Source organism: Narcine bancroftii, chromosome 7 (assembly GCF_036971445.1).
Source record: "Narcine bancroftii isolate sNarBan1 chromosome 7, sNarBan1.hap1, whole genome shotgun sequence".
Classification (NCBI taxonomy): domain Eukaryota; kingdom Metazoa; phylum Chordata; class Chondrichthyes; order Torpediniformes; family Narcinidae; genus Narcine; species Narcine bancroftii.
This window is the reverse complement of record NC_091475.1, coordinates 49616731-50663458: the sequence shown is the minus strand read 5'-3', so window position 1 is coordinate 50663458 and position 1046728 is coordinate 49616731. Positions and strand designations below refer to the sequence as shown.

At 40.5% G+C, this 1046728-nt stretch overlaps 4 protein-coding genes and 5 long non-coding RNA genes across 37 annotated transcripts in view; 3 read left to right on the top strand and 6 right to left on the bottom strand.

Moving 5' to 3' along the window:
- The first annotated feature begins 659 nt into the window (after positions 1-659).
- On the top strand, positions 660-274648 carry LOC138738906 (rho guanine nucleotide exchange factor TIAM1-like). Of its 17 annotated transcripts, none has more exons than XM_069890079.1 (31): positions 666-976; positions 33029-33106; positions 33685-33755; positions 70904-71011; positions 73311-73462; positions 75361-76386; positions 81955-82393; positions 85647-85819; positions 101211-101435; positions 105132-105317; positions 107117-107263; positions 118532-118606; positions 125451-125618; positions 135377-135478; positions 141141-141219; positions 154869-154958; positions 163256-163471; positions 169045-169106; positions 213939-214115; positions 215885-215953; positions 216046-216171; positions 220298-220406; positions 224778-224957; positions 235323-235441; positions 236690-236798; positions 237085-237143; positions 238446-238551; positions 249732-249819; positions 249921-250093; positions 253120-253170; positions 274080-274648. In XM_069890079.1, the coding sequence occupies exons 6-31, from the start codon at positions 75373-75375 to the stop codon at positions 274136-274138; spliced, it is 4401 nt and encodes a 1466-aa protein (XP_069746180.1). In that variant the 5' UTR covers positions 666-976; positions 33029-33106; positions 33685-33755; positions 70904-71011; positions 73311-73462; positions 75361-75372; the 3' UTR covers positions 274139-274648. The 17 variants fall into 17 exon arrangements, with proteins under 17 accessions (XP_069746173.1, XP_069746180.1, XP_069746177.1 ...); XM_069890076.1 differs by lacking the exons at positions 253120-253170; positions 274080-274648 and adding exons at positions 71559-71586; positions 251763-253013; XM_069890072.1 differs by lacking the exons at positions 253120-253170; positions 274080-274648 and adding an exon at positions 251763-253013 and having other exon boundaries at positions 660-726.
- Positions 46725-57042, bottom strand: LOC138738905 (uncharacterized). 3 transcript variants are annotated; one of them, XR_011341854.1, is made up of 2 exons: positions 55438-57042; positions 46725-49781 (listed from the first exon to the last, which is right to left on the bottom strand). It is a non-coding gene; the product is annotated as an uncharacterized lncRNA (long non-coding RNA). The 3 variants fall into 3 exon arrangements; XR_011341853.1 differs by lacking the exon at positions 55438-57042 and adding an exon at positions 52440-53254; XR_011341855.1 differs by lacking the exon at positions 55438-57042 and adding an exon at positions 52440-53254 and having other exon boundaries at positions 46725-49758.
- LOC138738908 (uncharacterized) lies at positions 167005-172230 on the bottom strand. Its single transcript, XR_011341859.1, has 2 exons — positions 172125-172230; positions 167005-167321 (listed from the first exon to the last, which is right to left on the bottom strand). It is a non-coding gene; the product is annotated as an uncharacterized lncRNA (long non-coding RNA).
- A 58146-nt stretch (positions 274649-332794) lies between the features above and the next one.
- Positions 332795-334335, top strand: LOC138739847 (claudin-8-like). The gene has a single exon (XM_069892387.1). It carries the CDS (start codon positions 332969-332971, stop codon positions 333638-333640), a length of 672 nt encoding a protein of 223 aa, XP_069748488.1. The 5' UTR covers positions 332795-332968; the 3' UTR covers positions 333641-334335.
- A 21026-nt stretch (positions 334336-355361) lies between these two features.
- LOC138738904 (uncharacterized) lies at positions 355362-415925 on the bottom strand. The gene is made up of 4 exons (XR_011341852.1): positions 415754-415925; positions 407181-407290; positions 397217-397298; positions 355362-356374 (listed from the first exon to the last, which is right to left on the bottom strand). It is a non-coding gene; the product is annotated as an uncharacterized lncRNA (long non-coding RNA).
- LOC138738900 (glutamate receptor ionotropic, kainate 1) lies at positions 356337-834266 on the top strand. Of its 5 annotated transcripts, XM_069890068.1 has the most exons (18): positions 456451-457499; positions 673221-673388; positions 674121-674378; positions 701662-701843; positions 705961-706014; positions 718967-719140; positions 736849-736992; positions 745665-745772; positions 750881-750994; positions 751355-751558; positions 756043-756266; positions 765814-765932; positions 770368-770585; positions 777509-777734; positions 810485-810735; positions 817977-818132; positions 824241-824273; positions 833736-833763. In XM_069890068.1, exons 1-16 carry the CDS (start codon positions 457391-457393, stop codon positions 818115-818117), a joined length of 2694 nt encoding a protein of 897 aa, XP_069746169.1. In that variant the 5' UTR covers positions 456451-457390; the 3' UTR covers positions 818118-818132; positions 824241-824273; positions 833736-833763. The 5 variants fall into 5 exon arrangements, with proteins under 5 accessions (XP_069746170.1, XP_069746169.1, XP_069746167.1 ...); XM_069890069.1 differs by lacking the exons at positions 456451-457499; positions 824241-824273 and adding an exon at positions 356337-356400 and having other exon boundaries at positions 833736-833822; XM_069890066.1 differs by lacking the exon at positions 824241-824273 and having other exon boundaries at positions 833736-833822.
- Positions 640572-642576, bottom strand: LOC138738902 (uncharacterized). The gene is made up of 2 exons (XR_011341849.1): positions 642252-642576; positions 640572-641275 (listed from the first exon to the last, which is right to left on the bottom strand). It is a non-coding gene; the product is annotated as an uncharacterized lncRNA (long non-coding RNA).
- LOC138738903 (uncharacterized) lies at positions 763872-980388 on the bottom strand. Its single transcript, XR_011341850.1, has 7 exons — positions 980174-980388; positions 973378-973501; positions 785710-785810; positions 777613-777728; positions 776927-777236; positions 766977-767045; positions 763872-766034 (listed from the first exon to the last, which is right to left on the bottom strand). It is a non-coding gene; the product is annotated as an uncharacterized lncRNA (long non-coding RNA).
- Positions 980389-1013963: 33575 nt separating this feature from the next.
- LOC138738899 (transcription regulator protein BACH1-like) overlaps positions 1013964-1046728 on the bottom strand; it is an 87093-nt gene continuing 54328 nt past the window's right edge. For 5 of the 7 annotated variants that reach the window (XM_069890062.1, XM_069890059.1, XM_069890060.1 and 2 more), the window contains 4 exons: positions 1032291-1032545; positions 1026091-1027527; positions 1020246-1020452; positions 1013964-1018586 (listed from right to left, as the gene is read on the bottom strand). In XM_069890062.1, the coding sequence (XP_069746163.1) occupies positions 1018161-1018586; positions 1020246-1020452; positions 1026091-1027527; positions 1032291-1032533 (2313 nt within the window). In that variant the 5' untranslated portion in view covers positions 1032534-1032545 and the 3' untranslated portion in view covers positions 1013964-1018160. Of the gene's footprint in view, positions 1018587-1018864; positions 1019432-1020245; positions 1020453-1026090; positions 1027528-1032290; positions 1032546-1046728 lie in introns of those variants that run through there. The other 2 variants (XM_069890065.1, XM_069890064.1) reach the window with 2 other exon arrangements.

Here is a 1046728-nt window from a genome sequence, read left to right as displayed (position 1 = left end):
TCATGGAAAAGCCCCTCTCAAACACGTCTTTATCTTTGTTTTTTTCCCCACCAAAATGGATGACCTCAAATTTTTCCTTCTTTAAAAAAAAATTTGCCATTGCCCATTACCTCTGAAGCCATTCTGCATCCTCCACAGCTGCACTTGCTGAGGATCAGGCAGCTGTCAAAAGGTGCCCTCGAACGTAGTGCCACTGGTGACAGCGCCTGTTGGACATTCCAAGGGTAACTAACTTCTACTCAGTCTGCAACACACGATCCAGGTGAGTGCGGCCTCTGAACCACACAAGAGAACCCTCAGCGAGACGGAACACTGCCAGATGTGACCTTGATGGATGGTCACGGAGGAGAGAGAGCGTCCAATCTCACTCGCGCAGAAGCAGTCTTAATGCAAAGGAGCCACTTTGGCAAAACCGGTTCTGTGGTGCAAGCGGCTTCCCCATCGCCACGAGGAGCCGCTCTCTCGCTGGCCATCGAGAAGCAGCCAACGCGACGACTCACCTCCAGCGACGAAGCAGCCACCGAGCGCGCGCGCGCCACCTGCTCTGCTCTAATTGCCAATTGGCCGGCACCCCTGCGGATTGACGGATCGGACAACCAATAGCCGCGGGCAAAAGCCTATCAGTTCCTCCCCCCCCCCTCTTCGCCATCGGCTTTGGAAGGAAATATGGCGGCAGTTTGCCCAAACGGTCTCTTTGCGCTGCCACACGTTGCGTTGTGCTTCCTGGTATTAAGCATCAATTCTGTAAATAGCGTGCATTAGAGTCACCGAACGGCAGCGTTGGTGAGAAGGAGGTGGCAGCGCCGAGTGCGCCTCCCCTCCCACACCATTCGCCGCCTGGGGCGTTTGGATGGGATTCCGCCGAGCTCCCGCCCGCTCCACAGGCTCCAGACACTCAGGCACATTTCACCCAAACCCATTTGACTCAGTCTGCGTTGCGAGGGACACGGGCTCACTCCGGAAGCTGGGAGAGGAGGTCTGTTTCATCTTCTCGTGTCCGTCTATTCTGTTAAACATCTTCCAAGCAGCACTGTCCTTTGTGTGTAGATGTATTCCTTTTGTTGATCGTTTTGGAAATAGACAAATAAATGATCACTCGAAAACCCCGTTGTTCTCGCAGTCAAATAACCACGATTTATCACCAAGGTGTCAAATCTCGGCCAGTGTTTCCTTTGTCAGAGTTTTGTTTCGATCAGAATTGAAGTGCTCTTTGTGTCCATGGAGATTCTCAAGAAAATCGAGCTGAATTGGTTGGTCGCGGGTCTTATTCTTTGTACTGATTAGCCCTCCTTTTCGGTGAAGGACCTGGGATTGTCCTCTGGGATTTTGAGTCTTGGGTTTCTAAAACCAACCCAGCTGCAATCGTAGTATTTCGATATGATGGTTAATGCACATTAGGGGTGGTTTTGGAACATGTACGGATCCACATGATTTTATATATTATTGCAGTGGTTCAGGTTGGTTCTTGCCGTGGTCCTTGCATTTGGTGAAAAAGTGCTATGTGTATTGTGAGCAAGTGACAAAAATATCGAAACGTGCTTGCATTTAGTGGAGAATGGCGGCGTCCTCCCCCTTTTTTCAGTATATTCGATCGGTATTAACGTTGAATATTAGGTTGCTTTGCATTATGTACTTTTGAGGTCTTAGTTTACGAACGAAGATGTTGGGGCACATTGAATGCGTGCGTGGTGGTTGTCGGTTTCTTCCACTGATTTAACATTCTGCATTGTTAATACTAGATAACGCAGCAATGTTAATTGAAAGAGTTCTTCAGATTATCGTGGGTTAAAATATTTTGAACACTTTGGGGTGCAGTAAGCTACATTTAAGTCGTTCAAAAGGTTTATATCCGGTTGAATGTATTTATTAATTATAAAATTCACGATCGAGCATCTTGCTGCTTAAAATGATTAGAATTGCTACTGAAATATCGCTTGCTTGTGTCTTAACGAGTTAAGATATTGACCATCTTTAAAGATTTTCTGTTGGCTTTCAGTATAAAAATTAATGGGGTAATAAGCAGCAAATATAGTGCGAATTCAGCTGGTTCTAAGTACAGTATATCAAATTATGGCCAAGAACTGTTTTGGCCGGATTTATTAGAATACCTTGATAGAGTGCAACGTTTTGTATTGACGTTTATGAAAGGGAAAACTGGTATTTGTTAACTCATCGGAGCACCTGGAATTTACCTTTTTCAAAAGAGGTATTTTAAATGTTTGAACCAGTCAGGCAGTGGTGATCTGTGAACCACCCCACAGGGGGGTTTTAAGTTGTACTTCACTTAAGAAACTAGTTTAATTTATAAAGAGGTGGAGATTAATATATGTTATTTAAATTTGAGTCGATTTTAATATCCGATTGTTGATTAGAAAATATATGGTGCTGGGGTTTTACATTGTGCAATGAAACTAAATGGAAAAAATAGTACAGAGATTGTACTGCTGTGAATCGTGTACTTCAGGACCTTCTTTCAACATTGCAAAATGGCAGAACATCTGGTTAAAAATAGGGTATATTTTTCTCCAGTTTAGGGCCAATAGCGATGTATTTAATTCTTTCATCTCTGGGATTTGAGTTTGGACGTTTCCTAGGCTGATAGGATAAATATATCCTGATTTGTTACTGTAATAATCCAATAAATTAGTAAAATAAATCTGCTTCTATCAAGATGGGTTAGGAGACATAGTACTTTTACATTGTAATCTTGTTTGTATCAAATGTTTTTTCGTCAACAAAACTGCATGTTGGGAGGGTGCCATTCAAAAGATGGGAAAATATTCAACATATCTTTGGAAATTAAATTGGGAGGTGGTGGAAGTGTCAGTGAGGGAATATTTTAGAAACAGGCCCTCATTCAGTCACTTTTAAGGTAGTTGTGGAAAGAGATAAGGTTGATTCTCAAATTAAGGTCTTGAATTGAAGGAAGGCTGATTGCAAACAATGATCTGGCAAAAATAAGGGAGCAGATGCCTGTAGGTAAATCAGCAGGTTGACAGGTGGGAGTCTTTTAAAAAGGTCTTTTAAAAAGAGTTCTTGGTCATCATGTTCAGGTAAGGATGAAAGGCAAAATGGCAAGATGGGGTAACCTTGAATGGCAAAAGACATTGCAAGTTTGTCGAGGCAAAGCAGAATCAGAGTTTGTTGTCGTGAACTTGTCACAAAATTTGTTGTTTTGCAGCAACGTTAGAGGTACATAATTAGTATAAATTACATTTTTTTTAAATTAGCGCAAAGGACAAGAAAAGTGAGGGAGTGTCTGTAGTTCATTGTCCATTCAGAAATCTGATGGCAAAGGAGAAGAAGCTGTTTTGTACTGATGGGTCTTCAGGCTTCTGTGCCTCCTTCCTCATTTTACCAATGAGAAGAAGGCATGGCCTGGGTGGTGAGGATCGTTGAGGATAGAGGCTCCTTTCTTGAGAGACAACCTTTTGTAGATGTCCTTTATGAAATGAAGACTGATGCCTACGGTGACACTGACCAAGTTCACAACTCTGTATAGTAGTCTTTTCCTGTGCAATGGCACCTGCATACCAGACAGGAATATAACCAGTCAAAATGCTCTCCAAGGTTCCCCTGTAAAAATTTGCAAGTCTTTGGTGACATAACAAATCTTCTCAACTTCCTCATGAAGTATAGCTGTTGGCGACCCTTCTTTATGATTACATCAACATGAAGGCCCCCCAAGATAGATGTACAGAGATGTTGACATTCTTGACCCTTTCCACTGCTGACCCCTTGATGAGGACGAGTTTATGTTCTCCTAATTTCCTTTTCCTGTCATCCACAATCAGTTACATTGGGTCCAGATCTTTACTTGGGTATGAGTTAATTCTGGCCATGACCAACCTCTGAAAGGACTTAATAGATGTGAGTGCTACTGGGTGATCGTTATTGAGGCAGCTCACTCTGCTTTGGCACCGGTATGATTGATGCCCTTTTGAAGCAGGTGGGAATTGCCGACTGCAGCAATAAAGGAATACAGATGACTGGTATAGGCAGTTTGGATTGAGAGAGTATTTTGTGTAACATGAAGTATACTGGAGAGAACTTAAGAAATTCAGAGGGTAAAAAGTGGCATGAAATATCCTTGGTCAGTTAAGGAGAGTGCATAGGCATTCAATAAGTATATCTGAAGCTCAAGGATAGCGTGGGTCCCCTTAGCCACCAAAGGGGTAATCTGTTGTGAGTAATGTTCTAATCAAATACTTATCTATTTTCAGCAGATAAATCGATGGTATTGAGTTTGGTGAAGAGTATTTAGATTATCTTGAACAACCTATGTTAAGAAGGAGGAGGTGAAGGATGTTATTGGACACATTGGGGTTGATAAATCCACAAGGCCTAGATGGAGATTGTTACATCTTCATGAGCCTTAGGTGAGGTGACAGAAGAGTGAATGACAACAAATGTTGTTGCTTTGTTTAAGAAAGCCACTAGGGATGAGCTCAATAACTCTAGGCCAGTGAACCTCTTGTTAATGATCAGGAAATTATGAGAGAAAATCCTAAAATATCATATTCGAATGCAATTCAAAAGTTGGGGACTGATGGGGATTGTCAGTGTGGCTTTGTGTAAGGAAAGTGGTGTTTCATTAATTTGGTGGAATATTTTGGAGAAGGTAAATCCAAAATTGATCAAGGCAGGGTTGTAGAATGGGTAATAGTAAGACATTGAACAAAGTCTGGCATGATGGCCTATTCCATTAGGCTAAGGCACATCGGATCCCAGGTGAGCTGGCAAATTGGATGTAAAATTGATTTGATGATAGGAGGCAGTGGCTGCGGTGGAAAAATACTTATTCATTTGAAAATCTGTGTACTTCAAGGGACAATGCTGGGACTCTGGTTGTAATTATATATCAACAACTTGGATGTGACTGTAGGAGGTATCATTACTACAGATGACATCAATGTTGATGTTTTGTGGATAACAAGGCCACAACAGGATAAATTGTTCAGAGTGTTGGCTGATGGAATTTAATCTTGGAAAATGTGAAGGGATACATATTTGGAAGTCAAATAGATTTAGGTCATGTACAGTACATTTGAAGGCATAAAGGAATGTTGATGGCCAGAGAGACTCGAGGGTTCAAGTCAAGTTTATTGTCACCTGATTGTACAAGTACAACCCAAGGAAACAGCGTTCTCTGGTCCTTGGTGCAAAAACATGCAGACACACAACCAGACAAAACATACATACAGACAAATAATACATATGCAGGACAAGTATTATATCTATAAAAATTGTTAAATATTGTACAAATGAGAGTCTTGGATGGTTAGTGTGAGCACTTCCTTTGGTCGTTCAGCATTCTCATTCTTAAGCCTCCTGTATCTCTTCTCCGATGGAAGCAGTTGAAAGTTGCTGTGTGCAGGGTAGAAGGGGTCCTTGATGATTTTGCATGCTCTCTTCAGACAATGATCACGTTGATTGTGGGGGAGGGAGACTCCAATGATCCTCTCTGCCACTCTTATGGTCCTGTAGATAGACCTCCAATTCATTTCTCTGCAGCAACTGTACCACACTGATGAGCTGGCCAGAACACTCTCGATCAAGTTCCTATAGAAGGTTGACATAATGGTGAGGGTAGAAATAGGAGGATGTGGAGGATGAATGCGTGGCTAAAGAGATGGTGCGGGGGGCAAGGGATAAGATTTCTGGATCATTGGGATCTCTTCTGGGGAAGGTCGGACCTGTACAAAAGGGACGGACTCCACTTGAACTGGAGGGGGACCAATGTGCTGGCAAGCAGATTTGCTAGAGCTGTGGGGGAAGGTTTAAACTAGTTTGGCAGGGGGGTGGGGAACAGAGTGTGAGTGCAGTGTCAAGGGAGCATGGCCACCTCGATAGGAATATTAACGATAACAAAGGTAGGATGAAGATTAGGGTAAAAGGTAGAAAAGAGAATTATAGGTGGTCATTCTCTGAAATGCATATATTTTAATGCAAGAAGCATAGTGAACAAGGTAGATGAGCTTAGAGCATGGACAGATACTTGGGGTCATGATATTGTGGCAATTAGTGAGACCTGGCTACAGGAGGGGCAGGACTGGCAACTTAATAATCCAGGATACATTTATTTTAGATGTGATAGAGCAGGGGGTAAAAAAGGGGGAGGAGTTGCTCTGCTTGTTAAAGAGGGCATTACTGCTGTGAGGTGGCAGGATTATCTGGAGGGATCGTCCAGTGAGGCTGTATGGGTGGAATTGAGGGGTGAAGGAGGCATGAGGGTGCTAATATGGGTGTATTACAGACCACCAAATGGGCCAAGAAAATTAGAGGAACAAATTTGTAGGGAGATAACGTATATGTGTGAGAATCATAAGGTAGTGATCATGGGAGATTTTAACTTCCCTCACATTGATTGGGATACCCATACAGTTAGAGGGCTGGATGGGCTAGAGTTTGTTAAATGTGTTCAAGATTGTTTTCTAAATCAATTAGTAGAAGAACCGACTCGGGATGGTGTAATACTAGATCTCCTGTTAGGGAATGAGCTAGGTCAGGTATCGGACATTAATGTTGGAGAACAAATTGGGTCTAGTGATATTAACTCTGTTAGTTTTCGGGTAGTTTTAGGGAAGAGCAAGGACGGGCCTAAAGTTGAGGTTCTAGACTGGAGAAGAGTAAATTTCGAAGGAATAAGAAGGGATTTGGGGAGTATTGAGTGGGACAGGATATTTTCAGGTAAGGATGTAAATGAAAAATGGAGGATATTCAAAAAATAAATTTTGTGGGTACAGAGTAGATATGTCCCAGTGAGGATCAAAGGAAAGGCTGGAAGTCATAGGGAGGCTTGGTTTTCGAGGAATATTGGAAATTTGGTTAGGAGAAAAAGGGAGGTGTACAAGAGGTATAAAGAGCAGGGAGCTGAGTGTTTGAAGGAGGACTACAAGGAGTGTAGAAGGAATCTTAAGAAAGAAATTAGAAAGGCCAAAAAAAGGCACGAAGAGGCTTTGGCAGACAGAGTAAAAATAAATCCAAAGGGTTTCTATAGGTACATTAAAAGTAAAAGATTAGTGAGGGATAAAATTGGACCCCTTGTAGATAGTGAGGGTGAATGAGAAGTCAGAGGAAATGGGGGAAATTTTGAATGATTTCTTTGCCTCGGTATTCACTAGGGAAAAAAATATTGAACCAGTTGAAGTAAAGAAAAATAGTGGGGAGGTCATGAAGCATACAAGGATAACCGAGGAGGTAGTGATGATGGCTGTGTTGAAAAAGATAAAGGTGGATAAATCTCCGGGACTGGACAAAATATTCCCAAGGACACTCGGGGAGGCTTGTGGACAGATAGTGGGGCCATTAACAGAGATATTTAGGATGTCACTGGTCACAGGGGTAGTGCCAAAGGATTGGAGGGTGGCGCATGTGGTTCTGCTGTTTAAGAAAGGGTCCAAATGTAAACCTGGTAATTATAGGCCCGTGAGTCTGACGCCCGTGGTGGGTAAGTTGATGGAAAGTGTTCTGAGTGATGGTATTTACAAATATTTGGAGGTACAGGGATTGATAGGGAGTAATCAGCATGGTTTTGTCAGGGGTAGATCATGCTTAACAAACCTGATTGAGTTTTTCGAGGGGGTTACAAAAAAGATTGATGAAGGGAAAGCTGTGGATGTTGTCTATTTAGGCTTTAGTAAAGCTTTTGATAAAGTTCCCCACAGGAGGTTAGGAAAAAAGGTGGAGGCATTAGGTATAAATAAGGAGGTAGTGCAATGGATTCAGCAATGGTTGGATGGGAGGTGTCAGAGAGTAGTGGTGGAAAATTGTTTGTCCAATTGGAGGTCGGTGACTAGTGGAGTTCCTCAGGGATCAGTCCTGGGTCCACTATTGTTTGTTATATATATTAATGATCTGGAAGTAGGGGTGGAGAATTGGATAAGCAAGTTTGCGGATGATACAAAGATTGCTGGTGTTGTGGATAGTGAGGAAGATTACCATAGATTAAAAGGTGATTTAGGAAGGCTGGAGGTGTGGGCTGAGAAATGGCTGATGGAATTTAATACAGATAAGTGTGAGGTGTTACATTTTGGAAAGGCAAATCTAAATAGGTCATATGCATTAAATGGTAGGCTATTGAGATGTGCAGAGCAACAAAGGGATTTAGGAGTGATGGTAAATAGTACCCTCAAGGCTGATACTCAGGTAGATGGTGTGGTGAAGAAGGCATTTGGAATGTTGGCCTTCATAAATTGGAGTATTGAATTCAAGAGTAGGGAGGTTATGATGAAATTGTACAAGGCATTGGGGAAGGCCAAATTTGGAGTACTGTGTACAGTTTTGATCACCAAATTATGGGAAAGATATAAACAAAATAGAGAGAGTACAGAGAAGATTCACAAAAATGTTGACAGGATTTCAAGGTTTGAGTTACAGAGAAAGGTTGTGCAGACTAGGGCTTTTTTCTCTGGAGCGTAGAAGATTGAGAGGGGACTTGATAGAGGTGTTTAAGATTTTAAAAGGGACAGACAGAGTAAATGTGGATAGGCTTTTTCAATTAAGAGTGGGGAAATTCAAACGAGAGGGCATGGTTTAAGATTGAAGGGGGAAAATTATGAAGGGAACATGAGGGGAAATTTCTTTACGCAAAGGGTGGTAGGGATGTGGAATGAGCTTCCGACAGACGTGGTCGAGGCGGGATCATTGGTTACATTTAAGGATAGACTGGATCGTTACATGGAGAGGAGAGGACTGGAGGGGTATGGACCGGGTGCTGGTCAGTGGGACTAGGAGGGTGGGAATTTGTTATGGCATGGACTAGTAGGGCCGAACTGGCCTGTTCTGTGCTGTAAGTGGTTATATGGTAGGCGGTAGCCTTTCCTGCTTCTGTCTTTTCAAGCAGTGCAGTTGCTGTTGCTCCTTCCTGACAAGTGAGAAGATGTTGAGTGTCCATGATAGGACAGTAGTTAAGTGAACTCCAAGGAACTTGGTTCTCAGATTTCAGATTTATTGTCAGAGTACATGCATGACACCGCATACATCCCTGAGATTCCTTTTTCCTGTCGGTATGGCAGAATTACCACTAATTGATTGTGCAAAAAACAAATTATATGCAGTGTAAAGCATGTAAACATACAAAGAACTGTAAACCAATAACAAATATAAACAAACTATACAATGGAGAAAGAACAAAAAGAAAATCAATATAGTGCACAAGTAAGAGTCCTTAAATGAGTCTCTGATTGATTTTGTCATTGAGGAATCTGATGGTGGAGGGGTAACAGGTGTTCCTGAACCTGCTGGTGCAAGTCTTGTGGCACCTCGACCTTTTTCTTGATGGTAGCAGTGAGAACAGAGCTTGTGCTGGGTGGTGAGGGTCTTTGATAATTGCTGCTGATCTCCGACGGCAGCATTCCCTGTAGGTCCCTGTGATAATTGGGAGGGTTTTGCCTGCGATATCCTGGGCTGTGTCCACTATCTTTTGGAGGGCTTTGCACTCAGGTATTAGTGTTTCTTCTCTGGCTGACCGTGATGCAGCTGGTTAGCACATTTTCCACACACTTCTGCAGAAATTTGTCAGGCTTTCTGATGTCATACCAAACCTCTCCAAAGTGTTGAGGAAGTTGAGGCACTGATGTGCTTTCTTCACTATGCTATTGGTGTGTTGAGTCCAGGAAAGATCCTCCGAGATAGTGTCTTAAATTTGCCCACTCTCTCCACCTCTGATCCCCCAACGATCACTGGATTGTATATCTCTGGCTTTCCTTTCCTGAAGTCCACAATCAGTTCCTTAATTTTGGTGAAATTGAGTGCAAGATTGTTGTTGATGCACCATTCAGCCAAGTTTTCAATCTCCATCCTGTATGCTGACTCATCCCCTTCCTTGATACAACCCACTGCCGTGGTATTGTCAGCAAATTTATTGATGGTGTTATTGTACTGAGCCACACAGTCATAGGTGTAAAGTGAGTAGAGCAGGGGGCTAAAAACCCAGCCCTGTGGTTCTCCAGAGTTGATGGAGATTGTGGAGAAGTTCTTACAAATCTTCACTGGTTGTGATCTGGAGCAAATCTATGATCCAATTACACAGTGGGATGTTAACTCCCAGGTCTTGGAGTTTGCACTCTACTCTCTAGTACAGAGATTTTGATGTGTGGTGGAGGGTGGTCGTTCCTGGTCCTCTTGAAATTCACCATCATCTCCTTCGTCTTGTCCACGTTGAGATTTTGGTTTTTCCTCTTGCACCATTTCATAAGGTTTTCCACCTCCTCTGCAGTGCGACTTATCATTGTTGCTGATGAGGCCAGCTACTGTTGTGTCATCTGCAATTTAAAAAAATAGTTTACTTAAAAATTTTGACCTTGCATGCAGTCAATTATAAAATTAAAAAATACAAGTACAAAAGTAAATCTGGTATTTACTCCATGATGGTTATACCCAACCCCCACCCACCCAAGAAAAGACCCCAAAGAAAAAGATAGATATGGAAAGAAAAGCAAGAAAAAAAAAGGAAAGAAGGAAAAGAAATCAGAATGGATTACTGAAAAGTGTTGCACACTCCAAAAATCATAAATTCATATTCTATTTAATTTTCTTTGGAGAAGATCAATGCAGGTCTCAAGTGGAAGAACCCAACTCAAGATTAACACCTAAAAATTCTAAATATGGATGCCAATGTCGTCTGGAATCTTGATGACACTGTTGGAGCTGGATCTGGCAATGCATTTGTGGGTCAGTAGTGTGAACACAGCCCTGAGGAGTGCCATTGCTCAGCACGATGGCGCTCGATATTCTGCTACTGAACTTGACAGACTGTTGCCTTTCTGTTACAAAATCCAGGATCCCATTACTGAGGTGGGTGTTGAGTCCCAGTGAGGACAGCTTCTCCCTCAGCCTCCGGGGAATGATTGTATTAAACGCCGAGCTGAAGTCAATGAACAGCAGCCTGGCGTATGAGGTGTCATTCTCCAGGTGGCCCAGGATGGAGTGAGGCGACAAGGCAATAGCATTATCTGCAACTGTTTCTTCTGTAAGCAAATTGAAATGGATCCAGCATCTCTGGGAGGTGTGGTTTGATGCGATCCATCACCAGATGCCTGAAGCATTTCATAATGGTGGAGGTCAGTGCTACAGGGAGGTAGATATTAAGGCCGGTTATTGTCGGCATGATGGGCATGGGAATGAAGGACTGCTGCAGTGAGGTGTTCAAGATGTCCGTGAAGATCTCCGTCAATTGGTTTGAGCAGTCTTCAGTACCTGACCAGATATGTTGTCTGGTCCTGCCACTTTGTGTGGGTTCACCTTGGATAAGTTTCTCCTCACCTTGCCGTGCTATGCAGGGGTAATGGAGCTTTCTTTGGCATCATCCTGTTCTTCTCATCAAACCATGTGTTCAGTCTGTCTGGAAAGGAGGGGGTCATTGTCCTTAACTCACAAGGTTGACTTGTGATTCAAGTCCATTATCCCTTGAACAGGTATATCGGTTTGTCAAGAAGTTATATTATATATTTACAGATTTATTCTGTGAAAATAGTATTTATCTTTTAGACTGGAACTTTGTGAAGATGAATGTGGTCTTTTTGAAGAAATTGAGATCATTATCTTGCTGACAAATAACCATTTGGGGAGTACATCACCAATTTTGCAGATACATGGTTGAAGTAACATTGGTGAAGCTCAGCAGGTCAAATAGTGTCCTTTTGTAGCAAAAATAAAAATACATAACAGACGTTTCAGGCTTGAGCCCTTCAGCAAGGTATGAGAGAATGTTGGCAAGCATCCAAACAAAAAGATAGAGGGGGAAGTGGGGGTGGGGGGTGGGTTGGCAAAGGTTGGAGATGATAGATGGAGAAACAATGGGGGAGGCAGAGGCAATCGGGGAGGAGGAATGGCTGTGCGGGTAGAGGGGAATGGAGGGGAGAACTGCAAAGACTAGAAAGGGGAGGGAAAAGAAAAATCAAGCAAGTTTAGCAGAAAGCAGAGAAGTAATTGTTAATGTCATCAGGCTGGAGAATACCCAGATACAAAGCAAGGTATTGATCCTCAAATCTGTGGATGGTCAGGGTGGGATAGTACATAAGGCCATGAACAGACGTGACTGTGGGAGTGTGACTCAGAATTGAAATTTTTGGCCACTGGGTCTCAGTTGTGGCGGATGGAATAAAGGTACTGAGTGAAGCGATTTCCAAATCTGCAACTGGTCCCTCTGACATAGAGAAGACCACAAAGGGAGCACTGGATGCAGAAGATCAGTGCTGTGGATATACAAGTGATAAGTGGGGAGGGATGAATGCATGACAAAATCACAGAGGAAGCGGTCCCTGCGGAAGGCCGAGAGGCGAGGAGAAGGAAAAATGTGTCTGGTGGTGGGATCCTGTCATAAGTGCTGGAAATTCCGGTGGGTGATGAGTTGGGTGCGGAGGCTGGTGGGGTGGTAGGTGAGGATGAGGGGTATTTTATGTTTGTTGCGTCTGGGGGCAGAGGGGGCCAGGGCAGTTGAGCGGGAAATGGAGGAGATGCGGGTGAGGGCTGAATTGATAGTGGTGGAGGGGAAGCCACGTTTGTGGAAGAAGGCAACGTTTGGGGAGAATTGTTGAATTAAAATAGATTAAATTGAAAGTTACCAGTACTTAAAATAAAAAAAACTAATCCAAGTTGTTTCAAGATCATGTGGAAACATGATATGAGGGAAACATAATATGATTCTGAACTAGGAGTATGTGTGTTTAGAGTAAAATGATGAACATCATGGAGTGGTACACATTCCCAGCAATGAAAATCTATTTGTGATGTTTTTACAGTGAATTGTTGAAAAAAATGACAACATCCTATAATTGAAGAATTTTGATGGAGAGTAAACGGAAGAAATAGAATTGGATGACAACTTAAGAGTGGAGACTTAATGGGAGAATTTTATGGCATTTCACAATGGATGATTGAGAGGTGATTGCATGAATAGCAGAATGAAGGGCATGATAAGCCTTTGCAGTAATGAATGTAACGATTATTTGCAAGTTAAATCAATATGGTTTTGAGAAACTTGAAATATTGTTCAAAGAATAAACACAGAAATTAGTTTAGCAGGAAATGAAATCTATCAAAAGCAACATAATCCATTCACTGATTATTCTTGCAGTTGAAGAAAGTATTTATTATCAGTCTTCGTCTTTCTCCTGCACTTTTTCAGCCTGTTTCTTCAGCAAATTATGATGAAGGACATAATAGAGAAGGAAACTTAATGATTTGTGACACAGAATTTCTTGTTTAATCCCACAATATTTAGCTGTAATAGGGAAAATAGCAATGTTTGTGAACAGATGCACCAACAAGGTTGCAATGGTGGATGTTTACTTTCAGGATGTGAACACCGGTGAATTGCCAAAAGAACATTCAAAATTTACCTGAATTATGCTTTTCACCTATAAGGATCTCGGGGATCTTTTTTAAATTTGAGTGACCAAAGCAAAATATTATTTTATTGATGAAATTTCCATAAATCTATAATGTAGGACATTTTTATGTCAACCTTCCACCCCAAACCATGATTAGCGCAATGCTATTACAGTGACCAGGACCGGGCTTCGAATCCCGCGGAGTCTGTAAGGAGTTTATACATTCTCCCCGTGTCTGAGTCGGTTTTCCCAAGGGGCTCCGGCTTCCTCCCATCCTTCAAAACGTACCAGGAATAGTTGGTCAATTGGATGTAATTGGGTGGCACGGGGTCATGGGCTGAAAAGGCCTGTTACCGTGCTGTATGTCTAAATTTAAAAAAAATTGAATAGTTATTATGTCAGTTTTTGTTTACTTAAATTCCTTGTCGAAAATGGACATAGCCTGTTGTTCTCAACCTTTCTCACCTGCTGACTACCTGAGATATTCCTTGACTTGATCTGGACCACCAATAACTCACAGACCAGCTGCAAGAGGTGGGGCTGTGGTTTGAGTTGGTGGCTGGTAAGGTTGAGCCCATTCCCAGATCGCAAATGAGATTTTTATTTTGGTGGGAATATATTTTTGAGGGTTTTTTTGGCTGTTAAATTTACAGCCTTGATTTACATTTTGTTTATTATATCAGTAATTTCCATCTTTGTTGTATTGCTGGGACCACCTTTAAGAAACTCACTGACCTCCAGTTGTCCACTGTCAAAAGGTCAATGAAATAATGGTCTCAGCAGTTTTGTGTGAGTTTCAACCCTTCACTGATAAAGAGGGCCTTAAATTGTGCTTCTCCACCCCCCCCCCCCCCCCCACCTCACCGGCACCCAACAGATTTTGTACAGCAGTTGCACAAAGCTTCAGCCAATCCCTTAGTGCATTATTCTGGATTTTGGATATCATAAAATGTTTCAATGATTGATGGTATGTAATAACCTTGACTAACTACCAAGATCAACAGGGATTCAACTAATCTTTTTCCATTAAGTACTTTCTAAATTCTCAAACACAAACTGAATAGTACACATTGCTAGATAATACATCTGCCACAAACGTAACTAGAATTTCTGTCTGTAGTTACGGTTGAATTTTGGAAATGATCACAAATACATACATATCTTAGCCGCTTTCAATGGCCACAATACCTGACTGTAAAGCCACACGTTATACTCCTGTATGACTGTCGGGAGGCCATCTGAAACTGGAAAAGCCAGCCAGGAGGTCTACTTACCTAACCCTCCTCCAGGAGGTATAATATCCTGCTCGGAGTCTTGTCAATTGCAGCTGAAAGCAGCCCGGGCTGCCAGGGGGCGGGATGATGACGTTGTGGTGATGTTGTCAGCCATTGACTCTTGGCGCGATGTTTTGAAAATACAGTTGTTTAGCAGACTCGTGGTGATCAGTACAGTCTAGTTTTTGCAGCATAATGGCTTCCAACTAGTCTAATGCGGAGGTCAGACTTCTGGATAATTTAACTTAGGAGGCACAGGAGAAGGAGCTGACGGGGACTGTGAGGGATGGTCCCATATATGAAAGAGTGGCCACTGCACTCTCAGCCAGTGGCCATGCCCGCACAAAGACTCAGGTAGTGACCAAATTGAAAAACCTAAGAAAAAAATTTCATGACGTGCTGGATCACAATCGCAGGAGTGGCAGGGGAAGAATGGACTGGAAGTACTTCCAGCAATGCCAAACTATCTGGGGGTCCAGCTGCTCAGCTGAACCAATAAGCATTGCCAGTGCCATGGAGAGTCCCTCTTCTCAAGATCTCTTCACAGAGGCATCTCAGGCTGCAGGCAGCATTGCAGAGGCACCGGAGATGCAGACCCAGGAGGTGCAGGACTCCGTGGAAGATGCAGCTGGCACAGCCGAGGATGGCACCCAGGACACCAATTCAACACTCACTGACCGTTCAAGTAGTGAGGCGGCACTCGCACTGGTGGACACAGGTATGGTAGCGTTAAAGAGGATTTGTTTATTGAGAACCACATTATTTAAGTACTGATGCACTTTTCATGATTTGACCCTCTGTACCCGGTCCAAGACACAAGAGGAGGAGGGCAACCAAGGTCCAGGTCATTGTGAAGGAGCTCTGGAGTATGTTGGCAGCAATGGACCAGGAGGAAGCGGAGAGGGACCACCAGCGAGCAGAGTTGGCTCTGGAGCAGCAGAGAGAGCTGCATTGAGGAGCCATGAAAATGCTGTTCAGCGGTCCAAGGATGACCGGCATCTGCAGGTGGCGACATGCCTGTCACCCGTGATTGAGCACCTCAGTGTATCATTAGATAGGCAGTCCTCCACTTTCCAGCATTTCTTTTCCCAAATGGCCACCTGTCAACCCCAGTACCCACACCCTATGGATCACAGTCCATGTACCTTCCCCCTCATGGTGGACCACAATATCGTTCCACACCATCACGTAATGGTCGTGGCCACCTGGAGAGCTTGGAGATGTGGGGGGTTTCCCCCCCCCACCTTCCTCCTCCTCCTCCCTCCCCCCCCCCCCCACCATTCATTCATTCATCTCATTTATGGAATGAGTTGTGTGTCTGCCTGTATTGATAATGCTGCCCCCAGTCACCAGCCACTTTTAATGGTAAATTGTGAAAAACTCTCAAGTGTAATGTGAATTAGTGGGTGCCGGGTAGTGAAGTTGTAGTTGTTTAAATTTTTTTTTTCTCCTTTAGTTGTTTACCTGCTGCATGGAGTGGATTTGAATTGTTTTTTTCCCCATTCCATGCAACAAAAGCAAGTCTTTTGGACTGTTTAATATTTACGGCATGTTATCTACCTCAGGTATATAAGAAAATTTACAAGTGTTGTTGTCAATTTTAAAAAAATACATGTTTCATCTACTTTGTAATTACGCTGATCGAATGATAAGTCTGTTATTTGGGGCCATGCAACGATCCCATCACAGCCTTTGGGGCAGGGTTGGGGTGGGAGGCGGAGAGTGGTGGTGGGAGTTGGGTTGGTGGGTGTGAGGGACATACTTGAGATCCACCCCCCTACAGGATGGACATAATAGCCGAACGTATGACCTGTACTCCAGTGGGTTGGGGATCGTTACAGTCCTGGGTGCTGGGTGATCTGCTGGAACCACTTGCCACTCGGCAAAAAATTCTTCTTGTTGAGTTCACATATATTGTGCAGTACGTAGCAGGCAAACACAACATCTGGGACGAAGGCAATCGCAACATCAAGACGCTTGGACAGGTATTGCCAGCGGCCTTTTAGGCAGCCAAAGGCATGCTCCACCACTATGCTAGTGGAATTTAGCACCTTGTTAAATTTTCACTGGTCTGCATCCAGTACTTAATGCTGTGTGAAGCCCTTCATCAGCTAGGTTCTAAGGGGGTATGCCGCATCTCCCACAAGATGAGCTGGGACCTCCACTCCATCAACATTTCTGAACACCTGTAGGGACAAAAGTGCAGAGATGCCATTGGTTCACTGACCTGCCTGCTTACCCACGAGGCATGAACAACGTCACTGCGATTAGCGTGTAAGGGTTATCACTCACGTCACGTGCAAAGAGGTATCCACCCTGCTCCTCTGCCTTTCTGTACAGAGGGGAGTTGGCAAGCACATGTGCGTCATGCGTGCGGCCAAGCTAACCTACAACCTCACCAGAAATTGTGGTCAACAACCGCCAGCAGAACCACAGAGTGCACCCTTTGCAATTGTCGGCCGTGGGATCCAAGCTGGGGATGATGATGGGAATATGCGACCCATCGATGGTGCCAGCATACATTGGCTAGCCCACTTTCCACAAAGCCGTCAATTGTCTCCAGGAGGCGTGTTCCACTTGGCAGGGAGATGAAACACTTACCGAGAATGCCCTTCAAGGCTCCTGTCACCATCTGCTTCCTGTATGACTCCCTTGTTCACTCCTCTTCCTCCCCACCATTTGGGGCTTCAAACATTCTCTCTGAGTGAAGCATCACTTCACTTCTGAGTCTGCAGGGGTCATCGACTGCACCTGATGCTTCCATTGTGGTCTCCACATCAGAAGAGACTGGAAACAGACTGGGAGATCACTTTGTTGATCTATTTGGCTCTGTCCTCTGCAATAGCAGGGATCTCCTAATGACAATTGTTTTCAATTCCCCACCCCATTCCCATACCAGCATGTCTGCCCATGCACTGCCAAACTGAGGCCACCTGTAAATTCAAATAACAGATTTCGTCTGGACACCTGACAACCGAATGGCATTAACATTGACCTCCCGTTTTCTTTAGCCCCCCACCTGCCCCCATCTATTCCCTATTTTTCCCTTTCCCCCCTCCCTCTCTCTTTTCCTTCCCTCCTTTCGACCAGCTCTGCATTCACAGAACTGTCACTCCCCCTGATCATTTCTCACCTTGCTTGTTCACGTCCAATTATCATCTTTTGTCCTTTAGTCTTTGCTTCTCCCCCTACTTTTTCATACTTTTAATTCTGGCGTTTGCCTATTTTTTACTTGTACCTCATAAATTGAAGAAGGGCTCAGGCCCAAAGTTTTGGTGAAATATCTTTACCTCCAGGACCTGCTGAGTTCATCCAGCATTTATGTGTTTTTACTTCAATTACAGTGTCTGCAGACTTCACAAGTACATATACAACTATTTCTAATTTTACTCTCAAGTCAACCAAATGATTAATTGTGATAATTACATTTGTATCCATTTCATGGACTAATCTGAGTTATTTCATTGTATCTCAGAATAGTAGGTCCCATTGGGTAAGGAGATGGCAGATGAAATACAGCATAGAAAAGTGTATGATCATGCACTTTGATGGAAGGAATAAAGGTGTAGACTATTTTCTAAGCAGGCAATGAGTTCAGAAATCAGGGGTGCAGGGGAACTTGGAACTCCTTGTACAAGATTCCCTGATGGTTAACTTGCATGTAGCGTTAATGGTAAGGAAGCTAAATACAATGCTAGCATTCATTTTGAGAGGGTTAGAATAAAAATCAGAGATGTGATGCTGAGACTTATATGGAATTGATCAAACCAAACTTGTAGTATTGTGATAAGTTTTGGGCATTTGATCTAAGAAAAGATATGTTGGCTTGAGAGAGGGTCCAGAGGAGGTCCCCTTGAGTGGTCCCTGGGATGAAAGGATGATCATATGAGGAGTGTTTAATGGGTCTGGGACTGTACTTGCTGGAGTTTTGAAGGATAATGGGCAGGGGGAAGTGGTGAGAACGGATCTCATGTTGTTGAAACATATTAAATACTGAAAGGCCTAGATAGAGTGGACATGGAAAGGACTTTTCCAATGATGGGAGGGTCTGGGAGCAGAGGACACAGCCTTAGAATACAGAAATGTCCCTTTTGACAGAGATGAAGGGTAATTTCTTTACTCAGAGGGTGACGACGCAATGGAATTTGTTGCTGCAGATGGCTGTGGAGACCAAGCCATTGGGTATGGTTAAAACCGAGGGAGGCAATTTCTTGATAAGGAAGGGAATCGAGGGTGACAGGGAGAAGGCAGGAGAATGGGGTTGAAAAGAATAATATTTTAATGATGATGGAATGGTGGGGCAGAAAAGATGGGCCAAATGGCTTATTTCACATCCTATGAATGCTAACTGGAAAAATACAGCCAACAGTTCATATTTCAAGAATATTCATGAGCAAAATAATGTGCCTGCTCGCTTTCATCAAACATTGCTGTCAGTATGATTTAAAAACGCAAAATCCTGGGAATATTCAGCAGTTCTAACCTGACAAATGGTCTTTGAGCTGAAATGTTAACCCTGTTTCTCATATATGACCTGTGAAGCATGAAATAACAGCATTTGTAGTTTTTATTGCAGATTTCCAGACGTGCACATTTTCTATCACTGTCAGTATAATGTTGATTATAGTTTCACAAATCTGTCGTGACAAAATAAACTTTATTGCGGCCCCTCCAATGAAAATTATATTTTAGGTTTTTGAGGACTGTGCTTAAGATAAAATCTGAATTGAAGAGGGAAGATAGAGGGCTGAATATGATCATGGATAGGGAAGGGTGAGGCTTCAAATGAATTAAAGACCAGGTCAGCATTAAATTTAAATAAGGAAGTGAACAAGAATGGTACAATATGGAGGAACTTAATTCTTTTGACTAGGTCACCATGAAAGTGACAAAAGGTTGACACAGCAAATTAGCTGAACCAGAATGAAATAGATTTTGTGGGGTACAGAGGAAATTAAGGGTTATGGGGTTAGGCAGGAAAATTGGGTTCATGCTCAGAATCAGATCATTCATAATCTTTCGGAGTGTGAGTGCTGGGATGGTGGTGTTTAGCCTATTTCATCTTTTTTGTACGAGGCAGGGTGGTGTGTGGTGAAGAGACAAAAATTGAAGCATAATTTCATGTCAAATGATTGTTCGGGTACACCTGATATCCGTCCGTGTTCCACTCTGGATGACAGGCCGTATCTTGGAATGGATACATGTTGGGGAATTGCCCTGCATGTGATACTGAAGAGTAAAACAATCGATTTCCTTCTGTTCTTTATCTCTGAATCCTTCTCACTCTCTCTGTTGCTGATGACCTTGAGCACCCTGCCAACTTTATTGGCCTCTAAAATCAGTCTGACCATCAGAATATTGAGTATCTGAATCAGAAGAAAACGGGAAACAAGGATTAAAATATGGTGAAATATCTCAACATGGCAACCACCAATCCACCAATGACCAGGTGTATTCGCAGAAAGAAAACTAGGACAATCATTTGGAATTTAAAAATGGATAAATGTAAGGTTGGGCTATGGGGGGAGAAAAGGAGTCAATGAAAGTTCTAAACCAAAATAATGAATTTCAGAATCTGGTTTATTGTCATGAACATGTCATGAAATTTGTTGTTTTGTGGTAAAAGTATTGTGCAGAACAAGGTACAAAAATTATTGCAGGATATAAATAACAATTTTGTAAATACAAGATATAAAAAATAAATAAGTAGTGTAAACAAAAAGTGAGGTAGTGTCCATAGGTTCATGATGGCAGAGGGGAAGAAGCTGTTTTTGTAACATTAAGTGTGTGTCTTCAGGCTTCTGTACCTCCTCCATGATGCTCGCAATGAGAAACGGGCATGGTCTGTGTGGTGATGGGCCTTGATGATAGAAGCTGCTTTCTTGAGGCACTACCTCTTAAAGATGTCATTAATGGAGGGAAGACTAATGCTCGTGATGGCACCAGCTGAGTTTACAATCCTCTGTAGCCTGTTCCTGTCCTATGTATTGGCATCTCCATGCCAGAGATCCATCCAGTCAGAATGCTTTTCATGATGCATGTAGAAATTTGCAAGGGTCTTTGGTGACATACCAAATCTCTTCAAACTCTGAACTAAAGATAGCCAGCCGTTGGTGTGCTTTCTTCATAATTGCATCGACATGATGGTCCCAGGATAGGTCTTCAGAGATGTTGGCACCAGAATCTGAAGATTCTTGTCCTCTCCTTGGGAACGACAGGGAAAAAGAGTCTAAATGAAATCATTAAACCAGGATAAAAATGTTTATACAGTATAAAACATTTAAATGAGAGGGACAAAGTTGACTTTTTGGCCCAAATAATTATTTACACTTTTTAACCTAATTTTTTATAAAGAAACTAAATCAATTGGGGCTAAATTCAACATGGAAACTATGACATTTTTCTTGATACTGAAACTTGCCTGCAAATTGGTCAGAAATGTGAATTAAATGTACCAAATTAAAGTATATAGGGAATAAAGAAGGCAGTGGTGGAGGGGAAGAGGTATCCTTGCTGTTAGTGGATGACATTATAGTAAAATCTCTATTATCCAGAATTCAAGCAAATGACAACCATAAGTAGCTCGTAAAAAATGTAAAAAGAATAAATAAATAAAATCATTAAAATTAATAAGTATTATTAACAATTTAGGTAAAAGTTTAAAATTGTTAATTTAAATGTTCTCCAAAGCAACACCCAATCCCTTGGTGAAGATGCGAGCAAATGTTCAGCCAGCAGAGCACCCTGGTTGTGCCCCGCCCACAACAGCTGTTTGAATAAAGTTGTGTTTGAATAAAATGACATCATCCAGGTTAAAGAACTGGCCTGTGCTGCTCACTGCTTAGGCAACTTCAAAAGTGTCAACCTATTCCTGACTTGCAAGAGACTTTATCTTTATTAGTCTTAAGTATATTAAAAGGGGTTTATCTGTAAACTTGAAGGGGGTAATTATGATGGGACAAGGTTAGTGTAGCAGTTACAGGGCTAGTGACCAGGGTTCGAATTTACATTTTGTAAGTTACGAGAATTACTTGATTGAAGTGAACTTTACATAATTGAGGATTACGATACTGATTTTTTTTTTCTAATTACATTTTGCACGTTCTTTTAGTTTTTAAACTGTTTATTCTTTATGAAGGTGAATTAGTTGGGCATTGTAGGAGTGAGTTTCAGATAAATGGCACGGTTGGCGTAGCGGTTAATGCAATGCTGTTACAGCGCCAGTGATTGGGACCGGGGTTCGAATCCCACATTATTTAAAAGAAGTTGGCACATTCTCCCCATGTCCGTGTGAGTTTTCTCTAGGTGCTCAGGTTTCCTCACACTATTTAAAATCATACCACGGGTCTAGATTAATTAGGTGTAATTGGGCAGCATGGGCTGTGGGCCAAAATGGCCTGTTACTGTGTTGTAGTCTAAATTTAAAATTTAGCTGGAAAATTTGCTTATCTGGCATCCAGAATCCCTGTATGTGCCAAATGCTGTGGGTTTTAATGTATTTCAAGACTAGATGTGGGGGGTGGGGGGCGGGGTTGTATATATTTTATACAGTTTTATACTGTATATATTTTTGAGACCTTAAATTCACCAAGAAAACCAGATTGATGTCTATTCGATGTACAAGTCAATGTAGGAAGCACCTCTCCACCACCGGTGCTGCTGCTTCCCGACACCTCTCCACCACTGGGCACCTCCATAACTGCTTCGACCTGGGACCCAGATGTCGCTGCACCTGTCTAGTAGGCTGAGGTTTCTGCTCCCTCCTGGAGCACGATGTCACTGCTCCAGCTCCATGGGTCGCCTGGAAGGCCGACATTTCTGCTTGCACTGGGAGAACACGATGTTGCCACTCCAGCTCTGTGGGCCATCACTGTTCTTGCTTGGTAGGCCAAGGTTTTTTTAAAAATTTACTTAATTTACAGCTTCGTTACTTGTGATTGGGGTGTTTTAAAAATTTTTGGGTTGTTCCTGGGAGGCCCGGACAGCCTAAAAATTGGGAGTCGACTTAAATGCTGGATATACCATTAAACCATTAAAATTAGGCAAAAAAAAGGGAGGGGTGGTGGGATTGACCTATCTGCTGGTCAACTTATTCGCAGAAATATACAGTAATTAAAGAGAAGCAAATCATGGAGACTTTATGGGTAGAAAAAGATTTTGGACTTTTATGGTGTTGCGTACAGGTCTTCAAATAGCATCTATGATAGAGTAGAATACATAATACAGTGGAACCCTGATTTAACTTGAATCCGGATTTAATTTGATAAGTCATTGGACTTTAGTGTCGGGCTGCTGCCAGGAGCGGGGACATTGGGCTGCCACCAGAAGTAAATACAGAGACCTCAGGTTGCCGCGGGGATCGTGGAATGGTTGGTTTACTAAAAATTAGTTTGTGTTTTAATTTCAACTGTAACTGCAATGATTTATTGAAAGCCCGATTTAGCGCGACCATACTTTTTTCATGATGCTGTTTTTTTTAACCCAAACTATCGGGTTATAACGAGATTCCATTGTACATTGATTAAACAAAACTGTGTTGAAGGCAGGGTAATTTTTATTAAATAGGAAATAGGAGAAAGCTTGTGATGTTGGCCCCCCTCAAGCCTGGATGTCATTAAACAAGACCATGGCTGATTTTTACTGTCTCTCTCTCTCTCTCTCTCTCTCTCTCTCTCTCTCTCTCTCTCTCTCTCTCTCTCTCTCCATATCCCTTGATTCCACTGATTTCCAAATATCAATGAATCTTTGCTTTGAATTAAAACAATGACATGGCCAGCATAGCCTTCCAGGGATAGAATTTGAGGAACAACTCATTCTTCAAAATTGTGAAGTTATGGGGCCACATTGACAGCCAAGACTTGTCTGGTAAATAGCAAATATATATTTTTGTTTAAAGGAAGGACATCAAAATTGAACACAATACAACAGGTGTGGTCTCACCAAGGAAGTAAATCATGTTTACTTTCAGAATCCAGCTTGAAGGCTAACATATAATTTCCTTTCCAAGATGCTTGTTTCTCTTTTATTATTGATTCCAGCATTGTACACACTGTCCACACCAGGCTAGAAGATCAGTAGCAACCCTCATTCTGAAGCAGTATCTTATTTCTACCCTCCAATTTCCAGATGAAAACTGGGCACTGCCTTTCTCTCTTGATTGCCCATTTAACATTCTGGGATGTGGGACATCAAGGCTTTCAGATTTATCTGTTGTCCCAGTTACTTGATGTTTTTTTTTTCCACTGTAACTAACTTCCCTCACTTTTTCATGACTGTGAACCCTTGCCTCTTCAGTATTTCCTGTTTTTTTTAGTGTAGTCTGTGAAGATACTGTTGATACAAAATATTTAATTATTTTGCTCGTCCTTTATTTTCCATTGTATGTTCCTCATCTTTGTCTTTTTTTTAAACTTTAAGATTTTATAACATGAACAACATATAGGATTACATTAAAAAAAATTAAGAATAAAATAATAAAATTACAATACAATATCAGTAATCTAAATAAACTATACCCTCCCCAATAATTATTACACATTAATAACCCAACTCAAATTAGTCCAACCCCCCCTTTCCCCCCAAAATAAAGTGAAGAATTAATAAAGTTAATAATATATGTGAGAAAAAAACCCACTTACAAAAAAAAAACATAACCGATTAAAATACTAACAAAAAGAAAAGTAATTAATACTAAGATATCAGACTTAAAAAACATATTTAAATCAAACTTAAATGCATATATTTAGCAAACGGAGTTAAGATGAAACATATATTTAACTCAAACTTAATATAAAAAATTAGTAAAGTTAGTAACATTATCTATCAAAAAATTCTTAAACAATAATCAATTCTTAAAAAAAAATTGTAGCATGAAAAAAAAGATGAAAAAAAACTTTCTCTATAGAAATAAACCTTCACCAAATATCAACTAACTTCACATCTATCATCATATTAGTCACATAAACCACCATCTTAAAACAACATTCAAACCTCATTAAGCATTGTACAATTCAATTTTAGTACTCTTCCACCATTTTTCCCTTTTACTCTTAAATAGTTATCCAATAAAAGCTCCAATACCACATTTAAATATCCCCAGTCATTACGTTAAAATTCAGATATCCAAATAATAAAAACACATCTACAACAAAATCTATATCTTCAACAAATGGAGCATAAACCACAAACAAAATTCAAGCCTCATTAAGAATTGTACAATTCAATTTATAACTTTCACCATTATTCCCTTCGTTCTATAACTAAAATAGCAAAATAATATACAGCAGAATTACCACTCCTTTCACCTTAAAGTTAAAGAAAAAATATAAAACAAAACTTATCCATCCCATTCACATTTAAATTTTAGATATTCCTTATCTACTGAATAAACTTTACAAAAAAAACCACATCAATTTTTAGTTTTTTAAACAATCAAATACTTTCTTATGCTTTTTTTAAATATTTAAACAAAAAAAACCCCTTCACTCTTTAATCTAATAATACAAAAAAAAAGAAAAAAACAGGTAGGAGGTTAAAAATACCCCCTCCCATCTAAACTGCGCAATGCGGTAACTCCCAAAAAAAATGGGTGTGAGATAACTCACACGTAGCAGATGACTTTCAGGAAATAGTGCCTATCCAGTTCTCTCCCCCAACTCTCACTTCATCTTAAACTAACGTCATCATTATTTAATATCCCCTTTTTTTTAAAAAAAAACATTAGAAAAAAAAAGACAACTCTTCTTTTAATCAGCTCCAACTGCCGAGTCACCATTACAACCATTCCTTCTTGGAGCACGGCTCTTTTCTTCCATCTCTTGTCTCCTTAGAGATCGCGGCGGACTATGTCTCTGTTGAAACTGAGTAATTGGCAGCTCTTGAGCAAATGCTATAGCTTCCTTTGGAGAATCAAAGAACTTTGGTTGGCAACCATCTTGAAAAACCTTCAAAACAGCTGGATATCTAAAGGTTGCCTTATAACCTTTCTTCCACAACAACTCTTTAGCAGGATTGAATTCCCGTTGTTGGAACATAGCTTCTTGACTCAAATCCGCATAGAAGAAAACTCGATTATTTGGAATCATCAAGGGTGATTTTCTCTGTTGTGCATTTCTAATTGCCACTCGTAAAATTATTTCTCTGTCGTAATAATTCCAAGCAACGAACCAAAACAGGTCTTGGACTTTGACCTGAAATAGGTCTTCTACGCAAAGCTCTGTGAGCATGTTCCAGTATTATACCTTCCGGGAAATGTTCTTGACCCTGCGGAATCCATTCAGTAAAAAAATTTCTTGGGTCTGGTCCCTCCATACCTTCCGGCAAACCAATAATCTTTATTTTGTTCCGTCTGGATTGGTTTTCCAAATAATCAATCTTTTTCACCAAATTTTTATTTTGAGTTTGTAAGTCTTCGGCCATTTTGGTCACATCAAAAACTTGATCCCGTATTTCGTCTATATCTTCTTCACACAAATTAAATTTATCTCTCACTTCAAGCTTAAAAGCTCCAAACTCAGCCATCTGTTGAGAATATATTTTCACCAAAGTATTAAACCTAGTACCAAGTTCATTCATAATCTTGAATAATACCTGCATAAATCTTCGTCTGCGAAGCCAAGCCAAAGAAAGATAAGAATTTAGATTCAAGATTCACAAAAATCTTTTCAATTGGAAGAGATTTTGGCTCAACAGATTCCTGCTTCTTCTCCAAAGGATCTTCTATTCCTTCCTTCATTCTGGTTGCCTTCCTTGTAGTATGACTGCGTGTGGAAACCCCAGCCACAGCCTCTCCAGCAATGACTGGAGGATGCTGGCCGGGGTTTCCCCAGCCCATAATGTATTAAATTCTCCCAGTACATCAAGTTGTATAGGTTCTTGTATCTCAAGAGATGCAGTTTGCAGCGCCACCTCTACAGCTGACAAATGCCTTTGAGAAACTCTTTGTTCTAAAGGCTGTTTGGCGCCCTCTTTAGGGGACTCTACCGATGTAACATAGAGCTCTACATCCGAACACTGTACCTCTCTCCTGGGATCCATTTCACGCTGAGTCCCGGTGTCTTTCCTGTAGGTAGGCTCCAAAACTTGAACTTTTGGAAAATGTAGTTTTTTGATGATCTGTTGTCGTTTTTTTTTTGCTCTTTTCCACCAATTGTACCATCATAAGTTAAATTAACAGCACTGAAATTATCTAAACTTTTAAAGAATTTTAACGGGCATTTCTAGACAAAACAATAAGATAGAGTCAGGAGAGGACTGGAAGGCACGTCTGATCCTTACGCCATCTTGCCACGCCTCATCTTTGTCTTTAAGGGATTCACATTTGATATGACAGATCTTTCCTTATTTTGAATCTATAGAAGATTTTGCAGCCTTCCCTTTCTTTATCAATTCTTTGTTGAATAAAAAAAAAGTGCTCCCTGTCCTTTGGCTTATTGATTTTTCTGGGACCATTATTCCATCTTTAACCTTTCTTGTATTTTACAGTTAAACCTCTTCTTATTGCACCTTTGTATCTTAAAGGAATGTGTATTCTGTCAGCTGTGTTTGTCCACTGTCATATTCTTTAATTCCTCAATCGATCTCAGCTAGTTTGCCCTTTGTATCTTAATTTAATTAGTTCAGATTTCAACACTTTCAAATTTGAATTAAAATTATAACTTATTGTACTCATTCTTTCCTAGGGGCCCTATTTGAACAGGCATATGAATGAATTCCTTCCTGTTGAATGTCCTCGATCTAAAATAGCCTGTTTCCTCATTGGTTCCTCAGCATGAAAATTTTAAAATCCATTTTATGTGTATTATATGAGTTAATCCTCTACATTGTTGGTATGAATTTGACTTGTTAATTCAAGTCTATTCAAGAGCCCTATGATTATGGTATTATTTTTATTATGTGCACCTCTAATTTCACTATTCTGAATTCAACTTCTCTATAACTATTTGGAGGCCTATAATCAACTCCCACCAGTGTTTTCTACTCCCTGCTGCTTCTTGAATCCCAAACTAATGACATACCATGATCTTGTTCAGCGAGATAATTCCTAACAACAATTATGTTTTGTTAATAGTTCATCCACATTTCTTTCACATCAAGAGAATTACCCATTTTCTAAAAAAAATAAAAATTATTATCGATGGAATACCAAGGGGGCCACGTAAAACTCAAAGAAGTATCATACAAAATGCCAAACCAGAATAGATCATGTTAATTGGAGCAGATACAAGTATTACGTACCATACAAATTAGCCCAGACAAATGTTATATTTAAAATAATATTTTAAATTATTAATTAACAATAATATAACACCTTCTTAATTTATCTAAACTTATCTAATTAACCCCCAATGAATATATTTGTGTGTATGTATGTGTGGAATGCCCAGCCACTACAGCTCAGGCACAATTTTCAAAAGGAAGTTCAAAGTTCAGTTTCAGAAATTCCAATCTTGATACATAGGCTTGAAATTGATGTGAAGAAGTTCACAAAGTAGGTGGGTGAGACCAGGGTGACAGATTAACTCACAAAATCCTTGTTGAGATGCTTCCAGACAAATGTCCTTTTCAGATGATTGACTCCCCTCTTCTTTGACATAAGGGACATGAAGCAAATGATCTTCACAAAGCTTCCAGAAACTCTTTCATGGGTCATCTATTCCAAGTGACCCACACAATGGTCACACTCCAAATGAACTATTTCTCTGCTTCTAGAAACCTTTCAGTGGGTCAGCTGATTAAAGTGACATTCATATTTTGGTCACATTCTCATTACCCTATAACAAAGAGAAATCAGACAAACTGTCTATCACCACATTGAGACCACATTCAGCACAGTATCCCTTCAAAGGATGCTTCTCCAAGTACTGACTTCTTAAAATGGCCACTACTCATTCCCCTATAACATGGGGAAATCAGATTGTCTGTAACCACACACGAGGCCACTTCAGTACTGTATTACTTTCTAAGAGCTCTGCTCTACAGCACTGCCTCTTCAAAATGGTCCTTGAGTGAAACAGTGCACTGTGTCTTCAACATGCTGGTTACTTAGTCTCTGCACCTGTGTTCTAGGGACACTGCCTTGCTTCTCTTTAGAAGTATTCAATTTGAGTATACACTGTCCTCAGCCTGCCAGCTCACAGTCACTCTCCCATATCTCGTAGAGCTGGCAGCTTGATTTGTTCTCTTAAAGTGACATTCCCACTTAAATAAAAATGAACTGAAAATAGGAACACATAATACAAATACCAGTCAAGACAACAAAGAGAGAATAAATTGGGCAAAAAATTTGCAAGTGATTTAAAGTTTTTATTATCTCAGAAAAAGAATTGGTCAGGAGCAATAGGTAAAGTAATAATGTAAATTAAAATTTGAAAATGACAGACTAATTGATTTTATGAAGATTTATAAGAAAAATGAAATAAAATATGTCATCTATTGTGCACACAATCCTCAGCTAAAAACCAATTTGAGTGTGAGTTGATGGTAGACTTGGGTTGACCAAAGAACAGTTTGAGACGATCCACCAGACTTAAAACTGGTGAAAGTATGGCAGTATTTTGAGCAGCTCCACCCAGAATTTGAAATTAACAAGCAATTTAATTAATTGTTGTAAATTTCTCTCATTTTGTATAACCTGAGGCCATAATTAATTTGACAGGAAGAAATACAGGGTCAAAGAAGTTTATCCGAAATATGAATTATTTAGTTTCTGTTGTTCTAAAAACTATTGTGAATTAAACCCATTAAGATTTGCTATTACATTTATAAGTCTGGACTCCAATGATAGTAAGATTTGGAAGGTGCTTTTGGCATAGCCACATGGACCATACACTGTAACCATGGGACATCAGTGGTGGAGCGAATGAATATTTAACAGTGACTAGGATACCAATGAAATGCGTTGTTCTATCCTAAATGATGCTAACTTCCTTGAGGGCAATTGGAGTTGCACTCGTGCAGGAGCATATTTCATATGCTCCTGACTTGTGCCTTGAAAATGGCTGAAAGGCAGAGCAAATGGAATAGCAGATACCAAACTTGTGATGTGTTCCTTTGACCCGATCCTTTGAATTTTTGAATTAATGTTTTTTGTTTCATATTTTGTTTTGTGATTGATGCCTTGATGATCATGCCATTGTACATCAAGGACTGAAGGGATAAGCTCTTTCTTGATGAAGATTGCATTTATTTGGCACTTTTGAAATGAAAATGTTACTTGACAGTTATCAGTCCAAGCCTGGGACTTGCTGCCTGAAGGTGCAGGCTGATTAATTTGCTTAGGAGTTCTGAATGGGAATGAAAATTGTGCAGTCATTGACAAGCATTCCCAGTTCTACATCCTTTGAAGGATCCTTCAGGTCCTATGAATCTAGTTTGAACTGCTGATGCTCCAGCTGTGTTTCACTCTCTCCTATAACAGCACCACTGCTGGCAGTGCAGACCCGAGAGTGGGGACACGGCTCTGCGCTGATGGGTTCAACCAGTGACGTAGCTAAGGTGGAGGTTGTGGGGGGGTGGGTCGCAACTGCTACCCCAAACACATTTTTTCAAAAGTGATGCCTTTTTGCCTTGTTATGTGTCTGTTCTGGGCCATGTGTGTTCTCAAAAAGCATCAAACAAACTCAACGCTGTACTTGTGTTTTTTTTTAAGCAGCTTTTCAGCACGAATCACAATAATAATGTAGTTTATCCAGACACACTGGTAGCACCAACTACAGCTTCAGGCAAGCCTGTCCTCATGACCCATTGAAGCAGTTTCAGCCATGCCTGATCACACTTCCCAAAAGCACATCTTCGACAAATGAAATCAAAGTAATCATGAGAATTCTTAAAATGCATTCCATTATTAACATTTGATACCAATTCCAGCCCAACATCTTATTGAAGTGCAAAGTCAACCATAAATGAACTGTTTGACAAAGGACCCCAGCAGAACTTTTGAAAACGTGTTGAAGAGCAGCCGCCAAAGGTGAGCTGCAAGACAGACACCAGCTTTCAATTGGAACAGCAGGGAATGGTCTGTGAGATTCAATTTGGAGATGAAGATATAGTCCTGCCGTCCCATACAGGAATGTGAGGGCATTTTTGGTGGACCTTTGACATCTCTGACCAATTCTTGTTGCACGCCTCAGCCCCTCCAAACCAGATCCTCAGCACCTTCAGGTAGTTGGATCTGACTGTGAAGGGGATGGTGGACGAGGAGGGAGAAATGGCAGCACGATGAGTGAGGGGAGAGATGGCAGCGCGGCTCGGTCGGGCGAGGGGAGAGAGACGGAAGTGCGGCTCGGTTGGGCGAGGGGGAGAGAGATGGCAGCGCGGTTCCAGTGGGCAAGAGATGGCAGCGTGGCTCGGGTGGATGAGGGGGAGAGAGACGGCAGCACGGCTCGGGTGGGCGAGGGGGGAAGAGAGATGGCAGTGTGTCTCAAGCAGGCGAGGAGGAGAGAGATGGCAGCACGGCTCGGGCGGGGGGGGAGAGACGGCAGCGCGGCTTGGGCGGGCGAGGGGGAGAGAGACGGTGGGTCAGGCAGGTAAGGGTGTAGAGAGACAGCAACGCGGCTTGGGTGGGCGATTGGGGGTAGAGAGACGGCTGTGTAACTCAAGCAGGCGAGGCGGAGAGATGGCAGCACGGCTCGGGTGGATGAGGGGGAGAGAGAGATGGCAGCGCTGCTCGGGTGGATGAAGGGGTTAGAGAGGTGTGGCAGCGTGGCTCAGGTGGGTGAAGGGGAGAGATGGCAGTGCGACTCGGGCAGGGTTAAAGGGACGGAAATCAAAATGAATGCGAAATCCAGAAAATTCCGAACAATGGCAGGTGTCCGGTCCTGACAATCTCAGATAAGAGGTTAGTCACCTGTACTTGTGAAACATGATTGGCCTTTCCAAACAAGCAGCACGAGGTTGGTCGCAGTGTGGGTAATGCTACAATGCATTGAGTTCAGTGCACACTGTGCAACAATGCCTTAATATCATAAGGGTGAGATGCACGATGTGCTACAATGCATTACTATCACATCCATAAGTATACAGTGTTCATTTGGAATTGTTGCTGCAAATTTGGAAATGAAGAAAAACTCTGAAGAAACCAGTGACGTTCTGTCCCAAGACACAACAAAGACAGGATTCCCCTTGTCCTCTCCTCGCATACCACCTTATCAACCTCTGCAACCAACGTATTATCTACTGCATCCTGTGTTCTCATTATGGCCTTCTCTATACACAGACTGGGAGATCACTTTGCTGAGTAGCTTTGCTCTGTCCGCATCAATTTCAGGGATATCCCAGTGGGTATCCATTTCAGTTCTATGTCCCACTCCCACGCTGACGTGTCTGTGCTTAGCTTGGTGCACTGCAAGGCCACTTGTAAACTGGAAGAGCAGTATGTAATATTCTGTCTGGGCATCCTCCAACCAAATGGCATTAATATTGATTTCTCTGGTTTCTACTAATGATTCTCTGCTCTCCCTCTCTTCCCTATTCCTCTGTCTCCTTTTCTCTAGCTCTCCACCCCCTCCCTCTCCATTCAAAGAGCCATCCCCCTTTCTCCTTTTGCTCTTGTGCCCTCTCTCCCTTATCTATGTATTACCTCTTGCCTGTGGGACTGTGCTCCTCCTCCTGCTCCTCCCCCCTCACCATTTTATTCAGATGCCTCTGCAGACTTTAGTGTTTTACTCTGGCATTCTGTGAGAGCAGGTTTTGAAGCTTGCTGTTTGGGGGTTCAAACTAGTTTACGCCTGAGCTGCTGGTGCAAGTCTGTCATTAAAACGAGAATGATCAAATGTTGCCATGATTAGCGGTAATCCACTCACCATCCCCCCACCCCCGCAGAGTCCATTATCAATTGGATTTGTTACATTCCCATCTCCATTTTTCAGCTTATTTTTCAGTCATTCCAGTTGTGAACTGGGACATTCAAAGCTGCCTGCAACAGGATATTGTACATTGAAGTGAAGTGATGGACTTTAGTAAGTTAAACGAGACAGGGCATACACAGTAAATCGGAGGGCTCTGGGGAGTGTTGTGGAATGGAGAGATCAAGAGGTATTGGTTTGTAGTTTCCTGAAATTGGCAAATCAAGTTCTCAGGTTGGTAAGAAGGCATTGAGCACACTTGACTTTTTAAGTTGGGGCATTGAGTACAAAAGCTGGCATATTCTTTTACAACTATGGATGACATCAACGCGATCACATTTTCACATGAGAAATGTTATGATTATAGTATGCTATAATGTTATGATTAACTGTGATTAAGCTAGAGAAGGTACAGAAAAGATTCTCAAGGATGTTGCTGAGACCAGAGGCCTATGAGGAATACTGGTTAAGCTGCAATTTTTTTTCCCTGGGACAAAGGACACTGAGGAGGGACCTGATTGAGGTTTAGAAAATCACAATGGAATAGATAATGTGGATGGTCTTTTTCTACATGTAGGTGTGCCTAAAACTAGAGTTACTAGGAAAAAGACAGAAGGGGCATAAATGGAATAAACTGTCAGAAGAAGTGGTGGAGGTGAGTACAATTTGAATATTAAAAAGTTATTTAGACAGGTACATTTTATAAGAAAAAATTAGAGGGAAAAAGGCCAACTGAATGCAAATTGCATTAACCAAGGTAGCCACCTTGGTCTGTGTGGACAAGTTGGACCGAAGGGTCTGTTTCTGTGCTCTGTGATTTAGTACATGTATCGTTCTTGTGAATTGCATGTAGTCACTTTGCATTACTGCATTTCAGGCCTTGAATTTACTATGTTTATGCTCAAATATCTTTTCACATTATTTCTTTATTCTCATAAAAATTGTTTCCCTCCACCCAAGAAATCATCATGAATCTAATGCACAGAGACAGCTTTGGATGTGTCTCCAAATACCCTACAATATCTGATTGACAGTCTTGCTCCTCGTTTAAGGCTGCAAAAATTATCATTTATTCTTCCTGGGTTGTTTGGAGCAAATTAGCTCAGACCAATTGTAGATCTAAGATCAATAGAGTAGTTGTCAGCTCTGTGAATGTTAATTACAACTAAAATTTCCAAGTTGTGTACAAAACAATCTCTGCTGGTGACATGTGGATCTTTCCATTAATTTCAGGTGGACTAACCTGATGGCCTATTTGTAATAAAGCACAGTGCCAGAAACACTCAACAAGTTAGATACCACATGTGAGTTAATATTTTAAGGCTTATGATAAATGGTCATTTACATCTCCATAAGTGCAGTCTGACCTATAATACTGTTATATTTGCTGCATTTTATGTTTTATTTAAAAATTACTGAATCTTACTTATTTTCCTGTGGAGCCCATTTATAAAGGAACTGTACAACCATTTTCCAACAAGGTGGAGTGACAAAAGTAGGTTATGAAAATCACAATTGTGACTGCATTAATTGTGCAACATTGGAATTTAAACTTGTATAGATACTAATATTGTAGTTCAATCTGCACAAGCAGTCTAAATGAGCAAGTGTCATAATTCTGACTCTTCGTTTCTTCTCCAAGTCTATTCCTGATTGATTTGTGAATGCGAAGGGTCAGGTAGAATCAGGAAAAAGGAGTGCAAGAGTTGGGAATTAGGGTAGAGGAGAGAAATGAGGAAAGTATAGAAGAACCAAGATGTTTATGAATGGAAAAAAATGCTGGCTTGCTGCTATAATGGGAGAGAAACAGTACTGCTCCAAAGAGTTCAACTGTCCAGTTAAAGGAGATAATGATGCAGCCACGGAGGACGATGCCCAAGATGACGGTACCTGTGCTTGGCAGCAGCCGCAAGGGGTTGCAGACTCTGGGGAAACAGCGTACCTGTGCAGGACATTAGAAAAAGGAAGAACACCACCTGTTGAGAAGGAGAACCAGAGGAACATCAAGGGGCTCAGCGGCTGAGGGACTCACACAGACTGCAGGTAACTTGCAGTTGAAGTACTTGCACAGGCTGCTGGACATTGGCCCATGGGAACCAGGTTTTAGAGCTAGGATTTGAGCGGCTGCTGAGGGCAAGAAGGGCTCCTGAAAGGTCTTGACCACGACATTGGTTTGGATTTGGAGCTAGGGTTGCCGATGAATCAAACAGGAGTTTGTATGGCGGCCAGAGACTGTGGGAGCGCTGGAGGGAAATCCACGGACATTCTGACTCTGAAGGGACTCTCTTTTACTTCTCTTCCTCTCTTATTGTAAGGGGTGCCAGGCAACCTTATTGTTGACGCGGCAGGCAGAAGGCAGTTTTATTACATGGTAATAAAGGAATCTTGAATTTTATTTTAATTATACTATGCTTGCAGCCATTATTTCTATAATGATATTGTGTAAATAAAACTTGCACCAACATTTTAACACAGAAAATATTATGATGTCCAGTAATACCAATGTTTGCACCACGAAACCTCATGTATTTTGTTTACTTTTTTTCCCACATTTTATAATTCTGGTCAGATTCCATTTTTCAATACATAGTCAAAATAAATTATTTCTAATATTTTTTTCCATTGTAAATAAAGCAAGCTGAATTGACCAGAGGCATGTGTTTTGTCTTTTTAAAGGATTTCAGCAACAATGTTTACAGATGAAAGATTTAAGTTCTTTAAAGTTTTCAACATTTTAATTGTTTGTTTCTTCCAGTGGTATTCACAAAGCTGACATTTCTAGTGGAAAAACTTGTTTCAGTGAAACCACTCGAGGTGTGCCTGGTTTCTCTCATCTTAGTCAACGAAAAGGGTGTGATCTCTTTCCCTGAATCAAGATATTGAAATTATTTATAAATTGATCAAACTTCTTGTATTTACTTAGTCTGTTTTTTTTTGGATAGTTGGGAGTAATCTTGGCTCAAAACTAATTTTGGTGCCATTATGGTTTGAGTAATGTTGAACTTGTAGCGTGTGCGCGCTACTGCGAAGTGTGGGAAGAATGACTCACACCCAAGAAGTTGAAGACTGGTTGAAAGCACTGGAAACCTGGCTTATATTCTCTCCCCACCACTGATGACAGGAGTCACACATTACCAGCCTTGGATTGGTCAGTGTTTCTGCTGTTGCTCGTTGCTTCCCGCCGTGCAGATTATCACCTGGGACAAAGGTCATTGGCTCCCGCGGAGTCTACTCGGTCACTGCGTTTGTTGGCCATCTTGTGTACTGGAGCAGGCCGCAACTGTTTTTCTTAGGGGTTTTATGTGTAATTGCGTGTAATTCTGCTCATTCGAGCTCTGCTTCTCCATGTAAAATATTCGTAAAGAATACATTTTCTAAATTTTTGCCAGTATTGCACCACCTATTCATAAATTTGAACAAAATTCTAAATTTTTTCAGTCCAATCTTTTCTTTTCGAGTCTCAACTATTTCCTTTCCCTTCTCTTCTGTACCTCCATATGCCGCATCTTCACCAAACACTTGGACCAGGCAGCAATAGATATACTCCCTGTTCAACAGATCAATGAAAAAAAAATGAAGGCAGGTGTGCTCTGAGTCTGGTCTATGACTTGCTACCAGCCTTCTTCATGGTACTTGTATGTGTAGGCCAGTAACATTTGGTGCTGAAGCTAAAGTAAATTTCAGCATAATTTAATTAAGGATACTTTGTTCAGTATCTTGCATTTTGCAGTATATACTATTGTAATGGGTAGCACAAACATCATAGCAGTAAATGCAACACTATTAGAGCCCCATTGACTCTGATTTAAACCCAGGACTGTCTGCAAGGAGTTTATATGTTCTCCGTGTCTGCATAGGATTCTTCTGAATGCTCCGGTTTCTTCCCATCCTTCAAAAACTTGAAGGATTCGTAGGTTAATGGGTGTATTGGGATGGCATGGGCCCGTGATAGTGCCGTGCTCTATCTTTAAAGTAAAATTTAAAACAAAAATTAGATTTAAAAAAATTAATATGGTGTCATGATATCAAATTTTATGTTTATAATTCAATTTCATGCATCGAATTTGCATGTCACTGGCAAGGTGAGCATTTATTGATTATTTTTAAGTGCCTTTCAGAAGGTGGTTGTGAGCCACTACCTTGAATAAATACGCAGTTAGGTACAAATGAATTGACAAATCGTTGGATTATTTCAGAGGCTATAAAGGAGCCTGCCACCTTTATGAGGATCTTGAGTTTCATATTTCACATTGGTTACATGAAACTGATTTTGTTCCTTAAAAGAGCATTAATAAATTTGATGAGTTGTCCAGTCAGAGACAAAATTGAATGTGTGTTTATTATTGAATTGAATTGTTTATTGTCACATATACTGAGACACAATTTAAAAAAAAACTTTGTGTGCTTTTGAGGCAAGTCAGCCCATACATAAGCACAAATAAATAAGAGAGACTCAGTTTAAATGTATTAAATTGTTTTCAGCTGCATTTGAATGTTTTAATTTTAAGGAAATACTTTTATTCTTAATAGATTGTAAATTCCAGTGTAGCTGGAAATTGCTTCTTCCATTATAGTTTCTATGTTTCCAACTCCCCTGCATCGCCAAAGTGGGCAACACATGGAATCCAGCATTGCAATGTGAACCCTCGCAATTGTTTTTGAAGGACTATGCTCGCCTGTCAAAGCTACTTTGCGAGTGGCCTCTGTTTCACTCTTTGCAGATGTACACCAATTCTTTGGAAACCAATGTTCTAACAGAAAAAAAAGACCTTGCAATCATTAGGCAGCGAAATTTTATCCCCTGTATTTAGTAGCGTCTGTCACATTCCCTGGGGCAGTTTTTGGTTTTCTTATAATTTTGATTCACTATTAAATTTTCTTTCAATTACAATGGTTGTAATTATTATTGTGTGTTTGCTTTCTTGCCTTTCAATAAGATGAATCACATGCACAGGGATCACCTGAATAGTGTTTGGGAGTATGCAACAATTATTTTGGTACATGCCTTTATAATCACAGTCATTGCCTCATCTTTGTTGTGCTGCCAAATTATTCATGAATGGTGTGGGAATTTTGCTTTTTTTACTTATTCCCATAGATCTGAGTAAAACTGTCAGAACTCTCCCTTTCATAAAGGACAAAACATAGGATTTTGTGGATCTAATTTAAGGCCATAATTTTCATTTTTTTTTCGAGAATTTGATTTTCCAATTACCGGTGGATCTTTGGAATACCTTGACAAGGGGCAAAGGGTTAAATCATAAGCCTGTATACTCTTGCCATGAGGTGATTGTAAACAGTTTTAAATGATTCATGAGGGTAGTTATAGAGGAAGTATTTCATGCAATGGGTACTTCCAGAACTCTCTTTAAAACTAGGCAATTTGTGAGTGAAATTACAAATCACTTTCACATAAATGGCAGTAGAAATTCAGTGTGTCCAATATAATGAGAATGGATGTTAGGGTATTTGAAATTGCTGTAACTAAGATTAAGATTTTTGTTTGGTTTGGCATCAAGGTGTGGATTAAATTTAATTAAATAGAGTTACTAAATCGTACACTTCAGTTCTAATTTGGTGAATGGTGAAAAAGGCTCAGGGTTCAATGGCCTACTTCATTTGGTATATTCCTGTATAATTTCTATGCTTTAGATTTGTCGCCTCCCATCTATTTCTACTTCAATGATTAAAACAGATAAGTTGAGAATGGTAATTTTTCTGAAAGTGAATTTTTTTCTCAAATATAATGATTGAGCATCAAAAACAACTTTGTATACATTATACAGATGCGTATTGTGCTTCTATTTTTTTAATACAGGAAAACAAAGACACATTTACACAAATGTTCATGTACACCCTCAGGTCCACACCCAAATGTTCCACTTCCTGACCACTTTGGCTGACAATATCATTAGTATATTACCGATTGTACTAGTACAGCCATCTCATAGTTTTAGTCTTTTACTTCGTAAACACTCGTAACTTGGAGAAAAAAATGCATGAACGGTTGCCATTTGTGAAAAAACTTTCTGGTGAACCCTCTTAATGTGTATTTGATTTTCTCCAGTTTAATAAAGAAACTGATAGCCTTAATATTCTGTCAATAAAAATAAGTTAGGATTTTTTTGGATATATAATACCAGTAATATGTTCTAATGGTTTGCCTACTTTTACCCAAAAAGGTCTCACTTTTGGGCACAACCATGTAGAACGCAAAAAAGTACCTTCATCCTCACCACATCTAAAACATTTTTTGATAAAGCAGATTTTTATTGTATGCAGTTTACACTAATGCATAAAATTATATTGTACTAGTCTGTATCTTGCATTAATTGTATTGGTTATACAATCTCTGCACAAATCTCATCTATTGTAATGTTTAAATCCTCTTCCCATTTTTGTTTATATTTATGAAGCCCAGGTTTAGAAATTGGCCTTTGTAACATAAGATGGGTTTCAGAAGTAAATCTTCATACAGTTCCTTGTCTAACAAAGGTTTCCACTTCACTGCAAGGAGTGAATCTCTCCAACCCTAATTTATCTTTTAGATATCTTTTTATTTCAAAATAGTAAAAAAGAATATTTCCAGTTATTCCATATTTATTTCTTAATTGTGAAAAAGACATTAATTGTCCTTGGTCAATGGTTTTAATTCCTTTATCTGACCATAGTTTCAAAGACATTAATTGTCCTTGATCAATGGTTTTAATTCCTTTATCTGACCATAGTTTCAAAAACTGATTATCTTTTGAAAGAAATATCAGATTGTTCTGGTACAGAGAGGTTTTAGATGATATACCTCCTTTTGTTTCAATTTCCCCATCTATCTTACCCCAGATATCCACTGTGTGTTAACAGAAATGTGTCTTTCGTCCCGATAATTAATTTTGGATTCCATTTATAAATAAAAGAAGCAGCTGTATTTTCTCCAATTTTTTTCTAATTCTATTTTAATTCACACTGGTATGCTTTCTCCTTCAAAAAAAAAGATGCAATAAATCTCATTTGGGCTGCCTTATGATAATTGACAAAATTTGGAAGTTGTAATCCCCCTATTTCATATTTCTATGTTAACTTCTGTATTGATACTCGTGACATTTTGTCTTTGCATAAAAATTTTCTATATGTCCTCTATTTCAGAATAAATGACTGACAATCTGAATTTTGAAAAGTAAACCCTGTGAAGCACCTTGAATTGAATGAGGCCCAGGCGAGTACAGGAGGTGGTAGAACAAATTCTCTTAATAGCCTCTTATCACAGTTGCTCCTCAATTTCCAATTCTTGCTCCCATTCTGCTTTTATTTTGGAGAGTGAATGACTTTTAATTTTGACAGAATGAAACTATAAATTTTTGATATTGTCTCTCTCACTCCTGAATTAGCTGATATTAGATCTTCCCTAGGTTGTTTGGCAGATAACTGAGGGAAGTTTTGGAAAGCCTTTGTAATAAAATGTTGAATCTGAAACTAATGAAATAAGTGTGATGCAAGTAAGTTGTATGACAGTGGTGCAGCTGCTAAGCACTCCGTCTGCATAAAGATATTGAAACCATTTGATACCTTTAGTTTGCTATGTATTAAAAAACACAATCAGTGACTGAAGATGAAAATAAGTGATATTTTAGAGACCCAGAACTGATGCCGCAGCCCACTTTTTAAAAAAACATTATTTATTCGTTCAAAAAACAAATAATATATGACATATACAGCAATTAAACATGAACATTTTTTTAAAAAGAAAATAAAAGATTCCCCCCCTTCAGCAAACTCTCCTCAGAAGAGCCATAAAAATAGAAAAAAAAGAATATTAAAAAAAAAGTTAAATATACATATTAAAATCTAATCAATATAAATTGAAATGTAAATATTCCGAGTATAACAACCACTTATTAATAAAATATTATAATTATCATGCAAAAGTATGTAATTTTTTCCATTATTAAACAATATTTCATCTTATTAAGCCATCTATTAATATCAATCATATTTGTATCTTTCTGCATACTGTTAGGTCTGCTTTGTTCATGAATGAGTGAGACAAACACCAGGCTGAGTCGAAATCAGGGTTCTTTGTTCTTTATTACCGGATTGCGACTAAACATGTTAGTCGGAGAATGCATTCTGCCGTTATCAGCAAAATGGTGATTTTTTATACCCTTGGATATGTGCTTAGAACATCATCATATCATTACTTGTCCAATGACTAAAACTGTTGCTATCCTTTCCCTGCTAGCTTCCTGCCTCTCAATCCATCAATGTCTCTCTTATCTTGTAAGTACAAGGATGCATTCACATCTTGTTACAGCCCTGTACATTCCCATCTCATGATGTTTTACCTTACAATACTAGCAATACATTTTTTCGCCACGGATAAAGCTAAATATACAAAAGCAAGCTGAAACTTATCTAATCCCAAGCCTTTCAGGGGTTGCAAACTACCCAATAAAAATACTGTTGGATCTAAAACTATTTTAATCTTATACAGATATTCTAAAAACAATTGAATTTTCTTCCAAATAGATTGTGTATGTATACATGACCAAACAGCATGAAAAAAAGTTCCAACCATATCACCACATCTAAAACACAAATCTGATTCATTAAAACCATATTTTAAAAATTTTTCAGGTGTCCAATATAATTGATGTAAAAAATTGTAATTAATCATTGCATAATGTGCATTTATCAATCTAGTTACACTATTATAACAAATGTCTAACCAATCCTCTTCAGAAAAAGTAAAACCAATATCTGCTTCCCATTTATTTTTATCCATACCATCCTGTAATATTTGATACATAGATGAAATATAACCCTTCTCTGGTACCTTCATAAGAGAAGTCTCAAATTTAGTCATTTTAGGTAAAATCATATCTCTACCAAACATACATTTTACCAAAGATTGAATTTGATAATAAAGAATTCTTATCAATACCAAAATCTTACCACATCTGATTAAAAGATAAAAACTTACCCTCTTTAAAACAATCTCCCAAATTTTTTACACCTTTAAATCTCCATTGCAATAAACTTTGATTATGTGTTGAAAAAGGAAAAAGTTGATTATTATACAATGGAGTCAAAGCCAATAATTTACCCCTAGAACCTATCATTTTATTTTTCTTTATCCATAACTTCATTAAATGTTTGTATAGGCACATTATATTGTTGTAACAAATTCATATTCCACCTAAACAAAAATTGATATATTTCAAATTCAGAAATACTTGCCATCTCAATTTTAGCCCAATTAAGAGGCAGTACCAAATCCATCAATGAACTAATAAATTTAAGTTGGGCTGCCTCATAGTAATTGTGAAAATGTGGTAAACGTAATTCCCCGAACTCACATTTCCAAGTTAATTTATTCAAAGCTACTCTTGAAAATTTACCCCTCCATAAAAACTCCCTAACCATTTTATTTAAATCTTGAAAAATTTTTTTTATCAAGTAAATACAGAATAGATTGAAACAAATATTGTATACATGGAAAAATATTCATCTTAATTGTATTTATCCTTCACATTAAATTAATAGGTAAATCTTTCCATTTAATCAAATCAGTTTTAATTTTTTTCATTAACGGAGCATAATTTAATTTATATAAAGATTGATAATTAACATTCAAAATTATACCCAAATATTTAATTCGATCAGTCTACTTCAAATTAATAATATTCTTATAAACTGAATAATCTCCTTCACTTACCGGTAATATTTCACTCGCAGCCCACTTAAAGTGATGTCTCGTCTGGTGCCAAATTTTTACCATCTTGAGCACCTCTGGGTTGTGGGTGTGGTTAGAGGGTTTTGTGGGCAATGACGAATATACCATGGGGGCTAAAGATAACAATTTATAAGACAACTCTTCCAGTTTACACCAGGGGAATGCACCCATGATCTTTTCCTTCATAAATCTTGATATTCTGTTAATTTCTTGCATGTATGTTTTGCTTGAACAAGAGACAGTTTCTGCTGCTATAAGCAAGGTAATTTTTTTCCAAGAGCAATGTCACTTGAATAGACATTGAAAAGTTAGACCAAAGAATAACTTTGTCCTTCACAAAACTATTTTCTTTGCGATGACCAGTTGAAAATCTTGCCACAGAGAGTTTCAAGCCAGTTCCAACAAAAGGCAAGGAGCTATTCATGTCATTTTGAGCAATTGCAGAGAGTTTAAGAGATTAGGTTTAGAGCAAAATTATTTTGAATTTTTTTTTATCATTTAACGTTTGAAGATGATCAAAAAATAAAATGTGCAGAACCTGGAAAGTCTGAAATTAGAATAGAAAATGAATCAGCGTCAGATTTATTGTCATGAGCAAATCACGAATTTGTTGTTTTGTATCAGCATCAAAGTACAAACATTTATATAAAAACCACCTTATAAAATAAAAAGTGCAAGAAAAAGTCAACGTAAGGCAGTGTCTGTAGTTTACTGTTCATGCAGGAATCTGATGGCAAAGGGAAAGAAGCTGTGCCGTTGAGTGCTCGTCTTCAGACTTCTGTACCTTTTTCTTGATGGTAGCAGAGTGAAGAGGGCATGGCCTGGGTGGTGGGGGTCCTTGACGATAGACCCTGCTTTCTTAAGACACTGCCTCTTTGTGGATGTCCTCGATGGAGTGAAGACTGGTGCCCGTGAAGTCGTAGGCTGACCTAACAAACCTCTGAAGTTTTTTCTTGTCCTGAACCTTGGCACTTCTGTATCAGGCAATGATGCAACCAGCTAGAATGTTCTCCATGGTACAGTTGTAGAAGTTTTCGAGAGTCTTCGGTGACATATCAAATCTCCTCACAAACTGTGGTCGCTGGCGAGCCTTCTCATGATTGCATCGACATGGAGGCTGTAGGACAGATCCTCAGAGATGTTGACAACCAAAAATTTGTTCTTGACCCTCTCCACTACTGAGCCCTTGCTGAAGACTGGATTGTGTACTCCTGACTTCCCCTTGAAGTCCACAATCATCTCCTTAGTTTTGCTAATGTTGAATGCAAGGTTGTTGGTGTGACACCACTCAACTAGCTGATCTTTCTCCCATCTGTAGGCTTCTTCATTGCCGTTGTGATTCTGCCAATAACGGTGGTGTCATGGGCAAATTTGTAGATACCATTGGAATTGTGCCTAGCCACACAATCATGGGTGTAGAGTAGAACAGTGGGCTAAGCCAATGTCCTTGAGGTTCATCAGTGAGGAGGAGACATTTTTTCCAATTCATGCTATGGTCTTCCATTGAGGAAGTCAAGGATCCAGTGTAGAAGCCCAGGGTTTGGAGTTAAAAACTCAATGCTGGAGAAACTCAGCTGGTCAAACACTGCCTGACCAGCTGAGTTTCTCCAGCATTTTGTGCTTTTACTTCAACCATGGTGTCCACAGATTTTCATGATTTACTTCTTGCCCAGGGTTTGGAGCTTATTGACCAGCACTGAGGGAATAAGGTTTTGAAGGCTGAGCTGTAGTCGATGAAGAACAGCCATCTCTATGAGTGATCCAGAGCTGAGCAGAATGCCAGTGATATTGTGTCTGCTGTGGAGCAATTGTGATGATAGGTGAATATCCGTGGGTCTGGTGAGTGCTAGTAGCACTCAGCAGTTAAGGCAGCATCTTTTGAGAGAAGCAGAGCAATGGTCCAAGTGAATGAATAATGACTTATCTTCCTTCTCCCCCCCCCCCCCCCCCCCCACCTCCCTGAGTAACTGGTAGATGAATAACTCAAAGCAGCTTGAAAATTATTGGAGAATATTCGTAGGGATAGAATTTGTTCGCATTTGAAAAACCAGGTCAGTAGGTATTCTGCTCCATTGTTCTATTGCCATTCCTTAAACTCGTATTTTATTTATTAATTTAGTTAGTTGAAAGACAGCTAGCTGAATGGCCATGCTATGGTCAAACCCACTTAGAACACCAGTATCTAACCCTTGTTGTTAGCAGTTCAAGCTTGCTGACAGCAATCTGGGTTGCATGGCAAAATTTGATGTGTAGTTGCAGTACTCAGATGTTGCCTTTCTTTGCAGAAACATGAAGTAGCTTTTTGCTGTGAAGTTGAACATGAGAAAAAAATGGATAGACATGAAATGGTTTCAGAAAATCAAATTGTACAAAATTATATTCTTGTTTGCATGAACTTTTTCAACTTGCTCCCCAGTTTAAAGTTGATTCGTACTTTAACAAATTAAAGAGTTAAGTTGTCAAAGGTAAAAGGAAGGAATAGCTAAGTTTATGATTAGCATGTTTGTTTCCTAAGTATTTTTAACCATGTGCTTGAATCTGCTTGGGCATTCTGCACTGGAGACGCATCGTAATGAAGAATTTACGCACTAAGGTTACGTGGCTATGAACAGAGAAGTGGTTTTGGCATATTTTCAACAACTGTCAACTTTATAATGCTTTGTTTTGCTTTGTATTTTGCACATTCATGCTGGTCTTTTATATTTTCCATCAAGACATGGCTGAACATGTCTGAATTCTGTGATTAATTGGAGTTTTTTTTCCCGAATTTAAATTTCTAGGTAATGTAACAATTGAATTATTTCACCTTTTGAAAAAAATCCAAGAGATCATGAAAATAGAATGTGATTTTTTTTTTAACCCAATTTTTTTAGGGATATCAATTGATTAGTTATATAATCAGAATCAAGTTATTGTGTTGATAATTTCTAATTCCATGTGATATAACAGAATTAATGGTTCTTGGTTTAATACAACAAATAGTATTCATCTTCAAGTTTTCTCTGTGCAATTAACTCCACTTCATATGATTGAAAACTTATGGTGTTCATTCCAATTAATTCAGGACCCATCTACTACCCATTACACTGGGTACTAATTTAGGAATGGCTCATGTTACTTAAACTGACAGCCTTTACAAGAGATGTACATGGCTGTAATGTTGGAAGTTACTATGAAAGTAATTGAAGCATGCCAGCGAATGGATATGACACAACATAGGAGAGAACTTTCGAGGTGCTGCATTAGAAGTGTGTTGGAAGTAATAGAAAGAAAATGTCCAGAATTAATCAGATTGTTTTGGGAATCTTGCTGAAAAGACAGTGCAAGGAACTGCTCATGAAGGTCCATGTCAGAAGACACACCTCAAAAGTTCAGTACTGTACAGTGTTGCAAGAAGTTGCATCATCTCAGTATTTCTGGGAACTTGACTTTCATGGTGGCTATTGGTTGTGCACAGTGGTGTCTGATACGTGAAAAGAAATTTGCAAAATTGTGGCCTTTGAGTGGAACTTCCCATTCACATTGAAGCAATAAGTGGAAAGATGATGCCACTTCTTTGTTAATTTGAGATGTCCACACAGAGCAGCTTTACTGGTATGGAAATTAAGGGGTTTATTTTCATACATGCATGGCCTCCTTGAGGTGCTCCCCATGGTATTTTCTCCCTCTCATCTCCAAACCTCACTATTTTGGAGCCCAATTAAATGAAGTTTACTGCTCTAACATTTCCCCAAATTGTTCATATGTCAATCACACTGGACCTCAGGTCTTCAATTCACACCCTCCCTCCAGAGTCCATGACCAAACTCCCTCTTCCCCCACACCCGCCCCCCCCCCCCCCCCAAATCTGATGACTCCAATATGCACATTGTGCCTGGGGCTTGCATGATAGCTACTGGTGGGCACGACATAAAATTGGCTCAGGTACCTGGCACAATACCATTTTAATGTACCTTTCTCAGTGCAGAAAAAAATGTTTATGAGCAAAACATTAAATACTTAACATTCTCACATTTTGTGCATTTTTCTCTTCAAGTACAAATTTTCTCTTGTACTCTTCAGTGGTGGTCTTTCTCTCACTCCTGTTATCTCAGTGGAGTGAGAAGGCTGACCAGAGCTCTGCTATGATTGCTGAGCTGCAGAGTGGGAAAATGATAGTCAATAATTGTGTGGTATTGATTTAATGCCAGTACTGCCCTTTTAAAGCACACACTTCATGTAATTCCCTCTCTCAACCTTATAAAGCTGAACATGTGTTAAACAGCTGAAAGGTGTCTTAGCAGAACTTTTGAAAGGGATCATTAATTTTGTACCTGTGGTTGGGAATGTACAAAGACTCCATATTTTTCAGAGTTTTGAAACTATAAAGTCTTTGGTTTGTGCTGTGACAAGTATTTAAGTATCTTGTCCTGATTTCTGCTGTCAGTTCTTCTCAAACATTGTTGTGTCATGAAAGAGAAAAGTTTGTCTGAGAGTGATTAGCTGGGAGAAGAGACAGGAAGAGCCATTCTCAGCAACAAACAACTTGAATTAATGCAGCACGTCGTAAAATATTTCCAACACTTCATTAAAGTTTCATCACACATAATTTGGCACCAAGCCAAATATGAAGATATTAGCAATAAAAATAGACGAACAGATTTAAAGTTTCCAGTTAATGGCCTTTTTTCAGAACTGGGAAAATTTACAAAGCTGGCATGTTGAAACTTGCAAGTTCAGCAACTACTGCATTTTCCATTCTCAGGTACTTTTTCTGTCCATCTCTTTGTTTTCTTACTTGCACTTGGCCAGTCATTTAGAAGTCCTCTCTTAATTTATACAAATTGAATGCAGACCAAGGGAAACTTGACATCAATCGCAAACGTTTGCTTTTTTTCTCTCCAATCCTCCATATACTGCATGTGTAAACATGTCTGTTTTCTACATTTTCCCATTCTGAAGAAGGGCTATCAACCTGAAACATTAATTCTTTTCTCTCAATCACTAACGATACTGCCTGAACTGCTAAATGTTTCCAGTATTTTCTTTTTCTATTTCAGATTTTCATATACATAGTCTTTTGCTTTTCACATTCTATTGAGATTTCAGGGCATGTAAAAAAAAAAATGTTTGGTTGTAGAAGCAGGTTTCATGGCATTTATTGACGGAGAAAATTGAGATACACAGAAGAAAACATTTCTGAAGGGCGGCACAGTTGATGTAGTGGTTAGCGCAATGCCGTTACTCCTGCCCTGTCTGTAAGGAGTTTTAAGTTCTCCCTGTGTCTGTGTGGGTTATTCCTGGTGGCTTTGGTTTCCTGCCACCATTCGAAACTTACTTACCAGGGATGTAGGCTAATTGGGTGCATGGGATCGTGGGCCAAAAGGGACTGTTACGGTGCTTTATGTTTAAGTTTAACATTTACATTTAAAATTTAGAATTTCAGAATTTAGGGCCTTGGCAGCTGCAACACAAGTGTCATTGGTGCTGCAGTTAAATTTTGGGATCCTCCAGAGGTCAGAGGTGCAGCAATAGTTAGATGTAGTGAGGTGTAGTGGTGAAGGAGATTGCAGGGATATGGAGAATTATCAATTAACAGCATGTTAAGGTGGTTAGTACATATAGAGGTAATGGGTGAGCAGAAATTAGTGAAAGTTAAAGCATTGGCAGCGGCGTTTAGATAACATCCATTTTGCAGCAGGATGTCAGCCTCGATCATATGGAATAATGAATTCCAGGAAGGATATAGATGAAGTTTCTACCTCAGATGAGGCAAGCACAGGCAGAGTTGAGACATGGTTTTAGAGGGTGGAAATAGGTAGTATTAGTGTTAGCAGTGACATTTTTCACAGCTTATCTGGAGATCAGATATGCCAGGAAGGATGAATTACCCTTAAATATGTGTCAAGAGAAGGACTGAGTTATTGATCAAGGAAACAAAGCCACAAGACAAACTTGTACATTTTGTTTGGAAAGAAAGAGGTTGTAAACAAGCAATAGCTGTCGTCAACATGTGCATGAAAACTGTTGTTTTTGCACGATGCAGTTTTGAGGAACTTTGTAGCTGAGAAATAGGAAAGGATCAAGGACAGATTAGAACAAGCAGAGAAGCCAATGCAGGTTATTTTCTAACAATGAAACGATAAATAAGAAGAGAACTAAGCAAATGCAGCCCTATCCAGTTAAAGAGGGATGGGAAGAGGATTGTGTAGTTGAATAGACACTGCACACACATCAAGAAAGATGAAAATGTTGTGATGATATTTTTGGAGGTATGCAAACAAGGTTTTTTGAGAGAGGAGAAGACTAATTTGAGAGATTGTGATACATTCAAACATTTTGGGGAGGTTAGAGAGTTCAGGGATATGGGAAATATAGTTTCAGTTTAATTGGTAAGGTCGTAACACAAGATTTATGTGCAAGGATGACAACATCCAAGAAGATCATTAGCAATATTAACATTGTGAAAGTTGAATGGGTGGAATTTCAATGGGAATAAACTAGAGCAAGAAGTAGATTTGATAGATAAAATGAGTGATAAATTAAAATAGAATAGGTGAGAAATTACAGAAAGATGATTTCCTGTGCAAGGAAAATGTGCAAGAGCTCATAGCACATGAAATTATAGATCATCAAGCATGAGACAATTTCATTGGATAAAAGCAGCAGAGTGATTTGACCAAATGTTCTCAATCATTGTGATGAACAAATGCATGTAGTGTATTGCCTACCTAATGTATTTGTTGGCTGCTCTCAAGCTCTACAGCCATGTGAATTAACTCCATATGGCAGTCATTATTTTTAGAGATGAGGATAGAGATGTTAACAGATAGCTGGTAGCCACAACTGCCTGCAGGGTATAGGATCAATTCTTCTCCCTGAATCTGTAAATATTTCGGATTAATTTGTTACTTTTTGCAGGCATTATTGCATTCATGGGGTAGAATAGGTATTTTCAGTGGCTCCATAGAGCCTTTAGGCATTGACCTCTTTCTAGTCGATTTTGCCGATTGTTGTTTTCCCTTTCATGAGGAATCTGTGTTAAATAGGATTCTCTGATATTGTGCCACCTATACTTCAGTCTACACCAAGCCATTGCCTGCATTACAACTGTGATTGCTTCAGAACTGCCTTCTGCCCGCTGTAAGGCAGATAGAGTTGCCATTAGTATTGCCTGGAGCCCTTTACAGGAAGGGAGAAAGAGAAGCAAAAGAAAGTCCCTTCAGAGTCACTATGTGTCTGTGAATTCATCTCCAGTGCTCCTGCAGGTACGCAGATTGCTGTACAATCCATCGGGAACCCAAGCCCAGATCCAAATCTCCAAAGTGATCAGGAAGCATTCAGCGCCCAAGGTCCTTCAGGGGCCCGTTTTGGCCTCAGCACTCTTTGAAACCTTGGCTCCAATATCTGGTTCCCATGAGCTAGTCTCCAGCAGCTGGCAACCCATGCAGGTCCTCCTGTAACCTGTGTGGGTCTCTCATCCACTGAGCCCCTCACTGGTCTACCATCATGGCCACTGTCCTGTAGGGTCATCTCCTTGGCTTTGTCTTTTCCACGGACTTATTCTCCCTTTTTCTGGAGTCTGGAGCCCCTCGTGGCTGCTGCAGAACATAAGCACCACCATCTTTTTAAAATTAAAAAAAAATTTTCACTCTATGAACCATATTAACCAAAATACACACAAACATTTCCCTCTTGAAAATACACAGTGTCATATTCTCCCCTTTTCCCCCCCCCCTTCTTCCTTCCTTTCCCCCCCCCCTCCCACTAAACATTCAACATATACAATACATTAAACAATGTCATCACACAATGAAAATAAACAAGAAAAATGAGTCATCTACTTTTACACAATGGGTCAGTTCATTTTGTCTTCTTCTCATTCTGTCATTTTAGGGGGTGGAGGTCCACGGTAGGCCCTCTCTTTTGTGTTCCATGAGCGGTTCCCAAATTTGTTCGAATGTTGTGACGTTATTTCTTAAATTATATGTTATTTTTTTCCAATGGAATACATTTATTCATTTCTATGTACCATTGCTGTACTTTCAGGCTCTTCTGATTTCCAGGTTGACATTATACATTGTTTTGCTACAGCTAAGGCTATCATAATAAATCTTTTTTGTGCTTCATCCAAATTGAGGCTTAGTTCTTTACTTCTTATATTACTTAGAAGAAAAATCTTTGGATTTTTTGGTATGTTGCTTTTTGTGAGTTTTATTTAATACCTGATTTAGATCTTCCCAAAACTTTTCCACTTTCTCACATGCCCAAATTGCATGTTCTGTTGTTCCTTTTTCCTTCTTACAGCGAAAACATCTATCTGATACTGTTGGGTCCCATTTATTTAACTTTTGGGGCGTGGTGTATAGCCTGTGTCACTAATTATATTGTATCATGAGTAACCTTGTGTTTATTATATTTCTCATAGTTCTGGAGCATAGCTTTTCCCATTTTTCATTTTTTTAAATCTTTGTTTAGATCTTGTTCCCACTTTTGTTTGGGCTAACAGCTTATTTCATCGTTCTCTTTCTCTTGCAAATTGATGTACATGTTTGTTATAAATCTTTTAAATCATTGTGTCTCACATATTCAAAGTTGCTCTCTTCTGGTAACCTCAGCCTGCTTCCCAATTTATCCTTCAAGTAGGTTTTCAGTTGGTGGTATGCAAACATTATACCATGAGTTGTATCATATTTGTACTTCATTTGTTCAAAATAAATTATTTCCCAAAAAAACAATTTTCTATTCTTTTGATCCCTTTTCTCTCCCATTCTCTAAAGGAAAGGTTATCTATTGTGAAAGGGACTAGTTAATTTTGCATCAATAATAATTTTGGTAGTTGGTAATTTGTTTTTCCCTTTCTAAGTGAATCTTCTTCCAAATGTTGAGCAGATGGTGCAGTACTGGTGAACTCCCATGTTGCACCATAAACTGAAATTCTGCAACCATGCATCTGTGGTCAAGATGGTGGTGCTTGCATACCCAACAAACTGAGCAAGCACCACCATCTTGAGTACAGATGCATGGGAGCACAGATACATGGTTGCAGAATTTCAGTTTAAAAACATTGTCGGCTTCTCTAGCAGGTCATTTAACAGCATTTTACTGGGCAATTGAACTCTTTGTCACAGCGTTGTGTCTCCAGTCTCCCGAGTCCACACCAGCGGCTGTGTTGCCATAACAGCAGCTCTGGCATTGACACAATTTTTCTTAAATAATATGAGCTGAAAATGAAGCCCCTGTAGCGGCTGCTAACGGCAGCGCTACTGAAATGAAGTACGTCTACACAACACAAGGATGAACTAGTAACTGACTTTATTTGACTCTCTCGTGCAGCTTTTAGGGGACGACCCCACTTCCTGTCTGGGGCACACTGGTCTAAGGGAGTGACGTCAACGCATTGTGGAGTCACTGGCTTCCCAGTGATGTGCAACCAAGAAGTGGCGACATCTCCCAGACAACACGTGTCGCCAAATGTAGGCTTCTCATGAGAAGGGAAGGGGGGCCCACGCCACTTTGTACCAACCTACTTGGGCTGACCACGCGGTCGCTCTGCCCACTACACTCTGCTCTTTATTAGAGGAAATTAAACAATCTTGAGGGAAAGAAAGCAAGCCTTTTCAGATTATTTTAAAAAATAACAAATTAATACAACAGAAATTTCTAATAATTTTTCAAAAAGGAAATATTCTAAAATAATAATTATGAAATCAATATGTTTATTCTTTTTCCGATGAAGCTTTATTTTCTGTTTGATGGTTAGGATTGAAATTGGGCACATGGAGAACTTTATGGTATCTCTGATGTTTTCCACGTTCTGGAAAAATGAATTTAAGTGCCAAATCTGAAAATTAACTCTTGATATGACACAGTACCATTTTAGCAATGGAATGAGTTAGGAGTATAAAATGTGAATTGAAATGATACTGTAAATGTCTGACTCGGGTTTGATTGTTTTGCAAATTATATCATTCTTACAAAGCAGGGTTTTTTCATAATGATCTTCTCCAAATGGACATTTCACGGAGCTGCATAAAATAATGAATGTGGAGATATGCTCAAGATAATTTAGATCTGAGCCAATTGTCCCCAAAGGGATGAATATTCCTGTATTTGTTTTTCATCTGTCTTTCCGTTAAGCACTGATTGCCTGCAACCTTTAATATTTTACTTTACTATTAAATAATTTCAGAAAATCTGAGCTCCAACTTGATTTCTTTCTCTGACAGGATATGCTTTCAGCTTGTCCATAACAATCAAATGCAGTTTGTGCGTTTCTCACCCATTTTTCCTCCATCCAGTAATGAAAATTTGGAGATGCAATTGTGAGAGGTGGACGTGTGGAAGGAACTCTGAGAGATGAAGAGCCGGCAAGCTGCCTATTCATTTCTGAGTCCTCCAAGATCATTTTCTGATCCAGAGTCTGCACAGTGGAGATGTGCTCATGCTTCTTCCAGAATGTTCACAGAGGGAGTTCTGTGATCCACAGATTAAGGAAGAGGACAGCTCAGTCACATCCTTGTCGACATGCATGCAGAGAATCAGCAGATCCTTTTTATGGTGAACTGTATGAGAATGGCCTCCCAAAATGTCCTATCATTGGAACAAGAGCAAGTGGGAGAGTCTAGACCAGCCAAATGTCCAGGTGGAGCTGATGGACGCCATCCATTCCTGTGGGTTGAGCAAGATTGCCGGAAGTGATGACTTGCCACTTAAGTTGTACATGGTTCTGTGGGACTGGGCAGCCTGGCAGGCAGCATGTCTGACTACATGAGAAAGGGCATCATTATCTTTATCATCAGACAGAAGGAGCAGAAAGAATTGGAGACCTGTGGCGGTGTGAGCAGTGAGAGAGACACAACCACCACGTTGAGGGTTGTTAATGACTGTTTTTATTCAAATTCAGCACGTCCCTATAAGGGCAGCACGAGCTCAGTCACCTGGTGCATTGTGACATCATAATCACTGCCCAGGGTGCACGCTGGAAGGGATGCTGGAGTCAGAGAGAAACCTCTGATGACGCCATTTCCCCATTGCTGCCCCGCCACGTGGCAATACAAGTGGGGCCGGTTCACCATGAGGATGCGCCACCACATAACTGTCTTTCTCCCCCCCCCCCCCCCCCCCCCCATCAGAACCGGCTACGTGTCCTGTCGCTTGGACTTGGCTGTCTGCATTGGCTGTGATAAGTCCAGATGGACTGCCTTCAGGCGGTCCACCGTAAAAAGTTCCTTACTCTTCCAATGTCTAGGGTGAAGGTACCTCCAGTCCGGTGCAAGACTTTGTACAGCCCCTCGTACGGTTGCTGCAGCGGTGCGCCCTGTGGCCCCTTTGCACGAAAATGAACTGAGCCGAATCAAGTTCTTTGGGAAGGTGGATTGGCCAGGTGCCATGGCGAGTTGGGGATGGGGGAGCTAGGGAGCCCAGTCTCCTGCGGAAGTCCACCAGCAGGTTTGCATCTGTGGCTGCGGTGTCGGGGTCTGAGCTGAAAAACTCACCCAGTAGGGAATGCGGTGCGCCGTAAGCCATCTCTGCCACCGAGGCTTGTAGGTTCTCCTTGGGTGCTGCCTAATCGTGAGGAGGACACAGGGTAGCTCATCCGCCCAATCTGGTCCGGAGAGCCTGGCCATGAGCGATGCCTTCAGGTGCCTGTGGAACCTCTCCACCAACCCGTTGGACAGTGGGTGGTATGCCGTGGTGTGGTGGAGCTTCACCCCCAGGAGTTTCGCCATCTGGGTCCACAGGGTGGATGTGAACTGCGCGACCCTGTCGCTGGTGATGTGCGCTGGGACTCTGAATCAGGCGATGCACTGGTCGACCAGAGTCTTGGCGCACGTCTCCGCAGAGGCTTCCTTAATCGGGGTAGTCTCTGGGGGCGTGGTCGACCACAGTGAGGAGGTAATGAACCTCCCTTGACACTGGTAGGGATCCAACGATATCGACGTTGATGTGTTGGAACCTGCGAGCCACCAAGTCAAAGTTCTGTCAGGGAACCTGCGTGTGTCGGTGGACTTTGGAGGTCTGGCACCTGGTGCAGTTCCTGGTGAGCTCTGCCACCTCTCTCTTGAGCCCATGCCACATGAACCGCTCTGCGACCATACGCACCGTCTTCACCGTTGGGTGAGCGAGGTCATGGACTAGACTAAAGACCCTCGCTCTCCAGTACGGTGGGACTACTGGATGCGGCGTACCTGTTGATACATCGCAGAGCAGTGTGTCTGGGCTGCTGGGCAACTGGACGTCTTCAAGTTTGAGGCCCAAGATGGCGGTCCGCAAAGCCTGCGTCTCTGCATCGTTCCTCTGGGCCTGGCCCAGTTGAGCATAATCTAGGCCGGGGGCAAGAGTGTTGATGGCGGATTGTGAGAGTGCATCTGCCACCATGTCATCCTTGCCAGCCCTGTGTCAGATGTTGGTCATGAACTCCGACACATATTAGAGGTGACGCTGTTGATCCTTGGCCATCGCCAGTGCCTGGGTGAGGGGCTTGTGGTCCATGAAGATTGTGCACAGCCTGCCCTCGAGGAAGTAGCGAAAGTGGCGGCTGGCCAAGTACAGCGGCAGGAGCTCCTGGTCAAAGGCTCTATATTTGAGTTCTGGTGGGCACAGCTGCTTGCTGAAAAAGGCCTACAGGTGCCAGTATCCATAGAGCCACTGTTCCAGGACCCCCCCATATTGCCGTAGCTGAGGCATCCATGTGTGCACCTTTGGCCGTAGGTGCACTAGTATTGTCACGTTGGCTAGGGCCTCCTTCGTCGTGAAGAAAGCAAGCCTTTTCAGATTATTTTACTCGCCTTTTCTGGCCAGGATAGAGTCTTTTCCTTGATGGCCATCAGCGTGAACAATGGGCACATGGTGGGAGCACCTCCGGGGATGAAATTATGGTAAAAGTTCACCATCTTCACAAACTCCTGGAGGCCTTTTAGGGTGGGGGGGGTTTGGGGAAATATTGGAAGGCTGCTACCTTCTCCGGTGCTGGTGCGGCCCCGGCCGCCGATTTGGTGTGCCTCAAGAACTGGAGGGTCTCCTTGGTGAACTGGCATTTGCCGTGTTGACCGTGAGGCCAAAATCCACCAGGCAAGCAAAGAGGGTGCGGAGGTGGGCCTTGTGTTCATTGTGGCTGTGACTGGCAATGAGTATATCGACCAGGTAAATGAACACAAAGTCCAAATCCTTCTCTACCACGTCCATGAGGCGCTGGAATGTTTGGGCTGCATTATTTAGGTCAAAGGGCATACACAGGAACTCGAAGATGCTGAAAGGGGTGATAATAGCCATCTTACCCACATCGTCTGGATGCACAGGGATTTGATGGTATCCCCGCACGTGGTCCACCTTGGAGAACATCCGTGCGCCGTGGAGGTTGGCGGAGAAATCCTGTATGTGGAGCACCGGGTACCTGTCGGGGGTGTTTGCATCGTTCAACCACTGGTGGTCCTCACATGGTCTCCAGCCCCCAGACAATTTTGGACCATGTGGAGAGGTGATGCCCAGGCACTGTCTGAGCGCCAGATGATTCTGAGTTCTTGGAGTCTGGAGAACTCCTCCTTTGCTTGCTGGAGCTTCTCAGGTGGCAGCCGTCTGGGCCTAGCATGCAGTAGCGGGCCTTGAGTGGCGATGTATTGGATGACCCCATGCTGGAGTACAGCGGTGTTGAAACGTGGTTCTAGGATGGCGGGGAACTCGAGGTGGATGTCGGCGAATTCATCTCTGGCGGTGGGTACGGCGGCAATTTCAGGCCTGCAGGCGTCTGCTGTGTCCAGTTGAATGCAGTGGAATGTTCAGGCGTTGACCAGCCTCTTGCCCTTCATGTTGACCAGAAGACCGTGAGCTCTCAGGAAGTTGGCCCCCAACAGCACAGTGCCCACGGAGGCTAGGATGAATCTCCAGTGGAACTTCTCCCTCCCTATCTGGATCTGTGCCCTGTGGGTGCCGTAGTTCCTGATGGTGGAGCCGTTGGCTGCTCACAGGGTTGGATTGCGAGATTGGGTGTGTCTCTAATGCGGTGGGGGTGAGGACACTCAGCTCGGCCTCTGTGTCCACCAGGAATCGGCGGCCGATGGAACTGTCTGTCACATGAAGGAGGCTGTTTTGGCGGCCAGCTGTCACAGCCATTAATGGCAGCTGGCCTGGTCATTTCTCTGAAACACGCAGGGTTGGCGGCACTTACGGGCTTGTGCACCCCAGCACTGGTGGTAGAAACAGCAGGACGACTGGTCCTCCTCTGGCTTGGTCTTGGCGGCAGGCGGTGGTCTGCTAGTTCCCGGACATGCCACCAAGTTGAGGGCTGCCTCGTTCTCCCTCTTCGTGAGCCAGGGGGTGTCCGCACAGGCTTCTGCCTTTCTCAGGTCTGAGAAGTCCTCGTCCCTAGGATGCAGCCAAATGTCCTCTGGCATTTGCTCCAGGAATATTTGGCGGAAGAGAAAAGGCTTGTGGTCTTCTACCAGGGTCAGCATCTCGTCCATCAGCGCCGAAGAACTACGGTCTCCAAGCCCATCCAGGTATAGGAACCTGGGAGCCCGTTGTTGAGGGGTGACCCCAAAAGTTCCCAGCAGCAGATTTTTAAGGGCAGTGTACTTGCCTGTAGCCGGGGCGGGGGGTGATGATGATGTCGTCATCCACCCTCGCCACTGTATCTTGGTCCAGAGCACTCATGATGTGGTAAAACATTGTGGTGTCTGTGGAGATGTTGCAGAGTTGAAACTGTGCTTCCACCTGCCCAAACCACTTTCTCAGTCGGTGGGTCCAAAAGGGGGAAACTTGATGGAAACAATGTTAAGCTCTGCCGAATCCATGACGTTCAGGAGTCCAGAAATTCATCTGGGCTCATTGGGGTCATCACTGTGGCGGTGTGAGCAGTGAGAGAGACACAACCACCACGTTGAGGGTCGTTAATGACTGTTTTTATTCAAATTCAGCACGTCCCTATAAGGGCAGCACGAGCTCAGTCACCTGCTGCATTGTGGCATCATAATCGCTGCCCCAGGGTGTGCATTGAAGGGATACTGAAGTCAGAGAGAAACCTCTGACAATGCCATTTCCCCATGGCTGCCCTGCCATGTGGCGATACAAGCGGGACTGGTTTGCCATGAGAATGTGCACCGCCACACACCCATATCATTGTTAAACGTTGACTACAAAATCCTGTCCAAAGTCATCGCCAATCGAGTCCAGTCTGCTCCGGGAATGTGAGGCACCCAGACCAAATCTGCACAGTTCCAGGCAGGAAAAGCTCTGACAACCTATGTGCAGCATGGTGGGGTGGGTGGGGGGAGGGTGGGTGAGGTGAAGTGTGGAAACCTGCCTGGTCAGCTTAGACCAGGAGAAGGCATTTGACTGGATATTGCACATGTACATGATCATTGTGCTTTCCAAAATGGGCTTTGGGGAGGGAATCTGATTTTGGATTAAATTGCCCTACATGGACATTCCCCATCAAGTCAATTTGTATGCTGCAGAGAGTCCTTTGCTAAATCTATCAGGAAGGATGAAAGCAAAAGAGGAGTGACATTGCTAGGCAGTGCAGACACTCAGGTCAAGGCCTCCTATCTTCTGTTCAGACACACGATCAGTCTGCAGACTGATTAATATCTGCAGCCATTTTGAGTCTGCATTGATGCCAGGGTTAACTGGATGAAGAGTGAAGTAGTGCTCTTCGGTAACTGGTCTGACTGGTCCACCACAGTCAGATATGACTACCTGAAGGTGTTGAGGATGTGGTTTGGAGGGGCAAACAAAAAATGGTCAAAGTGGATCGCAAAGGTCTATCAGAAATTAAGTGTGGGCTCAGCACTCCCTTTCAATAACAGGGAAGAACCTGGTGATCAGATGCAAGATGCTCTCTGTAGTGCTGTACATGGGGCAGATGTGGCACATTGCCCACATCTTTACCCTGGCTGTCACCAGAACAGTCCTCCAGTTCATGTGGCGATCCAAGATGGAAAAAGTCCACAGGGTTCCATGTACAGGTTGCCAGATAATGGAGGTAAGGTGTATCCAATGTTGCCCTCATTTTAATGACTACCTTCATGCGTGGCCACATCAGCCTGTATGTGGAACCAATTACGAGGGCAAAAAGTGCTGATAGGTGTCTCATGTGTTATGAAGGATGGGCCTGGGCTCATGACTGTACAACGTCCATGTCACCTGAACTTTGCTGATCTTTTGTGGGAAGGTTTTTCCAGAAAAAACTTTTGACGACAAAGTTAACAGGCAATGGTCACCACTAGGCTTCTTCAGGTGCATTCTCCGCTAAGAATGCGCTTAAAGAAGAGAAAGCGGCCCTTTGATTTGCCGTTCAGGTGGCAGCGCTAAAAGCGCAGCGCTGGCCTCCTGTAGGGACAGCTGCACTAGAATACGCATCTGAGTGTACTCTGGCTCCTGTCCCTTGAGCTGTCAAGTTAGGACAGCTGATTGTCAGCTGGGACAGCCAGCGTGGGGACATCCCACGTGGAATGTCGCCACACTGATCGCCCTGCCCCTCAGAGGGGGAGAGGGGGGCTGGGGTGGTTGGCGGGGGAGAGGGGGGCTCGGGCAGCCGGGAGGGGAGAGGGGGGCTGGGGCAGCCGGGAGGGGAGAGGGGGGCTGGGGCGGCTGGCGGGGGAGAGGGGGGCTGGGGAGGCCGGCGGGGGAGGACGGGGCTGGGGTGGCTGATGGAGGAGAAGGGGGCTGGGGCGACCGGTGGGGTAGTATGGCGCTTAAGTCAGGTACCGGCATTGTTTTGGCCAGCCCTCGTTCTCCCCCACCGGCTGCTCCAGCCCTGTTCTCCCCCGCCGGCTGCTCCAGCCCTGTTCTCCCCTGCCGGCTGCTCCAGCCCTGTTCTCCCCCGCCAGCCACTCCGGTTCTTGTTCTCCCCCGCCGACCACTCCAGTCCCTGTTTTCCCCTGCCGGCCGCTCTAGTCTCCATTCTACCCCACCGGCCGCTCTAGTCTCCGTTCTACCCCACCGGCCGCTCTAGCTGACAGCCCAGCCAGCTGCCCCTGCCCCGACATCCTGCGCTGGGGGAAGGGGCAGCTGGGAGAGGAGCTGTCAGGCGCTCGACAGCTGACTGTCATCCCGAATGCAGCCGCTTTTAGGCAGCTGCATTCAGATGGCTGGGGAGGCCACTGTGCTGTGGCGATTATCCCTCTCGGAGGAGGGTTACAAAGTTCCACCTTGCAAGCGCCTCCTGCACATTCACTTGGCCTCCCAAAAGCCGCATATTGCCAAAATAGGGGTGGTTCCCTGAGCAATCATCCAGGCCATCTGGCAGAATGCCTCATTGCTTGTGGTCACAAACAAGCAACAGGACTTGGCCTGGCTGGTGATGAGAGGAGCCCTCCTGATCAGATTCTTTCTGTACAACCGAAACATCATTCTCAACATATGCTTTCCTGATGTGGTGGGGTGGAGATTGTCGCCGATCCCTTCGCAAAATGGTGATTCGCAGAGAGTGGGTAGAGAAAGCAAGGGTCCTTGTCACGGTTCATCCCTTGCAGCAGTGTGACAGAGAACTCGCTGATTTATGGGCTGTTCCTGGGGATGCACATAGAGTCAGACATTCAGAACTGCTGGAAGACCATCAACTCGGTGAAAGACACACTTTGATCTGCCCGAAACCAGTTGGTCTTTCAGCATACTGGGATGTCAGTCTGGGAATGCTGCCGACTGGCACATTCCAGACTGCAGGAGTACGTGCTGAGGGACTCACTAAGGCTGTGCAGCCAATGCAAGGGCGATGTGGGGAATGAGCAGTCTCAAGCCACCATTCTCAATGGTGGCATATGCCCCTTCAGGGAGTCACAGCACATTTAAGGATGGGGGGGGGCATGAATTTAAATCCTTTTTTTTGCATTTTATGTAGTCAGTTGGAGAGGAATATGGAAGAAACCATCTAAACTTGACTGCTTCACAGAGTCCTAAATAGGCCAGAGGCAAAAAAATGGTTGAGAATGGCTAGTCTAGAGTCCTTCCGTTACTGGTCATTGAGGGGCCCCATTACGGTCAATGGGAAGCCCCTCAAACAACAGAGGGGAGTAACAAGTGCCACAGTGGAGGGAAACGAATGTAACAATTGTTCAGTGATGGAAATGTATGGACATGAAACTAAAGATAGGGAGAGATTTTGAACAGTTTTCTTTTTGTAAATAATTTATTGTGAATAAAGTCTATTTTTGGTTTAAAAATTGTAAATGCAACTAATGCAGTTCTGTGTGCATATTTCATGCATTTGGATTTGTAGCATGCTTTATAGTAAAGATACGTATATGGATTTGGTAGCTGGGAACACGTTATAATGAAAGCTATTCTTGATATTTATGGAACATTAATGTTGATTGTGAGATGCACAAAAATCAAGAGTTAGTTAATCTTACCTCAAGAAAAGCTAAAATTGTGGTGAAATATATTGAATTTACATCTCTTTTATTTAATTTGATCATTGGAGGGAATGTTACACATTAACTTTCAGAATGTAGTTTGAATTGTTTAGATATCCAAGATTTTATTTTAAAAAATAACACCACCATGGTTTAGTTGTGTCACATGCAGGCTTGTTTTTGGTGGCACTGTTACTTGTTCTTTAAATTAAATAACAGATAACTGGGTTTGTTCAGACAGTCATGAGGCATGGGATCCATGAAACCTTGGCTTGCCTACAGAAACAAAGGATAGTCGTGAATATTCTGCCTGGAGGAATTTCTACAGGCATCTGTTCTGGGACCCTTGTTCTTAATGATTTTTATAATGGATGAAGAAGTGGAGGGATGGATCAATAGGTTTACAGATGACACAAAGATTGAAGATGTTATGGAAAGTGTAGAAGGTCGTTGTAGATTACAACAGAATATAGACAGGATGCAAAGCTGGGCAGTGAAAAGACAGATGGAATTCAATCCCCTTAAGTGTGAAGTGATGCATTTTGGATTGTTGAACACAGAGAATGTGGTTAATGGCAGTTTTCTTAAGTGTGGAGGAACAAAGGGATCTTGGAGTCCAAGTCCCAAGGTCCCTCCACTTTGCAACACGTATTGATCGGATGGTTAAGCAGGCGTATGGTGCATTGCTCTTTGCTACACTCAGGATTGAGTTCAAGAGCCAAGTAGCAATGTTGCAGCTTCATAAAACTCTGATTAGACCACGCTTGGAATATTGCGTTCAGTTCTGGTTGCCTCATTACAGGAAGGATATAGCTGCTTTGGAGAGGATATTTACCAGAATGTTGCCTGGATTGGGGAACATGTTTTATGAAGCAAGGCTGACAGAGCTGGTCGTGCCTTTCTCTTTGGAGTGATGGATGAGAGATGACTTAATAAAAGTTTACAAGATGATGAAGGACGCAGGTTGGACACCCAGCACATTTTTCTTGAGGTGAAAATGGCAAATAACCGGAGGACGTTTGCTTGAGGTGAGTGAAGGAAAGTTTAGGTTAGATATCAGAGGTAAAATTTTTACACACAGAGTGGTTGGTGCCTGGTATACATTGCCGGTTGTCGTGATGGAGACTATTACAATGTAAAAGATTCTTAGAGAGTTATAGCTGTGAGTTGGGGAAGGATTAGATTGTTGTGGATTAGGTTTATATATCTGTGGGTTGGCACATCATTGTGGGCCAAAGGCCCTGTACTGAACTACGGTGTTTAATGATCAGGTTCAAATGTATATTTAGCAAAAGATATTATATTGTGGAGTTGAGCACAGAAAATTAGTAATTCTTATATTCACATGCAATCTCTGGAGGGCTGATAGATGGATCTTGTGCTTCTCTGAACTGTCATGTCCTGCTACTGCTTGAGATTAAGAAGAGTGGATATTAAACAAATGATTCCATTATTCTATCCTCGCACCTAGCTATATTTATATATTACTGCTTTCCCCTGCTTTCAAGAAAGTCTTATCAAACATGGCTGGTCTAATCTCACTATTCAAATGGATTTCAAATAAGAATCCAACTTAAACTCCATGAACTGACCCTAGCAGATTATTATCTTAAATCTGATTAACACCCAGCAAGATCACTGGCACTTAATGTGACTTTTATGGAATTAAAGTAAGAAAATCATTATGAAATTTGTATTTTTACATTTTGTTTGGATAATGGAGGAGTAATTCTGTTTTTTAAAAAAAAATAGCATAATTTAGACTGATTAGCTTTGTTGATATGCCAAGGCAGGAGAAATTTGTAGCAGTGCACAGGCAATATTAAAATCAGGTATGGATCTCTTCTGAAACTGCCCAGCTGGAGGTGATTGAATAATGGAAAAATGTGACACAGATTATAGGATCTGTTCTGATTAAATCAAGAATAGCCAGTGGGGAGATAACAAAATAATACTTTTAAACCCCATGTGAGACTGAAGGAACATGACGGATTCTATTAGAATCAGAATATTTAAAGCTTGCTCAGTATCATGTGTAAGATGACAAACTGAATCTCGACAGATGATATATATTTACTTTTTTTATATCATACTATTCTGCCACACAATTGTTTGATTTTTTTTTGATGAACATTTTATGAATTATGAAACCAAATTAGGGTCAGATTTGTGCTTGCAGATAAATGACAAGACCAAATCAATTCCCATATTTGTGTAAAGTTGAGCATATATAAAGCTAAGGCCTATGCCCATCAAAGGTATGCAGAGAAGTAATATCATGATGTCAATTAGTTTGCATCACCAGTTTGATGTTAATGTCACTGTCTGGAGTTGGAACACTCCAGCAAGTGCTCCCTCTCAACCTTGCAGAGATGAATAACAGCAAAGCAGCACAAAGTATGCACCACACAATATGATTTAAAAGGATCATCTTTGACCTACAGGTGAATTGCTGATTGAATTTTATGGGCAGTTGCTTCAAATCTGCAAACTTCCCGTGTGCTTTCTTGAATTCTTAAAAGTTGTCGAGGTGCAGATGGAGTGTAGTGGCAAGTGCTTTGTTATGACTTCAAAGATTTTGTATAAACCACTTCCTCCTGTGCAATTTGTAGGTTATACAATATAGGGTGTGCACCCCTCTTCAGATTTGTCTGTGTTATTGACACCAGTGATTCACTGTAGATTGATAAAACAGTTTGTGTTTGGAAATAGGCCATAGCAAGATTTTTCTTTGAAGTACACGTGCTGTTAGCTTGACTCACCAATTATTTTCCAGTATCTTAAAGAAAGACAGGGATTCTGAGCCAACTCCCAGTCTTGGATTCAGTCAAAGAATTCTCATGGTATGCAGCACGACTGGGAGAATAAGCAGACAGTGTGCAGAAGATAAGATGCTTTAAAATAGGGGGAAAAACAGGCTTTTAGGAGGATAATTCATATCTACCAGGGTACTTGGAGACTTTTTTTCTTCTGTCTGTAACATTTACTGTCTGCATAATCATTTAAGATGTTCTCGCAGAAATATGTCACCTATTGAAGCTGTAGTCTGCCAACAGAATAAAGACTCTGTTGCCAGTGAACATTGGCCATGAACTTTTATGCATTGGACTCCTAGCTGTTGTGTGCTTGCAGCATCTTGCAGTTTGCCATCCGTTGTTATGCAATTTATGGTCTTTTTACCTTAAAAAGCTGAGCACATTTCATTAAGTTTCCAAGAAAAGCAAGCATATGCTTTTTTGGGTGTTTCCCTGTACCACTGACAATATGTTGCAGACTGTTTCAACTCTACTCTGAAATATACTGCAGCTGTGAGTTATTCCAATTCTTCATTGACCAGCAGTAAAAGTGTATACATATTGAATGGCAAAACTTCTTCTGGCTGTACATAGCAGTCATGAAGATGAGCACAAAATGGCATCATGATGTTGTGTATACATTTTCAGGGGATGTTGAATTTTGCCTTTTATAAAATCTAAATTAATCCATAAAAAATCCTCATTATGAATATTTTATGGGATTTTATTTCTTCGTGAAACTGACTGGGTGTTGCATAAAACTGGAACCTAAAATGATTTGGTAGTGACACAGTATATTCAGAATAAAGTGAGTGAATCTTTAAGCAGTGAGCACCAATCTATTAGTTTATGTTTACATTCATACCTTTGATTGTTTTGATTAATTTACAGTTGTAATAGAAACGTTAATACTATTTAAATTCTTCTTTTTGGTTTTAACATACACAAATTACATAAGTACATATAATAATGATAAGTAAATCAATATAGAGTTACAAATACCACTTAGAATATATATGAACCTATGTTAATAAAATGGAAAAAAGGGAAAAAAAACTATATATTGCTAAACTAAGAATCTAGCCCCACCCTATGAGGATTGCTGACCAAAGTGTCCACTACTAATGATATTAATAACAATGGGATCAAAAAAACCACCAAAATATTTAATTATTAATTTTGAAAATAATTGAGAACAAACCCCAAAGAGAAAATCCATTGTAGTAGTAGAACACCTATTTTTTTTTCTAGAGAAAGACATGGCATCACATCTGACAACTATTGAGTATGAGTGGGAGGGACAGCATCTTTCCATCTCACCAAAATGTCCCTTCCAGCAAAGAGGGAAGCAAAAGCCACGACAAGGGATTGAGAAGAAGTCGATGTTAAATCCAGTGGCCCACTCACTCTAAAGATAGCGAAGAAAGGGCTAGGAATCAATTTAATATGAACTAATGATAAGGTATGAAATACCCCTTGCCAGAAATTAAAGAGAGAAGGGCATAACCAAAATATATGATACAAAGTACCTTCCTCAGTTATGCATTTATCACATTTAGTAGAACCTTGGTAAAATGTGCCCGATGGACTACTTTGAATTGTATTAATGAATGTCTAGCACAAAGAGAAGATGAGTGAACATGTTTCAAAATAGAATCCCATGTAGTTTCAGAAAATGGTTGTTGAAAGTCTTGTTCCCCTAATTTCAATGCCGCCCAGGGAACTAACCCTAGATCTTAAAATTAATTTGTAAAGGGCTGTAAGCAATTTTTTATGATTGGGTTTAAAATTATATACTTCCCAAATAAGATTGAGATCAAGACCTATGGAAGTTTCAATATTACCATTGGTTTTTATTGATTGGCCATATTTTATGAAATTTCTTTATTTTTACCTTTGTCCAAGATGCTGGTTATACTCAATGTTCAAGTTTGGGTATCCAATCTTTTCTAGATCTATGTATTGACCAATTGTTCTTTTGAACAATTATCTATTAAATTTAAAATACTTAAACATCACTTGTTTAGTTTTTACAGATTAGGAACTTCTTAAATTCTTTTACACCATTTAAATTAAAAAGCTGAAAATTAAATCAGTACTTTGGTTAAGAATATTTTGAACCCAAAAGTATTTGGGGTAATAATGCACAATTTTTGGGTATAAAATAAATGTTTAATTGAGAATGGAGAGACAGAAGATTATTGTGATATACCACAGGATATAATTTTTTTTAAAATTTGTCTGTTGTGATTTAGCTCATTGCATCTTTGGGTGGTAATGGTGAGTGATAGAATGCTGTAGGTTTGAAGGAAAATAACCCAGATTTCCTGCTTCAAATTGTATCTCAAGATATTTTATGGGAATTTGCAAGAGAGAATATTTTGAGATTCAACAGTGATTCTGCATCCATTCAATTATTTTAACTAGAAGGAACAGATCTTTGCAGGTGGTATTGAAATAGGTCCAGAATTTCTCGTGTTGTTTATTAACAGAATATTTCTCAGGATAGAACCAATTGTGATCAGGAAGAAAAGAACTTTAAAATGCAGTAAATAGTTTTTATAAAACCATGTTTTTGTTTCTTCTAAGGTGTTGAGTTGCATGCAAAATACACAGAACAGTTAATGCAAATTTCGTTGGTTTCCTTTGATTCCATCTCAGTTAAAATATCAGGTTTCTGTTTCTTGTTAGGTTTTGGAGTTGCATGCAAATTACACAGTACATCTTTTTTTTTAAATTTAGACATACAGACGGTAACAGGCTACTTCGGCCTATGTGTCCATGCCGCCCAATTTACACCCCATTAACCTACGCTCCCGGTACGTTTTGAGTGATGGGAAGAAACCATAACACCTCTGAGGGGAAAAAAAACCTCGTAGACACAGGGAGAAAGTAAAGACACCTTGCAGACAGCATGGATTTGAATCCCAGTGTGTTCCTGATTGCTGGCAACTGCTATGCCAACATGGAAATTTTGCTTTGTGTGTTTTTTTTTTCCTCAGTCAAAATTCAAATCTTGCAATTGTATCTGAATATCAGATATCAATTTTCTTTGAAGATTTAAAAAGACAACAGTAAATATTGAGTGGATTAAACAGGAGGAAAATTAATAAGCATGCAAACTTTTTCCTGCAATTTGGTCGAACTTGTCTACAACTCTTGTCTCTATTTTTTTGTTCATTCTGTAATTCATTAAGACCTTATCAATAAAGGGTTTGAAATTAGCTTTTGCTGCAGTGTCAAATGCCATTTCCAAATTCCTTCTGCTCTCTCCATATAGAAGAGTTTACAAACTTTCTGCCTGATACAATTTCTCTGTTTTTTGACCAAAACATCCAAGTCCAACTCCTGTGCTTCTCAAAGAGCAGAATTAGGCTTTCTCACTTTATCAATTACCCCAAATTTTTAAAAAAAATCCCAAACCATCCCTTGTTTTATGACTTTCAGAGTATGCAAATTTAGTTTTTCTTGAAATGTAATCCTTTGAGTCAGGCTATCATTCTAGTAGATACTCTTTTTTTTCTTTGGCTTGGCTTCGCGGACGAAGATTTATGGAGGGGGTAAAAAGTCCACGTCAGCTGCAGGCTCGTTTGTGGCTGACAAGTCCGATGCGGGACAGGCAGACACGATTGCAGCGGTTGCAAGGGAAAATTGGTTGGTTGGGGTTGGGTGTTGGGTTTTTCCTCCTTTGCCTTTTGTCAGTGAGGTGGGCTCTGCGGTCTTCTTCAAAGGAGGTTGCTGCCCGCCAAACTGTGGCGCCAAGATGCACGGTTTGAGGCGTTATCAGCCCACTGGCGGTGGTCAATGTGGCAGGCACCAAGAGATTTCTTTAGGCAGTCCTTGTACCTTTTCTTTGGTGCACCTCTGTCACGGTGGCCAGTGGAGAGCTCGCCATATAACAGGATCTTGGGAAGGCGATGGTCCTCCATTCTGGAGACGTGACCCATCCAGCGCAGCTGGATCTTCAGCAGCGTGGACTCGATGCTGTCGACCTCTGCCATCTCGAGTACTTCGACGTTAGGGGTGTAAGCGCTCCAATGGATGTTGAGGATGGAGCGGAGACAACGCTGGTGGAAGCGTTCTAGGAGCCGTAGGTGGTGCCGGTAGAGGACCCATGATTCGGAGCCGAACAGGAGTGTGGTTATGACAACGGCTCTGTATACGCTTATCTTTGTGAGGTTTTTCAGTTGGTTGTTTTTCCAGACTCTTTTGTGTAGTCTTCCAAAGGCGCTATTTGCCTTGGCGAGTCTGTTGTCTATCTCATTGTCGATCCTTGCATCTGATGAAATGGTGCAGCTGAGATAGGTAAACTGGTTGACCGTTTTGAGTTTTGTATGCCCGATGGAGATGTGGGGGGGCTGGTAGTCATGGTGGGGAGCTGGAATCACGTTGCTCTCCATTGCAGGCAAAATCTTCGCTAGGATTCTACTAAATAGAATAATACCTAGTGTCGCCGAGAATATTCTCCCAGAATCACAGTGCGGCTTTCGCGCAAACAGAGGAACCACTGACATGGTCTTTGCCCTCAGACAGCTCCAAGAAAAGTGCAGAGAACAAAACAAAGGACTCTACATCACCTTTGTTGACCTCACCAAAGCCTTCGACACCGTGAGCAGGAAAGGGCTTTGGCAAATACTAGAGCACATCGGATGTCCCCCAAAGTTCCTCAACATGATTATCCAACTGCACGAAAACCAACAAGGTCGGGTCAGATACAGCAATGAGCTCTCTGAACCCTTCTCCATTAACAATGGCGTGAAGCAAGGCTGTGTTCTCGCACCAACCCTCTTTTCAATCTTCTTCAGCATGATGCTGAACCAAGCCATGAAAGACCCCAACAATGAAGACGCTGTTTACATCCGGTACCGCACGGATGGCAGTCTCTTCAATCTGAGGCGCCTGCAAGCTCACACCAAGACACAAGAGAAACTTGTCCGTGAACTACTCTTTGCAGATGATGCCGCTTTAGTTGCCCATTCAGAGCCAGCTCTTCAGCGCTTGACGTCCTGCTTTGCGGAAACTGCCAAAATGTTTGGCCTGGAAGTCAGCCTGAAGAAAACTGAGGTCCTCCATCAGCCAGCTCCCCACCATGACTACCAGTCTAGTAGATACTGGGTTGCTATGAAATCCCTGAGAGCCGTATTTTCACAATTTGGCATGAATCTGACTCCAGACTCTCCAAGGGTTGACTCTTGAATACCCGCTGAAGTTGCCAAACAGCAACTTCATTGTTTAAGTACATTTTAACCAACAAAGGAAAAACTCCAGGAAGACTACCTGGCATCAACATACACACTGAATTCAGGTAAGGCAAAGCTGTTCCCAGGCCAGTTGACCTTGCTGAGTTCTTATAAACATCTGGCGACAAGGAGTAATTGATATTGGGAGAGCTGTCTGACAGATTATGCAAGCAACAAACTGATAAACATTTGTAAAACAGATCCACAAGAGGTGGCCACATTGTGCATTTGAATTGCTTATTTGTCATCTGATTGTACCAGTATAATACTACAAAACAGAATTCTCCGGTGCACAACAGTGTAAATATATGTTCAGAAATCACTCACACACACACACACACACACACACACACACACACACACACACACACTACATATGCACACATTAAAATAAATATTATTAATAAATTGTAGAGTCATGGAGAGTTTTAGCAGTCATTCCATGGGAAAAAAACTGTTCCGCAGCCTGGTGGTTTTAGCTCCAATATTTCTGTATCTTTTTCCCCACAAGAGAAGCTGGAAGCTGCTGCATGTGGAATGGATGGATCCTCATTGATTTTTGAGCCCTTATTAAACAACAATACTGGTAAATCACATCAATGGGGGAGAGGGAGAGGGAGACCCCAGTGATCCTGTCTGCCACTTTCATTGTCCTGTGGATTGACCTCCCATCTGATCTTTGGCTTGGCTTCGCGGACGAAGATTTATGGAGAGGGTAAAAGTCCACGTCAGCTGCAGGCTCGTTTGTGGCTGACAAGTCTGATGCGGGACAGGCAGACACGGTTGCAGCGGCTGCAGGGGAAAATTGGTTGGTTGGGGTTGGGTGTTGGGTTTTTCCTCCTTTGCCTTTTGTCAGTGAGGTGGGCTCTGCGGTCTTCTTCAAAGGAGGTTGCTGCCTGCCAAACTGTGAGGCGCCAAGATGCACAGTTTGAGGCGATATCAGCCCACTGGCGGTGGTCAATGTGGCAGGCACCAAGAGATTTCTTTATGCAGTCCTTGTACCCATCTGATACTCGAGAGCAAAAGTACAACACAGTGATTCAGCAAGCCAGGACAGTCTTGATAGAGTGCCTGTAGAAAGTGAACAGAATGGTAGCCGGCAGCCATGTTTCTAAGGAAGCGCAGTCACGGTTGTGCCTTCTTGACAAGTAAGGTGATGTGTGTTCAGAATAGGTCACTTCTGAAGTGGACTCCGAGGAACTTGACACTCTCCACTACAGAGCTATTAATGTGTGGTGGAAAGAGGTTATTCCCTGGTCCTCCTGATGTCCACAGTCATCATCTTTGTTATGTCCATGTTGAGATTTAGGTTGTTCTTAAAGCGTTCCACAAGATTTTCCACCTCTTCTCTGAAGTTGGACTCATTGTGCTGATTAAGCCAACCGCTGTTGCCCTCTTTGGTACTGGGATGATGGTGGCTGTCTTGAAATACACCGGGATAATGAACTGCTGCAATGAAGATCTCTGTAATTTGGTCTGCACAATCCTTCAGTATCTGACCAGGTATCTTGTCTGGTCCTGCTGCCTTGAGTGGGTTCACTCTGGATGGGATTCTTCTCAGCTTGACTGCAGCTATGCATGTCCATAAGATATATGAACAGAAATAGGCTATTCAGCCCATCAAGGTTGCCCCCTCATTTAATCTTGAGGTGATCCATTTTCTCATTCAGCCCCACAACTTGGCCTTCCCATAACTTTTGATGCCCAAGCTAATCAAGAACATATTAATTTCTGTCATAAAGTCACCCAATGATTTTGCCTCCACAACTGCCCATGGCAATAAATTGCACGGCTAAGAAATTCTTCCACATGCATCTCTATTCTAAGTGGGCTCTAAGTCAAACAAGGACAAGAAAATCCCTTCCTCATTTCCATATCTTGCCTCCCCATAGCTGATGAATCATCGCTCCTCCATGTTGAACATCACTTGGTCGAAGTACTGAAAGTAGCAAGGCCATGCAATGTATGGGAGTGGGAGACATCAGTATTTATCACCAAGAATGATTTGGTACAATCCATTCAGATTGACTTAGTTTGAACATCTGGTTCAATTTTTGCTTTATAAGCCAGGTCATATCAAATGGCAACTAAGAATAAAAAAGACTCCTGGAAAAAAGAACGGACTTCTCAAAAGGTTTTAGAAACCTAGATAATTCAGTAATTCACAGATAGGTAACAACTTTATTTAAACTGATTGGAAAGTGTTATAGCTCCTTGATTATCTGATCAGTTGTTTTTCCTGTTTATCCATTTTCCCTGAGAGCTTCTTCGCACCATATAGATCAGTTTGATTGTATACTTGCCCATAGCAAGTACTTTTCATCAACCGGACTCACATTATTGCCTTTTCCTTTACAGGGTTGAGTACTTGCCTTCTTGGTGAAAAGTGAAGAGAAATATGAGACTGCGAGAAAAATAAGCAGAAGAAAAGAATAAAGGAAACGTTGCTTACAAAAAAGGAAAGGGGTAAAAGAGAAAAAGATAAGAGAGATATAAAAATGAAAGGGAATATGAAAAATATACAATTAAGGTGGAGAGGGAAGGAATATGAATGAAAGGGAGGAGAAACCATAAAAGAGGGGCTAGAATGATGTTCCAAACTGGACCTTTTTTGATCTTGATTGCCTTTTACTGCTTTCAACTCCACTATCTCAGCAATGATAGATCCGTTTGATGTTTCCACAATTTGAGGCATTGAATTTCCTCCTACTCTGCCCTTTTAGTTCTCCGTAGCACAGTCCAGTGTCAAAGTTAATTACCTCAGAAACATTCTGCACCTGAGCTACCTTGACTACTCCAATTCCATCAAAAGTATCACATTATTGATTTCTGTGCCCTGAACTACAAACCCACCATTGCAGAATGAATCCATCCTTTCCAGTTCCCTGGATGTATCTATTGCTGAGGATGCATTATTTAATTTGACTATTAATTTGACTAGTTTCAATTCTTATCATTCATGGCAAACAAATATTTAATTTTAAAGATTATGCTGTGTTTTTGTATCATTTAGGAAGGCACAATCACCAAAGATATAATGGGTATGTTGATGTGTAAGAATATGAAACAATAAATTTACATTTATATAGCTGGAGACAAATGATTGAGCTTGTGAAGATAACTTCTGTATAAAGGTCTCTTTTGTATACATTTGCCATAGCAAACATTGGAAATGCATTGATGAACAAGTACAATACTGGGTGGGGGATGGGTGGGGTAGGAAATAGATATGAATCCCAAAAGAGAAATTGCATTGGACAACAAAGACTTTGCTTCCTGAATGTTTTTGGGTGTATTTTATGGATTTTAGACTGTTAATCATGAAAATCATCCTAACATTTTCCTATCTCATACCTTTTTTTGTAAATATAATCTATTTTTGTGATTTCCTGTTATATTTTAAGTCCACTAGTATATTCCCAACAAAGCAAGTTGCTGTGGTTAGTCCAAGCATTCCTGGGCATGCACTCAGTGTGGGTGCCCTGCAAATGTTGTCTTAGATCTGGGCATGCTTGGAAGCCATTTAAAGATGTTCTTGAGACTTTTCTTGTTATTTACAAATCACCAAACTGCATCCAGCTGATTGACAACGTGCTTCAAGCATCCAAAACTATGAAGTGCAACATGTCATTGAAAGTTCATTTTCTGCATTCACACTTGGACTTATTCCCTGCTGATTTTAGTGCAGTCAGTGACGAACATGGTGAAAGGTTTCACCAAGACACTGCAAATTTGTACATGTCATAGCATGATTGGAAGTTCAATCTCTGTCTTTTGAACTGTACAGTAATCTAAAAAAAATCTCATCAGAGTGGAAATAGCATGCATAACAAGCAAGATAGACAGTTAGAGGATGCTGTTTACTTGGATATTCAGAAGGCCTTTTACAAGGAGCTGCATATGAGTCTGCTAAACAAGATAAGAGCCCGTGGTATTGTAGGAAAGGTACTAACATGCATACAAGATTGGCTGACTGGCAGAAGATGATGTGTAAGAATAAAGGGAGCCTTTACAAAGTGGTGCCCATCTCCAGTGGTGTTCAGCTGGGGTTGGTGTTGAGTCCACTACCTTTCACGTTATGTATTAATGATTTGGATGATAGAATTGAAGGCTTTGTCCTAATTTGGATGAGACAAAGATAGTTGGAGGGGCAGGTAGTGTTGAGGAAGCAAGAAGCACTTGAAACTGGTCAGGAGAATGGGCAAAATGGCTGATGGAATGCAGGACAGGGAAGAATATGGCTGTGCACTTTGGTGAAAGGAATAAGGATGTTGACTATTTTCTAAATGGGGAGAGATTTCAGAAAATGGACTCCAAAGGGATTTGGGAGTCCTAGAACAGTATTTCCTAAAAGCCGCTAACGCCAGCCAGTGAGTCAAAGTGAATTTTTTTTTTTGCACTCCTTCATTTTACATTCTTCCTATAATAAGTTGACCAGAACTGCACACAGCATTGTAAATGTGGCCTTTCCAATGTCTTATACAGCTGTAAAATGACATTTCTACTCCTATACTCTGTGCCATGACCAATGCAGATAAACATGCCAAATATCTTCTTCACTGTCTACCTGTGTCATTACTTTCTGGGAGCTTTGTACCTGTGTCCCAAGGTCTCCTTATTGTTCAACAAGCATTCATCTGATTCTGAATAGAAATGCCGGTTTGATTGATGTTTAACAGCTTACACTGATTTATTGATGGAACTGGTCAACATGTTTATATTTGGTACCTCGTGACCGTTCATTTTCCTAATTATTCATTTGCAGGCCTTGTGTTGTCATTCCACTTTGAAGGCAATTTCTTAAGGATACCTGAAGAAATATGGGCTGCTGAATTTTTGCTACAATGGTAACATCTACTACACACTCCACCTGAAGTTTATAGGTGAAGTTGCTTAATTTTAACATCAATCTGCAAGGTGGGATTTTATAATATTGCTGTTTTTGCTTTCCCTATGTTTGCTACGCTTTGGGGAATGTACGTGTAATGCATGTTATTTTGAAAGAAAATAGGGAAGATCTGCACATTATGGTAAATTCAGAAACAAGATTTATTTTAAAAACAAGTCATAGAAATACCTTGCCTGTTTTAATCTGTAATTTGATATTTTGTTGTGAAACATGTAATCTTTGAAATCGCAAATTCACATTGGTTAATGATATGAGATTCACTAAAATCAAAATCAAATAGGCATGCTGAATTCTTCATTCATATTTCAAAACGAAGTTGAATTAACTGCAAAGGAAAATCGTGAATATAAAACAGAAATACTGGTTCATTTTCATTCATTTTTGATTAATGTTTTATGGGTTGTATTCAACAAACCTCGGTTTTTTTTTGGTTGGTACTTGTCATTTCAATAGATGAGTTTGTTTTGTCATTGGGCATCTGAAAAATTATTCTTTGTCTTTTTGCATTGTTATGAGAAAATTAAGGTAACAATTTGTTTGACAAAGTATTTAAGAGAAATGAGAACAAATTACATATATAAAAGTAATATGAAGTAAGAACAGAAAATGCGGGAAATACTCAGTAACTCAGGCTTAGTATCTGTGTGTTGAGGCAAGTTGACATTGAGAATATTCTTCAACATTGATGCTGGGGAGAAAAATACAAAGTTGTATTCCTCAAATTTGTTGTTGTAAACTAACTCCAAAATCTGCCACAATGCAAATATTGTGCTTAATAGTGGAAACTCCACTTAAATATATTCTTTTACCCACCATTTCGTTCATTAAAGTGATCAATTAGAGTCGTTCAGCACAGAATAGGTGTTTTGGCCCAACTTGTCCATGATGGTCAAGTTGGCTTTCTGGGATCGTCCAATTTGGCCTACATCCTTCCTATCCATGTGGCTGGACCTGCGATGGGAGCTCTGTCGGGTCTGCGGCTAGGACCAGTGTTCAGGTCAGCAGCCGGACCTTCCTATCCATATTGCCTTTTGAATGTTGTAATTGTACCCACTTCTATAGCTTCCTCTGACAGCTCATTCCAGATACAGAGCACACCCTGTATGAAAATGTTGCCCCAGAGGTTCTCCTTAAATCTTTCCCTTCTCAGTTTAAACCTACACCTTCTAGTTCTAGAATCATCTGGTAAATAACCAGTGAGCATTCACTTTATCTATGCCCTTGGTAATTTTATAAACATCTGTAGGATAACACCTCGGCAGAAGTGAATAAAGACCAAGCCTGTCCTGTTTTGACCCTCAACTCGAGTCCTCCAGTCCTGGCAACATCCCAGTTACACTTCTCCAATTTATTGATAGCTTTCCTGTAGCTGGGCAACCAGAATTCTGCATTGAATTTAGTTATAACAACAGAAGATTATATTAGAAGTTTGTTGACAATGCCACAGTAGCTGATAATCATGTTTATTTGCTATTGAGCTGGACTTAGGGTCATGTTTTAGAAAATTATGTTGATTGATATTTGTGAATGGCATAGTGCAATTGAGAAAGAGATGATGAATGGAATTTCAAAACAGCAGTTTTTAGTGACATGCGCAGCCTTTTAGCTAATTCCTTTTCAAAGTATTTATGGCACATGAGTGTGAATATGAAAATTTGAATCCAGTTGTGTTGTTCAAAATGCATTCACCATCTTGAATTCAGCCACAATAACCAACTTTACATTTTAGTGACCTTAAAAAATTTAGAAGTGACATTTGAAACCTTGAACCAAGATAATCATTTATTACTTTTTTTTGATCTAGAGCTGCTTGCATTCTATATTAATTACTTTTTAATTTTTTCTTATTATAGCTCCGCATTATATCGTTAACTTAAATTTTGAAGACCTGTTTGTATTTCCTTAGACGTACCAAATCATGGGAAATTCAGAGAGCCAGAATGATTATGAACGAACTTTCTCAGGAGATGAGCGTGCAAATCTGGCACGAAGACAGATGTCTCGACCACTCCGTGTTCCAGCTAAAACCTCACGCAGAGCCAGGCCTGCTTCTGCAGTTCGAATTGCACACAGAAATTCAGAAACTAGCACTAAATCTAGCAGTACTCCTAGCATCCCACAATCTCTAGCAAGAGATGACAGGGAAACAGATAATTCAGGCACACATAATACTTTGGTAGAAGACTTTATTCATCCTTCATGGATAGTTAGGATGGGTAAAAGTGTGAGGCCTGTGTCTTACCATACCAGTTCTTCAGTTTCCAGTGACAGGCGCAGGAGTACTGCAGATGAACTCAATATTTGTTTAGACAAGCATATTGTCCAGGGTGTACAAAACTTTGATGAAATAAGGTTGGATTCAAGTTCCAAAACAAAAGCTGGAGATTTACTTCCAATAAATCGGAATGGAACAATTGTTTTAGAAAGCACAAATATCAGAAAGAAGCGATCCAAGTCTGCTGATATGTGGCGACAAGACAGCATGGAGTTCTCCCTGTCTGACCTCAGTCAGGATCGGTTAAGCAGCACTGAAGATCTGTTGGATAATACAGATGAAAAAGAATATGAGGGAAATCAATTAGTTACCAGTAATTCCATGGATTTGGAACAATTAAGCGGAAGCCAACGTGCCAATTCTCTTAATGAACTGCATGGTCAGAAACCTGATGTGAGCACCAACAAGACACGGAGAAATAGATTTATGACTTATTGTCGGAATTTGAGGGCTCATTCACAAGGCGCAATGCATATGGAAAATACAAATACTGTAACTTGGTCTGCTGGAGGTGATGCAAATATCCCTTCAAATGCTGCCTCAACACTACCCTGCAGGAAATCCCATTGCCTTTCTGAAGGAGCTTCTAAAGGACGATTAAGTCATATACATGACCAGAATAGAACCACACATGTCAGAAGATCCAAAACAACACAGGTATTTAATCATTTTAAATGGAATAAAATTATTCTGTGAAAAGAAAATTAAGCCGGCACAAATTCATAATGAATACATTGTATAATAGATTTTAGCCACTTTGTGTACTCAAACCATACACAATGTTCTGAAAGTAAGGAATTTTAAAAAAATCTGCTTTTTAACAGAGGCTGGAACTTTTCTCAAACAGAATATTTTTAAGCAAAAAAATTCAATTTGCATTTACAGCTGTGATGGGCATGAAGGAACAAACATCAATGCTTTGATGTAAAAAAATCAATGCTTTCTTCACTTGTTGGCTGTAAAGATTGAGGCTACATGTTATTAAAAAGCCTACGAAGAAGTCTTTCAGTCATGAAGCAAATGCATTAACTATAGTTGCTTCCAATACTGTGTCAACTTCAGATCTTATTTACCATTTATCATTGATACCATGTTTATTTTACTTTCCTGACCAACTCGCCTTTTCCAGCTTTGTCAAAAGCTTTGTTAAAATCTGTGTAGACTATATCAAATGCACCATGGACATCCAATTGCTATATACCTCCATCCCCATATAAAGGTCTCAAAGCCCTTTGTTTTTTCTTTGACAATAGACATAATTAGTCCCCCTCTGCCTCCACTCTCTGGCTGGCAGAACTTGTCCTCACCCTCAATAACTTCTCCTTTAACACATCCCACTCTCCAAATCAAAGGGGTAGCTACGCGTACCCACATGGGCTCCAACAATGCCTGACTTTTTATTGGCTACACAGGTAAAGCTCCTCAATTCTTCTTTCACTTCATTGACAACTACTTTGGTACTGCTCATGCAGCCATGATGAGCTTGTCAATTATATCCATTTTGTTGCCAATTTTCACCCTGACCTAAAATTCACCTGGTCCAACTCCATCGACACTCGCCTTTCTTGATCTCTCTGTCTCTATCTTAGGAGACAAACTCTTGACAGATAATTTACACAAACCCCCAACTCCCACAGCAACCTCATCGACATCCCTCTATTCATGTCTCACGTAAAGACTCCATTCCTTTCTTGTAATTCCACCATCTCCATCGGATCTGCTTCCAGGATGAAGTCTGAGATGTCCTCCTTCAAAAAAAATGTGACTTCCCCTCTACCACCATCAACTCGGCATTTATCCGCATGTTCTCCATTTCCGGCATATCTGCCCCTTTGTTCACACCTGTGCGTACCACCTACCACCCCACCAGTTTGTGTCCAATATATCATTCTCTGTCATATCATGTCACCAACATCATGATCCCACCACCAAACACATCTTCCCCTCTCTGCTTTCTATGGGGACTGCTCCCTCCGTGACACCATTGTCCATTCCTCCCTTCCCACCAATCATCACTTTGGTACCTACCCTTGTGACTGTAAGAAATGCTGCACGCAGCCAAGCCTCCTCCCTTCACCATCATTCATGGCCTCAAACAGTCCTTCCGGGTAAAGCAAGACTTCATTTGTGAATCTGCAAAGGTCATCTACTGCATCTGGTTCTTCTGTTGTGGCCTCCTCTACATTGGAGAGACTGGATGCAAACTGATTGATTCCTTCATTGAACACCTTCACTCTGTCCACTGCAATAGCTGTGATCTACCAGTGGCCATCCATTTTAATGGATGACATGTCTGTCTGTACACTGCCAGATTGAGACGACCTGCAAATTAGAGAAGTAGCATTTCATATTCCATTTGGGCACCCACCAACCAGATGGCATTAACGTCGACTTCTCCAGTTTCTGTCAGGCAACCCCACCCCATCTCGCCCCTTCCCCTATCCCTCTTTCTCCTTCCCTCTTACTTTGTCTCTTTTTCCTTTTCCCTCTGTCTCCTTTCCTCCAGCTTTACGTTCACAAAACCATCCCTTCCCCCAATTAATTCTCAGCTTTTCTCTCCTGCCCTTCTATCCACGTTCATTTGCTGTTGGCCTATGCTCCTCTCCAGTCTCTTTATTCAGGTGCCTGCCTGCTTTTACTTTGAACCATGGAATCATCTAACATTACAGCACAGAAGATGGCCCTTCAGCTCTACTAGTCTGTGTTGAACTATTATTCTGTCTATTTCCTCTGACCTGCTCCCAGTCCATATCCGTCCATACCCTCCTATCCATGTACCTGTCCAAAATTTTCTTAAAACTGAGCCTGCATTTGTCACTTCAGCTGGCAGCTTGTTCCATACTCCCACTGCTCTCTTGTAAAAATGTCCCCCTTTTTACCCCCAACCCATGTCCTCTAGTTTGTATTACAGCTATCCTCAGTGAAGAAGGGCTTGGGCTTAAATCAATGGTTAAATTTAAATTTGGACATACAGCACAGTAACAGGCCTTTTCGGCTCATGAACCCATGCTGCCCAATTATACCCAATTGACCTACGACCCTGGTACATTTTGAAGGGTGGGAGGAAACCCACACAGACATGGGGAGAACATACAAACTCCTGACAGATAGTGCCAGATTCAAACCCTGGTTGCTGGCGCTGTACTAACCATGTCACCACATCTATGTAACATTGGCAGAAAATGGAGAAAACCTACAAGGTCATAGGAACAAAGTGCAAACTTCACACCAATGTTTAGGAATGAATGTGGATCACTGTTTGGCAACCTACCATGACAATGTGCCACCTACAACTTTTATGTCCTTCTAAATTTTCTTTTGACTTTTTTTTTTACTTCATAATTTTTTTTCATATCCTTCCTTTGGTTCTCCGGTTTCCTAATTAATTTTACCCTGAAAATTTCTTTATTTTTCTCAGCTTTCTAAAGTGTGAGGCTTTTAGTGTCTCGAATAAGGTTTCATTTTTTTTGGTCTGGATTCCATGTTGTTATTCAGGGGCCTTAAGATTTGACAATCCCATCCTTTTCCTTTTTTGGAACATTACTTCCTCTGAAACTCTTTCATCTTTTCCTTCAATGTCTTGCATTGCTTCAAGTTGTTTTCCTCGTCAAAATGCCATAGGTTAAATCAAATTGGCCTTGCATATGGAATCTTTGGTCCTATCTTTGTTCCTTTCCAATGTGAAATCTTACTGAATTATGATAATTTCCATAAAATGCTCTCTCACTCATATTAGTTTCACCTGCCCAGTTATATTTCTCAGACTTGTCCTGCTGCACCCAAATGCTGTTTGCCTGAGGAACTCGGCGAGCCCAAGCAGCATGAGTGAGAGAAAAAGAATGGTTGAAGTTTTGAGCCAAAACTCTTCCTCAGAACTGAGGAAAGTTTGACTAAATGTAGCTGCACTTTTTGCCAAAAAAAAAATATTTTGTTGGACTTGCAACATATTGGAAGAATTTTCTTGAATACAATTCCTAATTCTGTTCACTGTATACTGGCATAATATTCTTGGAGTTATGAGAACTCTGCCTGCAGATCTGGTCTCCTATCTTTCTCAGACTGCTCAGAGATCTGTTGTACATTCTCAGTGATGTTATTGCCATTTTATGTTTCTCACTTCATTCTGTGTTCAAATGATGGTTCGATCATATCCTGTCTCATATCTAAGCTTTGTTGCCTGAAGTTTTGGGATTTCCATGAATGCCAGTGAGTATAGCCAATCTCTTTCTTGTCTGTTTTCTGGCCTTTGTTTGCTATGGTTTCTGTTAAAAGTTCTCCTTTTGAATCTATACCAAGCCTCTCATTGTCCTATGCATTTGGTTGAAACCCCAAACCCAACAGTATTGTTAGCCTTACCTGAAAGGAAATTGGTCTTGGTATCCCAGCTATGTTAAGATGCAATTCATCTGACCTGTGTAGATACCAACTCCTGTAACTGGTCCCAATGCCCTCAAAACTTAAAGGTGTACCATCTCTCGAGCCATGCATTTCTTTGCATTCTCCTCACATTTGTACACTCACTGAGAAGAGGATTATGGTGACAAAGTGCATCATGAACTTTGGCTGTGTTCAACTTTTCTCTCTGGAATGTTCTGTAGCCACTCAGTTACAGCCGGGACCTTGTCACCAGAGAAGCAATGTGCCATCTTGGAATTGTGTCTATGACTGCTTCGCTAACCACAAAATAGTTATTGATTTTTGGCCTTTCTTCCTCCCTGTATAAGTGAATCATCCATGGTGTTGATTGTGGCTGTAATTCACAGGCAAATCCTCTTTATTAATATTCAGAACCAAAAGCTTCTAAGATTACATGATGGCCTTGTTATTTGTCACTTCTGAATTATTTGTCTTTGGTTTGTTTGTCTGGCAGACACCTAATTCCTTTCTGACTGCATAATCCAGAGCTGTGGTTGACCACTTCCTGAAAATGTGCCACCTATGAAGCTATGAAAACATCTGTGATCATGGTGTTTTCAATTATTAATGCTTCATGTCCCAAAACCCACATTGTTGGCTGTTCCAGGGCTGAGAAAACAGCCCATGCCTCTGGTTAACAAAATGTGGAAAATGTCCTGGGGTTTCACCTCGCATATTCTTTAGGTATGAACTGGCCTGCTTAGGTTCTATTTTCTAGAATAAATCACTTAGCAGAACTAAAGCATGAGGGCAGCAACTCTTCCCCCACTTTATCAAATTTAATTCCACAACATTCAGCTTCATGGCTACTCAATGTACAGTATAATTATTTTTCCCATAGAGCCTAGTTGTCAGGTTATGTTCCACTCACTTGCATCATCTGTGTGTACCATCAATTAATATTATTTGACTGACAAATGGGAATAAAATCACTTTACTTGCTATATATCCATCCATAATTGCATTTGTTATTTGAAAAAAAATAATCATTACCTTGTATTTAATTGTATTTATGCAGTGTTTAGTGCAAGGTTGTATAAAAATAATCAGAATCACTTAATTTGGTTATTTGTGTTGGAATGAAATACATTCAGAATAATCTCTTGTCTGAATGCACACAATAATTTTAATCATCAAAAGACAGTAAGAGGTGGAATATAAATATTGCAAAACTTTATCAACATTTAGATTAAAGTGGGCAACAACATTAATTTATTTATTGTATCCACTTAATAACATTATATAGTTACATCAGATGGTATTTGGAGAATTGAGTAGAATTGAACATGCTACTGTAACTGCAACTATAATGATCTGGTTTAACTGAAGTTTTTGTTTATGATTATGTCCCATAATAAATTTACAGGTGGTTGGCTTAAGGTGAATGACAATGCACTGATGGAAGGCCAAAGATTTGAGTGAGCCGCTTAAGAACTACACTTCAACAACTGTTGTTATATTTAGTACAGGGGACAAATTTGAAAAAATGCAGCAGATTTACAGCAGCTGGCACCTTGATGAATTTTTAATTGCAAATTAAATAGCTTTCTTTAGAAAATTGAATAACGTAAACATCAGAGGAGGAAGTGAAATGCAGGTTTTATTTACCCACACATGCATGCAGACACAAATTTCCAATTAGCAGTGTATTTTGTGAAGGAGTGGAGGATAAAATATATGTAATGGAACCTGTAATTGCTATGCTTTAGATTTGCATTTGTCTTATTATTTTGTTGGCACTTTTCCTTTTGTGAAGGTGTAATATCAACTGACCTACTCTGAATTATTTTTGCATTTGTTTTTCTGCAGGATGTTACCATAGGAGATGGAAGTGAATGCGCAGACAGTGGTATAGATGGTGCAATAACAGATAATGACCAACATTCCCGCTATTCCAATATTAGCAGTTCAACATACTATCCATCTTCATTCAGTCGTGGGTTAACTGGCAGTGAACTTGGCTCAGCAGGAGATGCACTTCGCCAGGGTGTGTATGAAAATTTTAGATGTACATTGGAGTCAACTGTCAACATAGAAAATGGTGAGGAAGCAGAGTCAGCCATGAGTGATGAACAAAGCAGTGGCACCCTGAGTTCCCCGGGACAGTCAGATATTCAGACTACAGACCAAGGCACTGTACGCAAAGCAGGCTCACTTGCTGTGAAGAATTTCTTAGTCCACAAGAAAAATAAAAAAGTAGAATTAGCGACACGAAGAAAATGGAAATGTTACTGGGTATCATTGAAAGGTACAATTTAATTTTAATTTTCCCATTTTTCAAAAATCCCATTGTTAATGAGGTGGAATTTAATTCCGCACATTAAAAATAAGGCTTTTCTGCTATTTTCTTTCTAAATATTTTTCTACGTTGTAACATGAATGTTTATTCTACATTCAGCTTGGCTTGATTCTAATATGCTGCATATGTAAAAAATTATCTGTTGGTAACATGCTAATTTCCAGATTGGAAGGTTGTCAGTTATTACCATTTTTGATTGAATTTTGACATATTGGGAACACGACGGAGAAGCTTGCAACCAATTGTTTGCTCTTCCTGAAAAGCTTTGGAATTTTCTTCCATCTTTGTTCTGTGCCCAGGTCCTTCTAAAATCCATCTTCAGCCTGAAAACAGATAGTAATCCAATACATTCTTCTCTCCCAGTGTTAGTTACCACTCTCACTGAATCAGTGTGTCAACAAAAGGTTTGGACTAATTCCGGGCAAAACTGAAGATAGCCACTTGGCAGTTTAATTTTGCTGAACAGAACCTAAAATTTTGAAAGTTTCTGAATGTGATACCATCTGAAGTTGACTTTAGGAAATAGTTGGATCGTTACTGAAGAAGCCGAAATTTAAATTTTTGTAATATCTTTGTGCTGCTGCCTTTGCTCCACCCCATCTGTTAGGAAGCAGGAGATTGATGAGGTTCAGCAAGAAGATTTAGAATATATGGCATTGATTAAAAACCACATGTATAGCATTCAACATTAACTCACAGGTGTGCACTGTGAGATGTCATACTATGGAGATCATAACAAAATTCAGCTAATTGCAGATATGATGTCAGATAGAGTAATTGACATTTTACAAGATCCCACAGGTCGCTGTCAGTTTTTAGTTGTGCTATATGTACTTCACAGAAACAGGTTATCCATCCCAACAGTTTATGAAGGAGTTTATGCCATATAAATTGAAGTCAAAGATCACTGTTGATTAAAGAAGGTAATGGATGCCCTTTCTCATGAAAAAAAAATGGTGGCACTGCTGGAGCTGCTATCGCGGCAGTGCTGCCGCTGGTGCAGAACCAAGAGAGTGGAGACACAGTGCTGCTCCGTAGGGTTCAATTTCCCAGTTCTAAATCCATACTGGCTTTAAATGGCCTGTTAAAGGTGTTTGTGAATGAAATCCTGCAACTGGAGAGGACTGTGCCGAAGATGCCGGCACATGTGCCTGTCAACTGCCATGAGGGGTTGCAGTTTCCGGGGATCAGCGGGAGGACCCCCTGTGGAGAAGAAGAAACAGAGGAGATGACCCTACAGGAAGGTGACTATGGTAGTGGGCTAGAGAGGGGCTCAATGGCTAAAGGATTCTTCAAGACGGTGACCATGGCAGCAGTCCAGCAAAGGGCTCAGCACCAAAGGGACCCATACATTCTGTGGGATGCTGGAGACCAGCTCATGGGAACCAGGTATCGGAGCTGGGATTCAAGAAGGTGCAGAAGAGCTCCTGAAGGGCCTTGGATGTTGAAGGATTCCTGATTGTGTTGGAGGTTTGGTTATGGAACTCAGTTCACCAGTGAATGAAATGGGAGTCTGCAAGGCTGCAGAGTCTATGGGAATACTGGAGGAGTAAATCCACGGACACAGAATGACTTTGAAATAACTCCCGTTTACTTCTTTCTCTCTTAAGATGCACTGGAAAGCACTAACGGCAACTCTTTGTCAGAAGGAAATTTTGTGTAATGTTCTATTAATTACTAAAAAGTGATTTTGAATCTTATCTCAATCCAAATATATGTGGCTCATTAACAGGAAAGGATGATGCAAGTGGATAGTTGAACAAGACAATTATACCTATTATATTTTGTCATGTCAATATAGATTTGTTTACCTCGTTCTTAAAATCCAGGTTTTCCTTTTACTTATTTTATTACTTGAAGTTTAAGTCTTGTTTAAATGAAATAGTCTCAGATATCTTCAGATAATAAAAGAGTATTTAAAATGGCTACTTTGTCATGCATTGCTGCTGGAATCGCTGAAATTCAAGGAAAGGGCTCATGGTCTGAATGCACTGTGGCCTCTTTGAGTGGCTCCTATCTGAAACAATTTGAAAGACAAGTGGAGTTTACTATGGTGAATAAATTAAAGAAGTAGGATGTTCTGCTACCTTCCAAATGCAAACTCTCCCAGCAAAAGAGACAGTAAATAGATCTTGTCAGTAGGTAATTATCCATTATTCTTCAGGGCCATTTTTTACAGTGGCTATTATTTGGTTAAAATAATGCTTGTGCCTTTTAGCAGCATTTGCGTTTCTTTCAGCATGAATTTGGGAAGATTCATTAAATTTAGTTATTCCATGATGCAATTTGATCATTGACAGATGCATCAATAAATCTTGGGGTTATATACCAATAAAGCAATAAGGGACAGGAAGGTGCTCAAAATGCTCTTTTTTAAAAAAAGTTTCTTCACCAAGCCAAAAGGAACATTCTACTTGAGGCTGCACAAAAAAAAAACATTGAGTTTCCCACCTCAGGTGCTCTCCTTCTGCAAGTACTTCACATCATTACTTTACGGCAAATGCTATTTCCCTGCAGGTCTTGCCACTTGTGCATGCCCCAAGGTGAAAATATACAATGAACGTAATAGTATTGAAGACTGGGCATCCAGACATGCAGGGCTTTTGCCAAGGCAATGCGGAAGGTCCCATAAAAGTACAACTCTAAGTAGATACTGGAAATGAGAAAAAAAAAACCCAAATGGGCTATAAATTCCCGTCAGGCACTCATCTTGAAGGAGTTAATTTTTTCAGTCATTACCTTTTATTAAAATAGTCAAGTGGCCTCATGTTTTTTTTTGAAATGGAGGGCACAATTGGTCATGAAGTTCCTGTGCCATCAAGAAACTTCTTGAAGAATGCTTCTTTTGATAAACTGAGAAGTCTGGGCCAGACTTATTTTTAATGTTTCATCGCCTCATGCATTTTTCCACTGATCAATATAGAGACCAATACATGAAAAATTTCCATTTGAATGATATGATGGAAGAATTCCAGGAAGAAATTTACCTCATGAGAAAAAGGGTGAAATTAAATTGGAAAACACACATGAAGCTCAATACAACACAGGAAGGTTTAATATTCTGTGAATTTACCTTGTTTTTTTCAGAATTTTTTATGGAAAAGTACAGATATGCAACACGTTGACTTTTATCATTCAATTTAAGTGAATTGATACACCAATTTAACTTTATTCCAAAATAATTTTCCTTTTTCAATTTTAGGCTGCACTTTATTTTTTTATGATGCAGAAGGGAGATCAGGAGTAGATCAGAATTGTGTACCAAAACACATGGTTTGGATTGAAAATAGCATCGTTCAGGCTGTGCCTGAACATCCAAAGAAAGATTTTGTCTTCTGTCTCAGTAATTCACTTGGAGATGCTTTCTTATTTCAGGTTTGTAGTTGATCATTTGTCTTTTCACATTTAAAATATTGATTACAGTTTTCTGATATTGTTTCATGAAAATGGTCAATATATCTTGTTCAACCATACATCACAGTGATTAATCTCTATTATGAATGTTACTATTGAATTTTTGTATTAAATTTATCCAGGTTGATTTCTTTATGATTTTTCAAATAATTTTACATTTTCAAACTGACACTGATCTGAAATATTATTTCTTGGCTCTGTCTATGAACCTCTTCAAATTAATTCTAAGGCCACTTGGAAAAAAAAATAATTTTTATGTGACATATTCAAAACTCTTCTTCTGTTCCAATATAAAACAAACATGTTAGAAATACTCAATAGGTCGGGCAGCATCTGTGGAGAGAGAAATTGGTTCCACTCCATCAAAGTTGCCTGACTTGCTGAATATTTCCACTACTTTGTAATTTATATTAGAATTTATAGTTTAGATCTTGTGACCCAAATAAGCATTCTTTCTGCAATCATCATTCAAGAAAATGAATAAATGAATTCCAGGCAGAAAGTCAACTTGAAACACATGCTATGATAATAATTTCAAAGACCGAGCTCCAATATGGTCAAGACTGGGAACTAGATCTTCCAGGTGACTGAAAAAGTTTGGGAAGGGGACAGAGAAGCATTAGTTATTATGGATGATATTAATGAGAGGGGATATAATGAGGGTGAAAGCAGAGAGTGGAGTCTTTATGAGAGGATTAAGCTTTAGAGAAGAATTTAACACTCAATTTCTATTAAAGCCATGAAGTTGCAGAACACAGAAATACAAAGATAGCAAACACTGTGTGTCTTTATTGGGTCAATTTGAACTTTCATATGAAGTATTGCTGGATAATAAATCTTTGGAGAGTGTGAACATTTTAAAAGCTATTGTAATATATTCAATACAGTGTATGAATGTGAGAGAAGTGAAACAATTAAGCAGATTGTAGATTTGGCTATGGCAGAATTCTGTACAATGACATGATGAAATGGACAAATCTGCTAATGACCATTACATTGTTGGGCAGCAGGAGGTGTTTCACAGACAATTTACTGTGGCATAGAATGAGATGATACTGCTGGACATGTGAAGTAAAACTAGAAAATACATGAAATATTCAATGGGTCAGGCAGCATTCGTGAAAAGAGAAACAGTTGATGTTTTGGTCAGTGGCTGTTTTTTTTTCAGAACTGGGAAGATGTAGAAAATAGTGATATTTAAACTTGCAAAGAAGGATGAGAGATGAGGGAACATAGTGAATGATTGTGATAGGTTAAATACCAAGGACAAGAGTGGAGGTGCGACACAGATTGGAGATGACTAGGAGACGGTGCATGTTGTCTGTGGAAGGACAGAAAGGAGGAAAAAATATCCTTCTGGATATGTGGTGTGCATAACACAGCCATTGCTGGAGAGAAAAAGAATACTGGGAATAGCTGATAGATGAGTATCATCCGCAGTGAAAGAAAGATCAAGTTACATCAGAATTTACTATGAATTAAAAAGCAAATAAAACTGAAAATCTGGATTCAAATTTTGAACAACTGCACAGTCATTGGTCAGTTGGGGGATTAAAAAAAACTTGGTGTTATAAATGCAAGAGTCCAGAAATTCCTTAAAATATGTTTTCAGCTCCATATGGGGTTAATCATTAACTTTTGCAGAATCCTGATCAAACCATATGGTAAGGCTTTTCCTGCAATCCCACTCCATGATGGAGGGTGAGATGGTTAGGAAGTGAGGACACCATTGAAAGAGATACATGATCAGAGTGCAGGGTGAAGATGAGGTTTTGTAGACAAGTTCTGGAAAGAAGTGAGAGGAAAGATGGTTTGGGGAGAGTGGCAGAAATCCAGGGAAATGGAGTTTGTTTACAGAAAGTGGAGTCTAATCATTGGAATGAAGGGCTGTTGCTCAGCAGGAAAGGAAAAGCAGAAATCTGGCTTGAGGAACAGCCATTCAATCTCGGCCTCTGAACAGTTCCACTGGTTAGAAGAGTTCTTTTTGGTAAAGCAGTAGCAAGTGTCAACTCTCTTGTTAAGATGTGTTACCTTTTTATTGTATTATAGCATCACTAATGATTTACTCCACTTTATTTGTCTGTTCATCATGCCCATGGAAAGCCATGCTTGAATTTATGCCAATGGACAACAAATACTGTAGTACACGATGAAAGGGCTTCCAATAATGTTTCATTATTTATCTCTTTGGAATATTGAATTATTTTATTGTGCAATTTATTTTTTCTGAATCTAGTCTTTCCCTTTGCATTCTAAAAACCAAAGATTTTAATTAAAACTTATTTTTCACTCTAAATTGCATCCAAGAAATTATTTCAATATATTTTTCTTCCTCTCTCTCAGTCTAATATTCAGTCAGCATTTAATTCTTAAAACTTGAGCCAGGAAAATATAGCAGACCAGTAAGTAGTAAAAGCAAAGCAAATTAATATTGCATGTTGGACAGTTATAAAGAAAAAAAACACTCTGCTAGAAATCTGAAATAAAAATAAACAGTAGAGGGTTACAGTAGGTGTGACTGTTTGAAAAAGGGAAAGGATAAAGTGAAGATGAAAGTGTATTCCAGGTGCAAATCTATTCTATGAAAAATTCAGTGCTGAAGCATCCACATGGTTGCTTTGCAGGAGTAGAAAATCGACTCTTTGATTCTTTCATATATACCACAGGGACAATATGGAATGATTTTGAACAAGTAGGTCACTCAGCTCAGTGTAACAGAGGGGAAATTGTAGGAGCCTAGTACTACAAACCTTTATATATGTGACAATTATTCCTGCAAAATTCCACCCAAATAATGCAGATAAAATGTAAAAATTATGAATGTGCAATTTCAAAGGTAATTTATAAATAGTTTCTGTTTAATTTAACAATCCAAACCACAATGGGGCACGTTCAGGAGGTTGTTACTGCAAACATGAATCACGCAATATCATTCAAATGTGTGGGGCTCATCATTACAGTCTATTTAAATTGTATAATTTAAAATGTGAATAACATTGAATATGCAATTCACATATTAAATAATGCAATTTAAACTATTGAACAAATATTTTGGGTATTAAGCTGCACATTCAGGAACAAAATGAGCAATTAGCTGAATTTTTGACAGATATAATTACTTCTTAAAATAGCAAAATTTATTCAATTAAATGGTTAATTCAGTAGCTAATCTATAAAACGTAGGAGCCATTCAGCCTATCGAGTCAACACCACCATTTAATCATGACCGGAACCATTTTCTCACTCAGCCCCACTGCTTGGTCTTCTCCCTATAACCTTCGATGTCCTGGCTAATCAAGAACCTATCAATCTCTGTCTTAAATATACCCAATGATCTGGTCTTCATAACTGCCAATAGCAAAAAAAATTCACAGATTTACCACCCTCAAGCATAAGAATTTCCTACACATTTCTGCTCTAAGTGTATGCCCTTCAATCCTGAAGATGTGCCCTCTTGTCCTCAACTCTCCCACCATGGGAAACAACCTTTCTAAATCTACCTGTCCACGCCTTTCAACATTCAAAATATTTCGATGAGATTCCCATCATTCTGGTGTTCTAATGAGTACAGGCAAAAAGCTGTCAAATGCTCCTCATTTGATGACCCTTTAATTCCTGAAGTCATCCTTGAGAACCTCCTCTGAACTTGTCAGCACATCCATTTTTAAATGAGCCCAAAGCTGCTCAATTCTCCAAATGAGGTCTAACCAGTGCCTCATAAAGCCTCAACATCTCATCCCTGCTCTTGAATTCTATTCCTCTTGATATGAATGCCAGCATTGCATTTGCCTTCTTCACCACCGACTCAACGTGCAAGTTTACCTTCATGTTATTCTGCTGGAGGACTCCCAGGTCCCTTTGCATTTTAGTTTTCTCCCCATTTAAAAATAGTTTGCCCATTTTTTTCTACCATACTGCTTGACCGTACACTTTCTGCATTATATTTAATTTGCCACTTCTCTGTCCATTCTCGCAATCTATTCAAGGCCTTATGCAGCCTTCCTGTTTCCACGGCACTACCTGCTGCTCCACCTTTCTTCATGTCATCTGCAACCTTGGCCAAAAAGCCATTCATTCCATAATCCAAATCATCAAATCACACACAAAAAGATGAGGGGAGTAAAACACAAAAGTCTGCAGACGCCATGATTGAAGTAAAAACACAATGCTGGAGAAACTCAGCAGGTCAGACTGTACTTTAATTAGCAAAGATATAACTAACATTTTGGGCCTGACCCCTTCATCGAGGATTGAATAAATGTCAGCCGACTCCTGAATAAAATGATGGGGGAAGGGGTAGAGGGAGGAGCGAAGAGCACCGGCCCACAGGTGAGGTAATATGTGGATAAGGGAGGGAGGGCACAACAGCAAAGGTGGGGGGGGGGGGAGAAATGGTTCTGTGAATGGGGTGCAGAGTGGGAGAAGAAACCAGAGAAGTCAATGTTAATGCCATCTAGTTGGAGAGTGCCCAGACACAATATTAGGTCTTGCTCCTCCAATTTAAGGGTACCTTGGTTTGGCAGAGCACGAGGCCATGGACAGACATATCTGCATGTGAATGGGATGCAGAATTGAAATGGTTGGCACTGGGGGATTCCTGTCATTCGTATGGACAGAGCAAAGGTGCTCAGTGAAGCGATTTCCCAGTCTGCATCTAATCTCTCTGAAGTTGAGAAGGCCTCAACGGGATACAGTGGATGATTCTGGCAGATTCACAAGTGAAGTGTTTGCTTCACTTGGATGAACTGCACGAAATAGTGGTTAGGGAGGAGATATGGGCTCTTCCTGTGGCCACAGGTAAAGGTTCCAAGGGGTAATCAGTGGAAGGCATGAGGAATGAGGGAGTCACGGATGAAGGAAGAGAAGGTGGCGTGATCATGTTGTGGTGATGGAATTTGCAGAGGATATGTGGGATGCGGAGGATGGTAGGTTGGTATATGAGGGTAAGGGCAATCCTGTTTTTGTTGCATCTAAGAACAAAGAAACAGTACCACCATCAACCACTAGCAACTGGCAGCCATCCAGAGAATGATCCCCATATTCCAACTCTCTGCTTCAGGCCAATCAACCAAATGCTCTACACTCGCTAGTCTGTCTTTTGTTATATTATGAGCTCTTGTTAAGAGTGGCACCTTGTCAAAGGCCTTCCGAAAATCGAAAGACACAGTATCCTCTGCATCCCCTTTATCCAGCTTGCTTGTCACTTTTTCAATGAATTCCAATAGGTTTGTGAAGAAAGATTTTCCCTGAAGGAAACCATGCTGGCTTTGGCCTATCTTGTCACGTACCTCTAAGTATTCTGAGTCCTAATCCTTGACAATTGACTCTCACATTTTCCTAACCACTGATGTCATGTTAACTGATCTATAATTTCCTTTCTGCTGCTTCCCTCTCTTCTTGAATAGTAGGGGACATTTGAGATTTTCCAGTCCTCTGGGACCATACCAGAATCTATTGATTCCTGAAATATAATTAGCAATATCTCCACAATCTCTACCACTACTTCTTTCAAAATTCGAGGGTACAATCAATCTGGTCTGGGAGACATCCACCCTTCAACCATTCAGCTTTCTGAGCACCTTCTGCCTTAAAATAGTAAGTTCACTCAATTCCTTTCCCTTATACCCTTCAAAATCTGGCATACTCCTAATGTCTTCCACAGACTGATTCAATACAGCATACTAATTTAGTTGCTTTGCTATCTCCTTGTCTCTCTCATTATTTCTGTAGTGTCATTTTCTAATGGTTCTTTATCTGCTCTCCTCTCTCTTTTACTCTTTATATACTTGAAGCTTTTTGTATCTTCTGATTATTTGCTCACCTCCTTTCTCACCATCTTTTCCCTCATGAGTTAGTTACCTACTGCGTTTTTAAAAACTTCCAATTCTCCATCTTACCACTAATTTTTGCTGCCTTGTATGCCCTCTCTTTTGCTTTTGCATTGGCTTTGACTTCCTTTTCAGCCACAATGGTATAATTTTTCCATTTGAATATTTCCTCAAACTCCAACCATTGCTACTCTGCCGTCTTTCCTACCAGTGCACCATTCCAATCTACTTTGGCCAGTTCCTCTCTCATCCCACTGTAATTCCCTTGACTTCACTGAAATACTGACTCATCTGTCTTTAGTTTTTTCTTGTTAAATCTTAATCATACTGTGTTCACTGCCCTCCATTGTTTCCTTTACTCTAAACTCTGTAATCACCTCTGGTGCCTGACACAGCACCCAATCCATAACAGCTGATTGCCTAATGGACTCACCAACAAGCTGCTCTAAAAAGGCATCTCATAGGCTTTCTACAAATTCTCTATCTTGAGATCCAGGCCTAACCTATTTTTCCCAATCTACTTGCATGTTAAAATCTCCCATGACGACCATAACATTGCCCTTCTGACAGGCCTTTTTTCTGTTGTAATTTGTTGTCCACATCCTTGGTACTGTTTGGAGATTTGTATATAACTGTCAACAGTGCCTTTTTACCCTTGCCATTTCCTATTTCAACCCATGATTCTATATCTTCTGATCCTATGTCACTTCTTTCTAATGATTTAATGTTTGTCAACAGAAGTCATGCCACCCCCTTTTCTTACCTACCTATCCTTTTGATACACTTGGACATTAACCTCCCAATGACATCCATCCTTTGGCCATAACTCCATGATGGCCACAACATCATACCTGTCTATGTTTAGCTGTACTTTCAGGTCATCCACTTTATTCCTTATACTGTGGGCATTTGATATAAAACCTTTAGCCCTATATTTGTTACTTTTGACTCAGTGTCTCTATTGCATTGCACCTTATCCCACTGGCTGCAATTTTGCCCTATCTGCCTTTCTCTCCTTCCAAACTCCCTACAGCTGTCTCTGTTTGTTCACCAACCACTTCAACTTTGGTTCCCACCTCCCTATGAATCTAGTTTAAACCCCACCCCCTCACCCATATCAGCATTTGCAAACCACCATGCCAGAACATTGGTTTCCTTCAAGTTCAGGTGCAACCCATTCCACTTCTTCACTTGTTCAGGTCATCCCTTCCCCAGAAAAGGTTCCAGTGACCTAAGAACTTGAAACCCTGCCCCCGCACCATCTCTTCATATTTGTCTCCACTATCTTCCTGTTTCCTAGCTTGTAGCACTGGGAGTAATCCAGAGATGACTACCTTGGAAGTCCTGCTCTTCCTTTTTCCTAACTCCGTAAACTTATTTGCAGGTCCTCTGCCTTCTCCTACTATGTCATTCATGTCAATATATAGTTCAACCTCTGGCTGCTCACCCTCCCCTTAAAAATATTCTGGCACCCTCTCCGAGACATCCTGAGCCTGAGCACCCGGGAGGCAATACACTATCCTGGGTTCTTTTTTGTGGCTGCAGAATCTCCTAACTGTTCCCCTGAGTATCGACTTCCCAATGACAATCACTCTACCTGACTTCACTCTTCCCTTCTGAGGCTCAGCCAACCACAGTGCTATTGGTCTGGCTTCTGCCTGGCCCAGATGGGTCATCCCCTTCAGGAGTTGCTAAGGGGAATGGGCAAAGGTCTACACTGTACTGCCTGCCTATTCCCTCTCCTAACTGTCACCTAGCTACCTTCCTCCTGCCTCTTCAGAGTGAGTGCATTCTGTCAATCACCTCCCTCAACCTCCTGAATGATCCGGAGTTCATCTAACTCCAGCTCCAATTCCCTAACGCAATCTAAGGAGCAGAAGTTGAATGCACCTGGCAGATGAAGTCTTCAGAGATCTCTGAAGACATACTGTTAGCTTCCCTGACTATCCATATTCTGCAAGAGGAGCATGTCTCTGCCCTGGATACCATTCCCGCTATTAAAGAGGAAAGAGTTTGAAAAACTTGGCCTTGCCTTGCCTTGCCTCATCTCTTAAACCTGAGCCTCTGCTCACTGTAGCCTCTCAAACTAAAGCCTTAAATTCCCAATCCTACAGTGAGGTACTCACGCTATGTCCACTCCAAAATGACCATTATGTATGTGGCTTGTGTCTGATTCACTTTTATTTGCTCTTAATATTGAATCATGATTTGATTGGTCTGCTAAAGTGCCCAGCCCCACGAACGCTCCTTTTTAATCTCTTCTCCATGACCTGAGGGAACAATCTCCTTGTGAATTGATTGGTCCACCTCTTACAAAAAGGTCAATTTTTAGCAATTGTCTCTTTCTTGCTTCTTAAATTTAGCTCACCATAAAGTTATTTATATTTTAACCTATGTAATAGTAGACCTCCCTGATCTTGACCCCAAAAAATCGTGTGTTTTCCATATGACCTATGTAAAAGTTGACTGCCCTTATTTTTGGCCCCCAACTGCCCACAAATCTGAGCTCCCGATGCCCCGACCATGGATCTTTGCCCTGTCCGCCTGCACACCAGATCTACCAATGCCCTGAATGCAGACCCTTGCCCCGGCTGCTCGAACACCAGAGCTTCTGACATCCCGGCCACAGGCCACCCATCTATCTGATCTCCTGATGCCCTGACCATGAACCCTTGCCTCAGTTGCCCTCCCATCCAAGCTCCCAATGCCCCGCTACCTGCCCATCTGTGAACCCAACATCCTGAACACAGATTTGCCTCCCGGGCCCGGCCAACAGAGCTCCGGGTGCTTTGAACAATGTAAGTCTTAACCATGGTCTGAAGTAGTACCCTTGTAAAAGTCAATTCCCCCCTCTCCCCAATTTGCCCCATCAAATTGATCCCCAAAACTCAACTATTACCCGAGTATATTGTTGTAACTATAAATCATAGTGGGACAACCAAAGACTGGTTGACAATCATTAGTGGTACCTCCTTTCCAGAAAAAGGAAGAGGAGGCTATTTATTATCCTTGTATCTCTTTGCCCGTTCAATAAGATCTTAGCAAATCTGTGCACCAATTTTTAAAATAATTTTTAAAATTTAGACATACAGCATAGTAACAGATCCTTCCTGCCCATGAGCCCATACCACTCAAATTCTCCAATTATCCTCCAAGACACATGTTTTGGTGGGAGGAAACCTGAGCACCCAGAGGAAACCCACACAGACAATGTACAAACTCATTGCAGACAGCGCTGGATTCGAAACCTTCTCGCTGGCATTGTAATAGCATTGTGCTAACTGCCACACTAAGCCTGCCATCCATTGCATAAACCCTTTTCCCTATATCCTTCATATATGGGCTTAACTAAAGTATTTCAATCTTAGATTTAAAATGAATGCATTTTATCATGTTATTTGCTGCTTACTGAAAAAGATTTCCACTCTGCCACAACCCTTGGTCCAATAAACAGAACTGTTCAGAGCACTCCAGCGTGCGCTCTAACTAAGCTTCTGTATTTCTGAAGCATAATTTATACCCCCTTGTATTTCCACCCCCTCGGTCTCAAGGCCAACATTTATTTGCTTTTTGACTATTTTGCCTCTCCTTTGAATATTTAATAATCTACATACATTAATCCTCAAGTTTCTGGGGATCTCAGGTCTTCCTAACCTTTCTGCATTTTGATAGTACTTTGTTCTCACTTTCTGAGGTCTAAAGTGAACTCTCATTTGTTGACATCGAACTATAATTAACATAGATCTGCACATTCACCCACTCAATTACTATTTCCTTCTATTCCAGCAACTTAATTCCATTTTGTTTCATTTGCAATATGGACTCATGACTTGTTTCTTCATCGTCTAATTTATTTATAAATGTAGTGATTAGTTGTGGTACTTATGCAGTCTGTGTGTGCTGCCACTTGACTACAAGCTCATTAGTCCTTCTCTAGCTCCTGTCTCTCATTCAATTTCTGAACCAGAATAATAAATTGCCATCATTTCCATAAACTTCAACTTTAACAAAGTTCAACCAGACGATGCAAATCCAGCCTGGCTCTACCTGATCACATACGAGGGGTGGCCATTAGCTTTTTGGGTGTGGGTCACAAAATGTAAGGAGTCACGGCAGTATTAAACTGCAAGAAAAGCAGTGTTTTTAGACCAGAAAACTCCCCTGCCATCTGTTATGCTTGTTCTTTCTTATCAGTTAACTGATAAACTCAGTTAAAGTTGTTCTTCTTGAAAGAGCAAGAAGTGTTTGAGTGGGTAAGAGAAGACAATAGTTCGTAGGCATGAATAAGTTGAGTTCTCCCTTACTGATGCAGTTTACTGGCAATCTAGCCAATAATTGGAAACACTTCAAACAGTAATTCAACATTTATTTAGAAGCTGCTGGGATGAGAGAGACTGATGGAAAACAGAAAGTGCCTATGTTTCTGTACATGATGGGTGAAGATGACTTGAACATCTATAACAGTTTTCAAATTGATCCACTGAAGGGAATGAATAAATCCCTGAAGCGCCAGATTCAAGATATGGAAGTCGGTTGAATCAGCTCAAGGAAAATAAAGTCAATTAAACGTTAAACCCACGTAAAGTCGTTCTTCAGAAAGAATAAGCATAATGCCATTGAAAATTCATTTTCTATCAAAATAATTATACGACACAACTGAACAATTTAACTGTTGACATTACTGTAGTTTATTGATATACTCACATCTTACAGAATGCATTTCTGCATCTGCTGCTCTTAAATTTAAATGAATAAAATAGAATTCTTTCAAACTCTCATTCAAAAAGCAGTGCAAAATAAAAAGCTGGGTGCAAAATAAGAACAGGAGAAAAAAATCAAGAAAGGGACAAGGCAGTCTCCAACATTTCTCCATAACTCAGCAAATACAGATCATGGCTCAAGTATCCACTTTAATGATTATGATTGCAATGTGTAAATCTGTAGATAAGCTATTAAACTTAACCCATTCTTGCAAATCAAACAAACCCACTTCCCCTTGTCTCTGGGGGCAAATGTATTCATTTTTCATTGCGACATAGACATAGAACATTACAGCACAGTACAGGCCCTTTGGCCACGATGTTGTGCTGACCTATATATACCAAAAAGAACTAACACCCCACCCTTCTATCTCATAACCCTCTATTTTTCCCACCATGTCTGATATTTTCGGCACTTGCTTGCAATTTTCCTCCTTTTCAGTTCTGCCATGCTTAATTAACTGAGGAAAACTTTTTTTTAACTGACTTAAATGTTTTCGTTGATGAGTAACACTTCAGCGGATGGTCTTGTTCAAAATGGCAGTGATATCTAGTGTTGAAACTAAGAAGTACAATGTACATGCAGTGCAATTTATTGTCAGAGACCATGTTCTAATGGACTACATTGCATATTACTTTTAAAATTCACCCTGGGCCACTTAAAAATGGTCAATGAGCTACAGTTGGTCCAGGGTTCGTAGCTTAGCCACACCTACTGTATACATTTCAAGGTGCTCAATTTATTGACTAGTAATTTCATGACACCATATGTTTAGCTAACTGCTTGACTATTCACTTCCTTGTCATCCTCAAATCGTGGAGTTTATGCAAAATGTCAAATCTTAAGATTCCTGAGACAAGATAACTTTGAAAATAATATACTTGCAATATTCTTTCTTTGGAAATCAATTGTTCCTGTAATTAAGGCACATTTTATTAATATTTTCCTTTTATAATGATTTTAATGAATTTAGACACAGCACGGTAAGAAGCCCTTTCGACCCATGAGCCTGTGATGCCCATTTGTGCCCAATTGTACCCAATTGACCTATAATTCGTGGTACATTTTGAACAGTGGAAAGAAATCAGGGCCCCCTGGGAAAAGCCACGCACACATGGGGAGAACATACAATCTTTTTACAGGCAGCGTGGGATTCGAACACCAGTCCCGATCACTGGTGCTGTGACAATGTTGTGCTAACCACTATGCAAACAGTGCCACTACTCTAACCGTCATCAGCTTTACTTTGGTTCTGTTAAGTTTGGGGAGAATATGTTCATAATTCAATATTTGCTCTCTTGGGGTGTTCTAATATTTTCATGGTGCAAAGTAATCAATCAACAAGCACATTGTTTCTAATTTACTTTTGTAGTATTGTATTACCATAATCCATTTTAAGGGACCAACTTCAGATAACTTCCTGATATAATTGTAAAAAAAAGTTGTGTGTTGATCTTTATATCTCTTGTGTTCTTTGCTGTCGTTTCTCTTTCTCCCAGTTGCCAGAATATTTTGTGGCTTGGTTTTCTTGTTTTTTTTCCTTTAAGTTTATGTTGTTCCTTAATTTTTTGATTGTCCATGGACTTTTTTTTGGCAATCAAAGCTTTTTTTTTCCCAAATAGGGAAATAAAATCCAAAAATACTGAAAATATTCAATAGAATGGAGAGGCTAAAACTTGGAGTGGGTTTTTTTTTCATGACTGTGGTTCATTGGTAAGTAATTGTATGTCACTCACTGCCTCTCTGACTCAGTGTTGCACTGTACCTGTGGACCAGAATTTTTTTCAGTCCGTTAAATGCCCATATTACTGTTTGTGCAAGAAGAGGTGTAAAAACAAATTATGACAAGGAATAAATAAATATGCAATGAGTTTCAAACTGGCATAACTTGTTGGACACATTGCTGTACTCTTATTTTGTGCAACAGGGATCAGAATTCTCATTGCAAGAAATTGGTAATTTCTCTCAACTTCCCCTCCCTGTGATTTCTGGAGAAGTCTCGGGCAAATTGTTAAAATTTGACAGCCTCATCAATGCAATAACGTTGATAATTTGCACATCTCAGTCAGTCAGTCAGTTAGCCTTTATTGTTGCTTTAACACCAAGTTGCCACAGAATTAAAATGACGACAGTGATTTTACAAAAGCTGCTTAACAGAAACAGTTCGACATACAATTAATTAATCAGGGATTATTCAATGGCACAAGTAAGGTCTGGTTGCAAACTCACTGTTTAAAAATGTCCATTAGTTCAGTGGAGAAGAACGTTCCCCAATCCTGAGGGGCCTCTGTGGGATGCAAGTTGCGCAGCTGTCAGCTTACCGTCCACTCTAGGACAAGTTGTTTAAAGTCCATCAGAGTTAGGGAAAACAAACAACCTCAGTCATAGTTTATGGAGCTCCCTATAGCTGTCTGCCAAGAGGCCCAGGACCATGCATCTTTTAGACCTACAAACTCACCATGATGAAGCCACGGTGAGGCCCAGGGCAATGCATCTCTAGACTTCCACACCTGGCACAACTCCACAGCTCTAGTCACAACCAGACGCCACCTCTGACTCTGCTACTCCATCCTCTCCTCTCGACCTCTGGCAGCAGACGTCCCCAACGTTGACTTGGAGAGCCCGAAAAACTGGTGGACTACATCAGCACAAAGTAGGTCAACCTCCTCCTCCAGGCTGCACCTGAAGCTCTGTTCTGCAACAGACGAGTTCTCTGTAACTTCACAGCATTAGCTTTGAACAGCTCTTGTTCAGTGCTTCCCACTTGCAACACACGACTCATTGGGATACACATTCCAACCTCATCAAATTAAAAGTTGTGCATGGTACCAGTTTGTGAGTTCCTGCAGCAAATGTGGTCCAGAGTAGTCGTTGTGGGCTATACCTGCACTGTCACATGTAAAGTCCACATTTTATAAAGAGTTATTGGATTATTTCAGAAATGTTCAGTCATATCTTTGCTTCACAGTGAGATGTAAAGTGTGCTAACCGGTTGCATCATGGTCTTGTATGGGAACACCAATACCCCTGAGCGTAAAGCCCTCCAAAACATAGTGGACATAGACCAGGACATCACAGGCAAACTCTCCCCACTATTGAGTGTGTCTATAGGGAATGCTGCTATCAGAGGGCATCAGCAATCATCAAAGACCCACAGCACTAGCACGCACTCTATTCTCGCTGCTGCCATCAGGAAAGAGGTATAGATGCCACAAGACTCACACCACCAGGTTCAGGAACAGCTGCTATCCCTCCACCATCAGACTCCTCAATGACAAATTCAATCAGAGACTCATTTAAGGACTCTTACTTGTGCATTTTATTGATTTTCTTTTGTTCTCTCTGTTTCGCACAATCAGTTTGTTTACATTTGTTATCTGTTTACATTTGTCTTAATTACATGGTTTACACTATGTGCATTTTATTTTTTTGCAGTTTATTAATAGTAATTTTGCCCCACCCGCAGGAAAAAGGAATCTCAGGGTTGTATGTGATGTCATGTATATACTCTGTCAATAAACTGAAATCTGAGATATTGATAAACATGCAGCTTTATGTTGCAATATATTTCAGAAAAATATTGCAAACATGCCATGGAATTGAAAGATTATAGGCAAATTTCCTATATACTGAGAATGAATTGGTTCATTTGCCAATACGTTGAGAACAAATAGGTTAGTCTGCTGTGGATTTACAGTAGATCATGCATGGATTTTGAAATAATCCAGTAGCCAGAGAAACATGAATTAGTTTTTCCCTCAAAGATATGTTAATATACAATGCAAAATATTAACATGGATAAAGAATAGTTTAAAACTCGAAGTGTAATATATTATAAAGTGATGCTTGTAATTAAAATTTTGCCTAATGGATTGAATTTCCTCATTTTTAAAAAAACCTATTCCAACGTCATGCTCTAAAATTATCCGAGGGTGTTAAATGGCAAGAAACAAATCACCAAAGAGTGTAGTTTGCAGATTTGAAAGGGATACACATCTCATTTATTTCATCCTGCGTGAATTCTTGCATGCATATTTTTTTAACTAGTTCTGAATAGGGTATGAACCATTGTGCTCAAGCCACAAGCACTGTGATAAATATTGGTATTATAATAGGTAAAAATGTGTTTATAGCTCCCTTGTTTCAGATGTGCAAGTGACAGCAATATAATGTTTGGTTCCTGCAGGTTTTAAAATGTTAAATCCTTTTATTTTGGATCTGCTGAGTTTACTTTTCTGATCTTGATGTTTTTTATCTTTTTTCAACACAGCATTTCAGTTTTTCAGTGGGAGAGAGCATCATTCCAATGAGCATTTTTAACACTGAAACATCAATTTGGGGGAAAGATTCTTGATTGAATTGCAATCCTTTCACAATCTTTCTTTGACCTATCAACAGTATTGCTGTGTATCTGTAAATAGGTCTTGAACACTTTCGTTCCTTCTGTTATCATGCTCTAGGATAATACTTTCACTGTTTAACTGTAGTTTTCCTTTAAAGCAATACCCTGAACTTTTTGCCTTTGTGTGACTCTTGTTGGAACACCATGTTTTTATTATTGCACCACATACTTTGCATTGACTTGACTGGTTCAAATGAAGAGGCAAGATTTTCATTGCACCTGAGTGCACAAGACTATACATAATTTAATTTATTTGATGATCCTGCATATACAATTTTTTCATTGACTACTATTTCAGTTTTAATCTTGTCATGATTTCATTTAATAGTAATTATTAATTTAAAAAAATATTCACAAGCAGACCTGCAGCCAGACAGAGCTGGAAAACTGGATTACTGCAATCCATTCTGCATGCGCGGGTGCAGTGGCAAAACAGCATCGCAGAGAAGATACCATCAAACTACTTCAGTCAGAGGTGAAAAAGCTTGAACAGAAAATTGATATGGATGAAAAAATGAAGAAAATGGGAGATATGCAGTTGTCTTCAGTTAATGATCTGAAAAAGCGGAAGACTATACTTGATCAGGTAATATCTTTGTATAATTTAATATTTTAATCAATTTTAATTTTTTTTATATACATCCGAGAGGACTGCTAATTTATGTAAATTGGAAAACCTAAAAAGGGAGTAACTTGAAAGTTTATTGGGCAGGGTTATGAAATCATCCTTTGCAGATCTATATTTAATTTAATAAAAGAGGTCATAGCTGGTTAAAAAAAATAGGAAAAGCTGTACGTTTATAGCGTGTGGTAAAACTATTTTGTTGAAATGCAAATTTTTCTTGATTCTTTAATTCCTCCAGCTTCTCTCAAATTTGTCATTGTTGAAGAGAATAATTTTCTGATTGCAGGCATACATTTAGAAATGGTCCATTATTTAGGGCAAGTTCAGACCTTTATAGGCTCTGCTTTGTAAAGAATATTCCCCAAAAAACTAAAAACATCTCATCTAAATCTAAAAATAGTTTTTCCGGTTTTTCAACACTGCATCTGTCTGTAGTATTCCAGTTGTAAAAATCGACGACTAAACACACCAGCTTCTCCTTCTGGAGTCTACGTATAATTCAACTCCATTTGCATCTTGTGCAACCCACTCCCCTTTTTTAAGTGGTGGTAAAGGTGTGGTCTGTGTTCACTGAAGTTCAAAGAATGATCGCTATTTGGAGCAGAAACTGAGCCTGAAATGTCGATCATTCTTTTTTCTCTGCTGATCCTGCTTGACCAACCCCTGAGTTCCTCCAGCAGATTGTTTTTGGCTTCAGATTCCAGCAACTGCAGTCTCCTTTGTCTTTCAAAATGTATTTTATGCGCACCCAATGGAAATGTTTAACTGAAGAAAACTAGTTTGGTTGATGCTCTGCTGCCTTAAAGCATTTGAATCATCTGAAGATGCAGCTGAATGTGCTTTAATGCATTTATTTCTTAAAATATGTTTTATTTGTTTAACTGGTTACTTCTCAGTTAGCAAGTCAATAAATAGTCTAATGGGCAGAGAATGATCTGTGCAGTTTTGTTTCTCATGTGACTGGTTCACCTCTTTAAAATATCTGGTGAATGAAATTGGTGTTACTTCTTGCAATATATCAGTGCTTTCATGTTCATTCATGTATTCACAGAAAAGAGTTTTCATTGGGAAACCAAATAATCTTAAAATGGATCTCCATAAAGTAACAACCTATTCATACCCCCTCATTATCCTTTTTATATTCTGAACTGTAACCTGTTGCTTGTCACTTGCACTACTTCACCTGCCTCTTGTTCATTTTGTTGCCTTTGGACCTCTCCAGGGCTCTGATATTTAGTTAATGAATCTGCTTGAGGCTTTATGTTAGTGCATCATAAGGGAGTGGATTAGATGAGCTCTTACTGTCTGGTAAGGAATGTATTTAGCTTAAAATTTTGATTTTAAACTGAGGAATAAGGTAATCGATCCAAAGAAATATCACCTTTCCTATTTGTTGATGCCATTTCCAATGAAATGGGAAGCCTGACCTTCATTTTAAATATGTTCATTAATGCCAGCAAGTGTATTATCTACATTTCCAAGCTCCTGCGCAAATTGAAAGTGCTCAGCTAAGACATTTGATTATCAGAAAAATGCTAAGGATTATTTTTATCTTAATAGTGCGATTTACATCTTTCTTACTTTGAAAATTTGTTCAAATTTGGTGAGTCATATCTGCTTTATAAAAAGCTGCCAGACAAGCGTAAAAGGGAGGTGAGAGTAGATGTAGGATCACTAGAAAATTACACTGGAGAAATAATAATGGGAGACAAACAGATAGAACTAAATGAGTATTTTGCATCACTCTTCACTGTGGAAGACATCAGCAGTGTGCCAGATGTCAAAGGGTATCAGGGAAAGGAAGTGAGTGCAGTTTTGAAGGGAGGAGGTGCTCAGAAAGCTGAATGGTCTCAGGGTGGATATGTTTCCCAGACGAGATGTATTGCATCCTTGAATTATGAAAGAAGTAGCAGTAAATGTCACTCACTATTCAAGAAGGGAGGGAGATAGCAGAATGGAAATTATGTTAGTGGTTGGGAAAATATTGGAATTAATGGTCAAGGAGGCACTTGACAAGATTGGCTAAAGCCAGCATGGTTGCCTTCAGGGAATATTTTTCTTGACAAACCTATTGGAATTCTTTGAAGAAGTGACAAGCAGGCGAGATAAAGGAGATGCAATGGATGTTGTGAATTTGGATTTTCAGAAGGCCTTTCACAAGGTGCCGCACATCAGGCGACTTATAGCAGGAAACGTACTAGTCTGGGGAGAGCATTGGCTGATTGGGAGGAAGCAGAGAGACAGGATACAGGGATCATATTCTGGTTTGCTGCCAGTTGCTCGTGGTATTTCACAGGGTTTGGTGTTGGAGCCGCTTCTTTTTATGTAGAATATTAATAATGAATGGCTTCGTGGCCATGTTCGTAGATGATAAGAAGGTTGGAGCAGGTCGTGTTGAGGAAACAGGAAGGCTGCAGAAGGATGGGCAGAGAGGTGGCAAATGAAATATGATGTTGGAAAGTGTACAGTCAAGCACTTTAGTAGAAAAAATAAATGGACAGGCTATTTTTTAAATGGGGAGAAAATTGAAAATAACCCAGATGCAAAGCGATCTGGGAGTACTCTGCAGGATAACCTGAAGGTAAACTTGCAGGTAGAGTTGGTGGTGACGAAGGCAAATGCAATGCTGGCATTCATTTCAAGAGGAATAGAATACAAGAGCAGAAATGAGAAGTTGAAGCTCCAAAAGGCACTGGTGAGACCTCACGGAGTATTGTGAGCACTTTTGGGCTCCTCATTTTAGAAAGGATGTGCTGATGTTAGAGAGGATTCAGAGGAGGTTCATAAGGATGATTTTGGGAAGGAAAGGATTATCATATGAGGGGCATTTCTCAGCTCTTGGTCTGTACTCGCTGGAATTTAGGAGAATGATGGGTGATCTCATTAAAACATTTTGAATGTTGAAAGGTGACAAAGTAGATGTAGAAGTGTTGTTTCCCATGTTGGGAGAGTCTAGGATTTGGGCAAAACTTCAGTATTGAAAGAAGTCTGCTTGGAACAGAGTTGCATAGGAATTTGTTCAGCCAGAGGGTGATAAAACAGAGGAATTTGTTGCCACAGGTGGTTGTGGAGGCCAGGACATTGACTGTGTTTAGGCCAGAGATTGATAAGCTAGGGGATCAAAGGTTATGTGGAAAAGACCAGGCAGTGGGACTGAATGGGGAAAATGGATCATTAAATGGTGGGGCACACTCGATAGGCTAAATAGCCTATTTCTGCTCCTATGTCTTACGGTCTTAAAAACTAATTCTGATCTTAATGAGAATGTAATGTTGTAATTAATGCTTGCTTGATATTTTAAACATTTAATAAACGACTGCACATGTATGCTTAATGCATATCAAACAATCATGAAGAATGGAGTTTTCAGCAAAACTTTGTGCTTTAATGCTTAATAGAATTACAACTGAATTTAAGAGATATAATCTGGATAAAAAAACATTTTAGTCAGCCATAATACCTAGCATGCTTCATCCACTCACTGGAAGATAGCAAGCCGATTTATGAATAGGTAAATCTTTAACTACAATACAATGTGTATCTGACAATGATAAAGTATTGTTGAGCATGTTGTCTTATATTGGGAGTACAAAGAGTGCATGTGTTATTCCATTAGATGGGAGAAATATATTCTTTTTTTTCTTCCACCTTTTAAAGATCTTTTTATGGGAACAAAATCTAGAACAATTTCAGATTGATCTTTTCCGATATCGCTGTTATACGGCAAGCCTTCAAGGTGGAGAATTACCAAATCCGAAAAGGCTTCTCGCATTTGCAAGCCGGCCAACTAAGCATGCCATGGGTCGTCTAAGCATTTTTTCAGTGTCTTCTTTCCATGCCTTGGTGAGTTTGTTGTATTTAGGATTTACTCCATACACTGGATAACGCTGCTTTAACATTTCCATGAACCAGATATAGTTCATTGAAAATAAGAATATGATGAGCCACTGAACCATTTTAAATTCCAGTATCTTTATTTTTTTCAATCCTTTTCTTTATAATTTATGTTGTAAAGCAGACAAAGCTATACAATATAATGAGCTTGGGTTTTAGAGAGAAATGTTGATTAATAGATTATGGTAATCATTTAATGAATATTAAAATTATGCATGTGAACAGGAAGTTTTATAATAATTCTCACTTTGTTTTTATTTTGTGAATATTAGTAGATGATACAAGAGGCAGGTTTGCCCTTGACTTCCTATGAATGCTGAGGTTTTCCAGCTTGTTTGTGTATTGCACTCGAACTCTACATTTTGAGATTTTCTTGTTTGACCCGAAATATGTTTTCACATACATTGACAATATTTCATATTTATTGTGTTGGTCAAATTTTAAAATTAAAATAAACAAAATAATTTCTGAAATAAACACCTTAAGTAATAGCTTTTTTTTTTTACTGACATGAAGTTCATCACCACTTGAGTAATACATATACTTCTTGTTTCCAAATTGTAGGAAAGATGCAGTTGCATTGGAGAGAAAGCTGGAAAGATTTATGATGATGTTACTAGGTTTGGAATTTGTTAATTGAGAAGAAAGATTATTGTTTTCTTTGGAACAGGGTTACGAAGGGAGATTTACCTGATATATGTCAAATTAAGAAAGCCTTGGGTAAAGTAAATAGAAAGGATTTTTTTTCTCGGATAAAAGCCAAGTGCAAAATTTTAAAGTAATTGATAAAAAGATAGCAAAGTTGAGAATTTGTTTCATCCAGAGGTAGTAGAGGTGCTGAAAGAGTGAAGGAGACAGAAACAGTAATCATTAAAAAAGTGCCTTAATGTGTTCTTGAAGAGCAGTATCCTGCAGGGCTACAGACTTCGGAAATAGCAGAGGCATAAGGGATAAGCGGTCTCCACTGTGTGATTTCTTTGATTATAAATGTATTGAAAAGAAAACCCCTGTTAAGAGGAACCACCAAAAGTAAGACCTTAGGAAGACAGAAAGATTGTATTACAGCTCACAAAGGATGCACAAAGCTGAGTAATAACAAATACATTGAGGGTTTTACTGCAATATAATATGTAACTGTCCTTACAAAACAGCACATCTTTTTTTTACTGATAGATAATCCACAGATTTTATCATTCCTGCCAAAGCACTTTCTCCAAAATTCTTGATTTTTCCAGGGAAGACTGAGAAAAAAATATTATCTGTATCTGAAGAATTATAATTTCAAATCCTTTCAAAATCCATATTCTAAAGGAGAATCTATTATAGCAACTCATCTGTGATCAATGGCACGAGTGATACCCCCAATTTAATAAAATTCTCAGGTGGTTCATACATCCATCACTGCTTTTTTTTAAAAATACTTGTGTGATTTTAAAAAAAATTAGTGAACATAATTAATACTCCAGAGCTTCTCTTAGTACTCACACAATAGATGTAATTCCTGATCAACTGTTGGGTCCCTCTCCCAAATCTATTAAGATGGGAATGTTTTTTACTGGTCTTTCCACAGACTTTTTAAAAAACATGTTATTTTACATGAATAAAGTTAAATGTTTTTACAAATGATACTGGAGAATTGTGAAATCTGTCTGAATTATGTTGCATAGCATATGATGCTCAGCTATGTATTTTATTTGCACTCCTGATATGCTATTTAATTTTGACTAAATGTCAAATTATTACTCTAGGTGGCAGCTCGAACTGAACCTAGTTTGAAAAAACGAACTCGGGCAGTTTCTAGATCAGTCAGCAAACGACGGAACAGATTTTCTTCCTTGTGGGGATTGGATACAACTTCAAGAAAGAAATTAAAAGAACGACCGAGTATTAATCAGGTCAGATGTTTCATCTTTACTAGTTGCAGAAAGAATTATTGAAGGTCCTTAGACCACAAGATTGATTACCATGTACTTTCATAATGTCTTTCTTTCCATACACTCAAATGAAGCTACATATGCTTTTTATTATTTGCACATTCAAGGATTTTTACCTAGTTTGAGGCCAAAGATGGTTGTGTGTGTGTGTGTGTGTGTGTGTGTGTGTGTGTGTGTGTGTGTGTGTGTGTGTGTGTGTGTGTGTGTGTGTGTGTGTGTGTGTGTGTGTGTGTGTGTGTGTGTGTGTGTGTGTGTGTGTGTGTACACTCACACACACCCCTGCGGGAGATATGTTCCACTGCACCCAGTGGATGCCTGAAATCGCAGGTAGTACCAAACCTGATACAGGGAATGCACCGCTTAACATCCAAGATACATTCTATGAAATTGGGCATTATGTCATGTGGACATAGTGCAAACACCATATTATATACTTAGCAAAGCTATTTGGGATACTGTAATGTACCTGTAAACTTTTTATTTGTAAGTATGGATCAGTGTGGGGACCAACATGAGAGTGTAGGCAGAGAGCAGAGCAGTGGAATCAATGTGGGGACCGACACAGGGCCGTGAGGAGAGAGCGGGGCAGTGGGATCGTGAAAAAACACCCAAATGCTGGAGAAACTCAGCAGGTCAAACAGTGCCTTTACGTTGCAAAGGTAAAGATACATCACCAATGTTTCGGGCCTGAGCCTTTCATAGAAACATAGAAACATAGAAGATAGGAGCAGGAGTAGGTCATTCGACCCTTCGAGCCTGCTCCGCCATTCAACGAGATCATGGCTGATCTTAAAGTTCAGTACCCCGTCCCCGCCTTCTCTCCGTAACCTTTAATACCCTTATACTGAAGAAATATATCTAATTCCCTCTTAAATATATTTAATGAACCTGCCTCTACTGCCCTCTGTGGCAATGAATTCCACAGATTCACCACCCTCTGGGTAAAGAAATTCCTCTTCATCTCGGTCCTAAATGGTTTGCCTATTATCCTCAAACCATGGCCCCGGGTTCTGGATTTTCCCATCATTGGAAACATCCTATCTGCATTCATTCTGTCCAGTCCTGCCAGAATTTTATAGGTCTCTATGAGATCCCCTCTCAATCTTCTAAACTCCAGAGAGTACAATCCCAATTTGCGCAGTCTTTCCTCATAAGTCATTCCTGCCATTTCAGGTATCAGCCTGGTGAATCGCCTCTGCACTCCCTCCATTGCAAGAACATCCTTCCTTAGATAAGGTGACCAAAACTGCACACAATACTCCAGGTGTGGTCTCACCAAGGCCCTGTACAGCTGCAGTAAGCTATCCTTGTTCCTATACTCAAACCCTCTTGATATGAAGGCCAACATACCATTTGCTTTTTTAACCGCCTGCTGTACCTGCATGCTCGCCTTCAGAGACTGATGTACAAGTACCCCTAGGTCTCTCTGCACTTCCCCATCTCTTAATCTATTGCCATTCAAATAGTAATCTGTCCTCCGGTTTGTATTATCAAAGTGGATAACCTCACATTTATCCACATTGTAATGCATTTGCCATGTATCTGCCCAATCCCTCAATTTATCCAAATCACACTGGAGCTTCCTGACCCCCTCTTCAGTGCACACAACCCTTCCTAACTTAGTGTCATCTGCAAATTTGGAGATATTACATCCAATCCCCTCATCCAGATCATTAATGTAAATTGTGAACAGCTGGGGTCCCATTACAGATCCCTGTGGCACCCCACTGGTCACCGCCTGCCACTCAGAAAACGAGCCATTTATCCCAACTCTCTGTCTTCTACCTGCCAGCCAGTTCTCAATCCACATCAATACTTTGCCCCCAATCCCATGAGCCTTGATTTTGGAAGCCAGTCGTTTATGCGGGACCTTATCGAAGGCCTTTTGGAAGTCCAGGTACACCACATCCAGTGGCTCCCCCCCATCTATTTTACCTGTCACCATCTCAAAGAATTCCAATAGATTTGTCAAGCACGATTTACCTTTTGTAAATCCATGTTGACTCTGTCCGATCCCTTCTCTGCTAGTCATATGCTCCGCTATGACATCCTTAATAATGGATTTCATCATTTTGCCCACTACTGATGTAAGGCTCACCGGCCTATAATTCCCCGCTTTTTCTCTACCCCCCTTTTTAAATAGTGGGGTAACATTAGCTACCCTCCAATCCATGGGTACTGATCCTGAGTCTATCGAGTTCTGGAAAATAATTCTTAAAACATCTGCTATCTGAATGGCCACTTCCTTAAGTACCCTAGGATGTAGATTATCAGGCCCTTGGGATTTATCTGCCTTCAATCCCATCAATTTCCCCAAGACCATGTCCTTAGAGATACTGATTTCTTTCAGTTCCTCCCTTGCATTAGTCTCTATGTTTCCCAACATCCTTGGGAGGTTATTTGTATCCTCTCTTGTGAAAACAGAACTAAAGTAAGAATTTAATTGGTCTGCCATTTCCTTATTCCCCATTATATATTCCCCTGATTCCGACTGCAAAGGACCTACTCTGGATTTCACCAATCTTTTCCTCTTGACATATTTATAAAAGCTTTTGCAGTCGGTTTTTATATTTGCCGCAACCTTACATTCGTAATTTATTTTTGCTCTCTTGATTAATCCCTTTGTCCTCCTTTGGTGTGAGGGATCATGAGAGATGTCCAAACAAAAGGTGGAGGGGGGGTTTTGGTGAGGGTGGGAGATGATAGGTGGGTGAGGGGGCTGGAGGACCGTAGTGTGAAAGGCCATTGACAGCTTGAGAGGGTGACTCAGAATTGAAATGGTTGGCTACGGGGAGGTTGCTTTTGTTGCGGGCGGAGAGGAGATGCTGGGCGAAGCAATCTCCTAATCTGCAACCAGTCTCTCAGATGTAGAGAAGGCCACAGAGGGTGCACCGATGCAGGAAATGAGTTCTTTGGAGATACAGGTGAAGTGTTGCTTTACCTGAAAGTTCTATTTAGGACCTTGGACCATGGTGAGGGAGGAGGTGTGGGTGCAGGAATTACATCTCCTATGGCCACAGTGGAAAGTGCCATGGGGGGCAATGGGAGTGGAGGGAAGAGTGCATAAGGGAGTCATGGAGGGAGCAGTCCTTATGGAAGGCTGAGAGGGGAGGAGATGAAAAAATGTGTCTGGTGGTGGGGTCCTGTAGTAAGTGCCAGAAATTCTGGAGGATAATGTGTTGGATGCAGAGGCTGGTGGGGTGTTAGGTGAAGATGAGGGGGATTCTGTATTTATTGTTTCTTGGGGCAATGGGGGTTATGGCAGATGAGCGGAGAATGGAGGAGATGTAGGTGAGGACCAAGTGGTGGAGGGGAAGCCACATTTGTGGAAGAAGGCAGACGTTTCAGAGGCTCTGGACTGGAAGACCTCATCTTTGGAGCAGATGTGGCGGAGACGGGGCAATTGAGAGAGGGGGATGGAGTCCTTGCAGGGGACAGGTTGTGAGAACAATTAGTCCAGGTAGTTGTGGGAGTTAGAAGGTTTGTAATAAATGTCAGTGAAGAGTCTGTCTCCTGAGATGGAGACAGAGAGATCCAGAAAAGTGAGAGTGTCATTAGAGCTGGACCAGGTGAGTTCGAGGTCTGGGTGGAAATTGGCTGTAAAATTGATGAAATTGACAAGCTCATCGTGGGTGCATGAGGCCACCCTGATGTAGTCGTCGACATACCGGAGGAAGAGTTGGGAGGGGGGAGGGTTTGCCTGTGTAGGTTTGTAGCAGGTTTTGCTCCATAAAACCCACAAATGAAAAGGCATAGCTGGGACCCATGTGGGTACCCATGGCTACTCCTTTAATCTGGAGGTAGTGGGATGAGTTAAAGGAAAAATTGTTAAGGGTGAGGGCAAGTTTTGCCAGGCAGAGAAAGGTGGTGGTGGAAGGTGACTGCTCAGGTCTGAGGCAGTGGAATCAGTGTGGGGACTGACTGGAGGCTGTGGAGAGAGTAGGACAGTGGGATCAGTGTTGGGACTGACACGGTGTTGTGGGGAGAGAGCAGGGCAGTATGATCAGCCTGGGTACTGACAAATGGTTGTGGGGAGACAGCAGGGCAGTGGGATTAGTTGGGACTGATACACATCTGTGGGGAGAAAGTGGGACAGTCAGATCAGTTTCAAACTATGGTTTTATATATAATACATAGTATGCAAAAATTTGGACACCCCAGTCAAAATTTCTGTTACAGTGAATAGCTAAGCAAGTAAAAGATTACCTGATTTTCAAAAGGCATAAAGTTAAAGATGACACATTTCTTTAATATTTTAAGCAAGATTACTTTTTTAATTCCCTCTTTTACAGTTTCAAAATAACAAAAAAGGAAAAGGGCCTGAAGCAAAAGTTTGGGCACCCTGTATGGTCAGTAACTTAGTAGCACCCCCTCTGGCAAGTCTCAGAGCTTGTAAATGTTTTCTGTAGCCAGCTAAGAGTCTTTCAGTTCTTGCTTGAGGATTTTTGCCCATTCTTCTTGCAAAAGGCTTCTAGTTCTGTGAGATTCTTGGGCTGTCTTGCATGCACTGCTCTTTTGAGGTCTATCCCCCGATTTTCAGCTTGCACCTCTTGAGGTAGTTCGTTGTGGGATTTTGAGCTGTGCTTAGGATCATTTTCTTGTAGAAGCCACCTTCTTTTCATCTTCAGATATTTGTCTGCTTCCAGAATTTGTTGGTATTTTATTGAATTTTTTTCTTCCCTCTACCAGTAAAATGTTCCCCAGGCCACTGGCTGCAATACAAGCCCAAAGCATGATCGATCGACCCCCATGCTTAATGGAGAGATATTCTTTTCATGAAATTCTGCACCCTTTTTTCTCCAAACATACTTTTCCTCATTGCAGCCAAAAAGTTGCATTTTAACTTCATCAGCCCACAGGATTCATTTCCAAAATGCATCAGGCCTGTTTAGATGTTCCTTTGCAAACTTCTGACACTGAATTTTATGATGAGGATGCAGGAAAGGATTTCTTCTGATGACTCATCCATGAAGGTCATATTTGTGCAGTAGGACAGTGCGCCACCTCTCCAGAGTCTGCTAAATCTTCCTGAAGGTCTTTTGCAGTCAAACGGGGGTTTTGATTTGCCTTTCAAGCAATCCTACAAGCAGTTCTCTTAGAAAGTTTTCTTGGTTTACTTGACCTCCACTGTTCGTGATAACTTCTGTTCTTAATTACATGACGAACAGAGGAAATTGCCATTTGAAAATGCTTTGCTATATTCTTATAGCCACCTTCTGCGTTGTGGGCATCGTTTATTTTAATTTTCAGAGTGCTTATGCAACTGCTTAGAGGAGCTCATGGTGGCTGATTGTTGGGACAAGGTTTTGAGGAGTCAGAATCTTTATAAAACTGAAATTTGCATCACCTTGGGCCTTTACTAATGATGACTGAATAAGCTAATTAAGGTCTGAGACCTCGATAAACGTTACCTGAGAGCTCAAGTCTCTTGGAGTGCCCAAACTTTTGCATGGTGCTCCTTTCTTTTTTTTTTACACTCTAAAACTGTACAAAACAAAAATAATAAACAAATCTTGCTTAAAATGTTGAAAAGATTATGACATCTTTAACTTTAGGATCTTTGGAGATCAGTTCACCATCTTCTCACGTCACTATTCACAGTAACAGAAATTTTGACCATGAGTACAGAATTCTTCATTTATCTGAAAAATTTTGAAGACGAAATAATGTCATGTAGCCTCCAAAAAATTTTGGATAAATGAGGATATCTAAAACAATCAGAAATCCTCAATTACCTGAAATTTTTTTCAGAGCTGACCTGATGTCAGAGGTCAAAAATGTTTTACAATTTTGGAAAAATCTCTGAGAAGAATTTTGAGTTTTTGATGTTGAATTTGTCTTATTTTGTTCAGATTGGGTTCTTTTCTTGTTGAGAATTAAATATCATTTCATGCTTTAAAAGCCTTCCCTTGTGTGTTGTTTAAACACGGTTACAAGTAATTTGATGTTGCTACTGGGCTGTTAAAAAAAAATTCAAAAAATATTGTTTATTCGAAATAAGACTGGTCCTGACCATTTTGGAAAATGTGTGTGTGTCTGTGTTCCAACCAAACTCTAATACATGCATGCCCCAACTGAACTCTGATTCCTGAACTCCCCACGCACGCACTAACCGAAGTCTAATGCATGCACACAGGAATCAAGATGGCCATGCAAAGCGCATGGACACCAGGATAACAAATACGCATATTTGTTATCTTGCTTGCCCAGTATCCCTGTTAAGGTTTACCAAATACAACAAAAATCTACAATGACAAAATGATTTGATTAAAAAATTCAAGACTTCAATACTCTACACGCGTGGGCAAAATTCCGATTTGCGTCCATTCCAAGATACGACCGTTCCTTCGGTCCCAATTACGGTTGTAAGATGGGGAGTATATATGTGATTGTGTGTATATAATATGTATGTGTGTGTGTGTATATATATAGATATGTATATGTGTGTATATATATATATACATACACATCTATATATATAGATGTATATATGTATATGTATATACATATGTATATATAGATGTATATATGTATATGTATATACACATGTATATATAGATGTATATATGTATCCATATATATATATATATATATATATATATTATGGATGTATATATGAGGTCCTCACCCGGGAAGAGACATATAAGGCAATTGAACAACTGAAAAGTGGCAAAGCAGCAGGTATGGATGGAATCCCACCAGAGGTCTGGAAGGCTGGCGGCAAAACTCTGCATGCCAAACTGCATGAGTTTTTCAAGCTCTGCTGGGACCAAGGAAAGCTGCCTCAGGACCTTCGTGATGCCATCATCATCACCCTGGACAAAAAGAAAGGCGAGAAATCAGACTGCACAAACTACAGGGGAATCACACTGCTCTCCATTGCAGGCAAAATCTTCCCTAGGATTCTCCTAAATAGAATAACACCTAGTGTCGCCGAAAATATTCTCCCAGAATCACAGTGCGGTTTTCGCGCAAACAAAGGAACTACTGACATGGTCTTTGCCCTCAGACAGCTCCAAGAAAAGTGCAGAGAACAAAACAAAAAACTCTACATCACCTTTGTTGGCCTCACCAAAGCCTTCGACACCATGAACAGGAAAGGGCTTTGGCAAATACTAGAGTACCTCGAAACCCCCCCAAAGTTCCTCAACATGGTTATCCAACTTCACGGAAACCAACAAGGTCGGGTCAGATACAGCAATGAGCTCTCTGAACCCTTCTCCATTAACAATGGCGTGAAGCAAGGCTGCGTTCTCGCACCAACCCTCTTTTCAATCTTCTTCAGCATGATGCTGAAACAAGCCATGAAAGACCTCAACAATGAAGACGCTGTTTACATCCGGTACTGCACGGATGGCAGTCTCTTCAAACTGAGGCTCCTGCAAGCTCACACCAAGACACAAGAGAAACTTGTCCGTGAACTACTCTTTGCAGACGATGCCGCTTTAGTTGCCCATTCAGAGCCAGCTCTTCAGCGCTTGACGTCCTGTTTTGCGGAAACTGCCAAAATGTTTGGCCTGGAAGTCAGCCTGAAGAAAACTGAGGTCCTCCATCAACCAGCTCCCCACTTTGACTACCAGCCCCCCCACATCTCCATCAGGCACACAAAACTCAAAACGGTCAACCAGTTTACCTATCTTGGCTACACCATTTCATCTGATGCAAGGATCGACAACGAGATAGACAACAGACTCGCCAAGGCAAATAGCGCCTTTGGAAGACTACACAAAAGAGTCTGGAAAAACAACCAACTGAAAAACCTCACATAGATTAGCGTATACAGAGCCGTTGTCATACCCACACTCCTGTTCGGCTCCGAATCATGGGTCCTCTACCGGCATCACCTACGGCTCCTAGAATGCTTCCATCAGCGCTGTCTCTGCTCCATCCTCAACATTCATTGGAATGACTTCATCACCAACACCGAAGTACTCGAGCTGGCAGAGTCTGCAAGCATCGAATCCATGCTGCTGAAGACCCAACTGCGCTGGGTGGGTCACGTCTCCAGAATGGAGCACCATCGCCTTCCCAAGATCGTGTTCTATGGTGAGCTCTCCACTGGCCACCGAGACAGAGGTGCACCAAAGAAGAGGTACAAGGACTGCCTAAAGAAATCTCTTGGTGCCTGCCACATTGACCACCGCCAGTGGGCTGATATCGCCTCCAACTGTGCATCTTGGTGCCTCACAGTTCGGCAGGCAGCAACCTCCTTTGAAGAAGACCGCAGAACCCACCTCACTGACAAAAGTCAAAGGATGAAAAACCCAACACCCAACCCCAACCAACCAATTTTCCCTTGCAACCGCTGCAACCGTGCCTGCCTGTCCCGCATCGGACTTGTCAGTCACCAACGAGCCTGCAGCAGACGTGGACATACCCCTCCATAACCCTCCATAAATCTTCGTCCACGAAGCCAAGCCAAAGATATACGTGTGTTTATAAATATGTGTGTGTATATTTCGTGTATGTCTGTGTGTTTGTATATATGTGTGTGTGTAAATGTGTGTGCATTTGTGTGACAATATGTGTGTATGTGTGTGTGAATGTGTGTGTAAGTGCGTATGTGTGTGTATGTATGTGTATATATGTGTGTGTATATGTGTCTGTAAATGTGTGTTTGTGTGTATATATATATATGTGTATGTATATATATATATGTTTGTTTATGTATATAGGTGTTTGTTTATGTGTGTGTATATGTGTATGAATATGTGTGTGTGCGTGTGTGTATGTGTATATATATGTGTGTATGTGTGTATATGTATGAATATGTGTGTGCGTATGTGTATATGTATGTGTATATGTCTTGATTTATGTGTGTGTATGTGTGTCTGTGTGTATATGTGTGTGTATGTATATGTGTGTGTATGTATGTGTATTTATGTGTGAGTGTATATATGTGTGAGTGTATATAATATATATATGTATGTATATCTGTGTGTGTATCTTGTGGGTGTTTATGTGTGTATATATGTTTGGCCTGGAAGTCAGCCTGAAGAAAACTGAGGTCCTCCATCAGCCAGCTCCCCACCATGACTACCAGCCCCCCCACATCTCCATCGGGCACACAAAACTCAAAACGGTCAACCAGTTTACCTATCTCGGCTGCACCATTTCATCAGATGCAAGGATCGATAATGAGATAGACAACAGACTCGCCAAGGCAAATAGCGCCTTTGGAAGACTACACAAAAGAGTCTGGAAAAACAACCAACTGAAAAACCTCACAAAGATAAGCGTATACAGAGCCGTTGTCATACCCACACTCCTGTTCGGCTCCGAATGATGGGTCCTCTACCGGCATCACCTACGGCTCCTAGAACGCTTCCACCAGCGTTGTCTCCGCTCCATCCTCAACATTCATTGGAGCGCTTTCAACCCTAACGTCGACGTACTCGAGATGGCAGAGGTCGACGGCATCGAGTCCACGCTGTTGAAGATCCAGCTGCGCTGGGTGGGTCACGTCTCCAGAATGGAGGACCATCGCCTTCCCAAGATCGTGTTATGTGGCGAGCTCTCCACTGGCCACCGTGACAGAGGTGCACCAAAGAAAAGGTACAAGGACTGCCTAAAGAAATCTCTTGGTGCCTGCCACATTGACCACCGCCAGTGGGCTGATATCGCCTCAAACCGTGCATCTTGGCGCCTCACAATTTGGCGGGCAGCAACCTCCTTTGAAGAAGACCGCAGAGCCCACCTCACTGACAAAAGGCAAAGGAGGAAAACCCAACACCCAACCCCAACCAACCAATTTTCCCCTGCAACAGCTGCAACCGTGTCTGCCTGTCCCGCATCGGGCTTGTCAACCACAAACGAGCCTGCAGCTGACGTGGACATTTACCCCCTCCATAAATCTTCGTCCGCGAAGCCAAGCCAAAGATATAAGAAAGAAGATATATGTGTGTGTATCGGGCACACAAAACTCAAAACAGTCAACCAGTTTACCTATCTCGGCTGCACCATTTCATCAGATGCAAGGATCGACAACGAGATAGACAACAGACTCGCCAAGGCAAATAGCACCTTTGGAAGACTACACAAAAGAGTCTGGAAAAACAACCAACTGAAAAACCTCACAAAGATTAGCGTATACAGAGCCGTTGTCATACCCACACTCCCGTTCGGCTCCGAATCATGGGTCCTCTATCGGCATCACCTACGGCTCCTAGAAAGCTTCCACCAGCGTTGTCTCCACTCCATCCTCAACATTCATTGGAACGACTTCATCATCAACATCGAAGTACTCGAGATGGCAGAGGCCGACAGCATCGAATCCATGCTGCTGAAGATCCAACTGCGCTGGGTAGGTCACGTCTCCATAATGGAGGACCATCACCTTCCCAAGATCGTGATCTATGGCGAGCCCTCCACTGGCCACCGAGACAGAGGTGCACCAAAGAAGAGGTACAAGGACTGCCTAAAAAAATCTCTTGGTGCCTGCCACATTGACCATTGCCAGTGGGCTTGCCAAAGAAAGAAGTATATGAGTGTGTATGTATATATGTTTGTATGTGTGTGTATGTTTGTTTGTATGTGTATATGTGTGTGCATTTGTGTGACTGTGTGTGCATGTGTGTGACTGTGTGTGTGAATGTGTGTGACTGTGTGTATGTCTGTGTAAATGTGTATATGTGTGTATGTATGTGCATGTCTGTTTGTCTGTATGTATGTGTATGTATGTGTATGTATGTGTGTTTAAATGTGTGTTTAAATGTGTGTGTAAATGTGTGTGTGTAAATGTGTGTGTGTTTATGTGTGTTTATATGTGTATGTGTGTGACACACACAGACACAGACCAGACACACACATAGACAGACAGACACACACAGACACACACAGACACACACAGACACACACAGACACACACACACACACACACAAAATTTTGACCTGCCACATTCATTTCTCCTATTCTTCCAGGTTCTGAGTCAATTCCAAAATGTGTGTCAATATTTCACATTTTAACACGCACATAGGTCCTTCCTGGCAAATGGCAGAGAAATTCACATTGGTGAATTGTCAAATTTTACCTCCTTTAAAAATGCTTATCATAAATGTTGAGCAAAGAGTGCAAACACAGAAGCTGAAGAAGTAAAAGAAGCAAGACAAGAGAAATTAAGTAACAATTACAACAGCTCTTGTGAAACAAATGGAAATAAAAAAAATGTGGGAAATTGCAAAGAAAATAATGAGCTATTATCAAGATAATTTACTGTAGTTTTCTTTTAGCTCTTTGGTGACAGTGAAACAACCGTGAAGAAATCTTTGGAAGGCATCTTTAATGAATGTTCGACAGATAGCAGTGTAAGTATGTATTACCTGTGTGAATCTGTTTGATTAAATCTCAACCAACATAGAATGAGATTGTATTGGGATTGAAGTTTACACAGTTACAAAGACCATTTGCCAATTAAAGCTCAAAAGTGATGGTTTAAATTACTATCAGATTTGGAAAATAAAGAAGTTTATTTACCCTTTTTCTATTTTAAAGGAGTTACTATATTGTTATCCATAATGTGAAGCTGTGTTATCTACTGAAGTTTCAAAAATACAAGGAGAGTTCAGGGAGTTAGGCACGAGATTGAAGGACAGGACCTCCAGGGTTGTGATCTCAGGATTGTCACCAGTCCCACGTGCTAATGAAGTTATAAATAGGGAGATAATTCAGCTTAGCACATAGTGAATGAGGGAGGGCTTCAGGTTTCTAGATCATGGGGGTTTTCTTCTGATGGGATCGTTTGCATCTGAACTGGAGGGGAACTAATATCCTTGTGGGAAAGTTTGCTTGTGCTGCTCCAGTGGGTTTAAACTATATTTGCAAGGGGTTAGGAACCAGAGTGCCATAACAGATAAAGGAGTGGAGGAGGGAAAAGATGATGTGAGAATTGCATGTAATGTTGGAAGTCAAGGGGTTGTATGTGATGGAAATTTTCTAAAGTGCATCTATTTCAATGAAATGAGTATTGCAGGAAAGGCAAGTGATCTTAGAGCATGGATTGGCACATGGAATTATAACATTGTGGCCATTGGGGCAGGACTGGGAGCTCAATGTTCAGGGCGTCCGTTGCTTTAGATGCAATAGAACGGGGGATGAAAGGGGAAGAGTGAAATTGCTCATCAGGGAAAATATTACAGCTGTGCTGTGGTAGGACAGACCAGAGGGCTTGTCCACTGGGGCTATATGGGTGGAGTGAAGAATGGGAAATGTATTGAGAATTGAAGGATCAAATCTGTTGAGAGATAGCAGATGGCTGCAAGAAACATAAGGTTGTGATAGTAGGGAATTTTAATATTCAACATACCAACTGGGACTCCCAAACTGTGAAAGGGCTGAATGGATTGGAGTTTGTCAAATGTGTTCAGGAAAGGTTTCTAAATCAACATATAGAAGTACCAACTAGAGAGAGTGCAATACTGGATCTCCTTTTAGGGAATGAGACAGGACAGGTGATAGAGGTATGTGTAGGGGAACATTTAAGGTCCAGTGATCATAATGCCATTAGTTTCAAGTTAATTATTGAGAAGGTTAGGTCTGGGCCTTGGGTTGAGATTCTAAATTGGAGAAAGACTAATGTTGAGGAAATGAGAAAGGATCTAGAATGAATGAACTGGGATGTTGTTTTTAGGCAAGGATGTGCAAGGTTAGTGAAGGAAATGTGAAATTTTGAGAGTACAGAATTTATATGTTCCTGTCAGGATCAAAGGCAAGGTTGGCGGTCATCGGGAACCTTGGTTTTCAAGGAGTATTGGACATCTGGTTCAGGAGATGAGAGAAGTGTATCGCAGGTATTGGCAACATGGAGCAAATGAGATACTTGAGGAATATAGAAAATACAAGAAAACCCTCAAGAAAGAAATCAAGAAGGAAAAAAAAAGACATGAAGTTTCTTTGTCAGACAATGTGAAGGAAGATCCTAAGGGTTTCTACAGGTATATTAAGAGCAAAAGGATAGCAAGGGACAAAATTGGTCCCCTTGAATATCAGAGTGGTCAGCTTTGTATGGAGCCAAAAGAGATGGGGGAGATCTTAAATGGTTTTTTATTCATCAGAATTCACTCAGGAAACAGCCACAAAGGTGTGGAAAGTAAGGAAAACAAGCAGTGAGGTCATGGAACCTCTACAGATTAAAGAGGAGGAAGTACTTGCTGTCTTGAAGCAAATAAGGGTGGATAAATCCCCAGGGCCTGAAAAGATATTCCCTCAGTCCTTGAGGGAGGCCAGTGTAGAAACTGCAGGGGCTCTGGCAGAAATATTTAAAATGTCCTTAGCCATGGGTGTAGTGCCAGAGGATTAGAGGGTAGCTCACATTGTTCTGTTTTTTTCAAAAAACCCTAGAGCCTGATGTCAGTCGTAGGTTAATTATTGGAAAGTGTTCTAAGAAATCAGAGATACAAATATTTGGATAGCCAGAAACTGATGAGGGATAGTCAATGTGATTTTATGCATGTTAGGTATTGTATTCGCAATCTTATAGTGTTTTTCAAGGAGGTTACCAGGAAAGTTGATGAAGGAATGGGTGTGAATGTTGTCTACAGGGATATTAGTAAGGCCTTTGACAAGATCCCATGTGAGAGGTCTGTCAGGAAGGTTTGGACACTAGATATTCATGGTGAAGTAATGAACTGGATAGTTGGACAGGGAAAGCCAGAAAGTAGTGGCGGAAGACTGCTTTTCAGACTGGAAGCCTATGACTAATGGTATGCCTCAGGGATCGGTGCTGGGACCATTGTTGCTTGTCATCTATATCAATAATCTGGATGATAATATGGTAAATTGGATCAGCAAATTTGCAGATGACACTAAGATTGGAGGCATTGTGGACAGTGAAAAAGGTTTTCAAAGCTTGCAGAGGGATCTGGACTATCTGGAAAAATGGGCTGAAAAATGGCAGATGGAATTTAATGGAGACAAGTGTGAGGTGTTCCATTTTGGAAGGACAAACCAAGAAAGGATGTACATGGTGAATGGTAGGGCACTGTGGAGTGCTGTAGAACAGAGGGGCCTTGGAATACAGATACATAATTCCCTGATAGATGGATAGGGTTGTAAAGAGAGCTTTTGGCATAATGGCCTTCATAAATCAAAGTATTGAGTTATTGAGTTATGGGATGTTATGGTAAAGTTGTACAAGATATTGATGAGGCCAGATTAGGAGTATTGTGTGCAATTTTGGTCACCTAATTACAGAAAATATATCAATAAGGTAGAAAGACTGCAGATAAGATTTACTAGAATTATGCCGGGACTTCAGGAACTGAGTTACAGGGAAAGGTTAAACAGGTTAGGATTTTTTTCCCGGAACGTACAAGAATGAAGGGAGATTGGATGGAGGTATTTCAAAGGTAGATAGACTTTTTCCACTGAGGGTTGGCGAGATATAAACCAAAGGACGTGGGTTAAGAGTGAAAGGGGAAAATTTTAGAGGAAATGTGAAGAGGAGCTTCTTCACACAGAAAGTGGTGAAATTGTGGAACAAGCTGCCATCTGAAGTGATGAATGCGGGCACAATTTTACATTTAATAAGGATTTGGACAGGTTCAAGGATGGGAGAGGTGTGGAGAGCTATGGCCTGGGTTCAGGTCAGTGGGACTAAGCAAAAATAAATGGTTTGGCACAGACTAGAAGGGCCAAAGGGGCCTGTTTCTGTGCTGCATTGTTCTATGGTTCTAATTTAATTGATTTCTTTCTCGACATAAATTCTGTGAGAGTGAAATGTGTTCCTTAATCCTCTGCACAAACCACTGTTCAGTTACTTTCCTAAACTGTTTGTTGCAAACAGGATAAATCTGATTGAACATGGTGTTTTGAGCCCATTTCTCTTCCCCAATTGCATCAGTTACAGTAGACCAGTCATAGGTGAGAATCTATCAAACCAGGAAAATTGTTTCAATCCCCAGCCTTACTGGCATCATCTGGAGCAGTAACAGGACTACTGTACTTCATTTGTTTTTCCTACACTGGGGAAGGCAGGGAGAGCGATTCATTTTTGATTGCTAGTGCTGGATCTATGGAAAACATGTTTGAGGGTTAGATGAGGGGCACATTAAGTTTGAGCATAATGTTCCTGTGGTAAATATGGATTCAAATTTGACTAATGAAGGATGATATTTTAATTACTCCTGGCTTTCCTGTTGAAGTGTGCCAAGGTCATTCGGCAAATTATGACATAAAAAATTGGTGAGAAGAATTTTGATTTAAGTTTGTAGTTTCAGAATACTTTTTCACATGTGCATTTATTCAAGTGCCTTGTCGTTCAGCGTGGGTGATTATGTCTCTCTATCAGTCATGATCTCTGACCTTCTGAATTGTAGTTCTTGCCTGCCCTATTCTCCTTTGGTGAAGGATCCATCTTTGAGCTGAGACCATTGGTAATGTTGAGTTCATGATTGTACAAGGGAAAAATACTGAAGTGGTTTCCTGTTGCCGCCTTCAGTTTCAGTGTCCATACTGGACGGGTAACCCTAGCCATTGATTAGCAGATTCTTCTACCCAGTGTTTTTCGTTTTTCAACCATAAATTCGAATTCATAGAATCTACTTGTATGCAGAGTAAATGCCTTCAAATTAATAAAGATAATTTTGTTTGATTGTTCCCCCAACTGGTGAGAGGCAGTTATGAACAAATCTTCATTGAATTTCTTTTGGATAGATATTTTAGGGCAGCTAATTATTGGTAGTAAGTTCTCCAATAATAAATGCAAATTAATCTCAATTTAAAACAGTAAATGAGACTCAAATGTTTTAAACATTTTTATAGCAATTATTCCAAGGCATTGCATAGGAACACTCAAGTAAAACTTGATGTTCAGTTACTGAAGGAAGTAGGAGGTTTGTGGTGCTAACATTTGACATCATATTTGTCCCTGATTTTATATTTCAATGTGGGTTTGGAGGTCCGAGAACAGCTAACTATTGGGAGAAAAGATAACCATCTGATACATTCAGTCCAATTGGACTTTCAAAAGATTGGTCAAAAGGGTAAACAATAACAGATATTCTGGAGAATAAAGGGTTTTGGAAGAGATTACAAAGGGTGGAAGTGATTCAACTGAAAGGATTTTGAAAATGGGAAGATAATCGATTTATTGCAGGCCAAAGGAGGTCAGCAGGCATCAGTAATAGTTAAATAGGTCATGGTGTAAATCATTAGAATTTTACTTAAAGTTAATGGACACTAAAAATAAAACAAGTTAAGCTGGACTGCTTCATGGTCAAACCCGGAAGTAAAAAAATAGTTTCACTATGACACCATTTTGATTACTAAAAGATTAAGAGTAATATAAACCAACAACCCAATTCAAAAGCGTACAGTAAAGAGTGATCTAAAAACTGGGAGCCAAAATGTGAACATTGTGAAGGCACTATTGACAGAAGCCCATCTTTTGGTCAGAAGTATGACAAAGGTGGCGAAGTAACTGATATAGTTTTAGGCAGGTATAAGAGGGAAGGAATGAGTCACTGGTCAGAGAATGAGTTTTCTGATGGGGAACCAAAGACAATGTTTAATTATGCTTAGGCTTCATTTGGAAACCAACTGTTCATCTCATGCTCGATATCAAACAAGACAATGAGGGACCAGGCCAAGATCAAGGGAATTGTGAATTAGAACTGGGTGTTGTCAGCACACATATGAAAACAGACCTAATGGGTTTAAATGAAATATTCGGCAGGATAGAGAAAAAAAATCTATCATGACATTATTAGATCAGGAAGAGAATTATTGCTTCTCGTTGTCATTTACAGAAAGGTATTAAATGACTCATTTCAGCATTACAGGTTGAACCTCTTTAATCCAGCGATGTCGGGACCTGGCCGTTGCCCCAGACCACAGAAAATGGCGGAAAACAGAAATTGACCCCTAAGGGATCCCCTATGTAAAGGTATCAAAGGTGGAACAAAGCTTAATACAGTTAGTGTAGTGATTAGTGCAATGCCTTTACAGTACCAGTGATTGGGACGTTTGTAAAAACTCCTTACAGACAGCTCAGGACTTGCATGCAGCCCGGTCTCAATTGCTAGCGCTGTGAAGGTTGAATCTGTTGCCATTAGTACAAACTCCTTACAGAGAGCTCGGAATTTGAATCCCGGTCCTGATGGCAGCAGATTCAACCTTTGCAGTGCCAGCGATTGGTCCCAGTTTAAGTTCCGCGCTGTCTGTCAGGAGTTTATACTAACAGTGGCAGATTCATAACGTGCCGGACCATGGGAGTTGCTGAACAACAGAGCACCAGATAATAGAGGTTCAACCTGTGCTGAATTTTGTTAATTTATTTCATGTAACTAGTTTGTGAGGTTTATATTTTTATTGCTTCAGAATATTTTGTTACAATTGATTTCTTCATTACCTTAACACAAAGATTGTGGCAAAGAAATTATAAGGAACTGGTGGCTGCCATCTAGTGGTGAGCAGGATAAAGGGCTTTAGAATCAGAATTTATTGTCATGAGGATGTCACAAAATTCATTGCTTTTTGGATTAAAGTGTCAAAGACGAAATATGAGAGATTGTATGCATAAACTTGAATGATAAAGGTGATGAGTATATTGTTATATAAATTGTGCAATTTACATATGCACCAAAATTCTTTGTGGCTGCAGCTGAATGGGTGTTTGTAACAAAAATGAGAATATTAGACTTAAGAATTTTTTAAAAGACACTAAATACACAAGTTAAATATATAATAAATATGGTAATCCAAGTGCAATTAAAAGTGACATTTACTGTTCATGTTTGGATGTGCTGCTTTAGTTGTGTATGATGCAATTTAATATTTTTGTTAATTTCCATTGGGCTTTTTACCACTTTGGAAAATTTTAATTGTGACAATAATTTCCAGATACTTGACTTAATATCTTTAAATGTTTGATAATATGAGGAAGTTGAGAAGAAATAATCATTGAAGCATGATGAAAGTTTGATCAGACTGCTGCCGTTTTTAATTCATTCTGTTTTAGCTTGGCCCAGCAAATTAACCAACTTAAACCTGCATATTCCCAACAGCACATGTTGCTGACACAAGAATTGTGTTTTTTTTTTAAAAAAAGGTCCATAAATTAGAAAAAAAGTCCCTTGGTAGTTGACATTTGTATTGACCCAATTGTTGTAAATAAAGAGTTTGAGTGTAGCCTATTGCTGCTCTCTCCTTCAGAGAGAAAAGAATCTGACCACAAGTATTCGGCAACAAACATCTGGGAGTGACAACTGGGTGACTGATAGCCTCGCACCTTCATGGGTCTGTTTACCAGATGATCAACCCATATTGGTTGTAGTGCATCCAGGGAACTCAGCACAGGAAATCCTCGAGGTAGCCTGCAAGGTATGTCCATTGTTAATTTGTCTTATCTTCTCAAAGTTGATTAATGAAACAAAATACAAATGTATTGGAGAAACTCAACAGGTTATTGTGATGTTTCTTTTATTGTAATAAAGAAACGTGTTCTTTTAAAACAACTATATTAGCCAAAGAACTCACTCAGGACCACGTGGAGGCATTCATTTTGAATCCAATTGATCTGCAAAACAAACTAGTCTCTGACTCCCTCTAGTGGTCAGGAGGATCACTAGCACTCTCGTTACATTCCATTTCCTTGAGATATTTAATAACATGACACACTAATACAATATTCATTTCGATTTAAAGCTGAATAAACATAAGCACAATATCAGCAGCACAAACATTCGAGTGTGCAGTTCCTTTTAGCAATTCAGTCTGTCAAGTGTTTTGATATCACATGCAGATTTTGTGAACACAGGTGCTTGTGTTGGCTCTGCTGGTTCACTACTGTCTAGCACTGGTAGTGTTTCCTCTGTTGTTGTGCAGGCTGGATTTTCTGCTTTTGTCTGCTTCTGCAGTATTTCTTGCATTTTCAGCAGGCTCTTTCGATTCCTTCTCAGTGTTTGACCATCTCTGTTCTGACAGTGTAGAATCTGGGATTTACTTCCTCCAGGACAGTGACCTTTTTGTCTTTAGGGTTGGAATCTTTGAGTTTCACTGTGTCATGTTGCTCCAGTGGCTCTAAGCTTCTTGCTGACTTGTCATAATTTTCTCTTTGTCTCCCTTGCAGATGCTTTTGTTTCCATTCGACATCTTCGACATCTGTATTCTTGTTTGGGCCTGCAGAGTAGGGAAGTGTGGTGCGCAGCCTATGTCCCATCAGAAGCTCAGTGGGTGACATGCCATGTTCAAGTGGCGAAGCTCTGTAACTCAGTAGAGCTAGATATGGATCTGAGTCAGTATCCAGTGCTTTCTTGAGCAACTGTTTAACTATGTGACTCCTTTCTCTGCATTACCGTTTAATTGTGGATGCCGAGACTTGACGTCATATGTTGAAAATCATACTCTTTTGCAAAGTTCTAGAATTCTCTCTAGCTGTAGCATGGTCTATTGTCACTGTAAACAATTTGAGGAATTCTATGTCTTGCAAAGATCGATTTCATATATTGGATCACATAAGCAGCAGACATACTAGGAAGCATCACAATCTCTGGGTAGTTCGATAGATGATCAATAACCAGCAAGTAATTCTTTCCATCCATGTGGAACAGATCAGTCTCAACTTTCTGCCATGGTTCTGCTGGTATGTCAGTGATTATCATGGGTTCCTTTATCTGCTTTGCATGATATTTCAAACAGGTCTCACAGCTTGAAACCATCCTGTCAAAGCCAGCATTTATCCCTGGCCAATAAGTAGCAGTAATGGCCCTCCTTGCATTTTGTCATTGCCAGGTTCCCTCATGCACACTTTTCAGCATCTCTAGAAGAATGATAATTCTGCTCTGTCTGAGTAGAATCGCATTGACAACACTCAGCTCAGCTCTGATGTTGTAGTATGGCTGACATTCACTTCTAGACCATCCTTCATTCAGATTCTTGATGACCTTTTATAGAACTGTGTCCTTTTCTGTTTCAACTGCGATCTGCTTGGGTTTCATGTCAGATACGGTAAGCGATTCAGTGATCAGGTTCATGTGAAGATACACATCTGTCTCTATGGAGCTCTCATTGTGTGCTTCAGTGTCACTGCCTTGGATAATGCATTGGCTAACACAATAAGTTTCCCTGGTGTCTACACCAATTCAAAGTCATAACGTTCTGGTTTCATCATTGGATTTGGATTTGTGGCGACATTTCACTGAGATTTTTCTTGATTATTACAGTTAATTGCTTGAGGTCTGTCTCTGCCATGAATGTTGATGGACCATACGCAGAACTGTGGAATTTCTCAAATCCATAGACCAGACATAGATACTCTTCCTCGATCTGTGCATATCAACATTCAGATGTTGTCATCTTCCTTGATGCGTATGCTACTGGCTTCCAGTCTTCTACCGCAGCCTATTCCATCTTTTGAAGTGTCAGTTGATATTTTTATCCTTCTGGATGCATCAAAATCACCGGTTCTGTAGTTAGAATAGTCTTCAGTTGTCCCTATTCTTCTTCGTGGTTGTCTATCCACTTGAATTCACATTTGTCCTGTAACAATTTCCTTAGGTACATTGTTTTGGAAGACAGGTTTGGTATGAATTTACAAATGAAATTGATCATTCCAAGCACACTCAATATGCCTTTTTTGTCAGTGGATCTGGACATCTCTAAAATTGCTTTCACCTTGCTCTTGTCTGGCTCCACACCTGCCCCTGACAGTTTATCTCCCAGAAAAGTGATTTCCTTGACACCAAACTGACATTTTTCTCCATTTAACTTTAATCCATACTTTTAAATACTTTTGGAGGCATTGTAGCACTTTGATGAGACTCACGTTGTGTTGTTTTTGTGTGGCTATCTATTGGATCATAACCTCTATGTACATATACGTACACCATTTATGCCATCTATGATGTGCTCCAATGTCCTGTGGAATAGTTCTGGAGCTGAGGAAATTCCAAAAGGCATTCTCGGCCAAATGGTGTATTAAATATACAGTATTTTGTGCTATCTTCTTGCAGTTTTATTTGTCAGAAGCCCTGGGTTGCATTCAATTTAGTGAAAAACTTTGCACCAGCCATATCACTTATAATTTCATCCCTGGTTGGAATTTGATAATATTCTGTCTTTATATTGGCATTGAAATCTTTTGGGTCCATGCATATGTGAAGGTTACCGTTCTTCTTTTTGACACACACCATTGAATTCACCCATTCTGTGGGCTCCTCCACTTTCTTTATGACCTCCAGTGCTGTCATTTAGTCGAGTTCCTGCTTGAACTTTTACTGGTGCTGGAACCTGCCTTGGGGCTGTGCGTCTGCTTGTAAGTGTATCTTATAGGTGAATGGTAGAACTCCAAACTCCTTGAAGATGTCTGGAAACTGATCCAATATTTCCTCTATGTTGTTCCATGCATTGTCGCTGTTAATGTGGTGCACTCTCTTGACTAGGCTTAGGTTTTCACATGTTTTGTCACCCAGCAATGATTATTATCCACCTGAACCTGTGAACTGAGGTGGTGCTTTTTATCTTTAACTTTCACCTTGAGTTTACATGTACCTTTTGTGTCGATGCTCTGTCCATTGTAGGCTTTGAACTGTACAAGATTTGCATGGAAGTATGGCTTTATCTTCATTGCCCTGATGTCATGCTCACAGACCTTTGCCTCTGTATCCAGCTTGATTGTAATATTTGTTCCTTTTGTATGTCATGACACGTTCTGCTCGACTCTGTTCTCGCTTAGCTGTTCAGTTTTTGTTGGTTTATAATCTTCCTGCACTGCCATGCTAATGAAAAATCTATCACTGAGGGCAGTTTCATTTCTCATGTGTACAGCATGCAAACTATCACTTCTGCTTTGTTTCCCTTTGGAAAAACATTGCCAATAGTGATTCTGCCCTATGTACTTATTACTGACGTTTTCATAGGCAGGGCATTGTTTTGGTGCATGTTGAATGTCATATTGTTTGCAATTGAATGTCTCTCCATCTTTGTTGTTTCCTATATCACATTTTTTGTTAATGTGTGTGGACACACACAGTGGCTATGGTTATACCTTCATTTTCACTGGCTTTTGCACTATCACCAAACTTTTTCGCATACTGTAGAGCATATCTTCACAGTTCCAGCTAAGGTAAGCTCTGTCTCTTGTAGCAACTTCTCTCTCACTTTCTTATCAATAATCCCAAACAAAATTTGATCACAGATCATTGAATCTTGCTGTGATCCAAATCTGCATGTTCTTGCTTTTAATTTCAAGTCCATATTTTTTTAAAAAAAGTGTCAAAGCTCTCTCCCTGCAGTCATGTGTGTGAGAGAAACATGTACCTCTCGAATATTTCATTTTTCTTTGGTGAGCGGTGTTCATCAAATATCTCAATAATCTTGTTGAAGTTTCCCTGGTTTTCTGCCTTGGCAAAAACAAATGTATTGAAAGCCTCTAGTGCTTGAGATCCCGTGATGGTAAGTAGAGGTGCAACGTTCCATGCATCAGGTTTGCTATCGAGTCCAATGACTTGCAGGTACAGCATGGATCATTGTTCGAACAACCTCCACACGTGGTAAACATTTCCAGTCTAATTTACAGCATCAGGAATCTTTACACTCTTTATATCTCTGCTGATAATGACTGATTCATGCTCTGCACACTCCTGGTGTTACTTCCATTCATGATTTTTTTTTATTGTGATAAAGAAACTGGTTCTTTTAAAACAACTATACTTTATTCGCTAAAGAACTCACTTGGGACCGTGTGGAGGAATCCATCTTGAATCCAACTGAGCTGCAAAACAAAATAGTCTTTGACTCCCTCTGGTGGTCAGGAGGATCTCTAGCATCCTATCATTATGGTTATGCAGCCTCTGCAGAAAGTAAAAGGTAACCACTGTTTTGGATCTGGGTCCTTTTCCATGAATAAGAAAAAAAACAGATAGATTCCTGAATAAAAAGGTAGAGGGAGATAGGAGGAGAGTAGGAAGGGGGAGGAGCTTGGGACGTATCTAGGGTATGGTACATGCCCTCAGCGCCACTTGAAGGGGGCACCACTGAGCATTTTCCACCTCTGGTGGTCCCCACACCTTCCCCGATGACTAGAAGTAGCGTATTGAAGGAGGTACAATTAGCGTAGATCGAGGCCTGATTCGTTTAGACCAAAACTGATTTTTTTAAAATCCCCCCGCTGACTTACAAAGAACACACACTTTTTTCTTCTCCACTTCGTCCTCCCATTTTCTCTCAACTTATTAAAAGGCCAAAGCCAAATACAACATGGCGGCCACAAAGACCAGCTCTCATGAGACCTCCTTGACCTGTGGTCATTTATTTTGATGCATGGAATGACAAAGGTTGGCCACCCCTGCTATAAGCACTATTTTTCATAGATATGCCCCTGGGAGGAGCACAAGCAAACAGGTAAGAATAGGTGGATAAAAGTGGGAGGGTAGAAGAGAAGAACAGTGAGAGATAATGGGGAGAGGGCAGATAGCTAAGAATAATAACTCTCTTGTCGGAGAAGGAGGGGGTGGGAGCTGGAGTAAAGGAGAATGAGGGATAGGGAAATAGAGAGAGAGAGAGAGAGAGAGAAGGGGTTTAATGAAAACAAGAAAAACCGATGTTAATGCCATCTGATTGGAAACTGCCAAGATAAATATAAGGTGTTCCTCTAATTTGCTGTGACCTCAGTTTGGCAATATATGAGGCTGTGGGTTGATGTATCAATGTATTAATAGTGTGTGGAATTAAAATGGTTGGCTACTAGGAGGTCCTTGTAATAGTTTTTTGTCTTTTCTGAAACTCCTTTCACAGATTTTTCAGCTCAAAGGCTGCTTTTAAATTTTCTTGAAATGGTTACTTATTTCAAGCAGGTTTGGGAAATTTGGCTTTATTTGTAAGATTCACTACTACCTTATAAATCTCAGGGCTCCTTAACATTGGTTTCTCTTGAATTAATCGCATTAAATGCAAGCTTGCCTACATTTTGTCGATGTAATGGATTCCAGTATTTTGACTTGGTAGCACTGAAAGAACAGTAGCTATACATGTAGTGTGGAAGTTTGAAGGAGACTTGGAGTTTGATAACATTCCCCTTCTGTTTCTATTAATATCTTCCTTGTTTGCTGCTGTTACAGAGCTTCACTGTGATACTTATTGACAACTTACTGCATAACCTGTTATTGTGAGCTGGTATTGGATAGGTCCTAAAACACAAAGAAAAATATTTTGGAATACCTCTTAACATATGTACATCAAATTTTTTGTGGGTACTCTTGGTCTCATTAATAAGGGTTACAAAATATTAGAATATGACTTGATATATTTTATTCACAGTACCTGAAGTTGTTGATGAAAAAGCAGGACATTTTCAACTTGTGGATTTTCAGATCTAGTTGCATTGCAGAGTGTCAAGTGAAATGTTTGATTAAAGTGGCGCCTTTTGGGAAGAAGAGAAGCAACACAGTGGCTCAGTTAGTGTAGCGGTTAGCCCAACCCTGTTATAGTGGCAGCAATCAGGACTGAGGTTCAAATCCCATGTAAGGAGTTTGTACGTTCTCCCCGTGTCTGCGTGGGTTTTCCTCAGATGCTCTGGTTTCCTTCAACCCTTTGAAATGTCCCAGGGTTGTTGGTCAATTGGGTGTAATTTGGCGGCATGGGCTTGTGAGCCAAAAGGGCCTGTTACCATGCTGTATGTCGAAATTTAAATTTAACAGATTGGACTAAGAGTAAAGTTGAGAGATATGCAGAGGAACTTTGAACAATAGTGATAGACACATTGGCATATGAACATTAAAAATATAGGGCAGTATAGATGAACTATAACTGACAAGTGCAGATTGATCTTGCACTGTCATAGATTAATTTATTTAATGGCTGGGACTCATGAGGCTAAGCTACAGAGCCCACCTCACTGACAAAAGACAAAGGAGGAAAAACCCAACACCCAACCCCAACCAACAAATTTTCCCTTGCAACCGCTGCAACCGTGTCTGCCTGTCCCGCATCGGACTTGTCAGCCACAAACGAGCCTGCAGCTGACGTGGACATTACCCCTCCATAAATCTTCGTCCGCGAAGCCAAGCCAAAGAAAGATGTTATTTAAAGTGTACTCCAACAAAATTTATCTTCCATAAGGCAATTTAGCTTCTTAATTGTGTCCCATTTCTTCCTCCAATTTTATTTTATTAGAGATGTTAGGATCATTTAAATAATGATTTAACTTTTATTCTTGAACATATTTAAATGTTGCTAGCAGAGTTTTAAAATAGTTTTGTGATATTTCATTTGAGAATTTTTGTGATGAATTCAAAGGTGAAAATGTAACTCCAATAATCTCTATTGTTCCAGCCTGTACTGATGTTGGATGAGATTATTGGACTATCAGATATAATTTGTATATAGTAATACTACAAGACTGTTAATTTGCTTTTTTTTTTAGATATTATACAATATGATAAATTGTTAGGTTTATCAGGTCAGTTGAAGGGGGTGCAGGAATTGGGGCATGTGAGTAGATAAGTAGTAGAAGGGTGTGTCAGAACTAAAAGCCCAGTGAGCGGGAAGGGTGTCTGAGAACTGAGCCTCCACTGAATTGAAAGGGAGCTTGGCAAACAATATCTGCTGAGCCAGATGCCGGACCATCATATTTTCAAAGAGACAAATAGGAGTTTACGGCATTCATTTTGTTGTGCACTTTAATGGAAAATGGAAACATGAGCATGAAAAGCATCTCACCACAAAATTCTCGGAGTGGCAGTGTTACCTAGAAATAACTTGTTAGTTATAATGCCAATAAAATATGAATAAATGTCAATGAGATTTTTAATATGTTATTTTTAAGTGTGGCTGGACAACATGATCTTCTGAGTGAAAACATTTTGCATTAAGTTTATGTATGCCTTGTTATTGTTCTAAATCACACTTACATTTGCATTTCCATGCTTCTCATTAATGGCCATTTTCATGAAATATACAAATGTAAATGGAGTTTGTTATAAATTGTTCTGATGCCTTCTATATTGTAACTTCTTGTTACCTGTGTTTTCTCTCCTATCTCCTGCATCAGCTCATACACATTTCCCTTTTTGTTTGATCTGCATCTGCTCACTTCAAATCATAATGTGAGTTTAAGAACCTGAAGTGTTCTAGCACAGTAGTATGATGAAGATATCAAGTAATCAAACATTTCATTGCAGGCTTTTAAGAGGCAGGCAATTTATTATAACTATTTATTATCAATTGGAATAATTCAATCACCAAGCAATTTTTTTCACAAAAAATGACAAAGGTACATTTGAGATCCAAATAATATTGGATATTAATTTTCCCACATTTTAAGACTTGCTTTAAGAGCCTGCATTGGAATTCAGAATGCTGCATAGTTAGCTCCAGTAGATGCTTTGAAATAATTTCGGCAATTGTTTTTCTTTTTTATAATGTGCTTCATTGTGTAAAACTTTATACATTAATGGCATTCTTTTTTATTCTTCTTTGAAAATAGATCTGCTATTAAATATAAAATACAAATTGTAATTTGTAATTTAATTACACGGAATGGTAAACTGTATCTTGATTATTTTTCTAACATTGTGTTGATTGTTATTTTTGTTCAATATTGTTATTCGATGCATTAACAAATGTGAACATGCCAAACAGGATGGGAGAAAATCTGTTTCAATGTAAAAAGAAGTTAGAAGGCAGTGAAACTTTCTGAATAGCCTCCTTGTTTTTGTTTGGAAGGACAAAGATTCCTAAAGTCATTGTGTTTTTGCACTTATTCCAAACTTACAAGTAATAGTTAAGGGAAATTCCAACAAAGTCTAAAGTGATTATCCGCAAACTAAGCGCTGTGCTATATTGAGATTATGAATGATATCATCTCACTTTGCCATTTTGGATTGCATTCTGTGAGCAATGGGACAAATGGTTATTGATGAACAGCTTGTGGGGTAAATTGTGGATTTAAAAAAATAATTAATTAAGAAGCATTATTTTAAGCAATAATTTAATTTCTGTTCAGTTAGTTTCTAGTTCATCAGATGAACCATACGTATAGAAACCTTAAGATGAATTGTTTGAACATCTTAAGTAAAAGATATTAAATGTTTCTCCACATATCAGTTATTTTGGTTATGTTGTCTATTTTGAGACAAGTCTATCCTTTTTGGAAATTAAATTAGGAAGGTGGATAGAAGAATGAACAATGTTATAGCAAGGGCTGATCAAAGCTAAAACTGGGTTTTGTAAAGTGAGGAAACTATTTCTAGATTTAGATATTTTCAAATAAAGAATCCTATTCTTTATCAACATCATCAACTGGCAGCTAAAAGCATTTCTATCTTTGATTTTAGGCCTGTTGATCATCATGGTTGAAGATGTTGGAAACTACATTTTATTTTCAAGTCTTAGAAATGATTTATTGTATACCAGTAACGAGAATGCAGACTACTCTGATTTTAATGAGTTTGTATAAATAATTTGTGTCCATCTTGGCGGCTCTTTTTAATGTTTTGAACTCCATTTATTTATGAATGTGTTGGGCTTGATGGTGTTCCATTGTCTGATCAGGACTAAATAATATTAAAAATTCAGCATAGATATAAAAGAATTCATAAAAGCAGCATTATATTTTGAAACCCCTTGAAAGTAAATCTTAAAAAGCATGCTCTATTTTCTTCAGAGATTGTCTTAACATTAGCTGATCAACAGTAGAAGACGTATTTTCATCTTTCACATGCTGGAGAATTTTAGGCTAGAAAACTTCCAAAGACAAATCCATGCTCCATAGCTGTCATTTGTTTGAGGGAATGACTATGGACTCCTAATAAATCACTTACTTACTTGGTGCTTCTGATGCAAAAGAGATACAGTTATGATTGAAAAGGGGTAGGTCAGGGATGCATTCAACCCCAGCCATTATGTTGTTTGTATATTTGACGACATCCTCACAATGTTATGCACACATAATAAACTCCAGAGAAAAAGAATCTGTGAGATGTGGCACTCTACAGTATTAACTCAAAATAATATTGAATTACAGATTTTCCCCAGGTATGTTACATCACGTTTGAAATAGAATGTTATGCACCATATTTGTATTAACCAGAGCAAGGTAGTGATCAATTTTTCTTTATGTCCATCCATCTATTCTATCATAGGCACGTGACTTGGAGCCAGGTGGTCACTATGTTCGTCTGAAGTTCACAATGAATAATCAAATTCAGTATTACATACCTAAACAAGAGGATATTCATGAACTGGTAAGAAACTTGAATTTAAATTTCCATAAGCAACAAATAGCTCTTAGCAGCCCATATGTATTTTTGCAAATGCACTGGTATTTTATTGATAGGGAAAAACAAATTCTGCATCATGGACATGAACAGAAGCTTTTGTGTAATTTGTCATTTGCATAAATATTCTGAAACCAAGTAAATTTTCTTCTTATTTATTCCTATTTAGCATTGTAATTTGTTTGAGGAGGTGGGGTTGCATTGCTTGTCAGGGAAAATATTACAGCGGTGCCTAGGAAGGATAGATTAGAGGGCACATCCACGGAGGCTATTTGGGTGGAACTGAGGAGTAGGAAAGGAGAGGTTACACTTGTAGGGGTGTATTATAGACCACCTGGAGGGGACCGAGACCTAGAGGAGCAAATCTGTAGGGAGATAGTAGATATTTGTGATAAGCACAGGGTTGTAATTATGGGAGATTTTAATTTTCCACATATAGATTGGGAAACACATTCTGTGAAAGGAATGGATGGGTTAGAGTTTGTGAAATGTGTGCAAGATAGTTTTTTACAACAATATGTAGAGGTGCCGACCAGAGAAGGAGCAGTGTTAGATCTACTGTTGGCAAATGGGATGGGTCAAGTGACGGAGGTTTGTGTTGGCGAGCACTTCGGGTCCAGTGATCATAATGCCATCAGCTTCAATGTCATTATGGAAAGAGAGAAATCAGGGCCAAGGATTGAGGTTTTTGATTGGGGAAAAGCTAGATTTGAGGAGATGCGAAAGGACTTGCAGGGTGTGCATTGGGACAATTTGTTTTATGGGCAGGATGTAGTAGAGAGATGGAAGTCTTTTAAAGATCAGATTTTGAGAGTGCAAAAGCTTTATGTTCCTGTTAGGTTAAAAGGAGGGGCAAAAGGTTTGAGAGAGCCGTGGTTTTCAAGGAATATTGGAAACTTGGTTCGAAGAAAAAGGGAGGCGTACATTAGATATAAGAAGCATGGAGTTAAGGAGATGTTTGAAAGATACATTGAATGTAAGAGGAATCTTAAGAGAGGAATTAGGAAAGCTAAAAGAAGGTACGAGAAAACTATGGCAAGCAGGGTGAAAACTAATCCAAAAGAGTTCTACAAATATGTTAATGGTAAGAGGAAAGCTAGAGACAAAATTGGTCCCTTAGAAAATCAGAGTGGAAAACTGTGTGTGGAACCTAGAGAAATGGGGGAAATATTGAACAGTTTCTTTTCTTCGGTATTCACTAAGGAGAAGGATATTGGGAGATGTGGGATAAAAAAAGCAAATTGGGTAAATATGGGGAATATAGAGATTACAAAAGGTGTAGTTTTAAGGCTTTTGAAGAATATAAAGGTGGATAAGTCTCCGGGACCAGACGGGATCTTCCCCAGGACATTGAGAGAAGTGAAGGAGGAAATAGCAGAGGCTCTGGCGGTAATTTTTCAAATGCCATTAGATATGGGGATAGTACCGGAGGATTGGCGCATTGCGCATGTGGTTCCGTTATTTAAAAAGGGTTCAAGGAGGAAGCCTGGCAACTATCGGCCTGTAAGTTTGACGTCTGTGGTAGGTAAATTAATGGAGAAAATTCTTAGAGATAGTACTTATAAACATCTGGATAGACAGGGTCTGATCAGGAGCACTCAACATGGATTTGTGGGAGGAAGGTCATGTTTGACCAATCTGATTGAATTTTTTGAAGAGGTGACTAGGAATGTGGATGAGGGTAGCGCAGTGGATGTTGTCTATATGGACTTCAGTAAGGCCTTCGATAAGGTACCACATGGAAGGTTAGTTAGGAAGGTGCAGTCTTTAGGTATAAATTTTGAGATAGTCAAATGGATTGAACATTGGCTGAAAGGGAGAGGCCAGAGAGTGGTAGTGGATAATTGTCTGTCAGGTTGGAGGCCGGTGACCAGTGGTGTGCCTCAAGGATCTGTATTGGGCCCATTGTTGTTCGTTATATACATTAATGATCTAGATGATGGGGTGGTGAATTGGATTAGTAAATATGCAGACGATACTAAGATAGGTGGAATAGTGGATAATGAAGAAGGTTTTCAAGGATTGCAGAGGGATTTGGGCTGCTTAGAAAAGTGGGCTGAAAAATGGCAGATGGAATTTAATGCTGATAAGTGTGAGGTGCTTCATTTTGGTAAGAAGAATCAGAATTGGACATATGTGGTAAATGGGAGAGTATTGAGGAATACAGAAGAGCAGAAAGATTTAGGAGTAACGGTACATCGTTCCCTGAAGGTAGAAACTCACGTGAATAGGGTGGTGAAGAAGGCTTTTAGTATGCTGGCCTTTATCAATCATTGCATGGAATATAGGAGTTGGGAGGTGATGTTGAGATTGTATAAGACGTTGGTGCGGCCTAATTTGGAGTTCTGTGTGCAGTTCTGGTCGCCGAATTATAGGAAGGATATAAACAGAGTGGAGAGAGTGCAGAGAAAGTTTACCAGAATGTTGCCTGGGTTTAAGCATCTGGAGTATGGGGAGAGATTGGACAGATTGGGTCTTTATTCTTTGGAGCGTAGAAGGTTGAGAGGGGATTTGATAGAAGTATTTAAGATTATGAAAGGGATAGACAAAATGGATGTGGATAGACTATTTCCGTTAAGAGGAGGAAAGTTTAAAACAAGAGGACATGAGTTAAGAATTAAGGGGCAGAGGTTTAGAGGTAACATGGGGGGGAACTTCTTTACTCAGAGAGTGGTAGCTGTGTGGAATGATCTTCCGGGAGAAATAGTGGCGGCGGAGTCAATTGTATTATTTAAGAAAAGGTTGGACAGGTATATGGATGAAAAGAAGATGGAGGGTTATGGGCATTGTGCAGGGAGGTGGGACTAGAAAGGGGTGTTTGGTTCGGTGCGGACTAGAAGGGCCTAATGGCCTGTTTCCGTGCTGTAATTGTTATGTTATGTTATATGTTATGTTATTACACAAAAAAAATCTCAAAAATGCAAAAGCAACATTGTTCTGTGCCACCTGGCTATAATTGCCATCTTGTCATCATAGACTTGTTTCTGGAGTTGTGAAAATCAAATGATAAAACAAGTGGAAGGAAGGCATGGTTGGAGAATGATCTCAGATCTTGTCAAAATGCATATTTACCATGCTAATACCTTGCTGTTTTTTACATTAATGTAAAATTGATATTACTTTTCATGGTTGGTTTTGTCCTTCAGATTTTTTTCATTTCTGTAATTTATAAAATCATAGATAGAATCATAGACCCATTGGGCTTTGCCCACTTACAGAAAGAAGAATTTACTCAGTCACGTTGTCCAGCTCTTTCTTCCATTTTGATCAATTTAATTTCGAAGTGACAATTGAGACTGCTTCTCGTCCATTTTCAGGCAATGAATTTCATAGAGGTAAAAATGTGCAGTTTCCACCGACTAATGCAGTGCACTAAAGTGCTGGAGAAACCGAGCAGATCAGGCAGCATCCATAGAAAGTAAAAGGCAGTCAACATTTTGGGCCTGAGCCCTTTTTCACAAGTCCCAAAAACCAGGCAGTTGCCTGAATAAAAAGGAGGGGAGGCGGGAAGGGGAAGAAATGAAGACTAACAGGCAATGGGTATTGGATGGATGCAGTGGGAGGATAGAAGCAATGGGGGAGAGGGCAGAGGGCTCAGCTCTCTGATAAGAGAAGGAAAGAAAGAGGAGGAGAGACTAGGGAAGGGTGAATGAAAATTGGCAAAGTCGATACTGATGTTGCCCTCATTTTACTCATGATTTGTCTCTCTGTCACTTTAAACATTTGTCCTCTTATTTGCAATCCTTTGCCAATGGCAACAATTTTACTTTCTCACTTCTTGAGGTCATGACTTTGAACAGCCCTTATCAAATCACCTCCTGCTTATCAGATTACTCCCCCTTAATCTTGGTTTGATGTTTAGTTTTTAGCATGGATCCTGAAGTAGATCACCTTGGCTTCCCAAGCAGATACTATGTTCAGAGCAGAGTGTCAAATGTGCCTCATGCCATGACTTTGCCATTGTTTCGAAGCACCCATTGCGTGGCGCCTATTCCACTGGATTTGTAAGAAGTGAGTTGTGGCATGTTTACCCAGCAGTTCCATGCAACTCCAATCTTAAACTGCCATAAAGTTCAAAAGTATTGTATTCACTTTCATAACATAACAAAACTGACTGTGAATTTCAAAGTAACCATTGAATAATGTACGAATTACAATGACAACAACTATTTATGACTTTTCTTATCTGAGAGTTGTCAAACAAATCCTGGCAATGAGCACTTAATCAGATGGAGAGCTGATTGAAAATACTGATGTAAAGAAACATGAAGACATGGAACTCCAGAGTTTAAAGCTGTGAAAGCTGAAGATGATGAAACAATTAAAATTGGGGATGTTCAGAATGCCAACACAGAAGAATCACAGATATCTCCTCCAGCTGTATTAATTTAGAGACTGCAGAGATAGGGTGGAGTGCGGTATGGAAGGGTTTGGAGAAGGGAAGAGAATCTTAAGATGGACCTGATAACGTACAAACACCTTGCAGGCAGTGCTGGATCCGAACCCAGGTCACTAACCGCTATACCAACCATCCTGCCATATTATGAAAACGGGACCTTCATCACCTCTGGATGGAGAAAAGAAATCATGATACGTTTTCTAAATTCTAAAATTTAAAATCGAAGCTTTTGGCTTTTGACCTGCTTGCTAAGGAAACTTTGTCTTTCCTATCCACCCTATCTGGGCTCCCTATATTTTGCACAATTAATATTTCTTTGGTCAGTTTGATCATAAAGAAGCAAAAATTCTCCATTGTCAACATTCTCTAATCCTGGCAACATACCCATAAATCTCAATTGCAAACATTCTATTCTGCTATAACTGTGCCATCAATTTATAAATCATCTTCAAACTTCTTACTCCTCTCCATCTATCTCATCATTGGTACATATCATTTAAAGAAAAAAAAAGCATAGAGCCCTAATACTGAGCCCTGTGGCATTTGTTCTCCATTCATTAAGAAAACCATCAATCGTTATAATTGGATTCCTGACCTGGAGTCAATTTTAGATCCAACTTGCCACTTTTCATTTGATCTCATGTACATGAAATTCACTGAATAAGTCTTGTAGAATTTCGTCAAAAATTCCCACAGTACTTGAGCTGAAGCACACATTGTCTGAGGCAAAAAATAATGAAAAAATAATACAGATAGGTATTTTTTAAAAACTAATATTTATAAATAACTGAAACAGGTCCAAAAATGTTTTCTCCTCTGCATGAGTTTTAATTGTTATTTTTTGTTAGTACGGAAGGATTCTCATGCCCATGAAGGAAAGAATGTATTTGTCCTCAACTTTCAAGCCTGGGTTACTTTTGCTGAGATGGGCATAAATAAATTATATTGCTATCCATTATGAATAATTTTCCAAGTAGCAATCTGGAAAAGGATGAATAAAAACTAAATGTAGAAATCATTGTCTTGACACTACTACCTTGGGGAGATGTTAATGCAATGTTGTGGCATGCTATCCTGCAACAAATTTGGCACTGATATATTATCACACGGAATCTATTTTTATAAATATATTAATAAATTGATAGTATTTCTCAATAATTTTGTATTACACTTTTCTGTGATTTTACTTCTATTTTGAAATTAATCAAAGTTACTGTTTTTTTTCCTCAGTGGTACGAAGAAATTGAAATTTGTCCTAAAATTACACATCATGTTCAATTTGACAAGTCTGATACTTCCATCAGTTATGGTAAGGATGTGGGCAAAATGTTGCAAATACTAAAAAATATTGATGCCATTTTTTTGTATTGGTTATTTATGATTTTATTATTTTTTTGGCTATTATGTTTCAAATTTTAAAAGTTTTTAAGAATTCCATTAAATTTCAGATCAGTCTTGAAACTGGTATGTGTCTTGATTTGACCTCAGAAAAAGATCAGTGTATAGCAAGTGGTCTGATTATATGGTTGTTGTTTTGAGTTATTCTGTAAAATAGAATTGTGGCAGACATGCCTCCTGTGCTGTTTTGTTTGACATGTATAATGTGAATTGCGAGCCTATTTGCTTTTTAAAAAAATTACTTTGAAAATAAGAGGAGACTGAAATCTGAATGATATTTCCATGAAATAGACTTTTCTGAAAGTTTCTTCCTATTGCTTTTCCATTTACTCAGTGTCTAAATTATAATGTAAACATAAAAAATTAGCATGCTTCCCAACTCCAGAGAATAATGAGTAACTTGCTTAGAGGGACTCAGCACAAAAGTGGGAATGACTTTACTGACTTTTCCTCCTTAACTGGAAAATTAAGTAGATGAGAATAGTGCAATTATAATATTAATCTCGGTCGGTAAAACATTTGCGCAGCAATTAAATGTATTTTTAAAAAATCTGTGGTAACTGGAACTGTGCCATAGAACCTGGAGTGAGAAAACACTTCACACCGTTCAATGAAAGGGGAAAAGGATTAATCCAGAATTTTGCCCAGTTAGATTTATTTCAGTTGTGGGTAATCATCTTTAGTTCAAAATGCAGACTAAATTAGAAAATCAGTGAACACATGAATAAATTAAGTATTGCAAGCAAGTGTATCTTTCTTGATGGCAAACAAGAGGGACTGCAGATGCTGAAAACTGGGGACACAGAGAAAATGCTGAAGGAATTCAACAGGTCAAGCAGCATCCATTAGAAGGCAAAGGATAGTTGATATTTCAGGCCAAAACCTTTCATTATTCTGTGAAAGCTGCCTGACCTCATGAGTTCCTCCAGAATTTTCAGTACTTCTTGATGGCAAGTTGTGTTTGTGAAGAAGTGACCAATGCAGGAAATATTTAAGACAAATCTTTTGATTGAATTGTCTAATAATGGTGGATATATTATATGGTGTAGTATAAGAGAAAGTTCATATCTATGGATAGAAATTTTGATTGACAGATGGGAAATCAAATTAAAATAAGTTAATATAACTTGTGATGGAGAAACTAGAGGTCAATGCTATACCTATATTTGTTTTCCAATATAGAGCAATTTGGATACTCAGTTTAAGGAGTAAAATCATATTTATTTACAAAAGTTTTAAAGTGAAAGACTTGAGGAAAACAATACCAGGTTAGTGTTACGGTCAGTCGGATGGCAAATATAATTTATGCACCTCAGATTGAAATAGTAGTAAATTTTAAGAGGAGAGGCTGTGAAGTATACATTTAATGGAAAGAGACAGAATGTTCAGATCAGTTGAGAAATACAGGAATAATATATATCTAATTCCCTAGTTATCAAAGTGCAAATAAATGTACATAAGAAGCACACACAACTTGAGTTTAAAAGCAGAGAAGCAAAATGTAAAGAAAGATGAATTTGTAATAATAATTAAATAGCAGACTGGATCATGCTGGAGTAGACCACCCACCTCAAATGGCTGTCTGAAGATACCATGTACCTGCTTTTACCTTGGCTGGATTGAGAGGACCAATCATACTGGACTTCTACAATTTCAGATTGGGCCTTGTGTTCCAATAGCAGCTATGCCCCAAATATTATTGGGTGAATATCCTTTGCTGATATATTCCACTTTGATAGAAGACAGAGCAGGGGGACAGGGGAAGAACTTTGTCCTCTGTCAAAGCAGTTATGGGTTTGGTTACAAAACAGAGAGTAAATTAATCAGCCCATCATTTCCATGCCAACTCTCTAGACCAACTCTCTGTCAGCCCCTTCTGTGTGGCCTTGCAGACTTTTCCTCATTATGTATTTATCCATCTCCCTCTTGAGGGACACATTGGAATCTGTCACCATCACATCTATAGGAAATGTATTCCAATTTCCAACCACAAACTGCAGAAGAAAGTTTTTCCTCATCTCAAGTACCTGACTTCTCCCTCACAATAATAGGAACAGCCTCTCACTGTCTACTTTGTCCAGACACTTGAACATCTTTTACACTTACCATGAAATCTTACTTCAGCATTTTCTTCTTCAAAGAAAACAATCCCAACTACAATTTATCTTTATCACTGTAATATCCTTGGATATTCTCTTCTCTCTCTCCCTCCCCCCCTCTCTCTTTCTTACCACCCTTCTCACCATTCATTGCCTGTTAATTCATAGACTAATATCCTGATTGAAATAAGACAATAACAAAAGAGTGTAATTAGTCATTCAGCCTATGATCCACCATTCAAATCATGGTGTGTGTGTATGTTTTTTATATCTATATCTCCCTCCCTCCCTCCCTCCCTCCCTCCCTCCCTCCCTCCCTCCCTCCCTCCCTCCCTCCCTCCCTCCCTCCCTCCCTCCCTCCCTCCCTCCCTCCCTCCCTCCCTCCCTCTCTATACATATATCTATTTCTCTCTATTATATATATATGTGTGTGTGTGTATATATATATATATATATATATATATATATATGGTGCAGCCATATATATGGCTGCACCATTTCATCAGATGCAAGGATCGACAATGAGATAGACAACAGACTCGCCAAGGCAAATAGCGCCTTTGGAAGACTACACAAAAGAGTCTGGAAAAACAACCAACTGAAAAACCTCACAAAGATAAGCGTATACAGAGCCGTTGTCATACCCACACTCCTGTTCGGCTCCGAATCATGGGTCCTCTACCGGCACCACCTACGGCTCCTAGAACGCTTCCACCAGCGTTGTCTCCGCTCCATCCTCAACATCCATTGGAGCGCTCACACCCCTAACGTCGAGGTACTCGAGATGGCAGAGGTCGACAGCATCGAGTCCACGCTGCTGAAGATCCAGCTGCGCTGGATGGGTCACGTCTCCAGAATGGAGGACCATCGCCTTCCCAAGATCGTATTATATGGCGAGCTCTCCACTGGCCACCGTGACAGAGGTGCACCAAAGAAAAGGTACAAGGACTGCCTAAAGAAATCTCTTGGTGCCTGCCACATTGACCACCGCCAGTGGGCTGATAACGCCTCAAACCGTGCATCTTGGCGCCTCACAGTTTGGCGGGCAGCAGCCTCCTTTGAAGAAGACCGCAGAGCCCACCTCACTGACAAAAGGCAAAGGAGGAAAAACCCAACACCCAACCCCAACCAACCAATTTTCCCTTGCAACCGCTGCAATCGTGTCTGCCTGTCCCGCATCGGACTGGTCAGCCACAAACGAGCCTGCAGCTGACGTGGACTTTTTACCCCCTCCATAAATCTTCGTCCGCGAAGCCAAGCCAAAGAAGAAGATATATATATATATATATATACACATATCAGATTCTCTCCACTAGTAGTTAATGTTGTGAACAATGAATTCCAGAAAGGACATTAAAACCATAGAGGATGCAGATTCAGCAATCAGAAGTTAAAAATTAAAGTTATGGATTAATATAAAATTGGAAAATTTACCATTGAAACAGAGAAAACTGGGTAAAATATTTTAAATTAATATTTTCAGAAATGAATGTTGAAAGAGTGCTCATTGAAGGAGTTGGTGACAAGGATTCATCAATGTAGTCATTATCTGAGAGAATTCATTGATAGGCTGGGAATATTTCATGTTATTGAGTTCTAGCAGCAGGCAATGATTAGCACAATGAATGGTTGCAGAAAATCTTAACAGAAAACTGAAAAAACTGAAGCAAAGGAAGGTAAAAAGTGAATAAGACAGGCATGTCCTGAATATCCTGATGCGGGGTCTCTACCCCAAATGTCAACTATCCCTCTGCCTTCACATATGCTGCCTGACCTGCTGAGTTCCACCAGCAGTTTTCTTTTGTTTTGCTTTAGGCTACAGCATGTGCAGTCTTTTGTATTCACCCTAAATCTTTTGGGGTTATTGGGTACAACAATGCCTACAACCTTCCAATAAACTAACTAGATGATGACTTTTTGTCTCACAAACCCATGCCCCTGTTGGAAGGGAATCATTTTGGGTTACCATTGAAATGAATCAACAATGTCTGAATTAACAAAGTGGACTGCTTCTGTGATGTAAATTTTCATGCTAGTTTGATCAAAACAAAGGAGTACTTTATCACAAGCTGCTTTGAAATAATTTATTTTGTGCACAGAGAGCTTTTGAGCAAAAAGGTTAATGATTTTGGTAAATGAGAGGAAATGAAAGTAATAGATTTACAACTGGTGTACTAGTCTTAACATCCTCTTGTTTTGATCTGTTTTTGAAGATCCCATGTGGCAGGAGAAAAATAAAATAACCACTATGTGGTGCTGCAGAACATGGTGCACTTAATTTATTTACAAACACCAAAAAAAAAGCAACAATGCAGAGAAATACTCGCCATTACAACTAACCTATGCATGAGTTAATCCAAAAACAATATACATACTATATCAATGCTTTTGTTGGTAATACTGGTATGAGTAACTGAATTATGCTGCTTTTTTTTACTTCATGGGATAGGGATGTCACTGTCAATGTCTCCATTTATCTATGCATAAGAACTGAAGGTCGTGAAGTCCATTTCAGACACCGTTTGTGTTTGGAGTCATATCCAGGCCAGTTTAGGAAGGACTACAGATTTTCTGTACAGCAAGGCTGTGTTCTCGCACCAACCCTCTTTTCAATCTTCTTCAGCATGATGCTGAACCAAGCCATGAAAGACCCCAACAATGAAGACGCTGTTTACATCCGGTACCGCACGGATGGCAGTCTCTTCAATCTGAGGCGCCTGCAAGCTCACACCAAGACACAAGAGAAACTTGTCCGTGAACTACTCTTTGCAGATGATGCCGCTTTAGTTGCCCATTCAGAGCCAGCTCTTCAGCGCTTGACGTCCTGCTTTGCGGAAACTGCCAAAATGTTTGGCCTGGAAGTCAGCCTGAAGAAAACTGAGGTCCTCCATCAGCCAGCTCCCCACCATGACTACCATCCCCCCCACATCTCCATCGGGCACACAAAACTCAAAACGGTCAACCAGTTTACCTATCTCGGCTGCACCATTTCATCAGATGCAAGGATCGACAATGAGATAGACAACAGACTCGCCAAGGCAAATAGCGCCTTTGGAAGACTACACAAAAGAGTCTGGAAAAACAACCAACTGAAAAACCTCACAAAGATAAGCGTATACAGAGCCGTTGTCATACCCACACTCCTGTTCGGCTCCGAATCATGGGTCCTCTACCGGCACCACCTACGGCTCCTAGAACGCTTCCACCAGCGTTGTCTCCGCTCCATCCTCAACATCCATTGGAGCGCTTACACCCCTAACGTCGAAGTACTCGAGATGGCAGAGGTCGACAGCATCGAGTCCACGCTGCTGAAGATCCAGCTGCGCTGGATGGGTCACGTCTCCAGAATGGAGGACCATCGCCTTCCCAAGGTCCTGTTATATGGCGAGCTCTCCACTGGCCACCGTGACAGAGGTGCACCAAAGAAAAGGTACAAGGACTGCCTAAAGAAATCTCTTGGTGCCTGCCACATTGACCACCGCCAGTGGGCTGATAACGCCTCAAACCGTGCATCTTGGCGCCTCACAGTTTGGCGGGCAGCAACCTCCTTTGAAGAAGACCGCAGAGCCCACCTCACTGACAAAAGGCAAAGGAGGAAAACCCAACACCCAACCCCAACCAACCAATTTTCCCCTGCAACCGCTGCAACCGTGTCTGCCTGTCCCGCATCGGGCTTGTCAACCACAAACGAGCCTGCAGCTGACGTGGATATTTACCCCCTCCATAAATCTTCGTCCGCGAAGCCAAGCCAAAGAAGAAGACAGATTTTCTTCCTTTGAGGGCCTTTGATAATCAATTTTAAATGACAATCCAGTTGTTTTGTGGTCACCATTACTGAGCAGCATAGTTAATGTAGCAGTCAGTGCATGATGAACAAATCTGGATTTGAATCTGGCACTGCCAGAGCGGCGCACTGAGTGAGTGGGGCACTGAAGAAGCCTTTGCTCAACAGGATAAGGCAAAAGCAGGCGAGGAGAAAGGTAAGTGGGATTATTTTAGCTCAGTCATACCTATGGCATTAGTGCTTTGAACTGGATGTCAGATGTGGGAACCATGGGTGAGTCCCACCCTCCCAAATAGCCACATCTGCGTCAGGTGCACCGATATGCAGTTCCTTAAGGACCGAGTTGGGGAACTGGAGCTGCAACTTGAGGACTTACGGCTGGTAAGGGAGAGTGAAGAGTTGATAGATTCAACTTTCAGGGACATAGTTACCCCAAGACCAGATGTGTCAGTAAGTGGGTAACTGTCAGGGGAGGGAAGAAAAATACCAAGAAAATGGAGAGCACACCTGTGAATATCCCTCTCAGTAAAAGGTATATTTTGTTGGATGCAGTTGAGGGAGATGACCTGACAGAAGCTGGCAGCAGTGACCAGGTCACTGGCACTGAGCCTGGCATGGTGGACCAAAAGGTAAAGAGGAATGCAGTGGTCATTGGGGACTCCATTGTCAGAAATACAGACAGGAGATTCTGTGAGCCAGATAGGTATGCCCACATGGTGTGCTGCCTCCCTGGTGCAAGGGTGCGGGATATCTCAAATCGGGTCCAGGGTATTCTAAAAGGGGAAGGCAAACAGCCTGATGTCTTGGTACATGTGAGTACCAATGACATAGATAAAAAGAAGGAAGTACTGAAAAAGGATTACAGAGAGCTAGGATAGAAACTAAGAAATAGGACAGCCAGAGTGGTGATCTCTGGTTTGCTACCTGTGCCAAGTGCAACTGAGGACAAAAATGGAAGGTTAAGAAAAATGAATGTGTGGCTGAGGGGCTGGTGTAAAAGACAGGGTTTTGGCTTCTTGGATCATTGGGATCTCTTTTGGGGAAGACATGACCTCTCCAAGAAGGATGGGTTACACCTAAACCCAAAAGGGGTCAATATATTGGCAGCTAGGTTTGGTACAGCTGACGGGTACGGTTTAGGGGGTGGGAACCTGTATGATAGGGCAAAGGACAGAAAAGATAAAACAGGAAAAGTTAGGTTAGGCAGTGAAAGTAAAAAATCAGAAAGAGCAAGGAGGGTGAAAAAAGCAAATCTGAAGGCTTTATATCTTAATGCAAGAAGCATTCGGAACAAGGTAGATGAATTAGCTGTGGAAATTGAGATAAACAAATATGATTTGATTGGGGTTACAGAAACATGGCTGCAGGGTGGGCAAGCCTGGGAACTTAACATCCCGGGGTATACGATATTTAGGAGGGATCGGCAAGCAAGAAAAGGGGGTGGGGTAGTATTGATGGTGAGAGAAGGGACCGACACGATTGACAGAAAGGATATCAACTCGGAAGATGCGGAATCTATATGGGTTGAACTGAGGAATAGCAAGGGGCGGAAAACGTTAGTGGGGATGGTATATAGGCCTCCAAATAGTAGTGTAGAGGTGAGGGAAGGCATTAAAAGAGAAATTAGAAAAGCGTGCAATAAGGGAACAGCTGTCATCATGGGAGACTTTAATTGGCATATAGATTGGACTAGCCAAATTAGTAAAAATACTGATGAGGAGGAATTCCTTGGAATGTTTACGGGACGGTTATCAAGACCAATATGTCGAGGAACCAACTCGAGAGCAGGCCATTTTGGATTGGGTATTATGCAATGATAAGGGGCTAATCAACAATCTTGTTGTACGAGGCCCTTTGGGTAGGAGCGATCACAATATGATCGAATTCTCACTCGACATGGAGAGTGATGAAATTAAAACCGAGACTAAGGTCCTGAATTTAAATAAAGGGAATTATGATGGTATGAAACGGGAGTTGAGTAAGATTGATTGGGTGGTGTTTATGGGGGAGTTGACTGTGGATAGACAATGGAAAGCATTCACAGATCTAATGGAGAAATTGCAAAAATCGTTTATACTGGTATGGCATAAAAATAAACGAGAAAAAGTGACTCAACCATGGACAACAAGGGAAATTAGAGACAGCATTAGGTCCAAAGAGAGAGCATATCAATTGGCCAAAAAAAGTACCACAACCGAAGACTGGGAGCAGTTCAAGATGCACCAAAGGAGGACAAAGGGATTAATCAAGAGAGCAAAAATAAATTACGAAAGTAAGCTTGCGGCAAATATAAAAACCGACTGCAAAAGCTTTTATAAATATGTCAAGAGGAAAAGATTGGTGAAATCCAGAGTAGGTCCTTTGCAGTCGGAATCAGGGGAATATATAACGGGGAATAAGGAAATGGCAGACCAATTAAATTCTTACTTTAGTTTTGTTTTCACAAGAGAGGATACAAATAACCTCCCAAGGATGTTGGGAAACATAGAGACTAATGCAAGGGAGGAACTGAAAGAAATCAGTATCTCTAAGGACATGGTCTTGGGGAAATTGATGGGATTGAAGGCAGATAAATCCCAAGGGCCTGATAATCTACATCCTAGGGTACTTAAGGAAGTGGCCATTCAGATAGCAGATGTTTTAAGAATTATTTTCCAGAACTCGATAGACTCAGGATCAGTACCCATGGATTGGAGGGTAGCTAATGTTACCCCACTATTTAAAAAGGGGGGTAGAGAAAAAGCGGGGAATTATAGGCCGGTGAGCCTTACATCAGTAGTGGGCAAAATGATGAAATCCATTATTAAGGATGTCATAGCGGAGCATATGACTAGCAGAGAAGGGATCGGACAGAGTCAACATGGATTTACAAAAGGTAAATCGTGCTTGACAAATCTATTGGAATTCTTTGAGATGGTGACAGGTAAAATAGATGGGGGGGAGCCACTGGATGTGGTGTACCTGGACTTCCAAAAGGCCTTCGATAAGGTCCCGCATAAATGACTGGCTTCCAAAATCAAGGCTCATGGGATTGGGGGCAAAGTATTGATGTGGATTGAGAACTGGCTGGCAGGTAGAAGACAGAGAGTTGGGATAAATGGCTCATTTTCTGAGTGGCAGGCGGTGACCAGTGGGGTGCCACAGGGATCTGTACTGGGATTCCAGCTGTTCACAATTTACATTAATGATCTGGATGAGGGGATTAGATGTAGGAGGGGTTGTGTGCACTGAAGAGGGGGTTAGGAAGCTCCAGTGTGACTTGGATAAATTGAGGGACTGGGCAGATACATGGCAAATGCACTTCTTCTTCTTTGGCTTGGCTTCGCAGACGAAGATTTATGGAGGGGGTAAAAAGTCCACGTCAGCTGCAGGCTCGTTTGTGGCTGACAAGTCCGATGCGGGACAGGCAGACACGATTGCAGCGGTTGCAAGGGAAAATTGGTTGGTTGGGGTTGGGTGTTGGGTTTTTCCTCCTTTGCCTTTTGTCAGTGAGGTGGGCTCTGCGGTCTTCTTCAAAGGAGGTTGCTGCCCACCAAACTGTGAGGCGCCAAGATGCACGGTTTGAGGCGTTATCAGCCCAATGGCGGTGGTCAATGTGGCAGGCACCAAGAGATTTCTTTAGGCAGTCCTTGTACCTTTTCTTTGGTGCACCTCTGTCACGGTGGCCAGTGGAGAGCTCGCCATATAACAGGATCTTGGGAAGGCGATGGTCCTCCATTCTGGAGACGTGACCCATCCAGCGCAGCTGGATCTTCAGCAGCGTGGACTCGATGCTGTCGACCTCTGCCATCTCGAGTACTTCGACGTTAGGGGTGTAAGCGCTCCAATGGATGTTGAGGATGGAGCGGAGACAACGCTGGTGGAAGCGTTCTAGGAGCCGTAGGTGGTGCCGGTAGAGGACCCATGATTCGGAGCCGAACAGGAGTGTGGGTATGACAACGGCTCTGTATACGCTTATCTTTGTGAGGTTTTTCAGTTGGTTGTTTTTCCAGACTCTTTTGTGTAGTCTTCCAAAGGCGCTATTTGCCTTGGCGAGTCTGTTGTCTATCTCATTGTCGATCCTTGCATCTGATGAAATGGTGCAGCCGAGATAGGTAAACTGGTTGACCGTTTTGAGTTTTGTGTGCCCGATGGAGATGTGGGGGGGCTGGTAGTCATGGTGGGGAGCTGGCTGATGGAGGACCTCAGTTTTCTTCAGGCTGACTTCCAGGCCAAACATTTTGGCAGTTTCCGCAAAGCAGGACGTCAAGCGCTGAAGAGCTGGCTCTGAATGGGCAACTAAAGCGGCATCATCTGCAAAGAGTAGTTCACGGACAAGTTTCTCTTGTGTCTTGGTGTGAGCTTGCAGGCGCCTCAGATTGAAGAGACTGCCATCCGTGCGGTACCGGATGTAAACAGCATCTTCATTGTTGAGGTCTTTCATGGCTTGGTTCAGCATCATGCTGAAGAAGATTGAAAAGAGGGTTGGTGCGAGAACACAGCCTTGCTTCACGCCATTGTTAATGGAGAAGGGTTCAGAGAGCTCATTGCTGTATCTGACCCGACCTTGTTGGTTTTCGTGCAGTTGGATAATCATGTTGAGGAACTTTGGGGGACATCCGATGCGCTCTAGTATTTGCCAAAGCCCTTTCCTGCTCGCGGTGTCGAAGGTGATGTAGAGTCCTTTGTTTTGTTCTCTGCACTTTTCTTGGAGCTGTCTGAGGGCAAAGACCATGTCAGTGGTTCCTCTGTTTGCGCGAAAGCCGCACTGTGATTCTGGGAGAATATTCTTGGCGACACTAGGTATTATTCTATTTAGTAGAATCCTAGCGAAGATTTTGCCTGCAATGGAGAGCAATGTGATTCCCCTGTAGTTTGAGCAGTCTGATTTCTCGCCTTTGTTTTTGTACAGGGTGATGATAGTGGCATCACGAAGATCCTGAGGCAGTTTACCTTGGTCCCAACAAAGCTTGAAAAACTCATGCAGTTTGGCATGCAGAGTTTTGCCACCAGCCTTCCAGACTTCTGGGGGGATTCCATCCATACCTGCTGCTTTGCCACTTTTCAGTTGTTCGATTGCCTTATATGTCTCATCCAGGGTGGGAACCTCATCCAGCTCTAGCCTTAGGGGCTGTTGAGGGAGCTGGAGCAGGGCGGAATCTTGGACTGAGCGGTTGGCACTGAAAAGAGATTGGAAGTGTTCTGACCATCGGTTGAGGATGGAGATCTTGTCGCTGAGGAGGACTTTGCCGTCTGAGCTGCGCAGCGGGCTTTGGACTTGGGGTGAGGGGCCGAACACAGCCTTTAGAGCCTCGTAGAAACCCCTGAAGTCGCCAATGTCCGCGCTGAGCTGGGTTCGTTTGGCGAGGCTAGTCCACCACTCATTTTGGATCTCCCGGAGTTCGCACTGAAGATGGCTGCATGCGCGACGGAAGGCTTGTTTCTTCTCTGGACAGGACGGCTTTGTAAGGTGAGCCTGGTGGGCAGCTCGCTTCTTTGCCAGCAGCTCCTGGATTTCCTGGCTGTTTTCGTCAAACCAGTCCTTATTTTTCCTGGAGGAGAAGCCCAGTACCTCTTCAGTGGATTGCAGTATGGTAGTCTTCAACTGATCCCAGAGGGTTTCAGGGGACGGGTCCGTGAGGCGGGTTGCAACGTCGAGCTTTGCTTTGAGGTTTGCCTGGAAGTTTCCTCTCGCTTCGTCTGACTGCAGGTTTCCAACATTGAACCTCTTTCTGGGGGCTTTATTGTTCCTGGGCTTTGGCTTGAAGTGAAGGTTGAGCTTGCAGCGAACCAGCCGGTGGTCAGTGTGGCATTCCGCGCTAGGCATTACCCTGGTGTGGAGCACATCTTGTTTGTCACTTTCTCGCACCAGGATGTAGTCCAGGAGGTGCCAGTGTTTGGATCGGGGATGCATCCAGGTGGTCTTAAGGCTGTCCCTCTGCTGAAAAAGGGTGTTTGTAATGACAAGTCGCTGTTCTGCGCAGAGCTCCAACAGGAGGCGCCCATTGTCGTTGCACTTGCCGACGCCATGCTTGCCCAGGATTCCTGGCCAGGTTTCTGAGTCAAATGCACTACAATGTGGATAAATGTGAGGTTATCCACTTTGGTAATACAAACCGTAGGGCAGATTACTATTTGAATGGCAATAGATTAAGAGATGGGGAAGTGCAGAGAGACCTAGGGGTACTTGTACACCAGTCTCTGAAGGCGAGCATGCAGGTATAGCAGGTGGTTAAAAAGGCAAATGGTCTGTTGGCCTTCATAGGGTTTGAGTATAGGAACAAGGATAGCTTACTGCAGCTGTACAGGGCCTTGGTGAGACCACACCTGGAGTATTGTGTGCAGTTTTGGTCACCTTATCTAAGGAAGGATGTTCTTGCAATGGAGGGAGTGCAGAGGCAATTCACCAGGCTGATACCTGGAATGGCAGGAATGACTTATGAGGAAAGATTGCGCAAATTGGGATTGTACTCTCTGGAGTTTAGAAGATTGAGAGGGGATCTCATAGAGACATATAAAATTCTGGTAGGACTGGACAGAATGGATGCGGAAGGGATGTTTCCAATGATGGGAAAATCCAGAACCCGTGGCCATGGTTTGAGGATAATAGGCAAACCATTTAGGACCGAGATGAGGAGGAATTTCTCGACCCAGAGGGTGGTGAATCTGTGGAATTCATTGCCACAGAGGGCAGTAGAGGCAGGTTCATTAAATCTATTTAAGAGGGAATTAGATCTATTTCTTCAGTATAAGGTTATTAAAGGTTACGGAGAGAAGGCGGGGACGGGGTACTGAACTTTAAGATCAGCCATGATCTCGTTGAATGGCGGAGCAGGCTCGAAGGGTCGAATGACCTACTCCTGCTCCTATCTTCTATGTTTCTATGTATGTTCTGTGTAGGTTTTCTCCAGTTTCTCTGGTTTTCTCCCACCCTCCAAAACATACAAGGTTGGTAGGTTAAAGGGGTGCATGGGTTTTATTGGCTGGAATGGGGCCTTCTAGCACGCTGTCTCGTAACTAAAAAATAGGTAGAATTATTGAGTTTGGGATTGTGTGAAACAGGCAGGAAAATGAAGCTGAGATCAGCCATGATCTTATTCAATAGCAGAAAATGGACAAGTCCTAAAGGACAATGTAAATTAGTCTTATTCCCATTTCTTCTGTTATGGTCATAATCTTAACTGCTCATGAGAAAAAAAACCTCAGGAATAAATATCCAACTTTGGATATGTGCAATATACCTTCAGAAACGAATTTATGGAGTAAATTAGATTTATTTCAGCTGCAACGAAACAGTAGAGATGGACATCATTTTAAGATTGCGAGAATATTCCTTTCATTCTGGTGATGAGACATTTCAGTTGATGTAATCAGTATTTGATCACCTTGGTGTGCAGTTCTCATGATCTGAATTGCTGTAATATGCAAAAGTACCGGTAATTATTTTCTATTGTTTGATTTGTCCATTCTGCACAATAGTAAATTGTGGGTCAAAATGTTGTAAGTATACTCCATCGTTTGCACACTTGGATTTCAGTTTCTGGTCAACTAACTATAATCATAATAACTATGATCAAAATTTTGCCTGTGTATTTTATTTTTATTCACTAAATGCCTAATGCCAAGTACAATCATAAAATGTATTCATTTATCTATGATAATTTTATTTAAATGATCAATGGTTCTTTCTACCTGCAGGATTTTGTGTATCTTTAGTTGAAGAGGAAGAATCACACCACAAAATTATTATTACAGATGTAAAGGAAGGAGGTCTAGCCTCATCTAAAGGTAGTTTTCTTTTCTTAACCAAAGTGTTTTTCATTTCCTTTTTCTCTGCCTTTTGCAAATATCATTTTGTATTTTCTTAACATTATGGAACATGAGCTGAATATTACTTTTTTTAAACTTTTTTTGAAAATGTATTATGGAAAATGCAGCTTACTAATAAATTCACATGTTTGATAATTGTGACAATTTTTACTACGCTGCAAATATTTTGTTATGTATGTTTCATTCTTGTGCTCTATTTTAATCCCTGTTTAAGAAGATAGATTTTAGTTTTCAATAATGATTGTGATCACCTCCTATCCTGACTTCAGACTTGGGTTTGAATATATGACTAAGCCATTACATAGAGGAGGAAATATTAAAAAAAGTCCTTTAATGAAGTCTTGCAGACAAAATTTATATTGGAAATAATAAAAAGAGATTATATAGCACTTCAGTATTTTCCACTTTTATAAATGCTGAGGTACTTTGCCAAAATCAGTTATAATAGATGATCCAATTATTGTAAATCTCAAGAAACTCGGTAATTTTTTGAGTTTTGGTTCATTATAATCTGAAAATTAATTACATGTTTGATGCTGAGTTTAAAGGATAGAAGTGTGATTTGAACCAGATGAGGCAGAAGGAGGGGTTGGTAAGAAACTTTCCAGATTCACAATGGAAATCATGTGTTGTGATTGTTTATTTGGGAGATTGGTGAATGGTGGCACCGAAATATGTACACAAGTTATAGAACCATAGAACACTACAGCTCAGAAACAGGCTTTTTGGCCCATCTAGTTTGTGCCAAACCATTTTTCCACCTTTAACCTGCACTCAGACCAAAGCTCTCCATACATTATACATCCAGCTACCTATCCAAAGTTCACTTAAATGTTATCAAACCCTCATCCACCACTTCTGCTGGCAGCTTATTCCACCACATTCTCACGACTCTCTGAGTGTAGAAGTTCTGCCGAATGTTTTCCTTAAACATTTCATCTCTGACCCCAAGTCCATGTCCTCCCATTCTTGTCTCACTCAACCTCAGGGGAAAAAGCCTGCTTTCATTTACCTTATCTATACCCCTCATAATTTTGTATTCCAATCAAATCTCCCCTCATTCTCCAAAATGTCAGGGGGGGGAAAACCCTAACTTATTCAACCTTTCCCTTGAGCTTAACTTCTCAAGGTCTGGCAATGTCTTTGTAATTTTCTCTGTACTCTCAATCCTTCTTGGCCTTCTCGATGTTTTATACAACTTCAACATAACATCCCAACTCCTGTCTTCAGTACTTTGATTTATGAAAGCCAATGTGCCACGAGCTCTCTTTATGACCTTATCTACCTGTGATGCTACTTTCAAGGAATGCTTATCTCAATTTCAAGATCTCTCTGTTTGCTACACTCTGCAGTTCCCCACTGTTTACTGAGCAAATCCTACCCTGGTTCGTTTGCCCAAAGTGCACACTTGTCCACGTTAAATTCCATCAGTCATTTTGCAGCCTGTTTTTCCAGCTAGCCCAGATCCTTCTGCAAGTTTTGAAGCTTTCCTTGTTGCCTACTATACTCCCAATCAATGTCATCTGCAAATTTGTGGATCTAATTTCCTATATTATCATCCAAAGCATTGATAGCGATGACAGACAGCAATGAATCCAGCATCGATTCCTAAGGTGCACCACTAGTCACAAACCTCAAGTCAGAGACTGTAGAGTTTTATAAGAAATTTAAAGATCTTTTGCTACCTCCATTTATGGAGGTGTTAAATCAAGCGCTGAAGATGCATTCTCTGCCGGATTCCTTTTCAACTGAAATGATTACAGTGATACCAAAGAAGGATAGAGATCCATTGAGACCAGCATCATATGGACCAATTTTATTATTAAATGTTGATTATAAGATAGCAAATAAATTGGCAAATTATTTTCCGAAGTTTATACAGATGGATCAAACGGGATTTGTTGAAGACTGGAAATCTGCAGACAATGTTGCAAGATTGATTAGTTTAATATATTTAGTTCAAAACAGGGGAGATTTGAGTGTTGCAGTGGCTTTAAATGCAGAAAAACCACGTGATAGATTAGAATGGAATTTGCTCTTTAAAGTTTTGGAGAAATGTGGGTTAGGATCAATATTTATAGATTGGGTTAAAATGTTATATAAAAATCCTAGTGCAAAGGCTGTGACTAATTGTCAAGTTTCAGCACTTTTAGATCAAGTAGACAAGGTTGTCCATTGTTGCCAGCTTTATTTATTTTAGCAATTGAACCTTTAACTGAACTAATAAGAAAAGATTCAAAGCATATTGGTATGAAGGTGAAACAAGAAGAATATAAAATAAATTTATTTGCAGATGATGTTTTGATTTACTTAACAGATCCTTTAAAATCTTTGCATTAGCTTAAAGTTAGATGAAAAGAATACAGAAATGTATCTATTTATAAAATTAATTGGGACAAAAGTGAAATTATGGCTTTAGTAAATGGAGATTATTCACAATGTAAGAAAGTAATTCAATTTAGATGGCCAGATGCTGGGGTGAAATATTTAGGTATTCATGTAGAATTTATTTAAAGAAAGTAAAAGATGATTCGGAAAGATGGAATACATTACCTTTAACTTTAATAGGTTGGGTAAATTGTGTTAAGATTAGTGTATTACCTAGAATACGATATCCTTTTCAATCGATTCCAATTTCAACTCCTCAAAAATTTTTAAAGGAATTAACTGCTTGTGTTAGGTAATTTTTATGGAAAGGGAAAATGGCAAGGGTTTCTTTGGAAAAATTAATGCAGGGATACAACTTAGAGGGCTTGGAGCTCCCCAATTTTCTGAATTATTATAAAGCAGCCCAGTTAAGATTTATTAATGTAATGTATGACTTTGACAAAGCTTGGGTAAATATAGAACTTGGTAAAATAGGGGCAACAAATCTACAAGACTTTATTTATAAATGAAGTTGAAGATTGTTAATTGCGAATAGAGAAACTTCTATATTGAAACATTTAATAGTGCTTTGGAATAAGGTGGAGAAAGAAATTGAAAGAGGAGGTTTAATGTCAAGAAGAACACCTTTATTTCAAAATAGATTTATTCCATTTTCAATGGGAAATCAATTTTTAAAGATTTGGCAATGTTGTGGTATTAAGAAGATTGAGGATTGTTTTGAAGTGAAGAAATTTATTACTTTTAGTAGAATGAAGGAGAAGTTTAAAGTATCTGAGAACTCTAGACTTTGCTATTATCAGATTATGATTTTTTTACATGAAAATCTTGCCAGTAGAGTCATTGTTATGTAATGGAGATACAAAGAAATTTATTTCAGTAATGTATAGGTTGTTACAAAAGAAAGCTTGGAAAATAGGGGTACATAAATCAAAGCAAAGATGGGAAGTAGATTTGAATAAGCAAATATATGAGCAATTGGATGAAGTTATGTAGAGAAAGTATGAAAAGTACATTAAATGTGAGGAATAGGTTTGTACAATATAATTTTGTTCATCAGTTATATTTGACACCACAAAAGTTTTTTAAAAATGGAATCATACCCTTTCAGATTTAAGTTTTAGATGTGAACAGGAAGTTGGTACATTTCTGCAATCTACTTGGCAGTGTCCTAATATTAAACTTTTTTGGTTGGAAATACGTAACTATTAGAATGAATAACGGGTTAAATTCCCACAGGATCCAATGTTATTTTAACTAGGTGATAATAAAGGGATTAAACCTAAATTAAAATTGAATAGGTACCAAGTGAAGTTTGTTCAAATCGCTTTAGCAATAGTAGTAAATGTATTGCTATAACTTGGAAAATCTGATATAGATTTGGGAATGAAGAGATGGCATGCGGATGTTCAAAGTTGCATACCACTTGAGAAAATTACTTATAATTTAAGAGATGAATATTATATATTTTTGAAAATATGGTGCCCATATTTACAAAGTGTTGGTATGAAAATTTAAATGAAATATATTCATTCATATGCCATTTTATTTTCTAATAGTGGTCTCTTTTCTGCCCCCATTAATATTTTTGTTCCTATTTAAAGGCTATTATTTGATTTTAAAAATACCACTCATTAAGTTGGATCTTTTGTTAGAGTTCATACATGTCATCACATACAACCCTGAGATTCCTTTTTCCTGGCGGCATAGCAGAATTACCACTAACTGGTAGTGCAAAAAATATTTACACAGCTTAAAACTTGTAAACAAAGAACAGTAAATAGATAACGAATGTAAACAAACTGCAATACAGAGAGAACAAAAAGAAAATCAAGTAAATCCACAAGTAAGAGTCCTAAAAAAAGTCTCCAGTCAGAGAGGCAATCATCTACAACCACTCTCTGGCTTCTATCCAAAGCCAATATCTAATCCAATTTACAATCTTATCCTGTATACTGAGCAACTGAACCATCTTGACGAAGATCCATGCTGGACCTTGTCAGTCTTATTAAAGTCCACAGAGGCAACATCCTCTGCCTTTCCTTCATCAATTTTCCTGGTAGCTTACTAAAAACAAAACTACAAGATTGGTTAGACATAAGCCATAATTCCAAATCAATTTCTGCCTATCCAAATGCATAAATATCCATTCTCTTGCAAAACTTTCCAGTAGGTTTCCCACTATTGACATCAGGCTCACTGGGCTATAATTTACTGATTTATTCTTAGAACCTTTCATAAACAATACAATAACATTAGGATTCCTCAAATCCTCGGGCATCTCACCCATGGCAAAGGATGTTTTAACACCTCTGCTCAAGCCCCTGCAATTACTGTACTTGCTTCCCTCAAAGTCCAAGTGAATATCTTGTCAGGCCGTGGAGAGTTATCCATCTTTATTAGCCTCAAGACAGCAAGCAGCCCCTTCTCTGAAATCTGTTTCAGGTCCATGCCCTCACTGTTTTTTTGCCTCACTTCTATAGTCTCCTATCTGTCTCCTGAGTAAATGCAAAAAAATCCATTAAGGATCTCCCCCTTCTCTTTTGGTTTCATTTATAGATGGCCACTCTAATCTTCAAGAGGACCAATTTTTGTCCTTCGTAATCCATTTGCTTTTAATATATCTGTAAAAGCCCTTAGGTTTCCTTCATCTTGTCTGCCAGAGCCATCTTGTGTTTATTTTAGTCTTGATTTTCCACCTTTCTTCTATTTCTTATGTTCTTCAAGTACCTCACTTGGTCCTTGCTGCCAATACCTGTTGTACATTCTTCCTTCAATTTAACAAGGGTATCAATATTTCTCAAAAATCAAAGTTCCTGATACCTGTTTTCTTTGCCTTCAATCCTGACAGAACATACAAATGCTGTACCTAGCACACCTTTGCCAGAAAACAACCTGTCCCAACCCACACTTACCAGATCCTTTCTGATACCATCAAAATTGGCGCTTTTGAGTAGACTGATCCTTCTCCATAATTATCTTGAAAGTAATGACATTATGAATACTAGATCCAAACTGTTCCCCTTGACTCACTTCTGTCACCAGCCCTGCCTCATTCCCCAATAGGAGTTCCAGTATTGTACTCTCTCTATTTGGGACCTCTATGCATTGATTAAGGAAACTTTCTTGAACACATTTGACAAACTCCAACCTATTCAGCCTTTTCACAGTTTGGGAGTCCCAGTCAATAGGGGTGGGGGGGGGGGGTGGGGGGAAGAGTCAAAAATCACCTACTATCATAACCTTATGTTTCTGGCTCCTATCTCTCTACAAATTTGCTGCTTCAATTCCCACTGAATATTAGGTGGTCTATAATACAATCCGATCAAAATGGTGATCCCATTCTTATTCTTCAGTTCCACCATGTTGGTTGAGTAGAAAAACCCTCCTTTCTGAGCATTGAAAGGGAAATTGTGTCTACTTTGGATAGTAGCAGAGAACTGACCTAAAACAAAATTAAGAAATTCTGTATCTAAAGGGTTGAACAATGAACCCACCTGTTGGAGATCAAGCCTGACTTGAGGATTGAGCACTAAAGATAATGTGATCATTGGTTGATGATGCTGCTCCTGTGGTTGAACCTTTGGTAGTTTCAATAAGAGGTATGTTACGGTCATTTACCAAATAGTCCTCATCTTCTGCAGGCTAATGAGCTTTTTGTCAATTTTGAATGTTTTATTACTTACCATTGTCCTTTTGGGTGCAGTTTTAAAGCTCAAATTAAAATGGAAAGCACCAATCTAACTGCAAGTTACTACAGTATTAGCTCCAACCTGCAGCTAAAATGATTTCATTCATAACTTTGAGTGGTTCAATTCTAAACTTTCCCAAGCAGATTTTTCTGAAGAACTGGGATCATATTGAGCAGAATAACTTGGAGTCAAGCAGAGAGAATAAAGCATGCCTCACTGCTTTTGCAAAAATTGCTTTGAGGTCACATGGTGAATGGAGCCTATTCGTTCTCACAGTCTAGTACTGTATCTGAAAGCTGTATCCCTTTGTGATAGCCTATTTAATAGGCATTGAAATTTTTCCTCAGCTTTGAATGCAAGGGAATTAAAGACTCAAAATTGTTTAATGGAGAGAACTACAAACATTTAATCTATTCATTCTGTTGAGGTTGGAGAACAACATTGTGAGCAGAGCTAGTTTTCAGCATTTGAATTACTAATGACTAATTCATATTCAATGGACAATTTCAGAACACTATTCAAAAATGGGGAGCATTTTGAAGGGGGTTTCCTGGGAAATTGATGATTCACAGATATCCAAAACAAAATACTGTATATAAACACTATTGAGTTCATGGGAACTTTATAGGAATTCAGTTGAGTTGTTCAGCTGTAGGAAAACAAAGGGGAGAATGTGGGGACATTTTTCAGCAGGTTATGCCAAAGGAAACAATTAACAATAAACTTTTTAAGCCGAATACCTTTCTTAAGAGCTGGGTGAGTCACACATTTTGGGCCTATAGGTCCATATTGGACCCAGCAAAAAAGGACATGCGTGGCACACATCCTCTGCCCATTATTTTCACAACAGGCATCATAGCAGCTTCATGCTACTTGCTAATTTGCATGATTTCTGTATGTAGCAGTCCACAACTCAGCAGGGATCTGTATTGTGAATAGCCAATAAACAGGAGGTGCTGGAGTAGGCCAATTGGCCCTTCAAGCCAGCACCGCCATTTATCAGATCATGGCTGATCTTTCCCTTTCAATAACCAACCCAGCCTTATCCCCTGCCCACAAGAGCCTTATCCAACTCTCTCTTAAATCTATTCAATGAATCCGCCCCCTCTACCCTCTGTGGCAATGCATTCCACAGACCCACAACTCTCTGGGTAAAAAAATTTCTCCTCATTTCTGTGTTGAATGGCCTTCCCTGTATTCTTAAACTATGTCCTCTAGTCCTAGTCTCTCCCATCATTGGAAACATGTGTTCTGATTTCACCCTGTCAAGCCCTTTGATAATCCTAAATATCTCATTCATGTCTCCTCTCATCCTTCTAAACTCCATTGCATATAGTCCAAGTCTTTGTAACCTATCTGCATATGACAATCCTGCCATGCCGGGAACTGCCATTGCTACTTGAAGCTAGACTGCACATCTTAAAGAATCTATGCATGATGGCAGAAGCGTTTGCTGAGGGTCTGGAGATCTTTCTGACAATTTCTTCCATAACTTTCCATAATATCCTATGATATTGTTGATCAGGATTTGGAATAATTTGCAAATTTTTCAGCTTATTTTGGTTGTGTATGGTTTATAAGTAATTACTTTGATGTCTTGCCTAGACATCTTTGTCTAGAGATGCTCTTCAATGATAGATTATTGTCTGCTGATGCTTCAGTTTCATGTAAACAATTTTCCTAGCCACTTTTTTTAAAGTTGTAATTCTGATGTTAATTCACCCAGCTCCAATTTAAAGTCAATTAATTGAACTTGCAAGTTTCTTTTGCAGTTTTGCAGATTACACCATTGAACTATCATGGCTGACACTTTGTAATTTGTCAGTTCAATCCAACAAACTTTGAGCCCGTTCACAAGCTTTATTCTATTCAATAGCAACAAGCATGCAAAGTAACAATATTTGTTGCGCATTGGAAAGAATTGAGACAAAGCAGGCTCATTTCCAAATAAGAAGAAACGGTTGCATGATCTGCCCCAATGTGCTGTCACCCGACCTATCTCTCAAATACCTTTTGAATGAACTATTTGCTCTTGAAGTAGCCAAAGATGAATTTTAAATAATATACTGGTAGTTTTTTTAAAAAATACATTAAAAGTAATATAAATTAATTGCTATTGACAATTATTAATTTGCAGTTCAAAATGTATTAACACTTTTTATTCATTTCTACATTTAGGTTTAAAAGTAGGTGATGAAATATTGGAGATTAATAAAATGAAAGCAAAGGATCTAGTTGTATCTGACCTGAAGAACATCTTGTCTGCACCTTCACTTTCCCTCATTGTACGGACCTATGGTCAGCCAGTAGATGGGCATTTATGCCTCTCACCTCTGCGAAAGATGGGAACAACAGATGAATTGGGTGATAGTGGATTTGATTCCAACCATCAAGGTAGGATGGTCAACTTCTATTTGAAATAAAAATGAGATTCATTATAGATTCTTTTCCTTTTTTTATCAATAACATGGATCATATGTTTCTTGTTTATTGTTGTTTACTATCTGTAATTTTAATTATTGTTAACTGAACATTATATCATGTATGTATGTGTCTGATATTACTTTTTAAAAAAAAAATTGGAAAGAAAGAAATAAAAATCAATATACATAACATTGAACACACTGATTCTTGGAGGAACTAACAGTAGTGGGGACTATTATAACCTAGTATGTTGATTAGAAAACTGTATTTTAACTGTCTCTTTTGCACCCCATCATCAAGATTATAATTATATCCTAATATTATTATTTACTTGCCTTCCAAGAATTGGTTTTGTTTCCATTCTGTCCTGATTTAAAAAAAAATCCTTCATGATATTCTTGCTGTGTTGCTATTTGTCAGAGTGATTGTGTTAGTGTCGAATGTTGACAGCCTCACACTTTGAAGGATATAAAAAGGAGATAGCAAAAAGAGTTTCCCTTTCTTCAGAAAATTGTTTGCATGCTTTTAAAAAGTATTTGATCCTCATTCTACAGACGATGCTATAGCTTTTCCCCTTCATTCTGTCCGGGCCCACCTGGAGAACGATGTCTTGTACGCCATGTTGCTGTTCATTGACTTCAGCACGGAGTTTAATATGATCTTTCCCCAAAAACTGGTGGAGAAGCTGTTCTTACTAGGACTCAATACCTCTCTCTGTCATTGGATTCTGGACTTCCTAACGGAAAGACCATCGTGTGTCCAGATTTGTAGAAGAATGATGAGCACTATCATGCTGAGGACTGGCTCAGCCCATTCCTGTTCACGCTACTGACCCATGACTACTTCGCCAGATCCACCTCCAACAGTGTCATCAAATTTTCAGTTGACACAACAGTAGTTGGTCTTATCAGCAACAATAATAAGTCGCACTACAGAGAAGAGGTGGAAAATCCTGTGAAATGGTGCAAGAGTAACAACCTGAGTCTCAATACTGTCAATATGAAGGAGATGATTGTGGACTTAAGGATGACAAGGAACGACCACCCTCCGCTACACATCAACAACTCTGTAGTAGAGAGAGTGGAGAGCACCAAGTTCCTTAGAGTTCACTTAACTAGTAATCTATCATGGACACTCAACATCTCCTCACTTGTCTGGAAGACAATAGAGACTGTAGTTCCTGAGAAGACTGAAGCGGGCAAGATTATTGGTCACCATTATGTCAGCCTTCTTCAGGAGCTCTTTCAAGAGCATCCTGGCCGGCTGCATCACAGTGTGGTATGGTTCCTGTAGAGAAATGGTTTGGAGGTCAATCGACACGATTTCTGGAGTGTCATTTACACCCCCCCCCCCCCACCATTGACGTGATCTACCAGGATCGTTAGATGAAGAATGTGCACAAAATCATTGACGATCCCTTCCATCCTGCACATAGCATCTTTCAACTGCTCCCATCAGAGAAGAGATGCAGGAGTATCAGAGCCAGCACCACCAGGCTAAGGAACAGTGAGAATTCAGAGTGACCAAAAGAACTGCTCACCCTAACCATCTGAGATGCTCATATTCATGAAACCGCATTTATTTATTTATTTATTTGTATCGTTGAAATACTTGCCCTGCATGTGTATTGTTTGTATGTGTGTTGTGCCTGGTTGTGTTTTGCACCAAGGATCAGAGAACGCTGTTTTGTCGGGTGCTACTTGTACAATCAGATGACGATGAACTTGATTTAACGGTAATTTTGATTATTTACAAATAAATTGAAAATATGGTGTAGATCGGGGTGGCCAAACTGTTCACCATAAGAGCCACACACAATATACTTCAGAAGTTTAAGAATCTTGCATGTACATTGTGTTACTAAAATTTTATATAAATATTAGGAAATACATGTATGTACAGGTTGAACTTCTTTAACCCAGCGACGTTGGTACCCAGCCATTGCCAGACCACAGAAAATGTTGTAAAATGGAAAATGCACAGAAAATAGCTGTCAAAGGTGCGGAAGATACATCAATCAGACCCATTTTCTGAGCTAAAAGGATCAAATATATTGTTAATCAAATCGCATTTAGTGCAATGCCTTTATAATACCAGCGATAGAGACCACTATTTGAATCCTGTGCAGTCTGAAAGGAATTTGTACCAAAAGTGGGTGCTGGACCACAGGAGTTGCCGGACTATAGCCCTGGATTTAAGAAGTTCAACCTGTAATAATATTTATTCACGTCAGTAGTTTTTAAACTGTTAATTTGTATTAGTACACAATATACCAAATATTCTGTTTATATTGGTACGTCTGCATTTGGGGCGAGGGGAGCTCAGATGGGCAGCTGGCCAGCCGGGGCTGGGTGATAAGTCCACGTTCGAGGTGTGAGGAGCTCAGATGGGTGGGCGAGCAGCCAGGGCCAGGTAGTAAGTCCATTGTCGGGACGTCAGGGGCTCCGGTGGGTAGATGGCTTGGGCCTAGGCGAGCTTCTGGAGCTTGGATGGGTGGGCAGTCAAGGACTAGACGAGAATCTGTGGTTGGGATACCAAGAGCCCCAGAGTGTGGGCAGCCTGGATCACACTTACACTCCACTAATTTCACTGCCTGTTACACAGCCACACACTCCACAATCATGCGATCGCAAGGCACACCAACTGAAACTACCATTGTGGCCATTGGCTTGTATGGTCCTATCTCAGCCAACATATTTCCATGAGCTGCACATTATATGAAAAAGAGCCGCATGTGGCTTGCAAGCCACCATTTGGCCACCCCTGGTGAAGATGTTTGATCTGAATCGAGGAGAAGGTTAGAAGTAAATCTGTCAAGATCATTGGGATTTGGACTTTTTTTGTTGCATATTCTTGAAGCAACTTTTGAATAAATACTTAGAATTGGTGTTGCTTCAAAGAGCATTATTGAACTGGCAATACGCAGCAAAGTGAGATTGCTTGCTGCATGCATTAAAACAGGCAGCTGGACTGTTTTTGAACTCCGACATAGATGTAAAGTGAGAGTGACTGATATTTGCATCAAAGTATCATTTGCACATGTGAGGCATCAAAAAGCCTGAATGAAATTCTGATCAAGACTGGCACAGAGGTTGTGATTGTCGCTGGCTATGATCTAATTCCAAAAATGATCTTCAATTGAGTAATCATAAGATCAGAGTAATTATGTTGTCTGATGATTACATAGTGCAAAACACGGTGTTCAGAAATATTCATGGTCATTCAAGTAATGCAGCTGTCCATGTTTGTATGTGCAACATTGCATGTGATACACAAGATCCAGGCAATAATAATCTATAAGTTGAGAGAATCTATCCCTCTCCCACAACTCTTATCAAAATCAAAACTTAATGGTGTAGGGGGATTGTAATTATCAATTGCTGTTGAATGTTTTGCCTCTCTTTACTCATCCATTTAATTTATCTTCACCATCATTCCTTTTTGGTTTATTCTTTTTGGAAGAATAATGCAGCACAAGAACTAATGACCTGTGAAATCAAAACTTTCTTGCATACCAGACTTTTAATTCAGATATGGGATCTATCACAGGTTCAAGAGGACCATCCAAATTGTGATAATAGCACCAGTCAAGTGTTTTCCTCCTTCCAGTGTGTGATGCACAGAAGTTCACCAATTAATGATGGAATGTTTTTTTTTAAAGTGAGCTTTTCAAGGGATTGACGATAGGATTGCTGGAGGCGAGTGTTTACTCCTCTCAATGTTCAGCTTTTGTACTGGAATCGATGATCAGCGTTGAATTACATGACTGATTCTTGGATCTGATGAGATTTGAGGTGGTGAAACTGCAAGATGAGCTGCACTAAACATAGAAACATGAATGAATTTTCTGGCTCATACAGAACAATGAATTTCAGCAGAGAAAAGAAGTGACAGCACCCTGTCTGTAATCTCCATTATCAAAAATTTGCACTGACATCAAAAATGTACTGCACTAAGATAACTAAATAGGCAAGCTAACTGCTGGAATAAGTAGAAAATAAACAGTTTTAAACAAAGAATAAATGTTATCAGTCCATTAATTATTTGAGCTTCATTTATACCTCTTCCTGGTGCTAAGATTGGTTTTCTTCTCATGAGTTCTTTGAAAAACACCATCAAACAACATTTTCGTCAAGGAGAGTAAGAAACGATAGTAGACGTGGAACTCGTCTCCAGGCGGAATACTTTCCATCCACTACTACTCTCTGCTTTCTACAGGCAAGCCAATTCTGAATCCACACAAATCTGAAGCCCTGCAACAATTGTTCAACCACACATCTGCCACAAATTCCTACCCTCACTGGTGCGTGGCACAGGCAGCAATCCCAAGATTACTACCTGCTTTTCAGCTTCATCCCTATATTCACTCTTCAGGACATCATCCTTTTTCCTATCTATGTCATTGATACCAACATTGACCACAACATCTGGCTGCTCACCCTCTTACTTGAGAATGCCATGGACTTCATTGGAGACGTCCCTGACCCGGGAACCTGGGAGGCAACATACCATCAGGGAGTCTCGATCTTGTTACGGCACCTCCAATCTATTTGTCTAACTATTGAATCCCTAATCACTATATCTCTTCTCTTCTCCCCCTTTTCCTTCTTAGCCGAAGGGCCAGACTCTGTGCCAGACACCTGACCTAACTTTTTTTCCCCGGTCGATCGTCCCCGACTGTATCCAAACCAGTATACTTATTGTTGAGGGGAATGACCACCTTTTTGTCTTCCCTCTCCTAACAGTCACCCAGTAACATGCCTTTTGCCCTTTGGGTGTGACTGTGTCCTTTTTGCTTTTGTCTTTCATCCCCTCTGTTTCCCAAATGATCTGAAATTCATCCAGCTCCCTAGTACGGCCTGTAAAGAGCAACAGCTGATGCACCTCTAATAGATTAACTGATAGACTAACTTTTAGAGGCAGGGAAAAATGCGTAAGATGAGTAAAATAAATTGAAAAATAGTATGCGTGGTGTGAGCAATTAACAAAATTGCAACATACCCCATGTTTCCTATCTGGATTAATAGTTATTACTTTTTAAAAATAATTAAAGAGGGTTTACTGCTATGATCTTTACCAGCTGTTTGCATTCTTTTTTTAAAAAAAATTACAGGAACTTGGACAAGTGATAACTATCAGCTGTTGCTAATGTCTTTTCAGACTCCTACAATTGTGAAATGTGAACAAAATAGTACATATAAAGTTTACAACATTAATAGATTTTGTAGCAGTAAAATCCTGTTACACTAAACCTGGCTTATTAAAGTTGACAAAAGCTATGTTTGAGCTGATCTCTGAACAAGGGGGCTAGATCAGTAGTATGAGACAAGTTACAGCAAATGGTATTAGGTGTTATGTGAAAATATTTCTGTTAATTTAAACTTTTAAAGTTCTCAATTTACTCCCAAAAGTTAACTAAACATTGCTTCATGAAATACAAGGATGATGGTAATTCTACTCTCTAAAACTTTAAATTTAAGTTTAAAATGTGTTACTGCGAGTTGTTGCGCTCATTAAGTGTTTTTTTTTTCTCTTTTGGACAGAAATATTGAACAATCTCACTGAATCTAGCTGTACTTTACATGAGGCAAGTGAAGCCTGTAAGGTAAGAATGTTACATTGCAAAATTTGATGATCACAGTTGTAATGTGTTCAGAACTGACTCTCCTTTAGCCATTGAATAAAGTCTGATGAATTTGATTTAAGAACCATTTGTTTGTAAAAATGTTAATCTATTTGATGTAATAAGCATTGACATTCCAAGATAAATCTTCATTCTCATACTCCTCAGAAAATGCTTTGTTTTCTGTATGTTGAATCCAGTCCTGGAAAAATAGATGGAGAGAGGGATTTAAATGGAAGTGATAATTTTTCTTGATCTGTATTCCAATAATGTAAACAAAATTCCACTACAATGGCATGACCTAGTTTAAATGAAACAGAATTGATTTGATTAACTGAATAAACAAAGTTAAGTCGTTTGAGTGACGTTGACTTCAATGAATTGCAAATAATTTTCAAAGCCTTCATATATATATATTTAGAACATATTGCTTCTGATGAATTTAAAATATTCCTTGGCAAAGAACTTTCATTTGTATATGCAATGAGATAAAAATTTGCATGATTAATTGTGTTTTTCATTTCACTAAAATTTCAGATTATTTCCATCTCATGTTGTTTTAATTTTGCAATAAATATCAGTATTCATTTGGACATTTTTAGCTGTATTATTGAAGTGGCTAATGTCCTAGTTTCATGAAGTCTGAGGAAGAGCATTCAAAATTATGTTATTATGTAATTTTTTAAAAATTCAGTATGACACATATTGAGTAGTGTGGAGAATTTGAAGTGTTTTGAAAAACATGAAAATACTATTGTATAGTCTAAAGCAGTGCTTCGTTTCAATTTTAAGTATCTGAGCTTAAATATCAGTTATTACACAGTATCAAGAATTGTCCTTGAATGACATTCTATTTCCTTGAAAGTGACCTAGATAAAGAGATAGAAGGATGTGTCAGTAAGTTTGCAGGTGATACGAAGGGTGGAAGAGTTGTGGATGGTGCTGAAGGTTGTTGAAGGTTAAAAAAGTATGTTTTCAGGATGCAGAATTGGACTGAAAAGTGGCAGATGGATATCAATCCATATAAATATGAGGTGATGTATTTTGAAAGGTCAAACCAAAACGCTGAGAACAAGGTTAATGGTTGTGTAGATGAACAAAGGGACCTAGGGATCCAAATCCATGCATCTCTCAACGTCACCTCGAAGGGTGATAGGATAGTTAAGGCCTACAAGATGTCAGGCTTAATTAATGGGGGATTGAGTTCAAGAGTTGAGAGGTCATGTTTCAACTCTACAAATCTCTGGTGAGACCACATTGTGTTCAGTTATAGGAAGGATGTGGAAGCTATAGAGAAGGTGCAGAGGAGATTTATCAGATGTTGCCTGGATTGGAAAATAAGTCTTATGAGGGAAGGTTAGCAGAGATGGGACATCCTGAAGTAATCCAGAGATTGTGGCCCTACTCTTTAACTTTCTACTAACTTCCTGTATGCACTCTATTGCACTTCATCCTTTTTTTTCCCTGTGCTTTGGTACTAATGTGTACAAGGACTTTTGGGTGCTCACCCTCTCCCTTGAGAATGCTAGGACCTGGGAGGCTGCACACCATCCTGGAGTTTCATTCATGGCCTAAGAATCTCCTGTCTGCACCATAATTATCATGTCTCCTCACCACAGGTGTCCTCCCGATGTTTACCCAATATGCATTGTAGCTAGTCATTGTACCAGAGACCTGATGGCTGCTGCTCTCTTCTGAAAAGCCATCCCTCCCCAACAGTATCCAAAACAATATAGTTGTTGGGAAGGGGAGTGGATTCAGAGGAATCTTGCACTGTCTGGCTACCTTTCTACTTTTCCTGATCATCACCCAAATACCTGCTGGCTAGAGCTTCACTATGACCACTTCTCTGAAGCTCCTGTGTGAGTCCAGCTGCAGTGACATCTTCTCAATAGGTTTGTTCAGCAGCTGCAACTAGACATTCATACCATGGGTGTAGCCACCAGGGACGTTGATATCCCTCATCTTGCAGGAGGAGCATATGACTGCCCTAACTGCCATCTCAAAGCCATCGAGACTACAGAAGAGAACAAAAGATCAAATATATCTTGCTTTACCAGTGCTCTGCTTCCTCACTGAAGTCTCTCTGGACAAAGCCACAGCCAGCAACCCTCAAATACAGCACTCGAACTTCACATATTCATAGTGGCCACTCCAAAATACCTAGTCCACACCTACTTCGCACCTTCTAAGATTTCTCACCAGGATCTGCCTGTCAAGAGATAGGCTTCCAAAGAGCACATGGGGAAGGAATGAGTTAAATTACATTTGTCTGTACTGTTAAAAATGTAAATATTCAGTGTCATATTTGGTGGAGTAATCCAGATGTTTATCAATCTTTGCATAAAGAACTCTCAGATCTGCTGTAAAATTTGTCTTTCATTGCTTTCAACATTTGTCCTCTGTTGCCTTATGAGATGTGTGTACTTTTTAATGATTCGGCACAGTGAGTTCTTCCTTTAATCTTCTTTCCAGACTGTGGAGCTTTAGCTTTTCTAATCATTTATAGTTGATTCCCTTTGGAGTTGGATCATTCTCATTGTGTTTCTTTGTTTTGTCACAATTATGTCTTTCCTTTGTAAGACACAAGTTATCTCCGCTGGTGTAATTAGGATATAAAATCTTGAATTCAGCTGTACACAGTGTGTATTAATCAGTATACTTTTCCCATACAGGTTTTTTTCATAGTTCACATACCACATCAAATAATTAATTCCGTACTGTTACAAGATCAAACCAGCAACCACAAGGAAGGCATTATCACACAGGGGTAAAGATGAATAATTACTTTATTTACAAAAATTCATCTTCAAACTTTAATTCAAAAATCCCCCCCTTTTATAACAATGCCCACTGGTTACTATGCAAATTTCTATAACAGTGTAAAACTAATAAATTCCCCAGCCTAAATATAACATATGTAATTAAAGTCTGTTATATTTCCAAGCAGCCCACAGGAAAACTTAGACACGAAACAAACACAAAACACAGAAGACTCACAAAACTTCAATCTCAACTGAACCAAAGATCATAAACAAAATTCAGTTTGTCTGGTAAACTGAAGCCGTGTGTGTGTGTGTGTGTGTGTGTGTGTGTGTCAACTGGCTTGGTCGGATCCTTCTGGCTGCCTTCAGAATGTTCATCCTTTTTGAAATCCCAACATTCTAAACTGTCCTCCAGACCATGACTCATGCTCTGGGCCTCCTTCCACTTCACGGCACCACCCAATGGTGGTTTATCGTCCATGTCCAGAAATATTTAGATAATTTTTTGCACATGCTCAGTCCGTCTCCCACTCTCTCAGCAGCCCACCTTCACCTTGGCTCTCTAAGGTAAACTGTCACTTTTTAACATAAAACCACACAACACATAGGCCAATACACAACACAGAACTCTGTAACAGTACTGAGATATTTAAACCTTTGGACTCTGTGTCTCTGTTTTCAGGGACTACCAACAAGCACATGTACTCTGTGTCTCTGGTTCCTGGGACTGGTTGTAAACCCAACCGCTGGTTCATACTTGTGTTTGTACTGTAGTTTACCCATACACCCAGTCCAGAGTATATTATGAATGGTTAAAAATGGCCAGACTCCAAAAGGTTAATGTTAACTCATGAACTTAATTTTCATCCCTTACAGCCATCTTCTTCCCCATGAATGGAACTGTCTGTTCTGAGGTAGCCCTAATTTGGATAGGTAGCGTCTTTGGTAGATTAATCAACATATATATTGGGGGAAGGCACACATCACCTTTGACATTAGAGCATTGTCACAAAAATGAACAGGTACCAGAATATTCAGGACTCCCATATTCCTCAGAGTTCCAAAGTTGCCACTTTAGTCAGGAAATTGTGGTAGTTACTCAGAATATGCAGCATTTCCCTTCAAAATATGTGCCCTTTTGTTTTAAAAGCAAGCAAGGTTCACGTGGGGTTTAAGTCCAAAAATTGATTTCATTTGGTGAGATTGAAAGCTGAGTTAAGAAGGATATAAGAAAAGATAGCTGAAGAATGAAATAAATTGCTTTCTAAAATCTTTAATCTTCCCATAATCCTGAAGTTCCAAATCTATGGTTCTGCAATAGAATACAGATACATTGAGTGACAGGGTCAAAACCTGGCAAATGGAGTTTTACAAATGGAGCATATTAAAGTGGATAAATCCCAGGTCCCAATGAATTGCATTCTTGGCCTTTGCAGGAAGCTGGGGAAGAAATTGTGGTGGCCTTTATGGAAATATTTACATCAGCTTTGGCCACTGATGGAGTGTCACAAGTGTTACGAACAGTGCGTAACGAGCAGAAATAAACAATGAACCAGACAGAGTTTAATTTTAAAACAAATTTTATTTCTTACTCTGAAACTATATTATTAACTCTTAAACTATCCTTAACACTAATCTCCGTGCGTGCGTGCGTGCGTGCGTGCGTGCGTGCGTGCGTGCGTGCGTGCGTGCGAGCGTGCGAGCGTGCGTGCGAGCGTGCGAGCGTGCGTGCGAGCGTGCGTGCGTGCGAGCGTGCGTGCGAGCGTGCGTGCGAGCGTGCGTGCGAGCGTGCGTGCGCGATATATGCACACTCTCAAATTCTCCTTGCGTTCCCTTCGAGGAAATGTCAATCTACATGACCTGTGGTCACAACACTCCTGGTCCTTTGGTAGGCAAGACTCAAGCTGGGCAGCCTCCACGAAGCTTCCAGGTCCAAGTAACTTCATTGCTAGTCACAATCAAAATGAAGCATTTTGCTTCCCAAAAGACCCTCTGGTACAGGTCAATCCACTGAAAAGGCCCAGTCATTCACAGAGCATGCTTTGGTCTGAATGCCACAGAAATGGCTGGCCACAAGAGCTGCTTCAAAAAGCTGCTTTCTCTCCAGCAGTCAGAATGGTTCTCCCTTTGCAAAATCACAATGTCTCAGAACAGGCTATGACAAACCTTCCCTCAGTTCTTCCAATGCATCGCATTATCGCTGGACTGTGATTTGTGTTGTGCTTTAGTGAAATGTTAACTGTGACCATTCAGTCCCTCCTCTCTACAGTGATCATCCCATTTTACTAAAAAAAATAGTTTGTAATACAAGTCTGAAGGATGAATAATGTTGTGCCATTATTTAAAAATGGCTGCAAGCACAAACCAGATAGCGACAAGGCAGTAAGATTGATGTTAGTGGTCTGAAAATTGCTGGATGGGATTCTGATGGACAGCATTTAGGCAAGGACTGAGTAGAGGTCATCACTATGGCTTTGTGCATTGCAGATTGTGTTTTAGGAATTTGATAGATTCTTTTGAAGAAGTGATTGAGGATTAATGAGGGCAGGGCACTGGATATTGAATCATGGACTTTAGCGAGGCCTTTGACAAGGTCCCACATTGACAAGTTAATATAGAAGTTTAGATACAGGGATCCAAGAGATTTTGTGCGCTGGATTCAAAACTGGCTTTGTGGAAGGAGTTGGAGGGTAGTAATGTTCTTCTGATTGGAGCCCTGTGTTCAGTGGTGTGCTCCAGGGGTCAGTGCTGGATCCACTCATTGGCCTGCCTACCAACTGATCTAGATCCAGTTGTAAACTTAGATATTCTTCCTCACATCCACTACACCACCAATTTTGGGCTCATCCGCAAATTTACTAATCAATCTAACTACATTATTTCCCATAGACGTTAAACAGCAGTGGATCCAGTACTAACCCCTGAAGCATATCTTTGGACACGGGGTCCAATCAGCAGAACACTACTACCCTCCAACTCCTTCACAAAGCCAGTTTTGAATCCAGTGTACAAAATCTCTTGGATCCCTTGTATGGGGATGGCAGGCTTCACCTGCTTCTGTTTTTCTGTGTTCAAATCTTCCCTTGAACTATTTGTCAATGTAATATGTCTTTGCGTGCTGAACTTGCCTTTCTGTGATGCGTAAATATATATGTTTTCTTTATTCTGTGCAGCAAGCCTGCTATGCCATTTAATAAGATCATGGCTAATCTGACTATAACCTCATTCCCATCTGTTCATCATAACCTTTCTCCCCTTGAATATCAACTATCTGCCTTAAAAAAATATTAAAAGAATCTGCTTTTGTGCTGTTGAGGAAGAAAGTTCCATACTACCCTATGAGAGAAAGGAAATTGTTTCCTTCGTGTCTAAAATGGACAAGCTCTTATTTTTTCAACAGTGATCCCATGTTGTAGAATCTCCCATAATATTTAAATAATACATTACAAAGTGAAACTGTCCCAAGAATATATTTTTTCAATAATATTCTTCTCTGAGGTATTCTAGAAACACCTGACATTTTAATATCACAATGCTTGAACTAAAATTGTTATACAGATGAAAATCTAGAATAGGCATTATTATTGATTTTGAAAGGAAATCTCTTAAATTTCTATCTGTAACACCATCAATTAGCAGAGATAAATTATGAAAAAATTACAGTACCCTAACATTGTCTTCTGTGATCATTATCATGGCTGATTTCATGAATGAAGATTTAGGAAGGATCATAGACATGGGCATGCCCTTCGAGCCTGCACAATGGATTTTTTAGGTGGAGTGCAGCATGTGGAGCAATGGCCCCACCCTTTACACCTGGGTTTATCTGCCATGGCCTAGTAAGCTGGGACAGTGACCGCCAGGTCCTCTGGTAGTAGGTGTTATGTCGGAGTGTCCTCCGAGATGGATGGATGGCATGACAAGGCTAACAAGCCCCATCAGCCTGGGTTTGAAATCAGAGCTTTCCTTCTCTTAGGCTGGCTACCAACCAAGGCTAATGAGCCCAGCCTTCCCATCCAGTTATACTGCCGGGTACTTGGTTGTAGCCCAATGGTGATAGAAGCAGTATTATCTAGTCCCTGCAAAATTCTAGAAATTGAGTTTAAAATTAGTAATAAGTTGTGCTTGATATTTGTTTGCTGATCGTCGAGGACTGGGTCTATGTTTTTTTTCAATATTGTTCACCTGCCATATTAAAATGGAAATGTATTCAATGTAGTATTGGCTAATGAAGACGAGAGAATGGAATTAAGTACGGTGGTAGCTGCCAATTTTATGACAATTTAGTACAAGCTTCCAGTATTCTTTATAAAACGGTTTTGATTTCTCTTGTACATGTGATGGGTAATGTATGCTTCCAATTGCACAATTCACCAAGAATGGGAAGGAAAAAAAGATAATAACATACCTTACAGTTGTTGGTTGATCTGCTTATATGTAAAGTTGACTGTAGTATATTTGTTTTGATTTGCTTTGTATTGCTATTGTTCTGCTATGCCATTTTGTATTAGATTTTAATGTGCTGAACAAACAACTGCATGCATGTTAGATCCTTTTAAAATGTCTCATATATCTATGTCACTTGCTCCAGTTTAATATCTGACAATGGGAGAGATTTTGACTTTTGTGATGAAGCCACTTGCAATATACTCTAACATCTAACAATGTTTTTTTAAGGCTTAAGGCTATGGATTTCATCAGACTGGCAGGAAACTGTCAGATAATCCACTGATGAATCATAAAATTATAGTTTGGGGGGTGGGTGGGGTTAAATGGTTGGCTGATCTGATACACACACACACACACACACACACACACACACACACACACACACACACTTCTATTTTCAAAGCTGTACACAATTTTCTCAAGAATGGGTAACTAATTTATTTTGTTCAGTTTGAATCAGTATGGTAGCTTGAGACCTCCTGTTGACAATTTCCCACTGAAATGCATTTCGCTTTATCCTCTTCTGATGGTGAATGCACAAATTCATGGATCAAATTACTCTTGTAGAAAAATTTTGTGGCTCAATGTCCAGAGAATGCCATGATAGATTTTGAAAATATGTTTGTAATCCTCAGAAAATAGGGTAATTGCTTGTTCAGAGCAGCTGAAATGGGTTTAACTGTCTGTAGTGCTTTGTTGATAAAGTAGTTATTCAAGGTAAAAAAAAAGTAGTTATTTAAGTGTTTAATTCTAAATACTCATATATGCTTTGACACAGATAATAGAAGCTGATGCCTTCCAGTCAGCCCATGCTCTTTGCTTTGGTAGAAAATTGAAATATCTTGAAACCCATGCTGCCATTTGGGGCTCTTGAGGTAATTGAGAATGAAGCTTTCTGGGACTTCCAGATCTATGCATTAGATTTATTTCATCAAAAATTGATAAAACTAGCATGAAGAAGCTAGGGCAGCCAAGAACAAAGATTGAAAAAGCTCCTATTCAACCGGGAACATTTAGTGAAAGTCCGAAAGGGAGCGGTGGAAAAATGGCGATGGGACCAGCAGAACCAGCTAAAACTGGTGAGTCAGATCAAGAATTGACCATCATTCTGGAAAAAAGGGAGAACTTGAATAACCGATTCATCAGTGTTGAACCGGTGATGAGAAATATGACAGAGAAAATGACCAAAATAAAAGAGATTGTTGAAGACCTGATGGAGAGAATGGGTCGTGCAGAGTTTAAATTGACGAAAACACATGAAAAATTCAAGGCTTTGGAAAAATGAGGCGATGAATGGGAGTCAGAAGGACTGCTTGACAAAATTGACTACATGGAAAACTTTAGTTGATGGAATAATGTCCAAATTATTGGATTGAGGGAAGAGATCCGGTGAACATTTTTTCAGAATAATGGCCCGCCCATCGTTGATCATGGAAAGGTACTATTTTTTTCAAGACTTTAGCCCAACCTTGATTAAACAAAGAAAAGAATTTGAATATGTGAAAAGACAGCTACGAGCAAAAAAACTTGAAATACTCAATGATACATCCTGTGACTTTGAGGGTTGAAGTAATGGAAGGGAACTGATTTTCAAGAATAAGAATGAGGTGGAAGACTTTCAGCAGTTTATATATTAAAAAAAAGATCAAGCTTGCCGAGGGAGAAAATTGTGAAAATATTTATAATGAAACGAAGTAAAAGTTGTAACAGTTGTATTTTTTTTATTTTTACGAAAATATCTTGTATTTATTAGATACTGGATTAGTTCCTGAGGATTGGAGGGTGGCCAACATAATCCCATTCTTTAAGAAGGGAGGGAGTGAGAAACTACCTGACATCGGTAGTCGGGAAGGCGCTAGAATCAGTTATTAAAGATGCATTTTGGAAAGTAGTGGTATTATCGGACAGTCAGCATGGTTTTGTGAAGGGAAAATCATGTCTGACTAAGAGAGTTTTTTGAGGATGTAACCAGTAGAATGGATGGGGGAAATCAGTGTATGTAGTATATTTGGACTTTAGTAAGGCATTTAATAAAGTTCTGCACAGAAGTCTAGCGTACAAACTCAACGCGTGGTATAGGAGGTATGGTACTAAGGTGGTCAGGAAGAAAAGAGTAGGGATGAATGGGTTATTTTTGGAATGTCAGCCAGAGACTAGTGGGATACAGTAGGGCTCCGTGCTGGGGCCACAATTGTTTACAATATATATCAATGACTTAGATGTGGGAATAGATAGCAATATCTCAAAATTTGCAGACAATGCAAAGTTGGGTAGTGGGGTTAGCTGTGTAGAGGATGCTAGGAGGGTGCAGAGTGATTTGGACAAGTTAGGTGAGTGGGCCAGGACATGGCAGATACAATATAATGTGGATAAATGCAAGGTTATCCACTTTGGAGGTAAGAACAGGAAAGAGGACTATTATCTAAATGGTATCTGTTTAGGAAAAGGGGAGATGCAGAGAGGCTTGGGTGTTGCTGTGCATCAGTCATTGAAAGTGTGCATGTAGGTGCAGCAGGCGGTGAGGAAAGTGAATGGTATATTGGTATTCATAGCAAGAGGATTTAGGTACAGGAGTACAGAGATCCTGTTGCAGCTGTACAGGGCCTTGGTGAGACCACACCTGGAATACTGTGTGGAGTTTTGTCTCCTTATCTGATGAAGGACATCCTCGCCATAGTGGAGGGGGTGCAGAGAAGATTCACTCGACTGATACCAGAGATGGAAGGACTTGCATATGAAGAAAGGTTGGATAGACTAAGCATGTGTTCTCTGGAATTTAGAAGATTGAGGGGGGATCTTACAGAAGCGTATAAAATTCTTAAAGGTTTAGACAGACTAGATGCAGCAAGGTTGTTTCCAATGCTGGGAAAAACTAGAAATGTGTCATCACAGTTTAAGGATAAGGGGGAAGCTTTTTAAGACTGAAATTAGGAAAAAAATTCTTCTCTCAGAGGGTGGTGGATCTGTGGAATTCTTTGCCACAGGAAGTAGATGAGGCCAGTTCCTTGTCAATATTTAAGAGTAGGATAGATTTGGCTCTTGTGGCTAAGGGGATCAGGGGATATGGGGAGAAGGCAGGAACCAGGTACTCATCAGCTGTGATCATATTGAATGGTGATGCAGGCTTGAAAGGCCAAATGGCCTACTCCTGCACCTATTTTCTGTTTTTATGTTTAAATGTAAAGTGTATAGAAATCCTCACAGAAACTTTGGAGAAAGGAAAGAAAACTGGAGAAAATGGTAGCAGAATGGAAACTCTGGTCTAAGGGGGAGAATAGCGTCTGGATTGGAGTAGCAAAAAAAGATAGTGCAAAAGGGAAGGGTTCTTCTTCCTCAAGAGATTATGTGGGCTTTTATCGTGGGCTTTTGGGGCTCTATGTGTACATCGCCATTGGGATGCAGGCATTGTGTGTTTTTCTTAAAGGGGAAAGATCACTTATTTAAAGAGTCAAAGAGATTTTACTGTTAAAATATTATTTGAAAGAAGAATATTGATAGAACATTAAAATTTATTAGTGTTAATGTTAATGGAATTAATGAAACGGTGAAGAGAAAACGGGTCTTGGCATACTTTAAAAAAATTAAAAACAGATGTAGTCTTTTTCCAAAAAACAGATCTTACCAAATTGGAACATGCAAAATTTAAAAGAGAATGATTGGGGCAAGTGATATCATCTTCATTTTGATCATTAACAAGAGGTGTAATTAATAAAAAATGCCAATGATAATAGAAGAGACTTTTAACCGATCAAACTGGAAAATTTGTAATGGGACATTGTAAAATTTATGCACCAAATTTTGATGCTAAAGTCTTTATGAAGGGTACCTTTTTAAAAACCGCAGAGTGAAGACAAAATATATTGATGGGAGGAGATTTCAATTTTTGTTTAGATCCAATATTGGACAAATCAGTGAGAACAGTAACAAGAGTGAAAGCTGTAAAAACGACCTTGTCATTTATGAAGGATTTAAATTTAATTTGTATTTGGAGGCGGATCAACCCCTTAGAAAAAGACTATTTGTTCTGTTCAAGGGTACATGTGGCCACATTGTCCGTATGGAGGACGGTCATTTGCCCAAATATGTGCTCTACGGTGGGCTACCAGATGCTCCCCACCCTGTTGGCTGCCGCTGTCTTTGTTACAAAGACATAATCAAGCGCGATCTCCAATCATTCCATGTCAACCATACTGATGGGGAGTGCGTTCTGCGATTTGCAGTGGCGCATCACGATGTGCCAACAACTACAAAAAGTTCTGTGAGGGCAGAAGAACTATAAGGCACCGTGTTCATCTTTGCTCGCAAAGGGACGGGCCACGATGATGATGATGATGATGATGATGATTCACATACAAGGATTGACTTACCTTTAAGGTCTGCCCAGTTACAAAGTAGAGTGGTAAAAACTGATTACTTGGCAAGTCTTTTATCAGACCACTTAACGTTAACTATTAAGATAATGGAAAAGAAAGAAAGTATGTATAGATGGTGTCTTAATGCTACATTATTAAAGAAGAAGGATTTTTGTGAATTTATTAAGAGGCAAATAGAAATATTTTGTGAAAACAATCTTCCTTCCACTGACAACAGTTTTCTAATAGGGGATACACTGAGTTTATCTGAGGGGACAAATTATTTTTATACAAAAATCTTAAGAGAGTATATGCAAGATGATGAGAAGGCCTAGAGAAGGATATAATTGGAAAAAGAATATCAGATATCAGGAACACAAGGAAAATATAGCATATTTGAGAACAAAAAGTTACAATATAACACTACAAAAATATAGAACAGAAAAAATGATATTAAAAATTAAACAAAAATACTATGAACTAGGAAAACAGGCACGTAAAGTGTTACCATGGCAGGTTAAAGCAGAAGAGTCATCCAGAATGATAAATGCAATAGAAACCAAAACAGATACTATAACATATAACCAAAAAGAAATAAATAGTTTGTTTGGACAATATGATATGAAGCTATATAAATCAGAATTAGTAGGAAAATGAGATGTCAGAATTTTTAACAAATATTGAACTTGCTAAACTAGAAGAAAGAAAAATAATGATCAAGATGCACCTTTTACAAGGGAAGAAATAAGGAAAGCTCTGGGTACTTTACAAGCTAATAAGTCCCTGGGAAAAGATGGGTTCTCTCCTGAGATCTATAGACAATTTAAAGATTTGTTGATGTCTCTGTTGATGGATGTGTTAGACCAGGTGGTGGAGACCCAGACCCTCCCAGAAACTTTTTCAACTGCTATAATTGCAGTGCTACCGAAGAAAGTAGACACCTATTGAAAACCTCATCATACTGACCAATGTCACTCATGAATGCAGATTATTAATAAAATACATATGGCAAAATCAAGGATGAATCCAAACATAACTATTTCTTTAGATGCAGAAAAGGCATTTGACTGACTGGAATGGTCTTTCTTATATAAAATGTTGGAAGAAATTGTTATAGGTAGAAAATTTATAAATTGGATGAAAACTCTTTATCATAAGCCACAAGCTAAAATTATAAAGAATAACCAAATATCATCTATTTTCCCCTTGAGCAGATCAAATAGTCAGGGGTGTCACCTATCTCTGGCATTATTTATAATAGTTATTGAACCTCTCGTGGAGATAATAAGAAGAGATCTGGATATAAAGGGCTTCAAAGTTGGATAGGAAGAACATAAAATCAATTTATTTGCTAATGATGTGGTATTATATATGTCTGACCAAGCTGAATCCTTGATAAGATTACAAACAATATTAGAACAATAATGAAGAATATCGGGATATAAAACAAATTTGGACAAAAGTGAGATAATGCCATTGCAAAACATTGATTATAAAAGTTACCAAAAAGGTAGTAGATTTAAGTGGAATAAGGATGGAATTAAATATTTAGGAATAATGACAGATAATAATTTACAGAATTTATGTCAGCTTAATTTTACCCCTTTATTAGAAAAAAGTAGAAAATGATTTTCGGGAATGGAAAGAGCTGCCAATTACATTAGTAGGAAGGGTAAATTGTAGAAAAATGAAGGTAACGCCAAGACTACAGTATCTCTTTCAATCACTACCTATTATACGAACTAAAAATTTCTTTAAATTATTACATAATTGTACAAGACAACTCCTATGGAATAATAAAGTACCAAGAATTGCACTGGAAAAGTTAACATGGGATTATGAATTTGGAGGACTTAAACTCCCCGATTTTAGAAGTACTATCAGCACAAGCAAGATTTTTATCATCTTTCTTTGAACAAAACAGTCCCCCTTCATGGATTCGAATGGGACTGAATTCAGTGAAGGATTTTATTTGTAAGTGGAATGTTAAGTCATTAACCAAAAAAGGACAATCCTATATTAATACACATGATTAGAATATGGCAAGCAATAAATTAATGTATCGGGAAAAAAAGCAGGTATATCACTGAGGACACCATTATGTAAAAATGTACTACTGCTTATGAATCTGGGTAACAAAATTGAATTCTTGTATGACAAAGGAATAAGATAGGTTGATGATTGTAATATGGATGGATCTCTTGTGTCTTGATGATTGTATTATGGATGGATCTTTTGTGTCTTTTAAACAACTAAGAAATAAGTATGGAGTACTAATGGGACATTCTTTTGCTTTCTCTAGTTAAGATCATTTTTAAGAGAAAGATGGGGACCAAACTTGGCTCCACCTGAAATTAGTGAGATGGAATGAACGATTTCACTGGGGAACACATCTAAATTTGTATCTAAGATTTACTTTGCTCTCCAAAATGAAAATACAAAACCAAGTTTACGGAGATCACGAGAGAGATGGGAGATGGATTTAAGAGGTGCAGTAATGGAAAGATGCTGGTTTGATTGATGTTTAGATAGCATGACGTCAATTATAAATGAAAGATACGGATTAGTACAATATAATTTCTTTCAGCAATTATACCTCACACCACAGAAATTAGACAGATCAAAGTCAGAAATATCGGAGATGTGTTTTAGATGTGGAATAGAAGTAGAATGTTTGTACACACTATGTGGTTGTGTGTGAAGGTGAGACCTTTTTGGGAAGATATTACTGAAATACTAACATGGATAATGGGTAGCCTTCATGGGTGACTTTGAGCTTTATCTTTTGGGTAATTTTATTGAAATAAATAACAACCTAACTAAATTCCAAATTTTATTTGTTATAATAGCTTTAACTGTGTCTAAGAAATGTAATGTGATTACTTGGAAATTTGACTCCTCTCTACAGTCAGCACGATGGAAGACAGATGAGCAGTTGTATACCTCTGGAAAAAAAAATCACGCACAATCTAAAGAGCAAATATAATGTATTTATCAAAATATGGCAACCATATTTGGATTACGGTATATAGGGGCTGAAATATTTAAAAAAAGGTGCTACTACTATAAAAATATAAGTGACCTTCCCAATGAAGACTTTCTTTTTTTAAACCTACTGTAAGCCCTGAAGGAGGCAGGGGGAAGGGTTGTTGTGTTTTGTAAGAAAAAGTTATATATTTTTATATATTTTGAAAATGAAAAATTTTGATAGGTATATTTATTGAAAAAAACAAAAACTTTAAAAAAAAAAGTCTCACGGTCAAGCCTTCGGTGCACTTTTCTCAAGCTGACAGTCTGAGTCACTTCTACGCAGGTCCTCAGTGCAACTTCCTCGTGCTGACAGACTGAATCAATTCCATCCAAGTGGCATCAGTGAAAAGACAAGGGTATTGCTAGTTCAGCAGGGAAAACCCATGCTTTTCCAGCGAAGTCTCAGCTCTCCCCCACGGGGTCCATCCACCCAGTCGTATTTGGTTGAAAGTCAATTTATTTATTTATCTATTTATTTATTTTTTATTAGATGTTTGAGTTTCCAGTTCATTGAATTCTGCATAATGGGGAATCTACTGTAGTTCTGTTTTTAATGTCATGAACTTGATGGTTACCATTTGTTTATTTCTATTGAACATTTTACCTTGTAGTTACAAATAATTAAAAAGCAAATGATTTTCTAAAATACCTTTCATACTTCTTGTCCTTTAAATTGTTTATGCTGAGGTTTCAAATGCATGTTTTAACTTGTGTACTCCACCCTTCAATTACATTATGCTTGGGCTCTTAGCATTGTAACAACTTAAATTCTGTGCAACAATGCAATGCTCGTCAGCTGAATAAGAAAGAAATGAAGTTCAAGATTTACTTGGCACTTAACACAGATTTTCATATTGTAGTCACAAACAGGTAGGGCAGGCAAAAATGAGGTTGGAAAACACAATTCACCATCATTCAAGCTTTTCTATTTATCAAGGTTCATTGACAATTCCTGTATCCAATATTCAAATATTTTCCTAGTTTCAATTATACCCAGAATTGGTTGATTCCATAAAATAAATGGAAGCTGATGTAAGCACTGATCCTTTTTCTTTGCAAAGTAATTGCTCTGTTGAAATTTGACATGTGATTTAATTTAGTTATGTAAGGTTACAAGGATCTGCAAAATTGCAAAAACTAGGAATCTTGAGAGCAATTTTATGTTAAACCTTCAGATTTACTAAGTTTTCTTTGTTCAGTCAATATCAATCAGTGTAGTTTTAATATTTTGATACATTGCACAATTTGATTATTTTATTCAAATTAAATGTTGTTCAATTCTGCCTGAATGGGAAGAAATGTGTAGTTGGATGATATTTAGGCTAGCCAGCTGTGCTATGGTTTTGTATTTTTGGAAAATGCCATCTGTTCAGAATTCTTTGCTCATTCATTCTGCAGAACTGTAGTTGAGTTCAAACAAATTAAAAAAGGAAAATTGATTTTGAATAATTATTCTTGCAGCCTTTTGTAGCAATTGTGAATTGAATAGTGTCATATCATTGGTTGAATTTGAATATTACTTGTGGAAGCGAGTGACAAAAGACATGTAAATAATATTCAGTTGTGATGATGTCCAGAGAGCTGAAACTCAGCTTCAAAGAGAGTCCTTTTCTATTGAAGTGCTGTGAACATTGGCATCCTTTTACTTAAGGCCCACTCAACCACAAAAAGCCAGAGATGACATTTCCGGTCATTTTAATTGGAAGTTTGGAAGTTTTGTTCAGTTTAGACATGCTTTCCACTTTTGAGAATTAATATTCTGGTGAGGAACTGAATCAGTCAGACGAACCAGCGCCTGAGGAAGCAGTGACATTCCGATGTAAGCTTCAGCAGGCTGTGTTTCGTGTTTCTGCAAATTCTTTTTGCTGCAGTTTGATGACAGCACTTCTTGTTGAAAGGAACTACTCCTCTTTGCTGGGCATGCTATAACAGATACAGGAATCCTACTTCAGATAAACATTGAGGATTTAGGGTGAAGTAGTTAGAAAAGGATTGCAGCATTTGTTTCATTCTGAACTGATTCTTGATATTGCAGCTCAATATAGCCTCAAAAGAAAAGCAAGCATAGTCTCGGAAACTTGAGTGATTTTAACGATGAATAGGAAGCAAGAACGGACACATTTGATCAACCTTTCGCTTCATTTTAAGATTCCAGCTGAGGGACATCGATGTTAAGTCTGCAGTGACAAACCAGATGATTCATTAGGTAAATGGTTTCTGTTCAAAATGTCAGTCTTCTGGAGAGTAAAGCACAAGGCCAAAGACCAGGACATCAAAGGATCTTGTGATTCGATATATGAGATGCTTTACTTGGTGAGAATCTGATTATTGTGTATATAGGTATGATTAAATTATCATACTATATAGGTACAAATTAGACATGTCTGCATTTTTAGAGAATTTCTCACTTTTGAATCATTCAGAGATTGTATTCTCGGCTTTTACATTATGCTTATAGTAGCTTTAGTTTACGTTAACAGTTCAAATTTCCTTTTAATTGTGTGGTTTTAAAATCAAATTAAAACATCCTAAAATCCTGTTGAGTTTTTGATGTATGGTCGTAATAATGCTGGCCAGACTATTTACAGAATACTATAGTACTTGTATTTTCTGTAAAAAAAAGGGTGATCATTGAAATTATCATTGAGTTCTTCAAGGTCAATGATTTTAAAGCAGTAACATTGTTTCCAATTTAGTTTGCATGGAATATTTGACCAATGTGGATCGAGGGTATGCAATTGATTTTGATATTTAACAATAGAAATTCATGTGTATGGTTAAAATTAAGTGAAATATCCCTATTTTTAAAGATAGTCATAGTTTAAAAACTTTACATTAGAAGAGATGACAAAGTAATGCAGTGCAGCTGTGTGCAGAGACTGCTGGTATATGGTTCCTCTTGTGGTGAATCTCTGATTCTGAATGCAGGGAATGAAAGCAAGGAGAAAATATAAAGTGTAATTCTCACAGCTGTGATGACCACCTAGTATAATTGAAACATGAAATATTAGCATAATCAATTAGTAATAGAGCAGCCAAGTATTCAGATACCATTTTAGTGATAGAAATTTAATTTAATTTGAAAACAAAGTGTGGAAAAAAAAATGTTGAAATCTACAAAAATGCTGTAAATCCTAAATGTGTTTACCAGGCAACGTGGTTACTTTTAGATGATTGCCTTTTAATGGCTTGGTGAAGTGGCCTACCAGGCAACTCATTTAGGTCACCAGCAGTATGTGTGCCCCGAAGCCATATGATATGCAAAAAAAAAATAGTGAAGAATAACACAAAATGGCTGTCCATTGATTCTTTAATAAAATTGTTCAATGGTGTGAAAATTTTAAGGAACAGATCAAAGACTGCCTATTACCTTCTGCACTTTAAGCTTGGATCTGACTAAAGTGCTGCTGGGGAGAAATGTTGCTAGGTTACAGTACCTGAAGGTGACAGTGAATCAATGCAACTTTCGAATGACTGTTGATGTTAAAAAGTGCCCATTTAACAAAACATGAAATCTGCTTCACCACAGTTATTTGAACAAATTTAATTATGTTAATTTTAAAAGAAAAAGGGGGAAATAAGGTTTTACTTAAATTGATTGTTGTTTTCTTTGTTTTTAATGTCAACTCCCATCATCCTTTGCTCTCTCTGCATTGATCGTTTATGAATACTGATTGTATTTTTTGTAACAGTAAAAGAGAAGTTTGTTTGCAGTGATATTTTCAGTTTAATCTGTCATGAATTATTTAAAAGAGTGATACTGGAATAATATTTTAACTTGCCCTAAATATGTCAATGTGCTGCATTATACACATTCTCAAATATTTGTTAAAGTTAAAATGTGTGTACTGACTGGTAAAGGGTAATTATTTTGTGTGTTAGGGTTGATGGACACCATGCAATCTTTATCTGTTCTCCTAAAATTGCAGCCATGTGGTCTTCTCCCAAATTTTGAGAGCCCTGATTTCCAAGAGAAAATGCATTATTGGTACTGATTTAAACTGGTATTTTTGCAGCTGAGGAAAGGGAGAGGTTGGTAAAACAATTGAACATTATTTGGAACATAAATCATAGATATAGATGTAGAAAAGCATGAACAGACTTTTTAATGCTCTAATCTGAATCATTTCTCACCAATGTCCTAATGTGTGTGCATTATTGATTGAAAAAAGGGGAAAATTTAATTTTATAAAACAATGAAATAAAGATGTTTAAAGTTTGTAATTTTCTTCTCTATTCCTCTATGATTTCACCTCTCATTATTTGTTACAGCCTGTTTTAAATGCCAGGGAAGGCACGAAGAGCTGAATCACCTACACTAGCTCTTATTATATATGATCTAGTAGATGTTGATTGCACCCATGAGAAATGGGTGTTAATATGCTCATACACTAATGACACTCAAAAATAAACTACCCCCCCCCCCCCCCCAGGTTCCCCTTCCCCTGATCGACGATCATTTGCAATCCTTTCCACCTCCTTGAATCCAGCTTTGTGCAGGAACAGCTGGATTTAAAAAAAAACTAATTGCCCTGATTTAGTAAGCTGTTTCAAATATGCTAGCATCATGTTCCTCCCAGTACAGTAGTGCTTTGGTCCTTGACCACCTTCATGGGGCGAGCCCACTCAGCTTGACTTGTATCTTAAGGAACCAAAATATATCTAACTTTTAAAATTAAAAACCAAATCAAATGAATTTCACAACTCTAATTTTCATTTATTTCTAATTTGAATATTTACATTTTCATGTCCTTATTTACTGAATCATGTACAGAAACTAATCACAGGACATCTTTATTGAACTCTCTTAGCAACTAACAAAAATCACATGCCCAACATGGCACCATTCCCAGTTTTCCTCCCCCAGGTTTTTAAACTTACCCAACTTTCTTGACAGGACAATTACTCCATCCATGGCTTAGTTATTGGCAAGGGACCACCAAAAAACCAAACCGAGAATTGCAACTCTTGTTTAATTAAATCTTGGATTTCTCCTCCAAAATGTCCTCACATTGAAGGTCCAAAAAAAATTGCTATTCCTTCTGTATAACCAGAAATTTTCAAATTTCTCCATTTCTCCAGTCCCCTATTCTGCACTGAATAATATTCTCAGAAAATGCTGGAAATATTCAGCATGTTGGGCAGAATCTATGGAAAGAGAAAGGTTCAATATTTCTGGTTGGAAATCTTTAATCAGAACTGAAAAGGAGTCAAAGGAAGCTTGTGTATGGACCAGGGAATCAAAAAAGGGAACAGTCCCTAAGAAATGCTGAAAGGAAAGGGAAAAGTATGTCCAGTGATGGAATTGCTGAAGATAGCAGAAATTGTAGAGAATGTTCTGGCTGCTAAGGTAGAAAGTGTGGACCAAGGAACTCTATCGTTATTCTGTCCTTGAGAAGAGGGTGTAGCGACTCACGAGCCGGATTACGACCCAGCTCACATAATGCTGGCAAACGTGGCTATTGTGAGGGCCTTGCAGGAACCTACGGCCGTTGTCCCACGTGATCTCCTGCACGGCAGGAAGCAGCGGGCAACCGCAGGAACGCCAGCCAGTTGGAGGCTGGCGCTGCAATGGCGTCACTCCTGTTGAGAGAGGCAGGGAATTAATATAACAGAGCTGGCAGTGCAATAAATCAGTCTTCAACCTCGACTTGCCTGCACGTGTGTCATTCTTACTCCACACTTTGCATAGCGTGCACGCTACATTGGTGACCCCAGCAGGTCCAACCGGCAGATGGACCCAAAGATGACAGACCAAATAGCTCTCCACGCAGTCTCACTAAAGCTGCTAATGTTCTGGACATCGCAGCCACACGTATGCTTCGAACAGGCCAAGGCCCAGTTCCATCTTTGACAGATCACTGCCGATGACACCTGCTACTACAATGTTGTCAGCTCGCTTGACCAGGACATGGCAGTGAGGGTTGTCAATTATACGGCAGCCTCCGGACCAAGGCAAATATGATGTCCTCAAAGAGCTATTAACCCACACTTTTGGGTTATCATGGTGTGAGTGTGCCGCCCATTTACTGCATGTAGATGGTTTGGGGGGGACAGGGTCCCATCCGCCCTCATGATCAAGATGCTTGCACTCGCTGAGGGGCACAGGCCTTGCCTGCTCTTTGAGCAGATTTTCCTGGAGCAGCTGCCCGAGAATATCTGACTCTGGCTCAACGACGAGGACTTCAGCGACCTAAGGAAAGTCACAGCATGGATAGACGCGCTCTGGAGAGCGAAGAAATAAAATGGAGCCTCAATGGAACAGATCACTGAGCCCCAACCCCAGCCAGCAACAAGGCCACAGCAGACGGAGAGGCAAGTGGACCCCGCCCCCCCTGTTGTGTTGGGTTCAAACATGCTTGTTATAAAAACTACCTTGAGCCTGGAGTTGCATTCATAACTTGCTTTATTTTAACATATCTACATGTGCAAGCATCGCCTGCTGCTCCCAAGCCCACCAGATGCATAACTCTCCTGGATGCGGAAGTCCCGCTCCATGATGTCATCAGCCTACTTGATGTCCCGCCAATAGTGTTACACCACATCCCCTTTACGTTCGAAGCATCCTTTTCTGTGGCTTTGCCTGCTACAGTTACCTTTACGCATTCAGGTACAAATGCACATAGAACATTTACAATACAAAGTCCTTCTTGACTCTGGGTGTTTTACAGTCTCTACAGATTCACTCTCTGCAGTCTCTTCTCGGTCTGACCTTGTTCTTATTATGCCAGGTGAATTCTATGTTTCGGCAGAGTCTCTGGACCTGCTTTTGCAGGAGTGTCCATTTCTAACCAGTGCTCAGGTCAGTCAATGGGCCAAGACCTCCCCAGACTTTTGAGCCAGTGTGGCTTAGATTCAGCCACATCCAGTTGACATCGTGGGGCCACTACCGGTTTCCAGTGGGGCGAGATACCTCCTCACTATGATTGACCACTCCAATAAGGTGGCTGGAAGTGGTTCTGATGGCCAACACCAGGGCATTAATCAACACCTGGGTGTCCAGGTTTGGAGTCCTGGAACATCTCACCTCCAACAGGGAAGTGCAGTTTACCTCAGAGCTCTGGACAGCGTTAGCCAAACTGTTGGGAACTCAACTCCACCATACCACGGTCAACAGGTTGGTGGACCGGTTCTACAGACACTTAAAAGCTGCGCTGATAGGGCAGATGAACTGCCTTGGGTCCTACTGGGGATGTGCTCCATGTCAAAGAAGGACTTTAATGCCTCTGCAGCAAAAATGGCACACCCTTAATCCCAGGGGAGTTCTTGGCCGCTGCCAAGGATCCAGAAATCCCCATGGTTGCACTGAAACAGCTGAGGGAAAGACTGGGTACCCTCGCCCCTACACCAGCCCCTGCTGCATGGTTAGCCAAGTCTTTCATCCCCAAGGATTTGCATACCTGTGAATATGTTTTTGTTTGACAGGGAACCCTTCAATGGCCATACGAAGGGCCATACAGAGTCATCAGACACAATGGGTCGACGTGTGTATTGGACATTACTGGCAAAGAGGAAACCACCTTTGACCGCCTGAAACTGGCCCATGTAGACATTACCCAGCCAGTCGAGATGCAGAGGTAGTCCGCCCAAAGTGGCGGTGGATACTCTGATCACTGGTTCGGGGGGTGGGGTGGGGGGGGGGCGGGTGATCATTTAGCGGCCTGCGAACTGAGTCGCAACCTGGCTCACAAAATGGCAGATGACCAATGGCTGTCATCCTCCCCCATGGTGAGAAACAGTGGGCAACGGCAGGAACGCCAGCCAGTAGGATGCCAGCGCTGCGACAATGTCACTTCTGTAATCAGAGGCAGGGTGTGAATATAAACAGCTGGCAGTGCAATAAATCAGTCTTTGACTGTGTGTGTGTTGTTCTTACTCTACACTTCATGTGGCATGCAGGCTACAAGGGGGTAATTATGGTGGAATATAATTTAGTGTCAGTTTCACAAAGCAAATTATTTCTGAACACGAGCCATTTGACTGAATAACTAAGGATTCCTTCCATCATTTTGCAGATGTTTATAAAGATGTTGAGGTTCTAATGGATTTGGCTATTGATTTTATCACCGTTTTGAGTCAAAGGTTGCAAATAGATTGCAGAAATTGACCAAATAGGGTGCCAAATGTCTATGGATAAATGGATTAAAAATGAAAACCCTACCCTGTGGCTGGATCTACAGCGACACATGTCATAGTTTTACAGGCTAATCTCTGCACTCTTTGAACATGGATACAGGAACACTTGAAGGCTTCCACATTCCCTAAATACAATCCATAATTTGCTATTCAATTCCCACAGTTTCTGGTGCAGTGGTACTCATTAACAATATGCTTCAGCTTCATGAAAGAGACTCTCAGTAATGAAGTGATTTGTGCCAAGCATCCACTGGACCAGGTCAACATCAAAACTTTGGCAAACAAAAAAACGATGGAGGAACTCTGGGTCAGGCAGCATCCATGAATATAAATAGACAGTCAATGTTTTAAGCTGGGACCCATTATTAAAACAAAAATAGGAAGGGGTTATATCAATTGTATCAAGATTAGGTTGGAGAGGGAGAAGAAAGGAAAGATTAAGAGGTGATAGGAACTTGAATATAAGGTGGGAGAGGTGAAGACCACTGGGGGAGAGTGAATGGTTAGGAGAGGGAAAAAAAATAATGATGGGAGTAGGTAAAGAAGAAATGTAAACACTGCAACCATGTGGGAGTAACCTGAAACTGGAAAAAGCAATGTTCATGCAGTTGGGTTTAAGGTAGTCCAGGAAGAATGATGTGTTGTTCCTTAAGTTTACATTTAGCTTGACCATGAAAATGGATGAGACTGAGAACAGGCATGTTTGTCTTGGAATGAATAGGTGAATTAAAATGATTAGCAACTGGGAGTTCGAGCTTGACCCTATGGACAGAGCATAGGTGCTCAATGAAATGGTTATCCAATCAGTGTTTGGTCTCACCCATGCAGAGGAGACGGGTCAAGTACATTGAACGCAATAGATTAGGTTGGATGATGTGCATTAAAACTGCGATGCCTGGAAAGTCATTTGTGGCCCTGGATGGAGGTAAGGGGGAGATGTAGGGACAAGAGGAAGTTTTGCATTTTTCTGTGCTAACAGCTGGAAGAACCTGAATGGGTGGAGAGGGAAGAGTTTACCCTCTTCCCCCCACACCCATCCAGCATCATCCCTTTTACTTTAGTCTCATTAAAGGGTCAGACCTGAAACTTTGACCATTTCTCTCTGTGGATGCTGCCTGAACGGCTGAGTACCTCCAGCTTCTCTTTGTCCACTCAAGATTCCAGCAAGTGCAGCTTTCATGTTTCTTTATCCAAACTTTGGCTGTGATTGGAATATTCACTACTTGCTCTCAGGCCAAATATCATCCAGGACAGTGCTTTGCTTGATGAAAACTTTTGCCATTGGAATCGAAATCCATTCCCTTTCACGACTGCAAAACAATGGCTGCAGTGTGTACTTTCTGCAGGAGGCATGCTGCGACTCACGCAATTTATCTCAACAGTATACTACCGCGAAACCAAGCCAAAGAAAGAAGATATACTAGCTGCAACTGAGTTGAGGAATATTAACATTCTAGAAACTGAATCACCGATCTTCTATGCTAGCTGACTGTGGCCCAATTTGGGATATATTCTTTCCCAAACTTCATTATTGAAGCATTCTCTCTTAAAAGGACAACTGAGTAACCAAACACCATCTAAAATATACATATAAATGTTCCCTTGCTCTGCAGCGCTTATCTTGTGAGAAATGACAAAAAATAAATAACTTACATTAACTTACATTAGATAAATGAAAATTTAGATTACTTATTCATGTTAATTACGTTTTCAGTAGCCTAAATGAGAAGGCGAACTTCTTTTATTTTCTTAAGTCTATGTAGTGAATGCACTTATGCAGTGTTGTTAGATAAAAAGATCAGTGACTTTAATCCAGCATCAATGAAGGAATAGATGTGAATATTCAAGGTAAATGAAATGTTATTGATGGAGGTGATGATAAACACTTGAGCTTAATCTCCTTGCCTTCTGTATGATAAAGATGATGGGTTTGATAGGTGCTGTTTACAAATTCTTGACTGGTAGCTTCAGCACACTGTAGAATGTTGAACGCCTTTAACTTTCTCGTTGTGTTATAATTGCACTGATCAAGAAAGTGGTCAGAATTCCATCATATGTGCTCGTCATGGGGGAAGGGCTTAAGGAAATCAAGACTTGAATCGTTTGTTGCATATTTCTAAGTCTCTGTCCCACGCTCATGATAGACACAGGTATATGTGTCCAGGCCACCTCAGGTTCTGATAAATGGTGGCTTCCAAAATTCTGATGGTGCAAAATTCAACAGTGAATGATTTTAAAAAGAATAGGGGATATCAAATTCTCATGGTGGGTGTGCTCATTGCCTGGCACAAATGTTATGGTCCATATCTGAATGCTGTCCTGATCTTACTGCACACTCATGGACTGTTCAACATTTATGGTTTTTAAAATTAAATTAGACACTGTAACAGGTCAGTTTAGCCCTACGAGTCCGTGCCACTCATTTTACACCCCATTAACCTACACCCTGGTACGTTTTTGAAGGATGGGAGGAAACCCATGCAGACACAGGGAGAGCGTACAAACTCCTTACAGACAGCGTGGGATTCAAACCCAAGTCTGGTCCTGATCACTGGCGCTGTAAAGGCTTTGGATTAACTGCTACTCCAATCGTGAGTAGAATTAAACAATTTGCACTCATCAGCAGCCATGCAAACAGACTGCAAAATGTTACCAAGGTATCAAAGGCTGTTACATTCTTGGGGACAAATTGAAACTTGAAAGTGCAAAATGGCAATGTAGCAAGTTAAGCACCATACAAATGATTTAGCATAAAGGAGGCAAAGAGAAGTTGCCAATAAATGTGAGAAGAGGAAGTATAACACAACCTCTTATTGAATAAAGCTGTACACATATGCTATTGTAACATGAAAGCAAGTAGAATTATTTCTATTCTTGTATCAAAGCTATTGAAAACTAAGAATTTTTAAGTTCAAGACCTACGAGAGTGTCATTTTTCAGCAGTCTGGAAAAAAAAATACGTAGTGAAGCAACAGATAAAAACTGTTGAACGCTGAAAGCTTAAATTCATTGTGGATTCTAAGTTGGTGATGTAATCTATTCAGTCAGAATTCCACGACTTGCTTGAAGTAAAAGTAGTTTTCAATAGCAATTAAATACAAAGGTCCTCTGCATGAACAAATGGCTCAAATGAATCATTTTGAGAACAGGATTTCTATTCATTGCACTTGCTTTAACATGCAGTTATGATGTGCTAAAATATGAGGACATTTTCTATTATGTTACATTTTTTTTTAAAAATTGGCAGCATGCCAGAACTGCTGTAATAGCTGTGCTACCACAGGTGAGGACCTGGGAGAGTGGAGACCACTCTGAAGGTTTCAAACACCTGATCCAAATGCTGATGGCTCAGTACAGGCTTTAAATGGCCTGCTAAAGGAGCTGATGGTGTTTTATTTTAAAATCCTGCAACCATGGAGGCCCATGCATAAGATGGCAATGCCTGTGCTTGGCAGCAGATAGGAGGGGTTGCAGACTCTTGGGGAGCAGAGAATTGGCGCAGGGCACCAGAAATAGGAGAACACCCCCATTGAGAAGGAGCGGCAGATGAGACAACCCGACAGGACGGTTACCACAGCAGCAAACCAGTAAGGGACTCAGCAGCTGGAGGACCCACACTGGCTGTGGGCAACTTGTGGTCAGGGGACCTTCACAGGATGCAGGCTGCTGGAGATGGGAACCAAGTAGCAGAGCCAGTATTCAAGAGGGTGCTGTAGGCAAGAAGGACTCCTGAAGAATCTCGGGTGCTGAATGCCTCCTGATCCCGTCGGAGATTTGGATCTGAAGTTAAATTGCCAATTCTGGAGGTGAATGCATGGGAACTCAGTGACTCTGAAGGGTCTCTTTTTTACTTCTCTTTCTCTTTTATTATAAGGGGTGCTGGGCAGCACTATTGGTGACTCTGCATTAGGGCAGGTTGCAGGCAATTTTGTGTAATGTTACAGGTTCTGTACTATTACATGACAAATAAAGAATTCATAATGGATATGCACAGGACTTTAAATATGCTAGTATTTGAATGCTAGTATTTGAAAGACTTTCACATTCATTTAACATTGTGTTACAAATGTGTATGTATTTTCACATATTTAAAAATGGCAACTTGTACAAGGTGGGTAGTATTTCTGCCACTTTGTTCCACTCCCCCAAACCTCATGTACATGCCCTGAGTGTAATTACGAGCTCCCATTTTAGTAAGGAATAGTTATAGACAGGAGGGACTGAATGGTCACAGTTAACATTTAACATTTCACTCATGTCGCATCCCAGCAACAATTCGATACATTGGAAGAACTGAGGGAAGGTTTGTCACAGTCTATTCCAGAATTTGATACATTTGCAAAAAACTTGGTGATTTTGCAAGGGAGAACCATTCTGACTGCTGGAGAGAAAACAGCTCTTTGAAGCAGCTCTTGCGGCCAGCCATTTTTTGTGCAAATTGGAGCAAAGTATGCCCTGTGAATGACTGTGCCTTTTAGGTGGATTGACCTGTGCCAGGATGGTCTTTTTGGGAAGCAAAGTGGTTCATTTTGATTGTGACTAGCAGTGAAGGTCACTTGGAAAGACTGCTTCATTTTATGTGTGATTAGCAGTGAAGTTTCTTGGATAGACTGGTGCCAGGGTCTTGAAAGCCATGGAGGCCGCCCAGTTCGAGTCTTGCCTACAAAACGACCAGGAGTGTTGTAACCACAGCTTGTGTGGATGGGCGTTTCTTCAAAGGCAACGTGAGTCTGTAGCAGCCACAACTCCAGTCTTCCCATCAGTTCAACATTAATTCTGGGCATCAAATTTCAAAGGCCTACACTTCAACACTGAATTTAAAAGACTGAACTTTGAAGTAACTTTCTGGATTTTGGCCTAGACTGTAATGGTTTGGGTATATCACACAAACACACTAGACATCTGCGCATAGCTGGGGATAGATTTAGTATTAAGGATAGTTTAAAAGTTAAGACTATAGTTTAAGAGTTGGAAATAAAACTAGATTTTTTAAATTAAACACTGTCTGGTTCATTGCCTATTGCTGCTCGTTACAAGCGGTTCGTAACAGTCTATGAGTTTCCATAGTCTGTCAATGTTTCAAAAATAAATTAGCTAAATTAGTAGATCAGAATGATGCATCATATAAATACAACTTAGCAAGTGATATATGTCTTTATCATTGAAGTATATCATTCAGTTATGTTTGTAGAATAATTTTCAGTGATATCAAATCAGGTTCAAATGGGTTAGTAATATTTCTTTTTCATGATTGGCCCATTTTCAGTTGCAGGAATAAACTACACCAGCTGCTCTGTTTAAGTACAGGATTTTTTTTAAATGAAGGGGGGAAAAAACACAATTCTGTTCATCGAGCTATCAGATTAAGGAATTATTGCCATACTAAACACCATTCATCCTTTTGAATATTTGCTTCCTTTATATGAAGCAATCTAGGTAAGGCTATTTCCTGCTTTGGCTTTGTAGTTCTGTGGATTTTTCACACAAGTGCTTTTCCAATTCCCTGAATAACTGTTTTCACCAACTTTACAAGCTATTCAGTTACAGAAGTAAACATTCTCTGCACTTAAAAATAAATGGTAATGCACCTTTCACTTGTGGAAATAGCTTTTCTGCACGCCATATTAGCATTATTATCTCATGCACTTTTATCAACTGTTCTATTCCAATGAGAACAACGTTTAGCTTTTATAGGCGAATCCTTGTCGTAATTCTATAATGCTGATACCTCATGTTCATGGGAGAATTAAGGGGTGTGATTGTAAACAGTAATTTAAAATGTCACCCATATCAATGCTTTGCAGTGTGCAGGTGACAGTGGATGAATTTCAGGAGAAATTAAATTACCCAAGGGATAACAGTGCAAACAAAAAGAAGATGATTAGATAAAGACATGAAAGGCCAATCTAGAGAAATTTTAAACAGGAGAACCATGATCAGTACCTGATATGCATTGCCTAGTACTGAGGTCTTGTAAATCTGAAACTGTAAATGAAAGAAAATCCTGGAAATGCTCATTATCTGAAATGGTTGAATCGATTGTTGAATCTGAAAACTGTAGTGTACATAATTGGAAGAACTGGTATGGCACTTATTTTCAGTTTTAATAAAAGTTGTGGCCACAAATGGACGCCCAAGTTGAACCTGATGTTCCCTTTTGTAGGCCATTTTGTGACTATTAAATGTTGTACAATAACTAGAAATAAATTCAAATAAATCACTTGAAAATCACTTTTAATCTAAAATGACCATTGCCAACCTTCTCAATGTTGTTTACAAATTGTCCCATGGCATTGGCCCTCTTGAGCTCTGAAATCTCCAACTTTGTAAATCTTCTCCAATTCCTGCTTCAAGTATCCTTGATTTTCATTGCTCCACTATTAGCAGACTGGCCTGCAGTTTCAAGATTCTGAATACCCTTTTGACCCTCTATTGCACAGTATTTTCAAATCTAACCTTAATCCTTAACTCTCTCATTTGCCTGACCATAGAACATTACAGCATAGAAAACAGACCCTTCAGCCCTTCTAGTCTGTGCTGAACTATTACTCGGCCTAGTTCCACTTACCTGCATCCAGCCCAATTCCCCCCATACCCCTCCCATCCATATATTTTCCAAATTTTTCTTAAATTTGAAAATTGAGCCTGCATTCACCACTTCAGCTGGTAGCTTGTTCCAATATCTATGTGAAGAATTTCCCCTAATTTTCCCTCTAAATTTCCCTTTCACCCTTAACCCATGACCTCTGGTTTGTATCTTACCTAAATGGAAACAGCCAATTTGCATTTTTAAAAATCTATATTCATCATAATTTTGCATACCTCTATCAAATCTCCCTTATTGTTCTATAACAATAAGGGAGATTTATTCCCAGAAGGAATAAATTCCTAACCAGTTTAACACTTCCCTGTGACTCAGTTCCTCAAGTTCAGGCAATATCCTAGTAAATCTTATCTGCACTTTCAATCTTATTGACATTTTTTTCTGTAGTTAGGTAACCAAAGCTGCATACAATACTTCAAGTATGGCCTCACAAATGTTTTGTACAACTTTACCATAACATCCTAATCCCCATACTCAATACTTCAATTTATGAAGGCCAAAGTGCCAAATGCTCTCTTTACAACCATATCTACCTCTGGCATCACTTTCAGGGAATTATGTAACTTTATTCCCAGGTCTCTCTGTCATACTGCACCACTTAATGCCCTACCATTCACCATATACGTCCTTTCTTGGTTTGTCCTTTGAAAATGCAACACCTCACACTTGTCTGCATTAAATTCCATCCACCATTTTTCAGCCCATTTTTCCAACTGGTTCAAATCCCGTGCAAGTTATAAAAGCCTTCCTCGCTGTCCACTATACCTCAAATCTTAGTGTCATCTGCAAACTTGTTAATCCAATTTACCACATTATCATCTATATCATTTATATAGATGACAAACAGCAATGGTAACTGCTTCGATCCTTGAGACACAACACGAGGCACAGGCCTTCAGTCAGAGAGGCAATCGTCCACTCTGACTTCTCTCAAAAAGCCAATGTCAAATCCAGTTTACTACCTCCCCATGAATACCAAGTGACTGAACTTTTTTGACTAACATTCCATGAGGAACCTTGTCAAAGGCCTTACTAAATTCCACGTAGTCAACATCCATAGCATTTCCTTCATCAATTTTCTTGGTAACCGCCTTGAAAAACTCTAGCAACACAGCTTTGTGACTATGTTGACTATCCTTAATCAATCCCTGTCTTTTCAAATACTTGAATATCCGATCTTTTCAGACACCTTCCAGTAACTTAGCTACCTCTGATGTCAAACTTACCAGTCTATAATTTCCAGGGTTATTTTTGGAGGCTTTTTCAAATAACAGAACAATATGAGTTACCCTCCAGTTTTCTGTCACTCCAAGTGACATTCTAAATATATCTCTCAGGACCCTTGCTATTTCTATACTAGCCTCCTTCAAGGTCCGAAGGAATACCTTTTCAGCCCTTGGGGATTTACCTACCTTTATTTGCTTTATGACACAAAGCACCTACTCCTCTTCAATCTCTATAGGTTCCATAACTTCACTATATGTTTGCCCCACTTTCCTGAACTCTGTGCCAGTTTACTGAGTAAATACGGATGAAAAAAGCAATTCAGGGTTTCCCCATCTCTTCTAGATCATACATAACCAACCACTCTGATCTTCAACTGGACCAATTTTCTCCTTTTCTATCCTTTTGCATTTAATATACCTGTAGAAACCCTTAGGATTTTCCTTCACCTTGTCTACTGTTGCAACTTTTTGTTTTCTTTTAGCTTTCCTGATTTTCCTCTTAGGTTTTTCCGTGCATTTTTTGTTTTGCTCAAGTACCTCATTCGCACCTCGTTCTTCATTATAACCAGGGCCTCATATCCCTAAATCCATGGTTGCTTATGTCTGCTAACTTTGCCTTCAATCTTTACAGGAACATGCCAACTCTTTACTCTTTAAATTTCTCCTTTGAAGGCCTTTCATTTACTGAGTGCATCCTTGGTGGAAAACAACTTAGCCAAATCCACACTTTCTAGATCCTTTCTCATTTCTTTTATATTGGCCTTAATCCAATATAGAATTTCAACCTGAGGACTGGTCCTATTTTTATCCATAATTATCTTTAAACTAATGGCATTATGAACACAGGACCCAAACTTCCCTAATTAAGAGATCCAGTATTGATTTCTCTCGTGGGTACCTTGATATATTAATCTAGAAAACTTTTCTGAACAAATTTGACAAACTCCAAGCCATCTAGCTGTGTTACAGTATGGGAGGCTGAGTTAATATCTGGAAAGTTAAAATCACCTACTATCATCTCCTATCCTTCTGCCATCTCCCTGCAGATTTGCTCCAATTCTCGCTGACTATTGGATGGTCTATAATGCAACCTCATTAATGTGGTCATACCTTTCCTTTTCTTCAGCTCCATCTTTTTGCCACTGTGGACAAGCCCTCTAGTCTATCCTGTCTGAGCGCAGCTGTGATATTTTCCCTGATGACCAATGCTATTCCTCCCATTTCACTCCTCCAGCTCTATCATGTCTGAAACAATGGAAGCCCAGAACATTGTGCTGTCAGTCCTGCCCCTCCTGCAGCTAAGTTTCACTCATGGCCACAATGTCACTATTCCAGGTGCTATTTCACGCTCTAAGCTTTTCTGCCTTTCTTGCAATACTCCATGCATTGAAATAGATGCACCTGATCTATTTCCACCATGCACAACACTTTGATTTCTGTCTTTATATGAGTCTTCACATTATGTTTTTCCTCCATTCCAATATCTGCTCTGGCACTGATTTTCATCCCCCTGCCAATCTAGTTTAAGCCCCCAGAAGCAGTACCATCCCTTTAGCCACATGTTAAGCTGCATTATCTCCTCTTTCTAACCTCACTAGCACATGGCATTGATTGCAATCCTGAGATCTCAACCTTGGAGGTCGTGAGCTTCAACTTCACATCTAACTCTCTGAACTTTCTTTACAGGACTTCATCACCCTTCCTTCCACATCATTGGTCCCTATGTGGACCAGGACATATGGCTGCTCATCTTCCCTCTTGAGAATGTCGTAAACTCGATGTGATATATTCCAAACCCTGGCACCTGGGAGGCAACATACCATCTAGTATTCTTGATTTCTTTCACTATTGAATCTCCTATAACTACAGCTTGCCTCTACTCCTCGCTTTCTTTCTTGCAATAGGGCCAGACTGTGCTAGACTGAAAAAGATAATGTTAAGACTGCATACAAAGCCATGGCTTGTAGCTGCTAGTTTGTCCCCCTCAACAGAATCCAAAATGGTAAGCATGCTATTGAGAAAAACAGCCACTAGAGTACCCTGCACTGACTGCCTGTTCCCTATCCCTCTCCTGACTGTCATACAGCTACCTTCCTTCTAGGTATGATTGCATCCCTGTAACTCCTGTCTGTCACCCCCCCCCCCCCCAGCTTCCCGAATGTTTCGTAGTGCATCCAACTCCAGCTCCCATTCTCTAATACATTTTCTAAGACCTGCAATTGGATGCACTTCTCACAGATGAAGTCATCAGCAAAGCTGTTGGTTTCTTTGACTATCCACATTCTCTAAGAGGACCATGTTCTTGTCTGTCATTCATTTCAACCCCAATGTCAAATTTTGTTTGATTTTTTTTTCCTTTTGTTAAAAACAATATTTAGGTGCAAGTTTAATATCTTTGACTTGCTCAAAAGTTTTTATTCCAAGTGATAAAGCATTCTGTGTACTTGAATCAGTCATTCATAATGGAGAATAATGAGAATTTAAAAAGGTTGATAGACAGAAGGATCTTTGTTTTTGTTCATTTTGTTTTCTTGTTTATGAGTTATATAATTTGAACATGTTGGCATAACAAGTCATTATGAATGCTACTGGTATTATAATAAATGAAAGAAAGTTGTGTTGGTTTTGTGCAAAGCTATAATGCTATACTTTGAATTCTATATGCAGTACCTGTCTTAGTGTCCATATCCAAGCGAGGAAGGATCTCACTGGGAATATCATGCTGGAGCTATGAATGGTGACTGAGGAAGATTGAACAATTCTTTAAGGTGTTTAGAAGAAAGCAAGTTGACCTTATTGAGATATGATTTTGTGAGGGATTGACATTGTGGCTGCCAAGAAGCAGTTTCCACTAGCGATGGAGTATTGGTTCAGGCATATTCATCAAATTATTTTTGCTGGTGTTCACCCAGTGGTATTGGACCATATCTGAATTTTGACATTATCTCTCTCTTTGCTTAATCTTTTCAAAATAAAATCACTCTTGTGATTTGAATGTGGAAATAAGTGAACATTCTAAATTTTTCTCGAGAAAACAGTTTTATTTTTTAACAAATAATGGAATTTACTTCAATAAGTTATATTGGTTGCAAACAAGCAGAAACAATTTCAGTGTTGTCTTTATCAATGTTCATAAACTAGAGGCAGTTGAAATGCTTCACAGTACAATTTTCTTGTAGCAAAACCAACTCTTCAGCTTATTGCTATGTTGAAGAAAAATAGGTCTGTGTGAAATTAATGTTTGACTGTTTTCTGGATTAGCCTATTTCTGCCAATGTCTCATTCTAAAATACAGATGGAGTGTTAAAGGAAGAAGAATCAGATTTTCAGCTTATGAATTTCACAAAAACAGTTCAGAGAGCACAAACTGGTTTCACTAAGTCAAACAAAACGTAATCTCCTGGAAGAACTCAGTGGGTCGAGCAGCAGCAGTGGGAAAAAAAATGCCAACCTTTTGCGCCAAACCGCTTCATCAAGACCCTCCAGCAGATTGTATTATCTCCTGATTCCTGCATCTGCAGTCACTCATCTGTCCCCTAATTTACCTGTGCTGTTGTTATGTGAGAATGAAATTACAACTTGCTTGCCCTCATTTCAATGCCTAAAATAACTCGCCTCTTGTGGTACTGTTCATAAATAACATGGTTTCAATTTAACTATTGAAATGCAACTGTCTTTAAGCTGATCCATAGCTTTAAGGCATTGCAAAGTGCTTCCTGCCAAAAAATGGCCCAAATAAGAACACTCTAAGATAAATTTGAAGCTGGTTATTAAAATGACTATTGACAGGTGCTTAAAATCCAAATGAATTAAAAATACTGAAAATACTAAGCAGGTGCTGCAGTATCCTTAGAAAAAGAGGAAGAAGTTCCTAATGTTTCATGTACATTAAGATTTGGGGAAAATAATCTGAAGTTTGGCCAAAGGTTATTGATTCAAAGATGGAATATAAAGGAAATGAAGGTGGGAATTTCAAAGTTCAGTTCCTTAGCAATTGAAGACATGGTTATCAGTAGTGGAGCACTTTAAATTTGGGATGATGAAGGGGCCAGAATTGATATGTGCATTTATCTGGAGAGTAAAAGTGAGTGAGAAAATCATAGAAAAAGTGAAAGGAAAGACAGTAGAGGATTTTGAGTCCCTGAAGTTATAAATATCATGGTATTGATGAACAAAGAGCCAATGAAGATTAGTAACAACATTGATGGGAGTAGTTATAGATTAGGACACAGATCGCAGAGCTTTAGATGATTTTAAGAGAACAGAACTGAATATAAGGCAAGTTAACCAGGAGTGAACATAAATAACTGAGTTTTGAATACACGTAGCCCTCAACTTACAACCCTAATTAGGACTGAAGGATTGGTCATAACTCGGATTGGTCAGAAGTCAGATTTGCATGTCTTAACGAGGTATTAAAATAATTTTTCAAAAAATATTTTTAACAAATGAACCTTTAACGAAGAATCTCAGCATATGTGCAGTAATTACAAAAAAAAATTGGTCACATATGCAGGTGGATATTCCAGAGGAGATGTTTAATGATTAGCATTGACAGTGAGCAGAAAGAAGGGCCTGGTTTCCATGCTACATCTTTGCAGCTAGATTGGCAAGTTCTATTTTAGGTAATTGCCAAAGAAAGTGATGTAATGGATGTCTGGGAAACAGAGTTTCATGGTTGGCTAAAGGCAGAGGTGTTGGTCTTCTCCTCAGCTATACATACAAGATCAAGTGAAGAAGAAGAAAACAACATGCTGAAAGGATGTAATGTTAAAATTGTTTGATCTATCAAGATTAATGTTATGGTAATTGAACTGGTCCTTGCATGACTAGCTTCTTCTTGAAATGTTGATAATTTAAACTACATAAGATTGTAACCAAATTGCACCTCAAAAGAGCTTCCACATTTTCAGGCATGTGTAGTATGGTGTTAATATAAGAGGACATACAGTCTTTGCTTATAGAATAAGTCATTTTATGGAGGTGGTCTCCTTTGTCTTGTAGAAGCAGTTTTCTCCAGATCAATTATTGAAAAACAAAGTTAGATTTGTATCAAAGTTATCGGAAAATGTCATGGGAACTAATTTACTTAAACAAAATTAATAGAAGTTTATAAAAACTTGAGAGGCAGAGATGGGGTAGACAGTCAGAATATTTATTTCAGCGTAAAAATATCACATACAGGAGGGTATACATTTCAAGTTGGGGTGGGGGTTTGGAGGTGATGTGTGGGGTGAAGGGTTTTTTTGATGCCTGGAATGGGCAGCCCAGGATTGTGGTGGACATAGATACAATTGTAACGTTGCAGATTGTAGCTTCTAGATAAACAAAAAATTGCAAGGAATAGAGGGATAAGTTTCATGTGCAAGTGGCAGAGTTTTACTTTAATTTGGGCATTATGTTTGTGCAGCTGTGCAACCTGTGCAACTGCATCACTGCCTGGTTTGGAACCTGTACCACCTCGGACCGCAAGACCCTGCAGAGGATAGTGATCAGCGGAAAAGATCATTGGGGGCTCTCTTCGTTCCACGAGGGATATCTACAACATTCACTGCAGGCGAAAGGCAATAAGCATTGTGAAGGGCTCCACACACCCCTCAAGTAAACTGTTCACCCTTCTGTCATCTGGAAGGAGGTACTGCAGCACTAGGGCCCATATGCCCGGATTGGGCAATAGTTTTTTTTTCCCCCAGGCCATCAGACTCCTGAATTCCCAGAACATATGTGCATAGAGTACCTTGGTACCAGTGAATCATACAGTATATGACTTTATATTTAATATTTTACGTGATTAACTTCTATCTCAACTTACGTTTATGTAAATATGCTCCATGGGCCTGGAGAAATGCATTCTCATGTTTACCGTGCAAGCATGGTATGAATGATAAATAAAATTGACTTGAAATTTGTGAGTTGAAGGGCCTGTTCCTGTGTTGTTCTATGTAAAATGAAAACATTTGTTTGGACTTCACTGAGACGACTAACTATTTTCAAGATTTCCTTTAGTTTTGCTTATGTTCTGTCAGTTCCTAAGTTTCAAGTACATTCAAGTTACTAAAGAAATAATTTAAAATTCCTTCATTTTAGGCAGGATATAGGAAACATTGGTCAGAGACTTTAAACCCGATGATTTGACTTAGCTGGAATAGTTGCCGTCCTATTATTTGATAATGTAATTACTGTAATTACTTCCTTTGCCTCCACCCTTTTAATGGGAAACCTGCAATTTCATAGTTGTCCTTCCACATTGATAATATGAGGCTTTAATCTTTCCTGTGGTAAATCCCATTTTATTGTCACTATTAATCTTTGTTGCTGCAAAATTTCCTAGGTGTGCCTCTGTTCTAAATCATATCTTCTCTCACACTAAACCCTTGATTCTTGCTTTGCCAATATTTTCCACATAACATATCAATAACTTGGTGGTAATCAGACTTTAATCAAGATGGGAATTGCAAAGCTTTGGCTTTCGGCTAACACATATTGGAAACTTGCCAGTGTAGATTTTATGATTGAATTCCATGCCGATGATTGTCACTCAGAATCCTATGTTTATATTTGCTGCTGCACGACCACACCCCGGCTCTCACTCCCTCTCTATCACCCGCCTTCCCAACTGATCCCACATTAGTTCAGACAATTTTTCAACTCATTCAGGTCACAACAGAAGTAAGTTGCATTCATTCGTCAAATTCAATGATACAGACTGGTGTTTTTAATTAACATTTAATTTTCCAGATGTGGAGATTGTTTCTGTTGATGGGGGTGGGGTGGGTGGGGGGTGGGAAGTAAATGAGCGAAACACAAGAACTGCACATGGTGGAATATTGAGCAAGCAAAGAGGAGCTGGAGGGAGTCAGGATGTTGGACAACATCCGTGGAGAGTAAGGGGCTGTCAACGTTTCTGGCTGGGACCCTTTATCGAGACTGGGATGGGAAGGGATGATATCAAGCATAAAATAGGGGAGAGGAAAATGGCTGGGAGGGGGCCAGATGAGAGAGATGGAATGGCGAGACAGGTGGGAGAAGAGAACGCTGGGTGAAGAGGTAGAACCAGGAAAGTCTGGGTTTTACCTGAAATTGGAAAATTCGTACCATTGCGTTTTAGGCTACTGAGGCCTATTTTGAAGTTTATACTTACCCTCTGTTTGACAGTGTCTTTGTGAGAATTGCAAGGGGAATTAAAACGGCTGGAAACTGGGAGTTCCAGCCAGACCCTGCTGTCAGAGTGCAAGTGTTTAAAAAAAGTGGTCTCTCAGTTTGTGCTTGGTCTCACCATTTCATCAGATGCAAGGATCAACAATGAGATAGACAACAGACTCGCCAAGGCAAATAGTGCCTTTGGAAGACTACACAAAAGAGTCTGGAAAAACAACCAACTGAAAAACCTCACAAAGATAAGCGTATACAGAACCGTTGTCATACCCACACTCCTGTTCGGCTCCGAATCATGGGTCCTCTACCGGCATCACCTACGGCTCCTAGAACGCTTCCACCAGCGTTGTCTCCGCTCCATCCTCAACATCCATTGGAGCGCTTTCATCCCTAACGTCGAAGTACTCGAGATGGCAGAGGTCGACAGCATCGAGTCCACGCTGCTGAAGATCCAGCTGCGCTGGATGGGTCACGTCTCCAGAATGGAGGACCATCGCCTTCCCAAGATCGTGTTATATGGCGAGCTCTCCACTGGCCACCGTGACAGAGGTGCACCAAAGAAAAGGTACAAGGACTGCCTAAAGAAATCTCTTGGTGCCTGCCACATTGACCACTGCCAGTGGGCTGATATCGCCTCAAACCGTGCATCTTGGCGCCTCACAGTTTGGCGGGCAGCAACCTCCTTTGAAGAAGACCGCAGAGCCCACCTCACTGACAAAAGGCAAAGGAGGAAAAACCCAACACCCAACCCCAACCAACCAATTTTCCCCTGCAGCCGCTGCAACCGTGTCTGCCTGTCCCGCATCGGACTTGTCAGCCACAACGAGCCTGCAGCTGACGTGGACTTTTACCCCCTCCATAAATCTTCGTCCGCGAAGCCAAGCCAAAGAAGAATTTTCCAGATGTGGAGATTGTTTCTGTTGATGGGGGTGGGGTGGGGGGGGGGGGTGGGAAGTAAACGAGCGAAACACAAGAACTGCACATGGTGGAATATTGAGCAAGCAAAGAGGAGCTGGAGGGAGTCAGGACGTTGGACAACATCCGTGGAGAGTAAGGGGCTGTCAACGTTTCTGGCTGGGACCCTTTATCGAGACTGGGATGGGAAGGGATGATATCAAGCATAAAATAGGGGAGAGGAAAATGGCTGGGAGGGGGCCAGATGAGAGAGATGGAATGGCGAGACAGGTGGGAGAAGAGAACGCTGGGTGAAGAGGTAGAACCAGGAAAGTCTGGGTTTTACCTGAAATTGGAAAATTCGTACCATTGCGTTTTAGGCTACTGAGGCCTATTTTGAAGTTTATACTTACCCTCTGTTTGACAGTGTCTTTGTGAGAATTGCAAGGGGAATTAAAACGGCTGGAAACTGGGAGTTCCAGCCAGACCCTGCTGTCAGAGTGCAAGTGTTTAACAAAGTGGTCTCTCAGTTTGTGCTTGTTCTCACCAATGTAGAGGAGGCCACACCCCATGCATGAAATGCAGAAACCTTGTTTGGATGGTGTATGTTAAATGGTGTCTCACCTGGAAGGGCTGTTTATGCCCCTGGGTGGATGTGAGGGAGGAGATGCAGGGATAAGTATGACATCAATTGAGGTGGCAGTGGGAGGTGTTGGAGAAGGTGGAAGAATAGGTGGGGAGAGAAGAGTGAATGGGGGAATGTGGTCTCTGAAAAGTGGGATGGAGGGAGGAGGGGAAGAATTGGGATCATGTTGAAGGTGGTTGTAATGTCAAAAAATGCAGTGTCAGATGTGGTGGGTGAAAAGTGAGAATCGTGGAAACTCTGTCCTTGTTCCAGTTTTGAGGAGGCAGTGAGAATGAAAGTAAATAAAATTGTGTTGCAAAAGAAACTAATTAAAGTTCCTTGAAAGGATCTGGAAGATCTTTAAAGAAGAGCAAATGTGTAATGTGGGTCCAGCAGTGCTAATGATCATATCGCTTCAAAGTTTATCAAAGCTTCCGATACTCCTTGGCAAGCCTTTGCTACACTAATACTGAAAGTTTTAAAGTGGTTCGATTACTACATTTCAGTGGAAAAAAGATAGAGCATTCCTGAAATTTCTCCCAGTTACCTTATGCATAAAACGAACCCATTTAAATGAAAAATATTAATGAATCGAAGGAAACAAACAGAAAAATGTGAATGAAATCATTTTAATGTCTTTATTCCTCAATATAATTTAAAGATACAGATGTTAGATACTTCAACTGTATCTTGTAAATCAGACCTGTGCAATTATTGACAGAAAACTAAGTAAAAGTATAAATGAACAGAGCATAAAACATATTAGGACATTTAAGTTATTTGCAGTGAATTTGGGCTTGATAATTATACAAAGAAAGAAAATAAGAAGAAAATTTTCAAAGTAAATTCCTTTCAAACACTTTCTTATCAAAAGATTTTGTCAGTCAAACTATGCAGACAACATCTTATTTTTTAAGAATTCGTGAATGTAAGTTTTGAAATTTGAATGTCCAAAAGTACTATTATTTAGATTAATGAATTGAACTTGTGTGGTGTGTACTAATAGTCTAAAAAGGCATGAAACAAAATAACTTAATAAAACAAAAAGTAAAATGAACCTTGCAAACTGCAATCTGAATTTCTTTAGGAAAAACACAGAGTATTTTCAAATGAAACAAATTTCTACATTATAATTTTCACTTTTAAATAAATACTTCATTGTATTTGAAGGTGTCTACAAGGATTCATAGTAAATGCACTTTAATGAATGGTTTATAAGAAAGGTTTATCATGGTTTCATAACTTGGAGAAAGTAGATTCTCCCCCCCCCCACCCCAACATGCAGATTTTGCAAATCTCTGATGCGTTGGTAAGAAGGAACTCTGAAGGAACTTTCAAATACTTTAAATTAATTGTGTAATGTGGTTATATGCAGCGTTAAGATGAGGGATGTTCTGCAAGGTATCTTTTGGCTTGGCTTCGCAGACAAAGATTTATGGAGGGGTATGTCCACGTCTGCTGCAGGCTCGTTGGTGACTGACAAGTCCGATGCGGGACAGGCAGGCACGGTTGCAGCGGTTGCAAGGGAAAATTGGTTGGTTGGGGTTGGGTGTTGGGTTTTCCTCCTTTGTCTTTTGTCAGTGAGGTGGGCTCTGTGGTTTTCTTCAAAGGAGGTTGCTGCCCGCCGAACTGTGAGGTGCCAAGATGCACGGTTGGAGGCGATATCAGCCCACTGGCGGTGGTCAATGTGGCAGGCACCAAGAGATTTCTTTAAGCAGTCCTTGTACCTCTTCTTTGGTGCACCTCTGTCTCAGTGGCCAGTGGAGAGCTTGCCATAGAACACGATCTTGGGAAGGCGATGGTCCTCCATTCTGGAGATGTGACCCACCCAGCGCAGTTGGGTCTTCAGCAGCATGGATTTGATGCTTGCGGACTCTGCCAGCTCGAGTACTTCGATATTGGTGATGAAGTCATTCCAATGAATGTTGAGGATGGCACGGAGACAGCGCTAATGGAAGCTTTCTAGGAGCCGTAGGTGATGCCGGTAGAGGACCCATGATTCGGAGCCGAACTGGAGCGTGGGTATGACAGCGGCTCTGTACACGCTGATCTTTGTGTGTTTCTTCAGGTGGATGTTTTTCCAGACTCTTTTGTGTAGTCTTCCAAAGGCGCTATTTGCCTTGGCGAGTCTGTTGTCTATCTCGTTGTCGATCCTTGCATCAGATGAAATGGTGCAGCCGAGGTAGGTAAACTGGTTGACCGTTTTGAGTTCTGCGTGCCCAATGGAGATGTGGGGGGGTGCTGGTGGTCATGGTGGGTAGCTGGCTGATGGAGGACCTCAGTTTTCTTCAGGCTGACTTCCAGGCCAAACATTTTGGCAGTTTCCGCAAAACAGGACGTCATGCGCTGGAGAGCTGGCTCTGAATGGGCAACTAAAGTGGCATCGTCTGCAAAGAGTAGTTCACGGACAAGTTGCTCTTGTGTCTTGGTGTGAGCTTGCATGCGCCTCAGATTGAAGAGACTGCCATCCGTGCGGTACCGGATATAAACAGCATCTTCATTGTTGAGGTCTTTCATGGCTTGTTTCAGCATCATGCTGAAGAAGATAGGCGAGAACGCAGCCTTGCTTCACGTCGTTGTCAATGGAGAAGGATTCGGAGAGCTCATTGCTGTATCTGACCTGACCTTGTTGGTTTTCGTGCAGTTGGATAACCATGTTGAGGAACTTGGGGGTGCATCCGAGGCGCTCTAGTATTTGCCAAAGCCCTTTCCTGCTCACGGTGTCAAAGGCTTTGGTGAGGTCAACAAAGGTGATGTAGAGTCCTTTGTTTTGTTCTCTGCACTTTTCTTGGAGCTGTCTGAGGGCAAAGACCATGTCAGTAGTTCCTCTGTTTGCGCGAAAGCCACACTGTGATTCTGTGAGGACATTTTTGGCGACACTAGGTATTAGTCTATTAAGGAGAATCCTAGGGAAGATTTTGCCTGCAATGGAGAGCAGCGTGATTCCCCTGTAGTTTGAGCAGTCTGATTTCTCGCCTTTGTTTTTGTACAGGGTGATGATGATGGCCTCATGAAGGTCCTGAGGCAGCTTTCCTTGGTCCCAGCAGAGCATGAAAAACTCATGCAGTTTGGTATGCAGAGCTTTACCGCCAGCCTTCCAGACCTCTGGGAGGGATTCCATCCATACCTGCTGCTTTGCCACTTTTCAGTTGTTCAATTGCCTTGTATGTCTCTTCCCGGGTAAGGACCTCATCCAGCTCTAGACTCAAGGGTTGTTGAGGGAGCTGGAGCAGGGCAGATTCTTGGACTGAGCAGTTGGCACTGAAAATGGATTGGAAGTGTTCTGACCATCTATTGAGGATGGAGATCTTGTCGCTGAGGAGGACTTCGCCGTCTGAGCTGCACAGAGGGCTTTGGACATGGGGTGAGGGGCCGTACACAGCCTTTAGTGTCTCATAAAAACCCCTGAAGTCGCCAATGTCGGTGCTAAGCTGGGTTCGTTTGGCGAAGCTAGTCCACCACTCATTTTGGATCTCCCGGAGTTTGCGCTGAAGATGGCTACATGCGAGACGGAAGGCTTGTTTTTTCTCTGGCCAGGAAGGCTTTGCAAGTGAGCCTGGTGGGCAGCTCGTTTCTTTGCCAGCAACTCCTGGATTTCCTGGTTGTTTTCGTCAAACCAGTCCTTGTTTTTCCTGGAGGAGAAGCCCAGTACCTCTTCAGTGGAGATTGTAGTATGGCCGTTTTCAGCTGATCCCAGAGGGTTTCAAGAGACGTGTCCGTGAGGCAGTTTGCATCCTCGAGCTTATCTTGGAGGTTTGCCTGGAAGTTTCCTCTCACTACGTCTGACTGCATGTTTCCAACATTGAACCTCTTTCTGGGGGCTCCACTGTTTTTTAACTTTGGCTTGAAGTGAAGGTTGAGCTTGCAGCGAACAAGCCGATGGTCAGTGTGGCATTCTGCGCTCGGCATGACCCTGGTGTGGAGCACATCTCATTTGTCTCTTCCTCGCACCAGAACATAGTCCAGGAGGTGCCAGTGTTTGGATCGGGGATGCATCCAGGTAGTCTTCAGGCTGTCTCTCTGCTGGAAAAGGGTGTTAGTAATGACAAGACGCCTTTCTGCGCGAGTTCCAACAGGAGGCGCCCGTTGTCATTGCACTTGCCGACGCCATGCTTGCCAAGGATTCCTGGCCAGGTTTCTGAGTCTTTGCCGACGCGAGCGTTGAAGTCGCCAATGATGACAACCTTGTCGGATGTAGGGGTGCGTTGGATGAGGTTGCGCAGATCAGTGTAGAACTTGTCCTTTTCTGCTGGTTCCGCCTGAAGGGTTGGAGCATAGACACTGATGAGAGTGATGCGTCGCTTGTTTTGAAGGGGGAGTCGCATGGACGTGATCCGGTCAGAGTGGCCTGTCGGGAGGTTTTCGAGTTTGGAGGCAATGGAGTTCTTGACCATGAAACCAACACCAGATAGGCGTCACTCAGCCTGAGGCTTGCCAGTCCAGTAGAGTGTGTAGCCCGCGCCGTGTTCTTGGAGGCTGACTACATCTGCAAGGCGGACTTCGCTGAGAGCGGCTATGTCGATATCGAGTCTGAGAAGTTCATGTGCGATGAAGGCAGACCGACGTTCGGGTCGGTGGCTGTCAGCCTTGTAAGCATGGTTGTGATGTTCCAGCATGCTAGCTTGAGTTTGTGTGCATCTTTTGGGGGGGAGGACGTGGACCTGTCCTCGGGCCTGCGCAAAGGAGCTTTTAGGTGGAGTGCAGTGTGTGCGGTACTGGCTCCACCCTTTACACCCATGGTTCGTATGCTGTGGACCCGAGGACCCGCTGCCTCCCGGGGGCCCGAGGTCCTGTTGCTGCCGCCGCCGGAGGGCCGAGGACCCGCTGCCGCCCGGGGGGGTGGGGAGCCCAAGGTCCTGCCTGAGTCCGCCTGAGGTAACGGCCGTATTGCGGGGAGAGACAGCCAGCCGAGACCGGGCCTGCATGCACCACTGCCCGAGCACCGAACGCAGGCCGCCGTCACCAGGCAAACCCCGGCAGCCCGCACAGCCTGACCGTTGGCAGCCGAGCCCCGGGCCGGGAGCGGTCAATGAGAACTCTTTAGTGTATTTCAGAGTTTAATACACAGCTCAAAAACCAATAGTCTAAATACTAACAACTGTGAACTCCATTGCAGAGTTCTCTCCAGTCTTAAAAAAAAATTTCTACTCGAACTTTTCTTTCGGATCCTCAACCAATGCTGCATCCCCTTTATTCGGCCGCGGCAGGAGTAAACGCACACAGGCCGATTCCAGGGCGCACCACTCCATAACTCTGGACAGCGGTCGCATATCTCCAGAAATGGTTCGACCTAAAAGGGGAGGCAGGCCTCTTCAACCCGGTTAAGCAACCTGCATAGGAGAAGGTCACTCTGATATAAAGCCTACGATCCAAGGACCTCGCTGCCATGTCCCAGCTTGTTTGGCCACGGCACACGAACCATGGGCAAGGTATAATCCCTGCATATTACCATATATTCCCAATTGTATAAAATGGTTTATAATATGATCCACTGAGTGTCTCAGCAGCTAATTGACTATGTTTAAATACAGCTTGGACATTTTAAAATTCAGCTTTTCTCCGTTATTTTCTTTTGTAGAGCACAGAGCAAGTGACAGCATTTTGTCGTGGTCTTCATGAATTAAGCCCGCTTAATATGTCATCACAACCTTTGGAATCTTTACCACTTCAACTAACTTCTCGACAACTGACTGATGCAGATAAACTGCGCAAGGTGATTTGTGAACTGGTGGAAACAGAACAAACATATGTAAAGGTGAGAGCACAGGAGAAAACTAGTAATTAGAATCCAGACTTTCATGACATTTGGCTCATTCTCAGGAAAATGTCATTGACAGAGACATTGGGCTTCTGAGTGAACTTGTTGCCTGGTTTGTTTGTTCCCCTTAATGTGCAAAATGGCAGATGTTGACATAATAATGAGGCTGTATAATTGGAATTAATGTCTGAGATTCAGGGAAACCAAAAATTAGAGAGGACTCTGCCACGAATTGTCATTCAACAACTCGAGTTATTTTATGTAAGGACAATCATATTCTCCTCTCATGCCTTCCAGTTTAAGACAGCCTTCTAATTATGTTTGGGCTATTACATGAAAAACAGCCGCCTGTATTGGATATTGGAATGTGAAAGCTATTCCTAGAACTATATCCCAGGATGCATAACTGCTTCAACAGTGGATATTTTGACATTTTTAATTTCTGTCGTGCTTAAAATCAACAACAGTGCATATTCATTGACTCAGAACAGCGAGAAAAATGCCATTAGTTTCAGGGTAGAGCACCAGAGTGAGTTTAAATGTAATCGACATGGAGTCCAAAGTACATGAACATTACATTTTCCCATTTTTGGTAACCCCCACCCTGATATGGTTCCACTGTTTCCATATCTTCTTTTCCTGTTCCCATTCTTACTTTATTCTCAAATCTTCACCTTCCATCCCAGTGGCCTCCTCCCCTATCTGCGGCTCCACCTCTCCAACCTGTTGTTCAATATCCTCTTGGCCCATTTCCAATCCCGCACCCCCATTGTTATGCTTAGTATCTCTCTTGCCCACTCTAGTCTTGATAAAGGTCCCTGACTCAAAACATGGGGTGACCATTTCACTCCTTGAATGTTGCCGGACCCACTGAGTCCCTCAGTTTCTCATTGTTTACATACAATAAAACCATCTTGCAGTAATTCAGCTTTTAGATGATAAATCAAAACAGAAGGTAGGAAAAGAGTTTTGTAAGGTCGATTTTTCTTGAGAAAAGAAAGCAGAGTGATGACATAACTAACAGGTCTTTCAAATTATGACTATTGTGACATTTCAGTGAATAGAAAAGATACTTGTCCATCAGTTGCTTAAATATATGAGGAAGCCAAGAATTTAGAGATACACTAAGATTTACGTGGAGAAACACAGAAGAATTTAATAGAGCATACTGTAAATGTTGGCGAGACAGAATAACCTATTTCTGTGCGATAATCCTTAGCCATTTATTTAAATAAAATGATTGTGAATGAATCATGGTCTGTACAATTCATCAACTGCATATTTATTCCACAAGCCTTTTTAAAAAATTTTGTACTAGTTTGTGATTTGTCTTAAAATCAACAAGTATTTTAATCATAAACATTTTATATGAGGTGTTTCTATTCACAGGGGCATGCTGAATTTCCAATTGTATTCTGTTTGAAATGAATGTATAAAACATATTTGAAAGAGCTATTTGAAAAAATGCAAAAGTGCGATTTATCTTTGAATAATGCATTAACCATATAACCATTTACGGAGCGGAAACAGGCCATGTTGGCCTTTCGAGTCCGCACCAGTTCACTTGATCTATTAATTACTACATTTACAACCTTAAAAAAATAAATTACAATCATTCTGGCTTCATTTTGTTTGAACCAAAGCCTGGATTTGTGAAGAAATCATATCAAGTACATGATCTGTAGAAATAGGCTTTTGTTTTCACTGTGAAAGGATGTAACACTATTTCTTGTACATTTGCCTAATGTCTTCTGTTTTGTTGACAGGATCTGAATTGCCTCTTGGAGAGATATTTAAAACCACTGCAGAAGGAAATTTTTCTCACTCAAGATGAGGTAACATTTTTCACGCAAGAATTCTGATAAAATATTCAATCATTGGTTATTTAATTTTTGAACAAAATTTTTGTTTGCTCATTATGTTTCAGCTTGATGTGCTTTTTGGAAACTTGAGGGAAATGGTTCAGTTCCAAGTAGAATTCTTGAAAACGCTAGAAGATGGTGTAAAACTTGTTTCTGATCTTGAAAAATTGGAAACAGTTAACCAGTTCAAGGTAAGGCCGTTTCAAAGTTGTAAGATCTGAATCCATTTCTCCTGCACACTTCAATTTTCTCTTGTCTTTTATTCCCATTGCACATTAAATTATTTTTTTGCTCTAAAATAAAGTGAAAATAATCTATAAGAAAGCAGATGTGAAAAACCCAAAGTCCAAGGAATGAGGCAGACTTCCTTTATTATTTTCATCTTTTAAAATTATTTCTTGCCATCACCTGCAGGGGAGACCAGAGCTATAACTACAACATCATCTGTATGGCTCTTACATTTTGTTTTGAAACATCTTCCATGTTATCAAACTCTTTCATACTTAAGAGTCCTATTATCTCTTATGGATAATAAAGGATCTGGCTATTCACCAGCATCTGATATCATTCCGAGAAACTTTTTACACCACCTCCAACATTTCAAATTATGGAGAATAAAATCATCACATTCAAGTGGGACTATGAAGACCTTGACCATTGATGTGTCCCAACACTGTATGTCAATATGCCAATAAATACGTCTCTGACACTGATCATTATTAAGCTCTGTCCAGCAGCACTAGAAATGAAACGTAGCAGTCCCAGCAATGTGAGGATGGCAAAATTGTGACAATTAGTACACAACTAGCCACCTCTTCTCCTGATTGCTCTGTCTGCCTTTGTTTAGGTGAAAGGGAACCATCATTGGCATAGCAGTGCAAACACCAAGACTCAGAGATTATTAGCTAAGAGAATGCCATAGTTAGAGCAGAGGAGTGCAGAAGTTTATGTAATTCAATAAGCCTATGTTCAAGGGTTATAGAAACAGAAAATATTGAAAATATCCAGCCTATTGTCAAAGGCTGTGACAAGAGAAACAATGTTTTAATAGCCTTTCATCAGGATCCAAAGGGTTAGAGATGTAACAGGCTGAGTAAAGATTTTTTTGCACTACCATTCTGCCTCACCCACAGGAAAAAGAATCTCAGGGTTGTATGTAATGTCATGTATTTACTCTTGACAATAAATCTGAAATCTTGAGATTATTGTGATTGTAGTAACTTCTCTTAGAAGGAAGAGAGAGAGAGAAAATATGAATTAAAGGAGTAACAAACTTGCACTTGTATGTAATTTAAAATGTGGAAATAATTCCCAGTGTGTTTCACAATGACAAGTAATAAAAACAAAGCTGAGCATGATGCAGCAAAGGTTACCAAAAGCATGGCTGAAAAGAACATTTTAGGCACAGAAATTTAGTGAAGATGTTTCAGGGAATAAGCAGGGCAGCTCAATGTGGGGAATGTGAGTCCTTACAGAAGGCTTTTTATGAATGATTTTGAGTGGGGGAATGAATGTCAATGTACAGGGAGAGTTACATTATGTAATTTATTTTAATATCTAACAATCTATTGATCTATTCCTTGAATATATTCAACAACTGACTGTTCAGACTTGTGGATAGAGAATTTCAAAGGTTAATTAATGACTAGGTGCAGAAAGTCCCCTTTCTCTTATCCCTGAAGGTCAAATATTGAGTGTGAGACTGTCCATCTGGCTCAGGATCCTCTCACCCAAAGCATCAACCATGTTAAAATATAGGAATTGGAAAATATTTAATTGAGATCACTTCTTGGCTGCTTAATATCTCCTCATATTATAATGCACTCATCAACATCCCTCCTCCCCATCCCAGGAAACAATCTAGAAAAACTTAATTGCAAACATTTCCTTTCTTGGTAGGGAGTCCCATCCTGTTCACAATTTTGCAGATGTTGTTACACCAGGACTTGTCCTATTGTAGTCTTTACAGTCCTCTTGTAATAAAGGCCACTGTATTTGACTCATAATAATTTTCAATGATGAGTATAAAAGGACAACCAGGTCCTTCCAAACACCAACACTTTTTAATTCAACAAATTTTAAAAAAATGTTATTTCTCTACCAGTGAATGACTTCACATTTTTCTGGATTATGTTTCAGTGTGCCATGGATTCACCCATCAGTTAGCTGTGGTTCTCAACCTTTTTCTTTCCACTCACATTCCACTTTAAGTATTCCCTATGCCATAGGTGCTCTGTGATTTGTAAGGGATTGCTTAAGGTGGTATGTGAGTGGAAAGAAAGTTTGTAAAGCACTGTTTTAATCGTACCTAATTGACTTGTTATGTGCGCCATTTCATAACTCCAAAGGAAATGGGCCAATGACAATTTTTCTCAAGCAAAATATTTCAGTAACAATTGGGACTAGAGCAGTGGTTCTCAGCCATTTTTCCCCACCCACATACTACCTTAAGCAATCCCTTACCCATCACAGAGCACCGATGACATAGGAATTACTTAAAGTGGTATGTGAGTGGAAAGGAAAAGGTTGAGAACCACTGAGTTAGCCTGTCCATATCACAAAAAATTTCTGTATCCTCTTCATAACCGCCACTCCCACCCACCTTTGTGTCATCTACAAAGTTGGCTATATTACGCACGTAGTGTTCATTGAAATCATTAATATCAATTGTGAATGGCTGGATCCACAGCTTTTTCCTTGAGTACCTCACTAGTTACAACATTCTAAACTGGAAACAGCCATGTTTAAGGGGAGTGAAACACTAAAGTTTGTAGATGCTGTGATTGTAATAAAAACACGCAGAAATGCTGGAGGGACTCAGCAAGTCTCATGGCATCCATAGGAGGTAAATATATATTACCAACATTTCAGATCTGAAGCCATCTTCAAGATCAAGCCCTGTTTAAACCTACTTTGTTTTCTGTCCATTGAGCAATCCCCAGTCCCATGGACTTTAATTTTGTTTAATCTCTTTTGTGGGGCCTTATTGAGAGCCATGACACAATTCAACTACAGAAGAATCTGTTTAATGCTAATTCTGCCAGTTACAGCCTCAAAGAACTCAAACAGAATGGTCAAACATGATTTTCCCTTTCATAAATTCATGATTATCCTCAATCCTGTGATTTTTCTTTTTTTCCGTTTGAGTTTTCCTTCTACTTTCTTAATCTTGTAATTTCTCTGCTCCTGTGGTCAGCCTTGCTGGTCTAGAGTTTCCCATTTTCTTTCTCCTTTTTTAAATAAGATCATGGCTGATCTGATGATAGGCTAATTTCCACCAACCTGCTTTTTTTCTCCCCCACATCCCTTAATTCCCCTGCAATCTAAACAATCTATCTAACCTAATCTTAAATATATTTACTGAGGTAGCCTCCACTGCTTTAATGATCAGAGAAATCCATAGATTCACCACTCTCTGGAAAATCAGTTCCTCCTCATCTCTGTCCTAAATCTACTACATTGAATCTTGAGGCTATGTCCCCTAGTTGTAGTCTCATCTACCAGTGAAAAGAACTTACCTACTTCTATCTTACCTATGCCTTTTGAAATTTTGTACATTTCTATAAGATTCCCTCTCATTCTTCTGAATTCTAGTGAGTACAGCTGTAGACAACTCGATGTCTCCTCATAGACTATCCCCTCATCTCTGGAATAAATATGATGACTCTACACTGCCTCCAAAGCCAGTACATCCTTCCTCAATTAAGGAGACCAGAACTCCATTCAGGTGTGGCCATACCAGTACCCTATACAGTTGAAGCATAACCTCCCTGCTCCTAAATTAATTCCCTCTAGCAATGAAGACCAACATTCCATTTGCCTTCTTGATAGCATGCTGCACCTGCAAACCAACCTCCTGTGATTCATGCACATGCACTCCCAAATCCTTCTGCAGGGCAGCATGCTGCATTCACTTTTCCATTTAAATAATATTCTGATCTTCCATTTTTCCTCCAAAGTGGATAACCTCACATTTGCCAACATTGTACATCTGCCAGACCCTTACCCAATAAACCTATCTATATATCTCAGCAGATTCTTCGTATTCTCTGCACAATTTGCTTTTCAAATCAATTTAGTGACTTCTTGTTTAATACTCTGTCAATTCTTATTTCCCAAGACAATTTTATTGTGTCAGGAAGATTTTCAGTCTTTTCTCATACTGAATTCTCTGCTGAATTCCAAATCTTTTCCAATAAGATTTTTTGAAGTTATAAGCCATTTCTTTTGATCTAATACTGTCTTTAACACTTGTAAACAATATTAATTCTTTCAATGTCAACTTACCATATTATTTATTTACTTTTCCTTTTACAGAAAGTACTTTTCTCATTGGGTGGCTCATTCCTGTACTATGCTGATCGCTTCAAGTTGTACAGTGCATTCTGTGCAAGCCATACAAAAGTGCCCAAAGTCCTTGTTAAAGGTAATCACCCTACAGCAGGAAGCGTTGGCGTGAAATTAAAAGAGAATATAGGAAAGTAAGGGGGGGGATATTTAAATCAGATTAAAGCAAATAAAATCAAAGAATATCTTTGCCAGTCCTGTACATACGTAATAAACAAGAGGACAATCAAGAATGTTGGTAATGAAGATAAAAGGATAAGCTGTGTGTGTATTGGTGGACCATATGTGTATTGAACATTTTGCACCAGTTTTCCCAAAACACTGAAGTTTGCAGATCCTGTGACTGTAGTAAAAACACAGAAATTCTGGAGGAACTCAGCAGGTCTTGAAGCATCCATAGGAGGTAAAGATGTATTACCAACATTTTGGGCCCAACCCCTTCCTCAAGGCATCTTTGAGGGAGAAGATGTCCATAATTGGGGGTGGATAATCTTGGTTGCAGAAGTGAATTCAGAGACATAGCTGATGGAAGAAGAGTTCAGCATCATGATGTGTGCAGAACTTGTTGAGTTGTGAGCAAATGGGATGAAGGTGAGGCCTCTGCTGAGGACAAAGTGTTCCATCTCCAAGAGAAGTTCAGAGGAGATCATGAAGACCAAACAGAAGTTGGAGGAGGGTCAATGGAAGGGATCAGGATGGAGGGTAGGAAGGATCCAAGGTAGTGAGGGGAAGGGTTGGGAAAGTCAGACCAGTGCGGGGGATGTTGCGGAGGAGGAAGGGTGAGAGGGTTCAGAGATAAAGAGTTCACAATGGAGGCGTGGTCCTGGAGGCTGCCAGACCAGGGTGAGGGTTCACATCAGAGGTGAAGTCTTTGGGCCACTCGGGTCAGGGTGAGAGTTTGGGTCAGAGACTTGGTCCTATAAGACACTAGGGCCAGGGTCGGAGTTGCAACAAAGACTCGGTCCTATAGGTCACCGGAGCCAAGGTGGGAGATAGCAATGGAGATTTGATCCCATAGGTCGCTGGGGCAAAGGTGGAGACCTTGAAGAAGGTCTCAGGCACGAAACATTGGTAATGTACATCTATATCTCCTACGGACGCTGTGAGACCTACAAAGTTCCTCCAGCATTTCTGCGATTATCCTAAAAGAGGGGCAGTGCTGATGATGCTCCAAAATAATGCAATACATCCACACAGTAAAAGTGCAAATATTTAAAAGTATGTATATTTAAAAATAGGTAAATAGCCAGGACTGGATGAAATATATTAAAACCACACAATCAGGAATTCAGCCAGTCTCGCAACGTCCATAGGAGGAAACTGGTGAAATAGATGTTAATACCATCCACTTGGAGGGTGCCCAGAAGGAAGATGAGGTGTTGTTCCTCCAGTTTGCGGGTGATGCTGCTGTGGTCTGACGTACTGATCTCGATCTGGCCGAAGCCAGACGTCAACTCTCAGACACTTCCTCTTACTTGCCCCTCCAACAGAACTCCACCAAAACTTATCAAACCACTGTATTATGCACTGTCTCTGAACTCATCACTGCCAATCATCGCTCTAGCACAGCCTCCAACCTTATTGTTTCCCAACCCCACATTGCCTGTTTCTACCTCCTATCTAAGATCCACAAACCCAGTTGTCCCAGCAGGCAGTCCCATCTTGCCTGCGTGCTCCTGCCCATTGCATTGGTATCTGCTTACCTTGACTCCATTTGTGTGCCCACTTACATCCAGATCACTTCACATGCCCTCCATCACTTCAACAACTTCCAATTTCCTGAACTCCAATCAATCACCTTATGTTTACCCTGGACATCCAATCACTATGCACCACCATTTCCCAAACAGGCCTCAAAGCCCTTAGTTTTTTTCTGGACAGTAGATCAAACCCATCCCCCTCCACTACCACCCTCCTCCGGCTGGCATAACTTGTCTTCACCCTCAATAACTTTTCCTTTGACTCATCCCACTTTTTCCAGGTCAAAGGGGTAGCCATGGTATCCCCATGGGTCCCAGCTATACCTGCCTTTGTGTTGGCTACGTGGAGAAATCCATGCTACAAATCTACACAGGCTCAGCCCCTCCATTCTTCCTCTACCACATCAACAACTATTTTGGTGTGGGCTCATGCACCCACGATGAGCTTGTTGATTTCATCTACTTTGCTGCCATCTTCTACCTTGACCTCAAATTCACTTGGTCCATCTCGAGCAACACCCTCCCTTTCCTCAATCTCTCTGTCTCCATTTCAGGAGACAAACTTGACAGACATCTATCTTACCTATGCCTTTTGAAATTTTGTACATTTCTATAAGATTTCCTCTCATTCTTCTGAATTCTAGTGAGTACAGCTGTAGACAACTCGATGTCTCCTCATAGACTATCCCCTCATCTCTGGAATAAACATGATGAACCTCCTCTACACTGCCTCCAAAGCCAGCACATCCTTCCTCAATTAAGGAAACCAGAACTCCATTCAGTACTTGGCCATACCAGTACCCTGTACAGTTGAAGCATAACCTCCCTGCTCTTAAATTCATTCCCTCTAGAAATGAAGACCAACATTCCATTTGCCTTCTTGATAGCACGCTACACCTGCAAACCCACAAACTCCCACAGCTCTCTCAACTACACCCTGTCCCCTGTAAGGATTCCATTCTCTCAATTCCTCTGTATCTGACACATCTGCACCCAGGACGAAGCCTTCCATGTCAGATTATCAGAGATGTTCTCCTTGTTCAAACAGTGTGGCATCCCCTCTACCACCACCAACTCAGCCCTCACCCCATTTCCTCCATTACTAGCATATCTGCCCTAGCCTCCTTCACATGCACCAAGGACAGAATTCCCTTTGTCCTCACCTACCACTCCACCATCCTCTGGACCAACATATTGTCCTCTGCCATTTTTGCCACCTACTCCGTGATCACACTGCCAGACACTATTCTCTTTTCCTCCCCTCTCTGCCTTCTGCAGGGACTGCTCCCTCCGTGACTCCCTTGTCTTTTCCTCCCTCCCCACCAATCGTCCCCTTGGCACCTACCCCTGTGACTGTAGGAAATGCTCCACTTGCACCCACATGTACTCCCTCACCACCATTTGGGGCACAAAACAGTCCTTTCAAGTCTCTCCATTGTCTCATGCACTGCCAGACAGAGACCACCACAAATTGGAGGAACAACACCTTATCTTCCTACTAAGCACCCTCCAACCAGATGGCATTAACTAACTTCAGTTTCTGTTATACCCCCTGACCCACCCCCCATTCTTCTTCCCCCTGTTGCCTTTCCCCCATCACTGCCTCTTGCCCCTTTTCCCTCTATCTCCTTTCAGAGAGCCCAAATCAATTCTCACCTTTCCTCCTATCATATCCAATTAACACCTTTGGTTGGTATGGATTCCTCCCCGTGCCATAGAGTTGGTGATTGCAGTGCATTTGCTTTTACTTCATTCACATTTACTTCAACCCCAGTGTCTGCAGACTTTTATGTTTTACTTGCAGTGCTTTTGAAGTTGTCTCTTTGGATTTTGACAGGCTTGTCAACAAAGGTAAAATTGCGTGGATTTTAAAGCTCCATAACAAACAATAGGTCAATAGGTTATGGTTGCTTTGTTTTTATTGGAGGTCTATTGCCAGTGGCTTTACAATGGGCACTGTGCTAAGTTCTTCACTTTTTATAATATGTTAGTAAGGAAATTTTATAAATTTAGACATAGAGCATAGTAACAGGCTATTTTGCCCCACGAATCCGTGCCTCCCAATTACACCCAATTAACTACATCCCCGGTACATTTTGAACAGTGGGAGGAAACGGGAGCCCCCAGGGAAAACCCATGCAGACACAAGGAAAATGTACAAACTCCTTACAGACAACGTGAGATTTGAACCCCGGTCCTCAATGCTGGTGCTGTAAAAGCATTGCACTAACTGCTACGCTAACCATGCCACCTTGAAGAAAGCCTTAAAGGGCAGGAAGATACAGATGATCAGAATGTTTGGGCAAAAATATGGCAAATGAAATTTAATCCAGAGATGTGTGAGGTATTGCATTTGGAGAAGAGCAACAGTAGTGAGAATGCAGATGAGATATATTAGTGTTGTCGGACTGGAAGATTATACCTGGGAGGAAAGATTGTCCAAGTTAGATTGTTTTCTGAGCAAAGAGAAGTCTGAGATTTATAAAATAATGAGAAACCTGGATAGAAAACATTAGAAGGACCTACTGTATGTAGCAGAGGAGTCAAAAACCAAGGAGCACTTTATAGAAGAGTTAGAAGGATTTCTATAATTTTGAGATTTTTAAAAAAATCTTAATCCTCTTTCAGAATATGGAACCTGTTTTTAACTGCACAATGTTCAGTAGTTTCTTGATATTCTTGGGTCTGTTTCAATACTTTTAAACTTACTATGTTATTTATCCATTATATATTATTTTATTTGTGTTTAGCCAAGATAAACCCAGCGTTCAAGGCCTTTCTTGATGCCCAAAATCCCAAACAGCAACATTCATCAACATTGGAGTCCTACCTGATCAAGCCAATTCAGCGTGTTTTGAAATATCCTCTCCTTTTAAAGGAGCTGATCTCTCTTACAGACTCGGAGAGTGAGGAACACTACCACCTAACGGGTAAGATATCTTATCTTGCATTTACTTATTTGCAGGGAGGAATAATCTTGAGGTATGTCCTGGATAGTTACTGTTTATTTGGAGTTAGATAAAGAAACACTGGCAGAGGGCAGGGTTTAGCAATGGAGATGTGATGGTGAGGAAGGAGAGGAGGGAACAGTGATTGAATACTGGTGGATGAAGGTTAAAAAAAAAACAACCCTCAGGGTGCAAACTTCTTGAATAGTTACAATTCTCTTTGTGCAATTAATTATTCTCACAATGCTGAATTCACACAATGCTGGAAGATACCAAATTTCATGACTTGTTCATGACAATAAATTTTGGTTCTGACAATGTTTTTGGATAGGGCTTTAGAAGTGACATACCCATGTGGCCCTTCCTTTGTACTCATTGGTGATAGAGATCATGGATTAGCAAGATGCACTTGGACCGGGCTTGATTAATAATTGCTATGCATTTCCTGCATGGTAAGCCTTCCATTTGTTGTAAATAGTGATGGATGTCAATGTTTAGGATGGTGGATGCCATACTAATTAAGTACATGGCTTGCTCTCAAAGTCGCTTGGAGGATACTGGAATTGTAATCATTGAAGCAAGAGGAGAGAATTTTATTCAGTTTAATTTGAGACTTGATGGTGAAACAAGTTGAGGTTCTGGAAGTGAATCACATGAAGTGAGTCACATGACACTGGATTCTGGCCTCTGATATCTTCCTGTAGCTACAGTATGTAGTAGCTGGACTAGTCAAGTTTATATTAAGTGACCCCTATTGGGAAATTCAGTAATGTTTAGTGCTGATCAATGTCCACATATCAGAGGACCTCTCTTGGAGTTTTCAACCATGAAGAAGGCACACCAACACCACTACTTTCTAAGAAGTCTGGGGAGATTTGGCATGTCATCAAATACTCTATCAAACTTCTACTGGTGCACCGTGAAAAGTACAGTGATCGATTGATTACTTCATGGCCTCGTTTGGAAATTTGAGTGCCCAGGAATGCAGAGGGCTGCAATAAATGGCAGACCTAGCCAAGTCCATCACAGTCACTGATCTCCTGTCCATTCAAAGCATCTAAGTGGGGAACTGAATCAAGAGGGTTACTAACATCATTAAAAAAAAACCTGGTCATAAGCTCTTCCCACTGCTCACTTCAGGCAGAAAGTGCAGAAGCCTGGTCCAGCTTCTCCACAATTAAGAACAGTTTTTATCCAATAGCTCTCAGGAGTTTGAACTTTCCCATACTACTTTAGTCCTATTCATAAACTACCCAGGACCACCCAAAGATCTGTCTTTTCTTACTGCACCTGTGAAAATTTACTTTTCTATCTTTTGATATTTATTATTTTCATTTTATGTCCTGCATTTGTGGTCATTTAAATTTTTGGTATTGTAGTTGTGTATCTTATGTACCTGTTGGCTGCAGCAAGTAAGAATTTTGATACTCCTGTACATTGTACTTGTATATGAAACAATAAACTCACATTGAAATAGTTAAACTTTCACTCTTGGAGAAGATAATCTGCCTTACACTTGGGTGGCAATAACATTACGTCAGTTCTTGCCTGGATATTGCTCAACTCCTGCTGCATTTTTTGAGGAACTGCAAATCTCTTCCCAAGATCTCTTTGGAGGAAGAGACATTTAAAGTATTCAAGATAGGGATTAAAAATATTCAAACAATGAGGAATTCAAGGAATTTAAAAAAATATTTAGACAACAGCACAGTAACAGGCCCTTTCATCCCATGAGCCTGTGTTTCCCAAATACACCCAATTGACCTATTTTTCAGACAAATTTTGAATGGTCTATTGTTAGTAGACATGAAATTTGGTATCTTCCAGCATTGTGTAAATTCAGCATTGTGAGAATAATTAATTGCACAAGGAGAATTGTAACTATTCAAGAAGTTTGCACCCTGAGGGTTGTTTTTTTTTTAACCTTCATCCACCAGTATTCAATCACTGTTGCCTCCTCTCCTTCCTCACTATCACATCTCCATTGCTAAACCCTGCCCTCTGCCAGTGTTTCTTTATCTAACTCCAAATAAACAGCAACTATCCAGGAAATCAGAGCCCCCCAGGGAAAACCCATGCAGACATGGGAAGAACTTACAAACTCCTTACAGACAGCGTGGGATTTGATCCACGGTCCTGATCACTGGCACTGTAACAGCGTTGCGCTAACCGTGTCTTAAAATGGTGATAAAACTGGAAGTTGTGTCAGATAGAATAGGATCAACCATGATCTTATTGAATAGAAGGGCAGGGTCCAGGGACCAATTTCTCTATTTCTGTTCCTTTTTCTTGTGTTCCAATGGAATTAATCATTTTATAAACATTAGCATTTATCACTACTTCTGACCTGGATTGACTTTTCAAAATCAGAGCAGTGCAGTTCTCTCCTCGATTCACTATGACTATAGCTTACTCATATACTGCCTTGGTGTCACGGAAGTTAATTATTTTTGCTCTGCAATTTAGTTCTTGGGTCCAAATTCAGACAAAGGTATTGGTAAGATCTGGAGCTAAGTGGTTCTGATTAAACCCATAATTAGTATTGAGAAGCAGTGATTTATTGGTAAGTTCATATTGCTTGCTCCCACTATTGATATCAATTTTCACTTTAAAAAGAGACAGAGGTCTCAATATTCTTTCTTCTTGATGCAAAGAATGTGCATGACACATTTTCAGTTGAACTTTTTTCTTTCTTAATATATAATTCCTTTACGTGGGAACTCAACAAATGTCAGTAGTGCTTGCTGTATCTATTTTCTTCTTCGGCAGTGGTACTAATTTTATGTGAACAATGTATTTAGATTTGGACTGGATATTTTGTCAATACTGTGCATGAGACAACTGGTGTTTATCATACAAGCAAAATTGTCTATCAATTTTGAGCAGTAAACATCTCTTTCAAGGCAATACTATTTTGAAGTAGGTACTTTATTTTCATCAAATAGGTGGACATTAAAGAGATGGTGGTAGACTGAAATGCAGGGGCATGAATGGTCATGATTTAATAGCTCTGTTGTGAGTCCAGAGGACCCCAAAACCCACCAGCAATAGAAATTCACCAAGACAAATGGTCACTTAAACAAAAGTTGCTTTTAATTTTCTTTAAACATAAAAACAGGATCAAACTTTAACTTATTACTATTAACTTAACTTAACCTAACTTAACCCCCTTCTAATTCTAAGTGTACATATATGTAATGTGTATATGTTCAGGAAAGTTCTTTGATTCATAGTCCAATCTCACTTCTCACTCTTCCAAGTTCACCGGTATCAGACAATTCTTATACTCTGCACAGAATTTAACATTTCTGAATTTTGACCAGGCCCTGGTAAAAAGGTAAATGGTTACCGCTCAGGAAGCTTCTTATTGGTTTCAGAGAGAGGTTTGTTGCTCATTGGACACACACAAACTGATTCCCTCCGATCAGCCACTTCAGTGTTTTGCCAAAGAAACTTGCCCCATCACGGGTTTTCCAAATGATAACCTCTTTCTCCAGGTCACCACAGAGTTCCTCTTGTTTCCCTTATTTCAGGAGAAACACTCTAGTCGGCCATTTCCTCTTGTAAGGACTACAAGGGTTTTTCAACAGGCTGAACTCAGAACTCACAACCCATCTTTAAAAGATGGGGTTTTACAAGCTTGCCAGCTTTCCATGTTACAGCCTCCAAAAACCACTGCAGAACTCTCCAACTGAATTCTTTCTCTCTCCCTCTCTCTCTCTCTCTCTCTCACACAAAGATAAATCCTGTTTGTTTTTTTTTCCTTCCCTCTCTGCTTGTAAAAACCAGAACTACTTGCAGTAATTGAAACCCAATCTTTGAAATATCTTATCAGCACTTTGATCCTGGACTGTTTATTGCATCTGCTTTTTAAAATTCCTTCCAAAGCAGTTTCATTGTCTTTGCAAATGCACTCGGAGCCTGGATGTCTGGCTTTCAGCAAAGCTCTTGGATTTTAAATGAGATATCTTTTGTGAAGTGTTACTCTCTATTTGTGAAGTGACCTTCACCCTGAACCCCCACAATCCATCTCTTTTAAAGACATATTAACATATAATGTACCCTGCAACAGCTCTGAAAATGTTTACATTTAAAATGAAGCTGAAAATTATGAACAACGTAAGCTGTAATTCCTTCTGTACAGTTTTTAAAGGTCCTTTCAATTGTTTGAAACAGATTTTTTTTCCAGGAATTGGTTGGGACACCCAGATTAAAAGTCCTTGTTTTGTGATAGTTATACTTATTGGTATTAAATGTACAAATGCACACAAAAGCAAAATTTATTTTAAAAATTGCATTCTAAAACAATTACCATCTTCATTGAGTCATGGGTGATTTTACCCTTGGTGATGTGCTCATGAGCTTGATGGGACATTAAGGGTGGCAACATTGCAGTATCCACGTTGCTGCCAAAGAGGAAACACCTACCATTAAATGTTTAACAAACATAAAGCAATATTTGAGAATTGTTTTGCTAGACAACTTATTTTGCTTTGGATAATTGAGGAAATAGCTGACTAAGTCACATAATCCCAGTTAATAATTCTTTTTAACATGTAATTGGTATTTGTGCGATATTTCTGGGTGGATTGTAAAATTAAATTTAAATAGCATTTAAGTTCCAGTGTAAGACATTATGAGAAACCCACCTTTAGAAGTCTTCACTTGCATTGTTTATAGTACCGTAGGTGAGACACTACTGGAGACGATGGTTAAATTCACAGTAACATTGCAGAGGAGGAAGAGAGAGATAGAGAGAGAGTGCTAATTCCACTTTCCCACCCTTATTTACCAACTGTTACTGCAATTGTCATCCCTTCTCCCAAACCTCCTTTTCCATCTTTTCATTTTGTTATTTTCTTCTGACTGCTTCTCCTTTCCTCACTCCTCTGTCTTTTCTACTTTCTCCCTCCTGCCTTCATTTCCCTCTCTTATCTTCTGCCTTGGTATAGTTAATCCCTTAACCTGTTTTCTAATACTTCTTGGCCAAGATCTTCTGTGCAGTGTCTCAGACAATGAATGTTGCTAATTAGAATGAGTTATATCCAACCAATTTATTTTGCTTCCAACACAAAAGCATGGCAATTGTAATTAAAATGCAACTTGCAAAAATTGTGTCAGAGCTCACATGGGTCTTCCCTTGGGGATTCCCACATGGGCATCTGATGATTAATAACAGACTGAATTTTCTTCTGTGAAGATCCACCTTGGAGTGAGCAATTGCAAGAACTGCATATAATTCGCATCTCCTCTCTCAAAGCTTAACTCCACATACTCAGTGGTCAGTTAGGTGATCAAAATTTATATCTTCTCATTACTCCCCTCTGTCATACAACGGATGTTTACGTGATCTCTTTCAGAGGCTGCAAATCTATTTGTCATTTCTTTGGAACACCAGGCCCTGAGTGCACAAGATGTAACTTGAACTGTGTTATCTCTCTCTACCTTTTGTCTCCTTCACATTTGCCTGAGTGCACTTTTAAAGGATCACAAATCAACAGTTAAATACTGCTTCATGTTGTAAAGTGCATCAAATGGCTGCATTTCTTTCTGCACACTACACCTGCTCTTGAATTGCACTATCTTTATTTGCATGTAAACCATCCCAAATATTCTTTTCTATGTGAGTTCTGGGCTTAACAGCATTTTGAAGAGCTCATGAATGGTTGAGCATGGCAACAATCTGAGTACTAACTTCTGTAAAGACTTTTGGCAATGAATCTAAATGGTGGAAGCAAGGTTACTACTTTTCAACTCCTTTAGCATTTTTTTCAGCACACAGCGTGTTTAAAGGTTCATTGTGGAGAGTTTTGGCTACTCTCATCAATTAATCATGGTCAATTTCTAAATATAACACACACAAATTTTTTTTTCTCAATCATAGCCACCAGACCCCATTAATAGTGGTTTAATTCAATATGATTTCAGATTCATATTCAGATTTATTGTCAGAATACATACATGACATCACATACAACCCTGAGATTCTTCTTTCCTGTGGATGAGGCAGAATTGCCACTAATTGGTGGTGCAGAAAATAAACTGTACACAGCATAAAACATGAAAATAAATGAAGAACTGTAAACAGATAACAAATGTAAACAATGTGCAATACAGAGAGAACAAAGAAAATCAATAAAGTGCACAAGTAAGAGTCCTTAAATGAGTCTCTGATTGAGTTTGTCATTGAGGAGTCTGATGATCGAGGGGTAGCAACTATTTCTGAATCTGGTAGTGTGAATCTTCTGGCACCTATACCTCTTTCCTGATGGCAGCAGCGAGAACAGAGCATTGCTGGGTGGTGTGGATCTTTGATGATTGCTGCTACTCTTTGACAGCAGTGTTCCCTGTAGATGTGCTCCATAGTTGGGAAGGTTTTGCCTGTGATGTCCTTGGCTGTGTCCACTACCTTTTGCAGGGCTTTATTGCTAGGTATTAGTGTTCCCCATACTAGACCATGATGCAGCCGGTCAGCACACTTTCCATCACACATCTGTAGAAATTTGCCAGGGTTTCTGATGTCATACCAAACCTCTGCCAACTCCTGAGGAAGTAGAGGCGCTGATGTGCTTTCTTCACAATCCCATTGGTGTGTTGGGTTCAAGAAAGATCCTTCAAGATATTGACTTCCAAGAACTTAAATTTGGTCACCTTCTCCACCTCTGATCTTCCCAGTGATTACTGGATTGTATGGCTCTGGCCAATTCAATCAGCTCCTTAGTTTTGTTACAGGTTTAGCTACAAGTGATCCACATTCCAAGTTGAAATGAGAAAATTGTAGAAAGCTACATTGTTCTTCCAGAGCAAAATGTTTACAACTATCTTTCGTACAGTTGGGTGACCAAATCTGACACAATATTCCAAGTGTAGTTTAACCAATGTCCTCCATGTGACAGCATAATTGCAACCTTGTAAGAAATATATGACCTCTGAGCAGTGCTCTGATTTTTGCATGTCTGTTATTACACTCTACTGCAGTTAGTTCAGGAGCATGTGTGGGAAGAGAAACAAAAGTTAATGTTTCAGGTCAAAGACCTATCGTCATAACTTGAAAGGAGACAAAAGAAGTTTGCTGAGCTGTGGGGGTGTAAGGGATGTCACTGGAGGGGAAAACTTCAGTATCCTTGGGAATAAGTTGTAAACAAGGTTTTCTGGTCAATGAGTGAATTGGATAAAGTTAGAGAATGAGAAATACATAAACAAATATTGGCCATTAGTTTGCAGGACAAGGGAGAGGGGTCAGGAGAAGCTACTACTGATAAGCATAGGCTTATCTCTTATAATATCCAAAATCCAAAAGGCATTTGTTAAAAGTTTTAAATTTAAATTTAAGAGGGCGGTACGGTGAGCATAGCGGGTAGTGGAGCACTATTACAGCACAAGTGACCGGGGTTCAAATCCCGCGCTGTCTGTAAGGAATTTGTATGTTCTCCCCATGATGGCATGAGTTTCCTCCAGGTACTCTAGTTTCCTCCCACCGTTCAAAAACATACCAGGGTTGTAGGTGAATTGGGAGTAATTTGGTGGTATGGGCTGATGGGCCAAAAGAGCCTGTGATGCTTTATGTCTAAATTTAAAAAAAAGTTTTGTGGAACAATATGACAAGGTCATGGGAGCAGTATTGGCAACTCAAGCCAAAAATAAGAGAGTGGGAGTTTCTTGTAATCTCAGAAATTATACAGTACTTGCAAATTCAGAAATTCTTTTGTCAAAATAGATGTGTAGCTGCCAACTGCATGACACTTTTGTGAAACAGATTTGTGAAACTCAGCTATAGCTCATCTCTATGAATGGAGAGGATGTTGTGAAAAGAACCACAAGCTGTTGAAAGGAAAGTAAGGTGCTGTTTTTATATATTGTTGGCAAAGAGATTCTGAATTCTGAATTATTTGGATGAAAATATAGGAAGTCTAATTTGTAAATTTGCAGATGAAGGAAATTAGAATTGTGGACAGTGAAATAGATGGTTAAAAAGAAACTGCAAAATATGGATCAGTTGGAAATTTGTATAGAGAAATGATAGATGGAGTTTAATTAGGCAAGTATGAGGTGTTGTATTTTAGAAGGTCTAATGAACATGGCAATGCATGTGGCAGATCTCTAAGGAATCCTGATGCAGAGAGATCTTGGGATGCATATCTATAACTCCCTGAGTATAGGATTGAAAAGAAGGCATCATTGTTGGGGCATTGAGTAGAAAAGTTTGGAAATCATGCTGAAGCTACTTCTGAAGAATTGTATGCAGTACTGGTTGCCACAATATTAGGAGAGGGTGCTGAAGAGATTCACCAGGATATTGCCTGGATTGGAGTGTATTAGCTGTGAAGAGAGGTTGACCAAATTTGGGATTGTTTTCTTTGGAGCATCAGAGGCTGAGAAGCAACCTGATCGAGGTTTATAAGATTAGGAGAGGCATAGATTGGAAAGATAGTCTAAGTCTTTTCCTGGGGCAAATGCCAAATACTGGAGGGTATGGAATTAAGGTGAGAGAGAGAGACAGTTTTTTTTGCCCAGGAACTCAGTAGAAGCAGATGCAGTCGCAATGTTAAAGAAGCATTTAGACAAAAGAATAGGCAGGCAACAGAGCAATACAGATCAAGAGCAGGCAAATTGGATCAGATTAATTTGACATCATGTTTGGCAACAAAGAGTATTTATTTATCCTTTTACATTTATTGTCCCTTTTTTGTCTTATTGTACATTGTGGTTGTTTAATTTATACTGTTATTATTGGTCTATTTTTTGTGCCTATGTGGCTACAATATGTAAGAATTTCAGTGCATGTGTGCATTGTACTTAGGTACAAGACAATAAACTCTGAAATCTTATCATATTCACAGTCATTTAGGGCCAATGGACTCCACCTTAGCTGTACTTTCTATGTTCCATGTACATCATGTTCCATGGACATTATGGATTTTTTCATATTATTACACAAAACACTGAAAGCCACAGAATAGATCTTCAATCATAGGGGCAAATTTGTTCCCATCTTCAAATGAAATGATTCTCACCAATCAATGGTGATCAGAATTTATTGATGTGAACAAGTCATGAAATTCATTGTTTTGCGCCAGCATTATGGGACAAATGTTAATATTATAACCATCTTACGGCATTAGTATTAAAAAAAGTGAAAGTAATAGTGCTTGAATAGTAAGGCAGTGTCTGTGGCTCATGATGACAGCAGGGAAGAAGTTGTCCTTGTGCCTTTGAGTGCTTGTCTTTAGGCTCCTGTACCTTTTTCCCGATGGTAACTGAGTGAAGAAGGCATAGCCTGGGTGGTGGGGGTCTTTGAGGATAGAGGCTGATTTTTTGAGATACCGCTCATGTAGATGTCCTCAGTGGAGTGAAGTCTGATGTCTGTGATGTCACAGGCCAAGTTAACAGCCCTCTAGAGTTTATTCTTGTCCTGAGAGTTGGTGCCTTCGTACCAGGCAATGACTCAACCAGCCAAAATGCTCTCCACAGTACACCTGTTGAAGTTTTCAAGAGTTTTTGTTGGCATACTGAATCTCATCAGACAGCTCACAAAGTATAGCCGCTGGCGAGCCTTCTTTGTGATTGCATCAATGTGGAGACTCCAGGACAGATTCTCGGAGATGTTGACACCCAGGAATTTGAAGTTATTGGCCTTCTCTACAACTGGGCCCTCGATGAAGACTGGGTTGTGTTTCCCTGACTTCCTCTGAAGTCCACAATCATCTCCTATACGCTGAATTGGTGTCAAATGACTTTTGAACTGAATTTAAGGTCTCAAAAATATATCTGGCATATAAGTCGATCCCCATTTTTTGAGTGATTTTTGAGGGTTTAACGACTTGACACATGCCAAAATATAGGGTATATCATGTGGATCTGCCACTGAGCCCTCACTACCTTAATTATCATCTGGTAATAATAGTCAGACCAGGAGCTTTACACAAATACATTTTGTGTTGAGTAGTACATTTACAAACAGTATGAATATAAGGCACTTTCAGGTGGCCAAAATACACCGATGTAAAGCCGCATATTTTACCCTTATGCGGCTTTAAGGAGGCCACCTGAAAGTGGAGAACCTGGCCAGGAGGAGCACTTACCTAACCCTCCTCCTGTAGTTATAATCTCTGGCTCCAAGAATCCCCCGTTGCACCTGAAAGCAGCAGCGGGACTACAGCCACAGTCCACAGGAGCTGGCATTCGCTCAGATGTGGCTCTCCTTCAGCTGACAGAAAGGCATCTTCTCTGTGGCCACCTGAACGTCCCAGCTACACTCCCCCAGCCATGTCTTCCGGCACATTATCTGCATCTGAGCACTTGAAAGTGGCTATAGATTGATTTTTTTTTGTTTTTTTAAACTTTCAGTGGCAATGAAAGCGATGAACAAAGTAGCGAGTCACATTAATGAAATGCAGAAGTTGCATGAAGAATATGGTGCTGTATTTGACCAGCTAATAGCTGAGCAAACTGGAGAGAAGAAAGAGGTGAGGAAATATATTCTTTAACTTGATTTAAAAAAATATCAAGTTGTATTGTACCTAATTTTGTTTACTGTCAATTCTTCAAGTAAGATAAGTCAAGCTTCCTTCCCACCTCTTTCCTCAGCTCGATGAAGCCATTTCTCCACAACTGAAGTTGTACTGCCATCTTGGCCTTTTGCAAAAATGTTTTCATCCCTTCTCCTTTCTTGGGTTCTCCTGCATTTTTGTGACATTGTCAGCTACGATTATCCTACTCCCAAATTCAAGATCTATTTAACTCTAGTTTTTTTTTTCTGGTAACCTCCTTTTATATATGAACAATGCTTTAATTCTCTTTGAATTGGAATAGTTAAAACAGCAGTTTCATTTGTCTTCTGCAAATGCATTTACTGGTTTAATTTATTTTAATTTACAACATCTTTCAGAATCCATTAAATAGCATAGTTTTTTAAATAAAATTGATTTTGCTTGTTGCAAGTTCCTGATTTATTTTCTTGATGTTGATACTATGGTGTTTTATGTGAATGTTGTTATGGATTTTGATTGTACGACTGAAAAACAACTGAGAATTATGGAGGGGTTGGGACAAGAACAGTATACCTTGTGGTAAAATCTATTCCTTTAGCCTACAGGATATACCATCTGAGAAATAAGCAACAGAAGAACTGAGAAGGAGCTCCATTAGAGCAATTTAATGGCATATAAAATATAGAGGGAAATGAAGGGTTCCAACCCAAAACATCGACCATTTCTCCCACCTTATGCTGAGTTCCTTCAGCAAATTATTTGCTTGTGGGGCATGGAGATTGGATTAGGAGAGGGAATAAATTGGGCAAAGGAAAATACTTTATAAATATAATATTCAACCTTTAAAATCTTGATTAACATTTCACTTTGAGATGAATTGAAGATTTGAATTATTATCTTTCTGGCAACAAGTTGTTTTGACAGTCTTTCACAATTACCATTTAAAATGGCTAAATTTACACTTCTTCAGAAAAAGTTTGTTTAATGACACCTTATCTTAAGTTATCAAGAAGTAAAAATGATTCTATTCAACAGCAGTCATGGATTTATTTACCCCACTTTTCAAATGTTTCATGAAATGCATTTTTAGTTAAAGTTTGAATGCAACAAATGAGGGGACAAAGATGTTCCAAAATAGTGAATCATAGCCCTTTGTAACATATATTTGAGCATATGTATATGCATTTGTGTGGGTCTTATTCAGAGTGTCTTTGTAATTTGCAGGTTGGGGACCTTTCAATGGGAGATCTTCTTCTCCATTCTACAGTTTGCTGGCTTAATCCTCCATCATCCTTTGGGAAATGTAAAAAAGACCCTGAATTGGTAGCGTTTGGTATGTTGCACTTGATTTTGTTCAGGGTTTTGAAATATAAATGTGTAATATCCATTTGGTAGTATATTTGTACTATATTTTGGGGGAAATTGAGAACAACATAGAACAGCATCCTGTAAAGGACCCGGTATGCCTAACAATTTGTTGACAATTATTTTTGCATTGATATATATTTAGAGCCATTTTCCATTCATAAGTGAATGATAATGGGTGCCAAGAAGATGTTAAATATATTGAAGCGCAGCATTTTTTAATTTAAATGCTATTTCATGTTCTTCATTTCTAGTGTTCAAAGCTGCAGTTGTTCTTATCTATAAAGATGGTTTTAAGCAGAAAAGGAAATTGGTGAGTTTTCTAGCCTGAATACAGTATGTGTTGTATGAGATACAACATTTCAGTTTGGATAGATTGTTTTCAACCATTAAACATTAAGCTAAAATTGAATTAAAATAGAAACATTTTCATGTTTTGATTTGAAAAGGTGGGTTTGAGATCTTTCACATTGGTGTTGCAATTCAATATTCTAGTGTTGCTGTATTAAGGAATAACATCAACCACATTTTAGTGGAATGTGAATCATTTTCTTTTGTTAAAAAATATGAGATTTTAGATCTGGATCATCCATGTGACTCATCACCAATTCCCTGAGAACCAAGAGCACGTCCGGAAGCCTCTTCGGTAATTGTGTGGCTCATCCGGTTGACAGACTAATCATCGTATCTTGTAGTCGGGTTCAATATAACCTGCAGAAAATGCTAGAAAAAATCTGTAGATCATGCAGCAGCAATGAAGCAAGAAACCACAAGAGATTTTAATTAGCCTGAATTAAACCTTTACTCTGTTTCTTTCTCCACAGATATAGCCTCAACTACAGAGTTTTTCCAGCATTTTATAGTTTTACCTCAATTCTCCAGTAGTATTTTGATTTTTCCCAAACAAGTCCTAAGTGGGACTTGGACCTGACTTTGGTAATGTATGTACAGTAAAATCTCCATTATCCAGAATTCAAGCAACCGGCAAAAAAAATCACAGAAAATAAATAGGTACAAAAGTTTAAAATTGCCATCCCTAGCAGTTAGTTCACTAATGACACAACACGCAATCTCAAACAAATGGAAAATTCACTTATCTAAGTACTAACATGAGTACTTAGCTCTCCCTTGGACCAACCATTTCTCCCCAACTACAGTAGCAACTATTACCAACCCCCAGGTTTCAACCAACATCACTTCACCCTCTAACCTGCCCATACACTACATCTCTGATTGTGGATCATCCGTTGAATGCCAAGCAGTGGGTTTTGAGGGAGAGTCATTAAATCATTAACTTAAGAATGTTTTCCCATTGGTAATTATATTGCTAAAGAAGTCTGAATTGATGCAACTCCATGAAAACATAGCTGCATCAGTGTGGCTTTGTGAGTATGGCATTAAAGTATGTGGAAATTGAGAGATTCTAGCAATAGAGCCACACTTGATTGCATTCTTACAAATTACACTTAAAACTAAGTTATGACCTGCGTCTCTTTAAGATTATTTTATTACATTATGGCTGGTCATTAACTCTATTTCAGCATCTGTTTTATAAATCTTCATTTGCTTCTTGTAAAGTTGTAACAAATGATGTAATCTATTCTACATATAACAGGGAAACATTTCCCAGAGGGTATCTATCCCAGATGACCGTGATCCCTTCAGATTTCGTCATATGATTCCCACACAAGCCTTGCAAATTCGAGCCATTGCCTCTACAGGTATGAACGTTTAATTTTGCCATAATGTATAGAACAGATGAAATGGGCTCCACTCTATGAATTGGACCTCCACAATACCACTTTAGCTTTTAATAGTGCTGGACAATTGTGCAAATATTGGTGTTGACATCAATTGAGATTACATCACTAAATTTCAGCTAAATGATATTTAATAAAGCTTATGAAAACCTTTGAAGAAAATGAACTTATATAGTATATCTAATTATAGAGGTGTGTTTCCCTCATCAATAAATTCAACATATGTGTTGATGTATTCATGAAATGCAAGAAAAATAATTAAATTTCTGAAGATTAATGTGTTACATTTTTTTGTTTACTTTGCTTGGTATTATAGAATTTCTATATATTTCTATATAGAAGTTCTGACAATGGAGTACATACCCTAAGCATCATTGCTTCGATTGGCAGGTCGTAAAGTAAAATAGACAACTCTTAAGAACTATTTTAGATATATATAGCCATTTTGGCCCACTAGTCCGTGCCACCCAATTTACACCCCATAAACCTATACCGCAGTATGTTTTGAAGGGTGGGAAGAAACTGGAGCCTCCAGAGAAAACCCATACAGACCCAGGGAGAACATACAAGCTCCTTACAGACAGCACAGGATTTGAACCCCAGTCTGGTCCCGATCGCTAATGCTGTAAAGGTGTTGTGCTAACCATTACACCAACCGTGCCACTATTGGTTGTCTTTCTTACCTTTAGATGTGATAAACTTCAACCATAGACTAAATTAAACTGAAACTGAGCAAGCAACTAAAAAAATGGCAGCTGTTATGACTAGAAGTAAGTTGCACATTTACAATGTAACAGCTAATAGAGCTGTTGCCTAGCACCTTTAGTGATCTTGGTTCAATCCTGCCCTCTGGAGTTTCTGTGTGGCATTTTGCTCACATTCCTCCTCGTCAGTTTCTCTGGTTACTATAGATGCCTTTCTTGTCCTAAAAACATGCAGATTGTTGGCTAATCTCTCACATCCCAAAGACATTCAGATTTTGGGTTAATTGGCCACTGAAAATTGCCTCATTAGTGGTATAATTTGGCAGAAGTCAATGAAAATGTGGGGAAATAAAATGGGATAAATGTGGGATTTCTTTTATTTGGTGGTTCGTGGACTTTGTGGGCCAAAGGACTGCTCCTGTATTGTAATGAGAGGTAATGTTTCCCACCCCGTCCCAACTTTTCAAGCCAATTCTGTTGGTATTCTTTTTTGACTTGATTCAGGTATATATTCTATTTAAAAGTTGAATTTCAAATGGGAATGAAAACATAAAGTTCAAATTATTAAATATCTTGGAAATGTAAACTGAGCCAAGCAAATGTTTAAGCAAGATATTTGGTGAATTAAAAAATATGTCCTTAAAACTTGTGTTGGTACAACTCACTCAGCAAATTCATATTTGAATGGAATGTTTTGGCTCCTCCCTCAAACAGATTGCTCGAGGCCAACAGAACAGTATGTTGTATCAATTTAAGGTGAGATGATTTCTGTGAGTGAAGCTGTGTTTGAAATCTCTCATCCATCATGAAAGAATTGGAAAAGCCAATGTCATGAGAAATCTGAAGGCAAATATATGTATATTTTGTCACATTCATGTTATATGCCAATTGCATAAACATGCAATGTTCATTAAACTTCACTTCTCAGTGTGTGTGCATAGAGAATCAAAGGCATATACTTTTCCCAGATAAAGAATTTAATATGATCTTGGATGCTTACACATATTCTCATCTTTCTGAGTTCATTTTAAAAAAAACTTGGCTCCCTGCATTTATGCCTTTTAAGTTTATACAAGCAATTCTGCATATACAAGAACATGCTTGAATAAATTCCACATCTGCTTAATGAAGTGTAAAAAGTTTGGCATGCAAAATTCTAATAGCCTTGTATTCACATTAATTGTATTTTTTTATAGTTATAAATATCAGTCTTAAAATTATACTTATCATAACATCTGGACGTGTCTCCAGATGTCTATGAAATAAGATTGTTTATGCTATTTTGGATCAATTAGACCTGATTGTGAAACCGTCCGAACTACCTTCCCCATGTTTCACAGGACAATTATCTCGGATGTATAGAGGAGAGAATAGTCAATATTTACCCAATGGATTGATAGCAATTTCCTTCATTTTTAGTAAAACTACTCTTTTATTTAGCAATGGTGAGGGAGTGTGAATGATTGCTGCCTGAAGTTGTCAATGGGTTGTTCCTCATCGTTCACTCATAGAAGAGGTAGACTTGGTGTATTATCACTTTGCTCTTGATGTTTGTGACCAGCCAAGTGTGCCATTAAGGCTGCTATTAGGTTTTGTGGTTCAGAATAGGGACAGCAGAATTTCATATGGGTAATTTTTAAAGGTCCCCTCTCTGTGTGTGTGCTTCATTGACTCAGCTCAGTGGTGGTTTTTAAGCTTCTTGGAGATAGATATATAACATTCTATAAAACCTTAACCCTTTTTCTGGCTCTGTAGAAACTGTCTGACCTGCTAAGTATGTCAGCGTTTTCTGTTCTTATTTTGGTAACTGCCGCGTTTGTGTGACATCCCCTGATCAAGTTGAACAAAGTACTCTTGTTTCTTGTTGGTTAGAACAGGGCATGTGAAGCAGTGTGTAGCATGCTGGTGTTGCTTCCCAGTGTGGTGCCTACCTGTTTCCCCATAACATTCACTGCATTCAGGATGTGAAATGTCACAAAGCAATCTACAGCAGGGAGAGAGATATTAACAAAATGTCTGTATCCTTGAAAACCAAAATTTACCTTTGTAATGGTTCAGTCTGTTCTTGCCACATGTAAATACAAGTGCCTAACCTTTTATCCGGGATTCAAAACACCGGCAACCTCCAAAAACCAGCACTTTTTTTGGTAGATGACATTACACATAAGTAATGTTAATTTTCCATAATAAATTCTCCATTTTCAGAGGGAAACACCAGCCCCAGTCTCCATCCCTACCACCCATGGGTACCCTCTCTTTCCTTTGGTGGAAAGTTGACTCTCGGCTCCCAGAGAGAAGCAGCCGGTGGCTGGCTCAATGTGAGAGCAATGGCCGTCTTCCTTACCCATGATTCCCCCATACAGCTCCTGCATTGAGCCTTCACTGCGACCCGGTGCAGCACTCCATAAATTCCGGGCTTAGGAGCACCGCACCCCTGGTTTCGCATTTGGAGTTAGATGGAGGGGAGCCACAGATGACACTGTGCAGCCAGGCTATGCCTGAGGGCTGGCCCGACAAGCTGGTGGAGTGCCTGAAAGCCATTGGTGCTCGGCTCCACTGACCTGATAGCCCGCTCCTCCTGCAGCTCTGCACCTTATGTCCAGCCTTCTGCCCCGCTTGGCCGCCAGGTCTGAGCAACTGATGCTGGCCGCCTTCTTAGCTGAGCTCCCAGGCCACCCCGTCGTCTCTGACCTCTACCTGATTGACCCACTGGTTGAGAGCCTCCTGTATGGCACACGTCAAACCACCACTCAGTTCAGTAAGAATCCCCACCTGGCTCAGCCTGGCCAAGGGCGGAAAATAGTCTGGCACCCCACTGACCCTTGGAGGGGGGGGTGTGCGCAGAGGTGACAGACGGCGGGGGCTAGGAGTGAGGCATTTGCTTAAAGGCACCAAAATCAAAATGATTCTGAAATCCAGAAGATTCTGAACAATGGCAGATGACCGCTCCAAACAGTCCTGGATAAAAGGTTAGGCACCTGTATTCATAAGAGGACCAATTACATTTATATCACAATTTTCTTGAGACTGTGACATCCCAATATACTTTAAGCTAATGAGGTATTTCACTGCAATTGTTAGTTGATGTAATTTGGGATCATAACGACTGATTTTTATACAATAAATGTTACAAATATTGATGTGACAGGTTTTCTACTTTTTTGCTGTCGACTGAAGAATAAGTAATTGGCCACAGCACCAGGAATAATTTTCCCATTGGTTTTCATTAGCATTAAAGTATTTTTTATGTCCAGTTGAGAGATACGTTTTATATCTCGTCAGAAATGTATCAATTCCTGTGGCAAGTATACTGAACTGGAGAAAGAAGAGGCAGAAATTCCAGTCACTAAATCTCAATCCAAATACCCTGTCATAAGCAGGTTGCAACATTAATGAATCTCTATCTGTAGTTAAGAACAGAAACTGTTCATATTAATGATTTTCAGGAAAGTGAAATGGATTTATGGGAATTCTTTTTATGGCTGGAAATAGAATAATTTCTGTGGAAAAATCTCTTTCAGATACTGACTTGCAATAACAGCAATTCATTATGATATACTTCGATGCTTGATTGTGTTCCTGTACATGTTGAGGAGAAGTTGAATTTGACCAGGAACACTTTGGTAAAAATGATTGTTAAGATGGTCACGATTGTCAGATTTTTACAGTCTGTCCCAGGCACAGCTTGTTCAGAAACTTGCCGTCACTTGACCGATGTGCACGGAGTATTGATTTTTATGCATTCCAGAAATTCTTGAATAAAATATGCCTTCATATCTAAATCAATTACGACCTTATCCTGAAGTTCAGTCATATGGCTTATGTGAGTTAAAATCAGAGAGTTGTACAGCATAGAAATAAGCTCTTTGGCAACCATCAAGCCATCCTACTTGTCTGCATTAATTCCATATCCTTCTCTACGCTGTTCATTCACCTATGTATCAAGACACCTTTTAGATGTTGTTACGGTATCTGCCTCCACCATCTCCACTTGCAGCTTATTCCAGATACCAACTATTCCTTGTGTGAAAAATTTATCCATTAGATCCCCTTTAATTCTCCTCTCTCTCACCTTAAACCTATATCCTGTAGTTTCAGACAAATGAAATAGACTTTAGATACGTACCCCATTTACGTCGATCATGCTGCCTCTCTGCCTCCTTTACACCAATCTCTCCTGATAACTCAAGCCCTCCAATCCATGTAACATCCTTAAATATCTTTTCTCACTTAAGCAAATCTAATGTGTGACTGGAATTCCACACAGCCCCCTAACATCTCATCGCATATCAATCTAGCTTTGCCTTTGCTACATAAAGGACACTGTTTGACCTGCTGAGCTTCTCAAGCATTTTATGCTTTTCACTTCAACCATGGTGTCCACAGAATTTTGTGATTTACTTCTTTTCGCATATCATACTCAATGTCTCAGCTGATGAAGACAAGCATACTTGCCATTCTGTCTGCCTCTGTTCCAATTTTTAGAGAACAGTGTGCTTGTCTCTCATGTCTCTCTGTTCACATTTCCCAGATTCTGCCATTGATTCTTTTGTCCAAATTAGCCTGGTTTATCTTACCAAAACACATCACTTTGCACTGTCGAAGTCAAATTCAAATTGTAATTTCTTTGCTCACTTTCCCCTTTGATCTATATCTGATTCAACCTTTTTCACTGTCCAAGACAGCCACCAACTTGGGTGTCATCTGCAAACTTGTTAATCACACCACCTACATTCTCATTCAAATGATGAATATATATATGATAAACAACAGATGACTCAGCCCTGATCCCTGCATCACAGGCCTCCAAACTGAAAAACAACTCTCCATAACAAAGCCGATTTTTATCAGGACTATATCCTCTATAACCTTTGGGAGAGGAAGAAGAATAGAGTTGAAGTGTTTGTTTTGGACAAATATGGCAATAATTGTATCAACTATGACCAATTAGATAGAGAGAACTGATTTTAAATTCTACTCCTTTTAAAGAGAATTTTGTGCACACCCTCTGCTCACAAAATGTAATGAAAAACAATTAAGTTGCTCAGACCTGACGGCCAATAAACAATCAATAAACATTGATTTATTTACCACAATCTTTACCCAAATAACAGACAATATATTTTTTTAAAGGCAGTAAATGATCATATCTGGACTAAAATTCTCTCTCATCCAAAACTGACCACTTTCCAAATGCATCCTGAGTGCTTCAACTCCATTGCTTTTACAGCAGATAAACCTCATAGTCCCTGAAACTTGTTTGCCCATTCAATTAATTTTTGTAATGCTTTTTTAAAATATTTTTTTATTTTTCACACTGTGAACCATATCAACCAAAATACATACAAACGTTTCCCTCTTAAATATACACAGTGGCATTTTCTCCACTTTTTTCCCCCTACCTTCCCTCCCTTCTTCCCACCCCCCTCCAAACCCATTAAACGTTCAACATATAAAATACAATAAACCCATTAAACAATGTCATCACACAATGAAAATAAACAAGAAAATTGTGTCATCTACTTTTACACACTGGATCAGGTCATTTTGTCTTCTTATCGTTTTAGGGAGTGGAGGTCCGAGGCAAGCCCTCTCTGTTATGTTCCATGTACGGTTCCCAAATTTGTTCAAATAATGTGACTTTATTTTTTAAATTATATGTTATTTTTTCCAATGGAATACATTTATTCATTTCTATGTACCATTGCTGTACTCTTAGGCTCTCTTCTGATTTCCAAGTTGACATTATACATTTTTTTGCTTCAGCTAAGGCTATCATAATAAATCTTTTTTGCGCTTCATCCAGTTTGAGGCCTAATTCTTTACTTCTTATATTACTTAGAAGAAAGATCTCTGGATTTTTTGGTATGTTGCTTTTTGTGATTTTATTTAATACCTGATTTAGATCTTCCCAAAACTTTTCCACTTTCTCACATGCCCAAATTGCATGTACTGTTGTTCCCATTTCCTTCTTACAGCGAAAACATCTATCTGATAATGTTTTATCCCATTTATTTAACTTTTGGAGCGTGATATATAACCTGTGTAACCAATTATACTGTATCATGCGTAACCTTGTGTTTATTGTATTCTTCATAGTTCCAGAACATAAATTTTCCCATGTTTCATTTTTTTATCTTTATGTTTAAATCTTTTTTCCACTTTTGTTTGGGTTTATAGCTTATTTCATCATTTTCCTTCTCTTGCAGCTTGATGTACATGTTCGTTATAAATCTTTTAATTATCATTGTGTCTAATCACATATTCAAAGCTGCTTCCTTTTGGTAATCTCAGCCTGTTTCCCAATTTATCCTTTAAGTAGGCTTTCAGTTGATGGTATGCAAACATTGTACCATGAGTTTATTCCATATTTGTACTTCATTTGTTCAAATTATTTCCCAAAAAAACAATTTTCTATTCTTTTAATTTCTTTTCTCTCCCATTTTCTAAAGGAAAGGTTATCTATTGTAAAAGGGATTAGCTGATTTTGCGTCAGTAATAATTTTGGTATTTGGTAATTTGTTTTTTTCCTTTCTAAGTGAATCTTTCTAAGTGAATCTTTCTAAGTGGAGTTCCTCAGGGTTCGGTCCTGGGTCCACTATTATTTGTTATATATATATTAACGATCTGGATGTAGGGGTAGAAAATTGGATAAGCAAGTTTGCGGATGACACAAAGATTGGTGGTGTTGTGGACAGTGAGGTAGATTACCGTAGATTAAAAGGTGATTTAGGAAGGCTGGAGGTGTGGACTGAGAAATGGCTGATGGAATTTAATACAGATAAATGTGAGGTGCTGTATTTTGGAAAGGCAAATTTAAATAGGTCATATACATTGAATGGTAGGCAATTGAGGAGTGCAGAGCAACAAAGGGATATAGGAGTTATGGTAAATAGTACCCTCAAGGCTGATACTCAGGTAGATGGTGTGGTGAAGAAGGCATTTGGAATGTTGGCCTTCATAAATCGGAGTATTGAATTCAAGAGTAGGGAGGTTATGATGAAATTGTACAAGGCATTGGTGAGGCCAAATTTGGAGTACTGTGTACAGTTTTGGTCACCAAATTATAGGAAAAATATAAACAAAATAGAGAGAGTGCAGAGAAGGTTCACGAGAATGTTGACAGGATTTCAGGGTCTGAGTTACAGGGAAAGGATGTGCAGACTGGGGCTTTTTTCTCTGGAGCGTAGAAGATTGAGAGGGGACTTGATAGAGGTGTTTAAGATTTTAAAAGGGACAGACAGAGTAAATGTGGATAGGCTTTTTCAATTAAGAAAGGGGGAGATTCAAACTGGAGGACATGGTTTAAGATTGAAGGGGGAAAATTATAAGGGGAACATGAGGGGAAATTTCTTTACGCAGAGGGTCGTGGGGATGTAGAATGAGCTTCCGGCAGACGTGGTCGAGACGGGATCATTGGTTACATTTAAGGAAAGATTGGATCGTTACATGGATAGGAGGGGACCAGAGGGGTGGGGATTTGCTATGGCATGGACTTGTAGGGCCGAACTGGCCTGTCCTGTGCTGTAAGTGGTTATATGGTTATATTGAGTAAATGATGCAATATTGATGAGCTTTATCATACCAGCTTTTCATCCCACTTATAAAGTATATGTTCCGGTACCTTCTCCCCTATTTTATCTAGCTCTATCTTAGTCCAATCTGGTTTTCCCTTGTCTGATAAAAATCTGATAAATACCTCAATTGTGCTGCTCTATAATAATTTTTAAAATTTGATAACTGCAAACCACCTTGGTAGTACCTCTCTGTTAATGTATCTAACGCTATCCCCGGTTTCCCCCCTTTCCATAAAAATTTCTTCTTTAGTTCATTAAAGAATTTCTCTGTTAAGGGAATTGGTAACGATTGAAATAGGTATTGTATCCTTGGGAAGACATTCATTTTAATGCAATTTACCCTCCCTATCAACATTAGTGGTAATTTTTTCCAAAGTTCTAAGTCTTCCTGCAATTTCTTTATTAGTGGCTGATAATTTAATTTGTGCAGGTGGCTTAAATTATTATCTAACCTAATACCAAGGTATTGGATTGCTTGTGTTTGCCATTTAAATGGTGATTCTTTTTTAAATTCTGGATAATCCGCATTACTCATTGCCATCACTTCACTTTTATTTGTGTTGATCTTGTACCCCGATATTTCTCCATATTCCTTCAATTTCTTATGTAGTTTTTTTATTGTTATTTCTGGTTCTGTTAAGTATACTATGATGTTATCTGCAAATAAACTGATTTTATACTCCTTCTCCTTTATTTTTATCCCTTTTATTTTATTTTCTGTTCTTATCAGTTCTGCCACTGGATCTATTGCTAAAGCGAACAGTGAGGGAGATAATGGACATCCCTGTCTTGTTGAGCTACTTAACTTAAATTGGTTTGATACATATCCATTTACTGTTACCTTCGCCAATGGTCCATTATATAATGCTTTAATCAAATTAATATATTTTTCTGGTAGATTGAACCTCTGTAATACTTTGAATAAATAATTCCATTCTACCCTGTCAAAGGCTTTTTCTGCATCTAAAGCAACAGCCACTGTTGGCTTCTTATTTCCTTGAACTGCATGAATTAGATTAATAAATTTACAGACATTATCTGCTGTTCGTCTTTTCTTAATAAATCCAGTTTGATCTTGTTTTACTATTTTTGGTACACAGTCGGCCAATCTGTTTGCTAATAATTTTGTTATTATCTTATAATCTGAATTAAGTAGAGATATTGGTCTATATGATGCTGGTGTTAGTGGATCCTTCCCCGTCTTTGGTATTACTGAAATTATTGCTGTCTTATATGAATCTGGCAAGTTTTGTGTTTCTTCTATCTGGTTCATTACTTCCAGGAGAGGAGGAATTAATAACTCTTTAAATGTTTTATAGAATTCTATTGGGAATCCATCCTCTCCAGGCGTTTTGTTGTTCAGCAGCTTTTTTAATATATCCTGTACTTTCTCTATTTCAAATGGTTTTATCAGTTTGTTTTGTTCCTCTACTTACAATTTCAGCAGTTCAATTTTAGCTAAAAACTCTTCTATTTTATCATTTTTCCCCTCGTTCTCAGTTTCGTATAATTGTTCATAAAATTCCTTAAAGTTTTCATTAATCTCTATTGGATTATAAGTAATTGGTCTGTCCTTTTTCCTTCATGCCAATACAGTTCTTTTAGCTTGTTCTGTTTTAAGTTGCCAGGCTAATATTTTGTTTGTTTTTTCTCCCAGTTCATAATACTTTTGCTTTATATTCATTATGTTCTTCTCCACCTTATATGTTTGTAATGTTTCATTTTTTTATTTTTTTGTCCGCCAATTCTCTTCTTTTTGTTATTTCATCCCTTGTTGCTAGTTCCTTTTCTGTACTTACTATCTCCCTGTCCAACTGTTCTGGAAACTTTGTTCTCAAATCATATTCTCTCCAGCAGGGAGATCACAAAAATAATCTCCTGCAGAAATTAAGACTAGTGGATTAAAGAAGCAGATAAATCACAAATTAAACAAAATTACAGCCAATGTGACACCATTAATACATTTAAATTTGCAAACATGGTGTGGCAAAAGGAAAGATTGAGAATAGGTGTGGTGCAAAGGGTTGGAAGGCACAGTTTAACTTCATTTTTCTAGTGCCATTATTCAATGGCAATTCATTGAATCAAATTTGTCTTTTTATTCCTATCACTCAAGGCTTCCAAGTCTGTTGTCTCTTTGGTTAGCAGCTGAGCTCTGCTTGCTGTCGCTCCTTACTCTTATGCTGCTCCATCACATATGGCAGATTCTTTCCAATGTGTTTGATTTACCGTCAGCATCTCCTTAACACTTGGCTCTCTCTTAAAGTGTCTCTTCAAAACTTTGACCCAAGTTCTTGGCCATCTCTCCTGGCACTGTAGCTGCACTTTTCATCCTTTTTTCTTCATGAAGTATCCTAGGAGGACTATCACATTGAAAGTTATACAAATGCAAATTGCTGTCATTGGGTAAGGCTGTACTCATAGCATTGATGGGAAAGGTTAACTCTAACTGGTCAACTGGAATTACTTTTACACCTTCCCACACCTCACAGAGTTGGATTATGAGTAATATCCTACTGAATGAGGATGTTGTACTTAAAAAATCCTCTGAGTCAGTTGATAACAAATTATATATTTTCATGAACCAATATTATGACATGTTTAGCACAATATGAACAAACTAGTTTAGAAATTCAGATAATTTCTGAAATTGCACAAACAGCATGTTTCTAAACTTCAACTAATTTGTAATTAAGTCTGCAAGGTTTAAAATTATTCACAAACACCATCGTCATTCTGATTTAAAATCGCTTTGATATGGTCATCCATATGATGTCTTTGTGAGTGTGAACAAAGCTGACTACCTCCTTCAATCGTCAGAATTCATGGTCCAGTGCCTTAATGTGTTTTTTTTTTGCAGATGCTGAAACTGACTGCGTCTTTGAAGTTGTTCACACTAAATCTGAGTCAGAAGGAAGACCAGAGACCACTTTTCAATTGTGTAGCAGGTAACTTCTTTTTAAACCTGAACATCAGATTTTTGTGCCAAGATTATGGACTTTATTTTTAATTATCTTCCTAAAATTTATACTGTTGTGGAAAATTTCAGTACTCCTGAGAACAAACGGAATTTTATCAAGGCGGTTCAGTCTCTACTGCGTGATAAACAGCGAAGGCAGCTTCTCAAAACTGAGAGCTTGCCTCAGTCCCAACAATACATGCCTTTTGGAGGAAAGCGGCTGTGTGCACTGAAGGGGGCAAGACCAGTTGTGAATCGAGCTGGTAAGAATTCTGGCTTTCCAGCAATGTAAAAAAAAAATTAATGCCACAATGTAGGACATCTGTTATTTTTTTGTGTAGATGTATAATTCCATATTTCTGAAATCACTTCCAATGCACTTTTATTCCTTATTCGGTACCTACTACAGTACATTTCCAATTATCCGAAACGCTTAGGATCAGACGTGTATCAGTTAACTGCATTTTCAGATATCTGAGAAATGCCTTTAAGCAGTCCAGTTTAAGTGGCAGAATTCTTGTATCAGCTGTCACCAATCCCAGCACCTCCCCACCGCCATCGCCAATCCTGCCCAGGTGCCCGAGGTCTCCACTTGGATCGACAACACTTCCCCACTGCCATCACAGAACCTGCCTGGGAGCCCAAGGTCCCCACTCCGATCTCCGACACCACTACTGTCGTGGAACCTGTCCCTCCTTGGATCCCCAACACCTCCCACTGCCGTCGCTGATCCTGCCCAGGCGCCCGAGGTCCCCAATCAGATCACCGACACCTCCCCACCTCTGTTGCGGAACCTGCCTGGGAACCCAAGGTCCCAACTCTGATCTTAGCCCAGTAGCTTCAGCATAAAACAACAACAAAGAACAAGGGAAGGTTTTTCAAGCATAAAATAAAGTTTAATTCTTACCTTGAGTATACGAGAGCTCCGCTAGATTCAAAATGGCACTAACAGAGACAGAGTCCCACTTGAGCACGGTGGGTTAAAAAGAATTCAACTTGTGACGTCATGTCGCCACTGAAAATTTTCATGGATAACTGACAATTTTGGTAAAGTGGCTTTCGGATAATCAGAAACATTCTGTATCACGAAAAGATACTTTTCTCCCAGCTGGTCTTCCTCAGAAATCTCATATTATAACATCTATATTCAAAGAGTTATCCAGCTCATTTTGACAGCAGGAGCAAGTGCCTAAACTCAGTTGGTGATTTGAAATAGTGCAGAAGAACAAGATGGAAATGTGGTTGGTGAAACTAAATCCAAAGGTAAAATGCCACAAACGCTGGAAATCTGAAGCAAAGTGCTGGCATGATCAGCAGGCCACACAGCATCTGTGCCTGCAGTTACTCAATCCAAGTGCACTCCACACCCGATTCGCTTTGAACTACTTTTTTTCTTAAAATATGAACATTTTAATGAATAATTAACAACTAAAATGCTGATGTTAACTACCATAATGTAACTCAAGCACTAACCTTTCTCCATAGGTTGGTGACCATATACAGTTGAATGGGTCACCACTATATTGGCAGTTCTTCATAGTATAAAACTGAGGCGCATCCTGCCTCTCACTTAAGCACATCCTCACTCTGCCACTGAGCTCGGTAGTGAGTCCAGTCGCAGAGCAGACCTCAGATAAACTTCTGATTTTTACTAAATACTCACAGTGGTTGAAGAAGCACTGAGATTTGAACCGTTGAAACATGGTAGATCCCGTCAGAATTTGATTCACACCAAATATCTGATTCTTGTGAAAAACACTATTTTACATGAGTTAACATAGATCTTGAATCACAGGTATAATAAAATGTGAATGCACTGTTATGGTCATTAGGAAACCTTTGCCTTGTACAATTCTAAGAACAACTGTCATTTTGATCTGTTCCTGATAATAAGATGCAGCGTCTAATTCTAAGTATTCGTACCATTCTAAGTTTCAGTACCCTGCAGAAGCCTTGGAAAAAAAAGATTATCCAGGAACAGATTCACAATTGATGCAGACGACCTGTTTGGGTGCAGTCAAAATAATGCAACTTTGCAGTCTTCGGTGACCTGCCATGACACTGATCGTTGGGTGGAGGAGCAGTTTGATCTTGCTAAATATGAAGAACAGGAGGATGTCAAAGAGACTGATATTCTCAGTGATGATGATGAGTATTGCCAGTCAGTGAAAAGTTCATCGTTGTCAAAAGATTTACAAGAGCAGCTAAAAGCAATCAGCTTCACAAAAGTTAGACTTAATGAGAATGACAAACTATCCATGCTAAAAACACCAGAAAACACACCATCGAACATGGGATTTGCAACAAAGCAAAAGCCATCAGCAGGAGCTAATGGTATGGTGGAAACCAATGCAGCAGAAGTAATCTGGGTGAAACGCGATGACTTCATTTCAATTAAAAAAGAAAATGATGAAAGCTAAGATGCAGATATGTTTCTACAGATACATTCAGTGCTTATAGCTCATGGCATGTTACATACTACTGGGATGATTCCACTGCATTCTTCTATGGATATACACATGAAGGTCATTGGAATGATTCAGAAGCCATATTTCCATTAACCTCAATTAAAAATTGATGTGATTGAACAGACAAAAGGATAAACAATTTTGTGGCTTCATTTTATACTCCTACAATTTACTGTCCAAAGGGCTTTAATGAATTATATTTATTATTGTGGCGGTGTAAAATATAATTTCATTTTTAGTTTATTTTGTGGATGATTCACTCAATAAAGCTATTATATCTGTTACAAAGGTACTTTTACAGAAGACTGTGGACTTCATCTATAACTGTTTGGGAAATATTATCTGTGTGGAATACAGCAAAAAAATGGTTACAGATCAGTAATCATGCAACCATCACACAATGTAAATCAGGTGTTTATATGTACAAAAGAAAGCAGCAAACCTCTAATAAAAAAAACTTTTTCAAAGTACTATAGAGAATCATTCTACTAACAATATGCCTAATGGTACTTATTATTGCCATATTCATATTTGTACATATTACCAGGCTTTAATGCGCACATCAAAAGTTGCCTAATATATTTCTTTTGTAAGCTGGAAGAAATTCTATTTTTATGTTTTTAGGTTCATTGACTTAAAGGATTGTAAATGTTCTTCAAACATAATAAAACATGTGAAATTAGGAATTCTGTATGTCATTTTGAATGTCACTTGACTTAATTTGCTGATAAATATGCTGGGAGTGTATTATGAAGAATTTTCTTTTTTATGTTGGTAAAGCATTCGATTGGAAATACATTAATTGTGGTTTTTTTTTAAAGACCTGACCATCATGCTACCAGTTCCCTTCATGGAGAATCCCAAGACATATTGTAAGTGTATCATGAGAAAGGGAAAAAAATGGTTTCTTCAGAATTGAAACAGATAATCTGTGTGTGGAGTCAGATGATGAAGGCAAGGTCCAAAGTGAACACTCCTCATCTATATTCACTAAGGAGAAAAATATGAAAGATGATGAGTTCAGAGAGGGGCTCGGCATTAATCTGGAACAGATCAATGTAAAAGAGGAGATGCTATGAAATGCATAAAAGTTGATAAATCCCTGAATGAGAATCCTAGGCTGCTCAAGGGAAGAAAGGAAGAGCTATCTGGGGTCCTGAAGGAAACATTTGCAACTTTGTTAGTCATAGTTGAAATGCCAGAAGAAAGGAGAATATTTCAGGAGGGCATTAGGGATAAGCCAAGTGCCAACAGGCTAATAAATCACAAAGCAGAGGAACTCAGCAGATCAAACAATGTATTTTATATTGCAAAGAAAGGATACATAACCGCTTCAGGTTTGAGCCCTTCAAGGTATGAACAAGTTATAGGTAGGTGCCTGAATAAAATGCTTCATACCTTGATGAAGAACTACATGCTAATGAGCTATATGGTAGGGCAATTATTGGAGAAAATCCTAAGGAATATGATTCATTTAAGTGTAGAAAGGCAGGGGTTGATCAAGGATGGACAGTATGGCTTTGTGCAGGGGAACTCCTGTTTCACTAATATATATTTTTTGAGGGGGGGGGGGGTCACTGAAAAGATAGATTTGAGGAAAAGAGATAGATATTGGGCTTCAGTCAGGTATTTGACAGGCCATGCATGGTGGAATGGTCCAGGAAATTAAGACATATGAGGGTCCACAGCAAGCTGGCGAATTTGATCCAAAATTGACTTGGAGGTGAAAAGCAGAGGATAGTAGTGATTGGAAATCTGTGACCTATAGTGTACCACAGTGATTTCCATTATTGTTTTTGATACATGTGAACAATGTGGATAAGAATCTACGAGTTATGATTCATAAATTTGCATATGACATAGACTTGATAGGAAGGTTATTTAATGCTGGAGCAGAATATTGATGAAATGGAAAGTTGGCAGATTATTGGTAGATAGAATTTAATCTCGAGAAGTGCAAGGTGATGCATTTGATAAGTCATATATGGGTGGAAATTTACAGTCAATGGTAGAGTGTTTAGGAAGAGGAGCCTTGGGGTTTAAGTCCATAGTTCCCAGAAAGTACTGAAGCAACAGACAGGGTGGTCATAGAACACTACAGCACAGTACAGGTTCTTCAGCCCTCGATGTTGTGCCAACCCACATATTCCTTAAAAAAATATTAAACCCTCCCTATAGAACATACAATAATCAAGAAGGCCTTCAAGATGCATCCCTTCATAGATCAGGGCATAGAATATGAACATTGGAGCTTTATATTGCAACTTCACAAACACAAATTAGGCTGTTCTTGGAGTAAAATATGCAGTTCAGATCATCACACCATGTGAAAGATGTGGTTATGTTGCGGAGAATGCAGAGTGAGTTCATAGGGATTTTGCCTGGACTGGAGTTTAATTATGGGGATAAATTGGATGGGCTGGGTTTATTTTGTCTGTAATGAAAGAGGCTGATGAATTGGAATAAGATATTCAGCTTTCAGATTTTGAATTTCAGATTTAGATATATTGTCAGAGTATGTACCCTATACTTTGGCATATAAGACGAACTTCGGATAAGATGGGACCCCATTTTCAGCCTGAATTTCATGGTTTTATCATATATCGGGCATATGAGATGACTTGCCAATTTTCTGCAAGAAACATGCCAGAGACTGGTGTCTGGGCCTCCCAAAAACAACCCAAACTTTATTACAACACCCCAATCGCCAAGGAGCAAATCTGTAAATTAAGCAAGCAAGTGATTACAGTAACAGTTAAAAAAAAACCTTTGCTTCTGGCTGGAATATGCCAAATGGTGCTGGATCCAAGTTTTCAGCAGCCAGAGTCGGCGATAACGACTCCATCCTCAACATAGGGTGCAGTGCCATCTGCATTGAAGAAGTCACCTGTGCTTGGTGCAGGAGCAACGGCTACGTGTCAGCTTGGGTGGGGGGACACTGGTTCTGGGCAGGAACGAGAACCTCAGGCTCTCAAGCAGGAGCAGGGACCTCTTGGTGGGGAGGTGTCAGGGAGCGGTGCCAGTGGTGGGGAGATGCCGAATATACATCGAGCGATTTTTTTTTTAATATATATATATATATATATATATATATATATATATAGTTAGGTCTTGTTTTTGTATCTGGTGTATAAGACAACCCCTGTATTTTGAGTGCTTTTTGGGTGTTTCAAGGGTCGTTTTATACGCTGAAATATACGGATCATAAAATCACATACAGCCCTGAGATTCCTTTTTCCTGCAAGCGAGGCAGAATTAGTACTTATTGGCAATGCAAAAAAAATCTCAACGTAAAGCATATAAACAAATAAAGAAATGTAAACAAACTGTGCAATACACAGAGAGCGAGAAAGAAAATCAATAAAATGCAAAAGTAAGAATTCTTAAATAAGTCCATGATTGAGTTTGTTGTTGAGCAGTCTGATGGTGGAGGGGTAGCAGCTGTTCCTGAGTGTGGTGGTGCAAGTCTTGTGGCACCTAGACCTCTTTCCTGATGGCAGCGAGTGTTGGGTGGTGTGGATCTTTGATGATTGCTGCCAATGGCAGAGTTCCATGTAGATGTTCTCGGTGGTTGGAGGGTTTTACCTGTTATGTCTGGGGTGTGACTACTATCTTTTGCAGGGCTTTATCCTCAGGGGTATTGGTGTTTCCATACCAGACCATGATGCAGCATGTCAGCATGCTTTCCATCACACATCTTTAGAAATTTGCCAGAGTTTCTGTTGTTATATGAAACCACCGCCAACTCCCGAGGAAGTAGAGGCACTGACGTGCTTTCTTCATGATGCCATTTGTGTGTTGGGCCAAGAAAGATCCTCCGAGATGGTGACTTCCAATAAGTTAAATTTGCTCACCCTCTCCGCCTTTGATCCCTCAATGATCACTTTGATACAAACCCAGTCTAAACTCAGGTTTGGTGCACTTTGGATGTTGAGGGAAATGTGGAAGAAAAACACAGGAGCACTGGTCACAATCTTGTGTTGTTCTTTGGATACAGGGTTGGTGCTAGAAGGTTGGAGAGTTGCAAATGCAAGGATAATTTTAGACAAGTCCATTTATCTTGAGTGGGACAGCTTTTGAAGTCCAGGATTAATTGTTTCCTGGAAGGAAATGCCAGCATGGATATGGTGGAGGAAGATTTAAAGATTTGACAGCATATGTAATGAGGTGATCAATAGAGTTGGTGAGGACAATATAGTTCATGCGGTGATAAAGATTTATCAGCAGAGTTAAAGCATTTGGCATAAAAGGGATAATGATATAGGAGTCATTGTTAGACCATTTTTTAAAATCTACACTAATGACTTAGATTTGGGGTTTCAAGCTGTAATTTTTAAATTTGTGGGAACACAAAACTTGGCAGATGGTGAATGGGTATAATGATAGATTGCATTATAATATAAACAGGCTGGTAGAATGGACATATGCTCGGCAGATGTACTTGTATGGGGAATTGTGAAGTGATGCATTTGACAGGAAGACTGAGGAGAGGCAAAATAGAATAAGGAATGCTGTTCTAAAATAAGTGCAGGAGAAGACGGACATGAAAAATTAGTGCCCAAATCATTGAAAGTGGCAGAGAAGGTTGAGAGACTGATGAGCAATTTTGGGGCTTCAGGGACATAAAGTTTATAAGCAGGAAAGTTGTGTGGAACTATGTAAAACAACTATCCAACTTCATTTTGCTTAATTATGATGTAGGGAACATGTGAAAACATTAGAGATCGTCCAGAAAAGAGTTATGAGAATAGTTCCTGAAATGGGGACTGCAGATATAAGAAAAGATAGAGGTTGGAGGTTAAAGACTGTGGCAAGATTTTATGGAAGTATATGAAATGATGAAGGGCCTGGATAGTTTGAATTGTGGGGGGTCTTTCCCTCTGACAGAGGAATGAATGATTAAATGTATGAGATTAAAGGGGAAGAGAAGTAAGAACAATGAGAGATGCTCTGACCAGCAGCAATTAGAAATTTACCAAGACAATGGTATCTTCCAAACAATAATGTTTATGATTATTAATAATATCATGCTTACTTAACCTCACTATGCACTATGTATGTATGTGGCAGGCCCCAAAACCATTGTAGTTTAGGCACAATTAAAAAAAGAATAATTTTAAAAAGTTCAGTCAGTTTCATGTTGAATCTCAGATTCTTTAAATTGTTGCTCAAAAGTAATTATGGAGTAGGTGTGAGGCCTCAGACTTCTCAAAATTCACAAAATTCTTGTAGAATTTTCAGCGAATTCTTTCTCAATACAAATGACTTACCAGTCTTGCATGAAGATTTCAGAACATGAGTTTTCTTCCATGATGATTTCACAAACTCAGGTATGAATGAGTCTGATGAAGAAAACATTACAATGGTTATGATCCAGAAACAAGAATGATCTTGCTTTCTTTTACCCGGAATTTGGTCGGTTACAAGTGGTTGTTTAAAATGCCAAGGCAGCACTGCTCTCTCTCTCTTAACTGAGAGAAGTAGCAAAGTGGCCATCCTTTTCCAAGCCACTGCAATTCTGTGTTCCTCCCTTGACAAAGAGAACAGTACTTCTCTGACTGGAGGCTACTGCATTTCAATCCTGTGTGACATACAGGATGGTCAATCACCTTCTTCTTGTTTCAAAATGTCTCTGTTACAGTAATATGTTCTCTGAAAATGTCTCATCACATGGCACGACCTCATTGGTATTTCTTTGAAGTTACTTTAAAGTTATTTCACATCTATATGCTAAAAGCATATGACCTCATCTCTGTATATGTAGGCCCAGAACCAAGTGGCTGTTTTGTTTGAAGTTTCAATTCTATAAACATGAGTAATCAAACAGGTGGTCACAGTCCTTTTTGTGTACACAAGTGACTTTAGTTTTCAATGAACCATTCTTTTGATTCCATGGCATATTTATACAGCTTTTACTGGACAATGAATTTGCAGACAGTCTCCGATATCTACCAGCTGCTATCTCAGAGGATTCTCTGAGAGTGTCATTGTGTGTGTTTGTCTTTCCCTGTTTCCAAAGCCACAAAATCCCTTACTAAGAAATATATATCTAAAGATTAGTATTAGCACAAATCCGTAACAAAAGAGAAACTTCATAACGCAGTATTTGATTCGAATTTAGAAAACAATGTGCCACATGTAGTGGAGGCATGTTCCATTGTGTCCTTCAAGATGAAACTGAATTATATCGGGGGAAAAAAAATTGCAAAGCTACAGTGATGGGGTTGGTGGGTGAAACCAGAGTTGCTCTCATGGAAGGATGGGTCAAAATGACCTCCAGTGCTGCACAAATTCAGCAAGATTCTGGAAGAATTCCACCTGCATCGGCAGATATATCACTGGTCTATGTTACAACCACCAGATGGAAAGTTTCTCTCATTACCTTTTAACGTTTAAACCGTAATGTAAATGTATTATCCTATTCTTTTCTGTGCATATAATTATATTTTTCTTATAACAAGTATGAGTGTCTTTATTAACTTGTTGCCATTAATGTTATTGTTAGTTCAATTCATATTTACTTGCAAGCTGTTCAAAAGACATTAAACAGCCTTCCTTAAGTAAATTTGCAAAAGAAACAATACTTTTGATTTTCCATTTTGAGAAAGATTGATCAATCAATTATTGATGGTGGAAAAAAGTAATAATGAGAGTTAGCATGATAAACCAAAGTTTTAAAATTTTTAAAAATCCTAAATTGGAACCAGATTCACAATATATGTTTGAGTATTGGATATTCCTATTTGATCTTGGAAAAGGTAAATGGAAAAGAGGTACCCAATAAAGAGGCTACTGAACACTGCTGTATAGATCTCAATTCTAAATATGTCCATAATGGATGATCCAATTTATCAGAATAAAAAATCCAAAAAGTTAGATGGTGAATATTAACAGCCCAATAATAAAATCTAAAATTAGATAAGGCCATACCTCCATCTTTTTTTCAATTTTTGTAAATGAAATTTACTAATCCAAATAAAGGAAGAAACTTGTGAGTCAATATTATTAAAAAAGATTTCGGAATGAAATCTGGAATTGCTGGAAATAAATATAAAACATATTAACTGATTAATACAACTTATTAAAGATAATGATAAAGGAGACCATAGAAAAGACAATATCAAGTACTTGAATAGAGGAGAAAAATCTAGTTTCTATAAATCTTTAAATTATCTCTTACAATCTTTAATGGAACTTGAGTGTAGATTGGGACCCGCACATTAATCGGAAAAAGTTAACTTTTATGAAGGTTTAATTTATATCCAGGGAAAGAACTGAAATGAGAAAACACAGATAACAACTGGAATAGATCTTTAGGGGCCTGAAATATAAAATAATAAGTAATCTGCATACAAAGAAACGGAGTTATTCTGTCTGACAGTCCCTTGAACCTCATGAGAGTCTCTATTGCTAGAGGTTCTAAAGCTAGATCAAATAGCAAGGGGGCAAAGGGGACACCTCTATCTTGTTCACAGCATCTTGTAGGATCTTTCTATTCTGCCTTCCATGTATGTGTTTGAGAGAAACAGGTAATTAGCTTGATTTCTTCCTTGAAAAATGCCAAATATTTAACACACCAAACTGTTTTATGACATTTGATATGCGAATGCTTGTCTAGCCAAACATGCAGTAAAAAGAAAACAAGATAATGTTGAGGATATGGTTGTTTGTAAATTTGCTTTAACACAACTCCTATTATCCGAACTCCTCAGTTCGGCTCCGAAATTTGGATAAAGAAGGATATCTGAAATCCTCCTTTATCCGATTTTTTCTTTCCGGAGCCGAACTCACCGCGGACCTCGGGCCCCCGGCGCCGGCAGCAGCGCGACGGACCTCGGGGTAGGGGGGTGGAGAGCGGGACGCTCGAGCTCCCGGCACGAGCTTCCCGGCGGGCAAGTGTCGGTGATCGGCGGTGGACAACGTTTTTTCGGTAAGAATTACACTTTATTTTAGTGCTTTAAAAAGCTTTCCCTTGTTCCTTGTTGTAGTAGAAACACAGTTATAAGTAAGTGATTTGGTGGTTGCTATTGACAGTTTCTCCAAATAGGGTTGTACTGTCATTGAAGTTGAATTTGTGAAGCAATTGAATTTGAGCTGCGTTTTGGTACAGGATGCAATGATATGTTCTGGGATATTAATGTCCAACGGTGACTGTGTGCTCAAACTCATCAAACAGGGAACTTTCCTTAAGAAGATAAATGATTATTGGCACCAATGCAAATAGAAACAAGGCAAACTTTAGCATTACTGAACTTTTCTTCGTTAAAAAAAAATGAGTCGAGTTGAGATTGCTTTTTCCTCATACCTTGATGAAGGCCTCAGGCCCGAAATGTTGGTCACCTTTCACTTTCTATAGCTGCTGCATGACCTACCTAGTTTTTCCAGCACCTTTGTGTGTTGCACTGCAATCTTAACATCTGCAGACTTTCCTGTTTAATTTCATGGGAATGTGTCCTTTATTCCCCCAGCTATATCCTTTTTTTTGGCATCATCTTCTATCATTCCCAATAATTAATTACATTTTTTATTCTTCGCTAGCAAAAAATGTTCTGCTTCGTCAATTAAATAACCACTGTTATTCCGACTTATTTTATAAACAAGTGGCACAGTTGGCGTAGCAGTTAGCGCAGTGCCATTTCAGGACCAGCGAATGGGACAGCAGCTTGAATCCCACGCTCTCTTTAAGGAGTTTGCACATTCTCCCCGTGTCTGTGTGGGTTTTCCCCAGGGGCTACGGTTTCCTCCCATCATGTTAATTGGGTGTTACTGACTCATGGGCCAAAAGGGCCTGTTACCATGAGTATTGCCTAAATTTATAATTTAAATATATATTTTTTAAAATTATATAAATTGATAATTTTATATCAACACTTCATAAAAATTAGAATTTGAAAAACTAAAGTTCAAATTTTAAAAAAAAAATTGGGTATCAATGTGACTCAATAATAGTTTTGAATGCATCCTTGAATCTTTATTTCTGTCGGCTTAATGATCTCTTCCCAAGGGAAACCTTGGAAAAGAGTGCCTGATTTTGGAATCTGATGTTCGGCGTGTGAATATCATGGGAAGTGCAGACCCTTGATGAGGTGCCTGATTGGGAGTGGGGTGGAACACCACCTGTTCGACCTATTATGGTACTCCCACACCTTTCCAACTACTGGAAACTAATTTGCTCTCCCTCTTTCCCAGTTCGGATGAAGGACAATAGAACCAAAATATCAACCATTTCTCTTTCCTCAGATAATGCCTGACTTGATGAGTGTTTTTAGCATTTTTTTTAAATTGTAGCACAAATTTTAGTCTGGTTTTCAGTGGTGGACGGATGGAGAGCTGTGAAACCCCTCTTTATCTCTTCAAGTTGGTATGCAAGCAGTATCATTCTCCTTGGCATCCTGACCGATATTTATCATTTCTCCAAATTATCTGGTGGTTATTTATATTTCCATGAATTGCTATGTGCAAATTCTACAATTCCTGCATGACAACATTTCCAAAAAGATGTGGACTATCCTGTCGTAATGAAAGCTTATACCTGTATTTAATTGCAAGTTTCACTTTCTTATTGAAAGTTTCACTGGTCACTGAAACCTCATTTGTACCATGAAAGCTAAAGAATCAATGCAAACATGAAATATTGTGGATGTTGAACCTTTGAAATACAAACAAAATGTGAGATTTACTCAGATATAATTAATGGAAGGAAGAACATAGTTAACCATTTCAAATTTCCTATCCTGCCATTTAATAATAACTCAGTTTTGTGTTACTCTCACTATTTTAAAGTCCCATGCAGATGTTAATCTTCAATTTACAAGTTCCTTGAACAGCACTTTTAATTTTCTTGTATGACAATGCACAATATTAGGATCTGACCAACTAATTCTATTGATTTATTGCCCAGATATTCCAACCTTAACATCAAGTCCTGAAGGTCAATTTGCAGGTTGAGTCAGTAGTAAGGAATGGAAATGCTATATTAACATTCATTTTGAAAGGACAAGAATATAAAAGCAAAGATGTGATACAGAAGTTTTACAAGGTGTTAGTCAAAACACATTTGGATTACTGTGAGCAATTTTGGGTCCCATTTCTATGGAAGGATGTGCTGGCATTGGAAAGAACCCAGAGGAGGTTGACAAGAACTTGATCCCAGGGATGAGAGGGTTAACATATGATGAGTGTTTGTTTGATGAATCTGAGGCTGTACTCATTGGAGTTTAGAATGATCTCATTTGTCCACAAGGGCTAGATGGAGAACATGCTTCCAATAGTGGGAGAGATCAGGACCAGAGGGTAGAACCTCAGAATAAAAGGACATCCATTTCGAAGAGAAATGAGAAATTTCTTCACCCACAGGATTGTGAATCTGGAATTTGTTGCCACAGATGAAGGAGGCCAAATCAATGAGTATATTAAAGTTGAAATTGATGGGCCCTTGATTAGGTTATAGGAAAAGGGGTGATCCCAGAAGACAGGAAATTGCAATGGTCACCTCACTATTGAAAAAGGGAGGGAAGGAGCAGAAAATAAAATATAGTCCTGGTAGCTGAATATCAGTGGTTGGGAAGTTGTAGGAGTCCATTGTCAAGGATGAGGTTATAGAGCACCTGGAGGTACATGACAAGATAGACCAAAGTCAGCATGGTTTCCATAAGGGAAAAACTTGCCTGACAAACCTACTGCAATTTATTGAGAAAACCACAAGCAGGCTGCGTCAAGGAAGTGCAGTGAATGTTGTATATTTGGATTTTTGAAAGGCCTTTGACAAGGTACTGCAAATGAGGCTGCTTAACAAGATGAGAGCCCATGGAATTACAGGAAAAATACTAGAATGGGTAGAACATTGGCTGATTGGCAAAAAACAGAGAGTGGGAATAAAAGGGTCCTATTCTGTTTGACGAAGGTAAATCTTCTGATCGGTCAGGAGTACTGCATTAATCTAAAAATTGGTAACTCTGACAGTGAACCACACTGATGTATCCTTGTACTCGTTCAAGTCCTTGAGCTTGGACTTTGACCATAAATGTGCAGATTCTATGTCATGCCATTCTGAGACTTCATCGTCAGCAATTGAATCTTTTGCAAGTCAGTTACCATTGAAGCCATTATTTGTTTATGTTTGGCATCCAATGTGGCTTATTCAACACATTCAAGCTCACTTAAATTTTAAAAGCATTTGGCCACAGAAATGCCAAACAAGCACAATAGCAATGGAGCAAGGAAAATAAAATAATAATAATAATAATAATAATGCAACAGTGCATTTCCTTAATGAACTTTATGTATTAAATAGTAAACTGCACAAGGATTGAGAAGGGAAATGTATTATTGTAGGTGAACTCAATGACAGTTTGGATCTGGAACAAGAAGTGGAAAGTGAAATATGTTTTTGAATTCTGTTTTTGAAATCATCTGAAATAATACAAGACCTCAAGGAATGGTATTTATTTTGTGGGCAAGAGGGTGATTGGCAATAATTAACAATTGCCCTATCATTAATCAAAAACAAGTTTATTGTCGTGAACGTGTCATGAAATTTGTTGTTTTGCAAAACAAGGTGCAAAATTACTATAAATTATAACTTCATAAATGCAAGATTTAAAAAAAAACTGTGCAAAAATAGAAAATAAAGTAAGATAATGTCTATAAGTTCATTTCCTGTTCAGAAATCTGATAGGAGAAGAGAAGAAACTGTTTTGGTAACATTGTGTGTGTTTCTTCAAGCTCCTGTACCTTTTTCTTGATGGAAGCAGTGAGAAAAGGGCATGGCCTGGGTAGTGAGGGTCCTTGATGATAGAAGCTGTCCACCACCTTTTAAAGATATCCTTAATGAAGTGAAGACTAATGCCACGATGGCACTGCGCAAGTTTACCACCCTTTGTAGCCTGTTCCTGCCCTGTGCGATGGCACCTCTATAGCAGACAATTTCCTCTTTTACATAGATCACACATGTCAAACTCAGGCCCGCGGGGCAAATTTGGCCCGTGATATAATTATATTTGGCCCGCAAGATCATATCAAATATGTATTAGAGCTGGCCGCCGTGCCAGTATAGTGCATGCACAGCTAATACTACAAATCCCAGAATGCTTTGCAAATGCGTTGCCGCTGGCCCGTCAGCCCGCTAATCGCCCCAACCTCCTCTCTTTACTTACATTAGCATCTGCGACCTGTCGCCCAACTCACATGTAATAAACCCCTTACGAAAAATGGCCAAACAAAAGACAGAAAACAGGACCTTTCAAGACAGGTGGGAGGAAAACTCTATGTTCATCATTTTAAAAGACAAACCTGTTTGTCATTGAAGCAAGTTGTTATTTTTTTGACTTGTTGGCTTGTGAAAAAAAAACATTTAAAAGGAGCTTAAGGTAACTAAGAAAGTCATAAGAGAGGGGAAAATGAAGTACGAGAGGAAATTAGCAAATAATATAATGGAGGATAGCAAAAGCTTTTTTAAATATGTGAAGAGGAAGAAATTGGTTCGGTCCAAAATTGGTCCATTAAGAATGGAAAAGGGTGGAATTATTACCGGAAACAAGGAGATGGCTGAGGAATTTAACAAATACTTTGCAACTGTCTTCACCAAGGAGGATATAGGTTATGGTCAGTTAGGGGGTAGTGATCATGCGGTATCAAGAGACTTGGGGAACTTTCCTGGGGAAGTAGGGGATCTAATGGATATCCAGATCCAGAAGCAGGAGGTTGTGAGTAAATTGTTGGGACTGAGAGCTGATAAATCCCCAGGGCCTGATGGGCTGCATCCCAGGGTGCTTAAAGAAGTTGCTATGGAAATTGTGGAGGCACTGGTCGACATTTTCCAAAGTTTTGTAGATTCGGGGGAGGTCCCTGAGGATTGGAGAGTGGCTGATGTGGTGCCGATTTTTAAGAAGGGAGGGAGGGAGAAAACGGGAAATTATAGACCGGTCAGCCTCACGTCAGTGGTGGGGAAGATATTGGAATCTATCATAAAAGGAGTAATAGCAGAACACTTAGGCAGAAATAATAGTATAAGGGCTAGTCAGCATGGATTCCTTAAGGGTAAGTCATGCTTGACTAACCTTCTGGAATTTTTCGAGGATGTGACAAAGAGGGTGGACTTGGGAGTGCCAGTGGATGTGGTGTATTTGGACTTCCAGAAGGCCTTTGATAAGGTACCGCACGGGAGGCTAGTGGGCAAGATCAGGGAGCATGGTATTGGAGGTAAGGTGCTGACATAGATAGGAAATTGGTTAAGAAATAGGAAACAAAGGGTTGGAGTAAGCGGGTCTTTTTCAGGATGGCAGGATGTGACGAGTGGAGTGCCACAGGGATCGGTATTGGGTCCTTAGTTGTTTGTAATTTATGTAAATGATTTGGATGAGGGGATTATTAATAACATGAGCAAATTTGCAGAAGACACTAAACTGGCTGGCGGTGTGGGGTGTGAGGAGGATGTCAGGAAAATGCAGAGGGACTTGGACAGGTTGGGGGCGTGGGCTGCTGAATGGAAGATGACGTTCAATGTGAGCAAATGTGAGGTTATCCATTTTGGGGGCAATAATAGGAAAGCTGAGTATTATTTAAATGGAGACAAGCTAGGGAGTGGGGAGGTGCAAATGGATCTGGGTGTACTTGTTCACCGGTCACTGAAGGCTAACATGCAGGTTCAGAAAGCTGTGAAGAAGGCAAATGGCATGTTGGCTTTCATAAAGAGGGGATTGGAGTATAGGAACAGAGAGGCCCTTCTGCAGTTGTACAGGTCCCTGGTGAGACCCCACCTGGAGTATTGCATCCAGTTTTGGTCTCCAATTTTGAGGAAGGACATACTAGCTATAGAGGGTGTGCAGCGCAGATTTACAAGGTTAGTTCCAGGGATGGCGGGGTTGACATATGCTGAAAGGCTAGAAAAACTGGACTTGTATCCGATGGAGTTTAGAAGGATGAGGGGGGACATGATTGAGGTATACAAAATTATCAGGGGGATAGACAGGGTGAAGTCGGATTACTTGTTCCCAATGATGGGGGAGACGAGGACTAGAGGGCATAGTTTAAGAATACAGGGTAGGCCCTTTAGGACGGAGATGAGAAAACATTTTTTTACCCAGAGAAGTGTGAATCTTGGGAATGCTCTGCCACAGAGGGTGGTGGAGGCAGATTCGCTGATTATGTTCAAAAGAGAGTTAGATAAGACTCTATTGGACAAAGGAGTTAAGGGTTATGGGGATAAGGCTGGAAAGGGGTACTGATGGTAGTGATCAGCCATGATCTGTAAAATGGCGGTGCTGGCTCGACAGGCCAAAGGGCCTACTCCAGCTCCTATTGTCTATTGTCTATTGTCTAAAGGCTATAGAGAAATATTATTTATTGAATATTTTATTTCTCATTTGTTAATGCTTCTGGAAAGAATTTAACCAAAACTATTATTAAACATTAATTTTAATAAGAAAAAGTTTAACATTACATATGTTGAAAGAAGAGAAAACATGCAGATGTTGTTGAAAATTTTCAATAAATATTTAGTTTGGCCCACGACTTAGTCCAAGTTTTTAATTTTGGCCCTCTGTGAATTTGAGTTTGACACCCCTGACATAGAGGATTCAAGTTGGATATTATCCACCTTTTGAATGCTTCACCCACCTGTGTGAATGCATCAAAGACAAATTGGACGGTCTCAATTTACCCGGCTTTTATCCATCAAGGTAGGTAGTGTCAGGGGCGAAGCGGGGCTGTACTACACATCCCACCTCTTTTGCTTTGGGAAGCCAGCTTGCTGTGTAAAAGGACTCTGGTCTTCTGTGTGAACAAACAAGCCGGATTACAGAGATGAGTCGTGTATATGGCAATAACGATGCTTTTCAGTGTAAAAAAAGATAAGTGATGCAGCCAGTCAGAATGCTCTTCATGGTACGCCTGCAGAATTTTGCAAGAGTCTTTGGTGACATACCAAATCTCCTCAAATTCATAACAAAATACAGCCACTGGTGTGCCTTCTTCATGATAGCATGGACATGATGCTCCCAGGATAGGTCTTCAGAGATGTTGACACTCAGGAATCTGAGTGTCTTACCCTGTCCACTGCTGACCCCTTGATCAGAACTGGTATGTGTTCTCGGCTTCCTCTTCTTGAAATCCACAATCACTTCCTTACTTTTACCAAGGTTGAGTGCAGGATTGTTATTATGACATCACTCAACTAGTTGATCTATCTTACTCCTGTACACTTCCTCATTGCCGTCTATGATTCTGCCCTCAGCCATGGCATGATTGGCAAATTTGTAGATGGTATTTGAATTGTGGATGTAGAGAGAACAGAGCAGCATGTTGAAGACAAATCCTAGATGTGTGCCTGTGTTGATTGTCAGTGAGGAGAAGTTGTTATGAATCCGCACTGACTGGTCTTCTGATGAGGAAGACAAGGATCCAATTGCAGAGGGAAGTACAGAGACCCGGCTTTGAACCTTGTTAACAAGGTTGATGCTGTTGAAAGCTGAGCTATAATTGATTGATTAAAAGCAACCTGATATCCTGCAGGTATTGCTGTAATCCATGTGATCCAGGGCTGAGTGGAGAGTCTGTGAGATTACATCTGCTGTGGAACAATTGTGTCAATAGGCAAATTGCAGTGGGCCCAGGTCTTTGCTTAGTTAGGAGTTAATTCTGGCATGACCATTTCATTACAGTAGATGTGAGGGTGACTGGCTGATGGTCAATAAGGCACCTCACCCTGCTGTTTTTGGGCACTGATTTGATTGATGCCTTTTTGAAGCAGGTGGGAACCTCCAACTGCAGCAGGGAGAGACTGAAAATATCTAATCAAAGATTATTCTTTTATAACACTTTTGATGGCATTTTTAATAAACAGTTAATGTTGCAGATACCAGACCTTTCTGAAATCTCTAGCAAATCAAACGTGAATTTGGCATGAAAGATAGACGGACAGCCTGTGACAATTCACAGTTAGCTAACTCTTCTTCACTGTGTCCCTGGCTGATTTCCACCCGGAGTACATTTGGTCTGGGTTTACCCTCATTTCCATATAATGCAGCTTGCACTTCACATGGTCAGTGAGACTAGATTTCTTGCACTTAAATTCAGAAGAATGAGAGGAAACCTTGCAGAAACATAAAATTATGAAAGGGGTAGATAAGATGGAGGCAGGAAAATTGTTTTCACTGGTAAGTGAGACCAGAACTAGGGGACAAGGCCTCAAGATTCAGGGTAGTAGATTTAAGATGGAGATGAGGAAAATCTATTTCTCCCCAGAGAGTAGTGAATCTGGAATTCTTTACCCAGGGAAGTAGTTGAGGCTATTTCATTAAACATATTTAAGGTTCAGTTAGATAGATTTTTACATAAAAAAGGAATTAAGGGATATGGGAAAAGGTAGGTAGGTGGAGTTGAGTCAATGATCAGATCAGCAATTGTATACCTTTAGAAAAAATTACATATAGTTGAAGGAATTTAACTGAAAACGTTTCTAAAATGTGGGAACCATATATGGATTTTATGAATAAAACTCCATCCACATCTTCAACCTTGCCCACCCCTTTCAGTTAGAAATTATAAAAAAGTCAATATTATATATGTTAATAATATATGTAGAAAAAGGTGTTCTTTTTTCTTTTCTTTTTTTTTCTTTTGGGGGTTGGGGAGTAAAATAACAAAAATGTATAATTTTGAATGACTTATTAAGTTACTGTATTATTGAATTTATACTTTTTATTGATACAAATGATGAATAAAATTTTCCGCTGTGATGTTATTGAATGGCGGAACAGGCTTAATGGGCTGTACGGCCAACTCCTGCTCCTAGTTCTTATGTTCTAAATGCAGAATACCAAAACCTATTGCAGGCAATTTTCTGAATTGTACTTCATGATAGATGTGCCATTCCTTCCAGCAGCAGAGTTTGAGTTTGCTTGGTTTCCCCCTGCATTTTTATTGATAAGTCTACTCTTGTAATGTGTTCTGTTACAACTAGCTCCATCAAAACATTCATAAGAATTGTAATTGCAGTGCTATGGAGAAGAAAAATTAAGGAAATTATTTTTTTCTAATTATTTGTGTAATTTCCTTGTCTTTTTAATCATTAGGTACATGTGTTTCACTTACAATGTTTCTGATAGGTTTGAGAATTTACAATGATGCGGTCAAACCCATGCCAGCTAGTATAGGCTTCCAGAAGCGCTGAGTGGGTGATTGTTATTCAGCTCCCTGCCCCCCCCCCCCACCTTTTCATGTTAATTCATCAAGGCTTCGTTGATCAGCTCTGTGACTGTCCTGTCTCAATCAACCTGTCCTTCTGAATGTGGAAAGATATGTAAAGGTAAAGGTTCCATTGTTGTCATGTTATACTACATTTTGAATGTAAATTTAAAATTCTCTAACTTTGTCAATTGTAAGGAAGACAGAGAGTCGCCACTTTGTCAAGCTCTCCTCACAGAAATGAGGCCCCAATGTGGAATGAACTGGCGACCTCTAATTTACAAGACCAGTGCTCTAAACACCGAGGTTAGACAAATTGGGAATAAGGGCTATCCTGGTTGGAGAAATGGGGAATAAGGGAAACATGTTTCACTCAGAAAAATCCAGGACAAAATGTTTTCGCTGACTTCAACTCTGTAAATAACTTTTGACATGATGCACAATGTAAACAGCCCTCAAGTAGTTCAGTTATTGCTTCGCTATAAGTTTATGTGGATCTGCCAGCAGGTGGCAACCTTTACAATGTAATGGGAATCAAATCTTATGATTATGCCTTTTTTCAAATAACAAAATAATATGCCTTGTTTGTTTGAAGCTAAGGAACCCAGATAATAACAGCAGGAGTACACTGGTTTGTTTGAATAAGAGACAGTGGGAGATTGGATATAAAGCTGGTACAGAGTGTTGGGTTAATGTTTGCTTTGGATGAAAATATTCACCAGGGATGAATGGTGTTTATCGAACTGGATTTAAATGTTCTTCCGACACAAAACTGCAAACAGGACATTAATCAGCATTAATACAGAAAGAATGATGAAATGGGCAAACTCATGACAGCTGCAATTTACATGCTAAAGTGAAAGAAAGGTGGTGGTTTCCACTACTCCATGACATACCAAAATGCCAAAGTGAAATAGATTTAGTCTAAATGTAGAAAATGTGGCTATTTTGTGCATCCCAGTTCTCACAGCAATCAAACAATGACCACATCTTGTTCTTGTGATATTAATTGAAGGATAAATATTAGTAAGGATAATGAGATTAACTACCTTGTTCATCTTCAAAAATAGCACCATGGAATTTCTTGCATCCACCTCAGAACTTTGTTCTTCACTACTCTCCCTCCACTTCCCAACAATTTTTCTCTGTACTTGATTAAAAAGCGATTAACTTCTGATATTTTCCAATGATTAAAGGACATTGACCTGAAACCAATTGTTTCTGTCATCAGACATATGGCTAGATTACTTTCTATGCTTCTCTATATCAAACATCCTCATGACTGTTGTTCAGCATCAAAATTGATTGCCAACCATTGATTTTCTGATTCTTCTACCACATGCTTACAATGGGTAAAATTACCTTTGCCTATCATTTCTAAAAAATGTTGTGTGCAAGATAGCTTCCAATTATGAGGGAGCAAAACCTATAAATTGGTTCAATGCTGACTGGCTGGATCATGACCTGGTATGAGGGTGCCAATTACTCTGTGCAGAAAGCCCTGGAAAAGGTAGTGGGCACAGCCCAGTACATCACAGGCAAAACCCTCCCCACCATTAAGAAAATCTATATGGAACTCTGCCATCGGAGAGCAGTAGTAATCATCAAGGATCCACATCACCCTGAACACACTCTGTTCTTGTTGCTGCCATCATCAAGAAAGAGGTCTAACTGCCGCAAGATTCGCACCAGCAGGTTCAGGAACAGCTGTTACCCCTCCACCATCAGACTCCTTAACCACAAACTCAATCAGGGACTCATTTAAGGACTCTTACTTTTGCACATTATTATTATTGAATATTTATTTTCAGTATTACACAGTTTGAACTTTCTTCTTGCTTATATTTATCTTTTTGTATACATATCTTTTCTTGAGAACAAATTTTTGCAATATTGTTAAGTAGAAATTTTGCCTTGCCTGCAGGGTTGCATGTGATGTCAATGAATCCGAACTTTGAACAATCCAAGTTTGCCATTCAGCCACGTAGCCTGGACAGCTTTTCTCAACATTTCTTTGGCTATGGGCTGCCTTTGCTGTGAAGCAATTGAGTTTTTTTTCTGTACATTTTTCCTATCGACTACATGAAACACATAAAATGTATGTATGTTACATGAGGTGAAAAGAAAACAAGGCTTTTACTTAAATGTGCTATGGCTCCAAGGGAGACTGTAGGGCCTCTGTTGAGAATGGCTGGTTTAAATAAACTCTTTCTCATTCAGTTGAGAATGACTGGTTTAAATAAACTCTTTCTCACTTAAAGTCCAATTGAAATGCCTGGTTTTCAACTGTGGCTGAATTGTGCATTAATTAAGTCCTTCTACCTGCTCTATGTTCCAACGGCATCTACAAAGACAATAGATCTTTGCATTGCATCACTCAGGTTTCAGAACCTTCCAAGAAGCTTCCTAAAAGTTTTGCAAGACTTGCTTGGTATGGAAAGAAAGTTCATATGTAAATGAGGTGTTATCGTCAACATTAGTCATGTAGTTACAGTATAAATTTGTGGGTTTTTTGTTTCAAGTATTGCCTCTATTATTACAAATTATTAACTTCCTGTGCTGAGTTTTTTTTTAATTTTGAAAGAAATTTTAATTAACCATGTAACTTTTTTCATAAGGTTTGCTTCCTGAAATAAAATGGGGGATATGATAAACAACTTCAAGCTGAACACAAAGATAATTTCAGATTTGCTATCCCATGTAGGAAGTTGGAGAAAAATTAAATGAACTTTTGTTGAATTTATCATGTTTAGTCGCATAATGATGCTGACACATTGAGATAGTTCAACTGACCTAAAAATGTTTTGCCACCGATTTTTGTTTGTTCTCAGCATCTGATGCCTCTCGTGTCAGGGTCCACCAATAGGCAGCCAGCATTGATGGATTTCAGTTGCTCTGATACCACTTTTCCAAAGTTACAATGCCCTGGTGAAACCTTTCACCATGTACATCACTGACTGCACCAAAATCAACAGGAAAGTCCAAGGGCGAATGAAGAAAATAAATTTTCAATGATGTGTAGCACTTCATGGTTTTATATGCTTGGTAGACTTAAAATATGACAAAAATAGGTAATTTTAAAAAAGATACATGATAAGAAAATTTTAAGGTGGTTTTCTTGATCAGCAGCACAAAATCCATAAAATACACCTGTGTTCAGGAAGAAAATTCTTTGTTGATCAGTGTAATTAAAACATTTTGTCCAACTATGGATGCTTTTTTTTAAGAAGAATGGTGAGCCTGTGGGGAAGGTACAGCGAAAATTATTAATATCATAAAGGATTATGCCAGGTATGAGAAGCTTTTTATTATTGATACTCTTTTTATTGGAAGATTAAGGCATCCAACAAGAGTTTTGAAAGATATTCGGGGAATAGTCCAAACACAGGCTGTCAGTTAACAAAAAATTCAGTCTAAAGACCTTCAGTCTCTGATTCATACTTGAGCACCAACCACGGGCATTTACTGAATGGGATGTCCTTAACGTGAAGGACAATGTAAAAATCCAAACTGTACAATGTATAGGCTCCAGAGTATTACAATAAAAGCTGCATATTTGGAGCTACATCTTTCAGATGAGATCGCAGATGGAGGTCCTGCAGAAGATCCCATTATATTATTTTGAGGAATAGAGGATCTCATCATGGCCCCTTGCATATTTTTCCCTGAACAGGTACCTCAAAGAAAATCATCTAATCACACATGGAATTTTCCCAAGGATTAAAACCGACCTTTGAAATACTTAAAACAGTGACTGCATATCAGATTGGCTGTTTGGTGCTCTGGGTTTATCTTCAAATTTAAGGGAAAGGGGGAGAAGTTTCAATGGAAAAGAATATTGTGGTCAGTAACGTGCAGAATTCACACGGCATTTTGAAAAGATTGCTGATTAATATTTAATAATATTTTTGAAAGGTGATTCTTTTGCTGAATATGATTCTGGATGGTGATCAATAAATTTCTAATGTAAATATTAAGTAGTTTTAAAGAAACATCAGGACTCCTTTTTGAGAGCATTTCAAAAAATTCCATTTTCAACGTGAATGCAGTCAAACCGGAGATAACATTTTAAGAAATTGAATTTGTTCAGTCCTCCAGCTTTTGTACACAACGGTGTTTTGTTCATGGAGCCTATTGACAATTACATACTTAAAATTCTTCAGATTTGATGGACACTGGACCAAGGGTGACATTAGAAAATGGATCATTTATTCTCAGTGCTATAATAAAACTTTGCTATGTAGTCCTTCACTTGTACAACTCGTAATTATTATGCTAATGAACTTAATTTTTCCCTCCTCATTGCCAGTGTTGTGACAGACTGTAGGTGTTTATTTTTTAAATCTTGATTACCTTTTATCAAGATTTTAAAAGTCCTTAATGTACTTTTCTATGCAAGCTATCAAGTTTTGGTTTGATAGCAATACTGATTTGGAACTTTGAGAATATGAAATGGGTTTTATATAAATCTGTTCCTTGATTTGATACCTTTTAAATTTTATTAAAAGGGCAAAGCAAAGTTTTCTTTTCCAGAAAATACCCAAAGAATGTATATAATTCAATAAAATGCCTTTCTTGTTTACAATTCACCCATCAGTACTGATCCCAGACTCGAATCGAGGACTGATAGTGCTGCCAGGTACAGGGATTGACTGACAAAGACTGTAAACCTAGCCGTTACCACCACAAAATATGTAAAATATCAAGTGGGAGCGATGTTCAGTGCTTCGCCAATCAGATGGAGGACTGCCGATCTTTGCACGTGGAAGATTTCACCTAGATTTTAAGGAAGGTTGGAATGCTGAATGTTGTTAGACCAGAATCCTTTCCACAAAGATTACCACTCCCACTTTTATCGTCCAAAGTGAACACAAAACCAACACATTCACACCCACTTCCATTAACTTTTGCTTGAGTATCAGTAGGCAAGAGGTAAAGTAACAAGTGAATTTCATCAGTTCTTAGCAGTGGATGTTTAAAAATAATGTAGGATCAGAGCTGTCCTTGACCCATTTTTGATTAACAGAGTTGATAAAATTCATGCCAATTACTGAGAAAAAAGTTAACTGTGTTTGTTCTTATCTCTTCTTCATGTACAGTTGGAGCAAGTAAATGTTCTTGGCACCACATTCAGCCCATTGGTTTTTGAGTTGCAGTCAATTTAACTTTGAATTGAGTCCAGATAATTATTGGTGAAAATGTTGAAAGCTACTGCTCCACGAGAATAAGTTGCCTTTGAAGTGAGCTTGTGCAACACAAGTTTCAAGTGGCAGTTTTGAGCTTTCTGCTTTCAAACAACAGGTTTATGAATTTGTCGCACATAAAGTTGATGGAAAATCTGCTCCTGGAGAAATTTTAGGGTTAATGAGTTAAATTTCTACTAGGTTCAGTAGTAACACGTTGACTGGATGCTTTCATTTATTGCTGGCTGTGAGTTAAAATGCAACATAATGGAATGTGAATGATCAGGCCAGTGAATATGGAGGAAAATAACTGCAGAATAACACTTCCAATGTTATTTTTAATCTAAGGAAATCAAAAAGCTGTTTGGGGAAATGTGATGCAGTCTTTTCATTTTGGGCAGTCAGTTGAAGTCTGTGGATTTTCACCATTAGGTTATTTCTATATCTCTTCACAACATAGAGGAGGCTATTTTTAACTTAAGAATCTGTGACAGTTCACAGAGCAACCCCATTACCCTATAACCAATCCTCTTCACATTCCCATTAACTCCCCTCAGATTCTGAAATTCCATCTTGTCTCCCTTTCCTCTATTGATGATGTGTAGCAGGAATTTTAAATAAGGCTCAAAGAATTATCGAGGATCCCTACCACTCATCACACTGTGCATTTAACCAACTACCATCTGGAAGGAAGTATGAGCATCAAAATCAGGGCTGCCAGACTGGGAAATAGGTTCTTCCTGCAGGCTGTGAGATTGATAAATGTATTCCTGGGACTTTGGGTCTCTTATAAATGAACTGTAAATTATTCTGAAATACTTATACAATACATTTATTTTGTATCATATTTTTATGTATACGTGTGATTATTGTGTTGGGTATTGTGTGTCCGCACTGTGGGCTAAAGAAACGCTGACTATCTGTAGTCAGACGATAATAAACTTGAACTTGATATTTTAAATATTTTAAAGAAAAAGTAGCTTTAATTCCTTTTGATCTATAAATTAAAAGCTGTGAATTTTATTTATCTTAATTTATAATGTTCATTTTTGTTTAATAAAATATTTTGGCTTCCATTAATAAGAATCGCTATTACTCTTTATCATAAAATATTGGCTGCTGAATTTCACTCGAAGTTTGATAAACTGTAACCTGAGAGCAGAATTCTGTTTTGCAGTTGGTTTGCTGCTTCTTACTGAGCAATGGCTCTGTGCCTTGGTTATTCGTGCATAGGATTTCTTTACTGTATAGGATTTAGATAGTTTGCCTCCAGGAGGAGTGAATTCTGATTTCATTTTGAGGAGGAGTTGAGAACTTTTTCAAATCTTTGAATCTCTTTTCCATTATAGCCAGACAATCAATTGCATCAAATAATTCTATTGCAATGACATAGAATAAATCAGGATGAGGAAGATGTTCAGAACCCTTGATTTCCATTTCCTGGCAAATTACTCGGCCATAGTTTACAAGATTAGGATATTTCTACAGCTTTGTGGCTATCACACAATTGGTCCCTATTTTTACCCTCAGCACCCTCACTCTCTTCTGCAACACAGTCCAACTGTCTCATTTATCTTTCAGCAAAGAACTATTTTAATCTTAAATCTGTGACTTCTCCTATTACACCAACAAAGGAACAGAATTAAACAATTTAGCCTCTCAAACTGGATGCATTAATGTTGTTTAGGTACCTACAAATATCCCATTTCCATTGCTTTACAAGAAAGGAATTTGGTCATTGGGATATGCTTTATCTGGATTGGATCGCTGTTGTTTTCCTTCAAGAGAAGACAATTGAAAGTCAGAGAGAAGCCCAAACAGATGGAATGGGACAACATAAATATAGTGACAGATGGTAATTTATCTGAGCTCATTGACTTCAGTAAAGCTCTATGATACTTGTGACATCTTATTGTTTCTTGTTTTATGGAGTTTGCCTTCACCATTGGATACAGATGCAGAGTCAATGTCAGAAGAAATCTAATTGGGGTGCATTAAGGTAACCGTGGGGGGGGGGGGCACAAACTCTCATTCAAGAACTCACTCAGCAGGGGGATGGGGAGCAGATGCCATACCTGCCATGGACTCCTCCGTCCGCTGTGCCGTCACACTTGCCCTGTCTAGGAGCCTGTCTCCTTCCTGTCCGCCCCTCCCTCCATCAGTCTGACTGCTGCTCTCACCCCCTCCATGTGGGGAAAGAGGGGCTGTAGATGGAGACACTTGCTGCTCTAGGTGATGACAGGAACACTTCTCCCTGATTGGCACCCTTGCACTCACCCCTACCTCCCCCTGCCCCTTTCCTGAATATTGCTGTGGTAATATTTACAAAGTTGACTGGTTGATAATTTAATGAGAGGGCGCTGGAGAGAGAAAACAAACCTAAAACCAGGTCAGAGCTGTTGTAGAAATTTGAAACTAAAATGATGGTGCCCAGCAGTTGATAGTAGTGTCTGTGGAAGTGGATTGATTTTATATTTGGATAATCTTATATTGGAACTGTTCAGTGCATTAAGTCCCCTATTTTTGTTGGAATTGATATTAAGTCCCAAGGCCAGATTAAACACAAGCTGGTGCTCCTGAAGTTCAAACTCAGCCTTATTAGAAAGTGCAGAAGCCAAAAACGTATGGGGCAAGGCTCAGGATTACCCTGTGAACTAAATAAAGCCACTCTGTAAAGCTATGATCCAACCTGCATTTGGTGCTCTGATGCAGAGGAATCCACATTACGAACACCAAATGCACTGCACTGGAATGAAAAAAGTGCAAGTGAATCATTTCCTTCATTTGAAGGATTGTTTGGGACTGTAGATGGTGGGATAAAACAAGTTAACAGAAAGGGTCTTTTACCTGAAATTATGACTCTTTTTCTCTTTATCACATGCTGCTTGGCATGCTTAGTATTTCTCATCTGTGCAGCTTTTTATTTTCAAGTTCATTGTTATTTTTCACAGGACAACCAAAAATATTCATCCCAACCCAAATGATAAGATTCTATTGAAGTGTTGTCATTAATGAAATCCCCTCCACCTCCTGTTCCCATCTGCCCACCATCCCTCCATGTGCTGCTCCAAAGAGTTCAACTGCTTGATCTTAATGTTGGTGGCTCCGTACATGCTTTTAGCGGCCTGAAGAAATTGGTTCGGTCTAAAATTGGTCCATTAAGAATGGAAAAGGGTGGAATTATTACCGGAAACAAGGAGATGGCTGAGGAATTTAACAAATACTTTGCAACTGTCTTCACCAAGGAGGATATAGGTTATGGTCAGTTAGGGGGTAGTGGTCATGCGGTATCAAGAGACTTGGGGAACTTTTCTGGGGAAGTAGGGGATCTAATGGTTATCCGGATCCAGAAGCAGGAGGTTGTGAGTAAATTGTTGGGACTGAGAGCTGATAAATCCCCAGGGCCTGATGGGCTGCATCCCAGGGTGCTTAAAGAAGTTGATATGGAAATTGTGGAGGCACTGGTCGACATTTTCCAAAGTTCCGTAGATTCGGGGGAGGACCCTGAGGATTGGAGAGTGGCTGATGTGGTGCCGATTTTTAAGAAGGGAGGGAGGGAGAAAACGGGAAATTATAGACCAGTCAGCCTGACGTCATTGGTGGAGAAGATATTGGAATCTATCATAAAAGGAGTAATAGCAGAACACTTAGTCAGTAATAATAGTATAAGGGCTAGTCAGCATGGATTCCTTAAGGGTAAGTCATGCTTGACTAACCTTCTGGAATTTTTCGAGTATGTGACAGAGAGGGTGGACTTGGGAGAGCCAGTGGATGTGGTGTATTTGGACTTCCAGAAGGCCTTTGATAAGGTACCGCACGGAAGACTAGTGGGCAAGATCAGGGAGCATGGTATTGGAGGTAAGGTGCTGACATGGATAGGAAATTGGTTAAGAAATAGGAAACAAAGGGTGGGAGTAAGCGTGTCTTTTTCAGGATGGCAGTATGTGACGAGTGGAGTGCCGCAGGGATCGGTATTGGGTCCTCAGTTGTTTGTAATTTATGTAAATGATTTGGATGAGGGGATTATTAATAACATGAGCAAATTTGCAGATGACACTAAACTGGGTGGCAGTGTGGGGTGTGAGGAGGATGTCAGGAAAATGCAGAGGGACTTGGACAGGTTGGGGGAGTGGGCTGCTGAATGGAAGATGACGTTCAATGTGAGCAAATGTGAGGTTATCCATTTTGGGGGCAATAATAGGAAAGCTGAGTATTATTTAAATGGAGACAAGCTAGGGAGTGGGGAGGTGCAAATGGATCTGGGTGTACTTGTTCACCGGTCACTGAAGGCTAACATGCAGGTTCAGAAAGCTGTGAAGAAGGCAAATGGCATGTTGGCTTTCATAAAGAGGGGATTGAGTATAGGAACAGAGACGCCCTTCTGCAGTTGTACCAGGTGAGACCCCACCTGGAGTATTGCGTCCAGTTCTGGTCTCCAATTTTGGGGAAGGACATACTAGCTATAGAAGGTGTACAGCGCAGATTTACAAGGTTAGTTCCAGGGATGGCGGGGTTGACATATGCAGAAAGGCTAGAAAAACTGGACTTGTATCCGATGGAGTTTAGAAGGATGAGGGGGGACATGATTGAGGTATACAAAATTATCAGGGGGATAGACAGGGTGAAGTCGGATTACTTGTTCCCGATGATGGGGGAGACGAGGACTAGAGGGCATAGTTTAAGAATACAGGGTAGGCCCTTTAGGACGGAGATGAGAAAACATTTTTTTATCCAGAGAAGTGTGAACCTGTGGAATGCTCTGCCACAGAGGGTGGTAGAGGCAGATTCGCTGATTATGATCAAAAGAGAGTTAGATAAGACTCTAGTGGGCAAAGGAGTTAAGGGTTGTGGGGATAAGGCTGGAAAGGGGTACTGATAGTAGTGATCAGCCATGATCTGTAAAATGGCGGTGCTGGCTCGACAGGCCAAAGGGCCTACTCCAGCTCCTATTGTCTATTGTCTATTGACTGTGTTTGTAAATAAAATCCTGCAACTATGAGGTCTGTGCCCACGATGTTCCAGTGTACAGTTGTCGCCACGAGGGGTTGCAGACTCAGGGGAACAGTGAGCCGGCACAGGGCACCAGAAATAGAGAGAACACCACACGTTGAGAAGGAAAAGCAGAGAAGACAATCATACAGAACAGTGACCATGGGAGCAGACCATCGAGGGACTCGGCAGGTAAAGGACCCTAACGGGAAGGTGACCACAGCAGCAGACTAGTAGTACATATTATCTCTTCAATATTTTGTGTTTTATTCTCAAGCTGATCACAAGTTTGTTTGAATTTGCTTCCATTGAAGGTTAAATCAGGATGAAAATATGAGCACTGGAGTCAGGTTTGGATTCACTGAGTTTAGGTCTGGTTTTAATTTTAGCCCAGAGTAGAACTCTGATTTCATTGAGGAGTTTGACAGTAGAACCCAGTCTCGGCAAGATTCTCCAGCATTTTGTACAGGAATTTGACTGTCTGGTTGTAGCATGAATAAAAACTCTCACAACTGGAGGGAGAACAAACACTTTTATTAGCTTATAACTAAGTGTAGGGTTTCCAGTTTTCTTCAGAAGGGTTCTGGGTTTAGGCGGGAAACTAGGGTTATATTGCAGAGCCAGGAGGTGGGGCCAGCCATCAGCACAACACCCTACCAGTGAATCCCAGTTCACTGCATTCACCCCTTCCTGTAGAATTTAGGGTCTGTGAATGAAGACAGAGAACATGGGTTCAGAAACAAATTGTTTAAAAAAAAAAATACAGTTATTTACAAATTTACAGATTTAAGCGGTCTGGTGGTCTGGAAATCCTGATGGAGCGCCTTAGCTCCAGTAGGCCTTAGACTCCTTGGGTCTCCTGGTGCCCTTGTAAGGGAGGAGAGGCCCTAACTTGGGGTGGTGAGAATGAGCTCCATGCCTCACAGGGCACCTGAGACAACAGACCCTCTGTTCCGGCAGGTGCCAGGTCTTCCCTGGCATCTGGGTACTCCACATAGGCGTACATGGGATTGGCAGGGAGTAATTTCACCCTTTCCACCAAGGGTCGGTCTTGCTTCTCCTCACATGCTTCCTGAGAAGGACCGGACCAGGAGTGGTGAGCCAGTCTGGGAGTGTAGTTCCCAGTGTCAACCTTCTTTTGAAAATGAATAGGAGCTCATGAGGAGTAGCATTGGTCACGGTACAAAATAGCGACCAGATGGAATGGAGCGCCTTGGGGAGGACTTCCTGGCAGCGTGACTCTAGAAGGCCTTTTGACTTCAGGGCCAGTTTGACACCCTTTCAGACTGTGGTGTTCTCCTTTTCAACCTGATTGTTCCCCCGGGAGTTGTAGCTAGTAGTCCTGCAGGACATGATGCCCCTCACCAGCAGGTACTGATGTAGCTCATCACTCATAAAGGGTGAGCCCCAGTTGTTATGAATATAGCTGGGATACCCTAACAGAGCAAAAATGGAGTCTTGGGCCTTCATGATTAACGAAGTGGACGTGTCTGGACATGGAATAACGAATGGGAAATGGGAGTACTCGTCAATGACAGAGAGGAAGAAGGTGTTCCTGTTTGTGGAGGGGAGAGGTCCCTTAAAATTGATGCTGAGCTATTCGAAGGGCCTGGATGACTTGATCGGGTCCGCCTTTGTGGGGTGGTAGAAGTGCATCTTGCACCCTGCGCAGACCTGGCAAGACCTGGTCATTTCCCTGACATCTTCCATGGAGTAGGGCAGATTGCACACTTTGACAAAATGAGCCATGCGGGTGAGCCCTGGATAGCAGAGTTCATTATGGCTGGTGTGTGTGCAGAGGCACAGCTTCCTCTGGATAAGGCATCTGGATGGTCATTAAAGGCTCCTGGCTAATAGACAATGTCATAATTGTAGGTGGAGAACTCCATCCTCCACCTAGCAATCTTGTCATTTTTGATTTTGCCCCTCTTGACATTACTAAACATGAATGCGACCGAGTGTTGGTCAGTGAGGAGTGTAAATATTTTACCAGCCAGGTAGCGTCTCTGTTGCCTTATGGTTTCTACAGTGGCTTAAGCCTCCTTTCCCACTGATGGGTTCTGGAGCTCGTGGCCTTGTAATGTCCACAGAAAAAATGCAACCAGCTTGCCTACCTGGTTGAGGGTAGCGGCCAGGGCTACATCCAAGAGTCGCTTTCCACTCCACCATGTGCATGGTGGCTTTTGCAATGTGGTTCCAGAGGTAGTTAAAAGCCGTTTGGGCTTCAGCCAAGAGAGGGAAATTAGTGGCTTTTAAGAGAGGGTGAATTTTATCAGCATATTGAGGAATCCACTCAGCGTAATATGAAAAAAAACCCCAAGCATCTCCTCAAAAACTTTGTGGTCCTGGCGATGGGGATCTCTAGCAGGGGCGCATCCTATCAGGATCAGGGCCAATGATGCCATTCTCCACCACATAGCTAAGGATAGCCAGATGTTTAGTCCTGAACACACACTTGTTAGAGTTACAAGTGAAGTTCAGGGATTTTGCCACATGGAGAAAACTCTGGAAGTTGGCGTCATAATCTTCCAAGGTGTGGCCACAGATGGTGACATTATCGAGGTTGGGGAAGTTAGCCTTAAACCCATACTTGTCCACCATTCCGTCCATCTGCCTTTGGAAGATAGAAACCCTGTTAGTAATATCGAAGGGGACCCTCAGAATTGATAGAGATGACTGTTAACCTCAAATGTTTGCGGGCTGATGGGCCTGTCCCCTAGCCTGTGCAAGTAGAGCAGCCATGCCCCTCTCTCATCCCGTGAGAGCCCAAAGTTCTCAATCAGCAAATCCTTGAAAGCAGTATACGCGCCTTCTGATGGGAGCTCCTGGATGAAGTTGGCCACCTGGCCTGCTATGTCCTGGTCCAGGGCATTCACCACATGGTAGTACTGAGTGGATTCTGCTGTGATCAACTGGATCTGGAGCTGTGCCTCAGCCTGGTCAAATCACACGCGTGGTCGATTCTTCCAGAAGGTCGGCAGCTTGAGAGCGACCCCATTGACTACTGCCTCTTCACTTATTGCTGGGTTTAGATTCCATCTAAACAAATGGTCACCAATTGTAGCTGCTCCCTACTCGAAAGTAGACACAAACATGTAGTGTAGTCAGGTTAAGCTCTGAGTTTTATTAGGACTCAGGCCCGACTTTTATACTTGCACTGTTCTTGCCATGGCCCCCCTTGAACAAGCATAACAAAAGCAGGTTTCCTGCGCGGGGATACTTTCCTGCATATCAATGCCCTTCTTTTCCTGTTTGTTGGCTGCACAGCAAGGCCAGCACAATTTTGGGGTCACTGGCCTTTAAGCTTCCCTTGCCATTCACCTGCTGGTTCACTGCACGGGCTGCTGGCCTTTGTTTGCACACACCACCCAGAGTACCGGCTCGATCACCGCCGTGGCGAGCCACCGCATGAATTTGAAAATGAATGAACACTTGACAAGTTTGTGATCTACTGTGATTTCAGGCTTGTCAAGAATTTAATGAGATCACCCTCATTATCACATATTTGAAGTTTCCCCTAATTTAGACATTCTCAAGAGAGGGAGTTTGGTAACAATGTGATACTGCAGAAAAAAAGGGAAGCATCAAAAAAATCAGGAAGGCATTATCATTATTTTTTCTTACCCCTCTGGCCATTTTTAACCTTTCATAATATATATTCTGGACTGGGTCCATAGTAAACTACAGTATGAACACCAGTATGAACCAGCTCTGATTGGGTATGAAACCATTCCCGGAAAACCAGGACACATAACATATGCGCTTGTTTGTTGTCCCAGAAAACCAGGACATGGAGTATGTGCTTGTTGGTCGTCCCAGAAAACCAGGACCGGAGTATATGCACTTGTTGGTAGTCCCTGAAAACTGGGATGGAGTCCAAAGGGTTAAGAAAACAAAATTCAGTTGTCAAGGTCCTGAACTCATCATTTTGGGCAGGGTGAAGTGAAATGTGTCATTATCAAAAGTGATTACAGCAATGTGCTGTATTGATACAATTCATTTGGCTCTGTATTTTTTTCAAAATAATTTTTCACTAAATAATTTTTCTGTAAAATATTTTTAACAACAAAAATCTCTTTTAACACATTTTATGTTGCCATTGTTGACACATTTTTTAAATGCAGTAACTTGTTATTGGTCCAGAACATGTATTTTTTTGGAATAAATATTACAGCTAGCAATGCATTTCAAGCAAGGAAAATATGTTGGTCTATGTCATAAATCATTCATGATTCAAAGCATCGAGAGCATATTTGTAGTGTTATAAATATGTTTTGGTCCATATAACAATTGATTAGTTTGTAACAACTAATGACAAATGTGGTTGCCTGGAACTTTGAAAAACTGCATTCAAAATGCGACAAATTGTTCAAATTGTATTCAGATAAATTTGAATTAATCAAGAGTTTTGTTTTTGCAGTAATACTGTTATCTCACGAGGGACTCAAAGGAATTGATGCTATGGTACTTCAGGCCAAGAGTTCTGCAGTTGGGAACAACAATTTTTGCATTATTTTGCATTTTTGGGTAGTGCCTAGTTAATAATCTTAGTGTGATTCTTAAAGGAATTGCAGCATATTTGTTGTGAAATGAAAACAAACTGTTTTTGAAAATTGTGGTGATATGCAATTACACCACTAGGTCACCAGGGGCCATCCCGGTGACCTTGTATATAAAGCAGTCCAGAGCTACAGTCTAGCCTTCCAGGTTTGAGTTGCAGAGAGACAAGACCTCTTAGTGTACATATTAGTTTATTAAAGCTGTCTTATACTCGCACTGCTGGTGTGGTTATTGTGAGAACAAAAATGTAATTTGATATTTTAATGTCCAGAGGATTGAAGTTGTGGTTCAACTGAATTTACAGTTGTTAGATACAGAGCCTGGTCAACTGAAGGTCGGTTTGTGCAGGAAAGAACCTGAAAAACATCAAGAAAAACAGAAAATTATCAAAATTCCATGTGAGGCAGGATCACCGAAGGAGAAATGAAACAACGTTTGTAAGGGCTTTGAAGGGGCACAGGCTGGAAACGTTGGTTCTATATCTTTGCCTTCTGTAGACTCTGTGGGGTCTGCTGCATTTCTCCATCACTTATGTGTTTATCACTAAAGGAGAGGCAGTCAAAAGTTCTGGTCAATTACCCTTCAGAAAGTGAGAAGAACCTGACATAAAGTATTTTGTCATGGACCGATTAAACATTTGAAGCCATATCAGAGTGTGAAGTGGTCAAATTTAAACTACAGCACATTAACAGGTACTCTGGCCCACAAGTTCATGCCACCTAAATACACCAATTAACCTACAATCCCCATAAGTATTTGAAGGGTGGGAGAAAACCCACACAGACATGGAGAGAACATCCAAACTTCTTACAGATTCGAACCTATATCGCTGGCCCTATAATTCTTTGGCTTGGCTTTGCGGACGAAGATTTATGGAGGGGTATGTCCACGTCTGCTGCAGGCTCGTTGGTGACTGACAAGTCCGATGCGGGACAGGCAGGCATGGTTGCAGCGGTTGCAAGGGAAAATTGGTTGGTTGGGGTTGGGTGTTGGGCTTTTCCTCCTTTGTCTTTTGTCAGTGAGGTGGGCTCTGCAGTCTTCTTCAAAGGAGGTTGCTGCCCGCCAAACTGTGAGGTGCCAAGATGCACGGTTTGAGGTGATATCAGCCCACTGTAATACTGTTGTGTTAACCACTATGATAAACATGCCACCCAAACATCCTTTGTTCTATCCCAGAATGGCTCTCCCATACTCTGACAAGCACATAGTAACTAAGAAATTAACTCTCATGTGGATTGCAATGTTTGAACTGAATGCATAATTCACTCAAAATGAATAAAATTTTTACAGTTGGTTTGTATTTTAATCAGATGAGATGCAAAATATATTTCTACTGCAGCAGAGGAAAGAGGGTTTAACAGGGATTTACTTTCTTGAATTCTGATGGAACCTGGTGTGGAATAAGGAAAGCTGCTCTAGTGGAGCAGTCAGAAACCATAAGGCATGATCTAGGAACAAAAAATAGTCTATTTAGCCCATCAAGTCTACCCCACCATTCAATCCTGAGCTGATCCATTTTCCTCACTCAGCCCCACTGCCTGCCCTTCTCCCCATCACCTTTGATGCCCTGGCAAATCAAGAACCATCAATTTCTGCCCTATATACACCCAATAACTTGGCCTCCACAATTGCCTGTGGCAGCAAATTCCACAGATTCACCACTCACTGGTGAAGGAAATACCTCTGCATCTCTGTCTTGAGTGAATGCCCTTCAATCCTGAAGTTGTCCCTGACTTGTCCCTGACTCTCCCACCATGGAAACAACTCATCAATATCTTTCCACATTCAAGATATTTCAATGCCCCACCCCCACACACCATTCTCCTAAATTCCAAGTACATGTCAAAAACTGTCAAACACTCCTGATATGATAACCCTTACATTCTAGGAATCATTCTTCTGAACCTTCTCTGAACCCTCTCTAATGCTAGTACACTGTTTCTTAAATGAAGAGCCAAACGGTTCACCTTACTCCAAGTGAAATCTCAACAGTGCCTTCTAAAGCTAGACATCACATCCCTGCTCTTATATTCTATTCCCCTTGAAATGAAAGCCAGCATTGCTTCTGCCTTCTTCACTACCAGCTCAACCTGCAAATTTACCTTTAGGCTATCCAGCACGAGAACTGCATAGTACCTATGCATCTGGGAACTTTCAATGTTCTCCCCACTTACAAAATAGACTGCCCATTTATTTTTTTTTACCATCTCTGTACAAAGTGAATGCCCTTCAATCCTGAAAGCCAAACATTTTTCCATACCGTACACTTTCCAACATTGTATTTAATTTTCCACTTCTCTGCCCATTCTCCTAATTTGTCTTAGTCCTTCTGCGACCTCTGTGTTTCCTCAACACTGTCTGCTTCTCCACCTACCTACGTATCAGCCATTCCCAATGTGTGGTTTTTCATGAACTTGTTACACAGGGTCGTATTATTTGACTTCAACTCTGTAGTCTGGATATGGAACTATTGACTGGAGATCCAAACTGTACATGCAGCAGTGAGTAGGAAATTCACAACTAACTAGTTTTTTTTCTACAACTAATGTTTCTACAGCTAATGTTTCATTTGCTTTCCTCAAAACTTGCTGTAGTTATTCACAAACTTTATGTTTCTTATACAAGAGCTCCAAATTCCTCTGAATATCATCTTTCTTCAGCAACCAATGAGCTACTGGGGAGGACCTTAGTTGGTCACACAGATAAAGGGTCCTGTCCCAAAACATTAACCAGTTATACCATTTGAAGTGTTATGTGACCTACTGAGTTGGATCAAAGTCCAGCACCTCCAGCTGTTGTGTTTCACCATCATTCTTTAGTCTTGAAGAATTTAAGTAATTGTCTGCTTTTCTATTGTGATGTGGAAAATCTCACATTTCCCCACATTTTGCTCCATCTGCCAATGCATCTTGCATAATCCACTTGCAGATTGATTATGCCTCTTCAAAATTTACTTTATGACCTCTTGTTATTATAGCAACAATAACTTTTTATCCTTGGTAGGTAAAGAAGCTTCTCCTGTATTCCCTATTTGATTTATTAGGGATTCATATTTACAGGGTCATGTCTTCTATAAGAAACATTAGAAGAGAATGTAGAGATCAGTCAGCAGTAAAAAAAAGAGCCAATAATGTAAACAGTACATGGAAATGGAAGATCATATTACAAGACATTTGTCACACTGGCTTACAAAGCATGCCAAAATCAATGATACTCTGTGATGTGATAACTTTATCAAGAAAACAATACACAACTCCACTTAATAAAATGTTATCCATAAATTGATTGCAGCCTGTGATGGGAAATTTAATTCTGGGGTGGAGGGTGGTGGTGGCGGCAGCTGAATAGTGATTTATCTCCTCTCGATATAAGTGAAACTGAGAGCTGCGATACCTGAATGAAGCTCTACAAATATTTTTACCTGAACTAAATTTTTAAGAACTGTGTGAGCAATGGGGAAAAATTTTAAATGGTAACACGGGCTGGAAATAAACAAACAATGAAAATTTTTCAGACAAATAAGACATTTTAAATGAATACATGAAAAGAAAGGATGGATTCACACAGGCCCAAAGGCAGAAACTTAATATTGAAACAGATAGGAATGGTATAAGTATTCAATATTTTATGAGAATTACTAAATTTCTAAGAATAGAGAACATCTGATATTGGGTTAAATATTCACATGAATTCACATTAAGAAGTTTTTTTTGGATCAAAAGGAAGAGAATTTGGAAAAGCAAAAATGTATGTGCCCCAAAGAACTGAAGGAGATAGTGGAAGAACAAATTCTACGGAAAAAAAGCCAAATGTAAATGTAATCCTTTTTGCAGTAGTGATAGGAAATTCATACACAAGGATACACATGACCAGGAAGAGGAACAGCTGCCACTTGCATCCTTGCAGCCACAATGGATGGCAGTCAAGGGAATCTTGGATTATAATTGCACATCAAAGTCCCAGTGACCTTTAGCAAATTTAGTTACCAAAATCTTTTAAATGGATTATTGTCAGACACAGTTAACAATGTACATATGCACCAAAATTCTTACTTGGTGCAGCCAATCAGGTACTTGTAAACAAAAGTTGTGATAGACAGATAATAAATATTTTAATACACAAAAAAAGACTTGCATTGGTGCAGAGGGTCCTTTTGTGCTGCCAGAGTAGTCTACGACTAATGTACTAAGGGGAGGTTCAAGAGTATTTGGCTGTTGAAAAAAAATTGTTCTGGAGCCTAGAGATGCTGTTTTTCAGGCTTCTATACATTCTGCCTGAAGGTAGTAGTGGAAAAAGGTTTTAGCAAGGATGAGGAGGCCCTTTGTGACATTGGCAGTCTTTTTTTGGCAGTGCATCACATAGATCTCTGCAACAGATGGGAGGTCAGAGCCTGTCATACACCTGGCTATGTTTGCTACCTTCTGGAACCTTCTGTGTACCTGGGCACTTGAATTACCAAATCAGGCTGTGATGCAACTCTCCAGTATACTTTCCACTGTGCATCTGTAGAAGTTTGATAGGGTATCCGATGATATGCCAAAAGCTGCTCAGATTCCTTAGAAAGCAGAGGCATCGCTGTGCCTTGTTCATGGTTGCCTCAATGTGCTGGCTCTAGGCAAGGTCTTCTGAAATATGGACACACACGACCTTGAAGGTTCTAACTCCTCTCCACCACCTTCCCATCAATGCAGACAGGTGCATGGTCCCTCATTACCTGCCTAAAATCAACAATAAGCTCCTTGATCGTGGAGATGTTGAGAGGAAGATTGTTGTTCTGGCATCACCCAGTTAGATTCTCAATCTCCATCCTATATTCCAACTTATCATTTCCAGTTACTCAGCCAAAAATAGTGGCGTCATTAGCATATTTGTAGATTGAGTTGGAGCTGAACCTGGCCACGCAGTCGTAGGATGCAGTAAGGGGCTAAGCATGTAGTCTTGGGGTGCCCCTGTGTTATGGTCAGTGAGGAAAAGGTGATGTTGTCAATCTATGCTGATTGACAGATTGCACTAGGGTAAAGCAAATATTTTCTAGAGGAATTCAACAGGTCTGACAGAATCCATGGGTATAAATGGTCAGTTTATGTTTCAATCTGAAACGCTTTTCCAAAACTCAGGTAAAATCACACATACAAAGGGCAAAGTAATTTGGGGGAGGACCCCAGGTGATAGGACAGAAAATCTACAGGGTGGAGGGGGAAACAGTCAAAAGATGGAGCAGAAGAGAAATTAGAGTGGAAAAAATTGAGTACGGAAGTAAGTAGAGATCAAATCAAATGGAATGGTCACATAAAATTGGAAAAGTCAATGTTCATGCCATTAGGTTAAAGGCTTTCTAAGAGGAATATGAAGTGTTGGCCCTCATGTTTACATTGAGCCTCACCCTGATAATGGATGAGGCTGAGGACAGATTCAGATTTATTGTCAGAATACACATGTGACATCACATACAATCCTGAGATTCCTTTTTCCTATGAGCATGGCAGAATTACCACAACATGGTAGTGCTACAAAAAAACTATACACAGCATAAAATATGTAAACAAAGAACTGTAAAGATAATGAATGTGAACAATTCTCAGCTTTTCTCTCCTGCCTTCCTATCCATGTCCAACTGTACCTCTTACCTGTGGACATGTGCTCCTTCCCCTGACTCTTCTTCCCTCCTCCCTCAGCCTCTTTATTCAGACGCTTGCCTGATATTTCCTCATAACTTGACGAAGGGTTCAGGCCCAAAACATTGATAATATATCATTGCCTTCTCTGGATGCTGCAAGATCTGCTGAGTTTCTCAATTATTTGAGAAATTATTTTAATAATGCTGACTGTCAGTATCTCAAAAGTTGCTAATCTATAATTACATCTTGGAATAAACATTGGTTGCAAATGGTGACCCAGAATGAAAGTGATGAGGTAATTCATCTGTCAGTTAATGTTAGTGTCCACATTGCTGAAAGCGACCAATTTTGGTTTTATATATCTTGTACCTTTTTTTCAATGACTGCAATTTTCTGAGAAATTGTCCCATTTTTACATGGCTTCTTTAAGTAAACCATTGAAAGAGTATAGTGACATTGTTTCCTGTATTCTAGACTGTTTGATATGAGTCATACACCACCTCTTTTCTTTTTAATATATTTTTATTGAGTTTAACATAATAAGTAACAATTACATAATGAACCAGTTGTATATAAGAAAATACATCCCAAAGGGAGAGGAAAAAATGATTAAGTAATAAAATGTGCATATTAACATTAATAACTCCATATAGTAACGAACATAATGAATGCAAATGTTCACTGTTATATTAAAATAATAAGAATAAAAAGAATAAAAGAAAAAACAAAAGGACTAAACTAATCTAATCCCCTCCCTCTTACCTTTTTTTGAGAAGAAAAATATATCAATAATGATGTGGAATCACTGGTGACGCCGGAGAACAGAAGTAATTGCCTGAACATATAATAATTATTGACTCTTCCACTTATAAAAAAAAATTCTAAGACTGAGCCCCATAATTTCATAAACTGAAACATTCTATCTTTAATATTATATCTGATTTTCTCTAAATTTAAATAAAATAGCTGTCTGACTATCACTGTAGTAAGAGCTAAGACTTTTTCTTGAGATGCCAAAAGAGGTTCATCTGAGTCGCAAGAAAAACCTAACAGAGCAATTAACAGACAGGGTTCCAAGTTAATCTTGAAATTTGTTGATAGAGTGTGAAAAATCTCTTTCCAGAATCTCTAAATTTGGGTATTCCCAAAATAGAGAGGCTTCAAAAATGTTACATTTCTCACAAAAAGGATCAATGTATGCATAAAAATGGGATAATTTAAGTTTAGATATATAAATTCTATGCACCACCTTAAATTGTAATAGGCAATGTCTTGCACAAAATGAGGTAATCTCAGAAATTACTGTCCACTATGCTCATTGAGTTGCTAAATTAATTCTACTGACTGAATCAATTCATGGGCTAGTATTTTTTAATTTAAAAAAGTCACGTCATTTTCCAGATTAGGTTTGAAATAAAAATCTTTGTGGGTTTTAAAGCTCCTCAATAACACCATTTTCATTAAAAAAAACAAAATCCATTCACCCTGTCACTGATTGATTGACAAGCAATAACAGAGATTCATTGCTCAGTATTTGCTGGCAAAGGCTTAAATTCATTGAGTAAATGCTGGCATTTGTTTCATGATCCTTGCATCGATTAATTAACAAAACCACAGCGAGGTACATTACTGACCATGAAGAACTTTACCCACTTTATTCTCTCCACATTCCTCTCAACTTCACCTAATTCTGGCACTCATCCCTACAATGGGGACAATAAATAGTAGCCAATCTTTAGGATGTGAAAAATGCTTCCAGGATTTGTGGTGAAAGCAGATACAATGGTAGAATTCTATTATGATGGCTTCAAGATTTACACATGAATATGATCATGTACAAAGAGCAGAGTTTTGATTTGATTTGGATATCATGCTTGGCACAGACACATGGGCCAAAGGGCCTGTTCCTCTTCCAAGGGGCTATATTCAATGAGAGGAAACCAGAGCACCCAGAGAAAACCTGTACAGTCGCGGAAGGGAACAAGCAAGTTCCACGAAGACAACTGTCCGGGTTAGGGTTAAATCCAGGTCATTGAAACTATGAAGCTGCATTTCACAGTTGCACCTGTGAAGGATGACATAGATTTGGAAAAATTTAATCTTGGTCATGAATACTAAATACTTGCCAGTTGTGCTCTGATCTGCGCATTTGATTTCATTAAAGTTAATGGAATTAGATACACATTGTGTGCCAATGGTAGCTGATATTTTCATTGAATGTCTCCTAATGTTGATGATTTGGTTGAGGAGTACTATTAGAGGTTCATGGTGATTTTATAGGCAGCAGGCAAGAGGAAAATTTAAATCTTGGCTGAATAGTGCACTAATAACCACGCACTCATTGTCTCAAAAACCAAGGAGCTGATTGTTGACTTCAGGAAGGGGAAACCAATGATAATCCAGTGATAATTGGAGTGAGCAAATTTAACTTCATGACACATCATTGCCATTGCTTCCTAAGGATTTTGATTTGACATCAGAAACCCTGGAAAATTTCTACAGATATGTGGTGGAAAATGTGCTGACCAGCACATGGTCTGGTATGGGGACACCAATACCCCTGAGCGTAAAGCCCTACAAAATATAGTGGGCACAGCCAAAAACATTACAGGAAATCTCTCCCCACCATCGAGAACATCAACAGGGAATACTGCCATAGGAGTGCAGCAACAATCATCAAGGATCCACACCACCCAGCACACGCTCTGTTCTCGTTGCTGCCATTAGGAAAGAGGTACAGATGGCACAAGACTCACTCCACCAGGTTCAGGAACAGCTGCTACCCCTCCACATCAGACTCCTCAACAATACAGTCAATCAGGGACACTTATGGACACTTACTTTTGCACTTTATTGTTTTTTTCCTCTCTTTATTGCAGTCAGTTTGTTAACAGTTCTTTATTTGTTTACATGTGTACATTGGGTACAGTTTTTTTTTGGTATTACCAATAAGTAGTAATTCTGCCTGGCAGCAGAAAAATGGAATCTCAGGGTTGTATGTGATGTCATCTACTCTGACAATAAATCTGAATTTTTTTAAAAAACAAAAGCTTTTTAGAACAGTGGGCTGTTGCTATAGCTGCACACCAAAGTGCTCTAGATAAGGTGAGTGGAATTAGATTATAAAGACTGGTGCTACAGTGAATTTTTCTTTTTATTTTTACCATTTTTCTGTTTGTCACTTTAATTGCTTTAGTTGTTTAATCTTCAAAGTTTGGGGGGAGGAGGGAAGTAAATTGTAAATAAGCTGACATAGTGTTTGTATCTGAGAAGTGAATTATATAAAAAGAAAGTGTAAAGAATTGAATTGTTTTTTCAGATGTGATACTATGTATTTGGAAAAATTGAAAAATAAAATTTTCCAAAAATACCCAGAAAAGCAATATAAGATTGGCCAAGCATGTACATTACGCTCAATTATCCTTTTCTTTTGGATGCATTTTGTTTAATGTACAAAGTCATGAGAAAGCCAAAGATCTGATTTTATTCATTGATCTAAATATATTTTATTCTACCTTAATATATGTATGTATCAAATATATCTTGAAAATTATATTTAATTAGTCTTGTATTTTTAATATATGATTATTTCTTGGATAATTAAATGGAGAAATATTATCTGATGCAATAATTGTAGTCTTAAAGACAATATCATCACCATTTTGAAAGGAAAAGTAACCTGCTTAATCAAATAAAGACAGAGTAAATAGTAAGTGAACATGCTGGAGGGTCATCAAATATCGTCCATTCATCACAGCATCTTGTTGCTCCAAATGAAATTCTTCACCCTTGATACCATAGATCAGTGATTACCATGTCAAGTACTTTGTAAAATCTACTATGAATTATATTGCTCGTGATTCAAAGTTGGACTGAGAGGTACTGATTACTTGATCTGTGTGTTTAAAAAAATGTTTTAAAGATGTACCAGAGTACATACTATTTTGCTTTTTAAGGTAACATTTAAACTATGGATAGAAAATCAAAATTTGTCCCTTGAAAATGATAGTCAAGATTTCACCCACAGTTGTCCATTGAATGGTGAAAAATTGCAGCATGCAGTTGTGCAAAGGGATTTTAGAGTCCTTGTGCAAGAATCACAAGGGGCTGGTTTGCAGATGGAGCAGGTTGTCGAAAAAGCAAATCGAATGTTGGTCTTCATTGCTGGAGGGATTGAATTCAAGAGCAGAGAGGTTCTGCAGCAACTGTAGAGGGTAATGGTGAGGTTGCACGTTGAGTACTGCACACAGTTCTGGTCTCCTTACTTGAAAAAAGAGATATGGGTTTTGGAGGTGGTGCAGAGGTTCACCAGGTTGGTTCTGGATATGAGGGGGTTAGCTGATGAGGAGAGATAGAGTTCGCTGGGTCTATAGCAGTTGGAATTCAGAAGAATGAGAGGCAATCTTAAAGAAATGTATACAATTATAAAGGTATAGATACGGTAGTTGTTTTCACTGGTGGGTAAGATTAGAACTAAGGGACATAGCCTCAAGATTCAGGGGAGATGAAGAGGAACTGCTTTTCCCAGAATGTAGTGAACTTGTGGAATTCTCTGCCCAAGGAAGCAGTAGAGGCTGCCTCATTAAATATATTTAAGACATGGCAAGCTAGAATTTTGCATAGTAGGTGAATTAAGGGTTATTTTAAATTTTAATAGGGAAAATGTGGGTGGGTAAAGCTGTTTACAGCCATATCGGCCAAGATGAACCAAATAGCCTATAACCACTCCTATATGTTCTTGTGTCATTTGAAAATAAAAGCAAAAACTTAGAAATGCATCATTTGTGCTACTTTACCTGACTGGGAATAGAGAGGTCAGCAGCAGACCAGTGCTGGTGTGCAACATGGGTGATCCAATAACACACAATTGTTCTTTTAAGAACATATTTGTTGAACTTCATTCTTCATTGGGACACAAGTGATCAAAAATCCCCAAAAAATCAAATTGCTGGAAGACTATGCACAATTTCCATCCAACAGAACCACATCAGCCAACCCAGGATACTTAAAGAAAATTTATGCCCATGTTTCTGACTGCATTAAGGTTCCCCACTGAGACAAAGAAAAGTTGTACTTCAGATGCAGACACCTGAACTAAGGTTGAACCACCTCTCCACATTTTGTTCATAGCTTGATGAAGGGCTCAAGCCCGAAACGTTGGTTCTGTATCTTTATCTTTGCTGCATCAAGTGCACTGTTTGACCTACATTGTTTTTAATCCAACCTTGGTGTCTGCAGACTTTAGTGTTTAACTTAAATTCAAGGATGTTCCTTTTAAGTTGGCACAGAACTAAAAATTCCTCACAAAATTAAACAGGTTAAAGTAATAGAGCCAGACAGCTGAGAAATCAGAACAGTTTCATTTTATATTTATGGTACCAACTGCATCATAAATAAAGCTAAAAGTACAGTGAATGAAATAGCAGCTACAGAGAAATATAAAGTGTTTTACATTTTAAGTAGCATCACTTCTAATGAGTGTTTTATTCTTGAAGGAATGCCTAATAGCTTGTAAAATTAAATTATATTTTTGTTATGGAATAACCTCAAGGATTCCTAAAACTAGCCTCACAACCTAAGGATCCAGATGTATCGTTTAGACTGCATCTTCAACCTATTAAATGCTATGCTCGTGCATTATGTGTTTACAGGATAATGAATTAATTCGATTTGGTAAACAAATTCATTGCTCTCGCCTTTCATAGATGAAATTAGAAGTGTCATATTTCATCATGAAAATTCATCAAACTGAAATATTTACTGCCTTTTTCTCCATAAATGTTGCCTAATGTGCCATTTCCAGCATTTTCTGATTTTATTAAAAATATTTGACTTCAGACTTGCCAAGTAGTTGACTTTGAAATGCCCTCTGAATTGGTTGAGACAGGAACCAAGTTGAACCACTGCAGTTATGTTGAATTAGAGAAAAAATACAATTGGATGACCAAGTATCAATCACACGATTGAGCTTGAATGGAACAAATTCACTCTCTTGCAAAGTCCTACTCACAAATATCTGGCGACTGATGTCTAAAGAAGGAGTTGTTCCACAACCTTATAAAGCAACACCTGGACATAGTTGTACTGACAACTTGTATCTTACACATAACCTGCCAGACTCTTCCATCATTATCTATGGACATATCATGGTCCACTCTTAGGACAGGTGCTCATGGATCCATGTAAAGGGCTTTAGAGGTGCAGGGTGGGCAGGGGTAGGGGGAGAGGAAGTAGGAACCCTCAACCTTTTGAATCCAAATCCATCAGGTTAATGAGGGCCAAGAAAGACTCCCATTCATTACCATCTGCTATCCTCCCTCAGCTGATGAATCAGTGCCCCTCCATGATGAAGAATTCTAGGACAAAGCACTGAAAGTAACTAAGACAGATAATATACTATAAGTGGAAGACTTATTTCAATGTCTATCACCAAGAGAGGATTGGTAGCATTATCACTGTTACAGCTGGCTGAATCCTGAAGAACATAGTTGCCATATTAGATCTGCAGCAGGAAATGAGTGAACCAGCATTTGGGATAAGCCTGCATCTTCATTCATATTGTGTGGAATTATAACTACTGTAATTGGACCAAGGGCCAAACTCAACATACATCTGTCAGCTGGACACCATGAGGAGTTGTAAACCAACAGTAGTGGCAAAAATATGTACAACCTCAACCTGAAACCATATGGCTTGGCATTCCAGCACTCTACGGAAACTATCAAGCAAGGAAGATGACCCTGATTCAATGAGGAGTTCAGGAGGGGGTGTTAATTGCAGTACCAGGCTTTCCAAGAAATAAAGTGCCAACCTGGAGAAGCTGCAACACAGATTTGCTCTTTTTCTCAGCCGGTCCTTCAATCAAAAGTGGCTTGCTTCCATTTTGCTTTTGTGGCTTCTGAGCTGATCAATGAAGCTGATGTAGGAATAGCTGATTCTCCCGTAAATGAGACCAGGGATTGCAGAAAGGATAAGTGATTGAGTACTTTGTGAGCTAGAGTGCTCCTTCCACCACTTGAACAGAATTTGATATGTTTCCAGTGCATGCCTTGAAGCTATCAGTACCATCACGAGTACACCTTCACCTCTTTGAGCTGGATTTATATCGTGGCATTTGTTCCCCATTAGAACTGAGAGGGAGTTTTTTCACTGGAGAATGTGCCTTACCACTGCAGTAAACTGGAATTCACTGTCTATGAGTAGATTAGATGACCGATCGCTCATCTTGGCTCTGCCCCCATCAGTCCCGATATAAACCCTGTTTTCCTGCCTTACCTCTAATTTACCTGAAGACCACTGTAGAGACCGGCCATTAATTGTAAGCTAATAAAAACGTGTTTGTGCTCCACACAAGTCTCCATGTACCATCAATCACATTACAATTTTATTAGCTTACTTGTGGAAACAGGATGGAAGCCCTTTTGAAGCCAGGCATGCTCCAGGTCAACCCCCTGTCCCCAGAGGCCCAGGAAGAATTTGCCTACTGGTTGGTGTGCTTCCATTCTTACCTAACAGCCACCCAAGAAGTCTTACACTCTGACAACCTCCAAAGATCAGCCCTCTCCCGAGTCGGTCCCAAGGGATATGCAGTTATCAGGGACTGCGCGATATATGAGATGGCCATCAAATGCCTGAAAGCCCACATGAGGCCTCAGAATGATGTGCTGGTGAGATACCGACTCTCTCAATGTCAGCAACAACCAGGTGAATTGCTGGATGACTGCGTTCTGGAACTATGGACACTGACAAGAAAGTGCTACTATGAAGTGGTCTCAACCCTGGTGAGAGAAGAAGAGCAAGTCCGGGATACACCCGTGACAGGAGTGAGATCAAGGTATGTGAGGCAGCGACTGTTAGAGTTGGGGAAGAATGACCTTGCCAGTACATTCGATCTGGCGAAATCTCTTGAACAGGCCCAACTGGGAGTGAACGACCTCTCTAATGAAAGTGGCGCCGACTCAGAATACCATGCCTGCGGAGCACAGCCATCCACAATACCACAAAAGGAAGTAAAATAAAGAATGACAAGATCATGAGGAGGAAGACCGAACTCTCCACCTATAACTAGGAGATAGTGTATAGACCAGGTCCACTCAATGAGCCTCCAGATACCCTATACCAGACCCGATATATGCCTATGTGGCATACTTGGATGGTAGAGAGGACACTGAGGTCCCAATGCCCACAATAGGCCTGAAACCTCCAAATACCCCACACAGGGTTCTGGACGACATGGCTGCAGCACACAAACCAGCCAGTTGCAGTCAATCCATGGTGAGCTCTGCTACCCAGGCATCACCCACATGTCTCACTTTGTCAAGGCACGCAATCCACCCTTCTCTATTGAAGACATCAGGGAAATGACCAGGTCATGCCAGGTCTGTGCTGAGTGCAAACCACACTTCTACTGCCCTGACAAAGCGCACCTGATAAAAGCTTCCCACCCTTTTGAACGACTCAGCATCAATTTCAAGGGGCCCCCTCCTTCCATCAACGGAAATGAGTACTTTCTTAATTTTGTTGATGAGTACTCCCATTTTCCATTCTCCATTCTCTGCCCAGACACCACCAGCACCACAGTCATCAGAGCTCTGCACTCCATTTTCACTATTTTCAGGTATCCCAGCTATATTCATAGCAACTGGGGCTCATCATTTGTGAGCAATGAGCTACACCGATACCTGCTTGTAAGGGCCATCACTTCAAGCAGGATGACTAGCTACAATCCCTGGGGGAATGGACAAGTTGAAAAAGAGAACGCAACGGTTTGGAAAGCTGTGAAATTAGCTCTCCATTATAAAGGCCTTCCAGACTCGCGCGCTCCACTCCATAAGATCGCTTCTCTGCATTGCAACTAATGTGACTCCTCACGAACTAATGTTTGCATTTCTGAGGAAATCCAGGCTGGGGATCACTCTTCCAACTTGGCTCATGACACCAGGACCAGTCCTGCTGAAAAAGCACGTGAGGACAAGCAAAACTAACCCTCTGGTCAAGAGAGTGCACCTTCTGCACCAGACCCGATATATGCCTATGTGGCATACTTGGATGGTAGAGAGGACACTGAGGTCCCAATGCCCACAATAGGCCTGAAACCTCCAAATACCCCACACAGGGTTCTGGACGACATGGTTCCAACCACGCAACCATCGGATCCTGAACCCCACGAGTCCCCTTTGAGTCCCAGTATCCAAGAACCACAGGAGGTAAGGAAATTCTGGAAGAGCAAAGTCCATCAGTTCTAAGGCACTCGACCAGAATAACCAGGGCCCCCAGACAGACTCAACTTGTAAATAATTGTATAAAGCTCGTATTACTGAATGTGGTCTCTGTTTACACCTGCAGGTTCTCTTATGAAGGAAGGGATAAATGCAGTGAACTGGAATTCACTGCCTATGAGTAGATTAGACAACCAGCCCTCCTTTGGCTCCACCCCTATCAGTCCAGATATAAACCCTGTTTTGCTGCCTTCCCTCCAATTTCTTCCTGAAGACCATTGTAAAGTAATAAAAGTGTGTTTGTGGTCCACACGTCTCCAAGTACCATCAATTATGTTACAACCACCACCTTTCCAAAGGCAATTGGAGATGAGCAATAAGCCGAGATGCATAAAAATGAATAAGTAAAAGAAATTGAATCGACTTTCATTAAGAATCCAACTGGACTGAATTACAGTATTATTTACTGCAGATCACACCATGCAGTCACAGCTGCTTGATTCTCCAGTAACATCTCCTCCCATTCTGGGATTGATGTGGGCAAAGCTGCATTTCAATTGTCCTTTGATTCATGGTTACTGTTCACTGTGAGTGAATTATATTGTAAATTGTTTTTTCTCCAGTCAAAGGAATTAATATGTTATTTCTATCAGTGACAAATGTTTCTTTTAGACAGACAGCACAGTAACAGGCCCTTCCAGTGTCCCCAGTACCACCCCCGTACATTTGAAGGGTGGGAGGAAACAGAGCACACTCCTTACAGATTGCGCTACAGTCAAATGCAGATCACTGGCATTGTAATACAGGTGCCTAACCTTTTATCTGGAATTCTGAAAACCTGCAACCTCCAAAAACTGACACTTTTTTCAGTAGATGACATTATACATAAGTAACGTTTATTTCCTGTATTAAATTCCCCATTTTTAGAGAGATACTCTCCCAGTCTGCATCATCCCAGTCCCCATTGTCCCCAACCCCATGGGCATCCTCTCTTACCTTTGGTGGAAAGGTGACTCTTGGCCCCCAGCACCTGGTGGGAGAGAAGCAGGCAGCAACTCAATGTTATCCATAACCTCCTCTGGCTCTGGTGGAGATTATGGGTAACTAAACAGACATTGCTCCTGCATTAAACTCCCACCGCGATCTGGTGCGGTGTTCCATAAACTCTGGGCTCGACAGCACTGCACCCCTGCTACTGCAACAGATGGCGTTGCGCTGCTGAGGTGTGCCCGAGGGCCAGTCTGACAAGCTGGTGAAGCGTCTGAAAGCTGCCGGTTTTCGGCCCATTGCTCCTGCAGCTCTGCACCTCGTGTCTGGCCTTCTGCCTCTCATGGTTGCTGGCTCTGAGCAGCTGACACTGGCCGCCTTTTAGGCCAAGCTCCTGGACCACCCCATCGCCTCTGACCTCCACACTGGTTGAGAGCCTCCTGTATGGCGCACGTCGAACCCCCTCCTCCAGCAATCAACCTGGTCTAAGTCTGGCACCTGCCCTGGGTAGGGGGGTAGACGATTGATGAACGGGTAGCCAAAAGGGGCAGGGGAGGATTGACAGCTGGTGGGGGGGGGGGTGGAAGATGGCGGAGGCTAGGTGTGAGATATTTGCTTAAAGGGATCAAAATTAAAATGATTCCAAAATCCAGAAGATTCCGAATAATGGCACGTGTACGGTCCTGATGATCCCGGATAAACAGTTAGGTACCTGAGGTGTTGCGTTAACCACTACACTAACTGTGAGGAATGAATTTTGTCCCTCATAATTCTATCGAATTATGGCGCTGGGAAACAATTAAGGTTTCGGTCTTTGTAAAATGTCATGAGATATTTTGTACCTAGGTATGAACACTGGAAAGGCACAAGGAAATTATGTGTGAATTTTCTATGAGCCTCTCATGTATGAAAGGTGAATAGTTCAAGTGTGGATCCACCCAAAAGCAAAATCATGTTTTAATTCCTCTGACAATTAAAGATTCAATTTGCTCTAAAACTGATTCCTGTTTTCATTCATTACGAATGATTTCAATGGAATGTTGTTCTTTCCATTGAAAATATTTTGCTGATTCTCAAAATGCAAATGGAAATGTCTAGAATTGAGCACGATGTGGATCGGTACATGTGTTGTGATAGAAGTACAGGCTGTATCCTTTTCCAAGGGAGAAGAGCATTAAACAGTGAATCAGGGAGTGAGTGATTTCAGACAATACTCAGCACCACTCATGGTTCAAGAACATTAACAGAAACATCAAGATAGTCTAATGCTTGACTGCACTGCAATGCATTCATACATTATAAGTCATGTGAAATTAGTTTGACAAATATTGTGTTTCATTTGTGAGCAAAACATATTCAATGTTGTCCTCAACAATCTACCTGTTGAAATGCATCTATCTGATAGTATTGGAAGTAATGATGAATGCAGGTGAGGACTTTCTCCATCTATTACTGGAATAGACTGGGTAGGATCAGAAAAGGTCGAGCTGCACAGAACTGAGCAGCCATGAACAATGGATCATCAAGAACTGCCAAAGGTTAGCAGTCATGTTACATCCAGTTATAAATGGTCTTTAACAATTATACTAAATTACCTGGCTAAAACAAAATAATTTAATTTTTTTAAATTTATTTACAGCATGGTAGAAGCTGATTCCAGCCATTGAAACCATGCCGCCCAATTACACCCAAATGTGGGAGAAAACCAGAGCACCTGGTGAAATCCCAGGCCAACACGAGGAGAATGTACAAACTCCTTACAGTCAGTGCAGGATTCGAATTGCTGGTGATGTAATAATGTTGTGTTAACCACTAGGTTAACTGTGCTGCCCCAAAGAAGGCACAGTTTTTGAGAACATTGCCATTTATATTGATGGTGGACCCCAGCAGATAAATGCCAAAGTTCAGACTCGAGAAGTTGCAGCCATCTTTGTTTTTTTTTAAATTTTTTTATTTTTCACACCATAAGTCACATTAGCCATGATATACAATTTTTCTTTTTCACACATATACAGTGACTTTTTCTCCCCCCCCCCTCCTCCCAAGCCACCCCCCCACCACCCCCCCTCTCATCCATTTTAGGTATACAATCTAGGTTGCATTAAACCCGTCAGACAATGTTGTCATTCAACAAAAATACACCAGAAATTCTACTGAGTCCATTCTTTTCTTTCCTTCTCCTTCCATCAACTAAGGTAATGTTTGTCCCCGGTAGGTTTTTGCTATTGTATTTAATGTAAGGCTCCCATATTTGTTTGAATATTTCAATATTATTTCTTAAACTATATGTTATTTTTTCTAATGGAATACATTTATTCATTTCTATATACCATTGTTGTATTTTCAAATTATCTTCCAATTTCCAGGTTGACATAATACATTTTTTTGCTACGGCTAGGGCTATCTTAACAAATCTTTTTTGTGCATCCTCCAAACCAATTCCAAATTCTTTGTTTTTTATGTTACTTAGGAGAAAGATCTCTGGATTCTTTGGTATATTGTTTTCTGTTATTTTATTTAATATCTGATTGAGATCATCCCAAAATTTTTCTACTCTCTCACATGTCCAGATTGCATGAATTGTTGTTCCCATTTCTTTTTTACATCGAAAACATCTATCAGATACTGTTGGGTCCCATTTATTTAACTTTTGAGGTGTAATGTATAGTCTGTGTAACCAATTATATTGTATCATACGTAGCCTCGTATTTATTGTATTTCTCATCATTCCAGAACATAAATTCTCCCATGTTTCCTTTTTTATCTTTATATTTAAATCTTGTTCCCATTTTTGTTTAGTTTTACCATTTGTTTCCTCATTCTCCTTTTCTTGCAGTTTAATATACATATTTGTTATAAATCTTTTGATTAACATTGTATCTGTAATCACATATTCAAGGTTACTTCCCTCTGGCAAACTCAAATTGCTTCCTAATTTATCCTTCAAGTAGGATCTCAGTTGGTAATATGCCAGCGCTGTATCTCCAGTTATATTGTACTTATCTCTCATTTGTTCAAAGGATAAGAATCTACTTCCTGAAAAACAATTTTCTATTCTTTTAATCCCTTTTTTTCCCATTCTCTAAAGGAAAGGTTATCTATTGTAAAAGGGAGTAGCTTATTTTGCGTCAATATTAGTTTTGGTCATTGGTAATTTGTTTTATTTCTTTCTACATGAATCTTCTTCCAAATATTGAGGAGATGATGTAATACTGGAGAACTTCTATGTTGTACCAATTTTTCATCCCATTTATATAATATGTGTTCAGGTATCTTTTCCCCGATTTTATCTAATTCTAATCTCGTCCAGTCTGGTTTTTCCCTTGTTTGATAAAAATCTGATAGGTATCTTAATTGTGCGGCTCTATAATAATTTATAAAGTTTGGCAATTGTAAGCCTCCTTGTTTATACCATTCTGTTAATTTATCTAGTGCTATCCTCGGTTTCCCCCCTCTCCATAAAAATTTCCTTATTATTTTCTTTAACTCTTTGAAGAATTTTTCTGTCAGTTGTATTGGCAATGCCTGAAATAAGTACAATATCCTTGGAAAAATGTTCATTTTAATACAGTTTATCCTTCCTATTAGTGTTAGTGGTAGATCTTTCCAATGCTCTAAATCGTCCTGTAATTTTTTCATTAGTGGATTATAATTGAGTTTATATAATTGGCCTAGATTTTTGTTTATTTGTACACCTAGGTATCTTATTGCCTGCATTTGCCATCTGAATGGAGATTCCTTCTTAAATTTTGAGAAATCCGCATTATTCATAGGCATTGCTTCACTTTTATTTACGTTTATCTTGTAACCCGACACTTCTCCATATTCCTTCAATTTTTTATATAATTCTTTTATTGATAGTTCTGGTTCTGTTAAGTACACTATAACATCATCCGCAAATAGACTGATTTTATATTCCTTGTCTTTTATTTTTATTCCTTTTATATTATTATCTGTTCTTATCAATTCTACTAGTAGTTCTATAGCTAGCGCAAACAATAAAGGTGATAGTGGGCATCCCTGCTGCGTTGACCTGCTTAAGTTAAATTGCTTTGATACATGTCCATTTACTGTCACTTTCGCTAACGGTCCCTTATATACTGCTTTAATCCAATTAATATACTTCTCCGGTAAACTGAATTTTTGCAATACTTTGAACAAATAATTCCATTCTACTCTGTCGAAGGCCTTCTCTGCGTCTAAAGCAACTGCTACTGCAGGTGCTTTATTTCCTTGTACTGCATGAATTAAGTTAATAAATTTACAAATATTGTCTGTTGTGCGTCTTTTTTTGATAAATCCAGTTTGGTCTAAATTTACCATTTTCGGTACCTGTTCTGCTAATCTGTTTGCTAATAGTTTAGCTATTATCTTATAATCTGTGTTTAGCAAAGATATTGGTCTATATGACGCTGGTGAGAGTGGATCTTTCCCTTGTTTTAGTATTACTGTAATTATTGCTGTTTTACATGAATCTGGTAAGCTTTGTGTTTCATCAATCTGGTTGATTACATCCAGGAGGGGCGGAATTAATAAGTCTTTAAATGTTTTGTAGAATTTTATTGGAAATCCATCCTCCCCTGGTGTCTTATTATTTGGTAATTTTTTTATTATCTCTTGTATTTCTACTGTTCCAAATGGTTCTGTTAATTTATTTTGTTCCTCTATTTGTAGTTTTGGTAGTTCAATTTTAGTCAAAAATACATCTATTTTCCCTTCTTTCCCTTCGTTTTCAGTTTGGTATAATTGTTCATAGAATTCTCTAAAGTTTTCCTTAATTTCTTTTGGATTATATGTAATTTGTTTGTCTTTTTTCCTTGATGCCAATACCATTTTCTTAGCTTGTTCTGTCTTAAGCTGCCATGCTAGGATTTTGTGCGTTTTTTTCACCTAGTTCATAATATTTCTGTTTTGTCTTCATTATATTCTTCTCTACCTTATATGTTTGTAATGTTTCATATTTTATTTTTTTATCCGCCAATTCTCTTCTTTTAGTTGTATCTTCCTTCATTGCTAATTTTTTGTCTATATTTACTATTTCCCTTTCCAACTGCTCTGTTTCCTGATTATAGTCCTTCTTCATCTTGGTTACATAACTTATTATTTGCCCTCTAATGCCCTTTCATTGCATCCCATAGTATAAACTTATCTTCCACTGATTCCGTATTTACTTCAAAATACATTTTTAATTGTTTTTCAATAAATTCTCTAAAATCCTGTCTTTTAAGTAGCATGGGGTTTAATCTCCATCTATACATTCTTGGAGGGATGTCCTCTAGCTTTACTGTCAATATTAAGGGTGAATGGTCCGATAGTATTCTAGCTTTATATTCTGTTTTTCTTACTCTATCCTGCATACTAGCTGATAACAAAAATAGGTCTATTCTTGAGTATGTTTTATGTCTAGCTGAGTAGTATGAGTATTCCTTTTCTTTAGGGTTTTGTTTCCTCCATATATCCAAAAGTTTCATTTCTTGCATTGATTTAATTATAAATTTGGTTACTTTGTTCTTTCTGTTAATTTTTTTCCCCGTTTTATCCATATTTGAATCCAAATTCAGGTTGAAATCCCCTCCTATTAGTATGTTCCCTTGCGTATTAGCTACCTTCAAAAAGATATCTTGCATAAACTTTTGATCTTCTTCGTTAGGTGAATATACATTAAGTAGATTCCAAAACTCCGAATATATCTGACATTTTATCATTACATATCTCCCTGCTGGATCTATTATTTCCTCTTCTATTTTAAATGGCACATTTTTACTAATTAATATAGCCACTCCTCTTGCTTTTGAATTATACAATGCTGCTGTTACATGTCCTACCCAATCTCTCTTTAATTTCTTGTGCTCCAATTCAGTTAAGTGTGTTTCTTGGATAAATGCTATATCAATTTTTTCCTTTTTCAGTAAATTTAGTAGTTTCTTCCTTTTAATTTGGTTATGTATTCCATTAATATTTAAAGTCATATAGTTCAGCGTAGCCATTTTATACTTTGTTTATCTTCTCTTTCCGTTTTTCCATCATTACCTTTCCTCCTTTTCCATTTCTGTTTTCTTATTTTAAACTCTTTATAAGACAACATTCCTACAACGTCAAACATTTTCCTTATTCTCCTATTTATATCTTCTTTATCCCCAATCTCCCCTTCCCCTCCTGAGTTGTCCTTTATCCCTTGTCGGACAACCACATCTCCCCTCTCCATTTGGGTTTGCGAATTCACTCGCAAGCGTCAACTGATTTTGCAGTGACCACTATTCCCCCCCACCCAGCCCCCCCCAGAAAAGATTTTGCTTTTCATATGTAACAAAGGTCACTCTTTTAATTCCCTCCTTATTCTCTCTATTCCATTACCTTCCCTTATTAATTCTTGTCTATACTATCTATATTTTCCTCTAAGTACAGATACATTCACGTATGCACATTGGATCTATTCACTCTTATACCTCTTTACCCACATACATATCAATCGTGATCATTTTTACTCTCATTACCCGTCTTCATCCCTCAGTCTATTTTTGTAATTGTTCTGCAAATTTTCGTGCTTCTTCTGGATCCGAGAATAGTCTGTTTTGTTGTCCTGGAATAATTATTTTCAATACTGCTGGATGCTTTAGTATAAATTTATACCCTTTCTTCCATAAAATCGCCTTTGCTGTATTGAACTCCTTTCTCTTCTTTAGGAGTTCAAAACTTATATCTGGATAAATGAAGATTTTTTGCCCTTTATACTCCAGTGGTTTGTTGCCATCTCTTACTTTTTCCATTGTCTTCTCCAGTACCTTTTCTCTTGTAGTATATCTTAGGAATTTTACTAAAATAGATCTTGGTTTTTGTTATGGATGTGGTTTAGAGACCAATGCTCTATGTGCCCTTTCTATTTCCATTTCTTGCTGTAGTTCTGGACATCCTAGGGTCTTAGGGATCCAATCTTTTATAAACTCCCTCATATTCTTGCCTTCTTCATCTTCCTTAACGCCCACTATCTTTATGTTATTTCTTCTGTTATAATTTTCCATTATATCTATTTTTTGAGCTAGTAGTTCTTGTGTCTCTTTAGTTTTTTTATTAGATTCCTCCAATTTCTTTTTTAAGTCTTCTACCTCCATTTCTGCTGCTACTGCCCGCTCTTCCATCTTGTCCATTTTCTTTCCCATTTCTGTTAAGGTCATAACTATTTTGTTCATTTTCTCTTCTGTGTTGTTTATTCTTCTTTTTAAATCATTAAATTCCTGTGTCTGCCATTCTTTAAATGACTCCATGTATCCTCTAACAAGAGAAAGTATATCCTTTATCTTGCCTTTCCCTTCTTCTTCTATTTCACTGTACTCTTCCTCTTCTTCTTCCTCTGGGTTGGCCATCTGTTGTTTCTTTGTTGCCCTTTTCTTCTCTTCTTTCTTGTTTCCATTGTCTTCTGTGTTCTCTTCTTGCTGCAGGTGTTCTGCAGCTGTCGTTGCCGGCTGTGGAGATCAACTCCCCAGCTGGTCTCCCCTCCCGTCGGTGTGTTTTTTTTCATGCGCATCGCGCATGCGCGATGAGTCACGCATGCGCGGTTGCGCACTTTTACTCGGCTCAGCGAGCCATTTTTGTAGTCCTATTTCTACCGACCTGAGGAAGCGGGCTTCTCCCTCCACAGCGGGCCTCTTCGGACATGTAAGGCCTTCTCCTTCTTCCTCCGTTGTCTTCTCTTCCTCTCTTCTTACCGTTGATTTTGATTTTTCTTTTTTTGTCGCCATCTTCTTTCCACCTTTATACTCACTTTTCTTTAACTTTTATTTCTGTGCCTTTGTGTTTTCCCTTGTTTTTCCCGACTTTTCTGGAGAGGGCTGGAGTTCACCGTCCGGCCACTACTCCATCACGTTACTCCTCGCCATCTTCGTTTTAATGTGCCAAGTGGAAAATCCAATCTCGCTTGAGTTCTTAACCAGTCTCTCATGAGATGTCAAGAAATGGCTGAGAGAACTGGATACAGGGTGTGAATTCCAAATAAAAGCTTCATCTCAGAAGAAAAAAATTGTGCTCCTGAACTAGCAATGATTCCTGGCAAACAGTTTCAGAGCAGTCGCAACTCTGTCTGTTTATATTACACTACATTGCACTAGTGACAAACAAGATGTGCTCCACACCAGGGTCATGCCTAGCGCGGAATGCCACACTGACCACCGGCTGGTTCGCTGCAAGCTCAACCTTCACTTCAAGCCAAAGCCCAGGAACAATAAAGCCCCCAGAAAGAGGTTCAATGTTGGAAACCTGCAGTCAGACGAAGCGAGAGGAAACTTCCAGGCAAACCTCAAAGCAAAGCTCGACATTGCAACCCGCCTCACGGACCCGTCCCCTGAAACCCTCTGGGATCAGTTGAAGACTACCATACTGCAATCCACTGAAGAGGTACTGGGCTTCTCCTCCAGGAAAAACAAGGACTGGTTTGACGAAAACAGCCAGGAAATCCAGGAGCTGCTGGCAATGAAGCGAGCTGCCCACCAGGCTCACCTTACAAAGCCGTCCTGTCCAGAGAAGAAACAAGCCTTCCGTCGCGCATGCAGCCATCTTCAGCGCAAACTCCGGGAGATCCAAAATGAGTGGTGGACTAGCCTCGCCAAACGAACACAGCTCAGCGCGGACATTGGCGACTTCAGGGGTTTCTACGAGGCTCTAAAGGCTGTGTACGGCCCCTCACCCCAAGTCCAAAGCCCGCTGCGCAGCTCAGACGGCAAAGTCCTCCTCAGCGACAAGATCTCCATCCTCAACCGATGGTCAGAACACTTCCAAACTCTTTTCAGTGCCAACCGCTCAGTCCAAGATTCCGCCCTGCTCCAGCTCCCTCAACAGCCCCTAAGGCTAGAGCTGGATGAGGTTCCCACCCTGGATGAGACATATAAGGCAATCGAACAACTGAAAAGTGGCAAAGCAGCAGGTATGGATGGAATCCCCCCAGAAGTCTGGAAGGCTGGCGGCAAAACTCTGCATGCCAAACTGCATGAGTTTTTCAAGCTTTGTTGGGACCAAGGTAAACTGCCTCAGGATCTTCGTGATGTCACCATCATCACCCTGTACAAAAACAAAGGCGAGAAATCAGACTGCTCAAACTACAGGGGAATCACGTTACTCTCCATTGCAGGCAAAATCTTCGCTAGGATTCTACTAAATAGAATAATACCTAGTGTCGCCGAGAATATTCTCCCAGAATCACAGTGCGGCTTTCGCGCAAACAGAGGAACCACTGACATGGTCTTTGCCCTCAGACAGCTCCAAGAAAAGTGCAGAGAACAAAACAAAGGACTCTACATCACCTTTGTTGACCTCACCAAAGCCTTCGACACCGTGAGCAGGAAAGGGCTTTGGCAAATACTAGAGCGCATCGGATGTCCCCCAAAGTTCCTCAACATGATTATCCAACTGCACGAAAACCAACAAGGTCGGGTCAGATACAGCAATGAGCTCTCTGAACCCTTCTCCATTAACAATGGCGTGAAGCAAGGCTGTGTTCTCGCACCAACCCTCTTTTCAATCTTCTTCAGCATGATGCTGAACCAAGCCATGAAAGACCCCAACAATGAAGACGCTGTTTACATCCGGTACCGCACGGATGGCAGTCTCTTCAATCTGAGGCGCCTGCAAGCTCACACCAAGACACAAGAGAAACTTGTCCGTGAACTACTCTTTGCAGATGATGCCGCTTTAGTTGCCCATTCAGAGCCAGCTCTTCAGCGCTTGATGTCCTGCTTTGCGGAAACTGCCAAAATGTTTGGCCTGGAAGTCAGCCTGAAGAAAACTGAGGTCCTCCATCAGCCAGCTCCCCACCATGACTACCAGCCCCCCCACATCTCCATCGGGCACACAAAACTCAAAACGGTCAACCAGTTTACCTATCTCGGCTGCACCATTTCATCAGATGCAAGGATCGACAATGAGATAGACAACAGACTCGCCAAGGCAAATAGCGCCTTTGGAAGACTACACAAAAGAGTCTGGAAAAACAACCAACTGAAAAACCTCACAAAGATAAGCGTATACAGAGCCGTTGTCATACCCACACTCCTGTTCGGCTCCGAATCATGGGTCCTCTACCGGCACCACCTACGGCTCCTAGAACGCTTCCACCAGCGTTGTCTCCGCTCCATCCTCAACATCCATTGGAGCGCTTACACCCCTAACGTCGAAATACTCGAGATGGCAGAATCGACAGCATCAAGTCCACGCTGCTGAAGATCCAGCTGCGCTGGATGGGTCACGTCTCCAGAATGGAGGACCATCGCCTTCCCAAGATCGTGTTATATGGCGAGCTCTCCACTGGCCACCGTGACAGAGGTGCACCAAAGAAAAGGTACAAGGACTGCCTAAAGAAATCTCTTGGTGCCTGCCACATTGACCACCGCCAGTGGGCTGATAACGCCTCAAACCGTGCATCTTGGCACCTCACAGTTTGGCGGGCAGCAACCTCCTTTGAAGAAGACTGCAGAGCCCACCTCACTGACAAAAGGCAAAGGAGGAAAAACCCAACACCCAACCCCAACCAACCAATTTTCCCTTGCAACCGCTGCAATCGTGTCTGCCTGTCCCGCATCGGACTTGTCAGCCACAAACGAGCCTGCAGCTGACGTGGACTTTTTACCCCCTCCATAAATCTTCGTCCGCGAAGCCAAGCCAAAGAAGAAAGAAGAAGAACATTGCACTAGCCAACAAATGAAGCACCTTGTCCACAAAATTGAAAAAGATCTAATTTAGTCAGTAATAAGTCATCAGTCTATTCTCTCAGCAACATTAGAGGTATTTGGTGATGCTGTCTGGCAGTACTTTCTCACCAATAAACCATTCAATTGAATTCTGTGAGGACAATTTAGCTGCAGAGGACCAAACAAAAAACAATTGGATTTTTAGGCTGAGGTGGGAGTAACTGCACTTTACACCAAGATAGCATTTTAATTGAGTTTGCCATCTAGTACCCTTAGCTAGAATGTGACTCACACAAAGAATAATGGATGTAAATTATTGCTGCCCTGAGTCACTACTTTTGGAGCTCCTTGAGGCAATGTTGGCTCAGCATTCTTCAGCTGCTTCACGAGTCACCTTTTCTTCATCATAAGGTCAGAGTGGCAGCATTTGTTGATGATTGCACACTTCATTTTGCAATAGCTCAGTTGATGAATAAAACCCTGTGTCGACGCAGCCAAACCTAGACAACATTGGGCTTTGGCAGTTGTAGTAAGCAACAAGAATGAACATTTCTGGTGGAGAGTCTCATCACTTCCACTTACTACTCAAAGGACATCAGTGAAAACCCCACCATAAATGTTATGAGATTATCAAAGAGCAGAAACTGAACAGCCAAACCACATAATTCCTATCAATATGGAACTGCGCCCCTGCAACAAGTGACTCAGCTCTACCTCCCCAAAATCTTTCCAGCTTATACGAGGTATGTCAGAAAAGTGACATAATACTTTGAACCTGCTCATTCTTATCATGGTGATGAGAAGCCTTCATGAATGTTTGTGGGGTGATACAATATTGTTGAGAGAATAGTGGGTTAAACAGGAAAGTTTGCAAACGCTGGGATTGTACACAAAAGTGCTGGAAAATTCAGCAGGTCACACATCTATTGGAAGTAAAGAGTAACCAACATTTCAGGCCTATGTCTTTCATCAGGAATAGTGACCCATTTCCAAGACACAAAATTATATGACTTTGAGGAACATTTGGTGGTTATATATCCAGCAGAGTGTAAGTGAACAATAAGGTCCCCTTTGGGTTCAAGAAACATGTTTCAGAATGCAATGGACATTGTAGTGTTTCAAAGCAAATGAGCTAAATTTTTGAAATAATCTTAAGAAAGAGTCACCAACAGCGGACACGGATATTTTGATGAATGATGATTATGGTATGTGAATATAGTGCCCTGAATTACTATTATGCTATGAAATATTGAAATGTCAAATTATTCAATTAAAAACATCTGTCCTTACTATCAATGCCAGATATAGATTGGTCCATTATAATTTTCTCCATCAACTGTACCTCACCCCACAGAAATTACACCAATATAAACCTAAATTATCAGAGATGTATTTTAGGTGTGGTGTAGAGGTTGGTTCCTTTTTACATTCTACCTCCTTTGCACAAAGATGAGGCCTTTGTGATATGACCTCTGTCATACCCTAACTAAGGTCATGGAGGTCACGTTCCCAGTAGACTCGGAGATTTGTCTTCTGGGGCTCTTTACCAAGATTGGTAAAGACTACTAACTAATTCTCGAATGATGTAGATATAATAACATGACAAATAAAATAGTACAAAATATTTTCAACATTTCCACCCATGAATAGGTAGGGAATCTAAAATTTTGCCATCGCTTGATTTAACTGTAAAAGAACATCAGGCAGTGTGTAAAAAAGAAGCTCCAGTTTGATACCTAGCTGAGGCTGCTCCATTTAACCTGCCCCATCCACCTCACAGCACCTCTTCACAACTTCTGATTCCTTCCCCAATGTTCTCAACACCTCTTCCCCACTTTGGTATCCCTCCCCAATGTTCCCAACATTTCTTCCCCACTTCTGTATCCCCCAATGTTCTTTCTCCATTGATGAACAAGTAGAATGAAAGCAACAAGGAATTCTCCAGCTACTTCCAAAAATAGTTCAGAAACCAATGAAACTCATTTTATGTCTAAATGCCAAATTAGAAGAATTCATATTGAATTTATCTTTAGGTGGACAATATTTTCACCCATCAATTAATCTTCATTGATGTAGTTGGTTAATCACAACTCTTTTAAGACAAAGAGCCCAAGGCCAAAATTTACTTCTCATTATTTTACATTCTTAATGTAAACTCCAGGCTAGTTTTACTCCTTAAAAATCTATTTTTTTTTAAATTTCAAGGCATAACCTGCATTATTTGAGCAACAAAAAGCTTCTTTCTCAGCTGCACCTGAAGAACTGCTCTACAAAGTTGTTGCTTTATATTTACTCAATGACAAAGCTTTAAATTAACATGTTGAAATCAGTTAAACAAGGCAATGGTATTGAACTAGAAGCAAATTATAAGAGAATAAGATAAAGATTCTGGAATAAGATTAGGAATATTTGAGAGAGCCAAAAGATTTCTTTGCAGATTCTCTGAGATGTTTGTGGACTGTTTACCTAAGTTTTGTTTTATAAATCATGAAATTTATGATCAGATGTCACAATTTGGAAGAATTCACCCTGCTTCCCTCTCCAGAGATGCTATTTTATGTTTTGGGTACTTGGAACATTTTCAGTTTAAATTTTTTATACACGAAGTGCAATCATATCACTATCAATTATATTTTGCCTCTGCCATTGTTTTTCCTTTCAGTATTGATCCATCAGAAGTTTTAAAATTATTCCTTTGTAGCGGCTTCTACGGTAGATGCTACTAAATAAAGGCAAACACACACAAAGGTAGTCAACTCAAGGCTTGTTAATTGCAGACATACACAGACCTTTTATTTCCTGCCTGTTAATGAGCTCGTTAGTGAACAGCTGCTGGTCCTGTGAACCAGCAGGTTAAAGCTATGAGCCATAAATGCCCCGCTGCTTTAGGCAGGGGCTTCATCTGATCCACTCGCTGTACTTTGGCGCCCAGTACTACTAGCCTGCGATGTGTCAGGAAAGTCTGTGAACTGACGGTGGTGGTTCGCAATACCGTGTTGTGTGCCTGCTACACCTTCCTTTTTTCAAAATTACACCAGAAAATATCTGAGACTAATGAGAAATATTCCAATAAGACTGTTAACACTGCTCATATTCTTTAGGGAAAAATATGGACTCTGCATGCAGTTAAACTGCAAACGTAGAGAGCATAGGCCTGGGACAAAGATGACATGCCCAAGCCTAGTTTCAAAGAAGAAGCAGAGGCATAATGATACAAAAGAAAAATAGCAAAGAAATTCAATTATGTTATTGCAGAATACGGTTGACAATTTAAATCTTGTTTTGAGATCAGGTTTAAATGACTGAGGAAAAAATGTTACGAAGGATAACCTTCTGAACGTGTTTGAATGATTTGTGCCATCATGGTGGGTATAATCACTTCATCTGAACTCACAAAAAAACCAGTGTTTGTCACTCATCATGACAGCTCTAATACCAAAGGTACTGACGGTGATGCCCATCTGCAGGTTACTACCACTTTAGCCACAATTTAGTCAAAAATGCTTCCAATTTTTTTTTGGTTATTCAGGGGGAATTATGGTCTTATGATCCACTATCTTAATCTTTCATATATTTTAGTTCCATTATCTTTACACAGAGAGCATCACTGCCTGGTATGGGAGGGGGGGGGGGGGCAAATCTCAGGACAAGAATAAACTCCAGAGGGTTGGTAACTCGGCCTGTGACATCACAGGCACCAAACTTCACTCCATCGAGGGCATCTACATGAGGTGATGCCTTAAAAAAGCAGCCTCTATCCCTACCACCCAGGCCATGCCCTCTTCACTCTGCTACCACTGGGAAAGAGGTACAGGAGCCTAAAGAAGAGCTCTTAACAGCAATGGACAGCTTCTTCCCCACTGCCATAAGATTCTTGAATAATCAATGGCCAAAAGATACTGCCTTACTTTGCGTGCACTATCATTTAAAATTTTTTATCATAATGCTGCAAAACACCGAATTTCATGTCTGGTTCACGACAGTAAATTCTGATTCTGATTTAACATACAGAATATCTCAGTGATTCATTCATGTGAAGCACAACATTCAATTATGTCATACAAGAGATAATTCATGGAACCCTAGTATTGAGAAGAAATATTTGGCCTTCACTATTGCTGTTTATGTTTAGACTGAAAGAGACCAGTCTACCCAAGTTTGTGTACAGACACAATACTTTGCCTGATGTTATTAAGAACTGAACGGCCCTATTGTAAGGTGAGCTACCAACGATTGCTTGGGATTGCTATAGTTTCTTGTTGTTGCTATTAGGTAAATAGAAATGCTACATGGCATGTGAATGTTTGTTTCTGGAACAGCTCTTAATATTAATGAACCTAGTTAGGCACATGCTGCTGCAGGTTAAAAAATTAGACTGAAGCTTGAACTTAACAAAATGTATTTGTAAATGTAGCAGAAGTTCCAACAATTAAATGATTCAGCATTCAGATGAATGCAGAACCAGCAATGTCTGCACAATCTGATGTCTTAATGATTTCATCTAGTCAGACATTGACTAAATCCAACAGGAAAGCATATGGCTCAGTTCTTGTCATGGCCTACAATAGTTCTCAACCTTTTTCTTTCCACTCACATACCACTTTTAAGTATTCCCTATGCCATAGGTGCTCTGTGATTAGTAAGAGATTGCTTAAGGAGGTATGGGTGGAAAGAAAAAGTTTAAAACCCATTGTTTTAATCATACCTTATTGTCTCAATTTGTGCACAGTTTCAGAACTCCAATCAAAACATTTCATTAACAATTGGGTCTAGAGCAGTGATTCTCAACCTTTCCTTTCCACTCACCACCTTATACAACCCCTGACTAATCAAGATGTCCGATGGCAGAGGGATTACTTAAAGTGGTATGTGAGTGGAAAGAAAAAAGTTGAGAACCAGGCCATCAGAATGATGTAGAGAGAAGTGTATTATATACTTTTGGAAGGTTGAATGTTGGGTGAGATCAGTCAGTTGCAATAATTATTGAAGTCAAATAGCCTGCTAACCAGTGTCAATAATGGAAATTTGGGACAGGTCATTAAGCATCAAAATGACCCAGTGGGATAATCACTCAGCAACTTTATTGCAGATTTTAACTCTCCATAGATGCTGCTTGCACTACTGAGTGTTTTGGTACTTCTCTTTTTTTCACTATGTGTGCATCTCATGGTTTTAGCATGTTGTTAATAAAACTAGGAAATGTTGGAAATATCAAGTGGTTTCAACAGTCTCTGTAGAAAGAGCTGTAAAGTTAACATTTCAGGTAGAGTACCATTCATTCATTTAGGAGGAAAGAAAACAAGTTTGTATACAAGCCCAAAGTGGGTTGAGAGGGGTGGGGAGTACACAAAGTATATCTGCAATAGTATGAGGGCAACTATCGATGAAGCTGTGCAGTTGAATGGTTAATGAAGACAGTTAGAAAGGAGTTTACAAACTACTAAGTACTGAAAATGCCAGCAGATCGGCTGATGTTAGTGGAGAGAGAAAAATGGAGTCAATATTACAGATAGAAAACCTGCAGCAGAATTCATTAGTTTTGACACAAGCAGAGACAGACACTTGTTTGAAGTCACTGACTGATACCAAGTCCAGAAGGATGCCACATGCTCTGACAGAAAATGAAGTGCTATTCCTCAAGCTTTAGTTGGGATTCCTAATAGCAGTGCAGGAGGTCAGTGATAGATCAAAGATATGGAGAATTAAAGTGGGAGGCAATTAGAAGCTGAAATTTACACCAACAGACAGGTGGTCTTCATACAACCACTTCATACAGGTGGTCCACAAAAAGACACCTAATTTGTGTTTGATTTCTCCAGTGTAATGGGAATCATATTGGATGCCATGAAAAAGAAGTGCAAGTGAATTGCTCTTTCACCTCGAAAGAATGTTTTGAGGTGAAAGGATAAATGTTTCATCTCCTCTGGTTGCACAGAAAGTGGAGAAATGGTAGTAGTGGAAAGGGTCAGAAAAACAGGAGGGAGTCATGAAGTGAACAATACCAACAGAATGCTGAAAGGGGAGAGAATGATGTGCCCAGTGGTGTAATCTAATTAAAGTAAGTGCAAACTGTGAAGGATGGAGGCTGGGTTAGCAGTGGGATGGTGAAAAGTGAAATTAAGGGAGCTCTGTCCATGTTCTTTCTGAAAGGAGAGGGTGTGAGAACAATGGCAGAGGAAATGCATTGGATGAGGTCAAGGGCACTAATGGGGGGGCAGTATTTGTGGGCTTGCAATAAATGTTTGTTGCTGTTCATTGGGAGGGAGACAGAGTGACTCCAAAAGGGCTGGGAAGAATAAGAGCTAGGCTAAGTGCAAATTAGATCAGGGTCGAAATTGACAGCAAAACACACTTCAAACATACTTTTTCCATTTCTCCAGTTCCAATGACATGTCATTGACCTCAAATTTTGGAGTCTCTCTCCGCAGATGGTGCCTGACCTGCTGATACCTCTAGTATTTCAGAAAATCCTGGAAATATTCTGCAGATCAGGCAGCAGGAGTGGAGAAACACAGTTAATGGGGATGATCCTTCCTTGGAATTGGAGAAGGGGGAAGGAAAGATAGGGGAGCAAAGGTTGAAGACGTGCTACATGTTAGGTCAGGAAAGATCTTTTCATAATAATCCAGAGTAGGCAGTGGAGGTGGCAAATAGGTCAGTGGTGCTCCAATAACAGGATGTGGGAAAGCTGGGACAGCTTCATGTATTCCTGATGATGACCCTGCAAGATGTGCATCCAGCAGTATCTCCTTGCAGACCATGTTAGGGAACTGGAGCTGGATGAACTCCGTGGGAAAGCTGGGACAGCTTCATGTATTCCTGATGATGACCCTGTGAGACATGCATCCAGCAGTATCTCCTTGGAGACCATCCAGTCGTTGATTATTCTGGAGGAATAGGGAAGTGATAAAAAGGAACTATAGGGAACTCACACCAAGGAGGCAAGTGGTAGGTAACTGGGTAACCGTTAGGAGAGGGAAGGGGAATAGACAGTCAGCGCAGGGCACCTATGTGGTCATTCCCCTCGACAATAAGTATACTATTTTGAATACAGTTGAAGAGAATGATCTACCAGGGACAAGATGTGGTGGTCAGATCTCTGGCACAGAGTCCATCCCTTCAGCTCAGAAAGGAAGAGGGGAGAAGAGGAGCACTGTAGTGATTGGGATTTTGTTAGGGGAACAGATAGGAGGTTCTGTGAATAATATTGAGGTTCCCAGGTGGTATGTTGCCTCCCAGGTTACAGCGTCAGGGATATCACAGACTGAGTCCGTGGCATTTTCAATCAACAGAGTGAGAAACAAGATTCTGTGATCCACATTGGTGCCAATTACAGAGATAGGAGTTGGGATGAGGTCCTGAAGAGGAAATATTGGGAGTTTGGAAGGAAGCTAAAAAGGCAGGACCTCAAAACTGGTAATCTCTGGATTGCTGCCTGTGCCACACGCCAATGAGGGCAGGAGTAGGAAGTTATAGGAGATTAATATGTGGCTGAAGAATTGGGACAGAGGACAGGGTTTAGAACTGAATCATTGGGATCTCTTCTGGGGAAGGTATGATCTATACAAAAAAGATAAATTGCACTTGATATTGAGGGGGACTAATATCCTGGCAGGTAGATTTGCCAGAGCTGTTGGGTAGGTTTTAAACTAGTTTGACAGGGGGAATGGGAAGAATGAGGGAAATGAATAAGGCAGATGAATCACAAGTAAATGCATTGTGCAGAGAGAATATAGGAAGGATAGGCAGTCGCTATAGCAAAATTGCAAGTATATGATTAAGGATTCAACTTGTGGAATTTTAAAACAAAATTGAAAAGGGTAATGAATGCAGCACTGAAGGTCTTGTATTTAAATGAATGCTGCATCAGGAATAAGGTTGATAATCTTGTAGCACAGCTAGAAATTGGCTGGTATAAAGTTGTGGGCAACTCTGGATTGTGGTTGTATGAAGATCACAGCTAGGAACTAAACTTCCAAGGATACCCAGTATTACAGAAGGACAGGCAGGTAGGTGGTGGGGGGGAGGGGGGGTGGGGGTGGAATTGTTCTATTGGTAAAAAATAGAATCATATCTTTGAAAAGAGGAAACATTGGATCAGAAGATTCTGAATTTTTGTGGGTAGAATTAAGAAACTGTCAGGTTAAAAAGACCCTGATGAGAATTGTATCCAGCCTCCAAAAATCAGTCAGGTTGTGGCATGCAAATTATAGTAGGGGGATAGAAGAGGCATGCAAAAAGGGCAAGGTTACAATAGTCAGGGATATTTCAATGTGCAGGTTGATTGCGTAAACCAAGATAGAGCAGGATCCAACAGAGAAGGAATTTATAGAATGCCTTTGGGATGGTTTTTAAGAAGAGCTTGTGGCTGAGCTGACCAGGGAAATGGCATTCTGGATTAGGTGCTGTGTAATGAACCAGAGTTGATAAGGGAGTTGAAAGTGAGGGAACCCCTAGGAGGCAGTGATCATAATATTATAGAATTTACCCTGCAGCTTCTGAGGGAGAAACCAAAATTAGAAATGTCAGTATACCAGTGGAATAAAGGGGTCTTCAGAGGTAAGAAACAGGAGCTGTCCAAGTTGATTGGAAGTGGGCACTAGCAAGGATGTTGATAGAGCAGCAGTGGCTGGAGTTCTTGAGATTAACTTGGAAGGCACAGTACAAATTCATCCCAAGGATAAAGATGTGTTCTAAAGGGAGGATGAGGTAACTATGGCTGACAAGGGAGGTCAAAGACAACATAAAGGCTATAAATATGGCAAAATTAGAGGGAAGCAAGAGGATTGGGAAGCTTTCAAGAATCAACAGAAGACAACTAAAAAAGCAATGGAGTAAAGATGAAATACAAAGGTAAGCTACCCAGCGACATAAAAGAGAATGTGAAAAGTTTCTTCAAGGACATAAAGAGCAAAAGGGAGCTGAGGATGGAGTACTAGAAAATGCCACTGGGAGATACTAATGGGGAAGATGTCGGCAGTATGCCAAAAATTGAAGAGTGTCAAGGGCAGAAATATCTGCAGTTGGTATTACCAAGGAGGGGACACTTGTTTTTCCATTTGAGAGAAGAGATGAATCAAAAAAAGATTTGAGAACAAAAACTGATATCGCATGAATATTCATCTTGATTTCATTGACACGTCCAATTACCAAGGAGAAAGTGATGGGAAAGTTGAAAGGTCTGAAGGCAGATAAATCAGTTGGACCTGATGAACTACAGCTCAGGCTTTTGAAAGAGGTAACTGAGGACATTGTGGAGGCATTGGTAGCAATTGTAAGGAATCGCTAGATTCTGGAAAGCTTCCAGAAGTTTAGAAAATTGCAAATGTTACTCCACTCTTTAATAAAGGAGAGAGGCAAAATATTGGAAATTATAGGCTGGTTAGCCTGACTTTGGTGGTTGGTAAGTTATTAGACTCTATTATTAATAATGAGGTTTCAGTGTACTTTGAAGTTAACATAGTTTCCAGAAGAGTAAATTTTGTCTAGCAAACCTATTGAATTCTTTGAGGAAATAACAGGAAAAACATGTCAAGGAGAGTCAGTGAACATGGTTTACTTGGAGTTACAAAAGGCCTTTGTCAAGGTGCTCAGCAAGATGAGAGCTCGTGGTATTATGGTAAAGATAATAACATAGCTGACTGGCAGGAGGTAGAAAGTGGGTATAATGGGCTTTTTTTCTGGTTGGCTGACAGAGACCAGTGGTGTTCTGCAGACTTGTTGCTGGGACCACTTCTATTCAAGTTCCCTGTCAATGATGTGGATGTGGCCAAGTTTGTGGATGATACAAAATTGGAAAAGGAGCAAATAGTGTTGAGGAAGCACTGAGTCTGCAGAAGGACTTAGGTTCAGAGATTGAGCACGGAAATGGCAGATGGAGTACAGTGTACACTATAGAAAAGATGCACTTTGGTGGAAGATATAAAGGCACAGACTATTTTTTATATGGGCAACGAGTTCAGAAATCAGGGGTGCAGAGTCCTAGTACAAGGCCCCCTAATGGTCAAATTGCATGGAAAGTCAATGGTAAGGATGGGAAATGAAATGCTGCCATTAATTTCAAGAGGGATAGAATCTAAAAACAGGGATGTGGTGTTGAAGTTTGCAAGGCATTGGTCAGATCACACTTGGAATACTGTGAACAGCTTTGGGCTCCATATCCAAGGAGGGATGTGTTGGCATTGGAGAGGGTCCAGAGGAGGTTTACAAGGATAATCTCTGAAGAGAAAGGGTTTTCATACGAGGAGCATTTGAAGGCTCTGGATTATACGCACTGGAAATTGGAAGAATGGGGGCCAGATGGAGGAGTGGTGGTATTTCATTGAAACCTAACGAATACTGAAAAGCCTGCAAAGAGTAGATGTGGAAAGGATGTTTCCCATGATGGAAATGTCTGGGACGAGAGGGCATTGCCGCAGAATACAAAAATATCATTTTAGAACAGAGATAAGGAGGAATTTCTTAACCCAAATTATTTCAGATTTATTGTCAGAGTACATACATGATATCACATACAAACAACACTGAGATACCTTTTTCCAGCAGGCATGGCAGAATTACCACAAATTGGAGTGCAAAAATTAAGCTGTACACAGCGTAATACATGTAAACAAACTGACTGTGCAATGCAGAGAGAACAAAAAGAAAATCATTAATGTGCACAAGTAAGAGTCCTTAAATGAGTCTCTGATTGAGTTTGACATTGAGTCTGATGGTGGAGGGGTATCAGCTGTTTCTGAATCTGGTGCTGTGAGTCTTCTGGCACCTATACCTCTTTCCTGTTGGCAGCAGAGAGAATAGAGCATGTGCTGGGTGGTGAGAGTCTTTGATGATTGCTGCTGCTCTCCAATGGCAGTGCTTCCTGGAGATGTACTCAATAGTGGGGAGGGTTTTGCCTGTGATGTCCTGGGCTGTGTCCACTCCCTTTTGGAGGCTTTATGCTCAAGGGTATTGGTGTTCCAATACTAGACTGTGATACAGCAAGTCAGCACACTTTCTACCGCACCTCTGTAGAAATTTCCCAGTGTGTCTGATGTCATACCAAACCTCCGCAAACTCCTGAGGTGCTGATGTGTTTTCTTCATGATGCCATAGTGTGCTAGGTGCAGGAAAGATCCTCTGAGATAGTGACTCCAAAGAACTTAAATTTGCTCATCCTCTCCACCTCTGATTCCCCCTGATTGATCACTGAATTGTATACCTTTGGCTTTCCTTTCCTGAAGTCAACAATCAGCTGTGACAGATTATGTTGTATTTTATATTGTATATAGATGTTTTAAAAGAGATAAATTGTGGCAGATTTTTTTTAGTGTAGGTCGCATACAAACACTTTAAAACAGATCTCATTTTAAAATACTGGAGCTCTGCTCAAGCCAGACAGGCTGGCTCCGAGTGCCTTTGAAAAAGCTTTGGGGAGTGCCTATTGAGACTTCACTAATTGATTGTTGTTTTGGAAAGTAACAGAAGAAAGAATTTGGAGGATTAGGTGCAGAAGCGTAGACTGTCTGAGTGAAGTTTGCTGTTCTAAGAGGCTCATGTGGTTTTGCAAGCAGAGAGAGTCAAACAGGCTGTTTGAATAAATGTATTCCATTGGAACAAAAACATATAATTTAAAAAATAACATCACAGTATTCGAACAAATTTGGGAACCGTACATGGAACACAACAGAGAAGTCCTAGTGTGGACCTCCACCACCTAAAATGACAGAATGAGAAGAAGACGAAATGAACTGACCCAGTGTGTAAAAGTAGATGACACAATTTTCTTGTTAATTTTCATTGTGTGATGACATTGTTTAATGGGTTTAATGTATCATATATGTTGAACATTGAGTGGGTGGGAAGGGGTGTGGGAAGGAGGGAGGGAAGGGAGGGGGAAAAGGGGAGAAAATGACACTGTGTATATTCAAGAGGGAAAGGTTTATGTGTATTTTGGTCATTATGGTTCAGTGTGAAAAATATTTTTTTTAAAAAAGAAACAGGCTGTTTGAGAGAGAGTGAATTGAGTTCTACAGTTCAGCAGCAGTAGCTCAGAATGGAACATGACAAGCTAGCAAGCTTGTGGAAAAACCCAATTTCTTAGTTCAACCTGGTCAAAACCCTTGTGGAGGAGAGAACTGGCTGCCTAATGTTTCACTTGTAATAAGAGAAACAAAAAGGAACTCTGTGATGGCCTGAAAGAAAGGGGTTATTATCTGGAAAACCCTAATGGACAAGTTTTTTTTTTGGCAAGTCACTGACGTGGCTGATGAGAAGGAATCAGTTTGTGTCCAGCGAATAACAAATCTCTCTCTGAAAATTGACAAGAACCTTCCTGAGTGGTAACCATTTACCTTTAAAGCATCAACGCCTGGTGAAATTCATAAATGTAAAATTCTGTGCATAGTATAAGAATTGCCTGCAACCAGTGAACTTGGAGGAGTGAGAAGTGAGATTGGACTGTGCATCAAAGAACTTTTCTGAACTTACATACACATTACATACAGGTGTGCTTAGAATTAGAAGAGGGTTGTTAGGTTAAGTTAATAGTAATAAGATAAAGTTTGATCCTGTTTTCATGTTTAAAGATAATTAAAACCAACTTTTGTTTAAATAACCATTTGTCTTGGTGAATTTTTGTTGCTGCTGGGTTTATGGGTCCTCTGGGCTCATAACACGGCTTCTTAATTTTGGTGACATTGAGTGCAAGGTTGTTGTTGCACCTTTCAGCCAAGTTTTCAATCTCCATCCAGTATTCTGACTCATCCCCTTCCTTTATACAACCCACTACCATGGTATCATCAGCAAATTTGTAGATGATGTGAATTTGTGGAATTTATTGTTGTGGATAGCTGTAGAGGTCAAACCATTGGGGGTGTCTGTAGGAGAGTTAATCTGAGGAAAGCATCTGGTTTGGTTGGCGTAGACAGCTGAGTGTTAAAACTCTGTGCTGACCAACTTACTACGGTATGCATGGAAATCTTCAACATTTCAGTCTGGCATGGCGTGGTACCCACCTGTTTGAAACAGGTGTTACTCATAACAGTGCCCAAGAAGACTAAATGACTATTGACCAGTGCCACTCACATCAATAGTGATGAAGTGTTTTGAAAGGCTGGTGTTGAAACATATCAGCTCCTGTCTGAGCAGCGACATGCATCTCTTCCAATTCGCCTATCATAGCAACAGGTCTACAGTGGATATCACCTCATTGGCTCTACACAAAGTCCTGGAACACCTGGACAGCAAAGATGCATACATCAAGATTTGAAAAAATTGACTATTTAATACCATCATCCCCTCAAAACTGATTAGTAAACTCAAATACCTGGGATGCAACACCCCATTGTGTAATTGGATCCTGAATTTCCTCACCTCCAGACCACAATTAATGAGGATTGATAACAATATCTCTTCCACAATCTCCATCAGTACTGGAGCATCACAGGGCTACATTCTTAGCCCCCTGCTCTACTTGCACACCTATGACTGTGTGGTTCGGTATGACAATAACATCACATACAAATTTGCTGATGATACCACAATAGTGGGTTGTATATAAAGGGACGAGGAGTCAGCATTTGGGTGTGAAATTGAAAACTTGATCAAATGGTGAACTAAGAAGAACTTCTTACTCAATGTCATCTGTGATGGAATATTTGGGAATGACTTGGGGAGATAAATTGATAAAATTAGAGTAGTTTACATACACACACTTTGAAAAAGATCTAATTTGAAATAGTGAAGAATTAATATTCACTGACTTTACAGAAACTATGGAAATGCTATGCACATTTCACAAGTAGGCACGAATTGAAATGATGTCATGAAATAAATGGACTATTGTCTTGGAAGAATAACCAGAGCCAGGTTGTCTGTTTTGAACCTTTTTGTAAGGCTTTTGACCTCTCTGCAAAGTGCTCACTGAGAGGTCATGGAGTGGTTACTGTTTACTTAAAACAACAGATGGACCAGAAGATGCTGGAGAAGTTCAGGGATTTTGCAAGTGAGAGAGAGAAGGACATGCTGCTTGGCAATTTGAATCTCAGACAGAGAGACAGAAGGGAGTCTTTGACTGTTTGTGACAGAAAGCTGTAACAAGCCAGGAGAAGCTTGATGGAACTGAAACAGAAGCTCCAGAGCAGCAGATGCTGAAGTGCTATCTGTCTGATGTTTCTCTTGGAATAAGTGGAACAGAAAGGAACTCTGTGATAGCCTGAAAGAAAGAGGGTATCATCTGGAAAACCCTAATGGGGCAAGTTTCATTAGTAAGACATTGAGGTGATAAATGGTGGTACCTCAGTTGTGGAAATCCTAGAACATCACATCTCCCTCTCTGCAAACCTACAAGAACTTTCCTGAGCGGTAAACATTTACCTTTCGAGCACCAAAGCCTGGTGAACTTCATACATCCTAAATTCTGTGCACAGTATAAGAATTGCTTGCAACCAGCGAACTTGAAAGAATGAGAAATGAGATTAAACTGTGAACCAAAGAACTTTCTTCAATTTACATACACGTGCACTTAGAATTAGAAGGGGGTTAAGTTGGGTTAGTTAAGTTAATAGTGATAAGTTAAAGTTGATTCTGTTTTCATGTTTAAAGATAATTAAAAGTAACTTTTGTTTAAGTAACCATTTGTTGTGGTGAACACCTATTGCTGCTGGGTTTTGGGGTCCTTTGGGCTTGTAACACACAAAAACCAAGGAGTTGATTGTTGACTTCAGGAGGGGAAAGTCAGAAGTCTATAATCCTGTGATGATCATTGGGGGATCAGAGGTGGTGAGGGTGAACAAATTTAAGTTCTTGGGAGTTGCTATTTCGGAGGATATTTCCTGGACCCAATACACCAATTGCATCGTAAAGAAAGCACATCAGTGCTTTTACTCCTCAGGAATCTGCGGAAGTTTGGTATCACATTGTAAACCTAGCAAATTTTTACAGAGGTGTGTTGGAAAGTGTGCTCTACAGCTGCTTCACAGGTCTGATATGGGGACACCAATGCCCCCGAGTGTAAAGCCCTGCAAAAGATAGTGGACACAGCGCAGGATATCATAAACCCACCCCACTATTGAGTACATCTATGAGGAATATTGCCATCAGAGGGCAGCAGCAATTATCAAAAGCCCAAACCACCCAGAACACACTTTGTTCTTGCTGCCATCAGGAAAGAGGTTGAGGAGAGGAGTCACGTGATGGAGTAGTGGCTGGTAGGGGAACTCCAGCCCTCTCCAGAAAAGTTAAAAAAAGATAGAGAAAAAGCAAAGGCACAAACTTAAAAACCAAAACAAAGTGAAAGTAAAAGTGTGAAGAAAATGGCAGTGAAGAAAGAAAAACCAAAAACAACGGGAAGAAAAGAAGAAGGAAAGACGTCGGAAGAAGAAGGTGAAGGCCTTACCTGTATGAAGAGGCCCGCCGCGGAGAGAGAGGCCCGCTCCCACAGGTCAGTGGAGGTCCCGGGCTCGGGACTACAAAAATGGCTCGCAGAGCCGAGTAAAAGTGCGCAACCGCGCATGCGCGAAATCTCGCGCATGCGCGATGTTCATGAAAAAAAACACACTGATGGGAGGGGGGAACAGCTGCGGAGTCGATCTCCACAGCTGAGAGAGACACCTGCAGCACAGCAGCAGGTACAGAACACAGACAATAACGACAACAAGAAAGAAGAGGGTAAAAAGAAAACAAGGAAACAACAGATGGTCAACCCAGAGGAAGAAGAAGAAGAACAGAAAGAAGTGGAAGAAGAAGAGAAAAGCAAGACAATGGATGTATCTTTTTTTAAAGAATATATGGAATCAGTGAAAGAATGGCAATCACAAGAATTTGATGAGATAAAAAGAAGAATTAAGAATGCAGAAGAAAGAATGAATAAAATGGAAGTGGCCATATCAGAATTGGCAAAGAGTGGAAAATATGGAAAAACGAGAAACATTTGTAGATATGGAAGTAAAAGACTTAAAAGAGAAATTAGAAGAATCTAATAAAAAAGCTAAAGAAGCACAGGAGCTGTTAGCTCAGAAGATAGATATAATAGAAAACTATAATAGAAGAAATAATATAAAGATAGTGGGCCTTAAGGAAGATGAAGAAGGCAAGAATATGAGAGAATTTATAAAAGATTGGATCCCCAGGGTCCTGGGAAGACCAGAATTAGAGGAAGAAATGGAAATAGAGAGGGCACATAGAACTTTAGCCCCGAAACCACAACCGCAGCAAAAACCAAGATCCATTTTAGTAAAATTCTTAAGATATACAACAAGAGAAAATATATTGGAGAAAGCAATGAAGAAAGTAAGAGAGGACAAAAAGCCACTGGAATATAAAGGTCAAAAAATTTTTTTCTATCCAGACATAAGTTTTGAACTCCTGAAGAAGAGGAAGGAGTTCAATACAGCAAAAACGATCTTATGGAAAAAAGGATATAAATTTATGTTAAGGTACCCAGCGGTACTTAAAATAATTATTCCAGGGCAACAAAACAGACTATTCTCGGATCCAGAGGAAGCAAGGAAATTTGCAGAACAACTACAAAACAAGCAGAGAGATGAAGACATGTAATAAGAGTAAAAATGACCATGATCTATATGTATGTGTGTAAAGGGGTATATGTGTGTATATATATATAGTGTGCATACATGAATGTATCTGTATTTAGAGGAAAATATATAGAGTATAGACAAGAATTAATAAGGGAGGGAAATGGAATAGAGGGAATAAGGAGGGAATTAAAAGAGTGACCTTTGTTACATATGAAAATTGAAATCTTTTCTGGGGGGGTTCGGTGGGGAGGAGTTACGGTCACTGCAAAATCAGCTGACGTTTGCGAATGAATTCGCAAATCCAAATGGAGAGGGGAGATGTGGTTGCCCGACAAGGGATAAAGGGCAACACAGGAGGGGGAGGGGAGAATGGGGTTAAAGAAGTTTTAAATAGGAGAATAGGGAAAATGTTTGATGTTTTAGAAATGTTGTCTTATAAAGTGTTCAAAACAAGAAAGCAGAAATGGATAAGAAGGAAAGGTAATGATGGAGAAACGGAAAGGAAAGATAAACAAAGTATAAAATGGCTACGCTGAACTATATGACTTTAAATATTAATGGAATACTTAACCAAATTAAAAGGAAGAAACTGCTAAATTTACTGAAAAAAGAAAAAATTGATATAGCATTTGTGCAAGAAACACATTTAACTGAATTGGAGCACAAGAAATTAAAGAGAGATTGGGTAGGACACGTAACAGCAGCGTCATATAATTCAAAAGCAAGAGGAGTAGCTATATTAATTAGTAAAAATGTGCTAATTAAAATAGAAGAGGAAATAATAGATCCAGCAGGGAGATATGTAATGATAAAATGTCAGATATATTCGGAGTTTTGGAATCTACTCAATGTATATTCACCTAACGAAGAAGATCAAAAGTTTATGCAAGATATCTTTTTGAAGATAGCAGATACGCAAGGGAACATATTAATAGGAGGGGATTTCAACCTGAATTTGCATTCAAATATGGACAAAACTGGGAAAAAAATTAACAGAAAGAACAAAGTAACCAAATTTCTAATTAAATCGATGGAAGAAATGCAACTTTTGGATATATGGAGGAAACAACACCCAAAGGAAAAGGAATATTCATATTACTCGGCTAGACATAAAACATACTCAAGAATAGACCTATTTTTGTTATCAGCTCGTATGCAAGATAGAGTAAGAAAAACAGAATATAAAGCTAGAATATTATTGGACCATTCACCCTTAATATTGACAATAAAGTTAGAGGACATCCCTCCAAGAATGTATAGATGGAGATTAAACTCCATGTTACTCAAAAGGCAGGATTTTAGAGAATTCATTGAAAGACAAATTAAAATGTATTTTGAAATTAGCACGGAATCAGTGAAAGATAAGTTTATACTATGGGATGCAATGAAAGCGTTCATTAGAGGGCAAATAATAAGTTATGTAACCAAGATGAAGAAGGACTATAATCAGGAAACAGAGCAGTTGGAAAGGGAAATAGTAAATATAGAAAAAGAATTAGCAATGAAGGAAGATACAACTAAAAGAAGAGAATTGGCAGATAAAAAAATAAAATATGAAACACTACAAACATATAAGGTGGAGAAGAATATAATGAAGACAAAACAGAAATATTATGAACTAGGGGAAAAAACGCACAAAATTCTAGCATGGCAGCTTAAGACAGAACAAGCTAAGAAAATGGTATTGGCATCAAGGAAAAAAGACAAACAAATCACATATAATCCAAAGGAGATCAAGGAAAACTTTAGAGAATTCTATGAACAATTATACCAAACTGAAAACGAAGGGAAAGAAGGGAAAATAGATGAATTTCTAACTAAAATTGAACTACCAAAACTACAAATAGAGGAACAAAATAAATTAACAGAACCATTTGGAATAGTAGAAATACAAGAGATAATAAAAAATTACCAAATAATAAGACACCAGGAGGGGATGGATTCCCAATAGAATTCTATAAAACATTTAAAGATTTATTAATTCCTCCCCTCCTGGAAGTAATCAACCAGATTGATAAAACACAAAGCTTACCAGATACATGTAAAACAGCAATAATTACAGTAATACTAAAGCAAGGGAAAGATCCACTCGCACCAGCGTCATATAGACCAATATCTTTACTTAACACAGATTATAAGATAATAGCTAAACTATTAGCAAACAGATTAGCAGAGTATGTACCGAAAATGGTAAATCTAGACCAAACTGGATTTATTAAAAAAAGACGCACAACAGACAATATTTGTAAATTTATTAACTTAATTCATGCAGTAGAAGGGAGTAAAGCGCCAACAGTAGCAGTTGCTTTAGACGCAGAGAAGGCCTTTGACAGAGTAGAATGGAATTATTTATTCAAAGTATTGCAAAAATTCAGTTTACCAGAGAAGTATATTAATTGGATTAAAGCATTATATAAGGGACCATTGGCGAAAGTGACAGTAAATGGATATATATCAAAGCAATTTAACTTAAGCAGGTCAACACGGCAGGGATGCCCACTATCACCTTTATTGTTCGCGTTAGCTATAGAACCACTAGCAGAATTGATAAGAACAGAAAATAATATAAAAGGGATAAAAATAAAAGACAAGGAATATAAAATCAGTTTATTTGCGGATGATGTTATAGTATACTTAACAGAACCAGAACTATCAATAAAAGAATTATATAAGAAATTGAAGGAATATGGAGAAGTGTCGGGTTACAAGAATAACGTAAATAAAAGTGAAGCAATGCCTATGAATAATGCGGATTTCTCAAAATTTAAAAAGGAATCACCATTCAGATGGCAAATGCAAGCAATAAGATACCTAGGTATACAAATAAATAAAAATCTCGGCCAACTATATAAACTCAATTATTATCCACTAATGAAAAAATTACAGGACGATTTAGAGCATTGGAAAGATTTACCACTAACACTAATAGGAAGGATAAACTGTATTAAAATGAACATTTTTCCAAGGATATTATACCTATTTCAGGCATTGCCAATACACCTGACAGAGAAATTCTTCAAGGAGTTAAAGAAAATAGTAAGGAGATTTTTATGGAAAGGGGGGAAACCGAGGATAGCACTAAATAAATTAACAGAATGGTATAACCAAGGAGGCTTACAACTGCCAAACTTTAAAAATTATTATAGAGCCGCACAATTAAGATACCTATTAGATTTTTATCAAACAAGGGAAAAGCCAGATTGGACTAGATTAGAATTAGATAAAATAGGGGAAAAGATACCTGAACACATATTATATAAATGGGATGAAAAATTGGTACAACATAGAAGTTCTCCAGTATTACATCATCTACTCAATATTTGGAGGAAGATTCATGTAGAAAGAAATAAAACAAATTACCAATTACCAAAAATAATATTGACGCAAAATAAGTTACTCCATTTTACAATAGATAACCTTTCCTTTAGAGAATGGGAGAAAAAAGGGATCAAAAGAATAGAAAATTGTTTTTCAGGAAATAGATTCTTATCCTTTGAACAAATGAAAGATAAATACAATATGACTCAAGATACAGTGCTGGCATATTACCAATTGAGATCCTACTTGAAGGACAAATTAGGAAGCAGTCTGAGGCTACCAGAGGGAAGTAACTTTGAATATGTGATTACAGATACAATGATAATCAAAAGATTTATAACAAATATGTATATTAAACTGCAAGAAAAGGAGAATGAGGAAACAAATGGTAAAACTAAACAAAAATGGGAACAAGATTTAAATATAAAGATAAAAAAGGAAACATGGGAGAAGTTATGTTCTGGAACGATGAGAAATACAATAAATACGAGGTTACGTATGATACAATATAACTGGATACACAGGCTATACATTACACCTCAAAAGTTAAATAAATGGGACCCAACAGTATCTGATAGATGTTTTCGATGTAAAAAAGAAATGGGATCAACAATTCATGCAATCTGGACATGTGAGAAAGTAGAAAAATTTTGGGAAGATCTAAACCAAATATTAAATAAAATTACAGAAAACAATATACCAAAGAATCCAGAGATCTTCCTCCTAAGTAACATAAAAAACAAAGAATTTGGAATTGATTTGGATGATGCACAAAAAAGATTTGTTCAGATAGTTCTAGCCGTAGCAAAAAAATGTATTATGTCAACCTGGAAATCGGAAGATAATTTGAAAATACAACAATGGTATATAGAAATGAATAAATGTATTCCATTAGAAAAAATAACATATAGTTTAAGAAAAAATATTGAAATATTTGAACAAATATGGGAGCCTTACATGAAACACAATAGCGAAAACCTACCGGGGACATTCACTACCTAAATTAACAAAAGGAGAAGGAAATGAAAAGAATTGACTCAGTGGAATTTCTTGTTTATTTTTATTGAATGACAACATTGTTTGACTGGTTTAATGTATCCTAGATTTTGTACTTTAAATGGACGGGAGGGGGGAGGTAGGGAGGGTGGGATGGGGGGTGGGGGGAGAAAATGGCACTGTATATATTTGAAAAGGAAAAAGTATGTATCATGGTTAATGTGGTTTATGGTGTGAAAAATAAAAAATTAAAAAAAAAGGAAAGAGGTTGAGATGCCAGAACACTTGCGCCACCTAGTTCAGGAACACCATCAGACTCCTCAACTACAAACTCAGTCAGGGACTCATTTATCTTGTATTTTTACATCTTTTGATTTTTGTATATTTTATTTAAAATTTTTGTCCATAAAAGGAGTCTGTTTCAAAATTGAAAAAGTACAAATAGAAAAAATATAAATTCATTATAGACCAAGATGGTTAAATCCCCCAACCCCCTCCCACCCTCTCTGTGTTGCACAGTTTGTTTACATGCCCCCACGGAAAAGAATTGTAGAGTTGTATGTGATGTCATGTATGAACTCCGACAATAAATCTGAAATTTAAGGTGGAAGAAGATAAATTCTTGATCAGGAAGGGAATCAAGGGTTGCAGGAGGAAATAGGGAATATGGGGTTGAAAAGGATAGTAAAGCAGCCATTATAGAATGGCAGGTGGACTCGATAGGGCAAATGGCCCCATTCCACTCCCCTATCTTTCTATAGAAAGAAAAGAGGGAGGTGGGATGGCTGAAATCATGGTTGAAGAGCACATATAATGATCCACTTATGACATTGGAAACCTGGCAAATTTTTACAGAGGTGTGTTGGAAAGTGTGCTCTACCCTCCCCTTACTTTCATCAACCCTACTCTCTCTAACTCTATCCCCCCCCCCCCCTTGTAAACAGGACCTCCACCTTCCGCCCCATGCATTTAAAACCCACTCCCAACCAATATTCGTCTACCTAAAGGGTGAACTTTGTTTCCCCCTCCCCATCCTCGCTGCCCGTCCCACAATGTGATGATCCTCCCAGGATTTGGCCAAGGTTCGCAACGATGAAACACAACCCCGCGTTCATTCAAAATCAGACTCACGCTTTCTATTCGTGGGTGTTTCTGGCCGATTCCTTAAACCATTGGCTGCCGAGATGAGTCCACCTCTTTCCCCTCTGATCTTTTCCCAATCACTGATGCCTTTAAGATGCAGCGACGGCAGAAAGAGGGGGAGGACGACGTTTCTGGTTGTTGTGATTGTGTTACCTAGAACTCAGAAGCAGTGCAGAACATCTTGTGAACGTCCACAAGGAGCAGCGGGTCAGGGAAACCAGGCTTCGCTTGAGCAGGAGGTTGGCTCCAGCGTCCTCCGCTCGGCGCTCCTCATCTGGGCAGCAATGGTGAGCTCTGTCCTGCAGATTGTCGGCTTGGTGCTCGGGGTCATCGGCTTGGTCGGTACTTGTGCGGTAACAGGACTGCCCCAGTGGCGAGTGACCGCTTTCATCGGGGACAATCTGGTGGTTTTTGAGAATAGGTGGGAAGGCTTGTGGATGAACTGCGTCCGGCAGATCAACATCCGAATGCAGTGCAAGATCTATGACTCCCTGCTGGCCCTTAGGCCTGAGCTGCAAGCCAGCCGTGCCCTGATGTGTGTGGCGGTGGCGCTGGAATTTCTCACCATCCTCCTGGCCGCGATGGGGATGAAATGCACCCGCAGCCCGGTGGAAAGCGAGGTGGCCAAGAGCCGCATCCTCATCGCCGCCGGCCTGATGTTTCTGCTCACCGGGATTCTTGTCTTGATCCCCGTTTCTTGGGTTGGAAGCACAATCATCAGAAACTTCTATAACCCACTGGTTCCCAACGCGCAGAAACATGAACTGGGATGTGCCCTCTTCATCGGCTGGGGCACCGCCGGCTTCCTCCTGGCGGCAGGTGCCGTCCTCTGCTGTTCGTGCCCTCCCGAGCACGGGAAAAGGTGCAGGGGTGCACCTGCACACTATGGAAAGTATCGCACACACCAGGCAACACGGAAAGTTCCAAGCATGTATTCCAAAAGTGAATTTGTGTAACTCACCGAGATCGATGGTGATTTAGAGACCTGGGAGGAGGGTTAGAACAAGATTGCGGAATTAGTTCGGGATTTATAACGAGAAAACGGACACAGATAGAAATCGTTCTAATCAGATATCTGTATTTTATCATCTTTGTAAACGATTAAAGAAAATGTAAGGCAACTTTTATGTTTTAAATTAAAACATATATTTAATGATCAAGTATTTAAATATCTAAAATTATTGTCCTGTAATCATTTTAAAATATCTATGTTAATTTTTAGATCTTGGGGGGAAAAAAATTGCAGTTCTGCGAGACATTGTTCTGCTTTATTACTTTTGAAGATTGTACTATTTTCTACGAATTATATTTTGATGAATAAGATCATGTTTAATATTGAGCTTCATGGGAATCGGGTCATAAATAATAAAACATTGTTCTGTTTTGTTTATTGAAAATCATATTACTTTATTAATCAACAGTTTCTGCTAGACCACTCCCTGTTCTCCCTCTCTACCCTATCCCTCTTTTTCCTCCAGTTCTCTACCCCTTCCTCTCCATTCACAGAGCTATTCCCCCCCCCCATCTGTTATACATTTTCCCGCCCCCCCCCCACCCCACCATTTTGTTCAGGCGCCTGCCTACGTTTTGTACCGACCTTGATGAAGGGCTGAAGTCCTAAACGTTGGTTACTTATTTTTATCTATATAAAGTACACTGTTTGACCCACTGATATTCCCCAGGACTGTGTTTTTACTTCTGTATAAATTGCTGGATTTGGATATCTTTATATTCTTTTGAATGCAACATTCTTTTAAAAATCAGTTTTGAGGATCACAGTCAAATTTTAGCATTCTTCAATATGTCTGCATTTCCCTTTGCATTGTGCTATGGTCAGTCAGGTTAATGGGTGATTTTGTTTTGCCAGAATTGTTTTTCTTGACCTTTGGAAAATCATTGTTGACATGGCTATCCTTTGAGGTCGAGGGTGATGGACTTTATTCCATTCATCTATTTATGGACTTTCAAGTGGTTTATGAGTCCAATCTTGGCTTTGAAAGATCTTCTGCATTTAGGACAGGTAGTTCTAGATGGCAGATCAGGCTTTGGTTGTTGCTGCCTCTCTTTCCATTTACCTCTCTTTCCATCTAATTAGGCACATCTGTTGGCTTTGAAAGTTGCTGATCCTTCTCGGATGATGGTTTGCCAGTTTCCTGTCCTTGGCATTAGTTTCCCAATTATTGATGTCGATGTTACATTTCTTTATGTTGGATTTTAGGATGTCTTTAAATCTCTTCTGTTGTTTACCTCTTTTACGTTTGTTTTCTTTAAGGTGGGAGTAGAAAATTTGTTTCGGCAGACGTTCATTTTCCATCTGAACAACATGACCGCTCCATCTTAGTTGGTTCTTAATGACAGAGGCTTGAATGCTTGTTGTTTTTGCTTCATTTAGCACATTGATGTTAGTTCTTCTATCTTTCCAGCTGATATTTAAGATGTTTTGAAGATAGAACTTTTCAAGTGCCTTCGGATGTCATTGGTATGTTGTCCAGGTTTCTGATGTTTAAGAGTAGCTGAGTCATCTTGCTTTCTTTCCGAAGCCTCTTCTATTGTTTCTTTCAAATGGAGAAGTATTTGGCCGCTACTAAGTACTCCTTTACCAAAACCAAACATTACACTTATGAACCCTAACAACACAAATCTACAATCCACAGCTCCAATTGCTATGCCTTTGCTTTCCCCAGTACATGCGCTGTTATTTCATTTTCCTGATCCCAAAAGATAACAAATTCAAGCATCTGCATCCCCTCCTGTCTATGAAGTAACAAGTTATTAAGATTCAATAATATGTGTACTCCAGTACTACTTGTATTTTTCATTGTGGTTTGATTGAATGTACAGGGCTCATTTTTAAAGGAATTAGGTTATTTAGTTTCATACCAGTACAGCAATGTAAATTTTTAGTTTGTGTTCAGGGAAGCATTTCATGCCTTGTGAACTTCTGAATCAGTCTGTGGACAGGTGATGTACGATAGTCCAACTTATGATTTTCAAAGTTACATTGGTTAGAATCCATACTTTCAACTTTGAATTCTGATCTGTTCCCGCGCTTGCAATATGTGGTATGCTACTCTCTCGTGATGCTGACTCAACCACTGTAAACAACCCATCATGTCCACTAAATATAATCAAAAGTTAATTATAAAATATGGTAGGTGCAGGTTGCCGGATTGTAACCCCATCGTAAGTTGAGGAGCACCTGTACAAGAATAGTTTGGGTAATTCTCCACAATGTTGCAGGTTGCCTGAAATTTTATTCACATTCACATTTAGCATTGTTCAAACTTGAGATTGAGTTGTTTCAGTATGGAAATGTAGCAGCATGTTTGAAATAAGTTTTTGTGTTCATTAAGAATTTCAGGTTCACATTAAACATGGAAGTACAACCTTTACAAACACCAGAAGCCAAAATGAGGTGCTGATTTAAGTATGTCTGCGATTACATTCATTGCAGACTCTAGCTAAGAGTCAAGCCAATCCAAATAAAAGCTGCTTTCCCACACTGGCATTGAACACTCAATTGCTTAATACATTATAATGTCCTATGGTCTTTCTGACAGATCAATAATATTTAAGTTTTCCTGTAACTGTAGTCTGCAGAAATCATGAGGCAGCAGATAAATTTTATTTAGGCATTGTGAGGGCAAGTTTCAAGCAACTGGAGAATACAATTATCCGTCATCTACCAATCCCCATAGGTGCCTGATACCAATGGTTTTATACACACACACACAAAACAGAGTTCTACTGATGAAAATATACCAGTGAAATTTATCCTTTGATAGAATCACAATGGACATACTTCCATTTCCATTTTAGTGCTGCTGCCGCCCTATTTAGAACACTGTAAACCATTTTGTTATAACAGATCTGACCCATTTTATAAAAATGACAGCTACTAAAAAGGTTAAAAAAATTAGTTTAATGACAATGTTTGAATCATTCAGCAGAATAAACTTTGGGTTCTCAATCTATTTTCTGTTTTAATTTTCAGGAATGATTGAAATGTTCAGATTCAGATTTATTGTTAGAGTACATACATGACATCATGTACAATCCTGAGATTCTTTTTCCTGCAGGCCAATCAGAATGACCACTTATTAGTAGTGCAAAAATACTACCCAATGTACACATGTAAACAAACTGACTGTGCAATGCAGAGTGAAGAAAAGCAATGAAGTGCAAAAGTAAGAGTCCTTAAATGAATATCTAATTGAATTTGTCATGAGGAGTCTGATGGTTCCTGAACCTGGTGGTGCCAGTCTTGTGGCATTGATATCTCTTTCCTGATAGGGTTCACTTGTTTTTTGTTTCAGAGTTTCCTGGATAATTAATAGAAAAAGCTGTTCAAACATTGTGCGTGGATTGAACAGTTTCATTTTCCTAACCACAAAAGAATGGAGAGGAGAGAATAAAAACACAAGATTAGAAATAAAGTGCAATGAAACCTTTAGCTTGTGAATCTTAAATCTAGGAGTGTTAGATTTACCAGTGAACCCAATAAACATATGGAAGTTATTAAAACAGTTCAGTGTTTAATATAATGTAATGTTTGTGTCCAAGCAGGCCTCTTTCTCGGTTGAGACAAAGTACAAGCTGACACATCATTGCTCTCTTAAAGCAATGCTGCTTGTATGGAGATACTGGTCTTTCAGAAAATGATTTTAAAATGTCTCATTCTGCTCCTTCACTCAGAAATAAAAGGTTCAGTGGTTCTTTTTAAAGCAGAGGGACTTCCAGTATGGGATTCTTTCTTTTTTCAATTGACAAGAGAGTAAATCCAAATGAACAGATTTGCTCTTATGGGGTTTTTAATATGAGTCAAATTGGTTGCATAATGACAGTTTTTTTAATAAAAATAATTGCTCGGCTGAAAATGTCCTGAGAACATGAACATCAAATTTAGAGGATGGGCTGTGTGTTGAACATGTATTTGACAGGATCATTTTTTAAATGATAAGTTGATTTCCTCGGCCACAGAGAATGAAGGTGACTGGAATGAGGTTATGAGGTATAGTGGTGGTTGGGATGAATAGGCGAGGGGATAAGCAGGCATGGTTTCTATATTTTCTTGTGCATTTTGCAAGGAATTGTTATGGTGCAACATAATCCAAACACCAACAGCATCTCACAGGAAAGATTAGTGAAGAGTTTGCATAATAACTGAAAACAAAATCAATGAAATAACTCATGTTTATCATGGTGTGATTTAATCTATTCTGTTTGTGACGCAAGTGGATTTGCGTTGGATTCAAAGTGAATCAAAGCGGATTATGTTGTATATTATTATACTGTATATAGATATGATTTTGGAAGATAGATTGTGGGGTTTTTAGTTATCACACACAGATAGAAACACTTTAAAACAGATCTTATTTAAAATGCTGGAGGTGTGCTCAAGTCAGACAGTCCAGGCTCCTTTGTGCCTTTGCAAAAACTTTGAAGAATGCCTATAGAGACTTCACAAGCAGGTGTTAATTGGACATGATGTGGAGTAATGGATTATTGTTTCGGAAAGCAACAGAAGAACAGACTCAGAAGATTGGGGCCAGTGCTGCAATCTGTCTAAATATATTTTGCTGTTCAAGGAAGGCTATGTGGTTTTGCAAGCAGAGAGAGTCAAACAGGCTTTTTGTCTAAATGTGTATGTGTGTGTGTGTGACAGAGATATAGAGACTGCTGGTTTTCTGCAGTGGCTTTTGGAAGCTTGTTTGAAACCCTATTTTGGAAGACAGGTTGTGAGTTCTGACTTTAGCCTATTCAAAGTCCTTGCGGTCCATAAAAAAAGAGATGGTTGGCTGTATGGTGTTTCTCCTGAGATAAGGGAAACAGAAAATGACATCTGTGGTGACCTGAAAGAAAGAGGTTATCATCTGGACAATCTTGATGGAGCAAGTTTCTTTGGCAAGACACTGAAGTGGCTGATCATAAGGAATCAGTTTGTGTGTCCAACAAGCAACCAATCTCTCTGAAAACCAACAAGAACCTTCCTGAGCGGTAACCATTTACCTTTCAAGCACCAAAGCCTGGTAAAGTTTCATAAATGTTAAATTCTGTGCACAGTATAAGAATTGCCTGATACCAGTGAACTTGGAGGAGGGAGAAGTGAGATTGGACTGTGAATCAAAGAACTTTTCTGAACTTGTGCACGCACATTACATACACGTGTGCTTAAAATTAGAAGGGGGTTAAGTTAATAGTAATAAGATAAAGTTTGATCCTGTTTTTATGTTTAAATAATATTAAAAGTAACTTTTGTTTAAGTGACCATTTGTCTTGGTGAATTTCTATTTCTGCTAGGTTTTGGGTCCTCTTTCTAATTCAGTTTTCCATCTGCGACTTGCAGATATCTACTATCTGTTTGCCTTCCTGGAAAATCAATTGCTATCAATATGCAGAGCAAGTTGTATGGAATTATTCCATCAGTAAATATAGTTTGTAAAACAAAAACAATCATAGTTAATACTTAGCTTTGCAGTTTGAAATTCTAATGGTGGACCAACTGTAAAAAAATGTATTGCTCTGTAGTAACTACATGCATCATATAGAATCAAGCTAAGTCTGCACAGCCATTCATAAACACCTTTGACAAGGTTCCACCTAAGATAGTGGTGTTCAACCTTCTTGAATAAATGTCCTCTTGTTCACACTCTAAAATGTGTACCGCCCACTGCCACATGACTTAAATGCTACATCATAGTCCATTCCATCAGGAACTTGCACTATATTCAAGAGTCCCAGGAACTACAAGGAGTCTATGACAGGGACAGTTACATGCTGAGCTATTTATTTGACTTGTGTGGACCTTTTCATTAAATTCACTCAAAATTACCAAGATTCTGCACTCTTTAACCTACTGTAACACTGCACTCTGTACTTTGTTTTATAATTTCACAACCTGCTGGAATTAAATATGGGTTGATTGGCCTGGATAGCTCATGAAACAAAGTTTTTAATTGTCTCTCAGTACACGTAACAATAAACAATTCAGTTCAATCCAAACCTCTTGCATTCCCCGTTAATTTTCTCACCCCAAAACAACCACATCCTAGGTTGAGATCATTGACAGGATGCTTTTTTGGTAAACATTATGAGAAGTAAAATGGATCGTAAGCTCTATATAAGGGAGGGAACAGACTCGGGGAAGTGCCTTGCAATGACTGGAATGAGCAGCAATGTTGTGGACCATTTTTGCTTAGTGTAGATTAGTGATTGAATGCAGGCTGAAACCAATATTGCAGTAATATGAAAATATTTAAAATAATTCTGAGGATCAGAGGAAGTTTCAGAAAGGTATTGATGTGACGACAGCCAAAGAAGGCAGATGAAATCCAGCATGATCTAGATTGGATGTGGTAGCATTGCCGATTTGCATATCTTGGTTCACTTGATTTTAAAGCAGCATCTTGAGTTTATAATATGAGATAAAAGAGTTAACAAGTCTTACAGCTTTTTAAATAATTGGCTAATGATAATGTTAAATTCATGTCACACCTTAGCACGATCATAGTTGGCCATATCTGCTCCATACTACAAGGAGAATGTTCAGGCAATAGAGAGAGACCTTAAGGTTGAAAGCCTGGGGCTGATTATTTAGAAAAGTTGGAGCATGATTTGGTCGAGATTATTATGGAGAATTAGATCAGGCATTTTCCAGTGACTCAGGTGTCTGCAATAAGGAGATTTAGTTAAATTGAGGACAGAAAACAAATATTTTTGATCTGAAGATTATGAAGTTGAGATTAATCAGATGCATGTCACCACATTCCCACCAATGTCACTGGTGCAATCATGACATTTGAAACATTTAGATAGGCAATTAAATAGCCAAGGATACAGTGCTCATTTAGGCAAATGGGATGGGTGTAGATGGGCAGACAGGTTGGCATGGACTTGGTAGCTGAAGGGCCCATTTATGTGTTGCACAATCCATGAGTATATAACTTTATTATCCCTGGTTCCTTTGCATGTGAAACAAGGATATTTTCCACATCCAAGCAGGCATGTGGCCACTGAAACAAAAAGGACAAATTAGTTTTACAAGTAAATGTTTAAAAAATATTGAATGGGCTGTTGTCTGCAATTACTTCTAAAATTAAATACTCTCTTGTTCAGAAAGAGATTGACTTGCTTTTGGTAGGTGTAAAATTATGGGAAATTCAATGGGCTTAGATACAACAGGAAAATTGGTGAAATGAAATAAAACACTGCACACAGGACTTACTTAACCCAAATGCACAAGCTAACTTGTAGCAATTCAAAGTGTGTCTGTGTTTAGAGGGAGGATTGTTTTGTTCTGTTTATCTTTTTGAGGTTCTGGTTTATCCCATTGACCTTACTATGAAATTACAGTGAAATAATAAACTAACAACCTAATGTTGTGCTGCTTTGCAAATATTACTTTATGTTCTTAACATGTGAATGATCTTTATGATGACATTAAGGTTTCCAGGATACTGAAAATGTGTTTTGGCTAAGGTACAATAAATGGCAATCATTGCCTTTGCATGCCCAGCTCCTGGGTCTGGACCCAGGCCAGTGAAAATAAATGACTAGCTTTTTTTCTTACTGCTGATTTGAGGCACTTCAAAAGTTTATAAAACTGTCTAATTGCTTCAGCTCTGTCTACCAAGGTATCTCAAGGATGGAAAGAATGCAACAGGGAATGAAATAGATAGCAAAATTGATAGGATTAGTACATGAATTTCTTCATGATCGTCCTTTAGATTTTTTATAAATGGGTTGTTTGTCACTAAACTGTTACATTTTCAGTGATAGGAAAAAAATATTGAGGTTTGAAAGGTAAAATGAAAAGAGAAAAATACTGGAAACACAGAGCAAGTAAGGCGGTATCATCGAGAGTGAAAGAGTTAACATTTTAGGTCAAAGACTGCTCATCATTTTCACAGATTCCTATTTTTTTCTCTTTTTATTTCTCTCATGGTTTACACACAGCATTATTCAAGAGATTATTCTTCAACTTCTGAAGATGCTAGGACAACTTTGGAAATTTCACATTTTAAGAAAGAACTTTTGGGTATGGATGGAAAGGAATGAGGGCAATAAAACCAACCAATATACCTGAATTTAACTTTAAGAAATCATTCTGACGAAAAGCTGCTTCAATTTTTAAAAGAATGCCAATTTTTACAAAATGCTGCATTATAGACTTTCGAGTCAGGTTGTTTCCCAGGTTTTCCTGGCGATGGAAATTAGTTTTAAGATATATTCAAAGATATGATTGATACTTTATACAATGCAACAAATTAAGTGATCACTTCAGCAGACATAAACTGTGAAAAAACATAAGGATGACAAGACAATTTAAAGTGATACAGTCAAGGAAGTAGTTTTCATCTCAAAAGCCACATCTGCATCAATACATGGATTTTTTCCCAACATTTGGTTCAGGTCGCAGTAGTAGTTAATTGCACCTATCAAGTTCCGTTGCATAAATTCAAGTCACCTGACCAAGATTCCTATGTTTGGAAAATTGACAAGATTTTGATTGATACTGCAGAATTCTTTACTTTGAGATTTGTTTGGTTCTTAAATATTCTTTCAATAACATCATGAAAATAATGGAGAGCAGAAAATAATGTTAAACAGGAATTAGTTACAACATTGAATTAAATTGAAACAGTAATTATACACTGAAATATTTGATCAGCTATAAAGATTTCTGGGTCATTCTGAGCTCAATTGTGGTACTACAAAAATGCATTTACAGTCTGAAGTTTGTGTGGGGCAGAAAGCTAGCCAGCCAAGCAAGAAGTGAAATACTTGAGTTCACAGATGACATAACACATGAATAAGGATTTAGCGGCAGATCAAAGCTGAGGTGTAGCAAAGAAAAGGCAGGTTAATGAAGTAGAACCAATAGTCTTTGCAGTGTAATATATAGGGAGGAAATGAGAGTAGGATCAAACGGAATCCTAAAATTGGAAATGGTAAAACCTAAGTTAAGATTGTGACCAGACTTGGGAGATGGAATTACTAATGATGGTATAAAGCTTGTAATGAGAGCAAAAAAAATGGGTTTAGCTTTCTCAATATTCAACTGAAGAAAGTTGCATCAAGATATCAAAGTAGCAACTTTGATAAGGATGACAAGACAATTTAAAGTGATACAGTCAAGGAAGTAGTTTTCATCTCAAAAGCCACATCTGCATCAATACCTGGATTTTTTCCCAACAAAGTAGCAACCTGACATCAGAGCCATCAGAAAATTAAAGCCGAATTTGTGTATCCGGTTGAAGTTGTTAAGAGGTAGCTCATATCAGAGGAAGATGGTGGAATGGGAATAGCTGTGTTTCTTAAGATGCTCTGATTGCTATGATGACAGAGTCAACAGTTGACTCGAGTGACCCTGAAGGAAGGTATCATGGTGTGATTTAGTCATTAAGTGGTAGTAGTTTGATCAGAAGAAGGAGTAAAATTCACCAGAAGATGGTCCAGATAAATAATATAATAGAAGCAAGACAAAGGAAAAAGCTCCCCCCCCCCCATTTTGCATCCAAGAACACAGTGCGTTATATAAACAAGCGTTTGCTCAGTGAGAGCATCATCAGCTCAGGTTCAGTCTTTTCTTCAGAGACGACTGAGTACAACAGTCTTCAATGAAAGTACAATGCTGTATTTAAAGAATATTGGACTATTTGAGCTGCTATCTTTTGAATGGAACTTGGGGAAAAAGAAAACCAAAATCCTTCTCAGATATTGGACATCCCAGCACTGAGAACAGAAGATCCTGGCACAAACAAATATTTTATCTTCAACCAGCACCTTAGATAAAGACCATATGCTCAGTATCATGTAGTGTTTGGAAGTTTGCAGTGTGCCTTTGAACTGTTGTATTTTCCTCATTATAATAGTATTTCAGAAATATGTTGTTGGCTTTAAACTGTGTTTGGAAATCCTGACATTATTTAAAAACTCTCTATAACTGCACATTTTAGATGTATTCTTTTAGCACTTTGTTTATTCAATACCTTAATGGCTAACTGCTAACAATTACAAAATCTAAAGATTCATTATTTCTTCCTTGACAGGTAGCAACGTCTGCAATTTGATAATCTGCTGTAGGTCACTGATGCAAATTGAGCAAATATTTACTTTGGTTTGCCAGTTTCGGTCTATTGTCTCTGTTGAGCTCTATAACTGAAAGGTGGAATGGTTTGGCAACTGCAGAACTATCAGAGGCTTTTCTACTGCTTTCTGTGAAGAATATCAGTTTTGGTGCCTTTGTCACACCATATCCTAATAAGCAATAATTTTATCAAATGACATCATGTTGTGATTCTTTTTAAAATCTCTGCTATTGAAATTAGATATTTCACTGAAGCTGAATTAATTACTTTTGAGGTCATCAATTCATTTTTTCTCTCACAATTAAACAATTGTCAATTTTTATCATTAGTGTTAATAATTAATACAAATGATTTGGATGATTAAAAAAAATTATGATATAAGCATTTGTTGACAGAATGAAGTTGCAGGCTGTAACTAATACAGAGGGGATAAGATGAACAAAATTAATAATAATCAAGGAGTCACAGAGATGGTCAACATGGAAATAGAGGCTTGAGCCCATTGACTTCATTCTGATGATCAAGAGACCATTTTTACATTTATCCTACTTTAACCCACTTCATTCTCCCCACATTTTCACCAACTCCTCCCTTCTCCCACATTCTACCACTTACCTATACTCGCAGGGAAACTTATAAATGGCCAATTGACCTAGTAACCCACAAATGTTTGGGAAGTGCAAGGGAAGTGGAGTATCCATAGGAAAACCACTTTCACAGGGAGAAAATGCAAATTATAGACAGCAGTAAAACACAAAAGTCTGCAGACACTGTGGTTGAAGAAAAAACACAATGTTGGAGGAGCTCAGCAGATATCTTTGCTCTATGAAGTACACTGTTTGACCTGCTGAGTTTTCTCCAGCATAGTGTTTTTACTTAAATTTGGCCTGGAAGTCAGTCTGAAGAAAACTGAGGTCCTCCATCAGCCAGCTCCCCACCATGACTACCTCACTGACAAAAGGCAAAGGAGGAAAAACCCAACACCCAACCCCAACCAACCAATTTTCCCTTGCAACTGCTGCAACCGTGTCTGCCTGTCCCGCATCGGACTTGTCAGCCACAAACGAGCCTGCAGCAGACGTGGACTTTTACCCCCTCCATAAATCTTCGTCCGCGAAGCCAAGCCAAAGAGAAGAAGAGACAGCAGCAGATGTCAGGATTGAACCTGGATTGTTGGCACTATGTGGCAGTAGCTTTACTAGTTGCATCTTAGTGCTTGCAGAAGAAAGGATGAACCAGTGCAGGTGCATATTGGGAGAAGGAAAAATGTCCAAGTGGGGAAGAAGGGCAAAGAGATCTATGGCTGCAGGATTAGCACTTACAAAAGGAAACATACCACTAACACAGAAGCAGCATATGTTTAAATTACTTAGCATGGAAGGCAGCATTGGTAAGGAAAGAATCAAAGTCAACTTTGTTCCAGTTGCTTGTTAATCATTCCCTTTGGTCTGCGCTCTATCACAGAAGTTCCCTCCACCCTTACCCCACTTCTGCAACTTAGAACATACTTCCTTCGAATGGCACGGGCAGCACGGATAGTGTAATGGTTAGTACACTGCGATTACAGTACCAGTGACAGATTCGAAGTCAGCCCTGTCAGTAAGGAGTTTGAATGTTCTTTCCATATCTGTGTGGTTTTCCTCAGGGTGTTCCAGCTTCCTCCCTACTTCCACAGGGTTAATAGGTTAATTGGTCATATGAATGTACTTGTGAAGTGTGGGCTCATGGGCCAGAAGGACCTGCTATCTCTAAATTAAGACACTGGAAAAGTTCTGATGAAGATAGGTATGTTCTAAGTTACAGAGAGGGGTCTGTGATAGAGTGCAGACCAAAGGTAATGATTAACGAACAACTTGAACAAAATTAGACCGACACACCGAGGAACATGTCGATGCAATCACAAAAAAGGCTCACCAGTGGATTTATTCTGTGAGGAGGTTGATGAGATTTGGTATGTCACCGAAAACTTGTTCAGGTATACTGTGGAGGGCATTCTGGCTGGTTGCAATACTGTCTGGTATGGAGGTGCCAACGCTCAGGACAAGAAAAAATTCCACAGGTTTGTTAACTCAGTCTATGACATCACAGGCACCAGTATTCACTCCATCAAGGATAACTACATGAAGTGGTGTCTTAAGAAAGTAATGTCTATCCTCAAGGACCCCCACCACCCAGGCTGTGCCCTCTTTACTCTGCCACCATCAGGAAAAAGATACAGGAGCCTGAAGATGAGCAGTCAGTGGCACAAGGACAGCTTCTTCCTCACTGCCATCAGATTCCTGAATAATCAATGAACCCCAGTTCCTGCTTTACCTTGACTTTTTCTTTATTTTGCACTATTTTTATTTATTTCGTGATGCTGCCGCAAAGCAAAACATTTTGTGACATGTTCATGACAATAAATTCCAATTCTGATTCTGAACATAATTGAAGAAGAAAGCTACAGCCATATCTAGGAGTTCAAAAAAGGATTTACCTGAATTGTTACTCAGCAGTGAGTTCCAAGCATTACAAAGCGCAGCTTGAAAGTTAATTTACTGTCCCCCCAGCTTACACAGAGCATCCTTAAAGACCAGATAAGTCAGAGTGCAAGTGGGACACAAATTTAAAGAGACTGGTGATTGCCCCTTTGCAGATTAAGCAAAGTGGTCAGCCAATTTACACTTGGCTTCTACAATGTAAAGGAGGCAAATGCTATGCTCTAAAGTGGAAGATGAGCAAGTTGCTACTTGACCCATTAAGTTGATTCCTCGATGATGGGAACGGAAGAGGTAAAAGGGCAAACGATGCACTCCAGCAGCAGCATGGGAAACTGCTGCAAGAAGGAGAGTGGTTGGTGGAGGTGGAAATGCAGACCCGGCAGTCACACTATGAATGGTTCTTTTGCAATACTGAAAGGAAAGGTGCGGTGCTGATGGGGCAAAGGTGAGGACAACTTTAGAGGGGTTGTGCAGAAAATAGAGAAAATACAGTTGAGAGACCTGCCAACTACAGTGGGTCGTGACAAGATGTCATAAATAATCTGATGTTGAAAATCTTGTCATCAGAGCAAACATAATGGAGAAACTAGGAGAATAGAATGGAGTCATTAAACAACTTGAATGCATTAAATTCCATTTTGATGAGATGCAATATAATTTTAGGAAACTCCCTTTTTGTACTCCAGAGATTTTGCTGTACCATTCTGTATCAAGTTTTTTTTATCTTTCAAATTGTTTCTGTATGATGTTACCTTGACAATTTTGGCCTGTACCCTCTCACAGGCATTCTCTCAGTTCCTCCCGCTTTTTTCTCTCTGCAACTTAAAATGCAGTTAGCTTCTCTCTTTGCCAGGTGTACGACTGGTTACCTGCTGAGGAATTCTGGAGTTCTCTGCTTTTGCTTTGGATTTATAGCTTCTATGGTTTTTGTTCTAAAATACCTAGATCCCATTTCTGGAGAGAAATAAGTTGATGATGGGCTCATATCAGAAACATTGGTTATGTATCTTTATCTTTGCTATATAAAGTACACTGTTTGACCTGCTAAGTTTCTCCAGCATTGGTTTTTCTAGAGGAAAGAATTGGAAAGCATAGAAGTAAATGGAAATTCAATGGAAACTTGGAAAGAATGTTATTGGAGCTCTGAGAACAGTTTTGGACTCACTTTATCGTATGAACTAAAGATCATGTGGACGGCACAGTTTGTGCAATGCTGTTACAGCACCAATGATCGGAACCGGCTTTGAATCCCTCACTGTATGTAAGGAGTTTGTATGTTCTCTCCATGTCTGCTTGGGTTTCCTCCAGGGCCTACGGTTTCTTCCCTCTGTTCGAAATGAACCAGGGTTGTAGGTTAATTGGGTGTAATTGGATGGCATGGAGACGTGGACCGAAATGGTCTGTATGTCTAAAAAAAAGACAAACATTAGTTGATATACTAATATTCCTAGTGGAACATTCAGGAGTTACTCCTTTACTCAAAAACTCAAATACAGACAAGATGGAAATCTCATTGTGGCCTTTGTAGCCTGTATCTGCCCGTAATCTTAAATACTCAGCAAGAGTATGAATCAATTAAATTAGAAAAGTATGAGGGAGGAAAGAACAGAGACTATGTGGAAGGAAGGAGGCTAAAAAGTAGCAGAGTTGAAGGACCTCTGTTGCAGATATGACTGGCCACAAAGATGCTACAGTACCAACTATTGTTACATCAGGCACAAGTGCCACACTGATGTATTTGATGCAACTCACATCACTGAATTCAATGGTTGAAAACAAAGGAAAATAACATGTCAAATTTTGCATCCTCCTCATAAATAGAAAATGGTTCTGAAAGTTACATAAAAGCTGACATTTAAAATAATTGTGGTGCTTCAGAAAATTAGGGATAATGATAAAGGAACTAAGCCATTAAGATAATGAAAGGGGACAGTAATCATTATAATTACCTCATTACAAATGAGATATTCCAAATGCTTCATTTTCTTTAATGATTAAATTAAGTTCCCATCAAGCAGGTGGCACCAGAATGAGAGTACAGTATATATGAATATAACAAACACCTCTCAAACTCACTTCTTTTATCACCTAAAGTGGACAAGGGTAGCAGACATCTGGAGTGTCAGCACCTCTGAGATTTTCCTTGAGTCAAAAAAATGATGGCGACTCGGGATTTCCAGTATGTAGACCAAATGTTGACACACAAACAAAAATATTTTTAAAACTCGGGATAAGGGAAGGGAAGCTAAACGTGGAATTGCTTCCATGTGTCTACTGCCATTGTCTGAGGTAGGTTGCTGGAGTCATGCATTGTATATTAAATTATTCCCTCAATCCAGAGCCACCTTCCCTGCATACCCTTGATTAATTTTTAGAAAAATGTTATTTGTAATTTTACTACTCAAATTTTACAAACATCACAGGGGATCACTCCTCCCCTTTACAGTTCAGTTTATATCGTGTCCTTATTTTTCACCCCTGCCCTTCCTCCCCCTACCTTTCATTGCCCCCTCCCACCCCAACATTAACAAAGAAAGACATATATGTTACTAAAGATAACAATGCAAATACACTTTTTAAAAAGGGGGGACAGGTGCCAGCCAGGCCTCTGACTTTTTCCTCATTCTTGACATTTTCGCGCTAGTGTGAGCCTATTGTGTGAGAGAGGGAGGGTTAATCACACTTACACCTCAATGTATCGCAAGTATGGCTGCCACACCTCAACGAACGGTTGTGTCTCCCTCTCAATTTATAGATAATTTTCTCCAGGGGAACACAAGTCTGCGTCTTTGTGGTCCATTGCGCTATTCTTAGCTGAGAGTCAGATTTCCAGGTTATCGTTATGCATTTTCTGGCGACTGCCTAGACAACTTTTACAAATTGAATTTTATGTTTGGACAAACTCAGACTCGCGTCCATAATATCCCCTAACAGGAACAGCACTTGATCCTGTGCCTGTAATTCTTTTTCCAGAATATCCCCCAATTCAACCCAAAAGGGTCTCACCTTGGTGCATATCCAGATTGAATGTACAAAGATTCCTGTCTCTACACTGTGTCTAAAGCACATTTCTGAGATTTCTGGTTTAACTTGATCTAAATTTTTTCAGCATAAGGTATAGCTGATGCAAGAAATTGTATTGCACCAGCCTATATCTGATATTAATAACTGCCGTCAAGCTGTCCCGACAGAAGTCAGACCAGCATCATTCAGGAATTGTTGTTCCTAAATCTGACTCCATTATTTCACTCTTATCATAATTGTTCTTTTATCCTGAGATTTTACCATAATCCTCTAGTATGGTCTTTAACCTGGCCAATGGCCCTCCTGGCTCTGACAAATATATTAACACATCATCTGCAAGTAAGTTGATTTTGTGTTCTTCCTGGCCCACTCTAAATCCCTTATTGCCTGGATCCCAGTGAATGGCTTCTGCTCATGGTTCAATGGCTAATATGAATAAAGCTGGGGTCACCGGACAGCCATGCCAACTGGACCTAGTCAGTGGGAAATCTGAGAATATTTGGCCATTGGTAACAACCTTGGCCTTAGGTTTATGGTATAGTGCCTTGAGCCAATTTATGAATGGTTTTCCCAAATTTTTCCATCACTTTAATCAAGAAGTCCATGTCCAGTGTCACGGCTATATTTGGATCCGCTCTTGACTGTGCCAGATATATTATACTAAGTAATCTACTGATATTATCGAACCCCACTTGATCTGTGTTTATTAGCTTTGCCGAATACTGAACCAATCTATTTGCCAGACCCTTGGCTATTATTTTATAATCCATGTTTAGAAGTGAGATTGGCCTATATAGGAAAATGGCTTTAGTTGGTCCATATCTTTTTTAGGAATTACCATAATTATTGACATTGAAAAACTTTCCGGAAGAGTATGGGTCTCAGCCGCCTGTTCCACCACATCAGTGAAAAATGGTATCAACAGGTCCTTAAATTCTGTGTAGAATTCTGGGAGGATCCTGTCCTCTCCCAGAGACTTATTCGTCTGTAGTGAGCTCAGTGCTTTTACTATTTCTCCCTTGGAGAAGGGAGTATCTAATCCTTCCTGCTCCTCAGGCTCTAAATTTGATAGTTCCAAATTAGTCAGAAATTCCTCCATTTCATCAAAATCACCCTTTGATTCAGATTTATATCATTTATATAATTGCCTAAATGCTTCATTTACTTATTTTAGTTTATAAGAGATTCTGTCTGCCCCTTTTTGGATTGTATGAATTGTCCTTGCAGTTTCCTCTGTGCTCAATTGCCCAGACAATAGCTTATGGGCTCTTTCCCCTAGCTCATAGTACCTTTGTTTGAATCTCAATATTGCTTTTTCCATTTTATATGTTTGCATAGTATTATACTTGAGCTTTTTATTTATTAGCATTCTGTTTTCTTTCTCAGAGCCTGATTTTTGATAATCCTTTTCCAATTGAGTTATTTCCTGTTCTAATTCATTGATCTCCCTCATATACTCTTTTTAATGCCTTTAGTGTATCCAATTATTTGTCCTCTCAGATAAGCTTTTAATGTATCTCATAACAGAAATTTGATGGCAGTGGAGGTACAGTTTGCCTCACAAAATATTTCTATTTGAGCTCTAATTAAACTACAGAATTCTGGCTTTTTCAATAGCAACGGATTAAGGTGCCACCTGTACACCATAGCTTGTTTGTCTAGTATGCCAGTAGTTAAAGTCAAAGGTAAATGATCTGATAATAGCCTTTTCTACATTTTTTACAATTCTTCCCTCTAGCTAGGCTGACGCTAGAAACATATCAATTCTGGTGTAAGAATCATGTTGTTTTGAGTAGAAGGAATAATCCCTCTCCCTCGGATGCCAATGTCTCCAGTGTCCACCAGATTTAACTCTTTCATGAGGGCTAAAGTTGTTTTTGTCACCCTAGCTCTTGTCATTTTTTTTGCAGATTTATCCAATACTAGATCCAGGCAAAAATTAAAATCCTCTCCAATTTAGACATTTTCCCACACTTTCTGCCATGTAAAAAGAACATTTTGGATATTTTTTCCTTTTTTGTATATAAAAGAAACATTTTTGATAAACAAAGTGTAGTTCTTATTTCTGAAGTATTTACATTATTTACAAGATCATTTTCCTTTAATTCTTTCTCTTACCATCTCCCTTAGCAGTTGTTTGGGGCAGCAGTCAAAGTATTTACATATTCTAGTGCCTCTTTGGTCTCCGTAAAAAAATTTATTCCACCCCCAGATAAAAATACTTTCAAGGTTGCTGGGTACAATAAGGTAGACCCAATTCCCCTGTTTCTTAGGACCTGTTAAACTTTGCACTTTTTTAAAGAGTACCATAGTTAAATCCAGGTAAAAGAGGATTTTACACCCTTCAAATTCTGCAAGGCCATCCTTCTCTCTAGGCCCTATAGCTGCTACATGCAGGATCTTTTCTCTCAATATTTCACAAGCTTAATCAAGACAGAGTGAGGTCTCTGTCCTGGACCTGGTTTTGGAAGAGGGGATCGATGAGTCCCCTCTATCCTATTTTCTCTTTCCTCAATATCTCTGGGATCCAATTCCTAAAAAATGTTATTGGTCTCTTCCTTCTACCTCCTCTTTTACCCTTACTATTTTTATATTATTTCTTTTGCTTAAATTTTCTAGTACATTTAATCTTTCCCATATTTTTTTCTTTTTCTAATATCCAGGTATCTCTATCTCTTTCCAGTCTTTCCATGTTATCTTCCACTCTTTCATTTATCATAGCCACCCTCCCTGATAATTCTCCCATTTTGTTTGACAAATCCTTTAAAACTTATTTTATTCTGTTTTCACAAGCCTCCACCACAGCTTCGATCATTCTTTTAATATCCCTCAAGAAAGGTTCTGGTCCCTCTTTCTTTCAGCCCTGCTTTTCTTCTCTGCCAGTGGTGTCAGGTCACCCTCCTCCTCCACATTGCTCCCGCTGCCGCTGGCTCAAAGTCATCCGCATCACTGCTGTGTCCCCACTGATGTCCACGAAGTTTGCTCCCCTCTGCAGGTAGGGTCACTTTTGTGGTGCTGTTTGCACCTTTTCCCTGTTCCTCTCGGTCTTTTGGCACGGAATAATTATTTCCCGTGCCTCCCTTTGACCCGCCACCACTCCCGATGCTAACGTTAGTTTCCACCCTTCTCTCCCTCCGCTCGTGTGGCTCACCCTGTTGCACTGGCGTCGCCACCTCTCTGGTGGCATCTATGCTTTTTCCTGAGCCCGTAGTCCAGTGCTTTCAAGGTTTTGGGCAGCCCATCCACCTTTTGGGTGGGTTACAATTCCAGCTTTTTTGCCCCCTGCTTCTGAATACATTGGGCAGGCTCTGCTATCTTCCCCACCATGAGGCTGCCATTCTTGATCTTTGTTGGATACTGAAATCGAGATAACTTTTTAGGCAATTTTTTTTATCCTTCTTTCCCATTGTTGTGGTGATTCTCTATTTTTTCCAATCTTTTTAATGTTCCAAAGTCTTTTATTTTGGCTGTTTTTTCCCCGAAGAAAGACAGATCCATCGAATGTAGCTTCATATCGACGAATTTCTTTATTAAATGTAGATTATAAAATAATAGCTAAAATACTGGCAAATAGACGCAGGTTTTATTAAGAATAGGTATGCTTTGGATAATATTCTTAGACTGATTACTTTGATCAATGCAGCCCAACGAACCAATGATTGTGGCACTTAATGCAGAAAAAGCACTTGATCGTGTGGAATGGAATGTTTTATTTTGTCATAACATTATGACAACTTGTTTATTTTTGCATCATTTTCTTTCTGTTCATTCACCAATTTAGTTGTCAGATTAGTTTATACGGTAACTTGAAATAAATGTTGTACAACGGGAATAGAATTAAATGTATAATCACCTGAGGTCAACTTCCTTCAATAAAGTGTGACATTAGGGTTCGATACTCCATTAGAAACTAACAGAAAACAAGTTAGCACTGGACCTGCTAGGCGCTTCCAGCATTCTCAGTTTCAGACCCGCACCAGCTCAATTAATTAACTGTTGATTTCAAGCATCAGAACCAACTTCAGTATTGAAAGACAGCCCAGGGAGAGGCGAACTTTATTTAATCCGAATTGTGATAATAATAATACAAAGTTGGAGCTTCCTAAATGATAATCCTAGGTATTTAATGTGGACAGGATTGATTTCAAGCAGCAAAAGAAGCAGGTGCACAGGGCTATTTTTTTTTAGCTCACTGGAAACGGCGACAAGGAGGTGCCTGGAGCGGCACTCCAGTGAACTCCTGAAGCACTGGCGGGTATGGCCGTGCAAGAGTGCACCCCTGGGGCAAGTTACTCCTGTCGGTCGTGTCTTGTAATGGGCTGACGGCATCGGACACATTAAAGCCCCAGCCAGCTCCCCGGAGCGCCGAGGTCTCGATGCTCCCTCTGCTGACGGACCTGCTCCAATAACCCGAGGTTCCGAGGCTTGTGCAGACTTTTGGATGGAGATTGGTTCGAATTACACGGCATGATTTTGAGGTCAGCTTTGGAATTATTACCAACAAGCCGTAAAAAAGTGGCAAAGGTCTGAATGCTGATTTATATCTCGAGGTTAAAAAATTGCAAGCTTTATTGTTACTCGTGTATTTAATTAGCTTATAAGTGTAAACTCTCCAGGGGTCAAATCATACACCAAGTTAATAAACAAATCAGTCAGCTGTAAAAAGTACCTTGGTCGATGTGCACACTGGAGTCAATGACCATCGAAACTCCAAACATCCTGGAGAAATTCTGGTTCTCTGTCTTCAAAACGGATTCAAATACTGAACCACCCCACCCCGAAAGAGTCCCGACCCCCGCCGCATAAGCTCCACAAACGGACGTCAGGTCTTGTCAAACCAAACTCCAGCAAGAAAACAAGCGACAGAAGGCTCAAAAGCCATGACTTGTGTTGTACTTTGGTATTAATTGCATCTGGGATGCAGCGGGAATATCCACACCTGCGTTATAAATAAAGATCTTTTGTTGACACAGTGGCTTGTCTCTTGCAGTGGGCTTTGGGTTACTGGAAACCGAAAGCCAAAAACATTTGGGGATGGGGAGGTAACAGGAAAAAAATAGGAAAGGCGAATTATTTTTTAAAAAAAGGACTGGAAAATATGCCACCAATAAATAAATAAGGTTGAAACAGTGGGTATATTATGTTAGATAAAAGTATACTTAATTTCCTCCCTGCAAACCTTAAAAAGTTTTTGGAAATTTGTATCATCTGAGTCCATGATATTTACCAAGGTGTGGCTTTCGTGAAATGAACCTCAAAATATTAATAATCTGGACTGGAGATTGCCAAAAAAAATCATGAATATTTAGACCTCCTTTGGAAGGATCCAGAAGTGAAAATATTTAGAATTTCTTTGAAACTATTTTTAAAATGGAAATGTGTACAACATTCTCTCAGTTCCAACTGGAACTGAAAACTAGTGAAAACTAAAACAACAAGAAAACCTTTTTTTAAAAAAGTGTTTACATGTTTGGTGTCGTGAATTAATTTGTATAGGAGTGTACAATGTCAGAAAACTTCTACAACTCACTGTTAAATGAATTCTACTAGGATCTGATAGGTGAAAAATAACAAAAATGATGGTCAGACTGCAAGGGTAAATGTTATTCTGGTTCAAACTTTTTAAAAGTAAAAATAATGGTTTATGCTATAAGAATTGTAATGTATCAATGAAAATCAAGATAGCAAATACATTGACGAGAATGTATCTATATGATTGACACTGAATGTAAAAAAAAGTCTTGAATGGTTTTCTTGTAAATAATTATTTGCATATTAAAGTATATTTTTTGGAAAAACATTGCATAAATTGAGCTTTGGCTAATTAATGACATAACTGAAAAATTAACTGACTGCGATTGACATGGAATTGCTTGCATGGATCTTGGTTCCTGTCAAGTACTTGAAAAAGTGGTAGTTTCAAGGAAGGAGTTAGTCATTGGCTGAGGTTTGAACAAATAAGAGGTAACAATAATCATTTGTAAGATTGTAACCAGCAAAGTGCCTTGGCCATTTAATGTTGGACCTCCACAGTAAAACTTAACTTCCTTCCTCGGCTCCAGTTTATTGAAGAATCCGCCATAGTTTGGAAATGAAAACTAGATTATATTACATTCAATATTCCCAATTGATCAGATTTAATGAACTGGATATTAGTACAGAATACGGTGAACTCTGTCCTTGATGTTTCCAATGTACATCATCCATATGGAGTAGTCAGATCATTTGCCCTGATGGTCCTCTTCAGTGTATTCCAAATGTTCAGTCAAAGAGGTATCAATAATTTTCAGGCCAATATATCAAAAGGCATACAATTGGTTAGTATTGTTAGGGTTAAAATCCATTTATCTCTCAAAGTGACAGTTGCAGGAGCCCATAAACTGGAAGTGCATATTTCTTTCATGCCATTGACCATTAGATTGATTTAATATTACCAGTTAAATGCAATATTTGGCAGGAAATAATATAAAAGAATAATTAGTTGGAGCTCTTTGGGTTCTACTTTGTAATAATGTCCATAATAGCTGATGACTGAGTTATTAAAGAGGCAGCAGGAGTAGTGATTGTGAAGCACAGAGTGACACAACTCAGCCAGCCCCAATTTATCATTACAAATGCCTGTATTTTCAATTGCTTGTACAAAGTCCAGCCTGATGTTGACCCTCATGCCATCTGAGCATTACAAAAGTGATTTTTCTGGCTTACTCAAGCATATTGTTACATGCAACCAGGCTGAAATAAAAGACTAGTTTGACCTGCCAAAATTGAGGGCACTCTGTCATTGCTTTGATATACAAGGATATAATATTTGTGAGGCCTAATGGACTATATGTGTATAATTTGTTTTGGAAGTAGACAATGTGGTGACTCACATTTGGGTACCGCTCCATTGGTTGGTCCTCAAGCAACCATGCTTCATGTGTGGGTTGAGAGAGTGATTGCCGCATTTTGTTCCACTACCCTGTACAAAATCTTCTAGACCATTTCTGTCCTCTCACTCTTACGTTTTCACTCTCTCTCAACTTGCCTCTTGTAGACTAACCCCCACTGTTGGCTCACTTCATTTGTCAATAGTATTTTGTTGGGGATTCCATGCCTGTGGATTCAGAGGAAAATGGAAAGGTAAGCAACATTTAAAAATTATTTTTTTTAACTTTGATTCAGTGTTTTAAACTATTTTAATTTCAACTAAAAACAAGATAATAATTGCTTGATGTTTAGTTATTTGGCCTTAAACATTTAGAAACATCTTAAAATGTCAGACATTTTAAAGCTCAATAAAATTAATGAGGGTGTTCTCAAGATGGCTTCCGTTTCCCAAGGATGAGGCTATATTGCTGCTGAAACCTTTCCAGCTGTTTCCAGACCAGTTGAGTCCATATGCTGGGGACTCCTGGCAGCAACTTTGGCAGGGAGGTTGGTCTTGTCTGATCTGGCCTATTATTATTTCTTATAATAATATTTCTTATTGTATTAAATTCAGTGCCATTGAAAATACTTGCATTGGTCATTTAGGAAAAAATCAAAATACTGCAGCTGATGGAAATCTGAAATAAAGACAGAAAAACTCATCAAGTCAGACAGCATCTGTGCAAGGAATAAGAGATTTGCCATCAATTTCAACAGATGTTACCTGACCCGATGAGTATCTCCAGCAATTTTATTTGACTTTGTGCTGAGCACTTTGTTTTGTAAGTGATACTGTAAGACAGGGGTGTCAAACTCAAATTCACAGAGGGCCAAAATTAAAAACTTGGACTAAGTCGAGGGCCGAATTAAATATTTATTGAAAATTTTCAACAACATCTGCATGTTTTCTCTTCTTTCAACATATGTAATGTTAAACTTTTTCTTATTAAAATAAATGTTTAATAATAGTTTTGGATAAACTCTTTCCAGAAGCATTAACAAATGAGAAATAAAATATTCAATAAATAATATTTCTCCATAGAGGATTTGTCAAATGTTGCTAGTGTGCTGTCGAATAGTAAAATCTGAGGGCTATTGAGAATGTGGGAGAATAACATGATTCCTGAAACAATCAAATGGGTGACTGATTGTGGGCATGAACTCTAGCAGGGTTATTTGCCATGCCCTTTTTCCATTGGTACAGAATCCCTTGATTTACACACTTTTCAAGTTTTATGCCTAATGAGCTTGTATCCAGGTGCAGGACCATTTTAAACCAGGAATATATTTATCACTGTGACATGAAACTATTGGAAGATCGTTTTATCCTGAGATTAAAGTTCATAATACTTACTCAGGCCTGTGTGCGGGAGGGTGGGGTTTGCGGGCGATCGGGTTGGACAACGACAGTGTGGGGGCATCGGCTCTCACTGCAGGGCGACATCTCGGCGGATCAGCGGCCCTGTCACCGTGAGTCGCGGGTCGGCCTGCGGCAGGGAGGGGGAGTGGGCAACGGTCCTGGCGAGGTCAGGCCTCCCTGAGTTTCTGCCGGACCCCCTTGACCTGCTGAGTTTCTCCCGGACCCCCCTTTAACTGCTGAGTTTCTGCCGGACCCCCCTTGACCTGCTGAGTTTCTCCCTGACCCCCCTTGACCTGCTGAGTTTCTCCCGGACCTCCCTTGACCTGATGAGTTTCTCCCGGACCTCCCTTGACCTGCTGAGTTCCTCCTGGACCCCCCTTGACCTGCTGAGTTTCTCCCGGACCCCCTCCCCTTGACCTTCTGAGTTTCTCCCGGACCCCTCCCCCTTGACCTGCTGAGTTTCTCTCGGACCCCCCTTTGACCTGCTGAGTTTCTCCCGGATCCCCCTTTGACCTGCTGAGTTTCTCCCGGACCCCTTTGACCTGCTGAGTTTCTCCCTTCTGGTGTTTTTACGAGAACCACAGACTTTCGCTCATACATTGATGAGGGGGATCAAGGGCCAAACATTGTCAGGTACCTCTCTGCTGGATAAAGGATACGGTTTAACCCGCTGAGTTTCTCCAGTGTTGGGTTTTCACGAGGTAGAGTCAAAGGGCCGAAGGGCCTGTTTCTGATCTGTAATATTCTACGGACCCTGCTCTTCTTTCCGTGCCGGTGTCCCAGGACCTTTCCAGGGCAGTCTCCACGCTCAGGACCGCGCTGGGATCCCGGTCAGTGGTGGAGGAGCAGGTGAGCGCGGCTTATCCCGATCCAGCCCACGCCACTCCTGAGATTGGTGGGGGTTTCCACCCTACCTGCCTCACTCTCCACGTGTACTCCGGGCACCGGTGGGAAGGCGTAGGGCGGCCGGCGCCCCCATCACCCAGCGGGGAGCCCCAATCTTCCCTCTGGCGTCCCAACTCCATCTGCAGCTCCAAAAAACGCTGTGCCACTGGGGTTCCGGGCGCTGGGAAGCGGCCTTGGCTTCCCCTGACACCGGCCAGGCCGCGCTGCGGTGGGGGGGTAGGCGGGGGGACACAACAGCGTGTTTATAAAACCACTCACCACTACTTTTCAAGGACCAGGATTTTTCTCTCTCTCACCCTGGGACACAGCGGTTACTGTGCATGCGCTATACTGGCGCGGCGGACAGCGGGCCACCTCTAATACATTTTTGATTGATCTTGCGGGCCAAATATAATTATATCGCGGGCCAAATTTGGCCTGCGGGCCAGAGTTTGACATGTTTGCTGTAAGAGAGTGTGACTGACAGTGACCAAGCAGATGGTACTATAATGGGAATTTAAGTATCAGATGTACTGCATCTACAACAGTATATGGTTCTGGGGCTGCTCATCCGAATGCTGTGCCCATGTTTATTTATTGCTCCCACTGCTGGGGATTTCATCTACAAACGTGATTTTAATTTCCATATCCTGCTAAATAGGAAATAACTTTGTATAGCACTGTGGTAGCATTCTGCCACACTTCCTGCTATTGATTTGCAACAGATTTACAGAGAGGTTATTTTCTTATCATTTCGCAGCAGATTTCAACCAAGAGAATAATTGTATCTGTCTGTGTGGTGCAGAATTTATATAAGATTGTTTCTAATTGTATTTTAAGTTTTTTAGGGTTAGGTTGGAGTGGGGGCATATAAGCATCCATTTCAATGAAAGGGGAAAAATATTTAATTTGGCAAACAGTTGTAATCAGCAGCTGACTATGTGCTGACTTTATGGAAAACTGCCACAAAGATCTGTAGCATTAACTCCTTCTCCAAGAAGATTGATGAGGGCAGGACAGTGGATGCCGTCAACATAGATGCCAATAGGCCCTTTGACGAGGTCCCGGAAGGTCCCAGAAGGTCACGGAAACATGGAATCCAGAATGAGCTGGCCAATTAGATACAGAATTAGCTTGATGACAGGAGACAGAGGGCAGTTATGGAGGGTTGTTATCTTCCCTAGCTACCCTGTTGCCAGTGTTGTGATGCAGGGATTTGGACTGCACTCTTTGCATGTATGCTACTGATTTGGATGACAATGCATTTAGTAAATTTATGAATGACACCAGTATGGTATACTGCAATCCACTGAAGAGGTACTGGGCTTCTCCTCCAGGAAAAACAAGGACTGGTTCGACGAAAACAGCCAGGAAATCCAGAAGCTGCTGGCAAAGAAGCGAGCTGCCCACCAGGCTCACCTTACAAAGCCGTCCTGTCCAGAGAAGAAGCAAGCCTTCCGTCGTGCATGCAGCCATCTTCAGCGCAAACTCCGCGAGATCCAAAATGAGTGGTGGACTAGCCTCACCAAGCGAACCCAGCTCAGCGCAGACATTGGCGACTTCAGGGGTTTCTACGAGGCTCTAAAGGCTGTATACGGCCCCTCACCCCAAGTCCAAAGCCCGCTGCGCAGCTCAGACGTCAAAGTCCTCCTCAGCGACAAGATCTCCATCCTCAACCAATGGTCAGAACACTTCCAATCTCTTTTCCGTGCCAACCGCTCAGTCCAAGATTCCGCCCTGCTCCAGCTCCCTCAACAGCCCCTAAGGCTAGAGCTGGATGAGGTCCTCACCCAGGATGAGACATATAAGGCAATCGAACAACTGAAAAGTGGCAAAGCAGCAGGTATGGATGGAATCCCCCCAGAGGTCTGGAAGGCTGGCGGCAAAACTCTGCATGTCAAACTACATGAGTTTTTCAAGCTTTGTTGGGACCAAGGAAAACTGCCTCAGGACCTTCGTGATGCCACCATCATCACCCTGTACAAAAACAAAGGCGAGAAATCAGACTGCTCAAACTACAGGGGAATCACGCTGCTCTCCATTGCAGGCAAAATCTTCGCTAGGATTCTCCTAAATAGAATAATACCCAGTGTCGCCGAGAATATTCTCCCAGAATCACAGTGCGTCTTTCGCGCAAACAGAGGAACTACTGACATGGTCTTTGCCCTCAGACAGCTCCAAGAAAAGTGCAGAGAACAAAACAAAGGGCTCTACATCACCTTTGTTGACCTCACCAAAGCCTTCGACACCGTGAGCATGAAAGGGCTTTGGCAAATACTAGAGCGCACCGGATGCCCCCCAAAGTTCCTCAACATGATTATCCAACTGCACGAAAACCAACAAGGTCAGGTCAGATACAGCAATGAGCTCTCTGAACCCTTCTCCATTAACAATGGCATGAAGCAAGGCTGTGTTCTCGCACCAACCCTCTTTTCAATCTTCTTCAACATGGTGCTGAACCAAGCCATGAAAGACCTCAACAATGAAGACGCTGTTTACATCCGATACCGCACGGATTGCAGTCTCTTCAATCTGAGGCGCCTGCAAGCTCACACCAAGACACAAGAGAAACTTGTCCGTGAACTACTCTTTGCAGACGATGCCGCTTTAGTTGCCCATTCAGAGCCAGCTCTTCAGCGCTTGACGTCCTGTTTTGCGGAAACTGCCAAAATGTTTGGCCTGGAAGTCAGCCTGAAGAAAACTGAGGTCCTCCATCAGCCAGCTCCCCACCAAGACTACCAGCCCCCCCACATCTCCATCGGGCACACAAAACTCAAAACGGTCAACCAGTTTACCTATCTCGGCTGCACCATTTCATCAGATGCAAGGATCGACAACGAGATAGACAACAGACTCGCCAAGGCAAATAGCGCCTTTGGAAGAGTCTGGAAAAACAACCAACTGAAAAACCTCACAAAGATAAGCGTATACAGAGCCGTTGTCATACCCACACTCCTGTTCGGCTCCGAATCATTGGTCCTCTACCGGCATCACCTACGGCTTCTAGAACGCTTCCACCAGCGTTGTCTCCGCTCCATCCTCAACATTCATTGGAGCGCTTTCATTCTTAACGTCGAAGTACTCGAGATGGCAGAGGTCGACAGCATCGAGTCCACGCTGCTGAAGATCCAGCTGCGCTGGGTGGGTCACGTCTCCAGAATGGAGGACCATCGCCTTCCCAAGATCGTGTTATATGGCGAGCTCTCCACTGGCCACCGTGACAGAGGTGCACCAAAGAAAAGGTACAAGGACTGCCTAAAGAAATCTCTTGGTGCCTGTCACATTGATCACTGCCAGTGGGCTGATATCGCCTCCAACCGTGCATCTTGGCGCCTCACAGTTTGGCGGGCAGCAACCTCCTTTGAAGAAGACCGCAGAGCCCACCTCACTGACAAAAGGTAAAGGAGGAAAAACCCAACACCCAACCCCAACCAACCAATTTTCCGCTGCAACCGTGTCTGCCTGTCCTGCATCGGACTTGTCAGCCACAAACGAGCCTGCAGCTGACGTGGACTTTTACCCCCCTCCATAAATCTTCGTCCGCGAAGCCAAGCCAAAGAAAAGAAAAAGAATGACACCAAAATTGATGGTATAGTGAAGAGTGAAGAAGTTTGTCTAAGATTACATCAGGATCAATTCTTTGGCTTGGCTTCACGGATGAAGATTTATGGATGGGTAATATCCACGTCATCTGCAGGCTCGTTTGTGGCTGACAAGTCCGATGCGGGACAGGCAGACACGGTTGCAGCGGTTGCAAGGGAAAATTGATTGGTTGGGGTTGGGTGTTGGGTTTTTCCTCCTTTGTCTTTTGACAGTGAGGTGGGCTCTGCGGTCTTCTTCAAAGGAGGTTGCTGCCCGCCGAACTGTGAGGCTCCAAGATGCACGGTTTGAGGCGATATCAGCCCACTGGCGATGGTCAATGTGGCAGGTACCAAGAGCTTTCTTTAGGCAGTCCTTGTACCTCTTCTTTGGTGCACCTCTGTCTCGGTGGCCAGTGGAGAGCTCGCCATATAACACGATCTTGGGAAGGCAATGGTCCTCCATTCTGGAGAACAGGGAAAGTGGACCAAGGAGTGGCAGATGAAATTTAATTCAGATATGTGTGACGTGTTGCACTTTGGTAGGTTAAACCAAGGCAGGACTTAGATGATGAATGGTAGGCCCTTGGAAATGTTGTAGAACAAAGAGATTTGGGAGTACTGGTATATATTGCCATGAAATAGAGATATCCAGGGTGGTGAAGAAAGTGTTTGACACCTGGCCACAATCGGTTAGAGCACTGAAAACAGAAGCAAGGACATCATGTGACAACTGAGCAAGATGTTGCTGAGACTGCACTTGAAGTATTGGGCACAGTTTTGATCACCCAGCTGAGAGAGAGATATTTTTCTGCAGTGTCGGTTGGTGTGTGGGGGGAGGGGTTGGGGTGGTGGTGAGGGGTTTGTAAGGGAAGATTCACAAGAATGTTGTTGGGACTTGTAGGGCTTGAATTGTAAGGAGAGGAAAGGCAGGACAAGATGGGATTTTTCTCCCTGGAGCGTAAAGGCTAAAAGGGAATCTTACAGATGTTTATAGAATCATGGGGGACATAGATGACGTTCATAGTCATAGACTTTGTCGCAGGGTAGTGGAATCTAATCTTGGAGGGCATAGATTTAAGGTATGAAGAGAAAGATCTGAGTGGCACCCACTTCACACATAATGGAGGGATTGAAAATTGGACAAGACTCTTCAAGATCATCTTTATGAGCCTTTAGAGAAAGATTGTCTTCACTGGGATGTTCAATGACTTTGTGAGGGGCAGGTTGTGGCTCATGAGCCTAATTGCATTCTTCAAGGAAGTGACAGAAGAAATTGATGAAGATAAGGCAGTGGATATAGGGTACATGGTTACCCAGGTTAGGTTCATTCAGAAAGTCATGAGGCATGGAAACCATAGAATCTTGGCTGCTTGGAATCAGAATTGACTTGCCTGCAGAATGTAGAGGGTAATAGTGGATGACACACATTCATCTTGGAGGTCGGAAACTAGTGGTGTTCTGCAGGGACTTGTTCTTCGACCCTGCCTTTTGTGATTTTTATAAGTGATTTGGATGAAGTCAGTGTATTTGCAAATGACACAAATGTTGGAGGTGTTCAGGATGGTGTTAAAGGTTGTTGTTGGTTTCAACAAGATATGGATTGGATGCTGAGTTATGCAGAGAAGAGTCAGATGGAGTTTAATCTAGATATGTATGAAGTGATGCACTTTGGAAGGTCAAACTTGAAGTTGAAGTACATGGTTAATAGTTGGATTTCTAACAGAGTGGAGGAACAGAGGAATCTTGGGAGTGAAACAAGAAAGTCTGCAGTCACTGTGATTGTAGTAAAAGTGCTGGAGAGACAGCATTCATAGGGGGCAAAGATATAAAACCAATGGTTCGGGTCTGAACCCTTAATCAAAGTATGAGCAAATAGCAGGGAGTTGCCTGAATAAAGAGTGGGGGTGGGGGGGGTGGAGCAGAGACCATCAGCCAAGAGGCCTTAGGTAGACATGGATAGGAGGGGAAAAGCTGAGAATCAATCGGGGGAGAGGGGTAGCTCTGTGAATGCAGAGGTGGAGGAAAAGAGACAGGGATGTGGTGGGGGGACCTAACGGAAACTGGAGAAGTCTATGTTAATGCAATTTGGTTGGAGGGTGCCCAGATGCATATGAGGTGTTGTTTGCTGGTGGTCTCAGTTTGGCAGTACATAAGACCATGGATAGACAAGTACGCATGGGAATGGGGCAGGGAATTGAAATGGGTTGCTACTGGGAGATGTAAATTATGAAAATCTGTGGACTCCGTGGTTGAAGTAAAAACACAAATTGCTGGAGAAATTCAGCTGGTCAAACCGTGTCCTTTATATAACAAAGGTAAAAATACATACCCGACGTTTCATGCTTGAGTCCTTCATCAATGTATGAAAGAGTGTTGGCGGTCATCCGAACCAAAGGATAGCGTGGCAAAGGCAGGAGATAATAAGTGGAGAAGGGAGGGAAAGACAGCAGTGATCAGGGGGAGGAGGGATGGCAGGGTGGGTGGAGGTTAGAGAATGCCCAGATGGAAAATTAGGTGGTGTTCCTCCAATCTATGGGTGGTCAGGGTGGACAGTACACAAGATTATGGACAAGCTTGAGAATGGGAGTGTGACTCAGAATTGAAATGGTTGGCTGCTGGGAGGTCTTTGTTGTGGTGGAGGGAGTGGAGGTGCTCATTGAAGTGATCTGCCAATCTGCGACCGGTCTCTTTGATGTAGAGAAGGTCACAGATGCAGTAAATCAGTCCTTTGGATATATAAGTGAAATCTTGAAAGGCTTGTCTGGGGTGTTACAAGCCCAAAGGACTCCAAAATCTAGCAGCAATAGATATTCACCAAGACAAGTAGTTATTTAAACAAAAGTTGTTTTTAATTATCTTTAAGTATGAAAACACAATAAAACTTTAACTTATCTCTATTAACTTAACTAAACTCAACTTAACCACCTTCTAATTCTAAGTGCATGTGTATGTAATGTGTGTGTAAATTTAAGAAAAGTTCTTTGGTTCACAGTTCAATCTCACTTCTCATTCTTCCAAGTTCCCTGGTTGCAGGCAATTCTTATACTGTGCATAGAATTTAGCATGTATGAAGTTCACCAGGCTTTGGTGCTCAAAAGGTAAATGTTTACTGCTCAGGAAGGTTCTCGTAGGGTTTGCAGAGAGAGATTTGTTGTTCCAAAATTTCCACAACTGAGGTACCACCATTAGTCACCTCAATGTCTTGCTGATGAAACTTGCTCTTTCTTTCAGGCTATCACAGAGTTCCTTTCTGTTCCACTTATTCCAAGAGAAACATCAGACAGATAGCACTTCCAGCCATCTGCCGCTCTGGAGCTTTCTGTTTCAGTTCCAACAAGCTTTTCCTGTTTGCTTCAGCTGTTACTGTTCAGTCTCTCTACCATCATCTTCCAACTGTTAGAAAGCCCATGTGACTCTCTCACTTGCCACAAAGCACCCACCTTCTCCAGCAAAGAATAGGAGTTAGTCTTTTGCTCCCATCTGTTGTCTTAGGTAAACAAAAATTCTCATTGACCTTGAAGTGAGCACTTTGCAGAAAGGTCAGAAGCCTTGTAAAAATCTTCAACACAGATCACCTGTCTCCAGTCGATTGATTTGATGACATCATTTCAATTAGCACCTACTTTTGGAATGCGCATAGCATTCTCCATAGTTTCTGTAAAGTTCACTGAATGAATTCTTTAGTATTTCAAATAAGATCTGTTTTAAAATGTGTGTATGTATGTAACTTACTCTAATTTTACCAATTACCTCCCAAATATATATTCCATTATAGGGGCTCCGGATAATGATGAGGGAGGAGGTGTGGGCACAAGTGTTGCACCTCCTGCGGTCACAGGGGAAGGTGCTGGGGAGAGGGTGGTGTGCAGAAGGAAATCACAGAGTGAGCATTCCCTATGGAAGGCAGAGAGGGGAAGAGAAGGAAAAATGTATCTGATGGTGGGATCCTGCAGTAAGTGATGGAAACTCTGCTGGATAATGAATTAGAGGTAGAGGCTGGTGGTGTGGCAGGTGAGGATGTGGGAAGACTGTTTGTTACGTCTGGGGGCAGAGGGGCCAGGGCAGATGACCAGGAAATGGAGGAGATGTGGGTGAGGGTTGTGTTGATGGAGGTGGAAGTGAAACAACATTTTTATGAAAGATATCTCAGATGATCTTTTATGGATTACCTTGTCCTGAGGGCAGATGAGGTGGAGGAATTGCAAGAAGGGAATAGCATCCTTACAGGGGTCAAGGTGTGGAGGAGTAGTCAAGGTAACTGTGGGAGTTGGTGGGTTTGCAGAGTCGCGAGTTTGTCTTCTGAGGTGGGGACAAAGAGGGCGAGAAATTAGAGTGTTGCTAGAGATGGACCGAATGAATTTGAGGTTGGGGTAGAAGTATCAGCAGTAGTGAGAAATAAAAAGATACAGACCAGGCAGAAGGCCAAGAGGAGGAAGAAGGTTTAAGGTGAGACCAAGGGTCTGCAGTGGGGGTGAAGAATCTGGGTAGAATAGGTAGGCAAGGAGTCAGAAACGATGGAAGGAGAATTCATCATTATGGCATTTGCAGAACTCAATGAGGTATGGGTGAAGGAGGTTGAAGGTGAATCCTCTACGGAGGACAGAGCATTCCATCTCTGAGAGGGGAAGGGAGGAGGAGATGGTAAAGATCAGGCAGGGGTCATATTGGGGGCTAGTGAGGTGATGGATGTTTGGGGGAGGAAGGTGGAGTGGATCAGGAGTGCTGGGGGTATCCAGGAGAGGAGGTGGTTGGGGAGGGGTGGAGGATGGTTGGGGGAGGTCAGAAGTGGGAGAGGGATCTTGGGATCCTGAACCATGAATCCCTCACAAATGCTGTACGTTATTAGGATGGTTAAAAAAGTGTACGGTGTGCTGGCCTTCATTAGTTGGGGAATTCAGTTCCAGAACTGTGAGGTAATGTTGCATCTCTATAAAATTCTTGATAGATCACACTTGAGCACAGTTCTGGTCACCTCATTACAGGAAGGATATACATGCTTTGGAGAGGGTGCAGAGATTTATTAAGATGTTGCCTGGTTTGGAGAACATCTTTTCAAGTGAGCGTGGCAGAGCTTTGGAGCAATGAAAGATGAGAGGTGAATTGAGGGAGATGTACAAGATTATAAAGTATAGACAGGGTGGACAGCCAGCACCTTTTTCCTGGGGTCAATAGCAAATACCAGAGAATGTTTGTTTAAGGTGAGTGGAGGAAAGTTTATGGGAGATGTTAAGAGGCAAGTTTTCAGTAGTTTAAATGTACTGAAGCAGGGAACACAAACTGCCTCAAACTCTGGAGCGGGTGGTGGGAGGCACGTGGGAGGCCATTAGAAGCACTGCTGGAGAAGGGTGAAGCGTGGAAAACAGGCTGGCGTCGGGTTAGACTGAGAGTTAACCCCTTCAGACCCACACTCCCAACCATCGTACTCCCAAATACACGATCACTGGAGAAGAAAATGGATTGCCTGAGGCTGCATCTGAACTAGAGAGAACTTCAGGGCTGGTGTGCTTGGTGATTAAATAAATATGGCTCCAGGACATCATTCCAGACTTCGAAATCCAGTTGGATGGCCTTATCTCCTTCAGGGCAGATAGAGACACTGCTGCTTCTAGCAAGATTTGAGGAGGGGGGGACTATGCATTTTCAACAATGAAAACTGGAGCACCAATTTATGCTCAGCAGAGATAGAATACCTCCTGGTTAAATGCAGACCCTTCTACCTGCGCAGGGATTTCTATATTCCACCTTCGGCTAATGAGGGTGAAACCGTGAAGGAGCTCTACAGCGCCATCTGCGAAGCCCAGACTTCCTACCCTGATGGTGCCGTGATTGTTGCTGGCAACTTCAATCATGCTAACCTGAAAATGGTCTTACTACAGTTTCAACAGCATGTGAACTTTGCCATCAGGAAAGAGCACATCCTGGATCGGGTGTACACCACCGTCCCTGGTGCATCCAAGGCTACACCTCATCCCCACCTTGGTTACTTGGATTCATCTGCCAACCCGGTATGTTCTCTATATTTGGAATGACCTGCCAGAGTAAGCAGTAGAAATGGGAACATGTGTAATGTTCAAAAAATACTGAGATAGGTATGTTGATAGGAAAGATTTAGAGGGATATGTATTGAACACATCGACTAGTTTGGTTGGTAATGGCAGGTCGTGCTGTTGAACTCTATAACTCTATAAATGCTGTTCATGTCAGCCCTTAAATTTTAGGCAACAATGCCACCAAATTGACTGTGCTACCAGTCTCATTAAAATAATTATTGCATTTAAAAAAAAACGATGCAAAAGTCACAATGATGAAGCAACTTTTAAACATTTGCCCAAATGCTAATTAAAATGCAGAACAACATAAATGATCATGGTGGGAGTTGAAGCATCACAAATGAATAAAAAAGTATTTATCACTGCAAGCTGCATTAATATTGATATGATGGAATTTCATTCCCCTAATTTAAAATAAAATTTTCTTTGGGCTAAAACAACAATTAGTTTGGCATACAATAAAATTGGACTTGATCTCATGAACACTTCTTGTTTGTTGCAAGGATGCTAATTTGGAAATACTGTAAATTCTTGCCAATTCTGATAATCTCTCTTGATTCCAAGGGCAAAAGCTGCAATCCAATTCAATTTAGAGACAGCAATGAAATCCACAGTACCTCTGAATGGATAGAATTCACATTGTGATTCAGGAAGCATTTTCTTGGATCCTGGCGGTTGGCTCGGATTTTTCCTGTCGATCGACTGGAATTTCCTACTCTTTCTAAATGATGCTGTGGTCTTGCGGCTCAATCTTTTCTCTGCCAAGATTTATTTAATTGATTGGGGATTCCATCTGCTCCTGAAAACATGGTTTTTTTTTAGATGGTATTTAACCTTTGACCTTCTTGTTGATCAGAAGTGGTAGTAAGGCTGGCTCAGATAGGCTGCTGTGGGATGGAGTCAATTGCACTCCCATCACTCTCATTCCTGTCTCAGTGGGTGGAGCTTTGTGTGTTTGGCTCACAGATATATTTTACATTCATGTCATGGTTGTTGGCAGGTTTCTGAGATTCCTGCGCTCTATGAATTCACCTGTCATTCTTTAGATCAAGGGATTTCAACTGGACCTTGGCCTGTAGTTAGCTACTGATGGAGTTGTGACTTTCCTTGAGGAATGGTGGCATTCAATTTTGAGCATGGCCAGTCTTTCTGGTACATCCCTTTTGTCGGTTAAACTCCATTCCCTTATTTCAATTGCCTTCAATTTTTATGGTTCAGTATATTTTTAGCACCAAGAACTCATTAAGTATACGAGCCTTGCCCGTGGCTCTTAAGTATTTAGCACCTTCATTGTTCTGAATAAATCTCATCTTACCTCCTTCAGTTACTTCCTATTTCTATACAGATAAAAGTGTATTAGTTTCCTGTTTATTACAATTCTATTCTTCCAAATGGAGGCTTCAGTTGAGAGAAACCTGAGCACATAATTTTTTTAAGGATGTCATCTTAAAGATCAAGGAGCTGAAGGTACTATTTTCTGAAAATTATTCAAGTTGGAAGTGCAACTCCTCCGTGTAGAGAATTCTGCTCAATGATATGTCCTGCTTCTTTTTATTCTATGGGTGACTCCTTTTCTTCCTCACATCAGGCAGAAGGCATTTCATGTAATATTGCATGTTCTGTACTATGACAAGACAATAAAGGAATCTTGGAAAATGCTCTGTTAAAGGAAGAAGCAGTTAAGACAGTTAGTGCCCAAGAAAAGCAAGGTGACTTGCTTCAATGATGTCAGCTGGTAGCACTGACACCCACTGTGATGAAGTGCTTTGAGAGGTTGGTTATGGAGCAGATTAACTCCTATCTCACCTGGACCACTTCAATTTTCCCAATAGGTTAACAGTAGATGCCATCTTGCTGGACCTAAACTCTGGATCACAACTCCATCAGGTGGTTGTTCATTGACTACAGCTTGTAGTTTAATACCATTATAGCAGCAAAACTAATAATCAAACTTGGGGCTCTGGGACTTTGTACATCCCTCTGCATCTGGATCCTAAACTTCCTCATCAGCAGATCCCAATCAGTGTGGATTAACAATATCACCTTCTCCTCACTGACCATCGATAGAGTGGGATCTCAAGGCTGCATGCTCAACCCTTTGCTCTAGTCCCAATGCACTCTTGAGTGTAAAACCAAGTTTGGCTCCAATGCAATTGAAACTTTCAATAAAAACTGACACTGTTATTGGCTAAATAATTGGAATGATGAGACACAGTATAGGACGACAATATGGTTGTGTGGTGTCAGAATATCAGCAAAGCCAAGGAACTTATTGTGGAATTCAGGAAATAGAGGCTGAATGGCTATGCACGTGTCTTCATTGGTGGAGAATGTTGGTATCTTCAAATTCCACATGTCAGAGGACCTTTCCTGGAGCAAGCACATTGAGGCAATCATGAAGAAGCACACCATGGGATATTTCCATCTATTCAACTCAAGTCAAGTTTATTGTCATCTGATTGCACAAGTACAATCTGACAAAACAGCATCCTTTGGTCCTCGGTGCAAAACATGCAGACATAACACACGTATAGACAAAGAATACATCTGCAGGACAAGTATTCATACTGTACATAAAAATAAATAATGTTTTGTGAACATGAGAGTCTCTAATGGTTAGTGTGAGCAGTTCCTTTGGTTGTTCAGCCTTCTCACTTGCAAGAAACTGTTCCTCACCCTAGTGGTACTGGCTCTGATACTTCTGCATGGACCAGTGGATTGACCTCCAATCCATTTATCTGCAGCAACCGTACCACACCATGGTGCAGCTGGCCAGGACGCTCCCGATAGACGTCTTAATTCCTAAACTATTACTACTGGAACAGATTATCTAGTAATTGCCATATCAACCTCTGCCTTACATTTTGCTGCTATTTATGTAGATTTTAAATCCAGTTGCTCATTTAAAAGGGTACTTGTCAGCTTGTAAAATGCCATGGGATGTTCTCTAAAATCTTGAAACGTGTTAGATATAATTTCAATTTCTTTCTTTCTATGGGTCCAGGTGCAGCCAAACCAAAATTGAAAAGTTGCATAGCAAGGATATTTTCCCTAACAAGGTTCATTAACTCTAAGTACTATCATTAATCACTTCACTAGTATCGTACTCTGTGTGTGTATAATACACACACACACACACACACACAGACACAGACACACACACACACAGACACACACACACACAGACACAGACACACACACACACAGACACAGACACACACACACACAGACACACACACACAGACACACACAAAACTTATTTGACCTTTGAATGATTCATGTTATTTTCATTGAGAGTAAACAGGATATCAGAGTGTTGATTATTGAACAATAAATGTTCAAAGAGTCAAAAAAACCCAACATAAACTCACTAAAGTACTTCACGAGTAGCAACAGAATGAGACAACATGGAAAAGCCTAGAGATGGGATGATGGACAAGTTGCAGCTCATACCACTGGGGACATGGAGTTTTGAAGAAATATGATGTGTTAGGAGATGATGAGAGTGTATTGTCATGTACGTACAGTGCCCTCCATAATTTGCCCCTGTGCTCTACAGTTTTAAATTTGTAATCAAACGATTCACATGAAATTAAAGTGCACATTCCAGATTTTATTCATGGTTACTTGTATACATTATGGTTTGACCATGTAGAAATGGCTGTAAGTACAATGTGCTGATGCATCAAAATTCCTACTTTTTGCAGCTAAACAGATATGCAAGATAATCCAATTGCAAAAGCATAAATTACATTACCACAATATTCCATGAAACAGGAAAGGTAATGATAAATATAAAAGGATAGATAAATATTCACAGTTGTAGCAAATACAAGAGAAAAGTCATGTTTCTATATAGTGCAGTCATATCTTTAGGTAGTTCTGAAGCTAGTTTATGGTTAGGGTTACAGTAGTACAAGATGTTCAAGAGTCTGATAGCTGTTATATAAAAGTGTTCTTGAACCTGGAGGAGCTGGACTTCAGGTGGGGGGTGGGGGGTGGGGGGTGGGGGAGACCCTAGTGATCCTCTCTGCTACTCTTATGTTCCTGTGGATTGACCTCCGATCCAATTCGCTGTTGCAACCATACTACACTGTGATGCAGCCGGCCAGGATGCTCTTGGTAGAGCTCCTGGAGAAAGTTCACAGGATGGTGACTGGTAGCTTTTCCCTCCTCAGTCTTCTCAGGAAGAGCTGTCATTGCTGCACCTTCCTGACAAGTGATTTAAGTGGATTGAAAGGAACTTGGTACTCTCCACTAGAGTTCACAATCCTCTTTTTTGTCTTGTCCACATTGAGACTCCAGCTGTGAGAGAATAGCGCAAGATTTTCCACTTCATCTATGGTCCAGACTTCCCACATGGAACCACAAAAAAAAGTATAAATGTAGTTAATATTTCCAACATTGAAATCAATGGAAGTGAATTTCAGAAAGGGAGTACAACATTACCACACTCTTCATATAATATGAAAGACTGAAGATGAATTAGCGTCGAACAAGCTGTTTGATAAGGGTACATTGTAATATTGGGAAAAACTATGTAGTGCCATTCTTCTCTGAAGAGAAGGTCAGAGATGATCTAATTGTTCTTTCTGCATCAGATGGCATGTGGAAAGTTTAAATATGTAAAGAAAGATGAGGCCTGACTTGTGACTCACATCCAGCAGAATTATGAGCTTAATCTTTCCCTCCACCGATGCTCCTGACCTTGTCCCAATGCTTAGACCCGTTACTCCCTACAACTCCATCACAAATCTTCCCCTTCTTTCATACCTTTCCTGTGTCTGCAAAGCACAGGCCATCACACGATGTGAATGATGAGTTCTAACATGCATACTGCATGTGCCTCCAGCACACTGGAATATTGCTGCTGGGTAACCATGCACAAAACTGACTCTTTCCACAAATGCTGTCTGAAACTTTTCTCCTGCTATTTCAAATTTCAATGATTTTTGATTATTTACGAACACTGCACTCTCTAAACCATTTTTACTGTCTGGTGTCATTGAAATCCTCCACTCTTAACATTAAGCACAAAACAATTTTAAAAAGATATTAACCCCTAAAATTCCCTCATTCACCAAATTTCATAAATCATTTCATCATAGATGCAGTATTCCTAGGAACTGAACTCCATAACACTTACTGTCAGGTACAACTTAAGGGAGGCTCCCTTCATCTAAACTAGATAAATGTGAGTATTTGACACTTCAGATATCTATTCCAAGTAATAGCTCCCAATCAAATCTGATTTTTTTTCCCCCCTGTTGAATGAGTTGGCTTTGCAATACTCCATGGAATTATAAAGTAGTTGTGTACTCCAAGGAACTATTGTGGATAGAGACCATGATAGTGAACTTGTAGCCAAGCAGCAAGGAAAGTCGCTGAAATATCACTGTCCCACTGTCGTCCACTCTTCCTCTTATGCTCTCAGTGGATCTGGAAGCAGGACAGAATGTCTCATTTGATTGACGTCTACAATAAACAGAAAGAACAGGTGCAGACATCATAGGTAGATCTATATGTAAAACTGCAGTGTTAGTCATAATAATGGTGCTGAATTTAAATTGCCGAATCAGTTTCAATTAAAAATGAAGTAAAAACAGAAATGCTGGAGGAACTCAACAGTCTCGCAGTCTCCATAGGAGGTAAAGATATACAGTGTAACCAATGTTTTGGGACTCGGCTCTGTCTGCTACAATAGCGGTTATCTCCAGTGGCAGCTCGTATCAATTCCTGCCCATTCCCATTCCAACGTGTCTGTCCATGGTCTAATTCCCTGCCAGACTGAGCCATGCATAAATTGGAGTAATAACACCTCCTATTCCATCTAGGCATTCTCCAACAAGATTTCATTAACATCGACTTCTACGGTTTCTGCTAGCCCTCCTCCCCCACCTCCCTTCACTATCTGATTTCTCCTTCCCTCTGTTTGTCTGTGTCCCTCTTTCCTTTTCCTTCTGTCTTCTTTCCTCTAGCTCTGCATTCACAGAGCCACCTCTTTGTGGTGCGTTGTTAGCCAGAATCAGACATGCACAAGATAAAGACTGAACAACAGGCTTTAATCCACAAAAACTTCCACAGAGCCAGGCTGGCTGTAGCTGCAATAACTCTGAGTGAGCTTTGGGAGGCTGGCGCAGGCTTATATCCTGGAGGGTGATTGACACCCGACCAGGTGGGGCTTGATCCCTTCAGGCCGGCTGATTGACAGCCAGCCAGGTGTTGTCCTGTCTCCTTACACTCCTGCAGGTACAGAGGTTGTCCCCTGCAGTAAATCGGCAGTACACTCCTGCAGGTACAGGTGTTTCCCCCTGCAGTAGGCCAGTGATGTACCACCACATTCACCCCTTCTTTAAAATTGTCCAGATGAGGGGGGGCCCAATAACAAGGAATTGTACCCCCTATACACATACAAAATTTACAGGTTGAGACGGTCCTGTAACCGTCATAGGACTGGCTCCTGGTCACTGGTTGGAGGGGAAGTGGAGGTGTTGGTGGGAGGGGTCATGTTTGACTGGTGTGGTGCCGTGCAGAGGGGGGGTCCGGGGTCGACGTATGAGGGTCGTATTGGATGGATGGGGGGGTCAGGTTCGTTTCCCAGGGCTGAAGCTGGTCCCTGGTGGTCAAGGATGTCCTGCGTACCCCATAGCTGCCAATGTATGGGGATGTATGCCCAGTCAGCATCATCCTGGGCTGGAGGATGGCGTGGTGTGGTGGGTGCTCCTGCTGGTGCCACATCCCTGGTTGAGATGGTGTCCTCCCTGCCACTGCTGAACCTAACATAGGCGTAGTTGTGGTTTACATGAGGGAGGAAGACCTGCTCGACCAGGGCTTCGGGCCTTGTGCGTCGGTACATGCTTACGCAGGAGGACCGGTCCCGGGGACGTGAGCCATGCTGGGAGGGACATTCCAGTCGCCGACTTCCTGATGAATGAGAACAGACGTTTGTGAGGGGTCATTGGTATCCGTGCACAGCAGCGACCGAATAGCATGGAATGCCTCGGGCAGGGCATCCTTGACCTTGGGCAGTACTCCACGGCCCATCCTTTTGACCTGAGAGCCAGGAGGACTGCCTTCCAGACCACCTCGTTTTTGCATTCCACTTGCCCATTGCCTCTTGGGTTATAGTTCATTGTGCGACTGGTCATGATTCCCCTAGCCATCAGGTACTGGCGCAACTCGTCACTCATGAAACTAGATCCCCAGTCACTGTGGATGAAGGTGGGTAGCCAAACATGGTGGAGATCTGCCCCAGGACCCTGATGACAGTGGCGGTGGAGGTGTCTGAGTAAGGGATAGCGAAAGGGAAGCGTGAGTACTCGTCCACTACCTAGATGTTTCGGTTCATGGAAGGCAGGGGCCTTTTGAAGTCCATGCCGAGATGCTCAAAAGGCCGAATAGCTTTTACAACATGGGCCTGGGGCGGGTGGAAGAAATGGGGTTTACACTCTGCGCAGACCCGACAGGCCTCAGTTATGTCCCTGACGTCCCTGATGGTGTACGGCAGGTTCTGGGACTTAATGAAGTGGTACAACCTGGTGACACCCGGATGGCAGAGGGACTCATGCAATGCCTGCAGGCTGTCATCATCCAGTTGGGTGTATCAGTTAATGGTCTGGCTGTAATCCAAGACCATCCTCGGCTTTCTTCCCCCTTTAACCACCAGGACTTGGGGTCTCCAAGGGCTGTTACTGGGCTCTATGACACCTTCCGTCAGGAGGTGGGCTAGCAGAAACCGTAGAAGTCGATGTTAATGAAATCGTGTTGGAGAATGCCTAGATGGAATAGGAGGTGTTATTATTCCAATTTATGCATGGCTCTGCCTTGATGAAGTCTCTGTCTGTGTTGCAATAGTGCCTACTTCTGGCGGCGATCGGCTTGCAGCCTAGCGCAAGATGTGGGAAGAGCGCCGGTGAGGTGGTGCGCAATGTGGAGAGGCTGCGTTGGCCGGGGCTGGTAGGTTGGCGTGCTGTGTAACGTGAGTGGAGGTTGGTGCCCCCCCTGAAGGCAAGGGTGACACTCTGAAGGTAGCACTGGAAATCTAGGCCCAGGAGGACTGGGGCGCAGAGTTTGGGCATGACCAGGAGCCTGAATCCTGTGTAAGTCTCCCCTCCCACAGTTATATCGGGCAAGCAGTGCTCGAGGGTATAAACAGTCTTATCCTTGGTGGCAAGGGTGATCAAGTAGAAGGTGGAGTGGATTTTTAATCTCAGGGAGTGGGCTACGCTCGGATGAATTAAACTCTCAGTGCTGCCACTGTCGAACAGGCATTTCATTACCTGCCCGTTGACTTGAACATCTATTATAGAGCGCCCGAGGTTGTGAGGGATGTCCCTGGTCAGCGTGGTGGCGGCCTGGACCATCTTTGAGTCGGAGTCTTTGCTCTCCGGTTGTGTGCAGCGATTTATGGCATCCGGAGGCATGGGGAGCATTGGTAGGGCAGTCTTGTCATTGCCTGTGTTGACTACATCGACATCAGTCGTGGGGTGCGGAGAGCAGTAGCCGATGGCATCCGGAGGCATGGGGAGCGTCGATAAGGCAACCTGGTCATTGCCCATGTTGACCACGTCGACGTCGGTCATGGGGTGCGGTATGCAGCAGCCGTTTGCACCCATAGGTATGGGGAGCATCAGTAGGGCGGCCTGATCACCGCCCGTGTTGACCACATCATTCTCAATGTCGTCGGGGGCCCTTCGTGTCGGACGCTGCCTGGCCCAAGATGGCGGCGGCACGTGGGGGACCACTGTGTGGCTGGTCTTCTTCCCCAGCCGTCTTAGTTGCACCCAGGAAAGTGACGTCATCACGGCCGGCGTTAGTGATGTCATTACGTCAGCCGGAAGTTACGTCACACCGTGAGCTGGAAGTAATATCGCTGTAGTTCTCGGCAAGCGGTGCTGGTGAGGGTGGGGGCTGGTCGAGGTGCTCGAGGCACACGTTGCGACAGTCACCGGCGGAGCTGGATGTTGCACCATCGAGATAGGGGAAGAAGGAAATCATAGCGGGAACAATGGCGCTGCCCAGCACGCGCACGTGGAGGGGTCCGCAGGGGAGGTCATAGAGGGCCACTGAGCTGCCGGCTGGTATTGAGAGGCACAGTTTAGCGAAGTAACCTTTATTGCTGCATTGGGAACAATACTGGTTCCTAGCTGGGCAGTTTTGGCGCGATCGTCGGTCTGACCCACACCAGGACCCACAGTACTTACAGGGCGCCGGGTGGCTGCCAGAGCGACGTTTTTCTCCCCAGCTCGGTCTGGGGCTGCAGCTGCAATGTGAGAGGGCTATGAGGGAGCCTGGGAGAACCTGAAATCAAAGGCTTTGATGTGTAGGGCTGCCGCTTCCAGGGTTTGGACCACTTCCACTGTCTTGGTTAGGGCGTAGATATTGTCCTCCAGCAGCTTCTGCCGGATGGCCCTCGAGCGTAACTCTTGGACGAAGGCGTCCTGGATAAGCCATTTGACCTTCTCTACACCTACCCCGGGTTCAGCCAGACACGGTCAGGCCAACTCTCGCAGGTGTCCCAGGTAAGACTCAGACGTCTCCCTGGGTTGCTGGGCTCTGGTGTTGAGGAGGTACCTTGCAAAGACCGCATTCATGGGGGGCTTGTATAAGTTCTTGACAGTGTCCATTGCGCTCTTGTACGTGGAGCAACCTTTGGTTGCCTGGAAAACGTGGAGACCCAGCTTTGACCAGAGTAGGACCAACCTCTTCCGATCTGAGTCCAGGATGCCGCCTTCAATCATACGATGATTGCCTCGACCGTATGCTGCCAGATCTTGAAGCGTGTCTGGACTTCTCGGTGGCATGGGTCGACTTCAAGGCTCCCTGCACTCAGGAGTTTTTCTGTGGGAAAATTTTGTGGATTAAATTGTGGTGCGCTGTTAGCCAGAATCAGACATGCACAAAGTAAAGACTGTACAACAGGCTTCAATCCACAAAGACTTCCACAGAGCCAGACTGGCTGTAGCTGCAGTAACTCTGAGTGAGTTTCGGGTGGCCGGCACGGGCTTATATCCCAGAGGATGATTGACACCCAACCGGGTGGGGCTTGATCCATTCAGGCCGACTGATTGACAGCCAGCCAGGTGTTGTCCTGTCCTCTTACATTCCTGCAGGTATAGAGGTTGCCCCCTGCAGTAGTCCGGTGGTGTACCACCACATCCTTCTCCCAATCAATTCTCGCCTTTCCTTTCTTATCCGATCCATGCCCAGTTATCATCTTTTGTCTGTTGGTCTTCTCCTTTTTCTTTCCCAGTCTTTTAATTCAAACACCTGCTTGTTTTTTACTCCACCTTGAAGAAGGGCTCAGGCCCAAAAAGTCAGTAATGGCAAAAAGGAGGTGCCTGATGCCACCCTATGAGGTGCTGGAGGTGCCTCCTGAGGTGCAGGAACGGTGTTCCTGTGAGTTCCGGCAGAACTGCACCCCTGGTTTTTAATGACAATCAAAGATCTGCAGACTTCTGTGTTTCACTCCATTAAAGATGAAACTCATTCAGAAAATCATTCAGGATTTTTGGTCTGCTGAAACAGTGATTTTTATGTTCTAAAAAAGAATGTGATATATTCAGCTAACCAATATAGTGGCACCTTCCACGTGTTGTAATAGTCCAATTTTTGTTGTCAAAATAATAGCAGCATCCTGTCAATTTTTGCACTTTTTATTAAACTTTTGGGATGATATGGGCATTGCTGGCAAGGCCAGCATTTAATGTCGTTTCAATGTTGCTATTGAAAAGTTGGTCTGAGCTGCCATCTTCTTGAACTATGGTGGTCTTTCCAATGAATGTACTTCCACTTTCCCTCTGGGTTGGGAATTCCAATGTTCAAATTCAGTGATGTTGAATTGTCAAAATTAGAGGGGAATGTCCAGTTGGTGAGGTTTCCATGCACCCATAGCCTTTATTATTGTTGTTGGTTTGAATAATAGTAGCCTGGGCAATGAACTATAGCGTGCAATGTAGTTGACACATTTTGTGCCCACTGCGATAATGGTGGAGGGAATGTAATCATGTGCACTACTTTGTTCAAATGGTGAACATTTTAGGAGCTATTGGAGTTGCCAGCCAAATGTAGAGTTTTCCACCATGCATGCACCCTCTGGATGGTGGAAAAATTTCAGGAAGAAGGCACAGTAAGAAAGCACTCTGATTCTGACCACAGTATTTGTGTTTCTGATCAGTGTTGACACCTTGAATTTTAATAATGTTGATGATAATGATGTCAATGGATGCCAAGGTTGGACTCAGGGCCCAGTCCTGAAAGATCATTGTAGCAATATCTTGTGGGGGGTTGGTGGGGGGGGGGGGGGTTGTTGAGATCTCCAAACTCCAACAAACATAATCATCTTGCTTTTTTTTTCCATACATGACATTGTCCTTCAGGGATTTTCTTCTCTCCTGACACTAATGTCTTTGCCTTTACCAGGGTTGCTTAATGCAAGATACCTTACCTGAGAGTGAAACACGAAAATCTGCAGTAGTAAAAACATAGAAATGCAAGAGGAACTCAATAGGTCTTGCACCATCCATAGGAGTTAAAGATGTATTACCCACATTTTGGGCACTTTCTCCTTAACTTTGTGAAGTGGCTGTAGTTTACTTATTAAATGTGCTAAAGAAATTTAGTTATTCCATTTAACAGCATAAGTACTTTTTTCTCGACCTTTAATGCTGATCAAACTTCCTGATCCATGTACGAATAAAGCAAACAGTGAACTCACATTCCTCCAGGTTGTAAATTGCTGTTAGAGTTTTTAAATTTATGGTTTTTATTTTTAGATATTTTTCTTAGTTCTCTGGCACATTTTCCTTGTATCTTCTTGTCCAATCTCAATTTTTACTGTACTTATTTCTCTTTTTAACTCTCATTAACTTTTTAATCATTTCTTTGTCAATTGTCGAATCTGGAGTTCAGGGCAGACAGTGTTTATCCCATTTGTCATTATTCAGCATGTTTAAGTGACATTACCTCCTGTGACACACCCAACAAGCTCCAGGCAGAATGTTTCAGGAGACTAATGGGCATATTACAAAGTATCCATTTGTTCTTTGTCTTTGAAAATCCAACAAGTCATGACCATATGTGGGTTGTAACTTAAAAAGATGATTTAATTCTTCTGAAAGTGAGGTTTAAAATCAAATTACATTTGCCTTGTTTCATCCATGTATGGTATATTTTCTCTTTGGCTTGGCTTCGCGGACGAAGTATATGGTATATTTTATGACATCTCCAAAAACATTTTCCAGTTGACCATTTATTTGTTCTGTTTTGTTAATTAACTATACCAAAAGGAGAGAAAATAAAATTCCTATTGGTTTTAAACATTAATATGCTCAATTAAATCTCCTTCCAATGTGACTGATAGACACAGAAAATATGTCTTTTGCTCTACGACTGTATAATGTTAGGCTGGTTCATTGCTTATATTTTAAATCAGGGTATCAATTGTTTGGAATGTACATGACATCAATTCATCAGTGTCACATTACAGCACACACCATGGTTATCTACTAAACATCTTGCTTATTTCTGTTGAAATTTCTTGTAACAGACAATCCTTTACATCCTCTTGGGTATCTTTATGAAACTGCTTACCATCTAACATCAAACATTGAAGTGTCATTTCAAATTTGATTTCGAAATCCACAGTGTAAATGTTAAATCTAAACTTCAGGATTGGATATTATAGCATGTGTACTCGAATGCTGAGGGATTTAAATGTACTCAATTTCTGGACAATTGAATGTGTGCCAAAACAACCATTTTAATTATAGTCTTTACTGAATTAAACCATTGGTTTTCAAACTTTTTCTTTCCACTCACATAAGTAATCCCTATGCCATTGGTGCTCTGTGATTGGTAAGGGATTGCTTAAGGTAATATGTGAGTGGTGGGAAAAAAGTTGAGAACCAATGTTCGAGACCGAATTATCACTGAAATATTTTGCTTGAGAAAAATTGTCATTGGCCTATTTCCTTTGGAGTTATGAAACCGTGCACATAACAAGTCAATTAGGTATGATTAAAACAGTGGTTTTCAAAGTTTTTCTTTCCATTCACATACCACCTTAAGCAACCCCTTACTAATCACAGAGCTCCGATGGCATAGGGATTACTTAAAGTGGTATGTGAGTGGAAAGATAAAGTTTGAAAACCACTGAATTAAACTGTATTTCCCCTTGCTTTTGGAATTTTTCATAATATGACAATAGTGGGAGGCAAAGCAGGGTGGGATCACCTGTGGAAGGTTCAGTTAAAACTTCTTGATTTTGAAATTAGAAGTCTTACTAATATTTTTCACATGGTTACAAAATACCACTCAATGCAATTCTCAATTCTCAAGCAGTATCTTCTGGAAATGCATAGTACTCAACTTTAAATTATTTGAAATTAATCAAGAAAGTCTGAAGAAGCTGTGATTGTAGAAACATGCAGTATTTTTTAATGGCAATGTTTTGGGGCTGAGCTCATTGTCAAGGTATGAGCAAAAAGCAGGCAGGTGCCTGAAGAAAATGGTGGGGAAGGGGCAGGGGGAGGAGCACAAGCCCACAGGCAAGAGGTCAGAGGAGCAAGGGTGGAAGATAAAAAAAAAAAGCTGAGAGGTCATAGCTCTCTGAAAGGAGAGGGAAGGGAGTAGGGAGCTGGAGGAAAGGAGACAAAGGGATAGGGAAAGAGGGAGAGTGATAGGGGAGGGGAGAAATGAAAACCAGAGAAGTCAAAGTTAATGCCATCTGATAGGAGAGTGCCCAGACAGAATACAAGTACCTCTGACTTGCATCGATCTGCACAAATGACCAAATTTTAAAAAAATAAGAAAAAAATTAAAATTTATGCAGTTTATGTTGTATTTGACAAACTATAACAGGGATATAAGGCATGTAAGAGCCAAAATGTGTGTACTTTGTTAGTCAGTGTCCCAGGGTCCATATGCTGGGTGCAGCCATCTTGATTCCTGTATGCATGCGTGGTGGATTCGCACTTCAGAGTTCATTTGGCACATGTGCAAGCATTAAGGGCACAAATTCAATATCATCAAGGTCCTTAACTTTTATGCATGTGCCAGCCAAACTCCAATATGTGAACCCACCGTACATGCATCCACTGAAGACTCGCGCATGTGTACAGGAAGCAAGATGGCCACGCCCACCTATGGAACCTAGGACACTGACTAACAAAGTAAGTGTGCACATGCTCTATATCCTTGTTATAGTTTGTGAAATACGACATTTGATTAAAAAGTTTGCTCCACATGTGGGGGAAAAATTCTGACACATCCATTTCAAAATACAATTGATCTTTTGGTCCCAAATACAATTGTTAGTCAGGGAGTATTTTTGTAAGGTGTTGTTCCTCCAAATTGCGGGTGGCCTCACTTTGTCAGTGCATGAGGCCATGGACACATTTGTTGGTATGGGATTGGGTCAGGGAATTGAAATGGCTAACTTTCTGCAAGAACTACACCCTTCAAGTCTCCCTCGTTCAGATCTTGTTCCCATTTTTGTTTAGGTTTACAGTTTGTTTCCTCGTTCTCCTTTTCTTGCAGTTTGATGTACATGTTTGTTATAAATTTTTTAATTATCATTGTGTCTGTAATCACATATTCAAAATTGCTTCCTTCTGATAACCTCAGACAGTTTCCCAATTTGTCCTTCAAGTAGGTTTTCAGTTGGTGATATGCAAACATTGTATCGTGAGTTATATTATATTTGTCCTTCATTTGTTCAAAAGGTAATCGTTTATTTCCCAAAAAACAATTTTCTATTCTTTTGATCCCTTTTCTCTCCCATTCTCTGAAGGAAAGGTTATCTATTGTGAAAGGGATTAGTTGATTTTGTGTCAATATTAATTTTGGTAGTTGATAATTTATTTTATTCCTTTCTACATGAATCTTCTTCCAAATGTTGAGCAGATGGTGCAATACTGGTGAATTCCTACGTTGCACCAATTTTTCATCCCACTTATATAGTATATATTCAGGTATCTTCTCCCCTATTTTATCTAGCTCTAATCTGGTCTAGTCTGGTTTTTCCTTGTTTGATAAAAATCTGATAGGTATCTTAATTGTGCTGCTCTATAATAATTCTTAAAATTTGGTAGTTGTAAGCCCCCTTGTTTGTACCATTCTGTTAATTTATCTAGTGCTATCCTTGGTTTCCCCCCTTTTCATAAGCATTTCCTTATTATTTTCTTTAGCTCCTTGAAGAATTTCTCTGTTAGGTGAATTGGTAAAGATTGAAATAGGTATTGTATCCTTGGGAAGATGTTCATTTTAATAGTTTATCCTTCCTATCAGTGTTAGTGGTAAGTCTTTCCAGTGCTCTAAGTCGTCTTGTAATGTTTTCATTAATGGCTGATAATTTAGTTTGTATAGATGGCTGAGATTATTATTTAGTTGTATACCTAGGTATCGAATTGCTTGTGTTTGCCATCTAAATGGTGATTCTTTCTTAAACTTTGTGAAATCCGCATTATTCATTGGCATTGCTTCACTTTTATTAGCGTTGATCTTGTACCCCGATACTTCTCCATATTCCTTCAATTTCTTATGTAATTCTTTTATTGATATTTCTGGTTCTGTTAAGTATATTATAACGTCATCTGCAAATAGACTGATTTTATATTCCTTCTCTTTTATTTTTATCCCACTTATTTTATTTTCTGTTCTTATCAGTTCTGCTAGTGGTTCTATAGCTAACGTGAACAGTGAGGGATATAGTCGACATCCCTGCCTTGTTGATCTGCTTAATTTAAATTGGTTTGATATATATCCATTTACTGTCACTTTCTCCAATGGTCCCTTATATAATGCTTTAATCCAATTAATATATTTCTCTGGTAGGTTGAATTTTTGTAGTACTTTGAATAAATAATTCCATTCTACTTTGTCAAAGGCTTTCTCTGCGTCTCAAGCAACCGCCACTGTTGGAGTTTTGTTTCCTTGTACTGCATGGATTGTTAATGAATTTACAGATATTGTCTGATGTTCGTCTTTTTTTAAAATAAATCCAGTTTGATCTAGTTTTACTATTTTTGGTACACAGTCGGCCAATCTGTTTGCTAATAGTTTAGCTATTATCTTATAATCTGTGTTAAGTAGAGATATTGGTCTATACGATGCTGGTGTTAGTGGATCTTTCCCTGTCTTTAGTATTACTGTAATTATTGCTGTTTTGCATGAATCTGGTATGTTTTGTGTTTTTTCAATCTGGTTCATTACTTCCAGGAGAGGAGGAATTAATAAGTCTTTAAATGTTTTTTAGAATTCTATTGGGAGTCCATCCTCTCCTGGTGTTTTATTGTTTGGTAGGTTTTTTTGATATCTCCTGTATTTCTTCTATTTCAAATGGTTTTATTAATTTATTTTGCTCCTCTGTTTGCAATTTCGGTAGTTCAATTTTAGTTAGAAATTCATCTATTTTGTCTTCTTTCCCTTAGTTTTCAGTTTGATATAGTTGTTCGTTGAATTCCCTGAAGTTTTTATTGATCTCCGTAGGGTTATTTGTAATTTGTTTGTCCTTTTTCCTTGATGCCAATACCGTTCTTTTAGTTTGTTCTGTCTTAAGCTGCCATGCTAGTATTTTGTGTGCTTTTTCTCCTAGCTCATAATACTTCTGTTTTGTCTTCATTATGTTCTTCTCCACCTTATATGTTTGTAGTGTTTCATATTTTATTTTTTTATCTGTCAATTCTCTTCTTTTAGTTGTATCTTCCTTTATTGCTAATTCTTTTTCTGTATTTGTTATTTCCCTTTCCAACTGTTCTATTTCCCGATTGTAGTCCTTCTTCATCTTAGTTACATAATTTATTATCTGTCCTCTGATGAATGCTTTCATTGCGTCCCATAGTATAAACTTATCTTTCACTGATTCCATATTTATTTCAAAGTACATTTTAATTTGTCACTCAATGAATTCTCTAAATTCCTGTCTTTTAAGTAGCATGGAGTTTAATCTCCATCTATACATTCTCGGTGGGATGTCTTCCAGCTCTATTGCCAATAACAGGGGTGAGTGATCCGATAACAATCTAGCTTTATATTCCGTTTTCTGAACTCTTCCTTGAATGTGGGCTGATAACAGGGATAGGTCTATCCTTGAGTATGTTTTATGTCTACCCGAATAATATGAATATTCCTTTTCCTTTGGATGTTGTTTCCTCCATATATCCAAAAGTTGCATTTCCTGCATTGATTTAATTATAAATTTGGTTGCTTTGTTCTTTCTGTTAGTCTTTTTTCCAATTTTATCCATGTTTGAGTCCAATTTAAGGTTAAAATCCCCTCATATTAGTATATTCCCTTACGTATCTGTGATCTTCAAAAAGATATCTTGCATAAATTTTTGATTTTCTTCATTAGGTGCATATACATTGAGTAAATTCCAAAATTCTGAATATATCTGACATTTTATCATTACATATCTCCCTGCTGGATCTATTATTTCCTCTTCTATTTTGATTGGTACATTTTTATTGATAAATATAGCTACTGTTCTGGCTTTTGAATTATATGATGCTGCTGTTACATGTCCTATCCAATCTCTCTTTAATTTCTTGTGTTCCACTTCAGTTAGATGTGTTTCTTGCATGAATGCTATATCAATTTTTTCTTTCTTCAGTAAATTTAACAGCTTCTTCCTTTTGATTTGGTTATGTATTCCATTAATATTTAAAGTCATATAGTTCAACATGGCCATTTCATACTTTGTTTATTTGTTTATCTTTCCTTTCCATTTCCTTATCACCACCTTCCCTTCTTATCATTTCATGCAAAACAGCAATAATTACAGTAATACCAAAGACGGGGAAAGATCCACAAACACCAGCATCATATAGACCAATATCTCTACTTAACACAGATTATAAAATAATAGCTAAACTATTAGCAATTTCTTGTGTTCCACTTCAGTTAGATGTGTTTCTTGGACGAATGCTATATCAATTTTTTCTTTCTTCAGTAAATTTAACAGCTTCTTCCTTTTGATTTGGTTATGTATTCTGTTAATATTTAAAGTCATAAAGATAAAGAATGAAACGTGGGAAAAGCTATGCTCCGGAACTATGAGAAATACAATAAACACAAGGTTACGCATGATACAATATAATTGGTTACACAGGCTATACATCACACCCCAAAAGTTAAATAAATGGGACCCAACAGTATCAGACAGATGTTTTCGCTGTGAAAAGGAAGCGGGAACAACAATACATGCAATTTGGGCATGTGAGAAAGTGAAAAATTTTTGGGAAGATCTAAACCAGATATTAAATAAAATCACAAAAAGTAATATACCAAAAAACCCAGAGATCTTCCTTCTAAGTAATATAAGAAATAAAGAATTTGGACTCGATTTGGATGGAGCACAAATAAGATTTATTATGATAGCCCTAGCTGTAGCAAAAAAATGTATTATGTCAACCTGGAAATTAGAAGACAACTTGAGAATACAACAATGGTACATAGAAATAAATAAGTGTATTCCATTAGAAAAAAATAACATACAATGAAATGAACTGACCCAGTATGTAAAAGTAAAAGACAAAAATTTCTTGTTTATTTTTATTAAGTGATGACATTGTTTAATGGGTTTAATGTATTATATAGATTGAGCTTTGAATAAATAGGGGGGGGGGGTGAGGGAGGGAGGGAAGGGAGGGTGGAAAAAGGGGAGAAAATGAGTATATATTCAAGAGAAAAATGTCTATGTATTTTGGTCAGTATGGTTCATAGTGTGAAAAATAAAAAAAACATTTTAAAAAAGTCTCCCTCGTTCACTCATCCGTTTCCACTGATTGCCTCGTTAGTACCTATTCCTGTAACTTCAAGAAATGCTACATGCGCCCACACCTCATCACTCACCTGCATTTGGGGCCCCAAGAAATACCTCTCTCGTGAATCTACAGGGGTCATCTACTGCATCCATTGTTCCCATTGTGGCCTCCTGTATGGCAGAGAGACCAGAAGCAGACTGGGAGATAGCATCATGGAGCATATTTGCTCTATCCTCACCAGTAGCTGGGATCTCCCAGTGGCTAACCATCTCAATTCTGTGTCCCACTCCGACTCTGACATGTCTGTTCATGACCTCATGCACTGTCAAACCAAGGCCACCTGCAAGTTGGAGGTGTAACACCTAATATTCCATCTGGACATTCTCCAATTAGATGGCATTAGCATCGACTTCTCTGGTTTCCATTAGGCCACTGCCCTGTCTCCATCTCTTTCCCATCCCTTGGTTTCCATTCCTCCAGCAATCCACCCCTACACTCTCCATTCAGAGAGAGGTCCCCTCATCCTATCAGTTTTTTTTCTCTTGTGTCCTCCCACCCATATCCACCAATTACTTCTTGCCTGTGGGCCTGTGCTCCTCTCCTTGCCTCTCCCCCACTAGTTTATTAAGGGTTCTGTCCACTTTTTGCTCATACCTTGCTTATCTTTGCTACATAAAGAATGCTGCATGATTTACTGAATTTCTCCTGCATTTTTAGTAAAGTATCTTGCCTTCGCTCCTTCCACAACTCCCCTCAGAGCCTTCAGAAACAAAGATGACTTTTCCAGTCAAGTCCAAGCCAGCATAAACAAGCAGGTCTCCAACAAATCAAATTATATCAAATTGGCAAATGATTGATGGATCATTCCAGAGCTGTCTGTAAGGAATTTTTCCTTCACTACGTTTGCTTGAGTTTTCTCCAAGTGCTCTGCTTTCCTCCCACCCTTTAAAACAAATGGGTGTGGTAGGTTAATTGGGGTATTTGGACAGCATGGGCTCATGGGCTGGAAGGACCTGTTACTGTGCTGTAGTTATATTTTTAAAAAATTAAAAATAAAATGTAATAATTCTAAAAAATTCTGAAAATATAATAAAAGTTTTAAAAAATAATTCAGAATTTTAAAAAAAATTAAGATTTTTTTCATTTAAAATTTAAAGCACCTCCCTTCTGCAAACCATCTAATTATCATCAAAACACTTTAGGGACAGCAAATGTGAATAGCTTTTCTGATTTTCCTGTCTTTGACTGATACCACATCTTTCATTTCAAAGAAATGATAAATAACAGAGATCCCCTCCGCATGTAAATATTAAAACATGGTACCAATAGAAATATTTTCTTTTATTTTCAGTCCAGATCAAGGGTCTTCAACCAAAGTTTCTTGACTGCCCAGTTCCCTCCAAAAATCCTGCATAATCCCTTGAGTTTCTTCAGTGTTTTATTTTATTTTTACGTTCCAGCATCTGCAGTCTCTTACTTCTCGAGACCAGAATTATTTTGTCCTCTTCCCTGTGAGTTTCTGGGATTAATCTTACACTTGATTTTTAATTACTGTATACAGTAGACTCGAGTTTATTGGACCAATTTTTCAGGTTAAATTTGGGGGGTGTCGACCTTTACATGGATACTAATTTTGACTGTGTAAGTACTTGCATTATTCAGGAGCTCAGATGGGCAGGCAGGAAGGACTTAGGAGAAAGTCTTTGGCCAGGGCTTCGGGAGCTCTGGTGGGCAGGTTGCTGAGGTAAGGATCCACAGTTGGGGTGTCAGGAGCTCTGGTGGACTGGCGGTCAGGATGTTGGGATCTGGATGGGTAGATAGCCAAGGTGAGGGTTTATGGTCAGGACCTCATGACCTTAGATGGGCAGGTGATCAGGGCCAAAAATAGGGGGGGGGGGTCAACTTCGACATAGGTTGTATGGAAAGCATCCGATTTTTGGGCCTAAAAATGGGGGGGGGTTGACTATGGGACCTACTATTATACGAGTATATACCATAATTACCAAGAAAAAGGAGTGGGAAGAGGCCCTGCACCCTTTTAATCTTGTTCTACAATCAAAAAGTATCATGGCCTCAATTCCACCTTCCTACCCAAAGCTATAATAATCTTTGATGCTCCAGTTGTCTCAAAACCTGTCACTCCCTATCAGCAGCTCTATAACTCAGAATCCAAACCTTCCAAGGGTGGACAATTCCAAATATTTTCAGACACTTGAGGGAAGAAATGATTTCACCTTTGTGTTTCAAATGGGTAACTCATTATGGTGAGATTATGGACCCTACCTTGAGATTCCCCCACGAATGGAAGCATCATCTACCTCATCAAAGACTTAGAACCCTATGTATTTTAATGAGATCATCTCTCATTTTGCGAAGCCCCAGAGAGATTTGACCTCAATCTTTTTTGTAAAATGACCCACTTATCCCAAGAATCAATCCAATGAACTTGTGCCTCATTGCCAAGTAAATTTCCCCTTAAGTAAACAGAGCTTGCAAGCAATTTCTAAATCCGATTTACTTTGAACTAAATTTTATTGCAGAGCTTCATCCTTTCAGTCAGATTTTTTTCCTGGTGCAGGTTGGAGAGTGAACATAATACACTGTTTGCCTTCTATTCGTTCTGAGTCAGGTTGACACTACCACATTTGTGTCAAGGCATAGCTTAATTTAGTCTGTAAGTGGGAAGATAATTGTATCCTCCTTTTCTGACACAAACTTTAAACCACAACCTGCTTTCAAACATTTTCTTTTTGTCTGTCCTTTACTACTCTAATTATCTTGAAATATTCTGACTATATCCTAATTATGGGCTATCTGAATGAGAGAGAAGTAACATTAAAATTATATCCCATCTTGTGTTGCTTTTGTTAATATTTATAAGTGTAAAATGCAGCAGTACATCAACAAATTGTTACTGCTTTACTTAACTGCAATGCACATTCATCTTGGGAAGTTTTCTGCTGATTATAAAAGAGGTGATTTCCCTAGAAACTACCCACTAAAGTGATACCCAGAATGAGGATTTAAAATGGATCTGGATTTCTGAGATTAAAAAAAATCATCAATACTGAGAACATGAGTCTGCAGGATGGTTAAGCACCTGATTACAACATAAATTTCCTCTACATTCTCATTATTGAGGCCTTATGGCAACCTAGGAGAAGTGTGTATTACTATGTTTCAAGCTGGCAGCCTGTTAGAATTCATGATGAGGAGAGTCTTCATCTACAAACATATGGGGGAATAGGGAAGAGATCAGAAACTGGTTATCTGCCTCATGCTTAAATTCAGATTACATGGGCCAATCCAAGGCCATCACTAATTATGTCAACTCTACTGGTGATACACAGACGAGACCCCCTTGTTGCCTCTTTTTACACTTTAAAAAAAATTCGTCTAAATTCCAGACCTCAAGATATAAATGATTTTTTTTAGAGATGTTTATTCTAATTTATATACATCTAAAAAAAAAACAAATTAATTCTACAAGTCTCCTTAATTGATTTAAAACTATTCTTGTTGCCCTTGTTGTATTTGTTAGTGAGGTTATTATATTCAAATAATGTCATGTAGTATGTTTTGCTTCCAAAGCCCATTTGAAATGCCATGCACAGCAGTTAAAGTGCACCTGCAAATGAGAACATCAATTTAAAAGATACATTTTTTTTCTGTACATACTAATGGAAATTTTATTGGATTAATGAACAATTTATGCTGGTATTTCTGCTTTATATTCAATCTCAGTATTTTCACTGATTATTCCTGGTTTAACATAGGTTACAAAACTTTACCAGGCTGAGTTGGTAAACCGGTGATGAACTAATCCCCATTATTGTGAGTCACTTATGGATAAATGTAACAGTGACTGAAAAAAAGTTGCCTCTGCATTAACACTTGTTTTCTCCTTGATTTTTTTTCTCACTTTTTTTTAAACTTACTGTATATTTTGGTGTATAAGTCAAGTTATAAAACCCAAAAAAACTCTCAGAAAATGGGGTCGACATACACCGAATATACTTGGAGACCTTAAATTCAGCTCAAATTCAAATCCGTGCTGATCTGCCGTATAAGTCGACCCTTGAAAAACCCCCAAAACCCCCCAACTGTGACAGATTTTCATTGAGATTTTTATTGAAAACAACACAATTAGCACCCTACAAAATTGCTATAATTGTCTGAAAACAACACATTTAGAACCCTTCCAAATCACTAGCTATCTGAAGCAAAGATGACAGTAAGCACATCCATACTTTCACTGTTTAAACACTCATCATGTGGGTCCCAGTCTGTATCTAATGAGGCGGCTTCAGCTTCGTCGTCAGTGTTTCACAATAAATCATTTTCCATACCATCAGTTGCACAAGAGATATCGCACTTTTTAAATGACTTTATCCTATGCCTTGAGCATGAAGTTACACAGCACATCAAGTGATGCAGCACATATTGCCCCGCCTTTACTGCTCTTGACAACCATGCATTCCATTCCTCGCAAACATGGTCTTTGAATGGCTGTTAAGGCAGACATTGAGAGGTTGCAACATAGATGTCAAACCACCGGGGTTATTTTAGTCTTCTCAGTTAAGTGGCTACAAAGCATGTCTCAGACCAACAAACTCCATTCTTTGTGTAAACCATCTGGCCACCTGGTCCACACATTGTCTGTCCATAGTTTTACACCATTTTCATCCATCCAACCTTTTTCATGAAAATGTACAAAAATATCTGCAGGAAATTTTATTTTCAGTTTAATTTTGCATTTGAAGATTATCATGGGCCTTAACTTTGTCCTGTCGGCCATACACAATAACACCACGGTAAACCTGGCCCTTTCGTGGCCTGTACTTCTGATTTGCACAGTTTTAACACCTTTCCATTTCCACTGTTCTATTGCCTATTATGTTGAAATTCATGGAGGTTTCATCCATGTTTCCGATATTTTCGAATGCAAACTGGTGTTTTTGCCAGTTCTGTACAATAAACTGGTGAAAACTTACAACTTTATGATCAAGGTCTTATGGTAGTTTCTGTGCAATTTTTGTTTTTTGTCATAATACAGATTTTCCCTATTCATGAAACAATTGCACCAGCCTACTGTAGCCTCAAAATCATCTCTTGAGTTCTGGGTGTAACGGCTCACTGCAGTGCAAATGTTTTTATTTTATTTTGCGTGACCATGTAGCAATCTTGCTTCTGTTCACATACCCATCTGCACTCTAATTTTCCAACTCAGGCCAATGAGTGATTCCTTTTCTCAAAGAACTTTGCCTTTTTTTCTTAAAGTCTCTTCTTTCTTCCTTCAATCTCTTACCAATTTCACATGCACACCAAATTTTCTTGCAGCAGTGCAGTTGTTAGTTTTCTTGGCCATTTCTATCTCTTTCATCTTAAAGTCCACTTCATATTTTCATTGCATGCTGCGTTGTGTCAATGGATCCTCCATGATAGCAATCACCTTCAGCCAACACCTAGCAGATCAATCTGCACAATCTATTTTAGTTGATGTATATAATAGCCAATCTCAGGCATCGCGAGCTTGGGAGGGGTTGACTTATACGCCGGTCAACAGGGCACCTCAGGGAGCCAGAAAATTGGGGTTGACATACACTGGATATACTATAAAACCCTAAAATGAGGCTTAAAAGCCGGTCGACTTATACAATGAAATAAATGGTATATACTTCTGTCTTAGCCTACCTTGGACATCAGTTCTTCCATCCATTGATGACCAGCGTTTCCAGAATAGAGAGAGAATATTTGTGTTGGTGTCAGAGAGATTTAAGATTACCACTGTCCTAACCTTTCCTCATAGCTGAGATTGCATCTTTTATCTTAGCTCAACATGCATTACAAATAGAGATCAACAGGTTAACATCCACAGTCTCAAAAAGTATCTGAGCAGAAATCAATTTGCGGTGTTCAGTTAGTTCAGCAAGGATTTCTTCAGAAAGTAATATTCTACAGCCCACATATGAATCGCCCAACATATTGAATATTTAATAGACTGACATTAATACATCAATAAATCACAAACATTTCTTTGTTCATCCAAGGTTGAACATCCATTCATAACTTGATGAATGAGTTCAATTTCAATTTCATGTTTATTGTCACATGTACCAAGGTGGAGTGAGAAAGTCAGTTTTGCAAACATTCCAGTTTGTTATCCCATGCATAGTCAATAAATAGAACTAAGTGCAAAGTTACAGACACCAATGAGTTGGTGCAGAGTAAAGGCAACATAATATCATGAGTATGAGGTTTGGTCAGGAATGTGATAATGATGAGAAATAAACTATCCTTGAATCTGGAGGTGTGCAATATGATACTCACCAATCTTCTTCCTGACAGGAGGAGGGCAAAGAGAGTTAGGCTGGGGTGGGATGAGCCTTTTCCTATGTTGGCTGTTTTTCCAAGGTTAGTGGGAAGTACAGCTAGAATTGAGGGAGGGGGAGGGAGCTTGTTCAGTGGTCTGAGCCGCATTCACAACCCTCTGCAGTTTTTTGAAGTTTGGGTAGAAAGGTTCCTGTACCATGCACCCTGATAGGATACTTTCAATGGTGCATCTTAGAACTTGTTGAGTTCTACAGGCCTCTGAGGAAGAAGAGGCACTGGTGTGCTTTCTTGACCATCATGTCAATGTTGGTGGACCAGTACAGGTTGCTGGCGGTGCTAACTCCCAGGCACTTAAAGATGCCTGTTGTCTTCACCTCAGCTCTATTGATGTAGACAAGATGAGCCACACCCCACTTTTATAAGTCTACGATCAGCTCCTTAGTTTTGCTGACATTGTAGAAGATGTTGTTGTTCTAACACCAAGCCACTAGTGCCGCCATCTCCCATCTAAATTCTAACTAATCTTTGTTTGAATTCCTGCCAATTATCATTGATGTTATGTCATCTCCAAATTGGAGTAGTGTTTGACCATACAGTCATGGGTGCACAGAAAGCACTGCCTTGTGGGGTGTCAATATTGAGAGTGATTATGGAGGAGACACAGTCACCATTCCTTACTGATTGTGGCCTGCTGGCAGGAATTCATGGATCCCATTGTAGGGATGGGCACTGAAATAAAGACCACAGAGTTTGGGGATGAATTTATATGGCGTTAGTGTGTTAAAGGCAGTGCTATATTCAATAAAGTTCAACAGGGTTCTTATCCAGAGATTCCAGGACTGGCTGAAGGGCCAGGGTTATGGCATCGATCATCAGCCTGTTGTGTCAGTCAATGAATAGGAGCTGGAAAGCTAGAGGTAACATGACCAGCCTCTTGAAGCTCTCCATCGTGGTAGATGTCAGACCTGTTATAAGCCCAGAGGACCCCAAAACGCAGCAGCAATGGATATTCACCAAGACAAATGGTTACTTCAACAAAAGTTGCTTTTAATTATCTTTAAACAGGAAAACCGAATCATACTTTAACTTATTACTAACTTACTTAACCTAACTTAACCCCCTTCTAATTCTAAGCGCACGTGTATGTAATGTGTGTGTAAGTTCAGAAAAGTTCTTTGTTTCACAGTCCAATCTCACTTCTCATTCCTCCAAGTTTACTGGTTGCAGGCAACTCTTATACTGTGCACATAATTTAATATTTATCAAGTTCACCAGGCTTTGGTGCTTGAAAGGTAAATGGTTACTGCTCAAGAAGGTTCTTGTCAGTTTACAGAGAGAGAGAGATTTGTTATTCCAGGACATCCACAACTGATGTACTTCACCAGCCACTCCAATGTCTTGCTGACAAAACTTGCCCCTTCAGGGTTCTCCAGATGATACCCTCTTTCTTTCAGGTCACCACAGTTCCTTTTTGTTTCTTTTATTCCAAGTGAAACATTAAACAGCCAGTCCTCTCCTCTTGCATGAACCACAAGGTCTTTGACCAGGCTGTCTTCCAAAATAGGGCTTCTTGCTAGTTTGTCCTGTTCCAGTTCCAGCTGCTCTTGCTGGCTGTAACACTGTACAAGTGATCTCTCTCTCTCTCAAAGAGAAAGCCTGTTTGATTCTCTCTGCTTGCAAAACTACATGATCCTATTACAACAAGCTCTCCTTCAGACAGCAGTGCCACCGACATGCTGTTCCATCTGTTGCCTTTTGCAAACAACAATCCATTAGTGAAGTCTCTTGAGCACTCTTCAAAGCTCTTGCAAAAGCTGTTGAGGCCCCGATATGTCTAGCATTAGCAGAGCTCCAGTATTTCAGATAAAATCTATTTTAAAGTGTTTGTATGTGACCTAATCTAACAAACCTTTCCCAATTTATCTCCCAAAAACATATCTATATACTCTGTCACAGACCCCCCCCCCCCCCCCCCCCCGGCTGATAGTCATTTAGTCCCATCACTGTGTTCTTCTTAGATCCTGCGACAATAGTGACCTTTTTGAGTCAGATGGGTATTTTAACCTGTAGCAGGGAGAGGTTGAAGATGTCTATGAATACTCCTGCAAGTTGGTCTGCGCAGGCTCAAAGGACATGTCCAGGGATGCCATTAAGTTCAATCGCTTTCTGCAGTTTCACTCTCTGCCACACCAACCTGACATCTGTGACAATGACCCTGAGTACAAATGTGCCCTAAGTTGACATGATGTATGCCACTGGCTCGCAGGCCTTCTGTTCAAAGCAAACATAGAGTACATTGAGCTCATCAGGGAAGAATGCGGTGTTACTTGCTACTCTATCTGGTTAGGCATTCCTGCCCTGCTACAAGTGTCTGATGTCTCGGAAATTCATTTGGAACACGTTTGGTTTAGGATTTCTACTTGGCATCTCTAATGGCCTTGCAAAGGCCTTGCAAAGGCAAAGGCCAGGATTTATTGTATTGGGCTGGGTTACCTTAGTCCTTGTCCTTCAGAAGTGAGTGGCTCTCACATTTAACCTATAGTTTCCAGTGAGGAAACACATGAATTATTCTCCATACACTTGCTGAAGTCCGCGATGGCAATGGTGCATTTGTGTAGGTTCCCTGCAGTGTCCTTGAATATGGATCAGTCTACCAACATAAAGCACAAACGCTATCATCTGTTTCCTCAGTCTAGTGATACACAACTTTGACCACTTGGTCATCATGTTTCAGTTACTGCTTGTAAGCAGGTTGGAAAAACACTGTCTTTACCATGTTAAAGACCCTGCAAAGACAAGCACAGCTTTTGGATGTTTTGTTTCAAGACTGTTGGTGGAGGTGAATAGTTCATCGTATGCAAGTTTTTAAGCATTCTCTTGGGGTGGGATGTAGATTGCTCTCCGTATACTTGCTTCAGATTCCCACAGCAGGTAATAGGGATGGCACTTCTTGAATCGATATTCCAAGTTCAGGGTGCTGGAGCTTGGCAGGACCACCAATCAGGTCGAAGTATCAACTGGTGCTGCCTTTCATAAGAATGCTGTGTGGTTTATCTGGTGGATTGAGAACTCCAGTTGTACAGCACAGTCCAGAGTAGAAGGTGTGAGCCTTGCCTCAGTGAAGAAAAACATGCAGCAGTCCTGTAGCTCTATTTTTCAGGACGATTGCAATGACTATTTTATCTGATTTAATTTTGAGAACTATCGCTTGTGACTATATTCCAGCATAGGTACAGAAATGATACCATGCTAACCTGACACAGAACAAGCAATTGGGCTCCAACCTAAGGTGAAGGGTTGGATTGACAGCTGTAGTAGAGAGTTTTTTTTTAATGGATAGGATTATTAATCTATGATTTTACTGAAAACTGCTAACAATAACACAGCATCTTTAATTTTTTTTTAGCAGTTAACATGCTACAGGACCCATCCCGCTTTGATCATACTCTCTTCCCATTTCTGTCTGGCAGAGATACATATACTTGAAAACAAACCTCCAGATTCAAGGGTAGTTTTTTTTTCCTACTGTTATCTGTATATTAAATGACCTCTCATTGAGAAAAGATTGCACTCCTTTTAACATACTTTATACCCTGCACTATGTTTTTCTCCTTTTCTCTTTCCCCTGCACTATTTGACTAATTGTAATACTACTACCGACACTGTTGTTTATTTATTTTTGAATCCTGTTGTTACAAGTTGTCTTGCCTGGACAGCATTGCAAGACACTGCTTTTTCCAATATACATGAGACAATAAATCTGTCAGGCTTAACTCTTTTAAAAAATAGTCTGCAAATAGTCCTAAACAAACAAGAAGCAAGAGAATGGTCTCAAAAATACTTCTAAAAGCCTCCAAATGTTTTAAAAAAAAATTGTATTTTAAAATTCATTAGAGATTAATTATTTCTTTAGAGTTTTAATTTCAAATTATGATTCCCTCTGAAAGATTTTTTCAAATCACCAAATATTTCATTGATCCGAATGGGAAGGCCACATCAATGGCCCACTGTATTTAATTGGACCTGGTGCGGAATTTTTAAAAGTTTGTGCCATACCTGTTAAGCATTGAACACACATCCCAACTCCTTCAGTGAGTCTGCTGGCAGCTGATGGCTTGCTTCATGAATTTTTTGATGTCTAGAAATGAAAATCAATAAAACACTGCAGTGTTAGAAATTTGAGATAAAAGCTGACAATGCTGGAAACACTCGACAGGTCAGACAACATCAGTAGAAAGAGAAACATTTTCTATTTCTGGTCTGAGATCTTTTGTCAGAATGAGGAAAGAGAGAACTCAACTTAGTTTTGAGCAGAAAATAAAGTGGAAGAGGGAGGGGTTGTGGTTATCAAAATGACCTCAAATCGAAGTACACCATACTTTGAGGGATTATAAATTGCCTATACATTTGTGGCAGTAAAAACTATGCTTAACTATTTGTATGTGACCAGCATTTACTTTGAAAGTTCTAGACTTAAGATGCTGTTATCAACACATAATATCAATTTTTTATTGCTCCTTTACCTTTTCTATTGACCAGGTTGAATTAAATTGATAGCAAGGAAATCAGAATTAATGGTTCACCATTGATTTCGCTCACAAATTTTGAAAAAGAAACCACAATTACCTTGAATAAATAAACAGTTCTTAGCACCAGAGTTGATTGATTCAACAGTAAAACAGTGCAACTCTCATTTTGAAGCGTGTGTATGGTGTGCAGAATTTACATATTTTAAGATTATGGTTGTCATTTATTTCAATTCTGTATATAAATGGGAGTCTCATCTACTTCTGGAACTCATTATATGTAATTAGAAATGGAACAGATGGACTTGAGAAACATCTGTATATAATGGAGTATCATCACAAAAAAAATTTAAACACAATTGTAATTACACATGTAAGTAATTGCAATAGAAGTATGATGTTTGTTAGCCCACGGAGGACTTTAAATAGCACAAAATGGGTTGCTTCTAACAGTTAAGGACACAGCGGGGTAAATTTTAACCCACTTTGCCCAGTGATTATGAGAAGCTCAATTACTGAAATGCCTCCTGGCAGAGGTAATAAGCATCCCTGAAAAAGGCCCAAGCACTTTGCATCACTTGCTGTTGAAAATATCATTGTTTTATCTTTTTAAAAATAAGATCTGCCACAACTTATTTATAAAGTGCCTTTATTTTTATGATTCATTAAAGCAGTGGTTTTCAAACTTTTTTTCCCCACATACATACCACCCAATGCCATCGGTGCTCTGTGATTAGTAAGGGATTACTTAAGATGGTATGTGAGTGGAAAGGGAAGATTGAGAATCACTGCTTTACACCAAATTGTTATTGAAATATTTTGCTTGAGAAAAATTGTCATTGATCCATTTCCTTTGGAGTTATGAAACCATGCACATAATGAACCAATTAGGGTATGATTAAAACAGTGGTTTTCCAACTTTTTCTTTCCACTCACATTCCATCTTAAGTAATCCCTTACACAGAGCACCTATGGCATAGGGATTATTTAAGGTGGTATGTGAGTGGAAAGAAAAAGTTTGAAAACCACTGCATTAAATGAATTTATAGCTACCATTAAGTGGCGAAAATTTGATAGAACCTAACTGAGGTTTCAGGATGACCAAATGCTTGCACAGTGGAGTATTCTAAAGGGAATCAGTGAAACAGAAATGAGGGAGAAATTTAGTGAGGTCACCAACCTGGAATGTTACATCTGTTTCTCTCTCCATGTATGCTGGATGACCTGCTGAATATTTCAACCTTTTTCTGCTTTCATTCCATTTTAATCATCTGACCATCAGATCACATGGCTCTATGAATAGGCACCTGGTTCTTTGGTTCTCTGCCATTCACTGTGATGATGGCTGATCTGTCTCAAAGCCATTCACCATTTACTTTACTTCCCTTAAAGTTTAGAAATCTCTGCATTGAACTGACATGTGGTTCCTGAGGAAACATCCTCCCTGCATTTAAGATGATGTGTTTAACATTTCAATAAGTTATCCTCACAAATTCCAGTGAATACGTTCCAAACTTAGCCCACCTCTGCTCGCATTGTTGATAGGCTGCTAAAACTGGCTTTGATCTCTTGGAACATTAGGAGTTGCAAAGATATCTGTGAGGCATATTTAAAAGGATGAATGATATGGAAAGGCAATAAACATTGTGAGGGACTCCACCCACCCCTCATGTAAACTGTTCTCCCTTCTGCCATCTGGTAGGAGGTACTGCAGTACTAGGGCCCATACACCCAGATTGGGCCACGGTTTTTTCCTCCAGGCCATCAGACTCCTGAATTCCTAGAACATTTGTGTATAGAGAATCTTGGTACCATTGACTCTTACAGTATATGTCTTAATATTTAATATTTTATGTGTTTAACTATCTTAACATATTTATGTAAACATGCTCCGTGGTCCTGGAGAAACACTATCTCATGTTTACTGTGCGAGCATGGTATGAATGATAAATAAAGGTGACTTGACTTGAAAGAATAGATGTAAGACTGTAGGTATTCAAGAAAATCTCCAGATGCTGGGGTCTAGTGCAGTACACAAAAATGCTGGAGAAACTCATCAGATTTTGCAGCATCCATAGGAAGTTAAGGATAGTTGAAGTTTCAGGCCTGAGTAGTTCATCAGTACTCCCTCAGTATCTGAAAGGAAGGAATTTTCAGGATTGTCTGAAATAGGCTGGAGAATGAGATTAGCTGCATTGCACTCTCATTGAACTGGAACAGTTTCAGTCAGACCAAATAGCTTGCTTCAGTATGTTACTATAATTCTATGACATACCTTCTCAAGATTCAAGATTTCTTCTGCTTGCCATAAGGCAAAGAGTCGGCATTAGCATCACCAGATGCCCTTTACAGTACAAGAGAAAGAGAAGCAAAAGAAAGTCCCTTCAGAGTCAATGGGTGTCCATGGATTTGCCTCAAAAGCACCCACAGCCTCTGCAGCTGCACAGGCTCCTGTTCAGTCCATTACCAATCTGAGCTCCAGGTCCAAACCATGATAAGGAAGCCTTTAGCACTTGAGGAGCCCTTCTTGCCCTGAGAACCCCCTTGAATCCCAGATCTGATACCTGGTTCACATGATCCTGTTTTCAGGAGCCCCAGTCTGTGTGGGTTCTCCAACCGCAAGTTGCCACAGACTATGTGGGTCCCTCAGCCACTGAGCTGCTTGCATGTCTGCCTCCATGGACACAGTCCTGTAGGGTAATCTCCTCTGCTTTTCCTTCTCAATGGGAATATTCTCACCATTTCTGGTGCCCCGCACTGGTCCATTGCTCCCTGGAGTCTGCACCCCTTGTGCAGAAACACCGTCAGCTCCTCCTACAGGCCATTTAATGCCTGTCCAGAGTCACCAGCATTAGCACTGAGTGGTTGAACCCTTTGGAGCAGTGCTGTGTCTCCACTTTTATTTACAGGACAGAATCAAAACTGCACTCTGTAGCTCTGAATGTTATCCTCTGAATGGGAGTGGACACTGAATGAAATCCTTGCTTTTTTTACCACTAGATTTGACAGTTCTCAGTGGAGTCATGGCTATTCTCTCATTTTAACATTCCATGACTTTAGATTTCAGATTTATTATCAGAATACATATATGACAAGGCAGAATTACCACTTATTGCAAAAAAACCTGTACACAGTGTAAACTAATAAAGAACTGTGAACAGATAATGAATGTAAAGAAACTGTGCAATACAGAGAGAAAAAAAATCAATAAAATGCATAAGAAAGAGTCCTTAAATGAGTCCCTGATTGAGTTTATTGTTGAGGAGTCTGATGATGGAGGGGTAGCAGCTGTTTCTGAACCTGGTGATGCGAGTCTTATGACACGTATATCTTTTTCCTGTTGGTGAAAATAGTGGGTGTGGGAGTGTGGGTCTTTGATGAATGCTGCTGCTCTCTGATGGCAGCGTTCCCTATAGATCTTCTTAAAGGTGGGGAGAATTTTGCCTGTGATGTCCTGGGCTGTGTCCACTCCCATTTTGAGACCTTTATGCTCAGAGGTATTGGTATTTCCACACCAGACTGTGATGTAGCCAGTCAGCACACATTCCAGCACACATATGTAGAAGTTTACAAGGGTTTCTGGCGTCATACCAAATTTCTGCAAACTCCTGAGGAAGTAGAGGCACTGATGTGCTTTCTTCATGATGCCATTAGTGTGTTGGGTCCAGGAAAGGTCCTCCATGATAGTAACTCCCAATAACTCAAACTTACTTACCCTCTTAACTTTTGATTCCCCCAATGATTAATTGGTTTTCCCTTCCTGAACAATCAGTTCCTTAGTTTTGGTGATATTGAGTGCAAGGTTGTTGTTGGTGCGCTATTCAGCCAGGTTTTCAGTCTCCATCCAATATGCTGACCCATCCCCTTCCTTTATACAACCCACTACTGTGGTATTGTTGGAACATTTGTAGATGGTGTAATTGTCATACCAAATCACACAGTTGTAGGTGTAAAGTGAGTAGAGCAGGGGGCTAAGAACGCAGCCCTGTGGTGCTCTGGTACTGATGGAGATTGTGGAGGAGATGTTCATACCAATCCTCACTGATTGTGGTCTGGAGGTGAGGAAATCCATGATCCAATTATACAGTGGGGTTTTGAGTCCCAGATCTTGGAGTTTGCTGATCAGTTTTGAGGGGATGGCAATGTTAAATGCCGAACTGTAGTCAATAAAGAGCATCCTAATGTATGCATCTTTAGTTCCAGGGCTCTGTGTTGAGTTAGTGAGATGACATCTGCTGTAGACCTGCTGCTGCGATTGGCGAACTGCAACATATCTATGTCGCTGCTCAGACAGGAGCTGATATGCTGATAATTAATGATGTTAAAAGACTATCCATCATCCTACAGTTTGCCAAACCACAATGATTCTCAGTCGTAGTCAAGATTCCTAATTTTGATTTAACATCAATCCATGGCTTTGCCTCTCCAATCACTTGTTACAGATGGAAGAGCTGGGCTCTTCTAATCCTGGCCTCTTGCACATCTATGATTTTAACTGATCCACCATTAGTGTCATGTTTTCAGCTGCCAGACCCACAGCTTTGAAATCTCCTCCTCTCCTTTGCCTTTCTTTCTTCATTTTAGACACTCTTTATTAGTCAAATTTATGTTTGTTTATTTTAATATGGCATCAAACCTAGGTAATCCTACTACTCAGGGCTATGAGATATCTTTTCGTGTGATAAAGCTTTATTTTACCTCAGTGCAAAATTTTGTTCTTCTTGTCACTTGTCATGATCAAGATTTCACCGAGTATGTGTTTCTTTTTTCTTGTTTATTGTCTCTTTGAGTTTCTTAGTGATTGAGGAGAGCCACTTTGACACAAGGTTTGTGTAACAGTTAGTGGAATGTTATTACTGCATGAACCCAGGTTTCAAATCAGTGCTGCCTGTTAGGAGTTTGTACGTTCTATTGTGACTTCCGGTTTCCTTCCACCATCTAAATTGCATGAGGTTGGGAGGTGAATTGGGTGTAATTGCATGGCATGGGTTTCAATGGCCGAAATGTGCTTCCACCTTGCAGTAATATTAAAAAAAACACAACTGACTATTTTTCTGGAAGGATAACATATACTGCTGGCATGTTTATGAAAATATTGGAATATAAATATACTTGAAAGGATTGGACAAAGTAGATATGAATAAAATGTTTCCCTTGGTGGGTGAATCCAGGACAAGAGGGCACAGTCTTAGAATTAGAAGATACCCATTTAAAACCGATGAAGTGAAATTTCTTTAGACAGAGGGTCGTGAATTTGTGGAATTTGTTGCCACATACAGCTGTGGATGCCTGCTCATTGGGGGAGTTTAAGGAGAAGATTGATATCTTATTAGTCTGGGTATCAAGGGATATGGGGAAAAAGGCAGAATTTGGAACAAAATGTGAGAACAGTTCAACTCAGAGTGGAGTTGTGGAGCAGGCTCGATGGCCCCAATGACCTCCTTCTGTTCCTTTATCTTGTGATCTTGATCTAATGGATTCAAATGAAAACTAGGAGTCAAGATATTCAGCAATGTTCATCCTGTTTATGATCTGAACATGACTAAGAAGTATTTCAGTTGAGAAAAAAATATCCAGTTAATGTAACAATGCCTGCACTGCAGAGACAAAATTTAACTCTGTAGTTCCTGTTGTTTCTGTGCCTCAGAATCCAAATCAGTTCCAAAATGGTTTCTGCTCCACATTGTGGTGCATATCATGTGGGACTCCATTCAAGATCCTTTTCCTTGTGATTATCAGTGAAGAGATGGTGGCTCCAAAAAGGAATGTAAAAAAGCAACTGGTGATGACTACAATGGGTCCCATCAGCTTCCTGAATTAATCTTTTGGCTGGAAGGGTAATCTTCCAGGCCATGTAGAGCTGGCATGGTGCCCAAAAGAACAGATCAATGGAGAGCTCAGCCTGACTGAAATTATGTCTTGCTGGTTGTGGGTTGAGGCCAAAATCTTCCCTTTTTATTTGCAAAATAAAGTTGCATGTCAGTTAACATTTGTGGTGATTTTAAAACCTTAACACGGAAGGAGATGAATGTGCCAAATAAAGTTATGAGTGTTGTTTAATAATATACAAGGTTTGGAACCTGTCATCCATGAAAAGTGAAATGGAAAAGAAAGAACTTGGGTAATATTTCAAAACTTTGTTCACATAAACTAATGATTAACGGCTTCTTCCAAAACATTGGGACGTTGTTTCCCCAAGTTAATCAAACTGTATGAGCAACTGCTGAACATACTGAAGAGAATACAAATGGCCTTACTTTTCTCCAGAAATACTCGGCATCTGAAAGGCACTGAAAATAATCTGAATGATCAAGGATATCATTTTCAATTTAGGTCTTGTCAACCAACAGTATAGTGAGTGCTGCACTTTAAACAAGACAGATATTTTCCACAATGCTCTATGAATATCAAAAGGATTGAACTGTCCTGTAAAATGTAGTTTGTTATCCTTGACTTGAAGTTATTATTAATTGTGTTGCACATTTATTATTTCAGATCAATTTTAGGTATGGTGCTTGTGATGTTTCTTTTATTACAATAAAGAAACTTGGGTTCTTTTTAAAACAACTACTGGTGGATTTATTAACTAAGCAAACAGCACTAAGGACAGAACTTACATATGCTGACCTCATTGGGAGGCATCCATCTTGAATCTACCAATGATACAACAGCATTCCCAAGATGTAACATTCCACAGTTGCTGCACTCTGTCTCTGACTTCTCCTGGTGGTAGCACTCTATCACTACATCCCATTTTCTTGAGATGTTTAATCAAACATGACACATTAATACAGTATTCTTTCCATTTAAAGTTCAACACAAACATAACATGAACATCAGCAACACAAACTTTTAAGTGTGCAGTTCTTCAAACAGGTCTCACACTGGCAACCATCCTGTCAATGCTAGCGTTTATCCCTGGCAATAAGCAGGCATTTCTGCCCCTCCACTTGGATTTTTCAATTTCAGGGTGCCCCTCATTCATCCTTTTCAGCATCTTGTTGCAGTGATTGAGAATGACAATTCTGCTCTGACTGAGGAGAAGCCCATTGACAATACTCAGCTCTGATGTTGTAGTATGGCTGACATTCACCTATAGGCCATTCTTCATTCAGATTCTTGATGACCTTCTGTAGAACTGTGTCCTTTTCTGTTTCAGCTGCGATTTGCTTGGATTTCATGTTAGATACGGGATGAGATTCAGTGACCAGATTCACATGGAGATTCACATCTGTCTCAGTGGAGCTCTCACTGTGCGCTTCACTCTGTGTCGTTGCCCTGGATAATGCATCAGCTAACACAATAAGTTTCCCTGATGCGTACACCAATTAAAAGTCATAATGTTGTAGCTTCATCATCAGTCTTTGGATTTGCAGTGACATTTCACTGAAATTTTACTTGATTATTGTTATTAATGGCTTGTGGTCTGTCTCTGCAAGAATGTTGATAGACCATATGCATAACTGTGGAATTTCTCAAATCTATAGGCCAGACCTAGACACTCTTTCTCGATCTGTGCATATCAACATTTAGATGTTGTCATCGTCCTTGATGCCTATCCTAATGGCTTCCAATCTTCTCCCACAGCCTGAAGTAGTACGACACTTATTCCATCTTTTGAAGCATCCATGGATATTTTCGTCCTTCTGGATGCATCAAAGGAGGACAAAAGAACTGGTTCTGTTGTTAGAGTTGTCTTCAGTCTTCCCCATTCTTTTTTGTAGTTGTCTGTCCACTTGAATTCACATTTGTCCTGTAACAACTTCCTTCGGTTTTGGAAGATAGGTATGGTATAAATTTACCAATGAAATTGATCATTCCCAGCATTCTCAATGTGCCTTTTTTGGCAGTGGGTCTGGGCATCTCTAAAATTGCTTTCACTTTGCTCTGGTCTGGCTCTACACCTGCCTCTGACAGTTTATCTCCCAGAAAGGTGATTTCCTTCACACCAAACTGACATTTTTCTCTCTTTAACTTTAATTCATATTTCTGAATGCATTGTAGCACTTTGATGAGCCTTTCATTGTATTGTTTTTATTTGGATTCCCATAGGATCATGTAATCTATATACACATGTACCTTATTTAGTCCTTCTATGATGTGCTCCATTCTCCTGTGGAACTCTTCTGGATCTGAGGAAATTCCAAAATGCATCCTCAGACACGAGTATCAGCCATACGATGTATTAAATGTACAATATTTTGTGCCATCATCATGCAGTTTTATTTTCCAGAAGCTATGGGATGCATTTAATTTAGTGAAAAACTTTGCACCGGCCATGTCACTTGTAATTTCATCCCTGGTTGGAATCTGATACTGTTTCCTCTTTATATTGGCATTCAAGTCTTTTGGGTCCATGCACACACATAGGTCACTGTTCTTTTTGACACACACCATTGAATTCACCCATTCTGTGGGGCTCCTCTACTTTCTTGATGAACCCTAGTGCTATTATTTGGTTGAGTTCCTGCTTGAGCTTTTCTTTTAGTGGCACTGGTACCCACCTCAGGAAATGTCCTCTTATAGGTGAATGGTAGAACTCCAAACCCCTTGAAGATGTCTGGAAATTGATCCAGTATTTCCTCTACACTGTCACTGTTAATATGATACACCCTCTTGACTAGGTTTGAGTTTTCACATGCTTTGTCACCAACAGTGAATAATATCCATCTGGGACTAATGTGAACCTGAGGTGGTTCTCTTTATTTTTTAACTTACAACAGGATTTGCATGGATTTATCACTATCTTCATTGCCCTGATGTCACACTCACAGATCAAATTGATCTTTGCCCTGTGTCTAACTTGCATGCATTTGTATGCAATGACAGTCCATTCGTCCTGTTTAACCCTGTTTAATGTCTCTTCACTTTTTTGTTTTCTATGTCTCATTTTGTTAGTGTGTTTGTGTGTCCAGATACAGTGGCTATGACCATGCCTTCATTTTCACTGGCTTTTATGCTATCACCAATTTTTTGTGTGTGGTGCAGAGCTAATTCACTGTCATGGTATATCTTCATAGCTCCTACCAAGGTAAGCTCTGTCTCTCACAGAAACCTCTCTCTCACGTTCTTAACAATAATCCTGAACCCAATTTGATCATGGATCATTGAATCTTGCAGCAAATCAAAATTGCATGTCCTTGCTTTTAGTTTTATGTTTCTTAAAAAAATTATCAAAGCCCTCTCCCTGCATCTGTGTGTGCGAGCGAAATGCGTACCTCTGGAAGGTTTCATTTTTCTTTGGTGAACAAATTTACTCTGACCTTCTTCCTCGGCAAAAACAAATGTGTTGAAAACTTCGAGTGCTTGAGGTCCTGCCATGGTAAGTAACAGTGCAATCTTCCGTGTATGTGGTTTGCTTTTGATTCCAATCACTTGCAGGTAAAGTATAAACCTTTGCTTAAACAATCTTCACAATAATTGCAGTCCAATTTAAAATGTTAGGAGTTTTTAAACTCTCCATATTTTCTCAGCTGATATCAACTGATACTCACTATGCACACTGGGTTTTTGTTTCTTTCACTCCTGTACATAGCAGAACTTGGCTATTTTTTCCACTCTTCGATATTTCTTCCACTCTTGGTATTATGTGATGTTTCTTTTACTGCAATAAAAAAAACTTGGGCTCTTTTAAAAATAACTAGATTTATTATCTAAACAAACAGCACTAAGGACAGAACTTGCACATGCAGACCTCATGGGAAAGCATCCATTTTTTAAAAATATTTTGTTGATAATTTTTTAAACTCAGTGTTAACAATCCATATTAATTCATAAAAATAGCAACCTACAGCATTTTCCAATTATATACAAGCTTCACCATTGAGGGAAGGCATCCTTCTTGAATCTACCCAAGATAGAACAGCATTCCCAAGATGCAACATTCCCCAGATGCTGCACACTCTGACTCCAACTCCTCCTGGCGGTAACATCACAGTGCTCTCTATTATTCCATAGGCATTTACAAACTGAGGCTGCTTGGATCCATGTATCCTACCCATGTAGTTGGCCCCTGCAATCCCTTATAGACTGGACTCTAAATTGCCCAGTCGAACAACAACCGGGCAATTTAATGGTACTCCTGCCCCTTTGGTGCCATGGTGAATAACATGTCACGCATTCACCGTATCACCAGAGGCCTCGTATGGAATACCCCGTTCCCTGTGTTGGCCTCCAAAAGGTAAGTGGCCGAAGAGGGCGCAGAATCGGGGTGGAGGTGGGATGCTGATGGGGCTGTGGCAATTGCAGAGTTGGAACGCTGTTGGGGCCGGGGGTGAATGTGGAATTGGGGATTGGGGTGGATCATTGGGGTTGGGGGGGGTGGGAAACACTGTCAGGCCAGCGGGGAGCAGAGTGGGCTGATGGGGAATGGAATTAGGGCAGGAACAATGGCCATCCTTCTTACCCATAAACTCTCATGCTGCTGTAACTGCTCTGAGATGGTTTGCCTACCCATGCATTTTTTAAAAACTCTTCCCACTAATTGGCCTGTACACGAGTAGAAAACCTGCCAAATTGATAGGTTAAACATGTTTAAACCCCTCATGATTACATCCCCATTGTGGGGGATTCTAATGGTACAATGAGAATTTGCCACTTTGATTTCAACGGTTCAATAAGACAGCTCATAATCTTAATTTTACAATAAATCATCAATGAACATTTAAATCCAAGTTGGTGCAGACAGCAGTGACCAAATGCCATAAATGAATGTAAAAATAATTCTGTCTCTCTCTGCCTTCATTTAAAGAAAACCAACACCTCTGACACAAGCAAAAATATCCTATGTTAGTTAAGGTAGCACACCAAGGACCTTTCTATTTCCTTTAGACATTATCTCCTCAGCTCTATGAAGAGGGTAGTGAATGCTGGGAATTTAGCACCCATTTAATCTCTGCAATGCATCCAAAAGGTCAGTGATCTCACTGGAATTGGCAAAGTGTTGGGCACTACCAGTTGCCTCAATAATCACAAGGACAAAGACTGAGGGGAACGATAGGCTTTATTGTACAAAAGACTTGAGCTGGCCCGAATGCAAGCTAGGGAAATGCAGGGAAGGAAGAGGTGGCTCAACCTTTATGGCCTATGATACAGAGGAGGAGAGTGTCATCAGGGGGCAGGCCAGCCCGTGCCTTTTCTGGCTAATGTCTACATACAATCCATACCATTACATTCACCCCTTCATTTAAACAGAACCCCCCCCCCTTCTCTGAGGTGGGACCCACAGATTAAAAAAAAATTTCTTGTCTAACTCGAGGTTCAGGTGCACCGGCGACTTCCTCCTTCTGCAGGACCAATGGGGTGCATGTGTGTTCGGGAGGGAAAGCTGTCCCGGGGGTCGGGGGGGGACAGTCTGGGTCTGGGTGATGATTGAGGGCTCCTGAGAGGAAGGGGGTTTGATGTCTTCCAGGGGACCGACTCCTGAAGAGGAGAGCCGGACAATTCAGCCTCAAGTATTGGGTTCCCATGTGGGGTGGTCTGCTCCATGGGGTGGTTGGTGCCGGGCAGGGCAGTTTCGGGATCTCCGGCCCTTGCCAGTTTTAGGATAGGCACAGTGTTCTCGTGGCCATAGGGGTATCTCACAAACGCATATTGAGGGTTGGCATGTATGAGGTGTACCGCTTCCATCAGTGGATCCGTCTTATGGCCCCTTGCGTGTCTCCGTAGTAGGACCGGCCCTGGGGTTGTCAGGCAAGGAGGAATGGAGGAACCATTTGCTGATCTCCTGGGGAAAGCAAACAAGTGTTCATGTGGGGTGGTGTTAATTGTGGTGCACAGGAATGATCGGATGGCTTGGAGCGCTTCAGGCAAAACGTCCTGCCAGTGAGATACTGCCATGTTTTTGGACTTAACGGCCAGGAACACAGCCTTCCAGATGGTGGCGTTCTCCCTTTCCACCTGGCCATTACCCCTGGGGTTATTGCTGGTGGCTATGCCTCTGGCCAGGAAGTACTGTCACAGTTTCTCACTCATGAACGAGGACCCCTGATCACTATGGATATAATTGGGGTATCAGAGCAGGGTGAAGATGCTATGCAGTGCCTTGATTACTGTCACCGAGGTCATATCCGGGCAGGGAATAGCAAGGGGGGAACCTGGAGAACTCGTCCACCACCGTTAGGAAGTAGGCTTTCCTATTTTCTGTGGCTGGAGGGCCCTTGAAATCGTCACTGAGCCATTCAAAAAGGCATGTGGCCTTAATAAGATGTGCCTTTTTGGGTCGGTAGAACTGCGGCTTACATTCAGCACAGATCTGGCAGCATCTAGTCATGGACCTGACGTCCTCAACAGAGTACGGAATGTTCCGAGTTTTGATAAAGTGGTACAACCTTGTGGCTCTGAGGTGGCACAGACTATCATGGAGGGCCTGGAGGTGGTCGAGATGTGCACTGGGGCACGTCCCCTGGGATAAGGCATCTGAGGGATCGTTGAGTTTACCTGGTCGGTACAAGATGTCGTAATTATAGGTGGAGAGCTCGATCCTCCACCTAAGAATCTTGTTATTTTTGATTTTACCCTGATATTTAGTATTAAACATGAAGGGCATGGCCCTCTGGTCTGTCAGCAGGGTAAACCGTTTACCGGCCAGGTAATGCCACCATTGGCGCACCACCTCAACACTCGCTTGTGCCTTCTTCTCGACCGAGGAGTGCCATTCCTCAGGACCGTGCAGGGTGTGGGAGAAAAATGCTACTGGCCTGCCTGCCTGGTTAAGAGTGGCAGCCGTGTGAAATCAGAGGCATCGCTCTCCACCTGAAAAGGGATGGACTCGTCCACGGCGTGCATCGTGGCCTTTGCGATATCCCCTCGGATCTGATAGAATGCAGTTTGGGCTTCCGCCGATATTGGGAAGGTTGTGGACTTAAGCAGGGGGTGGGCCTTATCAGTGTAATTGGGCACCCATTGTACATAATAGGGAAACAGCCCCAGGCACCTCTTCAATGCCTTTCGGGTGTTTGGGACTGGGAGCTCCATAAGAGGTCGCATGCTGTTGGGGTCCAGGGCAATGACACCATGTGCCATGATGCATCCGAGAAGGGCTAGGCGATCTGTATTGAACACGCAGTTGCCCTTATTGTACGTCAAGTTGAGAGACTTGGCCATACATAAGAACTTTGCGAGGTTCGCATCATGGTCCTGCTGGTCATGGCCGCAGATGGTGACATTGTCAAGGTGTAGGAACGTCACCCTCAGCTTGTGTTCCTCCACCATCCAATCCATAACCCTCTGAAAAGCAGAGACACCATTAGTAACACTGAAAGGCACCCGCAGGAAGTGAAAAAGTTTGCCGTCGGCCTCGAAGCCTGTATAGAGCCGGTCGCTCGGGCAAAGGAGGAGTTGATGATAAGCCGACTTGAGGTCAGTGGTTGAAAAGACCGTATTGTGAGACCTTGTTGACCAAGTCGGCTATCCATGGTAGAGGGTACACATCCAACTGGGTGAAGCGGTTGATGGTTTGCCTGTAGTCAATCACCATCCAGGGCTTGTCTGCCCCTCTGACCATGAGGACCACCCTCCAGGGGCTGGAGCTAGGGGCTATGATCCCCTCTGTCAAGAGTTGCTGAACCTCGGCCCAGATGAACGCCATATCCTCAGTGCTGTAGCGCCTGCTCTTGATGGCGATTGGTTTACAGTACGGGGTGTGGTTCACAAATAGTGATGGAGGGGCCACCCGCAGGGTGGTGAGGCTGCAGGTTGGTGCTGGAGGCTGGGAGCTTGGTTGGGGGGGGGGGTGGTCTATAAGCTGTGGGTTGCAAATGGTGAGCGGTGGTTGGGGGCCCCGACCAGCCCCCAACCACCATCGTCACACTCCTGAACTGACTCTAGAAGTAGAGGTCCAGGAGGATCGGTGAGCAGAGCTGGGGCATGACCAACAACAAATGTCATTATAACATTCTCCCCCCCACCCCCCCACTGTCAGAGATGCCACACAATGTGATAGTACAGATTATATGACCAATGTGTACATACATACAGATGGTAGTGTAGGATGACTGTGATTGGCTGAGAATGTAGCCGCACCTACTGGCAGGTCTTAAAGGATTGCTCCTAGCCAGACCAGGTCATCTGGACTGGTCGACCTACTTGTGATATGCTCCAGTCTTTTAGTTAATACAATTTTATTAACTAAAATAAATTTTGAAAGGATGGAGCATATGCTACGTCTGAAACGCCTCGAAATCAACCTACAGTCAGCTACAGCCTTGAATGACTTTAAGCACTGGGTGAGATGCTTCAAAACATACTTACAGCTCTCTGATCCTGCCGTGATAGAGGACAGCTGTCGAGTACTAATATTGATGACTATAGTGTCCCTGAGAGTCTACCAGAGTGTCCAGGACACGACCACTTATGCTGCAGCCATGAAGGTGCTGAAAGGGCTCTATGACCGACCAGTGAACATGGTCTATGCTCAGTACAAACTTGTTACAAGGAGGCAACAGCCCAGTGAGTCCTTTAAAGCTTATATTCAGGCACTAAGGGCAATGGGCAGGGACTGTGCCTGCACAGACAGAACTGCTGTGGAGACCACAGACGATCTCATTCGGGATGCCTATGTGGCCAGGGTTCGATCGAATGAGGTGAGGCAGCGCCTGCTAGAGCACGGAGGAGAAAAGCTAGAGGACGTGATCCAGATTGCAGAGACGATGAAGGCTGCGGTCTTAAATATGGACATGTACTCTCGGGGCTGGACCCCACACTCTGATGTGAGTAGGATGTCCTCCCTCTACCCTACTACTGCCGCTATGCTGACTGATGCAACCCCAACTCCTAGCCAGACCAGGTCATTCTGGACGTTGACCTACTTGTGATATGCTCCAATCTTTTAGTTAATAAAAGCCTTGGTTTGGATCAACAAGTCTTTGGTTCTTTTGACATGCATTACACATTGTACCCCCAGATACAAGTCCGCTGGTCTTTCACCACCATCAACACTGATCTGATCATCGGTCAAATGGGGGTCGAGAGTCAACGGGCCACCTTGGGATGGATAAAACTTTCAGTCCACTATCGAAGAGGCAGTTCGACTTGTGTCCATTCACCTTGATCTGCACCATGGAGTTTGTGATCGGGTGTGGGCTGGCTTGGTTCAAGGTGATTGATGCCAGGATGGGTGCCTTGTCTTCATCATCGGTGGAGAGGCCCGATGTCCAAGATGGCGGCCTCCATGTTGACCACACTGCCACTGCGGGTAAAGCAGGTGGAAGTGGTGTTGTCAGGGGTGGAAGTGACATCGACGAGGACTACCGCTGCGTAGAGGATGGGAGCAGCAGAGAGTAAGATGGTGCCCTCCTTACTGTGCGCACAGCTTGCCCCAGAAGCTCCTCAGCAATACACGCCACGCTGCTTTGGGATGGTGCTCTGGATCTGCAGACTCGTTAATAATGGCCCTTTTTCCCGCAGCCCGAGCATGTAGCTCCTTTCGTGGGGCAGAGACGTCGTAGGTGTCTTGCCTACCCACAGCAGTAGCATCTTGTGGATCCCAGCACCACTGAAGCTGCAGTTGGGTCAGCCGCCCCCGACGCCAACTCCCAGGATGGCGGCCCTTGTGGCGGCGCGTACTGGATAGGCCCGCTTCTTCCTGGGATCGACTCCACTTGGCACTGAGCCGACTCTAAAGTCCTGGCCAGTTGGATCGCCCGTTTCAATGGGAGTTGATCCTCCTCGAGGAGAAGTTGTCAGATATAGTCCAACCTCAACCCCGACACACAAGCGTCCTGGACTAGGTCTTGCACGCTCTGGGCCCCCGGCACAGGGACTGTGGGGTTCCCCAAACAGCCTTTTCCCAGTGTGATCAGGGCTCGGACGAATTCTTCTACCGACTCACCAGGCTGCTGTTTTCTAGACGGCAAGAGGTAGTGGGAGAAGACCTCGTTGATTTTGGACGTATAGTGCCCGTAGCTCAGCCATCGCCTCGGTGTAGGTCGTGCAGCTTCTGATGGCCTGGAAAGCCCTCTGGCCATCTCTTGCCTGTAGAACCTTCAGCCTCTTCTCATCCGAGTCGATCACTCCAGCAGCGGTCTCAAGAAAGTTGTTAAAACAACTGGTCCACTGTTCAAAGAGTTCCGATGCACCCGATACTTGGGGATCCACCTCTAGCCGATCGGGGTGCAGCAACTTCTCCATTACCGGTGACATTAAAATTTTATGTACAATAAATTGTTGGGCACTACCAATTGCCCTAATAATCGCAAGGACAAAGATTGAGGGGAATGATAGGCTTTATTGTACATAAGACTTGAGCTGCCCCCGATGCAAGCTAGGGAAGGGAGAGGTGGCTCAACCTTTATGGCCTAGGCCACAGGGGAGGAGTCTAGGGGAGAGTATCATCAGGGGCGGGCCAGCCTGTGCCTTTACTGGCCAATGACTATATACAATCCATACCATTACACAAGGTCAGATCCTTTCTCATATAAACCCAGTTCACATCTTCACAATATTCTCTTCCATTGTGGCAGTGCCACAATGCCTCATTCAGTCATGTAGTCCTTATTTTCCAATATCTCCCACAAGGAATATTTGATCATAACAGACTCCTCAATAAAACTCCACAGAATGCTATTGTGTACTTACTTTGTTTTAGCAGAATGAGCCAAAGTGGAATGTGAGGCAGGAAACTATCACCAGAAAAACCATAGAGCACTACAGCACAGAAGCAGGCCCTTTGGCCCACTTAGTCTGTCCCAAACTATTTTTCTATCTAGTCCCAATGACCTGCACTAAGCCCTCCTGTCCATTTACTGTATCTATCCATTTTTTTCTTAAATGTCAAAATTCATGACTTCAGCTGGCAGCTCATTCCACACTCTCAAAACTCTCTGCATGAAGAAGTTTCCCCAAATGTTTCCTTTAAACATTTCTCCTTTCACATATAACCATTGTCCTCTGGTTCTTGTCTCACCTAACTCAATGGAAAAAATCTGCTTGCATTTATCCTATCTATACCTCTCATAACTTTATGTACCTCTATCAAATCTCCCCTCATTCTTCTATGCTCCAGGGAATACATTCCTAACCTGTTTAACCTTTCCCTGTAACTTCGTTCCTCAAGCCCCAGAAATATTTTTTGTCAATCTCTGCACTCATTTAATCTTATTGATATCTTTCCTGTAGTTAGCAGACCAAAGTTGCACACATTAATCTAAATTTGGTCTCACCAATTTCACCATAACGTATCAGCTCCTCTCCTCGATACTTCGATTTATGAGGGCCAACTTGCCAAAAGCTCTCTTTACAACCCATCTACCTGTGATATCACTTTCAGGGAGTTATGTATCTGTATTCCTTTGTTTGACTGCACTCTTCAGTGCTCTATCATTTACCGTGTATGTCCTACCTTGGTTTGACCTCCCAAAGGACAATAAGAAGCTGAATTCTTTGAATTGCTGTTTCTCTCCATTAGGGAAAACATACTGTAATTCTGCTTCTAATTTTGAATTTTGACTTTTGTTCCTTATCCAGTTTGAAATAAATACATCATCTAATTGGTGTGTTTTCTTCTTGGAAAGTTTAGTCTTTTATGAAACTAAGAACACTGGATTGGCTTCCAATGTTATTGAAATACCATTTGGGAAATTGCACGTTTTACACAGATTAGAATTTTTAATCAATCTATGTGCTTCATTGGTTTATGATTCCTCATTCTCAAGTTTTGTTTTTGAAGTTCATATTTGTTGTCAGAGTACATGCATGACATCACATACAACCTTGAGATTCTTTTTCCTGCAGGCCACGCTGAATTTCTACTTACCGATAGAGCAAAAAACTATACTTACCCTATCGACCTCTTATCCCCCATTGATCACTGGATTGCACATCTCTCATTTTCCATTTCTAAAGTCCACAATCAGGTTCTTGATTTTGGTAACATTGAGTGTGAGGAAGTTAGTCTACCATTCAGAGAAATTTTCAATCTCCCCTTTTTACGCAACCCATTACTGTGGTATTATCAGCAAATTTGTAAATGGTGTTGTGGTACTAAGCCATAGGTGTAAAGCGAGTAGAGCAGAGGACTAAGAATGCACCCCTCTGGCACTGATGGAAATTGCGAAGGAGATACTCTTACCAATCCTCACTGACTGTGGTCTGGAGATGAGGAAATCCAGAATCCAATTACATAGTGGGGTGTTGAATCCGAGGTTCTGGAGTTTGCTGATCAGTTTTGAACAGATGATGTGTTTAAATGCCCAAGTGTAGTTGATAAAGAACACGTCTTTGCTGTCCAGGTATTCAGGAGCCTTGTGTAGAGCCAGTGAAATGGCATCTGATGTAGACCTGTTGCCGTGGTAGGCAAATTGGAATGGATCCATGTCACAAGCAGTCTATGTCAGCTTCATTTATGATGTGCTGCCTCATCGTTTGGTTAGCAATCCTCAACAGAGCAGAAAATCTTCCTGAATCTCCCAAAGCAATAATGCGATGCACGCTCATTTATCATGATTCTACTTTCTGACATAAGCTGTTTCCTTTTTTTGTTTGTTTTACATACAGGCCTATCTGTCTTTGTACTTAAGTAACTGCCTCCTGTTGAAATGTCTGTAAATTCATCTTGCTGTGTGGATCTATCTAGTTTTCCTTCGATTGTATCAATAGCCACTTATACATTGTCCCTTCAGAAAGACACTTTTCTACAATATGATGTTCTGTGCATTACCACACAACCACTCTACCACAATGTAATGTTTTACATCATCAACAATACTATGTATAGTGGCTTATGCAGGATTGAACTGAGATATAAACTTGGATGTTTCATGCACATTGAAACTTTAGATAGATGGTTTGCAGGGCAGCCCAACAAATGAAAGATGCCTGACAATCAATTTGATGTGTGGCATGTTTGACGACACCATTAACACATTGGCCCATGGAAACTTGATGAAGAAACACTGCAGGCTACGTTTAGGAAAGTAGATTCTAATTGATAAAGTAAGCTTCATAGTGCATTTCTTAAATAAATACAGTTCATCTGATTTTTTTGGGGGGAAATGATATAAATGAATGAGAAGAATGAAAGGAACCACAATGGTTTCGATTTCTGATCATCATATGGTGTGTTTTTTTTTTGAAAGTGGCTATTTTCTTAAATGCTGCAATTCTTTCCTCAACTCTCACTACATCATCCACCAGTTCAAATTGATTATTATTTGACTGTACATGTACAACCAGTGTTTCTCTGGACCATGATGTACATACATATATTTAAAGATATTATTTAAAATAAATATATATAAATGTTTTGGAATTATGCACCATTGCAACCACAGCCTCAAGTGCAGCACTGAAGAATTGCAGAGCCAGTCAATCCTGACATTTCTCATAATGATTTATCCCCAACCTGTTCTGTAACTTGTTTGTTGTTGACAGTTCCTAATATAAGAACAGTAGGTCACATCAGGATATCACACAGATTAGTTTACAGTTCACTTGTAAGCAAATAAATTGTATTTATTTTTTCCAAAAAAAGCATAAAAGTTCTCCTTGTATAGGTGTTACGTCACAGACCAGCAGCAATATAAATTGTTATTTTTAAAATAAGATTTTTATTATTAATTACAAATAATATAATACCAATAGGCTTGTGTGTGATATACCCAAAACCATTATAGCTTGGGCACTATTCTGGAAAGTTATTCCGAAGTGTCAGTTTTAGAAATCCAGTGTTGACATGAAGACTCTTAAACTGAGGCAAAGAAGTGATAATGAATGAGGTGGGTGAGACTTAGTGACAGACTTCCAAAGGCTTGTCGAGATAGTTCCCTAGCTCATGTCCCTTCAGATGAGCGGTGGTCACAGCTTCCTTTTCCCTTCATAGAGGAAATGAAATGAGTGACTTTCACAGTACTTCCAGAACCCAGATGTGGGTCAGTTGTGAGAGTATTTAGAGGTGGCTTGGGATGAACTGCTAAAGTAGCTTGCACACAAACACATTTTAAAGCCCAGAATATTTGCAGGACTTTTGCAGAATGCTTTTTGCTGAGGAGCAACAAAGTAGCAACACTCAGCAGCTTGCCTGGGAGAGTATAGGCACTCTCAGGTGGCCAATTGCCCCGCATGTAAAGCCACATGTTTAGGCAATATGTGGCTGTTTTGAGGCCACCTGAATGTGCAGGAGGTGCTCTTAAGGTGAGCTACATAACCCTCCTCTGAGAGGGATAATCAGCTCAGCTCAGTGGCTCCCCCAGCCACCTGAATGCAGCTGGCTGAAAGCGGATATTAAAGGGTCAGGCTGCTGATCACAGCTGACACTGGGCAGGAGCCGGAGTGTGCTCAGAGCCGCATCCTGTGCAGCTGTGTCCTTCAGGTGGCCAGCTTTGCGCTTTAAACGCTGCCACCTGAATGGCAATTTAAAGGGCCAGTTCTGCTTCTTCAGCATAGAATGCACCTGAAAAAGCCTTATGTGATTTTTGCAGGGAGACTCAGAACAGTTTTGCTCTCAGAGAGGGAGGGAGTGAAACTGAGAGGAGAGACACAGAAATCAGTTCCAGAGGGACAAACTGGCAAACTTTGGAAGGCTGCCTGGTCAAAGGAGGAGATTGGTGGTCTGAAAGGTGACCTGAAAGAAAGAGGATCATCTGGAGAACCCTGAAGGGGGAAGGTTTCGTTAGCAAGACTGATTGAGAAGAAATCAGTTGTGGATATCCTGGAAAAGGAATCTCTCTCTGAAAATCAACAAGAACCCTCCTAAGTGGTAACCATTTGCCTGTTAAACACCAAAGACTGTTAATACTAACTTCTGTACACAGTACAATAATTGCCTGCAACCAGTGAGATTTGAATGTGAACCAAAGAAATTTTCTAATCTTAAATATACATAACACACACCCGTGCTTAGTTTTAGAGGGGGAGGGGGGGGGTGGAATTAAGTAGTTAAATAGGTTAAGTAATAAGTTAAAGTTGAATTCTGTTTTCTTGTTCAAATATAATTAAAAACTAATTTTGTTTAAGTAACCCTGTTTTGTGGTGCATATCTATTGCTACTGGTTTTGGGGGGTCCTCTGGACTCTGTTACACAGTCCAAAATGACCAGAACAATGGTTACAATCCAAATACAGTATTTCTCCTGCTTCCAATATCCAAATACTGGTCAGTCAAAGGGACCTTTCCTTTAGTCACTGTGGGATTTAATAATTCCCTTTCAAAATAACTTTTCGTTTGGTCACGGTGTAATACACTAATTCTCCTTCAAAATGACCTTTCCTTTGGCCATGAAGGGAATTAAAAATTCTCCTGAAAGGAGAATTTGACCATTACCACACAACCACTCTACCACAATGCTCCTTAAGATGGCTGCTGTTCAAAGTGCTGTTCCTTTAACAACGGCTGCTGTTCCTTTACGTGTTTATCTCATGTACTCTTCCCACCTGTGTCCTCTTCAAAAGTAGCAAAGTTGGTACATGCTGTACAAATTCTTCCCACTCAGTTCTCTCCACAGTTGTGAATGGTCACATCTTACACTAGCCCTTGAAGTGACAGTCCCACTAAAATGAAATGCCTTGTAATATAGGGAGTGCATTTGAAAATCATTCCTGGAGACAAACAAATTGGCACACCTCCTGAGTTCTGCACTGTTTTGGAGTAGGTTTCTAAACACATGAATATTTGAAGATAATTATGTGGAACACTAATCACCAAAAAGTAAAATAATTGTGTTGGAGAAAATATTCAGTCAGATAAGTGAATTCAAAATTAGTGTAGTTTCTGCATGTCAGTAATAATTGAAATGTCAAGACTTACGAATTTTACTTTGGAGATAAGTCAAGAGTTCAAGTCTCACTTGGGCACACTGGAATTGATACTGACAGCTCAGTGGAGTATCCTTGTGGCCAGAGTTATGTCTTCAATAATGAGGGTTTCAGCGATGTTGCAAAAAGGGCTGTGAAATAGAATTTGTTGTCAAAGGACACTGATCTCTTCATGAAATGAGGTCATGAAGCAGCTGCAAGTCCCTGAGGTCCGGGAACTAATGAGAGCACATATGGGGTTGGAAATACCATGGTAAATGTAAGAACCTTTCTGTGCTAGTTAATCTTTTGCTGCAAGCATAGTAAGTTGATTTGTATTGCACACGTGGAGAATTTAAATAAAATTTTAAAAATGCAATATCCAGTGATACAATATATGTGGAGAACGGTATAGGGATATCAATTGGTGATTGTTTTACAAAAGACCAGGGATTTCAGGCATTAATTAGAACAAGTGATTTTGGATGCTGTTTGGTCTGCATTGTTTTGCATTTCAGACTTCCAGCATTTTGCTTTGGTCTTCCCATTTTTAGGTTCATATTGATAGCACAGGAGTTATTTTGGACATTTGAAGTATGGGACAATAGAAGTTCCAACAAAACTCTTCACAGCTTATATGCAAAAATCCCAAGCACCAAGCAAATTTGATAAAGGGACAGTTAAATCTTGTAGATGTAAACTGTTTTATGTTACAAAAGAGCAGGCATTTAATCATAGCTGCTTCCTTTATACTACTTCTAGTGGTATATAGATCAAGTGGAAAACCTAATTTCACATTTCATATTGTTGACAATATTGGTTTTGACCCTACTGATCTGCAGGCTTACGGCGTCGATTGGCCTCCAAGCATGATTTGTAGAAAGAGGAATGGATTTATTCTGCAAGCCATGGATTACTCATTTCATCTCCAGAGGATCCTGGCTGCATTCTCATTTAAAAAAAAACCCAGGAACAGAGAAATTATATCATTGGACTTAATGCACATAAAGCGTGAACTAGGACACTCCTGTTTTTAAAAAAAAATTACTTTCATGATTTTTCATTGTTTCCTCATTGCCTCTTTCCTGACATCCCTCTGGCCTGCTTTTACTAGAATCAGATTTTAGGTTCTTGAAATTGTTTTTCTAAATTTTTTTTGCCCTTTATGTAACGGGTTCGCATAGGATGTAGAAGAAGAGATGACTCAAAGAACTATTTTCCACCATTTATTCACACCTTTTTAGAAGATAAAATAACGCAACTATTATCTTCTGTTTTCTTCCTTTTCTGCCCCTTTTTCTCCCTTACCAAAGTAACAGCAGTCTGAGAGACAGGAAGGGAGGAGGTGCACAAGAGGTGTGCACTGCTGAACTCATTCCCACTGGAAACATTATTAAAATGACAGTTAAAACAAGTAAATCATTAAGATAAAATCCACAAATATAGAATTGAGAATAGAAATTATTAAAATCCATTTTTAATTCCGTTACATTTATAAGGACAGAGATTTAATTTAATAATATTGTCAAGATGAGTCTTGCATTTTTCACATTACATTACAAATAGATAATTTTCACAAATTCTTATAAGATAATCACCACAATTTGTACCTCTCTTTAGAAAGTGGAAAGTCATATAAATTTTGTAGAACCAACTGGTAGCAAGATTGCACAGATTTTTTTTAAAGTTACACATTTTTAAAGAGTGCAATTTGCTAGAAGGACAACTGAATTCCACATTCAAGACTTAAAACACAAAAACCTAGAGACATTTCATTGCAATAATGAGGGAATACTTAATTTCAGATATATTATGATAGTTTGGAAATTTGTTGGTATTTGAAAGTTGGAACTCCCCACATGCCCATCTGTGGCATCTTTGAGATCTGTTTGATTATCTGCCATTTTGAAAAAATATTGCAAGTTATAGCTTTGTTATAGTTAGTGTTACAGTGGGTTGAGGTGCATGAAATGATGACAATCTTCTTAAATATAGCTGAATTTGAGTCTTGGCAATACCTTCATTACTCCTTAAATAAGCAGATGCTGGTTTCCATGTTTCAGAAATACTAGGAATGCTACATATTATTTGTAAATTGATGACCATTTTAATCTAAATGTAATTACTATTCCTTATTAAATGTCTCTTGAAAAAATTGCCTAAGTTATATTATTAACAATCAGGAATTAAGTAAGAATATTTTAATGATAGATTCACATGTGAAATGTGTGAGTGATATGAAACCTGTGTTACAGAGTCCAGAGGACCCCAAAAACTAGCAGCAATAGATAAACACTACAACACAGGGTTACTTAAACAAAATTAGTTTTTAATTATATTTGAACAAGGAAACAGAATTCAACTTTAACTTATTTAACCACTTAATATCCCCTCTAGTACTAAGCACGGGTGTGTGTAGAAAAGTTCTTTGGTTCACAGTCCAATCTCACTGGTTGCAGGCAATTATTGTAGTGTGCACAGAAGTTAGCATTAACAAAGTTCACCAGTGTTTGGTGTTTAACAGGCAAATGGTTACCACTCAGGAGGGTTCTTGCTGGTTTTCAGAGAGAAATTCCTTTTCCAGGACATCCGCAACTGATTCCCTCTCAATCAGTCTTGCTGACGAAACTTTCCCCCTTCAGGGTTCTCCAGATGATCCTCTTTCTTTCAGGTCACCTTTCAGACTGCCAATCTCCTCCTTTGACCAGCCAGCCTTCCAAAGTTTGCCAGCTTGTCCTTTTGGAACTGATTTCTGTCTTCTCTCTCTCTGTTTCACACTCTCCCTCTCTGAGAGCAAAACTGTTTTCCTCTGCCTGCAAAGATCACATGATCTTCCAGGCAAGCTGCCATCGATACTTTGTTGCCTCTTGCAAAAAATACTCTGCAAAAGTTGTGCAAATATTCTGTTTTAAAATGTGTGTGTGCAAGCTGCTTGAACAATTCCTCCCAAACCACCTCTATATACTCTGTTGCACCTGTAATGAGTTACAATTATGTTTTATAATTGCAGACTCAGAAAAATGTGAGTTTTATATTAATAAACAGATAGTTTGGTGGCCTGACTGTTCAAAAAGAATTCAAGAAGAAGGGGTAGGTGGACACAGAATTACTGAACAAGAGTCCTTTTTGGGATCTCTACCTGCTGGTGGGGAGCTCCTATCTAATCTGCAATAATAAAGCTGAGAGAACATAACAATTTTACCAGATTACTGATGTGCCAACAATGTTGGTTATGGAAAATCCTTTCTGCGTTGAATATCATAGTTTTATTTATAGTACAGCATCTGATTTTTTTCTTTATTAAAAAAAAACTTTATTTATTAAAAAAATTATTGATAAACATACAGAATACACTGCACAACAAAATTTAAAAAAAAGAAAAAAACTCCACCCCCTTCCCACTCCTTCAGCCAGCTCTCTTAAGGAGAGCCAAAGAAATATATAAAGAAAAACTAAAAATAAATCAAGGTACATCTAAATACATATATTCCAAATATAAAGACCACTTATCAACAAAAAAAGAATAATTATCATGCAAAACATATGTAATTTTTTCCATAACAATACAAGCTTTCAATTCATTATGCCATCACATTATATTAATCACTGTATTATCCTTCCATGTACTTGCTATACATTTTTGAGCTACAAACAACACTAAGTATACAAATGCAATTTGAAATTTATCCAGCCCCAATCCCTTTAAAGGAATCACATAACCCAATAAAAAAAACAGATGGATCTAATGGTAACTTAAACTTATACAATTTTTCCAAAATTAACTTAATTTCTTCCCAAAATGGTTGTACATACATACAAGACCAAACAGCATGTAAAAAAAGTTCCAACACCCATACCACATCTAAGACAAGAATCTGAATTACTAAAGCTATATTTTTTCTATTTCTCAGGAGTTAAATATAACTGATGCAAAAAGTTATAATTAACCATTCCAAATCATACATTCATCAATCTAGTAATAGTGCCATGACACATATCCATCCAGTAGTCTTCAGGAAAAACAAAAGTTAAGTCATTTTCCCATTTAAGCTTAGATTTCTCCCATTCTAACTTGTCCATCTTATCTTGTAATATTTGTTACATAACAGAAATATAGCCCTTTTTAAAGACTCGAACTTCGATAATACGAGTAAAATCACCTCTCTACCATACATTATTTTTTAACCAGCGACCGAAGTTTATAGTAAACAAATAAAGAAGCTTCAGCAATATCAAAACGCTCTTTCAATTGAGTAAAAGAAAGAAATTGACCTTCTACAAAACAATCCTGCAATATTTTTATACCATTAAAGTCCCAATTCTTTAAATAATGAAAAAGGAATAAGCTGATTATTATATAATGGGGTTAAAATAGATAATTTACCTTTTCATCCTATAATCTTATTCTCTTTTGTCCATAACATCAATAAATGTTTTAATATCGGCACATTATAGTCCCATAATAAATCTATATTCCACCAAAATATAAATTGATGTACTGCAGTTTCAGAAATACATGCCATCTCAACTTTAGCCCAACTTGGAGGTCGATCCAAATCCATCAAACCACTAATAAATTTAAGTTGGGCTGCTTCATAATAATTCTGAAAATGAGGTAATTGCAATTCACCTAATGTGTACTTCCAAGTAAGCGTATTTAATGCTACCCTTGATAATTTACCTTTCCATAGAAATTCCCTAGTGACTCTATTTAAATCCTGGAAAAAATTCCTTGTAAGAAAACATGGTATTGATTGAAACAAATACTGAATATGTGGAAAAATATTCATTTTAATACAATTAACCCAGCCAATTAAAGTTAATGGAAGGTCTTTCCACTTAATTAAGTCTGCTTTGATCTTTTTCAACAATGGTACATAATTTAATTTATATAAAGATTGATACTCAGTATTCACAATTTTTCCTAAATATTTAATTTTATCCATTCATTTCAAATTAATAACATTTTTATAAACTGAATAATCTCCTTCACCTACAAGTAAAATTTCACTTTTATCTCAATTAACTTTATACCCAGACAATTATCCATACAGTAATAAACATTCCCATAAATGCAACAAAGATTGTTCCGGATTTGTTAAATATATCAAAACATCATCTGCAAATAAATTAATCTTGTACTCTTCATCCAGAGCTCTCATCCCTTGTATCATTTTGCTGTATTAATTGAGCTAACAGTTCAATGACCAATGCAAACAGGGTTGGTGACAATGGACAAACCCATCGAGTAGAACATGTTAATTTAATTGATGATGAAACCTGTCCATTTGTAACCACCCTAGCAGTCGGGTTTGTATATAAAGCTTTAACCCAGCCAATAAAAAAGGGGCCAAATGTAAACTTTTCCAAGACCTTAAATAAAAAATTCCATTAGAGCCTATCAAAAGCTTTTTCCGCATCAAGTGCAACCACCATTGGATGGTTGGGCTGCCATCGGTATGCATTGATCAAACTAATTAATTGAAGAATGTTATCTGAAGCATGTCTATTTTTAATAAAGCCTATTTGATCTACATGTATCAATTTAGATAAATATTTAGCATGCCGAGTTGCTAACAATTTAGCTATTATTTTATAGTCCACATTCAATAAAGAAATAGGTCTATACAAAGACACCTTTAATGGATCTCTATCTTTCTTGGAATTACAATAATTAAAGGACTAGAACAGGATTCTGGTAACTCATAATGTTCAGTCACGTGTTGTAATACCTCCCCAAATACCAAGGATAAATCTTCATAAAAAACTTTATAAAATTCCACTGAAAACCTGTCATCATCTGGTGACTTACCTTTAGACATTTCCATCATAGTGATCTTAATTTTTTAGGTCTGTGAATGGAGCTTCTAAATCTATAATATCCTCTTCATCTAATGCTGATAACTTTAATGTAGATAAAAAAGAATCAATAGATCCATTATCCTGTTTCTCCTCAGAAGTACATAATTTTTTATAAAATGAATAAAACTGTTCATTGATTTCCTGAGGTTTATAAGTAACTGTTGAATTCTTTTTAACACCAATAATAACCCTTGAAGTCTGCTCCTTCTTTAACTGCCAAGCAAGTACTTTATGCGCTTTCTCACCCCACACATAATATTATTGTTTGGTTCGATTAAGTAAACATTCAAATTGATAAGTCTGTAACGTATTATATCGCAATTTCAATCTAGTCAAAGCTATCTTCTGATCTTCTGTCACTCCCTTCTGAAATTCCTTCTCCAGTTCATCAATCTGCTTTTCTAATTTAATACTTCTGAAATTCCTTCTCCAGTTCATCAATCTGCTTTTCTAATTTAATACTTTCAGCCATATACCCTTTCTTAACTTTAGTAGCGTAACTAATTATTTGTCCTCTTAAATAAGCCTTTAACGCATCCCATACTACAAATCTAATTTGAACAGAGCTAACATTTTCCGTTAAGAAAAAATCAATCTGTTTCTTAACAAAAGCAACAAACTCAGGTTTTTTCAACAACATTCTATTAAACCTCTATCTATAAGATGGACGTATCACCTCCGAACTTTCATAAGAAAAAAATTATAAAGAATGATCAGATATTAGTCTACTCTTATAGTCTGCCTGCAATACCTTACCCTGTAAATGTGCCGATATAAAAAAAAATTCTAGAAAAGGATTCATGCCTAGAAGAATAAAAAGAAAAATATTTCTCTGTAGGGTTAATCCTTCTCTAAATATCTACCAAATTTAAGTCTTTCATTAAAGCCCCAATTTGTATCGCCATCTTTGATTTTCTAATACATTTTGTGGATTTATCCATCAATGGGTCCAAAACACAATTAAAATCTCCCCCAACTAGAATTAGATTGACTTAATAGCAAAAAAGCATCTGAAATAAAATATTCATCATCTACATTAGGTGCATAGATATTAAATAAGGTCCAAAGTTCATTAAAGATTTTACAGTCCACTTTTAAAACCCTCCCAGCATTCCCCTCTATATTCTGTAACTCAAAAGATAGATTCTTATGAACTAAAATTGCTATACTTTTTGCCTTAGAGTTAAATGAAGAAGAAAAAATCTCTTTTCAATTTCAAATGTTCTTTTTCAGTCAAATGTGTTTCTTAGAAAATGAAAATTGATATTGCTTTTTTACTAATATAAGATAAAACTGACTTTCACTTAATTGGATTATTTAATCCCTGAACATTAAAAGTTGCAAATTTCAAACTAGACATTTTAATAAACTATTTCTTTTAAGCACGTAATACAAACAAAATGCTCTCCTGTTAATAAACAAAATCTACTCTCCCTCCCCTAATGTTATAAAAAAAGTTAATATGAAAAGGAATACAATTAATCCCCCCCCCAAAAAAAAATTTAAAAAAAACACCCAAAGGTAGTAATTCCCTAAAAAACTGGATGTGGAACACCCCACCAATAGCAGATGACGATCAAAGATGTCAGTGCCATCCACCTCCCCCCAGCCAGAGATACACTATATATAATAATGTAATTCAACATCATTAATATATTTAGCCCTGGGACTCCAGTCCCAAAGATTGATTTGAATCTTCAACATCACTAGGACTGTGTGTCAAAGCCTCCTTCTTCCCATCTTTCCCATTCTCTCATTCTTTCCATTCTGTCCATTTCCATGTCCATTGGCCCTTTTAGGTGACGATGGTGAGATTCTTCCCTGACCACGTAAATCCGGTAACGAATTAGCAAAAACCAATGCATCGTGATCATTCTCAAAAAATTGAGACTGATAATTGCCATAAAAAACCTTCAACACTGCAGGGTATCGAAAAACAAATTTATATCCTTTCCACCACAGCACATCCTTGGCTGAATTAAACTCACGTCGACGTCTGATAATTTCTTGACTCAAATCAGCAAAGAAAAAAAATTATTATTCTGACTTATCATTGGAGCTTGACCTTGTCTTTCCTTCTGTACCACCAACCGTAAAATCGTTTCTCTATCCTGATAATTCAAGCACCATATTAACACTGCTCACGATGGTTGACCCGGTAACGGTTTCCTCCTCAACGCTCTATGTGCCCTTTCCAATACCAAACCACCTGGAAAGAACTCTTTACCAAACATCTCAGGGATCCAATCCTTAAAAAAATTTTATTCGATCCGCACCTTCAATATCTTCCGGAAGACCCACAATTTTTACATTATTTCTCCGGCTTTGATTTTCCAATGAATCAATTTTTAAAAATAATTCTCTCTTCTGAATTCCCCAATTCACGAACGAATCTTCCACTTTCTCTATTTTTTCTTTATTACGTAGAACTTGGTCTTTACAGTCAGAAAAAGCTGTCTCAAATTTTAAAAAATTCTCCTCTACCCCATCTACTCAATTAAGGCATTTATTAACATCTCTTTTAAGCGTAGATAATTCTTCAGACATTGTAGATTGCATAGTAAGTATAATAAGCAATCCCTTCCAGCACAGTAAAAATAGAGTTCAGTCCGAATTCCAGTGCCACATCTTGAGACCCACCTTCTTCAAGCTCCTCCTCCAGTTGTTCCTGTGAACTAGGTGTGTAAGGTAAGTCCCCTTCTTGTTCCATCGTTGTCAAACCCCGTGTGGCTGTGGGTTGGGACACCTGATGAAGGCACCCCGACCACGTCAGGGAGCCGCCGCTCAGAGTCCCCCGCAGTCCACACACGTTCCATCAGATTGCGGACCCTTGAAGCACCGAACATGCCCGGCAGAGCCAGGGGCTGTGCAGGTGCATTCTCCAGCGCCTTCCTGCATGCCCCCGACCTCCCCAACGGCAGCGCTCTTTGTTCCTTCGGATCGCCTGCATGCCTTACTTCACAAACGCGTGGGTCATCAGTTGGTTTTTTCAACAAGCTGGCGCCATCTTGCGGGGAGAAGACCGGCGCCGGCGTAATATTCAACCTGGCTGGAGTTCTCTGCGGCTTGGAGGCTCCTGACGGCAGATCCGTGGTTCCAGCTGGACAGGTAGGCCTCAGTTCTTCAGCACTTTTAAAAAGTAGTTTTTTCTGTAATTGAACCTTAGGTTTTTTAATATTAGCCGTCATTATAGACAACTAATACACTTAGAAACAGAATTAAAGCATTTATATACTTAAATTAAAGTTTAAAAATGGTAACTTAAAAAAAACTGGCTGGGGAGGATTAGGATCGCATGTCTGTCCTCTATGCCATCTTGCCACAGCACCCCATGATTTGTTTTCTAATTTGGCATGTGTCAGTGAAGGGAATTAAACAATAATTTCAAGATCACTAAATTTCCAGATTACATGGGAGTCAAAGTTAAAAAAGGATCAGGGAGAAGAGTGGAGTTTTGAAATCATGGACAGTCAAACAGGTTCTCTGGCCCAGCAAATCCATGCTGACTAACAAGTTCTCATCCTAATCCTAATCCCTTTTATTCTCCACAATCCCTTTTATTCTCCCCTAATCTCTTTTATTCTCCCCAAATGCTTATCAACTTCCTTCCCCCCTTTCCAAGTTCTGTGTGTGTGTGTGTGTCTGTGTGTGTCTGTGTGTATGTGTGTGTGTGTGTGTGTGTGTGTGTGTGTGTGTGTGTGTGTGTGTGTTTTCGATTAGTGCGCAGCTACAATTGGTAACCCCGACGGTTTAGAAGGCATCTAAACCCCAACAATGAGTGAACCGGCAGCAGTCCATGCAGTCGCCTTGAAGCTGCCAACTTTCTGGACAAATCAGACACGCATATGGTTCAACCAGGCTGAAGCACATTTTCAAATCCGGCAGATCACAGCAGAGTCCACCCAGTACTACCACATGGTGAGCACCCTGGACCAGGACACGGCAAGCCAGGTGGCCAATTTTATCCAGGAGCCCCTGTCGGAAGGCACCTACACCGCTTTCAAAGTCTTACTCATTGAGACCTTCGGCTCTCACGGCGCGAGAGAGGGGCCCACTTGGACTGGCTGGGGGACAGGCCCCTGTCAGCCCTGACGAATGATTCAAGCAGGTTTTCCTAGATCAACTACCTGAGGACATCCAACTGCTCCTGGCAGACGCTGAATTCAGTGACATAGACATTCTATGGAAGCAGAAAAGAGAGTGCTCGGCATCCGTTGGGCTCATCGCCCATCCCCACATCCAGACTCGGACTATCCCGCTGAAGGAACAGCAACCCCACAAGGGAGGGGAGCCCAATGACCAGTGGTACTTCTATCACCAGCGATGGGGTTCCAGAGCCCACCGATGCTGACTGCCATGCACGTTCCAGGGAAATGCCGGGGCCAGCCGTCGCTAATGACCATGGTGGCTGGCCATCAGGACCACCTCCTGAACATTAGGGACTGTCAATCCAGACAGCGATTCCTCGTGGACACAGGAGTGAAGGCCAGTGTTCTGCCCTGTAGGGATAGGAAACCAGAAACAGGCAAGTGGGCCCCAAGCTGAGGACAGCCAACAGCACAATCAGGACCTATGGTACACGTAATGTCCAACTGCAGTTGGGAGGCAGCTTCTTCTCGTGGGTGTTCACATTGGCAGCAGTGTAACAGCCACTCCTCAGGGCAGACTTTCTGATGGACCCAAAGGGTCGGAGACTGGTTCACGCACAAACTTTACAGACTTTCCCCCTCAAGGTTGCCAGGCTCTCGGGTCCCCACCTGGACTCAGTGCAGCGATCCACAGACAAGTACGCCAAGATCCTGGCAGAGTTTCTGGCAATGCTTACGCCCCTCGTCAGTTCACCACAGTGATGGCCTGGAACAGAATTCAGCATCACATTCTCACCCAAGGCTCACCGCTCCATGCACAAGCTAGACAACTCCACCCCCCATAGAAGCTCCAACTAGCAAAGGAGGAATTCAAGAAGCTGGAAGAGCTTGGCATAGTATGGCGGTCAAACAGTCCATGGGCTTTTCCTCTGCACATGGTGCCCAAGGCCACTAGGGGTTGGAGACCGTGTGATGACGACCCGCTGTCTCAACAAAGCCACAACGCCAGATCGTTATCCCATGCTGCACATCCAAATGCTTAAAATCAGAAACACTGGAGATGCCGTAAATATGACATAAAAAGAGAAAATGATGGGAGGGGAAAACACAGCATCAGATCAGGCAGCACTGATGAAGACAGAAACAGCTAACACTTCAGATTGCAGATTCTTCATTAGACCACCAGGATCTTCGACCTGAAATATTAACTATTTGTCTTTTCACAGATGCTGCCTGACCTGGTGAGCTTTTCCTGGATTTCTTGTTTTTATTTCAGTGGCTAGGTTGGAAAAAAGAAGGATCCCATTGAAAGGCCACAACAAGTCAGTGGAAACCACTAACAGGGGTAAAACGTGACATGAAGCTTTAAAAAACCTCTATAAATTAAGAAAACATCTAGTGTTAAGTGTTCGACTTTTTTTAAATTTTGCTGGAGATTGAGGACTTAGCTAATTAGTATAAAGCTGGCGGAAGAGTTATGGCTCCAATAGCTTGGAACTCCAAGAGATTTAGAAAATTTATGGTGATACCGTGGAAAATGGAATTTGCTGCCATTTCTGTTTGAGCAGTAATTAAATCTGGTTAATCTTGGATTGAAAACAAAACTCAAGTTGGTCACAATCAGATACAACTTTCCCTTCATTCTGTCCAAAAATTTCCTTCACAGAATACTAAAAGATATCTGGCTAAATCCCTTCAGAGGTCCGTCTAAATTAATGTTAATTTAACATCATGCAAGTAATTGCATATAATCAGTAATTGGAAATGATAGCAGTGATCAGGAGGTAAAGAGCTGCCAGTATTATTGTGTAGAAAATCTATTAAACTAAGTCAACTGAAGGAGGTATGCAAAATTTTGAAAAATCCTGCTTTCTGCACTGCACAAACTATTTGTAAGGATGGAACATAAGCAATAACTAGAATATCTTTAATCAGAAGGTCTTGTTGAAAGCTCAATGTTCTGACAGCAATAACAAAAGTGACTTTTATATCCAAATGTCAAGACTAATTAGTATGTTCACACCACAGAGACAAGCACTGTGCACTGCATGCCATAGCGAACAAGCAGCAGATAATCTACCACCTGGATCCCTGGATAACCTGCTCAATTATCAACATATGTCTGCCTTCTCATCAGCTTTCAAATCACCATTCTCTAACCATTAGAAATTTTCCATTTCAGGAGTAAATCACCTCTGAAATTTTGAAGGGGTGAATAATTTTTTAAAAATTGATTCAGTTAACAAAATTGCAAGTGAACATAGGTGATAGACAAAGGGTTTACCCTCTCCAGTGGAAGCACAATTTTCCTTTTGCATCTATCTTTTAAATTTCTATCTTTGTGTCCCCCAGTACATTTAATGCATATTGTTGGAGTTATTTTTTTTACGAAATTAGCTGATTAGCTGCAGCATGTAATAATTTTAGTCCATATGTCTATGACAATGAACTCATTATCATTATCATATTGAGCCACTGATACCAAATAGCATATAATAACGAGAAGTCCAGATGGTCCATAAGGCCTTCCCTACATCATGAATTAAATTTTTTTCATTTTGACATACAACACAGTAACAGGCCATTTCAGCCCACATCCATTCTGCCCATTTTACACTCCATTAATTACACACCCAGTATGTTTTGATAGTTGGAGAGTTCTGACAAAATAATTTCATTCCCTCTTGCCTCCACTCTGTGCAGCTAAATCAGACTGTCAGTCACCAAGCCATTCTCATTGTCCAGTTGCAGTGTATGTAGACCAAATTCCATGTGTACTCTGTGCAGAACCGATTCAGCAGAGTTTACGTTTAGGGCACAGGTTGTAGCCAGGTATACAGACTGTAGGCTGCGGTATTTGGTGATGTCAACCATTGATCCTCAAGCCAGAACTTCACTGAGTGGACTTAAAATAGACCATAGTTAGTGTTATGAAGGTGGATGTTCAACAGGTGTATTTAAATATTTCAATGGGTTGGAATTGGAGTAGATCTACTCCAATAACTTTCCAGTGCCACCTTCATTACCCTTTATATAATCAGATGCTGGAATCCATCAAAGCAGTGTACCAATGGCCCAGTCATTGGTTGGAGATTCATGCTCTGCAGTTTTCTTCTTCTTTAATGGCATCAGTAACAACTTGTATATTAATGTGCAGGAGTTAGGGCAAAATATGACAATTGGTGTAGGAATAAAAATCAGGCAAATGAGGGACCAGACTTTGTTATCCGGTTCTATTGTTTAATCTTGAATCTCCATCAGTTTCAACATTCATGTGATGTCTTGATTTTGTGTGGGTTCAAGCTTAGAGTAAATCCAGGACTGGAATCTTCAACAGCCTTCTTCAGAGTAAATTAATTCTGTGATTGGATTTGTTATAGATCATTGCTGGAAAAATTGTGCAGATCCTTGAGACAATTCATTAATCTGTCTTCTGTAAGAACTTATCTTCTCATTTACATGCCCCTGAGTTGTTTATTTTGGAGATTTAATTTAACAGCATTGGTCAGCCATGCAGATGGAACTATCTTCACCAGCAGATTGATCTGTTGGTTAGTGTTGGGAACTGCTGAGAGATCCAGAAGTATCTGTCCTGAGATTCATTTAAAGGCCATTTTGAATCAATGCCGTAGGCATAAAACCTGCTTCAAAGTGATTAGAAAAGCATTTAATTGATGGATGGGATGTTATACACCACTGGAGGTGTACATTATAAGTGTAACTGATTGATTTAATCTGAGAGACAAAAGGTTAAAAACACAAGTAATTAAGTTAAAAATGTATTTGTTCAATTCCTCTCTGACTTTCTCCTCTGATGATCAAGGCTAGTCTAGCGGGTCATAAGGACAAGTGTTATTTATAAAGGTTTTCTCTTAAATAATGTAGTCTTTGCAAGAGGCACAAACAGATGCAACGCCCCAGAAGACGGCTAAGAAATTTGAGGATACTTTGGAAGATGAATGTGATTGTCAATGTCTCAGAAATCACGATGCCTGCGTAAACACTACACTTTAATTTCAGTCTAGCTTACATGCCATTTTTTTCTCCTGCTGATTTGCTTGTTAGCTATACGCAATTCAGGTTAACTGCTGTTTCTTGGCTTGGTACAACAGCAGAGGTGGTTTGTAAAGGCAAAGCCAGTCTGTGTTGTATGAAAATACTTACTCTTCTTAAAGGGGAGGCGCCAGTGCTACAGGAATGATATCTTATTGTGAAAGAGTGAGGAATTGCACAATGTGGAAGAATGTGAATGAGGCTTTTGGATGCTGAACCTGCCGGAGGAGATGCAAGACTGTGTGCTGTATGAACACCTTGAGACTCACAGAGGAGGCAATGGGAGCAGTTTCCTCATGCGGGTCAATGGCGTGACCTTTAGATATGCTGTTAAACTTAGTGACTCCATCCTCCTGTGCCAAATCCTAATATCAACACTAATAGTCTCAGCTGCTGCTTAATTAAGTGAATCCCAAATGATCACCTGGCGACAATCACCAGCAATTGAATTTCATCAAAACTGTTCAACAGTAGATCCACACAATCTGTAATGAGCTGATAGCCAGCATTGGAATTAGTACTCACAGCACTGGTGGAAACAAGAGGATGGGGAATCCACACATGGAACGAGTAGTGTAAAGAATTGTGACAAAGAATATAAAGGAACAGATGGGAAATAGGGTTAAGAGGTTGCTGGGGAACAGGGAAAGGAAAAATATAGCCTCTGATAGTTTATCTCCCAGAAAGGTGATTTCCTTCACACCAAACTAACATTTTAGTCTGTTTAATTTTAATTCATATTTCTGGATGTGTTGTAGCACTTTGAGCCTCTTTTTGTGTTTTTATATGGATCCCCATAGGATCATGTCATCCATGTAGACATGTACCCCATTTATGATTTATGATGTCCTGTGGAACTCTTCCGGATCTGAGGGAATTCCAAAATGCATCCTCAGACAGGAGTATTGGCCATTCGATGTATTAAATGTACAGTATTTTGTACTATCATGATGCAGTTTTATTTTCCAGAAGCCCTGGGATGAATTTAATTTAGTGAAAAACTTTTGCACCGGCCATGTCACTTGTAATTTCATCTCTGGTTGGAATCTGATAATGTTCCCTCTTTATATTGGCATTCATGTCTTTTGGGTCCATGCAGACATGCTGGTTACCATTCTTCTATTTGACACACACCGTTGAATTCACCCTTTCTGTGGGCTCCTCCATTTTCTTATGACCCCTAGTGCCATCATTCAGGCAAGTTCCTGCTTGAGCTTTTAGCAGAGGTGTTGAAAATCTCAAGAACTTGAGGTCCCATCCCAGTAAGTAGCAATGCAATCTTCCATGTATCCAGTTCGCTAACAATTCCAATAACTTGCAGATAAAGCATAAACCTTTGCTTAAACAGCCTCCACTCGTGGTTGATATTTCCAGTCCAATTTACAGCATTAGGAGTTTTTAAACTCTCCATATTCTCTCTGGTGATAGCGACTGATACACACTATGCACACTGTGATTTTTTTTTCACTCGTGCACACGACTGGTGTTTCTTCCACTCCTGGTACCATGTGATGTTTCTTTTATTTCAATAAACTTGGGTTCTTTTTAAACAACCTTTTTTATTAACTAAGTAAACAACATTAAGATCAGAACAGACACAGGCAGGTCCTCAAGTGGAGGCATCCATCTTGAATCTACCTAAAATGCCAATTCACCAGATGCCACATACTCCATCTCCAACTCTTCCTGGTGGTAGCACTCTATCACTACATATAAGTACCTTTATAATTCTGAGATTCATATTCCTGCAATGAAATTTAAACTCCTGGCCAACATGAGGAGCAACTGAAATTTTAGATTTTTATTCATGCAATCAGCAAAATATTCCTGGAATTTTACAATGTTGGTATTTTTCAGATTTTATTATTTTCAATTATTTAAGTTTTCCCAGACCATTTTTAAAACAATATTGCTTCGCACTGTTTTTTTGCTTTCTGAAAATAATTAACTCACTATTACATTATGTCCTTTAACATTTCTTCAGTTGTATTGGTTAAAAAGTTAAACTGCTGACCTATGAATCATTAAGGCATTGTGTAGACTTTACTGCACCACTCTCAGTTCCAGCTTCAGTAAATCTGTGCCTGGCACATTTCATAAAACATGAAGTAACATGTCATGGGGCTTGATACCCATTCCTACAGTTTTGGACCTTTATGACTTTTGGCTTTGTAACTCTTCATCAGACCTCTGTGAGATGCTGCATACAATTTTGAGGATCTTTTGAAGAATAAACAGACTTCTCTGGGTAAATTAATTGGCCTAACCTTTTATTATCAGCGACACTGATGTTAAAACACTAAAGTCTGCAAACACTGTGATTGAAGTAGAAACACAATGCTGGAGAAACTCAGCAGGTTATTTTTTTTTCCAAAACTTTATTTATTAATTTTAACATATGAAGAAAGTAAGTAATTCACGTACAGAAAAAATACAAAATAAAGTAATACAAGTACAAAGTAACATAGTTAATACAATACCAATCTCGACATCCCCCCCCAACAACTAAAAACTAAGACTAAAAAAAAACTTTTTAACCCCTAAACCCCCCCCCTCCCCACCCCTACGATAAAGAGTGAGGAATTAATACTATTAGTATAATAAAAATATATATATATATCTTTAAAAAAGATCAATATATATAAAAAATTAATTAAGTATTAATTATTAATCCAAATTTTTTTTATTATATAAGAATATATATGAAAAAACAAAAACAAAAAGAACTTAAACGAAAAAAAAAACAACTAATAAAAAAACACTAGAAAAAAAAAGAAAAAAATGAAAGAAAAAAAGAGAACATATATATAGAAAAAATATATAATAAAAAAAAGTTTTTTTAGAAGAAAAAAAATGATTAATTCAAACTTATTTAAATTGTATCTAATCAATGAATGGAGTCCAATTTAACTCATAAAAAGACATCTTATCTTGTATAGAAAAAGATATTCTTTCCATAACCAAACAAAACTTCATCTCTGAATACCACCTATCTAAAGACAATACATTTCTATTCTTCCAAGTAATCGCTATACATTTCTTGGCCACTGCCAGCGCTAAGTAAATAAAAGAGATCTGATAATTATCTAATTCTAAATAAACTTAGCAGGTTAAACAGTGCACTTTACATAGCAAAAAGATACATAACTAACATTTTGTACTTGAGTCCTTCTTCCACGTATAAGCAAAAATGTAGGCAGGCATATGAATATCCATAACCAATATTTTGGACGAGCCCTTCATTAAGGAATGAGGAAAATGTAGGTAGGTGCCTGACTACATTTTGACTTCCACATACATACTGTAAATCTAAAGTTTATTTTCCTTGTTACTTTCCAGTTAATTTTGTAGTGGTTGTACAGTAGTTTATATTAATTTCCTGACAGAATAGACTGGGTTTGGTTTGATGCAGTTGATGTTTAAATGACCTGCACTTTAACTACAATGTCAATGTGTTTACCAATTCACCTTGTTTGTTCTATGTTCCTTCTCAGCTGATCATCAATGTATATAGCTAAGAGCATAAGGATATAATAAGGAGCAGGTCAGTCAGCCTCTTGTGTCTGCTCTTTAATTCCATAAGGTAATGACTGATTACCCCTTGATTCAATGTCACTTTGTTGCTCTTTCCTCATACCCTTTGACTAGCTTGCAGTTCAAATCTCTGATTTTACAATTCTCTAGAGTAGAGAATTTCAAAGATTGCTGACTGTTTGAGAAAAGCAATTTCTTAACACTTCCATGTGTGACTTTATTCATTATTCTGAAGCTAAGCCTCCTAGTACCTGATAGCCCATTTGAGTAAATGTCCAGCAAAGTAGTTATCTTTTAGTGAGGAACTAAAGATGGGAACTCTTCACTTTGAGACTGTTTCCGAATTTCCTTATCATCTCTGAGTTGGACACTGGGCACCAGTGGGTTCAGTTTCATTTGTCAGTGACCATCAGTTACCAGAATAATGAGAATATCTGGGGTTTCTGAAACTGCAAAACAGGACAGAATGTAGCTGCATTAATCTGGCATGGGGTGAATGACTTACCAACATTCTTTGCTGACAACAGCACATGAAAGAGAGTTACTTTGTTCTGATATTAGTTGATGTTAGGTGCCACAATATATCATACCCAAATAGCAGCCAGTTACTTTGGGATTTGAAGGGAGAGAACTTTTCCAGTGAATACTGGGGAATCATTACTAATCCTACAATTTTAATGTGATTTGAATCTATTTTAAGGAGTTAAATTGAATTTTGAAATGATTTATTTTACATTCATTTTCAGTTCAAATTTTGTCCATGTCAACAGTTTGATTATAGATAGGTTTCAAAGAGAACCTTGGTACTCATTCTTTCACTCCCTTCACCAGAACCTCATTGTGATGTTAAATTGTTCAAGTGGAATTTGTAACCTACAATCTGTGTACATTTTAAAATTCAGAATGGTTTTGGTGTTGCAACATTTAAATCTTTAAAACTGCATCAAAATTCTTCTGTAAAGCCTATTATATATTACAGTACAGTACCTCATATCCAAAAAAGCTTGGGACTAGACACCTCCCCACCGCCACCACTGACCCATCACTGCTGGTCCCGACTGCGGTCCACACTCCTTCTCAGGAGCCCGAGGTCCCCTCTCCTGCCTGGGAGCCTGAGGTCCCCTCTCCTGCCTGGGAGCCTGAGGTCCCCTCTCCTGCCTGGGAGCCTGAGGTCCCTGCTTCTGTCTGGGAGCCCGAGGTCCCCTCTCCTGCCTGGGAGCCTGAGGTCCCCTCTCCTGCCTTGGAGCCTGAGGTCCCCTCTCCTGCCTGGGAGCCTGAGGTCCCTGCTTCTGCCTGGGAGCCTGAGGTCCCTGCTTCTGCCTGGGAGCCTGAGGTCCCCTCTCCTGCCTGGGAGCCCAAGGTCCCTGCTTCTGTCTGGGAGCCCGAGGTCCCCTCTCCTGCCTGGGAGCCTGAGGTCCCCTCTCCTGCCTGGGAGCCTGAGGTCCCTGCTTCTGCCTGGGAGCCTGAGGTCCCCTCTCCTGCCTGGGAGCCCAAGGTCCCCTCTCCTGCCTGGGAGCCTGAGGTCCCCTCTCCTGCCTGGGAGCCTGAGGTCCCCTCTCCTGCCTGGGAGCCTGAGGTCCCTGCTTCTGTCTGGGAGCCCGAGGTCCCCTCTCCTGCCTGGGAGCCTGAGGTCCCCTCTCCTGCCTGGGAGCCTGAGGTCCCCTCTCCTGCCTGGGAGCCTGAGGTCCCTGCTTCTGCCTGGGAGCCTGAGGTCCCCTCTCCTGCCTGGGAGCCCAAGGTCCCTGCTTCTGTCTGGGAGCCTGAGGTCCCCTCTCCTGCCTGGGAGCCTGAGGTCCCCTCTCCTGCCTGGGAGCCTGAGGTCCCTGCTTCTGCCTGGGAGCCTGAGGTCCCCTCTCCTGCCTGGGAGCCTGAGGTCCCCTCTCCTGCCTGGAAGCCTGAGGTCCCTGCTTCTGCCTGGGAGCCCGAGGTCCCCTCTCCTGCCTGGGAGACTGAGGTCCCCTCTCCTGCCTGGGAGCCTGAGGTCCCTGCTTCTGCCTGGGAGGCTGTTCTCAATGATGATCCCAGGACAAAGGATTCTTCCAACTACTGGCAGCTGGGAGACAGTGGCACACATTTTTTGCTTTAAAATGAGTACAAAGAAACTTCCAATCAAGCCATAGTAACCCATAAATAAGCCATGGAAAAACACCTTTTGCCTCTCTGGAGAATCTATATGCCTAACTTTGCCAGGGGTGAGTGGAAGATGTGGGAGGGGTCGATTGGCATATCGGGAGAATAACATGGGATTAATGTTGAATCAGTGTAGAGTGTTTGACAATTCACATAGACGTAGTGGATCAAAGGGTGTGTTGCCATGCTCTGTCATTCCATGACTCTATGGGAAAGGTCTTTACCAAGTTGAGCCTGAGCAACACATATGCACAATTGAAGGTGAATTTAAAACAAAGGATGTAACAAATCAGTCCTTCTAATTGGTTTTATTTGTATATAAAATGCTTATCCAAGATATTTCAGGTCATTGTGGACAAGATGTTAAAGGGAGTTCAATATTCTTCATGCAAAGAAGATGATGTTCTGACTTTTTGATATCAATGGTCTTAGTCAAGAATATCTTGGGTATTTATAAGACTTCATGAGCATAATATTCAGGTCAAGAAGAGTAAAATCAAATTTGCTTATAGTGAAGTGTTTTTAAACCGTCAAGAAGAAGATTTGGACAATTATCAATTCTAGAAAACCCAAGATTATCATTGAATTTTGATCTTACCCTGATGTGGTTCAATATTACGTCAGGTTTTTTTGTTCACATCCTTGGATACAAATCACACTGCAGCAATCAGAATCAGAATTTATTGTCATGAACAAATCATGATGTTTTTCAGTAGGATCTTAGCGCAAACTTTTTATAAAACATTTTTACAACAATAAATTAAAAAAATACAAATTAGTGCACGAAAAGTAAGGCAGAATCTTTGGTTCATTGATTATTCTGGAATCTGATGTCAATGGAGAAGAAGTCCTTGTGCCACTGAGAGCTCGTCTTTAGGCTCCTGTGCCTTTTCCCCCAATGGTAGCAGAGTAAAGAGGGCATGGCCTAGGGAGTGGGGGTCTTTGAGGATAGAGGCTGCTTATTAAGACACTGACTCTTGTAGATGTTCTCGATGGAGTGAAGGGTGGTGTCACAGGCTGAGTTAACCACCCTATAGAGTTTTTTCCTGACCTGAGATTTGGTACCTCCATACCAGATAGTGATGCATCAAGCCAGAATGCTCTCCATGGTACACCTGTTGAAGTTTATCAACGTCTTTGACATACCACATTTCCTCAGTATAGCTACTGGCAAGCCTTCTTTGTGATTGCACCAACATGGAGGCTTCAGGACAAATCTTCAAAGATGTTGACACCCAGGAATTTGAAGTTCTTGACCATCTCCACTACTGAGCCCTCGATGAGGTCAGGGTTGTGTATCTCTGACCTCCTCCTGAAGTCCACAAATCATATCCTTCGTTTTGCTGATGTTGAGCATAAGTTTGTTTTCATTACACCGTTCAATTTTCCTCCTGTACACTTCCTGATTGCCTTTTGTCATTCTGCTGACAACTGTGGTGTCATTGTGTATAATGAGTAGAGGGCTAAAGCATGCATCCTTGATAATCAGTGAAGAGGGAACATTGTTTCCAATTTGTACTGACTGGTCTTCTGATGGAAAAGTCAAGGATCCAGTTGCAGAGAGGGGTACAGAGACCTAGAGTTTGTAGCTTCTTGACCAGCACTGAGGGAATAATGGTATTGAAGGCCAAGCTATAGTCGATGAAGAGCAGCCACATGTATGAATTGTTTTTTTCGAGGCGATCCAGAGCTGAATGGGGAGCCATTAATATTGCATCTGCTGTGGAATGATTGTGACAATAGGCGAATTACAGTGGGTCCAGATCTTTGCCTAGGTACATGTAAATACTGGACAGCTCACACGACTCATCTTGGGAACTGGAATGATTGATGCCCTTTTTTAAAAATTTTTTATTTTTCACACCATTAACCACATTGACCATGATACATACATTTTCCTTTTCAAAGCAGAGGGAACCTCTGACTGCCACAATGAGAAGTTAAAAATGTCTGTGAACACTCCAGCTAGTTGGTTGGTTGAAATTCGTTCAAAGACTTTTCCCATTGTTAAAACAAAAGCAAACACTTTCCTTTCTCTGTTCACTATCATGAACAAAGATCTGCAAGAGCTTACAAGCAAGTCCTTGGTTATAAAGACTGAATTTCACAGTCATTGAGAGCACCAATGAATTGTGGAAATTATTCATGAGGCCATATAATGTTCGGCATGCTGGTTCCTTGTGGATTATTCTAGGAATGGGTGAACTGCCTCCTGGCATTTGATAGCAATTTAAAATAGATAAAATATACACCAACATTGAGTGCTGTATAGATGAACACAAATCCATTTTCCTGACACACAGTCCATCCATTGAGATTGTATCAAATAATGGTCTTTGATTTCAGTATGAGTAGTTCATGAAATTAAATATCAAATCTCTTTTTATCATTCAGCCTTAAACAGGGAAGCTAAAATATCAGTCAATACAAAGAAAGAGGCAATAAAGAAAAGCATATCATGCAAGGTGGATGATATCTTGCTCTAATCATAACCAAGTAGAATTTTTTCTGAACTTTATCAATTCCTATCCCCATGCAAATATACTTTTGCAGAAGTGTTGATGCAGAGATGACTGTGGACATCTAATTCTGGGGCATCCAAATCAGAAACCAAAGGTAGAAGAAAGGTGATCGAAGCAAAGAAAATATTGTGATAAAAGAGGGAAGGTTCAGATTATATGATATGTGCCAAGATCACCTCCTAGGTTGGAGATGAGAAAATAGTGTATCAGAGAGATATTCAATTCCAAGAATTATTCTGTAAAGGATAGTGCAAGTTTCAGTAAAGTTCATGTCGACCACTTGATTTCAGTTCAAGAATCCTAAGAGAATTTTGAGGGTATATTCCAAAGGAGTAATGCAATTGATTAAGAAGAGTTAACATACAGTGCCCTCCATAATGTTTGGGACAAAGACCATTTTTTTCCCCCTTTATTTGCCCCTGTGCTCCACCATTTTAAATTTGTAATCAAACAATTCACATGTAATTAAAGTGCACACTCCAGATTTTATTCGATAATATTTGTATACATTTTGGTTTAACCATGTAGAAATTACAGTATTTTACATGCAATCCCTTCATTTCAGAGCACCATAATATTTGGGACATTTGCCTTCATAAGTGTAGGTGATTACTTGGGTATTTTTAATTGGTTCATTGGTCCAGGTAAGAGAGCTGAACTTGCTTCGAAAGCTTTCGATTACATTTTGAGTCTGTCATTATCACTTTTCAACATCAGGACCAGAATTTTGGCAATGAAAATTAAAGAAGCCATTATGAGGCTGAAAAACAAGAATACAACAGAAAGAGACATCACCCAAACCTTAGGATGATCAAAATCACCAGTATGGAACATCATTAAGAAGAAAGAGCTTGCTGGTGAGCTCAGTAATTGCAAAGGGACTGGAATTCCAAGGAAGATCTCCACTGCTATGACAGAATGAAGAAAAATCCCCAAATGTATGCCCGACAGATGAAAAATACTTTTCAGGAGGAGGGTGTAGATATGTCAAATGACTTCTGTCTGCAGAAGACTTCATGAACAGAAATACAGAGGTATTTCAGAGGTACCCTGAAAGATACAAACGTTGGCAAAGGTGGTATGCTTTAGATCTTGGCCAGTTCACTTACACCTCCACACTTTGCTCTTGGCATCACTTCTGTACAAGTTAAACTTGGTCTCATCTGTCCACAAGACCGTTTTTTTCCGGAATTCTGCAGGCTCTTTTAAATACTACTTGGCAAACTGTAATGTGGTCATCCTGTTTCTGTGGCTAACTAGTGTTTTGCATTTCTGTTCATGAGGTCTCTGCAGACAGTAGTCATTAACATATCCACACCTCTCTGTTGAAGAGTGTTTCTCATCTGTCGGACATACATTTGGGGATTTTTCTTCATTATGTTGAGAATTCTTCTGTCATCAGTAGTGGAGATCTTCCTTGGAATCCAGTCCCATTGCAATTTCTGAGCTCACTGGTACCCTCTTTCTTCTTAATGATGTTCCAAACTGGTGATTTTGATCATCCTAAAGTTTGAGCGATGACTCTTACTGCTTTATTCTAGTTTTTCAGCCTCATAATGGCTTCTTTAATTTTCATTGGCACAACTCTGGTCCTCATGTTGAAAAATGGCAACTGCAGACTCCAGAGCTAATCAAAAGCTAGAATAAACCCTAGCTCTCTTATACCTGTACCAATGAAGTAATTAAACATATCTGAGTAATCACAAATACCTGTGAAGCTAAATGTCCCAAACATTATGGTGCCCTGAAATGAGGTGATGATGTATTGCCATGAGACTGCAAGCCTCTATTACAGATCTCACATTTTCTGTCAGTCCCCTGCTGGCAGCCAAGTCTAATCAAACAGGAGCTATAATCCTTAAGGCATTGCTAGTTGCATTGCAACCATGATCACTATCATCCCATCTCCCTTTCTTAAAACAAAAGTAGCTTACTTCTATCTAACATGTTTTCTTTGTATAACTCTGCAATTTTAACTTTAACACCAAGAACTTACATTTTCATTATTATCAACATTGTTAACATTTTTTAAACTTGTTTTGTGTGTTCACATTTACATACACTAAAACTTGAAGAGTGAATAAGATAGCACTGCTCCATTCTATAACAGGAGTCTTTACATTTGCTCAATGAGTCTCTTAGGAGGATTCACATGTCTTGACAATCTCCTGATTGATTGTCCTTGAATCTGAGTTGTTGCCTCAGAAGATGTCTTCTCAGCTGTGTATTCAGGTTGTTCAACAATGTCCGTCTTTCCATCTGTTGTGGTTGGTACCATTTGAAGATCTCAACGATTTCTTCACAGAACAGCACTTTCATCTCTCTGAATGGTGTATAATCTTGGTTGGACTTCACTAAGACTAGTTCCCTTCTGAGTCCATAAGTTTGTTTTGTCTTTTACCCTTTCTTGGTCACCAGTGTAGAGTTTTGGTAGGTTTTTTGTTCCTCTGTCAAAGTAATACTTTTACTTTCTGTTGTTCTTTGAAATTCCTCACTTTCTCCCCCTCTTTTGCTTTTAGGAGGTTCTCCTGGATGGGTAGGTTTGACCTTACCCTATGTCCCATCAGTTTTTTCACTGTCTGTACCGATTTTTCCACTAGGCCATTGGACTGTGGAAAATGAGGACTTGACATGGTGTGTACAAAATCCTACTCTTTGGCAAACTGTTGGAACTTTAAATTGCAAAACTGGGATCCATTGTCTGTGAAAACCTCACTTGCCATGCCATGTCTGGAGAATATGGCTTTCATACCTGTTATTACAGCATCTGCAGTGGTGGTGTTCAGTTTACACACCTCTGGATACGGGGAGTAATAATCTGTGACTACAAGATAGACCTTCCCTTGACATTTGAATAGGTCAGTGCCTACCTTGTGGTAAGGTCTGTATGGTGCTGGGTGTGGCTTTAGTGGTTCTGCAGGATTGCTTGCTTGATATTTCCGGCATATTGTACAGTTTGACACTTTATTTGTTATATCATTGTTGATTCTTGGCCAGTACATCACCTCTCGTGCTCTTTTCTTACACTTTTCGATTCCGAGATGTCCTCCGTGGATCCTTTTTAGCATCCCTTTTCTCAGACTCTTTGGATTGTACTTCCTTTGTAGATGATGTCTTCAACCACTGAAAGTTCCACCTTGCAGTTCCAGTACTCTGCAACGTCAGGTGAGCACTCCTGCCTCATGTTGGGCCATCCATCCAAGTTGATTTTTCTCAGTTGTCTCAGTGTTTCATCTTTGTTTGTTTCTGACTTTATGAGCTCCATTTTTGCATCTGATATGGGCAGTACACTTGTGATCATGTCCACGAAGGCCTTCTCGATTCATCCATTTTGGTGTTTACGGGCTCTCTCATGTCAACAGCTCTAGACAACGTGTCTGTTGTGTACATTAGTTTACCCGGAGTGTATGCTACATTCAGTGTATAGTGTTGCAGCCTAATCATCATTCTTTGTATTCTAAGTGGACATTCATTTAATGGCTTTTGGAACAATGCAGTCAAGGGCTTATGGTCAGTCTCGACACTGATTGCTTGTCCTGACATAAACTGATGAAATCTTTTTTCAGACGTATGTGATGCTGAGCAGCTCCTTTTCAATTTGAGTTTATCACATCTCCGTGTCTGTCATTGAGCAAGATGCATAAGCAATGGGTTGCTTGTCATCATATTTTTGCAGAAGAATTGCACCAAGCCTACTATGCGATGCATCTGATGATATCTTGATGGGTCTCACTGGGTCGTAAAACCTCAGAAATGGTTCCTCTGTGAACAGATGTTTTAGTTCACTCCTTGACTTTTCATGCTCATGAATCCTCTCCCTTTCAATGTTCTTTTCTGTTAGTCTTCTCAATAGAGCCATCTCTTCTGAGAGGCTGGATATGAATTTACCCATATTGTTGACCATTCCATTAAACCTCTGTATGTCCTTTTTGGATTGCAGCCTTGGCATGTTCCCAATGGCGGACACCTTTCTGGGATTTGGTCTGATGCCCTCATTGCCAATAATATCTGCAACAAATTTTAGTTCTGACACCGTGTTTCATCTTGTATTCATATATGTGAGTCATTAGACAACACATGGATGAAGGAAAAGGTTATTTACTTTAAAGTTGTGGTAAACAGCACCATGAGGCATGCCATGAGGCTGAAAGCCTCCATTACAGATCTCGCATACTGTGTCAGCCCCCTGCTGGCAGCCAATATAATCAAATGGGAGCTAAAATCCTTAAGGCATTGCTAGTTGCATTGCAACCATGATCACTATCATAACACTAAAACAAACTTTCTCATTGCACCTAGGTACCCTCAGCAATGAACTTGAACTTGGAAATTGAACTCGAGAAAGGTTAGGGTGTGAGTGAATTAAAATAACAGGCAACCAGAATCTCAGTGTTATATCTGCATCTGAGCTCAGCTGCTCTTCAAGGATATCACCTAGACTCTAATTGGTTTTTTCCAGTGAAGAAGTGGCCACTGTGTACCACAGATTTGCTAAGTAATGACCATCTTCAAATGTTCAGGAATCTAATCATATTTTATATGTCAATGGTGTTACCATTACTAGAGTCTTCTGCTATTACTCTCCTAAGAAAATAATATGATTAAATGGATAGGTCATAAACAGAGTATCCTGTCCTGAATGACTCTTCTCCTGACACCCCAAGATCCTTTCAACCATTTATTAGGTCCAGATAAGGAGTTTGATGGATTAATCTCCACGTGCTTAGAGTTTTGATGGATTATTCTCCACAGCACCAATAAGTCTAAAGAAGCTTGACATCATGCAGGACAAAGCAGCTCCTTTGACAGGCAATTCATCTGCCACCCTAAATATTCATGCTCATTGCCACCAGCATATTATGCCTGAAAAGTATATGTAACCTGTACAAAAAATACAGAAGAATCTGCATGACCTGCTGAGTTTCTCCGGCACTTTTTTTGTGATGGACGCTGTGTGGCCTGTTGAATTTCACCAGAACTTCCGTGTAACATAACAAAGACAGGATTTCCCTTGTCCTCACCTACCATCACACCAGCCTCCACAGCCAACATATTCTGCCATTTCCATCACCTGCAATCTGATCCCACTGCCAGACACCTCTACCCCTGTCCTCCTATCTCCATTTTCCTCAGGGACCGCTCCCACTGTGACTCCCTCATCCACTTATCCCTTCCCACATTGCTCCCTCAGTACCTACCCCTGTGACCCAAAAAATGCAACACATGCTCACACCTCCTCCCTCACCACCATTCAGGGTCCCCCAAACAGTCCTTCCAAGTGAAGTAACACTTCATTTGTGCATCTACTGCATCTGCTGCTCCTGTTGTGGCCTCCTCTACATTGGATGCAGACTGCAAAATCATTTCATTAAACACCTTCACTTTGTTCGCTGCAATAATGGGAACCTCCCATTTAAATTCCACACTGCATTCCCACGCCAACTAATCTGTCCATTGCATCGTGTATTGCGAAACTGAGGCCACCTGCAAATTGGAGAAATAACACCTAATATTCTGTCTGGACATTTTCCATCCAGGCAACATTAACATTGACTTTTCCAGTTTCTGTTAAACCCCTCACCTGAGTCTCTCCCTAACCCTCTGTCTCATTTCCTCCATGTCCCCTCCCCCTTCTCTCTTCATTCAAAGATCTACCCACTACCCCATCATTTCTCAGCTTTTTTTTTCTCTTTTCCCTCCAACCCTCTCCAGCTCAGACCTCTTTCCCGTGGTCATCCGCCTGCCCCTTCTTCTCTCCTTCCCTGACATTTTTATTCAGATGTCTGCCTGTTTTCTGTTCATACCTTGATGAAGGATTCAGGCCTTATATCTTTGCTTCCTATGGATGTTGCTGACCTGCTGAGTTTCTCCAGCACTTTTATGTCTTGAACTACAGTCCCGGTGTTTGCAGACTTTCTTGTTTAACAAAATATACTGTAGTTCATCACCCAAACCACCCTATTTTCATCTCACAAACTTGTGACCATTCCACAAGGAAGGAGGGGAGAAACAGGTGCATGGAAATGTTACTACTTGCATATTCTCCTCCAAATGCACACAATTCTGACTTGGGAATATTGCACTGATCATAGACCCATCAATGCTGGGTCTAAATCATGCAATACTATGGGAGTTCCTTCACCACAAGGACTGCAATGGTTCAAGAAGATAACTCAGCACAATCCTCTCAATGGCAATTAAGGTTGGACAATAAATGCTTACCTTGCAAGTGATGCCCTAATTCCAAAATTTAATTTAAAAATTGCTAAATGACTGATGCTGAATTGTCGCCTCTGCTCCATCCAGCTGCAGCAAAGATGGTTGTATCTAACTGAAAGCATTGTGGGGACCTTTTAAGTTTGCATTAAATTGCATTGTCTTCTCACAGGGATTGTATGCTCTCCCGTTTGGTCGTGCAATAAAATTATTGGTAGGCGTTTGTGAAAATTATGACAATGTCTTTTAGAAAGATTGTAATTTGGGATGTTAGATTAATTAGTCAGGGAAGCTATTTCCAATTGACATTTATCACATATAGGATCGATATGAGAATAAAAGCGAAGCTTCCCTTACACATATGTTTTGGTCCTGTCCCTCTTTACAGAATTATTGGAAGGAAATTTTTTCCATTATATCTACTGTTTTGAATATTGATTTACAACCACATCCCATTACTGCAATTTTTGGATTACCTATGATAGATTTGACTTATTTATCTCTTCCTGCGGATCGTATGATTGCTTTTCTTACACTAATGGCTAGAAGATCTATACTATTAAATTGGAAAGAGGTAAATCCTCCCACTGTTTTCCAATGGTTTACCCAAACTATACTATGTTTAAATTTAGAGAAAATTAGAAACTCTGTCTATGAATCCCCTTCTAAGTTTGAGTTAACCTGGCGACCATTTATTCAATATTTTCATTTGTGGTGAGTTGATCTGGCTCTGTTTTCTTTCTATGATTATGTATGATAATTGGGCTGTAAGATGAGATCGGAGTGATCGGCGTGGTTTAGCTATATCTGTAGGGTTTTTTTTAGTTTTTTTTAAAGTTTTTTTTAATTCAGATTTGTTTTTTCTTCTTTTTTGGGGTTTTTTTTCTCTTTTTTCATATATTGTTATTAATTATATCTTTTTTTTTAGAGATAGTTCACACCCTAAACTGATCAAAATTTTTTTTTTATGATATATTTTTATTCTGTAATATTATTGTTTAATATCTCTGTATTAATTCATTACTTACTATGTATTTTTTTTATATCTCTTTGAACTGTATGTGTTTATAAATTATAATAATAATAAAAAGATTGAAAAAGGAAAAAAAAAAGAAAGATTAATTAGTCACTGTAAATTGCTCTTAACATGCAGGTAGATGACAGAATCTCTGGGATTCAATGTTAATGCAAAGAGAATAAAATGGAATTTGTGTTGGATTAATGTAAATGGTGCCTGATGGCCAGCATAGACTCAAGGGCCCAAAGTGCCTTTTTCCAGGCTGCATGATTTCATTACTTTTTTTCAAATTGGGGGGCAAAAAAAGTATTTTGCTATGACCTGCACTGTTGATATATTGGATCATTGTCCATAGTATGAGTGCAATATAGAAAACAAACCAAGTTCTAGAATGGCTGGACCATTATGGAGAGTAGAAGCTGTTATAGATTGTGCAATGATGGTGGTGTCATGCTCCCACAGAAGTTATTTTAAATTAGTACTTTTGTAATTCTTTTTTCATCTGTCCATGCAGCTGATTTAATCTATCTGCTGAACAATGGGATATTTTGGGATAACCATCCTGTCTTAAGAAAGTAAATTCTGCGCATTACTCACTTTTCCCATTATTATTCTGGTCCAAAAGATTTTGTCTTGGTTAGATTTTTATTTTCTAACATGATTGTCCTCAAACAAATAAAAGTTTTTGATGACCTCTCACAGATGCATAATTCCAAAGAGATATATATATTTTAAATTGTCTAAGAGTAAGAATAAAAAGTAAATTTAATATTTAAGAATTAAATTTAAATTTAGACGTGCAGCATGGTTTCAGCCCACGAGCCCGTGCTATCCAATTCCACCCAATTAACTGACAACCCCCAGTACATTTTAAATGGTGGAGGAAACCAGAGCTCCCAGGGAAATTCCATGCAGACACGGGGAGAACAAATGACTCTGGTCCTGATCGCTGCTGCTGTAACAATGTTGTGCTAACCTCTATGCCAAATGTGCAGCCCACATTAATTTTGGATTAACCCTGCATGTCTATTAAGTGCCCATGAAAGATTTTATGGCATTTGTTGAAAAATTCTTTCTCAATGTACAGTGGTCAATACAAGTAGTAGTGGACTAGCCAAAGATTCCCTTCAGTTTAGTAGATCTTGCTGAACACAAACTGGCATCTGACAGGATGAGAAGAGTGTCATATTGGATTAAAAAATAGGTCTTTCAGGAATAAGCAAAGAAATGAGATTAATCAGATAGAAAAGAGTCCCAATGAGACAAAATGGGTCTTTCTGAGATTTATCTCTCTCAAATTTAATAATATGACTTATTTCTTTAGTTTTGGTCAATGCATTTCCATTCGAGACATCCTCTCCATTTTAGGTCATTATAAAATGTTTTGAGGCTACGCAGTCACTTTTTTTCTGTAGTATGTATAAATAGTCTAACAATCATTTAGAATCTCTTGAATTTTCTCAATTTTCTAACAATATCACCTCCACAATTGTTTCTGCAGGGCACAGCTTTGGAAGTTATTTGTGTTGTTGGAATTACTGTCATTTCTGTCTGGATGTATTAAGCAAAAACTCATCTCCAATCTTTTTGTCTCTTCATTTAAATCTGACTTTGAAAAGTTGATACCTTGAAAGGTAGTGGTCACAGCCCAAGACATCTTAGGCAAAACCCTCCCACCATTGAGAACATTTAGAGGGAATGCTGTCATCAGAGAGCAGCAACAATCATCAAGGATCCACACCGCCCAGCACACACTCTGTTCTCACTGCTACCATCATGGAAGAGGTCTAGGTGGCACAAGGCTCACATCATCAGGATCAGGAACAGCCGCTACCCCTCCACCATCAGACTCCTCACAACAAACTCAATCAGAGACTCATTTAAGGGCTCTTACTTTTGCACTTTATTGATTTTTCCCCTTTTTCTATTGCAAAGTCAGAGTGTTGAAATGTCTTTATTTGCTTGTACGTTGTGTACAATTTTTTTTTTGCCCTATCAATAAGTGGTAATTCTGCCTTGCCCGCAGGAAAAAGAATCTCAAGGTTGTATGTGATGTCATCTATCTACTCTCACAATAAGTATGAAATCTGATTTCAATTTACTCATACTTGAAGTGAGGGTGCTGAGGTTATTTCTTCAGTTCCATGGGGTCGTCACAGTTTCATTTTATATTTGTATGTTGAATGTTTCAGTTCAAGCTGGAGAGAATTTTTTGGAAAGAGTGGGGAGAGAGAGATGAAGAGACCAGCTATTTCTCCAGGAGAGCCCACAAAATCCCACTCAAGAAAAAACTGTAGCTATTAAAAATAAAGAGTGAATGAGAGAAGTCTGCTTTGGAGGTCAATGCACGAGGCCCCTAGACATTTGCCTCAATGCCAAATGAAACATAATGCCCTTACACTGTTAATCGCAATAAACATGAGAGTTCTAACAACTGTATCAATCGACATTCACTACCGGGATGATCACATCTCACATCAATTTCCATCAATCAACATTCCCACCTAACAGTACCCCAGAACTCGTATTTTTCCACATACATTACACAAAACTTCTAACTTTACAGCATTGCCAGGAACATCACAGCAGCACATGGGAGAAATACATTTTCCTCTATCTCTCTTGTAGAACAAGGTGGCAAGGAATCAAAATTGCAGCTCCGGTTTAAATTATTTTGAAGAAATTGTTTCAAGAATTATGGGGTTGAGAAGTGAATCACAAATTACGGAAAAGGATGATGTCTCTATCTAATTTTCCTTCTCATGGTAATCCTCTTCAATATCAAGACAAAGCTGTCAGCTTACCTCCTCCTGCTTATGGCCATTGATAGGTACTTATGTGGCATAGTGAAAACTTGCTATTTCCCATCATAACTAAAATTGTTGGAAGTGTCTTTGAGATATGGTAGAGACTACAGACTGGTATCTTAAGAAGAGAGGTTTTGTGAGGGTAGATGTAGTGGTGAGCTGCTAACTGCAGAGCATGGCACATGACAGGCTTTAATATTAGCTGTGATAGCTAGGTCCAGGACCACTGCAATCTTAAGCAGAGTATTGAATAAAGTCCAGTACTGATCTAAAATGATTGGAGGAAAATCTCCATCAACACATTATTAAATTTGAGTGTTTAGGTATAGTTTCAGTTGGAGCTGCTCTTAGAATTTTCTTATCAATGTGCCTTCCTGTCTTTACTTCACTTTAACCTTCTCCAGCAAGGGGTTCTCGAATTTGAACCCTCTCTTCTTTTTGATCATGCAAGAAGCCCTTGTATTTAACCAAAAATATCATATCCTTCATCTCATAATTAAACAAATATATAATCTTTGGGTTTTACAGTTCAGAAATGGGTCCTTCAGCCCATCCTGTCTATGCCAACCATGTGTACCCAAGCTAATCCCATATGCCCACCTGTAGCCCTATCCTATCCAGGTACATATCTAAATATCCTTTAAGCATTACAATTATACCAACCTCTGCAACTTCTTCTGGCATATACCTATTACCCTCTCTGTAAAAACCGTTCCTCTCAAATGAACTCTGGAAATTTCAAAGACAAGTCTAGTAGATACTACAAAGACAAGTCTAGTAGATACTACAAAGACAAGTCTAGTAGATACTACAAAGACAAGTCTAGTAGATACTACAAACTCTTCCCTATCTCCACAACTAACTTGTTAATAATTAATGATCTTCTTAAATAATGCAGGTGTGGGAATTATACTAATTGGTTAGACTGAATTTCTTGTTCTTGACCCACACCAAATATTATTTGTTTACCTGAGGCAAATTTGAAATAACTTATCTCAAGTGAACATTCTGCCACGATTGACATCACTCCTAAGCAAGCTTTGTGTTTCTAGGCATGTGCACACAATCGACATGGAAGCATGAAATTCAGTCTTGCGAGTTCCACAAAGTACCCATTAAAGTGATGAACATAAATTGCATGGTTGGCATAGGGATTAGTGCAATGCCTTTACTGTGCCTGTGGTTAGGACTGGGTTCAAATCTCACACTGTCTGTAATGAGTTTGTATGTCCCCCTCGTGTCTGTGTTGCTTCACTTTTTCCTGGGGGCTCTGGTTTCCTCCCACATTCTAAACATACTGAGGCTGTAGGTCAATTGGGTGTAATTGAGCAGCATGAGCTCATGGGGCAAAATGGCCTGTTACTGTGCTGTGTGTTTAACTTAAATATTAAAACATTATGGTCAAAATTGCACACCGACAGGGACCTGCAACTCAAAACAAGAAAGTGCTATTTAAATAAATTTTATCCTGTGCTATCTCCAACAGTTTATGATGATCTCTGTCTATTTCTCAAAGGTCATATGAAAAATGAGAGGTACAATATGATTTTGTTAACTACTTATCAATATCATTCTAGAATAGAGTTTGGAAATTTAGGATTTTCATCTTGTTCTTGTCTTTAATTTCCATAATTGGCCATGTGAAGTTGCATCCAAAATTGAACATCTTTTGTCAATCTTAAATTATTCTTAAATTTCCGACAAATTTCACTAGCATTCACCAGTCACATAAATGGTATGAATTAGCATGAACATTTGACATCCCAAGTAAAGAATTGAACTCTCTCCATATTCTTTAAGAATGAAAATTAAAGTTTTAATCATGCACAATAAGCACAGCACGTTAAAGTACTTGCATCATTGAAGCTTTTCAATTTTTAATGTCAAATGTAATTCCATTGTTACTGAAAATACAGACCGGCTTACCATGAGGATACATTTTCAGAAATTACAAAAGAATTATAATAAAAACATCAGAAAAATTACTGTTCCCTGTTCTATCTGCAAACCTCATATAATTTGAAGAGACTGAGGTATAGATTTGTACTCCACTGCACATCTGTTAAATATATAACATATCTGATGAAACAATATGGTGCACTGGTGTTAAACAAGAAAGTCTGCAGATGCCGTGAATTCAGTGAAAGACACAAAAGTGATAGAGAAACTCAGTATGTCGCACAGCATCTAGAGAAAGTAAAGGGTAACTATTTTAGTCCTGAGACCTTTATCAAGGTATTAGCAAAAAGCAGGAAGGCGCCTGAATGAAATGGTGGGTAGAGGAGAGGAGAAGATGGAAGAAAGGACAGGGGAGGAATACAGGCTAACAGAGGTTATAGGTGGATATGGGTGGGAGGGGAAAAATGGTGAGAGGTGATTGGACGAGGAGGGTACTCTCTAAATTGTGAGGGAAAAGGTTGGGAAATGGAAACAGGGATAGGGAAGGAGAAAGACTTGGGGGCGGTGTTTAGTGGAAACTGGAGGTTGATGTTAATGCCGTCTTAAAATTCCGTAGACACTGTGATTGAAGTAAAAGCACAAAATGCTGGAGAAGCTCAGTAGGTCAAATACTGTCCTTTATGTAGCAAAGGCAAAGATATATAACTGATGTTTCAGGCTGAAATGTCTGCCTTCTTCCACAAATGTGGTTTCCCCCTCAACCACTATCAACTTGGCCTTCACCTGCATCTCCTCCATCTCCCACTCATCTGCCCTGGCCCTGTCTGCCCCCAGACACAACATACATGGAATCCCCCTCATTCTCACCTACCACCCCACCAGCCTCCGTGTCCAATACATTATCTGCCAGAATTTCTGGCACTGACTACAGGATCCCACCACTAGACACATTTTTCCCTCTCCTCCCCTCTCAACCTTCCACAAGGACTGCTTCCTCAGTGATTCCCTCATGCACTCATTCTTCCCCACCTATTGCACCCCCAGCACCTTCCCCTGTGGCTGCAGGAGGTGCAACACCTACGCCCACACTTCCTCCCTCACCACGGTCCGGGGCCCCAAACAGGCCTTTCACGTGAAGCGACACTTCATTTTTACATCGAAGTTTTATTTACTGCATCCGGTTCATCCTTTGTGGCCTTCTCTACATTGGAGAGACCAGTCACAGACTGGGAGATCGTTTCGATCAGCACCTCTTCTCTGTTCGCAATCACAGAAACCTCCCAGTGGCCAACCATTTTAATTCAGGGTCACAGTCCTGTGCTCATGTGTCTGTCCATGGCCTTATGTACAGTCCCATCCTGACCACCATTGGAGAAACGACACCTGATTTTCATTGATTTTACTGCTGTCCATTGAACCTATCTACCTTTTCTTTCCCCTCCTCCCCTTTCTTGTTCTTCTAGTTCTTTCACCCACACAGCCCCACCATCCCCTTTCCCCCTCATTTCTGCTGTCCCCTCCCTCCTTTCTCCACCTATCATCTTCTGCCTTGCCCCCCACCTCATTTTTTTGTTTGGATGTTTGCTGGCATTTTCTCATACTTTGATGAAGAGCTCAATCCCGATATGTCAGTTCTGTACTTTGCCTTTGCTACATAAAGGACACTGACCTGCTGAGCTTCTCCAGCATTGTGTGAGCTTCTCCAGCACTTTTTATTAACATTTTGTGAGTAGCCTCAGTTTGGCAGTGCATGAGGCCATGGATAGACATATCAGTGTGGCAATGTTGTGTCGAATTAAAAGGGTTGGCCACTGGGAGGTCCCTATTATTGTAGCGGACAGAGTGACAGTGCTCAACAAAATGATCTCCCAGTCTGCAACAACCAGATTTAATAGATGACCCCTACAGATTCACACGTTAGGTGTTGCTTCACTTTGGAAGAACTGTTTAGGACCTCGAATGGTGCTGAGGGGAGGAAGTGTGGGTGCAAGTGTAGCACTTCCTGCAATCACAGGGGTAGGTGCCTAGGAAGTGATTAGCGGGAAGGGGTGAGGGAATTCCAGAGGGAGCTGTCCCTGCTGAAAGGTAGTTATTTTTACATGGAAAGTGGTAGATGTCTGGAATGTACTCAGAAGACTCTTAGAAAGGCTAATGGATGTAAACAATGGAGGGAGTATGGACTGTGAGGGAGGGAAGGGTTAGATTGAACTTGGAGTAGGTTTATGTAAGTGGGCACAACATCATGGGCCAAAGAGACTGTACTCTTCTGTTTTATATTTGACATGGACAGTAGTAAACACAAAAGCACGAACATTAATTTTTCTGAATTGAGGTAACCACTATTCCACTATTTCCATCTCTTCTTTACCTACTCCAGGTCTTCATTTTATTCTTGTTTTTCTTTTTCCCCTTACTCTTCCCCCATCAATGGCTTCTCCCTCTACCTGTCTCTTCCACAGCCCAACTACACTTGAACATCCCTGCTCCACTCCCACACCTTCTTTGACCATTCACTGTTGTATCTTAGTCTTGATAAAGGGTCCAGACCTGAAATGTTGACTGACCATTTCTACCCCAGGATGCTGTCAAATCCTCTGAGTTCTTCCAGCAATGATTTCGGCTCAAGATTCCAGCATCTGCTGCTTTTGATTATTTCTGTATTTCTATTCCAGTCCAAACCAGGAAGAAGCAAGTTAGACTGGTTCACACTCTTTGATAATCGAACATCAGGACGATGTTTTGAAATCTGACCCCCCAACTCAGTGGTGCAAAGCTCCATAATTCTAGAATTCAGAATGATAATTTATTGCCATGATCACGTCACAACTTCATTGTTTTGCAGCAGGATTACAGATGCAAAATTCCTATAAAGTACATTTTAAAACGCAAATTAGTGCAAAAGAAGAGAGAGTGAGGTCGTGTCCATTCAGAAATTTGATGGCAGAGGGGAAGAAGCTCTTTCTATCCGTCTTTAGCCTCCTGTTTATTCCGACTTGCCATCTTCACCATACGCACCCCAGAGTGAACTCATTCTGCCCAACCCCGTGAAATTGGAAATGAAGAGGCGTTTGTCATGGGCTCGCAGGAGAGAAAGAGGAGCATCGCCACTTCAGGGCAGGCTTTTGCAATATTGGGGATGTTCGGTTCCTCCAGTTTGTTCAAAGAACAATGAAGTCCGTTCCCTTTCTGCAGGAACCCCGAGGACCCCAAGAAGTTCTGTTGGGGAACTTGTAAGGAGCGCTGTAAAATTTGACCAAATCAGAAACTAACAAACAACCATTCATTGCAACATTCTCTGTTCTTACTGCAAAGTTCACACCTCCATTATAGACTGGAGATGTGAAAGCCGTCGCGTCGCCATCGGGTATGGGGTCGAGACGCGAGGTGGGGATTTATCTCTCTCCCGCTGGCTGATTTCTTCCTACTGCTGCTGTGCGAGTCGAAGGCTGGTGAGCCTGGACGCTGCGACGAAACGAGTGCTCACCCACCGTGTGCCTTTCTCCGTCTCGCAGACACTCGCGGAGTCAGCTACCGATTCCTGTCATTCGCCAACCCGCTCAGCTCGAATCCAGCGTCTCACGGCCTGTGCCCACCTCCCTGTCCGGGAGAGGCGAGCCGAGCTCCGTCCGTGTGGATTTAATTTAGCCGTCTCTGACCGAATGTGATGTGTTTGGCGCATTAAGGAGGGGACTGGCTTCGAGAAAGGCTGGGACTGCTCGACTGGGTGTTCAGCGCTCTAACCTGCCATGGAATTGAGAGAGAGAGAGCCGCCGAGAGCTGGATCCCAACAAGCGTTGTCACTTGATTCTTTTAGAGGCTAAGAGAGAGCACGAAGGTGAGAGGAGCCACCATGTGCACTGACTTGACCGTGTTGTTGAGGGACCGAACGGCTGCACTTGGGTTCCTGCTGTACATATTGATCGTGACCTCGCAGAGTTCTCAACAAGTCCTCAGGATCGGTAAGTTTCTTCCAACTTGTATTCATTGACCGACTTGGGCACCCCGCGTCCACTGCGCCGCGCGTCAGTGACCGCAGACCCGCTTTTTCGGTAACTTCAGTGGCTTTTCTTTTTTGTTTTGTGTTTTTCGGAAGCGATCGGAAATACAGTGGGAACCGAGTCCCGCGACCTGCAATGTGAGTGCATGGAATGGGCGGCAAAGCTCCGACTCACACTTCCAGTGTGCTTTTTTGCCAAAGTTGGGACAAAAAAAACCCAATAGCTTTAATGGGCTTTTGTGTTTCGCCTTGCTTCCAAAACCACGCCGAGTTCCTTCCCACAGCATTGAGAACATTGGAAATTTGAAATGGAAACTGTCAACGTCGGTGGAACTTGGGTGAGATCAACATTCATCGGACCTGAGCGTTAAACGCGTTGGGACGCGGACTGCATTTCAGACTAGCTCTGCCGCGGGGTTTTTTAAAGTGGGTTAAATCAGAATCCTGATCAGCTTATTTATAAAGATCGGCCGTGTTCCACACGCCGCAGTTGTACTGAAACGTTTTGTTTTAATTAGTGGCTATCTTGTTTGAACTTTATATTCCAGTCAGCACACGCATTCGACTCGCTCGTCCACGTCGCCACACATTTCAATTCGACAACTGAAGCCGCGACAGTTCACTCAAGTGCTAACCCATCTCTCTCCCACCTCACCTGTTCGGGGTATTTGAGCCGCCAGGAAAGATCGCCCACGGCGTGTCTCAATCAAAGCTCAGTGCTTCCCTAATTCTTTCCATGTCTAAATGTCCCATTTGTGAATCTGTCAAATATGTCATCTCAACTGAATCTCAAGCTGCGTCCCATGTGGCTCGGATTCGAATGAACATGCTCCACTTATTGATTTGGATCTTTTTGGAAATTCCATGGCTTTTGATCTTGGCTGATAAATCTTTCCCCAAGCCGTTTAAGCAATGCGTGTAATATTCTTTCCCAAATGTCCGATGTGACAGTCTGTTTCCTGTGTTTGCAATTAAACAAGAGTTCGTCCAACCATGTAAAGCCATCCGCTTTGAATCCAGTTTCCAGTCACTGGAATGAGACGATTCTGTTTTCTCTGAGCTAGTGTATTCGGCACTGATTTGGCAATAAAGGTCAGGAGAAAAAAAAATGTGTTTGCACTGCTTTTCATCAGAGTGGAAAATGTCGAAGAAGTAGACTGAGATGGCTGACCTTATCAAAATCAATACTGAAATTTCAAAAGAAGACAGATCAGTGCCTCAAACCTCAATGTATGTAGTGGACAATCCTTAATAGGGAATTGGATCATTTCTATTTTATTCTTTTAAATGTCTTTTATGATTAAAAAAACTTCACAAATTGAAATTTCCATTTATGGTTTATGTTAAATATACTTGAAAGATTGAAATAAAGCAGATAATTTCTCATTTAATTATTACTGCTTTGGTTTAAGTTGGAACTTTGAGTGTTCCTGCTAATATTTAGATTTAAGATCTAAAAGTAGATTGGCAACGCTGTTACAGCACCAGCGACCTGGGTCCGAATCCGATACTATATCCACAGAGTTTGTACATTCTCCCGGTGTTTGGATGGTTTTTTTTTCAGGTGATCCACTTTCCTCGCACCCTCTAGGGTTTGTACATTTTTGGTGTATTTGAGTGGCATGGGCTCGTGGCCCGAAGAGCCTGTTATGGTTCTCTATCTCGGAATTTTTAAAAAAATAGTTCCCATAGAAAGGTTGTCCATTAAAAAAAATTATGGGATGAATATACCCATTCTTGGGTTAGTTCACTTCTGACGTTCTCACACTGACATTCAGCTGGATTGGCAGGTCCATTATTTTACCTGTTTTGTATTCAGGAGAGGGACATTATTAATGGTAGAATGGTTGGGCAGTAGTGAGCTATCTGGCTCAGTTTTTGAAAAGAGGGTTGTGATTAATAGTATTGAATAAAGTCCTCTGAATTTGCACTGTTTATAGGAGAAGCTCTGCAGTACTGGTCATAGGCTGTATAGTAGACTGCAGGTCTTGCCTGACTGCATTGTTGATCTCTGCTGAACTGTGTGGATGGAGGTTCCTTCCTCAGACACAGGAGGAATATAAAAAGGTGCAGTCATAGTGATCAAACCAGCAGATGGAGCTCCTGATCTCAGCAATCTTGGCAGAGCTTGGCGAAGAGTGAGCACGAGATAATATCCAGACAATAATTTTTTTTCAAAAGGTTTGCTTCCAGAAAAAAAAGGGGGATTATGATAGACACCTTCAAGCTGAACACAAAGATAATTTCAGATTTGGTGTATCTTATAGAAGTTGGAGAAACATTAACTTTTATTGAATTTAACACGTTTAATTCAACATTTGCACAACAAATGTGAGTCTTGGTCACCAATTTGACAACTGAAGTAGAGCTCATAGGTTTTCTTAATAGGAGCAGTCATGCTGTGTCTTTGAGCCTTAAGTGTATACTCGCCACCAATGTCGCAAAATGTTTTGCAGCTATTGCAACATTGACAAGACATTTCTGCTGTATTGAATCTTCCTGAAGACAATAAATGCTCTTGTCAAGTACGCTCACTATACTATATATATTTGAGCTGCTTTTATAGCTTGCCTACATCTACCCTGTGTAAGCATGCTCGGGCCTAAGACATTTGCATAGCATGTGCACTGAGTGAATGCCCAAGCATGCTTAGACTGACCAAAACAGCTTGTTTTGTGGGCAATATGCTAGTAGACTTATGACAGTAAATCATGAAAATAGGTTACATCTAAAAAAGGTATGTGGTAGGAAAGTTTTAAGTGATTTTTGTGATCAGCAGCTCAAAATCTATAAAATACACCAGGAGTGTTCAGGAAGAAAAATCTTAATTGTCCCGTATAATGGGGGATTCTTTGTCAGGATTGGAGGTGGGGGGGGGGGTGTTGAGAGAGAAGTATGATGAATAAAAGAGTGCCACTATAATAATTTTGTAGCAAATTATACAAAAAGATTGCACCTGACTTCTGCAGGCTGGTGGGCTTCCTATCTGTTCGTCTGCTGAACAACTGAAGATCAGGAGGAGGAATGAAAAACAAATAGTGTTGAGGAGTATTGCATAGTGGAAATGAAATAGTTATGCAGTTAGAATGGAGGGGTACAAATGAGGTCAATGTTGTGTCGTGCTGATGGATGAAATTCCTTGCCACAGGATAGCAATGAAACTTTCTGGGAAGCTGAGGGACTCTACTGGTAAACTGAGTTGATGGAGGCAGATTATAGAAATTGGAAATCATCTTCCAAAATGAACTTCTCGGTACAGTTGTATGTTATGAGTTGCCTATAATCAAATTTCAGCAATTGGTTCTCTGGTTTAGTGTGGAAATTGCAAATAATTTCTCTCCACGAAAGTTTACTGATGTGTTTAAAAAGCTATTTCAATGAAGTAACATTTAAGTATCACTATTTAAATGCAAAGAAGACTGAGTGACTTTCTTTTGCTTATTTTCCCCTTTACATGTTTGCTTTTAATCCTATAGGCAAAGCTCGATGGCTGATAATTATGAATCAAAATTCTGGACAATGGCTCAGAACTCGTAGTACATTTAATTATGTTTCTATTTTTCCTGGCTTGTGTTACTGCTAAGTGAGAATGGTAGTTCAGTAAAGGATACTTTCTGGTTTCAGCAATTTTTTTTATCCTGGCAGAATGAAATATTATTCCCATTTACACTCTTCCATCCATCTTTTTTTTTTGCCACCCACTTCTACCTTGCAACGTTATTTGTTTCTCCAAATAAATCTTAACTGCTTTCCACGTTATCAGAAACATTTTTTTTTGCTGGCATTTCCCTTCATCTGAAAGTTCATTTAATCTCTAGCTTTCCCCAGTTCTGATGAAAGGGCAGCATTTTTATATTTTTAATGGTTTTGGAGGAAATGTTATTTAATCATTTGCAGAATGAAGCAGGAGAGACAAATCCCAGTTGTTTGCTGCACCGATACATGGGTAACAGAGAATACACTAGATGCCTCGATCTGACCACAGGGTAATACCATCCACAGACTGGCAAAGAGGAAGGGGGCAGTGTATGCTTTTTAGTGAATACTGGCTGGTGCCAGGAAGTTGGGATCATGTTAACCTCCTGTTCCACTACCTTAGAGCAAAATTCCATCAAATGCCGACTCTTCCATCTACCCCGAGAGTTCTCAACAGTGATTCCACCCATTGCCAATTATAAACAGTCACTTGCAGAGCTGCAGGATGTGGCCACTAAACAAGAGACGGCCCATCCTGATGCACTACAAATCATAGTTAGTGACTTTAACCAGCTCTGTCTCAAGAAAACCCTGCTGGACCAGAGGTCCTAACACACTTGATACCGCTATGCCAAGATAAGGACAGCTAACGTTCTTTTCCGGGACCGCATTTTGGCAAATCGGATTACCTGACTGCGCTCCTTCGCCCTGAATACAGACAGAGCCTAAAGAGAGATGCACCAGAGATCAGGACATGGGAGGTTCAAGAAGATGGTCAGAGCAGGCTCAAGAACGATTAAAGGTTCACACATTTTTTGTGGGGGGGTCTTTTGGGTGGGTGGGGGGTTTGGAGGGTTTGGGTTACAACCATCATGCAACATAAATTTGTCTACTTTTGTATTTGTATTTTTAATTTTGTATTTTACTACATGTATGGTCTAAAAAAATTATATTAAAAAAAAAAGTTACAGAACTGCCTCAAGTCAAGGGATTGGCAGTGTTCAAGAACTCAGCTGAAGATCTGAATGATTACACCAGGGCCATTACAGACTTTATCAAAAACAGCTGAGAACAAGTGTCCTCACCAAATTGTTCACAGTTTTTCCCAACCAGAAGCCCTGGATAAACAATGAAATCCAGAACCTGCTGAGAGCAAGATCACAGGCATTTTTAAGTCTGGAGATCCAGATCACAACTCAAGGAGCAAGTATGACCTAGGGAAAGCCAAATCCTGGGTGAAGTGGAGATTCCAGATGAGATTGAAAACCCAACAGCTGTTGCAGTGCCTAAATGACATAAACTGTACACCAATTGTGGCCAGGCACAATTCCAATGCTATCTACAAATTTGCCAATGACACCACGGCTATCGGCAGAATCACAAATGGCAATGAGGAAGCATACAGGAGGGAGATAGATCAGCCTATTGAGTGGTGTCGTGCCAACAACCTTGCACTCATTATTAGCAAAACCAAGGAGATGATTGTGAACTTCAGGAGGAGATGATCCAGGCCTCATTGAGGGCTCAGTAGTGGAGTGGGTCAAGAACTACAAATTCCTGAGTGTCAGATCTCTGAGGATCTGTCTGGAGCCTCCATGTCAATGCAATCTTGAAGAAAGCTCATCAGCGTCTATACTTTGTGAGGTGTTTGAGGAGATTCGGTATATCGCTGAAGACTCAAAATCTTCTACCGGTGTACTGTGGAGAGCATTGTGGCTGGTTGCATCACTGTCTGGTACGGAAGTGGAAATGCTCAGGACAAGAAAAAACTCCAGAGGGTTGTTAACAGCCTACAACATGACAGGCATCAGTCTTCACTCCATTGAGGATATCTACAAGAGGCAGTGTCTTAAGAAAGCAGCATCTATTGTCAAGGACCCCCACCACCCAGGCTATGCCCTCTTCACTCTGGTACCATCAGGGAAAAGGTACAGGAGTCTGAAGACAAGCTCTCAGCGGTGCAAGGACAGCTTCTTCCCCTCTCCCATCAGATTCCTGAATGATCAATTAACCCAAGACACTGGCTAACTTTGATTTTTCATGCTCTATTTTTATTTATTTTGTGTAAGGTGCTTTATATGAATGTTTGCTCTTTGACGCTGCTGCAAAACAACAAATTTAAAGAATTGTTCATGACAATAAGTTCTGATTCTGATCTACTACAAACCCAAATCCAGTGCAGTTGGAGAAAGCAAAGCTTCACTCCCAGATGAACTCAATTCCTTCTACACCCAATTTGACCATCAGAACAAGGAGGAACAACTGAGCATCCCCATGTCACCTGATGATGCTCCACAATCAGTATCCAAAGTTGACTTGCAGGCTGCCTTCAGGAGATTGAATCCAAGGAAAACATCCGGTTCAGACAGAGTACCTGACTGAGTACTGAAAACCTGTGCTGACCATCATGCCAATATATTCACAGATATCTTCATCTTCTCACTCTGGCAGGGCATGGTACCCATCTGTACCTGTGCAATGAAGAGTGTGTTAACATGCATAAATGATTACTGACCAGTGGCACTCATCCACGATGATGAAGTGTTTTGAGAGCATATCAGCTCCTGTCTGAGTAGCGGCATGGATCCATTCCAATTTGCCTACCAGAGATCTATGGCAGATGCCAACTCACTGGCTCTACACAAATCTCTGGAACACCTGGACAGCAAGGATGCATACATCAAGATGCTCTTTATCAACAACAGTTTGGCATTCAACACCATCATCCCCTGAAAACTGATCAGTGAACTCCAAGACCTGAGCCTCAATACCCCACTGTGTAATTGGATCACTCCAGACCACAATTAGAGAAGATTGGTCAGAACATCACCTCTTCAATTTCCATCAGTACCAGAGGACCACATGGCTGAGTTCTTAGCCTCATGCTCTATTTGCTTTACGCCTATGTCTATGTTGCTTGGTGCTACATTAATACCATCTACAAATTTTCTGATGATACCATGGTAGTGGATTGTATAAAAAGAGGCGATGAGTTAGCATACAGCAGGGAGATTGAACATTTGGCTGAATGGTGTACTAACAATAACCTCACACTCAATGTCAGCAAAACCAAAGAGCTGATTGTTGACTTCAGGGAGGTAAAACCAGAGGTGTAAGATCCAGTGATTATTGGAGGAATCAAATGTGGAAAGGGTGAGAAAATTGAGTCACTATCTCAAGAGCTTTCCTGGACCCAATGCACAAATGTTATCATGAAGAAAGCACATCAGTGCCCCTACTTACTCAGAAGTTTGATGAGGTTTGGTATGATATCGAAAACCTTTGCACACTTCTTCAGATGTGACGTGGAAAGTGTGCTGACTGGCTGCAACACAGCCTGGTATGGGGTCACTGGAGTGGAAAGCCCTACAAAAAGTAATGGATGTCGCAGGCAAAACCTTCCCCTCTTTTGAGAACATCTGCAGGGAATGCTGCTGTCGGAGAGCAACAGCAATCATCAAGACTCCACACCACACAGCACACGCTCTGTTCTCACTGCTGTCATCATACCATCAGGTTCAGGAACATTGGCTCCCCCTCCACCATCAGACTCCTCAACAACAGACTCAATCAGAGACTCATTTAAGGACTCTGACTTTGCACATTTTTAATTTTTGTCTATTTATTTTCTGTATTGCACAGTTGGATACATTTCTCTCTTTGTTTATATTTTTCTCTTTTGTCTATGTCTCTTTTCTCGAGTACAGTTTTTTTGCACGACCGATAAGTAGACGAGCGTGCAGGGAAAGAATCTCAGGATTGTATGTGATGTTATGTCTGTATTCTGACAATAAATCTGAACTTTCAACTCTGAAAGCAGAACATTCTTCTCCAATTGGTATGATTTTGCTACCCTGCCCATTTATAGCACTCCTGCTTCTAAACTTTTCCAACTCAGTACTCTCCTCTCACAAGTTGTCCTCTGATTTGATGATTGTTTTCTTGGCGAGCTGTCAGTTCTGTTCTTGCCAGATTTTTGCATTCATTACTAATCATAATGAATGTTAATTTCAATCTGTTCTTGCCTGTAAGGACAAAAACTGAGAGATAAAATAGATGAAACATATAGATTAAAATGTGTCTTGCACACATAATAGAGAGACAGAAGGATGAGCAGAAAAGATATCTTAAAATGTTTTTAAAAATGAAAAATAATTTTTTCCACCCATACCACATTTTGATTTGCTAAAGGGAATTTGATTCCTTTTAAAACAAGGTAAAAGTATTAGATGAAATCAAATTCAGTTTTGGGTTATTCTCTTGGTTAAATCAAATTATATTGGCAAGCTTTTGCAATTAAATTGCAAAGTGTCTGATAAATATGGTAGATTTTAATCCTTTGTCTTTTTAAACGGTTATTGTGTTGTTAATTAGAAATTTTTGAATAAAATTTTGCGTAAGACAGTCAACAATCACTTTAATTGATTAATTAGGCTTTCCTCTTTCAAGGAAAAACAATAGAGTATAGATCATTTGTCTCACGGAAAAATTAGTTCTATTCAACCACACATTAAACAATAAATTCCAACTTTCCAATACTGGATCTGTTTCTGACAGAATGATTTTTAAGAACAGGAGAAAATACCAACCCCAAACTTCTGAAAGATGACAGAGAGCAGATTTGGAAAGAATTCTGTGCTATGTATGCAGGAAGTAAAGAGCCTATTTTCAAGATGACCTTTATACTGTGTGGTGTGATTAAAAGCTCTCACATCTGGAAGGAGATCACATGCTTTTATTAGCTTATAACAAAGGGTAGGGTCTTATAATGGTCTTCAGTAGGGCTCAGGGTTTAGGCAGGAAACCTGGGTTATATATGGGTAGATGGAGGCGGAGCTTGGGGAAGGAGCCAGCCATCAAAACAACCCATCACCAGTGAATCTCAGTTCACTGCATTCACCCTTTCCTGCAGCATTAGAGTCTGTGGATGAAGACAGAGAACACAGATTCAGCAAGAAAAAAAAATCAAAATATATACAATTATTTACAGATTTAAATGATCCAGGGGTCTGAAAATCCTGGAGGAGTGGGCCTTGGGCTCCTTGGATCTCCTGGTCCCCTCATAGGGAAGGTAAAGTGCACAGTAGGGTCTCTGGTTCTATAACGGACAGGGATGATTCTTTTTCCTGAATCGAATCTCCTGAAGTCCTGATTGGAGGTTATGGCAAAGAGTTCTGGAACTCATGGGTCACATGAGGCAATGGACTCTCAGTTCCAGTGGATGCCAGGTCCCTGATAGAAATAGTGTCTTCCCTGCCATCTGGGTACTCCACATAGGTGTATCTAGGGTTGGCATGGAGCAGACTCACCCTCTCCACCAGGCTGTCAGTTTTGCTTCTCCTCGCGTGCTTTCTTAGAAGGACCGGACTTGGTGTGGTGAGCCAGGTTGGGAATGTAGTTCCCGATGCCGAACTTATTCTGTACATTTGTCTTTTGAAGGGGGGGATTTTTGTAAACTTTGGTTGTATGTGCTCCGGCACTGTTGGGTCTTGACTTCCTTTGACACCTTAAAAGCATGATCTTGGAGTATTCTGTACATTTGTCTTTTGAAGGGGGGGATTTTTGTAAACTTCGGTTGTATGTGCTCCGGCACTGTTGGGTCTTGACTTCCTTTGACACCTTAAAAGCATGATCTTGGAGTATTCTGGTCCCCTCCCTCCCATAATGGTTTGGAACAGAGGGCCATTAATATCGGAACCCACATGAGGTGAGGTGACTGAATGGAGTGGAGTGCCATGGGTAGGAAATCCTGCCAGCGTGAGTCTGAGTGACCTCTTGAGGGTCAATTTGACAGCTTTCCAGACCGTGGCATATTTTTTCTCAACCTGCCCGTTCCCCCTGGGGTTGTAGCTAGCTGTCCTGCTGGCTGCAATGTCCTTTGCCAGCAGGTACTGACGTAGCTCCTTGCTTATAAATGATGAGCCCCGGTCGCTATGGATTAAGTCGGGATACCTGAACAGGGTGAAAATAGAATCTAGGGCCTTGATTACTGAGGTGAGGTGTCTGGACATGGGATAGTGAATGGGAAGCATTCAATGATGGAGAGAAAAAATGTATTCCCGTTCGTGGAGGGGAGAGGTTCCATAAAATTGACACTGAGCCTTTCAAAGGGCCGGATGACATTATCAGGTGCTCCTTAGCGGGGCAGTAGAAGTGTGGCTTGCACTCTGTGCAGACCAGGCACGACCTGGTCATTTCCCTGATATCTTCCATTGAGTAGGGAAGATTGCGTACCTTGACAAAATGAGCCTTGCATGTAACCCCTGGATGGCAGAGCTCATTTTGTAGAGACCACGATTGGCTGGTGTGTGCTGAGGCACAGCTTCCTCTGGATAAGGCATTTGGAGGGTCATTAAGCACTCCTGACCAATAGGTGATGCCATAATTGTAGATGGAGAGCTCGATCATCCACCTAGCCATTTTGTCATTTTTAACTTTCCCCCTCTTGACATTATTGAACATAACTGCGACAGAGCGCTGGTCAGTGAGGAGCATTAATTTCCTACCAGCCAAATAGTGCCTCCAGTGCCTAATGGCCTCTACAGTGGTTCGAGCCTCTTTCTCCGCAGAGGGAGTCTGGAGCTTTTATCCTCGCAGGGTCCAGGAGAAAAATTTCACTGGCCTGCTTCCCTGCCTGCCTGGTTAAGGGTAGTGGTCAGAGTCAGATTTGAAGCATCACTTTCCACTTGGAAAGGTACATTCTCGTCCACTGTATGCACGGTGGCTTTAGCAATGTGGCTTCGGACATAGGTAAAAGCCATTTGGGCTTCAGCCGAGAGGGGAAAAGTAGTGGGAAGTATCGAGGGAATATATGGGCGTAATATGAGAAAAACCCCAGGCATATCCGCAAAACTTTCATGGTCCTTGGAATAGGGAGCTCTAACAGGGGGCGCATCCTATTGAGGTCCAGGCCAATAATACCATTCATTCTTCACCACGTAGCCCAGGATAGCCAGTCATTTAGTCCTGAACAGACACTTGTTGGAGTTATAAGTGAGGTTCAGGACTTTCTCTGCATGGAGAAAGCTCTGAAGGTTGGCATTATGATCCTCTAATGTATAGCCACAGATGGTGACGTTATTGAGGTAAGGGAAGGTAGCCTTCAACCTGTACTTGTCAACCATTCTGTCCATCTCCCTCTGGAAGATAGAAACCCCATTGGTAATACTGAAAGGGACCCTCCGGAATTTATAGAGACAGCCGTTTGCCTCAAATACAGTATCGGGATGTTCCTCGGAATGGATTAGCAGCTGGTGATAGGCAGCCTTCAGGTCAATGGTCGAATAGACCCAGTACCATGTCCGAAATTTGAGGGAGGGGGTATGCATCCAGGAATATGAAATGATTAATTCATATTACTAGCATGGACATATTTTCCCCTTTTACTACCACCACTTGCGCTCTCCACAGGTGAGTTCAATGATTTTCTCGTTGAGCAGGTGTTGAGTCTCTGATTTTATAAACTCCTGAACAGCAGCACAGCACCTCCTGCTCTTCATAGCAATCAGCTTGCAATCCGTAGACAGATTTGGGAAGAGAGGTGGGGGGGGGGGGTTAATATTAAGTGTGGAGGGGCTGCATGTGGGTTCCGATATTAATGGCCCTCTGTTCCAAACCATTATGGGAGGGAGGGGACCAGAATACTCCAAGATCATGCTTTTAAGGTGTCAAAGGAAGTCAAGACCCAACAGTGCCGGAGCACATACAACCGAAGTTTACAAAAATCCCCCCCTTCAAAAGACAAATGTACAGAATAATGTTCTTTAATAGGAATCGAGTGGTAATGAGGTGCTAGAAATATACAGTATATGGAAAGATACAGTTTATGTTTGTATTCCCAAACAGTCTGAGAGTCTATGATACTTTCTGTAGAGCCAGTGTCAATTAAGCATCTTGTTGGGTGTCCATTTACCATGATAGTCTCCATAGAGTTGCTGAGTTGATGAGGTGTGTCTTGGTTCAGAACCATCGATGCTAGGATCCTGGAGACTCTGCAGTCCTCCTCGCTCAAGTAGCCCCCTCCTTCCTGATGCGCCGACAGGCAAGATGGCGCCAACCTCGTGGTGCGGTAAGATGGCCGCCCTTCTTCCTCCTCTGACGATGATGGCACTAAATTCAAATTTGAATCATGCAAGATGGCCGACGAGTCTTTTCGCGCCATTTTCCAACTGCTACCCTCCTTCGGTGAGTAGCGCAGCAAGTAGGCTCTGGGAAGTTTGAGGCTGAGGGTGATGGTTTGGGGCTGGAGTCAGAGCTGGGAGCTATGCAGCCTGTAGATTTTCTAGGGGTTCCCTTCACACTGCAGACCCTCGCTCTGTGTCCCCTCTTACCGCATCTGGAGCAGACAGAGTCCTTAGCTAGACATGGAAGATGAGGTTGCTGGCTTCTACCGCAGAAGTAGCACTCCCTTGCATGGGGGTGCTCCCTATTACGGGAGGTGGCTGCTGTTAGGGCAGGGGTAGTGGGGGCTGCTGGTCTTGGGGAGAACGTTGTTGTTGGCTTCAAGGTTGTCGGTCTCGAGCTGGGCCTGTTCAAGGGACTTGGCCAGTTCAACATGGCTGGCCAAGTCTTTCTTACCTGACTCAAGTAGTCGCTGCAACTAGAGTATCCCGATCTGCTCTTCCTCACGAACACAGCTGGTAGCCGTTCCATACCGGCATTTCTTGGTAAGAGTTCACAGGTCAAGCAGATAGTCGTCGATGGTCTCTCCAGGCTGTTGCTGTCATAGATACCTCACGAGAACCTCGTTTTGTGACTTCAGGTACCAAGCCTTCAAAGCCTCAATGGCAGCATCATAGATTGTACAGTCCTGAATGATGGCATACCCTTCAGTTTCTACCCTGGAAACGAGGGCTGACCTCTTGAATTCATCCGAGTCGAACATGTCCCTGGTCACGTTCAGGTAGGCCTGGAAGCAGTCCAGCCAGTAAGCAAACTCCTCGGTAGCATCTGGAGACAGAGGGTTGATCAGGAGTATTCTGGTTTCAGCAGCGCTTCCATCTTCTTGTTATAAGCTAATAAAATAGCGGCACGAATAAAAGCTCTCACAACTGGAGGGAGAACATGCTTTTATTAGCTTATAACAAAGGGTAGGGTCTTACAAGGGTCTTCAGTAGGGCTCTGGATTTAGGCAGGAAACCTGGGTTATATATGGGTAGATGGGGGCAGAGCCAGCCATCAGCACAACCCATCATCAGTGAATCTCAGTTCACTGCATACTGTAAACAGGGAAGGATGATATTTTTATCTGGATTACTATCCAATGCTTTTAAAGTATAAGAACTGACGCTCAGCTGAAACTGAGGGCTCTAGATCTGTGTGCCAAGTTATACTGAACTGGGCATTGTGCTCTACCCCTAGTAGTCAAGAAGCAAGCTTATCGAAGGAGTCACGTGATGGAGTAGTGGCTGGTAGGGTAATACCAGCCCTCTCCAGAAAAGAAGAAAAAAAGTTAAGAAAAGACAAAGTTCTATATATACAAAGTATAAGAAATAAAAGATAAAGTTGTAGAGAAAAGAAAGAAAATGGCACCCAAGAAGGAAAAAGTAAAAACAACAGGAAAAAAAGAAGAAAAGACGCCGGAAAAGAAAGGAGAAGGTCTTACCTTCACAAAGAAACAGGGATCGATGGTGGAGAAGAGCACCCGATCTCCGAGGTTGGAGATGGCCCCGCGGAGTCACGACCCCCCAACGGCTGGTGTGCAAAAATGGCTTTCTGAGCCAAACAAAAGTGTGTAGTGCGCAATCTAAGGAGAAGGAAAACACTGACGGGAGGGGGGCTCAGCCAAGGAGCAAACAACCATGGCGCGACCAGCTGAGGGATGCTCGACACCAGGGCTCTCAGTTGGAAGAAGAGGAAAGCGGCAGGAGAGGGAGTGAAGTACCAGGTGAGAAGGAAAGTTGGCCGGCTGAAAGGAAAGAAGAGCAGCAGCAGGAGGCTCAACAGATGAGTAGCTCAGAAGAAGAGGACCAACAGCAAGAGGCCAATAAAGAGGCCCGACAAAGCGAGACAAGCAACTCATCAGGAAAGTCAGAAGAGAAGAAGAAGACACAAACACAGGTACAGACACAGAAGAAGAGGAAGAAGAAGACTAAGATCTTCACAGAGAAATAGAAGGTAAAACAGATGGACAGAATATAGATAAAGCTTTTTTTCAAGAACAAATGAGAGCATTAAAAGAATGGTTGTCATTAGAATTTAGTGCAATTAAAAGAAAAATGAAAAGAACAGAAGATAAAATGCAAAAATTAGAACTAGTCCTGACAGAAATAGGGAAAAGAGTAGAAAATGTGGAAGAACAAGAAACGGCTGTAGAAATGTAAGTAAACGACTTAAAGAGGAAAATTGGAAGAAAGTGATTAAAAAAAATTAAAGAGTCACAAGAGTTGTTATCTCAGAAAATTGATATGTTGGAAAATTATAGTAGGTGAAACAACATAAAAATAGTGGGCCTAAAGGAAGATGAAGAAGGCACAGATATGAAGGAATTTATAAAAGAATGGATCCCGAAGGTCCTGGGAATGACAGAAATACAGGAAGAAATAGAAATAGAAAGGGCACACAGAACACTAGCTCAGAAAACATAGACACATCAAAAACCAAGATCCATTTTAGTAAAATTTTTGAGCTATACAACAAGAGAAAATATACTGGAGCGGGCAACGAATAAAATTAGAGAAGACAATAAACCACTGGAATACAAGGGTCAAAAAAAACTTTTTTACCCAGACATAAGTTTTGAACTCTTAAAGAAAAGGAAGGAGTTTAATACAGTAAAATTGATCCTATGGAAAAAAGGTTATAAATTTATGTTAAGACATCCAGCTGTGCTTAAAATATTTATCCCTGGGGAGAAAAACAGACTGTTCTCGGATCCAGAGGAAGCACAAGAATTTGCAGAACGCTTGCAGGACAGAAAGAGAGATGAAGAGATGTAACAAGAATGAAGAACAGCGATAAAATATATATAAAGATGTAAAAGATCTAAAAATAATGTATATGTAAAGAACTAAGAATGGAAAGAGAAGAGAAGAAAGGAAGTAAGAGGAAAAAAGGGAGAACTTTGTTATATGTATTAAAAAACGTGTTTTCTGGGGGGGCTGTGGGGGGGGGAGAGAATAACCATCACTGCAAAATCAGTGGACGCTTGCGAGCAGGTTCGCAATCCAAATGTAAAGGGGAGTTGTGGTTGCCCGGCAAGGGATAAGGGGCAACTCAGATGGGGGGGGATATTTGGGGTTAAGGGAATATTGGATGTGGGAGTTGTCGGAGTGTTTTATGTTGTCATACATTGAGTTTAAAAAGGGAAAACTGAGAGATGAAAATGGGGAAAAGGGGGATGGTGGTGGTGAGGAAGCAGAAATGAGGTGTAAACAGGATATGAGATGGCCATGTTGAACTATATGACTATAAACATTAATGGAATACATAAACAAATTAAAAGAAAGAGGCAATTAAATTTACTGAAAAAAGAAAAAATAGATATAGCATTTGTGCAGGAAACACATCTAACTGAAGTGGAAATTAACAAATTAAAGAGAGACTGGGTAGGGCACATAGCGGCAGCATCATATAATTCAAAAGCTAGAGGTGTACCTATATTAATTAATAAAAATGTACCAATCAAAATAGAGGAGGAAATAATAGGTCCAGCAGGGAGGTATGTAATGATAAAGTGTCAGATATATTCAGAATTTTGGAAATTGCTCAATATATATGCACCTAATGAGGAGGATCAAAAGTTTATGCCATATATTTTTTTGTAGATACACAAGGAAAATATATTGATAGGAGGGGATTTTAACCTTAATTTGGATCCAATGTTGGATAAAACTGGACAAAAGACTAGCAAAAAGAATAAAGATTACCAAATTTATGGTTAAATCAATGCAGGAAATTAAACACGGATATATGGAGGAGGCAGCACACAAGAGAAAAGGAATACTCATATTATTCAAGTAGGCATAAAACATACTCAAGGATTGATATGTTTTTGTTGTCGGCCCATATTCAAGGGAAAGTTAGGAAAACTGAATATAAAGCTAGATTACTATCTGATCATTCACCCCTGTTATTAGCAATAGAACTGGAGGACATCTCTCCAAGAACATATAGATGGAGGTGAAACTCCATGCTACTTAAAAGGTGGGAATTTAGAGAGTTTATTGATCGCCAAATTAAAACATACTTTGAAATAAATACAGAATAAGTGAAAGACAAATTTATATTATGGGACGCAATGAAAGCCTTCATTAGAGGGCAGATAATAAGTTATGTAACTAAGATGAAAAAGGAATACAATTGGGAAATAGAGCAGTTGGAAAGGGAGATAGTAAGTATAGAAAAGGAACAAGTGAAAAGGGACGATATAACAAAAAGGAGAGAAATGGTAGACAAAAAAAACTGAAACATTACAAACGTATAGGGTGGAGAAGAACATAATGAAAATAAAGCAAAAGTGTTACGAACGAGGAGAAAAAACACATAAAATATTAGCCTGACAACTTAAAACAGAACAAGCTAAAAGAACTGTATTGGCATCCAGGAAAAAGGACAAACAAATTACATATAACCCAATAGAGATTAAGAACTTAAGGAATTTTATGAACAATTATACCAAACTGAGAATGAGAGGAAAGATGATAAAGTAGAAGAGTTTTTAGCTAAAATTTAACTGCTGAAAAAATAAAGTCACATTATTTGAACAAATTTGGGAACCATACATGGAACATAACAGAAAGGGCTTGCCTCGGACCTCCACTCCCTAAAATGATAACAAGACAAAACGATTTTATCCAGTGATTAAGTAGATGACACATTTTTCTTGTTTATTTTTCATTGTGTGATGACATTGTTTAATGGTTTTATTGTATTGTATATGTTGAATATTTATTGGTTTTGGAGGGGGTGGGAAGGGGGAGGGAAGATAGGGGGATAAAAAGGGAGAAAATGCCACTGTGTATATTTAATGAGAAGCGGTTGATATGGTTCACAGTATGAAAAATAAAAAATTATATAAAAAAAAAGAAACAAGCTTGTCCTTTGAATCGAGTAACCATGTGTTGGACAACAGGCCTCTCCCACTTGGAGATGTGATCGTGAGTCTTCCTTCAGGTCTTTTGGTGAATGGCGTTGAGGAGAGACTAACAGCTCAACTCTCCAGTATACAAAAGTGCCATAGAAACTCAGCAGGTCATTCAGCATCCATAGAAAGCAAGAGGGCAGTTGAAGTTTCAGGGCTGAGTCCTTCATCAGGAGAGCTGAAAATCAGGCAGATGCCAGAATAAGAGGGTTGGAAATGGGAGAGAGAAAGGTGGAGGAATAAAGGTTAACAAGTGATAAGTGGATACAGAGGAGGATGATGAGAAAAGAACTCAGAGGAGATGGGGGAGAAAGCAGAGGGTGAAGAAAGCTACCTTTCTGATGGGAAAAGGAAGAGAAGAGGCTGGGGAGTTAGAGAAAGGGAAAAGATGGAGACTAGGGGAGGGGGTTAATAGAAATTGGAGGTCAATATTGGCATCTGGTTGGAGTCGGCTGAGATAGAATGTAAGATGCTGTTCCTATAATGCACTTGAAGACCTTTCAAAGAAAGAATGTATGAGTGGCATTACATGACACTGTGGAAAGACATTTCAGTGAAGCGGTGGTGTGTGGAATTGAAGTGTTTGGCCATTGAAAGGTCCTGGCTGCTGCAGCAGAAAACTGCTCAATGGAGCTATATGTCAGTTTGTATTCTGTCTCCCCAATGTAGAGGAGGCTGCATTGGGAGCACCAGATGCAACAAACAAGCCCTGCATATTCACAAGTGAAACAATCTCTTCCGAAAGTAGAAAGGGGTTATTTAAGGCATCTTGGGTAAATATTCAGTGTAGCATCTAATTTTTGATGTCCTGAGATGGATTTTGCTGAAAATATTTGAGCTATTTGAACAATTTTAGTAAACAAATTAACTCAGAACTTGTTTTGTGGAAGAGATACTTTTGACAAACTGAATCCCTATATTAGTTGTGATTTATGTTATTCCAAGGTTGTTTTTACTGAAACACCATTTCACACTGCCTGCTCCAGTTGACTTTTGTGAAGCTGGAGATATGAGACTGAATGTAACAGAACCTGGAGCAAAACAAAGCTGCTGGAAAAACTCTGTGTCAGACACACCTGGAGGATTGTCAAAGTTTCAGATTGATACCCTGCCACAAAATTGAGAGTATTTAGGGGAGATAGCCAATATAAAGAGGTGAAGGAGGTGGGGGTTGGGGGAGTGAGACAGGAGCTGAAAAATGATAGATAGATAGATCCATCGGAGGAGATTGGAGCAAAGGGTGGAGATAGAGAAAAACTGGGAGGTAATGAATTCCACAGTTTATGGAATCTGAAAAGAAAGGCTGGTGCTGAGTGAAATCAACTAAGGGAGGGATGGTGGGGAGATGAAAACAGGAGGAGGAAAGGACCCACTGGGTTGAGTGTGTGGTTAATAGACAATTTTTACGAAGCTGTTCCATATGCTCATTAATTGTCTATTAAACACCATACAGACACCTCACTCTTGTAATTATCAGCATTAGTACCTTCTGAATGATGTGAAAATTGTTAATGGCTAGTAATCAGCTCCTCTTACCAAGAAAGTGAATGTAGTCATTTGTTGTAAGTTGTTTTAAAATTATATTGTGAATGTTTAAATTCTCTCTCTTTCTGTTTCATTCCTTTTGTTTGAAGATTAATTGTTTGAGCCAGTGTTCACTAAATCCCAGGTGATTTGTTGCCTATTAAAAAGCGATTGTGTGGAAAAGTTTCGAAGACCTAAAAGTGCAAATGTGAATTTAACTCAAAGGAAATGGATTTTGCGCAGCATTCAAATATGGTGCCTATTGTTTTTCATTGTAACAACATGAGAATTTGAAGAGTATCTGGACAAGATGCTTTAATTCAATTGACTAGATTTTCATTCTGGTGTGAATTTTATGATTCTAATTTGCATAATCCCTCAACAATTGTGAAAAACCCATATTGCAAATGAGAATTAACCATGGTGTTGGTGACTTTTTAAAAATATTTTATTTATTTATTTTAAACCACAATATGAATTACATTACATAAGTTTGAAAATAATATATAAAAAAGTTACATGTGGTATACATATACATTAAAAAAAACCCTCTACCCAACCCCTCCCACCTCCCTCCTTCCCCCAACCAAAACCCTTGTAAAAAGATAAAAAGAAATAGAGAAAATAATTGGAAAGAGAGAGAAAAAAGGAAAAGAAATAGAGAATACCAAGAGGATAAACATGAATATTATAAATGTTATAAATTCTAATTGGAGGTTACCAAGAAGTGGGGCCTTCAGAGAGCTTTAAACGTACATACCCACATTTTGTAAGTAAGGCCGCCATATTTTCCTGAACAGATGGTGTTGTTGGTGACTTGAAATTCTTGGGTGCTGCTGATTCTTTTCTTTTTAAGTTAATCCCATCATGTGTTTCAAGATTGATTCTGGGTTCAAGCCCCACTCAGAAACCTGAGAACAAATATCTTCACTGATACTTCAATGCAATACTGGAGAAATGATGCACTGATGGATTAGGTGAGATCTTAAATTAAATTCTATCTGCTCTTTCAAAAGATCTCTTTCTTTGTGTTGGTAATAAATGATTGTTCATCTTCTAACCCAAATAATTATAGAGCATGCAAGAGAAGCACGAGGGGCATTGGGAGCTGGTGCAACTCTCTAATTATTCTGCATGTACGTACAGGTCATGGGTCATGCATGTGTTCACAGCTTCCCGTACTTATTCAGTGGATTAAATGGAGTTAATCCTCAGAATTGTTAGAGAAACTGTTTTATCAAAGGTGACTAAAATTCAGAGCCAATGTCTCTGAACTCTCAGCAGCTGAGCTGAAGAATTTTTAAATTTAAATTTCGACATTCAGCATGGTAACTGGCTCTTTTGGCCCACGGGCCCGAGCCACCCAATTATACCCAAATAACCTACAAACCCACATCCGCCAGCTGTATGTTTTGAAGGGTGGGTGGAAACCAGAGCACCAGGAGGAAACCAATGCAGACATAGGGAGAATGTACATGCTCCCAGTTTATTTTCATTTGAGTGGAACAAATCAAGCTGCAAACCCTGAAAGCTGTGGAGATTGACTATGGGCTGACTGGCTGGGGACAGCATGAACTCAATTCATTAATTCTGAAGAGAGGAAGTTCCTGGAACACAGGGGCAGAGACAATGTGACCAAGATATTAAAGAAACAGTACACTGTTTGATCAGGGGCAATTTTTAAGGAGAACAGCACAGGACCAAGGACCACTTGGAAGTATACTGTGCTGAAGTGGCCTCATGTGGTAATAGACAATATGCACCATATTGCCCTCGTGCAATAAAAGTTAATGATGAGACCCTAGAAACTATGGTAATTCCCATTATATCAGGAGGCATCCCATGGAATAGAGATGCCTTCAAATGGCAAGCATAGTCTTTGGTCATTGAGGAAAATAAAGGCATTTGAAGATTAAGATAATAGATGGTACAAAACAATTGCTCTGTTGGGTCCCAGTAATTCTCATTGTGCCTGGACTTGGTAAGTATTAGTAATTCACCAACAATTCCTGCAAAATCCTCCAAATTCATTGAAGGATGTGAACCAATGGTGATGTTCTCTCCAATGTCAACATCCCCAGAATTAAGTCTGTAGTTAAAGTCGCCTGACTACATTTGAATCCTGAAACACGAACTCTAGTTTTCATTCCAGCATGGGAAGGTGTTATCAAGTAAAGAGAGATAAAGATGCTAAGATGTGCTCAAAACTTCCTCACTAACTCCTTGGAATGAATGTCCAATGCACTCAGTGTAAAAAGGACATTTAAAATGCCATGCTGAATCTTGAAGTCACAAATGGAGTGAACACAAAAGTCTTGTATAAATAGTGGAAGGAATGTACCACCTCAGAAACTATCCTCTGTCCACTCTGTTAGCCATCTCCTGTCCCACCTATAGAAGTGTCTGCATTTCACAATGGCCACTTTAGTCACCTTGGAATCCATAAATCTAGAGTGGAAGCAAGTTATCCTTGATTCTGAGGGACAATTGGAAATAAAAATGAAAACACAGGATTCTCAATGTTGAAAAGTGTGATTTAACTAGTCAACATTAAAAAAAAACACTGATCTACTCTATAGAGCTTGTGCTTAAGTTCAAGTTTATTATCATAAAACAGCATTTTATCTACTGTGCATTGTGTATGCACAGTAGATAATAATCACATACGTACATAAAGATATAATTTAAAATAAATATAAATATTTTGGTATGATTTACTTCTCAGCCTGCGGGAAGAAGCTATTTCCCAGCCTGGCAATCCTGATTTTGATGTTCCTGTACCACCTCCTTGATAGTAGGACAAAGATATTGTTGCTGGATGGAAAGGGTCTTTGAGACTTATTTAAGCAATGGTCCCAGTAAATGTCAATAGACTATATCTAGAAGAAGGTATCCTAATTCAATAGATTTATTTTTAGATATACAGCATGGTTACAGGCCCTTTCAGCCCATTAGCCTGGGCTGCCCAATTGCATCCAATTTACCTACAACATTGGCATGTATTGAACGGTGGGAGGAAACCAGAACACCTGGAGGAAACCCACACAGACATGGGGAGAATGTGCAAACTCTTTACAGACAGCACTGAATTTGAAACCTGGTTGCTGGCACAGTAACATTGTGCTAATTGTGCTACCCTGTTACACTTTACACTGACCATACTGCCTCCTTTGCTAACTGTGGTGCCCTATTTTATGTCACTTCTGATGGATCAGATTTTTGAATACACTCATGACCATGTAATTCTCCATTTTCTTTTGAACATCACTTGCAGGAATTTATGTGCACACTTCAAATTCAATCTCTGGATTTCATAATCAATGTGTGTGTATATATAGGAAAAATCTCGTTGGCCATTTCCAGCTTGTTGCTGGTGGTCTTCGCTGATTTCCACAGTAAACTTATCCACTGGTTCTTCAAGATCCGAAAGAAAACTTCATGACTCCAGGATATTCAAGCCAAGTGATACCAGAAGTTCTTCCAAAATTAATCTTCTCAGTTCACTCAGTATGACAGCTCTGCTCACCCACTCCCTGTACAATTAAATTTTGTTTTTTTTTGTAGTTCATACTGTTGGTTCTAGCACAATATGCTATTTCTTTATACAGACATTTCTGATTCAATCCATCTTTTTAAAGTCTTATATATACTTGTTTTATAACCGTATCTATTCTGTAATCTCATTGCTATAACTGGAAAATCTTCATTTCTTGATTCTCTATTTCTGAATTCTTGTGTAGTACCTGCAATAGCATTTTATTGCAAACTTTTATGTGGCCCACCTTTACATTCTCAATTCAGTCATTGCCAGTACTGGCAAATTATAACTGGGAATGCCTTCAAAAAACTGTTTACAGTCTGTAGCGCCCTTTTCACATTGGCTAACTGGTAAACAGGTGGTCAATGAACAGGTTCAAAATAGTGTTTTTGCCGTTCATACTGGACCAATGTTAACCAGTTCTCTGTGCCCTTTCACACTCACCAGAGCCAAGGGGTGTCTATCTTCCAGTGATGACATCCTGCAGACCCCTGTCCCTTTCACAAAGGGCTAACCAGTATGCTGATACAAAACAAATCGGCAATGATACACTCTCCCTAGGTGGTTCATTCCCAGGGCGATCTGATGCCTGTGTGCCCGTTCGAGTGGGTTCACACTGGCACATTAACTGGTAGATTAGCAGTTAATTACTAGGTAAAAGTGTGAATGGGGTTTGTGAACTATTTTTTCAATCCAAAAACTCTTCCTGATTGAGCATAGTTTCCTTTATTCTTCATAAATATACAAAGTGTAAAATAAATTATTTTTCATTCAGATCGTTAGAGCTAAATATTCCCAATTAATTTAAAGGATTGCATGCAAGTTTCAATGTATGTGTTCTTTTGCTGTGAATGTTCATTTCCCAGACTTTTTCATGTGGCATTTGCTGTTGTTTGCCCTAATTGATATTTTTCACATTTCACTAACTAATATAATTACATTAGTACTGTTGCGAGATCTGACAAAAATCTAATTAAAAACTGTGCCATGCCAAGGACTGGCTACTGCATCTGACGCTTCTGTTTTGGTCGCCTCTACTTCAGAGAAACAACATGCAGACTGGAAGATCACTTAGTTGAGCACCTTGACTCTATTAGCTGCAATAGCGTGGATCTCCCAGTGGCAACCCATTTCACATCCTCACCCCATTCCCTTGCTGACCTGTCTGTCTATGGTCTCATGTGCTGCAAGACTGAGACCACCCGCAATTTGAAGGAATGACACATCATCTTCCGTCTGAGCACCCTCCAACTGGATAGCATTAACATCCACCTCCAGTTCCATTTAAAACAATCCTTCCCAATCTTCTTTCCTGTCTCCTTTCATCTAGTACTCTCTCTCTCTCTCTCTCTCTCTCTCTCTCTCTCTCTCTCTTTCCCTCTGTCTCCTTTCACAGAGCTAAAATCAATTCTCCTCTTTCCTCTTATTGTATCCAATGAACACCTTTTGTCTGTTGGCCTGTACTCCTCCCATTCTTCGCCATTTATTTCCCCAGCCTTTAATTCAGACATCTGTATTTTTATACTCATACCTTGAGGAAAGGTTCGTACCCAAAACTTCAGTAATATCTTTATCTCATATGGACGCTCCAAGACCAACCAAGTTCCTCCTGCATTTCTATGTTTTGACCATGCCAAAGAATGACTGTTTTCCCGTTACCACTCTTCTGAATTGTTTCCACTTTTTCTTTGTTTGCCATTCATTTTGCATCATCTAGCCCAAGGTAAATGACTCGACTTCTTTCTGCATGAAGGCATGTGCTTCTTTTGTGCTTTACTTTGTATGGCCACCTAAACATTTATATTATTGAATATTTTCTTCTTCAGCACTTGTGGCTATTAATACAGATAGATTGGACAGACAGTCATCTATAACTTGTGATATCTTGTCTATGTTAGCCTGAAAGACATTCAGAATCAGAATTTAATGTCATGAACAAGTCACGAAATTCGTTGTTTTGCGGCAGCGTCACAGAGCAAACACATATATCAAGCACCTTACAAAAATTTAAAAAATCGTGCACAAAAAATCAAAGTAAGGCAGTGTCTTTGGTCATTGATTATTCAGGCTTGATCAGTCCTGAGATTGCCAGATTATTAGAAATTTGTGGTACTTTCCTAAAACGATGAGTAAACATGATTTTTGAAGTTGCCATGCTGAGTTTGCCTTTCTAGTCATGTTTCCGTGTTCTTTGTTATTCAGTATGATTCAATTAATTTAATCAGCTGTAACCATAGGAATAATTCTTTTACAAACATTTCATTCAAAACTAAAGTCTCCTTGTATTGTCAGAAAACATTTTCAAGTTCATATCTGCTTCTGCAGTGATACTCATTTGAATTTACTTATGTTTGTATCTTTGCTCATAATCGAGGAATGTACTGGCGTGATATCGACTAACTGATTACTCACCATCATTTTATTTTGCTTCTTCTGCTTCCACTATTACTGCTGCTGGGGTAAATGCGACCCAAGCCCATTCCTCATTTGTTCTGGACTAGATCCCTGTGGCTTTTGCTGTATAAGCATCCTCTTTTTGTGTTGAAATCATGCTCCAATTCACTTGCTTGGCCTTAGACTGAGAATATGCACCTTTCTGACGCTTGAAATATTTTCCTATTTTAAATTGATACACATGCATGTGGATGGGAAGCACTAGAACTGTTGATGTTGGAAGTTGAAGTAAGAAGTGGTTGCAGGCTTAAAGCCCTGTCCCATAATCCCTTTGCTCACATGTGTGCGAGACACATTTCATTTTGTTGATCACATTGTTGATTACTTGTTCCTGTCACCAACTTGTGGATATGGCACTTCAAACCTGAGCAATGCACAGCTTACCAAGAAATATCAAAAGTCCTGAAGGACTGCTAGAACATTTGTAATTGGTTTATTAAGATCAAAATCAGGCTCTCAGCAGGTTCTGGATTTCATTGTTCATCTAGGGCTTCTGGTTAGGAAAAGCACTGAATGATTTGGTGAGGACACATTCATCCACAATTGTTTTGATAAAGTAGATTTTGATATTTTGATAAATCAGGTATTCGATCTGGGATTCAAGAGGGTGGTGAGCACAAGAAGGCTCCCAAAGGGCCCCGGTGCTGAATTCTTCCTGATTGTATCGGAGGATTGGATCTGGAGCTCGGGTTGCCAATGGTTTGCACTGGAGTCTGCAGCTGCAGAAACTGTGGGAGCGCTGGTGGAGAACCCTCAGACACTCAGTCTCTTTGAAGGGAGTCTCTTTTGCTTCTATTTCTCCTATTGTTGGGGTCGCTGAGCAAAGCTCATGGTGATTCTCTGTTTGCCTTATGGCAGGCATAAGGTTGTGTATAATTTATATTACATTTTTAATGTGTTGTTATGTGACAATAAAAGGAACCTTGAGTCTTGAACCTTGTAATATATCCAGTTCATTAAAGAAAGCATCTCATTATTGAGTGAAATAAATTATTTAAGTAAAACAGTATCCAGAATTTCAACATTTTGCTTGTGTCTTTCCAGAGTTTAGATTTTAGGTTATTAATTTCACTTGGCTGTGAATAGGATTTTAAATCTGTTGATCTCTGATCTATTAAAGTGGAAAATATTTTGTCAGACACTGATTTCTTCATTTTGAATAGATAAGTCAGATTTTTTCTTTAATTTCCTTGATCTGATGATCTTGATCTGATAGTTGGTAGAACATTCATCTGAGTGAGAAAGTTGTAAGTTAAAGTCTCACTTAGTAGAACTGAGCATGTAAACCTATGCTGGTATGAGAGGAATATACTGAAGGAATGCTCCATGGTTAAGGATTGTATCTTTTGGACCAGACCATTAAATATTTATTGTTTTGTGTGAACATGCCACTTTTCCTCAATGCCCTTGCTCACATTTCTTCCCCAGTCAACATTTTAAAAGCTATTTGTTTGCAGTATATGGGAACATTCTCTGTACAAGTTGCCAACTGCATCTCTTATAATACAACATTACAACAGTGACTACTTTTCAACAGTACTCCATAGTTTTTAAAACACTTTTGTATATGATGTGATAATGAAAAGTGGAGATATTTCACTCTGTCTGAAATTTACTTTTGAGTATGCAGTTTATTTAATCAAATTTATCATTATTGATATAATTGACTGTTGGTGTAATTTTTTTTATTGGCTGTAAAGCCTGGCAAAGTTTCCAAATTTAGTAGAGCAGTTAATTGGTCATGACAGACCACAAGGGAAATATCCAAATTGCTTTGTGTGATATTAATCTTGCTTGGCCCTGGTTCATTACATTCAGTGTAAGGAAAAAGTCAGGCCTTTGGAAATCCTTAAATGCCCATATGGTGTTTAATAATTGAGATGTGTCAAATCCCTTTGAAAATTAACTTGCATGAAGGAATTGAAGGGATCAGCAGTAGAAATTTGTTGGAAAAAGCTCATTGAGATGGACAATTTAAAGTCGATATAAACTGGAAACATTTCTTAACTTAGTAGCTAGGGAGTGGTGTTTTTTTTCTTTACATTTGCATGAAGAAAGTTTTAATCTTGCCTACAGGTTTTTTTAATTGACCCCCTTTTTTTATACAAATTGTTGGAATCCCTGTTTATGAATAGAATGAAGATGTTACCTTATTGCATTTGGATGCTATCCATTTAATTAGAAGTTCCAGAGTGTTGAACATCTGAGCCATTCACATTTGAAATTTTGGATTTTGGGGAAAAAAGGTGAAATGTTCTTCATAGGTGATGTTGCACTGTTAGAAAATGAACATACATCAAACTATATAGCTATTCTGATATGTTTCTTTATAGTTACTCGAGTGAAAAATTAAAAGTGTTGAATTTCTGCTTTTAATTTTTCTAATTACTGTACAAAAATTTCAGTTGAACTACTACAGCCCCATAAAGATGACACAAAAATGTCACCACCATGAGAGAGGGAGTTTTAAGCAAAAATGAAAGGTTCAGCAGCCACATCTGTAGAAAATTTTTGTCTTTAGGAACTTCAGCTTGGAGTAGTTGAAATGGAATGTGATGTATGTTCTGCCAGAACAGGGAGGATTCCTGGCATAGTAAGATACAGGAGATAGTCACATCCCAAAATGCCCTGGATTTGGTCAGAGGTCAGGGGATATAATTTGTGATTCAGGTAAATAAGAGGACCTCAGACACAGTGATAAAGGAGCTTCAGTCTTGTACTTATTCAACAAGGTCAAGGTGAGGCCCTTTTGGGTAGATCTAGGCCAAATCCTGGAGAAAATTATAGACAAGCGATTCCCACAGGATCCAGAGTAGTTTCTGGTGGGAAACATAATGGATATAAGGCTTACAATGAAGCTGTCCAAATTTCAAATCCAATTTGTGTTAATCGCATTGGCAGTGGCCAGGAAGTGTATTGCGGCGACTTGGAAGTCTGACTCTAGTCTTAGCATCGAGCGATGGAACAAGGAAATGGAGAACTGCATTTCCCTGGAGAAAATAATTTATAACCTGAGAAACAAATACAGCACTTTTGGTAAGATCTGGCAGCCATATATGCACTACATAGGTGCATGGCGGTGATTGGTTTCCCCATTCCTTGCTGCGGCTTCCTCTCCCTCGCACTGATCCTAATCAAGGAAAGTCAGGCATGAATATCGGCCCAGAGGCCGCCCACTGAGCTGCGACAATCCCTGCCACTTATTTATTATTTATTTTCCTGGTGTTGAAGTTTAGGTGTGGGGGAGGGAGGTTGGTGGAGACATAGGCTTGTATATATAGTCCTAAAGAAAATAAATACATGTATATTTGAATGTGAACTTCCATTGTTGGCATGACACTGTATATTGTTAGGTCTGCTTTGTTCATGAATGAGTGAGACAAACACCAGACTGAGTCGAAATCAGGGTTCTTTGTTCTTTATTACCGGATTGTAACACTGGCGACTAACAAAGTTAGTCGGAGAATGCATTCTGCCGTTATCAGCAAAATGGTGATTTTTTATACCCTTGGATACATGCTTAGAACATCATCATATCATTACTTGTCCAATGACTAAAACTGTTGCTATCCTTTCCCTGCTAGCTTCCTGCCTCTCAATCCATCAATGTCTCTCTTATCTTGTAAGTACAAGGATGCATTCTGTTACTCCTTAGTACTGGGTGACTCCTTCTCCGGTCCCATCTCATGATGTTTTACCTAACAGGAGTACAAGGACACCTCCCCTTCTTGTTACTGCCCTGTACAGGGTAACTCCCTACACATTCCCATCTCATGATGTTTTACCTTACAATATGACTGTACAAGCTTGTGTGAAAATATAAAATAGTCACAAAAAAAACAAGGTTAAAAGGTACTTGTATGGATGGAAAGGAGGACCAGGAGAAAGACGGGGAAAGTGACCATTGGCACTTTGAACTGGAGAACATAGAGAAGGGAAGCAGAGAATGAGCAGCTCTTGTTCTTTTCTCCCTCACTGGTTAAATCCAAGTTTATCTTTATATTGTTTGCCTTGTAATCTCCCATGAAAGAGTTCAGAATGGAGTTGTATTGTAACTTTATACTGAATGAATTACTGAAGAGTGCTTGTATTCAATGTAATCATGAAACAAGATATTACAAAACTGAGAATATTTTCCATATCTAATGTTAATAACCATGTATTACTGCAGTGAAAGAGGATTGAAATGATCAATTGATGTAGCTGCAACTTCAATTGCATTTTCACTCTTGATTTATTGATGCCATCCAGTCATTTTCCACTGAAAAATTGAATCTCTGTGATATCCACAGGTTTCTGTAACAAGTCCAATGAAGTTTACAAACAGTCCACTAAGCTCGTGATTAATCTGATGTCAATTATGTTTCTTTGGTTATGGACATTAACTCACAATTTCACATGTTGACATGTTTACAATTTCTTGTAATAAAATGACCTTGCTGATGTGATGATCTGCCAGGTCACCACCTTTTGTACTCCATGTGTTTCATTCAAAGAAATAAGAGGTTATTCATTTATTACATCTCCACACCAAATTGCACTCAAGGATAATAATCTGTGTTTCTGATATTTTCCTAGGTTCAGTCCATGAACTTCTCTTTATGTAATGATTTGTGATGGCGTGCAGCTGTCACTGGGGCAGGCAAATATTTTTGATTTGTCAGACCTTGTTATTGAAGATGTTTTAGTCCAATCAATTTTGAGAAGAAAATGGAAATGTCACAGGTCTGCAGTTCCATTTGATCTACTGTAGCTAAAATGAAAACAGAAGCAGCTGAAACACTGGGCAGATCAGCAAGAACAAGCTGTATTCATGTGCTGCCTTTGTTGTCATATCTGAAGGTGTTTCTTATGAAGATTATCAAACCAAATTTGACACTGAGGCACATTGGAGAAATTCAAAAATTATAGCCAAGGATGCATGCATTGAAGGAAGTCACAGAGGAAGAGAGAGAGAAGCTGAGTAAAGAAGTATAAAAAAAAGGAATTCCAAAGCCAGTCAGCGAAAGACCATGGTAGCTCGACATGGGGCCTAGTAAAATCAGACATGGAATCAGAATTCATATCATGAAATTTGTTGTTTTGTAGCAGCATTACAGGTGCAAATATTTCTATAAATTACATTTTAAAATTTAAATAAATTAATGCCAAAGAAGAGAGAATGAGCTAGTGCCTGTGATTCCTTGTCCATTCAGAAAGCAGGAAAGAAGCTGTTTTTGTGTCATTGGTGTTCACCTTCAGGCTCCTGCACCATCTTTCTGGTTGTAGAAGTGTGAAGAGGGTATGGCCTGGGTGGTGAGGGTCCTTGATGGAAGCGGCTGCTTGCTTTTTTAAGATACCGCCTCTTTTAGATGTCCTTGATGGAGTAACGACTGATGTCCATGATCGTGCAGAGTGAGTTCACAACTCTCTGTGGTCTTTCCCTGTCCTGTGCACTGGCACCTCTATTTCAGACAGTGATGCAATCAGTCAGAATGCTCTCCACATTCAGTGGTAGAAATTGGAAAGTCTTTGGTGATATATCAAATCTCCACAAACTCCTCACAAAGTCTAGCTGCTGGCGAGCCTTCTTCGTGATTGCATCGACATGTAGGCACCAGGACAGGTCTTCAGAGATGTTGACACCCAGGAATTTGAAGTTCAGTGAAGTTCATTGTTACCAGAACACCACAGGACGGCGTTCTTAGCCCTCTGCTCTATTCACTATGTGGTGGAATATGACAATAACATCACTTACAAATGTGCCGACAAAACCACTGTAGTGGGTTGTATAAAGAAAGATGAGTGGCGTACAGGAGGGACACTCAATGTCACCAAAACGAAGGAACTAATTCTTGACTTCAGAAAGGGAAAGCCAGAGGTATACAATACAGTGATCGTGTGGGTCAGAGGTGGAGAGAGTGAGCAAATTAAGTTCTTGGGAGTCACTATCATAGAGATTCTTTCCTGGACCCAACACACTAATAGATTCATGAAGAAAGCACGTCAGTGCTTCTACTTCCTTAGGAGTTTGCAGTTAATCCTCCCACTGTTTTCCAATGGTTTACCCAAACTATACTATGTTTAAATTTAGAGAAAATTAGAAACTCTGTTTATGAATCCCCTTCTAAGTTTGAGTTAACCTGGCGACCATTTATTCAATATTTTCATTTGTGGTGAGTTGATCTGGCTCTGTTTTCTTTCTATGATTATATATGATAATTGGGCTGTAAGGTGAGATCGGAGTGATCGGCGTGGTTTAGCTATATCTGTAGGTTTTTTTTAAAGTTTTTTTAAAGTTTTTTTTAATTCAGATTTGTTTTTTCTTCTTTTTTGGGTTTTTTTTTTCTTTTTTCATATATTGTTATTAATTATATCTTTTTTTTTAGAGATAGTTCACACCCTAAACTGATCTAAAATTTTTTTTTATGATATATTTTTATTCTGTAATATTATTGTTTAATATCTCTGTATTAATTCATTACTTACTATGTATTTTTTATATCTCTTTGAACTGTATGTGTTTATAAATTATAATAATAATAAAAAGATTGAAAAAGAAAGGAGTTTGCAGAGATTTGGTATGACACCAGAAACCCTGGAAAAATTTTACAGATGTGTGTTAGAAAGTGTGCAGACCAGCTGCATCATGGGTCTCGAACAGAAACACCAATGCCAATACCCCTGAGTGTAAAGCCCTCCAAAAGGCAGTGGATACAGCCCAGGACATCACAGGCCAAACCCTCCCCACCATAGAGAACATTTGAAGGGAATGCGGCCATCAGAAAGTAGCAGCAATCATCAAAGATCTACTCCACTTAGTACAAGTTTTGTTCTCCCTGGTGCCATCAGTTTGTTTACATTTGTAATCTGTTTACAGTTCTTTGTTTACATGTATATGCTGTGTACAATTTTTTTTTTGCACTGCCAGTAAGTGGTAAGTCTGCCTCACCTGCAAAAAAAAAGAATGCCAGGGTTGTGTGTGATATTATATATGTACTCTGACAATAAATCTGAATTCACTCCTCATTGCCATCTCTGATTCTGCTAACAATTGTGGTGCCATCGGCAAATTTGTAAATGGCATTTGAATCGTGCCTAGCTACACGGTCATAGGTGTATAGTGCATTCAGCAGTGAACTCAGCACTCATCCTTGATGTGCACCTGTGTTGATTGTCCATGAGGTGGGAGATGCGCAAAAGCAGAGAGAGGAAACGTTTTAGATGGCAGAAATCTGAAATTTAAACAAAATATCTTAGTCAACAGGTTGAGCAGGCTTTATGGAAAGAAAAACAATTAATAGTTCAAATACTTCAAGAGTGCTATTGAGTTTCACTCCCTCCCGCACCCACTTCCCAACTCTTACCTCCTTTTTTCTTCATCGTTAAATCTGCTAATCTCTAACTTTTCCCAGTTCAATTCCTGAAGCCTATCCGACATAGAAATGAATGGCGTGGATCTGATTAAATGAAAAGTTAATGCAACTGATTGTGTCTTACTAGTTAAATATTTTCAGAAACTTCTGTTATTACTTAAATGAAAATTAGAAATGATGAAGAGACCAGAATTAGCCTTGTGAACCAGGAAAGAGGGGGTTTAACTGCAGAGAAGGAATAAAGAAAGTTTTGTTGTAAATTAAAAGGAAGAATGATTGAATGTCATTAATTTCTTTTGGAACTTTTCCAAACAGATTGCACTGAGCACAAGCATTCTTCACTGCTCATTCTCAAAACTAAACCAAAGAGCCAACAGAGCTCATTTGGGAGTGATGGTAGTTTTGGACCAGGAGCAGTCCATATTCAGCTAACACTGAATTTGTTAACATTCTGTTAAAATGTGTTTATTTAAGATGTGGATAATGTTTTGGCTCATGTTTAGCTCTGATTGAAGAAAAGCATTTAACAATATTGGGTTTCAAATATATTTTTTAGTGAAATGCCAAATTCCAGACAGACAGTCGTTTTTAAAAAAATGTGATGAGAAAAGAATATTATTTATCTATTTTAACAATTTAAATTCTTTATGGTTACCTACAAATGTTACTTACATTTAAGAATAGATAATGAGGTCGTTCAGTGAAATATTCTCTCAAATATTTAGTGAATGTGACCTCTGAGATTCTCGTTGTTTGGCACTTTAACTGTCCATCCCATTTCCACACTGACCTGCTGAATCCTCGGCCCTTAAAGGCTGTTTCATTGAAGATTAATATAAGTTCAAGGAGCAGCACTTGGACTCAACATTTTGTTCAACAATATGTCGGCATTTTATGAAGATGACCAGCATCTACATTTTTTTCTGCTAATTTCAAACAATTATTTTGCTTCTCCTGTTTACACTCTCTTCAGTGATGCTTTTGTTCCCTTACTCATCTGACTACTACATTTTCACTTGGCACGAACATCTCATTTATCATTTAATCTCTTTTGAATTTTAGTATACCAGAAACATTTTTTTATTCTTCAACCCCCATCCCCTTCATTTTATCTGCAATTTAAACTCTGCTTTATTGTTATTGAGTGTCTCTCAGAGGATCGCTGTTGTAACTTGAAATGTTTTAGATTTGAAAGAAAAGCTGCCCTTTGAAAGAGATAAAACAAACCAAGAATTGTTCGGAGTGTGTGATAGTACAGATTCTATCACCAATGTTTGATCTGTCCATATGTACAGATGGTAGTGTAAGATGACTGTGATTGGCTGAGAGTGTAGCCACACCTACTGGCAGGTCTTAAAGGATTGCTCCTAGCCAGACCAGGTCATTCTGGACTGGTGGACCGACATGTGATACGCTCCAGTCTTCTAGTTAATAAAAGCCTTGATTTGGATCAACAAGTCTTTGGTTCTTTCAACGCGCTCTACAGAGTAGTTATAACGTTATCAGGCTAATGAGCTATTCTTCAACCATAGATTGTTCTAAGGTTGTACGGTTAGTATGAAATGCAACTCAATTGGTGTCATTCGGGATGTCAATGCTTGTCCGAAGAATAGTTATTGTGTAAAATGAAAATGTCAAAAGGACAAATTGTGCTGAGGCTGGAAGGCAAGAGTGAAGAATGTTGTTGCTGGGGCACAGATGTGGGAGTGCTAATTGTTTCCCAGAATAGATCTATTTTCTGTAAGCATCATGAATTTTTTCAACCTTGATAATAAAACAATACTCCATGTATAAATTTTGAATGAGTTATTTCTAAGTTTTATCATGAACTTTCTGCTAAAACTGTAACTGAATAAAGCTACTCTGGGGAAAACATGTCAGTGTGAACAATTCATTATTGAAGTGTTCTCATAAAGTAATGGTAAAATGCTCGCTTTGCTTCCATAGCTGAGGATCATAACCAAACTGTATTTTGCATGAAAATGGAAACATCTACTGAAATTCTGAAATAAAAATGCTGGAAATATTCAACAGTGCAAGCAGGATCCATGAAAAGTAGAACAGAAATAGTAATTCACCTTGAAAATCCTTCATTGGAATTGAGAAATATTGAAAACAAATTTGTTTTAAATTGCAGAGAAGTATGGGTCAGAGCTGTAGGAAATGTTTGGCAGATTGGGCAGTGTCAATGACACAAGATGAGAGACAGAGTTAACTGAAAATATTCATTTTGATATTGATTCCGGAAAGTTGCAACATGCTCAAATGAAAGATTTGTTACTGTTCCTCGAGCTTGTGTTGAGCCTAATTTAAACAGTGTAGTGGGCTACAACAGTTCAGTGGGTTAAAGAGTTAAAGTGATAAGCAACTAAAACTAAGAGATACCCCTGTACACTAAATAATAGTGCTGTGCAAAATTGCTAGTTTCGATGTTCCTGTTCAAGAATCTTAAGCTAGGGTTATACAAAACAGATAAGGTTCCTATCTTTTGACTGAAAGAGAGAATGAGGATATTTGGTTATGCTCAAATCCTTGGTTCTTGGCTTGTGCAACTATATTTAGTTATTGTGGCTTTTTTCTCACTGATAACAAAATATTGTGGCTTTGTATTTTTTAGTATTGAGAATGGATGAACTGCCAGGAAATTGTGCTTCAATGGTCACATTCAGTGGTAGCTTCATTATTTCATAGCATGTCACTTATTTGAGATGAACAGGTGAGGAAGAGGAAAGAATAGGGACTCAATCATGGCTATAGAATAGATGTAATGAAGGGATTTTCTTTTTTCCAATATTTTTATTGAAATTCACACCGAAAGAATACAGACTACATAAGAATGCATATTAAAAGTCAAAAAATAGAAAAATACAGAATACACTACACTCTAAATTTCATCCATGATACCCTGGATTCTTAGTTATACAGTGTATATTAAGGTAATAGTTTATTATGAAAATAAAATCTAATCCCACTACCAAAACCAAAGCTGTTTACAAAAAGAGAAAAAAATTCCATGTCACAGTAATAAACCACAGTTATAAACCAACACCTCTGCATTAATACCAAATCAAAGATTTTGAAAGTAATTCATAAAGGGTCCCCACATTGTTTGAAAATTTAAATTCAAATCGGATATTGAGCAACAAATCTTTTTTTATAAATTTAAATGTGACAAAATGTCATGTAACCATTGAGCCTCAAAGTAACACTGACTGTCTAGCCATAAGAGAAATAAAAGCCAATACATGCAAATCAGATGCCGTTAAAGTTATGCCTCTCTCTCTAACAGTACTAAACAAAGCAGTTGAAGGATTATGCTTTAAATTTACTTTAAAAAGTACAAAAAAGTTTGAAATACTTCCTTCCATTATTTCCCAAGACTCAAACATGTCCAAAACATATGAATTCGTGATGCATCTCCATTATTGCATCTATCACAATGAGGAGATGCATCACATAAAAGCAAGATAGGTTGATGTTGGACATGTGGGCTCTGTGGACTACTTTAAATTGTAGGAGGGAGTGGTGAGCACATATAGATAAGGCATTAACCAATTTTAAAATTACATTCCAAGTTTCTTCAGAGATTGAAAACTGTAGGTCCTGTTCCCAGGCTTTTAAAATTTTATCTAAAGGAACCCCACTTGTCCCACTTACATGTCATAAATGTTAGGTATTGAACCATTGTAAAAAGGTTGCAAATTAAAAATTTCATCCATTGAGTTCTTGTAAAAACTCTTAGGAAATGTATGTAATTGAGATTGCAAAAAATCTCTAATCTGTAAATAAAAAAAACCAAATATTTAGTAAACTATATTTAACTGACAGTTGTTCAAAAGAATCAAGACTTCCTTCAATAAATAGATCTTCAAAACATTTAATGTTTAATATATGCCATTCTTTAAAAGCTACATCAATCATGGAAGGTTTAAATTAGAAAAAATGGGACTAGAAAGAGAAAATTTCAGTAAACCAAAATGCTTTCTAAACTGTCAGTTAATTTATTTAAAGATATGGGAAGTGAGGATCCAAGAAGAGAGAGATAATCAAAAATTTTGTTACAGAATTAGATATCAAAGCAACCCATACTGGACAAGCTTCACAATTAATATGGTATGACCAAAACTTAAAATTTTGTATGTTGACTGGCCAACAATAAAACCTAATGTTTGTTAACGCAAAACTTCCATTCTTTTAAGGTTTTTGAGGATGTTTGTTCATCTTTATACAAGATAAGATTGAGTCAAGGGTATATTTAAAAAAAAACAGGAATAAAAACAGGCAAAGCCTGAAAAAGATATATAAATTTAGATGAGATATTCATTGTAATAGAGCTGATTTGATCAACCAATGATAAAGGAAGGGGTGACCAGTTTGATAATGCCCCTCTTATGTATTTTATTAAAGTGAGAATTTTTTCTTTAAATAAGTGTTTCTAATTCTTAGTAATTGTTACACCCAAATAAATATATTGATTTCTTACAATTTTAAAAGGAAGATTAGTATTTATTTGTGCCAAATTATTCAAAGGAAGAGTTCATTTTTATGTAAATTTAATTTATAATCTGAAAATTGACTAAAATGAGAAAGTAAAGAAAGCATAGAGGTCTTAAGATTAGAAATAAAAAGCAATAAATAATCAGCTTAAAGCAAATCTTTGTGGGCAATGCTCTTCCTTACAATGGCAGTGATATCATTAGATTCTCGGAAAGCAATAGCTAAAGGTTCTAGAGTAAAGTCAAAAAGCAATGGACTTAAAGCGCATCCTTTTCTCTGGTTCCACATTGGTTTAGAATTCTGTAAATTACTAAGAAAACAAGCAAAGGGGATAGATTCCATAATTAAATCCATTGAATCAATTCAGCCTTAAAATTTTCTATAGTCTTAAATAAATAATTCCATTCTTCCCGGTCAAAAGCCTTCTCTGCATCCAGAGATATCACACATTCCAAGATCTCCTTAAAGCAGAGAATATAATATGTAATAAATGACGTATATTGAAATGGAAATACTGATCTTTAATAAATCCAGTCTGATCATCAGATATAAGAAATGGCAAAATATTTCCAAGTCTACGAGCTAAAACTTTGGATAAAATTTTCGTATCAAATTAAGTAAAGAAATTGGCCTGTATGAAGAGCAATCAATTGGGTTTTTATTCTTTTTAAGAATAAGCAAGATGGAAGCTTCATAAAAAGACTGTGGCAGCTTGCCTAACTTCAAAGAATAGAGCATAGGTGAGATGAGGAAATGAGGAAAAAGCCTTCTAAAATTCTGTGGAAAATCCATCAGGAAATGGTGCCTTCCCAGAATGTAATGAATGTATAGCCGCAGCAATTTACTCATATGAAATAGGTTGATCCAATTTCCTTTGATTAGCAGCAGAAAGCACAGGAAAATTAAATTTATATTGAAAAAATCATTACAATATTATCCTTCTGAGAGTCATAACTATAGAGTTTTTAAAAAATCCTTAAATATATAATTTATTTCTAAATGTTCAGTTGTCATATCACCATGAGCTTTGCTAATTTTTATAATTTTCCGTTTTGCCACTAAAGCTTTTAATTAAATAGTCTATAGTTTAACTGTTTTATCTCAATGAATATAGAATTGAATTTTGGCTTTCAAAAGTTGGCTTTCAATTGGGTACATTAGAAGATCACATTTAGTTTTAGTTTTGACACACAATTTATATAAAGTAGGGTCTGGAGCCAGAACATACTTTTGATCTAATTGTTTCAGTTGGTTTGCAAAATAATTTTTATCTTTATTAGCCTTTTTCTTAATATTGCAGTATAAGAAATAATTTTCTCCCAATAAAAGCCTTGAATGCATTCTAGACAATAAGACTGGAAATTTCTTCCGCTGTATTTTTTAAATAAAAAAAGGTATCTTGTTCTCCAAGAACTTTTTAAACAATCTTTATCCAATAATAAGGTAAAACTAAAATGCCAATTTCTGTTTATTTGAGGGACACCAGGGAAGTTTAAAGATAAGAACACAGGAGCATGGTCAGAAATGGCTATATTTTTATATATACAAGATCAATATTAATGGGATTATTTGGCTGTCAATCAAAAATAAAATCGATTTGTGAATATGTGTGATGAACGTGAGAAAAAAATGAATATTCTCTGTCTTCTGGATGATTAAAAATGCCAGACATCAATAATCCTGCATTTTAGTAAAAATGATTGAATAAATAATTTATTTAAAGTGGCTGGTTTAGAAGATGAATGGACCTAAACCAGGTCTATTAAAGCATTTGAAGTCTTCTCCCATCATTAATGAATAAAGGCTCAGATCTGGCAGGGATGAAAAAAAACATTTAAAAAATCCAGGGTTATCCACATTCGGAGCATAAACATTAGCAAACACAATCAATTTCTTATATAATTTCCCTATAATAATACTCAATCGACCATTTGTATCTGACACATTATGTTGAACAAAGGGGATAGTATGTTTAATTAAAAATTGATACCCCTCTGGATTTAGCCTGAAACATTGAATGAAAATGCAACCCATTCCATCTTCCAAAAAGATGTGCTGTCACTATTGTATATATGTGTTTCTTGCAAAAAAAATATAATTGAGACCTTAATTTTTTTAACGAAAGCAGAAATCTTATTTCATTTTACAGGATGATTCAATCCTTTAACAATAACACTAATTAACTTAATAATTTGATCCATTTTAACTATTTAAAATAAGTAAGAGACTGGCAATTAAATGGCTTATTCCAATTATAATGAACATTGGATACAAGATAACCAAAAACAGATGTGTCTTTTCAGAGCCAAAACAGCTTCCAAGTAAGTGATATCCCTCCTTTGACCCTCCTCCCAAGGCCAGAAGGCCAATCAATAGACAGATGGCAAGCTATGACCAAAATTGCCTATCCCCCAAATTCCTGTTTCCAAAACATCAATATTATAATAAAACCTTGAATGTTTTTTAGATAAGACAAAACACATTAACTGCAGTTTATGCCTCACAATACATAATGCACATTAATCCCCTTTGTTCAACATAATGTTGTGTCAGATACAAATGGAAAATCTTAGAGAATACATAGATATTAAAATATTAATTTAAATCATTAAATCAGAATCAAAAAGCTGAACATTTTATGTTTAATGGCTAAAAAAGAGATGTCAAAAAACCTCTAATCAAAATGTATAAACATTTAAGGCATTAACTTGTTAAAATCTTATTCTAATAGTTAAACATTAAAAGATTCAAGAAGTGAAACGGTTACAGAGAATTAGAGAAACCATTACTCAGATAGAAAGACAATAATATATCTAATTCTATAAACATATCTTGTGAATCTGGTTCCAATTTAGGCATTTTTTTAAATTTAAAAAACTTTGTTTTATCTTGTGCTATCTCAGAATTATTTTTTTCGACCCTTCTCGAAAGGGAAAATCAAAGGTATTATTTATTTTGCAAATTTATTTAAGGGAAGTTGTGTAATGTCTTTAGAAGAGCTGGCAAGTAAATATGACTTACTAAATATTCATTTTTTAGGTATTTACAGATTATAAATTTCTTAAATATATTACCAGGCTTTCTATTTGTATATCCACTTAGTTGATAATATTTTTCATTTGTATCCTTCTCAGAAAGGATTAATTGGAATTATATGATAGATTATTGAAATTTTATCCAGTGCTTCACAGTAAGATTAAAAAGGCTGGGGAATTGAAACTTGAAAGACCCTTATCGGAGAATCTTTTGAACAAGATTCTTAAACTGGTGAATACATCTTCAATATGTGCCTGACATTCAGTAATCCAATTCAAAGTGGTGCATCGTATTCACATGTCACAAGAAAAGCTGGCTCGTATCTTTTCTCATATTAACCCTGTCACATTTGTGGCCCGAAAGGTGAAGTTAATAAAACATTAAACACAAGTTTATCAGGTAAACTTCTTAGTGTCTTTATTCTCCCGTTTCCTTTGTTCTCCTGCTTGTGTTCTTATCTCTCTCCCTTACCACGTGATTCCGGTATATCTCATACATATTCATTATCATGACATCCCTCCTTTAATCAGAAATAAACTTTACCTTCACTTACCAATATCCCTCGGAAACATACAAACATCGTAACTAATGGTAATACTATAACTCAACTACATAAAATTTACTTCCTACAGCATTCATACATGCACTTTATGATATAAGATTAAATACTGTCCCAAAGTTCTTATTAAAACTATAGCACAAAGTCTTCGTATCGTTTGGGCACTTTCCGGTTTCGTTTCGGCCTGCCTGCGATATTGTGGTCGCTTCTCGGTTGTTCACTCTCGGCGTCGGAAATATTGCTCACCACGGCTTCGGGTGTTTCTAGCGCTCTAGTCACTTCAGGAGTGCTGGTAACTGCCTCTGGAACATCATCAGGTCTCTCAGTTTCAGCATCTTGTATTGGCCTTTCAACCTCTTCGCTCGATGTATCTCTGGACTGGTACCTTTTTGCACCTGATACATTTCTCTTATACAGGACTTCAGTCGGAGACTTGACTGTCACCATACTGCCACTTCTGGATACGACAGTATAGAGTTGATGGTAATAAGGTGTGTCTAGCTTACCACCAGTTTCATGCCTTACTAGAACATTATCTCCTGGCATGATGTCTGAGTACTTGGCTCCACGTTTCGAATCTGTGTACAGCTTTGCTGCACCTTTCTTTTCAGCATCGTGGTCCCTCATCTCCTGGTCGTCTCAGATTTCCTTTATTTCTGGCATTTTTGTGCGGATTTTTCTCCCAAAAAATGCTTCTGCAGGACTTTTTCCAGTGGTTGCATGAGGCGTTGCTCGATAGACAGCCACATAAGATAGCAATGCTTCTCGCCAATTTTGTCCTTCTGCGTGTGCAATCCTCAATCGTTTTTCAATGGACTGATTTTGTCTCTCTACTTCTCCGTTGGCTTGCGGCCATTTCGGAGTTACTTTATGATGGTGGATACCTGTGGTCCTCATGTATTCCGTAAATGTCTCTGAAGTGAATTGTGGACCATTGTCAGAGTATAATGTAACAGGTAATCCATATCTTGCAAATATCTCTGCTGACGCTTGTATTGTTTTTTCAGTGGTTGTGGACTTCAACACCACGTACTCATAGTATCTGCTGTAGTAATCTATCACTACCATAATTGATTCACCCGTCAGTAAAGGTCCAAGAAAATCAACAGCTACGTCGATCCATGGTGCAGTCGGGAGTTGCGTACTCCAGATCGGTTCTGGCGGATTACTCCTACTTGTGATTTGACATCCGTGACAAGTTTTAACAAATTTCTCTGCGTCTTTATCACAACCTGGCCACCAAACCTTGGTTCTGAGGTTTTGCTTGGTACCAACAATACCTAGGTGTCCTTCATGCGCTAAGGATATGATCTTCGGTCTCAATCTTTGTGGAATCACCAATCTGCAACCTCTCAATACACACTGTCCGATGCAACAAAGTTCATCTCTAATGGGAATGTAAGCCTTGTGAGTACACTTGTCCCATTGTCCACTCTGTATGCATTCTCTTACTTCCATAAGCTCTGGATCACGTTTGGATTTTCTCTCGACTTCCTTCGTAGTCACAGCTTTCGGTGTCGCCTGAATAGCTACGAAGCGTACAAAGCTCTCTGTTTCTGTTCCCAATTCTGACTTGGATTGTGGACCTCCATCCTTCACCAATCTGGACAGCGGATCAGCAATGTTTGCTTTCCCTGCAATGTGGATTACTTTATATTTGTAGGGTTGTAGTCTGAGTATCCATCTCTCTATTCTGGCACATGGTTTGGATCTAGGTGCATAGATCACCTCTAATGGCTTATGATCTGTGATGAGTTCAAATTCAATGCCGTATAAATATGCATGGAACCTCTCACAGGCCCATACAAGTCCGAGTGCTTCTTTCTCTGTCTGAGAGTATCTTCTTTCCACATCTGATAACGATCTGCTGGCATAGGCAATGATTCTTGGTCCTCCATCATGCATCTGGACCAACACGGCTCCTAAACCAACCGGGCTGGCATCCGCTATGACTTTGGTTGATGCCGCCGGATCGTAATATCCAAGAGTTTTTGCATCTGTCAGGCTTTGCTTCAGCGCTGTGAACGCTTTCTTCTGCTCAGATCCAAAATGAAACGGTACACCTTTCCTGGTTAGTTTCCTTAGTGGTTCTGCCACTGTAGCGAAATTAGGAATGAACTTTGCACAAAAATTGACCAATCCCAGGAAACTCCTCACCTCTGTTGCGTTCTGAGGTGCACGTGCCTCTGCAATAGCTTTCACCTTGGCCTCTGCAGGGTTTAGTCCTTCCCGTGTAAGTCTGTGTCCCATGAAGTCCATTTCTGACACACCGAACTGGCACTTGTTTCCATTCACGGTAAGGCCTGCCTCCTGTAGTCTAGATAGTACATGCCTCAACCGTTTGTCATGCTCTTCCTTCGTTGGTGCATGGACTATGATGTCGTCAGAAATGTTGGCAACTCCAGGAATGCCTTGAATCACTCGATGGATTTCATACTGGTAGATCTCCGAAGCTGCATTAATTCCAAATGATAGTCTCTTGTAACGATACAATCCACAGTGAGTCATAAATGTAGTTACATCTCGGGAACCTGGATCCAGCTCTAATTGATGATAGCCCCATTTCACATCAATTTTTGAGAATACATTGCTGGTAGTTAGTTCTTGAAGTATTTCCTCCACTGTTGGTATAGGGTGTCATTCTCTAATTATAGCTTCATTGGCCATTCTCATGTCAACACATAGTCTTATGTCACCCTTTGGTTTGGGCACAATCACTACTGGGCTGACCCATTGCGTCGAATGTTCCACCGGTTCAATAATGTCTTGTTCGATCAATTCTTTAATTTTGGCTTTGACTTTCCCACGAAGTTCAAACGGAGTTCGGCGCATTGGTTGTGCCTTGGGTTTGACCGTTTCATCTACAGCTAGCTTCAATTGTCGACCTTTCAGCTTTCCTACTCCTTGGAAGACTGCGGGGAGTGCTTGCTTCATATCCTCGTATGACTGAATTGAATTGACACAAGCTCCAATATGAAGTATTGCCAGGTCTTGCGCTGTGCTTCTACTCAGCAATGGTTCTCCCCTCTCTTCTATGACCATAAACTCTGCTTCGGTGTCCTTATCTCCAGCTTCAACAGTTGCAGTAAAACATCCAATGGTCTGCAATGGCTTGGTTGCTGTGTATGGATACAGTTTCTTGGAACACTTCTTTGAGTTTTAACTTCTCCCATAAATGTCGATCAATCACATTACTGTCACTGCCTGAGTCTACAATGACCTGAACTGTCACTCCACCAATGATCACTGGGACCTTCTCATGACGTACTTCATTCAATGTAAGTTGGTAACAACTCTGTTCCTCCTGGGTATCATCATCGTCACTGTCTATCTGGCGAATGGTATCTTTCTTTCCAGGATACTTTCCTTTCCCCCAGGCTTTGCCTTTGGAAGTTGTACTCTTCCTCTTCTGGTCTGCATTGGACTTGCTTTTGCACTTCTTTGCAAAGTGGTCCTTACCTCCACACTTTCTGCAAACTTTGCCTTTGGCCGGGCAATATGGGTCTTTTCCAAAGTGACCTCGGTTTCCACATCGATAACACTCCACGTCCTGTGTCGGCGTATATCTTGGCTGATTATGGCGATGTGAGAGCCTCTTAATTTGCTGGCTTGAGTTGTCTTTCAGGGTCATGGTATGAAATTGCCCTTCAACAGCCTCTAATGCAGCAGCAATGGTTAAAGCATCGGTGAGTTCCAACTCACTCCCTCTTTCCAGTAGACATCTTCTGAGTTTATCTGATCTACAGTGCTGTACGACTTGATCCAGTAATTGGCTGTCCAAATCAGCTGGCATGTAATTGCATCCAACAGCTAGCTGGTGTAGTCTCGTCACGTACTGAGCAATTGTCTGGCCATCTTCTTGTCTCGTTCTCCGAAACAAATGGCGTTGAAATGTAGCATTCGGTGTCACTACATAGTGTGCATTTAATGCATCTACCGCTTTCTGGTACTCATCCTTTCTTCCAGTATTCAAAAGTGTCTTAAATGTTACCCGAACTGAGGGTCCTGCAGTGAAAAGAAGTAACGTCCTTCTCTGCGCTTTTTGTTCAACTGTACCGGTATCTAGAAATAGGCCACGACTGTCGGCGTAGGATTCAAATTCTTCCAGCCATGCCTTCCACTTCACACTTACAGTGCTTGCATCACCAGTCGGGTCAAAATGAGCAATTCCACTATGTGTTAGAAAGTCACTGTCTGCACCAGCCATGAGGAAATATTCCAGCCCCAAAAGTACTGAGTCAAAGAGAAAATTCTTATCACCTTGAAGTTGTCTGTAATCCTCTGTAATCTTGTTTAGTCTTTAATTTTCTTCAAGCTTATCCCATCCTCGTCGCCAATGTCACATTTGTGGCCCGAAATGTGAAGTTAATAAAACATTAAACACAAGTTTATCAGGTAAACTTCTTAGTGTCTTTATTCTCCCGTTTCCTTTGTTCTCCTGCTTGTGTTCTTATCTCTCTCCCTTACCACGTGACTTCCGGTATATCTCATACATATTCATTATCATGACAAACCCTACTACCGACAGATGCAAATCTGATATGTTTTTATCTTGTCCATCTTTAGAAATCTATTGGAAATACATTTTTAATATCTTTTCAACTGTATTTCAGGTGGAAGAATGACCCAATGCAATAACTGTTCTTTTTGGGTTTATTGACCCAATAAATAGGGAGTTTTTCTGTCCCTGCGCAACAGGTTGTTGCCTTTTCTACATTGTTGTCTATCAGAGCCATCCATTCAAATGGAAAGTCTGTAGACCTCCAACAGTGTTCCAATGGTTCTCTCATATTATGTCCTGTTAAAGTTTAGAAAAAAATTCAATATCATGTATTTAATTTATCAATGAAATTTGAAGGTACATGGCGACCTTTGTGTCTTTCATTTGATGTAAATGTTTTTAATGTGATTATATGTACTCACTCTTCCAGATGAGGTATCGTCTTACCTTGTTTTTTAATTCATGGTATGAATCAAAAGCTACAAAATATATGTGACACTCAGGATAAGCTGCTCCCATGTTTTTTTTTGGTTAGTTTTCTTTTTTTTAATAGAGTAGGTTAGGAACCACTTCTTAGAATTTTCCTTCAGTGTGATCCGCAGGCACGCTGGAAAAAGCAGAGATGGCTTAACACCTTGAATGTAGAATTCTGACATGATCTTATATTTAACACGCTCACTCATAACCTTGGGTAAATAATCCTTTACAATCAGAATCTTCTGACCTTTGTAGTCAATCATTCCTCTGCGATGAGATTCACATATTAAAAGCTCCTGAGTTTGAAATTCATAAAAACACAGTATAACCAATCAAGGACTTTGACCAGGAGCTGGTTTAGGAGCCAACGATCTGTATGCACGATCGATTACAGGGAGAGTCGTTAGAACTTTAGGTTTAAATTTTTCTGACAGAAAACCTGAAAAGAATGTAATAGGTTTTCCACCCTCAGTTGATTCTTCGAAGCCTATAATTCATGTTATTTCTTCTGCTTCTGTTTTCAAGGTTAATAGTCTCATGCATCCATTTTTCATTCGTCTTTGATAGCTTTTTACATAGCTCTTGCATATCATCCATTCTTCCATTCAAAATAGTCACAATTGCTTCATTATCTTGAATATGTTTATCATGTTCTTCTAAGATTTCTTGAAAGGAATCCAATTTTGCACCATCTGCTTAAACTCCTTTCTGAATTGTCGTAGTTCATTCGAAGATTCTTTTCTATGTTGTCGAAGCAATTCCATGACAGTTTCTAAAGATGCAGGAAGATCCTCTTCTTTTCTAGTTCCTTTAGCACAGTGGTTTTCAAACTGCTCCCTCCCCTTAAAATCACATTCCACCTTCAGCAATCCCTGTGCCATAAGTGCACTGTGATTGGTAAGGGATTGCTGAAGGTGGTATGTGAGTGGAAGGGAAAGTTGAGAATCATTGCTCGAGACCCAATTGTTACTGAAATATTTTGCTTGAGAAAAATTGTCATTGGCCCATTTCTTTTGGAGTTATGAAACTGTGCACATAACGAGTCAAATAGGTATGACTAAAACAGTGGTTTTCAAACCTTTTTCTTTCCACACACTTGCCATCTTTAGCAATCCCTTATTAATCACAGAGGATTTGTGGCATATGGATCATTTAAGGTGGAATGTGAATTTAATGGGGCAGTTTGAAAACCACTACTTTAACACTCCTTGTAGCCATGTTAAAGACAGTTACAGTCATTCATCCAGTTAAATTCAGTAAGCAATATAAAATTAGGACTTAAAAAGGTTGGAAACAGTAAGGTAAGTTTGAGGCGGTTCATAGTGCAACAAAATACATTTTCCATACTTATAAACATTTTTGTAACTTTAGGTGAAGATGGATGCATAATACTGAATTCCAAATGGTGTCCCAATTGCATTATTTTTCCATTCATTCTTGAAATATAAACCTCCCTTTTTGGTTCATTGTTAAAATGCACAGAATGGAGTTTGTTGTTGGACTTGCATTATGCGGTGGTACTGTATCTGTCACTGCTTGAAACGCATGTGTATTTGAAATGGAATTCTTCTTGACTTGGGGGGAGAAAGATGGCTGATTATCTTTATTTATTGTACTTGATGTTTTGAGTTATTTAATATTTTCAATCAGAAAACCCGAGACTAAGGCATCGTTCAATCTTGCTGATGAATTTGGGACATTTCTCTCTCCTTTGGCACGGTGTGAGCAGTGACCTGGGTCCATGGAGGTGGGTGAGGGGGAGCGGTGCGGGGTGACTGAGGCCCAAAGGGCCAGGGGAGTGACCCAAACTGGATCTGCGGGAGGTTCAGGGGTGGTGACCGGGGGGGGGGGGGGAGGGGATTGGTTATGGGAATGTCCTAGGTCAGCAGGAGGGTTTCTGGGTGGGGGGGGGGCAGGGACTGACTGGGGCAGGCACTAGTGGAGAAAAGACAAGTAGGTGGAGTTGAGTCAATGATCAGATCAGCCATAATCTAATTAAATGGCAGAGTAGACTCAATGGGCCAAATGGCCTTGTTCTTCTCGGTCTTGTGGGAAGGACAATTGGTAAGCTGGTTCATAGCCCAGTATTCGTACAATTAACTTGTTATCTCTGCTCATAAGGGTTTAATGCTATTTTCTGACTTTATGATTCAAGATTATTTTATTTTCATGGAATAGAACAGATGTAATATTACACAAAATTGCATTTAGTCTGCTGTAAGGTAGACAAAGATTTGCCATTAGTAGAGATTGCCCACCACCTCTTACAGTTAGAAAAAGAGAACCAAGAGTCCCTTCAGAGTCACCGATTGTCCGTGGATTTTCTTCCAGCGCTTCTGCATGTTCTGCAGCTCACAAACTTCAGTCCAAATCATCGACAACCCAGGCTTTAGGCCAAACTTTCAACACGATAAGGAAGCCTTCAGCACCAGAGGCCCCTCCAGAACCCTCCCATGTTCTGCTCTCAGCACCATCTTGCATCCTGCTACCCCTTCAGCTGGACTCAAGCAGTTTGCAGCCTGGTGTGAGCCCTTATGACCGCAAGTTACCAGCAGTATGCAGCCTGCGTGGCTTCCTCGCCTTGAGTTGCCAACAGCCTGCTGCCTGTTTGTTCTTCAGCTGCTGAGCCCCCACTAGTCTGCTGCGGTGGTCTCCCTGCTGACTGCCATAGCATTTTTAAAATAAAACCCCGTCAACTCCTTTAACAAGCAGTTTAAAGCCTGTGCGGTGCCATCAGTAGTAGAGCCTTGAGGAAGAGCACTGTGTCTCAGATCCCTGCCACATCCAGATTCACACCAGCTGCAGCAACTTCGGCAGTGCCACCATATTTTTAGTGCCATTTTGTGACTGTAATGTAGAGTGCATCTTGAAATATACTGCATGTGACAGGGAGTGAGTATTTCATGAATATATTGATTACCCAAGAAAGCCAGAAACGCTTTTATTAGACCATTTCCTCATCACATTAAGGCAGAGAGACTGCAAGTAGACAAGAAGTGTTGCCACTTCATGCATGTATGGGGAATGGTTCCAGACCATAACATATTTCCATATGAATGCAGGAGTAACAAACGTTTCATTCATTGAGACCATGAATAAAGATCTCATAAACTTTGCCAAGTGATTTAAAATTAAATACTGGCATTTTTAAAATCAAATTGTGTCCATTGTTTGTGTGCTTTTCAGTCTTTTTTAAGAAGGTAAATAATGCAGTAAAGTCCAAAAATCCAGACTGGGGATCAGTTTGGTCCAGATTTTCAGATTTTACGGATTCTCAGGTAGTACTTTTAAAATTCATATTTAAGGAGGATAAAGAAGCGATGAACGGGTAAATGTTGATTTGATAGTTTATTCATTAGCAAGTATAACATGCTTTATTAATCAAAACAAGCTGTTTTAAAGAAAAATAAAGTCAACACTTGACAAAAATATAAACCTAAAATTTTTTTCACTCCAAAAAATAAGAGTGTCTAATGCTTTAAATTATTCGAACAGCATTGCTTACACCAAGTTCTAGTTTCTTAATTATTTCAAGTCCGTCACTCAGTTTCAATGTGTTCTTTCTGTTCACACCAGAAAGTTTATCTACTTTAGGATCTATTATTATCGGTTTGTACATGCTATTTATGGGAGTAGAAGGAGCAGGACAAAAAAATTACAGCATTGCCACAGTTTGATTGCTTGTTTCAAAATGGTGACCACGTGGTTGCTTGTTGCCACTGTGCGTCTGTGACGATTATACATGCACACACACACAAAAGCCTGCTAAATTTAAAACGTTCGAGAGTTTTCGAAAACTCCAGATTCTTGGATGGTGGATTTCTGGCATTGTATACATACAGCTTCCAAATGAACCTTATTTTTAGTCCTAGTGAAAAATTGAAGGCATTAGAAAATTGTTCACAATTAGTTTAAAAAAAAACTGGGCAGCACGAATATGAAATACTTGTAAAGATCACATACATGTAATATCTCCCTCTAATTTGGTTTTGAAGCCCTGAGACTGTATAGTGTACAAAAATAAAAAGCTTGAGCTCCTAGAATACATTGGAGGAATACATTTATCTGGAATCTTCTCTGAATGAATGTTTTGCCCAGAACTACAACTGGTAATAGCTAAACATATTTGTTATATTCTAGTTTATTTTCTACTAAAGTAACATCTTCTTGCAATTCAGATGAACTGCTTTAATTAAGGTTTTGTTGTAAGATTTTGGCAGCATCAAAGCAATACTGGTTTTTGGAATTACAGGAACCAGACTGCACTCACTACTTTGGCAATCCTTCAGGGCTGACCATGACTTCCATTCCAATTCTGAGGTGCCTGATGAGATCACCTGTGTACTCTTCAGCAAGTGGACAGAACTTGCTTGACAGTTTGTGAGACAATGTGCGACTGTCACTGGGCATCTCCATACAGCACATCTTTGCTGGGGGTTTGTCTTTAGCCCCTTTCACACTTGCATCCCACTAAATTGGCCAATCAGTGTTCTGCAATAGGAATGGGGGTTTGGCTTTTCACAGTTGACCACTCCTAACTGGGACACTGGATACTTTCACACTTGCAAGGAGCCATCCTTAGAGTTAGGACTGTTCTACCTTCTACCGGTGACGCCATGACACATCAATAGTGGACCTGTCCTAAATCCTGATCAATGTATTATGACCTGATATTTGAACAAAATTAATCATGCCTAATTATAACATAATTAAGCTTTATGTACAGCATAGTATGAGCCCTTCAGACCCTGTTGTTGTTGTGCCGACCTATATAAACCTTTATAAGGGACTTTGGGAAAGTGCTAGCAATAAATAGCAATGGCAGAAAAATTTTTGAGCAGGTGGGAAAGTTGGTAGTGCTACGGCATACAATTTCTAAATACCGTGGGAAAAAGTGATGGTGGACCATTCCTCCCAGAATTCCATGTGGCAGAGAAAGGGCTGAATGCCCAGCTGCAAGCACGGAGCATTCATGGAGGGAATAGCTCTACCAACTTTCCCACGCTATTTAAAAATTGTCCGCTATTGCTATTTATTACTATTTATTTCCTCCCTCTCTCTCCCACTACGACTTTCCCTTGGCAAAGTTTATACCTTCATTTTAATATTTTTTCTTCCTTCAAGTTCCTGCATTCTTACAGAGTAATTTCAATTCCACAATGCAATTACCTGTTACACACTTGCCTTATTGTAGATGCTGGGAATTGTACTAGGGGTCAAGGCCATCAATCCCTGGCCTGAGATAACATCATCTGTCGCCCGCATTGAGCAGATTTTACTTTCACTCTAGGCACTTTTAAGGCCAATTTGTGGTTAATTGCAAGTGTTAAAGGGGTTTTTGACAATGAGGAGCATCGAAATAATTGCCAGTGAAATTCAACATGCCCAGATCAAGATTACTGAGCCAATGCTGTCTCTGAACCTTGAAGCAAATGCATGTGATATGAGAGGCAAGTTTAAGTTGAAGTATTATAAATGGTGTGATAAACTAATGGGCTTTCTGCACCTATGATCAACTTTTAACCTGATATATTCAAAAGGAAGGCAGATGTAAACATTTTTTTTGTCACTTTATGTAAATTTGGAATATTGATATAGAATTGGCTTAATTGCCTGTCACTATAACTATTAGAATCTGAAACAACATGTTGAGCAGAAGATTATGGTTGCACTGTGGGCTTCTAATGGCAAAGGAGACTGCAGCGATCAAGCAGCACCACTGGGAGAAAAGGAAGAGTTTGTAGTTGCGCGCTAATCGAAAGAAGACACACATGTAGCATAGTCAGGTTAAGCTCTGAGTCTTATTAGGGCTCAGGGCCAACTTTTATACTTGCACTATTCCTGCCATAGCCCCCCTTGGCTGACGTCACAACATGCATAACAAAAGCGGTTTCCCACACACAGGTACTTTCCTGCATAACAATGCCCTTCCTCCCCTTGCACTATCCCTGTCTGTTGGCTGCCCAGCAAGGCCAGCACCATTTTGAAGTTGCTGCTCTTGCTGTTCACCCATCGGTTCACTTGTTGGGGCCAGTGCTGCTGCGTGGGCTGCTGGCCTTTGGTTGTGCTCACCGCCTGGAGCGCTGGCTCAATCACCACAAGTCAGTGTTTTATTCCCTCATCCCACATAGGGTCCCTGACCTATCCCTTCTACCTTGTTCTTGTTACAGCTGCTTCTCTTCAACATCACCCCTATCTTGATAAAAAGTTTAATCTCAAAATGTTGACTGTTCTTTTTCTCTGACTGATGCCGATGATCTGCTGAGTTTCTCCAGCAGATTGTGCTTAGCTTATGACTCACTGGTGGTTAAGTCTAACATCTTTATGGCTTGAGGTGAGGTGGAATATAATCAAGAATAGATTGAAGGCATCTCTTTAAGGTTCTGTTCTGTATTGAGGACAGTGACTGATATTTCTCCAGAGCTCTCAGGAGTGGAAGAGGGATGGTTTTGGAGAATTCTATCAGAAAACTGCATTTTTTTTTATTGGTTATGTTGTTTCAATTATTCAGTAACAGAGCCATGCTTGGTTCTCTAATTAAGTGGAATGTTAGATGCTGCCAGCTGAAATAAATCTGCGCACAGATGTTCAACATTTAGATGGTGGGTTTAATGAGCTTTAATCTATTTCATCTGTGCACTCATCATTGAAACTATAGAGAACAGTTTACATGTGACAGTATATTGAGATTGAGCTAACATTATTACTGGAGCACTTGAAGGGGAGCTGTTTTCATCCTAAATTATGAGCTAGTGGAGGTGATAGCAGAGAGATGTGAGGTAGTTGCTTTAGTACCATGTGCAAGAGGAATGCAAACTGCATTTAAAAGGCGTTCATAGGTAAGCACAAGTCCTTTGTAATATCTAGTGAAGTTGGGTGGAGCACTCAAGAAGATTTGTTGACTGTAACACTTCTGCAACAATGTGTAGTTCAACTTTACAAAACATCAGTACACTTTAACGTAAGGCAGCTCTGCAATGTGTTGCGGTGTTATCTCCAAGGGCAGAGTAATTAAGGACTTGGTTCTATTTTTGTGTTGAAAGGAAACTTCATTTTAGGTTTAACTTGATAGTGCCTTGTTTAATTATGTCCATGTGTATGGGGTTTAAAGACAGTTAAGCACAGAAAGAGTACATCTCAGTTCAATGAGAAATGATTGCAGATTTTGATTTTTTAACTATTAATTTGCAATAAAGATATGAGATGATGAAATGTATTTCTGGCAACTTTTGAATTCAACAAATTTGCTTCATTCTTCTGGTATATCTGAGGTTATTCAACAATGTTGTATTCAAATCGGAGCGTACCTAAGATGGAAGTAATCAGGACACGTAACTTGGTTGGATAAGCAGTAAAGAAAAAAAAATTGTTGGGGCATAACTAATATTCTTTAGCGCAACAGTTGAAAATTATTTACAGTCTTACTGGCATAAGAATTGCTTGCAAGTATAAAATATATTACTTCTGTTTCTTTTACCACTTAATGAATTGTATTGAGGTACAGTATTCTGCCTTTGCAGGGCAACTTTCCCTAATAGATCATTGAGCAGAGAACATTACAGTGCAGTATGGGCCCTCTGGCCCTTGATGTTGTGCCAACCTATATATTCCTACCAGAAAAAATACTAAACCCTTCCTACCTCATAACTCTCTATTTTTCTTTCATCCATTTGCCTAAGAGTCTCTTAAATTTCTCAAATGCTTCAGCTTCCACCATACCTGACAAGGAAATCCTGGCACCCACAACTGTGTATATTTTAAAAAAATATACCACTGATGTCTCATTCCTCCCTTCACTTTGTACAGATGTCCTCTGGTTTTTACTATTTCTGCTCTGGGGAAAAAGGTGCTGGTTGTCCACCTTATCTATGCCTCATAGAATCTTGTAAACCCCTTAATGACTTCTCTCATCCTTCACTCCAAAGAGAAAAGTCCCAGCTCTGCTAACCTTGCATCATAAAGACTTATTTTTTAATCTTCTCTGGACTCTTTCCATAGGTTCTACATCCTTTCTATAATGAGGTGACCTGAACTGAACACAAAACTCCTAAATGTGGTCTCACCAGAGATTTGTGGAGTTACCTCTCGACTCTTGAACTCAATTCCCCTATTAATGAAGCCCTGAACACCATAGGCCTTCTTACCTATCCTAACAACCTGTGTGACAACCTAAAGAATCAAGTCATTTATTATCATTCCTATTGCATAAGTACAACACAATGAAACAGTGTTCTCTGGTCCTTGGTGCAAAACACAGACACACAACCAGCCATAACACACAGACAATACATATGCAGGACATGTATACAAATAAATAAATATTGTTTAATGACTATAAGAGTCTCGGATGGTTAGTGTGAGCAGATCCTTTGGTTGTTCATCATTCTCACTACCCTTGGGACTAATCTGTTTCTCAGCCCAGTGGTGCCAGCTCTGATATTCCTGTATCTCTTTCTTGATGGGAGCAGAGTGGAAGGGATCCTCCATGATTTTGCACTCTCATCAGACAACGATCCCAGTAGATCATGTCAGTGGTGTGGAGGGAGACTCCAATGATCCTGTCTGCCACACTTATGATCCTGTAGATTGACCTCCAATCCAATTCTCAGTAACAACTGTACTACACTGTTATGCAATGGGTCAGGACCCTCTCGATAGAACTCCTGAAGAAGGTTAACATAATGGTACTTGGTAGCCTTGCCCTCAGGAACTGTTGTTGTGCCTTCCTGACAAAGTGAAATGTGGTATGACCATGATAAGTCACTGGTTAAGTGAACTCCAAGGAACTTGATGCTCTCCACTCTCTCCATTACAGAGTTGATGTGTAGTGGAGGGTATCCATTCCTGGTTTTACTTCAGTTCACGATCATCTCCTTCATCTCATCCACTTTGAGACGCACATGTATGGATTTGGACCCCTGCCTCTCTGTTCCTCCACACTGTTAAGTATCCGACTATTCTGGGATAATTTAACCTTGTGGTTATGGAAGTAGGACTTGGCACAGATGACTTGCCTGCTCTTTTCTTTTCAGGTCCTTAGTTTTCTTTTGTTTCTTTTTAGTGTTTAATTTGAATGGTGTTGCCATTGTTGTTTTTTTCCATTGCAGGCCTTGATAGAGGTTGCGTGTCCCATGATTGAGATGCATTTTTGAAATGCATTTGCTATGGTGGGTTCTGGAGGTGTTGGGACAAATACAGATTTTGGGCATGCATATGTACATGAATTCCTTTGATTACTGGATACTTTAAGTCTGAAAAATAAAATAAAATATTCAAAAAAAAACCCAACTATTTAGCCTTCTATGCATCACCTTACACTTAACTGGATTGAACTCCATGTGCCCAACTCTGCATCCTGCCAATATTCTCTTGTAACTTTCAACAACTTTCAGCACTATCTCCAACTTTCTTACCAGCCACACTAGTCACGGACCTCCAAGCAGAATACTTTCCGTCCATCACTACTCTTTGGTTTCTACATGCAAGTAGATTTTAATCAACACAGCCAAAGTTCTATGGATCTCATGATTTTCTGAATGTGTCTCTCATGGGGGACCTTGTCAAAAGGCTTTCTGAAATCTATGCAGACCACATCTACCATCCCATCTTCATCAATTTCTTATGTTGCCTCCTCAAAAAAATACCTCAATTTGGCTTGTGAGGCACAACTTCCCTTCAAAGCTATGGTAACTATTCTTGAGTAGACTGTATTTCTTCAAATGCTCATCAATCCAATCTTAAGAATCCTTTCCTAATAGTTTGAACACCACTGACATCAGACTCACTGGTCTATCTTCTTTGGCTTGGCTTCGCGGACGAAGATTTATGGAGGGGGTAAAAAGTCCACGTCAGCTGCAGGCTCGTTTGTGGCTGACAAGTCCGATGCGGGACAGGCAGACACGATTGCAGCGGTTGCAGGGGAAAATTGGTTGGTTGGGGTTGGGTGTTGGGTTTTTCCTCCTTTGCCTTTTGTCAGTGAGGTAGGCTCTGCGGTCTTCTTCAAAGGAGGTTGCTGCCCGCCAAACTGTGAGGCGCCAAGATGCACGGTTTGAGGCGTTATCAGCCCACTGGCGGTGGTCAATGTGGCAGGCACCAAGAGATTTCTTTAGGCAGTCCTTGTACCTTTTCTTTGGTGCACCTCTGTCATGGTGGCCAGTGGAGAGCTCGCCATATAACACGATCTTGGGAAGGCGATGGTCCTCCATTCTGGAGACGTGACCCATCCAGCGCAGCTGGATCTTCAGCAGCGTGGACTCGATGCTGTCGACCTCTGCCATCTCGAGTACTTCGACGTTAGGGATGTAAGCGCTCCAATGGATGTTGAGGATGGAGCGGAGACAACGCTGGTGGAAGCGTTCTAGGAGCCGTAGGTGGTGCCGGTAGAGGACCCATGATTCGGAGCCGAATAGGAGTGTGGGTATGACAACGGCTCTGTATACGCTTATCTTTGAGGTTTTTCAGTTGGTTGTTTTTCCAGACTCTTTTGTGTAGTCTTCCAAAGGCGCTATTTGCCTTGGCGAGTCTGTTGTCTATCTCATTGTCGATCCTTGCATCTGATGAAATGGTGCAGCCGAGATAGGTAAACTGGTTGACCGTTTTGAGTTTTGTGTGCCTGATGGAGATGTGGGGGGGCTGGTAATCATGGTGGGGAGCTGGCTGATGGAGGACCTCAGTTTTCTTCAGGCTGACTTCCAGGCCAAACATTTTGGCAGTTTCCGCAAAGCAGGACGTCAAGCGCTGAAGAGCTGGCTCTGAATGGGCAACTAAAGCGGCATCGTCTGCAAAGAGTAGTTCACGGACAAGTTTCTCTTGTGTCTTGGTGTGAGCTTGCAGGCGCCTCAGATTGAAGAGACTGCCATCCGTGCGGTACCGGATGTAAACAGCATCTTCATTGTTGAGGTCTTTCATGGCTTGGTTCAACATCATGCTGAAGAAGATTGAAAAGAGGGTTGGTGCCAGAACACAGCCTTGCTTCACGCCATTGTTAATGGAGAAGGGTTCAGAGAGCTCATTGCTGTATCTGACCCGACCTTGTTGGTTTTCGTGCAGTTGGATAATCATGTTGAGGAACTTCGGGGGACATCCGATGCGCTCTAGTATTTGCCAAAGCCCTTTCCTGCTCAAGGTGTCGAAGGCTTTGGTGAGGTCAACAAAGGTGATGTAGAGTCCTTTGTTTTGTTCTCTGCATTTTTCTTGGAGCTGTCTGAGGGCAAAGACCATGTCAGTAGTTCCTCTGTTTGCGCGAAAGCCGCACTGTGATTCTGGGAGAATATTCTCGGCGACACTAGGTATTATTCTATTTAGTAGAATCCTAGCGAAGATAATTCCCAGGATTCTCTCGTACCTTTTATAAACATGGGGACCACATTTACCATTTTCCAATCCATATCAGTCATTGCACCTTCCCTGTGGCCTAGGTGAATTAAAAAATCATAGCCAATGTCCCAGTTATCTCTTCTGTCTCCACAGCAATTTGGGGTATATTACATCAAGCTCCTGGGACTTTTTAATCTTAATGGTTTTAAGAAGATGCAACTCTTCCTTAATCTCAACATCATCCAGCACACAGGCCTGTTCTATTCCAACCTCATCCTGATCACTATCCTTTTATCTTGTGAATACTGAAACAAAGTATTCATTTAGGACCTCCCCAACCTCCTCTGCTTCCAGGCACATGTTGTCTCCTCTGCCTTATGCAGGCCCACTTTCATTCTTGTCATTCTGTTCTTCACATACTCATGGGGTGGGGGGGGGAAGGGGTTCTCCTTAATTCTACTTGCTAAGGCCTTCTCATGCTCCCTTCAAGCTCTCCTTTCTTAAGTCGCTATCATAATTCTCATGAGCCTTTCCTGTTTCCTAAATCTAATGTATACTCCCTTCTTCCACTTAACTAGCTTCCTCACCTGTTTGTCAACCATGGTTCCCTTTTTCCTACCACCTTTTCCCTGTCTTAGTGGGACAAGCCTTTCCTGAACTCTGTGCAAATGGACCCTAAACATCCTTCGCATTATTTCTGTGCTTTTCCCCATGAACATCTGTTCTCCATTTACTCTCCCTAGTACCTTTCATCCCATTGTATTTAGCCTTTCCCCAATAAAACACTTAGTATTCTATTTCTTGGCACCTTGCACATATATCCAAAAGTGCATAATATTTTGTAGATCACTGGAAGCTTGGGTTCTTTTCCAAGATCAATTATAAACTGTGAAAGCAGAAAGTACTTTAGCCTCTCGAACAGTTCATGGGGGCTAATTTTTCACTTTCTCCTTTTGTGGCTAGCGGAGAGGTGATTGAAATATGGTTCCCATCTTGATTCTATCAATGGGCTTCCCAAAACCTTCTTGGAGATGATGGGCAGACTGTTGTTTTGGCAGAGTGGACAATCTGCTGGCCTAGTGACAAATGGCTCAGGTTAAGGGTCAAAGATTGTGCCAATTTCAAGAGGGGAGGGAAGCTATTTGATGGTGGCTTCAGGATTGAGGAATTGGTATCGTGGAGGAGACTAATGAGCAAGGATAATGCATATTAGTTAGACCTTTGCCATCAAGTTGTTCCTTAATTTTTCACATGCCGCGTTGATGTTATTTGTTAGCTTTGCAGTGGTTATCCTGTTTCCTGCTTTACATGAGCACAATATGCTTCGGCTGAAGGTGCAGGATGGTATGAAGAAAATGCATTAATTTGTGTTCTCATCATTCAGGTGCCTTGCTGTTTGGCGTCGGCGATCATTTCTTTCCATCCAATTTGATCTGACCCTCTGAATTGTTGCCTCCCTTTGCATTCTACTGCAATGATTAATCAGGTTTAGAGTGAAATAGAGCTCTTGTGTAATGTAACATGCAGCTGACATGGCTCAATCTTTGCACTTGACGTCAGTTATGTGGCAAAGCTGCTAGAAGGGACAAAGCCACTCTTTTGTCCTCTTTATCTCTAACTTTCCCTCAGTGTTGTTGTAGGTCCTCACTTTAAAAATGTGGTACAGTTCTTTGTATAATTTCCTATCACAAAAATCTTGGATTAACTATGGGCTCCTGATGTATATAGATAATAATTATCATTCAAGGAGCAGAGTTAGGAATGAAATCAGGAAGATCTAAATTTTTTTAACAAAAATTTAGAAATGTGGCACATGAGGCCATGCCACCCAATTAACCTACAACCCCCAGTATGTTTTATGTATAGCACAGATCTAAATAGAGGTAAAAGGATAATGGTTCAGATGGAACTGGGTGTGGCCTATCTTGATGGGTGATAGGGCTCGTACTTGGCTTGTTCCAATGTTTTGCAAGAATCTAATTGGATTCCTGCTAAAAATTGTGAAATTGACCTAAATGTTTAAAAACACTTCAAACTGCTGAAGTGTGTTGGTTTCTGCCAAGAGCTGTGAGTGGAGCTTGAACCATTGTCTTTCTGATTGCTAAGAAGGGTGCCAGATGCAGTGGATACAATGAAAAATATCAGGGAAGGACTCACAACCACCTTCTCTCTATTTGAAGGCATCTTTTAAGACAGTGGTTCTCAAACTTTTCCTTTCCACTCACATAGCTCTTTAATCCCTATGCCATTGGTCCTCTGTGATTAGTAAGGAATTGCTTAAGGTTGTATGTGAGTGGGAAGGGAAGGTTGAGAATTTCTGTTCTCAACCCAATTGTTACTGAAATATTTTGCTTGAGAAAAATTGTTGTTGGGCCATTTCCTTTGGAGTTATGAAACTGCACATAATTAAAACATGGTTTTCAAATGTTTTCTTTCCAACCACATAGCACCTTAACAATCCCTCACTAATCAGAGAACCAGTGGCATTGGGAATACTTAGTGGTATGTGAGTGGAAAGAAAAAAATTGAGAACCACTGCTTTAAGTAGTCATCTTCCTTGATTGAGTCCGATGTCAGTAGTGGTCCTGCAACCCCTTGAGGGGGTAGGAATATCAAGGACTAGGGGGTGTACAAATATTGTAGCATACCAGTCTGAAAGGATTTATGGAAAAAGTTATGATTCAATAAGCAAGAAAAAGATTTTTCTTAACCCGAGCTTTGAAAATTAAGGTGGCTGGATTTTTATCTTAAAATGTCAGAATGGAGATCTTTATATTGATGGGGAATAGTGTGGATCTCATAGTGACCACCCATTTCAGTCTCCCATCCCATTTGTTTTCTGATGTGTCTGTTCATGGTCTCATGCACTGGCAGACTGAGACCACCTCCAAATTGGAGGAACAACACCTCATCTTCCCACTGGCTGCCCTTCAGCAGGATGGCATTAATATCAGCTTCTAGCTTTTGTTTAAAATGCCCCTGTCTGTGCCCCTGTCTTCAGAGCCAAAATCAATTCTCTTCTGACATCATCCTGTTCTTTGCTTATTCCTTGAAAAAGGGTTCAGTCTCAAAACATCAGTAATATATCTTTACCTCCTATGGATGCTGTGAGACTAGCTAAGTTCCTCCAGTATTTGTGCATTTTTAAAAATGCAACCTCAGCCACCTGTCCTTTCAGACTTTTTATGAGTATTAAAGGGAGGAAGAATGCAAAGTGCAACAGATCATGAATGTCAGGAAAAGATCCAATGCGTTAAGCTAATTTGCTCATGAAGTTGCCGTGATATCTTCCTGATAGGCTCAGTTGCATGCAGGATTAATTGTTGATGTGATCTAACCTGAATGAAATTTCTTTTATGGACAATTTGTGCAGAAGGTCGAGTGAGGGGAGGGAATGATGTTGATTATTTTATCATGCTACAATCTTAATCTTCCATAGCTCAACGTCTGAAACAGAGAAGGTGTTGCATCATTATTTCATAGTTTTAAATTTTGTATTTTCATCCTCTTTCCTAATGATTTTGGTACAAATTAAATAGTATGTAATTATCTGCATTATCTCAGCATTTATAACCCAGGATGGAATGATGTGGTCTCCCCTCTGCTGCAGTGATCTGGCAAAAATACCCTGCTGGATTAGGCAGTTGAATTGCTTCTGCTGCATTGTAATTTGGCACTTTTTTTGGCACTGGATGCTTTTCAGTCCAGTGGATTAGTTGATGTTTGAAGACTGATTTAATTGATTTTTAAAAAAATTGTGATGTGCAACACTGACAAGTAGAGATTTCTTGAGATTGTATGTGATATGAGGAGGTTTGTGGAATATAATTTAGTAGTCAAGAATAATAAATTGATCACACATTTCAGGCTGTATCTTGCTTTTCAATTTTATTTCAAGTTTACTGGTCCAAGATTTAATCACATCTGAATCTGTAAAGCAGTTCAATCATTCAAAGTATTTGCTTTGTGCTGCTTGATGCTGACAGTTGCGTCAGGTTACAAATAAAATCATGAAATAGGGAGTATAAGCAGTTACAAAATATTTCTTTGTTCTGCCACACTGTTGTCAGAATCTTTTCCTAAATTGCACACCGTTAATGTAGTGGGCACAACACTATAGTAGCACCCCAAGCCACTGACTGCAAGGAGATTCATCCTTCTCCCCTTGCCTGTGTGGGTTTCCTCTTGTATTCCAAAGGTACAGGGTTAGTAGGTAAATTGATCACAGGGGTGTATTTGGGTGGCACGGACTTGTGGGCCGCAGGGGCCTGTTAACGTACTGTATCTCTAAAATTCCTTTCTTTATTAAAATAAATAAAAATATTTTGAAGAGCTTATAATACTAATACAATACAATAAAATGACACGGATAGTTACACATTAATTAATCAGTATATTAAAAGCAAACGTAAATTGTAATACATATCTATAATTCAGACCAAATAGTATTTTTTTTAAAAAAGAAAACTAATAATAGAAAAAAAGGAAAGTGACAAAAAAGGGACAGAAACACAAAAAAACTATACTGCTCCCAAACAGCGTTGCCAGATGGTATACATGATTAATATTAAAGGAAAAACAAAGGGAGAGAATAAATGAGAAAAGAACATGCAAAAGATACTAGTCATGCAATTCAATTACAGTGAAGTGAAATTATAAAATAAGAGTTGAGTCATAAGTGCCTTAAATCTTGTATCTGAATAATGAATCTTTTCCATATTCAAACAAAACATGATGTCATGCATCCACTGATCATGAGTAGTAGGGCAGCATTCTTCCATTTAAATAAAATTGTATGTCTCACCAAAAGAGAGAGCACAGCTCTGAACTGGGGACAAAGAAGAATTATTCTCCCATTGTACTGAAGAGGGCCACCAAAGAATTTGGAACTAAATCTATATTTAAAAATTGTATAAAAAGTGCAGAAAACCTCTCTCCAATATTTTTCAAGACAAGGACCAGTCCAGAACATGTGAATTAATTTAAAAAAAGTAAAAATGAACCCAGTTTATTCTAGCTTCTATTTGATGTGATGGATCGACCAGCTGCACAGTTGGACAGCCAGAATTGCTGTACTGAGCGGCCGGCATAGAATAGTGCAGGCTCCCCTTTTCCCAGGAGAAGCCCACATTTGCAGATCCACATGGGTTGCTGGAGCACGTTGCTTCCTTGCTGGCATGTTGTCAGATAGACAATGACTCTGCGCGGTGCGCCGCCGTCCCTCCCCTCTGCGCGCCGCCGTCCCTGTCCACCCAGAGGACATCCCTAAAATGGCCATTATTACTCCTTTTGGTCTATTTGAGTCTCTGAGGATGCCTTTCGTCCTTAAGAACACAGCTGAGACATTCCAACATTTAATGAATGCTGTCACGAGAGATTTGCCTTTCCTTTTTGTCTACCTTGATGACATCTCGGTGGCCAGCAAGCCAACACGAGCACAGACAGCACCTATGACGATTGTTTCAGAGGCTTCAGGATTTCGGCCTTTCTATCAACCTTGCGAAGTGTGCATTTGGCAAACACACAATTGACTGAGACATAGGATTTTGAACACAGGCACATCACTGCTTCCAGACAAAGTGTCAGCCATTTGGGCCTTCCCAAAACCCACTACAGTTTAAGGGGTACAAGGTTTCCTGGGAATGGTTAACTTTTATAACTGGTTCATTCCAGCAGCTGCCAGGATCATGAAGCCCTTGTTCCATATCCTTACTGGCAAACCTAAAAAAACTGGTCTGGACTACAAAGGCCACAGAGCATTTGACAAAGCAAAAGATGTGCTTTCAAAGGTAGCCATGTTGGTCCAACCCCATATGCATGCCCCACTTGTGCTCACATCTGATATTGCTATGGAGGCTGTCCTAGAACAGAAAATCAGTGGTCCCTGGCAATCCCTGGCATTTTTTCAGTCACCGCCTATGCCCAACTGAATTAAAGTATAGTGTTTTTGACTGGGAATTGTTGGTGCTTTATCTGGCCATCAAACATTTCAGATATTTTCTTGAGGGCAGGCATTTTTACTGTGTTTACTGACCATAAGCCTCTAACGTTTGCCCTTGTCAAGATTACAGAGGCAGCTAGCCTATATTTTTTTAATTTACCTCTGATGTGCGGGATTTGTCTGGTAAAGACAATGTTGTAGCTGATGCCTTGTCCAGAACAAAGGTCAAAGGTGGCTGGATCTCCAGGCTCTCACAAGGGGCACAACAAGAGGACTGGGAGGTACAAGCTTTCTATGCAGCTATTACGGAGCTGCTCTTAGTTGACATTCCATTGGACCCGAACCAGGTGAATATACTTGGTAATACTTCAACTGGCCAGAGGAAATCTTTTGATCACATTCACAGCCTGTCCCATCCATCTGTCTGCACTACTGTTAAGCTTATGTCCTCAAAATATGTCTGGCATAGCTTAAGGAAGCAAGTCAACCACTGGGCACAAACATGCCTCACCAACCAGGCAGCTAAGGTCCAACGGCACACCCAAGCACTGCTTCAACAATTTCCACTACGACTCAAAGGTTTCAGCATTTGCAAAGACCTTGTGAGCCCACTACCTGTGTTCAGAGTTCAACAGTATATACTAACCAAGGTTGACCACTTTACCCATTGGCTGGAAGCCACATCAATGATGGACATCACGGCTGGAATGTGTGCTCCCACTTTTCTATCTGGGTTGCTCAATTAGAAGTACCAGTCCATCTAACCTCTGGCAGGGGAACACAGTTTACTTCAACCTTGTGGGCAAACCTGTCGAGACTTTGCGGTATGCACTCACACCATACTATGGCGTACCACCTGCAGGTTAATGGGCTAATGGAATGTTTCCACCGGCTTTGCAGGCAAGACTTAATGGGCCTCAGTGGGAAGATGAGTTAACGTGGGTACTATTGGGTATTAGAATGGCACCGAAAAATAACCTGGAAACCTCTTCAGCAGAATTAGTTTAGAGCTCAACTCCAAGTACTGGCAATCATCACTCTTTCTCTAGCCAAAGATAGATCCTCTGTTACAGAGGAATTACAAGAACTAAGAAACAAGATGGGTTCCCTGGCTCTGGTTCCAGCAACTCATCATGGATCATTGCCTACACATGTTCCTGCTGTTCTTGACTCAACTTCTTGTGTCTTTGTTCAATGACCATTCCACGCTACACTTCTGCAGAAATCTACGGTGCTATTGGACATTGGTGGTCGACCAGAATGTTTTACTTGAGACAGACTGAAGCCTGCACACATGATCATTGCTGAACATGTGCACATCCAACCTCCCAAGCACCAGAGACACCCTCCTAAAATACCCAAAGTTGTGACATTGCAGCCATGCAACAATTCTGTTGGTGGGAGGGGGGGGGAGAAAAGTGGCAGATTGAGTGGTAGCACAGCTGGACAGGCAGAATTGGTGCATTGAACAGCTGGAACAGAATGGCATGGGCTCCCCTTCTTTGCCCAGAAGCTCATGTTTGCAGACTTTTGTCGGTTGATGAAGTGTGTTCTTCCCTGCTGGCATGATGCCAGAGAGACAATAATTCGGCGGAGTGCTGGCATTTCCCCCTAGTGAGGTGGGTGGGCATCGCCGCCCCCCTCCCCGGTTGGGCGGTCGGTCGCCGCCCCCCTCCCCCCCGGTCGGGCGCCGCCCCCCCCCCCGGTCGGGCGCCGCCCCCCCCCGTTCGGGCGCCGCCCCCCCCGTTCGGGCGCCGCCCCCCCCGTTCGGGCGCCGCCCCCCCCGGTCGGGCGCCGGGCGCCGCCCCCCCCCCCGGTCGGGCGCCGGGCGCCGCCCCCCCCCCCCGGTCGGGCGCCGGGCGCCGCCCCCCCCCCCGGTCGGGCGCCGGGCGCCGCCCCCCCCCCCCCGGTCGGGCGCCGGGCGCCGCCCCCCCCCCCGGTCGGGCGCCGGGCGCCGCCCCCCCCCCCCGGTCGGGCGCCGGGCGCCGCCCCCCCCCCCCCGGTCGGGCGCCGGGCGCCGCCCCCCCCCCCGGTCGGGCGCCGCCCCCCCCCCCCCGGTCGGGCGGGCAGGCGGGCATCTCTTTAAAATTAAAAAAAACAGTTTGTAGTTGAGTCTTCTCTGGTAAGCTGTTTCTTGAGCTCTGCAGTTAATACCACTAATATTTCTATTATACTTACAGCATAATTTTTAGAATAAAATTTAGGTATACAATAGAGTTGGCTGTTTAGCTACCACTTTTCTCTATTTAAACTCCACAGAGTGTGAGAAAACATTAATGATCAATATTGCTCAGACTGGGTAATTGTGAGAGTATTTAGTGGTGGTTTGAGTGGTATTGCTGGAGCAGCTTGCACACACACATTTCAAAACACACAATTTTTGCATGACTTTTGCTGAATGCTTTTTGCAGAAAGAGCTACAAAGTTGCAGGATACAGCTGGCCTGGGAGAGCATGTGATCTTTGCAGGCAGACTCAGGACAGTTTGGTCCTCAGAGAGGAAGGGAGTGAAAAAGAGAGGAGAGACATAGAAATCAGTTCCAGAGGGACAAAGCTGACAAACTTCTGGAAGGCTGACTGGTCAAAGGAGAAGACTGGCTGTCTGAGGTGACCCGAAAGAAAAAGGATCATCTGGAGAATCCTGGAGGTGAAAAGTTTTGTCAGCAAGTCTGATTGGAAAAGAATCAGGTGTGGATGTCCTGGAACAAAAGGAATCTCTCTGAAAACCAGCAAGTATCCTCCTGAGTGGTAACCATTTGCCTGTTAAGCACCAAAGATTGGTAAACTTTATTAATGCTAACTTCTGTGCACAGTACAAGAATTGCCTGCAACCAGTAAGATTGGACTGTGAACCAAATAACTTTTCTAATCTTAAAATATATATTACACACACCTGTGCTTTGTATTAGAGGGGAGATAAAGTAGGTTAAGTGGTAAGTTAGAGTTTAATTCTATTTTCTTGCTTAAATATAATTAAAAACTAGTTTAAGTGACCCTGTGTTGTGGGGCTTATCTATTCCTGCTGGTTTTTGGGGTCCTCTGGATTCCGTAACAGTAGATTGTTCAATCCAAAAGAAATGTTTCATGCTGTTCAGAGAACCAAGGGAATAATTGAGATGTTCTTGCCCTCCTTTTCTCATTTTGTCTGGATATAAGCAAGGTGCCAGCGAACTGGAGATTTGCTAACTTTGTACTGCACTTTAAAGATGGGAAAAAGATGAGTAGGCCAAATGGCCTCTTCCAAGTCATGAAGTACTGAAAATGAAAAGATTCCTTGTAAGAAATCAGGAATGTGGTTATTAAGTTTCATTTTAATTGAATAAAACTATAAGCAAAGTATGTCGCTTATAAGGGAAGCAACAGTCAGCTAGTAAATAATATGTTTGGATTCAAATGTTTGACCACTTAAATCAGTCAGAGTTGTTGAATTATACAATCAGATCTATCCATTGAAACTGAAATTTGTGCATCCCAACTGATCCTTGTTTACCAGCAATTAAGAGATTGGTAACCAACATTCTCTTAAAATTCAAATAATTTTGCTGCCTCTTTTAAAGAAGATAAAGAAAGTCAAATCCCTTCAGATGCAGTTAGATACTACAATTTATTTAACCTGATGATGTCCAAATCTACTATGTCTGTACTGTTCTCCATCATGTTATTTGCCCTTCCCCCTGCCCCGTATCCCATCACATATGAGTCGTGTTTGGACAGGAGGCTGATCTCAATGAGCTTTGTGGACAAACCTTGTGCATTGTAGCTCAGTACTATAAGACAGGATATCCCATTTCACAACTTCAATGTGATCTTAGCCTTCAATTCTGCATCAATTCCACATAAACTTTAAAGATCAAATGCAATGTTTTTTTGTTTCCATTAGAAATAATATTGATGCAACCGGCATTCACTTTCATCAACGTTCAGTGGCAATTTCTTGCATCCATAAATGCATCTAAAGGAAGACATTAATACATTTCCTGCTTTCCATTAATCTGCTGCACAGGGCAGAGCATTTACACAAATGGTAGAGTGCAAAGATGTTGTCTGAACTGATAATTGTCTCCTTGCACGCCAGGAAAGGGTTCATCATTTTTATTTTGTTTTTATTACTGCCAAATCTCTCGTGCACTAAATATTCACTTCCAAGTTTAGTATCGCATCCCAAGATTATAATTATTTGGTTTAATTTCTTTTCCACTTCATTTAATTTCTCTCTATCAGTTCATTTTTTTCTCTCTATTTTCTGCTCGTGATTTGTTGTTTGAATTAATAATCTTGTTTCCTGTAAGAATTCTTCAATGCATTTGTTTTCGAGGATGCTTGGCACTTTGGTTTCTCAGTTCTCCAGACCCTGACTACTTATGACTTCTCTGTTCTATGCTAAAGACCGGTAAAGTTGGAGGTACCTTTTTATTTATTAATGCTGAACTGGGAATTTTATTTCATTTTGCAGCCAAATTACATGGTTGAGTTCTTTTGAATGTAGGCCAGATAAAAATCCAAATCTGATAGTTATTCTGTAATTAGTCTAGTCTTCACAATTAAAAATGACAAAAATTAAAGATTTAAAAATATTTTTAATGCTGTATGGAGGTCATTCTCTTAACACATCACAAAGTATAAAATTTAAAAAAAACAGATTTGCATGATTGTTGAGATATGAGGTACAGAAGCTGATGATAAATTAATTATTGGGGAAAAAAGTATTGCACTTTCATGCCAAAATTCAGTTTAAAAAGTCAATTTTTATCAGCTTTGCTGCCAACTTAAATATTTTCCTTAAATTGAGTTGGTCCCTCTCCAGTAGCTCCCTTTTCTTGATCTTTCAGTCTCCATTTTGAGTATCTACAGTTTTTTTTGTTTGCCCACTGGCTCCTTAATGTGATTACACCTTATCCCACCCGATCTTCTGTAAGAATTCTATTCTTTATGTTCAATTCCACTATCTCTGCCACCTCTGCACCCAGGATGAGGCTTTCCATCCAGGACATCTGAGACATCTTCCTTCAGAAAACATGACTTCCCCTACCATTAATTCAGCCCACTCAATTTCTGCACATCTGCCCTGGCTCCTTTCTCCTTTCCTCCTCCTTCCCACCCCCACCACCAAATGCAAAAACAGTGTTTTAATACAACATTACCCTCTGCAATCAATATATAATTCTCCACTGGAACATACAAAACATACTGGGGTGTAGGTTAATTGGGTTTAAATTGGACAGCGTGGACACATGGGCTGAAATGACATGTTATTGTACTGTTGTGGTGGCACACATTGCTTGTGGTGAATCGGCTCTGCTTGTAACACTGCGCTGGCGAGGCAGCTGTGGGAAGATGGCATTGTTGGGAGTTTCGCAGTACGTCTTGGCTTAGGCCATGGCACGTGCCTAGAGCAGCGTGATGATGTCACCACCTGCACGGGATGTAGATCAAGCCTATCCTTAAAGGGACATGTGCGAAGTTCAAATAAATCAGTTCAACTGAAACCCCACTGTGTCCCGTGGTATGTTTCTTTGCTTGTAGCTGTTGCTACATTGGTGACCCCAGTGAGTCCAGATGTTTTCTGGCTTCAAGAACATTGATTTGGCAGTGGTAAACGTGGTGGTGGTGAAACTTTTCCCACCCCCCTCCCCCCCCAACCTCTAGACGCATCGCCCACGCACTTGGTTCAGGCAGGCAGAAGTGCATTTTTACCTCTGGCAGATTACCTCAGACTCCATAATGTTTTACCACGTCGTGAGCGCCCTTGACCAAGAAACTGCTGCCAGAGTGGAAGACATGATCCATGACCCACTGGAGGAGGGTAAATACCTCACATTAAAAAACCTCCTCTTCAGCACCTTTGGCCTCTTGACGACAGCATGCAGCCAGGCTGATGCACCTGGACGACCTGGGTGACAGAGCCCCGTCTGCCCTCATGAACAAAATGCTTACACTGGCAGAGGGCCACAAATCCTGCCTGATGATCGAGCAGGCCTTCATCAAACAAATGCCAGAAGTCATCCAACTCCTGCTGGCGGACGAGGGCTTCTCAGACACATGAAGAGTCATAGGCCCACACTGAAGTACTTTGGCAAACCAAGCGGGAAAACTAAGCAGCCATGAGTCGGGTCACCCATCCTGGACTCCACTGACCACACACGGCCCCCAAGGTCAAGACTGAGGAGCCCCACGCCACCTGATGCTTCTACCCCCAACGCTGGGGGACCTAAGCTCACAAGTGTTGATAGCACTGCTCGTTTCAGGGAAACTACCTGGCCAGCCACGCTAACCACCTCCTGCATGTGACCAACAAGTCCAGAGGCTGACGCTTCCTAGTGGACACTGGAGCCTAGCTGAGCATGCTTCCTCCAACTACCTTTGAGTCCTGCACCTGAACACGAGGTCCCACACTGAGCAGCCAACAGAACTGAGATCCAGCTCAGCTGGGACAAATTTAGCTGGAGGTTCATACAGGCCACAGTGGGTACTGCAGTCCTGGGAGCTGACTTCCTCTGGGTGCACAACCTGTCGCTTGACCTAAAAGGCAAGCGTTTAGTGCACACCTGCACTTTCCAAACCGTCCACCTTTAATCTACTGGCACGTGCAACCTGGGGGTAGCCACCGTCAATACTCCCAAGGACGAGTACACCCGCATATTAAATGAATTCCCCACCATCCTGCGGCCACAGTTCACCTCTGCCATGCCCCAACATGGTGTCCGCCATCATATTTTGACCCAGGGCCCCCCACTCCACGCCAAGCCCAGGCGGCTGCAGCCTGAAAAACTGCAATCGGCTGAGGAGGAGTTCTCCCAACTACAAGAACTGGGGATCATCTGCAGGCCAGATAGCCCTTGAACATCTCCCCTACACATGGTCCTGAAGGCCTCCAAGGGCTGGTGCCCATGTGGGGACTACCACTACTTAAATGACACTACCACACCAGACCGCTACCCCATCCCGCACATTCAGAACTTTACGGCCAACTTACATGGCACAAAGGTTTTCTCAAAGGTCTACCTGGTATGGGGCTATCATCAAATCACGGTCCACCCCAACAATACCGTTAAAACGGCCTTCATTACCCCGTTCAGCCTGTTCAAGTTCCTCCGGATGCCCTTCGGCCTCAAAAACGTGGCCCAGACATTCCATTATCTAATGCACGCAGGGGGCAGAGTCTTGGACTTTATTTAACTCAACGATATCCTTATCACCAGTCAGGACCATACTGAACACACAGCCCACCTCCACATACTATTTGCCCGCCTGCCAAAATTCGGTCTCACAGTCAGCGTGGGCAAATGCCAGTTCAGCAAAGAGTTCTTGCAGTTCCTGGGCCATACCATCACTATGGATGGGGTCTCCCCATCACCAGAAAAGGTCGTGGCCATATGCCAGTTCCCGAAACCCAACGCCCTCAAGGGCCTACAGGAGTTCACTGGGATGTCCATTTCTATCACCGTTTCATCTCGGGGGCAGCCTGCATCATGTGACTGTTGTTCGCATTGGTCACTGCAAAAAAACAAGATCCTGGAGTGTATGAAGGAGGCCGAAGCAGCCTTTGCCACACCGACAGACGCCCTGGCAAGCGCCACCCGCGGCCCAACGCGCGCACCACAATTTCAGTGGCTGCATCAGCCACGGCCATCAGGGTGCACTGAAACAATTGGTAGATGGCCAGTGGTGCCCCCTGGTGTTTTTCAGCTGGCACCTCAGCCCTCCTGAGCTTAAGTACAGCGTCTTTGACAAGGAGCTCCTGGGCTTCAACCTGTCCATCAGGCACTTCTGATGGTACTTAGAGGGCAGACCATTCACTGTATTCACTGATCACAAGCCAATGTCCCAAGCCCTTGCCATGGCCAAGGACCCCTGGTTGGTGTGGCAGCAATGGCACTTATCTTATGTCTGAGTTTACCACTGACATTCAACACTGGGCAGATAAGGACAACATCATTGCCGACGTGCTCTCGTGGCCCACCATACACAAGCTGTCCCCTGACCTGAACTACACTTAACTAAGCAGGTGCAAAAATGGGACGAGGAGATGCATGCCTTCTGAACCGCCGTCATGGGCCTCCACCCCGAGGACCTAAAACTATTGGACAGCTCTGACATGCTACTCTTGTGACGTTTCCACTGGCCTGCCACGTCTGGTCATTCTGCAGTAATGGAGGCCACAAGCCTTAAAAATGGTCTACGACCTGGCGCACTCTTCATTCAAGGTCCCTGTGCGCATAGTGGTGAAGTGCTTCGTGTGGCATGGCCTCAAGATGCAGGTAGCCCAGATGGCACAGAATTGCATGCAGTGCCAAACCTCCAAGGTCCAGCGCCACATTAAAACCCTGGTGCAGCAATTTGCCCCCCCCGGTCGAGAGGTTTGAGCACATCCATATTGACATTATGGGCCCCCTCCCTGGCATCCAGGGATGCTTGCTACCTATTAACTGTGGTCAATTGCATGGCAAGGTGGCTGGAAGCCATTCTGCTCAAAGATACTTCTGCCGAGTCCTGCACCAGACCCCTACTCATCCACTGGATCACCAGGTTCGGCGTTCTGGCACACATAATGAGTGACAGGGGCACCCAGTTCACATCCTTTGTCTTGTCACAACTGGTGAATCTCCTGGGGATCAAGCTTCATCACACCCCTGCTTATCATCCCCAGGCCAACAGACCCATGGAGCATTTCCACCGACACCTCCAGTCGGTCCTCATGGTGCGGCTCACCGGCCCCAACTGGGTGGACGAATAGTCTTGGGTTTTGCTTGGCATCAGAACAGCCCCTAAGGAAGATTTGCAGGTATCATCAGCAGAGCTGGTCTACAGCGTAACACTGTCGCTACCTAGTGAGTTCTTCGGACCAAGCGCAGACTCCAGCTCTGGCGATTGAGCCCTCCTGGCAGACTTGCGGGACAAGCTAGCCTCACTGGCACCCCCTCCACCTTCCCATCATGGCAACCACTTGACATGTGTCCCCAAAGAGCTGGCTACAACAGACTTTGTATTTGTCTGGCTAGGCATGTACCCTGCCTCCCTGCAGCGTCCTTACAAGGGCCCTTATAAAGTCATGAAACGCTCAGACGAGACATTTACTCTGGACATTGGGGCCAGGGAGGAGCTGTTTACGACAGGTAGGCTCAAAGCAGTTCACTTGGACCTTGGCCAACCAGTGCTAATGGTCCAACCCAAACGACTGGTTCGGCTGCCCAAGCGGCGAAACACGTAAGCCGGTTCGGGGGGGGGTTTGTGTAGTGGTGCACATCGTTCACGGCGAACTTGCCCAGTTTGTAACACCGCGCTGGCAAGGCAGCTGCGGGTAGATGTGCCATCAGGGTTTTCACATTACCTCGTGGCTTAGGCCACGCACACACCTCTGGCATGATGATGTCACCGCCTGCGCAGGGAGGAGCTCATGCCTGCCCTTAAAGGGGCACATGCAAAGTTCGAAAATCAGTTCAACTGAAACCCCACTGTGTTCTGTGGTGCTTTTCAGTGCTTGTAGCTGTTGCTACACTGTATATCTAAATTTAATTTGACATCTACAATGGGATCCCACCACCAGACATATCTTCCCTTCCCCTTTTTGTCTGGAGGGATCACTCCATGACTCCCTTTTCCCACCATTTGCTCCCTGGTACCTAACACTGACTGCAAGCAGAGCTACACTTGCAGTTTCATCTCTTCACTCACCACTATTTGGGGCTCTAAGCAATCTTTCCAACAGAAGCAACTCTTGTGAATCCATAGTGGTTGGTTCCTGCACTTGGTGCTCCAAAAGTGACCTCTTCTACAGTGGGGAGGCTGGATTTTTTTTATTAATTTAAATTTTAAAATTTAAACATACAGCATAGTAACTGGTCCTTTTGATCCATAAGCCCATGCCACCCAATTAACCTACAAGCCCTGGTACATTTCGAACAGTGGAGGTAAACCCACGTAGACACTGGGAGAATGTACAATCTTTGTACAGACAGTAGGATTCGTACCCTGGTCCTGATCATTGGTGCTGTAATGGCCTTGTGCTAACTGTGCCATATGTAGACTGGTAGATCACTTCATTGAGCACCTTTACTCTGTCTGCTGCAACAGTCAGAATCTCCCAAAGGTCAACCACTAACTCCATTGTCATGTTTATTCATTTTTTTGTTTACTGCCAAGTTGAGGATACCTGAAAATTGGCCGAAAACCTTGTATTCGGTCTTGAAAGTCACAAACAAGACAGCATCAATCTCAGCCTCCATTTTCCCTTGGATCCCCTCCCCATGTCTGTCTCTCTTTCCCATACTCTAATCTCACTTCCTCCAAATCCTCAGCCACTTCTATTTTTTCCACTATAAGAGCAATCTTTTTTAGCCATCTGTTGGAGCATTTCATCTCAATGTATCAAGAGGAGATTCAAGAGTCTGATGGCCATTGGAAATTGTTTTTGAATGTAGAGCTGCTTGTCTTCTGGCTTCTGCACTATCTGCCCAGTGGTAGTGGTGGGGGAGAAAAGGTGGTGATGGAAGTCCTTTATGATGTAACTACCTACTTGTCACACACCGATATCTGTAATGGATGGGAGGTCAGAGCCTGTGATGGACTTGTACATCCTGTTGTGCATCCTTGTGTGTTCCTGGGCACTTGAATAACCAAACCAGACTGATGCAACCAGCTAGTATGCTTTCTTTCCACTGTACACTTGTCAAAGTTTGACGTGCCATATCATTTCAATCTCCTTTAGAAAGTAGACACTAGTGTGCCTTCTTCACGGTTCTTTTGTGCTGGCTCCAGAAAAGGTATTCTGAAATATGGACTCTCAGGAACTTGATAGTTCTAACCCTTTCTGTGTATGTCTTATCAATGTAGACGGGTGTGAGGTCCCTCAGCCCCTACCTCCTACAATCAGCTCCTTGTGTTCGTTCTTTATCTCCATTTTGTCTCTGGCTCATTTCCAGTTACTTGTCTGAGAATGATAGTGTCTTCAATGAATTTTTAGAATGAGTTGGAGCTGAACTTGTGCAGTCACAGGTGTACAAGGAATAGAGTAGGGGACTAAGCATGCAGTCATGTGGTGCTCCTTCATTGATGGTCAGCATATAGGAGATGATTTTGCCTATCTGCACTAATTAGGGTCCGTTAATGAGGAAATCATGGATCCATTTTTGGAGCAATAGAGACAATGATTCTTCAGCTTGATCATGTTTTCAGGTTTGACAGTGTTGAACACCGAGCTGTGGTCAATGAACAGCAGCCTCATGTCGGTATTTGTGTTCCAGGTGATCTAATGCAGAGTGGAGGGGCAGTGAGAAGGCCTCTCCTGTTGACCTGTTGTGATAATGGGCAAACTGAGGTGGGCCCAGGTCCTTCCTGAAGTAAGAGTTTATTTGCTCCATAACCAACGTCTCCAAGCACTTCACTGACTGATAGTCACCGAGTCAGGTCACTTTGTGATTGGGCACTAGAATGATGGGTGCCCTTTTTAAGCAGGTGAGGACCTCTAACCTTTGTAGCGAGATTTAAAAATGACTGCAAAAAAAATTAAGGAAGTCAACTTCATGGTATGCTGGAAAAAAAGAATGAATGTATTCTTGTTTGTAAGCTGGGATAAATCAGTGCCCTTACAGGCCAAAGTGAGCCCAGAGGACCCCAAAACCCAGCAGCATTAGAAATTCTCCAAGACAAATAGTTGCTTTTAATTATCTTTAAACATGAAAACAGGATCAAACTTTATCTTATTACTATTAACTTAACCCTCCCATCTAATCCTAAGCGCACGTGTATGTGATGTGTGTATAAGTTCAGAAAAGTTCTTTGATTCACAGTCCAATCTCAATTCTCACTCCTCCAATTTCACTGGTATCACAGTTTTTACACTGTGCACAATTTAACATTTATGAATTTCACCAGGCTTTGGTGCTTGAAAGGTAAATGGTTTCCACTCAGGAAGGTTCTTGTCAGTTTTCAGAGAGATTTGATGCTTGTTGGACACCCACAATTGATTCCTTGACATCATTCCGATGTCTTGCTGAAGTTGCTTGCCCCATCAGGGTTTTCCAGATGATAACCTTTTTCTTTCAGGTCACCCAGAGTTCCTTTTCTGTTTCCCTTATTTCAAGTGAAACATTGTACAGCCACCCATCTCTTTTACGAACCCCAAGAGCTTTGACCAGGCTGAACTAAGAACTCAACCAGCTTGTCATGTTCTTGTCTCTGCTACTGCTGAACCTCCCTCCCTCCCTCCCTCCCCCTCAGAATGGCAAACTGGACCTCATCTTGAGTTCATTCATCTCTTGCTTTCCAAAACAATAATCCATTACTCCACAGCAAGTCCAATTAACACCTACTTGTGAAGTCCTTACAGGCATTTTTTCAAAGGCACCTGGAGCCTGGACTGTCTGGCTTGAGCATAGCTCTGGCATTTTAAATGAGATCTATTTTGAAATGCTTGTGAACTACACTTAAAAAAAAAACCTCCCTCAATTTATCCCCTTTTAAAACATTTCTATGTACAATATAAAAGGTAACATAATCAATTACATTTAAACTGAAAAAAGGGGTGGATGGGTAGAGGAGAGAGAGGCAATGGGGGTGGTTTGGAAGAAGGACAAGAAGTTGCAATTCATCATTAAGGGACTGTCATTTCTTGCATTTTCTCTTTTCTGTGCTTATATATTTCGCTCGAACAACCCACTAATAATTGCATTTCTGCTCTTTGTGACAGAGACATGTTAATTACCTGTTCCAGAGATTACTTTAATTTTTATTTATTAACTTGAGTCTGAAACAGACAACTGAGTATGTAAATGTTACACTTTTGTAAGCTGAATTTTCTTTTGTTTGCAATTGAATTGCTATTGTCATGACTGAGATACAGTGAAAAGCTTTTTGGGTACTATCCAGGCAAGTCAATCCAAACTTAAGTGTAAAAGGTAGTGAGTCATAAATGTATAGTATTACAATAAGTGAGTGTGCAAGATTTGTGTTACAAAGACAAAGTGTAGTGAAAAGTACAGTTAAAACCATGCAAAATTTTCATCTTTTTCCATTGAGAGGTCAATTTAAGAGTGTGGAAAGAAACTACATTTGAATCTGAGGTTCATGCTTTCAAGCTCTTTTATTTAATGCTGAATAAAAGGAAAGAAGAAGAGAGTGTGATTAGGGTGAAATGTAGCCTTCAATATATTGGCAGCTCTCCTGAGACATTGAGAATTCTAGATGGACTTGAGAGAAGGGAAGTTCATGGAGTAATTTTAATCTTGCATTATCAGTTGGTCATGTGTACAAATCACATGGTGCTGTTTGGCAATCTCGCAGGTTAACAGGAAAAGGAAGGAAATGAGCATAAACAGATGTCAAGGAACTGAAGGCTTGCATGGAACAGTAGAATGGGCCTTTTGGATCTTATGGTCTGCATCTGGCCTTTGTCTTCAGTGGACTGAATTTTTGTATCCAGAAGTGATTGAAGGAGGATGGAAGAAATAGGAATTTAAAGAAAATGGAAATTGACAGATTTTGAGAGGGCATCTCAAATCTGCATTCTTCTGTATTTAACCGGTTGTTAATGGGGCTCTGTGCCAGATACTTCTCAGTGAGGTGAGTGTCAGGTGTACTTGGTGTGGCCTTCTCTCCATTGGGGATACCAAAGACTGAATGAGTGACTGCTTTGCCAAACACCTGGACTCTGTTGGTCCAAGCTAGAACTCTCAGTTGCCAACCTCTCACTGTTCCTACACAAACATAGATTGAGGCCAAATATAAATTTGAGGAACAACTTAATCATCATTCTCTTGGATAACTTTAAAAATTGCATGAATATTGATTTTGTTTCCCCTATTTAAGATAACCCCAACCTCTATTTGTTTCCACTGTTTCCATCTCTTTATTTTCTTCTGTTCCTACTTTTCACTCTAAACTTAAACTCAATCCCGGTAGTCTCTCCCTCTACCTGTCCCTCCATCTCTCCCATTTAATGTTGATGACACTGTCATCTCTTGGCCCTTCCCCAGGTTTTTGCTCCTTTTTTCCACCCCCACCTCCCCATTTACTTGATATCATCTGACAACTATAGTCTTGATAAAGGGCCCCAACCCAAAACTTTGACTCACCATTACGACCCATGAATGTTGAATGAACTCTGCTGAGTCCCACTAATTTCTCATTCTAATCACTTTGTATGATTAGTGCAGCACTGTTACAAATGCCAGTGATATGGACAAGAGTTTGAATCTCGCACTATCTGTAAGGAGTTGGTACGGTCTGCCTGGGTTTTCCCCAGGTTATGGGGTTGTAGGTCAATTGGGCTTGTGGGCTGAAAGGGCCTGTTGCTGTGCTGAATATCTAAATTTAAAATTAAAAATGCATTTTAAAATTAAAAATTCTTTGCTCAAGATTCCAGGATTTGCAGTTTCTCTCTTGTCAGAAGGAAGCTCGGAACTGTCCATGGTTCTACTTAGAACTGTTGGCAATTCCCTGCCAGTGCAATAAAATTACTGCTTTTGAAAAATGAAGAAATTCCAAATCTGCTGTGCTATACTGGAGAATCTGTTTGAAAAACAAGTTTGACCAGTGGAGTCTGGACAACCTCTCCAATTGATTATATAGCCAGAAACAGCTGCAAGGAATTCAACAGTACTCAATATTTTAGTTTAGGAAATTTTCTTAATATTTGTTTAAAACATTCAGGATGCTACTGAAATATACTTGCATGTTTAAAATTTAATTTTTTTGTTTCAAAAGTTTGGTGTTGCAATTAAAATTAATTTAGAAAATATAGTTCAATGTTTCTGAATGTTAGAATTTTGGAACATATTTCAGGAGGGTTAGGATCTTGTCGGTAGTGGCAGGTGCTTGCAACAACAGGATAAATACCCACTGCCAAATAGGACCTTTGACGAATGATTATGTCAGAAACAATAATATTCCTCTTCACATCTATCAGAGACTGGTGAAATTAGCGCAGTCAGTGATGCCCATTTTCTTGACAATGAAACCAGTCAGAATGAACAAGCACTCTAGTTTCCATTTTCTGGCAGGTACAGGGCCCAATGGATTGAGTGGATGTGACCAATCACAAGAGCTTGTTCTCAATCGATATTCAGATAGTGTGAGAGCACTCTCTCTCTTTCCCCCCCCCCATATTTTCAATATTTATTCAATGTAAAGAACGAATTGTACTTTTTCACAATTCCCATCTTACTGTTCATCACATGGAAAACTTGTTTGCCGACCAGCAAACAAAAGAGAAAAGGGGTGGAACATTCATATGGCTTGAGAATTATGCAGCAACTAATATTGCTACAAACTGATATTGTGCTCATTGATGGGTGACTTCCTGTAATTTTGAAGGTGCAGAGGTTGAAGCAGGCAACTTGCACCTATTCTAACTGCTGAGATGTTATCAGCTGTGTCCTTTCATGGACACAACAAACTGTTCTCTTTCTGCACCAATGTATGGACAGATTCGGACATCAAGACCAGGGTTATCGTGACTTGAGGGAGATGCAAAAGTAAGAAGTGGAATCTCTCACTCCTTTATCTTTCACTGCTGTCTTGGTTTACCTAAATGTCCTAGTAGCAATGAACTGGTGAATACTTGACTGTAAATTACAGGGTGATGTTTGACTATCATGGTTATGGTGGAAAGTACTTAGTGGCATGTCTAAATTTATTTGATTTATCTATTTGACATTCCATGCAGTGAGCTAATCTTGCAGTGAAACATGAATATTTGCAGATGCTGTGATTGTAGTAAAAACACAAAAATGGTGGTGGAACTCGGCAGGTCTTGCAATGTCTTTAGGAGGTAAAGATGCATTACCAACATTTTGGGGCTGAACCTTTCTTCAAGGTATGACCAAAACCTGCAGGTGCCTGTTAAAATGGCTAGGGAACAGAAAAGGGGTAGGGGAGGAGCACAGACCAACAGCAAAAGGCAAATCTAGAAGGACAGAAGAGGAAAGGTGAGAATTAATCAAGGGAATGGTGGCTTTTTGTGTGTAGAGGATAAAGGGATAAAGTGAGAGAAAGGGAGAAATAGTGAGATGGGGGCTGGGGTCTAAAGGAAACCAGAGAATGCCATCTGATTGGAGGGTGCACAGACGGATTAAGAGGTGTTGTTCCTCCAATTTGCATGAGATCTCTGTGGCCAGTGCATTTGACGCTGAACAGATATGTTGCTATGTGAATGGAGCTGGGAATTGAAATGAATTTGTACTGGGAGAGCTACGGTGCTGAATGAAGCAATCTCCCATTCAGCATCTTGTCTCTAAGATCTCGAAGAAACCATAACTGAAGGACTGGATGCTTCACTTGGAAGGTCTGTTTCGTGCCCAGAATGGTGGTAAGGAACCACTTCCTGTGGTTATGGGTAGGTGCCAAGAGGATGATTGGTGTGAAGGGATCAGTGGATGAGGAAGTCATCGAGGGAGTAGTCTCTGCAGAAGGCAGAGAGGAGAGGAAGATGCGCCTGGTGGTGAGATCATGTAGTAAATGGTGGAGCATATGTTAGACACAAGGCTAGTGAAGTGGTAGGTGAGGACTAGGGGAATCCTGTCCTTGTTGCATGCAAGGGATGAAGCAGGACAGATGTGCAGGTAATGGAGGATATGCTGGTGAGTGTTAAGTTGATGATGGTAGAGGGGAAGTCTAATCTTTTTGAGGAAGGAGGACATCTTGGATGATCTCACATTGAAGACCTAAACCTGGAGGTTGATAGTAAAGTGGATAAATTTGACAAGCTGCACATGGACAAAAAAAGCAGCATGGATTGCTCTATAATCTCCAAAAAAAAATCCAGGCATAGCTGGGGCCCATGTGGGTATCCATGGGATTAATCAAAGGAGAATTTATTGAGGATGAGGACAAGTTATGTCAACTGGAGTAGGGTGATGGTGGAGAGGAACTGGTTAGGTCTGTTATGAGGAAGAAATAAAGGGCTTTCAGCCATTTAATATGGGGGATGGACGTGTATCATGAATGGATATCCATGGTGAAGATGAGGCTGTTGACTTCAGGGAACAGGAAGTTGTTGAAGAGTTGGATTGCATGTGAAGTATGATGGATGTAGGTGGGGAGGGACTGGACCGGCAGAAGAAAAAACAAAGTTGCAGTCCACAGATACCAGTTTGATGGGGCAGGAACACAGTGAAACTATGGATGTACTGGGATAATTGGGTAGGAGGTAGAACCAGACAGTGTGAGGTTGGGAAAGAATGAGGTTGGGGGCCATGGTTGGGAGATGACTGGAAGTGATGAGTTCATCATAAGACAGAGGTTTGATGTTTTGGTAGGTCCCATTGAAGGGGTAAGTAAGAGGAGATGTCAGAGTTGTCATCTGGCTTTGGCCAATTCGAGGTCAATATTGCAAGACTACAATAGCACCATTCTTGTCTGCTTGTTTGATGGTGAGGTTGGGATTGGTGTGGAGGGTAAGGTGTTCTGAGATTGTGAGATTAGAATAAGTGAGGGAAGTGGTGAAGTAGACTGTTGGATGTCTCAGTGGTAGTTGGAAATGTAAAGGTCCAGAGAGGGCAGAAGGTTCAAATGGGGTGTCCAAGAGGAGAAAGAAGGTTTAAGTGAAGGGGTCTGGTGGGGTTAGAAAATCCTGGTTGTAGAAGAGAACACAGAAACAGCTGATGGAATAAAAATTTGACATCATGGCATGTGCAGAACCCATCGAGTTGTGGGTGAAGTGGGGTGAATGTGAGGCTTCATCTTGTAATGATAGAGTGCTAGTGACCAGTAGAGGAAGTCAGAGAGAAGTTTTATTGCAGCTTCTGTGGATTCAAAATGGATGCCACCATATGGTCCTGAGTGAGTTCTTTAGCTCATAAAGTATAGCAGTTAAAAAAAATAAATAAATCTGGTTTCTTTATTACTATAAAAGAAACCTCATATGTACTAGGAGTGAGAATCAGTCGATATAGCAGCAGAGAAATGGAAAGTGTGAAGGTTCCTGTTGTAGTTGACTTTTCCAGTCCAATTTACAATAAGTGGAGGCTGTTCAAACAAAGGTTTATGCTATATGCAAGCGATTGGGAGTCTATAGCAAACCTGATGCACGAAAGATTGCACTGCTTCTTACCATTGTGGGACCTCAAGAATTAGTTTTCAATACATTTGTTTTTGCTGAGGCAGATAATCAGGGCAAGGTTATTGAGATGTTTGAACACTGTTCACCAAAGAAAAATGAAACATTTGAGAGGTTTGTGTTTTGCTCATGTACGAAACTGCAGGGTGAGTGCTTTAATACTTATTAACAGACTTGAAATTAAAAGCAACATCATGCAGTATTGGATTGCTGCAATCTTCAGTGATCCGTGATCAAATTTGTGTTCTGGATTATTGATAAGAAAATTAGAGGAGATTCTGCGAGAGTCAGAGCTGTGAAGATATGTCATGCCAATGAATCAGCTTTGCAGAAAGCGCATCAGTTTGGTGATAGTGCAAAAGCCAGTAAAAATGAAAGGATAACCACTGAGTTCACACACAGACAATAAATGAGATATAGGAAACAACAAAAACATTCCATTGCAAACAACATGGTGCTCAACATCCACTAAAACAGTGCCCCACCCATGGAAAAATCTACTAAATGCAAAGGGCAGAATCCTTGTGCAAAGCAATGTTTTTCCAAGGGGAACCAAAACAAAGTGAAAGTGTACACACTACAGAAGAAACTGCTCTCGGTGATTCACTTTTCGTGGGCATGGTAGTGCAGAAAGAATCTAAAGCAACAAACACTGAACAACCAGGATAAGTGGACTGTGTCATTGCATACAAATGGAACAAATATTCCTTTTAAGCTGGACCTGGGCAAAGGTCACTTTGATCTGTGAGCATGACATCAGTGCAATGAAGATAAAGCCATATTTCCATATAGCTAATTCTGTGCAGCTTAAAGCCTACAATGCACAGAACATGAAAGGTACATGTAAACTCGAGGTTAAAGATAAAGAGCACCAGCTCAAGTTTCAGTAGTCCCAGATGGACGTGAATCACTGCTTGGTGACAAAGTGTGTGAAAACTTAAGCTAGTCAAGTGGGTGTACACACAAGGGAAAGTTATTGTGCTAACTGATGTTATGCAGGATCATGATGGAGAGTGAAGCACACAATGAGAGTTCCCACAGCGATGGATGTGAATCTGATCACTGAATCTCTTCCCGTATCTGACATGAAATCCAAGCAGAACAGGAAAGGATACAGTTCTACAGAAGGTCATCAAGAATCTGAATGAAGGATGGCCTAGAGATGAATGTCAGCCATACTACAACATCAGAGTTGAGCTGAGTGTTGTCAATGGGTTTCTACTTGGACGGAGCAGAATTGCCATTCCTCAATCACTGTGACAAGAGATGCTGAAAAGGATGCATGAGGGGCATCTTGGAATGGAAAAATGCAAGAGCAGATCAGAACTGTTTATTGGCTAGGGAAATATGCTGACATTGACAGGATGTTTCAAGCTGTGAGACCTGTTTGAAATATTACACAAAACAGACACAGGAATCTATGATCATAACTGACTTACCAGAAGAACCATGGCAGAAAGTTGGGACTCCTCTGTTGAACACGGATGGAAAGAATTACTTAGTTTATTGACTATCAAACTGATTGTATAATCAAATATATGAAATTGATCTTTGCAAGACATGGAATTCCACAAATTGTCTACAGTGACAATTGGCCATGTTAGAGCTGTAGAAAATTCAAGTGTTCTGCATCCACAGTCAAACGGTAAAGCAGTGGCTCAGATCCATATCGAGCTCTACTGACTTCGAGCTTCCCCACTTGACCAAGACGTGTCAACCGCTGAACTTCTGATGGGGCGTAAACTACATACCACACTTCCCTGCTCTGCAGACCCAAACAAGAACAGATGTCGAAGATATCAAACAGAAACAAAAGCATCTGCAATGGAGACAAAAAAAACAAACTATGACAGATTGGCAAGAAGCGAGAGGCTACTGGCACAGTGAGACTCGAGATTCCAACACTTGGAACAAAAAGGTCACTGTTCTGGAGGAAGTAAATCCAAGATCCTCCACTGTCAGAGCAGAATTGGTCATACACTTAGAAGGAATTGAAAGACCCTGCTGAAAATATGAGACACTGCAGGAACAGACAAGTGCAGAAGATCCAACCTGCACAGCAACAGGAAACACCACCAGTTCTAGACACTACTGGAGCAGAGCTGACATAGACCTGTGTTGAGAAGATCCACATGAGTGTCAAAGCACTTGAGAGACTGAATCTCTAAAAGAGGACTGTATATTTTAAAACATTTGGGATGCTGATGTTTTTTGTTGAACTTTAATTTGAAATGAATACTGTATTAGTATGTCTTGTTAGATTAAACATCTCAAGGAAAGGGGATGTAAATGTTGGAGTGTTAGTGATCTTCCTGACCACTGGAGGGTGTTGGAGACTAGGTTTGCAGCTTCAGTGGATTCAAGATGGATGCCTCCATATGGTCCTGAGTTAGTTCTTTAGCTAATAAAGAATACTTGTTTTTAAAAGAACCTGGGTCTTTTATTACAATAAAATAAACATCATACAACTGAGGACTGAATGCTCTGCCTCCAAGAGGGAAAGATTGAAGGTGAAGATGACCAGGCAGGGGGGTCAATAGAGTGGAGGGTGTGGTTGGGGGGGGGGAAATGGAGTGGATACAGGGTGGAGGGTCAGAGGGATCAAAGGGAGAAGGGGAGGATTGGGGGTCCAGGGTGAGAGTTCATGGTGAGGATTCATGTCGGTGGCACAATCCTGTGGGCCTTCACCAGGGCCAGGTTAGGAGTTCGCTTCAGAGGTTCAGATCTGTGGGCTACCAGGGTGATCATTCACATAAAGGCTCATTCCTGTGTGCTCTCATGACCAGGGTGATCATTCACGTTAGAGGCTGTCCTGTATGCTATCACAGCCAGGGTGAGAGTTCATGTCAGAGGCTCAGTCCTGTATGCTGCCAGGGTGGAGGTGGAGTCCTGCACTGGAGGTAGTGAGGCTCCATTCTTCAGGGAGGCAAGCTTTCCATTCTTGATGGACACCAGGTGAGTGTAGTTGAATATGTGGATCCGGTGGAGGATGAAGGAAAGAAGATCTGTGGCAGGTCATGTCGAGTGAGATTCGAAGCTGTGGTAGCGATTGGGTCTGCTGGTATCTGCGCATGGAAGCAAGACTGGTCTGGGATACTGCAAGAGAAGCAGAGAGCAACAGTCCATGCAATACCTGAGATCCTTGTGGGGGCTATTATTGCAGAAGCTTTTGACATAAGATATTTGTGCTCAAGACAGACACTTCCAGTCCCTCTGCAAGAGTTCAGTGTTTGAAATCCTTGCCAGGGTATCACACTTTTGGTAGCTGCTTCAGCACATCTTGTTTGTTGATTGGAGCATAGATCCTTATTTAGCTCAGCAGGGGTTGTAGCGTGTTGTGGCTCTTGCACCTATTCTCCATTGTAGGCTGGGTCTCTACCATCAGCTCTTAGCAATGGATAATGAGTCTGTTACTGCTCAAAATGCATTAAGTGTATTTTTGTTATTGGTTCAGGTGTTTCTGTAGTGTATTACAGTTGAGCCAGCACATTTGGTGGGACTAAACTCCTATTGAGGAGTTAGCAGTATCTTCCTATCTCAGTTTTTGTAGGGCAACTTGCCAGTGGAAAATAAAGGCCTGAATTGGAGCGGTCAAGGTAAGAATAGACTAGATTGTTTCTGCTCATGATCATTGTTTACATGCTGACTTCAACTTGGTGAATATTGCATACTGTGTAGATAGACTTTGCTGAAGTTTATTTGCATGTAGCCAGAGGAACCCCATCACTGGCTTTCAGGCATATAAGACTAGACCAAGGGGATCTGTACCAGCTCTTGAATGTGGTGTTCATTGTCTTCTTCAAGCAATCAATGAGCAGGAAATATTTAAGGCGATGACAGTAAGAGGAGGGTAGCTGTCAACAGTGGATAGAAAGGAATGAGAATCATCTCATTTAGTTGAATGGAGAGAAGGATGATTCTGTAAATTCAATTGGTATGGGGAATTGTGTGCTGAAGTAGACTTGATAAGGCAGAGTGAAGAGCTGAGATGACTTCAGATGCAAGTTTTCTTGCATCATCTCTGATTAAATGATTGGTGGGTATGATTGAATAGTGGTTAATTTGTTTCACAGGCAGAGTATAGTGCTATTGATTCTGAGTTAGGAGTTTGACTTTCAAAATGCTAGCTGGAGAATTCCATTTCAAGAAATGTAATTAAACAAACCTGGAATTAAAGAAAAAAACTAATTTGAGTTATAGTAATGGTCAATATGCTTGATTGTTCCAAAATTCCACCTGACTGCGAATATCCTTCAGGGAAGGACATTTGTCATCTGATTGGTGGACATAGACTCCAGACCCTTCAATCAGGTGGCCTTGGAGGGAAACAGAATGTGTGGTATGAACTTTTAAGGAATAGTGAACCTGAAAATTCCTTCTACCCAGATCTGCCACTTTGGTTTTACAATACAGGTTTGTCCTCCTGTTACCATGGAGCAGTATCTCTCTCTTGAATTTCCAGATTTGTGTTTAGTGCTTCAGAATTTCTAGCATTCCATCATAGTTCCTCTGTTCACAGATCTTGTCTGAACTTCAGCACTTTGTTTTTGTTTGCTTAACTTTTTGTTTTAACTGAGCATCATAAAAAGCATGACTGTAGATGGCGTACAATCTAATCAGGCAGAGCACAGATGATTTAATAATTTCCTTGTGAATCGATCTTAATGACTGCAATAGTTGATTAAAATTGGTTTTGTGTACATAATTTATGTGTGACAGTCCTCCAGTCGGTGCATCTTTTGAAGTTGTCCATTTTTTGGAGAAATTTTCCTGGTTTGTATTCACTGCTTTTGCAGACTTTATTTTCTTATTTTCTCAGTAAATTGACTCTTTTTGGTGTATGTGGACTGTTTAAGGGGGGGGGGGGGTGGGGGGCAGGGGAAGGACGTGCCTCTATTCCAACTTGATGGTTAGCACTCAGTCATCAAGAAATATTCCACAAAAGCATTTAATCAGTTTCTTGGCATTTGAAGGAGTTCACTGCACTTTTCTCTAAACAATCTTGGCTTGGAATTTGCATTATCTCACCAGTAGATTACTTAAAACTAAAATTGCACAATGATTTGCTAGCTTCTAATGGCCAAATCTAGACACTGGGATGTAAAAGGGAAATTGTTTCACAGTAAAGGAAACAAAACAGACAAAACTAATGATTTTTGCTTTGTGCTTTCTCTACACTTTATAGATTTCAAAGCACTTTTTATATTATTTTAAAAAGGAACTTCAGAATCAGAATTATAGTCATGAACAAATCATGAAATTGTTTGGTGGTAGCATCATAGTGCAAACATACATTATGAACCATCTTACAACATGACTAAAATGAAAAAAAGTTAAAATGGTATGAAAAGTAAGGTAGTGTCTTTGGTTCATTGTTTCATCTTGTGTTTGTATATGCGAGTTCTTAGACAACAGATGGATGAAGGAAAAGCTTCTTTAAACAGCCCATGAGGCATGCCATGAGGTTTTCAAGCCTCCATTATAGATCTTTGTGTGAGGCCTCTGCTGGCAGCCAAGTATAATCGAACAGGAACTATGATCCTTAAGACCTTGCTTGTGGCAATGCAAACTTGATCACTATCCATACACATTAATTGTTCAGAAATCTGATGGCAGTGGGGAAGAAGCAGTCCTTGTGCTGTTGAGTGCTTGTTTTTGGGCTCCTGTTCCTTTTTCTTGATGGTAGCAGAGTGAAGAGGGTGTGGCCTGGGTGGTGGGCATCTTTGAGGATAGAGGCTGTTTTTTTAAGACACCACCTCATGTAGATGTCCTCACTGGAGTGGTTTGGTGTCTGTGATGTCGCAGGCCAAGTTACCAACTCTTTTAAAGTTTATTCTTGTCCTGACAGTTTGCGCCTCCATGTCGGGCATGGATGCAACCAGCCAGAATGCTCTCCACGGTACTCCTGTACCGTCTTCAGTGACATTACCAAATTTCCTCAGACACATCACAAAGTATAGCTGCCGGCAAGCCGCCTTTGCGATTGCATCAATGTGGAGGCTCTAGGACAGGACCTTGGAGATGTTTGCACCCAAGAATTTGAAGTTCTTGACCTTTTGCACTACCGAGCCCACAATGAGGACTGGGCTGTGTTCGCTTGACTTCCTTCTGAAGTCCACAATTATCACATGAAGGAAAAGAAGCTTTGAAATAAATCTATATTGCACATAGAAGTTCTAACCTCCCCAAGAGACCTTTATTGCTTTTTTTTTTGACTGTTCTTGTAAATTTATTTTTTTTTTAACTAGTTTTTGAACATGTGGCAGCTTATTTTATTGTTTGTGTTCTCTGGTGACTCCTTTTAGGTTTTGAGAGGTCATGGGCTTTATGAAACAGGGTTAGTCTATCTGGGAACCCTGTAGTTTGCAGCTCCCCTTGAGCATGTTTAGTGCAAGTACAAGTGCATCAGCTCTGTTCTCTGGCTGTCAAATGTTTCTTCTGCAGTAAAAATGTATTGAAGTATTATAGGCAAACAAACAATGCAAGTTGTTTTTAGCATGTGGAGCAGTTAACTCATAAGCGTCATTTGATCATGAGCAGTTTTGTTTGCCTCAGTAGATATTCACAGTGTATTTTATTCAAATTGGAATGTGAATATTTGTTCCTTGCACTTGTTGAATTTGTGCGCCTAAGTTACAATGGCAGGAAGTCCCCTGAGTTAGATCTGTATCAGGCTGAAATGGAGAGAGCTCAAAGTAATCACTAGTTTTGTGATGCTGGATGTGAGGTTAGCCACTGCCCAATAGAACAGTAATTGGGGTAGCATAGGAGTTCATGTGCGATGAGGGCAGACCGACGTTCAGGTTGGTGGCTGTCAGCCTTGTCTAGCATGGTTCTGATGTTTCTAACATGCTAGCTTGAGTTTGTGTGCATCTTTTGAGGGGGAGGACGTGGACCTGTCCTCGGGCCTGCGCAAAGGAGCTTTTAGGTGGAGTGCAGTGTGCGCAGTACTGGCCCCACCCTTTACACCCATGGTTCGTGTGCCGTGACCAAGCAAGCTGGGACGTGGCAGCCAGGTCCTTGGGTCGTAGGTTTTATATTGGAGTGACCTTCTCCTATGCAGGTTGCCCAACTGGGCTGAAGAGGCCTGCCTTCCCTTTTAGGTCGAACCATTTCTGGAGATCTATGACCGCTGTCCCCATTTATGGAGTGGTGCGCCCTGGAATTGACCTGCGTGCGTTTACTCCTGCCGCGGCCGAGTAAAGGGGATGCAGCATTGGTTGAAGATCAGAAAGAAAAGTTCTAGTAGAAATTTTTTAAGACTGGAGAGAACTCTGCAATGGAGTTCACAGTTGTTGGTGTTTAGACTAGAGTGGAAAGAGACTGGGCATGTTATGTAGACATAGTATTGTGCTTGTTCTCATTGATCGCTCCCGGCCCTGGGCTCGGCTGCCAATAGTCAGGCTGTGCGGGCTGCCGGGGTTTACTTGGCCTCCGGCGGCGGCGGCAGCAACGGGACCTCGGGCCTCCGGCGGCGGCGGCAGCAACGGGACCTCGGGCCTCCGGCGGCGGCGGCAGCAACGGGACCTCGGGCCTCCGGCGGCGGCGGCAGCAACGGGACCTCGGGCCTCCGGCGGCGGCGGCAGCAACGGGACCTCGGGCCTCCGGCGGCGGCGGCAGCAACGGGACCTCGGGCCTCCGGCGGCGGCGGCAGCAACGGGACCTCGGGCCTCCGGCGGCGGCGGCAGCAATTTACAAGCAGTTGGAACCTGTGCCAGAAGACACGAGGAGGTCATCAGCGCTGTCTCCGCTCCATCGTCAACATTCATTGGAATGACTTCATCACCAACATCGAAGTACTCGAGCTGGCAGAGTCCGCAAGCATCGAAACCATGCTGCTGAAGACCCAACTGCGCTGGGTGGGTCACGTCTCCAGAATAGAGGACCATCGCCTTCCCAAGATCGTGTTCTATGGCGAGCTCTCCACTGGCCACCGAGACAGAGGTGCAACAAAGAAGAGGTACAAGGACTGCTTAAAGTCCGCAGAGCCCACCTCACTGAAAAAAGACAAAGGAGGAAAAACCCAACACCTAACCCCAACCCACCAATTTTCCCTTGCAACCGCTGCAACCGTGTCTGCCTGTCCCGCATCGGACTTGTCAGTCACCAACGAGCCTGCAGCAGACGTAGACATACCCCTCCATAAATCTTCATCCGCGAAGCCAAGCCAAAGAAGGGGTAGCATAGCAAATGATTACTGCCTGCCTTTTGTCATAATTTTGAAATTTCACCTGTGCTATTCACTCTGTTTATTGGCTAATAGCCTCAGCATGGACAAGATTTTTCACAAAACTGGCAATAGTTATTCATCTTTGCTTTGAGATGCTGGTGTGGTTTAAGAAGAATTCAAAGTTCTAGAGTAGGTACTGCTAAGTAATCAGATACAAACTGCCCAAAGAAGAATGCAGGATAAAGGAGAGTTGGTACTGGTGACCTTGGTGCAGAAGGATGAAGAGCTGCCCGGTTTCTGCAGGGGCTTTCTGGACTGCTATTTATTCCAGAAGGAGATCATTGTCATAGTCAATGCTAGATGTTGAGCTCCAAGGATCTGCTGTGAAGCACTGTGAATCTTGCATGCAGCCACTGATTACTGAATGTGCCTTCCAATTTAATATCCTACTAACTTTACCAATTGCCTCCCCTGTACTCAACACACCATTTGCAATCAATCCAACTGCACTATTTGAGGCTTGCAGGGCATCCAAGCAAAATGCCCACATCTCTCAGCTTGCACACACATCACATAGAGTATAAATTTGGCTGATGGAAACATTCGATTTCTTATTTTCCACTTTTCTCCTGCGTGTTTTTTTTGGGGATTTCTTAATGTCTAGGAGAATTTATTGAATTTCACGTACTGAAGTAAGTGAGCCAGATTGCAGGAAACACGTGGGAGGCTGTCAGAAGCACTGTTTAAGAATACAGAAGTGCAGCAAGAGAGCTGGCTTTGGGTGTGAGACTGAGTTAACCCATTCAGACCTGTGCTCTCAATGATCTCTCACAAATAGAAGATCACTGGAGAAGAAAATGAATGGCCTGATGTGCATCTGACCCAGAAAGAATTGAGAGGCTGCCTTGCTCTGATTACAAAAACGTGGCTCTAGGACTCCATTTCAGTCTCAGTTATACAGCTTAATGGTCTTTTCTCCTTCGGAGCAGACAGAGACACTGCTGTTCCTGGCAAGACTCTAGGAGGAGGGGGTTCTCTGGTTTTACATCAGTGGTGACTGGTGCACAAGTGTTGTAAAGACATTCAGCTCAGGAAAGAGAGTACATGATAAAATGCCGACCACTCTACATGTCTTGGGAGTTCTCAGTCACGAGGATTATTGCAGTTTACATTCCACCTTCAGCAATTGAAGGTGAAGCAATGAAGGAGCTTTATGGTGCCATCTGTGAAGGCCAGATATCCCACCCTGATGGTGCCAAGTTCAACCAAGTAAAGCATGAAAGTATGTAGACTCACCAATGTCACCATCAAACCTGCAGGCAAGGGTGGTGCTGTTGTGTCTATCTAGCTGAGGCCAGACAACAGCTCTCATACAATTCTATGCTTTCCCCTTCTCCAGGACCCCACCAAAGCTCATCAAGCCATAATCTCCAATACCATCTCCAACCTTATCACCTCTGGTCAGCACCAACATCATTGTCTCCCATCTCCACACTGCCTAGTTCTACCTTTTACCTAAGATCATAAACCCAGCCATCCAGGTAGACTTGTTTCCACTTGCTCTTGCCTCACTGAACTAGTTTTGTCACGCTATATTTTCTTCCCCTGGTCCAGTACCTTCTCCCCTACATCTGCAATGCCTTACATGCCTTCAGATTCCCCGAACTGGATTGCCTTATTTTTACAATAATGTTCAATCCCTTTATACCCCCATCCCCCATAGCAAAGATCTCAAAGCACTTTGCTTCTTTCTGGACCAGAGACCTGATCAGTCACCCTCTACCACCACCCTCCTCTGTTTGGTAGAATGTGACCTCACTCTAAACAACTTCCCCTTTGACTTATCTTACTTCCTTCAAATCCAAGGAGTAGCCATAGGTACCTGCATGGGTCCCAGCTATGCCTGTTTGTTTGTGGGCTTCATGGAGCAATTCATGCTACATGCTTACACAGGCAAGGCCCCTCAACTTTTCATCTGTTATATAGATGACTACATTGGGGATGTCTCATGCACCTATGTTAACTTCATTCACTTCACTGCCAACTTCCACCCTGATCTCAAACTCACCTGGTCTCTCTCCGACATCACTCTCCCCTTTCTGGATCTCTGTCTCCATCTTGGGAGACGAGCTTTCCTCTGACACATTTTACAAACCCACAATTATTTCAACCACATTTCCTCACACCCTGTCCCCTGCAAGAATTCTATTCCTTTCTTGCAATTTCTCTGTCTCAGCTGCATCTGTTTCCAAGATAAGGTCTTCCAGTTCAGATCATCTGAAATGTCCCCCTTCTTCTACCAACATGGCTTCTCCTCCACTACCACCAACTGAGTCCTTACCTGCATCTCTTCCATTTCCCACTCATCTTCCCTTGCCCCCAGATGCAGCAAACACAGAATTCCCCTTGTCCTTACCTAGCAACCCACCATCCTCCACATCCAACACATTAACCTCTGGAATTTCTGGTACATGCAATGGATCCCATTACCAGACACAGCCTCCCCTCTTCTTCTGCCTTCTGTAGGGACTGCTCCCTCTGTGACTCCCTTGTGCACTAATCCATCTCTACCAATTGCCCCCCTAGCATCTTCCCCTGTGGCCACAGGAGGTGCCACATGAGCCATGCCCCCTCCCTCACCACAGTCTGGGGCCCCAAACAGGCCTTTCAAGTGAAGCAATACTTGTGTATCTGCAGGAATGATTTACTGCAGCTGATGCACCCTTTCTGGCCTTCTCTAGAAAAGAGACTGGGTGCAGACTGGGAGACTGCATCACTGAGCCCTTTAGCTCTGTCTGCACCAGTGACCGACCTCCCAGAGTCGATCATTTCAGTTCTGCATCCCACTCGCATGTCTGTCTATAGCCTTGTGTACTATCCCACCAAGACCACCCATAAATTAGAAGAACAGCACCTAATTTTTCTGACTGGGCATTCCCTAGCTGGATGGCATTAACATTGACTTTTTTGATTTGCAGCACAGACTTGGGGGCCAAAATGGCCTGTTACCTTGCTGTATGTCTAAATAAAATATAAACAAATAACCTGCACTCCTTACCCCTGTCTTCTTGGTCCCTTCCTTCTCTATTCCTATACCCATGCCTCCTCCCCTGTTTAGTGCTGTGCCTTCCTCCCTTCTCCTCCACTTGCCTTTGGACAATGCTCCGCCCCTCACACCCCATTTGCATTTTTGTCAGACACCTATTGACATTTTTCCATACTTCGAAGGGCTTTAGCCCAAAACATTAGTAAAGGGTACTGTTTGACCTGGTGAATTTCTCCAGCATTGTGCTTTTTACTTCAACCACGCTCACCTGAAAACTGTTCTACCATGGTTTAAACTTCACCACTAGAGGAGAGAACACCCTAGAATTGTCCCTGGTGGTTACAAGGCCCCACTTTGGTTATTCAGATCACATCATTCCTGCTAACCCATGTACTTCAGAGCTTGTGATGCTGATTCATAATAGGATGGCACCAAGATCAGCCAGGGCTGAATGCTCCTGTGCAATCTGGAATGCAAAGTGAGGGTGTGCCCAGAAGTTCCATAATCAGCTGTGCACCACTGGTGGCACAAGGTGCAGGTGACAAGGGATCAAAACTATAACAGGCCACAAGACATCTTTGCAAATGAAAGGCAATGCCTCCCTTCTGGACAGTGCGAACATCTTCCATGCATATTTTGATGAGGAGAACAGGCTGACACCAAAGAAAGCTCCCCCGATTAATGTGCCCCTTGCATAACCACAGCTGAGATGAGAACCTTATCCAAGGTGAACCCACACAAGGTGGTGGGACCAGACAACATATCTGGTCGGGTACTGAAGGACTGGGCAGACCAAATGATGGAGGCTCTTACAGACATCTTCATTGCATCAATGCATCATCCCTGTGAGCTTCAAGACTTCTAGCATCATCCTGGTACCCAAATGGGCAACAGTAGCAGGCCTTAATGACTACAGCCCAGTGACACTGACATTCACCATTATGAAATGCTTCGAGCACCTGGTGATGAAACTCATCAAAGCATAACTCTCATAGAGAATTGACCCATTTCAATTAATCTCCAGGTGGAACCCTTCCACCGAAAATGGTATAGCCTTCTCCTACCTGGAGAACCTCATAAGCCAGGTAAGTCATTGTCTTCAGCTTGGTGCTTAATACGATCATACACCAAAGGCTTGTGGAGAAGCCTCTCTCTGTAATTTCCTAATGGAAAGTCCACAGTCTGTCCGGGTTGGCAGCAGAACGTCGAGAGCTCTCATGTGCACTTCAGGACTGTGTGCTCAGCTGTTTCTGTTCACACTACTGACCCATGACTGCAACACCAGATCCACCTTCAACAGAGTTATCAAATTTGTAGCTGATGTGACATTAGTTGGTCTCATCAGCAATAGCAATAAGTGGACTTCAGGAGGACCAAGGATGACCACCCTCCTCAACGCACTAATGTAGCAGTAGTGGAGAGAGTAGAGAGCACCAAGTTCCTTGGAGTCCATTGAAGCAGTGAAACATTTTGGACCTGCACTCATTACTGAGCCATCCTGACAAGTAAGATGCATTTCCCGAGTCAACTTTGCAAGAGCTCTATCTGCTGCATCATTGTGTGGTTCATTTGCTGTAGAGCAGGGGTTCCCAACCTTTTTGTTCCTCTGTACCCCCTTGAGCATTTTTATAGGTTCCCGTGTACCCCTAAAAATTAAGGATTTTTAAAAAAACAACATTGTGCAATCTGACTGCAGATTACAACACTATGTATTGTTCAGTAGTGGTTATTCTCTCAGATCCAATGTACCCCCTGAAAAATGCAAATGTACCTCTGGGGTTCCATGTACCCCAGGTTGGGAACCCCTGCGGTAGACCATCAGCTTGGTTAATCCACAGGATCATAAAAGTGGAAGCATCACTGGGGTCTCACTTCACCCCCCCACCTCCAAAACCATTGTAATTTATTGGATCATAAAGAGGGTTCATAAAATCAGTGAGGGACCCCAACAAACCTGCATGCAGCATCTTCCAGCTATTCCTGTCATGAAAGAGATACAGGTGTATCAGAGCTGTAACCATCTGGCTGAGAAACAGCTTCTTCCCAAGAGTATAGAGAATGCTGAATGACTGATGAACTGCTCATTAAAAAAAAACCTATATTTAACAACATTTATTTTCATATTTCATATTTGTATCTGTGTGCTGTGCATGTTTTGTTTGTCTCTGTATATGTGTTTACATTGTTTAACACAGGACAGGAGAACGCTGTTTTGTCGGGTTGTACTTGTGCAATCAAATGAAAAATTAACGTAAATCGATGAAATTGGTTGAGCCTTGAGTTTTAAGATGCCAGTTTTCAATTTGACATCTGACTTTGCTAATGTTTAATTCTTAAAATAACAATTGCATACTGTAAATATAATTATTTGCAGTAATTGTCAAATTTTCTGTGCTCTCAAATTGGCTGCCATGTCTGTTGATAGCTGGCTTTTTATCTTGATGTGCTCTGGCCAGCCAGAATAGAAATGAATTACTTCCTTTGTCTCCAGTTTGGTGAGCAGAGTTTTAAGTGATTGGGTCTGAATTTAAGCAGAGAATTTATAAGTAATTGTTCTCTTTTTTTGTTGCAAATTTTATTTATCAAAAGTCAGAGAATAAAAATACAACTAAATACATATTATTTGAGCCACAGTTAATGCCGATCTCAAAAAGATAATTTGAGACTTAGCTAATTTCAATTCCAAGCTCAATTTTTTAATATAAAAATACCATCGGATCAAGCGAGATTTTAAATTTAAATAAAATTTCTAAAAGTTCCTTAATTCTATTCCAAAAAGGTTTCACTGTTTCACATAACCAAGTAGAGTGCAAAAAAAGAGCTATCTTGCTTATGGCACCGAAAAAATCAGAAGAAATAAATTTATATTTCATTAACTTCTCAGGAGTTGAATATAACCGATGAATAAAGTTATAACGAACCAATCTATGTTATATTTACAATTTTAGTCATATCTCCAACTATAGTCATCCAATCATCTTGAAAGATAGATATGGACAAATCTTTTTCCCATTTTTAATTTAGATTTATGAATTTCTGGCTTAAACATTTCATTCTGTTATAAAGCATACATTCAGATGTAAATCCTCTCTTGCCCCCTTCTGTAAGTAAACTTTCAAATTTAGACCACCTAGGTAACCGTATCATACCTCCAAAATTATCCAACAATAAGGCTCTAACTTGATGATAAGTAAACTAAGTATTTGAAGAAGTTTCATATTTCTCTTTCATTCTTTCAAACAAAATAAAATACCCAGCCTCATAACAATCCTCAAGCAATTTAATTCCTTTCTGTTCCCACACTTGTAAAAGAAAAAAGCTTATTTTGAAATAAAGGAGTTTTAGCTGAGATTTTGCTTTCCATTCTTTAATTCCTTTCTTCCGAGTCCATAACTCCATTAAATGTTTCAACATTGATAAATTATAACTCTGTAAAAGCTGAGGATTCAATTTATAAATAAAATGATCCATCTTCTTCTCATCAATCTGAGATAATTCAATCTTGGCCCCAACCAAAGGTTTATTCACTTCAAACATCCTATTAATAGATTTCAACTGTGCCGATTCTTAGTAATTCTGAAAATGTGGAAGATGCAGTCCTCCTAAAGCATATTTCCAAGTCTATTTCTGTAATGACACCCTCGCCATTTTACCTTTTCATAAAAATTTCCTCACTAAAGCATTTAAATCTTTGAAAATTTTTTGGGAAATTCTTCAAGGAATAGACAAAAAATATTGAATATGGGGAAAGACATTCATTTTCACACAATAAACTCATCCTATTAACGTTATTGGTAAATCTTTCCACCGATTTAAATCTTATTTAATTTTAGACAACAAAGGTAAATAATTCAATTCCTATAAATGATTATAATTAATATCTATTATAATTTATAAATACTTAATTCGATCAGACCACTTAAATTTCACAATATATTTACAAGACAAATAATCTGCATCAGCCAAAGGCAGAATCTCACTCTTATCCCAATTAATCTTGTATCCCGATTTAATTCACCATATTGGTCCAGTCTTGCATGCAAACTCCCCAATGATAGCATAGGTTGTGTTAAATTTATTTGCAGATGATATTTTGATATTTATTTTGTATTCATCTGCTTTCACCTTAATATTATTATCCTGTCTAATTAACTGAGCCAAAGTTTCAATGACGAATGCAAATAGAGCTGGTGACAAAGGACAGCTCTGTCTAGTCAATCTAGATAATACAAAAGAAGAAAATACCTATCCATTTGTTACAACTCTAGCTGTAGGATTTTTGTATAAAGTCTTAACCCAGCTAATAAAGAGGCCCAAATTTAAACTTTTCCAACACTTTAAACAAAAAACTCATTCCACTCTATCAAAGGCCTTTTCAGCATCAAGAGCAATTACCATTGGTTTGCCGGATTGCTCTTATTAATTAATATTTCTTCACAATATTATCTGCTGAATACCAAATATTTTTAAAAATAAAACCTGGCTGGTCTACATGAATCAAATCTGGTAAATATTCAGCTAGTCTATTAGCTAGAATTTTGGCAACAATTTTATAATCTATATTTAATAAAGAAATATCTATAAGCTCCCACTTTCAATGGGTCCCTATCCTTCTTAGGAATAACTGTAAAATCTTCTAGAAAAAGAATCCAGAAAAGAGCCAGTTCCTGTAGTCTGCTTCAATACATCCATCAATATAGGAATTAATAAATCCTGAAATTCTTTATAAAATTCGGAAATAAAACCATCCTCTCCTGGAGATTTCCCACAAGGCATTGATCGCATTGCATCCCATGCCTCTGGAACAGTAAAAAAAAATGTTTAAGTCCTTAATATCTGTATTCTTTGAAGACAATTAAGACAAAAAAAATCAATTTTAACATCATCTTCCAATATTTCAGAAAAATACAATTTCTCAAAATAAATGAAATTCATCATTAATTTCCTGAGATTTGTAGGTAATTAGTGAGTTGTGTCTAATAACATTTATTGTTCTAGAGGTCTGTTCAGTCTTTAATTGCCATGCTAATTCTTTATGGGCTCTTTCACCCAACTCATAATTACGGTGTTTAGTCCTCTGCATTAACTTCTCAAATTTATGTTTGTAATGAATTGTATCACAATTTCAATTTAGTTAAACAACTTTTTGTTCTGTAGAATCCAGGTGAAAATCTTTTTCCAAAGTCTCTATCTCTTTATCGAGTTTATTAGTCTCAGCCAAATGTTTTATTAATTTTAGCTGTATAATTAATAATCTGTCCCCGGAAATAAGCTTTCAAAGCATCTCATAAAACAAATGTACTTCTAACCGAATCTACATTTATTTTCAAAAACAATGATATGTGATCCCTCATAAACTTAGTCAGGATTTCTCAACAACGTAGAATTAAATCTCCATCTATACACATTTTTCACTGTCTTAGAACCAGTACAAGTAATTAACAACTAAGAATGATCAGACAAAATCTTACTCTTATATTCAGCTTTAAAAATGTGTCCTTGTAATTGTGCTGATACTAAAAATAAATCTATTCTAGAATAAGAGTCATGTCGAGATAAGTAAAATGAAAAGTCTTTCTCCTTTGGGTTTAATTTCCTCCAAGTCTCGACTAAATTCATTCATTACTGTCATTAACCATTTTTGTTCTATCAATCAATTTTGGAGATTTATCAAACAATGGATCTAAACCACAATTAAAATCCCCTCCAACCAAAATGTTATCATATGCTTGATTTAAATTAAGAAAAGAATCGACCATGAATTGTTCATCTATATTAGGAGCAGAAGCATTCATTAAATTCCAAGATCCTGAAAAAATTTTGCAGTTAACAATCAAGAGCCTACCAACAGTTTCGAAAGCGGAGTCCAATTTAAAAGATAGCTTCTTATGAATTAAAATAGCAACACCCCTTGCTTTAGAATTAAAAGATGCAATAGTATTAATTCTTCACTCTTTATCGTGGGGGTGGGGAGGGGGGGTTTAGGGGTTAAAAATAGTTTTTTTAGTCTTAGTTTTTAGATGTTAGGGGGCGATGCCGAGATTGGTATTGTATTAACTATGTTACTTTGTACTTACTTTATTTTGTATTTTTTCTGTACGTGAATTACTTACTTCCTTCATATGTTAAAATTAATAAATAAAGTTTCGAGGGGAAAAAAAGAATTAAAAGATGCTATAACTCTTTAACTTTTGGTGTTCCTTTGCAGTCAAATGTGTCTCTTGCAGAAAGGTAATATCAACTTTCAACTTTTTAATGGAAGCTAATACCCCCTTTCTCTTAATTTGATTATTAAACTCATTAACATTAAAAGTGGCAAAATTTAAATTAGCAAGTTACATTTATATCCCACATAAGTGATGAATCATCCCTTCCATGGCTCCATTACAAACTTGTTTAAAGATCTTAAAGAAAGAAATAACAAAAAAACCACATCTTTTTTTAAAAAAAACTGAAAAAAACTACAGCAATATAATAGTATTTCCCCCCAATTGTGCAGGAGTGACAAATGCCACAAAATGGCTGATGACTTTGGAAGGATTGGCAGTCGAACTATCTATTCTCTTCACCCCCCCCCCACCCCAACAGGACAAGTAAAAAGAGAGTACAATCAGTTCAGGTATGATTCTTCCAAATCTCAAATAACATAATCATAAATTCCGATACCAGTTGACTGTTGAGTTGCCCCCTCGCACTTCCCTTTCTGAAATTCCGATACCAGTTAACTGTTGAGTTTCCCCCTCGCACTTCCCATCCTTCCCTTTCTGAACCAAAACAAGCTGTTGAGGTGATTAACAGGTTAAAAAGAAAATCTCAAAAGTCAGAGGCCTCAGCATCGTCGTTAAAAAACTCAGTTTGATAATCCCCATCTTTAAAAAAAACTTAAAACACAGCAGGATAACTAAAAGCAAATTTATAACTATTCTTCCACAAAACAGCTTTAGCCGAATTAAATTTTCAACATTTAATTACAGCCTGGCTCAAATCAGCATTTTTTTTTAAAAAAAAGGACTTATTCTTAACAAGTCAAGGACCTTGGTTACATCTAGCATTCTGTACTGCCAGTCTTGGAATCAATTCTTTATCCTGGTAACGCAGACATCGAATCAGAACAGAACGTGATGCTTGACCAGGAAGTGATTTCCTTCTTATTGCTCGATGAGCTCTATCTAGTTCCAAACAATTTGGAATTAAGCTGTTCCTGAAACTTCAGGAATCCATCTGAAAGAATTGAACTGAATCCGAGCCTTCAAAATCTTCCAGAAGACCAACAATTTGTAATTATTCTCCATGGATTGCATTTTCTTCTCTCTGGATGAATTTCTGTTTTAATGGGGGAAAGGCTATGATCATTCACACTTGAAGAAGACTGTCTTCTGAATAAATTCATTTTCTTGTACCACTGACTATGAATCATGCTCAACCCACCTTCAACTCATTGTGTAATGCAGTCATGTTGCAATATACAGTTCTGTTTATTCTCTTCACTGCTTAAAATGGGCAGAGATTGTGTGGATGAATTGAAATTTGAGTTGGCACGAAGATCTAATCAAAAACTCGTGTTCTCAAATTGGATTGATAAGCCTATAAAATGCAAAGGTTTATCCAAAGGAATTTTGTTTGTTTTTGGTAACAAACTATTTACAGCTTACCTGCCTGAGGTTGTATCTCTGTAAATCAGAACATCTAAAATAGAAAACAAGATCTCAATTAGATATTAGTCAATCTGAAAGCAAAAATAAAAACACTGCAGATGGTGGAAGCCAGAAATAAAAGCTGTGGTTCTCACCTGCCTCATGAACCCATCATACCAGTACTGAAGAAAAGCACAAGGAGCCTAAATGATCAGCTTGTGTCTCTAACATCCACCATCATGAAGTCCTATGTCAGGATTGTTATTACTTGCATCTGCTCCAGCTTCCAACCCACCTTGAGCAACTTCAGTTTGTCCACAGCAGATATCATCTCCCTGGCCCTCCACTCAGCCCTGGATATTAAGGACACTGATGTCTAATTACTATTCATTGACTACAGCTCCATCTTTAATGCCATTGTTCCAGGTAAACTTCAAGACCTTGGCACAGCAATTCCATCAGTAACTGGATATTGACTTTCTGTCCAATAGACCCATCAATGATGATGGAAAGCAACACCAGCTCTATAATCATACTCCACAGTGGAGTCCTGCATGGCTGCCCTACTGTACTCTGTCCAACCACCTTTAAGTACATTCACGTCACACAATCGTAGGCTGGAGATCAAAATATGAGGCACAATGTGGAAGGTGAACGGAGTGCTCGTGACCCTGTTCCAAGATGTCAACCTCTCAATGTCAACAAGACAAAGGAGCTGGTGCGATGTGGTGGTGGTCCCCAAGCTTTGAGTAGTTCTGCAAGAGGCCACAGATAGAAAGCTCTGTGGGATGAATAATTAAAATGAATAATTTCTTAAAGTAAATGGTGCAAAAATTTGATAATAAAAGACTAGAATGATCATAGCAGAGATTTTTGATATACAGCGCAGTTTGTGACAATAGCTTCAGAGTTTGAGTCATATGCCTGACATACCTCCATCTCTTTGTGTAATCCAGTCATATACCAGTGCTTAACTGGAGGAGATTTGTTCCTGTCCAGAAATGGATTTCAACCTTGCAATCTGACTACTCTGAGGCAGTTGTGGCTCCACTGGAGCTCTGAGTCACAAGTGTATGCATGGAACCTGATCCTATTGTACTTGTACAGCTATTGCTTGGATAACATCATCCCAGTCAGCAAAAGGATGGTTGAATTTTTGGTGTAATTCCTCAATGGCAAGGCAAGAAGGGAAGTAAGGACAATTTCTGGAAATGCCTTGGCCAAGCGGTTAGAGCAATGCTATTACAACACCAGCAACCTGGGTTTGAATTTGACATTGTCTGTATGTTTTCTCCTGTCTTGGAGTTTCTTTCTGTGTGCTCTGGTTTCCTCCCACCCCGCAAAGTCTATGGGATTGTTGGCTAATTTGGGTGTAATTGGGCATTATTGGTTTATAACACTGGAATAGATTTCTATCATTCTGTAAATAAAATTTAAAAAATAGTAGAAAATGAAGCGATTGGTGACAAAAAACAGAATAACTATTGTAGATAAGATAGTCTACGCCATCTCAACCGATAGGACACGTATGTAAGCACACAAGTTGGCACTAGTGCTTCACAGCTCCATAGCCCTGGTTTGAATCTTGACCTCTGGTTCAGCCCCCATGACTGTGTGAATTTCCCACAGGTGCTCCAGTTTCCTCTCATGCCCAACAAGTTAGTAGATTAATTAGTCACTTTAAATTGTACCTCATGTAGGTGTGTGGCAAGAGAACTAGAAAGGTAATGGATATGTGAGTGAGAGCAGGTCAATTGGAAATAGTTTAAGTGGGATTGGAGAGATTGTTCTGAGAGCCAGTGGTTCAGTGGTCTGCATGGCCTCCAATGCTTGAGGAATATGAACTTTTGAGGGAGATGAAGCAATTACAGTCCCACTGAATGCAATCTGTAATTTACAATGAGGGCTTTTTTCAGTACTTTTTCCAAATTCAGTACACATTATTGTTTGCCCTATGAAGATATGCAGAGATGCCACTGGACAAGTGTCATTATCAAGACAAGGTAGAGAAGCAAAATAGTCTGCAGGCACATTGAGAGTCCATGGATCCCTCTGCTATCTCTGATGCCACCGCCTTCTGTTCCCCTGCAACCACACAGCCTCTTGTCTGGCTCAGTGGGGATTCTGAACTCTAGCTGTCCAAGTCACCCTCTTTGTCCTCTGTTTGGGACCCCTGGTGATTGGGAAATCAGCATCCGAGTCCCTCTGGGAACTCTGCTTTCCATTAGCACTCTTGCAAGTCCTAGTCCTGACACCAACTTCCAGACGTTGGTAGCCCGCAGTCTGGTGTGAAGCCTTTGGTGCTGAGCATGCTGCATCCCCTGACACTGTCGGGTCCTTCCTCAAGTTTTCTCTCTTGGGATAATGTTCTCCTACTATTGGTGCCCTATGCTTGTCTCCTGGAGCCTTGGGTGCTGTCACCTTGGATCAGGACTACGTAAGCATTCGATCTAAAAATAAACACTGCTGGCTCCATTATGCAGGCTGTTGAAACTTGTGCAGTGGGACAGTTGGGTAGTATGGCCATGCCCAGGAAAGACTGTGATCCCACTCCTGGATCTGCACCAACACAACCATTACAGCATCTTGACTGTCCAGATGTGTAAGAGTGAATGGTGAGATTCATTTGATGTTTGCAGGAAAAGCACATGGATTTGAATGGTAACCCCACAGTCAAAATACTGAAGAGGAAAGGAAGGTTGAAAATAGTAGCATGGCGCTATGTATTCATTTCCCCCAGAATGCAATATAAAGCAGCATCAGTAGAGGAAAATAAAAGTGTGCCACTTAAACAATTTGAACAATTAAAAGTATGATGTGCTTTGATCCAACAATAAGATAAATGCCATATTGACTTTATCGTGAAAGTCTGGAGATGCTGAGGTCAAATACAATCTACAAATGTGTTGGAGAAACTTAGCAGGTCATGCAGTATTCAAGGGAATACCATCCTGTGGATACTGCATGCCCTCATGACATTCTCCAGCATATTTGTGGATTGCATTCAACCCCAGCATCTGTAGATATTCCAGGTTAACTTGACTCGGCTGCTTCACAGTGAAGTTCCTTCCAGGGCTGCCTAACCTGAAGAGGTTCTCTTCAAAGGAGGTTATGTGAGACCCGATCTCACTGGTTCCCCCTTTGTTGGCCCTGCTGCTCTTGTGCTCTTTCTATGGATGCTGCATAACCTGCTGAGTTCCTCCAACATGTTCATGTATAAATATATCATATTGATGAGATTTGCCACCAGGTTTGAGGTGATAAAATTTTGTGCACGAGAACACATAAAAATTCAATACGTAAAGCTGAATTGTGCTGCAGTTGGCAGCTGGAGTTCAACCACTGGGAGATGGATACCAGTCCACTTGTAACTGTGCTGGCATAAGCTACAAATGTTTTCTTTTTTAATTTTATGTTCAAAACTTTTAAAGCAATTGAAAATTATTTAGTTAAACAGGACAGGCTGCCTATGTTGTGATTGTAGTGCAATGCACAGTGCTAGAGAATCTCAGCAGACAGGTCACACAGCATCCATAGGAAGAAAGGGTAACCAACAGTGTGAGCCTGAGCCCTTTGTCAGGCATGAGCAAAAAGGCAGGCTGGTGGCTGAATTGAAAAGGTTAGGGGAGGAGATGAGCAAAGAAGTTCAGGGGTGGAGCACAGGCCAGCAGGGGAAAAAAAAGTCATATGATTGGGAGGGTGGAAGGGTCAAAAGCTGAGGGGGAGGGGGTACTCTTTGAATGGAGAGGGAAGGGGATGGGGAGTTGGAGGAAAGGAGACAGAGGGATGGGGAAAGAGAGGAAGAGATATGGAGAGGCCTAATTATTTAAAGTTCTTGATGGTATTTAACTGTTCTGACATTGTTGCTACCATCAGACTGCTTTAACAAAAGGTGGAGGCTGTGCCCTCATCCATTCCTCCTGTCAGTGTTTCTTCAACATTCTGGGCCCAGGGTCTCAACATCAGACTGTCTGAGGCCCACCTATAATTGATGCCTTGCTATAGATCCCCAAAAAATAATACCCTCCTCGTCTCTTCCCCCAACCTTGCCAGATGCAGCTTGAGTGAGTGAGTCTGAAAGCATAGTGGGTCACTCATTTGATCCATCATGCATCCAGCCCAAGTAAGCATGAGCAAATGGATGAGCAGGTAGAGGGGTAAATCCAGCTCAATTAGTTTGTTTTCTTTGCCTTGTTGAATTGCCAAAAGTTCTTCATCTTCAAAAACATCTAAGATTCAATTTGGTTTTAATGTTTAATCCTTTAAATAAAGTATAAATACCCAGTAGCTTTGTACTACATGCATCAAATTGTAATGTTGCTTCTATAAATTAAAAATTTATCATCTGAAAATGTTCAGTTGAAGCAATTCTTGTGGTCAAATTTCTGTTGACGTGTTGCGATGCTCATTCATGTGGAATGGAATTGGAGTGAATTGATGAAAATTGATTGTCAATGGAATAGTACTCAAAGCCATTACAAGGTTGAACTTTTTTTTCTGTTCCAGAGAGAAAAAGAAGCCTAAATAAGTTTCTCCTATTTTAAATGTTGAATTCTGTGTAATTAAGAGAAATTGCGATGTCAAAAAAACATGAAATCCCAATGAACTGCAAAAATGGGAGTAAGAAAAGATCTGCGAAGTGTGATCTGATCTGCAGTGAGAGTCACAAATCGAGTCCTAGCTAATCCAAAGTTAAATCTAGCTGCTTTACTGAATGCAGATCATACCATATTATGCAGAGGAGCAGGTAAATTGAAGAAATACAAACTTTTTTTGACAAACTAAGATTATTTAAATGATGGTGGTCTTAAAATTAATTTAAAAAAAACACTTATTTCAAATGCCTACACATGATGATGAAAATGTGGTGCCTTGTACAGATTTCTAATACTTCCAAGATTTGTGCCCATCATGTGCAGACTGGAGTGAGCTGCCCACACTGATTTAGGATTGAAGTCCCCTCTTTTTTCATATCTTTGAGAACTTGCATGATCAAGATGGCTCTGCAGTGAGGTCTTGTGTTTAAATCCTGTTTAGTGGGTGCACTCTGTACTGATTTCGACTGCTGTACTATGTTTGTATTGACTAGCTGGATTGCATGCAAAATTAATTTTCCCAGTCCACATGACAATAAAGTTGGAATTGAAATCACAATGTAGGCTTCCAGGAAGGTTGACAGTCAGCTCCAACACATCTTTGATTTGGCCAAAGTTGTTTCAAAATATAATCTGAATGTTTCTGCTACTTGGAAAGATTCAGAAACATTTCCAAATATTGAAGAAATCAGTCAATTAAAGTTGGAGGCAAAAATATAATAAAATAAGCATTTCAAAATGTCTAAAAATCCCAGCATCCTAATCTCTTGGTCTGATAGTTCTAATCATTTCCACAAGGAAATTGATGCATGTAACATCCAATGGCAGAACATAATTGCTAGTAAATAATTGTTGATCCCCCAGAAATGCTCCCACTTAAATTTGTGTGCATAATTACTGCTTTTCTCTGCAAGTTGGACATCTTTTAACATCTTTTAAGGGTGTGGATGCACAATTGTAGGATTGCACTCTTTTTATTTTTAATTTTTCCCCATTTCCATGGGGAAAAATTAAGCAACACATCAAATAGCGTCACAATATTTACTGTTGGCGGTGACTACCGCCAGTGGGCTGATATTGCCTCAAACCGTGCTACTTGGCGCCTCACAGTTTGGCGGGCAGCAACCTCCTTTGAAGACCGCAGAGCCCACCTCACTGACAAAAGGCAAAGGAGGAAAAACCCAACCCCAACCAACCATTTTTCCCCTGCAGCCGCTGCAACCGTGTCTGCCTGTCCCGCATCGGACTTGTCAGCCACAAACGAGCCTGCAGCTGACGTGGAATTTTACCCCCTCCATAAATCTTCGTCCGCGAAGCCAAGCCAAAGAAAAAATTTACTGTTATGGACCATCGACTGACCTTTTGGACTGTGGACTGTCATCATAAAGGATGGAATTCTGCTAGGAACACTGTGTGACTTGTGGTGCAGCTGGGATGAGCTGTAAAGATAGAGACAGATCAGAATGGCAGTTGGAGCCGCAGAACTAGTTGGAGTGGCAGAGACCAACTGGGGAGCTGTGTGAAAGGCACATGCCTCATAAGTTAATGAAGGGTTAAAAACCACAATTTGAGAACCAAGGGAAATCATCTAAGGAAGCCCGGAAAAAGGATTCCTAAGCCTTGCAGCAACACAACATGAATCATTTCTCTCTCTCCAACATTCAGTGTGATATTCTTTTGTTATTCAGTTAAAGAACTAAAGTAAAGCTTTGAGATTGGAGACTGAGTTTTTGGACTGATTGACTTGACTGTTTTGAGGATTTTTCTTTTTTTTGAATATTGGGGACAAAATATAATGGTCTGGGGTTTTTTTTTTTACACAGACTGTCTATAAAGATTTGATATCTGTATATTTATTATAGTTAAAGAGTAACTTAATTGGGTTAAGACATTGTATTGTTAATAGTCATTAATAAATTTGGGGTTGAATTTTAACCCTTTTGAATTGCATCTCCTGTTGTTGCTATTTCAGGCATAACAAAGTGGAGTCTCATTGACCAGGATGGATTCAAACTAATTTGGGAGTTTAGAGATTGATTGATTTGTGATTAATCGTCTGCATCAAGCTGGACCTTGGTGATTGAGGAAATTCCAGTCTGGTCTAGGAAATTCCTTTGGTAAAGATGATTAATAGTGTGTGTGTGTGATCAACAGCAAAAAACCAGCAGGCATGGAAATAGAGGGATTTTTGGCATTACCCTTGCTGGAGAATTTGAAAAAGGCTAGCAGAACACAAATGAAAATGGAGAGATGGGAGGCAAATTGCAAAATACTTCATAGAAGAAGGAAAGTTTGAAAGTGTTAGAGCAATTTCCCAAGAGTAAAACTTCTGAGAAAATAGATTTGGGATTGAAGAGATTAGAATTGGATGCAGGTGAGAGATTAGACATGGGACAGGAGAGATTAGAAATAGAAGCAACTGAGGATATTAGAACTAAAGGCAGAGGAGAAAATTAGGCTACGTGAGATGGAAAAGAAAAGTGACTGAAGAAAAGAAGAGCCCTGAGATCTAGTTCTTGGTCATGATGAGGGCTTTATGGCCAGTAGAAAGGTTAGTTCCTCTATTTGAGGAAGCTGAAATAGATAGATATTTTCAGCATTTTGAGAAAGTGACTGTGAATTTTAGTTTGCCACAAAACCAATGGTCTCTTACTTTATAAAGGATCATTAAAGGGAAAAACTCAACAAGCTTGTTGAATCCCAAAGTGGAAAAGGACTACGTTGGCCCATTGCTGAAAATTAATTATGTGCACAGCCACAAGGTTTCCGGAGGCCATTCCTCTGAGAAACATTAAGGTAAAGACAATTGTGAAGGCTTTGTTAAAGATTTTCACCTTGGTTGACCTGCCTAGAGAAATTCAGTCAAATCAAGGGAGTAATTTTCTGACAGGCTTATTCTAACATGTGGTTTATGAATTGAGAATTTAGCAGGTTATATCTTCTGCATACCATCCAGTGAGTCAATGGGCCTTGGAGAAGTTCCATTCAACCCTGAAAAACATGATGAGAACTTATTTTAAGAATGAAAAGGATTGGGATGAAGGGGTTCATTTGCTTTTATTTGCACTGAGGGAGTTTGTCATTCAGTTTTAGTCCATTTGAGTTGGGTTTTGGACATGATGGGAGAGGTGCTTTAATGTCCTAAAGGAACCGTGGGTTAATAATGATATGCATTTAAATTTGTTGGATTGTGCCTTTAAACTTAAGGAACAATTGCATAAAGCTTATGAAATAGTAAAGGAGAATTTAAAGGCCACTCGACAGAAGATATTTTGGTATTTTATGCAAGGCATAAATGAGAAATTTTAAACCTGGTGACAGTGTTGTTTCTATTTCCTACACATTCAAATCTTGTAGGTTTTCAGAACACTATGAAGTTCTCACAAAGATAAGCGTATACAGAGCCGTTGTCATACCCACACTCCTGTTCGGCTCTGAATCATGGGTCCTCTACCGGCACCACCTACGGCTCCTAGAACGCTTCCACCAGTGTTGTCTCCGCTCCATCCTCAACATCCATTGGAGCGCTTACACCCCTAACGTCGAAGTACTCGAGATGGCAGAGGTCGACAGCATCGAGTCCACGCTGCTGAAGATCCAGCTGCGCTGGATGGGTCACGTCTCCAGAATGGAGGACCATCGCCTTCCCAAGATCGTGTTATATGTTGAGCTCTCCACTGGCCACCGTGACAGAGGTGCACCAAAGAAAAGGTACAAGGACTGCCTAAAGAAATCTCTTGGTGCCTGCCACATTGACCACCGCCAGTGGGCTGATAACGCCTCAAACCGTGCATCTTGGCGCCTCACAGTTTGGCGGGCAGCAACCTCCTTTGAAGAAGACCGCAGAGCCCACCTCACTGACAAAAGGCAAAGGAGGAAAAACCCAACACCCAACCCCAACCAACCAATTTTCCCTTGCAACCGCTGCAATCGTGTCTGCCTGTCCCGCATCGGACTTGTCAGCCACAAACGAGCCTGCAGCTGACGTGGACTTTTTACCCCCTCCATAAATCTTCGTCCGCGAAGCCAAGCCAAAGATGAAGTTGAGACTAAAATTAATGAGATCACTTGTGTTATTGAAACACCTAATTGCAGACGAGAAACTCGGGTCTGTCATGTAAATATGATTAAGCCCTACTTTGAGCAGGTAACTCACAGTTAGAATAAACTTTCACCAGAGGTGATGGTTATTGATCAGGATAATAAGGAGACAAATAAAACAAGGTTCAGAAGGTCATGGGACACAAAAATTGATTGAAAAATTCCATAGTTTTGCAGGACCTGGAAACAAAGTTGGCTCATCTCCAATCTTCAGAAAGAAAGAAAAAAGACCATTTTTAAAATTTGAGAATTTATTTCCAGATGTACCTCAGAGAATTTCCATAGCTGATCATGATGTTGATGAAGGTGGTGCTAGACCTATTAAACAGCATCCCTATCAGATTGATGTGGGAAAAGTGCAGACTAATAGATCAGGAAACTGACTACATGTCAGAATGGTATCATTAGAAAGTCCACTTCAAATTGGAGTTCACCGTGTTTTAGTGCCTAAACCAGATGGAACTGTTAGGTTTTGCACTGACTATAGGAAGGTAAATGCTGTGACAAAGACAGATGCTTATCCTATTCCTCGAGTGGATGATTGTATAGACAAGGTTGGGAAGGCAAAATTTCTTACTAAAATTGACTTGTAGAAAGGTTACTGATGTGCTCCTTTAAAAGATAGGCGTAAAGGAATTTCACACTTTTAATCCCTTCTGGGCTACATGAGTACAATGTCATGCCCTTTGGAATGAAGAATGCTCTGGGGACATTTCAAAGAATGATTAATTCTGGGGTTGAAGTGCACAGGTGGTTACACTGATGATTTAGTTATAATTAGTGACATGTGGGAAGAGCATGTCCTTGAATTAGAAGGGTTGTTTAATCGACTTTAAAAAGCAAATCTGTTAATTTAAGTAAAAGTGAGTTTGGTCTTGTGTCTTACTTATCTGGGTTATGTTATAGGACAGGAGAAGTTGGCGCCAGTTGAGGCAAAAGTTTTGACTATCTGAGTTCCTGGTTTCAATTAGTAAGAAAACTCTTCAAAGGTTCTTAGGGAATGATTGGCTACTATTGATAACTTTGCAGATATGACTCTCACTCTAACAAAACTGCTTCAGAAGAGAGGAAATTTTGTCTGGTTGAAATGTTGCCAAGAAGCATTTGTAAAATTTGAATGACATTTTATGCCACCAACTAGTGCTTTAAGTCATGAAACCATTTTCTTTAGCCATGGATACCAGTGATGAAGCTGTGGGTCCAGTGATATTACAGGAGGATGATGATATTGACCAACCTGTATCCTACTTCTCGAAGAAGTTTAATGATCATCAGAAGAATTATTCCACCATCGAGGAAGAGTTGTTAGCTCTTGTGTTGGCTCTCCAACATTTTGATGTTTACATTTGTACAGCTCAAAAACTGCTTACGGTGTAGACTGATCATAATCCATTTTTTGTGTGTAAAATGAAAATAAGAATAGATGCTTGTTAAATTGGAGTTTGATTTTGCAAGCGTGTGACCTGATGATTGTTTTACTAGATTCTAAACTTTGTAAATGAAATTAATTACTGTGTCTGCTTATAGATGAACATTTTTTTCTTTGGCTTGGCTTCGCGGACGAAGATTTATGGAGGGGGTAAAAAGTCCACGTCAGCTGCAGGCTCGTTTGTGGCTGACCAGTCCGATGCGGGACAGGCAGACACGATTGCAGCGGTTGCAAGGGAAAATTGGTTGGTTGGGGTTGGGTGTTGGGTTTTTCCTCCTTTGCCTTTTGTCAGTGAGGTGGGCTCTGCGGTCTTCTTCAAAGGAGGCTGCTGCCCGCCAAACTGTGAGGCGCCAGGATGCACGGTTTGAGGCGTTATCAGCCCACTGGCGGTGGTCAATGTGGCAGGCACCAAGAGATTTCTTTAGGCAGTCCTTGTACCTTTTCTTTGGTGCACCTCTGTCACGGTGGCCAGTGGAGAGCTCGCCATATAATACGATCTTGGGAAGGCGATGGTCCTCCATTCTGGAGACGTGACCCATCCAGCGCAGCTGGATCTTCAGCAGCGTGGACTCGATGCTGTCGACCTCTGCCATCTCGAGTACCTCGACGTTAGGGGTGTGAGCGCTCCAATGGATGTTGAGGATGGAGCGGAGACAACGCTGGTGGAAGCGTTCTAGGAGCCGTAGGTGGTGCCGGTAGAGGACCCATGATTCGGAGCCGAACAGGAGTGTGGGTATGACAACGGCTCTGTATACGCTTATCTTTGTGAGGTTTTTCAGTTGGTTGTTTTTCCAGACTCTTTTGTGTAGTCTTCCAAAGGCGCTATTTGCCTTGGCGAGTCTGTTGTCTATCTCATTGTCGATCCTTGCATCTGATGAAATGGTGCAGCCGAGATAGGTAAACTGGTTGACCGTTTTGAGTTTTGTGTGCCCGATGGAGATGTGGGGGGGCTGGTAGTCATGGTGGGGAGCTGGCTGATGGAGGACCTCAGTTTTCTTCAGGCTGACTTCCAGGCCAAACATTTTGGCAGTTTCCGCAAAGCAGGACGTCAAGCGCTGAAGAGCTGGCTCTGAATGGGCAACTAAAGCGGCATCATCTGCAAAGAGTAGTTCACGGACAAGTTTCTCTTGTGTCTTGGTGTGAGCTTGCAGGCGCCTCAGATTGAAGAGACTGCCATCCGTGCGGTACCGGATGTAAACATAGTGTTTTGCTTTATATTGTAACACCTTAATTAACACCAACATTTTCTTTGTGGGTGGGAGGTGTTACAAATCATCGACTGACCTTTTAGACTGTGGACTGTCATCATAAAGAATGGATTTCTGCTAAGAACTCTGTGACTTGTGCAGCTGGGTTGAGCTGTGCAGAGAGAGAATGGATAGAACAGCAGTTGGAGTAGCAGAACTGTAAGAGCAGCAGAGACCAACTGGCGAGCTGTGTGAAAGGCACATGCCTCATAAGTTAATGAAGGGTTAGAAATCACAATTTGAGAACCAAGGGAAGTCATCTAAGGAAGCCTGAAAAAGGGATTTTTAAGTTTACAGCAACACATCAGTCATTTCTCTTTCCAACGTTCAATATGATGTCCTTTAGTTATTCAGTTAAAGAATTGAATTTGGACATTGAGCTTAGAAATCTGTGGATTTCTTTTTTGGATGGACTGACTTGACTGATGTGTTTTTTTGGGGGGGATTTTTGCCTTTTGAATATTGGCACAGACTGTACTGGTCTGGGATTTTTTTTAACATGCACACTGTTTATAAACATGATATCTATATTTGTTATAGATACTTATAGTGGGGTTAATTGGGTTAGGACATTATATTTTTAATTGTCATTAATAAATTTGGAGTTGCAATTTAAAAGGGTTAAATTTTGTCTTCTGTTGTTGCTGCTTTGAGGTGTAACAGTACCAAAGATATGGAGAGGTAAAAGGAACTACAAATATCTGATCTTTTTCTGATACAAGAGATCCTGCAAAAAAAAAATGGCGCAATCATTTTATTTATTTGCTTTAAAAAGAAAAAAAATATATATTTGTTCAGTCTGAATTTTTAACAAATTAACTCATTTAAATCATACATTCTTCTGTGGAAGTTTTTTCCCTTTCAAAAAAATGTTTAGCATTCTGCTTCAAATAAATAAAAGAAAGATTCAAATATGGTGGCAAAAATTTGCCTGTCTGTTCAGATCTTTACCCCATGAAACAAACAAATCTCTTGGTTTTCTCTTCCTATTTTCAAAAATGTTCTCTCTTTGAGAGCATTACTCCTGTTGAAATTTGGTTCTTTGCTCCTGATTTCCTTGGTACATTTGTTTGTGTTTGATGGTTGAATTTTAATTAACTGCTGAACTGCGGGGAATAACCTTAATACAACTGGATGTGCTTGGCTGGTTAAAAGTTTGCTCAGGCAAATATTATAACTTTGTAATTACATACTTAATTAAATACGAGCTTGACTTCATGTTCAAAGCAGAAATGTATGAAAGAAGTATTTTTTCATTAATAACTTTTTCTTCAATATTTTTATTGGTTTTTTTATAATAATACATACAGAAGAAGATTGATGCATTACACGGTAACAAAGTAAGCAAACTTGTTAACAGAATTTTTTTTAACATGCAACAATATTGATTCAGGGATATATTGGAAAAAAAGAGGAAAAAAAGTATGATTAAATATAATTCAAACTCTAAATCATTCCAAAGTTGTATTGCAATATAAAGAAAAAGTACACTACTACTAAAAATAAGAAGAAACACACATCTACGAGAATCACAAGTTACATAATTATCATTCCCATTAAAGGTCATGAAAGTAATTTAAAAAGGAGCCCCAAAAATCAGAAAAAAATTAAATTTTAAACACTTGTTGAACATCTTATTTTCTCTAAAGTTAGATATGACATCCTATCTTGTAACCATTGATTGAGTGGGCATGACATCTTTCCATCCGATCAAAATTACTCATCTTGCAATAGAAGTTAACATGACGTTGAGATAAAGACAGTTTCACTACCTTCTGTTCATTAGTCCCAAACAAGGCTATTACAGATCTGGTGTTAAGTTTTGATTAATGATGAAGAATGGAAAACATCTTCCCAATTTTTGACTAGGGTGAGACAAGAACTGAACATATGGATTAGTGAACTGTCCTCATTCTAGCATCTGTCACAAAGAGAGCTGTTATTAGGATGAATATGGGCTCATTTAACTTTTGACATGTATAACTTTAAATTGTAGTAGTGTGATGGGCACATATAGATGTATTAATCAACTTGAATGGAATACCAAGAATGTTCAAATTGAAATATGGATGTCCTGCTTCCCCATGTCACTTTAATTTTGTCCAATGAAGTTTGCCTTGATTTTTACAAATATTAACCTTTTATAAAATGGCTCTAGATTATAAATTGCTTCTATCAAATTCATAACAGGATCCTGGGAAAGGTTTGATTGTTGAGAATGGAGAAAATCTCTAATTTGAAAATTTTTCTTTTATAAATGAGAATTTGGTAAATTAAATTGGTTAAAAAGTTGCTCAAATTTAACAAGATTGTTATCAAAAAAAGAAATCATAAAAATGTTTAATACCTAATCTAAACCATTCCTGATAAGCAGAATCCATCAAAGAAGGTTTAAAAAAAAAAGTAGTTTGATAGAATAGGATTAACAAGAAGAAACCTATGGATTCCAAAATGGTTTCTAAACTGAAACCAAATCCTAATTGTGTGTTTGACCACTAGATTATCAATCTTTTTACCAATAGGGAAAGGCAAGAATGCTTCAAGTAAGGAAACAATAGAAAATTTCTTAATTGAAATCAGATGCAAATCAACCCAGGCTGGGCCAACCATTTTTGTTATCATAGTATAACCAAAATATAATGAATATTTACAGCCCAATACTAGAATCTAAAATTGGGTAGATTTTTGGAGTTGAATGTTATTTAAACAAGGACATATGTTTTTCCAAATATATGATAATATAGAATCAAGTGAGTCAAAAAAGAATTTGGGAACAAAAATTGGAATCGCTTGAAAAATACATAGAAATTTTGGTTAAATATTTATCTTAATAACATTAATTCATCCAATTGGAGACATCAAAAGAGCAGACCCACTGAGATAAGGACTTCACTTGATTTAATAGAACTATAAATTTTTCCTTAAACATCTGTTTGTGATTCTTAGTAATCATTACACTATGTAAATTGACTTTTAGCAATCTTGAAAGGAAAAGGAGTGTGTAAAGAGTCTAGTGTTCAAAGAAAATATTTCATTCTTCTAAATTTAATTTGTACCCAGAAAACTGACCAAATTGATGAAGTAAAATAATACCAGAAATGTCCTGAGATTCTCTAAAAACAATTGCCAAGGGTTCTAAAACTAAATTAAACAACAAAGGGTTAACCCTGTCTGATCCTACAATAAAGGTTTTAAAAGTTTAAATTGCAAAGGGTTGGTAAGAATAGAAGCAACAGGAGATAAGTATAGTAGCTTAATCCATGAAATAAATGTGGGACCAAAATTAAACCTCTCTAATATTGCAAATAAATAATCCCATTCAACTCAATCAAAGACATTTTCAGCATCTAAAGAGATAACACATTCAGAGGAAGAGACAGAGGGAATATGTAATATTCAATAATCATATATTAAAATGAAAAATAGTTTTTAATAAAACCTGTCTGATTTTCCTGAAATAATAAGAGGCAAAATATCATCCAATCTGCTGGCCAAGATTTTAGGTTAAAATTTTCCATCAACATTTAGAAGAGGAATTGCCTGTTAGGAGGCAGAAACTGATAAATATTTATGGGGGGGGGGGGGGAAATAAGAGAAATAATTGCATCATAAAATCTGGTTGGCAGAAAAAGCCAGAAAATACAGAACATAAATAGGGTACCGGCAGTTGGGAAAAAGTTTTACAAAACTTGAAAGGACCTGATGCTTTGCCAACTTGTAATGATTTAATATTCCTTATTAATTATTTCTGTGAAGTAGGTTTGTCCAACTGTGTGTTTTTAAAGCAAGAGTAGGTATAGTCAAATGGTTTAAAAAAAAAAAAAATTGTCATAGGACTTCTGTCAATAGGAAAATAAGATGTACATCAGATTCCTTCCAAACTGATCACCAAACTTCATCAGCTTGGTATTAGCTTATCCCTCTGTAATTGGATCTTGGACTTTCTGAATAACCGACTCCAATTTGTTAAGATAGGCATTCTCTTCTCTGCCATTATAACCTTGAACACCAGTGTGCCCCAGGGCTGTGTGCTGAGCCCTCTCCAATGACTGTGTTCCTGTATATGGTTCAAAATCCATAATAAAGTTTACATGGTTGGCCTGATCAGAGGGGATGATGTTGTGGCCTATAGGGATGAAGCCCAGAAGACCAAGACTTCAGGCATGTTGGAAGCCACAGTATTTACAGCAATGGAGTTGTGATGGACTGTGTATCAAGCTTTAAATTCCTTGGTGTTCACACTTCTGATCTCTCTTGGTCCCTGTACTCCAACCTGATTTAAAAAGGTGCAACAACATCTTTATTTTCTGTGGAGCATGAAGAAAGTACACCTCTGTCCCAGGATATTGATAGATTTTTACCGCTGTACCATTGCGAGCATGCTTACCTATGTCATTATCTGTGTGGAATGGCAATTGTCTTGTACTGGACTGTAACACACTTCAGTGGGTGGTGAAATCTGCTCGGCAGATTATCAGCATTCAATTCCCCACCATTGAGAACATCTCTCTGGGATGCTGGCAGGGCAAAGAGCATCATCAAGGATGCAACACACCCAAACTATGGACTTTTTTTACTTTTCTCCCATCTGGTAGGCACTACAGGAGCCAGAAGAGCTTTTCCCCCCAAGGTTGTGACCCTGCTGAACCTTAACCCACAGCGCTGAGTGGTACTGCACTCTGTAGTCAGTTCTTTTATAATTATTTGCTTGCTGAACACGCTTGGTTTTTATTTGCACATAGTTATTTGTAATAGCACTTTTTTAACTTTTGGTTGGATGCTATTTGTATTTCATTAGCTTTGTATTTTACTTTGCACAATGACAAAATTGAATTTAATTTATAGAGATTAGAATAATATGGTCTAAACATTAATTTTTACATGATCTGTGGTATGCTACCATCTTCCGTCTGAATCTCCGTAATAAGATGTTTAGTAACTGGGCCTTTTTTGTTGATTAGCCAAAAGTTTAACTGCCTTATCACTGTGTATATAGAATTGGCTCTTAGTTTTCAAAACTTGTGTTTCAATAGGATAAGTCAAAAGCAAATCATATTTAGTTTTAAGCTCAACATATTTTAAAAGCTGTTAGATTTTGGAGTAAGGGGATATTGTTGATCTAAAAGTTTTATTTGACTGGTAAGTTCAATCCTCTCAGTATTAGGCTCTTTTTTTTTCAAGTTTGCTATATACAAAATTATTTGTCCTCTAATATAAGCTTTGAAAGAATCCCAGACTGTTAGAAACCTCTGAAGAGTTGATATATAAAAAAAAATCTGATCCTTCATAAATTTCAAAAAATCTGAATCAGAGAGTACAATTGAATTAAAGTGTCAGTGTCTAACAGATTAAGGTAAATCAGGAAAGCTCAGTGATAAAACCACTGGAACATGGTCTGAAATTATAATAGACACATATTTACATGTACTAATTATTGAAATCAGGTTTTTATCAGTTTTTAAAAAAATTAGTTCATGAATATATATGATGGACCCTAGAATTCATTATAAACTCAAACCCAATCATTGATTAAATTTCAAGCTTGAAATGTTCATATTCTAAACAGAGTTTTGTCAGGGAAACATTCATTGTCAGTAAATGTACATTCACCTCAGGGGACTGTAATCTGATGCTCTGTGATTTAATTCAGTCCACAACAGGATGCTGCTTGGAGCATTTTAGAATGGAAGTACCACAAATAATATCAATTTTAAAGGGAGTGTGAAGTCAGCTCTGTTGCTCTCTACCACCTTTCTGCTCAGTTACAGTTTCCAAATCTGAGCTTATGACTTGACTCCGTCTGGATGACCCTGAGGTTATTCACCTTTATAATAGTCTCTATCAACTGAGCACTCGAACCAGAAGCATTATTTGCTGCCCTGGTGCTCCCATTTGACAACATGAAGTCCCATTGTCCAGCAGAGACATTTTCTGTTTAATTTCATCATTCACCAGTCAGGAATGGAAGAACTGCCAAAAAGAGCCATCACAGAGGGAGTTCAAGCAGCAACATGCATGCTTCAGATGCGACTTTCATGCTAATGTGTATTCATTTGGTGACTGCATGCAGGAGGTTTGGCATAATACATCATTTTTTAAAAAAATATTGAGCCCTTTCCCAATGTTGCTTTAGCATTCTCACTTTCCTTCACAAGATTTTTCTTATTGGATCAGTGGAGTAGGATTCTCGGCTTCAGAATAATATTTTGCATGGTTATTTTTGATTTCCTTGCTGTCATGATTTAGCTTGTAATTATTCTTCCTCCACATCACAAAGGAAGTGAAAACTAGATACTAAAAGGAGAAAATAAGATCATTATAGACAGAAACAAGACAATTTAACTTTAACGAAAATGGTCCCAGAACAAATGTTTATTAATCATTGCCAGTAAATTGTTTTCTCTGTAAACACATTCAGTTCAAATAAGAGATGGACCGATGGGTGCATTCCAAAGTTGTCTCTATCCTGGACTGATGGATAACGAATTAGCAAGTGTTCCAAGGAATGGTGGGAGTTTTGCTGAAGATATCTATTTGTTAAATGTGCTATTGTGAGTGCTTTGCAGTTTTTGCTCTGTCCTTTATTTATTATCACAACTTCTTTTCATCATAAATGAAAAATAAACTTTCCATTTCTTGCAATAGTAACATGGGTAAAATACTCAGGTTATATGCTTCCTTTTAGATATTTGGACCATAAATTTGTCATCTGTCAAGATTTTCAGTGAAGTTGTAAATTATCAAATTGTTTGGAAAAAGAGAACAGTGAAATTTTAGATTTCACTTGTGAAGAAAATTTTCAGAATGGAAATGACCGGAGTTGGGCATTCAGCTAGGTCACCCTCTCTTGTCAGGGTGGATGGCTGATCTATTGGGCAACTCCATATACCTACCATTGCTCCATATCCCTCAATACTATTAATCCAAGTTTTGAAAGTTCAAATTGATTTTTGCACCCAAACATGAAAGTGATTTCACTGAAACTACATGGCTCAGCTCAATTTTGTTCTGGAATTGCCCACTAGTTCACCTGTTATCTTCCAAGTGAAGCCTTTCCCAGCTCTCCATTCAGATGACATATTATTTCTGTAAATTTAAAGACTAATTATTTTAACCTGCACAATCTGTCGAATTCATGGAATTTTTGACATTCTTGAACCACTTATAAAGGTTTGGATTGGTGAGGAAAAATTATCCACAAATTCTGTGGAGCTAGACTTGCAAGTCCTTTGGTAGTTGTTTTGTGTGCGAATTCCAATAGCCTCTTTGAGGGCCTTTATTTAGTCCTCTCAAAACTTAACAGCGTAGACCATGTTTGTACCTGAAGTTTGTAACAACGTTTCTGGTAAAAGATATTTGCTCATCTGCAGATCTTCTGGAATATTATTGTCTCTGGTTGGCCAGCAGGGTTGCCAACTCTGGAGGCATTCCTAGAAGTCTAATCAGGTGAGGCTGATGAGACTGTGCTAATAAATGTTATTGCACTTATGATAGGATTAATATAAAATAATTCAGTCAATACGCCTTTTGTGCAACCCATCCCCTTTTCCCACCCTCTCTGCCATCCAAATCAACTCATTTTCTTTATCACCCAGATCTGATGAAGGATCCAGGGCTTGAAACATTAATGGTTTCTCCTTTCACAGGTGCTTTCTAAATGCTTCCACCATTTTTTTATATTTATTTCAATTATTCTCATAATCTACTTAAGGTATTCAAAATAAAGTACTACAATAGGCAGCCCAACATGTAGCAATAATGGGAACAATTTATCTCTCGTATGTTATTCTTCTTTGGCTTGGCTTCGTGGACGAAGATTTATGGAGGGGTATGTCCACGTCTGCTGCAGGCTCGTTGGTAACTGACAAGTCCGATGTGGGACAGGCAGGCACGGTTGCAGCGGTTGCAAGGGAAAATTGGTTGGTTGGGGTTGGGTGTTGGGTTTTTCCTCCTTTGTCTTTTGTCAGTGAGGTGGGCTCTGCGGTCTTCTTCAAAGGAGGTTGCAGCCCGCCGAACTGTGAGGCGTCAAGATGCACGGTTGGAGGTGATATCAGCCCACTTGCGGTGGTTAATGTGGCAGGCACCAAGAGATTTCTTTAAGCAGTCCTTGTACCTCTTCTTTGGTGCACCTCTGTCTCGGTGGCCATTGGAGAGCTCGCCATAGAATACGATCTTGGGAAGGCGATGGTCCTCCATTCTGGAGACATGACTCACCCAGCGCAGTTGGGTCTTCAGCAGCATGGATTCGATGCTTGCGGACTCTGCCAGCTCGAGTACTTCGATGTTGGTGGTGAAGTCATTCCAATGAATGTTGAGGATGGAGCAGAGACAGCGCTGATGGAAGCGTTCTAGGAGCCGTAGGTGATGCCGGTAGAGGACCCATGATTCGGAGCTGAACAGGAGCATGGGTATGATAATGGCTCTGTACACGCTGATCTTTGTGTGTTTCTTCAGGTGGTTGTTTTTTCAGACTCTGTGTAGTCTTCCAAAGGTGCTATTTGCCTTGGCGAGTGTTGTCTATCTCTTTGTTGATCCTTGCATCAGATAAAATGGTGCAGCCGAGGTAGGCAAACTGGTTGACCGTTTTGAGTTCAGTGTGCCCGATGGAGATGTGGGGGGGCTGGTGGTCATGGTGGGGAGCTGGCTGATGGAGGACCTCAGTTTTCTTCAGGCTGACTTCCAGGCCAAACATTTTGGCAATTTCCGCAAAACAGGACGTCATGCGCTGGAGAGCTGGCTCTGAATGGGCAACTAAAACGGCATTGTCTGCAAAGAGTAGTTCACGGACAAGTTGCTCTTGTGTCTTGGTGTGAGCTTGCAGGTGCCTCAGATTGAAGAGACTGCCATCCGTGCAGTACCAGATGTAAACACTGTCTTCATTGTTGAGATCATGACTAATCTGTGACCTAACTCCATAAATCAGTCTTTTTCTCATTTAATTTGATCAATCTTGTAGTTCCTGAGAATATTACCCCTTGATTTTTTTATAAAGTCTCTATACTTGTACAGTGTTTCCTTTTGGTGTAACTGCTGTTTTAGTATTATAATCAATAAATTGATTTTGCTTTTTTCCTGGTGCTCCTATGTCCCTTTTTGAATACAAGACCATTTACAAAGCTAAATGTGGTTAACCAGGGTCTTTTTTTTTTCAAATCTCAGTTTTTAATAAATCCCAAAATTCTGTTGGTTTCAATTTAATTACTTTATAAACTAATTCCTTTTTTAAATCTGTGATCCAAGAGATCACAGATTTCTACCCGATTTCAGACATTTGTTCAAAGGACTTTTCTTAACCCAAAATATGCTACTCCAAGATTATTTATATAAATGTTTGTTTGCCAGTTACCGACCCATTCAGAAAATTTGTTTTCCTTTTAAGTTTTCTCTGCCTTAACAATGTTCACCCACTCACCTCTAGATGAATAGGACATTTATCAATTTGCAATCTCTTCAGATTGCTGAGCCTAAATTGTTAACTAATGTGGTAAAACTAGTGGTCATAGCATTGATATGAGTGAATGACCATATCTCACCATTTTTCAAATTAAGTCATTACATTTTTCTGTATCAGTTCTGTCATTTGTCTCCTAACCTGGACATGTACCTCTCGACTTAAGGTTAACACCTTGTCACGTGACATCGATTATTTATGTGACCATCACAACCATTTTAGGGTATGATGAAGAACCTCTGTAAACAGCATGTTTTTTTAAAATTCTACAACTGCAGCTTCATTTTTAGTTCCCATCATAAGTGGGTGAAGTTTGAATGTTTGACACATTCATAAGTCATGAGGATGATGTTCTGCACCAGATTTTAGATGGCATGGGTTTCGAAAGTGGAAGTGGCAATTGCTTCTTATGAATCCATTCATCGTGACTGGAGCTGTTTATATAAAGGGGAAAGGAATATTGAAATATAATTGGCAGTGAATAATAAAATCATGTAGCGCACAGTAACATGCCTTTCAGACCAGTGTCGATGCCAAATGTGAAGTCCTATCAATACTAATTCTGTTTACTATGTCTCGGTGATTCATGTGCCTATCAGGTGCTTAGAATTTGTGAGAATACCTGCCTTCATCACCTCTTAGTATCCCTGATTCTGAAGCACAATTTGTCATTTTGATTGGTTGTTTTTCTACAGTGTGACATTTAGAGATTTAATTTCTAGAATTTATTATATCCCCCCAGAAAATGTTGCTTTGTGTTTTATGGTACTGCCCAGAATTTGTCCCAACCATGATTGCCTTGAGAAGTTCATGTTGATCCACTTTCTTGAATTAGTGCAGTCCTTCTGGTGACGATTTTCCTTCTCCTATAATATACATTAAAATACTATATGGAAAGAGATTATAAATATTAAAGTTAATATTCACTAGTGAAAGAAAAAATATGGCATTTCAATAATGCAGACTGGTTTTTGTGTGGTCCAGGAGCAGTTTATGATTAGAGCTTGATAGCCATTGGGGACGGGGAAAGTCTATCGTTGAACTTGGAAGTGCAAGACTTCCCAGCTTCTCTTATGAAGGTAACAGTGAGAAGAGGTTGTGACCAGAGTGGTGGGGGTTCTTTATGATGTTGGCTGCCTTATTGAGGCAGCATTTCACGTAAATGTCTTCAAATAGATAGATTAGACCCTTCAATGGTAGAGGAACATAATAGATTTCCCAGTCAAGACAGTGCATGATATGAATGTCTAAGCAGATGGAGTTTTATGAATCTGCTGTCATTATCCTTGTTATAACAGAAGTTAAATAATTTGGGATTTTGTAATAACCAAGGCAACTATTATACATGTACTGCATATTTTATGTGGTGGTCGTTGTATACTTAAAAAAAAAATTCTCTTTGTTCATTATTGAATTACTGCAAGTGGGAGCTTATGTTCTACTTTGACTCCAATTTTCCAACAGTAGATTTAGTTTAATTAATTGGCTGTGAAGCATTTTTGGATATCTGTGATGGTGAAGGGCACAGTATGGCTTCTGCAAACTTGATGCTTCAGTTAATTCTTCATCTGAGATAAATATGCAAATTTGTACACAAGTTTTCTTCTGCAAGGTAGAATGCAGACAGAGTATAAGTGCATCTTCATAAGGTGAATCATCAAACTGGAACATTAGTCTTGGGAAAAGTTGAAAGTTTATTTTGTGTGATTCTATTTAAAAAAAACCACTGACCTTCTGAAATCTCTTTGGTATGTTTGATCCAGTGGCCACAAAAGCCAACAATGTAGTCTATATGTATCAAGGGACCAAGTCTGAGGTATGCTTGTTCTTGGATTGCACGTAGCAAGCTTTGCACTGGAATGTGCGGTCAACCAATTTAAATGGAATGCAAAAAATGCATTCTGCTGGTGGAACGCACTAGGATGATCTGCATCAGTGAGGGCTGGGTGGAGGAATAATCAACATTTCAAGTCGAGACCTGGCATAAGGACACTTAAATAGAATATTTGCTATTTGCAGTCTCTCTCATTTTTTGAAATAATTGCATTGAATGACCCAGTATGTGATTTGCCTACAGACCATAACCATCCACAGTTGGGGACTTAATTTCATCACAAGCTGCCCTCAAAGGTGCCTGCAATTAAGATGAGACTGTCCTAAGGGTATGTTTTTCAAGATGAACTGGAAGCAGCTACGTTTATAATAAAGAGCTACATTTCCCAGTAGGCAATGCGCACAATTTGCGCAAGAACTCAAAGTAGACTATGACAGAAGTTGAAAAATAATTTTTTTTTAAGCCATTCAAGGTGGTTCTTCTTCAAGGAACAAACATAGCATGGTTTCAGAAGTGTGTGCGTAAGTAAGAAAAGCCATTAGTTCCTGTCATGGATAGTTAAGTTTTCCCACACCGAAGCAGTTTACCAGAAATGTAACCAATAATTGGAAACACTTGGCAATTCAATATTTATTTAATATTTATTTAGAAGCTGGTGGAGCAGGAGAAAATGATGGAAAATGGAAAGCATCTATATTTCTACACGTGATGGGTGAAGATGCCTTGGACATCATTAATAGTTTTCTAATTGATGAGACCACTTTCACGTTGGGCACTCTGATGACAAAATTTGGAGTATTTTGTTCCAAGTAAAAACATCACATTTGAGAGATTCAACTTTTTATCCCGTAACCAGAAACAAGGTATGAGGTTTGACCCATTCTTAGCCAAGCTTCGCACACTGAGTAAGTCCTGTGAATTTGGAGATTTTTAAAACTTACTCATTAGAGACTGAAGAGTTTGTGGAATCCCAGGCAATGGGCTTAGAGAAAGACTGTTGGAAAAGGCTGTAAATATGTGGAATCCCAGGCAATGGGCTTAGAGAAAGACTGTTGGAAAAGGCTGTAAATATGTGTAGGGCAGCAGAGACCACAAGGTAAGCACAAGGTAAGGAGCTGCACAGCAAAGACAACAGTGCATTGCAGTGAAAACAGAGCACCAGGAGTTTCCCAAAGCTACAGCAAAGCCAAAAGGTAGGCTCAAACAGCCAATTCAGCAGGTGTGGAGATAAACATATTTCAATGATGTGTCTTGCCTATGGAGAATCCTGTAATAAATGTGGGAAGAAGAATCATTTTGCAAAGTGCTTCAAAGCAGGGGCTACCAAGACAAAAGTGCTCAGAGTGGATGAAGAAATGGAGGAATTCTTTGTGGACTCACTACAAACTGCTGCTGCTGGTAAATTGGAATGGATTGTTCCAGTCACTACTTGAGCAGACAAAATGAGTGGATCTGGTCACACGAGCAAGAAGAGTGCTTCCAGGCACTCAAAAATGTTCTAGCAGAAGAGCCTGTAGTAAATCTTTGATCTGGTAAAGCACACCAGAATCTCGGCTGAAGCATCCTGACGTGGCCTTGGAGCAGTACTACTGCAGCAGCAAGAGGACACATTGTAATCTGTGGCCTATGCATCAAGGTCTTTAACAAGTGAAGAAGCCAACTAGGCACAGATAGAGAAAGAGCTTTTTGCCAGCACTTAAGCTTGCAAAAGGTTCCATCAATATAATTATGAATAAGCTCTTGAAGTGGAGGCAGACCATAAACCATTGGTCTCAATTATGTCCAAACCACAGAATGACTGTCCCATGAGAGTACAGTGCATGTTGATAAGGTTGCAGAAATATGATGTGAAAATATGTCAGGAAAATGCATGTTTGCAGCTGATGCACTGTCTCGAGAAGTTGACAAGAAGGAAAAGAGTAGCAAGAGGTTAATGTGGAGATGCAGGCCTATGTTGACATGATTAAGACCTCGTTTCCAATATCCTGGATTAGAACAGAGCAGATCAGGAAAGCAACAGAGACAGATGACACAGTGAAAGAGCTCAAAGCTACAATACAGAAAGGATGACTGGCAGCTAAGAATGACTGTCCATTGTGTTACGGAGTCCAGAGGACCCCAAAAACCACCAGGAATAGATATGCACCACAGCACAGGGTTTCTTAAACAAAAGTTGTTTTTAATTATATTTGAACAAGAAAACAGAATTAAACTTTAACTTATTGCTTAACCTACCTAACTACTTAATCGCCCCTCTAATACTAAGTGCAGGTGTATGTAGTGTATATTTAAGATTGGCTGTGATCCAAAGAACTTTTCTAATCTCACTGGTTGCAGGCAATTCTTGCACTGTGCACAGAAGTTAGCATTAACAAAGTTCACCAGCCTTTGGTGCTTAACAGGCAAATAGTCACTACTCAGGAGGGTTCTTGCTGGTCTTCAGAGAGAGATTCCTTTTCCTGGACATCCGCAACTGATTCTTTCTCAATCGGTCTTGCTACGAAACGTTCCCCCTTCAGGGTTCTCCAGATGATCCTCTTTCTTTCAGGTCACGTTTCACACCGCCATTCTTCTCCTTTGACTAAGCAGCCTTCGAAAGTTGCCCGCTTGTCCCTCTGGAACTGATTTCTCTCTCTCTCCTCTCTGTTTCACACCCTCCCTCTCTGAGAGCATAACTCTTCTCCTCTGCCTGCAAAGATCACATGCTCTCCCAGGCAAGCTGCTGTCGATACTTTGTTGCCTCCTGCAAAAAGCATTCTGCAAAAATCCTGCAAATATTCTGTGTTTTAAAATGTGTGTGTGCAAGCTGTTCTAACAATTCCTCCCAAACCACCTCTAAATACTCTTGTCACAAATGGGTATTTGGGATTACTGGGCATGCAGAGATGAACTGTCAGTTGTGAAAGATATGGTCTTCAATGGGAACAAGTTTGTGATTCCACTGTTGCTATGCAAAGAAATGTTCCAGAAGATACATAAAGGACATCTTGCTGAGAAAAACTGCAACCATAGAGCTCAAGAGGTGATGTATTGGCCAAGAATGAACCAAGACATAAGCCAGACCATTGCTTCATATGAAATATGCCTTACCTTTAGACCAAAGCAGCAAGCAGAACTGCTTACACCACCACCTGTACCAAACAGGCCATACTTCAAAGTTGGAAGAAATTTTGTTTGACTGTAATGGGAAGTCGTATAGTAGTAACAGACTATTTTTCTAATTACCCAGAGGTAGCAACACCGCAGTAAACATCCAGTAAAAACATCTCTTTCATGAAAAATGTGTTTGTGAGGCATGTGAAGTAGTATCAGACAATGGCCCACAATTTTTGAGCAGTGAAGTTGAGTCCTTTGCCAATATTTGTTTTGGGGGGCAGGAGTTTGATGTCAAGCCTACATCACCCAAAGTCTAATAGTCTAGCAGAGAGTTCTGTCAAGGTGGTGAAGAGCCTCATGATGAAAGCGCATGATGAATGAGAGGATTTCCACAGAAGTCTAATGATTCACTGAAGAGTGCCTTTCACCTGCCCAAATGCTGATGGGTCAATGCATATGTACCAACCTTTTAATGCATGAAAATCTGTTGGCACCTAAAGGAGCACGCAAGGTCAAACAGGCTAAAGTGGAAGAGAAAGTAAAACAGAGTCATGATAAGACTGTGAAAAGTCTATGTCCCAAAGCTTGGAGTTCAAGTATGAATCCAAGATCACAATTCTGGCACATGGTCCATGGAAGAGGGAATACATCCACATTTCTATTAGATCCCAACAGAACTTACTAACTGTCTGGAACTTGTTTTCAATGCAAAATGTGTCTGCAGACAGATGCAACAAAGTGATGAATTTCAAGTTGCAGTGCTGCATGCTAAGGGACACGGTAGCTTAGAGCAGTGACTGCACTCCGAGATGTGCCAGTCCTCAGCACGATGGGACTTGAGATTTTGATGCCAACCCAAAAAATCAAGGTCCAGAATCCATTTGCAGAGATTCCCTAATCAGTCTTCCCCTGACTCTAGTTGTACCTTTGTTCTTCATGTGCATGTAGAGAACCTTAGGATTTTTCTTAATCTTACCTGACAGGTTGTCCTGGGTAAACTTGCACCTCTCACTTTGTACGTTTTCGATTGGTCACAGTGTTTGAGCTACCGAAAGAAAATAGACACACACGTCGAGAGCACTTCAGTTTATACAAATCTTTATTACAAATTCTAAAGCTGATATCAAACTACAATATGCAAGCCCTTCCCAATTATGCTTATCAACGCCTAGACTGGTCCCAACTGGAGGCAACGACTGCACACTTGTAGTAGGTTGTCAGGGCGTCGGTAGCAGCTTCTCCACCTCCCCCGACCGGGACATTGGCTGGACTCTAGAAGTTCTTCTTCTTGCTGAGAGATGTTGCCACCTCTCGGAGAGTCTCAAACTTCAGCAGCGGGACCATGGCTTATATTACCCAAAAACTGCTTACCCAAGCACCTATTCCCAGCACAAAAAGAAAGATAAGTGAGCAAGGTAGCATGCTAGGCTTCTATTGAATAACACAACTTTCTAGCTTATTACTTTGAATACAATGGTTTATTTTGCGTCAAGGTTAGGTCTCTGCCAGAAAGACTGTGACCAAAACAAGCAGGAAGATTAAATGTTCTTGGTACACAGATGTCTTTTTGTCAGATAACTGCATCTCTGGGCCCTATGGTGGAATTTAGCTTATGTCTGCTGAGTCTCAAGCAGGTTACTGATTCACAGCCTTGCAGGAGCAAAAAACATGGCTTAAATCCTCCAATACACAGGTCTTTTCACGCCCCCATCCCACCCCATATCTAACTCTCCTAATTCTTTTTTACTGCCATATAATTTCCACAATTTGGAACAGATTATCTTGGAATTTGCAAGTCTATAAATGAGAGTGATATTCATAATGAGCAACAGGTTCACAAGCAAAAGTCAGGAGTTCTGAATGCTGTTTGGTGTATATGATGCAGTAATATTTTAACCTGCTTGAATCATACACATGACTTCATTGTATCTCATTAACGATATTGGATCATTAAGGTAAAAGTATTTACTAATTTAATGCCATGCATCTTTTAAGACTCAGCATTGAAAATTCTTTGTATTAGCTGAAGTTTCTAAAAAAAGTAATTGAACTTTGTGAAATGTTATAAAATGTTTTGATTTGCCAAGGTAGCTTAAATTTGCAAAATACATTCATTTAATGGGTTGCTTAATGGTTAATTTAATGCAGGCTTATGTTTCAAAGAATGCTCAGCAGCAGTTGTAGGCTCAACAGTTTCTTGGCAAATAACAAACACAATGTAATATTTTTCAACTGATTGTCTTGCTGGTTAGTGAAATTTGTCTTGAAGACAACCTGTTGGTAAAATGATAATTGTCAGCTTTGACAATTCATCACAGAACCTGGTGTGATTAAAAAGAAAACTTGATATCAAAGCCATTTGTTCTTCCTCAGAATCGTTAAGGATGCACTTCAATGTCTGTCAGATAGGTTGTAGCTAATGATCTGTGGCATTACAGTAGTGTTGCTTCTCCAATGAATGATGTGATAAAGGATGTTTTTATGCAATATTAAATTGTAAAATATCATGAATTAGATCAACAGTGTTCATATAAGTTTCTTGTTGAAATGCTTTCACTTTGAAGTTTCTGCTGGTCAGCAAAATGATTTTGAATAATAGGTAAGAGAGCTAACGATGAAAATATTACTTCATCCTTGTTGTTTACCCTTGTAACCTGGACTCAAAGGCAACTTGATTTTTCCTGCAAAGAGTGGATTTCATTATTTATTGCATTCAGTGAACCATTTTGGTAGGCTAGATTCAGAAGCTGATTAATTAAGAATGCAAAATGCATAAGAAACCGAAGAATATGGTCATTTGAACCTGCTCACTATTCAAAGAATGGAAATTGATCTGATCTTGTCCTCAGTTCCACTTTCCTGTCTGTTTTCCATTGCAATAATAGACAAAAAATGGTCTGTGTCAACCATGAACACCTTTAGTGACTCATCCTCCACAGAGTATCAAAGATTCACAATCCTTTGTGGGGAGAAGTTCCTCATCATCTCTGCTGTAATGTGAGGCCTCATTCTGAAACTGCTCCCTTGTTCAAGATTCAGAACATAGAACAGAGCAGCACAGGAGCAAGCCCTTTAGTCCATGTATTTGAGGTGAACATAATGTCTAAATCAAACTAAAACTCTACTGCGTGGACATCAATTGCCAAGAAACTGTTGAGATTTCTATGGAGCCTACAGCTGCTGTTGAGCATTCTTTGAAACATTAAATTATCCATTAGCAACTATCTCCTTTATATGTACTGCATATGTCTACATAGAAGCCTCTTAAATGGTCCTATTGCATTTGCTTCCACCGCTACATCTGGTGGCTAGCTCATGGGGGGGTGGGTGGGGGGAAGTGGGAGAATGACCCGTGCTTCTCCCTTAAGCGTCCTTCCCTCACCTTAAACTTCCAGTATGAAGTTTTTGTCCCGAGGAAAGTTTTCTGACTCTCCGTTCCATCAATACCTCTCGTGATTTTATACACCTTTATCAGCTCCCTCTTCAGTCTTCCACATTCCAGAGAAAAGAACTCACATATATCCAATCTCTCCACATAACTCAAACCCTCAACATCCTCAAGCCAGAAACGGTGGTGGTGTATCTTTACCGTTGCTACATAAAGGCTCTGTTTGACCTGCTCAGTTTTCCCAGCATTTGGGTGTGTTTTCAACATCCTAGTAAACTTCTTTAGTACCCTTTCCAAAACCTCCATGTCTTTCCTGTAATAAGACGACCAAAAATATGCACCGTATTCGAATCGGGTCCTGATCAATGTTTTATACAGCTGCCATGATCTTTCTTCACTTTTACACTCAATGTCCTGCCCTTTCATGCCATTTGCCTTCTTTAGCTCCAATCTACTTGCATGGCCACTTTCAATGAGTTATGGCCTAGGATCCTCAGATATCTCTGCGCATCATTACTTCTAAGAGCCCTACAATTTACTGTATACATTCACTTTACATTTCACCTCCCAGAGGGCATCCTATGAATCCCATGCATCTGCACCTTCTGAATAAGTTTACCACGAGAACATGGAACATTACAGCACAGTACAGGCTCTTTGGTCCATGAGGTTGTGCCACCATATGTAAACCTTCACTACCTGACACCCACAACCTTGTATTTTTCTTGCATCCATGTACCTATCTAAGAGTTATTTACATGTTGCTATTGTAACATCCTCCACCACCACCATTAGAAATGAATTCCATGCACCCACTATTTTTAAAAAGTACCTTGATGTCTCCCCTAAATTTTCCTCCCCTCACCTTGTCCTCTGGTGTTTGCTACTCTCACCCCAGGAAAAAGGTGCTGGATATCCACCCCATCTATCCTCTCATAATCGTGTCTATCTTGATTAAGTCACCCCTCATCCTTCTTCACTCCAAAGAGAGAAGTCCTAGATCTGTTGACCTTGCCTCATACGGCATGTTCTCCAATCCCGGCAATATCCTGGTCATTCTCCTCTGCATCCTCTCCAAAGTTTCTACATTCCTCCTGTAATGAGGTGACCAGAAATGAGCACAATATTCCAAGTGTGGTGTAACCAGAATTTTTAGAGCTGTAACATTACCTCGTGACTCTTGAACTTATTCCCTTGACTAATGAAGACCAGCATACCATTAGTCTTAATTACCCTACGTGGCAACCTTGAGAGATCTATGGATTTGGATTCTGTTCTTCCACACTGTTAAGAATCCTCCCATTAAACATGTACTCTGCCTTCAAGTTTGATTTTCCAAAATGCACTTCACAATTATCAGGATTGAACTCTATCTGCCACACTTCTGCACAACTCTGCACCCTGTCTCTATCCTGTTGGTCTTGTCAAATGCCTTGCTCATCCATTTAGTCAACATGCACTACTCTCATCAACCATTTTTGTCACCTGTTAAAAATCCCAATCGAGTTGGTAAGATATGACCTGCCCCTCACCTCACAAAGCAGTGTTGACTGTCCCCATCTGACCATGGCTTTCCAAATGCACATAAATCTATCCCTATGTGTCCATTCCAACAGTTTCCTTACCATGATGTGGGGTCTATATATTTCCTGGATTCTCCTTTTCCTTTCTGGAAAAAGGTACAGTATTAAACTCTCCTCTCTAGTGAGGATTCAAAGATCCATGTCAATGGCCCAGCAATTTCTCTACTTGTTTCTTTCAGTGACCAGGGCTGTATCCCACAGGCCCAGGGACGGTCTACTTTAATGCTTTTCAAAAGATCCAACACCACCTTTTTGAATCTTCAAATGCTCTAATACATGAGTATTCTCCACGTTATGTTCTCTGTCACTGTCCATGTCCATCTCTTTGGTAAGTACCAATGTAAAGAACTCACTCAGTATCTTGCCCTTCCTTTGACTCCAAGCACAAATTCTCTCCTTTTTTTTCCTTGATTGGCCCTATCCTCTCCATAATCATCCTTTTAAAAAATCCAAGTGTAAAATGCCCTAGGATGTTCCTTAATCCTGCTCACCAAGGACATTTCATGCCCACTTTAGGGCTTTCTTATTGGTTGGTTGGGGTTGGGTGTTGAGTTTTTCCTCCTTTGTCTTTTGTCAGTGAGGTGGGCTCTGCGGTCTAATTAGTTCATCCTTAAACAACTGCCACATGCAGTTGTGGGCTTGCCTGAAAACACCTGCCTAATCATGTCATAATTTACCCTCTCCCAATATGTACTTTACTATGAGTCCATAAATATCTTGAAATTTAAAGAAGAGTGGTCACTGTTCCCAAAATCTCCAATCTTGATGCGGGTTCACATCTCATGCACTGTCATTGCCTTTTCAGAACCTTTCAGACATGATTCAATGATATTGTCTGTGATTCTATCAAACTACTAATGAATATTGACAGATTTAGTTGTATTATCCCTTGAATAACATCCTCCAGTTGTGATCTTATCAATGCCCTGCATGGTTGGAATAAGACACCTTCACATTTATTTCATATTATATTTCTTCTTTTATGACATAGAAGAAAATAGTTCAGCTATCAGAGGAATTCTATCTGTTCTATTTCTCAACATTTTCTTGTTACTTGTTTTCTCTTGCATGCTCATCAAATTCTCTCCCTCCTCCATCCCATAGGTAGATGGATGGCTGTAGTGATGCAATGTATTATTCTGACTGCTTGCTATTGGTTATGACTGTAGATTGGCTCCACCCTACAGTAGACGTGGGTTCTTCTGTTAATTAAAGACTGGTCTTTGTTTATGGCATGTCAATTTTATTAACAGAAGAAAATTATGAAATCTTCCTTGAAACCTGGAAGACTCTAGATAAATCAAGATGCCACTTGAGCCGGAGAAAAGTTCCACCACTGGCTCCAGTGTTTTGAAGCATACATGGGGAAGAACAATGTCAACCATTTTGTGGCTCTCCTCAGAGATGTCACCTACTCTGTGGTCAGAGAGGTAGCTGGCTATCAGAATGCAGTGAATCTCCTTAGAGCCTATTATGATAGGCCTCGGAACATCCTGTTCGCAAGACACCAGCTTCACATTCAGAAGCAACAAGCAGGTGAGAGCGTAGATGTTTTCGCACTCGGCTGATAGGGCTATCCAGGAACTGTGCCTGTGCTGCTGTCATGGCTGAAGCCCAAATGAAACCTGATGTTAGATGCATTCATAAGCGGTGTGGAATTAGGATACATTAGACAGTGTCTACTGGAGACTCCGAGCTTGACCTTTAATGCGGCTCTGCAACAAGCGAAGATGCTTGTAACTATGCTACAAGGGGCGAAAGCGTTCAAGCAAGGGAGAAGTGCAGAAGCAGCACCCCTCAGACCGACCTGTAGTGAAGATTCGCTACTGAGCACTACAAAACCATGACGCAAAAGCTGGTCCCCGAAGTGCTACCTCTGCGACTTTTATACCTGTGCCAACTGCAGGAGAAGGGCCATTGGGCCAGAGCTTGCTGAGCTAGAGAGTTGACATCTGGCACTCATGGCGATCAGAAGAAGAAGCACTCAAGCGCTGATACTAAGCAAGATCGTCGTCATAACGCCACGATGCTGAGCTGGAGAGTCAATGATTCATCTAGCCAGACTTCAACTTCTTCTGAATCATCCAGTGGATTGACCAGTGACGAGGCGAGGCCCTACATGCCACTGCCACAAGGAGATCCAATCCTGACTTCCATGAAGGTAAATCAAGATAAATCCCATGATCTGCAGCCATCCACGATGAAAGTGGAGGTAAATGGGCAGTCATTTAATGGTTTATTTGATTCAGGCAGTACAGACAGTTACATTCACCCTTCGACTGCTAGAGCACTAAATCTTGTGTTATACCCGTCTAAGCGCACGATCATGATGGCTTGCTCAGGACTAGAACAAGTTACAAGTTATTGCAAAATTAATTTAAAAATACATGACAATGAATATACTGACTTCAAGATTTCTGTACTCCCTGGCCTACGCACTCCAATGCTTCGGGGTCAAGACTTCCAATGCCAAATGAAAAGTTTCATACTGGCATTTAATGGCCCTTTGCCATCATCACTGCCTCGCCAAAGAAGTTTTGCGGTCTGTCCACACTAAAAATTAAACACCCTCGTCTCTTCACTAATTTGATCTCTGATTGTAAGCCAATAGCTACAAAAAATAGGCACTACACTAAAGAAGACAGACTCTTTATTAAAGATGAGGTAAAGAACTTGTTAAAGGAAAACATCATCGAGCCCAGCATAAGTCCTTGGTGCGCTCAAATTGTAGTGGTCAGAAATGGCACAAAACCTAGAATGGTCGTGGATTATAGCCAAATTATAAACAGAAACACTCAACTAGACGCTTACCCCCTGCCTCACATTTTAGACATAGTTACTTAAATTGCCCAGTATGAGATATACTCTATTGATCTGAAATCACCTTACCACCAAGTTCCCATGCATAAGGATGAAAGACAGTTTATTGCTTTTGAGGCAGATGGCAAACAGTTTAAGAGAATTTCTTTTGGTGTCACTAACGGGGTATTTGATTTTTAAAGAGAGATAGATAGGTTAGTGGATAAGTTGCAGGCCACTTTTCCTTATCTGGACAAGGTTACCATCTGTGGCAAAGACATGAATGATCATGATCGGAATTTACAACAGTTCCTCCAAGTTGCCAAAACCTTGTGTTTAACCCTGAATAATGACATATGTGTGTACTGCACAAAGAGCCTGCCAATATTAGGCTATGTAGGCCACATCTCCATCGGGCACACTGAATTCAAAACGGTCAACCAGTTTACCTACCTCGGCTGCACCATTTCATCTGATGCAAGGATCAACAAAGAGATAGACAACAGACTCGCCAAGGCAAATAGCACCTTTGTAAGGCTACACAAGAGTCTGGAAAAACAACCACCTGAAGAAACACACAAAGATCAGCGTGTACAGAGCCGTTGTCATATCCACTCTCCCGTTCGGCTCCGAATCATGGGTCCTCTACCGGCATCACCTACGGCTCCTAGAACGCTTTCATCAGCGCTGTCTCCGCTCCATCATCAACATTCATTGGAATGACTTCGTCACCAACATCGAAGTACTCGAGCTGGCAGAGTCCGCAAGCATCGAATCCATGCTGCTGAAGACCCAACTGCGCTGGGTGGGTCATGTCTCCAGAGTGGAGGACCATCGCCTTCCCAAGATCGTATTCTATGGTGAGCTCTCCAATGGCCACCGAGACAGAGGTGCACCAAAGAAGAGGTACAAGGACTGCTTAAAGAAATCTCTTGGTGCCTGCCACATTGACCACCGCCAGTGGGCTGATCTCGCTTCCAACCGTGCATCTTGGCGCCTCACAGTTCGGCGGGCAGCAACCTCCTTTGAGGAAGACCACAGAGCCCACCTCACTGACAAAAGACAAAGGAGGAAAAACCCAACCCCAACCAACCAATTTTCCCTTGTAACCACTGTAGAGCTCGTCGAAAGAACCAAAGACTTGTTGATCCAAACCAAGGCTTTTATTAGCAAAAGACCGGAGCTCTTCACAGGTGGCCGACCAGTCCGGAATGATCCGACCTGGCTAGGGACACAACCCTTTAAGGCCCAAACAATAGGTGTGGCTTAGCTCTCAGCCAATCGCTGTAAGCACAGTCTAGATACAGTAACTATATACACTATGTACATTGGTGATAGATCTGTACTATCACATTCACCCCTTCTTGGAGAATTGACCCGGGGAAAAAAAAAAAAACAAAAACGAGGGAGAGAATGAAAAGGGGTAGGTCAAGGACTGTAGCGGTCAGGGGGTCTGACCATCCGGCGTGACCGCCGTGGTGCCGGGATTGGGGTCGCTGGAGTGGTGTCACCAGCGGGCTCATCGGGTGCGACTGCTCCGTCGCTCAATTCCCCAGTCGTTTTGTCGGCAGGGTGGCCCGAGTCATTGGGGTGCTGTTGGTCCTTCTGTTGCGGCACGGGGCCTGGAGCATAAGGAGTTGGGGGGTTTGCTGGGTCTACCGCGTCCTGAGCTAGGTCCCGCACCGAAACAGTGTCCTCCCGCCCGTCTGTGAACTCCACGTATGCGTAATGTGGGTTCGCGTGGAGTAGAGTCACTCGGTCGACCAAGGGGTCATTCTTTGAGTGCCGGACGTGGCGTCGCAAAAGGACGGGGCCAGGGACGGTGAGCCATGCCGGTACAGTGGTTCCCGATTCGGATTTCCTCGGGAAAAGGAACATCCTTTCGTGGGGGGTGGCATTTGTTGCAGTACATAGGAGGGAGCGGATGGAGTGTAAGGCACTAGTGAGAACCTCCTGCCAGTGAGAGGTGGGGAGACCTTTAGACCGGAGAGCCAGTGTAACCGCTCTCCATATGGTGGCATTCTCCCTCTCGACCTGGCCATTACCGCGTGGGTTATAGCTCGTGGTCCTGCTTGAAGCAATGCCACACTCCAGAAGGTACTGTTGCAGCTCTGAACTCATGAATGAGGACCCCCTATCACTGTGGATGGAATTGGGGTACCCGAAGATGGTGAAAATACTGTAAAGGGCCTGTATCACTGAGGTGGCAGTGGTGTCTGGGCAGGCCACAGCGAATGGGAAGCGGGAGTATTCGTCGATGGCCGTAAGGATGTAGGTATTACGGTTGGTCGACGGTAGGGGTCCCTTAAAGTCTACGCTAAGACGCTCGAAGGGGCGGGTGGCTTTGATGACGTGGGAGTTATCCGGACGGAAGAAGTGGGGCTTGCATTCGGCGCACACCGAACAGGCTCGGGTCATGGAGCGGATCTCCTCAATTGTGTAGGGTAAGTTGCGCGCCTTGACAAAGTGAGCAAACCTAGTGACCCCTGGATGACAGAGCGCCTCATGGAGTTTCCGTAGTCTGTCCATCTGTATGCTGGCGCACGTCCCCCTGGAGAGCGCGTCAGGCGGGTCGTTGAGCTTACCAGGCCGGTACAGGATGTCATAGTTAAAGGTGGAGAGTTCGATTCTCCATCTGGCGATTTTGTCGTTTTTTATCTTACCACGCTGGGTGTTGCTGAACATGAAGGAGACCGCGCGTTGATCAGTCAACAGTGTAAAGCGCCTCCCAGCGAGGTAATGTCTCCAACGACGTACCGCTTCAACTATGGCCTGGGCCTCCTTCTCGATCGAGGAGTGTCTACTCTCCGGACCCTGGAGGGTTCTGGAGAAGAAGGCTACAGGCCGACCGGCCTGGTTCAAGGTGGCTGCCAGGGCGAAGTCGGATGCATCGCTCTCGACTTGAAACGGGACAGACTCATCGATCGCGTGCAGCGTCGCAGCAGCGATGTCAGATTTGATTCGATCGAAAGCCGCTGTGGCTTCGGTCGAGAGGGGAAAAGAGGTGGTCTTGATAAGAGGACGTGCCTTGTCGGCGTAGTTTGGAACCCATTGTGCGTAATAAGAGAAAAGGCCCAGGCAGCGTTTGAGAGCTTTCTGGGTATGTGGGGGGGGTAAGTCCATTAAGGGACGCATGCGGTCAGGATCTGGCATGACTATCCCGTTTTCCACCACACAACCTAGAATAGCGAGTCGTGTGGTCCGGAAAACACACTTGTCCAAATTGTAAGTCAGGTTTAGCTGACGGGCAGTTTGAAGAAATTTGTCTAGGTTGGCGTCATGGTCCTGCATGTCGTGGCCGCAGATGGTGATATTGTCCAGATACGGGAAGGTAGCGGTTAGCCCGTTCTGGTCCACCATCCTGTCCATTTCCCGCTGGAAGACCGCGACACCATTTGTGACCCCGAATGGTACCCTGAGAAATTGATATAGCCGCCCATTCGCTTCAAAGGCCGTGAATGGTCGGTCCTCGCAGCGGATCGGGAGCTGGTGGTAGGCCGAACGTAGGTCAATAGTGGAGAAAATGCGGTACTGGGCGATCTGGTTCACCACATCCGTGATGCGTGGCAGGGGGTACGCATCCAGGAGTGTGAAGCGGTTAATGGTCTGGCTGTAGTCGACCACCATCCGTAGTTTTTCCCCATTCTTGACAACCACCACCTGGGCTCTCCAGGGGCTTGAACTGGGTTCGATGATGCCCTCATCCAGCAATCTACGCACCTCACTCCTAATGAATTGCCTGTTTTCGTAACTATATTGCCGACTTTTGGTGGCCACAGGCTTCCAGCCAGGGGTGAGGTTTGCGAAGAGTGCTGGCGGGGCAATCCGGAGTGTGGAAAGGCCGCAGGATTGGCCCCGGGGCACGGGGGCGGGTTGCTCGGGTGCTTCGGGAGTGGGGCGATGGCGATGGCAGACCGAGAGGGGGGCGTGGGGTCCCCCAAAGTGTAGGGACACCGTTTGGAACTGACACTGGAAGTCTAATCCCAGCAACACTGGGGCGCACAATTGGGGAAGGACGAATAATTTAAAGTGGGTGACCGTCACGCCCTGTACTTCCAGCGTGGCGATGCAATACCCCTTTATCCCAGTCGAGTGCGACCTCGTCGCTAATGAGATCCTCTGGGTAGTGGGGATAATGTCAAGTCCCCAATGGAGGGCCAGATCTGGCTGGATAAAACTGTCAGTTGACCCAGAGTCAAATAAGCAATTGGTGTAGTGTCCATGCACTTTAATCAGTTCCATTGCTCTGGTGAGGGGATGAGAGCATTGCTGGTTTAATGTTATGGAAGCAGTTGACAGGCGAGTTTTGCGCGATGACGTCACGCAACGGGATGACGTCACGCAACGGGATGACGTAGTCAACGCTCGAGGAGCAGGTTGGAGAACCTCCCGGAAGTGCTGTAGTGGCGGGTGAATGGTAAGTAGTGGGGTTTGTAGTTGCTCGTGATCGGTGGTCGGGCCCTGGCGGTCGTCAGCGATGGACGCTAGGGTGAGCACCTGGTTGGCCGCGGGGGTGGCTGCGGCGGCGGTAGCGTCGGCCCCGGGGGTGTCTGTGGCGGCGGCGGCAGCAGCGGTAGCGTCGGCCCCGGGGGTGTCCGTGGCGGCGGCAGCAGCGGCGGTAGCGTCGGCCCCGGGGGTGTCCGTGGCGGCGGCAGCAGCGGCGGTAGCGTCGGCCCCGGGGGTGTCCGTGGCGGTGGCAGCAGCGGCGGTAGCGTCGGCCCCGGGGGTGTCCGTGGCGGCGGCAGCAGCGGCGGGCGAGAGGCAGGCCATCACCATGGTTGCGACGGTGGGTTGCCCCTTCCGGGTTCGGCGTCTCCGTGACGTCAGGCGTTGCCGTGCAGGGGAGCCCTCGCTCTCATTGGACGAGAGCTCTGGGGAAGAAGAGTTTGAATGGGATAGTGGCGGTTGGGCTTCACACGAGGCACTGTGTTTGCTGGCGGCCATTTTAGACCTACAGACTGCAGCAAAGTGGCCGTTTTTAAGGCACTTCTGGCACCTGGCTTTTCTTGCTGGGCACTGGGATCTGCTGTGCTTGTTCCTCCCGCAGAAATAACATTTCGGGTTCGCACGGGGCAGGGTAGCAGCAGCCGACAGGCCGTCAGGGGTAGGGTAGAAGGGCACTTTACTCACATCAGAACGAGGGGTCCAGTCCCTAGAGAGCTCGGTGGACTTTAAGGCTGCATCCTCCATTGTGATTGCAATCCGGGCCACGTCCTCTAGTTTTTCTACCCCTTGTTCGAGCAAACGCAGCCTCACTTCGTTCGATCGGAGCCCAGCCACATAGGCATCCCGGACGAGGTCGCTAGTGATCTCGGCAGCAGTTTTGTCCACACAGTTACAGTCCTTGCCCAATGCCTTTAGTACTTGTAAATATGCCCTGCTGGACTCACCGGGCTGTTGTTTCCTCGACGCAAGCATGAGCCGGGCATGAACTCTGTTCACCGGTTGATCATACAGTCCTTTCAGTACCTTTATGGCTGCGGTGTAAGTGGTCTCATCCTGGATGTTCTCGTAGACTCTCAAGGACACCATAGACAGCAATGCTGTTAGACGCTGGTTATCCTCCTCTACCTGAATGAATCTCAGGAAGTTTTCAAAGTTCAGCAGCCAGAACTTAAAGGCTTTGAAGGCTGTAGCTGACTGTGGGTCGATATCAAGTTTTTCTGGCCGAGTTAAACGCTCCATCCCTTTCAAAAAAAAATCCTTTTGCTAATAAAATTGTAGAGCTCGTCGAAAGAACCAAAGACTTGTTGATCCAAACCAAGGCTTTTATTAGCAAAAGACCGGAGCTCTTCACAGGTGGCCGACCAGTCCGGAATGATCCGACCTGGCTAGGGACACAACCCTTTAAGGCCCAAACAATAGGTGTGGCTTAGCTCTCAGCCAATCGCTGTAAGCACAGTCTAGATACAGTAACTATATACACTATGTACATTGGTGATAGATCTGTACTATCACAACCACTGCAACCGTGCCTGCCTGTCCTGCATCGGACTTGTCAGTCACCAACGAGCCTACAGCAGACGTGGACATACCCCTCCATAAATCTTTGTCCGCGAAGCCAAGCCAAAGAAGAAAAAAGTAGTAAATAAAGCAGAAATAAGTCCAGATCCAGAGAGAATGTGACCACTCATGGAGCTGTCCCCTCCAACAATACAAAAGAACCTCAAACGTTGTTTAGGGTTTTTCTCCTATTACACTCAGTGGATGCCAAACTACGCTTACAAAGCACGACCCCTTTAGAACTGTTGAGTTATGAGGCCCTCCAAGCCTTTGAAAACATTAAAGAGGATATTACCAAGGCCTCCATGTCTGCAATTGATGAGGATTTACCTTTTTAAATGGAATAGGATGCATCTGATTTTGCGCTAGTTGCCACACTAAATCAAGCTGACAAACCTGTAGCTTTTTTTTCTCGCACATTACGTGGGTCCCAATTAAAACACTCATCCATTGAAAAGGAAGCATGAGCTATTATAGAAGCTATTCGCTACTGGAGATGCTTCTGAGCAGGCAGGAAGTTCACTTTGTAAACTGATTAGAAATTTGTTGCCTTCATGTTCAACATTAAATTGAAGAGCAAGATTAAAAATGATAAGATTATGCCATGGCGCATCAAACTTTCTACCTATGACATACTCTATCGTCCAGGAACATTCAATGATTCTCCTGATGCTCTCTCTCGCCCAACTTGTGCGAGCCTGCTACTAGACCGATTAAAAATTTCTTCATGAAGAGCTATGCCACCCAGGGGTCACCAGATTTTATCACTGTGAAATCTCTCAACCCTATACATTAGAGGATGTGAGAACCCTAACTGGACAATGCCCTGTCTGTGCTGAATGAAAACCATGTTATTACAAATCCTCAACTTACTCATTGATCAAAGCTTCTAGACTCTTTGAACATCTCAGTGTAGATTTAAAAGGGCCACTACCTTCAAATAGTAGAAACGTTTACTTTCTTAGTGTTAATGATGAATTCCCTCATTTCCCTTTTGTTGTCCCTTGTACTGATGTTTCTGCTGGTTCTGTCACTCGAGTCTTGATTCCATTTTTAGTATTTTTGTTTATCTGAATTTCATTCATAGTGACAGAGGTTCAGCCTTTATGAGCTCGGAGCTTCGGCAATATCTTTTTGACAGAAACATTGCAACAAGTCACACTACCAGTTACCATCCTCGAGGGAATGGGAAAGTTGAACGCAGCAATGGTACAATCGAGAAATCTGTTACCATGGCACTCAAATCTAAGGATCTCCCCACAAGCCGCTGGCAAGATGTGTTACCTGAAGCTTTGAACTCTATCCGTACCTTACTTTGCACGCCAACTAAATGAAACACCTCATCAGCGTTTGTTTTCCCAGAAAGTTGAAGACTGGATCGACCTTGCAGGCCTGGCTTTCTAAACCTGGAGAAGTTTTACTGAGAAAGCATGTTAGACAGAGCAAGGTGGATCCATAAGTCGAGCGTGTCCAACTGCTTCATGCTAACCCACAATGTGCTCAAATTGCTTTTCCTGACAAGACACTGCTTCCCTTGGGGATCTTGCTTCGCCAGGGGTTCTACCTGCAGGTTCTAACCTTTTTCCCCCACTACCACTAATCTTTCTTTGCCCTCCTCAGAACAGCATGTCTCTGTCCCTGAAATTCAGTCTGTTACACACAGAGACTTACCCCAAACAACACCTGCTACCAATCATTTATCTGCCGTAAAAGCAGTTTCTCCTGTTAGCTTACAGGAGTCCTCTCCAGTTGTTTGCATCAGTCTCAAAGAGTCTCAAGGCCACCCCAACAGCTTACTTATGATAAGTTATAACTGCTGCATTTTTCACAGATTTTGTTTTCAAACCTATTGCTGATTTTCTCTCTTCTTCTGTGGTGCTTTTAACCCTTTGATTCCCTGTTTTCTTTTATTACTTAAAATTGGTTAATTTTAAGGGGGGGGGTGAATGAATGTACTGATGTAATGTATTATGCTGACTGCTTGCTATTGGTTATGGCTGTAGATTGGCTCCATCCTACTGGTGCAACTTATCCCACTGGTCAGTAGAGGTGGCTTCTTCTGTTAATAAAAGCCTATTGTATGATACAAGACTGGTCCTTATTGGCATATCAATGGCAGGAAAAAAATTACAGTCGCAAATTAATTTGACAACCAGCGTGTGCTCAGGATGCAGACGAAACCTTGATCACTAGAGAGAAACTCACACACCCAGCAACAGAGGCCAGAATTTAATCCAGGTTGCTGGAGCAGTGATAACTGTGCTTTTTTTTTTAAAGCCAACATTCAATTTGCCTTCCTAATGCTCTACCAACATGTCAACTTGGTACATGTGAGAATTTGCTGCTCCTCTATGACTGTACCTATAGTATATCTCCATTTAAACAATATGAAACATTTTCTATACTTCCAAGTCAAAATAGGTGTCCTTGCATTTCCTCATATAATATCCCAACTGCCAATTAAATGTTTGGTTAGGGACCTCCAACCCCTTGCCTCAGAAATATAAAATGTGATCACTGATGTCTGATAGGAAATTTCCTTGTACAGTAAAACCCCGTTATCCAGAATTCAAGCAACCGGCAAAAAAAAGGTTTAAAAATATCCTTGTACAGTAAAACCCCGTTATCCAGAATTCAAGCAACCGGCAAAAAAAAGGTTTAAAAATATCCTTGTACAGTAAAACCCCGTTATCCAGAATTCAAGCAACCGGCAAAAAAAAAGGTTTAAAAATATGGGTTTATACCTGGCCTCCTTGCGGCCAGTTCACCAATCATGCAACACGACGTCTCAAGCAATTGAAAAATTCACTTGTATGGAATCTACCAAACCCCATAGGTGCCGGATACTGGGGGTTTTGCTGTGCAAGATCAGCAACTAGGTCTCAAGATTGGTTATTGTTGCAAAGATTTGGAGCAAGCTGAGGCTGCTAACTGTCATATTCATGCATATTTTCTCTTCACGTATTTGCAGTTTTCTTCAGAATTCGTACTAATTGCGAGAATATATTGAATTGTTGCTTTTTTTATTTTCATGCTTTTACATTTTACGAAATGCAAAGCTTTCGTTTAGTCATTTATATATTTTTTGGGTTGTTGAATAATCCTTAACCCTCCAAGAGATAAAACTATTAGTGATAAATAAAGCAGACCAATTTATACATGTTTATATACTATTATCTAGATGTAGAAATAGACTTGTCTCCTTCAGGGCAGACAGAGATGCAGCTGCTTCTGGTAAGACTCAAGGAGGGGACTGTTCATTTAAATCACCATGAACAGGAGCACGTCTCTGTTGGAAAGATGTATTGCCTGATGGTGAAATGCAGACCCTTCTACCTGCCTAGGGAATTCTCAGCCATGCTGATTACCGCAGTCTACATTTCACCTTCAGTTAATGAGGTGAAACTGGAGCTTTGCCATCTGCAAAGCCCAGACATCCCACCCTATTGGTGCCATGATTGTTGGTGGTGACTTCAGTTACACCAACCTGCAAACCATCTTGCTACAGTTTCAATAGTAAGTCAACTTTGCCACCAGTGGAGAAAACAACCTGGATAGGTGTACACCAACATCCCTGGTACATACAAGGCTACCCCTCATCCCACTCGGTTATTCAGATGACATATCTGTCCTGCTAATCCTGGTGTACAGACTGCTGGCAAAACAAACTAGGTCAGGTTACAGGGAGATCAGGACGGGCCACAGCAGGACTGTTTCAGGGAGGTGGCCACCTTCAATGGTCATGTAAACATAAGAGTACATGAGCTCAGTGACTGGCTACATCAGCAACTGCGATGAGGATGTTACTGAAACCAAATGCTTCACAACCAGGGCTAACCAGAAACCATGGTTAATTGTAGAGGTGTGGTCACTTCTCAGAGCTCATGATGTTGCCTTCAGGATGAGGGATAGGATGGCACTGAGATCAGACAGGGCTGAACTCACCTGTGCAACCTGGAAGGCAAAGCATGGGTACACACATAAGATTCACAGAGAGCTGTGCGACACCAGCGACACGAAGCACATATGGCAAGGGATCAAGACTATAATGGACCACAAGTCAACCTTGCGAATTAATGACAACAACGCCTCCCTTCCAGACAGACTGAACATCTTGTATGCACGGTTTGATGAAAAGAACAGAATTACTCTGAAGAAAGCTCCGTATCTCCCTGATGAATGGGTCCCCTGCATAGTCACAGCTGAGGTGAGGAGAACCCTATTCAAGGTGAACCTACACAAGGTTGCAAGATCAGACAACTTATCTGGTCGGATATTGAAGGACTGTGCAGACCAGTGACTGATATCTTCACGGACAGCCTCAGCATCTCACTGCAGCAGTGTAGGTTTCAAGACAGACACCATTATCCTGGTACCCAGGAGGGTGATAATAATAAGCCTCAATCACTACTACCTTTTGGCATTGAATTCCACCATTATGAAATACTTAAAACATCTGATGATGGAACACCACCCCCCTCCCCCCTGATACACTGGACCCATTTAATTTGCTTATAGAAGTAACTTCCACTGATGATGCTATTGCCTTGTCCTTTCTTCACTGACCCACCTGGACAATGACACCTTATAAGCCAGGCTGCCGTTAATTGACCTCAGCTTGCCATTTAATTTGATCTATCCCCAGAGGCTGGTGGAGAAGCTGTCCTTACTGGGATTCAGTACCCTTCTCTGTAATTGAATCCTGGACTTTCTAATGGAGAGACCACAGTCTATCCAAGCCACTGGAAGAACACCAACCACCATCGTGCTGAGCATTGGCACACCACAGGGAAGTGTGCTCAGCCCACTCCTGTACATGCTACTGACTGATGCTGTCCAACGGTGTCATCAAATTTGCAGATGATGTAACAGTAGTTGGCCTTATTAGCAACAATGATGAGTTGCGCTACAGAGAAAAGGTTGAAAATCTTGCAATTATGGTTGTATTGTGCAGGGTCATGCCTGTCTCATGATAGCACTGCCAATCAAGGTTTGGCTCTGCCCCACCCATTAGTGCACACCTTGCCATTGGCCATTTTAAATTCCTTTGGACTTGGGCCATTGGCCTTTGTAATCATATTAACTTTGCTGGCACTGAGTCATTTGCCCTTGTATGACCTGAGCTGGACCACCCCAGCCCTCCAGCACTATAAATGGCATCACATGTGCTCATCTCTTTCTCTCTTGCCATCTTGGGATCACCCTGCTTCACTCTAGGACTAGAAACATGGAACAGCGCTGGAGAAATTATTGGTAATGTGTGCACATTTCTAGGTTTGGGACCATGTTAATTAGTGTCCCTGGTAGCATAGAACCATGCCTGCACTGAGTCAGGTGGGATGGGTATGGTATTGTTTTTTTCCTTGATTATTGTATGTACTGGTTCTTTGTGTGTGTATGAATTTTCTCCCATTCATGTATGCATGTATTTTATTGCCGCTATCACTTTTACCATGCTCACTATAAAGTGTGTGTGTGTGTGTTATCCCCGTTACCATTTTCCCCACCCCTGTCTTTTATAAATAAAATCATTTTCTACAAAACTGGGTTCAGAGTCCTTGCTTTTGAGACCCATCGAATCTGTTTTCTCACTCATAACAATGTGGTGAGAGTAATAACCTGAGTCTCGTTGTGAACCAGATGATTGTGGGCTTTGGGAGGACCATGGATAACCACTTTCCACTACATATTAATAACTTGGTGGTGGAGAGAGTAGCGAGCACCAAGTTCCTTGGAGTCGACATAGGACTTCCTTGGAGACCTATCCTGGATAGACAACATCTCCTTACTTATCAGGTAGGTGCAACAGCAACTGCACTTCCTGAGAAGATTGAGGCAGACAAGGCTACCGAGTACCATCTTGTTAACTTCCTGTAGGAGTTCTATCAAGAGTGTCTTGGTCAGTTGCATTACAGTGTGGTATGGGTGCTGGAAAACACAAGATTAGAGGTAATTCCACAGGACCATAAGAGCAGGAGAGATGGATGTTATTAATTAAAATATATCAACCTTGGTATCTGTGCCCAAGATTCTGATGCCTATTCTGGGAGAGACCATGAGGGTTTCAGCCTCTGAAGGAGCAGCAGACTGCCGCAGGGCTCCAGAAATTGGGCAACTACCCCCTGTTGTGAAGAAACCTAGATAATCCTATAATGATCATGGCAGCAGACCAATGAGGGGCTCTGTGGCTGAAGGACCCACACAGGTCGGTGACATGGTCAAGGGAATCTCGGAACCGGGATTCATGAGGGTGTTGAGGACATGAAGGGCTCCTGAACGTTCTCGGGCCCTGATGACTTCCTGATCATGTTAAAGTTTGAAATTGGAACTCTTGTTCCAGATGGATCGAACAGGGGTATGTGTTGTTACAGAGGCCACAGGAGCACTAAATCCATGGATACACAGTGCCTCTGAAGGGACTCTCATATGCTCCTCTTACTGTAAGGGGTGCCAGGCCATACTAATGGCAACTCTTTGCCTTGCAGGAGGCAGCTGGAAATTTTGTGTCATATCACATTTTCTGAGGCATTACACGACAATAAAGGAATCTTGAATCTTTAAAAGTGTGTACTTTCCTGTTATAATTGTTGCCTTAAATGTGATTTTGTTTAACATTAACATTTAAATATTTTATGGCAAGTTCGTCATGGAACAATGTTCATGCAGCAATGGGATTAAATTTCCTTTTAAATTGGTAACTTGTTTGTTTTAAGTACTGGGAAATGCTCAACTTGCAACTTAGTTTGAATATATAAATTAGTTATTTATTTGAATGTCTAGGATATAAACAGTTGGCTGCACCTTGAAAATAATGTTCATAATACATGCATGTGCAAATGAATTTTAATGTATGTGTGGCGCGCTGTCGGTCAGAAGCAAACACACAAAACCAAAAGACTGTACAACAGGCTTTATTTGACATAAACTTCAACAGAGGCAGTTGTGAGGAGAGCTGCTGTAAACTCAGAGCGTCTTCAAAGGGCCGGCTCAGGCTTGTATCCCGGAGGGTGATTGACACCCAACTGGATGAGGCTTGGCCTATTCAGGTCAGCTGGTTGACAGCTGGCCAGGTGTTGTCTTGTCCCATGCTCTTCTGCAGGTACAGAGGTTGCCCCCTGCAGTAGGCCCATGGAGTACCATCACAGTATGATTACCAGTATGATTACACAAACTCTGTTCATATCAATATTATTCAGTTTTATTCCATCATTTGTAAGGAGGCCTTGGAGAAGTTGCAACATTGTCATAATCAACAGTAATACTGCATGATGAAGATGAGCTATTTTCCCTCTCTCAAAGAAATGTTACTTTCTCAAATATTGGCAAACTGAAGCCATGCATTATGTAAACTAAGCATGAAATTTTGTTTTCTTTTGCAAATGCTTATACATGAAATTCAGAGGGATTTGAAGGTCCTTTCACTTCTGGCTTCCTTTACATTTATTCAACTGACATAACTTATACGAGTATTCCACCATGCAGTCATGAACTCATTAGTTTTGTTTGTCTTTTACCTATCTATTGGACCATAGATAAGGTATTTAATCTCATGGTTTTGTCAAAATTAAAATTGATCTTTGTAATTTTGCATGGTTTGTGATCTGCCCTTTGAAATCCTATTTTTATAGTATATAAAATGCAATTCTAGTCCATGGTTATTGAATGCACAACTGTTATTTAATTTAAATATTTGCCAAAACAGTAACTTTTTATGGTTGAAGGAAATTATTTAATATGACTTGAATCCTGCCTAGACTGATGGAATGAAATTTTCAACCTTGGTCTTCCCCATTATGTTCAGTTTTAACCTTGTTCATGTAGAAATGAATCACATGGCCAAAAAGTAGGTGATTTGTCTTCATAATCTCATTCTTTCCACCTTGAGTAAATTTGGCTTCTCTTCAGTTACTTTAAAATAAAATAACTTCAGCCAAAGATAAATCATCATTGTTTCCAATTAGAGTATTCCCCCTAGGTATGATGTGAAGAGAACATTAATGGATGGAGTAAAATGGTACTTGTATTCAGTAGTGAGCCTTGTGTATGTGCTGTGTGAATGTTTGTCATTTCACCTTCTTGGCTGAACTATAATCCAAATTAAAGGCTTGATCTCAATGTTCATTGCATGATGACATCTAGTTTGAACCTCATGAAAATCTTGCTCTAGCAAGGAATTGAACCCTGGCAAACTCATTCATTCCTACCTGTCAAAGTAATGAACTCTGGCCACTTTCCATAATCAGACTATCAGCAAAATGTTCATAAATTACTTGCTATAAGCGGCCATATTAATATCAGAAAATATAATTTCATGTTGGAGGGAAGACTGATCTTGACTTGCAATGTGACGACCTCACATTCACCTGTGTATTACAGAATGCTTGATGGAGAGTTCAGAGCCATAGCTGGTCAAGCTTCAAGTTTCTAATTGCCAGCTGTGTGGAAAAACTCAGCTGTAACACCTGGGGAAGAAACTGGGGAGTTAATTAAGATGGCATAGTTTTTCTGAACAGCTCTGAAAGGAATGGCTTTGGGCCAGACCTGAAAAGCCCAGCTGTTCATTCTCCATATCAGGAACTGTTAGTTGTGAGAAGAGAGACCCAAACCCAAATAAAATTGAAGTAATTAATTTTTGAATAGAAAAGCTAGGTTGCCTGTAACAAGAAACGTTTGAGGTATTAAAATATAATGAAATTATTGATAATGCATTAGCACACTGTACAACCTGTTTAAATAGACAATATCCATATTTTTAAAAATAATCTTTATTAACATTATACAATTACTACAGAAGATTTAAATTGTTTAATTTTAAATTTAGACATACAGCACGGTAGCAGGCCATTTTGACACACGAGTCCATGCCACCCAATTAACCTACAATCCCTGGTACATTTCGAATGGTGGGAGGAAACTGGAGGCTCTGGGGAAAACCCACACAGACACAGGGAGAGCTTACAGACTCCTTACAGACAGCGTGGGATTCAAACACCAGTCTCAATTCCTGGTGCTATAAAGACGTTGTGCTAACTGCTACACCAACCATTCATATTTTAACTTGCATTTTCAATTGCAATTCAAAGTGAATGAAGCATTTGTTTGAGTTTTTGTCAGTCATGCTGCCTTAAATTACTCTACCAACTGCCCTTTGGCAACTTTGTTCTCGGCTTGCTCTGACTTCAGAAGGCAGCAGTCTTACTGAAAACTTTTCACAGATTTGTTCCTGGTTGAGGTTCAATTAAGAAAATTTTAGGTGGATATGTATCTGACTATGACTACTGCCGTCTCCTCTCACTCTTCTCTCTCATGATCAGAAGTGAACAACATGAAAACAAGTCTTCTGGCCCAACAAATCTTCAGTCAACTTTCCATGTTTCCCGCACCCTTAGTATATTTTCTATGTCATGTTGCAAAGTTGCATCTGATAGCAGTTGCTTTGAGCAGATGCCTTGTTGCAGATACCTTCCTGTGCACCAATGATAAACTAAATGCTTAAGTTAGTGGTTGAAGTGCCAATCAAGTGGGCTTCTCTCTCCCGGATGTTGACTTTCCTAAGAGATGTCAGACATACCCTCCTCCAGCTAAGTATTCCACCATGTATTGGCCTTTGTAAATGGTGCAGAGGTTTTGAGGTGCCAAAAGGCGAGTCAAATGCGGCACAATACTGAGCCTCTGACTTGATGTAGTCATTGCAGTAATTGTGTGGCAGTCTATTTAAGATTCTAGACAATGGTATGCCCCAGGAAATAAACAGTGCATGACTTGGCAATTGCCATTGAATGTCTATGGAAGATTAGAATCAGGCAAACACAGCATGGACTTGGCAAAGGCAGGCCCTGTTTGAGAAATTTGCAGGGTATCTTTGATGATGTAATGAACATGATAGATAGAAGGGAGCAGATGGATATTGTTTACCTGGATTTCCAGAAGGCATTCAATAAGGTGCCACATAAAAGATTTGTACACAAGATAAGGGTGCATATAGTTGAGGGTTATGTATTAGCATGGGTAGAGGATTGATTAATCAATAGAAAGCAGTGAGTTGGGGTACAGGGTTGTTTTACTGGTTGGCAATCAGTGGTGAGCAGGGTGCTTGCAGGGGTTGATGCTGGGTCTGCAGTTGTTCATGATGTAGATTAGTGTAACTAAGTTTACTGATGACACTAAATTAAGTGGATAAGCAAATTTTGCAAAGGATATGGAGAATCCACAGAGATTTAGATTGGTTAACTGAGTGGACAAGGATCTGGTAAATGTGAGATTGAAAAGGAAAAATAGTAATTAGATTATTATTTAAATGGAAAGCAATTGGAGCATGCTGCCCTGCAGAAGGACTTTGGAGTGCTGGTGCATGAATTGTAAAAGATTGATTTGCAGGTGCAGCATGCTATCAAGAAAGACAATGGAATATTGGCCTTCATTAATGGAGGGATTGAATTTAGGAGCAGGGAGGTTATGCTGCAACCATAGAAGGTACTGATGAGGCCGCATTTGAAGTACCGTATGCAGTTCTGGTCTCCTTATTTGAGGAAGGATATACTGACTTTGGAAGCAATCCAGAGGAAGTTCAGGTTGATTTCAGAGATGAGGGGATTAGTCTATATGGAGAAATTGAGTTGTCTGGCACTGTACTCACTTTTGAATTTGGAAGAATAAGAGGGGATCTTGTAGAAATGTATAAAATTATGGAAGATTGAGGTAGGTAAATTGTTTCCATTGGTGGGGGAGACTAGAACTAGGGAACATAGCCTCAAAGGCAGAAATGGAGAAATATCAAGGGGATGTGTGAAGAAAAGTGCAATTTAAATGAAGATCTTAATTAAGATCCATAGCCTCAAGATTCATGGTAGAAGATTTAGGACAGAATGAGGAGGAACTGTTTATCCCAGAGCATGGTGAATCTATGGAATTCACTGCCCATTGAAGCTGTGGAGACTACCTCAGTGAATACTTTTAAGGCAAAGTTGGAAAGACTTTTACAAAGTAGGGGAATTAAGAGATATGGAGAAAAGACAGGAAGGTGGAGAATAGCCTATCATCAAATTAGGCATGATCTCATTGAATGGCGGAGCAGGCTCGACAGGCCAGATGGCCGACTCCTTTTCTTATTTTTTATGTTCTTGTGTTCTTTTGAAGATGGTCACTGTCAGACACTGCAGGAATGTGATGTTTGAATGCTGTCTCAGTCTTGTGGCATTGCAAACATGGACTGGTTCAGTTTCTGAGGAGATGCAACTGAACTTAAATGTCACACCTCAATAAACATTCCCACTTCTGATATTACTTGAATCAGTATCTTGGTGAATCACTTAACTAGGCAAGGCTTGAAACGAAATAGGAGGGAGAGAGGTTCTAACAACAGATGATTTAATAAATTAAGAGGTAATGAGAGGTTGGTGGCATGGGTTAGTTGAGGGGGAAATTGACAGCATAACAGGGCAACAAATGCAAAGAAAAATATGCAAGACTGAATAAATCCAAAGTTTGTGATAAATATATTAAAACAAATCAAAGCTTAGTCTTTATTGAGTACACCAAGTACTGAGTTGATGGAACAGAGAGCAGCATTTTGGTATAATCAATTAGCAATTATGGAGACATAATGGCAGTGGGGCCAGGACTGGTTGCTCAATATTTCAGGTGCCAAAGAACACATCAAAGGGAAGGGAGGCGGGTTAGTATTGTTGACAAATGATGATATCAGAGAGGTGTTATTTTGTGAATGGTAATGAAGATTAATATTTCCCATGGAGATATTGAGAAAGTGGATTGTAATGTTGAATGAGTTTGGTTTGAAATTACAAACAGCAGGGGAAAGAGCCAAGAAGCCATAGTTGGGAGTGATCTGCAGGTTTCCCATAGAAGATCCCTTAAAATCAGAACATAGAGAAAAATCAAGGACATGTGTGAAGAAAAAGTGCAATTGCCATGGAGATCTTAACCAACATATTGATTGGATGAACCAAATTTTAAAAGATATAGTTGAAGAATTCGGAGTGCATCAAGAATTACTTGTTAGACTTGTGTATCGAACCTAACCAGGAACACTCTTTTAGATTAAGTTATGAATTATGAGGAAGAATTAATAAGCATCCTCTAACTTAAAGATCCAAAAAAAGATGGTGACCAGAATATAATAGATTCCAGCTATCTTTTGAGGGTGAATAATTGAGAGTTGAAAACTAGTCCACAGGTCCAAACCCATTGTCTTCACCTTAAATGAGGGCAGTGGTAATAGTCTGTAGGTGGAATTTTCTTGGGTGGGCTGGAGACAGGCCAATTAATGAACTATGGCAGATATTTTAACAGATAGTTAATAATCCTCTGTTAGGAGTTCCAATTCGATGGATTCTATGAGTCAGAGGATTGCATATAAGGGCTTAAAGGAGTGATTGTGGAGATGTTGGAACCATTGGTTGAAGTTTTTCATCATTAAATTTTAGCAGGATACAAAAGATTGGAAAATGGCTTTCTTTGTTCAAAAGAGGAGGAGGACAAAAGACTGGGAAGGAGTCAGTTTAATATCTGTGCTGACAAATGCTAGTGTCAACAATCATTTTGGAAAGCTGAAAATAATCAACTCTAGTCCACATTTTTTATTAAAGGTAAATCACTTTTGACAAATTTGCTTGAATTCTTTGAGGATATGATAGGTAAAGTTGATAGAGAAGAACCTGTAAAAGTAGAATATTTGGATATCCAAAAGGCATTTGACAAGGTACAACATAAGATGCTCTGCATAAATTAAGGGTGCAAGGCTACTGGTAGAAATATATCATGGATTGAAATCTGACTGTCACATCAAAAACAATATTGGAATATATGGGTCCTCTTCAGATTGGAAGAATTAACAAGTGCATTGGTTTTTGACTCTCAATTATTCACTATTTAAATTAACGAATAGAAAGGCCAGGTACAACCTATGAAAGGGAATGGACAATGGTAAGAGGCAATCCCAAACCAAAAGCATTCAATCCAGATGGTATGATTGTAGTTAAAAACACAGAAATGCTGGAAAACTCAGTAGACCTCACAGTGTCCACAGGAGGTAAAGATATATAACTGACATTTCGTGCCTGAACCCTTCAAGGTAAGGGAAGAAGCAGACAGCTCTTGAATGAAAGAAATGACAGGAGTACAGACCAACAGACAAAAGGTGATATTTAGTTATGGAAAAGAACCCAGGGGAAAGGAAAGGTGAGAATTAATAGGGGAGGGAGGTTGGCTCTGTGAATGCATAACTGGAATAAAGTAGACAGTGGGGGAAAAAGAAGAGAGAGAGAAACAGGCCTACAGGAAAATGGGGAGTGGACTAACGGATACTGGAGGTCGATGTTAATGCTCAAAAGAAATATGAGGCATTGTTCCTTCCAATTTGTGGGTAGTCTCAGTCTGGTAGTTCATGGTATCATAGACAATATTGCCAAGCATTGGGGTGGGGAATTGAAATGAGTGGCCATTCAGAGATTCCCGCTATTGCTGAGGTCAGGCCCAAGCTATTCAATGAAGCTATCTCCCAGTCTGCATCCAGTCTCTTCAGTACTAAAATGTTATTTTTCATCTTTCCGGCGGCTCCATAGAGGGGAAGAAGCATGCATTTGCAGCATCAATTATATGTTTTCAAAGATTATTACTGAAAATAAAGTTAAATGCTTTAAAGTTTGATATTCATGCAAGTGAAGTTTGTTCAGTGTAAGTACAGTGTAGTATTTTTGTCTTTTGTCATTTAAACTATTTATTATTAATGCAGGTGCATGAATAAGTCTCAAGCAAATGGCTTATCCAACATCTACCAATCCCCATAGGTGCTAGATACTAGGGGTTTTACTGTATTATTAACAGAAGCTAGTCAGTCTGGGTCTGTGTTCCTTGGAGCTATTTTAACATATAAAATCGCAAGTGTGCTGGGCGGAATAAATGTTGAAATGTTTTCTTATATAAACAAGGGACATGGGTACAAAATAATAGGTTGGTCATTTAAAACTGTGGAATGTATAAATTTCTTCTCTTCGATGAAAGTGAAACTCTGAAATTCTCTGCTTCTGAGGAGGCCAGATCATAAAATACATTGAGGGTAGAGATGAGTATTGGGAAGATTGATGGTGTTGAGGGACTAACACTGAAGAGGAGTTGAGGCTAGATTGATCAAGTTAAATGGGAGGGCAGGCTTAAGGGACCAGGTGGTTTACTCTTCCTGTTTTCTTGTGTTATGATGGAAGTTCATTGATGAAGAAATTGAAACTGATTGGGCCAAGGACCACCACTCAGAGATACTCTTCCAGTGATGTCCTGAGACTGAGATGATTGACCTTTAACAACTACAAACCTTCTGCAAGGAATGACCCTAACCTTTGTGGTTTTCATTTATTGCCCATTAACTCCTACTATGCTGGGATACTATCCTAGATGCCACAATCCATCAAATTTGCCTTGATATTAAAAGCAGTAACATCCAGTTCACATTTCAAATTAAGCTCTTTGGTCCACATTTGGATGCAGTCTCAGTGAACCTTGCAAATCTCAAACTATGCATCTTTTCAGACACATTTGAATCATTCCTAGGGATGACTATTTTGGCTTTATGTTTGAAGGTTCACGTGAGATATTAGCCTAAAATCACAAAAGTGTTGAATTGGATGTCGTATGCACCTTTGCTTTCATGTTCATTCAATACAAATGGATTGGCTGTCTGTCCATATTTGCATTGGCCTTTTTAAAGTAAGCATGGTGTCTTGAGCAGTGAAAGGCTCAGAGACCTGCAACTTCATAATTATATGTGCATGTCTATGTATAATTGTCTAAAGAACATCTAGACAATGGATATTTTACTTTTTGTGCCTTGGCATTAGGTCTTTTGAGTGTGTCAAGGAAAAAAATGAATACAATTCCATTTGCAGAGCCTGGCTAATTTTGCTGCCTTGTAACTGGGAAGACTCCATTTCTGCTGTGTGCACTCACTCACTTGAGTACTCTGTCCAAGTGTTGGCAAAGATCAATTTAAAAATGTGTTTAATTTTCTTTTTAATTTCCATTTTCCAACATCCAGTAAGAATTTTACCCTTTTTGCAGATATTACCTGTTCATCCCATCTCGGAAACAGAGTGCAGCGTACCTTATTAAATTGTCTTATGGCTTGAGTTTATGATGTTGATTAGTTGGATTTTCCTAGTTAGTTACACAACATTGTTCATCACTGAGACCTCCAGATACCAAGAGCAGAACATTTCAGAAAATAACAAGTATATTATGCTTTTCATGTTCTCCCTGAATAGAAACTGTGCCCTTCGTTAGATTATTGAAAGTCATTAAATTTTCCAAGCATGTGCAGAATTTAAATTGGATCCTTCTTTCAAACCAACCATAGGCTATTCATCCTTATGAATTGTAGATGAATAATTAAAATTGTAAGCTAGCAAGGTGTTCTTTTAAAAATATTGCTGTTCCTTTTGAAGGATATTTCCCACCCCTAGATTACCTTTTTTAATCTGAGATTTAATCATCTGCAGTGGTCTAGACATGGTGCCTCTTCAATGGAGTCTGAAGCTAAAATACGGTGAATTTGTGGTTCCGTTTAAAGTGCTTTAATTGTTCATATTTACAGTTCACAAAATCAAGTGGTTAATGTCAGTCTTAACATAATAGCTTAATGGATGCACTGACAATAATAGTAGTTTTAGATTTAAATACAAAGTGAGAGGCTCACAAATGTGGTTCAGTTATGAGACCATAGCATTCTTAGTTAATATCGAACAATTTAGTATGACAAAGTTTCTGTACTATTTCATTACTAATCAGTGTAAACTTGCTGCTTTGTGTTATGTAGCATTAACATTACACATTTCCTTATGTTATTTGCAACTCCTGGGGTGTTCCATCAATTCTGTATTCCTAAATATTTCCTCGTTATCAATTTTTATTAACATATACATAGACCCCCCTCCTCCATATACCAATTATTCACCCTCAATGGGGACAAATTCACAGCATCATATTAGCCTGAGATGCATCGTGTCTTTGGGATATAGGAGGAAGCTGAAAGCTCCACTGGGGTGAGGGTGGTGTTAGAAACTCATATGACCAGAGGGAGAACATGCAAATGGCACTGGAAGTTGGAGTTGAACGTGGATCACTAGGACTGTGATCTCACGGACGTGTTAAAAAGAACTTGAATTTGAGTGTCTTTCAAAATCTCATAATCTCTCAAAGGAGCTTTGTACTTTTACATAGCAGCACTATATATGTTGTTGTTGTGAAAGCTAAACTTTTCAAAATAATGAAAGGAAGTGTTTTTTTTTAAATATATATGTTCCTGGAGAAGCTGGCACAGCAAGGAAATGGACCATGTAAACTCGAGCCCATTTGTTCCTGGGAGGTCGGTTGTAAATGGCATTTTGGAGGCAAAAGGAGCCATTAATGTATTTGTGCAACAGCTTCAAATCTCGGTTGGTGATCGATGGCCGAGGGTTGGAGATTTGGGCCACTGAAAGTTGGCACTAACTTGTTGGTATCTGATCGACTGATGTTGAAGCTCAGTTACTGCTGTTCTGTGGCATAATTCAACAGCCATCTCCATGCAGTAGGGTCTGACAAACAGCAATAGAAATTATTCAGATTAGCTGTTTTACGATGCTGGTCCAGTGATGAACATCAGCAAGGGAATTCTTCAGGTCTTCTTTAAAAACATTGTCATCTGATCTGTAATGACTCGAAGAGCGAGCAGATGAAGCTCTTTTTAATAGCTTGTAAGTCTTCATAGAGTTGAGTAAACAGCAGACCAGGTCCCATCTAAATCACGTTAAGCAAGTGTGGCATGCTGGCATCCAGATAACATCTTGACTTGTATCACGAGGAAAGCCATCAATAGCTTTCAGTTGGATTTGAAGGCTTTTCACCTTGCATGCTGCTGTGTACTTTGCTCAGCACCCATCATCGAATGATTTGTGGTTCAAATAAATTCTGCCACTGGTTTTAAAAAAAAACGATTGCATGTGGATTGTGAGTGGCACGTGTTGCACTGTGACAGTGGTATCTTTCTAAATCCAATACATAAATATAGAAGACTAGTGGGAAATTGAGTGCAGAAACAAATTGTGCAGAGTATGAGAAAAGTCTGGTGAGATAAATAGATAGGTTAAGTGAGTGGGTAAGGATCTGGCAGATGTATTACAATGTTGATAAATGTGAGATCGTCCAGTTTGGAATGAAAAATAGATCATATTTAAATCAGAGGCAGTTTGCCAGATTGATTCCAGATATGAGGTGGGTTTTCCTTGGGGGCTCTGGTTTCCTCCCACCGTATGAAACGTACCTTGGGTGTAGATTAATTGGGTGTAAATTGGGCGGCACAGGCTCGAGGGCCGAAATGCCCTGTTACCGTGCAGCATGTCTAAATTTAAATTTAATTTAAATTTTTAAAAATTTAAAAATTAAATAAGGGGATTTATCTTATGATAGAGTTACTTGGAAGTATACTCACTACAATTCAGAAGAATGAGAAGGGTGCTTGTGGAAACATAAAATTATGAAGGGGATTGTTGTCTCCAGAAAGTATTAGGGTTTTCAGAGAGACGAGTCTGAACATGAGTGTTATAATCAAAGGTAACTTTAGTGAACATATTGGAGATAAACAGGGGAAGATGTCCAATGATACTTATTTACTCTACTACTAAATAAATACTGTATATAGACATTTACATCATACTCAGGTTGGACTCCGATACCAGTGGCTGCCTCTCTTCTACACCATACGAGACAAAAGCTGTAATGGTGCAAGCAGGCACATCGGGGTCAAAGGGACTTCGATGCTGATGGATGTTTACCCTACCACACTCTCCCACATGTGAACGCACTTCACACACAGGGACTTTCAAACACACTCCAGATTGGCAGCTGATGCGACTTCCGAATAAGTTTCAGACAGGGAATTTAATAATGTTCCAGTGAGGGAGGCTACATGTTTCTCCACACTCCACATGCAGTATAACAGTGAAAGACAATATTGAAGCAGAAAAGTTGTTTTCATCGGTAGATGAGACTAAACTGAGAGGACATAGCCTCTAGATTTTGGGGAGTAAATTTAGGACAGGGGTGGTGAGGAACTGTTTTTTCCAGAGAACAGTGAATCTGTGGATTCTCTGCCCAAAGGAACAGTAGAGGCTACCTTGTTAAATATAGTTAAGACCCAGTTAGATAGACATTTGGAAAGTTGGGTATTGGGGGAAAAGCAGGTTGCAGGAGCTGAGTCCAAGGCCAGATCATTCATGATCTTATTGAATGATCGAGCAGGCTCTTTGGCCTGATGGGCTCCTCCTGCATTTAGTTCTTTATGCGTTTATTGTAGGTGTAAGTAGGATTTAATTTGAGTCAGTGCTGAATTTCAGATTCATACCTAAACTGACTCAAATATAGATTGAGTTTTCAGTCTGGTTTGTTTGATTTTGGATTCAGTCTGCAATTACACTTAAACTGTGGCTTGGTGTGAGAGAAAACCATTTAACATTGATTCTTCAACTGTAAATCCAATCGTTCCTTCTACAGTTAGAAAAGTGTAACAGGTTAAATTAATTGTTTTAGTCTGTATTTCTCTCACATTCTAGCAATATCCAGTGCTAACCCTAACCCTAATGTGTACTACATCCCCACAAAACAGTGTTCTCTGGTCCTCAGTGCAAAAACATTCAAACATATAAATAGACATACAGATAAATGATACATTTGCAGTCTGTATATACATAAAAAAATCTTGTTGAATAAATAGTAGCATCTTGGAGAGTTTGTAGTTGGTCATTCAGCAGTCTCACCTGCCAGTGCGAAGAAGCTGATTCTCAGCCCAGTGGTTCTGCCCTGTTACTCCTGGATATTTTTCCCGACTGGAGTAGCTGGAAGATACTTTCCAAAAACAACAGTTGTGTGCAGAGTGAGAGGGGTCCTCACTGATTTTGCGAGCCCAGTTTAGACAACAATCCCAGTAAATGATGTTGATGGGCGGAGGGGGTGTGGGGGAATTATCCTCTCTGTTGCGCTTAATTCTGTGAATTAATCTCTAATAAGATGTTCTACAGCAACGTACCATATTGATTCAGCTGGTCAGGAAGCTATCCTGTAGAAAATTGACAAGACGGTGGACAATAGCCTTGCCTACCTCAGTCTTCTCAGGAAATACAGTCACTGTTGTGCCTTGTTGAAAAATGATGAGATGTTTGTGTCCAGTTCCTCAGTGGACTTCAAAGAACTTGATGCTCTCCACTCTCTCCACTACTGAGCTATTTTGTGTAGTGGAGGATGGTTGTGCTTGGTCCTCCTGAAGTCCATGATAATCTCCTTTGTCATGTTGAGACTCAGGGTGTTATTCTCACACCTTTTCACAAGATTATTCATCTCCTCTTTGTATTGCGATTTATAGTTGTTGCTAATGAGGCCAACTACTGTTGCATTATTTGCAAACTTGATAACTGTGTTGGAGCTAAATTTGGGATTGCATTCAGGGATCAGTAGCATGAACAGGAGAGGGCTGAGGAGACAGCCCTGAGGTGTGCCAGTGCTCAGTGTGACAGTGTTTGATGTTCTGCTGTTGAGCCGTACAGACTGTGGTCTTTTTGTTAAGAAGTTCAGAATCTAGTTACAGAGAGAGGTATTGAGTCCCATCTTCTCCACCAGTCTCTGGGGAATGATTGTAGTAAATGGTAAGCTGAAATCAAAAAAATAGCAGCCTGGCATATGAGGCATTGATCTTCAGGTGGGTCCAGACGGAGTGGAGGGAACATCATCAGTGGAATGATTCTATCTGTAGACGAATTGAAATGGATCCAGTGTCCCTGTGAGGTGCACTTTGAGGCATTCCATCACCTGATTCTCAAAGCATTTGATAATGGTGGAGATCAGTGCCGCTAGGCAGTAGCATTGAGGCCTGTTAAAGTTGCCCTTTTTGGTTCCAGGACTTGAAACTTGTGAGGATGATGGACTGCTGCAGTGATGAGTTGAAGACCTCCAAGTACCTCCGGCAGTCGGATAGGGTCACCTTGGATAGTGTTCTTCTCACCTTGGCTGCGGCATTGCAGGAGCTTTCTTCGGTGTCAGCCATTTCTATGCACGGTTCAACAGTTCATGGTTCAGTCTGTCCAGAAGGGAGACATCATTTTCTTTGACTCACAAGGTCGACTTGTGGTCTGTTATAGTTTTGATCGCTTGCCACATGCACCTCATGTTGCCAGGGTTGCACAGCCGTCTGTGGATCTTCTGTACATAAACTTGCTTTCCCTTTCTGATTGCACAGGAGAGTTCAGCCCTGGCTGATGTTAATGCCATCCTACCTCTTATGCTGAAGGCAGCATCATGAGCTCTGAGAAGTTCCTGGACCTCTACATCCAAACATGGATCTGGTTAGCCCTGGTTCTGAAGCATTTGATTTTGATGACATTCTCAATGCACTTTCTGATGTAGTCAGTGTTGCATCGCAGAGCAGCAGCAATAGAAATTCTTTTTTTTATTCTTAAAATATTTTTATTGAGTTTAACGTACAAATCATACATACAAGTCGTATCATGTAGACATCACAAACATGTAAATCAAAAACCTATCCATAATTTAACATTTCTTTAAGATATCAAAATGGTAATTAACAGTTTATCCCTTTCTCATAATATATCCCAATATAGATCTGGATAGAAAATAAATCAGACAAAATTAGACAATCCCTTTGTATTAACAAAGGGCGCAGTCTATCCTCTGATCCATTACATCCATATTAAACCCATATTTAAATAATTAATAATCATCACCAAGGCAATGTTATTTGTCTGTATAAAACACTTTTTATTAATAACTAGTAAAAATATTATATTAGTCAAATCAACCCCAACTATGCGTGAATGTACATGGGTGGGAGGGATACCCAAACAATTCTGGAAAGTCATTCCAAAGTTCAGTCGAAACGCAGGCTTTTAAACTGAGGCACAGAGTAATCATGAAGGAGGTGGGAGAGAATGAGTGAGCAGACTGCTGAAAACTCATGAATCCTTGTCAAGTTTCTTCCAGAGAAAAGATCCTTTCGTATGAGCAGTTGTCACAACTCGCCTTTTCCTTGCATATGGGAAATAAAACAAGTGACTTCCATGATGCATCTAAAGCCCATGTACGTGTCAATCAAAGTGACCTTTCCTTTGGTCACAGTGAGGTTCAATAATTCTCCTGACAGGGAGAATCAGCCAAATTATCCATTTCACACAGAGCCACTCCACCTCAGTGTGAAGCGATCTGTTGTTCTGCCGCCTCGAGAAACTGTGACTTATTTGGTAGTTTCTCTTTTGAAGCTGCCAGACTTTAACATCCAAGTCCCGCTGATGCTGGTAAACCAGCCCTAAGATGGCTGTAGTTGGATTTTTTGTAACATCCAAATGTAATTGCCACTGGGTTTATTTGTGTTCATTGAAGTCTGGTGTTTGTAGTGCTGTTGTTCATTTGAAATTGGGAAGTTGTTAATTGCCACGATCAGGAGGAACAGATTAAAGAGTTAAACTATCCAACTTATAACATTAATTGTTTAATGTGAAAAGATGGCAGTGCTGGTGTATTTTGGCTCCTTGTCATCACTTAGATAGTCACCAATTTATTCCTAATTGTACATTAAGTGCTTTGGACCAACATGCATTGTGTTAAATGCGCTATATAAATAAACTACTACTACTACCATGAGGTGGCTGGTGGTCAATAATATCCTGTATCTTCAGTGTTACACCCATTTGGCTCTCCCACTACCTGTGTCCTTGGAAAAAGCAACAAATGTTCCTTCTCCTCTTCAAAGTAGCAAAGTTGGGTCCAGTCTGTACTAGTTGTTACTACCCAGTCTCTCCACAGCTGTGAATGGATGCAGCCAGTACTAGCCCTTAAAGTGATAGTCACACAATGAAACAGGAGCTCGTAACACCTCCCCACAACAAAAAGAAAAATTTGAGCTGCAAGAGTGAAATTTTAACTGCAACCTACAATGTTTGAAATAATACATTCACTATCATTACATGATATAATCAGACAAATAACAGATACAAATAATGTTTCATTTTGCTGCAAAACATTGCAAACTTAACATCTTGAAAGGCCATCAGCAATTACATTATCCTTTCCTCTAACAGGAGTTATCATTAAATCATAGGCCTGCAGAATTAGACTCCAGTTTAACAATCATCTATTTTTGTTTTTCCTTTTACTTAAAAGCACTAAGGGATTATGGTTAGTATACACAAGTGGTCCCGAGCAGTGGTGATGTAAACATCAAAATGTTGCAAAGCCAGTACAAGGGGCAATAATTCTTTCTCTATGCTAGAATAATTCTTTTTATGTTCATTAAATTTCTTGGATTAGTAAGCCACTGGAGGGTCAGTATCAACACTGCTCCTACAGCTTCATCACTAGTATCTACTGCTAAAGGAAATGGCTTCTCAAAGTCAGGTGACTTAAGCACAGACTGATGACATAAAATGACTTTCAGTTTATCAAATGCTTCCTGACAAAGTTCTGTCCAAACAAACTTTTATCCTTCAGAAAGTGAATAAAAGGAAGGACAATATCTGCAATTTTTTACAGAACTTTTGATAATACCCTACCATTCCCAAAAATCTCCTAACTGCTCTCTTACCCATGTGAATGGGAAACTCAGGAATCGTCTGAACTTTTGCCTGAACAGGCACCAACTTGTCTTGACCAACAACATAACCAAGAGAAGTCACAGTAGCATGACCAAATTCATGTTTAGCAAAAAATAACAGTAAGGTTTGCTTTTGAAAGTTTGTCAAACAATTTCTCTAACTTGGAGATAGATGCTTCCCAGGAGTCATTCCCCATAACCAAATCATCAGTACAAGGATCCATATGCTCCAAACCTTGAATCACAGAATTAATTATTCTTTGGAATGTCCCTGGAGCAATTTTCATTCCAAAAGGTAAAAAACATTGTATTTCTTTAGCCCTGACGAGGTCACAAATGCCGAAATTTCCCTACTATGCCTGTTGAGGGCATATGCCAGTAACCTTTTAACAAGTCCATCTTCGTAAGAAATGTAGCCTTTCCAACCTTGTCCACACAATCATCCACCCTAGGGATAGGATCAGCATCTGTCTTTGTTACCACATTAACATTTCTATTATCTATTTGGAGAGAAATTTGTCAGGAAGCATGTGATAAAATCTAACCATTCCATTTAGTTTAGGCACCAAGACACAAGGTGAACTCTAATCTGAGATAAACGTCAAATAATATCATTCTCTTGATCTGCCATTCTACATTTTTCAACATTCATTCAATTATGGATGTTGTTTGATAGGTTTTGCATCCCCAACATCAATATCATGACAAGTTATTGCAGTTCTCTTAGGCATGTCTGCGAACAAATGCCTACATTTTAAAAGTAGCTGTTTCCTTTGCTCATTTTCCTGGGATTGAAGATGAACCAATTTAGCAACCAAATTCTGCAAAACAATCAAATTAGATGAACTGAGACAATGTTTTGTTTGGAATGACCCTCGCAAGAGTCAGCTTGTAATGTTTCATGGTCCCTAAACTCCTTAGTTTTATCAACAACCAATACCACTGGTGAAGGCTGTTCCTTGCTAAAAGCCAAGTTCTTAAAATAAGGTTTTAACATATTGACATGGCAACACTGCATTTTATGTCTCCGATCAGGTGTTCTAACTACGTAACTGACTTCATTCACCTTTGGCTCTATCTCATATAGACCTGAAAATTTACTCCTAAGGGGATTGGAATTTGTTGGGAAAAGGATTAAGAGTTTATCCCCTGGTTTAAAAGTTCTCACCCTAGCCTTTTTATCATACCAGATCTTTACTTTGCCTTGAGCCATTTTCAAATTCTCTTGAGCTAATTTGAAGACATTTTGCAAATGACCTTTAAACTTTAAAACATAATCTAACAAATTTAACTGCACATTCGCATTAACCCATTGTTCCTTGAAATAATAGCCAACAGGCATTTTCTTAATTTCATTATCAGAGAAAGCTTTGTCTCTAACTTAAGTAAGATTGGGATCTTTGTTCTGTCCCACTATAATTTCTTCTCGCGCTATCGACAAATCTTTACACCTGGGTTTAACACCATAACTCTGGTCCAAAAAAGAAGGACCTTTGCAGGTCATTACAACTTGAGTGCTGTTTTGTACTATCACAAATTCCGGTGTCTGTGAAATCAGTCTGCACTAGCAAGCTTTTTAGCGTAGCCTGAGTCACTGTACAGGCTGGATAGATATCAGAATCTATCTTTGTCTCATCAATGACTGGCTTAGCTGTCAATCGCACCACAGGGACAGTTTTACCCTCTGCAAGGTCTTTTCCTGATAACAATGGAATTTCTTCCACTGGTAAACTTGATCAGATCCCGATTGTAACAGGTCCATCACCTAATGTTGATTTCAGCACTATCCTGTGCAGAGGTATCGACTCCGGATCACCCATCCCCACCCCCCCCCCCCGACCTTGAATCAAATTTATTTCACCCATGGCAGTCTCATTGCCAAACTCCAAAACACTGTCCAACACGAACGACTGCATGGCCCCAGTACCTCAAAGGATTTTCACCGTCACTTGTGGTGACTCTTCCTTTACCAAAATCAAACCCTCTGACATAAAATATTTTCATTCATCCCTAATCCCTATGCTGCCTTGGAATTTAAAAAAAAAAATTTTCCTCTCTTTCAATATATGCATCTGGCACTGCCTCCTTTTTATTTATTTTTTCTCGGCACGGAACAATTTGCTATCGCATGATCAGGATTTTTTTTACACAATAGTGGCAAAGTGGACCTGAAGGTTTTTCCTTTTCTTGTTTCCCTTCATCTTTATCCATAGCACTACTTTCCAATTTATTTTCTAATTTGCTTGGATAGTCCAAATTACCATTTTGGAAGGTTTTTACTTGGTACAAAATTAACCTTGTGGGTTAAAGCATACTCATCTGCTAATTTAGCAGATTCCTGCCAAGATTCCACTCCATTTTCATCTAAATATGATTTTATATCATTAGGAACACACTTTTTAATTTCCTCAACTAATACCAGCTCTCAGTCTGTTATAATCATCATTTGATGTGCACCATCAGTCAAAGTATCTTTTGTCATATGCAAAATTCATATAAGACTCGTACACTGATTTCCTCAAATTCCTGAATCTTTGCCTATAAGCTTCTGGAACCAATTCATAAACTTAAGAACATAGCTCGCTTTACAGTCTCATAATCAGCAGTTTGTTCAGTTATAAGGGCAGAGTAAGCCTGCTGGGCTTTCCCTTTAATCATGCTTTGTGGCCACTTTAAATTCTCAGCAACTTTCTCTAAATGCTGGAAGTATTTATCAATTTTGGCCTCATCAAATGGAGGAACTAACCTAACCTCCCTACTGGTCACAAAGATATCACTAGGACCAGAAGGTGGAACTCCATTTCTCAAACTGCCTTTGCTTTTCTGCTTCCTCCCTCTCAAATCTATGTTGTTATAACTCTAACTCTATGTTTTTCTAGCTCAAACTGTTTCAATGTTAACCTCTGCTCAAGGGATTTACTCTTGGGAAATTGTTCTAACTCCCGCTTTCTGAACTTTCCTGTGGCTATGTATCTATTAACTATAATTCTCTGGATCTCTGCCTTTTTCATAGATGGTTTTTATCACAACAAGTCCCAACTTGTGGGCAATAACCACCAACTCATCCTTTTTCACCCTCTACAAACCCACAGAGGATGGTGATTTCAAAAACTCACCAATATCCGTGTGCTGCTGTTTTTCCCCACACACGCACAAGCCTTTTAATTGGCTTTCTCAAAGGGATTTAATCAATCAAATTGGAAATCAATCAATCAATAAGCTCCAATTTTCGTCAAATCCCAGTCGAGTCCTCGATTTGTTATGTCGCAGAACAGCAGCAATAGATAGTCACCAAGGCAATGTTATATTTGTCTGTATAAAATACTTTTGACTATTATTAGTAGTAATTGATAAAATTAACCCCAACAATGTGGGGGAGGGGGTAGAATACCCAAACCATTATAGCTTAGGCATAATTCTGGAAAGTCATTCCAAAGTTTAGTCTTAGAAATCCCTGTTGAAACATAGGATTTTAAACTGATGCACAAAAGTGATCACAAAGAAGGTGGGAGAGACTGACTGGACTGCTGAAAACTTACAAATCCTTGTTGAGTTTCTTCCAGAGAAAAGATTTTTTTTGTATGAACAGTTGTTACAATTCCCTTTTCCTTGTGTAGGAGAATTGAAATGATTGAATCCCATGATGCATCCAAAACCCAGATATGGGTCAATCAAAATGACCTTTCGTTTGGTCACAGTAAGGTTCAATCATTCCCCTGACAGGGAGAATCAACCGAATTGTCCATTTCACACAGAGGTACTCCACCTCAGTGTTCTATGAGATGACTGGTAGTCAATAATGTCCTGTTTCTTTAGTGTTTCACACAGATAACTCTCTCATCACCTGTGTCCTTTGAAAAAAGCCACAAATGTTCCTTCTCCTCTCCGAAATAGTGAAGTTGGGTCCAGTATGTACTCCTTGTTGCCACCCAGTCTCTCCACAGCTGTGAATGGCTTCAGCTGGTACGAGCTCTTAAAGTGATACTCATGCTAAATAATATCGACCTAAATAATAAATAAACTGAGCTATTGCCCTCCCCAATATTAACATTCCCCGAAACAACTCCATTTCATTGTCTCAAAGCAGTCCTAGGCTTCACAGATGACACCATGAAGCTCTTTCATTGCTTCACCTTCATTCACCAAAGACAGAACATAAACTGCATGGCCATGATTTCCCTGAGCAAGTAGAAGGATCTTCTGCTGAGCAGGTCTTTGCAACAGAGACATATAAATATAATATAAATTGAAAAAAAGGAACTTTTGGATCTTCAATGTGTTATAGCATATGCATGATTATATTTTCATTTATAATCTATCATTCACATTTATTTTCTCATCACAAAAGAAACATCCCCAAATGTTTTGAGGATGAGATGATAATGATGAAATCCCAGTTTTTATATTTGGCAAATTGTCTTCAAGTTCTTCTTTTGACTGATTTCCTGAGGTTATAAAAGTTGATGAAGGTTCAGTGAAATACAACTTGTATGCAACAAAATGTGGCACTAAGTTTGAAATTGTAATTTCAGCTTGTGCTTATTCTCCCAATGTAATAACAAACATCAAATATCTAACTCACTCTGGTAATTCAAATAATCTTAAAATGTTCTCCTTAAGATTTAAGCAGCAGTAACAGAAAGATAATTGGAACGTGGAAACTTGCCGTGGTTTCTGAAAGTGCTTCTGTGATGTGCATTTGAGTCGAATTCATACCTCGGGATTTTGTTTTTAAGATCTCCATTTGGAAATCTCAGCAAGAGTATAATTAACATTACTCATCCATGGACAGGGAATTGATTGATTACAATTTTAACTTGTTGATCAACAAATCCAATTAGAGTTTTCTTCTGTCAGGCAGTCTGAGAGTCAAATGAGCCAGTTTTACATCATGTCAACCCAGCAGAGAGGTAGATTGGAATTGGAAAAAGTCCAAAAGATTTTTTAAATTGAAAAATATAACTTAACCAGTGGGCAAGGCCAGCAAATGAGTATGCCACCTCACTGCTGTTATTAGGCAATTTGGAGGCTTTGCCATTTTCTTTCACCTCCTTTCATCGGATGGATGCCAAGTTGCCAGGTCGAATTTATGAAGGTCCCATCAATAAAAGCATTGCTGTTTTAATTATTCACAACATGATAGAAATTTGGTAGTCCAATTTCCCATCAGTAGAATTAAGCAGCTAGAATCCAAACTACTGTCTACAATAAGGAAATTGGAAAAAAAAAACCTTTAAAATTTTCCTCCATAAGTAAAATATTTTGATGGTGCTCCTGGATTGCAGAGTAAAAAATAAATCTATGTCTATCTTCAAATTGAAGTGGCGTGGTCTATAGCTGGCCCAAAGCAACTTTGGAAATGAGTTATCCTATATCCTGTCAACCTTGTGAATGGCATACATCAATAAATGTCTGTTTCACCTGTCAAAAGCTCATGGGAGTGGAAAGGGGGCTTGAGGTGGTGGTGACCTTGCCTATTCACAGGTAGTATGGTGGAAGAACGATTTTGTGATCTTGCTAAAATGAACTAACCCAGAGGCAGCTGCTCTCAAGGGAAATGCATCAGTAACTAGTGTCAGCTTGACATCTCTGATGTCTGCTGACACAGAAGTGTATGGAGCAGTGATTTCATGTGCCTTCACAAATAATCTCTCTGTTTTTCTCTGTTTTTATTATTTCTTTCTCTCTTTTTATTTTTACTCTCTCTGTTTTCTCTTTATTTTATACACACACAATGAGACTATTTGACGTATCATTACCATGCCAAGTAATTCCATCAATTTAATTGCCCCAGTTATTTCCCTCTAGCTCAGCTACTTTATTCTCTGATGACCATGTTAACCTTCTGACCAAATGTGAAACTAGGGAAGAAATTTGAGAAGGTCTTGCATAGATATTTGATAATCATTGGGCCACAGGTGAAGTTCCAGAAGTTGGGAGTCTGGCTAATTTTGTTAGTTATGAAGGACAGCAAGGAAAATGCAGGCTAGTGAACCTGACATCAATATAATGAAGTACCGTATATTTTGGCGTACAAGTTGACGGGTACGTGTGCACAAGTCAACTCCCACCTTTCAGCCTAATTTTAAGGATTTTATGGCATATCTGGCTTATAAGTTGACCCCCATTTTTGGGCTGTCTGGGCCTCCCAGGAACAACCAAAAAATTTTTAAAACACCCCAATCGCAATTAACAAAGCTATAAATTAAGTAAGTTAAAAAAAAAACCTCAGCCTACAGTGACGGCCCATGCAGATGGAGCAGCAGCATCATGCTCCAGGCAGGAGCAGAAACCTCGGCCTACCAGGCAGCAGCAGCAACAGCCTACCGAGCTCCCATTGGGCGCAGGAACCTTGGCCTACAGGCAGGAGTGGCGACCTCAGAGTCCCAGGTAGGAGAGGTTATGGTGGCGCCCAGCGATGAGGAGGTGCTTCCATCATTGACGTCAATCTGTTTTTTTTTTCAGTGAATTTAAGGTCTCAAAACTATATCTGGTGTATAAGTTGACCCCCTTTTTGAGATATTTTTTAGGGTTATATGCCAAAATATTCAATATGCTAGAGTAATTTCTGAAGGACAGGATCTACCAGCATTTGGAGAGGCAGGGATTTATGCACAGGAAGTCTTTTCTCACAACAAAGGGATTAAAGAGGGCAGGGCTGAGTGGAAAAAAAAACACAGAAATGCTGGAGGAATTCATTTCTGTGCTTTTACTACAATCATAATGTCTGGAGACTTTTGTGTTTTGTCCCGGTGTCTACATGGACTTTAGCAAGTCCTTTGATGTGATCTTACATGGTAGGTGCATCTGGACGATCAGGTCACATTGGATCCAAGGTGAGCTGACCAATTTGATTCAAAACTGGCTTGGAGGAAAGAGTCAGAGGTTGCTAGTGGAGGGTTGCTTCTCTGATTGGCGGGCAGTGGTGTACCATAGGGGTTGTCATTCAAATTATAAATAACAATAACCTATTATCTTTCTTTATTTTACTTATTCTCATGAGTAGTTGCTCGCAAAATATGGATACAACCTGAAATGTTGTCTGTCTATTTCTCTCCATGGATGCCACCTGACTCTCTTGCTTATTGTTTGTTCAAGATTACAGCATCTGCAGTTTTTGTCTCTTTAGGATTCCTATCATTTAGGAAAGTAGGTCAAGTAATGGGGAGTTTGAGACTAAGCTGTTGCATTTTCATATGTGAAACCAGGGCAGGACTTTGTATGCCTTGAAGAATGTTGTAGAAGAGAGATACCAAGGAATACAAATCATACTTCCCTGCAAGAGGCAACACAGATGGACAAGGTAGTGAAAAGGCATCCTTCATTGGTGAAGGTATTAAGTACAAATATCGTGTCATCATGACGCAGTTGTTCAAAATGATGGTGAGGCCACAAATGGAAGAGCTGTGTTCAGTTCTGTTTGCTTAGCTGTAGGGAAGATGTCATTAAATTGGAAGGGGAGAAGAACAGAGTTACCGGAAAGTTATAAAGACTCGGGGGCTTGAATCATTGGGATAGGCTGGTTCTTTATTCTCTGAAGCAGAGGAACCTAAAAGTATAAATTGAAATAAACTAACAGAGGGGCATGGCATAGGCAAGAGACACGGGTGGACATCTCTCCCGACAGATTAAAGAAAAGCCCGTTTTGAAATATCTCTTCTAACAGAATAAAAGTGTTAAGAAAGCATTATAAGAAGCAGAAATAATTATGAAGAAAACTAGAGCTCAAATGATGAAGAATCCAATTTAAAAACAATCAGTAAGTTTGAAATAAGTGAGGCCTACCTCAGAGCTGGATCCAGGGAATTCGAGTTATGCCCCAGTCATGACAACAGGTTGTCAACAGAGTGACACTGGCACCAGCGCCATGCAGCTCCAGGCAAGATGGCGCCAACGTCAAGTGACGCTCTTCCACTGAAGCTGAAGTAGCGTGCGCACTATACCAAGCATTTTTCTTCCCACAGTGGGGGTGCTGGTTCTCACCGACCCAGTGAATCTGGGTCAGTAGAGGATCTATCTAAAACCTGTGGGGGGGGGGGGGAAGCAAAAGAGTAACTGTGGTGGAGGCTGAAGAACTGGGGGCAGAAGCTACAGAAGTGGTTGGAGCTAAAAGAACTGGAATTTAGTGAGGAAGAAGCTGCTGAAGAAGAAGTGTTTGGAGCTCATGGTCGGCCTACAGCTAAACGTAAAGACTATTTTGAACAACAATTTCAAGCAATTGGTCAACAGATTTCTTTGGGTTTTAAATCTGTGAATAAAAAGCTTTATAATGTTGTGGAAAATATAGCAACTATTAAAGCGGATGTAGCAAAATATGCTAAAGTAGTGGATAAAGTACAAGAGAAGGTTAAGAAGAAGGAAGATAAGCTGGAGGATTGTGTTTGTGATATAGATCAACGTCAACAGAAGTTGAATATTTTGGATGATTCTTTCACTGGATGGAGAATAGAGAAAAATGATTTACTGAAGAAAATTGATTCTTTGATTCTTTGGAGAATCAGAGCCGGAGGAATAATGAGAAGATAGTGGGACTTCTGGAAGATTTTGAAGCCTCTGAACCAGTAAATCTTTTTCAAAAATGAATTCCAGAGATTTTAGGATCAGATTTGTTTCCAGATGGGTTGGAATTGGATAGGGCTCACAGAGCGATTAGAAGGAAACCACTGCCCGGTTGACCACCTCAATCTGTTTTGGTGAGGTGCTTACACTATGAAGTCAGAGAACTGATATTAAGATTGGCCATTCAAAATGCCCGACAACATGGAGGCCCATTGATGGTTCAGAATAGAAGACCTTAGTCAAAATATTATTAAAAAATTTTAATTCAGTGAAAGCAGTCCTCTAGAAGAAAGGTTATAAATGTGCTTTCAGATTCCCTGCAGTTTTAAAGGTTTTCTATGGGGAATATAAATCTCAATTTTTTGATGATGATTTTCATCAATTCTTTACTTCATTTTAAAAAGGGTCAGTCTTTGTCTTCTAAGATGCAAAAATCAAATGGAGTTTCCAGAGAGAAGGATAATGAGAAAAAGAAGAAAGCACAGAAAGACTGGAAGGATGAGATGCAAAAGAAGGAATGTAGTGATTCTGAAGAGATATCTATTGATGAGGAGCAAGTGAATAAAGAATTGGAAGAAGCTTATCATACTTGGGGGCGTGGCGTGATGGCATAGGAGAGAGAAGTGGGTGGTCATCTCTCCCAACAAATTTGTATAAAAACCTGTTTATAAATGCCCTTTTAAATATATGAACTTTACAGTGTATTATTGGAATAGTTGAAAATAATCATGAAAAAAACAAGAGCTCAAACTATGAAAAAACCAATTTTGAAGCAATCAATGAGCTTGGAAGAAGTTCGGCCTACCTTGGAGCTGGATCCAGGTGACTCAGGTAATGTTCGTCCTCATTCCCAGCAACGACAGCCGGCTACTCCGAGGATAATGCCGGCGCCTGGGCTGCAGAGCCCCTGACAAGATGGCGATGATGGGAAGCGATGTTCTTCTGTAGAAACAGAAGAGTCTTCACGCATGTTCTGTGCGTATGCACACTACTCCAAGTACTTTTCTCCACGAAATGGGGGGGGAAAATGGTGGGGGGTTGATGCTCGCTAGACTAGTGAGTCGGGATTGGTAGAAGATTGGTCCAAATCTCGAAGGTGGGGGGGGGGGGAGTAAAGAAGTAACGGTGGTGGAGGAAGAGAAAATGGGAGCAGTGGAAGAATTCCAAGAATCCAGTTCAGAAGAAGAATTACAATTTAGTGAACAGGAAGAAATACAAGGGAAACCTACTGCAGCTCAGGGTAGATATTCATCTAAATATAAAGACTATTTTGAGCAACAATTCCAAGCAATGTCACAGCAGATTTCTTTGGGCTTTACATCTGTTAATAATAAGCTTTCAAATGTGATGGAAGATATTTTAACAGTTAAAGCTGATGTTGTGGATAAAGTACAAGAGATGGTTAAGAAGATGGAAGATAAGTTGGAGGATTGGGTTTGAGATAGGTGCTTATGGTATCAGTATAAGGAACTAATTTTAAGATTGTCAGTTCAAAATGCAAAGCAACACGGTCCAGAACAGAAGAGTTATTTTTTTAATGCGGATCTTAGCCACAACATTATTAAAAGACGTAAAGAATTTAATTCAACAAAAACAGTACTCTGGCAGAAGGATTATTAATTTGCTTTTAGATTCCTTGCTGTTTAATTTTTTTTATGGGGAATATGAATTTCAATTTTTTTAGATTGATGGAGATGCATTGATTTTTGCTAATTCTTTGCGCAATCTTAAAATCACAAAAATTGAATGGAGTTACTGAGAAGAATGGTAATGGTAATGGGGTTCAGACGGAGAAAAAGAAGAAAGTGCAGAAAGATCAATTGGAAGAGATGCAAAAAAAATGGAATCAAGTGATTCTGAAGAGATCTTGATTGATGATGAACAAGTGAGTAAAGACTTGGAAGAAACTTATTATACCTGAAATTATGGTTTATATATTTATTTTGTTATTTCTGTTTGGAGGAGATGCAGAACCTCATTGTAGCTCAACCTTAGTACTTAAAAGGTGGGGGGGGGGGGGAAGAAGGGATTTATGCATATATATATATATATATATATATATATCTCAGTATGATACTTATTCTCAAATTGATTTTTTTTATTGTCAGCTCAATTGTTGGATAATGTAGTATTGACTGAATATAAATCTAGAATTTTGCGAGACCACTCATTGGTCTTATTGACATATGCAGTAATGGAAAAGATGGTTTCTTCTTATTGGAGGTTTAATGATGAAAAATTAATAATTTTGTAAATATATTAATGAAAAAATACATAAGTTTTTAGATATAAATAGAAATTCTGTGAAGAGTAATTTTGTAGTATGGGATGCTTTAAAAGCGTTTTTAAGTGGTCAGATTATTAGTTTTACCATCAAACTTAAAAAGCAATATTTAGCTGAAGTTGATAAGTTAGAGAAACATAAAAATTTTAGAAAAAGGGTTACAGAGGAGTCCATCAGATAAAGAGAAAAAAGTTTAATTAGATTCTATGAAACTGAAATATAATACATTACAAACTTATAGAGTTTACCATTTATTGCAAAGATCTGAACAAAAATATTATGAGTTAGGGGAAAAGGCACATAAAGTCTTGGCATGGCATTTGAAATCTGAACAAATATCTAGAATGATTAAAACAGTTAGAAAAAAATGACAATTTCTCATAAACAAGATATTAATGAACAGTTTAAGGAATTTTATAGAAAATTATATATTTCTGAAGTGCAACAGGACCAAAGTAAAATGGTTGGCTTTTTAAATAATTTGCAGTTACCTATATTGAATGATTGGACTAAGGAACAATTGGAGAAGCCAGTAGATTTTAAAGAGATTATGTTAGTTCTCAATTCAATACCAAATGGTAAATCTACAGGAGAGGATAGTTTTACTGTGGAATTTTATAAGAAATTTCAAAAATTGCTGCTTCCATTGTTTGTTGAAGTTTTACAACAAGTTAGAGATACACAATCTGTACTGGAATCTTTTTCACAGGCTATTATAACAGTAATTCTTAAAAAAAGATAAAGACCCTTTGAATCCTGGGTCTTATAGGCCAATTTCATTATTGAACGTTGATTATAAGCTTTTGACTAAGATTTTGGCTAATAGATTAATGCAATATTGACCTAAGTTGATTCATATTGATCAAATGAGTTTTATTAAGGAAATGTACTTAAATTAATTAGTTTAATTAATATTTCATGGGAGAAATTCAACTTAACAATCGCCTTATCATTGGATGCCAAAAAGGGATTTGATAGGGTGGAATGGTGTTTTTTATTTGGAAAAATTTTGGTTTGGACCAATGTTTGTAAATTAGATTAAAGCAATATATAAACAACCAAAAGCTAAAGTTATAACAAATGGGCTTCTATCTGATTCTTTTAATTTAGAGAGATCTACTAGACAGGGTTGCCATCTATCACCAGCATTATTTGCATTGATAATTGAACCATTAGCTCAATTAATAAGGCAGGAAAGGAATATAAAGGGTATTAAAACAGGGACTGGATGAATTTAAGATTAGTTTATTCGCAGATGATGTGTTGATTTATTTAACTGAATCTCAGGAATCATTGAAAGTGTTACAGGAAAAGATAATACAATATGGAGAATTATCGGTGTATAAATTGAATTGGAATAAAAGTGAATTTATGCCATTGTCGGAAGATTATTATTCTGTTTTTAAAGGAGTAGTACATTTTAAATGGGCTGATCAAATTAAATATTTTGGTATTAAAATAGATAGACATATAGATCATTTATATGATTTGCCATTAATTTGTGTAATCAAAGAGGATTTTAAAAAATGGAAAGATTTACCGTTAACTTTAGTTGGTAGGGTGAATTGTATAATAATGAATATATTTCCTAGACCAGTATTTTTTTCAAACTATTCCTTGTAATATTCCTAAAAATGTTTTTAAAGATTTGAATGGAATAGCTAGGAATTTTTTTATGAAAGGGCAAATTAACAAGACTCTCTATTCATGTTAACATGAAAATATGAATTAGGAGGATTATAACTTTATCAGACTCCTTTTTGCAAATTATTCTAACAGTTCTTCTTAAGAAAGATAGGAATCCTTTGAATCCAGAGTCATATAGGCCAATTTCATCATTGAATGTTGATTATAAACTTTTGACTAAGGTTCTAGCTAATAGCTTAGATCAATTTTTACCAACATTGATTCATATTGATCAAGCGAGTTTTATTAAAGGTCATTATTCTGCAGATAATATAATTAAATTAATTAGTTTAATTAATGTTTCACAGGAGAAATCAAACTTACCAATAGTTTTATTATTAGATGATGAAAAAACATTTGATAGGATGGAATGGTGTTTTTTTTATTTAAACCATTAGAAAAGTTTAGATTTGGACCAATGTTTGTAAGTTGGATTAAGGAAATATATAAATATCCAAAGGCTAGAGTTGTGAAAATGGACTTTTGTCTGAGTCCTTTAAGTTGAAAAGATCAACTAAACAAGGTTGTCCTTTGTCACCGGCATTATTTGCATTGGTGATAGAACCTTTAACATAGTTAATGAGGCAGGATAGTGATAAAAAGGGTATTAAAACAGGATTGGATGAATTTAAGATTAGTTTATTTGCTGATGATGTGTTGATTAATTTTAAGAGAACCACAAGAGTCATTAAAAGTTTTACAGGAAAGATTAAAACAATATGGAGAACTATCAGGATATAAAGTTAACTGGAAGCAAAGTCAACTTATGCCATTGTCTGAAGCTGATTATTCTTTTTGGAAAGATGTAGCATGGTTTAAATGGACAGATCAAATTAAATATTTGGGTATTAAAATCGATAGATATATAAATCATTTATATGTTTTAAATTATTTACCACTATTTCTAAAATTAAAGATGACTTAGTTAGATGGAAAGACTTACAAATAACTTTAATAGGGAGAGTGAATTGTATTAAAATGAATATATTTCCTAGACTTCAATATATTTTTCAATCTATTTCATGTAAAATCCCTAATTTTTTTTTTACAAGATTTGAACACAGTAGTTAGGAAGTTTTTATGGAAGGGTAAAATGACAAGAGTACCCATTCAGAAATTAACATGAAAATACAAATTAGGAGGTTTATAACTTTCAAATTTTCAAAATTATTATAAAGCTGCTCAGTTAAAATTCATTAACAGAATGTTTGATTCTGATAGTTTGTTGACTTAGGCAGATATAGAATTAAATAGAATCAATGAAAATAGAAGGGATCAATTTGTTTATAAATGGGTATTAAATTGCTATGCCCATATAAGTCACCAATACTATTTCATTTGATAGAAATATGGGATAAGATAAATAAAGAAATTGGTACTCAAGGTAAAATATCTAGATATACTCCCCTGTATCAGAATAAACTTTTTTCCTTTTATGGTTAATAATCATTTTCTTAAAATTTGGGATCAGAAAGGTATTAAGATAGTAAATAATTGTTATGAATCAAATCAATATTTTCTATTTAAAAGAATGAAAGAAAGATATAAAATACCAGCCCATTCGCTTTTTTGTTATTATCAAATTAAATCATTGTTTAATGATTCTTATGGGAAAAATTTGGAACTTCCAAAGGAGTTGAAATTTGAAATGATAATTTGGGAAGGTGGAAAGAAAGGATTAATATCTGAAATGTATAAAATACTGCAACAAAGAATGTCTAAAATAAATTTACAAAAGTCAAGATTAAAATGGGAAAAGGATTTAGGAGTTGAATCTAACAGATCATTGGGAAACTATTTGTAAGGATAGCATGACAAAGATTATTAATGTTTGATATAAACTTGTACATTAATTATCTTTAATCTTGGAACATTAAAAAATATATAATTTGATTTCTTCTGATTTATGTTTTCGATATAAGAAGGATAAGGGGACCTTTTTACATTCAAAATGGTTATGTGAAAAAGTTAAACCTTTTTAGTCTTGGGTTACGGAATTTTTACATGATATTTTGAAAATTAAGTTTTCTTTGGATCCAAAAGTCTTCTTAATTGGTGATATAAGTACAATTTGTTTGAAAAAAGGTTTATATAAATTTCAAATAGCTTTTTTAAGATTAGCTTTAGAAGTAATGAGGAAGTGTATTTCAATTAAGTGGAAAGACCAGATAGAACTTAATTTACAGAGATGGCATTCAGAATTAAGATCTTTTATATTTCTTTAGAAAAAATAACGTACAACTTAAGAGAGAAATACTTTTAGGAACATTTGGAGCCATTATATGGATTATTTGGATTTGAAATTTTAAAGATTTAGACCTAGCTGTGGCAGGGTCTCCCCATCACATGGTTTGGTTATTGTTTTTACTTATTTCTCCTCTTCTCATTTTCTTTCTTTTTAAGGGTTGGTGAGGTTATAGATAAAGGCTGTGATGTTGGGGGGGGGTGGGGGTAATTTTAGTATAAGGGATAAGGGTTGATTAGAGGGGTTTTTATAAAAATCATGTTTGTTTTGAAGGTATATTTTGTATTAATTGTATTGTGTGTGTTATCATGGTTGTTTAAATTTTAAATAAAATATTTAAAAAAAAATAAAAAATGTATAACTCTAAATAGGATTAGCCTTTTACTGAGAGTTAATGAATGGGATTGTTACTTTCCACTGGCAATAAGGGGCCAGTTGAGAAGTGCACCTGTTCCAGTTGATATGATCCAAGACTATTGGATTCAGAGCTGATATTCAACCTCGAATATGCCCTCTGAGCCTTCTTGTACTGATGCATAAATCAAAGTCAAAGATACAGTGGAGAAGGCAGGTTGCATTGATGGTAATTCCCATTGCAATTTGATCCAGCCTTTGGACCTCAGTAATGTCAATGATCTTGTCTGGATGCATATCATATCTGGACCGTTCACCATTCTGGTGAGGACTAACTATTGAATGGCTACCTAATTTATTTGAAGGGGATTGCTGGGTTTGTGATGAAAATGTATTCATTTTTAGAACATTTAATTAATGTCAGTTTTAGTTAATGATATAATTGAATATTTTGTTTGAAGTCTGCCTGTCATATTTTGCAAAAGCCTTCAACAGCAGGCAATTCTGGAGCAGGACCTGAAGAATATAAATGTTGAGGCCTGGTTACCACTTGATGCCTATTTCATTCCACTGCCTGAATACATTTTCAGGTGGCTGTTGGATCCATGTGTTCAAGTTAGCATAGCAAGACAAGATGAATGAATGAATGAGTGAAACCACATTAATGTCTGACTCAAGCCATGGATCTTCACTGTATGCTATTGGTTTCTGTTTACCACTTCATCCTCACCATGTGATGTACAAGCATGAGCTGATCATTAGATGCAGCTTGCAGGAGGAATAAAATGTTCCATGAATTGATGCATTGAAATCTTGACAAGCTCAGCAAGCACTGAGAGAAACACGATAGGCTGCAGACACAGTGATTGTAGTAAAAACACTAAAATGCTGGAGGAACTCAGCTGGTCTATTCAGCATCTATAGGAGACAAAAGATATATTGCCGACGTTTCAGGACGGACCCCTTCTTCAAGGAAAAATCACAAAAGGCAGAAACAAGATATATCAGATAGGCTCAGAATTCCAACAAAAAGGGAGGAATCCAGACCAACAAAAAGTGTTAATTTGATGTGATAAGGGACTAGGTAGAATTTATCATTGTCTTGGTGAAAAGAATATGAGGGAATGGAGAGATGATGGGGGAGCAAGGGAGTGGGGTGGGGGTTTCAAAAGCCAGAGAAGTCGATATTAATGCCATCTGGTTGGAGGGTGTCCAGTCGGAATATAGTGTTAGTCCTCCAATTTATGGGTGATCTAAGTCTGGCAGTACATGAGACTATAGACAGACATGACAGCAAGAGAGTAGGATGGAGAATTTGAAGAGGATGTCCTCTGAGAGATCCAAGCTATTGCAGCAGAGTCGAGGTACTTAACCAAGTGATCTCCCAGTCTGCGTCCAGACTCTCCGATATAGAGGAGACCACAGTGGGAGCACCAGATGCAGTAGGTGACCCCTGTAGATTCACAAGTGAAATGTTACTTCACTTAGAAGGACTGATTGGGGATCCAAATGGTGCTGAGGGAGGAGGTGTGGGTACAAGTGGAGCATTTCTGCCATCACTGGGGTCAGTCCCAAGGGAGGGAGGAGTGGACAAGGGATCAATGAAGGGAGTGGTTCCTGTGGAAGGCGGAGATGGGAATATGCAAGGACTGAGGCAGTGTGGTCTAGGTTTCTCAATACAATTTCAACACTGATTTATGTTCTTAAATTTACAAAGTAAATAACCATCAATAAATTTACCATTTCTGGTAATGTTTCAAATTTTCTTTTGAACAATCATGAAGATAATCCTCTCTATTTCAAATAGAAATCCTTTAATTGAAAAAGGTTCTCCAATCAATCAGAAATGAGACTTGCTTACAGCTAAATTTTATATTTAAAGTTATTCAAGCACGTAATAGCCAGTGAGCAATAAATCGAATTAGAGAGATTTGAGCATTTTTAAGTAGCTATTGCGAACATATGGAGAGCATGTTTTTTGAGAAACCTGATAAGGATTTAATTGTGTCCTGCTGCTGAATACCTGAAATTTTATTTCATTTGGTTACATTAAACAGCTCAGCTCCTGCCTCTCACTCTGTTTGCAGTCTTTCTTACTCATTTAGCAATGCCCCTCATGCTATGAACATTATTATGCATCTTCAGTTTATCCCATAATTTATGAAATTGTTTTTTCTGATTTTTGGCTGAATGTTTAAGATAAAACTCATTATATATGACAATATAGTTTACAAATTGTAAACTCTTCCCAAAGGTTCCAGTTACACTCTCTGTCTGAATTATAGCTGATGCAACCTTTGCAACCAGTTGATGACACATTCATTTGTTGGTCCCCCCACATCTTGTCAGCGTGTACTATTTTTCTGTGGAATATTGTTTTCAGACGTTCACATTGTATTTCAGCAAAATATATTAACCTTGCAGAGAGATGAAATGAAGGTTCATCAGAATGATTCCAGAGATAAAAAGACTGCAAAGGCCATTTGTTTTTCTTGAAATATAAAGAAATGTGCACAATTTAAAAAAATGTTTTAAAGGATCTAAAAGGCCAAAGATAGAGACACAAATTCTTTTGGCAGATAAGTGGTGAAGAAGAGGGCATAACCTTGAAATTCAAATTCGATTTGAAATTCACATTTGAAAGCAGAAAATTTTAGCATGGTGATCGATAACATTTTTGACAGGGGTTTGGAGAGATATGAAGTCAAAGGTGAAATTGAGGTGCATATTCCACTTGAATTTCTGCAAAGATTTGAGGTGCTCCACTCCATGTTCTTCTTTTTCTATCATGTAAGATAAGCCCATCCACTTCTAAAATACTTGCTCACCTCCACCCTTGGATACACTGCTTTCCACGGTAGGTTCTCCACTTCGTTCAGATTCATATTCCCCAAATATCTTTTGCCTGCAACCGATTGCTAATCTTGCTCACCTGTGCTGCCCATTTGAAAATATTCAGAAATAATGTTTAAAAATACTTTTTAAAATTAATTGAAAATAAAATTAATTATAATAACTTGAATAAGCTCAGAGAATGCAACACATGCTAAAGAGATGGTCCAGGAGGAAAAGCTTCAGATTTTTGTATCATTGGGCTCTCTTCCACGCAAGGTGGTACCTGCACTGGTGGGACATTTGCATCTGGATTGGAGGGGGTCTGACATACTTGCAGGAAGATTTGTTAGTTCTACTTGGGAGGCTTAGACTAAATTTGCAGGGGAATGGGAACCAGGGTGCCAGAGCAGATAGTGTAGTGAAGGAGGATAAAGATATAGTGTCCGAAATCAAGGTCTGTACGTGGTGCAAATAATGTTCTTGGGGACAATTATTTCAATGCAAGGAAGGCACTTGGAAGTTTTATTTTGGTCAGCACAATATCTAGGGCTGAAGGCCCAGAACAGTGCTGTTATGTTCTCAACGTGGACAAAATGAAGGAGATGATCGTGGACTTCAGGAGGACCAGGAATGACTACCCTCCACTACACATCAACAACTCTATAGTAGAGAGAGTGGTGAGCACCAAGTTCCATAGAGTTCACTCAACAAGTGACCTATCGTGGACACTCAATATCTCCTCATGAGTCAGGAAGACGCAATAGAGATTGCACTTCCTGAGAAGACTGAAGTGGGCAAGGCTACCAGCCACCATTATGTCAACCTTCTATAGGAGCTCTATAGAGAGCATCCTGACTGGCTGCATCACAGTGTGATACGGTTACTACAGGGAAATGAATCGGAGGTCAATCCATGGGATCATAAAAGTGGCAGAGGGGATCACTGAAGTCTCCCTCCCCCCTCCATTGATGTGATCTACCGGGATCATTGACGGAAGAGGGTGAGCAAAATCATTGAGGACCCCTTCCACCCTGCACATAGCATCTTTCAGCTGCTTCCATTGGGGAAGAGATGCAGGAATATCAGAGCCAGCACCACCAGGCTGAGGAACAGCTTCTTCCCATGGGCAGTGAGAATCCTGTACGACCAAGGGAACTGCTCACACTAACCATCTGAGACTCTCATTTATACAAAACAATATTTATTTATTTTTATAGATATAATACTTGTCCTGCATATGTAATATCTGTCGATATGTGTGTTATGTCTGCTTGTGTCTGCATGTTTTCCACCGAGGACCACAGAACGTTGTTTCGTCTGGTTGTACTTGTACAATCAGATGACAATAAAATAACTGGACTTGGTAAACTGATACAATAGATACAGATACATGGGATCTATGGTGAATTGGTAGTTTTGATTTAGAATTGGCTGGCCGTAGAGAGCGGAGGTTAGTTGTGGAAGGGTTTTATTGTGGCTGACTGTCCATGAACTTATCAGTTTTGAGACCCCGATGTGATAAAAATGTTAATGCCATGGATGAAGAAGTAGGTGGATGGATTAGTAAGTGTGCAGATGACATCAATTGTGGAGATGAGGAAGGATTGGAGACTTATCAATTAATACAAAAGAAAATGTATCAGTTATAGATATGGGTAGAGGAATAGAAGAGGGAGCTTAATCCGTACCAATGTGTGGTACTGCACTTTTGGACATGAAATGTAAGGGGAAGCATGTAGTTAATTACAGAACTCTTAAAACTATTGATGAGCAGAGGGATCTGAGGGTAAAGATCCAGAGTTCCTTGGAAGTGTCACACCTGTTGTCAGGGCAGTAAAGAAGGAGTATGGTATGCTTACCTTAAATGGGCAACCCATTGAATATAGGAGTAAATATCTCATTGAAGCTATGTAAATGTTGGTTCAGCTGCATATAATGTGTGCAATTCTGGTCAGCCCATTACAGAAAGGATGTGAAGGCTTTGGAAATGGTAGAGAAGAGTGGAGAATATGAGTTTTGGAAAGTGATTCAACAAACACTGGGGAGGGGAGTCCTGATGGACATTTGTAAAATTATGAGAGGCATCGATTGGAAAGATGGTCAGAATCTTTTGCCCAGGGTAAAAATGTCACATACCAAAGGACGTTTGTTTAAGGCCAGGGGCAAATTTTTACACAGAATATTAGGTGGCTGGAATGGGCTGCCAGGAAGTTGGGCACAAGTACAATACATGTTTGAGAAACTTCTAGATAGTGGATAAATACGCAGGGAATAGAGAAAAATGCATGTGTAAGCAACAGAATTTTAGTATAAATTGGGCATCATGTTTGGTGCAAGCCTGTGGGCCAAAGGTGTTGTTTCCTGTGCTGCACCATTCTATGTGATAGCAAAGAATTTGGACCTGAATTGATAGGGCAGTAGTTGAAGCAATCAATCTCCAGATGTGCCAACAACTTGGCTGTTCCTTAACTAACGATGATTCACCAACATGCTGACCATGCTAGAGTAATGCAAGATCTCGTTTTGCATTTATCAAATAACAGGAACATTGCTGTTTCACTGCGCTTTGTGTCACAATGTACTGCTGCCTCAATCAATTACACTGTTGTTTCATTGAAATGAGGGTTGTTCTTTTCAAGGCCCAGGGTTGAACTGCTGCCCAGGGCACAGATTAAGTGCAAGCATGTTGGAAGGCTTATGCTGGCCTGTTTCAGAAGGGCAATTGGTTCTCTTTAGATTGGGAGCTTCTGACACTCTTGTAAAGTGAGGAAAAAAGCATTGCCTTTTGACATTTATAACAAATTGTGACTTATGAAATGAGATTTCACAGACACAGCTTTTCTATAATAAACATGATTTGGATTTTTATTTGCATTGATTGGGCAAAGGAAATGTTTAAAAATTGCATCCAAAAGCTTCCAGTGATTTTAAAAAAAGTTTCTGTCCCAGATTTTTCAATAATAAGCACACTAGTTTAGACATTGTAGTATACAAACAGTCTTGTTCATGGGCTTGCTAATCCACCAGTAGGGCCTGAGACCCAAATGTGGGTGGGTGGTTTGGCTAACACAGAATTCATTTTTATGGCTGATGGTTTGGTCAATGGATGCCCATCCAGACATGGTGTTGGGGTGCTTGATTAGTAGGTGAAGCATGATGTCTATTTAAGGATAGAGGCTTCAAGGAGACAAGACTATTGAAAATGCTTCAACTTACAATGGATTGACCGATTGAAGCCTGGATTTTAGAGGGCCAAGGATGAGGTTTTGACAGGGTTTGGAGATCAATATGAGGATGGATGGAGTTGGGCTGGCCACAAATCTATGTCTGGTTGAGTTGAGAAGTGGGAGATGGATGGAGATATGTTAGTTCAGAGAGGTGACCATGTCCTAAACCTACTGATTGCATGTAATCCTCAAAAGCAAATCTTATGCTCAGTTCCATTCATCCAGAAGATTTTCATTGTATTCATCCTATAGTTTTGCCTGTCATATTTCAGCCGCTGTACAAGAGGATGAACGCCTCTTCTGAATATCTCATGGAATGAATTCTGGGTGCTCAATGCAGTCCAGCCTCCTGGTGGTTCTGGAGAGCCAATTTAACCTTGTGGAAAATCCCGTGGAACTCTTCTCAGCCTGGCTTGTTGTCAAAGATGAATCTCATGTTCTGTTAAAATCTTCTACATCCTCCATCATTTGACCAACGCAAGGGAACAGTTCTTGTTAACTGCACAGGTGAGAAGATGAGAACAGAATCAAGTAACAGAGACCCTTGCTGGCAGAATTGCTGTTGAGTCCTGACCATCTTTTGAGGAACCCAATCCACTGACACAGCACAGAGGCCATCCTTCCCCAAATTGAGTAAAGAATGATAACTGGAAAGTTACCATGAGGCCATAAAAGTTCCAGTCAATGACCTGCTGCATCAGGTGAAAGTTTCAGCATTTCCCCTCAACTTCTAGTGTCTTTACTTTTATTTCTTTGAGAAACATTCTGGTGACAACTGTTTAAAAGAAAATTGACTCAAAGACTTGTTGATTCAAACTAAGGCTTTTATTAATGAAAGACTGGAGGGCAGTACATCAAGGTCAACCAGTCCAGACTGACCTGGATCTGGTTAGGTGCAGCCCTTTATGACCTAGCCAGTAGGTGTGGCTATGGCTCTCAGCCAATCACAATTACTATATGCAAATATATATATATATATATATATATATATATATATGTGTGTGTGTGTGTGTGTGTGTATATATATATATATATATATGTGTATATGTATATATATATATATGTGTGTGTGTGTGTATATGTATGTATATATATATATATATATATATACACATACACACAAATGTATACAGTGGTGATAGGATCCCATACTATCACATTCACCCCTTCTTTAAGAACTGACCTTAGGGTGAGTAAAAAAGGGGGGGAGGGTTAAAAGTGGTGGTTCTTCTGGGTTCTTCATAATTCATAGTCAGGGCTCCAAGACATGAGGGGGATAGTATGCAGGTGTTAGGGGCTGTAACGGTCAGGTGGCCTGATTGTCTGACATGATCGCCGTGGCGCCTGGATCGGAGTACTGGCAGGAGTGGTGCACGATCGCCGTTGGTGTCCCTGAGTGTGGGTGCAGTTTTGCCTAGTCTGCAGTCGTCTTTGTCTGCATGCTGGTCCGGTCTACGGCCATCATCATCCGCAAACTGCTGCTGGTCCCACTGTCCCGGCATGTAACCTGGAGGGAGATTGGGGGTAGAACATTACAATATTATATCCGGCTTGGGCCAGGTCCCTTACCGAGACAGTGTCCTCCCACCTGTCCGAGTACTTGATATAAGCATAGTGCGGGTTTGCACGTAGCAGCATTACCCAATCTACTAGGGGGTTGTTTTTTGAGTACCTGACATGACGTTTCGGCAGGACAGGTCCAACCAAGCTGGTTTGGTCGTCCCCCATTCCAACTTCCGTGGGAATGAGAACATGCGTTCGTGTGGGGTAGCATTGGTGGCAGTGTATAACAGAGACCTGATGGAGTGTAGGGCATTTGGGAGGACATCCTGCCAGCGAGTGGTGGGGAGGCCTTTAGACCAGAGGGAAAGCGTGATCGCTTTCCAGACGATGGCATTCTTCCTTTTGACCTGTTCGTTACCGCATGGGTTGTAGCTAGTGGTCCTGCTCGAAGCAATACCGCACTCCAGAAGATACTGCCTCAGCTCAGCACTCATAAACAAGGACCCCCGGTCACTGTGGATGTAACTGGGGTACACGAAAATGGCGAAGATGCTGTGCAATGCGTTTATGACCATGGAGGCAGTCACGTCCGGGCAGGGAATAGCAAACGGGAAATGAGAGTATTAATCGACCACCGTGAGAATGTAGGTGTTACAGTTTGTCGAAGGTAGGGACCCCTTGTGGGCGTGGCAAGATGGCGTAGAGTCTAGACGTGTAATCTCGACCTCTCTGGCCAGACTTTTAAGAACCCGTTTTTAACTCTTTGTTTTTAAGTTTAAACTTTTTACAAACTTAGTTTAAAGTATCAAGGAACTGTTATGGCCATTAATGGTAAAAAGATTAAACCTCAAGTGCAGAAGAAACTACATTTTCAGAGTGTGAAAGATTTAGGGCCAAAAAAGCCTGCTATGACTTCAGATTTGCTTTTCTCCGTGTCTAAGTCACAAAGATTGCCTGTGGCAAAAATGCCTACTACTCACCAGGAGAAGGATATCACTGGAATTACTCATTCTCAGGAGGAAGATGCATGTTCCCAAGAAGTGGATCCTGATTCTGGCAGTCTGCCAAATTTGGCAGAGGGAGCTCGCAGAAAAATGACTCCATTGTTTGAAACTACTCAGGCAGTACTCCAACCTGAAGACCTTAAACTTGTCCGTGAGTTCTTGAAACAACAGCGAGTTGTGGGGGGAGATCAGCATCAACCCACTGAGGAAGTCGGGGTGTCGTCGCTGGGAGTTCAAACTTGCAGTAAATCTGTTAAAATGCCTGCTGTTGAACTGCAGCAGGAGCTGCAGTTATCTGGTTCTGACACTACGTTAAAGAAAGCAGGGTTGGGTCTTTCTGAACTACAAGTTAACCTGTTAAGTACTGTTACTCAGCCGATATTGCATGAATTGGCTCAAATGAAAAATAGCATGAGGTCAGAATTCACTACAGTTAAATGCACGAATGGAAGTATTTTTTGAAGATTTAAAAAAATTTCAGTCTGCTTTTTTGGAATGTAAACAGCAAGTGGCCTCGAATACAGAAAAAGTGATGGAGGTGGAAAAATCCGTTAAAGAATTGTGAGAACGTGAGAAGGAGTTAGAGAGGAAAGTAGATTATTTGGAGAATCAAAGTAGAAGGAACAATGTGAAGATTGTTGGTTTGCCGGAAGGTCTGGAAGATCAAGACCCTCTTCGTTTTTGTCTAACTTCGCCTGAAATGGGGTCGCCGAGTTTGGAATCTCTTGGATGAATAGAAGAACTTTCTTATTCTTACTTTATTTTTATCTCATTATGATATCTTGTTGTTATTCTTTGTTTGGCTGGGGAGGGAGAGATTTGTTCTATGTTCTATTAGTCATCAGCCACTGGTGGGTGATCCACATCCAAGTTTAGTTGAGGGATTACTACCTTTAGGTAGTTTTTTTTGGGTTTTTTTTAACTTTATCTTTTTTTTAATTTTCTTTCATTTCTATTTTATTTAGACTTTAATTTGTGGTTTCTTTTTCTCCTATTGGAGGGCCTATTTACGTTATTTTGAGTTTTTATATATAGATATTATTAGTTCTCAGTAATATTAGTAGATATGTCAAAGTTGAGGTTTGCTACTTTTAATGTTCAAGGTTTAAACACACCAATTAAGCGTAAACGCATTTTGGTGTATATTAAGAAAATGAAAATTAATGTCGCTTTTTTACAAGAAACACATCTGATTGTCAAGGAAAGTATGAAATTGAAGAGGGATTGGGTAGGGCATGTTTATTCTTCTTCATTTAACTCCAGGGCTAAAGGTGTAGCAATTTTGATACATAAGAATTTATCATTTGAATTACAATCAATGGAGGAAAAGGCAGGATGTACTCTTAAATTAAATTGTAAGATTTTTAGTGAATTGTGGACTTTACTTAATATTTATGCCCCAAATGAAGATGATGAAACATTTATCTCTGATGCATTTTTATATCTGGGTCAGGCTAATGAGAATGTTTTAGTTGCTGGTGATTTTAATTGTGTTTTGGAACCTTTATTAGATAAGTCCCCGAAGAAAGTTAAGAAATCTAAAATGGCAGTTCAGGTTCAAGCACTGATGAAAGATGTCAATTTAGTGAATATTTGGAGACGTTTTAATCTGACAGAGAAGAATTTCTCCTTTTATTCAGCTAGACGTGAATCGTTTTCAAGGATTGATTTTTTTACTATCGGCACATTTACAGGGGAAAATACAACAAGCGGAATATAAAAGCAGGGTGATTTCGGATCATTCTTTATTATACTTTACATATATAACTTCTGAGAAAATTCAAATGGCTTATTGTTGGAGGTTTAGTATAATGTTGTTAAAAAACACGGAATTTATTGATTTTTTGAAAGAACAAATTAATTTCTTTTTGAAAGAAAATTCTAATTCTGTTCATAGTGAATTTGTAGTATGGGATGCTATGAAAGCTTATTTGAGAGGACAAATAATTAGTTATACTTCTAAAATAAAAAAAGAATCGATTAAATCAGAGTCTTGAGTTAGAGAAATGGATTAGTGAGTTAGAAAAGGAGTTTCAGAGAGACGCTACAGAAGATCAGAAAATAGAATTGTCTAGGTTGAAACTGGAATATAATACTTTGCAATCTTATCAATTTGAGTGTATGATTAACAGGACTAAACAACGATATTATGAATGGGGAGAGAAAGCACATAAAGTATTGGCATGGCAATTAAAGAAGGAACAGGTTTTGAGGACTATTAATGCTGTTAGATAGAATTTGTTTATTACGTATAAACCTCGTGAGATTAATGATGAATTTTGTTCATCTTATAAAAAGTTATATACATCTGATGGAAAACAAGAAAATGGATCGATTGATTTTTTTTAAAATCACAATTGAACTTACCGACATTAGAGGATGTAGATATACAGGAGTTGGAAGCACCATTTACTGACTCAGAAATTAAAATGGCTATGATGGAAATGCTGAATGGTAAATTGCCTGGTGATGATGGATTTTCGGTTGAATTTTATAAAATCTTTTACGATGACTTCTCTACAGTGTTTTTAGATGTACTACGTCAGGTTGGAGAACATTATGAATTGCCTGAGTCTTGTTCTAGTGCTTTAATTACAGTAATTCCAAAGAAAGATAGAGATCTTTTGAAAGTATCTTCATATCGTATAATCTACGTTGTTGAATGTAGATTATAAAATTATAGCTAAAATTTTAGCGAAGAGATTGGCTAAGTTTTTACCAAAGCTGATTCATATGGATCAAACAGGTTTAATAAAGAATAGATATGCCTCGGATAATATTTTACATGTGATTAGTTTAATTAATAGATTTCGACAATCTTTAGACCATCCAATGGTGATATCTTTAGATGCCAAAAAAGTGTTTGATAGAGTTGAGTGGAATTTTCTGTTCAAAGTTTTGGAGAAATTTAAGTTTGGTCTTTTTTTTATTGGTTGGATTAAGGCTTTATATAGTAAACCGGTAGCTAGAGTATTGACAAATGGTTTGATTTCGGAACCATTTAAACTGACCTGATCTACTCGTCAAGTTGTCCTTTATCACCAGCTTTATTTGCATTAGTGATTGAACCTTTGGCACAGTTGATAAGACAGAATACACAGATACAGGGTATGAAAGTTTTAGATGAGGAATATAAAATTAATTTATTTACTGATGATGTATTGATGTATTGGTGTATTGCTCAATCACGTTTGCATTTGAAGGAGTGTTTGATGCAATATGGACGTCTTTCTGGATATAAAATTAATTGGGGAAAAAAGCGAAATATAACCAGTGAGTGAAGGAGATTATTCAGATTATAAAAACATTCTTAATTTGAAATGGACGGATCGAATTAAATATTTGGGTATAATTATGAATGTTAATTATCAATCTTTATATAAATTAAATTATGTTCCATTAATAAAAAAAATTAAAACTGATTTGATTAAATGGAAAGATCTGCCTATTAATTTATTGGGTAGAATAAATACAATTAAGATGAATATTTTTCCACGTATACAATATTCATTTCAATCTATTCCGTATTTACTTGATAATTTTTTTTCAAGATTTAAATAAAATGGTTAGGGAGTTTTTATGGAGCGGTAAATTTTCAAGAGTAGCCTTGAATAAATTAACTTGGAAATATGACCTAGAGGGACTACGTTTACCACATTTTTGAAATTATTATGAAGCAGCCCAACTTAAATTTATTAGTTCATTGATGGATTTGGGACGGCCCCCTAGTTGGACCAAAATTGAGATGGCAAATATTTTTGAATTTGAAATACATCAATTTTTGTTTAGATGGAATGTAAATTTGTTACAGCAACATAATGTGCCTATATTAAAACATTTAATGAAGCTATGGACAAAGAAAATGATAGGTTCTACTGGTGAATTGTCGGCCTTGTCTCCGTTGTATAATAATCAACTTATTTCTTTCTCAATACATAATCGAATTTTTTTATATTGGAGATTTAAAGGTGTGGAAAATTTGCGAGATTGTTTTAAAGAAGGTAAATTTTTATCTTTTGATCAGATGAAGGACAGTTATGGTTTAGATAAGAATTCTTTGTTTCTTTATTATCAAATTCGATCCTTGGTAAAGCATGTGTTTGGTAGAGATATGATTTTACCTGAAATAACTAAATTTGAGACTTTTCTTATGAAGGTACCAGAGAAGGGTTATATTTCAGTTATGTATCAAATATTACAGGATGGTATGGATAAAAAAGGTTGGGATAAATCTAAAGGTAAATGGGAAGCGGAAATTGGTTTTATTTTTTCTGAGGATGATTGGTCAGATATTTGTTATGATAGTGTAACTAGACTGATAAATGCACGTTATGCAATGATTAATTATAATTTTTTACATCAGTTATACTTAACACCTGAAAAGCTAAAAAAATATGGTTTTCATGAATCAGATTTGTGTTTTAGATGTGGTAATACTGTTGGAACTTTTTTTCACACGGTTTGGTCATGTAAATATATATATACAATCTTTTTGGAAGAAAGTACAATTGTTTCTGGAATACCTGTATAAGATTAAAATACCTTTAGATCTGACAGTATTTTTATTGGTTAGTTTGCAACCTCTGAAAGGTTTGCGATTAGATAAATTTCAACTTGCTTTTGTATATTTAGCATTATCTGTAGCGAAAAAATGTATTGCTAGTACGTGGAAAGATACAAATATGATTGATATTAATAGATGGCATAATGAGATGAAATATTGTTTAATAATGGAAAAGATCACATATGTTTCACGTGATAACTCATTTTTTTATTAATAAGTGGTTGTTATATTCAGAATATTTACATTTTGATTTACATTGATTAGATCTTAATATGTATGCTTAATTTTTCTTTCTTTTTTCTTTTATATATATAAAATATATCATTCATGTTTAGTTTATTATATATGTTACTTAATATCTGTATTTTGAACGAATAAATAAAGTTAAAAAAAAAGGTAGGGACCCCTTGAAGTCCACATTGAGATGTTCAAAGGGCCAGATGTCTTTTATGACGTGGGTCTTCTCGGGCCAGAAGAAATTGGGCTTGCACTCAGCACATACAGGGCAGGCTCGGGTCATGGAGTGGATCTCCTTGATTGTATAGGGCAGGTTGCGGGCCTTTACGAAGTGTGCAAACCTGGTGACCCCCAGTTGACAGAGCTCCTCATGGAGTCTCTGCAGCCTGTCCAGTTCCAGTGCATGTCCCACGGGAGAGGGCATTGGACGGGTGGTTGAGTTTGCCAGGCCGATACAGAATGTCATAACTAAAGGTAGAGAGTTAGATTCTCCACCTGGCAATTTTGTTGTTTTTGATCTTACCCCACTGGTTGTTGCTAAACATGAATGAGACCATGCATTGGTCGGTCAGCAGTGTAAAGCGTTTGCCAGCAAGGTAGTGTCTCCAATGATGTATGGCCTCTACAATGGTCTGGGCCTCTTTCTCGACAGTTGACTGTTTGCTTTCTAGGCCCTGGAGGGTCCTGGAAAAGAAGGTGACAGGCCTACCGCCCTGGTTTAAAGTGGCTGCAAGTGTAAAGTCGGAAGCATCACTTTCTACCTGTAAGGGTATCGACTCACCTACAGCATGTAAGGTGGCCACAGCGATGTCTGACAATGCGGTCGAAGGCCACTCTGGCTTCCTCTGACAAGAGAAGGAGGTGGACTTAATGAGTGGCCGTGCCTTGTCAATATACTGTGGGACCCATTGGGCATAATAGGAAAAAAACCCCAGGCAGCATTTGAGTGCCTTCTGGGTTTGGGGCGGTGGAAAGTCCATGAGAGGGTGCTTGCTGTCGGGATCTGGCTTTACCACCCTGTTTTCCACCACATAACCTAGAATTGTGATGCGAGTGGTCCAGAAGACACACTTCTCAAAATTGTAGGTTAGATTCAGCCGTTTCACAGTTTGGAAGAATTTCTCAAGGTTGATGTCATGGTCTTACGGGTCATGGCCACAGATGGTGATGTTGTCCAGATACAAGAATGTAGCTGTTAGGCCATTCTGGTCTACCATCTGGTCCATTTCCCACTGGAAGATCGTGGTACCATTAGTGACACCGAAGGGAACCCTGAAGAATTGGTACAAATGCCCGTTCGCTTTGAAGGACATGAAGGGGCGGTCCTCCGGACAGATCAGGAGCTGGTCAGTGCATGCACATGCTCTGTCCAGTAACTTTAGTCCCTGGAGGTAGGCTCTGTAGGACTCACCCAGCTGCTGTCTCCTGGTTGCCAACATGTGCCTGGCATATACCTTATTCACAGGTCATTCATAGAGTCCTTTTCGAACATTCATGGCTGCTGTGTAGGAGGTCACATCCTGGATGTTTTTGTAGACCTTTGTGGGCACAATGGACATTAGAACCAACAGTTTATCAACGTCTTCCTCCACAATGGGGTCTGAGCATTGCAGGTACGCCTCGAAACACCTCACCCAGTGCCTGAAATCACTCTGAGCAGTAGCTGACTGCGGGTCGATGCTGAGGTGTTCTGGTTGCAGCATTCGCTCCATCCAATGAAAATTTTGTAAATAAAATTGTAGCACATCAAATGACTCAAAGACTTGTTGACTCAAATCAAGGCTTTTATTAACGAAAGACTGGAGCGCAATACATCAAGGTCGACCAGTTCAGACTGACCTGGGTCTGGTTCGGTGCAGCCCTTTGTGACCTGGCCAGTAGGTGTGGCTACAGCTCTCAGCCAATCATTATCACTATATGCAAATATATACAAATATATCCAGTGGTGATAGGATCCCATACTATTACTTTGGTTTCAAAAGCATGTGGAGTTTCAACTCCTAGCATCCAGGTCCCTCCTGCAGTAAGGCTCAACTTCACGGTTTTCCTAGAGATTTGAAATGATGCTCTGTACTTTAATTCACAAGCATAGCACATGAAACAACTAAGTGCATAAACCATATTGATGCTGCAGCCCAACACTGATGCATTCTGTGGCATTTTCAATACCTGCTATTGGTCCACGTTAACAATCTCTAAAATTAATAGAAGTAGTGATATTTAGAATTAAGTTTATTAAGTGGCTGGCAATTTGACACTGTTAGTTTTTGTTTTGAATAAGTTTTGTTCTATGTGTACAGAGAAATAACTGAGGCATGCAAGAACGGAATGGCAGTTATCCCATGGGGGACTTTAACTTCCATGTAGATTAGGAAAATCAAGTTGGTTGAGATGGTCTGGAGGATGACTTCATAGAATGTATCCGTAATAGCATGTTCAGGAATCAACAAGGGAGCATGCTACTTTAGATCTAGTATTGTGCAATGAGATTGGTAAAATTCACAATCTAGTAGTTAGGGACCCTCTTGGAAAGACTGATCATAGTATGATTGAATTTTTCACATAGATGGAGGGTGCGATAGTTAGACCTAAAGCTAGTGTATTTTGCTTGAACAGGGGAGACTACAATAGGATGAGGACTGGGAGCACAGGCTAGTTGGCAGAACAGTTGAGGAACATTGGAAGACTTTCAAAGAGATTTTTCACAGTGCTAAACAAAAATATTTTTCCGTTTAGGAAAAACTAAGAGCAAGAGAGGGAAGAGTCAATCTTGGTTAATTAAGGAAAGTATGAAATTAAAAGCTCATGTGTACAAAGTAGCCAAGAGTAGTTGGAAACTGAAGGATTGAGAAAACTTTAAAAGGCAACAAAGGGCAACTAAATGGGAAATAAGGGAAGAATATGAAGGTAAATTAGCACAAAGTATAAAAGTGGATAGCAAAAAATGTTATAAATATATAAAATGTAAGTGTGTCACTAGAGTCAACATAAGTCCCTTGGAGGATGAGAAAGGGAGATTGTTATTGAGTAATGAGGAAATGGCTGAGGCATTGAACAGATATTCTGTCTCAGTCTTCACAGTGGAAGACACATCCAGCATGGCAAAGAAGTGGGGTCAGGGACTCGATAAAATAATTGTTACAAAAGAGGTAGTGATGAGCAATCTAATGGGACTGAAATTGGACAAATCCCCTGGTCCTGATGGGATGCATCCAGGGGACTGAGGGAAATGATGGGAGCTATAGTCAATGTGCTGGTAGTCATTTACCAAAATTCTCTGGGTTCTGGGCAGGTCCCGGCAGATTCGAAGATAGCAAATGTCATGCCACTTTTTAAAGAGGGATGTGGGCACGAGACAGGTAACTATCAGCCAGTTAACTTAATATTTGTAGTCGGAAAAATGCTTGAAGCTGTCATTAAGGATGAAATAGTGAGACATTTAGAACAAAGGGATTCCATCAGGCAGACACAGCATGGATTCAGAAAGGCCAAGTCTTGTTTGATAAATGTGATGGAGTACTTTGAGGATATAATGGGTGTGGTAGATAGAGCAGAACAGGTTGATGTATATTTGAATTTCCAGAAGGCGTTCGATAAGGTGCCGCACAAGAGTCTTATCAATAAGATACACATATATAGAGTTGGGGGAAGTATATTGGCATGGATTGAGGATTGGTTAACTGAGAAGCCAGAGAGTTGGGATAAATGGGTGTTTTTCTGATTGACAGACAGTGGTAAGTGGGGGCCGCAGGGGTCGGTGTTGGACCCGCAGCTGTTCACCATCTACATTGATGATTTGGAAGAGGGGACAGAGTGTAGTGAAGACAAGTTTGTGAATGATACTAAATTGAATGGAAAAGCAAATTGTACAGAAGATGTGGAGAGGCTGCAGAAGGATAGAGTTAAGTTAGGTGAGTGGGCAAAGGTCTGGCAGATGGAGTCCAATGTTAGTAATTGCAAGATCATCCACTTTGGTAGGAAAAATAGAAGATCAAATTATTATTTAAATTGCAAAAAACTGCAGGATGCTGTTGTGCAGAAGGACTTGGGAGTGCTTGTCCATGTATCACAAATAGTTGGGCTGCAACAGATTATTAGGAAGGCAAATGGAATGTTGGCCTTCATTGCTGGAGGAATTGAATTCTAGAGCAGGGAGGTCACGCTGCAACTGTACAAGGCCTTGGAAGCAGTCCAGGGAAGATTCACCAGGTTGATCCCAGAGATGAGGGGTTTGGCCTATGAGGAGAGACTAAATAGTTTTGGATTATATTCACGAATTCAGAAGAAATGAGTGGAGATCTTATAGAAATATAAACAATTATTAAAAAGGATAGATAAGATAGAGGCAGGAAAATTGTTTTCACTGGTAGGTGAGACCAGAACTAGGGGACACAGCCTAAAGATTTAGGGGAGTAGATTTAAGAAAGAGATGAGGAAAAACTGTTTTTCCCAGTGATTAGTGAATCTGTGGAATTCTCTGCCTGGGGAAGCAACTGAGGCTACTTCTTTAAATATATTTAACGTTCAGTTAGATTTTTAAATAAAAAAGGAATTAAGGGATATGGGGAAAAGATGGAGTTGAGTCAAATCAGATCAGCCATGATCTTATTTAATGGCGGAGCAACCTTGATGAGCCGGAATGGCCTGCTCCTAGTTATTAGGGTATTATATTATTAATATTTTCAAAAAAGATCTTACTTTAGTGAGCTGGTGTGGTAAATGGTTTGGTCAGCACTGAGATGATAATACTAGCCTTTTGAAGTCCATAATGAGGTTCCAGTTTCATTAGAATCAGTGACCAAACAAAATATTGCCACTTTCGATTTCAGATTAACTTCAAAATAGAAATAATAATTTGGCAACTTTCAGTTATGTGATGTGATTTTAATTTCTGTAACATACATTGAATGATAATACAGCATGAAATTCTGCATTTATTCATGTTAGATTTGCTGTCATGTGTTTGGTATTTGATATCATGTAAAAATGTTGTATAGCTTGTATGCAAATTATCGTAGTTATGTCAAAAAGCGAGAGCTCCATACATAAACAAATGAATCAACTTTCAAGCCATTATCCAATTATTTGCAAAATCTGTTAGTATTTTGTTTGCTTGACTGAGATCAATGAATGTTGCTTTTCCATCGGATGCAGATTTATCTCGATGGACTGGCTGTAAGTTTTCATTTTGTTTTAATCTGTGATTGCCACTTTGGGTATACTGCACAATAAACATTTGGGCAATTGTGCATTCCACATGTACCTCCACTTGAAATGCCCAGTCTGTAACTGTATTCTATTTATTAAGCAAAAGGGAGAGAAATTGTTCATTTCCACAAAATTGTAATGAGAAAAGAATGTGACTTAAGAAATAAAAATCACCATGTGAACTTCCCCTTGTAGAATTATTGAGATGCATGATATTTTATCTGAATTTTCCCAACCGTAAATCGTTTAACTGCAAATCAATTCAGTGATGACATTGATTTATAAGATGACCTAATAATGTAACATTTTCACTCTTGATAACGATCAGGCTATGAAACTTATGTAAGTCTGTTGTACCTCATAGAACATGATTCACAAATGATTACAGATGTTTTGTTCATACAATTTACATGTCAATTGCATAGCCAATAAGCACATCAGAAGTTGACGTGAAACAATAATTAACTATGAAATAATGTATTATATTTGTGAGTGAAGATGAATGTTACAACTTCTGCAGGACATTGCAATCTAATCTGACCAATTATACCTCATGAAATCCGCACTCAGTTATCAACAAAGTTTTTACACTACCAATCAGCAGCACTCACTAATAAATAACCAGATCATCGATGCTCACTTGATGCCAAATGTTGCTTTACCTTGGTTCTAGATATAGGAAAAGAATGAACTCCAAGGGTTCGATGAGAGTAACTACTTTTGGTCTTTAGGACACATTTAGCAAGGTGAGAGCCCATGGAATTACAGAAACTATGCTAACTAGATTGTGCAGAATATTGGCAGGAAACAGAGAGTGGGAATAAAGGGATCCGATACTGGTTGGGTAAGAGTTGCCAGTGGTGTTCCACAGGGTTTGGTGTTGGGGCCACTTCTTTTTACATTGTATATTAATGATTTGGATTGTGGAATAAATGGCTTTGTGGCTCAGTTTGCAGATGAAGCAAAGATAGGTGATGGGGCAGGAAGTGATGAGGAAATGGGGAAACTTAAATTAGGAGAGTGGGAAAGAAGTGCTAAAGAAATACCATGTTGGAAAGTCTATTGTGATTTAATTTGGTAGTGGGAATAAAAAAATGGACTATTATTTTGAAGGGTAAAAAATTCAAAATTTGGAGCTGCAAAGGGACTTGAGTCCTCCTGCAGGATACCCTCAAGGTTAAGACCATAAGACATAGGAGCATAAATAGGCTACTCAGCTCATCGAGTTTGCCCCACCATTCAATCATGAGCTGATGCAGTTTCCTACTCAGACCTGCTGCCTGGCCTTCTCCCCATAACCTTTGATGTCCTGGCTAATCAAGAACCTATACACCCAATGACTCCATAACAACTTGTGGCAACAAGTTCAACAGATTCATCACCCTCTGGCTAAAGAAATTCCTTGACAACTCTGTTCTAAGTGGCTACCCTTTAATCCAGAAGTTGTGCCCTCTTGTCCTAGGTACTCCCACTATGGGAAACAACCTTTCTACATCTACCTTAAACTCCAGGTTGAGTCAGTGGTGAAGACGTTGAATGTAATATTGGCATTAATATTTAGAGGAACAGGATACAAGAGTGAGGAAGTGGTATTGAGGCTTTATAAGACACTGGCAAGGCTACACGAAGCATGGGGTACAGTTTTGGGCTTATTTATAAAAAGGTGTGCTGGAATTGGAGAGGGTTCAGTGAAGATTCACAAGAATTATTCCTGGCATGAAGGGATCAGAATATGATGAACAGCACTTGGACTGTGCTCCTTGGAGTTCAGAAGAAAGCGCGGGGGACTCAGAGGCATTTAGAATGTCGAAAGGCCTAGATGTGTCAAAGTTGTTTCCCATGGTGGGAGAGTCTAGCATAAAAAGGCACAACTTCAGGTAGGCAGCTGTGGAGGTCAAGTCGTTGGGTGTATTTAAGGCAGAGATTGATAGTCAGGGTATCAAAGGTTATTGGGAGAACTCAGGGAAATGGGAGTTAGTGGGAGAATGGATCAGCTCATGGTGGAAAGGTGGAATGACTTGATGGGTCGACTGGCCTATGTTTACTCCTTTACCTTATGGTCTCCATGATGAGTTATTACTGGGAATGTCCTCAAAAATGCAAAATTCAATTTCACTCCCAATTCCTCATGATCAAATACATGCAGCAAGACCTGACAATATTGAGGCATGGACTGATTAGTAGCCTTTATGCTAGACAATGGCCATCTCCCTTTTCAATGCTGTTACCAGTATCAAATTAATCAACATTCTGATTGACCAGAAACTCCATATGGACCAACCACATAAATCCGATGTCTATAAGAGTAGGTCAGTGCTGAGCATGCTGTGGAAAATTACTTGCTCTTTCACACCCAGCATTGGTACAGCATATCAGGACTGACTGAAACTTGAATTATTTGAAGAATTTCAGCTTCAGTGGCATTAGGAACATCATGCCACACAAAAGAGGCATCTTAGTTGCCATCCTATCCACATGTAAATATCCATCAAATTCATAATTTGTGACATGTGGTTGCAGTTACAAGAGGCATAGGAAGAATTTTATAAAACTTCTCCAAGACTTGCATCCTCCATCACCAAAGATAGGTGAGAGCAGAAAGCCTTCAATTTGTACACTGCTGTAATTTAAAACAGTAAAAGCATTCCTTAATCATTTTATGTCCAAATCCTGATCCTCCCTACCCATTAGCATTGTGGAAGTGTACATTCACAGACTGCGAATGCACAAGAAATCAACTCAATATCAGGTGGTGCCAGCTCAGTAAATCCACACCACCTGACCATGTGCAAATTCAATAGCAAAAGCAATTTGCTGCAGAAAGCGAAGCAACCCCATCATTAATAGATTAGAACAAAGCTAATTAGGAATGGGCATCAAATACAAGTATTCAAAGTGATATCCACTTTAAACATGTTTTACAAATTTTTACTTTCAGTTGATGAAATGCAGATTACTGAAATTCTTTTAAATGATGCAAATTATTTCTCTCATCGGAGGAACATAAATGAATCTGAAGTTGAAGGTTGGGAGTAAATGTGCAGTTTGTTGCAATATATTGCAGGTGTGAAAGCTATTTGTATATCTTTTCTCAAGCATTCACACTTCCATTGCATTGTTACCGTGCCATGTTTTAAAAGGATTTAACAGTCTCAATTTTACAAGGCAGTTGAAAACAACAAATAACAAACTTAGCATTAAAACTTGCTTAAATTTACAGAACTAAAATATTACCTGAATTTCTGACTCTTGATCATGATATTGTAATGCATTTTTACCTTTGAGTGATTGTAATATGCATTTAAAAGTGGACTTTTTCCCACTCCCACCACCCATATGAAGTGTGACTACATAATATAAGGCTAACTTCAGCTTTTCAATATAATGTTTAATGCTATTTTCGATATGTTCACGTGTAATGAGGGTTGATTAATTAAATACGTTGTGGTTTTAAGGATCCCTTAACAAATAGTGATCACAGCATGCTAGAATACAAGATAGAATTGGAAGGCAAACCCCCAAGGTACAAAAACAATGTCCTTAAATCAGGGTAGTAACGTATAAATGTAGAGTTATCTAGAGCAGTCTGTAAAATAGGCTGAGGGATACATCAGTGGCAGATATTAAACTGTCAATTGATAAAAACTTGGTAGAAGTTTATCCCAATTGAGAAGGGAATTCCCTGAGGATCATGAACAATCATATAAGAGATTAAGGAGAATATTAAATCAAAAACTAGAGCATACAAAGTACCGAAGACTGGTAGGAGATCAGTGGACTGGGAACTTTATGGAGATGAGCAGCAAGTCAGTGTTGCAGTTAGCTATTACAGTGCCAGCGACCGTTGTTTGAATCCGGCACTGTCTGTAAGGAGTTTATACATTCTCCCTGTGTCTGCATGGGTTATTTGGGTGCTCTGGTTTCCTCTCAACTTTGAAAAACATATGGAAGTTGTAGGTTAATTTGGGTATTTGAGTAGATTGGGCTCATGGGTTAGAAGGGCCTGTTACGGTGCAGTATGTCTATATTTAAAATTAAAAAGACTAAAAAATTCAAAAGGATGGAGAAAATTGTTAGAGAGAAGATTAGCAGGCAATATTAAATTATTAGAATCCAAATTGAACATCACAAACATGACACAAAATTTATTGTTTTGCGGCAACGTTACAGAGCAAATATTGCTATAAATTACATATAAAAATAAATTAGTGCAAAACAAGAGAAAGAACATCCAACAAGGGTTCTATGAACATAGAAAGTTGAGGGTAGTTTAAGTTCATGTTTGACTCCTGGAAATGAGATTGGAGAAGTAGGGAAATGAAGAAATGATAGAAAAGTTAAATCAATACTGAGCTTCAGTATTGCTGGTGGTGGGCAGTGTAAATATCTCTTGGATGTCAGATGAGCTCATTAAAAATAGCGTGGAAAAATTTGTCACAGTGAAAGAAGTGAAATGTTGGCCAAGTCAACAGGACCCAAGACCTGTGGCTGAGGGTTTGAGCAGAAGTGCCTGCTGAGTGGAGCCATTCATTAAAGTTTATCAAAACTCTCAAAGTTTCTGGAGGCTGCCTGTTGATTCTGAACATCCATTATATAGTTCCCTTGTTTAGGGAAGGAAGGAAGATGAAGCCTGTTAGCTTAACATCTGCTGTTGGCAAAATGCTGGAAAAGAACAGTTAGTTATATGGAGAAGCTGATTGTAATCAAGGCAAACAAGAAAGACTGCAGAAGTTAGTAAACTGAAGCGATGTGCAAAATGCTGGACAAACACAGCGGGTCAGGCAGTTTCCATGGAAAATAAACTGCTAATGTTCAGGGATGGAACCCTTCAGGACTGGGAAGAAATGACAGAAGATAGAATAAAAGGGGCGAGGGAGCAGCATGAACTAGCAGAGATAGATGAATATAGGTATGGGGAAGAAGGATGAAGAAATGGGTAAAAATCAAAAAACTCGGAGGTGATAGGAAAAGGCAAAGGGTTAAGGAAAGTGTCCTCTGATAGGAGAGGACAGTATGTCATGGAATGAAGGGAGTGAGATGGGAAGCAAGAGGAAGTAAAGTGGAAGGCAGGTGGAGAGGGCAGAGAAGTGGAAAGAGGGATCAGGAAAAGCAAGGGGAAGTTTTTAGAAACAAAGGGAGAGGTTACTGGAAAATGTTAATGCTGTCTGGGTGGAGACTGCCAAGGCAGAATTCAAAGTGCTGGTCTAATTTCTATGTCACCACAACTGGACTATTCATAGCCTATGTTACTGCCATATCAATATGAGAATGGAAAGAGGAATTAAAGAGGCAGGCTGCTGGGAGATCCTGGCTGTTATGGAAGATGGAGAGAAGATGCTCGACGAAGTGATTTCCTAAATCTGTGTCTGGTCTCCCATTTGTAGTGGAGGCTGCACCAGATGTAATAAATAGCCCCAACAGATCTACAGGTAAGATGTTGCCTCACTTGGAAGAACTATATGGGGGCTGAATGGTAGTGATGGAGGAGGAGTAGGTGTCGATGTATCAGGGATAAATTCTGGTGGGCAATTAATGCGGAGGGGTGAGTGGTCAAGGGAGTTAAATTTTACAGCTGGGTGTGGCTCATCGTTAGGAAGGCAAATGGCATATCAATTCTAATCAGTTCTAAGTAAAGGGGTTTAATTTTGGAAATAGGGAAGTATTATTAACAGTTGCACAAGGTTCTGGTAATGCCCAACCTGGAGTACTATGCATAGTTTGAGTCTCATTGTTTAATGAAGGATATGCTACATGCCCATTGGAGAGGCTCCAAAAGAGACCCACTTGACGAATTCCTGGTGAGAGGGTTAACCTATCACAACCAGGTGTAATATTTGGAATTTAGGAAAATGAAGAGCAATCTTAATGAAAACTAAAGAGGCAGAACAGGGTCGATGGTGAAAAGTTTCCACCAGTAAGAGAATCTCAAACAAGAAGACTTTGTTACAAGATAAGAAGATAGTTATTTAAAATGGAGGTATGTATGGGATGAATCTATGGAATTAACCACCCTGGAGAGTTGTAGAGCTGCTAGAGGTAAAAAGGAGGTGGTATATTTTTGTAAAATCACAGATGAGCTAAGATGTGGGGCAAATCAGCCAAGATCAGATTGAACAGCAGCATTGCAGATTGGCCAAGTCCTGCTTCTGTTTTGCTTTTGTTCTTGTATTCTAATCAGTCAGTGTTGCCTGCAAACATGATTATTGTGGTAACTCTCAGCTATTTACAGCTTGCTGCTCTCCTCTATTTTAATTGCTCCACCATTGGTAGTTGTGCTTTCAGCAGCGTTGGGAATTCCTCCAACCTAAATGTTTGCCTCTCACTTTTTTTATACATTTTATATCCTTTCATATCTTTTTATTAAATTTTGATCATCCATCCCGAACTATCCTTAGGAGGATAATGAAATGAGAAAACAACTCAGGATGTTTTGTTGTTTTAACAACATCGAGATGCTGTTCTGTGCAGTGTGCAAGTTAAAGTCAGCAAACAAAGTGCTCTTAAGTAGTGTCCAAGTATTTTCTTGAACAATTACAGGTACCTTGTTATGACGATTCTTTCCATTTTAATCATCCATGAAAAAAATATATTTCCAGTCATCCTTAATCAGAGGTGGATGTTGTTGGGTAAGCTTTTGTAATGCCAGTGACCACATTTGATTATATCAATCATTAGGTAAGAACATAAGAAATTGGAGCAGGATTAGACGATCCAGCCCATTAAGCCTGCTCTGCCATTCAATAAGATTATAGCTGATCTGATCATTGGTTCAACTCCAACTACCTGCCTTTTCCCCATATCCCTTATTTCCTTTTTTATGTAAAAATCTAACTGAACCTTAAATATGTTTAATGAAGTAGCCTCAACTGCTTCCCTTGGCAGAAAATTCCACAGATTAACTACTCTCTGGGAAAAAGAGTTTTTCCTCATCTCCATCTTTATTTTACTCCTCTGAATCTTGAGGCTGTGTCCCCTAGTTCTGGTCTCACCTACCAGTGAAAACAATTTTCTTGCCTCTATCTTATCTATCCTTTTTTCATAATTGTATATGTTTCTATAAGATCTCCTCTCGTTCATCTGAATTTGAGTGAGCATAATCTAAGACGATTTAGTCTCTCCTCATAGGCCAAACCCCTCATCTCTGGAATCAACCTGGTGAATTGTCCCTGGTCTGCTTCCAAGGCCAGTATATCCTTTCTCAAGTATGGAGACCAGAACTGCACACAGTATTCAGATACAGCCTCACCGTACGTTGTACAGTTGCAGCATGACCTCCCTGGTGTCGAATTCAATTCCTCCAGCCATGAAGGCCAACATTCCATTTGCCTTCTTAATAACTTGTGTACCTGCAACCCAAATATTTGTGATACATGGACAAGCACTCCCAAGTCCTTCTGCACAACAGCATCCTGCAATTTTTTGCAATTTAAATAATAATTTGATCTTCTATTTTTCCTACCAAAGGGGATGATCTTGCAATTACTAACATTGGACTCTATCTGCCAGACCTTTGCCCACTCACCTAACTTAACTCTATCCTTCTGCAGCCTCTCCACACCCTCTGTACAATTTGCTTTTCCATTCAATATAGTATCATCCGCAAACTTGTCTTCACTACACTCTGTCCCCTCTTCCACATCATCAATGTAAGTGGTGAACAGCTGCGGACCCAACACCAACCCCTGCGGCCCCCACTTACCACTGTCTGTCAATCAGAAAAACACCCATTTATCCCAACTCTCTGGCTTCTGTCAGTTAACCAATCCTCAATCCATGCCAATATACTTCCCCCAACTCTATACATCTGTATCTTATTGATAAGACTCTTGTGCGGCACCTTATTGAACGCCTTCTGGAAATTCAAATATACATCAACCTGTTCCCCTCTATCTACTGCATCCATTATATCCTCAAAGAACTCCATCATTTGTCAAACAAGACCTGCCCTTTCTAAATCCATGCTGTGTCTGCCTGATGGAACCCCTTCATTCTAAATTTCTCACTATTTCATTCTTAATGACAGCTTCAAGCATTTTCCCGACTATAGACATTTAGCAAAATGCCGATAGTTACCCATCTTCTGCCTAAATCCCGTTTTAAAAAGTGGCATGACATTTGCTGTCTTCAAATCTGCCGTGCCCTGCCCAGAACCCAAAGATTTTTGGTATATGACTACCAACACATCGACTATAACTCCCGCCTGGGATACATCCCATCAAGACCAAGGGATTTGTCATTTACTTTTGATTTAATTCTTCCACTGAATGTGCAGATTAATAGGTAGTGCAAGAGAATGGCAGCCTGCTAAATTGCCCTTTGAAAGAAGAATCTCAGATTTATCTGGGCTCTATCCTGGAGGATATGGCCTGTTTGATCATGACCTGACTTTCCATGACCTTGAGGTTCAGAATGTGATCCCACTCTGAAGACCATATCACATTGCTTGAGATTAATGCATTCATCATAAATTTGGACCCCTGCCACAGGTATAAAAGTATTAAATCATTGATGTCAAATTCGGACATTTTAATGTTAAAAGAGAATAGATATAAATTTGCCATTTAGTTGTATTGTTTAGATGAGCATTATTCAGCAGGTTGTCTGAATAAATATGAGCCAAGATATATGATTACTAACTTTAATTAAACTTTCAATAGAATGCAATTGGGAGTACAACTCCTGTGTAAGAGCAATGAATCACCTGAATGCTTCTGCTGTGAAGCTGATATAAACTGTAAAGTATTTAACTTCTAAGCATTAGATACTCAATCCTGCAAAAGAGTGGAACAGCTTTTTCTCTTTGAGATAAATTTTGGATAATCCTACCATTTTCCCAGTAAATATGATAGTCTAGCCTCCAGCTTTCCTGACCTTGTTTAAGATTCTAACAAATTTTCATGAATTCATTTACTGATTATTTTCCATGATGTAGGATAAGCTGGACTTGATCGCTCATGAAGACATTCCATTAACATCAAAGGTATTCTGCTGTGAGAGCAAAATGAAGCAATTCCTTATCAATTATAGATCAATTTAATGCTCATCTTATTGGTGCCATTCTGGTATGTTGATTAATTATAATATATTCAACCTATTATCCTTCATAGACTATAGTATTTTAATATTAACTTCCGCCATTCTCAGTTATGAAGATTCATTTCATTCTAGTTCTTGCCATCCAAGTGTTTAATAAAATCACAGCATGGATGAGTGGTTGTGCCTTTTGAAAGGTTTATTAGGTTTTATTTATTTTAAGAGCAATGTTGTTGTTCATGAATGATGAATGAAGCAGGACGACTGTTGAAATTAGGATTGAGAGCTCTACATTATTTGAAGGAGGTATGGAAGAGAAAAAAAAGATAAATGAGTTTTATTCCATTTCTGATCTGACCCCATATCATTTGAGAAGCATTCTGCTGACAGTTTAATAGATTTCAATCCACTTAATAAGCGATTTACTTCAGAGCAGAATTTAATGCACAGACCCTATCTTAAATAAGAAGGTCAGGAAACGAGAGATGAAATAACTGTTTTGGACTGCCAATTCCTCTCATGGTTTTGCTTAGTAAAACCCCAATTTTAATATCTCCCTGGAGTCCCACATTCCTTCATAACCTGTATAAACTTGAATCTGACCTTTCACCTTAAATTGCTTTGTCCAACATTCACGGTTTTAACATTGAAGAGAAATGCAAGAAATGTCTTAAGAACGAACACACACACACGCACTTAGTCTGCAGTTAAAATTATCATGGTGCCATTTAGCATTCTGTTGGATGAAATAGCAACAAACTTCTATTCCTGTGTTTCAGATCACTTTGATGTTCATCATATTTCCCTTGGAAACATGATGAGAGAGAAATATTTGGTCTGCAGTATTCTTTTGTCTCTGGCGTATGCTAGTTATGTCGGGAAATCTGACGTCTAAAGTTAATTTTCCCAGTGTTGAAAGTTCAGTGTTCAAAAGTCTGTGTCACACGCCAGCTGGTTGAGGTTGAAAGTAATATTGTTGGTCTTTATGGTCAGTACATAACAATAAAGAGAGAGATGTAATAAAAAATATAAAATACTGGGAGTGCTCAGCAGTTTAGATATCACCTGTGGAGAGAGAAACAGTTAATGTTTCAGGGCAGTGTCCTTTATTCAGAAATGAGAAAAGTGAAAAATCAAATGTTTTCAGTTTCTGGGAATGGGTGTAGAGATCAAAAGAAATGTTTGCAATAGGTGCCAATTCTCAGGACAAGAAAAAACTCCAGGGGGTTGCTAACACGGCCTGCGTCATCACAGACACCAGCCTTCACTCCGTCAAGGACATCTACAAGAGGCAGTGCTTTAATATCCTCAAAATCCCCCATCATCCAGGCTATGCCCTCTTCACTCTGTTACCATTGGGAAAGAGATACAGGAGCCTAAAGACGAGCACTCAGCGGCACAAGGATTACTTCTTCCCCACTGTCATCAGATTCCTGAATAATCAATGAACTAAAGACACTGCCTTACTTTTTGTGGACTATTTTTTAAAAATGTATTGTTATAAGGGTGGTTTATATGAATGTTTGCATCAGGACGCTGCTGAAAAACCGAATTTCGTGACTTGTTCATGACAATAAATTGTGGTTCTGATGTAGAGACTAAGAAAAACAGAGAGACATGAGTTGATAGTTTGGAGGAGGTAACAGAAGATGAATGAAAATCAAGAAAAGCAAAGTTGTAGTAGGGTCCTGAATTTAAAGCATAAAACATTTTTAAAAAGTAGTTGGCAAACCTGCTGACTCTTATTGCCATTTTTGCTTGAAAATCAGGTCTTCATTTTGGTTGCTTTATTTTTTTTTTAATTTCCATAAATGTTGCTTGATTCTGGCAGAAATACAAATAGGAGTGGCAGAAGAGGGCAAATCCTTATGCACTCCCTCACATACGCTCTGCCATTCATTAAGAGCATAGTTGATCCTCTGCCAGAAGTCGCACTGTGCCAAAGCTGATAGAGAGCCAAAGTCCTGGGTTCAATTCAGATTTTGGATGCTGTCTGTGTAGAGTTTTCATATTTTCTCTGCCACTTCCTGGGTCCCTCAGGTGCTCTGTCAGCTTCCCACTTCCCAAAAATGCATGTGTTGGCAGGTTAACTACTCACTGTGGGGGCTTTGGCTTGGACAGTGGCTCTTTTTGCATTGTATCCTTCCATGACCATGATTCTAAACCACTTACAACTGAATGTCTTTTGATTCTCCCTGGCACCCACTGATCTATAGCAGCCTTGGGAGAATTCAAAACCAGCCTGCACTTATCTGCATCATGGGTAATTCTGAGTAAGGGAATATCTCCTTGTTTTTGTCCTAAATCCCTGCTCCTTCATGTGTGTTCCAAAGCCTAGATTCTCCAGCTATAGCAAGAATCCTGTCAGCATTTATCCTCAATCTGATTTTTTAAAAAGTCACCATGTGATGGTTTCTTGATATAATCTCTTTGGCGTGTAAGTGGAGCAACTAGATCCCACTTACACCATCCCCTCCAACTGCTGCTCTGTTCCTGATAACACTGCTACTGAGAACAGATGTGAAAGGGTAATAACTCGTGCAGGACAGCAAGTGTGTGTCATTGTACCATGAAAAATGCAAGTTGGTGTATTTCATCCAACACTGACGCATTCAGCAACGATGTAATGAAATCATTTTGGATGGCAACAGGCACAGAACTGAAGCACCCCTGAGCTCTGTTCATGGGTGTTATATCAGCCCACATTTATTGACAAGACGGAAAATGGAGGAAACATTCATCAGGTCAGGCAGCGATTATGGAAAGAGAGACAGTTAATGTTTCAGGTCAAAGACTCTTTTTACAAAATATGATGAAGTGCCTTTGATCTAAATTCTTCTGTTTCTCTTTCCTGAGATGCTGGCTGACCTACTGAATATTTCCAGCATTTTCTGTTTTCATTTCAAATTTCCAACATTTACGGTTTTGATTTTTATTGATGACTAGTTGCTGAGAACCAGCAAGATGGAAGGCCTTGATATTTCTGTGGAAGTTCTGAATTTCACGGCTGTTGAAATGGATTTCAGAAGGTAAAATGGCCTTGGGTGGAAAGGAATGAATTGCTTTAATTCTGCTCTGGGCTCCCACTCTGACGGATGTATCTGCAGTATCCCATAGTGCTGTAATGAGGCCCAATCTAAAACTCGGCACATTCTTTGATGGACACTTTCTTTTCTTTCTTCTGGCATGCTCTGACCTGCTGGGCATTTCCCACAGCTCTGTCTGCTGCCACTTTTATAGAATGGATGCCCCTTGGTGTTCTCTCGCACACTCTCACTCTTAACCTCTCAGACAGATGGCTTCATCAACTGACTGTCATCATAGCAATCTTCTCAGCATTCATCCCCTTGTACTGTCCAACCCTTTCCCACTCTTCTTGGATCTTATCTAATGTTTTCTCATGTTTCCCTTGCCAACTGAGGGTATTCAACCTGAATCATTCACTCAGTATTTCTTTCCAGATGTTGCCCAATATATTGCATGTTTCCAGCAGTTTCTGTTTTTATTTAGTAAGAGTTTAAGTCAGGAAAGTGGAATGATAAACAGATTTATACCAACTAATGTATATCTGTTCGCTCCTGGTATTTTGCATGCTATGAAAGTTGCGTATTTCCGTCAACCAAATCAATATGGCCATATCACTGTTCCTGTTTTTTAAAAAAAGTCACATTTGATTGAAAACCCAAGCTTGTTATTTTTCAGATCTGCCAGCACTGATGCTAAATAAGTAAACAAACATAAATTTTGCTACAGAAATTAATCTGGAAGTCAGTGGAATCTGCAGGGAACAATTTTATTGAAACCATGCAAATTAGTGCTAGTTTCAGGAGCTAATTTCAGGTGTTTGTGTTATGCATTCTGGAATCTTTCACTCCCAGATTTTGCCCATGCTTCAGTCATGCAATTAGTTCATACCCCTTGACAACTGCTCATGCTGTTAATGTCTCCACCTTGTTGAAGGAAAAGTGTACATTAAGGGGGAACACTTTTAAATTTGTCCCTTTAATATTTTCCAATGTTAAAACTCTCTTTGTCCACTGCCTTTGTTCCAGTTGCCCATTTATTTTGCTGACCACATTTATAATTTTGACTTCCATTTTTGTTTCTTCCTTCCAAAGAAGAGGGATGGACCAACAAGGTCAATAGAAGGGATATTGAAGAAATTGTAAACAAGATGGAGGCCAGGAGGAATGTCCTGCATGCTACGGAGAGCATGGATATTTACGAGAGCTGCTTTTCAATAAGTCTAGCAGGGGGAAAGCTACTCAAAAGAAATGTCAGAAGAAATTTCATGTTGATGTCTCTCTGTCTCTCTCTCTCACACACACACACACACACACACACACACACACACACACACACACACACACACACACACACACACACACACACACACACACGAAATGTCACTGATATATAGGAAGAATAAAGTGCAGCACTTGACTCATATTGAGGAATCTATCTTGTGAATCATGCACAATGGGGCATTCTGCCAGGTATGCTCACTAACAATATCGTGTTGTGATTGCTTTATCCGTTTGATTGATCACCATTAGACTCATTACCATCTGCTCTGGTGCATTGCCATGACAATATTTAAGCTGCATCTAACAAATGTGACTGCCTTTACGTATTTGTCATAGATCCGTAGTCATACAGGGCCATTAAGAGGAGGTTCATGAGAATGATCCCTTGAATGAAAGGGTTATCATGTGAGAAGTGTTTGATGGCTCTGGGTCTGTACTCACTGGAGTTCAGAAGAATGAGGAGAGATCTTACTGAAATGTATTGAATACTGAAAGGACTGGATAGAGTGGGGAAGGCTGGGACTAGGGGTTCAGTCTCAGAATATAAAAATGCCCCTTTTGAACAGAGATGATGAAGGTGGTGAATTCATGAAATTCATTGCCACAGAAGGCTATAGAGGCCATGTAATTAGGTATATTCAAGACAGCGGTAGGTAGGTAGGTTCTTGGTTCAGAAGGGAACCAGAAGGGGAGAAAATGGAGCAGGAAGAGACTCGACAAGGAAGGGAGAGGAATGGTGGTAATGATGAATGAGAGCACAGTGCCTGACACCCCACAATGCCATCTCAGAGACTGGCACTGCATGGGATACACAGGAGACTGCAGATGCTGGAACCTGGAGCATAGAAAAAACGGTTGGGGGAACTCAGCAGGTTCATCTCTATGGAAGGAAAGGAATTGTAGACATTTTGGATTGTGATGCTGCCTCAGCAGAGAGAGGGGAAAGGGAGAGCGATTAAAAAGGTTAGGCATGCTGCTAAGCCTGCTATACTGAATGCACATGACCAGATACATGAGTTTATCACCAACCACTCAATTGGGTGGTGAGGGGCCAGGAGTCTATGAGTATCCACCTGGAGGCCTGGTGCATTATTTGTTAACTGAAGATCAATCACGATCTTGACATAGTGTCATCTGATTCAGGCAACAATTGCAATGCAGGCATGGACTGTCTCAAAAGACCTTAATGAGGACCACACAAAGTCCTGCTCTCATCTGTCCTGTTGGAGATTTGGTCTCTGTCACAATGCAGCTTGAAGCATTTCAGTGACAGTTGCATGCTAACTGGTGCAGTTGGATGTTCTCATTCAGCAGAAATAGTTATGAGTGAGTTGTAAGCTGTTTGTGCGAGCGGTGGACACAGAGGTGCAACTTGTACATTTTGTACCTACAATCCTGTGTATCAGAGATGTCATGTGATCAGATTACATTCCCACAGGAGTGGTGATGAGGTACTCAGTTGTGTCTTCTCAACCAACATATCACAAGCAGTTTCCCACTTGGAATGTGCCAAGAGCTGACTGCAGAGAAAGGTTGAAGACATCTGTGACTTGGTTTGCCTGCCATCTCAGCTTTGGAGTGATAGAGGAATGGTCTGTGTCCTAACAGACAATTCTATTGCACTCATGCATACTCATTGCAGTCTCACAAAAGGTCACCTGTTGTCCTGCTACAGGGCATTGATGTTGACCCTCGTGAGGAAAACAGCTATTTCCCATCAGTCAGCAACCTGTATCAGCCGTCCGAGATCACCTTTAGAGTTGGTCAGGCTCAGTTTTTTGAAGCCAGTCCAGCTTGAACAGGTGCTGCTCATTGGTCATCAAGAATGTTTTGTGGACTCAAAATGAAAGGTGGATCTAGCCAGCAATCAAACTAACTTCATGATACACTGTTATGCTGAGGCTTGAAAACTCACAGATAAAGTGGAGAAAAGGGAAGACAGACTGTAATGTTACTGAAAAATGTGATTCAAATAAAATCTTTAAGGTTTGGCATTTTTGTTGTTATAACTGATTCTAATATTGCACTAGTGAAATGGTTCTCATTTAGGGAAAATAGCTTTTTCATTGTGCAGTGATCATTAACGTAGGATAGGAGTCACCCATAGTTTGTTCATTTGTTTTCTCTCTCTCTTGCTCGCTTTTCCTCCTGTCTCCTTTTCCCCAGCTCTGCTTCCACAGAGTCAAAATCAACTCTCCCCCCCCTCTTCCCCATCAATTCTCACCTTTTCTCTCTCCTGTCTTCCTATCCATATCCAATTAACTCCTTCTGTCTGTTGGTCTGTACTTCTCTCCTGCCCATACTTCCCTTCTCCCGGACTTTTAACTCAGGCTCCTGTCTGCTCTTTACTCAGACTTTGAAGGGCTCAGGCCTGAACCATTGGTTATATATCTTTATTCTTATGGACACTGCGAGACCTGCTGTTCCTTCTGCATTTCTGTGTTCCTACTATAATCACCATATCTGCAGACTCCCATGTTTCGCTCTAATTAGTTTAATTAATCTTTCAGGGTGAAAGAAAAATCAAACTGTTGAAAGCCCTGTGACAGTTTTGTCACATCTTGTATGGGTAAAATAGAATATGAACTTTTCCTGATGCTGAACACATCCAGGGGTGGAAACTGATCTCCAACCTCATGTGCTAAGAACATGACTTTTTTTGAAAGAGAAAGTCTAATGTCTGATATCAAGAATGAATCAGGAAATGTCACGTGATGCAATAGAGTCAGGAAGTGGAAATCTGACTCTCCTGGAAATTAGCTTAAAAATGTGCCAAATAACCAAAGTACTCTGAACTAAAACTGCTCAAGAACTTTTTTTATAATGATCTGAGAATGTCAACTAAGAAAGGAAAGAATGTTGCTTGCCTGTCAGGAATGCAATGAGAACATTGACAAGAGCAAGAGAGAAGGCCTACTTGATGGATCTGAGAGTTGGGGTGAGAGGTCCTCCATGGGTGAGTTGGGCCACTACAGGGACCATTAGATACTCTGCAGCATTATCACAGTTGTTTCTGCGGGGAGATGGCATCGAGAAGAATTTCAAGATGTCACTGGAGCCAGCAGCATTTTTGCTGGCTCCAACAAGCATCCACTCTTACAAGAAGAACTTTATTTAGCTGAATAACAGGCCAGCAATGAAGACGAGAAAGAAATAAAGCAAGTAAAAGTTTTCCAAAGACAAAGGTAGGAAATTTAAACTTCAAGAAGATTGTACAAATGCTGAATTATTAAAAGAGCTGAAAGAGATGAGAGCAGAAATGAAAAATTCAAATAAACAGATGAAGAGATACTTTGCTATTGTGAATGAAATGCTAAATAAATTGGATAATGTGGATGACAAAGTTTAAACTGTGGAGACTGTTTTGGAGGAGGTATAGGACTGAATGGGGAAAATGGAAGAGGCATCAGATGCATGGCCCATTGAAAAGAAGCAGCTTTGGGGAAAAATAGACTTATTAGAAAACTTTAGTAGAAGAAACAATATTAAAATTGTTGGCCTGAAAGAAGGTGAGGATGGAGATGACCATTCTTTTTTCCATTGATGGATTCTAGAGGTCTTGGGGGCAGATAAATTGGTAGAAACTATCTAGATTGAAAGGGCACATAGAGCTTTGAGATCTCGGCCACCACCAGATCCGAAACCAAGATCTATATTGATATATTGCCTTCATTATCAAGATATAAAATAATAGCACCAGCAGCACAAGGAGCTAGAATTAGAAAAAGGTGCACTGGAATTACATGGAAACAAGATATTTTTCTATCCAGACGTAAGTTTAGAATTGCTGAAGAGAAGCATTTAACACAGTGAAGCATGCCTTATGGCAAAAAGGTTACAGATTTGTCCTGCGTCAACTTGCCACTTTGAAGATTTTCTTGCAAGGAGGAAAGAACAGGTTCTTCAGAGTCTATGTCCTGCAGAGAAATTTGTGGACACACTGTCAGTTAATCAGCAGGTGGGAACATGAAAAAGATTTTGACTAACAAAGAGTGGGTTTTCAGTTTTCTTTCTTTCTTTAAATGAAAGATGGACATATATAAACATCCAGTGGAGGTAGGGGGAGGATTAGAGGTGATATGGACTGACTGCTATTGAGTCATGTGTGTATTTGTGGTAAATGCCACAACCCGTAAAATTGGGGGTGGGGGGTGTAAAGTTGCGTATTATTTAAGCAACATTAATGGGTGGTATTTTTATTATTTTTACTGAGATTTATTTTTTTGGTTTTTATAGTTATGATTGTAAATTGATTATGTATAACTTTTTTTTTTACCTGGATTGCTGAGGAGGACATCCCTTAACATGGTACATAACAAATAGTCGAATTGTCGAGGAGGTGCGAGGAGAGAGGTAAAGGGGAAGTATCGGTAGACATCGATTAAATGAAATATCAAGGAGTAACACACTGAGTTTTTAAAATTTTAATGTTAATGGGATAAACAGATGAAGAGAAAAAGAATAATGACATATTTTTAAAAATGAGAGTGGATATCGCTTTTTTGCAAGAGACTCATTTAAGTGAAACAGCATCAGAAATTAAAAACAGACTGGGTGGGGTATGTCGCAGCTTCTTCATTTAATTCAAAAGCAAGGGGAGTGGGATTCTTGAGAAAGAAGATCCTTCCGGTTAAGATATAGAATGTAGTAATTGACTATTGATATAGGTTATTGTACATGGTCAATTTTTTTTCTGAATTATGGACTCATGAATATATATGCACCAAATGTGGATGATGAAAATTTATACAAGAAACATTTCTCAACTGGCAGAAGCATATGAGAATATATTAATAGGTGGTGATTTTAACTTTTGTTTAGACTCAGTGTAGATAGATCAGCTAGAGTACTAACAAGGGCAAAGGCAGTGAAAGCAACTTTGATGCCAATGAAAGATTTGAATTTAATAGACTTATGGAAAAGAATCCATCCGAGAGAGAGAGATCATTCGTTTTTATTCAGATAGACATGATTCTTATTCAAGGATAGATTTATTCTTAATATCAGCACAAAAATTAAACAAATTGATTATAAAGCAATAATTTTATCAGATCATTCCCCTTTGTTAATGACAGTTACAATGTTGAATAAAGAAGAATCAGTTTATAGATGGAGATTTAACTCAAGGATATTAAAAAGACCAGCATTTTGTGACTTTGTCAGAAGGCAACTTCAAAATTTTTTCAAGACAAATTCTAATTCAGTTAATAATAAATTTATGGGATGCAATGAAAGCATACTTAAGAGGAAAAATTATTAGTTACACCTAAAATTAAGAAGGATTATATGAAAGAGGTAGAACAATTGGAGAAAGAGGTAATATATTTTGAAAAAGATTTGCAAAGGCGGACTTCTGAAGAGAAACGTATATCACTTATCAATAAGAAACTTCAATATAAAACATTACAAATGTATAGAGCAGAGAAACCAATAAGAAATAAACAGAGATACTATGAGTTAGGTGAGAGGGCCCATAATTATATCAATTAAATAGATTGACATCAGATTTATTAGATCAATATTTAAGATGTAGCCAGGAGATATGTACTTCTTTACATTCTACTTGATAGAGACCTTTATGGATAAACTTGAGAACTTCTTTAGAACAGGTTACAGGAATTAAATTTCCACAAAATCTGCTGTTGCTTTTATTAGGTAATATTGTAGGGATAAGACCGGAATTTAAATTAACTATATATCAAAAAGAACTTGTAAAGATTGTGATAGCAGTAGCAAGAAAATACATAGCTGTAATGTGGAAATCAGACTCTCATCTGGATATGGAATGATGGATTGCAGAAATGCATTGCTGCATTCCTCTTGAGAAGATTATTTATAATTTAAGAAATAAATTTGATGTATTTTTAAAAATTTGGCGACCATATTTACAAATTATAGGAATTAATTTATAGATAGTTCCCTAAACTTCAAGAACCTTGTTAACCTCCTTGGAAGAATTTTTTTAAATGTAAATGATTAGAATTGTGTGACAATCAGGTTTCTTTTCTTTCTTGTTTATTTCTTTTCTTCATTTGGGGATTTTTTTCTGCTGTGGGAGGGGGTTTAGGGTTTTATCCCATCGTGTATAATGGAACCGACATTATTACATGTATGGATCAAAATTTTAAATAAAATATTTTAAAAAAGAATGAATCGCTTCCCAAATGGTCATACAATTTTGATGAGTTAAAAGTATATAGCTCTATTGATTAAAATATGGCAATGATCAATTAGGAAAGAATTAGATCATGCACAACTATTTACAGCCTATTATTGCTGATTTTTTCCATGTAGTATCAACAAAAATCAAATTTTATAAATATGATAAAAATTGAATTGATTTGATAGTACAAATAAAATTAGGTAATTTGCCTCAGTAAGATTGGTGGGGAGGAATTGTGGGCTCCAACCTCCTCCTGCTCTCCTCTCCCCCATTCACTCCCTGTTCTCTCCCACTCTCCCTCTCCCTTTCTCCCCATCTCTCTTCCCCTCCCTCCCATATCTCTCTCGCCCCCTCTATCCCCAATCTCTTCTCCCCTCCTCTCTCTCTCTTCCTCTCACTCTCCTCCTCCCTCCCCTCTCTCTCCCCCACTACCCCTCTCTCTTGTTGCCCTCACATCCTCTCTCTTCTCCCCTCTTTCTCTTTGCATTCTCCCCTTTCTCCCCTCTCCCTCTCTCTTCCCCCTCTTGCTTCACCTCCCTTTCACCCCCTTCTTTTCCCCTCCCTTTCATCCCTCTCTTTTCCCCTCCCTCTCACCCCCTCTTCCCCCCTCACCCCCTCTTCCCCCTTTTCTATCTCTCCTCTCTCACTTCTCTCACTCATTTTTCTCTCCCTTTCTCTCACTTCCCCTTTCCCTCTTATTCCTGCCTCTCCCCCTCGTTTCCTTCCCACTTCTTTTCCCCCTTTCTTCCCTTCCCTTTCCTTCTCTCCCTATCTCCTTCATTTTTTTTTAAACTGTCTCTCCCATCGTTCTCTTTCCTCACACCCTTTTCCCTCCTTGCTTTAGGCAATGAACTGATTCCACAGAAGAATAGGACCTGTTTGGATATTTTTATGTTGTATGGCATATTACTGATTCTTTCTCTTTTGGGACACAGCAGGATGTCTTACTATTACCATTTCTTCAAGAAGATGAAAGGAATGCTCCATGAAATATTCCTTTTTTTTAGCCTTGGATGCTTCAGGTGTAACCATTGCAAGTACATTTTTTTTAAATTGCAACAATTTGGAGATTATGGAAAGTGGGTTTCTAAAGGCAAATTGGTGGGGAGATGATTTGCTGTGATTTCCAGGTACATGTAATTTCCAGTACCAACTTCTGTTATTATGAACATCCTCACTGTTTGTGTGTGAATGCACATCTGATTACAGCAGTAATGGTCTGTAGTACAAAGGATTCTTCCATCTAACTGTAGAATATAATGAGAGAGAAAAAGTCATGTCCATGCTCCCAGGACATCTTGGGCAAATAATCTAAAATAAATGCTTCAAGACACGTATATACAAACTGGTGCATTGCCTGAGAATTATTAAACACGAACATCTTCCATGTCTCACTCAACCAGACACCATGCTGAATTGTATGTTTTTTTTAGGGGGAATTTTTGAAACGACTGAAAATGAGCCGATTAGTATTGAAGAGATGGCCTTCAAGTTCGCAATCACCAGTATAAACAGAAATAGGTCATTAATGCCTAACACTACGCTGACGTACGACATACAGAGAATTAATCTTTATGACAGCTTTGAAGCTTCTCGAAGGGGTGAGTATGATACATTCCATTATTATTCTCTTACATTTATGGGTTGAATCTTAAATCTCCAAAAAGTAAGACGATTGAAGCACAGAGACTCCCACACACCTTGGATCAACCCGACATGATTGAGGCAAATGGGAGGTGGCCAATCCACGTCAGATGAGCTTCCATCCCCCAAAGTATTTCTGGCAGCTGACAAATAAGAATCATTAATTCTTGCTAACTGGTGCCATTACAGTACAGTTTGTAGATCAGGAGGACTTCACTGAGTTCTAGCAAGTTTCTGAGAAGTTTGATGACCAGGGAGGGAGACAAGAGAGAAAAAAAAATGTGCTTAAATTAAAATCTCAAAATAGCCTTTTGCTCATAATTGGCGTAGCCTAACCTTTGTAACTTTGGTGCCACCACCTGGCAATCCTTCAACCACAATTTGATACAGCTTCCCATTTCTGCTTCTAAAGCAGCTAATTGCTGTGCAGACTTCTGTCATGTGAAAATTCATGCCTGTTTTGAGTCAGAAATTTCACTTAAAGGAGCCCTGAATTTAAATTCAGGAAGCTATTCAATAATCGCTTTTCCAATGTCTCCTGAACTCACAACAGCCTTGCTATTCATAATCTATCTCCAAGATTTAAAAAAATCTAATCCTCTAACTTTTGAGTAAGCCTGACTTTTAATTCTAAAGTTTTTTGCTTTATCTTTATAATGTGACAGAATTATTTCTTTAAAATTCTCTAGCTTGTGATCAGCTTACTCTTGGAGTGGCGGCAGTGTTTGGACCTTCCCACAGTTCTTCAATAAGTGCAGTTCAGTCTATTTCCAATGCAATGGAAGTTCCACACATTCAGACACATTGGAAACATCCCATGCTGGATCAGAAGGACTCATTCTTCATTAACCTTTATCCAGAATATACATCTATTAGTAGAGCCATCTTGGACCTGGTGCAATACTACAAATGGAAGACAATTACTATTGCTTACGAAGATAGCACAGGTAAATATTAAGATCTGATGTGTGTTTAAATTATTTCTTTTTACCAGTGGTTCGCAACCATTTTCTTTCCACTCACATACCACTTTAACTATTTCTATGCCATAGGTGGTCTGTGATTAGTAAGGGATTGCTTTAGGTGGTATGTGGGTGGAAAGAATAAGTTTGAAAAACCACTCTTTTAATCATACTTAATTGACTCATCCTCTAAGCAGTTTCATAACACTAAAGGAAATGGGCCCAGACAATTTTTCTCAAGCAAAATAATAATTGGGTCTAGAGCAGTGATACTCAACCTTCCCTTCCCACTTACATACAACCTTAAGCAATCCCTTACTAATCATAGAGCACTTATGCCATAGAGATTACTTAAAGTGGTATCTGAGTAGAAATAAAATGGTTGAGAACCACTGAATTAAAGCTTAAGATGAAAGTACAACTGCAGTTCTGGAGCACTGCAAATGTTACCCAATGAGCATGACTTTGTTATTGTACATCAGAACACTGTACCAACTTTATATTCTATTTAAATATTGGCTGCAACAATTGTTTTGATTCAAACTAATTATATGGCTTTGAGAGATAAACAAGAAACTCTGCAGATGTTAGGTTGAGTGTAATACACAAACATGCTGGAGAAACTCTTGGTTACCCTTTACATCATATGAATGCTGTGTGACCTGTTGAGTTTCTCCAGTACATTTGTGTATTGCAGATGCCTTTGAGAAATGTTGCAATGTTAATATACATTTACCTGGATTCCTAAAGGCTTGATGGTTTAATTGTTCTGCATGCAGTAGAGCTAATTTAGACTTTGAGTTGAAAGGATGATTTACTAGTAAGAATTTTAAGTGAAGTCCAATTAATGTTTAAATATGCTTCAGAGACCACCTCTTTGTCTCTCCAATCATCATTATCTCAATTGAAACTGATGTTAACCTGATGGTATTGGATGCAACAAGAATTTTATGCCTTTGTTCTGCTTTGAATCTTCACGCCAAATGTGACCCTAAGGTGATACAACTAGTGGCATAGGCCAGCAGAGTTTTATTGTGATATTACTATTTCATCACCAGCAAAATATCCTTAGTAAGTTTGAGAGACAATATTTATTGCCCTTTATGTCAGCCTTGTAGGCCTTACAGAAGGAAAAATATGATGAGTTTTTCTTAATTTTGCCTGAATTGACTATTTGTCCATTTATTTTTCACTGAATGAATTCTACGATTGGAGGTGGGGAGTTGTAAAGGGGGTTGAATTGAATTTGTTGTTTGTTTTGAACAAGCAATCGATTTCATTCTTCGATGGTTCCTGGACCTGATTTGTACCTGAACTGTCTTTTGTTTGTTAGATTTATTTTTTGGAAAAAGTAATCTTCCATGAGAGTAGCTATTTAGAAGTGAAATAATAGCAGCTTGCACATTTTTTTTTTTTTTTTTTTAATTTTTTATTTTTCACACCATAAATCACAATAGCCATGATATACACTTTTTCTTTTCCACACATTTAGCAGCTTGCACATTTAAGAAGATGTTTACAGTTAATAAAATAAAAAATGATTTCAGCAGCAAATGCAAGATGAAAGAAAATTGGACGGATCTTGATTAAATACGAGTGTAATAAAGATACTGAGCCTTTTGAAGTAATTTTAACTTGTGGAAATGTGAAATCAATTTTCCATACCAAGAGATTGAGGAGTCAGAAATAATGCATGATTTAGCATATTGTACATCTGAAGGAGTGGATCGAATTGTACAAATAGCCTTGTTCATTCACTTTTGTGCTCACAGAATTATGCATTGTTACATGATTAGCCAGAGATGGGGTACCAGAAGAATAGAGAGTGAGTAATTTTGTGCATTTATTAAAGAAGGTCTGTAAGGATGAGACTGTGAATTTCAGGCTGGTGAGCCTAATGTCAGTGGTAGGTAAATTACTGTCGGGATTCAGAGAGACGGAATCTATCTGCATTTGCACTAATTATGGACAGACAGTTTGGCTTTGTGAGTGGGAAATTGTGCATGTAGATCTGATTAAGTTATTTGAAGAAGTGACCAAGAGGATTAGTGAGAAGAGAGGAATCAACATTGTTTACATCAATTTAGCAAGCCATTAACAAGGTTGGCTGTTTGGAAAATTTGGATCACATGGGACATGAGGTGAGTTAGCAGTTTGAAAGCAAAATTGGTTTGGTGAAGGAATCCTAGAACGTAATGAACAGGAGCAAGTGTAGACCACCTGGCCCATCAAGCCTCAATAAGATCATGGCTGATCTGGCCATGGACTCACCTCTATTTAGCCTCCTGTTCCCAGTAACCCTTAAATTCCCTACTATTTAAAAATCAATCTAACGGAGTCTTAAATATATCTGAAGAGGCAAATTCTGCTGGTTCATTAAGCAGAGAATTTCACAGATTTGCTGCAAGAAAAGTCTAGTAACCTCCCATCACACTGGACCCATTTTAATTTGCCTACAGATGGAACCATTCTACTGATAGTGCTATAACCTTGTTTCTTCATTCCATCCTGACCCACCTGGAGACCAATGCCTCATACACCAGGCTGTAGTTCATCAACTTCAGCTCTGTTTTTAATACAATCACTCTGCAGAGGTTGGTGGAGTAGCTGTTCCCACTAGGACTCAATACCCCTCTTTGTAACTGGATTCTATACTTCCTAAAGGAAAGATCATAGTCTGTCTGGGTCAGTAGTGGAATGTCCAGCATTGTCACGTTGAGCAATGATGCACCTCAGACCTGTGAGCTCAGCCTGCTCCTGTTCATGCCGCTGATCCACAAATGCAACATCAGATCCAACCCCACAGAGTCATCAAGTTTGCAGATGACACACAGTAGTTGGCCTCATCAGCAACAATGATGAGTCGCACCACAGAGAAGAGGTGGAAAATCTCTTGTTTTGGTGTGAGAATAACAACCTGAGATATCAATGTGGACGTGACAAAGGAAATGATTGTGGATTTCAGAAGGGCTAGGGATGACTATCTTCCATTACACATTAATAACTCTGTAGTGGAGAGAGTAGAAAGCACCACATTCCTTGGAGTTCACTTAAATAGTGACCTATCATGGACACAACATCCCCTCACTTGTCAGGAAGGTACCACAGTAACGGTACATCCTAAGACAGAGGTGGGCAAGGCTACTGGCCACCATTCTGTTGACTTTGTACAGGAGCTCTAGAGAGTGTCCTGGCTGACTGAATCATAGAATGGTATGGATGCTGTAGATCATTGTATCGGAGGTCAATCCACAGGGCCATAAGAGCAGCAGAGAGGATCAATGGGGTCTTCCTCTTCCCCCCCCACCACAACTCCCCCCACTCAATGTGATCTACTTGGGTCATTGTCTGAAGAGGGCTTGCAAAATTGTTAAAGACCAATACCACCCTGCACGTTGGATCTTCCAGCTACTCCGATTGGGAAAGATACAGGAATATTAGAGACAACACCACCAGGCTGACACAGATTCTTCCCACAGGCAGTGAGACTGCTGAATGACTCATAGACTGCCTATACTCCTCATACAATCTGTCCGAGAATCTACAATTATTTAGAATATTTCTTTATGTTTATATATATACTGCATATTAATTACTTGTAAATATGTGTGCTATGCTTGTATGCGTGTTTGCATGTTTTTACACTGAGGACTGAAGAAATGTATACAAAAGAAAGAAAATTAACCAAAAGGATAAAATGTAATCAAACTGCAAATAGAACATTTTGTCCAGTTGTACTTTACAATTGAATGATAATAATAAATGTGAACTTTGAACAAAATAACTTTCGACCAATAGCACTGACATCCACAGTGATGAAGTGTCTTGAGAAGCTAGCGTTGAATGTATCAACTCCTGTCTGAGTGGGGAGATGGATCCATTTCAATTTGCCTTTTGCAGCAACAGATCTCTGGCAATGCCTTCTCACTGGGACTACACAAAACCATAGAGCACCTGGGCAGCAAAATGCATACATCAGAATGCTCTTTATTGACTACAGTTTGGCATTAAACACCATCATCCCCTCAAAACTGATCAGCAAACTCCAATGCCTGAGCCACAATCCTCACTGTGTAATTGGATCCTAAATTTGTTCATCTATAGACCCCAGTCAGTGTGGATTGGCAAGAACATCTCCATAATTGCCATCAGTACTGGAGCAGCACAGGGTTGCATACATTGCCCCCTACTCAAGGCGGATGCATTGTTGGATGCAAAAGAGTCTGAATTACGGAGGGCAACATCCAGCATTTTGGTGATCTCGACAACCTCTTCCAAGGTTGGTTCATCAAGCTCCAGTCAGATATAGTCTGAGCAGATGCCTGCTACGCTTGAATCCCGGATAAACTCACCTGTATAGACTTCCGCAGTTACGTCTTTACAACCGCAGGCCCTCCTGAGTTCATGCAGGGACCGAATTTACACGTCAAGGGACTTGCCATACTGTTGCTTGCGCATAGTAAGGAAGTGCCTGGAATAGACCGTGTTAATCTTGGGGCTGTACCTGCTTTAGAATTTACTCATGGCCTCGTCGAATCTCATGCAGCCTCTGATGAAGGGGAAGCCTGATGGCTAGCCCTCGATCACAGCAAGCGTAGTTTGTCGTCGTCGGTATTCATGATTTGAGCACTGGAGTGCAAGAAGTCATTAAAAAAGATAAGCCACAGCTCAAATTGGTCTGGGATATTAAGCAAATTTTTATGGTATAAACATTGACAATAATACCAAAAGACTGGAGTTGCAGGACGGAGCATGCTCCTGTTCTGACCCAATCCCAGGACTCGTACCGAGGGAGGGACTTGGCTTAATTGCCTTTATTAGGGGATCCAAGGGGGTGGAGACACTGAGAGAAGGCAGGCCAGCCATACATATGAACCAAACATATACACAGTGCCAGTACCCAAGTAACAGTATAGTGGTGTATCACCACAACCTTACCATTATACTATAGAGATGCAGCAGTACTTGCTTTTTTTTTTGAAAAATGTATTTAAAATTTAGCAAAATACAAATATCAAACATAAATAAAAATTAAACTGCCCCCTGTAAACCCCTCCCCCCACCACCACCCCCCATCCCACCCCTAACTACCCTCCCCTTCCCTTGGAGCTCATATTACATATTAAAAAATATTTATATGAAATAGAAAATCATAGTGGGTTGAATTACAATATACCAATTCTCCATTCAAAACTAGAATAAGAGAAATTACCGAACATCCAAATTCATACAATCCAAATAAGGAGTCCACATTTTCTCAAACAAAAAGGGTAATTATTTACTAAATTATACGTAATTTTCTCTAAATGCAAACTTAATTGAATTTCATTTTGCCATCTTTGTATACTTAACTCCACATAATTTTTCCAAGTTACTACTATATGTTTCCGAGCCACTGCCAAACTCAGTCAAATAAATACTATTCGAGGTTTATCTAAACATGCTGTTAATGGATTCATATAACCCAGTAAACACATACAATTCTATTTGAAATAAATCTCGCAAAAATTTAATAATCTTTTCCAAAAAAGGTTTAACTTTGACACAATCGCACACTGAATGAACAAAAGTACCCATCTGATCACCACACTGAAAACACATATCTGAATCACTGAAATCGTATCTCTTTAATTTTTCAGGGGTTAAATATAACTGATGTAATAATTTATAATTAACTAAGCTATAATGTACATTAACTAATTTTGTAACACTCTCCAAACATAAACCTGACCATTCTTCCTCAGAAATAGAAGTAGATAATCCTGCTCCCATTTAACTCTTATTCTCAATACACCTGTCTTCTTCATTTTTGCCTGTAACAACAAATATATTTCCAAAACAAATCCCTTCTTTCCCTTATCCATAAGCAACATCTCAAACTTTGATTGACTTGGCAATATTATTTCTCAATCATAAGACTCCCTTAAAAAATCGCGTTCTTGGTAATAAGCAAATAAAGTATTCTGTGATATACCAAACTTATCTCTAAGTCTATCAAATGAAAGAAATGAGCCTTCTACTAATACCAAACCCTTAGAATCCCAATCTTTCAAATAGAAAAAGGAATTAATTGATTCTGATATAATGGGGTTTTAATTGAACATACATCTTTTGAACCTATAGATTGAATCCATTTACTCCATACTTTCAACAAATGATTCAATACAGGTAAAAACAAAGAATTCCATTCACGTATATATAAAATGATGTATTGATCTCTCCTGTATCTGATCCATTTCCACATAAGCCCACATCGGTGGTTGATCAATATCATCAGTCTATTAATAAATTTCAACTGTGCTGCCTGATAATAATTTTGAAAATGTGGCAGTTGAAGGCCTCCCAAATCATACTTCTCCATCAATATTCTAGCTAATTTACCTCTCCACAAAAAAGAACGTATCACTTTATTTAATTATTTTAAAAAATTCCCTGGTATCAGACTAAGAATTGATTGAAACAGATATAGAAAGATATACATTCATTTTAATACAATGTACTCGACCCATCAATGTTAATGGTAAATCTTTCCATCTATTCAAATCAGACTTAATTTTATTTAACAATGGAAAATAATTTAAATCATATAAATTTTGATATTCGTTATCCACAAGTACACCCAAATACTTAATCTTATCTGACCATTTAAATTTAGTAAGTTGCCTATAATCCGAATAATCCCCATCAGATATCGGTAATATCTCACTCTTATCCCAATTCACCTTATAACCCGACATCAATCCATAAAATTTTAATAAATCTTGTAAAGGTTTTAAAGAGTTTTTAGGTTGCAACAAATATATCAACACGTCGTTAGCAAATAAATTAATTTTATACTCCCGTTGCCCTACCATAATTCCCGTAATATTTAGATTTTGTCCAATTGCCTGAGCTAATGGTTCTATAACCAACACAAATAAGGATGGTGACAATGTTCAGCCCTGTCTAGTTGATCTTAACAAATTAAATACCTGCAAAACCTAACCATTTGTCACCACCCATGCAGAAGGATTAGTATATAATGCCTTAACTCAACGAATAAAGAGTGGGCCAAATTTAAATCTCTCCAGCACTTTAAATAAAAATTTCCACTCAACACAATCAATGCATCATTTTCAGCGTCTAGCGCAAGTATCATTGGCTGATTTGGTTGTTGCCTTGATGCATTGATTGTTGTAATGAATTTAGTAATATTATGTGCTGAATATCTATTCTTAATAAATCCTGCTTGATCTATATGTACCAATTTGGTAAGATATTAGCCAATCTATTTGCTAAAACTTTTGCTACAATTTTAAAATCCACATTCAATAAAGATTTAAGTCTATATGCCACCTCTTTCTTTGGTTTACCATTATCAATGCTCTTGAAAACATCTCATTAAACCTCCAACTATAAGAAATTTCCACCTTCTCAACAACCTCACAAGAAATCAACAAGGAATGATCTGACAAAATTTTACTCTTATACTCCGTACTATCAACCTACCTTGTAAATAAGCTGACACCAAAAAAAATCTATTCTAGTAAAGGACTCGTGCCGTGTAAAGTAAAAAGAAGGATCTTTCTCAGTCGGATGAATTCATCACCATATTTCAACTAAATTCAAATCTTCCATCAATTCAATTACCCTTTTTGCCATCTTAGTTTTCCTAACAATTTTTAGAGATTTATCCAACAGTGGATCCAAACAACAATTGAAATCTCCTCCCACCATTACATTCTCATTTGATTGATTCAAATGCAAAAAAGTATCTGTAACAAATTGTACATCATCTTCATTTAGTGCATACAAATTCAATAAAGTCCAAGCTTCTGAAAACAATTTACAATTAACATTTAAAACTTTTCTAGCATTCTCTGAAAAATATTTTAAAACAAAAGGTACTTTTTTATGTATCAAAATTGCCAGACCTCTGGCTTTAGAATTAAAAGAAGATGCCAAAACATGTTCAACCCAATCTCGTTTCAATTTCAAATGTTCCTTTTCTGTCAAATGTGTCTCCTACAAAAGAGCAATGTCCACCTTCATCATCTTAATGTAGTCCAACATGTTTCCTCTTTATTGGATGATTCATCCCTTTAACATTAAATGTTGCAAAATTCAATTTACTCATTATATCTTAACAAACAAATCCCAACACAGTCAACCCACACACAAATTTTAGCTCCTGAAAAAAAAATCTCCCCCTCTCTAACACAAAACTTAATCCCCCCCCCAACCCTTTATATAAAGAAAAAAAATCTAAGTGGTACCTCCCTCTATAGACCAGGTGTGGTCTAAACCACTAGTGGCAGATGACTTCAGAAGATGCAGCGTCATCCACCAACTCCCTCCCCCCCCCAGCTGACATTCACATATCTCAAAAATCCCCAAAATCATATTGATAATTCAATCAACTACACCCAAAACTCCATCCATTTGGTCCTGAACACCAGCAGCACCAACAAAATCAACAGACTGGTCATCCTCTCCCCTCTGGGTCGAATGTTGCTCTTCAACATTCTTCCTGCCATTTCAATTCCCATTCCAATTTTGCTTTGGAGAGCTCTGGGACTTCGCTTGTCTCTATAACTAAGAACTATGTGGATTATTCAGCAAAGAATTAGCAAATGCCAAAACTTCAGTTTCATCATCAAAAAGTTGAGCCTAAAAATTTCTATAAAACACCTTCAATACGGCAGGATACCTAAAGGCAAATCGGTAACCTTTCCTCCATAACACAGCCTTAGCTGGGTTAAACTCTTTCCGACGTTGTATCACATCTTGACTTAAATCTGAATTTTATAAAAACCCTATTACCCTGTATCATAATAGGGCCCTGATTTTGCCGAGCCTTCTGAACAGCAAATCGCAAAATTACCTCCCGATCTTGGTACCTTAAACAACGAATAAGGACCGCTCGCGGAGGTTGATCATGAAAAGGTTTTCTTGTATTGCTCTATGTGCTCTATCCAATTCCAATCCCTCTGGAAAAGCATCCTTTCCCAACACCTCTGGTATCCATTTTCAAAAAAACTTCACTGGATCAGTACCTTCAAAATCTTCAGGCAAACTCACTATTTTAACATTATTATGTCTGCTTTGATTTTCCAGTGAATCAATCTTCTTCAAAAATTCATACTTCTGAACATTCCAATCCATAAGACAGTGCTCCAAGTAATCTATTCGCTCAGTATACCAATCCACAGTATCCATACAATCACAAAATGGCCATTTAATATCTTTAAGTTCATCCTGAACTACATCTACAGCTCTCAAACATTTAACCACATCCTGCTTAAATGATGCCACCTCTCCTCTCAATTCAGTAAATTGAATCTTACTTTCTTTAAAACCCTGAGTAACTTGAACAGCCATATTATTCATGCGCTGCATAAATTCTTCAGAAACAGATAAACTAGTTTCTTCTTCCACTTTCACTGTTTGGAATGTGCAAGGTAGGAGATTTCACTCTAGAAGCTTTCTTTAACTTTTGAGGCCTACCCTGAAGAATTTTAGCTGCTCTTAAAATTGCTTCAATTGCCTCATTGGGTTCTTCCAATAGTTCCTCCTCTTCCTCTTCTTTCAGCTCCCAGTCCAGAGCTTCCCAGGCCCCTTGACTCCATGTCAACATTCCCTCCCATGAAGGCCCCCCACGATCGGGGTGCTGGGAGAGAGTTGACCTGGTAGCCTGGGCCCGATCGGGAGTCGCGCATGCCCAGTTCAGCAAGGGCTCCATAGCGAAGGCCCTTTGCCTCAGCCGTGGCACGTCAGTAGCCTACCTGATGTGCACATGACTGTGTTCAGAAGCAGGGCCCTCGCCTCCGCGAGCGCGCAATCTGCATCGGGAGCATGACTCACCATCTCTGTCAGGCCGCTGGATGTAGAGGCAGATGTAAGGAGTAGACGTGTAGTTCCACCTCTCCACAGCTGAATAATTAATACCCGAAATTTAAAGAGTATTTAAATTTTAAAATTATTTTAAGCAAGTTTTTAAGGAGTGTAGAAAGTTATAACGAAAGGCAATAAAGCTCAAACTTCAAAAAAAAGCATTGTTTAAAAGAGCAGAAAGTGCGGAAGAATTGAGGCCTACCTCGTCGAAGGATCCACAGAAGTTGATTTTGGAGCAGCTGAAGATCCAGAGGATGACTCAGGTGAAGATAATGGCGACTCCGGCACCTAGTTTCCACCTAGCGATGCAGCAGTACTTTCCTGCACTTAAAATCCAATCCCTCCAGCAATGAAGGCCAACAAAATCATTTACTTTCTTGATTTCCTGCTATACCTGCAAACTAACCTTTTGTGTCATGTGCAAGCATTCATCAGACTCTCTGCACAACAGCATGCTGCAACTTGTCTCTATTTAAAAATAGTGGTCTGATTTACTATTTTTCCTACCAAAGTGGACACCCCCACATTTGCCAACATTGTACTCCATCTGCCAGACCTTTGTCCTATCTATAGTGGCCTCCATAATGTATGGAACAAATACACTTTTTTCCCTTTATTTACCTCTGTGCTCCACGGTTTTAAATGTGTCATCAAACAATTCACATTTGATTAAAGTGCACATTCCAAATTTTATTCAAGGTCATTTGTATATATTTTGGTTTGAGCATGTAGAAATTACAGCATTTTTTTATACATAGTTCCCCCATTTCAGAGTACCATAATGTTGGAGATATTTGGCTTCATAGGTGTTTGTGAGTACTCGGGTATGTTTAATTGCTTTATTGGTGCAGGTATAAGAGAGTTAGGCTTGCTTGATCACCTTGGATTCTGTAGTTGCTATTTTTGAACATGAGGACCAGAATTGTGCCAATGACAGTCAAATAAGCCACTATGAGGCTGAAAAACAAGAATGAAACAGAAAGAGACATTGCCCAAACTTTAGGATTACCAAAATCAACAGTTTGGGACATCACTAAGGAAAAAGAGCATATTGGTGAACTTAGTAATCAGAAAGGGACTGGAAGGCCAAGGAAAAATGATGACAGGAGAATTCTCATCAAAATAAGAAAACTCCCCAAATGTCTGTCCGACAGATCAGAAACACTCTTCAAGGGGTAGGTGTGGATGTGTCAATGACCACTGTCCACAGAAGACTTCATGAACGGAAATACAGAGGCTACACTGCAAGATGCAAACCATTAGTTAGCCACAGAAACAGGATGGCCAAATAAGAGTTTTCCAATAAATATTTAAAAGAGCCTGCAGAATTCTGGAAAAATCTCTTGTAGATGAGATGAGACCAAGATTAACCTATACAATAGCAAGAATAAAAGTGTGGAGGAGTAAAGGAACTGCCCAAGATCCAAAGTATACCACCTCATCTGTCAAACATGGTGGTCAGGGTATTATGGCCTGGGCATGTCAGGCTGCCACAGGTACTGGTGCACTTATCTTCATGGGTGATGTAACTGCTGATGGCAGTAGCAAAATGAATTCTGAGGTGCAGAGAAACATCTGTTCAAGTTCAACCAAATGCCTCCAAACTCATTGAGCAGCAGTTCATCCTTTAACAAGACAATGATCCCAAACACACTGCTAAAGCCACAAAGGAGTTTTTCAAAACTAAAAATTGGAAGATTCTTGAATGGCGAAGTCAGTCACTCAATCTAAATCTAATTGAGCCTTCCACATGCTGAAAAAAAATCTTAAGGAAACAAGCAGATGCAGTAGAGGCCTGGCAGAACATCACCGGAGAAGATACTCAGCACCTGTCTATGAATTACAGACTTCAAGCAGTCATTGCAGGGATATGCAACACAGTTCTAAACATGACTACTTTAACATATATATATATACCATTGTTATGGTATATATATATACCTGATTCGGCTCCGAATCATGGGTCCTCTACCGGCACCACCTACGGCTCCTAGTACGCTTCCACCAGCGTTGTCTCCGCTCCATCCTCAACATCCATTGGAGCGCTTACATCCCTAACGTCGAAGTACTCGAGATGGCAGAGGTCGACAGCATCGAGTCCACGCTGCTGAAGATCCAGCTGCGCTGGATGGGTCACGTCTCCAGAATGGAGGACCATCGCCTTCCCAAGATCGTGTTATATGGCGAGCTCTCCACTGGCCACTGTGACAGAGGTGCACCAAAGAAAAGGTACAAGGACTGCCTAAAGAAATCTCTTGGTGCCTGCCACATTGACCACCGCCAGTGGGCTGAAAACGCCTCAAACCGTGCATCTTGGCGCCTCACAGTTTGGCGGGCAGCAACCTCCTTTGAAGAAGACCGCAGAGCCCACCTCACTGACAAAAGGCAAAGGAGGAAAAACCCAACACCCAACCCCAAGCAACCAATTTTCCCCTGCAACCGCTGCAATCGTGTCTGCCTGGCCCGCATCGGACTTGTCAGCCACAAACGAGCCTGCAGCTGACGTGGACTTTTTACCCCCTCCATAAATCTTCGTCCGCGAAGCCAAGCCAAAGAAGAAGATACCATTGTTATGACACAAATATTATGGTTCCCTCGAAATGAGAGGACTATGTATAAAATTGCTGTAATTTCTACATGGTCAAACCAAAATGTATAAAATCTGGAATGTGCACTTTAATCACATGTGAATTGTTTGATTACAAATTTAAAATGGTGGAGAATAGGGGCAAATAAAGGGAAAAAAAGTGTCTTTGTCACAAACGTTATGGAGGGACCTGTATATATTTATGCAGGCTTAATGTTCTTTGCAGAATTTGCTTTTCCACTCAATTTTGTGTAATCAACAATCATATATTATGATTGATTCCATCTTACACATCATTTATGAATATTGTGAATTGTTGTGGGCACTTCTCTAATTTCCAAACCCATTTATCTCAACTTTCTGCCTTCTATTGATTAGCCAATCCTCTATCAATACTTATCCATTACCTCAACTCTATGTATTCCCTTTGCTGTAACAGCAATGTGCCAATCGCTATGCTCACCATGCCATTAATTCATAATGCCAGGAACTTGCATGAAATTAATTTTGGGTACAAATTTGTTAAATGTTCAAAGAACTTCCAAAGTGGAACTTTCACATGCTATGGAGGGTTGAATAATATTTGGCAATCTCCATATGCCAACAAGCTGTTCTTTTCTCCAGAAACCATATAATTCATGTGATAACTCTTCTTGAATTAAGCAAATAGATTCAATGAAAATTAGATATCTTCCCAGCAAATCTACACATTCTAAAATTGTGTATATTTTCTGTATTAAATAAGTGCTAAACAAAATTAATACAAAATATGAAGCACTGCTCAGAGAGAGGGATCAAGCCAAATCAACATTGAAGTCAATGAGCAAACAAGCAAATACACTGCACCAGAAAATGTTTTTAAGTGAAAAATAATATCAAGCTTTGGTCATGTGAAACAAATAGCCTTTTTACCTTCAACATTTCTGAACAGATCTAATGCTAAAAGTATATTCTAATAATTTTAGAAAATCCAATAAGATCATTCCAAGATTTCCTTTAAAAATCAAGCATTCTTATTTTACTGATACTTCATTTGCTCAAGTATAATCAATAATTGAGATGCACGTTTCACACTGCAATCTGTCCCAACTCATTACATGAACAAGAACAGTTAAATTTCCAGTGCAGAGATTTACCTTATGCTCATAGCCTACCTTCATCAAATCTATCCTATCTGACCTTGGTTTCTCCAAGGCAATTGGTAATTGTCCTCTATTTTGTCATTTTTTTGGAATAATTATTAATTATTAGCAATCCCTTGGATGAAGGGACATTGTAGCCAACCTTGAGGGATGGAATATACAACTGTGTGAATTCTTGTAAAGTGATGGGTTGGCTACAATGTATCTTAACAGAACATGGCCTTAATCCAGTTGTAAAAAGATTCAAGATGATACAAGAGGATTCTTGAAAGAGTATGGTGCAGGGAAAGATCCATACTAGACTTAGTATTGAGAAATGTGTTTGGCCAGGTGATTGGAGGGTTTAGTGATAGAGCATTTGGGGAATAATGATCACAAAACTTGAAGTTTTAAGATAGTTATGGACAAGTTAAGTCTGGATCTTGGAGGAATTGCTAAATTAAGGGAAGTCATACTACAACATTATTAAACAAATGGAAAATAGACATCTTTGCAGCTGTTATGGACATGTCTACACCTGAAATTTGGAAGTCATTTCAATACCAGTTGATAAGAGTTCAGGTCTAGCATATTCCAGTGAAGAAGAAAGTCAAGGATAATAAGATTCAGGAACCTTGGATGAATGGAAGTAGTTGTTAATTTAGTCTAAAAGATAAAGGGTTCATCAGACAGAAGGAATATAAAGTAAGAACTCAAACAGGGAATCAAGAGGGATGGCCAAGAGGGATCACAAAATGTCCTTGGAGAGCAGGATTCAGGAAATCCCATGGCATTTTATGCATAGAATAAAAACAAGAGGGTATTTGGAGTATAGGACTATTCAAGGACAAAGGAGGTAATTTATATTGAAGCTAGATGATGTGGACAAGGTACTAAATGAGTATTTTGCATCAGTATTCAGCAAAGACAAAGACATTGGGGGTAGTTAGATTAGTGTGTAGTGTGCTCATGTTCTAGGGATGTTTATATCAAGGAGAAGGCAATGTTGGATCTATTGAAGAACAATAAGCTGATTAACTGCCCAGTGCCTAACAGGATATATCCCTGGTTATTAAGAGAGGAAAATGCTGGGGCTAATTAAAACACAAAAATGCAGGAGGAACTCAGCAGGACTTGCAACATCCATAGGAGGTAAAGGTATATTAGTAACATTTTAGGTCTGAGCCCTTCCTCCAGATGTGAGCAAAAAGTAGGCAAGGGACCAATTTTAAAAAGCTGGTGAAAAAGGGAAGAATTGGAGGGGAGGAGTACAGACCAACAGACAAATGGTGATAATTGGATATGATAAATGTTTTAATTTAAATTTTAGACATTCAGCATGGTGACAGGTAACTTCAGCCCACGAGTCCATGCCATCCAATTTACACCCAATTAACCTACACCCCTGTAGTGATATGTATATACTGCTGCTGCTCTGTACATAAGTGGCTGGCCCACCCACTGATGCCTCGACCCCATGTAACCCCTCCCCCTGTGACCTGGCCATAAAGGTCGACCTCCATGCCCCCTTTCATTCATTCGAGCACACGAAGTTGGGCCAGCCAAAATCCAATGTGTATTAAAGCCTATTGTTCCTCACTCAGCCTTTAGAGTCATTGATAGTTCATATCAATTTAATACACATTAGTTTTCTACACGGGATGCACAGGTTGCTGAGATCCGTCCTCCTCAAAAACGATCCACAGACACCCAGAGCTGCCAAACGTTACAATCAGTGGATTGCCTGCTTCACAAACTTCTTCAAAGTCGCAGCGGGCCTGGTGGACTCAGATGAAAAGAAACTCAAGGCCTTCAAGCTAGAGTTGGCCACCAAGTATACCTGGCAATCCAGAGCTGCACAACCTACCCAGAGGCCCTGGCTGAGCTCCGCAACCTCTACCGACCCCAGGTGAACGAAGTGTGTTCACAGTATCGACTGGTCTTGATGAGACGGCAACCTGGTGAGTCCATGGGCGAGTTCCTCCGAGCGCTGTACGATCTGGGGAGAGACTGCTGGAGTCCCCGTGCCTGTAGCCCAGTGTGTGGAGGAGCTGGTCCGAGATGCCTGCATGGCTGGAGTGAGGTCTGACTAAATTCATCAGCGACTGCTCGTGGAGGACAAGCTTCCCCTGGAGAGAGCCTTCCAGCTTGCCAGGACCTAGACTAGGCCCAACACAATGCCAACTATTGGAGAGGATTCTTGGTGGTAGGATTTACTTGCATTTGGAAAAGCTTCAGTTTATTAGGAATGATCAGTATGGCTTTGTTTGGAGCAGATTTTGTCTTACAAACTTGACTGAGTATTTTAAGTAGGTTCCATAGATAATTGATGAGAATTATCTGTGGATGTTTTCCACATGGACTTTCATAAGGCATTTGACAAGGTAAAATGGAGTTTAACCTGGAAAAGTGTGAAGAATTGCACCTTGGGAGTTCTAATATAAGGATAAAGTATGCAGTTATATGCATGAACTATTAAATGTATTGATGTGCAGGGGGATTGGGGGTTGAGGTCCCAGAGCTCCTTGAAAGTGGCCATACAAGTTAATAGGTGGTAAGGAAGCTTCTAGTTTGCTTCCCTTTATTAAGCAGGGCATTGAATATAAAAGTAAGGAAGTTGTGTTGTAGCTATATATTAGGACATACTTGGAATACAGTGTGCAATTCTAGTTTCCCCTTTACAGGAGATATTTGGAGGCTATAAAAGGGTACAGAAAAAGCACCCCAGGATTTTACCTGGTTTAGATGGCATGAGGTTTGAGGAGAGGTTGGACAAAGTAATTTTTTTCTGGAGCACAGGAGGCTAAGGAGGCTTATCAAGCTATTTGAAATCGTGAGAAGCATTGAACGCATGGGCAGTCAGAGTCTTTATCCCAGGGTAAAAGCATCATATACTAGAGGAGACGTGTTTAAGTTGAGCGGGGTGGGTTGAAGTTCAAAAGAGATATGCAGGACATATTTTACACAAGAGAATGGTGGGTGCCTGGAATGAGTGAACAAGGTGGAAGCAGATACAATAGTAACATTCAAGAGGCTTCTTGATGGACAAATAGATGTGAGGAGAATGTGGGGATATCTATCTAGTGCAAGTGGCAGAGTTTGACTTTGCCATCATACTTGGAACAGATATGAACTGAAGAACCTGTTCCTGTGCTGAAATGGCACCCACAGTGACTTGGTACATTTGATTCAAAATTGTTTTGGCCATTGAAGATAAAGAGCATTGTGGTGGAGGTATGTTTCTCTGACAGGAGGTCCATGGCCAGTGGTGTCCACAGGGCTGATTTTAAATTTGTTGCAAACAAAAAAAATCATGGAGTTGTGGATGATGCAGAGATTTATCCAAGAATACAGCAGGATATAATCTGTGGAGATATAGTCAGAGAAAGATAGTTCAAGTGTGAGGTGATGCAAACTCAAACATAAGATGAAAATGTACAGTGTCCACACCATTACAAGCATTGATATATAATGGCATCTTGGGGTGTAAGTCCATAGTTCCCTGAAAGTGGCAACTCAAATAGTGTGGTAAAGAAAGTATTTGCATATTTGACTTCATTGGTCTGGGCATTGAGTGTGAAAGCCTGGACGTCATGTGGCAGCTGTATAAAACTTTAGTTAGGCCATATTTGGAGTATTGTGTGTAGTTCTGGTAGCTGCATTACTGGAAATGTATGGTAGACAAACTTTGACTGTTGTCTCTGGAGCGTCAGAAACTAAAAAGAGGCCTAATTGAAGAATCTGAAATTATGAGAGGCTTTGCTAATCAGTATTTTTTTCTAGGATGGAAATGTCAAATACTAGAAGGCAAAGGTTTAAGGTGAGAAGGGGCATATTTGAAGGAAATCACCAAGACAATATTTTATACACAGATTTATAGGGACTTGAATACATGGGAGGGGAATGATGCAAATTATTGTGATGTTTAAGACAGGGAAGCGGACATACAGGTATTGTAAGTTTATGCGTTGATGTTCTTATACTGTGCTCTTCTATGATTGGAAACAGGTCCTTTCTGAGCAGCCTCAGCATCTTCATACTTCCTCGCAAGGCATGAACATTTGAAACAAAGACAATGTTCTTGTTCCTCTGGGTTTTCATCTCCTGAGAGTTTATTTGACAAGGCATCAGTTTTCTCACAAAGTAATTTACAATGTTCCAATAATTCAGTTCTGCAAAGTTATCTGAAATGTTTGTTCTTGCTCAAATTGCCATATGGTTCAAAACATTTAATGCTGGGATCTAGAAACAGTAATATTTTCTCAGAATAACAAATCAGTAAAAGAAGTCCTGTGTGGAAATTATTTTAATTTTTATCCATTGCAATATTCTTTGGCTTGGCTTCGCGGATGAAGATTTATGGAGGGGGTAAAAAAGTCCACGTCAGCTGCAGGCTCGTTTGTGGCTGACAAGTCCGATGCGGGACAGGCAGACACGGTTGCAGCGGTTGCAGGGGAAAATTGGTTGGTTGGGGTTGGGTGTTGGGTTTTTCCTCCTTTCCCTTTTGTCAGTGAGGTGGGCTCTGCTGTCTTCTTCAAAGGAGGTTGCTGCCCGCCAAACTGTGAGGCGCCAAGATGCACGGTTTGAGGCGTTATCAGCCCACTGGCGGTGGTCAATGTGGCAGGCACCAAGAGATTTCTTTAGGCAGTCCTTGTACCTTTTCTTTGGTGCACCTCTGTCACGGTGGCCAGTGGAGAGCTCGCCATATAACACGATCTTGGGAAGGCGATGGTCTTCCATTCTGGAGACGTGACCCATCCAGCGCAGCTGGATCTTCAGCAGCGTGGACTCGATGCTGTCAACCTCTGCCATCTCGAGTACTTCGACGTTAGGGATGAAAGCGCTCCAATGGATGTTGAGGATGGAGCGGAGACAACGCTGGTGGAAGCGTTCTAGGAGCCGTAGGTGGTGCCGGTAGAGGACCCATGATTCGGAGCCGAACAGGAGTGTGGGTATGACAACAGCTCTGTATACGCTTATCTTTGTGAGGTTTTTCAGTTGGTTGTTTTTCCAGACTCTTTTGTGTAGTCTTCCAAAGGCGCAATTTGCCTTGGCGAGTCTGTTGTCTATCTCATTGTCGATCCTTGCATCTGATGAAATGGTGCAGCCGAGATAGGTAAACTGGTTGACCGTTTTGAGTTTTGTGTGCCCGATGGAGATGTGGGGGGGCTGGTAGTCATGGTGGGGAGCTGGCTGATGGAGGACCTCAGTTTTCTTCAGGCTGACTTCCAGGCCAAACATTTTGGCAGTTTCCGCAAAGCAGGACGTCAAGCGCTGAAGAGCTGGCTCTGAATGGGCAACTAAAGCGGCATCGTCTGCAAAGAGTAGTTCACGGACAAGTTTCTCTTGTGTCTTGGTGTGAGCTTGCAGGCGCCTCAGATTGAAGAGACTGCCATCCGTGCGGTACCGGATGTAAACAGCGTCTTCATTGTTGGGGTCTTTCATGGCTTGGTTCAGCATCATGCTGAAGAAGATTGAAAAGAGGGTTGGTGCGAGAACACAGCCTTGCTTCATGCCATTGTTAATGGAGAAGGGTTCAGAGAGCTCATTGCTGTATCTGACCCGACCTTGTTGTTTTTCATGCAGTTGGATAATCATGTTGAGGAACTTTGGGGGATATCCGATGCGCTCTAGTATTTGCCAAAGCCCTTTACTGCTCACGGTGTCGAAGGCTTTGGTGAGGTCAACAAAGGTGATGTAGAGTCCTTTGTTTTGTTCTCTGCACTTTTCTTGGAGCTGTCTGAGGGCAAAGACCATGTCAGTAGTTCCTCTGTTTGCGCGAAAGCCGCACTGTGATTCTGGGAGAATATTCTCGGCGACACTAGGTATTATTCTATTTAGTAGAATCCTAGCGAAGATTTTGCCTGCAATGGAGAGCAACGTGATTCCCCTGTAGTTTGAGCAGTCTGATTTCTCGCCTTTGTTTTTGTACAGGGTGATGATGGTGGCATCACGAAGATCCTGAGGCAGTTTTCCTTGGTCCCAACAAAGCTTGAAAAACTCATGCAGTTTGGCATGCAGAGTTTTGCCGCCAGCCTTCCAGACCTCTGGGGGGATTCCATCCATACCTGCTGCTTTGCCACTTTTCAGTTGTTCGATTGCCTTATATGTCTCATCCAGGGTGAGAACCTCATCCAGCTCTAGCCTTAGGGGCTGTTGAGGGAGCTGGAGCAGGGTGGAATCTTGGACTGAGCGGCTGGCACTGAAAAGAGATTACAGCAATATTACAGCACAGTAGAAGCCCATTCTAGCCATTGAAACCTGTGCCATCCAATTATACCCAATTAGCCTACCAACCCTGTATGTTTTGGAGGGTGGAAGGAAACTAGAGCACCTGGAGAAAACCCATGCTGGACACAGAAGATACAAACTCATGACACAAGGCACTGGATTTGAACCTGGGTTCAAATTTAGCATTGGGCTAAACACTACTTTAACCGTTCCACCCATCAAGTTGGTAATGTCAACAGTGCAAGATCATTCGGCACCCATTGGAGATGTTCTTATTGGTTTCCAGAAAGGGGTGAAGAAGAAACAAATTACTGAACAACTTATCCTCAAAGACGTAGAGAGTAATTTGCTTATTAAATGTCAATTGAAGGAGATGCATATTGATAGCCCATGCAATGAACACCTTTGACCATAATTAGACCTGTGGTCTGCACAGAATATCCTTAAGGTCCTTCCACAAAAAGAAATAGTGGATTTAAGTCAGATGTTTCATGATAACTCTGTCTAAATCATTTGACAGAATACTCCAGCACCAGACCTTTCCAAGGAGAGCCAAATTCTTGCTTGGCAGGTGATGAGAAGAGTCCTTGTGAAATTTATTGCACAGTTGTTGAGTAAGCATGACTGGAATGCTGTCCTTCAAGAGGTTGCTTTGTGGGATGAAACCACCTTCCATCTAATTCTGCTATGCACATTTGCCAAGCTGGTCTAGAAACGGTTTTGTTGCAGTTCACACTAATTAGCCATGTGACACAGGACTTTGGAGCAGCACAGTTAGTGTAACGTTGTCACAGCACCAGTGACCTGGGTTAGAATCTGGCGCTGTCTGTAAGGAGTTGGTACATTCTCCCCATGTCTGTATGGGTTTCCTCTGGCTACTCCAGTTTCCTCCTACCCTTGGGGTATGGGGTTGTAGGTTAATTGGGTGTAATTTGGCTGCATGGCCTCATCGCTGGAAGAGCCTGAAACCATGCTGTATGTCCAAATTGAAAAAGATTTGTGCTGCCCAGGGTGTTTACTTGAAGACACCCTAAGAGATAATTACCACATGGAGAATATAGTGGCACAACTAGTAATCCTGATGCACGATATTCCACTGACTCACCACCACCACACCCCCCTCCCATAATCCCCAGTACTGACTGTGTGTACATTTTTCCTGTGATCATGTAGGTTTCCTCTGGCTTCTATCCACACCTTAAAGATGTGAATTGGTAGATTAATTGGCCATAGTGAAAATTACATCTAATGTGGAAAGAGAGAATGGGAAGAGTTATTGGGAATGTGAGGATCAAAGGCTACAGGGAAAATTAGTGGGGAAATGGGATTACAGTTTGAGCTGGCATGGACTCGATAGGTCAAAAGGACTTTCATTATATTCTAAGGATGACTGGAAGTATAGTTATGCTGCAAAGATAAATGAGTAGTTTCTCCAAGGTTGTTTTATAATTTTTTTTATTTTTCATTTTTTTAATAAATATACATAGTAAAATCTTCAATATTACAATACTTTAAACTTTTTCGTACAAAAAACAAAGACCCTCACAAAATATAAATCCACACACCATCAGAGCTCACACTTATACTATTCATAAAAATCTATGCAGGGAAGTCACATCTGTTTATATTGTAACAGCATCTATTATCATTATTGTAATTGGGTCCCTATGTGGTCCAAACATGGCTGCTATATCTTGACAAATGTGTCATAATTGCTTTTTAGATTGTATGTAATTTTCTCCATAGGAATACAACTTTCATCTCTGCAGTCCATTGTGCTATAAATAAGGGAGAGTCGGACTTGCAAATAATTGCAATACACTTCTTAGCCACTGCAAAAGCTACTTTGACAAAAGAAATTAAAAATTTTGTTCTTATTACTTATTTGAATAAAATTACCCAAAAGATAAAGCTCCAGGTTGACTGCAAATGTCACTCCTGTTATTCTTGTTAACATTTCCACAATATCCTGCCATAAAGGCCTCACCTTCACCGACCACGTAGCATGCAAAAAAGTTCCTGTTTCAATCCCACATCTAAAACACACCTCTGATATTTCAGATTTTGACCTCTGTAGCTTCTGTTGCACAAGATATAATTGGTGTAGGAACTTGGACTGAACCAACCCACATCTTGCATTTATAATTGATGTCATACTATCCAAACACCAATCAGACCAACATCTATTTCCTGCAGGAAAACTATATATGCTTTTAGATTTTTAAGTGTGCCAAGACCCTTTTCTTTTTCACCAGCTCATTTAGACCATTAACATTCAAACTAGTAAACTTTAATGTTCTATCCATACCAGATTTTAAACAAATATTATTCAGCAATAAAAACCTTTTTGATTATTCAAAGAATACAGTGATCTTTCCCCATTAAAAAAAACATATATAGTGCTCTGCTCTGACGGTGACGTAAACAAAAAATCCTGGGAGCCCATGAAAAAGCCCATGGAATCTTCCAAGAAAGAAGAACCCCTCTCTTTAACACCATCTTTAAAAACCACTTCTTTCCTGGTGACATTATCCCCCTTAAACCGGAGTGGTAAGTATATAGGCAATGTTTGAAAAAAGTATTGTACTCTAGGAAATTTATTCATTTTAATACAATTAACCAGTAATTTTATTGGAAATTCCATCCATTTTTTCAAGTCTTCATCAATTTTCTTAAGGGGAATAATTCAATTTAAATAAATTATTTAAATTATTATCTGCCTGTATCCCTAAATATTTTATTCTATTTATCAGCTATTTAAATTTATGCCTCTTTTGCACTGAGTATAATCACTGACGCATAATTTCACTTTTATTCCTGTTTACTTTATAACTGGATACTATCCCATATTCTTTTAATCTTAAATATAATTTGAGTAGCTAGATCTAGTTAAATTAAAAGGTGCAGATATCTGCCCATTTGCTATGACTCTAGCTTTCAGTCCATTATATAAAGCTTTAATCCAATATGCAAATATTTGTCCAAACCCAAATTTTTCAAGCACTTTAAACAAAAAATCCCATTATATTCTATCAAATGCTTTTTTCTGCATCTAAAGCCACTGCTACACTTAAGTCCCCACTCTTTTGTGACAAATGTATTATACTTACATTATCCACTGATTTTCTTTTTTAGCAAATCCAGTCTGATCCACATTTATTAACTTTAATAAAATTTTGCCAACCTATTTGCTAATATCTTTGCTACTATTTTATAATCTGCTTTCAAAATTGAGTAGGTCAATATGATCATGGCTTTGAAGAGTCCCTATCTTTTTTTGGTATTATAGTTATTATTACTGTGTTAAAAATTCCGGTAAAGTATGCATTTTGCGCCTGTTCTAATACCTCCATGAAGGGGGAATTAATACATTTTTAAACTTTTTATAAAATTCAGGCAGGAAATCACCTTCTTCTGGAGACATTACTTTGTATTGAGCTCAATGCTTCCCCCACCTCCATTGGGGTGAAGAGAGGACCCAGATCTTTTTGATCTTCCAAATTTAATTATGGTACATTTATTTGTGACAGAAAATTATCTATTATTATCATCATGTTGAGACTCTGATTGATATAGCTTTATATAAAATGTTTGAAATTTTCATTAATTTTATGAGGTTTATAAGTAATTAAATTAAGATCGATTTTAGTTGTAATAATCATTCTCAATATTTGTTCTGTTTTTAAATGCCTTGAAAGGACCTTATGTACACTCTCACCTAATTCATAATATAAAATCTCTATTCAGTTCTCATTATCACTTTTAATGTTCCATATGTTTGTAAAGTATGATGTTGAAATTTCTCATTAATAAGTCATCTCTATATCTCCTCATTAATTTGTCTTTGCAAATCTTTTTCTAAATTTGTTGTCTCCAATTGTTCTTCATGTTTCATATAGTCCTTCTTAACTTATTATTTGACCCGTAAAATACATTTATTATAAACTGAATTAGAGTTGGTATCAAAAAATGATTTTATTTGTTCTCTAATAAAATCACAAAAGTCTTTTTTTTAATAGGATAGAATTAAATCTCCATCTGTAAACTGATTCTTCTTTGTCCAACATTGTTATTGTCAAGAACAAAGGAGAATGGTCAGATAAAATTCTTGTCTTCTTATCTGCTTGTTGGATTCTACCCTGAATATATTAAAAACAAATCTATCCTGGAATAAGAATCATGTCCTTTTGAATAAAAGGTGTAGTCTCTTTCTCTTGGATGAATTCTTCTCCTTGCATCTATTAAATTTAAATCGCTCATTAACAGCTATATGGCTTTAGCTGCTTTTGTCCTTGTTATTGCACTTTTTGATCTATCTAAAATTAGATCTTAACAAAAATTAAAATCACCTATTAATAAATTGTCATGTGCATTTGCTATTCCCCTTGCTTTTGAATTAAATGAAGAAGCTGCGACATATCGTACCCAATCTCTTTTTAGCTTCTGATGCTCTTTATCAATTAAATGAGTTTCTTCCAAAAAAACTATATCTACTTTCATTTTATTCATATGTGCCAATATCCTTTTTCTTTTCACCAGGCTGTTAAGTCCATTAATATTAAAACTTAAGGTATTAAATATTTTACTCATTAATATTATTTTTTAAATCAATTTCAAACAATACTTCCCCTTCACCTCCCCTTCAATTTCAAACCTTTCTTATCTATCATGCTAAGGCATGTCCATCTTGTCAATCCAGGTAGAAAAAAGGAGAGTAAAACTTTTTCAATATATAGTTATAGAATCCAATAATATAAAGAATAATAATAGAGTAAAAATAACAAAAATACCCTATTAATGATGTTTAAATAATGCACAACATTACGCCCCCCCACCTCCACCATCCATTTTACAGGTTGTGGCCCAAGTCACAAATACACACATGATTTGATTGGTCAGTCCATATCACCTCCAACTGTTATTCTAAATCCATTTTTCATTTTAAGGAATAATAGGGATCACTCTTTATTAATCAAAAAAACTTCATGCTCCTGCTTGTGCCACCCCCCGTTCAGTCTACTGCCGAATAATCGGTAAATTGTCAGCCTATTTTTGCACATGAACAGTCTGTAAAGAACTTATTGCTCCCCCTTGCACAAAGATCTTGAGAGTTTCAGGATGGCATAGGATAAATTAAGAACTTTTTTTTCTACAAGGTATTCTTTACTGGATTAAATTCTTTGTTTTTCTTCAACAGTTCAAAACTTATGTCAGGATAAAATAAAATTTTATTTCCATGATATTCCATTTCACTCTTCCTCTCTTTAGCTTGTTTTACTGCTTGTTTTAATATTTTCTCTCTGAACTGATAGCAAAGAAACTTTATCAATATAGATTCTGGTTTTTGATCTGGCAATAATCCGGCAAAAATTCATTTTATCCAAGAACTTCAGGAATCCAAAGTTGAAAAAAAGCTATTATAATGTCCCTTCTTCACCTTCTTTCAGACCAACAATTCTGATATTGTTTCTTTGACTAAAGTTCTCTATCAGGTCTACTTTCTGACACAATTGTTTATTTACAGCAGCAAGTGCATCCATTGAGTTCTCCATTTTATCCATTCTGTTCTGAACCATTTCCATCTCAAATTCCACATTTTTGTCTCTTTCCTCCATATCTTTAAATATTATTTGCATTCTATTCACTATTTCATAATATTTCTTCATTTTGTCATCTGATTTTTTTAATATTCAATCACTCTTACTTGCTTCAACTCTCATTAACATAAATGCATTAGTACTTAACCCCTGTGGTCCTACTTCCATTTTTAAGTTTGCTACCTCCTTCAATAGCAATAGGTTGTATCATTTCTTCTTCTTCCTCTTGATTCTCTTAATCCTCATCATCTTCATCACTTGCCCGAAGTTCAGTCTCATATTTTCCTTCTGTTGGTAGTGTTTTAAAAAGGCTATCTTCCTCACCTTTGCTTCTTCATACTCTTTTGATTTGTGCGTGGGCAGCACCATTTCTTGATCCTCGTCAACATCTCTCTGTAACTGCAGCTGTGGTGGCACTGAAGATTGTTTCATAGCAGCCTTAGGAGCTTTTATCATTCGGCTAGGAGCTCATGCCACAGTGCTCAGATCTATCTGTGTGGTAGGCCTTACTTCTTGTCCTTGTCGTTTTTCTTGGTTCATTCCCAACAGGCCAGCGATGATTTTCTCCCTCTTTGGTGACAAAAAAAAATACTAAACACTAAATACTAAATACTCTGGTTTTGGTCTCTTTGCCAATTTTATACTTTTTTTTAACTAATTCCCAGGAGAGTCAGATTTCCACATCCTGACTACCTCATCACATGACGTCCCCTTGTCTTGACTTCTTAGTGATCATTTTGTTCATCCACAGTGAAGAAATTGTTAATTTTAAAATTATAAACAATCTCGTTAAAACTCTCACACATCAAAGACATGTCTGCCTAGGTACTTTGAATGACTATGCCCCTAGTTTCTCCAAGGTTATGTTACTTTGACTATTTTGTTGACTCAGAATCAAATAAATTTAGGACTTATCAAAAATAAACTTTCAGACAATCCAGTTGACTATTTACCTATGCACATATTTTAAAAATCCATGTTATATCCTCAGAGCAGGCAATAAAAGTTGTATGGCTTTGCATTTTAGGATGAGAAATGTTAAATTTTGGAATAGCTTTGCAATTCAGGATGTTTGGTTTCTGGCCATGGTTGCAATGTACAATTTCAGTACTTCCATCTTCTTGCTTCTTGAGAACTTCATTAGGATTGAGGATAACTTGTTTCCCTTCTGTTTTTGTGGGGTCCTCAGGTAGATGAAGAGGCCAATGTGGGAATCATAGACTGCCCACAGATGGGATGTGGTTGGGAAGATAGTTTGTAAGGTGGTCCATTCCTTCCCCACCTTCCATGGGACTTGAATGTTCTCAATACCACTCTGAAGACTCCTTCTCCATTTTGAGCAGTTGTGGGTCTGAGATTCCCAGGAGAAAGTAAAGATGCTGCTTTCTCAAGAAAGTTAACAAAAATGAACATAAGCCTTTGCTTTCGGCAAACAGAAGTTCTTAATGAACACTGAAAATTTTGGAGTGTGAGCTTATAAAATTTGAAAACTGAGACACAGTTAATCAGACAGATTGCTTTCAGGGCAGAGATGAAGACATTTAATGTTAAGAACAGATCATGCAAAGACTGCCATTGTGTTCTAACATGGGAGATCCCTCACCTGTTGATACAACAATTTTTTTACACACTTTGGAAACTTAGAGACATTTGACAGTTTTTGTTTATAGTTGGAATGGCCAGTGGTTGTTAGCAGTGTGCAATGAAAATTTCCATGTGTTTGAGTGCAAGAAATTTAAAAATGATCCCGAGCCTTAATTGTGTGTTTTAAAAATTTGATTATAGATGGCTAATTAAAAAATAAATTGATAATTGAGGTTTGGATAACTGTGTTAAATATTGTGCTTTTTATTTTCTAGGTCTTATTCGTTTACAAGAATTAATGAAAGCTCCCTCCAGATATAACATTAAAGTTAAAATTCGCCAGTTGCCATCAGGTCATAGAGATGCTAAGCCCCTTCTGAAACAGATGAAAAAGGGGAAGGAGTTCTACGTGATATTTGACTGCACATATTCAACGGCAGCCCAAATATTGAAACAGGTGATAAAACCTTCTTTGCACTTGCTTCCTATATGAAATGTGCATTCGCCAAAATATGTTCTCTTTATATGAACCTTGCTGCTGCACTGAGTGAAAATACGAAAGCACTGCAAGTAGCTCTGAAAATAGCCATTAACATAAAGACATATCTCTATTTCTGGTGGATTCATTGTTCTTCTGAAGGAAATCTGGCAAAAATAATGACAGGCACACAATGGTCAAACGGTTCTATTGTCCCTCGGAAAAATATAGAAAGGGAAGGTAGCCATATGGAACATGATGAAGCAGACCTGACCGTTTCTGCACAATTGAACATCGAGCAGAAAATATTACTTATAATACAATTCCAAGACAATTATACCCTCATTCTCATGATTCAAAATAAATATGAAGAATAATATTTGAAAAAGTCAATAATTTTCAAATGAGTAGTTTCATAACAAACTATTTCACTGAGGAGCAAATGCTATGAATTGTATTTAAAATGGTGAATGAATTAAAATATTTCAAACCACAACCCCACAGACAAGGGTGGCACTGTTGTGGTCTGGCGCATTGACTCTATCTGGCCAAAGCTCCTCCTCTTACTTACCCCTTCAACAGGACCCTGTTAAATCTCATCAAACCACTGTCTCACACACTATCTCTGAACATTACTTTTAGTCATCTCCCGTGTATGACCCTCCATCTTTACTATTTCTCAAACTCCACATTGTCTGGTTTTACCTCTTACCCAGCTCTCACAAATCAAATTGTCCTTGTAGATGCATTGTTTCTGCCTGCACTCGCCCCTACAAATTGGTATCTGCTTACCCTGACTCTGTTTTGTCCCCCTTGGTCCAGTCCCTCCCCACCTATATCTATGATACTTCATACATCCCCCATCACTTCAACAAGTTTCAATTCTCTGAACTCAACCACCTGATCTTAAACATGGACACCCAAATGAGAAACACCTCTATCCCCTCCATATCAAGCCTTAAAGCCCTTGTTTCTTCCGCAACAACAGACCCAACCAGTTCCACTCCACCACCACCCTCCTCTGGCTGGAAGAACTTGTAATCACTCTCAATAACCTCTCCTTTGATTCATCCTGCTTTCTCCATCAAAGGGGTAGTCATGGGTACCCATATGGGCCCAGCTATACCTGCGTTTTTGTTTGCCATGTAGAGAAATCATACACAGGCAAGGCTTATCAACTCTTCCTTGACTATGCACCCATGATGAGCTCGTCGACTTTGTTGCCATCTTCCACCCCAACCTTAAGTTCACTTGGTCCATCCCCTTTCTTTATTTCTCTGTCTCCATCGTGGGAGACAAACTTTTGACCGACATTTTCGACAAACCCACCAAATCACAGAGCTATCTCAACTATACATCTTCACATCCTGTCCCCTGTAAGAATTTCATTCCTTTCTGACAATTCCTCCATCTTATCTGCTCCCAAGTTGAGGTTTCCATGTAAGATCATTCAAGTTTTCCTTCTTCTTCAAAAAATGTGGCTTCCCCTCTACTACCATCAACTTGGAGCTCACCCACATATCCTCCATTACCCGCACATCAGACCTGGCCCCCTCCGCCCCAACGTGCAACAAGGGCAGGATTCCCCTTGACCTCATCTATTACACCACTAACCTCTGCATCCAACATATCATCCTCTGCCATTTCTGCCACCTTCTATGTAGTCCCACTAGACATACCTTCCCCTTTCCTCTCCTCTCTGCCTTCTGCAGGGACCGCTCCCTCTACAGCTCTCTCGTCCACTCCACCCATCCCACCAGTTTCCCCCTTGGTGCCTAACCCTGTGACCACAAGAAATTCTGCACTTGTGCCCATACCTCCTCCCTCACCACCATTTGGGGCCCAAAACAGTCCTTCCAGGTGAAATAACACTTTATTTGAGAATCTGCAGAGGTCATCTACTGCATCCTGTGCTCCCACTGTGGCCTCCTCGACATTGGAGTCTGATCACTGACTACTCTGCTTTGCTCTGTTCAGTGTGCTGGTGGGGATCTCAATTCCCCATGCAATTCCCTTGCTGACATGTTTGCCCTGGCCTTGTGCACTGCCAGATTGAGACCATAGGCAAAGTGGAGGAAAAACATCTTGTATTCCTTCAGGGCATCCTCCAATTAGATGGCATTAACCAACCTCCAGTTTCCGTTTCCATCCTCCCCCTCCCCCCCTTACACTCACCTCTCCCCTTCCCATATCCCTATGTCTTTTTTTACAAGCATTGCATTGACAGAGCCACCCCCTCCCCTGATCATTTTGCACCTTTCCTCTCCTGTCCTAACAGTCCAATTATGGCTTTTTGCCTCTTGGTGCTCCTCCCTCTGGCTTTTCTTCCTTCCTCCCTCAACCTTTTTATTAAGGTGCCTGTCTGCTTTTTGCTCATACCTTGAAGAAGGGCTCAGGCCCAAAATGTTGGTTACCTTTACCTAAATCTTTACCTCCTATGGATGCTACGTGGCCTGCTGAGTTCCCTTAGCATCTTTGTGTTTTTAACTCGGTATTTGGATGTAGTGCCCAATTATGATTGTAAATGAAATTGTGATTGTATTTTCCATTGTTAAATGCCTTAACAGTTAGTTTTGTACATAACGATGATCAATGGTGTATTGGAGTTAGCACCATATGTTGGTTTGGATGTCCTGTGTTTACAGTGTTGATTGTGAAGTAATATCTGGGGTTTCATTGAAATTTACCAGCAGTCATAATAATATTGAAGGCACGTGAAGAGTTTAGCACAAGGTTAATTATTAACAAAAGGTTTACTTCCCAAGCACTTCATCCCAGATTTACTTGCATATTACCATATATTTTGGCATACAAATAGAGTCTTAAAACCCTCAAAAATCAGGGGGCGACTTATACGCCAGATTTTTAAAAAAATGAGACATTAAATTCAACTCAAAAAATGCTCAACATAGATTTGGGGTACAAGATGATTCGGAAGCACCACCCCACTGCTGGCGCCACCGCTCCCCAACACCTCCCCACCACTAGATGTCACCATAACCCACCCAGACATTTTACAATTGAGGAGCCCAAGGTCTCCGCTCCTACCTGGTAGGCCAAGGTCCCCATTCCTGCCGGTAGCCCGAGGTCCCCGCTCCTGCCCAGGACCCGACACGTAGTCATGGTTCCTGCACCGAGCACGCTTGGGCGGGCAGCGAGGTGACTTCTTTGATGCGGATGGCACTGCACCTGATGTTGAGAATGGAGTCGCCATCGCTGACCCTGGCTGCAGACTTGGACCTAGATCTGTTTGGCATCTTCCCGGCTAGGAGCAAAGGTGATTTTTTAAAACTTGCTTAATTTACAGATTTGTTACTTAGTGATTGGGGTGTTGTAACAAAGTTTGAGTTGTTGCTGGGTGGCTCAGATACTAGTCTCTGGCTTGTTCCTGGAAGAAAATTTGTGGGGAGGGGTGGGAGTTATATACCCAATATATGATAAAAGCTTGAAAATGAGGCTGAAAATGGAGGCCCAACGTATCTGAAGGTTGATTTGTATGCCGAACTCTATGGTAGCTACCATCTCTTCCTGGCCCACATTCGCTCTGCCTGCCACTCACTCGCCCTACTCCTTAGCCTCAACTCATGCCATTCCCCTTCCATACCTAACTATGACTTCCTTAGCGTACTACCAATGGCCTCCTCCACAGCTGAATGCTCACTGTCAGTAGCCTCAACTATTGGACATCCAGAGCCTTCTCACTGTTCCTTGCTTTCTAGCACCATGCTACAGGAGATGAAAATAAAATTCCATTAGTCTTGAGTATCCCCACACTCAAATGAGTCCCCAAACCCAGGCTCCATCTTCCAATTCCAGTGTACATAATAATAAAATCAGCAATTTTTTTTGCACAAAATGTGGGTGAGTTCTCCTTTTGTCCTGGTTAAAATTAATTCTGGACCATCACAACCAAAATGGCCATTTATCACTGAATGTGACATCAAGTGGTGTACAAATTGCTCTGTACTTTGAAATGAGGAAAGTGATTAAACGAACAGAAACTCATTAGTGCTGTAATACTCGAGAACATCTACTCGATGCTATATGAATACAACTCCATATTTATGGTGTTGATGTTGGCTTATTCTTTTTGCAGATCCTATCGATGGGCATGATGACTGAGTATTACCATTACTTTTTTACCACACTGGTAAGGAATCATTTCAAAAAGAGTAGCTGTGTTTTAGAGACTGTTACGGACTCGTGTTTGTCTTTTAGTTAACGGAAACATTGAGTAAAAGACCTCCATTGTCCAGCAGTATTCCCCACATACTTCCCTGCGTGACATGTTTTGTCAAAAAGCAAAAATGAAACTGCAGATGCTAGAAATAGAACGAAAGTAACTCAGATGACTCAGCGGACCAGGCAGCATCATTGGAGAATGATATTTTGGGTTGCTGACCATTAATCAGAATCAAGAACAATTAGAAGGTAAATATAATTTAAATTGTAGAAAAGAGTGAGGAGCATAGAACTTGGGAATGTCTGGAATGGGATGGAAATTGAGAGAATTGAGTGACACAAGTGGTGTGGGTGAGAGAGGATATTGAAAACTTGCTAATCAGATGATCTGTGTAGAGAGAATAGAAATAGGAGGTGAAAGGGAGCTAAGGAATGAGAAAGAACTGAAACATAAATACAATATTTGCTGAAAATATGGTATGAAAGTGATGGAAATGCTCTGTATGTCATGCAGTTTATGTGGAAAGAGAAAAATGGAATTAACATTTCAAGCTAATGACTTTCATTTGAGTAATCTAGAAAGTTGCTGTTTTGAAATTACTTAATTTGGGATTGTTTAGAGGCCTGTCGCTGCTGAGTGGGAAGATTTAGTTCCTCAGGCTAACAGTAGGGTTTGCTAGAACAGTGGAAGATGGAGAAGTAAAGTGATGCAACTGAAAGCTCATGGATGTCCTTGGAGCGGTACTGCAAGGCAGTTACCCAAACTGTGTGAAGACTACACCATGAAGATTGAATGAAATGAACTAAACTGGAAAAAAATACAGGTCAATTACTGCTTAACATGCAAGAATGGTTTTGGGCGAGAAACAAAGAGATAAAAGGGAAGTGTTGGATTTCCAGTGGTTGCATGAGGTTGTTCCATGTATATACTGATGAAATGAACTAGAGAGTTGTGGAGGGAATAGTATTTTTTTTAAATGTTGAAAAAGGTGTGGAGAGAATTCCTCTGATTTTCTGGATTTGGACACCTGTTGTCCACATGCTCTCTTCTTATGCAAATACAACAGAATTGGTCATCACCTCTGAAGTAATTGGCTTGTCCGCTCACGTGAAAGGCAAACCCTGAATCATTGTGTTAAACTGAGATTAGAATTTTGATGATAAAATCACCTTTTCCCTTCCTTAAATAAGTAGTTACAATTTCTTTCTCTTTCAAATCAATGCTACTTTTCTCCTTTGGTTGTCCACCTTGGGTGATATGTATGTCCATGGATATTATATTTTTCCTGGATTTCATGGACCATCTCCACCATCAGTCTCCTCAACAGCAAACTCAGAGACTCAGAAGTGCTCTTACTTTTGCACTTTATTAACTTTTTTTCTCTCTCTGTATTGCACATTCAGTTTATTTACATTTTTTATTTGTTTACGTGTGTACTATTTTGTACATTACCAATAAGTGGTCATTCTGCCTCACCTACAGGAAAAGGAATCTCAGGGTTATATGTGATGTAATGTATATACTCTGAGCCAGAGGTATGCAATCCAGTGATCACTGGGGGATTGGAGGTGGAAAGGGTGAACAAATTAAGGTTCTTGGGAGTCACTATCTCAGAGGATCTTTCCTGGATCCAACACACCAATTGCATCATGAAAAAAGAATGTCAGCATCTCTACTTCCTCAGGAATTTGCGGAGATTTGATATGACTTTGGAAACCCTAGCAAATGGTAAAGCCCTCCAAAAGGTAATGGACACCGCCCAGGACATTACAGGCAAAATCCTTCCCACTATTGAGCACATCTTCAGGGAATGCTGCCATCGAAGACCCACACCACACAGTACACACTCTGTTCTTGCTGCTGCCATCAGGAAAGAGGTGTAGGTGCCACAAGACATGCATCACATGGTACAGGAACAGCTGCTACCCCTTCACCATCATACTCCTCAACAACAATCAGAGACTTATTTAAGGACCCTTACTTAAGCATTTCATTGATTTTCTTTGATCTCTTTGTTTTGCATAGTTTGTTTACATTCATTATCTGTTTACAGTTCCTTTATTTATTTACATGTGAATGCTGTGAACAGTTATTTTGCACTACCGATTAGTGGTGATTCTGCCATGCCAGCAGGAAAAAGGAATCTCCGGATTGTATGTGATGTCATGCATGTACTCTGACAATAAATCTGATATCTGAATTTTGAACTTTGGATTACAGCACTTCACTGGTTCATGTGAACGTCGGCAACATTTTAATTAATTTATTTGGGTGATGTTTCCACATTTTCTGACTGATCACTGTTTCCTCGTTGCAACTAATAATTTTACAGCCAAGAATTAGCTTTCTGAATATGTCTGTCATGTTATTTGTTACCAATGGGGAGCAGCAATTTTACCCTCATTTACTTAGAACTCTAAGACATTCAACTAGCCATAACCCAAATCTTTCATTACGTTTGCTGGTGTGCCTGAATCCAAGCTTAATATCTTATTCTGAGTTGTTCTGTTTGATTCTGCTGATTTTAGAAGTAAATTCAAACCCCTTATAGTTAGTGATTGCATTGCGGGCATCCATTTGTTTCTTTTGCTGGAGCTGCTCCACTTTTATCATGGAGCTTTCAGCCCTGCTTATTATCAGGTAAGTTAAACCTCCCTGGAATTTAACAGCTGTTCCAAACTGACCATCTGGTTTCCTAGAACATGCAAGACAATAAATTACATCTCTCTTCTTCCACTCTGATTATAAGCCCACATTCAGCACACTAATCATCAGGCAAGAGGCTTTGGAATGATGTGATTCATTTTATAAAGCTCAGGTCAGTGTCCTGATCCAAGCATGTTGATGCCATACCAAGAAAGCACACTAATGCTTCTACTTCCTCAAAAGTCTATAAAATGCAGCATGTCTCCTGTGTCTCTTACCAATTTTTATAGATGCACTATACAAATATCATGTCTGGATGTATCACAGCTTGGTTCGGCAGCTGCTCTGCCCAAGACTGTAAGAAACTGCAGAGTTATGAATGTAGGTCGGGCCATCATATAAACCAACCTCCCCTTTCAGCCCCTTCAATTTTGTCTATACCTGCTGTCTTGGGAAAACTCCCAACAGGAATTCCTGCCAGAATTCAAATAACGTTATCATAATAGGGGATTTTACCTTTCCAAATATTTACCTGAAAAGTCATAGTGCAAAAGTTTAAATTGGGTGGAATTTGTGAAATATGTTCAGGAAAAGTTTCCTCCAACAATATGTAGTCTTAGGAAATTAAATGTTTGTGGATGAGCCTTTGGGCACCAGCAACTATTGTTCTATGAGGTTTTAGATTGTTAAGGAGAGAAACAGGGTGGAACCACAATTAAAATTTAGAATTGGGAAAAGGTCAACTCTGAAGGTATAAGACAAGAATAGCTCAAATTAATTGGAATAGTTATTGAAGGAAGAGGGATGTTGGGAAAATGGGATGTTGTGTTGACAAGAATCGAGGACATGCACTTAACTGTTAGAGTGAAGGGTCAGAAATGCAAGTGTAATCAACCTTAGATGTAGTCAAGAGCAAGAAGGAGGCATGGGACAGGTATAAGCAGTTGGGATCAAGTGTATACCTGGAGGAGTTAAGGGAAGTGAAAAGCAAACTTCAAAAAAAGTAAATCGGGAGGGCAAAAAAGGAACAGAAGATAACTTTGGAAAATAACATTGAGAATAATCCCAAGGGATTTTACAAATGTGTAAAGGGAAAAAAGGTAACCAGAGGAAAAAAATGGGTCCCCTCAGGAATAAATGCAATCAACTCTGTGTGAAGCCACAGAAGATGGGTAAGGTCTTCAATAAGCGAGTACTTCTGTATTTTTTTAGTATGGGGAAAGACTTAAGGTCTGGGGAACTTCAGGCAGTCAATGGTAGAGAACAATCAATCTTACAATTGAAGAGATGCTGAAGGTCCAAATATTTATGAAGGTAGACAAATCTCCTGGGCCATCAGATAAATCCAAGGACCCTGTGGGAAGTTGGAGAGGAAATTTCAGGAGCCCTGGCTGAGATATATGATTAATCATTAAGTACAAGTGAGGTGCCAGTAGATTGGAGGGTGACAAATTTTGTGTCTCTATTCAACGAGGGGTGCAGGGAAAAGCCTGAGAACTACAGGTCATCTGTGTTGTTGATCAGTTGTTCAAGAGTGTTCTGAGGAAGAAGATATACATGCACTTAGATGGACCAGGCTCGGCGTCATGGGGGGGGTGGGGTGGTTGGCATTTGCAGGCCATGCCTCCCAAATGAATTATTGTGCCACTTCCACCCACCCACACCACTAGCATCACAAGCAGGTTGTGGTCTACACTGGGTGATGCGATCAGAGGGGTTATTGCAAAATGAATCACGAAGTTTTATCTCCATACGCTATAAACACACATGTTTGCCTGAAACGCCAGAGGGAGGGGAAGTGTGACGGCACAGCAGATGGTGGAGGACAATGGCAGGTATGGCACGCACTTCCCCACCCCCGCTGAGTGAGTTCTTGAATGGCAGTTTGTGTCTGGCCCCCCCCAACCCCCTGCCCCTCCCCCGAATAGATCTCTTCTGATGTTGACTCTGAGATGGACAAGGGCTGATTAGGAATAGGCAGCACGGTTTTGAATGTGGGGTGTTATGTCTCACAAATCTGATCGAGTTTTTTGAAGTTTTGTCCAAAAAGGATGACGAGGGCAGAACTATAGGCATTGTACATGTGGATTTCAGCAAAGTGTTCAATGAGGTCTCACAAGATAGGCTGCTCTGGGAAGGTTAACTCACGTGGAATCCAAGGAGAGAGAATAGTTAGAAAATTATCTTATTGAAAGCAGAGGATGATGGAAAGTTGTTTTTGGACGAAGCCAATGAATAGTGATACATCACACCCTGTGGTACAAGGGTTTTTGCTGTTTTTAATTAATGATTTGTAATGTTTGTAATCAATGATTCAGATGAAAATGTACATTGCATAATTAGCAAGTTTCCAGATGATACTAAACTGTCTGATTTTATAGGTAGTGAAGACAGTCGCCAAAAATTGCAGCAGGATCTTGATCAGTTGGGATGTCTAACATGGGTTGGACATGCATAGTTCATGGTCAGATATGGGGAGTGTTGCAGAGCAGAAGGATCCAGGAGTACAGTGCATTGTACTTTAAGTGGGGTCACAGGTATATAGGGTGGACAAAAAGGCTTTTAACACATTGGTCTTCCTCAGCCAGAGTAGTGAGTATAGAAATTGAGAGGTCAGGTTGCAATTGTAAAAGAATGTTGGTTAGGCCCTATTTGGAGTTGGAAAGATGTTGGAAAACTGGAGAGGGTGAAGGGAAAATTTACAACAGTGTTGCCAGGTCTTCGGGGCCTGAACTATCAGAAGATGTTGAGCAGGCTCAGGCTATATACCTTGGAGTGCAGAAGATGAGGAGTGATCTCATGGAAGTATACAAAATCATGAGAGGAATAAATTGGTGAACACTGAGTCTTTTGCCCAGAGAAGGAGAATCGGTAACCAGAGGATACAGGCTTAAGACGAGGAGGGAAGAATTTAATAGGAAACTGAAAGGAAACATTTCTACACAGGGGGGTGGTGAGTATATGGAATGAGGTGGTTGAAGCAGGTAGTATTGCAGCATTTAGGAAACATTTGGATGGATGCAGGGATAGGACATGTTTAGAGGGATATGGGCCAAATGCAGGGAGGTGGGACATTTTGGTCGGTGCGGACCTGTTTCCACGCAGTATTAAAGGACCATCCCTGCCTGGTCTCTCCACTTCTATGGGCAGAAAATGCACAAGTTTGAAAATGTGCACCACCAGATTTAACGAGAGTTTCTTTCCTGCTGTTATCATAGTTTTGAATAGATCTCTCATTTATAAAAGATGATCACTAGATCTCATAACCCACCCTTGTGATGAACCCTGAACTTTTCTCTGTGGTACCATATTCTGCCATTTCACTTTATTTTTTTATGATCTGTTGAACTGGAGTAGGATTGACTTGTCTGGATATATGCAAAATGGTTTTTCACTGTACCTCAGTAAACAATTTAATATTCAATCTAGATGAATGCAGCTCTGCATAAATATATAGCACTGATATAGCTTGGAGGTGGATCTAATCCTAATTGTCATTATGTCTTCGAAGAAGGCTGTGGTTTGTTTATTTTTGTTGTAGAAGTACAAATTACTCGCAACATTTAATATTACATGACATAATGTAATATTTATCAAAGTAGTGTCCTACATGCACAGGGTCTGTGCATCCACCAAATAACTTAATAGCTCTAAATTTGCTTTGCCCTTTCAGATTAGAATGTAGAATTAGAATTGCCATTAATTTTGGAGTGCATTACTTTGGACAATAAATAATATGCAGTCAAGCTGCAGCCCATTGTGTACCCTGTAACTGCTAAGTGCTGATGAATATGTTGCTCTCAAACCTATTAGTGTGATATATTGACACTCTTCTATTGATCAGCACAGCCTCAATTTCTTACTCTTTAATAAATCACTTAGAATGTCTGTTTAAACTCTGGGAAAAACAAAGCAACCTTCAGTCCTGTCAAGATGTATGAAAATTGCAAGGTGGCTTTTGTTTATCATTCATATTTTTGTATCACCATCAACAACTTATTTTAGCTTTTGACACTCACTGCTGTAATTTTTCATGGGAATCGCATTCATTCTTAACCCTGTGAGAGATGGAGTACTGTTTCTAATTTAACTTTTGTTGTGACATCATTTTCTTTATTTTAAAAATATTTTTATTAAATTTAACAGATAAGCATGCATAATAAATATCAATTACATAATGATTCTATTGAATATGAGGAAATACATACAAGGGAGAAAATTAATGAGTAAATATGAAAATACGCATAACTGCATCAATAGTTACTTATAATAACTCAATCTAGTAATAAACATAATGTATGCAACCATGTAGGCCTTTTTTTGGGATTAGTTTAATAAAATAATAGAGGAAAAAAGAGAAAAAAAAATCTAAAAACTAATGAAGCTAAACTAATCTAATCTATCCCTTTCTTCTAATCAAGGTTATCTTATATTTTGTAATAAAGAAAAAAAATCAATAATGATGTGGAATCACTGGCGACCTCCAGAGAAGAGGTCAAGAATTACTGGAACATATAGTAATTATTGATTCTTTCAATTATAGAATGAGCCCCATAATTTGATAAATTGAAACTTTCTATCTTTAATATTATATTTGATTTTCTTCAAACTTAACTAGGACATTATATCATAAAACCACTGCATATCTCCTTCCCATTTCAATAAAATGTCTGGCTATCAGTGTAGTAAAAGCTAAGACTTTTTGCTGAGATGCCAATAAAGGTTGATCTGAGTCATGAGAAAACACAAACAGAGCAATTAACGGGCAGGGTTCCAAGTTAATCTTAAAAACTGTTAATAGTGTTTGAAAAATCTCTTTCCAGATCTCTCTAAATTTGGATATTCCCAAAACGTATGAATCAGAGAAGCTTCAAAAATGTTACATTTTTCACAAAAAGGATCAATATCTCCATAGAAATGGGATCATTTAAATTAGGACATATGAATTCTGTGCACCACCTTAAATTGTAATGAGCAGTGTCTTGTACAAAATGAGGAATCGTTAATCAAGCTGAGAGTAGAGACCAATCTTCATCTGAAAATGTTATCTTCAAGTCTCTTTCCCAATCTCTCTTGATCCCAGCTGTTGGGTCTGAATTTAAGTCCAGTAAATTATTTTCAATGCATGCTATTAATCTACCATGAAAATAAAATCATATATTAAATAACAAATCAAAAGTCCTAGTATTAGAAATATGCTGAAAATCCAAAAACTTGGACTGAATAGAATGCCTAATTTGAAAATATCTAAAAAAAAGTACCTATTGGAAAGATTAAATTTGCCTGATAATTGTTTGAATGAGGAAAAAAAATTAAATAAAAAGATCCTTGAAACTTTGATGTCTTTTCTATGCTATTCCTTGAAACCTGCATCCAATAAAGATGGTTGAAAAAGATGGTTATCTATAATTGGACTAACCAGTGAAAAACCATTAATTCCAAATAATTTCCTAAACTGAGCCCAAATTCTCAATCTATTTCTCATCAACAGATTATTTGTTAATTTGGAAAAGGAAAGTGGTAGAAAAAAATCCTAAAATTGCCAACATAGAGCTTTGTTTGGTCTATTGCAATTCCATTTCTACCCAGGAAGGGGGGGAGGGGTTTATCTAAATTTAATAATAAAAGTAAATTATGTATATTAATCGCCCAATAGTATAATCTACAATCTGGGAGTGATAATCCTCCATTTAATGTAGTCTTTTGAAGATAGGCTTTGTTTATTCATGGTTTTTTTTCCCCTTGCCAAATACATGTAGAAATAGCCAAATCCAGTGAGCTGATAAAGGATTTGGGGATAAAAATTGGTAATGCTTGAAAATTACACAAAAATTTAGTTAAAATATTCATTTTAATTGAATTAATATATCTCATCATTGTAATAGATAAGGGAGACCAACCCAAAATTCTCCTTCAGTAAGTTTTTATTATTTTTTTGTAATTGTAATTCCTAAATATTGAAAATGTTCTTTCACTATTTTAAATGGAACATTGGAATAGCCTTCAAAAGCACCTTTCGAAGATAAAAATGTACTCTTATGTAACCTGAGAACTGACTGAATTTATCAAAAATGATTAATATGCTTGGTATTGAAATTTCACTAAATTTTCCAGAACATAAGAAATTGAATATTTTAGATTTTTTTTTCCTTTGATGACACATTAAAATGCATCAAATAGCTTCCTGAATATTCTGTTTTTTTGTGTTTTTTTTCTTTATACCCCGGCAGAAACGAGACTTAGGGTACGGTTTGTTCTTGCAGTATCTGTAACTCGAGCCGTGCAGCCAAAGAGACGCTTCCTGAATATTCTGTAATTGATAAAGAATGTTACGTTGGTCTTGAAATCTGGATAATAAAACATTGGTGCATTGCCCTTTTAATTCTGCAATCTGTATTTGAATCCAGCTAAAGAACAGACAAGTTGATTATCTTGCGTTACAGCTAGTCACCAGGATTGGAAGTAAAACTAATCTGAGCACTCTCCTTGTAGGTGTGAGTCCACAGCTCAAAGCTGCATAGAATCTGTCACTCAGATGACAGGCTCACAATGGCAAGGCCACAAGATGAACAGGATTGAGTCATGGAAATAGTTTTCAGTATTTCTTTTGCTGCTTTTACAGTTGAGACTATGACTTCAACAGAAAGGAAGTATAATCACAGGAGTGGGATAACCCAAACATTTCATACTACTGTAACAGAGCTGATCATTCAAATTTAATGAATATTGTTAGATTAGAGTAGAGGAGATTTTGTTTTTAATTTTATTAAAACTGTTGAGTGTTAAGTCCTTGTGTGAATATAAGAACAAATTACATTTTGTCAGATTTGACATGCTACACTCAAGAGATCACAAAATTTACAACCTTCATCCAATGCAAAAATGAGTTCATAGTAAAAACTGACGCTTCTTAAAATTCCTTTAGCTGAGCTGATACTTTCAGTTTTTGATATTACGGCTTATTTAGCTGGAAGAAGTGTCGATACAAAGCCAACATTTCCTCACGCTGCAGTCCAGGTTGTCCAGTGCTGAGCCTGCAGAAATGTCCAGGGAAAGTGAAGGAGATTACAATTAGCCCAGGCACCTTCAATCTCTGTCTGCACTCGACCCTCAGGATCTCTACCAACTGTTCAACGTTCTGGAAAGGGAACTTCACCTGGATCTCTTGAACCCTACTTTTGTTCTCCTTGGACAACATGGGGGTTCTGAAATGCTCTCTTCCTTCGCTCATGGAGTCCAGTAGCCCCATTTTTCAGGAATTACTGCCCTCCTTTCATGGACTTGGCTCCATTTGTGTTACAGAAATCAAAATTTTTGTTTCATTGCATTCACTTCCCTCAGTTCTAAACTAAAGATATTCCCAATGTCAGGGATGGGTTAATTTCCACCAATATTTCAGTGAGGCATTTTGGCAAATCCTAGCAACTACTTAGAGAGACTTGACACGACATATTTTAGCACAAAAATTCACCCAGGCTCTTAGATTGTCTATTACCTAAGGCTGGCAGAAGCAAACAGGGCATTATTGCCTCAATAAATAATAATACTGGACTAAGTAAAGGACATGTTTGTATTATTGGAGTATTTGTCTCATTGCCATCCTTTATAACATTGGTACAGCAATCTTCTTCAGCATGATGCTGAAACAAGCCATGAAAGACCTCAACAATGAAGATGCTGTTTACATCCGGTTCCGCACGGATGGCAGTCTCTTCAATCTGAGGCGCCTGCAAGCTCACACCAAGACACAAAAGCAACTTGTCCGTGAACTACTCTTTGAAGACAATGCTGCTTTAGTTGCCCATTCAGTGCCAGCTCTTCAGCGCTTGACTTCCTGTTTTGCGGAAACTGCCAAAATGTTTGGCCTGGAAGTCAGCCTGAAGAAAACTGAGGTCCTCCATCATCCAGCTCCCCACCATGACTACCAGCCCCCCCATATCTCCATCGGGCACACAAAATTCAAAACGGTCAACCAGTTTACCTATCTCGGCTGCACCATTTCATCGGATGCAAGAATCGACAACGAGATAGACAACAGACTCGCCAAGGCAAATAGTGCCTTTGGAAGACTACACAAAAGAGTCTGGAAAAACAACCAACTGAAAAACCTCACAAAGATTAGCGTATACAGAGCCATTGTCATACCCACACTCCTGTTCAGCTCCGAATCATGGGTCCTCTACCGGCATCACCTACGGCTCCTAGAACGCTTCCACCAGCGTTGTCTCCACTCCAACATCAACATTCATTGGAGCGACTTCATCTCCAACATCGAAGTACTCGAGATGGCAGAGGCCGACAGCATCGAATCCACGCTGCTGAAGATCCAACTGCGCTGGGTAGGTCACGTCTCTAGTGGAGGACCATCGCCTTCCCAAGATCGTATTCTATGGCGAGCTCTCCACTGGCCACCGAGACAGAGGTGCACCAAAGAAGAGGTACAAGGACTGCTTAAAGAAATCTCTTGGTGCCTGCCACATTGACCACCGCCAGTGGGCTGATCTCGCTTCCAACCGTGCATCTTGGCGTCTCACATTTCGGCGGGCAGCAACCTCCTTTGAAGAAGACCGCAGTGCCCACCTCACCGACAAAAGACCAAGGATGAAAAACCCAACACCCAACCCCAACCCACCAATTTTCCCTCGCAACCGCTGCAACCGTGTCTGCCTGTCCCACATCGGACTTGTCAGCCACAAACGAGCCTGCAGCTGACGTAGACATTACCCCTCCATAAATCTTTGTCCGCGAACCCAAGCCAAAGAAGAATAACAGCAAAGATCAGAAAGTACCCTTCCTGCAAAAATAAGAAGCAATGAAGAGGTCCATTTAATTTAAATGCATCAAACTACCCATAACAACAGGATGTGGAGTGTGGTTATTGAGCAATTAATCATAATATCCAGAATCATAAATATCAGAATTTCTGCCACAAAATAAATACAATCATGTCAGAAAGTCAAGGAAAACAACCTTGTGCCACATGAAATGGTACTTATGCTGTTATTTCCAGGCAAGTGATTAGATCTAGCTCATCTTCAAGATATGACTACTTGATCCATTAAGTGCAATTACTTCATTGTATTTGAGGTTCAATGTTTAAGACACTGTAGCATTCAGCTTTGATGAGTGAGTGATTAAGAGCATAAAGCAAATCACCTTTTTTCTTGGAGACTTTTTCCTTCAGATGTTAGGTGGAACTACTGTTGATTTTTAAATGTGCTGCAAGTGAATGTTATATCAGCAATGCAAACATCGACTACAACACCATCTTAATGCTTTGGAGAAAAAATATTGCGCAGTCCTTAATTTGAAATTGGAAAGTGAAAGCAATATGCAGAAATCGGAAAGAAATAAATTCCTCACAGTTCTACCTTCAAGTGAAGTGTTAAAGAAAGGATTGAGGATCTCCAATCTTTAAAGTAGTGTGGTATAGAAATCCACCTGGATCAAGAACACAGCAAACAATACCAAACACGAGGTGATAGAATTCTTCTGGCAAAGGTTCTGCCCACTGAAAATGTAATTGCAAAATAAGTACATTTAGTGTATAATCAGTTATGCAGATTAATTTAATTAATAGAGGGGTTTGTTTACAATCAGCTCCTGTTGTTAAAGTAATTACGTGCAGAATGTAATTTCCACTCCAGTCTAGATTGGCTAACAAAGCAGATGGAAGATCTTCAACTTGGACTGTTGATTTGACAGCAAGTAATGAGGACTCTACTATCTGCAGTGAATTGAAATTCATTCATACCTGGTTACTTCCCAATAGCTGAATAATTTGATTTGGAACAATTTGGACAGGACCTGGCAAATTAGTGTTATTGTTGCATTGTCAAACACCAGCTAACCTTCAATACATCAAATTTAGAGGGTTGTAAAGCAAAAACATTGTCCTGAGACTGGCAATGTGGTCCTTTGTATTTATCCCTAACATACTTTGATTCGACACTGAATGCATCTGTTTCTTTTCCAAAGCCTCTTGGCACCAATCATTGGAGAATCTTGGATGGTGGAAAGCATATTAATTCAAGTAAAGAGATTCAGTTTAGAGATGTAATTTTAATCCGGGCATCAGTTCTTGGTGATAGTTTAGGTCTTAGTAAATTTATGAAGCCTGTAACCTTATTGAAGGGACGCATTTATATTCTGTATTAAATATGAAGTAAAGTAACATCTGAAATAATTTCAACTAGATTGTTGACAATTACTTAAGTAAAATGCAAAGGGTAACCATCAGTTGAAATTCCTTACTTGTGGCTTATCTCCATAGGATCTCTTCGCATTGAACCTTGAACCTTACCGATACAGTGGTGTCAATATGACAGGGTTTCGTCTCCTGAAGATTGATGATCCACAAATTGTATCCATTATAGAGAAATGGTCCATGGAACGACTTCAAGCACCACCTAAACCTGAATCCGGACTCTTGGATGGGATGATAACAGTATGTATCAAAATATTGGAACAATATTAGCCCGTCAGACATATAAATCCATAGTGATAGTACATAGTTATTGCATTTAATAAGTTTATTTTTTCTGAGGTACCAGTTACTACTATACATTTTGATTTCTGTTTTTTGTCGAAAGAAATAACAAGATTTTAAATTATGATACCTTTTTGATCATTTTATTGCTCTATGAAATATGTGTTTTGGTGCTTCTTGCAGCATTACTGATAAAACACCTATTCATTCTTTATGGTTAAGTTGCAAAGGGAATCAAAAGGTGAATGAGCTCAGTAGGCTTACATGATGAGATTCAGACACAGATGCCTCACGAGGCTGTTGCATCTGATGAAGAGTAGAATTATCTACCATTAAAATTATGCAGTTTCAGAAATGAAATTAATTATTTATCTTAGTCAATATGATGTAAATGAAAGAACAAAGTCAAACACATGGCATGGAATAGTTAAAAGGTTATGATGTATTTGCCAAGTCAACATTGAGGATGGAATAATACTGTTGCTAGATTCCACTTATTTTTGCCATGCTACTTTTAATGTCTTACCTGGTCTTCTACAAACAACTGTCAAGTTGGTCAACAAGATGTTAAAAGCTATTAGGGAGGTTTTCACACCTCTCAACTGAGCTTCTTCTGATATTTTGTTGACCAGCAAAAAGAGAAGGGCATTATCTCTTGCAGACATCTTCCTCATGGTAACCCAACACCAGCAGCACCACCTTGACTGCATTGAAGAGAAAGGAGCTACAGAGAGAAGAAGACGGATCTCACTCAAGTCAAAGGGAAATGCAAGTCCTGTTTCTGAATATTGCTGGGTGATGCAAGAGACCATCAGGCACATCACCAAACCCTGACACGAAGTGTCTCCATGAGTGACAATCCCTGCATAACAAAGCAACACAGAAAGAAAGATTTTCTCCCTGCAGGATATGTCAGTGTGGTCTGCAGATGCTCTGCAGAATGGAAATCCTCACGTAAAAAGTACTTCATGTAGAGTTCTGACACACTACCAACTAATTTTTCCATTCATCGCAAAATTCAAAGACATCTTGAGTTGGAACAGGGATTTGTTCAGTTATATCAGATGATCAGTACAATTAGTCCTGCAAAGAGAGGTATGAGATTTTTTTTTTCATTTGGGTTATCTGATCATTGATGTTGAGAACTTTAAAGGGAGGGCATCGCTTTGTTTGCATCAGGAAATTTTGTTTTAAGAGTTTGTTATGAAGGTGATCTCTCCATTAAGGATTTGTTTATATTTCCTACAATCAATTCTCATCTTCTCCCTTCTGCAGGGAGATGAGAGTATGGCTACTAGAGAGGCACCACTCTCGTAGCCACCTTCCTGCTTCTTAAGAGGCTCTGTTTCATTCCCTTCATCTGTTAAGGCATTCAGTACAGGAGCAGGGAAGTAATGATGCAACTGTACAAGACATTGCCGAGATAGCACTTGGAGCAATATATAAAAGTGCAGTCTATACTCAGCAGGTTACACAGCACCTAAAGGAATTAAAGTGTAGCCAGTGTTTTGGGTTGAAGCCCTTCATCAGCAAAATGCAAGCAGAAACTGAAGAATAAAGGTGGGGGGCAGGGGGAGGAGAGGAGGGAAGAAGGGTCAGGGTTCAAATACAGATATAGGTGGGATGTGATTGGGAGAGGGTGTGTCTCTCTGAATGGGAAGGGAAGGGAGTGGGGAGCTTGAGGAAAGGAGACGGGGTGGGGAAAAAGAGAGACTTAGGTGAGGGGTTTAATGGAAACAGGAGAACCCAATGTTAATGCCACCTGCTTGGAGTGCCCAGATGGAATATTAGATGTCACTCCTTCAATTTGCGGGTAGCATCAGTTTGGGTGTGCATGAAGGGATGGATAGACTTATCAGTGTGGGAATGGTGTGTGGAATTAAAATGGTTAGCCACTGGGAGGTATTGTGTGCACCTATAGAAAATATGCCATTAAGCCAGAAAGAGTACAGAAAAGATTCAAGTAAATGTTGCAAGAACTGAGGGATGGGGATGGGGGTGGGGGGGTGGGGAGGGGTGAATTATGGCTGGATAGGCTGGGGCTTTTCTCTCTTAATCAGAGGAGGGGAGGGGGTACAGGGAGACATAATTGAAGTTTATAAGATTATGAAGGCCACAGATAGTCACAGCCTTTACCCCAGGGCAGGGGTATCTAAGACAAGAGGACGTAGATTTAAAGTGAGAGAGGAAGAATGTAAAGGAGGCCTGAGCAGCACTTATGTACATAAAGGGTGGTGGGTATGTGGAACGAACGAAGTGGGGACCAATGTAACATTAAAAAGGTGTTTAGAGAGGTACATGGATAGGAAAGGTTCAGAGGGTCAAGGACTAGCTTGAGTTGGCATGGACACCTTAGGTGAAGGGCCTATGCTTATGCTATAGAGACCTGTGATTCTTTGACAAAATCTCATTGTCTGAGGCTTCGGGTCTTCATGATCTCCTCTCTATGTCACTGGCTTCCATCTTTGCTAAGCAAGCTTCTTCTGACTTGAAATCTGCAAAACCATTGTGCATGTATTGTGAGGCAGCCCCATATTAATTAAGGCAATGAAATATCTTCTTCAGGAGACCAGTGGTTTTTCAATGGTGCCTTTGTGGCTCTTGTCATATCTGCACTCAGCTGAATTTGGAGAGTGAACTACAATGACATGCCATGGAAATCATTGGTAATCTTGCACCCTGGTTCCATCCCCGTGGGAAATATCAGCTGCTGAATATGTGTAGCATATTCATTCTCAGAAACATGAAATTCACCATGGGGAAATTCTTCTCATAATTCACAAAGATGTGCATGGTGTGGAAGTGACATCTGTTGGAATAAGCCAGGTGCAGATTAGTAAAGTAGTTAATAAGTTAAATTAAAGGTTATATAAATTAAAGGTTACTCATGGTAACCTTTTGGGTCATACAATTAATGAAAGGCAAGCTACACCACGGGAGAGCCGCAAGGATGGCAAATCCCAATGCCAGACATTTCACCACCTTCTCATTGAAATCAAGGTCGTATTTGGACAAATGCATTGGATGGGTGACCATTCTAATGCAGCAGATTTTAGTATTACAGAGACATTGGAAAAGTCTACTGTAACTGTTTGCAAAGATCCTGTTATGAAGAAGCATCCCTTCCAAATGCACATCATTCCATTAGCTCTACATCACATCCAAAGCTCATCTTCAGAACTTCCAGTTGAAGCAAAGATTCTCAAGCACTTCTGCCACCTTGTCTATTGCTACTTAACTATGATAGTAACATTAAAAATGCAGATCGGCAAAATAAGGGAAGAGAAGGAGGAAGAAAAGAGAATACTGTAATGCAAGGGATCTTCATCAATTGTAATCTTCTCAAGGTGATGCTTTCACCAGCTCTATTACTTTCTGATTGTTCCATTGTAAAATGAGGAAGCCTTGACTTTTGAGTTCTCCATTCTACAGAGCTGTCAGCAACAGGCAGCAGCTAGCGAAAAGACATTACAGTCATTTGAGGTTCACACAAGACTTCTCAATATTTTTTGTCGCTCGGTCCAGGGGACGAACATTTTGTGACGATATCTGAATTCATAAAAGAGAAACAATAAGATGCACTATGAGCACAGATGTTTTGAATAAATATGGAAAGAATTCATTTGTTGCAGTGAATAGAAAACTAATAGCAACTATCCCTGTTGGTGCTACCTCTTCAACCTGTGCACATCTTATTAACTTCCACCATGCCCTTAAATTTAACTGGACCATTTCTGACACCTTTCTTCCCTTCCTTGACTTCTCTGACTCCATCTCAAGAGACAATCTATCCTTGGATATCCATTCCAAACCCACTATGTCTCATAGTTACCTGGATTACAGATCTTTCCACTCTGTCCCTTGTAAGGACACCATTCCTGTTTCATAATTCCACTGCAGCCGCTCCAAAACATCCAAAACCAATAAATGAGGATTTCCTCTTACTGACTTTGATAGAGACTTCACCCTATCACTTTCATTTCTTCTGCCATTACCCCATCTCCCCCACCCCCCAGCAGAACAAGTACAGAGTCCTTTTGGTCCTCACTTTACACCTCACCAGCCAACACATTATCCTTTGATACCTCCACTTACTTTAGCATGATCCCACTACCAGCCACATCATCCTTTCTCAACCTGTATCTGTCTTTCGTAGGGATGTCTCACTGAAAGTCTTAAGTGTGCTCTTCACTCCATACCCAACCCCTGAGGCACTTCCTGCTACAATTGCTGAAAATGAAAGGCTCATCCCTATACCCCATCCCTCACCTCCATCCTGGACCACAAACAAACCTTATAGGTGAGACACATCTGTACAAGCACACCGTCCAACCTAATCTACTGCATTCAGTATGGCCTCCTCTACATTGGGTGACTGCTTTGGCGTACACCTACATTCGTTTGTGGGTTTAAAATTGGGTTTCCTGTAGCCAACCATTTTAGTTCACCCAAAATTTCCTACGTCTGACCTTGGCCTCATCCATTGTAAGGGTGAGACCAAATGTAAAAGTGAGGAACAACATGTCGTATTCCTCTTGTGTGATGCACTGTGGTGCAGCAAGCAGATACAAAACATGAGAAGACTGTACTACATGCTTTAATCAGCTCAAACTCTGTACACACCATTCTTAATATCTTTGCTGGCACCATGTGTGCCTGGCTGTCCTTTGCTGGCTCCATGTGTCCGACTGATCCTGGGAGGGGCCGGCTCGAGTCTATATCAAGCCGATGATTGACAGCTGGTCAGGTGGGGCCAGCCTCGCTGGTTGCCTACTTACAGGTACAGTGGTTGCCTCCTGCAGTAGGCTGGTAGCAGTGTGGCCGGTGTTATGGTTGTATCACCACATTCACCCCTTCTTTAAAATGAGTCATTGAGGTGGGGGATGTCCTTTGGCACCGGGTAGTATTTACAAGTTCAGGTGGTCTGGTGGTCGTCTCTGCCTCTGGGACAGCTCCTGGTCAATGACTGGCAGCGATGGGCTTCCTGAGGGTCGGCTTGGTCCAGGGTGACCGTGGCGGCTGGTGGTGCGGGAAGGATGGTGTCTGGCCGCGGGGGAGGGTGTAGGTGTAGGGAGGGGTCTGCGAGGAGTGGGGCCCTCTGGAGAGGCAGAGGGAGGGGGATGGGTCTCGGGAATGCTGGGAGGGCCAGGGGTGCCTGGGGTGAGGTTGGGCCCGTGTTGGTGCCAAATCCCTGGTCGAAACAGTGTCCTCATGTCCATTGGGGTACCTGACGTAGTGGGGTACCTGATGTAGGCTTAGTTCGGGTTTGAATGGAAAAGGAGCACCTGCTCCACCAGAGGCATGTGCTTGCGGAGGAGCTCCGGTCCTGGAGATGTCAGCCATGATGACAGGGAGATGCCAGTCACCGATTTCCTAAGGAAGGAGAAAAAGCATATGTGAGGGGTCTGATTGGTAGCTGTGCAAAAGAGCAACCATATGGCATGTAGTGCCTTGGGGAGGGCCTCTTGCCAGTAATCGATGGATCAGCCTTCGACCTCAGGGCCAGGAGGACTGCCTTCCAGATTACTCCGTTTTCACACTCCATCTGCCCTTTTCCCCTGGGGTTGTAGCTAGTTGTGCAACTAGCTGCGATGCCTCGCTCCGTCAGGTTCTGGTGCAGCTGGACTCCTGGTCACTGGATGAAGGCCGGGTATCTGAACATGGTGAAGATCTGCGCAGAGACCTAATAATGGAGGTGGTGGAGGTGTCAGAGGTGTCAGGGCAAGGGACAATGAAGGAAAAATGGGAGTATTCGTCTGTGACTGAGAGGAAATAGACATTCTTATTCGTGGAAGGCAGTGGTCCCTTAAAGTCAATGGTGAGTCGCTCAAAGGGCCGAATGGCCTTGACTACATGGGTCTGTGGCGGGTGGAAGAAGCACAGTTTGAACTCCGCACAGACTCTGCAGAAGTTGGTCGTGGCCCAGACTTCTTGGACAGTAAAGGGGATGTTCCAGGAGTTAATGAAATGGTACAGGCGTGTGATTCCTGGGTGGCAGAGGGTGTCGTGCAGCATCTGCAGTTGTTCGGACTGCGCGCTGGCGCAGGTCTGGGACGGGGCATTGGGGGAGTCATTGAGCTTCTCTGGCTTATACTGGATGTCGCAGCTGAACATGGCCAGCTCACCTCTCCAGTGCAAGATCTTATCATTCTTGATCTTGTCCTTATGGGTGGTGCTGAACATGAAAGCCACTGTGCGCTGCTCTGTGAAAAAGGTGAATCTTTCGCTTAACAGGTGGACTGCTTCCACGATTGCCTTGGCCTACTTTTCGATGGCGGAGTGACAGAGCTCTGAACCATAGAGGGTCCTGGTGAAAAAGGCCATGGGTCTCCGCCCCCCCCCCCCCCCAGTGAGGGCGACATCAGAGGCCACACCCCACCTGGAATGGGGTGTCCTCATCCACGGCATGCATTGTGGCATTGGCGATGTCCTGTCTGATGATGTGGGCGAAGGCCACGCGCCTCATGGGTGAGTGGAAAGGTATGGCTTGGGCCTGTGGGCAGACCTTGTCTGAGAAGCAGGGACCCATTGGAAGTAGTAACAGAAGAGCCCTAGGCACCTGTGGAGGGCCTTGAGTGTCTGGGAGGGGCAATTCCATTAGGGGGCGCATGCATTTAGGGTCATGACCAATGACACCATGTTCTATGATGTACCCCAGCCTGTGTTTGGATGGTTGCCTCAATCTCATGCTTCCAGATCTCGAAGTATGCTGGGGCGTCCAGGTGTTGAGGGTCGATATTCAACCTCTCATGATCCTTTAAAATTTTGAGCTGATTAAATTGTGATGCGCTGTGGTGCAGCAAGTGGACACAAAATCAGAATACTATACTATTGGCTTTAATCAGCTCAAACTCTGTACACACCAATCTTAATACCTTTGTTGGCTCTACGTGTCTGACAGACCCCGGGAAGGGCCAGCTCGAGTCTATATATTATCCGGTGATTGACAGTCGGCCAGGTGGGGCCAGCCTCCCTGGTTGCCTACCTGCAGGTACAAGTGGATGCCCCCTGCAGTAGGCTGATAGGGATGTTGCCAGTGTTGTGGTTGTATCACCACATCCTGGACATATTAAACCAATAAATTTTTCTAATTTTGGGTAACCCGCAGTACCTGTCAAATTCCAATGCCTATTCCTCCTTTTTAAAAAATCCCCCTCTCTCAAGCTGCCCCCTTTTCCTAGTAGTCTCTCCCTCTACCAATCTCTCCACTTAGAATCCATCTTGTGTAAAATACTTGCACCTCCTCGTTGCTGTGCCCTCTTTCACTCCATGCTTAACAGCTCATTCCAATGCCCTTCCCAATCTCTTGACCAGCAACTCAACTGTCCCAAGATTATTTGTATCAGTGGTGGTAAGCTCACATTTCATTTAGTATCCATCCTCTAAGGGTTAACACAAGCTGAAAACATTCCATAACAAAACCTCTTCACAACAAAACCATCCACAGCTTGTGATCAAACAGAAGGCACCATCATCGAAGTCATAAACAGAGTTAATGGCCTCAATTAAGAACCAGAACAATGGATTGTTTACTAAGGACAAGACATCTGTGGAGAAAGAAATCATATGCATATGATTAATTATTTTGGAAAATTGAAACAAACACTGAAAATTAGTATTAATCAAGCAAGTTATGTGATTGAGACACTTGAAGAAGCAAGATTAATAATAAGTAACCAGAGAGATCTGCAAGAGACAGAGAAATGAAGAACTTTGTGTGAGATGGACACTTCTTCTGTTTTCTCCTTGACAGATGGAAACAGAGATCTGCTGTGACCATTCTAATGGTCATTTTGGATTGACCCATATCTGGGTTAAAAAAAAAAAGCAAGATCATTCTTGGATTTGGATCATGACCATTTTGATGGTAATTTCATCTGACCCTTGCCTGGTCTGTAGAAGCATCGTGGAAGTCACACATTTTGTTTCCCCTATGAAAAGAAGAGGGGAGTTGTGACAATTATTCGTATGAAAGAACATTTCTCTGGAAGCAACTTGACAAGGATTTGTGAGTTAAAGGCAGTCTGTGTCTTGCCCACTTCATAATTCCTGCGTCATAATTACTTCTGAATACCAGTTTAAAAGTTTGGGGTCACACCCACACACACTTTAAGTTAAGGTGTTATTATTAATAGTTATTAATAAATATATTATTTTAAAAAATAACAATGTCTTGGTGAATTTCTATTGCTGCCAGTCTATAAAGTAACACAGTACATAGCTCCCTGAAAGTAGCCAATGAGGCACTTGGCAAGTAAGGTTGCAGCTATAAACTTTAGTAATACTCGTGGAGTATTGTGCGCAATTCTGGGCAACCCATCGTTATCGGAAGGATGTGAAGGCTCTGGAAAGGGTATAAAAATGCTACCAGGATAAGAGGGTGATGCACATCACAAGAGGTCATTCAAATGTGGGTTGTCTTCTTTGGACCCTTTGAGGCTGAGGGGAGACCTGATTGACGTTTATAAAATTAAAAGAGGCAATAGATTGCGTTGAATGTCAGACCTTTATTTTCTGGGGTAACAATGTCAAATATTTTCAAACATGCATTTGAGGTGAGGGGTGAGGGGAAAAGTTTTAAGATGTGAAGATCAAGTTCTTTTTCAGAGTGGTAGGTGCCTGGAATGGTCTGCCAGGTGCAATAGTGGAAGCAAATACAATACAGTCGAGTATCCCTTATCCGAAATGCATGGGAGCAGAAGCGTTTCAGATTTTGGACTAATGTGGTGAGGGCAACTAAGCAGCACAGTAGAATCTCTCTGTATCACTGTTAAACAACAACAAATAACAGCAGGCTTTCAGACTCCACCTACAATGCTGTGTTTTGATTAAAAGGTTACAGTACACTGTATTTTATATTTTTCCAACACAATAATGTTGCTGGTCAGGTCACATGGCATTTTAGGTGGAGATGAATTTCAGATTTAACATGAAAATAATGTTTTGTACTTCCCAATAAAAACTTGAAATCTGTTTACAAAAGAAAATAAATGCAGCTCCAAATACTAGATGGTAAAATAAACACTGAGTAATGCATGTAGGTCTGGCGGTGACGATGGTTGATAACAAACTTGTGCCCACTTGTGGCGTCATGTTGGCGCTCAAAACGTTTTGGATTTTGGAGCCTTTCAGATTTTGGAAGTTTGAATAAGGGGCACTCGACGTGCAGTAGCATTTAGGAAGCTTTTAGATAGATTCATGAATATATAGGGAGTGGAAGGATATAGATCAGGCATGGGCCAAAATGTTTAGGTTAATTTGGCACCCATGCTTGGCACAAACATTATGGCCCAATGGGTCTGTTCCTGAGCTGGACAAATCTATGTTTTATATACAGGATGGAAACTTACTGTGTGGCCCTGCTAAACAGTGTTGTTCATATGCCACAAAACTCTCTTCCCAGTCCACTTCCCTCATCTCCGCCTTTCAGTTTGTCTTTACCCTTTAATTTCATTTTCTGTCACTCTAGTTTCCTTTTGAAAACAAGTGAGCTAATTGATTTTGAATAAAATGCATGCCTTTTTTAAAAACTTGCATGATGATAATTTAACCAAAGTGCAAAGAGGACGTATTCTGCACACTCAACAAGTAAGTCTGAAATATTTACTGGGCACTGTGGTATACTGGAAGATTTATTTAAGTTAACTAACTACTTATACAGTATAATGATAAACTTGCTCGTGTATTTCATTCCAAGTCACATTGAGCGAGGATTAGATTCTCCGTGTCTTATGTGTATGAGGAAAAGTGGATAACCTAAATCATACAAGACAGACACTATTTGTTGAAGTGCACAGCAAGATTTGATCAGTTGCTTTGTCCTTTCACAAGTTTTTAAATTGAAAATCTGATTGAAAATGAAATTTCACTGCTTTCCTGTGCCCTCCTGGATATTGGCAATCCATTAAATGCATTGAATGTGTAAAGTCTTCCCATCGGGTTATCTGACCCGATTTGCTTCTCACTGGAATACATTAAGACTCCATTTAATTCACGTGTTCCACTAGTGCTGGATGTTAAAATCAGATCTAATGACTTTTTAATGAATTTCTGTGTTGACTGTATATACATCTTCTACATATAATAAGCAAACCATTTTACAATCCCTCAGGACTCGCTGATACTTACCAAGTTTGTACCCTAAAGATACAACCCACCTTTATAAACTGAAATTAGAACTTCAGAAAGAAAAAAATGCATTCATGTCTTTACCATATCAAACTACTGTATTTAAATGGATTTAGAGGATGGTAGAAAATAACTTAAAAATCATTGTGGTAATCAAATTTCCATCAAAATTGTAATAAAGTTGCATTAAACAACCATGGCAAATAGATCTTATTTACTTGTAAGAATTTATTGGATATGACACAATATCTGGGTAGACCCATTGTTTTCACATGCTCCTGCCTCACCAAACTAGTATCATCTTACCCCAACTCAATCTTTTCTCCCCTGGTCCTAACTCGCTCTACCTACATCCACAATACCTCACATATCCTCCTTCTCTTCAATTACTCCCAATTGCCTGAACTTGACTACCTCATTTTTATGGATGTCCAATCTCTTTACTCCTTCATCCTCCATACAGAAGGTCATAAAGCCTTTTGTTTCTTTCTTGACAAAAGACCTAACCAGTCATCCAACACAACCACTCTCCTCTGCCTAACTGAACTTGTTCTCACTCTTAATAACCTGCTTTGACACATCCCTCTTTCTTCAAAACAAAAGAATAGCAATGAGTACCTACATGGGTCCCAGCTATGCCTGTCTGTTTGTGGGCTTTGTGGAGCCAAACATGCTACAAGCCTACACAGGGAAGACCCCTTAACTCTTCCTCCACTATATTTAAAACTATATCGGGGCTGCCTCATGCACCTGTGATGAACTCGTCAACTTCATTCACTTTGCTGCCAACTTTCACCCTGACCTCAAATTCACTTGGTCCATCTCAAGCAAAACTCTCCTTTCCTCAATGTTTCTGACTCCATCTCTGGAGACAAACTCTTGACAGACATCTTCTACAAACCCACCAACTCCCACAGCTACCTCTACGACACCTCTTCCCACCCTGTCCCCTGTAAGAATTCCATTCCATTTTCTCAATTTCTCTGTTGCATCTGCACCCAGGATGAGGACTTTCACGCTAGATCATTAATTCAGCCCTTATCCACGTATCCTCCATTACCCACAAATCTGCCCTGGTCCCCTCCACCCCACTTGCACAAGGACACGATTCCAGTTATCTTCACCAACCACCCACCAGTCTCCACATCCTCCTCTGCCATTTCTGCCAACTACTTCGTGATCCCACCACTAGACACATATTCCCCTCTCCTCTCCGCCTTCTGCAAGGACTGCTCCCTCTGTGACTTCCTTGCCCATTCCTCACTCCTTTCCAATCATCCCCTTGGAACCACCCCTGTGACCGCAGGAGATACTCCACTTGTGCCAACACCTCCCTCCTCAGCATCATTCCAGCCATATTCTTCCAAATGAAGCAACATTTCACTTGTGAATCTGCAGGGGTCATTTATTGCATCCGGTGTTCCTGTTGTGGTCTCCTCTACATCGGACAGAGTGAATGCAGACTGGGAAATCACTTTGTTGAGCACCTCCACTTTGTCTGCTGCAATAGAGTGAATCTCCCAGAGACCACTCATTTCAATTCCCCATCCCATTCCCTTGCTGACATGACTGTCCATGATTTCATGTACTTCCAGACTGAGACCACCCGCAAATTGGAGGAACAACACCCCATCATCCGACTGGGCACCCTGCAACTGGATGACATTAATATCAACTTCTCTGGATTTCATTAACCCCCACCCCAGTCTGTCGCTCAGCTCTGTCGCTCTCCCTTTTCTCTGTCTCCTTTCGCACAGATATAATCAATTCTCACCTCTCCCCTTATCCACTCTCCCCTTATCCACTCTCCCTTTATCATATCCAATTAGCACCTTTTGTTGGTCTGGACTCCTCCCCCAGCCAGCACTGACTGTATTCTGAGATTTCCTGCTTTTTGCTTATTCTTTGAAGAAGGGCTCAGGCCCGAAATGTTGGCAAAAGATCTTTGTCTCCGAAGGATGCTGAAAGACCGGCTGAGTTCTTCTAGCATTTTGGTGTGTTTTTACTGTCTGTCTCCATTTTAGGAGACCAGCTTTCCACTGACATATTTTACAAGCCCACTAACTCCCACAACTACCTCGACTACATTTCTTCACACTTAGTCCTCTACAAGGATTCTATTTGTTTCTCCCAATTTCTCTTTCTCAGCTATATCTGTTCCCAAATGAGGTCTTCCAGTCCAGATCCTCTGAAATCTCCTCCTTCCACAAATGTGACTTCTCCTCCACCACCATCAACTCAGTGGTTACCCGCATCTCCTCCATTTCCCGCTCACCTTCCCTGATCCTTCTGCCCCCAGATGTAATAAACACAGGATTCCCTTCATCCTCACTTACCATCATTCCAGCCTTTGCATCCAACACATTATCATCCGTAATTTCCACCATCTACAACATGACCCCACCACCAGACACATCTTCCCCTCTCCTCCCTTCTCCGCCTTCCATAGGGACCACTCCCACTATGATTCCCCTCATCCAGTCATCCCACTAATTGGCTCCTTGGCATCTTCCCTGTCACCGCAGGAAGTGCCGCACTTGTGCCCACACCTCCTCCCTCACAACCAGTTGGGACTCTTTCAAGTGAAGCAATACAGGAACCTTTACTTGTGTATCCATGGGAGTCATCTACTGCATCCAGTACTCCTGCTGTGACCTTCTCTACGTCGGAGAGACCAGACACAAATTGGGAGATCGCTTCACTGAGCACTTTTGTTTTGTCTGCATCAATGACGGGGATCTCCCAGTGGCCAACCTCTTTAATTCCACACCTGACACCTGTGCTGATGAGTATATTCGTTGCTTTATGTATTGTCAAGCCAAAATCACCTGTAAACTGGAGGAACAACTCATGATTTTCTGTCTGTGCACTCTCCAACTGGATGGCATTAACATCGACCACTATTTTCTGCTAGCCTATTCTCCACTCTCTCTCCCTTCCCATTTGTTATGCCTTCATCAGAGCCATTTCCCCTTCCCTTTGTTTGCTGTTGTTCCCTCCCTGGCTTATCCACCTATTGTCTGCTGCCTGTGGGACCATGCTCCTCCCCCACCCCTCTCCCCCCACCATTTTGTTCAGATGCCTGCCTACATTTTGTTGTACCTTGATGAAGGGCTCAAGTCCTTCATCTGTTGGTTATGTAAGTTTATTTTTGCTATATAAAGGACACTGCTTTATCTGCTGAGTTTCTCCTAATGTGTTTTTACTTCAACCATGGTGTCTGCAGACTTTTGTGTTTTACCCCATGACCTAATATCACTCTGTGTCAGAGTCTTCACATACGATGAACAGTTTTCTAACCTAGTGTTGCTCAAAAAATAGACTCCTTGACATCTCTAGAAATCAGCTTTCCTTTTAAGGAAAATACTTTATGTGCAACTTGAAATTGACAATTTTCTGGAACCATCGGAACTTAAAACTGAAGGAAATCTACTGAGTTTTGCTCGGAGTATTTTTTTTTAAAGGTCTTTCCAGTTTCTGCCACAACTGAGTCTATGTACCACCAGCAGAGCACCAAGCATGCCTGGGACCACCAGCAGAGTACCGAACATGAGGAGGACCACCAGCAGAGTGCCGAACATGAGGAGGACCACCAGCAGAGGCCAAGCATAAGCAGGGCCACCAGCCGAGTGCTGAGCATGAGGAAGACCACCAGCTGAGCGCAAAGAAAGAGCAAGACCACTATTGCAACATCAGCTGGCATGTTGTTCAAGGAATTGTCTCCTTGATAGTGTTGTGGTAGTACCATTACCAGAATGACAGAGGCTGTTCAAGGTGGCAGCTCACTGTCATCTTTTCAAAGGCAGTTACAGATTAGTAATAAATTCTAGCTTTCCTAGCAATGCCCATACCCTGGAATAAAAGATATCATTGATATAGTGAGGAATAACCAAATTAATTGTACGTATTAAAAGAGCTAATTTCTGTCATTCAGTACAAGTACTACAAGTCATACATAAGGAGGTGTTCCAACATTTTGATGACCTTCATCCTGATGGGCACAGGAAAGTTGATCAAAATGCTACATTATTAAAATAATGCATAAAATGGGGAAAGAGGTGGTTGTCTGAATGAACATTAAGTTGCAGGAGAAGCAATTGACTAGATATCCTTTCTGTAAAACAAAGGAAAATAGGGAGATGTTTATACTTTTTGCTTTCATAATTGTTGTACACAGGTACAACATAAAGTGAGAGAATTCAAAATATGTCATCAGTTGCAAAATTGGAGAGTAATTTATATTTTAGGGTACATTTGATTTAAAACAGAACGTGATACAATCATTTACTCAACTGTAATATTTTCTCATTCATTACTTGAAAATACTGGCACGTTGACCTTCATCAGTCAGATTATTGAGTATAACATGGAGGCCATGTTGCAGTTGCATAGGATGCTGGTGTGGCCATATTTGGAGTTTTGGGCTTAGTTTTGGTTACTGTGCTATACGAAGAATGCTGTTATACTGGAGAGAGTGCAGAGAAGATTTATGAAGATGTGGGCAGAATACGCAGGCCTGAGGTATAGAGAGAGATTCAGAAGGGCTAGCACTTTATCCCATGGAGCGCAGGAGAGTGAGCAGTAATCTCATGAAGGTATACAAAATCATGAGGAATAGATTGGGTCAACGCACAGTGTTTTTACCAGAGTCGGAGAATCGACAACTAATGGACACAGGTTTAAAGTGAGGGGGCAACTTTTTTATAAAGGGGGTAGTGGTGTATGGAACAGGCTGTTGGAGGAGGAGTTTAAGGCAGGTACTATTATAGCATTTAAAAACCATTTAGATGGATACGTGGATAGGATTGGTTTAGAGGAGTATGGCTCTTAACTAGTGGCTCTTAACTTTTTTGCCACTCACATACAATCTTAAGTAATCCTTTACTCATCGCAGAGCACCTACGGCATCACAGGCAGGTGGGTCTAGTGTGGGTGGGGTACTTTGCTCCACATGGGCAGGTTGGGTTGAAGGGCCTGTCCCCCCACTTAATGACTCCATGACTTCCAGTGAGCTTGCTTGTGCTTTTAGTTTTTTATAATTTGTGGGATTTTATTTGGAAAATGTAATATAGAAAAATACTGTTTATTCAGACCAATTAAAATTGATAAAGAGAACAAGAGCTTGCAGATCCTGAGGTCTGATGCAATACAGAATCTGTTGGGGGAGAGGGAATCATTGTCTTTTCAGGTTGAAACATTTGATTCAAAAATTTGTCTTAACATTTGATACGTTGCTTGTAGTCACAAAGTTTTAAGAGCTTATGGCCTTTGTGATATTTGACTAGTTTTTTTAATTAAAATTAGTTGGAATTGAGGGTTGCTTAGAACAATGCCCATATGAAGTCAGTATTTCCAAATCACTTTCTCTGGAATATTTAAGATGAAGGGGGACCTTTTGCATTCACTACATTGTGTATGTGCAGAATTCTGGTCACAAAATGCCTCTGGATCAGTAACAAGTTTCACCAAAATGTCTAAAATATCACGCGTGATATCATTTTTGTCTTTGAAGTTCATAATGCCTTCTTCAAAAGTTTGAATCATGAACCAACGGACTCCAGCCTATCTATTGACCATTGAATCAACAGTCAGCTATATTTGCACAGGTGCTTCTCCTTAGCAAACATTACTGTTTTAGCAATTTTTATTGCTCTGTTTTTCCAAATCCTTCGACTCTGAAAATGGCTTGCCATTTGCTATCTCAAAGAATAATGTGTGTCTGTGTGTGACCCTATATTCTACCCACAAAATAACTTTACTAAGATATATATAAAATAACTAAAGATTAATATTAGCAAAATTCTGTTACAATAAGAGCAGAAAGAAGAAACTATTTCCACTGATAGATGAGAAGGTAACAAGAGGAGACAAATTGTCAAAAATGTTAAGGGAGGGCACAGAGTAGAAAGCACAGGAACAAGGAATGCTTAATTATAAGTATTCCTCCATTTACATATGTTCATATGAACTCTTTTGCCTCTTTGAGATACTAAATTACTTTTACTATATTAGTGCCCAGATGAATGCACAGTACCAAGTCACCCATTATGAAGTTTGCAGTTTTATCAAGTTGCAAAATGTTGCTTAGTGAACTATATTTCTGTAGTACCTTCCTTTTATCAGCTGAGCAATGGCTATGGTGGGATGCAAGAAATTTGAATAGCTGTTTTCACAAGGTATCATAATTGGGGATGCATTTAAAAAAGGAAAACAATTATTCAGAAAGACCCTTTAGTGAATTGGACAGCTATCACAATGGTCCTCTTTTGACGCTTTATAGAACAGAGAACATCACAACACAGTACAGGCTCTTTGGCTACAGTGTTCTTGTTTGCATCAAATAACATGAATGGGTAGACTTTCTGGGAAAATTATTTCACACAGCAGAAGAAAGAGAAAGGGAATGAAATGGAGACTTGGGCAGTATATTTCCACCTGTATGCAAACTACTTCATGTTCTGTGGGTATTTTAGTTGTGTGTCAAATGAGAAGGGAAATCCTGATGAAAATAAAAATTGTGGCCCAAGCTGAAAATGAAATCCATTCGAGAGTTATTGAATGGATGTTGTGTATTTTAAAGCTACCATCCAAAGTAGGTATGGGGATTTTTTGTGCAGTACAAACTTGAAGGGTTCAAACACCACAAAGATTAATGGCTTGTATTTTGGCACAGACTTGACAATCTCATGGTAATTAGCTTTGAAAAATCTGTAAGATTGCTGCATGTAATTGGAGTTGCTCTTGTACATTTGATTGAGGAGTTTAGTAGAAACAGAGATAATTTGCCTCTGTAAATAATTGCGCTCTCCTGAATAGTAGAGATCCATGCAGATGTGTGTTTGGAACAGGAAAGTGCTCTGTTCTTCAGTATTAATACATAAATGTCACTTGTGTTGAATTAGAATCAGAATTTATTGGCATGAACATATCACAAAATTTGTTGTTTTGCAGCAGCGCCACAATTTAAATAAACCACATTTCAAATAAATAAAAAAAGTGGAAGAAAAAAAAAGGTATGATGAGCACAGAAATCATGAACTTAAGAAACCATTGAAAACAAGAAATTATGAAATTAAATGCTCTGGTCAACAGTGAGACTGATCTCCAATTTTGTGTTATTGGAGACTAAATCCCAAGAATATCAGATCATTATGTTGCTATAAGTTGGGAATATATTTGTAATAAAACTGCTGGCATTCAGATATGTGGACAATCCATAAGTGTTTAGACTTTGGATATAACTTGGAATCACGGGATATCTTACAAAATAAATTCTCATGCTGTGCATTCTTCAAATGTAATTAAATCCCATTATTCAATAAATCTTAAATATGTTCAACAAGTGATATAAAATGTAAATGGTTCACTTTAAAAGGAATATATTTCACACTGTTGATGCAAAGGAACATTATTTTCTTTCAACCTGATGCAGCAGGGTGGAAGGTATTCTCTTTCTGGTTTCTGGATATATCTTCAAGTCCAGCCTTAACTCTGTCTTGAATGTCCTTCTGAGTTCTTGCTTTGGTATTTTCTTGCAGACAGATGCAGCCTTGATGTATGATGCAGTGCATGTGATATCAGCAGCCTTTCGACAAGCCTTTCAAATGACTGTCAGTTCCTTGCAGTGTCACAGGCATAAGCCTTGGCGCTTTGGATCCAGGTTTATGAATCTCATCAAGGAGGTAAGAAGACTCCTTGCTCATGAAGTTTTTTTGGATGAAGTGCTTTGAACCAAAATATCAACAATTCACCCCTCCCCATCCCCCAGAGACATTCAAACCACTGAGTTTGTCCACATTCCAGCATCTGCAGTCTCTTCTGATTCGTTTTCCACCTCGTTTTGAGCAGTTAGAGGAAGAGTACCTAGGGATGCCTAAAGGTCACAATACACAAAGGTGTTGGAAAAGCTCAGCAGGACACGCAGAATCCATATGATTCAGGCCTGAGCCCTTCAGCAGGAATTAGTTTCTCCAGCACTTTTGTGTATTGCACTAGACCCCAGCATCTGTAAATTTTCTTGTTTTAACACAATATCTAAAGGTTAACAACTTTTTATTTGTAACATTTGTGAGTAAATATTGATGTACAGATTATTGATGTATTAATACATTGTGTATTTAGGGTTTTGCTGTTGGACTATGAGACACAATAAAGCAACACCCATAATGCATCTCCCCTGTTTTTGTTTGTATTGGCTCCTTATTTTGTGCTTTAAATTTACTCAATAATGTGAACTTTCCAATGGAAGTAACATGAAAGGATTAATATATATAACTTGAGCAAGTCAATATTACAGATGTTATGGTAAGCCTTTCAAGTTCAAGTTCATTATTATCTGATTGTATATATTCAGTGTCTCTCCAGACCACGGTGCACACACAAAAACACACAATACGTACATAAAGATCACATAAACAAAAAAAAATTGTGATGATGGTCATGGTTAAAAAAATATGTTTATCAGTCTCAGCCTGCGAGGAGAAACTATTCCTAGCCTGGGAGTCCTGATTTTGATGCTCCTTTGTCTTCTTTTTCATGGTAGTGAGTTGAAGATACTTTCGACTGGATGGCAAGGGTCTTCTGTAATTCCTTGAGCCCTCTTTAGACAGAGCTCCTGATAAAAGTCATATATAGAGGAAAGGGAGATCCCAGTGACGATCAGATACTATTTATTGTCATGTAATAAATCAGAAATGCCTGTGCCTTTAGTCTGCATTAGGCACACAAAGATTCACCATTAGCATTGCCTGGTTCCTCTTACAGTTGGAGAAAAAAAAGCAAAAAAGATTCCCCTCAGAGTCACCGAGTGTCCATGGATTCCCCTCCAGCACTCCCACAGCCTCTGCAGCTGCGCAAGACTCCAGTTCAGTTCAAACCATCAGCAACATCAGCCCAGATCCAAACCTCTGACACGATGAGGCAGCCTTCAGTGCCCAAAGCCTTTCGGAATCCCTCCTTGCCTTCATCATCCTCTTGAATCCTGGTACTGATACCTGGTTCTCATGAGCGAGCCTCCAGTAGGCTGCAGTCTGTGTGGGTTCCTCATCTACAAGTTGCCAGCAGCTTACCAGCTGTGTGGGTCCTTTTCTGCAGACCCCTCACCCCCAACACCATGGTCAACGAGCTCGGGGGTCGTCTCCTCTGCTTGTCCTTCTCAATGGGGCGTGTTTCTCCCCGTTACTGGTGCCTTGCAATGGTCTGCTGCTTCCCCAGACACTGCAACCACTTACAGCTGCTCCCAAACACAGGACACACACAAGGTACAGACTGTACAATAGGCTTTAATCAACAAAGACTTCCACAGAGCCAGGCTAGCTGTAGCTGCAGTAACTCTGCATAAGACTTCGGAGGCCGGCACAGGCTTATATCCCATAGGGTGATTGACACCCGACCGGGTGGGGCTTGATCCATTCAGGTCAACTGATTGACAGCTGACCAGGTGTTGTCCTGTCCCCCTTACACTCCTGCAGGTATAGAGGTTGCACCCTGCAGCAGGCTGGTGATGTATTACCACATTCACCCCCTTCTTTAAAATTGTCCTGGCGGGGAGGGTGCAGTAACAAGGAATCGTAGCCACTACACAAAAATACAATATTTACAGATTGAGGCGATCTGGCAGCCGCTGGAGTCTCTGTGACCATTGAAGGACTGGCTCCTGGTCACTGGTCGGAGGGGAAGTGGGGCGGCTGGCGGCAGGGTTCAGAGTGACTGGTGTGGTGCTGCGCAGAGGGATGGCCAAGGGGCCGGGGTCAAGGTGTGAGAGTCCTATTGGATGGGTTGGGGGGCAAGTTCATCCCCCATGGCTGAAGTGGGCCTCTGATAGTTAAGGAGGTCCTGTACGCCCCATAGCTGCTTGGGGACAGGGATGTATGCCCGGTCAGTGTCGTCATGCGCTGAAGGATGCTGTGGAATAGTGGGTGTTCCTGCTGGTGCCAGGTCCCTGGTTGAGATGGAGTCTCCCTGCCAGTGCCGAACCTAACGTAGGCATATTTGTGGTTCGCGTGTAGGAGGAAAACCTGCTTGACCAGAGGTTCAGCCTTGTGTGCCCGTACGTGCTTTCACAGGAGCACTGGTCCCGGGGACGTGAGCCATTCTGTGAGGGTCTTTCCAGTTGGTGACTTCCTGGGGAATGAAAACAGGCGTTCATGAGGGGTCTCATTGGTAGCTGTTCACAGAAGTGATCTAATGGTCTGGAGCACCTCGGATAGGATGTCCTGCCAGCATTCAACAGCCCCCCCTTTTGACTGGAGAGCCAGGAGGACTGCCTTCCAGACTACCCCGTTTTCGCGTTCCACTTTCCCATTGCCTCTCGGGTTATAACTAGTCGTGCGACTAGTCGCGATGCCCCTCGCTGTCAGGTACTGGTGCAGCTCGTCACTCATAAAGTTAGACCCCCGGTTGCTGTGGATGAAAGCAGGGTAGCCAAACATGGTGAAGATCTGCTCCAGGGCCCTGATGACAATGGCCATGGAGGTGTCTGGGCAAGGGATAGCGAAAGGGAAGCGGGAGTACTCGTCCACTACCGTGAAGAAAGACTTTTCAGTTCATGGAAGGCAGGAGCCCTTTAAAATCCATGCCGAGGCACTCTAAGGGCTGAGTGGCCTTTACAACATGGGCCTGGGCCAGGCGGAAGAAGTGAGGTTTACACTCCGCGCAGACCCGGCAGGCCTCGGTCATATCCCTAACGTCCCTGATGATATATGGCAGGTTCCGGGACATAATGAAATTATAGAACCTGGTGATGCCCGGATGGCAGAGGGACTCATGCAGTGACTGCAGCTTGTCGTTGTGTGTAGACGCACAGGTCCGAGAGAAGGCATCGGGGGAGTCATTAAACTTTCCCGGGCAGTACGGGATGTCGTAGCTGTAGATTGTCAGCTCGACACTTCAGCGCATGATCTTGTCGTTCTTGATCTTGTTCTTGTGGGTGGTGTTAAACATGAAAGCCACGGCCCGCTGGTCGGTGAGGAGGGTGAATTTCCTTCCGTCCAGGTACTGGCGCTAGTGGTGGACTGCTTCCACAATCACCTGGGCCTCCTTTTCAATGGCGGAATGCCCTAGCTTGGAGCCATGGAGGGTCCTAGAGAAGAAGGCGATGGGGAGCCCCCTTTGTTTGAGAGTAGCGGCGAGGGCTACATCAGAGGCATCACTCTTCACTTGGAAAGGGGAGTCCTCAACCACGGCCTACATCGTGGCATCTGTGATGTCCTGCCTGATGTGCATGAAAGCTGCCTGCGCCTCGGGTGGTAGAGGAATTGTAGCTTGGGCCAGTGGGTGAACCTTGTCCGAGAAGCGGGGAACTCACTGCGAGTAATAGGAGAATAAGCCAAGGCACCTGCGGAGGGCCTTTAGCATGGGGGGAAGAGGTAGCTCTATTAATGGGTACATCCGTTCTGGATCTGGCCAATGACCCCATGGGCCACGATGTACTCCAGGATGGCGAGGCGGGTGGTGCTGAACACACTCTTCTCCTTATTGTAAGTGAGGTTCAGCTCCCCGGCAATCTGGAAGAATTTCTCCAGGTTGGCATCATGCTCCTGCTGGTCACAGCCACAGATAATGACATTATCCAGATATAGGAACATTGCCTTCAGCTTGTGCAGGTTTACCATATGATCCATCTCCCGCTGGAAGATGGAGACTTGCTTCGTGACCCCAAAGGGAACTTGGTGGAACTGGTACAAGTGCCTGTCTGCCTTGAAGGCAGTGCAGGGCTTGTCCCTCAGGTGGATTGGGATTTAATGATAAGCTGACTTCAGGTCAATCGTGGAGAAAACCCGGCAGCAGGCTATCTCGTTGACCATGTCGGCGATCTTCGGCAGAGGGTAGACATCCAGTTGGGTGTACTGATTTATGGTCTGGCTGTAATCCATGACCATCCTTTGACCACCAGGACTTGGGCTCTCCAAGGGCTGTTACTGGGCTCGATAATGCCTTCCGCCAGAAGCCGCCGCACTTCCGCCTTGATAAAGTCTCTGTCTGTGGTGCAATAGCGCCTACTTTTGGTGGCGATTGGCTTGCAGCCTGGCGTAAGGTGTGCGAAGAGCACCGGGAGGGGGGGGTGATGCATAGTGTGGAGAGGCTGCAGGTTAGATGGGGCTGTTAGATTGGCGCGCTGTATAGCGTGAGTGGAGGGAGGTTGGGGCTCCTGAAGGCAAGGGTGACACTTTGCAGGTGGCTCTGGAAATCCAGGACCAGGAGGACTAGGGCGCAGAGTTTGGGCATGACCAGGAGCCTGAACCCTGTATATGTCTCCCCTCCCACAGTTATATCGGCCGAGCAGCGCCCGAGGGTACCAACAGTCTTGTCCTTGGCAGCAAGGACGATCGAGAAGGTGGTAAGGTGGACTTTTAGTTTCAGAGAGTGGGCCACGCTCAGGTGAATGAAGCTCTCAGTGGTGCCACTGTCGAACAAGCACTTTGTTACCTGCCCGTTGACTTGCACATCCATCATAGTGCGCCCAAGATCATAGGGGATGTTCCTAGTCAGAGTGGTGGCAGCCAGGAGCATCTCAGGATCGGAGTCATCGCTCTCCAGTTGTGTGCGGCGATTTATGGCATCAGGTGGCATGGGGAGTGTCGGTAGGGCAACCTGGTCATTGCCCATATTGACCAAGTCATCGTCGGTCGTGGGGAGCGTCGGTGGGGCGGCCTGGTCATCACTCGAGTTGACCCTATTGTCCCCTATTGTCCTCCGTGTCGGCCTCTGCCCGGCCCAAGATGGTGGTAACACGTGGGGGCCCGCGGCGAGGCTGGCCTCCTTCCCCAGCTGTGTTCGTCGTGCCGAGGAAAGTGAGGTCATTGTGGCCGGCAGAAGTGACGTCACTCCGCCAGCTGGAAGTGATGTCATACCAAAAGCCAGATAACATTATTGTAGTCTTCGGTGACCGGCGCTGGTGAGAGTGGGGGCTGGTCCGTGTTCACGGGACACACGCGGGGACAATGGCGTCGCCCGGCACACACACATGCAGGGGTCCGCAGGGGAGGTGAGGGGGTTTTAGAGGGGCACTGAGCTGCCGGGTGGCTTTGAGAAGCACACTTTAGCAAAGTGGCCTTTCTTGCCACATCGGGAACAGTACCAATCCCTAGCCAGGCAGTTTTGGCATGATCTTTGATCTGACCCACACCAGTACCCACAGTACTTACAGGGGCACCCGCTGCAGCGATGTTCTCTTCCCCAGCTTGGACTAGGGCTGCAGCTGGTGTGTGAGGTCTGGGGGAGCCTGGTATCGAAGACTTCAATGTGCAGGGCTACAGCTTCAAGGGTTCGGACCACTTCCACAGTCTTGATCAGGGAATAGATGCTATCTTCCAGCAGCTTCTGCTGGATGGCCCTCAGACAAAGGTGTCCCGGATCAGTCTCTCAACCTCCTCTCCACCTACCCCGGGTTCAGCCAGACACGGTCGGGCCAACTCTCGCAGGTGCTCCAGGTAAGACTCAGCCGTCTCCCTGGGTTACTGGGCTCGGGTATTGAGGAGATACCTTGCAAAGACTACATTCGTGGGGGGCTTGTACAAGGTCTTGAGAGTGTCCATTGATTCTTTGTACTTGCAGCAGTCTTTGGTGGCCTGGAAAGCATGGGGATCCAGCTTTGATCGGAGTAGAATGAGCTTCTTCCGATCTGAGTCTAGGATGCCATCTGCATGCACCTCGATGATTGCTTTGACCGCATGCCTCCAGATCTCGAAGCATGTCTGGACTTCCGGGTGGCGTGGGTCGACCGAGGCTCCCTGCGCTTGGGTGTTTTTCCATAGCAGCCATGGGGAAAAGTCTTTGTTGATTAAATTGTGGTGCACTCTTAGACAGAACCAGAAATACACAAGGTAAGGACTGTACAGCAGGCTTTAATCAACAAAGACTTCCACAGAGCCAAGCTGGCTGTTGCTGCAGTAACTCTGAGTGAGACTTCGGAGGCCGATGCAAGCTTATAACCTGGAGGGCGATTGACACCCGACTGGGTGGGGGTTTATCCGTTCAGGTCGACTGATTGACAGCCGGCCAGGTGTTGTCCTGTCCCCTTAAACTCCTGCAGGTACAGAGGTTTCCCCCTGCAGTAGGCCAGTGGTGTACCACCACAGCCATCGTGGGCATAGATTAAATAAAACACCGGCAGCTCCTTGAATCGGCTGTTTAAAGCCTGTATGAAGATGTTGGCAGTCAGACTGGGCGTAGGACCCTTTGGGGGAGCACTTTATCTCCAATGCCCACTCTCCCCAGGCCTACAAAAGTGGGAGCATTGCCATTGCATAGCTCTATCAGCACTGCCATTTTTTTCCAGTCTGATGCCTTGCAGCTTCCATACTACACAATGATGCAGCCAGGTAGGACACTCTCAATTGGACTCCACCTTTTACAGGTGGATCGCCGACATGGTCAACAAGATAGCCCACTGCTGGGTTTTCTCCACGATTCACCTGAAGTTGGCTTATCATCAAATCCCCATCCACCCGAGGGATAAGCCCTATACCGCCTTCAAGGCGGACGGGCATCTGTACCAGTTCCACCAAGTTCCCTTTGGGGTCATGAAGGGGGTCTCCATCTTCCAGCAGGAGATGGATCATATGGTAGACCGACACAAGCTGAAGGCAACGTTCCCGTATCTGGATAATGTCACTATCTGTGGCTGTGACCAGCAGGAGTATGATGCCAACCTGGAGAAATTCCTCCTGATGGCCGAGGAGCTGAACCTCACTTACAACAAGGAGAAGAGCGTGTTCAGCACCATCTGCCTTGCCATCTTGGGGTACATCGTGGCCCATGGGGTCATCGACTCAGATGGGGGTCAATAGCTTTGCTCTTCTCAACATCCTTCGGAAGTGTAGGCGTTGCTGCACTTTCCTGACCAATGAGAAGTTGTTGTGAGTCCAGGATAGGTCGTCCATTGTATGAACGCCAAAGAACTTCGTGCTCTCCACTTTTTACATGATGGAACTGTTGATGTGTAGTGGAGAGTGGTTAAAGTTGGTCCTCATTGTGCCAAATCCCCCATGCGGTGAAGAGGAAATATGGATAGAGGGATTTGCACCTCCACCCCACTCCAGGATTTCTTGGAGTGTTAGTTACCTGTATGGGAAGGAAAAAACCACGTCTACAGGTGGAGTAATTTGCAATTTACTGACCTCATTTTCCTTTGAGGTCATCCAAATTTGAGAATGTCCCATAAAGGTTAGTTATAGGATGAATTGAACTTTAATGAAGCCGAATGATCTGCAGGCACCTGACAACCATATAAACTTTTCTTTAATAAAGCAGACTTTGGTGCTTGGGGCCTGATAGTGGTCCTGTTTGGCCAGAAGACGACAGATGCAGATCTCACAGATCCACATCAGTTCTTCTATATCTGCCCCATCCCTGTCCCCTCCTTCCCCAACACATCGCCTTTGTGACAAGAAATAATGACTGGCTTGCTTACTTTTTGAGTGCAGAAATTTCTGTGATTTTGCTTAAAACAAATCATCAAACACAATGTCTTTGAGTGCAGTGCTTGAGGTAACAATACATGTAACATTGTGTTGACTGAACACAGGCCCTATTTTGTTATTCATTGTTTGTGGATTGCACCATCACCATGATGTAAAAAAAACAGAAGAATAGAAGATTTGACCTGCAGTTGATGTTTTATATTCAATTTTTCAATTTTGTTTGTGACTTTATTTGTTGAATTTTTGATTGTTTCTCAGGTGATACTAACCAGAAAACACAAATTAAAAGTTCTAATTCTTGAAACAGAGGGAAAATATTCATTGGCCTACATGAAAGAGTGGTTTGCTTTTCAGTGATATCTTAACCTTTTAGTCAACCCGATACTGGGATTATGGGCACTTGACACCGATCTGTAATGGGACAGGCATTCAAACTTAACCATCTCAAAAAAAACCACATTTCCAACCAGGTTTCTGTATAATTTGTATTGCTGAAAGGATTAACAGTTTGTCATGTGGTTGAGTACAAATAATACCACTTAAAGCATTTTATTTTGATTCAGTTGGTGATGAGATCTGAAACCGCTTTTAAACTTTTTTTTAAGATCGCAATTGGCAAAGTTGGGAATAGAAGTAAAAGCCAGGTTATCTAAGCATTCACAGGGAGAAGGAAGATGATGCTGACATGCACAATTGAACATTGAGAACCAATTTTAAGATTGTCTGACCAAATGTTAATGTTGGAAAAATTAAATCAGTTGCAAAGCACTGATGCATAAAATGAAACCTTCTATTGCAGGTAAATTGATTGAACTGAAGAGCTCACCTGCTTAAATAAAGTACCCATGATAGGGAGTCATTTTTCATCAACTTTTCAAGCTGTCAGTGAATGAAGTGCAATTTAATATGTTTCTTTCTTATTGCCCTTATAGACTCAGTGGGATGGCCTTACGGGTCGGATTGCCTTCAATAAAACTGATGGAATGCGGAAAGATTTTGATTTGGACATTATAAGTCTGAAGGAGGAAGGCCTGGAGCAGGTAAAGTCTACATTTGCTGCGTCTGCCTAATTGAAAGAAAAATATCATTCTTGCACAACTTCTTCTGCTTGACTAAAAACTCGAGGCTGCCAGCTGCATTAAAAGAATATTGATCAACATCAAAAGCATTGAAGCCTTCAATAAAATCTTAGTTCCATTGATCTTCAAATGTTTGTTGCCTGGCGAATGCACCTAACAATAGTCTGAAAATATGAGCCTGTGCATATCTATTTGTAACACGCTTCTGTCCCTTCAAGCAGCTTGTGAGTCTATTTTTTAAAAGTAGCTCATCACGAATGACAAGCCAGTGGCAAGCACAGGGAATACTCCATTATCAAATGTGGTGCCCATTAAATTGGCCATTACATTGAGTCAGTGTGTCTCCTTTTGAGGTGAAGGAAGATTCTTTTGTCCCTCAGTGCCAGTGAAAGGATTGTGTTCTTTGAACACTGCCAAAGAGATCACTTTGTCCTTTATTTGAATGCCTCTGTGCAGTTTTGCACGTGATTCATGTGGACTAAAATCCTGAAGTGAATTTATTGTTTGTTAAATGGTTCAATCTTTTGCTCAGTGATAAGCTAAATAACAGAAAGGTTTTCATTGCTCTGTATAAAATAATGCTATTTTATTGTTACCATTGTGATTAACTGAAGCAAGATAATCCATGAGGTTCAAGACCATTAACTGAGTTATCGATGCAAAGGTAATGTATAAAATAATCGGTTACATCAAATGTTTCAATGGACTGTTCATCTGGAACGATATCAGTTTATTAATTGCTTGCAAACACTGGGCCTACAATTCAAGTCCAGATCGGGTTCCTGTTAGCTGTAATAAAAACAATGCTGGAAATCTTTGTCAATCCAGCATTATGCATAGAATGAGGAAAGCATGGTTCAGGTTTGAAATTGTTATCTGCATTACACAGTTCATTATTACAATACATGGGAATTTTGATGACAATTAATGCAATGTGAAAAATTAACCCAGCTTCTCCTCTCCATGTATTCTGGGAATTCTTCACATTTTCTGAGTTTTTGGTATGTTTGCAGCATCAGTAGTATTTTACTTGTTGTCCCCAATTGTTGTCTGACTCCTTGTTTGACATAAATTGGACATTTTGACCGGCAAGCATTCCTTTTGCATTGACTTTTTCAAATGATAGGTCAGAAGCAGGTTCCGGCAGATTGTCCTGTGGATTTATGATTAGCAATCTACTTCATTCTGAGTCCAAGTCTATCGGAGATACCAGCTTAATTAGTGACTGCAGGTTTCACATGAGATCAATCTATTGGATGCCTCTATTTTTGACAAAGTAGTTTTGTAAATACTTAAATCACCATAGTTCCAAGCTCTGGAATTTCTTCTCTCAATTCCACTATCAACTACCCTCCATTTTAAAATTTGCCTTGTTGATGAAAGTATTTGTCACCACAACAAACTCCTTGTGGTTGTTATGTGAAAGTAAACCAGACAGTTTTGTAGTCTTGGATTCCACTTTAGCCTGGTTGAGTGTTTGACCTCAAATTCTGTCCATCACTGATAGCACCGAGTTCACCTCCACAAATATTTTTTGTTTGCCTCTAAACCCTGTGTTGCTAGAACATACTAAATGAAGAAAGAGAATTGGAGAAAGCTCACAGGGTGAATACCAAAGCATAGGGGCTTGGTAACTGAAAGAATGGCTGCCAAAGATGGAGTAATTAAAATTGGAGATGGTCCGAAATCTGGAATTGGTGGAGTACAAGTATCTGAGATTTTTCAAGTCTGTATGTGATGACAGCAAAAGGAGGACCATGCTGGTTTTGAAACAAAGATGAGAATTTTAAAAACAAGAAGTTGCTTATTGGGGACTTAGTCTGGGTCTCTGTGGATGACCTCCAGTTTATGGAGAACAGAACTAGGAATGGCTGGGCATCAGTGCACTGTAATAATTAATACTTGGACTAGTAATGGATGGATAATGACATTTACACCAGATGACAGAGGTTGAAATTACAAAAGAGATAATTGTGCAGGAAAACAATGTGAAGAAATAAGTAGATGATGCACATAGATCCTTCTGGTCACTTTAGTGGAGAAAAGGGAAGTGAAGTACTTGCAGATGATATTTCTGGTTATGCTAAATAGATTAGAAAGCTGCATCAGGCAAGAAAATGGTGGAGAGGTGTGATCGAACAGCCAAGAAAGGATGGATCTCAATATCATTTGTGACATTGATATGATCTCTTTCAACACTCCAGCAGAGGCAGAAACCTGACTGGAGGAATGAACTTCCAGGAAAAAAACCTAAAGCAAAATGTAGAATCTGATGAATTCACAGACTTTAGAGATTAATAGGAGTTTAGTTTTGGGATAGAGTGGGTCAAAGCCTGGTTTACTGAAGAGAGGGGTGATGTCAGTAGTGACAGTAGCACAGAAAAGAGAGAGAGACGACCATATCTGTTAATGTGGGATCTTGGAGAGTGACCTGGATGGTCAGCAGTTTAGTGGGAATAGAAGTAAGGAAACAGGAAGTAGACCTTATGGGCAAGATGTTCTCTGACTCCAAAAAAGGACTATCTGCATTATTGTTATGCAACTTTCTTTTCTTGCTCCATGGTAACCGAGAATATTCATTATTTTTCTTTTATTAATTATCTATTTATTGTATTTGTATCTCTTTTTAATTTAATGGACATCATAATAGATTTTTTTCATGGTAGAAAATGAGAATTTTGGCAAAAGAGAAACTGGTGACTGGTTCAACCTCAGTTCTAGGATCATGTCACAGAGAAAGAAATGATGTATCAGGGGAAGATGATTGGATGCCATCAAACTTGGCTATAGAGACAGATATTTAAGGATTTTCAATAAAGATAGATTAACACGAGTTATCTTAATGTTTCAATGTGTTCTTGGAATGCAGTGGATGATGAAAAAGAAGTAATCAGAGATATTCATGTGAGAGGGCATTGGAGGAAATGATTGGGAATAGAATCTGGTATTGATTTGGGTGAGGATAGGAGGTTATTGAATTTTGAGAGACCATAATGACTTGAGATGGCACTTGAACTCATCAAATAATATCGGGCAGTGATTAATGGAGGATATTGTGGTATATAAATATGGAGAGTAAAAATTTTTAAAAGAAGAATGCTGAACACGAAGAATATTTGGGGCACAAAATGTGATAGACATCAACACCAATTGCTTTAGCTCAGCTTCATCAATGAATGTAACAGAGTTTCTATGATTTTCAGAAAACACAGGAGAATGTGGTAGAGACAAAACAGCTTCTCATTTGGTTGAAATAAATTTTGCTGAATCTTTTTGCTTTATTCCAATACATCTGTAAGATTTTGTTACTTTAACAAAATATTTTATTTCTTACAAGCCTTCTGGTGGTATTCCTTATCACTACAATAAAATATGGCGGAAGGTTTGTACTAAGAGGAGCATTCTTCATTTTGTGTAGTTTATATAGTTGTGCTTATGGTATTTAGTTGTAATGTGTGTTTCCCATTTAGTGTAATACTTTATATTTGAATTCAAGAATAAAATGCTTCACTTTATGAAAGTAATCTTGTATGTTATGCACTTACTCACTCATTCCTAAAGATATCTCTAAAGATGCCATAATGCATCCGTAACATTTCACTACTTTCAAGCTTATTAACATTGATTCTAGCAGCCTGCTTTTTCACTATTCCTCTTCAATGATCTGCAAAGATGCCTAAAAAATGAAGAAGTTTCATTCCTCCTTCTCTGTCTGTGAAACCTGCAACCAGTGAAGATCAGATCTTTGCTTTCTCACCATCAATGGTGTAAATAGCACCTCACTTTAACTTAATCAATATAAAATGATACATTTTAAGAATAGCAGAACATTTTGAAAAGAGGGTTTTTAACAGATGTATTTCAGACCTACTTGTTTTTCAACTGTTGAATTTGCAAAACATTGGAAAATACCATCTTGTTGTTCTTCCATTGGTCAGACAACCAGTTGAATGGATTTTAGGCTGGGCTCCACATGCTTCAGTCAGCTGTACAGAATCGGAGCACATAATTTAGAGTAATAGTCTGCATTGCTAATGAGCAAAACAGTTCCAATATTTACCCTTGTTTGTCAGTCAGTTGAATGCTGTTAAGTTGGAGTTGACCTCTGGTAACCTGTTGGACCAGCTCTGTGCAAGCAATGTTTCAACAGCTCGTCCCAAGGCTGCTAAAGAGCCATGCAAATTGCTTTGATCTCAGCCATTCACTTGATCGCTAACTTCAACTTTTTTCCTATTTATTTATTATGATTTTCTCTATATTATTATTTATCCCTATAACTTGTCCTCTTTTTACTTGAGTAACATGACTTCAAGGGAGAAACAAAACAAAATGATTCAAACTCCATATCTCTCTTACATTTGGAGGAGTCTTCTTCAGCACCACGGATCAGCTGAGTAGATTCTCTTGCACTCTTTGGGTTTTATTGCGTTCTGGAAGTGAGGACGCAAATTGATTTGGATGCAAGTCGATCATTATAGGTAAAATGTACTGTACAACATAAGATACCATAAAAAACATAGGTATAAAAGACAAAGGAGGAAAAACCCAACACCCAACCCCAACCAACCAATTTTCCCCTGCAGCCGCTGCAACCGTGTCTGCCTGTCCCGCATCGGACTTGTCAGCCACAAACGAGCCTGCAGCTGACGTGGACTTTTACCCCCTCCATAAATCTTCGTCCGCGAAGCCAAGCCAAAGAAGAAAGAAGATATTGTACATACACATGTCTAAATACTATAGTTAATAAAATGTAAATACTATATTGTATTCAATTTCATGGATGTACTGTGTGTTGGCTGGCAGCACAATTGCTTTGTTTTGGCTTTTGAGCCCAGTTGTCAAATGTGTGATACACAACTTAACATCCACTAACACCTGCCAATGTCGGTCCTGGTGTAAATTTTAAAATTTTTATTAACCTGTTATGGTGACCTCAGAAGTATCTGTGATCGGACGTAGCTAGGTATGGCTGTATATATAAATATCAATAAATATATGTGTGTGTGTGTGTGTGTGTGTGTGTGTGATTTACGGCTCTAAGTGAAGATTATATTGTCTCTTGGTTATAGATTGGAATTTGGAATTCAAACTTTGGACTTAATATGACAAGCAGCATGAAGGACAAGCCCTCCAATATCACTGACTCATTGGCCAATAGAACTCTCTTAGTTACCACTATTTTGGTAAGCTTTCTAATTGCAACAGTACCTCAGAACAGGAAGCAGCAAGCAATACAAGTAAAATAATCTTGTAAGAATTATTGTTGGCAATTACACCTTCTAATAAGTATAGAATGTACAGCAAATCTTGTGGCAGGATTGATATCCAATGACCATAATAATGTTCTGATTGTAACTCAGTTATCAGTGGGGAAAAAATTAAAGGTTTGTGATATCAGTCAATAACTTTTAATGGATCTGATTTGATCTTGAATTAAAAAAACAGCAATATTAGTTCATTTATTATTGTTGACCATCAGAAGAAATAATTAGAATTGCCAGGAAATGTTCTAAAAGATATTGTTCCTTCTTTCTGTTCTGTAGGAAGATCCCTATGTGATGTATAAGAAATCTGACAAGCCCCTTTATGGAAACGATCGTTTTGAAGGTTATTGCCTTGACTTATTGAAAGAATTATCAAACATTCTGGGCTTCACTTATGAGGTTAGACTAGTAGCTGATGGAAAGTACGGGGCACAGAATGAGAAGAGTGAGTGGAATGGAATGGTTGGAGAACTCATCAACCATGTAAGTAAATATAGTTAAAACCATTTGAAGCCAGTATTTCCTAAACATTATATTGTTAGTTTACCCTGTTCAAATATGTAATACCTTACTACTTTTCATAGAAAAATATATTGCCTCCACTATTTTCAAACTTACACATGTAATGGATTACAGGTGTACTATGGAGAGAATTCTGGTTGGTTGCATCACTGCCTGGTACGGAGGTGCCAACTCTCAGAACAAGAATAAATTGCAGTGAACTAGAATTCACTGTCTATGTATTGTTCAGATGGCTGGCTCCTCCCCTGGCTCCACCGTCATCTACCCCAAAATAAACCCTGGTTTTCCCACCTTACCTCAAATTCACCTGAGCACTATTGTGTCTACTGGCCATTGATTGTAAGCTATTAAAAGCGTGTTTGTACTCCTCATTTGTCTGAGTGTATTCAGTCATGTGACAATTTTAATAGCTTAACTTTGAAATGAAATGGAAACCCTGTTGAAGCCAGGTATGCTCCAGATTGACCCTCTATCCCCTGAGGCCCGGAGGAATTCGCCTACTGGCTGGAGTGCTTCCAGTTCTACCTGACGGCCACACAAGACGTCTTCAACTCCAATGGTGCCTGGAGATTGGCACTTCTCTCTTGAGTCGGCACCAAAGGGTATGCTGTCATCATGTGCTACCTATGAGTCGGCCATGGAAGGCTTGAAGGCCTGCTACACGAGGCCCCAGAATGATGTGCTGGCAAGGCACCAACTCTCTCAATGTTGGCGGCATCTGGGTGAGTCACTGGATGACTATGTTCTTGAACTGTGGGCCCTAACCAGAAAATGCCTTTACTAAGTGGCCACAGTCTAGGTGAGAGAGGAGGAACAAATCCAGGATACCCTCATGGGAGGAGTGAGGTCAAGGTACATGAGGTAGTGACTGCTTGAGTTGAGGAAGAAAGATTTGACCAGCACCCTGGAGCTGGCGAAAGTGCTCGAGCAGGCCCAACTGGGAGCTGATGACCTCACGGGTGAAAGCGGCGCCCTTTCAGAGGACCAGGTCATCGGGGAGCCTTAAGGAGGCACCTTAAGGAAGTACCTGGCTTCTTCTACTATGCCGTGGGTCCCTCACTACATGGATAAGGTCACTCCCCTCTTAAAGTCTACCTCTTTCCCATTGTCGGTCAATGCCCAGGTGGTTTTCGACTACTTTCAGAGCTACATCGCAAAGGCCACCATGCATGTGATGGACGAGAATGCACCCTTCCAGGTGGAAGGTGATGCTTCTGACATAGCTCTGGCTCCTACACTTAACCAGGTGGGCAGGCCAATTGTCTTTTTCTCTTGCACCCTACAAGCAACGAGCTTCGGAATCCATCTGTGGAGAAAGAGGCTCAAGCCATTGTAGAGGCCATCAAGCACTGGAGATGTTACCTGGCCGGCAAGAAAATTTACACTGCTCACTGACCAGTGATCAGTTTAATATTATTATGTTTAATAATGCAAAAAGGGGCAAAATAAAGAATGATAAGATCACTAGGTGGAGAATTGAACTCCACCTATAATTACGATATAGCATACAGGCCAGGTGCTCTCAATGAACCTCCAGATGCCGTCAGGAGGAAGCTGTGCCTCTGCGCACACCGACCAGTTGCGGTCACTGCACGAAGAGCTTTTCCACTCAGCCATCACCCGCAGGGCTTATTTTGTCAAGGCATGCAGCCTGCTCTACTCCATTTATTACATCAGCGAGGAAATGACCAGGTCTTGCCAGGTCTGCGTGGAGTGTAAGCCACACTTCTACTGCCCCGACAAAGTGCACCTGATAAAGTCATTCCGCCCTTTCGAATGACTCAGTGTCGATTTCAAGGCTCCCCTATCTTTCACCAACGGAAACGTGTACTTTCTCAATGTTATTGACGAGTACTCACATTTTCCGTTCGCCATCCCCTGTGTCATCAGGGCCTTGCACTCTATTTCTGACCTGTTCAGGTATCCCAGCTATATCCATAGTGACTGGGGCTCATCATTTCTGAGGGCACGGCAACACTGGTACCTGCTCGTAAGGGGCATTGCCTCAAGCAGGACGACTAGCTGCAATCCCCAGGGGAATGGGCAAGTTGAAAGAGAATGTGACTATATGGAAGGTTGTGAAATTGGCTCTCCAGTCCAAAATCCTTCCAGTCTCACACTGGCAAGAAGTCCTACCCTCGGTGCTCCACTCCATAAAGTCGCTCCTCTACACGGCAACTAATGCAACTCCTCATGATCTTATGTTAACATTCCAGAGGTAATCCATGCCTGGGTCTACTCTCCTGGATTGGCTGATGGCACCAAGGCCAGTCCTGCTGAGAAAGCACATGAGGAGGAGCAAGATAGACCCCCTGATCGAGAGGATGCACCTTCTGCACGCCCACCCAATGTATGCCCCTACATGGCATTCTCTGACGCAAAGAAGACACCGACTCGATCAGAGACCTGGCACCCGCAAGATCTGAGGGTCTGATGCCTCATGTTTGCCAGAAACTACTAAGAACCCAACAGGGTCCCAGAGGACACTGCTCGGGAAGTGGTCCAATCTACCCCACAACCTGAGCTGGAGCCCTCGAGACCCACTGACCCTATACTACAGGGAGTTCAGGAAGCCCAAAGTCCTGCAGTATTGTAGCACTTGACCAGAATTACCAGACCCCCTGACAGACTTGTAAATATTTGTAAAGTATTAGTTTTTTTGAATGAATAGTCTGTTTTTCACCCACAGGCTCAATTCTGAAGGAAGAGATGAATGCAATGAACTGGAATTCACAGTCTATGTATTGTTCAGATGGTTGGCTCCTCCCCTGTCTCCACCCTCACCTACCCCAATATAAACCCTGGTTTTCCTGCCTTACCTCAGATTCACCTGAGGACTATTGTGCCTACCGGCCATTGATTATAAGCTGTTAAAAGCACGTTTGTACTCCTCACTTGTCTCTGAGTACATTCAGTCACGTTACATAACTCCAGAGAGTTGTTAACTCGGCACTAGACTTAACACCATCGAGGACATCTACATGAGTGGTGTCTTAAAAAAGCAGCCTCTATCCTCAAAGAGGGGAGAAAGGTAAAGGAGCCTAAAGACGAGCACTCATTGACACAAGGACAGCTTCTTCCCGCTGCCATTGGATTCCCGAATAATCAATGAACCAAAGACACTGCCCTAGTTTTCATGCACTACAATTGTTATTATTATTTTTTTTATAGTCATGTCATAAGATGGTTATAATATAAATGTTTGCACTAAGATGCTGCTGCAAAACACAAATTTCATGACTTTTTTGTGCCAATAAATCCTGATTCTGATTCTAAATTGTCAATTGATTGTAAGATCTGTCACAGGTCAGGATTGATGTAATAACATTACCATTTTACCTTACTGACTGAATGATCAATAACAACCTATTGAAAACCTTTCATAAAATTATCTTCTGCTAACAATATAATTTCCTTAATGTACAATTGAATAACTAATATGGCCAAATTAACAAAAAAAAACACTTTTAAGGAGAACAGCTTTGATTTGAAAGCTTTGAGTTAAATTATAAAATTCAGGCACCCATTTCCCTCATTGTAGTTGAAATTGTCTCGCTATTTAACTCAAATGAATGCAGATATGATCTGCCTGTTCACATTGCCAGTCACAGTCATTTGGGAAGCTTCCTCCTTCAAATATTAGTCCTGAAGCTAAAGCACAAAAGACAGTGATGCTCTCTTTGGATGAGATATTAAAGTAAGGCTTTGACTCTTCCCTTTTGGCCATTATTTATCCCCCTCAACCTCATGCTTTTGATGTATTACAAAGCAATGTTCCATGAAGTTAGTTTCGTGACAGCCTTATGTTCTAAAACGGTTTAAAGGTAGACATTATTTTTGGTTTCAAGTTATAATAAAATTCTGATTTCCAAAAACTTGTCCAGTTGGATTAACTCAACTAAATAAAATTAATTAATCTATAATCTTGTGTAACTCAACATTTACATTCATCTTTTGTAAAAAGAATGTTTTATTTTATTGGATGCCAATGAGCTACAAAGATATTAATCCTAACTTTCATGTATTTTTTAACCTATTCTCATGTCCTCTCCCATTCTGAAAGGAAAACCAAAGATTGAAAGTGATTATATGAAAGATAGAGAACATGATCTCAATTCATACTTATCCTTGTCCATTGTCATGTGGACTGTTTCATTGTGGATGGGTGTGATACAGTGTGCTAACCATTACAATTGACAGTTTGAAGTTAACTGGCAGCATATTTTTCTATCCAATCTCAGTAAAATATAATTCAGTACAATTATGTCAAAACTACTTGATATAGTTACATTTTTTATATGAACTTTCAGTTCCAGGCAGTTATCTAGATATTTCTTGACAGTGTTAACCTTTTGAGGTGTAGTACGTTTATAATTAAATTTAAAATTTTGGATCTTTGGCAGCTTATTTGGAACAGTTTTTCACTTTCTTCTTCTTTCTTGCAGAAAGCAGATTTAGCAGTTGCTCCTCTTACTATCACCTATGTACGGGAGAAAGTTATCGACTTCTCTAAACCCTTCATGACTCTGGGCATTAGCATCCTCTACCGTAAACCTAATGGCACAAACCCAGGTGTTTTCTCCTTCCTGAATCCGTTATCACCTGATATCTGGATGTATGTGCTGCTGGCCTGCCTTGGGGTTAGTTGTGTACTTTTTGTTATTGCCAGGTAAGATGTAACAATTGTAATCTTGGCAAACAAGGGGAAAGACAATGAGAAACATTGTCATAATGCAGATTGGTCTTCTTTCTCAAACCAGATATTTTCTTGTTATTTGTAGCCTAATTAATATAATATAGTTGGACATCCATGACGTTTGAATGGAACCTTCTCTTCCAGTAACAGTGTTCTTGCTTTCATTTCATTATGATGATTTTGTTGATGTTTATCGTGAAAAATTGGGATAAAGTAATGTCTGAGTTAAAGGTATTGTGTGTTTTATTGAATGGTCATTAAGACAAGCAAAGGTTTGTTGCAAAGCCAAGAGAGGTAAATAAGAAATCTATAGATTCTGGAATCTTGTGCAGTACATAGAAGTGCTGGAGAAACTCAGGAGGTCAGCAAGGACCTCCCAGTGACCAACCACTTTAATTCCACAACCAATTCCCACACTGACATGTCTGTCCATAGCCTCGTGTACTACTGGGTTGAGCTCACTCAAAAATTGGAGGAAAAACACCTTAAACAGTCTCCAACCAGATGGCATTAATGGTCAACTTCTCCAACTCCATTCCCCCATTTCTTGCTTTCCCTCATCTCTCTGTTTCTCTTCCTGCAGCTCCCCAGCTCCTTCCTTTCCTTATCAGAGAGCTCTCCTTCTCAGCCCTCTGCCTTCCCAATCACCTCTCGGCTTTTTTCTCAGCTTCTCCCTCCCACCTATATCCACCTGTCACCTGCTAGCCAGTGCTCCTCTGCATTCCCCTCCCCCCTCTGCACACCCGATTCTGGCATCTGCTTGATTTTCAGCACATCGGAAGAAGATCTCAGGCCTGAAATGTCAACTGCCTTTTATTTTCTATCGATGCTGCATGACCTGCTGAGTTTCTCCAGCACTTGTGTGCACTGCGTAAAACCAAGAGGGAAGGATAAGCTGGGTTTGGTTTACTTGAAGCGGAGGAAGCTGAGGGGTGCTGTATAGAAGTATACAAAATTATGTGGTGTAGATGAGGCAGATTTTTCATTTCCACATACCAGAGGTATCTAAAACAGGGCATAGATTTAGGCAAAGTCTCAAGAGGATTATAGGGGATCCAAGGAAGAACTTGTTCATGCAGAGCGTAGTTGGAATAGGATGGTAGTAATGAGTACTCCCACAAAATTAATGTATCTGGATAACCATTTGAAGGCGACAGACCAAGTGCTGGTAAATAGGAATAGCTAATGGTCATCATACATGTTGTGAGAAGATGGACCTTCTGTGCTGATTGACTGAACAATTCTGACTCAGGAAGAAATGTGGAAATTGGTGGCCTTCTGGCTAATCTGCAGAGCTGTTGTGTTGCAAACACGCATTCTTTGCTTTTGCTACTCTCTCAGTGGTATAGAATGTCAATATTGGTCATTGATGCCTAAGGAAACTGAGAAGACCGAGATCTGTAAAATAGCATTCCACAAATGTTAAGCAAACAATTTTTTTTATAGTTTCTACTGTGGTAAACTGATTCTTTTTCTTTAGCTTCAAAGTAAGTCAGAAATCAGAGGTGAATTGTCTTTATTTCATTACTACTATCTTCCACTGGGATGGGCACATGTTGGAAGTATTGATGCCAGAAATTAACACCTTTAAGAATATCAATGGTGAAGGTAGTGGATTTTACACCAAAGATGTGTAGATTTCTTTCTTTATCACAGGATACTAAATTTAAACAGCAGTTAATTCAGCTGGCCATTCTCGCATCTCTGCATCCTGATATGATGCTGCTTTTCGCAAATGATTTTAAGTGCATTGATAAATATTTCCAGTTCTTGGCAGAAATTCTGTATTTTAAGTTATATAAAGACAGAGGTTTTCTAAACCTAAAGCTTGAATATTTTTATGCTTCTGGCAAGGAGATGATAATCTGTGGTCTCCCACACTCCCTTTAAATTCACCAGGTTTGGTTTACCACATTGTCTTCCAACTCATCAGGTTCACTGAAAAATTTATTACATCACTGAGTAACATCTAAAACAGTGAATTGAAAGTTGTTTGGAGTATTCAAAGAAGAACATCCAGTAGTCTTGAAAATCCAACAATGTGAGATTATATGAGATTTACTGTACGTGTTTTTGAATGATGGTGCTGTTATAATATAGGAAATTTAGTTATTAATATGAACACTGTCAGATGATCAGGTAATATTTATGGAGGGACAATATTGGCTGGGTTCTCTGCTCCTCTGATAGTGCAGGCAATGTTCCACTGAAATCTAAAGTGTCAGACTGAATTTTGTGTTCAGGTATCTGGAGCAGGATGCCAGAATCAATATATAACTAAAACAAGGTGAAAGACTTTTGCTTTAGTGTACATTTTCAATATATTTCTAAGAATAATTAAATGAACTTCTCTGTTAGAACATTGAACTTTATGACAGAAGTGCTAATGGCCTTCTGGCCTACAAATTTTCAGAGTCCCCTTTTGCACAACTTCACATTTTTTCACAAGCATTGCCTGTCGTACAAGATATTTTTCTCTTGACTTAAATATCCAAATGACTTGACAGTCAGAGACCCTGCAACAGAACCAATTCTTGATATGACTTAATGTCTTCTACCTTGTGCGTCCAATCCTATAAACCCAAGAAAGTGAGCAGCAATGAGGTGCTAATGCTGGCAATTCCAAGCAGAACTAATGCTGTTTAACCATTTGAACAGCAACAAGTCAGGGACTTCTGCACATCTGGAAGCCTCGGACATTGACAGATTTACAGTTCATGGAGTCCTGCATCAGGCTTGCTGAGATTCCCATCACTCAGCATTCACTTCTCACATCCTGTTCCAGATTAAACCTATTATGCGATGAGAGACCTCGTTAAATCTGATGGGAAATGTTTGGTGATACAATAGCAAACAAAGGTGAAGGGAAATGACTTTCTTCATTAAATAATATTCAGGTATTTAATTAATAATATTTTTTTTGTTCTGATTTTAATTATATTTTTATTAGTTGTATGGCAAAGACATTTTAAACTCTTATAGTTCTACAGGCAGCAAAGCTAGACACGAGGCTTTAACACCAGCTGAAGCTTTCTTGGCAGGACTTGCTCATTGCACTTTCAGAAGTTCTGCAGCTGATCAATGCACACTAGTAGAATCTGATATGCTTTAAGATAATAAGAAAGGTCCTCTGCATCAGGACCAGGGAAGGCCAAAGGTGGCAATTCCAAGCTATCCATGGTGGAGGAACTGTTTCATCAAGATGGCTTTGAAATGAAGCATTTCTCTGATGCTCCCATTCCACAGGTTAATTTGGAGGCAAAAAAACAATTCAAAGAGCAAAATTGTCTTAGCCAATATCTAACCATAAGTTAACCTGCCATTTAACAGGAATTGAAACCACTGCTGTGCGTGTGGAGCACCCAAAAAGCAAACAATTTTTCACAAGCAGTTCATGAGATTTTTCATATCCTGTAATCTGAAAGGTATTCTTTAAACAAGAAGTCTGCGGATGTTGGAGAACTAGGAAAAATACACAAAAGATCTAGACAAACTCATTGGATCATGTAGCATCCATGGAAAAGCATGAACAATGTATTCATGGATGCTGCATGGCCTGCTGAGTTCCTCCAGTGCCTTTGTGTATGTGTTACTTAAATGCTTGTTCTTTATATTTTACACATAATTAGCTGATAATATGGAGCTCAGGAAGAGTGCGCTAACTCTAAATTGCTGTAGGTGCAGGTAAAGTAGTTATCATTAGATATTGTGATGCGGAAAAAATGAGCTTTTTTAGGAAGTCTGGTTTTAAAAACAAGCATATAGTATTGTCATACACAAAACCAAGTGAACAACCAATTATATTTCATACAATTAATGCACACTCAGGAAACTAACTTTATGACTTTTACAAAGTAAATACACTTGAAAGTGGATTCATTTTGGCCTCTTGACTGTGGAGTTATTTTATATTTTCATTTGGTACATATCACTTGTTTGACAGATGGTTTCAAGAATAAGCAGGTTTAAAGAGGAATGATAAAGAATGATAAAGGTCTGAGCAAACGTTTTAACTGGTTCAACAGCTGTCCATTATTTTATTGAGTTTATCAGTCCAGGGCAAGAGACTTGTCAGAAAAAGCACATTTTAAAATTAAGAGCATTTAGCTTGGGATATCAAGGTGTTGTGAAGTGAAGCATTAAAAAATGCACGTTCACTTCCTGCTGTGTGCTGTCATTTGATCTCACTTGGATCAGTGATGAGGGGGTCATGGTTGATGCTGATCTTCTACATCCAGAGAGAAAGAGGGGAAAGATATCCTTTCTTCTGATGACCACTCGCCAGATGCTTCTGTGTCCCATGCACTAAAGGAAAAATAGGATTCCTCTTTCTGGGGATGGTTCACCCTAACCATTATTCCTCATTTCTCCTTGAAATTAAGTGGCTGTAAGAATTCCTAGATACTTATAAGCATCTATTCCATTTCAAGTCTTTGGTTTGGATGGGAGTGGGAAAGGTGTTTTACTTCTTCAGATAAAGGCTTTTTGCTACAGTTGCCAATTTTTTTTTTCTTTGGAAGGGAGACAAATATCTTGATAATTAACAGCAGCTTTGCTTATGAGCAACTGAAGAGATAAATAGAAACTTAAGATACTCTGTTCTTCAACGGACTTGAAGGGCCGGCGTGGCCTGTTTCAGTGCTGTAAACGGTTATATGGTTATTAGTAAAAGTAAACTGCTCTGATACATCTCTTGGTTAAGTGAAAAGGGTGTCAGTAGATTGATGTCTAAAATTCTAAAACTGCAGTAACCATAAGAAGACAACAACATAACGCAAGTAGTTTCCCAACCTTATTAATGGTGGTATGTTTAGGGGTGGCCAAACTTGCTGAATGTAAGAGCCACATATGATAAACTTCAGATGTTTGAAAGCCACGACAATCATGCAATCACAAGCTACACCCACTAAAACTACCTTTGTGAGCACTGGCTCATACGATTCCTGTCACAGCCAACGTATTTCTGCAAGCCGCACATTATATGTCAAAGAGCCGCATGTGGCTCGCGGGCTGTGGTTTGGCACACCACTCCTAGTTTAGTGAAACAGCAGAATTTGGGAAGTATAGAGATTCAAATGTATTTCAGCTTTAGAGAGTCAACATAGCTATGCTGGATTTTCTTAAGGTATCTTTGGCCTTTTTGAGCCGCAGCTAGAGTGAGTTTGTGAACTCTTCAACAGGAAGATTGAGTTGATTGATTTATGTGATGTACTATTCAGGATTAGTTTCTCCAGCATTTTGTGTTTTTATTCTGTTACTTGCTTGTTATCGTTCATGTTACAACTGATTGCAAAGTTACGGTTCACTCTTCAGCTATAATTGCCAGTTCAGTAATTGGAGAGTTTTGAAGATGTATATAATTCATTGTAGTTGGGCAATATGAAACCGAGGACTATGGCAGGTGTGAATTGAGCCACAGATAAGTTTTCTGAAAGCGACTTTGACCAATAAACCAATTGACAGAATTTCCTTTTGTAGTCCTGGAGCAGTCTTCATTCTAGAAAGAATACAAGGCTGAAACTGGAAAAAGGATTCTTTCGGATAAAGTAGTTCTTGGAGCCCATATTTAGCAACAATATTGTTTACTATCTATTTTATGCTTATTTGGGACAGATTTGTCTTGAAACTTAATTTCTCTCATGTTGCTGCTTAGTGTGGGAACCTCACAAGATTAGTAAAACTCAGGTCATTTTCTGTTTTACCAAAAGAGTGTCGGGGTATTCATTATTGGTTCAGGGAACGGACAGAAGATTCTGAGGAGGAGATCAAGACTCCCAAATGGTATATTGCTTCCCAGGTGCCAGGGTCAGAGATGTCACAGAATGAGTCCACAGCACTTTTGAGAGGGTGGGTGAACAGCCAGAAGTCGTGGTATACATTGGTAAAGGTTCCATTATTGTCACGTAATACTACATTTAGAATGTAACATACATGAAGTTCTTTGACTTTTGTCTACCGTAAGGCAGACAGAGAGTCACCACTTTATCCAGCGCCCATCACAGAAACCGAGAGCACCTGATGTTCTTTGGCAGTCTCCCCTCCAAGCACTGACAATCTCATATGTATTCAGGCTATTAGGTTTCTGTGCCATTAGTTCCCAACAAAGAGGGATGAGGTCCTGAAGGGTGAATATGGGGAGTTGGGAATGAAGCTGAAAAGCAGGGCGTTAAGGGTAGTAATCTCTTGCTTCATGCCTGTGTCATGCGCCAGTAAGGGTAAGGCTAGGAAGATATGGCAGATGGAATGCATGACTGAAGAGTCAGAGCAGGGGTTCATATTTGTTGATCATTGAGATCTCTTCTGGGGAAGGTGTGACTTGTACAAAGGGGACAGGTTACACCTAAAACATAAAAAATAGGAGCAGGAGTTAGCCATTCAGCCCATTGAGCCTGCTCTGCTATTCAATAAGATCTGATGATAGGCTCATCTCCAACTACCTGTCTTTTCCCCCATAACCCCTGCTATGCAAAATTCTATCCATTCTTTTCATAAATATGTTTACTGAGGTAGCCTCCACAGCTTCCATAGGCAGAGAATACCATAGATTCGCCAGTCTCTGGGAAAAACAGTTCCTCTTCATCTCTGTCCTGAACCTTCTACCCTGAATCTTGAGGTTATGCCCCTTAGTTCTTGTTTCACCGACCAGTGAAAACAACTTACCTACCTCTATTCCTTTCATAATTTTATATGTTTCTATAAGATCCCCTCTAATTCTTCTGAATTCCTGCGAGTACAGTGCAGACAATTCAATCTCTGCTCATGGGCTTGCCCCCTCATCTCTGGAATCCATCTATTGAACCTCTTCTACTCTACCTCCAAGGCCAGTACATCCTTCCTCAAGTAAGGAGGCCAGAACTGCATGCAGTGCTCCAAATGCAGTCTCACCAGAACCTTGTAAAATGGCAGCTAAACAATCCCTCTAGCAAAGAAGGCCAACATTCCATTTGCCTGCTGCATCTTTTGTGATTCATGCACTCCCAAGTTCTGCACAGCAGCCTGTTGCAATTGCTTGTTATTTAAGTAATAATTTGATCTTCCATTTTTCCTTCCAAATTGAATAACTTTACATTTGCCAACATTGTCCTCCATTTGCCAGACCCTTGTCCACTTGCTTAACCTATCTAGGGTATATCTCTCTGCATAATTTCCTTCTCCAGTCAATTTAGTGTCATCAGCAAACTTAGATACATTACACACTATCCCCTCTTCCAGATCATGAATGTATATTGTGAACAGTTGTGGGCCTAGTACTGACCCTGCAGCATATCGTTCACCACTGATTGGCCAACCATAAAAACACCCTTGTGTCCTAACTCTCTGTTTACTATTGGTTAATCAGTCCGCTATAAATTTAATACACCACCTTCAACTCTATGCATCATCAATCTTTTGGATAGGCCTTTTTTGTGGCACCTTATTGAAAGGCACCAATGTCCTTGCAGATGGGTTTGCTAGATTTGGGGCGGATTTAAAACAGGTTGGAAGAGGGATAGAAAGCAAAAGTCAGATGATGGAGTGTTATGTATAGAAGATATCAGGTTCGGTGGGTTCACAGAGAGATGAGTCTGGACACAAGTGTTACAATTACAGGTAACTTTAATGAACACACAGGAGACAAACAAAACGTCAAGCAATACTCAATTACTATATTACTAAACAACTATATGGACATTCACAACAGATCCACTTTGGACTCCGATACCAGTGGCCACTTATACTCTACACACTCACACACATATATACACTGAACAGACAGCGACTTTCACACACAATCCCAATGGGGGTGCGGCTCTCTGCAAGCACCAATCTATCTCAGTAACTATGGCCCAGTTTAAGTGTAGTGCACACCTTACCCGTGACACCGGTGATGTCCACAGTAGCAACCTGGCATGGAGCAATATCTGGGACTTGGACCATGAGGCAGAGAAAAAAAATGTGCCATGCGTTGATGTATATACAGTTCTGATATATGGGTAATGGGTCCCTAGTCCATAATGACCCTAGATAATTTAAATGAGCCAACAGCAAGGTCTGCACTAACAGGTGGCCAGAATCCAACCTTAATTGATAGGTGATATGACTTCCGAATTAGTTTCAGATGGAGGACACATGACCACCCGCAATATTCCAGACAGGCAGGGAAGTCACATGTTTCTTTACAATCCACTTATAAGATGGAGCATTTGCTATAAAGATAGACTGTGAGGTAGGACTCTTAGATCAGAACATGGATATAAGAAAATTCAAGGGTTATGATTTGTGAGAGAGCGAAAGGTGAAATTGATCATGGAGTAGATTTTTAAATCAGTCGACACAACATCATGGCCAAAGAACTTGTAATATAGTACAGATACAATGAGGGAATAAAACATCAGTACCCCTTCAATTTGCCAACAGTTAGCGATGATGCTTCTTGATCGATGCAAGTGAAACATGCACCAATTTCAGATTTATTGGAGAAATGAGTGTGGTGCACGTTCATGATCACACATGCCAATGACACTGGGAAATTAGTATCCACGGTGTGGTGAATTACGTCCATTCCCAATTCCCAATAGGCAGGACTTAGACTAGAAATTACTACAATCGTGTTAACACATAAATGATGTTTTCTTCTGTGTGCCTCAAACAAAAGCAGATGCAAATTGTTTCCATTTCTGGAAAATATATTGTTATGATAAACTAAATATCATCTATGCACTTTAGATCATGAAGGTGGTTATTTTAAAAAAGATGTAGACATACAAAATGTAACAGGCCCTTCCGGCCCACAAGCCCCTGCTGCCCAAATACCCCAATTAACCTATAACCCCCATACATTTTGAAAGGTGGGAAGAAACTGGAGCAACCAGAGAAAACCTATAGAGACATGGAGAGAACATACAAACTCCTTGCAGATGGTTCCAGATTTGAAGCTGGGTCGATCACACTGTAAAAGCATTGTGCCAACTGCTACTCTATTCGTGTTGTAGTCTTTTGTAGCAAGCTCATTTATACCTGGTCATCACAACTCAAATACTGTATCCCTGTTAAATGAATGGAGATTGATCAGATATTTGTAGCAATAGGCAATGAAATCTCTACTCTGATCACTATGAATGGTGGAGCAGGCTTGAATGCCTGACTACTGGGAGTCTACATCTATGTTTTACCTCACAACATCCTACACTCTGAAAGTCATGGGCAAAAGTGCTTTGAATTGGAAAGGTATGCTCCAAATGACCTTTTCTGTAATAGTTACACTGGAGCCTCAAGGAATTTTTACAGAATACAATACTTGGGGATAAAGGCCATCGGGAGTACTTCCTCACCACTTCTCAGTGTTAAATACTACATCATAGAGTAAATACGTTACAGCTATAAAGCTATTCACATACAGTTATGAATAGTGTCACATTTTCCTTGTTCATTGACCACTAATCCATTTAATTTTTTTTTTCAGGACTGTAGACAGTTTCACTTGTATACTGAACTGTGCATTCATGTGATGTTTGAATACTGTTTCTGTTAATTACCACAGGTTTACACCTTATGAATGGTACAATCCCCACCCTTGCAATCCTGACTCGGATGTAGTGGAAAACAATTTTACTTTGCTAAATAGTTTCTGGTTTGGAGTTGGAGCTCTCATGCAGCAAGGTACATAGGTTACACATCATTCCTACACATATCCCACAGTGTGCTGGGGGCCTTTGTGCTGGTAAGCTTCATCCTCAGCAATTATGCTCCATACTGTAAAACCTAGCAGGGATTTAAAAGAACAATCGTGAATTGTGTAGGAAGTAAACATTAAATGGCACAAAAACATAATGTACTAAAGGATTTATGCCCAAGGATGAGTAGGGCTGGAAGATGAAAATTAGATCAATCAAAGATGTACAATTGTTCTACTAGAAGTTAAACAGGGTCTAAATACTTTTAAAACTTTATGAGGTCTGGCTTTAATTGGTACAGTAAGTTTACTGAACTCTGTTGACTGGGGTGTATAAATTGCATATTTGTATTTGTAAAGAATCCCTGTAAAGAATGTTTTGTATTGAACTTTGTCTTGTATAGCTTAGTGTTAATCGGTCAAGTGTCCAATTTTAAACAGGATCCACAATTTTATACAGAGAGGACTTCAGTTTTAATTTAAGTGAAGTATGCTATTTTATGAATAAAATTTGGATGAATAATGACTTGATTTGTGAAACAATGAGAACCAATCAGAAATGTTGAAAATGTAGATATTTACATTCACATGTACCTTCCTCTGTAAGTATAAAACTGCTATAAATAATATTGGTTACAATTTATGCTAAACAGGTACACCAAGCAATTACCCTCAAACTCAAGGTTGTGCAAGATTATTGGCAGGTTATTTTGCAAACACCATGTTTGATCCCCTCACGTTGACCTTTTTATTTCCAAAATTTCAAATAGAATATGAATCTCAGTGGGATTTACTGCTCAAACTGCATGCATGCTATTTTTCTTAGGGTTTTACAAATGTGCAATTTATACAGCTAGTTAAAGCAGATGATCAAGAGAAACCATAGGGGTAATTAGCTCAAGATGCGTGACACAAATTAATAATACTTCAACTTAATTAGGATGTGCATCCAAGTGAGATAGTAAGTAAAATAAATGCTATTTATTTGTCAATATCCAATATTATTTTAAAAGCATATATCGGACTCTTACAAAAACATACACAGCATCCTTAGAAAAGGTTGTTTTGGCATTCTGGGAGTTGACTCTTCATGAGAGCTCCTGCATAAAAGAAATATGTGCAGAAGGATTACATAGGTTAGGTTGATATATTGAATAATAATGCCATTTTGACATTTCAAATTGAATTTCAAGATAAAGTAATAATAAAGTAGCAAACCTAAACTTGTTAAACAAGAAAGTAAGCAGACGCTATAATTGTAGACAAAATGCTGGAGAAACTCAGCGTTCTTTCTGCAGCGAATAAAAAGATAGATAACTGATGTTTCGGGCCTGAGCCCTTCATCAAGGTATGAGCAAAAAGCAGGCTAGCACCTGAATAAAATGGTGGGGAGGGGTAGGGGAGGGGCACAGGGAAGAGGTCATTGGTGGATGTGGGTAGGAAGACGTGAGGAAAAAGCTGAGGCCCAAAACATCAGTTATGTATCTTTATCATTTCCGACTCATGAAATGATACTTCAACAGCCACAAGTTGAATAAGTCCAACTGGGAAGCACAGTGAATTTTGGTTTTAGGCACTCTTACCTGTCAAATCTGAATGAAATATCATTCTCCTCAGGTTTTACAGTATAGCATCTGTGTGTTTGCGATGGTTGGATGTGTATGAGTGATGATGAAAGCTAGTTTTATTTTCCATTAACAATGGTGGCTGGTAAACTGAATGTATACCAGCCACTTGTGGAAAGCATGCTGGAGTTTACCATCATCCGCAACAAACTGTGGGATGTCGTGTCTGATCGTTGCCATTACCTTGGATACATGACAGTCAGCCCCAATCAGGCTCTGCTTGATTTTTTTTAGAAGAGATTTTTAAACAAATGTTTGCCCATACAAACTTGTGGTACTTGCAGACAAAAGCTTGGCTTCAACTCAGAGCTGCAAAAACAAAAGTAGTCAAATGCTAACATCTGTGTGGAGAATCTGTGATCTTTGCGTGAGAGCCATCTGTTTGATTTTTTTTTAATGTGATGATCAGAATTTCTCTTTCCTACAGACCATGAGCAAAGTCTGGATCAGGATTGGCTGTCATGTCTGCCCTAAGGCACTAAAGAGACTTCAGCAAGTATTGTCTTTAAGCAGATTTTTACCCTAATTAAATTTTAATTTGCTGACTTAACTAGAATTCAGGCATGCCAGCAAATTGTCAAATGGGATGAATTTTTGCATTAATAATTTTAACACAGATGTACTTGATGAGAATTAAACAAAACTATTTCAGTAGAAAGTGTAAAAGACAACTATGTAAAAATCCATGCTGATGTTGAGCCTTCAAAGTCACCAAGCTGAGAGAAGAGGTTTTAAACCATTCAGTTTAATTTAAAACAAAATGGCAACCATCAAAGTCTGAAAGCACGTTTTTGCAGTAAGTTTTATTGTCTGATGCTTTCCTTCTGGCTTTTGTGAATGATCAAATATTGTCTGACTCTTTAACACTGAATCAAATATCATGGTAATATGTTCACCAATTCTGCAAAATGTGTGTACTTTATATATTGTATTTATTATTACTCAATCCAGATTTGATGATAATTATTAGCCTTTTATAGATCTGTATGTTTATCTAATTTAAAATTTATACTGTTGTTAAGAATTGAGTTCTTGGAAGTATAAAATGCCTTTTTACTTATCCACTTCTTGCAGTGTTAGGTCATGTACAACTTAAAGACTCAAATATTAAATCTGCTGCATTTACTTCTGGTTTAACTGTTAATGGAGTTTTCTGCTTAAATGAGAGAGCCTGATGAGAAGAGTTGTAGAGAGTGATGTGTTTCGAGCCAAGAATGTTGATATTACCCACTGTGTCAAGAAATGTGAAGCTACTAGACAATCACTTGCTACCATTAGTTGGTATTACGTTTGCCTCATGTATTACTGTACTGCAGAGGATAGATAGGAAGCTATCTATGTGTGTTTGGAACAATTCAATCTCATTAGTGTCATCAGTTGGTCCTGGTATTTCTGGGCAAGAGGATTGAATCATTATTAAGTTCCCACACCTAATTGCAAGTCAGTGCCACCAGCTGAGAGATGCACAAATCTTTACATTGGCACTGAATTTGGCTGTGAAATTACTGAATTCTAATGGCCTTTTAATTGTCTAATGACTATCTCTGCATGTGAGGATTGAACCCTTGAGAAAGGTACCAGGGAATGTGAGCAGCCTGTGGATCAGGAACTTGGCAGGAGTCACCTCTCCTTGAGAGGATCAAAAAAAAAGAAAATGCGTAGGTGAATTGTCTGGTTCACAGGGTTAAGTGCATGCACTATCCTTGAGTATAGATAATGACTGGCCAGAATATTCTTTCTGCTGTTTGTCTTGGGATTCTCTGGACCTATCTGACAAGATACTTAGGGTATTTTCTATTATTTTAAAATAGAAATAAATTCTTCACCATTGAAGATATGTGCCTGTTTTGTTTGATTCAGTGGAAGAAGTGTCTATCTTTTCATTTTAAATATCTCTGTGTTCTTTAATATTTGTATCTGTTCATTATTTTTTTGCAGATGCTGTTAAAATTCATCCTTTTTTGTCTTGTACTTTCTATTTTTTAATTAAATTTGTAAAGCATGTGATGAGGTTGGAGAACCAAGAAATTAAAAACTGTTGACTGAAATAGTCTATGCAGCCCTTATCCAACTAGGATTAAATTTGGTGCGTTTTCAAGATGTGTTTAAAGTTAACCATACGTTTTTTTTGTAATTGTTTACTTCTATTTCCCACATAAAACCTGCTTTGGAACCATTGTGGTTTATAACGAGGGAAATATTTTTAACTCACTATATCTGTGTGAACTCTTTTCAGGCGTAATCCAGGATCCCCATTGCCCTGTGTTCCACTCTGAACTACCACTCCAAATTTCACTTGCTTCAATGGCCTCCACCTGTAACAAGCATCCAAGCTTCCACTAGACTCCATATTGAGTTTTTTTATGTTATTATTCTTCACTCCCTGACTGAATAGAGAAGTTGCTTTGATAGCTTTCTTAATTTCAAAGAAATCATTCAATCTCCTCTGCTGTGGTGCTGGTAGTTCCCAATATTTCACTTGAAGAATCCTGGCATCATCTTGTGGAATCATGACCCTCAATTGCCTATGCTTTTGATGCCACTTTTAGATTTAATGCTTTTCTCAGTATTGTTGTCAATTAGACTATCGACCAGTGCCACATTGTCATCAGTGATTGCACTGATCATTGCTGCATTTTGAGTGACAAAGCTAATGATGTTCTGTGCTATCCGACCCATCATGTTAACGTGAGCTGTGACTCTGTTACTCTCTTAGTGGGTAGTTTGTTGTTTGATTGTCTAGCAGCTTTCAATCCATGAACTTAATGACATTTTCTTGTTGCTACTATTGTGACAGGATCAGAATTGATGCCCAAAGCGCTCTCTACTAGAATAGTGGGTGGAATCTGGTGGTTTTTTACACTAATTATAATCTCTTCGTACACTGCCAACCTGGCTGCATTTTTGACCGTGGAAAGAATGGAATCACCCATCGACTCAGCAGATGACTTGGCAAAGCAAACCAAAATAGAATACGGTGCTGTCAGGGATGGATCCACAATGACATTCTTTAAGGTAGGGCACATTGTTTTTCAAAATCTTTAACAAATGCAGCTTCGAGCAGAGTTATGAGAATTGTATTGCATGGTTCCAAATACACATGTCAAATATTGAAATGTCAATTTCCAGTTGATTGTCCATAGATGGGAGACTAGGGATCTGATACTAATTTGGGTCTGTGGCCTCAGGAGTTTCTCTTTGCTGTTTGTCTTAAAGTGACTTTGAGCAAAACAGGAACATGCTGATTCCTGTCATTGACTCTTTGGTTTGCTGTAATATAATTGCTGCCCTGAATGACAACTTAGTTTCAGTGGTGATAGCTTATAAAGAGCAGGTTTCAGATTTTAAATATGGAGAATAGAAATTACAGTTTGAGATAAAGCAAGCTAATTTTCAGCAAATTTGTGTGATACTTCTGTCTACAATTAAATCATAGAAATTATGTGCCTATTTCAAATTGTCTGTTTTTGTTTTACCAAAGAACGTTGAAGTACGATGCTAATCTATTGATAATCCCAGGATTCTGAAACTATTTCTGTCATCAATTATTTCTATGTAATTTTTGAAGTTCTAACTCCTACCTAACACACTTTAGAAGTACCTTTGCCAGAAAGAACTGCAAAGATCACCTTAACCTTCTTGAGGATAATGATGGATAGACACTGATGACGGATGTGGAAAAAACTTGGATATATTAAAAAGTGTTGATTTCTTTGTGTTGCTACGCCAACTAAACAGAGTTCTTTGTTGAAAGCAGTGACTCTCAAATGAACTATGATGGTACAACAGGTTATCAAGAGTTATACGACTTAATATAATTCAATTTTTAAAGCTGTCCTATACAATACAGTAATCAATTATCTTCACTCAGTATGCGACTACACGTTGCACTTGCATGGATAGTCCATTTATATGCAGTCTATACTCAAGAAATCCCTTTTGAGAGCACTAAATCCAAGATTTTTGCTGCACCAGTTGTTAAATGATTATCAGAGTAAACTCTTTGAAGCTTTCAAACTGCATTTTGTGAAAGCTCTGGGGGGGTGGGGGGTTAAAATTATAGAAGCACAGTTTAGTTTGCATTTTAACAAAGTTAAATATTGTACACAATATGCACCAATTGGTAAAGTTCATTTAAATAGTATTGCTGTGGCGGCTCACCCCAAAGCAGGCGAACCGGCCCCACTTGTAAGCCACGCGGCGGGGCAGCTGGCCAAACTGGCGTCGTCGGGAGTTTCCCTTCCTTCCAGCTCGGGGCTCATAAACCCGCACTTGGGGACCACGTGACGCCCGGATGACGCCAGTGCCCTCCAGCGCGGTTCTCAGCCAGGTCCGGGCTGGGAGTATAAGTGCAGCCCAGCAGCCTGCAATAAATTAGTCTGCTCACTGAGCTCAACCCGTCTGGTTGTGTGTGTTATTGCAGGAGCAGTGGAGCCGCTGCTACATTGCATTAATTAATAGAACAGGTTGATGCAATAAATAAGTCAGAAGTTAATTGAAGCTCTGTGTTGTGAATAAGCTCCAAACCCTAGGCCTCTGCAACTGGATCCTTGACTTGCTCATTGGAAGACCATAGTTAGCATGAATTGGAAACAACAACCTCTTCAGTGACCTTCAACACAGTCACACCCCAAGGATGCGAGCTTACCCCACTGCTTTACTCGTTGTACACCCATGACTGTGTGGTCAGGCACAATTCCAATGCTATCTACAAATTTTCCAATGACACCACAGTAGTCTGCAAAATCACAAACAGCAATGAGGAAGTGTACAGGAGAGAAATAGATCAGTTTGTTGAGTGGTGTCATGCCATCAACCTTGCATTCAATGTTAGCAAATCCAAGGAGATGATTGTGGACTTCAGGAGGAAGTCAGGAGAACACAATCCAGACCTCATCAAGGGCTCAGTAGAGGAGAAGATGAAGAACTTCAAATTCCTGAGTTTCAGCATCTCTGAAGATCTGTCCTGGAGCCTCCACATAGATGCATCACAAAGAAGGCTCGCCAGTGGTTATACTTTGTGAGGTGTCTGTGGTGATTTGGTATGTCACCAAAGACTCTTGTAAACTTCTGCAGGTGTACTGCGGAGAGCATCACTGCCAAGTATGAGGCACCAACTCTCAGGACAAGAATAAAATCCAGGGGGTTGTTATTCTTGGCCTTCGACATCACAAGCACCAGACTTCACCCCATCGAGGACATCTGTATGAGGTGGTGTCTTAAAAATGCAGCCCCTATCCTCAAAAAACCCTATCACCCAGGCTACGCCCTCTTCACTCTGCTACCACTGGGGAAAAGGCACAGGAGCCTAAAGACGAGTACAATGGCACAAAGACAGCTTCTTCCCCGCTGCCAATCGATTTCTGAACCATTGATGAACCAAAGACACTGCCTTACTTTTTGTGCACTACTATTTTGTCATATAGTAATGTTGTAAGATGGATATAATCTGAGTGTTTGCTCAATGTCGCTGCTGCAAAAAAATGAATTTCACGACTTGCTCATGACAATAAATCCTGATTCTGGATTCCCTCAGCTTTATTCTGGATGCTTTCAGAAATCTATTTTATTTTTTGGCTCACTCCTGACTACCTAAAGCCTTCTCAATATTATCTCTTTGTTCAAACACAATTAATTTATATGGAGTATGTTTATCTTGAAGTGCTCATTCTTATTTCATTCTGTTGCTCTGAGTATGTGTTCAGTTCCTTATTTTCCTTCTTCTCCTGTATGCCCACCTTGCAAGCAACTGTGTGGAAGGCACTACAAAAATAGAGGTTATTTTTGTAATTGATTGCTTAAGTAGAACATATTTGAATTTCTGTCGGCCCTTTACTCCATACTTGTTGAGCCTATGGGCAAAAGGCAATCAGTTTCTGTCCTCTCCAACACCCAGATAGGTGACAGATAGAATTGAAAATAGGAAAGTTTAAAAGGGGAACTTTATGGCTACATCAGCCGATCAGAAAAAAGGGAGATGGTTTTAAAGGAACAAAGGAGGAACTCAATGGGTCAAGCAGCATTTGTGGGATACAAAGAATGGTTGACATTTGGAGCTGAAGTCCTTTAACAAGTTTTGCTAAATATCTCTCACTGATGCTGCTCAACCTGCTGACTTCCTCCAGCAGAGATTGTTTAGCTTCAGATTCCAGCAGCTGCAAATGATATATCGGCTCCATTAACAGAAGGAATATTGAAATGTAAATGAGGAAATTCCTTTAATTCACATGAGAAGCATGTCAGGATCAAAACTGAAGAATTTAGGTGAGAAGAGACAAATGTGGTCTCATTAAGTCTTCAAATACATGAACTGGATTCATGCAGCTGTGTGGGGCAAGTTTTTGGTGGGCAGTCAGGGCAAAATGAAAGTAAAAAGCAAATCAAAGAAAATTGTTTCATTTGAACAGGAATAGGGTGGTTTAGAGAGAACTTTTGAAGACAATTTGTTCCTTTCAGGTGAGAGAATATTTTCTTCTATTGTCATGTGGATGTGTTTTTGGGAAGATTGGCATTTATTGTTCTACTTTTCATGCCCTTGATAGAGTAGCATTAAGCCACCAGTTGGACCCACTTCACTGCCTGAGAAGAAGATGCTCGCAATTGATTGAAGGGTATTATGAGAAGGTAAAAAAAAAGCAAATAAAGGTCTACAAGATTATGAGAGGCATAGATAAGGTAGATGTTAGCACCTTTACCCAGGGTGGGAGTAGCAAACACCAGAGGATATCGATACAAAGTGAAGGGAGAAAAGTTTAGAGGAACTATCAGAGATTTTTTTTTACACACAGAGAGTTATGGGTGCCTGGAATACCTTGCCATGGGAGGTGATGGAGGCTGGATTAATGGGGGTAGTTAAGAGACTCTTAGACACATGGGAAAATAAATGATTATGAAGTTGGGAGGGTTGGTTTTTTTTGTAGGTAGATATGAGTTAACACAACATTGTGGGCTAAAGGGCCAGTGTTGTTCTGTAATGTTCTATATGATGAAAGAACAGGCTTAGGTGAAATTGATAGTACTCCTGTAGAAGGTTGTCAAAATGGTGGCCAGTAGCTTTGCCTGTTTCAGTCTTCTCAGGAACTACAGTTGCTGTTGCACCTTCCTGACAAGTGAGGAGATGTTGTGAGTCCATGATAGGTCATTTGTTAAAAATAACCATGATCTGAATATTTTACAATATTACAGATCAGTTAAGTTCTGTCCCTTCAATTTTATTATTTGTTCTTTCGGCCTTCAAACAAAATCCCAGCAGAGATAAGAAATGTGTGCTGAGATTTTACTGCATTTTGGGGTTCTCATATAGCGTACTGTGTTATACCAATTTCAGGTAACCCACACACTTTGTGTAATGTCCTGCTTCTACCAGTCCACCAAGGTTCTCTCTCCCTTGTTCACTTTTTCTACTTTAACCCATTACTTATATTTGTGATTCATCAACCCTCCCTTATCTAGTTCCAGTCATCCATCCTCCGTCCCTGTCTCATATTCTTTGTTTTCTGAATCTAGCAATAACCCACCAGCCTCTCACAACTTCCTCTCCCCTACTAGCCTTTTCCTTTTAGTTCAAGTTTATTGCAGAACATTCACCCATATCCATAATGCTTGGGATTAGACGTTGTTTGTGGTTTGGGTTTTTTCGGTTGTTGGAACAAACCCAAAACAGCACAGTAGCATCAGCCATTGCCGGTCCCCACTACGATCCTTGCTCCTGCCTGGAAGGCCACTCTTCTTGATGAAGCCGGGACAAGGGGGGGAAGAGTAAGCACACTTTATTCAGGTTTAAATGTGGCGCCATGGTAGGACATCATGTGCACATGCGTGTTGCACGCTTTACAATGCAGCTTCCCTTTTGATGTCATGAGCTTTTCCTATTTCTGTTTGTATTTCATTTAGAGAACAAGTAAGTTTTAATATTAAAAATATACATCAATGAAAAAGGTTTTGTGTATTTTATGCTGAAGGATTGGCCTGCAGGTGGGCACGTCACTGTGCGTGGTTGGGGGCGGGCAAAAGACCTCAGTTGGGGGAATTACTGAGTATGTGAGCACAGCACCTCGTAAGGATGGCGCCATGCCTGCGAATGCTCCCCCCCCCCCACCCCGGCATGACTGTGCTCTCTGCCATTGATGTAATTTACTGGGATCGTTATCTAAAGAGGGATCACAAAATCAGGGAGGATCATTACTACCCCACTTGCAGCATCTTCCCGCTACCCCGATATGAAAGAGATACAGGAGTATCAGCGCCAGAACCACCAGGCTGAGAAACAGCTTCTTCCCACAGGCAGTGAGACTGTTGATGACTGATGAACTGCTTATTCAAATCCTCCGAGATTCTACTGTAGCCGACCGCTACAAAGAAACACACACACACACTATGGCAGGTTGAGCTCACTCTTCTTTATTAGGGCTAGAAAGGCTGTTTTTATACTGTTCAAGTTCCCGCTGTTTTTGCTGATTGACTGAGTCAGCCATACAATAGCGGGCGGGAACATCCATGCATACGGATACCCTTCTTCCCCAGCCTGTTTCTACTGAGTTAGCTGGGCAGCTTGACCAACGCCATTTTAGGGCTGATGCTGCCCCAGTTTCTACCCCCGCTGGTTCGTTGTCCTGGGAGTCACTTTACGATATCTGTCCATGTCTGCTACCACTTGATGTGCAAGCTCAATTTCCGCAATTGCGGGCCGCCACACTACTATTTATTTAACAATATTTATTTGTGTGTGTATGAATCATTTGTATGTGTGTTTTGACTATCAGTATGTTTGCATGTTTTGCATTGAGGACCAGAGAACACTGTTTCATTGTGTTATACTTGTGCAATCAGGTGATAATAAAATAACATTTTTATAGCAAGATCATTCAGAACTGGGATCTCAAATTTCATATCAACGAATCATTATTGTAATTTGTTATATTTACATTTAAAAGATTAGAAAATAAATGTCCTGTATTTATGACACTAAGGACTTTAGTTTAATTGTCAGCTAAGGCTCTCTAGTAACACTGAATCCAAGTCCTGTTCAGGGATGACAAAATAAAAATAGATTAACTGCTCAACAATGCTAATTGTGCAACATATACGTACCCAAATTGGCTGCCAGTATCCTAACACAGTATCTGCTTCAGAAATACTACTTTGACCTTAATGTGGCATGCCATGGGGTTGTTAAATAAACTTTCCTTTCCCTGCACAAGGAAGGCCATAATTATGTGGAATCGATGAAACATAAGTTATTTTGATTGATTCTTGAACAAGGAAAGATTGAAGATGTTGATCTATACTCAATAGAGTTGAAAATAAATTACATTGAAAATTCTTTGAAGGATTGACAAGAGAGATGTAAAATTTACCTTGCTTGTGAATCTCAATATTTCTATATCCCACTGCTATAGATGGTCAGTTGTTCAAACATTTGATGCTGAGAATAAAAGATTTTTGGACTTTGGGGAACTGACAAGCCAGTAAGAATGTAAACCATTGAGGTAGAGAATCAGTCATTATCTCAAGGGACTTTATGTCCTCTTGTTTAAATTTCCAGCGTTCTTGGAAATTGAGTTGTCACAGAGTGGTAGAAGAAGCATTTGTTTGGTGTCTGGCATGACTGGGTCGGTTAGCCTCCCTCTGTACCACTGGTGCTGCTGTTCCAGGTGATCAACAGATCTACCAGGAGTAAACCCAAAAGAACAGTTATCAGAAGCTGACAGATTGATTTGACAGACACATATCAAATTAAATTGAATCCAAAAAACAGAGCTGATAAAGAAACAGTCATTCACGATAAAACCTGAAAAGCTTAGGGGTTGATGAAAAGAAAGTGGATCAGAGAATCTGATACACTTTTGAGGCATATTGTTGAAACGTTATGGGGGAAAAAGGGAATTCTTACTATGAAAACATTGCCAGTCAAATAAACACTACTTTACATTTTACAGAAATCAAAAATTTCCACCTATGAAAAAATGTGGGCATTCATGAACAGTCGAAAGCAAACTGCTTTGTTGAAGAATAATGATGAGGGAATTCAGCGTGTTCTTACCACTGACTATGCTCTTCTGATGGAGTCGACCAACATCGAATATGTGACTCAGCGAAACTGCAACCTGACGCAAATTGGTGGGCTCATCGACTCCAAAGGTTATGGCGTTGGAACACCTATAGGTAAAACAATGGTCTAATCTTTCAAATACTTTCTGATTAAAAAGTACAGTTCAAAATGTCTTTATTAAAGACTCACAGGAAAACATACAGATCTGCTCTATTCCAAACTGCAATATGTGGTTATAGGTCAAAATAGGGTAGGTCTGGGATCAGAAAGGTGCACCAGGTGATTTAAATAAAAAGCTTTCATTCCAGACAATAACTACTCTCATTTTGTAGTACTGTTTCAAACTTTGCATCTTGTAAAAGGTATTCGGATAGTCCAGTAAAGGGGATGCTATATTCAGTATAGCGACTTCGATCCAATAAATAGCTGCTTGAAGGCTAAGTGAAAAACTTATTAGTGATGCGTTTTCAATTAGTTTCAATACAATTCCAAATGTATTTTAATCCTTTATTTTAACACAAACTTGAAATGAAATATCCATAAATAACATCTGTATAAACTTCCAGTAACATTTATGATCTTCTTTGGCTTGGCTTCGCGGACGAAGATTTATGGAGGGGGTAAATGTCCACGTCAGCTGCAGGCTCGATTGTGGCTGACAAGTCCGATGCGGGACAGGCAGACACGGTTGCAGGGGAAAATTGGTTGGTTGGGGTTGGGTGTTGGGTTTTGCCTCCTTTGCCTTTTGTCAGTGAGGTGGGCTCTGCGGTCTTCTTCAAAGGAGGTTGCTGCCCGCCGAACTGTGAGCGGTCAAGATGCACGGTTTGAGGCAATATTAGCCCACTGGCGGTGGTCAATGTGGCAGGCACCAAGAGATTTCTTTAGGCAGTCCTTGTACCTCTTCTTTGGTGCACCTCTGTCACGGTGGCCAGTGGAGAGCTCGCCATGATCACCGTCAACTAAAATGAGTATTTCACTCACCCTTCTTTATTGCTCCATGTTTATAATATTCTATCTGAAGCACACAACTTGTGTCATATATTACTGCCCATGCTTCAACCCAACACCCAAACACACCGTGTATACACACAACAACAAAGATGGCCGTAGAAAGCCAAACAAATTCGGACACTTCCAATGACTGTGCAGGGATCAATGGGATGCCAACCTAACAAGGTAATTTAAGGAATTACACATTTTGCCTCTTACAATATCAACCCTTAATTATTATAATCAGATGTAATGTCTTAAATAATAATTACATAATAACACAAATAAAACATGTAAAATTCAAATTTTATACAGATCTTTTTTCTTCAAAAACCCAGAGGTTACCTGCACATAGCCTTGAAAAAGAGTGATCTTTACCACCACTCTGGATCAATAGTTACCTGTGTAGGATGCAAACAACAAAATAAAGTCAGTTTGAACTCAACATCAAATTTGGAAAAATTATGTGATCCTCTCAATTTTAATGAATGAGCCTCTTGAACCTTTTCTGAACAGATTTGCTCAACTTTTTATTTTCCTCAGTTGGTCATAAATAAGATTCAAATGACATTATTTCTTCATCTTGCTGAAATGCAATTTCTCTTTCTTTCTGCATTGTTGATAACCAATCCTTCAAGTTACATTCTTATTTGTTTTCGGTAGTCAACTGTTTTGTGTTATTAACCAATGATTTGTTCTCTTTCAAAATATGAATCTCTTTCCTCATAACTGTATTCATTTCTTCAGCAGTTATTCTTTACTTGTGCTTTCTGACCTTGTGAATTTAATTTACAATTAAATCTTTATTCTTGCCAACCGCTCTCTGAATCTTTCCTTTAGTCACTTTCAAACTAAAGAATCATTGGATTCATACACATCCTTTTGAAATCCAGTTTTGTTTTCAAGTACAATGTTAAAAAATCTTTGATTTTCATGATTATCTAATATTTCTAAGCTAGTTTTCAACGTTTTGTTCTCTGAATGCAATTGCACCAAATTATCAGTTCCATGTTCTTTTATTCCATCATTACAATTTTTTGCATTCATCAGTTTTGCAGCATGTTGCAAGATTTTTTTCATTAACTTCATCTGCTGTAATATCTGAGCTACACAAACTACATTCAAATGTATCTGTTGATTTAGTCCTGCCTCTGTTGCAATTACACAGGAATAATCACCTGCAGAATTTGCAACATCTTCTCAAAATACTTCATTTCCATCTATTTCTGATGAAAATAATTTTAGATGCCTTTGATTTATTTTCACATTGATCTGCTTTCTTTTCTTTAGAAGTGCATTTCTTATTTACAGCCTTTTGCTATTCCCACAACTCATCGCATTTTACAACCAAAATCCTTTTGACACATCTTTAATTGTTCCTGACCAATATAATTTTTTCTTCCTTCACCACCATGTTATTTTTGCCTTGAAGCAAGCATAGAAGTCATTCAAAGCATCTGGGAGGGAGGCATCCCCAGCACAGGTGGCTGGTTTGTGGTTGGTGATAGCACAGATGCCCTCCCACATGCGCTGTGTGTCACCGTTGTCCCAGAAGTAACTGAATCCTCTGGGCATGAGCCCTCTTTGCCTCCCTGATGGCCTTGGACAGCTTGGCTCTTGCGTTGGCCATTCTGAAGGCCAAGTTGCAGTTCCTCAACAGCTCACGCACCTCTGCAGTTATCCATGGCTTCTGGTTGTGGCATGTAGTGATGGTCTTTGGCATGGTGATGTCATCAGCGCACTTGCTAATATAGCTGATCTCTGATGCCATGTACTCCTCGATCCCTGCCCATTCTGCCTCCTTAAACATGTGCCAGTCAGTGCTCTTGAAGTAGTCCTGAAGGTCAGAGATGACTCCTGCTTTGTGGCAGGTCTGGAGCGTCTGACGAGCAGTCTATATGCTGGAATTTGCATTACAGAGATGTGGTCTGAGTACCCAAGGTGGGGGTGGAGCTCTGCCCGAAATGCATCAGGAATGTTCTTGTACACAAGGTCCAGTGTGTTCACCCCTCTCGTTGCAAAGTCCACATACTGATGGAATTTTGGAAGCATTGTCTTGAGGCTCGCATGGTTCAAATCCCCAGCTGCGATGAGCAGACCATCAGGGTGTGTGTGTTCTGTAGTTCATAAATGGGCCCATACAGTTCAGTGAGCGCTTCCTTGGCATTTGCACTGAGGGGATGGACCATGGTGAATTCCTGTGATAGATGGAATGGTCTTCATTTGACAGCAACAAGTTCCATGAGCAGTCAACAGTGGCTGGTGACCACCATGGCATCCTTGCAACATTCCATATTGATATAAACACACAGTCCCCCGCCGTGGGCTTTGCCACACAGTGCAGCATTCCTGTCAGCCCAAAACAAAGTGAGCCCAGTGTCCAGGACTCTGTCACCAAGCCACGTTTCAGTGAAGACAAGAGCACAGCAGTCCCTGAACTCATGCTGTGCGGATCTCTTGAGACGGTTGTAGTCCATCTTGTTGTCCAACGAGCGCACGTTGGTGAGTAGGATGGATAGGAGAGCTTGTCGATGGGAGGTTTTCTCTCAGCTTGCTATGCTTCCTCTTCCTCGTGCTCCCTGCAACTGGCTTTCAATATCAATCCAAAGTATAGAGAGTTTCTTTTCTATCTTCTAACCTTCAATTTTCTGTTCCAAACAATAAACTTTAATATAGCGACTTTAATCCAATAAATAGTCGTTAGAACGCTTAGTTTCAATACAAGTCCAGGAGTATTTTAATCCTTTATTTTAACACGAAAATATCTTCTTTAACATTGAAATGAAATACCCATAAATAACATCTGTATAAATTTCCAGTTACATTTATGATCACGGTCAACTAAAGTTATGAGCAATTCATTTTCTGGCTCCATGTTTATAATATTCTATCTGAAGCTCTTGATAAACGTCATACATTATCGTGCATGCACAACCCAGCACTCCAACACCCGAACGCACTGTACATGCTCCAGCTGGCACTCCAACACCCAAACACACTATGCATGTTCCACCCAGCACCACAACACCTGAACACACAGTGTTGCATGCTCTTTGAACTGTGCATGCGCACAACAACAAAGATGGCCGTGGAAAACCAAACAATCTCGGGATGCATCCAACACTGTGCGAAGACCAATGGGACACCGACCTAACAAGATAAAGGAATTACACATTTTGGCTCATCCATTCAGCCTGAAGTAAAAAGGATTATAAGATCATTAGTTCAAGATCACAATAGCCTCAATTCCTCTCTAAAATCATCAACTGGATTATTTGTTCTACACCAGAGTAAAATGTACAATATGGTGCTCCAGGATGAAAGAAAGTTGAAGAAAACATTAATATCTACTTTGGAATGAAATTGAAGGAGCAAAAAGGTGATATCCTTGGCAGAGAAGGGAAAGGAGAACCAAGAGATATTCTAGAAGTATATCAGGAGTAAAGGAGTAATTAAGCAGGAAATAGATTTCCTTCAGGATCAACGAAGTCATTGATGTGCGGTTTCTTAAAAAAAAATACAGTGAAGGAATAAAGTAAATTCACTGTTCTGCATTTACTGTGGAGAAGGCCATGAAAGCTTGGGAATTCAGGAATGGGAGCAGTGATGTCCTGAAACATTTTGACATTGTGAAGAAAGTGGTGGGAGTCTTGAAGCAGATTAAAGTGGATTAATCAACACGCATATGCTGGGACATTGTGAGAAGCAAGGAAAAACCCTGGCAGAGATTTTTTTTGCCTTCCTTAGTCATGGCTGAAATAACTTGAAGGTGGCTAATGTTGTTCCATGGATCTGAAGGCTGGTGAGCCTTATGTCAGTGGTGAGAAAGTTACTGGAGGGGATTCTGAGAGACAAAATCGATATGCATTTAGATAACCAAGACCTCATTATGGTCAGTGTGGCTTTGTGTTTCGGGAAATTGTGTCTCACAGTTTGACCAAGGAGGTTGACAAGGGCAGGGTGGTAGGCATTGTCCACATGGACATTAGCAAAGCTTTTAAAATTGTAGGTTGTTCTGCAAGATGAAATCACATGGGATTCAGGATGAGGTAGCCAATTGGATAAAAAATTGGCTTGATGGAAAGAGTCAGTGGGTGGTCAAGGAAGGATGCTTTTTTGATTGAAGACCTGAGACCAGAGATGTCCTGCAGGGTCCCTTATTATTTGTCATATATATTCATGGTTTGGATATGAATGTAGATATCATGATTAATAAGCTTCTGAAAGTTGGTGGTGTGGTGAACAGTGAAGAAGATTACTAAGATTACAGAGCAGCTATATCAACTGGGAAAGTGATAAAAGAATAACAGATGGAATTTTACACAGACATTTGAAGTGATACATCTTAGGATGTTTAACTAGAGCAGGATATACATGACAGGACCCTGGAGAGTGAGGCAGAAAAGAGAGACCTTTGGGTATGAGTCCATAATTCTCTGAAGGCGATGACATATATGGACAGGGCAATGAAGAAGGTATGTTTCATTCTTGCCTTTGTTGGTTGGGGCTTTGAGTACATTACAGCAGTACCAGACATTGGTGAGACAACAGCAGGAATATTGTGTGGAGTTCTGGTCACAGTCTTTTTCCGAGAATGGGGAATCTAAAACTAATAGGCATTGGTGCTAAGTAAAAAAGATCGTGAAAAACTTGAAAGCATGGTGGTAAGGGAATTTTTTTTCATATGAAATAGGTAGATATTTGAAATGAGCTGTCCAATTAAGTATAATTACAATATTTAAGACATTTGGATAGGTTCATGTATAGAAAAGGTTGGGAAGGCCATTGATGAAATGCAGGCAAATGGAACTAGTTCAGGGAGATATCTCGAGGTTAAGAGCCTGTTTCCAAGCTGTATAAATATTGCTTTTAGTGCATTAATCCCTTGAGGATAATAATATTGGATTAATATTCATAAATAGTGATGGCTGTTTTTAAATCCGAATCAGGTTTATTGTCATGAACATGTGTCACAAAATTTAAAAAAATAAATAACTAGCGCAAAAGAGAAAAAGTGAGATAGTGTCCATAGGTTAATTGTCTATTCAGAAAACTGATGGCGGAGGAAAGAAGCTGTTTTTGTAATGATGAGTGTGTGTCTTCAGGTTCCTGTATCTCCTTCCTGATGGTAGCAGCGAGAAAAGAACATGGCTTGGAAAGTGAGGGTCTTTGATGATGGAAGCTAGCTGCTTTCTCGAGGCACTACCTCTTAAAAATGTCTTTAATGGAATAAAGACCAATGTCCATGATGGGGCTGGCCGAGTCTACCCTCTGTAGTCTGTTCCTGACTGGTGTATTGGCCCCTCTATACCAGACGATGATGCAACCAGTCGGAATGCGTGTGTAGAATTTGCAAGAGTCTTTGGTGACGTACCAAATCTCCTCAAACTCCTAACAAAATATCGCAACTGGCGAGCCGCCTTCTTCATGATTGCATTGACATGATGGCCCAGGATAGGGCTTCAGAGATGTTTACACTCAAGAATTTGGAGTTTCTTACCTTTTCCACTGCTAACCCCTCGATCAGGACTGGTTTGCGTTGTTGCGGCTTCCCTTCCTGATTAGCTGTAAATTCCTAGTGCTAATTTTGTTTCTACTGATGTCTACAGCCTTTTGCTATTTCTGTTGGGAATTTTATCTTAATATTGACAAATATAAAATAAAATTCATTGCAGCTGCAACTGAGTAGAACATTTTTAATATTGTTAGTGACTGAAAGAATAATCAAAGCTAATGAAATAATTCATAATTCATGATAACCTTCTCTTCCAACAATGAAATGTGTAACTTTTATTTATTCATTCATTCTTGAGACAAGGAAGTCACTGAAATGCAATGCGTGACCACTGTCCATCCATAATTAACCTTACATTAAGGAAGCAAAGAATGAACTAATTGATGGGTCTGGACTAATATTTTGGGCAGGGTGGCAAAGTTTTATCTCTGTAGGATAGTGGTGAACTATTAGCTTCATTGTTAGTGTTATTGGCAATAGTTTTGACCCTGACAGCATGAATCTAAACAGATGGTTATTACAGAAGGAATCAAACTTGTATCTCTAATTAATGGTCCAATTCTCCAACCATATTCCAGTCACTTAAAAACTGCGCCAATCCTATTCCAAAATGTCAAATGTAATGACATTTAATTTTGGGCAGAGAAAAATCCATATTGTTAGGACAAGTATTTCTTAGGTCAAAATAATCAATTTTCTTGGTGGAAATGAGGCAGAAAAGAGAGACCTTTTGATGGAAAGAGTCAGTCTGTTTATTTATTTATTTTAAATGTAGATATGCAGCATGGTAACAGGCCCTTTTGGCCCACATGGTACATTTTGAGCAGTGGGAGGAAACTGGAACCCCCAGGGAAATCCCACGCATGTATGGGGAGAACGTACAAACTCCTTTCAGACAGTGCTGGGTTCGAACCTTTTTGCTTGGCCACTGGCGCTGTAACTGCGTTGCGCTAACTGTGCCAATTTGAAATTGAAATCCTAAATATTTATATTCATTAGGTCATTATAACTGAATTTTCATGAAGTGAAAATGGAATTTAATCACAAATTTACACCATTTATGATATATATAGTCATATAATATTGCTAATTTGTTGATCATTATCAACAGAGTTCTGTGTACAGGGTCATTTCAATTTCTAGTCTGTGGAAAACAATACAAAAATATGACTTTTAACTATTATTAGTGAGCAAGTAAAGAGTTAAAATGATGAAGACAAGATGTGTGAATTCATTTATTCCTCCCTTGACCACAGCACAACTTAGTGCTCAATCTTGAAAAGCCTGAGTTTTCACATCAGTCTTTGTTTTTGATTTATCCACATTGTCACTTCTCTCAATCTTTAAGTGTTTTGAATCCCCTGAACTCTGTTTTTACATATCCCCAACATTCAAGGCCCCAAAGCTGGAAGTCAGACAAGGAGCTAAATTGAAGAGTACTGCAAAACAGGCCAAGGGATTGCAGTCCACTATTAAACTGCAGCATTTGATTTACAGCAAGGTGCAAACAAAATATGTACTCTAAAGCATCATTTCCATGTGTGGCCAGCAGCAGTTCAAGCAAGTTAACTCTGAAGCCTTACCTTGATTTCTTAAAGTAAGTACTTTGTGAGAGGAACTGATGGTGGAAGTTCTCGAGGAACTTTTAAAGTAAAAGTCGGTGAGAGTGGCTGCCCTGATTTTCCTGGAAGACAAGATAAAGGAGAAAAGAGTTTACCCAAAAGAATCAGAGCCTTAACAACAGCAACTGAGAACAATACAAGAAATCCAACTCCAAGAACACAGACACAGAATTACATATGCAATTACTTCACACATTTTGAGAGTCCATAGTTTGTATGTTTCTTACTAGGATTAAAGGCAAAGATAACAGGCATAGGGAACCTTGGTTTTTAAGGGATATTGATGGATCTGGTTAAGAAGGTGTATAACGGGGAGCAAATAAGGTGCTTATAGAGTAGAGAAAATACTAAAGAAGGAAATTAGGAAAGCAAAAAGGAGACATGAGGTTACTTTGGAAGATAATGTGAAGGTAAATCCAAAGGGTTTCTGCAAGTATATTAAGAGTAATAAGGGACAAAATTGGTCCCCTAGAGGATCAGAGTGGTCAACTATGTGTGGAGCCTCACGAAATGGGGGAGATCTTAAATAGTTTTTTTGCATCTGTATTGACTCAGGAAATTGGCATAGTGCATTAGGAAGGAAGAGAAACAAGGAAGATATGGCGATTAAAGAGGAGGAGGTACTTGTCACATTTGTGGCCCGAAATGTGAAATTAATAACACCATCACCACATGCTTTACCAGTTGAACATTTCAGTGTCTTTATTTTCTTGCTTCCCTTATTTCATCATCCTGCACCTTCCACCTCCAGTGCATACCATCTGACTTCCGGTCAGGTTAATACATATCATGCATATTCATTATCATGACTTCCCTCCTTTCACCAGAAATAAACTTTATATCTTTATGTTTAAATGTAAACACTTTAACACTATCAATAGCATTTTTCTGCCTTCTGAACCCACAAAACAACTTCAAATTCAAAACAAAAACAACTTCAAATTCCCGCTTCACAAAATGTAACATAAACATGTTATAACCAAATGTAATATAATAGCTCAACTGTTCTTCTGTAATTATACTAATACAATGCTACCTCATATGCAAAATGTAAACATTTAAATTTATACACCTCCCATGTTTAAATTCCAATACTTTTGTTTTTTTTTCATTTAATACCAAATAGTCGACTAAACAAAAATGCCACCATTCATACAGCACTCATACATGTACTTTATGATGTATTGATCAAATCACTATCCAAATGTTCCCATTATCATTTCTCTTCCTTGGTGAGTAGCATTACTGCGCTTCATTGAAACTCATTCCAACTATCACAAACTTTCACTTTCGTGATAATGCGGGCACGATTAGAAATATGGCACAAAATCTTCATATCGCTTAGGTGGTTTCCTGTCCCATCTCGGCCTTCCTGCAATGCTACTGTCGCAACTTGGTTGTTCACCCTCAGCACCAGAAACACTGCTCGCTGCGGCCTCTGGTGTTTCTGGTACTCTGGCCACTTCATCGGGAATGCTGGTAACTACCTCTGGAACATCATCTGGTCCCTCAGGTTGAGCATCTCGTATTGGACTTCCAACCACTTTACTTGGTGTCGCTCTGGATTGGTACTTTTTGACACCAGACACGTTTCTTTTGTACAGGACTCCAGTTGGAGACTTGACTGTCACCATACTGCCGCTTCTGGATACAATAGTGTAGGGTTGATGATAATAAGGTGTGTCTAGCTTACCACCACTCTCTTGCCTCACCAGAACATTATCTCCAGGCATGTCTGAGTGCCTGGCCCCATGCCTCAAGTCTGCATACAGCTTTGCTGCTCCCTTCTTTTCAGCATCGTGGTCCCTCATCTCCTGGACGTCCCTGATTTCCTTTATTTCGGGCATTTTTGTGCGGATTTTCCTCCCAAAAAGTTCTTCTGCTGGACTTTTTCCTGTGGTTGCATGAGGCATTGCCCGATAGACAGCTACATGCTTCTCTCCAGTTCTGTCCTTCTGCATGAGCAATCCGTAATCGTTTTTCGATGGACTGATTTTGTCTCTCAACTTCCCATTGGCTTGCTGCCATTTAGGAGTTACTTTATGATGGTGGATACCTGTGGTCCTCATGTATTCAGCAAATGTCTCTGAAATGAACTGTGGACCATTGTCAGAGTATAGCGTAACAGGCAATCCATATCTCGCGAAGATCTCTGCCAATGCTTGTATTGTTTTTTCAGTGGTCGTTGACCTCATCACAGAGTACTCATAGTATCTGCTGTAGTAGTCCACCACTACCATGATTGACTCACCAGTTGGTAAAGGTCCGAGAAAATCAACAGCTACATCGATCCACGGTCCTGTCGGGAGTTGCATACTCCGGATCGGCTCTGGAGGATTACTCCTACTTGTGAGTTGACACCCATGGCAGGTTTTGACGAATTTCTCTGCATCTTTATCACAACCTGGCCACCATACTTTACTCCTGAGGTTTTGCTTGGTACCAACAATACCTAGGTGTCCTTCATGAGCTAATGATACGATCTTCGGTCTCAACCTCTGTGGTATCACCAATCTACACCCCCTCAATACACACTGCCCGATGCAACAAAGTTCGTCTCTAATGGGAATATATGCCTTGTGAATGCACTTGTCCCATTGTCCACTTTGGATACATTCTCTAACTTCCATGAGTTCTGAGTCATGTTTGGACTCTCTCTCGACTTCCCTCGTTGTCACAGCTTCTGGTGTCGACTGAATAGCTACGAAGCGTACAAAGCTCTCTGCTTCTGTCCCCAATTCTGACTTGGATTGTGGGCATCCATCTTTCAACAATCTGGACAGCGGATCAGCAATGTTTGCTTTCCTGGCAATGTGAACTACTCTGTACTTGTACGGTTGGAGTCTGAGCACCCATCGTTCTATCCTGGCACACGGTTTGGACCTGGCGGCATAGATCACCTCCAATAGTTTATGGTCCATGATGAGTTCAAATTCAATGCCATACAAATATGCATGGAATCTCTCGCAGGCCCATACAAGTCCGAGTGCTTCTTTCTCTGTCTGAGAATATCTCCTTTCCACATCTGTCAAAGATCTGCTGGCATAGGCAATGATTCTTGGTCCCACATCACGCATCTGGACCAACACGGCTCCTAAACCAACAGGACTAGCATCCGCTATGACTTTGATTGTTGCAGCCGGATCATAATACCCAAGAGTATCGGCATTCGTCAGACTTTGTTTCAGAGCTGTGAATGCTTCCTTCTGCTCAGAGCCAAATTGAAATGGTACACCTTTCCTGGTTAGTTTCCTCAGTGGTTCTGCCAGTGTAGCAATGAACTTTGCGCAATAATTAACCAATCCCAAGAAGCTCCTCATCCCCGTTGCATTCTGGGGTTCACGTGCATCTGCAACAGCTTTCACCTTGGCATCAGCTGGGTTCAGTCCTTCCCGTGGAAGCCTGTGTCCCATGAAGTCCATCTCTGAGACACCAAACTGGCACTTGTCTCCATTCATGGTAAGGCCTGCCCCCTGTAGTCTGGATAGCACATACCTCAACCGTCTGTCATGCTCTTCCTTTGTAGCTGCATGGACTATGATGTCATCAGAAATGTTGGCGACTCCAGGAATGCCTTGAATCACTCGATGGATTTCATACTGGTAGATCTCAGGAGCTGCATTGATGCCGAACGATAGTCTCTTGTACCGGTACAATCCACAGTGAGTCACAAATGTTGTCACGTCCCTGGATTCTGGGTCCAGCTCTAAATGATGATAGCCCCATTTCAAATCAATTTTTGAAAACACCTGACTCATAATTAACTCCTGAAGTACTTCCTCCACTGTTGGTATGGGGTGTTGTTCTCGAATTATAGCTTCATTGGCCATCCTCATATCAACACATAGTCTTATGTCACCATTTGGTTTGGGCACGATCACTACTGGGCTGACCCATTGTGTTGAATGTTCTACAGGTTCAATAATGTCTTGCTCGATCAACTCTTTGATTTTGGCCTCGACTTTCCCACGAAGTCCAAATGAAATTCTGCACACTGGTTGCGCCTTGGGTTTGACCGTTTTGTCCACTGCTAGCTTTAGCTGTCGACCTTTCAGCTTTCCTACTCCCTGGAAAACTGCGGGGAATTCTTGCTTCATATCCTCGTATGACTGAACTGAATGGACACGAGCTCCAATATGAAGTATTGCCAAGTCTTGTGCCGTGCGTCTACTCAGCAATGGTTCTCCCCTCTCATCTATGACAACAAACTCTGCTTCGGTGTACTTGTCACCAGCTTCAACAGTCGCAGTGAAACATCCAATGGTCTGCAATGGCTTGGTTGCTGTGTATGGATACAGTTTCTTTGAACATTTCTTTGATGTACAAATGATCTTTTTTCTATTCAATTTCTCCCATAAATGTCGGTCAATTACATTACTGTCACTGCCTGAGTCTACAATGATCGGAACTGTCACACCACCAATTATCACTGGGACCTTCTCATGACGTACATCATTCAATGTAAACTGATAGTATTTCTGCCCATCCTCTTTGGCTTGGCTTCGCGGACGAAGATTTATGGAGGGGTAAAGTCCACGTCAGCTGCAGGCTCGTTAGTGGCTGACAAGTCCGATGCGGGACAGGCAGACACGGTTGCAGCGGTTGCAAGGGAAAATTGGTTGGTTGGGGTTGGGTGTTGGGTTTTTCCTCCTTTGTCTTTTGACAGTGAGGTGGGCTCTGCGGTCTTCTTCAAAGGAGGTTGCTGCCCGCCGAACTGTGAGCGGCCAAGATGCATGGTTTGAGGCGATATCAGCCCACTGGCGGTGGTCAATGTGGCAGGCACCAAGAGCTTTCTTTAGGCAGTCCTTGTACCTCTTCTTTGGTGCACCTCTGTCTCGGTGGCCAGTGGAGAGCTCGCCATATAACACGATCTTGGGAAGGCGATGGTCCTCCATTCTGGAGACACGACCTACCCATCCTGGTTGTCATCATCATCGTCACTTTCTGGGTCACCTTCTATATGGCGAATAGTGCCTTTCTTTCCAGGACACTTTCCTTTCCCCCAAGCTTTGCCCTTAGAAGCTGTACTCTTCCCATTCTGCTTTGCATTTGACTTGCTTTTGCACGTCTTTGCAAAGTGGTCCTTACCTCCACAGTTTCTACAAACTTTGCCTTTTGCTGAGCAGCATGGGTCTTTTCCAAAATGACCTCTCTTTCCACATCTGTAACACTCCAAGTCAAGTGTCGGCATATTTCTTGGCTGGCTATGGCTATGCGAGAGCCTATTTACTTGTTGACCAACTTTGTCTTTACTGGGCTGGCTTGAGTTGTCTTTCAGTGTCATGGTATGAAATTGCCCCTCAACAGCCTCTAATGCAGCAGCCATTGTTAAAGCATAGGTAAGTTTCAACTCACCCGCTTTTTCCTGCAGTCGCCTTCTGAGTTTGTCTGATCTGCAGTGCTGCACAACTTGATCCAATAACTGGTTGTCCAAATCAGCTACCACGTAATTGCATCCAACAGCCAGTTGTCACCACATAGTGTGCATTCAATGCATCTACAGCTTTCTGGTATTCCTCCTTCCTTCCAGTATTCGAAAGCGTCTTAAAAGTTTCCCGAACTGTGGGTCCTGCGGTGAAGAGAAGTAACACCCTCCGCTGCGCTTTCTGTTCCGCCGTACTGCTATCGAGAAATAGGCCACGACTCTCGGCCTACAAGCCATTCTTCCAGCCATGCCTTCCATTTCACACTCACAGTGCTTGCATCAGCCGTCGGGTCAAAATGAGGAACACCTCGAAGTGTTAGAAATTCAGCTCCTGTGACTGCCATGAGGAAAACCTTCCAGCTCAAAGCCACCGATTCAAAATCCAAAATGTTTATCACATTTAAAATCCAAAATGTTTATCCTCGTCGCCAATGTCACTTTTGTGGCTCAAAATGTGAAATTAATAACACCATCACCACATGCTTTACCAGTTGAACATCTCAGTGTCTTTATTTTCTTGCTTCCCTTATTTCATCATCCTGCACCTTCCACCTCCAGTGCATACCATCTGACTTCCGGTCAGGTTAATACATATCATGCATATTCATTATCATGACAGTTCTTACTGCCTTACAGCAAATAAATCCCCTGGGCTGGATATGATATTCCCTCAGACCCTGAGAGAGACTAGTGTAGAAATTGCAGGGGCCCTGGCAGATATATTCAAAATGTCTTTAGCCATGGATGAAGTGCCAGAGGATTAGAGGGTAGCTCATGTTGTCCCTTTGTTTAAAAAAAAGCTTCAAAAATAAACCAGCCAATTATAGGTCAGTGAGCCTAATGGCCCGATTTGCAACCTATGCGACTTGCATCCATCCACACATAGGACTGAAAATCTTTTTTAAAAATATGAAGAAAAACTATATAATTTCCACAGATTATGTTGTATTTGAAAAAAATATAACAGGGATACAGGGGATGTATGACCCAAAATGTGTGTACTTACCTTGTAGTAGGTAAATTATTGGAACTTCTGAGACATAGGATATATAGGTATTTGGAGAGCTACAGGCTGATTAAGGATGACTTTGTGTGTGGTAGGTCATGTTTAACAAATCTTGTTGAGTTTTTTGAGGAAGTTACCAAGAAGGTAGATGAAGAAAAGGCTGTGGATGTTATCTTTGTGGACTTTAGTAAGGCCTTTGACAAGGTCCCACATAGGAGGTTAGTTTAGAAGGTTAAGACCCTAGGTATTCATGGAGGGGTTGTAAACTGGATTCAAAATTGGCTGTGTGGGAGAAAACAGAGTGGTAGTGGATGATTGCTTCTCAGACTGTGATTAGTGGTGTGCCTCACGGATCTATGTTGGGACCCTTGTTGTCTATTTCAATGATCTTGATAATAATGTGGTAAATTGATTAGCAAGTTTTCTGGTGACACAAAGATAGGAGGAGTAGTGGACAGTGATGAAGAATTTCAAAGGGCAGTTGGAAATTAATGCAGGTGTGAGGTGATGCATTTTGGAAGAGCAAACCAAGGTAGGACATACACAGTAAATAGTATGGCACAGAGGACTGCAGAGAGCAGATCTGGGAATACATTGATTCATGAAGATGGCAACGCAGGTGGATAGGATTGTAAAGAAAGTTTTTGGTATCTTAGTCTTTTATAAAATCAAACTGATGCATATAGGAGTTGGGATGTTATGTTAAAATTATTTAAGACATTGGTGAGGCCAAATTTGGAACATTGTATGCAGTTCTGGTCACCTAACTACTGGAAGCATACCAATAAGATTGAAAGAGTGCAGAGAAGATTTATTAAGATGTTGCCAGGTCTTCAGGAGTTGAGTAACAGAAAGATTAAGCAGGTTAGGACTCTATTCCTTGGAATGAAGAAGAATAAGGGGATATTTTATAAAGGTTTACCAAATTATGAGAAGTTGCGACAGAATGAATGCAAGTAGGCTTTTTCCACTTAGATTAGGGGAGATGCATACGAGAGAATATGGCTTAAGGGTGGAAGGGGAAAGATTTAGGCTAGGGGTTGGCAAACTTTTTAAAACATCGACCTCTTCGTGGAATCTTTGATCTCTCATCAACCCCCAAGCATGTAAAATAAATAAATAAATAAATGATACCAATGATACATTTCTCTATAGCCTAGACATTTTATCGGCCCCTGGGATAGTCCCGTCGACCCCCAGAGTTCAATATAGACCACTTTTCCAACCCCTGGTTTAAGGGAACATGAGGGGGAACTTCTTCACTCAGAAAGTGGTGGGAGTATGGACTGAGCTGCCATCTGAAGTGGTGATCGTGGGCTTGAATTTTAAGAATAAATTAGATAGATACATAGATGGGAGAGGTCTGGAGGGTTATGGAGTGGGAGTAAATCAGTGAGACTAGCAGAACAATGATTAGCATAGACTAGAAGGTCTGAATGGCCTATTTTCTGTGCTGCAGTGTTCTATGGTTCTATGCAGTTTAAGTCATACACCTGCCTTCCACTGCTGAATCATAATCTTCATTCACAGCTTGCTCAATACATCACATCTCCATTACAGATCAAAACAAATCTATCATTCTAAGCTAGATTGTGCATTCAAATTGTTAAATCATGCATTTTACTCAACTCCAACCCTTACACCCTGCTTATGCTCCTGGTGCCTAATGGCCTGAGGATCACTTTCCTCCTAGCCCACCACTGACTTTATAGACAGATCGGAAAATCTGACTGACTGCTATCGCTACTGTTCTATTGTCTTTTCTCATCGGGCTGCCACGGTCTTGTAGACAGCTCCCACTACTTGCTCCAGTCAAATAGCATCTTCCCTTCAAGAGAAGGTACTAATCAATGATAATTTGGCTTGGCTCCAATCGATGCTAACTACCTCATCCTGAGTCAATGAGCATACACTTCCAGCGAATTCAGCATGTAGATATATCACCCAAACACATTATATGATAGTGTGGCGGCTCACCACTAGGCAAGCGAACTGGCCACGCGGGGGACAGCCGGCCAAAATGGCGCCGTCGGGAGTGTTCCATTCCACCCAGCATGGGGCTCAGAAGCCCGCGCTGGGGGATCACGTGGCGCCCTCCAGCACGGTTCTCAGCACAGTCCGGCTTGGGAGTATAAGTACAGCCCAGCAGTCTTCAATAAACCAGTCTGCGCACTGAGCTCAACCCGTCTGGTTTTGCGTGTGTGTGTTATTGCAGGAGCAGTGTAGCTGCTGCTTCAATTGTTGACCCCGACTGGTTCAAATTCTTTGAACCCATCATGAGCGAGCCTGGGATCAGCGCTATAGCCATGAAACTGCCTGAATTCTGGGTTCAGGAGCCGGAGACCAGGTTCGGCCACATGGAGGCTCAGTTTCACCTCCGCCACATTTCGTCTGATATGACCAAATTCTACCATGTGGTCACTGCCCTGGACCAGGCCACTGCCAGACGTGTGCTGCACCTTGTTCAGCACCCACCCGCCGAGGACAAATACGAGACCATCAAGTGAGTGCTCAGTGGTCCAGCAGGTCGCGAGGCACGGGCATGACCATGCCAAGCCTGCCCCTAGCGCTGCAGTAGAGCACCCAGCTCCTGCAGGGGCTTCCAAGAGCATAACCAAGGCCACAGCATCTGCTCCAGGCCTCTGCTTCTACCACCAATGCTGGGAGCCAAGGCTCAGAAGTGTCATCAACCCTGCTCATTCCAGGGAAACATCCAGGCCAGCAGCTAGCCAATGGCACAGCCTTCTCTACCTGCGGGACTCAGTCAGCGGCCGGCGGTTCCTCGTTGACACTGGAGCCCAGATCAGCGTCATCCCAGCCACAGCCATCGAGTCCAGGAACCAACATCGTAGATCTCCCCTCCATGCGGCCAACGCAACGGCAATCCGGACATATGGAGACAAAACAGTCCATTTCCAGATCGGCCAACGGAATTTCGCATGGTGGTTCACTGTCTCGTCCCTCCCAACTGCCATCCTGGGTACAGACTTCCTCCTCGCACATGGACTTCTGATAGACATTCGAGGTAGGCACCTGATGGATGCCCGTACCTTCTAGGCCATTTGCCTCCCGCTCAGAGCAACCATTGATGGCCATGATCAGCATGCCCAGAGACGAGTTCCAGCGAATCCTGGATGAGATCCTGACACTCCTCAAGCCACAGTTGTCTACTGCCTCGCCGCACCAGGGGTGTTCCACCACATCACCACCCAGAGGCCACCGGTTCACGCCAAGGCACGCCAGCTCCCGCCTGCATAGCTCCACATGGTCCTGAAAGCCTCCAGCAGCTGGCGTCCCTGCGGAGACTATCGACGGCTCAATGAGGCAACCATTCCTGACCATTACCCCATCCCTCACATCCAAGACTTTACAGCCAACCTGCATGGTGCGAGGGTTTTCTCCAAGGTTGACCTGGTGTGCAGATATCACCAGATCCTGGTGCACCCTGAGCTCATACCCAAGGGGGCCATCATCACCCCCTTTGGCTTGTTCGAATTCCTGCGTGTGCCTTTCGGGTTCAAGAACGCTGCTCAGACCACCCAGCGCCTCGTGGACTCTGTGGTCAAAGACTTGGATTTTGTCTTTATTTATCTGGACGATATCCTCGTGGCCAGCAAGGACCGGATGCAACACAAGGCCCACCTACATGCCCTTTTCTCCCGGCTGGCCGACTTCGGCCTTACCATAAACTCGGCCAAGTGCCAGTTCGGGAAAGAGTCCATGCAGTTCCTGGGCCATACCATCACGGCTGAAGGAGCCACGCCCACCACTCCGAAGGTTGGCACTATCAGAGAATTCCCACGCCCAGACAGCCTTAAGGGGCTGCAGGAGTTCGCAGGTATGGTCAATTTTTACAACCGCTTCATCCCGAGAGCTGCGCGCATCATGCAGCTGCTATTCACCCTCATCATGGCCAAACACAAGAAGCTCGCTTGGAACCCAGAAGCCTACGTCGCATTCGAGGCCACCAAGGACATCCTCGCAAAGGCTGCCATGCTCGCCCACCCGCACACCGACCTGCATATGGCATTCTCTGTCGGTGCCATCCTGGAGCAGCAGGTGAATGGACATTGGAAGCCACTGGCATACTTCAGCTGCCTGCTCCACATGCTGGAACGCAAGTATAGTGCCTTCGACCGCAAGTTACTGGGCATGTACCTGGCGGTGCGGCATTTCCGCTATTTTTTGGAGGGGAGGACTTTTACCATCTTCACTGACCACAAACCCCTCACCCAGGCGCTCGCGATGGCAAAGGATCCCTGGTCGACCCGCCAGCAGTGTCACCTCTCCTTCATGTCGGAGTTTACCACCGACATTCGGCACAAGGAGGGAAAGGTCAATGTGGTTGCTGATGCACTCTCGCGACCAGCCATCTGCGCGCTGACGTTTGGCCTTGACTTCGACCAGCTTGCCTGAGACCAGAATTCTGATGAGGAGACGAGGGCCTTCAAGACTGCCATCATGGGCCTGCAGTTCCAAGACCTCCCGACTCTGAGAGGCGAAGGCACCATCCTGTGCGATATCACCATGGGCACCCCACGACCAGTGGTTCCCCAGCAGTAGCGCAGGCAGGTCTTCTGTCACATCCACGACCTTTCACATCCAGGTCCACGGTCCGGATGGTAGCAGAACGGTTCGTATGGCATGGGCTGCGGAAGCAGATTGCGGGCTGGGCCAGAACATGCACCCATTGCCAGATGTCCAAGGTGCATAAGCACACCAGTGCATCCATACAGGAGTTCGAATACATCCGGGAACGGTTCAGCCACATTCATGTGGACATCGTCGGGCCCTTACCCGATTCCTGGGGCAACCATTACCTGTTTACGATGGTGAACTGCACCACTCGCTGGCCTGAGGTGATCCCGATGCCAGACACCTCCACCGACTACTGTTCCCCAGACCTGTTGCATGGTTGGGTCGCACGGTTCGGTGTCCTGGGTCACCTCACCAGCGATCGGGGGCCCAGTTCGCATCTGCGCTCTGGGCACAGCTCGCCAACAGGTTGGGGATCCAGCTACACCAGACCACGGCCTACCACCCGCAGGCCAATGGACTGGTCAAATGTCTGCACTGCCACCTGAAGTCGGCGTTCGTGGCCTGCCTCACCGGTCCCGACTGGCAGACGAACTGCCTCCGTACCACTCCCAAGGAAGATCTGTAGGCCTCATCTGCTAAGCTGGTCTACGGTGCGCCGCTGGCACTACCTGGTGAGTTCATCAATGCCCTTCACAATCCCCAGCAGTCGCCACATGAACTACTCCCTCACCTCAGGGCACATTTGGACTCATTCGAACCCCCACCGTCACCCAGACATGGCACCCGCCCAACTCACATTCCCAGCGAACTGCTTTCTGCAGAGTATGTTTTCGTTCGGCGGGGCCTGACCACGGCACCTCTGCAGCAACCGTATGAGGGGCCGTACAGGGTTGTACAACGTTCACGCTGGACATTGGCGGCAGGCGGGAGCTGTTTACCGTGGTCAGGCTGAAGCCAGTGCACCTCGATCCTACTGAGCCCATGCTCATAGCCCAGCCCAAGAAGCGAGGCCGCATGGCGAAAATAGACATTGGCGCCGTTTCTGTGTAGTGGCTCACCATTAGGCAGGCGAACCGGGCCCGGTTATAAGCCATGCAGCGGGGCAGCCTGCTAAAATGGCACCATCGGGGGTGTTCCTCCCAGCACGGGGCGCAGAAGCCCGCGCTGGGGGACCACGTGACGTCAGCGCCCTCTAGCACAGTTCTCAGCCAGGTCTGGGCTGGGAGTATAAGTACAGCCCAGCAGCCTGTAATAAACTAGACTTCTCACTGAGTTCAACCCATCTGGTTGTTTGTGTGTTATTGCAGGAGCAGAGTAGCTTCTGCTACAACAGCCAACTTTGTTTCTGGAGTATGCAACGTCTTTTAGCACCACCGGATGACAGGGCTCCAATAGCTCAACAGCAACCAATACTGACTATTATTGCAGAATTAAAGGCCATGGCCAGTCATGGTCCATAGAACATTTCAAGATCACAATATGCCTGTATAATCCTCCTCCTCATTTCCCTGTCATCACATATGATCTCCTGGTTCACCAAGCTGCAGATGGTAGAATTATTTAAATTAAATAAGGATTCGATGGATTGCCAAAGTCATATTTGGCACGTGGCCATCACATCAGCACTGCACAATAATTACAATCTGTCTTCTCAGCATACATCTGCTGTGCATTAACATCCAATACTCCTATCTTCTGAATATGACAGATGGTACAATCACACTAAAAATGTGCATGTTCAGGTTGCAACTCAATCCCAGATCAGATCAAATACTATTTATTGTCATGTAATAAAACAAAAATGTAATATCAAGTCAAGTTTATTGACATCTGATTGTACAAGTACAACCCAACAAAACAGTGTTCTCTGTCCTCAGTGCAAAACACGCAGACAGATAAACAATACATCAGTGTCCGCTGCAATCCCGTGTGCTGCCATCTTGAAAAACTGTTGTACAGGAAGATCTCAGGTTAAAAATGAGTTCTGTTACCTAGGTCTGTCTTTAATTCAGATTTGTATACAAGTCGGAACAAGTACACACGGTCCTTATTTAGCATCAATTAGTCAGAATATAGTATATATCATATATTTTACCTTTATATGCATATAAAACACTTCCCAATACACTAAAACATCTTAAACATAATCATGTAGTACATAATAATAAAAGTACATAATAATAAAAGTTAACACTTATAGGAGAAGACGATGGATACTGGTCACCATCCTTAGGGTCATTTCCTATCCTTCTCCTCCTCAACAAGAGGTGCATTACTAGTGCCAGTCTGCTGCTCACCCAGAGTCTGCAACCACTTGAGGCCACTGGTGAAAACAGGTGTCGCCATGTTGGGCCCAGACCCTGTGATGAACCATCAATAATCACAAAAGACTGAACATGTGAAACTGATGGGCTTTTATTAACTAGAGACGGGAACAGCCATCAATCTCATTGACTGATCAAGGCAGAGTGGAATGGAGAGCATGCTATGGGTAGGATTAGTCTTGGGAGGCATGTCCAGCTGGCAGCAGCCAATCATAGCATAACAGTGGCTTACCACACCCTGCATTCACAGGATTTTAAATAAAGCATCGTTAGCTCCTTTAACAGGCTTTTAAAACCCGCAGGGAACCATCAGCAGTGAGACTGGGTAGTGCAACACTCACCCCCCCCCCCCCCCCCCCCCCGATGTAAGCACTGTGTCATCGCTCTTTGCTTTCCCCAGGTCTGAGTATATACACTTGGAAGATGGTAAAATTCATTGCTATACAATCCAGAAATCTCTAAACCAATGTGGCTTCCTTCTCCACTTTACTTCGTTGAGTATGTACCAGTAACTTGGGATGCTTTTACCTGTATTATAGCATTTCAGCACCACACCATTTTTTTTTAAAACATCAAACAATAAGCCCAACAGAGCCCAATTCCATGGCCAGTTAATTTGGTCATCTGTTTAATATTTAGCACTTTTTTTGTGTGTTTAAAGATGCCACAAGTTACCTTGCAGCAATAAAGGTGGTTCTGCCATTAACCAGGAGGTAAACAAGAAATCTGCAGATGCTGGGGTACAGAAAAGTACTGGAGACACTCTGCAGGTCATGCAAAGTCCATGGAAAGAAAAATGGAGTTGACATTTTGCGTGTAAAGTCTCAGGCCTGAAATGCTGACTACTCTTTGCTTTCTATGGATGCTGCATGGCCTGTTCAGTTTCTAAGCCAATAATCTGTGGTCTTGTAACTTTCCACCTCATGAGAAATCATATGCTCAGATAAATCTAACCATCCAAATGGAAGAACACCTGAGATTTTCCAGATAAGCCTCCCCTACTTTCTGATGGGGTAAAGACGTGGAATAAACTGTTGCAAACCCCAGGAATTAGATTTTATGATCTGGATTTATATTAGTTTTATTTTCTTTTCAAACAGTCATTCATAGCCAAATGGATATCCAAGTGTGCTGATAAAAAAAATCTCATTTTATTCTATTGGAAATGGATATTAATGGAATGTCTAAGTTCAATCAGATCCTTTTTATCCCTTCATTCTCAGCTGAATTAAAATTAAACCAGTTCTCCTCCAAATGTGTTACCGACTTTGCTAGCCCACCTGATAATTCCTTTACAATTAAGTAATGATTCATTCCAAAAGCATAGTTTAGTTGCTGATGCATTAAGGCAGACTTTATTGCACAGTTCTTCCTTTTAACTTCACACAATGAACTACCTAACATACTTCAATCAACTTTATCAAGGCATGGGGTTCTAAATCCACTTTTTTAGCTTTTATCCTTTCTGAATGTAATTTACCGGACACAAATCCTGTTCTCCATTTTACCTTATCAACTTAATATTTTATCTAAAATCGTGCTAAACTCAATATCTTTTTTGCCAATGGGAATGATTCATTTCATTGGCTTTTAATGAACTAAAATGTGGATTTCCTTTATTCCTTTATTGAATCTTCTGAATTATTTTCCATTGGCTGTTAAAAACATATCCCTTTCTCAATCTCCAAAAAGGATGTCAGGGTTATTTTTTCCACAACATCTGACTTTCTTGTCTTCCTGCTTACTCCACAGGCTGGGTTTGCAAACATCAGGCTGGATTGGGCAGCCTATTCCAATATCATTACCACTAATGTGACCTCTGATGTCCAGTGAGTGAAATCAGTGGTGACTGACTTTCTTCTTGGATCACAGAAAGCCAATTTGAGGGAATACTCTTGCAATATCAGGAAATCATGATACAACAAGCTCCATACAATGAATGTGCTGGGTAGTGAACCATCTATTTTTAATGTGTTTCAACCCCCTCTGTAATTTAAAAAAAATATTTGTTTTCAGTTATTTTCTCCAGAATTTGTTGCTATGAGATTATATTGTTAAAAATATTCTCTCTCTGAAAATTTTTGCCAGATCCATCCTTTACAATTTGGATCAATGTCTGCAAAAGCAACTTCCTTGAAACATATTTAATCCATCATGGTCAGTATCAGCTCCAATACATTCATGATTATTGATTGTAATTAACATAGACCAGTGGTTCTCAACCTTTTTCTTTCCACTCACATACCACTTTAAGTAATCCTATGCCATCAGTGCTCTGTGAATAGTAAGTGATTGCTTAAGGTTGAGAATCACTGCTCTAGACCCAATTGTTACTGAAATATTTTGCTTGAGAAAAATTGTCATTGGCCCATTTCCTTTGGAGTTATGAAACTGCGCACATAACAAGTCAATTAGGTACGATTAGAACAGTGGTTTTCAACCTTTTTCTTTCCACCCACATCCCACCTTAAGCAATCCCTTACTAATCACAGAGCATCTATGGCAGGGGTGTCAAACTCAAATTCACAGAGGGCCAAAATTAAAAACTTGGACTAAGTCGTGGGCAAACTAAATATTTATTGAAAATTTTCAACAACATCTGCATGTTTTCTCTTCTTTCAACAAATGTAATGTTAAACTTTTTCTTATTAAAATAAATGTTTAATAATAGTTTTGGTTAAACTCTTTCCAGAAGAAGCATTAACAAATGAGAAATAAAATATTCAATAAATACTATTTCTCTATAGCCTTTAAGCTCCTTTTAAATGTATTTTTTTTTCACAAGCCAACAAGTCAAAAAAATAACAACTTGCTTCAATGACAAACAGGTTTGTCTTTTAAAATGATGAACAAATAGTCTGCCTCCCACCTGTGTTGAAAGGTCCTGTTTTCTATCTTTCGTTAGGCCATTTTTCGTAAGGGGTTTATTACATGTGAGTTGGGCGACAGGTCACAGATGCTAATGAAAGTAAAGAGAGGAGGTGGGGCGATTAGCGGGCTGACGGGCCGGCACCAACGCATTTGCAAAGCATTCTGGAATTTGTAGTATTAGCTGTGCATTGCGGCAGCCAGTGTGCCAGCTCTAATACATATTTGATATGATCTTGCGGGCCAAATATAATTATATCACGGGCCAAATTTGGCCCGCGGGCCTGAGTTTGACATGTGTGATCTATGGCATAGAGAATACTTAAAGTGGGATGTGAGTGGAAAGAAAAAGGTTGAGAACCACTGACGTAGAACATTACAACACAGTACAGGCCCTTTGACCCACAATATTGTGCTGACTACGTAAACATACGTCACAACAATCTAATACTTCCCTACCTCACATACATAACCCTCTACAGGTGCTCCTCAAATACAGCTGAAAGCACATTGGGCATGAAGAATGTTTGAAGCACTCTCATAACCGCATATTGCAAGCACGGGAACAGATCGGTATTCAAAATTGAAAGTACAGATTCAAACCATCGTAACTTTTGAAAAATCATAAGTCAGACCATTTTAAGTAGGAGAGCACCTGTATTATTTTTTCAACATCTGTGTGACTAAAATTTTTGTGAATGTCCCCATTACGTCATCCTCCACCACCTGCCCTAGAAATGTATTCCAGGCACCCACCACTCTCTGAGAATAAAAACCGTACCTCTGACATTTCCTCTACACTTTCCTTCACTCACTTTAAACAGATGTCCTTTCATATTTGCAATTGTCACCCCAGGAAAAAGATCCTGGCTGCCCACCCGATGTTTGCCTCTTTATAGATTTTTATTAAGAGACCTTCCATTATTCATCATTCCAAAGAGGAAAGCTCAAGCTTGTTTCATAATGCATGTTCTCCAATCCAGGCAACCAGAGTTGAATGCAGAACTCCAAGTATGGTCTAACCAGAGATATATAGATCTGCAAGTTTACCTCATGTCTCTCAAACTGAATCTCCTGACCAATGAAGACCAACACACTATGGGTCTTCTTAACTACCCTTTCAACTTGCACAGTCACTGTGGGGATCTATGGACCTGGACCCCAAGATCTTTCTGTTCCTCCACATTGTTAAGAATCATGCATTAACCACATACTTTGCCTTCAAATTTGACCTTCCAAAGTGTACGACTTCACCCTTATCTGGATTGAACGCCATCTGCCAATTTTCTGCACAACTCTGCCTCCTTCAATACTGTATACTGTTCTAACTACAACTTTCTATACTTTCCACAACACCGCCAACCTTTGCACTATCTGCAAACTTACTGACTCACACCTCCACTTCTTCATCCAAGTCATTTATTGAAATCACAAAGAGCAGGGGACCCAAAAACAGATTCCTGCGAAACTCTACTAGTCACCAACATCGAGGAAGAACACATCTACTACTACTCTGCAGGCAAGCCAATTCCATGGATCCCATGCCTCACGACTTTCCGAATGAGCCAAGCATGGGAGACCTTGTCAAATGCCTTACTAAAATCGATATACACCACATCCATGACTCTATCTTCATCAATTTCCCTTGTCACCTCCTTGAAAAATGCAATTAGGTTCATGAGGCACAACCTGTCCAACACAAAGTCGTGCTAACCATCTCTGAGAAGACTCTGCTTCTTTAATGCTGGTAAATTCTATCCCTAATAATTTTTTCCAGTAATTTGCTCCCCACTGCCATAAGACTCAATGGCCTATAATTTGTGGGTGTCTTTCTCTTGCCATTCTCCAATCCTCTGTTACCACTTCTCTCGCCAGAGAGGACACGCAGATCATTAGCATTGTCCTTGCTTTGTGCCAGTCAAGTAGAAGGGAATTAACTATCCAAGTATTTTTTACAAAGATCCAGCACTTCCTCTATCTTTACCTTGTCATGTTCCAGCACATTAGCCTGTTTCTCAATGTCCTGATGACTTGGGGGGGGCGGGCTATACAATACTCCAAAGTAACCAATCTATCCACTACATCCTCCCTTTCTGCAGCTGTGATACTATCAGTGATTAGCAATGTCACTCTCCTATATTTTACTTCCCTCCCTATCATTTTTAAACAACCAAACTCCAGAACTTGCATTGGATAATATTGTCCTTGCTTCTTCCAAGTCTCTGAAACAGCCACAACGTCGTAAATCTATTGGCCTTATTCTAAATGCATCTCACATCCAATACATTTCAATCCATCCAACTGACTGCTTTTATACTCCATCCCACTGCCTTCCTCACAGTATATTGCATCTATCTTTTCATCAACTGTTCCATCATCTCATTCCAGTTCACATCTCCCTGCTTAGCTGGTTTAAACCCTTCCCAATAGCTTGAATAAACCTACCCACAAGGATATTGGTTCCTCTCTTCAGGTGCAACCTGTCCCTTTTCTACAGGCCATAGCTTCCCCAGAAGAATCCTCCATAATCCACGAGCCTGAACCCCTGCTCCCTGTACCAACATCTCAGCCATGCATTCATCTGCCACAACTTTCCTTTTTTTTTGAAAAGTTTATTTAAAATTTTACAAAAAAACCTCTAAATTTACCCCCTATAACCCCCACCCTCCACCCCACTATCCCTCGGAGCTTAACATACACAAAAGAAAGTATTTATAAACAAACAAATAGAGTGGGTTAGGTTGCAGTACATCATTTCAACAATTCAAACAAGAATAATAAAAGAAATTGACTTAACATCTAAATTCATACATTTTAAGTATGAAATCCACATTTTTTCAAAAAAGAATAATTATTTTGCAAATTATATGTAATTTTTTCTAAACATAAACATGATTGAATTTCATTATGTCACCTCTGTATACTCAACTCCCTATCATTTTTCCAAGTTACCACTATACATTTCCTAGCTACTGCCAAACTCAACCAAATAAATGCAATCAAGATTTATCCAAATGCGCTGCCAATGGATTCATATATCCTAATAAACACAACCATGGATCCACATATAAATCTATTTGGAATAAATCTTGCAAAAAATTTTATAATCTTTTTCCAAAAAGGTTTAACCTTTGTACAATTCCACACAGAATGAACAAAAGTACCTATCTGATCTCCACACCGAAAACACAAATCAGAGTCTCTAAAACCATACCTCTAACTTTTCAGGAGTTAAATATAACTGATGTAGAAAACTATAATTAACTAGACTATAATGCACATTAATTAATTTTGTGACACGATGCAAACACAAATCAGACCATTCTTCCTCAGAAAGAGAAGTGGATAACTTCTGTTCCCATTTATCTCTTATTCTCAATACACCTACCTTCTTCATTTTTGTCTGTAACAACAAATACATTTCAGAAACAAACTCATTCTTTCCCTTATCCATAAGCAATATTTCAAACTTCGATTGTATTGGTAATATCATTTCTCGACCGAAACTATTCATTAAAAAATCACGTACCTGATAATAAGTAAACAGTGTATTTTGTAATATCCAAATTTCTCTCTAAGCCTATCAAAAATAATTAATCCTCCCTCAAAACCATCTTCAATTAATACCAGACCCTTTGAATCCCATTCCTTCAAATAAAGATTATGCATAGAAAAAGGAATCAACTGATTTTGATATAACGGAGTTTTAATTGAACATCCATCCTTCGAATCTATAAATTGGTTCCACTTACTCCATACTTTGAATAAATGAGTTAAAACAGGTAATTTGTGTGTTTGTAAAAGCAATAAATTCCATTTATATATAAAATGGTGTATTGATTTTTCCTGTATCTGATCCATTTCCACATAAGCCCACAATATCAATATCAAACAATCTACTAATAAATTTCAACTGGGCTGCCTGATAACAATTTTGAAAATGTGTTAACTGAAGAACTCCCAAATCATCTGCCACAACTTTCTATTCTTTCCTTCATTACCACAGGGCACAGTTAACAATCAAGAGATAACTACCCTTGAGCTCCTGCTTTTTTAGATTCTTCCTAAATCCCTTGATTCACTCTTCAGGATTTCACCCCTTTTTGTTATCTACAGTAAGTCATTGATTCCCCATGTTTATCTTTGTTTACTGCTAAACACCAGATGTTCCTTGAAAATGTGTTCTAACAGTGTTTATTCCTCCATTGATTTCAAACCAGGGTTACTTTTGGGATTTTCTATTTAAAAAATAATCCATAATTCTTGCTTTCAAGTGAAACATGAAAGTCTACAGATGCTGAGATTGTTGTAAAAAGGCAAGAATGCTGGAGGAACTCAGAAGATATTGCAGTGTCCATAGGAAGTAAAGATATCTAGCCAACATTTCAGGCCTGAACCCTTCATCAAGGTACGAGCAAAAAGTACCCAGGATCCTGAATAAAAAGGCTGGGGGAGGAGGGGAAGCACAGGCCAACAGGCAAAAAGTGATAATTGGACATGGATTGGAGGACAGGAAAGAAAAGGTGAGAATTGCTTAGGAGAGGGGTGTGGTTTTGTGAATGAAGAGCTAAAGGAAACACAGGGAGAGAGGGAGGGGGGAGGGAGAAAAAAGGAGACATGGAAATGGGTAAAAAGAGAGGGTGCCGAAACTGGAGAAGTCGACGTTAAAACCATTTGGTGGGAGGGTGCCCAAACTGAATATGAGGGACTTCCTCCAATAATGTGGGTGGTCTAGGACAGACATGTTGGCATAGGAATGGGGCAAGGAAGTGGAATGGGTTGCCACTGGGAGATCCAGAGTTAAGGTATTCAACAAAACAATCCCCCAGACACCGTCCAGTCTCTCCAAGCAAAGGAAACCACAATGAGAGCACTGAATGCAGTAGATGATCTCCGCAGATTCACAAGTGTATCACAGAACTGGTGGGCCAGTGCTCCACCCCCTGCCCCTCTTCCCCCACCATTTTATTCAGGTGCTTGCCTACATTTTGCTGATACATTGATGAAGGGCTCAAGCTATGAAAAGTACGCTGTTTGACCTGCTGAGTTTCTTTAGCATTGTGTTTTTATTTATCAGAGGTGAAGTATGGTTCATTTGGAAGGACAGTTTGGGGCCCCAAATGGTGGCGAGGGAGAAGGTGTAAACACAAGTGGAGCATTACTTCTTGCTTTCAGTTTCTGCTTTTGACTTTGTCTTCACTCATGCAAATAATTTCCTGTCAATCTCTTGGAAGTTACTAGTTACTGTGATTCATTCAACTTCTCTGTTACTAAGTGTTAAACCTCATAACACTTTAATTACTTTCAAATCCTTCCGTTTATTTCCATTATTCCTTAGAATTCAATCTATTTTCAATTTTAACTTTCCGATTACAGAGTTGAGGCAACAGTTCATTGCTCTTTTGAGTCATGTTGCATAGAAACAGATCCTAGGTCCAGAAAATTCTTAGCAACCATCAAGCACACATTTGCACACATTGTGCATTAACTCCATGCTTTATTCTCCCTACCCACTCCCCCCAACCAGATTCTACCATTCTATTGCACCACTGTACAAATTACCACAATGGCCAGTTAAGTAACCCACCTACAATTGAATTCCACCCATATTCCCAGACATGTAGATGGTTTACTTAACTGGGCATTGGGGTAATTTGCACAAGGTCCTAAAGGAAACCCATTCAATCCTAGGGAGGCTGTGTGAACTCCACATAGACAGCACATAAAGTCAGGAACAAACATGGGACTCTGGCACTACAAGGTAGCATCTCGACCAGTTGCATCACTTAGCCTCTCTGAATGGAACTAAAATGGTTTGGTTTTCAGAGATGCAGTGACCATTCATATTCTTTATTGATCTTCAATGTTTATCTTAGAAGGTTTCTGTATTTTAAAAACTGTGAATGCCATTTTTTTAAGCTCACTCCAAGCTTTCATTTCAGCATTGTTTTGCAGCCCTCGGCATGTGAACACAGTTTATTACCACTGTTTTTTGAGCACAGCCATGCAATGTTTGATTAATAATTTCAGTACTGTGGTTACAGATAATTGATCACACACAATCATAAAATATAATCCTTAATTATCTACATATTATACCTAATATCCTACAATCAGCAAACATGCTGAGAACATGAGTTTGATTTTAAAATAAGTATTCTCAAATAAACATGAGAAACAAAAATATTGGAACCAATTTACATTTCAAACCTTTTTACGACATTTGCTATTTTCTTCATATAAAAAAAATCTACTAATATTTCTTCCATTAAATTTGTAATTCAGAACATTTTTAAACAGATTAGAAAAGCAAATTCAATTTTGAAGAATAACTGTTCGATGTTGCATTTTGAATTATAGACAGCACGGGATTCGAACCCATCGCTGGCGTTGTAAAGGCATTGCGCCAACTGCTAAGCAAACCGTGCAGTCCGACAAATTTATTTTGTTCCACATTTTATCTTAAAGCTGTAGCTCAGCCTGATTTGGAAGTGTTTCACCATGAAACATGTTCCTTGAGCTCCCTTCAGATTTCTTTAAATTTATACAGAAATATAGCATGTTGTTGAAAATCATGTCAGTTACATTCACACAAACATTTTCCAATTACTCTTTTCTTCCAGTGCAGCAAAATTGTAAAAAAATATTTTTAAAATGTTCAGCAGAACATGCTGTCATTATTTTTGTTTACCAAAAGAACATTTGGTGATAGAAAAATCCAGCAGAATACAACACCAATGTATTTTGAGAGGCTTGTCCTTCTGTAGTGCTTTTTAAATGTTTGGACAACCTGCTCTTTTGTGATGAAACATCAAATGACTCCTGGCTAAATCAAATGATAATTATGAAGGAAATGAACTGTTGGGCAGAATGTCAATAGTTCATCCAGTCAGAGATTTTCTTGAGTTGACTGTTTAAATGTCCAATTGTTTCCTCAGAATCAGAATTTATTGTCATGAAATGTGTTGTTTTGTGCAGCAAATATTGCTATAAAATACTTTTTAAAAAAATAATAAATTAGTACAAAAGAAAAGTGAGGTAGGATCTGTGGTTCATTGTCAACTCAGATAGCTGAAGGCAGAGGGGAAGAAGCTACTTTGTAGTGTTGGGTTCTCCTCATTGATTTGGTGACATACCAAATCTCCTCAAAATCCTCACTAAATATTGTCACCTTCATGACTATAATGTCTTGGAGGCCCCAGAGATGTGACATCCAGAAATTCTTAACCCTTTCCAGTGCTGACCCCTTGATGAGGACTGGTTTCTGTTCTGATTTCACCCTCTTGAAATCCATAATCAGTTCCTTAGCTTTGTTAACTTTGAGACACAACTCAACCAACTGATTTATCTCACTCCTGTACACTGCCTCAATGCCATCAGTTATTCTGCTGATGACCACGGTGTCATTGGCAAATTTTTAGGTGGAATTTGAATTGTGCTTAGTCATACAGTCCTGAAAGATTCCATGGATTTTGCTAATCTGCTCCATGTTAAACACATTGGAGGAAGAATTTCATGACCTCGGTGCCACTCATGAAATTGTGAAAATAGGATTAAGGTAATGTAATCTTTCAGTTTACACTTAACATTCTCTTATCTCTCAAATTCACTCCAAGATTTAATAATTTAACCCTACTTTTTTCCCTGTAATTATTCTTTTACACTGATTCTTGGGTTGACATTGCATTTGCCAATTAACCTACAAACCAGAACCTCTGGGATGTATCAGGAACCAATCCCAATGTAATGAAACACATGCGATCTGAGGGAGAACACTAAAGGGTGAGGCAGTAGCATGACCTGCTGCACCACAGCCACCTTGACAAGCTGGACAACATTTTGCCTCCCCTCATTGATTTGACCTTGGATACCAGAGATCAATCATATGGCCATTTGCTTCAGTGTTTGCACACTTTTATTTATTCTGTCCTGTTGGCAATTAGAGTGTGATTTCTTTTCGGTTTCAGAGATAGTCCTGGAGCTATACTGCACCATTTGGAGCACCAACCTGTTTTTTTGAGCTTTGTACTTGGCTGATTTATATTTTCCCACATTAAACATCATTTGCTGTTGACCTGCCACATGACACATTTTATGCAATTTACTCTGACATTTCTGAGATGCATCCTCTGTGTGTTTACTGCAAATCATGGCTCATTGTCATCTACACAATTTGATCATGCTCTCTGATGTTTCCAATTTCAAATTACTCCTGGAAACTAGAAACAATCATGGACCCAATAATTCCCAAGAGTGATCCCTCGGTGAACAAATTGGTGTTTTCACACACCATCTCCAAAAGCTGCACCTCCAATGGAGATGAATTTGGATGATTCGCAGGAATTCATTCAAAGTTCAGTCTTTACAAAACATGGTAAGAAAGTGATTATTCGTTAAGTGACTCAAGGAAAATAATTTAATGCATATTTTGAATAATGAATAATAGTTCAAGGAGATTATGGTCCCCAGATTGTGATTATTTAATTTAATCCTTGGCAGTTCCAGGTTTCAACAACTTGGTGTTCCATTTTTATTCCTGCTGCTTGTGTTTGATCTCTGTGTTTATTCTTTAAGGGTCACCATACAGAGATAAAGTCACAATAGCTATCTTACAGCTTCAGGAGGAAGGAAAACTGCACATGATGAAAGAGAAATGGTGGCGTGGCAACGGCTGCCCAGAAGAGGACAATAAAGAAGCCAGCGCCCTTGGTGTTGAAAACATAGGAGGAATATTTATTGTGCTTGCTGCGGGGCTAGTGCTCTCAGTCTTTGTAGCTATCGGTGAATTTGTGTACAAATCAAGAAGGAACAGTGACGTTGAACAGGTACATTGGTGTTTATGTTATGTTTCAATATGAAGTGTATCATTTCCAATGTTCAGTTAATAAATAGAAGTAATTACTGGCTTTTGCATAATTAGGGATCCATTAGGCTCTGTTCAGAGGCAGATTATTAAAATAAATGAGAAGGATACCAGAAAGGAGTGAAAATAGAAAGTATTTTACAACCCTATTCACCAGGCTAAATACACACTCATTCACTATTGGATTAAATATATGCAAAAGGGTTGAAAATTGAGGTAAATTGATGTACCTCAAATTACTTTACAGTATAAAATACAATAACATTCACATTATGGTTTATATATGCATAGAGAAATTATGATGTACTGTAGCGGCGGCTACACTGCTAACTGAAGGATCGCACAACCAGACGGGTTGAGTTCAGTGAGCAAAAACTGATTTATTGCAGGCTGCCTGGCTGGTCTTATACTCCCAGCCCGGACCTGGCTGAGAACCGCGCTGGAAGACCCCCAACGTCACCGGGGCATCACGTGGGTCCCCAAGCGCGGGCTTCTGAGCCCGGTGCCAAGGTCAGGAGGAAACCACTGACAGCGCCATTTTGGCCAGCTGCCCCGCCGCGTGCATGACAAGTGGGGCCGGTTTGCCTGCATAATGGCATACCGCCACACAGCCCCCCCTCCCCACAAGAACTGGCGCCAATGTCCTTTTTTGCCGGGCGGCCTCGCTTCTTGGGTTGGGCCACAACTACTGGTTTGGTGGGGTCGAGGTGGGCTGGCTTTAACCTGTCCACCGTAAAGAGTTCCCTCTTACCACCGATGTCCAGTGTGAAAGTGGATCCTGAACGCTGGACGACTTTGTACGACCCTTCGTATGGTCTTTGTAGAGGTGGTGTGGACAGGTCCCGCCTGACAAAAATGTACTCTGCGGAGTACAGCTCGCTGGGGACATAAGAGGCCCGTGTGCTGTGTCTGGGCGGTGGTGGGGGCGTGAAGGAGTCCAACTGGGCCTGGAGGCAGTAAAGTAGACCGTGCGGTGACTGCTGGGGATTGTGAGGTGCGTTGACAAACTCACCGGGTAGGGCTAGCGGTGCACCATAGACCAGCTCGGCTGATGTTGCCTGTCGGTCTTCTTTGGGTGTCGAGCAGATGCCCAGGAGCACCCAAGGCAGCTCGTCCACCCAAGTCAGGGCCGGTGAGGCAGGCCATAAGTGCTGACTTAAGGTGGCGGTGCAGTTGCTCGACTAGCCCATTGGCCTGTGGGTGATAGGCCGAGGTGTGATGTAGCTCGATCCCCAGCCTGTTGGCAAGTTGTGTCCAGAGCACAGAGGTGAACTGGGCACCCCAATCACTGGTGAGGTGCTTCGGGACGCTGAACCGGGCAACCCAACTGTTCAAAAGTGCTCGGGAGCAGGAGTCTGTAAAGGCATCTGGCATCAGGATCTCCTCGGGCCAACGAGTGGTGCGGTCTACCACTGAGAAAAGGTAATGGTTACTTTGGGAAATGGAAAAGGGTCCGACGACGTCCACATGTATGTGGCTGAACCGTTCCCGGACGTGTTCAAAATCTTGTATGGGCACTCTGGTGTGCCTGTATACCTTGGAAACCTGGCAATGGATGCAGATTCTGGCCCAGTCTGCAATCTGCTTCTGAAGCCCGTGTCAGACGAAACATTCTGCCACCATATCGACCGTGGTCCTGATGGAAGGGTGGGAAAGGTCATGAATATGGTGGAAGACTTGCCTACTCCACTGCTGGGGAACCACTGGTCACGGGGTGCCCATGGAGACATCACACAGGACGTTGCCCTCACCATGAGGAGTCGGGAGGTCCTGGAACTGCAGGCCCGTGATGGCAGTCTTGAAGGCCCGCATCTCCTCGTTAGACTTCTGGTCTCAGGCGAGTTGGTCGAAGTCGAGGCCGGGTCTCAGCGCTCAAATGGCCGGTTGTGAGAGTGCGTTGGCAACCACGTTGTCTTTCCCCGCCTTGTGCCGAATGTCAGTAGTGAACTCCGACATGAAGGAGAGGTGACGCTGTTGGCAGGCCAACCAGGGATCTCTTGCCATAGAGAGAGCCTGAGTGAGGGGTATGTCGTCGGTAAAATGGTGAAAGGCCTCCCCTCCAAGAAATAGTGGAAATGATGCACTGCCAGGTACATGCCCAACAACTCAAGATCGAAAGCCCTATACTTGCACTCTGGTGGGCAAAGAAGTCGGCTAAAGAATGCCAGTGGTTTCCACTGTCCGTTCACCTGCTGCTCCAGGACGGTGCCGACGGCTGTGGCAGAGGCATCAACAGAGAGCACCATATGCAGCTCAGTGTGTGGGTGGACGAGCAGGGTAGCCTTCACGAGGGCATCTTTCATGGCTTCAAATGCCCTGCTGGCCTCTGGAGTCCAGGCGAGTGTCTTGTCTTTGGCTGCGATGATGGCAAAGAGCAGCTGCATAATACGTGCAGTGCCTGGAATGAAGCGGTTATAGAAATTGACCATACCTGCGAACTCCTGTAGCCCCTTGAGGTTGTCCGGGTGTGGGAACTCCCTGATTGCAGTGACCTTCGTAGCGACAGGTGTGGCTCCTTCAGCCATGATGGTATGGCCCAGGAACTGCATTGACTCTTTCCTGAACTGGCACTTGCCCGGATTGATCGTTGGCCAGAAGTTGGCCAGTTGGGAGAAGACAGTTGGGTGAGACTTTTGTTGTGCCCGGTCTCTACTGGCGACAAAGATGTCATCCAGGTAAATGAATACGAAATTCAAATCCCTGCCCACTGTGTGCATAAGGCACTAGAAGGTCTGGGCAGCGTGCTTGAGCCTGAATGGCATGGGGAAGAACTCGAACAAGCTGAAAGGAGTGATGATGGCCATTTTGGGTATGTCCTTGGGGTGCACCGGGATTTGGTGATACCCGTGCACCAAGTCGACCTTGGAGAATACCCTTGCACCATGCAGGTTGGCTGTAAAGTCCTGGAGTCCTGGATGTGAAGGATCGGGTAATAGTCAGGTACCATCGCATCATTAAGCCGTCGATAATCTCCGCAGGTGCGCCAGCCGCCGGAGTCTTTTGGGACCAGGTGGAGTGGTGAGGCCCAAGGACTGTCGGAGCGTCAAATGATCCACAGCTACTGCAGATGCGACAACTCTTCCTTCACTTTCTGGAGCTTGTCCGGCGGGTAATGAAACACCTCATGGCATGGTGAGGCAGCGGAGAAATGCGGCTTGAGGAGGGACAGGAACTCATCCAGGATATGCTGAAACTCGTCCTTGGGCGTGCTGACCGTGGCCATCTGTAGCTGCTCTGTGCGGGAGGCATTGAGGCGAACGGATTGGAAGGTACGGTCATCTACCAGTCACCTATCTCGAATGTCAACCAGGAGTCCGTGGGAGAGGAGGAAATCGACACCCAGGATGGCGGTTGGAAAGGTCAAAATGGTGACCCTCCACGAGAACTTCCGCTAGCCTATATGAAAGTGGATGGTCTTGTCTCCATATGTCCAGATCTCTGTCGAATTGGCTGCACAGAGGGGAGGTCCGGGAGGCCGGTTCTGGGACTTGATGACTGTGGCTGGGATGACGCTGATCTGGGCCCCGGTGTCAATGAGGAAGCGTCGGCCGCTAACTGAACCCGCAGGTAGAGGAGGCTGTGTACTTGGCCAGCCGCCACAGCCATTAACAGCAGCCAGCCTGCTCGTTTCCCTGGAATGAGCAGAGCTGACAACACTTCTGACCCTTGGCTCCCCAGCGCTGCGGGTAGAAGCAGAGGCCTGAAATGGATGAGTTGCTTCTGGCTATGCTCTTTGAGGCCCCTGCAGGGGCCGGGTGTTCCACCGCAGTGCTAGAGGAAGGCTTGACGTGATCATGCCCGTGACTCGTAACCTGCTGAGCCCTCTGGGAATCGTTCAAGCCATAGCTCCTGAGCCTTTTGAGTGACCTTCCTAGGGTCAATAAAGCTCTCCTGGGACAGTAACGGCTGGATGTCTTCAGGCAGATGGTCGAGGAAGATGCGCTCGAAGAGTGGGCAGTTGGTGTGATCGCCCATGAGCACAAGCATCTCGTCCATCAACTTGATTGGAGTTCTGTCTCCCAGGGCGTCAAGGCGCAGCATCCGAGTGGCACACTGGTGCCTGGAGAGGCCGAGGGAGCCATTGAGCACCCGTTTAATGTTCCCGTACTTATCTTCCGTGGGTGGGTGCTGAACAAGGTGCAGCACTCGTTTGGCAGTGGCCTGGTCCAGGGTGGCGACCACATGGTAAAACTTGGTTGAATCCGATGAAATCTGGTGGAGGTGAAACTGAGCCTCTGTGTGGCTGAACCAGGTCTCCCGCTCCTGAACCCAGAAGTCAGGAAGCTTGATAGCTATAGCGTTGATCGAAGGGTCGTTCATGTTAGGTTCAAAGATGTTTGAACCAGTCGGGGTCACCAATTGTAACAGCAGTTACACTGCTAACTGAAGGATCGAACAACCAAACGGGTTGAGTTCAGTGAGCAAAAACTGATTTATTGCAGGCTGCCTGGCTGGTCTTATCCCCCCGCCCGGACATGGCTGAGAACCTCACTGGGGGGGCCCCGACGTCACCTGGGCATCACGTGGGTCCCTAAGCGCAGGCTTCTGAGCCCAGTGACGAGGTCGGGAGGAAACCCACGACAGCGCCATTTTGGCTGGCTGCCCCGCCGCGTGCATGACAAGTGGAGCTGATTCGCCTGCCTAATGGCGTACCGCCACAGTTTAATAATATCCTAACAATTTTTATGCATGTAAGAGTCACATTTTACAAAAAACACTGATGTTTTGGAACTCTAAATGTCTGACCTAAAATTCTTTCTCTTTAATAAAGAAAAAAGTCATTTCAATAATCTCACTTGTTCATAAACAACAGGAAATAATGTTCCTTTGACAATTATAAATTGTTAAGTGAGTTACAGCTCTCTTAATATTAACCTGCACCTGTTTATTTTGTTACAACTGTTCTCGGGTTACGGTTAGGGCAAGTGAGAACAGGAGGCCAGCAGTTGTTAGTGTGAATGATAAAGCTTCTGCTTTGATTTTGTTAACTTTACAAATAATATTTTTCTTTGAAATATTCTCTTGAAAGACCAGATTACCTTCTACCCACATCTCCTCATCTGTCCGTGTGATATATTCATGGACTTTAAAATAGGTTGAAAAGAATTCAAAATAATCACTTGACGGATGGATGATCTTTGTACGACAAACATCTATGTTGTAATGTCTTGCACAATCGTCTTGGTTTGTCTGTGTCTGTCTTCCCCTTTGTCTGTCTCTTTCTCTGACTCTCTGATTTTTAAATATGTTTGGCAGTACAGTATGGATAAATATTCCAGTTTCTTTGTGATCCAGATATGTGCACTAAAAGGTTTATGATATGTATTGAGTTGTAACATTGTAACAGGTTTCCATGTATTCAATCGATTTTTTGTTCTTTCAAATAAGTAGAAGGTGTTGGCAGTTTTATGATCATAATTAATGACCAAGAAAAAGATTAAAGGGGGTGCTATATATTATGTGTTTCACAAACTGTTTCAGCAAAATATGCATTTCAACCCATGGCAACTGATGTGCAACAAACTTAATATTAAATTGTAAAACCTATCACCCCCAAGGGCTAACAAAGCTTTGTGTTTCCCTGATTTGATATCTGTGCTGCTAACTCTCAGGTCATTAGTGAATTTTCAAATGATATCTCTAGCTTCTAGCACCTTTGAGTGTTAAAAAAGATGCATAGTTCCAGCCAAGAATGAATACCATAAATAAGGGTAATCTAGTGGATCCTATTTCTGCACTAATCGATTAAAAGAAAGCAAATGTATTCATGGAATTTTAACTTACAGCCAACATCCCAATCACATTAATCATGATCCAACAGTACCACCCGCTGCATTAGCAACTAGGAGGGAGTTCACAGAATAGTGAGAGTTTCTCAGTCTTACTCGTTATGATGTGGATCTCACGCAGTCTCTTAGCGTCAGGTCACACTTTGTTATGTTAAACACGACCGGAAGCAGTACAGATGAACTCTGGTGAAAGACCTGCTGTAAATGTCTGTATTGTTGAGCATAACTAGTCCAAAGTCTTTTAGAGACAAGGAGGGAGGAAGTTTTCACTGGTCGTTGGGGTTAAACACTGGCCTCCCAATATTCAGCGACAATTGCGCACCATCCTGATGTCAGTGTGGATCAACAACATCACTGGATGGGCCTCGTAAGTATTGTGATGGCAATTAAAAACCAAGCGCTGGGTTTTCTGCTGTACGGCTCATCTGCTGAATCCCTAAAGCATTTCCACTCTCTTCAAAGCACAAAACTGGAGTGTAATAGAATGATCTCCAATAACATGAATGTGTTCAACTTAACACCACCCAAGAAATTTTAACATAATCTAGGAAAAAGGAGCTCATTTGATTGTCCTGTCTACCACCCCATACTTTCACTTCCTCTACCAACATGCCTGAATTACAAAGAGCGAAAGCTGCAACTTCCCAAAGCATCTTCCACATCAAGACACAAATGCATGGTCCCTACACTTTCAGGGTTGCAGATGCATGGGAACAATGAAACACAATTTCCTCCCTGAATTGGCTCTATGTGGCATTTGTTCATTGCCATTGGGTCAAAACCCTGGACTGGATTGCCTGCAATACAATAACTGCAGCTGTTCAAGACTGCTCACCACACCTTTTGAAGGACAGTTTGGGAAGAGTTTTAAGTGCTGACCCTAGTCCCATAAATGAAAATGTGTTGGTGACCTCTTCAACAGAAGTGATAATCTCAGTGAACTGGTGTTGACCATTTCCAAAATTGTAAATGCTCACCTACAACTAATTTGAGCGTATTTTGGGTTATAGCTATCTCGTTCTCTCACAACATAATGCCTGGACTGCAGATCCCCAGTTGCCCAAGTGTTAATCATCAATTACCAGTTAGCCCCAAAGAGTTAAAATACCATTTCCATATTCTCTTAGCTTCATTTAAATTTTGAAATATCTTAAATAAACTGGGACATATATTTCATTGGCTCTATATTTCAGATTGACTTTAAATAATGCACACTAATTACATTATTTACAGCATATTTCTACTGGGTTCCCACATAATTTATCTCCACCAATCAAATGTGTTTATTTTGCTTCAACCTTAAGTTACAGCCATTTGTTAAGTATTTTTCTTTTTAATTTTCAAAATGTGATTATTTTGCAATTTCTTGTGATTAAAGCTATTTCTGCATTTTTTTTTTCTTATTGCATGCAAGGCCTTTTGTTTCTTTTATGGATCACAACCTCATCCACCCTATTCCACCTCTGGAACCACCCTTTCCACTGAGATAGAGTGTGGCAAACTAATCCGGGAGGAGAGAGGAATGCATCAACAGTCCTCCATCCACACCGTGTAGATAAAGCAGCAGAAGGTTTGTGCTTAAGGTACTTCTCACAGTCAGTAAGAAATCAGTCTTTCATGCGTTTTTTTTTAATGGTTTACATTGCAGCTTCACTTGGTGGAGCAGAGTTAATATTGATAAAAGAGCTGCTTTACTATCCAAATCAAATTTTCTCAGGTAGCTTTCTCCAGCTGCTATCTCCTTATGGTTGCCTTTGTCACTTCACTGATTTTATTTCCAGCATGTGGCTCATTTATTTCCCGATAGTAGTAAAATTAACAATAAATAACTGAATGGCAGCAGTGGATTCAGGGCTAATATGTGCAGCTTCATATCCTTCCAATTAAAAACACTAAGGGAACTCAAAGTATATGAGCCTGTTTTTCCAAAACGAGATGTGTTGGCAAACTGTCGAATACTTGTCACACTGCAGCATATTACTCAGGCGATACTTTTACTGGGTGAAAATAAATATTTTGAAGGTTTGTTCTGGCAACATTTGAACCACATTCAAAAGATATATCCTTCACAGATGGTCTTTCACCAATATTAATACAGTTGGATCGAAATGAGCAAAAGTTATTTGAAGTGAGATAATTCTATTTTATTTAATTTTCTGTCTTTGTAATTATGTGTATTTTAATATAATCACTGGTACAGGTGCTTATCCTTTTATCTGAGATCCTTGGGACCATATACTTCTCAGTATTTGGATTATTACAGATTATGGAATTAAAATGCCGGCAGAACTGATTCGCGCAAAACAAACCCTTTTTATTGGAGTGACGTCGCATTGAAGCTGGCTCAAGGAGCAATGGGCATCTTTGTTACCCATAATCCCCCACACAGAGTGTTCCAGCTGCGTTAAAGCAAAAAGAGGCTCACCCCGCCAGTCTGCTACACCCTTGTCTGCCTCCTTCTGGCCCAGCTCGGCTGCCCGGGGGCATGGGCTCCCCATCACCTGCTACTCCCTCGAGCCCAGCTTTTGCTGCTGCTCGGACTCGGCCACTCCCTGGCATCCCCTCAGCTTCTTTCCCTCCAGCACCACCTTCTCAGCCCCAGCTTGCTTCTCTCCTTCTTTCTTCCAGGCCATGGAGCTCAGCACCTAGATCCCTTCACCTTCTGGCCCCAGGAGCTCAGCAGGCTCCAACTCTCCTTTCGACAGCGCTGGACGGGGGGGGGGGGGGGGGTTTGCTCTCTCCCTGCTCATCTGCCTGAGTCACATTGCTGTTCACTCCCCACTCGCTGTCCAAGTCACGTGTTCTCCTTGCTCTCTCTAGAACTCCTGAAAATGGTACTTGCAGTAAAAAAATGTTCAGTTTTCAGAGGTTTTCGGAATCTTGGATGAAGGGATAAAGGCCTGTATTTAGCATGGTTAAACTATTAATCATAGTCCATTTAGCCTATGCCCAATTGGTCTATCATGCTTGTGTTGCCCATATTCTTCTTCTTGAGCGGTCCAATTCCCTGCATCCTTTACATTTATATTAAAAATGTTCTGAGCAACAAAAAAAATCATCCATGTTATGACAAAGTTAAACCAATTGTTTTGTGTACACGTCATGCACTTTTGAACACACGTCCTGTGTGTATGGCATAGACAGTCTCTTGAAGATTTGCAGGAGGTGAGAGCAGACCCCACACAATGTTTAGATGTCACTCGTCTTCTGAAACCTTTGAATGACACAGGCCACTCATCAAAAGCTATCTTTAACTGGAAAAATGAGACCTCTGGTGTATTAGTTACAATAAGAGAACCCCTACTTGGCCTGCAGTCAGGGTGCTCAGGATGCAATCTTCTGGCAGGTAAGTTCTGTTTAAGAATTTGTTGAGACTTCATCCCAACCTCACTGGCAATGGCATTTGGGCCCACAGGCGGACCTCCAACTCCACATTTCCCTCCTGTCTCAATCTGGTTTTACTTGATTCTCCTATCTTTGATACCACAGCAAAATGACACTACACCTACTCCCCCAATTCTGCCCTGTCTCACTTCTAGTATCAAACCTATCTGCCTTGCTCTCTTTCATACTTCATGGCCTATGCATTTCTTTTGTTATTTCTGCAATGATGGAGCGAGTCGAGGCAGAGTTTTCATACAACTTTACATGAAAGTTCTTTCTATCGTCTACAACTTGGATCCTCTGCACTACTTTAATCTGCCACTTTAGGCACAGAAAAGCTGAGCCATAATGTTCCAACAATCCTCTGTATAGAAATGTCTCTACTAATTATTCTTCAAGTGATATTCTTAAGGCACATTATTGAAATGCTTGCTCTAAAAACATTCTTTCCTTATTTGCCCTTCTTGAATCTTCTGCAAATAAATCATTTGGGCAAAGTCTAAATTTGGTAGCCTCAACCTCTCTGCTCATGTGGAAAATCTCCAATTGTGTAAGCTAGTTTTACACCTACTTCCTCAATATCCCATTGACTCTCCTTTGCATCTTTTCCAAACTGATATTCTTTTTATGGTACCCTTTGGAACTGTATTCAATAATCCGAATGGGGTTTTGCAGAAAATCACCAACTTTCTTTGCTTTTGTATTCAACAGCTTAAAAATCCCATAAACCCATATGTCCTTTTCTCCTTGTATCCGATTCTCTATATCTTATCGCAAAACACCAAATTTCATTCATCTGTTTCTGAAGCTATTTATATGAATTGAATCATTTAAGTTAAAATGTTACGATCATTCTTCCCCTTTGAAAACAGAATTAACCAATTTGTTTATACCTGGGCCTGCATTTAAATTTTCTAAAATAAGTACTTTTTCCAAAAGTATCAGTTCACAACCAATTGGTACTGCTATTGCCTTATTATCTACTGTAACTACAAATTTATATCAAATTATTTCCAATCAAAATATCTGAAAGGTTGTAAAAGAAATCAAAATCTTCAAGAAAAGATTGCTTCCTGAATGACTTTGATCCATCAAATGCAAAGGATATTGCCATTTATCCTCCCTGTGTCACTTCAGCAGAACAAAATAATCCACTGCCCTTTGCTGCAGTAATCCATCCACCAGCCATTAAATGTTAATTGGAATATGATGCTTATAAATGTCACAATTGCAAAGGACAGGTAATGTACTAGTAACCACTAGCACCTCAACAATAGTGGACAGCACCTCAGCACCAGCAAGTTTCTGTGATTTGATGGGGGTGTGTGATGGTGTACTCCCAAAACTGGATTTCCAGGGAACCACAATGTCAATTCAATAAAGATTGGATTTCCAGTCACATACACGTTATCCATTGGGCCAACAGAAAGGCCCAATGGATAAAACTCATTCTGTAAATTACATTAAGCAGGTGTTTAAATACAAGGGGGAAAATTCCAGTTCACAGTTGTAAGTTTAATAATAGCAAACATGGCAAAAAGCATAAAAGTATTGAAAATTTTTAATTATTGCATTTATATAAGTGCCTTTCATGACCTCAAATCATCTCAAGGCATTTTTACAGTCAATTAAATACTCTAAGTATAATAATGTCAACTAAGAGAGGATAGGCAAGAGAGATTTTGACATTATCATCAATCCTAATGCAGAAATTATTTCCACAGTCACTAATTCTATTCATATGGGATAAAAATAGAACATTCCTAAATCAGACTAACTGCAAAGATCACTCAAGAATCAATTATTTTTCTTAATATGTTCAAGAAGGATGCTACTATTTCTGCATCATCAGTTAGAATGTAGCTTATAACCATGTTGAAAATAATTTTGGATAATCAACCAGCTGACTTGGTCAGTAAACAAGAATAGTTTGTGCTTCATGGATATGATGGAGCTTTCTAATTAACCTGAGCAAACTCCAAACAAAGGGAGCTGCTCAGTACAACCAAAGGAACCACATGTAGTCAACAGAATGAGCTTTGAAAACATACAAAAAAGTCCACGCTGTTGGAGTAACTCATCGGGTCGAGCAGTATCTGTGGGTGGAAAACAATTTTAAACATTTCATACAGAGACCCTGCATCAGGACAGAGAGTGGAGAGGAATGCTAGCCAGTATGAAGAGGAGAAGGGAAATGGATAAGACAGAGCCAGTAGATGATAGGTAGACCAAGAAGAGGTGAAAGACGACAGATGGAGCCAGAAGTTGTATGGAGTTCTGAGTCAAATGCAGGTGAGTGATAGGCGGAAGCAGACAAAGAGTTAACAAAAATAAAGAGCAGAAGAGGTTAGGTGAAGGTGGAGTCAGCTGCTGGATAGCAATAAGAAGGAACATGTTGGCTATCAGTGGAAAAGGTGAGAATGGAAACCATTAGGGGAGAAGAGAAAAGCAAATGAAACTGGATGGGTAAATGGGGGGGAGAGGGGGGAGGAATATGTTGGGTGGTAGGTGGATGGAATCTGGAATTACAGAGGGTTGAAAATTGGTGATGTGAACTGAGGAGGTGGTCTGGAAGAGGATAAAAAGGGAAGACCTGGTAATGGATTGAATGGGGAGAGGAGAACACAGAAGATGACAGTCATCTGAAAGTTAAACTCTCTCAGGATACACCACCAATTCCTTTCCTCCACAAATGCTGCTTAACCCACCAACTTCCTCCAGCAGTTTGGCTTTTACTCCATATTCCAGCATCTGCGTTCTCTTGTACCTCAAGCCTTTGACTGTTAGCTCATACTCTTCTTCTTTGGCTTGGCTTCACGGACGAAGATTTATGGAGGGGGTAAATGTCCACGTCAGCTGCAGGCTCATTTGTGGCTGACAAGTCCGATGCGGGACAGGCAGACACGGTTGCAGGGGAAAATTGGTTGGTTGGGGTTGGGTGTTGGGTTTTTCCTCCTTTGACTTTTGTCAGTGAGATGGGCTCTGCGGTCTTCTTCAAAGGAGGTTGCTGCCCGCCAAACTGTGAGGCGCCAAGATGCACAGTTTGAGGCGATATCAGCCCACTGGCGGTGGTCATACTACTTCACAAATATCTACCTGACCCATCTTTTTGGACATTCAAGCAGCAATAGTAAGTAAATTAAGATAACTCCTGACACCATGCAGCTGAAGCTCTCGTCTGCTGGACAATAGATAGAAATGTAATATAATATGAATATTGTTGATCCACTCATCTCTAATTATCCTTTGCCGGAAACCTTGAACAACCCATTATTAGTTAGTTTTTTCTTGGTGTAAAATTCCTTCTTCTGAGGGAACTGTGAGAATGAGACAACATGCTGATCTGTGAACCTCAGCCGCTCAAACTCATCCTGATGAAAATTTAATTTGATTGGGTAAGACTTGAAGACCAAGCGTAAAATAACTCTTTGCCATCTGCAATTTGCACGAACCCTCTCTCTTCCCCATTCATACTTAAACTCAGAAAAGGATTTGACTTCCAAACATAAAAATGGGAATGACTAATCCCTCACTCTTGTGTTTTAAACATAGAACATACAAATCTACTGCACAGGCCCTTTGGCCCATAGTGTTGTGCCGACAGAATAACTTACTCTACCAACTGTTTAGAATTGCCCTAATGTATAACCCTCCATTTTGCTTTGTTCCATGTACCTATCTAATAGTCTCTTAAAAGATTCTATTGTACCAGTCTCTGCTATTGTTGCTGGCAGCGTATACCACTCTCTGTTAAAGAACTCACCTCCTACATCTTCTCTATACTACTTTCTCCAAAGCACCTTAAAATTCTTCCCCCTAGTGTTAGCCATTTCAGCCCTGGGAAAAAGCTTCTGGCCATTCACCGGATACGTGATCAATGCCTCTCATCATCTTCTACACCTCTACCAGCTCATTTCTTGAGGATATTTTCTGTTTTGCAGGTGCCTGGCACTTTCAATTGTTTTTTCTTGTCATCAGTTCTTTGAAATATTTTTCTTGTGCTGCTGGTTTAGAATTAATTGATTGAATGGATTTGTAAAACAACAATGTAAATTGTCTGAAAATATTCAAACTTCCACAAGTTCTTAATTCCAAAACGATAATTTGTACCTTTGGTGATTTTAACATATTTCAAAATGCATTACGATCAACAACTACTCTGTGCAGGCATTATTGTAAATATAAAAACATGGAAGTATACTTATGTACTGCAGTGTCCTATGTATAACAGTGAAATAATGACAAGATAATGTCATAATGTTTTTAAGGGTTGGAATTTTTCTCCTCCTTGCAGTATTGCCATGGATACTTTGCATATAAAGCAGAGGTAGGTTGGGCATCTTATCTGAAAAGTAATAATACCTCTCTATCTGTGCAGCACTCTTTTTATACAGCATTAAAGTTCTAGAATTGATTTTGTGTAAAGTCTCTGGAGTGAGTATTGAACCCTAACTCTGATTCAGAGGGAAGAGCCTAATAGCAGACACCTACTAAAATTGTCCCTCAGCAGTAAATACAGTAGGTATATTTGTGTATTCCTCATATGGATATCCTTTGTTCATTTGTGTGTTTGAAGTAATAGTTGATTAGCTACTGTGCAGACAAGCCAAATACTACCAAAGAGTAACGAGAATGAGAATAGACCTACGATGATTGCATAACTCTGAAAGTAAAGTGTTATAATAAAACCCCTCCAACTATTCTGGTCTGGGATCATTGGGAGAATATGATTATTACAAATTAGTTAATGCATGGTGCAGGCAAAGATTTACTGGAGACTCAGATTAGACAAGATCCATGGGTTAGACAGCATCCATGGATTGAAATGGTCAGTCAATGTTTTGGGTCAAGACGATAGGGAAGGGGGTGATATTATATAATATAAAGAGGAAACAAAGTTGGGAGAGAGGTCCAGAGGTGAAAGGACAGAATGTGTGAAAGATGAAGAGACAGGTAAAGGGAGAGACTACTAGGAAGGGGGAGGGGAATGAAGAAAGGTTAGAAAGAGGGGATGAAAAATGCAGTAAATATGTACAGGAGTAGGTAAAGAGATGGAAACAGTGGAACAAGATGGGATTGGGGGTTTCCCAAAAATTAGAAAAATCAATGTTCGTGCCATAGGCTGTCCAGAGGTTTACATTTGGCCTCTCCCTGATAATGAATGAGGCAAAGAACAGACAGACATGTTAATGTTGGAATGGATGCAGGTTCAAATGGTTGGCAGGTTCAAATGGTTGGCTGTCAGAAAGTCAAGTCTAGAACCACAAGCATCATAGTTGCTTAGCGAAGCAGTCGTCCAATCTGTGTTTGCCTCACAATTGTAGAGGGGTCCACACCTGGTACATCCAAATGAAGCAGATAAGGTTAGACAATGTGCATGTAATGCTCTGCACCGACTGGAAGGACTGTTTCTGGCCTTGGATGGCAGTGAAGGGAGTGAAGTGGTGACAGGTTTTGCGCTTTCTGTGATTACAGTGAGAAGCACAAAAGGGGATGGAAGGTTGGTGAAGAAGGAAGAATGGACTAGGGAGTGTCAAAGCAATTTATCCCTGCAAAAAGCAGATAGGGATGGAGAAGGAAACGTGGTTGCAGTGGAACTGTGCTGAACTCGGTAGAAGTATCAAAGGATATTGTGTCAGATCCAGAAGCTGATGAGATAGAAAGTAAGAACTTGAGGGACGACTCTGTCCTTGTCCCATCTGGTGGAGAGGTGAGGAATGGGAAAAAGTACACAGACATAAGTCTCTCTGAGTCTCTTTCATCCGCTCTCTTCTCCCTGCCTATCCTTGCACTCCCTTAGGGACTTCCTACTGTTGTGATAAAAAGTGAAAAATGGTTCTCCATCTTCTCCTTCACCTCTATTCCTGGCCACAAACAGACCTTCCAGATGGTGCAGAGCTTTGTATGCACATCATCTAACCTAATCTAATGCTATCAGTATACTTGATGTGGCCTCCTCTATAGTTCTGAGACCAAATGGAAATTGGGGATGACTTCAACAAACACCTACACCAACAGTGGGTATAAACCTGAACTTACCATGACAACCATTTTAACTTCCCCAGCTATTCCTTCAATGACATGTCTGTTCTTGGTCTCATCCATTCTCAAAGTGGGGATAAATGTAAACTTGAAGAATAATACACCATATTCCTCCTGGACAGCCTTAAACTTAATGGCCTGAACATAGAATCTTCTAATTTTAGGGAATCACCACCCCAATCTCAATCTCTTCTTTATCTACTCCTGTACTTACTTTTTCCTTTCTCTAACTTTCCTTCAGTGCTCCCCCCCAACCACTTCTTAGTGCTCTTGCCACCTCTCACACCTCTGTCCTACTGTTTCTGAGTCCCTTGTCCAGATTCTTTCCCCATTTATTACACAAATCACCTTTCCCTACAATCTTGACAAAGCTTCCCTAACCAAAACATTGACTGACCATTTCTACCCATGGATACTGTCTGACCTGTTGAGTTCCACCAGCAATTCTTTGTCTGTTTACAATTCCAGCATCTTCAGCTTCTGTGTTTGTCAATGGATGATTGGCTTATGGATATTAGCACATTTTCCATGAGAATGTTTGAAATGCTGAAATGAGAACAAACATATATTCTCCAAGGTAGAGGGGAATATGATTCTGCCAAAATAACTGAGATAACCAGAGAGAATTGATTAAAGCAATAGGTACAGTACCCCATATCTGAAACGCTTGGGAGTAGACATTGTTTGATTTTTGAGTTTTTTCAGGTTTTCAGAAAATTCAAATGAAATAATATTTAATATGTACCAAAAAAACCCTTGTTCTCTGCCATCAGTCCCTGACTACAGTTCCCGCTTCTGCCTGAGGTTGCCGCTCCTGCCTGGGAGCCCAAGGTCCCCGCTCCTGTCGGGGGCCCAAGGCCCCTGCACCTGCCCGGGAGCCCGAGGTGACTTCATCAATGTGGATGGCACCACACCCAATCTTGAGAATGGAGTCGCCATTGCTGACCCCGGCTGCAGCTGATGCTGAGGACTTGGACCCAGCTCCGTTTGGCATCTTCCCTGCCAGAAGCAAAGATTTTGTTTTTTTTTAACTATTAATGCAAGCAAACCAGTACCACCATAGCATCAGAGGTGTTGAAATTTTATATTTTTAATGTCATGTCAGTACTAAAAAAGTTTGTTTTTTGGATCTTTTCCATTTTCGAAACTTCAGATATGGGGTACTCAACTTGTATAGGTAAATTAAATAACATAAATGGCGTATAGTCCAACTAACCATATTTATGGAAGACATTGCTTTGTTGAACTTGAGAAACCAGGTTTATTAAGAAGATAGAAAGTTATTGCTGCATTCTTAAACCAGCAATGAGAGCTTTGATTGATGCAACAAGATTTTCATATCAGATAAAGTTCAAATGCAGTGTAGATTCTATAATATAAATTAGACATACAGCACTGTAACAGGCCATCTCGGCTGACAAGTCCTCGCTGTCCAATTTACACCCCATTAACCTACACCCTGGAGGTTTTTGAAAAGTGAGCGGAAACCCGAGACCCCGGAGAAAGCCCACACAGACACTGTGAGAATGGACAACTCCTTATACACAGTGCAGGATTCAAACCAAAGTCTGGTCCCAATCGCTGTAAAGGCATTGTGCTAACCGTTACGCTGAGCATGCTGCACAATATAAGGTATTTGACTAACTAAATGACAAAGGCTTCCTTGATTCATTGTCCAGCAATGAATAATTATTAGTTACCTTCACTGAAATCTGATTTATTGCATTGTATATTAAGATTCACTAGACCTTGGTAGAGTAAATCATGTTAGGATGAACATTTTTCCTCAAATACAATATTTATTTCAATTAATTCCAATTGCAATTCCTCAAAAATTTTTAAGGAGTTAAATGCGTATGTTAGAAAATTTTTATGGCAAGGGAAAATGGCAAGAGTTTCTTTGGAAAAATTAATGTGGAAATATGACTTGGGAGGTTTACAGCTCCTCAATTTTATGAATTATTATAAAACAGCCCAGTTGAGATTTATTAATGTAATGTATGATTTAAATAAACTTCCAGCATAGGTGAATATAGAACTTAATAAAATAGGGAAATAAAACCACAAGAATTTATTTATAAATGGAATACAAGATTGTTAGCAGCAAACAGAGAAATACCCATACTGAAACATTTAATTGAGCTTTGGAGTAGGTTGATAAAGAGATTGGAAGAGGTTGTACAATGTCCAGAAGAACACCTTTATTTCAAAATAGACTTATTCCATTCTCTATGGGAAATCAATTTTTAAAAACTTGGCAAAATTATGGTATTAAGAAAATTAAGGATTGTTTTGAAGCCCGGAAATTTATTACTTTCAGAGAATGAAGGAAAAGTTTAAGGTATTGGAAAATTCTCAATTTTGTTATTATCAAATTATGAGATTTCCACATGAAAGTTTTGGTCAAGATTTAGTATTACCATTAGAAATGGAGGTAGAGTTATTGTTATATAGGAGATACAAAGAAAATTATTTCAAATATGTATAAATTACTACAAAAGGAAAGGGTTCATAAATCAAGACAGATGGGAAATAGATTTAAATAAGCAAATAGATGAATATAAATGATTGAGAGATGTACAGAAAGTATGAAACATACAATAAATGTGAGATATAGGTTAGTTCAGTATAATTTTATTCATCAATTATATTTGGCATAATAAAAGTTACTTAAAATGAACTATACTTATTCAGATTTAGGTTTTAGATGTGGACAAGAAGTTGGTACATTTCTGCATTCAACTTGACAGCGTTCCACAGTTAAACCTTTTTGTTTGAAATGGGTAATTTATTAGAACAAATAACAGGGGTAAAATTCCCATAGGATCCCATGTTATTTTTAGTGGGAGACATTAGAAGAATTAAACCTAAATTAAAATTGAATACGTATCAAGTGAAATTTGTTCAGATTGCTTTGGCAATAGCTAGAAAATGTATTGCTATAAGTTGGAAGTTGGATATTGACTTGGGAATGGACAGATGGCATGCAGAAGTTCAGATCTGTATTCCACAAAAAAATTACTTATAAGAGATAAATACCATATATTTGCAAAATATGGTGCCCATATTTTTAAAAAGTTGGTATTAATATTTAAATAAATCTTGAACACTCCCTTTCTCTATGATAATATATATGGACATTTTATATATATATATATATATATACACATTTAGAAACACACACACACACATATATATATATAGAGAGAGAAAAGATATTGAAAAATGAAGTACTGTTGTAGTTCTCTTGCATTTGTAGGGGGTTGGGGGGTGTAGTAGGAGGTTTCTTCTGTCTTATTTTATTTTCTTTATATATATATATATATTTTGTGTGTGTGTGTGTGTGTGTGTGTGTGTGTGTGTGTGTGTGTGTGTGTGTGTGTGTGTGTGTGTGTGTGTGTGTGTATTTGAATTGAATTTGAAATTGTGTAAAATTTTTATTTTGTGGTTTAAATGTTAAATAAAGAATTTTAAAAAAGACTCACTAAAGCTATGTCCAAAAATGATTAGTTTAGGACATCTAGGTATAATAGTGTAAAGGAACAACATCAATTAAATCAGTTTCACCATATCTAATTGAGCAGTTCTGTTTTCCAAACATGGACATTGTAAGCATGGAATAAACTAACAATTATAATGTGGCATTTAAATTATTCAAAGAATAATAAAGATTCTAAGGATCTCTAAACCTTTTACTGTTAAAATTTCAATTTTGCATTTAATTTTAATAGATGTACTTTTATGTTTGGAAGCTTTGAGAGGCGTATTTAAGTCTGTGATGGCTCAATCACTGAGTATATTTAAGACAGAGAGCAATAATTTTTAGAAATTAAAGGAATCAAAGGATGCAATGTTTTTAGCTGGATTATCAAAAGATTGTATTGCTCTTTTAAAAGTGTTTTGTAGTCATGCATCTAATGTGGGGAAAAAAGAACCTACAAGACAGTATTTCTGGTAATCTGCAACTACTTTACCAGAACATCTGTTTTTAACTTCAGAATATGTCTGAATTTATCCTTTCTATCAAAGAGAGATGTGCCACTAACAGCCAGGCATGTCTTCATCAATTCACAAAACTGGATTAATAAAGAAAAAAAATAATTTAAATATTCAACCCCCAAATCTGCACAAAATTGGTCATTTTGATAATATTTTCTCATTGGGTGCGTGGTAAAAAGAATATAGAAAATCGTACTATCTCTGCAATGAATCTGTTGAGATACCTCGTTTGCTTGGAAAACAAATTTACCTAATAATATTCTGTTTGAAGTAGTTGTGCACTTCTGATACAAGTACTTTCACATTTTCATCACTTTTCATACCGTTATTATTACTGATGCTTAAAAATCTAGCTAAGTGAAGATTCCAAATCGTCCAATTTTCACCGGAGAAAAAAAATCAAATAAATCAAAGGGACAAGGGCTTCAGTGCTTTTTAACTAAACAATCTGAAGTTAGTGATTTCCTATGCTTTAATTTGCCATCTACAATTATAATTACAGTTCATCTTCTCCAGGGAATATATTTCAACAAAGTTATTTCATTCCATTTGCTAGAGTCTCTGATTATTTTATGTACTTCTTTAAACAATCTGACCACAAATCCTTTGTGTGATTTTTATTTTTCCCCATTCATCTTAAAAAAAAATCCACCTGACTTATTAAGCACATTGTTATATCTCTTGTATGTTCCAATCATTATACATCCTTCAGATTTTTTACCTTGACTCGTTATCCAATTATTCTCAGAATCAAAATTTATTGTCATGAACACGTCATGAAATTTGTTGTTTTGCAGCACCGTTACAGTGAGGCAGTGTCTGTGGTTCACTGTCCATTCAGAAATCTGATGGCAGAGGGGAAGAAGCATTCCTTGTGCAGTTAGGCACTTAACTATAAATACATGCTAAAACATCAAGTTCACAATGGTGGCGTTGCTGAGAAATACTTTATATACACCTTAATGATTTTACAATTATTCATATATTTGAATAAAACATATTGACGTGTTGCTTATTCGTGCTTTTACAAGTCAAGCCTTTTCGTGGCTCTTAACACTCAGGTTGAGCATTCAAGTCAAAGACTTGAGCTCACAAATGAAGGCAAGCAGTTAGGGACAATACTAAAGAAATACTCAACAGTTAGAGGTGCTTTATCTCAGCTGATCCTTTAAGCCGATAGCCAATGGGCACTCTCATGTTGAATAAGAGCTGCTTCCACAACATTTCATTGCCCAAAGAAAACCAGATGAATTATCTGGTCATAATTACATTGCCATTTTGGGAGCCTGATGTGCAAACATTGACTGATGAGTTTTCTACATTACAACAGTGACCATATTTCAAAGTATTTTGTTGGCTATCAAGTCCTTTGGTATATTCTCAGGTGATGAAGGGCAATACAGAGAAATCAGGAAGTGTAGTGGTCAGGAAAGTGGATTTCAGACACAACATTAAACGAGATGTTATTGAATGGTGGAGAAGGATTGTGATGCCATGTGGAATTAAATAAGAAATCTGCAAATGCTGGGATCCAGTGCAATGCACAAAAGTATTGGAGAAACTCAGCCGCTCACAGCATCCATAGGAATTAAAATGCAATCACCATTTCAGACCTAAGCCTGCTTTTCCATATTCCTGACAAAGGGCTCAGGCCCAAAATGCTAATTTTCTTTTACTTTCTATAGATCCCGTGAGACCTATTGTGCATTGCAATGCCCTACTCTTGTTTTTATTCTTTATAACTGCAAGTCTTACAATTAAATATTTTCCTTAGGAGCAACAAGAGGGCAAAATACACCAAGCAGTGTACTAAAAGTCATGACAAATCCTAGATCATTTTCTCCTGACATTCTTGCTCAAGATTTCCATGTGATTAGGGTGTGGCCTTTCAGCCATTGCAGTAAATTTCATTGCACAGCGAAGTAAAACTGACCAGGTGCACCATTTATGAGTCTTTTTTTTCCCAAGCATGACCCCTTCATGGTCTATTGTTGGCATTTGTCTGCTGCTCCACATTATCCTTCCAAGAGGAGACACACAATGGGTGGCCACCCAAAAATATTGAAAACGAAAGGAAGCATAAGGACCAAGGTCTTTTCAAGATTCTGCCACAGAAACACAAGTATTTTTAAGGTTCAGACACCTGTGTCAACACACATGATCTAAATAGACGTGACAGACCATTTCCCCAGTTGGTTTTGCAGGGACTTGCCGAGATTACTCAGAGCCTACCGAAGGAAATATCTCCTTGGATTCTACATCAGTGTAAGATCTGCAAACCCTTTTGTTTGAACAGGAGTTACAGAGAATAGGATATTATCTTTGTTAAATAAAACAAATGATATTCATAATTTTCAACTTTCAATTTTTTTTTGCTTTTAATCATTCATTCATTTGAATTGTTTATCTTATTTTTAATTGTTGTAAAGCATTCTGAAATTCATAGATGATCCAAATGTTGTAAACCTTTGACAGACAGCAAAGTCAGAGCAGAGCATTTCTGGCTGTCATTGGTGGGTGTAGTTTGTTGAGGTGAGCTATGTCGCTGTCTAACCTGGTCAAGAATGTGGGGCCACATCACACCAGTGACCTCACAGATCTAGTAAAGGTACCTTTGGGAGAATGGGGAAATAGGCTGTGTGCATCACTCATGAAAAGCTTTACCAAATTAAACAGTGCTTCATAACACTGGGGTGGCACGGTTGGCATAGCAATTAGCGCAATGCTGTCACAGCGCCAGCGATAAGGACTGGGGTTCGAATCCTACACTGTCTTTAAGGAGTTGGTACGTTCTCCCCGTGTCTGCATGGGTTTTCCCCGAGGGCTCTGGTTTCCTCCCACCATTCGAAATGTAGGTCAATTGGATGGCACAGGCTCATAGGCCGAAAGGGCCTGTTATCATTCTGTTTGTCTAAATTTATTATTTATTAAAAAATTAACATTTTTAATCTAAAAATACCAAACATATGCAGACCTCCTATTTGAATAATTTAAATGCCACATTATAATTGTTAGATTATTCCATGCTTACAATGCCAAAAACTGTTTTGAATTGCTTTAAAAGCATATAATTCTTTCTTTCATGAAGCAAGTCTTTTGTGCAGCCTGGAGAACCCCATGGATGCAATGGAGCAGGTGGCCACCCACACCCAGCACATGCAGCCATCCACCACATAGCAATCCAGGATTCCAAAACTAGAACTCTTGTCTCCAAGTGCAACACTCTCTGCAGTGAGGTTTGAACACATTATCAAGACAAAACAGACCACAAATGCTGGAATCTGGAGCCAAAACAAACTGTTTCCTAACTTAGTGAGTTGAGGAGCATCTCTGGAAGGGGAGGATTTGTTGATGTTTCTGGTTGAGACCCTCCATTTGTTTCATCAGAAATATCAACAATTTCTTTCTTCCTTCCCCTCCTCACAGATTGTGCTCAACCTACCTGGATTCCTCAATCATCTGCCTCAGAGCTGGGAATGTTACCTGTGAATTAATGCTTGTTCTAGTAACCTATCTTTGACTGGGCGATTCCTCTGGTCAGTAGGAGTTTATTGTAGTAGAAGGCTGAGGAATGAGGACACAACCCTTGCACAGGTAGGAAAGTGTACAATATGACAACTTCCAATACTCAGCTTTCAACAAAGTAGAGGCTATGGTTATTTGGAATCGAATCGATGAGAAGTGTGTGCAAAAATGAGACTTGGTTTGCAAAGTCCTGCAAAATTACATTCCTGCTTTTATTTCCTAGTGCTTTACATTCAGCACAGTGATCGAGGAGCTTCGTATTTCACTTCGCTGCCACAAAAAGCTGAACAAAAATTCTAGAACCAGGAGAAAATATGGACTGTCCAGCATCCTTATGTGTCATCAAAGACGGATTGTGAGAAAAGAGACAATAACATGAGGTTGACGACTGCAACTCTCAGCAGCAGACTCCTCAATGCTTTTGCCTATTGGACTTCCTGCTACAAAACATAAAAGTTTGGATTAAAAGACTCTTGGAACTGAATTTTTTTCTAAATTGCAAAGTGGCAACAAAATTTGTGATCGATTGTTTCTTTATCCATTTCTGATTTTGGGGTTAATTGATTGACTTTGTTTTCACTGATGTAAAGGATCAGTGCAATGATTTTGTGCACCACAAGAATTAGCTAAAAGACTAGGTATTTCCTCTTGGTGCTTTATTGTCAACATTTATTAAAGTCTAAGTGGAGAAACATCTTCTGTGTAATCATTGCTACCCTGTAACAGCTGCAGCAAATAGTTGATTAAATAAAAACAGGACACTATTAGAGTTTAATTTATAAAATTTCCTGTTGAATTCACCATTTAGTCAACAATTCAGTGGGCCCATGATGGTTGCTAAATGCAATCTCCCTTTCTTTTTCACCCCTGAGTAGAATGATTTTGGTATTCACCTCTTGCCTTTTGGATACACACAACTCCATATACGTGGTACTGTTGGAGACCTTGCTTTGTGATCGTTAGAACTTATAAACTGTGAATGAGTAATCTGCTTCATTATTGCATTTTAACCCTTGGTTCCAAGGAGTGACCATTTTAAAGGCTTGCCATTTACACCTTAGTTTAATTTGTTTCTATTTATTTATTTATTCAGCTTTTCAAAAATTTGTTTGCATATTCTCGATATACCCAGAACTTTATGAATGAGCACAGGATCATAGATCACTTTCATCCCAAAGGAAAGTTTTTAATTGAACATTTAATTCATGAAACATATTATAAAGAGAAACACAAAAACTGCAGTTGCTGGAATCTTCAGCAGATGAAGAATTGCTGGGGGAACTCAGTAGGTCAGACAGTATCCATGGTGTGGTAAACTACTGTCTGTACATTTATCAGTCAAGTCACACCCATTGGCCAACTGTACCTGTGGCTCCACTGACAGATTCCTGAATAAAGGTAACTGTTCCACAGTTCAGTCGACCAGCATGGACATGCCTCAATTCTATTGTGAATAAAAGCCTGTCAGTTTTGCACAACTTCCTGTCTTTTGGAGTTATTGATGGTGCATTAATTTTATTCACAATAAATTTTGACCATGGAGCAGACCCTGAAGCCGGAGAAGCTGGAAATCGACCCTCAATCTCCGTGAGCCCCCAAAGTGCTACTTCTGTGGCCTGGGCAAGCACCCGAGGAAAGACTGCCCAGCAAAAGATGCTGTTTACTCCAGTTGCGAGAAGAAAGGGCACTATGAGAAGGTGTGTAGATCCAACCCACCAGCACCCTGTGGGGGTGCCATCTTGGATGCCGCCATCCCTAGGAACCGGCAGTGCCATGTGCAAGTTGAGGGAGCTGCTATCTTGGACGCCGCCATATTCCGACCAAACACACTAACGTTCCAACTCAACACTGGCCTCCATCATGCTGGACCAAAGTAGTCCTCATCAACTTGCCAGATCAGTGATGGACATTCAGGTAAATGGCCACATGACAAGTTGCCTGTTCAATAGTGGGAGCACAAAGAGCTTCATCCACCCCAACACAGTGCAGCGGTTCTCCCTCGTGGTAAAGCCAGTAAGCTAAAAGATCTCCTTGGCCCCAAAGTCCCATATGGCTGGTGTCCATGGTTACTGCGTCGTGACCCTGACCGTGCAGGGCATGAACTACAAAGACTTCAAGCTCCTAGTGGTGTCGCAGCTATGTGCTGCTGGGACTGGACTTTCAATGTCACCTTAAAAGAGTGATGATGGAGTACAATGGGCCCACCCCACCCCCCCCCCACTGTCTGTAACTAGCAGTTTTTAAACTGCCCACTGTGCTCTACCAGCAACTACCCCTCAGCCTCCCTCCCCCCATTGCCTCCAGCCAACAATCTGACCACCCAGTGCGCATCACCCGCAGACTCTCCACCTCAAAATCACCCCTCCACCACTGTTTGCCAACCTCACCCCCAACTATAAATCAGTCACCACCACAGAGCCGGGGACAGGGCCTTTATTAGGTTGGAGGTGCAGAGGCTACTCAATGAGGGGATCATTTGCCGAGATTGGTATTGTATTAACTATGTTACTTTGTACTTGTATTACTTTATTTTGTATTTTTTCTGTACGTGAATTACTTACTTTCTTCATATGTTAAAATTAATAAATAAAGTTTCGAAAAAAAAAAATGAGGGGATCATTGAAGCCAGCACCAGCCCTTGGAGAGCACATGTGGTTGTGGTGAGGAATGGGGAGTAAAGCAGAATGGTTATTGACTACAGTCAGACCATTAATAGATAAGCACAGCTGGACCCTCCCCCATATATCCAACATAGTAAACCAAACTGGACAATATTGACCTAAAGTGAGCATACCATCAGCGCTCCATCCACCCAGAGGACCACCTGGTTTCGAGACAGATGCCCACCTCTATAATTTCCTGAGGGTTCCCTTCGGTGTTACCAACGGGGTCTCAGTCTTCCAGTGGGAGAAAGACCGCAAGGTAGACCAGTATGAGCTGAAGGCCACATTCCCACAACATCACCATCTGTGGCCATGACCTGCAGGATCATTTCGCCAACCTCCAAAAATTCCGCCAGACTCCTTAACCTCACATACAATAAAGCTAAATGTGTATTTCATACAATCTGCTTTGCCACCCTTAGCTGCTTCATGGAAAATGGAGTCATTGGCCCTGACAGTGACCACATGCACCCATTTTTGGAACTTCCCCTCCCCCATAGCTTTAAAACCCTGAAAAGGTACCTGGGCTTTTTCCTTTTACTATGCTCAGTGGGGCCCCAACTATTCAGACAAGACCCAACCCCTTGTTAAATCCACCTTTTTTCCCTAACACCAGAGGCCCGTGCAGCTTTCAGCCGCATCAAGGCAGGCATTGCCAAGGCTACAATGTACACCGTGGATAAATCCACCCCATTCTTGGTGGAGAGCAATACATCTGACTTAGCTCTGGCTGCCACATTTAACCAGGCAGGGAGACCCATCGCTTTTTATTCCCGCACCCTCCAGGGTCCTGAAATTTAGCCCTCTTCTGTTGAGAAGGAGGCCCAAGCCATTCCACGACCAGCAGTGAGGTAAAATCAAAAGACAAGATACTGAAGTGGAAAATTGAACTTTCCACCTACAATTATTATATCCTGTACCAGCCCAGGAAACTCAATGATCCACCTGCCACCCCACCCACCCCCCCCCCCCCCCCCGCTCTATCCCGCGGAACCTGTTCCAGTGCACAAATCGACCGCTTACAAGTCCTCCACAATAATCTCTGCCACCCTGGAGTCACAAGGTTCTTTCACATTGTCAAAACCTGTAGACTGCCTTACTCCATTGAGGAGATCAGTTCAATGACCAAAAACTGCCAGGTGTGCATGGAGTGCAACCTGAACTTATATCAACCAGACAGAGTGCAATTGATAAAGGCCACCTGTCCCTTTGAATGATTGGGCATCAATTTAAAAGGACCCTCTTCTCCTCGGACTACAATGTGTACTTCCTCAAGAGTACTCGCATTTTCCATTCACCATCCTCTGCCCAGACATGAGAGCTGCCAGTCATAAAGGCCCTACTCAGTCTCTTCACCCTGTCTGGCTTCCCCTGCTACATTCCACTCCTTTATAAGTGATGAGCTGCACCAGTACCTGTTGGCCAGAGGCATCGCCGTGAGCGGATTACCAGCTACAACCTCAGAGGGAATGAGCAGGTGGAAAGGGATAACGCCACAGTCTGGAAGGCCGTTCTCCTAGCCCTGTGGTCTAGAGGCCTTCCTGTCTCCCACTGGCAAGATGATCTCCCTGAGGTGCTCCACTTGATCAGATCACTCCTATGTAATGCCACACCACATGAACAAACATTTTCCTTTCCTAGGAAGTCCACAACAGGGACCACACTGCTGGCATGCCTGACGTCCCCAGGGCCGATCCAACTCTGGAAACACGAGGGGTCATAAATCTGACCCACTGGTCAAAAATGTCCATCTCCTCCACACCAACCCCAAATACACCCATGTGGTTTACCCTGATGGGCACGAAGACATGATTTCTGTTAGGGATCTGGCACCCTCAGGGGCTCCGGAGACCATAACTGATCATCTCACACCCCTTCCACCTCTTGCTATCAACAAAGTACCAGGGCCATGGCATTTTACTCCAGCAAGACTTGTTGCCACACACACACACCAAGCCAATACCGAAAACTGCACACAGATGCCCCAGACTGTCAGGACCCCATCCCTACACTGCAGTAACAGCCGGAACTATGACACATGTAGTGGCAAATCAGTCCACTCCAAAAGACTTAACTTGTGATTATACCTAATGCACTTCAACCCACCAGACTCCTTTTAAAAACAAGGGATGAATGTGGTAAACCACTGTCTGTATATTTATCTGTCGGGGCACACCCATTGGCTGACTGTACCCGTGGCTGCACTCACAGACTCCTGAATAAAGGTGACTGTTCCACAGCCCTCTCCCCAATCCGGGACAGCCAACCAGCATGGACTTGCCTCCATTCTAAAACTGTCAGTTTTGGGGTTATTGATGATGCATCACATGGGTAGAAATGATACCTTTATAAAGGGTTGTGACTTGAAACATTGACTGACTATTTCAACCCATGGAAGTGATCTGACCCACTGAGTTCCTCCAACAATTTTTTGTTTACTCTGAAAGGACAGCTTCCCTCATCACTTACTTCACAATGTCTGAAAAAGATACCTGTGCAATAGGGTAGCTAGTGGCTAGTGACAAATTATTTACAAGTTTACAACTCATTTGCAAGTTGTGAATTATGGGCATTCAGCTGCAGTGAGGGGAGGGGGTGGGGTGGGGGTATATAATCCTGGCCAGTTATTACACTAATCAGTTAGCAAATCAGTCTGTAAATGATGAAAGGGAGACAAGAGGCTGCACCTTGGCTATAAACACAGGGCTATAGTTTCTCCATTTCTCAGTGAAATTCAAGAATGCCCTTGCCTGTATGGAAATCCATAACTTTCAGCCCAAATCGAGTTGGCTTATTGCTTACCCATTTAGAGGCCCACCTAAAAATGACATCAAACTCTACACATTCATCTCTCATGATATAGTTTGTGCTACATAGTTTCTGTTCACGATTCAAGTTTGCAACTGAATTATTTAATCATAAAGATACCAATATTTCTAATCCTGATGAATTGCTCCCACTTGTAGCAGCCTTTCTCTATTATCGCCTGTACTCTATAAGCTGCTGAAGTACATTACTTGTAATGGCTTGGTAATTAAACTGTAAAATACAATGATCAGACAAAGTGCTCCAGCTGCTTGAGGACATGGCTCTTAATAAGCAGATGTCATGTTGTGTTTCGGCTCTGGAAAGGAGTTGGCTACACACACAACACTGGGTTCCAGACAGCAGACACTTGAACTCAGAATCACTTCTGCACCAAGTACTAATGTCTGTTATCAAGACAAATTGGAGTATTTTGTATTTTATAAAAAAAAAACAAAATCAACAACAAAACATACTATTTTTTATCCAACAATGTTTGGTTCTGTTCAAAATAAAAGGACACAGAACTTCTCAATGAAAGGAATTTCAACATCTGAAATTAGGTTTCAGACAATTTTTTGTTGAAAATATTCTCTTATTTAACAAGTAGATAGGCTAATCCATTCTACCTTCTCCTGCTTTAAAACATCTTCCTCTTCCTGGACATCTCTCTCTGGTCTTCCACCTGCTCTGGTCCCTTATATTTCCAACTGCTCCCTTCACTCATTCCAGTCTCAACCCCTCAGAACATCTGGCCCTCCACTCTCTCCCCATCAATCCAAACCTCACCATCAAACCTGCAGACAAGGGTGGGGCTGTGTGGTCTGGCACACAGACCTTGATCTGGCCAAAGTGAGATGGCATCTCTCAGACACCTCCTCTTACTTACCCCTCCAACAGCACCCCACCCAAACTCATCAAACCACTGTATCACACACCATCTCTGAACTCATCACTTCCGGTCACCCTTGGCACGTCTTCCAACCTTATTGTTTTCCAACCCCGTACCACCCGTTTCTACATCCTACCCAAGATCCACAAACCCAATTGGCCCAGCAGACCCATTGTGTCCACGTGCTCCTGCTCCACTAAATTGGTCTCTGCCTACCTCAACTTTGTTTTGTCCCACAGTCCAGTCCCTCCCCATAACATCTGGGACACTTCACACGCTCACCATCACTTCAACAACTTCCAGATCCTTGAACTCAATCACCCCATATTTACCATGGATATTGAATCCCTATACACCTCCATTCCCCATACTGAACACCTCAAAACCCTTTGTTTCTTTCTGGACAATAGAACCAACCATATCCCCTCCATCACAATCCTCCTCTGGCTGACAGAACTTGTCCTCACTCTCAATAACTTCTCCTTTGACTCATCGCACTTTTCCAGGTCAGCGGGGTAGCCATGGGTTCTGCATTGCCCCCAGCTATGTCTACCTTTTTGGTGACTATGTGGAGTAATCCATGCTAAAAGCCTACACAGGCAAGGCCTTCCAGCTCTTCCTCCACCACATCAATGACTACTTTGGTGCTGCATCATGTACCTATTGACTTCATTCACTTTGCTGCCAACTTCCACCCTGACCCCATATTCACTTGGTTCATCTCTAACAACACTCTCAATTTTCTTGATCTCTCTGTCTCAATCTGAGGCAACAAACTCATGCCAGACATCTTTTATAAACCCACCACTCCCACAGCTACCTCAACTACACCTATTCCCACCCTGTCCCCTGTAAGGATTCCATTCCACTCTCTCTATTCCTCCATCTCTATAGCATCTGCAACCAGGATGAGGACTTCCATGCTAAATCATCAGAGATGTCCTCCTTCTTCAAATATCATGGCTTTCCCTCTACCACTATCAACTCGACACTCAGCCACACATCTGCCCTGGCCCCCACTGTCCCCACATGCAACAAAGTCAGGATTCTGCTTGTCCTCACCCACCACTCCACCAACCACCGCATCCAGTACATCCTCCTCTGCCATTTCCGCCACCTAATATGTGATCTCATCACTAAACACATATTCCCCTCTCCGCCTTCTGCAAGGACCATTCCTCTGTGACTCCCTTGTCCACTTCTCCTTCCCCACCAATCATCCCCTTGGTATCACAAAAGATGCTCCATTTGAGTCCACACCTCCTCCCTCAGCAGCATTCAGGGCCCCAAACAAGTGAAGCAAAATTTCACATGAATCTGCAGGGGTCATCTACAGCATTCGGTGCTCCTGCTGTGATCTCCTCTACATTAGAGAGACTAGATGCAGACTAGGAGATCACATTATTGAGCACCTCCACTCTGTCCACTGCAATAACATGTGGCCACTCATTTCAATTCTCCATCCAACTCCCTTGCTGACGTGTCTGTCCATGGTCTTGTGCAATGCCAGACTGAGACCACCCGCAAATTGGAGAAACTGCACACCTCCATCTTCTGACTGGGCACCCTCCAACCATTAATATTGATTTCTCTGACTTTAGTTAATTCCAACCCCCTTGCTTCCCCTGTCTTCTCTCTATTCCCTGTCTCCTCTCTATTCCCTGTCTCCTTTCACGCAGACATGATAAATTCTATCTAGTCCCTTAACATATCCCATTACCACCTTTTGTTGGTCTGGATTCCTCCCCCATTGTTTGAATTCTGAGACTTTCTGATCTATCCTGCTTCTCCCTTTTCTGATTTTTTTTCCTTGAAAAGAGGCTCATGCCCGAAATGTTGACAATATATCTTGGTCTCCTATAGATACTGAAAGGACCAGCTGAGTTCCTTCAGCATTTTGGTATGTTTAATCCATTCTATCTTCTTCCTGATTTTTTTACTATCTACATTACAATTGATTACTTAAAAAATCATCCAAGTCTAGGGTTGGCTTTGATTCTGTCAACTGTGAGCAGATTGTGTGACCTGCACACATTGAATGCACCCATTTACTCAGAACCCATTAGTAATTTTTAATCATTTGAACTTGACGAATTTGTGCCATCAGCTTCTGAAAATTTCTGCTTGGTTGACTTTTAAAATCATTCAAAGATCATGCTCAAATGTTAAATGTTTCTTTGAATAATTGATGTCGGGTGCTTGCCACTTAACAAGTTGTGAGAGGTACTGAAAGGGCCAGAGAATACAATGCAGCAACTATGATTATGTCGACACTTGCCAAATGTACTTGCTTTTTGCATCAGGATGGGAAATAGTTTTGGCATCCTACATGGCTGTTGCCCCAGTCCCCCTTGGTGGGATCAGCCAGAAGTTTGGAAAGCCATGGTGAGTTGCTTTGGTGCATTTAGAAAAGTCAGTCGAATTAAGGAAATGCGCCTTTTTTTAAAAAATTGATTGTTTTAATTTTTTTTTAGAACAGGATGCTCTTGTGGATCTCTGATCTGGTGTGCATACCACACTGGCTGTTGGCCAGGACACTCTCAATAGAGCTCCTGTAGAAAGTTGTCTGGATGGTGGCTGATAGCCTTGCCCGTCAGAAATCCACAACCCATCCTTAACCTCATGAGATCTTCAACAATGAAATTTGGCAATCTGGCTCATTGTTAAGCCCTGCACTACAAAACAATTATCTGCAGGCACTGATTGGTCTACATGCTTGCTGATGACACAACTTGCTTTACTTCATTCGTGACCAAATGACATTTTTTTTAATTAGACAGACAACGTGGAAACAGACCCTGCAGCCCTGGAGACAGTGCCACTCATTTACATCCAACTAATCATCAATCTCATATGTTTTGAAGGGTGGGAGGAAATTGGACCACGTGGGCCAAATGTATGCAGACTTGGGGAGAACGTACAAATACCATACGGACAGTGGCGGATTCTAACCTGGGTTGTTTGCACTGTAATAGCGTTGTGTCAATCGCTACACTAATCAGGCCACCTATTTCTCAGCTGGGTCCTTCTTGACCATGGAGAGTGGGGAAAAGGCCATTTATTCCCCAAACAGAGACAAAAGAAAACAACTGGTTGAAAAGTGTTAAGTGCAGGCCAGGAACTTCTCTGGAGTATCATTGAGATCCTAAGTTTCTCTCCATTTAATAAAAGTTGTGTTTACTATGAAAGGCATTCAAGATCTGATCCTTAATTATTCAGATCTCTTCTGTGATTACAAAAGGCCTCTCAAGTCCCAGAATGGAATGTTGGTCCTTCATGGGGTTCATTCAGTCAGAAACATCCCACTAGTCAACAGTTCAGGGGCTCCAAACTACTGGTGTTGCCTGAATCTCTGTGAGCAGGGACTGCCCCACTGAAGCAAAGGTGAAGAGCTCAGGAGCGATGGATTGGTTTTAGGTTGTCAGAAATTTGGATGATTAGTATTTACCTTCTCAGTGGGTTGGATAATCCAGCTCTGTGCTCAACAAATTTCATAAAGTTAAAATGCCTTTCCTCATTTAATTGGGCCTACCTTTTTCCCCCAAAATGCTCTGCATTACTCGCTTTTTGCTGCTGTTCCCTCGTTTAACTACAGGGTCAGAGTCACATGGGAATGTCAAAATAAACTATTCCTACCTGGTACAGCAATATAGTTCTTGCACTCTTGCTGGTTTAAAATTATGGGAGGATCTTCACCATAAAAACTATAACCATATTCAAGATAGAAGCAAATAAAAAGGCAGAAACATGATCAGTTGATCAAAGCTCACAAGTCTGTGTAAAAGGACATGCTTCGCCAAGTGACTGTTTCAATCCTGAGGCAAATGGCTGACGGTGTAATATATTTGATAGGAAGACAGAATTGTCAAAGCACATTTTCTGCCAATAGCTCCGTAAAATGAAACACTGTCAGTCTCATATCACGATTATTAACAACCTTTTTAATTAGTCTCTCATATTTGAATCTAAATTGGAAAGTTAATCCTTTTATGAAAATTCAATACGGGTCAAGTACCCCTTTTCCAAAATGCTTGGGTCCAGAAGTGTTTGAGATTTTGGATTTTTTCAGAGTTTAGAATAATGTCACACTCAAACATAGCATTTTAGGTGGAGGTGAAAATGATATTTTGAACTTACCAGAAAAAAAATGACCTCTGCTTACAAAAGAAGATAAATCCAACAGCAAATACTAGAAATTCTGCTGGACGGCTTTTTGAAATGTTTCCTCCAGGGTCATCACAATGAATAATTGTGAGTGTGGCAGCTCATCACCAGGCAGGCAAACCAGCCCGCTTGTAAGCCACGTGGCAGGGCAGCCAGCCAAAACGGTGCTGTTGGGGGTGTTCCCTTCCTCTCAGCACGGGGCTCAGAAGCCCGCGCTGGGGGACCGCGTGACACCAAGGTGACGTCAGTGCCCTCCAGCACGGTTCTCAGCCAGGTCCGGGCTGGGAGTACAAGTACAGCCCAGCAGCCTGCAATAAACTAGTCTGCTCACTGAGCTCAACCCGTCTGGTTGTGTGTGTTCTTTCAGGTGCAGTGTAGCTGCCGCTACAACAGAGTATTTAGAGGTGACTTGGGATGAACTGCTAGAGTAGCTTGCACACAAACATATTTAAAAACCCAGAATATTTGCAGGACTTTTGCAGAATGCTTTTTTGCAGAGGAGCAACAAAGTAGCAACACTCAGCAGCTTGCCTGCGAGAGCATGTGATCTTTGCAGGGAGACTCAGAACAATTTTGCTCTCAGAGAGGGAGGGAGTGAAACAGAGAGGAGAGACACAGAAACCAGTTCCAGAAGGACAAGCTGGCAAACTTTGGAAGGCTGCCTGATCAAAAGAGAAGACTGGAGGTCTGAAAGGTGACCTGAAAGAAAGAGGATCATCTGGAGAATCCTGAAGGGGGCAAGTTTCGTCAGCAAGACTGTTTGAGAAGGAATCAGTTGTGGATATCCTGGAAAAGGAATCTCTCTCTGAACACCAGCAAGAACCCTCCTGAGTGGTGACCATTTGTCTGTTAAATACCAAAGCCTGGTGTTCTTCGTTAATGCTAACTTCTGTGCACAGTACAAGAATTGCCTGCAATCAGTGAGATTGGACTGTGATCCAAAGAACTTTTCTAATCTGAAATATACATTACACACACCTATAGTATTGGGGGGGGATTAAGTATGTTAAGTAATGTTAAAGTTTAATTCTGTTTTCTTGTTCAATTATAATTAAAAACTACTTTTGTTTAAGTAACCCTGTGTTGTGCTGGTTTTTTGGGTCCTCTGGACTCCGTAACAGTAATGCACATAGGTCTGGCAGTGATGATGGTTGGTAACAAACTGGCACCAACAGAGCATCAGAGCCCCACATGGGCAAGTGAGGTCAGGTGTGGTATTTTCCACTTGTGGCTCAAAAGGTTACCGATTTTGGAGCATTTCAAATTTTCAGATAAGGGGTACATTGAATTAAGCTTTTCACACACCCTAAGAATATTTATTAATATTCAAACAGAAAAGCTGTTAGGCCAGTTCAGATTTGTGTTTATATATCAATGGAACGAAGTAATGGTTTCTCACATAGACGTAGCATATTATATAGTAGTTAGCGCAACACCTTTACAGCGCCAACAATTAGAACTGAACCAGGGTTCGAATCTCACGCGGTCTGTAAGAAGTTTGTACATTCTTCATGTGTCTGCATGGGTTTTCTCTGGGAGCTCTGGTTTCCTCCCACTGTTCAAAAACACACTGGGGGAGCCAGTTGATGGGGTGTAAATTGGGCAGCACGAAATGGCCTGTTACTGTACCGTATATCTAAATTAAATTAAAATAGTTTGACAAACTGGAGAGAACAAGTAGCATAGTCGTACTGTATTGGGAATCAGCCACACAGCCCTCAGGCCTACACATCATTCGATAAGATCATAATCCATCTGATCTTTGTCTCAGTCCGATCTTGCTCCATGATCTTATCCTCAGCCCTCAACTCTGGGTAGTTCAAAACTTTATCTCAGCCTTAGCTGATGGCTTGGCACCTATAGTTTTCAGTGGTTGTGAATTCCAAAGATTCATTATCTTTTTGAAGAAAAAAAATCCTTCTTGTCTCAATCCTGAATTGTTTATGTTCTATCTAGAGATCTTTCCCCTTTCTAAACTCACCGACCTACAGAAATAACCTACCCATGAAGGACATTCCCCTCAGAATCCTGTATACTGGATTCTTGTACAGGTATAATGAAGACACCTTTTAACCCCAAAGAATATAGACTTAATCTGGTTACTATTATTCATAGGTCAATCTCCTTATCCCAGGAATAAAATCACTAAACCGTTGCAGTCCTCAGGGTGCAGTGACACTAAAATTCAGGATAATTGCAGTAGGCCTGTTTACTGTTTTTCCCAATTCACCAGAAATGGAGAGAATACCTCCTGTCGAAAAGGAGAAGCATGAGAGATGGGGAAGATGACCAACGAGGGGCTCAGCAGCTGAAGGTTCCACACAGGCTGCTAGCTGTGTTGGCAACTTGTGGTCATAGGATCCACGTAAACTGCGGGCTGCTGGAGACTGGCTCGTGGGAACCAGGTCTCAGAATCAGGATTCAAGAGGGTACGGGAGGGCGAGAAGGGCTTGCGAAGGGGCTTTGGTGCTGAAGGCTTCCTAATCGTTTGGGAGTTCTGAACCTGGTGCTCAAGCTGCTAATAGTTTGAAGTAGAGTCTGTGCAGAAGCAGAGGCTGCAGAAGCGCTGGAGGTGATTCCACGGACACTCAGTGTCTTTGAAGGGACTGTCCTATGCTTCTCTTTCTCTTTTTGTTCAGGGTCCTGGAACACTCCTAGTGAATCTTTATTTATCTTACAGCAGACAAAAATTGAAGTATATCATGTATATTACATTTTTGTGTATTATTATGTTACAATAAAAGGAACCTTGACCTTGAATTCCTCTTTGCAATTTCCCTTTTTAAATTGCATCCTGTATCAGCATGTTCGTGTTTCCTATTCAAGGATCTCCTGACCCTTCAGAACATTATGTTGTGTTTGTATTGTATATAGATATGATTTGGGGAGATAAATTGGGGAAGGTTTTTTTGGTGTAGGTCACATACAAACACTTTAAAACAGATCTTATTTAAAATACTGGAGCTCTACTCATGCTTGACAGGCCAGCTCCAAGAGCCTTTGCAAAAGCTTTGGGGAGTACCCAAGAGATGTCATTAATGGATTGTTGTTTACAAAAAGGCAACAGATGAAAGAACTCGTCGGAGGCGCAGGCTGTCTGGAGTGGAACTTGCTGTTCGAAGAGGGTCATGTGGTTTTGCAAGCAGAGTGAGTAAAACAGGCTTTCTCTCTGAGAGAAAGAGAGCAAGATCAGTTCTGCAGTTTTACACTCAGCAGCAACAGCTGGGACTAGAACAGGACAAGCTGGAAAGCTTGTGGAAAATCCCATTTGTAAGACCGGTTGTGTGTGCTTAGTTCAGCCTGGTCAAAGCCCTTGTGGTTTATGCAAGAGGAGAGGAATGGCTGCCTAATGTTTCACTTGAAATAAGCGAAACAAAAAGGAACTCTGTGGTGACCTGAAAGAAAGATGTTATCGTCTGGAAAACCCTGATGGGGCTAGTTTCTTCAGTAAGACACTAACATGGCTGATTAGAAGGAATCACTTTGTGTCCCGGAACAAGAAGTCCCTCTCTGAAAACCGACAAGAACCTTCCTGAGCAGTAACCATTTATCTTTCAAGCACCAAAGCCTGGTGAACTTTGTAAATGTTAAATTCTGTGCACAGTATAAAAATTGCCTGCAACCAGTGAACTTGGAGGAATGAGAAGGAAGATTGGACTGTGAATCAAAGAAGTTTTCTGAACTTACACACACATTACATACAGGTGCGTTTAGAATTAGAAGGGGGTTGTTAATAGTAATAAGTTAAAGTTTGATCCTGTTTTCATGTTTAAAGATAATTAAAAGCAACTTTTGTTTAAGTAACCATTTGTCTTGATGAATATCTATTGTTGCTGCGCTTATGGGTCCTCTTGGCTCGTAACAATATCATTATTGAATCATTTTCTGCTCCTTTAATCAAAGGGGGAAAAACTCATAATTCTCTGTGTTATGCTCAATCTGCCATTTAGTGACCACTCAACTCACCTGTCCTTATCTACAGATATTTTTATGCCTCCTCTCAACTTACTGTCTCACCTTTCTTTGAATCATCCAGCATATTTGGATACATGAAACTCATTATTACATTTTATTTAAAGTCATTAATACATTTTGTAAATAATTAAGGCCTCAGCACTACTGATCCCCAAGTTACAACTTGACAACTTAAAAATGATCAGTTCACCCGTGCGCAATTTTTTTCTGCCTGTTGATCAATTCTCTATGACTACATAATTTAGGAAGCTCAACCCTGTAACCCTTTATCTTGGTCTAGGGTTGGCTTTGATTCTGTCAGCTGTGAGCAGATTGTGCGACCTGCACACTTTGAATGCACCCAATTGCTCAGAACCCATTGGTTCCTTTTAATCATTTGAACTTGACAAATTTGTGCCATCAGCTTCTGAAAATTTCTGCTTGGTTGACTTTTAAAATCATTCAAAGATCATGCTCAAATGTTAAATGTTTCTTTGCACAATTGATGTCAGGTGCTTGTCAGTTGTGAGAGGTATTGAAAGGGCCAGAGAATACAATGCAGCAACTGATGATTATGTCGACACCTGCCAAATGTACTTGCTTTTTGCATCAGGATGGGAAATAGTTTTGACATCCTCCATGGCTGTTGCCCCAGTCCCCCTTGGTGGAATCAGCCAGGAGTTTGGAAAGCCATGGTGAGTTGCTTTGGTGCATTTAGAAAAGTCAGTAGAATTAAAGGAAAGATGCTTTGTTATTACCTCGCTGATTTTCTTTTAGAACAGGAAAAAGTGAAGGCCACTGTGGAGTCACGGAGCAGATCTCTCACCCATCACAGGCTGCTTTTCCTCCCTCTGCAGCTGCAAGCTAGAGTGTGCTTTACTCATAGTTCAAGTTTGTTAATCATCCGATTGTACCAGTAATCTCTGGTCCTCAATGCAAAAACCTCCAAACATGCATAACACATGTACTTCATCTTGATTTCATTCAAGTCATCAATGCATTTTGTAAATAATTGAGGCCTCAACACGACTGATCCCTGAGTTACAATTGCCAACATAAAAATGATCAGTTCGTCCGTGTGATCAATTCTCTATGACTACGTAATCTATGAAGGTCAACCCAGTAACCCCTTATCTTGGTCTCCACAGGTCTTTCACATGCTGCCTCATTATATACTTCTTGGAAGTCCAATACATCACATTTATCCAACTTGCTTCTATTATTGACTAATAAGTAGTCAACTTCTGTCGCGATTGTTATGTTGTTAACAGACTTACAATTACATTGTTTGTTTTTATGAATTATTGCTCAAAGCCAATTTGTCTACTAACAGAGAGGGAAAAGAAAATGTTTGCTTTTGGACACTTGTTGGAACAGATAGGCAGTGACTTGAAGTATTCAGATGGTTTGTTTGATTTGCCTGCACCTCCTGCATATGCCAGTCAAACCTAGGACCACGACTCCCTCAACATACCAAAGAAGCCCCGAGAAAGAAATACTTACATTTACACAATGCGAGGTACTTCATTAGTAATGAGAAAGGTAAAAAGGTAGATTTGATACTCCTGCTCTGAAACAGGAAAGACTTGCTTTTATGTAGAACCTTTCATTTCCTTGACAGTCAATTAGGTGGGGTGGCACAGTTGATGTAGTGGTCAGCGCAATGTCATTACAGTGCAAGTGATCAGGGCCGGGCTTTGAGTCCCACACTGTCTGGAAAAGAGTTTGTACATTCTCTCTGTTTCTGCCTGGGTTTTCCCTGGGGCTCCGGTTTCCTCCCACCATTTAAAATGTACCAGGAAAGTAGGTTAATTAGGTATAATTGGGTGACATGGGCTGAAATGCCCTGCTGTATGACTAAATATAAAAATTTAAATAAAAAATTAATAAATATAAGAGTCTTCTTTGGCTTGGCTTCGCGGACGAAGATTTATGGAGGGGGTAAAAAGTCCACGTCAGCTGCAGGCTCGTTTGTGGCTGACAAGTCCGATGCGGGACAGGCAGACACGATTGCAGCGGTTGCAGGGGAAAATTGGTTGCTTGGGGTTGGGTGTTGGGTTTTTCCTCCTTTGCCTTTTGTCAGTGAGGTGGGCTCTGCGGTCTTCTTCAAAGGAGGTTGCTGCCCGCCAAACTGTGAGGCGCCAAGATGCACGGTTTGAGGCGTTATCAGCCCACTGGCGGTGGTCAATGTGGCAGGCACCAAGAGATTTCTTTAGGCAGTCCTTGTACCTTTTCTTTGGTGCACCTCTGTCACGGTGGCCAGTGGAGAGCTCGCCATATAACACGATCTTGGGAAGGCGATGGTCCTCCATTCTGGAGACGTGACCCATCCAGCGCAGCTGGATCTTCAGCAGAGTGGACTCGATGCTGTCGACCTCTGCTCCGAATCATGGGTCCTCTACCGGCACCACCTACGGCTCCTAGAACGCTTCCACCAGCATTGTCTCCGCTCCATCCTCAACATCCATTGGAGCGCTTACATCCCTAACGTCGAAGTACTCGAGATGGCAGAGAAATATAAGAGTAGCCATTGTTGTAATGTAGGAACTGTAGCAGTTCACATGCGTACAGTAAGTTATCTCGAGCAGCAATGTGACAATCATCAGATAATTCCTCTTAGGAATATTGGTAACTACCCTGCTTTTCTCAAAATAGTGGGAAATGATTTCCATTCACTGAGCCATGGGGCCTGATGCAATGTCAGCCTAAAAGAATCTCTTAGCTGCCTAACTTTATCTGGAATTGAAGTCTGTTACCACTCTTCCATCTATTTCCTCAACATATTAGCTGCCTTCTCCTGAAGAAACTGATGTGGGCTCACGATATAACCATTTACTCATGCCCAGGCAGCTGACAATTTTCATCCATATGTGGAAGGGACCAAAATCAGTTGTCCCACCAAGGAGGCAAATGGATCAGTCATCCAATTCAACAGCCATCAATACCACTGATACAAATATAAGATGAAAGTTCATAGTCGTAAACATAAGTAATGTACAGACGCACTGAAATTCTTACATGCTGCAGTCAAACAGGTTCAACAATTAGGATCATATTAATTAAATTATTACAATGTGCCATGACAGGAATATGTATCATAGGAAAGGGTAGATAACATTCAGTTGCAGTTTGTGCTTGAAAAAAATTAACTTTCATGATTTAATATCATACCCTCTAATGCAATGAGTTATTGTTTATAGCATTATTAAGGAAGCTACACATACTCATTAAACTGCTTCATTAAACTCAAAATGGAAAATCATTGCATAGTGTGTGATGCCAGCAGTGAAATGAGAAGCTCACATGTAGATTCTATTCAACTCAGCTTTTGTTTCGTTACATCCTATTACCATTTTCTTTCTCTGTCCACATCCTGCCATGTCTGTCTGGACAATATTTCTGAAAAATTCTTTGTGACTTCTGTAAGCACAGACATAAAATGTTTCTTTAATTTCTCCACTATTTCCATTGTCTTGATCTGTGAAGATCCCACAATAAACAGAAGAATTTACAACAGGCACTGCAGAAATAGTGAAAACACAGAAATGCTGGAAGAATGCGGCAGGTTCCAGTGTCAATAGGAGGTAATGATATTTTAACCTACGTTTTGGGCCTGAGCTCTTATTCAAGGTAGCCCTTGAAGAAGGGCTCAATCCAGAAATATCATTTATATGTCTTTAACTCCTATAGATGCAGTAAGACCTGCTGCATTCTCCCAGCATCTCTGTGTTTTTACTGAAGAAATGGTGGACAAATTAAACAAAACAAGGAAGTAAAAGTTAAATATATTGGAGGAATATTTCTTAAGAAGCTGTATTCCCAAGCACAATTACCTACAGCTGAAAATTTTGAAATAGGTGGCTGCAGAGATATTGGATATTCTGACTGTATCTTCCAAAATGTTAGAGATTCTAATTTCTTGCTGCAGATTGGAGGGTAGCAACTATGACTGCCATTTATAGAGGGAAAGGGAATCGAGAGAAGTGTTGATTAGTTGCCATGGCTTTAGTGGTGGGAAAAATACTGGGATCAAGTCTGAAAGATGAGATATTTAGACACTTAGAAAGTAATGAATTGATTTGAGCAAAGTCGATATGGTTTATGAAAGCAAAAACCTACTTGATTAGCATTGGAGTTCTTTCAGGAAGTGTGTGATAGAGCAGGTATCAGGAAATCTGATATGTTGGGAATTTCAGAGATTTATGAAATTGTGATCAATATGCCAGCATTGATTTAAGACACATACAAAACAAAGAATAAAAATTGTTACGATTATAAAGTGTGAATCAAGGGTTACGGCAGAGACCAGTGGTTAGGCCTTAACCATTCGCAATCGATGCCAACGAATTGGCTGAAGGACCAAATATAACTTTTTCAAATTAGCTGATGACATGAGACTCATTGGGACTGCGAGTCATGAAGAGGATGCAAACAGATTCCATGAGGATTTAGACAGTAGAATGGGTGAGCAAAGATAGGCCAGGTTTTAAAATACAGTTCTCCACTTGGAAGGCAAAAGGCAGTAATGCAAAGAATTTTAAATGATAAGAGATTGGAAAATGTTCATGTTCAACAGACCTGGATGTCCTCGTATATAATTTATTGAAAGTTAACATGTTGATGGCAATCTGATGGCAATAAGGAAAGGAAATGCATTTTTTTTAATTGCTGGAGGATTGAGTTCAAGAGGAAATATCTTGTATTCCAATAACATATGGGCTCAGTGAGGTGACACCTGGAGAATTGTGTACAATCTTGTTCTTTCCTAAAAAGAGATAGAATTGTCAGAGAGGAAGCATAGCAAAGATTCACCAGACTGGTTCCAAAAAGGGTGCTTCTGCCATTTAAAGTGATTTAGGCAGATGAGTTCTATACTCACTGGAGAATGGGAGGTAACCTCATTGAAACACACATTATTACAGAACTAGACAGGGTAGAAACAGGACGATGTTTACCTGGGTGAGGAGTCTACAATTAGGGGTTACAGTCTATAAATAAGGAATTGAAATAAAAAGACACATCTTCACTCAGATCATGGCAAATCTTTGAAATTCACTACTCCAGAGGGTTATAAATCATTGATTCCATCCAAAACAGCAATCGATAGATTTCTGGATATTGGAGAACTCAAGGAATATAGGAAAAGGAAAGAAAAATGAAGGAAGACTGGGCATTGCTTCTTTGATTGTCTGCTGGTTTGATGTGCCAAATTACTTTCCAATTAAATGGAATGGAACATCTTGGCAGATTAAACAGTGACATGAATTTTGCATGATTTGTGAGACTGATAATCAAATTATGCATATCAAAAGACTTCATTAAACAGAATTCCCCTTCTCTTCCCACCCATACATTACCCATAATTTTTCTCAGGTCCATTTGAAGATTTCACAGAAAATTAATGCAAAGTCATTTTAATTTCTCAGTTGTTGTGCCCATGAAGAGAATTTTCAGCAATATCCAGAACATTTTTAAATTTAAATTTTAACTGGGAACTTTGCCCAATGGGATTGGCACCAGCAGGTAAAATCAGCAAAACCTTTCAGCAAAGGTGAAAAAGAAAGATAAAGAGATAAAGAAGGATAACGTTACGGATGGTTTCAAAGGGAATAAGTAAAGTCCTGCTTGAAGAATTTCAGGCAAAAAAAAGTTATCACATGGCCAAACACAATCTGTTGGAGGAACTCAAGTAGCATCAGTGGAATAAATGGAATAGTGTATGTATTGTGAGTGAGAAAAAAGATTTGATGGTTCTCAAAAGTAAGGACTCTGAACACAGTATAATCATAAATGATTTTATTAACAAAAGTCAAGTGTGGGAAAATGGTAATGGGAATAACATACGTGCACAATTTGTAGGTGAGTGTGGGAAAATCACACCAGGGATAAAATACAAACACATACACAATGAAATGGGTACATAAAATCAAGGGAAAAAAAATATGATACCCACCACCCCTTGATTCAGTGCAGGCATGGCTCTATGCTACTAGCGACACTAATAAAAATGCCCCAACCTTTTAGCATTGTACGTCTCACCAATAAGTTCTCCAGCACCGTTCCACAGTATCGGCCTGGAATGAAGTACTATGGTCCCTCGAAGATGGCAAAGCGAGAGAGCCGAGCACACAAAGCACCCTATGTAGTGCTGGAGGGCTAGGGAGTCCAGCCCAGGTACCAGCAAGATTAAGTCGATTACAAAGGCCAAGTACAAATGTATTTAAATTAGCCAACGGCAGGGTGTGCACTAATTAGTGGCCAGAGTCCAACCTTGATTGACAAGTGATGTGACTTCTGAATAAGTTTCAGACAAGGGAGGACAAGTGACCACCCGCAATACACACATTTCAGACAGGCAGGGAGGTCATGTTTCCTCCACACACAACAGTATGTTACAGGCCAGAACCCTTCATCATGACTTATTGCGTACTTTTTAAAAAACCCATTTTATTGAAACTGTTTGATTCAAACAGTAATAAAAAAATCAAGGGAAAAAAGACCCTGATATTTGCATGTTTTCCCCATTGTAAAACAGATGAAGGAAGCTGGATAGTTACACTCAAAACAAGAAATTTTTTAGTGACAATATGTCTCAATAATCATTATACAATCAACCTCATTGTCCTAACTCTGGTCCCTCCCACAGTTTCCAACCTCATTGTCTCCCATCCCTGCACTGTTCATTCTTACTTTTTACCCAAGATACATAAATCCAACCATCCAAGTAGACCCATTGTTTCTGCTTGCTCCTGCACCACCAAACTAGTTTAGTCCTACCTTGACTATCTTGTCTAGTCCAATCCCTCCACATTTACATCCATGATACTTCACATGCCTTCCATCTCTTCAATGACTTCTGATATGCCTCATCTTCACAGAAGCAGGGAATAGAGGGAGATAAAAAGAAAGAAAATAGAAAAGAAAAAGCAACAGGAGCAAGGTTCAACATCTCAGTCACATCATTTTAGAAAGATTACATTTCTAATAAGGAATATACTAACTGACAAATATCAAAATAAATTATATAATCTGGACTTTTAAGTAATCTAAATAAGGTTGCCAAATTACAACAAACATACTATATCTATTCCTAAGACTATAAGTAATCTTCTCAAGGGGAATACAACTTTGCACTTCCGTGATCTAATGATCAATGTGAAGTAGAGAATCGGATTTCCATGTTATTCCTATACATTTCCTGGCTATTCACAACGCAATTTTAATAAATTTAGATTTACTTCTGAAGAAGTTAATTTTTATAACTGCCAAATTCCCCAGAAGAAACAATTCTGGGTCTAGAGGGATGTTCACCCCTACAATTTTTGTCAACACTTCCCCCAATTATATCCAGAAGGGTTTTAATTTCGTGCTTCACTAAGTGGAATGTAAAAACATACCAACATCTATTCCACACCTAAAACACCCATCAGAAAATTCTGGGTTCTTTTTGTAATGCTTTGTTTATTGCATCATGAACCATATCAATGACAATATATACAAATGTTCATCATTAAAATATATAGTGGTGTTTCCTTTTTCTCTCTGCACCCCCCCCACCCCCCCTCTTCAAACAAATAAATTCTGGTTTATTTTTATGTACCTTTTAAGGTGTGAGATATAATTGGTGCAGAAAATTATGATGAATCAGTCTATATCTAGAATTAATTAAGGTATTCATACTACTACACATAGATCTGACAACCATTGTGGAATGATTACAATGCCCAAATCCGATCCCCATGTCTCCTTCGATCTATGTTGTCCAGATTTTGGGCTTTGATCTTGGATCAGAGCATATATATTAGAGATAAATTTGGTTACATTCCCCTTTCAAATTTAGAATGTCCATGTCTGAGCACATTGGTAGGATCATTAATGGTCCCCACTTTTCCCTCAAAAAAGATTGCAATTGGAGATAGCAGAAGAATGTGTTGATAGTTAAATTATATTTATTTTTAAGTCCCTCAAAAGACAAATTGCCTTTGCTATCATAACAATCTTCAATGCACCTGATACCATGTGGGTACCAGGATTCTATTTCTTCTCGCAATTTCTCCATCTCCTCCATATCTGTTCCCAAGATGAGGTCTTCTAGACCAGATCTTCTGAAATGTCTGCCTTCTTCCACAAACGTGTCTTACCCTCCACCACCATCAACTCAGCCCTTGCCTGCCTCTTCTTCATTTCCCACTCATCTGTCCTGGCCTCCTCTACCCCTAAACACAACAAACACAGGAGTCCTCACCTACCAACCCATCAGCCTCTGCATCCAACACATTATGCTTTGGAATTTCCTGCTCTTACAACAGAATACCAGTATCAGGCACATTTTCCCCTCTCCTCCCCTTTCTGCTTTCCGTAGGGACCATCCCCTTCATGATTCCCTTGAGCACTCATCTCTCCCCAGCACCTTGCCCTCTGGCCACACAAGGTGCAACACTTGCGCCCACACCTCCACCTTCATCACAGCCCGGGGCCCCAAACAGGCCTTTCATGTGAAGCAACACTTCACTTGCGTATCCACAGGACTGATTTACTGCATTCAGTGCTCTCTTTGTGGCCTTCTCTACATCGTAGAGATTGGGTGCAGACTAGGAGATCAGCTCACAGAGCACCTTCGCTCTGTATGCACCAGTGACAAAGGTCTTCCAATGGCCATCCATTTCAATTCTGTGTAACACTCCCATACTCAAATATCTGTCCATGGCCTCATGTACTATCCCACCAAGACCACCTGCAATTTGGAGGAACAGCACCTGATTTCTGTCTGGGCACCCTCCAGCCTGATGGTATTAATATCGACTTTCTGCTATCCTGCTCTCCCTTCCCTCCCCCGTCTCCACCCCTTCCCCCTCTATTCATCTAGCCTTCCCTCCTCCCCTTGCTTGCTGCTGTGCCCTTCCTCCCTTCTCCACCTATCGCCTCCTGCCTTATTGTCCACGCATCCCCCTTACCCTTTTATTCGGACACCTATCAACATCTTTCCATACCCAACCCTGTTTGATCAGCTGAGTTTCTCCAGCATTGTGTTTTTAATATACAATTGTTCATTCGTCATCACTGGATCCAAATCTTGAAACTTCAGACCCAACATCACTGTGTTAACAACTTCACCAGAAGCACTGCTGCAGTTTAAGAAGGTGACTCACCAACACCATTTCAAGGGGAACTAAGGATGAATGACAAATTCTGGCCACACCAAAAACATCCACATCCTGAACAAAGTACAATACACATAAGTGCTGGAGAAACTCAGCATGTCACGTAGCACCTCTTGGAAGTAATGAGTAACCAACATTTTGGACCTGAGCCTTTCTAAATGAAAAGGTTGGGGGGGGGGCGGATGGAGGAGGGAGGGAAGGAGGAGCAGGGGAGGAGTACAGGCTAACAGATATGTCATTGGTGGATATGGATGGGAAGGTAGAAGAGGAAAAAAAGCTGCAAAATGATCGGGAGAGGGGGTAGCTCATTGAATGGAGAGGGAGGGGAAGAGGATGGGGAGCTGGAGGGAAAAAGAGAGGGGTAGAGACAGAGAAAGAGACTCAAGGGAGGAATTTAATGGCAAAAGGAGAAGTTGATGTTAATGCTGCTTGATTCATTCTTCCAATTTGGGGGTAGTCTCATTTTAGCAGTGTATGAGGTGATGTCGGTATGGGAATGTAGTGTGAATTTAAAATGGTTGACCACTGGGAGAGCACTGTTATTGCAGTGGACAGAGGGAAGATGTTCAATGAAACAATCTTCCAATCTCCCCACTGTAGAGACCATATCAGAAGCACGAGATGCAATAGATGACCCCTGCAGATTCACGTGAAATGCTGCTACACATGGAAGAATGACTTGGGGCCCTGGATAGTGGTGAGGGAGGAGGTGTGGGCATAAGTGTAGCATTTTATGTGATCACAGGGGTAGGTTCCGAGGAGGTGATTTATGAGAAGGGATGAGAGAGTCACAGAGGAAGTAGTCACTGCAGAAGGCGGAGAGGGTGCTGGTGTCTGGTGCTGGGATCACATTATATGTGGTGGAAATTGCAGAGGAGTTGGCTGTGGAGGATGGTGGGGTGGGAGATGAAGACAAGGGAAATCCTGTCCTTGCTGCATCTCGGGGCGCAAGGGGCCAGGGTAAATGTGCAGGAAACAGAGGAGATGCAAGTAAGGGCTGAGTTGATGGTGGTAAAAGGGGAAGCCATATTCTTTGAAGAGGGAGGAAATCTCAGATGTTCTGGAATGCAAGAACTCATTCCTGGGAGAAGATAGAGGAAATGAGAGAAAGGCATAGAACAGGTGAAAGGAAACAACAGCTAATATTCCATCTGGGCACTCTACAACCAGATGACATTAACATTGACCTCCATTTTCTGTAAAAACCCCTCACCCATGTTTATCTCTTTCCCTATCCCTCTTTTCTTCTGGCTCCCCACCCCCTTTCCTTCCCTCTCCATTCAGAGAGTTACCCCCCTCCCATCACTTCCCAGCATTTTTCTTTTCTATCTTCCTTCCTATGTCCTCTTACCCGTACTCCTTCCCCTGCCCCTTCCTCCCTCCCCTCCTCCCCTCTCCCCACCCTTTTTATTCTGGCACCTACCTGCTTTTTGCCTATACCTTGATGAATGGCTCAAGCCTGAAATGCCAGATACCCTTTACTTCCAAGAGCTGCTGAGAGACCTGCTGAGTTTCTCCAGTACTTTTGTGTGTAGTGCTACAATCACAGAGCCCGCAGACTTTCCTGTTAAACCACATCCTTAAAAAAGTCATTTTAAAAAATGAATTTGATTACTTTTATGTTCCACATCATGTGTATGACTTTGGCTATGACCATTACGTAACTTTCCACTTCCTCTTTAAAAATGTCATAATTTTCTTTAAAATTACCTATCCATTCAAAAGACTCTCCCAAAAGGTTGCTTAGTAGCATTAGAACCACTAAGATGGCTAAAACCATAGGAGAGTTATTGCCGAAAATTGAACCGATATTTAAAAAATAAGTGAAAGACAGGTTCATTGGGTGAAGTCCAGCTTTAAAAGATTATTGTGGAAACAACATGTTGGTGGGTTGGTATCACTGAAGGTAAAATTTTCTGGAGTCCAATCAAGTAACGTTGCACTTATCCAAGAAAAACCTGGCAAACCATGGCCATAGTTTGGCATCTTTCCACGCTCTGGCTGCTTGGATCAACACTGTACTAGCCAAATGCTGAATAGTGCTTTAAAAGCTGCCAAACTTCATCTTGATGAGAACTCAAAATGCTGTTTATTATTATTGCAACGGTTTATATTCTCTTTGGCTTGGCTTCGCGGACGAAGATTTATGGAGGGGGTAAAAAGTCCACGTCAGCTGCAGGCTCGTTTGTGGCTCACAAGTCCGATGCGGGACAGGCAGACACGATTGCAGCGGTTGCAAGGGAAAATTGGTTGGTTGGGGTTGGGTGTTGGGTTTTTCCTCCTTTGCCTTTTGTCAGTGAGGTGGGCTCTGCGGTCTTCTTCAAAGGAGGTTGCTGCCCGCCAAACTGTGAGGCGCCAAGATGCACGGTTTGAGGCGTTATCAGCCCACTGGCGGTGGTCAATGTGGCAGGCACCAAGAGATTTCTTTAGGCAGTCCTTGTACCTTTTCTTTGGTGCACCTCTGTCACGGTGGCCAGTGGAGAGCTCGCCATATAATACGATCTTGGGAAGGCGATGGTCCTCCATTCTGGAGACGTGACCCATCCAGCGCAGCTGGATCTTCAGCAGCGTGGACTCGATGCTGTCGACCTCTGCCATCTCGAGTACTTCGACGTTAGGGGTGTAAGCGCTCCAATGGATGTTGAAGATGGAGCGGAGACAACGCTGGTGGAAGCGTTCTAGGAGCCGTAGGTGGTGCCGGTAGAGGACCCATGATTCGGAGCCGAACAGGAGTGTGGGTATGACAACGGCTCTGTATACGCTTATTTTTGTGAGGTTTTTCAGTTGGTTGTTTTTCCAGACTCTTTTGTGTAGTCTTCCAAAGGCGCTATTTGCCTTGGCGAGTCTGTTGTCTATCTCATTGTCGATCCTTGCATCTGATGAAATGGTGCAGCCGAGATAGGTAAACTGGTTGACCGTTTTGAGTTTTGTGTGCCCGATGGAGATGTGGGGGGGCTGGTAGTCATGGTGGGGAGCTGGCTGATGGAGGACCTCAGTTTTCTTCAGGCTGACTTCCAGGCCAAACATTTTGGCAGTTTCCGCAAAGCAGGACGTCAAGCGCTGAAGAGCTGGCTCTGAATGGGCAACTAAAGCGGCATCATCTGCAAAGAGTAGTTCACGGACAAGTTTACCATAAAATGGGAAAATCCAGTTTTGATTGTTAAATTACGCAAATTAATGCGGCAAATCGTTAACTTTCTGTTTCAAGGAGTATCCGATTATGAAGAAAACAGGACACACCCAAAGTCTTTGGAATGCAGTAACTTCATACCATTGTAGATGCTCTTCCTTTTCCCTGGACTTGGAACAGAAACTGGACATGCATCCAGTAAATTCTTTACTGCAGTGATATTTGCTCATAGAAGGTAATTTAACAAAAAAAAAGTGAGTTATTTTTGGTATCAAGGTTGTACCCCATTGAACATGACACTGAAAATACCTGGCAAAAGTACTATCACTGGGGAGTCAAACAGAAAAATCATAAGATTATTCCTGACAGAAAATAAAATAATAGGGGGGGGGGGGTCGTGGTTGTTGAAGACCATGTTTCACAGAAAGAATTTCAGCACTTTGAATGACTACATGACTGACTCTCCCTCCATGATAAATTTCATAATTGTCTGCTGACAATTCTAACCTTTATTTTCATTAACAATTCCTGGAATAGTGACACAATCTGCAGGACGTGAAAATATCCAAACAAAGGGAGATACAGCAACCGTTGTTCCAGATCAAGTGCCATGAACTGGCATTTTGAACAAAATGAATCTTCGTATCTGATCTTTCTCCTCAGCACCTCTACCTTTGTTTACTGGCCTTCCAGGAGTACTGTGTGAAAGGGAGGGGAGCATTACGACTAATCAGATCAACACATCTCTCTCACCAACAGGGCAGAAAGTGCATGACCCTCTCTTTTTCTTCCTCAATGGTTAAATAGTGTCAATAGAGTTTAGTACTGCGTACAATGTACACACCCGCTTACATTGGCTGCATTTTGCACTAGTTACAGAAGGTTTTGTAGTAAAAACCACATCAAAATGCTGGAGGTCTTTTCAGTTTCAATAAGAGACAGAGATCTATTGCCAACATTTCAGGCCTGAGCCCTTCTTCAAGGAATAAGCAGAATGAGCAGGAAATCTCAGAAAGTCTCCAAATTCAGACAGTGCCAGCTGGGGAAGAATCCAGACCAACAAAAGGTGTTAATTGGATAAGGGATGAGGTTATAATTTATTATGTTTTTGCAAAAGGAGATGGATAAGAGAGACCAAGATAGGGTCTTCTCCGTCTCCATGCCTACTTCCACAGCCACAATTCTCCACTTCCCATTACAGATCTCTTTTCCCATTTTAAACCTTCTTCCTCATCCTGGACCCTTGTTCTAGTCTTCTGCCTGCTCTGGACGTTTATATTTCCACTTGCGCTGTGACATCAACCATACTGACTTCAGTACTCCCCTCACTCATTCCAATCTCACTCCCTCGGAATGCCTGATCCTCCACTCTCTACACCAATCCAAATCTTACCATCAAACCTGCAGACAAGTGTGGCACTGGTGCACTGACCTCGATCTGGTCAAAGCCTGATGACAAGTCTCAGACACCTCCTCTTACTTACCCCTCAAACAGGACCCCACCAAAACTCATCAAACCACTGTTTCACAATCTCTGAACTCATCACTTGCAGTCACCTCCACCCTTATTGTTTCCCAACTCCGTATTGTCCATTTCTACCTCCTACCCAGGATCCATAAACCCAATTGTCCCAGCAGACCCATCATGTCTGTTTTGTCCTCCCCTGGTCCAGTCCTCCTCACCTACATCTGGGACACTTCATATGTCCTCCATCACTTCAACAACTTCCAGTTTCCTGAACTTGATTACCTCATGTTTCATGGACTTCCAATACCTATACACCTCCTTCCTCCATACTGAAAGACTCAAAGCCCTTTGTTTCTTTCTGGACAATACAATCAACCAGTCCCCCTCCCCATCACAGCCCTCCTCCGGCTGGCAGAACTTGTCCTCACCCTCAATAATTTCTCCTTTGACTCATCCCACTTTCTCCAGGTTAAAGGGGTAGCCAATAGGTACCCATATGGGCCCCAGCTATGCCTGCCTTTTTGTTGGTTATATGGAGCAATCCATGCTCCAAGCCTACACAGGCAAGACCCCTCAACTCTTCATCAATGACTAATTTAGTGCTTCCCCATGGTGAACTCGTCAACTTTATCCATTTTGCTGCCAACCCACCTCAACCTCAAATTCACTTGGTCCATCTCTAGCAACATTCTCCCTTTCCTTGCTTTGTATCCATCTTGGGAGACAAACTCTCAACAGACATCTTTTTTAAACTCACCAACTACACCTCTTCTCACACTTTCCCCTGTAAGGATTCCATTTCATTCTTTCAATTCCTCCGTCTCCATCACTTCTGCACCCAGGACGAGGACTTCCATGCCAGATCATCAGAGATGCCCTCCTTCTTCAAACAATGTGCTTTCCCTCCATCACCATCAATTCAGCACTTTCCTGCATATCCTCCATTACCTGAACCTCTGTCGTGGCCCCCTCTGCCTCCACATGCAACAAGGACAGAATTTCTCTCGTCTTCACCTACCATCCCACCAGCCTCTGCACCCAACACATCTTCCTCCCACCATTATATAAATATTCCTCTCTCCGCCTTCCACAGGGACCACTCCCTCTGTGACTCCCTTGTCTACTCCTCCTTCCCCACCAATTGTCCCCTTGGGACTTAGCCCTGTGACCACAGGAGATGCTCCACTTGTGCCCATTCCTTCTCCCTCAATACCATTAAGGGCCCCAAAGAGTCCTTCCAAGTGAAGCAACATTTCACTTATGAATCTGTAGGGGTCATCTACTGCATTTGGTGCTCCTGCTGTGGTCTCGTCTACATCGGAGAGACTAGACACAGACTGGGAGATCAATTTTTTTTAAGCACCTTGCCTCTGTCCACTGCAATAGCGTGGATCCCACAATAGCCACCCATTTCACTTCTCCATCCCATTCCCTTGCTGACATATCTGTCCGTGGTCTCATGCACTGCCAGACTGACACCACCTGCAAATTGGATGAACAACACCTCATCTTATGACTGGGCACCCTCTAGCCAAATGGGATTAATATCAACTTCTCTGGCTTTTGTTAACCCCACCTCTTCCCCCTTTGCCTTTCCCTATCTCTGTCTCATTAAGCACAAACATTCTACCTCGTCTCTTTTCATATCCAATTAATACTTTGGTTGGTCTGGATTCCTCCCCCCACCAGCATTGTCTGAATTCTGAGGTTTCTGGCTCATTCTGCTTATTCCTTGAAGAAGGGCTCAGGCCCAAAACATCAGCAATATCTCTTTGTTCCACATCCCCTTAGTTATTTTGCAGATATAAGTAATAATGGTATGAGAAATCATCAGTTTTCTGAAAACAGCCATGTCAGGCATCATCTCTGGAAAGAGACATAAAGTTAACCCTTCAGGTTGAAGACTCGTGATAGTTCTGATACAGGGTCTTTAACATGAAACATTAACTTTGTTTTTGTTTCAGATTTTCAGTTTCTCCACTTTTTTTTATTACCATTGGTTGTTTTCTGTGTTTTTTCTCCATATCCAAAATCGAACACGTGAGTCCATCCTAAATCTGCAAAGGCTCAAAAGAGTTTGACAGTACCTCACTGTATTTCATAACTTTCAAAAGAGCACCAAGGTTTTCTTGTGGTCTAATTATTTGTGCACCACCTTTAACAGTTTGGCTATGTTCTCTGCTGAATTTATTGTCTCATTAATTAAAGCACATTTTTTCCTTTTTAAAATATCTTTATTGAGTTTAATTTAAAAAATACACACATATTGATCAAATACATAGTTTGAAAGATTAAAAAAGACAAACAATTTGTACTTTTCCAATAATACATATGAAAATTGTGTGTACTATCAATACCCTTTAACAAAATATCTCAAAATAAAGCACGTTTTCTCACCCTCCCTTTGCCACAATGCACAACTTTTTCCACCTGTGCTTTGAACAGCATCTGGCTCCTGTTCAATACTGTCCATCAAATGGCACCTTGACTCAAGGCAGCAATTCTCTTGAGCCCAATTTAAGCCCAAGTCATAAAATAATAATTATGCCACGACTGAGAGAATGTTGCATTGTTGGAAGGGTTGTTTTGCAAGGATGTTGATGTGACTGATGCAGGGAGACACAAGAGACTCTAGATGCTGTAATCGGATGCAAAAATAAACAATAACCACTGCAGGATCTCAGTGGGCCAGAGAAAACTGATGGCGGGAGAAGATATTTCAGATCAAGACCCTGCATCAATTCTGATGGAGCAGCTTGACCAAAAATGTCAGCTACCTTTTGCCTCCACAGAGGCTGCCTGTCTCATAGTGTTCCTCCAATCGTTCTATGTTTGCGACAGAATGAATATACAGTAACATTCAAAATGAACTGCAGAAATTCCCCTGAAATCCCAGTCAATATTCCTTTATTTACATGGATGACCTGTCTGCTAAATAAGCTTGCTTCGCTGTGTATGTACACTAATTATGAAGCATTTTAGAACTCCTTGTAAAAGTCTAAATGCCTCACCATATAGAATTCTGTGATCAATGCAATCTTTGGCAAAATCCCCAGAAAATTTCAGTACTGTTCTACACTATTTGTAAGATTCACCTCAATTTAAAAAAAATCAAGTACAAACAGCTGCGTCAACTTTTCAATTAAAGATATTTCCTTTAATCCACTGCATTCCATTCAACACTATCCATTTGCCACAGTTCTTTTAATTGGACATAATTAAAGATGTTCATATTGCAAAGAACTTTTATACAACTAAAGAAATGCTTTTGAACATCCATGTAAACAACCTTCTGCTCCATATTTTCTTCATTGCACCCACATTGTACTGTCAATTGCTCACAGCAGCCTCTTGCTGCAGGGTTATTTTGCCCACTTCTGTAATGATAGTGATCGTGGTTGCAATGCAACTAGCAATGCCTTACTGTTTGATTAGACTTGGCTGCCAGCAGGGGGCTGACACACAGTATGCAGATCTGTAATGGAGATTTACAGCCTCATTGTGCTGTTTACAACTTTAAAGAATCTGTTCCATCATCCGTGTTGTCTAAGAACTCACACAAATATAAGATGAAACATGGTGTCAGAAATGAGATGAATGAAATTAGATGGAAATACTTTAAAACTCAGCAACTGATCAGTGAAGAGAAGCAAACAAAGTGAAAAATGGAAGGATTACATCCACCAGAGAAACTTCAGTTAACAGGTAATGTGGCTGGAAATTGGAACAAATTTAAACAGCATTTTGGATTGTATTTAGTGGCAGTCGGAGCTGACGAGAAAAATGATGAAGTGAAAGCATCAGTTTTCTTACATGTCGTGGGTGATGAAGACCTGGAGGTGTATAATAACTTTACATTTGCTGCTGAAGGAGACCAAATGAAATAGGAAAAAAAATAATGGAACAGTTTGAGGCGTACTGCATACCTAAACGTAATGTGATGTTTGAGAGGCACAGATTTTTCACGTACAGAAAATGGAAGAAAGTATTGATCAGTTTGTGACTGAATTGAGAAACAGAAGCAAAACATGTGAATTTGGTGGACTGACCAACTCACTGATAAAAGATAGACTTGTGTGTGGTATTCCAGATAATAGTCTAAGGGAAATATTGCTAAGAGAGCAAAATCTAGACCTGGGAAAAGCCACAGCACTCTGTAGGGCTGCTGAAACTGTAAAAACGTAGACAAAAGAGCCGTTCAGTGAAATTAGCTGCAACATGGATCTTATGTATAGTATTAAGTAACACTTTGTCCTAGAGAAACACAATTCCGTTTTTATGGCTGTTTTACGGTTTTTAAAAATAACAATAAATTCTGACTGACAGACAGTACTTTTACACTTGTTTGCTTACTTTTGTTGACAGTTACTTGTAAATAGCATTGTTCTTTGTGTTTCTGATTAGACGCTAATTGCATTTCATGGGCTTTGTATTTGCACTTGGCACAATGACAATGAAGTTGAATCTAATTTAGCAGTGTTTTCCGATCACAGAAAAGATGAACAGATGAGAGATTGTACCTTTGTGTGGAGCTGGAGTGGCCGTTGCCACCACGTGTGTGTCCACATCAATCTGTCTTCAGCAAAGGTCTCACTTTGTACCTCAAGGCCCACACCTTAATGAATTCCATACCTGGCATGACACTGAAGGCTTCTCATGCTGCCTCCTACACCAGGCCTATTTCTGACAAGGAATCCTAGCTCCCCACTAATTATCCATTTACCCACTTCTAACAGCCTTCCTCCTCCTGGATATCTCCATTCCTCCAGCTTTGGAAAGGGGGGGGGGTCAAAATGGGAGGTTTATTTGCTACTTTTTTTCCCCTACATAAATACTGGAAGAGGACATATCTGAAATTTTGGCTCATGATCTGTGAATTTTATAAAGGTGGATTTCTGCACCCCAAATGTCTGTAACAGGGATTGTCTGGATTTAGGTAGAGCAGGCAAATAATTGCAGACCATTAAGTAGATGTGGACAGTGCAGCTACAGTTGAGTTTCTGTAGTTTGTGGTACAACTCCAAGTATTGACTTTAGTTTTACCCAGGGCCAGCGCTACCATTAGGTGAACTAGGCTGCCGCCTAGAGCACAGACCTCAGAAAGGTGCAGTCAGGGTAGTCAGACATCCAGTCTTAGGCCGGACAGTCTGGCTTTTGACCTTGAGACACTGGGGGCAAGTATAGTAGTTCAATGTGGTTGGCGCCAGGCGACTCACTCCCTCTCCATTCTCTATACCCCTGAATTGCCGGAGGCCAAATCTGGTTTGAAATTGCCTCTCGGACTGGGACACATGTGAAGTGCCAGTTGACGAAGTAGACAAAGACGATGTGGTCAAACAATAATCATGGCTTTTATTAGCAGAAACTCATGGTACAATAATGAAAGACAGTAGATGCTTATACAGTTATATCCAAGGGGAGTGTCCTTAACAGTAGAGATAATGCACAGCCAATGTTAGTACAGCAAAGCTCGCCAGAGGAGGGGAGACAGACAGCTTGGCAGACATTCACCACAGTCTCCCCCCGGCAGAAGAAGGGTTAAAATCAAAAGGACAGCTGCTAGGAAAGACTGAAGCAAGTGATACATGGATACCATGTTTGGCCTTGAGATACTCCAACAGCCAAAATATGCCAGTATCTATCAAGCAATTGAAATATAATGAGATGTTTTATGAATATGTCAGTCTATCAGGTTGTTTACGAATTCTGGTGCTTCGTCTCAAAACAGGTGGCTCCTTTGCAACCTTGGGAACTGGTACAGGTCCTGGGACAGTAGTGTGGGAAGGAATGACTTCTTGACCTGCTCCAGAATCGCCAGCGTGAGGCAGTGGAGCCTCAGCATGGCCATCTGAAAGCTGACTAGGGCACAGGCTGGGAGGGGTGAGTCCAACCTCTCAGGCTCACTCTGAGTAGGGGTGCGAGGAAGGGGTGAACCAGGCAAAGCCAGATCTCTATGGGGTACAATATCAGTACTCTCGTCTGGGACTCTAACATGTGCGTAGTTGGGGTTAGTATGCAGAGGCTGAACTGGTTGGACTAGGGGATCTGTTTTACGCACCCGAGCGTAGCTCTTCAGCAGCACGGTTCCAGGGTCAGATAAACAGGCTGGCCAGTCCATCACAGTTCCTGATTTCCTAGGAAAGGCAAACATATGTTCTTGAAGTGTTTGATTTGTTGCAGTACACAATAAAGACCGAATAGAATGTAGTGCCTCAGGCAGCACCTCCTGCCACCAGGTTACAGGGTAACCATGTGTTTTTAAAGCAAGATTAACAGTCTTCCAGACTGTAGCATTAGCCCTTTCACCTGCCCGTTGCCCAGCGGGTTGTAGCTCGTGATACGGCTGGTGGCAATTGCTTTGCGTAGCAGGACTCGCCGCAGTTCAGCGCTCATGAACACTGAGCCTCTATCGGTATGAATGTCATTGGGAAAACCAAAAATGCTGAAAATTCTGTCGTAATTTAATGACAGACGCTGATGAGACGTCGGGGCAGAGTATCGCAAAGGGAAACCTTGAATATTCGTCAATTACGGTAAGGAAATATACTTTTTTGTTGTTGGAAGGTAACGGCCCTTTAAAATCTAAGCTAATCCTCTCAAAAGGTCGGGTTGCCTTGATGAAAGTGGCCTCTGGAGCTTTGAAGTATTGCAGTTTGCATTCGGCACAAACAGGACAGCTTTTAGTCAGTTTCCTGACTTCTTCCAGAGAGTAAGGAAGGTTGTTAGCCCTTATGTAGTGGAAGAATCTAATGGCTCCTGGTTGGCACAGTCTGCTATGGATCTCTTTTAGCCCCTCCAGCTGAGCACCAGCAGCAGATCGTGACAATGTGTCAGAGGGATCATTTAACCTGCCCGGTCTGTACTCGATCTCATAATTATAAGTTGAGAGTTCTATTCGCCAGCGTGCCATCTTATCATTCTTGATTTTACTTTTGTGTTTAGTACTGAACATGTAGGCTACAGATTTCTGATCAGTGACAAGAGTAAATTTTCTGCTAGCTAGAAAGTGTCTCCAGTAGCGAACAGCTTCAATAATAGCCTGGGCTTCTTTTTCAATGGCAGGATGTTTAAGTTCAGGTCCGTGTAACGTGCGGGAGAAGAAACCACAGGTCTGCCCTTTTGATTAAGGGTTCCTGCCAAGGCACAATCTGAGGGATCAGTTTCCACTTGGAATCGGACATCCTCATCAATGGACGAGAGTGCAGCTTTGGCAATATCAGCTTTAATTCTCTCGAAAGCCTTCAGAGCCATTGGAGAGAGAGAGGAAAAGATTTAGTGTCAAACAGAGGGCGTGCCTTTGTGGCGTAGTCCCGAACCCATTTGCAGTAGTAGGAAAAGAATCCCATACACCTTTTAAGGGCTTTTGCTGAGTTTGAGGGTGGTAACTTCTTAAGGGGAGCCATTCTTTCCAGGTGGGGGCGGATTTCACCCTTGCAGACAATGTAGCCCAGAATGGGTAGCTCTGTTGCATTGAACACACATTTGCCCTCATTAAATGTCAGGTTGAGTTCTTTAGCTGTTGCTAAAAATTTCTATAAGTTGTTGTCGTGCTCAGCCAGTGTTTTCCCACAGATAGTGACATTATCCAGATAGGGAAATGTACCCTGTAATTCATATGTCCTAACAATCTTATCCATTTCCCTCTGAAATACTGACACACCATTAGTGACTCCAAAAGGTTCCCTTTTAAACTGGTATAACCCCCCATCGGCCTCAAAGGCTGTATAGGGTCGTTCCTTTTTTTTTAATGAGGATTTGGTGGTAAGCTGCTTTGAGGTCGATAGTGGAGCACACTTTGCGCTATCTGATTAACTATTTCATTGATGCGTGGCAGGGGGTAGGCATCCAGGTTAGTGTAACGGTTGATTGTCTGGCTGTAGTCAATAGCCAGTCGTTTCTTAGTGTGATTTTTCACAACTACCACCTGGGTTCGCCATGGACTCTTACTGGGTTCAATTACTCCCTGTTTAAGCAATCTCTGGGTCTCAGCTTTGATAAACTCACAATCCTCTTTGCTGGAAGAGCGGCTCTTAGCGGCAATCGGCCGATAAATCACTGAAAAGGGAGGGAGCTTTGATCTTTAATGTGGACAGATCACAGTAACTAGCTCAGGTAAGTGTAGGTAGTAGCCCACCAAAATTTAACACTACATTGTTCATCTGAGATTGAATATCTAACCCCAGTACCATAGGGACGCAGAGCCCCGGCATAATAAAGAGCCACACATTAGCCAGGCAATGTCCCAGCAAATTTAAAGTAACTTTACATTTGTCCTGTACAGTTTTTGTAAGTTCACTACAAGCCATCAATATCGTTTGGTTCGCTAGATATCTCCGCAAATTTAAGGCTCTGGTAACTCTCTCGTGGATGTAGCTGTCAGCACTCTCCGAGTCTATTAGACAATCAAGAGTCTCACCATTCACCTCCCCCCTTCAGAGTCAACCGTTCCAGTCTGTAACATCCCCCAAGCTTTGGAGTCAATTGATCTTAGCTCGCTGTCACTTGAAGTGGATTCAGCCTGCTCGTCTGAAGATTCCCCCTTTTCACAGTTGACTTCCATTCCTGCAGCTCCAGGATGCATTTTCTTGGTGCTTCTCTTTTTCTTCTTATCAGTGGGAATACTTTTCGCCTTACACGCTCTAGCAAAGTGGCCGAGTTTCCCACAATAGCTGCAGGTAGCAAATCGAGCCAGGTACTTCTGTCTGGAGTGCCAGCTATTATCACAGAAGTAGCATTTTTCAGGAGTTTGCCTTTTTCTTTCCTTCGGGGTTCCAGCACTCCTGAATGTTTCCTTTTCGGTTTCTAGCATTTCACTGGAACGGATGGCACTTCTCAGTGTTTTGGCTAGAGTGACTGCCCGGTCGTAGGTTAAGGGCTCCGTCTCCAGCAGCCTCTGTCAGATGTAACTGGAGTCAATCCCGTTGACTCAAGCATCCAGCTTCAAGGCATTGCAGTGTTATTGCACATTGACTGCCCTGACATCACATTCACTTGCCAGTGAGTCGAGAGCCGGTGCATAGGCAGCATCGCTTTCCCCAGGTTTCTGGCGTCTAGTCAGCAACTGGTGTCGAGCAAGCACCACATTCCGTGGCGCTGCATGGTAAGCAGTCAGACGTTCCCGGGCTATAGCCAGAGTGGGAGCTCCTTGCATTACGGCGAAAGGGATCTCACCCAGCAGAGAGTTCAGGTGGCCCCACTGTATCGCCTCATCGACCACATTGTTTCGAGCCATGTAGTAATTGAAACAAGCAATCCAGTGGTTGAAAATTTATCTGGCCCTCGGGGCAGACTGGTCGATTATCAGCCGCTCTAGCTTGAGGGCTGCATCCATTTCTGCTAATAAAATTGAAGTGCCAGTTGATGAAGTAGACAAAGACGATGTGGTCAAACAATAATCATGGCTTTTGTTAGCAGAAACTCATGGTACAATAATGAAAAACAATAGATGCAGACACAGTAATACCCAAGGGGAGTGTCCTTAACAGTAGAGATAATGCACAGTCAATGTTAGTACATCAAGGCTCGAAGGGGGAGACAGGTAGCTTGGAAGACATTTACCACAGTATGTGTGCTTTACTCCGCGGCCCAGGCAGCTGTTTTGGATCCGACGTGGCGGGGTTTTGAGTGCACTGGTTTAAAAACTTGGAATGTTTTCAAAACCTTGTCACTCTTACGCTGAGGTGTCAAACAAGTTCAGCTCAAGTGTGGCTATGTGTTCGTGGAGTTCACCAACCAACATGCAGCAATCAGGTAAGACTTTAATTTTTTGGGGGGAAGGTGCTGTCTGGTGAGGGAGGGGTTCGGGGATGGCAATGAGATAGTGGCTCCTTGAGGGAGGGGGTGCAAAAGCCCTCCTCAGCTCATATTGGCTCAGTGCTGGAGCCCAGCATTGGAGAGAGTTCTTCCCTCTCTCCTTGCTCCCCCCTCCTCATTCTTTGCTTGCCCCTACTCCATGGTTTATGCTCCCCCCCTCATTCCTCCCCTTCCCTGGTCCCCATTTCCCCTTCCCTGGTCCACACTCTGTTTCCCCCTCCATGGTCCCCCTTCCCAGTTTCCCCCTCCCCAGTCCCTGTTCCACCTCCCTCCTCAGTCTGCTCTCCCCCTCATTATCCAGTTCCCATACACCCCCACCCCACTCCCTGCTTCTTCCCCTCCCCTCTTGTCACTGCTTATTCTCCCCAAACTGCCCCCAGTCCCTGCTCCATCCTTCCAAGGTCCACAGTCCCCCATTCATTCCCTCCCCATCCCCGTTCCTGCACCCCTCACACCTCTGCTTTCCTCCTGGAGCTCCTGTTCAACACTAAACCCTGGGTGGATGGTCCAGATTCCCGCTGTGACCCTCTGAACATTTGCAGGTAAGACTAATTTTATTGGGGGGGGGGGGGGAGTGCAAGTAGTTGGCCTTGCCTAGGGCTCAAAATAGTCTGGCAGCGGCCCTGGTTTTACCAGAGCCAAACTTGGTCAAATATTGCCAACGTCCAGGCCATTTATTCTGACCTGCCTCTGGAATTTAGCTCTTCCAAAGTTGTGACAAAGTTAAAACTCAAATGGTGACCAGGACAGAGCCAGCACCATCCATTTTTTCACTGATGATTGGTGTGGACTGATCATCACAAACAAACAAGCCAAATCTAACCTCGGGGGTAGGTTGCAATTTGCCGTGCTGGATTTGACAAGTTTGCTTGTGGGAAAATTTCTGGAATAATTTTTCACCTTGTGCTGGAAAGACTTGACTGTCAGTGAAAGTGCCAGACACAATGAGAATTTCTGCATATTTAGTTTCCATTCATGGAAACTACCTATTAGATAGGATAAACGATGCACGTCAGTTCTCAGCCATCTTTCTCAGGTAAAAGGGGATGAGGAGGTCAGAATGCTTAGATTTGGCAGATATTGTAAGAGCTTTATCTAGTCACTTATACAGAGCAAACATCCAAAGACAAAAGGCTCAAAGTGGGAGCTCTGCCTCTGAATTAATGAATTTTGACAATTATGGTCAAAGCCTCAGCCTTCCCTATTTTCTTTCAGGATCTTTAGACAGTAACCCTAAAACTGCATTGATCTATTTACATTTAGCTCAATAACTTCAAGATTCCTTTATTGTTGTGCACTAATACACAAAGTACAATAATACACAAAATCCTTCCATTCTTGATGTTACAAAGGCACACACAGATGGCACCAGCATAGCCTGACGTCCCCAACAATCAGAGAAAGAAGTAAAATGGAGTCCTTTCAGAGACACCATGTCCACAGATTTGCCTGCAGCGCTCCCGAGCCTGTGCAGCTGCACACCATCCTGGCTGATCCACGATAGAACACGAGATCGGAGCCAATCAGGAACCCTTCTTGCCCTAAGAACCATCTTGAATCCCCGACCTGATACCCAATTCCCACGAGCCAACCTCCTGCAGCCTGCGTGGGTTTTGCAGCTGCTCAGAACCTCACTGATCAGAATCAGAATTTATGGTCATGTTGCAAAATTAATTATTTTGTGGCAGCATTACAGTGCAAACTGCTGTAAAACTACATTTAAAAATAAATAGAGTGCAAAATTAAAAGAAAGTGAAGTAATGTCCATGGTTCATTGTCCGTTCAGAAATCTTGTCCTGTGCATTGGCATGTCCACACCAAACAGTGATGGAACCAGTCAGAATCCTCTCCACAGTTCACCTGTAGAAACCTAGTGACATGCCAAAGCTCCTCAAACTCCTTACGAAGCAGAGTCGCTGGTGATGAGCCTTCTTCGTGATTGCATCGACATGGAGGCTCCAGGACAGATCATCTGAGATGTTGTCATCCAGGAACTTGAAGGTCTTAACACTTTCCACTGCTGACCCCTTGATGAGGACTGATTCATGATCTCCTGATTACCCCTTCCTGAAATCCACAATCAGCTCCTTGGCTTTTCTAACATTGAGGGCAAAGTTGTTGTTGTGACATCACTCAACTGGCTGATCTGTCTCCCTCCTCATTACCTCCTGTGATTCTGTCAATGACCATGGTGTCATCAGCAAATTTGTAAACAGACACCACCATTAAATTTTCTGCATTTACTTCTGTTACCTCAAAATCTTCCTTGGCTGTGAAAATCTTATTTATTTAAAGCCTCTACCATTTGTTGTTTCTCTCCTACGAAATTGTGTTTCCCTTCTCCTTATAGTCCTTATTTGCATCTGATATGCCGAGAGGAATCCATTTTATTGCAATCCAGAGGAAGTTTACAAGAATGATCTCAGGGATGAGAGAGTTAACGTGAGAAGCGTTTGATGGCTCTGGGCCTCTGCTCGCTAGAGTTTAGAAGGATGAGGGGGGATTTCATCGAAACATTCTGAATGTTGACAGAGTGGGAATGTCTAGGAACCAGGGGACACCACCGCAGAATTTTTTTAAAAAATCCATTTAGAACAGAGACGAGGAGAAGTTTCTTCAGCCAGAGGGTGGTGTTCGTTGCCCCAGATGGCTGTGGAGGCTGTCATTGGGTATTCTATAATTAAGACAGAGCTTGATAGGTTCTTGATTAGTAAGGGCATCAAAGGTTATGGGGAGAAGCAGAAAAATACATCAGCCATGATCTGAATGGCAGAATAGACTCAATGGGCCAAGAGGCCTAATTCTGTTCCTAAATCTCATTTTTGCTTCAGAATAGATACTTCTTTTTTTTTTCAATATTTAAAATTTTCAAGAAAAAACTTATACAAAGTCCATAACATAAAAATGAAAAACTACAAGTAACCCCCCCACCCCCCCTCAGCAAACCCCGGAAGGGAAGCATTCAAAAAAAATCATAAAAGAAACGCATACAACAGTTTAAGATATTACCAAACCCATACATTTCCAATATGGCGACCACATCTTAATAAAGAAGCCATAATGATCATGCAGATCATTAAATACAAGACCTCAACTCATTATTGCCAACGAGTTACATTTACCTCGGCTTCATCTTTCCATGAAATTGCCACACATTTACAGAATGGATACTTCTGAACAACTACTTTTAGTTGGTGATTACTTTATACCACAGCAGATTGCCTGTTTCATGCTTGCTTATCTAGAGGTATCCAGGTGAGATTCAGTGACAGATGGCCTTTTCCCTTACCGAATATTAGCTTGTTAAAGCCCCAGAGTACAGCAGTAAAATGAAATGATTAGCGTAATAGAGCAGATGCTGCATTCTAGATACTGTGTTGGAGCTCCCATTTTCTTTCTGAAGACCTTAAACCAGGATCTTATCTGCAATGTCAAAGGAGCTTGCAGTAAAGATTGAAGGGTGAAGTAAAGCAGAGAATTCCTGACCAATGTATGACCTGCTCACAGCATTATTTGTGGACTTTTTATTGTGCAGCCACTGGCTGTTAACACCACTGAGTACACTTCAAACCACATCACTTGATGTATAAGGACTTTGAAACATCCAGAGAATGTTCAACATCATTTTAAAATAGTATTGCAATAATTCAGTGGCGGCTCTGTCAGAGTTGCCTGAGGGTCTTTGTTTCTTCCTTGATAACAGAGACCTGACCAACCTCCGAACCCCCGGCTGAACACATTCTCACACTGAACAACTTTTAACTTTGCTCACTTCTTTCCAGATCAAAACATACAACAATGGAAACACGCAGGTGTCCAAGATAAGGCTCTCTGCTTCGCTTACTCTCAGGCCTCCTTCTTTCACTTCTTTTCCTTCTGTTAATAACTGTATCAGCACTGCTTCTTGCTTACACAGAATTCTTCATCTTTGCTGCCAATTTCCTGCCTGCTCTTGTTTTCACTAGATCCACCTCTGATTTTTAATTTCCCATTCATGACTTCTCAATCCCAATGTCCGAAGCAGGTTGACAAACAGTATCCACTATTAATTTGACTGCACTTCCCCTCACTTTGCTTTCAATGAAAACACCATGCCATTCTCCCAGTTTCTCGGTTTCCATCAGTAGCCACTGTCGTTACTAGTCCTACCTCATAGCTTCCTCTGACTACATCTTTACTATTCCCTGAATTTCTGCTCTCTTCCCTCCAGAATCAGGAATTGGGTTCAATCAACCAATCTTCAAATTAATCCTCCATTATGCCCAAAGTCTCCAATGAGATGTTATTTTCAGACAAGTCTTTGCCTCTGTAGTGCGCGTTGAAAGAACCAAAGACTTGTTGAGCCAAACCAAGGCTTTTATTAATTAAAAGACTGGAGCGTATCACAAGTAGGTCGACCAGTGCAGAATGACCTGGTCTGACTAGGAGCAATCCTTTAAGACCTGCCAGTAGGTGTGGCTACACTCTCAACCAATCACAGTCATCCTACACTACCATCTGTACATATACACATTGGTGATAGAATCTGTACTATCACAGCCTCCATTACTTTTTAAAGAATTTGAAGGTACCAGACCCCCCCACAATTTTATCCTTCCTTCTTCCATCTCCATCAGTCCTGGCCTATACCCTTTCTCAGGGAACATTCTCATGAGGGACAAAGTAGGTGCAACACCGACCCTTTTCACTTACTACTTTCCCAAGTCCTAAAGATTCTTCCAATTGTCTTTAATTTACTTTTGAGAGACAAACCACCCAAATAAACCCATGTGACCAATCAACCTAGCAATCCCTTTGACTTTGGAATGTGAAAGGAAACCAGAGCACCGACAGGAAACCCACAAGGTCACAGGAGAATAACAAACTCTTTATAGTCGGTGACGGATCGAACCTGAGAAGTTGGCACCTTAATAGCGTTGCGCTAACCATCTTCTTCCAATTTAATGCGTTGCATTCAATCTTCATGATATGTTCTCCTCTCTTGGGGAGAGCAAAAGGATTGGATGGCCACTTTGCAAAACACCTCCTTTTAGTCCTCATGACCCTAAATTTCCAGTTGTCTGTTGCCTTTCATTCTCCATCCCGCAGCTCTCTGACCTCTCTACTTTGGGCTTCCTTCAACTGTTCCATTCAAGGGTCAACAATGAACTCAGTATTTTTAGATAATCAGCCATTCCAGCATAAGCTATCTCACAACCCCAACACTCATTAATTTCCCCTCTTTGGTCTTCAAGGTTTCATTCACCTCCATCACCAAAACTTCTGTCATTTAAACTCTCCTCATCACCGACCTTTCATTTGCTTCTTCCCATCCTTCTCTGGAACTTATCTATCATCGCATAGTTCTGATGGAAGGTCATGGACCTGAAATATTAGATCTATTTCTTTCTCTCTGCCTGTCACCTGATCTGTTGTCATCCCAGCACAGACTCTAATCTCTTCAATTGACATCTATCACTCGAGATACAAAATCTCCTTTTCCTCCAAAAGGCATGAATTTACATGAAATATAAAAATATATTAAAAATAGATTACTGGCCACGAGATGTAAAGCAATCTCAGCAAGCCAGAATGCATTGATCCAGAAATTAAAAGCAACAGTTGACACAGTGACCCTGCCTTCCAATCATCCTTTATTACGCCAGTCCAGACCCATCTTTATCAACTTCTGTAAACCTGTGTTCACTCAAATCCTTTATTTGCTTGTTTTGAATGCAAAGCACATCTTAGAATAACTTAGAAGTAAATTCCCCTTTCTATAAAATGTTTGCCATTTATTAAAACTCAGGTGATTTATTGACTGTTGTTACAGCATCGTATTTTATGCAGAGTGAACCATTAATCATCTTTAGAGAGAAATTCTAAGAACACCGCATCCCTTACATTCACAAATCTTCAGGTACGACCATAATCTACAAACACAATATTGTGATTCCCAAGTCTACAACATGCGTCAATACTGGCTGAAAATAGCTTGTTCTTCTCACCCAGTATTTAATCTCACCTCATATCCATGTGAAGTGCAACCTACCATGATGAACAGTAATGGATAAACTATGGGAAATTTTCCAAGGAAGGATTAGTTGTACAATGTTAAAATTAACTTCAATAATCAGCTGAAGCACGTTCAGATTTATCCCAGGAGCCTGGCTGGTGTATCAATGAGCATAAACAGATGCTGCCCTAATTATGTTGTTTTATATTCTCAGTTACAGATTTTGAAAGAGATTTGTTTTACCAGAATCTCCTGTAATTGGTCCCATCACTCGAGAGACAGACACATTTTTCAATGAACACTCATTACTTTACCCTTACAGGAGATGCCTTTCTCCATGTTCATCTCAGAAGCATGGACTTCTTGTCATTTAAAGGAATAGATGGTTTGTTTTCTCTAAGTCCTATTACAGAGTCCAGAGGACCCCAAAAACCAGTAGCAATAGATATGCACCACAACACAGGGTGACTTAAACAAAAGTTGTTTTTAATTATATTTAAACAAGAAAACAGAATTAAATTTTAACTTATTACTTAACCTACCTAACAACTTAATCCCCCTTTAATTCTAAGTGCAGGTGTGTGTAATGTATATTTAAGATTAGAAAAGTTCTTTGGATCACAATCCAATCTCACTGGTTGCAGGCAAGTCTTGTACTGTGCACAGAAGTTAGCATTAACAAAGTTCACCAGTCTTTGGTGCTTAACAGGCAAATGGTCACCACTCAGGAGGGTTCTAGCTGGTTTTCAGAGAGAGATTCCTTTTCCAGGTCATCCGCAACTGACTCCTTCTCAATCAGTCTTGCTGACGAAACTTGCCCCCTTCAGGGTTCTCCCAGATGATCCTCTTTCTTTCAGGTCACCTTTCAGACTGCCAGTCTCCTCCTTTGACCAGGCAGCCTTCCAAAGTTTGCCAGCTTGTCCTTCTGGAACTTATTTTTGTCTCCTCCATCTCTGTTTCACACCCTCCCTCTCTGAGAGCAAAACTGTTTTCCTCTGCCTGCAAAGATCACATGCTCTCCCAAGCAAGCTGCCGTGGATACTTTGTTGCCTCTTGCAAAAAGCATTCTGCAAAAGTCCTGCAAAGATTCTGTTTTAAAATGTGTGTGTGCAAACTGCTCTAACAATTCCTCCCAAACCACCTCTAAATACTCTGTCACAGACCATACAAAATTCTTACGTTCTTTTAATGCATCCTTCCTTTCTTTAGAAAGACCAGATTTCTGCTCTTCCTCATGTTATTGCTAATTGCCATGAAGTGCTCAATTCTGAACATTTTTAAAGTGTCTGAGGTCAGGATGTCCAAGGCCTGACACAGACAAGAATGCCAGAAGGAATATTCTGGTGGAATATGAGCATAAAACCTGAGAGGAAATGAATAATCACATTGATGAATATGAGCCTTAACACAGAGGTGCTGAATTTCTCAAAAGACTCCCAGAAGTGCTGCTATAACTTGGTACAAGATTAAACAAAGCCTGAGTGTGTTCACTGCAAGTAGGATCTATGATCAACTAAATCTTTCTGGAATTTCAACCCCAGTTTCCAAGAGAAACATTTACCATCTGCCATTGATAATTATAGGTGAGTGATGCTAATTAAACCTCCCAAGGGCAGGATGGTAAGGCCAACATTTGTTGCTGAAGCAAAAATTGCCATTCAGAGAATAAAGATAAACCATCTTATTATACCATTGATGTCTAACTGGGAAGGAATTCTCATTATTTCAGGGTGGTGACATTGAAAGGAGAACACTAAAGATGGTGTTCCCCTGTGCTTGCTGCCCTTATTCTTTTGGGTGGCAGGAGATCGTGTTGAAGGAATCTTGGCGAATTCCAGTGCATCCTATATGCTATACATACTGTAGGCAAGATTGCATCAAATGGATGTTGTGAAGGTTTAATGTGGTTGGTAGGGTATAATAAATTGGATGACTTTATCCTGAGTGTTTCAGAATGGCCAGAACAACAGTCATTCAAGTGGAGAGTATTCCAGTTTCCATCTTGTTGATGACAAAATAAAAACTTTCAGGAGTTAAGGTTTCATTCCCTTACTACAGAATACCTAATCTCATTGAAGATGGTTGCAAATGCTTCAGTTCCACATGTGGGGCCATAGCATTGTTGAGGTTAGAAATTTTCATTGAGGCAAGAGAGATGACAAATGCTGGAAATGAGGACAAAGGTAGAACAAATAGAACACTGGATGAACTTCAGAGGGTCAACTATCATCTCTGAGAGTAGAAAAATTTTGGAATGATCTCAATCAGATATTAAATAAAATAACAGAAAACAATATACCAAAGAATCCAGAGATCTTTCTCCTAAGTAACATAAAAAATAAAGAATTTGGAATTGACTTGGAGGATGCACAAAAAAGATTTGTTAAGATAGCCCTAGCCGTAGCAAAAAAATGTATTATGTCAACCTGGAAATTGGAAGATAATTTGAAAATACAACAATGGTATATAGAAATGAATAAATGTATTCCATTAGAAAAAATAACATATAGTTTAAGAAATAATATTGAAATATTCGAACAAGTATGGGAGCCTTACATTAAATACAATAGCGAAAACCTACCGGGAACAAACATTACCTAAGTTGATGGAAGGAGAAGAGAAGAAAAGAATGGACTCAGTAGAATTTCTGGTGTATTTTTGTTGAATGACCACATTGTCTGACTGGCTTAATGCAACCTAGATTGTATACCTAAAATGGATGAGAGGGGGGGGTGGGGGGGTGGCTTGGGAGGAGGGGGGGGGGAGAAAAAGTCACTGTATATGTGTGAAAAAGAAAAAGTGTATATCATGGCTAACGTGATTTATGGTGTGAAAAATAAAAAATTTAAAAAAAACCCATCATCTCTGGAAGCAAAAAGTTCAACTCAGGTCAAGACCTTGCATCAGAACTGAAAGGGAACCTGAAAGATTTCAGTAGGTAGTAGTACGTTGGGGTGGGATAGAGGTTAGCAGATGAGGAGAGATGATGGTCAAAAGAAACCAGCTGGGGAGAGAAGAATGAATAAATGGTGATAACAGTGGACAAGCCAATGTGTGCAGCAGGAGAACACTTGGGGTGGGGGTAGGTATCGGTTACCCACAATTGTAAGATTGAAGATTCATACTATTGGGTGCCAAACTACCCAAACAGAATGCAAGATGTTCCTCATCTGATTTATGTTTGGACTCATTGTACCAAAGGAGAAGGCAGCATTCAGACAAAACGGTGTAAGATGGGATGGAGCGTGAAAATCACATGAAACTGGAAGCTTGAAATTTTCAAGCATGCTCCTTCTCGTACTATTTGTTTAATTGGCCATAATTGGCAGATTTGCCAATGCTTGCACAGCAGTGATAAGGTGGAAAGGACTATTAAATTAATAACTGCACCTACAATTACTAACTTAAAACTCTTTTATGGAACAGCATGGCATATAGTTTCTGTTTTGTAATAGTCATGAACAACTCGTATCACTTCCCTTCATGGTTTCAGACTGTTCAAATTGCTTTCAGTTTTTATACGGTATAAAATTCCCTTACACATTGTCTATTTTTTCCTAGTTCCTTAAATACTAGATTATTAATTATCACAACACCAGATCTAAAATGCCTTGTTCCTCATTGGTTCTTCCAGAAAAAACATTTTTTAACTCCATGAATTAATCCTTCACACTATTGCAGACAATTTGTTTTGTCAGTTTACTTCTAGATTAGTGTGCTGTGATTATTGTATTACACTTGATACACAAATCTCTAATTTCTAAATATACCATTCTTATTTGGGGGACAACAGGCAAGTCCCACCCTTGTAATCTGCTGGTGGTCTTCCTGAACTCCACCCAAACTGATTCTACAATTTAATTTCCAAACTTTTGAATCTACTACATTATTTATTGTGAAGGCTCTCCCTCGTTTATCATTTTGCCTACTTCTTATAAAAATCAGTTGTCAAGAGTATTTGTTCCAAATCTTGGACACTTTGCAACCACATCTCTGTAATGGCTTTTAGATTTTTGCCAGTCATTCATATCCAAAGCACGAGGCTTTTTCCTCCTGATGAACTCTAGTTATTATCATCCATTTTGCACCCTGCACTACTGCCATGATCTTTCTCTTTTTTTTGGAATGTTGCCCCCCACCCCTCCCCCCAATTATTTAGTTTAAAGTCTTACCTACAACCCTGGTTGTTTGATTTGCTCAGGCACTGGCCACAGCCTGATTCAAGCAAAGTCCATCACAACAGATGAGTTCCATCTTGCCTGTGCCAATTAATTGAAACCCATTTTCCCCACTCTATCTTTGAACCATGCATTAAACTCTCTGATTATTTTATGGTCCAATCTCATATAGACCCAAACTACCACAACTCAGCACCAAATAAGTGGGGAATCAAACAGCCATGAGCACATTATTCTTTCCATTTTCTCCAGCGATAATTTTCAGAGATAAGCCAAGGTTGCTTAGCAACTGATTTCTCAAAAAATGCTCCAGACATTGACTCCATATTTTTCTGTTCACTATTCCCCCCTGTAATGTTTCCCTGCCCTCAAGATAGTATTATAAAACCAAATGAATGTAAATAACTGTGACAATAAAAACAACTAATAGTATTAAGTGGCCTCACAGCTGCTGAATTAATTTATTTTCACAGTGTGTTTTTACTTTGCAGAAGCCAATGCTGTATTCCTATGATCCGATATTAAGATTATTTAAATATATCAAAAGCAACTCTTTGACTGTTAAATTGATTATAACGTGGCATTTTGTGAAATTGAATACTCTCAATCCCCCATACAGATTATTCCAACATTTGCAATTTTCTGTAATACTGAAGGCTGCAGCCAGCCCTTAGCCCATTCCCAAGCACCGAAGACTTGGCCAGAAGACTAACCTGTTTCATTTTTGCCTGGCAATGTTTAGTAGGACATCAGCAGTTTACTATATTAATTAAAATATGTCCTGAGGATCAATACAGCTCGGGCCTCAGGCACATCAGTTTGGGCATAGGCTAGTGGCAGAGTCCCAAAGTACAATAAATTCAGAACATGAATAAAAATAAGGACAACCTGGCAAATATGCCACAAGCCCTGGAAATTGCACAGATGAGAGAATTTAAATCAAACACAATGAGAGAGAGGAGAGAGACGAATTTCTGCAGTAAGGACAAGTTGTGTTTCTTCCTCAACTGTTTCCTGTCTGATCTAATTACAGAAAAGTGTTTTGCACACACAAAAAATATTAAGCCCACCCATTACGTCAGATTTATTCCTGGAAATGCATTGCAAAGAGTAATCTATTTTAACTGGCATCACCATGGGTAAATTTCAGATTGGATCTGAAAATGAAATTTAGATTTTGCTTTTCTTTTCTCTCCACACACCACTGTTCTGAGTAAAAGGAAGGATTGAGATGTTTGTATAGATTCATCAGGTTTTATGAACATGGTTCCTAACTTTATAGTCCAGCAAACTCATCTCTGAGGATGTAAGACAGCCGTTTAAGAGCATGAGGACCACCTCAAGCACAGTAAAAGTCCTAAAATCCCGACTGCTCAGGGATGGGTCGATCCAGATTTACCCTATTCTCAGGCAGTACTTTTAAAATTCAAATTTAAGGAGAATAAAGAAGAGATGTACAGGTAAATTTTGATAGTTTATTAACAAAGCAATTTTTCAGATAAAATACAAAGTATAAAACAAATAAATATTTATCCGTACATTTTGGCAAATTCTGGGTGTCTTACACACCCAAAAACCTGCTAAGTGTTAAAAGTTTGAGAAGTCTGGATTCTCAGGCAGTCTGGATTTCTGGCATCTGGACTTTGGGGCTTTTACTATATATTGTATTGAACACACAACATGTTAATCTACTGTAGAATTTTCAAACTGGGGATAAGATTACAAGAAGAAACATTTTGTGAATCAGGTACTAAATTTCCATGGAGTGAAACTCGAAAATCTGCAGATGCAGCCATTGTAACAAAAATACAATGATGGAGAAACTCAGCAGGTCACACTATATATATCAAAGATAAAGATACATAACTAATGTTTCAAGCCTGAACCTTTCATCAAAGTATGAGCAAAATGTAGACAGGCATCTGAATAAAATAGTGAAGGGGAGGGGCAGGGAGGAGCACAGGCCACAGGCAAGAGGTAATAGATGGATAAGGGAGGAAGGGCATGAGAGAAAACAGGAAGGGGGGATAGCTCTGTGAATTAAGAGAGAAGGGGTGGAGCACTAGGGGAAAGGAGACAGAGGGTTAGGTAAGAGAGGGAGAATGGGGGGGTGATCTAGCAAAAACCATAGAAATCAATGTTAATGCCATCAAGTTATAGTGCCCGGATGGAACGTTAGGTATTGCTCCTTCAATTTACCAGTGGCCCTGGTCTGGCAGTGCATGATGCCATGGACAGCCACATTGGAGTGAGAGTGGAGCACAAAATTTAAATGATTGGCCACTGGAGATCCCAGTCAATGATGCAGATACTGTAAAAGTGTTCAGGAATCTCTCCAGTGCCTCCCATGTCGAGAAAACCACAATGGGAGCACCGGATATAGTAGATGGCTCCACAGATTTACAAGTGAAATGTTGCTTCACTTAGCAGGACTGTTTGTGGCCCCAAATGGTGGTGAGGGAGGAGGTGTGGCACAAATGTGGCATCTCCTGTGGTCACAGGAGAAGGAGTCAAGGGGACAATTAGTGTAAAGAGATGAGTGGATGAGGGAGTCACAGAGGGAGCAGTTCCTACTGAAGGCAGCAAGGGGAAGATATGTCTGCTGGTGAGATCACATTGTAGGTGACAAAAATTGTGGAGAATAATATGTTGGATGCGGAGGCTGGTAGGTGAGGATAAGGAGAATCTTGTTCTTGTTGCATCTAGGGAAAGAGAAGGCTGGAGCAGATGTATGTGAAATAGAAGATATGCAGATAAAGGCTGAATTGATAGTTGTAGAGGGGAAGCTATATTTTTTGAAGAAGGAGAACATCTCAGATGGCCTAGAATGGAAGACCTCATCTTGGGAGCAGATGCAACAGAGAAATTGAGAGAAAGGAATAGAATCTTTACAGGGGTCTGGGTGGGAAGAAATGTTATCAAGATAATTGTGGGAATTGGTAGGTTTATAGAAAATGTCTGTAGAAAATTTGTCTCCAAAGATGGAGACAGAGAGATCGAGAGCCAAGTGTATATGTGGTTGGGGGGAAAGTTAGCAGCAAAGTGAATAAAGTTGACAAGCTCATCAGAGGTGCATGTAATCATCAATATTACAGAACAGAATAGAGGAGCCTTGTCTGAGTAAGACTGTAGCATGGACTGCTCCACAAAGCCCACAAAAAGGCAAGCATAGCTGGGACCCATGTGCATACCTATAGCTACTCCTTTGACTTGGAGAAAGAGGGATGAGTCAAAGGAGAAGTTATTGAGGGTGAGAACAACTTCTGCCAGGCAGAGGAGGGTGGTGGTGAAAGGGGATTGGGTTGTTAAGAAAGAAACAAAGGTCTTTGACACATTCTGTAAGGAGGATAGAGAGATTTGATGAGACAGTTAAGTTCAGGGAATTGTAAGGAGGTCATGTGAGGTATGGGCATTGTGGGTCAGGGAGGAAAAAATGGAGTCAGGGTAAGATGATAGTAGATCAGTGGGGCAGGAGGACATGGAAATAATGGGTCTACCTGAATAATTTAGTTTGTGTACCTTGGGAAGGAGGTAGAACCTGGCAGTGTGGGGATGGGAAACAATGAGGTTGGAGGGAAGGTCGAGATGAGATAGGAGGGAGATGACCAAAAGTGCTGAGATTACAGGTAGTATATGAGACAGTGCTTTGATGTTATTTGGTATGGTCCTGTTGAAGGGGTAAGTAAGAGGAGGTGTCTGTGAGCTGCCTTGTCTGTGGGTTTGATAGTGAGGCAGGAATTGGTGCAGAGAGAGTGAAGAGTGTTGAGAGGAGGAGTGAAATTAGAATAAGAGAGGGGAGTGGTAAATTTGGGATGGTTGCAGTCTCAGCGGTAATCGGGAAATACAAAGACCCAAAGCAGGCAGTAGGCAAGTTTGAGGTGTCCAAGAGGAGGAAGAAGGCTTAAACCAGGAGAAGGGGTCATCAGTGGGGTTTGGAGAATCCTGGTTGTGGAAGTGGGCATGGAGACAGAGACGACAGTAGAAGAGTTTGTCATATTGGCATGCATGGAATTCATTGAGATGTGGGAGAAAGGGGTTGAAGGCGATGCCTCAACCAAGGACAGAAAGCTCCATCTCTGAGAGGGGAAGGTCAGAGCAAATGGGAAAGGCCAGGCAGGGGTCACAGTGGGAATCAAGGTAGTAGAGATATTAGGGGAGGAGAGAGGGGAAGCAGGGGAGTGGAGGGTTAGGGAAGTGGAGGATTTGGGATGGAGGTGTAGGGTTGAGGAGATCAGAGGGTGGAGGTGGGAGTTAGGGGAAGTCAGTGGGGGGGATATGGAAGGTAGGGGAGTTAGGGGAGGTTAGAAGAGTGGGGGAGGTGAAAGGGTTTGAGGGGTAGGGATGGGAAGAAAGGGGTAAGCTCAAAGAAGTAGATGGGTTTAGTAGGGAGGTATGAGGGAACATGGAAGGGTAAGGAATGGAGATGGGGGGGGGGGAATGAACCTGTGGGACCCAGCAGCTAAGATATCCAAGGTGTCAGCCTTGTGGAGGCTGAGGTTGGTGTGGGAACCAGCAGAGGATTCAGCATGGACATCAGAACAGGGGTGATCAGGTCATGGTAGGTATCTACCCTATCATCTCCTTTTCTCCTCTCTCCACTCCATTCCCTCTGTTTTTTCTTGTGCCCTACCTCCCTTATCCACCCATTAACCTCCTGCCTGTGGTCCTGTGCTCCTCCCCCACCATTTTGTTCAGGAGCCTGCCTACATTTTGCTTGTTGAAAGACTCGCGCCCAAAATATTGGTTATGTATCTATATCTTTTCTATATAAAATACGCTGTGTGACCTGCGGAGTTTCTTCAGCATTATGTTTTTACTAAATCTCCTTCAAATGTAATATTGCTGGAGCACGAACCTGTTCACAAGATCGATGCTTTTATTCATTTGTGGTTTGATTAACACTCTTTGCCACAACTGTTTACCTCCTTAGAAGAAAGTGACAAATTGGCTCCTTGAAAAACGATCATCCCTGTGCTCAGAGAACACTCTTCAGTATTTGTAGGGCTTCAGTCCATCATCAGGGAGATAATGCTGCAGTAGGAATGATGATATGCATTTAGAGGTGGTACTGGTGCCAATGCTCAAGGTTCCCAATTTTATACCTGCTGCTCTGCTTAGGTAAGGAACTGAGGTACATCATGCTCACAGAGGACCTCTCGTGGAAGGAATGAACAAGACTAAAGTATTGAGTGAAATTATGGGTGCTGCAGTGAACTGGGATTCACTGGTAATGTGGTGTGCTGATGGCTGGCCCCGCCCCCATCTGCTCACGTATAACTCTGGTTTCCCGCCTAAACCCAGAACCCTTCTGAAGATAGTGTTGAATCCTACCCTTAGTTATAAGCTAATAAAAGCCTTTGTTCTCCCTCCAGCCGTGAGAGCTTTTACTCACGCTATAGGTACATGCTAATCAAGAGGCCCTTTCAGGTGGCCTGAACACCCCAGTGTAAAGCCACATAATCTACCCCATTGCAGCTAAAGACATTCTCAGCCGAATGCAGCAGAAGCGCCTCCGAGGCCTGAACCCTTTATTGAGGCCAAGATAAAACAGATGAAATTACATGCACAAAGGGGGAAAATAAACCAGGAGAGGGGACAAAAGGGCTGTAAAGGTCTGCAGGTGCGGGAGGTGGAGACACAGCTGGAGGGATAAATCATTGTGGGGGTGGTGGGGGGGGGGGAAGGGACAAAAGTTGGAGAGAGAGAGAAAGAAAAAAGTTCAGTATTAGGCAAAGAAGAGATGAAAGCAGTGGAATCAGTGGGGGTGTGGTTCAAGAACAGTTTCTTTCCAACAGCTATCAGACTCTTGAAGCTCCCCTTGTTACATTGATCATGGACTGCTCTGACATCACAAAATGGCTGCAAAATTGCAAGTCACTCTTTTTGCACTGATAACTATGAATATTCATTATCATGCATTTTTGTGGGGTTTTTTAATTCAATCAAGTTTATGATTTTTTTAACAAATACCTTTTCTACTACATCAAGAATTTTGGTGCATTCTACAGTATTTATGGCAATAAACTCATTATCAAATGTACATTGCCCACAACTTTGAGGACATTGTTCTCTTTAGATTTATCTTTCACCACGTCAAAATACATCGTAAAAACTTGTTGTTGGCCATGCCTTGGTCATCTGCCCAATTCCGTCTCTATTCTGATTTCACAAACGCTTCTAAATCTAAGGCTGCTGAAGTTAATGCAACCTTAGTTTGGCACTTTCATCCAATTTATTTCAATGAAAGGAAAAGCATCAGCTACTGCAGGCTGAATTTAGAACAAATGTCGAGACACTGATGGGATCCTTGCATACATTTTATTGTATCACTTCGACCATAATCTATAACACAATCTCAGTTCATCAAACTTCATTGATATGTAACTGCACAGTAATTTATCTGGTTGTGTTTCAGAATAGATGCCATTTAATGTACTGCTTTATTTGCAGAAGCAGCTACCTTCAATTTATCTTAGTCAAATGCTCAAACATATTTTGACCATTCCTTGCTCTGACACTGCAATTAATTTTATGAATAACCTCAGTGTATAAATTAACCCACAAGCATCTTTGACCTCAGAGTTAAACTCATTTTAATTATTTTACACTTTTTTCAGAAACAGCTGTCTCTCTGTTAATTTTTTTTTGCTCATTGCTGATTTTATTCTTTGCAAACCTCTCGTTTATTTTCATGAACCTGTTTTAAGTTATTTTTCTTGGAATAAACCCAGATTAAGTACAATAATAATACTGGGCAACAATTTTTTTTCAAAAGGTTTGCTTCCTGGGAAAAAGAACACATGGGGGATTATGACAGTCAACTTCAAGCTGAACATAAAGATAATTTTAGATTTGCTGTATCAAGTAGGAAGTTGGAGAAACATTAAATTAACTTTTATTGAATTTAGCACGTTTAATCGCATAATAATGCTGACAGATTGTGTTAGACTGCACATGTTGTACAAATGTGAGGAGCCCAGGGCTTGTGTGCCAGCATAATCATGTTGACACATTGCATTAGTTAGATTGTAAATGTTGCGCAACAAATGAGATGAGCCCAGGGTTTGCAGCGCGACTCATCGTTGTTGCCTATGAGGCCAACTGTTATGTCATCTGCAAACTTGATGACACTGCTGGAGATGGATCTGGGGATGCAGTCGTGGGTCAGTAGCGTGAACAGGAGTGGGCTGAGCACATACCCCCGAGGTGGTCAGCACAATGGTGCTCGATGTTCTGCTACCAACCTGGACAGACTGGTTTTTCTGTTCTAATTACAGAATCCTGTTACAGAAAGAGGATGTTAAGTCTCAATACAGCAGAGCTGGTAGTTCTTGGGGATTGTGCAATATTACACATGATTTCTTCTAGATGAGGAACTTAAACCATTCTTAATCATCACACTGAGGTTTCACATGAGCAGAGTGGGGTGATGGTGTGGTAATACTGATTGGAGACTGAAGATTTTGGCAAAATTCCATTTGGACTACTGCAGAAATCACATACAAGTAATGGCAAGCCCTGTTTAGACAATTATTGAAATTATTGAAAAACTACTATCTGAGGCGCCTGCAAGCTCACACCAAGACACAAGAGAAACTTGTCCGTGAACTACTCTTTGCAGATGATGCCGCTTTAGTTGCCCATTCAGAGCCAGCTCTTCAGCGCTTGACGTCCTGTTTTGCGGAAACTGCCAAAATATTTGGCCTGGAAGTCAGCCTGAAGAAAACTGAGGTCCTCCATCACCCAGCTCCCCACTATGACTACCAGCACCCCCCCCCCCCCCACATCTCCATCGGGCACACAAAACTCAAAACGGTCAACCAGTTTACCTATCTCGGCTGCACCATTTCATCAGATGCAAGGATCGACAACGAGATAGACAACAGACTCGCCAAGGCAAATATCGCCTTTGGAAGACTACACAAAAGAGTCTGGAAAAACAACCAACTGAAAAACCTCACAAAGATAAGCGTATACAGAGTCGTTGTCATACCCACACTCCTGTTCAGCTCCGAATCATGGGTCCTCTACCGGCATCACCTACGGCTCCTAGAACGCTTCCACCAGCGTTGTCTCCGCTCCATCCTCAACATTCATTGGAGCGCTTTCATCCCTAACGTCGAAGTACTCGAGATGGCAGAGGTCGACAGCATCGAGTCCACGCTGCTGAAGATCCAGCTGCGCTGGGTGGGTCACGTCTCCAGAATGGAGGACCATCGCCTTCCCAAGATCGTGTTATATGGCGAGCTCTCCACTGGCCACCGTGACAGAGGTGCACCAAAGAAAAGATACAAGGACTGCCTAAAGAAATCTCTTGGTGCCTGCCACATTGACCACTGCCAGTGGGCTGATATCGCCTCAAACCGTGCATCTTGGCGCCTCACAGTTTGGCGGGCAGCAACCTCCTTTGAAGAAGACCGCAGAGCCCACCTCACTGACAAAAGGCAAAGGAGGAAAAACCCAACACCCAACCCCAACCAACCAATTTTCCCCTGCAACCGTGTCTGCCTGTCCCGCATTGGACTTGTCAGCCACAAACGAGCCTGCAGCTGACGTGGACATTTACCCCCTCCATAAATCTTCGTCCGCGAAGCCAAGCCAAAGAAGAAGACTATGCAAATACAGAAACAAACCACCTAACAAACCACCTAACATCATAAGTTGCTGGATATTTTCAGAAAATGTATGATGACTTTTGTGGAAATTGAAAATGCCAATTCCCTTGTGCTCATCGACAGTCAATCAAAGTGACTGAAGTAGAACACTTGTTTTTTTTAAAAATCACTACTGAACTTACTGAATATGAATTGAGGTCAAATTTGATGTTGTGATTTAACTGATCAGATTGCTTCTGACAACAGCCCTCAAATTCGATCTACTCTATTTGCAAACTTTATGAAATGATGATATCAATCATGAAAAATGATAAAAACTTCAGAGACTGAAAATCTGAAATGAAAGCAGAAAATGCTGGAAACACTCAACAGGTCAGACAGCACCTGTGGAGAGAGAAACAGTGAGTATTCCATCATTCCCTTTTCTGATGAAGGGTCCTGGATCTGAAACATTGCCTGTTATTCTGCTTTGGTACGCTGAGCACAACACTTCTCAGGGCTGGGTGCTCAGTCTGCTTTTGTACACAAAGGCAAAACCAGATCTAGCTCCAACAGTCATCAAGTTTGGAAATAACATGACAGTAGCTGGCCTCATCAGCAACAGTGATTAGCCACACTACAGAGAAGAGGTGGAGAATCTCATGGAATAATGCGAGAGTAATAATCTCCACATGGACAAGATGAAGGAGATGATTGTGGACTTCAGGAGGCCAAGGGACAACCACCCTCCACTATATATTAATAGGTCAGCAGTGGAAAGAGTAGGCAGCACTGTTCCTTGTACTCTTGAGAGTGTATCCTCGACACACAAATTCTCCTCACTTGTCAGGAAGGCATAAGAGCAACTGTACTTCCTGACAAGACAGAGGTGGTCAAGACTACTGGCCACCATCCGGTCAACTTTCTACAGAGGCTCGATTGAGAGAATCCTGGCCTGTTGCATCACAGTGTGGTATGATTGCTGTGGAGAAGTGGAGGTCAATTCACAGGACCATAAGAGCAGCAGAGAAGAGCACTGGGGTCTCCTTCCCCACTACAATGACATTTACCAGGATCATTGTCTCAAGAGGGCTCACAAAATCAGTCTGGACCCCTACTACCCTGTACACAGCATCTTCCAACTACTCCCATTAAGAAAGAGTGAGAGGTGTATCAGAGCTGGAACCATCAGGTTGAGAAACAGTTTTTGCCCACGGGTAGTGGCACTGCTGAATGACTGGTGAACTGCTCATGCAAACCCACCATGACTCAACTACTTAACAATAATATTTATTTATTTTAATAGCTGTATGTACATACTGTACATGTGTGTCACTTGTTTCTATGTGTGCTGTTATGTATGTATGTGCAGTATGTTGTACCGAGGACCAGAGAACGCTGTTTCATCAGGTTGTACTTGTGCAATCAATGATAAATAATCTTGAAATTGAAATTTAAACCAAATTTCCTGCAAAAGCAATGTAGGTTGCAATCACTCCTTGGATGCATTAGTTGAGAAAGTGAGGTTGGATTTGGTGGCATGGACCGAGAGAGAGTGCAGTAAAGATTCACAAGGATGTGTTGCAATCACTCCTTGGATGCATTAATTGAGAAAGTGAGGTTGGATTTGGTGGCATGGACCGAGAGAGAGTGCAGTAAAGATTCACAAGGATGTGGAGAGATTGAATAGGTTCAGTCTAGTTTCCCTGGTGCAAAGACAGCTGAGGAGTAAAATAATAGGTATATAAAATTATGAAAGGTAAGATAAGGTACATAGCCAGAGCCTGTTTCCCATTATTATGCTGGACAACCTGAGGACAGGGAGTATGCAGGTTTAGAGTTTAATATAATCCAAGGGTGAATGACAGAGGGCAAAGAAAGCTTTCAAGTTATTAAAAGGGTAGATCAGAAGTTCAAGAGATTGGAAGGAATGGGAATTGGAGGTTGTGATGTGGTTTGTTGAGTTGGAGAGCAGTACAGCTTCCTAACCTCTATAATTTTCATTGCTTGACTGGTAACCCAGAACTTGCTTGAAAAGTAACAGGGAGAAAGACGATAGGTGGCAGATTGTAGTAAAAACACTGAAATGCTGGAGGGACTCAACTGGTTTATTTAGCTTCTAGAATCTTTTTGACAAAATTATATAGCCAAAGTTTCAGGCCTGAGCCCTTCTAGAAGAGAAAAAAAAAGTCAGAAAAGGTAGAAACAGGATATATCAGATATTCTCAGAATTCAAACAATGGGGGAGGAATCCAGACCAACAAAAGGTGTTAATTGGGTTTGATAAGGGGTCTAGATGGAATTTACCATGTCTGTGAGAAATGAAACAGGTAATGAAGAGATGATGGGGGAAGCAAGGGGGTCGGGAATTTTTAAACGAAAGCCAGAAAAGTTTATAATAATGGCATCCGATTGGAGGGTGCCCAGTTGGAGGATGAGGTGTTGTTCCTCCAATATATGGGTGGTCTCAGTCTGTCAGTATGTGAGACCATGGGCAGACATGTCGGCAAGTGTGTGGCCACTAGGAGATCTATGTTATTGTGGTGGACAGAGCGGAAGTGCTCAACAATGTGATCTCCCAGTCTGCTTCTACACTCTCTGATGTAGAGGAGACCATAGCAGGAGCACTGGATGCAGTTGATGACCCCTGCAGATTCACAACTGAAATGTTGCTTCACTTGGAAGGATTCTTTGGGGCCCTGAATGGTGTTGAGGGAGGAGGTGTGGGCATGTGGATCATCTCCTGCAGTCACAGGGTAGGTCCTAAGGGGACAATTGGTGGGGAGGTAGGAGTGGACAAGGGAGTCATGGAGGGAGCAGTCCCTGTGGAAGGCAGACAGGGGAGGAGAGGGGAATATGTGTCCAGTGGTGGGATCATTTAGCAGGTGGTGGAAATGGCAGAGGAGGATGTGTTGGATGTGGAGGCTGGTGGGGTGGTAGGTGAATCCTGTCCTTGTTGCATGTGGGGATGGAGGGGGCAAGGGCAGATGTGTGGGTAATGGAGGATATGCGAGTGAGTGATATGGCGATAGAGGGAAAGCCATGTTGTTTGAAGAAGGAGGACATCTCTGATGATCTGGCATGGAAGTCCTCATCCTGGGTGCAGATGCAACAGAAAAACAGCCAGAATGATGTTTTGTGATCCGACCGGTATCTTCATCATCACTCTGCTGACTGTCTATTCTTTGGGCCACAGACAAACTATCGGCAGTGCAGCACTTCCTCAGTGTGTCAGATCTAACTTACAAAAACAAGAACTACTGCTACTCAGTTTGATCATTTTATCAGTGACTTCAAATAGTGCATGCTTTTAATGAAACCCACCCACAAACAGTGCTCTCCATTATGTTTAGTTCAAAAAAATACATTTCCTTATTTGCCCCTGCGTTCCTCAGTTTTAAAATTTTAAGCAAACAATTCACATGTGATTAAAGTGCACATTCCAGATTTTATTCAAGGTTATCTGTGTTGTGACAGAGTATTTAGAGGTGGTTTGGGAGGAACAGTGTACATTTTGATTTGACAATGTAGAAATTACAGCACTTTTTACACATATTCCCCTCACTTCAGGGCACTATAATATTTAGGAGATAGCAATGGTATGTATATTACAGTAGTCACGTTTAGTACTTTGTTGTATATCCCTTGCATGCAATGACTGCTTGAAGTCTGTGATTCATAGACATCACCAGGTGCTGAGTATCTTCTCTGGTGATGCTCTTCAAGGCCTCTTCCACAGCCATCTTCAGCTACTGGTTGTTTCAGAGGCTTGTCCCCTTAAGTTTTTTTTTTCTTTAGCATATTGAAGGCATGCTCAATTGGATTTAGATTGAGTGACTGACTTGGCCATTCAAGAAGTTTCCAGTTTTTACCTTTGAAAAACTCATTTGTTGCTTTAGCAGTATGTTTGGGATCATTTTCAAGTTCAAGCAAATGGTTCCAAACTCACTGGATGGTGTTTCATCAAGCCTGAAACATTGGCTTTGTTTCTTTATCTTTGCAATATAAAGTGCACTGTTTGACCTGATGAGTTTCTCCAGCATAGCATTGTGTTTTTACTTTTATATCAGTCTTTAGGCTTGGTTTGGTCATGGCTGGTGAAAAGAACTGAGCATTTTTCATAGAACCATAGAACACCTCAGCACAGAAGCCCCTTCGGCTCTTCTAGTCTGTGCCAAATCTTTTTTTTTGCTTAGTCCCACACAGAACTATAGAACACTACAGCACAGAAACAGGCCTAGTGAATGAGTGAAGAAACCAGAGAGAAAAGGTTTGGACTACAAAAGCAGGGAATTTATGTTCAATCTCATTAAACACTTGGCCTGTTATCATGCTGTATGTCTAAATGTAAAATTTATAAATGCTAGGTAGCACACGAGCAATGGGTTCAATTCTGGGCACAGCACATAAATAGGACATGAAGGTACAGAGTGCATGCAGAAAAGATCTACTAGAATTATTCCAGAGATGAGCACTTTAATTTAAGGTTAGAATAGAGAAATTGGGATTATTTCTCTTAGATTTGATAGAGGGGAGCCATTAACGGATGGGTCAAAAACCAGTGGTTTATAGATTTGAAATTCTGATAAAAGCTTTCAGGAGGACATAAAGAAAATCTTTAGAGAACAGACATTTTGGAATTCACTGCCCAGATGGGGCAGGGGGGTGGAAATCACTACTGCCTTCAGAAAGGAATTGACCAGATGCTTGAGAATAATTTACATGGACATGGGGCAGATTTAATAGATTGAACGACCTCCTGCATAATTCTATTCTATTGATGCTGCAAGCATGAGATGAGTGCAAAGCAGTTCAAGGATCGCAGCTGGCTTCCATTCAATGTTTCTGCCTGAATCAACTAGGATCACACCTCCTCTTTCATTTTCACATTTCAAAGCACAGTAGGAGTCTGAAGCAATGGGAAGCTGTTAACATTTGGGCAATGCCAGCTAACTTGCATTGCAAAGCTACTAAGGGGGTAGGGTAAGCACCCTCCACATCAACTGTCACAAGATTGGAGCAGAAACTCATCTTCTTGTTCCCCTCTCAATGCAGCACTGATTAAAATCCATTCATGACAGGGAAGGCAGTAGAATATCCAGGCATTTGTCTTTTGACCTTTCTGCACAGTTTGGAAGAGGAGACAAGAGAAGTGAAGTGCTCTGAAAACAACAAGGGTGTTGAATAGGCTTCTTCCAATGACGACTGTTACGTTTAATTGATTTTCCATTCCTTTTGCTTTTAATACAATACATGAACAGCACCTCCAGACTGAAGAATTACAAACTGAAAGGAAGGGAAACTCCCTTCCACTCACTCAGCCACAGCTCCCAGCTTGCTCTGATTCAGTATGAAATTATCTGCATCTGCTGAGGTACATTGGTACTGATACTGAACTTTTCCTTCAATGCCTCTCACTTTTTCTGGATTCCAGGTAAATGTACAGAAGCTCACATAAATCTATATGGGTTTTCTTCATGAGAGAAATGAAACTGTTATTGTTTCAGACTTACCTCTTGTCCTTCACTGATTATTGAATTGGTGCTGCTTCCTGCCCGCTACAGAGCTCAAAAATCGAATTATCTTTGCTACCAACCTTGCCCCTACTTTCACAAGCTCTATGTTTCTTTTACTCACTCCTTCCCTTTTTCTCACTTCCCTACTTCAGTCTTGGAGGATGGATTTGGCAATCAGTGTCCATGATGGGCCAATGGGGCAGCACAGTTGGTGTAGCGATTAATGCAACGTCTTTACAGCACCAGTGATTGGGACGGGAGTTGGAATCCCATGCTGTAAGGAGTTTGACCGTTCTCCTTGTGTCTATATGGGTTTTCTCTGGGGGCTCTTGTTTCCTCCCACTCTTCAAAACATACCGGGGTGTAAGTTCATGGGGGTGTAAATCGGACAGCACAGATTTGTAGGGACAAATTGGCCTGTTACAGTGTTGTATGTCTAATTTTTTTTAATTGGACTACTAAGCTGTCTTACCTCCATTCCTTCCTCTCCTGATCCCTGTGAGGACTTAATTCTATTATCCTGATTACTCAAGTTCCGGAGGCAAGGTTTTCCATGTTAACTGAGCCATAACCTCTGATCCCTGAGGGAAGTGTTGGCAGGGTTTTCAGCTGAGTTGCCTCAATTTCCAGCTCTCAACCTCTCTCCAGTTGACAAGGCAGAGGTGGAGTTCCTAGCATCTTTGCCTTCCATCTCAGCCTTCTCCACATTTAACAGAACATAATTTCCACTGTTCATCAAGATTACATTGCTGAGGTCCACCTTGCTTACGACATTCTGCTGGTAGAAGGGAGTAGGAGTGGATGGCATGAGCATACCTTCTCTCTCACTGATATAGCTTTCTCCCTCTTCCCATTCACTGGAATCCTGGATGGATTCACTTGCACTTCCTCCAGTTGGGAGTATTGCGTTTGATGCACACAATGCCTTCTCTGCATTAGAGGGACTAGGAAAAACATCTTCACCACAACAAACACAGTGGTCACCACCACATTCTCAAGGGCGACTAGACAGGAAATGAACACCAGTCTTGTTAATGAAGTCCAAATCACAAAGAAAATATAAATAGATGATTTTACTTTCTACAAAGCCTGTTGGTGTCTTTTGCTCCCATTCACAAGCCCTGTTTGAAATCTTGAACCTTCCTATCAGCCTGTTCCATTGCCCACCGTGCCTCCATCCCCCACCATACCCGCTCCATGCATATTTTAGAGGGGTGGTGAATGTCTCCCATGCTTTGGTGAGTGCTCATGTCCTGATTCAAGCAGTCAAGACACACACAAAATGAATGTGCATCTGGGTGGGGTACCAAAATACATTCAGAATGATTATGGTCTCAAGCAGGCCAATTCCTCACAGAGGAAAAGAATGGTTGCCGAGGATAGAATGGGTGTTCAGCATGAAAGAAGAAAGTGAGTATCATAAAGAGAAGGACTCATCTGGGGTCTGCGTTGGAGATCAGAGGAAATGTTGGGCTGAATATTTCTCAAATGGGCTTGCAGGTCCTGTCTTATGGGAATGAAGTGTTCCAGAGCACCGTAGCAACCCCTGAGCATAGTAGAACTTCCAGTAAAGCGCAAAGAAAATCTTTTTAAAGAACCTTGCAAGCTTTGACAGCTGGCAAAGCTACGCCTCCAGCCTTGCCTGCTGTCACAGCTGACGTCTTTAATAGCTTATAAATATCTCTGAATGTCAAAAACTTTCAAAAAAATATGAAAATTGTTGAAAATGACTTACAAATTATAAAAATGGTTGAAAATAATAATGGAAACAGTGAAAGATCATTAGTTTAATTAATATTCTCGTAACCAATCCAACATGCAACTTTCTATTCACAATCACACCAACTCTCTGAGAAGCAAGCAATCTAAAACAAAAAAATTACAATAATAATAACAAAAACACCTTCTTTACTCCACAATTGAACAAATAACTATTGATATACTAACACTGTGAATCACTCATTGTTGCTCTCCCTCTATTGGCCTGTGTAAAATTTAGAGCCAAAAACTATCGCATAATACAAATCAATACAGAAAGCATGGAGATGACACCTGTTACTCCTACATGTGACTTTTTTCTGCAAGAACATATAGAGTAATTGTGAATATGCCTTGCTTTGTCGAGGAGGAAATCACACTGATTCCAGATTTAGCCCTTATTTCTATTGTTCTGGAAAAAAAAGGATGGAGATTTAATCTAAACAGCTCCTAATTATTTTCTGAACAGATTGCTGCTATTGGATTAGTTTGTATGTCATTCGGCATCAATCAGTGATGGTATCTGCCAATTTAAATACAGAACAGTCTCATAGGATAAATAATGCAGAAAGCAATTATTAACACCTCTGCTGTTTCTGAAACCTTCATGGAAAGGCATCTCTTTCCCCCCCCCCCCCACCCCTCCACTGATAGTCGCACTGCCCCTACTCTTCAGGCAACCACCAACATCAAGGCTGCTTTTATATCCTTCTCATTATCTTACAGCTCGATTGAGATTCAGTTATCTGAGATTGAACCTATAAGACATGTGAATATTAGTCTTTCACTTTTCAGTTTCTAAGTTGCTGGGGTCTTGACTATCAAGAAAGGATTTACATGCACATTTCTGAATAATTGAACTGGGATGCAAAGGGTCCATAATCTCTAATGTTGGGCGGCCCCTTTTAAACTAAGATCAGGCTGTGATGGATTGCATGCTGATGCCAAGTTAGTGTTTCTGAGAAGGAAAGAGCACTCAGCACAGCAGAATCCTGCTGTTTCATTATCATCAGTAGTGGCTTTCCTGTTGATGGGACTAAATGAGCATCTCCATTAATCTAATTTAATAATAAAAGTTAAGATTAATGGGATAGTGGTCGACTCAGTGTGGAACCACAGTATGGAGGAAAAGTATAGGGCCTGACACTGAAAACTGGATTCATACAAAAAAAAACAAATACACATTTATTTACAGATTGCTAAGAGTTCATTCTAGGGTGGGATGGAAAAAAAAAATCTTTTATTCTGTTTTTAACATTTGACTGGATTTACCACCACTTTGAAATGTAGAATATGTCCGACATATTTTATAAGAAAGCAAATTGAAAATGCAGCCACACAAGTTATTCATTTTTAAAATTTTCAATGATAGAATTGTGCAAGTCTGCTTAAAGAGATTGGAAGGCATAAATATCACTTAGGCTCTAGGACATAATAAAAATATAAATTAAACTATTCAGGTTAGCTGAGGAACTAATAGAAATAAATTTACAATGGTTGAAATGAATATGTGATGTCAGACAATGCCTAAATACAAGACTATTGCCCAAGATGGCACAACCAAGTTTGCAATCCTCTGTTGCCTGTTCCTGTCCTGTGAATTGGCACTTCTATACCAGACAGTGATGCAACGAGTCAGAATGCTCTCCACGGAATACCTTTTTAAATTTAGAAACAGGGCTTTGTAACAGGTCCCTCCAGCCCACGAACCTGAGCTGCCCCAATTACACCCAATTAGCCAACAACCCCCACACGTTTTCAAGTAGAAATGTATTATTGTAAATATTCAGTTCTTAGAATACTTTTTCTGTAACTTTACATCACAAGGACTGCCTAAAGAAATCTCTTGGTGCCTGCCACATTGACCACCGCCAGTGGGCTGATAACGCCTCAAACCGTGCATCTTGGCGCCTCACAGTTTGGCGGGCAGCAACCTCCTTTGAAGAAGACCGCAGAGCCCACCTCACTGACAAAAGGCAAAGGAGGAAAAACCCAACACCCAACCCCAACCAACCAATTTTCCCTTGCAACCGCTGCAATCGTGTCTGCCTGTCCCGCATCGGACTTGTCAGCCACAAACGAGCCTGCAGCTGACGTGGACTTTTTACCCCCTCCATAAATCTTCGTCCGCGAAGCCAAGCCAAAGAAAAGAAGACATCCCCCCTAGTATCTTTTTACTGTATTTGTGTAATATTAGCCCCCATTTCCTCATTATGCCTTCACATTTCAAACAACTTTTTCTGTCATTCTGAGCAGTCACTAAAAATCCCATTTGTTTTTCTTTTCAACTTTTGAAATATGATTTTTCCCCCACCAGAACAAACTGAGATAACAACCATATCTAAAAATTCTAGTCCTGATGTTTTAAACAAGCAGCAATGGTAAAGGGTTTGTTAGATGCTTGTGGCAAAATTTGTAGGGTTTCTTTGAAAATTCCAGTGGTGTCAGGTCCCCTAGGTTCAAAAGGCTTTGCACATTTTCATTGTCTAACTTGTGCATTTGATGACAGAATTAATCTTTGGGTTGATGGCTGCAAAATGGGAGTGGGCATCAGGGTTGGACAACATCGATGTTGTGCCATCCTCCCCCTAAACCCCGACGCCCACTTCCATTTTGCAACCATCAACCCAAAGACTTTACTTCTGTTATCATTGCAGCATGGTATAGGGCCGGTCATTGGTGCTGCAACAGATTTGCGCTAACCACTGTGCTAACAGTCCTGCCTCGTTACAAAGCCATGAATGAGAGCAAGCAACAACTTTCAATCCATTAACAGTTAACGCAGCAGTTAGCATGATGCTGAGTTCGAATTTGGCGATGTCTGTAAGGAGTTCTCCCCATGTCTGTGTGGGTTTCCTCTGGGTGGTCCAGTTTCCTCCCAACCTCCAAAAATGTATGGGGTTTGTAGGTTAATTTGTGTGAAATTGGACAGCACAGGTTTAATTGGCAGGAATTGGTTCTATTGTACTGTAAATTTTTTTTTAAATGTCAGTTTCATGGATTTTTTTTCTTCCTTAATTAGTTATTAAAATTCCAAAACCAAACAGCACCATCCTGAACTGCTCAACCTTTATCCTAATCCATCAATTTCCATTGTTCCACTGAGTAAATTACAAATTGGCAATACTGCCACCTACAGTGCTGTTCTGATGGTTGCTCAGCAACCTTATCTCAGAATCAGAATCAGGTTTATTGCCATGAATATGTGTCACGGATTTTGTTGTTTCGCTGTAGCAGGATTGTGCACTACAGGTGCAAATATTGCCATAAAGTAGATTTCCATAAAGACACTATTCAAAAATAAATAAATTACTGCAAAAGAGGAGAAAAAAGTGAGGTAGTGTCTGTGGTTCATTGTCCTTTCAAAAATCTGATGGCAGAGGGGAAGAAACTGTTTTGTACCACTGGGTGTTCATCTTCAGGCTCCTGCACCTCCTTCCTGATGGTAGAAGTGTGAAGAAGTCCTGAACTGGACGGTGAGAGTCCTTGATGGTAGAGGCTGCTTTCCTGAGACACCGCCTGTTGTAGATGTCCTTAATTAATGCCCATGATGGCGCTGGCCAAGTTCACAACTCTCTATAGCCTTTTCCTGTTCTGTGCATCGGCACCTCCATATGATGTGATGTAACCAGTCAGAATGCTCTCCACAGTACACCTGTAGAAATTTGCAAGGGTCTTTTGTGACACACCAAATTTCCTCAAACTCCTCACAAAATATACCTGCTGGAGGGCCTTCTTCATGCTTGCATCATTAAGGCCCCAGGGTAGATCCTCAGAGAATTTGACAGCCAAGAATTTGAAGTTCTTTACTGCTGACCCCCTCAATGAGGAGTGGTTTGTGTTCTCCTGGTTTCCCCTTCCTGAAGTCCAAAATCAGTTCCTTAGTTTTGCTAATATTGAGCGCAAGGTGGTTATTGTTGTATGACTCAACCAGCTGATCTATCTCATTCCTGTATGCACTACCTCATTGCCATCTGCGACTTTTCTGAAAACCATAGCATCATCGGCAAGAACCACAGTCTCCTTAAAATAAACAATCTCTCACTTGTTCCCGGTAAAAATATTAATATTGCTTCATAATAATTTACACTGAACTTTATATGACAAACATTTGACTATCCCTTACATTTATTAACATTCTCCTAAAATTGTTTCTGGATTCCAGAGTCTAAATTCTTGATATAAATTGTGAACAGCAGTGATTCCAGCAAAGATCCTTGAGAAACATCACTTTCCCATATGTTCTGCTATAAATTGCTATCTTTCTGTCCAGGAATTATCAAGTACAGGTACTCCCCGACTTACAACCATAATTAGAACTGAAGGACACAAGATGGAATTTTGCCTGCAGACATGGAGTACCAAAGTCTTAAGGTAAACCTTTTAATCAAATCCTTTTTTTCATCCTAAAACATTTGACGATAACAACTTAAAGCTTCCTGAATGTATCGATCATCCTTGGTGAATCTTTCCACATTCTGGTCCATGGTTACCTTGTTAGTTGGCATTCCAGGGTCTGTCTGCTGGGCATGCCATCTTGATTCCTGTGCCCATGTGGGAGTCTTCGGATGGTGCATGCGTGATGGGTTCACATATTGGAGTTCGCTTGGCACATGTGCAAGAGTTAAGCACTCTAACGATATTGAATTTGCGCCCTTAAATCTACTTTGCACTTGTCCTTAATGCCAGATTCTCTGATCTCACTGCGTCATCCATTTACCCAAATGCCTTCTGAAAATGTAGATGAATTACATTACCATTGTTTTCATTCTTTGTATCCCTTCAAAAAATTTAGGAAGGCTGATCAAGCAATCTTTTTGAAATACTGCAAGAACAATAAAAGGTAGAGAAAATATTTTGACTAAATAGCTTTTAATTGTCCAATGGGTGAGAAGAGGGAGAAATGCTTCAAGAATAACATCAACCCAATTGACAGATAGATGAGTCATGGATCAAAGGTGACTTGATGCTATCTTTCACAAGCGTCTTTCACCAGACATCAACACAATGCTCTTCCTCTACATCAATTTTTCCTGAAATGTTTGTCATCTGGTTTCCATGGAGCTGCACTTCATATAAATGTATAAAAGTTTAACTGTACGAGAAAAGATTGTCCACAAACTATTTAATAGAAGCCCAATGTAATGAATCATATGTATTAAAAGGTCTATTTTATTTTATTGCTCTTATGCAATTTGTGACCCTAACTCTTTGAAAAAATGTTATATGCAGCCTTCCTGAACATCAGTCTTGAAAAAAAATCTTGGAACTCCCACAGTGATGCAGGGTGAGAAACACTAAGACTTTGATCTGGTACCATAGAGGAAGTGTGATTTATTATTTCAACATCAGGATCCTGCATGAGTTAAATGAAGAAATGTTGCCAGAAAATGGCATTGACATGAAACGCAAAAAGGCACTGGTCTCAGTTCCCATTGGTTTCAATGCAGCCCTTTCAATGCCAAATCAAACTGCCAGTCAGCTGATAGAACAGACAAGAGACCATGTGGCTGTAGAAACGCTGGAGGTGAATCCATGAATCTCGATGGCTCTAAAGGGATTCACTTTATCTCATTAGTGGGGTCACTGGGCTAGGCTGGTGGCACCTTTTTCAGTGCCTTTATGGAAAGCACAAGTTGACAATTTATATGTATTTGTTACATAATGAAAAAATCTTGGTTTGCTTCCACAGGAAGTTGGATAGGATAAGGATGTCAATCTATATATCCCATTGATACAATTCAATTTTTCCACTAAAGTAACAATCTTATGAATGGACACATTAGTTAAAAAGAGAAAATGGCGCAAAAACTCACAAGATGAGATAGCATCTGTAGAAAGAATTAGAGTTTATACACACCTAAAACATGACTTTTGTTTTGCAGATTTCAGTAGATGCTTACTGTATTTCAATAAAGCAACTGATTTGGCCACCTGTCTGGTTAAGTGACCTGAAAGTACAAATATGTTCAAACTAGAAAACAGTTTACACAGCATAATGTATTAAAGTAAATATGGCCAAATTAACTTACCGACGGAGGTACTTTCAAAATTTTGCTTTTCATGGTAATCTCATGCATTGATACAATTTCCAACTTTTCAGAAGGTTGAGAGCACCTAACCATAGAAGTGTTCCAAGAAACTAAATCACACCTGATCATTTACAGCATGCTATTATTAAGTGTGAGACTATCCAGGGAATACTAAGACTATAATTTCATTTTCCTAGATTCATGATTAGCTGTCCATTGACAGGAGCAAACTAAATATTACACTGTACAGCTTGCATTTTACATTTACCTAATCATATTGAATTTGCATTTATATGGAGCTTTTTACAATCGTATCTAAGGTATTTTTTTAGAAAAATATATTTATTTTTAACATTATGATGGTTTATAAGAATTGTTTTCAGATGTAATTTTGTCAGCACATCAAGGGAATCTTTGATGTTTATCAAAAATGTTAGGCTTACTTTAACATCTGTAAGGGCAACAACGCCAACAGCACTTATACACTTCGCTTAAGTAGCACTTGAGCCTAAAACCTTCTGGCTTGGAAACAAAAGCTGATGGTTCATATTAAAATGATAAAGTAGCAATCACATGATCATGGTTTATGTACAAATATTGACCATTATAACTTCGACACAGAAGGATAAAGTACAGGGACTCCTTGACTTGCAACCTATGCAAATTACATCTATCCACACACGACCAAAAATTTGTTTAAAAATATAAAGAAAAAATATAAAATTTACACGAATTACATTGTATTTGATGAACTATAACAACGATACAGGACATGTAAGAGCCAAAATGTGCATGCACCCTCTAACACATGCACCAACCAAACTCCAATTTGCAAACCCACTGTGCTTGCGTCAACTGAAGACTCGCACGTGCACAAAGGAATCAGGATGGCCGTGCCCAATCTATGCACCCCAGGATGCCAACTAACAAGGTAAGTATGCAATTCCGACACATGTCCATTCCAAGATATGACCGGTCGGCCAGAATGAAACACAGATGTACATTGGAGAGTACCTGTACCTCAATATATTTTAATTTTAGGGAAAGCTATTCCAACCTATTCTTGCTTTCTGCTAAGACACATCTTCAACCCTTCAGAGATACAACTTGAACTGAAACAATTTTTTTTCATTTGTGTGTAAAATGAAAAGTTATTAAGCTGTCATTATAAACAATGCATGTAGGGATTGTATTCATTTATCTCCTCTCCAGTTTGGCTAAAGAAATATGGAGAATAGTCCCATCAATCAAGCTTTTCTCCCTACAGCACAAGAATTTAAAGCAATCAATATTAATAACAGGAAAGTATTGAAGAAATAAAAGGGCCTGAGAGCCAACAAATCTACCGGAGCAACAGATACAGTATGTTTCAAAAGAAGTGGTGGCAGAAAGAGTGGTGATCTTCCAATACTCTCCAGATTCTGGAATGGTTCCACCAGATTAGAAGGCTTCAAATGTAACAACGTGATGCAATAAAGGGAATTAGAGAATTATAAACCAGCTCGCTTGAAATTGCTGGAAATTGTTATTAAATATATATGAAAAAGACTTAAAAATTATAAAATTAGAGGGAACAAGACTTTGCAAAAGGAAAAGTTAATTAATAAGAAGGAACAAGGCAATGCAGTGTACTTGGGTTTTCAAAAAGCACATGAAAAGATGTTACACAAAAGGTTGTGAAGTAAATAAGGCTCTGGGCTTGGGCTTAATGGAATTTTCAAGTATGAATAAAGAGTTGGTTAAAGGACAGAAAGATAAATAAGCAAGTTACTTTCAGGTGCATTACCAAGGCCTTGAGTTTTTACAGTCTAGTGAGATTCAAGGATGGACTGTTTCAGTCTGCGTTTTCCGAGGAAACGCACCAAGATGAGAATGTGAGCTGTGAGGAGGACACAAATATTGCAAGGGATATCAACAGATCACACGAGGGGGAAAAAGTTGGCATTTTCCTTTCCAGAGCGTGACATCCTGGAAATTTTTGTCTCCCTAGTTTCTTCTCCAAAATCCAAGGCTGGCTCTTATTTCCAGCAGTGAGCAGCAGGGGAAAGTTACAGACATCCAAGTGTTTGGACAGACACAGAACAACTAAGCAGGAAATGATGAGCATTTGAACTGGAAGCAGGAACAGGCGACACAGTCCCTTGAGCGTGCTCCACAATTTAACCCCCATCTCCACATTCCCATCTACCTGCACCTTTCCCTCCACTTGTTAATTGAATATCTACCTAGCCCTTCCTCAGAAATATTCAAAGATAATGCTTCTACTGTCCTTCCAGGAAATAATTCCAGAAGCATTTTTGCTGCATGACCAGTATCACTTCCTGACAACTCCACGATGCTATGAATCCTTGCTGAACAATAGTTGTGTGACGTGGCTGTTTCTGAACAATGCAACAGTTTCACGGACATTCAGTCTGAAGCAGACACCTTGAGACTCAAGAGCGAAAAGAAAAACAAACAGCCAAAGCAACTGAGCAGGTCAGGAGCAATGACAGGGAAAATGACATTGGCAACGTTTAAAACATAAAAGCCTTGTTGGGCACAGAGCGATGCTTTGACTTTAATTGTGATGATGACGACCTGGTTTTAAATGTATGTCGAGCTAAAATAAAGTATGGAACATTCTATTATCATGGAATCATTCACATTTTAATTTTATTTATTTAGAGCCACAGCACAGCAACAGGCCATTCTGGCCCAAAAGTGTGCACCTGTAGCAGCGGCTACACTGCTCCTACAATAACACACGCAACCAGACGGGTTGAGCTCAGTGAGCAGACTAGTTTATTCAGGCTGCTGGGCTGCGCTTATGCTCCCAGCCCTGACCTGGCTGAGAACCACGCTGGAGGGTATTGACATCATCCGAGCGTCACGTGGTCCCCAAGCGCGGGTTTCTGAGCCCCGATCTGGAAGGAAGGGAAACCCCCAACAGCACCATTTTGGCCGGCTGCCCCACCACGTGGCTTACAAATGGGGCCAGTTCGCCTGCCTTGTGGTGAGCCACCACACACCACTCAATTACACTCATGTGACCAATGAGCCTACTAAACTTGTAACTCTTTGAAATGTGGGAGGAAACCAACACATCCAGAGGAAATCAATGCAGACATGGGGAGAACATACAAACTCCTTACAGATAGCTGAACCCAGGTCACTGGCACAGTATTAGTGGGATGCTAACTGCTATGCTGACCATGTCATGGATATTTTTGTTTTTCCATTTATTTAACATTCAATCTCAAGACAATTTTTTTTCTGGTTAATTTATTTAATGTTTAATTACAACAATGTAGAAGCAGTGAGAGGTCAGAACAGGAATAGGCTCTGTGACCTTTTGAAGGGAGGATTCTGCCATTCAGTAAAACCCAAAATGTCGATCATCTTTTTTTCCTCCAGGAATTCAAATTGTTGAATTCATCCAGTAATTTGTTATTTTTACTCCAGATTCAAGCATCTGCAATCTCATATCTCCACTTAGAGACATGTAAAAAGGAAGAGCAGAGTTGTACCTGTCTATATGCCACATTACTATACGTTTACAAAGATAATGAAGCCACGAGAAACAAGTTGCATGAGAATTGGGAGGGAAAGTAAAGATGTTAAGCCCAATCACCATCTTACTGAAAGACAAAACTTCAAAGGGATACAGGCCTTATTCCTACTCCTATTTCTCATTGCCTTCATCGATTAATTAACCTGAAAGGATCTGTCTGAAGACTGAACATTAAATTGAAAAACTTGTAAAAGTAAACGTGATAGATTATAATACAACATTAGAATGTAGAATACATTATTTTAACTTGACATACATTTAAAACCTGGCATGGATTTGCTGGTAAGGATTCCATGTTTTAAATGTTGGCTGCACATTTTTCTCCTGATACAATCTTCTAATTTTACTACTGATCTATCCAATTTTTAATCATGAGTTTATTATTATTTTTATTATTATTACCCAAGTTAAACAATGGCAGCAAAGCCAGTAACCAGACAAAATAAATGGGAAATGTCAATTTGCAATTGTTAAACGTACCTCCTGTCAGGATTAGGTTTTAATTTATATTATGCTTGTTGTGTCCTGAGGGTGTCCCGGAGCATTTTACAGAGTTTATTGAAAGGTGGTCACTGTTGAGCTGCAGTCGGCAATTTAGTGTGTGTAAATCACCCAAAGTGATGTGTTGATGACCAGATATATTGTACTTGGCTGAGGGCAGTGGTTTTCAAACCTTTTCTTTCCCCTCACATACCACTTTAAGTAATCCCTATGCCATAGGTGATCTGTGGTTAGTAAGGGATTTCTTAAAGTGGTATGTATGTGGTAAGGGAAGGTTGAGAATCACCAATTGTTTCAGAAATATCTTGCTTATTTTGTGAAATATGGAGCCCATATTTACAAACTGTTAGTATTAAAATTTAGATGACTATCAGTCATTCCCTTTCTCCTCTTATGAAGGTCTCTATGAAGAGATATATCACACATACACAAGTTTAAAAGTATTGGAAAGTGAAGTGCTCCTGTTATGGTTTTCTTGTCCCTTTTCTTTTCTTAAGTTTGTAGAGGGTTGGGGGAGGGGGTATGGGAGGTTGGATTTAGAGGTAGTTTTTCTTTCTTTTTTTCCCTTTTTTTATATAAAATACTACATGATTTGCTTTAAATCTGAAATATTGTGATGTTTGTTAAGTGGTTTTAATATAAAATTATTAAAAAAATAATTTTTTTTCTTGAGAAAAATTGTCATTGGCCCATTTCCTTTGGAGTTATGAAACCATGCACATAACGAGTCAATTATGTACAATTAAAACAGTGGTTTTCAAACTTTTTCTTCCCACTCATATACTACCTTAAGTAATCCCTTACTAATCACAGAGCACCTATGGCAAAGGGATTACTTAAGGTGGAATGTGAGTGGAAAGAAAAAGTTTGAAAACCCCTGGCTTAGGTAATGGCCAGATCACCTGGGAAAATCTTTGCTTTTTTTCAAAATAATGCTTGAGATGTTTTAAGCCCACCTGAGTTCATCATTTAATTTTTTTTAAATTTAGTGATATAGCACGGTAACAGGCCTTTCTGTCCTCGAGCCTGTGCCGCCAAAATATACCAATTAACCTACAAATCCTGTACATTATTGGAGGGTGGGAGGAAACTGGAACACCCGCAAGAAACCCATGCCGACATGGGGAGAACAGACAAACTCCTTACAGACAGCGCCAGATTGTGCACTAACTATACTGCCCTTTAAATCATGCATAATTTTTCCATTAGAATCTAGATTGGGAGCCTCTTTTTGTTCTTAGTTTCACAAGTATCAATGTATAGACCAGAAGGAGAGGCCTTTCCTCTTAGGGATACAGGAAGTCCTCAGAATCAGGTTTATTCGCATGAACATGTGTTATGAAATATATTGTTTTACTGCAGCAATATGTGTAAAAAAAAGATTTTAAAAAAATAACTAGTGGGGAAAAAAAGAGAAAAAGGTAGTGTTCATAGGTTCATTGTGCGTTCAGAAATCTGATGACGGAGGGGAAGAAACTGTTTGACACTATATGGTGTTCATCTTCAGGCTCCTGTTCCTCCTTCCTGGCGGTAGCAGTGAGCAAAAGGAATAGCCTGGGTGGTGATGGCCCTGGGCAAAGACTAATGCTCATGATGGCACTGGCCAAGTTTACAACTCTCTGTAGCCTACTCCTGTCCTGTGCATTGGCACTTCTATACCAGACTGTGATGCAACCAGTCAGAATGCTCTCCGTGGTAGATCTTTTTAAGTTTAGACACACAGCATGGTAACATGCCCTTCCAGCCCACGAGCCTGTGTTGCCCAATTACACCCAATTAACCAACAAATCCTGTACGTTTTGAAGTGGAAATTTGCAAGTCTTTTGTAACATACGAAGTCTCCACAAACTCCTAATAAATAAAGCCGCTGGTATACCTTCCTATGACTGCATTGACATGATTGTCCTAGGAGAGGTCTTCAAGAATCCGAAGTTTCTTACCCTTTTCCACTGCAGATCCCCTGATGTTGACTGTTTTGTGTTCTCTGGTTTCCCCTTCCTGAGATTCACAATCAGTTCCTTTGTTTCACTGATGTTGTGGGCAAGGTTGTTATGACACCATTCAACTAGCTGATCTGTCTCACTCCTGTACACTTCTTTATTGCCATGTGATTCTGCCTAATATCATGGTGTCATCGGCAAATTGGCAGATGGGATTTGAATTGTGCCTGGCCATACATTTATGGGTGTAGAGAGATTAGAGCAGTGGGCTAAGCACGCATCCTCAATGGAAGGATGCCCTTTTTCAGACTTGTGGCTGCAGATGAAAAGGCACCAGGACAGACAAGGTGGACCAATCTCATAGGGTTGCTAAATTAGTGATGCCAAACTCAGTGGGATTTAAGGAGGAAGAAGCTTCAAAGGAATGAAAATTGGTGAAAAGACAGCAGATGCGATATAATGTGGAAAAATGTGAGGATATATATTTTGATATACACAGCAGAAAAGGAGAGTATATTTTAAGTGGTGTAAGTAATATTGCTGTTCACAGAGTGCAGAAGGCCAATATGCAAGCAACGGAGGGCAAATGGCATGGTAAGATTATTACAAGCAGATCTTTATTAGGGGTAATGAAATCGACATCACCAGTAACATTGAACACCATTTTGGGCTCCTTCCCCAAGAAAGGATGTACTTTCATGGAGGGAGTGTAGACAATATTCACTCGACTGCTTCCAGGGCAACTGAGCTTTCCTTATGAGGAGAGATCGACTAAAACAGAATTCTATTCTCTGGAATTCAAAAAAAAATCTCATCAAAACATACTTAAGAAAGCAACCAACATCATGAAGGTCTCCCATCACTCTGGTCACAACCTCTTCTCACTGATGCCTTCAGAAGACTAGCACCTCTAGAACAGTATCTTTTCAATAGCTATCAGACTCTTGAACCTCCTCTGTTACACTAATCAGTGACTGCTCTGGTACTACAAAAGGATTGTCTGCATGAATTGCATTTCTTGCACTAGAATAACTGTGAATATTTATTATCCTTTTCTTGTCTTTGTAATTCAATTAAATATTTAATATGTTGTTATGGTTGTGTTTTTTTTTCACAAGTACCTGCTCAGTTGCATCAAGAATTAGTGTACATACTGTATGTACATTGTGCAATGTACATGACAACTTATTATTATCAACTTTTAAAATATTTATATAGTTATTTTAAATTATATCTTTACATATATCTATGTTATTATGTGCTGTGTATTGTGTGGATGTGTATGCACCATGGTCCGGAGAAATGCTGCTTCGTCTGGTTGTGTATGTACAGTGAAATAATCATAAACTTGAACTTGACTGATCTAGGTGACTGCTGTCTGTTCCATCACATTCCTGACTTTAACCTTATGAGAGATACTTTCTTTCTGACAAAGGATCTTCAACCCAAAATGTTTATCTTTCCATCAATACCACATGACATGCACCACATTCTGTTTTTGTTTCAGATTTCCAGCTTCTGCAGATTTTTTGATTTTCACAAATGTTATTCACCTACCCTTGCCCTAATCTAGGTTACCAATTGCTTCTCCACTGTTAGGGTAACAAATGGAGATTCATAAAGAGAATATTTAACAGACGTCATCACTCCTGATCCAAGGAAAGGCAGATCACTAATGGAAAAAATGAGCTGCAAACGTCTGACAATATTGTAACCAATCTTTTTTCAAGGGAAATAGGGATAATCCAGATAACTATGGTTCGCATACTCTCAGTGGTAGGGAAGCTATTGGAGAGGATACTTATAGAAAGGATTTACTTGCATTTGACAAGGCATGGCTTGATTTGGTACAGTCAACATGGCTTTATATAGCATGAGCACATCTTACAAATTTAACCTGAGGTGTCAACGGAAGTGGTCGAGGAGGATAGGGGAATGGATGATTCCCCGCATACTTCAGTAACATATTTCATGACATCCCTTATGGAAGGCTGATCTGGAAGGTAAAGATAGATGAGACCAATGGGTGAATAAATAATTTGCCCAGAAAAAGCATAGTGTAATGATGGTAAGGTGTTATTCTTCCTGGAAGTCCATGACCGATGGCAGGGATTAGTGCCGTGATCCTTGCTTGTTTATGTTACATGTAAATGACTTGAATGAAGAAGTCAATTTGCCGATGCTGTATGGATTGGTGAAATTGTGGACAGTGTAGAGGGCTATCAAAGATTACACCAGGACACAGATCAGTTCCAGGTATGGGGAGAGGAATTCTTGATGGAATTTAATCTGGACAAGTGAAAGGTGTTATATTTTGGGAGGTCAAATATAAGTGGAAAGCATACAAGTAGTAGCAAGGCTCTTGATAGCATTGATGTGCAAAGGAACCAATGGAAGAGGCTGCACAAGTTGAAAGAGAGGTAAAGAAGGCAAACCTGTAAGCTTGCCTTCATGATTGGATTACAAGAATAAGGAAGTCACATTGCCGATATCTAAAACTTTGGTAAGGTCACAAATGGAATATTGTGTGCAATTGTAGATGAAGGGTTCAACCCCGAAACATTGCTTATATATCTTTACCTCCTATGGCCACTACAAGACCTGATGAGATTTTACAATATTTTTGTGTATGTATTAACTACCATCATAGCAGCTGCAGACTTTCTTGTTTCACTACAGAAAAGATTTACTAGGATCCTGTATGGATTCTAGAGCATGAGCTACAAACAGAATTTAGACAAACTTGGGTTGATTTTCAAGAGCAGAGGTGGCCAAACAATGGCCTCTGGAGCAACTGTGGCCTGAAGCCCATTTTCAAGTGACCCAGGGTGATTTTTAAAAATAAAATGGAATATGACCTATTAGAACATAGTCTCCAACAATAAATTATAATGTACATACATTGAAATTCCTACTTTCACACAACTCGACCAACCGTTGCAATATTACTCATCAATGAGAACATTTACATCAGTTGATTAAACATGGTGGAACTAAAAGGACAGAAAATAGCAAGGAAGTGTTGAAATTTTCAGATGTGGGGGAGGAAAAGAATACTTTATCCACAGAAGGGGAAGGGCTTTTATTTGATTTGCAAGGAATCTGTTAACTTTAATAGCATGTCAACAGATGTTGCATCATGATCATTACGGTGGACACTTGGGCCACGAACTATATTCATTGAGAAATGACTGCTTTGTTCCTTCCTTAAATTTTTTTCTCCTGTTCTTACTTTGCACAGCTTTTTAAAATTTTACACTGCCTTTTGAAGAGTTTCATTGTATTCATTTAAATTAAATTCAAGAGCAACAGATCCAAAAATACCTAGAGTAATATGTGAGCACATCAATAAACTACTGTAATGTCAACAGTTACACTTTTCATTGATGTCATATAGTTATTTGGATAGAAAATGAATTTTCGATAGCACAGGGGTTTTCTGGTCTGAAAAAAACAGCATTTTTCTTTGAGTGGAACTGGTTGAAAACTGCCGGGCCGTAACTCCTTTTTTTTTGTGTTTGTGGCCCATAACCAAAAATGTTTGGCCATCCCTGTTCTAGAGGATTGAGGTTAAGGATAGACCTGATAGAAGTTTGTAAAATTATGAGAGGCACAAGCAGGGTAAAAATGTCAAATATTAGAGGACCTGCTTTCAAGGTAGAGGGCATATGTGGTGCAATGAAGTTTGTCTCAAAATGCCATGTTAAGTGAGATGGGTTCTTCTGTGGGAAGACTAGTAGGTTGTCTCCAATGTTCATGCTTCTGGGTACAAAGCATGATTTACAGAGTACAGGGTACAAGAGCAACATGATATCACACTGTTATGGGATTTATTCAGGAACATAATGGCTGTGGGGAAGAAACTGTCTTCAAGCTGTCTTCACACTAATAAGCCTCCTCTCCCCCACCCCACCCACAATGGGAGGAGGGAGAATAGAAAGTGCCAAGGGTGTGATGGATCCTTCCTAAGCAGTGGGAGATATAGATGAAATTCATGGGAAATTTGCTTTATGTTCTGAGCTGCATTCAATACCTTCTGAAACTTCTACCATCTTGAGCAGAGCAGCAATGATACCACACTGCGGGGCAGCCAGGAAGCTGCTTTTGATGGTGCACCTTTAGAAGTTGTTGAGGGGCAAAGGGGACATGTGGAATTTCCTAAGTCTTCTGATAAAGTAGAGATCATAAGATAGAGGAGCAGAAGACAACCCATTGGTCCATCAAATCTGCCCCGCCATTCAAATAATGAGCTGATCCATCTATCCACTCAACCCCACTCCCCACCTTTCTCCCCATAACCCTTGATGCCCTGACTCATCAAATACCTGCAATCTCTGCCTTAAATGCACCTAATGACCTCACTTCTATGGCTGCCTGTGACAGCATGTTCCACAGACTCACGACTCTCTGACTAAGGAATTTTTTCTGCATCTGTTTTAAATTTATCCTGAAATTATGCTCTTGTCCTAAAATCCCCATACCATGGGAAACATCCTTGCCACATCTACGCTGTCCAGGCCCTTCAGCATTCAAAATTCCTCAATGTTGAGGCCACCCCCCCTTATTCTTCTGTACTCCAATGAGTCCAGTCCAAGAGCTGATGATTGTTCATCATATGCTAACCCTTTCATTCCTGGTATCATCCTAGTAAATCTTCTCTGAACACTCTCCAACACCATCTCTAGAGGGACAGCATACAAAACCTCAGTCGGAGTACTCTGTACAGTTTTGGGTATGCTATTTGTTTCTAAGAATATATGAGATATTTTCAAGAGGAATACAGCTATTCATTTCCAAAGACCATCAAAATGAGGAGAGGGGAATCAGATTTCCATGTCATTGCTATACATTTCCTGGCCACACATAAAGACATTTCTATAAATTGAATTTGGAAATTAAAAATCTACTGACACTTGTGAAATTCCCCAGTAAGCAAAGCTCAGGATCTAATGGGAAGGTGACTCCTTGATCTTAGTCAATGTGTCGCAAACACCTTTGTAAAAGCTAGGTAGAGTGCAAGAAAGAGCCAGAATCTATACAATATCTGAAGTACATCTCTGACAATTCAGACTTATATTTATATAGTTTCTATGGGGTAAGGTGCAGCTGAAGAAATTATAGTGAACCAATCTATGCCTGGCTAACAAAGTTCTTTGACATAAATCTAACCAGAGCAGTTCATCATTTGTTATTTTCAAATCTAATTCCCAACTTGCTCTTGATTTGTACAAACTTGGCTTTGTGCCCTCATTCATAAATAAGGCATTTTAGAAATAAATTTGTATACATTTCCCTGATGAAGCAGTTTCTCAACATCAGTAAGTACAGGTAAAGTCACGTTAGGGACAGGTTGGATTTAAGAAATTACCTTAACTAAAGAAAACAGAAGAAAGTCTTGCTGGACAAGTTGCATTTCCTCTTCAATTGTTCAAATGACATAAAAACTCCTTTGCCATAACAGCCTTCAAAGTGTTGGAGCCTTTGTGATGCCAAGTCACCAGAATTTTGTTGTTAAAGTCATGGGAATGAGTTCATTTGGTCTCAGATGTGTTTTTGGTGACAGACCCATTTTCAGTCCAAAAACTCCATACTTTTTCTTTTAGGGAGTGCAATCCAATCTGTATCCAGGAGGGGCATCATCACCCTCAAAAAAGAATGAAAATAAATCGCATTTGAGCTGCCAAATAATAATTTTTAAAATTGGGTAGATGAAGGCCCCTAATCTATAATTCTATGTTAATTTTCCCATAGATTCTCTGGACACTTTACAGTTCCATATGAATTGTTCAACATGTTTGTTGAGGGTGGAAAAGATACGATAACCTCAGTAATATGTTAATTTTCACACAGTTGACTTTACCAATTATGGTAATGGACAAACTAGTTCACCTACTCATATCTTCAATTCTACTGAGCAATGGGAGATCATTAAGTTTGTATAAATTTTTGAGGTCATTACCTACAGTTATTCCAAGATATTTTATACAATTCCGAAGCCATTAAATGGGCTTGTTCACTTATGCTCCGTCTAGTCAAAATTTGTTAGTAGAATAATTTCATTTTTTCCCCAGTTAACCTTATATCATGAAACATAACTATAAGCCTTTAATAAAGTCTGTAATTTGGTGAGGGAGTTAACAGAGTCTGTTAAGTACAAGATTACATCATCTACCATAAAGTTAATCTTATAGTTTGTCTGACCTACTTTGAAACCCTTTAGATCCGGATCCTGTCTAATTGCTTCAGCTAGGAGCTCAATAATCAGGACGAGAAGTCCTGGAGATAAATGTAGCCCTGTTGACTCAATTTACTCAAGGGAAACACTGTCAAGATCTGTCCATTAGTGGTGACCATGGCCCAGGAATCATGATAAAGGATTTTTCACCCAGTTTATAAACAACTGTCCAAACCCAAACTTGGCCAAGACTTTAAATAAATATAGCCATTCCAGCCTATCAAAGGCCTTTTCAGCATCTAGAGCTACAGCTATATTAGGCTCAGACTTAGATTTTCCACAATGGATAGTATTAAAGAGCTGACATAAATTGTTAGCTGACCAACATTTCAAAATAAAGCCACTCTGGTCTGGATTTATTAATTTTGACAAATATTGGCCAAGCCTATTAACCATGGCCTTAGAGATTAATTTATAGTCTGAGTTTAATAAAGAAATGGGCTGAAATGAAGAGTACTTTTATGGGTCCATACATTTTTTTTATGAATCAATGTGATTATGGCAGTAGAGAATGATTCAAAGAGGGTTTGATTTTTAGATGCTATGTTAATTTCATCCATGATGAGAGGGATAAGTAAACCCTTAAATTCTCTATAAAAATTCAGAGGGAAAACCATCTTCCCCAAGTGATTTATTAGATTGTAGTGAGTTCAGCACATTTTCCATTTCTTTTGAATAAAGGGAAGATCCAAATTCATTTTATCTTCTTAGCCAAGTTTGGGCAATTCAACTGTGGACAAAACATTATCAATTTTGGTCAGGTCTTTTTGTGATTCCAATGTATACAAGTTTGCATAAAACTGTTAAAATGTGTCATTAATTTTTAATGGATTATAAGAGACTGAACTCCCTTCAGTTTGAATTGTGTTAATTGTCCTTGAACTTTCCCCTGATTTCAGTTGCCAGGACAAGATATTGTGTCCCTTCTCTCCAATTCATAATATCATTGTTTAGTTCTTTAAAAAAAAATTTCATTTCTATAAGTGTGTAATGTTTTGTATTTGAGTTTTTTGTTTACAAGCAATTGATATAATTCATTGGAACTAAACTGTTAGAACTCATTTTCCAATTTCAAAATTTCTGATTCCAATTCTTCTATTTCTGCCATGTATTTCTTCTTAATACCTTTTGTATATGACATTATTTATCCCCTTAAATAGGATTTTAATGTGCCCAGAATATAAAACTACTGAGAGAGGAGGGATTGTTTGTCTCACAAAATTTTATTTGGACCTTAATAAATTTACAAAATTCTGGTTTTGAAGAAGGGTAGGGCTTGAACGCCATCTATATGAATTAGCTGGTATCAAAATAGATAAGGTCAAAGGTGAATGCTGTGAAAAGGTTCTAGATAAGTATTCAGTCTCTACAGTTCTAGGAATTAGCTGTGTTGACAACTGAAAAAGGTCAATCCTAGTAGGAGAGTTATGGGAGCTGGAATAAAAAGAATAGTACCTGGTTTGAGGGTTCATTTGTCTCTATACATCAGTCAAATTTAAATTTTTCTTTAAAACCAAGGTAGTTTTGGCCGCTTTTATTTTGAAATCTATTGGTGTTGACATATCCAGAACTGGATCCAAGCAAATATTAAAATCACCTCCTACAAGTATATTTTGTCATCTCCTTGATCCCTTGAGAAAAATGTCCAGAATAAAGGATTCATCATCATAATTATGTATGTATAGATTTAAAAGTGTCCAAAGTTCTAGTACATATTGGCTGGTTAGGTCAGTAATAGTTTCTCCAATCATAACCAGAGTTTTTTTTAAATCAAAATGGCCACCCCTCTGGCTTTGGAATTAAAAGATGATCTTGCATGTCTTACCCATTCTCTCCTCAGTTTCCTATGATCCTGTACAGTAAGATTGGTTTCTTATCTGTCCATTTATCTCATTCACATTAAAGCTGACAAATTTCACTACCTTATTCATCAATGATAATCGTGTGTGTGTGTATAACATAATTTATAAACCCCACCCCCACCATGTCAACTTCTGAAGATTTGGCTTTACCTCCTCCATCAAACTTTGCACTCATTAGACAATATGTCTGAATGATTTGTAAACATCTTGCTGACCTAGGGCTCTATCTGAGAACACATTACAAAAATATTCAATTTTGAATGAAACAATGAATTTTGAAAACACGTATCTCAAAAATGTTTACTATAGAAATTAGTCAGTTTAAATTAAAATCCATCTATCAAATGCAAATTGTAAATGTGACAACAGTTTATAGCAGATCGTAAAAACGATGGCTGTCTTCCTCCACCTGCTTTTGTCCATTATCTTATTTTCTTCTTGGTAAGCCACACAGGAATGTTGCCACTTCCTTGGCTGTTTTAAAGAATCTTCTCCCTCCATCTGGGAGGGTGATCCCCAATGTTGCAGGGGGGAGTAAGGCAAATGGAATGTCCTTAGACAAGTGGTTCTCAACCTTTTTCTTTCCACTCACATACCACTTGAAATATAGGTGCTTTGTGATTAGTAAGGGATTGCTTAAGGTGGTATGTGGGTGGAAAAAAAAAGTTTTACAACCACTATTTTAATCATACCTAATTGACTCGTTATGAGCATGGTTTCATAACTCCAAAGGGAATGGGCCAATGACAATTTTTCTCAAGCAAAATATTACAGTAACTATTGGGTCTAGAGCAGTGATTCTCAACCTTTTCTTTCCACTCACATACCACTTTAAGCAATCCCTTACTAATCTTAGAGCACCAATGGCATAGGGATTACTTAAAGTGGTATGTGAGTGGAAAGAAAAAGGTTGAGAACCATCGCCTTAGACCGAAGCTCCTTCTTAATTTGAGCAAACTCCCTTGTGTGCTTTGTTAAGCTGGCACTCAAGTCAGGAAAGAATAGCACAGGTTTATTATTATATAGATAGTTTCTGACTTACGATCATAATTGGGATGTGTCTTGGAAAGGATGCAAGTCGGAATTTTGCCCATGCGCATGGAGCACCGAAGGCTTAATGAAAACTTTTTAATCAAATGTTGTATTTGACAAACTATGACAGGGATAAAGGGCATGAAAGAGCTCAAATATGCATACTTTGTTAGACGGCATTCCAGGGTAAAAGACTGGGGATGGCCATCTTGATTTCTGTGCGCATGCACAAGTGTTCGGTTGGTGCATGTGTGGTGGGTTTACCTATTGGAATTCGGTTAACGTACGTGTGAGAGTTGAGCACCCTGATAATATTGAATTTGTCCCTTGAACTCTTTCACGTGCGCCAACCGATCTCCAATATGTGAACGCACCAAGCATGCTCCAACTGAAGACTTGTGATTGTGCACAGGAACCAAGGTTGTTCTTCATACTTGCAGAACCTCTTACAGCCTCATGTATTTTCTCTTTGTCCTTTAAAATTGTTGAAATAGTGGAATGAGACAATCTATCAACAAGGGATAGGTTTTTCCTCTTGCTTGCCATCTTTCTAGTATGCCTACGGAATGGCGACTGGACACCAGGAACTATAGTGCACCATATTGCACAGACATTTTTTAAACATTTGGTTGTATGTGTGAATGGACACGTTGAGTAGGTCATAAGCTGGGAGTACCTGCATATGATAGGACCCTTATTTTCTCTGGACTGCTGCGCATCCATACGCAAGATTTTTTCCCCAGTCCTGACACTTGAGCAGATGTATTAGGACATGTTTTGGTCTCTGGTGTCTAAGTGGTTGGGGTGCAAGATCCCGATGTGCTCGTTCTATTATCATATGCTCAGTAAAATGTTCTTGTCTCATGATGTCCGGGATCAGTTGGTAAAAAAGGTTTATGGGGTTATTGCCCTCATAGCCTTCCTGAAGATTAATGATGCGTACTTTGTTGTATCAACTGTAATTTTCCAACTAGTCAATTTTTTTCTGTTTAAAAAGTGATTTCCTTTCCTTAACATGCTAACAGAAGAATCCAGCTCTATCAACCGGTCCTCCGCCACACTCCTACATCTCGGCCACGCAGGAGCTCAAATTATCCAATGTGTTTCAGTCCTGAAATAGACTGGTTGATTTTTGTAGTTTTAGAATCAATTTGCTGGAAATGGTTAGGTAATCTTTCCTTATTTCTTGAAGAAGGATGAGCGAGTCTCCTCCATTCAAACGCTCCTGTGCCATCACCATTTTACTGGGTTCTTGATGGCCTGCTCCAGGAGTGTTTGTTTTTTTGCAGACTTCGATGTTTGTTCAATAACAATCTCCTTGTTGGTTCTTCTATCTCTGTCCGACTAAATTAGAAGCAGGTTTGGATGATTTTAAAGGTTTTTAATTGAATTTGGTTGGAGAGCCCTCAGACCTGTGACTCTCTAGCTCCATGTAAACCCTGTAATCTCATCCTTGACAGTTGATTGCAACAGCTTCCTGACCACCAATGTCAAGCTAATAGGTCTACAACAGTGGTTCTCAACCTTTTTCTTTCCACTCACGTACCACCTTACTAATCACAGAGCACTGATTGCATAGGGAATACTTAAAGCGGTATGTGAGTGGAAAGAAAAAGGTTAAGAACCACTGCTCTACAATTTTTTTCTGCTCCCTCCTTAAACAGCGGAAGTGACATTTGTGATTTCCCAGTCCACTGGAACCATGTCAGATTCCTGGAAGATCATTGCCAATGCTTTAAATCTCTACAGCTACCTTTTTCAGAACCTAAGGGGGAATTCCATCTGGTCCAGGAGACTTATTTACCCTTAGACCATTTAACGTCCCAAGTATCATCTCGCATGACTTTGACTGCACTCACTTCTCTTCCAAGAGACCCTTGAGAGTCTGGTATGCTACTTATGTCTACTACAGTGAAGACTGATCCAAAATAGTCACTCAGTTCCTCTCCCATTACAATTTCTATTTGTCCTATGGTCTACCTACTCTTTATATGCTGTATTTTTAAAAAATCTTTTAGTGTCCTTATTACTTGCTAACTCCTTTCATAATTCATCTTTTCCTTCCCAATCACCTTCTTAGTTGTCTTCTCCAAGTTTGTAATAGTTTCCCAGTCCTCTATCTTCCCACTTATTTTTACTTCCTTCTGTGGCCTCTCTTTTGCTTTTAGACGCATTGGTACAAATAGGTTTCCAGGAGTAGTGGTGGAAACAGGCAAGTGTAGCATGTAAAAGACTTCTAAATAAACACCTGAGTATGCAGAGAGGAGAGGGATATGGATTATGTGCAAGTAGCAGAGGTGTAGTTTAATTTAGAATCATGATTGGTATAGACATTATAGATCAAAAGGCCTTTTCCTGTGTTGCACTGTTCTGTTCTATTTTTAGTTTGTTAAATCTTCTTTTTCTTGACATTTTCTCTTTATAAATATAACCTGTTTATAATCTTTCAGTTAGAGTACCTTATCTATCTCATGTTTAACTCTCCCCCAAAAGACTCCAATCTATACTCCCTTTTTCTCGCAGCCAACTAATTAGCAATGGACATCAAAAAAACCCAAGGTGCTGTTAATTTGAAATAAAAGCAGAGAATGCTGGAAGCACTCAGCAGGTCAGATCGCAAATGTGGAATGAGAAACGGTTAATATTATGGATCAAAGACCCTTCATCAAAAAGAGTCAGGTTTAAGTTGCTGAGAAAGGGGAAGGAATGGAGAATACAAATAAATGCAAAGTTGTGAAATGCAGGGTCCAGTATTCCGGACATTTTACAGCTCCTTGTTCATATATTCTCACTTTCTCAGCATTTCCTCTTAACATTTCTCCACTGTAATCTCATTCTCACACTATGCTCTCACAGGGATCAGTGTGAGAAAGGGATTTTCTTTATCTCATCTATCCCTCCTTCAGCTTCCCTGCAAGTTCAAACTAATGTGTCCTCTTTTTCCCCTAAATTAGAAATGGGCCTCTTTTCATTTTAGGTAATTTTTAGGCTGTTATCTTCAGCGAAGAAAGTTTAGTTGATCATCTTTAAGGTTAACTCATTAAGTAATAATGGCTATTCTCTCCAGTGTAGCCTGCTTGGTAACTTGGACTAGTGTTGAACCCTGCCTTGTTGGGCATGCTTTACGCTTTACTGATTTTTTTTTTGTTATCCATTTCCTGATGTTTGAACAGAATTGGTCATCCTTTCTTACCCACGCTTAATTCACCTTGCTAGGCCTTTTTAAGTGTCAACTCCATTGGTGGGTTTGGAGTCATATAATGGGCCAATAGGCAAAGAAGGCAGATTTCCTTCCCTGAAGGATATTGTGAACCAGATCGGTTTTTAATAACGCAAGTAATGGAAAAAATACCTCAAGCACTCAGCAGGTCAAGCAGAAAAATTGCTGGAGAAAAAAAGATTCAATGTTTTAGGTTAATAATTCTTCATTAGAATTGGAAAAGTGTTACAAGTTGTAAAAAGGGGTAGAGTATGTGATTAGTGCAGATCAAACTTGGCATTTAAAGTAAAGGTTACCTTGACAACAGTTAGAGACAGAAATAGAAAATAAAAGGAACAAATTGAAACCAAAAAATTCAGCAACATCTGTGAAGAGGAAAAAGGTGGTTACCTGAAATCATGAATTCAATGCTGGAGTCATGGGGAGTGCAGCCCACATTCACCATGCCAACTAAGTTGTCTACTCAAGGTACTCCCATCTTCCTACATTTAACCCAAATTCCTCTAAATCTTATCTATCGATGTACCTGCCTAAACGTCTTTTAAATTGTGACAATTCCTCTGGCAGCTTGGTATACCCACCACAGTGTAAACAAAAAATATACTAACATTGCTTTTTATTTCCAAATTATTAATTACTCAGCTGTTACAGTAAGATATGGCTCTGATCTCTGGATAATCAGTTTAATCTCTGGATACTAGTATGGTACCTTAACCATGAATGTCACCACCAAGCCACTTAAGGCACATTGTTCAGTGAAGTGAATCAAGGAATCACCCTACAAATGGTTTCCATTCCATCAGCAGTTCTATACCTGCATTCAGATTTGGCAACAGACACAGTGCTCTTAAATCTTTACCCTCTCATTTTAGATTTACCTGATCCACTAGGTTTCTTTATCTGTCAACATTCCCCAGAGACCTACCATCCACTGTACAAACGCTGCCCTGGTCTAACCTACCAAAGTTCAACAACTTGCACTTGTCATAGTTATATTCCTTCAGACATTCCCTGGCCCATTTTCCCAGTTCATCTAGACCCTGCCCTTGTGTTGAATCCTGAAGGCTTCAACGTGGTCAGATGAAAACCAAGCTGCTGCTCCTCACTTCCTCTTGGAAAGAGGTAAAAGGGAAGGTGCTGTAGGCCCTACATCTGGATGGGAAGGGGATGTGGTCTATGGTCTGTGGAGATGGAATAAAAGCATCTCAGATGCTTCAAAATCCTAAAGGAGGAGGGAAGGGAAGATGTACCTGGTGGTGAAATGCTATTGAAGTGGTAAAGTTCAAGGGTGTTGATCATTGAAGTTGGAGGCTGAAGGGATGGAAGGAGAGGATGGGGGTGGGGGGAGGGAGTGAAAGTAGGGAACCTTATCCTGGTCCCCAATGGAAAGAGGGAGTGAGTGCACAAGTGCATGAAACAGATGGATTTTAAAACAAAAAAATATATTAACATTGCTTTTTATTTCCAAATTATTAATTACTCAACTGTTACAGTAAGATATGGACTCTGATTTCTGGATAATCAGTTTAATCTCTGGATACTAGTATGGAACCTTAACCATGAATGTCACCACCAAACCACTTCAGGCACATCGTTCAGTGAAGTAAATCAAGGAATCACCCTACAAGTGGTTTCCGTTCCGTCAGCAGTTTTGGCAACAGACACAGTGCTTTCACACTGCCAACTCAAACTATCTCATTGGTACAGGTAGTCCCCGACCTACAACCGTAATGGGGAACTGAAGAATTGGTCACATCTTGGAATGGATGCGTCGGAATTTTGCCCACGCACATGGAGTACTGAAGTCTTAAAGCAAACTTTTTAAATCAAATTTTTTATCATCATACATTTGACAATAACAACTTAAAGGTTCCTGAATTTTTCAATCAACCTTTGGTGAATTTTTCCACATTCTGATCCATGCTTACCTTGTTAGTCGATGTTCCGGGGACCTTAAGTTGGACACAGCCATCTTGATTCCTGTGCGCATGCACAAGTCTTCGATTGGTGCATGCCCGAGCCTGCAGTGGGTTTGCGTTTTGGAGTCTGATTGGTGCATGCACTGACAATATTGAATTTGTGTCCTTAACTCTCGCGCATGCACCAATCAAACTCCAAAATGTGAACCCACCGCGCATGTATCACCAAAGACTCGTGCATTCCCACAGAAATCAAGATGGCTGCATCCAGCCCTAGCAAGATAAGTATGCACATTTTGGCCGTTACATGTCCTGTATCCCTATTATAGTTTGCAAAATACAACATAAGCAGTGTAAATTTTATATTTTTAAAAATTCACTCATATATATGGATAGTCATAAGTCACATAGGTCGTAAGTCAGGGAGTACCTGTATGAAGACTCACTTAAAATATACCCATTGTTGGTCTTTGATGCAAGCATCTCCAGTTTGTTAAGGCTGAACACCAACTCTCTGACACCTCCTCCATTTAATTTCATGTCTTCTTCTAAAAATACTCTGTTCCTTTTCTATTTTAGGTAATCTTTTTTAATATATTTCAAGTTGTTAAGACACTTTTACAGTACATCAAATCTCCAGTGTTTGAATTTTTGGGGGAAGAATTACAGTTGAGATACCTTGAAACCCGCCTGACTTGAGCATAAAATTATATTTCATTTTTGTTAATTCTTTCACTGACATATAAAGCACAGACTCTAAAATGTGACTTACAGCCCTGATGGTGTGTTGCATACACTTTGCCTCCAATACCTGCAGTCAGTCAAAACAAAGTCAAACCCTTAAAGGGCAAGCAGTAAAAGGAATACATTTTTCATGATTAAATCATCTAATGTTAAGGTTCATATCCATCACTCAGAGAGAAATCAGGAGACATGAAATAGCTTTGACTAAAGGTAAAGGAGAACCTTGAGAGATTCCATAAGTATATTAAGAGAAAAAGTGTAACTAAGCCCTGCAGGGATCAATGTGGTCACCCATGTGCAGAGCTACAGGTAAGTGAGATCTAAAATGAATATTTTTCATTTATATTTACAGTGGAGATGATCATGGAAGATAGGGAATTCAGGGAAGATAAGCGTGATGTCTTTAAACATATCCACATTACAAAAGAGGTGATGTTGGCAGTCATATAGTGCATAGAGATAATCAGGTGTTGAGACTTTACTCAAGTGTGTCCAAGGATATTATGGGCACCAAGGAAAGAAATTGTTGAGACCCTGGCAGAGATACTTGTACTATCATTGAGCAATGGTGAGGAACCAGAAGACCGGAGAATGGCTTAAGTGTTTTCATTAAAGAATGGCTGCAAGGACAAGTCAGAGAACTGAATTGGTGGGAAAGTTATTGGATGGTACTGAGGGACTGAATCTGCCTGCATTTGGAAAGGCAAGAACTGATTAGGGATAACCAGCATAGCTTTGTGTGTGGGTAAAGGTGTCTCAGTTTTTTGAGGAGATGCCCATGAAAACTGGCAAAAGCATTGTCTACATCAGTGGTTTTTAAACTGCCACCCTAAACTCACATTCCACCTTAAGTAATCCCTTACAAATCACAGAGTACGTATGCTTAAGGTGGAATGTGAGTTTAAAGGGGCAGTTTTAAAACCAGTGGTCTACATGGATTTCAGCAAAGCTTTTGACAAGGTCCTGCATGGTAGACTTGTCCAATAGCTTAGATCACATTGGATCCAGGATGAGCTAATTGATTGGATGCAAAATTAGCTTGATGATAGAAGTCAGATGGAGGTAGTGAAGGGTTCTTTTTCAACCATGGCTGGGCTGCAGGGATCAGAACTGGATCTACTGTTGTTCATCATTAATGAATTGGATGAGAATGGATTTGACATGGTCAGAGAGTTTATGGAAATTGTACCATGGAAAGAATGATCCAACAGTAGGGTCCAGATGAACCTGAAAAAAAATGGGCCAAGGAAAGGAATATGATAGCAGATAGTATTCCACTTGGTCAAGCAGGAGGTGTTGCATTTTGAGAAGAAAAACTGGAGTTGGACTTACACAGTAAATGACATGGCCCTGGAAAATGGTGTAGAGCAGCATGACCAAGGGGTACACATGCATTGTTCCCTGACACGTCAAAAAGGTGCTGAAGGCAGTATTGGCCTGCTTGCATTCATCAGTCATGATACTGAGTACGAGAGTAGGGATGTCATGAAACAACGCTACAAGACAGGAAAGAGTTAAAGGGAACCTGAGGGGCAACTTTTCCCACATAGGGTGGTGGATTAATGGACTGAGCTGCCTGAGGAAGCAGCAGAGGCAGGTACAATTACATTTAAACAGGTACAGGCACATGATTAGGAAAGGTTCAAAGGGATACAAGGCAAATGCAAGCAAACACAATTAGCTCAGATAGGCAACTTGGCTGGCATGGACAAGTGAGACAGAAGGACTTGAATCCATGCTTAATGATTATAACTGATTTCACCAGCTTCATCCACCACTTGCAGTAAAATGTGATGCAGCAAATCACACACTGATCCTTGAGCCAATGACCCCACATTTACTGCTCACACACATTTCCAGCTCTAATGGAATGATAATGAAGCAGTTTGAAGAATGCAGACAAATGTTGGTTAGAGGTGTCCTTTTTAATCTGTGCCTCAGTGAATGAAAGGTCAGCTACAGTCAGGTGTATCACTTTAACTGGTACTCGAGTTCCAGCATTTCAATAGATAAAGCTACAAAATCCAGCACATCCAAACTGATTTTACAGTAAACATGCTTCATGTTTGAAAAGCTATATAACACTGGACAATTTTTTTTCCCCCAAAGGTTTGCTTCCTGAAAAAAATATGAGTCCAGGTTTATCTTGGTCACCAATTTTACAACCAAAGCAGAGCTCCTAGGCTTTCTTAATAAGTGCAGTCATGCTGTGTTTTTGAGTCTTAAGCGTTTATTTGGCACAAATGTAACAGACTGTATCATAGCTATTGCGATATTGACAAGACATTTTACTGTATTGAATCTTCCTGAAGACAATAAATGCTATTGTCTGAAGAAAATGTGCATCAACATGCATTCAATCTATAATCAATGTAATGCACAGCTTCTATATATGTGAGCTGCTTTTATAGCCTGTCTGCATCTATCCTGACTAAGCATGTGCAGACATAAGTCAACATTTGCATACCATCTACACAGAGTGTATGCCCAGGCATGCTTGGACTAACCAAACAGCTTATTCTGTGGGCAATATACTAGTAGACTTAAAATATGACAGGAAATCACAAAAATAGGTTATATCTTTAAAAAAAGTTATGTGATAGGAAAATGTTAAGGTGATTTTCGATGTCAACAGCCCAAAATCCATAAAATACACCCAAAAGTGTTCAGGAAGCAAAGTCTTCGTTGACCAGTGTAATCTAACAAAACAACCCTTTTTTTAAAAAATCTACTAGGTTTTTTGACACAGGACAACAATTTTCTTCCAAGTTTTGCTTCCTGGAAAAATATTGGATATTATGATAGATGACTTCAAGCTCAACATAAAGATCATTTCAGATTTGCTGTATCACATAGGAAGTTGCAAAAACATTTAATTAACTTTTATTGAATTTAACATGTTTAATAATGCTGACACATTGCATTAGTTCAACTGACCTAAAATATTTTCCCATTGATTTTCATATTTTCCCACTGATTTTCATTTGTACTCAGCATCTGATGCCTTTCATGTCAGTGTCCATCAATAGTCAGTGAGCATTGATGGATTTCTGTTGGCCTGATACTGCTTTTCTATGGTCGCAATGTACTGGTGAAACCTTTCAACATGTTTGTCACTGACTGCACCAAGATCAGCAGGGAAAAGTCCAAGTGCGAATGCAGGAAATGAATTTTTGATGACGTGTTGCTCTTCATGGTTTTGATGCTTGAAGTAGACTTAAAATATGACAGGAAATCACAAAAATAGGTTATATCTAAAAAACGGTACATGACAGGAAATTTTAAAGGTGATTTTTGTGATCAGCAGCCCAAAATCCATAAGATACACCCAAAAATGTTCAGGAAGAAAAATGTTTATTGTCCAGTGTAATCTAACAAAAGAAAACTTTTTTAAAATCCACCAATCTCTTGGAGATGAAATACAATTTCACTGCAAACCCATGCTGTGAAAAAGTGATTTTGCTTCACTCTGATGACCTTCTCCTTTGGCTAATTTCACGCATTTTTCACTATGACCTTTTGAGCTCAGACAAAAACTTCCCATCATGAGACAAACTGAAGTGCTTCCTTTCGACATCTGTAGCCTCATCAATCAGAATAATACATTTTACTTGTTTTCCAACGTGGATCTTCAGGCCATTTCGCTCTCCTGCACACAGCTGGTGACCATTATTGTGCTACACCAATTTTACTTTTACAGTAAATTGCAGGAAATGGAAGCTGCTACCAGGGGAATAAAAATCCTACAATCACAGTTTGAGGTCATTCCTGGACTAAAACAGGTTTTGTATTTTGACGGCTTGAAATAAAAAATAGGCATTTGCTGCAGTTTAATTTTACTATTTTTTTTTAGGCAAGAGCCATTTACTCTTTCAAAACATCTTTACAAACATTAGGTTTCTTCCCCACCCCACCCCCTCAAATCACCTAGAAAGTTCACCAGAATCCCCAACATTACAGCACAAGGTTGAACTCAAGCAGCAAACTTCTCCTTGGGAATTTTACAGCACAGATTCCTAGCCAGATTAAGTTACAAAACTGACAATGTAATATCTCTGCCTGCTACTCTTTTATCACTTCAACTGAAAGAAATATATACTTAGACCAAATTTGTTCCTTGTAACTACAAAAATTAATTTTGATTTTAGCACCTTATCCAAATTAAACCATTGGAGAAACTTCAAATTTATTTCGCAATATGTTATAATTGTTTGGAGTCCCAGCAATTATTAAAAATCTAGAAAATTTTAACTTCAAGCACATTATATACTTTGTTTGCAGCTTTAACTTCCTTATTAGGCAGCAAAACCAGTGCTTCACTGAAAATCAGAATAAATTACTTTATAATAATACAAGAAAAATTTATTAATATCATGCTAAAATCTACAATTGAAAGTATTAATTACCACTAACAAATGCTGCAAGGACTGCAGAATACTTAGTGCAATATTCAAAAGTGTTGGAGGAACTCAGCAGGTCACACTGCATCTATAGGAAGCAAAGTAACCATTTAGGGCCTGAGCCCTTGCACGACAATCACAGGACCTGCAGAATATTTAGTTAGGCTCAGAATTAGTATTTAATAATGCTTTTTTAAAACTTGCATGTTTAGATCAGAACTATTCCTGAGCTGCATGGAGTGGCAATGTTGAAGGATGGAAATGAAATTCAACAGCACTGGAATAGTGGCAGCCTACTGTTGGAAGAAAGGAACAGTGAGTGGGTATGTCTCTCTTTGGCTTGGCTTTGCGGATGAAGATTTATGGAGGGGGTAAATGTCCACATCAGCTGCAGGCTCGTTTGTGGCTGACAAGTCCGATGCGGGACAGGCAGACACGGTTGCAGTGGTTGCAGGGGAAAATTGGTTGGTTGGGGTTGGGTGTTGGGTTTTTCCTCCTTTGCCTTTTGTCAGTGAGGTGGGCTCTGCGGTCTTCTTCAAAGGAGGTTGCTGCCCGTCAAACTGTGAGGCGCCAAGATGCACGATTTGAGGCCATATCAGCCCACTGGCGGTGGTCAACGTGGCAGGGACCAAGAGATTTCTTTAGGCAGTCCTTGTACCTTTTATTTGGTGCACCTCTGTCACGGTGGCCAGTGGAGAGCTCGCCATATAACACGATCTTGGGAAGGCGATGGTCCTCCATTCTGGAGACGTGACCCACCCAGCGCAGCTGGATCTTCAGCAGCGTGGACTCGATGCTGTCGACCTCTGCCATCTCGAGTACTTCGACGTTAGGGATGAAAGCGCTCCAATGAATGTTGAGGATGGAGCGGAGACAACGCTGGTGGAAGCGTTCTAGGAGCCGTAGGTGATGCCGGTAGAAGACCCATGATTCGGAGCCGAACAGGAGTGTGGGTATGACAACGGCTCTGTATATGCTTATCTTTGTGAGGTTTTTCAGTTGGTTGTTTTGTGTCGTCTTCCAAAGGCGCTATTTGCCTTGGCGAGTCTATTGTCTATCTCGTTGTCGATCCTTGCATCTGATGAAATGGTGCAGCCGAGATAGGTAAACTGGTTGACCGTTTTGAGTTTTGTGTGCCCGATGGAGATGTGGGGGGGGCTGGTAGTCATGGTGGGGAACTAGCTGATGGAGGACCTCAGTTTTCTTCAGGCTGACTTCCAGGCTAAACATTTTGGCAGTTTCCGCAAAACAGGACGTCAAGCGCTGAAGAGCTGGCTCTGAATGGGCAACTAAAGCAGCATCGTCTGCAGAGTAGTTCACGGAAAAGTTTCTTTTGTGTCTTGGTGTGAGCTTGCAGGCGCCTCAGATTGAAGAGACTGCCATCCGTGCGGTACCGGATGTAAACAGCGTCTTCATTGTTGAGGTCTTTCATGGCTTGGTTCAACATCATGCTGAAGAAGATTGAAAAGAGGGTTGGTGCCAGAACACAGCCTTGCTTCACGCCATTGTAAATGGAGAAGGGTTCAGAGAGCTCATTGCTGTATCTGACCCGACCTTGTTGGTTTTCGTGCAGTTGGATAACCATGTTGAGGAACTTTGGGGGGCATCCGATGCGCTCTAGTATTTGCCAAAGCCCTTTCCTGCTCACGGTGTCGAAGGCTTTGGTGAGGTCAACAAAGGTGATGTAGAGTCCTTTGTTTTGTTCTCTGCATTTTTCTTGGAGCTGTCTGAGGGCAAAGACCATGTCAGTAGTTCCTCTGTTTGCGCGAAAGCTGCACTGTGATTCTGGGAGAATATTCTCGGCGACACTAGGTATTATTCTATTTAGGAGAATCCTAGCGAAGATTTTGCCTGCAATGGAGAGCAGCGTGATTCCCCTGTAGTTTGAGCAGTCTGATTTCTCGCCTTTGTTTTTGTACAGGGTGATGATGGTGATGAAACTGTTTTGCTTGGGGCTTTCCACTGAAAGTTCACAATGGTTTGGGAGGGGTTGGGAAATGTGCTTATTATAGGGAGGAAGTAGGAGGAGAGAGAATAGACTAGATGGAATTGAAAAGGCACAAACAGCTTTGTAGATATAGAAGGGTGAGATAGATTTATGTGCAGAGCAGGCAAATGAGGATCAGTCTTCCTGTCCACAATTTAACTTCCACTGATACTTGGAGGCCATGGAGACCAGTCACTGAGGTGGGGCATTCAGATTCCTTGCCACCGTAACAGTGCAGTAAATCCCATTATTCGGGCTTCCTTGAAACCTTTGTGATGAGATCATCAAGTGCCCATCACCCTTTGCTGAATCCATCAGGAAGGATGAGGGCATTAGAGGAGTTCTGTTGCCAGGAAGTGAAGGCACTCGGGTCAAAGCCTCCATTTACATGGATGATGATGCCATCTTCTGTTCAGACACACAACATGTCTGAAGATTGGAAAAAAAAACACACAAATGCAAGGATGTTGTGGTGATGCTACTCAACGAGCTGATTTATCTCCCTCCTCTACACTTCTGTTGACAACCACAGCATCATTAGCAAATGTGTAAATGGCATTTGAATTGTGCCTAGTGACACAGTCATAGATGTAGAATGAGTAGAGTAGAGGGCTATTAAAGTGTGCCTATTCATACTGACTGTGACCTACCGATGAGGAAGTTAAGCATCCAGTTGCAGAAAGAAATGCAGAGGCCCGGGTTTTGAATGAAGTCAATGAAAAGGTGGACACACCACTGGTCCTTGAAATATCCTACTAGTCACCTCCTGAATGATCAGCATCTGCGACCACTTTGAGCCTTCATCAGTCTGATAGTACAGAGTCTATCACCAATGTGTATATGTACATATGGTAGTGTAGGATGACTGTGATTAGTTGAGAGTGTAGCCACACCTACTGGCAGATCTTAAAGGATTGCTCCTCGCCAGACCAGGTCATTCTGGACTGGTCGACCTATTTGTGATGTACTCCAGTCTTTTAGTTAATAAAAGCCTTGGTTTGGATCAACAAGTCTTTGGTTCTTTTGACATGCACTACAATTAGGTGCCATGGTAAACTGAAAGAGCGAGGCAATGCTCTTCGTGTACTGATCTGATCAGTCCACCATCCCCTTTACAGTCAGATCTGACTGCTTGATGGATGAACCTGACTCTATTTGCCGTGCAATTTCCCAGTCAGCTGGACTTTTGCTACACTACTTATCCTTCATGGAAAAGTTTTTCCAGATAAGCACCTTTGATCACAATATCATCAGGCAGTGGTCAGCGCGGACTCAATGGGCAGGGTGGGGTGGTTCCCTGAGCAGAACATTCAAATCATCTGGCGGAATGCCTTATTGCCAGTACTCACAAACAAGCACCAGGACTTGGCCTGGGTGGCAGAAAGTGAATCATTCCTTCCTATTTTTCCAAAACATCACCTACAATTCATGCTGTCCCTGAGATGACCGCATTGGAGTGGAGACAGTTGCCCACCTCTTTGCAGAATGCGAATTCGCTAAGAGTGTGTGGAGAAGGATACAAGGGTTTTTTTTCACAGTTCTTCCCCAGAAGCAGTGTGACAGAGGACTCTCTGATTTATGGGCTGTTCCCAGGGACACAACCAAAAACAGATATCCAGGACCGCTGGAAGACCCTCAACTCGCTGAGAAAAACACTTTGGTCTACATGAAACCTATTGGTCTTTCAGCTCACGGAGAAAGGTTGTAAGAGTACATGTTGAGGGATGCACAGAGGCTTGGCACAGCCAATGTGAGAACACGTGGGGAAGGACGACAGTCTAGAGTCCTTCCATTACTGGGCATAAAGGGATTGAGGAGAAACCCCTCAAACAAATAGAGAGGAATAATGACAAGGTGTCTCAGTGGTGGCAATGCTGCCAAATATAAATGAATGTAACTATGTGGAGTGATGGAAATCCAAAGGTGCAAAGAGACTTTGTACAGTTTTCTGATGCAAATAATTTATTGTGAATAAAGTCCATTGTTGGTTAAAAAAATAAATACCTATCACCTATGTTAATACATTGTTGAAGACACATTCCTGCCACATAAAACTTAGTTCAGGACATGTCTGCTTTGTCATTTATTATTCTGGCTATTTGTATACCCAAGGAGCCATCACTCAACAGCTTACAAAAGTAGTCTACATTGGTTATCTGGTGCTGTGTGCTCAGAATCCTTACACCAGCCATTGGTATTGAATATTCAAAAAGTTTCACCAGTTAAGTTTTGCTCCCATTATAAATATGTAATTCTGCAAAGGTATCTGTGTACACTTTAAATGTTAAAGTAGACAATTATTGCCAATGAAACAACAGTTAATCATTTATGGTCTTTGCATTGAAAATCTGATCCCCTCAAGTCTGGGGAGATTCCGCTGAAGGGGAATGACTGCTTGTCGTGAAGAATAAAAGTTATTTTATAATTAATTACCAGTGTCAGTCTGTAGAGACCAAGTTCACAGTCACAACAGGGGAAAGTGGTTATTCATTTCATTCCCTGTTATGTATGAAACAGCGCTCCTCAGTAGGACACTTGGGAAATTTTCATAATTTCAAGATGATATCGCTGCATTATTCCCCTCTTCTGCTTTGCAGACCAGAAATATGCACAATTCTTAAGTGTGGACCAATAAAAATGAAAACTCTTCACTAAACCACTGGAAAACTTGAATCAGAATTTATTATTGTGTACAAGTCACAAAATTTATTGTTTTGTGGAAGCATCATGGTGCAAACATTCGTATAAACTACCTTACAAAAATAAATTTAAAAGTGCACAAATTCAAAGGAAGGCAGTGTCTTGGGTTCATTGAACCAGATAGCCTCTCATTCATCACCTATTTTGTGGTGAATTTAAAAATGTAAAGTATTTGCAAAGTCAGCCAGATGTTGACTGCTGAATCTTACAAATGATTAATGGTTTGATCACTCCAGCCACCCTCTTTCCCACAGATCCAGAAGACCAATGTAAAAGGCTTGACTGTTTTCATGCAATGGCTCAACTTTTCCAAGTGCCAAAGAGGAAACGAATAACGGGAAGCAAAGGTGTCATTTCCCCACTGTGCAGATGGTGAATAACATGGAGGATCCGTGCAATCCTAGAAAATATTGGGATCCTTTGACTTTAACCATACCCAAATAACCTCTGTTCACACATTAAAAACAAATGCCCAGGTAGCTGAAAAGTCCTTCCCTCTGCAGCAGCAATTGCTAACACCAATGTTGGACTGGAGAACACTGAAAGCATGTCAATCCATTGGTGTCCATTATTCATGTAAAAGGCTCAATTCAGTTAAGTTTACAGAACCATTAACAATGATTTTCCCAATGTGCTATGGACTACAATTGATGTCCTGAAGGATGAAAAGAGAGGTAACATGATTCAGGAGACTCTAAGATCTTAAAAAGGGCACACAAAAGATCATTCACTGTAGTTACAAGAAGCTTTAGTAGATCAGTCCAGAACTGGCCCTGCCATTACAAACAGTCCCCTTAGTAACAATATCAAGTCAATCATTGTTCACTGTCACAACTATCCATCATTTTGGGAATATTTACAGATATTTCCCAAGCAAGGCTCTGCACAAATCAAACCATAATAAATCAACTTGCTATGTTGACTTATTATGTGCCTGCAAACAAATGTCTTCCATTCCCAGCCTACTTCTTTGACCTGTGGAATTATTGGCAGTTAGCTTTGAGAGGTGGCCTGATGGCTCTGTGCAGGAATTTTAGGGGATGGAAGTGGTATTCCAACTTGCTTTGGCACAGAAACTTCCATCTTTAAGAAGAAAATAGCTTCTTGCTGCATTCTTTTTGTCAGCATTTTGCGCTAGATTTTAATAGTCTGCAAGTTCAGGGAGTAATGAGTTTTTAAAGAAATAAAAACCTTGTATGTACAAGAGGTCCAAATTACACTGAACAATTATGATTTTTCTTCCTGAACACTTTTGGGTGCATTTTATGGATTTTGGGATGCTATCACAAAATCACCTTAAAATATTCCAATCACAAACATTTTTTCAGATATCACCTACTTTTGTAAGCATCCTTCAAGCAGACAAATCCGTGACGTGCCACATGTCATGGAAAATTCATTTTCTGCATTCGCATTTGGACTTCTTCCCTGCTGATTTTGACACAGTCAGTGACGAACTTGGTGAAAGGTTTCGCTGGTACAGGTATCAGGGTAACTGGAATTCATTAATGTCAGCTGACTATTGTTGGACACTGACACGACAGGCATTACATACGGAGTGCAAACAAAAATCAGTGACAAAACATTTTTAGGTCAGTTGACCTAACGCAATGTGTCACCATCATAATGCAATTAAACATGCTAAATTCAATAAAAGTTACTGTTTCTCCAACTTCCTCTGTGATACAGCTGATCTGAAATTCTCTGTGGTCAGTTTGGGGTTGTTTATCATAATCCCCAATTTTTTTTCCCCAAGAAGCAAACCTTTTGAAAAAAATTGTTGTCTAGTGTTATTTCAGACACAAGCTCTAACAAGGTCACCTCAACATATGATGTTCGAGGGTAAATATCCACCACCTCTTCTAACTGAAGCCCTCCAGTCCATGTAACATCCTTATGAATCTTTTGTGGTGATACAACCACCAGCCTATTGCAGGGGGCTGAGTCCACCTGGCCAGCTGTCAATCAGCTGATCTGAATAATAACCTGAGCCAGCCCATCCTGAGCCAGTCACACGGGGAGCCACCAAGGCTTGAACTGGTTGCAGTGCGCGTCGAAAGAACCAAAGACTTGTTGATCCATACCAAGGTTTTTATTAACTAAAAGACTGGAGCGTATCACAAGTAGGTCAACCAGTCCAGAATGACCTGGTCTGGCTAGGAGCAATCCTTTAAGACCTGCCAGTAGGTGTGGCTACACTCTCAACTAATCACAGTCATCCTACACTACCATCTGTACATATGTACATATACACATTGGTGATAGTACAGATTCTATCACATTGGTGTTCAGACTTTTACTGGAATAAAGCCTGTTATACATTCTTTTGAGTTTTATGCTTGCTCGCTGCTACCTTAGCGCACCACAGTTTATTCCAGTAAAAATTTTAAAGAGAGATCATGGAAAAGTTTCTGACAATTGGGAGCCTGGAGATCGACCCCCAACACCCAGATGCCCAGGCATGCTTCAAGATCTGGAAGCACACGATTGAGGCAATCGTCCTAACAAAGGCTGAAGTGATCAACACCAAGCAGAAACGGCTCATGGTGCTCCACACCAAGCTGGGCCCACAAGCTTTCCAGGCAATCAAGGACTGCATAGACTACAAACCTGCGATAGCCGTCCTGGAGAGAATGTACAAGCCCCCGAAAAACATGGTCTACGCCCAGTACCTGCTCAGCATCAGGCCCCAGCAGCCAGGTGAGATGGAAGATACCTATCTGGGGGCCCTGCATGAGCTAGCCCGCCCATGCCTGGCCAAGATCAGGATGATCGAAGGGGAAATGGAGTGACTGATCCAGGATGCAAGCGCTCGAGGTTCGCCCGAAAGAAGCTGCTGAAGAAAAACATTGCCTCACTTACCAGGACAGTGTAGATAGGTTCCTCCCTGGAGGCTGCAGTTCATCATGCAGAGGTCTTCGATGCCCAATTCCCCCAACCCCCAGTCTGGTCGATGCGAACGAACGCCATCACCGAAGGGCCGTATGTTGAGGAGACGATTGCAGCCTCCAGCTTGCCCCTGTAAGTACTGTGGGTCCTGGAGTGGGTCAGAAAGGCAATCCCGCAAAGGCTGCCCAGCGAGAAACTCGCACTGCTCCCGATGTGGGAAGAAAGGCTACTTCGCCAAGGTGTGCCTTTTCAGGCCCATCGGAAGAGTGGTGGCCCTCCGCAACCAGTTGGGAGCCCTTCTGAAAGCCGCCATGTGCGAGGACCTGGCGATACCATTACTCTCCCCACCACCTCTGCCCTCACTGCTGATGTCACATCCGGCCCAGCCACTGACCAGCACGCTGCAGTGTGCTCACCCTGGGCACTACCATTTTCCTCTGAACAACTTCCGCCCGCACCAAACACATCACTTCCACCTGCATGAATGATGTCATCTCCGACTTCACTGCCAGTCGGGTCGCTCGACCGCACTGATGCCACATGCGTCCACAGGCACTGCCATCTTGGGCCAGCTGGCCCCCAACTTCACCACATCGACGGGACGATGTGGTCAATATTGGGGCATACCCGATTGTCCACCCGACGCACCCAATGCCCCAGAAGGAAGCCGCTGGTCACTACTCCCCTCATCCATCAGGGAGCAGCAACTCAGACCCTGAGATGGTCCTAGCATCCACCACCTTAAAAAAGGGACATTCCCCATGGACTCTGGTGCTCAATGATGAAAATCGCTGTCAATGGGAAGGTAACAAAATGCCTGTTCAGTAGCAATAGTACTGAGAGCTTTGTTCACCCAAATGTGGCCTGGACACTAAAGCTCAAAATCTATCCCATGAACTTTCCCATCATTTTCGCTGCCCAGGACCGCTCCATCACAGCCCTTGGGCTCTGCTCAGTGGAATTGACAGTGGTGGAGTAGAGGGGGTGGGTGGAAACATACCAAAAGTTCAGGTTCCTGGTCATGCCCCAGCTCTGTGCCCCAGTCCTCTTAGGGCTGGACTTCCAGTGCCACCTCCAAAGCCTTACCCTCGCCTTTGGCAGGCCCCTCCCCCCCGCTCACACTCTACAGCACACAGCTCAGCGATTGCCCACAATCCACCTGCGGCCTCTCTACACTAAGGGTAGCGTTTCCCGCCCTCTTCAACTACTTTATGTCAGACTGCTGCCAAAAGCAGGAGCTATTGTGAGGCCGACAGGGCCTTCATTAAGGCAGAAGTGAGGTGGCTTCTAGCGGATGGTATCATAGAGCCCAGCACCAGTCCCTGGAGAGCCCAAGTCCTAGTGGTGAAAGGGGATAGCAAACAAAAGATGGCCATCGATTATAGCCAGACCATAAACCGGTACACCCAACTGGACACCTACCCCTTACCCCAAATAGCTGACACAGACAATGAGATAACCTGCTATAAGATCTTCTCGACAATTGACCTAAAGTCAACCTACCACCAGCTCCCTATCCAAGCCCGGGTGAAACAATATACTGCCTTCGAGGCAGACAGGCACCTCTACCAGTTCCACCAGGTCCCATTGGGGGTACATCATGGAACATGGTGCCTTTGGCCCTGACCCAGAACGCATGCATCCACTAATGAAAATGCCCCTCCCCCACCTGATCAAGGCTCTCTGCAGGTGCCTTGGGCTTTTCTCCCAATACTCCCAGTGGGTCCCGTGTTTCCCAGACAAGGTCTGCCCAGTGGCCCAAGCCACCACCTTTCGCAGAACATCGCCGATGCCACAATGCATGCCATGGATGAGGACACCCCATTCTAGGTGGAGTACGATGCATCTGATGTTGCCCTCGCAGCCACTCTCATCCAAGGTGGCCAACCCGTGGCCATCTTCTCCAGGACTCTCCACAGTTCTAAGCTTGGGCACTCCACCATTGAAAATGAGGCTCAGGCAATTGTGGAAGTGGTCTGCCACTGGCGCTACTACCTGACAGGCAGGAGGTTCCCCCTCCTCACTGACCAACATGCACTGGCTTTTATGTTCAGCACCACCCATAAGGGCAAGATCAAGAATGATAAGATCTTGCGCTGGAGAGTCAAGCTGGCCAAGTTCAGCTGCGATATCCAGTTCAGACTGGGGAATTTCAACCATTCCCCCAGTGCCCTGTCCTGGACCCACGCCACTGTGCAGTCTGGCCAACTGCAGGCACTGCACGACACCCTTTGTCACCTGCCTGTACCATTTCATCAAGTCCCGGAACCTCCCCTTCACTGTCCAAGAAGTCCAGACCATGACCGAGACGTGTGTGGAGTGCAAACGACGGTTCTTCCACCCACCACAGGCCCACGTTATCAAAGCCACTCGGCCCTTTGAATGGCTTAACAGTGACTTCAAGGGCTGTCTGCCTTCCATGAACAAGAACGTCTACTTCCTCGCATTCGTAGATGAATACTTCTGTTTTCCCTTCACCATCCCTTGCCCTGACACCTCCACAGCCACCATTATCATGGCACTGACACAGATCTTCACCATGTTCGGATAACCGGCATTCATCTGCAGTGATGGGGGGGTGCAGCTTCATGAGTGAAGGAGCTGCGCCAGTACCTGATTGCGCAAGGCATTGCGGCTAGTCACATGACTAGGTACAGCCTGAAGGGCAATGGGCAGGTGGAACGTGAAAATGGAGTGATCTGGAAGGCAGTCCTCCTGGCCCTGAGGTCCAAAGGCTGGTCCATTGACTACTGGCAAGAGCCCCTTCCCGAGGCACTCCTTGCCATTAGATTGCTCTTGTGCACGACTACTAATCAGACCCCTCACGAGCGACTTTTCTCATTCCCCAGGAAATCGGTGACTGGTGTCTCCCTCCCAGCTTGGCTCATATCTCTGGGACCGGTGCTCCTCTATAAACACATACGGACCCACAAGACAAACCTGCTGGTTGACCAGGTGCTCCTTCTCCTAGCCAACCAGAACCACACCTACGCCATGTACCCCAGTGGCTGTAAGGACACCGTCTCGATCAGGGATCTGGGACTAGCAGAGGCCCCACATCCCCCCGGCATCACGACTACCCGGCCCAACCTCCCCACCATGGGTACCCTTGGCCCACCCAGGATCCGTGCACTGACCTCCTCCCTCCACCCCTCCGGAGAGCCCCACTCCCACCTGGCCACCCCCCTCAGATAGACAGCACGTTGCCCACATCGACACCCGCCACAGCTACGCTGGACCCAACCAACCCTCAGGCAGCAACCACACCCTTGCCGACCTTTGACCAGGAGCCAACCCTGCGATGGTCCTAGGAGCTCCGACGGCCGCTGACCACCTGAATCTGTAAATACCACCCGGCACCGGTTTACACAATGCCACCCCCCCCAGGACAATTTAAAGAAGGGGATGACTGTGGTGATATGATCACCAGCCTACTGCAGGGGATGATCTCTGTACCTCCAGGAAGACCATCTAAGGGGCTGACTCCACCTGGCCGGCTGTCAATCAGCTGTCCTGAATATAAACCTGAGCCGGCCCCTCCTGAGCCTTTCACACAGGGAGCCACCAAGGCTTGAACTGGCATTCAGTCTTTTACTGTTGTACAGACTTTTTGTGCTTGCTTGCTGCTACCTCAGTGCACCACATCTTTTTAGCATCCATTCCAGATTAATGATATCCTTCCTATAAATGGAACTGCCCACAATTCATCAAATACAGGCTCTCCAGTACCTTAGACAATTGTAATGCGACTTCCCCACTCTTGTACTCAATGCTGTGACTGATGAAGGCAAGCATTCTTCACCATCAATAACTTGCATTGCTACCAAAAGGGAAATATTTTTGCTTTGAGTTTTATCTGGACACCTGGAAATCCCACACTCTGTTGTCCAAATTGACAAATGGCCATTCCATTGTTATTCATTACAAATGTTCAGATACTATTTATTGCTAATTGAACAGAAATGTAATATTACAAAAATGTCTTCAGCTCGCCACAAGGCAAAGAAACACCATTGGCATTGATCGGCACCCCTGACAGTTCGAGAAAGGGAAGTGAAATAGAGTCCCCTCAGAGTCACTGAGTGTGTGTGGATTCACCTCCAGGTCTCCCACAGCTTCTCATGTGCATTAGACTCCAGTTCAGTTCAAACCGTCAGCAACCCAAGCACAGGCCAAACTTCCAATACAATGAGGAAGCCTTCAGCACACAGGGCATTTTGGAAGTTCTTCTTGCTTTAAGCACCCTGTTCCAATACCTGGTTTTCACGAGCCAATCTCCAGTAGCCCGCAGCCTGGTGCGAGTCCTTCGACCTCAAGTTGCCAATGACCCGCGGCTTGTGTGGTTTCCTTGCCCGCAAGTTGTCAACTACTTGGCGCCCGTGTGTGTCTGTCAGGTGCAGAGCCTTTCGCTGATCTGCCACAGTGGTCACCTTCTTTAGGGTTGTCTTTTTTGCTTCCCCTTCTCAACAGGGGATGCTCTCCCCATTACTGGTGCCCTGGAGTCTGCAAACCCTCATGGCCGCTGGTGAACACAAGCTCCCCTACCTTGGGCCCAGACCCCACTGTCTCAGGACTACAAATAAAACACCGCCTGCTCCTTTAACGGGAGCCATTGGCAGTAGGACTGGGCACTCCCCGCTCTCCACATCAGCGGTAGCACTGCTCTTTACAGCTGTTTCAGCAGCGCCGGCTTCATTTTTGTTAATGTTTGTGTGACATCAGATATGGATTCTGAGGAAAACCTTGGCCAGAAATATTAGATAATTTACTCTCATATTAGCAGATTGTTCTGAGTTGATTAAGAACTCAAAGCCAAATGCAGGAAAAAAGAAATGTCACATTTAGTTGGTCAATTACTTGTTGAACTTGATTTGTATTAAGATTCTCAATTAGTAATGCCAGATAAAATGAACTTGGAAAATGAAAAGACACATCTTTCAAATGAATTCCCAACTGATTCAGAAAGAAAGTTCTTATATAGAGCATCAAATTAATTTTAAATGAAAAGCTGCATGAATTCAATCAGGGTTTATACTTAATGCTGTTTCCAGCCTTTTTTAAAATAATGAATACTTACTGTATGTTTCCAAAATCATAAACAATTATTGCTTTGCCAATGATGTCCCTACTAAGCAGAGTTTTACATTCCACGTAACTTTTTGATATTGCTGCCTCCCACCCTCCCCCCCCCCCACCCACACACACACACACACACACACACACACACACACACACACACAGAATAAAGAATTTTGTATTTTGTAGAATGTCAATATGAAAGCAAAAATCATAGGTCCACAATATTCAAGAGTCAGTTTCAATCAAAATGCCTTTCAAAAATCCCCAGTCTAATATTTCCAAATTTGATGCCATCAATTAGTAACTAATTATTTCTATTTGGACAAAATATCTGAATGCAGTCTATAGCTGTATGTATCAGCAAAGGATGCTGTCACACAGGTGGAAATATGTAAAAATATGTACAGTTATTATAGTCAGTAATTTTGAGCATTGTCAACACTGCCAGTTGCACATTCAAAGCCTTAACCAATTAGCTATGATTAATCTCCTGATCAGATTTTGATGGCACAACATATATACACTTTAGCATGGGCACATGGGAAGTGAGAGGGTTGTTTACCTCCCCACGTATATTCCATTATATTATTCCATTACATGATCATGCCTAATCTGTCACCGAATTCGATATACCTTCCTTTACACCATTGCGACTGGTGAATAAAAAGCCAAGTACCTTAAAAAATGTAAATAGCATCAACTTTTATTTGTGAAAGTGAATTCCAAATTTTTGCTGCTCCCAACATATGGAAGATATTTCTCACTTTTATTTCCAAAAGATTTACCTCTATAATTTCTGCACTCACCTTCCTTAAGATCTAAGGGAACCTGGGGATTTATCCACTCTTATTTACCTCAAGACAGCAAACAGCTCCTTTCTGCAATCTGTTGGGCCCATGACCTCACTACTAATTTGCCTCACTTCTCTAGACTCAGTGTCCATCTCCCCAGTAAATAAAGGGAAACAGTTTAGCCCTTGATATCCTTTTAATCTCAATATATTAGTAGAAACACTTGGAAGTTTGCCTACCACTGCAACTTTGTGCCTGCTTTTAGCCCTCCTGATTTTCTCCTTCAGTGCTTTCTTGCATTTCTTATGTTCTTCAAGTACCTCATTTGGTCCTTGCTGCCTATACCTGCTGTACATTTCCTTCTTGTTCTTAACCAGGACCTCAATATCTCTCCATAACCAAGGTTCCCAAACCAGTGATCACTGGGGAATCAGAGGTGGAGAAGGCAAACAAATTTAAATTCCTGTGAGCAACAATCTCAGAGGACCTTTCACTCTAATGGCATTGTGAAGAAAGCATGTCAGTGTCTCCACTTCCTCAGGAGTTTGTGGAAGTTCAATATGTCATTGGAAACTTTGGGAAAATTCTGCAGATGTGTTGTGGAAAGCATGCTGACCGGCTGCATCACAGCATGGTATGAGTGGGCACCAATATCTCTAAGTGGAAAGCCCTGCAAAAGGTAGTGGATACACCCCAGAACATTACAGGCAAAACTCTCCTCACCATCAAGAACATCTATATGGAACACTGCTGTCAGAGAGCAGCAGCAATCATCAATGATCCACACCACCTAGCACACACTCTGTTCTCGCTATTGCCATAAGGGAAAAGGTATAGGTGCCACAAGACTCATACCTCCAGGATCAGGAATAGCTGCTACCCCTCAACCATCAGATTCCTGAACAACATACTCATTTAGAGACTCATAAGAATTCTTACTTTGCTCATTATTTATTACTGATTATTTATTTTCTGTATTTGCAGTTTGTATACGTTTCTTCCTTCTTGACTACAATTTACAGGACTGGTAATCAGAAATTCCGCATAGGTAAAAAGAATCTCAGGGTTGTATGTAATATCATGTATATACTCTGACAATAAATTTGAATGTTGAATGCATTAGTCTTGCCTTATATCAGAAAATAGGAATATACAAACTCTGAACTCTCAGAATTTTTCTTTTGATTACCTTCCACTTACCAAGCACATCTTTGCCAGACAACAACCTTTTTCCATAAATATCTTGAAACTAATGAGATCACTTCATCTCATACAGTTGTTACAATTGCTTGACTGGGCAGATTCAGCGATGTCGACATTTGTAGGTCAATCAAGACTTGGGTTAAGATACATGACAGTTACTAATAACCATGAGTAATTCAGAAGAAACAAAGTGGATCATAACTATAGCCTGCAAAAAAGTTGGGTTGGAAGCATAAGTGAGGTGAATGCAAATGGACTTGGACAAGTCAACTACATAGGGGAAAATGAAATAGCTGCATATATTTTCAGGGTAATTCTCTGAAGGAAACCTTTTCTAATGGCTTGCTTCTTCATTGTTAGCTATATATACTTGTATAATCAATGCTGAATTAAAAGTCCCAAGGAATAAAAGATACTATGATGTGTTATAAATAGTGCAAATTATATACTTTAGATATATTCTTTATATAAAAATATATTTTTTGTGATGAAGCAGTTCTCACTCATCCATCTTGAAGGTCAAGACATTGAAGAATTCTATGATGCTTTATATGTTGAGTGTTTTCATGGTTAAAATCACACTAGTGCCAGGTCTGTGTGACACCTGTTTTTTTCTGCTGGATTGATAAATATAAACTCAGCAAATTCTCCAGAGGAACTCTCCACTGAAAACACACAAAAAAGGAATATTGTAGTAATTTGAGAGTTGTACAAATGCAAAATTTAATTGTTTAACAATTCGGTCCAAACATTATTAAACTTAATAATTCAACAGTTCAGATGCAAGCCAACCTGCCATCTCAGAGAGAGGGGAAAAAATGCCCAGCCTCGTGCTGCCATTCTGCTGCCTGAACACCATAACTCGCTGGGCTCCCACTCTTGTGAGAGGCTGAACGTCTAAACGACGGTTCGAGAACTAAGAGGCAGGATCTACGACATGATTCCCCCACCCAGAACCAGAGTATTGGAGGTGGTTATGTTGCTGAGGTGAGGGTGGGTTTGGTCGCGATAGTAGACGCCCTCTTTGGCAAGGTTGTGCCACCTGCACTGGTTGCTCAATGTTCAGGTGTGCTAGCTTGAGACAGTCTTGTGTCTGCCGCCCATGTTAATGAAGAAAACAGTGGCATAATTTTGCAGTACTCTGAAGAGCCTCTTATTTGGCTTTTGCAGAGGTTAACTGTGGATATCTCAGCAAAGAAAAACATACTGGCAGCCCTGGAGGTCGGGTGGGATGTACGGGGTTGTGAAACTGTGTCAGGACGTTGATACCGGAGAAAGAATACCCACCTTCTCACGGAGGCATGTCAGCATGGTCGTGGATGGATCTTGATGTCCAAGCGCTGTTGGGATGAAGTTCCCTGGGACCATAAGCGGGGCGCTGAACACCAGCTCAGCTGAAGATGTTGCCAAGTCCTCCTTTGGGGCAGTGCGTATGCCTAGCATGACTCATGGCAATTTGTCCATCCAGTCTGTGCCCATGAGCTATGCCTTGAGGGATGCCATTCGCTTGCAGGTGGTAGGCTATTGTGTGGTGCAGCTTAATGCCAAGCAGCTGACCACAGCCCAGAGGTGAACTGCACACCTCTGTTGGAGGAGGTGTCCACTTACAAGCCAAAATGGGCTACTCTGTGGTCAACTCGTGAATCTGTTCACGATAGTGAAAAGGTAGGTGACATGTCTGGATGGGGGCAGTGGTCCCACAATTTCATTGTGGGTGTGGTTGAAATGTCAGTGTGTCGGGACCAAGTTCTGTCAGGGTGCCTTGATGTGTCGCTGAATCTTGGAGGTTTGACAGGGGAATGCACGCTTTGGCCCAGTTACCAACCTACTTGCAGAACCCATGCTTCATGAACTTGGCTTCAATAAATTCCTTTGTTGCCTGAATGGAAGGGTCAGCTAGGCTGTGAATCCTGTTGAAGATCCAGTGTCACCAGGCAGTGATGATGATGGGCTTTGGCTGTCCCATAGACATATCGCAGAGGTGTATGGAGTCAGTGGGCCCACATCTCACATCCTCTAACTTTAGGTCTGAGATGGCAGTGAGGTAGGGGAACATCTCTTCATCCTCTCACTGGGTGGTCACTACAGCTTTGTAGTTGACACCTGGAGCCAGAGCATGGATGGATGGCCATACAGGATAATGCATCTATGAACTGGTTGCTCTTGCCTGTGATGTGCTGGAATGAAGTCATGCATTCCGAGATGTAGGTCAGGTGGCGCTGCTGTCGGACTGACCAAGAATTAGACACTTTGGCAAAGGCAAACGCAACTGCTTTGTGGTCTGTTAAAGGCGTGAAATCCCTGCCCTCGAGAAAGTAGTGGAAATGCCGGACAGCGAGGTGGAGAGTGAAGAGTTCCTGATCAAAAGCGCTGTTATTTCTGCTTGGAGAGTCTCAGCTGATGACTAAAAAAGGCGAGGGGCTGTCAGTTACCATTGATCAATTGCTTTAGCACTCTGCCCACGGCTGTGCCAGATTCATCGACAATGAGAGCGGTCATTGAGTTGGCCCGTGGATGTACCAACATTGTTGCCTTTGCTAGCATTTCCTTGGCATTGTCAAATGCAGTCGTGGACGCACCGTCCCAAATGAGCTCTTTCAACTTGTTGGCCAGGACCTTGAAAAGCAGTTGTATTATCCTGGCTCCTTCTGGCATGAAACAGTGATAGAAGTTGTCCATGCAGACAAACTCTGGAGTCCCTTCACAGTACAGGGTTTGGGAAACTTGCGAATGGCCTCGACCTTATGTCTGCTCCATGCTGACTGATGCAGTGGACGAGGAAGTTGATGGAAGAAAGGCCAAACTGACACTTGACAAGGTTGATCGCCTAGCCATATTTGTCGAGCCTCTGGCAGAGCCTCTGTCGGAGGTGAGCACGGTATTCCTGGCGAGAGCGGCTGGCGATGAGGATGTCATCGAGGTAGATGAACGTGAAATTGAGCCCACGGCCTACTGTGCCTTTGGAAAGCTTGGGCAGCATTCATGAGGTCAAAAAGCATCAATAGAAACTCAAAGAGCCCGAATGGGGTGATGAGAGCCGTTTTGGGGATGTCATCTGGGTGAACCAGAATCTGATGGTAGCTGTGTACCAGGTCATTCTTGGAAAATACCTTGGCACCATCCAGGTTTGCGGTGAAATCCTAGATATAAGGGACAGGGTACTAGTCAGCTGTTGTGACTTCATTAAGACAGCAGTAGACCCCACACAGTCTCCAGCACCCAGCCATTTTGGGGACCATATGAAGCAGGGATGGCCATTTCCTCCATCCTGCGGAACTCATCTTTGGCCAGTTGGATCTTGTCGGGGTGGGGGGCAGCCTGCATGAGCGTGCATGGAGTGGTGGTTTGGTGGTGGGGATATGACTGGCCATTGTGAAATGGGGAGTTATGATGTCTGGGAAATCGGCTAGGATCCTGGCATACTCATTGTTGGAGGTCATGGAGCCAAGGAGGGGTGTAGTCAATTTTGCATGGTGCAAGGCTATCGATTTGAATGTCTTGAAGATTTTGTCCTTTCAAATTGAACAGCAGAGAGTGTAACTGGAGGAAGTCAGTGGCCAGCAGTGGTTGTGAGACGTCAGTGATGGTAAAGGTCCACTTGAAATGGCAGGAATTGAAGTTGAGCAGCATCATGTAGACCCCGCATGTCCTGATGCTGCTGTTGATGGTGGTCGGGGAGGCCCCTTCTTTCCGGGATGAGTGTTGATGCTCAATGAGGTAATACAATGACCTCCACTTCCACGTCAACAAGAAAACACTGCCCCAAATGATGATCCCAGATGTAGAGGAGTCTATCCTTTTGCCTGGCCAATGTTGCCAGTACTGACAATTCCTGGATGTGTGCAGGGTAGTCGGCATTGGCGGGCTGTGGAGCCCCATCTTTGGTGGTAGTAGCACCACTTGTCCTTACTGGTGCTCTTTGAGGCTGACGTCGCTGTCACCTTTTCTGTGGCGGCTGAGGCCATCTCTATCACTTGGAGAGGCACAGCTGCCATCCGGTTGATGGTTGCTTCCTCCTGCTGTTTGGCTTGCCATAATTTGTCCGCATGGGCTGCCAGCCATGGAGGCGGGGAAATAATTGGTGAAATCATCATCTAAGAGGAGCAGGGGCATGTCCTCAGGCATTTGCTTGAGGAAAATCTGTTCGAAGAGGGGGCAGGTCCTGTGTCCATCCATTAGGGTGAGCATTTTGTTCATGAGTGTGGACGGTTTGCCATCACCTAGCCATCCACGTGCAGCAGTTTTGCCGCCCTGTCATGGAGGGAGAGACCAAATGTATGCTTGAGGAGCGTTTTGATCCCTTCATACTTGTTGACTGGTGGTTGGTGAAAGTAATTGATGATGTGCACGGTACTTTCCTGGTCCAGTGGACTGACCACATAGCAGTACTTAGTGGCATCGGCAGTTACCTGGCAAATGTGGAATTGGGCTTCAGTTTGTTCAAACCATACTTGTGGTTGTGATGTCCAGAAGGTTGGCTGTTTGAGTGAAACTGCATTCTATAGATCTGAATTGTCTCCTTCCAGCATTTTGCAATCAAAAAAAGGCTATTTTGGATCATTGGGGTCACCACTGTAGTTGTTTGTGGATTGTACAAACACCAAGTTTAATTGTATAACAATTCAGTCCAAACATCAAGTTTAATAATTCAACAGTTCAGTTTAGATGCAAGCCAACCTGCTGGCTCAGAGAGAGGAAAAGAAACTGCCCAGCCTCACCCTTCCAATGCGTTGCCTGGACCCCATTCCGCATTGAGCTCCTGCTCTCACGAGGGCCCAAACCTCTGATCGACAGTTCAAGAACCAAGTAGCATGATCCACCACAATATATTAGTTCATTTCAATATTCTGTTTAATTAAGAGGACATTTTTCATTAATAGGAATTCAAGATTTTCCATGGTGACATGAAAGCAAAAGCAGAAGCTTTGGAATCTGCAGCTCAATGAAACTCAGCAACCTTTGCAGATTTTACATATGGATTTACTTCTTTGCAATTTCATACTGAAGCTTCACTTCCAGTTTTTTTCCCTGAGTGATTTTCCAAATATTGCATAATTTATAAATTTAAAAGGACAAACAGAAATAAAACTGGCACTGAGTGGCTGAATGATTTAAGAGAAGCATAAACTTTCAGAATTAGATCAATCCTTCCACTTGCAATGTGGACTTTGAATTTTCTCATTTAAATTGTGTACCATTTCTGGGCAAACGTATAATTATTTTCAAAAATAGGGTGGTGATTTAAACACAGAGGGAGTGGAGGGCAGAATTATCTTCTCTATTGCAGGCAAATAGCATAGAAAACATCGCATGAGCAAATGGTATCCACCAACAAGATGTCTTCTGAAGATCCCACAATTGAAAGTAAGCAAGGTGGAAGCCGAAAGAAATTAAAAATCTTTCTGAAAAGATGTACTACTTGTTAAAGGGTCCTGACTCAAAACATTGACTGTCCATTTGTACCCATGGATGCTGCCCAACCTGCTGCGATCCTTGTATAACTCAATGTTTGCAACATCTCCAGTTTTTGTTTCTCTCCAGCAAGAAATGAATTCTGTTTCATGGTGATAAGGATCCTAACCAGCACACTTCAGGCAGGCGACAATTGCAGGAGAACACCCAGCCAGTTCAGAATGGGCAAGAGATTTTTGCCAGACTTCTGCCAACAAGATTGGATGACAAATCCCACTGCCAGCCATTAATAGGAAACCAAATGATACTGGGGTTTTTTCCACTTCCCATGTACAACTTTGGTGTTCTATCATTTTTGCGTTGAATTGTTCAGAATCATTTTTATGTGTACATGTGATTATAATGTGTTGTGTATTATATGTATGCCTGTGCACTGTGGTCCAGAGAAATGCTGTTTTGTCAGCTTGTAAACGTCCAATGAGAGATAATAAACCTGAACTAAAACAAAGACAGCACAGATTGAGAGTAATTAAATGCACCACATTTATAAGTCTTTATTGAATTATTTGTTGCTAATAATGCTTCACTTGATACTTCCTCAAAAGAACATAAAACCATCATCATTAAGATGTTAAAGTTATCAAGATCACAGATTTTTTTCCATGGGAAGCACAGCAAGGAATTCTTCAGTAATTTGGATTGAAGTGACTGGAGACACCTCTTTATTCTCTGAATTTGGATCCAGAGGAAAGCATATTATCCACAAAAGGATAACAACAGGTACAGAATTGCCCCAGAAAAGAAGACAACAAATAAAGGCCCAACAGAGATTTAGAGTAATCCCAAACTATAATTGCATTTTCACCTCTTGTGGTTTGTTGATGAATCCTGAGATTTTATCTTAAACCTCTTCAATTTGATTTACTGGTACTTAATCTTTTAACCTTGCATTCATAATTACAATTCAGGCCTAATCTCAAATCTTCTTGATCCATAGGAGATTAAAGATTGACCTTATTTTAACTGGAAAGCTGTTTCTCTCTTAAATGGGAACATTCATCATGTCTGGGTGGTTCTTCCTTTATTCTACACTCTGACATTGGGTAGCATGCATCTTAACATGACCTGCACATTTAAACATTTTAGTCCAAAGAAATAATTGTGTAGCTCTTTGGGTGCACCCTGTTTAATCATGCCTTACAGGTACTAAAGCATCACGCAAGAATCTTGCATCTGTAAACAATTCAGCCAGGCCAAGTTTAACTTTTCCTCCTTTCTTGGAAAAGAGCAAGAGGGAGGATTAAATTTGAAATGACCACTCTGAAACTTAATTTCCAATCGGAGGCATACATTCTTTATTAAATAGGATTTCAAACTAACCATAAATTAAATTAAAATTGGAATTTTCTGATTCCTGCAGAGAGAAGTATAAAAAAGATAAAAAGCAGGGTGTTAAACCAACTAGTTCCATGGAAAAATATCACTGCCGAAACTCTGTTTTACTCTTTTAATATTTCTCTCTTTACAGGATCCAGAAAATACCAGTGATAAATTTCATAATGAAAATGCTGGGTACTTTGATCTTCTATTTTATGGGTAACACGTACCAATAACTATACATCATAAATCACGTGATAATCTGTGATCTTGGTTTGAAAAATCATGAAAATTGCTCATCTGTAATAGTACCATTTTCAAAAATGGATATTGCTGAGCCCAATTACTCCTAGAGCAATGATAAAGAAAAAATCAACAGGCCATAAAGGTGATCAATTCATAAAATGGCCCAGAGAACTCTTCAAATGCTCAACTATCCTTGCTGTGCACATCTACCTCATTAATGAGCATACAGGAAAGCCATGGACACATTGAGGATTAAGTTTCAGATTGATATCCATTTACAATTTTGAGATTGGCGTAGCAGTTAGCACAATGTCTTTACAGTGCCAGCGATTGGGACTGGACAGGGGTTCAAATCCCATGCTGTCTGTAAGGAGTTTGTATTGATCACCTTGATGAATTGATCACCTTTGTGGCCCGTTGATTTTTTTTTTCTTTGTCATTGCTCTAGGAGTAATTGGCTCAGCAGTATTCATTTTTGAAAATGGTAGAGGTGAGCAATTTTCATGATTTTTCAAACCAAGATCACAGATTATCATATGATTTATGAGGTTTATTTATTGGTATGTATGGTCTGTGTGGGTTTTGTCCAGGGGCTCCAGGTTCCTCCCATCATTCAAAATGTACCGGGAGTTAATGGGGTGTCAATTGGGCGGCACAGACTCGTGGACCGAAATGGCCTGTTACCGTCCTGTATGTCTATTAGTGGCAATTCTGTCATGTCCGCAGGAAAAAAGGCAGCTCAGGGTTGTATGTGATGTTATGTATGTACTCTGACAATAAAAGTGAAATCTGAAAGTCCACCACAAGAATGGATGATAGCTTTTGGCAACATTCCCATTGACATCTTCATTGAAGTATTAAAAAAGGCAAATATAGAAAGCCATCTCAAATAACACAAACGAGAGTGTATGAGTATCCATATTTATGAGTATCCAATCCACTCTTTTATTAAAGAAAAGATTGATTCATTGGATCAACTATAGGGAATTCATAAACTCAATGCAAAAATAAGCAAGAACATTTCTGTAGAAGCACACAAAGGGACTCTTTCTATCGGAAACAATGTCCCTGAGTAATTAACTTAGCCCAATTTACATGTGGAGGACAAGACTCCTGGCACTATTTACGATAATTTTGCGACTGTTATTTCTTTTATCAGCTCTGTGGAAATGGCCATCTTTAACAACTCTTTTTAACATGATTACACAGGGGTGGGGAGTGAAAACAGGGAAACTCATTCATTTAATTTCATGACAGAGATTTCTAAAAGTAAAAACTTCACAATACAACTTTTGATAGAAACAGAAGCATTGGAATATTCTGACCCAGTCATTCACAACATCAGGAAACACAGTGGAAAGTCTACAATTTAAAGATGAACAATACAGCATCTTCATAATTCTAATTCTTATGATTCAGGTGCCCACAAGAGAAGCAAATGAACAAATACAATTTTAATGCAATTTAATAAAATTCAAATGCAATTCCAGTGCACTTTTATCAAGTGTGATACGAAAGTTTGTTAAGTGAATGGCATTTGGAGTACATCAAATTAATAAACACATAAGCATCCGTGTTGGACATAGAACCTGACAATCAATACTGTTTTTTTTTAAATTATTTTTCACACTATGAACAATATTGACCAAAATACACACAAACATTTCCCTCTTGAATATACACAGCGTCATTTTCTCCCCTTTTCCCCCCCTACCTTCCCTCCCTCCCTCCTTCCACCCCCCTCCAAACCCATTAAACATTCAACATATACAATACAAAAAACCCAATAAATAATGTCATCACACAATGAAAATAAACAAGAAAATTGCATCATCTACTTTTACACACTGGGTCAGTTCATTTTGTCTTCTTCTCATTCTATCATTTTAGGCGGTGGAGGTCCAAGGCAAACCCTCTCTGTTGTGTTTCACGTATGGTTCCCAAATTTGTTCAAATAATGTGACTTTATTTTTTTAATTATATGTTAATTTTTCCAGTGGAATACATTTATTCATTTCCATGTACCATTGTTGTACTCTCAGGCTCTCTTCTGATTTCCAAGTTGACATTATACATTTTTTTGCTACAGCTAAGGCTATCATAATAAATCTTTTTTGCACTTTATCCAATTTGAGGTCTAATTCCTTACTTCTTATATTACTTAGAAGAAAGATCTCTGGATTTTTTGGTATGTTGCTTTTTGTGATTTTATTTAATACCTGATTTAGATCTTCCCAAAACTTTTTCACTTTCTCACATGCCCAAATTGCATGTTCTGTTGTTCCCGTTTCCTTCTTACAGTGAAGACATCTATCTGATAATGTTGGGTCCCATTTATTTAACTTTTGGGGTTTGATATATAGCCTGTGTAACCAATTGTATCATGCGTAACCTCGTGTTTATTGTATTTCTCATAGTTCTGGAGCATAGCTTTTCCCATATTTCATTTTTTTATCTTTATGTTTAGATCTTGTTCCCACTTTTGTTTGGGTTTATAACTTATTTCATCATTTTCTTTCTCTTGCAGCTTGATGTACATGTTTGTTATAAATCTTTTTATTATCGTTGTTTCTGTAATCACATATTCAATGCTGCTTCCTTCTGATAATATCAGTTTGCTTTCCAATTTGTCCTTTAAGTAGGTTTTCAGTTGGAGGTATGCAAACATTGTACCATGAGTTATTCCATATTTGTACTTCATTTGTTCAAATGATAATAATTTATTTCCCAAAAAACAATTTTCTATTCTTTTAATCCCTTTTCTCTCCTATTCTCTAAAGGAAAGGTTATCTATTGTGAAAGGGATTAGTTGATTTTGCATCAATAATAATTTTGTTAGTTGGTAATTTGTTTTTTCCTTTCTACGTGAATCTTCTTCCAAATGTTGAGGAGATGGTGCAGTACTGGTGAACTGTTGCACCAGTTTTTCAACCCACTTATAAAGTATATGTTCTGGTACCTTCTCCCCTATTTTATCTAGCTCTATCCTGGTCCAATCTGGTTTTCTTCTTGTATGATAAAAATCTGATAGATATCTTAATTGTGCTGCTCTATAATAATTCTTAAAGTTTGGTAGCTGTAAACCACCTTGTTTGTACCATTCTGTTAATTTATCTAGTGCTATCCTCAGTTTCCCCCCTTTCCATAAGAATTTCTTTATTATTTTCTTTAGCTCATTGAAGAATTTCTCTGTTAAGGGAATTGGTAACGATTGAAATAGGTATTGTATCCTTGGGAAGATATTCACTTTAATGCAATTTACCCTTCCTATCAGTGTTAGTGGTAAATCTTTCCAATGTTCTAAGTCATCTTGTAATTTCTTCATTAATGGCTGATAATTTAATATGTATAGATGGCCTAGATTATTATCTAGGTATCGGATTGCTTGTGTTTGCCATTTAAATGGTGATTCTTTTTTAAACTTTGTGAAGTCCGCATTATTCATTGGCATTGCTTCACTTTTATTTGTGTTGATATTGTACCCCGATATTTCTCCATATTCCTTCAATTTCTTATTGATAATTCTTGTTCTGTTAAGTATACTATGATGTCATCTGCAAATAAACTGATTTTATATTCCTTCTCTTTTATTTTTATCCCTTTTATTCTATTTTCTGTTCTTATCAGTTCTGCCAATAGGTCTATTGCTAAAGTGAGCAGTGAGGGAGATAGTGGACATCCTGCCTAGTTGACCTACTTAATTTAAATCGGTTTGCTATATATCAATTTACTGTCACCTTCGCCATTGGACCCTTATATAATGCTTTAATCCAATTAATATATTTCTGATAGGTTGAACCTGTGTAATACTTTGAATAAATAATTCCATTCTACCCTGTCAAAGGCTTTCTCTGCGTCTAAAGCAACAGCTACAGTTGGTGTCTTATTTCCTTGTACTTGGATTAAGTTAATGAACTTACAAACATTGACCATTGTTCGTCTTTTCTTAATAAATCAAGTTTGATCTAGTTTTATTATTTTTGGTACACAGTTGGCCAACCTGTTTGCTAATAGTTTTGCTATCATCTTATAATCTGAGTTAAGTAGAGATATTGGTCTATACGATGCTGGTGTTGGTGGATCTTTCCCCGTCTTTGGTATTACTGTAATTATTCCTGTTTTACATGAATCTGGCAAGTTTTGGGTTTCTTCTATCTGGTTCATTACTTCCAGGAGAGGAGGAATTAGTAACTCTTTAAATGTTTTATAGAATTCTATTGGGAGTCCATCCTCTCCAGGCGTTTTATTGTTCGGTAGCTTTTTTTAATATATCTTGTATTTCCTCTATTTCAAATAGTTTTATCGATTTGTTTTGCTCCTCTTCTTGCAATGTCGGTAGTTCAATTTTAGCTAGAAACTCATCTATTTTGTCTTCTTTCCCTTTGTTCTCAGTTCGGTATAATTGCTCGTAGAATTCCTTAAAATTTTTATTGATCTCTGTTGGGTTATATGTAATTTGTTTGTCCTTTTTCCTTGATGCCAATACTGTTCTTTTAGCTTGTTCTGTTTTAAGCTGCCAGGCTAGTATTTTGTGCATTTTTTTCTCCTAGCTCATAATACTTTGCTTTATTTTCATTATGTTCTTCTCCACCTTATAAGCGTAGTGTTTCGTATTTTTTTTTGTCCGTCAATTCTCTTCTTTTTGTTGTATCTTCCCTTGTTGCTAGTTCTTCTTCTGCACTTACTATTTCCCTTTCCAGCTGTTCTATTTCCCGATTGTAGTCCTTTTTCATCTTAGTTACATAACCTATTATCTGCTCTCTGATGTAGGCTTTCATTGCATCCCATAATATAAATTTGCCTTTCACTGATTCTGTATTTATTTCAAAGTACATTTTAATTTGACACTCAATAAATTCTCTAAAATCTGGTCTTTTAAGTAGCATGGAGTTTAATCTCCATCTATATGTTCTTGGTGGGATGTCCTCCAGTTCTATTGCTAATAATATGGGTGAGTGATCAGATAAAAATCTAGCTTTATATTCCATTTTCCTAACTCTCCCTTGAATATGGGCCGACAACAAAAACATATCAATCCTTGAGTATGTTTTATGCCTACTTGAATAATATGAGTATTCCTTCTCTTTTGGGTGCTGCCTCCTCCATATATCCATAAGTTTCATTTCCTGCATTGATTTAACCATAAATTTGGCTACTTTGTTCTTTCTGATAGTCTTTTGTCCAGTTTTATCCATCTTTGAATCTAAATTAAGGTTAAAGTCCCCTCCTATCAATATATTCCCCTGCATATCGACAATCTTCAAAAAAATATTTTGCATAAACTTTTGATCCTCTTCATTAGATGCATATATATTGACCAAATTCCAGAGTTCTGAATATATCTGACATTTTAACATTACATATCTTCCTGCTTATTGATTAATATAGCTGCACCTCTAGCTTTTGAGTTATATGATGCTGCCGTTACGTGTCCTACCCAGTCTCTCCTTAATTTATTGTGTTCCACTTCAGTTAGATGCGTTTCCTGCATGAATGCTATATCTATTTTTTCTTTTTTCAGTATTTTTAATAGCCTCTTCCTTTTGATTTGGTTATGTATTCTGTTTAATATTTATAGTCATATAGTTCAACATAGCCATCTCATATTCTGTTTACATCTCATTTCCGCTTCCTCACCACCACCTTTCCCCTTTTCCCCATTTTCATTTCTCAGTTTTCTTTTTTTGAATGCACTGTATGACAACACTTCTAAAACATAAAATATTTCAACCATTCCCACATCTAAAGTTCCCTTAACCCCAAGTGTCCCCCCCCACCCTCTCTGAGTCGCCCCTTGTCCCTTGCCAGGCAACCACAACTCCCCTCTCCATTCGGACTGCGAACCCGTTCGCAAGTGTCAACTGATTTCGCAGTGACTGTTATTCTCTGCCACCCAACCCCCTCCAGAAAAGACTTTGATCTTCACATAACAAAGCTCCCCCTCTTTTCTTCTCTTTTTCTTTTTTAATTTTTTTAACCCCTCCTCTCTTTTTCCCCCCTTCTCCCTTACTTCCCTTTTCTTCCCTCCTTTAGTTCTTACTTATACATTATTTTTACTTCTTTATATGTAGTTTGTCATCGTTCTTTGTTCTTGTTACATCTCTTCATCTCTCTTTCTGTCTTGCAGGCATTCTGCAAATTCTCGTGCTTTATCCGGATCCAATAACAGTCTGTTTTGCTGCCCCAGGACAACTATTTTAAGCACCACTGGATATCTTAACATAAATTTATAGCCTTTTTACCATAGGATTGATTTTGCTGCATTAAACTCCTTCCTCTTCTTTAGGAGCTCAAAACTTATGTCTGGGTAGAAAAAAATTTTTTGAACTTTGTATTCCAGTGGTTTTTTGTCTTCTCTCATTTTATTCATTGCCTTCTCCAATATATTTTCTCTTGTCGTGTATCTCATAAATTTTACTAAAATGGATCTTGTTTTTTGTTGTGACTGTGGTTTTGGGGCTAATGTTCTGTGTGCCCTTTCTATTTCCATTCCTTCCTGCATTTCTGGCATTCTCAAGACTTTTGGGATCCATTCTTTTATAAATTCTTTCATATCTTTACCTTCTTCATCTTCCTTAAGGCCCACTATCTTTATATTATTTCGCCTACTATAGTTTTCCATTATATCCATCTTCTGAGCTAACAACTCCTGTGTTTCTATCACTTTTTTGTCACTTTCTTCCAATTTTCTTTTTAAGTCATTCACTTCCATTTCTACGCCATTACACGTTCTTCCACATTTTCTAATCCTTTCCCTACATCTGTTATGAACAGCTCTATTCTACTCACTTTTTCTTCTGTACTTTTCATTTTTCTTTTCATTTCACTAAATTCTAGTGTCAGCCATTCTTTTAATGCTTTCATTTGATCTTGAAAAAAATTTTTTATCTATGTACTGTCCATTCATTTTACTTTCTATTCCTCTGTGCTGACCTTGGTGTTCTTCTTCTTTTTCTTCTGTGTCTGCTCTTGGGTTTGTGGCTTCTATTTCTCTTCCTTTTATCTGTGTCTCTTCTGACTTTCTTGGCCTGTCTCAGTTTGTTGAGTTTTTTTCCCCATGGTTTCTTGATGTTGGTCCTCTTCTTCTGGGCTGGTTATCTGTTGCGTCTCTTGCTTCCTTTTTTCTTTCTCACCCCTCCCTTTCCCGTTGCTTTCTTTATCTTCCAGCTGGGAGCCCTGCTGTCGGGCATCTCTCAGCTATTCGTGCTGTGGAGATTCACTCCACAGCTGGTCCCCTCCTCCCATCAGTGTTCTCCTTGTCATGCACATCGCGCACCTCTGTTTGGCTCAGTGAGCCATTTTTCCAGTCCCGCGGTTGGTGGGTCACGACCCTGCGGGCTCCTCTTCCCACGGTGGGTCCCTGCTTTTTCGTGCAGGTAAGGCCTTCACCTTTCTCTTCCGGCATCTTTCCTTATTTTCTTCCTGTTGTTTTTGGTTTTTCTTTCTTAGGTGCCATTTTCTCCACACCTTTATTTTTTTATTTGTTGTGTTTTGTGTGTCTGGGACTTTGCTTTTTCTTCACTTTTTTCCTTCTTTTCTGGAGAGGGCTGGTATTCTCCTACTGGCCACTACTCCATCACGTGACTCCTCACCGACAATCAATATTGTTAATGGAAAATTGCAAATCTCATCACATCCACAGATTTCACAAAATTATGCTTTGAAATGGTTGTGTGGGGACTTTGCTCAATATTTAAGAGAAATAAGGTAGTTAATGAGCATGTGTTTTTCAATATTATTCATGTCATCCAAATGTCAATAAACTACTACAACGGGGAAAAATCATCCAAAAATGCACAGGCACAGCCCATTTCAAGTGAAAGCAGATTGCTTTGAATTTTTTCATTACAATAGTGTAATAACTCCACTCCTCACCTGGCTCATTAGTCAACTCTCAGAACTGTAATAGCTTGCCAACATCAAAAGTAAATATAGAACACATTTATTGATTCTGCTTGGAAAACAACAAATTGAAATATGGCATACAGTTCCTTGTAATTTCCAGTCTTGCTTTCCTTATCATCGAGCCACAAACATTATTTTTGTTTTGAAACTTGCAGAATGAGTCTGCCTTTGTGAACATTTGCATTATTAGTTAATCAATCCTCATGCTCCCATGCTGTATCAGTCAGTTTATCCATTCGCTGTGTGCACCAACCAGTTCATGAGGGTGTCAGGATTGATTTTTGCTCTACACAGTTAATGCTCCCATTCTATTGGCCTTAAGTCTCTCTGATTTGACAACACATGAGGTTTTGATTCGATTTATGTTCTATGAACTTGAATGGAAAAGTGCTTACAAAAAAGGAATCAAACTGGCTACTTCAAAGTTACTTCCTGCACGGAACAGCTTGGCAAACTCACCATCATGACCACTTTAGTGAGAAACAGTGGAAAGAGGAGAGATTTGCCGATGTGATGGACTGTTCAGCCAACTGCAGTACCCTCCAGCTCTCTCAGAACAGGCAATATCTTGAGGCTGCTGGTAAATTTCAACCTCCTGAGCATTCAGTGCACATAAGAACACTAAAATGCACCTTCAGTCTTGGAGGCCTGATATTACACGGCATGACTTAAGTGAAGAAGAGGAAAAATAGGAGGCAAACAAAATTATTTTGCATCTGGACTAGATGGAATTCCACCATCCATCATGATGTTAGTCTCCAACGTGGCTTGGTCATGGAGAAGGAGTTAACCTTGCCATGACCCAATTTTTTGTGACAGCTCTAGCTGATGATTGAAGTATATTTCTGATTGAAATGTCTAATTGACCATGAAAAAAAGTGTGTATCATAATTATCCAGGCTTGGTAGAATATATTTTTAAATGTTTTCTACAGTTAAAATTATTTTTATGCATTTATTTTGATTTAGTGATTTGAATTCTTAAGATTTCAAGTTTGAGAATAAAGAATACCTACATGACTGTTTATTATAAAAAAAGTTGTATACAATCCATTGTCAAAATAGAAAAGGTAGGAATGCTTAAATAAATAAATCATACCTGCTTTAACTGTGGGGGTGACGTGAATATGAGCTAGAAGGCTGACTAGCTCTGCAAACCTGGGTCCTCAGCGACACACAGTGGGAACTATTTAAAATCACCAGTGACCAGCCATCTGCTGAGTATGGTAATTGGTGCAGTTTTTTTGCTGCCATTGTGCCCAGTGACATCAGTAAGATCACACTAGCAGGCACCATGCACCAGTTTGAAAGCAGACTGAGGGAAGTACCACCAGCTGAACCAAGGAGATTGGAATTGCTCTCAGGTCACAAGGACCAGGGAGGAGGAGGAGATGATCTTGATTGTAAGTGGCCCATTATGCCATGGCAATCTCCAGAGCAGGTGATATCCAGTGAGAATGACCAGACTCATCACAAAAACTCACCACAGGACAATGCCAATGCTGACTTCAGGCAGAACAAAGATAATGCCAAGGTTCAAATCTTTCAGAGCAAAGAGATGACTTGCTGTCAAGCTGATCCAAGGTCAAACAGGCATCAACGTCCACCATGCAGGCACTTTAATTGGAAATCGCTAGCAAATGTCAAGTTATGAAGGAAATATCAGTCCATGAGCGCAAGATGATGTAAACAAATGCAGATAAACCATGGTCAGCCTTTTTCTTCAATCATAACTTACAAGACAGGCCTTGAATATGCAACTCATTCACGACATAAACCTGTATTGATTATCACTGAATATGCTATGATATCAACTGCCTTTTTTTCAGGGCATTGAAAAACTACTTATTGGAAGTTTAGTGCAAACAGGAAAAAAAAAAGCAATTAGAAGCTGAAATCAGATTTACCAGATTGAATTATAAGGAAATCCAGTGGGAGATGTGGGAACATATTAATCTCTGTTACATTGGTTTACTTGCAGAACTTGTGAATATTTCAAAATACAGAAAGAAATCCAAAGGATGTCTGTTATTAAAATTGGTGAACATACATCAGTTTCCCTTACAGCATTCCCCATTCTAGACCCTGCCAAGCCTCATTCCTGTTTTTCATAATTAATATTGTACACAGATCTCATCCCAAGACATTGAAGCAATCTCTCACTGCTTACTTGGAAACATTATTTCATAAATTTAAATACCTCTATTAAATCATGTCATTTTTGATCTCCCCTCCTGTGCTAAGCCCCAATATTTCCAAGTACTTTCTTGTCTTTCTCCAAAACAAGGAATATTCAAAGGTTGCACCCTCAACATTTTTCATGTAGTGTGAAGTCCAAAAATGTGCATTTCTCCTTAAAAAATACAAAATGGATTTCAAAATGGATGTCGCATAAACAAAAAAAAATTAAATTTCATCAATTGGAAACATATTTCAAGAGATCAACATTTATAAACAAGTTAGCTCCGATTGTTCTTAACAGCAAGGTTCCTCAGAATTTGTCACCATTTTCAGCTGCAAGGGAGGACAGTTGGAACTGGATGGACCTCAAGCATTTCTTCAGAACTTGCCAACTTGAGATTGTTGCATTAGAAATAAACTCCATTCCAATTATTTTTGTACATTCCAGAAAACAGAAACAACTTGAAATATTGTTGGGTCAGAATGCCACACTAAAGAAATATGGGCTTTGTAGTATTTGAAGAAATGTTTAAAAGTGAACCAAATTTTTAAGAAAAAAAGTCATGCCGACTCGATTGGCATTTACTGCTGATGCCAGTGATGAGGTAACGCATAATAGGTCTCAATTAACAAGAATTTACTTCATGGCAACCCTTGTTTCCACTACTAGCTCTCTCTTTTGGACGTGTAATTAATCGTATGGTTGAATGCTTCCCATTGGATAAAAAGGTGGAAACACCCAGTAGATCATGCAGCATCTGGGGGTTAGGAGGAACAGAGTGAATGTTTCAGGTTAATGGCACTTCATCAGAGCAAGGAAAGTGACAAAAATAAGTTAGTATGGGTGGGTGGCAGGAGGATGGATGTTTCAGTTGAAGGTATGGCTGTCCAGAATAAATTAATGAGAAAAATAGGGAACAGGGCAAACAAACAAATGAGACAAATTAAAGTTGTGAAATGCATAATTGAGCAATTGTTAAAAAAATCTATGGTTAGCATAACACTATTTCAGGACTAGCAACTCGGGTTAGAATCAGGTGCTGCCTGCAAGGAGTTTGCACGTTTTCCCTGTGTCTGCATGATTTCCCCCCACATTCCAAAGGTGTATGAGATTAATAGGGTAACTGGTCACATGGGTGTATTGGGCAGTACAGGCTTATGGGCCGAGGGCCTGGTTACTATTCTGTATCTCTAAATTAAAATTAAAATCAAAAGAAAATGCAAGAAATGCCTGGTCAAACAAGCATAGTCTGCAGAGAGAAAAACTGTGATATGTGGTAACCAGAACTGGTCAATTTTGATACTGTAATGACTATAATATTTTGGGGAATTTATAAGATTTAGAGTAGGTTACATACATACACACATGTTAAAACAGATCTTATTTGAAAGACTGAAGAAATACTGAAGATCTCTGGAGAATGCAAGAACCTTTCACAAGTAGGTGTCAATTGAACTGACTTCATAAAATGAATGGACTGGAGAGACCCTCTGGCTGTTGGAAGCTCTTTTCAAGGGTTTTGCAGAGTGCACAGAAAGGTCACTCCTGAGTTTTGTTGATCTATCAACAGATGGGAGCAGAAGAAAGAACTCCTCTTGTTTGCTGGAGAAGGTGGGGGTTTTGCAAGTGAGAATCACATGCTTTTCACTGGAGTTTCAGTCGGAGAGTTGGAAAGAGAAAGAGAAGAGAAGCCCTCTCAGCTGGTGTGTGTGTGAGATACAGTGCAATCCAGGAAGAACTGATGTTCCAAGAGCAGTGGATGGCTGGAAGTGCTATCTGTCAGATGTTTCTCTTGGAATAAAAGGATCAGAAGGAGCTCTGTCATAACCTGAAAGAAAGAGGTTACCATCTGAAAAACCCTGATGGGGCAAGTTTAATCGGCAAGACCTTGAGGTGACTACTGGTGGTACCTCAGTTGTGGAAGTCCTGGAACAACACATCTCTCTCTGCAAACTTTACAAGAACCTTTTTGAGTGGTAAACATTTACCTTTCAAACACCAAAGCCTGGTGAACTTTATACACACTGAATTCTGTGCACAGTATAAGAATTGCCTGCATCCAGAGAACTTGGAAGAAGGAGAAGTGAGATTGAACTGTAAATCAAAGAACTTGAATTTACACACACATTGCATACACGTGTGCTTAGAATTAGGAGGAGGTTAATTTGGGTTACTATAGAGCAGGGGTTCCCAACCTGGGGTACATGTACCCCCAGTGGTACATTTGCACTTTTCAGGGGTACATTGGGACTGAGAGAATACATGGTGTTGTAATCTGCAGTCAGATTGCACAATGTCGTGTTAGGGGTACACGGGAACCTATAAAAATGCCCAAGGGGTACAGAGAAACAAAAGGGTTGGGAACCCCTGATATAGAGTATAGTTTAATATAATTATAGAGATAAGTTAAAGTTTGATTCTATTTTCATGTTTGAAGTTGATTAAAAATAACTTTTGTTTTGAAAACCACTCGTCTTGGTGAATGTCTGTTGCTGCTGGGTTTTGGGGTCCTTTGGGCTCGTAAAAATACAAAGATTAAAAAGTGACGCATTTGAAATTGTGGAATAGGATATTGAATTCTGAGAGCTGCGATGTGCCTTGTCAGAAGAGTGGAATAGTGCAGGAGGTCTCAGACAAGTCAGATCCAGAATGGGATAGGGAGTTAAAGTAACATGAAGCTGGAATTTTAGATTTGCTCCACAATGTAAACAACAGATCTCTCCAATGCAAAGCAGATTATTTTGTGATTCAGCACTGAATAGTGTAACCAGGGAAAGTTCCTGTGGAGGATCTTCTTGCTGAAACATTAACTCTGTTCCTCTTTTCACATTTTGCATGATTTACAGATTGTCGTCTTCATTTTATATTTTTGTATCAGATTTCCAGAACCCGTACAATAAAACCCCTGGTATCCAGCACCCAACGGGATTGGTAAATGCCGGATAAGTGTATTTTCAGGTTGCTTGAGACTTCAAGACAAGTCTCCTTTATTTATTGTTCATGCCATGCTCGCACGGTAAAGACAGTTCTACAGGACCACAGAGCACATTTACATAAATACAAGTTAGAATAGAAGTTAAACACATGGAAATATTAAGACATCAACAGTAAAATTGTGTTAAGGGACCAAGTGAGGTTCTCTGCTAAGTGAGGTTCTCCACTAAGTGCACTCCAGGGAACTTAATACTCTTGACGACCTCAATGGTGGAGCTATCAATGGTCAGTGGAGTGTAGATCCCCCTGGGCCTTCCTGAAGTCGACCACCATCTCTTTTATTTTTTTAATGTTCAGATATAGGTTGTTGGCTCTGCACCATTTCATTAGCAAATGCACCTCATCTCTGTACCCTTTCTTGTCCTGCGATTTGATTGGTCCACTGCTAATCCTTGCACATCATTAATTCAAATTCACTTTCCCATAATGTAGTCTGCTACAAGTTACTTATGTTGAAACATTTTGCATATTAAGAGTAATGTGTGAAAAAAAATCTTCACATTGCCATTCACTTTTGTTTTTACATTAACAATGCCACCATTTGCTTCCTTATTATTGATTCATCAAATAATTGAAAATTCTTTCATTATTTATTGCATCAAATATTTAATGATCTTCAAAATATGATTAAATTCCTTCTTCCTTACTGAAAGGAATTCCATTCCCCTCTACTTTCCTTCCTTCATTTACACATCTGGAATTCTTTGATCCTACTTTGCTAAGGATCTCGATCTTTCGCCTATCAATCTTTTTCAAATGTATAATTCACTGTATTTTCTGCACTTCATCACCAAGCTTTACTGCCCACACTCACAATCTGTTTCCCTCAAATGTCCGGAATGATTCCTGTGCTAGTAATCCCCAATTTACTTTATTCAGTATGATCCTTACCGGATCCATGTACAAATCAATGGCATTAATGAGGGACATCATTACATCACACCTCTCAGAAAAGATTCATTTATTTTTACTTGTCCTTGTCATTTACCCACACTCTTAATCCAAATAAATTTATCACTTGGATTTAAAGGATGGTAAAGGATACAAGGTTTTTTTTTTCATGATGCTTTATTAATTAATTCATTAAATAAGGTTAAATAAGGTTAATTCACTGGCTTTATAAAATTATTATTGCTTGAGGCTCTGTATGTGATAGTGCTTTCAGGTAACTATTTGACACAATCACTGCAATCTCCCCTCTATGTCCTGATGTAAATCACTCCTCTCACTAATCCACTAAGACAATCTCATTTCGTCCGTTGCACAAATCCCACAGAGTGATTTTCAGATCTTACATTTGACACAGTCAGTTCCTCAACAAATGAAAGGAAACACTTGCCTGGTTTCTATTTTCTGAAGCTTTTAATAAGACCACGCAATTCAAGGAAATAAGAAACCAACAGTGGCTGTTGCTCTAGACGCAGAAAAAGCCTTTGACAAAGTAGAGTGGAACTACTTACTTAAAGTATTACAGAAGTTCAACCTACCAGGAAAATATATAAATTGGATTAAAGCATTGTATAATGGACCGTTGGCGAAGGTAGCAGCAAATGGATATGTATCAAACCAATTGAAATTAAGTAGGTCAACTAGACAGGGATGTCCACTATCCCCCTCATTGTTCCCCTTAGCAATAGAACCTTTGGCAGAACTGATAAGAATAGAAAATAAAATAAAAGGGATAAAAATGAAGGAGAAGGAGTATAAAATCAGCTTATTTGCAGATGACATCATAGTATATCTAACAGAACCAGAGGAATCAGTAAAAGAATTACATAAGAAATTGAAGGAATATGGAGAAATATCGGGGTACAAGATCAACACAAATGAAAGTGAAGTGATGCCAATGAGTAAATCAGACTATACAGAATTTAAAAAAGAATCACCATTTAAATGGCAATCACAAACAATCCGATACCTAGTGTAAGGTAAAAACATCATGAGATGGGACCGGAGAAGGAGTCACCAAGTACTAAGGAGTAACAGGATGCAGGTGTGACCTTGTACGCTCAAGATAAGTTTGGCACTAACAAGCTGATGAGCAGCAGACTAACAGTGAAGGGTAGCAACAGCTTATTCATTGGACAGTGTCTTTGGCTTGGCTTCGCGGACGAAGATTTATGGAGGGGGTAAAAAGTCCACGTCAGCTGCAGGCTCGTTTGTGGCTGACCAGTCCGATGCGGGACAGGCAGACACGATTGCAGCGGTTGCAGGGGAAAATTGGTTGGTTGGGGTTGGGTGTTGGGTTTTTCCTCCTTTGCCTTTTGTCAGTGAGGTGGGCTCTGCGGTCTTCTTCAAAGGAGGCTGCTGCCCGCCAAACTGTGAGGCGCCAAGATGCACGGTTTGAGGCGTTATCAGCCCACTGGCGGTGGTCAATGTGGCAGGCACCAAGAGATTTCTTTAGGCAGTCCTTGTACCTTTTCTTTGGTGCACCTCTGTCACGGTGGCCAGTGGAGAGCTCGCCATATAATACGATCTTGGGAAGGCGATGGTCCTCCATTCTGGAGACGTGACCCATCCAGCGCAGCTGGATCTTCAGCAGCGTGGACTCGATGCTGTCGACCTCTGCCATCTCGAGTACCTCGACGTTAGGGGTGTGAGCGCTCCAATGGATGTTGAGGATGGAGCGGAGACAACGCTGGTGGAAGCGTTCTAGGAGCCGTAGGTGGTGCCGGTAGAGGACCCATGATTCGAAGCCGAACAGGAGTGTGGGTATGACAACGGCTCTGTATACGCTTATCTTTGTGAGGTTTTTCAGTTGGTTGTTTTTCCAGACTCTTTTGTGTAGTCTTCCAAAGGCGCTATTTGCCTTGGCGAGTCTGTTGTCTATCTCATTGTCGATCCTTGCATCTGATGAAATGGTGCAGCCGAGATAGGTAAACTGGTTGACCGTTTTGAGTTTTGTGTGCCCGATGGAGATGTGGGGGGGCTGGTAGTCATGGTGGGGAGCTGGCTGATGGAGGACCTCAGTTTTCTTAATGGTATGATAATTTACTAAGTGTGTGTCCTGAGGTATAAAAAAAACACCACTTGCTGATATCAGGAGAATGCGCCTTCTCCAACTAACACTGTTAGTTGCAAGTGTTACAATCCAGTAATAAAGAACCTTGATTTCGACTCAGTCTGATGTCTGACTCATTCATTCTCGAACAAAGCAGACCTAACAATTGGGATCAGGTTAGAAAATAACTTAAGCCACTTGTACAAATTAAATTATCAGCCACTAATAAAGAAATTGCAGGAAGACTTGGAACGTTGGAAAGAATTATAGGGAGGGTAAACTGCATTAAAATGAACATGTTCCCAAGGATACAATACTTATTTCAAACTTTACCAATTCCTTTAACAGAAAAAATATTTAATGAACTAAAGACAATGTAATGGAAGATTTAAACCATGTTTTTTTTTTACTTTTGCAGCCTTTGCTTCTGCAAGGCTGAGAACCTGCTTGTTTTTTTAAAATCAGCAGACATAAGCTAAATTCCACCGAGGGCCCAGAGATGCAGTTATCTGACGAAAGGACATCTGTGTACCAAGAACATTTAATCTTACTGCTTGTTTTGGTCACAGACTATCAGAGGCCTAGCCTTTTTTTTAAATTTTTTATTTTTCACACGATAAACCATATTGACGAAGATACATACAGACATTTTTCTTCTTAAATATATAGTGTCGTTTTCTCCCCCTTTTCCCCCCTCCCTTCCCTCCCTCCCTCACCCCTTCCCCATTTATTTGAAGTTCAATCTATAAGATACATTAAACCCGTTAAACAATGTTGTCACTTAATAAAAATAAACAAGAAATTTTACTGAGTCAGTTCTTTTTGTTATCTTCTCCTTCTGTCATTTTAGGTGGTTTTATATCTTGCATAAATGTTCCCATTTCTCCTTTTCTTGCAGTCCAAGGTAGGATTTCTCTATTGTGTTTCATGTATGGCTCCCATATTTGTTCAAATATTGTAATGTTATTTCTTAAATTATATGTTATTTTTTCTAATGGAATATATTTATTCATTTCTATACACCATTGTTGTATTCTCAAGTTGTCTTCTAATTTCCAGGTTGACATAATACATTTTTTTGCTACAGCTAGGGCTATCATAACAAATCTTTTTTGTGCTCCATTCAAATCGAGTCCAAATTCTTTGTTTCTTATATTACTTAGGAGGAAAATCTCTGTTTTTTTGGTATATTGCTTTTTGTGATTTTATTTAATATCTGGTTTAGATCTTTCCAAAATTTTTCCACTTTCTCACATGTCCAAATTGCATGAATTGTTGTTCCCGTTTCCTTCTTACAGCAAAAACATCTGTCTGATACTGTTGGGTCCCATTTATTTAACTTTTGAGGTGTGATGTATAGCCTGTGTATCCAGTTATATTGTATCATGCGTAACCTCGTGTTTATTGTATTTCTCATAGTTCCGGAGCATAGCTTCTCCCATGTTTCATTCTTTATCTTTATGTTTAGATCTTGTTCCCATTTAAGTTTAGGTTTATCGTTTGTTTCCTCGTTCTCCTTTTCTTGCAGTTTGATGTACATGTTTGTTACAAATTTTTTAATTATCGTTGTGTCTGTAATCACATATTCAAAATTACTTCCTTCTGGTAACCTCAGACTGTTTCCCAATTTGTCCTTCAAGTAGGTTTTCAGTTGGTAGTATGCAAACATTGTATTGAGTTATATTATATTTATCCTTCATTTGTTCAAAGGATAATAATTTATTTCCCGAAAAACAATTTTCTATTCTTTTGATCCCTTTTCTCTCCCATTCTCTAAAGGAAAGGTTATCTATCGTGAAAGGGATTAGTTGATTTTGCGTCAATATTAGTTTTGGTAGTTGGTAATTTGTTTTATTCCTTTCTATATGAATCTTCTTCCAAATGTTGAGCAGATGATGCAATACCGGTGAATTCCTACATTGCACCAATTTTTCATCCCATTTATATAGTATATGTTCAGGTATCTTCTCCCCTATTTTATCTAGTTCTAATCTGGTCCAATCTAGTTTTTCCCTTGTTTGATAAAAATCTGATAGGTATCTTAATTCAGCGGCTCTATAATAATTCTTAGTTTGGTAGTTGTAAGCCTCCTTGTTTGTACCATTCTGTTAATTTATCTAGTGCTATCCTCGGTTTCCCCCCTTTCCATAAGAATTTCCTTATCATTTTCTTTAACTCCTTGAAGAATTTCTCTGTTAGGTGTATTGGTAATGACTGAAATAGGTATTGTATCCTTGGGAAAATGTTCATTTTAATACAGTTTATCCTTCCTATCAGTGTTAGTGGTAAGTCTTTCCAATGCTCTAAGTCGTCTTGTAATTTTTTTCATTAATGGATGGTAATTGAGTTTATATAGATGGCCGAGGTTTTTATTTAGTTGTATACCTAGGTATCGCATTGCTTGTGTTTGCCATCTAAATGGCGATTCTTTCTTGAACTTTGTGAAATCCGCATTATTCATTGGCATTGCTTCACTTTTATTTGCGTGGATCTTGTACCCTGATACTTCTCCATATTCCTTCAATTTCCTATGTAATTCTTTTATTGATATTTCTGGTTCTGTTAAGTATTTTATAACGTCATCTGCAAATAGACTGATTTTATATTCCTTCTCTTTTATTTTTATCCTTCTTATTTTATTTTCTGTTCTTATCAGTTCTGCTAGTGGTTCTATAGCTAACATGAACAGTGAGGGAGATAGTGGACATCCCTGCCTTGTTGATCTGCTTAAGTTACATTGTTTTGATATATATCCATTGACTGTCACTTTCGCCAATGGCCCCTTATATAATGCTTTAATCCAATTAATATATTTCTCTGGTCGGCTGAATTTTTGTAGTACTTTGAATAAATAATTCCATTCTACTCTGTCAAAGGCCTTCTCTGCGTCTAAAGCAACCGGTACTGTTGGCGCTTTACTCCCTTCTACTGCATGAATTAAGTTAATAAATTTACTGATATCGTCTGTTGTTCGTCTTTTTTTAATAATCCAGTTTGGTCTAGATTTACTATTTTTGGTACATAGACGGCCAATCTGTTTGCTAATAGTTTAGCTATTATCTTATAATCTGTGTTACGTATAGATATTGGTCTATATGATGGTGGTGCTAGTGGATCTTTCCCTGTCTTTGGTATTACTGTAATTATTGCTGTTTTGCATGAATCTGGTATGCTTTGTGTTTTATCATTCTGGTTGATTACTTCCAGGAGGGGAGGAATTAATAAGTCTTTAAATGTTTTATAGAATTCTATTGGGAATCCATCCACTCCTGGTGTTTTATTGTTCGGTAGTTTTTTTTAATATCTCCTGTAATTCTTCTATTTCAAATGGTTTTATTAATTTATTTTGCTCCTCTGTTTGTAATTTCAGTAGTTCAATTTTAGTTAGAAATTCATCTATTTTGTCTTCTTTCCCTCGTTTTCAGTTTGATATAGTTGCTCGTAGAATTCCCTGAAGTTTTCATTGATCTCCGTTGGATTATATGTAATTTGTTTGTCCTTTTTCCTTAATGCCAATACCATTCTTTTAGTTGGTTCTGTCTTAAGCTTCCATGCTAGAATTTTGTGCATTTTTTCTCCTAGTTCATAATATTTCTGTTTTGTCTTCATTATGTTCTTCTCCACCTTATGTGTTTGTAGTGTTTCATATTTTATTTTTTTATCTGCCAATTCTCTTCTTTTAGTTGTATCTTCCTTTATTGCTAATTCTTTTTCTATATTTGTTATTTCCCTTTCCAACTGTTCTGTTTCCCGATTGTAATTCTTCTTCATCTTAGTTACACAACTTATTACTTGCCCTTTGATGAACGCTTTCATTGCGTCCCTTAGTATAAACTTATCTTTCATTGATTCCGTATTTATTTCAAAGTACATTTTAATTTGTCGCTCAATGAATTCTCTAAAATCCTGTCTTAAGTAGCATGGAGTTTCATCTCCATCTATACATTCTTGGTGGGATGTCCTCTAGCTCTATTGCCAATAACAGGGGTGAGTGGTCCGATAATAGTCTAGCTTTATATTCTGTTTTCCTAACTCTCCCTTGAATGTGGGCTGATAACAGGAATAGGTCTATCCTTGAGTATGTTTTATGTCTACCCGAATAATATGAATATTCCTTTTCCTTTGGGTGTTGTTTTCTCCATATATCCAAAAGTTGTATTTCTTGCGTCAATTTAATTATAAATTTGGTTACTTTGTTCTTTCTGTTAATTTTTTTCCCAGTTTTATCCATGTTTGAATCCAAATTCAGGTTGAAATCCCCTCCTATTAGTATGTTCCCTTGCGTGTCTGCTATCTTCAAAAAAATATCTTGCATAAATTTTTGATCTTCTTCGTTAGGTGAATATACATTGAGTAAATTCCAAAATTCTGAATATATCTGACATTTTATCATTACATATCTCCCTGCTGGATCTATTATTTCCTCTTCTATTTTGATTGGTACTTTTTTATTGATTAATATAGCTATTCCTCTGGCTTTTGAATTATATGATGCTGCTGTTACATGTCATATCCAATCTCTCTTTAATTTCTTGTGTTCCACTTCAGTTAGATGTGTTTCTTGTACGAATGCTATATCAATTTTTTTTTTCAGTAAATTTAACAGTTTCTTCCTTTTCATTTGCCTATGTATTCCATTAATATTTAAAGTCATTTAGTTCAACACAGACAGACAGACAGACAGACAGACAGACAGACAGACAGACAGACAGACAGACAGACAGACAGACAGACAGACAGACAGACAGACAGACAGACAGACAGACAGACAGACAGACAGACAGACAGACAGACAGACAGACAGACAGACAGACAGACAGACAGACAGACAGACAGACAGACAGACAGACAGACAGACAGACAGACAGACAGACAGACAGACAGACAGACAGACAGACAGACAGACAGACAGACAGACAGACAGACAGACAGACAGACAGACAGACAGACAGACAGACAGACAGACAGACAGACAGACAGACAGACAGACAGACAGACAGACAGACAGACAGACAGACAGACAGACAGACAGACAGACAGACAGACAGACAGACAGACAGACAGACAGACAGACAGACAGACAGACAGACAGACAGACAGACAGACAGACAGACAGACAGACAGACAGACAGACAGACAGACAGACAGACAGACAGACAGACAGACAGACAGACAGACAGACAGACAGACAGACAGACAGACAGACAGACAGACAGACAGACAGACAGACAGACAGACAGACAGACAGACAGACAGACAGACAGACAGACAGACAGACAGACAGACAGACAGACAGACAGACAGACAGACAGACAGACAGACAGACAGACAGACAGACAGACAGACAGACAGACAGACAGACAGACAGACAGACAGACAGACAGACAGACAGACAGACAGACAGACAGACAGACAGACAGACAGACAGACAGACAGACAGACAGACAGACAGACAGACAGACAGACAGACAGACAGACAGACAGACAGACAGACAGACAGACAGACAGACAGACAGACAGACAGACAGACAGACAGACAGACAGACAGACAGACAGACAGACAGACAGACAGACAGACATACATATTTATATATATATTTTTTATATATATATTTATATATATATATATTTATATATTTATATATCTATATATATAGATATATATACACGTATTCGAGAAACAATGTTTTAATTCACAAGCACTATAAAACAAATATTGCAAAATATGTTGATGCAAATTGCTATTATAAACAAATCTATATGGCAGTATTTTTTCTACTGATATATCGGCATACATACAGAAACACATAGGCCCTCTCATCAGAGGTGCAGAGCTGCCGGAGCTCATCAGAGCACCGCTCCAGCACCTCACGGGCCCGCTTAGGGCGATGGTGTGCAAGATGCCCCCAGTGTATAATAGTTCCCCCACCCCTCTCACCGAGCGCTATTCTCTATTCTGAACATACCTGTTTCTTTCACAACTGCTGTCAATTATACAATGCAAAACACAACATGGCGGCCACCAAGGCCAAGCGAGACCTCCTTGTTGCCATTTTTGGTGAGCTCTGGCACCTACAAAATTTGCACTGAGCTCCTGCTCTTCATTACAATCTCATTAAACAAATAAATGAATTAAAATTATTTAAATTTATTTACAACATTTGAAGTCACTTTAGGTCACTTAAACCCACACTGCCTAATTACATTCATATTAACTGACAACCCCATACATTCTGGATGGTGGGAGAAGACCAAGGAATTGGAGGAAACCCATGTAGACTGAAAGAAAATGTACAAACTCCTCACAGATGGTATCAGATTTAAACTCAGGTCATTGGAGCTGTAATAAGGTTGTGCTAACCTGTACACTAACCATGCCTCCCATAATGGCACAAAAATTGCCTTCAGTAGAATAACATACACATTGTCAGCATCGCCTTTTTTTTCTAACCCCACTTGTCACCACTCACACAAGCTCCAGTGGAGTAGTTTACTACAAACTGACTATTTTCTATTGTTTCAGGGGCAAAAGACCAAACTTGACAATCATCCACAAAAATCAAGTTCTTACCTCTGGCCAGGTCCATTTAATTTTCTATTCCAAATGTACAGGAGTCCATCGAATTCCTGACTGGTGTGCTAAAGTTGTTTTCCTCCAATGGTTTCTAAGTTCTCACAAAACATCGTACCTTTCACTACAAGTGAAACAAAAGAGATCTGCATCAGAAGGTAAAGAATCTTTCACAACACTTGATAATTTGCACATTGGAAAGTACTGGTCAGAAACTGTTCCCTGGAGGCTTTCCATTTAGACTGAAACTTGTTTTAATAAGCCCACAGGGTAACACTGCTAAATGAAAGAAATAGGAAGGAAACTAAGATACATCAATCGATTGCACTTGAGATTCAAAGGAAGATGGGAGACCAAATTGAAGTGCTAAGTGACTGTATGCCACAAATGTAGTGCACATTCATGAGGAATTGGGAACTGGAAGAAGTGTTCAGATGAGCAATGAGCATTACAGCAGCAATTGGAGAGAGAAAAACACATGCAAAACAGTATTAAAAGAAAGAAGGTAAAGCCACTTTCAAACAGATTTTATATTATATCTTGCCTTGGAATATGCTAAAAGGATCATAATGCAACATATGCTTGGCCAGCTAGTGTTTGTGGAACAAAATAAATACAAGAGTGCAGCCTGGAGGTAAAGTAAAAGTATCTTTATCTTTGCAATATGAAGTACACTGTTTGACTTGCTAAAGTTCTCCAGCATTGTCATTTTACAAGGTACAGTAAAACCCCTGGCATCCAGAATTCAAACAAATGCCAAAATCATTCAAGGAAAATAAATAAAAAAATAAATAGGAATAAAATAGTAGGGTAAAAAAAATATTTAAAATCGTAAAAGTAAATGCTTGCTGAAGTAACAAACCTTTGGTAAAAATAGGAACAAATATTCAGCCAGCAGAGTGCCTTGGCCGTGCTTTGCTCATAGCTGGTGTTTGAATAAAGTTGTGTGAAACAGCAATGTCATCACGCAGGATGAAGAGCTGGTTGATGCTTCCACCATTGAGGTGATTGTCTTGGGGGGATTATCTATAATGTTATTGTTTGCCTTTTGGGTGGCTCCATGGAGGAGGAGGAACCTGCAGATCCAGCCATGGTTAAATGTTTTCAAACAACGTGTCTTAAAATAAAGTTCTTTAAGGTGTATATATTCATGCAAGTGAAATTGGTTCAGTGAAAGCACAGTATAGTATTTTTGTCTTTTGAACAGTTTATACTTAATGCAGATGTATAAATTAGGCATCGTAAGAATCTTCTTCTGGCTATCCATCCCATAGGGTGATGATGGTTCCTTTCAGTCAGCTTCTCCTCAGAAAGGAAAAGCATGTGCGTGAATGGATTTTAGGTGAGTGGGGGTTGCACAGGTCCAGAACCACCCTCTCGGCATCCCCTCCCAAATCCAGTGGCATGGTCCAAAAAAGCTGGGGGAAGTTCTGTTGTAGTGAATGGCCAGACCAAGTTTCGATACAAGCGATGCCCTTTCCGCACTTTACAGCACGTGTTTGCTAGATGGCTGTTGACTCATTGAAAAGATTCATCTGCCCTTTGACAAATCTTGTTTGTCCATCCTGCAGGGTGTTTACATATGCGACAGGTAGTACTGGGTTACATGGTACCAGCAACACTCAGATGAGTGACCTGACACATTGTAAGAGTAAATCTCAAACAACTAGAAAGTACATTTATCCAGCATCTACCAATCCCCAGAGATGCCAGATACCAGGGGGGTTTTATTCTATATACACATTATATCACAGACACTAGTACAAGGAGAATGCCGTTGATTTAATAGTGCCACATTCAATAAACAAAGAGATGACTTCCAGACTCTGTATCATATTAATCAATGCTGATATGATGCCCAGAACTAGGGTTCAAATCCTGTAAGGAATTTGTACATTCTCTTTATGTCTGCATGGGTTTCCTCCGGGGGCTCTGGTTTCCACCCACCATTGGAAATATACTGGGATTGTAGGTCAATTGGGTGTAATTGGGCAGAACAGGTTCATGGGCTAAAAGTGCCTGTGAACATGCTGTTTGTCTAAATGGTTTTTTTTTTAATTAAAATAACCATTCCTGGCACAATCAGCATCAAACTGAAAAATAATGGGGGAAGTTGATCAGGAGAAGTCCTCCCAAGGGAGAAGATAGGTAGATGCAGCATTACTCATCTGGCAGCATGTCCACCAGCATCAAACCAAGCTCCTATTGTAGATCAGCACTGCTGGTGCAAATCAATGTTGCACAAAAGCCAGGGCACTAAAGTAACTCGTGATACAAGTTGATCGACCTATAGAGCGCATAGAGATCAATATACCAAGGATTGAGAGGGTGTAGATTTAGAATAAGGATGAGATTTAAATAATTGAAAGCAGCTCAAGAGATTACTCATAATACAAGCAAAGATGCTCAAGGTGGTTGTAACAAAACACAGTGGCAGTATAAGCTGATAACTTAATGTTAAACAGACTAACATAGGAGAGGAATATCTCTGGAGTATCTGAACACTGTTCATGTCCTTCAAGCACACCAAGGGACAGTCTACTAATTAGTTTACAGCAACTTATCCTGGGACATGACTCATGCATAGGTTCAGCATCACAGAGTCAGCTTGCACACATAATACTTCTGAGTCATTACTTTGTTAAGTGGGCACCTGTCACAGAGAAGCACCAGTACCTCAAACTTCAAGTGTCGGATTTATGGATAACAACTCAGTGACCATACCTTTCATAATCCATGCACTAATCCACCCCCCCCCCCACCCGCCCTGAAACTGGATCCTTGTCGGAAGACCGCAGTCAGTACGAATAGGAAGCAACGTCTCCTCCTCACTGATTATCTACACAGGTGCACCTCAAGGATGTGTACTTAGCCTACTGCTCTACTCATTATACACCCATGACTTTGTGGCCAGGCACAATTCCAACGCAATCCACAAATTTGCCGATGACTCCACAATTGTCGGCAGAATCACAAATGGCAATGGGGAAACAATGGAGGGAGATAGATCAGCTTGTTGAGTGGTGCCGTGCCAACAATCTTCCGCTCAATGTTAGCAAAACCAAGGATATGATTGTGAACTTCAAGAGGAAGTCAGGGGAACAAAACCCAGTCCTCATCGAGGGCTCAGTCATGGAGAGGGTCAAGAATGTCAAATTCCTGGGTGTCAACATCTCTAAAGATCTGCCCTGAAGCCTCCATGTTGATGCAATCACAAAGGAGGCTCACCAGCAGCTATGCTTTGTGAGGTACTTGAGGAGATTTGGTATGTCACCGAAGACTCTCAAAAACTTCTACAGGTGTCCATGGAGAGCATTCTGGCTGGTTGCATCACTATCTGGTACGGAGGCACCAACTGTCAGGACAAGAAAGATCTCCAGAGGGTTGTTAATTCGGCCTGTGACATCATGGGCACCAGCCTTCACTCCATCAAGAACATCTACAAGAGGCAGTGTCTTAATAAAGCAGCCTCACAAATCCTCACCTCCCAGGTCATACCCTCTTCACTCTGCTGCCATGGGGAAAAAGGTACAGGAACTTGAAGACAAGCACTCAGCAGCACAAGGACAGTTTCTTCCCCACTGCCATCAGAATCATGAATAATCAATGAACCTAAGACACTGCCTTACTTCTTGTGCACTACTTTTTCAAAATTTATTGTTGTAAAAATAGTTTAGAAGAATGTTTGTGCTATGATGATACCACAAAACACCAAATTTCACAACTTGTCCATGACAATAACTTCTGATTCACTGAGTCAAAGGCTTTTTTGAACCTAAATAAATTGCTTGCTTTTGAACCAAATCCACCTCATATTTTGAAAGACAAACTTGTCAGTTTTTTTTTTTTACTGTGGCAATTTTGCATCACTGAGTTGCATAAATTCTTTGTTATTTTAGAATCTGACTATAGCAATACAAATATTTATGTCTAATGCATAAATGATAATGAATGCAAATTTAATTTCAATCTACAGTAGATTTTACATAGCTATTTTCTGGTCTTCTTAAATCAGCTACATTCATTTAGGTCTCTACAATAGCTTAATATCAGGGTTGATTCATTTCAGGGATCTAAAGAATGGCCATTTGATGAAATACAAAGAATTTGGTGAATTCCAATAATTGCTGTGACAGAAGATTAGAATCAAATTGGTCCTTTAGACCTGTTTTTGCATTAGTTGATTCCACAATGAATCAGGGTGCTCATGAATGGCTTGACATCCTAGCTTATTGATTGAATGTTTGAGAGAGAAATGAAGGATGTTGGTGGGGGGGTGGGGGGGGAAGTGATGAAGTGGATGGAAGACTTCCTGCACTCCGTTTCAGGTAACTCTATAAGCCAAAACTGTTTCTGGCAACCTGCATCAGACCTCTGTAATTAGCCAATTTGGCCTTATCCCTTCAGAGAGAGTGTTCTCTCCAGATAAGGTAAACAGAATCTCTTGCTGATGAGGATTCTGCAGTGGTATGGACTGCAGATCCAAGAGCATAGTGACAAGTTTAATTTGTACCTAACAGACCAAAAAAAGCCAAATTGATTTATAGAGGGCCTCGTCCTTGAATAACACACTAAGCCTATCTGGTGATGTGTAGAAATTTCAGTAGCAGAGTAGCCTTTATAGATTCTGCCTTCAATCAATTAGAAGTTGGGCAGATCAGCAGCAGACAGGAGATATGGCATGTTTCCTTCTATCTGCACAAATGAGATATCAAGGACATTGCAGAAAATTAGGAAAGAAGGTATCTCATTTTCTGGTCGGCTCAACCAGAAAAATCATGAGATCAATATCAACTTGACTGGATGAATTTTAATTGGTTGGCCAAAAGGTGACATAGGATGGGAGTAGATGGAGTGTATTTTGACTGTTATGTCAGTGACTGGAGAAGTTCCATAAGAATCAGTTCTGTGACTTCTACTCCTTGTGAATTTTTTTAGAATGACTTGAATAAGGAAATGGAAAGGTGGATTCACAAGTCTACAGATGAAACAAAGGTTGGAGGTGTTGTGGATATTATAGTGCCAAGCCAAAGAAAGGTTCTCAACCTTTTTAAGGTGGTATGTGAGTGGAAAGTAAAAGGTTGGGAAACTTTTTTTAAAAAAAATCTTACATTCCACCTTGAGAATTCCTTATACCATAAGTGCTCTGTGGTAGTGGATTTCTTAAGGTGATATGCGAGTGGTTAAAAAAAAAGTTGAGAACCATTGTTGCAAACTATGACAGAATATCGACAGGATGGTGAGGTGGGCAGAGAAGTAGCATATGTTCAATCCGGAAAAGTGTGAAGTGATGGACTTTGGAAGATCGAACTCAAAGGTGGAGAACATGGTTAATTTTCAGATTTCTTAGCAGTGTGGAGGAACAGGGAGATCTTAGGTTTTAAGGCCAGGGTCCCTCAAGTTTCTGTACAACTTTATATGGTGATTAAGCTGATGGTTTGTTGGCCTGCATTAGTCAAGGAATTGTGTTCAAGAGCTGCAAGGTGATGTTTCAGCTCTATATAACTCTAGTTAGACCGCACTTTGATATTGTGTTCAGTTCTGGTCCCCTCAGTATAGCAAAGATGTGGAAGCTTTATAAAGAGTGCAGAAGGAGTTTACCAAGAAGCTGGTTGGATAAGAGAACATGGCTTATGAGAAGAAGTTGAATGAACTAGGCATTTTCTCTTTGAAGCAATGGAGGATGAGAGGACACTTAATAGAGATGTACAAGGGGCATAGAGTAGTTAAGCATTGCCATTGCCACTTAAGAGAAAAGGTAATGTGTTTGTTGTGAGTGGAATTACATTTAGATGTCAGAGGAAGTGAGTCACAGTGGTGGGTGCCTGGAATGTACTGCTTGGTGGAGGCTGATACAATAGGGACATTTAAAATACTAAGATAGCTGTATGGATAAAAGAAAAAAAGGGTTATAAATTGTAAGGGAGTGAAGGGCTAGATCGATCACAAAGTAGGTTTATATATGTTGGCACAACGCTGGGGCTAAAGGGCTTGACCGGTGCTGTACCGTTCTGTACCATAGTACCACTGGTCATGGACCTCAGCCTGAAATACACCTTCCATCACTATCCTCAGTCATCCTTGGGGAAGCAATTCCAACCCCAAACATTGGCACTCATGCATCTTTACCTTCTGGATCAGCACACCACGAGTGATCATGTCAAGTACCTTATGAAGTCCATATAGACAACATGCACCAACTCATCCTCATCAACCACTTTTGTTTCCTCCTCAAAAAACTCAGTCAATATTGTAAGAGTTGACCTGGCCTCAAAGTCATGACAACAGTCCCAAAATAATCCATTACTTTCCAACTGCACCCAAATGCTGTACCCTCTCCCATAGCTTCCCTAGCATTGATGCAAGGCTCACCAGTCTACAATCTCTTGGATTAATCACATTCTACTCCTTGAACAAAAGGAATAACATTGGTTAATGTACTTTAATGCTTTCAAAAGACCCAGCACCATCTATTAATTGATTTCAAAATACTTCCACATGGTGTGGCAAATGCTAATGTCTCCTTTCACTTTCCATACCATTCTCCTTGACAAATAGCATACTAAGTATTAATTTAGTGCTTCCTCAATTCCTCCTTCATGTTCTTGTTCCTTGAGTATAAAATGGGATTCTCCTTAAATCATGGCCCCTTTTGTCTTTCTAAAGCCCTGCTGGATCTCTCCTTCCTGCAATTTTTAGATTCATCAAGGGCCCTGTATAATTTTAACTACATTAACTTTATATACATTTTCTTTTTGATTAAATTCACTTATATCAACAACCAAGAACATCTTACCTGTCCTTCCTCCACACTGAAACATATCAGTCCTGGACTCTAATTAGCTGATCCTTGAACAACTGCCACAGGGCAGCTGCAGGCTGGCCCAATAACAGCTGCTCACATTTAACTCCCCCTCATTACTGCCTAATAACATCATTTGCCATTCCCCAATTTAGTATTTTCACTCAAGGTCCAAGCTTATCCTTATTCATAACTACCTTGAAGCTCAAAGAACTGTGATCACAATGAAGGGTTAATAGCACAATCATCACCAGGGATGTTGAACCATTGGATAGTTCAAATTACTGCAGTGGGCAGGGACTAGAAGTTAGTTGGAAGCAGCTGTTATCAGCAAGTCGACAGCTGCAAAGTGGCCGTTATTTAAAGACCAGCTAAGTGGTATCCACAACTAGAATGTTCCAATCCAAATGAAAAACAACCAATATTGACATTTTTGAGTACAAAATTTTATTATCAGAACCTCATGTGATTGCAGGAGCAGATTAGAAATAAAGCTGATCTCTCTCTTGACCCACCAGAAACATAGTCCCATGTGATTAGATGTTGTGGATTTTATATTGCTCTGTTTAATAACAGAACACATCATCAAATATACTTAATATTTTTAATTTAATGAAACAAATCAGACAGACTAAAGACTGGAAAGGAATTGCAGATGAAGGAAACCTAGGGCTACAATCTAAGGAGTTATTCAGCTTAGGACTGAAAGATTTCTTCTCGAAGAGTGGTGAATTCACGGAATCCTCTACCACAGAGGACAGAGATCAAATTATTAAAGGCATTTACAAGGAGGTACTGTATATGTGGTATTAATCGTCAAAAAGATGAAGAGAGAGGATATTGAACTTGGATGGCAGAGCAGATTTGAAGGGACTATTCATGCTAATTTCTGTTTCAACATCTACGTGGTGATCCATATGTATTTAATATGCAAAGCTAGGAGCAAACATGTCCATAACTCATCTTCTTGGGCATATAGGTTACAAAGATCCTCAGCCTGAATGTTCCAGTCTCATCTTTGCCCAAGATGGGGATGATCCTTCTGTGCAAAGCATACAATTAGTGCAGTGAGGTCCTGTCCCCTATCCCTGCCATTTAGAACAATTGTACAAGAGATGCAGGTGACAATTTAAAGATCATTTTGTCACAAATTGCAGATGGGCATTCTGCTTAAACTTGAAAGATGACTTTGAAAAACGTTCAGCTTTCGATACTGATGCTTTGGAGATGCTAATGGGGGGGGGGGTGGTTTGGTGGTAAATAAGTGTTTTTGTGCAACCTACTTCAAAACCTGATACTCTGTTACATGGAAGTAATCGAATTAGTCAGTTCCATTCAAAATTAAATGGTGCTGAAACAAAACTGCAAAGTTCTATGACAGTAAAAGTGAGAATGCAAGAATTCACACCAATCCATGCATTCTCATAATTCAAATTCTACCTCTTGCATTCCAAATTGAACTACTCCACTGGCAGTCATGTCTTTAGTTACCAAGGCTCTAATTTCTGAAATTTCCCAGCTTCTCTTCTCTTAAGGTGCTCTCAAAATCTGCCAATTTGACTGACTATGATCACCTCCCCCAAATATGTTCCTGTATATGAATAACTATCACACATGCCACCTGAGGAGAATTGTACTCAACTGAAGAGAGTGTGCATTTGTAAGTTGATGAACAAGACTGGAAAACAAAGCTATCCATTTGCTGATAAAGGAGCACCTGAGCAGAGGGGGAAAAGGCCAGCATTTCAGTTCATTGAGAGACCCTTCATTAAAACGGAAATATATTTATTTGAAATTTCCAATGATTGTTGTCTTTTGCTTTTATCCCTGGTCTATGTTTATGACTTTAAAAAACCGATTATCTGACCATTGTCACTTTACTGTTTGTAAGTGTCTGATATACATAATTGGTACATGCCTAATTTACAGCCAGTAACTACAATTCTAAAATACAGTAAAACCCCTAGTATCTGGCACCTATGAGGATTGGTAGATGGTGGATAAGTGAATCTCCAGGTTGCATGGGTGGGCGAACTAGCAGCGATACACACATTTATTTATTTACCTCGATTCTTTTTGCCAGTGGCTTGAATTCCAGTAACAGGGGTTTTACTGGACTTCATTAGCGGTAAAGTGCTTTGGTGAAACATAAAGGACACTATAAAATACAACTTTTTTTTATTAACACTTAACTGGGCAGCATGGTTAGTGTAGTGTAGGGTTCAAATCCCACACTGTTTGTAAGTTCTCCTTGTGTCTGTGTGGGTTTTCCCCAGGGGTTCCAGTTACCTCCCACCTTTTGAAATTTACCAGGGGTGTAGATTAATTGGGTGTAACTGGGCAGCACGGGCTTGTGGGCCAAAATGGTCTATTACTGTGATGTATGTCTAAATTTAAATTAAAAAATTTTAATTGTACTGCATTTATATTCCATTTATAAATTTCAGTTCCATGGACTTCAATTTAACTACATTTTGGAAGAAGAGCACATCATCATACAGTATTATACACTCCCTGCATGAGAGGCCATTTCTATTGAGAAATAAATTTGAGCACACCCAAATTATGATTAGGTTGAAATTTATCCTCCAGGTCATCTATGTCTAGTGGTACCCTGCTCTCTCTCTGGGACTCGCAAGCCCCTGTCACACTTGCTTCTTATCCCAGGAATTAACGGCAATTGGCAGGATAAGGGTCAAGTGTGAAACCAAATTAGACTGAAAGCTGTTGTGAAACTGAGAATTGCATTCTAGGATAGAAATGAAGCAAGCTTTTGTGTGAGTGCAAGAATGTGGAGGAAAAGTTAAAATGAAGGTATAAACTTTGCCGTGGGAAAATAAAATTTATAAATAGAATGGGAAAGTTGGTAGTGCTATTGCCCACAATTTGTAAAGGCTATGGGGAAAAAGCGATGGTGGACCTGCCCTCCCAGAATTCCATGCAGCAGAGAAACCCTTCCATGAGTGCTATGTGCATGCAGCTGTGCATACAGCCCTTTCTCTGCCATACAAAATTCTGGGAGGGCATCACTTTTTCTCATGGTCTTTATAAATTGTGCACAATAGCACTATGAACTTTCCCATGATGTTTAAGAATTGTCTGCTATTACTATTTATTGCCAGCACTTTCCCACAGTCATACTGTGCTGTACATAAAGCTTCTTCTTTGGCTTGGCTTCGCAGACGAAGATTTATGGAGGGGGTAAAAGTCCACGTCAGCTGCAGGCTCGTTTGTGGCTGACAAGTCCGATGCGGGACAGGCAGACACGGTTGCAGCGGCTGCAGGGGAAAATTGGTTGGTTGGGGTTGGGTGTTGGGTTTTTCCTCCTTTGCCTTTTGTCAGTGAGGTGGGCTCTGCGGTCTTCTTCAAAGGAGGTTGCTGCCCGCCAAACTGTGAGGCGCCAAGATCCACGGTTTGAGGCGATATCAGCCCACTGGCGGTGGTCAATGTGGCAGGCACCAAGAGATTTCTTTAGGCAGTCCTTGTACCTTTTCTTTGGTGCACCTCTGTCACGGTGGCCAGTGGAGAGCTCGCCATATAACACGATCTTGGGAAGGCGATGGTCCTCCATTCTGGAGACGTGACCCATCCAGCGCAGCTGGATCTTCAGCAGCGTGGACTCGATGCTGTCGACCTCTGCCATCTCAAGTACTTCGACGTTAGGGATGAAAGCGCTCCAATGGATGTTGAGGATGGAGCGGAGACAACGCTGGTGGAAGCGTTCTAATTATGTTATAATTAGGCATGATTAATTTTGTTTAAATATAAAATCATAATACATTTATCAGTATTCATGGCAGATCCACTTGAAGCATCATGACATCAGCGGTAGAACTGTCCTATCCCTGGGGATGGCTCATTGTAAGTGTGAAAGTGTTCAGGGTCCAGATTAAAAGTTGCCAAGTGTGAACAGCAGAAATGCCATTCCTAACTGGGACACAAGCGAAAAAAGGGCTACAGAAGAATGAAACCTAACAGTCGGCTCTCCATAGGACAAAGTCTCAGATGTATTTCAAGAATGTAAAGATTGTTTAAGTTGTTTAAGATGCTCTCTTCCACCAATAAATATAAATGCATGTGGCGGCCTGCAATTGCGGAGATCGGGCCGGCACATCATGCGACAGCAGACGTGGACAGAGATCGCTAAAGCGACTCCCAGGTCAAAGAACCGACGGGGGTAGAAGCTGGGGCAGCATCAGACCAACAGCCCTAAAATGGCATTGGTCAAGCTGCCCAACTAACTCAGCAGAAACAAGCTGGGGAAGAAGCGCATTCATATGCATGGACGTTCCCACCCTCTATTGTTATTCAAATGAATGACTCAGTCAATCAGCAAAAATTGCCTTTTCAGCCCTAATAAAGGAGTGAGCTTCACCTGCACACTGTGTGTGTGTGTGTGTGTGTGTGTGTTTTTCTTTGTACAATTGGTGACCCAGACGTGTTTAGACAGCATCTAAACCCAGTGATGGATAGCGAAGTAGCAGTCAGTGCAGTCCGCCTGAAGCTCCTGACCTACTGGACAGTTTGACCCAGTGTGTGGTTCGACCAGGCGGAGGCTCAGTTCCAGATTCGGGGTATCACAGTAGAGACCACCCGGTACTACCATGTGGTCAGCACCCTGGATCCACAGACTGCAAACAGAGTGGCCAACTTTATCAACAGGCCACCATTGGAAGGCACTTACACTGCCTTCAAACAGCTATTAACCGAGATGTTTGAACTCTCACGGCGAGAGCGAGCAGCACTTTTGCTCCACATGGATGGGTTTGGAGACAGATCCCCGTCGGCACTCATCAACGAGATGCTGGTCCTCCTGGGAGATAAGCAGCCCGGCATCATGTTCGAGCAGGAGTTCCTGAAACAGATGCCTGAAGACATCCAAATGCTCCTAGTGGATGCAGATATCACTGACCCCTGGAAAGTCGCAGCATGGGCAGACATTCTGTGGAAACTGAAACAGAAGTGCTTGTAAAGAAAGGCTCGAAAAGTCCTGCGATCAGACCAGAGCAGTCCCAAGCAAGGAACAGCAGATGTGAGAAACAGAAGTACCTTCACAGATTTCGCTCGAGACAAAAATTGAGAACAAAGAACATTTATTGTACAACAGTGCAAAGTTGGGTGCTTCCCCTTACCCTGGGAATACGCACACATACTGGGGCTCACCTAACTTTTATACAGTTCATTTCAGTGTAGAGGTACCCTCCCCCCCCTTAAAATTCTTCTGCCTCCTGGATTGGTTTGGCATTTGGTAATTCTGTCTACCTACATGCAGTTTCTGTAAACTTGAAAGACCATGGGGTATCCTGTCTGGGTCCCATCATGTCATTGTCCTTATTCATGAATCTGCCTTTGTCCTTATTCACACATCTCAACCCCCAGGACTTACTATATGCAGAACTTGCTAATTCTTTCTATCACTATAAGACCCTTATTCTATTATATTTGCGTAACCCTTCCTCACACTCTTATCTGAATTCATCCCTACTCAGCATTTACTTAACTTCCTCTAATCTAGTCTAGTATTCCTTATTTCATTCATACTAGCTTTACTTCCTATATTCTATTATCTCTCACAATCCACACTTTTTCTTTAGCTACGTTAGTAAATTCTCAACTGGAAGCATGGTCTTTTTTTCCCAGCGAGTCAGCAAATGAACTGCCATCTCAGCATCATATGCAGATAGAGTTTGGGAAACATACATCCTTTAGGTTGTAGTGATCTGACGAAGGGTCCGTTGAATTAAACACTGCACACAAGTCATTAGGCAGGGAAGTATCATGATGGCTAAAATAACGAGTCCAACTGCTATAAGTCACCAGTAAAAAGTTCAACCGCCTGACTATTGTGGCTGTTGTCATCAATCGATCTTCCACAACGCCGCCCTCGGCAGCCAAAAAGTAATCGAGAGCCAGGCGGTTTTGATAAGCTGTAGCTCGTATCTGTCATTGTTCTTCAGCCAATAAATCCAAGGCCGTCGCTGTCTGTTTGGTGATAATCTCCAAAACTGCCTGGAGTCTGATTAAATGGTTTAAATGCCAAACAGCTGTGGTACTCTGGAGCAGCTTGAGCCATTTACAACTGGAATCCCCCTTATAGTGATGGCCTTTAGCCTTCCGAATGTATTCGTGACCCAAAGGATGATTTACAGGATGCCAAGTTGGGGGGGAGAGTTTATTGTTACTTAACCTGTGAGTAGCAGCTTGTCTGCGAGTATTAGCATATATAACCCCTTTATCCCTACTCCAGGTATAGCCCTGACTAATGTTCTGCCTATCATTTTCCCACCATCTTCTTTGTACCATATTTTTAGCACTCATCTCTTTAATATCTGTAGAGGCCGGGACGTAAGCCCAATCCACTCCCCTAGGGCAGTTCTGTTTCCCTGGTCTATGTTGGGATCCTAAATTAAACCATACTAAATAAGGTACCCCACTATGAATACACTCTATACCTGTGCCCTGTCTGCATTCTAAAAGTAAACTTATCCATTCCTCAAAGTAATTATCACCTCTGCTGCCCCTATTCCAGGAGGACTTAATACATTGTGTACAATTGGGTGGTTTCCCAAAAATTGGGAACCAGCAGAAAAACAATACAGCAAATAATAAAAATAACATTACAGCACTTTTTCCCGGCGTAGTGTAACTTTCAGACCAGAAGGATGCGAGACTGCACGCCAGGTGGAGGGTATATTATCAACATCTTTAGTCTGTGGATTAGCTTGTTTAATGCGTTGTATGTGAGTCCACCCCTTTTCTTTTGTTCGCACTGCAGTGTCTGTAATCAGAAGTACACAATAAGGGCCGTCCCATATCGGTTTTAGTTTATGGTCTTGCCACACTTTTACATATACCCAATCACCAGGTTTAACAGAATGAATAGGATAGTCCAGGGGTGGGTTTTGAGCTAATAAACCCTTCTGTCTTAAGTCATACAGAGAAGTAAAAGTCCCTGTAAATATTTAGATATGTACTGGTCATTAGCATCAGGGGTAAGGGTATCAGTGTGGAATCCCATGTGAGGAAGACCAAACATCATTTCATATGGTGAGACAGCAAGGTCCTTACGAGGAGCTGTGCGAGTCCTAATCAAAGCTAAGGGTAAGCATTTAATCCAGGAGAGGCCAGTTTCCTCGAAGTCGAGTGAGTTGATTTTTCAGGGTCTGATTCATCCGTTCAATACGGCCTGAACTCTGGGGGTGCCATGGGGTATGTAACTGCCAATCTATTACCAGGATTTTGCACACACCTTGGAGTACCTGAGAGGTAAAATGTGTACCTCGATCTGAGCCAATGGTTTGAATTATGCCATAACGCGGAATAACAGACTCTAGTAATATCCGGATAACGGTGCTAGCACGATCATTAGGGGTCGGGAAAGCCTCAACCCATCGAGTAAAATGATCCACCATCACCAGGAGGTATTTATAAGCCCCTGTCTTAGGTAATTCCATGAAGTCAATCTGTATTCGTTGAAATGGGCATACGGCTATATCGCGACCGGCAGGCATTACCTGGCGCATGACTTTCTTATTCACTCACTGACAGATTGGGCACCCCCGAGTACTTTGCTTGACTATGGTGTATATTCCCGAGCAATTAAAGGACCGTACAAAAGCATCAACAAGTGCCTGTGTTCCCCAATGTGTCTGCTGGTGGAGCTGATCAATAATCTGACAAGCCAAGGCTTTGTTCAGTACTTGGCGTCCCTCTGCCGTCCACCACAACCCATCGGCAGTTTGACGCATTCCCTGGTCTTTCATATAAACCTCCTCTTCCCGTGAAAAGATGGGAATCTTTTTAACCTCATGTGGGGTGGGGAGTAACAGCTGCATGTCTATTTTTTCTGTGAGTGCAGCCTGTTTGGCAGCTTCATCTGCCCGTCTGTTCCCCTGTGCTTCAGGACTGTCAATAATTTGATGGCCCCGTACATGAACTACAGCTATCTCCTCAGGTAACATAAGAGCATCTAAGGATTGAACAATTAAGTTTTCATGGATCAACTTTTGTCCTTTTCCAGTTATCATTCCCCGCTCTTTCCAAATCTTTCCAAGATGTGCACTACACCAAAAAGCATACTTTGAGTCGGTATAGATTGTGCCCACCTTTCCCTCTAAACCCTGGAGAGCTCTGCAGAGGGCATATAATTCACAGGATTGTGCTGACCAATGACCGGGAAGATGACCGGCTTCAATCACGACTCCTTTATTCCTATCCACTACACTATACCCACTATACCGAATGCCATCAATGCAGTGGGAAGATCCATCAATAAACCATCTTTCACCCTCCCGTAAAGGTTCATCACTTAAATCATCTCTAATTTTTGTCTGTAAATCTATCACTTCTAAACATACATGCTCTAAATCATTGGGGACAGTATCAGAATCTGGAGAAACCAAGAAGGCGGCTGGATTCTGTTCTTTGTTTATAATCAGTGTCAAATCATCCCTATCCATGAGAATCGCTTCATACTTTAAAATTCTAGAATCAGTAAGCCACCTTCCGGCACATTGTAAGAGAATGGTGCGGACTGTGTGAGGGGTATGAACTATCATCGGGGCACCAAACGTAATCTTTCGACCTTCATTTACTAAAATAGCAGTGGATGCAATTGCTTGAACACATTCTGGCCAACCACGACAAACAGGATCTAAAATTTTTGACAGAAAGGCAACTGGTTGTCTAAAGCCTGCCCTCTCTTGCGATAATACTCCAATGGCCACACCGTCTTTCGCATTGGTATATAGGTCAAATGGCTTATTTAGGTCGGGTAAAGCCAAAACTGGGGCATTAATAAGACGCTGTTTCACCAAGGTAAAATCTTTAATCTCCTCCTCCGTCCAGACAACAGTTTCGCCCCCTAGAGTCGCAAGTTTATCATAAAGAAATTTGACCAGGCTAGAATAATTCTCAATCCAAATTCTACAGTATCCCACTAAACCAAGGAATTTCCTAAGTTCTCGAGCACTCTTTGGAGGCGGGATCTGCAGAATACCGCGTGTTCTCTCTGGACTTATCTTTCTAATTCCTTGACTAACCAGATAACCTAAGTATTTAACTTCAGATTGAACAAATTGTAACTTTGATTCGCTCACTCTAAGACCCTTATTCCCTAGAAAATTCAGAAATTCAACAGTGTATTGTTTAACGACATCATACGTTTTTCCTGTGATTAATAAATCATCAACATATTGTATTAATTGAAAATTCTCTCTCCGAGGGGCCTCATCTAGTACCTGTTCTAAAACTTGGCCAAACAAATTTGGTGATTCTGTAAAACCTTGGGGAAGGACCGTCCACCGGTATTGATTTTTCCGTCCTGTAAAAGGATTCTCCCACTCAAATGCAAACATGTCCCTACTGTCTATTGCCAACAGACAGGTCCAGAAGGCATCTTTGAGGTCAATTACACTAAACCACTTACTATGGGGATCAATTTTACCCATTATAGGGGTTAGGTACAACCGGATAACGGGTGAGAATAATTTTGTTTAACTCCCTCAAATCCTGCACTAATCGATAGATACCATTTGATTTTTGGACAAGTAAAATTGGGGTATTAAAAGGTGACATACAAGGTTCGAGTATACCATCTTTCACCAATTGGTCAATTACTGGCTGCAGCCGCTTTCGGCCAGCCATAGGAATTGGATACTGTTTTCGTCTAATTACTTGGTCAGGGTCTTTTAAAGTAACTTGCAGGGGAGGAACATCTAACCCTCCTCTTTGCCTCTTTTTGCGCATACTCTAGGATTTATTAGTTCCCGATCCTCCTCTGTTAGAAAATAAAATTGAACCCCAATACCTGATCCCTGTGGTCTGGTACCGATAGTCAATTGGTCCTGTAAATCCCATCCCAACAAGCAAACTCCAGCTTGGGGAACTAGTAAAATATCCCCTGTTATGATCTTTTCTCCCATTTGTATCCTTACATTCTTTAGTATAGGGACCGTAAAATCTCTTCCTCCCACTCCCGAAATCATCACTGTCCCTTCTGTTTTAACACCCTCGCGCCGTTGTAAAATACTAGACCGGGCTGCCGCAGAATCTACTAGAAAAGTCATCTCGTCACCGTGGGGTCCTATGCTTAAATTTACCAATTTCTCCGTGCAGCCCCACGGTGTGTATTGACTGAGAACCGTGGCCCCCTATTCATAATCTGCCTCCATCAATGCATAAGATCGCGTCTCCCTGGCTCACATTGGGCATTCCCTCTTAAAGTGTCCCTCCTTTTTACAATAATAGCAAACTAATGCTCCTGTTTCCCAATTTCTACCAGGGTCTCCACGGGGTCCCGGAATGGTCGTCGTCCCCGGAATTCTCCTCTACTCCTGCCTCGGCTCTGGTCTCTACTTCCCCACTCCTGGCACTCCTCCCAATGTCCAGGAGCTGGCACACAGCTCCTAACATTTCCCTGCTGTCCCTCTGCAACTTCCTTGACTGCCTGCATCAAAATCTTAGCCTTTCCTTTCTGTTTATCTTCAGACCTCTGGACGTATGCCCTTTGTGCGATCTGTAAAAGCTGGTTATTCCCTGTTCATGCCAATTCTCTGTCTTTTGTAATTTCTTCCTGATATCTGGGGCTGAATTAGTAACAAAGCCCGTCAATACCAACTGTTCACCTGCTGGGGATTCTATATCCAACCCCCCATATTGCTGTATGGCCGCTCGCAATCTATTCAGAAATGCAGAGGGGGTCTCCTCGGGACCTTGGGGAACCTCAAATGCCTTCTTAAAGTTCTGTCCTTTTGGAACAGACTCCTTCATTCCTTTTACTAGATTAACCCTGTACTCATCCATTCGCGTGTGACCATCATTAGTAGTCATCCCAATTTGGGTTTACCAGGGGCAATTTAGCTTCTCCAGGTATCGCCTCTGGTCCCCCTTGGTGTTCCCTATCCCAGACTCTAATCCCTGCCTGGCGAATCATTCCACGCTCATCCAAAGAAAAAAGAGTCTTAAAGATAGACATTAATTCATCCCAGGTTTATATATTAGGTTCCAAAAATTGATCTAATTGTTCTGCACATCCCTGAGGCTCTTCTATCAGAGAGGTAATTTCCTTCTTAAAATTGTGCACCTCCATACTAGTCAGAGGCACATTTACGAACCCGAGACCCCCCACATCCCCTCCCAAGGGAACCTCCCGTAAAGGTCTCATCCAGTTAATTTCTGGCTTATCCCCTCCTCTATGATGTTTAGGTTCCTGCCCTCCAGGAGACAAATCAAAGGGTTTTGCCCTTCCCTCCTGAAGGTTCTCACACTGTTCTGAATGACCCTCATAATCAAAGTCTCCTCCCTCTCGTGTCAATTGAGGCGGTAAACTTGTACTCTATGAGCGGGTCATCATACCACCCCTACTTTATTTTTCTTTCTCTAACTGTGGAGGAGGAGGGGAAGGTAAAGAAGGGTAAAGCGGAGGTGAGAGGGGGAAGATAGGAGCCGGCACAGGGGGAGCATAAGGTGGAGGAAGGGAATGTAACATCCTTGTACTTCAGGGGCAGAAGGTTCCTCATCCTTCTTGTTCTTACATTCCTTTTCGCTCAAAATCATTTGATGAAACGATCCACTGGGCCAACAGGCTGCATATTCTCTGCTCTCGGTATTACCTCCTTGATTTTGGTAGAGCTAGATGTTCAATGCCTGACACATCCAGTCCTCGTCGGATCCGAACTTTGGCCAATATACCGAACTCCCTTTTATCGGATTCTTAACCCATTCCTGATAGCAAAACCTGACCATGGTCTGTTTATCTTTCCCACGGGTTTTCCCCGCACCCCAATCAGATAACATTAATCCTAACAGACTATGTTTAGGTATCTGATCTTCCTGTCCTTCTTCAGGACTGTTTCCCTTGCTACTTACTCCTCCCATACTAGCAGGTAAATAAATTCCTCTTACCGGGATCCAGTAGCTATTCCTAGTGCACTTCCTTAACGTTCTCCTGTCGTTTGTTCTCAATGCCTCTTCTCGGATATCACTCGCTTTGTCCACTGACCAGTCACCCGTCATCCGGGAGTCCACCTGAATCAGCCGGGGTGCACCTACCCCCGTCGTCGGGCACTCTGTCAGTGGAGGGAGTGGGATCCCGGACGAGCCCCCATTTGTGAGAAACAGAAGTACCTTCACAGATTTCGCTCGAGACAAAAATTGAGAACAAAGAACATTTATTGTACAACAGTGCAAAGTTGGGTGCTTCCCCTTACCATGGGAATACACACACATACTGGGGCTCACCCAACTTTTATACAGTTCATTTCAGTGTAGAGGTACCCTCCCCCCCTTAACATTCTTCTGCTTCCTGGATTGGTTTGGCATTTGGTAATTCTGTCTGCCTACGTGCAGTTTCTGTAAACTTGAAAGACCATGGGGTATCCTGTCTGGGTCCCATCATGTCATTGTCCTTATTCATGAATCTGCCTTTGTTCTTATTCACACATCTCAACCCCCAGGTGCAGAACTTGCTAATTCTTTCTATCACTATAAGACCCTTATTCTATTATACTTGCGTAACCCTTCCTCACACTCTTATCGGAATTCATCCCTACTCAGCACTTTCTTAACTTCCTCTAATCTAGTCTAGTATTCCTTATTTCATTCATACTAGCTTTACTTCCTATATTCTGTTATCTCTCACAGCAGACAAGAGGCAGGAGCGAGTCCAGCGTCAGATGGTGCTTCTACTACTGGAGAAGGGGCGCCGAAGCCTGCCGATGCTAGTCCCCTTGCGAGTTCCAGGGAAATGACAAGGCCAAGCAGTCGCTGATGACCACGATGACTGGCCACCAAGAGAGCTACCTGTATGTCTGGGACTGCCTGTCCCGCAGATGATTCCCGGTGGATGTAGGAGCAGATGTCAGTGCGATACTCCCAACAGAGTTGGACACTAGGTGCAGGCTAGCGGGACCCACATTGAGGGCTGCCAACAATAGCAGTATACGGACCTATGGCACTCATAGGGCCGAAATGCAGTTTGGGGACAGTCACTTCTCATAGGAGTTCATGCTGGTGGCAGTGGAACAACCACTCCTCTGAGTGGATTTCCTGTGAGCCCATAGCCTCCTAGTGGACCTTAAGGGTAAGCGACTCATCCACAATGAGACCTACCAGACCATCGCACTGAGGGACACTAGGTTTCCGACAATGCACCTGGACTCCATCCACAGCTTGGAGGATGAGTTCTCCAAGGTGTTAGAGGGATTCCCGGAAATCCTTTCCCCTCAATTCACAGCAGAGATGCTTCGACACGGCGTCAGACATCACAACCTGACCAAGGGCCCACATCTCCACGTAAGGGCGAGACAACTTCCCCTGGAGAAGCTCCAACCAGCCAAGGAGGAGTTCCGCAAGCTCGAGGAGTTGGGTGTTGTTCGACGATCGGACAGCCATGGGCTTCGCCCCTGCACAAGGTGCCTAAAGCAACTGGGGGCTGGAGACCACGTGGCGACTATCGCCGGCTCATCGAGTCCACCATCCCGGACCATTACCCCATGCCACACATACAGGATTTTGCGGCAAACCTGCACAGGGCAACAATATTCTCAAAAGTGGACCCTGTGCGAGGATATCACCAGATCGTGGTGCATCCTGCTGACATCCCTAAGACGGCCATCATCACTCCATTTGGGCTGTTCGAGCTCCTGAAGATGTCATTTGGGCTCAAAAATGCGGCACAGACATTCCAGTGACTGATGGATGCAGTAGGCCGAGACCTGGATGGCACTTTTGTCTACCTCGACGATATCTTCGTGGCAAGTAGAACCTGACGGGAGCACCTTCAGCACCTCTGAAATCTCTGTAGTCGTCTGCAGGATTTCGGCCTCACCATCAACCTGGCCAAATGCCAGTTTGGCCTGAACACCGTTGACTTCTTGGACCACAGGATTAAAAAGGATGGAGTCACACCACTGACCGACAAGGTAGAGGCCATCTGCAGCTTCCTGAAGCCAAGTACAACCAAAGGTCTGCAGGAGTTCACGGGGATAATAAACTTTTGTTGCAGGTTTATCCCAGCAGCTGCCAGAGTGATGCACCCTTTGTTCATCCTGATGTCCGGCAAGGAGAAGAACCTGACCTGGGACGAATAATCCGCATGTGTGTTTGTGAAAACCAAAGATTAACTCCTGACCCACCCCAGACTAGATGCACCCACAGCCCTCACAGTCGGTGCCTCAGGAACAGCGATTGGTGGAATCCTGGAGCAGCAGATAGAAGGAAGTTGGTACCCACTAGCTTTCTTTGGCAAACATCTGCGGCCCCCCTGAACTAAAGTACAGTCCTTTCGATAGAGAACTGCTGGCGCTGTACTTAGCTATCTGCCACTTCTGGTACTTTCTTGAGGGAAGGGCTTTCATGGACCACAAACCACTGACTTTCACCCTGGCTAAAATCTCCAACCTCTGGTCAGCCCGCCAACAGAGACACTTGTCTTACATTTCAGAGTACACCACCGACATCCAGCACAGCTCGGGCAAAGACAAAGTGGTCATGGACGCCTTGTCAAGACACAGCATCCACTTCCCAGTCAACGGTCTGGACTTCACAGCACTGGCAGAGGCACAGCAGCAGAACTACGAGATCCTGCAGTACAGGACCGCTGTCACAGGCCTTCAGCTTCAGAATGTTCCAGTCGGCCAGGTACTACCTCCTTCCTATGCCAAGTGGCCACTGGGCAGGTTCGATCTATTGTCCCAATGGCATGAGGCGATGAGTTTTTTACTCCATCCATGGGCTGGCACACCCATCCATCAGGACTACAGACTGGCTGGTGTCCAGCAAGTATTTGTGGCATGGATTGCAGAAACAAGTCCGGGGGTGGGCCAAGATGTGTATGCAGTGCAAAACAGCCAACGTGCAGCAACACACCAAGGTACCCCCACAGCCTTTCGAGCCAATGGAAAGTAGGAATGTAGGTTTGACCACATTCACATGGACATAGTAGGATCCTTGCCAGTCTCTCAGGATTCTTGCTACCTGTTCACAGTGGTCGACTGCTTCACCCGGTGACCAGAAGCAATCTTCCTGGCTGACACATCCACCAGGTTCTGTGCCAAAGCACTCCTCTTGTCCTGGATTGCATGATTCGAACTGCCACAGTACATCACTTCTGACCAAGGCGCACAGTTCACCTCCAGTTTGTGGACCGACATTGCCAACCTGTGGGGTGCTACACCATATGACAGCATACCACCTGCAAGCCAATGGCATGGTAGAGAGTTTCCACAGGCACCTCATGACCACCCTCATGACCAGACTCAAGGGCCCCAACTTGGTGGACGAGCTACCATGGGCACTACTGGGCATCTGAACAGTGTCGAAGGAAGACCTCCATGCATCCTCTGGTGAACTCGTCTACGGACCCCCATTCACAATTCCTGGGGATTTCGTTCCAGGAGGAGACAACCGCCTTCCTGGACAGGCTACGCGAAAAGGTCGGTAACCTGACTCCGATCCCACCCTCCAGACATGGACAAGCCAAGACCAACATCCTCAAAGAACACAAGGACTGTGAGCAAGTGTTTGTACGCAGAGGACCCCACCATTCACCACTGCAGAAGCCATACGAAGGTCCGTTTCAAGTCATCCAAAACAATGGAGCCACCTTTGAGCTGGACATCGGTGGTAATCCAAAGGTCTTCCCTACAGATAGACTCAAGCCTGCCCACACAGACCCAGCAAAACCCGTAGAGACACCAACACCTCGACACAGAAGCAGACCACAAAAGACTTTAATGCATACCTACATACATTATAGACAGTAATGCCGGATCTGGGAGGGGGGGTCATGTGGCAGCCTGCAATTGTGGAGATCAGGCCGGCAGCAGACGCAGACAGAGATCGTTAAAGCGACTCCAAGGACAACAAACCGGTGGGGGTAGAAGCTGGGGGAGCAAGCTACCCAGCTAACTCAGTAGAAACAGGGTCATTCTTGCCCACTAATTGTTATTCATATGGCTGACTCAGTCAATTAGCAAAAACAGTGGGAACTTGAACAGTATAAAAGCAGCCTTTCCAGCCCTAATAAAGGAGTGAGCTTAACCTGCCACACTGTGTGTGTGTGTGTGTGTGTGTGTGTGTGTGTGTGTGTGTGTGTGTTTCTTTGTAGTGATAGGCTACATGCATACCAAAAAAATATATAAATGCATTTTTGCAAATATTTGCAAATAATAAAAAATCAATATTAATACTTCCTGTAATGGATTTATGTTAATCTTTAATTTAATATTAAACTATATTTCTCATGTATTAATGTCTTTAAATCTGTATTCTTAGTAAGTTAGCTGTGGGTTAGTACAGGGTCACACACAGGTCACAGCACATTGAAAGAAAACCATTGTTTTCAGAACAGAGTGCACGTTCTCAGAATCAACATGTCTTGGACAGACAGAGCTAATGGATTTCAAGGGGTCTTAATTATTCAAGGACTGCTGAGGAAGCCATCTGCTTTTAATCAAAACCACTTAAGCTTCTTGTACAGAGATTAGGTCAGAGGTTGATATCTTTCTTCTTTCTTTGGCTTGGCTTCACAGACGAAGATTTATGGAGGGGTATGTCCATGTCTGCTGCAGGCTCGTTGGTGACTGACAAGTCCGTTGCGGGACAGGCAGGCACAGTTGCAGTGGTTGAAAGGGAAAATTGGTTGGTTGGGGTTGGGTGTTGGGTTTTTCCTCCTTTGTCTTTTGTCAGTGAGGTGGGCTCTGCGGTCTTCTTCAAAGGAGGTTGCTGCCCGCCAAACTGTGAGGCGCCAAGATGCACGGTTTAAGGCAATATCAGCCCACTGGCGGTGGTCAATGTGGCAGGCACCAAGAGATTTCTTTAGGCAGTCCTTGTACCTATTCTTTGGTGCACCTCTGTCACGGTGGCCAGTGGAGAGCTCACTATAGAACACGATCTTGGGAAGGCGATGGTCCTCCATTCTGGAGACGTGACCCACCCAGCGCAGTTGGGTCTTCAGCAGCATGGATTCGATGCTTGCGGACTCTGCCAGCTTGAGTACTTCGATGTTGGTGATGAAGTCATTCCAATGAATGTTGAGGATGGAGCGGAGACAGCGCTAATGGAAGCGTTCTTGGAGCCGTAGGTGATGCCGGTAGAGGACCCATGATTCGGAGCCGAACAGGAGCGTGGGTATGACAATTGCTCTGTACACGCTGATCTTTGTGTGTTTCTTCAGGTGGTTGTTTTTCCAGACTCTTTTGTGTAGTCTTCCAAAGGCGCTATTTGCCTTGGCGAGTCTGTTGTCTATCTCTTTGTCGATCCTTGCATCCGATGAAAATGGTGCAGCCGAGGTAGGTAAACTGGTTGACCGTTTTGAGTTCTGTGTGTCCGATGGAGATGTGGTGGGGGGGGGGGGGGTGGGCTGGTAGTCATGGTGGGGAGCTGGCTGATGGAGGACCTCAGTTTTCTTCAGGCTGACTTCCAGGCCAAACATTTTGGCAGTTTCCGCAAAACAGGATGTCATGCGCTGGAGAGCTGGCTCTGAATGGGCAACTAAAGCATCATCTGCAAAGAGTAGTTCAAGGACAAGTTGCTCTTGTGTCTTGGTGTGAGCTTGCAAGCGCCTCAGACTGAAGAGACTGCCATCCGTGCGGTACCGGATATAAACAGCGTCTTCGTTGTTGAGGTCTTTCATGGCTTGTTTCAGCATCATGCTGAAGAAGATAGTAAAGAGGGTTGGTGCAAGGACGCAGCCTTGCTTCACACTGTTGTCCTAACCCTTCTCCATTGGTTGATAAGGAATGGTTTTGAAAAAGGAACAGAATTTTGGTCATGTGGTTTCCAAGAATTGGGACTCACTTGGTGATGATGATTTGGAGAAATATATTTTCAAATTCAGACATTTTGAGTTTCAGTTTTGGAAGAGTTCAGTTTAGAGAGTACAGGGGTGAGATAGGGGTTGAAACCTTGTGAAAGACTGGTTTGAGTTACAGATACTGGAATTGGTGCTATTGTGTGTTACTCTTGGGAAAAGGGGAACTCTGAATGTGGCTTTTGAAATAAGGAAGACCATTTTGCTGTCTCTTTGGAAAAGAGAGCAGATCTCTACTGGGCCTATTTTGGTATAACTTCTTCATTTAATCCTTCTCTGGGTTTATGAATTCATCGTAGAAGAAAATAGCCACATTGTAAGTAAAAAGAGCCTGAAGATGTAATGTTTAAAAGCACTATAATTATTTCTGAACTGAGAATTTAAGACCTTCAAACAAGACTAACATGATACTGAACTTTTAAAGATTGACTTTTCAGAATGGGACATTAATTATACACACGCATACATTTACATTTGCATATAGTGGGGTTAAGTTCAGAGTTAAGAGAAAAGTAAGAAATGTCATGTTTTTAATAGTTTAATTTTAAAAAATTATCGTTTTGAATTTACCATTGTCTGGTGAATTTTTCATTGCTGTTCCTGTGTTAGTGTTAACAAATTACCTTTAGTCCCAAAAATAATTAAAAAGGTTGTTAGTTCATAACATTCCTATCTTCCTATATTACAGCTCAATTGCCTTAAGTTCATGTCACAACTCATGATAGACTTTAGCAATAAGAGATTAAATCAGATCTGCCCTTGTTTTCCTTTCATGCTGTTCATACTTGTATGTGCATTTATTTCATCTTACTTAATTTGTTGATGGTACATTCGTCAAACCTTAATCCATACCAGTATATAATACCCAATATCAAGCACTTCTGATTCTAAGCCAACTTTCCTTGTAGTACTTTATCAAAGGCCTGAAAGTCCTGAGGCACACTGGCTGGTTCATCTTTATCCATTCGGCTGGTTGCAGTCTCAAAAAAAAATTGTCAAACACAATTTCTCTTGGATAAATCTATGTTCATGCTGCCTAACCATATAATTTTCTGATTTCACTTTCTTAATAAAAGGTTTCAGAATGTCCCCACTAATGTCAGGCTAATTGAGCTAAAGCTCCATGTATGTTTCCTTTCCCTCTAAATGGTGAGGTTTTATTTGCTGTCCTCAAACTGATGGGGTCACTTTAGAATCTGGAGTTTTAAAAGTGACATCAAGTCAAGTTCATTGTCATCTGATTGTACGACCCAATGAATCAGCATTCTCCGGTCCTTAGTGCAAAAATATAGACACACAACCAGACATAACACACATACAGACAAATAATGCATATGCATGACTAGTATTATATCTATAAAAATAAATAAAAAATGTTTTGTACAAATGAGAGTCTCAGATGGTTCACGTGAGCAATTCCTTTAGGCATTCAGCATTCTCACTGCTCATGGGAAGAAGCTGTTGCTCAGCCTGGTGGAGCTGCTTCTGACACTCCTGTGTCTCTTCAGTACATCTATGGTTACCTCCTCCAATATCTTAGGGTTTAGGTCTTCAGTCCTTGGGATTTTTGCCCACAGAACCATTAATTTTTTTCATTGCTATCTTTTTAGTATGTTAATTTCTTTGAGCTTTCACTTCCTTTCATCAATACATTGCATTATTTCCAGGTTTTCTGTTTCTCTTTCTGTGAACAGACACACTGTCAAAATTCTCTAATTTCTTACTTCACCAATATAATTTCTCTGGTCTCCATCTATAAAGAAACCATTATCTATTCCTCTTCACATAAGTCTAGAAATTCTTGCAGTGCTTTTATTTTTGTTGCTGGTCCACTCTCACATTGTTCTTCCCTTTCCCTGGTTAATGCCTTGGCCTCTTCTGCTGAACTCTGATCTGCTGGTTTACTGCTTTGTTTCTGGCAACAGTATATGACTTTCTTTTCAATCCAATACCTTTATGACATGCAGACACTTTTCCTGTGGAATTCTTTGGACATTTAGGGATGTTACTTGAATGGCTCAGGTCTTGTGCCATGCAGGCAAAGATGCTTCATCATCTTAGAATTTGTGAACTTTCCTGAACATTAAATATCATGGCTATTAATGTGCACAATAATTTTTAAAATGTACCTCAATAAACTAAAAATAATGCATTCAGTTAAGAGGAAATGTTTCTGAGAATCAAAGTTAAACCTTATGAAATTTACCAATCCAATTTATGTCCCTATTTATTCTGTTCCATTAAGAGGTTAAAAAATACTTTTAAATTTATTTTTAAATTATATTTTACAAATGGAGGCACCATTGATAGTGTAGCAATTAGTACAATTACGTTACAGTGCCCGAGACCAGAGTTGGAATCTGGCATTGATTTTATGGAGCTCTCATCTTGCCCAAGTAGGCTTTCTCCAGATGCTCATTCTTCCACCCATGTTCAAAAGATGTATGGTGTTATTAGGTTAATTTGTCTGTGAGTGGATTTGGACAGCACAGGCTTGTGAGCCATAAGGGTCTGTTACCGTGCTGTATCTCTAATTTAAAAAAAAATGCATTTAAGGAATGTGGCATCTTAGGCACAACTGGCATTGTTGCTCATTCCTCTCCATCCTGAGGTAACAATACTACCAAGTGGTGAAGCACTGATGGGCCAAACATGTCATCAACTGGAGTCGCCAACAGGCCAGTTAAGGTCAGAGGCTTTCCTTCTTTAGAGGAACAAACCAGCTACGTTTTAAGTACAAAAAAAGGCAAAAAAGTAAATATCAACAGCAATTTCATGGTCATTTTTTTTCAGCAGTTTATTAAACATCTTTTGAGAGAGAATGTTAATGCCTTGGAAACAACCAGACCTATGGAGGGACAGCACCATGATACCATTGAGCTTCTTCTCTTCTTCTTCTTTGGCTTGGCTTCGCGGACAAAGATTTATGGAGGGGTACGTCCACGTCTGCTGCAGGCTCGTTGGTGACTGACAAGTCTGATGCGGGACAGGCAGACACGGTTGCAGCGGTTGAAAGGGAACATTGGTTGGTTGGGGTTGGGTGTTGGGTTTTGCCTCCTTTGTCTTTTGTCAGTGAGGTGGGCTCTGCGGTCTTCTTCAAGGGAGGTGGCAGCCCGCCGAACTGTGAGGCGCCAAGATGCACGGTTGGAGGTGAGATCAGCCCACTGGCGGTGGTCAATGTGGCAGGCACCAAGAGATTTCTTTAAGCAGTCCTTGTACCTCTTCTTTGGTTCACCTCTGTCTCGATGGCCAGTGGAGAGCTCACCATATAACACGATCTTGGGAAGGCGATGGTTCTCCATTTTGGAGACGTGACCCACCCAGTGCAGTTGGGTCTTCAGCAGCGTTGATTCGATGCTTGCGGATTCTGCCAGCTCGAGTACTTCGATGTTGGTGATGAAGTCATTCCAATGAATGTTGAGGATGGAGCAGAGACAGCGCTGATGGAAGCATTCCAGCAGCCTCCTTTGAAGAAGACCGCAGAGCCCACCTCACTGACAAAAGGCAAAGGAGGAAAAACCCAACACCCAACCCCAACCAACCAATTTTCCCTTGCAACCGCTGCAATCGTGTCTGCCTGTCCCGCATCGGACTGGTCAGCCACAAACGAGCCTGCAGCTGACGTGGACTTTTTACCCCCTCCATAAATCTTCGTCCGCGAAGCCAAGCCAAAGAAGGAGGAGCCGTAGGTGATGCTGGTAGAGGACCCATGATTCAGAGCCGAACAGGAGCGTGGGTATGACAACGGCTCTGTACACGCTGATCTTTGTGTGTTTCTTCAGGTGGTTGTTTTTCCAGACTCTTTTGTGTAGTCTTCCAAAGGCGCTATTTGCCTTGGCTAGTCTGTTGTCTATCTCTTTGTCGATCCTTGCATCAGATGAAATAGTGCAGCCGAGGTAGGTAAACTGGTTGACTGTTTTGAGTTCTGTGTGTCCGATGGAGATGTGGGGGGGGGGGCGGGGGGAGGTGGGCTGGTAGTCATGGTGGGGAGCTGGCTGATGGAGGACCTCAGTTTTCTTCAGGCTGACTTCCAGGCCAAACATTTTGGCAGTTTCCGCAAAACAGGATGTCATGCGCTGGAGAGCTGGCTCTAAATGGGCAACTAAAGCGGCATCATCTGCAAAGAGTAGTTCAAGGACAAATTGCTCTTGTATCTTGGTGTGAGCTTGCAGGCACCTCAGATTGAAGAGACTGCCATCCGTGTGGTACCGGATGTAAACAGCATCTTCATTGTTGAGGTCTTTCATGGCTTGTTTCAGCGTCATGCTGAAGAAGATAGTAGAGGGTTGGTGCAAGGATGCAGCCTTGCTTCACGCCGTTGTCAATGGAGAAGGGTTCAGAGAGCTCATTGCTGTATCTGACCTGACCTTGTTCGTTTTCATGCAGTTGGATAACCATGTTGAGGAACTTTGGGGGGGCATCCGCGGAGCTCTAGTATTTGCCAAAGCCCTTTCCTGTTCACGGTGTCAAAGGCTTTGGTGAGGTCAACAAAGGTGATGTAGAGTCCTTTGTTTTGTTCTCTGCACTTTTCTTGAAGCTGTCTGAGGGCAAAGACCACGTCAGTAGTTCCTCTGTTTGCGCGAAAGCCACGCTGTGATTCTGGAAGGACATTTTCAGTGACACTAGGTATTAGTCTATTAAGGAGAATCCTAGCGAAGATTTTGCCTGCAATGGAGAGCAGCGTGATTCCCCTGTAGTTTGAGCAGTCTGATTTCTCGCCTTTGTTTTTGTACAGGGTGATGATGATGGCATCACGAAGGTCCTGAGGCAGCTTTCCTTGGTCCCAGCAGAGCATGAAAAACTCATGCAGTGTGGTATGCAGAGCTTTGCCACCAGCCTTCCAGACCTCTGGTGGGATTCCATCCATACCTGCTGCTTTGCCACTTTTCAGTTGTTCAATTTCCTTATATGTCTCTTCCCGGGTAAGGACCTCATCCAGCTCTAGACTCAAGGGTTGTTGAAGGAGCTGGAGCAGGGCGGATTCGTGGACTGAGCGGTTGGCACTGAAAAGGGATTGGAAGTGTTTTGACCATCGATTGAGGATGGAGATCTTGTCGCTGAGGAGGTACCACTGATACCATTGAGCTAATCTATTTATAAATAGTACTGTAAAGTCCAATGCATGCCAATAACTGTTTTAATGTACAAGTCTTTTGTTTCCATTTAAAAAATAAATGAGTCATTAATTCACAAGCAAGATTTGAATTAGCCAAACACAGTAACTACGATACTGTACATGGTTGGTCCGAAGGAATATGTGAATTAAATTCTCAATAGGTATGTCCAAGAAAACAAACTCCAATTTTGAAGAATATAAATTGCTCCAAAATAGTGCAGCTGATCCCAATGATGTAAATAGCCATACATGTAAAATCAAGTAGTCTTGAGGTCCCCAAATAGCTCTTGAGACTGAAAACAGATAAGATGTCAGAATGTGGAATACTGAAAAAACAACAGGGTTGTTGTTATTGGGAGACTTCAACTTCCCAAATATTGACTGGCACCTCCCTTCTGCAAGAGGGATACAAATGGGGCAGAATTTGTGCACCAGCCGACTAGAGGAGAGACTATACTGGATCTAGTTCCTGTGCGAAGAACCTGGTCAGGTGACAGACCATTTAGTGAGGAGCATTTCACTGACAGTGACCACAACTCCCTGACCTTTAGCATAGCTATTGACTAGGATGGGGGCAGACAAAATGGTAATGCATTTAATTGTGAAAGGGCTAATTACAATGGGATTAGGCAGGAATTGAGGAGAGTACATTGGGAACAGGTATTCTCAGGGAAAAGCACAGAAGTACATGGAGAATGTTTAGAGACCACTTGTGAAGGGTTCTAGATAGGTTTGTCCCACTGGGAAAAGATAATAGGATAAGCTAACCATGACTGACAAAAGAGGGGAGACAATTAATTAAAAGGAAGCATGCATAAATTTAAGGAGGCAAAAATCAGGACTTAAGAACCTAGAAGGGGGCACAAGAAGGCCTTGGCGTGTAGTATTAACAAAAATCCCAAGGCATTCTATGCAAGTGAGAAGTACAGAAGGATGACGAGAGTGAAGGTAGGGCTACTTAAGGATAAAGGAGGTAGAGAAGGTACTAAATGAATACTTCTCTTCAGTGTTCACCAGAGAGAGGGACCTTGGTCAATATGAGATCAGATTAGAACAAGCTTAAATGTGGAGCATGTTGAGGTTAAGAAAGAGGAAGTGCTGGATCTCCTTAAAAACATTTTGGGTTGATAGACCATGGAACAGAATGAGATGCATCTAATGTTACTACAGGAAGCAAGGGAAGAGATTGTTGGATGCTAGTGATAATTTTTGATTCCTCCCTGGCCACAGGGGAGGTACTGGAGGATTTGAAAACAAATTGTAGTCCCCTTGTTTAAAAAGGGAATAGGGAGAATTCTGGGAACTATAAACTAGTGAGTCTTACATCAGTGGTGGGAAAACTATTGGAGCGGATGCTTAAGGACAGGATTTGTGAGCATTTAGAACATAATCTTCTCAGGGATAGTCAACGTGGCTTTGTGAGAGGCAGATGGTGTCTCAGAAGCCTAATTGAGTTTTTTTGAGGAAGTGACAAAAGAAATTGATGAAGGAAGGGTGATGGATGTGGTGTACATGGTTTTTAATAAGGCATTTGACAAGATCCCCCATGGTAGATTCATTCAGAAAGTCATAAGGCTTGGGATCCATGGAACCTTAGCTGCATGGATTCAGAATTGGCTTGCCTGCAGAAAGCAGTGTGTAGTAGTAAATGGAATGTATTCTGCGTGGACATCGATGATGAGTGGAGTCTTGCAGAGATCTGCTTGGACACTAGTTCTGTGTGATTTTTATAAATGACTAAACAAAGAAGTGGAGGGATGGGTTGGTAAGTTTGCAAATGACATGAAGGTTAGAGGTGTTGTAGATAGTATAGAAGGTTGTTGTAGGTTACAACAGATAGACAGGATGCAGAATTGGGTGGAGAAGTGGCAGATGGAGTTCAATCTGGTTAAGTGTGAAGTGATGCACTTTGAAAGGTCAAACTGAAGTTGGAGTATATGGTTAATAGCATGATTCTTAACAGTGTGGAAGAACAGAGGGACCTTGGGGTCCAAATCCATAGATCTCTCAAGGTGGCCACACAGGTTGATAGGGTAGTTAAGGCGACTTAAGGTACAAGTCAGGAGATGGAGTTCAAAAGCCATGAGGTAATGTTGCAGCTCTATAAAACTCTGGTTAGATCAGACTTGGAATATTTTGTTCAGTTCTGGTTGCCTCATTTCAGGAAGGTGAGGTTAAGATTTACCATGATGTTGCCTGGATTGGAGAACATGCCTTATGGAGGCAAGGTTAACGGAGCTAAGGCTTTACTCTTTGGAGCAAAGATTGATGAGAGTTTACTTAATAGTTCATTTTATTGGATGAACAGCCAGTATTTTTTTTCACCGGGGCTACAGTGGCAAATACTGGAGACATCTGTACAAGGTGAGGGGAGGAAAGTTTAAGGCAATGGTTCTCAACCTTTTTCTTTCCACTCATATAAAACTTTAAGCAATCCCTATGCCATTGGTGCTCTGTGATTAGTAAGGGATTGCTTAAGGTGATATGTGAGTGGAAAGGGAATGTTGAGAATCACTACTCTAGATCCAATTGTGAATGAAATATTTTGCTTGAGAAAAATTGTCATTGGCCCATTTCCTTTGGAGTTATGAAACCATGCACATAATGAGTCAATTAGCTATGATTATAAAAGTGGATTTCAAACTTTTTCTTTCCACCCACATACCACCTTAAGCAATCCCTTACTAATCACAGAGCACCTAAAGCATAGGGAATACCTAAAGTGGTATGAGTGGAAAGAAAAAGGTTGAGAAACACTGGTTTAGGGAGATGTCAGAGGTAATTTTTTTTTTAAAACAGTAGTGGGTGCCTGAAATAGATTGCTGGGCATTGTGGTGGAGGCTGGAACAATAGGGACATTTATAACATTCTTAGACAGGTACATGGATGCAAGAAAAATAGAGGATGATTGGTGTGAGGTAGGGAAGGTGTAATTATTGAGTAGGTTGTAAAAAAAATGACTTCTTTTTCAATATTTTTTATTGAAATTCCATGTCAAAAAATACATATTAAAATATCCACAGTACCTCACATTCTTAATCAAACATAATATATTATAATAATATTTTACTATTAAAAGTAATCTCATCTTACTACCAAAACCAGAGCTATTTTGCAAAGAGAAAAAAAATTAATAAATTACCTTGTTAGTCAACAGCCCTAAAATATTAATAATTTGTTTGATTTAGAATGCAGGGTGCTGTGGATGAAGTAGTATGATCTGAGTGTAGTGTATTCTGTACTTTTTTAAAAAATACGCATTCTTATGCACTGTATTTTTTGACGGGGAATTACAATTTCAATAAAATATAATGAAAAAGTCTGATTTTTTTTTACAACCTTGTCCTTTATATCTTCATTACATCCATGTACAAGAGGATCTAATTAGACAGAGTTTTACAATAACTTCAGCTCATAAGTCTTTTTTAAATGAGCTTTTCTTTCTGTTCGACTTATTAGACTTTCTCATGCATATATAATTGCTGTTTCACCAAATGAAACCTTTAATTAAAAGCAATCCTTTGATTCAGTGCCTTCCACCATTGGATATTTTTCTCCTCTTTTAAATAAAATTCAATTAAAAAGGTAGCTTATCGAGACACTGTTTGCAAGACTAAACTTCCATCCATTAACAATGGCAACAATCTGCAAAAAAAAAGGCAGCAGTATGCACAAACATATCTTTAATTGCCTCATTAAGTAGCAAACAAATTACACACACCATTCATTATACTTGTAGCTTCCCAGAGACGGAAGAATTTTTGAGATTAATGAGTGCATAGAACAAGTCTGATACAGTGGAGGGTATCTGGGAGAGCCAAATGAACTGGAGGAACTGAAGAAATGAAATACGAATCAATAAATTAGAAGTTTGTATTCATCAAGCTCATCAATGACCTAACATAGGGTAGATGTCCCACAGATTTGTTACAGACAGTGGATGTTCCGAAGTTTTAGATTCTGATATAGTTCATGGATTGGAGCAGGGAGAAACTGATCCACCATTGGAATAAAAAAATAAACGTGTTAACCCAAATTTTCTGGCTGCCTGGGGTCGACAGATATTCCGTTAAATGCCGTATAAGCCAACCCCCAAAGCTCATGATTCCTGAGATGGGCCATTGACCGGCACATACCATGACCCCCCATAGATGGCGTGGAGTGATCTGCTGGGCTTTGGCTGGAGGTGACTGATATCATGGAGAGTCTATCAACACAACGCAGCAGGCAATAAAAATATGAAGTGAGCTTTAAGTTGAAAGTGATAGAAATGGCCAAGAAAACTAGCAACTGTACTGCTGCAAGAAAATTTGATGTGCATGACAAGTTGGTTAGAGATTGGAGGAAGAAAGAAGAGACTTTAAGAAAAATACCAAAAAGGCAAAGTTCTTTGAGAAAAGGAATTGGTCACTGGCCAGAGTTAGAAAATCATGTTGCAGAATGGGTACGTGAACAGAGGCAAGATTGCTACAAAGTTACCCGAAATAAAACACTTGCACTGCAGTGGGCCAAGTTGTACCCAGATCTTAGTTATAATTTTGAAGGTACAATAGGCTGGTGCAACTGTTTCATGAATAGGAAAAATCTGGTATTATGCCAAAAACCAAAAATTGCACAGAAACTACCAAAAGATCTTGATCATAAAGTTGTAAGTTTTAACCAGTTTATTATACGTATATGATGTGCTGTGTGATTTTGTACTCAAGGCAAGGGTCAAAGTTAAAGAAGACTGTGATAAAATCATTTAAAAAGTGCAGTATCTCGTGCAATTGATGGCACAGATGATTTATTGTGGGACACTGACGACGAAGCTGAAACCGACTCATCAGATAGACTGGGACCCATATGATCACTGTTTTAACAGTGAGGATATGGATGTGCTTGCCGTCACCTTGCTTCAGAAGTCGATGGCGAGAGCAATTTTGAAGGGTTCTAAATGTGTTGTTGTTTTCAGACAATGATAGTAATTTTGAAAGGTGCTAATTCCGTTGTTTTCAATAAAATTCTCAATGAAAATCTGTCGCAGTCAGGTTTTTTTGGTTTTTCAAGGATCAACATATGCTGGATTAGCGTAGGTTGGATTTTGAGCTGAATTTAAGGTCTCAAAAGAATATCCATTTTTTGAGTTATTTTTTTAGGTTTCACGACCTGACTTATAAGCCAAAATATATGGTAGATAAAATAATTGAGTGGTTAAAAACGATTTATGAATATAAAATCATGCTTGGCCAATCAGCTGGAGTTGAGCATATGACTAGAGGAATAGATAATTGACTAATTGATAGGGTGCATATTTCCTTAAGGCTTAACTTCTACACAAGTTGATCAACAGGATTGGTCAACATGAACTGGAATAATATTCTGCTATGAATTGAGAATGGATTATCACTTTGTGAGAAATGGGAATAAACTGATCTATTTTGTGCAGAGCTAAAAACCTGTATCTGAATGTAAATAAGAGATGGTTGTCAACTTCAGGAGGGTGCAGGGGGACCAAGCTCCATTGACTATTGACAGCTCGACCACTGACGTCATCAAGAGTATTAAGTTCCTTGGAGTGCACTTGGTAGAGAACCTTACCTGGTCCCTGAATATCAGCTCCAAAGCCAAGAAACCCCAGCAGCACCTTTACATCCTGCAAAGGCTGAGGAAAAAATCCATCTCCCATCCTCACTACATTCTACAGAGAATGTATTGAGAACATCCTGTGCAACTGCATCACCACCTGGTTTGGAAGCTGTACCACTTTGGACTGCAAGACCCTGCAGAGAATAGCGGTCAGCAGAAAAGATCATGGGGGGGGGGGGGTTTATTCCTACCATGAAGGGCATCTTCAACACACGATGCAAGTGAAAGAAAATAAACATTGTGAAGGACTCCACACACCTCTCATGTTCTCCCTTCCGCCATCTGTCGCACTTGGGCCCTTACATCCAGATTGGGCAACAGTTTTTTTTTCACCCCAAGCCATCAGGCTCGTGAATTCCCAGAACATGTGTTTAATGTACTGTGTACTTTTACTGTATACATCTTAATATTTCAATGTGTTTAACTTCTATTCCAACTTATATTTATGTAAATATGCTCCATGGTCCTGGATAAATGCTATCTCATCTTTACCATGTGTGTGTGTGATATGAACGATAAATAGAGGTGACGACTTGATTTTCTCAGGTTCACTCATGGATCAGTACTCACATCCCAACTATACACAATCAATGATTTGCTGATAACACCGTATTTCTCTTTTCTTTTGAGGATAGTCAGCAAAGCGGGATTGTGAGTAATTGCTTCAAGAGGACACGGACGAGCTGAGTGGACAGGACCATGTGAAAATGTGTGGGGGGGGGGTCATTCACAACATGTACAAAAGCTAAATACTGAGAGACTAAGTAAGATTGATGTTCAAAGAGTCTGAGGGATACTCAAACGGAAATCATTGAGGCCCAATGTGGAAGCAATTTAGAGAACAAATGAAATGTTAACCTTTAAGACAGGATTTGAATACAGGAAAAGGGAAATCTTCTTGCAATTGTTTCAGGAGTCTTGTATAGTTTCATCCTGAAGGCTATCGGTGCCATACAGGGAATGCTGCAAATATTCATTAGACTAATTAAGTTGACCTGGTTAATATTCTGTAAAAATTAGAAGAGCAAGGGGACATTTCACTAAAACATGAAGAATTCTTAGGCTTAACACATAGACACATGGAGGATGCTTCCCCTGATTATTTTACACCAGTGAGTTGAGATTCTGACTAACAAGTGGGCCATTAGGGATTGAGGCAAGGAGAAAATTCTTCACCCAGTGTGGCGATCCTTTGGAATTCCCTACCTCAGAGGCAAATTATAGTGTCTCTTCAAAGATGAGTTTGATAGATGTTTTAGGCATTAAAGGAACCAAGGGACATGGTGAATGTGCTGGAAAAATGGTAGTGACAGGATAGTCCTTATCTAAGGAAATGCTGGAGAAGGCTTGATGGATGGCTTACTCTGATTTCTCATGCTTATTCTCAGATTTAAGAATCCTCATAGATACAAACAGACAAAACTAGAAGAGTACTTAACTCAAAATTTCATGTACAAAGACCAAGCCAAAGGATTTTTTTTCAATTATGAGATAAATATAAGTGTCGGGGATGTCTATTTCTTTCTTTGTTTAAAAACCTTCACTAATTAAAATCGACATGATTGAGACTATGCGCATAGAAATGTTTTCGTGCCAGAGGTTAGAGCATAGTACAATACACAATAGTGCAGGATCTTTGGTCCTCAATGTTGTGCCAACTAATATATTCCTTCCTAAAAAAACACTAAACCCTCCCTACCCCGTAACCTTCTGTTTTTCTTTCATCCGTGTGCCTGTCTGAGTCTCTTAAATGCCCTCAATGTTACAGTCTCCCCCACCATCCCCAGCAAGGCATTCCAGACACTCACAACTCTCTTTATTAAAAACTTACTCCTGATGTCTCCCCTAAACTTCCCTCCCTTCACTTTCTACACATGTCCTCTGGTGTTGATCCTGCCCTAGGAAACAGGCACTGGCCGTCAACCCTACCTATGCCTCTCATAATCTTGTAGACTTCTATCAAGTCTCCTCTCATCTTTCTACACTCTAAAGCAGGGGTGTCAAACTCAAATTCACGGAGGGCCAAAATTAAAAACTTGGACTAAGTCGAGGGCCGAACTAAATATTTATTGAAAATTTTCAACAACATCTGCATGTTTTCTCTTCTTTCAACATATGTAATGTTAAACTTTAGGATATAACTTTAGGAGGATAATGTTACAGGTCAGGAGTAGGTAGCTCAAGTTCACCATTTGCTTGACCTGAGGGAAACATATTTGGTCCCTGTGGAGATGTAGTCAGCATTCACAGGCTGTGTCCATTTTGGCCTGCATCAGGACTCAGCATTTCCTGCTCACTCCTCAGGCTCTAGGCCTCTATTCACCCTCGACCCACCATCCCTCTACCTGACCAGTCCTTTACCCAACCTCTACTCACCCCTCACTCCACTCACTCTGCCTCTACCCACCCCATCCTATACACGCCCCTCTACTGCCTCTCCCCTCAACCTGTTCCTCCCTCTACCTGTCTCTCACCCTCTAATCACCCCTCCCCTACTCACCCTGCCCCTCCCCTTTTACCTCTTCCCTATCCACCCCTTTCTACTCATCCCTCCCTCTAACTGCCCCTCGCACCACCGTAACTTCCCCTGCCCATTACTCCTCACCTACACCCTCTGCCCACCCCTGCTTACCCACCCACTCAGGCCCAGCCCGCTGCCTATCAGCCTTTGCGGAACAGCAGGGGCCGTGCGCAGCCTGCCATGTCCGTCACACCGACAGGAAATCACAGGCGCGCTCGCCAATCCGCCGCACCGCTTGACAGGTGGGAGAAGTGACTGGTTGTGCGGGGAGCCTTCCAACTGGCTTGCCGGCTGATGACATCGACAGACTTCTCGTGTTACAATTTTGTTTTCCCCGTTCTCAAAGTTTGCACGGTCAACCTGCAACACTCTTGCTCCCTCCGCGTCCTGTGGATCTGATGCCCGGGTGTTGTTAGGATTCCCAGCAGAAGGTTTGTGGAACTTTACCATTCTGGATTCCTTTTTGAGAATATTCTGGCCATCTTTTAAGGGGGGTGGTTTTAGGGGGGAGGGGATAGTTAGGGGGTGGGGAAGGATGTGCAATGAAGGGGGAGGATGGTGGGAGTGACATTACCAAAAAACAGCATCGGCTCTCACTGTAGGGCGGGCCACCTCTAATACATTTTTGAAATGATCTTGCGGGCCAAATATAATTATATGGCCCGCGGGCCAAATATAATTATATGGCCCGCGGGCCAGAGTTTGACATGTGTGCTCTAAAGAGAAAAGTTCCAGCTCTGCTAACCTTGCCTCATATTTGGAAATAATTAAGACTTATCAGATCATTTAAAAAAAATAACTTGAATGGGGAAGTCGTGCAGTTCAGTCATGCACTTTGAGAATATCCAGGTGGTCAGTTCCACAAAGTCATGCCTGTCATATTCTGAATACCACAATGTTAACGCAGAAACACATGCAAAGGAGCAAGTGAAGCACGAAAAATAAGGCACATGTTCCTCATTTTCATTTTTTTGGACTGCACAATGTGGTCACTCAAATTTTTTCCCCCATTTATTCCTTATCAAGAGTGCATCACAAAATCTCAGTCTTGCTTAAATCTTGCAATATTGCAGGATTCATTGTGGTTCAAACTTCAGTATTTGCTGCTTTATAACTGAATCGCAATTCCTGAACAAAGCGAATTATCACAATGTATTCACTGGCACTATTTCCATTGAATTTATGTTATCAAACCATTTCATTAGTTCTGAAAAAAAATCAACTTGAATTGATAATTCTCTAAGGTGATAAATCAAATTTTCATTTTCAGAGATGCTAAGCATTACCAGTTTTAATTTCAAATTTCTACCTTTGCAGTAATTTACTTAATCAACTGCCTGCAAAATCAACTGCCTCAGTGTAGCATTTTAAGATGACAATTTGCCTCATCCCATATTCCCCTAATGGATTGCAGAAGGCAAATATTTGCAGTGTTCATACTTAAGTGGACTTGTTGCTGAGGATCAGACGAGTAAAAGCACAGAAATGCTGGAAGAACTCAGGTCTTGCAGTGCCTATAAGAGGTAAAGGTATAACCAACATTTCGGACTTGAGCTTTTCTTCAAGGTACAAGTAAAAAGAGGGAAAGATAGCCCCATCTATCCCAAGATCTCCTCTCCTCTAGCCCTTTCTCTCTTCCCATTCCCTCTGCCTCCTTTGCCCCAGCTCTGCATTTACAGAGTCAACACCCCTCCCCCAACCAATTCTCACCCTGCCTCTCTCTGTCCTCTTATCCATATTCAATTAACACCTTTTATCTGTTGGTCTATACTCCTCCCTCTGCCATTTCTTTCCTTTTCCCCAGCCTAATAATTCAGGCACCTGCCTACTATTTTTTTTTGCTCATACCTTGAAGAAGGGCTCAGACCTGAAACATCAGTTATAAATCTTTACCTTCTAAGGATGCTCCGGAACCTGCAGAGTTCCTCCAGCATATCTGTGATTTTACTACAATTACAGTGTCTGCAGACTTTAGTGTTTCACTCAAGGACTAGATGAGACTCACTTGCAGCTGTTCTGCCGTAATCCAATATTGTAATAGTCCACCTGTACTTTAGACCTCTGGAAGAAATTTCAGTCCATGAAGTTTGTTGTAGATTCAACACTAACAGAAATTGCTAACTTTTGGACCGGATAAGGGACACCTCCATCCAGTGATAAAAAGCAGGTATTGCAGCAACCTAAAGAAACCAGAACAAGTGTCAATAAAATTCTCTTTTATAGATTAAACAGTGTAACTTGGATTTCAGATTAATTAAATTTATTCTCCCCTCTTCTTCTCATCTCAATGGAATCAAATTTTTGTTAATGCATCAGTGGGCTGATAACGCCTCAAACCGTGCATCTTGGCGCCTCACAGTTTGGCGGGCAGCAACCTCCTTTGAAGAAGACCGCAGAGCCCACCTCACTGACAAAAGGCAAAGGAGGAAAAACCCAACACCCAACCCCAACCAACCAATTTTCCCTTGCAACCGCTGCAATCGTGTCTGCCTGTCCCGCATCGGACTTGTCAGCCACAAACGAGCCTGCAGCTGACGTGGACTTTTTACCCCCTCCATAAATCTTCGTCCGCGAAGCCAAGCCAAAGAGAAAAATGAAACAGTACTTCCCTCAAAGATCATCAACGTTTGGTACAAATGTATTTGGATCTCAAATATATAGTCTGAAGACTTCAAGTTCACAAATACTGGAAACTTTTGAGATGAACAACTGTCCCACATATTTTAATATTTACACTTCTTGCAAAATCTCTTGAAAGTTCAAAGTAAATTCAGTAAAGCTCAATCATACCAAACAATTGTTTCCTTAAAGTTTGTACAATACAAAAACCAAACAGAGAATGGTAGTGAATGCACAATTACAAAATACAACTGTACAATGGCAAAAATAAGAGCAAAGAGCAAAATATTTGAATATGTCCAAAATCAGGGAATCTGAACAAGTGAACCATACAGACATTAAATAATCACTGCTAATCTTCCACTAAAGTTTCAAAAGTATCACAGTAGAATGTTTACAAATTTTAAAAAGTAGTTCTCAATATACAATTCCAAATCAATCCACAGTTATTATTCTTAATAAATGCACATTAGAATGCATAAACATTTTACTTTATCAATAGAAAAGGTGCATTCTAAACTTGTGGAGAAATTCAGCACGGATTTACATACCTTGCAGAAAAATTAGATTCTGCAGAAATATTTGCCAGTGAAATGTTTGACCCAGTAAATCTGATAAAGCTGGACATTAATGAGATTGAAAGTCAAACATACTTAATTTCAATCATGCAGCCTCTATCCCTGCAGTGAATTACATTTTCCTGGTCTACTTCAATGTGCTTGTTCCTTAAGAGCATAAAAAATTGAGATGTTGGATTTGAGGGCTCAGCCTACCAAAAGTAAGCACATCTATTACATTCTGAGGCAGTTTTGCGATAATTCATTACACAAGCACGAGAAGTGTGGTGCCGAACTACACTGTGGTGAATGTAAACATTAACTTAAAAAAATACATTTGGTGTCATAAAATCCCACCAATTTTAATTGTTTAACCAGGTCAATAAAACTTTACAACTTGTATCTATCCATTTTTGTGGGATAGATTGCTGTAGGGCATTCACATTTTTGAAAACGCCAACAAAAACAGGAAAGACCAATGGTTCATATATTCCTCAAAGAAAAATCAATCATTATACCCGAACTGATAAAAATGAATGATAATGTTTCATAATCATAACTAGAATTCATCTTGCCATATTCTTGTTGTTTTTGGCAGGAGGAGGAGGAAGTTCAAAATAAAATGGGAGGAAGCCAAAATCTTAAGACAAATTTTTGTAGTTTTCCCTAAAATTCAATGTGTATTTAGAGTTTTAAGAAACACAAGAGACTACAAATGCTGGAAACTTGAGCAAACCCCACCCCCCCAATCTGCTGGAGGAACTTAGCAAATCAAAGCAGCATCTGCAGGTGAAAAAGATAGTTGCAATATCAGGAGAGATTTTGACCCTAAATGACAATCATTTTTTTTTCACTGATGCTGTTGGCCCCACCGAGTTCTCGAACAGATTATTTTTTGGTTGAAGGGCATCAGCTTGACTTATAACAAAGAAATACTGGACGAACTTAGCAAGTCCATAGGTGATAGATACCGTACGTAACTGACAATTCAGGTCTGAGCCCTTCTTCAAGGTATTACCGAAATATCGGTTATTTATCTTTACCTCTTATGGACACTCCAAGACCTGCCGAGTTCCTCCAGCATTTCTGTGATTTTACTACAATCACAGCATCTGCAGTCTCATTCAACTTGGTCTCAAACGCCCTCTACTGGATTACTAAAAAAAAAGTCCATTTGTCTCTGAACAGATAAATTTCATCCTTCCCAAAAAAATTAAGTCTACATTTCCTGTTGTCAACCTATGCAAATACCAATTTCAGGATGGCTTAAAAGAATCGCTCCAGAGGATAATCTCAAATTCTATTGGAAGACTTAGTGTTTGTTCATGATGAGGAAATTAAATTTCAAAAACACCTTCAACTAGAATCTTAAATTTGTAGTTAAACACCGTACCTTATAGGACAATATTTTCCTTGTGTAGTTTTGTAAAGTGAAGAAAAGTGACAAGAATACTGTTAATACATTGGACAATCCTGACAATAATGTTGAACTGGGTGGTCCACTGAAATAAAATAACACTGCTCCTCCAATAAGCAGTGATTTTATTTCTTTTCACCCATAGTGGTAATTCTTGATCAATTATATATAATGAGAAAGATATACAGCTTGAAATTTGATGTCCCAAGTAAAAGAACTGACAGTTACTTGGATAGAATAATATATCGTCGTCTCTTTTGATGTATTCCTTCAACAATGAGGTAGTCAAGATTATTGGCTGGAATAAATTGCTTCTATTTCAAAGCATAGGGAAAACTTCCCAAAGACCTGCTGTATACAGAAACCAAATACGGGAAAACCCCGGTGGTATCCAGCACCTATGGGGATTGGTAGATGCCAGATAAGTGAATTTTCTGGTTGCTTGAGATTGTGTGTTGTGAGGCATGCCAATTTTAAATTTCCCTAATTTTTTACCTATTTATTTTTCTGGTGGTTGCTTGAATTCTGGATAACAGGGGTTTTACTGTAATTAGCTTTATACTTTAACATACAGTAAGACGATGATAAATATTTTGTCATTTTCAGATTCAAAGTTTAGAATCAGCAAAATTAGCATTTAATGGTTCACTTTCAAGTAATACCTGTATTGATAAAGGCATCCCATTTCAAACAACTTAGGCCACTTAGTAATTTTGTTCTATTATGCCAACTGCTGAAAATATTAGTGGTTATGTCTTTTATAAACAGATGTAATAGGGTTCCATATGATATGGGAGTTCCATTGCTGCCCTATATTTAAAAGCCGATAAACTCTTCACAAATGTACAACTGTGATAATGCTATGAAATTGTATTTTTTTTTAAATTTCAATAGAAAAACCGTGCCACACAAAAAGATATCCAAGGATCCCAGCATTTCTTTCCACCTCAAGATAAAAGCTGGAGTGGAAACAATGCTGGTATGAAAAGGGACACTTTATTTTACATGATGCACTCCATGGCATATGATGAACACAAAGGTGGAGGCAAGGTAGATAGTGGAGAAAGGGCATTTGGACCATTAATGCTCACTAACTGCAAATATATACTTAAGCACAAATAAACATGCATTTGAGGAAGCGTTCAGAAAGAATCAAGGGAAGTCTGAAAGAAGCTATCACTTCAGCTATTGGCTCAATTTTTCCAATCCATGAATGCTGCAGAAATCTACCTAAAAACACGTTCAGAGTTTTGCTTTTCAACCTACTATCTCTGTTGGCATTATCTTCAAAGTCCCAAGGAGATCAGGAGAATAAACAAATATAAAATATTCAACAATCACTTACTGCAATTAAACAGAAGAGAAGCAAATTATTAACAATGAACAAAATTCCCCAACTTGCTAATTTATAAAAACAGATCCAGTGTTTGATAACAGGAAATTAAATAACAATTAATGGTGCTCAGTCCACAAAAGAATGTTGACAATAGATGGCACCGGTTCCCACTGTGACTAAAGGAAATTAACTTAGTGGATCAAAGGTCTATAAATCTGACTGCTGAAGAGAAACACCATCTCTGAACATGAAAGGCAGCTTTTCAACCTGTGGTGGCGGCTCTTTAACTATTCATCTTGTAGTACCACAGTTTATGAATACCAAAGTACAGAAATTCTGTTTCAAAAGAAAGCCCTTCAGTGCTCAAGGAAAGTCTATTAAAGTATACTCGTGATGCTAAGGAGATAAATTAGTGTTTCATTAGAAGAATTCAAATGCAAAATTCCACTGTTCATGAATTTGTACAATACCTTACCAAAGAGGAAATAACACTAACTTGGAAAGTGAAAATATAGATTTTGAATGTTTTTTTTAAAAAAGAATGAACTAGTATCATTTCATGCAAAAACGCATGTAACACAGTCTCCAATGAAGGGCGCTTAAAATATTTTGAAATATTTGTTATTGAGATGTTAAAAGGAATTTATGGTTGCTCCATTTGGTATCTTTCCCCTCCTTCGCATTTCATCAAGTGGACGATTTTTAAAATATTATCCTCTACTTTTTGCATTACACTGATTAAATTGCCAAACATTTTTGAACCTTGCATAAATTTCACAAGTAATAACATATATAAATTCAAAAGGAACACTATAAAACTGTCTTGAAAGTGAGACATATGTAGATTACATGCATAAAAAGATTACAAATGAGTTGCATTGGTCTTCAGGATCAACAGTGCTTCATGATTCCTGTAAGTGAATCTCATACTCTGAACAGAGTACTGGTTCCGACTGAAAATTGTAAAATGCAGGATTACTCATCTGTGGTACACTTGTCTATCATCTCTTGACAGAAATCAGTCATTACAGTTTGGCAGGACTGTTCTGTCTTGGACAGATCTGCTGTAACCCCTTCTCGTGGACTGCTGGGGATATCCATTGTTTTTTCCTGAAGCTGTTGACTGGAGTCTTGCTCACTAATGCTCATTGAACTTGTGGAAAACTCTGGGTGTGAAATAATCTGATTTGTATTGGTGATGGAGCCAAGGCTTCTTTGGGTGTTCAGCACTGAAAGAGGGCATTCTCGGGAGGAGTACTTGGCAAGTGTCTGAATTTGTTCAGGGGTCAGGGCTGCTTCTTTACATATCTGCTTACAAAGGCCTGATAAATTACTCCAGGTTTCACCCATTGATAGTTTTAATTGGCCCTTCTCTTGCAGCAGCTTCTCCTTTTCACAAAGCTATATTGGAAGGAAGAACAAAACTTTAAAATCATATTTGATAACTATATACAGTACAAATCCAATTATCCAAAATGGTCTGGACTGGGCCTATTTCGGATAAACGATATTTTTGGAGAACTGATCTTTTTTTTAAAAAAAGACAGCCCAGCAGCGACAGCAAATCATTTGTAACAATGCTTAAACAAAAACAAAGCATTTTAAATATGAAATAATTTTTAATTCTCACCAATAAACAACAAACAAAAGAAGATAAATGCAACACCAAAAACTCGGAGGCTAAATGATGTAATTTCAGCTTTGACATTTTTTGGATAAATGAGGATTTCTGATTTTTCGGATAATCCTATTTCGGATAATGGGAGTTGTACTGTACATAAACTTGGACAGACAGAATTTCCATCACTTAGTTGTTTTGTTTACAGCATTTACTATATTTAAGAGGTATCATAAAGGGACCAGAAAAGACACAAGGAAACTTTTATTGTGATGTGATGCAACAACTTACAGGATTCAACATTCAAAAGAGAATCAAATAAAAAACCCAATTTGCTTAAAAGAGCATTTGCACATTCATAGAATGAAGCTAAGGTTCCATGATTTCATTTTATTATTTTTGCAGATCATTGACATAGCCCAGCATCTGCTGTTCATCCTTAACTGTCCTCAAGGTGATGGCAAGTTGCTTTCTTGACCATTATGGTGTTCACAGTGCTGTTACAGTTGCAATATTTTGACTCCTACTGATGAAAGAACAATAACACATTTCCAATCAACTTTGTTACTTGACTTGGTTGTGCTGCCAAATCCATAAATACGTGGCCTTGCCTCACAGCTGATGCAGACTGTTCATTTGGGAGGCAAGAAGAAACAACCGTGAGCTGCTGCAGGGCACCTTACAAATGGCATACATTGCAACCACTGGGGTAGTTCAAAGAAGTGAATGTTTACGCCAGTTGGTAGAATTTTTTCTTGAACTTGCCACTTTGTCTTAGATAACTTCAAACCTCAGGTCTTGTTGGTAATGCACTCACCCTGATAAGTAAAAGGTTTTCTATCCCACTCTTAACTTGTATGAGCAACAGACACACTTGGGGGTGTCAAGACAGCCGCAGCATACCTAGATCTGTTATGCTATTATAGTTACTTTAATTGTGCAGCTGAGCAAGTTCAGCTTTTGACTAATGGCAATCAACACTAGGTTAATGGTAAAATACAATAAAAACACAATACTGGAGGTTAAAAAAAGACGGCTTCTCCAACATTATATTTTTACTTCATTCATAGAGTCTGCAGGCTCTTGTGTTTTACTGTGTTAATGGTAAGCGATTTGATGGTGAGAATACTCCTGAACATCAGGAGAGACAATTATTTAGAAAGGTGAATGACAGGTCACATAGATGTTACTTGGAAATTATCAATGGACACCCAAATAATGACCAGATCTTGTAAGCAAGCACAGACTTCTCAATTATCCTCCTTGTGAATGAATTTGAACCCCAAACCAGATTAAAATTCAAAACAGGCTACTGAAACTACAAGCTATCTTCCAGATAATGGCAGATTGAATAATATCACCTCCCTCAACACCAACAAGCACACTCAAAAAACTCATGCAGAATATGAAAATTCTCAAAACACCACTCTCTTTAAACCTACCAGCGTATGTATTTCACATTCCAAGTTCTGAATGCAATCAAGTTTCCGCTTTCGACAGCGCTGAGCTGCAATTCTGTTTTTGCTACGACGTCGTATATCATGGATATAATCGAGTTGTTCAGGATTCAGTTTATGCAGCTTCAGCATTGTTTGAAAATCATTTCTGGATAACAGTGTAATTCTTTCAACAGGAAATGGTAGTTTTACCTAAAAGAAACCCAAAATCTTAAATTAGTTCAGCAAAAGCAGGATATAATTCAATGATAAATGAATGCATCTAGAAATTGTGGAGAATGCACTTTTCATGATTTGTTTAATCAAACAAACTTGAGCAAGTTCAGCTTTTGACTATTGGCAATCAACACTGGGTTAATGGTAAAATACAATAAAAACACAATACTGGAGGTTAAAAAAAGACGGTTTCTCCAACATTATATTTTTACTTCATTCATAGAGTCTATGCAGAATTTTCAGGGGCAAACAGGAGATTTACAGGAAATCTAATTTGTAAAATTTGCTAGAATTATTTGTAATTTACCAGACATCATTCTCAATCCCAGCATTTATTGCCCAGTGCTAAATGCCTTTGAAGTGGAGGTATTGTGCAACCATGTTGAGCCACTGCAATTCTTCTGGTGAAGGGACTTGCACATTACAGTTCAAACCCAGAAATGATAAATGAGCTATGGAATATATTTCAAAGTTAGAAAGATATGTGACCAGCAGAATTTACAATGGTAGTATTCCCATGAGTCTGCTGTCCTTGTTGCACTTGGTTGAAGGGGTTACAGACTTGGGTGGTTTGAAAGACCAAATAAGAATGACCTTGTAGATCATTCAAAACACAACTACAGGGAATAAAATTCTTATGTTGGTGAACAGGGTGCAAATCAAACAAGCTGTTTCAACTTGATTATGTCAAGCTGGAGTATAGTTGGATCTGCACTCATATGATGCAAATGGATAGATTTCCATCACATCCTGATCTGTTCCTTGCAGATGATGGGAGGCCTTGGGGTGTAAGAAGGTAAGTCACTCTCCAAAAAACATAAAGCCTCTGATCTTCCAGCCACTGTATCAAGTTGGCTGTTTCGTTTTTGGTCAAAAGTAGGCACAAAGTTGTTGGTAGTAACATTGTGTATTATAGCAGATGGTTAAACTCTTCAATTCTCCACATGGTCACTGGATGGCACTGTCATTGTCCATTTATCAGACCATACCTGAAAATTGTATTACGGTTGCTACTTGCAGGAATGCATTAGGCAAGACATTAAGGCAAATTTCTAAAATAGACTTGAGATCCTGCTACTTCTGGAGTGTAGGTTTTTCTATTAAATATATTATTTGGTCTTACACCTGTTATAGCATTCAATACTTACATCTGTTTTGAGATATCAAGAGGTCATTCATTATATTTCCAAATTTAAGAACTGCATGTTGCAAATGACTTAACTAAAAAGACAAAATATTGCAGATATTTTGAAGGCCACACTGTGACAGAGATTATATAGATGTTTTTGGGAGATAAATTGGGAAATGTTTGTTAGAGAAAGTTGCATACAAACACTAAAACAGATCTTATTTGAAATAATGGAGCTCTGTTAATGCTAGACAGATCAGCTCCACAGCTTTTGCAAGAGTTTTGGAGAGTGCCCAAGAGACTTCACTATTGGATTGTTGTTTACAAAAGGCAACAGATGAAAGATCATGTTGGAGCCACCTTCTGTCTGGAGTAGAGCTTGCTGTTCTAAGAGGGTCATGTGGTTTTGCAAGCAGAGAAAGTCAAACAGTCTTTCTCTCTGAGAGTGAGAGAGAGAGAGAGAGAGAGAGAGAGAGAGAGATCGATCACTTCTACAGTGTTATAGCCAGTAACAGAAGCTGGGTCTGAAACAGGACAAGCTGACAAGCTTTTGGAAAGCCTCATTTTGAAAGACAGGCTGGTCAAAGCCATTGTGGTTCATGCAAGAGGAGAGGACTGGCTGTTTAATGTTTCACTTGGAATAAGTGATACAAAGAGGAACTCTGTGGTGACCTGAAAGAAAGAGATTACCATCTGGAGAACCATGAAGGGGATAAGTTTTGTCAGCAAGACACTGGAGTGGTTGATCAAAAAGGGATCAGTTGTGGATGTCCTGGAACAACAAATCTTTCTCTGAAAACCAACAAGAACTTTCCTGAGTGATAACCATTTACCTTTCAAGCACCAAAGCCTGGTGAACTTAATAAATGTTAAATTCTGTACACAGTATAAGAATTGCCTACAACTAGTGAACTTGGAGGAATGAGAAGTGAGATTGGACTGTGAACCAAAGAACTTTTCTGAATTTACACACACATTACACACATGTGTGCTTAGAATTGAAAGGGGATTAAGTTAGGTTAGTTAAATTAAAGTGTGAATCTGTTTTCATGTTTAAAGATAATTAAAAGCAACTTTTGTTTAAGTAACCATTTGTCTGGGTGAATTTATGGGTCCTCTGGGCTCATAACAACACACAAAAATTAAACTGGAAATATGCAAAAGGTTGCTTGTAGAGAGAAAAGGATAACATCAGCTCAATCACAACTGCAAAACCATATAAATGGTATAGGCATTAAAAAGTGAGATAAGGAAGGAAAACATCATTGGCATGGAATTTTGCTTGCAGATCGATTAGCAAATAACACTCAATAGTCCTGTACCAAAATGTTAACTGACCATTTCTATCCAACGATGGAGCCTGGACCATCGGGTTCCTAAAGCAGCTCATTATTTGATCAAGATTTCAGCATTTGCAGCTTTTCTGTTTTTCTATAAAATATATTTTGATTGATATTTGTAGAGATGCAAAAAGTCACTGGCAGAAACCAAATATAAAATCTCCCTTTTATTGACTAAAGCAGTTTGTCAGTGGAACTAGACATTCTCCACAAGAAATAACAGGATGAGGCAATTGTGCCAATTCAACTATTCAACAAGATCATGGCTGATCCATCATCACAAATTGGAATGGAACTGACTGGAATTTAGCATTCTTCAACTGATAAATTTTAAAAAAAGGACTAAGAGCATTAAATCAAACTATCTTCAATAAAGTAATTACAGCAATGCAGCAATACATTTCTCTGGGTTCAACTGACAGATGGTCAGAGACTCAGTGTTTCATGGGGAGATAACCTCACCAGCTAATTGAAGTGAAATTTGAATTAAAATAATTGCATGACATGATAAAAAGGGTTGGGAAGAAACCTTAATTGAATACTGATCTTGTAGGTCAGGAAGAGATTAACATCAGGGTCTTGTGCCTGTATATCAATTTTCTGGGCCTATGAATATTCCCAAAAAAATACAATTGTGGGAATCTTGCCATTCCAACCTGTATATATGTACATTTTAAGCTCAGGTAAAGCAATACCACACAGAGTCTGAAAACACTAAAGTCATTAAGATGTACAAAAAAAAATCCACCATCAGTAGTCATGTGTCCTTGTAAAGTTGTACAATTACTTGAACTACTGGTTCACAGGTCCCATGACTGTTGTAATGGAGTTTACACATTCTCCTTATGACCATGCAGGGTTACTCTGGGTGATCTGTTTTCCTTCCAAAGCTCATGGATATACAAGTCAGTAGATTATTTTACAGTCCTAAACTGGCCCAAGTGAGTAGGCACAAGGGAAAGTTAATGTGGGGAGAATAGGTTACAGGGAAAATTAGCAAGGAATTTGATTTCTTGTGAGTCAACACAGACTTGCTGTGCCATCTTATCTACCAGCCAAGCAAGCTAATATGGAAATTTTGGCAAAACTGAGGGAATGACCAGCATTAACGTACAAACTTCTGAGCCTTTCTGCTGGCAAAATTTTCCAATAATGAACCATTATTTCTGCTTCTTTCTTGTGCTCTAATATAGTACAATGAAACATATTATCTAAATTGATTGTGCAGGTACATTATCCAAGTGAAATTCATGGTATGAGAGCATTTTTTAAAAAATTTACAAAACAGACACAAAATCACTACAGCTCTGAATGTTCACCTCATCTTTTGCTACTGATCAATCCATCCTTGCTCTTTATATTTAATTCAGTTTCTCCAAATGCCCAGTGTTTTAACTGATCAATTCTTGATATATATTTTTTATCCAAAGTTATTTATAATGGTCTTTCTTAAGGTCTTTTAAATGCACTATCACTTACTCAGTGCCTTCCAAGTTCCACTTAAAGAAACTTTTCATGCAATTGGCTCTTACCTACACCAAATCTACATCTCTCCCTGCAGACACTTATTTGTGGTAACCTTTGTCCAAACAACACTCAGCGGCACAAGAACAGTTTCTTCCCCTCGGTCATCAGATTTCTGAATGAATGATGAACCATAGACACTACCTTACTTTGTCTTTTTCTTTTACACTTCCACTATTTTTGTTTATTTTATATGTTTGCACAGTGATATTGCCATAAAACAACAAATTTCATAACATGTTTATGTCAATAAACTATGATTATGATTCCCCACTTACCATTATGTACACACTCAAGCATTGATCATCACCATTCAATATGTTACTCAACAAACTTTTTTACCCCACAGCCTGAACCATTTCTTTTGAATATATTTTTTTCTTAATAATCTGGATCCTATTCTCCCTGATGACTCAGCATCAAAACAAAAAAGCGATCCTTGCATCTCAATACTCTTTAACATTGCTGTCCCTTCCATCCGAATTTTTTTTTTTAACAACCACAGGTCACAATAGCTCCAATGATTACTAGGTTTCACCACCTCTTGGAGAATCCTGAAATGATTCAGTACAGAGTCGTCCTTGAAAACAATCTTTGGAAGAACTAGTCCTTCATAACTCCATCACCCTCATCTTAGTAAAGAGCAATAATTTATAACGCTAATTACTTATCCAAATTCCCTTTCAAAAATTAGAATCAAATTTCTTTTCAACATCTTTCCAGGCACCACATTACAAATTACAACCACTTTAGTATTTTTCTTTAAAAAAAGTACTTCTGGTTGCCATCCCTTCAGTCACTCTAAGCAACTTTCAATCACAAACCATTCTACAGTTTTGAACATCTTATCAATTTTCCACAGATGAAAATGGATAGCCATTGTTTGAGTTGAAACCCTGCTTCACGATTGAAAATTGGAGGAAAGACAAAGGAATGTAATGTGTGGAACTGTCCGTGTGTGATGAGTGGACCAAGGGGTAAAAGTTGGTGAAGCAAAGAGAAAGAGAGAAGCAGACAAAAAGGGAAAAAAAGGACGAGAAAGGAGCAAGAAGGGGAGAGGTGAAGCTGAAGAGAGTTACTGAAGGCAGAAAAGTGGTGAAATCATGTCAGGAGGATGGATCCAGAAAGGAAATGGGGTAGTGTTGATTCAGTGGGAGAGATGTGGTGACTAACTGGAGAATAAAAGAACTGGGCCACAAAGGGCTGCTGCGTAGGAGGTGGGAGGAGGCAAAGAAGGGGAGGGGGGGGAAAAGGGTGGGGGGAGGGATGGGGCAAGGGCGAGACCAGGGTGAAGTGAGAGAGGGGGTGGAGCAAGGTGAGGGATGAGGAAGGGGCAGAGTGTGCCAAGGGAGAGGGCAAGGACAGGAGGGAAGCAATGTAGTGAGGCGAGGCAATGACGAGAGTGAGAGACAAGGAAGAAGCGAGAGCGCAATGAGAGGGAGCAATGAGAAGGAGGGAGAGAGACAGACAGACAGACATAATCAGGTGTTGTTCTTCAAGTTTATTTCAGTGTGTATTATTTCCCGCATTATTATTGAGACAATCCCTTTTTAAAAATGTTGGTTATTTTTCCAATAAACCCATTATATTTTTTGTGGGTAAATTACATCAATTTTCTTACCTCACATTCTTGTTCTCTGGCAGAACATGACTCACTGTCATCCTCTGATTCTGAGCCAAAATCATCTCCCGAGTTAATAGTACAGGGGTCATCATATTTGCCTTGCTGGTGTCCTTGGTCATATTCAAGCTCCTCGAAACCTGAGTTGCTGGAGCAAACTGAATTTCCAGTATTATATTTAAATGGGCACTTCAAAGAGCTGTTTGTTGAACTCAACAAGTGTGATGCTGAAGAGGTATAATGCATTAAAGTACTTTGGGCATCTTCTTCAAGGGTTTGGCAGAAATCTGTAGAAAATTGTGAATATTGAGAAATTGTCTCTACATTAGGTTGTTTTGGACAACTGTTTTCTTCAATAAGAGATCCTACTTTACAGCCAGGCCCTGCATTGTTAGGTTCTACCTCCTCTCTATTCACAATGCTTTGACCACTGGAGATTGTGTTGATACTTTGTCTTTTAGAACAATTCGAGCTGAAAATAACTGACTTTCTCTCAGAGTCACCCCCTCCTTTTTCTGAAGCACTTCGCTGATCAATTTCAATTTTTGTTCCTTCAATATCTGGAGAAGCAGCACAAATTTTTTGCAAGTTGTCACACTGTATCATTGTGGAGTTAAGGAGTTCATTCTGGGGACAAGGCAAGTTGAAATGCTCTTCAGTCAAGTTTGATTGAATACCTGAGATATTACACGCTGGCCCATTTGATTTTTCATTGGAAAGTTTTTGTGCTATTGAGCAATTTACATCTACTTGCTTCTTCACTTCTCCACTTACATCACAGATTCCACTCTCACCCGCTACAGATGTATTACCATGATCATTTTCAATCTTTCTCATAGGTTTAATCCCTGACTCGCCTGTGAATATTAAATTTTGACAAGGTTCATTTTGCTGCTTTGAAATAATTTGCTCCAAAGGAGGATTTGGTAATGATGAAGTATTATTCCACGATGTCATTCGTTCCTTCCCACAGGCCAACTGAAATTTTCTGTACTTAGGACAAAGAGATATTGAACTGGCCCACCTGCTCTGTTTTAAACATGTGTACTTGCCATCAGTTGCCTCATTTTGAACATCTGGACACATTTTTCTAACTTCAATGCATTTACGGAGTTTTGTACAAGGACTCTTCAGATTTTCAAATTCAAGAAATTCTTCAACATCATCATCAACTTCTGAATTTTCATTGTCTCCAACAGGGATTTTAAGATTTGTTTTCAGACAGTTGGATATACAACAGGCATCTCTTGGAAATTCCGTAAAATCTTTACACCTCCCAAAAAGTTTGGCTTGAAGAAAGCTAAAGCACGTTCTCTCAATGTTATGGATGCCAAGAAATTCTACACTTCTGCAGACATCCAACACATTATCTTTATTCAAAAGAAGTTTGGCAGTGTATGCAAATTGAAGAAGTGGTGCAAAGCCTTTGACTGTAACCTGATAAAACAAAATTGTATAAAAGCCAATTTGAGATGAAGCAAAAGATAAAATTAGCTCATTAGTGATTTAATTTTCTATAGGCATTAACAGCATAAGATATACAATAACTCTCCCATAATTCTCCTTTACATATTGGGCTTACCCATGTACAATTAAGAACTAGACATAACAAAATTCAAAAGAAAAAAAATAGCAAGATTAATAAATTGTGAAACACTTCATAACAGCTGACTCCTTAAGAGACTTAATGTCATGAGAGGAATTCAGAAATCTTTAAATGTACAAAATCAAAATGACACATCCTATCTCATTTGGTTTCAAACAACAAAAAATAACATTTCACTATTGATAAAGTAAGACAAGTAACAATCTTGGTGTACTGCACATAATCTTTCTTCATATTAAACACTAATTAAAAGTTGCTCTCATCAGCAAGCCCTCAATGTCTATGCAAAGATAATGTTTCTGTACAAAGCGAACAATACCCTTTTAAATTACACCTAAATTAAACATTGCAATTTAAGTACATCTCAATTTAAGATCATCTTGAAAAGATGGATCACACTGGGTAAACTTTCATCTTTGCTTTCTTCACCAATAAATTTCTTTCATGTGGCTAAAAGTAAAAGGTTTTGATATTTGTCTAAACATAACATATTGGAACTAGTTCTTGCTACATCCTGAACACAGAACAAGACACTATGGATTTTTTGGCCCACGATTTTGTGCTGACCTACATAAACCATCTTCACGATCAATCGAAGTCTTCCCTCCCTTAAAGTTCATAATCCTCTATTTTTCTTACATCCGTGCACCTCTCTAAGAGTCTTCTAAATGATCTTATTGTATCAGCTTGCACCATCACCACAAGTAGTGTGCTCCAGGTACCCACTACTCTGTGTCACTATCTCTAAACTTTCCTCCTCTCATCTTAATCTATGTGCTCTGTTGCTGGGCATTGCCATCCTGGGAAAAAGTGCTGGCTGCCTAGTCTATTTATGCCTCCCATAATCTTGTACATGTCTATTAAGTCACTTCTCTTCCTATGTTGCTCCAAAGAGAAAATCCTCCGCTTGGTCAATCTTTCTTCAAAAGAAATGTTTCCTTATCTTTCTTAATGTTTTCTTAAATTTCTTCTGTACCTTCTCCAAAGTTTCCATATCCGACAATGGTGTGACCAGAACTGAACACAATACCTTTAAGTGTGGTCTAACCAGAGTTTAATAGAGCTATAACATTACAGCATGGCTCTTGAAACTCAATCCTGCAACTAATGAAGGCTAGCACATCATATGCATTCTTGACTTCCCTATTTATTTCTGTGGTAACTCTGAAGAACTTTTGGATGGACTCCAAAATCCTAATATTCCTCCATGATGCTAAGAATCCTGCTATTAACCATGTACTTTGCCTTCATATTCAATCGTCCAAAGTGTATTACTACACATTTTTCTGAATCAAACGCCATCTGCCACTTCTCCGCCTAACTCTGAATCCTGTCTATATCCCATTGTAGCCTACAACAACCACTATCCACAATACCCCCAACCTTCATATCATCTGCAAACTTAATGACCATCCCCTCAACTTACAAGGCAGTGGTCCCAGAACAGATTCCTGCAGAACACCACTCATCAACAACCTCCAGGCAGAATACACATTATCCACTACCACCTCTGCCTTCTGTGTGTAAGCCATTTCTGAATCCAAGCAGCCAAGTTTCCATGGATCCCATACCTCAGGATTTTCAGGATGAGCCTGTTTGTTATGGGGAACCTTGTCAAGTACCTTACCAAAATCCATATACATAACATCCACTTTTCTATCTTCAATTTGTTTTGTCACCTCCTCAAAATCTCAATTAGGCTCATGATACTAATACTAATTGCAATACTGATACTAATTGCAATAATAAGTGTCTCTGTGCAATACTAATGACAACTCTTTGTCTGCCTAAAGACAGGCAACATTTAAAGTATATCATGAATGTTGTGTTTTTAATGTTTATTACATGACAATAACCTGCCCCTCGCAAAACCAAGTTGAGACTATCCCTAAAAGACTATGGTTCTCCCAATGCTTGTAGATCCTGTCCCCAAGAATTCTCTCCAACAGTTTGCCCACCACTATCTTGAGACTCACTGATTTATAATTCCCAAGATTATTCCCATTATCTTTCTTCAACATGGGAACTCCTCCAAACATCCAATACCACTCCTGTGGTCAAGGAAGATGCAAAGATCATCATTAATGCCTCACCAATCTCTGCTTTTGCTTCCCATTGTCACTAGGATACATCCCACCCAGGCCCAGGGACTTATCTGTCCCAATGTTTTTTTCAAAAGATCCAGCAGTTCCTCTTTCTTAACCTCAGCATGCTTCAGCACATTAGCTTGTCAAATGCTGATCTCAGATTCATTAAGGTCCCTCTCTGTTTTCATAAAGGACTTCCCCCTCTCCCTCCACCTCAAAGTATGCTTCCCTTTTATCCCTGAGCAGATCTACCCTTTCTCAAGTTATCCTCCTGTTCTTCACTGATGTGCAAAATTCCTTGATCCTACTTGCCAAAGCCTTGTTATATTTCCTTCTAACTCCTCCAAAATCCCTTCTTAAGTTCTGTCTTGGTTACATTATAATTCTCAAGAGCCTTGATTTTTGAATCCAGAACCTTTAGCATGCTTCCTTCTTTCTCTTGACTTTTCTACCTCACTTGTCAACCATGGTTCTTACTACCATACTTTTCCTGTTTTAGTGGGACAACCATATTCAGAACTCCATGCAAGTGGTCTCTACATATCCTCCACATTTCTGCTATGCATTTTTCTGAGAATATCTGTTCCCAATTAATGCTCCCAAACTTCTATTGTAATTAGCCCTTCCCTACTTAAATGCTTTCCAATATCACCTAACCATGTACAAAGCTTAATTAATGATTAGGAATTTGTGATCACTTTCTCTGAAATGCTCACCCACCGAGTGATCTGTCACCTCACCAGGCTCACTGCCTTGTACTAGATCCAGTTGCTCTCTTTTCTGTGCTCTCTCTTCTGACTGGTTCTCCTTCAAAACTTTCTGACTGTAACATTCTTCTCGAAGGGAAACTGGAATCTTATTCTCCACCACATAGCCTATGCAATTATTATGGAGTACAAAACCTTAATTATTTTGTACTCCCAAGACTCAATGAAAACAAGCATTAATATCCAGGAATTTTGGAGCATTGCTTCTGCTTCATTTTCTCAGATTGATCAATGCTATATAGAATCTAGAACAGTATTACATGGGAACAGGTCCTTCAGCCACAAGTCAGTGCTGAACACCATATCCAAATCAAATTAAAACTGCTGCTTGTCCTTATCCATTCATCCCTTTCATTTTCATGCATCTAGAAGCCTCTTCAATATGACTACTGAACGTGCTTTCTCCACTACGACTAGCAGACTTCCAGGGACCCATCACCCTAAAATATATTCCCCTACATATCTCCCTTAATCTTTCTCCTCCTCATCTTGAAGAATAAATTCCCTCCTACATACTTAGTTATGGTTGTGTTTTTAATGTGTATAAAATGCTTAGGATTCTCTTTAATCCTGTTGCCAAGGGCATTTTGTGCAACTTTTTGCCTTCCTAATTTGCTGCTTGAACTCTTTTCTGCAGTTCTTACATTCCTTCAAGGCCCTGTCTAATTACCACTTGCTAAAACTTACATGTACTACCTTTTCCTTTGACATCCAAGATTTTCTCATCTGACTATTCCTGACCTTTCTTTGCACTGGAACATGCCTATCCTTGACTCTAATTAGTTGGTCCTAAAGTAATTCTCACATGTCAGTTGTGCACTTTCCTGATAACAGCTTCTCTCAATTAACTAACTCAAACCTTTGCCTAATAATTTGCCCTCCCCATAAGGAACTTTTCTGCGAGATCCAAACTTTTCTTATACATGAAAATGCCAAAATAATTACCCCAAATTTAGCACTAAAATAAAGCCACACCCTACAAAACAGAACGATAATAGAAAGGAGTTAGTCTCTTGTTTCCATATTTTTATTTATTAATTTAAACTCATGAATGCTAACTTTCAACAAAGTTGATGGACAAAATTGAGATTAAATAATTGATTAAAATCCTTAACATTAGTAATTAACACTAATAAATGCACATAATTTAACAATTTTTTCATAGCAATATAGTGTCAACTGTTAAAATGGCAAACGATTCTTTACAAAGTTATGCAGGTATTAAGCCAGGCAGCACATCAAAATTACTACAGGATATTTGTCTTGACGCTTGTTCAAGAGTTGCCTGAACAGAGAAATCTACATGGTCAGGTTTAGTATTCTTGGTAGCACCAGAAAAACAAGGGCAACTGCAAACTTCAGAAATTGGAAACTTTTGGCTATTGATGCAGATTGAGAGCAAGGTCAAAGTTGTAAATGAAGATTTCCTTGGTGGAATTTATCTGCCCTATAGTCAATCATTGGGAGTTCATTATCAGTCATATCACCAACATTTCATTAGGAAACTAGCATTTGCTGAATAGCATGGCCCATTATTGCTAAAGGTGCAGGCCCTATTTTCCCTCCACTTAGCAGCTACAGGAGACAACAAATACCAAAAAGGAGCATGTAACCTTTAACCCCCCCCCCCCCCCTTCCCCTTACTCCCATCTCTCCAGGTCATTGATTGCTTTTGAGGGCAGAAATTTTTAAAAAATATGAAATTAGAACACGATTATGTAAATCTCAACCATTATTTACCTCCTCAGGAAGTGTGACAAACATGTCAAGCTCTTTCTTCCATACCACCGTTGACAGAAAATAATCACTGCAGGCAGCAAGCACGGAACGATGAGCGCGAAAGGATTTGTTTTCTACAATCACAGTCATGTCACAAAAGAGGTCTTGCTTCCTTTGATCATTGAGGCTCAGCAATACATTGGTGCTGTGTACAGAAGACTCGTAGGAATAAACTAAAACATCGCTCTTGTCTTTCACCGACATTGTCACTCATATCTAGAAAAGCAAATATATTACATGATTCTACCACTAATAATCTTCAACTACAATAAGTTCTTAATCATATTAATTCAACATTAAAGAAAAAAAAACATTTAATGTGTAGTACACTTTTCAGTTTCCTCCAAGGCTTGTATGGTAGAAAATTCACTTTTCTCACCAGTAGGGTCAGCAATGCAAGCTAAAGTGTAATTTTACAATAATGTCTATTATTATATTTCTAACTTAACACAATTCAATTTTCATTGACTTAAACAAAGTAGAAGAACCAAATGACGCATTTAATGTACATCTTAAGGTATGCATATCACAGATTAGAATTTTGAATGAATTTAAGTTAAAGTGGAAAGGTATAGTATGCTAGTTTTTGTAAATCACGGAACAAAATAGTCAATTCGTGATCAAAGTGTGTGCAACAACAAATAATTCCAAAATCAAAGGTTATTCCAAGCCTTATGAAATAGACTGAAATATGTTAATTACAAAGGAATGCCATGTCACAAGATTGCATTAGGGCCTGATTTTAAAAATGAATGGGAAAATTAGGCTTTCATACAGGTCAATGCTTAAATGTTTTGAACTGTAAAATTGTAGGAGCAGGCTGCAGAAACCAAATTTTCTCTGAGAAAAAGAACTGCAATTCAAATACAATAAAAACAAAGGAAATTAGCTGATGTGAAGATTGATTGCCAAGTTTTAATATTTTCGCTTTACCATAACTTTGAATACAATTTTCACTGAGACATTGTAAAAGAGGGACCATGCCTGGTTGGCAGCAGTACTGAATAGTGATTTAAAGTTGCAAAAAAAAAAATATTTTATTTGTTTTTAAATTTTTAAGAGCAAATTGGATGACACATAACTTTTATAAAGTTTTAATGATTGTAACATTCTTAAATTCTCAAAGCAATGACTTCAGAATAAAAGGAATTGAAGCCTTCATGACAAATGTTTATCAAAAAAAAGGATTAAAAATCCTCTAAATCTGAAAAAAAAGGAAAAAGCTGGATACACAAAACCATCTATTTTCACTAATGGCAGTTTTGAAAAAAATGATGATTGCAAAATCAAAACAAATAAAAAGAAAATTAAAACCAATGAAGACTGACATTTCATGGAATTTTTTTTAACCAATTCAGCAGAAATAATTTGACAACAAAATACGAATGTAATTCAAAGTTTATCTTTCTTTGTTAATACCCGGATCAATGAGATATTGTGACATTTAGGGTCAGCTACAAAGCTAGCTAGCTCTGTATTTTTTGTAACCATGCCAGAGGCACAGTTATATACATTAAAATTGCACAACCACACAAGTGTGGAAAATTCCCTATAAAACTGCCATAAATTCAGGGGGTTCCAGGGCTTGAATTCTGAGGTCTCATGAAATCTGACATATGACACCTTACATATTGTCCCCAGTCTTTCATTTCACCCTCCTGTTTATTATATTTCCCCCCACTCCTGACTTAGCAGCATTTGCTAATGTAGAAACGGAAATAATTCATAAATACTACCACAATGTGAGTTATACTTTTTTTTAAACAATTTAAAATGTAGACATACAGTATGTTAACAGGCCCTTTTGGCCCATGGCACCCAACTATAGCCTCTCCCTGACTTACGACCTATGCGACTTACGATTTAAGACCGGAAAAAAAATAACGGCTGCGTGCATACTATAGCGACCGTCTCTCAGTTGTTATTTGTTAAGCTCACCAAAGAAGATGGCGAGCAAGAGTAAAAACCTATATGCTGCTGATACATCTGGCAAGAAGCTGAGGAAGATGCTCGATTTGGAATTGAAAATTTGATTAAATGTCTTGATTTATGACTTCTACATGCCATGCTAACATACTTCTGATTTGCATCCATTTTGAGATACGACTGGTTAGTTAGGACGGAACTCAGACAAATGTCGGAGATTAGTTGTACACCCAATTGACCAACAAGCCCGGTACACTTTTTTTTAATGGTAGGAGGAAAGCCTTGCCTACATGGGGAGAACATACAAACTCTTTACAGACAGTGCTGGATTTGAACCCCTGTCTCGATCACTAGTGCTGTAACGTATTGCGCTAACCCGGCTTTGCACAGTTGTTTACATTTCTTAATTTGTTTACATGAGTACAGTTTTTTTTGCACCTCAAATAAGTGGCAAATCTGCCTTGCCTGCAGGAAAAAGAATCTCAGGGTTGTATGTGATGTCATGTATGTACTCTGACAATAAATTTGAAATCTGAAATCAAACCTATTTTAAGTCAATGTTAATATATACAAATCCATACATCACAGCATCTGAGATACTCATCAGCTCTCTCCTCAATACCATTTTCATTTATTGTCTTCTATTAAGTTACACCGATCCAGGGAGAATGGGACACAGCAGCTTAAAGTTCATGGTATACTACAAAAACATCAAGGCATTGGGAACTGATGAAACACGTTAACAGCTCATGAGTTGGTTGTCTTAAGACACAAATTCAAGAGGATGCACTGTTGTCAGCTTTTATTTTTATCAAATTGTAATACACATCTTCTAATTTTCAAATGGAAGCATCAGAAGAAATCTAGATGATGGAAACAAAATACAGTAATTTAAAAATGTGGGGCATACTGCTATTTTTGAACTCAAACAGAATCCTACTCTAAAATAAAAATTACAGGAGGCAACCATTTAGCCTGGAATCCCTGCAGCTCTAAGAGCAGTGACTTTCCCCTCCTTACTACTCTCTCACATGCCCATTGGTTCTTATTTTATTTCACTATATAGCTACTTCATGGGTTAATTTACAGTGGCAAATTGACCTTTTATCACATCTTTAAGATGAAAGAGTAAACTGCAGCACCTAACTTAAAGCCATTAGTTCACAGGGGTTATACATGTAAACACCCTTCAGAGAGCGCCTGAGCAGAGATCAACTCTAGGTCTCTGAGACCATGAAACAGCAGTGTGAACTGCTGTGCCACTATGCCATCCTCAACATTCATTGGAGCGACTTCATCCCTAACATCGAAGTACTCGAGATGGCAGAGGCCGACAGCATCGAATCCACGCTGCTGAAGATCCAACTGCGCTGGGTAGGTCACGTCTCCAGAATGGAGGACCATCGCTTTCCCAAGATCGTGTTATATGGCGAGCTCTCCACTGGCCACTGTGACAAAAGTGCACCAAAAAAGAGGTACAAGGACTGCCTAAAGAAATCTCTTGGTGCCTGCCCCATTGACCACCGCCAGTGGGCTGATATCGCCTCAAACCGTGCATCTTGGCGCCTCACAGTTCGGCGGGCAGCAACCTCCTTTGATGAAGACCGCAGAGCCCACCTCACTGACAAAAGACAAAGGAGGAAAAACCCAACACCTAACCCCAACCAACCAATTTTCCCCTGCAACCGTGTCTGCCTGTCCCGCATCGGACTTGTCAGCCACCAACGAGCCTGCAGCTGATGTGGACATTTACCCCTCCATAAATCTATATATATATATATGTGTGTGTGTGTTTATTTATTTTTAAATGGTCTCAGGTCAATTTCAGGATTCCTGAGTGAATGCAGAAAATCAACTACGTTCACTACCTGAACTGCAAGTCCAGTCCATTAAATTATTGCTATACCCCAGGCATACAATGGAGAATCTACCACTAAACCTACACTGGATTTAACATTGCACAGGTACAGCAAGGAAATTCACTTGAATTAAGGGTGACAACGATGAGGGGAATGGCTAAATAGTAGGTCATTTACACGATGAATTCATTTTAATGTTTTTAATTTGTTGAGTGACTAAATACCACAAACGTCAGGATGCTAAGGCAAGATATTCACAACACCATGTCAACATTTTTCTTTGCAGCTCTAACCAGAGATGGTACACAGTGTTAGAATATTTAGAGGAAAATAACAAATAAATACCCCTAATTTAGTTACTTGATAATGGCAGACCTTTATCAATAACTATTGTCTTTTAGGAAAAGGAAATAGAAGGAAAGAATTTTTTTTTTAAATCAGCAAACTTTCAGATCAATGAAGGAAAGAGATGCATAATCTACCTCTTGGAAATAAAGTACATGGAGCATACTTCAATGGAGACTATTCTGAAATCAGGATGATATTCTGAAATCAGTGTTAAGTTTTGGGTTTCCTTTGACTACTTTTATTATTTATGTGATAATAAATGACTTGCAACTGGCACAAAAGGAGGCCCAAATCTATTCTTTCAGTCTCTGTCACTTTGTTCCTTTTCTAATTGTCCTTCATACTTTTCTTTCATGGTTTCTCCCACATTTATGAGCCTTGGCAATTGTTACAACTGGATCTTCTTTTTAATCTCAAAACTTGTTAACAAACACGTAATTCTCGAGTTCATTTGGCCTGCAAGAATGCATCTGACAATATCAAATTTCAATCTTTTCTGGATACAGGAGTCCCCAAAAGATTGGTTCTCACCCCGCAGATCAGATTTGGAACAAGTACTGTTCCGTGTAGCCCACAAAAAGACAGATATTGCTAAGGTTCTTGATTATCCCTTTGATCTATAGAGAATGGGAGGAATTAAAGGAGTAGTTTGATGGTCACCTCATATTCTACACTGAATTCTCAATTTCAGGTAACCAGCACCACATGTTCCTTTCTCTCTCCTTTCCATCCCATCCACCCTCACTCACCCAGTTCCATCTGCCTGTTATTCTCCTCTTCTTGTTCCAGCTATCAACTTCCAACTCCTCTGCCATCTTCCCCTGACTTCTATACACCAACCAATTTTTCTCTTCCATCTCCACCCAGACCTAAACATCAATATCCCTCCTGTCTCCACAATTCTGTTTCACTCGTGAAGTTGTTCCAGCAGTGTTTCTGCAGATTCCAGCATTTACAGTCTCTTGTTTCGTCATACTTATTCAGAATATCCCCTTACATAAACAAAAATATATTCCTGCTATTATTTCCTTTTTTTTGCTAATTATTTTAAGTTATTTGCTAAAAGAACTCAAAACTGAACACCATTTCTATAAACTATTTTTTAAAGTGTTAACTTTAATTTGATATCTGGATATATTTTAATGAACAACCTTGTTTTAATAAATACACTTTGCAAGAACAATTTATTATTTATTCTTTATTTCTTTATTCTGATACTTTAGATAAAACACAAATTGTGGTGATTCAGTGTATTAAAAGTGGTTACCAAAGTAATTTTTTACTTTGTAGCAGCGGCTACACTGCTAACTGAAGGATCGCACAACCAGTCGGTTGAGTTCAGTGAGCAAAAACTGATTTATTGCAGGCTGCCTCGCTGGTCTTATACTCCCAGCCCGGACCTGGCTGAGAACCGTGCTGACCGAGGCTTCATGTGGGTCCCCAAGTGCGGGCTTCTGAGCCCGGTGCCGAGGTCGGGAGGAAACCCCCAACGGCGCCATTTTGGCTGGCTGCCCCGCCATGTGCGTGACAAGTGGGGCCAGTTTGCCTGCCTAATGGCGTACCGCCACACAGCCCACCCCACCCCCCCCAGAACTGGTGCCAATGTCCTTTTTTGCCGGGCAGCCTCGCTTCTTGGGTTGGGCCACAACTACTGGTTCGGTGGGGTCAAGGTGGGCTGGCTTTAACTTGTCCACCGTAAAGAGTTCCCTCTTACCACTGATGTCCAGTGTGAAAGTGGATCCTGAACGCTGGACAACTTTGTACGGCCCTTCGTATGAACTTTGTAGAGGTGCTGTGGACAGGCCCCGCCTGATAAAAACATACTCTGCAGAGTACAGCTCACTGGGGATGCAAGAGGCCTGTGTGCCGTGTCTGGGCAGCGGTGGGGGTGTGAAGGAATCCAACTGGGTCCAGAAGCAGGGAAGCAGACCATGTGATGACTGCTGGGGGTTGTGAGGTGCGTTGACGAAATCACCAGGTAGGGCTAGCGGTGCACCGTAGACCAGCTCGGCTGATGACGCCTGTAGGTCTTCATTGGGTGACGAGCGGATGCCCAGGAGCACCCAAGGCAGCTCGTCCACCAAGTCGGGGCCGGTGAGGCGGGCCATAAGTGCTGATTTAAGGTGGTGGTGCAGTCACTCGACTAGCCCACTGGCCTGTGGGTGATAGGTCGTGGTGTGACATAGCTCGATTCCCAGCCTGTTGGCGAGCTGTGCCCAGAGCACAGAGATGAACTGGGCGCCCCGATCACTGGTGAGGTGGTTCGGGTTGCCGAACCGGGCAACCTAACCGTTCAAAAGTGCTCGGGAGCAGGAGACATCTGGCATCGGGATTCCCTCGGGCCAACGAGTGGTGCGGTCTACCACTGTGAAAAGGTAAAGGTTACCTCAGGAAACGGATAAGGGTCCGATGATGTCCACGTGTATGTGGCTGAACCATTCCCGGATGTGTTCGAAATCTTGTATGGGCGCTCTGATGTGCCTTGTACCTTGGAAAGCTGGCAATGGCTGCAGGTTCTGGCCCAGTCCGCAATCTGCTTCCGAAGCCCGCGCCAGACGAAACGTTCTGCCACTATATGGACCGTGGACCTGATGGAAGGGTGGGAAAGGTCATGGATATGGTGAAAGATTTGCCTGAGCCACTGCTGTGAACCATTGGTCGCGGGATGCCCATGGAGACATCGGACAGGATGGTGCCCTCACCGTGAGGAGTCAGGAAGTCTTGGAACGGCAGGCCCGTGATGGCAGTCCTGAAGGCCCGCGTCTCCTCGTCGGACTTATGGTCCCGGGCGAGCTGGTCGAAGTCAAGGCCGGGTGTCAGCGCACAAATGGCCGGACGCGAGAGTGTGTCGGCGACTACGTTGTCTTTACCCACCTTGTGCCAAATGTCGGTGGTGAACTCCGACATGAAGGAGAGGTGACGCTGTTGACAAGGATCTCTTGCCATAGTGAGTGCCTGAGTGAGGGGCTTGTGGTCGGTAAAAATGGTGAAAGGCCGCCCCTCCAAGAAATAGCGGAAATGACGCACCGCCAGGTACATGCCCAGCAACTCACGATCGAAAGCACTATACTTGCGCTCTAGCAGGCGAAGAAGTCGGCTAAAGAATGCCAGTGATTTCCACTGTCCGTTCACCTGCTGCTCCAGGACAGCGCTGATAGCTGTGGCAGAGGCATCGACGGAGAGTGCCATATGCAGGTCGGTGCGTGGGTGGACGAGTAGGGTAGCCTTCGCAAGGGCATCTTTCATGGCTTCGAATGCCCTGCTGGCCTCTGGAGTCCAGATGAGTGTCTTGTCTTTGGCCGCGATGAAGACGAAGAGTGGTTGCATGATGCGCGCAGCACCTGGAATGAAGCGGTTCTAGAAATTGACCATACCCGCGAACTCCTGAAGCCGCTTGAGGTTGTCTGGGCGTGGGAACTCCCTGATTGCAGTGACCTTCATAGCAGCAGGTGTGGCTCCTTCGGCCGTGATGGAATGGCCCAGGAACTGCATGGACTCTTTCCCGAACTGGCACATGGCCAGATTGATCGTTAGGCCAAAGTCGGCCAGTCAGGAGAAGAGGGTGTGCAGGTGAGACTTGTGTTGTGCCCAGAATCTGCTGGCGACAAGCATGTCGTCCAGGTAAATGAATACGAAATTCAAATCCCTGCCCACTGTGTCCATAAGGTACTGGAAGGTCTGGGTGGCGTTCTTGAGCCCGAATGGCATGCGTAGGAACTCGATCAAGCCGAAGGGGGTGATGATGGCTGTTTTGGGTATGTCCTCGGGGTGCACTGGGATTTGGTGATACCCGCGCACCAAGTTGACCTTGGAGAATACCCTTGTACTATGCAGGTTGGCCGTAAAGTCCTGGATGTGAGAGATCGGGTAACGGTCAGGTACTGTCACGTCGTTAAGCCGTCGATAATCTCCGCAGGAGCGCCAGCCACTGGAGGCTTTTGGGACCAGGTGGAATGGTGAGGCCCAAGGACTTTCGGAGCATCGAATGATCTCCAGCTCCTGCAGAAGCAAGAACTCTTCCTTCGTTACCTGGAGCTTATCCGGTGGGAGCCAGCGTGCCTTGGCATGGACGGACAGGCCTTAGGTGGGGATGTAATTAAACACCCCTTGGCGTGTGAGGCTGCGGAGAACTGCGGCTTGAGGAGGGATGGGAACTCATCCAAGATATGCTGAAACTCGTCCTTGGGCATGCTGACTGTAGCCATCTGCGGCTGCACTGTGAGGGAGGCATTAAGGTGAACGGATGGAAGGTACGGGCTTCTACCAGTCACCCACCTCGAATGTCAACTAGGAGTTCATGGGCGAGGAGAAAATCGACACCCAGGATGGAGGTTGGAAGGGACGAAACAGTAAACCTCCACGAGAACTTCCACTGACTGATCTGGAAATGGATGGTCTTGTCTCCATACATTCAGATCTCCGTCGAAGTTGATGCATGGAGGGGAGGTCCTCGAAGCCGGTTCCGGGACTCGATGGCTGTGGCCGGGATGACGCTGATCTGGGCCCTGGTTTCAATGAGGAAGAGTCAGCCGCTGACTGAATCCCGCAGGTAGAGAAGGCTGTGTTCTTGGCCAGTCGCTGCAGCCATTAACAGCGGCCGGCCTACTCGTTTCCCTGGAACGAGCAGGGCTGACGACACTTTCGAGCCTTGGCGCCCCAGCGCTGGTGGAAGAAGCAGAGGCCTGAAGTGGATGACTTGCTTCTGGCTATGCTCTTTGAGGCCCCTGCAGGGGTCAGGTGTTCCACCGCAGCACTAGAGAAAGGCTTGGCGTGGTCATGCCTGTGACTTGTAACCTGCTGGACTGCTGAACCCTCCAGGAATTGTTCGAGCCATAGCTCCTGAGCCTTTTGAGCGACCTTCCTAGGGTTGACAAAGTTCTCCTGGGACAGTAACAGCTGGATATCTTCAGGCAGATGGTCGAGGAAGATACGCTCGAAGAGTGGGCAGCTGGTGTGATAGCCCATAAGCGCGAACATCTTATCCATCAACTCGATTTTTGAGTTCTGTCCCCCAAGGCGTCGAGCCATCTGGCGGAGGTGAAACTGAGCCTCTGCGTGGCTGAACCAGGTCTACGGCTCCTGAACCCAGAAAGCTTGATGGCTATAGTGTTGATCGAAGGGTCATTCATGTTGGGTTCAAAGACATTTGAACCTGTTGGGGTCACCAATTGTAGCGGCGGCTACACTGCTAACTGAAGGAATGCACAACCAGATGGGTTGAGTTCAGTAAGCAAAAACTGATTTATTGCAGGCTGCCTGGCTGGTATAATACTCCCAGCCCGGATCTGGCTGAGAACCGTGCTGGGGGGCCACATGGGTCCCCAAGCGAGGGCTTCTGAACCCAGTGCTGAGGTCAGGAGGAAATCCCCAATGGCGCCATTTTGGCCAGCTGCCCCACCGCGTGCGTGACAAGCGGAGCGGTTCACCTGCCACAACTTCTTATTTTCACATATATAGCACCAGATGAGGAAGCAAGGCTTACAAACTATGGTACTCATTGAGATCAATAATTAAAATAATTCTGGCGTTGAAAGTACATTTAGTGTTGAAATTGTTTCTTGTTTCTTACCAAATATCTTCAGCAACAGACGTTAGATCTCAGCCTTGACTGGGTTACACAGGCCTCTTTAAAAAAAACCAGACTAGTACAATAATTTTCTCACTTTTGAATATATAATCATTTATTTCCTTGAGTCTTGTATTTGTGAAAAGTATTTTAAGTAATTTACTCTTTCTGCTCCTTGTATTAGTCGCTTTTTAACTTACCAACATGCTGTTTGGATGTTTACTAAAAACCTTAAGTTTGTGAAAGACATACTTTTTGAAATAGTTTCATTGTTTTCAATTCTTTTTGATGGTGAGTTGGAGGAATATTGTCAATATGCCAAAAAGGGAGAGACAAAAAAGAGTGAAAGAGGGCCAATTAGCTTGCCATCATTGTTGAAAATGTAGAATCAATTACAGAATAATACATAATACACTAGGGAAAGCTGAGTAACCATGACTTCATGAAATGGAATCTTGTTGACAAATCTGTTCAAATTTTTTTTAGGAAATCTCAACCAGTGTGGTTAGAGGGGAGTGTGGTATATTCGGACTTTGATCTTCAGCAAGGTTATTCATGAAAGGTTAAGTCACAAATGCCCATAGATAGAGAACTGGTTAACAGTCCTCTATCCATGCCAGTGGTCATTTTCAGTTCATCCATCTGGGACTAGTGGATTCAATACCTTTGTGAATCCCTACTGTACCTTCTTCAGTGTCAGCTCATGTGGTGACCAGAACTGTCCAGCCAATATGGGATCAGTGCTGGGAATGCAACTGCTTAAAATGTGTATCAATGAATTAGAAAGATGCAAATGTATCACAGGCAACACAAAAACTGGCGGGAAGGCAAGTTGCAAGGAGGATACATGGACTTCAGTAAAGCCTTTGACAAGATACAATTTTGTGACATTGGTCCAAACAGTTAGGGGTTCTAAGATTCAAGCAAATTGTCAAATTGGAACCAAAACTGGCTTAGTATAGGAAGCATAGAATTAAGGTATTTTTGCAATTGATAAGCTGTGACCATTGAAGTACACAGGAATGAATCATTGCAGCCACCATAACTGTTTGCTATACATATTAGCAAGCTGATTTAAAGCAAGAAAATTAAGTTCATAGATGTCATGGTATAATCAACAGCATGTAGGGTGGTTTTTAGGCTATCGGACAATACTGTCATTTGTTAAGAGAGGCTGAGCAAAGGGAAATGGATTTTACTTCTGTTAAGGGTGAGGTTATTCATTCCAGGAGAACAAACAAGGCTGAGGTGTAGGCAATAAATGGTAGAGTGCAGTACAGTATTGAGGAAAAGACTTGTATGTGCAAGTTCAAAGTCCCAAAAGGTTGCAACACAGGGAGATAATGGTCAGGGCAGCCTATCAGATTGTTGCCTTCATTAGCAGGCAATAGACTACACAAATGATAGTAGGATTTTATAAAATATTAGCTGGACATACTGCATGCAGTTCTGGTCACCACATAAGCTTATAAGGTACAGCAGGGATTCATCCAGGCATTGAATAGGATAGAGACTTTTAATTTTAAAAAAATGTAAACACACAGCATGGTTACAAGCCCTCTTGGGCCACGAGTCTGTGCTGCCCAATTATACCTAATTGGCCTACACCCCTGGTATGTTTCGAACAGTGGGAGGAAAGCGGAGCCCCCGGGGAAAACCCATGCAGACACGGGATTCAAATCCTGGTCCCGATCACTGGCGCTGTAAAGACATTACACTAACTGGTACGCCAACCGTGCAGCCCTTTTAGTAATTAGGAAAGACACGATAAATTGAGTTTGCTTTCTTGGGAGCAGAGGCAGCCAAGGAGTGACCCATTATTTTGAGACGCTGTATCTCTTTTGGAAGTATCTAAACTATGAAGAAAGAGGTTTGAGGTGAGAGGAAGGAGATTTAGCAGGCATCCATAGAAAAAAAATCCATCCAAGAATCTGGGGTAATGGTTGAAGGAAGTATCCTCACAATATTTTAGTTAAGCGAGAATTGAATTACCAGGGCCGAGAACGATGAGGATCAAATGCTTCAAAGTGCGATTAATGTATATGGATACCTGCTTCTCAGTTGGGATATGTGGGCTGAAGGGTCTGTCTGTGATAAATACATTGTCATATGAAATATTTCAAAAGATATGGCAAATTATGGTAGTGAAGTCTTACGGCAACTGCATTTGCGAGGACAGTGTACTGTGAATAATTTGTTCCCCAGATTTATTTTCTTTTTCAATATTTTATTGAAATTGAAGTTCCACATTGAAAATTACAGAGTACATAAGAATACATATTAAAAAATGATACATTACACTTAGATCATAACAGTTCATCTAAGGTACCCTGCATTTTCAATTAAACAAATTCTATTACAGTAATATTTTATTATAAAAGATCAAAACCCATTACCAAAAACAAAGCTGTTTGGCAAGGAGAGAAAAAAGAATTCCTAATCAAAGTAATAAATTACCCTATTAGTCAACATTTCTGCATTCATATTAAATCAGAAATTCTGAAAATAATTCATAACAGTTTTAAATTCAAGTCGGAAACTGGGCATCTAATTTTCTCCAAATTTAAACATCACATGATATCACGTAGCATTCAGCATGAGTAGGTGGAACCATGCCCCCTAGCCATAAGAGAAGTAAAAGCTAATACATGCAAATCAGATAGTATTTGAGTATGGCACTCTCTCCAACAATACAAAACAAGGCAGTGAAATGATTAGGTGTATTTGCCCAGATTTAAGGCAAGCTATTATTGGGTATTTAACTGAAGGGAGGTCAGAGAAGTTTCACTCATATGATCCCTGGTGTGGAAGGATTGTCCAGCAAGGAAAGATTCAACAGTGGAGGTTCAAAGAATGTGAGGAGATCCTACAGAAACTCGTGACTAGATAGAATAAATGTGGAGAGGATATTTTCTCTCATAGCGATGAGAGTTTAGAATTCAAAAGTGAAAAAATACAGTCAACAAATTTATATTGTACAAGTTGAATTGTGCAAGAATCTTCAAAAGGTCTTATTCATAGAATGTGCAGTGTCATTTTTATGGTGCCAAAATTGCTCTTTCACAAAACCAGTGGTCATTGAAATAGTATTGAGTGGCATATGGGAAGACAACTTGCATCAGATCATGAAGTGATGCAACAACTCTGCTCAAGTTTTTCCATAGAATTTGAGCCTTTGTGTTTAATTTCCCAATTTCCTATTTTGAAAAAAATTTAAGCAAACTCTCTAGTAGACAGAAGGCCTGTAAAACATATTCACATATTACCAGTAGTTTTCAGATGTAATCATTTAACATTTTCCCCAATATTTGATGCTTTAATACAAGCTTTTATTTTGTCGACTTCATAGAATTACTGGTTGCATTTCAAGAAAATCTCAAGATAGCACTAAAAAAACATTCATTTTTTTTAATTGTGTCTAAGATCTTCCAACTTCATTGAATATATCATATATTCATCCAAGACAAGTTCATAATATTTTAGAACATTTTTCTTTGCAGTTTCCCACCCAATGTTACATGTCAGAGTCTCCATATTTGTCAAAATTAAAAGGAAGTTGAAACGCTGAATGTGCAGCTTTCCCTCCTTCCGGTGTGGAAAGGCAATCATATTTTGTCTTCAAACTTGAGCTCAAAGTAGAAAAATAAGTAAAGTTTTTACCCCCCCCCCCCCGCTCTCCCCAACAGTATTCAACTGGTGTCCATTGTAAAAGTATCTTTCTACTAGGGTATTTCACTAAAATTGCATGTTCTCTTGGATATATTCAACTCTCTGGTTTAAATTGTGGCTTTCTCCTGCAGAAACTCAAGTGCACTCATTTTCAGTTTCTCTTTGGGATTTGGTTGACCAAAACTACTTGGGTCATGTTTTGCCAAACATTTCATACCTCAAAAATAGATATGAAAATAAGCTAAATTTTCAACAGGAAAAATTAAAATGAGCCCTTCTTTGGGTAATGGAGGGGCTCCTATAGGGGTGTTAGAAAAACTATGAGTGCAGTGCACATTCACGTGCTAAACAGGATATGCTTGCAAAATGTCAGATTTCTAATACGTTTTGTGACAAAGGCATTTTATTTTATTATATCTCTTTAGCTCACTGTGAAAGCCTGTCAACTAAGCTATGCAATAAGCCAAAATTATAATCTCATGCAGTAATGCTGACAAATGATGAATGAGCATTTTCCGGTTTCTTCATATCATTGCTTCTCAAAATAAACCTCCTATAGCAAATCCCATAAACTTCTTCATGCTTGCACATTATTTTCATCCCAAAGCATGACTAATCCTTGAACCAATTCTTCATCTTCATTTACCAGAATCTATAAAACTACAGGGTACAATTTCAGAAACACTAAGATTAATTCTAACCTTTACTGTATCAATTGCACAATGAGAAATTACTTGATAAATATGCTGTATTTCACTTTCATGAAAACCAAAGGCTCATTTCTAAAAAAGCAGGACAATACTTAATTACTCTCCTTTTTATGCTGTAGGAGATAAGAAAAGCAACTTATCCACAGGCTCAGAGATATTGAAAATAAATTACTTCATTTCAAAAAGGAGTTAAAAACCAAAAAGGTCTACAACTTTTTCCATTCAGGGTAAAATCTGTTAGGTACTCTGGAAATAGAGGCAAGAAAGCTGATATTATTGAATATTTTACCAGATGTACAAGTGCACTTAAATACCCAAATT

What these genes read in the sequence shown, in the direction of transcription:
- LOC138739847 (XM_069892387.1), top strand. Translation starts at nt 332,969, where the DNA reads ATGGTGAGCTCTGTCCTGCAGATTGTCGGCTTGGTGCTCGGGGTCATC.
- LOC138738900 (XM_069890070.1), top strand. Translation starts at nt 457,391, where the DNA reads ATGTGCACTGACTTGACCGTGTTGTTGAGGGACCGAACGGCTGCACTT. An exon ending in TGGAGCTCTCATGCAGCAAG is followed by an intron (nt 765,933 to 770,367) that starts GTACATAGGTTA and finishes CTATTGTGACAG; the next exon opens with GATCAGAATTGATGCCCAAA. An exon ending in GGAACAGTGACGTTGAACAG is followed by an intron (nt 810,736 to 833,735) that starts GTACATTGGTGT and finishes TTTATTTCCTAG; the next exon opens with TGCTTTACATTCAGCACAGT.
- LOC138738906 (XM_069890072.1), top strand. Translation starts at nt 75,373, where the DNA reads ATGGGAAATTCAGAGAGCCAGAATGATTATGAACGAACTTTCTCAGGA. An exon ending in TGATACTTCCATCAGTTATG is followed by an intron (nt 141,220 to 154,868) that starts GTAAGGATGTGG and finishes TTCTACCTGCAG; the next exon opens with GATTTTGTGTATCTTTAGTT. An exon ending in CAGAACAAACATATGTAAAG is followed by an intron (nt 214,116 to 215,884) that starts GTGAGAGCACAG and finishes TTTTGTTGACAG; the next exon opens with GATCTGAATTGCCTCTTGGA.